Below are 1,153,433 nucleotides of genomic sequence, written 5' to 3' on the forward strand. Positions count from 1 at the left end.
TGCTCGATGCTCGGTGCTTAGCATTTCTCTTCGTTCTGTCCCCCACATGGCTCTGGATACTCTGGGAACCAGTAAAGCCACAGTCCCTCCACTTACTGGGATTGCTAAGGACTGGTACCTTAGCCTTAGGGTTCTCTCTCTAAAAACATTCATTTCTGTTTTCTTTCATCTGTTAAAACTTTGTTCCTATAGCACTCAGAATTTCTGAAGAAGTCAAGGCTCCTCTTTGTTCCATCCTTCCTCTCCAAGCTTATCCCTCAAATATAGAAATGTTCTTAAGTTTGTTGATTTTTAAAACATGTTGTTAATCACTATGAAATGAAAGGAGCTTTGTCTATAGTTAAATAAGGAGGTCCACGTCGAGTCCATCTGCAGAATCCTTCTCCCTCCCGTGTGATTTTTTTTATCTCAGGGATTTCCACTGAAGTCTCAGTCCACTGGGGCTTGAGGTAAGTGGTCTATTCAGGAGCGAAGTCAGGTGAAGGACAGGGCAGACGGAGCAAAACAGCACCTTGGAGACACATTTGCTTCAGGCAGCTTGGCTTGCATATTCCCCAAGGTCTGTCCTCATCAACTCACTTCAACTACTTTAGGATCTCTCTACACATTTCTCTGAAGTTCTTGGAAAAGAAATGCAAGAATGTTGGTTTCAAATGGATTTGCTGATCCAGGACTCCTTGACACTAATGTCTGTTCTTCTCTATATGAATGTCATTCCATCTGGCATGCCTTCTCTCCTCTGGGAAGCTGTGCTTAGCTCCCAAGTCTAAATAGATGTCCTCCTTTGGACTCAGGTAAGTTTGTATTTGCACTTGATGGTGCACATTAAGTGTTAGGTTTTTTTTTCCTTCTTTTGCTTCTTTCTTCTTTTCTTTTCTTTCTTTCTTTCTTTTTTTTGGTTTTTTGAGACAGGGTTTCTCTGTGTAGCTTTGCGCCTTTCTTGGATCTCCCTCTGCAGACCAGGCTGGCCTCGAACTCATAGAGATCCGTCTGTTTCTGCCTCCTGAGTGCTGGGATTAAAGGTGTGCACCACCACTGCCCAGCGTAGCTTTTTTCTTAACTCATGTGTTTATCATCCAGGGAACTTCTTGAAGCTCATCTCTGACTCAGCACCCTTTCTAAAGCACTTTCTCAGCATGTGTCAGTTTCTTTGCTTTGACTTTGTTCATTTATATATATATGTATATATATATATGTATATATATATATATTTATATATATATATTTGTCCTAAAGTCTTGCTATGTAGCCCACGTTAGCATGGAACTTTCTGTGTAGTCCATGTTTCTTTGAATCCTCCTGCCTTTACCTCCCAAGTACTAGGATTATAGGCATGCACCACCAAGCCTGGTTTGACATATATTTGCTATAGGAATAACTATTTAACAAAGCCTTCCTTTTATTCACTTACTGCCAGATGATGGTCATGGTTGTATACTGTCTTGATTTGTTCTGTAATGTTATTGTTCATTCATTCATTCATTCATTCATTCACTCATCCATTCATTCTTCTCCCTTTAAGAATTAAACTCTGTCCATGTTGTTATTAATTCCTTTTCCATCTTAGCTCTCTTTCCAATGGTCTCAATGGTCCCTTCATCTGTAGGTTACTCTGTCCTGTTTCAAAATTGAATGAGAAAATAATGAGTCAACATACTAACTTTCTTATCTAAGGATTCAAGAAAAGTGTTGTGATAGTTTGTCACCTTGACACAACTTAGTGTCACCTTGGAGGAAGGAACCTTACTTGAAGAACTGCCTCAGTCAAATTCTGGTCATGTCTGTGGAGACTGTGTTGACTGATGATTAACATGAGAGGACACTGCTCTGTCGTGGAATAATCCTCTCATACACTGTAAAGATTTGTCACTTGAATTGGTTTAATAAAATGCTGACTGGCCAGTAGCCAGGCAGGAAGTATAGGTGGGGCAACCAAACTAAGAATGGTGGGAAGGAGAAGGGCAGAGTCAGGTCACCAGACAGACAACAGAGGGAGCAGGAGATGAATGTGCCATGCTAATAAAATTACTGCCATGTGGTAGAGAGTAAATACGGAATGTGGGTTAACTTAAAATGTAAGCACTAGTTAGTAATAAGCCTGAGCTATTGGCCAAGGATTTATAATTAATATAAGCCTCTGTGTGGTAATTTGGAAGTGGCTGCCAGGACAGGGAGACATCCACATACACTGCTCACTGTGAGCAGCACCATCTCTTGGTAGATGGGCCTGGGCTATATAAGAAAACTAACTGAAAGGAAGACTTTGAGATTGAGCCAGGAAACAAGACAGTAAGCAGGGTTCCTCTACAGTTTCTGCTTTAGTATCTGCTTGAGTTTCTGCCCCAACTACCCTCAATATAGGACTGTATAAGCCCTTTACTCCCCAGGTGATGTTTATCACAGCAACAGAAAGCAAACTAAAACAAGTGTGAAATATTCAAACTTGAGATGGAGTTGCTGAGTGAATCCATTCAGGAAGACATCTTAAATAACTGCACCAGGAGCTGTGGTGTCTGGGTCTTTAGGACTTTTTCCTGAAGCAAATTTCCCCACACAGAGACTAAATACGCCCAGTGTCTCATTATTCATAATGCTCAGGACCTTGGTTCCCTGAGGGACCTCAGCTAGTGTTTCCTACCAGCAACTATATTTCTCCTATCACCTTTTTCCCACCAGCCCTACTCCCAGGAGGTTGATTCCACCTCCTGCCCTTCCTTGATCTGGTAGCACTGGCAATGTATAAGACCTACCCAGTGCCCCAAATACACCAAAATATTTTCAGTTCATTTCTCTAGTACAGACTATTTATCTCCTGGAACTTCACACCACCTTCCACCCCAGATCTCATAGACATTCCCATCCCATCCTGAGCTTACCTGAGACTGTCCCTGTGGTTTCCCACAATAATCTGGGAAGGCATTTTTCTTTATATCATGTTCTGAACACCCAGTTCCATCCCTATGCTAGTTTCAGCAAGAAATCCAAGCGATTTTCACATTTTGAAGTTGTCTATAGATCCCTATTTCAAGTGAACATGTTTATAGAACAAGATAAGGAAGAGGGTGTCTAAAACAAGCCTCTGTCTTGATACATCTTCCTCTCCCAAGCCTTAAAGCCCTGGCAGGTGACCTCTGTTGCAGAGCACAGCCCCAGATAAAAGCTTCTAATTTTCAACTAGTCGTGGTTAAAAACATTTCCCCCTTGACATCCTGTTTCAGATGTAATTTCTAGTATGATCTGGCAACTATTACCTTCCATGCAAATTCCTCTACATCTACCTAACAGCCACTGTCCCCAGCAGTGAAGTCCCCTTTTGTTCCCAGTGTTTGTTGTTGAACTGGGCTGTATCTGCCAAGCCTTCAATGCACTGGCCTGGGCCTCAAAGCTTGACTTCCTTCCCCCAAGTTAATCCTGTCTTATTTACCACTGAAGCTCTTCTTTGGGAAAAGGCCTATGAGCAGCCTAGAACAGCGATGCAATTTTTTTTTTATTTCATGGCTGTGTGTGCTGAGCCCGAGGCATTATTTTCTCATCAATGTGCACACAGGGAAGCAGATTAATCAAAAAGATCTTAAGCAGGCACTGTTTGTTTTGCATGAACAAACAGCAATTGCTCTTTGTTTAAATTTAATAGTTAAAAATGAACAGTTCTGGTGATAATTAACACATATTTATATTGGCATTTTACTTTTTAAGTTCTAGAAGAACAGCGGTGTAACTCAATTGAATCATATTTATCACGTCAAAGGTTAAGTACCACTGCCTTTTAACATTAGAGAAGACGGTAAATGAACTGTGGCGGTTTGAACGAGAAACGCCCCCCACAGCCTCATGTATTTGAACACTGGGTCCCCAGTTGGTGGCTCTGTTTGCGGGAAGTTATAAAACCTTCAGGAACTAGAGCCTTGCTTAAGGAAGCACATCACGGCGGGGGAGGGCTGGTGGCGGGTACAGAGCCTTGCCCTACTTCCTGTTGTGTCTCTCTGCTTCCTGTGTGGGCATACAACCTTGATCAGTCAGCTTCCGGATCCTGCTGTTAATGTCATTTCTGCCATGATGGACTCTGTCCCTAGGGACCCTTAAGCCAAAATTAACCCTTTCTTCTTTAAGTTGCCTTTGTTAAGACCTTTTATCACAGCACCAGGAAAGTCACTGGAGCACATACTAAGAAGACTCCCTGAATTGGTAGTAATGCAGACATATATATTATATAACTCTCGTTGGGGACAAGGGTGGTAAAGGAACAAATGAGAAGAATAGATCAAAGGAAATATGTGTGTGTGTTGAGGAGGCAACATAGAAAATCCTCATTCATTATTCTGTGTGTGTGTGTGTGTGTGTGTGTGTGTGTGTGTGTGTGTGTGTACTCATGTTCATGTATACATGCTGGTGCACACATGTGTGCAGGTACATGTGGAGGCCAGAGGCTGACAGCAGTAGTGGTCTTTCTCATTGACTCCCCACTTCAGCTAGGGTAGCTAGCCAGGGAGTTCCAGGGATCTGTCTGTCGACTACTCCCGTGCTGAGATCACAGATATACACTCCTGCACTTTTTTTTTTTTTTTTTTTTAACGTGGTTGCTTGGCATTTGAATTAAAGTCCACATGTGTGCATGGCAAGTACTTTATCAACAGGGTCATCTCATCAGCCTTCCTCATTCATCGATGTTCTCATGTCTGCACATGTTGATGTCTGTCACCGAATCAACAAAGCATGCTGCCGTAGAGGACACTGATCGCCACAGAAGCCATATTCCACAAGCTTCAGACTTCAATATTAATCCTGTTGCAGCACAAACTATACCGTGTAAGTGAAAAATGTCAACAGTGGCATTTTGATAAAAATAACACTAATCTCGTGGTTTATTAAACGAATGTGTTGCTGATTTAGGAATCGTGCTTAATTGTAATCCTGTTTCTAACTACCACACAAACAAGTCTCCCTTCTTCATTGTGACAATCTATTTTCACCTCTCCTTAAATGTGCCTCTGAGTGCATGGCATGCAGGTATTTTAATTAAAAACTCATCTCTGTGGAAGCTTCCAACCTGCTTCCAGTAAATAATTCCAAATAGAAATGTTTGAAAAGAGACCAAGTTATGAATTAGAAGCAATTACCCATTTGGAATTCAAAATTGAGTTAAATGCAGCATGTTTATAAAAATGTGTCCATAGTTATTTTTAACTTTAGAAATTTAAGATAATTCAAATTAAAAAAAAGAAGACTTTTATAGGTTACCAATTTTTCTTCACTGTGCTAAGGAAGTTGGAGATTAGGTATCTGCAACCAGAAAATGGATGCCAGGAATAGAGCTAACATACAAAATCCCAGGGTTTTAAATTGACATTCTTCTCTTACCTCAGTGTTCCAGGGGTGAATAACACCAATTCTGACTAGTAGGCTTCACTGTATTTTAATCATTCAAGTTTCTAAATGAAATTAAGATACCAATATATCAACCAGCCAAACCATTGACTTTGTGTGACTATGTTTTTATGTTTAGAGTATTTTGCATGTTTAATATTCAAGATGTTCTTTCCAAAGATTTAATTTCAATTCCTACAAAGACTCAAGGTTGAGAGAAGGATAACATATAAACTTTCAATATTTGCATACTTATGCTAAATGAGAATTCAAAAAATTAGTTGCAGTGAGCTTTTCACATTAGAATATGACTTGAGTTGTAGAGATATACACTAATTGGAATATATATTTGTTCTCAAATAAGAAAAATGTTTAATCTATTATTCCTAAAATCATTTTGTTGTTGTTGTCTCATGAGATTATATGATTGCTAATTCCATTTTATTAGAAAAGTGCTTTTCAACACTTCCTGAACAATACTTCAATCTTTTTGAGAATTTGGAATAAATCAGTGACTCTCACAATTAAAAATAGAAGCAGCCTTCATATAGCACTGAATCACATAAGCTGTTTCCAGCTCCAAGCAACAGAAATCCTAAATTTATCTGATTAAACAAATAAATCTATTAACTGACACACCAGAAAGTTTTGTTTCGTAGATTTGGTGTCTCACCCATGTTCTCAGGGAATTCACCATGTTATCAAGGAGTGTGCTTCCTGTAATTCTCCCACATTGGTGTCCAAAGTGCTGCTTTATCCTTCTTGAGATAATACTAACATGGTCCTGATTTAACAATCACAATGTCCTCGAGGATCCTCCATGGTCATAATTCAGCTCCCAGGAATACAGTTGTCCTCGGTCACCACAGTCAACAGCAGCTCAAACATAGTCCATGAAAGTTTCCAGAAATAATTCATAAATTGTAAAGTGTGCTCCATGCTGAGTAGCATGATAACATTTCACACTGTTCCATCTGGGACCAGAACTACCCCTTTATCCCATATCTATGTATGTAAGTATATTACCCAACCCATCACTGTAAATATCATGGTTATCAGGTCAACTGCCAGGGTCAGCAGTAGTTAAGTTCAAGTCACTGTCACGATAGTGACTTAATGCTACAGTCACAATGTACCCACTGGGACATGGCAGTCACCTCACTTCATTTTATCATGTAGGCACAGACATAAGAAGATGGTAACAGGCAGAACAATGAGAGTGGGGGAGGGGAGAGGAGTGTTAAAGGGTCACAGCATTAGGAAGGTTGAGAACCACTGACAAATGGTAGTTATCTGGACCTCAATCCTATGTCGTCTTTCCTGTCTCAGTCTCTCTTCTTAGCTTACTTTACCCATTGCTACAGCTATCGTTTCAATAAACAAAATAATTTGTACCTCAGGTCATATAAGAAAGTCTAAGAGATCTATCCTTTCTTCTAAGCTCCACATTCACAGATCCAATTTTGTTCCGCACGAACATTCAAGTACTCTATTTCTCTCATGATCTCCCCTCTGGTAAGATGGTTTTTCCTCTTGCACGTGCATCAGAATCACCCTTAGGACTTGTTAAAATACCACATGCTTATTGCTAGGCGGCACCCTCAGAGTTTCTGGGTCAGCAGGTGTGGGTGAGGGCTCACAAGTCTACATTTCTAACACGTTTCTGGATGATGCTCACGGCTGCTCTGGGACAACGGGAACAAGTATCCTACAGTGGTTTTCTCAAATGAGTGACCAAAGCTGAGTCACTGCCACAAAGAAGATGCAGCCAGTGGGAAATGGGAAGGAAGGGTTTGAAAAGAAGGAGCACACACGGGGATGGCCCAGCCACCTCGAAGCCCTGGTCGGACAGAGAGACTGGAAAGAATAAGGTAGTTGGGCGTGACCTGACTACATTCTAGGATTCTAAAAGAGGAGACTGGGTTTCTGTGGGCAGCAAAAAGACTCCACCAGTCTCCAACTTTCTTTTTTTTTAAAATGTATCTTCAGCTTCCACCTGTTTCATTATTATCCATCCCTTCTTTTTTTTTTTTTACTTATTTTTTTTATTTATTTTACAATACTATTCAGTTCTACATAATAGCCACAGATTCCCTTGTTCTCTCCCTTCCTGCCCCCCTCCCCTTCCCCCAGCACACCCCCCATTCCCACCTCCTCCAGATCAAGGTCTCCCCCGAGGACTGGGATCGACCTGATAGACTCAGTCCGGGCAGGTCCAGTCCCCTCCTCCCAGATTGAGCCAAGCGTCCCTGCAGAAGTCCCAGGTTTCAAACAGCTAACTCATGCAAGGAGCCCAGGACCTGGTACCACTGCCTAGATGCCTCCCAAACAGATCAAGCCAATTGACTGTCTCACCTATTCAGAGGGCCTGATCCAGTTGGGGGCCCCTCAGCCTTTGGTTCATAGATCATGTGTTTCCATTCATTTGGTTATTTGTCCCTGTGCTTTATCCAACCTTGGTTTCAACAATTCTCGTTCATATAGACCCTCCTCTTTCTCACTAATTAGACTCCCAGCGCTCCACCAGGGGCCTAGCTGTGGATGTCTGCATCCAGATTCCTCAGTCCTTGGATGGGGTTTATGGCACAACTATTAGGGTGTTTGTCCATCCCATCACCAGAGTAGGTCAGTCCTGGCTGTCTCTTGACCATTGCCAGCAGTCTTTTGTGGGGGTATCTTTGTGGATTTCAGAAAATGGAAAGATCTCCCATGCTCATGGATAGGCAGGACCAACATAGTAAAAATGACAATTTTACCAAAAGCAATCTACAGATTCAATGCAATCCCCATCAAAATACCAACACAATTCTTCACAGACCTGGAAAGAATAATACTCAACTTCATATGAAAAAACAAAAAACCCAGGATAGCCAAAAGAGTCCGTACAATAAAACAACCTCTGGAGGCATCATGATCCCTGACTTCAAGCACTACTATAGAGCTACAGTAATAAAAACAGCTTGGTATTGGCATAAAACCGACATGTGGACCAATGGAATCGAATTGAAGACCCTGACATTAACCCACACACCTATGAAAATATAATTTTTGACAAAGAAGCCAAAAGTGTACAATGGAAAAAAGAAAGCATCTTCAACAAATGGTGCTGGCATAACTGGATATCAACATGTAGAAGGCTGCAAATAGATCCATATCTGTCACCGTGCACAAAACTTAAGTCCAAGTGGATCAAGGACCTCAACATAAATCCAGCTACTCTGAACCTGCTAGAAGAGAAAGTAGGAAGTAGTCTTGAACGCATTGGCATAGGAGATCACTTCCTAAATATAACACCAGTAGCACAGACACTGAGACAATCAATCAATGGGACCTCTTGAAACTGAGAAGCTTTTGTAGAGCAAAAGATACGGTCAACAAGGCAAAGCGACAGCCTACAGAATGGGAAAAGATCTTCACCAACCCCACATGTGACAGAGGACTGATATCCAGAATATATAAGGAACTCAAGAAATTAGACATCAAAACGACCAACAGTCCAATTGAGAAATGGGCTATAGAACTAAACAGAGAATTCTCAACAGAGGAAACTCAAATGGCTGAAAGACATTTAAGGAATTGCTCAACATCCCTAATCATCAGGGAAATGCAAATCAAAACAACTCTGAGATACCACCTTACACCTGTCAGAATGGCTAAGATCAAAAACACTGAAGACACTTTATGCTGGAGAGGATGTGGAACTAGGGGAACTCTCCTCCACTGCTGGTGGGAATGCAAGCTTGTACAACCACTTTGGAAATCAATATGGTGCTTTCTTAGAAAATTCTGAATCAATCTCCCCCAAGATCCAGCTATACCACTCCTGGGCATATACCCAAGAAATGTTCAATCATACCACAAGAGCACTTGCTCAGCTATGTTCATATCAGCATTGTTTGTAATAGCCAAAACCTGGAAACAACCTAGATGCCCTTCAACTGAAGAATGGATAAATAAATTGTGGCACATATACACAATGGAATACTACTCAGCAGAGAAAAACAATGACATCATACGGTTTGCAGGCAAATGGATGGATCTAAAAAAATCATCCTGAGTGAGGTAACCCAGACTCAGAAAGACAAATATGGTATGTACTCACTCATAGGAAGATGCTAGATGTGGAACAAGGATGACTGGACTGCTACTCACATCACCAATGAGGCTACCTGGAAAACGGGACCCCAAGAAAGATATGGAGAAATGGATGAGATCTACATGAACAGCCTGGACATGAGTGGGGGTATTGATGTAACCAACCATCTTACTAAATAAGAAACACAGAAACAATGCAAAAGAGAAAGCCGAGAGGTCAGAGCTCAGAGCCAAAATCTCACCCTTCCGCCTGCGGTGTCCCAGCCTCCCGAAATGAGAGCTCTATTTCCTGTTTGTTCGTCTATTTAAAGAGACAAAACAAGCCACAGCTATCTCACCTCACCAGTTCCTCAGCTGGTCCTGTTTCCTCAGACTGGAAGCTTCTGTGTCCTCATCCCAATAGCTCTCAGCTGAACTGTGTTGCTCCAAAGCCTGAAAGCTTAACCAGCCAAATGCTTCTAGTTTCTGGTCCTCACGCCTTATATATCTTTTTGCTTTCTACCACCACTCCCTGGGATTAAAGGCTGGCTTTCTGGGATCAAAGGAGTGTGCTTGGCTATTTCCAGTGTGGCCTTGAACTCACAGAGATCCAGAAGGATTTCTATCTCTGGAATGCTAGGATTAAAGGCGTGTGCCACCACCGCCACACTCTTGCTATGGCTCTAATAGCTCTGACCCCCGGGCAACTTTATTTATTAACATACAATCAAAATCATATTTCAGTATAATTAAATTACCACCACATGGGGGCAATGAAGGGCAAGGGTCGAGGGAAAGAGAGTGGGAGATCCTAGCTGGATCAAGAAAAGAGAGGGAGAACAAGGAATAGGAGACCATGGTAAATGAAGACCACATGAGAAAAGTAAGAAATGACCAACAGTCCAATTAAGAAGTGGGCTATAGAACTAAACAGAGAATTCTCAACAGAGGAAACTCAAATGGCTGAAAGACATCTAAGGAGTTACTCAACATCCCTAATCATCAGGGAAATGCAAATCAAAACAACACTGAGATACCACCTTATGCCTGTCAGAATGGCTAAGATCCAAGTTTCTTCTACCAATTATTCAAAATCTGCATTTACTGTCAGTGGTTTTCGTCGATGATTGCTGAGGTCTTTCCTCTTGCTTCTTCACATCGTTCCTGCTCGGTACGTAGTTGATCCACTTTCATTCTTTGGCGTCACTAGAAATGTCACTTCCACGGAGAAGTCATTACAGGAACGCTTTGCCGTGAGCACACGCCACTGTGTGTCTAGCCCCCTGTTTGTTTCCTGTTTTGTCACTCATCACGACGAACACATTTTGGAAATCTGACGATAGCTGTCTCCTTCGCTGTGAGCCAGCAGTGTCAGGGCAGGAACCACGTGCCTCCTTCAAGTGTACATTAATCGTTGGGGAGACAATTTCTGCTGATACTGGAAGCTCACTTCCCTTCCCTCGTTTATTGCTAGAGAAATCCCCGTTTCACTGGGTACTGTGAGATATTGTTCGTCTGAGGGATGGCGGGACTATGTTCTAGAAGCAAACATGTAACCAGAAATCTGAGAATACTTCTTCACTAATAATCAAGAGAAGGTGAAAAGTAACTTGTGCCCTGACTTCTCCTTGGACTGTGTGTCTTTGGTGTTGTCTGGAGAGGCCACTGTGGTGTCATTACCATGCAGGAACCATCAGGAGAAAGCAGGGACTCCCTTGCTGAGAACTGAAGGGATGGACATGATAGTCTCACTTGGCACTGGTCTACCTACCAATTGTTGAAGAGGTTACAGAAATGCACTATACAGTTAGGGGGCAGGCAAACACAGGGAACAGTTTAGTACCCAGGGACCCTTATGTGGTCTTGGAGTATGCAAACCCCACATACTGTAATCATACAGTTGGCAGCCAAGTTCTGTCAGTTTCACGTACTATACATACACACCCCTTCCAAGCAAAGCACCTAGCAACCTCTGAACCCCTCCACCTCCCACCCTCATGGCATCAGGGTTCACAGACTCCCATCTTTGAACGATAGTGTGAATTTCCCAGCCTCCGATAACAACCAAATTTAGATGGTTTCTTTTAAAACACATTCTCAATGTATCTGAGTATGAAGAACCTATCTGGCCTGAACTAGTTTTGAGTGTATGAAGTAAGGCACAACTGTATCCTGTAGTAACCTTTTAAAGAATCCCCTATTTACTTATACATAATTGGGTGTGCATATAATTAAAATCAGGTGCTTTATGGGAAGAAGCATGCACAGAAGATAAATGATTATGTAATTTAATCTAACAATAAAACCACCCAAACTACACCCCTTAGTAACCTGCCCTTCCTTTCCTTAGACCCCATAAAAAGAGACCCTCAGACTGTAGCCAGGAACCCATGAGTATCTTCACTAATGTGTCCTGCTGTCAATCATGATAGTGTGACCCCTCTTTACTTTAATCTGTACTATTTCTTTACTTCAAATAACATCATCCTGTTTCTTTTGCAAATCTATGTGAGCCCAGGTAATTTTATCAATAACAACAACAACAACAAAAACCCCACACTTTGGTTGGTTCCTGAGAGTTAGATTTGGGAGATGGGAAAAAGAGAAGTGGGTAGAGGATTAAATGGTAGAGGAGTTGAAGCAGGACACATGGCAGAGACTATCTTTATTAGCCATATTGCACAAACACAAATCTTTCATTCATTTAATTAAAAATATGATGAGGACAGCACTTCACAGAGTATTTCCTAAAAGCCATAATAATGTTTGAAGTACAAGAGTTGAATTTCAGTTTAAGGCAAGTCACTAAGCCTGTCTTGACTTAAGGTTGATCATCTTTAAAACAGGAAACATTCTCAGCTCTTGGGTTAGTGTGATGAAAAGATGGAGATAACACCTGTAAAATGTCTAGTGCCAGCATGGCCAGCATTTGGTAAGTAGTCTTGTATTTGTTATAAGGGAGAAATAGATGATAAAGACATAGAAATGTACAGGTCTTTCTGTAATAACTAAAATGCCCAAGAACATGTGAATACTACAAATAGCATTTGGAACCTGAAGGACTGAGAAGTATTTCTAGCGTGGAGGACCGGTGTTTCAGGAGAAGGTACTGGGTCTGAATTATGAAGCCAGGGTTCAGCATGTGGAACAGCAGCACAGAGAAGGGTGTGTGAAAGGCCTGGGAGAGGAAGAAAAAAGAACTGAACTATTAGCGATCAACCACGGTCAAGGAGAGTGATGATTCTAGGCAGTTGCTGCTGCAACAAGATACCAGTGCCTGGGTAATTTATGATTGAGAGAAATTCATTTCTCTTGGCGCTGGAGGCTGGGAAGTCTAGTGCTTGGAGACTCTTTGATCTCTGCCTCTATGAAGGGACCTTGAACACTGCTCCCTTCAGATGGGTTTCCCTGTGGGGCACAAGAGGAGAAAGGATACAGGTGCTCCCTCCTACCTGTTTTCTAAATCCACTAGTCCTCTTTACGGGAGGACCTCTTGCTTTAAGCCCCTTGAAAGACCTCATCCCTCAGGACGATCCCATGGAAAATTGAGTTTCAAACTGTGAATTAGATAGAAGGGGGTAGACACAGTCTGATCATAGCAACAGGAAAGCACATGGCATGTTGAAGTAATATCTGGTAGAAGTCTAGAAGTATAGATTTACAGAACAGGGTTTTGGAGATGGGATTAGGAAAAATGGACAAGCTCCGTAGCTTACACAGAAGTTGGAGCATTGATGCAAGCAAGAAGATTCAATGAAAGGGTTTGTTTGGAAGAAGAGCAGGGCAGGGACATGATGAAAGCATAGTAGGTGCCGTTAATTGTCTCTCCACAAGCTGTTCCTTCTTTTTGTGGCATGGCATGATGAGCGCCAGCTCTGACAGTGTAAACGCATTGTAGCAAAAATCTGTAAATGGAGCCTGTGTGCTTCCAAAGGAGGGGATTTTTTTTCTTTTTAAGGGAAGGATATACAAGGAGAAAATTCTCTTTACTACTTCCTTCTCTATCTCATTTTCCCTTGCTGAACACACTCTGTGAGTCCCATTGTGTAAAGATGTGGTACTTAAGAACTTCAGCGGCCATCTTAGCTCTCTGAGGAGAGCTCTCATGAATTCACTCAGAACTGCTAAGCAGAACGCTAAAAAACGCAGGCTATCTGATGCTGTTATTGAACTCTTCAATCAATTTTGGGTCTTCTTACTCCAAGTTAGCTAATTAAATAAATAGCAGATGTGTTATAGTTTGAGCTACTGGTCAGATTTCCTGTTACTTGTAACAATGACATTCTAACTGGTGCTGGCATGGTATTTTAAGCAGATCTGTAAGGGATCAATGGCAATGGATTGATGAAACTAAAGGCACGTGATAAACAACTATTGAGTAGTTATTATGCACTTGTTTTCCTCTCTGCATGCAGAAGAAGTCACCTACTTAGTGCTCACAAAATTCTATGATACTGCCATTATCCTCCTTTGCCCACAAAGGGAACTGAATCCTAGGCTGGCTCTTTACTATGCTCCTGGCCATTAATATATGTTTGACTCACACATAAGCACTGAATTACTTCTGGGTAGCAACTCTGTAAGGAAGATCCCATAGTCACGGCCATGTTACAGATAAGCAACCTGAAGAAGAGAGGTTAGTAACTGAAGGCCATGTGAATACCAAGGGATGGGTCAAGAAGTCAAGGCCAGTTCCATCTGACCCCAAAGTTCAATGGTGATGTCAAGTTCCCAGTGAAAAGAGTGTTTCAGACACAAGGTGGCAAGACAAAGAGCGTCTCACAAACATAGAGGGAAAGTTACATGAGGTAGGTTGTGAAGAATTAGATAAGAATTCTAGTTAGATGTTATGTCAGGATACAGGGTGAAAGATAATTCGATCTCTTTAAAGACAGGTTAAAGCACAAGAGTATTATTAAAAAGAAGAAAAAAGGAAGTGGTTGGGTTATGGTGGTACACAGCTGTGGTTCCAGCACTCTGGAGGCTAACCTGAGGGATCATTAACAGGAGGCCAGCCTGGGCTAAACAAGAAGGATTTAACTCAAAATAAATAGATAGATAGATAAATGATAGATAGATGATAGATAGATAGATAATAGGTAAAAAATACAGAAAAGGAGTATTTTAAATCTGTCTTTAAAAGAATTCAAAGTCATTGTCAGCTTGTTCAATGAGTTAGCTAGCTCAATTGACCCCCAAAATAGGTATTATGATGACTTCTCACTAAAGTCAAGCTTCTTTGTGGATCTAAAAATGTGGTCTGAGAAGAAAGAAGAGAAGCTGCTTATACTTAATCCTTTTGCAATTTACGGCCTTTGAGATGATTCTCTAAGTAATACTGCATGATAGCCCACCATGCCCCAAAATAGGAAAAGAATTGCCTGCCCTTCCCTCTGGGCCTCTCCAATTCTCTCTCACACATAGGATTTCCCAATATAGGATACAAAGAGCCATTTGTTTAAGAACTTGACATATTGAACTGCTTTAGGATGAGTCCGACGATGTATTCACCGAGTCTAGATAGCTGGTTCTTATTCTTGCTACCCAGGGCCCTCAGCTCTGGTCCTCAATCACTTGGTTCTTTCCTCTTCCAGCATGTGGACCGAGGCAGAAGATTTTTCTTAGTTTCTGTTCTCACTGTAGAAGCTGAGCTTTAGTTCAAAGTCTTGGCTTGGGGTTGATAGTCCTTTTTCCATTTCCACCCAGCACTCTGTCTGCAGTCTCCAGGCACTCAAACTTAACTCAGTCTATACATTCCCATTAAGAGTGACTAGGTGCCAGGTGGAAAGCTTAAGGTCTGGGAGAGGAGGTGCTATGCAAACTGTAAGGTGCAGAGACAACCTGTGAGTACCTTATCAATGTGACTGCAGGACTGGGACGGATGTGAGAGTCCTCTAAGGTTCATGCTGCCAGTCCTGGGATGCCATTTTGAGCAGGAATGGAGGAAGATGGGAATATAAGCAATTAGCATAATGAATGGTGTCAGATGCTATGATAAAAACATGGCCCAAAACATACAAAACAAGAACTCTGGGAGGTGGACTCGAGAAGATAAACAGTTGAAAGCCAGACTAGGTTATGTAATAATACTTTGTTTTAATAACAACAACAACAACACCACAAAAGGCTGAGGAACTGGATGGAGGAAAGGAGGGTCTCACAAATCTCTGTTGTATGCCAGTTCCCAGACACATCCCCCAGGTTTCGCTGGATTCATTTCAGAATTCTGGTCTTGTTCGAAACTTGTATCAAGCCCTGCTTTAAAAACTTACTAGGCATCTGCAGTAGCTAATGGTGACGAAACCATCTGTCTGCTCTGCCATTTCCCTCCTTTTCTCCTCATGCCTCCTTTGTCTCACTTAGACCTTCACGGAATTTCTCATTCTGGCTTCTAATAATTCATTCTTGCTCTTTCGTTGCCCCTCAGACAGTTCAGCTTTCCAGACAGGGAATACTGAATTTTATGTTCATCATTATGAACACTGGAGTATATAAACCTTTACATGTAAACACAGACAGCTATATGACAATTCTTTGTATATGGTAAATCACAGCTAACACTTTGGGGAAACTAATAGATGCCACGCACTGCATTCTCATAAAAGTCCATGGTACAGATGTGACCATCGTCGCCTCTGTAGATTATCACAGACAGAACTAGGAATCCGACTGCCAAGCCCTGTTTTAGCCAGGATTTTAATGTAGACTTATGTCTTCCAAGAACTGTGCCTATTTAGGTGAGTGTGGTGAGACCAACAGCTGGGTGGTAGCCGCTCCTGCCACGTGGGAAGCCTTGTTAGAATATTTGAAAGGAGGCAGGCATTTTCTCTGCTGCCTGTGAGAGAAGGGTATCAGGAGGGGACCTCGGGTCTAGCAATCGTGCTTTCAAACCTTCTTACCAGGCTGTGCCTGCAACCGATTTCCCCCAAAGGGTCTCTTAATTTCAGCTCAGCCTTATTTTGATGAGAGAGTCTCGTCTATTTGATGCCTTCAATTCTGATCAAGTCTCTCAGTCAAGTGTCTCGAAATGCAAATACAAATTTTGGTTTTATAAAATCATCCGGGTTTAGCAGTAAATCTGATCTCAGTGGAGAATTGTATCATATCGGTTCCTTTTACGCTGTCACTATAATTGAATTGCCTTTTCACCAAAAGGATTATTTTGAAGTCATAAAAAACTTCTTAAAAAAATAAATGACAATGAAAGCCCAAAGGACATTCAATATGAAACCAAATTATTATGGCATTAAAGGATCTAAGTTAAATCCATGAAGGCAAGAAAATTCAAAGCAAGGTTTTAGGAGTAAAATTCCTTCAGTTGCGTGTCTCACTGTGTGAGCAGGACGCCTCCTTAAACATATAGGGAGTGGAGACAATTAAATTATTTAGCTGTGAACATTCCCATGGGCCCTTAGATCAGCAAAGGAACTCAAACTACTGTTAATACGAGCAAGGTCGTAAGGAAATGATTGATGCCTTTCATCATTCTTGCTCTCAAATTTTTCTTTATGCTTGGCATTTTCTTCAGCATAGTTCCTGGGAGCTATCTTTTGTGCATCAAAATAATATCACAGAAAATGAGAGTTCATTTCAAGTGCTGTAACCATCACTCCATGTGTCTACCTCCAAACCACCGTATCACTGCTTCCCAGACTCTGTCCCCTCATCTTCACTCCCCATCAGTCCATTTGAACAAAAACCATCTTTCTTGGTGCTTTCCAGTTGGCCCTGGGAAACCTCAAACGCAAGTGCACTTCTTACACGCGGGGCTTCATGCCTCTTGATGATGCATAGCTGTTTTCAGCACATTCGTGCAAGCAAGCCATGAGGGACAGTTGGCAAGTGGTGGCTGTTTCCTGTCTCATCACATAATTGCATAAGCCTTGGATTCATGTGTAGTGGGGTTCACATTAATCGTGAAAACTAATGCTTTCCGTATCTTCCTATACCAAGGGGGGAAAAAAACTCAAGAATCATTTCCATTAATAAGGGAGAACCTCTCTTTGCAAGTTACAATTACTCCTTTAACCCCCCCTCCCCGATTCTTTTTCTGTGGCAAGTGGAGGGTATCCCTGCTTCATATAGGTCTGATGAGTTGATACAGGTATTTATTTACCCAGGGTTGAGGACACCTCCCTCTTTTTCCTATCATGTTTAGCAACATTTTTGGTTCAATTGTGGCTACAGTCTTGTGATTCAGAGCATCACACCACTTTTTTCCCCTCTCTTTCCCGCAGAATTAAAATGTTCTGATGTTTGATAATGTCACTTGGATAGTTTCAATTCAGTATATTAACCTGTCCTGTCTAGCCATTATCTGTGCTGCAGAAATATCTTGGAGGGTAGTAAGCCCATTAGATTCTGTCTTTTAATATTAAGTCTATCTACATTAACAGAAATGTGCTGATCAATCTTTGTTATGCACAGCCGTTAGCTCAACACCCTTTCCTTCACTGTATTTCAGCTTGTTCCAAGGAGGCGATGTGCTGCAGTTCTGCATTTGGTCACAAGATGGCACTACAAGTTTCCAGATTTAATAACAAGCGGGGCACTCCAACAGCATTCTCAAATTTATAGTCTAAATTACATAAATTGTAGTTGAATATTAAAGGGAATATAATAGCACAGAACTATACGATGATCTAATTTTCTTTAAGACATTTTAACTCCCCTTTAAAAAGTAATAAGTGAAAATCAGAATGAACTTGGGAAATGGTGTTTTTATTATTTCTCCTTTGTTTTTAATATGTCTTAAATCAAGAAAACCCTTTCTCCTTCAGAATAACATGACATGGTATTTCCACTTGTGCAGACATGCCAGGCTTCTGTTTGGCTTCTACTTTCTTGATTTAGCTTTTTGAATAATTAATAATTAGGGATAATAATGATAAGCCTGAAGAGCAAACAGTTCTTTGTTACTAATATAGGAAAAGTCAGAATTTTTTGGACTGGGAAAAGAAATCATAGCACTGAGCTCGAGCTCAAGAACATGATTTTATGAAAAGCAGGCGTTTTTCAAAAGAAGATATGAATGACAGAAATGATAAAGGCAAAGCAAATACATAATTACTGAAATTCTTCTCTGTCCAGACATTGAGATATGCATTTCAAGTAGCTTTACAGAATAAAAACAGTAATCATTAATACTTATTGGGTCTTTGTCTGTGTTAGAGATGATGTTAGAGTCTTCCCAGAGAGTACTGCACCTAATTCTCACAGCAAGGGCTGTGAGGTGTCTGCTGTGAGTACCACAGACGGCGTGGAAGAAACAGACACTAGACAAAGCCATCCATCCATTTGTTTATTCCTTTAAAAGGAGATTATGGAACACCTTCTACTTGGCGGGAATACTCAAGTGTTGGAATTTGGACCCAGAATTTGCTAAGACCAAAGCCCAAGAAGAGTCCTTCACATAATTATAGAACTGTAAAGAATCAGTTTCTCAGATGAGAAGCCTAACAGGCAATTACATAGTGAAAAAAAAAGTCACGATAAAATGAGTAAGCAAATTGACATGCCACCAAAAATAGCATTAGTCTTTTGCTCTTTGTGTTTTCCATAAGGTTCACTTAAAGCTTTTTTTTTTTTCCAATCTAAGATTCCATTCAGCCAAAATATGATGTATGCTTTAATTATACCGCAGTTCAGCATTCGTTTCTTGAACACCTCGTCTGAACCAGAATAAAAAATGTTTTTGTGGTGAAGACAGGGAAGGTCTGGAGTGACTTCCAGTTCAGACAACAAGTGGAGCACACGAGGCAGGCCAGCTCTGCGCCCCTCCATCAGGGAAGCAGCCGACCCTTGCCAGAACATTTTAAATCATGTTGATGGGATATAGCCAAATTCGACATTAGAAAACTCTCCAGGTTACACAGATAAGGAAGTCTCAGAGCAAAAAGGGATTAAAGCTGCAGTGCCCAGGAGGACCATGTCATAATCAGGTCTTTAACAGCTGCAGAGATAAGACTCAAGGTGCAGAGTCTCTGCCCAGCAAGGACTTGATTTGCAGCCTCTAGTGAGAATTCGGGGTTTCCCTGCCAGGAGGCCAATGAATCTAAATAGACCAGAGACTAGAGCCTCTGCCTGGAGGTGTGGGCAGAAGGGTCTCCCTAAAGGACTCAAATGTGTGCCCAGGTGAAAAGACTGAGATTTTCACCTCCCTGCCACGAGGGACACAGACCTCTATAGATCAGTGGATATGGTTCCTGCTGCGCAAGTCCAATTGCTGGAGTTCAGATCCACAGAAACCATGTAAATGCTATGTGGGTGTGGTGCTCCACCTGTAACTCAAGTACTGTAAGGCAGAGGTAAGGGCTCTCTGGAGCAAGCTGGCTAGGTAGACTAGCCATACTGCTGAACTCATACTTCTTATTACATGCTAAGACAACCAACCAACGAAACAAATAAAAAAAGAAAACAAGATAGTTGGTTTAGAAGCTCTTTAAAGACCTTTGAAAACACCCCTAGGGGAGGCTTTGGGGTGTCAGGTTATAAACGATGGACTCAGAAACAAAAATTATTGAGATTTAGTGTCAAATAAGAGAGCAAAGAAAAGGGAGAATTTACGACTCTGGTGATGGAGCCAGCTGTAGAGACTTAGCTATAAACACGTTGAAGATATTCAAGGAGCTGGGATGTCTTTTAAGCTAGTAGAATATTAAAGCTGAGGGAAATCTAGACGTTTGCAAACTATAGAAAAGAAACAACAGGGTCAGTAGGTAAATAAAATTCTAAATAGATTTGCCAAATAACAGTTTCAACACAGAAGAAATGGAATATTAACCCTTGGAAATGACTCAAGATAACAACACAGAGAAATAAAAACATGAAAGAACGGTAGAAGAGGAAATGAACTGGCTTGGCTGTGTCTTCAAATTTTAGATTAGTCTTCAAAATGGTCTAGAGTTTTCAGGAAATGTATAAAGACAACAGACCTCAAGCTAAAGATGCACTCGTTGTTACTGAGCAAGGTCTGAAAATAAAGCTGTCCATAGACGCGTCATGACATTGCTGGGCAGTGTAATCACACATGAGAATCATGAGAAAATCTTGCAAGTGCCAAAGAAAAGACAGGGTAACTTTCGACGTGGGTGAGCCGTTGGAGCAAGCAGTCTTCAATACCAAGGGATGTGTTTTTAAATTTCAAAAGTGCCGAGAGACAATGCAACAGTATTCTAAGTTTCTTGGTACAATGATGGATACTTGACTTTCAGATTAAGATACTTTCATATTTGCTTATAAGAGCTTCAAAAAGCACTAGGTGACCAACATTTCCCTTTGGTTAAACATGCTTTTCTTTTGAAATGAGGAGTTGCCTGACATGGAGGTGAAAACTGACGGGCATAGGAAATTAGGGGCGTCTGTGATGGGCCAGGGAGTGGGATGTTTACTTCTTACTGAAAAGAAAAAGAAACAGATATAAACAATAACCTTTGCTTCGATGAGGGGCCAGCTGGTGTGATGGTACAGACCTGCAATCAAGCATTCTGGAATGAAGACAGCAGGATCAGAAATTCGAGGCTAGCCTGGCTACACAGCAAACTGGAGCCAGCCTGGACTACATGAGACCCAGTCTCCAAACAACAGAAAGAAGTAGAATTAGGAAGGAGGAAATTCAGGCAACATTGTCAACAAAGACTTTCCTCTATCATTTTATGTACAGCTCTAAACCCAGAACGTTGGTTTTTCTCCAGCTCCACAGATTAGAGCTGGAGAAAAAGACTGGGCAGGAACAGATTAGAGAAGAGAAACTTGTGTTTTGACTGTAGGGGAGCCTGTCTTGTTGTGTCGAATGCCTCTGGTCTCTGCTCACTAACCTCCAGCAAATTTGCCCATAATCATCATTTTGACAACTAAAACTGCCCCATATTTTCAAAGGAGCGATTCCACTTAACTGCATGGCTAATTGCTTTTCTTTTCCAGCCCCAGCAAAACTAGTCCCTCCATGGTGCTTTTCTGACGACAGTTCAGCTCACTCTCCTCTCCCAGGCTCATATCACCCAGACTCTTTGAACAAAGCTAGCTGAGCCACAACAGTACTTTTGTCCTGACGGATGCTCATTTTCATTTCCAATTCAATTAGAAGCAATGTGATCTACAGGATATAAACAACGCTCCGTGATCAATCAGCCACATTAAAATCAGTTCCAGTTATGAAAACTCATGCTGTGCCGTGCAGCCGGCAAGCCCGAGATCCTTGTGAGCCCTGATCAAGTGATCAAAATACAGGAACTTAGAGGAAAACAGGACGCTTTTGTGGGGTCACTGAAGATGCTGGAGATCAAAGACTATTTTTAAAGATTAAACTGAGAGGCTGAAGAGATCATTTCAGTGGTTAAGAGCACTTGCTGCTTTTCCAGAGGACCAGAGTTCAGTTTCTAGTACCCATATTGGGCAGCTCAACATTGCCTGTAACTCCAGACCCGAGAGATCTGATGCCCTCTTTTGGCCTTCTTGGGCACCTACATATGTGTGCACACATGTACACCCACCCACCCCCACAGTAAAATAAATCCTAAAGACTCAATTGAAAAACTAAGATATAGGGATTTAGGGCAAGATATGGAGGTGTAGGAATGAGTCAGTCCACAACAGTTAAGGTCTCGCTTGCGTATGGGACAGGATGGAACATGAAGCTACACAGACGGGGAAGCTTGTTTTGAATGATCTATGCAGTTGTGGTTTGAATGTGAAATGTTCTCCAAATGCTTGATCCCTCCCTGGTGGCATTACTTGGGAAGGCTGTGGGAGGGGCACTTAGGAGGTGGAGTCTCACTGGAGGAAGTGCGTCTGCAGTGAAGTGGCTGAGACTTTGGGGCTCATCTCTTCTTTCTGTCTTATGCTGTGCATCCTGAGAGCACATGCATTGTGACTAGCCAGCTTCCTGCTCCTACCATGATGACTTCCTGCCTCCTGCCATGTCTTCCTCACCATGATGGATGGTATCCCTCTGGAACTGTACACAAAACAAACAAACAAACAAACAAACAAAAAACCCAAACCAAACCAAACCAAAAAAACCCTTTTCCCTTTAAGTTTACTTTTCTTGGGAGTATTTTACTACAGTAATAAAATAAATAACTAAAGCATATGCTATTTAAGGAGTTTTGATTTTGTAAATTAAAAACAAAAATCAGAAGTGAACTGATGATACGGCACCGTGTCTACCACCAAGCCTAATGACCTAAGTTTGGTCTTTGAGACCTCCATGGTAAAAGGAGATACCGGACTCTCAGAAGTTGTCCTTTGACCTCTGTGCATGTATGGGTATACACACACACACACACACACACACACACACACACACACACACACACACCATATAAATTTAATTATATTCTAAAAAGAAGATCATTTCAGAAGAAGCAAATCACACATGCTGGTGAGTATGCAGAAAGAGCTCTCTTATACACCAGAGGTAGGAATATAAATTAGTATAGTCATTATTAAAAATAATACGGAGGGGTCTCAAAGATGTAGCGATAAAACCGCCATATGATCCATCAATCCCACAACTGGGCATCCATAGGAACCAAAATCAGTATGTCAAAGACACAGGCGCACTTACATCCCTAGTTTAGCACTACTTAAAGGACAGAGCTAAGCACAGTGTCTCTCTACAGACCAGAGGATGAAGAAAGTGTGGTATATACCCACAATGAAATAAGATTCAGCCATAAAATGAGTAAATTTCCATTGCTTGCAACAACATGGATAGAACATGGGTGATATAACATGAAGCAAAAAAAAAAAAAAAAAAGACAGCTACAGAAAGACAAATGTCATATGTGTGGGTGTGCTTGTGCATGTGTGCATGCATATTTGCAATGCTGGAGATCTAACTCAGGGCTTTTTATCTGCTGCATAAGTGCTCTTCCACTGAGCTCCATCCCCAGACAGCTCCTAAAACTAAAAATGAAATTATTATTATTATCATGTTCTTCTCATAAACTCTGAGCAATTCCTGGGTAAGTGTTCTGCAATGCAAGTGTGTCCTTCCTGGGTCTTTCCCTTTCCCTTTCAGAGACATATTCTCCATTCTCTGGGGGTTTCTGCATTGTGTCTTACATTTCGTTTGGATATTTCTTAGATTCTCCTATTGGGACTGCCCACCCACACTGCTAAACACCACAAAGGTGTCTGACTCACTGTCCTAGTTAAGGTTGCCTTTGCTGTCACAGAGTACCACGACCAAAAGCAAGTTGGAGAAGAAAGGGTTTATTTGGCTTACATTTCCACGTCACTGTTCATCATAAAAGGAATTCAGGACAGAAACTCAAACAAAGTAAGAACCTGGAGGCAGGAACTGATGCAGAGGCCATGGAAGGGTACTCCTTACAGGCTTGCTCTTTATGACTTACTCAGTCTGCTTTCTTAAAGAACCCAGGACCACCAATCCAGGCATGGCCCCAGCTACAGTGGGCTGGACTCTTGCCCCATCAATCATTAATTAAGAAAATGTCCTACAGCCAGATCTTATGGAGGCATTTTTTCAATTGAAGCTCCCTCCTTTCATATAACTCTAACTTGTGTCAAGCTGACATAAAACTAGCCTGCACACCCTCTATCTACCAGTAAATTGATGGTGTCTTTCAGAGGTCACCATGTATTTTCGACTCTCCATCACATTAGCATATGCAAATTTCTCTACTGGAGCCCTAGCATGGTGAAGAGAAATTCCAAGCTAGTGGAATTATTACGTCACTATTGAAAGGCAAGGGGCAGAGCCTTGTACTTTGCCAAGTTCTTTGGCTCTTTCCATTTGGAAGACCGCTCTCGCCTCCTGTGAACACTCCACACCTTTGCACAGTAAGAGACCCAATTTCCTGGTTCTTTTCCTCTTGCCAGCACACAATACCCCAAATATAAATTGCTATCAGGTGATTAGGGCTAGGTTCTATTTCCGTGTGCAAAACTGTATATAGACTTTCTATTCTGAGCTCTCGTTCTATTTTTCAGTAGTTTCTCACCTGTAACAAGCAGATAATAATAGCAGACTCACAGAGTGGCTGGGAAAATTATGTATATGCTTGTGGTTTATGATAGTGACAGACACACAGAAATTGCTGCAGAAGAGTTTGGAGGTCCCTTTTTTTTAAATTAATGTATCTAAATAAGATTGATATATCTTTTAATGACAACTACTGATTTTTAATATAGAATGGTCAAATCCTGTGCCAGGCTGTTAGTGTGTTTAAACAAATGAATAAATAAGCATTAATTGGTTCAAATAGCACTGTTCCAAGGAAAAAAATAAAGCCATAGAGGGAAAATCTTAGAGTAGAAAAGAACATTAGATTATCATTTAAAGTAGCATGAAAATAAAATAATGAAATAAGAGAAAGGGAAATGAAAGAAAGGAAGAAGCAAAGAAAGAAAAAAATGGAAAGAAAGACATACTGTGGAAGGACAAAGGGAGAAGAAAAAAGCGAATCAAGCCATTTGTGCCATTAAGCGAGCCTCGGAGTTAATGAATTTAGTGTCCTGTGGATTGCGGCCAGAAGAAAATGAACAGTTTAGGTAACAGCCAGTCCTCGCTGGCTGCAGCGGTCCAGGCAATTGCCAAGGCAATCGCAGCTATTTGTGACATTCCGAGAAGGGGATTGGGAATTGCTTTTTATTAAGCAGCTGAGACAATAGCAGAATGCCATCAAATGGCAGAGGTGAGGAGCAGAGCACGTCCAAACCCCAGCAGAAACAGTGGCAATACAAATAAGGGGACACATAGTTTGCTGAACTCAATGCAGCCAGATGATGAATGAGATCTAAGAACTGTGGGGCAATATGGAAGCTCCAGAGAAGCAGAAGCCCCGGTTTTGCAGCCACTATAATGGTGGCACGTAGCTTTTGGTGGCAAAAGAAACTCCAGCTTTGAGACTTGACCATATGTCACTGGACAAGTTACTTAACCTACTCAGAGCCACAGCTTTGTCGCCGGAAGAAAAGTGGTGACCTCACAGGATCGTTCTAATTCCAGTGGCGTGATTCATTGTCCTTGTCTGTCTCATAGTTAGAGGCTCCATTAAATTTTAGACCTGTCTCCCAAACTTCTTTTATTGAAAAATTAGAATTTTTGAAATTTGGTAAGTGTGAAACTGAAGGGAAGAGTTAAATGATGCCCATTGTGTTTGGCATTCTTAAACACATAAAAGTGGAACATACCTGAAAACCCCCTGAAGCCTATCTTGGCTCTTTGCGCAGAGATAATGGTTGTTCCGGGGAGGGAGAGACATGTCTTTGTGGTGTGGAAATGGAAAGGTGAGGGTGCTCTTGGAAACAACTCCCCAGTACTCAAGCAAGCACCCTAATGAATCACACCAGTTCATGAAAAGTATGTAACTCTACAAAAAACAAACAAACAAACAAACAAACAAACAAAAAAAGGCTGGGTAGTGGTGGCGCATGCCTTTAATCCCAGCACTCGGGAGGCAGAGGCAGGTGGATCTCTGTGAGTTCGAGGCCAACCTGGACTACAGAGTGAGTTCCAGGAAAGGCGCAAAGCTACACAGAGAAATCCTGTCTCAAAAAACAAAAACAAAAACAAACAAACAAAAAAAAGTATGTAACTCTCTGTAGTGTGCTTAGTATATTTATAGTAACTGTAGACTGTGCCAGGCATTACACTGATAATACGTAGCAGTCTAGCTTGAACCGGGATTTCCTATTCTACTTCTTTACCTGACACCAGACCTTTGCAGAGCATCATGCTTACACTCCAAACACAAAACACAAAGTTCCCTTGACTCATTGTATCTCCGGGCCACATCCAACTCAACTTCAAGCATTTTTCATTTTACTTCCAAACTCCTTTCCATAATTTCACATTTTTATACCAATCTGTTCCCAGGCACTCTCATCTCTAGCAATCGCCTTCTACTCTGGGGTCCATTCCTTGTTCATCACCACACAGCCATGACAGTCATGTTTGGGAACAAATTAGAGTATGTCACTGGACCAAAATCCACTATGAACTAAGAATAAAACCCCAAGGTTTGCAGTTTACAAATCCATTGATCATCTGGTCCTCATCATTTCCTCATCTCATAACCCTTTCAACCAAGCTCACCAAACTTTGAATGTTGTAGAACAGTCCATGTTTCTTCACATTATTGTTCTTACTATTCTATTTATCTGGAAAGATCTCTGCCTGACTCTGACACAAATGAACTACTCTTCCTCTAGGTCTCCACGAGCTTTTTCTGAACATCCATTATACACAAGCCCTGGTTCTTATTTTCCATCCCTATCACAACCTGTAATTATTTATTGATTTATTGCTTTCACTTTTACTTATCTGTCTCTCTCACTAAAACTTAGACCATTTCAGAGAAGCAATTGGGTTTGTCTTATCCTATAGCATACCCTTTACATTCAAGTCTCACCTGGAACACATTAGATGCTTAATAACTGTATACATAACCTTGTAAGTAGGTTTTACTTTATGTCCTGTGTTTCTCTTCCTGTTAATTCATGTGGGGGAATACACATTTATGTATACACTCTGCGGTTATTTTTTTAGCATATGCCCTTCAGAGAGTGTTATGAAAAGTTTTTCTTCCTTTAATTTTCCCCATCACTTTTAAAATATTTGCATGTTGTTGTTTCTGTAGTTATTCAAGCCAAACATGAAAATTACCCTCTCCCATAGTAATTAGATCCTTCTGGGAAAACTTCTAAGAAATGTTCTTTGTGGTCCTGCCCAATCTGAGCTCTAGTCTTATGTTAATTTTCAAAAATTTGTATCCCTTACATACATCTCAAACTGGCAAAAATACTGATTGACAGCCTAAAACCCATGTCCCTCTCTTGAAGTGGGAACTGATCCAGGGATTAAGAAACCACAGCACAGGCTAAGGAATCCAACTGGCTGCTACAGAGTTGGAGGCCTAGAGAACAGCAGGCCAGATGGTTCAAACATGCTTCTATACTAACAGCTTAGCACGAAGGAGAACCTAACTCCCTTGCTAGGGGCCATGTTTCAAATGGTCTTAGAGGTGGGAATTAAGGTAATGAAAACCAGGTGAATAAATACCAGTTTTTCTTGTTAAAAATGCAGATGGTACTTTCATGTGCAGCTGTTACATTTTGGATGAAGATAGTAGAAATATAGTTTTGTAATTTTCCTATTATGAAACCTAAATTTTTTTCACTGAAAAAAATTAAGTGGTTGAATAAATGCAAGTATATGATAATGACTGTTATTGAAATTTATATTACCATTTGTATTAGCTACCTCTTACTGTGTATCAAATTGCCCCCCCAAATGTGGTATCTTCAAACAACAGGATACGGGCAATATGCTCACAGTCTCACAAGTTAACTCGAAGTGTCAGCTTGTCTGCAGCGATCCCAAGGTCCAGGCTGGGGAAGGTCCCTTGTGTGCTCACTTATGTGCTTACTGGCAGCGTTCAGTTCCATGCGGGCCTCTGGCCTCTGTTCCTGGCATGGTAGCCTCCTCATAGAGCAATCCTAACATGGCAGCTTGCTTCACTAGAGCAAGCGAACAAGAGGGCAAACAGAATGCCAGCTAGTGAAAATGCTATTACTAAGCTAAAGTTTCTGTTGTATAAGCTACACTTTGAGTGGCAGGCCATTAACCTTTGCTGGGTTCTGTTTGTTAGAACTGTGGGTAGAAAGTGGGTAGGTCTACCCTACACACATGGGATGGGATTCCATGTGGGAATGGATTCTAGGAGGTAAGAGTCAGTGTGAAACACGTTAGACGTCATCTAACATATTGTTATCACTTCAGGTATGTCATGCTGTGCTGCAGAGCACAAACTTTGAAAACAGATGACACACTGAGTCCCAGGGATTCATTAGCTACATATGATGGTTAATCATGGTTGTCAACTAGATTGGATCTAGGATCAACTAAGAGACATGCCTACAGGAGTGTCTGTGGGAGTATTTTATGGAAAGATTAACGAAGGGGAAGACAACCCTCCCCCAAGTGAGCTGCAGTAGTAGCTCAGATATAAAGATATCTAAGGGAAACTTTGCTTTTTGCCTGTCCACTTTCCTTCTTGCTGGTAAGTGCATCTACTTTGTTGCTACCTCTAGTGTTGACATATATGCCCACTTCTTCCTTCTAACATAGTCTGAAGACTAGCAGCAATCCAGGAATCCTCCAGGTCTTCAGTGCCACATTATACTGCTGAGGCACCCAGCCTCATGGAATGAGCGGGTAGTGGGATCCCAACTCCTCCAGTGTGCCGACAGTCATTTTGGGACTATCCTTCTGTATCAAGTAACCAATCTAATAAATCCCCTTTATAATATGTTTTCATTCTATTGATTCTGTTTCCCTGGAGATCTGTAATGCACCATATGTTTGGGCCAGTCACTTAACCTCTGTAAGTCTCCATTTCTTAGTGTCTAAAACCTGTACCTATAGAGTTAGAGGGAGAATTAAGTAGGACATCAATCTCAAAACTTGGACTGAAGCATAGATCCTAGCAGTAAATTTCTGTCCTTACTTTTAGCATCTTGATCCTTCTTTTAATACTCCATCCTGCTTGTTTTTCTGACTTTTAAGGAAGAATACCTACATCCTCTAGAAAACAACTTTCTTTGTTTCACTCTACCCTGCTGGGTAGTTCTTGAAGTTTTAAGGTTAGCTTTTAAGAACTAAGAAAGCTTTTATTTAAAAATGTTTTATATTTGATTGCTTTAACAGAAATGGTAATACTGAAATTTATATGCATCAAGGGTCTTTTAGGGATGGGTGGCGAGTGGGTAGATGGTCTAGGCATTAAATTGGGAGCATGAGAAGGGCTACTGGTTTAGTTGGAATGAAGAAAGTTTTGAACCTATGTAATAATTCTAGGTAGTGTGCATTTTCTATTTAAGTTTGAATTTTTAATGACAAAACTTCAAGAGCACATACAGCATTTAAAAATTTTTACTAGTGTTTATTCTTTGTGCAAAGTGACAGGCTTCATAGTGACCTTTCATTTAAGGGTGTCATGTGCCTAGACCCTATGTGTCTTGTTACCATCTCATGTCCCTTGCTGGTTGTCTTCTTTATCCCAAGTGTCAAGTTATGAATTCAGCCTCAGCGCCCAAAACGATGAATGAAAGGAGACTGATTTGCATGTACAATTCAGTCTTGTTTAGCCATAAAAATGAATGAAATCATGTCACTTGAAGAAAAATCAGTGGAACTGGAAATCATATAAGGTGAAATAATCCATATTCAGAAAAATCCCACATGTTCTCTCATATACAGGACACAGAGCAATTTAAAAATATTTTTATAATTTTTTCATTTTTTGAGATTATAATACAATTACATCCTTTACCTCCTTGCCTTGCCTTCTTCAGCACCTCCTATGTAACCCCCTGGCTCTCATTCCTACAAACATAAACACAACCTGCTCGGTCTCTATAATGCTGCCTGTATGTATGTGTTTTCGGTTCTACCCATCTAGTAGTGTTGGATAACAACTGTTATGCCCTTCCCTGGAGAAGACCATTTTTTCCCACTTACAACATTCAACTAAGGAATGTTTGTCTAGGTTGAGGTCTCCTGAGCATCCCTCCTATTTGCATTATCATTGGTTCAGGTCATGTTCAGGCAGCCATGTTGGAGAAACATCATGGCTGTAGCTCCTCTAACATTTGTAGGAGACACCGTCTCACAGCAAACTTCTGTTTCTCTGGCTCTTATACCCATCACCTCACACCCTCTTCAGCAATGATCTGAGCCTTAGGAGCAGGAGTTGTGTTATAGATGTCTCCGTTAGGACTGGGCTCCAGAACTCTGTATTTTGATCAGCTGTGAATGTCTGTAATTGTCTCCATCTGTTACAAAGAGGATTTGCCTTGATGAGGGGTGAGAAATACACTTCTCTGTGGGTATAAGGATAAATATTTAGAATGAAGTTAGACATCATGCCACACAACATATTGTTAATGCCTCATTGATTCTATCTGCTTGCTTTCCTTCTTCCAAACCCACCTTAGTTTATGATCCTTACCATGCTGGCCACAGAACCCCAGTGACTGAGGGTATGTTCTTACCCAGACACCCTGGCTTCAGATCACAGCTCCACTACTCACTAGCATGCATGCTTTGTGCATGTTGGAAGCAATCTTAGGTTTTCTGTGACTCAGTTTCCTCTTCTGCAAAATAGAGATACAATCCACTCTCAAACTAATGCAAATATGCAATCAAATGATGAATGTAAAATGCTAGTGTGGTGTGTAATAAGTGCCTATTCATGCTAATAAGGTCAATCATTTATAAATGAATTCAGCAAATATTGAGAGTCATGTCTCTATGGGAAAGCGCTCTAAAGAAGTGGTCTATGATTATTCCCATATTTTGTCTATCAGGTATAAATGCACAAATACTGAATCAGGATGTTTGTAGGAAATGGGGGCAACTAAGAAGTCACTGCTAATCAAAATAAGCCTTGGAACAATAAATACTGCGTGACTTGTCTCATGTACACATAGTACCTCTCTCTCTCTCTCTCTCTCTCTCTCTCTCTCTCTCTCTCTCTCTCTCTGTGTGTGTGTGTGTGTGTGTGTGTGTGTGTGTGTGTGTGATGAAAACAGAAATGGAACCACAGCAGAGGAAGAAGAAATCGTATCATAAAGGAGGGAAAACCGCAGGACAATAGAATACATGTGACATGATCATTCATGGATCCTGGGAGGATCTGGGAAAGGGGAGGAGAATCAGCAAAAGGCAGGAGTGGGCAAAGGAAAGAAGTGCTGGGAGGGGGTGAATATGAGCAGAGCACATATGAGACAGCCATGATGAAATCCAATGTGATCTCACATGCTAACGTAATTTAAAGGCGAGGGAGCAGGGGTGGGTTTGCCCAAACCGAAGCACTGGAACTAAAGAGAAAGACGTTGAATCCGAATAAGAAGAAAGGAAACACAGCCATGGGTGCTGGTTTGTGTGCCCCCCCCCTTTTATGTCTCTGTCCTCTTTGTGTGGGAAAGGAGAGATAAGAGGATGCCTTTGGATGTTGAAGGACACAAGACCCCTCGGGCAGAAGATGTACTTTAGATGGTCCTCCTTATAATGCACAAGAACATAATTGCCTGGTTAATTAAAATACATTCTATGTGCTGGGAACACTTGCCGGTCCAGTGAGGCAAAACTCAGGAGAATTTTTATCTTAAATTCAAAACTTCAGGGGTAAGATTCAGGAGGATTTGATAAGAGTTTCTTTTTCAGACTGTATCTAAGGGGAAAAGCCCCTCTCACCTCACTAATGAGTCTTGTGCTCCTTTTCAGTCTGCAGCCCCCATGGGCTTAGAAATAAATTCCTTCAGTGTGGGAGCAGGGATGGCTTGAAGCCTTGCTGAAGATAATGCTTCGCTCACGTCACCTTCTCTATGGCAGCGGCTGCCAGGTCCTGCCTCTCTCTGCCTCAGGTTCTCCCTAGCCCCTCTCTCCGAGCCCCAGACACAGGGGTGCCTGAGTTGTGTCTCCCTTTGCTCCTGCCTGTCCACTGGCCCATGAGCTCAGGCCAGGCCGCCCTTCTAGCCAGGCGCTGCCCACCTCTGTGCTCTGGGTCAGCAACTTTGCGAACCTGCTGCCACTTCCTGCCTTGGTGCTGTCAAGAGAAAGAAAGAGCGAGAAGCATGACCTTGGTGCTTAAGACTCTTAACAGCAGCAAGATTCCTTAGAGCTGTAATCCACATAAGAAGGGAAGCAACAAGAAAAGCCTTTTATCTTCCCTCTCTCCCTCCCTCCCTCCTTCCCTCCCTCCCTCCCTCCCTCCCTTCTTTCTTTCTTGGCATATCCCTGTCCTGAAATGAGTGTTACTTAGGACTTAGAATTTACTTAGAATTATTTTATGAATTACCTGAAAGACTTAGAAACACAAACCTGTGATCTGGGTCTCAATGACAGGGTTACCTCGGGGTGAACAAAGTGACTGTGTGTCTTGGGGACCTAAGCTTCTGCTTCCCTAACCCTGTGCTGACAAAGTTGACCCCAGAATCTTTTTTAAAAACCATCTCCTTGAACTTTTGATGTTTTCAAGCTGTGAATTGAAGGCTGTTTTTTTTTTTTTTTTCCTCTCATTTCTCAAATTATCAGCAAGGGAGAGAAAAAAAAAATCCCCATTGGATCTACCCAAAGACTAGAAACTGAATTTGGTTGGTGTGGCCTCTAAAAAAAAAAAATGCTATTGAATCTATAGACTCAATGGCACTTTTTTCTACTTTAATGTTGGTGCAAGGGTGGGTTGGGAGTTGGAATGTTTACTTTGACCATATGAGCAGGTAAAGGTAGAACTCTGTCACACCCTGGTCGCTTTCCTGTTACTGTCACCAAGGCAGACACACAGACATTCCCTTTCCCCTTAAAGTGTCTGAGCTCTCCTTGCCCCGTTCCTTATCCGCTGCTAACACCCTGCTCCTCTTTTTGAGACAGAGTCCCATTCCAGGTGAACTTTCTCAGCTCTCCTTCCTCCCTTGGTAACTCCCAGAATCTACACAATCCCGGTGAAGACAGAAGAACATGTGTGTACTGGGAGAGGAGAGCGGTTTTTCCTAAAATCCCTAGCAGGGGTAGTCTCCAACGGGGAAATTTTAAGAGATGGCTACTTTTTCTTAGGTTTCTGCCCTTTAAAAGTTGTCGGGAAACAATGACAAACATTCTCGTCAGAAAAACAAAATCCTCCATTCTGCAAATGGCCTACCAAATCTGTCTTTCTGTGCCCTTCAAAGTCTCTGCTCCTTTACAACTCCTGGCAGCCCTTCATTCCCAACGAAAGGCAGAGTTCACGCGGAGCAATGGTAAGGAGAAAGAGCAGACTCATTTTGGAGACTCAGAGGAAAGGGATTCTTTTTTCAGTCCAGTTCTGTCTGTAGTCACAAGACTATCGCCCCGCCATGCTTTTCCTGATCCCTGGCTTTGTTCCTGTTCCCTTTCAGACTCCCATATAGCGACGATCCTGCCCCACTTTTGGCCTGTTCTGTGTTAGAATTTCCAGGGTCTTCTAGAATTCTAGGTTTAGGATCAGCAAGCCCTTTTGTCCCTCCAGGGTCTGAACACTAGGTCTGGCTAGTCCTGAGGACAGCCCCCTTGCAACTGGCCCACCCTCTCTCAGGGCTGAAAGCCAATCACAGAGAGCTCATTTCCACACCCCTGCCGTCCTTTCACAGCTCCAGCTCGGCTGCATCTCCTGTCTTATTTGGCATAGTTTCGCCCTTATTTAGCTCATTTTGCCTAGAGTCATGTCTTGGAGGGTTTGCTTCCCTGCCTCCCTTTTCACCGCCACAGCCGTCACGATTTGCAGGGAACGGTGATGTCGCCAGGGTTACCCACTCTGACCCCTGTCACTTTGTCTTCCCACAACCCCTGTCACCTCTTGCTGCCTCCCACCTCAGCCATCTACCTGTGGGCAAAGCCTCGTCCCTGTCCCTGCCACGGCAGGTAGCACCACCTGTCGGAGATGGCGCTCTCAACATGCTACCTTTGCAATACACTGCCTAGCTTTCCAGTTCACTTCTTCTTCTACCACTACACACACCAAGGATTCTTGACACACGCGAGTGACCACTTCCTCCCGTTCGTCACTCCTTGGCTGCCTCCGTGTCCCTGTGTCCTTACTTAGATTTCATGGCCCATCACTCCCATGACCGCTCACAACAAATTTTCCTTTCTTCTTACTTCCCGTTCAGCTGTCAAAACTACAACTTGTTCGGACACGTAACCACATAAAAGATGTTAGCCTTTGCTAGGAAAATGACACCGGAGACTGTAAGGTTGTATTCAAATTACTGGCCATAGCCCCCAAACAAGCATCCAACAGTGACCAACACATTTCCTTGTGAACCACTCTTTTACACCACCCATCTTCCCACACTGCCTCGCATCGCATCGCTGCTCTGACCATTCCCCACAAAGGAGCATGAGAAACTGTCTTCCTACATTCAGGCAAAAAGCCCTGCCCACTTCTCAGCCCCCTGCCTCCCTGTGCCGCCTCCTCCTCTCAGTATTACGTCTTGTGTCTCAGATCCTCTCTCCTGTTCCTGCTTTAGCATTTAATCCCTTTGATCGTTTCCCATCTTCAGCATCATCATCTCTTTACACAATAAACACACTCTTGTGTCGTCCCATTGTAAGTGGCCATTGTCTTCGGTCACCTGGCATTTCCTTCTTGCTTTTTCCTCCTTTTGCATTGTGTAGCAAAATAACCGCCAAAGTCGTTCAGTCCCGACCACAGATACTTCTTCATCCCATTCTCTCTTCTTCAAATGGCATCAGTAGGCTTTCTGCGCCCATTATTCTACTGAAACGCTGCTACTTTCTGGGTGCCTAGTGACCTCCAGGCCACTAAATAAATCTGAAGCCTTTATGTCTTTACCCCAACCTTTCTGCAGTTTTTGACACAAAGGGCAAATTCTTTTCTCTGGACCCTTTAGCACATCCTTAAGTGGCATCCTGAACAATGCTCCAGAATCACCTTGGACCCACCAATCTTCTCTTAATGTTCAGCCCAAATGGCATACACTCTCTATAGCCTTTCCCTTTATCCTAACCAGAACTCAGAATCAGTTGTCACGGAGGGGTTCACTCTCCCTTTACAACATGTTTCCTAAAACCTGATTCCCCTTTTTCTCTTCCTGCTTCGATATTACAAATTAGAACATAAATCCAAAAATGTTTGGAGCAGGAGACAGGCCTATTGTGTCTATAGTTATACCCCAGCCCTCAGCGCAGTGTTTTGAAAACAGTGATTGTACTACCAACACATGAATGACCTTCCCCTCCGTATACACCTTCCCTGGAGTCGCTATACTGATAAGGAATTTTGTTACTGCTTAAGCAAACAATTTCATCAATACAGATTTATTGACAAAAATGGAGCAAATTAGATAAGCAAGCAATTTTTTTTTTGCTGTTTATAGAAGTTTCAGACGCATAAGCCTTCCTCATGTAAGCACAGTTTCTCTGGTGCCACCAGCTGCCACCGCCACGGCTCGTTCAATGGGATGGCTGTTTAGGACCGTCAGCTTTCTACTGTTAGTCACACTGTGGTATCTCCTGAGGACCTGACTCCAGGGAGAGAAAGATTATAGCTACATCAAGGAGGAAAAAAAAAAAAAAAAAAAAAAAAACCCTTCAGCTCCATAGATTTATTCTAAGTATGGCGTAAAACAAACCCAAAAGCAAATGAATAGTGTATCTCTTTTCAGTTCTTTTGAACTTTTTACAAAACTCCTGCAATGAAGAGTGGAGAATGCAGTGTTTGCTGGTCTTGTTCCTTCTTGAAATTGACGATGTGTAAGACATGAGGGTCGGGCAACAGAAACACAGCAGAGCAGAAGACCCGGCGGCTGGGTTCTAGGAAGATGGATGCCACACAACTGTTTCATAATCCTACCTTAGTCACTGTCGTGACAAGTGCTACAAAGAAGACACCGAGAGGACTCAGACACTTTCTCACAGCCTCCAGGCACATCGCTTCCTGTCTTTGCCTGGCACTGCCAGGAGCCCATTTGTGCTCAGGCTTTCCTTTGGCCTGAACAGGAAAGGGGGGGGGGGCTGGTGATGGCGACTGAGGTCAGGGCAATTACAGTCATCTTAATGAAGAACAATCAGAGAGAGGTTCTCCAGAGTGCACTCATACTTATTTGGGGATAGCAGAACAGCAGAGCATTGTGATGGGAATACACATGCCATAGTGAAGCAGTGGGCATATTGAAAGAATGAAGAGGAACATTTTAAAGACAAAAATCAAAGAGAGAGAGAGACAGAGACAGAGACAGAGAGAGACAGAGAGAGAGAGTTGTTATGCATGGTGCGTGCACATATGGTTCGTGAACAAGGAGATGACATTGGATGTCTTCCTCTCTCCATCTCCACTTTATTGCCATGAGGCTGCTGAAGTGGTAGCCTGATGTTTGACTATCCTGGCAGCCAGAAAGCTCTTGGGCTACATCTATCTCTGCCCCCTAATGTTAGGGTTACAGGCACATGCAGCCATGCCTGGTGTTTTATGCAGATGCTGGGGATTTGAGATCAGATACTCCTGTTTGTAGAGCAAATGTTCTTTCTCATTCAGCTATCTCCCCAGCTCCTCCAACAGATACTTTGAAGCAATAATCTTTGGTCCCAATGATTAATACTTGAATGTTACCCATGGGCACGTGACCTTGTAGAAGTTCTCTGTGGTGGCCTCTGTGCAAGCTTGGTATCTAGCAGTGTCAACTATGACCATTGCCATCGAGCATTCATTCATGTCTGAGGACCCTTCCTTTTTAACCTCATTTTAAAATTTGCCTTGCACATATACCCTTTTTGTGGGGTTGATAAATACTCCATTTGATTCTAAACGCTTTCACTGTGTTTCACGTTATTGTGGCTTCCCCATGGAAGGTAAGTTGCATTCCTCCATCAGTTGCTCGGAGCACTTGCTGCTGTCACCACTCAGGATGAGGGGTGGTCGCAGCACCTCACCACCCTTGCATGCAGCTCGTGAACCGTCTCCATGCTGAAGTCACCCTTTTCCTTCTGGGATCCTGCCTCAGAGCAGAGAGCTGGCGAATCCAGCTGAATTGAACAAGGCTTCAGTTAAAGAGGACTAACGGCTTCTCCATTGTCCTTCAACACTTCCTTCTGTCCCTCTGCTTCACCCCAGAAACATCTCTGTCAAGAGGGAAGTGGGGGACACCTCATCATTGGTCTTTTTCTTTTCTTTCTTTTTTGGGGGGTGGTGGTGGTGCTAGAACTTGAACTTAGGGATCACATGCGCTAGCTCTACCGCTGAGCTGTATCACCAGCGCTATTGGTTGTCTCCCTAGCCTTCTGCTCGGCCCCAGTGCTAACGCATATTCTCTTTCTGGTTTTATTAAAAATGACCCTTCTTCTTACATCTTTAACATCGGAGGCCTTCCCTTCCTCCTTATTCTTCTTTCCTGATGCTCCATATCCTGCCAGTGTCTCTCGGATATGGTGACCTCCCCAGCGCTACCCATGATGGTACCAGCGTGAGCTTCACCTCTCCCTGCCCGTGTGTTTGCAGCCAACACAGACCACTGATGCCGCCACGCCTTTGTTCACACTCTTCTCTTCTTCTGGATCCTCCTAACCTCACCTGTCCCTTCTGTCAAAAATCCTATCCAGTCTAAATGCCACCATCCGAATGCTTTCCTAAAGGTCCCTGCAGGAAGTCCTCGCCTTCCATTATTTTGTTGTTCCCATAAATACTTTTCTTTAACCTTTGCTGCACTCCCTACATGCTTTATAGTTTTGGTATTTGTGAAAATGTTCTTTTTTGCCCCTCCTCCTCTCCCGTGTCTCTCAGCTCTGAAAAGGTAAGGGCCAGTATGTCTCTGGAAAATTTTACAACACCTCAGAAAATACCCAGCACACAGTGGGAATACAGCAGCTTTAGTATATTTATAAATAATGCCCAGCACACAGTGGGCATACAGCAGCTTTAATATCATATTTATAAAAAAATTACACATACTTTTTCTTCCATGTTATAGAAAATCATTCTAAAGTCACCCTTCTACAGTAAAATAATGAAAACATCCCTATGCCGTTTGGCATGATTATCTCCATGATGTGCATTTATACCACAGTGTAATTAAACTGTACAGCTAAGCACAATGGAACCAGGAAAAAGAGACCTGAGAATATATTTAGGTAAATCTTGGAAGGTCTGATGTTATTCCTCCATTTCTAGTCTTTTCACATTGAAAATCAGTAATGCTGAAATATTTGTCATCACAAGAAAAAAATGAAATAAACTCTGTTTAAGAGCCTCCAGGTACCACAGAGTACACGGAACTCAGGAAGCAGGAATAGGACAGAGAGAGATTAATTGCTGGAGAAGTGGAAATATGCTTCTTCCCCCACACTTCAATTTGGGCTGTCTGAACGGCCTCCTCCAGGAGACGTCTGGAGTGTCTACTGTTTGTTTTGATAATGTTGAAAGAGGATGAATTTGAGAAGTTTAACTCCCTAAATACCCTCTGATTCAATGGGTTCTGTGAAACTGAGTTCGGTTTTCAACAGCAGTACTTTAAGGTCTGTTTAAAATGAAGCAATGATAACTACCACTTATTAGTCATCAAATACTTCTCTGAATCTTTGTGCCAGTTGCAATGCAGATAGCATTGCTCCCATTTCCCAGAGGAAGAAATACTCAAGGGGTCGGGGAGATGGCTCCGTTTGCAAAGTGTTTGCTGCATAAGCCTGAGGACCTGAGTTCAGATCCCCAGTACCTGTATGAAAACAAAAAACAGCACCCTAAAACCCAAACAAACAAAAACAGGCATGGATGGCTCAGTGATCAAGAGCACTTGCTGCTCTTTGGGAGGATGTGTGTTCTCAGCACACATAGCAACCCATAACTACCTGTAACTATAGATCCCAGGGACCCCGAGCTATCTTTAGGCCCCCAGGGACACCAGGTACCTACACAGTATATATATATATAATTTCAGGCAAAACATCCATGCACATAAAATAAAATTAAAAATTAAAAATATAAACCCAGCCAGGTGTGGCAGCACATGCCTGTAACCTTGGTCCTGAGGTGTTATGGGGGATGTGGAGTTAGGTGGATTTCTGGAGCTCAGTCTAGTCGTGTGGCCAACCGATGAGCTCTTGGTCATTGAGAGACCCTGTCTTGAAAAATAAGAGAGAGAGTGATAGAGAGAAGCTATGTGACCCCTGGCCTCCATGTGCACACATACATGCATACACATCCATACACACATGAACACACACAAATATGTATACACATATACACCATACATGGAAGGAAGGAAAGAAGGAAGAAAGGAAGGAAGGAGGGAGGGAGGGAGGGAGGGAGGGAAGGAAGGGAAGAAAACAGATTCAAGGCACTAATTAACTGCCTTGTTCTAGGGCCCAGCTCTGGAGTGATGCTCTTTCTTGTTGCTGTCCTGGGGGTCTTCTTTTTTGTCTTCATTTGATGTATCTCAGATACACTTATTGATGCCACATTGTCAGTGGTACTTAGATGAGTGTACAGTGATGTTCCATGTTTCCATCTAACACAGCCTGCTTAAGTTTAGCTGACAGGATTCTTCATCTTGAGTGGACTCAGGGAGCTGTTAATGACGGCTCTGGGCAGGTGGAGGACTGAAGCCTTCCCAGGCTTTACTCTCTTATCCGCACTCCTCATTTTATGAAGGAGGAAGGAAATTAACCTCATTCCTACAGAAATTTCCTGGTAAACCTGAGTACAGTAGGATTTCATGGGGAGTCAGACATTCTCAATATGGCTTTGAAGCATCTCAGGCCGAGATTCTTAAGAACAACGTGGACACCTCTTCTTTATACCGTCACTGTTGGGATTGTCCTTGACTGTGGCCTTGGCTGTCCATTGGACATGCTGCCACCCTTGAGAAGCTACACCACCCTAGAGTGTTCCTTTCTTTCACAGGACCTAGAAAAATATGTCCTGTCCAAAGACATGAGCAGAAAATGGACAAGACAGGTTGTATTGGGAGTGGCTCAGGCCAGCTTAGGCCTCAATGTACCTTTTAGACCCACAACAGCTTCATAACGAGACTTTTAATCTGCTGGGAAAGTGCTCAGAAGAGCAAAGGAGGAGTGTCCTTCTAAATCACAGGAACGAGGGCGCACATCACCCTCTGTTTCCAAATTCACTCCTCTACGCGGAGGTTTTAAGTGGTTGAGGGGAGATGTTTTGCATTGCTTCTTATGCATATTTAAACACACTTTTCTCAGTTGTTACATAAACTGTTTAAACATCAAAAGCTTCAAAGACAGAAACCTGAAAAAAAAAAAAAAGCCATTTTGTGTGGAGTTGGAGCTATACTTTTTAATGGCAGTCGCAGGCATCTAAGTGTTCCTTTTCCTATTTTCTGTCTCACCTACAACAAAACACCTCAACAGTAACATGAGAGACAGTGCTCAGAAAGCAATTTGAAACACATTGACAAAGCTGCCTTGGGGAAAAAAAAAATCGAGTCAAGCCAGTTCCCCCCCCCCCTTCCTTTACAGGCTACAGAAAAGAAAACCCCTTTTTAGAGGGCAAGAGGTCTAAAAGGGAGGAGAAAGGGAAATGTAGCATCCCATCTAAAATCCTCCAAAGAAACATGACTATTACTGTAGGAAGCAGAGGGTGAACCTCACTGATGAAGGAGGCCCCTTAAATGAGAGAGCTGTGTCTTGCTGAAGTATTACTATTACTGCACGAGCCTTCAAAGCTTACACTCCGATGGCATAAGCCATTGTCAGTGTAATCTAAAAGGATGCATTTGTTTTTAATAAAAGTAAAAACAACAGAACTTGGCCACGATAGTATATATTTTCATCTTTGCCTTTCAGTCCTCAAGAGTTATTTAATTTTCCTCAAAATATTGGCCAATAATGCAAGAGGCAGATGAAAATAAATATTCTCATCTTGCAAAGTATGAATTTAGTCAACAATTTCCACGTCATAGAAACAATGGGCGAGAATGACCTTGTACTCCTGATCCTGTTTCTAATGTGTGTCAAGGGCTGGGACCCAGAGGTGTGTAGTACCATGCTGGACTCTGACCTAAGACTATTAGGTACACAGGTGGACACATAAACAGAAAGAGAGATGGTTACTTTTCTCCATTAAAATTAGTTTTTTATTTGGACATTTAAACTTACATTTTCTTCCTACAGGAAAGACAAAAATATCAATTGTGAGAAATCAGGAGACCTGAATAAACAGGAGTATGTGATTGACAAGGGTCCCGAGTGTGAGTAATGAGAGGGGAACCAGAAGTCAATGTCAAGTGATTGATAAAACTGATCTTTTAAGAGATGTTTGCTTGATGCTGCTTTGTTGATGACCTCAGGGCTCTCTCTCTCTCTCTCTCTCTCTCTCTCTCTCTCTCTCTCTCTCTCTCTCTCTCTCTTTTCTTACTCCCTGTTTCCTTTCTTGCATTTGCTTTGTGCTATTTTGAAGGTGACATCTAAGATTAAAAAAAAAGAACACAGGAACCAGGAAGGGAAGTTGCCTGAAACTGAAGTCCCTTTCTCGGTGGGGCTTCCCTTCCTGAGGTCCCCTGTCCTGATCACAAAGCAGAGTGAGTTTTATATGACAGGACCAGTGTTATTGCTTCTTCCCATTTGCCAATGCCTAACATAGTAGAGAATCTTATGGCTACCATCACATGGTCTCATTTACTGATTTCTTGGAGCATGTTTCCTTAAAACTCATTTCATTTGAAGTAACAGCACAATTCATCAAGTTATTAATAGTTTCAATTTTAAACATGGTATCATTCAAGGAATACTGACCAGGAACATACTACCTGAAACTTTAGTTTTCATGTTGACTAAATCATGAAAAACCTAAAGAGAAAATATCTTGGCAGTTCTTTTATAAGAAATACACTATAGAATGACCTTATTATACAGCCATTACACTCCTTGATACATGCCCAAGAGACTTGAGAACAGGTGTTTAATATACACACATGTACCAGTAGCACCACTATCCATAATGGTCACAGGGCAGGCAGCTCAAATGCCCATTAATGGATGACAATGGAATATTATTTGGCCATAGGGGGAAAATGAAGTACTGATACCTGTTGCAACAATAGGCGAATGCTGTGGGATGTCCTCTATGCTGTAAATATATGTTGCTATGATTGATTGATAAATAAAATGCTGATTGGCCAGTAGCCAGGCAGGAAGGATAGTGTAGGCGGGACAAGGAGGAGGAGAATGCTTGGAGGTAGAAGGCTGAGGCAGAGTGATGCTGCCCGCCGCTGCCATGAAAAGCAAGATGTAAGGTACTGGTAAGCTACGAGTCATATGGCAACTTATAGACTAATAGATATGGGTTAATTTGAGATATAGGAACTAGATAGCAAGAAGGCCAAAGAGTTTAAATAATATAAGCATCTATGTGTTTATTTTATAAGTGGGCTGCGGGACTGCTGGCACTTCGCGGAAGCTGAAGAGAAACTCTCCAGCTACAGGCAAATCTATGCTAAGCAAAAGATGTTAATTCAGTCATGAATTGTATTCTATTTGTATGAAATGTCATAATAAAGAATCCATGGAGAATATTGGGAAGAGAAAGTAACTACTGAGCGGGTAAATGGCAAGGAAAATGTTCTGGAACTAGATGGAAGTGGTGGCTTATCAACGCTATGAACATATTAAATACCACTCAGTCCTAATCACTTAAAAATGTGTAATGGTTTACAGATTTTACCTTTAAAAAACAAAACTTCCAGAAAGAAAATGTTAAGTATGAAGACTTAAAAATGTGACACAGAAAAATATAAAGTTTTATATAAATAAATATACAGTGTTGTGGTGGTATTGTGTTCCCCAAAATATTGTGTACCCTAATAAATTTATCTGGGGGTCAGAGAACAGACAGCCACTAGATACAAAGGCTAGAAAATGGTGGCACACACACCTTTAATCCTAGCATTCCAGAGATAGAAATCCCTCTGGATCTCTGTGAGTTCAAGGCCACATTGGAAATAGCCAAGCATGGTGACACGCCTTTAATCCCAGAAAGCCAGCCTTTAATCCCAGGGAGTAGTGGTAGAAAACAGAAAGATATATAAGGTGTGAGGACGAGAAACTAGATGATTTTGGCTAGTTAAGCTTTCAGGCTTTGGAGCAGCAATTCAGCTGAGACCCATTCCGGATGAGGACTCAGAGGCCTCCAGTCTGAGGAGACAAGACCAGCTGAGGATCCGGCGAGGTGAGATAGCTGTGGCTTGTTCTGTCTCTCTGATCTACCAGCATTGACCCCAATAACTGGCCTCGGGTTTGATTTTATTAATAAGAACTTTGAAGATTCCTGCTACACAGTGTGAAGATTAGTTTTAATTATATTCTTGATACACCTAGAATTGTGTAGGAAGAGGGTCTCAGTGAGAGATTGTCTGGATTGGGTTGGTCTGTGGGCATGTTTCTGGTAGATTGTTTTGACAATGTTAATTGACACTGGAACATCCAGTCCACTGTGGGTGGCACCATTGTCTAGGTCTGGGTCCTGGGCTCTATGAGAGTCAAGAGGGAGCTGAGTAGTAAACACATATATACACTCATTTTGCTTTACTCTCAACTGTGGATGTCATGTACCTGTTTTAAGTGCTTGATGTCTTGACTTCTCCACAGGATCATAACGTAGAATTGTAAGCTAAAAAAAAGGCCCCTTCTCCCCTAATTTCTTTTTGTCAGGATATTTTTATCATAGCAAAAGAAATGAAATTATAAAAATTAGGGCATATTTTCCTCAAAACAATAGAAATAGTCTACCTTGTGATCTTGAGCTTATATTTTCCTACAGAGATATTTGCTTATCCATATTCAACCTATTCACAATAGCCACGAAGTGGAAATACATACACATGCATCAGCTGATGAATGGATAATGAAAATGTGGTACATTTACATAGTGGAATATTATTCATCTGTCATGAAAAATGAAATTATAAAATTTTCAGATAAATTGTTGGAAATAATCATGCTGAGTGAGGTAACCCAAATCCAGAAATACAGATACCACATGTTCTCACTCATGTGTGGATACTAGCTTTTAATCTTTAGACATGTGTGTTTAAACTAACCCACTGATGTCAATAAATCAATACAGAGGTCATGGGATGAGGTCTTCAAGGGAGAGAAGACAGGGTAGAATAGAAGTGGTATAAAGGGGGAAATGAGGTATAATAATGCAAGAAGGTTGGATTGGGGAAAGAGAGGACAGGGAAAAGGAGGAAGTATGTGGAATGATAAATAACACTAAAGAATTTAGAAAAAGCCATACATAAACCTACTACTGCAGAAGCATCATAAAATGTATACATATACACATATAAGAGGAGTTTAAATAGATTTACCCTAAAACGGGGACAGTGCCTCTCCAAGACACCATAGATTATCAAATAAAAAGCTCATTGTCTGAAATGTATTACCTCTTTTGAAGTTTCTGGTAAGTGGGGTCTAATAGACCCCTAAAATATTATAGGCTATTGTTGCTGCTCTTAGTGACCCTTTAGAGCCTGATGGTAAGAACATATTGCTGAAGATGACACATATGTGAGTCATACAACGTGGAGAAATCAAGCTTGTATCAATGTGGAAGCTTTACCCTTACTAGCTGCTGGAGGTGTGTTACCACGGAGAAAAAGTAAGCATTCGTTTCATCTACGAACACTGTAATAATAACCAACCCAGCAAGATATGCTTACCTGTGCAACAGTGGTACAAATATGAGCGTAACCACCACCTTCTGATTGGATTTAAGACCCACTCCACAATGCCTGGCACCATTCACAGGGCCAAGAACCAGAGACTAGATAGGTCACAGGATCTAGAGGAGAACCTACTACCATTATTTTGGTGAATGGGTCTAGTACTAAACCAACACTTCAAGACACCATTATCCTTGTAGATTAGTGTATCACTCAGTCTTCATTAGAGAAGTTCATTTTTTCAGGAGGTATAAATTAACACGGAGACCCACAACTGGTCAACATACAGAACAGAAACAGCAAGGTGATTAGCCCTAAATTGGACATCTATATCACACTCCTTCCTCTCAAGGCTCAGTAATCATCAAAAAAGAAGCAACAGAAAGATTATCAGACTCAAAGGCAATGGGTAACTACAGTGGAACTGTTTTCTAGATATAACAGGGCAGCTGCACATACGAACTCACAGTTCTGTGACTAGCTGCACAAGCTCTGCTCAGAATTAGGTCAGACAAAGTCTCAGCATGGGATGGGGGTGGGCACAATGCCCCCCGCCCCAGCTGACTAGGTATTGGCGATTGATAGCTGCTGGGAGAGGCTGGGTAAGATTTTTTTTTTTGGTTTTGTTTTGTTTTGTTTTGTTTTGTTTTTTCTGAGATGCAGCCTCTGTGAGGCTACCAGGCTCCAGGAGCTAGCTTTACACTCATGGACATAATGGCAGCATCAAATGGACTGAGTGGGCTTAAGAAAAGAAAAAGAACTCACGGAATTGGGATGCAAAAGTAGTGGGGGGGGGGGTAAGGTAGAGGTCGAGGGGGAAGGAATGGGAGGTGGGTTTGATCAAAACTCATTATTCTGCATGTGTGAAATTCCAAAATCATAAAATGATGAAAATAGGACACACACCGAGACCTGGACACAGTGAAGAACAGCAACAGAGAGGAAGCCCCCAAACAAGTAGAAGAACCCAAACCTCCAAGAAAGACACAGTCCACAAAAGCAAAGCCATCCCCGAGGCAAATTCAGGAGGAATTCTTTAAGTGAAAAAGATATAATAGAAATATTTCATCTCTTATACTGTTGAGACAATTACCTATTAAATGTCCTAGTTTGATTTTTCTTGTTAATGAGCAATTCATTTGTAGTTATTTTATAAAATTATATCATTGTAACATACGGCATAACTCTAGGACTTTCAACATACTCCTGAAGTCTTGTTTATAGTAGAACTTTCCTTCAGATGCCCCAGCTTTAGAAAGCAATACAAAGAAATATTTTAGACTATTTTTGGCCTACTCTCGAAACAATTTGAAGTTAGGTTTAAATATTCTTAGCATGTAAAACAAGGAGCTCCATCAGAATAAGAGATATGAGGCACCAGCCTGGTACAAAAGGAGGCTGCAAAAGTCTGCCTGTCGGGTCTGAGTGACAGAGAGGGATGATATGGTTGTTTCAAATAATGTTAATGATGGGGGTGAGTTAATCTGAAAAAAACCGGAGAAAAGCAATTTGCAAAAAGCGAAGCCCAGGTTGAGTATAACACAGAAGGATAAGAGAGCAAACAGGAAGGGAGACGCAAAGCGTTCGGGAGGCAATTACTCTCTCTCCCAGGGTTCTGTGGATGATCTAGCAGTAGGTGCCCTGCCAGTGGCAAGGGGCCACCTCCATGAATAGGACCTGAGGGAAGTAATCAGAGATGAGCTACAGAAGAGGGAGAAAGGATGGCGGGGTTTACAGCCTGAACTTCAAAGGCATTGCACAATGAGAAAGTGAGCGAAAGCTCAGAATCAAATGAAGGCTCTGCCCAAAACAAATTACGAAATTGCGAGATGATGGGATATAAGCTCACTGAAGGAGGCAGGGAAGGCGTGGGCGAGGACACGGCAACGCGGTACAGACCGACAGCGGTACAGACAGACAGCATATCCTCATCTCTAGCGGAGAGGACTCGTGAGCTTCACATTCAAATATGCAGATGGGAAAGGTGAGTAGGGCTTCACTGAGGAGGAGGAGGGCAGAGACAGCCTGTGGAAGCTGATTCTTTCCTTCCGCAGTTTAAGTTCCAGGGTTCCACAGTTTAAGCACCTTTACCTGCTGAGCCTTCTCACTGGCCCCATTTCTTAGTTTTGTGGTGGTTGTCGTCTCAGGCTGGCCTCAGCCTCGGTCTCTCAAGCACTAGGACCACAGACATGAACCTCCACACACACCCAGCTCTGAATACTTGAAGTGTGTCGGAAGCAGTTCTACCACCTCAGGCCCCTCTCAAAATTTTTCCTTATGTTTGTGAACACGTCTCTGAGCCAAATGTCCTGTCTCGGAGAGGGGTGGTTTCTTCGTTTGTGGTAATGGTGTTTGAATGTAAGGCCTCATGCATACATGCCACATAAGCATGATGCAGATGACCTACATGCGCTGCCCCTCTTCTCTTTTTATTATTGAATTAGGAAAGGCCTGAACTCATGATCGCTCTGCCTAAATCTCCCAGGAAGGTAATCCTGGGTCACCAGGCTCAGCTTGAATAGCATGTCAAATGTTGGACGACATAGCTCTGTGTTCTACATTGTCACTTTCATGTCATCTCTTAATATTTCTGTGTCCTAATTTTCTCATCTGAGGAAAGACATTCACAACAGTGGCCACCCATGTTCCCGTTCTTACCATCGAATGGATGGTGAGACTGTGATGCTGTGGTGTGCTGTGCGACTGTGCACATCATACTGACGTTAACTTTGCCGTCACTAGTGTTTGTACCATTATTTGTCACTGATGGCCATACTGCCTGTATGCCTCAGTGAAAGAGCACAGCAGGAAAAAGGATTTTGTTAAAAGTCACTATATATGTTTTTGCTGTAGAATTATAATAAAAAGGAAATGATGAGCTCAATTTTTCTGCAGATTTAAAAAAATTAAATGTTATATTTTAATAATAATATCATATCAAAAGGAGGAACTATGAGCATAAAAATGAAATTAACCCAGTGTAATTAGTGTGAATTATCAAAATACCAGCAAATAAGAGTACATATGCTCTATTATTTTTTTTTAAAGAACAGGTGTTTAAATGAGATAAAACTTCTTTTTGAATTAGCAGAGAATATGAGTTGAATTATGCTTTTTTAAATATAGAAAAGGCTGGCTCTAATTGCTTTTCCATAGGTACCAGGTTAATATTTTGTAAAAATATTTCAAGAAGAAATAATCAATGTGACGAATAAATTTGTATGCAATTCTATTCTCTCCCAATGGATCTTTGGCCCTGCCAATGAAAGGGAATATAAATCTAGTGTAGGATATTAGTGGAAAATGCTAACCAAAGTGAAAAGACAGTAGATTCTTCCAGGGTCTTTAGCTTAGCAGAGAAATTTCTGCACAGATTTTGGATCCTTGAAAGAGAACATAAAGATGAAGCAAAGTTCTGGAAGGTGACTTGCTTGAGGCACAGGAGGGGATTAGGTAGGAGGTAGGGTAACAGCATACAGGCATGAATATAACTAGTCCATGTGCCAAGTGGTCAGGACTTACAAAAGGTCTTCATGCCCCCTTACCTGGATTCTTCCCTCCAGCCCTTCCCAGCTACTCTCCTCAAATTTTTCCCTTGTCCCCTCTCAAATAGACAGTCTCTTTTTATTTTATATTTGTTACACACACACACACACACACACACACACACACACACACACACACGTGTATACAAAATGCAAATATATATAAATACAACCTACTGAGTCTGTTTTTGTTGTTTCTGTGTCCATGGGTAGGGCCCCAAGAATTTTTACCCCTCCATGCTAACATATCTATGGATATTGTCATTATTCTGGTCATATATGTGCAGCCATTTCTAGAAAACCCTTTTTACTGCAGATTTTCTGGTATTCTGGCTTTTACAATCTTTCTACCCCCTTTTCTGCAGTTTTACCTGAGAAGCCATATCAATGCAGGTACCATGATGCAGTTGTATCCATTGTGCTTGGGCTCCCCCTGATCCATTGATCTCTGTTCTGTGTCCAGTTACTTACTCAGCAATGTTCACAACTACCCTATTCACAACAGCCAGGAAAAGAAAAATGTCCTTCAACAGATGAGTGGATAATGAAAATGTGGTACATATATACTATAGAATATTATTTAGCTATGAAGAAAAATGAAATTTCCAGGTAAATTGATGGACTTAAAAAAGATTATATGCTGTGGATATCGCTCTGTATAAATAAAATGCTGATTGGCCAGTAGCCAGGCAAGAAGTATAGGCAGGACAAGCAGAGAAGAGAAATCTGGGAACAGGAAGGCTGAGTCAGGAGACGCCGCCAGCCGCTGCCATGAGTACCAACATTTAAGATACCAGTAAGCCACGAGCCACATGGCAACTTATAGATTAATAGAAATGAGTTGACGTAAGATAGAAGAACAGTTAGCAAGAAGCCTGCATGACCATACAGTTTGTAAGTAATATAAGTCTCTGTGTGTTTACTTGGTTGGGTCTGAGTGGCTGCGGGACTGCCGGGGCTTGGTGGGACCCGGAGAGAAACTCTTCAGCTACAATTATATTGAGTAAGATAACCCAGACCCAGAAAGACAAATGACACATGTTATCTCTCATCTGGGATTACTAGCTCTCAACACTCAGGTGTGAGTATACAACATGAAATAATCACTGAAACCAGGAAAATATAAAGGGACCATAGGTGGTAGTGAGGCTTGGGAGGGTAACAGCAGGATCCAGGTGATGTGAAATGGCAAATGGAATAATGGATAGGGATCCCCAACTTGGGAGGAAGGAGGGAAGCCGAATACAGAAGAAGAAAGAGTAGGAACAAATATGATCAAGGAAAAAGCCTCAAGGAATCATATTATTTTGTATTTATGATAAAATTATATAAAATATGTCTGGATGTGTGTGTGTGTGTGTGTGTGTGTGTGCGTGCGTGCGTGTGTGTGTGTGTGTGTGTGTAGATATATGGAGAGAGAGAGAGAGAGAGAGAGAGAGAGAGAGAGAGAGAGAATATAAGCATGTGTACACACACATACGTACACACAGAATTTAAGCCATTTGGGCTGTCAATGCTCCCCACAATAGTCATAGACTAAAATACAGAAATGAGAAACGTCTCATTGATCAAGGTAGTTCAAATGACTTCCCAAACAGTATAGATTATCATTGGTTGCCTCTCAGGGGTTGAGGGTAAGCCCCCATTACCGAAGATATCATACAATGACTGAAGGTAGACCTGACATGAAAGCCTCTTTCTTGCAGTCTCACTTCCCTGGTTCCAGAAAATACTACAAAAGCTGCCAAGGAGCAAAGCAATTAAACAGTTCTATCCTGCTGCAATACCTATGACAATTGACAAAATATACATAAAGGTGTAAGAATTCACACATGTTAGTGAAAACCAACACTCACTCAACAGGAAAGAAACCTAGCCAGCTTCCCGGGGCTAGTGAGGGCATAGACCTTATAGAATAATCTATACCCATCACTTGCTAGACCATCATAATTCCTTATTACATTCTAAACTTTTATCTTTACATCCACAGATAAGGGTGGCTATACCCCTCATCAAAAAAACTTCTCTTTACAGCAAATGGAGCTCATCACAGAAACACACAGACACACAGACACACACAGACACACACACACACACATGAAACCAAAGCAAGCATTAGTTATTGACATGGATTCCAAGATTGGAAATTACCCCTCAACAAATACTAAGCTTTTCCTTTTACATCTTTTGCCAAATATCATAATCTAGAATCCTAATTATATAACCATCAGGTTATACTTTAATTTTCCATGTAGTTTCCATACTTTTTCTCGTGAATATCCTTTAGCAAACTGTCAGAGATCCATATATACCTTGCTGTAGCTGAGAAATTAATGCATAAGACCCCAATTCTCCCAGGTTATCCTTGCTTGCAGAAATTGCTTTTCCTCCAACTGATAAGAGAGGTCATTTTCACAGCCCCATAGATGCAGGAGGCTGACACTCAGCAATAACATATTGAAACTTTGTTTCTATTTAATATTTTAGTCCCTGAAGATGATATCAGTGGGTGGGGCTTGGGGGTCTACCTACAACTTCTACTCTAATTGCTGCAGTGGTCCAAGGGTCAGAATAGGTCCGCTTGAGGACAAGCCAGTTTACACTCCTCCTTTAGCTGGCCAAAAAAACGTCTTCATGGACGTGTCTCTTCCATTTTCACCAAAACTTTGTCAGATGAAGAAAACTTGTAAGCATCTCATCAACAAAATTTGTCTGAACAGCAAATAGATGTGAACATAGAAAGACAATTGAATCTTTAGTGCATAGTAGCATCAATTTGTCCAACTGCAGTGAATGGGGACCCATCTCACTGTGGAACCTTGGAAATAATTGTCTTATTTTTGGAGGAGCCCTTTAGGTGCATCCATGATGACTGCATCAACCTACAGCTACACCCCAGGTTGACAAGATGTTAGATCTTCCACAGGAGAAGACTACTAGTCATTCCATTGCCATTGAGGTGTCCCCATGCATCTTTAATTCATCTTCACATAGTCCTGTAAGAGATTTTTCAAGATGATGCAGGGAAGCCTTTGAGTTCCTGTGGCTGAAATTTGAAAACACATGTAAGGAAGATAGAATAATTTTCTCACTCGTGCTTGAGCCATGTCCGAAGCGCTTTCATCAGCCGTCTCCATCTATAGTCAAGTCACATGGAAAATCAATTTTTAGGCTGTGCGGACTGCAATAATAAAGTCCGAGATGGACGGCAGGAGAGGGGAAATGAAGAAGCCACATGGTGTTCTAGAAATAGCTGGGGCTGATTTAAAGAGATGGAAGCTCATCAGCTAGAACACAGCCCAGCCTCTCATGGCAACCTGGCGACAAAGCACTGCTCCCGGGGTAGGTCCGACACGTGTCCAAGAACTGGGAATTGGCACTGTGATAACGTGAATTGAATGGGAAGTCACAGATCCCAGAGATCAGCAAAGACCTACGGTCCAAGCGAACGTGAACACCAGAGGAGAGGTAAAATTGGGAGGCATGACTGGATGAAAGCTCACTTGTACATTCGTTATTCGACCATCTAGTTCTTAATGATCATAGGTCATCAGTAAGACAGAGGAAAATGTAAAAGGGAGGCTGCTGCTCTGAGTGACTTTGTATTGCCCCGGGCAAAAGCAGATGCAATTGAAGACAGAAGTCCTTCCTTCTAGGTCATTATAAACTCGGGTCCTTCTGTCTGCTAATAGGAGCATAGCACTGTCAGTTTCCAGATTTTAATAATACATTATGATTATGTAACAGGCTATTATTGGAGAAAGCCGGGCAGAGAGGGTACATCGAAATTTCTGTGGTTTGTGAGCCTTGCCTAAAAAGTTTCAAATGTCAAGCAAAACAAAATATAAAGATTGAACTGCATATGAATTTGTGTCAGCCTATGTCCAGTGATCCATTAGTCAAGAAAGGATGGCCTGCATTAGCAGCAGGGGAAGCAGCTGCCTTCCCATCTTGTTGCGTTAGATTGCTACCTTACACGCTGCTTTAAGGCCAAGAAGGCACAAAGAGTGGGCCCATTCTATGCAAGTACAATACTGGGACAGGCTGTGGTATTAGAGCTTCCATGTGGGTCTTAGTCCACTTTCTGCTAAGGGAGGAAAATGCCAAGACTGAGTAATTTAACCAAAGAGTTAAGTTTTGCTCACACTTCTGCATTTCACTTCTGCAGTGGTGAGAACCTTGTGCTGCTTCAGTTCATGATAGGACACGAAAGAGCAAGAGGGGACACATGAGAGACAAAATGGGGAGTGACCTAGCTTTGTAATAAGCCATTCTCATAGTAGCTAATCAGACCCTATGGCAGTAGGCATACAAGCAAGAAAGGCATGCATCCATTGGTACGTGCTCCACCTTCATGACCCAAACATCTCCCATTAGGCTCTATTTCTCAATACTACCACATTGGGGAACGTGAATTTGCAGGGAGACAATATTTAAATTACATATTGAAATCACAGAAAATACTGTTTCCAACAGGAAAGTGAAACCCGTGATTTAGGAGTGCTTGGTGCACATGCTGAGAAGATCTGTGCATACAATCTATGTCCCATACTTGAAGTATTTCCTGGCTGCGCCCAGGGACTGGCACTCCCCTCCAGGGGCAGGGAAAGAGGTGAGCCTCTTCATGGACCCTCTACTTCCTACCTTTATGTCCCTGCAGCCTCACTACTACCCTTACTAGCTATGAAAAAAACAGCCCAGACTTTCCGGATCACCCATCCACCCAGAGACTAAACGGAACTTTGAACTGCCTGTGCTGCTGGGTTACTCCCACTGTCTCCTTCTTCAGCCACACACTTACCCCACAGCCATGTCCTTCCCCAAAGCTCCTAGTCTAATTTCCCGTTAAGCTACGCAGAACTCTGTTCCCAGAAAATGCTCAAATGAACCATTAATGTTTTCCTTTACCCGTCCTTGTTCATGATCATTCTGTTTAAAATTACTCTGCCCTGTTTATTGTGGCACACCACAGGCATACACATGGAAATGTCAGCATAATTATTTACAGCTGCCAACACACTTTGGCCAATCTAGACTCAGAAACATGCAAGAGAGACTAAGGAGAGAGGTAAGTGTCCCCATTATCCCACATTTTTACTGCTCCCACACATTTCCCTCCCAGTGTTTTTGCAGTTACTGATGAGGTAGTAGTTGATATGGAGAGACTCTTACTCACATGGGCTCTAACTAGAGTATTAGGAGAGAAGATCATGAAATGCATAGGTCATGCCAGCTCTTAAGGAATAGAAGCTAAAATATGAGAAGACACTGGAGGCAAAAGGTAAAAAACAGTCTAATATAGATGAGATACAAGTCAAGCCCTATGAGATAGCCACTTTTGTAGCTAAAAAACAGAATATGAGGGCTGAATGTGCGTGTGCGTGTGCGTGTGCGTGTGTGTGTGTGTGTGTGTGTGTGTGTGTGTGTACACGCACGCGCAAGCATAAGAACCTGAATTTGAATCTCTAGTACACACATTAAAAGTTGCATGTGTCTGTACATGCGTGGGACTCCAATGCTGTGAGGTGGCAACAGATAAAGGTAGGTTACTGTGGCTTGTTAGCTGCCAGCCTAGCTCAGTGAGAGGCCCTGCTGCAAGGGAATGAGGCAAAGTGGTAGAGCGAGGCATTCAAGATGCTCCTCTTCGCCTCCTTGCACACATGGTGTGCTGGCTAGTTTTTATGTCACCTTGATACAAGCTAGAGTCATTATGGAAGAGGGACCCTCAGCTGAGAAAAAAAAAATGCTCCCCACTCACCAGACTGGCCTGTGGGCAAACCTGTGTACATATTCTTAACTGAGAATTTATGTGGGAGGGCACAGCTGATTGTGGGTGGTGCCATCCCAAGAAAGTGATTCTGGCCGCTATAAAAATCAGGCTGAGCAAGCCATGAGCAAACAGTGTGCCTCCATGTTTCTGTCCAGTTTCTGACAGGACCTCCTTCAGGAATGAACTATCACCTGGAAATGTAAGCAAAATAAACCCTTTCCTCCCCAAGTTGCTTTGGTCATGGTGTTTTATCACAGCAATAGTAACCCTAAGAGACACATAGATACACACACATGAAAATACAACACACACACACACACACACACACACACACACACATGAATATCAGAAATTTCATGATATTTAGCTTAATAAAAAAGAGACAGTACAGTCTCACTTATGAGGTGCTTCAAAAAGGAAATAAGTTCTGTTATATTATTTGTTGGTTTACTGTTATATTTTATCATTAATTGAAAAATGATTCACTGAGCTTCTGCTATGTGCCAGATACTGTTTGGGCACCTGTATTCACTAATAAGATGGACATCCAAATGTCTGCCCTCACAGACATTGAGATTCTATTACAAAAGACATCTTATATTCATGTATATGCAAATGTACACACAAAAAAGTATTGACGATATACTCAATGTATATATACATATATGTAGTATCTATCATAGAATTGTTATCTATCAATATGTAACATTTTATATTAAAATGTATTAATATGTATATCAAATGTATATGTGTCTCTATATAAAAATTTATAGTAATATGCACTATAAGCAGAATGGAAAGGGGGGACTACAGGAAATGTGGTACACAGCCCGATCAGGAAAGTCTTCACTGGTAAACTGGCTTTTGAGCAAATGTATCAAAAGGACACTGAGATAAAGCATGAGGACACCTGAGAAAGTATTCAAGATGGGAAAACATCAGAACTTTCAAGACGACAGAAGCAGAATGAGTCTAGGGAAGAAAAGTAAGCAGTGTTCAGGAAGTGAGTGGTGAAATCCAAGGCATTGGAAAGCGTTTGGCTTTTACTGTAAAGACAGAGAAGTCATTGGAGGGTGTTTCAGCTTCAGCTTGTGTTTTAAAGAGTCCCTCTGGTGCTTTGTTCATGATAGACTTTTTAGGAGTAAATAGATGCAGGGATGTGAGTTACACAAACTTTGGTGACTCGGGATGGAGTAGTAGGATTGAGATGGTGAGAAGCAGACAGCTTGGACCATAGTTGGTCATCATTTGAGGGTAGACAGAATTGATTTGCTGAAATAGGGGATGTGGCATCTGAGAACTACATAGGGCTGAGGAAGACTTAACTTTTTGAACTAAACAACCGAAAAATCTTCCCAAAAAACATAATATAGGAAATTACAGTAGAAGCAGTTAGTGCTAGTGTGTGGGATGATAAAATCTGAAGATTTCTGTTCAGATTTTGTTAAAGATGGGAAATTATTAGATGTCTAAATGTCAACACATAAGGATATTCATTCCAGAGTCAAAGATAAACATTTCCATATATTTATAGCTTCAAGTTCTTTCAAATGATTGCTTGTGTACTTATCTATTCCTAGTGGTTTAGAATTAACTTCATTGTAGCCCAGTGTTAGCATATTTTTTTTTCTCACATGAGCAGGAATTCTAACTGGCTACATACAAATAAGCAAAGGTAGACTTTGATCAAATTCATTTTACAATTTGATCATACAATTTGGGAACTATTGAATTTAAAAAGTTAAACACATCCTTCATTGTATCTTCAGGTATTTGAGAAGGAAATTTGACTTATTTCTAATTTTTTAAATTCATGAAATTGCACTATTTCTAGTTGTTAGTCATGCAGGACTGTAATTTGCTACTCCTACATTCTCTTCATTTTTCTTTGACTGTCTGGTGTCAGAAAAAAAAAAAAGTCCAAAATCTTCCAAGATGTGTGCATCATCCTTTTTTGTTTCATAGAATCTTAGAGAAGTTAAGCTGTATATCTGACGTGCCCAGTACACAGGTTGTAGATAAATGTTGTTTAACAAAAATTATGGAGGCAGGAGACACAACTCAAAGCATGAGGACCTGAGTGCCGTTCCCAGAATCCCTGTGTTTACTTTTTAAGGAGACCGCTAGCTGTGAGCCTTGTGAGCTTCACCAGTGACCAACACTCTGATGTTGTTAGACAAGTCCATGTGTGTGATAGTGACACTAGCGTCATGTGGGTCACCAAGCCCTTCCTAAGTGGATTTAAGCCCCACTCCACTCAAGAAAATGCACACTTGGCACTATAATCTGGCCAGGAACCAATGGTTGGGTAGCCTTTCATCCCCAACATTTAGCCTACTACTAAATTGCTAAAAGGACACAGTATCAAACTGTCTTCTAAATTCATATCTTGAAACCCATAGGTTAGTGTAGCCCTCAGACCTACCTCATCAGAGAAGTTTCTTTGTGTGGTAGACAGCAGTTAATACAAAAATTCAAAACGGGTCTAAGTGCAGACAAAAAGTGAATGTTTGGCCACAAATGGGACGTCTATATCGTACCTGCTCCACTCAAAGCTCAGGGACCATGTTGGAAGATAGGGTGAAGACTATAAGAGCCAGAGGTCGGAGAAGACCAGAGTCTTCTTCACAAAGCAGAACTGACGCACTCAGGAACTCGCAGCTACTGTAGTTGCCTGTTCAAGCTCAAGTCTGTCAACACTGCAGCCTGGAGGTTGGAAGAGCTACACTCCTAGCTGAGTTGCTACAATAAATGATGTCTTCTGAGGGAGGGCCAATCAGTTTTTTTAAGGGTATGTCCCCTGGTAAGTCAACCATGATCCAGTGACTGGCCCCACACCCAAGCATATATGGGTAGAACAAATTGGACCCAAGTGTTATTTTTAAAAATGGACATGAAATTGGGGAGCATTAGTGGTAGATCTAGGAGGATTAAGGGGGACAGTGGGAGTTAAATATGTATGCCTATATCAAATTCTCAAAGAATTAATTTAAAAAATAAAAAATAAATTGAACTGTGTGTATTGATACATGTCTGTAATCTTAACCCATAAATGCTGGGACAGGAGCATGCCTTGGACTCATTGGCCAGTCATTCTAGTCAAATAAGTGAATCCCAGGCCAATGAAGGACCTGTCTCAATAAACAAGGTGGATGGTTTCTGGGGAATGAATCTTACTTTGGGGAGGCTGCTGTGGACTGAGCTCCCCAAATACCCCCACAGACCAGATCAAACCTAAATGGAAGCATTCATTCTAAATGCTACATAATCCAACTAAAATTTTAGGAAGTGCATAGATCCCCAAACAGATCCATTTTTTTTTTCTAGAAAATAAGACTCCACTTAAATGGTATGCACACCGAAGTAACCTAAACCCAACTTTCATTAACCACTTATTTTTCCAGTCTCTCTCTGTCCCCTAGTCCCTGTTATACAAACGCCACTGTTGCCCAGCTGGATGGCCAGTCTGTTTTGCAGAAAGGAGGCCACCCGGATTCATGAATCCCCAACAAAAGTCAATACGATCTATAACTAAATGTGCTGTGATTTTGACACCTGACGGTAGATCCCAGTGATGTTTATCACTGTGGCATAGAGGCAAAAGCACATGCGAAGCAGAAACAGAGCTGCATACATGTTATTATGTGACTGAACTGACTTAACCTGGGCACATTAGCACGTGTATATCTCTGCAGTCTTTAAGAAACTGTAAAAGTCTCAGATTCCAATCAGCAGGGGAAATACTTGGAAGGCAAATAAAACAAAAACACAAAACAAAACAAACAAACAAAAAACCAACAAACAAAACCAGAAATGAACAAGAGTCTTAGGATTGAAGATGAAGATATAATATTTGAAAAAAAAAAAAAAAAAAAAAAAAAAAAAAGGATGAGGTGGCCAAGAGGAAAGATACAGAGGAGAGGCAAGGCATTTGCCTAACTTTTCCTTGTGTTTATTTGTCTATTTCATAGCAACTACTGGGGTGGAGGGGCGGGGTAGTTTTTACATTGTAAATAGGATGACATTGCAATCTCTGTTCCTCCATTTCTCTCTCTCTCTCTCTCTCTCTCTCTCTCTCTCTCTCTCTCTCTCTCTCTCTTTCTCTCTCTCTCTCCCCCTTTCTCCCTCCCTCTCTCACTCCCATTACATCACAGACATCTTTGAAATAGGTTGGATGCCAACTAACCAAAACATAATATTTTTTTGTCTAAACAAAAAACAGAGTAAGTGGTTGTATGAATACTTAAGCACTCCATTTTAACCTCAAAATTACCAGGGCTTCCTTCCCAATGGCCCCTTAGAAAGAAATAAAGTCCTTTTATTTAGCTAGAACTACCAAGGAGGAGGAGGAAGAGGAGGAAAGAAAGAATGAAGGAAGGAAGGAGAGAGAGAGAGAGAGAGAGAGAGAGAGAGAGAGAGAGAGAGAGAGAGAGAGAGGGAATAAGTCCACAGTCAATGTCTGGCCTGCTATAAGAGAGAATAAAGTATCTGAAGAGGAAAAGCTTCCGACTGGTATTTTAAAATTAAATTATCCAGATAATTATGCAATTCTTCATTTCATTTCACTAATGTGCACAAACCTAGCTAGAGTCTTGCCTCCAATGCTATCTGTTCATTTTGCTAGGGTGCAACCACTGAGCTTCCCTATGTTCTTTTTTGGTCCTTTGTTTAAAAAAAAAAAAAAAGTAAGCAAGGTTTGGGGAAGCTTGAAAAGAAGAAGGAAGCATGAGTGATTTGATCATCACAAACCCCAGAGCCCTGTTAAAAAGTATTTGTACTTTAAAAAATGTTTTTTGCTGAAAGCTTTTTCAGGAGAAATAAATTATACTGACTCTATATAAATAAAAGCAGAAAGAGCAAAGACGAACATGAACATATATTACCAATGCCATTCATCAAATATAGTTGACACTTCAATCTAATCCGGCAAATGAAAACACAGAAGTTTATAGAGTTATAGGAAGTAAGCAATTTAAACACACCAGGGCACAAGGTCATCAAACAACACAGCGGGAAGATGCCCCTTTTCTATCCTTTCTCTCTCTCTTTCATCCTTCAGAAACTCACAAACGGTGACTGATAATCCATCTTTCTCACAGAGTGAGGTGATCTTTAAACAGATAATTAATAGCAGCAGTCCAAATGTTCCTTAACAAGTCCACCTTCCTCTAATGCCATAAAATAAAAGGACACTTCATGCATTTCATAGGATCATTATGGTGCAAGGTTTCTCTTTCCATAATAAAGTAATACATTTCTTAACTAATTAGTTCATTAATTTTAAATGTGGTTCCCAGTAAAAAACTCTTTGAGATAGTTAATCTTTCTCAAAAGTGTGTGAGATTGTAAAAAACAGTTCTCAGGGCCCTGTCACCACCCGTCATTAATGGTCTGAATGGGTGAGGCAATCCAGAGCTGTAAAAGCAGATCTCATTTGTTTTGAAAGCAAACTTCCGTGGCTGCTTTATAACCAGAAATCATATCCATGTCATCCAGATGCTGTGGGAAACTTTACGGTTCCAATTAGGAACGGACAGTTTGCAATGCACCGCTCAAACACTTTGCTAGTCTATATGTAAATACTTCAGTAAAACCACTGAACGGTGATGGAGTTCAATATTAATATCGCAAATTAAAGATGACATCTGAAAGCCTACCATCCAGAAGAGTGATCAGAGTTCATGGCAAGGCAATAATCAGAGGCTTAAGCAACTTTCCAGCATCATGGGAGAGAAAACAAATGTGAGGAGCTTGGAAATTTGCGCTGGTGCATGAAGAACACACCATATTAAAGTGCAAGTGTGGATTGACCTGGTGATGGAGTGGAGGATGTGGCCATATGCTTCCATAAAGGACATTTGGAAATGGCATCAAGATTATTCCCTCAGAGCTCATGATTATTACCTGGTGTGTTCCCATCAATTGACAGTGTAAACTTTATCTGTAACAGTGAAATTAGCTGTCAAAATAACTACCTGTCCTCCTGGGAGGAAAAAAAAACCTCACCTGAATAATTATCACATCTTGTATATTTTCCAGACATGAATATTAGAGGATTTCACTGGCTGGATTTCCCTGATGGGTTGATTGTACTCACTGTCTGAGAAACAGTATGGGTTTCAACATCTTTACTCAAATCATTTTGATGAGGAAAATGGATATGTACGTTAAAGTAGTGGGATAACAGTAGAAAGAGGAGACAAAAAAGTGAAGGATTTATGACTCTGGCATGGGCCCCTTGCATATTCTAATGAACTATCCTGGGCCCACTTCCTTTAGTAAATCACACTTTGACTTGTAGAAGGCATCATAAGGAGCATTATCTGAGAAGTAACCCCCAGAGATGACACCAAGACCCAGGAATCTCACAAAGGAAACTTCTATGTCCATCCCAAGACACCACACCTTCATTTCTTCCTTGTTATGGAGAAAATGACAAGATGTGAAGGTCAGCAGATATGTCATTATGTGATATTTCCCTGTGACAATTGTCTAGTGGTCACAAGAACAGGCTCGAACCAGACTGCATAATGCCTGCTCTCCTTCCTGACAGCTGTGTGCCTGTGGGCTGGTTATCCACTATATCTGCACAATGGCTTTCTTCTGTGAAATGTGGCCACCTCCCAAGTCAAGACCTGTAGTTGGAAGTTTCTCCGGTCACACCTGGCAATCCTACAGCCATTTATAAAATAAGCATTCAGCAGTTTAATATTATTTACAAACTGTATGGCCTATGGCAGGCCAATTGCTAGCTAGATTTCATATCTTAAATTAACCCATTCCTATTAATCTATATTCCATGGCTTTACTGGTCTGCTGGCACATTGCTCCTTGGGCAGCAGGCTGGCATCTTCCCAGACTCTGCCTTTCTCTTTCCTGTCTCTCTCCTTGGGTTTCCTGCCTGTCTCTAAGCTGCCTTGCCATAGGCCAAAGCAGCTTATATATTAACCAACGGGAACAACATATATTCACAGCGTACAGAAAGACATCCCCCAGCGTTGGCCTGGTGTGCACACTGTATCTTCCTGGCCCTTAGGAATACAGATGTTGTTCTTGCCTCCATTAATTCAGTTTCTTCTATTTGGTTCAAAAAGTCCTAAGGCAATTCCAAGACCCTCTCACAACTGTACTTGGCAATGTCTGTCCTGGCTCCGTGGAATGGTCTATTGTCTGAACTGCTGTTTCTCCTGAGTCTGGTCTGAGCAGGAATATCACTCCACAGGTACCTCCCACAGGGAAAGAGACCTGGGCAGCAAGCTGGGGCCCCAATATCTCTTGCAATTTTTCATTTTCTTCATACCATCATTCATAACTTGCTGTGTTTCCAAGTGCAGGGAGAGACACCAGGTGCCATTCAGAAACTGTAGCATCTGTCTCACAACCTCCATCGTTGTGAAGAGCACTGGACCTTTGAGGCCTACTGTACCACCTTCTGAGACTGATTCCTAAACACACTTGCTGCCCTAGAATTTGTGTTGAGCCTTACCCAAACTAATATACACTGTTTTCATTTTTTGAGAGAGAGTCTCATTTTGCTATGTAGTTTAGGCTGGCCCTGAACTCCCTGATCCGCTTCTCTCAGCCTCCCAAGCGCTGAGATTACACGTGGGAGCCAGCACACCTCACAGTCATCATTTTTATGGTGGTGCCAGTAAGACTTGAATAGGAGTGGGAGCGTCAGTGGTTATAGATACGGTGTCAGCATCTGCTCCAGGCAGACATCTTGCCAGCAAGTGAACCAAGTTAGAGATGCCGTCCCATTCTCATTGTCTGCTGATCTTCATCCCTTCCATGTATGTCTTTTTTTCTGAATATTCTCTTGTTCTGGTCAGCATCAAACAAGGACTGTGAGCAGAGGAGAAAGAGGACGCAGAAGCAGCCCTCGAGAGAACGCTGCCCCAAGCTATAATTGCTGTGAAAAGCAGGTGCCACATCGAGTTGCGATTTTCCTCACCAGCACCTTTCACAGGAGGCTGACACAGATGGAGGGACGTGACACGGGCACAGTTTCGCCTTAGCCATCATCAACACAACTACACAATCCATAATAGCTGTAATACAGAAAGCAAACAGCCATCAAGGCACACAGCCTCGCCCGTGAAAGATCAAACAATGTTCAACTTGATGGGGACTACACTTTAATCTTCTTGAAAAGTCCACACATTTCTGGGTATCACTGAACCACCAAGTCTTTTCCAAAGATAAGGATAAAAAAAATAATTGTGATTTGGGTGTCTCCTTCAAAAGGAGAACCAACTGTTATTTAAGTTCTGTGAGAGACACTGAGTATAGACAGTGTCTCTGACCCATTGTATAACAGAAGAAAAATAAAACAGGCTGTCCATTAATACCCTGGCCTGAATTCAGTTATTGGAGTGGGTAGGGCAGGCAGGAGGCATTATTATTTTTTAATGGCTCCTTCAACAGAGATGTTCCTGCTCTCATTGTTCTTGGGGTAAAAGCTTCCATTTTGCAAGACCCTTGCCATGCTCCAATTAAAAACAGGATTTATTGTTAAGGGGCACTAGAATATCAGTTTCCTTCCACCTGTATTTTGTCCATTGTTAAAAAAAAAAAAATCTTACATAAAGAAAAAGTTAGAGGCTGAGAAGAGCTTTTGATAAGCCCGGAGTGGGGACTATTGCCACTTTAAAAAATACTATTTCTGAAAGAAAGCAGAGGTGTCAGAGACAAAGGGAAAAGGGGGAGACGTGTCAGTCAGTCAATAGCGTTTATCGAACACTCACTGTGTGGGGAGAACACAAAGGGCATAATACACTGGGCACTTGTTCTCCGGGAGATTGTAAACTAACGAACCAACCAGCACGGACCCAGGGAAGGACTTTTAAAGCAACCTCACGCTAGCTGTAGCTTGAAAGAATCATGTGTGAGAGCCTGTGCCTGTGTGTGCCCTGGTGTGTGTACATGTGACCGCACGCATGCGTATGTACGTACGCACACATGTAAAGTAAGTCTGCACTAACAAGCAGCCAGGGTAAAGATACCGGAGAATGCATGCCACTAAACGCAGGAAAAAATGATACAAGAATGCAAATGATCTGCCAGCACTTTTGTCTTTCAGTTGACTCTTCCCCGAGTGTAAATCAGAAGCGGAAATACAGGACAGGTACCTTTATTGTCACTAGGAGGCTGGGAAACTGGCACCTCAGCATGTCTGAAAGCCCACACTTCAAAGATATGCATCATATGTATTACTGTTCCACCTCACGGAAGTGATTTGACTAGAAAATGCGATGACAAGGAGCCATATTGGGGAATAGAAATTGTTTACATAATTGCTTGGTCTGTTGGTGAATCTGGGCCTTCATTTAGAATTCATTATTTTATAAACCGCACAAAGGGATTTCCAAGTTGTCAAGCTTGGTTTGTAAAAAATAAAATAAAAAGATATGATAAAATGTCTGGCACAAGCTTTTCTGACTTTAATTTTTTTCCTCCCTCCTATTCATCTTCCCAGTCATAGCGGGTACTCCATCAGCTGTGATAGCTGCTATTTTCTCTGGATTTAGATCAAACAACCTCAGAACATCCATCAGGGCCATTTTTACATCCTTTCTCCTTTGATGCCAAACCCCAAAGATTCCCCATCATGTACAGTCTGCAAGTCGTCGGACTGACAAGTATTAGTAACCTTGGAATGTCGTCCAGACACCAGCTTTCATCCTGGAGGAGGCTAATGAATTTTGCTGCAACGGACTTGGTCTTGAAATGATTTTTCTTCAGGTCACCTTTCATAGTTAAAATAGTTTGCTTTCTTGTAGTTTACTTTTTTCTCTGCTGAGGTAAAGTAGCAGAGAGAATGGAGCCCAAGGACAGGAGAGACTCAAGCACAGAATTCTAATCCCTGCTTTTACCACTGGATAGTGTTTAATTATTTGGGAAAAACTTCAGTTTCTTAGAATATCTTTGCCTGCTAAGTGAGAGCTTAAAAGCATAATCTTCATTAGGATTTTCAACTTTTAAAAAAAATATGCATATATGTATACATATTTAATAATTTTCAACAAATATATGTGTACACATGCAGAGAGACTTGTGTGGAATTAATTACATGTTTGCTATACTTTAAAATATACAGAATGAGAAGCTAATTAAGTTTTAATCAAATTTGTATTTTATTACTCAAAATAGTAGCTATACATATTCTCTAGTAAGATGATAAAAACAGGTCAGAGACATATCAGTTTTCTGTGTAATTTTTCTATACATAAAACTATCTATAAAAACTCAGATGAAACAACTGAACTCTGCCTAGGTGCAGAGACTGAACCACTGGTCAGGGATATGATAATGCAACAACATCTGGGTTGATAATATAGCCAGAACCAAGTGCTTCAAGCCAGGATTCATGCTGTCGTGTAATTAGTGTTTATTGAGCATTGACCATATGTACGGTGTTGCTTAGAGTACAGTAAACTGCCAAAATTTCAAATACAAATAAATAACTATAGGTTACCTGTGTCTGCCCCATCCCACCAGCCATGGTTACCCGCGAAGTTTTCTTGATTCATGTGTACCTCCAGTGGCTCGTTTGCCCACCAGCATACTGCGTGCAGGCCTTTGGCCCCATGAAAACCCTACTCACATTTGTCTGTCTTCAGAATAGGTCTGTGTTTTCCTGTTTCTCAGCCCAGTTGCAGCCCACAGATCCACTTGAGGGCACCAGCACCCTCCAGAAGAAAGCAGTCTCCCAGAGCTTCCTTCCAAAGCAAACGAGTTGTTCCAGAGAATTGCCATACTCCCTGATGACTTCTCATACACATGTCACAGTGCTTGTCACAGGCAAGGAGGGGATACTCCTTCCCTGGCTTGGTACCTCACTTTATCAAATAAGCATCTGAAGAGCAGATGTCTTGCATAGTCCCCAGGGAAACAGCTCTCTCGGCGTTTCCACCAATTACACAGAGCTTATGAGGAAGACTTGAAGAACAGATATCTGAAATGGCCCCCAGCTGCCCTCAGAGTCCTCAACTCTTTTAACACACATCTGCATCCCCTCCACATGCTTCTCCCAGCACTACTTCCTGACTCAACCACAGCGTTTCTTCTTGCAATTTTGTCATGTATCTCAATCATTTAGGGACCTGCTATTATGCAAATTCCGATTTAGTAAAGATGCTATGGGATCTGAGATTAAGCATTCATCAGGTCAATGCTGGAGACAAAATTTGAAGGTGGTGACAAAAATTTAGTAATTAAGATAAATAATATTCTAATGTAATATTATAAAATTAAATAGACCAGTTAATGTTGATCATGCTATATTTCTGGAAAGAAGTTTTCATAATTAAGCATATTACAATTTACTTCAAGGGATTGTGTACCCTACTTTATTAATCATGTGCTAATTTGCTAGCTTGGGTTTTTGCTAAGGGACACACACACACACACACACACACCTCATCATTATAACAATAATATGAAGGACTCTTAATTAACCAATAAAACATACTCTAGTACAATGGATCTCTATCATGGGGAGGGTCAATTCTGTGTCCCTGGAGAGATTTACCAATGTGAGGAGATACATTTGATTGTCATAAGATTGACAGGGTCCATTGACATCTAGTATGTATATGTCTGATTGTATTAATCATCAATCATACAATGTGCAAGATAATGCCTCACAACAAAGAATTATTTGGCCTAAGATGTTAAAGTGTTACAAGTGAGAAACCCTTGGATAAACACATTGTTATACCACAGGTGTAGTGTTAAGAATAAAAATGGCCCCATAGGCTCATAGGGAGTGGCCTATTGGAGGAATTGTGTCACTGGCATGCTGGGGGGGGCGGAGCTTTGGGGTTTCAGACGCTCAAGCCAGGCTAGTGTCACTCTTCCTGCTGCCTTCAGATCCAGATGTAGAATTCTCAGCTACTTCTCCAGCACCACAACTGCCTGCAGGCTTCCTGCTGTGATGACGATGGACTAAACCTCTAAACTGCCAGCCACCCCCAACTAAATGTTTTCATTTATAAGAGGTGCTGCAGTCATAGTGTCTCTTCATTGCAATAGAAACCCTACCAAGACAACAGGTAAGAGATGCCATAAATGAGTTTGAATTTAAGTTTTTATGACTCCAAAATTATTTTCTACTCTCTAGCTTCCCTCACTAAAAAGAAGACCAGTTCATCTTCTAACATTAGGCATTGACTTAAAGTGAGTACATAATTACTTTTGAATGTGTAAAGTTACAATATTTAAAAGATAGTATTCTTGTAAGGCATAGAGAAAGGGCCATCAGGTGGCCAATTGAAAAGTTACTACAAGGTGCTAATTAAGAGCCAATTAAGGAGGCAAGCGTATGGCGGCTCTGTAGGAACTTGGGTTCAGTAGTGTCAGGGACAGGAGCTCTGGAATCACATTCATTGTACGAAATTTGGACACCTAAACCTGAAGTTTTATCGCTCCTTAGATTTATAGCCAGTAGAAATTCATGTTACTTTGCTATTGTTCATTTTTGTTCACTGAGTCCTATTTTTTCAAAGTTTAGGACTATCCTTTCAATAAATATGTGAGTATATTAATTTATTTTTAAGACAAAGTGTCTCTACCTAGCCAAGGTTAGCCTACATGTTGTGATGGATTCTCCAGTCTCAGTTTCTTATGTACTGGGACTACAATCAAATGCCACCATCCCTGTGAATATATAAGTTAATGAAACATCAATATAGTATTCTAATTTATAGTATAATAATCTAATAATATCAAATCCCCCAACATAATATTCTAATAATAAGATATTCTAGTTTCCTTTTTAGAAGTATTACAGGTGACTGGATCCAATCTTATTTTGTTCCCTCTGTGATCACAAGGTTCCAAAACATTAAACTGTAAATGATTTTAAAGTCTTAAAGGAACAAATGAAAACTGCCTGCTTTGTATAAAAATTTAAACACAAACTGTACTATATTTGGATATTTACTGCAGAACTCTGAATTACTGATTGCAGTTCTAAAACCAACTTTCCATGTTACAATGTGATTCTGGATCTGGAACTTGTCTGTTACACACCTTTGCCTTGTCTCGGGCTTTCTAATGGACAGCACAGACAAGACAGCAGTAGGCGACAGGAAGAGGGACAGCGTTTCTGTAATGCTCTATATTTTCTGGAAAGCTACTGTTTCAGTCTCAGAATCCTTGAGTATGGTCAACAGCAAACATGTTCTCCCGTCCAGAGGTTCAGCACAGTGTGGCTGAGATTAGGTCATTCTTAGCTGCTAGGTGTTAATGACCTGTCTCCTCTCTTTTGTACCCTGGAATTTAGGCTGTAGGTAATCTTAGTTTGGGACAATTTATGTATAACTTGATTGAGCTGAGAGTTGCCTAGACTGATGATAAACATGATTTTTGGGGGGTGCATGTAAATGTGTGTCTAGAAGGGAACAGAAATCAGAAGGGTAGAGTGAGTGGAAACATCTACTCTGACCAATGTGAATAAGCTTCATCCAACATATTTGTGGCCTGAACAGAACAATAGGTATCAGGATATTACTTTCCTAAGGAAGTAAAGGCTTATTTTGACTCACAGATCAAGTATACCGCCAATTGTGTTTGGGAAGATATGTCAGCCGGAGTGATCCTGTTATATCCACAGGAAATAGACTGATTTTTTTTTCCTTTTTAGTCCATCACGCAATGGGGTGATACCACCTACATTCAAGGTAGTTCTCAGACACATCTTTCTGAAACATATCCCCATAGGCACACTTAGATCTATCTATCTATCATCCATCTAGTCTATCATCTATCTAGTCTACCATCTATCTATACATCTATCTACCTACCCACTCAACTCTATCTCTACCTCCCTCTCCCTCTTCCTTGAGCGAAGTCATCCATCTTCTCTTGAAGGAGGTTTGGAGACTCCCAGCCTCCAAAAATGGTAGGAACTTCTCCTTCTTAATAATTTTCATTCTTTTGTTGGTTTGTTGTTGTTTCGAGAAAGGATTATATACAGGTGAGGTTGACCTCAATTTTACCATTTAACTGAGGATAACTTTGAATTCCTTATCCTCCTGTCTCTACTTCATGAATCCTAGAATGGCCAATATGTATTACATGCTTGGTAATGAATCACTTTCTATATATCTATATCCAGACCAATGGTTCTCAACCTTCCTAATGATTCAACCCTTTAATACATTTCCTTATGTCGTGGTGACCCCCAACCATAAAATTACTTTCATAACTGTAATTTTGCTACTATTATAAATTGTAATGCCAATATCTGTGTTTTCCGATGGTCTTAGACAACCCTTAAAAGGGTCTTGACCCACAGGTTGAGAACCACCGGTCTAGATAGAGAGAAAGACAATATTCTGTTAGTTCTTTTTCTCATAACTAATATAAGACTATATCAGCATTGTCTTTCTGATCTTTCAGCCTTCAAAGTCCAGTACAAATAATTCTCAGTCTGCTTGAAATATTTATTATTGCTTCTATTTTTCTGTCTAGAACCTGTAATACTCTAACAACTAAACGATTAATACTAGATATAAGGTATATTAGTTAATTTTCTCTTCTTTGTGACCAAGAACCTACAAAAAGCAACTTAAGGAAGGAAGTGTTTATCTTTGTTGACAGTTTGAAGTTCTTATGCGTTCATCATGGTGGTGATGGCAGGATTGGTAGGACTTAGGATGACTGGTCACATCACATCACTGTGTGACCACTGGTCAAGACCCCAGGAAGATGGAGGCTAGTGTCTGTTTACTTTCAGTTTCAGTCCAAGACCCCAGCCACAGAACGGTGCCATCTACAGTCAATGTAGGCCTCCCCACCTTCATTAACCGATCTAGGCAATCCCTTGCTGTCATATTCAAAGACTTTTCTCCTAGGGGCGTCTAGATCCTGTGAAATTGATAATATTATCTACCACCTTAGGCCAGACATGGTTACACACACCTACAGTTCCAACACTTGGAAAGCAAAGACAAGAGGATTGTAAGTTGAAAGGCAATCTGGGCTACATATTGCATTCCAGGCTAGCCTGAGCTTCTATAGCAAGACCCTGTCTCAAATAACATACCTCCTCTCTATGTATACATATGGAAGCACACACATACACACATGTGCATATAGAGAGAATAAGGAAATACAGTAGTCTGTATGCTTGCTGTCTATACTTGTTTTCATATAGCCTATCAGCTTTATATCTTTCTGCACCCCAACTAAGAACAACACATATGAAACTTTATACTGCACACCTGGAACAGGAAGGTATACTTTATACCTTTAGATAAAGGGTAGGTTTCTTTTCTGTTCATGCTTTCTTTTTTTCTAAACCCAGACAAGGTGCATGATGAGGCTTTGAAAAATAGGATTCCAGCTGTTTGACCAAAGGAAGCAATGTCTGGAATGTATTTCAATAATGTATCATGCCCAGATGTTAACCAGAGTTTTCTCCTTTTTAAAGACCAATGAAGCCTGTCCAAGAAAAACACTTTAATCATCCCACTCTTCCTCTGGGGCTACGAAAAATTGCCGCTTGCAAATGCTGCCAGCTTAACTGATCATGTATGAAGAGATCTGTGTGAGTATGTATAACTTCTGACGTGACTAGTCATTTAAACAAACACCTAATTTCATACATATCCTATACGCTCTCAAGTCTTAAGGAAACAAGTATTTTGTAGTTCAGCTTCATTGTTCTGAATGAATGATGCTATAACTGTGAGTATTTTCTCTAAAACACAGAAATCCTGGGAATAATAATAATTTTCTGAATGTTTGTACAAATGTAGCAGTTAATGATTTTTCTCTCAAGATCAAAGGCATTTACTAGGTTGATAAAAGATAATGTGTTTCTTACCTTCATTTATGTGGTTGTAATAAATGAGGCCCACAGTAAATAAACCATTTGTAAAAGAGTCACTTTCTGCAGGCTCAGAACCATGGACTTTCTAGTGAGTTTGGAACAATGCCCTAGATGCTAGTAAGAGATACTAAAGGATGTGTGGCTCCAAGCCTTTTCATTGATCAATAGTCTCCAGCAGAAACTAATAAGATGGCATATATGTCACCATATTGGTTTGATAAATTTAATAAAGTTGTGCACAAAGTAGGGCTTTTTAAAAATTTACTTAAGGCTGTTTAGGTGATAGATATTTGATGGTGGAGGAGCAGGAGCATGTGGAAATAAGGGAACAAATACCATGAATCGTAATATGAGTCTGCTGTCCTCCTCTGGAAAGCCAGGCTTTGTTCTGGAAGTTTATTTTGGAAGCAATCCCTGTGAACTGGAGTAAATGACAAGTAAGAATGAAATGAAGAAAGCAGAAGAAAACTGAGGTTGTGCTATTAAGTCAGCTACCCCTTTGGGCTACTGGAGCATCATCCTTGATGCTTCCTCAACTGTCTAAGAAGAAGGGCCAGCCAGAAGCCCACAAGGAGAACTGTTAGCTGCGAATTGTTGACTATCTCTTGAGAGGGTTAGAGTTGCCCACTGGAAAGGAATTTAATCCCACACCCAGGGTCTGAGCATCACATGGTAGGCCTCCACAGCAGCTTGTGACAGGAGAGCTTTTAGCATCAAATTGTTATAGTTTGCACAAACCCTTTCCCAGTAGTCTTGACTACAACAGGAAGCTAGACAGAGAGGCCATAAGGCAGTGCCCAAGAGTAATGTCAGGAGCTGGAAACAAAATTTAAATAAGGAAGTGATCCACAGAATATCTGGCCCATTTGACTCCAATGATTGCTTTTGTAAGTAAGCACCCATCATGTTTAGTTAATATTACCCCTCTATCTCTCTCCCCATTTCATTTTGCTAAAAGGAAATGTTCTTCTTTATCTTGCTTAGATTGTAACTTGTTGTTTACTATGACTATCCGTAGGAACATGCCTGCCTTAGAGGTATGGAAGGCAAATATATTTTTAAAAACCTTGAGACCACTGATCCATGTCATAGAATCCAGAGAAAGAGACACTGGGCTGCAGCAGAAATGACTTGCCCACCATGCTGTCATCTGGGAACTGAGAACTCACTAAAGGGCCTTAAGAACAACCCATAGATAGGAGTCCTGCAGTTCCTTAGAACATATGGCCAACTTCACACCTTCAGGATGGATAGAGAGGTTTGAGTCACCCTAAGAGCAGCACTGGGGACCCTGGCCCAAACAGGTCCCAAGCTGGCTCAAGGCACTCTGCTTGAAGAGAACTGCTACTCCTCGGGGTGATTCTAACTGATAGATGAGGACACAGGACATCTTCAGTGAGTCCACAAGCAGATGAGATTTTCTTCCCTCCTCCAAGGCCACTCAGAGCCTAGAGAGCTTGGCTCTAAAAGCAGTACTACTTCTAACTGCTTTCTCAAAAGCATATTTTCTACAGGCCAAGTCAGTTATTCTGACAGACTTAAACATTTGAAAGATTGGGTTTTTCTTCTGTGTATTTATACCACCTATATTTTCAATTAATTAATTTGTTTATTTATTTTACATCCTGGCCACAGTTTCCCCTCCCTCCTCTCTTCATAGTCCCTCCCTGTTCCCAGCCCCCAATCTACTCATCCTCTGTTTCTGTTCAGGAAAGGGCAGGTCTCCTATGAGTACCAACAAAACATGGCATATCAAGTTGCAGTAAGACTGAGCACCTCCCCATGTGCTAAGGCTGGGCAAGGTGAGTCAGTTTGAGGAGTAGAGTCCCAAAAGCCAGCAAAAGAGTCAGACACAGCCCCTGTTCCCTCTGTTAGGAGTCCCACAAGAGGACCAAGCTACACAACTGTAACATATATGCAGAGGGCCTAGGTCAGTCCCATGCAGGCTCCCTGGTCGTTGGTTCAGTCTCTACGAGCCCAGATGAGCACAGGTTGGTTGATTCTACAATTCTTTCCCCCTCTCTTCTGCAGCATTCCCTGGGCTCTGCCTAATGTTTGGCTGTTTTCATCAATTGCTCACAGAAGCTTTATATACTGTAGAAATATCTGATCCACCCTGCTGTGTGTGTGTGTGTGTGTGTGTGTGTGTGTGTGTGTGTGTGTGTGTACTGCATGAAGACAGTTCTTAACTGTAATACAACCAAGGGGCACCTCATCAGCAATGTTACAAAACCATCTTCATACTTCATTTATTACTCTCTGGATACTCATGCCCTATTGAAATGTGCTCGTGGTCTGAACAGAATGCAACTCACCTCATTTTCATTAGATCTGTAATATGATTTACATGTAACAGCATGTATTTTCTTCACTCTTTCAAGGGGCCTCTTTATTATTTTAGTGTTGGGTTAATATTTCTTACAAACTGTGTGTACATCACAGACTCTACAGAAAACAACATTACCAAGGTCATAGAGTGCAGATTGCCACACACACCCTTTGTGTAGAAGGCAGCCTGAATGTTCTGTTACTGTCAAGCTATTCCTGTTTCCATGAGGTTAACATATAAAAATGCATTATGCATGATGTAAAATGCATTTCATATATTTTACCAATTGTTATTATTGTTCTAGAGGGGGAAATAAATGAAAATGGTGGCAGTTGCCGAAATGCATTCTTATTTGAGACTTAATATACAATACCAATTTAGACTACTTACCTTCTTCAGCGTTAAACCTCCCACTAAACTGCAAAGCTTGATGTCAGCTAAACTCTATAAATGTTAATTTAAGGTCAAGGCGCTCCTGGGAAGCATTTGAATGCTTAGAGCAGAGCCCAAGAAAACTTCCTTTCGAAGATTTATGGGACGATATGACTCCTTTCTGAAAAATACTAACTCTATTTCTACTTTTTCCAATCATTTTCTATTTCAAGCTGTAGGACACACTTTCCTTTATGGATACTTCTGAGATATTTAATAGCATTCTGGAGATGATAAAATGCAAATTTTTTCCACGTGTAATGTACAGTGTCTCTCCAATTTAAACTACATTTAGTAATGATGACTACTTTGTATAGTGAGGAATAAATGACCTATAGCCTCTGTCCATAGGGATGGCCAGAACACAGGGGCATTGTTTTTCGATATACAAATTATCATGAAGTAGGTTCCCAGACAATAATCTTTTTTTTTCTTTCTGAAACTAAATCATGTGATAAGATGTACTTAAAATTTTCACTAAAAAAAACCCCTTGAGTTCAGTTTTTCATGCTGCCTAAATGACGGTGTGGAATGAAGTTGAATACACGGGCCTCCAAAGATATTCTGTGATGGTTACTATTGGTTACCATCTAGGAGACGAACACCTGAGTCTATCTATGATGGAGTTTCTAGGGAGGTGGGAAAGCCCGCCCTAACTGTGGGCAGCACCATTCCGTAGGTTGGGCCCTGGACTGAACACAAAGGAGGAAGTGAGCTGAACACTAACATTCACCGCTGTTTTCTGCCTGCGGCACGTTGTGATCTGCGGCCTCACATCTCTGCTGTCGTGTCTTCTCCACAATGAGGGGCTGTGCGCCCCAACTAGAAGCCAAAGTAAGTCCTTCCTTCCCTAGGGTCTATCGGGTATCTGGTCACAGCAATGAGCAAAGCAATTGATGATGTTCGTGTGTGTGTGTGTGTGTGTGTGTGTGTGTGTGTGTGTGTGTGTTTGTGTGTGTGTCAGTGTGTGGGAGTGCGTGTGTATGTCTGTGTGTGTCTGTGTGTGTCTGTGAGTGTCTCTGTGTGTGTGTGTGTGTCTGTCAGTGTGTGGGAGTACGTGTGTATGTCTATGTGTGTCTGTGTGTGTCTGTGTGTGTGTGTGTGTATGTGTGTCTGTGACTGTGTGCATATGTCTGTGTCTGTGTGTGTGGTGTGTGTCTGTCAGTGTGTGGGAGTGCGTGTGTATGTCTGTGTGTGTCTCTGTGTGTGTATGTATTTTTAGGCTACCAGTTTCTCTCAACAGAGATCTGGAATGTCTGCCAGGTGGGATTTAACAGGAGCAGCATAGTCTATCACTTACCTAGAGGTTCTAAGGTCACTTTATCCTGTTCATCAAGGTGAGGTGCTGTGAACAAAATCTCCTGGGACTAAGGACAGACATCATCACATACACTCCTTGAGAGACGAAGATTCAATCGGCCCAAGTTTGCCAACGCTCCTAAAGGGCCTCCATCTCTAGCCATGTCAAGAAAGGCAGATCTAGATTGTCCTTTAAGCATTTTGCATACCATGTTCTGTGACGCATCATCACCTAGAACAAGTGAACGAATGGCCAGCTTAGCAAGTGGCTGTGCAGCGGATTATTTAGGTGTTTTGACCTAACAGCTTTGTCCTTTAAAGGATGGTGTTAATTGAGTAGGGCAATGAGAGCTTTCTGTCAGGGATTTGGAAGTGAGATAAAAACGCAGAGCTGAACATGTAGCAGGGGGACTAAAAGTGATAAAGTACAAACAAGGGGAAGCCATCTGTGGAGAGAAGGCAGGAAGGGTTAGCACTGAGTAGACGTTCTAATAAAGCCAGAGTCCTAAAGGAGGAAATGGGCAGACGGAGAGAAATTCCTCAGAAACAACAAGAAATCACATGGACTTAATCACAAAATGCCAGGGGCCAGGCTGGACGCCAGTGATAGAGTGCTTGATTAGCATGGAAGGCTCTGGATTTGCTATCCAGCAACTACATACAGGACAACACAGACTCAGAATGCAGATCTTCCCCATAAGGCTTAAAGAGAAATTATTCCATTCTCTGATATACTTGCTACGTTGTTCCTGTATGGGTTTTTCACAATGAGTTCTTGTTAGTTAAAATAACCTGAATCCTTGGGACCATGGCATCAACAAAGAGTATTCCTGGGGGGCATGAAACTGCCTGTTAAGGCTTTGAAATGATAAATAAAATCTACATTCTTTCTTATGGTGAACCCTCTTCAGACCACGTGACTGACAAAAATTTGGACTATGCAGATTTAATAGCACTGTTTGGCGGCAGGTTGGTGTGGATGTGGCTTGTGACAGTACCAACAGAAGCAATCCAAATGGGTACCGAGGCATCTTCTACTGTAATTGCCTAAAGGGGGAAAACTCAACCCTAAACAAACTATTGACACTTTCTCCTCCTTAACACTGCCAAGCTTTGGTGTTAAGACAAAACATGCCCAAAGCCTCGTGCTTGGTTACCTGAACATAGAAGGCTCTTAACTGAATCAATCTCTTAGAGGCCTTGGCATAGCTGGTTTGGTAGGACTAGTGTTGGTCTCCGGTTAGAAGGATAATCTCTAGGAGAAATCTCATCTCAACTAATTATAAACCAGAAGGGTATTGCAAAATTCCAGTTACCCAATTAACTCAGCCAACTTTGTTTGTGAGGTCATGGGATGTGGTAGAAAGAGCAATGGAGAACAAATTTGTAAGCTTGGAGGCTAAGGGCATCTCATTGTCCTTTCCTGAACCTCAGTTTCTTTGTGAACAAAACCGAGTGGTAGAATTAAATAAGCAGTAAGGTCCCAACCACTAAATGTGGAGGGTTTTATTTCACTGGCATTTCTCTAATTTAGAGACAGAATGGAAATGAATACTTTCAAGTGAGAGTTTTCTGGTCATTGTATCTAATTCCCACCAGGGAATCTCCAATTGTGGATAGGAATGGCTATGTCTAGCTATTGTCTACTCAGTTTCCATCACATTTTGACCTAATCCAGGGGGGAGATGCCTAAGTGTGAGAAAGGCAACGTTTTGTGAAACCTCCTGTAAATGTGACCCTCTAACCCAGCATCCAGCTGCAGTCTCATGCCTGTCAAGCTAAACCTTCCTAAGGAGGATGGCCTCACCTCACCATTTCCATCTGTTTGGAGCTTCGTCTGATAGGTTTATGTGTGTAGATGACGTGGACAAGAAGGAAAAAGAATCCGTAACTATAGCTCAGAAAAGAAATGGAAAGGATATGAAGATGGAGGCCTGTGTTGTGTGTGTGTGTGTGTGTGTGTGTGTGTACACATGTGAATAAGCAAAGATACACATCTTTTTGTACATGAACACGCGTGAGTTCTGAGGAAGGATCAGTTGTTTTAAGCAGAGAGTTTTACATGTGCAGAGGTTGGAAAGAAATGGCAATTTAGGGAAATTCAAGTAAAAATCAGCAATAAAGCAGCAGCTAGATTAAGGGTTTGGACTCTAGGGCATAATAGAAAGCCACTGAAGGCTTTTTAGTGGGGAAATAGGTTCCCTTTGGGAACTATGACTTTGGCTGCAGAAAAACTGGGGCCAAGGAAGACCAGCCTGAGACGATGGAGATTTTCTAGGAAAGACACCTGCATTTGAGGTGGAGGGGATGACAGTAAAAACAGAGGAAAGCAGCTGTGGTCCAAGCTCCTCGGCTCCCAAGGCAGTTGTAGGACACTTCCCTCCATTCTGCTGTTACACACTGGCCTCTGTTGTATTTATCATGACCCATGTCAGCTGAATGTCGGCTTGAGCGTCCATTTTACCACTGGAAAGTAACGTCCTTGAAATGAGAAAGTGCTTTTTTCACCTTTTATCTAGTTTGCCAGGGTTCTCCCTAATAACTGGTAGCTTGCTAGATGTTTGCTGAAGGGGGAATCATATATCCTTAATACATTTCATCCATGTCTTGGTCTTACTACTTGGCAACCGTTAAGAATCCCATTTAAACGCTTTTTCTATCAAAGGGCTCTTCAGAAGTCATTTCTTCACTGCTGGCCTTGACAATTAAATCCTTGTAATAGTTGTCAGTCTGCCTTGGTTTGAAATCATTCACTGCCCTTGTGAATTCCCAGGACCATGCATTCCATTTCTGGAATCTTGAATGAAAAAGATCACGTTTTGTAAGATCCATGAGACTGGGAAGAATCTAGCCAGTACCAACTAGATGGCTGACCAACACCCACCTCAGCCTGCAGGATCCTTTTCCAAAATCCAAGCTAGAGACTTTAAGTAAAGAGAAAGACCATCAAAGAAGTGAACAGTTCCCTTAAAACATGATATTGAGATAGTTAATTTTACTTATCAACTTGATAAGCTTAATAAACATCTGAGAGATTAGAAAAATGCATTTGAGTGCTCTGACCTAATAAAGGGCTTGATCCCTTGAAGGATTTGTAATACGGCGACATTATTTCAAGGTGGTGTAAGGTAGGCAGTGGGGCATAATTTGAAAGATGTACATCATCGAAGGCATGTCTAGGGGAGCTGTATCTTTTCCTGATGCCTTCCTGTTCCCTTCTGCTCCCCCCCACACCCCCGTCAGCTATGACGTCAACTGCCCCACCCACGCTTTGCTTTCTCTGCCAGATGCACTGAACCCGTTGGAACAGTGAGCCGAAGTAAGTCTTACCTCTCGCATGTTGCTTCTGTCGGTTAGTTGCTCATGGTGACAAGAAAGCTAACGATATGTGTCCTCTGTGTAATGACTGGGGCAAGGGCAGGGAGACGGAAGGAACTAGGTGAGTGTGGGTGGATCCAGCCCACTAGCAAAGGAAACTAGGACATGAGAATGTGAGAGGCAGCTTCTCTGTGTGCCCCAAGATTACCAAGAGCCAATCTCACTAACAAATTACTCAACCATCTCTTCCCCACAAAACTCAAATAAGTTCCTATTTGTCCTTATGTATACACAGGGAAGCACAGACTTTCCAGCAGGAGAGAAACAGCACCATTGAAGAATAAAAGTTCCATTGTTCTGCTGCTTCTAAAGGAAATGATGAAAATTATAAGCTAATTTACATATGGAAGATTAGCAGAGTATCCCTTTATTCCTATTAATATATTTTCCCTTCCTAATTATAAAGATTTGAATCTTTTTAAAACAACTTTATACAAAACATTCCTGTGGATATAAGAACTGCATGTTAAATGCTAATTTTGGATGAGTTATTTGCATAACCTTACAAAGGAGCTAAATTGCTTGTATTTAATAATAAATAGAGAGTTTAAAAAGGATTGCGGATATCTTGAGAGAATGTGAAACAGAGAAAAAAAAATTTGCTTCTATTTTAAGATATGGAATTTTTTTCCACTTTGAATTTTAAACTACTCTCTATGCTCGAGGGAAAACTTGTCCTAACTTTCTGATAAGCTTAATATTCCAAGGCTCTTACAATACTGCAATTCAAATCCATTGAAGGTGAAGAGCTAATATGTTTTAAAATGAGCATGGATAATTTTCAAAAATAATAAACTGCATCTAAAATAGATTCACATTTGAAAAGTGGTGACTTTTAGATTCTGCACATGATGGCAAAATACAATTGTAAGGATGATCCCAAGAATTCAGTGATAATCAGAATTCATACAGAAAAACAGATGAAGGACTTCTCTTTAACAGTGTTCATATCTCACCCAGTCATCATCAGTTTTTACAAATGAACAGAAGAAACAAAGGTGAAAACACACGAGATTTGTAAGGTGATAACGTGTTGAATTTGAGTGGATGCTGTCGTCTAGGAAACCAGGAACCAGTCTCCCCCCAGCATTTAATACCGAAGACACTTCACTGCTCTCCCCTGCTCACCTCAGCTCAATGCTTACTTCACACCACACTTCTTAGATCTTGGATGCTCTTGCCACCCACCCTTCTGAATCTTTTGAGGACCATTCCTTCTCTTTGGTCTCTAATTGTTGCCCTTCTCTAGGATTCAGTCCTGAGTCTTTTTTTCACGTTCCTTCTATTTGGGTGATCTTCTCAGCGCCCTTTGATTTTACACTCCAACTCTGTGCTCTTTGAGTTCATTTACACCCCAAGCCTGCCCTCTGAGCTCTGATTTGCAGATCCCAGCTAGTCTTTAGCCTTCCTCTTCAGAAGTCCGCTAACATCTCAAAGGCGGAGAGTCAGTCCACTACTGCACAATCTATGAGCCCACAGCCTGGATCTACCCTGGCTTCACTGAAGCAAGCTTTCCTACTCTCTAAGAACAAATCCAATCTCCTAACAATGGCGGACAAATACCCAACATGCTCCAGTCCTTACCTGTCTGAGAAAAACTCAACTGTCAATATCCCATGAATTTTCTAGTCTGAAGGATTTTACATAAGCTGGGAATATTTCTCCCACTTTAACTATTTTCCCACTTTCTTTTTAAGGGACAGACTCAGTCAAGTCTCAGCTTAAATACAAGTTTCTCAAAAAAGGTCTTCTTCAACAATGTTTCATCTGCCATTTGTCCTTGGTCAGACTTCTCTTTATTTATTTAATTTTATACTGGCTACCCCTTCTCTAGACTGATAGCACCTAAGGTGAGGGAATAAATCCATTTTCTCCTACAAAGTGCCCAGAATTTTAAACAGTCTCTATGATATAATAGGTCTCTAAAAATGTTTGTAGATGAAGTAAAGGAATGAAAAAGCACGAGCTGGAACAATTACAGAATGTTCTACAAAGTTCTTCAGGACAGAGTGAAACTGTGTAAGTGCTAAGCACATGGCAACACAGTAGTAGGCAGCTCTAATTTCCTCCTTGAGGACTTAATACACTTTAGGAGAGAAATTATGTTCTATGGCAATATATTTGTGTCCTGAGCACATCGAGCATTGGGAAATAAAGCTTTTAAAAGTCAAGTGTCTATTGTATTGAAAAGTTTAAAGGTTTTGCATGATTTAAGCTAAATAGCATGCTCATTATTTACTTCCAAAGCTCTTCTGTGGTCTCAAGGCACAGAGTCAAGCCCTACAAGTGAAGACAAGGGTGTCAGTAAACAGGCTGAAGTGTTCTGTCATTGCAGGTCTCCAATTTTCCTGGTGTGAGACGGAAAACATTATGGCAAGGTGACTGTGGGGTAGAATTACTCATCAGTGTGGACTGAGAACAAACATCTTTAACTCAGAGAGGACGTGATTCAATGACTCTCCACATATTCATTGAATTGATGCAGCTCCTTGGACATCTAAGCTGTTTTCACATAATTGACCTTCAAGTACTAAATATTGCTTCTAAGCTATCCAGAACAATTACCCATACAAGGAAGACGGAAGGTGTCAAGAGGAAATCTTTCACAGTTCTGAAAATAAATAAATAAATACATAACTACTGAAACATGCCACAGAATAACCCCTGCCCCGCTGGCTCCCTGACTGACATTTTGAAGCTGATTACAAAGCCTGTTCAGTCAGATATCCCACTGCAATCAACATCCGTCTTGTGTTAGCCTAATGGGGACTTTGCCTTAATAATAAACATAGAATTGGGTTCTTACTGATAATTATGATAATAATTTTCAAAGGGTAAGTCTTTTCCTTAATAAATAATCCTCCTCTGAGCAAGCATCCTTGAATCTTATCTCTGCTGTTTTACAAATTAACATTTTAAAAAATCAATTTTGATACTTGAGACTATGCAAGAATAAGTGGAAGACAGAAGTGACAGACTCTGCTTTTGTGCAGATATGGATATGAACTGAGCACCAATGGTAGACAGAAAATAGGCAAATCTGCTTATTAGAGAGTCCTGTAGTCTCCAGATCCCAAAGACAATTTCCAGTTTATGTTTAATAAAATATCCCTCACTCCTCCCAAATTAATGAATTAAAACCAACAGAGATCCCCATGTAAGTATTTTGTTATCAGTGTAGCATAATACAAAGCAGGTGGTACCACTGTATTCATATGCATTCACTTGATAATGACTAATGTAGAACTTTTTCACAAACTTTTTAAATGTTTGTTCTCTATAGGGAAAAAAAGAACATCGACACAAGAACCTTGTCCACTTTTTAATACGGTTATCAGTTTTTCTCTCAAATTGTAGGAATTCCCCGTGTATTTTAGAGATTAATCACTTATCTGACTCCTGGTTTGTCAATATGTTTCCCATTCTGTGTTTTATTATTATAATTATTTACTCTGCTAGCTGGGTAGAAGCGTTTGGTTTGAGAGAGTTCTTCTTGCTTGTTTGCATTTTGTTGCTTATTTGGGGGATGTCATATCTATTGCCTGAGTCCGTGTATCATGTCTCGTTTCTCTTGCTGTGATAAAACAAACATCATGACCAAAGGCAACTTGGGGAAGGAAAGGGTTCATCTCCACTTCCATGTCTACACCATAGTCCATCATCAAAAGAGGTCAGGGCAGGAACTGGAGCCAGGAACTGAAGTGGAAGCCATGGAGAAGTGATGCTTCCTGGCTTGCTCTCATGGCTTGCTCAGCCTCCTATCCCACCCAATATCTCCTGCTCAGGGGTGGCATCAGCCCCTCCCCTCCAGTGAGCTGGGCTCTCCTGTATCAATCATTAATCAAAAAGTAATACCCGACAGACTTGATTACAGGAAATCTACTAGAGGCATTTCTCAACTGAGGTTCCTCTCCCCAGATATGTCTAGATCTCTGTCAAGCTGACAAATACTAACCAACAGAGTCTGCTGAGGATGCTGTAGCAAAATATTTTTTCATTGTTTTTAAATAATTAATTTATGTATTCTATGTGTCTTTTATATCATGTATCTTGATCCCATTCATTTCCCCATCCCTCCACATCTGCCCTCAGTCCCTTGTAGCAAAATATTGTAGGCGGGGTAACTTACAGTGACAGAAAGTTATTTCCCATACTTCTGGAGACTAGAAAGTCCTAGATCAAGGCCCCACATGTTTGATGTCTGGCAAGACCCTACTGTATGGATAGTCATGTTTTTCTATAACTTTATTCCATGTAAAACCTCACATGGTCAACAGTAGTGATAGATCTTTTTGAGGCTCTCTATTATAAGAATACTAATCTCATGACCTTATGATCTAACCACCTCCAAATACACAAAAACACCTTTACATTTAGCATTTTGTCTCAACATAAAAATTTAGGGGATACAACATTCAGTAGAGAGCTTCCATTAAATCATCATCTAACTCAATGTCAAGATTTGTGTGTGTGTTCTTTTGGACTCCATGGTTTCATACCTTGATTTCATCTTGTTAATCTATATCAAGTTGATTGTTGTATATGATATAAATCAAGCTAGTAATCTGTTTATCCACATAATTTCTGGAGAGAAAATTTTTGTTTGTGTGGCACTCTTGTTAAAAGTCATTTGATCATGCATTTCTAGACCCTTGTTTTTGTTATAAAAACATCATGACCAAATGCGACTTATAGCATAAAGATTTCATTTTTGTTTACAGTTCCATAGGGATAAGAGCCCATTATGGTGAAGAGGCATGACAGAAAATGATAGACATGGCAACAGGATCAGGAAGATGAGCAATCACATCTCCATCCACAAGCACAAAGCAGAGAGTGAATTAGAAGTAGGCCTGCACCCAGTGGTACACTTCCTCCAGCAAGGCCACACCTTCTAAATCTCCCCAAACAATCCCACCAGGTAGGGCCCAAGTGTTCAAATATATGAACCGATGGGGGAAATATCTGATTCAAACCATCAGAGCCTTTTTGAGTAGGGGCTCAAAACACAAAGATGAGCTTTAAATGTATTTTAAATTAAAAATATTAGAATGTGGCTTTGTAACAGATTTTAAGCCAGAAAGTGTGATGCCTGTACTTTTACCCCCAGATTAAAGTTCCATAAAAACTATTCTGGAAGTGTCCACTGGCTGTTGTCTTACTTATGGTTTCTATTGCTGTGCTGAAACACCATGACTAAAAGCAACTTGGATAGGAAAGGGTTTACCGTATCTTATTCCTCCAGTTAACAGTCCACCACTGAGGGAAGTTAGCACAGGAACTCAAGCAGGACCAGGACCTGGAGACAGGAACTGATGCAAAGGCCATGGCATGGCTTGCTGAATTGCTCCCATGGCTTTCTCAGTCTGATATTTATTGCATCCAGGATCACCTGCTTAGGGCTGGCATCACTCACAATGGACTGGGCCCTCCCACAACCATCATTAGTTAAGATAATGCTCCACAGGCCCTCCCACAACCATCATTAGTTAAGATAATGCTCCACAGGCCCTCCCACAACCATCATTAGTTAAGATAATGCTCCACAGGCTAATCCTAGGAGATACTTTCTCAATTCTTCCCTCTTTCCAGATACCTCTAGACTGTGTCAAGCTGACAAAAATCTATCCAGGACAGATGTGGAGAAATTGCAACCTTTTCCATTCTGTTGCAAGAATGTAGAATAATGTGGGTATAACAGAAACAGTGTAGGCATGCCTTAATAAATTAAAATAGAATTGTCATATGACCCAACAACTTGATTTTTTGTCTTTATTTAAGAAATTGAAATAAAAAATCTTGAACTAATGTGAATACTCCTATATAAACTAATTGTATGGCTCACATTAGCCAATATGGGGAACTATATCTTCAACAGATGAATAGGCAAAGAAGATATGATATGAACATACCATATGCACATTTCTTAATCTTTAAAAAGCTAAACATTACCACTATGAGAACCTGGATGAACCCGAACAACATACTAAGAAAAATCATTCCATACAGAGAAACATGTGTTGCCTAATTACAATTTAATGAGGTATCTTGGATAAAATTTATAAAATCAAACAGTGGGGCAGTGGTTGCCTGGGTCTGAGGAAGGGAAAATGTGGAGTTACTACTAATCAGTAGGCTCAAAGTTTAAATGAAGCAAGTTGAGTTAACTTCTAGAGATCTGATTACAACTTAGAACCTCAACATTATATTGTACAGTTTAAAACATTGTTAGGAAAGTCATTGTTAGGAAAATTTTATGTGCTCTTGCCAAAATAAAACAAAAAAAGAGGCCAGCAGTGAAAATATCATCTACCAAAAATTATGAAAGAGCTGAATATGAAGTCTGTGTCTTTGTTAGGTTGAAGAGATGGGTGGTTCAGTGTGCAAAGTGTTTGCCACACAAGCATGAGGAGCAGGTTCAGATCCCTAGAATCCACTCAAAGAGCCAGTTACAGGAGAACAAAGCATGTTCCTGCCCAGTACCATGAAGGACTGAGCAGGACAAGGAGGCACACATGCAGGCCTAGGGCAGACAGCCCTGGGCTCTGAGGAGAAAACTCAGGCTCCTGGGCAGATAGGCACTATTATTGTGAGTGAAAGGACCAAGCAGATGCTATAACAGGCTGCTCAGTCTCTTCTCAGAGATCAGACCTCAATTTCAGTTTCCTGAGACTTGAGCGAGCAGTGTCTGGGAGGGCCGTGAACAAAAGACATAGTCCTTGCAGTAGCTCCCTTTCTGCATGTACTTTGACTGCTCAAATTTCAGCCAGATATTTACTGTCTGGGACCCCTCACCAACTTAGAGTTATGTGCGTGAGTCAAGGACAGAGCCTAGACCACTGAGCCAGCCCCCACAGTCAGTACGTGCTAGGCCAGCCAGCCTCCATGGCAGCTCAAGGACAAAGCCTGGGACTTGTCCCGCACAGCTCCCAAAATGATAATTGTAACCCCCAACCAGTAAATTCAAAGGTTACATACCCTCACCCAATTAAAAGAGAACAGAGATAAAAATAAACCAATCCAAGTTGCACCCATGCCAAATCCCCAACCACCCTGAAGGGCTTGCAGTTTTTGTCTTTAAAATGCTAGCTTCACAAAGAAAGAGCAACGCCTCCCTGCCTCACTGTATTGGGTGTAGGAATGAGTTCCCTGTCTAGACTTGTATTTATAGAATAAACCTTGCCGTTGCATTCTGGACATCCATGGTCTTTGGAGGTCTCTTTGGGGTCGTGATGTGGGTATAACAGTGAGCAAATGAATGGAGTGGTATGGGAGAGAAAGAGACAGAATGGTTCATTCCTTGTGGACAGAGGGATATCTGAAGAGGTGAAATTGGTGAAGAGTGGGCTGAGGCGGGTGGCTTCATTGCCACCCAAGGCAAAGGTGATAGCAGAGCCTGGGCTGCTGCTGTTCATGGTCCTGATGCAGCGGTGGTCTGTACTGATGTCCATCGCTTCTGATACTACCAAAGGCCAAGAAGATAGGGCTGTACAGAGTTTGACCCCTCCTTGACTGCAACACTAGGGAGAACTGGTCCTGCCCCTCACTGGTGGTAGCACTCAGGAGAGAGGGTCCTACACCTCACCTGGGCAGTACAATCAAGCTGACCCTGTTCACAGAGGCAGGGACAAGAGCAAGTCACACCCCTCTCGTCTGCCATGTGGTGGTGTGGGTGACAGAAAGATGCACCCCCTCTCTTCACCCCTCAACACTTGCAACAGGTGGGGGACTTGACCCAACTCCTCATCAGCTGCAGCACTCCGGAGAATGGGCCCTAAGCCTTGCCAGAGTGGAGTTGACCCTGTAGACAGGGGTGTGGGTGACCCAGCCCTGAGGGCATGAGAGGGGTGTAGCTGGTATCGCATCCCTCTGTTGTGCCCAGATCGTGAACCCCAGAGAGACCACCAAAGATGAGCATGCCGGAATGCAAAAGCAAGGTTTAATTCTGGATATCCAAAAGCAATACAAGCCTAGGCAGGGACTTCATCCAATACATCCAACGCAGTGGAGGCTGGAGGAAGTGCCTGCCTGTCTGCAAGCTCAGTTTTTAAAGGGAAAAGTCACAAGGTTACATCATTTAGGGGTGCTAGTATGGATACAATTCTGATTGGCTCGCTTCTAGGGACTTCTAGAAATTACTTCTAAGGGGATGGTTGCCCACCACCATTTCTCATTGGCTGCCCTCAGGTGGGGGCATTTCTGTGGTCAGTTACCCTGGAAACCAGGGAGAGGACATTCCATAGTCTGGCAGGCATTACCTCGTGACTATCTTGTGACTCTGTACTTTTACACTTCCTGGTTTCTGGAATCCTAACTGACTGGTTTCAGTAACTAATGGCCTATTCCTAGAAGGAGAAATCTTAGGCCTTAGTTTTTGGGTGAAAGCATGTTGGTCTTATTTCTAAGATGGCTCATTTTGGTCTCACACCTCATTTGTGGTGTGGTGGGGGAGGAGAGGGAAAGATACCCTCCCTCCTTGCCCTCCTGCCTCCAGCTGGTAAGGGAGACGACACTGCCCTTACCAGCTGCAACACTCAGGAAAGTAGGCCCCGCCCCTAGTCTGGCAGCACGGTGGGGCTGACCCTGTTGACTGTTGACAGGGGCACAGGTGAGCCCCACTCTGAGAATGTGAGCATGAAAGATCTGGGCCTGCCCCTCACCTGCCATATGGCAGCATGGGTGGGGGGTGGGAGATGCCCCCCTCTATGCCTGAGGCAGGTAGGAGAGCTGGCCCTGAGGTCCTAAGAGCAAGAGAGCTGGTCCTGCCTCTCACAAGCTTCAGCACTCACACCTCACCTGGGCAACACAGTAGAGCTGGTCCTGAAGGTGTAGGTGTGAGAGAGCCAACCCTGAGGGTGTAAAAGCAGGAGAACTCACCCGGTTCCTTGCCCATTGCTGCAGGGTGAACTAGCTAGGATAATGCTGGAGAGCTCCCCCTGGTGGTGAAGATAGGGAGAGCTGGTGGATTGACCAACCCTGCAACTACCCAGGCCCAGAACTAGGGTTATGAGTTGGCCTATCCAAACATCCACCCCATCTGTAATCTGCTGGAGCACATGAAGGGGTCAGTCCTGCAGACCCAAAGTAACGAATTCCCCTGAAAAGCCTACCTTGAGGAGATTTCTATCAGGGTCCAGAACAGATGCTACAAGCAGCTAAGGATACTAATCTGAGGGATATCAAATGAATCTAAGCACACTGACTTCTTTAGTCCATTCACTTTATTCTTCTAGGTCAATTCTATCTAAACAGTTTCAGCCCTTTCCTCACATTCAGCTCCTCTCTGTGCCCAGTTTTCCTGTACTCATAGTTTTAGTAAACTCTTATGCTTTTGACTTGATCTTCGTCCTCCATTCCTTCATCCTCCATCTACATCCTTCCTGGCTCCTTATCCCTGGCCCTGATAAACTCTACAAGAAATCTGCTTTACCCTCTACTAAAACTCTGTCTACTTCTCCTCTCTCTGGCCATGCAGTCCTGTGTCCCCTGTGGAATTCCACTCCAGTCCTTACTACACTTGGTTCTGTAAAAAGCTCTTTTGTCCTCAGTCAGTTTCTCTGCCTTGTCCCTAGCCTGAGGGAAGGGGATGGTCTGAGCTTCATTTACATAAGAAACAAAGGAGTCTGCTTGTCTCTCCTAGGCTCAGTTGGGGGTGGGGAGGTGGGAATTAGTTACCTAGAAGTTCAGCAGGTCTGGGAAGCTTAGATGTTTGCCAGATGGTCTACAGTATTTGGGCACACAAGAATTTCATAGCAGAAGACAGCTGAAATATTAAAAACTGGCTAACACCAAATATTTCATCATAAGTGGCTTGCCTCTAGAAAAACACCAAGAAATTTCTAGGTATAGATTTAATATCCAGCTGAATTTCTATAATATATTCTTGTGACCCACATGACCAAAGCTGCAGGATCTCCAAGACACAGGGCAACAGCAGGATAACCAAGAGGAGTCTCAGTGAGGGCCCAGCATTGATAGTGCAGCAGAAACCAGAGGCCTCAAACCAGACCAATGACTCGTTGCAATGAACACTTGCACATAAAGATGTATGGATTAAAGGGCTTACTGTGTGACTCACTGTGCCACACTACAGCTTCCATGATGAGATTTTTTTTCCCTTTTTCTCCCCTTTTTTCTCTTAAATTTCATTTTATTTTATTTCGGGGGAGGTTGCAAGGGCAGAGGGTGGATACAAGGCAATGACAAATGAATGAGATCAAGATGCTTGATGTGAAAGACATAAAGAGTAAATAAAAAGAAAGTTTAATTTATTTAAAAAAAAAAAAAAAAAAAAAGAGCCAGTTCTGGCCCCAGACCTCCTCTCTCTCTGTTCCCACAGACCCAATCTCCCATTCTGGTCCCTGTGAGACCAAAATGAGCCATCTTAGAAATAAGACCAAAATGCTTTCACCCTAAAATTAAGGCCTAAGATTTCTCCTTCTAGGAATAGGCCATTAGTTACTGAAACCAGTCAGTTCAGATTCCAGAAACCAGGAAGTGTAAAAGTACAGAGTCACAAGATAGTCACGAGGTAATGCCTGCCAGACTATGGAATGTCCTCTCCCTGGTTTCCAGGGTAACTGACCACAGAAATGCCCCCACCTGAGGGCAGCCAATGAGAAATGGTGGTGGGCAACCACTCCCTTAGAAGTAATTTATAGAAGTCCCTAGAAGCGAGCCAATCAGAATTGTACCTGTACTAGCACCCCTAAATGATGTAACCTTGTGACTTTTCCCTTTAAAAACTGAGCTTGCAGACAGGTGGGCACTTCCTCCAGCCTCCACTGCGTTGGATGTATTGGACGAAGTCCCTGCCTAGGCTTGTATTGCTTTTGGATATCCAGAATTAAACCTTGCTTTTGCATTCCGGCATGCTCGTCTTTGGTGGTCTCTCTGGGGGTCACAATCTGGGCACAACAGTCCCTAGAACTAAAACAACATCAGCTGTAACTTCTCTCCCTCTGCCCACATCTCCTGTGGATCCCACTGACCATCCCCTCCTAACCTCCTTCCCCCGACTCTTTGCTCTATCTCAGCCTCCAACTCCAACAGGCAACCCCTGCTAACCCAAGGGCCTCTCCTCCCAGAGCAACAAGTAGGGTGAACCCACGGCTCTCCTATTGCTCCTGAGATCAAATCCCCCCAGTCTTATCCCCAGCTCTGTAGCTGGAAGCCTGCTGTACTCTCCCTTTCTCTCTGATTCCATCCCAAATGGATCACAAAAGCCTTCTCCTCCAACCTTCCTTCCCCCAACTCATCCCAATATCCCAGCTACCAACACCAGAAGCATTCCCTGTGAGCACACCAGGTGAGCAGGCCAGGAAAACAGGAAATAGAGTCATCACACACTCTATAAACCAAAGAGGAAACAGAAACCAAGGAAGAAAACACCTACCCAGCAAAGACAAATCCAGAAACCAGCACTTAGGCATAAGTGGAAGCACAAGAAAAAAGACCCAAAACAGCTTTTATGAATATGACAGAGGTCTTTAAGGGGAAATGAGTAAATACCTTTTAAAAATTCAGGAAAATATAAACAAATTGTGTAAGGAAATAAAACGATTCAAGACCTAAAATTAGAAGTAGAATCAATAAAGAAAACCCAAACTGAGGCAATTCTGGAAATGAAAAACTTAGACATTCTAACAGGAACTACCAAGGCAAGCTTCACCAACAGAATACAATAGATGGAAGAGAGAAGCTCAGGCACTGAATATGTGATAGAAAAAATTAATAGATAGGTGAAAGAAGTTGTTACATCTAAAAAAAACTTCTGACAAATAAACACTCAGGAAATCTGGAACACTATGAAGAGACTAAACCCAAGAATAATAGATATAGAGGAGAGGGAAGAGGTAATAAGTATAGAGAAGAAACCCAGCTCAAAGGTCCAGAAAATATTTTCAACAAAATCATAGGAGAAAATTTTCTTAACCTGAAGAAGGAGATGATTGTAAAGAGAAGGGGAAGGACACTACATACTCATCAAGGGAAAAATCCACCAAGATGACATTTCAATTCTTAACATCAATACCCCAAACACAAGGGCACCCAGATTTGTAAAAGAAACACTACTATAGCTTAAATCTGTGGTTGATATATTTTGCACCCTAGTAAAGCTTTCCTGAGGATCAGAGAACAGAACAGCCACTAGATTAGACATAGAGGCCAGACAGTGGTAGCACATACCTTTAATCCTATCACTTGGGAGGCAGAGGTCCATCTGGGTTTCTGTGAGTTCAAGGCCACACTGGGAACAGAGTCAGGTAGTAGTAGAACATGCCTTTAATCCCAGTACTTAAGATCTTGTGTCTTTGCTTGGAAAGCACACACACATTTAATTCCAGGAAGTGATAGTCTGAGGACCCAAGATCAGCTAATGAGTTGGAGAGGTGAGGTTGGTTGTGGCTTGTTCTGTCTCTGATCTTTCAGAATTTACTCCAATATCTGGCTCCGTTTTTTTTTATTATTATTATTAATAAGACCGTTTAGCAATTTGTGTTACATAAATTATATATTCATACACACACTGATAATGGGAGACTTCAATACCTCACTCTCACCAGTGGACAGGTCATCCAGACAAAAAATAAACAGAGAGATACTGGAGCTAACAGATACTGTAAACTAATTGGACCTAACAGATATTTACAAAACATTTCACCCAAACACAAAAGAATACACCTTCTCAGCACCTCATGGAACTTTCTCTAAAACTCATCACGTTCCTCAGACACAAGCAAATCTCAACAAATACAAGAAAATTGAAATAACTCCCTGCATCCTATCAGACAACCATGAACTAAAGCTGGATCTCAACAACAGAAGCAACAGAAAGCTTATGAACTCGAGAAACTGAAGACCTCTCTACTGAATGAAAACTGAAAATAAAGGCTTTCTAGAATTCAATGAAAATAAATACACAGCATAATCAGACTTATAGATCACAACAAGAGCAGTTCTAAGAGGCAAGTTCATAACACCAAGTGACTATGTTAAAACAAACAAACAAACAAACCAAAAACCTGAAGAGTTCTCATACTAGCAACTTAGCAGCATTTGAAACTCTAGAAAAAAAAGAAGTAATCACATCCATGAGGACTAAACAATAAGAAATAATCAAACTGAGGGTTAAAAATAATAAAATAGAAACAAAGAGAAGAATATAAAGAATCAATGAAACAAGTTGGTTCTTTGAGAAAATCAGCAAGATAGACCCTTCTCCAAACTAACCAAAAGACAGAGAAAACATCCAAATAAACAAAATTAGAAACAAAAACAGGGACATAACAGACACTGAGGAAATCCAAAGAATAATAAGGATATACTTTAAAAACCTGTACTCCCCAAAATTGGAAAATCTAAAAGAACTGGACAATTTTCTTGATAGATACCACATACCAAAATTAAATCAAGACCAGATAAACAATTTAAATAGAGTTGGTTTGTGATTAAGTATATGGTCAACTTTGGAAAAGCTTCCATGAGGTGCTGAGAAGAAGGTATATTCTTTTGTATTGGACTTGATGGTTTATTTAAAAGGAGAAAAAAAAGGCATGAAGTTGAAAGGAAATGTGAGGGAGCAACCCAGGAGAAGTTGGAGGAGTGTGAGGGTGAATATGATCAAAGTTCATTGTATATATCCATGGAATTCTCTAAGAGTAAGTTAAAACATATGTGTTGAACAATATATATTGAATTACACACATGCACACACACACACACACACACACACACACACACACACATAACAATTGAAGACATCCATTGTCAATCTTTGGCCTCTATCCACATTCCCAGATGAGAACAGAATATGTACACATAAGTGCAACGCACACACACACACAAAGATTCTGAGAAGTGGGGCAGTGAACTGTTGTGTATTGTGATACCTAATAGTTGAATTACATGCATGTAGATTTTTTAAATTACTTTGGAAAATAATCTGTAGAAATTAATAAAAACACACATAAGTGAGTGTCCAAGAATATATTTAGAACTGGTGGTGAGTGTGGGAATATGTTTTCTTTAAGCCACTTATCTAGTTGTTATATTTCAGAAGGGGATGACAGACATGTACTAGTATTTTGGGGGGGAATGGCAGACATGTACTAGTACTTTGAGGGGATGGCAGACATGTACTAGTACTTTGAGGGGATGGCAGACATGTACTAGTACTTTGAGGGAATGGCAGACATGTACTAGTACTTTGGGGGGATGGCAGATATGTACTAGTACTTTGGGGGGATGGCAGATGTGTACTAGTACTCAGGTTTATTTAAAAGACAGATAAAGAAACAGATGGGAAAATAATGCTCAAAGTCAGGCAATATTTTACTGAGAATATACATAAACAAATTTGTACTAGAAGCCTGTAAACATAATGAAAGCATTAATAAATTTTTAGGTTGTCTGATGAAGACAAGGAAGGAAGGAAGGAAGTGGCTGTAGATGGGCCCACTGTCTTTAAAAATTAGTCTATAACACCACCTAAAACAACCACCTTTGAATACTTCATTAACATCTCATAATATTCTCGAGGATGTATGGAATTAATCTAATTAATTTTGCTAAGCTGACAACAGAAAACAACTCAAGAAATGCAGACCGTATCACAAAGGCTCATTCTTATTACCTCCAGAAATAATAATTCCCATGGAAGATAAAACACTCATCATGCTGTTGTAAAGTGAATGAAAGCTGCAATTTAAAGCTCCAAATCCTGATAGCGTAAGTGTGCAAGAGGGGGATGTGAAATTTACAAGGAACAGTTAGAAAAATTATAAATACTTGGGTTTTATAAAATTATTTTATAATGTATTTGATCACTGAGCTATTAAGATTTTTTTCTCTCATAAAATTACAATAAATCCCAGGCAGTCTGAAAATCCTATCAGTGGGAAGCATGTGTCTTTTTTTCAGTGCAATGTGGCTTTAAAATGAGCCATTCCAAATTATTAACCTTAAAGCCTCTCAACAGACAGAAATAGAGATAAATGCTTTGCTATACCCAGGCTGCACATTGGGCATTTTCATCATCTCTTCCTTCCATCATAGCAGCCAATTAAATCTTTGCATATAAGGTTTATAAGTCTTTGAAAATGCAAAATCATTAGAACAAAACAATGTGGGTATTTGAGAAAAGCATGGGGGTTGGTAATAGCAATTGGACTTTGGGTTATTAAAGCAATAAATTTTTTTAATCAATTGAGGAACTATGATGAGTATCTGAAATCTTTACCTAGTTCTAACTGATTTTTCTCTTTTAAGACAAGCATTCTCAGAGTGACTTAATATTTCTTCAAATCCTAATTCAATTATGTTTTTTTTTTTCAAATTTCCAGAAGAAACAAAGTATTTTTAAGCCACCGTGGCATTTTATTTTGTCTAATTCTTGAGAGAGTTGGTTGTCCCATAAATCTTAGGGTATGTAAATACTTTTCTTCTTTTTAAGCCAATGTGATTTCTGCAGTTGCCAGAAGACATAAAAACATTGTAATTTATTATTTGTGAGTTGAGGCCAAATACCTGGAGGTGTTGGTGGGTCACAGTTGGGGACATCGTGCTGGGAAACTTTCTATCAAGAAGGGAATAAAGTCAAGTACCTAGTTAGTACAGTTTTGAAATAATCGCAAGAGGTTGCAAACAGGATATGAAAAACCAAGATTAGAATTTAATTCAAGTCTTCTGGGAAACTCTTTTACAAACACTGCGAGAGGGAAAAAATCTTTCAGTTGTTGAACAGCTGAATGCTGATGAATGTTCACCCAAAGTGCTCACCCCAGCAGATCTGCTGGCTGTGGCACTGTTTGGGAATCAGCATAATGTTGTAAGGTCATGATCTGCCAAAGACCAAGGACAGGCTGGAGCCTAGAGACACAGACAGCAAAAGACAGCTCAAAATCATAGAGCATGGGGACAAGACCAATCCAGAAATATCCACAGAGGAATGGATTCGTTATTTGGTAGCTACCTTTACGGAAAGAAACCAAAATCTTTACAACACTTCTGCATCCTTGTCATGGCCCTCTTCTTTTTTATGTGAATGATTGATGCAGCTGTCTATTTCCTAAATTTTAGTCTTTTCTAGAACTTCGCAAACACAAGCATGTGCAGTTGGAAAACTGACCTTACGGAGTTTTTCTATTTTCTTTTCACGCTCTCTGCACTTGAGTGAACAGTCTCCTAAGAAAAAATTACAACACCGCCCCCCCCACTCCAGTATGACCACCATCCTTGTAGCTATCCTCTATCTACACTGTAGCTCCCTTTCAGTAAGAGGTGAACTTTAATTACCCACTCTCCCCTTCAATCTTGGCTATCATTAGATATTCTTTAATCAACAGAATGTAGTAAGAAATGGTAATGGGCCAGGTTCAAGACCTTGGCAAGCTTATACTCCGGCCTCACAATCCTTCCTCACGTTAAAACAAACACAGATTAGCCTATTGAAAAGTGAGAACCTGTGGAGGTGACCCCGGGTGCTCCAGTAGCTAGCCAACCAAGACACCCCAATCAGCCTAATGTGTGAGTTCTTTCAGTCCAGCCCAGAGGACCTCCCTGCTAACTGCAGCCTGACTGGAAGCCCAACAGCCTGGTCCAGAACGGCAGAACCCCTTGGCCAGTCTTAGAATAATGGACGGTGGTAGCCAAAGGCCTTTGTGACTTTTAGTGACTGAAAGGTGATTTGTAACGTATGCAGTCCCTCCCTGCTCCTTTCTTACGAATTTGCACCACCGTGTTTAAATCATGGTTCTTCCCAACGGTGTCCTTCTTCTGCCCTCCCTGATCTGTACAAACACATGTAAGACACAACTTATAACCTTGACGCGCCCCACCCCCCCACCCCCCACCCCCAGTCCCACCCCTGCTCATACAATCCCTTCTCCCTTTCTTCAGGAGGACTCCCAGAGCTCAGCCCAGTGCTTGGCTGTGGATCTCTGCATCTGCGCATCAGTTACTGGGTAAAGGCTCTCAGAGGAGTGGATGGAAGTGGGGGAGGGGCGGGATGAGAGAAGGGAGGGGAAACTGTGGTCGGTATGTAAAATAAACGAAAAAAAAATGTTAAATAAAATTTTTTTTTTAAAAAAGACACAACTTATACCCTACAAAATATGCCCTGATGATTTTAATCAAAAACATGCATTCCCCTTTGGTTTGTTTTTTAGAAGTTCATTTTTCCTCTAATATCTCATATATTCTTTATTAGATTATACAGGCTTTGAGTTGCCTGAGTCCCTTGTACAAAGCTAGTTCATTCTGGATGCTTAATAAAAATGTACTGACTGAAAGCGAGCAGGTTTGATATTCTCCCTACTTACTCAAATTGTTGCCTGATTTAGGCATCAATAGCAGCTCCCTCAACTTACTGTGTCGTGGAACTGATTAACAGGTGCAAAAATTTCCCGGTGGAAGATCTTTATAAAGAGAATTGATGGCTGTATAAATACAGTTTGCTTAGACCATCAATTTTCTTTAAATAAAAGAACTGTGTTGATGGATCTCTCTCTCTCTCTCTCTCTCTCTCTCTCTCTCTCTCTCTCTCTCTCTCACACACACACACACACACACACACACACACACACACGGCTCAAGAGAATTCCTGCTTGGCAAGGGCTATCAGTTTTTGTTTCTGCTTATTAAAGATGCACTTCATATTCATTTTACTTGACACTACAGGAAATTGGGCATGCCTCAGGCTACATAATTCTGAGCCCGTTTCTGAGATGCTTCATCTATTATTTCAAACTGTCATAAGGTCAGTTGCCTCTTATGCATCAGGTAAGATGAGAAATATGTACATACATATTAACTTAAACATCATCGTAATAAATTTCCATGTTGAGTAGTATCCATGACCACCTCCTGTTCTAACATCACTTTTCCCCCCAGATTGTATGATATTCACAGATGGTGGCACAGATACAAACAGCACTGGAAACTTAATGAAATAAATAATTATAGAAAAATGATCGCTTTGGACCCATTTGTCACCTCAGTGCACCTCCAACAATTACTCCGCAATTTATTGAAAGTGGATGTATTTTAATTATAGTTTTCTCTAGCTGGACTTTTCTTGGAACTCAAGAAATGCATACTCACTACAAAAAATAGTTGTCTCAGCACAGAATTTTATTCTAAAATTAATGTTAAATCATATTCCCTATTACTACATACAGACCTCTCAAGAAGCCAATTTAAGCCAATATACCACTTGGCTCATATGGAGAAAGTTGTTGGAAGTCATATACATCTGCTTCTCATAATAATCCTACAAAATAGGTCTTAGCATCAGCCTCATTTTTCTGAATAAAACTTTTTCTTATTCAGATAAATGAGGCTCTACTCACTAACTTAGTTTGCTTGTTCTATGATCGATCATTCAGATAATAAGACACTGGTTTAATAGTTGCTCCAAAGGTCAGATCTGTCGTGGTGTTCTTCTTTGGATTGTTGTAGTGACAAAATTTCTAGTTTGACTGCTTACCCTTTCCTCTCAGGCTCGTGTGTTTGTTCCCCATCTGATGGTGCTGTTTAAGGAAGTTGTGGAACCTTTGGACATGGGGCCTGGCTGCTGGATGTAGGGCTGTAGGGATGGGCCTTGAGGGTATAGGTCTAGTTCTTTGCTTCCTGCTTCTACAAGATGTTGTACAAGCAATCTCACACTTCCGTGGCCAACAGACAGGAGTAAATCCCACCCACGTGCCTTCCTGGCTGTATTAGCTACTTTTCTGTTGCTGTAATAAGACATAATGATGGAGGAATTTACACAAGAGTTTATGTGGGCTAGTCTTCCAGAGAAATAAGCATCCATGATGGCAGGGTGGCGACATGGTGCCTAGAGCTAGGAGCTGGAAGCTGAGAGTTTTCATCTCAAGCCCTGAGCAGGTAGCAGAAAAAGCAAACTTGAAATAATGAGTCTTAGTAAACTCTCAAAGCCCATCTCCATACTTTCTCCAACAAGGCCCACACTTACTAAACCTCCAAGCAGAACAGCATCATCAATTGGGGACCAAGTATTCAAATATCTGAGAGACACCTGGAAACACTTCTCACTGAACCCATCACACCAGCACATTGTGTATGTTCTCAGCGAGAGTCAAAGTAAACTCCTGCTTCCTTAGGTTCTTTCTGTCAGGGTGTTGGTCCCCGTAATATAAAAGTAGCAAAGTTGTCACCTTTGTCAAGGTAGCTAGTTCTTTCTGTATACAGTAAGCATGCTGCATATATCATTTCTACACATCATAATCTTCATGTTGGTGCCTTCGCTTAAAGTCTGATGGAATCATCAGTAGGAAATTACTGGAAACTTGGGCTATTGAGCCAGCCGGATGATTCAGACATATTAGAGTTAGATCTCTGAGTCCCACAAAGAGAATTGACTCTTACCTGTGTCCTCTACATGTGTACCACAACACACGTTCACCCACACATATGTGCAGACCACACATACACACAGTAAACAAATATTTTTCAGAATGAAGGAACTCAAGATGTAACATTTTTAAAGCTACTTTAAAAAGATTATCATCAAAAAGGAGCTTACTCCTTAGGCCAGAAGAAGCTGTTTCCAGTGGTTGAGAGAATATATAACTAGTCAGATGGTTCTTGGCCTTTGCAGTACCTCAGAATACCTAGAAAGCCTAAAAAAGATCCTTACTCAGATCCTAAAAGCTCTGCATCAATTGCTGTCTGTGAATATTGGGTACCACAGGTTTTCTAAAGTCTCCTACATAAATAATGAACCAAGGTGGGATAAGGAAGTCTTAGAACCTGCCACAAAATACTTATATATCCAAACAATTGGATCAGGACTCAACTCACCTTTCAAATAATGTGTCTGCCTATGCCACTGAGCTTTCTCTCCAAATGACACAAAAACTTCTCACCGGCATGGAAGTATGTGCACTTCAAATTTTTAGTGGTATTTTTCTATAAAAATAGAAGAAAATATTGAAAACTGTTCTCAACTCTGGAGAGTAAAATAAATCTAAGAAGCTAAAATATTGATAAATCGGCTATAAGTTTTTAAAAATTTCTTTATTGACTCTTTGGGAGTTTCACATCATCTACCCCAATTCTGTTCACCTTCCAGTCTTCCCATATCCTCCCCTCATCCCTGACATGCCCCCCACCACATGAGGAAACAAATCAAAGTATGCAAGCAAGCAAACAAAAGCAAAAGCAGAAACAAAAAACAGAACCAAACAAAACAAAAACCGCTTCAACAGAAACATCTCTTTGCTTCTCCTTCTTTCCTGCTTCTCCAACTCCTCTACATTCGTCCTGGTGGCACTGGAGGCTCCAGTCTGCCATATAGTACACCTCTTTGTCCCATCAGTTTTACTGGCAAATGTTCATTGCAGTGAGTCAAGGACCTGCTGGAGCTGGTGAAGGGACTGGACCTATGGATTAACCAGGAAGATCTCCAAAACCCACAGCAGCCATGGGATATCCCAGAGGAGTTCTGGTGAGGATCCAGGGATGATGATGTACCAGAAACCAGAGGCCTTGAACCAGACCAGCAACTCACTGCAATAAAATTAGCTATAATTTGATCAATTATTTTGCATAACAAAAATAATCACAAAGAGTTCAAAGAAAATCCTCAAACTGAGTAAAACTCCTTGTTATAGTCATGACTAATGGATACTTTCCTTAAAATATCTTAAAGGTACTAAGAGGATCAGGAAGCATCGATATCCTAGTAAAAATAAGTGTCACCAGCATCCAAATCTGGTTTTCACATGCCATTCCTGATTTAAAGAACAAAGGTCCATAGAGGAATAGCTGGTTCCAGAGCTGGAAGAGGGATAGGCCTAGATGGTCCTGACACATCCCATGCTAAAGAATTGTTAAAAGGATTGCACAGATATATTGAAAGACACAAACACCAGCTTCAAATCTGGTGTAATTTGACTATTAAAGTGAATACAGAAGCTTACAACCCATTGAATGAAACAGGGACCCATGGGTGCACATTGATATAAATAATCAAATTGAAAGTCATGAGAAATGGGATAGTTATGTTGCTTAAAATATCACACCTGCAAAAATATTTATTAATCAAAAAGAGAATGTAACTACAGAGAAGATGAGCAGATGACACTTTAATCAGGTGACCTAATTAATGCTATCAGTTAATCAGACGAATTAAAGTTACATTTCATCAGAAAGAATACAATGATATCCCAGAATTTTTTCAGTGGTATTCCTTACAAAAATGTATAACATGGATCTAATTATGAAGAAATTATCTTAATATTTAAAAGCACTGAGGTCACAAAAGTCAAGGGGAAACTAAGGTAATGTATTCAACTGGAAAAAAACTAAACACATAAGATAACTAGATTGATTTTGAAGTAAGTGTTATGGAATATTTGTTTATACTGAGTGAAGATGTCACTGTGATTGTTTTAATAAATGGATGAATAGCTAATAGCTAGGCAGGAGAGATTAGGCAGGATTTCTGGGCAGAGAGAGGAATTCAGGAGTTAGAATCTTGGGTCGGGGGGAAGCATACCAGCGAGACATGGAGGGAGTCAGACATATAGAATGGAGAAGAGGTAAAAAGTCACATGGCAGAACATAGATTAATAGAAGCAAGTTAATTTAAGTTGTAAGAGCTAGTTGGAAACAAGCCTAAGCTAAAAGCCAAGCTTTCGTAATTAATAATAAGTCTCTGTGTTATTTGGCGGCCAAAGAAAGTCAAGTCAAGAAAAGCTTGCTACAAACAGGTCTTTATTTTCTACAAAGAAGATCATGAAGGCAATTGGTAAACCTTGGATGAGATCTAAAGAATAGAGGGAAGTTAAAATACCACATTCGAGACCTAAGTTTTACATTTGTATTGTAGAAATATGTCCTCGAATATATGAGATCAGCGAATTGATTTCAGATATTTCACTTGAAGTATCTTTGCCCTATATCTGCAATTTTTCTGTAGGTGAAATTGTTTCAAAGGGTTTTGTCACATTGCCCTGTATTAGGGGAGTATAGTGAGTTAGAATGTGAATTTAAGTGTATTTCTACCTAATGAAAGGAAAATAATAGAATCTCGCTATTTCACATTCTGAAACAATGCAAGACCTTGATAGGTAAAGGATACTCAGGGGAACAGAAGGCTGTACAGGCTAGTTTATGTTTAGACAACGTAAAACTGTTATGAATATCTGATATGGGCCGAATGGCTAACACTGAACATTCCAGGGACTGTAAGTCATCACAAAATGGCTGACACTGGATGTCTAGAGAACCCCAAAGTAAGCAACGATGCAATCTGTTATATAACTATTGCTGACAAAATGCCACTTTGTGAAATTCTGTATAAACGTGGCCTTCAGGTCAGAGAAAAGTGCCCTTGCCTTCACCTTGGATGCTGCCAGCTTACAAAAAGTGTGTCTGTTTGTAGGTCTGCATGCCTACATCCACTCAACCTCCTGCGTGTCAAGCTACAGGTATTCCTACGTTATCCTGTGTATACCTATATACGGCTACCTGCCATTAGTGTGCAGGTATGTGCCTACTGTCCTCTACCTGTGTACTGGTGAACATAATGCACGCATACCTACCAAAGATCCCTCACAGTCTCCTAGTGTCCAGAGATCCTCCCCTTTCCTGACAACAGAGCTTGGACCTCACAGGTATGTTTTGACTATTGGTTGTCTCCATAAATGCACACAGGAGTTCAATCTACAAAGTATTATTTCTAAGAATGGTATTAAGAATGTGGGGACTTAATTTGACTATGGTGTTAGTGTTTAGAGGTAGGACCTTCAGTAAGTGATCAGATTAGATTAGAACTTTAGAAAGGTATAGCCCCTGGGACTGAATTCTTGTGGTTTTCTAAAGAAATAGAAAGAGACTACACAGACAAAGACACATTCGTATTGTTGCCATGATGTGGTGACATCAACAAGGACCTTACTAAAGCCTGCACCAGACTGCTTGGACTCCCAAACTCCAAAATTGTGAGCCAAGTAAGTTGTTCTCTTTTTCATGACTTGGATATTTCATCACAGTAAGGCAAAGCTGACTGAGACAGCACCAAACCTCTACTCAGAAGTTCAAACCACTGATATTACTCTACCTTCTGATGCTTATGATTACTGCTATGAACCACAACAGATTATTGAAAGTAGTAGCACTTATTGGGAAAAGAAGCAGCTTATGTTTTCTTCTCCGATTTTAGTTAATGAAGAGAGAAGTACACAATGGAAAAAATTATGCAAAATTCTTTAGCAGCTCTGTGGTGAATCTAAACATTTAACTGCAGTTGAATTTTGTTTTAGGAAAGCAAAGAAATTTTTGAACATTCAAGGACTATCTCACAAGCACAATTTTTTCCAAAGTGCACCAAGTTTCTCAGGAGATGAGAAAGATGCCCTGTTCTCTTCTCCGAGATAAGAAGGATGAACTGCTCATTGAACAAGAGCTTAAAGAGACTTCTGCAGCTCATCGAACTCAAATGCCTCCTGCTGGATTCTGAACCATCCCTTTTGTTCTGGCCTGGTTAGTGTGGAGAACAGAGGGAAGTCGTCCTCTGATCCTGATGCACTCCAGGTTCTGCAGCAGAGAGCCTGCCCCTTGCCCGGACTGCAGCCATGCTGGGCCTGGTTCCCATTATAGCCCCTGCAGGCCAAGCCAATGTTGATGTTGGTGGTTCACAGGCTCCATGGGGCAGCCAGCGCTTCAGAACAACAGTGCTTACCCCCTGGTTGAAGCCTTGCTAATCCTCCTCAACCGTGTTGCTTGAGGACCCAGCTAAACTAGAAAGGGTAAAAAGTGCCTTTAATTATCCTGTGAGGATATCTGTGGGATACTCAATGGTCACATTTCACCCTTCCTGGAGTATAATCATCTTTCAAACAAGATTGCTTCTTTAAAATCACCCTTCTATCATCTCTTTCCAGACTTCAATTTACCCTGCAAGAGGGGAAAAAAAAAATCACATTCAGTTGCATGCTTCTCCTTCCTCCTCTCAGACAGACTAGTTCCACTGTCAAGTGCACTGACGGCGTGACCTCTGCCCCTTTCTGCTCTCATCTGATATGCACTGAGAGGGCCCAAAGTGGAGAGCTCCAAAGGAGATGGAAAGCGAGGAGACAGATAATGCTAAAAACCGGGAAATATGCTTCTGAGCAATCTGAATTCACATGTTTTATACCTGAAATAAACCACAAGAAATCAATGCATCTTCATAAACCCACAGAGCATGAACAGGCTTTATAGTCACTTGCTCACTATGCATATTCTCAGAAGTTCTTGAGCTATCATCCACACTTTTCATTTACAAAATCCTTTTTCTCCTCCCTCGGATCCAAAGGAAGGAAGCTGGTATGTAAACTCTCTTCTACCATTGTAATCTCCTTACACTCAGCCTGCATGAAGAATATATAGACTGTGCTTCTTAAGTCTTTGCATTTCTCTGTGAACTAGAAGACCCCATCCTGTTTTTCAGATGAAAACTACATTTTTTTTTGAGAAGTTGAATAATTTCTCCAAAGCTACAGAGCCTAGGGGTGGCAGAGTCATAGTTTGAAGGCAGAATTGTCTGATTGCACTGTATGTTCATAATCTCATTTTTATCAAAGTGACTGCAATATTTGCATGCAAGATAAAATATAGACATCCAAGATTATAGTTAACTCTTGCATGACAAACCACCTTCCACTGTGTGGTTTGAAGCAGAAGTAAGTATTCTTTCTCATGGTTCTGAGGGTCAATGGACAGACAGTTCTCTCTCAAGGGTTTCATGTGATAGAAAGGTTCGTTCCTCCTGTGATGATATTGAGGTCTGACCTGGTGGAAGATTAGCTGGTAATTGGGATTACACTCTTAGAAGGGATCAGTGTAACTGACAGGGCTAGTGCCCCTGAAAGCAGGAAAGGTTTGTATTAAAAAAGGTTAAGTTAAACTGTTCTCACTTCCTGTCTTGCCATATGATTTCTTCCTCTAGCATGTGGTCGCTCAATGAAGTTATCTGCCATGCTGTGACGCAGCCAAGGACCATCAGCAGAATGACGGCAAGCCCCTCTCTAAGAATGCATGAGCTAAATAAACTTCCTTTTCATGCACATTAACATCACGTCAAGTAATGCGACAGGAAAGGACGAATACAGCCAGCAAGCCCAGAGGGCCTGAGGTTCCCAAGTCTCTCCTCCAGCCTCAGCCTCAGCTCTATCCCATCCGGTTCTCACTACTGCCTCTCAGGCTCTTTACTGCCATTACTGTTCATCATAGTCTCCATCCACAAGGACGAAACACTTGACTCAAGAAAACATTTCCACACCCTTTGGACCTCTAGCAACTTACATAATATCCAGATACTTAAGCAAAATCTGTCAAATCCATTGATTCCCCCCCCCCAAGGTCAGAAAGCCAATTAATAATGCAAGTAGCGTGAAGACAGAGAATACTTTCTTTCTAGTCCGGTGACTTTTCAACTCCATGCAGTCAGTCCTGATGACTTAGACATCAAATGCTCACTGTGTTCCTAGCACCTGGACTAAAAGAAGAGTGACCTTCATTTCCACTTCTTAGGAAAAAGTACACTCATTGCTGAAGGATTACACTGAAAAGAGTGTAGAAATATATGTAAATCCTCCTACCTCAATTCATTTCCCAGAGGGCTAAATTGTAGCTCTACAAAGCATAGGAAAGGTTGGCTCTATTCAGTTTAGTAAATCTTTTAACTTTGAATATCTACCATTGTTTTTAAGGCCTGCCATGAAAGTCATAGAGATTTCCTTTCAGACTGATCATTTGACTTGTTTCTGTTTGTTACCGTTCACTGGTTTTCATTTATCTGGGTCTTTGCTATGTCATTTAGAGTCTCTTCTATTATCTTAATAGAGTTACAGAGAATAATGTAATCTGTATAAAATTACCCATATTTAACATGCATTTGGAGGATGTGTTCTTTTTTTTAAGATCTCCCATAGAGTAAGCCTGAATGGAATTGTTTATGCTGCTGGATTTGGCTGCTAACTTTGGTTTTCTCTCCAAATGCTTTCTCAATCAGGCCTCTAGCTCGTATATAATTCAGGGTTTTCATGCATCTGAATTTCTACTCTTTGTAGAAAAACCACATAGCATGCAACTTCAAAGAATATAAACAACAAAAAAGATTTTCTGAAAAATCAATTGAGGTTACTATCAGGTAAATAAGGTTAATTTTGTGTTGAAATAAGCTAAGATATTTCCCTTGGTGGCAGATCCTACTTCGCTAATATGTATTCTTGTCTTGACAGCAAGCCACTGCAGACCATTTTAGGCAAGAATAATTAATTAAAAGATACATTCCAGGAAGCCGATGACATTGACAGAGTAAGAAATAAGCAAAGCAGAAAGATGAAGCAGAATTCACTGTCTGAAGAGGAGAGAGGGAGGGAGGGAGGGAGGGAGGGAGGGAGGGAGGGAGAGAGAGAGAGAGAGAGAGAGAGAGAGAGAGAGAGAGAGAGAGAGAGAGAGAGAATGCAGTTCTTTCAAGTAGTGTATTTTCTTCTGAGGAACAGAAATGCAAAAAGCAATTCAACCCTTTAGAGGTCTGTTTTTCATCAGCTTTGATCTGAAAATTGAGACAAGTGTTTGGAGTACTGTCACTGATAAGCAGGAATGTGAGGGCTGGAAGCACACTTGAGCAGAATGTGGTTCCTCACACCCTGAGCGATTAAACACTCACTGCATTTTTTTTTTTTTGAAGGCAAATTCCACAAGTCACACAGTTTCAGCGATCATTACACCACAGAGAAAAGAACACCACACACACGGTACCTTCAGATGAGCAAAAGCTGTCATGACCACAGACTACTAAAGCATAAACTGCGTGCACATTCCTAGCTTCATCTTCAATTTTTCTTATTTGTTTCTAGACACTGTTTTCTCTGCTCCCGACAGTGTTTACAGTCTGTGACTGTCACATAATGAAACAGAAGCAAAAAGCCTTTGTTGTGGGGTTCCGGCGTCAGAAAGGCAGCAGCAGAGCTGGGTGTTGGACTCGATTTTGGTTTGTTTCAGTTTCTGTCTCTCTCCCAGGCAATGTACTCTCCTGTGCTGAAGAACCTAAGAAACTTGGGGCCAACAGATCATTGGTAATTGAAAGGTCAGATTAAGGTGGCTGGTAGCATTGTTGATAAGTGATCCAAAGAGACCTAAATTATTCTGAGGAATTTCTTGCTCAAGAAGAGGTCCTAGTCGATGATAGATTTGCAGCAGACCCTTGTCCTCTTGGGGGGGGGGGGCATTTCTGTCACAGTTTTTTGTCAAGCTGACAAAATCCTAGATATACCTGGAAGAGGCACTCTCAACTGAGGGACTGTCTGCATCAAATTGACCTATGGGCGGGTCTGTGGGGGCATTTAGTGAATTAAGGATTGATGTGAAAGAGTCCAGACCACTGCTCTCGGCATCATCCCCAGGCAGGTGGACCTGGACTGTGTCAGAAAGACAGCTAGGCAAGCCAGGTGAAGCTGAGCAAGCCAAGGATGTAAGGTAATCATTAGTATTCCCTCATAGCCTCCGTGCCAGGTCTTGCTTCCAGGTTCCAGCCTTGAGCCATTGCCCTGGCCCCCTACGTGATAGACTGTAATTTGTAAGCCCAAGTTTCCTCCCCAAAAGTCCCTTTTGGTCAGTGTTCCATCACAGCAACATAAAGCAAACTCGGCTGTATCCCATAAGTCACCTCTTGTTTGTAATTCTAAGATCTCTGTGCCCAGCCTCCACGTAGATTGATAAGAGCAAAACTCTTCAGTTGACCTGGGCTGGATAGTGGAAAAGCATCAGGATTAAGTGTTGTTTGCAGTTTTAAGGGAGTGAAGACGGAACGGTCATCAGCAAAACCACAAACTTTTCACCCAAACTTTATGCATTAATTTCTCCCTTTTCATTAGCAAAGTGCCAGGGATCACTTCATTCCACCTATCAACATTTGTACAAAATGATCATGCATATATGACATGTTTAGTCAACAAAGTCATTTTTAGCCTTTTCAGCACCCCCCCCCCCCAGTGGCAGAGACTGCAGGCACTGGAGGCACAAAGAATAAGACATAATTACCCTAGGTCTCAAGCAGTCATAGTCTATAGGGGAAAGACCAATTCCAAACACTAATTACAATACAAGGACACAATGGAGTAAGAGCGATAATAGAGAGCACAGAAGGAGTTGTGAGGGCACAGAGCAGGGCTGACCTCATGCTTCAAGGTTTCCAGTGAAAGGGAGCCTGGGCTCATATAACAAAGGTAATGATAATGTTTATCAGCTGAACCTGAGTTCTTCCGGTAAAGAGACAGAGGAATCCATTCCAGAAAGAGGAAACTGCAAAGGTGAAGGCTGTTTGAAGTGTTGTACAGGCATGTAACAGTTATCATCCAACAAGAGAAACTAGGAGCAAAGACTAATTCCCCCTCAGGCGCTTGTGTACAGGAGAAAGCAGCGTGTCAGGGTTGCTTTGGAAGGTGAAGTGGTACAGACTACTCCAAAACAACCAGCCCAAGCCTGGTGAGGAGGAAGGTGAAAGGACGAGAAATGGAGCTGATTGTGGTGCTGGTTACTGCGTGGAAAGGTCACGGTCACGGTCACGGTCACGACAGAACCCAGTGTTAGTTCTCAGAGTTTTATGAGGAGGGAAAGGGGGCGGTGGGAAGAGGAGAGCCAGGCCTGGAGAGAGAGAAAGATGCCCCCCCCCCCCGCCCCCCCCCCCCCGGAGCAGAGCAGAACAGAGAGAGAGCAGAGAAAGAGGGTGGGGTCTGCGTCTGGCTTTTAAGGCGTGTACATAGTCACCGGTGCACACTGATGATGTAAGATGCAAAGCCCTGAACTGTGCATGTGCAGGAGGGAGGGCGGGATCCTAACAGAAGGAGGGGGAGCTAAAGGAGTGCAGGCCCTGACAATGTGTGGTGATATTTTATTTGTGCTTTGCCTGGAGATCAGAGGACATAGCAAGCCATTTTAAGTAAACACACAAGTCAGGCAGTGGTAGCACACACCCTTAATCCTACCACTTAGCAGGCAGGATCTCTGTATGTTCAAGGCCACACTAAGGAACAGAGCCAAGCATGGTGACACACGCCTTTAATCCCAGTACCAACCATAGAGACCTGGAGGTCTGTACAGACAGACAGAAAGTGGCAGAGCTGTGTAGGAAGAGGAAGTGAGTGAGGTAGCTGGGCTAAGAAAGCCAATGAGAGGGCAGAGCAGCAAGGCAATAAGGTGTGAGTAGACAAGAAGCAGCTCGCATTTGGAAGCTGCAGAGCTGGTGAGGTAACGTTGGCTGGTGGCTCCCCCTATTTCCCTGATCTCTCTAAGGCTTTCACCCCTATATTTGGCTCCATGTATTTTATTTAATAAAGTCATTTTAGAAATTCATCTACAACAATGCTCTTCGGTTTGTGTGCTGTTTCTGTGTCCATACCTTTATCTGATGGTTTTGTTTTCATTTTTGCATGTTTCCCCAGGCTGTTTAGTTTTCTGGAGCAGCAATGAACCAGTATGTGACTGGACTGAGGAATGCAGCCACTTTGCTATGCTCTTAGGAGTGATGTTGTCTAAATTCCCGGGCAGAGAGAGGCACAGGCCAGAGGTTCCCTCAGAAGAGCACAACAAAAGGAAGACAACACTGCCTCTGTGGAATCTGAGATCTTTAGAAGACTGTCTCTTCAGAGATTTTTAGCCCTGACCAGCAGTAGAACTGCGAAGAACAGAGGTTTGTTACCTGAGTGACCAAGGACATCCTGTTAGGTCTGTCACTAGGAAGAGAGAACTGTAACCAAGTTGGAATCTCTCAAGGATTCAGGATAGAAAGGAAGAAAGTTTTCTCAGGGAAGGCTCCTCATACTCTCATCCTAGGCCAAGTTTCTTTGTTATATTCCTCCAAAAAATACATCCAATGCCATCACACAGCTCAGTGGAGATTCATTTTTATTTGTAATGACTCCTTCTTCTGTTGTTTTTTTTAGGCTGTAAGCCTCGTAAGAGAAAATGTTATCTTTTTTTCTTTTTCTTTTCTCAGTAAATATTGGATGGATGAATGAATGCAAACTTGTTTCTCACTTAAGGAGAGAATTATACTTGTGATCATAATTGGAAAAGAGCTTGTAGATGTTTGAACTATGATGTATTTGGCTCCCAAACATGGTATACTCTTAGGAAATAAAGAGGCATGAACAGAAATCCCAACAGAGTAGCTACCTCCTACACAAGGCCGGTGACTTCACTCAGGGTTTCCTGTCTTTTACCTCCTACCTTACTGATGTCTTCTTCCTACTTTTTGAATGTGTTCTTTCACATCTCCAGAACTTCACATGGATCTTATTGCCCCAACTAACACCACTATATGCTGTGGCATGTTCTGTATGTTAAATGTGTTGCTCTGATTGGTTAATAAATAAAACACTGATTGGCCAGTAGCCAGGCAGGAAGTATAGGTGGGACAAGGAGAGAAGAGAATTCTGGGAACAGGAAGGCTGAGACAGAGAGACGTGGTGGTGGTGCCAGCCACCACCATGAGAAACGACATGTAAAGATACTGGTAAGCCACAAGTCATGTGGCAACTTATAGATTTATAGAAATGGGTTAATTTAAGATAGAAGAACTAGATAGCAAGAAGCCTGTCACAGCCATACAGTTTGTAAGCAATATAAGTCTCTCTTTTACTTGGTTGGGTCTGAGTGGCTGCAGGACTGGCGGGTGAGAGAGATTTGTCCTGACCGTGGGTCAGGCAGGACTGGAGAAAACTTCAGCTACAACTATATCTTATAAATGAAGCTTTATGGAGACAGTGTTGTGGATTGAATGTGTGTCCTCTCCCGAAATGGGAGCATTGAAGATTTAATCCCCAATGTGACTATATTTAAAAGGAAGCCATTTGCATTAAATGAAGTGGTAATGGTGGAACCCTGGGAAGACCACCGGTGTGCTTCAAGAAATACCAGAGAACTCCCCCACTCTCTCCCCCTCTCGAGAGGGCTACAAGCATGGGAGAAAACCTTCATGAGAAACAGGCTATGCTGGCACCTTGATCTTGGACATTTAACTCCAAGAACTGTGAGGAAATAAATTCCTGTAGTTTAAGCTCCTAGCCAGTGCTGGATTGTAACGGTAGAAACAGCAGACTAAGATAGATAACAACCAACCCATTTACTAGTATATTATGTATGATTCCTTTTCCACACAGAAATGGAATTGAGGAGGGGTGTCAGAGAGCACAGAGACAATAAAGGCTAAAATATCCTCCCGCACTTCCAGAAAAACGATTGTCAATATCTATTCTAGATCTCTCTTACAATTCTAAAAAATTTCATAGACATAAGATCAAATTATTTGTTGCAACAGTGAGCTGAATTCAGAATGAGGTACAATCTACTTCAGTTTCATCAATAAGTAAAGGGCATTACAAAGGGCATGGCGGAAGGAGGGAGTGCTGGAGTACCCAATAAACTTATAACACGGGTCCTTATAAAAACACAAATAAAGAAATGGGTAGAACTTGACAATTAGAATTAGAATAAAAGTGGTAGGACCGAAATAAATTCAAAGGCAGATTTTTTTAATGCGTGAGTCAAAACAAAAAACAATAACACACACATACACACACACACACACACACACACACACACACACACACACACACATCACACATTGACTGCATGTGTGACCTCTCATAAGGACAGTAAGTGCCCTTAATACAGTTGTTTATTATTATTATTATTATTATTATTATTAATTTGCTTCTCATTTCTGCATGCTGAGTATGCATCATTCTATTAGGAATTCTACCATTAGCAGTGTATCTATTTAGTACTAGTGCTAGGCTATTTGTTATTCCCAAACGTAATGGACGTTTACAATCTTGGGCCTCTTCCTGTTTATAATCCTAGTGTCTTTCCTCAGTGAATATTATTAGGTGTTTTTCTAAGATTGATCACATGCCATGGTTGCCTGCTCACCTATTTCTAACCTTGTCAGTTCCATATGTACTATTTCTCTTGTTTATGGTTTTTCCTTTAAAAAAAAAACCTTGTTTAATAACATCTGCAAAATTTAAAAAGTCTTTATTTGTTCTCTCATAAGCAATAAGGACATTAAAGAAAACTAAATTTTAACCAGAAGTCACATAGCTGAATTTTTTATTCTCTGATCTTAGAAAGCTATTTCACTATATACTTTCATTTTCCCCATCATTCTACTCTTTCCAATCATTTTATTTGTTACCTTGAATAGAGGTCCTTCATTTATGAGTACCAGAGCTGCAGAATGGTCAAATCAATATACTGTTTATTTATGAAGTATTTTGTTTGTGATCACGAAGCAGACACTGCTTGAAGGAGTCACATGGGTACTTCTGTGAATTTGGACGGGCCAAGGGGAGTAGACGTGGAAGTGGGGCTCTGCTATGTCATGTAGCCACATGGCAATTGAAATTATGTTTGTAAGATGCAAAAGGCAGAACTGTATCAAATATGTGGATTGCCTTGTGACAGTTAATCTTGGCAGCCAACTTGACACAGCTGAGAAGTGGAGCCTCGATGGAGAAATTATCTCCATCAGATGGGCCGATAGGCATGTCTGTGGGGCATTTTCTTGATGGCTGCTTGATGTAGGAGGGCCCAGCTATCCCTAAGCAGGTGAGCCTGGGCTATAAAGAAAAAGTTGCTGAGCAAGCCAAGGGAAGCAAGCCAGTAAGCACCACTCCTCCGTGTTTCTGCTTTCAGCGCCTGCCTGAGTTCCTGCCTTGACCTCTCTCTCTGATGGACTAGAGCCTGTAGGATGAATTCAACCTTTTCCTCTCCAAGTTGCTTTCTGTCAGGGTTTTATCACATCAACAGAGAAAGTAAACAATGTGTGCTCTAAAGTCAGTACCTATAAGTTAAACTGAAATATTTCTCATGTATCAGGTGAGACGCAGATTGGTGATAGTCTTATTGAAAACTGGGGGACAAGGGACTAAGAACTTAATAGAAAAAAAGGGAGAAATGATACAATAGACAATTATCCCAAAAAGATATAAAAGTGGCCCATAATATTTTTAAAAATCCAAATTTATTGTTAACTAATCAGAATCTAATTAGAATAACAGTAAAATGTGTGTTCTCACCTGTCTGACTGGTGATAATAAAAAATATGACAGCACTCCTGTTGACCAGGCTGAGAAGAAATAGGCTGTGTGTGTGTGTGTGTGTGTGTGTGTGTGTGTGTGTGTATGTGTGTGTACATCTGTGGTGTGTCTATGTGTGTGAGTATCTGGAATGTGTTCTGTGTATGTGTCTATGTGTGTGTTTCTGCAAGTAAATATGTGGATATGTGTCTCTGTCATAAGTCTGTATGTATGTGTATGTGTGGGTACAGGTACATGCATGACATAGTGAACATATGGAGGCCAGGGGACATCTTTTGTTAGGGAGTTTGTTCTCATATTTATACCTTGTTTTTGAAGCAGAGTCTCTCACGCTGTTTTTGCTAGTACATGTCCCAGGTTAGCTATCAAGCATGGCTCAGATTAACTCTTTCAAACAGTCACTTTTTATACATTGCTGATGAAAAGGAAAACTAGTATAACCATTTTAGTGGGGATTTAGCAATATGTAACATAGCAAGGTTTTTCATTGGCTGCCAGCTCACAAATAATGACATGGAAACTTATTATTAGTTATGAAAGCTTGGCCTTTAGTTTAGGCTCATCTCAACTAACTCGTATAACTTAAATTAACCCATTTATGTAAATCTATGCTCTGCCACATGACATCAGCTCTTTTCTATTTTGCACCTCCTGCTTCCTCTTCATGTCTGGCTGGCAACTCTGCCTTTCTTCTTCCCAGAGTTCTCTCTCTGCCTGGAAGTCCCACCTCGCACTGGCCATTCAGCTTTTTATTACACCGATCACAGCAATATATCTTCAGACACAGTATATAAATATCCCACAACAATGTAACAAAATTATACGTGTTTATCTTTTGCCAGGTAATCCTTCTTTTTAGACTTTATAGTGATAATTACCTCCAACAACATGGAAATACACACACACACACACACACACACACACACACACTGGTGTTGCTTTAGCATTGTCTGTAACTTCAAAGTATTTGAAAAGAACCCAGACGCTCATGCTCTAAAAGGGTGGTTGAATATATTGTGTATTTCCCTAATGAATTAATATGAAAATTATCTTCAGTTGCTAATACATATTAATTCTAGGATAGGGTTTTAAGCAAGAAAGGTTGAATGCAAAAAGTATTATATTATGTATAAAATAATCTAAAAATATATACATGCATCTTCTCATCTGTGAAAACTGAGAAGGAATCAACCATAGTAAGATCGGCTACTTGAAGTCTATGAGTGGGGACTGGATGGACTGAATGGAAGGAAACGGGACAGTGGGAACAAGAGAGGCTGCAAGGAGAATCACACTTCTCTGAGTTAACTTTTTTAAAAAGATGTCCTTAGTAAAATGAGAGGCTTAGTAATGTGTCTGCCACACAAGGATCTATGTTTGATTCCTCACATCTCATGAAAAAATCCAGGTGAAATGGCGTGTGTGTGTCATCCCAGCATTGAGAAGGCAAAAACAAGAGGAGCCTTCAGGGCTTGCTGGCCAGCCAGTCCAGCTGAACGAGTGAGCCCCAGATTCAGAGGGAAATCCTGTCTCAGAAAAGAAGGTGGAGAGTGTAGCATGAATCTTAAAAAGTTCTTATTAATAAGATCAAACCCGGACCAGGTATTGGGGTGAATTCTGGAAGATCAGAGAGACAGCACAAGCCACAGCTAACCTCACCTGGCCAACTTCTCAGCTGGTCTTGTTTCCTCAGACTGGAAGCTTCTGTGTCCTCATCCCAATGGCTCTCAGCTGAACTGCTGCTCGAAAGCCTGGAGCTTAACCAGCTAAAAGCTTAACTAGCCAAATGCTTCTTGTTTCTGGTCTTCACGCCTTATATATCTTTCCTTTCTACCACCACTCCCTGGGATTAAAGGCTCGCTTTCTGGGATTAAAGGTCTGAGTCACCATGCCTGGCTGTTTCCAATGTAGCCTTGAACTCACAGAGATCCAGAGGGATTTCTACCTCTGAAATGCTAGGATTTAAAGGTGTGCCACCATTTTCTAGCCTTTATATCTAGTGGCTGTTCTGTCTCTGACCCCAGATAAGTTTATTAGGGTGCACAATATTTTGGGGAACACAATACCACCACAGGAGAGCAACTGGAGAGGACATCTGATGTTGACCTCTGACCTGCACATGCACACATGCATGTACAGTGTACACACATAGGCATACATATAAGAACCCATATATACATGAATATCATGATAATGCTAGTCCTACTCAGTGAAATAGATAAGTAGAGAATACCAACATGGATATGTGTACATTGTAACAAATATGGAAAGCAGTGTTATGAATCCATGCTGTATGGCTAACGAAATAAAATCATCTATATAAATATTATTAGATATTAAATTGCTAATAGCATTAAATTGCTACTCACACCCAAAAAAACTGAGGTGTGGACAGCAATTTAATGACTGTTTTTTGTGTATTTTAGGATCACTGAAATAAATAAATATACTGTGGATAATGATGGTGTGACTTCTCACTGTTGGAAAAGATGGGGTAGGCTGGCATTCAGAATCTGGTGTTCCAGTTTGAAGCTCAGCTTTTCACCATAGTAACAGATACATGCAGATAGAGATGTAGGTAAATATATATGAAATGCACGGATGTGCACATACGCGTGTACTTCTTATCTGCTTTCTCTGTGAGAGTCAAATCTAGCACCTCGGCAGCATACTCTCCCATCATTTTAAAAGCCTGATCTAATCAGCTAAGCCAGAATTTCTTGCCCAATTCAAGAATTGGGGCAAAAACATCTCAACAGGGGGCTTGAAATGTCTTACTGTGCCAACAAGGAAGGAGATGGTCAAAAGTTGACAGATGTGAGAAAAGAGAAGTCTTATTCCCGGCATGAGAACAAGCAGAATTAAAATATCCAACCTCATACTTATATAAACAAACATTGAATGTGGGCCTTTCTTTTCCACAATTGCTTCCCCTAATAAATATGAGATATTGCTATCTGTCTTGCAATTCTACAGGGATTAATTGAGGGAGAGGGTTTGGATGAACTATTCTAAACACAAAGAATAATCCTATGATGTACAAACTCACTTATGTTAATTTATCTTCCTGCTGCATTCTTTTTGGACACAGTTATTACCCAGAACACCTGACCGTCACAATTTTGAACTTGAATCACTAGTAGACTTTGGGTTAGTTTTGGAGGCATGTTGTCAGTTCTGTTTAGCAGCCTCCTCCTGAGCAGAGTCTAGAGTACACAGAAGAAGAACTCAGCATCGTTTCCTCGCGTTCTGCCTTGCCTTTCCTCTCTGCAGGTAGAGCGCAGAAATGAGGATGAGGTCTGAACTGGCACGATGCTGTTTTCTGCTGCATGCCCTTGGCATACCCATGGCCGGTAGGGAGCGCTGCAGGCTTGAAAGAAATGACCCATCTCCATCTGAGCCCAGGCCTCTAGGTGCGGCAGCCACTACCCCACAGGGTCTGCTATGGTTAAGTTTCAGTTTAGGGCTGGAGAGATGGCTCAGCCATTAAAGGATAGGCTCACAACCAAAAATATAAGTTTCAGTGTAACCACGGATACGCTTTCAGCACACCTTTTTCTGTTTGAATGTCCGAGAGGTCTGATTTTAATACCATTCACAAGTGTGATGAACTTATTTTCTGTGGGTATTGTCTCTTCCTTCAGTTAGTTTGATTCTTGAAAGCAAAGAATGTTTCTACTTTTTAAAAAATTTGATTACTCCTTCAGCATTCAATTTAATAATCTTCACACCAGACTGGATGCTATCAACCCAGTTTTGGGTACAAGCTAATTTTAGGAAACAGATAGAAACCAAATCTTTCCCCTCCTAGAGAGAGAAAGTAATGCTGTCCCCCTCCTAGAGAGAGAAAGTGATGCTTGCTTTTTACCTGTGATATGAAGATGTACAGCACATCACATTTTCTAAAGACCGAAAACTGTGTATGATCTGCATATAAATACATTAAACTTAGCATAAATATTGATAATTAGGTAATACATTATTTGCTCACTATTTACCAGGCATTCATGAATACTCCACTGTGGTAGTTTGAATATAATTGGCCCCCATAAGCTCATAGGGAATGGCACTATTAGGAAGTGTGGCCTTATTGGAGTAGGCGTGGCTTGTTGGAGGAAGTATGTCACTGTGGGGCAGGCTTTGAGGTCTCCTATCCTCAAGCTATGACCAGTGAGACAGACCATTTTCTGTTGCCTGTATATCAAGATGTAAAACTCTCAGCTCCTTCTCTATCACCATGTCTGTCTGTACCCCACCATGTCCCACCATGATGATAATGGACTGAACCTCTGAACTGTAAGGCACCCAATTAAATGTTTTTCTTTATAAGAGTTGCTGTGGTCTTGGTGTCTCTTCACACCAATAGAAACCCTAACTAAGATACTCATACTGTGTTGACCAGTGAGGATAAAAGAGAGTTGGGTTAAATAAAAGACATTTATTGTCTGTGCATTACAGAGCATACAAATGTGTATATGTATGTAGTGAGGTGCCACAACCTAAGTGCCATGATAACCATGGTGCCCTGAGGCATGGGGAAGGTACAGTGAGGCACCAAGGTCAAGTGATGCTACTAAAATGATGAAGAAAGGCTTTACAGACATAGTCAATTTGGGTTAAGTTGGAAATTCGATCTGGCAATAGTATGGAGAAGAGTTATAAAGGATAACTTGACCATAATCAAGGAGACCAAGTAACAGACAGTTATAAAAGTTTTGGCTGGTGGTATGACATTTGGAGCCGAGAGAATGTGAAGTGCCCTCATCAGAGGAACAGAGCAAATAAATATTCGCTGAATATACAAAAGGAGAAACTAATAGAGACATTGGATGTAAAGAAACAGACCTAAACTTGTAAGTCCATCACTAGAGAGGCTGAGCCACAGGGCACAGTTTGAAAAAGACTTGAGTACCCAGAACAATATCTCAAAATAGTGCCCAAAAAGGGTAGATAGACATTATTAGACTAATCATTCACTTAACAAGTTGATATTGTACATCTAAAGTTCTAGGTTCCAAGGAGCTTGTTATCAAAATAGTCTGTTTTCTCAATAAATGGGCATTCTAAAGGCCACAGAAATGGCTCAGTGGTTATGAGCACGTCTTGTTTATGTAGAGGACCTAGGTTAAGCTCTAGTATCCACAAAGATGCTCACAATCATCTGTAGCTCCCATTCCATGGAATCCAACACCCCCTTTTAGCCTCTTTGGGACCAGGCACACATGGTGCACATAAACACATTCAGAAAAACACTCATACACATAAAAGTAAAACTGTTTAAAAAGAACTGTACATTCAGATAGTATTTTGATTAGTCTTTGTCCACATAATTGACTTGAGAATCACCTAGAGTGGTGAAATAAATCTTCACATTTGTGTATAAAGGTATTTCCAAGGATGATTTGGTTATGAAGGCTCTGACCTAATGAATGGCTTGATCCCTTGATGGATTCATAATCTGATGGCATTATGAGGAGGTGATGAAAAAGAAGATTGAGCTTCATAAGAGTATGTGGGCTACTACGGGAGTATCTTCCCTGTTTTATCTCCTCCAAATCCCCTCATGTATTTCTTTTCCTCTGCTTCTTGCCCACCATGATGTGCAATGCCCTGCCTCACCATGATCTCTTAGGCACGATGGAATGAACGCATTGACCCATGAACTAAAATAAATCTTTCTTCTTTAAGTTGTTTCTGTCATGCACCTTACCACAGAAACAAGAAAAGTTACTAATACAAATGGGGAAAAAAATAGACAAACATATGTCAGTTGTGTTCTAAAAAATGTTAAAAACCAAAATGAAAGAAGACAGGAGAATCACAAAATAGGAGTGGAAGGGGCCGTCTGGTTTAGATGGGATGGTGGCTAGGAAAATTCTCCAAGACAGAGAGCCACCAGCATGGAGGGAGTGAGCAAAGGTGGGAAAGGTATGTGAATGTCTGGAGGAAGTGACACTCAGGCTGCAGAGAGAAGTGAAAGGAGGCACGGCAGAGAAAAAGGCAGAGGAGAAGAGAAAGGCAGAGGAGAGAAAGACAGAGGAGAGAAAAACAGGAGAGAAAGGCAGAGGAGAGAAAGGCAGAGGAGAGAAAGACAGAGGAGAGAAAGACAGAGGAGAGAAAGACAGGGGAGAGAAAGACAGAGGAGAGAAAGACAGAGGAGAGAAAGACAGAGGAGAGAAAGAAGAGAGAAAGACAGGGGAGAGAAAGACAGGAGAGAAAGGCAGAGGAGAGAAAGACAGAGGAGAGAAAGACAGGGGAGAGAAAGACAGAGGAGAGAAAGGCAGAGGAGAGAAAGAGGAGAGAAAGACAGAGGAGAGAAAGACAGAGGAGAGAAAGACAGAGGAGAGAAAGAGGAGAGAAAGACAGAGGAGAGAAAGACAGAGGAGAGAAAGGCAGAGGAGAGAAAGACAGAGGAGAGAAAGAAGAGAGAAAGACAGGGGAGAGAAAGACAGGAGAGAAAGGCAGAGGAGAGAAAGACAGAGGAGAGAAAGACAGGGGAGAGAAAGACAGAGGAGAGAAAGGCAGAGGAGAGAAAGAGGAGAGAAAGACAGGGGAGAGAAAGACAGAGGAGAGAAAGGCAGAGGAGAGAAAGACAGAGGAGAGAAAGAGGAGAGAAAGGCAGAGGAAAGGACAAATGTGATGGGGTGATCTTGGACAGACTGTGCCTGGCCATCTTTACAGACACACAGGTTGGCTGCAGGTCTGATAGGCCCATGAAACAGCAGCTTCAGAGCAGTGGGGCCATAGAGAAAAGGGAGGACTCGGGAGTGACTCCACGTTTCTTTGCTGGAGTCCCCGTACCATCCAATAGGCACACAACAGAAGTAAAAAAGGGCTGAGGAGGAAGTGAATGATTTCAACTAGTTTATGTTGAGTTTGAAAAAGCCAGGAAGTGGCTAAGAGATGATCAGCAGGTTTGATATACAGGAGTCTGTTGCTCAACTGAGAATTCAGAGCTAGAAATGGTAGCAATGCACTTAAGTTACGGGCAGTGACAGGGTTACTAATGAAGGGATGGAGGGGAGAAGAGGACTAACATCTGCTCCTTAAAATAGTTCTTTTCAGGAAGAGTGGAGGAAAAAGAGTGTTTGCAGCATCACAGAATCAAAGGGGAAGAGATTTCTCAGGAAGATAAAACAAGATTGTTCAGTGAGGAAACACCATTTAGACATAAATTACTTTTTTGAGACATTTTTGGTTCAAAAGGAAGAAATGAGGAAACGATAACCAGAGAGAAATCGAGACCATTGAGAAAAGTCTTTTCTCACTTTTGCTTTTGTGTTTTGCTTTAAATGTGATTGAGCCTAGCAGAGTTGGAGGTTTGGAGAAATGAATGGGGATGCCAAGGAAGAGAGTAGAATGTTAGGGAAAAAAGAACAACAGCTAACTGAGCAAACCCCCAAGAGACAAAAGGACAAGGGTATGTTGGCTTGGGAGTCCGTCTTACTAATGAGAATACCACTCTTTATAAAATGTGTATAGGTTTTCTGCATACAGTTTTATTTTTATTTTTTTAATGTTAGTTAATAGGAATGGAGAGATGTCTCAGTGAGGAGACTTTCTGTGTAAGCAAGGGAATCTGAGCTTGGATCCCCAGCCTCCGTGGCACAGCCAGGCAGGGTGGTGTACATTCAGGGAGGAAGAACAGGAGGGTTTGAGGTACTTGCTGGTCAGCTAGTCGGTCTACATAGTGAGCTCAAGTTTCAGTGAGAGACGCTGTCTTAGAAAAATATGTAAGGTGGTGAAGAAGACATCCAATGTCATCCTCTCACCTCCATATAGTCACACAAAAATGAGTGAATTGACACATACAATATACAAACCCACACACACCAATAAAAATTTCAAAGTTATTGTTCATCTTTAGTATTTCATTTTTCTCTGGCTGAAATTTTGCCCTACAGCTCTTGTTAACACACACACACACACACACACACACACACACACACCTACTAATAAATGAAAATGTCATTAAGATTAGTAGTAATCATCATTAAGGAAAGGTTAACTTTGTGAGAAGGGCTGAGGAGTGGGGATCTAAGAAATAAAGTAGACATGGATACGTCTTTGAAGCTTTTTGTGGACTGAGGTAAAGTAGAAATGCTTCATGAATTCCCTAGTTAAAAAAAAAAAAAAAACTAAATGGAAAGACACCAGACAGGGGACTTATCCTTCATGGATGGGTGTGACATCCATTAGACGTTCACTAAATCAGTCTCCTACAAGAAATCCCGTATTCTTTAGGAAAGCTTTCCATCTATTAGAAACAACCACCCACTACTCAGCAAAAATAAAGATCATATTCTCTTCAAATTCTGGACCCAGGCAGCACATTTCCTTATTTTAGTACATTTCTTTCTCATAGCACAATTTATGTCCTTCTCCTTGTGATAGCTTTTTCTCCATCTCTGATATATTCATACAATAGATTTATGAGTATCATATCTTTACTACTTTTCTAACAACATAAAGTGCTACCCACACAGTTGATTGGCATAGCTTTTATTTCTGTTGAAACCTAATTTAAGTTCTTTATTACTGCTGATTTACAATTTTCAATAGTGATAAAAAGAATGAGGAGGTTTACTTCTGAGTATCAAAGCTCACAACATTGTAAAAATACCTAGTTGATGGCAAAATGTCCCACTGGCCAGTCATGTAAACATGGGTAATTATTTTGTCATGTATTGGCAAAGGAGTTGACATCTACTCACAGTCTCATTTCCAGGGTGTGATAGAAACTTTTAGCACCTATTTTCCCCACCTTTATGTGTTTGCCAATTTCTACGATGTAAATGACCATGGTTGATTTCAAGTTATTGACCTATCATTACTGAACGTTAGGGAGCTCATGAACGTGTGCTCTGTCTACCATACAGATAAAATGAATGCAAATAGTTGAGTACAAATAGCTGTGTAATGTATTTAAAATAACTAGCATGTCAAAAGCTCTCCATCTTTGTTATCTTTTAAAAAATAGGGTTGGGGTGTACATCAATTGGTAGAGTACTTGTTTAGAATATACAAGGCGCTGGGATATATCCCCAATGCTGCATCATAAGCCGCTGCATGGCCGCACACGTCTCGAATCCCAGCATTTGACAGGTAGAGGCGGAAGGATCTGAAGTTCAAAGTCATCCTTAGCTGCACAGCAAGTTTGAGATCAGCCTAGCACATATGGAATCCCCTGTCAAATCAACAGCAGTTTTAAAATTTAATTCTAAATTCTAATTTTATAATTTTTAATTTTTAATAATAGATTATACAATTCCTGAAAACAGAACAATAGACTCTAATCAGTATGTGTGGACTAGTTCTAGCATGTCTCCATTATTTACTAACCTCAATGGGAAGGGTTACTTATAAGGAGACAAATAAGCAGGAAACTTCATTCATAGACACAGCAGCATCTCTGAGGGGTTGGTGGCTGCCTACTAAGAGAAACTAGGAGATTTCCGAAAAAGCAGATTTTTAGATCAGTGGTACAGATTAAAGTAGGCCACCATAGTCACCAAGGTTTTGGAAAAATTTGTATTCCTTTGATTGTTCTGGCTTTATACTGTGCAAGTAGGCAGTCACTTTGACTCTGCCCCATTCTACCATTCTGTTGGTAGATTTAAGAGAATGACATCTTTCTCTTTTGCAGATGAGTGTACTTCATAAGAGGGCTAGTATTGAGTCTGGAGAGGTGACTCAGTGGTTAAGAGCATTTGCTGTTCTTTAAGGGGCGCAGAGTTTGGTTCCCAACAGCTCTGCTGGACACTCATGACCACCTGTAACTTCAGCTCCTGGGAAACAAGGGATCCAATGCTCTCTCTTTATTTTTTTAATTGTATTTTTTAAATTGCAATATAATTACATCATTCCTTTCCTTTCTTCCCTCCAACACCCCCCACTGTTCTTCCTCCCTCTTCAACTCATGACCTCTTTTTCTTTGATATTTGTGCCCTCTTCTTGTCTTCAAGGGTATCTGCATACATATGCATATACACACATATGTATATATAAATGTTAAAATTACATAATTTTTAAAGATGACTAGTCTTTTCAAACACAATAAAGAGAGAATTATTCTTGGTGGAATTGAAACTCCTTCTAGTAAAATAAGACTTGGAATTGCTTATATTAGAAGAAAAATTCCATGTCCTCCAGTCTTATACTGAAGCCCTTGCAACTTTGTAGTGCGTCTTTTTATCATTTCCCCTATCAGTTGCTCCCAGATAGGCCATATTTTAGATTTGCTTCCCAGAGCTAGGATCAGTCACCCAGATATGAAAGTCCTGAACTTAAGGATACAAATTCTAACTGGTGGGATAGTATCCATTCAGCAGAGAAGCCAATAGTCCGACTGCTAGTGTGCAGCTCCAGGAGGTCAGCTCAGCTCATCTGAAGAAGATAGGAACAGACTGGAAAATACAGTCATTTCTATTTCTAGTGAATGACAGTCAGACGCCACAATAGAACTTCTCCTTGGAAAGAGTAGCTAGCTATACATTGTTGTTAGTTTCCATTTATTTATTGCCTAACAGATTTCCACTCTGAGCAAATTGCATTTTAAACACATTTCTCTGCTTTGGTTATGAAATCTGCCCATCAAACAAGCGATTTTGGTGTGGGGCTTCCCAGTGATCTTCCCGACAAGAGTTAGTTCCTGAAAAATTCTGCGATGCTTTTTAGTCTCGAATAGATTTATTAGATATAATAAAGTTTGAAAAATGCAAGAGAGAAAGAAAGAAAAAAGTAGGGAGGAAGGAGGAAAGGAAGGAAGGGAGGGAGGGAAGGAGGGAGGGAGGAAGGAAGGAAGGGAGGAAGGAAATAAGGAAGGAAGGAAGGAAGGAAGGAGGGGAAGAGAAGGGAAGGAGGGAGGGAGGAAGGAAGGAAGGGAGGAAGGAAATAAGGAAGGAAGGAAATAAGGAAGGAAAGAAGGAAGGAAGGAAGGAAGGAAGGAAGGAAGGAAGGAAGGAAGGAAGAAAAGAGGCTGTGCCTTTGCTACACGTCAAAAGCAAGGAAGAGTCTTTGGGCAGAGGACAGGCACTGCTGGAGTTTACTATGATATGGGCCAGTTGGTTTAAAATAAAAGAGACGGGGGACCCCTTAATATTAAATTGAAGATTATTGTTCTGATACCATTCTTACCCAAGGACTATTGATTTTTTTTTTCTAAATCAAGCTGTTTAAAATGTTGTGCTAAGGATGGAACTGTACTCAATGACAAATGGACTACATAAACTGTCTTCACAGGCTGCTTATCAAAGCCTTTCACATGGTGCTGGATGGTTTGTTTTGATGGGCAGAATCTGAGTCCTGCACCCTTATCTAGCTTCATTATTATGGATATGAACATGGTTCCCTAGACTCTGGCTAGTTCCACAAAAGGAGTTTTTTTTTTTTTCTTTTTTTTTTAAATGCAGCTTGATAAATTCTCCATTCAGTGAGAGCTGGGGACTGTTTTATTCAGCTCTATTGTAGCTTAAAGACATCTGACCTGAGTTTCTGCAGGAAGTTGTCTTTATAGGAAAAATATCTAGGTTGCAGTCTTTAAATATTATGCTCTCCTCCCTTCTCATCCCTTCTCTTTCACCTTGTCCAAACCAAGTCTAAGCGCCTTGAAAAAAAAAAAATGTTCACACTTGAGGATCCAGGAAGACCCATGATGAAAAATGGGTACTTGAGAAGAGGAACTAAGAGCTGCCAAATACCTGGAAAAGCATTTTGGAGGAGCATCAATCTCACATTATCTCACACCACTTCAGATCAGGACAGCTCTTAGAGAAAAAGGAGCTCCACAGAGCTGCATTATCCACTATAGATGTTCCTCAGTTTGTGCAATTATTCTTTTTGGGTTTATCATAAGTGAGAAATTGAAAGAGCTCTAACAAGCAGGACAGGAAAAAAATATGCCTGTGATGGTGGTCAGTAACACCAACTCTGAATTTACTAGCAAGGATATTTAATATAGACTGGGTATTATATTAACACTAAGTTATTTATATCTGACCAAAAAATCCATAGAAGGAAACCTTATTATCTCTACTTTGTAGTTTAGGAAATGAGACATGGAAGGGCCAGGTTATTTACCCAAGGTCATCAGCTAGAAAATGGCAGAAAAAACAGTATAAACCGAAGCATCCCGATCCTGGGATTCCTCCCTCTCCTTTCTTCCCCTCACCTTTTCTGCCTGCCTCAGTAGTTTTGTTATTAAGTTCTTTCAGATTCTCAGGATCTAGAGTGGACTTGGGGTATTCCAGGTAATGGGAATTATTCATAAGGAAGCTTTTAAAAGTAAAAAGAATAAAGGAAGTAAGGGAAAATGGGAAAAATGTGTAGCAAGTAACCCACCAAGGCTGAGGAGAATCCTTCACTGCTTTCGGCACCGCAGGTACTTCTCACTACTTACCATGAGCCACCACCGCCCGGCTTTGATGTGCCATCTTGTTTTGCACCAACCCAGACGGAACTCGGCTCTTTCTTTAATTCCTATTAATTAATTAGTGATCTCAATTACCTTTCAGATATTCTGTGCTATGAATGGAAAGGACCAGAAGAGGCTGTTCCATCCCTTCTCCTTTCTGACCCTCTTCCTCTTCCAACATGATCATGCCCTTCAGCGTCTATCAGTGTAATAATTTCAAAATACAATGCTCTGCTCCAAGGGAATGTGGATCTCCAGTAGATGAGTATGCACTTGGAAACGGTAGCTTTTGGCAACAGCATTCAGACCAGGGGGGCAAGTCAGGCTTTGGCACAGAAGAGAAGCAGGGAAGAGAATAGGAACACATTTCCCAGGATGACAACGGCCCTCTAATTCCCGGTCCTCCTCCTTCCTAAAGCCAGGCTGCATTCTTGCTCCTGTGCTCTGCGAAACACCTGATTACCTAATAACACGCTTTTCAACTTGGATTATCTAGCCTATTGCCTTGTCAGCCCAAGCCACAATTAACATCCTCCTTATCAGAAAAGTACTGCTTTCTGTCATCCTGGCCATTATCTCCTCAGTGCGCTCCACTTGACTGTAAGCGTCATTATGGGGCCAAGATTGCATTTGTCTTGTGCTCTGTTTTACCCTCAGCACCTAGCATGTTCCCTGAACACTGAATAGGTATATTTTGAAAGACTCTAGAGGTATGGACTGTCACCTGTGTACTAAGAACTATTTCATGCACCATGATTATGAAGATGAAAGCCATGGTCCTTTGCCTTGCACTACTTAGAGTTTATATTACTCCCAAATCAATATAGATCCACTTCTACTTCAACTGTCCCCTGCCTTACCCAGGACTCCTCCAAAGGGCCATGTTGGCTCAAGTGACAGAAATATCACAAGGAACAGGGATGAAACTGAGCCTTGGTAATAGCTGGAACATTCAGGACTCTCCTCCCTTTCATGCCTCTCTCTGCAGATGGACTTCACAAGGTCAGGTTCACTTTCTCTTGAATCTGAGACAGCAGCCACCAGCAAAATTGGAGTTTTCATTATTATGGTCATATCCACTGATAATCTGTCACTGTCCATGATAAAATGTGAAAACTCCTTGGGCAGCCATGCGGTTGGCTCTGTTTCTGGTAGCAGTGCTTCTCTGGGCACATTCCTGTGCAGGGAAAGCCCCAGGATTATTTCAGTTCGGATTTCATGCCTACACCAGTCAGCACCAGCAGACGATGTGGGAAGGTGGCACATTTGATCTTAGCCATAGAATGGGAGATGGCCAGAATGGTCTGGCAGACAGAATGTACTAGTTGGTACCTGTTCTATGTCTACATCCTCACACATCCCAATTTCTTTCTCTGACTTTAATTCATGAATATCAGTTAAGTGCTCATTTAGTGAATTTTTAGATTTTATCTACAAAAATTAATGTTATATGGAAATAAGCATCTTTTTAAAATCCTTATGGAAATCACCATTTTTCCCCTGTGTTTATTTCTCAGACTTAGAGCATAGCACAGTCTTCAAGCACTGGTTTCTCTGGACCATCTCAGTGCACATGAATCAGGTGATTTTTATCTTTTGTTCTCCTCCTTGCCATCCCTAATCTGTCAGGCAGTCCCGAATCTATACCATCAGCCTTGTGTGTGCTACTTCTCTATCCTTTTATCATGGTTCCATTAACTCACATCTAAGAATGTCAAGAGAATAAATAGCCCAATAAAACAAAAGAATATACTTCAAGATTTAAAAAGAAAGAAACATACAAGAAATACATAAATCATACTGTATGACAATAGCCCAGAAGATTGCATGAGAGGACCTTTGTGCTTTCTGTAAAAGAAAAGAAAAATGGAATTTCCATTCCTTTGCATCAGCATTTGACAGAAGGAGTTATTGCATCTAGGGCACCAAAAAGGCAGGGTAGGGATCGGAAATAATTGTGGACTGCAGGAAGCCCATTTCCGTGGAGGATGACGGCAGGTTTCTCTCAGAATGGCTCTTATAAAGTGGAACAAACAAAACAGTAGCCTAATCTGCATTTTGCCTAAGAAATTCTCAATCACGAACATTTCCTCCTACCACATGGTTCCTTACCTGGGCCTGACATGATGGCTTCCTATCACCTAAACGCCACACCTCTGTAATGGAGACTCATGTCTCAATGAACGTTTCACAGATAAACAAAAGGCACCCGTCCAAGAGTAATAAACACCTGGCATGCAGGTGTCTAAGAGCTCAAATAAAGATAAATTTGTTAGCCTGACCCAAAGGTTTTCTGTGTCTCAAATTAATCTGTTATCTGACATCCAGCAGTTTCTCTATCTAAGCTGAAAAGACCACTGTTTGGTCAGGGCCTCATCACTCTTCTTCAAGGAGGAGTTGAAGTTTTGTTCCTCAGTTCTTGCCTGCTGTCTCGGTAGGGTACATGGTGCTCTCTAAATGTAGCACCCTAATGGAGCAGAACATTAGTCCCAGTCATTCCTAATCAAATGTTTGGTTCCTAGAATTAATGCTAATGTAAAGCTAAGCCTAACATCAAAGCAGAACTTCTTTTTTTAGGTTCTTTACATGACTTGATTTAGAAATAAATTATATTAGCATTTAAAAATGCACTTTAGAGATTTCTTAATTTAAGCTCATCATTTTACAGTTGAGGAAACTTGTACTCCAAGAAGTCATTTCCCAAGGTCATAAACAGTACTAACTTACCCAAGAACACAATTCTGTTTTACCTTAATTATGGAGAAAGCAATACTATTTACCTGTTTAGAATATGTACTATGCATTTTGATAAGTCTGGCTATAACAACAACAAAATTTTTTTTTTTTTGTCAATAGGAAGTTGGATTGTCAAGCAGCCTACAAGTTTACCAACTGGCTGCCATGGATTCTAAATGAGCAATTACCTTCCCATTCTAAGAAGTAAAGATGGAGCACAGCAATGTGTGAAGTGGGAACCCTTTTCCCCATATCCAACCACATCATATATATATATATGAAGATGTGTATGTAAGGTGCATGTGGATGTAGAATGAACTTGTCCCAGCCGTCACTCAACCCCTTAGACAAGTGTAGACTTAGATCACGACTTATTCTATTATTCTAATATGGCCATGACCACTCATGTTATGTAACCCCTCACCCCGCTATCCTCTCAGAGCTCCAGAATGCAGTTGGCCGCTCTCTGTTCTTTCCTGATCAAAGTCTGTGTATTCTTATGTAAAGGCCTGGAGTTTGCAACCAGCAACTAAAGTGATGATGAAAGTTCCTCCTCATCCCTCCTGCTGGAGCCCAAGCTCACCCTCTTCCTGAGACAGTCAAAGTGGCCACACAGTACAACAGAAGATAACCCTGAAAGCTCACCACATGTGTCTCTCAGCCTGGAGGCTGAAAAGCACTGTGATTGATTGAGCTGGATGCCTACAGATCTTCGGCTTCCTATGTTTACTGCTGTGGTCAGCCTGTCCACCATTTCCTTTCTAGCTCTCCTTACCTCTCCACAGGATTACTGCACAACCCCCAAGTTGCATGTGTATTTATTCAGAGATGACAGCTCTTTAGTGGACTGTAATGACCTTCTATTGGAAATAAATGTTAAGGGAATTTCATTTCAAATTCTCTCCTCTTGACATAGTTTATTTCTTTGGTTAATATAAAATTTTAATTGAGTGCTTGAGAAATAGTCTGTTGGTTAAGGCCACTTGTTTTTCTTGCAGAGGACCTGGGTTCAGTTTTCAGCACCTATGTGGTTGCTAACAACATTCTATAAGTTCAGTTCCAGGGGAGCTGAGACCCCTTTCTGACCTCTGCTGGTGCTGCAAACATGTGGCACCCAGACATACATGCAGGCAAAAATAACAGGGCCCATGGGGGTCCAGGCCCTCGATAGTTCCTCCCAGGGTCCAGGAAGAAGCTACAACCAGCTGATAATTAATCTTTGATAATATGAAATGAATCTATGTACACAAAACTCCTTAGACTATACACTCCATTCTTCTGAGTCAGTTCTCTCTCTACACAGCTTCTATTCTGCTCTCATGCCTAGCTCCTTTCTTGCCTGATTTCCCACTACATTTATCTGCTGTCCACTCTAAGCTCTATCTTAATTTTCTCATCTTAGTTCTGCCCCATCTAGGTTGTCATCCATCTAGTTCTTTCCAATCTTAGCTCCTCTCCCACCTCTTTCTTTCTCATCTTGTTCTTCCTCATCTTATTCCTCCCCATCTGGCTCTTCCTAATCATCCGTCTTGTTCCTCTAGTACTCTCTTTTAGCCCTTCAATCTAGTACTTCCCGTCTAGTTCTTTCCTCTCCAGTTCTTACCTATCTAGTTCTTCCATTCTCTTTTCTCTTCTCTGTCTTGTCCACAAGTCCTCTCCTTCAAATCCTCCTCCAAGTCTCCTTATCCCTCTTCATTCTCTCCAAGTCTCTGAAGTATTTAGTTATAAACTCAAGCAATAGCAACCCTCTGGCGCAGCAAGGTCATCAGGCTTGAATAAGGTCATAAAGGCAGATCAGAATTTTCCTCAGGCTTGTGACTGTCAAGCTTTCTTCTACACCCCAGAAGGGGAGTGGTAAGGGAGGAAGTCAACTGAGAGCTAAGGATCAGTTAGCAGATCAGAAAAAGGGAATTTATGTGCTCAAACTACATTCCTAGAAGTGGTTAGGTAAGAAGTTAGGAGTCTATAATATTAGTAAGGCTGTAAGAGAAAGCAGGGTTTCATCTTAAATTGCACAAGAAATAAAGCTATCTGCCTGACCTAGGAGACAGGCATTGTTTCCACAAAGGTGTTATCTCAGTTGAGGACATCATTTAGCCTTGGATGCTCGATAGGCGTTTTAGATAAATACACTGTTAGAAGTTCTTGGAACCACCCATAGCATGCAAGAAAATCATTGTAGGAACCAGCTAATATATATACAAAAGCTAAAATATCACCAAGACTTCTTAAGACATGGCTTGGTGCTCAGAAATGTCTTTGACATTTCCAAGTAGTAGCTTTTGTCATAGTAGCTTGATTCCTTTACATTTTCCTGTGGCTTGCAGGACAAAAATATCCATACACATAAAAACAAATGAATATTTGGGCTGGAAAGCTGGTCTTCTGTTCAGATCACTGGGTGTTCTTGCAAAGGACCGAGGTTAAGTTTCCAGCATCTACATGGCAGCTAACAAAACTTCTGTAAGTCCATTTTCAAGGAATCTGATGGCCTCTTCTAGCCTCCATGATCATCAAGCATGCAGGTGTTTATACACACATACATGCAGGCAAAAATCCATATACATAAAACAAAAATAATGAATAAATATTTTTATTTAATTAATTTAATTTTAAAAATGTAAAATAAAATACATCCCAACTGCAGTTTCCCCTCCATCCTCTCCTCCAATTCCCTCCCCCATTACCCCCACCACCACTCCCAGCCCTAATCTACTCCTCTGTTTCTGTTCAGAAAGGGGCAGGCCTTTCATGGCTATCAACAAAGCATGGCATCTCTAGTTGCCATAAGACTAAGCACCTCCCCTTGTATTAAGGCTGAGCAAGGTGATCCAGTATAAGGAATGGATTCCCAAGAGCCAGCCAAAGCATTAGGGACAGCCCCTGCTCCCATTGTTAGGAGTCCCATAAGTAGAGCCAGGTACACAACTATCACATGTTGTGGATATCTGTATTCTGTGAATGTGTTTCTCTGATTGGTTGATAAATAAAATGCTGATTGGCCAGTAGCCAGGCAGGAAGTATAGGCGGGACAAAGAGAGAGGAGAATTCTGAGAGGTGGAAGGCTGAGTCCGGAGACACTGCCAGTCGCCGCCTCCACGAGAAATAAGATGTAAGGTGCCAGTAAGCCATAAGCCACGTGGCAACTTATAGATTAATAGAAATGGGTTAATTTAAGATATAAGAACTAGATAGCAAGAAGCCTGAGCCATTAGGCCATACAGTTTGTAAGTACTATAAGTCTCTGTGTGTTTGCTTGGGTCTGAGTGGCTGTGGGTCTGAGAGGGACTGGAGAAAACTCCAGCCACAGTCACATATATGTAGAAGGCTTAGGTCAGTCCGCTGCAGGCTCCCTGGTTGTCAGTTCAGACTCTGTGAGTTCCTATGAGCCAGGTTAGTTGTTTATGTGGGTTTTCTTGTCCTTTACCCCTCTGGTTCCTAAAATCCTTCCTCCCTCTCTTCATCAGGATTCCTCAAGCTTGGTCTAAATGTTTGGATGTGGGTCTCTGCATCTGTTTCCATCAATTACTGGAGGAAGCCTCTCTGATAATGGGGTAGTCACCAAACTGATCACAGGAGATAGCTGGTTCAGACTACATATCCGCTATTGCTAAGATTCTTAGCTGGGGTCATCCTTGTAGATTCCTGGGACTTTCCCCTGTACTAGGTTTCTACCTGGCCCCAAAATGCCCCCATTTCCAGTCATCTCTTTCAGTATTCTCTTCCTCCACCCACTCCCCAACATGATCCCTCAAGTTCCCATCCCTACCTACCCCAGTCTACCCAGAAGATCTCTTCTATTTCTCCTACCCCTTCTCCTCCATGCATCCTCCCTGGGGCCCTCCTTGTTACCTAGCCTCTCTGGGGCTGTGGATTGTAGCATAGTTATCCTTTACTTTATAGTGAATGTCCACTTATGAGTGGGTACATACCATGTTTGTCTTTCTGGGTCTGGGTTACCTCACTCACCATGATTATTTCTAGTTCCATCCATTTGTTTTCAAATTATCTGATGTCATTGTTTTTAACAGCTGAGTAATACTCCACTGTGTAAATGTATCATATTTTCTTTATCCATTCTTCAGTTGAGGGGCATCTAGGTTCTGGCTATTACAAATAAAGCTGCTATGAACATAGTTGAACAAGTATCCTTGTGGTATGATTGAGCAAATATTTTTAAAAAGTTAATTGATATGTGAAAACCTATTTATTAGTGGGTAAATATTATATCATAACCAAATTAAGCTAAACATACTTGTCCCTTCAGATATTTCTCATTTATGTATATCAAATTTTTTAAAAAAAATATCTTTTCTTCTAGCTTTTGAAGTGAAAAAGTATATTATGGTTACCTGTAGTCAACCTCTGACTCAATGGCACACCAGAACTTCTTGGCCCCATCTCCAAGTAGCTTAGTTCCTATGAATCAACTTTGCCCACTTTTCCTCCCCCACTTCCTCTCCCCTCTTACTGCCCCATTCTTTGGGAATCACTAAGCCATTTTCAAGTTATACTTGAATATACTTAGTTATGCTTTTATCTTACATCCATTATGTTTAAGCAACAGGAAATTCACCATTTCTTTTATGATCTCCAGGAAGCAGATAAAAGATATAAGTCTCATGACAATGAATAAGATTCAGTGGTAGTTGAGCACACATCATGAACTAATCTCCCAGGCTTAATGATGAAAAATAGAAGACACAAAACAAGGCACACTAAATGATTTTGTCCTTATAAAATAAAAAATAAAAAAGCAGACCTAACCTACAAGGACCCAGGTCAGTAGCCAGTTGCTTTTGTCGAGGTCATCAATTGTTAAGTGGGTATAGGGGAACTTCCTGTGACATAACAAAGTTCTATTTTGATCTAAACAGCAGTAAAATACATTTATAAGTCCAATTATGGACTTAAGATTTTGGTATTATACTGTGCATACATGTATATTGTACGAATGTTATACCAGATAATTTAGACTGTCTACTTTATTCCCAAAGAATGTATTATAGATGTTTGTCTTTGTTTAGATTGTTGGTTACAAATTGTTATTGGTCATAGTCAATATCTTTCTAAAAGAAGAAAGGGGGATGTGATATGGAAATATAGAATATAGATATGATGGCATGAAAGGATGGATTGTTGAACCTACTTTTAAAGAACAACTTGTTTAAAATGTTTTACAATGGCATAAATTTTAGTTTATTGATACAAATTTAAAGTTAATTTTGTTACACTGTATGTATGTTTCTACTCTTGTTTAAGGTATTATGTTTGTGCAACTCATTTAAATTATAATGAATAATTAAGAAATACAGATTAATAATTAGTCTTTTATGGTAGTCAAACTTATAATCATGTTAAGTTTTCTAGATATACATAGATATATTTCAATTAGGTAAGTAATCTTCAAACACTTCAAAGACCTACAAAATATGGCATTTAAAATGTTTTAGAACTTTGACTTTCTGGACATTGAGACATATAGGCTCCTGGCAACACCAATCTACTTCAGAGAAGATAATGGGCATTGAAGAAACTCGTTATGGAGTTTGCTTTCTTTGTGACAAAAGTTAGCCACTGGGCAAAAAGTGTCACTGCATTGACTGCTTGATAAAATGTTGTATTAACTGGACATGCAGGACCCATAGGCAGGTGACCACTGAACTTTGCTTGGCGAGATGGTCCTTCAAGTTCCTGCTTCACAGAAGAAACTGCCAGACATTCTAACATTCTACAGGACACAGAGAGAAGTGACTGAGAGACTCTAGGCCTGTAGATTGAAGAATGGATGTCCCAACATTGCAGAGGAACTTTGGATGACTGTCTAGGCAGGCAAATGTCTCTTTCATTTCTAGATTTTTTGAAGTTGCTTACAATGCATTTCCTGTTTACTTAGGTAAATTTATATCCTTCTAAGGTCTTTGATGTAGTTAAAGACTAAATAGTTATAATTTTCCTTGGTTATGGTAAGAGATTAATTAGATAGGAAACTTTAGATGTACAAATATAGGATAGAATATTTTCTTTAATTTTGTCAAATACAAATAGACTAGATATTATAACTGTAATTCTTGCTTGATAATTGTTTTGTTATATGTAATCTTACTATGTTAAAGTTAAAATCTTACTTTTGATTAGACAGAAAAGTGGAGGTGCTATGGAATGTCATTCTGTATGCTGTGAATATGTGTTGCTCTGATTGGTTGATAAATAAAATTCTGATTGGCCAGTAGCCAGGTTGGATGTATAGGCAGGGTAAGCAGACAAGAAGAATTCTGGAAAGAGGAAGGCTGAGTTAGGAGTCACCAGCCAGACACAGAGGAAGCAAGATGACAAGGCAGATGAGAAATGTACCAAGCCATGTGGCTAAACATAGATAAGAATTATGGATTAATTTTTTTTGTTTTTTTGTTTTGTTTTGTTTTTTGTTTTTTGTTTTTTCTGAGACAGGGTTTCTCTTGTGTAGCTTTGTGCCTTTCCTGGAACTCACTTGGTAGCCCAGGCTGGCCTCGAACTCACAGAGATCCGCCTGCCTCTGCCTCCCGAGTGCTGGGATTAAAGGCGTGCACCACCACTGCCCAGCTAAGAATAATGGATTAATTTAAGTGTAAGAGCTAGTCAGTAATAAGCCTGAGCAAATGGCCAAGCAGTTATAATTAATATAAGCCTCTGTATGTTCCTCTTGGGGGAACTCAAGTGAGAGAGACTTGTCCCAACCATTGGCCTTGAGGGACACAAGAAAACTTCCAACTACAGATGAAGACACCAGACATCAACTTCTGACCTTTATACACTTGCACTCACATATACAATGTGCACACACAGAGGCACACACATCTTAATTCATATAATGTGGTATCATGTGGTAGTTTAATTATATTTTCTTAATAACCAATGATGATGAGCAGCTCAGTGGTTACAGTTTTGTCAACTTGACATAAGCTAGAGTTGCCTGGGAAGAGGGAACCTCAATTAAGAAATTGACTCCACCAGATTGGCCCATAGGTGTGACTGTGGGGCATTTTCTTGATTAATGAGTGATGAGGAAGAGCCTAATCCACTGTGGGTGGTGCCACCTCTAGGCAAACAGTCTTGTTTTGTATAAGAAAACAAGCCAGTAAATAGTGTTCCTCCATGATCTCTGCCTCAGTTCCTGCCTCTAGGTTCCTGCTATGACTTCCCTAAATGATGGGTTGTAACTTGTGAGGTGAAATAAACCTTCTCCTCCCCAAATTATTTTTGGTAGATGTAACAGAAAGACAAACTAATATAGACATACTTTCTCTGTGTTTATCCATTTCTGTTCCTTCCTTGGGAAAAATATAGGTTCATTTTGCCCATACTTCAGTCACTTTTTGTCATTATTGTGGTCACAAGAGTTTATATATTCTTCAAATTAACTATCCAATACCATTTATTGAAATAACTTTTTTTATACCCCATAATTGTTTTGGCACTCTGTTGACAATCAGTTGACCATAGTGCAAAGATTACTTTCTAGATTCTCAATTCAATTCCACTGATACGTACATCTACCCTCACATCAGCACCACACAGTCCTTACTACTTATCTTCATGATAAACTTAGAAATCAGGAAGTGTGTGCCCTTCCACTTCATCACTTTCAAGGTATTTTCTTGGTTGTTCTGGGTCCCCTGAATTCCCAAATGATTTGTCAATTTCCCCTCACAAAAAAAAAAAAGATTGAATTTTCATACATTTGGTGTTGAATCTTCAAATTAATTGGAACATATTGCCATTAAAACAATATTAAGGCATGCATTCCACTAACATTCGCTACTTTTCAAATTAGTTAGGTTTTCTTTAATTTTTTTTCAATGATGTCTTCTGGGTTTTAGTGTACAAATTTGTATGTCTTGTTAAATATATTCCTAAACATTTCATTGTCCTGTAAATTATTGCGGTTATTGTTAATTTTTATTGTATTCTCCTTTCCTCCCTTCCACCCTCCCCCCCCCCGTGTGTGTGTGTGTGTGTGTGTGTGTGTGTGTGTGTGTATGTGTATGTGTTTAGGTTTCTTTATTCACTTGATTGTGGTGTCTGCCAAAGGAGCCAGTTCTACTTTGTCCTTTCCAACCAAGATAACTTTATTTCTTTTATTTTTGAGATTATAATATAATTATATCATTTCTTCCTTTCCTATCATACCTTCAAACCATCCCATATACCTTTCTTGCTTGCTTTCAAATTCATGGCCACATTTTTCATTAGTTGTTGTTGCATTCATATATATGTGTGTGTGTGTGTGTGTGTGTGTGTGTGTGTGTGTGTGTGTGTATACATATATATTCTAATATACAAGCTGTTTGGTCTGTATAATGTTACTGGTATGTCTATTTTCAGGGCTGACCATTTGGTATTGAACATCTAATTGTTGTGCTCCTTCCAGGGAAGACTGTTTTTCTTACTCTTAGCATCCTTAGTTGCTCATAGCTCTTTGTGTAGGGTAGAGGCCTAGTGGTTTCTCTTCCATCTACTTCAGTATGTCTATTATTGTTGCCTTCTTGCCAACTGGTTTTCAATGGTGCTGGTAGTGCACCATCAATTAGACATGACAAGAGCAGACAGGTCTTCTCTTGCTTCAGTTTTCAGGAAAAAAGGTTCAAGTCTTTCACTATTGAGCTTTATATTAGCCTTCAGTTTTTGTTAATAGCCATTAGTAAATAGTTGAAAGAATTTTCTTTAAATTATAGCTTATCATAGTCTTTCTTTTACTTTTTTTTGATGAAAAAGTTATATCTCATCAACACTTTTCCTTTGTCCATAATTGTGTGTGATTTGCTCCATTTATTCTAGTAATAGGGTACTGGTGGTTTTGTTTTGTTTTGTTTTGTTTTTATATGTTCAACTATCCAGGCACTCCTTGGATAAAACTTAGGCAAGTCAAGATGTATAATACTTTTTCAATGTTACTGGATTTGTTTTGCTAGTGTTTTCTTGAGAATTTTCATGTCTATATTTCCAAGGTCTTTAGTTTGGTTTCGTTGTGTGTTTTTGGCTGGTTTTGGTAACAGGGAATCTAACCTCATAAAAGGAGTTAGGTGTTTCCTCCTTTTCTACTTTTTTCAAGCAGCCTGTGGAAGATAAATTTCAATTATTCCTAAATGTTTGGTAAAACCCACTAGAAAATAATTTCTCTTACACATTTAAATAGTGTATGGTATTAGCACAATTATTTTAGCTTTTTTGGTATCTAACAAGGTTAAACATTTTCCCATATGTTCCTTGCTAATTATCTTCACTCATATGTGCTACTGTTCATGTCCTTTGCTCATTTTCATATTGGGGTCTCAATGTTTTTCTTATCAATTTTAATGAGCTCTTTATAATAGTAACCTTCAGATCATTGTATTTTAATCCAGCAATTTGCATTGCTTAGAAATATTCACGTATCTTGGGCACAAAGAGAATAAGTCAGATTGTAAAGACAATTGTGTTTATAATAATTTTCTTACAACTTTTATCCTGCTGACATACAAAATTGTCTCATATTTAAGAGAGGAAACAGGAGGTCATAAATCTAATTAGAGTAGATTCATGTTTCTTGGTGTTCAGACTAATTTTTGATGATTATTTTTCTTCAATATTTGTTTTTGCAGAGAGCTAGGAACGAATAGATAGACAGATGATATGTGTATGTGTATATGCATATATATATATCATCTCTCTATTTACATAGGTAGGTAGGTAAGTAGGTAGATAGATAGATAGATAGATAGATAGATAGATAGATAGATAGATAAGGCAAATAAGGTACACAGTGTTTTTTCCACATTCTTAATACTTGCCTTTAAGTCCAGTGAGTTGGACTTACTGAGTATTATGCTCATACACTAAGTTCAATATTCAATTGAACTTATCATAAATTTTCAACCTAGGAAGACATAAAATATGGGTTAAAAATTTAGCAAATATGAGTTTTGTTCACCACATTAACAAACATCCAGTGTTCTAAGGAAACATTTGGTGAGTCCTCCAAGCATTCAGCTAAGAAGATGAGTTGGCATAAATTCTGATTTGAGATTTTTAACTAGCATATTATTTCCATGGGCCTATCACATTGTCTGAGACTCCCCCTGCCCAAACCACTAGAAATGTGTTACGTGTTCAAGAGCTCTGCTTGTATTTGGAGACTTTAATCTTCTGCTTTCTTGTGATACTGAACAGGTACCACACACAGTTTTACAACTTCTTTACATTCTAAACCTGGAAAAAGAGTGTCATCCTGCCTCTATGGAAGGAGAGAAAACGACTGTTTTCATCACTCTTGGAATTCCCCTTCTTCTATTTTATTTCATTTCTACTGATCTTAAATCAATCATCATTCCTGTGATTTACAAAGGGTGTACACACACACACACACACACACACACACACACACACACACACACCACAGTTCAAGTATAGGTATTACTTAAGTTTCCTATATCACATATAAAGTAAAGTTTTCTTTCCCTCCTAAATTCTCACTTTCCCTTATTTATTGGCACAAGAAAAAGCCATAGGCGCTTTCATTTATATCTCCATGATCCTTGTAGAAGCTACTTCACTGGGTCCCAATGTTTCCATTGTTAGGAAGGTTATGATTTTTTGTTTGTTTGTTTTTGTTTGTTTTTTAATGCTTTTAAGAATGCCTCTCTAACTTTTGCTCTCATTGACTTGCACTTGTGACTTCTTCCTCATAGCTTAATGAATTCATCTATTGTCTTCACTCATACTAGCTAGGAGGCTGGGAACTGGGAGGAGTTAAAAACTTCCCGTATTCTTTTTAGTCTCTTCCATGGAAATCTCATTGATGATTATTGATATTAATATCCAGACACCTGCTTCCATTTGAAATATAAAGGTGTGAGTTGCAGCCTGAACTCTTTTCTCTAGCATTTCACTATTTCTTTGACCTATTACTGATAGAAAGATTTTTATCCACGGCTCAGGGAAAAAAAATGAACCTTTTACTCACCCTACTCACATAATCATTCAAATTATGAAAGTGTCTGCCATCCTAAGTGTATCAACATCACAATGACTGCAATCAGGTCATTGCACCTTCAGCTGAGTAATGAGCATCGCCATTAACAGGAGCCTGGAGAGCAGAGGTTAAGGGTGACATTTTCACACAAGCCAGAGGCATCTAAAAGCCTTAGCCTAGGAAACTGCTATCCACCCTTTGCATCCAGTAACACAGATGATGACTCCTATTCAAATAGGGGGTGCACCCTTTTGTCATGAAGGAAGACTTTTCCTCCCTATATAAAACTTTTTTTTTATTGTCACTCCTGATGAAATGCTGGGAGTCACTGCTCTGCCTTCATATTTTCTCTTTCTACAACCTGAGCCCTTCTCAACACTAGCAAAAAGAAGAGCAAATAAAACAAACACTGGAAAAAGAAGAGCAAATAAAAATCTGAAAACAACGTTGAGGAAAACAGAAGCACCTCTTTTCCTATAATGGAATTTAATTGAGCTACAGAGCTCTCCCTGAGTTTGCTACAAATTCATTTGCCAGCAGAGCTCACTCTGAGAAAAGGTTTTTTAAAACTTTCTTGTTCCTTCTTAGTATGAATATTCATGCCTTATCCTGCAGAAGTAACAATGTGCTTGATTACAGGGCACAGACCTGCTGGGGATGTTACATAATATGTAGTACATTACATAAGGTATTGGCATTCAAACTCTTTCCTTTGTAAGCCTTGACAGTTCTTGATATGTATTGTATGAATTGATACTAGTTTGTCTACTTGGAAGTTTTTGTTTTAATTGAAAGTAGCTTTTCTCATATAAATATTCCAATTATAGTTTCCCCTACCTCTACTCCTCCCAGTCCCTCACCATACCCCTCCTATCCAGATCCACCCCCTTTCTGTCTCTCATTAGAAAACAAACAGGCATCTAAGGGGTAATAATAAAATATAATAAGATAAAACAAAAACTAACACATTGGATTAGGAGAAAACAAAGAGAAGGAAAAGAACGCAAGAGAAGGCACGAGAAACTGATATAGATGCAGAGACCCACCCATTAGCACACTTAGGAATCCCACAGAATACTAAACTGGAAGCCATTATATGTGGTATGTGTGTATTATATATGGTAATATATTACATATGCACTTATATAACATACACACACACACACACACACACACACACATATATATATATATATATATATATATATATATATATATATGATTTACAAAGTACCTGTACGATAAATAAAAATAAGAGATAAGACAAAATTTAAAAAATAAAAGAAGCTGGGCAGTGGTGGCGCACACCTTTAATCCCAGCACTTGGGAGGCAGAGGCAGGCGGATCTCTGTGAGTTCGAGGCCAACCTGGGCTACCAAGTGAGTTCCAGGAAAGGCACAAAGCTACACAGAGAAACCCTGTCTTGAAAAACCAAAAAAAATAAAAAAATAAAAAAATAAAAGAAATGCCCTGACAAAACAGTATGAGATAAGGAGTCTTCAATGATGCCGTTGACTTTATTTTCTGTGGGCATCTACTGTTGGACACGCAGCCTACCCTTAAGAGTGGTTTGTTTCCCCAGTGAGACTTCCTTGGAGAAAACCAAATTTTTATTTTCAGGTGGTTATCAATTGGAGATAGCTTTTGAGATAGAGATGAGGCATGTGTCCACTTCTTCTTCCAGCTCTAGGACCCTATCTTGTGCAGACCCATGCAGGCTCTGTGCCAACTGCCTCAGTCTCTGTGAGTTCAATATGTGCATTGATCCTGTTGATTTAGAGGGCCTTGTTTTCTTGGTGTCCTCCATCCCCTATGGCTCTTACACTCCTTTTGCTTCCTCTTCTGCAGGACTCCTGGAGTACTGAGTGGTGGGATTTGAAGAAGACATCCCATTTACGGTTGAGTGTTCCAAGGTGGAAGTATTCTAGAAGTTGAACATTCCATCACATTATAGTTGACCTCTCCTCCTGCTCTGCGTTTGTTTGTCTGGATGTATAAATTGCATTAGCAAGAGTAAGCGTATAAATGTTTGTGTTCAGTTTTGTATTTCTCAAACACTAGGTTTTAATCAAGAGCCACGGATGTCTGGCTGCTCTTAAGAAGATTACCACTGAAATAACTGGTTTTAAAGAGGAGATTTTAAGGCAAAGAACATACAGATCTCTGTAAATTGCTGACTCTCAGAGCCTGATGTTTGCATTAAAACTAGTTATCAGTTTATTGTTTTACAAGCTTACACTTGGCGTCTGCATCTACGTTGCGTCCTGCAAGCATTTTCTCTCCATTACATTGCAGGGATTTCTTAGATTTCCATTATGGTATTTTCAAAGAGATGCAATATATATTCTCTGTATTTGCTTTTGTATAATGGGATAATAATAGTTACATTGAGAATTGTTCTGAGTATTAAATAACACACTGAATGTCAAGCTAAATACATTCCACATGAGAGCAAGTATGTTATTTCCCAGAATGTTCAGTTGAGTCCCAGCCATTATAGGTAGCTTACCCAAGGCAACAAGAGTAGTAAACTGGAAACTGATACATGATTGAATTGGGGAGAAGGACAATTGTAGTGGTATTGTGTTCCCCAAAATATTCTGCACTCTAATAAACTTGTCTGGGGTCAGAGACAGAACAGCCACAATATTAAACATAGAGGTTAGGCAGTGGTAGCACATGCCTTTAATCCTGGCATTCCAAAGGCAGAAATCCATGTGTTCAAGGATACAGCCAAGCATGGTGACTCACGACTTTAATCCCAGAAAGTGAGCCTTTAATCCCAGGGAGTGATGGTAGAAAGTATAAAGGTATGTAAGGCGTGAGGACCAGAAACTAGAAGCATTTGGCTGGTTAAGCTTTCAGGCTTTCGGGCAGCAGTTCAGCTGAGATTCATTCTGGATGAGGACTCAGAGACATCCAGTCTGAGGAAACAGGATCAGCTGAGGAACTGGCAAGGTGAGGCTGTGGCTTGTTCTGCTTCTCTGATCTTCCAGCATTCACCCCAATAACTGGCCTTGGGTTTGATTTTATTAATAAGACCTGTTAAGATTCCTGCTACAGACAATTGCTATTCAGTGTTTTTTTTTTCTGTTTCGTCTCACTTTCTAAAGTAAATGGTGGTCTCTTTTTTCCATAACTATTTTTCAAAATCAAAATGACTTTGTTTTCACTGATTATTTAAATAATACAAGCTCATTATACATACAGTTTCACAGTTCTAAAACTGGATACACATAAAGGGGCAAAGTGTTTCCCCATAATTTAATCACCTAGAGAGAATCATGCATAAGTAGAATATGAATGTTAAGACATATTTCTATACATAAACACATGTAAACTCAATAGAACTGATGTGGGATGTTCTTCTGTACACTGTGAATATGTGTTGCTTTTATTGGTTGATGAATAAAGCTGCTTTGGCCTATGGCAGGACAGAATATAGCTAGGTGGGAAAGCCAAACTGAATACATGGAGAAAAAAGGGGAGAGTCAAGGAGACGCCACTCAGCAGACCAGTAACGCCACAGCTATGTGGCAATACATAGATTAATAAAAATGGGCTAATTTAAGTTGTAAGAGCTAGTTAATATTAAGCCTGAGCAACATAGAACAATTATAGTTAATATAAGCATTTGAATAATTATTTTATAAGCAGCAGCAGGACTAAGCAAGATGCAGAAAAGCTACAAGAACAATTCAACTAGGATAAGGATAACAACATATATCATGCTTCTTTTCTTTAACCATAGACATCTTTGTAGGCAGACTTTTTTTGTCTCACCAGTCAGCTCTGTCCTGCCAGCCAGCTCACAAATAACCACAAAGAGACTTATTATTAATTATAAATGCTCAGTTGACAGCTTAGGCTTGTTACTAACTAGCTCTTATAACTTAAATTAATCCATTTTAAGATACATGGCAGTACCTTTTTTCATCATGACATGTTCAGCTCCAGTTTCCTCTGTGTTTGCTGGTGACTCCCATGACTCTGCCCTTCTTCCCAGTGTCCTCTCAGTTTGACTCTCCTGCCTAACCTCGTCCTGCCTAGCTATTGGCCAATCAGCCTTTTATTAAACCAATTAGAAGGTGCCTTGGCAAAGACACATCCTCACAGTGTACAAAAAGATTATTCCATAACACATCTATCTATATCAACATATATGTTTTATGTGTGTGTATATGTGTGTGTGTATAAAATAGATTTCAAAATATTTTTACTGGATCTCAATTTTCTAAAATGATATTTAAGTTACTCTTAAGAACCACAACACAGAAAGACAAATATGGTATGTACTCACTCATAGGAGGATACTAGATGTGGAACAAGGATGACTGGACTGCTACTCACATCACCAGGGAGGCTACCTAGAAAACAGAACCCCAAGAAAGACACAAGGATCGCCCAAAGATGGAGAAATGGCTGAGATCTACATGAACAACCTGGACATGAGTGGAAGCAATGAAGGGCAAGGGTCAAGGGAAAGAGCCTGTGGGAGCGGGAGATCCCAGCTGGATCAAGAACGGAGAGGAAGAACAAGGAATAGGAGACCATGGTAAATGAAGACCACATGAGAACAGGAAGAAACAAAGTGCTAAAGAGGCCCACAGAAATCCATAAAGATATCCCCACAAAAGACTGCTGGCAATGGTTGAGAGACAGCCAAAACTGACCTACTCTGGTGGTGGGATGGCCAAACACCCTAATAGTTGTGCCAGAAACCCCATCCAAGTACTGAGGAATCTGGATGCAGACATCCACGGCTAGGCCCCGGGTGGAGTGCTGGGAGTCTAATTAGCGAGAAAGAGGAGGGTTTATATGAGCAAGAATTGTTGAAACCAAGGTTGGATAAAGCACAGGGACAAATAGCCAAACGAATGGAAACACATTAACTATGAACCAAAGGCTGAGGGGCCCCCAACTGGATCAGGCTCTCTGAATAGGTGAGACAGTTGATTGGTTTGATCTGTTTGGGAGGCATCTAGGCAGTGATACCAGGTCCTGGGCTGGTTGCATGAGTTGGCTGTTTGAAACCTGGGACTTATGCAGGGATGCTTGGCTCAATCTGGGAGGAGGGGACTGGACCTGCCTGGACTGAGTCTACCAGGTCGATCTAAGTCCTCGGGAGAGGCTTTGCCCTGGAGGAGGTGGGAATGGGAGGTGTGCTGGGGGGAAGGGGAGGGGGGCAGGAAGGGGGAGAACAAGGGAATCTGTGGCTGTTATGTAGAACTGAATGGTATTGTAAAATAAAATAAAAGGAAAAAAAAGATGAACAAGAGAAAAATTAAAAAATAAATTTAAAAAAACCGCAACTATTAAGGAAGACAATCTGGCTAATTCCTGGGTGTCTCAGTTACTCTAACTCTTTCTTGGTTTTTCATAGTTTCATCCAGCCTTAATACTTCCTGACATTATCTTTTTCCTTCCCCTTACCTGAGACAGTGACAGGGACTAGGAATAGCATGGATAGCAGATGGATGAGAAGATCTGGATCTCTCTTTGGTTGATGCCTCTATTCTTGCGGCATCTGGGAGGAGGACTGGAATCATTCCTTGATATCTGGCTCTCAGCTTCATCACTCATTACCTTCCTTTCCAAACTCGCTGCTTCAAGTCTGCAGCTGCCCACCATTCTATCTGTATTCTCCTGGCTGCATTCTCAGTTCTCACTTTGAGATCACCTTCCCACACATTTAACACAGTCTCTTGATGGGTGATGTCACTCTTTATGCTGTGAATGTGTTGCTCTGATTGGTTGATTAATAATAAAACTCTGATTGGCCAGTAGCCAGGCAGGAAGTATAGGCAGGATAAGCAGACAAGGAGAATTCTGGGAAGAGGAAGGCTGAGTCAGGAGATGCCAGCCTGCCATCCAGGGAGCAGCATGTAATGGCACACAGGTAAAGACATGGAACACGAGGCAACATGTAGATTATAGAAATGGGCTGAGTTTAAGTGTAAGAGCTAGCCTGAGCTAATGGGTCGAGCAGTTCTAATTAATATAAGCCTCTGTGTGTTTACTTGGGGGATGGGAGTGGGAGAGATTTGTCCTGACCGTCAGCAGGCCGGGACACAGGAAAACTTTCAGCCACAGTCTCTGCTACTCTACTGCTAAGGGGTACCATGTTGTAGTGAATAACACACCATGAGATTGTGAATATTGCCATACGTGGGGCAGGAGAAGTGGCTCAGTGGTTATGAGTACTAGCGCCCACACTGGGCAGCTCATAGCTACCTGTAACAGCAGCTCCAAACGATTTGATGGTCTCTTCTGGCTTCTATGAGCACCAACACACACACACACACACACACACACACACACACACACACACACACACACACACACACACACACAGAGACAGAGACAGAGAGACAGACAGAGACAGAAAGACAGAGAGGGAGAGACTCTTTTTGACTATGTGGTCAAGTTAAATGTCCTGAAATACAAAGACCACGCTAAGTGACCCTGAGAGGAGCCTAGTGTAGTTAGAGCCAAGAAAAGCAGTAATGTTCCTGGTCTATTTCAAGGGAAGTAAAACACAGGATGCTCAGTTGACACATTATATCCATTTTCACTTGAATTGCTATTGTTTGCTCCCATCTGAGCTTTGATGCTTGGCCAATGGGGAAGCAGGGGAATACATCATTTGTTAGAGACAAACACCAACAAACCACTCTATTTCTCTGCTCTGTCTGAAAAAAACAAAAAAAAAAAAAAAAACCCAACCCCCCAAAAAAAACAGAAAAGCCACAAACCTCCCCACAAAACTTCCCAAAACCTGTTGCCAGACCATTCTTTCCAGTTACCTTTTCCTTAATATTTCCATGTATTAATAGGCAAAGACAAACTTTTTAAAGTGAGTGGGTTTTTTTTTTCCCTCTGAAAAGAGGCCAACTCTTGCAAACTTAAAAGCTTCTGGATTTAAGCTTAAAATTTTATTTACAAACATTTGTGCCTCCTCCTCAGCTAATGAATGCACCAATCCAATGCCAGGAGGGGAAAGAACCCGGGTTAACATCACCACAATTCAACCCTTCTCTTAGGACCCTACAACTGAATAAAACAAACAACTTCATTAGGACTTTCTCATTCGTGTCTGTGTAATTCTCCTTGTTTCCCCTCTGCCCTTCTGATTGGTACACTGACCTCTACCTGTACTTCAAACGGAAACAGAAAATCCTGGTAAACAACCTCCCCAGAATTTATTTACAGGATTCTTTTGTTTTGCTAAGGGGACTGTCTTTTTTTTTGTTTGTTTGTTTTTGTTTTTGTTTTTGTTTTTTTAAGGATATTGCTATATGTACATTTTTGGTGAACTATAAATGCATTTCTTTAAGGGACAGCTCCAGAAGCAGATTTGCCAAGTTGAAGTGTACACACCTTTTACATTAGAAAAGTTACTATTGAACAGCTTTCCTTTTGTATTTGAAGCAAGAAATGAATCATGCCCCTGGCTGTCTAATTTTTCATCTTTATATAACTGTGTGACCATGACACTTTGTCTACCTTGTGTCCCCATGCAGAGATGTTATTATTTTAGCTTGAACCTGCTCCATATGTCAGAAATAATATGAAATTTATATTTTACAATATATTTATCAGATTAACTATCCTCCCTATATTTATTGACGTTTTATTTTTCTTCTGCAGACTCTTTCATTACATTCTTGGCCCAATTTTCTGTCATTTTCATATCAGTATTCATGTACCACTACTGCTTTCTCCATACCTACCACTTTTCTTCCCATTTTTTTATTTAGCTTTTTTTTTTAATGGTTTCTATACCCATAAAGTTTCAAATATGTCAAACATTCTTTAATTTTTTTCTGATTTGGCTATTACTTTAGCTTCTAATTTGAATACCCAATTTGATTTTCAAAAGGTGATATCTGAATGCTTGGATTGTAGAATTTCAGTGACACATGCCAACAGGCTTGGTTTTATAATAAAAAATATATTTTCATTTAGCAGAAGATCCTGGGTCTTTAAAAGTTATCAAGCATAACTAAACAGCACTCTCTAGCAGTAACTAATGTGCATGGGCCCATGTGCCCACAAAAGCACACTTGTTCAATGTTTGTGATTCAAGTAAAGATTTACATTTTACATTTGGCATCTTTTTCTTGCACAAACTAATAGCCTCTCAAAAATCTATTCCTCTGAGACGTCTCTTTTTGCTATGTCTGTCCTTTGCAGAGTTGTTTGAATTTTCAAGAGCATTCAGAATGCTTAGTCTCCAGACAGTTTCTTTCAACATAGCCTCTTGCTATTCAGACATATGACAGGAGTCCAATCACTGCTGAACGCACCGGAATTACCTTTCTGTCTCTTGGAAGGTAGAGCGCTTTGCAAAGTAGGCACACAATTTGAGCCCCTGAGGAAAGTGTCCCCCAAGACAACCAGGGGAGACCCTGGGACAATATTTGCACTAAATTATCAGAACAAGTATTTTGACTAAAATGAAGAGTCAATTCTATTAGAAAATAAACTGACTGTAAGTGAAAATTTGTGCGTATGAATTATTGAAATCAACCAGGGATTTTGTATGTTGTAAATATAAATTGTAGTTTGGATATTTCAGTTTTTTATTGATGTGCGTGCGTGCGTGCGTGTGTGCGTGTGCGTGTGCGTGTGTGTGTGTGGCTTTTCTAGATATTCATCATGGGCATGTAGTGATTACAGAAACCAGGAGATGGTATCGTATCCCCTAGAGCTGAAGTTACAGGTGGTTGTTAGCAATCTGAGATGGGTGCTCAGAAATGCACACAGGTCCTCTGCAAGAACAGTAAGTGGTATTAACTGCTGAGCCAACTCTCCAGCCTCTAATCTGTATTCTATAAAGAGGAAATCATCATGGTGATCTTAGTAATAGACATATAAAAATACATGAATGACAATTAAACACTGTATATACTCAAAGTGTGCAACACAATAATTTGATCTAAGTGTCCGTTGTATACAAATTACCACAGTTTAATACATCCATCACCACCTTTAATCAACAAGTGTAAGTGTATAGAATTAAAATCTACTCTCATCAAACTTCAAGAAAACACTACAGTAAACACAGTATTATTAACCTTAGTTACTATGCTATGTATACTCACTTCCCCAAATTCATATTTTATTCTAATACATTATACCCTTGAGGAGAGGGATGGGGAAGAATGAGTGTGAACTGGGTAGAGCAGGTGGTAAGGAGAGAAATATATAATTACTTTAGCATAGTAGTTGCTCACACATCAGTAACTCATAGACATTCTTGATGAACTGATGCTAATAAACAGTTTCCCAACTAAATACTCCTGTAAGTTCCCTCCAAGTAACTTAAGTGCCAATAAACATGTGCTTACTTAAAATAAGTAGGGGGCTTTGTAGAGTATTACATAGCTGTTCTAAAGAATGCTTGTAAGTATACAAATATTTGTCAGGTTTTTTCTCCTAATGTACTTCTACCAAGTAGAACTTACTTTTTCTGACAGATACACATATTCAAGAATTGTTAGCTATGATTGTAACTAAAAGTAATGTGTGTACTTTTGCAAAATAACTTTTAGTTCAAAAATGGTGTATTGGCAATTTCAAAATGTCAGGTAGCTGAAACACTGGAAATCTTTAATTTGGTTCTGCTGGAACAGCCTGGTTAGAAGTTGAGCTGCGAGAACTATGTGTTCCCCTGATAGAGTCAAGTAGCAGGAATGACAAATATCTGATGCATTTTCATCTCACTATCTTTACTACAGACATTCAGAACACTTGGACTCATCTTGAGTGCAATCGGCCAAAATCAAATTCATTTTTTGTTCAACAAAACATTCAAGAAGACTGCAGAGAAATGTCATTAATGTCGAAATACCAAATATTTTCTGGATAATTCCATAAAAAAGATAAGTCTGAATGCTTTTTTTATCATGATAATGTCTTGCTCCTCATTTTTCTTGAAATATCTCTTTCCTGATAGAAAGAGGTCTTGTGCTGTGGTGGGGAAACCACTAATCTGTTAATAGCTATCAACATGCCTCCCAGGTGATCATTCTCTCTGCTTCGGTTCCTTGACCTTTTCCTTCAGCTGTGCAAAATTCTTTCCCATAAATGTTTTCTAAAGATACACACTACCTTTTAACAAGCACATGTGCAAAGAAACTAGTCTGCCCTGACTAGTTACCCTTCATCTCTTAGTAGCCTTTGTGGTTGATGCATCTACAAAACAGAGGCTTTGTCACGCTGGTTGCCAATTTTTGCCTCACGCATCTTCATTATTTCTGAATTGATCAAATCTCCTTTCATTTTTCATGTTACAGAACGGATTTTTCCAAATGAGTTTCATGGCAGAGGCATTTAAGAAACATAATTAATTTTGTGCCTGTCCTCATTTCTTAGCAAATGTACTTCCTTTCCGTGTGCCTCCTTCCCTTGATGTATTTGTTAACACCCTGATGATTAGTGTTAATCCTTGATGTTAGCAGAATATCATGCTTACTTGCAAAAGACATACCTTTCCAACTGAAGTCTTCTCTCCTTCTGTGTCGGCCTCACATCCTCACCTTGTTCTCACTTCATACAGATTTAATTTGTTCAAAAGAAATCCTTCAGTGATATGTACTCAAACACCACTGTATAACAATCTATTCTTAAAGAAGTTAAAAGGCATACTGTGCTTTACTGAACACTTCTTAGGAAGAATACTACTGTATCCTTTGATTTAAATATTTCTCAGCATTTTGTTTATTTGAGTGGTTCTCCCTCTGTGTATTTCTAGACAGTTAAGTCTTTACTATTATACTAGAGTAGATAATTTTCTGTGCCCATATCTTCTTTTATATACATAGCATTCTCAAAACCATTTGTATTTTATAGCAAAAATACCTTAAAATTCCTTTTCAAAAAGGTACAGACATCACTATCTGCCTGTTTTATAACATTAAGTCTTTAAGATTTAAAATTAAAAACTACCTTTAGAAAAGATTTATTGTTTTCCTTTTATGTGTCTGGTGTTTTTGCCTGCCTGTATGCCTGTGCCCACAGAGGCCAGAAGATGGCATCAGATTCTTGGGAACTGGAGTTACAGATGGTTGTGAGCTTCCACGTTGGTGTGGGGAATTGAACCTGGGTTTTAAGGAAGAGCACCAGTGCTCTTAACTGCTGAGCCCTCTTGTCAGCTCCCCCTAAACTATCTTAAGAACAATGATCCATTTCATGTTATTTTATTGGGATTTTTCTCTCTATGTAATATTGAGTATCTTGAGGCAACATGCCTAAATGGACAAAACGAACACATATATCCTTAAAAGTTATTTAGTCTTAATACTACTACTTTCTAGCCATCACACTAGATGGATTTAATAAGCAGTCTATCTCCTGTGCCTTTATTTATAAAGTGATAACACAAGAAGAAGCAAGAGTATATCATTAAAGGAACTGAGTAAACTGTAACACACTCTACAGATGTTACTATAGAGTTTGTTTGAAAATTCCTGCATGTAAGGGATCAGAATGAGTACTGTTTCTTATTCTTTTCTCACTTTTGAGTGGTTGATATTAGTTATGTGAGGCCCCTCTAAGGCTCTTACAACCTCTCTCTTTAACGTTCCTACTTATCACAGACATTTTACTGTCTTTAAACTGAATGGGAGTGAAGTCTTTAAGAAATAAACAATTAGAAGGAAGAAGGAGAGTCCCCACCAACCAGCAAGCAGATGAGAGAGAGACCTGCCTGCTGGTTGGACCACAACCCCTGCCCCCCACTCCCGCCCCAGAGGAACTCCACCACCCAACCCTATCCACCCCATCATCGTCCCTGTGGCCAGTCCTTCCCTGAAACTTGAGCAGACTCCATAGGCACAGGGACAGCCCACATCAGTCAGAAGAACAGGTGAGTGACTGGCCTCCCAGATGAGCCACCCCAATCTCCAGACCCTAAGTCCTTAGGTACATCCTGTGCCCCTCCCCCTCTAATCTCAGCATTAGGAAGGCAGCCAGGCCCTGCCCCAACTCTGGTGGAATTCCACTGCTCTGATGCAGTCTCCACCAGCTAGCATGCAAGTGAGAGACCTATCTGCCAGCTAGACTGCTACAGCCACCACCCACTGGGTTCTGCTTCCATCTACTCCCAGACCCACTATGGAGCCCAACCCCATCCACCTCATCATCCTTCCTGTGGCCAGACCTGTTGTAGAGTATTATTTTAAGATGTGCTCTGGAACATTTATTTAATGATGCAAAGATGTATTGCATTTTTTATGTTGCATTTGTTTAACTCTGTGAAGCTGTGTTAGTTTGCCTATCTAAAACACGGGATAGTCTAATAAAGAGCCACATGGCCAATAGTAAGGCAGGAGAAAGGATAGGTGGGGTTGGCATGCAGAGATGAAAAGAAAAAAGAATAAGAGATCAAGGGGAGGAGGACACTAGGAGTCAGGCACCCAGCCACAAAGCCAGCCATGGAGTAAGAGTGAAAGTAAGATTTACAGAAGTAAGAGAAAAGTAAAAGCCAAGAGGCAAAACATAGATGGGGTAATATAAAGTTAAGAAAGCTGGCAAGAAACAAGCCAAGCTAAGGCCAGGCATTCATAAGAAAGAATAAGCTTCTATGTATGCATGATTTATTTGGGAGCTGGATGGTGGGCCCCCCAAAAGAACAAGGAGCCAAAAGAGTATGAGTTAAAAAACAACCAACAACACAGGCCTTCTTCACAACTCCAGCAGACTCCATAGGCCCATGGGGCCAGGCTGGATCTAGGCACCCAAATCCTCACAACCTCATCTGAGACACCCTACTGGGCCTGAAGACCTGCCAGACACCAGAACCATTGGCCATTTAGGCCAGAAGACATAAAGGAAACAGAAAACAAAGGAACAAAAGACCCATCCAACAAAGACAAACACAAGAACCAACATCCAGACCTATAATGACCCCAAGTCCAAATGCCTAAATGCCAATAACTGAAAGAGCAATATGGCACCACCAGAACTCAGCAATCTGTCACAACAAGACCTGAACACTCCAACACAGTTGAAGTATAAGAAAACAATCTTAAAAATATGTTTGTTAAGATGATAGAGGCCTTTAAAGAGTAATGAAAAATTTCTTTAAAGATATCAAGGAAAAGACAAATATAAATTGGAAGAAATCAATAAATCCCTTAAAGAATGCCAAGAAAGTCAAGGAGAAAAAAAACTATCAAACAGATAAAGGAAATGGTTCAAGACCTGAAAACTGAAAAAGAAGTAATAAAGAAAACACAAACTGAGGGAATAATGGAAATGGAAAATCTGAATAAGCAAACAGGAACTACAGATGCAAGCATCACCAACAGAATACAAGAGATAGAATAGAGAATCTTGGGCATTGAAGATATGATAGAGGAAATAGAATCATCAGTCAAAGAAAATGTTAAATCCAAAAGATTCCTAAGACAAAACATCCAGGAAATTTGATATACCATGAAAAGACCAAACCTAAAGATAATATGAATAGAAGGAAAGAATCCAAGCCCAAAGTCCCAGTAAATATATTTTAAAAAATCATAGAAGAAAAAATTCCCAGCCTAAAGAAGGACATGCCTATAAAGGTACAAGAACCTTACATGCCCTGGCCATATAATAGTCAAAATACTAAACACACAGAATAAAGAAAGAATCATAATAGCTGCAAAGGAAAAAGGCCAAGGAACATATAAAGGCAGACCTATTAGAATTACACCTGACTTCTCAATGGAGACTCTAAAAGCCAGAAGGTCCTAGACAGATGTTTAGCAGACACTAAGAGATCATGGGTGCCAGCCCAGACTACTATACTTTCAGTCATCATAGATAGAGAAAACAGGATATTTTATGAAAAAAAATTTAAACATACCTATCCAAAAATCTAGTCAGAAGGTACTAGAAGGAAAACTCCAACCTAAGGAGGTTAGCTGCACCCATGAAAAAGCAGGCAATAGATAATCTCACACTAACAAAACTCAAAGAAGGGAAATACACACGTATATACACAGACACACACTACCATTACCATTATCACCACCAGAAAAAAACAACAAACAGGAATAAGCAATCACTGGTCTTTAATATTTCTTAATATCAATGGACTCAATTTGCCAATAAAAGAGACACTGGCTAACAGAATGGATATGAAAACAGGATCCATGCTTCTACTGTATACAAGAGACACACCTCAACTTCAAAGACAAACATTACCTCACCTCAACTTCAAAGACAGACATTACCTCAAAGTAAGAGTTGGAAAAAGATATTCCAATCAAATAGACCTAAGAAGCAAGCTGGTGTCACTATCCTAATATCTAACAAATTAGACTTCAAATTAAAATTAATCAAAAGAGATAGAGAAGAACATTTCATATTCATCAAAAGAAAAATCCATGAAGATGAAGTCTCAATTCTGAACATCTATGCCCCCAATACAAGGGGACCCACAATTGTAAAAGAAATAATACTAAAGCTTAAATCACACATCAAACCCTACACATTAATAGTGAGAGACTTCAATATCCTATTCTCACCATACAGAAGCTAACAGAGAAATAGGGAACTTACAGGTGTTATGACTCAAATGGACTTAACAGACATCTACAGAACATTTCACCCAAACACAAAAGAATATACCTTCTTCTCAGCACCTCATGGAACCTTCTCTAAAATTGCCCCTACTTGGTCACAGATTAAAAAAAAAAATTGGAATAACCCAGTGTATCTTATCAGATCACCATGGGATAAGTTGGAGTTCAACAACACCACAAACTACAGAAAGTCTACAATCTCATAGAAACTGAAGAAATCTCAACTGAATTACTAGTGGGTCAAGAAAGAAATTAAAGATTTCCTAGAATTCAATGAAAATGAAAGCACAACATACCCAAACTTATGGAACACTATGAAAGCAGTGCTCAGAGGAAAATTCATAGCACTAAGTGCTTATGTAAAGTATTTGGAAAAATCTTTCACTAGTGACTTAACAACACACCTGAAAGCTCTTGAACAAAAAGAAGCAAACTCATCCAGAAGGAATAAACACCAGGAAATAATCAAACTGATGGTTGAAATCAATAAAATAGAAACAAAGAGAACAATACAAAGAGTTGGGTCTTTGAGAAAATCAACAAAATAGACAAAACCTTATCTAAACTAACTAAAAGGCAGATAGAGAATATCCAAATTAACAAAATCAGAAATGAAAAGGGAAACATAACAACAGATAATGAGGAGGAAATCCAGAGAATCATTAGGTCATATTTCAATAACCTGTACTCCACAAAATTGGAAAATCTAAAAGAAATGAACAGATTTCTCGATAGGTACCACATAACAAAGTTAAATCAAGACCAGACAACAATTTAAATATACCTATAACCCCTAAGGAAATAAAAAGTCATTAAAAGCCTCCCAAGCAAAAGAAGCCTAGGGCCAGATGGTTTCAGCATAGAATTCTACCAGGTTTTTTAAAAAGAGCTAATACCAATACTTTTCTAATTATTCCACAAAATAGAAACAAAAGGAACATTGCCGAATTCTTTTTGTGAGGCTACAGTCACCCAAACCACACAAAGACTCAACAAAGAAAGAGAATTACAGACCAATTTCCCCAATGAACATTGATGCAAAAATACTCAATAAAACACTGGCAAATCAAATCCAAGAACACATGAAAAAGATCATCTACCATGATCAAGTAGGCTTCATCCCAGAGATGCAGGGATGGTTCAACATATGAAAATATGTCAGTGTAATCCACCATATAAATAAACTGAAAGAAAAAAACCACATGATCATCTCATTAGATTCTGAAAAAGCCTTCAACAAAATCCAACACCCGTTCATGATAAACGTCACAAAACCCAACATCCATTCATGATAAAGGTTTTGGAGCGATCAGAGATACAAGGAACATAGCTAAACATAATAAAAGCTATATACAGCAAACTGATAGCCAACATCAAATTAAATGGAGAGAAATTAAAAGCAATTTCACTAAAATCAGGAACAAGACAAGGCTGTTCACTCTCCCCATATCTATTCAATACAGTGCTCGAAGTTCTAGCTAGAGCAATAAGAAAACAAAAGGAGATCAAGGGGATACAAATTGGAAAGGAAGAAGTCAAAGTATTGCTATTTGCAGATGATTAGGATAGTCTACATATCCCAAAATTTCAGGGAGCGCCTACAACTGTTAAAAATCTTCAGCGAAGTGGCTGGATACAACATTAACTAAAATAAATAAATAAATAAATAAAAATAAAAATCAGTAGCCCTTCTATAAACAAACAATAAACGGTCTGAGAAAGAAATTAGGGAAACAACACACTTCACAATAGCCATAAATAATATAAAATATCTTGGGGCAACTCTAACCAAGCAAGTAAAAGACCTGTATGACAAGAACTTTGTCTTTGAAGAAAGAAATTGGAGAAGATATCAGAATATGGAAAGATCTCCCATGCTCATGATCAGTAGGATTAACATAGGAAAAATGGCACTTACCAAAGCATTCTACAGATTCAATGCAATCCCCAATCAAAATCCAAACACAATTCTCTACAGATCTTGGAAGAAGAATACTCAACTTCATATGGAAAAACAAAAAACCCAGTATGACCAAAACAATCCTGTACAATAAGGGAACTTCTGGAGATATCACCTTCCCTGATTTCAAGCTCTACTGAAAAACATAATATTAAAAGCAGCCTGGTATTGGTATAAAAACAGACAGGAGGATCAAAAGAATCAAATTGAAGACCCTGACATAAATCCACACACCTGTGAACACATAATTTTGACAAAGAAGCCAAAATAATACAGTGGAAAAAGGAGAGCATCTTCAACAAATGCTGTTGGCATAACTGGATATTGGCAGCAGAATGGAAATAGATCCATATCTATAGTCTTTCACAAAACTCAAGTTCAAGTGAATCAAAGATCTCAACATAAATCCAGTTACACTGAACCTGATAGAAGAGAAAATGGGAAGTAGTCTCAAACACATTGACAAAGGAGACACTGGTATCCTGAGTTGAATACCAGTAGCATGAACATTAATCAACAATTAATAAATCCTTCATGGAACTGAAAAGCTTTTGTAGGGCAGAGGAAATAGTCAAAAAGACAAAATGGCAGCTTACAGAATGGGAAAAAATCTTCACTAACGAATTCTTGATAGAAGAATCTCAAATAGCAGGGTAGTGGTGGCACACACCTTTAATCCCAGCATTCGGGAGGCAGAGGCAGGCGGATCTCTGTGAGTTCGAGACCAGGTTGGGCATATAGCCAAAGGATGTTCAATCGTACTACATTTGCTCAACTATATTCATAGGGGCATTATTTGTAATAGCCAGAGCCTAGAAACAACTCAGATGTCTCAATCAAGTGATATATATATATATATACATACATACACATATATAGTACATTTACATAATGGAGTATTATCAGTGGTTAAAAAGAATGACATCAGGAAATTTGAGGACAAATGGATGGAACCATCCTGAGTGAGGTAACCCAGATCCAGAAAGACAAACATGTTATGTACTCACTCATAAGTGGATATTAGCTATAAAGTAAAGGATAGCCATGCAATAATCCATAGCCCCAGAGAGGCTAGGTAACCAGGAGGGCCCAAGAGGGGAACTATGGAATTCCCTGGAAAAGATCTCCTGGGTAAACTGGGGGTGGATAGTGATGGGAACGTGAGGGATAGGGTTAGAGGTGGGATAGAGGAGAAAGTGATGAAAGAGATGTCTTGGTGAGGGGAGCATTTTGGGGTCAGGTAGAAACCTGCTGCCAGGGATACGCCAATGAATCTACAAGGATGATCCCAGCCAAGACTCCTAGCAATAGTGGATAGGTAGCCTGAACTGGCCATCTTCTGCCATCAGATTGGTGACTGCCCTGATTGTCACCAGAGAGCCTTTGTCCAATAATTGATGGAAGCAGTTGCAGAGATCTACAGCCAAGCACTGTGCCGAGCTTGGGGAATCCTGTTGAAGAGAGGGAGGGAGGATTGTTGGAACCAGTGTGTGTGTGTGTGGGGGGAGGTCAAGGTCATCACAAGGGAACCCACAGAGACAACTAACCTGGGCTCATAGCAGCTCACAGACACTGGGCAGACACCTATAGATCCCACATGGGACTGACCTAGGCACTCTATATATGTTTGACAATTGCATATCTTGGTCTACCTCTGGGACTCCTAGCAATGATAGTGGGGCCTGTCCCTGATGCTTTGGCAGGCTTTTGGGAACCTATTCCTCATGCTGGGTTGCCTTAGCAAAACCTTAATATGAGGGGGAGGAGCTTAGTCCTACTTCAACTTGACATGCCATGCTTTGTTGACGCCCATGGGAGGCCTGCCCCTTTCTGAACAGAAACAGGGGAGGCATGGATTTGGTGGGGTGGAGGTGAAATGTAGGGGGAGGGAATGAGGATGTAAACTGTGGTTGGGATGTAAAATAAATGAATAAATTTAATTTAAAAAAGGAAAAAGGACGGAGTTATCATCCTTGTTATCTTCCTGATAAAGTCCTACAAGAACTCAAAGGTTTCCTCAATTTGTCTTACACAAAAATGAAACAAATTTTTAAGAGCATATATACTGACTCTGTTCTGTCTAAAATAAAATGCTATATTCTCTTTTTAAAAGGAAGATGCCAGAATTTGGACAGAAGAATGAATTCATGTTATTAAGAATTCACAAGTAAAATATTAAAATTCTGACATTATAAAAATGCCCATAAGCTCATAACCATCATTTGGTGTCAAGATGATATTACTGCCATTAAAAATAATATTAACCAGCAATTCCATTCTGAGCAAAGAAATCAAATGAAGAATTTTATTAAATAAAATTAGTATTCCTGAAGGGATTTGAAATCTACATAGAGTAATTTTTATACCTGTGAATAGTAAACACAAGCATCAGAAATATTTTAAACTGATTAGTTATATTTTACTAATTGTTTGATCTCAAAGAGTTTTCCTATCCATAAGACATACTGGCAAATTTATATGTAGAACAGCTTTCAATGTTTCTGTGTACATTTAAGCACAGTAAAGGTAAATTCCTTGGCAATACGCTGCCTCAGTTAGTACCATGTGCAGACAACTTACCACTGAGGATACATTGTAGTTACAAGTTCATTAGTAAAATATTGGGCATATGCTTGTTTACTTTTGTCTGCATAGTAGTATACCACTGACCACTAACCTTTAAGTAATTATTTCAACCCATTGCTTAGCTTTCCTTTACTTGCCATTATAAGCAATTGCAATATCAATTAGTGATACAGTTTGAATGAATCTGAGGTTTGTAAGACAATTGCAAATTCATTTGCTAATACTAATATATGGTGTCACACAAATACCTTTATAGAAATAGTAAAGGAACATTTTTATGTTCTTTCCTATGCTGTGAAAACTGAACAGCAATTTTTTAAAGATGGAAAGACACTAGGCACTATTACACAGAACATAGCAATTATCATTCTCATATTGCAAATGGGAGAGCAATGATTTTTATGAATGGTTTTGTTTTCTGATTCTAGAGGAATGCTAAATATTGTAAAATTAACTTTTATCTTCTTATACCACAGTGAGTTATTTCATGATCTCCCCTGTATATATAGACTCTCTAGGGAAATGTATTTTGGAATCTCAGAATTGATTATAGTTCTAATGAAAATTTCTTCAACTCATTGAGTCAATTACCATTGTTAATCTGCTTTGGTTTACAAATAACAATTCTGATTGAAGAATGTTTTAGTTTATTATAAGAAGAATGATTAAAAAACAGTGTATTTAGTTACCAAATATTGATTGCACATCTATGACTAAGATATGTTTCTGGGGTTAGGGATGTAGCTCAGTGTTAGAACGCATGCCTTGCATGCAGGAGGCCCTGGGTTTGGAATACCCAGTACTGTTCACAAAATCACACAAACAATATTTTGTTATATTTTACTGCCACCTGCATTCTTAACTGCCTTTCTTTTTTCAGCAGGTATATTTTCTTATTTTCTTCATATCATTCCTGAAATCCAGCTCATTTTTTATATTCTCATTCTAAGTAAGCAGAATTAGACAATCTTTTTTATTTTTTTAGTGAATGGGGGTGGATAGGGCTATTGCTGTATGATTTGTTTCATAACCCATGTTGAGTTTAATTCTCCTTGTGGGGTACTGAGAGCATGGAAACTTAATGCTCTGTGTATTTCAAGGTGGTGCATTTTGAAGTTGATTAAAGCTAGATAAAGCTAATCAGAGTGGAGCTACCAGGATTGAGTAGGGAGAGAGGCCAGAAGATAACATGATATCTATAAAGCTACACATGAAGTCCAACACACACGTGTTGGCAGAACTCTGTAGCAAGGAGGCCATCAAAAGATTTGGCTTGTTGACTTTAGATATCTAGATGTGTGACCCAGGATGAATCTCCTTTCTTTATTACTTACTCAGCCTTTAGTATTGTGTTACTAGAAACCCCAAAATGGACCAAGACAGACACTGATCATGATGGTAGCCAAGAATAATGGCTTCTGAAAAATTCTGCGTCCTAATTCCCACAACCTTACAGATGATAGATTGCAGTTGCAAACATTGCTGAGTGAGCAGGAGTTGACAAAAATTGCACAAAAGTGATTATAGCAGATGTGAACATGAGTATTTTTTGCCAAGTCTTGGAAAATGTCAGATTCTCTACTGGCAGGCCTAGAAATAAGAGGTAAGAAGTGATACAGACATTATGGTAGTTGCAAGAAACAGTATCTACATCCAGCTATACATGGTTTTTCATCTTCATCTTCAGGTTACAGGGCAAATGGAATAACCTATCAGACCAGGACTAAGGTTTACAGAGAAGGTCAGTTAATGGAGTAAGCCCCTCCTCAAATGTAAAGGTGGGAAAGGAGGCTTCTTGCCTATTCCTGGATTTCATATTTAGCTGAAAGTCTTGGAATACTTAATTGTATCTCTCAGGTGAAGGATATGTTATTTTACAATGTATGCATAGCAGTCTAGTTCACAGAAATAACAGATGGGCACTTTGAATACAATAGTGGAAAGAAGTAATTTCTCCTTTCTATGGTATTTGAGAGAGAATATCCAAATATGTTGAAATAGGAAATAATAATAAACTGTGTACATTATTTAAAGTTGTGAGAAAGGTTAGCACCATGGTCAGCAGCCTCTCATAGATAGCAGTGATCATTGTCTCATAGTGTTCACATCTTGGTAAATCCTCTCTTTGAGCATTTATTTATTGGCTAATCAGAAAGAGAAAGTAGGATGTCGCTTGAGACCAGCTCATAAAAGACATCCTTGAGAAATTTATCTTGCTTTCTCTTAGGTCACTTTGCTGTCTGTGAGACTGTACTACAGAAAGACCGGGGAGTGGTCCTTCTTGCCAGAGGTCAGCAGCTTTCAGGTGAGAATGATATCCTTGTGAGGAATTTGACAGCAGTTTCATGAAAAATTTTGAATTAGGGACACACAGTTAAGCCACACTCAATTTCCAAACCACAATCAACTGTGAGATAGTCAATTTATCTATCATTTAATCTTTCTATTCTTTACTTATTATGAATAAATATGTAATTTCTTCTGCAGCATAAATGAATAAAATTTTGTTTACATAATTACAAACACATAAACACTTACCTATTGACTTTGCAAATAAACATTGCCATATATGATTTTTGCTATATTTTAATATTTGTATAATTTTAATATTTCACAGCCAAATAGAGCTCATCTTCTCCTTCAGAAACTATTTTTTCTTATCCATTTAATCTATAATATTCCAGATGATCACATGTGAATGTTTTCTTCATTTTATACTTGTAACTTTAATTTATGTGAAATTTACTTTTGTTAAAATATGAATATAACTTTTTTTATGTAATCAGTTTTGGCAGGAAAGACTTTGAGGTATATGAGGTGGTTTCACTGAAAACGGTTCCCATAGGCCATGTTTCAGTGCTTGGTACCTAGTTAGTGAAAGTGTTTGGAAAGGATTAGGAGATGTGGCCTTCTTGGATCCTCCCCTTGTGGCTTGGATTCGTCCCTTGTGTCTCAGGATCCATCCCTGGTACATGAGCTGACTTTTTGGAGCCTACTATGGTGGGACACCTTGCACAGCCTTGATGCAGGGGGAGGGGCTTGGGCTTGCCTCTACTGAATATACTCGGCTCTGCTGACTCCCCAGGGGAGGCCTTACCTTCTTGTAGGAGGGATTGAGGGAGTGGGTTGGGGGGTAAGGCTGGAGGGATGGGAGGAGGGAAGAGGGAGATCTGTGATTGGTATGTAAAATGAATAAAAAATTTCTTAATAAAAATAAAAGAAGGTGTTTGGGAAAAATTAGGAGATGTGGCCTTGTTGGAGGAGGTGTGGCCTTGTTAGAGGAGATGTGGCCTTGATGGAGTAGGTGTGGCCTTGTTAGAGGAGGTATGGTCTTAGAGGAGGTGTGGTCTTGGAGGATGTGTGGCCTTGTTGGAGGAGGTGTAGCCTTGTTAGAGGAGGTGTGGCCTTGATGGAGTAGGTGTGGCCTTGTTAGAGGAGGTGTGGTCTTGGAGGAGGTGTGGTCTTGGAGGAGGTGTGGCCTTGTTGGAGGAGGTAAGACTTGTTGGAGGAGGTGTGTCATTGCAGGTGGGTTTGAAGTTTCATAAGGTCAGATCAGAACCAGTCCGGCTCTCATCCTCTGCCTGCAACTTGCAGACCACATGCAAGCTCTCAGATACCTATCCAGCACCATGCCTGTCTTGTCTGCTGCCATGCTCGTATGCATGAGGATCATGGACTAACCCTCTTGAAACCACAAGCATGCCATAATAAATGACTCCTTTGTAAGTTGCCTTGGTTGTGGTGTCTCTTCACAGTAATAAAACAGAAACTAAGATACATATACACTTGGATTTATTTTTGGAGATTATTCTAAAACTCAATTTAACTATTTCTATACTAATATCTTACTCACCTGAGGAATACATGTTATGCTACATGGTAAAGCAAGTTCTATATTATTCCAAATTTCTCCTACAATACATTTACTGGCTATTCAACACTAAAATGATCAAAGAATACAAAATGACAAAATGACAAAAATAAATGACAAAAAACAAATCTAATGACCAAAGACTATCAAATTATATTCAAACAATCTAATAGTCAACAATAGCCAGTTACATTATCAGTGAAATATAATCTGATTCTATCACTCTGAAAACAATTCAAGATTTCTAAAATCTGTTTCTGGGCTGGATGTGTAACACATTACTGTATTACCAGTACTCATGAGGTAGAGAAAGGAGAATCAGAAATTCAAGGCCATCCTGGACTAAAATAGCAAATTTGTGGCCAGCCTCAGCTACCGGAGACCTGCCTTAACACACACACACACACACACACACACACACACACACACACACACACACACATTCATACACCCATTCTTGTAAGAAACTTTCTTACTTTGCCATACTTACATCACCACTTACAGATGAGTAAATAAGTAATGTTCATTATTGCAGCATTTTGGAAAATCTATCAGTTACATCTAAGAGAAATACACACACACACACACACACACACACACAACCATACACACACACACAACCATACACACACACACACACACACACACACACAACCATACACACACACACACACACTTTCATCAAGCTCCTGGGATTCTGTTTCATATAAAAGCATCAACTTGTGCTTTAAATGGGTGTATTTGTTTAAAGGAACAATGATCCTTCAGACACACAAATGCATTTTTAATGCTTGTTATGAAATGAATGGTTCAATATGTTATATTATACATAAATACAGTGAAATTTACAAGTATTTAAAAAAATTACAGTCAAAGCAATAGTCGCTCATAATTAATTCCAGCACTTAAGAGGCAGAGGCAAGCGTATCTCTGTGAGTTCGAGGCCAGCCTGGTCTACAGAGTGAGTTCCAGGACAGCCAAGGCTACACAGAGAAACATAATAAAATAAAAAAGTAAGAACAAAAACACTTAAAGGTATATAAGTTTATTTCCATAAAGAATTCCTGAGTTGGAAAAGCAAACTGCAAAAAAAAAAGCAGGTACTATGATCTCAAGTTTAGAAAATGTTGAATGTAATATATATAATCATCTCTGTGTGTGTAGATTAGGGCCATCTCATTGAGCATGCAAGCTGAAACCATGCAGAGTGAACTTAATGATCAGTGGAGAAAGGCTATCATTGCTCTGAGATCTTTAAGATATTTTATCAGGACTTTGAAATCTGGCTTATGGCTGGTTCCAAATTATGTAGCAAAATAAGAATTGTAAATTAAATTTTATTTAGTATGCTATAAATTAAAATGTTAGAAACAGCAAGAATCAAAGCATTTTAAATATCGTTGTAGAAACGTTAAAGCCAACTTACAGAGCAATTGCAGTTGTGCTGTCTTCTCATCATATAACATATAATATACAACTAGTTTTCTCTGGCTCAGCGAGATGTCAGACTTCTTTGTAAATCTGGATCAGCTGTGACATTCTTGGCCTTTGCACTTGCACTGGCATGAAGTAGCTTTGGAAAGTTTTTTAACATGAAGGTTTTTATTGACCTCACTGCCTCTAGGACATCATTCTTTTTGTCACAGTTCCTTTCCTCATCCTTGTCATCAGATTCCCCCAGCTGCATAGGTCCAGCCTTTTGAATGGTGTCAGGTTAGCATGCCCCTGGCCAGCTATATTCTGTTAAAATTCTGCTTATGATTGCTTTGAATTTCAGTTCCTGTATCATCTGTTTTGTATAACTTTGTGGCATCTTTGTTGACCATTTCTCTCTCTTGCTTTTCATTTCTGTAAACATCATATAGGTTTGTTGCTGGGAGACAAGGAGACAACCTAAGTACTGCAGAAGTCTCTGAATACACTGAATAAAAATTGTACAGTGGCCAATCACCAACAGATGTTGAAAAAAATGACATGATTGGTCACAGATCATGTTGTACCTTTGCTATTTACATAGTGATTTGTAGACTGACAAGTGGCAGAGAAGTACTTTAGGCATTGGTACTTTATGTTCACAGCATGGCAATTTAGCTTCAACTGTGTGCTAACTCAAGGGTGACAACTGAAAGAGATTTATATAGGAACTGTGCATGTACTTATGTGCCTGATTATACAATTGCGTGTTGATTTTTTAGTTGTTCTAAAAAACACATAAAATTTATTACCAACCATTCTTAGTACACAGTTCACCAGTACTGTTTATTTACATTGTTGTGGAAATATCTTTAGAAGTTTTATTTTTAATTTTTAGAAAACAGAAACTAAAGTATGTCTTGTAACATCTAATCACAAAAATGTTGAAAGAGAGGCAGGCAGATCTCTGTGAGTTCGAGGCCAGTCTGGTCTTCAAAGCAAGTTCCAGGAAAGGCACCAAGCTACACAGAGAAACACTGTCTTGAAAAACCAAAAGAAAAAAAAAGAGTCTTAATATGTTGCAAGCATATGACATTTGGGAGAGAATATCTGAATTGGGGAGGGAGAATCGCAAAAATACAAAGCAAAAGGACAAAAGACTGCATTAAGCAAACCATATATTATATTATCACATATATATATTTATGATCAATGTAAATATATTAATGCTTATACTTACAACCATAAATGAAAGTAGTGGTGGTGTGAAGATGGTCCAGTGGGTAAGAGAGCCTCCTGTGCAAGAATGAGCACCTGAGTCTGAATCCCCATCACTTATAAGCTGGATATGGACCTGTATGGTTATAACCCCAGTGTTGGTGGACAGACAAGTAGATTCTAGAGATTTGCTGGCCAGTCAACCTAGACTAAGTAGTGATCTTCAGAGTCAGTGCAAAATCCTGTCTCAAGGGAATAAGGTAGATAATAATAGCAGAAAAATCTAGTATCTTTTTCTGGAATAAGTCATATTCACCAACATGCAAGTCTCTTCCCCCCCCACATGTGCCCCCATAACTAGAAGTAGTTAATTAAATGGGAATAAAATAAGAAATAGGAATAAAAACTAAATGAGCAAAATTTGGGACAAAAAGAAATAGCAGAAAGAGTATGAATGAGGTCATTTTCACCTCTCATTATAGCACCAATAAATTGAGATATTGGAGCATAGGTACAATGTTCAGTATTATGGGGGCAATGAATAGGAGAACTTGAAATAGAGACAGTTAAATACTGTTATTTCGGCTGAATAGAGCTAAGAGTAGAGAGTGGAGATTTTTACTTGGTACTTTATAATTTTTTATATTGTTTGATTTTTATTACCACATTTATCGTATTTTCACAAGTTTTCAAAATAAACTTAGTATATAGTCTCTAGGTGCATATAGTCAAGCTATATATTACATAAATAATTAAAATACCACACAGGGCAGTGCTGTTCAGCATCTCAATGATCTGTTTTGAAAAACATAAAATACAGTAATTTTTCCTCAAGAAGTGAAGTTTAGTAGCAGCATTAATGAAGAGTAAGGCGACAGGACATTAAAAGTCCTTGTGCTCACTCTGCTGACAGTAATATCTAATACCATAAAATACTAGGATGAGTTAAGTAGCAGGACAGCAGCAAGAACATGAACCTAAAATCTGAAACCAATTTGAAAAGTCTGTGGTCAGCTATACTATATAATAGGAAAGCAAGTCAACTTCCTCCGTAAGTGGCCCAAGCCACTTTAGCACTATTGCCACCACATAGACATAATAGGAAAATGGATTCTTGCTTCAAAGGTTTCCTAGAACATGCTTCATATTGAATAATTTAAGCAGAAGTCATTCATTCCTTTCAAAACTCCCCACCTTTAAATCATGGCTCTGTCTTCGTTATTTTTTGATTACTGTGATAAAACACCATGAGCAAGGCAACTTATAAAAGAAAGCATTTAATTTGAGGTTTATAGTTTCAGGGGTTTGGAGTCTGTGGTGGTGGAGTAGGGGTGTGGTGGCAGGAACAGCTGAGAGCTCAATCTTGATGCACAAGTGCTGTGGATATCACTCTATATAAATAAAACACTGATGGCCAGTGACCAGACAAGAAGTATAGGCGGGACAAGGAGATAGGAGAATTGGGGGAACAGGAAGAAGGAGGGAGAGACACTGCAGCCACCGCCAGGACAAGCAGAATGTAAAGATGCCGGTAAGCCACAAGCGACGTGGCAAGGTATAGATTTATAGAAATGGGTTAATTTAAGATATAAGAGCAGTTAGCAAGAAGCCTGCCACGGCCATACAGTTTATAAGTAATATAAGCGTCTGAGTGATTCTTTTATACGTGGATTGTGGGACTGTGGGGCTTGGTGGAACCTGGAGAGAAGCCCTCCAGCAACACCCAAGTAGAAGGCAGAGAGACACTGCCAACGGCACTGAGGCTTTTGAAACCTCAAAGCCCAGCCCGAATGACACACCTCCTTCAGCAAGGCCACCCTTTCCTATCCTTCCAAACATTTCCACCAACTGGAAACCAAGTATTCCCGTAGAGGAGCCTATGTGGGGGGCCTTTCTCATTCAATTCACAACAGGCCCTAAATATAACAGTGGGCATATTTTCCAGATCGCTATATGAATATAGAATATTCTATATGAATATATACAAATATGAGGGAGAGGAGTACTGAATTTGTGAAGATTTAAGAGTAAAGATCAAATAACCTTCTTAAATTGTGTGTGTGCACGCGCGTGCGTGTGCATGTGCGTGTGCGTGCGTGCGTGCGTGCGTGTGTGTGTGTGTGTGTGTGTGTGTGTGTGTGTGTGTTTTAAAGACCTTAGAGAGCATGATAGGGAGGTAGCAGCTGTGTCTGTTTGTTCTCCTGCTGTTCTTAGAAAAATGCATTTGAGATTTTCATGTGTATATGGAATACAGTGGGATTTACATTTGTACATGGCAGAAAGTTATGGTTGGGAATGTAATTGGTGTTCCTAAATTTTGATATTGAAAGATGACATATTAATAGGAAATATTAGATTTTTTTATGGAGAGGAACAAAAGACTCAATGATATATTTCTCATGGTATCTCATGTAAGTGGAAAGAAAGAATGAAATAAATTAGCACACTGCATGCAGAAGAACATCTGTTGTCCAATCTTATGCATGGTAATTAAGGCAAATGGGCTGTTTGTTTGGTCCTAGTTGTCAGTGAATGCATGAGGAACTCTATCTTGCATCTATGATTATTGCTATCCAAGGACTATCATAAAGGCTTGACTACTAGGAAGGAAGGGAGGGAGGGAGGCCACTTATTTAACATTTAACATGCTTTTTATAAAAAAAAAATGATATTTAAAGAGACTCCATGAATTTGTGTATATAAAACTCTTTATAACATCATTTTACTTACTATTACATTTCACAGACTTACACACAAGTCTATGAGCCATTTAGTATGGTTTACATTTCACCCCTCTGTATAGTTCTGAAGTTGTAGTTTACCATAACTAAAGCCAGGAAGAGAAGAGAATAAAGATGTTAAATAGAGCATTTTCAAATCTTTGGCTTTTAAGAAAATTGGATATTGGTGATTGGTTGGTCGATTTCCTATGCTGTTCTGCTTTGTCTCATGAAAGCAAAATGTTGATTCTCCCTTTGTCTTTTTACCAGTTTCCTAGTCTATCACCAATTCCCTACTCAGCTCTTCCTAGAAATTAAACTTTCTTTCTTTCTCTCTGAGGGTGCAGAGCCTTTTTCAGTTCTTCGATAAACTTTCCATAATGCATGGGCTAAGGTCTAACCATTGTACCCACGTGTATAAAAAGCTCTAGAATATAGTTCAGGTGCTGAATGAGAAAAGCACTGGAATAAAACAGGCTGGACCCTTGAACAAGCGATGGCCTGCCGGGAACCTCTAGAAACAGCATACCTAAGAAATCCTAAGAAAATTACATAGGAAATCTTTAAAAATTCCCTTTTGTTAGCTCTGAACCTTCAAACCGGCCTTGGCTATCATAGACTGTGTACTGGAGGGACTTAAGAGGCAGGCAGATATCAAACAATGTTCCTGTGTCTACTTAATGAAAACCTGCTATGGAAAACAAATAATAGCCTTTACATTGTAAATACGAATGGGCTTATCACCTTCTGCCGTTCGTCCTTCAGCTTCTCTCAACCATTCCAGATGTGGGCTATTTTTTTTTTAAAGCCACAATAGATGTCATCTTTACATACACATTTAAAAACAGCACCTCTCCCTAAATTCATGATAAAATTCCGTTATACCCCGAGGTCCACACTAACATTAGAAAATGTCAGAGTAACTGATATTTAGTGAGTGGTCATGATGCAGCAGTCACAGTCACCAACTGTGGAATAGAAAGATTAACAGACTGTGGTGGAATTGCAGATCCACCCCAGTGGGTTTATGCGATTATCTCAATTTTGTCTGTTTGGGATTCTGTTTGACCTTGTTGTTACTGGCAAGCATGTTGCTGTGGACATATGGTCTGAGAGTATCTTCCAGGTTTGAGCAGTGAAACCTAATCCTCACTTTGGGATGTTAGGAGGGTAGCATCAGAATGTGACTACAGCATCTATACATGGGGCTTGGAATAGGTAAGTAGGACTGGATAAAGTTCTCCCAGTTGGGTCCTGTGATTGAATTCTAATTGTTTCATAGAAGAGAGAGAGCCAAGAAGAGATGACACACGTGGACCCCATTTGTCTTGTCATGTGATACCCTGTGGCACCATGGGTCTCTGACAACAATGACATTATAACCAAATGTATATCTTGGTATTGGAACTCTAGACCCATGACCTAAAATAAACCCTTTTCTTTGTCACTCAAACACCCTGTGCTACTGTGTTAGTGGCAACAGAAAACAGACTAACATAACTTCTCAATTTCCTTTGAGAAATCCCTCTCCAACTGCTGGTGGTTTGGATGTGTGGGGCTATCCTATTGCCCAACCAGTATAAGTCTACCTTCCTTTGGGGGTCCCTCGGCATGCCTAGACATTTCCCTAAGGCCTGGCCAACCACAACCCTCTCTGAATTCAGTCCTCAGGTTGTGACACTATCAACTCCTGATTATTTGTGAAGGATAAATGATTCACTTATGAATGATTTATGACACAGTCTTAAGGCTAAATACTATTTTTCCTGCCATCTGTCATGCTTTCTGCTAACTTCACATCAACTAGACAGTCTATGCAATGAAAATAATGCTAACATTGTCTTAAAGTATATTTTATATATTTAAATATATAAAAGTAAATATTAGAAATAAAATATGTATTCAAAATGTTATATACACACATAAATATACAAAACATACTGCTGTTAAGGGGTTTTTCTTTTTTTCTTTTTTAGGGGTGCCCACCACCCAGCTCTCAAATAAATCACACACAGAGGTTTATTCATTGTTATGAATGCCCAGCCTTAGCTTGACTTAGTTTCTTGCCAGCTTTCCTTAACTTATCCCATCTACCTTTTCCTTCTGGGCTTTTCCCATTCTCTTATTTCTTACTCTTTCTCCATGGATTGTTGTGTAGCTGGGTGGCTGGACCCTGGAGTCTTTCTACTTCTCTTCCTTTCCTTCTTCCTTCACTCCTTCATCTCTTTTTTCCTCTCTCCTCTATGTCCAGATTTCTCCATCTATATACTCTCTCTGCCTCACAGCCCCACCTCTCTCTCTCTCTTGCCTTGCTATTGACTGTTCAGCTCTTTATTAGACCATCAGGTGTTTTAGACAGGCACAGTAACACAGCTTCACAGAGTTAAACAAATGCAACATAAACAAAATAACACACCTTAAAATAATATTCTACAACAACATACCTATATAACATGAGGTATACACATACTAGGAACAAATTATTATTCATACTTTCAGAGTGAGTCCTAGTTTATAAAATGCATAATGTAACACAAATTCCTAGATGGTCTTAATAAAAAACCCAGCCAGATATTGTGGTAAACCCTGCAACATCAGAGAGACAAAGGAACAAGCCACTGCTGCGTCTTACCTCTAGGACTCTTCAGCCTGAAAAGCCTTTAGCCAAAAGGCCTCTAGCCGAATGAGCTTCCTCAGCCAAAAATGCCTCTAGGTGAAAGGGATGCTTCTGCTGAAAAGCTTTTAGTTCCTTTCTCCTCAGGCCTTATATACCTTTTTCCCCTAGTCATCACTTCCTAGAATTAAAGGCATGTGTGCTTCCCAGTACTGGGATTAAAGATGTGTGTCACTACTCCCTGGCTCTGCTTTCTCTCCTAGATTGAGTCAATCTCATGTATTCCAGGGTAGCTTAGACTCCCAGAGATCCAGACAGATCTCTGCCTCCCAAGTGTTAGGATTAAAGGTGTGTGCCACCACTGCCTGGCTTCTATGTTTAATCTAGTAGCTTGTTCTGTTCTCTGATCTTCAAGCAAATTTTATTAGAGTACATAATATCTCACCAAATTTCTCCCTTTTTTGTCTAAAATAATAAAAGAAGGTTATAACTAAGAAAAACTATATACAATAAGTATATACAATATATACAGTCAAGGATTACATTAACAATGCCCAGTCCCATAAACATTTGACAAATTCAGAGAAAATAGTCTGTTATCTATCCTATTTTGGTGAGTCCAAATTGTTGTACCTAATTCACTTTCTATCCTAACTTGTATTACCAACCAAATACTATCTTTTAATGTCTTTCAAACTTATACACTTTACACCTTGTTAGTGAGTTTCCATTCTGAATTTGTAAACAAGGAAAGCTATAACTATAACTATCTGTTCTCCAGCTCCCTCAGAGACCCAAGAAGGAAATAATATTTACTGAGTAAGCAGGAAGTGCAGGTAAGTGACTTACAAAAAATGTGAGAAATGACAGAAACAGCTGGCTGCCTGGACAGTCACCCAAGGTTCCTCTGAAACATTGGGGCATTCATCTTTAGCCTACAAGTCTAGCATATCTGACAGATTCATCTGTGAAGCAGAATTTTCTAAAGGTTCTTTCTCCTCTGTCTTAGCAAGTTTTGGCAGTCCTTTCTTTTGTGTCCTGCTTGTACCATTTGGACAGCATACTGTCAGCAGTCAAGGCAAGGGTAGTTTCTTGCCCAGTGGCTAACTTTTGCCACAAAGAAAGTAAACTCCATATGGAGTTTCTTCAATGTCCATCATCTTCTCTGAAATAGATTGGTGCTGCCAGGAGCAGACATGTCTCAGAGTCATAAAAAAAAGAATCTATCTTAAATGACATATTCTATAGATCTCTGAAGTGTTTAAAGATAACCTATCTAAAATATATCTCTGTTTGACCTTGAAAACATAGCTAACCTGACTACAAGTTTGATTGTAATAGGTGACTAACTACTAACCTGCATTTCTTTATAGCCTAATTAGTTCTTAACAATAACTTTCAAGGACTAGCAATTTGCATTACATTGTTAAATGAGCAGTATAGGTACAATACTTTGAACAAGAGTAGACATATACGTACAGTATTTTCTAACAAAATTAATCTCAAATTTGTATCAATATACAAAATTTGCATGCAGTATACAAAAATCCAATCCAATGTAAAATATCTAAAACTAGTAGTTGCTTTTTAAAGTAGATTCAATAGTCTACCTTTTTATCTTATTATATCTATACTCTCCCTTTTTTCTTTTCAGAGTAGATTTAATAATCTACCTTTTTATCCTATCATTTCTATATCTTTTTTTCAGAGTAGATTCAATAATCTACCTTTTTATCCTTTCATTTCTATAATCTCTTTTTTTCAGAGTAGATTCAATAATCTACTTTTTATCTTGTCATATCTATATCCTCTTTTTTTCGGAGTAGATTCAATAACCTACCTTTTATATTACATACAATAAGTTACTAAAAGAATGTTTTGGGGATTATCAGAAAGAAATGAGTCATTGATAGGTAAACTATTCAGAAATTGGTATATTTTAATATCTAAGTGAATTAAAATGATATTTTTTTGTCATATGAAAGCACGATCACTCTACACCTGAAATTCAAGTTGAGGTCCTCGAAGTATTTACTAGAGAATTAGAGAAAAATCTTTGGTTAACCACTCTACTGGACAGGATTGGGTGCAGCTGTATCAAGACAGAATTCAAAGACAGGAGTGTTCCCAAGTAGAGAGTAAAGACTGGCTGGGGAAATGGCTCAGTACGCGCAGTCTTTGCTTCACAAGCATGAAGTCTGGGTTTAACATCCACCACCACAGAAAAAAGCCAAGCAAGGCAGCAAGAACCTATAGTTGCTGCCTGTGATCCCAGTGCTTGAGAAGGCAGAGACAGGAGGATCCCTGAGGCTTGCTGGCCAGCTAGTCTACAAAATCAGTGAGCTTCAAATTCGGTGAGAGACGCACTCTCAGAAAATAAGGTGGGAAGCAATTGAGAAAAGTAATTGCCATCAACCTCTGCCTATGCATACATAAGAACACACACACACACACACACACACACACACACACACACACACAGAGAGAGAGAGAGAGAGAGAGAGAGAGAGAGAGAGAGAGAGAGAGAGAGACTAATGGAGGACATGATCAAGATGCCTGAGATCCAGCTGGGCATAGCAGTACACGACGTTAATCCCAGCACTTGAGAGGCAGAAGCAGGCAGATTTCTGTGAGTTTTTGGCAGCTGGGTCTACATAGTGAGTTTCAGGGACAGCTAGAACTACATAGTGATACCTTATCTTGAAAAAAAAAAACAAAACAAAAGATGCTGGAGATTATGTGTACATAAGATGACAAAGAATATGTACTTTAAGTAATTAAATTGAAGAATGGAGTCCTATGTTCTGGAACCTCAATTCATAAAGTTATATTAAACTGCAAGTACTGTTTAATTAAACAGACTATCTGGGTAAATCTATAAAGGTCAGAGGAATGAGCAGTTACTGAAGAGATACACTGTGACTGAATGTGAAATGTTGGACATAGATTTGAATGAGGGCTAGCACATGTTTGTACAATTGTATGATTTCATCTATCAAAAAGATCTTCAGCGACCATTCTGTTATAGACTGAGTTTTTGTGTCTCATCAAAATTCATTTGTTGGAACAATCTCCAATGTGATAGTGTTTGGAATGGTTCCTTTGGGAGGTGATCGAGACAGGAGGGCATGACTCTTATAAACAGCATTAGTGCCCTTATAAAAGCCACTCTGGAGAAAGCCCCATGTCCTTTCTACCAGGAGAAGATACCACAAGAAGAACAGTTAGCTGAACCTGCTTGTACCTGGATGTGGTAATTCATAGATTTTTAAAACAGTGGGGGGAATATCTGTGGTTGATAATCTATACACTTTGTGATATTTTGTTAGAGTGGCCCAAAAGGACTAAGACAAATTCCCTGTGGTGTCTATTTCCCCAGAGGACTCTAACAGGATGATGGTAAGACATAATCATCTTTTCAGCATCTTCTATAGCTCATTCAAGCTTCTTCATTTCTACATGTGCCTGTGAAGTTTGTCCTTACTTACAATAAGGCATCTCTCATCCTCCTGTGAGTGAAGAGAGAGTGTTGTATGGTGTTTACTCCAGTTTACTTCCCCCTGTTAGTAAGAAATGGAAATCAGCCTTAGGGGGTCATATAACGGTGAGAGGGGAGAACTAGAGATATAGAAGTGGCAAGACCTTCAAACAAATTCAGGATTCAGTCACCATCGGAAGGACGACGACAGATGGTGGGTTTCAAAGTGTGCAAATATAATGGGAAGAGGGCACACGAGTTCTGTGGCAACTGCAGAAGAAGAGCGTGAGAGTTTTGAAGAATAAAGACAAGAAGAGGAGCCATATGGTGGAAGGATAATTAGGCACAAGCATTTGCCTTTAAGAAAAGACAAATCTTGAAAACTTATTTACCAAGATATAACCTAAGGTAAAGGAAACGATTTATTAGGAGAGAGAAGAAAGAGAGATGGCATCATAGGTCTAAATTGCACAATTTTGGAGCGATATTCTACAGTAAAATTAAAACTAGGAAAAGGAAGAAAGAAAAATCTATAGTAATTTAAACAATGCAGTACTATGAATCAGGTTCCCTAATTACCAGAAGGGTGGAAAAGTACTGAGAAGTGAACAAAGTTTCCAAAGAAATTCTTTACAAAGACAAGTCAGAAATGCACTGGTACCGAAAATAAACTGCAAGAATCCTCTTCTTATTAAAATGCAGATCTCTGCATATCTAGGAAGGAATATTTTCTTAGAGTGTAGAGAAAAGCCTCTGCCTAGTGTCTGCGGTTAAGCATTTTAAGAGCTTGGTAAACTCAGAGAGCACTTCGTTCCCTAAGCTAGGCCCACGTTGGTTTCTTTTCAAGTCAACAGACTTCCTGTGAGATGAAGCGTCAAGTGAAAGGGATTTTCAGGTATCTGTGTTCCAGTGGAAGCCACATTGCCATGTGATCGGTGTCAGTTTCTTACGGAGAACCGTCTCCTCTTTTAAAGTGTTAGAGTGTGAAGGTAGAGCAGCTGGGTCTTGACCTGATGTGTTGCACATCTGTAATCCCAGCACTTGGGAGACAGAGGCAGAAATACCACAAGTTCAAAGGCAGCCTGGCCAACATAGTGAGACTTTGTCTCAAAAAAAAAAAAAAAAAAAAAAATTAACCAACCAACCAGCCAAACCTAAGGAGTGACACAGACTATCAGCTATCATTTCAGAGTAGTTCTATGGCAAGCAGCCTACAGAGTTTGTTGGAAGCATCAGAGTACATCATAGAGAGCAGTAGAAACTAGCTTGAGGCTGGGCAGTAGTGCAGACAGACAGAGCTGAGGAGAATTGATGGGGAAGAATAGACAGGAGTTAAAGACTAGATGTGAAATGGAGAAGGTTTCTACTCAGATAACTCAGAGTTCCTGCTGCTGTCCAGTGAGGTGGGTTTCTTAGGTGATGCAGGAAGAGAGGGATGGATGTTGCATTTGTGTGTGTGTGTGTGTGTGTGTGTGTGTGTGTGTGTGTGTGTGTGTGCTGGGAAGTAAACACAGGATATGCCACACAAATGCTTACCACTATACTCTATTGCAAGCTGCTGAGTTTATGTGTGTGTGTGTCCTGTATTTCATGTGTCTGTAGAACAGTATTATGTTTCTCAATTCCAATTTTAATTTTTAAACTGATGATGAATGTTTTTCCTTACGTAGAATTAGTCTATTTTTTTTTTTTTTTTTTTTTTTTTTGGTTTTTCGAGACAGGGTTTCTCTGTGTAGCTTTGCACCTTTTCCTGGAACTCACTTGGTAGCCCAGGCTGGCCTCGAACTCACAGAGATCTGCCTGGCTCTGCCTCCCGAGTGCTGGGATTAAAGGCGTGCGCCACCACCGCCCGGCGAATTAGTCTATTTTTGTAGTAAAAGTCATAAGACATTTTGGCCAGAATAATAATGAAACCCAATTTTCTTCTTCATAGGTACTAATTTAATTGGTTTAATTATCTGGGTGACTTAATGATTTAGACTTGAAATGTATCCCTGAAGTTTAAGTGTTGACGACTTATCCCATGGAAGGAGCATAGCTGAAAGGTATTTGCTTGCTTTTGGACATCATCTGCGCTTACTTTGGTGGTTTGGCTGAGCTGGAGTGGAGTATGTATGTTCCTGGGGATCAAGTACACAGCCTCCTGGGTGCTGGGCAAGCTCTCTTCCACTGAAACATATTTGCAGCCCAGTTGATAGGCTGTCAGGAAGTGGGACCAAGTTAAAAGAAGAAGGTGACCTAGGACATATCTTTTTTGTAGGGTGTATCTTATCCATGGTCACTTTCTCTCCCTGCTTCCTGGCTTCCATAAGGTGAGCAGCCTTTTCTGTCATATATCACCACCATGCCATGTGATAGTGTGCTTTATCAGAGCCAACTTTCTTGAGTTGTTTTTCTCAGGTATTTTGTCGTGCTGACAAAAGGCTAACACAGAGAGGCCACCCATTCCACTCCTCCTTTCCAGATTTGGGGTGGCGTTTTTTGCACCACCTTGATTATAATATGTCGAAGTGGGGGTGGCCGGGCAAGACAAAGAGAACTTTCTGGATTTTCACCTGAACAGTGAATGATGGTGCTGATGCATGCAGGCATTGGTGTTGGGAGGGAAAGAGGCACCAGTGGATTTCCAGAGGCTGAGTGTTTTGTTTACACTGAAAATATTCAAGTACAGTTATGATTTCATAGACTGGAAGAGACTTGGAATGTGAAGGTAAACGAATCTTAATTGGGCATATAATATATACTAAGCTCTTTACTAAAACCTTCCTACACTTTACCTCAATTACTTGCAACCATATGCTTGCCAATTATTTCTCCTATTTCTTAAATGTAAATAAAAATTCTCAGAGGATCAGAAGGCAACTGAAAACCACCCAATTACTTAGTGGGTCATAAGCATGGAAGCAGAGACAACAGCATCCTTCGCCAAGGTCATAAAAATTGGTTCTCAGGATGCAGAAAAATTGCCTCTTTATGTGTAAGCACTGATAGGCATACAGTTCATAAACAGATTATAGTATGTCTAATTTCTTAAAATGTCATGGATTTTAAGAGAAGGGCACTGGGGAAATATGTATGAAAGACTTTAAGGTCATGGTAAAAAGGAAGAGTTGAGAAACTGATTTACATCCCATTTTGTTTTGAAGACTCATTTTGCTGTTTCATGTGATGTCTCATGTAAAACAACCATTGGTTTAACAGGTAGATGAATTGCTGCTTTCATGGCCGCTTGGAAGAGGGTTTAGAATCATGTCCTATTGATGCCCTTTCCCTGTTTTATAGGTCCTTTCAGCTTTGTTTGGATGGGAAAATAGAATCTCCTCATTTTGGAGAAGAGTAAACTGAGACAAGTTTCATACAGGGGAAGCATCACTTCTCTACTTGTTTTACGGTATCCAAGACTACTACCACAGGGTGGAACCGAATCAGGCTTCCAACCTTGAGCATCCTGCATAGTAAGAAACACTATGGCATGAGAGAATGAGAACAAAACTGAAAAGGCCCAGCAGAGGTCAAGATAGGATGGTTTAGAGAGATGGGGAGAGCAGTGAATCTCTGGAAGGTCATCACAGTCGATGCTGGCAAAGAGAGAAAGATTAAGAACTGGGAATGAGGCTCTGATACTATAAAATTGTCCGGTGACTTGTGAGCATAGTGTCAGGACAGCGTGGTGGTACAGCTTGATTTCACTGGCAAATTTTAAGTCAGACATCTCAGCAGTGAGGTAAGAGCGCTAACTGTGCTAACTACTGCAACGAGCTACGTATCATTGCCATTTAATGATGTAAACGCCGATCGGTTCGTCGTAGTATTGAGGGAATGGCAGTATTAGAGGAAGATGCATTCAAGTAGACTGAACCACAAAGCGGAGGGTGGACACAGGTGGACATCTTAAGGAGAGACCTCAGTAAAGATAGGCTTGCCACATATTTATTTTACAGAATATCCACAACACAGCAGTTTAACTCAGAATTTAAAAAGGAAAATATGCATGGTGATGAGACACCAGCACGGATGAAAGAAAAAGACAACTTGAAAATATCTCTTGGCCAGCAGAGAGGTTTTATCGCTTATTTTACATTTAACTTTTGACTGACAGAGTTACTATTTGCTATTGTCAGACAAATTAGTTCAAGTGACTTAACAAATTATATTTAGGCTTTAGTAATTGTGCTTTAATAGAAAGCCATTAAATGATAATCGTACAACAGTCTTAATAATTACCTAATTCATTTTTTCTATTTTTTTCCAATATGGGGAGTGTGGTCTGGCATTGACATCTCACACTTTGAAATGAACCTTAGTTAAGTATCTCACATTAACAGGAATATTTCTGTTCTCTTTTAAATGGCTCTATCATCTACAAACATAGGCAGATTAATTTTCTAATCAGAACACTCTTGGAAACTATTAACCATGACATTAAACTGTGTTATACTAATTACATTCCCTATGAAGAATTTCTATCTGAGCCTACAGCATAAGACCCCAGAGAAAACTTATCAGAGCACAAATTGCTTGACTGTATTTTTAAAAAGAATCATATATGAATATAATATCATCTCTATTCTCCATACTGACTGATTACAGTGGCAAGATATTTTTGACCTTGTTAAGCTGAATTTTTGTTTTCTTTAAAAGTGATGTTGTCTTATGTGGGTATCAGAAAAACAGACACTTGGCTCCACTGTGGGAAATCAATATTTATTTTGTATTAGAAAACTATTCACATTGAAGAAAAATAGCAAACAAAAGTAACTGTCATATACCAAAAGAAAAAAAATCATATAAGGGCCACACCACCAGTATATGAGGCTTCCTTCACAGGCCTTAAAATCTGTTGTAACTGGTTTCCTATTCCATAGCAAAACCATGTAGAGAGAACTTAGGAGGATGAGTGCAGCTGTATTCTAATAATATTTTCTTTGTAAAAAAAAATGTGGCAGATCAAAATAACTTCCTACCCACCAGGAAGGTTAGTTTATTTTTCATTGATAAATGTTGTTATTTGAGAATTTCATGTGTGTAAAATGTATTCTGATTACTCTCCCCACCACAACCCTTTCTTATGACCCTTCTGTTCACATTAACCCTCCCCATCCCTACCAGTCCCTTTCCCAGATTCATGTCATTTGGTTTAGCTTTGTGACCCATTTACTCTAACCGCAGCCACCTGTGTGATGATGGGATTGGAATGATCGCGTCTTGATGGGGTCATCACTGGGTATAAGACTCAAGGCAGTGATTTCTCCTCTCCCTAAATCTTATCAGTAGAAAAGAGTTCTGCAGTGGGAGGTGGGGCCCCCTGAGTTCCTCCCCCATCCATGCCGGACTGTTTAAGATGATTAGATTCAAAAGTCACATCAGAAATTGCTGGTGACAATGTGGCAAGACTGGAAGCCTCGTGTACCACTCGTGAGAATGCAAAGTGAATGGCGGTTTCTCCAACACGGGGTTGTGGAATTGGCCTAGGAATTGCTCTTGTGGATGGACAACGAAGAGAGAGAGAGTCTAGTCTGGATTAAACAGTGAGGTCCTGTCTCAAACATCCTTTTTCAGGTGGCAACATTTTATTTTATTCTTTTGTTTCAGTAGCACCATTAGCTGTGCTTAGGAATGGACTTCACTGTCACGTTTTTGTTTATGAATATAATATACTTTGATTATATTCAGACTCCCTATTTAAAACACAGGCTAAATAAATCTCCATGATTTCTCTCAGAAAAAGGAAAGATATGTCTATCTTACCCTTGCCTCCAGTTTTTTTTAAAAAAATTTATAATTAATTTAATTTTACATATCAGCCACGGATTCCCCTGTCCTCCCTCCTCCTGCTCCCCACCCCGCCCTCCCCCCAATCCACCCTGTATTCCCACCTCCTCCAAGGAAGGACTCCTCTGGGGATTCAGCTCAGCCTGGTAGATTAAGTTGAGGCAGGTCCAGTCCCCTCCTCCCTGCACCTAGGCTGAGCAAAGTGTCCCAGCATAGGCCCTAGGTTTCAAAAAGCCAGCTCATGCACTGAGGACACGTCCCGGTTCCATTGCCTGGGGGCCTCCCAAATAGTTCAAGCTAATCGACTGTCTCACTTATCCAGAGGGCCTGATCCCTGCCTCCTTTTCTGAGCTAGAGTCTATGTCCCATTGGGAGCCTAGAATTTGCTGTGCAGACCAGGCTGGCTTTAGACCTCTGTCTTGTGAATGAGCTACCACAGCCTGGCTCACTTTTCTGAGATTGACTGAGTTGTTGTCCAGAATAGTTGCCCTAGCTTTGTACTTCTCCCACCTGTGGAATTCACATATTCTATACCTTACGCAAAAACTTGATGGCTTTGGACTTGGCGATATTTTCTAATTTGATGAGAGTACAGTGGGAGTTTAAATACTATTGTTTTTAATCAATTCATTTGATAGAGCAATTCTTTATCTCAACTTTCTGGTCCAGTCATTCAGAGTGACCACTTCAAAGGATGGTAATGGTAACTGTCTGGACATTGAGGGTTTTTAGAAATGATAAAATAGTATTTCTGGATTCTGAGTCTGTCCACGATTGGCTTTTCTGTCCTTTAATTTTGTGTCACCCTGCACACTAATGTAGCACAGGGTCGTGTTTTTGTAACTGGTTCAGTGGAATGGAAGACCTTTCTGTTTTCTGCTCTGAATGAGAGGTTGGGAATGCTGCTTTCGGCTTTAAATGATGTGTTAAAAGATACTTAAAGGTTCTACAAACATTATTTTCAACAGCGTGTTCCAGTTGCAGTGCATTTCTGTAGGAAAATCCAGAGTGCTCTTTATAAACTAGAAACTCAAACTCCTGTTTATTTGCATTTAGAATCTTTTATGTGCCAAGGGTATGAGAAAGAAAGCGACAGCTCTTGACATGTTGACACTGAGAAGCAGGTTCAATGCTTTTAGAAACTGATCCAAGCCAGGGCATGGCGCTGCTATTCTGCTGAACAACACCTTTGCAGAACACAGTGCCAGACAAGGACACTCTGTGGCCATAATGAAATGAGGCAAAACAAAATCACTTAACTTTGTCTAAGCACATGAAAGAAAATGTTAGTGCGTAATATCAAAATGCCCATATTCAATACATTCATGGGAAGCCGTTATAGAGTAAGCTTTCATTTTAGGCTCAGCTCTGGAAAACAGGCTCCACCAGTGTCAGCATTCAGGCATCTGTACTGGCCTGCCCTTTGGGTCCTGACAGGATATATCCTCGGCTGCAGCCACTAAGAGCACTCCCTGGGTGCATTCGCTATATTTCTTTATAAAAGGCAGGCTTTGCTCACCTCCTATCTCTTTTTCTTTCTCTTCCTTTGCTCGCATCCCCAGGGACCGGTCTCTACCCCCTTCTCTCCCCTCCCTTCAATAAACCTCCCAGGTTGGACCTGTTAAAATACAACGCTTTTAAAATGTAACATTAAAAAAAAAATACAACCACTTTTAAAATACAACATTTGGGGCTATGAAATTCAGCGGGTTCTCCTGGCGCTTCCTCTTTCCTGCCAGCAGTCTGAGGTTCCCTGGTACCTGGAACCAGTCTACCTAGAGCTGGCTCACCTTCCAGCTACCCGACTGCTGAGCCCTCCATCCAACACTGGCATGACTGATGAGTTTTCCTTCTCCATCTCTGGCTACTTCCCACGAGTGAGGATCGAGTGAGGATTGACTCTTGATTGTGGTTTCTCGCCTCTCAGCCCTGATAAGCCCTGTTACCAGGCAAACCACGTGTCCCTCAGGCTCGGAGCTCCCTGGCTCCTGTTCCTGCCTGAAGACATAGGGGACAACTTGTGTCTACTCAGAGCCCCTTAGCCCCGGTCCTTTGTGCCTTTGTGTGAGGAGGCAGCTTGTGCCTGATAATCTGATCCTCCTTGTTTTCCTGGGATGCTAGGAAATTCAGGCCCTTGGATCTTGTTTCTCCACCTCACTCATGGGGACAGCACCTAGCAGCATAAGCCCAACCTCTCCTCTGGGATGTCTTTTTAGAAAACTTTGAACCTGGAAACCCCAATATTTTACGGGATCTTGGCAACTTCTGCCAGCCACCAGATCATTGGAAGGAGATACCCAATTTTCAAGGTTTTTTATCTTCGCTCTAAGCCCTCCCTCCCTTTGTTCTTCCTTCCTGTTCCCCGACTCATTTCCTGATAGCTATGAAGCCAGTTAAGTTGCATTTCCTCTTTCATTAAGTGAACTCTCTCACCTAAAATTAAAAAAGAAAGAAAGAAAGAAAGAAAGAAAAGGAAGGAAGAAAGAAAGAAACACAGCCTGGGGTCTTATATGTCTAACTCTGCTTGAAGAATCCCAGCGTTGGTTTCTGTAGCAGCAGCAGCGTCAGCAGTCCGCCTCTGCTGCCCAAAGCAGTTACATCCTGACCTGTTGCCAGGTCCCTTTCCACCAGCAGCTGTGTGAGATGTGCCCCCTCGCCAGGCAGAACTCGCTCCCTTGGTCTCTTCTCTTGCTTCTTTAGGCTCTCCCCCTCCCAACAAACCTCTTGCGCTAAGCCTGTTGCGTGTGGCATACCTTGGCAGGGTCGCCAAAGGTACCCACTTCACACTAGGACCCGAACTACCTGCTCTACCCGCAGCAGATCTGTTCTCTTCCACCTGCAACAAATCTGCTTCCTCATTCTCCGACAGCTTTGCCTTCCATTCATTACCAACAATTGGGGCTCTGGCGGGTCTCTCTGCCTTTGACCATTCTCCTAGATATAGGATTCACTTCTCTGACACAGTCCTCTCCTTGACTTCCGGCTTTTCTTTAAGTCCTGGTACCAGGCAACTGTGTATCTCTCCGGCTTTTCGCCCTCAGCCGCTGTTCTTGGGTGACGATGTACTGGACAGCTTGTGCCCACTTATTCTGATCCTCCCTGAATCCCTGGGATGCCAGAACATTCAAGCTTTTGGATCTTCTTCTCTTTGACTCATCCTTGGGAACTGTGTCGTACACCCGCTTTGCTCCCATTGGGATGTCTTTTGGAGACCCCTGACCATTCTTTGGACCAGGCAGTTGCAGAACCAAGAAAGAATTCTCCACTTTCTTTCTTTTTCTTTGCTCCAAGACCTGCTTGTGAATGTCTGCTCAGCTTGCTTCTTCTTTTTACTCATCCAGAGCCCTGGTTCATGGCATGGTGCTGCGCCTACATCACTAAACCCAATCCAGATACCCTCTTGCAGGTATGATCAAGGTGTGTCTACAAGGTGGTTCTAGAACCCATCAAGTTGGCAATCAACATTAACCATCACCTACCCCCAGGAGATCACCTACCCTAGGAGTCAGGCAGCTTGGGCCTAGTTTCCCTGAGCTGGCCGGCCGGGAAAGTTTTACCTGTTCTAAATGACTATGATGTCCCCAGTCTCCTCACTCATTTTTGCTTTTCTTAGCCCTGTCCTGCTGATGAAGGCACACTCTTTGCTCAGCTCAGGAGAGAAGTCATTCTAATGTTTAGGATAATGTGTATTTTTCTAAAATTGAAAACAGAATACAATTACTTTTTAAAACTAAGTTTGTTTGAATTTTGTCTTTTGACATCACATACTCTTCACTCTTTGAGTTTCTCCATGTTGTTGGTTATAGCTCCACCATGCCATGCTCCTAGCATCCAGATGTCCAGTCATTAAACTGCCCCCACTTCCCAAGATCACCCAATTCAGGCCAGTCTTCCTAATGGTGTTCAGTAAAGTTTCCTGACAGCACCCAGTCCAGGCCAGTCCTCCTAGCAGTTTTTTTTCCTTGAAGTTTTCCCCAAACCACCCAAGAGAAATACAGATCTTTCAAATGCTAACACCCTCTTCCTAAGCCCCCCATAGCTCACCATAGTGCATGTTCTTATGCTCTGTAATAAATCTAAGTTGTCGCAACTACAGGTATTTCTCCTGGTGCTTCTTGGCTGCAGGACACTATATACAGCTCTATGTGCGTCCCATATGTGTACTGTCTCATTGAACCTGAAGCATTCCTATTTGAAATCTTTGCTGATGGAGAAGCCAAGAAAGTTAGAGATCATCTCCAACACCATGCAGCTAATAAATACCAAGAATTAAAGCTGCATCTTTGTTGTTCATCATGACACAGAGCTAGCAACTTCTTTTGGAAGCTGCCTTAAGTAGTATACGCTCATTGAGGACAAAAATCTGGTTGTGCGACGTAATAAAACACTAGCATTAAAACAAGAAGAGCAACAAACACCCCCTGCAAGACAAAAACCAAACCCAAACCTCCAAAAGCTGGAGATGAAAACTTACTCTGACCTTAGGCTCATTTTTCTGAACCCCTGTGCTAATCTCTGTGGAATACCTGGAATTGTTTCTTGTACCGAGATCAATACTTCATGTTTACCTGTCTTGGCTGACATCACCTCTGTACGGTCAGGAGATCAATATCTTTAAGGAAATAGTTGGAAGGCAAAGCTGACTTTTAAAGGGGAAGAAACAGTGATGTATGAGAAAACTGCATTAGCCTGGAAACTTGACCTTCAGTGTACGCAGCAAATTCTTCTACATGGTTTCATTTCAAGGACCTTCAGTATAGGCCAGGTAAATTTCTTCAGCTCTGTGTTCTTGACCTCCCTTGGCCTTGCTGCCTGCTCCACCTCTTATGTGAACGCCCTGCCAGTCTTCTGCCTGTGAAAATCCATGTACCCTTTCTGTTGTAACCACCTCGCCCCTCCGCTATTTAATGATGGAGAAGGAAAAGACAGAATGTTGGTGTCAGCCAGAGCAGAAACTTGTCTCCTAGAAAGAGATGTGACACAGTTCTGACAACTTGTGGTACACACGGGAGCCATCGCGACGAGGATGTGCAGGGTCACAGCGTGACTGGAACTGTTCAGTTATGCATACCCCTTGCCCACTATTTAAATACAAACCTCATGTCAGTGCTCCAGAGGTGGATTTGGGGGATCCTGGGATCTTTTTATTTGTTCCGCTTCCCAGTGTGACCACACTGAATGGATCTCCAGAGTTTTCTTTTACTTGTCATATTGGGGACAGGTGCCCGAATCTCCCTTGATAAGGCTGCTTAACCCCAGGTTCTGACCCTAACACTATTGTTTTCCTCTACTTTTTATTTAGGATTTTCTCTTGTTCTTAAAAACTCGTGGAAGGGCTGTTACAACTTTTACATTGGTTACTTGCGTCAACTTTTGTGAACCACGTTAAACTGTGAACTGTTTGAACTGTGTTTCTTTTAATTTTTGGTTGACCCAGAGTGAGACTCAGGCTCTTAGGCATGCTGTAAGTGATCAATAATGTGAACTAAAGTTCCAGAGAAAGCCACACCTGCATTAACAATTCTACAAGGTTGATTGACTGATGAGAATTCCCATGATTGTGGAGAGTTGGAATGCTGCAAATCCAGGGCCAAATAATCTTGGCTCACTTAATTGTCATTCATCATTGTGTTTGATCTAACGTTCTTGACAATCATGTGATACCTTTTGCTCTTCCTTAGAAGCTCACTAGCTTCCACCAACTTCAAACCAAAGGTTGCCATCTCATAGCATCTGAATGCTTTTTTTTTTGGTAACCCACAAAAAAAAAAAAAAAATCTCCTAATGTGTTTGAAAAGTTCCTTGATAACTTTTCCCCCGCGCTTCAATGATCAAACACTTCATGAAACTGTTCCTACGTTGGAATGTGGTATTTGTGGCAACCGGAGTTCAAGTTCCGGGCTACGGCCATTCATTCTGGGTTCCAGCATGAACTCTCGTTCATGAGGTGACAGCTCTGTTTTTATGCGAACGGTAATCAAGTCTAGAAAACATCCCTTCTAAGAGGATGGGCACCGGCAAGTACAGCACAGAAATACTCTCAGTCACCCCAGACCTCCAGATACCAATCACAGGGCTTACCAGTTGCTTTCACATTCAGGCCTGCTCAAATAGTACCGGGAGAGTCTCCCTGCGGTTAGAGTTTTCAAGAACCTACCCCCAAAGTCCAAGCAAAGCCCTGCCAGTGACTCATTGGCTCAACATTCCTTCCAAACCTGTTCCTTCTCACTATGCACCTTCTGGCTGGCCGCCTGCACAGCCGGAGGGCGAGAAGCGCAATGGACAGGCCGAAGGGCCAATCAGGCCCAGACTTTGGCATCCCCGGAAGGGGCGGGGCTTGCGTCCCTTGCTCCGCGGCGCGGGATTGGCTGACCGGGCTGCCTGCGGTGGCGGGAGATTTCGGATGTGTTGGATCATCCCCGGTGCAGCGGTTAATCGCTGCGCTGCCGGCGTGGGACCCGGAAGGTGAGCTAGCGGAGCCCGGCGCCGGATCAGGTCGCGATCGAGACCCGGGCAGATGGAGAGGCACCGGGCGCGCGCTCTCGGCCGGGACAGCAAGGCCCCGCGTAGGAAGGGCCTGTCGCCCGCGCCGCCCGCAGGCCCCTACGAGCTCGGGGAGAAGCGCCCCAAGTTGGTAAGTGTGGTCCAGAGCCACGGGGTGCGGCGTCTCCCGGGGCCTTCAGCTCCCTGCTCCCCAGGCTGACAACCCCGAGAGCGCGAAGCTAGGTTTGTGTCCGAAGGCCAGAGCTGCTAATTGGCTTAGATCCACAAGTGACAGGGCGGGATTCGATTCCCATCTGGGACGAATGCCCTGCTCTCTCTGAAGCCTCGCATTGCTTAGGGACAGTCTGAAAAACAGTTCAAAAGTCTATGTACTGACGTCATCTAGGCGGATTCTGCAATTTTAAAAAAAGTTGTATCTCACCCCACCCCTTTGGTATAACAGACTTGTAAGCCAGAAAGTGAACATCTAGCTAATAGTCCCTCTCCTTTTCCTCTATTTTAATCTAACAAGAACTTTTGAAGGTGGATGTATTTTTCCAACTTGAGGCAACTCGTTTTTTCAAACTTGGCGGGATGTGTAGTCACTGCTAAAGAATGTCTTGTTTAGTTTGGAAGGAGTCAAGTATCTGAAACTCGTTAATCGGGTTGGCTTTGCGGTTTTTTTTTTAATTAATTAATTTATTTTTTTTAATTTAAGAAATACCATTGGCTGGTATGTTTATTTATAAGTGGAAGCATTTTGTTGACATTCAGATTGACAGTAAGTAGGGCTGGCTACTTCTTCCACGGTTTTATATATAGCTTCTGAATGACAGCTTCCCTGACCCTTCTGCACAAGGCATTTTCTTTGGATGTGAAAAAGTAGAGGTTGAAGATCTAAGTAAGAACCTATTAAGATTTTGATACATGCTTTTTTTTTTTAAGCAGAGGATCGAACCCAGGGCCTTGCGCTTGCCTTGCTCTACCACTGAGCTAAATCCCCAACCTTGAACCTATTAAGGTTTTAAACTAGTTTGATTTGGTTGTCTCTGTAGGTTTCCCCATCATGATCTTGATGCCCCTTGCTCACAGAATCTCTCTTCTCCTCAGCTGGACTCCTGGAGCCTGGCTGTGGATCTCTGCATCTGCTTCCATCAGTTACTGGAGAAAGGCTCTATGATAACAGTTGGGTACCCACTGATCTGATTACTGGGGTAGGCCAGTTCAGGCACCCTCTCCCCTATTGCTAGTAGTCTAAGCTGGGGCCATCCTTGTGGATTCCTGGGAACTTCCCTGTGGGGCGTTTACCCACCAACCCCACAGCTTCCCAGAGTTTTCTTGAGTGCGAGCAGCAGGAAATATTAGATAGAAGGATTTATAGCGGAGAATCTTGCGGAGATAAACAGAAAATAAAGGATAGCCTTGAGAGGGCCTGGAACCTATTCCAACAGGCCCTGACTGTCTCTGCCCCAGGGTTTTTATAGAGACGCCAAGGGGTGGAGCAAAAGACCTCCTCCCCCAGCACAGCCAAGTGCAGACCATCTCAGACACCTGCACTCAGGCTGGTGGTCCTAATTATCCTCTATGCCGACCTGCTGGGTAAAGCCACGAGGAACCCGAGAACGGGCTCCCACACTTCCCTAGCACCCTCTTTCTCCCTAACCCCATGATGTCTCCCTCTATCATGGTATCTCTGTCATTGCTCTCCCACTCCATCCTTGTTCCAGCTTAACTACCCTGTTCCCTTATGTTCTCATCCCCCATCCCCTATCCTCTATTGCCCCCCACCCCCACCCCCATTTCACTCATGGAAATCTCATCTATTTCCCCTTCCCAGGGCAATCCATGCAGCCCTCTTAGGTTCCTCCTTGTTAGCTAGTTTCTCTGGAGCTGTGGGTTGTAGTCTGGTTATCCTTTGTTTTACATCTAGTATCCACTTATGAGTGAGTACATATCATGTCTGTCCTGAGTCTGGGTTACCTCACTCAGGATGATATTTTCTAGTTCCATCCATTTGCCTGCAAACCTCATGATGTCATTGTTTTTCACTGCTGAGTAGTACTCCATTGTGTATATGTGCCACATTTTCCTTATCCATTCTTTGGTTGAGGGACATCTAGGTTGTTTCCAGGTTCTGACTGTTATGAATAATGCTGCTATGAACATAGTTGAGCATGTGTTCTTGTGGTATGATTGAGCATTCCTTTGGGAATATGCCCAAGAGTGGTATAGCTGGGTCTTGAGGAAGACTTATTCCCAATTTTCTGAGAAACCGCCATACTGATTTCCAGAGTGGCTGGACAAGTTTGCATTACCACCAACAGTGGAGGAGTGTTCCCTTTGCTCCACATCCTGTCCAGCATAAGGTGTCTTCATTGTTTTTGATCTTAGCCATCCTGACAGGTGTAAGATGGTATCTCAGAGTCGTTTTGATTTGCATTTCCCTGATGACTAAGGATGTTCAGCATTTCCTTAAACGTCTTTCAGCCATTTGAGTTTCCTCTGTTGAGAATTCTCTGTTTAGCTCTGTAGCCCATTTATTTATTTATTTATTTATTTTGAGACAGGGTTTCTCTGTGTAGCTTTGCGCCTTTCCTGGAACTCACTTGGTAGCCCAGGCTGTGTAGCCCATTTTTTAATTGGATTGTTTGGTATTTTAATGTCTAGTTTGTTGAATTCTTTATATATTTTGGACACCAATCCTCTGTCAGATGTGGGGTTGGTGAAGATCTTTTCCCATTCTGTAGACTGTCATTTTTGTCTCCTCCAACCCCTCCCATATCTCACCCTACCCTCAAATTCATGGCCTCTTTTTCTTTAGTTGTTACATATATGTGTGTATTTTGAGAACAGGAGAAAGGGTTTTTCTGTGTAGTCCTGTCTCTCCTGAAACTCACTCTGTAGACCAGGCTGTCTTCAGACTCACAGAAATCCACCTACCTCTGCCTCCCTAATGCTGGTAGTAAAGATGTGTACCACCACTGCCTGGCTTTATATTCTTAAATATTTGAATACAACCTGCTCATTCCTTATAATTACTTGTATGGTTTCAGGTCTGATCATTTGGTATTGGATAACCAGTTGGTGTGCTCTTTCCTGGGGAAAACTATTCTGCTCTCAGCATTCCTTAGTTGCCTGAACTTCTTTGTCTCGGATTGAGTCTTCCTGAGCTTTCCTCCTTCCTTGTTAGCATGTCTGTTGATGCTATCCTTGTTCAAGTATTCTTTTGGCATCCATGTTGGTGAGACTTCATGGGTATAGCTTCTCTGACATTTCTAGGAGATGCAATCTCTCAGCATACTTCCTGTTCCTCCTGCTTTCTGTCTCCTCTTCTACAATGTTCGTGAGCCTTAGGTGCAGGGGTTGTTTTCTAGATGAATAAACTGGGATTGGGCTCTCCAACTCTGCCTTTTGGTCAGTTATGGTCTTCCATGATGGTCTTCATCTGCTGCAAAGAGAAGTTTCCTTGGTGAGGGTGAGAAGCGCACTGAGTTAGTTAGACTCTGGAGAAGGATGTGTCCATAGCAGTTTTTTTTACACGTATTCTCTGTTTCATCAGTGTGGCATCAGCTCTGTCTGCTCTGCTGTCTTACTTGATGTTAGCAGTTGCCTTTTATTTTGGTGAGTTCCAGTTGATTCTTTTTCGTCCCTGTCTGGGCATTCTTGATAGTCCTCTGTGTCTTGGCTGTTTCTTCCGTAGTAGTTCTGATATGTGCAGTCTTTGGACCTTCTACATTGCTTGATTTCTTTGCTGTTTGCTTTTCCTCCTTGTTGACGTAAGTAAACTTGTCACTTTAAAGCAGTGGAATTCCAGGGGGCCCTCAACTGGGGGTGCTTCTCTAGGGAGGTGCTTTGCTGTTTCCATCAGAATCCTGATCATGCAGCTGGCTTAGGGCCATTTTTTTCCGGTTGAACTATCCCACTTCACCTCTCTGTTTTTGCCAAAGGCCTAGAGTCCTCCACACCCATCTGCCTTCTGAGTAGCTCTTTCAGCCTGCCCCCCCCCCCCACTGCCTTGATCTCCCATACTGTCCCTCTTGTTTTGGGATGGCGGGTGATCTTTGAGACCATCACAGATCCTGATTGTGCCTCTAGGAGTGACTGGTCTGTAGTTCAGTCAGCTTTATTGCTGAATGTCAAGTCAATTCTTTTCTTTTTCCTGATCAAGACGACATGATATTAGCCATTTTTCTTCGGGTCACCCTGTCCTTTTCTGAGCTTTTAGAACAAGTAATGTGGTTTTGCCATATGACAAGGGTAGCAATGATTTAGTTCATTTTTTTGTTCGCTTCTGTAAGGGGACAAGCTGATAGTAGATCTGATTGTAAACTGGTCACATGGTTCTTGTCTTAGTCTTGTCCACCTCTGGTGCCTACTGAATCTTGTTTTGATAGGGAAGACAAATGAATCCTTGATTTCTACTGAATGTAAACCTGTTGGCTTTGAGTCATTGGCCAATTGGGTAAAAACATTTGTAGCATATTTGCTGTCTTCTAGGTGAGTGTAAGCAATAGAAACTGGACAGACTGTACCTGTATAATGTTGGGCTGACTCCCTTGTTGTGTGCTGTTTGTAAACCTACCACCATGGTTTCAGTAGAAGATCTGGTAGGCACCATACATGGAGATGCTGAGAGAGCGACTGGGAACAGTGCAGTTGAAGGGTGCTGAGAGGAAAGGTTGGTCCCTCTGTAGAGACTAGGAGGGAGAGAGCATTCAGTAGAATCATCGCACCTGGAACTTGCTCTAGGTCTTGTAGGCCCTACCCAGGCCTGAGTCCTATTTCCCTTCTGGAACAAAAATGAGCAGAAAGCTGTTCCTATGGGTTGTGAAAAGCCTTACAGTGCTTCCCCTTCCTCCCATTGCTGTTAGCCACACACAGCTCACCCACTGACTGTCACCAGGTCTAGACAGACTAAGACATGTGGCACCTGGGAGAAGGCTTCATCTGTATGGGTGCCATTATGTAACACAAGGCCTATAAATCAGTAATCCAAACTGGCAGAGGAATTCTTTAATTAGGAATATTCTTTAAAGTTCTCACACCCTTTAGGGCAAATCTTGTCTCTAATGGTTTCTACTGAGTAGATTGCTTTTGTTTGATTATATCTTTATAATTCCTCCTGTTTTGCTTGTGAGATTTTTTTTTTTCCTTTTTCCATCCTCTTACAATGTTTCTGTCCCATCTCCTTTGCATTGATCCCTGAGCCATAGGTACAGGAGCTAGATGTATCAATTGGGACTGGGGTATTTATGTCATTTTGGGGCATTGTTAATGATCAGTTGGGCATTATGAATGAGCAAGGTTTATAAACCCCAATACATTTAATTGGAGTATTTGGTAGGTAGACAACTCCCAGAACCAGAGAACTGTGAGAACTCTGAGCAGATTGTTGTCAGTACTTATGAGCCAAGACATCAGGCAGAGGAATTAGCATAATTGACTCTAGGCCGGGGAGTTATTCCTTTAGTTATAACTGAACTAGTTACTTGTTTTGAGCCTAATCTGTTGACTGGTGTTTGGATCTTCTGTAACTAGCCGGACTCAGTTACTGTGATTAAACTTCGCTGGTTTGGCTGTTGGGTCCAGTCCGATGCTCAGTCCAAGGCCATGGCTTCCTACAAGGTTTGATTAGTAGACTTGTCATTTGAGTGAACGTGAGTTATATAAAGGTGCTGATGGTCACACGGTCCTGATCCCTTGATTCGTACTCTGTTTCTTGTGAGTTTTAGGAGTTTGAGTCATCCTTTCTCATTTAAAAACTATTAACAGTGTTAACAATGTCTCTAATAAATGTATATGGCTTCTTTTCTCTTCTAAAAACTATTAACAACGTCTCTAATAAATGTATGGGTAATGACGTCACTGTCATAAGTAGGTTGTGAGGTGGGAAGAGGTAGAAAGTTGGCCGACTTGTGTTGATCGTAGATTTAGGAAGAGGTGGAATGAGAGCAGGCTTAATGCCATTAGGGCATGCTTGCTTTGTTGTCTCTAGGGGGCTATTGGAAGGGGATGTTTGGAAGCAGGTGTAGGAAGATCTCTAATCCTTATTCTGTGGAGCCTTCGGCTGTTACCTTCTATGGCAGAAAAAAACTTTAGTATTATGTTTTCAGGCTGAAAATGGTAGATTATTTCAGCTTGCTAGAGTGAGGGGAGAAGTTTTTTGTTTTTTGTTTTTTTGTTTTTTGGTTTGTGCCTTCCCTGGAACTCGCTTTGGAGACCATGCTGGCCTCGAACTCACAGAGATCCGCCTGCCTCTGCCTCCTGAGTGCTGGGATTAAAGGTGTGCACCACCACCCAGCAAGGGGAGAAGTTTTGCCTACAGAGGAGGAGAAGGGGATGTGACTATGGAGACAGGTTAGTGATACAGCCATCAGAAAGTGGGAGTCAGGCAGTGTTCTCCACGCATGCATGGCCAGCCTGTGGCTGAACACATGTTGCTGCAATGTCAAAAGCAGAGAGGCCCCACCAACACACTGTGATGGTGGCGCAGAGAAACTTCTGCCCTCTAGAACTGCTGGATGAATTTGTGTTTTGAGCCACCAACTTTGTGGTAAGTTTTTAGGAAGCCAAGCAGGTATTGTACTTACAAGGATGATCATGTTGAAAAGTCTCAGAACTATCTAATCTGTTTAAATTTCTTTTTCTTTTTGAGACTGAGTCTCACTCTGGCTGGCCTAACTACATAGACCAGACTGTCCTGGAACACAGAGATTCCAGGCCACAGTAAATAATCCAGAATCCAAATTCTGCTCTTAATTGAAAGCTTTGGGTGCATTTGCACATATCATGCATATCAACAATCCTGTAATGTATCAGCCATAGTAACCTTCATTACCAGCAAAGCATTTTATTTAGGCCTCTTTTCTAAGAAATAGCTCTAACCTTTTTAGTCTTCCTTATGAATAGAACCTACTCTTCCAAAAGGAATCCCCCACTCCCACCAAACCCAAAATGTTTTTTTTTTTCTTTACCATTAGACATAGGAAAACTGAGGGAGGTTCAGAGGTTAATATTTTGGCTGAGGTTATATAGCCATAAAGAAGTTCAGGCTTGGTTTTTAAACTGCCCCCCCCCCCAATCCCTTTTAATGTATGACTTCTGAAAAATGCATCAAGTGGCCCTTTGGGGTGTACAGTTAGCTGCTGAGAATGGAGATATGTAGTGTTCAGTATTTGTAGACTGGGTGGCTCTTTTTCTTTGAGGGTAAGGATGGGTGGGCATAGGGATGATTGTTTCAGATTTAGAGCAAGGCTTAATTGCTTTTTTCAAAGACTCGTGTCTTTAATTATGAAGCAAGCAAACTGACATACATTTATTATACTGTGAAACCTTGCATCTCATCTAGTCTGTCTTGTAGCAATTGCTTCTGAACAGATGTTACCTGAAACACCTTTGTGCAGTTGGTGGAATGCTAAAATTTGTCATGCTTTTATTATTGTTGCCTTGAATTAACTCTGCTTTATAGCATAACTTTATTGCTGTGTCCTAGGATCTTTATATATTTATTGCCTTATAAATTGGATTTAAAATTGGCTTTTTATATAGAATGTAAATTAACATGTATATAACTAGTTTATGTTTGCAGAATAATACAAGGAAAAAAAAAACAAAACCCTATAAGGTATTGCACTAATGTAATTGTCTTTAACTTGGCACATCGTGTCATCTAAACCAGGAATCAAGTGAATGCTGAAGAATATGCTTACCTCACACTCGTGCTTGTTTATCCCAAGCCTCATTTGACTTTTAGATCCATAAAATATAGATTAAGCATAACCTTTTACTTCATGGGATATTAAGGATCAAAGCACAGGCTCCTTTTGAACAACACCTACAAAGGTAATGTCTTCTCAATAGCAGCAGGATGGCATTGAAACACCTTACCATTTGGAGTAATTTTTCTCAAATCGCAAGGCAAGTGTTCATTAGTAAATTAGGGGACAATTTGAGAGTTTAAAAACGTTCAGCTTTGTTGCTGAAATGTTCAAGTTCCCAGCTACTTGCCGCAGCCTTTCTGGAAGTGCTCCCTATAGACTTTACTCTTCACATAGCTCACTGCCATTCTTTGTTACTGTTCTGTTTCTTTTTGGAGAGGCATGGATAACGTGAGCAGTCTCCCAATCTCAGGCCTGGGATCCCAGCTGTGCTACATATTAGCTGGGCAGCTGTGGGCAGTAACTGAACCTCTCTAGGTGCTTTTCTTTCTTCGTGGGGAAAGCAGGGCAGTTTTGTAGATGAAAAGTTAGATGGTCATAGGCCCAGAGGAGCAGCATTTGGCTCACTGTTACTTCTGAGTGTTGGCTGTTTATAGGGTGCTGCTTTTGCTATGGTTGTTACAGAATAGTAGCAATGCGATTTCTGTTTGTATTTTAGGCACATACATGCTGGGTATTTGACTAACGTTCTCATCCTGGACAATCTTAGTCAAACCAGGTTGTTCCTCCTGGTGTATAGAGGCAGAAACATTATTTGACAGTTTCTGGTGACGGTAGAGGCAGGGTTATGGTCTGATGACTAATGGTCAGGGCAGGTTTCGAAAGCTTTCTGAGGAGTGTTTCTTATTTGTAAAACGAGGCTCATGGAACTGTGAAACCTGCATATAAATGAGAGTTACACCGAAAAGAAACCTATAAGGGGAGCTACTGCAAATTGAGAGAAAAATTCCTGCGATGCTCTGGAATTGTCGTGAATGATAATAAAAATAATGCTACTAATATATGTGTAGATATAAAGCTGAGTGTAAGTGTACTTATGGATCTTTTGTAGCTTCAAACTAAGCCAGATTAACATATAAACCCAAAACAAAACTATAAAACCAATAAGATGCAAATTAACAACACCATTAGTTTAATGTGATTGATGATTGCTTGCTAAGACTGAGTCACTGTTACTGGATTTAATAGGACTTGAATCAAACCGAGGTTTTCCAGCCTAGCTTTTTGTTTAATGATGAGACAGAGATGGTGTCAGCACTTACCAGGAGTGAAGGATTTATACAGCGAGTGTCAGAAGGTTAGTTCTAAGAGGTTTCTTGGGTAAAGTAGAGCCTTGCAGTCTTAAATATATCTTTATTTAGGGCACTCACCAATAAGCTTTAAAAAATGAAACTTTATAAAGCCCATTGTAATGTCCTTTTGCTCTCCTTCGTTTATATTATCTCCCTGTAATTTCCTTGAGGTCTTACAGGGCTTAAAAAATTTAAAAACCCTTTAAAAAAAAGCAGGTTTTTATTTTACTGTTTTTCTCTCCTTTTAAAAGTAGATCTGTGACTGGAATTAATCTTTTCTTTGTTCTCCATCATTGAGCACCATGGTATATGTAAAATACAGGGAAGGAAGGAGGCTATGATTTAATGTATGGAATGAGGACATCCTTTGTGCTGAGGGATTTGAGCTGTGTTCAGACAGGTGAGGTCCAAGTCATACCTTTACAAGTTCAAGAATAGCTAAGTGCCAGTTCAGAGTGCCACCGCTTCCTCCAAGGAGTTACACTATAGAATATTTTGAAAGACTTAGGTATGTTACATGGATTAATTGTGAAATCCATAATCATGTACTTATTTGATTGATTTAAATTCATTTTATTTGAGACAATGTCTACTGTAGTCTAAACTGGCTTTGAACTCACTTTATAGCAAAAAATGGCCATGAATTCCTGATCTTCCTGTTCAGTCTTCCAGATGCTGGCATTACAGGCATGTACTACCTACCACTCCTGTCTCTATTTGGCTAATTTTATTGTGAACTATTTCCCTAGGATATGGGGAGTTTTGACTTTAATTGCTTCATTTTCCCAAGGTAGGCTGTTTGTTTGTATCATAAAGTAAAACCTTCTAATGTTCCATTTTTAAATAAAAGGTTTTCACATTGGTGACATTAATTATGGACGTTAGAATTAAACTGTTTTTGTTTATTGAAACTTTGGATAGAATTCAATTCATAATGACAATTACAATTCATTTTTAATGAATAATTTGACAGCCTGAGAAATGAACATAAAAAATGGAGTACATATAATCTGCATCCAGGAATCCATTGTGACAGGTTCATTTCTTTATAAAGGGTGAAGGTCTCCAATTAAAATCATGTTCTAACTTCAGTCAGCCTCCCGTCAAAGGGTGTTTTGCTCTTATTGATATGTTTCCTTCAACAAGCTTTCAGTCCCTTTATGAGTATGCTCACAAGCCTGAAGGTCACTTTTTCTGTGGTGCCTGGTTGACTTGTAGACAATCTGAATGCTTACCTAATTGAGAAGCCAAGTTCCACTTGTAACTTTATACCACTTGGTTCCTTAATTCATTCATGATTAATTTAAGTTTAAATGTAATTTAGATATCCTAAATACCCATTTCCTTTTATGGAATGTTCTAGTGGTGTGGGGCAAAGGCGTGTAAAAACTACCAGACGTTTGCTGACTGCTCTAGGCTATGACTTTAGAGCTACAGCCACAACCGCTGTCATAGTTTAGGTTTAGGCAGAGTTCTCAGTCTGTGTGTGAGCGTCCAGGTTCCTATTGGTAAGATGGACGTGATCAGGATTTGTGGTTTGTTGTGAAGATTAGTCGGGTTAATGTTTATTATGACAAGTTAAGTATTGTGCTTACCAGTTCATATGTGACCTCTTTTATTAGTTCTACTCTTTTAGGACACTTGAAAGTGCTGGAGATCTCATTATTATGAAACATAGCATGCGGATCTGATCATGTTGAGGGGGATCTGACAGGAGATCTGTTACTGAACATTTTGACTTTTTCCCCTCTCACTTTCCCCTTTCCTCTCTTCTCATTACTTTAGTGTCAGACCCTGGGGTTGTGTCCAGACACTCTGCCCTTCATTGGAGTGGGACACACATCACGGAGTTTGGACCTTAATCTCAACGTCTAGCCCCTGACCTCGCCTCTGTCTTTCTCTGCCCCCTTTCCCTGTCAACATTTGTTTCTTACTAAACCCCACTCCAGAGACAGAGGTAACCCTGGGGCTTTTTTTGATCCCGCATGCCTTCAAATCCTGTACTTCTTGCGACCTCACATATGGTGAACTATAAATAGATGAAATGACCTTTCACCCCCTTGTCTTGCCTCAGATCTCCACTCGGAGGAACTTGGCAGTGGCTGCAGTCTGACCCTGGCTGCTGCCTCCTGGTGGAAACTCGCCCTGCCGTTTGACCTTACGCCCCTATTATGTGGGATTGAACGCTGTAGGCGCATGCTCATCAGTACAGCAGCTCCCTCACAGTGCTCTGACCCGGGGCTGGGCACTCTCAGTCCTGTACTCCTCACACACTACTTTGAAGCAGGACTCTCACATAGATCTGAAGAGGCTTGGGTACCTTCCTGAGGTGTCCCAGCCGGGAGCAAGGCTTGATAGATAGGAACATTGGCAGTGTGATTGAGCCCTGACTTTTGAGTTGCTCTCTGGTTACACCTTTCTGTTTTTTTTTCAGTGATTATGCTAAACATTTTTATTACTTTTTTATTTCATCAGTGGCCTGTGTTTCCTTTTGTATACATTTATTTTGTAAGGACTTTTTTTTTTCCCCTGAGGCAGCATCTCATGATCTCCAGTAGCCCACCCTGGCCTCTAACTTGATATTTGTAGCTAGGCTGTGGGAGTTCTAAACTCGTTCAGGGCAAGTTCTATGTTTCATAGGTCTTCATATTCCAGGCCTGGCAAGTGGCTTGCTAGCTGGTTTCAGGGTTCTCCATCTGTATCCTGCTTGATTAGTAGATCTAAAAGACACAGGAAGCACAGCTGTGGTTATTAATATTGGAACTATACAGAAGAACTCCAATTGTGTTCCCCTGCTTTATTCAGGCATTTACTTTGCAAAGGTGCAGCCTTTTGGATTTGGTTTAAGTGATTCAGCAATTTAGAGGCTGGAAATAAAAGTATTAGTCAAATTAGGCAAGGACACTTAGTGATAGTTTACTTAATTTCAAACTATCAAAAATATTATCTTGGGATGTGGTTATTTTCATGGCTTCTGCTTTATCCCGAGTCAGAAAGATACATTGGACAGGGATTGTGCTCTGTACTAAAGCTTAACTAACACGTAGTGTTGTGTGACCCTGTTCAGGGGAGACATCAAGGAATGTCTACTCAGCCCAGATAAGGGACCGTTGGACCCCTGGGGGCGCGACCCACAGCTTGAGAACCGGTGCCTTACACCACCCTGCTTCACCTCCTTTTCAACACACTGTGTCTTCCTGAGTTTCTCTGCATCCTGTTTCACCTCCTTTTTATTACACTGTGTCTTCCTGAGTTTCTCTTCACGATGGAAAGTTTTCATCTCAGAAGAAATCGCCACATAAACATATTTGAGAAGTAAACCTCAGATACTCATTTTCTTTTTGATATAGACCTCAGAGAGCAACTTCATCAAACAAAGGAAGAAACTCCCTCACAAGAATGTGTGTTTTTATCGGTGCTGGTCCATTTATAGGAATTACCCCTTTCCCTGCAGTTCTTCTCCTTGGTGCCCAGTGTTGTTAGTGCTGAATAACCCTCCGTTTGGAACTGTGCTCACCCTGGACATTCGATTTTACTCCTCTTTGCCCTGGAACTCAGACACCGCCTCATCTTCGCTGTCTTTCTAGGTATGACTCTGGTGGTCTGTCGTAGCTGCGGGGCCAGTGGGAAAGGGAATGAGAGCAGCCTGGTTTGTAGTTGACCTTGATCCCATTCTTAGACTGGCCACTTACCAGCTCTGCCAAGTTACTTCTGTGCCACTCAATTTTCTGATCTCTGAGATGGGGCTAATAATGGCTTGTAGGGCAGTTTGGCATATTAGTAATTGCAGTAAGTACACAAAGTAGTGGCCATCATGATGAAAATGTAGGCTGTGTCATATGGGAACCTAAGGACAATTTAGCAAGCTTGGATTCTTAGTCTAGGGCCATTTGGCTTAAAGGAATAGGTCACTGTGTAGTGTCTCTTTTAAGCTTAGGAATGGGAATTGTAAGGTCATAGTGCATAGCTCCAGGAATCAAACGAAGGACTGCCAGCCCTCGTGGTGGACTCTAGCCCAGAACTGAAAGTCAGTACCTTCTCACCTCTCTCCCTCACTACCATGTAGTCTAACTTTGTTCTTCACTAGGCATCTGATTCACCATTGTTCCTCTGAATAATGTGCCTCTCACTGCTTTTAACTCACATGGCCAGGTCTGAGGCCTCTCAGTTCCAGGTATGCGTATATGCCCATGGTCAGTGAAAGAGGAGACTGATGTCCATGAGTCTCATAGGTTTCCAGAGGAGAGGGGAATTGGACTGACACTGTTTGGGTTTCTATTCTGTCCTGTGTTTAACTGTGGCCAGTGTGAAGGCTGCTGGGTTCACCTTCATGACAGGCATTCTAGGGAAGGGATGGTGTGCACAATGCAAATTATCCAGCAGTTATCCACCATATGCAGATGTATATATGTACACACACACACACACACACACACACACACACACACACACACACACACACATATATATATATAATCTCCTTAAATTGCTTCCTGACCGTTGAGGTATTAGAAGACTCAATTTCATATAGCTTGCCTAACTGGATCGCTACTCTGGTTTTATATTACAGTCAGCTGGGAGAGTTGACAACCCAGGACAAGCCTCACCTTTGGGTCTTTTGATTTGGTTGGTCTGGGAGATTACTCAGGAGTCTGTATATCAGAGAAGGAAACAGCTTCAGGTGATTCTCATTTGAAGTTGGATTGAATTCTGGAGGGCTTATAAATGCTCCCAGTGTTGTGGAAGGTTAGGGACTATTAAAAATAAAAGATAAAGTTATAAGCAGTAAGCTATAAAACAAATAGTGATGAGTGTCTGGAGGGAATTGTAAACAAAAAGGCTGTGGGAAGATGGAGGTAAGTCTTCATCTTTTAATGATAATGAGGATTGGCCCATACTTAGTGTATACATGTGTAGGACCTATTTTATTTTCCTGACATCTCATTCCTCTATCTCTGTTAGCTTCCTGATGCCCCAAAGGTTTCCTGGCCCTAGGGATGGTATTGAGAAAGTCAGACCATTTAGGGTTCTTTGCCTGGAGATCAGATACAATGATACAATGTGGGGGGTCCCCAGCAGCTGAGAAGAGGGACATACATTGACAGCCAGAGAAAGCAGGCTGTAAATAAAGTAACCATAACAGAAACCATGCTCCAGAGCAGTGGTTCTCAGCCTTCCTAATGCTACAATCCTTTAATACAGTTCCTCATGTTATGGTGACCCACAACCATAAAATTATTTTTGTTGCTGCTTCATAACTGTAATTTTGCTACTGTTATGAATCATAATGTAAATATCTGTTTTCCAGTGGTCTTAGGTGACTCTTGTGAAAAGATCGTTTGACTCCCAAAGGTGTCATTGACCCACAGGTTGAGAACTGCTGCCCTAGAGAGAGGGCCACAAGCTGGCATGCATTTAGCAATAAGGACTGGATTAAAACAGACTAGAGGAATGATTCAAGGACCCCAGATAGGCAAGACTGGTTTCTTTGAGGCCATTCATGAAGGAAGGTGATCTCTGCAAGGGTCTTAGGGAAGGAAGGAAGAAAATGGATTAAGATGCTGTGTACTCTGCATAGCTGTCCCAGGTAAGTCTGCAAAGCCTGGGGGCAGTGCCTCGCTAGGTACAGAGAAGAAAGGGAGGGCTCAGGCAGTTAGGGCAGAAGCAGCCTGGACAGAGGGATGGAGCTGGCAGTGTCTCAGAGCACAGAAAGAATGAAGAGCAGTGGTGGGTCGCCTCGCCACATTTGTTAGGATTAGAGTCTGGGTTCTGGCAGCCCTAATCAGTTAGTCCTGGTTACTCATCCTCAATGGACCAATTAAAGACACAGTTTATTCTGCAAGCAGAGAAAGCTTGATTAGATGTGGGCACATTGGGAAGAGGAGACAAGAGGCTGGATGACTGCTCCTCTCCAAGTCCACCGTGGTGGTCCAGATATGAGGCCTAGGTTTAAGTTAGGCAGAAGATGTGCGAATGTCTGCTGTCATTGTCAAAGTGTGGCCTGCCCATCATTGCCTTGGTTCCAGTCCGTCCAGCAAGGTGATCTGACTCTCAGAAATGTGTGAAATCTCAGACTTCCCTCTGGCTTCAGCCTTTTCCTTCCCTCAGCATGAAATGCCTGCTCAACTTCCAACTTACTGGAGTGATCCATTATTTCAGAGGGAGCATAAATGCCTCTTTAGGGTATCTTCCTTTCTTCCAGAAAGGTTACAAGATTATGTATAGAATTACTGAGGAGAAGATTAAACTGTTGATGCTTCAGTAATTTGGGGATTGGTGCAGAAGAAAGGTATTAGGGCTGGAGCAGGGACAAATACCAGTTGGTGCTGGGCTTTCTGGAGTCCGTAAGGCCAGGACTATCTGTGTAAAGACAGAGAGAGAACTTCTTAGAAATACCACGCATAGTAGTCCCAAGGGCTCTTTGGAGTTATGTTTAAATAGTTAAGTATTTTCCCCTTGCCCTCTTTTCTTTAAACAAGCTTGGCTGTTCCTTATGCCCTTTGGACTAATCCTACATTAAAAAAACAGTTTTGTTTACAGAATTAGCTGAGTTTGTCCCAAAATTGCTTTTATTGGCTTTTAGTGTTTGGGGAGTATTTCTAATGTCCTTAGTAAATGACTCTGGAAGCATAACCAAACAACAGTAAATGTCTCTGGCCAAACAAGCCACTGAAAAGGCCCCGAAGTAAATGATTGCTTAAGCACAGGACCAGCCTCGCACCATGGAGCTTATGTAATCTGCTGATGTTATTTGACTATTATGTATTATTAATTGATTATATGTGCCACCACAGCCCAGCTGCCGTATTTTTCTTCTTTCTTTTCTTTCTTTCTTTCTTTCTTTCTTTCTTTCTTTCTTTCTTTCTTTCTTTCTTTCTTTCTTTCTTTCTTTCCTTCTTTCTTTCTTTCCTTCCTTCCTTCCTTCCTTCCTTCCTTCCTTCTTTCTTTCTTTCTTTTCTCTCTTTCTTTTTAAAAAGATTTATTTATTTATTATGTATACAGTGCTCTGCCTTCATACAGGCCTGCATGCCAGAAGAGGGCACCAGAGGTTGTGAGCCACCATCTGGTTGCTGGGAATTGATCTCTGGACCTCTGGAAGAGCAGCCAGTGCTCTTAACTTCTGAGCCATCTCTCCAGCCCACCGTATTTCTTTTTAATGTCCTTGTTCGGGCTGTTCCTTGCATCTGAAACACTTGTTCCCATATGGACATAGCTAACTTGAACCTACCCGCAACTTTCGGAAGGCTCGTATGTGTCATTTTCTCATCCAGACCTACACTTAGTCCCCGTTTCCATATTTACTTTTTAAATTGTGTGTGTGCCTATATGGCTTTGCACATGGTGTACAGGTGTTCGCAGGAGATGAAGGAATCAGATTGCTTGGAACTGGAGTTATAGGTGGACATGAGCTGCCATGAGGATGCTGGGAGTTGAACCCGTGCCTTCTGGAAGAGCAAACCAGTGCTCTTAACTATTAAGCCGTTTCTTTGGCCCTCGTTCTTCATATTGCAGTAGTCAACCCTTTCTTCCTCAATTCAAAGTTCCCTTTGTGGTCACAGCACTGCCTGTCATTTCAGAGTACTCATCACCTTCCAACATCTTCTGTAATTTACTTGTATTTTTTAAAATCTGTTTCTCTAATAGAAAATAAGTTCTCCTAGGGTAAACAACAGGAAAACAAAAGCACTTTATTTATTGCCAAGTACCTTGTTAGAATATAGTAGGGTTTAATAAACATCTTTTATTTTTTCCCTTTTTTTATTAAGAAATTTTCTATTCCTTTTACATACCAACCACAGATTCCCCCTCCTCCCTCTTTCCACCCCTAGCCGTCCCCCTCTAATCCACCCCTCCTCATTCCCACCTCCTCCAAGTCAAGGTCTCCCATGGGGAGTCAGCAGAGCCTAGTTCATTGAGTTGAGGCAGGTCCAAGCCCCTGCCTCCTGCACCAAGGCTGTTCAAGGTGTCACACCTTAGGCACTAGGCTCCAAAAAGCCCACTCATGCACCAGGGATGGGTCCTGATCCCCCTGCCTGGGGGCCCCCCAAACAGTTCAAGCTAAACAACTGTCTCACGTAATAAACATTTACATGAACCAGGACACTCATTCCTTTAGAAGAATGGGTTCTATATTGCAAGCTTTAACTTATTTGTGGCAATACATTTGATTTGATTGCTATGATGTTTGCATGTTATTTGAGAGCATATACTTAGCAGATAGGAACTCTTGTCATTGGACACTGTGTTTAGAGACTCACCCCTTGTTCTGCATTTTGATTAATTTTTTTATTTGTACCATTTTGGTTATAAGGTCCTGGAGAGGGCTTAGGTGCTCCTCACATTTAATGTAATGTCATGTACATGTTGGCAGCCTATATTGTATGATAGAAACAATCAGTATTATGAGACAAAGTCTCCAAGAATCTTATCTTCTACTTTTTACATTTTGGAATCGTGTTCTCATTTACATTATTGCATTAACAGGTAGAGTGAATATGTCGATGTTTACCCTAACTTTCCCAAGATGGCATGATGTCGCTTACATTTACAATAAGGAGAAATGATAGATTTCTTTTATATACACCATTAATAAGTGTCATAAAATAGAAAAATAAGCTAAGTCAATATATTATTGTTGCCACAGAAATTGAATTTGTGTCAAAAGGATTTGTGCTTGTGATGTAGTGATTCGTATATTTTTCTTGGAATTAAGTCTCTAGCAGGTGACAACATCAATAATTCACAGAACTAGGAGGTTTTTGAGATTGGTTAATTTATATATGTGAATTAAAAAACAAATGAATAATGTGCTTAATATATTCTGACACCCTGGAAAATATGCATTAAAAACTCAGCCTATTTAAAAAATCTGTGCTTCCATCATTTATTAGACATATTTTAGATCCCCATTTATTCTTCTACTAATGCATACACATTTTTATTTCTAAAGGAAATAGTCTGTATTTTTGATTCACTGTGAAAAGTATTATCTATAGTAACTTAGAGCTTTTCTTATTGTAAAAATGTGCATTGCATGCAGCTGTGCTAATATGTAAGCTTATGAAAGCCATGCTTCAAATCCCACATCCTAGATATATAAAATCAGCATCAATAAAGTTGAAATTATACTGCACGTAGTTTTAAATGCACCCCCCATTAACCATATTGCAAGCATTTTGCTGTGTGTAGGCATACAGGAAGCTACTGAAGCAGAACATTGAGATATAGCTTGTGCTCTCAACTCCCTATCTAACCTCATCTGGCCCCTGTCTTCTCATTAATTACACGAACTATGCTTGTTACCACAAGTGAAGTGATTAACAAGATTACAGTAGGGCAGCTACCCCCACCCCCTCATCCTGTCCATCATGTAATGTAACCTAATCAGTGACAAGACTAGGCCGAGGAAAGTAATCTTGGTTCTTTTGACTAGGTGATTAAGATGGGTTTCATTTACCCACAGGTGAGAAGGTAGCCACCTTCCCACCCACCTGACATCTCACTCATCTCCTATGTAAGCTGTCCCTGAATCAGCTTTCAAAATGATCTCCAGGGATGCTGGTCTCTGCCATCTTCTGATTCCAGCTCGATTATGATGAAGTTCTTTCCCTACCACTGCCCTTGCTTCTCGACTGTGGGCCTTCTGCTGTGTGGCCAGGAGAGCAGGGTTTTTGTGTACCAGCACTGTGATTTATTCCTCCCCTTGCTTTGGGAAATACTATGTGGATTACCATTTTAGCCATGTAAATTACTATTGCAGTGATGCACGCTTGTGTCTAAACCTTTTATCCCCTGTGCTGCTGCTCGGTATAAATTTCAGTAGAATTCGCAGCTCACAGAGAATGTTCGCGGCGTTTGTCTTACTCAGTTGTTAATGCAATCAGTCTAATCAGATGTCCTCCAGGTGATGCTGGAATATAAGCAAGCTCTTTCTCAGGTGTGTGTGAGACAAGACACGGGCTGCCTCTGTTGGCCTCAGGAACGTTCAGTCTAATTGCTGATTTGGACCAGAGCCTAGGAGGCTGAAGAACTACCCCGGGGACTACACAGCTTGGATAAGCTTCCAGGTATTTGGATGCTCTGGAACTTGCTGATTTTCCCCTAGAGCACCCCTTTGCTTTTCATCCTTCCCAGCTGGAAGTGCTCTTGGAATCTCTTAACCTAGAACTGAACCCATTTGGAAAGTGGTCCCGAGACCTGAATAGCCTTTCCCTGGGTGCACCGTGGAACTGCTTTTGGTTCGATAGTATAGATTTAAAGAAAAAGCAGCTGAAAAGAAAACTCTTAAAATAGGTCTTAAAATTGTGTTATTAGAATTAGCTATTGTATTTTGGTTTAGTTTTATCAGAACTTTGAATGAGTTAATTGAGGGAAGAAGAATGGAGTTTTATTTGAATTTTTTAAAAATAACTTCTTAGGTGCGCAGACACAGTGATTATAACATTAGGAAAGAGGTCTAAATAAAAGTTGTTCATTTGGGCTGTTTTTTTTTTTGGAGGTGTGGGCCTTCCTAGCAGTGATATGGCAGCCTTTGGCTCATGTTGAAAGCTCTGCTGCAACCTCATAAACAGGCATCTTTTGTAGCCTCTTCTGGAGCCTTTTGGATGCTGCCTTCTGAAAGTTGATCTTTCCTCTTTCCACAGAACAGAGATTATGGAAAAGGGAGACGTTGGTCCTCTATGTGACAGAATAGAAGCCTGGTTAAGGGATGGTGTGATTGTCTTTCTGAGCCAGTCGGATTACAATGTGAATGAATGATTAAAAGAGACTGCAGAGAAATTCCTAACATCTCCTCTCTGACTTTTTGCCATGCAGACTAAAAACATGTTCCGCAGCCACACAAAGGGCTAGTCAACTTAAAAGTTTTTCTTCATGTTATCAAAGAGCCAGCCTGACTCTTGTCCTAAGGGCCAGGGAAGCGTCAGTGTTATTTTTGGGCCTTTTGAGATGTTAAATCCAGAGACCTTGCAGAATGATATTTTCACATCTGTTTTGTACTTCTGTGATTGCCTGGGAGATGACCCTGTAGGTGTGTTTAGTGACATGGTTAGAAGTAATGTTTTATTTTCATACTCTTTATAATTGGTGTTAACGTTAAGATAAACACAGCCATGTGGATTAGAAATGTTATTAGGGTAAAGTCCACATTCCTGTTTCTGGTGTAAAGGATTAGTCTGGACTTCAAAACAAATGTGAACAACACTAACATGTCCTTTCCAACCACAGATTATGATTAGAAGACTGATCCTTGGGGTTCCCCCTCCAGGAATTACTTTGTTGGGTTAATGGGCTGCTGTTTCATGTTTTGTGAGCCAAATAGTGTTACATCTGTTTTATTTTTTGCCTAGGCTGTCTCTGGAATGCCAGATTACAGGCACCTGTCTCCATGCCTATGTCACGGCAGGATTTGGTGTAACCTTCAATATTTGGGTATTAAATAGATTCTTATTTTTAAGATTTACTCCTCCTTTTAAATTATGTGTATATGTATGTGTGTGTGTATCTGTGCAATGTGTGAGTGCAGATGCCCACAGAGTCCAAAAGAGGATGTCATATTCCCTGGAACTGGAGTTTAGGGGTGGTTGCGAGCAACCTGATTGGATGCTGGGAGAGTAGAACGCATGCTTAACTGTTGAGCCATCTTTCCAACTCTTAGTAAATGTATTCTTATGAGATTAAATGTACCTTAGCAATCGAACAAACACTTGAAAGAGTGAGAGTTGGTCGTTCATCTTACATGGCAGACGTGTTTAATTCTCTTGGAGACTGACTGCTACCTGACCCGTATTGATGTCAGAGCCTGTCCTGACTATTCTAGTTCCTTGTTTCTCACTTCTTTGAACGTTTTGTTATTTCTTTCCATATCCTTCATGTGACTAGGTTACAAGTCTTTAAAAGCAAGTCTTATGAAACGATCAGGCAACGTTGGATGATCAGTGCTGGAGCAGAATGTCTCATGTGGGTCTGAGTGGGCTTCCCCATTACCTGAGTACACACTGGACACATGAGTTCCTGAGTGTCACCTTAGACCTTCTGACAAAGGACCTTGGGAGACTGGGGCTTTATAATCTATTTTCTCCTGTGCACACAGACAAGCTGAAAACCAAGTGATCTGAAAGTCTAGTTTACGAAAAGTGTACCTGAGTCCAGCTTCTTTGGAGGCATTCTTACAGCTGTGTCCTGAAAAGCTAATGGATTAAATTGTAATGTACAAATGTAAATATTATCATATGTTATATGAAAACAGTAAATTGATCTAGTCCTGTTAGTTCGATACTTTGTGGCTGTCATGTTCTTAATGACAGCAAGGGGCAGATTATTTGCTATAGTGGCCGCATGTCCTAACAATAAAGACTGCTGAAGTGTGGGAGACTAGCCCCCACATTTATTTACCCCAGGAACTCTTGAGGAATGAGGGATAAGAGACTTAGTTAGAAATAGGGAGAGAGAAACAGAAAACACAGGATAGACTTGGGTGGGCCTAGATCCTTATCTACCAGCCCAGAACTTTATTCCAAAGCTCTGTATAGAACAATGCCAAGGGATGGAGCAAGAGACACCCCCTACTCGCCCACTTGCTAGTTACAGTGACCTGGTACCCAGGCCCATGGTCCAATCAACCTCATATGCAGTCGTGCTGGGTACAGCCACTAGGAAACCTGGTGGCTCCAACACTAAAGTTGGGACTACCGCTTAGAATCTTTTTTCTTTGCACTTGCCTCTGAGGTATGCATGGTAGTGCCGTGTATAACTTGTCTCTTTTTGCCATTTTTCTTGTAAGTGGTGATAGGGGGGAACTGTGTCTCCGTTCCTCTTGACATTCACAGTGTTTAGTGGAATGCTCTGAAAGTTCTAAATCTATCTTTTGACAGCATGCACGGTCTTCAATAAAAGTTTTGATGCGTTGCTTAAATGGGAGTATAGAGACCTATGTTCTGTGTTTCTACTGTTTTCAACTCTCTCGGATCCTATGTTCTTTTAAAGAAACTCCTATAAAATCCCCCTTTTTCTCTTTTAATTCCACAGTGACCCTCTTGACCCTTTGTCCAAGGAACTGTCATTAGTAGAAAGCATTGTTATCTATCTGTAAGTCATGCCTCTTACTTTTTAGCAAGTTGAACATAGGACTACAGCAAAAAGGGTGGGATTTTGGCTTAGGAAAAGAGTCTTAATGACCTTCAGTTACCACTAGCCAATTACCAGTGGTCCTGTGTACAGAGCTATGTGTATTTTAGTATCAGTAGTGCTATTCTGGTCCACTGCCATAAAGCATTAAGAACACATCTGAAGCCCCCAAAGTCACATAAATGTCTAAAACAGTATGCTCTTAACTTTTCGTTTACTTTTTTTGGTGTGTAAATAGAACTCTAATAATTACTATTGGGTTATTAGTTTTTTAACAGTATTCCTAGTTGCTTCCATTTCATAATCCTTAACTTTTCCTTCATGGAAAAGATGTAGCCAGTGCTGCTCATGAACTAATCGATGCATGCAGTTCCCCTGGAAGATGTTAAAGGCCACTGCTGGTGGCCAGGAAGTGTAAGTGCTTCATTTCAAGGTGTCTTGGTTAGACAGCAGCTCCAGTATCAGTATAAGGAAACTATCTTTGTTATACATTCTCTCCCCCTCTCCCCTTAACACTTAAGGACATTCCCCTTTCATTTCGTGTATACAGAAGAAAGGCCAGAACCCCACAGAGGTCTCTGAGGATTTTGTGCTAGTCCTTCTCTTTTGCTCTCAGCAATTTCAAGTCAGTAGATAGTCTTCATTTTATAAGTGTATATGCCAATTCCACAGGTCTCTAGACAGTGTAAGCTTCATAACGATAAAGCTTGAATTGAATATTAAATTGAGGTCTGGGGAGATGTTTCAGTGGTTAAAATGCTGCTTGTACAAGTTTGAGAACAGGACTTTGGATCCAGAGAAGACATGCAAGCCATCCTTGTGTTTTTATCTTGATGTGTGGCATGGGGCTTGGGGCAGAGACGGGAGAAGCTCCTGAAGCTCATGGGTAGGTTAGTAGGTGTACATAGTGGTGAAAAAGAGACCCTGCTTCAAATAAGGTGGAGGCTGTCCTGTGACCACCAAATCCCTGTTGTGGCACACATGTGTCTACATACGCATGTCCTGTGTATAAACATATCACACACACACACACACACACACACACACACACACACACACACACACACACACGACAGTCAAGCATCTCATAGAGTTGTCACATGTTACAGCTTTTGTACTTGCTAAGTGGTGCTTTTGTGTTTTTCCTTTAGAGTTTGAGCATACTAGGTTTCCTTTAGGTTTTGAGCATTCTCTTCTTATACCTACATCTCTTGAGGTTTCTTTTGCTGTGTTTCCTACCCCTGTTTTATGATTCTGTTTTGATTTATCACATTTTTCTGTGTATAAAATAGTATATATAATAGTATGCTGTATCTGGGTTTATACATACTTATGTCATCTAGGAATAAGGTCAAACTTTGAACAAATTTTTATTTATTTGAACAAAATTTTATTTAAATCACAGTGGAAGCCAATATAGTGAGGTAGCTTAAGAAAACAAAACAAACCCAGAACTATGAAAAAGATGGAAAAAGATACCTGCTTTTTATTTGAGTGACCGCCCCTTTAAATGAAAGTTGTGAGTACAGGACATTTATTTATTTCTTTAGGCTTCTTTTGGCAATGTAGCCCAGGCTGGCCTTGATCTTATGGTCCTCTTTCCCATTTCCCAAATGTTGGACTTATGGTTGTGCGCTAACACATTCAACATATAATTTTAATTTAAAAGGCTGTCCAGTTCTTTGTCTTTAAAGACATATATATGTATTTTTCTTGGATGTTTGCATCTTCTTGATTTTTTTTTATCATGTAACTTTCAGTTCTTATTTTATGTCTTCTATTTTGATTTTTTAAAAAAAATAAAAACCAAAACACATGTAGTCTCCTGTAGCCCAGGATGCCCTCACATTTGTTATGTACCCTAGGCTAGCGTTAGCCTCCATCTCCCAAGTGTTTGGATTACAGTTGGCATTGACATATTGACTGTTGAGGAATGTTTGTTTATACTGTAAAGGTGTCTCTGCTTAAGGTGACTTCTGATTGGTTTAATAAAGAGCTGCATGGCCAATAGCTAGGCAGGAGAGAATAGGTAGGACTTCTGGTCAGAGAGAGAGAAACTGGGAAGAGGAATCTAAGCTGGGGGATTTCACCAGCAGACTTGGAGCAAGTCATATATGCTGTACTAAGAAGAGGTAACTGAGCCACATGGCAGAATATAGACTAATTTATATTAGTTTAATTGGTTTAATTAAGTTATAAGAGCAAGTTGTGAAAAAGCCTAAGCTAAGGCCAAACTTTTATAATTAATAATAAGTCTCCAGGTATTATTTGTAGGCTAGTGGTCCAATGATAGTCTATCAAGAAACCTTGTTACAATTGACCTTCTACAGGTTTTAGGTCATAGCTTTATATTTCACTTAAAATTGTCTCTTTTCATTGTTTGCTTTAAAAAAAAATTCACTTTTATGGTGTTTTCCGGAAACAACTCCTGTTGTTCTTTGGTAATCTTCCTATTGAAGTAAGTAGGTGGCATATTATTCTAAATAGGATTTCAGCTTTATACTTGATTTCTGTGACTTTGCTTTTTAAGAATTAGACCACATAGCATGTTACTCTCAGAACTTGATACATCCCTCTTGTGTCACAGGGTCTTGAAATGACCCCTTTCAGGAACCAGCTGAGTTGTAATTGGGGTGATACTGTTAGGGTCCTGGAGAAGTCCCACAAAAGACCACCATCCACATATGCAATCAGTAAGAGTGTTTGTTATCTTGAGAAAGATTCCAGCATGATGAGGCCGACCATCCTACACAAAGGCAAAATGGTGAAGACCCTGAGAGGGATGTTTGGGCTCCTTTTAAGCACAGCTAAGGGGAGTTCCTAGAGTATCTATCTAGGTCTTTTCAGATATGATTGGCTTAAGCAAGTGGCAATCATATTAATACATTCTAATTGGCTAGGGCTAGTCATGGGCTGGTTTAGGCTATAGCTTTTCCATTTTCCAGCAGGCCTGGACAAATCCCAGGTTTTTTTCTTGTTTGGTTATCACCTTGACCTGCTAATTGTGGCTCTGGCCTGGGCTAGTACCACAAGTACCGGGTATCCTCGTCCTCGCTGTCAGGGGTCTTGGAGATTGATTGTCCTTTGTTCGTGGCCCTTCCTCAGAAACTGCCTGCTCAGTCTCAGGAAACTGAAATTGAGGCCTGATCTCTGACAGAAGACTGAGCAGCCTGTTATGGTATCTGCTCGCTCGCTCAGTCGGTCCTCTCAACACCTCCCATTGTAGAATAGCAAGTAGATGTTTGACCAAAGTCAATGTGCATAAACCCGTTCTTTCGGAAGGTATACATATGGCAGGTAGGTTTTGCACCTTCTTTGAGAACTGTGTAGCTTTGGTATTAAATTGTAGTATCCATCTCTTGAATGACATTGTAAACTTTCCAGTCTTAAATCATGTTTTATAGCCCAAGATTTTAAACAGTAGTATACAGTTCAGCATTATTACTTCTTATTCTTAGGTCCAAGTTGGCTGTTTTAATTCAGCAGACAGTTGAGTCTGGAACTTGGTGGAGTGGTCAGGCATGCTCATTAACCTGACCACCTTCTCTTGGTAGACACAGTTTACTTCTGATTCTTTCAGTTATGTTTTTCTTTTCATTAGGAAGGGACATGTTGGTGAAGGCAGAGACTAGGGAGAACTATTTACACGGACAGATTTTTAGTAGAGATCATCATTATGGTAAAGCAAGGATCATGAAGCTGTTTTAGTAGATAAAAATGAGTACAATTTTGTTCTGTTCACTGAATGTTGAATTTAACTATATACCACATATGTGTTAGATGGCAGCTGTTAGCACATGTTCTTTTCTGAGAGTAAATGAATAGATCTGGTTTCTTGTTTAGAAATGTTTGACCCTTTCTGTCTTTGAAAGCTCTAATGCTCCAATGAATAAGGAAGGAGAAGTGGAAATTGAATACAGCTACCTGAATACAAATTGCTGCCCTGCCCTTGATTCCTAAAACAGATAATTTTCTTTCTAAATACTTGTTTCTTTTGAACTATGCTTTGTGGGAAACTAATTTATTCATTTTCTAAAGTGGCCTTGTTTGTCTAGTAAGGAAATCAGCAAAAGAGGTCTCAAATAAGCTAGCAATGAAATTGAAAAGTGTCTACCATCACCACTGGTGATAAATCAAAGTGATGTTAAAGATGCAGATAATCATTCCAGTACATTCTTCATCGTTACTAGAATTATTTAAGTTCATTAAGCCAGCAAAGTACTTCATTATCTATTATGCTGCATACTAATGGTGAATTTAAAGTTTCAGTGTTTTATAATACAATTTTTTTTTCTGAAAGTTATATTTAAATCTTTGTATCATTATGCTGTATGTCTGGATATTGAATTGATAATATGTTTATTGTATCCCAGTTAGGTTTCTGGGTTGTTAGGCTCATAAAACCAAGGAATTTTACTAAATATTTAAAACTATTGCATACAGGATAACTTTTGTCTATCTTCTAAAGAAATAGATTGAGACAATATATAATACATCTTTATTGTACTGTCAGGAATTTAATTACCTTCAAGTTAGCATTGTAGAATGTACTCATTAACTAAAATAAAAAAAGAGCTATATAAATTACTAACTGATTTTTTTTTCCTCACATTTGCAGCATTTAAATATTAGGACACTGACAGATGATATGGTAAGGCTATCCTTAACTTTTCCTTTGTTATGCATTTTAACTAACCCTGTACTGTCCTTGACATGCTATACTAACATCTTTGAAAATGCTAAAACCAGCAAGTGCTAGAAATATGTTTATAGTGCTAAAACTAGGGCTAGAACTGGTAAAATACATTAAATTGTTGCTTGTAGGCTGTGAAAAGGAATAGTCAATATGTTAATATAAAAATTTTGTTTAGTTACAAATTGTTAGTCAACTTTGAATCATTTAAATCAGCTCTCATTCTTTGAGGGTGAATTGCATACTTCAAAAAGAGGTAGGAAAAGCAGCTAAAGACAAGGAGGCTTGTCAGGAAAATGTAGCTGCTAATTAAAGTAAGCGAGATTGAAATGCCATGCATGTATTTTAGATATTCTGTTTAAAAATGAGGACCAGGCGTACTTTACATTCATGTATTAGGGCTCCTTCTAAGTAATTAATGCCTTGGTTGTGTAGTCAAATAATCCTTGAGAAATACACTTTTGATACACATATACACTAGTTATCTCATGATTAATAATCAAGGAATGACATCAGTACCAGCAACAAATAGCAACAACAACAACAACAACAACAACAACAACAACAAAAAACAAAAGAAAAGAAAAAAACCAAACCAAACAAACCAGAGCACACCTGCAAGGAAAAAGCTCAGTACCTCACTGGCCAGTTTTGGTATTCAACAGCTCGGATACCAAACACAAAAAGCATAGTGCTTAGGCATAGTAAGCAGTCAAGATGTTTACCACCTTAAGGATCCAGAGTGCTTGCTTTGGCATCTGGATAATAAGGTAGATGTGTGAAAATGAAAGAGACATAGATATTGACATGAATGATTTTAAAAAACTGAAGTAGGGTGTTTGTGGGAGTCTGCTGGAGTCCAGCTCCAACCTGTTCTCACCTTTCGATGGGTTCTTGGGTGGAGGAGAGAGGAATGAGGAAATATTAGGTAGAAAGAGAGACGATAAGAAAGACAGAGACATAGGATAGCTTTGGGAGGGCCCTGGGTCACTACCTAGCTGCCCAGAGTCTTATTTAAAAGGGCCTTTTATAATATGCCAAGGGGAGAGCAAAGGACCTCCCCCTTGCAAGATCAAAGTACACTGTACAGCCAAGTGTAGACACTTACAAACACCTGGTAAACATGCCCCTGGCCAAATCGTCCTATTATGCAGCCCTGCTGGTTAAAGCAAAATCAGATTCTCTGACCTTGAGTAAGGTTTCACTAGGAAGCCTCTGTGGACCACCACTGGTGTTGATATAGTTTCCTGAATAGTATCTAAGAAAAGCATTTTTTATTAAAAAGAAAAGTATTTATGTGAATTTTTCTCAGTAACATTGTGCATAGTCAGGAGTCATCAAACACCAGGCAGATATTCCTGAAACCCAGGCTAGCCTGGTCTAACTGTGGACTTCCAGTTCAGTTCCTACCTGAAGTAACATGGTGAGGAATAGAAGAAGACACCTGAAGTTGACCTTTGACCTCCACAATGTGTGCACCCGTGCACATGCACATAGACACAGAGTTAGATTATTTCATCTTCTTGTAAATATCAAAGAATAAGCCTAGATAAACATCGGGGCTGTGCAGTATGCCATTCTGTATGCATTCCATCATTGACTGTCACATCAGATGGAGCATGGCTAGCTTAGTGTTTAGAAAACAACATTGACACAGAGCGCTGACGTAGGTTATACAGTTTCTTCTCCCCCTGCCATGGAGATGTTGTTTTTATTTTACAGTTGAGGACATTGGGGCAGAGATAGGTTTAGTAGCTTATCCAAAGAGGCCTGCTCTACTGTAAGTGTCCTTTGGTTCTTGACCCTTTGTTTTTTGCATGTCTGTCTTCTTCCTCTCCCCACGCCCCACTTTTGGTTTTTGTGAGAACTGAACCCAGGATCTAATGCTTACTAGATCAGCATGCTAACCACTAAGGTGCCTACTCAGTCTCCAGAAATGAATGGCTTCTTAAAGTCAGTGCTAAAACCAACTGTAATCTTTATGTTTTATGTTTTGATTTTATGAGAATGTACTGTTCTGTAATAGCTTTATTGAGATACAATTTACATAACATTCTTTTCACTCACTAAAAGTTTATAATTAAGTGGTTTCTAGAATATTCACAAAAATTGCTTACCACTATAGTCCATTTTAGAACATTTCCAGGATCTTCAAAAGAAAGCTTTGTGCCTGTTAATACTGCCTATTTCCCTTCAGCTCACCCAAGTTTGGGTAACCACCAGTTGACTCTATGATTGGTCTATTTTTGATATTTCGAACAATTGGAAGAGTCTTTTGTAATTTTTAGCTAAAAACAAATGACTTTCATTATTTAGGATGTTTTCAAGGTTCGTTCATAATGTTTTATGTTTAGTTACAAAACATATTAGAATGAAAATTTTATAACATGGGTTAAAGAGATGGCTCAGTTGTCAGTTGCCTGCTACATAAGCATGCGGACCCAGTCGACTCCCAGCACCTCTGTAAAAAGCTTTGAGTGGTGCCTCAGCAGAGAAAAGCAGATGTTCTTAAAAGTCATTGGCCAGTCAGCCTTGCCTGATTGGTAAGCTCCAGGCTTGGTGATAGACTCTGTCTCGAAATATAAAGTGGAGAGTATAGAGGCAGACACCTGGAGTTCATCTCTGGCCTTTACCTGGATGCACACACGCACGCGAGCACGCGCGCGTACACACACACGCACACACACACACACAAATGTGCATGTATTCTTGTACAGACACACATAACAAGCACAGCCCTCACAGGAACAAGTACACACACACACACACATACACACACACACACACACACACACAAATGTGCATGTATTCTTGTACAGGCACACATAACAAGCACAGCCCTCACAGGAACAAGTACACACACACACACACACACACACACACACAAATGTACATGCATTCTTGTACAGACACACATAACAAGCACAGCCCTCACAGGAACAAGTACACACACACACACACACACACACACACACACACACACAAATGTGCATGCATTCTTGTACAGACACACATAACAAGCACAGGCCTCACAGGAACAAGTACACACACACACACATACACACACACACACACACACAAATGTGCATGCATTCTTGTACAGACACACATAACAAGCACAGCCCTCACAGGAACAAGTACACACACACACACACACACACACACACACACACACACCCTGATGTTTTAAGGAAGTTTAAGATTTTGTGTTGGGCTGCTTTTATACATCTTTAGATGTTGCCAACTGTAGGTGTTGGACATGACACATCCTTTCTTAAATCATATGTTCTATATTTTTTAGATTTATTAATACTTTATACACAGTGTATTTTTCTTTCTGATGCTGCCCTTTCATTATATGGTCATCCTTGCACACTCGAATGCCACAGTTACTTCAGTTTAGAAACAGTCATGGAGTGACTTTTATAGGCATTCTAGAAAACCTCCTTGGTGTCTGCTGTGTAAATGTGTGAAAACTTTCCTAGTTTTCTCCTTCCTGCTCCCATTCCTTGCTTCTACTTCTGTCCTTATGCCTGGGTTGGCAAGATCAAAATATTTGGTAGCTAAGTTTATCTTTACCACTGTATTATTTCCTGTTCTCATTAGTTTAAACCTTTGGAAGGTAGAGACTGTGAGACAATATGTGTGTCATACATTTTGTAGCACCTGATATTTTCTTTTACAGAATAATTGTTTTTTCTTTTCGACAGAGTCTCACTTGGTAGCTTAGGCTGGCCTAGAAGTCACTGATGCCAAACTCATAGCAATCTACCTGCCTTAGCCTCCTGAGTGCTGATAATATTACAGACATAAGCTACCATGGCCTAACTCTGTAGCAAGTGTTAAAATCTGATGTTGTCTTTTTCCTTGTTCTCCCTCTCTGTTCTTGATCCAGCTGGGATCTCCCGCTCCCCTAAGCTCTCTTTCCCCTGACCCTTGCCCTTCATTACCTCCCCTCACGTCCAGTTTGTTCATGTAGATCTCATCCATTTCTCTGAAGTTGGGCAAACCCTGCTTTGGATAAGTGAGACAGTCGATTAGCTTGAACTATTTAGGAGGCCCCCAGGCAGTAGAACCGGGAGTTGTCCTTAGTGCATGAGCTGGCTGTTTGGAACCTAGGGCCTATGCTGGGACACTTTGCTCAGCCTTGGTATAGGGAGGAGGGGACTGGACCTGCCTCAACTTAATCTACCAGGCTGAGCTGAATCCCCAGGGGAGTCCTTGTCTTGGAGGAGATGGGAATGGGGGGTGAATTGGGAGGAGGGCGGGGGGAATGGAAGGAGGGAGGACAGGGGAATCCGTGGCTGATGTGTAAAATTAAATTAATTATAAAATTAAAAAAAACATTAAAAAAATCTGATGTTGAGGACCGCCTCAGTTGTTCTGACGATGGCCTGGCTGGTCACCATTGCCTTTTGTCTTGGCTGTGCACATGGCTGTCTCCTGGCTGTCTAGCTGATCTCTTCACTTGGACATCCTGACCAGGATTCTCCTTGGCACTCTCTTTTTCTGATTTTTGTTTTGTCTCCTGGGCAGGCCAGGATGGCAGTCCTGAGAAGGATCACTGCGTAGACTGATTGGGCAGCTATCTCCAGTCATTGTCTTTGAGGTGGAGAGTAAGCTTGACTGTCTGGAACAGGAGATTAGATTCTTCTGCATTGGTGATGGGTCCAGGGAAAGAGCAGCACTTGGAGTCCTGAGACTTTCCCTCCTGCATCGCTCTGTGGCACTGATAAGCCAAGCATTCGCTCGATCGCTTATTTCTAAATCGGGGCTTGTTATATCTTCTCTCCTTTCTCTGAGGGTTCTGGTGGGCTCCATGTAGTCTGAAGCACATTGAAGTGCTGCTCTCAGCTCTGTCCTTTTGGTCCCTTTTTGTCTCTTTTATAATTGTCTCCTGGTGTGCAGTGTGCCACATTTGCTGCTGGGCTGTACAGGGGATGTGCATCACATGATGGCTGAGCTGTGAAGAGGGAATGGGTGCCTGGATATTTTGAGGCCTCTTTAAAGGGAGGGAGCCTGGCGTGTTAGAGCTCAGGGAAGCATTGCTGCTGATGCTTTGATACAATGTTGGCAGGATATTTGTAATTACACTTTGACTTCTCCAAAGCATATATGCTCCATGTGTGCTTTAATGGAGAATTTCTTAATCTGAATAGCTGTTTTCGGGCAGAACATGAGAAAGGTCAGAGGAATAGCGTTTTTCTGTGGTCATACATTTAAGCAACAGTGTCTTAGAAACATTGACACTGGAGCAGCATTAATGTTAGAAACCCATCCCTTTGTCTGGGGAGATGGCTCGGGGGATAAAGTGCGTGCTGTGCAAGCAAGAGGATCCCACTTTAGATCTCCAGCACCCTAAAAGCTGCGTGAGGTAGTGCAAGTCTGTGTAACGTTTGTGCTAGGGATGCAGAAGTAGGGTACGTGGGTGGAAACAGGTAAGCCCCCCCCCCCTTTTTAAAATAAGGTGGAGAAATAGTGGAAAACACCTCACCTCAATTGCTGACCTCCACATGCCTTTGCATGGGTGAGTGTACCTGCATAAATGCATGTGCCACACCCCTCTCCTACACATGAAGAAAATAAACTCATCCCTTTAGGTTGCTCTGTTAAAGGCTGGCAAGGATGCTTCTCATTTCAGGGCTATTTTGTGAGTTATCAGAATTGAATTTGGCAGGAAGTAGTCTTGTTACAGGAACAAAGCATTCTTAAAGCATTGGTTTCCCTTCCGTAGACTTTGAGCAGTGCCCTTTTAGAACAGATCTGAACGTTTGCCACACTTTAGAGAGCAGATCAGGGTGCTGAAGTAATGAAAAGGTGCGTCACTGTTTCCTTGTGTAGACCTGGGTCTGTAAAGTTTTCCTCAGCAGTAAGAAGGAAGAGGGAGGAGACAAGGAGAGAAAGTGATGGGTATGTAAGGGCAAGTAGGGAGAATGGACGTATGCCTCATGCTGAATTATCACCCCAAATGTCCTTTCCACTGAGTACTTTTGGAGTTTAGGGATAGCTTTTCCCTTGTTTCTCACAACCATTTTCAGCATTTCTACTGGACTCCTTATTTCTTTTATGTCACGGCATAAAGAAAGGCATTTAATCATTTTTTTCCGTTACCCATTTTTGACTATAGCAATGGTTTTCAAACGTTTTATTTGACTAGGACCCATGGTAAGATGTAACATTTGCTTTTGTGACTCAGTCCACATAAACCTGCAAGCTGATTCTCAATTGAAACCACAGTTTTTATAACCAGTATGTGATGTTTCTAAGCATAATGAACTCTGATCTTTTCCTCTCCATTTCTTTCTACTTTTCTTCACTCTTCTCCATTACTTAAGAAATAGAATGGTGATCTAATCCACTAAGTGGATTTGATGACCCACAAATAACAGCTAGAGCTAGAAAACAAACAGTGGCATGCAGAGACGCTAGAGGAAGTCATGGGGCCTTTCCATTAGTGTCTGTTCTTTGTTGCCTGGAGTTTCATGAGGGGAGCTAGGTTAGAATAACAGCTCTGTCACCAGTTAGTGGTGCCAGTTTGTGTAAGCAATTAGCTTTTAAGATTTGATGTCATTGTTTATAGATATTTTTCAAGGGACAATTAAGTAAAGGTAGTTGGCAAGCCATGCAATTATAAAAGATGAGGAACTTGCATGCTTCAGCTTGATGCATGACATATACATAGTAAGTTATTCTACTTGTGAGGTTAAAGCCTGAAATTTGAAAGTATTTATAATTATGTGTATAGTATAGTCATAGTATGAAACATTTTTGTACCCACAAGATTCCCTCTGTGCTCATTTGTGGCCAGTGTTCTTCCTCCTATCACAGGCTTTGACAAACACTTTTCAGAGCTCCGAACTACAGTTCAGGTTGAGAATTAATACAATAGTCTCACAGTATGTCAGATGGGATCTAGCTTATTATTTTGTTGATACTAACGCATATTTAGTTTTTCCAAGTTTGGGGTTCCTTTGTAAATAAGTCACATCCATATGTATATGGACATACACTTACACATTTTCATTTTTTGGGTGAGGCTCTCATGTTCTAATTTTATGCTTAACCTTAAAACAAATTAACACAGTTTTCCTTGATTACTGATGATGTTGACTGTCTGCGTGTGCTTATTTCTCATTGTTGTTTGCAATATCTATTACTAAATGACGAACTAGTCAAGTAATCTACTTCAGTGAGTCTTGGTAGTTTATCTTTCAAGTGATTTCTTCTTAAAACTTCATTTATGTTGTTGAATTTACAGAGTTAACATTGTTTATGGTATTTTCTTACCCTTTTAATGTAGGCTGTATTGATGCCCTTGCCCAAAGATGATAGTGATTTGTGTCCTCTGCTTTTTTCCTTGTTTTGTTGAAGTGTGTCAATGTTACTGATTATTGAAAGAACCAGTGTTTCTTCCCAGTGACTACATTTTTTGTTTACTTGTATCACATATTAGTTTTTTTTCTGCCTTTCGTTTTATCTACTGTATTGTTTCTTAAGGAAGAGCTTAAGATACTAGTTGCTCACATAGGAACCTTATGCTTTAAGCTTCTATCTGACGAATGTGTTAGTGTCTCTCAACTGACTGGTTAGTTTTCAATGGGTGACACATACTAGACACCTGGAAAGAAGGACCTACATTTGAGCAGTTGCCTCCATCGGATTGTCCTGGTTGCAGGTCTCTGGGGCATTTTTGTTGATTAATGACTGATATGGGGAGGCCCAGCCCATGTGAGTGTTGTTACTCCTGGGCAGATAGATGGTCCTGAGGATAAGAAAGCAAGTTGAGCAAGCCAGTGAGCGGCACTCCTCCATGGCCTCTGCTTCTGTTCCTGCCTCCAGAGTCCTGCCTTGGCTTCCCCCTATGGTGGACTGTTACTGTTTGGCCAGGTAAACCCTTCTTTTCCCTAAGTGTCTTTGGGTTGGTTTTATCACAGCAACAGAAAAGCTAACTAGAACATTCAGTTGGAAACATTTTTACTTCCCAGTTGACATTTTCTTTGACCTGTGTTTGTATTTGTGGTTACGTATTGTTTACATCTCAAATGATTGGGATTTTCCTCACATCTTCATCCAGTTTGTAACTTTCTTGGACAGGCTGTAGAGTGGGTGGTTTCCACCCTCAGTAGGTTTTGTTTTATGCCTCACATTTTGCACTGTCTTGGTGACTAGTCTGAGTGTAATTCTGTCTCTGCTTCAGAGTCTAGACAGTAAATACGTCCTGAGAGTTGATGTTGTTCCTGTGTTCTTCATCCTTGGTTTCTCTGCCGCCTTTTTCTAACAGTTTTGGGTTTTGTTTATTCCTTTTTTCATTTCTGTCATTTTACTTCATGTGTTTTAGAGCTTTGCAGGTAAGAGCATGTTGTTGTCCCTTCATATGCATGAGGCTTGCTTCCAAGACACCACACAGATCCCACATCTACAGTGTTCAGTTATTTGTGTAGAGCCTATGCACATCTACCTATATACTTTAGCAAAAGGACACCAGGAGAAAATGAAAACCATAGTCTTCCTCCTTCATGGCCTCCCCACTTTTCTGGTCAGAGCTGAGCCCAAGGACCTGGGAGGGAGGGATGTCAAGGGTATGCTGGGTAACCTGTCCATAGGATCAGGATGCAGGTGTGTGGCCTCCCTTCATGTCCACAGGGTACAGACATCTCTGCAAACACAACTCAGGTAGAAACAAGGATATCATTTTCCCTTTTAGAATTTCAAAGTTCAAAGGCCAAGCTCAGTGAGAAGCCTGAGCACTGGGTCTTCCCTCCTGGCTGTGGCCCCAGCTCTTCCCAGTGTAAATTCCTTGCTGTAGTGGGTAGCCATTCCAGCTTGGATCTGGAAGTTCCAACCCCCATTGAGACTCTGGCAACTGTATTGCTGGCCTGAAACAATTTTACAGAAATGAAACTTGTAGTTTTACGCAAGTTTTAATCCACAGCTATTTGACTATAGAGGGCTGACCATGCAATATTACCATAGTTGTGATTTGGTAAGCATTATGAAATGACCTTTTAAAATTCCTAGTATTAGTCATTTATTTTTATCCCTTGCAAATTTACTGGGTTTATCAACCTTACTTGATGTAATTGTTACTTTCCTTTTTGAAGAACAGAGATTTCTTGTCCTTGGTGAGACCAGATTTCTCAGTTTCATACTTCTCTGACCTTTCCTTTTTTATTTCTATTGTGTGTGTGTGTGTTTTGTCTTCCTGTCTTCAACTATTATTTCTCCAGTTTCTCTCCTGCAGACCCTGTTCTTCTCTCTATGTGGTGCCTTACTTGGATGATCACCTCTGAAGATTCCAACTACCATTGATACCTCTGACCTTTCCTCCAGTTGAGACATATTAATGCATTGGCCTACTGGATACCTTCATGTGTGTGTCCCATTTACTCTAGGAACTAATGCCCTCTGCTAAGCCCTTCACTTACATCCAACATTTGTTTTTATTCTCACATTCTCTTAGAAGGTAGCTTTACCTTTCTGGTGTTTCTTTTTGATTATTTCTTGACTCTTTAAATCCCTTCTGCCAGTGTCCTCATTTTTATTTGTTTGGATTCTTTAACTGCGTCCTCTTTGTCCCCAAGAAACTATGGTCTTGCACAGCAACCAGAGTTATCTATTTGTATTGAGTTGCTGATGATATTATACTCCATTTGAGATTTCTTATTTGGGGCTGTTATCTATAGATTGTTCCTTAGCATTTTTTTTAATTAAAAATATTTTTTTTCATGTAGTATATTCTGATCGCTGTTTCCCATTCCCATATCTTCCCCACCTTCTCACCCATCCAACTCCATGCCTTCTTCCTCTTTCTCTTTAGAAAACAAATGGGTCAATAAAAAAAAACAAACCAGAATAAAGCAAAGCAAAAAAACAGGAAAAAAACAAAACTATGAAAAATCACATTTAATACATACACATACACACCCATAAAAAGACAAAACCAGAAACCATAATAGATAAGCAAAACCAAAGCATGTGACAAAATGTCTCCATAAATACCATTGTATTGGCCATCTACTGCTGGGCATGGGGCCTGTCCTTAAGTGTGGTTTGTATATGCCCTGAGACTCCATCGGAGAGAACTGGGTTTTTCCTTCTGAGCGGTTGCCATTAGAGATAGCTAGCTTCAGGGTTAGAAATGAGAACTCACGTCCACTTCTCCTCTCAGTGCTTGCTTGGACTCCATCTGGATTTGAGCTGTGCCGGCTGCCACAGTCTCAGTGAGTTCGAATGTCTGTCATGTTTTATCTTGAGGATGCTGTTTGCTTGCTGTCTTCCCCCCTCACTGGCTCTTAGTCTTCCTGCCTCCTCTTCTGCAGCGTTCCTAGAGCCCTGAGAGCGTCAGGGGTTTGGTGAAGACATTCCCATTTAGGACTGAGTGTTCCAGAGTCTCTGCACATTTTCAAGTTGTGGCTTCTGTGGCATCTCTAGGGAATGGGGATGGCTTGTGAGGACAGGCCCCTGCAAGTGGTCTGCTGTGTGACTGGAGCAAGTGTAGGAGGGAGAGTGAACATCCTTCCCTGATTCCCAGCCAGGGAGTCCATGCGGTTCCCAGGTAGAGTATTGCAGGGGACAGGCGCTTGACCCAGAGACGGGGTGCTGGTAGAGGAAAGCTGGGCCCACAGAAACAGTTGGCAGAGTCCCCAGGGCATGGAGGTAGGGTGGCAGGGCCCTGCAAGATGGCTGCTTTGGGGCTGGGGATGAGACGCCTTCCTTAGCCTTTACACATGTCTTAGAAGGCCTCTGTGGTAGGACCCTCCTCCCCCCTTTAACTTAGCCTCAGCTAATATGTGGTTCTTCAAGGAATAGAAATATTACTTAGGGAATATAGTAACTGACTGTGAGCTTCTGTTAGGGGCTGAGAGCTCTTCAGTAGAATACATGTCCCCATCCTGCTGATATGGCAGTCTTGCTTTCCTGTGCCCCAAATACATTTAAGATAAAAGTTTAAAGAACTAAAGAAAATTTATCACTAGGGAATTATGGCTACTGATTGAAAGATACATTTAGTACTATATAATTATTAGCTTGTACTTCAGATCCCAAATACTAGCCATGTAAATGCATTTAATCTTCACTTAAGTGTCTTAGTATTATTAACATTTTAAACAATGGGGCAGGGAGGCAAGAGAGTTGAAGTTACTTGTTCACATCACAGTGGTAGCCAGGGAAATTCTGGCAGGCCTGCTCCAGGGAACATGTTCGTGAAGAACATTATGCTCCTGCTGGAGTAGTCTTCCTTCCCCAACTGAGAGTGCTAAGTGTGAACCGCAGAAGTAGATCTCATTATTTTGTCTTTCAAGCCATCTCTGTATGGGACATTTCAGTTCTAAAATTGTATCACAGCCATTAACCTTAATCCAGAGAAAGTTTTTATAGTTGTGACGGCCTACTAGATCTAAGAAGCTATGATGAGAAACCAGTTATTTCAAACATTTCAGAGAAAACTGAAAATCTGTATTCCAAAGGGATAATCGTATTTGAGAGGTTCTGACTTAGGTTTTTATTGCTGTGAAGAGACACCATGACCACAGCAACTCTCATAAAGGAAAACATTTGATTGGAGTGGCTACAGTTTGTGTTCAGTCCATTATCATCATGGTGGGGAGCATGGCAGCATGCAGGCAGATGTAGTGCTGGAGAAATGGCTGAGAGTCCTACATCTAGCAGGCAGCAAGAAGTCAGCTGACACACTGAGCTTGATCCTGTGCATAGCAAACCTCAAAGCCCACCCCCACAGTGACACACTTCCTCCAACAAGGCCACACCGACTCCAACAAAGTCACACCTCCATAGTGCCACTCTCTGAGATTATGGGGCCCAATTGCATTCAAACTACCACAGATGCCAACAGGCAAAGGATGGGCAGTTTGTTTTGGCTTTAAGAAATACAAACAACTTCAGTAAGGAAGTCTTTTGATACTTCTAGCAACAGCTGTGGCTTGCTCCCAGGTTCTGATTCCCTTTAAAGCTCCCATGGAAACGGGGTCTTGGAGCCACCATATGTTTTGCTTGGTTTGGGGTGGGTTCTCCCCAGTTCTTTGAGAAGCTCATCTCTCCAGGTCTCTTGCTTCTGGCCCGTCTCTGTGGACTGTTCAAGTCATTAGGTGTAGGAACTGTGGCCAGACAGTTCGGGATATTTTCTGTATGATAGTGTGGGCTTGGTCTACATGAGATTTGGTAGGCCTTGTGAGATATCTGTGGAAGTAGACGTCACATACATGAAGGAGAAAAACTTCATTAAGCTTATTCAGATGTGTGCCTAGCTTTTGTTAACTTTAAAATACAAGAGCTCAACTTTGTGGTGATATTTTAATTGTGCTGAAATGTGATTTTATTTGTATGTTAATAAATAAAGTTTGCTTGGAGATCAGAGGTCATTAGTGAGTCAGGAACAGAAGTCAGGTGGTGGTGGCCCATGCCCTTAATCTGATCACATGGCAGGCAGAGTCTCTGTGTGGTCAAGGACACAACCAAGCGTGGTGACATGAAACCTTTAATCCCAGGACCAACCATAGAGACCTGGGGTTTGTTTAGACAGTCAGTGACAATGAAGTCATGTGGTTGGGTTTAGAGCCAATGAGAAGGCAGAACAGAAAGGCAATAAAAAGACAAGTCAGATAGGAAGGAACTCTTTCTCAGGGGAGGCGAGTGGTAAGCTAAAGGTAGTCTTGGCTCTTCGCTAGTGCTCTGATCTCTTGGGCTTTTAACTCTGTATTTGGCTCTGTGTTTCTTAATAAGACTGTTTAAAAATTTGTCTACACAACTTTAATACTTAATTATTTTACTGGTTTACTAGGGTAGAAGTCTTTCTGTACATAAAATTTTATTTTATATTTTTATTGAGTTTTTATGTTTTCCTTTGTAAATTACAAACAACTGATAAAAGTTTGATTTTTTTCATATTTATTTGCCAAGCTATATGTGGAATATTCTCCTAGGTAAAGTAAAAATATCAGTGTGGGCCAGGGTAGCTCTGTGTGTGTATAATACAATATATTGAGACAAGTTCTATAAGAATTCAAGTTATTTACAAAGTCAGGTGGGGCTTTCAGAGCCCATTAATATGAGTTAATTATGACTTCCTGTACTTAGGTTTTCAGCAGTAGCTTTTAAGTGCTATCTCAGGATTTTTAAATATTTATGGAATAATTTAGAGAGCATCTCCTCAAATCAGGAGAAATGTGGGAATAAGATCAAGAGCTTTCAGATGTAACAAAGATGTAACCGAGTGTGCATACTTGTTTATTCATTTTTTGTCTACCTCTTCATTAAGCATTTATTGAGTGTCTAATACTCTTATAGAAATATGAAAGTTTGTAAGACTGTATCTGCCTGGGAACATTGGGGACATGGGCACTTCACAGTGTTTGCAGTATAGTGTGATAGTGGATGCTACTCTCCATAGGGTTTAGTGCAAGTAGCAGGGTCAAGTTGATCTTGGGGAAAACAACAGAGAAGATGACTTTTCAGCTGAGGTTTGAAGAATAGGTTGGAATCTAGACTGGTAATTGTTAACTTTTACCCAGTGATAAATTTGTTTCCTAGATATGAACAAAATGGATTCCTAGTTGAAGCATGTAAACTTGGTACTTAGGAAGCAGTTGTTCATATCTTTAGATGATATTTGTGTGTGAGTCATATTGAGCTATGCCACTCAAGTAAAGTGCAAAATTTATTTTCAGAGCTAATTTATATTTCATTTTATGTTGAACTTCTATTATTTGAATTAGAAGTAAATAAATTCCTTTTTAGTGGTCTAGTGTGTATTTCCTTCCTGCTTGTGTTAGTTTTGTGTGACTATGCCAAGATCCTCGAGATGATCAGCTTCAGGGGGAGTGCATTTTCTCTTACTGTTTGGGGTGTTCGTGATGACGGTCCTATTGCTTTGCCCTGTAGTAGCTCACTGCCTATGGCAGCAGTGTGTGCCACGGGGCATCTTTGCTTTAGGGTAGCTAAGAGGCAAAGGGAACAGAAGGGTTCCCGAGTTCCAATGTACTCAGTGACCTAACTTCTGCTAAGTCCTCTTTCCTGACAGTCACACCTTTAGGTTCACCATGGGCAAACCAAACCTTCAGACACATGTGTTTGGGAGTCATTCAAAATACAAACTACACCATTCCCTTGCATCATGCTTTCTTATACTTTTTTCGAGTTTTTATTTTTATTTTCTGTAAGAGGACTATGCTGTGAATTTCCAATGTTGGGATTAGTATGTATTTCTTATTCAATATGTAAAAGCCATAATCACCTAGCATACTCCTTGCTATGCTGTTATTAAAAATAATACTTTATTAAGGGAAGAATCAGTGGTTGTATCCCATACCTGGAAGACAGGAATATAATTACTAATTTACTCTACAAGCGTTATTAGAGCATTCACTCTGTTTAAAACCATGGTAAGTTCTAAGGGTTGTTTTGTGACTAAAATAACAATCTCCTTCTCCAGGATTTAAGTCTCTTCCAATACTTGTATATGGTAATAGACAGATTCAGAATAGTATATGTGCCATGAAATTGCAAGCTCTAGATCTGTAGGTATCTCTTGGAAAGACCACTGTATGAACTGTCCCACAATCTGAGAGCTGAAGATTGATTTGATATCAGTCTGGCAAAGATGTGATAAATTCTAGACATAGGAAGAGATGACATGAGCATACATGTTTAGGTGACTGTAGGTTATTCCCTACATCTAGATCACATGTCGTATGTGGAGAATAGTGAAGAGATTACTGGGTAATGAGGAAAGGTTTGGGTCAAACCTGATCTAAGCATCATGCTAAGATATTTGAACATAATCTTTTGAGTAATGGGAAACATTGGGAGGGGTGAGGATTAAGACTTGTTTGTGTTTAGTAGGATAAAAATCCCAACAGGGAATGTCTTAGAGAGGCAGGCATAGGGAAGCAGGGGAGACTTGGACACTGCTCAGGAGTTGCATCGGTGATGCAAGGGGCCTGGACTAGGGTGATAGCAGTGTGGGTAGAGATACACTGGTGAAGTCTAATCCACATGGGTTGCCTTGTGATTCAGTTTTGATTTTTATTAGTTATCACTGTTCATGGCATACTATTAGTCAAGATAACTAACAGCTTTCAGCTTACACAGATCAACATCAGACAGAAGTCACAATCAATTCCTTTACCCAGTAAGAACCCCTTTGCTTCTGTCTCTCTTCAGGTCTATTTATTCTTCTCAACTCCTCCAGACTTCCCAGACCCTCCTACTTTGCCCTCTGAGACTCACAAGTTGTCTAATGTTTTCTTTCCTTCTTTCTCTAATTGGAACCTAGATGGTCTTTGATGGCTTTTTTCCCCCTGGTGGCTCCTTCCTTCAAAAGGCCAGTTCTTCTTGAATACAAACCATCAGAGTGTGCAGCCTGTTGTGTTCCTCCTTGTTGGTCTCTCGTGTGGGTGCTCCATCCTCCCACTGTGTAACCGACAGCCTCAGAACTTGAGTTACTTTCTTCTTTTTGACCATCAATTCTGTTAGCATGCTGCATCCACCTACCAGGCAGGCTTCTCAACCTGGGGTCTGTGCTTCATCAGGTAATCTGTGCAAGAGCTTAAGATATATTTAGAAAGGTTGAATCTTTATTTTTGTTAAACTTTAAGTCAAAATTGGTGTTTTTCTCTATTGTGAATATGGGGGAAAATACCATCTATTAGTGCACCAAACAAACAAATCAAAATAAAACACAAGCCCAGTACCACAATAGTATTTACCTGGGACCAACAAAAATCAGATATTTTCAAATCACCTTACAGTTATTAAAAATATTTCTAAATATGCCTTATATTCAATAATTTTTAGATTTAGACTTGCCTTCATCTTTCATTTGGTATGGTAATGAGACTATATTAAAGCTTGTTAACATTTTGATGGCTCCATTTTACTTTAGCTTTCCTTATAATTATATATATCTATATATAAATTTACATGATATATTAGCCTACTATATCTTATATATATGAGATTTAAAAGTATTTTGGAAAGAGCTTCATACTAATAATTTATTGCTCTATAGCACATTTTCTCCAAGCGTCATGGCATGAAATAAAGTCATTTATAGGTTCTTGGATCAGAAAGCAGGAGACAGTGTAGCATAATGGTTTTGCTTTGAGGTCTTTTGAGCTCATCACTGAGATGTTGGTTTAGGCAACTGCTATCTGAAATCCTACAGTGTGGATATCTTTTCCCATCGCGTTCATCTCTTGGCTGGGAGGCTGTTGCTGATTGTTTTTAGCTCTCAGTTCTTCCCTCTGCAGAGTCTGCACAGACAGCTCCCTGACATAGCTGCTAGCTGTAGAATGCTTGATTATATGAGTCTATTTTCCAGCCATTAAAAAAGCTTTATGAACATAATTAAGGATGTTCTTTATTTAGCATGTTTAAAAAAATGTGAAACTTAAATATGAACAAAATATTTAAGTTGATTAACTTTTTTGGAGGAGTGGCAGTAAATTTTCAAAGGAGCTTTTGACTATAAAATTCATAAAATGTAGATTAATAGTTGGAAAAAACCTTTCTGTAATTTTGAGGATATTGAAGTTAGCTTCTAATAGTTAAGCTTGTGCCAAGATAGTGATAGTTAGCTTATCACACCTGAAATAATGAATGGGCATCTTTTCCTCTTATTGTGTTATATTTTTGTGGGAGTGATGTTTCTAGTATTTAGTAATGGTGTCCTAGTCACTGTTCTATTTCTATGAAGAGATGTCATGACCAAGGCAACTCTTATAAAAGAAAACATTTAATTGTGAGCTTGCTTATAGTTTCAGAGGTTTAGTCTATCATCATTATGGCAGAGAGCATGGCATGTAGGCAGACATGGTGCTGGAGAAGTAGCTGAGAGCTACATCATGATCTGTAGGTAGAGAGAGAAAGAGAGAATTTGGGCTAGGCATGGGCTTTTGAAACCTCAGAGCCCACCCCAGTGACATTCTTCCTCTAACAAGGCCACATACCCTAATCCTCTTATCCTTTCAAATAGTGCTACTCCCTGGTGACTAACCACTCAATTCTAAGAGCTTATGAAGGCCATTCTTAATAGAACCACTACAAAGGTTCATTGGGCAGGTTGGCACACTGCTTAGCTGCTGATGTACACTTTCATATGACTTTTGTTTTAGCCTTATGTGGTTCTCTAATATACCACATTTCTGTTGCCTCTCTTAGGCTTGGCAATTTCCTCTGGTTTCAGAAATCATCATTTGCTTCTGTCTGTTGTTTATTTGCTTATGATTTTTTTGAACGCTTAAAATATTTGTTACCTTGAATTACAACTCTTTTTTTTTTTCTTTTTGTTAAACACTTTCCCCAAGTGGTGAAACATTGCAGAGATGGTACTATTTTTCAGTTGATTTTTATAATTTAGGAATTCCTCATTTATAATTTCAGTAAGTTCATCACTTGAAATTAATAGACTGCTGTCTATCAGATGCTGTTATGAAGGCTGAATATTTAGCAGAGATTATAATAGTTGTCTTTTGGTACGGAACAAATGGTTCCCAAACTTAGTGGCCTACAGCAGACAGTGTTATCTGAAATAGTCTCTTTGGACCATGATTTTATTAGTTTCTTAGCTAGATGGTTCTTGCTCAGGGTCTCATGAAGCTATAATGTAGAGATTTGCAGGAGTTATGGTGATCTGTAAGCTTGGCAGGGACTTTATTCATCACTGATATAAATAGACATCTTTATATGTGGGTAAAGTTTCTTAGTTCTTTGTCCATGGACCTCTCTTTACGTGCTCTTTGGATTTTCTTGTAGTAGGCTTTCTTGGACTGCTAGTCCCCAAATCATGGCATAGAGACTTATTATTAGTTATGAATGCTTGGCCTTAGTTTATGCTTGTTCCACTAGCTCCTGTAAGTTATTTTAACCTGTTTCTATTCATCTGTGTTTTGCTTTGGGGCTTTTTGTCTCTTCTTCATTGTATTATATTTTATTCATTATATTTTATGTCTTACTTTCTTGCTCCCTTCCTGTCTGTCTGGTGGTTGCCTGCCTGGCGTATGGCATCTCCTTCTCTTACTTGTTCTCCTCTCTTGAGCCTAGATTCCACCTCTACTTATTTTCTCTGCCCACCAGCTCCACTTGTCTCTCTACTGCCTAGCTATTGGCCATTCAGCTTTTTATTAGACCAATTAGGTGCTGTAGCTGAAAGTTTTCCTGTGTCCCGGCTGGCTGGCAGTCAGAACAAATCTCTCCCACTTGCATCCCCCAAGTAAGCACATAGAGGCTTATATTAATTAAAACTGCTTGGCCACTAGCTCAGGCCTACTGCTGACTAGCTCTTACACTTAAACTCAGCCCATTTCTGTTAATCTATATTGTTGCCATGTGTTCTGTGGCTCTACCGGTGTGCCATTACATGCTGCTCCCAGAAAGGCGGGCTGGCGTCTCCTGACTCAGCCTTTCTGTATCAAGAATTCTCCTTGTCTACTTATTCTGCATATACTTCTGCCTGGCTACTGGCCAATCAGCATTTTATTAAACCAGTGTACAAAAACATTATCCCACAGCATCTCCCCTTTTCTGTTTAATTAAAAAGAAAAGTTTTAACTTTAACATAGTAAAATTATATATAACAGAACAGTTATCAAGCAAGAATTACAGTTACAGTAGGCAAGGTGAAACAAATGTAACACACCTTTACATAGTTAAAGTAATATTCTATAACACATTCCCATATTTGTCAGCTGGCATAAATGCCATTTATGATCTGGTTCTGTAAACCAGAATCTTAATTTCCACAATTTCCTGTTGGTTACACAAGTCAGAGGATCACTCTGTGCATCTTCAGAGACTCAGTACACAATGACTTAGCTGACGATTGATCTAGTAGGGCCATTATATTGTACTGGGAAAGAGATAGTGTGAGTAGTTACCAAGTCCATGAACTGATAACAGGATTTCATCACCAATTTGAAAGTACACGAGAGTATAGTGTGCCTTGCAAGACAGTGGGGCATGTCCATGTCTTGCATTGGAATGGTCAAGAATGCCTTCTCAGGCTTTTTCACTTGTGGCTGAAAGGGATTAGCAGTTTTATTTCTTGTTAACCCATCTCTGAAATAGGCACCATCTAAGTGAACTTAGAGTTTATTAAGTGCCTTGGTAATGGCAGCACCACAAGCTGCTGCCTGCAGGATTCAGTGCTTAGACTCTGCGGCCATGGCTTTAAGCAGCAAGTTGTTGAGTTAGTAATAAAGCTGATTAGAAACCCACACTATTTTAGTTGGTCATTTCCCCCTGAAGTCTAATTTAAAATTGTATGAAAATTGACATATAAATTTTTTGTTTTTTTGGTTTTTCGAGACAGGGTTTCTCTGTGTAGCTTTGCGCCTTTCCTGGGACTCACTTGGTAGCCCAGGCTGGCCTCGAACTCACAGAGATCCGCCTGCCTCTGCCTCCTGAGTGCTGGGATTAAAGGCGTGCGCCACCACCGCCCGGCTTGACATATAATTTTGAACAACCTATTTTATATTTCAGGTGTGTATTTGGATAAAATTGATTTTATAGTTAGAAGGAGTTTCTATTTGGTTATTTCTCCTAGAGTCCATGAAAACCTCAATGTTCTTGGTTCTAAGGATATGTATTCTAGCCATATATAAACTTTCAAAACTAGTAAAATTGTTAAATACCTGAAAATTACACTGCCCTTTTAAATTAATAAAATGCTGTTGACATTTACAAAGCTGTAACAATGGAAACTTTAAATAATGAGTTTTCACTATTACTGTGTTATAGCTGAAAATCCAGTAGTTTTTTAGAGTCTTTTTTTGTTTAATTAATTTATTTAAGCTGTCATTACTGATTATCAGTGTGATTACTCAGCATGAGATAATACTCAGTAGGGTGCTCATTTAACTTCCCCTGAAGATAAGTGATATTAATTTATAAAACTTAGTATACCCTAGACACAGGCAAAGCCTTGTTAATTAAGTGTGGTGTTCTACCTCTAAATTGCAGTGTAAAAGAATTCCCTCTGTTGTGTGTGTTTAATCAATTCTTCAACCAATGTGAATTGCTTGTGTACTTTACCTGCCTAAGTTGAGTTTCTTGTTTGACTTTAAGGGGGGAATTCCATATAAATTATCTAATTTTTATGTGAAGATAAAAAGCACATAAATTGTAGAAGACAAACCTTCCTTAGCCAAATTGGAAAACACACTAACAGTCAACTTGCTGTCAGTCTGATGTCAGACTGTCAGTCAGTTTCTACCATCAGTTCCAAGTACAGAATATTTTTAAAGTTTGACTATGTGTTATTTTGTGCTTTGCTTCAAAAGTAAATAGTATGTGCAATCCCATGAGAGATAAATTAGGAATGATTTTTCTATTTGTGAGTGAAATCACTCTAGCATCATTTTTTTTTAAATGAACCTTCCTAAGCACATGTAAAATAATTTGATCGTCAAGATCATTTTGATCTGGCTTTGTAATAGTGCTCAGATTTTGTGCTAAGAATTTACCCAGAATGTTTAATAGAGCATATCTGTGAATGCTTGTAAGCTTTTACTTTAGACTTGAGATATTCAAGAGTCAATGTATTGTACCAGTATAGAAAGAAGATATTGTATTTTAAAATATACTTACTGCTTTTAAAAATATACTTTATCTATCTATCTTATCCATCCATCCATCTATCTATCTATCTATCTATCTATCTATCTATCTATCTATCTATCTATCTATCAATCCATCTATCTATCAATCATCTATCTTAATTAGGGTTTCTATTGCTGTGAAGAGACACTATGATGATGGAAACTCTTATAAAGGAAAACATGTAATTGGGCTGGCTTACAGTTTCAGAGGCTTAGTCCATTATCTTCATGGTGGGACATGGTGCTGTACAGGCAGATATGGTGCTGAAAAAGGACCTGGGAGTTCTACATCTTGATCTGCAGGCAACAGGAAGTGAACTGTGTTGCTGGGTGTAGCTTGAGCATAGGAGATCAAAGCTCACCCTGACAGTGACATACTTCCTCCAAAAAGGCCACACCTACTCCAACAACGCCACATCTCCTAATAGTGCCACTTCCTGTGGGGCCATTTTCTTTCAAACCACCACACTATCTATGTATGTACATATACATGTATGTCTGTATATCTGTTTGTCTATCTATATCTATCATCTGTCTGTTTGTCTGTCTGTCTATCTATCTATCTATCTATCTATCTATCTATCTATCTATCTATCTATCTATCTTCTCAATGTGTGTGTATGTCTCTCTGGGTGTATGCGTTTGTGTGTAGGTACCATGACCTGTGTGTGGAAGTAAGAGGACACCTTGTGGGAGTAGATTCTCTCCTTCCACCATGTTGGGCCTCAAATCATTGAACTCAAATCATTAGGTTTGGCAGCTTTTTATTCACCTGGAATCCACTAGTCATGGCTCTTTTCATATTTTGTCTTTCATCTTTTTTAATTAAGGAGAATAAATAAAAAATATTACATTAAAAGTATAAATTTCTGATCCTTTTGTAGCTCATGTTATTATCTTGACCTTTATATATTTAGAAGCTGGAAGGGGGATGTGCTCATTTTCCTCATTTTGACATTGGCTAGCTGTAAGAGGGTGAGGTGCAAATTGGCTTTTTCACTTGTGTAAATTGGACCTTTCCCTAAAGCTTCATACTAAATGTTCAGGGGAGAGGTGCTGCTAATTGTACTTTATTATTTCTATACATTTTTGTTTACAGATGCAAATGTAGTTTCATTACACACATACTGGGTTGAGTTTTCTTTGTGCTGTTCTATGAGTTTGCTACTATGGAGTTTACTATGCTTGTCTTCTCTTTAGACATGCATTTTCTTTACTGTGTAGACTAAATGAATATTACCTATCCCCTGCTATCTTTCATGCTATTACCTTCCTATCTGACATATAGAAAGAAAACTGAGGGCACGTATAGAAACTCACTTTTGCAGGTTTTATTACTTGTTGGCATTCTTAATTTTAGAAGTACAGGCTTTTGCTGAAATCGAATATTTTGTGAACTCTTGTGTCACTTATGGAGCCACTGGTTGTGCACGACACACTGGCTTGTGAGTGTTTCTTCAGGTCAGTTCACTTTCCACACTTACTGACGGGTTTGCATTGGCAATATTGATGTTGCATTCATGATGCTCTGTTTAACTTCACTTCGTTATGTTTCCCATGTTAATTAATTATACTTTGTGTCTGAAAAGAGTCGGAAAAGTTTCTGTATTGAGAAATTGACACTACATGTATGGCTATAGAAGTTATAGAGCTACAGTAGTGACTAAAGGTAGACTAACCAGTCCCCTGGTTTACAAAAATTATTTTGGTATCTCCTACTTGTTTTCAAAGAACTATCAAGACAGAGTACAAATATGCATAGGGACTGTGGCTTCTGGACACATTTTCTAGTTCTGTCAGAGTAGAGAATGTTTATCCTGGTGAGTTAGATGCCAGGGTTTTCTGCAAATGCATTCTGCATTCTCCTTGCTCCATATCTATATGGCAGCATACCTCCTTGCTTACCACCTCTTTCTTGACTGTGCAGCTCTTTGTCCAACAGCAGCCAGCTGACACATTCTCCACTGGGTTTTCACTTCTTTTTGTAGATCTGGAATTCTACTTTTCATTATTCCCTTTACCTTAAAAGCTTAACAGTTTCTGTTGTACATGACAGGCCTTCTGGAGTCCCTCAGCTTTTGTCTGCATTGTCTTCATTTTGCTTCTGCTTATGGAAGGAATTTGATAGAGAATTTCCTTCACAAGTCAAAGGTGTCATTTCCTGTCTTCTCAGAAAAGAAAGCTTTTCCCTTCTTCCAGCCTGTTAGAGTTGGAGGCCAGTTGGTTTAGCACAAGCAAAGCCTAGACCTTGTTCCTTTAGTTTGGATTCAGCTCTTCTGTGGCTTCACATGATTTGAATGCTTGGGATCTGAACATTACTGAAAATCTGCCAAGCTACATTTTTTTTTTTTTTTTAGTGTATGATTATATGTGTGAGTGTTTATGTCTGTGAGTATGATGGATGTGTGTGTGTGTGTGTGTGTGTGTGTGTATGTGTGTATTTGTGTGTGCACAAATTCATGAAGGCCAGAGGAGGACATTGAGTGTCTTGTGTTACTATTCTCTGCCTCTGTCTATCTGTCTGTCTATCATCTAGAAATACCTAATTTTTAATTGTGTGTGTGTGTGTGTGTGTGTGTGTGTGTGTGTGTGTGCACATGTGAGTGCAGGTGCCTGTGGAGTCCAGAAGAAGGCATCATATCCTCTGGAGTTAGAATCACAGGTGGTTGTGAGTAACGCTACTTGGGTGCAGCTAACTGAACTTGGTCCTCTGCAAGAGCAGTATGCTCTTTTAACTGCTAGGCATCTCGAGGCTTCTCTTATTCTTAGTGACTGTGTCTTTCACTGAACCTAGCGTTATGCTGAGGGCTGGCAAGTCCCAGTGACCTCCTGTCCCCCTCACCTAACAGCTTGAGCAGCTGGGTTTACCAGCATCCCTAAAACAACGCCTGGTTTCCTATGCCGATACTGGTGATTTGAACTCTGATCCTCTTGCTTGTGCAACAAGTGCCCCAGCCCCTGGCAGTCTGGTTTTTGACTTTGCCACTGAACTAGCAAGTTTCAGAATTCTGGGGTAGCTCTCTGTTTTGAATCTAATGCTCATTTTTAGGGTTAATGCTGAGTTATTCTTTGTTACTAAAAGCTCTCTCTCTCCAGGAAACCATGACCTGGTGAGCTGCACTTAGCCTTCAGATAGCAGCTATCACCATCCTTTCCAGGCATGGGTGTGTCATGGACATTTCACTCAGGTCTTTCCCTGGTCTATGTCATAGGAGGACAGCTTACAGTTGCTGAAAGGCTTTGGTGCCTCAGGAAGGATGTCACTCAGCTTCTGCTCTGGCCAACCTTTGGCCTGCTGCAGATGTGGCTAAGAATTGGGAAGAGTTAGTGGCAGATTTGCCCTCTGGGGCTTTCTGAGAGAACTTAGAGCTTTCTAATCGCTCAGCCAATAGCCATGCAGTAATCAGTGTGTCACTGAACACTCAACTGCTGTTTGTTCCCGTATTCCTGACCCATGGTGGAGGACAAGGATATTTTTGTGAACTAAAACGAATGGTCATGAAGACAGTGCTTATGCTGCTTATTAACATCTCATTTTTTATGCCCTCACCTTCCGTTTTTCTTTGAAGGAATATTTTCCAAACCTTATTTCAATTACTTAATGCTACATTCAGCTTGAATTATACGCCTTGATGTAAGGCTCAGAACAGACAAGGCTTATCCCTAGAGAGACACATAGGATGTTGAACTCCATTCCCACAAGTGGGGAGACAGACTACAAGTCTTCCTAGTTTAGAGGAATATTTTAGTTCAACTTTGAAGTACTGGTGAAATGGAACAAACATTAGAATGTCACTAGGACCTTGCTGAGGTTAGATATGTATTCTCTTTCGTTGTTTATAGTACCTGGTACAAGGAGAACACAGTTATTGAGTATGGAGCGCACGTTGCCAAGAAAAACCATTTGTACATGCCCAGTTCCCCTGTAATCTCGGTACTCTCCCTGTTTCTCCGTTCCCTTCCCCTCCAGCTAACGCTTTCCTTTCTGTGTCTTCAGCTGTCAGATGAGTTGAAAACACAGCAACTGTCATTTTGCAGCTTTTGTGGTTTGTTTGTGGGATGAGAACAATGGTATATTGTAACTACTTTCTCAGATTTGCAGTAGTTAACTTAGTCTTAGAAGTTTAGCTCATGTCAAGTAGACTGTTGAAGTACAGTGCATCATGTTTTCCCTAGACAATATTCTCATAGACAATTCAGAGGCCTATTTTGAATGTAACTATCATTATTTCTACATTTCATTAACTGACCTATTTCTTTAGTGAATTAAATAATACCATAATTGAATTGGATTTTAAAAATAAAGATTTCTAGATGTCAGATTTCTTTAATGGTTCTACTAGCTCTTTTAATATAGCTTTCTGCAATAATAGAAATATTCTAAATGTGGTTTTTACCAGTGTGGTAGCCACTAACTACACGTGACCCTTGAACACATGAAATTTGGCTATGCAGCTAATGAACTAAACATTGAACTCAGTAACCATATGTAGTTAGTACTACTGTAATGTATACTGCACTTCATTAATCCATACATTTTTAATCGTTTATTTATTTGTGTATGTAGGTGCATGGGTCCCACTCAGATCATCATTGGTCGCCAGTGCCCTTACCTACTGAGCCAGTCTTGTTGGTCCCCTATTTATGGTATAGTGAAAACAATAGGTTTATATGAATAGCAATGTTGAGAAATTTACATAATCAGTGGTTATGCTTTAAATAACCTTATATTCTTAAAGCCTTTTTTTTTTGCCCTTTTGATTTTTGAAAGTTTTATGGGTCTTGAAATAGGAATCTAGGTTCTTTGTGAGGACAATTTTGAATGAATGATAAATCAGCTTTCTGGACTAATATTAATATATTTTCAATTAGCAGTCAGCTATTTGATCTTGTTAGAGAAGACATTCTGTTACAACAGAAATCTAGCCATATTAAGGCCCTACTCTGTAGATATCCAGAAAGTTCAGATGTAGACTGGCGTGAGCAAAAAGGGATGTTACCATGTATTACTGTTCAAAATTTAAATTCCTAACCTATGACTGTTGTGCCCTTCTTTGTCTCCTGCTAGGGGACAGTCTTCAAGAGGGCACTGGACAAGGGTAGGGTCTGGCTTGCAGGGCAAGAAGTAACAGTTGGTGCCATAACTGCTAGCTGACTTGCTTTTGGGAGACTGTTCAGTTTGCTTATCTATAAAACATAGGTCATCTGGCACCAGAATCTTTAATGTGAAATTCTGTGACTTTTAAAATCTGAAAGACTTTTGAAGTTATATGATTTCCCTTCTGCCTTGAAATAGGATTCCTGCTGGAACCTTTCAGCATTCAATACTGTTAATTTTGAAGCTTCTGATTGTGACTGTCATTTGACGAATCAGTGACAATGTGATTGGCCCTGTGTTTTTTACTTGTTTTTGGAACTAGATAAGTGTTGATGCATGAGTAGATATTGACTTGTTTGTTATTTTATCTTTCTTTATAGCTGGACAAATTTGCCAGCATAAGAATTCCAGGGAGCAAGAAAGAGCGACCCCCTCTTCCCAATCTGAAGACTGCATCTGGAAGCAGCAATCGCTCATCAGTGTCTTCTGAGACAATGGAAAACATTCCAAAGCCGCTGTCTGAGAACGAAGTCTTAAAACTTTTTGAGAAGATGATGGTAAGAGTTTTGATTCCTATTTTGGTTTTCCATTTTATTCAGAATCTATTAAGAACTGAAATATCAAATGACATCCTTTTCTCTTGACTAGATCGTGTGATTGAGTTTATTGCTCTTCAGATGGTGGCAGTGCTTTCTTGTCATCGAGTGTTCTGGGTTGTTCCTTTGTCCTTGTTTATTCCGTTCCCAGATAGCAGTGTAGTCATGTTCTTCATGGGACTCTCTCAGTGTGTCATTAGAACTGAACCTGCTCTCTTTGTGCCATGCCTTTTCTCGTAGAGACACATGGTATCCTTTGGTGCCTTCTTCATTTGGTCTTTAACTGTGACTTCCTGACAGATTCACCCTCTGGCTTTCAATCTAAATGAGCTGATTTGATCAGGAATCCATGTATGCTAAATATGTTCAAAACATTTACTACAAATGGATGCCAGTTATATATATAAATTGATTTTTATTTATATGGTTGCTACTTTCAAGTTTCATATCTATTATGATTCAAAACAAATATTTGAAAAATTACATACGCAATGCCAGAAGGTAGTGTTTAACAATTCAGTTCTCTATAAGTTCAGTGTAGGAAGAAACTACTTTAGTTTTTGAGATACCTAATTAGCTTCAACGAAAATATAGCAGATAGCATATTACGGTATTTTCCAGAAATTTTCAGAGAAAGTCAGCCTAGGCCAGGTGGCAGTTTAGGATTTAGATAGGCAGATGGAAGGGCAGTCTCTTGCTATGGAGGACATAACAGTAAGCAAATGTTAGAGCTTGGCTCCCAATAACTTCTGGGACCAGGGAGAGGTCAGAAAAGTTAGATTGGAAAACTAAAAGATTATGAAAGGATTTTCTAAGCCCTTCTGGAGTGTTGTGTGTATTTCCAAATCATTACGTATTCTGTGTATGTCTGTTCCTTTGTCTATCAGTTTGGGCAGCTTTATCCATTTTTAGCGAAATACTGCATTTGCTCATTAGTTTAGGGTCTAATGTATATTTGAAATTTGGAGATTATTAATAGCTCTCCTATAATTGTTCAGCAGGAGTGTTGTATTTGTATAATACTGCCTTACTTTTTTTTTTTAAACACAAATATTTGGTCTAGTGTTAACACCTAGAGTATCAGAAAGACCCCAGAAAGAATAAAAGCCAAGTTTGTCTTTATAGAATTTTAAATATCTTTATATAATTTATATAATAAGTACCAGTGATTCTAAATATATTTTTAATGTTTATTACTTGATTTTCATGAACTGTAGACTTGGAAACTCATCACTATTATACCAGCTCCTAATGAAGCTTTAGTTTTGGTTTTTACCTACACATTTGGAATTCCTTCCCTGTTGACACTATGAGCTGCTCTAATCTTGGCCAAGAACAAAGAAACCTCTTTTTGCTAGCCTTTGCCACCGGTAATGAGGCTTGTGTGAAGGTGGCTCTCTTCGGTATGACCTTTGCAGGCTTGCGGTGGCAGAGGGCCCTTTCCTTCAATGCACTGAACATGTACCTTAATTACCTGTGAAACTTTGGAATGGTACTATTATGGCTCTTCTAACTACATTAAAATTCTCTCTTTAAGTTATAATTGTGAGTACCATCTCAGTAAGTAGAGAAAGCAGCCTATTGCTGTTAAACATTATGGAGAACACATTTTATGATTACATGCAGTTAGTTAAAAGGATAACCATCCAAGAAATACTGAGTATAGTTTTTACTGTTTTTTTTGTGACTGCTAGGATCACTTAATAACTGGGAAGTATGTTCAGGTAAGTTGGATCTTGACAATTTGAAGTGATTCTGGATACTTGATGGGTAACTGGGCCAGGTCACTTATTAAATCTTAGGCAGGTCTGCTTGGTAATAGGTCTTTTCAATTGAACCTTTATTTTATTTAGCAGAAGTAGAGTGGAAGTGTTGCTTTGTTGGGGCTGTTAATCTGTGAAGGATGAGTCATTCCTAAGCTCTCTTCCAAACACACAGAACAGATTCTGTCCTCTTTCTGAATCCTTGATTATATTAGAATACTTTGAATGCAAAACCTGCTCTTGACTCTGAAGCTGAAAGCTGAAGAGGCTGAGGAATTGTTTCTTGCCTTCTGTAAATGAGCATTAGAGACATTTTCTGGGCACCATTGTTTGTTTACAATTTAAAGTTGATTTTATGTCTGTGGAGAAAGCTGACTTACACTGGACTTGATCTATAGTATTTTAAAATATACATTGTGTAGATTCTTTATTCTTTGTGAGTTTCAAAGCTCGGCAGTGGTGGCATACGCCTTTAATCCCAGCACTGGGGAGGCAGAGGCAGGTGGATCTTTGTGAGTTCGAGGCCAGTCTGGGCTACAAAGCGAGTTCCAGGAAAGGCACAAAGCTACACAGAGAAACCCTGTCTCAAAAAACCAAAAACAACAACAACAAAAACAAACAAAAAAACAAAACCCAAAAACAAAACAAAACAAAACAAAAGAACAACAACAACAAAACCAAAAAATAACCCCCCCAAAACAAAACAAAAAAAACCCAGAAATCAAATAGCATACAATGTATTTTGATCATATTCACCCTCAGCACTCCCTATAATTCCAGATCCACCCCACTGCTGTCCCCTTCCCTATTTCATGTCATCATGTATCTCTATATACCTATGCATCTATACATATATGTACACACAAAATCTTTATATTTACAACAACTACACAATGTATATATTATTCAAGGAGTCCAATTTATGTTGCTTATCTACTAGAACATTGAGAATGCTCAATCTACCAGGGTCCATGTCCTTAACACTATCATTCTCCTTCCCCTAGCAGCCAGAGCTCCTCACTTAGGGATGGGGGCTCATGAGCCTCTCCTCCCTCCTTGCTGAAATGGACTGGCTTGATCTTGTATAGCTCTGTGCAGTCAACCACAACTGCTGTGAGTTGATGAGTGCATTGATCCTTTCATGTCCAGAAGACACTGTTTTGCCTCAGTCCTACCATTTTTCTGACCCTTAGGACCTTTCTGTGTCTTGAGCTTTGAGTGGAGGAAGGAGATAAAGATGTCTCATTTGTGGCTGAGAATAACTTTTTATTAATAGAAATTCTCCTCGCAGGAACATTTAATAATCAGCTGTGCTAACCTTTTGGCATTTGTGCTTGCAAAGGTTTCATCATATTTAAAATTTATATGGAGAGTCTTTGTGTCACAATTGTGGAGTTTTAAAAACAATTATTCCTATTTACCAATTATGGAAAGTATTTAATTTGTATAAGAAGTAGCAACTTTATTTTGAAGAACACTTGTTTTTCTTCCTCAAGATAGTCCTCTGAAATATTACTGACTTGATTATTTAATGAATGCAAAGTATAGTGTAATACTTCAACATTTTATTTTTGCTTAGAGAATTGATTTTCTTGGTTATAATAGTCTAGTTTCTAAAGCAGCAGTGAAGTTTTAGTTATACCTTTAAATTTTTATGTGTCTTTATTTGTGTGCATGTATGTATGTGGACAACTTGGTGAAGTCACTTCACTGTCTGCCACGTGGGCTCTAGGGATTGAACTCAGGTTGTTAGTCTTGGTGTCAAACACCCTTCCTTGTTAAGCCATCTCCCTCAGCCTCAGCTAAACTGCGAAAGAGCTTCCCCCGACCCTTGTTTATATTTTGGTATATCTGAAAGCCCGTTTCTTGTGGACTCAGCATTGCACATACAAGAGCCTTGATATCTGAAATCAACTTTAATGAATACTCTTAAACTCTTTTATTGTTTGTAATGAAACTGGCTTTTTGAACACCATGAATTCAATAGGTACAACTGAAAGTGACGTGCTTATTACAGGCATGGCCTCTTAGATTTAGCCCTTTGAATTTCCCCCCTTGTCTTCAAGTAATAAAAATGCCTAGCTTACTACATATAACTTACCATCATGAAGAGAAAGCTTATCTTTCTTCACATTGCAAACTTACTCCATTTAGACATGCCCATAGGAGTTAGAGGTAGAGGTGTGGTTTCCCTCTCTGACCCTTCCTAGCTTTTCTTACTTACCTAGAATGAATCTGTCCTCTGGCTTAGACTGGAGTGGAGGACCAAGCATTTGCTGGCTTTGATTATTTATAACCTCCCATTGGTTTCCTATGGGATTATCTCAGCTTCTGGTATATTGCTGCTGAAACAAATCTCTCTGGACTTGAAACAACACAAATGCTATGATTATATAAATTGGAAGTCCATCCTAGTTCTGCAGGCTTCATGGGATTTAAGCTAGTGTCAGCTGTCATGTTCCCTTACCACTCATTCAGATTGTTGGCAGAATCTTGTTCCTTGTGGTTGTGAGACTGAGATCCCCTTTCCTTATTAGTGGCAGGGCACTCAGTTTTTGGAAGCCTTTCTTTTGGGTACATCACTGAATATGGTCTGCTTCAATAGTTCATGTTAGTCCAGGCTCACCCAGACAGTTCAACAAAGTCTCCTTATTTTGAGATTCATTGCTTTTATTATGTATAGGTGTAGTCCCCCTTTTCATACAGTATAGGGATTAGGGTGGTGGGCTTCTTCATGGGTGCCCATGATGCATACCATAGGCATAGAAAATTGCAAATGTTGGCACCTTCCCTGGTATTGTGGCTCTGGCTCTGCTTTCCTCTGATGTCATCCACTGTTCCCATGTCATTGATCACCATCTTTTGTGTGGCTCCCCTTCCCCCCATCTTCTGAGTCTGTTCTACTGCATTTATCACTTGGATGTAGTCAATAGATGGTTCAGTTCTGAATCTACCTGGTATTTATATTCTGTTAATGGAAGGCCAATATGTTCTCAATTTTACTCAAATTAACATACTCTACCTTCTGCAGAGAATAGTTTTACTCTGTATGTTTTTATAACAGTTTACAATCTTACACCCTTTCCTTTTGGTTGTGTAGCTCTCTGATTGTAAATGGATTTTTAATAATAAACGTTCTAAAGAATCTGTGACATTGATTTCTACTTTTGCTATGGGCAGAGTGGTGCCTCTTTCCTGGTCCTGATTTATATCATCTCTGTCTAGTCTTCCCAAATCTTCTCTTCCATCTGTCCCTCTTTTCCTTACTGTTGCATCTGTCTCTCCTGTCTTATCTTTATATCCTTTGGTTTTCTTTACACTCTTCCTGCAGCATTGGAGCTGTTCATGTTGTATAATATCTCCCATATGCCTCCTACAGAAGAGAAGCTAAAATTAGCTATCTAAAAGATGTCAAATCTCAACACACTAGAAATGGAATACATCACATTCCTTTAAAAAATGACATCAAATTCCAGTTTTTTTTTAGTTCCTTCTCTGGAAAACTCACTGCAGCCTGAGTCATCCTTGATCCCATTAGGGCATTGGTCCATATTGATTGACTTCTCTGACCTTATTCTTTCTGTCTGTATTTCTCTTCTCCTGTGGTCCCTCTTATGGGGCAATGACAATGACCTCTTCCATTTGTCTCATCATGCTTCTGTTTGAGAACTCTCTCACATTTCATGTTTCAGTGCAAACATTCTTTAAAACCTCCACCACTACTCAACTCTCCTGAGCTGTGATACACGAGTGCCTTGCAGATTCGTCCTTTATTATTTGGATATCTGTCCCTTTACTAGATTTACTATCTAGTATCAGAATTCCAAACAAGAGACATTGTGACACCATGTCGTCTTTGCTGGCCTAGTGTTGCCATGGTACAGCCTGGTCTCAAACCCACTGAGATCCATCTGCCTCTGTCCCTAGGGTATACAGTTAAAGGCGAGTACCAAGCCTGGCTACTTCCAAGATTTTTTTAAAAAGATATTATATGTTTCTCTGCTTTAGATTGTTAGGGTAATTGGAGGTTAGCTGTAATTGCTATTCTGCCCAGTAATACAGCAATATTAAAAAAGTGAAAAAGATTTTTCATGCATTCATTTTTTTTTTTCATTTTCTCCTGTTTACTATTGAGAGGATGAGCACTATGTAAGACAGGTCATGTATCAGGATGCCATCATCAACATGCATTAAGTGAGTGCCAGTGATAACAGAATCATTCTGTCAATAATTAAATTCTAGAAATCCTCTCTAGAATTTTGCAGGAGAAAACAGTCTAGTAAAGGTGCTTAAGAGACTTACATATTAATGGAGATGCTGTAATCACTTTCTGGGCAGATATTTATCGGGCTTTGTCATAGCATAGAAGAACTAGGAAAAAAACACATTTGTAAAATACACCATCTCTAAAGCTTATACTTGAAGTGTCTCCTGGCAATAGAGCTTAGGTGATCTCCTGTCTAATACATATACTGGTGTTTTTATTGAACGGAAATGAGAAAGATACATAAGGTATTACATTTGTGTTGGAAACAGTATTCAATATATAATAGAAATGTAAATCTACTTTTGTTGAGTGGTATTTTCCTAATTGTAAAATGTTTAAACATAAGAAACAGTATAGAAAATAATGCAGTGAAAACCACCATAGACAAAATTGAAGTCCTTTTGTGTACTGCTTCCAAAATTATATGTAGATGTAATTCTAAACGGTCTTATTAAATAAGAAACACAGAGCCAAATAGAGAGTTAGAAACCCAGAGATTGAGCAGTAACCAAGAGCTAAGACCACATTATCTTACCACTCGCTGCTGTTCTTCCCCTGAGAGAGAGAGAGACCTTCTTCCTGTGTCCTGTCTTTTTAATTGCCTTTCTGTTCTGCCTTCTCATTGGCTGTAAACCCAACCACATGACTTCCTCATCACTGTCTGTCTATAGAGACCTCTCCAGGTCTCTGTGGTTGGTACTGAGATTAAAGGCATGTGCCTCCATGCTGGCTGTGGCCTTGAACACACAAAATTCTGCCTGCCATGTGATAGGATTAAGGGCGTGTGTTACCACTACCAGACTTCTGCTTTGGCTCTTAGCTCTGATCCCCAGGCAACTTTATTAACATACAAATAAAATCACATTTCAGCACAAATAAAATATCACCATAATTATATTTTTCCTTTTTCTTTTTTTCTAGAGATGAACAATACTTTTAACTCAATAGTTTTTATTTTCATTTTTAGTCTGTAGTTTTTTGTATAGTAAGTACTAATCTTATCTGTGAACTATTTGATAAGTTACTGATTCAATGCCCCATAGTCCTTTAGTATGTTAATGTATATTTTCTACAAATAGGTGCATACTAGTTCATAGCCAAAATACAACTATCCAAATCAGAAAGAGCACTGAGCAATTGTGGTGAAATATTATGTACCCTAATAAATTTGCCTGAAGATCAGAGAACAGAAAAAGCCACTAGATTAAACATAGAAGCAGTGGTGTACACACCTTTAATCCTAGCACTCGGGAGGCAGAGATCAATCTGGCTCTCTGTGAGTTCAAAACCACCCTGGACTACATGAGATTGACTCAGTCTAGGAGAGAAACAGAGAGCCAGGCAGTGGTGGCACACACCTTTAATCCCAATACTTTGGAGTCACACACCTTTAATCTCAGCACTAGGAAGGTTGAGATAGGAAATAATATGGGTGGACTGAGAAAGGTATGTAACGTGTGAAGAGACAGGAACTAAAGTCTTTTGGCTGAGGAAAGCTTTTCAGGCTGAGGAGTCCTAGAGGAAAGAGGTGGCTTGTTCCTCTGTCTCTATGATCTTTCAACATATGCCCCAATATCTGTCTCTGGGTTTTTTTCTATTACAAGACCAATTTAGAATTCAAGCAACAAGCAATTTCTATGAGTTAATTCATAGACATGGTTTTATTTTTACTAATGGTACTGATAATTTTTGTTATAACAAAATAATCTAGTCCTGAGTTGTGTAAGATATTTGGCTATCATGTTTCATTTTTTTCCTCCTATTTTTGAATTTGACACATTTGAAGATTCCTTCCATTCTGGTTTATGTGCAGACTGTCCCTCAGTTTGCACTGGTGTTATAAGACTTGAAGTTTGGTAAGGCTGTTAGCTGTCAGCAGAATTCCTCACACTTTACATGATGTCTTTTCCCTGATCAGAAGTTAATTGAGTATTTTTCACGTGCATATTTTTCTTTGGTCTACTGTTCTGTGAATTTCCAGCTTATGTCATTTGTTTCATTTGTCATAACTTATGAATAACCTCATGCCCAGTTTACATGAAATGCAGAAATTTTGTCATAGCCTTCGGCTTGTTATTTCACATTTGATGGTGTTTTGAAGTATAGAAATAGATTTCAGTGTTATCATCTTTATGAACCATACTTTGTATATATTATTGAAGAAATATTTATTTTGAAATACTAGAATTGCATCTGTATAGCACTGTTTATTGAGTTGTCTATTCTTTCCTGTTATCTGTAATCCTTCAGTGTTGTGGATTAGTTACTGCATAGAGTGGTATGGTTTGATTCATTAGTTAGTCTAGTTCTACATTTTTTGTTTTAATTTGCCTCCCCCCACCCCCTGCCTCTTTCTTTAGAGACTGGGTCTCAACTGTGTAGCTCTAATGGTCTTGAAGTAGCTATGTAGGCCAGGCTGGCCTCTAAATCACATTGGTCACTTGGCTCCGCCTCCCTAGAGCTGGGATTAAAGGTGTGCCACCTTAGCAGGATTATCTGCCGTGTTAATGACTGTAACTATTAGCTCTATCTAAGGTGACCCATTTGCCTATCATCACTTTTCTTATTCTTGGCATTTGCAGCTTCTGCAATAATTTTAAAATCAGTCAAATACTATTTTAAACATTATGGGTTCTTCATTGGAATTATATGAATTTCTTTTCTAATTTAAATAAAATGGACACCTTTTTGAATTTTCCAACATGTAGCCATTTTTTATTTAAGTTTTTTGTTTCTGAGCAATAAAAACTTACAGTGCCTTCGTAAAATGCATTTTATTATTTATTCCTAGGCTTATTGGTAATATACATGTACTAATTTTAAAATAGTAACAATCATCTTTATAAAATAACTTTGTTTATTGACTTTGGTTGTCAGTAACTTCTGGACTCTTATTAGTTTTTATTGTTATAGGTTATTTCATATTTTTTGTGTGTTCAATTAGAATATCCATGGATTAGAACAGTTGTTTTTCTCATTCTTTATTTAGTTCTTTGCACTGAGTAGATTTGTGTAATAAAAGGCTGTAAGTTGTCTTGACTGTTGAGGATTTTTTTCTTTTTTTTTTAACAGCTGTGACTTTATTCTTAACTTTTAAAATAACCCGAGGTAGCTAGAAGCTGTTTACTGAAAATCTCTGTTTACCCAGCAACAATGTGTCCTGCAGTCTCAAATCTTAACTCTGTTCTTAAAAAAAGGACCATCCTGGACTAATCCAATGATAACCTTTTTTTTTTTTTTTTTCTTTCCTGTCTTTTGTGGAGACAGCACTGGTATCTCCTTTTTCCATCCTAAGACACTCTAGGTATCTAGGTAGAGGTCTTCTCTGTGTTCTCCCACCCATTGTGTATTCTACTTAGATTTCCCTGTCCCTCTCTAGACTGGCCTGCCAATGGAGTCCATGCTGGAATCTCTTCTCCAGTACGTATTAAATGAGTAGCTATGATACATACACATACGTGTGTGGAATAGATCACTTCTCCAAACTTTTGATCAGAGTCATGTTTTAGATTCTAAATGCCACCATGAAATCTCATTAATAAACTAATTTGAAATGGGATTGGAAGGGGCTATGAGGAGAGTTTTATTAACGTTTCAGAGAAGAATCCCAAAGTAGACAAGCTGTAAGTCTTGGCAGACCCAGGAGGGGGGAGATGAGGAAGGGTCAAGAGAGATGGCCTGCTGTGCCTTTAAGTCAGGGCAGAAGGAAGCAGGCCATGGACATTGGCCAGCAGCTACAGGATGGCAGCGCAGCGAGATGGCAGCAGGGGAGCTGCTCCAAAGACAGACACAAAGCCAGGGTTCCAGGGCCTGTATACGGGGGTGGGGCCAGTGTGCGGGGGTGGGGCCGGTGTGCGGGGGTGGGGCCGGTGTGCCGGGGGTGGGGCCGGTGTGGACGACAAAGGTGAAAGGAAGGAAGGAAGAAAGAATTACACTTTTCTCAGTAACATGGCAAAGCAGGGGAAGTCTTCCTTACTCCTTTTCTTCAGAGCCCTCCTCTTCTGCACAGTGCTGCTTGCTGACTTTTTGCTGAGCCTGCCTAAGGAAGGCATGACTTTCTTCTCCATCTGCCTCCTCCAGGAAGCGGCCAAGATTACAGATAGCTTGCGTTTAGTTTTTCTCTCAGACTCTAACAAAATTGTCCCCATGTTAAATGGATTTAAAATTCTTTTATTAATGATAAGAGCCCGAGAATGATGCTGTGGTTTCTTACAACTGGAAGAGGATTGGCATTGTCAGTCTTTGGTACACAGTAACACCACTTCATTTTTATTCTTGGTGCTAATGAATTAACTCATAGCTATTCCTTTAGTCAGGTAAATGAATGTCTGTTCTGAGGGTCACAGGACTTTTGATAAAAAGAACCTACAAAGACCTCTTTGCACTCAACTGTATTTAATTCCGTACGTTCCTATCAGCAGTTCTATCAAATAATAGTTTTCTTTACACAGCCATTTTTTTTATATCATAAGCATGCTTTATTTCTTACAACCCAGCAGGTTTATTTATGATTACTAGATAATGTGGGAGAGGTTCTGTGGGAATGCTTTGTCTTTGTCTAATCTGTAAGTTGTCACCCTCGTGCCTCTCAATTGGGTAGAAATCAAAAACCGAAGTAATGGCGATTTAAGAGTGGTTGAAATAAAATCCAGACACGAGGAGGAAGAGGAGGCAGTAGGGTGTGTGTGTGTGTGTGTGTGTGTGTGTGTGTGTGTGTGTGTGTGTGTGTAGCAGTCTATCAGATTGATTCACGATTTGCTTGTGCCAGGGCATAATAGCAGTGCTCAGCTGTTGACTTGAGAAAGTGAATGGCTTAGAAAACTTGGTGGCAGTTTGCGGTACCAACAGATTGGTTACAGAAGGCGTTTGGAGAGGATGAGTATCACGGTAATGTTTGGATGTGTGATGCCCATCCTCCTGGCAGTCTGCGAGAGATGAGTATCACGGTAATGTTTGAATGTGTGATGCCCATCCTCTTGGCAGTCTGCGAGAGAATTCTTGTACATCTGCAAATACCTCCTTCTCTGTCTCAGTTTTGTCCTGCGATAAAGTCGGCCTTGGTGTCTGAGGTTAAGTGACTGTTTAATTGTGTAATGTAATTTATGAGGAAATGCCCAGTGTTTATAAAAGTTTCAAAGTAAGTGAATGAGACAGTTTTTAATCAATAGTGGAGCTTTTACCCAAAGGATTATGTAATGGGTGTCTGTTCTGGTGAGTGATTCTGAATATTCTTGATAGTTCTGGCTAGGCATTATTCCCAAGTAAATCACACTTGGGAATCACCTTGAATGCTCATTACACTTCTTGTTTGTTCTACTAAAATTAGAGAATATAAAATAAAAATGTTGCTTAATTGTTTTTTCTTTATTGATGCTTGATATTGACATGAAGACAATTTGGATTTTAGTTTTTAATTGAGATAGTTTACAATGTAAACTACAGTGTTTCTCAACCTTCTTAATGTTGGTACTTTTTAATACAGTTCCTCATGTTGTAGTGATCCCCAACCCACAGATTGAGAACCACTGGATTACAATGTTCATATAAATTTAAAATTGATAGACAAAAGAAAAAACTTGTTTATAACTTTATGTACTAACAGCTGAATATAGTAAAGTAGTAATAAAGTTAATTCTATGTTGTAGATTCTTACTAGCATTTCCATTCCATTTTATTTCATATTTCATTTTAATGTACGTATATCTGAAGGAGTGCCTGTGTATGGGTGCATGCGTGCTTGTGTCTATGTCAGATGTCAGTATGTAGGAGGTAGTATGTGTCTGTCAGATGTCAGTATGTAGGAGGCATCTATCTTATTATTGGAGATAGAATTGCTGTCTGGGACCTGGAGTCTTGCTTTTTTCAGGCTGTTGAGCCTCAGGGATCCTCCAGTCTTTGATTTTTCAGTGCTGTGATTCCATGCCCACGACACGATGCCTGGCTTCTCATGTGGGTGCTGGCAATCTGACTCAGGTCCTCAAGCAATGTAGCAAGCGCTTCATTGACTGAGTCATCTCTGCAGCTCAGATTCTGGCTGGGGTTTCTCTTTTACTTTCCTATTTATATCTAAACCCAATCTAAACATAAAAGTTATTGTATTGCCAAAGATAGATAGATCTAGTTAGTATTGGAATAAGGCCATGGAGTCTTTTATTTTTCCAGTTTGCATGAAACCTATTCATGGTATTGAAAAATATACCTCAGCATGGAGTTAAACACTAAAAATGACCATTTGATACTGTATGATGTGGAGGAGAAATACAAATGTGCTTAAGAACAGAATTGTATTTTTTGAAGATATTTGGGTAAAATTATGCTTTTAGCATGCTAAACTTCATAGTCCCAAGACAGATAATTAGGGTGTCCTGAGTACTTCTTCTTAAGATATTTAACCAGTTTGTAGCTGTAGTGATATGAAACTAATAAATACTTTGTAAGGAAGAATGATTATCTTGGCTTCAACCCCTGAAACAATACACAAGCACTATTGAAATCCAGTGATATCCTTGACTGAAGAATTAGTGTTTGGTTTTGCTGTTGCTGTGTTCATGTTTATCTTCCAGTGTTCTCATTGATTCCTACAAATGTATCGATCAATGATAATAATGTCTTTCCAGTATCTATTTTTGTGACTGTTTCCATGCCTCTGCCTAGCAAGTGCTTATTTTGCATTCTGGCAGAAGTTCCCCACACCTGACCATCTTCAGCTAGCTGCTTGTATGTATTTGCCCAGTGCTCAAATAGTCAATCATTTTAAATTTAATCTGACTCTCCATGGTGTTAACTATCCCACTCAACTTGATGTATGTAAATTTAATGAGTGTGCTGTCTTGTAAAATCTACATTCATGAATGAAAATATTGAGTCTAACATTTGTAATTCAGTTGAAAAAATGCCCACTCTCTGGTTGCCATTCTCTACTCAATTGCTCTTTACTGTCTAAATATGCTCATATATTAAGTTTACATCTTTTTGTTTCTCAGTTTTGCTGAAGATAGTGTCGAAATATTTAGTTTGTGCCAATATTTTATCAGCATGTGATGGAGTTAGTGTGTCTAAAAACAGTAGTAAAAATGGTGAAGTTTTGGCATATAGGACCCTCTGGCCTCATCCAACTGATGGAGGAAGTCTTTGACCTGGTCTCCAGGCCGGGCCTGTCCCATCCATTCAGTTCCTTTGTAAAAAGTAGAAGGCGTATTTCTTCCCTCGGGTGTACGTAGTACATAGCTCCAGGCAAGTCACTAACTTAGTAACTTTTGGGAGGAGTCTCAGCCTCATTCACCCTGTACAGGTGCTGTTGGACAGTGCTCAGCCACACACTGACTTTGATTGCATGTCACCCAGGTTCTGGGTGCTTCTACTGTGCTCCTTTGCAGGCCTGATGAATTTCAGCCTATCTTCTTTATAGCACGGCTTGAAGAGCTGACTTTGTGGTTGAAGCTATTTTATTCTTGTCTGAAGGCACTTGAGAGTCTTCTAGGAGTAGCAGTTGCTTAGTGCTCTAGGCTAGGCCTGCAAATATATCGGCTCCAGCTCCATGTTCCAGAATTTACCCTCATGGCATGATTGTTGTAAACTAGTATTGGAAAATTCTGTATGGGAAGTTTCATTTGTGCATTTAAAAAGTGTCCAGTGAGGACTATCCTTTGTGAAATACGCAACAAATCGCGTTAAAAAAAACTGATCTGTAAGCTACAAAAGGAAGTCACATGGAGTAAAGCAAAACTGTTCAATATGTGGACCTAAGAGATTGGGAAAAGGAATTCATATCCTCTCCTTACCCCTGCAGCATACTCCCCAAAGAACCCTCCCAAATCAATGAAAAACAAAACAAGCATACCACCCTGCTCCTCCATCTTACCAACACCTCTTCATTCCTTCCAGTGGCATTGGGTGCTGCGGTGTGTCACACAGTATACTCTTTTGTTCAATCAGCGCCACCCACAAAATGTTCATTGCAATGAGTCATTGGTTTGGTTCAATTGCTCTGGCTTACCATCATTATTGGAGCCTCGCTGGAACTCCTCCCAGACATCCTGCTGTTGCCTTGAGTCCTGGAGATCCTGTGGTTATCCTACCGTAGGACCATTTCCTTTACACACTCCAGCAGATCATAGATGTGGGAGATGTTAGGGTGGGCCAATTGAAGGCCCAGGATGTGGGTCTGAGTGGTAGCTGAGCTGGTTGGTCTGGGCCACTGGGACCTCATCCTTCAGGCAAGATGTGGGGTCAGTTCTCCTAGGCCCATGCCCTAGGGGCCCGCTCTCCCTTGCACGTGGTGTGGTGTGGGCCATCAACAAGTGGGAATTCTGATGAATGTAGAAATAATTGATGGAAGAGTTGGTCTGCATGAAGACAAAGTACTGGAGTGGAGATTTCATTGGGAAAAAGGAAAAAGTTTGCAAGCAAGCAACCTTGTAAGATGGAAGATTGAGGTCAGGGGTAGGAGTGTGGAGCTCGATTTGAGGGAGGGCAGCTTTTAGGTGATGAAAAGGACCAGCTGTGACCCTGAAGATGAGAGTGAGGAGGGTGAAAGTGAAGTTGGTTGGTGACAAGAAAGCCAGTGACATCCAGGGCCCTCGTGGGTATTGCCAAGGCATGTGCTGCAGGTGTCAGCCTGGGGTGTTAGCAGGATAAGTGTGCGTCATATAGTATTGAACCTCGGGAAATGGACTTTACATGGAGATAAAAGTATGGAAACAAGCACGGCAGACTAGACAGATGAGAGTTCAGGTCCAAGTTGCAGGATTGCAGTCAACTGGAAAAATTCCCCCGAACTTCATCAATAGAGGGATTATCTCAAAAATAAAATGGTGCTTACTAATGTTTAATATGGGGCCCGACTTAGCCATTTATTTCTTATTTAAGATCAAAGAAGTTTGAAGAGTCTTTTGTGGAAAGGTTGCTTGGGGAAGGGGCAACATGCAAAGCTCACATAGCAGACTTGAAGTCAGAAGTAGTAGTAACTGGTAATAACCTTAGGCCTTGTACTCGGGAAAAGTCTCAAGGGGTGCCTGGCCCCTGAGTTGTGAATGGAGTTTGGTTATCTGTGTTTGAAGTCTTCTCAGTAGCCTTCAGTTTGTCTTTATTTCTTCCTTCCACCCAGCCAGATCACATACAGTTTGATCATTTTAGAGGATTTAAAAATTCTTTTCTTTTTAAAATGAAGGCTGTTCCACACCCCACCACTTTTTCTGAATTGTTCATTAAAATCTGTTATTAAACTACTTTAGAATTACATAAATAGTCACGAGTTCTTATAGGTCCTTCAGGCAGCATTTCCTTGTGCCAGCATCTTATTAAAGATCATGAAATGAACATTGGTAGAGCTGCTAACTAAGCTATAGACTAGATTTCCAGTCACTCCTCTTTCATGTCCACGATCCAGTCACAGTTTGCATCTTGTCCCCATGTCTGTTCCATTCAGTGACAGGTCCCCTTATCTTTTATGACTAACACTTTGAAGAATCCTCCTTATTTTGTAGAGTGGTCTCAATTTGAGTTTGTCTGATTTTCTTTCCCCCATGTCCTTTTCCATAATTAGATTGAGAAATGCTCTGGGAGGAATATCATCGAGTTGATGTATCTTTCCCAATATTTCATTATCAGGGGATATATCATATTGATGTCTGGTGGTCTTAGTCTGGGCTATTATGGAAGATGGAGTCTTCAGGGTTTCTCTTGTGTAAAGTTACTATTTTTCGTTTTATTAACAGTAGTTTTATATAGTTGTAGCAAATTACTTATCAGCTTTATGATTATGTCTTCTGTGCAGTTTCTATTCAATACTTTTATCTATAATATATATTTGATGAAATAATACATTGAAGTAAGCTGCCATATTGGGGCTGTAAAAAGACCTGTAGTTATTCATCATTTTTTGCCTTTATTTACAGTGTAGAAAGTATCACATATTAAATTGGAAGGAAGAATCAGTTAATTCATAATGATTTATATTGCTCATTTAGGCAATCTATACAAGTTCTTTTTAATTTTTAGGTATATTAGAAACATCATTTTAATGAAGGAAATTAATTTTAGATGTCACAGTGGTTCTGGTTGATGCTCTCCACACCCCCATCTATCTTTCTCCAGGGTGGCCAGTGTGTACCCGAGGTGATAGGGTCCCCCAAATGACTTATTGTTATGTTTTTCAGGTATTTCCCCCTTTCCTCCCCCCGCTCCCAGTCCTGACTCCCAGGTCCTGCTGAGTGGATGGTATTGAGCCTGGCTTCTCCAGGTAGTCCCTCCAGACTGGGTTGCAGTTTAGATTGAAGGGGTCCTTCACAGTGGATGCCATTTTGTTTCCTTCTTCCCTTCTCCTGGGATTGTCCACATGATCCACTGTATTGACATTCTCTGTCTCTATGCCAGCTCAACTAAGAAGATGGAGACTTGATTATTTTGAGAGAATATGAACTAAGAAATATGAAAATTGATGTCTTGTTCATTCTGTCTTTCCCAGTCTTACCCTGCTCAGTTTTGTGGATAGTCTTCTGAGAGGCCTAATCTCTCTGGAATTGCAACACTAAATAATAATTTTCTAGTACAAAATTTCCTATGTGTTTTTTTGGGGACTTTATTACTTCTCAACGCTGTGTGCTATTGCTTTAGGAGTTTTTCTTGTTAACACTGTTTTCTATAGATAAAAATCTATTTTAAAAGTCTTGCATTACATACTTCCATATGATTATTTATTCTCCATTCCTCCTTGTTTTTTCTTTGCAATGCACTTTCCTTCTGGATATATAGAGAATAATAATTTGTTAGGTGTAGTTGTATCCCTAGGGGTGCTGTATTCTTCCGATGTTCTTCCTCTATCCCCTTCTTCCTTTAACTAAACAGGGCATTGGGATTCTGTCATCTCTAATTTCTCAGGAAGATGACTGCCATACTTAAATAAGAGAGTTGCCATAGTTACCAGAGGAAATCAGTGGGAACTGCCCAACACTAGTTTAATTGTGCACAAGGTAAGGGTCTCTGGAGACAGCCGAGCCAGTGGGAATGCTAATGTCTAGATTGGCACCTGGGAGGGTCTTTATTAAGGGAATTGTCTTAAAGGATTATGGAGCCTCATTCCCAGCACAGGCCTTCTATTAGCAGAGATTGAGAAAGGCTAGTGGGTACACAGTGGTTCCCAGTGCAAGGCCCAGTCCCTGAGAACCTGGAGTGTGGAACTAGAGTGCACATGGGCCCAACTTCCAGAGCTAGAAGCTGTAGAGCCAAGATCAGGAAAGAAGGGTACCCATTTGATGGAATAAATTCACCTTTCCTTTGCCTTTTGATGTTCTAGGCCCTCAACTGATTGGGTAGTACTTGCCCCATTGGATGAGTGTGAATCTTAAGTCTATTGATTCAAGTGGCCAGTTTATTCAGGAAATGCCCTCCCAGACACTCTATGGTGCTTACCAGCCATCACAACCATTCTTAGCCAGGGACAAATGTCATCTGCAACACCTCTTTGAAAAGAAAACAGTGGCTTTTGTCTTTTTTGTATTCAAATATATTTTGAAATTTTATTTTGATTTCAGCTCAACCAGTAAATTATTGTTTCTTAGTATTCTGTGCCTATTAAGTATTTTAATTTGCTGTTGTAATTTAATACAGATCATAGATGCTTCTAGGTCTCCCTATTTTTTATAGCAATTATTCCCCAACTCCATCTTTCTTCCAGTGTAGTTCTTTTTATGTTTGTCACTTAATATTGTACATAGTCATGAGTTCCAGTGTGAATTCACAACATATATCCACCGTGCAATGATCAAAACAAGGAAATTAACATATCTGTAACCTCAACCATGTATCATTTCTTTATGTTAGAAACACTTGAATCCTTTTTCATTTTAAAACGTAAATAGATCAGGAGGTGGTCATCCAGCTGTGTTGTGGAATATTAGAACTTAATATAATTTATACCTCTAACCAGCTCTCTTTCTTCCCTCTATCTTTACGTGGCTCTGGCAATGCACTGTTCTACTATATATGTCCTCGGAGATCAACTCTTTTATCTTCCACTTATGAGTGACAACATACACTACTTGTCTTTTTATGCCTGACTTATTGCCAGTGAAGTTTTCTATAGATAAAAATGAGTTACCTCTATTCATAATTAAGAATTTGGTATAATGCCCTAGTGTACCATGTAATGGTGCATTTTAATAGAGTCAGTTGGCCTGACCATTCAAGGAACTCCACAAATATCTTCTTTATTGCTGGTGTGTTCTTTTGTTATCCATGTGCTATAATTATGGTACAAAGCACTATGTTGATAGAACTTGAAAAAGGCAGTGCAAGTATATCCTATGATAGTTAATTTCTGGGTTATTTAATGTACATTAAACCCATGTAATACTTATTATGTGAGTTTACATATTACTTTCAGTTTTTTATTTTGTGTCTAATCCCATTGATTAGAGCCTGAGCTTTGATAATTTCTTTCATCATCGTCGTTGTCATTGTCGTTGTGTGTGTGTGTGTGTGTGTGTGTGTATGATCTGTGTCTTAGTCAGTGTTCTATTGCTATGAAGAGACACCATGACCAAGGCAACTCGTATAAATGGAAGCATTTGATTGGGGCTTGCTTACAGTTTCAGAGGTTTAGTCTGTTATCATCATGGTGGGGATCTTGGCAGCATATAGTCAGACATGGAGCTAGAGAAGTAGCTGAGAGTTCTACATTCAGATCAGAAGACAGGGAAGAGAGGAAGAGAGAGGGACTCACTCCATGGATTTTTGAAACCTCAAAGCCCACTTACTTCCTCCACCAAGACCACACTTCTAATCCTTTCGAATAGTGCCACTCTCTGATGACCAAGCATTCAAATCTGTCAGCCAATGGAGGCCATCCTCATTCAAACCACAGCGTTCTTGTGGAGATCAGAGGACAACTCTATGGCCTCTTTTACACAGGGATGGAATACAGGTCCCCAGGTTTGCACAGCAAGCTCCATTACAAACTTAGCTGTCTTTTAAAGGGGCATCTCTTTACATCAACCTCCTTTTTATGTTCTTTAGGATCGACTGAGGAATGTTTCTTTTGTCTTTTTGAGTGATATCAGTCTCCCTGCCACTGCCACAATCAGTTGTCTCCAGGAATTCCAAAAATTTAAATTTTTCCCATATGTACATACATACATACATACATACATACATACATACATACATACATGTGTGTGCGTATGTGTACATGGATGCATGTGTGGAGAGTGGTAGTCACTTCTCTCCACCATGTGAATCATTGAGCTCAAACTCAGGTTGTCAGGCTTGGCAGCAAGACTGAGCCATCTTGCTGGTCCCCAGATCATAGGTGACGGAGAGTAAAGCCTATTGAGAAATACTAGCTTAGAGGGGGGAAAGGAAGCAAATTAACTGTTACTTACCCTGCTACTTCTAACTAGGTCAAGAAGGCGCATTGCTAACTACTTCCTCTTGTCAGTCAGTCAAAGTGGATGTTCTAAGATCTCAAAATTTCTTACCTCTTTCCCTTTCTTCCTTTCTACAGGGTCTTTCTGTATAGTCTAAGCTGACCTTGATCTCATGATCCTCCTACCTCAACCGCCCTAGTGCTCATCATGCCTGTCCATTGTAAATATTTCTATTGAGATAAAATGAAAGGAATTGTTATTGTAACACGCTAGAATTGTTTTGTGTCAGGTAAATGAATGATCTTCATTGTTTGAAGAAGGAATGTATCATTCTTGGGAGAAATTTCGTTTGCTGGGTTGCATAGGTGATTTGAAGTTCTGATTATTATGTATTCATTTGTAGTAGTTCTAGAATTTATGTACATGCAGTTGTTTTACCAATCATATTACGTGTGCCCTGGGTCTATGGTCCTGAGGAAATTATTGATGCTGTCCTTCTTCGCCAGCCCTTTTGTCTTACCTCAGCCTCCCATCTTTTACCACACAGCCTTTTAAGCAGTTTATGGAATTCATATGCTTATGCGGCTACTTGGATTATTAGTCATAATTAGTCTTATAGCAAAGTATAGGATGCTTAGTCTCTTTGAGAAATTTTAGACTTTTATCTTCTTCCAATTCACAAACTCTTATATTCATTCAGAAACTCAACTTTTGTGTTATTTAGATCATTCAGTAAATTAACTACTTAATATTTTTTGATAGGGATAGATAGGATTAAAACCATAGACTGTTACCGCATTTTCTTACATTAGTATTAGGTGTTTGGTATTATGCATGTGCTTGTAGCTATCCTGGAAGGTGGTGGCTTATTTACTTTTTATTTTTGTAGCATGCAGATTATCTCTTTAAAACAGTACAAGATAGCTTCAGGTGCAGCTGTTGTAAAATAAATAAATATATTGAAATTTTGAATCCTAATGACCTTATGAAAGGCAGAAATCTGCAACTGTCTAATTATCTATAGTGATGTGAATATAATTTTAATAGCCTACTGTGAATTTAAAGCTTTTCTGGTAAGTGTTTTACCTGTTAAATGATCTAGAATGCTTTCTGTCTACCCAGCTCTCCTTCCTTCAGGCAGAACCATGTGGAAATCATTCCAAAACAATTAATGCTGCTTTAGTCACAAATTATTGATTTTTCTGTTTCATAGAGTGTATGTCGAACTGCTGCTCTACTTAGATTCTAAAATCAGGCATTTTAATTGTGTTTTCCAGGAAGATATGAATTTAAATGAAGATAAAAAGGCACCATTGCGGGAAAAGGACTTCAGTATCAAAAAAGAAATGGTGATGCAGTACATTAATACTGCTTCTAAGACAGTAAGTAAAGCTGTCAGGTTGAAAAATAATGCTGCAACATGTAGTGTGGAAAACAATGCATTTGTCTAATGAAGTGCTTGAGCTGGTGCAAAACTGCAATCAGAAGGCTTTTGAATGCCTAATTAGAAACAAGTATTATAATAAATTAGCTTCAGACATTTCCCATAGTAGTCTCTGAAAATTTTTTGGGGGGAGTGGTTTGGTTTTGGGTTGTGCAGTCTCACTGCTAGTGAATTAGGATGGTCATTGATTTCCAGTGTCACTTATACACGGGGATCGTATTTGTACTACAGATCTCTTGGAGACAGATTTTCCTCCACCCATCTAAGTTAGGATTCACAACAATCATTTCCATAGTGTGCATTTTCCTATGGGTAAGATCATCTTGGAATACCTTACAAATGTAAGTATTGAAAAGAACATTGTATCTCCCCATAGTGACCATTTTTTCCAGGGAGACCTGAAACGGAGCTGAAATAATGACAAAGTGTCTAAGAAACTGATTGGCCTCCAGAATCTGTTGTATTTACTTCACTGTAAAACAGATGAGCTTGATAGAAGTTGTGAAAAATGGGGATTGGATGAAAAATATAACATGGAAGTGTTCTAATTTGCTTTGTTTTTGCTGTAATAAATCACCATAACCAATGTAGGATGGAAAGGGTTTTTTCAGCTTACAAGTTCTAAGGCAGGAACCTGGGGGCATGGTCCTTGAAGCAGAGAACATGGAGGGATGCTGCTTCCTGGCTTGCTCTCCATGGCTTGCTCAGCCGGCTTTCTTATTCAGCCCTGGCCCAAGTACTCAAGTATGATATTGCCCACAGTGGATTGGGTCTTCTGCCATTTATTAACAATAAAAAAAAAATACCATGCAGACAAGCCCACAGGCCTATCTGATAAAAATACTTCCTCAAGTAAAGTTCCCTCTTTCCCAAGTGTGTTAAACTGACAGCTGACAACTGTGACAGGAGGTCAGCCATGAAGTGAAAGGCAATAGAGGGAGATTTTGGCTGAATTTATAATGGGATTAGAAAGAAGTTCCTTATCACACTGGTTCTTACTGGATACTTTAACCTAAGGCAGACTATAAGTTATTTATACCTTATCTCTGTGTTCTGGTAGACAGCCTGTACCTCAGAGCTATTTCTTCTGGAAGAAAGACTGAAGTGATGTTTAATTTTTAAACAAATCTCATGTTGTAGCAGTCTCATCCTCAGTTATAGAAATCACGATGAGTAGTTTGCCTTTTCTGGCCTGGTGTAGATAGGTTCTGTGTTCAGATGCTATGACACCGATATTAGTGGCTTTGGCCCCTTAAAGATACGTGATTGTCATTTAGGAGTTAGGCTTTTGTTTTTTTATTTTTTTTATTTTTATTTTTTTGGTCTTTTGTGCGTGGGCATCTTAATTTCCTTCTTTGATTTTCTCTTTTTCTAACTGTAAAATGACTATTCCTGTGTTATACAGGTATTCTATCACCATTAAGTTGTTTGTTCCATTTTTAAAACATTTGACACTGGTGACTACCTCTGATATTAGCAGTTGTTTAGTTTTCCTTGTTATTTGCTTATTCTTGCAATTGAAATCATTATACACATTATACTATTACATCAAATTTATCATAATAAAATATAGAAAAGTATCATGTAACACACATTTGCTGTGGGTGTTTCCACATTTTTAAAAAGACATTTATTGAATATATATGATTACTGGGTGTTAATATTTGTCAGCCAGGATTCTAGGCAACAGAGATGGGTTCCAAAGTAACACACTTGTCTTTGTGTGTTAATGGAACCATTTGGCCAACATATAACTTACATACATAGGTAAAACATGTGAAATATAATGTACAAAACTCAAAGCAAGGTAGGTGAATTGTGTCCTGTGGAGTAGTTAGGGAAGATGACTGTTAAGAAAATTGAAATCTAACAAGCCTAAATTTATTAGCTACAACCACACAGGATAAGTTGCACAAGTTCCAATGGGCTTAGAAAACCCTGTGTATTAGTGCGTTTTAATCTGGAATTGGAGAAAATAAAGACTTACAAGACAAGATCAACTGTACTTGAACTCTGTAAAGGCAGGTCTCTTTTAGTTTTCATTCACTGATTTACAACTTTAGTCCTCTAATCATTTTGAACCAAGGGGAATTTATTTACAAGAATGAGGTAATTAAATAGTCAGGACTGAAATAGATGAGTTATCTGGAGTGTGAGTGTAGCATTAACTCACTTAATTAGTGTGTAGAATATCATGGCTTTTCCTAGGAGCGGCCTGAATAATTTGACGGGTGATTAACATTATGGAAAGTTCAAGCTGACCAACCACTTACTGCTCTGCAAGTAGCGCTCCATTTTATTAGCACTAGTGTTCACATTTTTGTCCTGCCATTTTATTTATATTAATGTCTGCTGAAAAGTTACTGAGAAAGGCAGATCACTATTAGACTCATATTTTATAGGTTGTGGGCCATAGTCATCTGTACAGCACCACCACGGGTTGCTTTACAGAGATCAAGAAATTTATGTCAGGTATATGTTTATTGAGATTTTTGTATTATGAATTTGATTTGAATATTTTTTGTGAGTCAAGTTAAGTATTTTTTGAAACTCATACCTGCAGTTGATTTAAGAATGGTGTGGGAGGCCCGCAAGTTGGCTCAGTGGATAAAGGCGTTTGCTGCCAAGCCTGATGACCTGAGTTCTAGTTGTCCTTTGATAGCCACACATGCAATGTGGCATACCCATGGACCTCAACTCATCCCCTCTCCACAGACAAATAAATAATAATAAAAAAGTTTTAAAAAAGACAAAACATGCTTCCAAATAATAACCCCAAAAGTTCTAACAAGGTTACTTCTTAGAATAGGAGGAAAAAAAAAACCCCATTAAACTTAACTTATTCACAACATCTTATAAGTTTGAATTTAGGTTGCTAAATAGTTATACTGAATTTTTGCAGTCAAGAATTATTAAAATATTAATAAACAGGGTCATATTAGGATCTGACAATGGCAGATTGGCTTTTTCTTAACTACTAGGATGTGGACATGTGGTTCAAATTGTTCGCTATAGTGTGGTGGGCAAGTTTGATGGGTGGCTTTTGGGAAATCTTTTTCTCCTGGATTTAAAGATCCTAAGGTGGGAGATTATCTTTTTCTGGGAGTGGCCATAGTTGCAGGAGGTTTCACGATACATTGAGGATAGAACTATGGAACAATAACTTGGGCCCAGTACAAATAGAATTTATGCAATAATGCACATTCCTACGTAAGTTGCTTTGGGTTTTTTTGTGCTTCTCTAAATGACCTGATGGGCCAGCCACATGCACTGACTGATGTGGGTGATCTCTAAGGCTGTTCTATTCTAGAAATTGCCATTTCCATTCCAAAGAACATGGTAAAATCCCCTTGCACAGTGTGTGTCCCCGAGCATAATTGACACTGATATTGCAAGGCCCTGTGTGCAGTTCTTGGTCCTGGCATTTAGCATGGTCAATGGAGAAGGGTCTTCTAGAAAATGCAGACATGGCTTCTGTTTGGTTACATAGCTGGGGGTTGAGACTTTAAAACTAGATGTGATGAGACAGACAAATCGGGGAAGAATTCACAGTTCCCAGTAATGTAGTGTCTGAAAAATTGAAAGTCTGGGAGAAAACAGGAACATCTCTTTTCGTCTAAGGATTTTCTTTAAGAAAACTAATAATTAAAACACGATGTGCCACATAAATGATAAGTATATGTGATAGTGTTTAATGCAGTTCTTCAGAAATTGTCTTATCTTCCCTTAAAATGCTTGCAGCATATTCCAGACGTTGTCAGCTGATGGTTCTGTCATCAAGAGTCCTGAACCTTAAGTATATCCCAACTGAGTTGCTTGCTGCCTGCACCTGGACTTTTCTCCTCTTTCTCTTTAGACTGTGCATATCACATTAGGTCTGTGATTCTGGTGTTTATGTTAGAGCTTATTTTGTTGTGGTTGGTTGAGTTTATAGTCAGGTTAAACATTCTTCATGGCTTGATAATAAGTCTATGACAGAGGCCATGGAGACCATAGAGGAAGTTATAAACAATTAAAGAATGTGTTAAGATAATTTTGGTTTAGAATAGGATTTAGACCAATAAGATTCCTTTTTTCCTATCAAAAAAGATTGTTAAAAATAAGGCACAAGATTCTTCCAATGTTGTTCCATCCATAATGTTTGTCGTAGTAATTTATGGCCATTTAACAGTGAAGCCATAGGGTAGTGGTTCTTAACCTTCCTAATGCTATGACCCTTTAATACTCATGTTCTAGTGACCCCCACCCATAAAGTTATTTCATTGCTACTTCATAACTGTAATTTTGCTACTGTTATGAATTGTAATGTGAATATCTGTGTTTTCTTATGGTGTTAGGTGACCCTTTAAAAGGGTTGTTTGACCCCAAAGGGGTTGCGACCCACAGGTTGAGAACTGCTCCCTTACAGGCTCCAAGCTATGTCCCTCAGAAGTGCAAGCAGACCCACAAAAGTCTTGAGGAGCTGATTAGGGAGGCCACATTTACCAGCTAGTTCCTTGTGAGGAGGAGGGGCTTGTTTCTGAGTTTCCTGGGAGTTTGCTAGCTCTCTCTTAACTTTGGTTTACCTTTCCTAGTCTGCCTGGTTTCTGTGTGACTGTAAGGATTCCAGTGCATTTACTAGAAAAAGTTGAGGTAGCTTAACGCTCTTTCCTAAATATTACTGAATTTGTTCCCAGATTTGTGCTGCATTTGCTTATAAGAGCAATAGAAGCTTACAATTAAAACAGAATAAGCACAATAAGTTCAGTATGCCTGTCAAGACCAAACATAATCCTAGAATTAGTCACTGGTTATATCTTTTTTTTTTTTGTTTGTTTGTTTTTTTTGTTTTTCGAGACAGGATTTCTCTGTGTAGCTTTGTGCCTTTCCTGGATCTCGCTCTGTAGACCAGGCCTTGAACTGGCCTTGAACTCACAGAGATCCGCCTGCCTCTGCCTCCTGAGTGCTGGGATTAAAGGCATGCACCACCACCGCCCAGCAGTCACTGATTATATCTTAATGAATGTTCTCCCTCATGATCTATGGTTTTCTTTTTAAAAATCTTTAAGATGAGAGGAATGGGGAAATGATATACTTTTATTTTTATTTTTATTTTTTTTATTGTAGCAAACTTTCTCTTTATTTATTTATTTATTTTTAATTATTATTATTTTACAACACCATTCAGTTCAACATAATAGCCACAGATTCCCCTGTTCTCCCCCTCTCGCCCACCCCTCCCCCCAGCCCACCCCCCATTCCCACCTCCTCCAGATCAAGGTCTGAGGAATCTGAAGGCAGACATCCACGGCTGGGCCCCTGGTGGAGCACTGGGAGTCTAATTAGTGAGAAAGAAGAGGGTTTATATGAGCAAGAATTGTTGAAGCCAAGGTTGGATAAAGCACCGGGACAAATAACCAAATGAATGGAAGCACAGGATCTACTTTTATTTTTTATTAAAAATAAAATAAATTAAAAATCATATGCAGTATTAGGTTCCATTCTGGTACTTTGAAACAAAATTGTATTTGTTAATAACCCTTTTCTCTACCATTCCTTGGGCCCTGCCTCCTGTCTACTTTCATCATCTAATTTTATTATGATTTCAATGTTTCATTGATATCAGCTCTGAGTGTCAAGGTACCTCTTTATTCTTATATTCCTTTCACTTTGGTTTTTATTCATGAAATGATATTTTTGTCTCTTAAACATTTCAAGATTGGCATCTATGCATTGTGCATAGTCCAAACAGGAAACAGTCATCTCATTTCTTACCTTGAAGTGAATTTTTAAATCTTTTGTTTAATTTAAAAAAATGTTTAAATCTTTTCTGTTTAAATTCTTTTGTTTCAATCCATAGTTTCTGTTTTAAATATTTGTTTCTTCTGTATTTGCTGAATGTCTGAGCACATATTGAAGTTGTTACATTAAAATATGTATTTAATTTTTTTCCCATGTAATATATTTTGATCATATTTTTCCCTTCCCTCAACTACTCCCAGATCCTCTCCTACTCCATGCCCCTCAAATTCATGTTCTCCTTCCCATTCTCTCAAAAACAAAAAGAAGAAAATTTCAAAGAGAAAAACCAAAAAAAAAAAAAAAAATCAAAACACAGAAGTCAAAACAGAACCAATAACAACAAAAAGATCAATAAGACAAAAAAAAATCAAAACAAACAGCTCCACCACTCACAATAACCCTGGTGTCCATTTTGTGACGGCCAACAGAGATGTCTTTCATGCTTTAGGAATGTTCTAGTTTTGATTCCATTCACAGCATTTTCTGATGCAGGTCGAATCCCATTCTGACTAGGAACCCAGGGAGCTGAGTGTTGAGAGTTCATGGAACATTGATGCCCAACCTGTTCAAATCTTTTCTGGGGCTTGTGGAGTCCACTCCTATGACCACCGACCAAACTCCTTGCCATTTGTCATTGACCAAACTCCTTAGATGCCACCGAGACTGCTGTTAGCTCTCTGAGCCATTTTGAGTTCTCTGGATTGCCATCACTTGGTTGGCTTCCTTCGTTTTTTCAAGTCAGGTGTTGATAATGTGCAGGTCTTGTGGCAATTGATGGTGTGGCTCTAACTGCTTTAATTTGAAATTGTTGGAGGACTGCATTGTTACCTTGTGTTACTATTCTTTTTTTTTTTTTTTTTTTTTTTTTTTTTTAAATTACAACTAGTTAGTAATTTTGTCTTTTTTTCTGTGAGAACCCAGGAAGCATCCAGAACTACAGTACCTCTGCTATATACCCAGACTCTCCAGTCTTCTGGATTTTCTTTGTTGTATGTGAAGTTGTAATTTAGGTTAAAAATGATTCTCTCATCCCCTCCTCCTCCATTTTCTGGGGAGGAGTAATGATTGATTGAGGGAAACCCATTTTTTTCTGTATAACTTACCTGGTAGCTCTAGTTTGCAGTTTGTTGCATCTGTAAACTCTCATCACACCGCTAAATGGTCCATGACTTACAAATAGATCTGGATGAAATGCTAGCTGTAGCTTGACTTTCTGCTACGCTTGCATGGGACTGTCGTCTCATGTAGTTCCAGTAAGCCGTGCAGCACGCGTTGTTTGCTGCATCCCTATCAGGTGGAAACTGGAGACTGCCCTTCGGTGCTGTGCCTCACCCATGGAAAAAGAGGTCTCATCTGCTTGTATGTGTCTATAAATTAGTGAGTGTGTTAAATCTATCACAGCATGAAATCACTTCAAGCACTGTGAAAGAATATCTTAAAGAATTTAAATTGATTGCAGATGTTAGTGCAATTAGGCAGGCCTGATGAGCTAAGAATCATGGTTCTCAGATTTGAATATGAATGCATTTAAAAAAATTACAGTGATGTACTCCATGTAAATGGAATTCGTAGGCATCTGAGAGGTTGTAATCACCTTCTGTTTTCAAATGGTTCAGAAACATGAAAAGTAATGTGTGACCCCTTATGCAGATACCTGGATCACCTAAAATAAATATGTAGTAGTTTGAAGTACGTAATTCTGTGGCATCCTTATCTAACAAGAATTGATGCTGATTATTCCTTCCATTATTTTATTTTTCTACCAATCGGCTTCATCTATTCTTTGTGTTTGTACTTCAATAAAGAAAAGTTCTATAGGTAGAGGAAAAGGCAACGTTACTTCACCCTAAACTTTCAAGTTGAAAAAGAGGTGTAAGGCCAACAGGCCGGAGTAAAGCGTTTAGATTACAGGCATCTGTTGGTGGGACTCCACCTACCTAGCTTCCGCTTTCACTACTAAAGCACAAAAGAAGAACTTCTACTTGTTTGAAAAAGTAGCATGCTAGATTGTAAATTAGGCAGCAATCTTTGAAGCCAGACTTTAACAAGATGAAATAGAGTATATGGTGTGCTCATTTTCAGTTTGTCTCAAAATTGATCCATGGTTTAAGTAATTATGCTCATTAATTCCTATAACATTGTAAAATGTTATGGACATTAGGTCTTTCCTGTCCCATAGTAAAGTAAAATACCAAAATAGCAGGGAACCATTTAAGTACATACTTAAGACTAAAAGTATTGAAAGTTCTGAAGAATAGCATCATTAATGACTGGAAACAAAGAATAGATTTTTTTCATAGATGATACAAGTTAAAGCTTTGTTTTATAATTCTATACAAAAACTTACTTGATTCTATCATGTGGCCTATACTTTGTTTTTAGGAGTAACAAATACAGCTTAAATTTTTAAATTCAAGGACTAGCTAAAATTATAAAAGTTTACAGGTGTGTGTGTTGTGTGTGTGTGTGTGTGAGAGAGAGAGAGATAGAGAGGCAGCATTTAAAAGTCTCCTAATAGTTCATCTTTCTCCTGTTTTATTGAAGGTCAGAGTAAAAGTAGAAAATGAGACTGGATGAATAAATGTTATGGTGGAAGCTTTGTGATTCATATCTGTGCTACAAAGTTGAATATAAAGTTAATAATCCTGAGCATCATAAAAATACACATTTCATTCTCAGATACATATATATTTACCTGCTTGTCTTTGAATATAATGTCGGCAATATATATTTAGGCTTACAAGTTATTTTAGCCATATCTAATATGATTTTTTGAGATAGGGTTTCTCTGTGTAGCATTGGTGCTTGTCCTGGATCTTGCTCTGTAGACCAGGCTGGCCTCAAACTTACAGAGATCTGCCTGGCTCTGCCTCCTGAGTGCTGGGATTAAAGGCATGCGCTACCACCGCCCGCCATACCTAATGTGAAACAAGTCCCTTTGAACAGATTACTAAACTTGCCCTTCCTAAGAATGAATATAAATTACCTTCCCCCCCGCCCGCTGTGTGTGTGTGTGTATGTATGTGTGTGTGTGTGTGGTGGTATATGCATGTGCATATGTTCTTGTACTCAGCATTTCACTGTGTATGCATACGTGGTTAAAAGAGGATGATGTTGGGTATCTTTCTCATGTAATGCTGTCTACCTCTATTTTTTGATATGGTCTCTCATTGAACCTGTAGCTCACCATTTAGGCTAGACTAAACACTTTAGCCTCAATGTGTCTGTCGTCCTAATCCCTTCTCTCTGTTCTGGAGTCACAGATATTTGCGAACATAACATAAACAGCTTGGTGTCACTAAAGAAAAGAAAAATTAATTCCTGGCATTCCCAGAATTAAGTTCACAGGAACAGACATATGTAGCTCACAGTGGGCATTTCTCAACATTGTAGCCTGGTCTTCCATTTCTGTGACTAGCTGTCTGTCTCCAGAACCTTAGAGCACTCAGTTTGTTTACTTCTCGTGTTTACGTCCTTAGTGATGTCACGAAAATAGTTTTCTGTAGCATGCTTTATTTCCCCTGTTGTTCTACCCTTGTAGCTTTAGGAAGTGACTTGCAGAAAATGAATTCCACTGGCTGTACATCTGACAGGATGGCCATGTTGGGAGGTCCAGATGCGAGTTCTCCAACGACTAAGAATCTGTCCTTTCTATATCTCTTAGCTTTGTTTTCCTATGAGTTGGTTTATTTGTCCATCTTCTTTACTTAGTCTATGCAGACAGCAACAGAAGCTTCTGGCTTCATTTCTTCATTTTGATTAGTAATCTTTTAGAATTTTAGAAATGGACACAGTAGTTTAAAAAAGTCTTAGACCAGTATGCTTGTAAACCGTGACCCCTTATTTTTATATATAATATACTAATATTATTTCCAATTTGAGAATTGGACATTTAATTAAGATATAAATGTTTCATTGGAAAACTTTCCTGCATCTTTACATATAAAATCAGTTTTCTTATTGTTATCTCTTGGTTTTTATTGTATTTGACCCTGGTGGATTTATAGCAAAAATAGAAGACACCATTTTCTTCTCTAAAATATTCTTAGGTAGACTACGAATTACCTGATAACTTAATTTTAAAAATTGTGAAATGTCATAGATTTTTCCAACCCTTTTTGTAGTTTGCCCTTTTTCTACTAAAAATTATACTTTTGTTTCTACTTCTCCTAACTATAAACTTAAACCCCTTTCATTTTATCCTTTATAAATGAATTTAGCATACTCATTGAACAATGTTCTGGTATCCTGAAAGAGTGTGCTGTAACTATTGTATTTTTCCAAACTTGATGTCCACTCTTGATTTTTAAAAATATCAACCTCTACATTTTTGTTTTTTAAAATTTATTATTATTATTATTATTGTTGTTGTTGTTTGTTGAGTTGCAATGCTGAGGACTGAACCATGTGCCATCTAGACAGTCTTGCCAACCCAAGGTCACTCAGCTGTTTTAGCCCTGTCTTACTCTTCCACGGTCTGGCTCCTCATTCTCCTCACAGCAGCCAGCTCCTGCCCTCCATTTAGCTGTATTCCATAAAGACTCAGGATTGAATGAGGTGTTTCACTGCAGTCTTTCGCCGTCTTTGCCAACTGTATTAATGATCAGAGCCCAGAGTGAGAGATGACCTGGCCCTGCCCTCATATGTTACATGTGGAAGCCAAACACATGCAGACATGGGTCAAGTTTATTGGTTGTCCAGACAAGGTGGATCCCTATGAGCATATCACCTTGTCAAACTTATCAGTGTTTACATGTGACTCTTGGAGGCTCACAAACTCAGTTCTTCACAATGATAAGTAGTATATACTGTACAACATGTGTTTTACAATATGATTTAGTATGTACTTCATGAAAAGACATATCATACAAGCTAATGCACCATGATGTTTAAAATTGAAAGCATGTTAGTAATTCATGATCAGGAAGAAAAGGATCCTTGAAGTGTTTTCTTATTGGCTGATCTATATAGAAGGCATATGAGTTGTTTACTTAGTTTGTGGATGATTTATAGAGACAATTGACCATACATACATTTAGACTAAGATCCTGTTACTGTGAATGCCCTTAGAACCATCTGATGTCTATCTTAAGTGTCCTAAAATTCATGTAGTTGTCCATTTACCTGATGTGATCAGACAAGAATCTTCATGAGGCTAGGAATACCTGCTGTGACACATAGTAGATGTATGTGTTTCTGTTTCTGGTTTTCCCTTTTCCTGATGAGTCTGGGAGACAGCAGAATGTCACATCTGTGGGTTGATGGCCTAATTGAAGATATAATACAGACAGCCTCCTCTTATGATACATACTATTAGTTATAGTACTTTTTGATTGATACATTTGTTCTTTTAATGGTAATTAAAGCATTCACTTTGAGTTTATACTCTTTCTTAATATATATATGTATATATGTGAGTTATTTTAATGGGGATTTATATAATTCTATGTATTTTGAGTTTCTCTAATTATCTGAAGTCACAAGATTTGTTGTTAATTTATAACTATAAATTAATCTTCCCTAAATTATACATCCTGTCCCTGTTGCCTTTTAGGGGAGAATCAGCCATGGACAGGTTTCATATCTCATTTTGTTTTCTTACTATTTGGATTTTATAACTCATGATCTTTATATATTTCCTTCTATCATTTTTGAAAATTTTCATAGGACAGAAGGTTGTTTAAATAATCAAAATAAAATGATTACATATTCTAAGATCAACTTGTTTAGTAATCAAGTGACATCCCAAGTACCATTCATTTATTCAGTATTAAAATCAAAGATGCGACTTAAAAAGATAAAGTATCATTTATTGAAGCAGTCTTTAATGTAGAATGACTTTTTTTTACTGTCTTATTGCTCTGTCTGGTCTACTTAAAAGAAAAAAGGTCTATGATTTAAAAATACTCTTCATATGAAGAGTGCTTTTGAATACTTTTCTTGTGATATATGATCACAAAGCATTCAAATACAAATAATGCACTAAAAAGAGTGAATGGATAGAAATACTTTAATTATATTTACGTAGTTTTTATTTAAGTATAATAACAAATCCAAGGTAACAATATGAATAAGGAGGAATGTGATGAAGATATTGAATGTAGCTCATCCTCTTTGTCTTATAAAAGTACAAAATTTGGAAGATAGAAGACAGCATGAAAAAGGAAACAAGTCCTAATCAATGATGAGACACAGCTAAAATATTATGCTTGTTTTGATTCTGAAAAGGTATATGGAAATGATTTTGTAACAGTAAAACTAAGATTAGAGGAAATTGCTCTTTTCTTTTATTGTCTGTGTTTTCACAGAAGTATGAAGACTGGGTTAAAAACTATGAAATGGGATGTGCTATTATTAGGTTACCATCCATTTTGAGACTATGTTGATAATTAAAAAAAAAGATGGATACAGGGCCTTTCTCTGAGATGGTGTTGCATTGTATAGCATTATATCTGACCTCCTATGAAGGACTTGAGCAACCTGGGCGAACATTCCTCAAAATGTCTTAGAGGTGAATGTGTGCCGCTTCTAGTTTGGAGACATAGATACTGGAAGTATACTCTTTGCTTTGGTAGGTTCTAACGCTAAGAGAAGCTGTGTGAATGCTTTAGTAAAGAAGGAAAATGATTAGACAAGTATAGGAACCAGGTTTGTGAAAGATTTTGGTTAGACGTCGGCTTTTCAGGAATGTTTGAATTGACTTGCAGGGAGTATTGAAGGGAACCACATGCATGTGCAGTTACTCCACAGGGAGAGTATATGCACAGTACTACCTTTTAAGGAGGAAACATAGAAGTTTCCCTTGGAAGTCATGGGTAGTGCTTGGACATCTTCCTCTTCCTCATTACCAAGGTGATGGTGTAGGTGACCGTCAAAACTGAGTATGGTTTTTTCCTTCTCTCTCCTCCCCATTGTATTCAGCTCTGAAGGTACCCGAAAAGCTGGTAAATTGGGATGGAGTCATTGAAGAACAAGTTAGGAAAAAGTGAATATCCACAGCTGTACTCATGCCTGTACATTCAGTATTCTGAGTGGGCTCTATACTGACAATCATGAGAATCTTTCAATATTAAGTTAATTAATATCGAAGAATTAATATTGGTGGAATTCTCTATTCGGAAAAACTTATTTTTTTCTTAGTAGCCCAGATAGTATATATTTAGAATAATATTCTGAGGTAATATTGCTAAAAATAATATCAGAATAGCATTTCTTTCATTTAAACTAGAAATTTATTCAAAGGAGGAATACATTTACTAATGAAAATTATAGATTAGTGAAGGGGACTGAGTAAATACAGTCTCAAATTAAAAGCTTTGAAGAAAATATTGGTTTTGTATCACTGTGTAAAGAACATGGAGAAATCACTAAGAGAAAGATGAAAAACCCAAAGGAATTACTTTTTGTGAGTAGGCAGTTTACCCATGAATTACTAAGGCAAACACACCTGAGAAGATGTTCAACCAGTATATAAATTAAAACAGATAAGGAGAACATTTTTAATCTGTCAAAATAGAAAAACCAAAAAGATTGTTGATAGTGTTTGGGAAGGCATAGAAATATATATCAATTTGACTTTTTTGGAATATCATTTGGCAGTATCTATCAAAATGAAAACTTGTACATGTATGTAACAACCCATTGTTTCTAGCATATCTTAGAATAATAGCTTGAGAACCAAAGATCTATGAGGGGATTATGTATGAGGGGATTACTGCAGGGTGTGAAATATCAAGACTTTTAGAACAAAGAAAATGTCTGTTTATAGTGAAATTATTAAGTATGGTACGTTGATTCAACTGATGAGTTAGGCAAGACTGGGAAGTTACCAGTCAAAAAGCAACGTAGACTCATAATTATGTATGGTGCCAACAGTTTTTATGTAAAGAAAGTTGGTGTTTGTGCTTAGATATGTAAATGAGGGAACTAGCATCTTGTGTATTTATTCTGTTTTCCAAGTTTTCAGTCTTTATATCCAAAAAATGTCCGTTTAGAAAATATGTTTTTTAGTAAGAACAAAATCTGATGTTGCTCCTAACAAAGAACATCGTCTTGATCTTGTTTACTGAGTTGTTTTGTTATGGTGCAGATGGCCTGATAACATGGACCACATTTCAATTAGGAGAAATAAAAACAAATCAGCAGAGCTAATAGTATGCTGTTTGCAAAGCTTTCAGTGTGACTCGGAATAGCTCACAGATTCATTTTATATTCTTGTAGTAAATTGGTACTCATTTAATAATCACTTTTATTTACAGAACTTAGTTTTGGAAACATCTGGATAAATCTATGAATAATTTAAGTGTTCAAATAGTGTTTATTAAGCATTTGCCAATGCATGAGAATGCTGGGTGCTGTAAACACCACCAGGCTGAAAAGTACAGGAAGTGTGAAGATATTAGATAGCTGTATCACCACCAGCATCTACAGAGGATGACACAGTGCTCGATTTCTCTGTTTGCCTCAGAAGGTTCATGTTCAGTAAACCAACTTTCCATTGGACGATTCAGAGGACCAGAGCTAATAGCATCTAAGTCATTTTCCATTTTGGAAAGTCATTTGATTCCTTCCTGTACTTACAAATATCAGTCAATTGCCAGTTGATGTTTCTAAGCTATTCACTTGAAAACTTGATGTAATTTTAAAACTACCATTTGAACAGTAATGTATAAAAATTATACAAAATACAGATTACAAATTGAAAGTAATTTATAGTATCTCTGCCAGAGGTAACTGCTGTTAACATTTCTTTGTTACTTTTTTACAGTCTTGAAAAGTAAGGTTGAATGTTTGAGAATACCACTTGAAAAGATGCTTTTGGAAAGTAATTGAAATAATTTATGTGTTGTACCTGCTATGTGTTAGGTTAAAATATCTACAGTATACGTCTTATTTTTTATTCTTTTGCTTGATAAAAGTATCCTGAGAAAAGCAACATATAAAGGGGAGATAGCAGACATTAACTCACAGTTCTAGGTTCCAGTCCATCATAGTAGGTGTAGGGTTTGAACGAGAATGGCTCCCATACGTACATATGTTGAATACGTCGTCAACAGCGTGTGGAACTGTTTGGGAAGGACTAGTTGTTGTGGCTTTGTTAGTGGAGGTATGTCATTCGGGGTGGGCTTTGAGGTTTCAGAAGCCCAGGCCATTCCCAGCTAGTCTTCTCTACCTCCTGCTTGTGGGTAAGAATATAGGCTTTTAGCTGCTGCTCCAGTTTAGTGCCCTTCTGCTGCCATGCTCCCTAACATGACAGTCATGGACCCTAACCCTTTGTAACTGTGAGCCCCCAAGTCAAAGATTTTCTTTTCTTTCTAATACATATTTTTATTTTATAATTAACTTAATTTCACATATCAGCCCCAGATTTTCCCACCCTCCCTTCTCCCACCCCTCCCCCAGCCCTCTCCCCCAATTCACCCCCCATTCCCACCTCCTCCAAGGCAAGGTCTTCCCTGGGGAGTCAACCCAGCCTGGTAGACTCAGCCGAGGCAGGTCCAGGATGTGAAGCAAGGGGAACGCTCCTCCACTGTAGGTGGGAATGCAAATTTGTACAACCACTTTGGAAATCAATATGGCGTTTTGGGAATCAACCTCCCTCAAGACCCAGCTATACCGTTCTTGGGCATATACCCAAGGAATGCTCAATCATACCACAAGAACACATGCTCAACTGTGTTCATAGCAGCATAATTTGTAATAGCCAGAACCTGGAAACAACCTAGATGCCCTTCAACTGAAGAATGGATAAAGAGAATGTGGTACATATACACAATGGAATACTACTCAGCAAAGAAAAACAATGACATCATGAGGTTTGCAGGCAAATGGATGTGACTAGAAAAAATCATCCTGACTGAGGTAACCCAGACTCCGAAAGACAAACATGGTATGTACTCACTCATAAGTGGATACTAGATGTAAAACAAAGGATAACCAGACTGCAATTCACAACTCCAGGCAGGCTACCTAGTAAAGAGAACCCTAAGAAAGACACAGGGATAGCCTAAAGACAGAGAAATGGATGAGATCTACACGAGCAAACTGGGGGTGGGAGGTAATGGAGTGTCAAGGGTCGGGGAAAGAGAGCTTACTGGAGTGGGAGGTCCCAGCTGGATCAGGAGCAGAGTGGCAGAACGGGGAGGGAGATACCATGATGAATGAAGACCCCAGGGGAATAAGAAGAAGCAGAGTGCTAGAGAGATCCCCAGAAATCCACAAAGATTGTCTTTTCTAAGTTGCCTTGGTTAGAGTGTTTTGTTACGGCACTAAAAAATAACTAAGACAGTAGAGAAGTCAGGATGGTAGGATCAGGAATCAATTTGTCATAGCTACAGTCAAGAGCAGAGAGACAATTACTATTGCATGCTTATGTGCAGTATTCTAAAACAACTTGGGGAAAAAAGGATTTAGTTTTCTTACCCTTATAGGCCAAAGTCCAGCTTTGAAAGAAATTAAGGTTGAAACTTGAAGCAGGAAGCTGGCTCACTCTTTGGCTTGCTTACTCACAGGCTTGTTCTTATACAGTCCAGGACCACTTGTCTTAAACCATCCCACTAGGAGCGGGGCCCTTATGCATCAATTCATAATCAAGACAATTTTGCCATTGTAATGCCCACAGGCCAGTCTGATCTAGGCAATTCATCAATCGAGGTGTTTCAGATAACTCCAGGTTGTGTCAAGTTGATAGTGCAAGCCCACTAGTACACACACACACTCACAGACACACAAACACACATGAGTATGTGTGTACTCACTTAGACACACATATACATATGAAAATTTAATATTGAATATGGTAAAGTGGTTCATCAGGTAAGCCTGATGGCCAGAGTTGGATCATGTAATGTATATTGTGGAAGGAAGAGACTGACTTCTGCAAACTGTCCTCTGACCTCTCTACATGTGTTCTGTGGATCTCTCTCTCTCTTTCTCTCTCTCACTCTCTCTCTCTCACACACACACACCACTTAACAATGGGATCCTGAATTGTATTAATGTAGATAAAGCAAGCTGAGTATAAGTATGCATTTGTTTATGCATGTGTTTATCTTTCTCTTTTTTAACATTTAAATTTATTTTAAAATTTCATATATGTGTTTTGAGTTTACATTATTTCCTCTCCTCCTTCTTTCTCCTCCCCTTCCAGTGTCCTCCTACCCTGTTTTCTTTCAGATTCATGGTCTCTTTATTATTGTCATACCCCCCCCCATGTATACAAACAAACAAATATGTAAATAGAACCTGCTGAGTTCTTTCAGTGTTGTTCATATTTATATGTATTTAATGTATTTAGAGCTGAACACCTGAGTTGGATAATCAGGAGACTCATCCTTGGAGAAGACTGATTTTTTCTTAGTAGCTATTGCTTATCTGTAGTTTTTCTTCTAGGGATGAGACCTTTTGAGGTCTTCTCCCACCCATGCTGGCATGTCAGTTGGTGACCAGAGTGGCAGGATATTCTAAAAGGTGCATTAGTGTCACATACAGCCTGGGCTAACAAACAGCTACCCAAGTGGACATAAGGCTTGCACAATAAGAGAGAATTCCTGCCTAGTATTTTAAGTTTATGCTACCATGTGGCTGGTGAAGCCATGGATCCTAGAAGAGAGCCTACTGCTGCTACTAATTTTCTCTTGACTGTGTCTGTTACTAGTTGCTTCAAGTTCTTGCCACTTTTGTTTACACATATACACACTAAACAAGTAGCTATAAAAACACTGTTAAGTCCTAGAAATTTCTAGACTACTTACTTTTAGAGAACAAATAATTCTGCTTCCCCCACTGAAATTCATGAAGCTTGTTAAAAGCCTGTCGAAAGTAAGTTTTCAAACATAACTTGACACAACTGAATAGAAATAAAAAAATTCTGTTAGGAAGAAGAGAATAAAAAGTGGAGAGGTTGTGAAAGCTTCTGATGAGTGTGTAAGGCAGCAGAAACCCAGTAAAGGACAATAGGCAGCTGCTTTGAATATAGCAACACACATAGATACTGAATAGAGAATGAGCTGCAGTTTAAGGGAGAGGGACATGGACACATGGGCCAAGGCTGGTAAGATTAGGAGGTCCCTGGTGGTCATGTATAAGGATGGTTGTGGGCGTGGATGTTGAGGAAGAAAACTGAAGGGTATAGTGAGGAAAGCAGCTAATAGCTGTGTATGATGTTCGTCAGCTTTGTTGGTAAAAAAGAAAGAGAGGAATCTTTCCAAAATTTCCTCCTACTTCATGTTTGAGACAGGTTCAGGGCTGTTTCATTTGCAAAAACGGTGAGGAATCATGGCTCCATAGTAAGCCCTATTGTGGCAAGTTCTCAGGCCTCTCTACAGAATCCTAGAGCTTTGAGGGATCTAGTGGAGACCAGTGGATTTTGTTGATGAGTGAGGTACGCATTGCATGGAAAAGGGGGAAACAGAGAAACCAGGAACTCGATGTCAGCTGCTCCATGGCTGTGAACAGGTCAGAGCATTCCCACTCTGCAAAAAGACCCAGAAGTGATCCTGAGGTTTATGGCCAGAGGACAAACATAGAAACCAGTAAGTACATTCCAAAATTCAGGGTTAGCTCCCAGGTCCATAGCTTTGGCCCAATGTCTGTAAAAGTGAGGTGTACCACACCCTAAGGCATAGAGAGGTAAAATATTAGAAGTATAAATTTTAATGAAGTTTGGTTATGAAAAAGACACTTGTAAAAAACTATATTGTCACTTTTGTTCTTAGGAATAATTTAAATGATGTTTTCAGTTATAGAAATTTAAAAAGCGTTGGCTGTTGTTCATTAAGAAATAATAGATTTCATATTCTTTAAAATAACGGATATAATGTTTAGTGATATTTTCTTTTATGGACATATATGGACTGGGAAGACAGACATAACTAATAAGAATGGCAAGTAGTTCACATGTTACAAATTTTTTTATACTAGCATGGAAGTGACAGTCTATTCAAACTTCAAGTCGTTCAAGTGGTTACGCACATAGTACGCAGTTTGGGTGAAGTCTTCTTTTTAGCTTTGAATTTTTGTTTATTAAGAAAATTTTTTCATTCATTTTACACACCAATCAAAGATCCCCTCTTCCCTTCTCCCCCGCCCCCCCCAGCCTCCCCCTACAACCCAGGAGCCAGGTATTGGGGTGAATGCTGAATGATCATAGAAACAGAACAAGTCACATCCAACCTCACCTTGCCAATTCCTCAGCTGCTTTTGTTTTCCTCAGACTGGAAGCGTCTGAGTCCTCATCCAAATGGATCTCAACTGAACTGCTGCTAAAAGCTAAAAGCTTAGAAAGACACTAATTTCTCATCCTCACGCCTTATATACCTTTCTGCTTCCTGTCACCACTTTCTGGGATTAAATGCGTGTGCCACCATGCCTGGCTGTTTACAGTGTGGCTTTGAACTCCCAGAGATCCAGGTGGATCTCTGACTCCTGAATGTTAGGATTAAAGGTATGTGCTACCAGTGCCTAAACCTATGTAGCTGTTCTGTTTTCTGACCCACAAATAAGTTTATTGGGGTATACAATATATCAACCACATTTCCTCATTTTTTGTTTAAAATAAAAAAGTTATAACAAATATAAGAAAAAGTATATACAATAAGTGTATAATATACAGTCAAGAATTACATTAACGATGTCTAGTCCATTCACATTTCACAGATTCAGACAAAAAACTCCATTGTATACATTAATAATGTCCAGTCAATTAACATTTGAAAGATTCAGACAAAAAATTTTATTATCTTATTTAAAATAGGTAGTTCTTTTTAAAAGTAGATTCAATAATCTAACTTTTTATTTTATATCCATAGTCTCTTTTTTTCTCAGTAGATTCAAGTCTACCTTTTATCTTATCATTTCTGTATCTTCCCTTTTTAAAAAATGTACCTTTTATTATTTTTATATCACATACAGTTTATGTGTTAAATTACAAATGAGAAAAGACAATGTGATGAAAAATATTTCTAATGATTTTGACAAAGAATTAGTACATAGACCTGCAGTAAGTTTGTGTTCATTGATTAGAAATGAGACTTCACAGGAAAAAAAACTCAATAGTAAAATGGGCTAAGGATCTGAAATGCTAACTTATGAATAAATCCAAATAAATACATGAAGATGTTCAGTTACTGATATTCAAATTAAAGTCATGTTACACCCTCAACTCATCTTGGTATGAAAAGAATTGCATTCATAGCTGATGGAACTGTAAAGTCACATAGTATTTTTGAAAAGCTACTAACAAGTAAAATGTATATGCTTTTTGACTTAAGTTCTTCTGAGGCTTTCTAAAATGGACTAAAGTATGTGGTATGTTAAAAAGGAGGTTGTACTTGCTAAATAGTTTATAATTATCCATAACTTGAAATATTGTGTCTAGAGTAAAAGAACTGGAATACTATCAGATATTCTGAAGCACTTCCAAAAGGTGTAAAATTATTGAGGGAAGTATGATACAGAAAATTAAAAGATGTTTCACTTGAGGAACTTTTCCATGTGTATTTGTATGTGTGTATACATATAATGGAAATGTATCATAGCCTTGCCATCAAAATATAAAAGTACATTGATCATGTTGTACCTGAGTAACCTTATGATGTAACAGGAAATAGATAAACTAATGGAGGATTTCATTACTATGTCTTAGTAAAAAGCATGTCTTGATATGAATAAAGAAAGATATTAAGAGTTGGAAGTATTGCTTGGATAAGCAAATGAAAAGAACAAGTTTGGTTCCTTTTAGAAGCAAATTTATTATTAAGATTTTGTATTAAAATTATTATATAAACTGCTATATTTTCAGTTTCACTGTAGAAAGCACTGTTGGCACTAACCTTGGTTATTTTTGTAATTTCTCATACTAGCTATTTATACATCTGAACCTGGCCTTAATTAAATATTGGTTCGAAAAGAGAAGTGTATGCTTATTCTACAACATATCAGGCTTACTCTGCTAACAGTTATATGTACTGGAAGATGCCAATAAAAAACAGGTTTTGAATATGAAAATAGCCTTTTAGGATACCTTTGAGGATATTAACTATATCCGTGCAGTAAGCATATTATCATTCATCAGAAAGCTATCAAATTATTCATTTTGTTATGTTTTGGTAAGCTTTATACTCAATATGGAAATATGCATCAAGTAAGACAGATGATTGAGCAAGTCAGATTAAATATAAAATGTCAGTTGAAGATTAAAAAGACAAGTCAGTATCAGTCTGATTTTAGATGGGTTGAAATTCATATTGGCTCACGTTATTCTCATTTCTAAGATTTCATCCCTGACAGGGACAGTAGTTTTGGTTATGTTTTTTAAGGCAACCTGGAAGGTATGAATATGAGTACAGTATGTATCAGACACAAAAGCCCACCACAATGTTGTTCACCAGTGAGCTCTAGACTGTTTCTTTTTCTCACTTAGTGACCTTGTATTGGTGGCTGGTATTGTGATGGACCAGAAGAGAATATTTACATTCTCACTACCAATTATTTATCCATTCTCAGGAGGTGATTTCTAAAAGTTTACCAGCAACATAATCTCATTTAATTATGAATCAGGGTTAAAATTAATTAGAAAATGGTTTTCAATTCCAACATTTAATTTTGATTCATCAGTTTAAGTAAAAAATACTTGCAGCACATGAGATACTTATTTTTTTTACATTTAAAATTTTATTTATAAAATATAATTGAGTCATTGATTACCTGTCTTGTCATTAGTATCAAGGACAGGATAATCTAGTTGCCTTTTGAAACAAATGGCTTATTGCTCATGGTACATACACATATGTAGCAATGACCTTTTTTTTTTTTTTTTTTTTTTTTTTTTTTTTTTTTTTGGTTTTTCGAGACAGGGTTTCCCTGTGTAGCTTTGTGCCTTTCCTGGAACTCACTTGGTAGCCCAGGCTGGCCTCGAACTCACAGAGATCCGCCTGCCTCTGCCTCCCGAGTGCTGGGATTAAAGGCGTGCGCCACCACGGCCCGGAAGCAATGACCTTTTAAAGTTTATGTTTTAAAGTTGGGCTGGAGAGAATGCTCAGCAGTTAAGAGCACTGGCTGCTAACCAGAGAATCTGGTTTGGTTCCCAGCACTCACTTAGCATCTCACTGACAATTATCTGTAACTTCAGTTCTAGGATATCCAATACCCTCTGGCTTCTGTGGGCACCAGGCATACATGTGGTGCACAGATATACATACGGGAAAAGCAATCATATACATAAAATTAAAAGTATTATATTAAATTTGTGTGATCTCTGAATTTTCTTGGTATGTTTTATGAAGAATAAAGCATTAATTTTGTAAATATCTAATGCATAATTTATACACGATAATAATTGTTCTCTTTGAAATACATCATTTGGAGCAATGTTTTAAATGATAACTTTTATTTTAGTGACCACTATAGATCTTCTTTTTGGTTGTCTGTTGACCAATTAGAAACATAATTATCCTTCCTCCTCTGTGTATACCTGAATTCATGTTGTTCTTTGTGAACTTTTGTAGTGTATCACTTTGGTTGCTAAGAGCATTGATGATTTTCTCTTCCTGTTAATTTAGTAGGTGATTTATCATTTAATAACACTGCCTACAAAGGTAGCCTGTTTAGAGAAACTGCTCTAGGAATTAATGAAAATCGCTTTTCATTCAAATCTGGAGATGAAGAGAATACCTTAGCTGTGGATACAGGACAAGTGTCTGTGTCGTCAGTTTTGGTTGGTGTCAGGTTTACCATCACTGTGTTTTAGATTCTCCTTAGTACTCTAGCACCTGAGTAGTTGACATTTTCTTTTCTTCTACTTAAGTGCATCTCCTTGTTTCTCCACATGGGTCATCAGGAGATGTGCTTGTTTGACTTCAGATGTCAAGGTTTAGGAGGTACAGTCAATGGATGCAGAATCAGTGCCCTGCCTATTAGTGAAAACAGTATACCATAGGAATATGTCTCCTAAGCATTTGGGAAACTCACCAGAAATTCTGCTTGTTTCTTCTGTAGTTTTCAACATGTAGAATACATTATATGCAGCCAATGCATCTTGACCAAATGAGTACAATTCATGGTTTAGACCAACAGTCCTTACATGGTTATTGTCAAGGTGGGACTTTCAACCTTTCAACATTCTTTTAAATAATTATAAGTTCTGCTGGAATGCATAAATTAGCATTTAACTGAGATTGTTATGTCTGGTAGAATTAATTAAAGTGGGAATTGGAGGTTAAACTTGTTGTGAGAATTAGAAATATCGGTTGGAAGGTGATAAACCAGGTGTAGGGGTACATCACTGTGATCCCAGAACTCCTGAGGCTGAGGCAGGTGGATTGTTTTGAGCTTGAGGAAAGCCAGTGATACATAACAATTGTCTCAAAAAGCCAGAGAGAGAAGGAGAAGGAAAAGGAGACAGAAGTGTTGAAGGACAGGTAGGATGTGTTTGTGTGCGCCCCTCTCATTAAGATGTGTACACAGAGTGTACATATGCTATATTTATATGGATGAGACTTTGTTCCTTTTGTCTAGCGTGAAGTACCCATTAAGCATGAAAGTAGTTGGAAAGGAATGCTTTTAGTAAATCTTGAGTTTTAAAATAATCTACAACTAAATAATTTTGAGATTGTTTACAAAATGCTCTTTTGTGCCTGCCTACTAACAGGAGAGATAATTTTGCCTATGTTTTGTTTATTTATGGATTAAAAAATAAATTTGAGACAGCAACCTCATGCTGCATTCTACTTGTGTTGCCTAGGCTAGCCCTGAACTCAAATTACTTATGCCTCAGCTTCTTGGTTGCTGCGATTGCAGGTGTGAGTCATCATATCTGATTTATAGTTCATATTTTAAAGTGCCTTATAGATAGAATGTTCAGTTTTCTTGACTGTCATGAAAAAACTTTTATGCACAATTCTGTTAACATTTTCCCTCTGTGTCATTCTTGATTATATTTAAAGTTTGTAGCAGAATGTGAAAGATGCATTCTTCCTTAAAGGTTTATCTGAACTTGGCTTCTTGTTTCTGCAATTTTCTAAGCCTCCTCTAAGGCTATTTGTGTCTTCCTTACAGGTGCTGCAGTGTGTTAACTGTATTTCTATCTTAATAGTGAGTTCCTTTTACCTGTTGTTACTATGGTATGGACTTGGAATGTTCCCAAATACCCCCTTTTTTTGTGTGCTGGAGCTTAGTTCCCAGTCCATGATGCTACTGAGAGATGGGAGAACTTTTAGGGTGTAGGTTCTAGTTTTAATTACAACAGCAGCAGTAGCAATAACAATAACAACAACAACAACAACAACAATGATGTTATTGTGCCTTGGAGGGAATACTGACTCAGCTTCCCATCTTCCCCTCTCTTTCACTTCTAGGCCTTGTGATGTGAGGTGAGCCCAAAGAAACAAGACCAAGAGATCACAGAGTGAAATTTCTGAAACTCAGCCAAAATCAACCTCCCTCTTTTAAAATTGATTTCCCTCAGGCATATATTACACCAGCTGGAAAACACACTAGTTCGGTTGATAAAAGTTTGTAAGCAGAGGCAGAGTTTTCTGTCCCGATTGCCTGTTCCCAAATACCCTGCTGCTTACTAAACTACCACAAAGAGGCTTATATTAATTATAAATGTTCAGCTGTTAGCTCAGGCTTATTATTCACTACCTCTTACATTTAAATTAACTCATTTTTAATGATCTATGTATTGCTACATGGTCTGTGGCTTTACTGGCTCTCTGGCATCTTACTTCTTGGGCAGCTGGCTCTCATCTCTCTCAACTTTGCCCATCTTCATCCGAATCCTCAGTTTGATTGTTCTACCTAACCTTATCCTGCCTTGCTATTGGCCAAACAACTTTATTATTAAACAATGAGAGTAATACATATTTACAACTTATAGAAGAATCATCCCACAGCAAAAGTTACTTCCTTAGTGTGGAGTATGTGCATTTTACATTCTGATTTCTATATATTTTGTGTTCCCATACTTCCCACATTCAGAGTTTGTGATGTAGCTATGCAGGTCTTAAAACGTACCAGCTCTTTCCCTTATCTGTGACTTCTCCCATGTTAGTACTGTTCTACTTTTCAGTCTCCATCTCTTGAGAACTGATTTTGAGGGCTGGAGATAGAGTCAGTTCATTAAGTTCTTGCCTTGTGTGATGGTTTGAATGAGATGACCCCTACAGTACGTTTTTGAAGATGTGGTCCCCAGTTGGTGGCTGTTTAGGGAGGCTTTTGAGGTATGGCCTTGCTGGAGGTATGCCACTAGAAGTGAGCTTTGAAGTTTGAAAAAACTCGCATCATTTTAAGTTTCCCCTTTCAGCATCCTATTTCTTTTCTTCTATAACATGCCATGGTCTTGGTGTTTTATCCCAGCAACAGAAGAGCAACTAATATACTTTGTAAGCTTAGAGAACTGCTATCGACCCCAAGAACTCATATTAAAAGTGCTGGGCATGGTGGCTAATAATTATAATTCCAGCACATGGGAGGTAGAGACTTACTGATATCTCAGGCTCCTTCAGCCATCCTACCCTGTCTCCAAAAAAAAAAAAAAAAAAAAAAAAAAAAAAAAAAAATCAATGGCGTGATGAGATTCCTTAGCAGTAATGAGCACTGGTTATTCTTTCAGAGGACCAGACTGTGATACCCAGCATTCACATGGCGGTCTACAGCCCTCTGTATCTCTAGTACAGGAGGATCTGTCATCCTCTTTTGTCTTTCCTGGGCAGTGCATACATGTGATACACAGAAATACATGCAAGCATGTGGTAATAGTGTGTCTCCCAATATATTGTGTACCCTAATAAACTTATCTGTGGTCAGAGGACAGAACAGCCACTAGATAGACATAGAGGCCAGAAAATGGTGGCACACACACCTTTAATCCTATCACTTAGGAGGCAGAGATCCATCTGGATCTCTGTGAGTTCAAGGCCACACTGGAAACAGCCAGGCATGGTGACACACACCTTTAATCCTAGGAAATGATAGCAGGAAGCAGAAAGGTATATAAGGCATGAGGACCAGGAACTAGAGGCTGTTAAGCTTTTAGGCTTTTAGCAGCAGTTCAGTTGAGATCCATTCGGATAAGGACTCAGGCTTCCAGTTTGAGGAAACAAGATCAGCTGAAGAGTTGGTGAGGTGAGGTTGGATGTGGCTTGTTCTGTTTCTCTGACCTTTCAGATTTCACCCCAATATCTGACTCCGCGTTTTTTATTTAATAAGATTGTTTAACAATTTGTCTACACAAGCAAAATATCCATTTACATAAAATAAAAATAAGTAAATATTGATAAAACAATCCAGTCTAAATAGTCCCTGAGGAACAATACCCTAGATTGTCTTGTGCCCTCCACAGGAGGTTTACATGTGCTTATACACCCGCAGATACACTTGGAGACACAGACACAAGCCTTCACACAAGAGACCTAGTTTTGAACTGTGTCTCCTAGGAAAGTGTTCACTACCTTTTTTTCTTTCTGTAGTATTTTAATAGTTCCACCTCAAGGCCTTTGCGTAAAGTGGCAATAATTTGTGTTTCATCCTTTTTACTTGCAGAAGACTAGATTCATATCCAGCCTGTCATACTTTGTAACCACTGGACGTCCTTTCTTACTCAATAACATCTCGTTGACAGACTTTCATTCATTGTTGAATCTGGTGTTTAGTATAATGATACATGGCAGGTATAGGTACATTTTTATTGGTTCTTTAGACAGATAATTGGGTTTTATAGATCACCTTAGAAATGATCAACTTAAAAAGTTGTTAGAATTCTATTAATATTTAATTATCACTTTTGTTAATGTTCTTAGACAAAGTATAGTAGATTACTAAATTTATGTCAATTAACCTTTCATTTATTTAAGGATTATTCATGTAGTATCAGTTTGATATTTTTAAAAGATATGTATGTATGTATATGTATGTATGTATGTATGAATCTATCTATCTATCTATCTATCTATCTATCTATCTATCTATCTATCTATCTATCTATCATCTATCTCTATCTAGTCAGGGTTTCTCTGTAGCTCTGGTTGTTCTGGAAATCACTCTGTAGACCATGCTGGCCTTGAACTCAGAGATCTGCCTGCCAAGTGCTGGGATTAAAGGGGTGCACCACCACCACCACCTGAGCAGTGTCTGTTCATAATAGCATAATAGCTGCAAATTTCTGCCTTTTGTCTATCACTTTGGTTTTGAATGACTGTGAGAACAACACACTATTGCTGGCTCTAACTGCTTCTGCTTTGGATATTTCAGTATTTCCAGCTTCTTTCTACATCCTGTGGACTGTGGGCCCCGCCTTCCTTCTTGGATTTGATTTATAACTGCTTACTGTGATGGCACTAGAAGTATGCTCCAAATGTCCTTCAGGTCTGCAGCTGCCAGTACTCAGTCACTGCCAAACAGCTTTCTTACCCAGAGGAGATCTGACTTCTCAGTCCATAACTGGTCATGATGGAATGTGATCCAACGATTTCCTTTCTCTCCTTTATGTATCCTCTTGCATTCAACCATTATTTTTGTTACATAAAGAGTAATCTAGAAAGTGTGTAAAATTTTGTACTTGTTCCCCCCCCTTTTATTTTAATTTTTAAATGTGTATGGATATGCCCACATGTATGTCTATGCACCGCTTGGAAGCATTGTCTCTGGAGGCCAGAGCAGGGGTGGATCCCTCACCCTGGAATTACAGATGGCTGGGAGCTTCTGTGTGGTTGCTGGGAGTCAACCTTAGGTCCTCTGAAAGAGCAGTCCCTGCTCTTAATCACTGAGCCATCGCTTCAGCCGCTGCACTTGGCTTTCACGAACGTGCTTACTCATAGGAACAGATTAGATTTCTAGAGTGCTGTGTACGTACAGGAGACAGGTGGTTTCCTCTTAAATCATGAAAAAGAAAGGGAGACTTCAACTGTCAATGTTACCAGTGACATTTGTAAGTACAGCTCAGAATCATGGAGGCAAATAATTGCACAATTACCTGGAGGAACTGAAAGCAAATTGCCTGATTTTGAAGACTGGAACATCTGGTGTTTTCTCAGCCCCCATCCCCTTTTAGTAAATGCCCAAAGAAGTTTTGTTGTGCTTTTCTTTTTATATAAACATAATCAACATAATAAAGAAGATAATGAACCAACGACTAAGAGCTTCACTGTGTTATTCTATCTGCTCAGATGTGCCAAGCAGATCTTTAGCCTTCATTGAACCCTCAAATAGAGGCTGGCAAATTAGAGCATCCATGTTTATTTAATCAGCTCCTCCCCCCATCGTCGAGCTCTTTTTAAGCCTTTTAATCGAAGTTTGTTGCTCAGCTGAAACTAAGTATTTTTCAGTTCTGAAGAGGGTGACTGGGAAGCAAGTGGCCTATGTGGTGCCATGTAAATTTGCCTTTTGTTGTTCAACCAGGAAACACATTCTATTCCATATTAACTTTGAAATGACGTAACCCAGAACTAAAGTTTTAGGAATAGTGTATTTTAAAAGTAGCCATTGTAGAAATAGTACAAAACCTTATTATATTTTAAAATGACTTCAATATTCAGTTTATATTCATGTTGCAAAATTCACAAATAATCATACTACTTGATGAGCTGTTTCTGAGTAAACATACCATGCCATCAGTATTTCAGGTGGGGACACAGATGCCTGTATGTCTCTTCCCTTTCTCCTCCCCCGGACAACTTCTAAGATTTCAGATTGAGCAATCTTATCTATCATCCCCAGTTGTAAATCTTTTCAAATACATTTTTCCCTTGTGTTAAAATTCATACAGCACAATAGTCATCACTGTAAAGCACACCATTCAGCGGCACTCAGCGTCTTTGTCGTGTCATCCTGCTGTCACCCCTGACAAGGTCTAGAACATTTTTATTTACCTAAGAAGAGTGACCAAGCCCTCCAAACAGTAGTTTCCTTCTTTTTCTCACAGAAACCACTCCAGATGATTCCTCTGTAACCCTGTTGTCCCTTTCTTACTATCTTGTCCTTGATCTCTTAGGGTCATCTTGTACTGTTGGAAGAGCTGTTTCTCCAAGTAGCACAGATTCCTTTTATTGGAGAGTGGTATTGAAAAATACAACCTGTGTGTTTTGTCTTAATGTTATGTCCTTACATGTAGACCTTTTCAAGCTGAGCTTTAAAATATGTGTGTGTCTATCTTTGAAAATAATGAGATACACATGTACACAAATAGACAGGCATCTTATGGTATCTGTGCAGGGTACTGGGACTGATAGGCTCTTGAGTTCCAAAATGTGGGTGCTTAAGTCAATTGTGTAAAATGATGTAATGTTTGCAAATGACCTGTTTGCATGCACCCATATTCTGTAATTTTTTAAAATTGGTTACTACTCAGTAACATATTGATGAGTTCCAATCACTTGTGTATTACATATGTTACCAAAGGATAATGTTATTGGTTTTTTTTTTATCATTTAAGAAATAATAACAAGAAAAAAGTCTGTTCATGTTCAGTCCAGAGGCAAACACTTGATAGGCTGTTGGTAGAATTTATGTATGCATGGAGTGAGGATTTGGATTGATGATTGTATATCTGTATATGGAAAACTCATGTATGTATGCACACATTTTTATGTTTTTATTTCCCTTTGTATATGTATCTCTAACTCTACTCCCTCCTCTCCTTTCTCTATACATACACACACACACACACACACACACACGCACGCACGCACGCACGCACGCACGTGTCCACTCCTGAAACTACTGAAAGACACAGAGAGAACCATAAATTCTCACTAATGATTTGCAGTCTAATACTGTTGGAGTCATTGTATCTGTCAATATTTTAATACATTAAGTTTTTTATCTGACACAAAGTCCCTTCAGTTTGGATTCACTTCATTTTAAGATTTCTTTCCATCATTCTAAATTTTCGTTCTTTCTATTGCTTGTTCCTTTTTATGGCTTTTTTTTTTCACAATTGAACAATTCTATGTATTTTTTATTCTTCTGCTAACTAGTATATATTCTTTTCTATATTTACTTATTTAAAAAGTTTCCTCATTAGTTGAGAAATTATTTTAAATATTCTCTAAAACAAAACAAAAACAAGTGTAAGAGCTTGCAAGATGGCTCAACAGTTAAGGGCACTTGCCCCCTTGCACAATGACCTTATTTTAATCCTCCTAACTCACAGGGTGGAAGGAGAGAAGTTACTTCTGCAGTTTTCCTCTGACCTCCCCCCACATGCATACACACTTATGTATGTATGTATTTATGTTAAGAAATGAGTGGGGCTTGGGGAGAAGGCTCAGCATGCAAGGCATTGCCCATGCATTTGTGAAGATCAGGAAAGGTACTTGCATTCAGATAAAAGCTAGGTAGGCATGGCAGCACACCGGTAATTCTGTGCTAGTGCACAGAGACGGAGTCAGAATGCCCCCGATGTTGACTGCCTAGGTTGAGTATTGGAATCAGCACTTTACACTGAGTAAGAGACCCTTTCTCAGGTTGAAGATGGAAAGCAGTCAAGGAAGATGCTGCTATTGGTCTTAGCTTTAGCATGCACATACATGTGCACTTTACCAGATTCATGTGAACACCCAAACACATGCGCACACATCAAGACACATACACATGTCGGCAAAGAAAGGGGAAGAAGTAAAGTGTATTATTAAAGGCAATGGCCAATGTAGGAAAGCAAGTGGAATTGATATTATCCTGTAAGTACTGATAGATAATATATAAATTGTGTTGAATTTTTAAAATTTGTTTCAAATTAATATATAATTGTCTAAAATTAGAAATGGTTTCTTAAGCCTTAACATTTTTCTTTGTAGGGTATGTAGAAACAAAAAGATCTTTTTTTTTATTATGTTGTCCTTATAGCTTTTAAGTGGTAATTCTAAACTTTTAGCATATGCTATTTTTAATGATTTATTTATTTTTCATTTGCAAATATGATTTATTATTCATTTCTCTTATTTTCTATTATCTTTCAATGAAAACATGTTTTACAACCTGAAAAGACAATATTTTACTGATTTAATGTTTCACCTAGTCTTATTTGAGTATCAATGAGACAGCTCTGTTAGAAATGTCTGTGTTGTTCAAGGCTATACCTCATCTTGATCACCATAGGAAGATGGACAAATGTAGAGCCTATAAAGTTGTCTTCTATTCTCCACATTTCTGTCATGGCCTAAAAAGCCATAGCCATATTAAATACTTCATGTGTGTATCCAAAGAGACATTTTTGTCTATCTGGAAGAGATTTAATAATTTCAGTTAATCAGTAATCAACTGTATATTTCACAATATAACTTGATATGCAATGGATATGTATATATTATTTGAAGTTCCATGCATCTTTATATCCTTATCAGTTATCCATTTGGCACTTCATCCTGAAATATTGTCTTCTAAGGGAATTATCCAGAGATGCCTGATAATGTAATACCAGTGAGATTTACTTTAAAAATTCTTCTTTTATCTATCTGTGTAAAGATTTATTTTAACTGATTTAAATTATGTGTAGTGTGCACTAATGTGCATCCGTACATCATGTGTACATGAGTGCAGCTGTCTGTTTGAGCCACCTCGTGTGGGTGCTGGAGCTGAACTCAGGTTATCTGCAAGAGCAGTATGTACTCTTAACTTCTGAGCCACCTCTCCAGCCTGAGCATAGCATATGCTGTTTGAGTGTACAGGTAGACAGCTTTCCAGAATTATAGACAGGGTTCTTGTATCTAATGATGCTTATTAAATGTTTAATTTTAAAAGTAGACCTTTAAGGGGATTCTTGTGAAGTGTAGTTTGGTTGGTCAGCGAACCTATCTTCAGTATTTCTTAGCTTTCATGCTTGTGGTTTCAGTCTGTAAAACATCATCTGAGGTTAACAGATTTTATTGGTCCCACAAATTGATTTGAGTTTTAGATGTTTCAAAAATGAGTAATTCATTCCGCAGTGACAGCTTAGTGTTTCTGTTGGCCAGTGACATTAGACACTGTTGAAGTCATTTAAAAATTCAAGAGAATTGTTGCAACACATTTGAATAGTAGTTAGGTTGTAATTATCCTCTTGCCAACAATGTCCTTGCTACCCTTGCTGTGAACTGTGGTGATTCTTCAAAAATTCTTGTTTTCATTTTTTTTCTCCATCTTGTTTCTCACAAAGCTCATTACTTGGATAGGTACCAGGAATTAACAGAGTGTAAGACTGAAGGAACGCACGTAGTTAATTTATGTTACGGACTTAAAAGTCGTAGAGGTAGGTAGATACATACACTTATATAGGACACTGAAGGATTTGACATTACAAGTATTCTACTGATATTGATGGCCATTTTCTGTTTTTTCAGTTTAACTGCTTTGAATTACAAGGTAAATGGCAAAGAGAGTGCTATTCTAATAACTAATTTCACCTCAGCCTATTTTACTATTCACCCAAATTTTGATTTTGATAATCTCTAGTGATTATGTGTTTTGGTTACTTAATTTTAGAAGTTGGCACTCTTTTTTTTTTTTTAATTTTTATTTATTTATTTATTTTTAGAGACGGAGTTTCTAACTGTTTTGGTGCCTGTCCTGGATTTTGCTCTGTAGACCAGGCTATCCTCCAACTCACAGAGATCCACCTGGCTCTGCCTCCCAAGTGCTAGGATTAAAGGCATGCGCCACCACTGCCTGGTAAAGTTGGCACTCTTTATAGACTTGAGGACAATTAAAAAACTAAGGTATTATTTACAGTAGAGGATGCTACATGATGAATTTTAGTTATTTTCTCTGAGGGTTGAAGGATGTTTTAGTGAGAATATGAGTGAGCAGCAATTGTGGAAGTATTTAGGGACATGTAATATCTCAGGACATTTAGACAGTCATTTTAGAAGCTATCATACTGGGCAGTATTAGTTACACAGAGGTCAGGGATGACTCCTTGCTGGCATTTCCAGGTGTCATTTTCCTGAAGAGTTTGTATATATCTAGACCATGTATTTTACTTTATTTTTTAAATAAAGTCAAACATTAAATAATAGTTTCTTCAAAGCTGTGTAGAAATCACTCAGTTGTTTGTCAAAGATAGTAGGCCACCTCATCAGTACTCTCCACTGGTAACTGTATATGTCTATTTTGTCATAGACATGGTATTCTGACTTATTATACAAAGAAATAATCTAGGCTAGTGAATTTGCCTTAAAGCTTAGCAAAGATGAAAGGAGGGATGTCCTCAGGCAGGAACAAAAGAAGCTGGTCAAGACAGGTCAGAGGAAATGGCTACTATTACCTTTAATAATCACTTAGCTAAAGAGAGACTCCTTGGGTTTAGACAAATAGGAATGGGACAAGTATGCATAAAGGTATGCTCAGTACCTTTCATGCCCTTGAATATACTTAATAAAGAATATGACAGTATAATCTTTGTACTTTTACCCATCTGCATTTGATATTTTAGAATACATTTTTCCAAGGGATTAAAAAAGATTTAAAAATTATGTGGGATAAATATCCTTCTAATTTTTGTGATGTCAGGCAGACATCCTTATCTCACTAATGTGTTTTGATACCACAGGGGATAAAGCTTTCTAAGTATTTTCATCTTCATGGCTAATGGATTTCAAGATATGCAGCGGCAAGCGTCCTTCCCATGCTCCCTCTACCCTCTACTTCCTTTGAAGTTAGGTAAAATAAAAGGAACAGAAGACCTGTGTTGAAAAGGAGTGTTTCTGTTTCTTCACACGTTTTTTTCTCTTCCCAACTTCATTTCTTTTATACTTTTATTTTGGTAGGGAACATTTTAAAACTTATTATTCCAATTAGTTGATTTACTTCCTTTCCTTAATCTGATGTTTCATTCTAAGTAAGCATTTGTTTCAGGATATATTATAAAATATGGATATCTCCTATGTGCTTGATTTTCTGTTCTGTTCTGATTGTAATTCTTCCTCTACATTAACTTGCATTTTATTGTAACCACATGCATTCACTGAATGCAGGCGTCTTGCAAAGGACTTGTCAATTAGTCAGAACTGCTGCCTCAGTAGATTGTGTGATACAGGATGTTTTTATTTACCCATAGTCCTCCTTATTTCTACAAGATTTGAATACTTAGCTCATTGATTTTTCCTTCCTGTAACTACCAGTACCATTGTCTTTAATGACTTCCCACGGAGATGATCCATCCAACATTTCACTTTGTTATCCCAATGATCTTGGAACTGATATGTAAATAAGAAAATGAGCCTTTTATTCTATTTTGAGAAAAACTACCTGAGATTTTGATGGTAGTTATAGTGAATATATTTATTATTCTTGGGAAAGTATCTTCCTTAGTGGATTTCTTTTGTCTCTTTTTAAAAAACTTTTTATTTATTCTTTGTACCTTTCACATCATGCATCTTGATCTCATTTATTTCCCGTCCATTTCTGTCCTCTGTCCTTGCAACATTTCCCTCCCCCAATAAAATAAAATTTAAGAGAAAAAAAAGAAAAAAAAAAAGGAAAAATCTTGTCGAAGAAGCTGTAGTGTGATACAGTGAGTCATGTAATATACTCCTGTTTATATAGCTTTCCTTGCAAGTGTTCATTGCAAAGTCATTGGTCTGGTTCCAGGTTTTTGTTTTTTGCTACATATTGATACTGGGCCCTCACTGAGACTCCTCTTGGGTGTCTTGTTGTTGCCCTGTGTCATGGAGATTGTGTAGCTTTGGGTCTGCAGGACCAGCCCCTTTATGTGCTCCCACAGATAATAGGTGGGGTGGATGTTGGGGTGGGCCAACTCATAAACCTGGTTCTGGGCCTGCCTACCAGCTCTTCCCTGTCCTCATCACCAGGGTGAGTTCTCCAGTATTGTCATGGCTAGTTCACCCCTAGCAGCAATTTGAAAGGGGCGGGGCCAGTTCTCCTGTTTTCAAGCCCTCAGGGTTGGCACTCCCCTACCTGGACCATCAGGACCAGCTCTATTGTGTTGCCCAGATGAGGTGAAGGACCCTCTCTCCTAAGTGCTTCAGCTGGTGAGAGGCAGGACTAGTTCTCTCTTTTGTTGCAGTCAGTGAGGGATGGGGCCAATTCTGTATAGCCCTATCCTCTCAGCCTTTGGTGATATCAGGAGCCAGGGACATCTCCAGAGACCATGGCTGCATCAGAACCATGAACTCAGACATGGGCCCCAGCAGTAGCTCAGGCTTAGGCATCATCATGCCCTGGGTGGCAATCAAGCCACTTGCCTCAGCCCAATCCTCATCTCTTTCACCTCTTCAGATATGCCTCTGTCCATAGGACATGAACCATTCTGTCTCTCTCCAGTACCACACCATACATTTGCTCTCCATAGTTGTGCCTGCCTGGCACTGCAAGGCGAGGTGTGGGCCAGGGTTTTCTCTGTGGAGCCCGCCTGAGCTGCATAGTGTGGGGTGGATGTGCTGTTCAGTGGATTTCTTAATGAAATTGAATCTATGTGACATCCAAAGTACCACTCACACCCCATTCCCAAATGGCAGTGTTGGTTGTAATGTACGACCTAAATGTCTCAACAGAAGGACTTTGGCCTGGTAAGAAGAGGGATTATTACTGGGTAAACAGAAAGTGGGTTTCTGTTTCCCGGGAGCTTCCCTTGATCTGCTCCAAGGGCTGAGTACTTTGGGCATTGGCGTCCAGTTTCTGGTCAATTTGAACAGTCTTTAGCAGTTCAAAGAATGCATCCTACTGTCATATGAAATGTGCTTGCTTTTCTGCCATTTTGCTCCTCTCTTTGCATCCCCCTTCCCAGATAGCCTTGGCAGTGTGAACCCCAGTAAACCTTTCTTTCTATCCATGGAGTGGTCTAGTTCAGTGGTTTCACTGTGCCCTTGCTTATACGTGGCATCTAGGAATATACTGTTACATCTATATTTAGGTTGCCCTCAATTTCTCGCCACTGTTTTGTATGTTTTAGATCTTTTCTTTTCTTTGTTATTTTTTCTTGTTACTTTGCCTTTTGATGCCTTTATAATGTTGCAAAATTAATTTAAGATGTCCTCTTTCAATGTTTTTGCAGCGTTTAGAAATACTCATTTTTATGTGTTGAGCTTTGATTATGATGCTGCTAAATTCATGTAGGTGATTTGAATAGGATTTTACTTCTTTTCCATCTGTGTATGAATTATTATTCGTGCTCAATTAATTAGCTAGAGCCTCTGTTGCCATGATGAGTAGTAGTGAATGGTAAGAGGAGACATGCTTCTGTTGTTCCCAGCTTCAAGCAAGTAGCCTTCAGTGTGATTACTATGGAACAGATAGTAACTGGAATACTTTATGAATATGGACAAACAAGGTCTATTCAATGTTGTTAAAGTGGACTAACATCTTATCTTTATCTTTGGATGTCTGAACACTTACTTTTAGCGATTCTCATGAAAAATTCCATAGAACATGGATTGGATTCAGTTTGTTCTTCATCCAGAATGGCATCTTTTGGTTCCTATGAGTTGACTTATTGATTCTGTCAGAATCATGATATTTACTAATGAAGCTTGAACTCTATGGATACAAGTATTGACCTGGTAACATGTACAGCAAATGAAAAGTTCATGATATCAAAAAGTCATAAGCAGCCTGTAAACCAAGAGATGGATATTAGGAAAGAAATGTGTTAGTGGTCTGAGGGCCAGAGGAAACATAGTCTTGTGGACCTATGTATTTATATTGGAAAGTATTTCTAAAATATTTTCCAGTTATAAAAGAAGCCTGTAATGACTACATTCTTTTGTAATTAAAGTGCACGTCTTGAATAAAAAGTACATAAATATTCTTTACTAGTGTATATATGGTAGCAAATACTTGAATTAGAAATAACTGATTAGTGATAGTCATTGAGGTACCTTCCTCCCTTTTGCTTTTCTGTTTTCTAAGTTTTCTGTATTAAACAAGACAATATTTTGGTAACTAAAAAAATGTAAGTGTCGCATTAAATGAATTATTTTTAATGCTATTTAATGCTATCAGTGGCTGAAGTGAGGTTAGGTGCTCATGTTTGTTACTATTTCAGTTGCCTTATTAGCTTTATTGTGTCACTTTTAATTCTTTGAGATTTGGAGTCTGACTTTGTCTTTAAATATCCACTTGGATATCACCATGAATAAAAACACTGTGTCCCTAATACTGGCTTGTTTTGCATTGCTAGTTCTGCTTTCTTGAATAATGTTTTGGCAATTAATAAAGCAAAAGAAGTGAACAAAAGAAGGACTAGATTTTTAATCTGATTTTGAACAGGTTTAACTCCTTTCCTTTGCACATCTAATCTCTTAAGTAGGTATAATTTAAGAGCTTTCTTAATTTTTACCTTGGTATCTTCTTCACTTCCCAATCGGAACACATGCCTACCTTCTGAACAGTCTCTGCTTTTGATCTTGGGTTCTATGTCCCTGCGATTTCTGTGGCCTGTGAATCATTCAACTTTTTATGTCACTTAAAAAAATACCTGCCAGCTTAGCTGTCTTGTTTCCTCAGATGTTAATCCAACTAGGCATGGCAGAAGCCTTTGAATTCCTACCCGTGAGGCTTTCATTGACCACTGTGTTTAAAATTGTATGTCTTATACTATGCTTATTTCTGCCTTTAAAAATTTTTTCTCACTAATAAACTTACTATTTATAATATAGTGTGTGTGTGTGTGTGTGTGTGTGTGTGTGTGTGTGTGAATTTAATTCTACTGGAGGTTGTACCCAAAGGTTTGTTAGGCTTCTCACCAGTTAAAACTGTACTGATATATGCTCGCATTTAGTAGGCATTTAATGTTTTTCAAATAATCAAGGAGTTCTACCTCTTCTCACCCCATAGTTTATATACACTGGATCCTTCCAAAAATCTCCTTTGGAAAATTAAGAGTATAGTGGGCCTCTACCAATTTATTGTCTGTCTTTTATTATCAACTGAATGGATCTTTTTTATTCCTTTTGTATATGTTTGTGTTTTGTGTTTTTTCCTGAAAGTATCCCGGTTGTGGTGGTGGTGGTGGTGGTGGTGGTGGTGGTGGTGGTGGTGGTGGTGTGTGTGTGTGTGTGTGTGTGCACATGCATAGAAAGGGACTGTTGGTGGGGAAGAGTAAGCAAGATCTTAAGGGAGGGTATAGTGGAACACTAGTGATAAGGATGGGAACAGGGAATAAGGCAGTAGGAGGTTGGGGAGGGAGAACTAACATTAAGGATGTTTGATAAAGCATATTGGAATCGTGTTTATAAGCTCCATATGTACACACACACATGTAGTTTTTCACCTAAAAGTTTCATTGGAATTACCCTGCACAGGGGTTTATAATCACTCTGGAAGCTATAGGTTTGCCAAATTCAAAACCCATTGCCAGCCAGGTGTGGGAAGTTCCTGTTGACTTGTTGGTTAGAGATTGTTGTAGAATATTATTTTAAGGTGTGTTACTTTGCCTGTCTAAAACACCTGACTGGTCTAATAAAGAACTAAACGGCCAATAGCAAGGCAGGGGAGAGAGATAGACAGGGCTGGCAGGCAGAGAGAGTATATAGGGGAAATCTGGGATGGGGAGGAAGAGACGAGATGGAGAGGTGAAGTAGAAGAGCCAGAGAAGGAGGAGGAATCCAGGGGCTAGCCACCCAGCTACACAGCAAGCCATGGAATAAGAATAAGATTTACTGAAGTAAGAGAACGGGAAAAAACCCAGAGGCAAAAGTTAGACGGGATAATTTAAGTTAAGAAACAAGCTAAGCTAAGGCTGTGTTAGTGATTTATTTGGTAGTTGCGTGGCGAGCCTCCCCCAAAAGAGAAAAACAAAACAAAACAAAACAAAAAACAAAAACAAAAACAAACAAACAAAAAAACAGGAGATGTCCTGAGATCCCCAAAGCAATGCAGGCTGTTCACCTTTGCTCTTGGTTGCCCACCGGAGCTCAATGGTAGATATCTGCTGGTTCAGTATTTACTTCATTTCTTCCCTACATCTCCTGTTCCTTACTTGGCTTTCCTTATCTGCCAGACCAGGTTAGGCATTTGTACTTTGAGGGCCTGATCTCTGTGCAGAAATTAGACTGCACCGAAATCAGTCCTTTGTGCTCCATTTCTTCTCAACTGAAGTTGTAATAGTGTGCTTGTCGCCATTGCCTAGAATTACATTTCCAATGGCAACTGAATGAAGCAATGGCTAAAAGCTCTTTCTGTATTGCTCAGAGTGCTTGTTTAATAAGTTCATTTTTATTGAGTTTTAATATTTGAATATGCCTAAATATTACTTTACTTTATTATTTTTCTAGTAGTATATACTTAATAATTCTCCATGACATGTTTCATTTGAAAAAGCAACCATTTTCATTTTCAACATTCAGTGTACTTTTTAATATCATTTGTGAATAAAAATTAATTATGAATTTACAGATTTTTAGTTATAACATTTTACCTCAAAACAGTCATTTTGTTAGTTGTTACTAGGTATGTGAATTTCGTATTTTCGGATAATGTTCATGGAACATGAGTTAAAAAAAATTTTTTTTTTGATTTGTTTTACAGGGAAGTCTTAGAAGTAGCCGACAGATCTCACCTCAGGAATTTATTCATGAGCTGAAAATGGGTTATACCGACGAGAGACTTTTTACCTATCTAGAGTCACTCCGAGTATCATTGACCAGTAATCCTGTGAGGTAGGTAATTCATCTCCTGGATGTCACTGTGGCATGTTACTTAAACAGATAATCACTAATCTTCCTTTTTTATTTAGTCCATCTACAAATAGCTAGTATATATGACCAGTTTCTCAAGGTAAAAACTAAATACCAAAAGGTCACTCTTGAAAACATATACATACAAGTAACATTATACAGAGTGAACTGGATGAATTATGTATTTAGGAATACGAAACACATACACTTGTGTAAACACACACACACACACACACACACACACACACACACACGCACACACACACACACACACACACACACTGTAAATCAAAAGAAAGAGAAGCCATGTGTTTGAAACAGAGCCAGGGGGTTGGACATGGCAGGCCTTGGAGGAATTGAAGGAAAGGAAGCAGTGATGCAATAATATTATAGTCTCAAAAGTAAAAACAGATGGTCTGAAAAATGAATATAAACTGTATGGATGAAGAAAGGCCTCAGTGGGTCTTTGTGTTACTGATAAAATATAACTCATGGACTTAGAGCCGTTTTATGAAGTTCTTAAAAACACATTTTGTGTAAGAACAATCAAGATAAAAATCTATTACTCTAATATAATGAAGTTTTACTTTCGAGTTTCATATTGTTCAAATGCTTGCTGATTCTTGTGTGACAGAGCAAGGCCTACCACTTGTTCTTTCTTGTCCCTCTGTTGAAAATGGTGTCTTATGTGGGGACCCTTAGATTAATTTCACTTTATTTACCAAATAAAGAACATAGTGTGCACAGTAAAGTTAACAATTTTTGACTTAACTGACAGAAAATGAAACAAGAAAACCTATCTGAAATACTAATTTAACAGGGTGTCTTTTATGCGACTTCTATAGATCAATGTTATACTTTTTCTGATCGGGCTACATTTTCATGCATTTGAGAAATCTCGTGTGAAAAATTTAAAAGGCAAAGTCATGATGGAAAAATGTTCTCATTTAAAATTACCAGATTACTGCAATGTAGGAGGTATTTGTTAAAACACAAAACAGAATAAAAGAAGGTGTTACCTGAAGTGTTAATTTTGATACTTTAAAGGCCAGAATTCAGTTTTCATAGAGGCTTATGCTAACCCTGATTTAGCTTAATGTCTTAACCAGAATATTCTTGAAAAAATTTAAGCAGAAGTTGTCAGTAAATATTTGAATAGTCAGAGTCAGAAAATCTGTCTGAGAAAGCTGACTGTTGGCTTTTTATTGTGTAAGGGATTGTTGTTTTTGGATAGAATATATGGATGCATATTTATGTCCATGAATGTGTGAATAGGTGGAAAGCTGTGATGGAGTAGTGCAGTTGTTGGTAGTGCTATGAAAAATAATTTCCCTGAATATCCTCTATAATGAGTACTTTTGTGGACATTTTCAAGCTTGAATACAAGATGAGAAAGTCTTTGGCCATAGAAATATTTAAAATAAAAGACTAAGGGTTTTAAGACCTGGAAGTTAGTAAGAATAAACCACCACAACAAAGTCGTTGTTGGTTTTCAATTTTATGGGTTTTCCTGTCCAGTGTGTTTGTTAGACTGTGGCTGAAGGATGGCTGTTAGCTGAAGACTTGCCTGGGTGCCAGCTCTTCACCAGCTCACATTCTGTGACGTTTGAGAAGTGCAAGAGAGAGTTCTTAATGGAAACCTGAAGTTTTCATTTTACTTTCTTTTGTCTTAGCTTGCCTTTTATTAGTTAAGAGATTACACTTAGCGGATTTAATGGATACATTAAGAAAATGAGCAACTTGTGTTTCCAGCTTAATTTATCCATGTAAAATACATTAATTTAAGAATATTTATTAGGAGCCTGGAGAGATGGTACAATTGGTACTGAGTTTGGATCCCCAGTGCCCATGTAACAAGTGGGGTATGCTGGTGTATGACTAATTCTGGCACTGAGAATGCAGAACCAGGAAGATCTGAATGACGTTCTGGCCAAGCAGTTTAGACAAAGTGGCAAACTTTGGGTTCAGTGAGAGACCTTGTCTCAGCCCATACAGTGGAGAGTGATGAGTAAGATGTCTGATATGAACGTGTGGTATCCACATGCATGTGCTCACATACCTATTTATATGTATAAACACATACACTAAATGTACTGAACACAAACACTCATAGAGAATATTATTAGGAATGTACTGTTTGCCCAAGTGTTATATTCAAAGTGTGGCTTGAGAAAACACTGTTTCTATGGAGTTTAATTGGAGCAAAAGGGTGTTTTGGGGTAAATTGGGGGAGACAACTGCATTCATTTCTGCTCATCATGTCAGACACAGGGCACTGGGTCTTCAGAATTTTTTCAGTGTAAAAGGTGGATTAAAGTCCAGCATGAGGAAGTCATTGATGGTGTGCTGACTCCTTTCCCAGCATACCCAGCAGCTTCTCCCCCCCCTTTTAATCAGATGATGCTGATAAAAGAGGAGATAAAAGAGATTTTGTACGAATTCATGTGTGGTATAATAAAATGGGTAACTTGTTGAAATTTGACCTCCAAATACTGAGAAATGATGTTCTATATTCTTATTTAAAGAGAATCATTAAAATACCACCAAATTCTTGTAGAATCTTTTTTCCCAGGTACATTTTTTAAAGTGTTATTGTAATTTATTATGTTTCCATGAAGTCTTTTCAACTGATAAGAATCCAAAGTCTTGTCAGAAACAGTATTTCTGAAGAGAAGTTTCTCGAATATTTGTCCTTTCAGTGTTTCACTAGAGGAATGCCTTCTAAAACTCGGCATTCTGCCTATGATCAACTCTTTGGTCTTTACTCTTAGGATATATCTGCCCACAAGATAGCCTTTCATATTTGCTTCTGTCTATACAGTATGTGGCTCATCTAGTTAAGTGTTCCCGATCATTATTAGATATATATCACTGAATGGATGTCATTCTTCACTGTCGTGTGGTGCTTTTTTTTTATTTGTTTAGATGGGGGTTTAACTATCTTAGGAATTGCAATCCTCCTGCCTCGGGCTCCTAAATTCCGGGATTAAAAGTGTTTGTCTCCATACAAAATTTAAAATTCTTGAATGCTGTGGCTAAAACCCCATGAACTGATCAGTGCTTGTTCTATTAATATTCCTTCAGGATCAGAATTTATTTAAACCAAATTTAGAGAAAACTAGCCTTCCTGCCCTCCCAATTATGACTTGCCTCTCCGAGCCTCTGGCCATGGGATATCTCAGAGCAGTTCATTAAGTTCTGAAGCTGCCTGCCAAATATGAGCCATGCTAACCTTCATCACCTAGATAGGAAAGCATGCAAAAACAAGGTGTTAAAGACCAGCTCCTTTGCCTTGTTTTCTGAAGATTTGATGTGAAGACTGTAAAGTTCTTCTGTTTGAGAAGGTTCATTGATTATTCATTATTCTTTGTGACAGTTTGTAGCTAGTTTTGAACACTGGTGAAAAGATTAACTTTTTCAAATTACCAAATATAACTTTCAGTGAATCTTGACACAGCCAATAGTTATGTTTGAGTGATTGAATGCATTGGGTAAAAGCAGAAACAGGTAGACACTAACATCATTATGATTGATTTCAAGCATTTATAGTTCTTACCCACTTACGCATATGCCAAATTAGTTACAGAATATATCTTTGTTTTCTAAGTTTGATGTACCTGTCAGGGGCAAAATTTCTGTCTCCTGAAATTCAGTGTAAGGAATCTTTGTTTTCTCATTTTAGGCAATATTTTCTTTTATATACAGGTACATTTTGCTTTTTCAGTTTTATAAGAGATGTTTCTCATTTTTTTTATAGACAATTTCTTAGGCTATTTTTGAAGGTAAGTTTCATTGAGGTGATAAATAAAGCTTTGACAAAACCATTTTAGTGGATTTTTGCAGGGAAATACATTTATACCCGAAGAGTAAAAGTGTTTGCATGTCATTATTGATTGTATTGAGTGTCAACTCCATAGTCTAGTTTATCAACATTCTTGGCTTGACAACACAAAGCATGTACCTTTAGTGGTGAAAGCTGGTGGCAAGCATTAGATTTGATGTGCCCACTGGGACCAACATGATCTGAAGAAGTCTCTTAAGAGAAAGGTTTTGATATCACTAGTACTTTGGTCTGTTTTTATTTAAAAAAAGAATAACATATTAAAAGTATTTAAAGGAATGATTATAGTTACAGTAAAATATCTTTCAACAGGGCTGACTTATGGAATATTGTAACCTTGATATGTTCATATCCTTTGGCAAAAAAATTCCTTTACCCTCTGTCCTGTGGCAAGTTCTGTCCTAGCATTAGAATTTGTCGTTCCTTTTTTCTCCAATGGAGTTTCACTATTCACACATTCTTGAGTAACAGATAATTGGTTTATCTCATTTATTGTTTAAGTTCGTTCCCCTCCTTGGGCTTGTGTGTGTGTGTGTGTGTGTGTGTGTGTGTGTATGTGTATGTATGTGTGTGTGTGTGCATGTGTACAGAGTCACATGTGCGGAGGTCAGTGACATCTTTCTGGAGTTGGTTCTCTTCAGCTATCTTTTGGGGATCAAACTATGACTATCATGCAAGCGACTTTAATAGTGAAGCCATTTCACCAACCTGATTGGATTTGTTTTTTTCCATGCTTGCTTTACGTGGACTTCTCTCCCACATAGCCTTCTGAAGTTTCTGTTTTCTTAGATTTGCTCATGTTGATGTGTGTAACTGGCTATACCTATCACAAGTTAGCAATATGTTTTGTTAATAGTTTGATAATCTTTGTTTTTACCTGGTAGTTTTTTTTATTTATTTTTTGTATTGATTTTTTGTGGTGGTATTATGTTCCCTGAAATATTGTGCACCCTAATAAACTTAACCAGGGTCAGAGACAGAACAGCCACAATATTAAACATAGAGGATAGACAGTGGTAGCATACGCCTTTTATCCTAGCATTCCAGAGGCAGAAATCCATTTGTTCAAGGATACAGCCAAGCATGGTGACTCACACCTTTAATCCCAGAAAAATGAGCCTTCAATCCCAGGGAGTGATGGTAGAAAGCAGAAAGGTATATAAGGTGTGAGGACCAGAAGCTAGAGGCATTTGGCTGGTTAAGCTTTCAGGCTTTCGTGCAGCACAATTCAGCTGAGACCCATTCTGGATGAGGACTCAGAGACCTCCAGTCTGAGGAAACAAGACCAGCTGAGGATCCAGTAAGGTGAGGTAGCTGTGGCCTGTTCTGGTTCTCTGATCTTCCAGTTCACCCCAATACCTGGCTCAGGTTTGATTTTATTAATAAGAACTTTTAAGATTCCTGCTACAATTTTTAAAATGCATTGGAATTCTATTCTACATTTGCTTTTGAATTTTTATCTTGAGCCTTCTGATTACCTGCTACACTCCTGCTCCTTATTTCTCCATGTTCTTCTGCTTTCTCTTCTTTATCCTTATTTTGTATAGATTTTTGATTTCTCATTTCATTTTTCTTTGTTTACTATTAGATTTTTCTTCTGATGTTGTAATAGACCAGAACTTACGTAGTTAAAACGGGAAAGAAATAAGTAGTGATTTTTAGTTTTTTTGAGTTAAAGAATCCTTGAATATCATTTACTAATTAGGATGCTAATTTGAGTGATATTTTAATTGTATCCTTTTCTTTTTAACAGTATGAGATATTGCATCAAGTATTTCCTTCGGATACCTTTGAGTTTGTTGATGTCTAATTCTTGCCTTAAGCTTTATTTGCCTTTGCCTTCCCAGAGAAGCATGATACAGCTATGTTTCTTAGCATGTCCATCATATTTCCTCCTCCTTCCCTGTTTCTCAGAGGCTGACCCTCATGTAAAGCACACTCCTTTGGAGGACATCTGTCTCTTGATTGTTTTCTGTCTTTGCTCTTGCAGAGTAGTTTTTTAATGTGTGGTGATAGAATTTACATTTTAAGAGATTGTTTTAAGTTCTTTCAATAATTTGTCTTTGCCATTCTTTTTTTTTTTTTTCCTGAAAATATCAGCCATTTGTTTTTAAAATAGTGTGGTTCATGGCTTTAATTCCAGGACTTGGGAGGCAGAGGCAGATAGATCTCTGTGAGTTCGAATCCAGCCTGGTCTACAGAGCAAGTTCCAGGAAAGTTAAGGCTACACAGAGAAACCCTGTTGTACCCATTCATCCCGCCCCCCCTCCCCAAATAAAATAGCTTTTTTCTATCTAGTGTGCATGCATTAGACTTTTTTTTTTTAACTACATACACCTTCTTTCTAATCCTGTCATTTACACTTGTTCCTTTTTCTACTACATTATTTTTTCTCAGTTCTCAGCTTTAGTCTGCTTTCCTTGGACCTTTGCCTCACCATCTCACTGAGGTGTGTGTCTTGAGACCCCAGTATTCCTGCTCTGCTCAGCTTGATGGTGGACTTCAGACTACCTAGCTTTCCTTGTGTATTGCACACATGTCTCACAGCGGGTGTTAGATTTCTAGAGCTTTGTACCTGTCCCATGGAATAAGGCCTTGAGGCTGGCTTTTTTCTTTTACTCTCTCTGTATTTAGTTTTCATTTAAAGCCCTCCTCCTCCTCCTCCTCATCACTATTATTATTGAGACAGGGTCTTACCATATAGTCCAGACTGGTCTTGAACTCATTATTCTAACCTAGTGCTGGAATCGTAGGGATGTGCCACCATAATTGACTGACTTATGGTTTTTATTTTGTAAGAAAATTTCTTCTTGTCACCCTAGGTTGGAGTTTCAAGTTGTATTTTAGTGAATATTTGGAGGTCTATTGAGAACTTCCAGTTTATGACTAGAAAATGATAATAAATGTGGAATTTTAAACTATAAATCTATTAAACCCATAAAATCCTAATATCTCTGAATTAGAAAATTGAAAACTTCTTTTGATCACTAAATCATCAGGAGTGCTCTCTGTTCATTGCTTTTTTGGTGTGTATTTCTGTTCTTTTAATGCTTCTGCTCTTGTATTCATATTTTTAAATGCTTTTTTATGTTACTTGGTTACTACCTTTTTTATTAATAATATATCCTAGGCTGACTGGCTCAAAATGAGCAGGTGCAGTGGCCAGAATTCTCCTGGATATAGTCAACCATTAAAAATATTCAAGTTAAAAAGTATCAGAGAAGAAAACGTCCAGATTTATGGTAATGTTTATAATGACTGTTTCTGAAATGGTGCACTAGAAGTTCTCTAGGTGACCTACAAACTTGTATGCTTTTCTATGCTTTCTTTATAAATCTTGGAAGATGCTAGCTTACTTCCTCCTCTGGCTTAGTACACAATACCTGATAGTCACTGTCATTATTTATATATAATTAATTAATGTTGAATTAGAAAAGCCACCTTTTTAATTGCTCAGGAGCCACATGTGATTAGTGGTTGCTGTCCTGGCCAATATGTAGAAGCCCTTTCTGTTACAATAAGAATTTCTACTAGATAGCACTCTCTAGGGACCGTAGTTCTTATGTGTGTCCACTGACTACATTTACATAGTCTCTGGTTATCCCTGTGTCTGTCTTTAATGAAATATGATGGTACTTCTTAAAGAAGATAATCCTTGTTCCAAGAGCAGTTTTAAAACCCTCAAGGAAAATTGGGCATTCATATCAAGAAGTCCCTAAGAGAAGAAAAATGTGGTCTTGGGAAGTTGCCTTTGGCAAGCAGTCCTATTTGAAGAATAATGAATGAATGGGCTTTCTATCGGTTATGAGGGACAAAAAAGGAGAAAGGACATGTGCCCGCCAGGCAGGGATATAGTCATAGTCCTTTGATGCCCTCAGTGTTGCTGCTGATAGAGAGGCTAAGGGAATCATTAATATCCTAAAAGTGGTGGAAACGTCCCCTTAGGTAGGTTAAAAATATTAGTGGGATTCATTTTCCCCCCCTTCCTTAGTAGTGTGTTCCTCGGGGCGATTTATCTACTTTTGCTTCCTAAAAACATATTAAATAATTGTTTTAAAATGAGTAAAAAAAATCATAATATATGGTGTTAATATTTATTTTTATCTTTTTCTTTACATACTGCCATCCATCGTAGAATATGTCTTTTAATATTTGTCTTAACATCCAGGTTTTACAATTTTATAGGATTTTACTGCTTATAATAATGTTTGTTGAAAATACCCTTTAATGGGTATACTGTGTGACACACCATGGCTCCCAATGCCATCAGGACGAATGGAAAGGTGCTGGAGATGCGGGAAAGATGGAGGAGCAATGAGTTGTTTTTTTTTTTTGTTTTATGTTTGTTTTGTAATTTTGCTTTTCTTTTTCTGTTTGTTTTGTTTTGATTTTTTTTTTAATTTTTTTTGGGGGGAGTCCTGGAGGGGTGAGGGGAGGATATGGAGGCACTGGGAGATGAGTGGAATTAGGGTGCATGATGTGAAATTCCCAAATATTGAAGAAATAAATTATATTAAATAAAAAAAGAAAATATCCTTTAACTTAAGACAATTTTGCTGTCCTGCCTAAAAGTTATTTAAATGAATCAAATATTAATGAAAAATGTTCTGGAAGAGAATGTATCAGTGTTTCCATGTAAATACCATGTCCCCCACTCCTACCCCCCATGTTTTCAGAGTGCATGTGGCTTTTACCTCCTTGTCCCGCTCAGGTTGACACTGAAGAGGACTGAGGATTCTCAATCTGGGGAGGCTTCCTCTTTGTGTATTGTCATCTACACAGTAGCTTTGTTCTGACATTATAGTGGGAGTAAAATGTGCTTTAGATACTTGGTTTCCTAGTTAACTTTACCAGCACCTTCAAAGTTTTGACGGAATGTAGAGTTAATAATCAAAGGAGAGAGAGCCCATTGGAAATCCAGTAATTGATTTTAACAAATAAATCTATATTTTCTGTAGATAGTAAAATAGAGCCATTCAGCTTACTTTATGCTTAACTGTAAAGCTCCTAGAATTATTAAGTCTTCCTAATCTATGTAAAAACACACATATATATTTGTTTTTCCTAGTCAGTCTGTTTAATATAAAATATAAATTGCTGTTTGGATGACCAAGATAGACTTCTTAAAAAAATACCATTAACACAAAATCAATCAGAATATAACAGAGTTTAAAGCTTCCTTTTTTTTTTTTTTTTTAATAAAAGAAAGCTTTAATTTGGAGCTTGTTTACAGTTTCAGGGGCTTAAACTCCATTATCATCATGGCAGTACACATGGCACTGGAACAGTAGCTGAGAGCTACATCTTGATCTTAGTAAGCAGAGAAGAGAGAGCCAGAGATAGGGAGAGGGTGATGAGGAAGGGGGAGAGAGAGAGAGAGAGAGAGAGAGAGAGAGAGAGAGAGAGAGAGAGAGAGAGAGAGAGAGATTGATTGAGATTGGGCCTAACTTGGACTTTTGAAACCACCCCCACTGACATAACTTTTTCCAACAATGCCACACCCACTCCAACAGAACCATGTTGCCCCATCCTTCTAATCCTTTCAAATAGTGTCATTCTCTGGTGACTAAGCATTTAAATATATATGCCTGTGGGAACCATTTTTTTATTATTAATTTATTTATTTTACATTCAGACTGCAGTTTCTCTTCCCTTCTTTCCTCCCATTCCCTTCTTCCTCCCCACCCTTACCCCCATCCACTTTTTTTCTGGTTTTGTTTAGAAAGGGGCAGGTCTCCCATGGGTATCAACAAAGCATGGCACATCAAGTTGCAGGAGGACTAAGCTCCTCCTCTTGTATTCAGGGTGGACAAGACAACCCAATATGAAGAATAGGTACCAAAAGCCAGCCAAAGCATTAAGAACAGCTCCTAATCCCACTGTTAGGTGTTCTACAAATAGACCAAACTACACAACTGTTGCATATATGTAGAAGGGTTAGGTCCATCCCATGCAGGCTCCCTGGTTGGTTGTTTGAACTCTGAGTTCCTAGGAGCCATGTTAGTTGTTTATGCGGCTTTTCTTTTGTTGTCCTTGTCCCCTTTGGTTCCTATAACCCTCCCTCTTTTCAGCAGGATTCCCTAAGCTTAGCTGTGGGTCTCTGCATCTGTTTCTATCAATCTGATGACAATTGGGGTAGTCACCAATCTGATCATAGGAGATAGCCAGCTCAGACTATCTACCCACTGTGCTAGAATTCTTAACTGGGTTCATCCTTATAGATTCATGGGAGTTTTGCTTGCATGAGGTTTCTACTTGATGCCAAAATGCCCTTCCTGCTACTTTTCAGTCCTCTCTTTCAGTACTCCCTGACTCCATCCATGCTCCAACTAGATCCCCCACATTCCTGTCACTGCCTGCCCCCAGTCCACCCAGAGATCTCTTCTATTTCCGCTCCCCAGAAGATCCATGCATCCACACTTTGGGCACTTCTTGTTACCTAGCCTCTCTGGGGCTATGGAATGTAGCATGGTTATCCTTTACAGCTAATATCCACTTATGAGTGAGTACATGCCATGTTTGTCTTTCTGGGTCTGGGTTGCCTCACTTAGGATTTTTTTTTTCTAGTTCCATTCATTTGCCTTCAAATTTCCTGATTTCATTGTTTTACCAGCTCAGTAATCCTCCATTGTGTAAATCTACCTCATTTTATCCTTTCTTCAGTTGAGGGCTATCTTGGTTGTTTTTCATGTTCTGGCTATTACAAATAAAACTTCCATGAACATTATTGAGCAACTGTCCTTGTGGTATGATTGAGCGTTGCTGTGGGATGTATCTATACGCCGTGAATATGTATTGCTCTGATTGGTTGATAAATAAAATGCTGATTGGCCAGTAGCCAGGCAGGAAGTATTGGCAGAGTAAGCAGACAAGGAGAATTCTGGGAAGAGGATGGCTGAGTCAGGAGTTACCAGCCAGACACAGAGGAAACAAGATGACAAGGAAGAACCAAGTAGAAAAGGTACCAAGCCATGTGGGTAAACATAAATAAGAATGATGGGTTAATTTATGTGTAAAAGCTAGTCAGTAATAAGCCTGAGCTAACTGCCATAGAGTTTATAAGTAATATAAGCCTCTGTGTGTTTACTTGGGTCTGAGTGGCCACAGGACCAGGTGGGACACAGGACAACTTCCAACTACAGAGCATCCTTTGGGTATATGCCCAAAAGTGCTATAGCTGGTCTTGAGGGAGATTGATTTCCAATTTTCTGAGAAAGTGGCATTCTGATTTCCAATGTGGCTGTACAATTTTACACTCCTATCAGCAGTGGAGGAATGTTCCCCTTGCTACACATCCTCTCCAGCATAAGCTGTCTTCAGTGTTTTTGATCTTAGCCATTGTAAAAAGTCCCCCTCCCTTTTTTTCAATGTAGTTTGTAGACCTGCTGTATTGATGATAGACGTGGAGTATCCACACTGTTTGATGCAGCAGCCACTTAACCACATGTGACTATTGGCCCTTTTAAAAGTGGGTGGTGTGGTTGAGTCATAGATGACTGGGCTTGAACAATGAATATTTTAGATATAATTTACACATATTCGAATATAACAGAACATGTAAATGAAAGCTAATGATCACCTTACTGTTACAGAGATAGTAACTAAACTAAACATAGTGATACTCTTCAACATTTTAAGGAAAATGGTCATTATACTTATGCAATTTCCCATGGATATAAAAGTATGTTCAAGACCATAACAATTATCAATACTGAGTTATTCTCTGAAAATTATTGTTCTCTGATTTCCTGTTCAAAGATGGAACTTTCAATGAGAGAAATATTGAATTTGAAACACAAAAGTCCCTAGTATTTACATACAAAAACTCAGCATAATTGTTTTCAGACTAATTGTTTGAGTTTTCTAAAGTATTTTAGTGTATTGCTAGTTAAGTTGTGTAAAAGACCTTATGAAAACATTTGTCTTACTTCTCTTTTATGTGGTATCTAAAAGATTATTATCCATATATCAGAAAAAGCCTTACAAAGGTGAGCTAGACATTAACAATAGGAAATTTTACTGTTTGAATATAAATGACCCTCATAGTGCCATAAGGAAAGCCACTATTAGGAGGTGTGGTCTTGTTGTAGGTGTGGCTTTGTTGGAGGAGGTGTTTCACTAGTGGGTGGGCTTTGAGGTTTTAGAAGCTCAAGTCCCAGGCCTATTTGTGCTGCCTTCTGATACAGATGTGAAACTCTCAGCTACCTCTCTAGCAACATGTCTGCCTCTGTGTTTCCTGTCTTGAATGGAAGCCATTTCCAATGAAATGTTATCCTTTATAAGGGTTGCCATGGCTGTGATCTTTACAACAGTAGAAACTGTAACTAAGACACTCTTCAATTTAGAAAACCTTATTAAAGTAAAATTCAGTTTTAGCATCTTTATTGGCCATGGATTTGTAATTTCTTTTTTACTTGGACAATGTATGCTGAAAACAAAAAAGTGCTATCTATTGTCACTCTTGATTTATAGTTAGTAACAGTAAAGAAACCACCAAGTGAGGCTTAGAGCAACTGAGATGCCCTGCAGCACTTCTTCAGGAATAGAGATGAACCAGACATTTGTCCAACAGAGCTTGATGCAAGAATGGAATTTGTGTTTGTTTATGCTGTTGAGTACTATAGCCACTTATCAGATGTGGCTTGTGAGTACTTAATATGTACCAGTTTGACTGAGCAATTGAACATGAAATTGAAATTGCCATCTGTTGGCAACCCTGTTGGACTATACAGTTTTAACAATTAAAAAGTCATATTATCTCTGTCAGGGATATGGCTCCATGATCGTTTTTATCAGAATCATACCTTCATCAAGGAGAAATTGACAAAACACAGTGGAGGAAGCAGCAAAGAGGTTTATGAAAGGGAAAGTACTCCACTGGAGGATGATCGGTAGTCTCAGGATGCTCCGTTATCTTCCCCTATGGTACTCTACCACTTCATTCTTCCCTGTCTATTCATACTGTTGGTTCAAAAATAAGCTGCATTTAAAGTTTATTCACCTGTGACACGTTCTCATCTACAACTTGGTTAAACTCATGATCTCATTTCATGAGTGGTTGCTAATCAAGACATCCTATCCTTATTGAGATAATGTTAAACAAGTCATCCTATTTTTAAGTTGATTTGCAGTGTAGGCTGTGCATGGTAGATAGACAGGTTGTAGTCATAGGAAATAGAAATTGACCTGTTTTAGGACCTTCTTCTGTTAGCCCTACCTCTCATGTTGAAGAATACTGTCCTAGCACGTGTGAAAGCTTTGGGTTTCACCCTGACCCCCACCGTTCTCCGACTGATTTCCCATATGCACTGCTTTAGAGCCTTTATACTTCTGAGTCCATTTTTCTGGCTGCTGTCCTTCTGATACTGCACACTTCTGAGAAATATGTTGTTCTGGAAATTTAATATAGGACCCAGAAGACCAGAGTCTATGTTAAATAGTAACACGAGAGTAGGGAAATTGATGCATGAAATAAAGTGAAATGCACAAACTTAGAGTGCTCATTTTGTGGATAGGGGATCAAATGTTTAGTGTGTCTTTATGCATTGTCCTGTTGAAAAAATAGACCAGATACAAGGGCTTCTCCTGCCTTCCAATTATTGCAAAGAAATACGTAACCTACATTAAAGAGTATGTGATACCACAAACTCTTATCTAATTAGAATTGGAGTATGTGGTAGGATGCCTAGAGTAGAGGGAAGAATTTGTTCATCTACTGATGCTATTTATATTCTTCTGCCTATGCTAGTGACCACAGTAAACAAGGAGCATCTGAGATATGACACATAAATCACGATGAGATGGAGTTGGAGAGAGTGAACAGCTAGGGAGAATATGAATGAGTATGTTTTGGAACACAATTACATAAGTAAATAAAGGGTCTTATCAATTCACTAAGAAAGATAAAGGGGACCAAAAGTAGAAAATCGAGAGGTGTTTTGATGCAAGCTATTATTGAAATTTAAGAAACCAAACAAATAAGGAAAATTTATGAGGAACTTAGGAAGTAATGCTGGACTGGGTAAATCTTGATTGGGAGAGACCTTGAGATGGGGAAGCAGTGCGCAGGAACATGGAGACACCCTGAGAAAGATGGGAAAGCAGTGTGCAGGAAGGTGGGGCGCCTGAGATAGAGGGGGAGCAGTGTGCAGGAAGTTGGGGACCCTGAGATAGTCGGGGGAGCAGTGTGCAGGAAGGTAGGGACACTGAGATCGACGGGGGAGCAGTGTGCAGGAAGGTGGGGACCCTGAGATAGACGGGGGAGCAGTGTGCAGGAAGGTGGGGACCCTGAGATAGATGGGGGAGCAGTGTGCAGGAAGGTGGGGACCCTGAGATAGACGGGGGAGCAGTGTGCAGGAAGGTAGGGACCCTGAGATAGACGGGGGAGCAGTGTGCAGGAAGGTGGGGACCCTGAGATAGACGGGGGAGCAGTGTGCAGGAAGGTGGGGACCCTGAGATAGAGGGGGAGCAGTGTGCAGGAAGGTGGGGACCCTGAGATAGTCGGGGGAGCAGTGTGCAGGAAGGTAGGGACACTGAGATCGACGGGGGAGCAGTGTGCAGGAAGGTGGGGACCCTGAGATAGACGGGGGAGCAGTGTGCAGGAAGGTGGGGACCCTGAGATAGACGGGGGAGCAGTGTGCAGGAAGGTGGGGACCCTGAGATAGTCGGGGGAGCAGTGTGCAGGAAGGTAGGGACCCTGAGATAGACGGGGGAGCAGTGTGCAGGAAGGTGGGGACCCTGAGATAGACGGGGGAGCAGTGTGCAGGAAGGTGGGGACCCTGAGATAGACGGGGGAGCAGTGTGCAGGAAGGTGGGGACCCTGAGATAGACGGGGGAGCAGTGTGCAGGAAGGTGGGGACCCTGAGATAGACGGGGGAGCAGTGTGCAAGAAGGTGGGGACCCTGAGATAGATGGGAAGCAGTGTGCAGGAAGGTAGGGACGCTGAGATAGAGGGGAGCAGTGTGCAGGAAGGTGGGGACCCTGAGATAGATGGGAAGCAGTGTGCAGGAAGGTGGGGACCCTGAGATAGAGGGGAGCAGTGTGCAGGAAGGTGGGGACCCTGAGATAGATGGGAAGCAGTGTGCAGGAAGGTAGGGACGCTGAGATAGAGGGGGTGCAGTGTGCAGGAAGGTGGGGACACTGAGATAGAGGGGGAGCAGTGTGCAGGAAGGTGGGGACCCTGAGATAGACGGGGGAGCAGTGTGCAGGAAGGTGGGGACCCTGAGATAGACGGGGGAGCAGTGTGCAGGAAGGTGGGGACCCTGAGATAGACGGGGGAGCAGTGTGCAAGAAGGTGGGGACCCTGAGATAGATGGGAAGCAGTGTGCAGGAAGGTAGGGACGCTGAGATAGAGGGGAGCAGTGTGCAGGAAGGTGGGGACCCTGAGATAGTCGGGGGAGCAGTGTGCAGGAAGGTGGGGACCCTGAGATAGTCGGGGGAGCAGTGTGCAGGAAGGTAGGGACACTGAGATCGACGGGGGAGCAGTGTGCAGGAAGGTGGGGACCCTGAGATAGAGGGGAGCAGTGTGCAGGAAGGTGGGGACCCTGAGATAGATGGGAAGCAGTGTGCAGGAAGGTAGGGATGCTGAGATAGAGGGGGTGCAGTGTGCAGGAAGGTGGGGACCCTGAGATAGAGGGGGAGCAGTGTGCAGGAAGGTGGGGACCCTGAGATAGACGGGGGAGCAGTGTGCAGGAAGGTAGGGACCCTGAGATAGAGGGGGAGCAGTGTGCAGGAAGGTGGAGAGAGCAGGGTAGAATCTGAGAGACATTTAGAGGTGGGCAGTTGCTAGGTCACGACAAGAAGATTAGCTTTTTTTTTTCCCTCTCTGGGCAGTTGCTGGGTTATGACAAGAAGATTAGATTTTTCCCCCTCCAATTGAAATTAGGGAAGAATTTCCAGCACATGAAATACTGATATTCAACCTTTTAAAGAACATCTCTTAGTAACTGGAGGTGTGGCTCAGTGGAGAAGTATTTACCCAGCATGTGCAACACTCTGAGTTCCTTTAGCTGTATCCTGCCACCTCTGCCTCCCAGCCTCATACACACAAAGTAAGGACTTCAGCACTGTGACACAGTGGTGATTGGAATGGTAAGGGTGCCTTGGATGAGGACTGTAGAGATGTGAGATGACAAAGGAGTGGGGAGATAGTGGGGATAAATTGGAGGTAGAAACTGCAGAACTTACTGGTGAGTGATGTAAATTATGGATGAAAAGGAGAAATCAAGAATGACAAAAAGCTTCCTGACTTGAACAAAATGGGTAGACAATAGTGTTGGTAGTTGTAATGGAAATTGTTAATTAATGTTAACCCCTTTAATGGATGACAGGTCAGGTGTCATGCATAAGGTCAGAGAGTAAAGATAAAGGTTCAAGGATTCCAGTTTCACAAGGGTCCAGAAAGAAATCATTTAGTAGGAGAAGAAGAGCCAGAATAAGAGATGAAGCTGCGGAGGCTGAGAACCGGAGAGGCTGATTCTCTGAACCAAAGAGAAGTGTTCCAAAAGAAGGAAACAACAAAACACACAGTGCAGTGTTCTGACGTGGGGCACAACACTGCTTCTGGGGACGGGAGAGTTTTTTGACCTTTGAAGAATAGTTTTTGGTAGTCTGGTTGGAAGAAGCTAGACTGAATACCGAGTAACCCATGGGTTTAAAAGAAACTGGCTATTTTGGAGTGAAGTTGCCCATGAGAAGTGGGCACTGACAGGAGTGGATTTGGGTTTAAATTAGCCAGGGTTCAAAGAAGGAAATAGAAAGGGTCCTTGACAGATGGAATTGATTGATGCGTTCCATAGGAGACAGTTCTGTGGACCAAGCTGGCTTCATGGCTGAAGACACAAAAGTCACGAATGTGTAGAGTCAAGGGCAGATCACAGAGTTAATCAGGACTGATCTGACTCATGTTGGTCTGTACTGACATGGATGTAGGACTGTAAGAGATGATGGAGAATCTTCCTCATGTGGTGAAGGTACGTAATTTAGGCAGTTCTTTCAGGAACTAAAGAAGCTCCATTTGATATCTGGAAGCCTACTTGCTATGAGCTAGTGTACTGAATAGGAACATTTGCGTTCCTGGCATTTCTGTGAGTTGTGGGCTTGGTCTTCATTGGGTGTGTGCAGTGTACTGTTGTCAGCAGGGCTGAGCTTTCACATGTAGGTCTAGATCTCCTCACCTGTTTCACCACTGCTTTTCACTTGCTTTCGTTGATCTGATAGAAACATCAGATCTAGTTCTAGTTAAAGCCCCGAAGAGAATGGACCACTGTTTGTTACTCTACACTCTCACGTAATGTGAGATGTAGGAATAAGTGGTTATTTTTAAATGTGTAATTTCCCCAGGAAGTTTCCCCCAATATTCTTATTCTTTTTTAGGTTTTTTTTTTTTTAACTTACAATCATAACATTGTTTAGTTTTTGATTTTTTGGGGCTTCTTCTTTAATTTATGGTAACTTTTGAGAACTAGTTATTGAATGGGATGTGTGTGTTTTTGTGTTTTGCCCTGTAGGGCATGCTAGTTGCTTTCCATGTCGTCTTGGAGCAGTTCACTTCAAGTATTTAGTCACCTTGCTCAGGGTAGGTGAAAAGGAAAGTTTAAAATCAGCCCTAATTTATTCAGCACTGATGTATTACACTGACAGAAGAATGTAAATTAGGTCTGGATATTATACAGGATTAAAGCTGACCTTCTAAGTTGAAGGTATGAAATTTTTCAGTTTGTCACATGTGTGCAATATCACATCCCACCCACCTCTCTCTTTAAGTTTCTGGTGAATTTTAGCAACATATACTTTGTCTCTTTAGATATTCATGTTAGATTATTCTCTTGAGTTATGAAAAATTAGCATTTTCCTTGTAACAATATTTGTTCTTTATAGGAAGTAAATGCGATCTTATACCGAAGACAATGGAAACTATATAATTCCTAATTATACACAGTGACTTCATGTGTATTTGTGAGAGTAAGAGTGAGGAGATGGGAGTAGGAGAGAGTTCTACAAGGAATTCCTACCCTACCCCCTTGGCTTAATGATTTGAAGTTTCTGATAGCATGATATAAAATAAATGCTTCAGATATACTCTAAACATTTTTATAGTTCAAAACATAAACATTCTTCATTTGACCAATGGTTCCAACTTATGGGTCGTGAACCCTGGGCATTGAATGACCCTTTCACATGGGTCACACATCAGGTATCCTGCATATCAGATATTTATATTACATTTCCTAAGAGTAGTAAAATTACAGTTATGAAGTAGTAATGAAATAATTTTATGTTTGGGGGTCACCATAACATGAGGAACTATATTAAAAGGTCGCAGCATTAAGATGGTTGAGAACTACTGATCTATGGTTTCATTTTATTTTTTCATTGTTTTCTATTTTTCTTTTATTGAAAAAAATTTTTTTCCCTATACAATATATTCTGATTACAGTTCCCCTCCCTCAACTCCTCCCAGGTCCCCTTCCATCTAACTTTATACCCTGTCTTTCTCTGTGTCCTTAGCAAACAAGCATATAAAAAATAAAAATAAAAATAAAAAAGATAAAACAACAACAACAAAACAGAATAGGACAAAACACACAAGAAAAAGAGCCCCCCCGCAATGCACAAGAAACACATATGGACTGAGAGTCACAGACTTTCATACATATAGTAATCCCATAAAAACTCAAAACCAGAAACCATAATACATACACAAAGGCGCTTACAAAGCACTATAAGATAAAGAACTTCCAAAAATGACATTGAGTTTGTTTTGTTTTGGTCACATACTGTTGGGCATGGGAGCCCAGTCGTTACTTGTGGTTTGTATCCTCTGTTAGACTTCTTGGAGAAAACTAATTTTTCATTTGTGAACAGTTGTCAATTGGAGATTGTGTCTGTGTTAAGTATTGTTGATGTGTGTCCATGTCTCCTCAGCCCTGGGACCTTATCTGGCCCATATCTTTGCAGGCCCTGTGGCCATGCTACCACAGTCTCTGTGAGTTTTATATGTGCTTCAGTCCTGCTGTGTTTAGAAGGCCTTGTTTCCTTGGTATACTTCATTTCTTCTAGTTCTTACACTTTTTCTGCCTCCTCTTCTGCAGGATCCCTGAGTCCTGGGGGAAGGGATTTGATGGGAATACCCCATTTGGGACTGAATGTTCCAAGGTCTCTTATTCTCTGCCCATTGTCTAGTTGTGAGTCTTTCTATTTGTTCCTTTCTACTTCAGGAGGAATCTTCTCTGATGGTTTAGCAAGTCACTGATCTCTGAGTATAGCAGAATGTCTTTAGGAGTCATTTTATTGCCAGGTTCCAGTAGTATTTGGTTTTCTTCTAGATCCCTGGTCTATCTACTCTCAGGTTGTTGCCCACTGAGTTGTCTAGTACAGCACCCTGCAAGACCAGCTCCCAGGACTACACCCAGGGTTGCAAAAAGAATGCTTTTCAGAGGAGTGGGGCTGGAGAAAATTTCTTACTGATCTGAGGGAAAAATACTCAGACATGAACTGAGGGTCATTCACTTTATTCTTTCCAGCGCTGATTCTCCAGCTCTAGTTCTCTGCTCTAATTTCTCCTGCTCTAATTCTCTTTAGTTCCTCTGTTCATATAGCATCTAAACATATTCAACAACAAACCTTTCGCAGTAAAAACCGGTTACAAGCTATATCTCAGGGTTATAATGCATTCCTTTAGTAAATGATAAGGAGCAGAGCCATTTACCATGCCCAGTGCATAGGTGGGGACTTGGTGTTTAGCACTTTCCCAGACAGTGGCATTGAAAGCATCCCAAATATATATATATATATACACACACATACATACACACATACATACATACACACATACATACATACATACATACATACATACATACATACATACATACATATTTTATCCTCCTTGCCACCTCAGGTCACAGGGAAGGGAACTTGTAACTCATTATTCAAGACTGTGAGGCCAGACCATCCTCTGTAGCCCTGGCTATTTGTGAAACGTTTCTCACAGTTAGCTGGATATAGAACTCTCTGGACTTTGTTAATTGATTAATTGTTATTCTGGACCTAAGCAATAAACAGTTAGTTAGCTAACCCTTGAGTCTTGTACTGTAAACTGAGGTTAGCAGTTTATACAAAATGTTAATCGCTAAAGGATCTGAGTAGGGAGTATCCCTGCCCGCATTATCATCTAGACCTGACAAAGGAAGCTGGCATAGCAATTTAGGTCACTTTTTTGTCTAAAAGACTTTGATTCAACAAACCAGACATCTAAAATCCTCTCCTTGTGTCCTGTGAAAGTGTAAATTATGATCTGTTCACAGAGACAGTCAGTCTAGTTTGAATTTGTTCTGAGGCCCCCAATTCAGCCAATTGTATGTAGCTTGTTTTGTCAGCCTGAGCTAAAGAAATAAAAAGGCTTTATATATTTACATATATAAAGCAGCAGCAGCAGCATAATTGCTAAAGAACAGATTAGGAAACAAACCCCAAAGACTTTTGGGGGGAGCTAAAGTATGTGGATGTGTTAGAACATTAGCTTCGAATGTTTGTTGGGCCACAGGCATTAATAAATGTTTCATATACATATTAGAAATACCAGTAATTGAGGTATCTCAGTAGGTGGAGGGTGGTTAAGAATGTTTGCATAGGTACATATATTTGTATACATTTCATATACAAGAGCCAAAAACATTTTAAAATAAAATAGGAAATACAATCTACATTTTTATATCTAACATACAGGAATATTTTTCCAAATTGATTGTAGGTCTAGTTTTCTTTAATTGGGTTTATCTCTTTCCTCTGGCCAGGTCAGATAGCCTTTTGCAAGCATCTGTCTGAAAAATACTACAGAGATACCCAAGGCTCTGTCCTACTCACATGTGAAACAGCATAGAGCAGGGAGCTTGGACCTTCATTTCTGCACTAGACTGGACACTACCCATTCCACCAGCTCAGTTCATTAGTATCATTGTATCAGTCCTCTTAACCCGTTTCCATATTGCCACTAGATGTTGTATGGCTGAGATTAACAAGGCAGTCTTGCTCCTTCCTGCTGGAGAGCAGTCCATGGAAGCCAAATTCCCAGTCATGTTAGGGACTCTTCTTTTGTCTATGGTGTACACACGGAAGCTTGAAATTCTATTTCTACTTGGCAGTTGAGGTCTTCCTCCTCTTTCACTGGTGTTGTGCTATAAGAAATCAGCTAAAATAGGAATTTAAGTCAGATGCAGAGTCTTAATACATTTTAGTATAACCTGTCATACCAGAACATTCCAGGTTGAATGAAGAAAAAAAAAAAATCACGAGATAGCAAAGATCCTAGAATTATCCAACAAGAACCTTTAAAGCAGTTACGAAACTTTACATTAAGTAAGTATGACTCAAAGTCTTGAAAGCAGAAAGAGAGGACTGCTAGAGAAAACCATTTCCAGGGCAATGGGTTTCTTATTGGACACTGTGTAGACCAGGCCAAGTGGGAAGAAGACGGATGGGGTAGAAGTGCAGTGTGTTATTCCAGGGTGGCAGCTGGTGAAGTCTGAGCACAGAGCTGTGCATTGCAGGGTGCCTCAAGACAGCAGCCTCAGAGTGAGCCTACAGTGATGGTAACCAGATCTGGGCAGTGCTTGGTAAGTGTTTAGAGAAGAAGGTTGTAGCGAAGCTGCAGCTGTGTGCACTGCTTAGGTGTTGCAGCTCCTGGAGAGGCAGTATAAGTGCAAGTTTAAGTGCAAGCACGGGTTTATTTAAGGGAATTGTAGGAGAACAAATGCTAGAGAGAATTACAGTACAAGCCAGATAGGTGCTCGGATTAGTCTGGTGGTTGAGGGTTCAAAGCTGTGGTGATACATTTGTAATCTAAGAAATAAAGCTTGCTTGAAGATCAGAGGACAGAGCCAGCCACAGCATTAAACAGAGAGGGCAGGCGGTGGTGGCACACACCTTTAATCCTAGCACTTGGGAGCCAGAGATCTGTCTGGATCTCTGTGAGCTCAAGGTCACACTGGGCTTGAGATCAATCCAGTCTAGGAGAGAAAGAGAGCCAGGCAGTGGTGGCACACATCTTCAACCCAGTATTTGGGAAGCAGCACACCATTAATCCCAGAGACAAGAATTCTCGCCCTTTCAGCTGAGGACTCAGGCGCATTCAGTCAGAGGATTTGTGGAGTTGGCGAGGTGAGAAGTGGCTGTGGTTTGTTTCCTTTCAGCGTTTACCCCAATATCTGGCTCTAGGTTTTTATTATAAGACCATTTAGGATTTGTGCAACATCAAGCCTTCAAGAATAAGATAGTACTTTTTTTTTTTTTTTTTTGGTAAAGGGATGAATATCCACAGGGGGATATGCTCCCTTGAGAAAAAGCCAAGGTAACTCACTTCTTAGAGCATTACTCTTCTCAGTGAAGCAGCAAAGTCCTGTGTGAATAGTGGGTGGAGCTACGCCACTTGAAAAGGTATTGACTGGAACAACCGTGGTTAGCCCTGCTCAGGTCAATTCTCAGGCCTGTCTAGAGAAGTCTGGAGTTCTGAAGGAGGTGATGGGGGCTGACTTGATCTGTGTAGATGGTGAGCAACAGAGTACACAAAAGAGACGGTGACACAGAACTGACTCGGTGTCGGCTGCTCCTTGACTACAGATTGATCAGGGAAGTTCACCCAGGGAAATAACAGTTAAATCCATAGCCAGGTGCAGGTGAATACCAGACATTCAAGTAAGAAGCCAGGATTCATGCCTGGGAAGTCGGCGGAGTGAAAGCTCCCACACTGCAAGTGCTTCCCAGCCCGTGGGGTCAGGAGAGGTGTGCACACAGTGCTGGGCAGCTAGCCGATACTATACCAATGAGTCTGATGCTATTTTGTGCTCCTGTTGGGTGTGGATACCTTTTTTTCTTTTCTCTCTGTGGATGTGGTGGCAAGTGAGTGGGGCATGGGGTGGGGGAGCACAAGGTAACTAGATGTGGAACACAAACAGGATGAGGCTGAAAGCTAACAAATATGTAGGACTCAACCCCTTTAAGTGACAGAATATAAAACATAAATTTAAGTCCTTTCAACCAAACAATGATACAAGAGTTCCTCTAATATGACTATGAAGCGCTTATCAAGATAAACCACATTCCATGCCATTTTGGGGTCAGGTAGAGACCTGATGCCAGGAAAACTCCCAGGAATCTACAAGGATGACCCCAGCTAAGATTTCTAGCAATGGTGGATATGTAGCCTGAACTGGCCATGTCCTCTGATCAGATTGTTGACTACCTTAATTGTTATTCGAGTCTTCATCCAGTAACTGATGGATACAGATATAGAGACCCACATCCTGTCATTAGCCTGAGCTCAGAGAATCCTGCTAGAGAGAGGGAGGAAGGATTATTATGTTCAAGTATGGATGATATCTCTGGAGAATGTATCACACATTTAGTGAAGAATTAATACCAATTTTGTATGGCTTTCAAGGAAGTGGACCATTAGGAAACACTTCTGTTTATTTCATCTAGCTATTATCTGATAGTTAAACCAGATGAAGACCATGCACATATGAAAATGAAGTATACTGAATAGTCAGTCTATAGACCAATGTCCATCTTAAATACGTATACAATAATTGTTAGCCAATGCACTGTATTCTAAGACAAGGAAGAAAAGTTATATAATCAAGTGGACTATTCCAGAGTAACCATTGACCAAAATCTAACACTTGTTGATTAAAAAATAAATTAAAAATCCCAGAAAAAGTAGGATAGAGGGTGCATTGGCAATGTGTGTTTGCATCTCCATGTCTCACTTATTTAGAAAGAGGATTATTTTGATGTAATTAATGTGGAAGCATGATGGAGCTTGTCAACTTGACACCAGCTACAGTGATCTGGGAAGATGGACTGTCAGTTGTGGAATTGCCTCCATCAGATTGACCTATAGGCAAGCGTGTGGCACATTTTCTTGAGTAATGTTTGATGTGGGAAGGGCTCAGCCTGCTGTGTACAGTGCTACCTCTGGACAGGTGGACCTGGGTTGTATAAAAAGGCAAACTGGCATGCCATGGGAACACGCTAAATTATAGCATTCCTTTATGGTGTCTGCTCTAGTTTTGGCCTCCAGGTTCTGTTCTTGACCTGGCTTTCCATAATGATGAATTGTGTTCAGAATGTGTAATGCAAATAAACCCTTTCCTCTCCCAAGTTGCTTTGGTTGGAATGTTTTATCACAATATTTGAAAAGCAGACTCTGGCAGAGCTCTTGACTGAATGTGTCCTCATTTGGCGACTGAGGAATAGGAATAGCAAAGCTGGTAACCTCTCTGGGAATGGAGAAACAATCTTCATAAGCTGTCTTAATTTGCACTTGAACCCTCTGGAAATACACTTTTTCTGAGTACAGAGGATGATTTATGATATACATAATTTTGGTTTCGAATGGGTGACTTTTGAATGACTGTGTAGTAAGCTAACACAGTATAATAAATAGTAACTGATAGACAGACAGATAGCAAAACATAGTCCAATTGAATGCTCAGATTAGCCAGTAGAAACTGGTTGAGGAAGTCTCTTTGAGCTAGTCAGCTAGACTTCTGGGTAGGGAGAGTCCCCTCCAGTGAAGCTTTCAAGCAAAAGAAAAAGTCACAGCAGGAAGGTAATATCCCCAGAGGGGGCATACAAACACCAAGCAGAAGCCACCAGGGAAGCACTGTGATGGCGGCCAGATGGAGCTCAAACTCAGAGTCCTGGGAAGAGCAGTGTGTCCCCTTTGGTGAGGCCTCTAAATAAAAGAACAAGTTGTAAACTATAGAGTAATGTCAGCCCACTGGTGGTGACAGCATCCCGTAGAAAAGCACTGGGGAAGCTGAGACTGTCAGTCCCTGGGAGTTTTCGATTGAGTGTTTTCTGTACAGATGAGCTTCTCTACAGATGGCTGCACCTCTTGCTTCTCTCCTCCACTAGAAACACTTAGATTTTTATCGAGCTAGGAATTGAACATGGGCTTCATACATGCTAGGCCAACACTCTCCCTCTGAGTTCTATCTCTATCCTTTTACATTTGTTAAATGGGTTATTGTTCAGTTATTTTTACAGACATGATGCTTTTACACTTGGAGGGGACATAGCCCATACCCAAATAAAGGGCTTTATAAAACTGTAAAACCAAAAATATTTAGGTCTAACATGAGTAATTGAGAGCATTGCTTCAAAAGGCAACTTTTTAGTGAGCCTAAACAACACGTAACAGTTTATCAATAGAATGTACCTTGCATAAGCAAATAGCTAAGTTGTTTTAAACCACCCCCTTTCCCTTGATTTATTGTCATAGCTCTAGGGAAGTAATACGTTTAGTAACTTGGTCCACTTGATAGTGATAAACGTCTTACTCATAAAGGGGCTGGAGAAATGGCTCAGGGCTTAAGAGTACTGGCTGCTCTTCTAGAGGTTCTGGGTTTGATCCCGAATACTCACATAGCAGCTAACAACCGTTTGCAGTTCCAGTTCCAGGAGATTTGGTGCCTTCTTTATGCCTTCATGGGCACCAGGCATGCATGTTGTGCACAGACATACATGTAGGCAAGGTATCCATGCACATTAAATAAAAAAATAAAGAATTCAAAAAGCCCCCTACATTTAACATGACATTTAATGATAAAAGATTAAATCCTTCCCCCTTAAGATTGAGAATAAGACAATGGTACCTACTTGCATTATTCATCACCATGCTGTAGGTTACATTCAGAACACAGAGGCAAGAGTAGAAAATGAAAAGCCTACTGATTACAGATGGAAGGACGAAAGTCTCTGTTTGCAGAAGGCATGATTGTTTAAAAAGAGAATTTCAAAATTACCAAGTGTTCTTAGAATTTATCAGTAATTTCTGCAGCAGTGAAGGATTCAAGGTGAACATATAAAAATCAATTTTATATCTATGTATTAGCTATTAACTTGGGAAAAAGATCACTTATAATTTCTTAAATATTGTAATTCTAAAGAATTGAGTTCAGTACTTTTAAAGCTGTGAAACAATGAATTCAAGTAAATGGAGAAACACCCCACACTTATAACACATAAAGGTGGGTTGATTCCTTATTCTGTTTTGAATTTTCCACTTTGACCTTCTAATTCTACTGACTCATAATTTTGAAGTGTCATAAAATTAGGCTGGACCAACTAGGTAATCTAGGGATAGTCTCTTTATTCAAAGATTATCTTGTTGATAACCTTAATCCTCTTTGCCTGTATGTTACGGTATATTCATAGTTTCTGGTGTTAGGATGCATATGTCTTTAGGTAGATAGGGGTCACATAGGCAGAGAACTGGTGTTCAGTTCTTTTCCATCACTGTTAGGCTGCATGCTAACCAGGTCCTTCTATTTTCCAGATGCCCTTAGCCCAATAGTGTCCACAGGGCCTTTGAAACCTCCCTTACGCAGAACTGCAGAAAAACACAGTTCCTCAGTCTACTTAGGTGATGTTTGCCAGGCTTGGACCCATTTCCTGGTGACACACTACCCCTCTTGCCTCATCCTTTCTTCTCTCACAGGGACCTTGAACAAGGTTGTCTCTCTACCTGCAACTCTGCATCAGACTCCATTGTGTTGTGCAATCTGCCTTCATGCCAGCTAAATGCTTTGACTGGAGGATGATCAGACTCATCCTCCCTCTGGACCATGCCATATCTTCTGAAGCCCTAAACCCCTAATATCTTCCCCACATGCCTAGCTGTTTGGTGGCTCTCTGATATCCATGGTGTGGTATATACAGTTCTTAATTCTAGTGCTCAGTGCCCATCTGTGTCCTTTCTGATAAGAGCTTGCTGTGGTATTCATCACTGGAACTCCTTTTATGGCTAATGCCTTTGTGCATATTTTCACCTGCATAAAAACCTCCCATTCTGTGACTTAACCTTCACTACTTAGGTCAGTCATCAGTTACTTCGACGTCTTTCTGTTGGCATAGTACCACAGTGATGACACTTACTACATTATAGAAATAACTTTGTTCAGCATTTGTTTCAGCCACTAGTCTCTGATCGCTTCAAGGGCAGAGAACATATTTTATTCATTTTGGTATTTCTCATACCCAATGCAGAATCATGCACACAGTGAGCCCCTTAAAAAGGGCTGGCTGCCTTTGTTAGTGAACACTTGAACATAACTTAATAGTAACGAAACATCACCCTGTGAGCAGCAGTCAGGCAAGTCTAAAAATGTGAATTAGTACAGTGACTCCAGATCCATCATTCTTGGTTCACTGTAGATGCATACTCGATCTGAAAGCTGAATTGATGTTTGGAGCATCAAGGCTGGGACAAGCTCAGTATTGCTACAAAGACGGTATTTCCTTGTGCTGTCCACTTCATATATAAAATAAAGGTACAGATATGGGCACCAGCATGAGGAGGTGCTACAGTACTTGGCCTTAACTTCCTACTACATAACTCCTTTCTTACTATAATAACCAAATATGGCTCTATTTCATTTTACAGGTACCTTTTCAAGATTTTTTATCTTAAAATTTTTATCTTTAATTAATTTTTTTTTTTAAAGAAAATTGTATGTGTGTATGCATATGTGAGTACAGGTGTCTAGGGAGCCTAGAGCCCTTGATCCCCCTGGAACTGTAGTTACAGGCAGTTGTGAGCCACTTGGTGTGGGTACTGGGACGTGAAGTTGGGTCTTCTGAAAGAGCAGTAGACAAAAGCTCCTCCATTCTATTCTAAACTATTTGTTGAATCTTGAACTCATCACCAGGTTCAGGCAAATGAGAAATATTTCCTAGCTTTAAGAAAATTGCATTGGATAAGATTATCTTATCTTATCTAATGCAATCGATACATTTGTCCTTCCTTTCCTAAGGACACACATAGTAAGAGAGACAGTAATTTCAAACATCACAAGCTGATGCTTTGTGAATTTCTGTGTGACCAGTCTGAGATCTGACTTTTGTCCCCACTGTCCATTGAGGTGAACGGGTATATTTGCTTCCTAAAGCAAGTTTCAGAAACCACTTTATATGCTTTGGATTTCATCCTGTGTCTTTTGAAGCAATTACTACTTTTTTTGACCTAGACTGCCTCTAAATATTTGAAGGTGGTTTGAACTCCAATTCTGGAGAATTGGCATCCAATTCCTTCTCTTTCTGTGTCTGCCAAGGGTTCTACCTCTTCCTCTCATCCCTTCTTCCACACGGAGACCCTGCCAGCAGGTCCTACATGGCCTTATGTAGCTTTCCTCAAGGCATTTGAGACTTTGATCATCTTCTGTTACAGAATCGTAGAGGCAGGTTAAATTAGTATCCACCACATGCATTTTCTTTCTACTTTGAAGCATTTCTTACAATCGCAGATGTCCTAATGTTCTCTGTAAATTTCATTCATGAAGAAGCAATGTTTACCTGTTGCTTATTCATCCTCAGCTGCAGTTTAGTTAGATGACATGTGATGGCATTGTGCTGCCAGGCAGATCAAGGCTTGCTGCTTGTGTTTCCTGAAGACTGATCAATCTTAGATCAGTTAGTAATGCTTTTCCAGGTTTTTTTCTCAAATGATGAAAAACTTTCCCTTTTTTTAGAAATTTTTGGATTTCAACTATCCTCTGCCAGTACTACAGAGCTTTATACACAGAACCTCATTTTATCTTCCAGAAGACAGAAGATGTGGTTTTTTTGTCCCCAAATAATGACTGAGAAAAAGAATTAGAATTGGAGTGTAATGTGACCTAGAGTTTGCTAAGGAGAAGTATTATAACAGTGGATGCAAATACTTATGCAAATGTCACAAAGGGAACTAACTGTACTTCTTGAGATAGAGTCTGACTACAGTGCTGGGAGTATGTGCCATTACATCAGGTTTGACTTTGTGTATATTTTTATTTGCCCTTCCTGATAATACTTCCTTTAGTTTTTAATGTTTAAACAGTTTCTTTCTCCTTTATCTGTCACTCCATGTATCCATTCCATTTTTTTAAAAAAATATCCTTTATGGCGTATAAAGTGTAGCTTTGTTAGGTACATGTTTACCACATAACAATACTTAGACTAAAATAGAAAACTGATAGAATTACGCATTGAAAAGGCAGCATGGAAAGAAGCATAAAACGTTTCGCTGTTCTTGGCCTGCTCTGCCCTAGTGGATGACTCTCCCCCAAAGACTAGACGGGCAGCACAGACGGACTGAATGAAAGGAGAAGGAGGGCACAGGCTGGGAGGGGAGGCTGGAGCTGGCAGGAGTTTGGGGAGGTGTGATGATCAAAATCCACTTTTGAAATCCTCAAAGAATTACAAAAATAACATTGGGAAGGGGTTGGAGCGGGAAAGGGAAAATGATGTAATTATATTTCAAAAAATAAGGACAACAACCACACACAAGACAAAGCAGTTTCTTTCTTAGACGTCTGTAAGGCTGACATGTTACTGTATTATGCCTTACAGTATTCAGTTACTAACTTTACAGTTTGTCTGCCTTGATTTTGTTGTTGCTCATACATTAATTCCCATAATGAAAAGATTCTAAGGTAGTGTGATTTGAGATTTGCTTATTCTCTTGTCACCCTAGGAAGTTTTGTTTCATGGACTGTTAGTTTATATGTAATATATACGAGTGCTTGAAAAATTTAACAACCATGTAGTCTAGAAAAGACATATCTGGGATATCTAGAAATTGTTGATTTGAGAACTGTGGGTCCCTTTTTCTAGTTATAATTGTTATGTTAGGGTTGATAAAGTTTACATAGTTATGTTCTGTTATTAATTACTCAGATCTGAGAACTTTGTTTTGCATATGGTTTTCATGCTTCCTAAGTTCTACCCTTCATCACACCATTAGCATATTACATGCAACTGTCTTTGTTACATTAACATAATTTAAAGTTACTCTGTATATTATGGTTAAGGCAGTTTTGTGAATAGTGACTATTTGTCAGGGACTGAAGGTAAAAATGGTATAAATAATCTCAGATCATTTGTATCACCCTTAGAATCTCTTTATGGATATACCTTTTAATATGGATATGGTTGAAAATCCACTCTAAATAAAATACTGAAGGCCTACTGGGAAAGACTAACCAAGAGGTTGCGATGAGCAAAGAGACTCCCCACATCCCAATACCGGTCAAGTAAAGCTTACAAATTACTCTTTATGTGTTTGATTTCAAGCTTCTGCAGTGCCTGTGAAATAAGCATAAATACAGAATAAGATGTAAACAAGGGAAACAGCTAAGCAGATGCTGCAGGTATTTTCATGAAACATGAAAGCCAGATTTGAAATGCCTGTGGGTAATCTGTCTGTAGCTGATAGGAGAAAGTAAACTCTTCACTTTTGAAGTAGCAGCTTCGTTTGAAAGCAGTAGCATTTATTTAGCTGTTTCCCTCATCTCAGCCATAATAGTGGTCTTCGGTCTTTGATGGGGAGTGCCCTTGCTGTTCCCGGCATTGTTGAATCAGGTATTTCGTGGCTTTCACTGGACAGAGAAGAGATGAGGCAGATAGGGTGACTGGAGACTGCCAGTGTAAATGCAAAGAAATGTGCAATGCAGAAATTCATTTGCCTTTTTGGGATGTCAGAAATTCTGAAAACTACAGGTGGTGAGGCTGTGACCACAGTGTGAAATGCAGAAGATGAATTTCAAACAACGTACGCTGTTGGAACATGAAAACTATATGTGTAATGGGGTGTATTGTGCAGTTTTACTACTTATCTACACTGTGCGATATTTAGTCAGGTTGAACATCTGTCCCCCAAACATTAATCATTTCTTTTGGGTACCAGTATTCAAAACTCTTCTGACTTTAGAGACATGTAGCAGATAGTTGTTAGCTATACCCCCTCCAGGGCACCAGAAGCTCTTGTTCCTCTCTGTCAGTACCCATTCAGCAAACTGTCCATACCTCCCACTGTTCCACTCTGATAGACACCCCTAGTGCCTTAGGTTGAATTTGATCAGCATTTCTAGATTCCACTAACAAATGAGATGCCTCAGTGCCTACCATTCTGTGCCTGACCCATTTCACTTAATATAAGGATTTCCAGGTCTACCCATGTTATTGCAAGTACCAAGATTTCACTTTTCATGCCTGGTTAATGTTCTGCTGTGTCTGTCCACCACCTTTCCTCATCCAGGAATCAGATTCTGGGCACTTAGTTGCTTCTGTATCCTGGTAGTTGTGAAGAGTGCTGCAGTAAACTCGAGAGTGCAAATGTCTCTGACTGGTCAACTTTATTTCCCTTGGAGAATATTCTAATATTGTAATTGATGGTTCATAACTGATTGTTCATACTGTAGTTTATTAAATGGTGAAGAGGCCTCCTGCTGTTTCCTGCAATGGCTGTACTTATGCACATTGCTGCCAGCTGTGTGCAAGCCTTCCCTTTAGCCCATATCCTTAACAGATGGTGTTTGTTGTGTCTGTCAGGAGTTGTTCTTACTGGAATGGCTCTATATGTTACTTTAGCTTCCTCTTGTCTCCCCCCCCCCCCCTGTTAATCATGCTAACATGTTTCATTTACTTGTTGGCTATTTCTTCGTTTTTTTTTTTTAAGAAGTATCATTTACGTCTGTAATCGGGTTATTGTTTTTTGCAGTTTAGTTTTGGGAGCCCTTTCTATGTGTGGGTCTTAGCCTCTGGTGTAACATCTTACTCGCCAATACTTTGTTTCAGTGGGTTGACCGTCTCTTTGCTCTGCTGCTTGTCTCCTTTGCTGTGGTCCAGATGCTTTTATGTTTGATGACATCCTATTTTGTTACTTCCTCTTTTGTTTCCTGTACCTTTGGGAACCTATTACAAAAAAGTCTTGCTGTTCCAGTGTCCTCAAGTGCTTCTTATTTCTTGTAACACAGTCACTTAGAGTTTCAGCTCCTACATATAAGTCTTTAAATGATTTATAGTCAACTTTTGCAACTAATTAGAGATAAAGATCTGGCTTCATTCTGCACATGGATGTCAAGGTTCCCAGCTGCATTTATGGGAAGACTTTTCCCCTCCACCATGTGCTTAGGACGGTTGTGCAAAATCTCTTGACTTCTGTCTTAATTAGGGTTTCATTGCTGTGAAGAAACACCATGACCATGGCATCTCTTATAAAGGAAAACATTTAATTGGTGCTGGCTTAAAGCCTCCATCAGAAGTTTAGTCCATTATCAGCATGGTGAGAACGTGGCAGCATGCAGGCAGACATAGTGCTGGGGAAGGAGCTGAGAGTCTACATCTTAATCCGCAGCAGCAGAAGGAGATTGTGTCCCATCCTAGGCGTAGTTTAAGCATATGAGACCTCAAAGCCCACCCCCACAGTGACAAACTTCTTCCTAATAGAGCTACGGGCCAAGCATTCAAACACGTGAATCCATTCCTAGTCAGTTGTGAAAGTAAAGGGTCACCTCTAGGCTTTATACAATTTTCCTGTCAGTTACCTTTCTGTTTTTAGGGTAATACTATGCTGTGGTCACTCTAGCTTTTGCTTGTTTTCATTGGAGAAGTTGCTTTGTAGCCTATTTGAGAAAGTGACAATATTTACTTGCATGTGACTTTTTTTTAAATTTTATTTTACAATACTATTCAGTTCTACATAACAGCCACAGATTCCCTTGTTCTCTCCCTTCCTGTCCCCCTCCCCTTCCCCCCAGCCCATCCCCCATTCCCACCACCTCCAGATCAAGGCCTCCCCCAAGGACTGAGATCGAACTGATAGACTCAGTCCAGGCAGGTCCAGTCCCCTCCTCCCAGATTGAGCTAGCGTCCCTGTATAAGTCCCAGATTTCAAACAGCTATCTCATGCAGCGAGCCCAGGACCTGGTCCCACTGCCTGGATGCCCCCCAAACAGATCAAGCCAATCAACTGTCTCACCTATTCAGAGGGCCTGATCCAGTTGGGGGCCCCTGAGCCTTTGATTCATAGTTCATGTGTTTCCATTCGTTTGGCTATTTGTCCCTGTGCTTTATCCAACCTTGGTTTCAACAATTCTCGCTCATATAAACCCTCCTCTTTCTCGATAATTAGACTCCCAGCGCTCCATCTGGGGCCTTCGGCAGCACATATACTAAAATTGGAACGATACAGAGAAGATTAGCATGGCCCCTGTGCATGTGACTTGTTTTTATGCTCCATGGTGCCTATTTTTGATTATTTGATAAAAGTCTATTTTTAGCCTTTACTCTTCATACACATGGCAAATCAAACAGGAAAGGAGGCACATAAAGAAATATACACAAAGAAATCCTACTTTTTTTTTTTTTTTGCCTTTTTTGGGATACAGAGTTACCATTATATTATGTGTTGACCTGTTTTTCCAGATTACAACTTGTGCTGTTCATTTCAATGTGATTTTTCTGTAATCAACATATGTTGTCTAGTGCCAGTAACGTCCTACTTCTCTAAACATCATGATTGCATCACTGATTCATGGGTCAGGTAACATGCAGTTATGATGGAAATACTTCCATGAAAAATGTTTAATTTTCAAGAAGTTGAACTTTGAACCTTAGGATATTCCTAATAGTTACAGAGCTTCATTTTAGTAGTCTGGGAAGCCCTCCTAATATGTCCCTCTCCATTGTGTTGATAAATTTTGCCCCTTATCTTTTTCTTAGTCTCAGTCCACATCCACCCTCTGGTTTTTCCTTTACTTTTCCTTCCTCTGTAGTTTTCCCCCTCCATTCCCAGATGTTCCCAGAGTTTGCTACAGCTCAGCCTGAGGTTGCTCTAGTGGTGTGAAGATGTAGTGAGTGGCTGCACTGAGTGAAGCTCTCTTTGATAGTTTCCCCAAGGTTTTGGTATACGGACTTGGGTCCGTGGAGGACTCCTAGTTCCCACCATGCTGAACATGGAACATGGCAGAGACTCGCTCAGCTCTCAGAAGCCAGAGTGAACCATGGTGGCCTATGCCGTCTATACCATTATCATTCCTCAACTCTTACAGTCAAGGTATATGAACCATGAACAGTTTTGTATCTAGTGTTGTGGTGGTATTGTGTTCCCCAAAATATTGTGTACCCTAATAAATTTATCTGGGGGTCAGAGAACAGACAGCCACTAGATACAAAGGCTAGAAAATGGTGGCACTCACACCTTTAATCCTAGCATTCCAGAGATAGAAATCCCTCTGGATCTCTGTGAGTTCAAGGCCACATTGGAAATAGCCAAGCATGGTGACACACACCTTTAATCCCAGAAAGCCAGCCTTTAATCCCAGGGAGTGGTGGTAGAAAACAGAAAGATATATAAGGCGTGAGGATGAGAAACTAGAAGATTTTGGCCTGGTTAAGCTTTTGGCTGGTTAAGCATGTGGCTGGTTAAGCTTCAGGCTTTTAAGCAGTAATTCAGCTGAGACACATTCCGGATGAGGACTCAGAGGCCTCCAGTCTGAGGAGACAAGACCAGCTGAGGATCCGGCGAGGTGAGATAGCTGTGGCTTGTTCTGTCTCTGATCTACCAGCATGGACCCCAATAACTCGTCTAAGGTTTGATTTTATTAATAAGAACCTTTAAGATTCCTGCTACATAGTGTTATGCTTATATTGTAGTCATGATCATGACTCTAAAAAATTTAAAATAGTTATAGACATATAGCATTTCTTTTTTCACTAAATTACCAACTTAACATGCATCTTATCTTTTTTTTTTTTGTTTTACAGTTGGGTGCAAAGCTTTGGCCATGAGGGACTAGGATTATTACTGGACATTTTGGAAAAACTGATTAATGGGCAAATGTAAGTATTGTTAATAACTTTTAATTAAGCTTTGTTAGAATTTCCAACTGTAATCCAATATTGTTTTATTTTATGTTTAATACAGGCAAGAAAGAGTTGTAAAGAAGAATCAGCACAAAGTCATTCAGTGTCTGAAAGCCCTGATGAACACACAGGTATGCAGGGGAAGTTGCTATTTGCTCACCACAGATTCTTCCATGAATTAGAGCTTCACCGTGGAGATTTCTACTCTCATGCCATGTGATGACAAGGGGTTTGCTTCCAATGCTCATGGAGCAGGGGATCTTAGGAGAAGCTGGGAGGTGAACGCGCTCACCCCTGAAACAGGAACCCCTCCCCCCTCCCACCCCCACCTGCAGAGGAACGAACTTCCCCTCCTCTTCTCTCCACCTTCATCCTTCTTTTGCTTCTCTCCCTCTTTTGATGTTTTCAGTCAGCTGGACCTAGGCTTTAATATACTACACTATTAATAACAATAGTCTGTCATAATATATGTTAACAGAGATTCAGGTTGTGAAGACCCATGTTTCATATCCTGAGAATTTAAAAGCTATGATAAAATTAATATATAAAAACGCGAGATTTTAGTAATGCAGCAGTGATACATTTATTATTGAGCCAGCATAATATGACACATTGGTGTAGTAAAGGTGTGTAGTGTAAAGCATTCGTGTAGTACAGTTGAATTAAACAGAAGACTCTAGGCCATCACTTCCCAGTCAGCCCCATTTTGGTGATTGCTGATCTTAGCATCATTTCCTGTCATTTCTTTAGCTCTGAGTGTAAACTCAACTACCTCATGATGTGTGATGTAAGGATAAGTATGTCAGTCGTTAGACTTCAGGGCAACAAAGGTTACCTATGGTGGTGTGATGTGTGATGACTGTTACATAGAAAACCTATACATGTTTGGCTATTTTTAATGTAGCATATTTTGCATTTTTCTTTAAAAATAACCATTCAAAGGGTTAAATATATAAAGGCTTAAATTATTAGTATTTAATTTTATTATAGCAACTGTGTTTTCTAATTATTTCTGTCTTATGTGAACGCAATCTGTTGAGTTTTCTGTTTACTTATTTTAAATTTCTGTTTATGTTGTGTTTATGTGTGTCCATGAACTTGAACTTGACCACAGTGTTAGTGTGGGGGTCAGAAGACAGCCTGTGGAAATTAGTTCTCCTTCTTTACCATTTGGGTTCCAGGGACTGAGCCCAGGTCCTCGGGTTTGGGGACAGGTGTCTGTCTCTACATGCTCAGTCATCTTGACAGCCTTCTATTTTTTAATGCACAGAATATTGTTTACTTTCTGCCTACTCTGATACTTTCCAAGGAGACTGCCTGAAGAGTAAACCCACAGCTCTTTTTTTGGAGAATTATGCTTGTTATGAGAGGTAGGCTATCTGTATGTTCTTTAAGAGTAGGCACTGAAAGGATGAGAAACTTCATGGAGAGAGCCCTTCCCAACATGCAGGTTGAGCTACTTTCCAGAGGCCCTTGTAAAGGGAGGCTGTAGTAGCAGAATTTTCCTGGTGGTATGAAGCTGACAGGAAGGAAATGCGCGTGTGCCTCTTTCAAACCAAGGGGTGTATGTGACCAAATTTAAATTGAGAAGACTGATGGTTCAAATGAGTTAGCGTTCAGAAAATTACATTCCCTACTTGGTTTTAGTCAGAGTTTGAGGGTAACATTTATAAATTTGTATTCTTATGCAATCTGTTATTTCGTAGTAGATTTTATTTCTCATAGTTGGTTTATGTAGAGCCATAAAATACTTCCTTTCAATTTGATAGTGGCATATAGGTTAGTGAAGGCACAAAATTTAGTTGCTGACACTTGGGATTAATATTTTAATATCTAGACTCTATTATCCAAAAAGATTGGTCAGGTTACCAACCCAAGGTTGTTGTTAGTTTTCTTAAGCTTCATTTAATCAGCTATAAGATGTGTACTTTGTCATCATCTCTATGAAATCTTCACTGGATTCCACTGGATGATGAAAATACAGCCTTTTTATTTGCTATCAGCAATTAATTATGTTATTAATATGAATGGCTGTGGCATCATATGAAAAAGAATTGTTTAATACATTTAATGGAGCTAGAAGTATTTTTTTTTTTAGGGCTGGAGAGTTGGCTCAGTTGTGAAGAGTATTAGCTATTCTTCCAGAGGACCCCGGTTCGATTCCCAGCACCCCCATAATGACTCATAACCATCCATAGCTCTAGTTCCAGGGGATCTGACTCTCTCTTCTAGACTCTGAGAATTCAGGCTTGAAAGTGGTACAGCAACACATGTGCAGGCAAAACACATATATGAAATTAAAAATATAGATAAAAAGTAATTTTTAAATGTATATTTTAAAATATAGAGGCAATCAAAGGAAGACTTCATTTTTGTAAGGGGTTTAGGGGTTGAGTGTGTGCCCATTGACATGGGAATCTTGCTGTTAAAGCCATCTCACCACTCATAATCACCCCACTATTGGGGTACATTCACCATTAATCATTGCTTATCCCAGGTAGTCATAGAGTATTGATGTTGGGTGGCTTCTCAGGGATGGGAGTATTTCCCTAAACATATCATCTTTAGCAGCCTGGAATTCTGTTAGGTAACAATAGACCTGTGGAATGCAAATAGAACATAGCATTGGTCCTGGGTAAAGAACAGGCTAGTTATCATATTCTCCCAAGTGGGTCCTGACATTCAGGAAAGATATTTTTTAGACCTTCCCAAATTGGTGATATTTCTCTCACTTGTAAAAGCCTTCATTAAAAGCACTTTGATGCTCGCACTGGTAAGTGAACAATTTCTCATAGTCATTTTCTTTCTTTTTTTTTCTAAGTCTTTGCATACATAATTTTATTGAAGTATATAGCAGTTCCCTGTTTAGTAATAGTTATGGAAAAGTGGTAATCTGGCTTCATTCTACTCCTCTAGTTTTTTTTCTTTCTCCTTTACATTAGAGAAAATGCCTTTGGTGTCACAGGCTGGTGGTCAAAGCATGAGATCAGAGTGTGCTCATAGTCCAGCTTTCCCAAACAGTAATTAGTATCAGGAGGTTGGATGGGAAAGGTAGGCAGTCTGGCTGCATGCAGTACATCCCAGATTGTTTTGAGCCTGGGAACGCCACATGGTTATGAATGTGGAAGGCAGGCACTGGAGACAAGCTTTCATCAGCCAGCAAGTCTGTTAGGACAGAGCTTGCTGTTGGTCCTTGCTGATCTCTGACTGTCTGAGTCAGGTCCAAATGGTGCTTTCTATATTACTGACAATTTTCTGCAATACTACCAAGGCATAGTGTGGGCTTTTAGCTCTATGTCAGCTTTTGAAGTCTCAGCTTGTAGTTATGAAATAGTTCAGAACATCAGAAAAATGAGCCTTTAGTTCTGACTAGTTTAATTGTCGGTAAATGTTCTCCCATTAGTAAGGAGAAAGAACCTGGACCACTCCCATTTCTGGGATCTTGGCTCCTCTGCTGCACTCCCTCAGTCCTTCCTCTTCACCATGCTGTTTTCCGGGAAATGCACCATTTTAGCACAATGTCTGGCTTGCTAGCTTCTTTCTCTTTTTACATAAATCCTTATATGTGTGATAATAAACTTAAAGATAGCAATTTTATAATAAAGCACTTGTGTTTAAGCTACGTAATTGGTATTAATGCTCTTGCATTCACTTATGGTAGTGACTTGATCCACAAGTTTTATACTACTTAGAAAGATCTTCTGAATTACACGGAGGTAGAAATATTATTTGCTGTCTTTTATTGTATGTATTTTTATACTGATGCAGATTATTGGTATGCCAAGAGATATAGACTTCCTTAAAATAATATGCCTTTAATATAATTACTTCTCCTCTAATTGGATGTGACATTGTGGCTATAGCAAATAAACTTTATCCTTCCCCAAATCATTATGTATGTGTTTATTTCCAACAGTATTGACTTCCTGAGGAGAAATACCATTGGGCTCAGAATACATATTTCTATTATGGAAGTTTTTGCACAGTTCCTTTCCAGATTGTTCTTTACCTTTGTGCATTTATATACTCTTCAGATCTGGATTTGTACTGTCTTGTGCTAGCCACTTGGTTTTTGAATACTTGAAATATGTCTAGTCTGAATTCAGATGTCATGTAATTATAGAATGCACCTTGATTTTCAATTTTCAGAAAAATAAAGTGTTCTACATTGTTTACATGCTGGAATAATAATAGTTTAATACACTGGTTACTTGTAGTTAAAATACTTCCATTTGTTTCATGAAGATGACACAAAATTATTCCTACTTTGGTTTATCTTATCTTTATCTCTAACAATGCTAATCTGTGTGTTTGCCTATAGCTCTTTTACCAACTTTCTTTCTCAGCACAGAGATAGTCCTGTCCTCTGTGACTATTTTAATATTGTCTGTTTGTTTTGTATATTAATGTTGAGAATCCTTCATTTCCCCATGGGTCCTTTGCATTTGGTAGAATCTCATAGCAAATACTTGGGACAATTTTTATGGTGTTACAAGGTCTTCATACTTTGTCTTTCTTAGAGGTAAAAATATAATTTTTAAAATTTATGCACCATATTTCCAAATCACTTCTAACATTTAACTTATTTTCTAATGTTACAGTATGGCTTAGAGAGAATCATGAGTGAAGAGAGGAGTCTTTCCTTGTTGGCGAAAGCCATGGATCCCAAGCAGCCGGGTATGATGGCAGATGTGGTGAAGCTGCTTTCTGCAGTGTGCATTGTAGGGGAGGAAAGCATGTAAGTGTCCACTGTGACTGCTGCCTCTAGTGATGGCCAGAGCTCGCAGCTTCAATGTTCATATACGTTTGGGCCGTCAGTTCAGCTTCTTATTTGCATAAGTGATATATTCGTCCAATCGTTTTGTTAATCAAATTATGAATTAGGGACTAAAATAATTCTATGAACAGCTGATTTCCTCATCATGTTTATTTTAAATTGCGTTAAGCTCAACCCTTATTAAAAATTCAAAGTAGAGGGTGCAAATATGCAAATGGTTCTTTTATTATCTAATTTTTTTTTTTTTATTTTTTTTTTTTTTTAAAGATTTATTTATTTATTATGTATACAGAAGAGGGCACCAGATCTCATTACAGATGGTTGTAAGCCACCATGTGGTTGCTGGGAATTGAACTCAGGACCTTTGGAAGAGCAGTCGGTGCTCTTAACCTCTGAGCCATCTCTCCAGCCCTTATTATCTAATTATTATAATATATATAAATGTAATTAATGAAATTGTGAGTCATGCTTATCTCTTCTAAAAGCAAGTATATTGCTTTTTGACAATTTATATGTAAGACAGATGTGATGAGTTGAATAGGTTATAGTATTAAAACACATTAAAGCTTCCAAGGCACTTGGCTATATTTATTAAGGTTGTACCTAATCAACTATTCAGCATGTCTCCTAATGATAACTTATACACACCCTCCACCTTAAGGAAGAATAGGATTCTAATTATACGTAAGCTTTAAGATGCTTTTAAAAAATGGGTAAAACCTGAACAATCAAAAGAACAGACAGTGCTCATGGTTGCCAGAGAACTGAAACAGCCTGGCTCTGTGATCTCCAAAGGCCTAGGCTTGGCCCTGCTTCCACTAAGCCATGTAAAGAGATGATTGATGGTGAAAATCAGAGGGAAGAGAGTTCATCGAGGTGTATACTGGCCACAGTGTCCAGTGATCAATCTCATGTGTAGCTAATTTTCGGTACTGGACATTGACTTTATGCTTAAATAGAGGCAGAGTTGGAGTGTGGAGCAAGATGTGTGCAGAAGAAAAACAAGCTTAGATTCTTCTGTGGGTCAGAGCTGCCAGAAAGTTCTTCTTAGGAGACGAACTCCTCCCTGGCAGTAGAAGCTGTGCATTTCTCAGCCTGCAGTCCCCAGGGCTCCTGATGTATGTTACATTGTGAACTTAGCCCGAGTCCTTTCTGCATTCATGTGACAGCCAGCCTTGGGGCAGTCCTCCCAGAGGTGTTACTGAGCTGACTCTGTGGCTGTAGTTGGCCAGTTAGACAACACTCTAAACCTGTCCTTTATGCGCATGTCCTGAGTGTTTATAGTCGTCATTTAGCTCACCTGTCCCAGGCATGGAAAAGGCCAGGCATCCAGTTTCAGTACATTCTCCATCTAGAAAGATTGTGTAGATTTGGTATTTCCTAAGAGTTGGTATGTGCCCTGCATGCAAGTATGTTGATGTGTGACTCTGACCCCTCCCTCTTGTCTTCCTTTTATTCTTTGCTATCCATTCTCTCAGTTCCTCCTTCCTCTTATTTCCTCCTCATTCTGTTTCTCTCTACTCTTCTTCCTCTTAAACTCTCATTTTGTTCTTCGTTTTTCTTTGTCCTTCCCTTCTTTCCTCTATCCCCCCTTTTCTGTTTTCTTCCCTCTTTCTCTTCCTTTATCTTCTTTCTCATACATTGCTCTCCTCCTCCATCTCTCAGTGCTGGGAGTCAGAATTAGGGCCTCACACATGCTGGGCTGCCCCTCTCCCTCCCCCACTGAGCTTGATTCTTAGCCTTCTCTTTAATTTTTATTGTTTCTTGACGTTGGAATAAATGTCAGAGTGATTAAATAATGTTTAGGGCTGCTATTTTTATTCACAGATGATGAATTTATACTTTTTTTTAAAAAAGGAAGATGATCTTTTTTATAAATACTGTTTTTTAGATTTATTTACTATATTTTGCTACTATTTGTTTTTGATGGTCACAATTTCATCATTTGAGGGACATTATGTGTTGGCTGAGAGCATTTTAGATATGTAGCCTCCACAGGCTGCCAGATTTTACGTCCAAGCATCACCACTTTGGAGAAGTAGATGTTAGACTGTGAACAAGTTGTTGAACCTTTCTGCCCAATTTCCTATATTGGCTTATAATATACACACTGCATATGGTTACATGTTTTAAAATCCATGGTATCTTGATTCTAGAAAATGACAATGTATGTTTTTATGGAAAAATGTGTTTAAATGCTGTTATCATGACAGAATGAGTTGTTTGGGAAGGTATATGTACTTTTTCTGATTTTATACTACACAGCACCAGCATGTATTGAGATGTCATATCATCCTGTATGTATGTATTTTATGTATCAGTAAAACAGTAAAAATAAAATCCAGTGTGAGCCTGTATTGGTAAAAATGGTTCAAATTAGCCCTGACTTGTGCTTGATGAACACCTTTGCAAGGTATTGGCCAGGAATAAATAAATCAAAATACATGCTAGAGCAGACAGAAAGACAGATGCTCTGCTTCCCTCAAGTGGATACCAGTGGGGGAAAGGGGACTAATGTAACAGTAGAAGATTGTGAAGTTAGCAAGGTGTTAAAAACCTGAAGAGAGGGACAGGTGGGGCAAGGGATTTGTAGGGAAGGTGGATTTGATAAATCCATGACATGTATGCATGGAAGTGTCACAGTGAATCTCACTAATTTGTACAGTTAGTATGCACTTAAAATAATGGTATGAACTCAGTAAGCTACTTCTAAATGCCACTGTTGCTTGGACACATTTAATTAATTAGCAGGGTAAAGTGATTGCATGCCATTTTTGTTACTTGATCCTCGCTATTTAATTAATAGACTCCAAATTTCTGATAGCCTTGAAGACGTTTTAGAAGCCTTGACTTCAGCTGGAGAAGAAAGAAAAATTGACAGATTTTCTTCCATTGTCGAAGGCCTTCGGCATAATTCAGTGCAACTGCAAGTATGTGTCATGTTTTAAATATCTAGTTCTGAGTGACATATCATGTGTATTGTTTGGAACTGTTTGTGGTTGACTTTTATGTAAACACCATAGAACTACGAATGCCCTTTTAGTTTTTATATTTAATGCACGTATAGGATTTTTGTTTGTATTCTTATAATATCTTATAGATGTCTTGGTGAATACCCTTGAGTCCTTCCTTAGGTTGATTATCCAACTATAAACTTACAGATTTTTTCTACAAACCAAGTCATAATAGTCCTGTGATTGTTTAGTTATTAATTCTAATTTAATGCAATTTCTCAGTTATGTGAATTATGACTTGTCGTTTTTTTGTAGATTTTACCAGAAATTGGGAGTTTCTGTGAATAATAGCAACGTTCAAGGAAATAGATCATTCTTGAAAGTCTTTGCCTTCTTACAGTTGTAGTTAGATTTTACCATTTCCCTATGCAAACACAATATTACTTATTTAATTGTTGTTTAAAAGAAGGAAAAACGATGTTATTATTGTTATGATCATTTTTCTATGTAGCCCTGATAGGCCATGAACTTGGTGACACTTCTCCTGCCTGCTGGAATCATAGCTGTGCCACCACCCAGCTTAGCCCTAAAGACATGGTCACATCCAGTTCTCCATTCCAGACTGAAAGCTTCAGTGGGCCTAGCTAGGATTTTACTTCTGGGAAATTTAAAAGGATTTTTGAATGATATAACACTCTGCACTGTTTAGATACCTGTGTGCTGAATGATGTGAAGGAAATGTGCCTTAATTAGTATAAACCAGTGTTTATATGTAAAATCTTAATGGATATTTAAAAAAAGGCCTCTATGCAGTATAGCTCTTGTTGATTTGTTTCTAAGCATGAAAGGAATAGAAAACCAGAATCTTAAAACTTAGAAACATCAAGTTAAAATTAAAATTTATACATGGTATTTCAAGAAAAACGATATTTGAACTGTGAAACTAATGAACTTGTTCTGTAATGGCCGATGCCATGCTAGGAGTGGCCCTTTTGCTGGGTTTATTGCTTTTGGCCATAGCAGGGTTGCAGATCAGGATAAATGGTCCCTATTGCTGGTTCCTGCTGCCAGGACTGTAGCTCTTGTCTGGTCTAGGGTGGGGAGTTGGGGCTCACCAGCATTCTGGAGAGTTGTGCTAGCTCACAGACCAGGTTTGTTCTACTTTCATTCCTGTCTCCTTGCTTTACTCTTTTTCCATGCTTCTGCCTTCTGTCCTGCCTCTTCTGCCTCCTGTCCTGCCTCTTCCTTTCTGTCTCTCCTTTTCCTTCTTATCTGTACTTTTGCTCATTGCCTGCCCCTTGGTCTCAGTGCTCCTTCATCATCTGGAGCCAATTTCAATGTCTCTGATCTGATTCTACATTTTCTTTTCATCTAAAGTTTAAGACTTTAATGCATTTCAAAAATTGCATGTATTAAAATTTGAATAGTTTTCAGGTAATTTTTTAAAAAGTTTAATTTGTGTAAAGTCTATATATCATGCAATTTACCTATATAGGAATTTTTTGTGGGTTGGGTCATTGCTATGTTGAGATGTATATCTCTAGCTGTACCAAGTTTTGATTCTTTTCAGTGCTCCTAAAGAAAATCCTTCTTTTTCTATAACTCCTTAATTTTGTCACTCTCTTTAGCTACAGGGCATTTCCCTTCCTTTGTGTCTAGGCAGATTTATGTATGCCAGACATTACACATACACAGAGCATATGATACCTGGCTCTATATGAATAGATTTTTTTTGGGAGGAAGTTGTTGTTTTCAAGACAGGATGTTGTTGGCTGTTTTTTTTTTTTTTTTTTTTTTTAACTCTTTACACTTTAGGGGCCCTTTGCTATTGGGGGGCCCACCACCCAGCTGCCAAGTACACATGGAGGCATATTCTTTTTTACAAATGCCCAGCCTTAGTTTGGCTTGTTCATGCTAGCTTTTCTTAGCTTTAAATGATCACATCTACTTTTTGCCTATGGACTTTTTCCTTTTCTTACTTTTGTATTCTTTCACTCTTACTCCATGATTGGCTGTGTAGCTGTGTAGCTGGTCCCTGATGTCCTCCTCTCCTTGTTCTCTTGTTCTTTCTTTCTTCTTCTTTTATATTTCTCCTTCTATTTATTCTCTGTGCCTGCCAGCCCCTCCTATCCTTTCTCCTGCCTTATTATTGGCCATTCAGCTCTTTATTAGACCAATCAAGTGTTTTAGACAGGCATAGTAACACAGCTTCACAGAGTTAAACAAATGAAACATAAAAGAATGCAATACATCTTTGCATCACTAAACTACATGTTCCACGCATAAACATATGTAACAAACACATCTTAAAATAATATTTCACAACAAGGTCTCTAGCTCTGTCTCTGATTGTCCTGGGACTCACTATATAGACCAAGCTGGCCTCAAACTCAGTGAGCTCCATCTGCCTCTGCCTCCCAAATACCCTTCCAAATGCTGGGGTTACAGCCTTTTGCCACTATGCCTACCACATGACTAGATTCCTTTATCTGCCAAATAGTCAAGGTTCTTCCATGTTGGAATATGTATCACTATTTTATTTAAAAAATTGACACTTAGTGTTTCTATTGTACTGTTATGCCACCTTTTATTTATCAGTTGCTTCTTGTCAGGTATTTGGGGACTTTATATCTTTTGGCTCATACAAATGATGCTCCCCTTAGCATTTTTAGAGTTGATTAAATTTTAAATTATAACTTGTTTGCCTTGTTTGCTGATAAGTGATTATTGGTACAGGGGATGGGGCTTGCAGCAACATGGTCTTTTAACAGATGTATTAATCAGGGGTTTGATGCAATTTTTGAGGACTTTTGCCATGGTGCAGATGGCCACTTATACTTGAATAGACTTTTAGGAAACTGTTACATGAGGTATGCAGTAAATTTATATTTTGTTACAGTTATTAGCATTGCTAAGTTTTTGATGTTCTATATATATTGAAATAAGTTTCTTGACATAGCTTTTACAGCTTAGTTTTCATCAAGAAGTGAAAAGTCATGTTACCGTCATTCAAATCCAGTTCTTTCTTTCTTTATAATGTATTCATAGTAATTTCTAGTGTAGAGATTAAGAGTAGATGGTAGAAAGAACTCTAAATTCTTGTTTTCCCTTTTAAATAACTTTGTGATGGGTTTGCTTTGCACACATGGAGGGTGTGTGTGTGTGTGTGTGTGTGTGTGTGTGTGTGTGTGTGTGTGTTCTGTTTGTATGTCTGCCTGTCTGTTGGTCTGTATGGATCACAGCACATTTGTGGAGGTCAGAGAATATCTTTGCATGTCAGTCCTTGCTTTTCACCTTGTTTGAGATGGGGTTTCTCCTCGTTCACCCTCACGTTTGACAGGCTGACCAGCCTGTGAGCTTCCAGGGAGTCTTCCTTGTCTACCTTCCAACTTGATGTAGGATCACTGGGGTTAGAGATGTGCCATTGTGTCCATCTGTATGTGATTTCTGACGTGCTGACCTCAGATTAGCAAGGGCTTTATCCACTGAGCCATCTCCCCACAGCCCAGGTTTACTTCTTAACTATCATATCTATCTATCTGTATATCTGTGTATCTGTCTTTCTATCTGCTGTCTGTCTGTCTAGTCTTTTATGTAGGCCTGACAGTCCTAGAGCTCACTATGTAGACCAGTCTGTCCATGAACTTGAGATCTACCTGCCTTTGCTTCTGAGTACTGGGGTTAAAGGTTCAAGGTGTGAGCTTTTACACCTGGCAAAAATTTTACTTTATGATCGAGGCCTCTGGTTATTCAACCTAAAGTATAAAGTACTTAACAAATGGCAAGCTTAAGAATAAAGTGTAGATGTAACCAACCGTCTTATTAAATAAGAAACACAGAACCAATGTAAAAGAGAAAGCCAAGAGGTCAGAGCTGAGATCTAAAACCTTACCCTTCCTCCTGTGGTGGTTCTATCTCTCCAAAAGAGACCTACTTCCTGTGTGTTTGTCTTGATAAAGTCTTTATGTTCTGCCTTCTCATTGGTTGTAAACCCAACCACATGACTGCCCCGTCACTGCCTGTATGTACAGCCCTCCAGGTCTTCTATGATATTGAGATTAAAGGCGTGTGTCTCCAATGATGGCTGTATCCCTGAACACACAGAGACTTCCCTAGCTCTGCCTACCAAGTGCTGGGATTATAAGCATACGCCACCACCGCCCTGCTTTCCCATGGCTTGCTAATAGCTCTGACCCCCGGGCAACTTTATTTATTAACATACAATTAAAATCATATTTCAGTACAAATAAAATACCACCATAATAAAGGGTATCATCTTCTAGAAAGCCAACTCACTACCTCTCCATCCTCAAATACAAAGGGAAGGCACATTTACTTTTGGGGGATATTACTGGATAGATGCTTTCCTATTCCTTTAAAACATATCAAGCATATAATAGTAGTATCGAAAAATACTCTCGTCTCTGGTGTACTTCTGAATTTTTCACAAATAAAACATATTTTAGAATGATATAGCTACGTTTTCCCATAAAGCTGTTGTTCTAAATGGCCACTTTATTCTATTAGCTGTGTAATTTGCATTTATTAAAATATACTAGTGTGGGTGATATTAGCAAATCACCAAACTAAAAATAATACTTTTTTTTGTAACTAAATAAGTATAAACCAATTGTTTTCTTCTAAATTGGGAGTTAATAAAGAATAACAATGCCGGGCCGTGGTGGCGCACGCCTTTAATCCCAGCACTTGGGAGGCAGAGCCAGGTGGATCTCTGTGAGTTCGAGGCCATCCTGGGCTACCAAGTGAGCTCCAGGAAAGGTGCAAAGCTACTCAGAGAAACCCTGTCTTGAAAAACCAAAAAAAAAAAAAAGAATAACAAAGATCTTTTATTGATAAGCATATTTATGATAATGTGTGTCTTAAAGGGAAATTGTTAGATATTTATTTGTATTCTGATAATAATGATAATTTCTCTGCCTGTGATTATGATAGAATGAAGCATGTTTTTCTCCTTTTGATATATTTTGGAGAGAAGCTGCAAACTGAATGCCTGAGATGATTTAAAGATTATCCTTCAGGCCTTAGTTTTATTTTTAGAAAATAGATTAAAAGTAAAATCTTTGGATTTAAAATAAATGTACAATAGTTTTTCTTTTCAAATATATCAGAAAGAGATGTTCAGCTGCAAACAACCTAATCCATTTTGAACCATTTATGCAGAAAATGATACTGAGTGCTTTATAGAATTTCTGGAAGGCCCAGGGAGTTTATTAAGTAACATTCCACTCAACGTGATACAGACGAGAAAACTCACATCACAGCAATGTCTCAATAGAAAAGCCACTTCAGATGCCGCTTAAACTGTACCTGGGAATGCTTGGGTAGGCAAACCTACCATACCTCTCTTGGAAGAACCCAAGTGCCTGGCACATTATCCCATCTTTGTTTGTGTGATTGTCCTTTTATGCTGGCCCCATCTTTCTTAGAGGTAGATTGGAATCAGTGTAGATGAACCAGTTTCTAATTTCTGTCACACTAGCTCTCTTTCCTTACTGTTTTTCTTTGTACGTGGATTTTCCTTATCTTACAGGCAAAGCTGTACTCTGCTGAGACGTCAGAAGCATTATCCTAGTTTGTTGAAATTTTCCTGTTAATCAGGACTGATTGATTTTCAGGAATTCATTTTAGGATTCAAAGGGTGACTCTCAATTTTTTTTGCTCAACCATTGTCATTAGGCCACAAGCCCGTGGTGACTGTTGGCTGCAGCGCCCTGTTTCCCTAGATAGTCTGTCTCGCCTGACTAAACCATTCTAGGGAGAATCGAGCGCAAACCCTCATATATCCCCTCAGCTGATTAACTTAGTAATTCCCAAGACTATAGAAATTACAGATATTTCTCTCCCTTCCCACAGCCCTTTCTATTCCAGTTTGAAAGATACCCCTTACTGTCTATGCTTGAATAAACACAGTCTCATTTGTTGAGATCAGACTCTTCTCTTTCGTGCCTTTTGTTTCTATATTCTACATCCTAAATCTAACATTCTCTGCTTATCAAGGCAGGCTAGTGTAGCTAGCCAGTTTACTAAGGTATTGCTTGTCTCCGCCTCCTTAGAGCTGAAATTGCAGGATGATATCACATCTGTCTAGGTTTTCCTTGGCTGCTAGGCATCTGACCTTTAGTCTTTATGCTTGTGGGGCACATTCTATTTTATTCTATGAATATTCTATTCCTTACCCCACAAAGGACTTAAAAGAGTCGGCCCAGTGTGAGCTCTATCAGTCCCATTTCCCATCCTGTGAAGCTCATACTGTCTATATGCATAGTGCTATTTGCCTTTGTTTGCAGAAAGAAGCCTCACCTTAGGGAGTACAGTCTTCTATATTAACCCTGGGCAGAGAGTTGAAGCTGACCGGAATGCTGTCCATGGCTGATTTGGCATCATTGACCACTTCAGTTTAAATCAGGATTAAGTCATACCATCTGGGTTGTTTGTCTTCTGTTGTAAAGATAACTGCCTATGTGATATACATGATGAATCACTTTTCCTTTTAGGAAGCTTCCCAGTGCAGCAAAGGTAGACAGACAGACTTACTCCAGAGTTTCCTGGGGGCTTCGGGTATACTGTAGTATATCCATAAATATTTCAATATTTTCCCAGATTACCTAGAGTGTGCCATCAAATTGATGGTTGCTTTCCACATAACATTTATTTGTGATGATGTATCTGGTACTCTTGGAAAGTTTCATTCTTAAGAGCTCTCACTTGGGATCTTAAGTGGAAAGGGCTATATGGAAACAACACTGTAATGGCTTCTTAATGCTTGACTTTCTTCTTGGAGCATCTGTCTAAAGACAGCTGAATCTTCCCTTTTGCCTCTGTGATTCACCCATCTCACAGATGGTAGACTGAATTGTCAGTGGTGTTTTAGGGCGGACACCAAAGATGAGGAAAGATCTTTCACAGTAGGCTTGAAGGAGCTGGAGTTCCGTTTGCTGTTAAAATAGAGTTTCAGTAACATTTTGTTAATGGTGATCAAAAGGGCAGGGGTATTTTGGTTATGATGGCAGATTGTACTATAGGAGAGGGATTACAGAACTATAGTCTTTCCAAGTGAACTGTAAGTATCACCAAAGGGGGACACTGAGTCAGAGGCTTACTTGTCCTTTTGATCCAGAAGATACCACCTCTGGTTTCTAAGGCAGTTTGAGATAGAGTTGTCTAGAACAGAATACACTGGTGCCTCTTGTTGATTCTGAAGGGTTGAGAGTTCCTCTGGGTGTGGTCTTGAAGAGAGAACATACTTGCTGAGCCCACCAGGGCCGCTTTCTCTCTGCTCTGTCTGCCTTCATTCGTGGTGGTGTTAGAGTTCTGGGATGTACTCATTGACTCTGCAGTTAGATGCAATGGAATGAAACCTTCACGGTTTTTGGCTTTTGTGGCACAAGACTACTTCCTCCACATTAATTCCTCAGTAAAAATAAAGCATGTTGTCCAAAGTTTCTAAATTACGGGGGAAGAAATGTCTGGTTAGTGAACAAATCTAGATAAGGGGAAAGATTGGGAAACTTGTTTCTGAGAGGAGCAGAGTTAGTGTCCCTGATGCTTTGTTGTGAATTGATAGCTTTCATTTTTCTGTTTGTTCACTTAAGATATACTTAAATCCTCATATTTAATTGCTTCTATATTCCTAAATATTTGTACTCATACTGAAAACTAGCTGTGTTTTTGTTTTCCTTCTGTGGATCACTTACTTATTCTTTTCTAAAATAACTCAGATCTTGTAAGTTTATCAGTCTTCTTGAAATACCTAGATACTGTTCTTTTTAGTTTATCTTCATTGGAATAAGATGTATATTAGATGAAATTTATTATTTTACACACATTTTAGCATACAGCTCAATGGCATTAAATACATTCACAGTGTTAACCAAGAACCATGTCTTGATGCTTTTTAGGTTATCCTGATAACATTGATTCAATTATGGATGTGGTTGTAGATGGTTATTTCTCCTGTCTCAGATAAAAGTTCCAAAGAAACAATAAAAAGCAGTAGGTCAACATTTGGTGTCTGGAACATTTACTACAGGAAAACTGCTCCACATTAATCAGGTCTGTGGTATGCACATGTTCTTAACACAGCACATTCACATATAGAGAACCCAAGGAAAAGTGAAAATATTGTATTAGACTTTTAGAACATAGGATAAAATTGATATAATGATTATGAATCCAATAATCAGTAATGGTATTCCTGTTGAAACTTGTTTTATGAACCATGGTTGTGCTAGTCTGAATCTTCTAGAAAGTAAGAGGTTGGATCTTCAGCCCAGGGGAGCTGCCGGTGGGGGCATCTGGAAAGCTGGTTGGAGGCAGCTCAGAGAGCTGTCCCTCTCAGTAAAGGTCTGAATGAGAGAGGGAAGGAGTTATGGGGGAAGGAGTGACAGAGGTCTGCTGGGAAGTGTCTCCAGCTACCTGGAGAGCCAGCAGGGCTGGAAAGGGCTTTGTAAGGTCTTGAGATGCAGTCCTTTGTGTCCTTTGCCTGATGTGTTGATTCAGATGCCCTGTGAGTGGAGTCTATAAAGATGCCCATGACTTCTGTCCAGGGGTGGTGGTGGGGGGCTGTTGGCCATTTTTGTTCCCAGTGGTTGCTTTTTTATGACTCCTAAAATTACAATGAAATCTATTCTGAACCTAAAAAAAGAAATCTCCTTTCTGTAGATTTTCTTCAGGTCAGTTACAGAATAGATATTTTAAAATTATTTGGTTCTCATTTCTCTGTCTTAGAAAATTAAGGTAAAAAAGAGACAGGATTATTTTAATTTTAAAAATTGAGAAATTTTTTTCCTATATAAAGATTTTAGATTCATTAAAATATTGAAAGCAAATAAAATCTTCCATAAATTGTCATCATTGTTCTTTGAAATTTGTCATTGGGAAATAATGAAATAAATCAAAGTTTATGTGGGAGGTTGATTTTCTTCCCTGTGTCCCTTCAGTGCCCTGCTCCCCCCCATCACATTTTTTTAAAACTTTTAAGCCAATTAACAGTTTTCTATAATGGTCATATTTTGGTTTCCATATCTTTTAAAAATACTTCTTTTAACTATATCAGTAGTTAAAGAAATTTTAATTCCTAACATGGTGTTACAACATCTATGAAGGGCTGTACCAGGCTTTTTCTTTTGGGCCATCAACCAGCTCCCAAATCATGACACAGAGACTTATTACTCGTTTTGAGTGCTTGACCAACTTAGGCACATTTCCAACTAGCTCTTCTAACTTAAATTAACCTGTTTCTCTTTATCCACCTTTTGCCTTGGGGCTTATTACCTTTTTTTACTTCTGTATATCTTACGTTCACTGCATTTCTATGTCTGTCTGTCTGGTGTCTGCCTGGCTTCTTGCCCCAGGCAACTCCCTTGTTCTTTCCTTCTTCTTCCTCTCATTCTTCCTATTTTCTCCTCGAGCCTAGATTGTTCCTCCTATTTAGTCTCTCTGCCTGACAGCCCACCTGTCCTTCTTCCTAGCTATTGGCCATTTAGCTTTTTATTAGACCAATTAGGTGCTTGAGGCAGGCAAGGTGAAACAGATGCAACACATCTTTACATCATTAAACACACATGCTTACATCATTAAACAAATATAGCATAAAGAAAAGTAACACACCTATACACAGTTGAAGTTATATTTTGCAGCATAAACAAATGTAACACATCTTTGCCTAGTTAAAATACTATTCCACAACAAAGGACAAATGAAGGAGGTATTAGAGATTGTGTATTTTCAGGCCTGTAGTTTGGGAATCCCACAGATACATTTTTCCTAACTACTCTGGTTTTGACTGCTACTTACATTCTGGTTTGCTTCAATAAAATTAATAATTAAGCATGAGTCAAGTAGAATATAAAACATTACTGTATGCCCTTATAGCAACAGACTTTAACATTAAAATAGCATTTTAGTATGAACTTACATTGACATGTGGACTACATCTAGAATCAGGTAGTGTTAAAATATCTGGAACGATAACCAGTGTTTGGAGCATTCATAATACACACCTTTCTGAATGCTATTATGGAATATTAGATAGGTATTCTCAAGTGTTGCCTCAAAGGGGACTGCTGCTCTTAGAAACGATTAGCTATGCCTGTCTTAGATGTGCAGAAGTGGAGCACATGCACTCCTGCCCTTAAAATGCTTATACTCTGTTATTTACAGCTACCTGCCATTTGATATAAAAATTATATTACTAGCAGTTTCCACAAAATGCATTGAAGGACATGGAAAAAATTAATAATGTCTCAAGGGGACTCTGAATGTCTATAAAAAATATTTCTAAAAATGTAAGTTTGCGCTTCATCTTTGTGTTCATGTAAATTTTAGCCCTTGAGTACTGCAATTCATTTTTCTGCATCTGTGGATAGGACATATACATTTTTCAAGTTCTGACTTGTTCTCTTACCATATCTATCATTTATTGAACATTCAATTGGGAGTACAAATAAGATTGTAGAGCTTTAATCTGATACACATTACTGTTTCTGTGTTTATCTACATCATGTTGCCTGTTCAGTTTTCTTTTTTAATTAATGCATATATATTATTTAAAAATCTTTAAAGTTTCTTCGGAATATACTAGAGGTAACTATTTCTATATAAGCATCATTTTCTCATCTTAACTTGACAAATGTGAAATTTGATTGTACACAGAGATGGATGGTTTCTGCTCTAGGGTAGGGAAGATGAATAGCACTCACAACAGTGTCTTCCAGCCCAGAGAGTGAGTATTCACAGATCTGACTGAATTTTCATTTGATTATTTTCCAGTATTTGTTTCCAGTCTGGCTTAAGGGCCTGAAGTGCACTCTTTTTACAGTGTGGTCTAGCCATAGGTTTATTTACCAAAACATCTACATATATACAGAAAGAACATGTTGACTCCAAGCTGACCTCCCTGAAGTCAGCTCAAGTTCCCTCTCATTAGACTGTATTCTAAATTCCTTCAGCATAGTTATCTCTGCTCTGTTGGCCTTTGAAAAATTGGACATGCCTTGTGGATGGCTATGCACATCACATGTGTTAATGTACTTTGGATTTTCTGCTTGAGAGTATTTGTGCACAAAAAGTCAAAAGACAAAGGTTAAATATACATACATTGTTCCTTTTTTCTCGTGTTGTATGCTGAGCAGAGTGAGAGATAGTAGTGAATTTTGTATGAGAAGGAACTTAGGTGGTGTGTATCTGTATTTGAAGAAACTTTCCCTCACATTCCAGGTCAGGAAACCTCTTTGTATAAGGAGTGGTCTAGCTCCTCTGGCCTCTCAGCCTCTTTCTAAGTCTAATGATTTTCCTTTATCATTTGCCTTGTTCTTGAGATTGTTTTCTGATGGACTTCACCTTACACAGTAACTGTTTTTTAACTTGTCTGGTGTATTATATTTATTTTGTTGTAGTTGGTTATGCCTTTTTTTTTATTAAGGATTTTTTAATTCATATTTCTTTCAATGGCTCTGATTCTAGGGACAGAGTGTGTTTTTTTGGAACTGGTTTCAGAGTCAGGGCAGGTTTCTTTGTTTCTTGGTTTAGGGATAAAGTGTTACTTTCTCTCGCTCACGCCCCAGATCCAGGGTGTTTCTTTCCCAGGTTCTGGGTTCCAGGATCAGGGTGGGTTTCTTTAGCTAGATCCTTTTCCCTACACTGGGCACATGTTGTGCCCCAGGGCCTAGGTTCTAGAGGCAGGACTCCCACTTGGTTTAGTCAGACCTAGTGGATTCCGTGTCTCAGGAAGCTGCTTAGTTCTCGAGTGGAATGTGAGGATTTGGGGTAGGGAGTGGGTCCTGTAGGATCCATTTCGGGGTTTTGGTGTGGGAGCCTGCCCACAGGAGTCTTCCCTGTTGGCCAGCAACTGTGGCAAGAGTGGGTAGGGGTTCCCAGGCATGGATTGTCTCTGGTTATGCCTTTACCTTCTGGCTCTTGACAATAGTGGTATTTATCCTGTTATTGTAAGTTCCGTGTGTCTTACTTCTGCATGGCATGTCCTTCTGCTGCTGCCCTTGAAAAAATATCAACTGTACTTATTCTGAAAATGGAAAGGACCTCCCCACCAAACCCTCCAGGTAGTTAAAGATAGCTTTGTTCATGAAAGTAGAACTTTTGAGAACTGGAAAGAGAATAATCAAATAAGCTTATAATATTTGCCTTTTGAAATTTCAGAATTGAATCTGCTCAGTAACAAAGATAAGTGTCCTTATGCAGGAATGCTTAAACCAAGGTCAAAGAGCAATATTTCTCATACATTTGGAGCAAAGAAGAGAATTGTTTAGAGTCACTTTGAATTGATGCATGGTTTACTGCTTGCTTATAGTATACAGGAGATAGTAGGTGTTAAGCTGTTGAGCAGTCAATCACTCTGTCCTTTTGTAGAAATAGTTTGTGTTGCATTATAGTTCCATCTTGACACAGTTAAACAAAGCGGCTTACCAGGTAACCTACTATGAAATTATGTGGTGCTCCAGTTCTGTGTCTTAGTGCGGGCACTCACTCATGATTCTGTGTCCTGTAGGAACTCATTGGGCTTTTCCTTTGGTTATAGAGTTTTTCTTCTATGACACAGATCAATGTGCTTTGGTGCAGCTTTATATTTCCAGGTATGTTGTGTGATATAGATTAAATGTAGTATATTCAGAAGCCTTGATATGTCCAATTATTAGAACTGGGGAAAGATTTTTATAGATTTAAAATAAAGTTTTTCAATTTTCCTTCTATGACAAGTTATCGTTGTGAATACTTTCCAGAAATAATTTTGGTCATCCTTTGCCTTCCTGCTCTTGAATTTCATACCACTGTTACCTGCTAGACCAGTGTTCTGCTTAGATTCTATTTCCTACTAATTTTGTTCACTTTTACTACTTTCTTGTAGTTTTCATATTTCTAGAATCATAGTGATTGAGTTTGACTTAGCTTCCCTGAACATAGTCAAGTATAGAAAAAAATCAGAAAAAGAAATCACCCTCTTTCCCTGATGTCTTTTGTCCCCTCCCTCAACTTTTCCAGAATTTTGAAAATTACATGGTACTGCTGAAAAGAAAAAAGTGTTGTGGGTACCAAATCAGGAATGGCAAGGGAGTGGAAAGAAAACATTTTAAACCTGACTTTTTGACGTGAACTGGTTCCAGCTGAGTGAATATGGACTAGAAATGTTGACTGTTTTCTGTTTTCTCAAAAGTGTTTTCTTTTTATCCCTGTTTTCTGCTATATTTCCCATCTCTACTTTATACAATCTTAAATTTTGACAGTAAAGGCATGCTGGTCAGATTTTAGTGTTTAGATATCAAATATAAGAGTTACTACTATGTATTTCAACCAGCAGGAACTGAGACCCCTGTTGGCATCTTAATCCAAAATCATCATTTTAAATTCACCTAAACCTTGCCTTAAGGGCTGGAGAAAAGACAATTTAGGGAACAGCATGAGGTTAAACATATTGATCAGTAGTCCAATAGTCCTTTCTAGACTTGGGGTAGAATGTAGACAGAAAAATAACATTATCAACAACAACAAAGATTACTTCTCCAGAGAAAAACCTTTTCTCTTTTTTATTTCTTTTTTTTTTTTTATATTTGAGATTATAATGATAACAAATCTTCCCTCTCCTTCCAAATCCACCCATATACCACCTTTTTTTTTTAACTAATTGTTATTGCATGCATATATGTGTGTATATACATATGCATACATATATGTTCCTAAATACAGTCTGTTCAATCTGTATAATGTTACTTGCTTGTATGTTTTCAGGACTGACCATTTGGTACTGGACAGCCAATTGGGGTGTTCCTCCCTGAGGAAGACCGCTTCCCATTCTCCCAGCTCTCTTCTGTTGCCTAGGGTTGAGTCCCTGTCAGCCTTCCACCATCCACTTTGGCATGTCCATTAGTATTGTCCTCACTTGTCTCAATTATGGCACTCTTTGTGGTGAGTTCTTGGCTTCTGACATTACCAGGAGATACAATCTCAGAGCAAACTCAGGATCAAACTCCCTGATCCTTTGGCTCCATTGTCCCCTCTTCTCCACCGTTCTCCAGGCCTCAAGAGTGGGAGTGTTTTGTGGATAGCGCCATTGGTGCTGGGGCCTACAAACTCTGCATTCTGATTAGTTGTCATTGCAAAGAGATCGTCTCCATCTCTTGCAAAGAGAATTTTCCTTGATGAAGAGTCAATTCTACACTTTTCTGTAGGTATAAGGACTAATGTTTAGATGGTTGTTAGAGATTAGTTTGCTTTAGTAAATTAGTAGATTTCCTCTAATAACTGTGACTTCATTAGCATTGAACCTGGGTACTGGTTTTCACTGCCAGGCATAGTCTTCATCTGGTTGAGCAGGTCTCAATTCCAATTAGAAAGCTGTTTGTTACCACCAATATTAGCATGCCACGACTCTACCTGCAGGGTGGGGTTGCAGTGACATGCAGGTCATTCATGTGGTTCACAGGAATTGTAGCTGGGGGCGAATTTTGGGTTACGTCCTTCCTTTGGAAGCTTGTATCAGCCTTTGGATATTATGAAAACCAATCCTCCTGGAGCGGGGTATTCAGGTCAGGTCTATCTCAGGGTTCTCTGGGACCTGTTTCTTAACTGCATAATGTCTTCAGCACTTCTCAGAGGTAACCAAGGGATACAGCAATAGGCTGCATGTTTTAGGAGTCTCTGGATAGCCCTGGCAAACTCAAAGGAAGTCATCTTATGTCTGCTATTGTGCTTTTTGTGAGGGGGCCTTTGTCTCATGGTGTGAGTACTGTCAGCCTAGATGAGAAAAAATTCATTAAAACTCTAGTTGTATGTTTATAAATAGAGTTAGTGTATTAAAGGGTTTTTTTGTTTCATCTTTTTTCTTTTTATTAAATAATCCAGTAATTCTTGCTAGACTTGGAGTAGAATCTAGACATAGAAGAAAAACAGTATCATCAACAACAAAAATACATTGCTGATGTAGAGAGAAACACTTTTCCTTTTTAAAACATGGATTTGTAATGATGGAAAGGTGTCTTTCATCCATGAATTAAAACGTCAAGAATATAAATGTTGTAGAATAGTATTTTAACTAGGCAAAGATGTGTTACATTTGCTTATGCTGCAGAATAGTACTTAACTGTGTAAAGGTGTGTTACTTTTGTTTATGCTTCATTTGTTTAACAATGTAAGGATGTGTATTCAATTATGTAAAGATATGTTGCATCTGTTTTGCCTTGCTTGCCTAAAGTACCCAACTAGTCTAATAAAATGCTAAATGGCCAATAGCTAGGCAGGAGAAAGGATAGGCAGGGCTGTCAGGCAGAGAGACTAAATAGGAAGAGGAACTAGGCTCAGAAAGAAGAACGAGAGAAGGAGGAGAGAATGAGGGCAAGAAGCCAGGCAGCAGCCAGCCAGATATACAGAAACAGTGAAAGTAAGACATACAGAAGAAAAATAATAAGCCCCAAGGCAAAAGCTAGATTAAGAGAAGCATCTTCAAACATTTTAGGTTAAAAGAGCTAGCCAGAACCATACCTAAGCCAGGCCGAGCATTCAAAACGAATAAGAAGTCTCTGTGTCATGATTTGGGAACTGGTTGGTAGCCTAAAAGAAAAAAGCCTGTTATATAGAAAAGTAGGAATTTATACCTATTCAAAGTGAAAAAAATGATTACCCAACTTCTATCACATATGATGGTGTTTGGTGAGCTATATAATTTACTCTCTTAGTAAATTCAATATACTGTAAGCTTGACTTTTTGCAGAAGTATATTAGTGATTGCTTTACAAATAGGCAATGCCCATTACAAAGTTATTTTTATTTTAATGTTTTACAACAGCCTTACCAACCCTATTTAGGACGTTGTTGAACTTGAGGTCTTTGGGAATTTAGGTTCTTTTGTGAAATGGAACATTATTGTACTATTCTAATTTTGTTGTTATTCACATGGTAACATGTTTATAATTTCCATTCCGGGAATTTTCTGTTTGTGTTCAATGTATGTAGAATGGTATTGGGCAAGACTTTTAGCCATACATGATGTTTTTATGAAGGGATAATTGGCTTTCTTCACATCATTCTCTAAATAAGGGATAAATAATTTAATTGAAACTATGTATGTTTATACATATAATATTTTATTTATAAATTATCTTATTAGGTTTTCCTCTGAGAGAAAATATTTGATAATTCTTGGAATAAAACTTGATTTTTTTCCTTTCTTGCTTCTTTTTGTTTTAAATGCTGGCAACTGTTGTAATTCTCTGTGTGTAATCTGTTGTAGGTAGCTTGTATGCAGCTCATAAATGCCCTTGTTACATCTCCTGATGATTTGGACTTCAGGCTTCACATCAGAAATGAATTTATGCGTTGTGGATTGAAAGAGATATTGCCAGTAAGTGCCCTGCAGTCTCCTCATTAATATTTAAATTAGAAGTGTACTTGAGTGGGGGAAATTTAGATAAATTACTCTCAAGAATAATTCATCTGTGGGAAAAGACTTGAGTATAAAAATCTAGTTTTGAAATATAGATGATAAGATTTGAGTATTATTTAACACTTTAAGTGTTTGAATTCTGCAAGTCATGTTTAAATGGTTGGTTTATTGTTTATGTTATTGATAAAGTTACTCCTACTGAAAATCTAATCCATCACAATTTTTATCTAATATCTATAGAACTTAAAGTGTATTAAGAATGATGGCCTGGATATACAACTTAAAGTCTTTGAGGAGCACAAAGAAGAAGATTTGATTGAGTTCTCCCATCGCCTTGACGATATTAGAGCTGAATTTGAATATCCTTTTGCTCTGAGTCCTAGTCAAAAGATGTGTACAATTACTTTTACATCTAAAATAGTACACTATATCTCACAAAACATTCAAGTGATTCCATAGAAACTATGTGAAATCAAACCTTTAGGTATTAAGAAAGTGTCACTATTTTATTAGCTTAATTTTTTTTGTCAGTACATATGTGGAAAGGGATGCTACAATTAGTAAAATGATTAGCTTAGACCAGATATTTGTACAGTCTGTTGTTTTTTATGGCTGGCGTCTTTCTTCCGTGTAGTATTGGGCTTGAGATAGCCTTGACCCATTAAATGCTCCTTTCTTCACAATGGATGAAGTACACTGGAGGCCTCATGGAAGCTGATAAATCTACAGGTGCCAAGTGTCTCCAAGACTCACTAGAATCCTGTTTTGTATTATGGCTTCTCCTTGATCCACACTGTGTGCACACTTGTTCTGTTGTTCAGGACATCCACAGACCTTAGTGGGTTTTCCCAACCAGCTGCTGGCTCAGTTCCCACCGTATTTTCCAGTGAGTGCAGTGGATTGTGAAGGGTAAAAAGTGTCTGTCAACTTGCCATCCCTGGCATTCTCTAACTTGAGTTTCTAGATAGATCTTTTAATGCACCAATTTCTAGATAGTTGTTTGCAGACCAGTCTTCTAAACCCTCCTACAGAAGCTACTGTGTTATATTAGCTGTTCTGTGTAGGTTCGAATAAATTCATGTGGTCCTTAATCAGCACACTGAAGCATCTGATGTTTATAACATGGTGTGGGACTCAGTTAAGCAAACTAGAGCAGAGGGATATTTTGTTTCTATTCTTCAGCATCTTCTGCTCATTCGAAATGACCATTTTATAAGGTAAGGGGAAGCAATGATCTGTTGTTTAACTGATAAAACTAGTAGTTGTGAAATTCACCTGATATTCAGATAAGCAAGTTATTTTATTTCCTTCATAATGATCTCCCGACTTATTTCCTTTGGGCATATATTTAGGTAGATGTGGATATAACGCCATTACTGTTGCTTTTTCAACTTCCATATAGCTTAGTTGTATCCTCTCCTTTGAATGAAAGTTGAAGCCATGTCTATTATTGTCCTTGTTCAGTGAGTTTGGGCAGTTATGTTGGTGAAACTCCCTTTTCTCTGGCTCTTACAATCTTTCTGCCTCCTCTTCTACAATGATCCTTGAACCTTAGGGGACTGTTTTATAGATACATTTTTACATATGGGTAACATGCACACTGGTCAGGTTATATTTAGAAGTGTGTGTGTGTGTGTGTGTGTGTGTGTGTGTGTGTGTGTGTGTGTGTGTGTACATATATATTTATAGATACATATATTCATGTAAAAACAATTTTATAAAAGGCCATGTATTTGGAAGAGTAAAGAGGGAGTATATTGGACAGAGGGGAAGGGATAGATGATATAATTAGAATCTCAAAAGTAAAAACAGTGAAAATTATTGCTAGTACACTAATTTATTATATTATATGCAATAAATGTACAATATTTTGTGGTTATTTCTTAATCACCAGGAATGCTGTTGATAGGTTGCTTTCTATAAAGTTAATTATGTCTTGGCTATTTGAGCTTGACAAATTGTTTTGTCTACCTCATATGGAACATAATGTGGTTCTAAGTAGACTTGAGTACCCAAATGACTGTACTATAAAGTTTAAGTATGGTTATATGAATAAAACTATGAGTTGAATTCTTTTGCAAAGCTTCTCACAATGCAGATTTTACTTTATTTTTATTTATTTTTTCATCCGGACTGTCTGCAGTTTCTTCCTCCTCCTCTTCTCCCCATCACTCCCCCACCTCCATCCATTTCTCCATTGCTCTTCAGAAAATGATAGACCTTCTTTTGCCGTGGATGGTTGTTATCCATGGGAGTTGAATTCTTGACACACAGTGTATGCTCAGTATATGACCTTAACCACTTTCCACTTGTATTAGTAGTTTATGAGTGGGATCAAGGTCCTCAAATATAAACTCCTTTGTTATTTTCTCTTTGCAGAAATTTCATTCATAGATGGTTGGGATAATTGGTCTTTCTGTACCCAATTTATATAAGATCTATAGGAACCCCTTATCTAGGCAGCACACCCCTGGGTGATATTGGAGGGTTTAACAAAGTGTCATTTGCTATACAGACAACACAGAAGAAAAGGGTCATAGAAACTTTATATTCTTCCTATTGGTTGTTCTTTACACATCAAACTTTTGTTGAAGCTGTAATTCCTGTGAATATTCTAAACTTGGCCAGCAACCTGTTTTATTGTTTAATGTGCTGTTTTCTGGTACTTTGTTTAAAATAGACTAAATATTTAAGCACTGATACATTCTACATAAACCTAGTAATTGATTACATTTAAAAATATTAGTGTACCCTTTTAATTAGTGTTGTGTTTCTACCTTAAATTTATGTAAGAAGCAAATAAAACTTCTGTTTAAAGTATACCCACCCATTTCTTGGTCATTATGTGCTTGGTTCTCTGGTTGGTAAATGCTCTTTGAGTCCCTTGTATTTAGGACCATTTTTAGCATTTTAAAATTTCCCTTTTCCTCATGTTCTGCTGAAGCAGTTTTCTTCAGCATTATAAATGATTCATTAGGTGTAGTTAGCTTGTATAAAGATAGTGGTATCCGTACATGGTTCATTGAGGGGAAAGCTGAAGTGGCCAGAAGGCCATCACATTTGAAGAATATGGTTTGTCAAAAAAAAAAAAAATCACAAACTGTATATAAATCACTGAGATCGGAAATCAATTCACAAGTGATGAGGGATGTAGGGTTCCTCATTATAAACCACCCTGCTGCTTGAATTGCCTTTGTCCACATTTTTTTTTCTTTTTCTTTCGTGTTTTCTTCACATCGCCTTAAGTTAGGACATGTTTCTAAGTTGTTAGGAATGCAGATGGATTGATTGTGCTGACAGCACATCCCTTCTTGAAACTTTTAGTGCAACTTTGGCCTTTGGCCTTTGATGTTAAAGTTTCTAGCCTTCTTTTGAGTAAGATATATTAATTTGGTTTCCTATCACTTAGAGTATCAATTTTGAATTTCTTTCCACAAATTGATTTTATGAAGCTCTAGTAGAAATTCTTTGAAAAGATTTTTGGTGGTTTGGTTTGCATTAATGAATTTTTGGTAGCTCTTTAGTAGCTACATTCTGAGGTGGCTCAAAGTACCTGTCATGTCTTCATAATGTCTTTTTTTAGTGCAAATGAATGAAATGTCTGATTTATGGGAAAATCCTCAATGAGTAGTAGATTTCCTGACACATCATTAAAAATACGTCAAGGCCTCATTAGAAAGATGAGATTCCCATGCTGTGGTACACCACCTGTTGAAATTATGCTGAGTAAAATTTTAAAATGAAGTCACGTTTCTATCAAGTATATTGTTTAGATGTAAAGTTGTACTCTTGAATTGAGTGTAAATATGCTCTTTGTTTTTAGACAACAGTACTTCAAACTAATTGACGAGTGTGTATCACAGATTGTGTTGCATAGAGATGGAATGGATCCAGACTTCACCTACAGAAAAAGACTAGATTTGGACTTGAGTCAGTTTGTCGGTGAGTATTTCTGTTATTTATGTTGAACTATCTTGAGTTTGTTCTGATGGGCTAACTCTGAGCTGTTGGTTTTCTTCATTTGGCTGGAGATCTCCTGAGGACCTTTGATCCCCTTTCATGAAGTCTTAAATGTCAAAGCTATGTTCCATAACAACACCATACAAACTCTTAATTGAATTTTTTGTGTGTTTATATGTAGAACTGATGATTCCAAACAATGGTTTGTAAAACAGTTGACCCTGTTACTATGATATTGGCACAAAACCCTAGTGATAATCATTGTATTCTTTTCTTTTGGTAGACTGGATCAATGAATTTGAGAATTTTTTTTGACATCTTCATATTTATTAAATATTCCTATGTATACCCTTTTAATATTCTGTTGCACAATGAGATATGTGCATTTCAGAGTACACTGAGAAAACTTTTGTCATTTGAATTACAAGCATAACTGACTTCTTGCACTCATTATTTTTTTTTGGCATTTCTGTGTTTGTTTAATGTATATGTTTGTGAGTGAGTGTGTGGGTTACGCACTGGTGTGTATGTGTGTAAATGCATGGAGGCCAGGCAGGTAGGGTCTCTGCTGAACCTTGAGCTTTCATTTTGTGGGTGACTTCGCAGCCACCAAACTCCAGTAATCCTCTTTGTCTCTGTTGACCTCCATGTTGGGGTTATGGGCATGTATGGGGTGCTTTTTTGTGTGTTCTGGGATCCAAACTTTTGGACCATGTGTGTATGGCAGCACTGCTAGACATATCCCATCCCTCCAGCCCCCTTTCTGTCATGTAAACCCCTTAGTCTGAGTTAAAGTGTCTAGTTCACATTTTAAGATTTACTTTTATTTCATGTGTGTGAGTGTTTTGCCTAATTCTATATTTGTGTACCTCATGCATGCCTGGAGTTTACAGAGGAAAAAAATGGGTGTTGTGTCTCCTGGAACTTGGTTTACAATAAACTCATGTATCCACAGACACTAGTTCCCATACCACACACTCACTCCCTTCCCAACCTGAATCCTCTGCAAGTGCTCTTAAGTCCAGTGCCATCCTTCCAGATTCATTAAAAGATGAAATGAAATAAAGATATACTTCAGAGAAAATGACTGACACAAATAGTTGCAAATACAGAACTTGAGAACTTTTAAGTGAGAATTCAAATTTTGAATGCTTGTATGTACTCCTGTTAGCTTGATAACTTCTAAATACTAAACCTTTTTCCCTCTGTCAAGGTCAATGGGGAGATTAACCTCTGTGGTTCTCTTAATAGTGTATAAAGAGAGATGTCAACACTTTGAAGATGTGCAGGGCTCAGCAAAGGAGAGTTTTTCTAGTGACTGGTGCCAGCTGATACATAGCACAGACAAGAAAGATCCACTAGCAGTACAACCTCAGAAAACGATCTCAACGTTTTACTAGTTCCAAAACTTCACCTATGTTATTCCACGGTTTATCTACTTAGGTAGCCGCACTTACTAAATTTTGGTATAACCTCAATGAAAAATAATCAGTTTTTCTCCACTGTGGCTGGATGTGTCCTGGGAGTAAGGAACTCCAGACTTAGCAGCACTTAGAAAGCATTTGTTTTCTTGTAGATTAAAAGTTAAAGTGCCAGAGGTGCAACAGGTGACAGTGTTTTATTGTGAATATAAAGGATACTGTGAGGGTTTCAGAAACCTGAGAGGTGCATATTTAGAGTTGTATCAGTAGTCAGTTTTTTAACTAAAATGGCAAAAAATTAGAAGTAGATGGGTTGGAATTATTTTAATCTTTAATAATGGAAAATTACCTAAAGTATCATAAATTGATAAATCAAGACGTAATATTTAATTTTAAATAAAATAAGTAGCAGAATAGTGCAATACTGCAAGATTATAAGTTGCATTTAGGAAATAGAATTTGTATTTTCTTTTACTGTTTATCTTGTTATATGATTTTTCCATAACCATATTTACATATTGATTTTATTAAAAAACACATAAAGTCCATTAGGGTAAATAAATTTGAATAACTTGTCATACCTAGCACCCCACAAACAGATGTATATAATAACTTTGTCCAATGTTGGGTGGTGTTACTATTTCTAGTGTCTATGAACATAGTGACATTGAAATGAGAAGTCTTGTCTGAAAGCAAAGTCTTAGAACACAGAATTGTTAGATAAAAGAAAACAAGAAGTTAAAACTTAAGTATGTGTTTCCTACTTTTCCATTAGAAAAGCTCTTGGCATATATGTCAGTTGTTCTAGAGGAGGACTGGTTTACCCACGCAAGCTTTAATGCTCCACGTAATGGCTTACATAACCTTTGCTATGACCGTTGAAGTTGTATACGATCACACTAGCAAGGATAAAAACCATTTAGCAGCTGTTTCTCTTCCCCTCACTTTTGTTTCTCATTCCCACTAAATTTTCCTGGCTGATGTTGGATACCAGCTCTTCTTTCTAGATATAGATTGATAATCGGGACCATCCCATGCTTCCTGTTATCAATGAACCATTTCACCTTCCATGATGGGAGGTTAAAATTCAATATGAATTATTCTGCTTCACTATTTTTGGTGTCATATTTAAAGAGCCTTCTTGTAGTATTGTAATATTTTCCTACATTTATTATTAAGTCCCATGTGATTTTTTTCTTTACAAATATAAAGTCATCAAAAGTTTGCATAAAACCTCAATTTAATTTCTTGTTATTATAATTTTAGATGTTTGCATAGATCTGGCAAAACTAGAAGAGTTTGAAGAGAAAGCATCAGAGAATTGCAAGAAAGTAAGTAACCGATTTCCTTTGTAGGACTGTGTGAGCTGCTCCAGGGTGGTGCTTCTTCAGAGTGCTTGGTACTCCCTCTGTCCTCATTTCCTTCATGCCTGTGTGATCAGACCTTGCTCTGTGGAGTGCTGTCTAGACCATTTTGCTATTGCAAATACTCTCTACATCCTTTTCTTCGTTTGTGTTATCATTACAGATGCATGTCATCATGTGTTTAAACATGTAATATGATTCATTAGCTTTTTTTGGTATACATAGTAAGTTCCAGGACAGCCAGGGCTATGTAGAGAAGAGACCCTGTCTCAATTTTTTCTTTTCTTTTTTATTAAAAGAAGAAACTACTAGTTATTAGCAGCTTCATTTGTTTTCAGCCTAGCAATTTTTCTGACTCCAGTTCTTGTAACTGAAGGTTTTTCTGTGTCCTGGCTGGTTGGCATTTGGGACAAATCTCTCTCACCCATCCATGATCCTGCAGCTGCTTATAAATAATCACTCAGAAGCTGATATTAATTATAACTGATTGGCCATTAGCTCCGTCTTACTACTGACTAGCTCTTGCACTGAAACTCAACCCATTTCTGTTAATCTATATTTCGCCACATGTCCCATGGCTTTACCTGTGTGCCATTACATGCTGCTCCCTCAATAGCCAGCTGGTGTCTCCTGACTCAGCCTTCCAGAATTCTCCTTGTCTGCTTATCCCGCCTATACTTTCTGCCTGGCTACTGGCCAATCAGCATTTTATTAAACCTGTGTACCAAAGCATTACCCCACAGCATTTCCTCTTTTCTATTTAATTAAAAAGGAAAGTTTTAACTTTAACATTGTAAAATTACGTATAACAAAACAAAACAGTTATCAAGCAAGAATTACAGTTACAATATCTAGTCTATATTTGGCAAATTAAAAAAATATTCTATTGTCCTATATTTGTGAGTCTAAGGTTTCATATCTAACTTATCTTTTGTCATAACTAAGGAAATTTATAACTATCTAGTCTTCAACTAGATCAAAGATCCCAGAAGAATGTTACCTAAGTATACAGGAAATGCATTGTAAGCAATTTCCAATATTCTGGAAACAACAGAGAGATTTGCCTGCATGGACAGTCATCCAAAGTTCCTCTGCAACGTTGGGGCATCCATCTTCAGCCCATAGGCCTAGTCTCTCAGTCATTTTTTTTCCCACTGTGTCCTGTAGAATGTCTGACAGTTTCTTCTGTGAAGCAGGAACCTAAAGGACTATCTCATCTTGCAAAGTTCAGTGTTCATCTTCCCATGGGTCCTGCATGTGTAGTTTATATGACATTTTATCAAGCAGTCCAGGCAAGTACAGTTTCTTGCCAAAATGGCTGTTTTTGCCAATAAGATAAACTCCATATAGAGGTCTTCGATGCCCATCCTACTCTTTGAAGCAAGTCAGTCCTGCCAGGAGCAGACGTGTCTCATTGTCCAGAATGTCTAAGTTTTCAAAACATTTTAAATGCCATATTCTGTAGGTCTTTGAAGTGGTAGGAGATTATCTACCTAACTGAATTATATCTATGTATACCTAGAAAACTTAACATGACTATAAGTTTGATTATCATAGAAGACTAATTACTAATCTGTATTTCTTAATTATCCATTAAAATTTAAATGAGCTGCACACACAAAATACCTTGAACAAGAGTATAAATATACTTACAGTATAGCAAAATCAAATTTGTATCAGTAAACTAAAATCTATACCAAAGAAAAAATTTTAAACAAATTATTGGTCTTTAAAAGTAGATTCAATAATCGACCCTTTCATTCTATCATATCTATTACCTCCCCCTTTTTTCCTTTAGAAAGAAATTGCATTTATAATAATCATGCTTTAAATAAAATAAACATTCTTAAACAATATTTCAGGAATTTGGGTGTAACTTCTTATACTGCTTTCTGCAGGATGAGGGTGCTGGCAATCTAATGGGGATCCTGAGAAAATTAAAAACTATGGTCAAGTCCTGACTTGGAGTAGTCTATGACACTGTATTTTCTGAGCCATTTGCCTTGAAGTTGATTTTGGATGTTGGATGATCTGGGCTGTGATGTCACTGGAGACCTTTCAGGGGGTTTTGGCTGGTCAAACCTAATGTATCTTAATCTGGAGCAAATCGATAGCCTCATGCTTTTTGTGGAAACAAAAACAGAGCATCCTTTCCAAAGTAATATATCCTTAGATCCAAATTTTGAAGTCGATTCCATATATATATATATATATATATATATATATATATATATGCTTAATTTAGCAGCCTTTACAATCAAATATCATTCTGCAGTTAAAAATATCAAAGACAACACAATCCAGATTCTCTGTGTAATATCCTTCTTTAAGTTGCTATTTTTTATACTACTTTTTCTGTCTTTTCAAAGAACTTATTTTTAAAACTATTTCTTTATATTTCTGTTTATATTCATTTTCTTCTCTCGTCCAAGCCCATGTACATTTTTACACACACTATAAACCGTTTAAAGTCTTGTTCCATCTGAATCTATCTTCCTTCTTGTGAATCTATTGCTTTAAACTACAGCATTACTAGGACTGAAATGGCAGCTTTGGCTGCTGGCTCTGCCCAACTCAGCTTCCCAACTTGGCAGAACTACATTTACTGCCAACTCTGGGAACCAGGCTCACTGCCAACTGTGGGAAGAGGCTGTGCTTCCATCCAGCAGTGCATAGTCCTCAAACCTCTTTTCTCCCCCCCCCCCCATACTAGCAAAAGCTAAATCTGTCACGATGCAGTGCATTGTGTGGCTTGGAAATGCCACTGTGTACCATGGCAGAAATCTACCATGCTGTACTCAAGTCCACATGCCATTGAGAACCCACCATATTGTAGCCCATGGCTGGCCTGAGAGACACAACTTGGAAGTTGTTTTTAGCTTTGTTTTAAATTATTATTATTTTTTTAAAGCTTTCTCAGGTTTCAGTTCCCATGTTTTGGCGCCATTTGTAGTTGAAAATTTTCATGTGTCCCATCCAGTTCTCAGCCGCTCAGACTCAAACACACAGAGGTTTATATTAATTAAAACTTCTTGGTCATTAATTTAGGCTTACTACTGACTAGCTATTATACTTAAACTCAGCCCATTTCTGTTAATCTATTTCACCACATGTCCCATGGCTTAACTGTGTGCCATTACATGCTGCTTCCTGGACAGTGGGCTGGCATCTCCTGACTCAGCCTTCCTCTTCCCAGAATTCTCCTTGTCTGCTTATCCCACCTATGCTTCCTGTCTGGCTACTGGCCAATCAGCATTTTATAAAGCAGTGTACAAAAGCATTATCCCACAGCAAATTCTCTTTGCTTTCTTTTCATGCAGTGTTTTGGCCTCTTCTTTCTGGCATAGGATTTCTGTATTAGATATTTTCTTGACTGGATTCCTGACCTTTGAAGTAGTCATTCAGAAATGAATTCTTAGAGCTAGCTTCTCTTCATGTTGGTGAAGAAATATCTACAACTATTGCCACACAATCATGCCACATCTATATTCACCTATTGAGCCTTTATATTGGGCACCATCTCATGAAGAATATACTGTTAATGTAATAGGACCTAAGTGTCCCTGGAGAGATTTCTACTTTTCTGCAAACTTAATCAAACATAAATGGGACTTTCGTAAGGTTTGAAGAACTTCTGTTGAATTTTATGTCTGTGTTGCTGTTTGATGCCCTAAGGGTTGGAATCAGCCAAGCACTTTGTGAGAGCTTATGCAGCCCAGCCCATTGACTGCTTGCTAGGTGTCCTACTTAGATTTCTGCTGCTGTGATAAACACTGACCAAAAACAACTTAAGGAAGTAAGGGCTCATTTGTCGTATATGTTACAGTTCATCATGGAGGGGAGTCAGCCAGGAGCTCCAGACAGGTACCTGGAGGCAGAAACTGCAGCAGAGACCATAAAGGGATACTACTTACTGGCCTGCTTCCCATGGGTGACTCAACCTGCTTTTCTATAAAATTCAAGGTGTAGAGTGGTACTGCCCATAGTGGGCTGGGCCCTCACATCTAAGCCATCAATGAAGAAAGTGACCCTCAGAAATGCCCACAGGGCAATTTGATGAATCCTATTCCGCAGTTGAGGTACTCTCTCCCTTGTGTCAAGTTGACGAGAACCAACCAGTACTCCAGAATCACAGTTATAAATATGATGTTATCATTGCCTGGAAGATAGTTTGGTGCGGGAAAGAAATGGTTAGATTATTTAAACTGTCCAAATGGTCATAAAATGGTTAAAGCTGTTTGATATAGTGTGACCCTTCTCTCAGCCAACTTTGTCTTCTAAGCTTAGATAGTACCTTTACTTTTCATGCATGTAGTACTGTTTTCAAGTATTAGATGTCAATAGATCAAGAATAGGATAGTATTACGCTTATGTTTTGTTTAGGGTTTATGAATCGAGTTAAATAAAAAAAACTCAATAGATTTCTTTTAAATAGTAAGCTTTAAATGTAAATAAAAGACCTTGTTCAAGGTTACTTGCCTTTTTAAAGCCAGAAGTTGTATGCATTGCATATATTCAGAAAATACTTTTGCCTCGTAATAGTTTTTAGTGCCATATCATCTTGTATATATCAGCAGAAACTTTGGTATGATAGCTTTGTAAGGACACATGTAAATACTTAGCTTCAGGCAGGAAGCTATTATAGTTTCTAGGTACATTTTTTATTAAGGTGCATCAATTTGAAAAATGAAGAGCAGAAATGTCAGAAAGTATATAGAGTATATTGAATTATTAACCTTCTTGTGCAGAGGCACTAATACATTTACCCCAGGGTATGAAATTAAGCAGAAACTCAACTTTAACTGTGTTTCTTGACATTTTTGAGTGTAATTTTGTAAGTGTAGTACAAACTTCAGCCAGGTTTTTTTTTTTTTTTTCCAGTGGGGGCATGGGTGGCACAGAAGAACACTATTATCAGTTTTCCTAAAGTATACTTTAATAGACACTGGTTTATCCCCAAGACTACTGTGATTTGATTGGAGATATTACAAAAATGCTAAAGCAAGGTTTATAATTCATCTGATTCTTTTGTAAGTGAGGAAATAGGCTTTTGTCTCTTTAGCATGGCCAAGTTTATTTAGTTTGTTTTTAAGACTATACTAATGATAATCTACTTGATTTCTTTTTCTGTTGTCCTCCGTGTAATCCTTTCTCTTTGTATTTTGATGTCCCAGTATTTATATTGTCAGAAGGTCTCCTTGTTGTTACTCTGTTAAGAAGTTTGTTTCTTCCTTTTTCTTGCAATTATGCTGCGAACTTTGTTTTAAGTGTGAAAATGAGAAAGGAGTTTTGGGTGCTGAGATACTTAATTGATGATACTGATATATGTAGTCATTCAATGTTTAAAGGAAGATTTGACAGGAATTTGCTCATCACTTCCACTTAATAAAAACTGAGTTTATTATAAACTTAAGGCAATTAAAAGTGACCATGTAGAAAAGGTTTTCAGTTTTGTGATCTTATAAATTAAGTGCCATTAAGGTGAAAAGTATTACAAGAAGGTATATTTATATGGCAGTATGATAATTTATGTGTTAGAAAAATCTCATTTGGTGTGTAAGCCTGCAAAAGAGTTCTCATCAGCTTTGGGTAATGAGGAAACAATTAATGAAGGAAGTGGTGTCCATAAGCTGTGAGGAATCATTGTACAGAATCTAGTTGAGATATCCAAGGAACAGGTACATTTATGTGTATCTTTTGAATTTCTAATTGGTATCTCAAGCTTCACATGTCTCCTATAGTTTGATATGGTGTAACTGCACCCCTTCAAGGACTCAGGGGTAGAAGGTTTGGTTCTCAGCATAATCCTGGCAGTTGGTGCAGTATACAGAGAGGGTATTTAGTTAAGTAAGGATTAGGTAGTTCTCTTTCATCACTATGGTCCTCCAGAGAGGCAGAGGGTCCTTGGTAAAGGATCAGTCCCAGCTTCTCTCCTCTTCTATGCCCCTGGTTCTCCATCTAATCATCTTGCTTGACACAGTCCTTTCCAGATTGTCTATGCCGTGAGGTGATGTAGCCAAGTGTCACACTTATCATAATCCTCGTTTAGTGTCTTTTGTACTTTGAATCTTTGATGCTGTGAGCTGAACAAACCTTTTTTCTTAAGTAGACTGTGTCCAGTATTTATTTACAGTGATGCAAAGGTAATTTATAAAACATTATTAGTAAATATTAATAAAACAAAACTCAACTTTTCTAATGCATTTCTTCTATATGTTTGATATTCTTTTTTTGCTATATTATCATAGGTTTCCAGCCTTTGATAGAGAAACTGTGCTTCTTAATTTCTTTTAGTCAGGTACAAGGCCTTTTGGATTTCTAGTCTTATTTCCTTCTGGCATCCTCTCCTTTACCTTATATTTGCTTGGACAACTGCAGTAGGCTCAAAGCTATTGTGTCTAGTATTTCTTTTTCATTCCATAATTCACATAGTTGCTGTTTGGGATTTTCAAAGTGCAAACTTGGTCATATTAATTTCTTAGTATATTTCCCTTTTGTAGCTCTCAGCAAATCGTATACTGTTTAATTGCTTGCTTTTGGAATTTTACTGGCATTTTTTAGCTACCTCCTCAAGGTCTTAAAATTTGGGGTGAGGCCTTGTTACTCTGACTCATTTTCTTATTTGTAGTCTTCTGCTTTTATTGGTGGCAGTTTTATCCGTCCAGGATATTTAGTTTGCTTTTCCTTCACAATTAGATGTTGCTGACCAGAAGTCCTGACCATGTTCCATTCCACTCTCTTTCCACAACCTAACACTTTGAGGACCATATCATATGCACACTAATAAGTATTTATTTTACAATGGAAAATAGGTTGATTGAAGATAAATCATGAAAATGTCTCTTAGAGATGCCCACAGTCCAATCTGATGGTGGCAGTTCTTCTGTGGTGACTTTAGTTTATGTCAGATTGACAAAAATAAAACCAGCACAATATTTAAAAAGTATGGTAGACAAGGCCAAAGAAGTACGTTATCCTCAAACTTTTAACTTGAAAGACTTTAGTTTATTAATGTTTATATAATTCAGGCAGTGCATTTTGATCATATACACACCCACTCACCCAATCTATTTCTACATCCCTATCCAATCACCTTCCTGTCTTCTTTTTAAATGCTTGAAGTCCAAAGTATGTTGCCCAAATTCTCTTGGATGTGGGGCCAACTTCTGGATCATGGTTGACCTACCACGTGTCACACTCTTCAAACGTACTCTCACTCCGACCCTCAGTAGTTATCAATTGCCAATAGGTCCGCAGCTAAGGAGTGGGACTTGGCGCCCTCCTACTCTGTCCACACTGTGATGTTGTTTAACTTTTGCTTGTCAACGTCGTGCACATACTGTTCACAACCACTGTTCGTATGTGCAACGGCCTTGTGTCCGGAAAACATGTTTTCTCTGTTTCACTTCTGGCTCTTAACAATCTTTGTACTACAACAGTCCTTATCCTTATCGGGTGTGTATGTTACCAATGCACCATTTTGGGAATCAGTTCTATCCCTATACTGTGTGGATTCCAGGGATTGAACTCAGGTTAGCAGGCTGCTTAGCCATCTTTCTGGACTGTTTTTTTAGGTTTTTGAGGAGCTGCCGTATCAATTTTAAGTGTCTGCGCTACTTTATATTCCCACCAGCAATGCTTAAAGACTTCTCTTACCCTCCATACACATTAGAATTTATTGTTTGTTTTGTTGAGGATAGTCATCCTCACTTCACAAAAGAGTGAAGTAAAATCTCAAGGCAGCATTTCATTGCTGGCTAAGTATATTAAATATGTTTTACAGTATTTATTGGCCTTTTGTATTACTACTATTGAGATATGTCTGTTCACTGATTTTACTCTATTTATTGATGGGAAAATTTGATTTTGGTCTTCAACTTGTGGACTTGCAATTAGAGTCTAGATGTTAATCTCTTGTTGGATATGCAAGGATTCTCTCATATTCTGTATATTGTCTATTCATTTAGCTAATGATTTCCTATACTGTGTACAAGATGGTTAATTTCACACTACACTGTTTTTGTTCTTGGAATTATTTCCTATGCTATCAGGATATTCTGAATTGTTAAATTAGTGTTTAGTGGTTTGTATTTACATTTAAAGACTTGTGGCACTGAGTAGGATTTTAAGTAGCTCAGCCACAGAATGATGAATGGTGGTCATTTGATTTGGAATTTGGTAGCTGATTTTTTTTATTTTTATTTTTATTTTTATTTTTTTTTGTAGTAAAGGAATCTTGCCAAGTTTTGGCAATGAAGTGTTCAGTTGGCTAGAAAAGTTGAGTATGAGATCAAAAAGTATGCTGAAAAAGCTAATTTAAAGGTAATAACTCAATTGCTTAGAGGGGCACCTGGGCTAGATGAAAGGCAGAGTACAGAGAGGCTGAAACGGCCACGAAGAAATACCTTACAAACACTCCTTTGGGGAGCTAAGCAGGAACAGAAAAGTGTGTATTGTGTTTTCTCTCTTGGGTCGAGCCTAGAGGGAAATGACCATGTGACAGAAGAATGGCGCTGCTAGAGGAAAAGACAGGGACCAGGGCAAGTAGGTTGGCGCTCTATATGGAATAGTTAAAGTATATTATATACATCATGAAAATGTTTCAATGAAACCCTATGTTTTGTATAATTTATAAATGTTAAAACCAAATTTAAAGGGAGGTAGATGAACCTATAAGCTGAAATGTGATTTAATTTGTGAATAAGTTACGTTATTAGGCCTGCCATTAGTATCCTTTTAGTTTAATTTTTTTTAATAGGAGGATGTGTGTAGTGGAATCTTCATAGTGGCCATGGTGGTGTGGTTTGCGAGATGTGAAGGGCATAATAGTTTAACATAACTCTTTCCTTAGTTATGTTAAAATTTAATTTTTTCACACAATATACTTTGATTATTTGTGAATTTTAAAACATTTAAAAAATTGTATTCCTTCATTCATTCATGCACATTTGTGCCATGATACATATGTGGAAGTCAAAGAACAGCTAGCTGGTGGAAGTCATTTCTCCAGCTTCCATGTAGGTCCCAGTTACCAGACTCTGGTTGGTAGGCTTGGCATCAAGCGCTATTACTCAATGAGCCATCTAGTAGGCCCATGTAGTATCCACAATGCCCCCCCCGCCCCCCCCCAGTTATCATTACAAAGAGACTGGGGGTGAATATGTAATATGCAATTTGTTTTCCTCACTTGGCAGGTAGAAATTAAAGTAACTTTTCTAATTCAAGGAATTTTGGTTCTGAAACCTAAAGATGCTTTTGTATTTTAAAGAATGGTGACAGTATACTATGCAGATGTGAAGGCATGGGGTAAAGTTTCATGTCTGCTTGTTGTTGGGAATCTAAACTACTATAGGAGTTTTTTAAAAACTGTCAAGCATTGTAAAAGCATTCATTATGGGAATGTAGCATGATTTCCACTGAGTAACTCAGATTGTGGAAACAGGAAATGTGACATTAAAAAAAAAATCTCAGATCTGTCACTTGATACAGACTCCTAACCCTCTTTCCATGTTATGGAGAAAATAACACACACTCACACACACATACACACACATTAATGACATAGAGATGTGCTTAGACTGTACTCACAGTCTGGAGGCACAAAGAAGTTGCATCTTTTTGTGATTGTTTTTTGTTTTAAAGTGCTGCATACTTGTTCTTGATTATGAGACAAAAGTCTATTTAAATTCTGTTCCCTTGGGATAGGTTTTAAATCTAGATGATGGCAAAGTGAAACTATTTGAATGCAAGATAGGGAACTGTGATGAGTGGCTATATAAATTAGAAAACTCATTGAACACTGGATTTTATTATTTGCTTTCCTCCCAGAAGGTGTTGCACCAGGGACTTTGAAAATCTAATTTATCATTAATCTCTGTAAGATAGGGGGGATACGGTAAAAGAAAAGCAAACCAAACAGTTGATGTGTTTATGGCATGAAGTTGTGAACCACTGAAACTATTCAAACAGCACTTTTAAATCATATCGATGAACTCCTGATTCATTTCAAGTGTCAGGTCCTGCAGGCGGAGGGTGACGGCGAAGGCAGTACAATACGTTGCTTTCTGTTGCTTTATTCAAAATCGCTATGATATTTAGGGACTTCTAACAGAAATGCCATGGTTGGAGATAACTATGGGCCTGTTTGCTCTGTTGGGAATAGAAGGTCATGGTCCTCTATTTCAGGTTTTGTCTCTTTTTTTCTGAATAAATGATTTTGGAGGGACCTGGAGAGACTTAGAGAAAGACTTGTGGGCAACTTGTCAGGGATCTGCCACTCCTTTTATGAAACCGATTCAGAAGTGTTTTATTGACAGATCATTAGCGCCATATTCTTATGTGAAGAATAATGCTTTTCATTTCCATCTCTCCACATCTCTTTTATTCTGTTTCAGTTAGAAAAAGAGTGTACTGACCACCAAGAAACCCAGGCTCAATTGCAGAAAAAGGAGGCAAAGATTAATGAGCTTCAAGCAGAGTTACAAGCTTTTAAATCCCAGGTAAAATACCATCTTGAGTGAATTTGATTTTGAAATTATACCAGGGAAACAAAGGTCATATTATATTTTCACAGTTTCAAAATATTTAAGCTTTATTTTTTCTTGTATATTTTCTCAGTATTATTCATATACATGTCTAGGCTGCTATGTTTATGTTTTAAAGGTATTCTTTGTCACCTTTTTCCTCCCTGTGTCTGTAGGATTATCCAGGCTTTTACTAATTAACTGGCTTCCTTCTGCTTCATTTGGAGTTTGCTTCTAAAGTCACATGTTTCCTAAGTAATTAAGTGTAAAGGTTAAGAAAGTTCTCTACTCTTAGATTTGTCATCCATCACTGATCTTTATCCTAGTACAGGAAATTATTGCTCAAGCTATTTATTTTTCCAAGCCTTCAGCCTATGGGTTGCCTTGCTGTGAAAGATAACCCCTAGCTGAATGAGAACATTTTCTGATAATTTTTCAATTTCCAAAAGTAAACAGATTTAAAACATGACAAAAAGAGCAAATCTGGATTATGAGCAGATAGCTCCCATACATGCTGTACACATAAGACACGGGATAAAAAGTACATCACCAGCACGCTTTATGTGGATTATAGGAGGCACGTTCACAGGGAAATTTCCTCCTATAGATTTACATGCTTGATAATGAGTAATAATTGTAGTGTCACATTTCCTCTCATCCTAATTTATGGGTGGATGAAAACAGGCTCAGGTGTAGTTTCCAGTATTTATGGCCAATTTTGTTTTTTTTTGAATATGTCATTACAAACACTTCCGGAGGATTCCCTGTTTTTAAAAAATTAAAACCCTTTGTAAACAAGACAATTCTTAGCCACATGTGTTGCTTTATGCCTGTGATCTTAGGTTTTCAGAGCCTGAGGCAGGAAAACTACTGCGTTTGTGGCCAGCCTGTGCTACAGAGTGAGACTCTGAAAAAATAAAAAGGGGTACTCTTCTCATTAGTTTTTTAATATTGCTGCAAGAAGTAACATGTATCCACAGAATTATTTTAAAAATAAGATTCTCATGTTTAAATGAAATAGTTTTTTTGCATTTTATACTCTTTTACTTAAAAGTAATAGCTGAAATAATATTTGTGATTTTTTTTCTGTCTTGGGCTGCTATTTATATCAGAATTTTCTTTTAAAAATTTCCCATTTGAAGGATTACTTCTTGACAATTCAGGATAATAAAAATATATCCATGACCTTTGGATAGGGTGCATTGTGTTTGTGATATAAAATGCGGAAATTTTATGATGTAAAACTGAAATAAAATGTAGGAATCTCCTGTTTTTTGAAACTTTACACGATGACAATCTGTGTTCATGACTTTTGGAGGAGTACCTTGCTTTAATTACTTAAGATTACTATGCACATTCATTTTTAACAACCTATTTGTTTATATTTTCTTTCCCAACACTGTAACCTTTTTGTATTTGTATTATGCATATAAGTAGATACATGGATATATTTATATGTACATATAGGTAAGTTAGAATGTCAGTAGTTTCAAGAAATTGCCATATTATAAAAAATAATCCTGAAGGTCGATTGCATAATTACAGACCATTCACTAAATTCTCTGTATTCTGTCAGAATGTAACCACCAAAATGAGCAATAGATGCTCTGGTTTCTTTGCAGGTCCTGATTTAATTTTGTTTCTTAGTGACATTTGACTCTGTAGAGAGCTCCCATCCCCCCAAGAAATGAGTACTCTCTTACCTCGTAATTGTGCCCCTTGCTTGCCTTTTAATTAATCTTTTTTTAAGTTTATTTATCCCTTGCCTTTCTAAAGCCAGTGTGTGTACCTGTCACAGTCTTTGAAGGATAAACCCGAACAGTCACTTTCCTCATAAAGTTTATATGCTATCAAAGAGATAATTGTCCATGGTCCTTTCAATAATTGCTTCCCAGCTTTGCCAAGAGCTTCTGAGCAGTGTGAAACAGACCAGGACGCAACTGAGTGGACAGATCAAGTTGTCCTGAGGAAGGGCCTGTTTGTTCAGATTGAAAAAGCAAGTAGAGAATGCTTAGTAATCGAATGTCTGATCAAGAGGGACAACTTATATTTGGACCCTGAAATTAGAATGTGGTTGGCACATATATAGAATTAAGAGAAAATTGGTTAAAGGTATTCCAGAACCAGTGATATGTGCCTACACACACACACACACACACACACACACACACACACACACACACACACACCCCTACCTATAAGACACGCTTAAGATACTCTGTACAGAAGTTCCCTACTTCTGTATTCTTTCCGTGCACTCTGAGTGGTCTTCATTCCTCACAAAGCTTCTAGTGTTACCTGGAGACTGCTGATTCTTTAATCTTCTTACCCCATGGAACCATTTCTATCATAACTGCTTCAAAATGGGCAAAACACCTTTTCTTGAGCATGAAAGCTATGTGTGTATGTTCAAATTGGAAGAAACCCTTTCAGAATTTCATAAGCCATTGCTAATTACTGGTATTTTTAATTTTATCTAGTAACTTATTTTTAAATAAATGTGCTTTTACTATTTGTGCACATGTTCTTACTTCTTTTTTTTTTTTTTTTAATTCCTCTCTTCTCCAGTTTGGTGCCTTGCCACCTGGCACAAAAATTCCTTTGCAAGCTTCAGTGGAAGGTGACACTAGCCCTTCAGCCCTTCCTCCTGCCCCACCAGCCCTGTGTGGGGGAGTGCCGCCTCCCCCACCTCCTCCCCCGCCTCCTCCCCCGCCTCCCCCACTTCCAGGAATGGCAATGCCATTTGGTGGGCCAGTGCCACCACCACCTCCCCTGGGATGTCTCAGTGGGCACAGCTCTCTTCCATTAAACCTGCCATTTGGGTTGAAACCAAAGAAAGAATTTAAACCTGAAATCAGCATGAGAAGATTGAATTGGTTAAAGGTAAGACCCATTAGTGGGAGTGGACATATTTCTCCTTAGATTACTACTTCAGTTTAGACTTACTGATGCAGAGTTTCCATAGGGAACTCTACTCCTAATGACAATATAGCACATGGCATATATGTGCATATATTTTACATATGCATTATTATTCTATATCGGAAGTATTGAAATCATTCCTTTTGCTACTGTCTAGTAATTTCTCTTTTGTAAACTTGGTGAGAGTTGATAATTTCATGGAATTTACTGATATGAAGGGTGTCTCAGAAATGCTAAAGGTTAGTGTTTGGAGTTAGCTCTCCCTGTGGGGAGCTGTTAGGGAGAGTACTGCCTGTTATCAGAAGCTTACACATAGGTGACAGACAGTCTCAATTATGCTGATCTTGAAAATGTGGGAGATTCTGTATGATGTTAACTCTCTTCAGGATTCAGAGTTCCAATGACCATTAATAATAACTGAGAACCATAGTTATGAAGAAACAAACTCCTGTACACGTAGCTTCAAATGCCTGACCATTTGGTCAAGGAAACTGTTTTCTTCTCCTCATAAGACCTCAGTGTTCTGTAGAATATGTCTATCACTGAGCCATCTCTGGGGACAGATCTTACAACGCTGACTTCATCAACATCTGGAGCTGGGGATGCTGACCTGTGTGCTGTGATTGGCCAGGCAGGTGAACTGCCTAGCTGCTTGAGTCGCTCTCCTCTGATTGCAGATTGGACCAAATGAAATGTCTGAAAACTGTTTCTGGATAAAAGTAAATGAAAATAAGTATGAAAGTACGGATTTGCTTTGTAAACTGGAGAACACATTTTGTTGCCAACAAAAAGGTAAGTTTGATAATAGTTTGGTTATCAATTTATTTTGAAATTCTTAGCATTAGTAATGCATAATTACCAATCTGTAAAATACACTAAGAATCTTTTATTATGATACCTTTCCATTATTAATTGTATATAAAATAAACTAAATAAAAGATTTCAAAGCATTTTTTCACATAGGTAAATCACCTGAACAATTTTAAATTGAAAATGCTGACTCTGTGCTTTGTTTCTTAGATTTTCTATGAAAAATTATTTCAAAACTGTTCCGTTGAGTTAATTTAGTCTTCCCCCTGATGCCCTGTTTTCCAAGACAATGATAGATGAAATCTACTTAGGCCTGCGTGTGTGTGTGTGTGTGTGTGTGTGTGTGTGTGTGTGTGTGTGTACACGTACGAGAGAGGAATTGACTTATTAAATATATGCTGTTTACTATGAACCATGCTAGATATAGTTCATATATATGATTCAAATTGATCATCACACCAATTTATAAATATTGGGTGATCTTTAAAAGTTCATTTGTAGCCATTGAAATGGTTTCTAAAATATAATTTGAAATTAAAAACTCTCTCAAAGAAATAATTGTAAATTATAAACTTTGTCTAACAAGTAATTGTAGAATTACTAGGTATTTTAGAGCAGGATTTGTCTTGAATAAAATATTGAAAATTCTGTATTGTAGTCTTTAAAGATAGCAAAGAATTTTGACAAGCTCATGCAAGGAAAACTTGTGAAGTAAGCAGGTCTTAATTTTACCTTTTGATTATGGTGAATCAAAATTTCCTTTGAATAAGATTAGTTCAGTCTTCAGGCAATCAAGGGAAATGTGTGTAGTTAAAATATGTATTTACATGTAAAACACTTCAGAATTTCAGATTTCCTAATCTGGAATTGATTAGTTTTCCCTTTGCCTTGCTAGTAGGAAGAAATGGTGGTACCTCCACGCTATTTAAGTGAGGCTGCCACCCACCTACCCTTCTTTCCCCCTCTACTCTGATTACTTTCTTAATTAATGAGGCTCAAAAGGGAAACTTGTTAGCATGTCTTTAATTTAGCTGTAGTGTTAGCCCTAAATGAAATAATTGGACCGTTAAAAATTCTTAAGTCATCTAACTTTAGCCTTGAGATTCAAGGTTGCAAGGGGATAAAAAAGATACATTTGCTGATTCGGATAGTAGTAGACGAGATTAAGGTGAGAAATGATCATCCCTGTACGAGTATCCGTGTTCCTGTCCTCCTCTGCCTCCTGTGGGCTCCTTGGTGTGCAGTCTCTCACTTGACGAAAGCCGACACGACACTGTGTCTTCTGCTCACATGCATCTTAGTTTTTGTTTATGTATTGGATCTGACTGTAAATGATATTTTTATGGTGAATAGAAAGAATTGGAAAACTCAGGTTTGTGTTCCTGAGCAATATGAACATTTCATAATTGCAACTAGACATGATCTGAGAAATGACTTTTTTATTTTGATCTTAGGGAATGATTCCCTGAGAGCAGTGCATGAAGAGATGTTGGTATGTTTCTGACCTTTCAAGTCCTTAAGCATTTTAATTGAAAACGGCAGCCATTGTTGCTAATAGAGAGAAACATTGGTTTTGACAGTATAGCCATTTAGTAGGAATGATCCAATTGAAAGGAAAGGGGGTGTTGAAAAGTCACATGGGAATGGGTATGTGGTGTGGACAGGTTGCTCTGTGTAGTCTCTATTTTTGTCCTATCTGCCAATGCATCATGTCTAAGTGCTGATATTTACCTAGTAGTCTCTATTTTTGTCCTATCTGCCAATGCATCATGTCTAAGTGCTGATATTTACCTATGTACCATGAGCCCAAAGTTTGTTAAATTTTATAATTTCTGGAGAAGTCAGAATTAAAGCTGGCCCCTTAACATTTTTTAGTCTACGCGAAAATCCTATTCATTTCCTGAGACTCCTGTTTTGTGGGAGGTGGGAGTTTGTATAGAAGGACCAGCTAAAGATCATTTTAATCATTAGTATGCATTTTACAGAGCCCGGGGAAGGCAGAGTCTTCAATTACTGAAGATTGTAATGACGTTATAGACAAATGGTGTGTTTTATTGCATTGAATCTTTGCAGTAAATATTTTGGATACTTCTCAGATTATAAAGATGGATGTCCAGTCCCAAGCATTTAACTGAGGAGATGATAATCCTGAATGTTTACTAAGTTTGGGAAATACATAAGACTAAAGAGGGGATTCCTTTTTTTGGGGGGGGGAGGGTTGTGGTGAGTATTTATCCTGTAGTCTTTACAGCAGATATCGGTTTAGTCTTCTGACACTTTTGTGTTCTGGTTGCTGGGATTTGTAGTTCTCACACCGTACAAGGTGGGAAGGAACCCGCTCTCCCCATTGAGCTCCAGTGCATCCACTCATGGAGCTGGGTTCTTTTCCTTCCTTCTCTCCTCCCTTTCACCCTTTGCCCATTCCCTTTCTTTTCACCTCCCCTCACCCCTTGTTTTTCTGTTGGCGGAAGAATCTCTCCGTGTAGCTTTGTCTGACTTAAAAGTCTCTGTGTAGAACAGACTGTCCTCAGACTCACAGAAATCCCCCAGTTTTTGGCTCCAGAGTTCTGGGGTTAAAGGTAAGCACCACCATGCCTGTCTGTGTAGTCTTTATGCCATCTTGTTTCATTTTTCCTGTGTACCAGCTGTTCTGCTGGTACATGAAGTAATTGTTTCTTTACACAGACCATAGTCACAAACTCACCTGACCAGAGTCATAGAAAGGTCTTTTTGGTAAGGATATAGGATATGGACATTGTCTCTTAACCTTTGTTGGCTATGCATATGCATGTGTATTCCTCTATGAATGAATGTTTGGTATATGTGTGTATTAACCCTATATATTTTTCAGTTAGATCTCCATTTGTTTTTAATCTTTTTCCCCCATTTATATCACTCTTCTAATGAGAAAAGGTGATAGTCATCCCTTTAAAGGTGTAAATGCTCTAAGCCTTTCTTTTGGAAATGCATATGGGAACTGTCCAAGCTTTTCCCTTTTCTTCTTCCTCCTATTTTACTCATTCAACTTTCTCCCTCCATTGTACAACCACCATTCAAATCAACAGTACAGCTTCAGCTTTATCTTTGACGTTTGGAAAACTGGTCTGAATGAGGAGGATGCATTCCCCCTCCTCTTGCTTTTACAGTCGTGGGAAATCAGTAAGCTCAGCCAGGTTCTCCACTGAAGCATATGAGTGAAGAGCAGAACAAAGCAAGCCGATTCTGATTTCAGAAGAGCTGACATAGTTTACTGTCTTTGGCTTCTGTTAATACATAACAAGGTTATCTAAAACACTTTATATCAAGTTTAATCACAATATTCATATTTTGAACATTTGGTATCATCAAAACACTGCTAATCTCTCTCTTTCTCTCTCTCTTTCACAAGATTGGAAGCATCTGTTAATTTTTTGCAGGCTGTTGGAAAATGGATTAAAGTATCCTAACAGGTTATTGGTGTTGCATTTGTCAACGAAAATTAATATTAATTACTTTCATTATTCACAAACTGTTAACTTAATAGGGATTAAAGGGCTTTCTGGAAGTATATGAATAGTCTAATTCATTTGGACTCATTTATTATGAAAATCTGGTTTCACATTTGTTAGCTTTTTGAAGTAATCACATTTTGTAACAGGTGTGTCATATTTTCCAGATATGGCTAATAACCTGGTTTATAAATAATTTTTCAACTGAATGGTCATAGCATTTGGAAATAGTTCATGTATTTTGTACTTAAGAACAAATCAAGCTTAGCTTTCTGATATCATAGTTCAGTGGACAAAGTGCTGGGATGGCCAGTGATAAGCTGTGGATTATCACAGGGTCTTGGTTGTGTTCAAGATGTCACTTTGTATTGAAAACATAATTCTTTTTATACATAAAAGTGCATCAAATGTCCTAAACTACCAGAAAAACCTACTGTAAGGTGAATGTCTATAACGGAAAAATATGGTTCTTAGTTATACATGCTAATAAAGAGGTAATTCCCAAATGGGTGCAACCTAACTTACACAGAAAATGACATTTGACAAATACTAATTTATAAAGATTATGAAAAAATAAACTGGGAATTAAACATTTCTCTAGGGCCTATTACTCAGTCACATCTGTGTACTGAGTCTCATAAAATCTGAAACCATATGGAAATTATGAACTATGTAGTGAGAGCCTTGTTTAACAATGCTATCAGTTATACAGTATTCTTGTCACCCTTAGTATTAAATTATGCTAACAATTTTTCTTGGTGTGTTGGTAGCCATCATCTTATCTCACACCCTCTTCATTTGATTTTTTTTGTTCTGTTTTCTGTATTCTCTGCCTAATTCCTCATTTATTTTATTAATTAAATGGAAATTTTATCCCTTTGCCCTCTTGTATTAAATATTCATCTCCCTTTAGTAAATTACTCTTTTTCTTTGTCTGCATTTACTTTTATAACCCAGGATCGTCCCTTAGAATTAGTGTGCATTATTATTGAACTAAAACTGCATATCCAGGCTCATTTTTCCAAGTACACTATTTTAATTCCCATACCCCAGCACCCTCTTTAACTGGCTTAGATCAGGACGAATTGCCTCGTGTTAGCAAAATGTCCCTGTTCCACTATTGGAGCGTGGGACGAGAGTCACAACAGTGAATACTCACAAGTAGATGTCAGGAGCTTCTAGCTAGTTGTATGCTACTATGACATATGATATTAGATAGTAGAGCAAATCCTATTCTAAAGGAACATAGATTTTCTTCATTCAGTTAATGTATGTACTTTATAATTTTAGATTATAAATCTATAATTCTAACTATAATCATAATGGAGTTATTGCAGAACTCAGGTTTTGATGTGATTATGTGTTCATGTGTTAATGTGAGCCCAATCCCTGTTTCTGTCAAGGCTATGTTATTTGGGCATGTGACTTTATGCCTTATACGTTTTGTTTCATGGCTGTCATGTTTTGTGCATTTCAATTGGGAAACAAGGATAGTAACTTTTGACACCAAGTTCTGTCTTGTCTAGGTGCATTGCTCATCGCTAAGAGATTTCAGAGTTACACACACCTTAGTCCTGCAATTTTTATCTTGTAGTCAGTGGGGGGAAAATTCACACTAATGTTTTAAAATTTGCTTAAAATTTAAAATCTTAAAATTTGGATTTTTCTTTCATTATAAATATCTATTCATGCAATAGTATCTATTATATTTACACCGTAAAGCTCATGTATACTTATATATTGGAATTATTTTAAATACTTTAAAATATTATTTAGACTCTTCAGAATATTATTTAGTCTTTCAGAATTAGGGGTAATCATCATCCATTGTTGTAGAATATTATTTTAACTATGTAAAGATGTGTTATATTTGTTTATGCTGCAGAATATTACTTTAACTGTGTAAAAGTGTGTTACAAAACAAAAACAAAAAGAGTTTGTTTTTGCTGTATTTGTTTAATTATGAAAAGATGTGTTGTTTCCCCTTGCCTGCCTAAGGCACCTGATTGGTCTAATTAGAAGCTGAATGACCCCTAGCCGGGCAGGAGAGGGATAGGTGGGGCTGGCAGGCAGAGAGAATAAATGGAAGAAACGAAGACAGAGAGAGAAACGCCCACGGCCAACCAGACATGAGAAGCAGAAGCAATGAAAGTAAGATTCAGAAGGAAGAAAGTTAAAAAGCCCCAAGGCAAAATGTAGATAAAGAAACAGATTAAAAGAGCTAGCCATAAATGAGCCTAAGCTAGGACAAGCATTCAAAACTTGTTAGATGTATTTGTGTCATGATTTGGGAGCTGGTTGGTAGCCCAAAAGAAAAAGCCTGCTGCACTAGCTGATTTTTTAATGAAACTCATTGTTTAATACCCTGATAAACAGAGCTATGTTTTTATTTGGTTTCTCCTGGGAAGAGACAGTTGAAATGAGGGAGCACAATAGGGATGTTTTTGTTGTTGAATGTTTTGGTTTCTAATTTCCCTTTTTAAAGGGGACGTAGGTTGGCTGGAGGTAAACCAGTACTCGACAGAGAATGGTAGATATGAGTTCAAAGCCTGTCAATTCTCTCCAACTCCTACCACCCAAAGAATGCTTGTTACAGGTCTGCATAGGCCAGCCTTTATTACTCAGACCATGGTTAGTCACCTGCTGGGGCATTCCTGAGAAGGGCTTGGCCTTCACTGAGAACCCAAGCAGGGTTCTAATGGCCCATTAACCTGGACCTTCCTATGTATTTTTTTTCTCCGACTAACATGTCTTTCTAGAGGAAAATCTGAACCATGCATTTCTGTGGCTGCCTCCATGCATATTACCTTTTTATAAGCTGCAGTAGAACACTATATTTTCTTTATATTGCAATATCTATTGAGAAATGTATTCCTCCATACAAATATGTCATGATTATTGCTTGAATTAACTCTGCCAACTCGAAATTAACTGTGATCTTCTCACAGTGTTGAAATGTTTATTCTTTTAACATATCTGAAAAGTTATGTCTGTGGCACCATTTACAGAAACTTAAGACAAGATACACTGAGGTTTTTTGGCTTGCTACAGTGGTTATTTGTCAATAGTGAGTATTCACAACTGGCTCTGACCCTCCTGAATGGCCTGAGGTGCTGAGTTACAGTCCACAGTACATTAATACTTACGGCCCTGAAAGAGACTCCTTGACACTAACTATCTATCTCCATTGCTTAGCGGCACTCAGGTGTAGTTGGATTTTTTTGTTGAAGTCCTGTGCATTGTCCATGTTTTACAATATTATTCAGGAAAGGGTTACACTTGCTTTACGGGGAACTGAGTCTTTGGCAGGACAGGCTGAAGAATTTTCCTTCGGTCTTCCTGATGGTGTGCTTGTGGAAGGTGGTAGGTATTTTATTGATATAGCTATTGAAATAGGTATGGATTTTTATGGTTGGTTGTTTTTCTAAAATAATTCAAAACACCAATTCATTATTTGTTCTGAGATAGTCCATCCACATTTGAATCTTCTGAAAAGACAGTTTCAGCACCCCCTACCTCCTTTTTGAGATGGGATCTGGCTTTGCTCTTCGTTGTCTTTGAACTTAGGGGCTCCAGAGATTTTCCTGGCTCACTCTCTTGAGTAGCTGAGCTTACAGGCATGTCCTTCTGTGCCAGGCTCCCACCTGTCTGTTCCTGAATCTTGCTACTTACTGCATTTATTAGTAAAAGTGCATGTTAACTCTGAACAAAACATGAAATCCCTTCTTTTGAAAAATAAAACAATGCTATTAATGCGTTTTTTGAACATTTACATATTTACTTGTTGACACTGTTATATTTCTTCTCCAGAACAATTCTGTGAAAGAAACTTGACAAGTGTTATCTGCATTTTATATATAGGCAAAAGTTATGCTTTGAAGAGAAGTTCATCTGAAAGAAGCAGGGACTGAACGGAATACAGATCTGAGTGTGAGGCCACTGCTCTCTGCTCTGGCACGCCGCTTCTCTGATTAAAAGAAATCCTATTATGTTTTATTTAAAGTGTTCTTCTTTGATTTAAAATAATTTTCCTCTCATCTCCTGCCACCTTACCACTGCCCCACAGCAGTTCACCCTCATCCCACGATTTATATTAAAGGCTTTAAAACTTGCCATTTTTTATTAAGACCATCTTTCATCATTTGGCACCTCTATTCACATCTGTAAGTATTTGAGCTGTAAATACCAACCACCATGCTGTGGTGTGGACGGAGACACGGGGGCTCTGGAGTCCACCCTCCAAGTGCATAACCCTGCCTTTTGCAGCTGCACTGTTTTCCTCTGTCAGATGGGGGACATAATACCTGTCTTATGGGGTTATTGTGAGGACGATAGCATGCATATTGTAAAGCATCTTTTGCAGTGCTCAGCTCATTGTGTTGCTCAAAAAATATGAAGTTTTGACAGGGTAGGCTTCATTTCCATGAGTAAAGTTCTGTTTATCATCTCTGACTTTTCTACACTGTAACTAACTTTTTCTCATTGAAGTGATAAAAATATCTTTCCTTTTGAAGGTTCATCTTTTCTTTTTATCAATTTGAATAGAAGTTCCTTTTTAAACTTTTAAAGACATCAATAGTGTTCATATTTATAGAATATCATAGTATTTTAATATACTTTTTTTTGCATATTTTTAAAATTAGGATAAATATACTTGTCACCTCAAACAGTCTTTTTTCCTAGAGAATACATTCAAAGTCATTTTTAAATAGACATAACTGTTGCCTTTTATCAACCTAACTGCAGCAGAAGCCAGGACTTCTTGCTGCCATCTAATGATTTAACCTGGTACTCAGCCATCAATTCTGTCTGTCCCCATTCCTGACTCTTTCCACGAGTAAGTTCTTCTGTGAGCCTTCATTGTATCCTTGACCTCGTTACTAGTCATGTTTGATTCCTTCTATGACTGGAATTATGTGCTCCTTTTCTTTCTTGTGTGTGGTTCATTTCATTTAGCATATGCTTTCTAGTTCTGTTCCTATCACTGCAAATGACAGTACTTCTCTTTTTCTGGTTAACTAACCATATGTATTTGTGTGTGTGTGTGTGTGTGTGTGTGTATGTGTGACATTTTCATTATCCATTCATTAGTTGATGGGCACTCTTCATTTGTTAGTTGTTGTGAATAGTATTTCAATACACACTGGCGTGCATATCCCTCTTCAACATAATGATTTCATTTACCTTGGGTGTTTTCATGTTAGGGCGAGTGCAGGATCATCTGGTTTTTTCATGTGTGAGTACCTTCCATAATAGTTTCTATAAAGGCTATAGTAATTCACATGGCTCTCACCATTTGCTATCTTTTGTTTTTTTGATAATGGCTCTTTTCACTGGCATGAATTTGGTTTGCATTTCTCTACTAATAGTATTAAACATTTTTCTTATACCTGTAGGGCTTACAGAAATGGCTATACAGGAGTGTTTGCCTTCCACCTTACTTGGGTAATCTGGTTTTATTTTGTCCTTGAATTTGGGGTTTTCTTATATATTCTGGGTTTTAATTTCTTGCTATCAACAGAGCTTGCTAGCATCTTCTCTTGTTCTTTGGGTTGTTTTCTTTGATGATTGTTTCTCATTCTGAGTTAATTGTTTTCTGTTTCATGCAGAAGCCTTTGAGTTTTATGTAATTGCATGTAACGTATTTCTTTGCTTATGTTTTCTATACTTCAGGGTCTTGGATAAATAAAACAACCTTTCCCCCTTCCAGTGTTTGGACACATTTCTGTTTTCTTTAGGAATTTCATCATTTCAGGTCTTTTTATTTAAGTCTTTAATCTTTTTGGAATTGATTTTCACATAACTGGCAAGATATAGGGGTTGTTTCTACTCTTCTGCAGATTCTTGGGACTCAGTTTTTTTCAGCATCTTTGTGGAGAAGTCTGCACTTTCTCCATCACATGTTCTTAGCATTTTCGTTAGGAAGTTGTTGGTTGTTGATGTGTGGATTTACTTCTAGCGTCTTCCCTACCACTGGGAGGGTTAACTTGTATGGCGGTGCTGGCTGTGCCGATAGAATTTATGTGTAACTAAAATCCTGCTTCCAGTGAGGCTTTCTAAATCACAAACTACCGTATGAACTGACCTGTCTTAATACCACGTCTGAACATGTCAAACTGGTCCATCCCACCTTTACATGCCGGATTGTTGGGAACATGTCCCTTTCAGTTTGGTGTGTCTTATCTAATGCTTTATCATGCTTCTTCAGGGAGGGATTTGTTGAGTCATGACTGAATGTAAAGTTGCTTTCTTTTTTCTGGACCTCTTTTCTTTCTATGTGTGTGTCAGGCATGGATTTAAGGCTTGAGAATTTTTATAGTGTTGTAAAATGTAAAAGCTAAAGTTTTCAAATGTCACTTTTCTTGTTATGGTTTAGTTTAGAATTTTAACAGCTTCAGAGTAATTTTGAAAAAACAACCACATTTAGTCATTTATGAAACATCATTGGACCTTTTAAATAATTATTTTTGACAGGCATTTACATTTTCAAAGCTGAGGGAGCTTGGTATGGATGGCTTAATGTAATTAAGGAGCTAGGATGCATAAAGCAGAGGCAACCCTCAGCTCATAGGCAACTATGAGGGCCAGGTAGTGCTCATCGCTGAAGTTCCCCCAGAGTTTGCAGGACGTAGGATGACTGTGAGTTTTCTTAGTCTGTGAGTGTTGGCAGCAGGCTCTGAGCAGTGGAGCCTTACTTAAGGAGGAAGCTACTGCACCGCCCACCTGTCCTTGGGGCTTAAGCTAGCAGAAATTAGTAGCAAGAGTTTGAAAAGTTGTACAAGCTTGCATTCCCACCAGCAGTGGAGGAGAGTTCCCCTAGTTCCACATCCTCTCCAGCATAAAGTGTCTTCAGTGTTTTTGATCTTAGCCACTCTGACAGGCATAAGGTGGTATCTCAGAGTTGTTTTGATTTGCATTTCCCTGATGATTAGGGATGTTGAGCAATTCCTTAAATGTCTTTCAGCCATTTGGGTTTCCTCTGTTGAGAATTCTCTGTTTAGTTCTAAAGCCCATTTCTCAATTGGACTGTTGGTTGTTTTGATGTCTAATTTCTTGAGTTCCTTATATATTCTGGATATCAGTCCTCTGTCACATGTGGGGTTGGTGAAGATCTTTTCCCATTCTGTAGGGTGTCGCTTTGCCTTGTTGACCGTATCCTTTGCTCTACAAAAGCTTCCCAGTTTCAAGAGGTCCCATTGATTGATTGATTGTCTCAGTGTCTGCGCTACTGGTGTTATATTTAGGAAGTGATCTCCTATGCCAATGCGTTCAAGACTACTTCCTACTTTCTCTTCTAGCAGGTTCAGAGTAGCTGGATTTATGTTGAGGTCTTTGATCCACTTGGACTTAAGTTTTGTGCATGGTGACAGATATGCATCTATTTGCAGCCTTCTACACATTGATATCCAGTTATGCCAGCACCATTTGTTGAAGATGCTTTCTTTTTTCCATTGTGCACTTTTGGCTTCTTTGTCAAAAATTATATGTTCATAGGTGTGTGGGTTAATGTCAGGGTCTTCAATTCGATTCGAATGCAAGCTTGTACAACCACTTTGGAAATCAATATGGCGCTTTCTTAGAAAATTGGGAATCAATCTCCCCCAAGATCCAGCTATACCACTCCTGGGCATATACCCAAGAAATGCTCAATCATACCACAAGAGCACTTGCTCAGCTATGTTCATATCAGCATTGTTTGTAATAGCCAAAACCTGGAAACAACCTAGATGCCCTTCAACTGAAGAATGGATAAATAAATTGTGGCACATATACACAATGGAATACTACTCAGCAGAGAAAAACAATGACATCATACGGTTTGCAGGCAAATGGATGGATCTAGAAAAAATCATCCTGAGTGAGGTAACCCAGACTCAGAAAGACAAATATGGTATGTACTCACTCATAGGAAGATGCTAGATGTGGAACAAGGATGACTGGACTTCTACTCACATCACCAGTGAGGCTACCTGGAAAACGGGACCCCAAAAAAGACACGGAGAAATGGATGAGATCTACATGAACAGCCTGGTCATGAGTGGGAACAATGAAGAACGACGGTCGAGGGAAAGAGTGGGAGATCCTAGCTGGATCAAGGAAAGAGAGGGAGAACAAGGAATAGGAGACCATGGTAAATGAAGACCACATGAGAAGGGGAGGAAGCAGAGAGCTAGGGAGGCCCACGGAGATCCACAAAGATACCCCCGCAAAAGACTGCTGGCAATGGTTGAGAGATGGCAGGAACTGACCTACTCTGGTGATGGGATGGCCAGAAACCCTGATAGTTGTGCCATAAACCCCATCCAAGGACTGAGGAATCTGGATGCAGACATCCACGGCTGGGCCCCTGGTGGAGCACTGGGAGTCTAATTAGTGAGAAAGAAGAGGGTTTATATAAGCGAGAATTGTTGAAGCCAAGGTTGGATAAGACACAGGACAAATAACCAAATGAATGGAAGCACAGGATCTATGAACCAAAGACTGAGGGGCCCCCAACTGGATCAGGCCCCCTCAATGCGTGAGACAGTCATTTGGCTTGATCTGTTTGGGAGGCAGCTGTGCATTGGTGCCGGGTCCTGGGCTCTTTGCATGAGTTGGCTGTTTGAATCCTGGGGCTTATGCAGGGACGCTTGGCTTGGTCTGGGAGGGGGGGACTGGACCTGCCTGGACTGAGTCTACCAGGTCGACCCCGGTCTGTGTTGGTAATCTAATTGTACTGAAATGTGATTTTGATTGTATGTTAATAAATAAAGTTGTCCGGGGGTCAGAGCTATTAGAGCCATAGACAGAGTGTGGCGGTGGTGGCACACGCCTTTAATCCCATAGATCTCTATGTGTTCAGGGATACAGCCAGCATTGGAGACATATGCCTTTAAGACCTAGGGGGCTGTACATTCAGACAGTGACGAGGCAGGTGAGGTTAGCGGTGGCTTGTTCTGTCTCTCTGATCTTCCAGTGTTCACCCCAATACTTAGCTAAGGTTTAATTTTATTAATAAGACTCTTTAAGATTCATGCTACAGCTTTGTGTCCATTTTCTTGGCCTTTTGCATAGGTTAGGCAGAGTATAGCTAGCAGAGGTAGGAAGGATAGTTATGCTCACAAAGGGACTTTGTATTTCTTTTCTATTACATTGGTTACTAATTTCCATGGACGTAGATACCAAAAAAACACATATTATTTCTCTAGTTCTGCTACAAGTTTTTTTTTTTTTTTGCCCCATTTAGTAAAATAGTCACTCATTTTAGGAGCAGGATATAACAGTCAGAATAGGAGTTCCAAGGCCGGAGCAGTGCTGTGCCATACAATCCCAGTGTTTGCAAAGGTTCTGTGCTGCATTAATAGCACTTAGTTGCCACTGCGCTAGCTGTTGTACCTCACCCTGGATTCCCATTGCAGCAGTGCCGTTTAGGGACCCGGGACACCGGGACTCAGCTCTTACATCACTTTCTCGACTCACTGAGCATTCACAGAGGGATTACCAGTCAGAGTAACCCTATGGTTTTGTTACCACAACTAAGTTGTTTTCTGGATTTCTCGGGAAATTCTATATCATGTCTTAAGTGCTAGGAAGGGTTGTTTCCACCACATTTATTCATGTGCATGATAATTAATGTTCAGCAGGCATCATAGTTGCTATATTTTCTTGTTTGTAATATATGCTTCTACATTTTATGGGGATTATTAAATTATGAATGCATTTTACTTTGGATTCTTCATTATCGGAATACTCTTGAAAATCTAAACTATACATTGTTACTTAACATATTTGCTACTGCCACCTTACTTTAAAGATAAAAGAGATACTTTCAATTTAGGAAAGTAAATATATTTTATACACTATTTGGACTGTAAATATATTTTGACTATAAAGTAAATTAAATTTCCTTTAAAAAATTAATTAAATTTCAAGATATATTGTTATTCTTGACCTATGATGTTTCACAGTTTACTGTTATTTGAATTATATTTATGTTCTTCTGATAGAGTTGGAGAACAAAGAAGGTTTTCATGGAATAAACATTGCTCACATTTACCAAGCATCCCCAAATGGCTATGAATAGACAATTTCATTACAACCTATTGTGTTATAGTTCCATATTTTAATGGCTAATTTAAAATACATTTCAAAGTTTATTTTAAATTAAAAAAGTCATTGAGAGAAAATGGATTTATCAAATGATCTGATGCAACCATATTTTACACAAAAACTGCAATTAATTTTAATTGTTGGCTCTTTGTCCTGGACCGGTCCACTCTCCTATCACCAGATTGCCTGAGACTCCTTCCTGAAGCAAAGCTTTCCTTCCTTCTTTAATCTTCTTTTCTTTTTCAATTAGAGAACTAATTATTATACGGGGTTTCACAGGTCACAGTGGGACAGTTTGGCACTCTGCTCCCACAGCCTTAGGATTCATCCCAGGAGAGCAGAGACCGCCAATGGGATAACTGTGTTTGCTTTCAAATGGAGCACATCGGTCTTCAGAGCTTTTATGTTTCTATATTTTGAAGTTATTCTTTATCTCAATAATAAGTTTTATATAGTAATAATTTCTCACTTTATTTCATTTTGAATATTATGCATCTGCAGAAAGATAAATATGAGCTTTACAATTGGTCAATTATTTGCATTTGTTTTATGTACTTTAGTAGATTTAACAGTGTTGTCAGTACCAGTAGTAAGGAAAACTGCAATTTGTGTTAGTTCATAATGCTAACAAAGCTTACAGGATTTACCATGTGTACATACATGTATTAATATGGACATGTAGCAGTAAGGAGTACGATGAGGGTCTGCTGAGCCCCGGTTACTTGCTTGGTCCTCAAGTCAGTAATTCAGGTTAGATGCTTTTATTATGAAGGAGTCAGATTCAGACAAGCTAAAGACATAGCCCTGAAGGTCACATTGTTATTGAGGAGTTGAATGCTAGAACTTGACTTCTGTTTTGGTTTTGTGTATGCCTGGTGTGTGTGTGTGTGTGTGTGTGTGTGTGTGTGTGTGTGTGTGTGTGTGTGTGTGTGTGTTTGAATGTTAGGGTAGAGGAGGTGGGCTGGAAGAGAGCGGGTGAGACCTCCTGGACATGCTGGTTGTATAGATCTTGTTATGCTTATTTTGATCCTCTATGCTTACAGAAGCTTTGGTAGTCATTTCATTTATTATGTATATTTCTCAAAGATTTAAAGGGTAGTTTGTTGATGTAACCAACCGTCTTATTAAATAAGAAACACAGAAACAATGTAAAAGAGAAAGCCAAGAGGTCAGAGCTCAGAGCTAAATCTCACCCTTCCTTCTGCTGTCCCAGCTTCGCGAAAAGAGACCTACTTCCTGTCGGTTAGTTTTTTTAAAGTATGTTGTTCTGCCTTCTCATTGGTTGTAAACCCAAACACATGACTGCCTCGTCATCGTCTGAATGTACAGCCCCCTAGGTCTTAAAGGTATATGTCTCCAATGCTGACTGTATCCCTGAACACACAGAGATCTTATGGGATTAAAGGCGTGTGCCACCACCGCCACACTCTTGCTATGGCTCTAATAGCTCTGACCCTGAACACACAGAGATCTTGTGGGATTAAAGGCGTGTGCCACCACAGCCACACTCTTGCTATGGCTCTAATAGCTCTGACCCCCAGACAACTTTATTTATTAACATACAATCAAAATAATATTTCAGTACAATTAGATTACCACCACAGTAGTTGATGAGTTCTCTCTTCTCATGTTCTCTTTTGTAAGTAGATAGTCCAAACTGTGTTAGATGTGTCATCTCTGAGAGTAGCGTATCTATAATGTCCCACACATGTACTAAAATCTAAAGAACGACAAAGCCTCCCTCCCGGTCTTGCATTCATTGCCATCCGTAGTCAGGTCCCCTGTGCATTTCTCACTGGGCTCTTGTAACATTCACTGCAGCCCTGATGTGCTTGTCCCTGTTCTCCTTCTTCCTCTCTTGGATCTTCCTTATAGAACCTTGATTGTTTTCAAGGGAGGTCCCATTTTTGCCCCCGGGGCATTTCCAGTAGCAATATAACCTCCATTGGTTGAAGCATTGGAGAAGCTGTTTAGATTCAGGACCGTCCATGTGCATTGTCTTTTCTTCCTTTACAAGACTAAGTCTTTTTTCACAATAGAAAATACTGAAGCTTTGGGAATCGTAATTCCTGCACCTAGGCTATCTGACTATTTCGGTTCTTTCTGTTCTTCCACTGGGCACCCTTCATGGCATAGCTTAACTGTGGCAGGAATAGTCCTGTTAGGGGCCGTGTCATGTTCAGAAGAAGCACTCAGTCTTCCACCTCTAAGTCTTGACTGCATTGCTCCTACACTCCCAGTTTTGTCCTGGCACATTTGGTGATGTCTTCCTTCCCATCCTAAGTCTGTTACCTTTGCAGGTTTTATTCTGTCCCGCTTGCTCATCACCTCCCAATGCATAGTTCAAGTCTGCTTTTCTATGTGTGCATTTCTTTTCCTCTGTCTCTCCCTATTGGAATTTGAAGAGCTTCAGGAAAAGAGTCTTTGTTTCATTTTCTGTTATATACCAAGGACTGAAAAGAATGTCCGACACATAGTGTCACTGAATTAATGTTTGTTAAATAAACACATCGTTTTTCATTCTTTATAAAACCAAAGTATCATTCCAGCATTCTTAAGCAAATTGTCTTTTAATTTATGCCAGTGGGAATTTTGGAAGGAGAGTAGAGATATTTCAGTCATCTAGATTTCAGTTAACTTTCTTCCTGACTTCATTCTGGGTGAATGTCAGGGTCATTTGTAAATTAGGTTAAAGAATTCAGAGGAGAAAGCAGGTGGCAGACAGTGGGCTATGTTCACATCCTGATATAAGAGTGCTGCACTACCCCACCCCACCCCACTCTATGGGTATCTATGGAACGAGGAAAGAGAAGTCTTAAGTAAACACTGCTGCTATTGGCTGGAGCTTGATTTCATGTCCTCTAATAGGAACAGAGGTTGATTTTAGTGTTTTCCCCTGAAGATTGCTCCTTTGTTGGGTGTTTTTGATTTTTGTTTTTTAATTTTGTGTATGCTTGTATATGTATGTATTTCAGATATTTCGAGTGAACATGTGTTTTGTTCCCAGGTTCAGATGAAGGTCGGATGACAACACCCTGAATAGTTTCTCTGGTGCTGTCCACCATTTGTTACTTTTGTATTTTTCTAGGCTCTCTTATTGGCTTGGAACGCACCAAGTAGGCTCAGCTGGGATCTGTGTGTCACCATCTCCCCAGTGCTGGGCTTCTCAGGGCAGACCAAGACAGCAGCCCTGTGTGGGTGGCTGCTGAGGACTACGCTCAGCTCCTTATGCTTGCCTTGCTAGTACTGTGCTGACTGAGCTATCTTCCTAGGCCCAGTGGGGTTTGTTCTTTTTTTTTTTTTTTTCTTTTTTCTATTGACGTAAAATTAGGTAAACCTTCTGTCAAATAACATTCTTTAGGATGTGAATAATTTGGTGGCATTTAGTGCATTTTCATTGTTGTGCAATCATGACCTCTGTCTAGTTCCAAAGCATTTCTGTAAGTTCAAAATAAATCCCTTCACGCTGGAAGCTGCTTCATTCTATTCTCCCTGCACACAGTGGTTTGGCAAGAACAAATCTGTCTCGCTATTTTATCTTTTCTGGATTTTTCCTCTTACTGGACAAACAAAATATGTGAGGCTGTATTGAAAGTATGTCCCATGCAATGGCCTGATACTCCAAAGCTTATGCTTATGAATGCTATGATCTGTTTTATTTGTTCATCTGTTGCCAGGTACATTTGACCTGTTTTCCTCTTTCCTACTAAAGTGGATGGTACTTCTGTGAGTGTGCGCACACACACCCACACATGTGGTTGAGTGTGTGTGTATTTGAGTGCCTGTTTTTCCTTCATTGGCTATCTAGTTAGTAGTGGAACTGCTAAATATGGCAGTTCTGTGTTTGCTCTGTTATTAAAGTTGTAAACTACTTCCTTGGTGAATAAATCATCTTACATTCTTATCTACTATCAATGATTAAGGATTGTAGGGTTTTTGTAATCAAACCTACACTTGTTATTATCTATTTTTGGATAGATATTGGTTTTAAACTTTAAAAAAGAAATGATATTTCAATGAAGAGTAAAGATTTGTAGAGATTTTGTAAAGATTTTCTTGTGTATGAAAGAAAATAAAGAATATTAACCTTTTCTTATATATGCTAGTAAGGACTTGAATTTAATAGAACATCCACAGCTTTCAAATGATATTTAATTATAAAAAGCTGTAACACATGATAGCGGATTCACAACTATGGGGGAAACTTGTAATTTTGCCCAGAAGAGTTGTATATATTAAGATGACTTTGCATTCTAGTGTTAAATGTGCATTACTAGTGAAGCATACATAAAATATTATGTGGTTAATTAAAACTATGTATGGATCAGTTAAATATGTGATCTGCTGTGATTTCTTTTAAAATAATTGTTTCAGAAAGTTTTGAAAATGAAGGAAAGATTACTACTCTAACCTCCTATATTGCACTTAAATTCATTATAGAATTTAGATGCATTTTTCTTAATATCTTCCAAAATTCATGCTTCATTAAAACATTAATAATAATAATGCGCATATATACTTATCATGGTACAATATATCATTACCTTTTATGAGTACTAAAATGGAATATTGCCTCTATTTTTTGTATCGTAACTGTTAGTCTTGTTTTGAGACCCTTTGATTTCAGTGTGGGTTATCAGAAAAGGCTGGTGAAGGAGATGGCTTGTGTGGCTGATGTCCCACGTCTTTGCTGCCTTCCGTGCTGCCCTTCCTTTGGGGACATTCCCTCTGTGATGTCTCAGACTTGGATAGATCTCTTTGCCATCCCACACCACTGTGCCCTTTATTTCTTACCTGTTGGTTTGTGTATCTAACAAAGTTTATTTTGTGCCTAATAACGGCCTTCTTTTGTCTTAAATTTATAGTGCCCCATGTCAGGACCTATTTGTCTTCGGCCCATCTTATTTCTTTTACTGGAGCAGTGTGTGATGTTCACTGATGTATAGTGTAAACATGCTTTTGCTAAGTAAACAAATGAGATGCAGTTGAGTGTACCAGAGGTGAACACACGTGGGTGCCGCAGAACTAAGGAATAGCAGTAGTACCTGTTTTGTCAGAGAGAGAGAAAAGTGGAGAGATGTCATTAAAAGATGAACCTTGAAAAATCATGTTCATATTAAGGAGGTGCTTATATGAAATATTTAGTCATTTAAATTGTGTTCTGTCACTTATTTATTAATAATTTAATGTACTTAATATTTTAAATTCTGTCACAAATTTTGTAATATTTTGAATAGGGACATAAAATGTTATAGTCTATGTTTTGGCATGTTGTCTCAACACCAGAAAGCTCTGTGTAGTGGATAAAATATATAGGCTAGAATAATAGTTAAGAGACTTGTTTAGTTACCAGAGCGGGCTGGTGGTGAAGTCTTCAACTTAAGTTACTTCCATGGACTGAGAGGTCTCTGTTACATTTACTCCATCTTCCTGCCATGTGAATGCAGCCACAGACTGTAAGGAAACAATGATAAGGACTGCTACAACCCTGCCATTCTGTTTATAAAACAGTGCATACAATTTGGCTCCTGGCCCCCCAGTTATGTACAGATGACATTATTGAGGTGTTACTTAAGCTGTTATTATTATTTCCTGATAGAGTCCACTGTATGTTTTCTGATCTCCTTCAGTTGTCACCCAACAAAACGGGACTACCCAAATTCACTGCTCGTAGATATTTGTGCCTCAGGGTTGTTAAATAGAATTAATTTATGGGATGCTAGTATTTTGGACTGAACTTTTGCACAAGTTCCAACACTTCAGGTCAGAGTGCATTAACTCTTGTTGGGTACCATGTAATAAAATCAGTTCTTTCCCCCAACAATAACAATGAGAAAGGCCCAGCTCACCTGAGCTGTCACGGTAAGGAAGCCTTGGTTTAACCCTATAAAAAGAGTTAGTGAAAAACAACAATGACCAACCCACTTATATTCTGCTTTATTCATGTTCTTGTTGCTTATAAAAACCAGCCCCCTTTGCTTCATTTGTTGGGGCAGCTTTGAAAAAAATTTTAGAAGAGAAAGAAATGGTCAGGAAAAGCCATTTTGATCCTTAAATTCGATAAAATTTTGCTGTTTTCATAAAACTGTCAACTAGGACAGCGAAAGATGAGAGAATCTTTCCTGATGGTTGGGAGGAATGGCAGTGGTTGCTGATAGGGGAGCAGGAGGCAGCGGGAGGCTCAGCCTCTGATGACTGATTACTCTGAGCGGTTTCTTAGATACTTCATGACTCGAAGATATGGAGGTGTGTGAGGCCCCCGTCCTGGGATATGCCTTTGTGGAATTGGTTGAATGCTGTAAAGTTGGAATTTTTCAGAAAATCTTTTGGAATGAAATAATGGAAATTAAATCATAGGTTCAAGTAGACGTGAATAATGAGACTCAGTAGAGGGCTTGAATGTTGTCAGTTTGGAATCTTTTTGGTTTTTTTTGGCTTGCGATGAGTTTTCAGTCTTCAAGATGAGCTTAAATTTTCTCATCAGAAAAAGAGGGTTAATATCTACTTACAGGGTGATTAAGAGACAATGTGTTGAGCATGTAGCCAGTGTGATACTCAATTCACACTACTTAAGTGCCAGTTAGCCCATCACTTCCAGAATTCATTTCCCTTTATTTATACTGCATTATTTCAAAGAAGTAAAGTGGCTGTCGTAGCTGCTATGAATGGAACATTGGATTGGCTATTGTCTCTATACTCTTTTATAGTTAGGATTTCTTTATTGATATTCTATATATCTTCTAGCAAATTTTGTAAATTTGTTTTAATAGTCATATTCTACTTAAAAACAGTAATGTTATGAGGACATATTACAAAATATTTAAAAATATGTGAAGCTCTCTTTTTCTCAGTTATCCTTTAATTACATAAGTTTAGGTTGCATCTCACTATAGAATATTGAAAATTTTGCTTCTATTCAAGAACTACTAGGGTAACCATGATCAGTTACTATCATTTGTTTATTTCCAAATAGGAAAGTGTTAAGGGAATCAGGCATCTGGCCAGACAGATTTAAAGTTACATTGCTGTATGTGCTAATGACATTTCCTCAACTTCTTTTGAAAACTATTGCACATGAGCCTGAGAGTCTTTATACTAATTGTAATGCATTACTGTACCCCATAATCTCTGAGAGTGTTCACCTCTGCCCTCTGCCTGTCGAGCTGTTGTCTTGTACAATTATCAGCAAGTTATTATTCCGGTATAAGCTGTGTCATGCTCGAAAGTGGGATGAAAAAATGTTAATGAGCATGCATGAATGTTGGTTGATGAAGGTTAAGTGGCTGCAGATAAGCTCTCTGCTTTCTTCCTTGTGAATGATCAGGCTGAGGCAATGTGTTCTGATGAGGGATTTCAAACAAATGGTGCTGATTGACAGTTCTTGATTTGACATTAAAATGGTATCTCAAGGCAAATTCTGTGTTTCAGCTGAATAATAGATGCAGTGTTGTTGACCCCGGTGTGCAGCACAACACTTCAGCTTTGGTTTTATTTTACATTTTTTTCCCTCTTGTGCCAGATTCTCAGTCTCTCATTTTTGTATCCCATATTATTGTAAAAGTGTACTGACAATGTGAAATCATTGAAAATACATAGAGAGACCTTTAACACATTTATTATGTGCTTCCATTTAAAAAATAGTAACTTTGAAATTTTCCATGGTCAAATAAAGTATTGTACATAATATTTATATAAAGAAATTAACATGCACCAGTATTTACTACCAGTATATTTCATATTGTATGTTTGCATATGTTTTAAATGATGGCCCAATTATTTTTTTCCTCATCTGTTATTTACAGACTAATGGACATTTGTTGTATGTATTCTTTAGAGGTTTGTATGAATTATAAGGAACACAGTATTTTGTATGCTACCTATCAAATATGAACTTCAAATACAATTTTTCCTTTGAAGAACTGACAGTGCAAGGAACAACATTGAGTAATGTTACAGAACCTTTTTTTCTTGTTTCCCCATCATTGATAATTATGAATTTGGTGCACCAAGGGGAATCTTTGATTTATAACTGTAAAATGCTGTACAAATATTTGTTTTTAACTAGCTATTTGAGTTGGAAGGCCAACATGAAAGGTTCCTAGTGCTTTGCATCATTTTACAGAAGGATAAAATGTAGACATACTGCTTAAATAACCTTGGGACTGTAATGTTCATAGGACCTGTGTAGTTGGAAGTTTTCCTGTGTCCTGCCTGGTCCTGTCGCCACTCAGACCCAAATAAACACACAGAGGCTAATACTATTTTTAAACTATGGCCATGGCAGGCTTCTCTCTATCTAGCTCTTATATCTTAAATTAACCCATTTCTATAAATCTGTACCTTTGCCACATGGTTTGTGGTTTACCGGTACTTTTACATCTTGCTTCTCCTGGCAGCATCTGTTTCACTCTCCTTTCTCCTCCCATTATCTCTCTTGGATTTACCACCTGGGGCCATCCTGCCCTGCCATAGGCCAATGCAGCTTTATTTACCAACCAATCAGAGCAACACATATTCACAGCATACAGAAAGACATCCCACACAGACCTGTATCTGTAGTTTTGTCTGTTACTAGAAGAAAAGTGTGAGATTTCTGCTTGAGGTCTAGCATGTCTGGCAGTAGAAATACCATTTGCCATTTGATAATTGGGTTATTTGTTGATACTTGAGAAATATTTTTGTGTGCTCTTTACAGACAGTTTCCTATGAGTCATTGCCTCCCTAATGTGTGAGCTCAAATGTTATTTATCGTTTTTTATATGAATATATTTTTTATGTGGAAATTTTTTAAAATTAAAATTTTTAATTTAATTTTTAATTTTTATTTGCTAGAATTCATGATCATAGAAAATATTTGGTTCTCTTTGATTGCTGAAGCAATCAAAGTAGGGATGATTCACACCCATGACTGCATGCCAAGTAAGCCTAACCACTAGGCTGCCATGCTGTCTTGCACCTGTTATCACTGGTTTTCCCAGGCATTTTCTTCTGCAGCAAAGGTTGTCCTTATCTCATAGCCCAGCATCTTTGTGCTTCAGGACAGTTTCCTCCCTCAGAGCTCCGTAATCTCTATTGTATTAGTGTTTAAGTCTTCTGTGCTAGTGTGGCTTTTTTCTGTCGCTGACTGAAATTGGATATACAAATCAGACTCCTTCAAGGCCAGCTGCTTCTAAGTATTATGCCTAGGGTGCAGTTATCTGCCCTCAGCATTCAGGGCTCTCAGTTTGGTTTATGAGCCAATCATGTTGAATCATCCTCCCATCCAAACAACCAGTTGACTGGCTAGTTTGCCGGTCTACACCATATGGGATATTCTCCCCTGTGAATGGAATGACCTAAGTCCCTGTACTTAGTCCTAAGCCAGGCAGAGCTGCTTCTTCCTTCATGTGGTATGTAGCCTAATGAAGACCATAAATAGTCAAGCATCAGAACAGAGACCGTGGTATTTGGTGCTATGCAGATCCAGAACAAGCTATGATGACAGCTTGTAGTTTAGTGAGTGTGTCCTGGCAGGCTCCTGATGTCACAGAGCTTAAATGAAAACACTAAAGAAGAGAAGGAACTAGCTAAAGAATTGAGTGACAAGAGCTCAGTTGTAGGAAAGGGCATGAACACAAGTCCTCCTGCTGAAAAGAACTTAGAGTCCTTCAGACATTTAGTGTAGCTGTAGCACTTTATGTGGAGGGGCAAAAAAGGTGAGGCTTAAGACCTCAATTGCTTTGAAAATCCTCACAGAAACCTTTGAGTGTTAGAGCAGTTACGACATGAATTTGGAAAACCAGGGAAGGAGAAGGACAGTCTAATAGTAGGCTTGGTTGCCAGGTCCAAAGGGACTAGTTTGATAGCGTACTGAGTCATCTTCAGGGAGCATGATGCTAACCTCCAGTACAGAGTGAGGGAATGACAGACCGATTCCTTGCAGTATGAAGTTACTCATTAGCAGCCGAAATAAAATCAGTTCTTTCCAAAGGCTTTGTGTCTGTTGTCTTCAAAGGAAGTTTTTTTTCTCAGAAAAATGAACAAAATCACATTTCAAGTAAGTGTTAAACATAGTTTTTCTTTAACTCAACTATGCATTACTTCCCAATTATACTTAAATTATCAAAAATTCTCAACCTATGAGTTACTTTCTATACACTGGATTCTTGCTGCTTGGCTTCCTGTTAGGACTGGGCTGTCTTTTGCCCCACAGAAGCACCAGAGTTCATGTGATTACAAGTTTTGAGACAAATTTTTTTTTGTTTTTCAGATGCCTTGTGCCAAATAGGACTCAAAGTGCGGAGGGCTCTTGCCTTTTGTATTTTTGTAGGTTTTTTTTTTTTTTTTTTAAACCTTCTGCATTCTGTTTAAGTTCTTTTTCAGAACCGGACTTTACTTCTTTGTATGTTTATACATGTATAAAGCATGTGTTTATATTTAGAAAGTGACTTTTCATAGAGGAGGCAGAAAGAGGTACTTTCGAAACCTGTCCCCATTTATATTTTAAGAACCACGGGTAATGCCACTTACAGCATGATGACTTTTCTGATTTATCTGTGATATGTTATTTTTTGCTTCTTTGATCCTGCCAAGTGCTCCATTGATCTTTTTTCTTGATTGGCCTCAAAGAATTGAGGCAAAATAACCTTTTCACAAACTCTTTCAGTGGGCTCCTGATAAGATAAATATCAAAAGATGCCTGACCTCTATAGCCCTTCTCCTTTGACATAAGTGGTGGTGTTATTGTATAGTTTCATCTCCTATTGTCCCCATTTCATTTGAACTTTAAGAATACCCTGTGCCTTTCTTTGCTCAGTCCATCTGTAGTAAGCCTAAGTCATTGGCTTGTAATTTTGTGAGTGGATCAATGAGTGAATGAAGAAGTGAATAGTTCAGCTTAAGTGCTTCTCTTTAGTGACAAGGGAGTTCTTGGAATATCCCTACATTGAGATCTCTTCCAGTTCTGGTGTCCTTGTTACAGTGGCTTCTTGGTGATTTCTGGATAATGGAGAGTTACACAGTGAGGTGATCTCAAGTCAGGAAGTGGATTTTTTATGTTTATTCTGGCTATCAGTATGGCCTTGGAGAGGTTACTCTCCAGTTATCCGTTATATCTCTAAGGTAGACTTCCTCCAGGTTAGCTTTCTAGACTCTGTGAAACTGCTGATCTTCATTAATGGACATAAAATTAAATTATACTACTAGAAGAGCTGTTCAAATGGAGGCAAGTTGACATTCCTTTTCTCGTAGGGGGCAGGGGGCTAAGATGATTGTTTAGATATGAATGCTAATATGTTTGGGAAAATAAAAACACACTATATCCTCTCACATACTTTGTGTAGGTGTGTAACAGGCTATTACTGTGAAGATCTGGCTGGCCTCAAACAGTCTTCCTGACTTTACCTTTATTGCTAAGATTATGATTTGAAACACAAAGTCTGACTGTGTTGTAATAATATTGGTAAACAAAGTTCAGAAACAATGGAAATACTCATCCATATAGAAAGTAGAAGATAGCTGTACTATGAGTTTATAAATAGGATGTTGCCAGGTGATGGTCTACAAAGATCTTTAGAAGAATGTTGTTGATCTACACATATGGACAAGGACAAGCATACAGGGTTTATTGCACTGCAAAGTGGATAAAATACAAAATGGTATATATGCTAAAGCTCATTTGATTAAAGGGAAAAAAAGCTGTGTGTTTACATACATATTTTGGTGTTAATATTTTCCTGTATACACGTGTATAGGCTTTTATTACTTTTACAGTGATGGCTTTTGTTCCAAATAGCTTTCTATGGTGAATGGGGGGGGGGGGCGATTTCTAGTTTTCAAAGATCCTTCTCCATTTGAAGTATTTAATGAATTAGGAATTATGTTTTCTCAGGGAACAAATCCAGAATAATAGACTAAATAGCTAGAATAGCATACTTAATTTTAGTTTTTTTCAAATCCTGATATATATAATATTGTTTAACTAGAAAGATAAAAGATTACCTTAGTATAAATGAATCTCAAAAGTATAACAATATACGACTTATTTTTAAATAACTTTAGAAATGACCCTTTCTCTGCAAATTAAAAGTCATTTTTATCAAATATTTTACATAAACAGGGTTCCATTAATTCAATAAACTCCGTTCAGAAGGCTGTATATTCAGTAGTCAATAACTTTTTTCATTTTTAAATACATTCATTTATTTCATTTAATCCACTCCTCAGGGCATAAGTCAACAAAATCTGACATACGAAGTTGAGGCAGGACCAAGCTCCTCTCCCTTGTATCAAGGATGAGCAAGGTATCTCACCATAGGGAATGGGCTCCAAAAAGTCAGTTCATGCCCCTGTTGTTCTTTTCAGTAGGAGGGCTTGTGTTCATGCCCTGTGATCAGTCCTGTTCCTACTACCAGGGTTCCCCACAAACAAATCAAGCCATACAACTGTCACCCACATTTAGAGGGCCTAGTTTGGTCCCATGCAGGTTCCACAGTTGTCAGTCCAGAGCTCCCACTAGCTTGGGTCAATTATCTCTGTGGTTTTCCCCATTGTGATCTTGCCCCCTCTCCCCCGACTTGCTCATATAATCCTTCCTCCCTCTCTTCCAACTGAGCTCCTGGAGCTTGGTCCAGTGCTAGGCTGGGGATCTCTGCAGCTGCTACCATCAGTTACTAGATATAGGTTCTATGATGACAATTTGGGTAGTCACCAATCTGATTACAGGAGAAGGCCAGTTCAGGCACACTCTCCACTATTGTTTTGAGTAGCTGGGGTCATCCTTGTGGATTCCTGGGAATTTTCCTAGCACCCGGTTTCTCCCTAACCCCATGATGGCTCCTTCTTTCACAATATCTCTTTTATTGCAATTATTTCAAATGATGCTTGTGAAATGCATCTGCAATGAAAGAAATCTGAGTAAGAGTTATCCTGAAAATGATTTGCTCAAGTGGGAGGATGGAAGTAATTGATGAAGTGAAAATCTCATCTGACCTCCTTAGCCTGTGAGGAGCTGAGAAGGCATTGTGAGTTCCCCTGGAGCTGAGCAGAGAGGTCTAAGTCATGACTAGGATTTCCCCTTGATCACTATACAGCTCAGTCAGTGGACACCAGGGTCTTATGTGTTGCTTGTTTGTTAAGCATTTGGATGCATTTATTTAGAAGAAATGATTGACCTCTCTAGTCCTTCCCACTGAGCTATGCCTTAAAAATGTGAAACATAATATTTTGTATTAGTGTGTACATATATACTTACATATATACTAATATATATGTATATAATACACTATAATATATATTATAGTAAAGTTGCAGGAAGCTTTCTATACCATGAACTTTTGCAGTCATTTTGATGTAGCCCTTACTTCTGAAAGCATGTCTACTTAGGTAGGCTTTTGGTATGTGCACCCACTCCTTTATGAATTACAATCCAGAGTCCTCTGTCCTGTTCACTGCTGTCGAAACACACCATCCTCTCTCTATTCCTGTTCTCCGATGCTTGTACGGTGTTTGTGATCTTTCTGGTGCCGGGCTGTGGTGGCGCACGCCTTTAATCCCGGCACTTGGGAGGCAGAGCCAGGCGGATCTCTGTGAATTCAAGGCCAGCCTGGTCTCCAAAGCGAGTTCCAGGTAAGGCGCAAAACTACACAGAAAAACTTGACACAAATATTCTCCTGTAGGGTTTCCAATTTCTCTTTCATCTTCTGTCACTTCCCACATACCTTTTGCCCAGTGTCTGTTCTTCTCAGAAACCTCTTTTCCCTTTATGTCTGTCTTTGGAGGAGGAAAGCAGCATGTCCCATAGAATGCATCTAAATTCTGAACTCATCACTCTGATCCCCTCCAAGATTTTTCTCAGCCACAGAGGGGCCTTGTCTTGCTGGAACCACGAGTGCCTCATACTCTGAATGCATCCTTACAGTAGCATGTTGTTATGAGATGTATAAAAAGGAAAGTTTGGTGATTGCAGTAATTATTTTCTGCTGTAAATACTTGGCTCACAAAGTTCAACCACATAGCCTTCAGATTGATCATCACTATTAAGAGAAATCTGATTTTCTTTTGTTGTGGAATAATTTCTAATTCTTGGGTGTGTCTCTTGTTGGAAATGAATGCCCCTAATTCTGGTATGGCTATGCTATGGAAAGATTTTCAGAAAAGAGAAAAATGTTTGTAGTTATGACCTTCAGGATTTTCTGTCTTTGTTTTCCCTGGATGTGGAATGCATTGTTCACATTGCTTCACATTTCCGGAGGCTCCCATTGTTTCCATGGACTTAATAGTCTGCAGACGGCCAGGAGGGAATTGGCGGTGACCATCTGTCCACGGGCTGGATTTGCCTCTCTGTGCTTTAGTGCTCTTGTCGTGCCGCTTTGTTGTTTGTTTTGGGTTTTTTCTTTTTATTAGATGGTTTTTCTCCTATTTCATTTAATTGATGAAAAGGAACTTTAAGCTTCCAGATAAATTACTTATATAAGATTTGGCATTTTTGTCATGAAATGAGATAGTCTAAGAATATGACCATGGGGCAGACTTAATCTCAGCTACATGAGGAGTTGAGCAAGGAAGGTTACACGTGTTGTGGGAATTACTTTATGTCAATATGTGTTACATTTGTTTATGCTGGGGATATTACCTTAACTACATAAAGGTGTGTTGTTTATGCTACATTTGTTTAATGATGTAAAGATGTGTTGCATTTGTTTCACCTTGCCTGCCTAAGGCCCCTGAATGAAAGCTGAATAGCCAATAGCTAGGCAGGAGAGGGATAGGTGGGATTGACAGGCAGAGAATAAGTAGGAGGAGAAAACTAGGTTTGTGTGCATGGTGTGTGTGTGTGTGGGGGGGAGATGGGGAAGAGAATAGAATGAGGGAGTGAGGAAGATGCCCTGGGGCCAGCCAGACATGGAAGAAGCAGGAAAGGTAGTATATACAGAAAGGAAAGGGAAAAAGCCCTGAGGCAAAACACAAAGAGAAACAGATTAAAAGAAGAGCTAAGAAAAGGCTGATTATTCATAAAAAAATAATAAGCCTCGGGGTCATGATTTGGTATCTTTTTGCTAGCCCTAAAGAATGCCTGTTATATACAAGTTCAAGGCCAGCATGGGCAGCTCTGCAAGACCATCTCAAAATAAAACGTCTGCAAAGAGTTATGGGGACAAATATCTCAGTGGTAGATTGCTTACCCAGCATTTGCTAGCCCCCAGGTTATATTCCTAGTCCTACACATGCACACACATAATCATGTTCATGCAGAGAAGAACATCTTCTATGAGAATATTTTAAAGATAGAAATTTGGACATATTCCTTAGCTTCACAGTTGATAGGAGGTCCTAAACATGAGTATGTTAGACTGTGCAGTGTTTGAATTTCCTCTTTTGAACATTAACATCTACTTTCTGACAATTTCATGAAGCATTTAAACTTGAGAAAGTTTTAATTAGTTAAGAAAGGAAATTTATAGAACTATTTCATTTGCTGTAAAGAGTCTTCTCTATATAATATAAATGTTCAAGGGTCAGGAGGCCCAACATAACTGTGAAGCAATTGAGTTTAAAGTGAGGTTTTATTTTATTTTTTTTCTTCTCATAAGACTTAAGCTGCTGCAATTCCATTAATGAAAAGCTTCATCCATTACCCCTTTACTGAATAATTCCATTAATTCCTGTTTTTTTCTTTTTCCTTCTTGTGCGTTATATATATGTGTTTTTTGGTCTATCTATCTATCTATCTATCTATCTATCTATCTATCATCTATCTATCATCTATCTATCTTTATCAATATATGATCTATATATCTGTGTTCTGTGTGAGTCATATGTATATGTATTTGTGTGCATATGTTTGTTTGTGTACATGTATGCAAATGTGGGTTGTATATGTGTATATTTGTGTATATAAATGTGCATGTACATGCTTATGTGTGGTGTATGTACATATATGTATATTTGTACATGTATCTGTTTATGTGTGTTCATGTATATGGAGAAATATGAGCATTCTACTTTTTATTTTAATAGCATTTTGTGGTCATGCTAAAGTAGGATTTAAAGCATGGAAAACCATCTAAGAGACACTGGGAATTTAGGATTTTATGGAAGAAAACTACCACTTTTAAATATGGTCATTGGGAAGAATTAGGAAATATTATTTATCCTCAGGAGTCTTTTCTTTGAGTTTTGGCACTTAGAAATCATGCAGGGATATCTGTTTCCAATCCTGGTTATCTTTCCTTTCCCTGAACATTTCTTAGTGAGAGCCGCACAAGTGGAGCCATAACATAACAGAGGACCTTTAGGATGTTAACTTGCCTGTCCTTGGATGTGCCCTGGAGTTCTCCTGGCTCTTGGTCCTGGCTGAAGCTCTTGAGGCTCAGTGCAAAGCTCACCTGATTTCTTCCAGAATCTGGTTCTTCACTTTCTCCAGTGCCAGTGGCATACATTGAACTGAGGGAAATCGCTGGTATTCTTAACTCCTCTTGCTCTTCATAATGGAAGGAGATAAAAGATGAGAGGACTTTACTCCTATGTTGGAAGTAGAGGGGAATAAACAGTGTGGAAAGAGAATTAAAGTCATTCTTTCCTGGAAACACAACTGTAAACTTTCACATGCCCTCTATGTCCCAGAAGGCTGAGTGTTGGGTTTTGCAGAAAATGGAACTAGAACTCAGTTTTCTATAATAAGAATTGTCCAGGCACTCTTCATACAATTTGGAGAAGAAATTCATGGGAGGAGTAGGGGTAAGGCCAGGAGAAGAATGATTTTTTTTTTTTTTTTTTGAATACATATCAGCATGCTCATGTCAGGACAGGAAAAGCACTGTGCCCACATGTTATATCTTGCTGCAAATAAATGCTCACTCTCTTGAGCATGTCTGGGCATCAGCTATGTACATGCTAAGTGATCTCATTTTCTTCTGGTGTGATGATTTCATGGTCACTTAGAATTTTTTCTCTCCTTTTAAGAGCAAAGCACTGACTGTTCTTAAATGCTAAGTACCTTTTCATATCTACAGACTTTTAAAGACTTTGTTAGAATGATTTGAAATGAAGCCAGTTAAAGACAAGTTTTCCAATTTTAAGTTGGGGTTATATATATATTTTGGTATTTGTTGCTGTGTTTAATTGTACAATTTTTGCCGTTCTCATTGCTATGCCATGATCACAACTCCTTCCATCTTTCTGTGTCTAGTACTTCTTCCCTTCCATTCATGCATACACTAGTTAAACGCGCCTCTTTTCCCTCTCACCTGAAGGTCATTATTTGAAATGTAGTTTTCCCTAATAGACTATAACATAACTCTGCTGGCCCCTCCCATATCCTCTTCATACTATGCAGGCCTATGTAGGGCTTTTTCTCTACCTGAACCAAGCATTTCGTATTTGTGTGCCGGGGTCTTGGGCAGCATGTGGCATACCAAGCAGGCAACACATCAGAGATACATTTTAGAAAATCCCAGGGTTTTGTTCTTATTTTTCTTGGCAATGGGTGGTATTTGCTTGTTTGTATTGTATTGTTTCTAAGGTCTGGTGGTTGAGAGGCTAGCAAAAAGTATTTAGTTGTAGCAAAGAAATAGGGAACTAATGGAACTTCAATTAGTTAGGGTAATTGATAGCCAGAATAATCTGAAATGCTGTCTAGAACGTTCAGAGAGGAATGAAGAATCTATTATTGAAGTGGCCATGTGGCTAGGAGAGAAAAGAGCACAGAATGGGGGGGGGGGTAGTGACTTAGGGGATGGAGGAACAGTTTTTGTGGAATTACAGGTGTTCAATCTGCCCTTCTTTCTGACCCAGACATTTAATTTCTGTTCGGCACTGGTATTTATAATCCTTTCCCAGCACAACATGAAGTCCATTCTAAAGACAAGCATGTGGTTCCTCTGGTAGGGAACTTCCTAAAGCTTCATTATTTCTTCTCAAACAAATGTTAATGTGAAGTTTGTATTGTCATACCATAGTCTGGGTCAGCTTTCCCACAAATGTAAGATCCAGTACAGCAAACACAGCAAAACCAAATCATGAGAGCCAGCTTGCTCTAATTAAATATAAGTTAAGTATTGTGTGATTTGTTTCTTAAGTCTGATCACTTCATGGTGAGTGGAATTTTTATGAAGCTACCCATTATGTTTCCCCCACTTTGACACACTGGGGATGTTGTGCTCACTACTATGACAATAGTGTATTTTGGTTAATAAAATTCATAGCTACCCTTTCTAGTCTCAAGTTGCTCAGCACTGTGTGTATAGATTCTAATAAAGTTAGCTTATTAAGTCTTTCTGTTCTGCAGCATGATGCAGATCCTGAGTTACCCATATCCTCATGTGGACTTAATCTTCCTTTGTAATTAGGAATGTACATCGAGTTCTCATTCTTTGTGTAATAGGTTCTTTTCTTTCCCCAGTGCATTCTCTGGTGTGAGCATTAGCATGTCATGTATTAGTGCTCAGAGGCCTCTTGGCAGGTTCTTCTAGCAGAGGCCTATTTCTGCTTTTTAGTATTATCAGAGCATATACATAAGAAGGTTTGCTGCCAACTGTCAGTGATAAAAATACCTTTTATGTATACATACAGTAGTCCATGATGAGGAAACATCAGCCTTTCAGTGAATTCATAAGAAGCAGGTAATAGAATGATACTTTAGGGGAGGGAAAAGCTAAGGTGCATAGTAAAAGATATAGGGGAGTTTTTCTGAGTTCTTAAAGTGAGCCAAGAATGATCATGTGACATGGATATTGTTTCTTTTCCAGTGGGATTTTTATCTCTTAATAATCTTTTCCTTTTTCTTTTGGACTTTATATCCATATGATCAAAACTGACATGTCGGGTAAGAAGCATAGTCTGTGTCCTTTGCACCCCCACCCAGAGAAGTTTTAACTTTCAGGTTATTTTTTTCCCCTCCCAAGAAAACACCTTTCTCCTTTTCCTTTTGTTGCTATTGAAGACCTTGGTTATAAGAAGCTGTTAATACAAAGGGCTTCTCAAGTTATTGGTTCATTTTAAGTTGTGGTGTGATAATTTTTAAATAAAGTTGTTCCTTTAGGGGTTGAGGTTGGCTCTGAGAAAAGATAAAATTATTTTCATTGGTGTATTCCTCAAAGGGCTAACCAAATCAGGCAAATAACCCTGCTATGGTAGTTCATACCTGTAACCTTAGTACTCTGGATTATAAGGCAGCAGGTTAAGGACCCAGTAGACTGCATAACAAGTATCAGGCCAGCCACTCCTACATAGTGAGACCTTATTTAACAAACAAATGAAACATATCCTAGCCAACAGTGATGGGGTGGGAGAGGGGAGAGGGAGAAAGAAGGGAGAAGAAAGAGAATGAGATATTGGTAACATTGTGTGGATCAAGAAGTTTCTCCCTGCCTAGATAGTTGGCTGTAGACATGTCATAGTGATTAAAAACAAAAACAAACTATGAATAGCTTCAAAGTTTCATTAAGTAACGAAATCCTCCTCCCTATCTTTGCAGGACCTATACTGTAATATAAAGCCCTTCAAGACCATTTGTCTTGTGACATTGACTACTGAAGCTGAATGTCATGATGAGAAATATGCATATATTTGCTACTCTTTTGATGATTGCTATAGAGGAAATAATCTTTTGCATAAATTTTCATTTATTGCTTCAACCACTCTTCCTAAATATTGTATAGTTTATAGCTTTGAATTGTCATAAACGTCTTTTGCCAGAAAAAGTCTTGATTGGTTATGGCAGTCACATATTAATATTTGAACAGATATATAGCCTATGCATTTGTCTCTGAATATTTTCTGTGTAGTTAGTTGCATAGCTTTTTGTTTATGTGCCTAGAAATACTGAAATTAGGTTTGACAGATCATATGACTAAAGCAGTTTATACAATTAGACTTTTTAGGACTAAGTTGTTTATTTTCATATTTTGCCAAGGTTGTATTTATAAACCAAACCTCTGTGTGTGTGTGTGTGTGTGTGTGTGTGTGTGTGTGTGTGTGTTCGTGCTTGTGTGCATGTTTTTTCTCATTATAAGTCTTTTCACCTTCACTTGTGAGACTTATAATTTATGCCTCTGAATTTTCTAAATCCTACATAAAGCCATGTTATTATATTGTAGCCACCAATAGCGTGAGGCCCATTTCTTAGCTGTTTCTTTTTTGTTGTTGTTTCTCTTCAATTCTAATCCTTCAAATTGTCAGTCACTTCATCAGCATCATATAGCACAGACTGAAGCCTAACTAGTTATCTTTCACAGGAGAGACTGTGATGGGTCAGATGACTTTGCACCCTGAACTGTCATTTTTTCCAAAGCTTTGAGTTCAGCTGACTGGATTCAGCAGGTTGTGTCTTCCTCTTCCCTCCCTCAGGCCAGTTCACCTTCCTCAACACTCTCCTTTGAGCACATGGAGCCAGGGTGCCTTATTACATCAATGATATAGCAGAGGAATGGGAGTTTTCTTTCGGTGGTGTGCTGACTGCCGACCACTTTGTAGTGCAGACTTCTGTGTCAAGCCTTCTAGGGCAGTAGCTCAGGCTCAGATCTGGTCACAGGCAAACTTTCTTTGCCTTCCTATAAAAACCTCTGCAGTCAGGTTTCCTCATTTATAGAATGAGCAGACAGCATTTCCTAGTCCATGACTCTTGTGCTTCTAAAATTTGTGTAGTACTCATTGTGTATTAGCTTCTTAGAACGCTTATAATAAGAAAGACAGATGTTAGCAGTTAGGTAAGACATTCATAGGTGCCTTGTGTCCCCCTGTGCCTTACTCTATCTACTTTGAACACTGTTAAGACTTCCCAGGCCTCAAGTCCTAAATATATTACTTATTCTTTTTCTGTAAATGAGATGAATTTACTAGCATCTTTTAGTATTACAGAGAATGCTTGCTTTTTAAATCAGGTACAGATCTGTATTTTCCACAGTTTTGAATTCAGCTCATTGTGTTCAGAAGTTATGTAGTTAAAAATGGCAATTTATTGTAATCATTAGCATATAAAACTTTATAACATTTGTGTTAAATGAGCACTAGATACATTTCAATGTTTCATGTTTTAAAACACATTAGGGTGATGTACATTTAATCTGAATCAATAAAAATATATTATATAATACAGTTAGCACATACTTTGATAAAATATTCCATTGTGGAAAGAGAAAACTGTCATATGTTGTGCTAACATATTTTGATATGCATATTCTATTTTTTTAAATAGTGAAATAATGTATCATAAAATTTGTAAGGAATTTATGATAAAATTTATATGGAATCTAATTCCTCAAAGGTCACATTTTAAATCAGTCTGATTAGAACATAATGGAAAATGGGCCAGAATAAGATGTATAATCATGTACCATGGAACTATAATTTTTAATGGAAAATTTAGTGCGAAAGAAAAGATTTTGAAAGGAGATTCTTCATATAATTTTGCTGCTATTCCTGCAACTTTGAACATAGGATAGGAATAAAGTGAAGATGTAATTAGAAAAGACTTTTTCAGTTCATGGCTTTTGGCGACAGAGAAAGTTTCGTCATCTTTGACTTAATTCTAACATAAAGCCTATATAAAATGGAGCGTATGCAGTGTTAGTGATCGGGGAGCTTTTGAACAGGATTAATCTTCTCATGGAAAATGGAGTGTTACTTTACATGTCTAGGAAGTAAGATTAAACACAGACTTCTAATGGCAAAATGGCTAGCTCACAAGCATAGACAGTTTTAATAATCTGACCCTCTGACTCAGTTTCCTGTTATCCAGGAAAAAATCTTGTCTTGAGGCGAAGGTGTGTTTGTATTGGCTGAAGATGCTGAGCTCCACCCAGGTGTATTGAGGGGGGTGTTTGCTTTACTGGTGAGGGCTACATTGCTGTCCCTTCTGTCTGTGCCAGGAGGCTTAAATAAAAGCAATGATCACTTTGTGTCACTCTTCTGTCGACTCTTAGAGGACAGTGTCCTTATTGGTAGGTTCAGGGCTGAGGTGCAGAATTGTGTGCCACCATTTCAAGCTCTCCTTTGATTTGGGGGTGTGGCTTGTTGGTGTTCCATGATCAGCATGGAATTAGGAATGGAATTTTGTGTAAAAATTTTATTCAAAATAAATGTTCACTCTCCTTTAGTTATATTTTTCTGTAATGAATCCTTTTTATTTTTGTTGTATTAGTGTTTTCCATGTCTATATCAAAATAATGGAAGCTATGTGATTTATAGAGAAAGGAAGCTTATTTAGCTCAGAATTCTTTAGAGTCAAGAGAATGTCACCAACCTCTGTCTGCCTCTTTTACAGATATTTTGGTAAATGGTACCATGGCAGAAATGTGAAGGGGGCCGTTTGGCTCTTTTAGCAGTCTTCACAAATACTAGCAGGGCTTAGGAAGTTCCTTAATCCCCTTCTGACCAGAGTGCCACCGACTAAGAACCTCTCCCATTAAAATTGTTCCCTTCCTCTTTTCTGCTCTGGGGAATGAAATACACCAACTGACTGTTGCTTTGTCTGTGACACTTACATAAGTCATTTCTCTGCTTTCCCACCAATGAGAAGTAGCCAGCTGTCAGGCTGATTTTAAAGAAAAAGAAAACTTTTCACTTGTGAAGATCCTGGATGTTTGGGGTCTCCCCCCCTCCCCCCGTGTTGTCCCTTTAGCTAAGTGGAGTCACTGTTTGTACCATATTAACTTGAACTGTTTAAACTTAGGTGTTTTGCTTCCACTGTTTTCTGTGGAAAACGGATCCTTCTCACTCCTCGTGTATTTCCCATCCTTTGGCTGTATAGTAGGTAAAGTGAAGGAAACCATACATTGGTTGCATTATGAGTATACTGATACCATTAATCTAAGCAAGAGTCTACCATCACTTTCTTGTAAACCAGAGAGAATTGGTTAACACTTGTTTAGTCTTTGAGTGTAAACTGAAGTTGCAAGGTTGGTAGTAAACTTTATTTTATTTATTTATTTATTTATTTATTTATTTATTTATTTATTTATTTGTGGTATTTAGTCTACTACAGTAAAAAGGCTACTGGAGTCAAAGTCATTGATGAGTTCTTAAGATTAGTTACTGAAGCATTTCTTCCCTCACTTTGGTAATGAGGGTCACTCATGTGGGGTGATAGGAGAAGTTAAATGTGCTTCAGAGTCATTCCTGATGGAGTTTTCACTGGAGGTTATTTAAAACGTAGGTTACCGAGTCAGTGGCTTTTTCTTCAGAATGCACTAGGAAATGTTTCAGCATTTGAGAAATACTAATGAGAACTCAACCTTAAAAATTAGTGGCTGTTCTACTCTTAGAAATTATAAAAATAAAATATAGAACCTACCCAAAAAAAGGTAGATGATTGTTATTTGATAAGATTAAGCAAAGGGGACTAAGCCAACTAAGCCATTGTTAATAGATTTCATCTATCACACTTCAAGCAGTATGAAATAACCAAAGGTATTATGTACTGGGAAGGAGATTTTTGTGGTAATTTACAATCTAGGAAAAGTGACCGTGGAATAACTCTTGGGAATGATACTGTTATCTCCATTCTAGATAATTCTTTATGTCTTCATGTCCATTCCCTGTTGTTTTGACCAGGTGGAGAATATGTTCAAAGTTGGCCTAGTTCAAACCTATTCCTCATTTGCCAGCAAGTAAAGTAGCAGTAACTTTCTCCTCTTAGACTTAGTGAATTCCTATTTATACACAGGAGTTTATCTACACAAAAGATACTTACTGAGCACTGAATGCCCAGCCTTAGTTCTTGGTACTAACATTGCAGTGGTAGATGATGGTCCCTTTCATCGTGTTTATTATACAAAATAAAGTGTTTCATTGTAGTATTTTCAACCATGCATAATATATGATTTGATCATTTCTATCCTCCATTATCTTTTTTTAGCCTCTCCTACCCTTCCCTCTTCCCTAATACTTGTCTTCCTACTTTCCCCTCTGTTAAGATTTCTTTTATGTTTCACATCCTGTGTTTCACACATACTATTTGCCTCTAGAGTCTGGATCACTTTATCAAACTCTAGTTATATCAGTTTTCCTGTGAATGCATGGATTTGGTTTTTTTTTTTTTTATGACTGAACAGTATTCTTTTGTGTATGGATTAGGTTTTCCTTATTCATTCATTCTTTGAGGTACACTTAGGCTGATTCAATAATGTGCTTATTGTGAACAGTGCCAAGATGATCATGGATATGCAAGTGCTCCATGTTTTGACTCTGAATCCTTTGCTTATTCAAGCAGTCTTACTCTGTAGTGGAAAAATAGAAAAAGAGAAATGTTCTGGAATAAAAAAACTAAAAGATAGAGAAATGGTGTTGGGGAAGCTGGGTGTAGGGTTGGCATAGTTGTAATGCATGCAAGGGCTTTTTAGGGATTTTAAATACACTCCTTTCTCTGCAGTGTGGCAAAGAGGGTGTAGACTATTTGCAGTTAGGCAACAAGGGAGACTAGTTAGGGAACAGTTGTATTCAAGGTGGAAAAAGATGGTAGTCCTAACGAGAAGAGAAGTAGCAGCCAGAGAGGTGTTTTGGAGTGATTGTGTTAGGTAATTGCTTCTTGGGAGGTAAGACCCACTAGAGACACTGATGCTCTATACAGATCTCTGCCACCTGAGTGCTATTATTAAAGATGTGTGCCACCACTGCCTTATCTCTGTGTTTAACTCTGTGGCTGGCTCTGTCCTCTGAACTTCAGGCAAGCTTTATTTCTTAGAGTACAAATATCACCACATTTTCCTTTTTTTGGTCTAAAATAATAAAAGAAGGTTATAACTAATATAAGAAAAACCATATACAATAAGTATATACAATATACAGCCAAGAGTTACATTAACAATGTCCAATCCATTAATATTTTACAGATTCAGAGAAAATACTCCATTCTTTATCCTATTTTGATGAGTCCAAAATATTGTACCTAATATACTTTCTATCCTAACTTGTATTACCAACTGAAAACTATCTTTTGATGTCTTTCAAACTTATACACTTTAATACCTCTTTAGTGAGTTTCTTTTCTGTATTTACAAGGAAAGCTATAACTATGACTATATCTAGTCTTGAACTCCCTCAGAGACCTGATAAGGAAATAATATTTACTGAGTAAGCAGGAAGTTCAAACAAGTGACTTCCAAAAAATATGAGAAATGACAGAAACAGCTGGCTGCCTGGATAGTCACCCAAGGTTTGTCTGCAACTTTGAAGCATCCATATTCAGCCTACAGGCCTAGCATATCTGACAGACTTATCTGTGAAGCAGAATTTTCTGAAGGTTGTCATACCCTGTCCTAGTAAAGTTCAGCAGTCCTTTCTTTTGTATCCTGCTTGTCCATTTTGGACAGCATACTGTCAGCAATTGAGGCAAGTGCATTTTCTTGCCCAGTGTCTAACTTTTGCCATAAAGAAAGTAAACTCCATATGGAGTTTCTTCAGTGCCCATCATCTTCTCTGAAGTAGATTGGTGCTGCCAGGAGCAGACATGTCTCATTGTGATTTAAAAAAAAAAAAATCTATATTATTAAAACATCTTACCTACCATATTCTGTAAATCTCTGAAGTGTTTAAAAATGATCTATCTAAAATATATCTATTTGACCTTGAAAACATACCTAACATGACTACAAGTTTGATTGCAGTGACTAACTACAAACTTGCATTTCTTTATTATCCTCAATAGTGTGTAATAACTTTCAAAGACTAGCAATTTGAATTACATTGTTAAATGAACTGCATAGGTATAATATCTTGAACAAAAGTAGAAATATATGTACACTATGTCCCAACAAAAATAATCTCAACTTTGTATCAATATACACAATTTGTATACATTATATAAAAATCCAATCCAATGTACAATGTTTTAAAATAGTAGTAGTTTTTTTAAAAGTAGATTCAATAATCTACTTTTTTTAATCTTATGATATTCATATTCTCCCTTCTTTCTTTTCAAAGTAGATTCAATAACCTATCATTTGTGTATCTCTTTTTTTTCAGCGTAGATTCAATAATATACCTTTTATCATATCTATATTTTCTTTTTTTCTTCAAATAAGATCTCTGAATCTAGTCTCCTTTGTTTAGCTGTTTCCTGGCTACTACTAATAACAACTTGTATCAGCCACCAAAACAGGGACAAATATCCATAACTCCCTGAAGGACCAAAAACCATCCACCCCACTTTTGGGAATGTGGGCACCGTGTTCTTAAAATTACTTCCTGCTAGCTGGGGAAGAAGGCATCTTTAGGGGATCCTGAAAAGAAAAATTTGGGGTTAATATCAAGTACTGGGAGAGGTAGCTGTATCATTTGTTGTCCAGTCTCTGTATAATGGGAAAGTACAGAGCTTGTCTCAAGTTTTGTGGGATAATGCTCTTGTACAATGTAAAGATTTCTCATTCCTATTGCTTTAATAAAATGCTGATTGGCCAGTAGCCAGGCAGCAAGTGTAGAGTGGGTGATCAAACTAGGAGAAGGCTGGGAAGAGCAAAGGCAGAGACAGAATTGCCAGCCAGATGCCCAGGAATTAAGATAAGAATGTTAGACTGAGAAAAGATAACAAGCCACGTGGCTAAACATAGAGAAGAATTATGGCTTAATTTAAGCTTAAGAGGTAGTTAGCTATAAGCCTGAGCAATAGGCCAAACAGTTTTATAATTAATATAAGCCTCTGTGTTTATTTGGGACTGAATGGTTAAGGGACCAGGCTGGAGAGAAACTTCCGCCTACAAGTCTGCTTGGTCTAGCATCGCCCCTACATCACCTAGCCTAACATTTTTCAGCTGGTGTTTTGTATTCTTTATTACAATAAAAGAATGAAAATAAGCATACAATAAAAACCAGCCCTGTGTTTATGCAGTATGTAGGAGTATAATTTGTATTCCCTTAGGGCGAATAAAATTTACAATAAAAACACATGGTGTTTATGAAGAATACTGTATTAACTGAATAATTACTGAAACAGATTTGTAGTTTTAAATACATGTTATATCAAACAAAGAAACTATTATTTAGTATTTTTTTGTTTAGTGTTCTTGAGATCACTTGTTAACCCTTTCTAAATTAAGTTTATCAACTGCTGTAACCGTTCTCATTTCACTCAAATGATCTTACTATATACACTCTCATAACTCATGCTGTCATATAACTATTTTACCAGTGCTTTCCATTTTGGCCTTCAGTCTTAGTAATTTTACAAGCCTAGGTGCCACTGGTGTCTCCCTGGAGCAGTGTAAGTCCAGGGTAGTAAATGATGATAATGTATTTTTATTACTGTGTGGTTTAGTATACATACATGTTAACTTTTTTGATGAAAAAAGTTCATTTCCTGCCGTTTTGCCCTTGAAGTTTATACTGATTCTAGTATAAATCTCTTTTGTCTTACAGCAAAAAGGAATACAAATGATTTTGAAGAGAAGAAAGTTATTAAGAAAAGAATTAAGGAACTTAAATTTCTAGATCCTAAAATTGCTCAGAACCTTTGTAAGTATCACATATGAATATCATTAACATATCGAGTCTCTGGATTGTTTCTTGAAATCTGCTCATTTTGTGTCTTGTTTTCCATTATTATAGTTTCTTTGCTTCAATACTAAATTCAAATATAACTCTTCTTCATGCAAATTATGAGATTAAATTCTTGAGAAGATTAATATGTACTAGAAAATAAGAAAAGAATTTATGGTGAGATTCTGCCTACCACAAGTGCAGCAGGAACTCCTCTTTAAAATTCTTTTTTCAAACATTAAAGACAGGGAACTCAGGTGATGACATCACACTTGGATAAAAGAATCCATAATCTATCTATTCCTTTACTCCTCCAAATATCTATTATTTGTGACACTTGATCATGCAGGACAGTAGTTAGAATATTAATGGAAATAAAGATGAGGAGTAAAATGAATTTCATTATCCTACCTGAGCAGCTCAAAGCCTTTTCCTCAAAAGCACTGATGGTAATATTTTAGATTTAATTACTGTTATGGGAGCTAAATACGTAGTGTTCAATTGTCTTCCTGGCTGAATTATTATGAAAGAAGGCAATAATTTTGTCCCTAATTCATTTCTTACTGCATCTTAAATGCATCAAAGAGAGTTCTACTTGGAACTGAGATAATTTAACCTTTGTATATTACTTTCTGGTGATGCAAGAGGGATATAATATGAAGAATCTAGAGGGATGAGTAGTGTTCACATGGCTTTTAGTCTGCTTTGAAATTGTTACATGCCTCAAGTGAACTTTTAGCAAATATTGGAACCAAACAGTTCTCCAGCCAAAGGATAATGTTCCATGCCATTGATTAAGGAGAGTTATATGAGAACAATATGTGCAAAAGGTAGACTTTATAGTCCTTCTATTAGTGTTTCTGAATTGATTCTCTACACTCACTATAGCAAAGGGTAAGCCTTTCTCCGATAGAGGCTAAGATTAGATCCTTATGGGCTAGTATGGTGGCATTAATGCTACTCGCCAATATTCAGTCTGCTTTTTCTTGGCATCAATTAATTGCATATTTTTGCCTATTTAATATTGCTATCATCTTGTGATATGTATGAGCCAGTGAATATATAAATGGAGATGATATCACCTCTGGGTGGAAACATTTAATTGTTGGTTTGGTCCCTTTCAGAGTTGTTTATCCTTGTAATAAGATGATTAGATTATACTGCCCAGCCTCTCTACTGTGACATGTTTTTTTTTCCCCTCACTGGAAATGATATTTTTGTCCATACATATGAAATTTTGGGTTTCATATGATATGTGTATATGAGAATTTTCTAACTGCAATAACATTTTCTCACATTGAAGCACTGCATGCTAATTGGATGTTGTCAAAGTTTTACTGTGTAATCTAAAAAACTAATCATGTTTTGAAAACCATCTGTATCTGGCATTAAAATTGTTAATCTTGACTTAAAATGACCTTTTTATGGTTCCAAAAGGAACTCTTTGAATGCAGTACTTCCTGGATGGATCAGCTATGATAATTTAGTCTAAGTATTCTTCTTAAGGTTGGATAATTGACGTTCTGGACAGAACTGTTTCTTTGTTGTAAATTACAGAGCATGTAGTAAAATGTCGTGTACTCAGAAGTAGTAAACCACCATAATAATCGTTCCTGATAGTCTTTCTGTGCAAGTTCCATGTTTGTTATTTCACTTTATTACAGCCCACCAGATAACTATCAGCATTTCAGCATTGACATTATAGATAGGGAATCTGGTGGATTTTCAGCTCAAAACCTTGAATTTAGGTGGTTTAGTCTGACAATAGATATTTTGTGTGTGTGTGTGTGTGTGTGTGTGTGTGTGTGTGTGTGTGTGTATGTGTGTGTGTGTGTGTGTGTGTGTGTCTGTGTGTGTGTGTGTGTATGTGTGTGTGTGTATAATGCTTGTAAAATATATGTGCATTCCTGTTGGGAGGTTACAAAATCACATTATTGCCATAGAGACGGATCCTGTTCTTGTTGATTGCTCTAGATAGAGGGTGTTTATTCTAAGTTTTTTAATTGACAAACATGTTTTAGAAAACCACTTCACAACATATTTGGGTGTAATCCATTAGAGGATTATTGTCACCCTTTCAGATTATAGCCAAGTATTCTGATTTAAACACTATGATATTTTAACAACTTCTAATTGCCACTAAAAGGATAGTTGGAGTCAGTTGTTTTCTGTTTATAAAGCACAGTCTTGAGGTATTGAATGCTAAGATGAATCTGGTCTCTGCAGTAACAGCTGGTTTAGAATGAAACAGCTTGGAGTGAAACTGTACTTGGTCATGGAATGCTGACACTGACGGGGAGATATTCCCTTCTCAATGTTATCAAAGAGACAAGTGATGTATCTATCCCATCACTGAAACATGCTGTCCACCTTTGAGGCAACATCTAAAAGCCACTCATTTTTGTTACCTAACTTATTCATAGGTGACTTGTTTCTATTGTGTTGAGTTAATGAAAGTTTTGGCAATGACTTAGGGCCCAACTACTCAGATAGAATTCCAGAATCCAGAGAAGTCTCAAGAATTTTATAATATTTGTGTATTCTGCAAGATTCTTTTAAAGTGAGAATGAGAGCTTTATAGAAAAAATCCCTGAAATCTACAAATTACGGCAAAGGCTGACGTATTTGTAGATAGTTTCAGTGAGCATGCGCAGAGCTGCTTACAAAAGCCGAGTGCTGCCCTTACCGAGCCCATGCTGCCTCGCGTCTGCCCATCACGCGGAGAAAGACAGGTGTGCCAAAATGGTGGCGTTAATTTTCCAGCACCTGTTGGATCCCTCAACTGAATCTTCCTCATGTGACACTCAGTAACCTCTAATCATTTAAAAAATGAACTTTTGTAAAGTCGTCTTTTAAGTTGAGTTTAGGCATTGGGTTCTCTTCAGTTCTCCTGGGTCATTAACCTTAGTTAGGGTCATTACAGCAGAACTGTGTTTGTTTGTTCTTTCTTTCTTTCTGAATCTATTAAAAGGACATCTAGGCAGGCAGTGGTGGCGCATGCTTTTAATCCCAGCAGTAGGGAGGCAGAGCGGGGTGGATCTCTCTGAGTTTGAGGCCAGCCTGGTCTACAGAGCAAGATCCAGAATAGGCACCAAAAACTACACAAAGAAACCCTGTCTCGAAAAACAAAACAAAACAAAACAAAACAAAAAAAAAAAAAAAAAAGGACATCTAGAATTCACTGAAGGTATTATAGCTTGGGATATGCTTTATGTCAGTAAAATAGTTGATATAAATGAGGCCTGGAAAAGGTGACTGGATTGAACACAGGGGAACCCAGGCTTAAAATTTCCCACTCCCTTAGCTGGGGAGTTGTCGACACAGTGCTCAGAGTATTGCTCAGAAAAGAAGCACCCTAGGTATTCTTAGATTTTACTAGAACTTTATTATAGTTCATCCGTACTTTACTGGTCTTAGTTTCCACTTCCTTCAGAAATAGAGCTGGTTCTATTGCTCAAAACCTACATTATAAATCATACTGTTAACCCCAACTCTCTAGTATAGCCCAGGACCTTCAAGTAACAAAAATTCCCTTCAACTACCAAAAATGACCGTTGGGTTTAGACATTGCCTCTCAGGAGGACAGGACAAAGCACAAGACCTCCAAGGCCTCCATGGATAAGACCAGCCCTGTATGTTGTAGTGTCTCCCTTGCTTAATGTGTTTTCCGTTTATATTATTCATTAAGGTTATATTAGCTATCTTGCTATATTGTGTATTAATTATACTTAGGAGAGGCTTATAAAATATGGGATATAATTTAACAATGAACACCCATGACTAAAGAAAACAACAATCCTTTAGAGGCTTATTTATAACCATCTCCATTTTGCTCTGCCTCTTTATGTGAAATAACCTCCTTATCCAGAGTTTTTGATGAAGCACTAACTTTCCTTTTTATTGTTATGACTGTTCTCTGTGCCTGCTCTTAAACACTTAAGTGTGGTATCAATTAGTGCTGAATTTTACATAAATAGACTCAAACCACGTTAATGCATTCAGCTATGACAGTGTAGGATTTCATTCACTGACTGTTGTACTTGATTCATGCTGTCTTGGGTAACATTGGGACACTCTTCACTCTAAATATAGCTACTAGAGAGTTTCATAAATGAAGTCCTGTGAGTCATTTACCATGGCACTTGCCAATCTAGATTCCTTGTTGATAGTTGTGATGAAAGCTGCATTTGGTAAACCTTGCATCACATATTTGATGTTAGGAGTCCATGCCAACTTACTCTTCCCCAATTCAACATAACGGTCTTAGAACTTGAATGGTACCTAGTCTTGGTGATCTGAAAAACTTGCAGCATTTCCTTTTCAGATATGTTTTTTTGTAGTTAAGGGGAAAATAAAACTGACTAATAAAGCATATCTCCCTGTCCCCATCTTTCTTGCCTTCTGTCTTAAGTTCATGCTTGCTTAAGAGCATGCTTGCTTTTTCCACTCTCCATGCCTCTGTCCTCAGGAGGTGCTTCTCCATCCAGAGATGAGCTTATTTACTGTGTTGCTTTATTTCTTTGTGTCATTAATACTCATTTTTAGTTCATCTCCTACAATTAGTTTAGTGCATTTTATTATGATTGCATTTTATTCTCATCCTCTCAATTGTTCATTTATTGGTCTTTGTGTTCATATGGTTTTTATATTTTTTGCTTTCTAGATAACACTGCTGTAAGCTATTCCTTTTAATTCCTAAGTAACTGTATCTTTTGGATCACCTACTCCTTTTGTCCAGCTTTTAGAATATTGATAGTAGGCCTCTATCTTGTGACTTCTTGGGGTCAAAAATATGGAAGTAAAGCTGATAGTGAGAACACAGAAGACATCCTTGTTCTTAATGTTGAAAATGGTATTCAAAACAGAAACAGTTCATGGTTTTAGAGTTCTATGAATCCTAGTGTGTTTATATGCAATTGTTTTCAGTCCAACGGCAAGTTTAGTAAGCAAAAACTTAACAAGTTTTACTAGATTCAAATCATGAGAATGTTCAAGAAATGACTGGTTTTTGAGACATTTCACCAATTAGCTCAAGCTGGCCTCAAATTTGCCACATCCTTTCACTGCCTTTTCAGTGCTAAGTGTAAAGACAGGAGCCACCATGACATTCTGAGAACTGACATCAGTTTTTAACGTGACAACAATGGCAGTAGAGTAAGGGGGGGGGTGCACTGGCAAAAGCATTATATCTAATGCATAGCAAATAATAGCATATATATTAAAATCTCTTCTTGAAAATTTATTAGATTATATAACTATATATATGTATATTAATAAATATAAAGAAAAACCTAAGTAACATTGGGAATTCTCAGCAATATATTGTCATCCCTTATCCATACAGTTAATTCATTGTGAAACTTTATTTTCTAAAATAGTTTTTAAAATTTAAGACTTAGTTAAATGCAATTCTATTTCTCTAGCATATTTTCTACAGTATTTTTGAATTGTACTGTGCTGCTAGTACTTATAAAATGGGAATGCATTGCTTAACTGTTTTGTTAATGGCTGTCTTTGAACTAGTTAGTGCTGGAAAATATTATACAAGGTAATACCATGTGCATAGTCAAATACTGAATGCATATACTGGGATTTTATCATTTTCATTACAACATGATGGTTTTTATGGCATATCAAACATATTTAAGTTGTTTGAAATCACTTGAAAGTTGGTACTATTCTGATGGTTGATAAATTATTACGGATTTCAAAGTCAGCTGTGACACCTGCACAGTAAACCAAGATGGATTCTTATGTACCAGCTCGAACCCGGGGGAGAACATATAATGCACCAATGAATTTTGCTCCCCAGTAGTTCTAGTAAATGTGTATGTACTCTGATTTTATGTAGATAGAACTACATCTAGGATCTCTTTATTACTTTCTACATTATGACCCTTTCCTCCCTTCTCAGCAATCTTCCTGAGCTCCTTCCGGGTGCCTTATGAGGAAATCAAGACGATGATATTGGAAGTGGATGAAACACAGTTGTCAGAGTCTATGATTCAGGTAAACAGACGTTGCTTAAATTCCAATATTTCATTGTAAGCTTCTCATTAAATAGTAATCTGTAAGTGAAGCAAAATTCTTTACCCAAATCATTCAACTGGAAAATCATTGCTGCATAATTAGTTTGAGCATAACTTCTGCATTGCCAGGAGATAAAATTCTGCCTCTTCTCTTAACTGCAGCTAAATATAATGCTATCAAAATGATTACATTTCAATTATTTTCAATGACTTTCTGAAGGCAAATTGTTGAACTTTACATACATGCTTTTGTTTTTGTTACAGTTAAGACTAGTGGCATGTTAATTTAAATTTGTTTTTATAGCCTTATTGAATGTGTTTTCTTTTGGCTTATGGAGTTGAACCATTATTTAGTAAAAGTGAGTAAAGGATCCTTGTTTCATGTTAGCTTTCTATGCAATTTTTCCTGGCATTGTGTGCTTCCACAGTACCTAGGCTTTGCTTGTAAGGTCCTCACATTCATTCCAAAGGCTAGAAGTTTCCTGAAAAATGTATCTTGACCATAGCATTTTGTAGTGAGTGACAATGTTGAACCAAAATTATTAAGCTGCACATAAGGGGTCTAATATGTAAACATTCGGTTAAGACTGAAAGTGAAGTTGGACAATCAAAACATGTTATGTGATGAGAGATTCTTCCATTTACCATTTTATGTGCTGACAAGAATACCCTTTCAAGTCCTAAAATAATAATTATAATACATACTTAAATGTAAAATATATATAGTTACCATTTATGATATATAATGTAATTATTCATAATAATATATAATTACTATTTTTTGGCAAAGTAAGGAAACCATAAGACAGTTGTTGTGTCCCTTGCTTGTGATCTCTGCACTCTGGGGGCCTTGCAGGACTCCATAGGGGAATGGAAGGATGGTGCACCAAGAATTGTTTGTAGTTGTGAACAATGGTTAAATTTTTGGTTTTTCAAGACAGGGTTTCTCTGTGTAGCTTTGCGCCTTTCCTGGAGCTCACTTGGTAGCCCAGGCTGGCCTCGAACTCACAGAGATCCGCCTGGCTCTGCCTCCCGAGTGCTGGGATTAAAGGCGTGCGCCACCAACGCCCGGCTAAATTTTATTAGATCTTTTTACTCATCAGTAACTGATACCTCTGGAGTTCCTGCTTTTACTTCTCCTGTCTCTTTTTTGTCATGTGCTGGAATGGGTTCTTCTTTGAGTTTATTTGTGCACCAAATTGCCTGACCTCAAACTACCCAATTCAACCACTTTTTTTAAAGCAGTATTATCCCCCTGTAGCCTTTCTTTTCTTTAAAAAAAACAAAAACAAAAACAAAAACAAAAACTGGATTTTCTTCTTTGTTTTTGATTGTGTATGTGGTTTCTTGCTGAGAGCAGATGCTTAGATCCTTTAAGAAAATTTTTCTATGTAATGCATATTTGTATTTCTTGTAATGAGTTTGTTAAATATTTACAGAGTAGCTTTTAACTTGATTACATGGATGCTTTTGATAATTATGTGCATTTTGTGGTCCAGAGAAAGGAAAAAGGTCACTTGCATTTTGTAATTAATGTCCAGACAGGTCCAACTTGGAATAATTTCTTAATGTCCTAGTTTGTTTCTTTCTTTCTTTTTTTCCCCTAGTTTCTTTTGGCTGTTTCAATTCACCTCAAATTCACCAGATTAGAGTAAGAGATTCATCCTCTTGCATTGCTGTAAACTAGAAGTCCACCATTGTGCTCACTGAGCTCTAGTCAGGATTCAGCAGGTCTGGATTGCTTTCGGCAGGGTATAGGGCAGAATCTTGTTGTTGTCTTTTCAGTGGCTGTGGCTGTGTCCTTCTCCCCTTTGGCATGATCATATTTTCCTGTCGCTGTTGCACTGGCTCACTCCCCTCCCCCTCATATTACACTAGACACTGATACTCCGGGCTGTTCAATTCAAGCTAAGGCCATCTGATGGTAACTGGAATCCCAACTGTATTTTTTATTCCTTTGCCACATAAGCAGATATTCGTGGATGTTGGGTGAGGAGACAAGCACATCTTAGATCTAGGTGATATTGTTCTTTATAACATACTTAATAAATGTAAAGCCAGTGCGTGATTTGGGAAAAAAAATATATATTCATTATAAAATAGGAATTTCATATTATTTGACGTTGTGCATTTAACTTAAAAAATTCACTCATTTTAGCTTGAATGTAGAAGCAAGACTTTACTTTTTAATAATCACTATTTTTCTTAGCATGTTCACTGTCCTTTCATTTTGACATGCTATTCATGTGCAGTGTGTCAGAAGTATGTCTATTTTTATGCAACTTTTTCACACCATTCTTCATGTATTCAAAATCAACACACATTAGCATTGCTAACACTATTGTACACACTGCACATAAGGCTTTGTATGAGCATCTATCAGAGACTTCACCTTGTTGTTTATATTTTACCAGCAGTAATGACATTTACATGTGTAATTATAATGCAAGACAGTTGTAGCTTTGTTGAGATTGATCAGAACTAGAAATTGGATTGGGCGAACATAATCTTTTATGTATTTGAGGCCAAAGGTACTTAAATGGAGACTCAAGACATGGGCATAGAGAAGGAGAGGATAATTAAATAACATAGTGGTGTTCTTTCTAGAAATATCCTGTGAGTGCTGATGCGAAACTGCTGTGTCTATGCAATGTTCATGGGGAATTTAATAAGGAACTATAAGCAGAAGAAGGTTGAGCCTGTACTCTTGCCAATCATGAGTTTTTCCTCAATCGAACACCCACATACTAAGGTGAAAATATGTAATATTCTGACAAAAGAATAAAATATAACCATACATACAATAAATAAAATATTTACTGAGATATGATGAACATCCTAGAAAATGCTAAGAATCTGAGTGGCTCCATTTAATAAGGAACTTGACAGTGTATCTGTAATTTGAAATGAAGAACAAAGATAAATAACCAGCTTTTTACTCAGGCATTTCCAATAACAGAAATTTGTATTCATGTGGAAAATATCAAGTACTTTTAGTGCTTGCATTCACCTTGCTAGGATTAAAAATGACTACCTTTTTCTGAGGGTGTTCTTATATTGCCACTTTTTTTTTGTATTGTTGTTTGTTTTTAGCCAGTCAACCAAGGTTTTCTCCAGAGATGAGCCAATGGCATGCTCTTTGATGTAACTACTTTTGATGTATGACACCCTCTAATGCTATTTTAAACCAGTAATACTTTGGGCAAGTTTTGCTTCAGTCAAGAGACATACACAGCATGCTATAGAGTCAGTTGTTATTTTTCTTGAGTCTACTGACATAATTTGGAACTGTGACCACCTTCCCCCTTTTTTCTCCCCTTAATTTTCATGTTAGTATACTATCGATAGCACTGTCTTTGGAAACAAAGGCTTTGTGTACGTTTTGTTCATGGGGTTGCTCATGTGTTTGAATTCTGTCAGGAGAGGACAGCTCTTTTTTTAAATGGTTGTGTTAAATGTGTGAGTTGGAAATGCTATACAAGGCTAAAAGACCCAAATAGCTGAAAGAACCCATGGATCTAGACCATGGTAGATGCAGGCAGATACATGGTCGATATATGCATGTGCACTCCATCTGCAAGGTTCTGCATCCTAAGTTTCCACTGCCTCTAAATATTTCCTCCCCATCAGCAAACTTACTTTTAAAGGCATCTTCAGTTTTTCTTATTGAAATGTGGTCCTTCTAATTTCATTCTTGTAAGCACTGCATTAAAATTCCCTTCATTCCTTTCCTATTCTTTCCCTTGCCTTCGGTAGCAACTTATGATTTCTTTGATCCCCTTGAGTAAAGTGCTGAAATATGTTTGGCTTTGCCTGAGATTTCTGACATTCAATTCCCTAAAGCTGAAATGTAATGGATCATATTTATCCAGGTGAGAAAGCTGTTCCTTTGGTATAGGTTGAGTTCTCCTTTCTCAATTATAAGCTAATCAAATAAATATTCAGTAGTTCTTGATTTGAATATATAATAACTCTGGGTTAGAGGAAAGGAAAATTGACTGTTTCCAAGCTGAGCGGCCTGTTGCTTAAGGCTTAGGATAAGGGAGGTTATCTAGAAATAAATAAGATTAATTTCTTGACTGGTTCCCTTTCCACAGTTTACTGATTAATTTTCCCAAACTTGGAGAGCTGCATGTAGTGAAGGTACTTTTCCTTCGTTTTAATTTTTAGAACTTACTAAAGCATCTTCCTGATGAAGAACAGTTGAATTCATTGTCCCAGTTCAGAAGTGACTATAACAACTTGTGCGTACCTGAGCAGTTTGCTGTTATGGTGAGTACTGTGTGTCTTTTTCCTAAGTCTCTTTGGTGGGAGTTTTCACTGTGCCAAACAAGAGAGAGAAAATGGAAAGCTTTTTGACAACACGGTTCTTATGAGCATTTAATGGTCATCTTGTTGTTTTTCTTTTAACCTGGAAGTATATTTGTGACAAATTGTCTTGATTTAAAAATCCTATATTTAAAGTAAAGTTGGGAATTAGATGAACTCTAAAGACCTTTTGAAAAGTGTATTTGTAAATTGTGTACATCATATCAAAATGTGAAACAAGCACACTTCTGATGAATATGATATATTTGTGATTTATTGTGAATCTGTGCATTCTAACAAGCTGCAAGAGTCCATTTCTCATTTTAATCATCCACTTGAGTTCATCTCATGGGTTTTGACTCTGAAATTAGAAATATTGTCTTATTCTTGGCAATGAGAGACAAAATGAATTCATTTGAAAACAATCTCATCAAGTTGTCTCAATAATGATCTTGTTCCCTTTTTTTCGGTTTTCGTGAGCTGGGGCCTAGAGGTGAAAACACTTGGTGATCTGCACAGTACGCTGCATTGCAGCTCAAAGTTCAGAATTAATTTTAATATCAAACTCTCTCTCTGCTCACTTCTAGCACCAAGGGATCCTTCGTCTTTTGGCTATAATTGTCATCCTAAATGACATTCTTTTTCACTGTTACTTAGTCTTTCCTTAAACAGTTTTCCTCACGGCCATACCTTTTACAACTTTCAATGCAATTTATGTGTCCAATAGCATTATAATAGAATGATTTGATATAATTTTGAACCAAAGAAAACTGGGGAAAAAAATTTAAGCTCTAGAACCCTTAAGAGAACGAATCACTCTTTTGAATCAAGTCAGTTTAACATTTCTGTGTGAGGCTAGCCATGTCCAATTCCTACTGTGCTAATCTAATGGCCTACAGAATGAAAAAGATGGATTTTCACAGTTGCTGCAACATACCAGATTCTTTTGGAATGCAAAAAATGCTTCCTAATGGTGTCTTAAAGTCGGCATTTTTAAAAAGCAATGTTGGTTTTTGCTTATTTCTTAGGTTATATTAATAGCCTCTGGGACTTAATGGGGTTATATTTGATATTTTGTTGACAATCGAAGTTGGCTAATTGTTTTAATGCCTATATGCACTCCATATTTAATGTTTTGTCGGCTCTTTCCTTTAAACTTAGGGAACGAAGCAAATTTTCTTCATTATTACTGTTTTGTGATTTTTTTTAAATTTTGTAACTTATACACTTTAATTATTTTTAATTTTTAATAAACTTCATTATAAAATTTTTACAAATAAACACATACACACACACACACACACACACACACACACACACACACACCAAAAGTAACCCAGAGCCAAAGTCTACACATCTCAATGAACTTCTATGCAGTTAAAATAACCATTTAGAATAGATGTTGTATAGCTTGTATTGGATTTTCCACTTTGACATTTTTTCTTTTTGGTGTGACTACACACTAGACAATAGGAAGTCTTCCTTTTGGATGATAGGTTGAGTATGCAATCCACCATGGTGGGGAAGTCATGGCAGTAGAAAGCACGGACCAACTTGTGTTATATTCCATTCTATCCTCAATCAGGAAGCTGAGCTGAGAGGAGGAGATGGTAGTAGGAGAGGCATGTTCGTTTCTTCCTTTAATTCAGCCCAGGACCTTGTCTCATAGAATGATCCTGCTTGTCTTTGTTATGTTTCTTACCATATCGGTTAAAGGAGTCTAGAAAAGGCCTGTTTAGGCAAGTCCAAAGAATTGAATCACAGGTGGTTGTAGATCCTATCAAGTTGATAGCAAGTGTATGAAAGTGCTGCACATTCCAAGGTTGGTCATACGTCTTTGCAAATGGCTGATGCCGTGGGAAGTATGTGCTGCTGGAAGCCTTTCCTATGGATGCTGGGGACAGTGCTGCCACTGTGTGCTCGTTGTCACTCTTCTTGACTGCACTATTCAGCTTCTAGGTAGTTTAGTTAGGTACAGATTTGGATGAAAAATGAATTGTTTTTATCTTTTATCTTTAACTCTTTCCAGTCTGGTTCCTTCCCCCAAGACCTCATTTCACCCTGTCTCCCTTGTACCTGTCCTTTTCCACTCAATAAAAGGAAAGCCATCCTAAAGCCCTGAACTACTGTATATTGCAAGAGTTTCATTTGACAAAGCATATTAGACATCAGAGAGTGGTGGGTATTTTCTCTTCTGTCTGAATTTAAAGCTCGATGTTGGTGGCTTACTAAGGAGCAGTGAGCATGCAGCTTATCAACTTTATATGAACGATAGTTTCCTGACTTTAGGAAACTGATTATAATCTTGCCTATAACACTGATTTTAATTTTTGCACAAAAATTTAAAAAAGATTCTTGAAGTTATCTGAAGTTCAGAGTTCTGACTTTTTATCTGACCATGAAAACATATTTACCTTTTTTTGTTTGTTTGTTTTTGAGACAGGGTTTCTTTGTGTAGCTTTGCACCTTTCCTGGAACTTGCTTGGTAGCCCAGGCTGGCCTCAAACTCCCAGAGATCCACCTGGCTCTGCCTCCCAAGTGCTGGGATTAAAGGCGTGCACCACCACTGCCTGGCCATATTTACCTTTTAATGTTCCCTAAAGTACTGTTTGTTTTCTTGAGTGATCATCGCAGGTCAGAACTAAGGAATTAGTCAAGGAGCGCGCTAATCTTAGCTCGTCTTCTGCCTGCCTTGAATGGAGTCAGTTCTTGCTTTTTCATCTGGTTTGTGCCATATGTAACTCTTCTTGTCATGTTTCTTCCCTTGGCCTCTGCAGACCGACACTGCAATTTAGGATTGCTACAGTGCTCCCCTCTGCCCTCCCCCTGTTCTGCTTGCCACCTTCTCCTTCTTTGCTGGGTCTCTACGACTCCTAGTTCACTCGCAGTTTGCTATGTAGACCCCTATGCCCTCCATCCAATTGTGCTGTGTTTCCTACTGGCTCACAGGGCTCCCTGCTAACCTATTCATTTTGACAAAAGTTATTTTAAAGTCTTGTTATGTTGCTTACTTGTGAGATTTATAGGTATGCAAATTCACTATTCTGATTCATACCAATTATAAACGTGATAAATAGCATTCTTAAGTGTATGTCTAAACATCAGATGATGAACAAGTTCACTGAAGGTGTTAGCATTACACAATGAACTTCAATGTTCTACAAGAATTATGCAAAAACAAGATTCAGCTCTTCATGGAAGTTGTTTTCCATTGGTATCATTTAATCTTTGATTGAAATTCATGTGCAAAATTAGCATAGTCAAACTGTTAGGTACCAATGTCATTAACAGACAAATTAGTATGGACCAAGTATATATATGGATTTTCTTATCTCATGTTAGAACATTCTAGAGTCTGGTACACAAATTGACCATTAGAAATACTGTATGCAATCTCCTCTCAAGTTTTTGGTTAAGATCAACTGTAATATCTGTTGATATATTAACTATTTTGTTGATTCCCATCACATTTTATATCCCTGAAGATTTAACCCTATTTGATTTGTAAGAATTCTCCATCTTTCTGATAATACAAATTCTTATCTCTACATTTTATTCTCTCTTGAAAATGGAAGAAAAAATTTTAGTGCCAATACCACCTGTCTTTCCAACTATGAATTTTAACTGAACATATAGTAGACAGGGATAAATTACGGTACTAAGGATTTAGCTCTTCAGCTGATGTTTATAGTAATACACATACTAGGCCGCCTTTTAATCTAATTTTCCATCCTCTGCTATGAATGGGCATGAACAAGACAGCTTCCAAGATGTTCTGCACTTGGCCAGTCATGGTGTGGTATGTAGTGACATGTGCTCATAGATAATAGAGATGTTTCTTAGAGAGTGAGTGAGTGCATAATGCTTGATCTTGGACTCAGAACCTCTGATTTCCTAAGCATGAACAAGAATAGCATTGAACTTCTTGCCCAGTTCATTTGTTCTTCCTTCCTTCTTTCCTTCCTTCCTTCCTTCCTTCCTTCCTTCCTTCCTTCCTTCCTTCCTTCCTTCCTTCCTTCCTTCCTTCAACCCCCCTCTCTCTCTGTCTTTCTTCTTATTTTCTATTTTAATTTATAGGTCCATTGGTGTTTTGTGAGGGTGGTAGATCCCCTGGAACTGGAATTACAGACAGCTGTGAACTGCCATGTGGGTGCTGGGAACTGAACTCAGTGCTTTTAACCACAAAGCCATCTCTCTAGGCCCTATACCCAGTTCTTAACTTTCTAAGCATTAATTAAAAATTTTTAAGTTTTATTTGTAATCAGTGCATAGTAATTATATGTATTTGTAAAGTACCACTATACTGATAAATTATGGGCCTATCTATCACCTGCTTTGCCTATCATTTTTATGTGGAAGTAATATCTGGGATTTGTAGCTATTTTAAAACATGGAGTTAAAATACAGTGTTATTTATTGTTATTTTCATATCCCAGAACTTATTGATATTTTGAGTATTTTTTTATGGTTTCTAACAAATTTTAGTATGTGAACAGTATCACTTCTAATAACCTGAACAAGGTGTCATTGAATGCTAAGAAATAAAGTTTCTGGCCAATAATATTTCCTAAAGCTCTGCCTTGTGGCTTGAGACTGTTTGAACTGGTCTTTAATGAATAAGACCAATTCCCATTCTGTTCCCTATGTTTCAGTTCTAGAATAGGACATTGAATATTGATTAATTTTCTTAATTTCAAAAGTTCTTTTCTTTGTACAATCTTAAACATGTCTCATTAAGAAACGGTTTTCTTCTGGGGATGCAGTAGTGTCCTTTCTTATCAGCTTCTTTCCTATTTACAGTGTAAGGAATGAAAATATATTCCCTAGAAACTTTGCTAATGGGATCAGGTGCCCATTGCTTTACATTTTTTCCTTCTTCCATCAGCCTGAACTAGAGCCTCTTATTAAAGGTCGATTTCATGGAGTGTAACTTGACTTAGTTGTATGAGTGTTTCGTATATTTGCAGGGTTTCTTTGATCAATAAGCCATTAGGTAAAATCACTGTGTTCACAGTGGCATGGTTTTAACTGTGTGAAAATGATTTATGTAAATATTCACCAGGATCAGAAGATTAGCTGAAGTTTGGAAAGAGACCTAAAAATTTGCATTTGAAGCTTTGTGTACTAGACTTTCTTTGATGAAAAACTGGGGTTTTGAGTATTTGTCTCCATATTATTTAATTCTGCTAATCTGCCTGCTCTTCAAAGGAATCTAGCATTTATAGGAGATTGAATCACACAGATGTCCTATTTGTATATTGTATTTTGATTTGCTACCATTTGGTGTCACTGTAGGGCAGGGCTTTTAAACCCTGTGAGGTAGAGGTCTCTTTTTATTATCATTTCTGCTGTAAAATGTTGTATAAAGTTCCTGTACAGCTCAGTGCACTAAAATGTTATTTTAAAATAAACCATAATATTTTTGTTCGAAAATAAATAATGTAAGAACATTGAAGACAATGTGAATGCCAACTGAATGCCCCCCCCCCCATATACCCCATTTCACACTAATTGTCGTCCTAACAGTTGGGTTCCTATTACTTTGTATTACTAATGCATGAATCTTCAGATGAATACTTTAAAAAGTGCTTTGTTCGGAAACTCCTTTTACTACAAAATGAAGATTATTTTCATGCTACACTGTTTTTAAGCTCTTATTTAGACTTTCATAACCTATATTATGACTTTCCTTTAATCATTTGCATTGACATCATCTAGTATTCCAGTAAAAAGTGAACCCACACACATCTTGTGTATTCATTGAAAGACAGCATATTACTGTAGCACTGTGGTCCAGAAAAGTCTTAGCTACTTCTCAGGGCTGTCTGGCCTTGAGTAGTATTTCGTTCATATTCATTTGTTCCTATCTCCATTTCCATATGAAATTAGACACAGTTAGCTTACCATTGACTTTCTAAGTTATTATCAATACCTAAGTAGCTTCCAAAAGCACAAATTTATTTTCCCATATACTTGGATGGTGATCAAAAATCCGGACAGGGTTTTCCCACCTGAAGAAGAAACCCACATTTCTTTGGCCATCCTTTTCTGGCTCTGTAACATCTTCACCAAATAATCTGCCACATTCTGAAGGCAACACACTCTGCACTGTTAGTGTGCTTTATTTCCTTTCTTTACCCTTTGAGACATTCTCTCCAGAAAATGTGTGTTAACATTTCTATTCTTTTACATGAAATCCATCATCTTTCCTCTTTGTTGCCATAGTACCCTGTGCGTATTTCTGAATGTGTCTTATTGCACTGGATTCTAAGTGTCAGTTTACAAGTAAGAGTCTGAACGCTTTTTTAGACCATTGTGTTACCAACTTCTTTGGTTCATCTTCTAGCTCTTAGTGAACATATGATATTGATTACATGAATCCATGAAGAAAACTGGGGTGGGCTAAACAGAAAGGAGGGCACAACACAAACAACAAAACACACAGAACTGTTTTTTAAACTCAACTATGGCTGCGGGTGGGGTATGAATATTCTAAGACACAGAGGTCAGAGGGCAACTTTTCGAGTTGCTTCTCTCCTTCCACTTTACATGGACTCCCATGATTCAGCTTGGGCCACTAGATTTGAGCTACAAGTTCCTTCCCTTCTGAGTCATCTTGCCAGCCCCAAACAACAAGTGTTCTTGACACTCACTTTTTTTTTTTTTTTTTTTTTTTTTTTGGTTTTTCGAGACAGGGTTTCTCTGTGTAGCTTTGCGCCTTTCCTGGAGCTCACTTGGTAGCCCAGGCTGGCCTCGAACTCACAGAGATCCGCCTGGCTCTGCCTCCCGAGTGCTGGGATTAAAGGCGTGCGCCACCAACGCCCGGCCGACACTCACTTTTTTAAAAGGTATTGTTGATGATGATACACATTCTATTGCTTCCTGTTACCTCCTGGACTCAGTGGACATTTTCTTGACCTTTCACTGATTCACAAGGCCATTTTGCTTAAGTGCATGAATATGCATGATAGGACACTGCTTTTGGTATTCAGCAGAATTGATTTCTAAAAGTGTTTGTGGAAATTATGATTTGTTGAGAAAATCATGATTCATTGAAACACCTTTAGATAAGACTGACAGAGAAAAATGGGGATCCTAAGAGGCTACCTGTAAGGAAGCACTCCTATCTCAGGCTAAATACCTCCAGGCTTTTCTTGTGACCCTTAAAGTTTTCTTACATAAATGCTTCAAAATGTGCTGTTGCAAATAAAGCACACATCACATAGTTAAACTTTAAAACTTATCTAAAGGCATCGGCATAATCTAATTTCCATATTTTTTATTTTTATGTGTGAGTATTTTGCCTGCATGCGTTTCTCTGTAGCATGTGGATGCCTGCTACTCAGGAAAGCCAGAAGAAGGTGTCAGATCCCTGGAACTGGAGTTACAGACAGTTGTGAGCCAACAGGTAGATGCCGGGAATCAAACGTGGATCCTCTTGAAGAGTAGCCAGTCCCCTTAAACTGCTGACCCATCTCTCCAGCCCCTGAGACAATTTCTTTATGAATACACTTGGCTTTTCATAATTTCTGCTTCCTTTTGTCTTCAGTAATTCATCATCTGTTTTGTCTGCCCAGTGCATAAAATGTGACTGTCTGAAGTGGGTGGAAGCTAGAGTCTTCTGCTTCTTGCCAGCTCCTTACACCTAGTGCTGCTACTTTCCAGCACCTGCCAGGTGTCCAAGCTCACTTACCTTGTCAATCTCGTCCACAGATCTTTCACCGTGCGTGGAGAACATTTGTTTGGAATGGTGAGCTATTATTTCCTAACGGAATTCTTAGCTGTATAAATCTTAGAATTATGCTCCACCTAAGACTGTAAACATTTGGCCATTGTGGTTCATTTCTCTTAGTTAGTATTTTAGTTTGTACCCTTCTTGACAAGCTATTCTTAGGATCCAAGATCCTCTAAGCTCAGCAGGGTAACAGTTTCCTCCTGGTTTAAGGCTTATTAACTTACCTGAGTCTGAGTTACCATTGATTTTTCTTTGAACTAAAATCCATCAGCTGTTTAATGATCGTAATTTTTCTTTTGATTTGATTTCTGCCTTCTATCACATTTAACTGCCTAAGCCAAAGCAGTTTACAATGATATTTGAACTTTTAGTTAAAGTGAAATTCTTTTGGTTTGAATAGTTAAACTCTGTTGTCAATTGAAGGATAATTCAACACCTCCCCCTCTTTCTTTTTCAGAAGATCTCAATGATTTCTTCTGAATCACTCACATTTGTGAATTGTTCTAATACATGACACTTTAGAGTTCCATGCTGACAACTCATCAAAGGCCGAATATCTTTTCTTTATATGTTTAATTTGTAGTCTGACAATAATGCATGATTTTTGAGTTAACTAAATCTATGCAGAGAAATGTGTAGGTTGTTTTTATAAGTGAGCTTAGTTCTTGATCTACATTGGAGCTCTCATTAGGTGATTCTGAAGAAATGGCTCCAGACAGATGCTTGTACATTAGTGTAGTCTCAGCCTTGGTTGTCCAAAGGGCTTTGATTTCATTGGTAGCTTTAGACCTTGAGGTCCTGTTAATAGCTATACTACTTACTATCTGATATTGTTTATGTGAATACATGTAGTTGTTTATATGAATTCAGCAGTGGTTAGTTCCTTGTTCATTTATCTGATGGACACAGTTCTCAGCATTCTTAACATTTTGCAGTAAACACATCTCTTAATTGATATTTTTCCTTTGTTTTCACTGGGGCCAGTAACATAAATAAAAGTGTAATGACATAATATTGGATAGCAATAAATGCTTCACAGATAGTGGTGGCATAAAAATGAGTGTGTTTCGGGCCGGGCGTTGGTGGTGCACGCCTTTAACCCCAGCACTCCGGAGGCAGAGCCAGGTGGATCTCTGTGAGTTCGAGGCCAGACTGGGCTACCAAGTGAGCTCCAGGAAAGGCACAAAGCTACACAGAGAACCCTGTCTCGAAAAACCAAAAAATAAAAAAATAAAAAAAAAAATGAGTGTGTTTCACTGGAGTGGTTGTGGAGCTTTGATAAAGGTGTAATGATTGGGCAGGAGCTTGGCATTCAGTAACCTGGATGATTTTGAGGAAGCATGTTCCAGATAGAGACAGCCATGAACAGCTGCCATGATTTTAAGGGGTAAACATGTTTGATGATGTAGCATGGTGATGCAAAATACAATTCTTGTTGTAAATGTGAGTAATATAGTTTATTCTATGAAATATTAGTGATCAGGAATGCAAATTGTGGTTCCTCTGTAGAAGAAGTTACAGAAAGAAATGAAAGCCATAAACTAATGGAATTACTAAATATTGTGGGGACATCAGGAAGGCAGATTGGAACAGTGTAAGAAATGTATGGTTTCCGATGCTAATAATATTTGAAGTTTAGGTGTGGAGGAAGCTAGTATTTGCTGAGTTTAACAATACATTTCAAAAGTCTTAGCTAGGCATTGCAACAATGTTAAGTCAGATAAAGAGGTTAGTAGTAGATGGCTGTTTAGGGGCCAAAGGCGACCTAAGATAATTTGGCTAGCAAACCTCAACATTCTCTCCACAATCACGAGGGTCTTATCAGTCAGTCAGTCAGCTGGGTTAGCAACACAGAGGCAGGCTTCATCCGAGAACTTCAGTTCCCAGAAGCCAATGGTGGGAAGTGAGGGAGAGTGGTATTAGGTGACACTGGCGGCCAACAGGGCCTTTTAGCCTCAGGGTAAGGTGTGTGGGTTCATTCTTAGAATATTGCTGGAGAGTTGCAAACAAAGAGTCAAAAGATCACATTGGTACTTTCCCAGTTTCCCTGGCAGCTATGTGGGGGGAGAGAATTGTGGTGAGGCGTGTAATTGAAGTCCCTGGTAGGTTAATGTGGCAATTTTAATGTTATTATTGTTGAGGTGTGAATGAGTAGTGAGCTGACTGCCTTTAAAGGCCATGACACTGTTGAGAAGTGGTCAGGTTTTAGATCATTTTGAGTGTAAGGAGGCTAGGATTTCTACTTTTCCAATTGGGGAAATAAGAGGAATCCAGGCTAATCCCAGGGATAGAAGAGTATACAGACTGTGGGATGAAGGTCACCACCTGAAGAGATGAAGAGAAGCCTTGCACAGGGAACATTTTCTTGAAAAATCTTCATAATCCAGATGAACAGGTAATCTCTTCATTTGGGATGTAAACTGGGGATTCAGGACTAGAGGTACTAGTTTGGTGCTGGTTGTGTACAGTTGGCGTTTAGATAGTTTTGGGGCCAGATGAGATGACTGAGCAAGAAATGAATGAATGGCAAGAAAACTCAGGCAGTGAAACACTAGAGAAAATGTGCAACCTTCCTGTTTTCCCTTTCTTTCCCCCAGAGGACCTGCTCATCAGCAGCAAAGTTCTGTTTGTGTTTGCCTTTGGTTACCACCTCTCTGAGGAAAATTAAAGTCCCTGATCGAGGGAATTGTACAAGGTGATTTTATAATATGACACTATTACTGTTTGTTTCAAAAACTAAGTAAGAGTGGGGGTGAGAGGGCCGTCTGACGTCTAGAGAAACAGGCAAGTTGCTCATGAGTGTTAGAAATGGCTGTTCATGGGGATATGCGTGTCTGGGTAGAAATAAGAAATAACACTTGCATGTAGACCCTGCTGTCATGAACAGAAATGTAGTCATTTCTAATTTGTCCTCATAGTAAATGTAAATGTACCATTTCTTTCTTTTTCTTTTCTTTTTTTTTTGGTTTTTCGAGACAGGGTTTCTCTGTGTAGCTTTGCACCTTTCCTGGCTCTGGCTCTGTAGACCAGGCTGTCCTTGAACTCACAAAGATCCGCCTGCTTCTGCCTCTCAAGTGCTGCGATTAAAGGCGTGCACCACCACCGCCTGGCAAATGTACATTTCTTATAAGCTCAGACATAGTCAAGCTGCCAAAGTGTACAGGCATATTCTTGCTTGATAAATCTCATTTAATCAAAGGATTGAATTCATTTAGTTCAAATCTGCATCAAAATAATAATATCAAATCTTGCCATTAAGCAGAAAAATCACTTACATACTGCCAATTGTGTTCTCTGTCGAGTGGGAAGAAAAGTGTCATTGAGCTCTGAATGGAATATCTTGTGAGCTTTTGTTGCCCATGTTCCCTGGAAATTAGCAGATTGTCAGCTGTATTAAATAACTCTGCAATTCTTTAATTTATTAGAACTAATAAAAACACAGCATGACCCAAATAACATGCTATTTCATTGAGTTGCTAACACTAGTGAGTTTTTCTGAAAGTTTGAAATTTTAACTGCGGCCTATTAATTCCCCCCCACCCCCTAATGGTAAAAAATACAATATATTGTTGCATTGGGAGATCTTAAATTCTGCTTACAAGCCTCCATGTAACCTGTCTCCACCTTGGTGTTTCCTGGTTCATCATCTCCCACTCACTTTTTGCTAACACTACTGTAACCACAGGGCCTCTGTGTCCTTCCTCAGACATACCAGTTGCACACTTGGCTGTAATTTTCAAAAGTTCCATCCCGTTCTTGCTCACCTTCCTTAGACCTTGTTTTCCCTAGGTGTGTTATCCGTGCTTCTTGTTCTCCGTAGTCCCAGAGCCTGTTTCCTTGCGATTACCCAGTTGCCTTTCCTTTCCTCACAGGGCAGCTGTTGGGAGGGGTTTCCATGGAACCACACTTGAGATAACTTACCAGCTGCCAGAGCATCTCCACAGTACCCATTGCATTCTCATGTAAGACAAAGTGCTAAACGGACTTATTAATAAAACCCCGGAGCCAGATATTGGGGTGAAAACCGAGAGATCAGAAAGAAAGAAGCCAGAGACGTTCTCACCACTAGAGATCCTCAGTCAAAAAGACTTACTTTCTGTATACCCAACGCCTATATGCCTTTCTGTTCTACAATCTCATTTCCTCTCTCTGCCCAGCTACATCACTTCCTCTTCTTGCTCAGCTCTGTACTTTGCGCCTTTCCTGGATCTGGCTCTGTAGACCAGGCTGGCCTCGAACTCACAAAGATCCGCCTGCCTCTGCCTCCCAAGTGCTGGGATTAAAAGCATGCACCACCACCGCCCAGGAAATGTACATTTCTTATAAGCTCAGATAGCCAAGTCAAAAGTCTGTCTGTAACAAACCTCCAGACTTCTATGGTTAACTAGTATTGGAATTTAAGGCTTGTGTCACCAGGCCTGGCTCTGTTCCCAGTGTGGCCATGAACTCACAGAGATCCAGAAGGATCCCTGCTTCCCGAGTGATAGGATTGAAGGCATGTGCTACCATTGCCTGACTTCTGTGTTTACTATAGTGGTTGGCTTTTTCCTCTGATCCTCAGATAAACTTTATTGGAGTACACAGATAAAATAGCACCACATTCTCATTTATTGTATTCTGCTCCATTAGCCTATTATCCCTCCATAGTGTTGTCCATGATAATAAGAATCATTGTTTCAAACATCTGTTAGTGGATTTCTGGTGTCTTGAATGGTACCTGGTATCTAGTAAGTTTCCAATAAATACCTAGTAAATGATTTTTTTTAAAAGCCCCTAGGTAGTTCATTATTTTACTTCATTTTCTTTTTTTTAAATGTTGAAAACTAGCCATTGAGTCACTAAGACTTGACAGGGAACCTAACATGTTCCAAGCACTGGATCTGAATTAAAATAGTTTGGTTTGGGATTCTATATCTAGCTATCATTCTCTGCATTTATAAAAGTGTTGGTTAGACCCGGAAGTGAGTTTTGACTCTAAAGCTATATGCATTTCTTAGAACTCTACATGAATGTAGGAGCTGTCTCAAAGCGCTGTTTACAAAAGCACGTGCATCCTAGCAACAGCTGCTGTCAGTATTCTCACATTTTATCTTGAATATTTTCTTCTCCAGTTTGGGGCTTAGCCTCTTAGAGTCACATCTCTAGAAGCTCTCTTCCTTTCCTATGATGCTGTAGCATGACTAATGCACATGTGTTTCTGCCATCCCTGTCTTAGGGCTCTTTTAGTGTTTCAGACAACATCAAGTTCCACGTCCAACATATATTCTGTTGGCTCTTGACTTCTGCTCAGAATTCCATTTTGTTGTTATGTTTACTTGCTTTCGTTCTCTCTTCTGGCTTCCTTGTGTGTTGTGCCTCACTGCTCCCTGATTCTTTCTGAGTTTTTCTAAGACTAGAGGAAGGCTCTTGCACAGATGATTTATCTTCTATTACCTATTTTTTTCACAGTATTTTATTTTTTAAATTTTGTGTTTGCTGTCCTGCTTATATGTGCACCATATATGTTCCCGGTACCTGAGGTGGCCAGAAGAGAGTGCTCTCTGGAACTGGAGTTATGTGGTTCTAAGCCACATATACATGCTGCTTAATAAATACTCGTTCTCTGGAAGAGGATCTAGTGCTCCAGCATTGATTTGTCTTTTTTTTTTTTTTAAATATTATACTATCTATGGCTTGTTATACCTTATAGATGAAGGATTGGATAATAGCAGGGAGGAAGGTGATTTTGGAGTCTCAGGTTAATGGCATAAATTCTACATCAAATAAGCTAGCCCAGAACTAGCAAGTACATACTGATTCTGTTATCTGACTTTACTGATGAATCATTCACAAAGTAAGTTCATATACTCATATTATTTGTACAATAGCCCCTTAAAGTAACAAGAATTGGAAATCTTGGAGGCCCTGGAGATGGCTTAATGGTTAAGAGTGCTTATTGAGCAAGTGGGAGGACCCGAGTTCTCATCCTCAGCACCTATGTCCTTACACTAGGTTCTGATAACCAGCCCACCTAGAATAGGAGTGGCAAACTTCAGGTTCACTGAGAAACCCTGTCTTAAGGGACTAAGAAAGTAGTAGAAGCTAATAACCCACCAGCCTGCATGTACATAAACCTATAAATATATATATATGTGTATGTGTGTATATATGTGTGTATGTATATACACCACACACAACATATGCATACATCACATATATGCATAATTCATGCATACCCCCTTCTACACACAGCCTAAACATGTATGAATAAATGTCTTAAACAAGAATCTCCATACCAGTGATCTCTGCTTTCCAATTTCAATGTCTCATTTTTTCCATTCTACTGTGTTATTTCTATTCAGGCCTCTTGCAATATTGGCAAGTTGTAGATATATAGTGAGAGTATAAAATAATACAATGGGAAGGAAGCATTTAAAAGACAGTTGTATTTCTTTGCTCATGACCTGTCTTGTTCCTGTTTTTCTTTGTAAAACCCAAAATAGCAATATGTTTTCCCCCAGAGACTAGGGGCCCAAATGGGAGTCGACTTCCTTGTTCTTCAAACAGCATAATGCAGAGACTGCAGCATCTGAGTCCCTACTCTAGTGTTCCTGCTACCTTTTCCTATTTTCTGTCCCTACAATGACAAGCAAACAATTCTCTAGGGCTAACCACTTCCCCACTTCTCTGCAATGCTGTAATAAATGGTGTATTTCTGCTTAATTTACCTCCCAGCTCCTGGAACACAGCTTGCTGCTGCTTTGACCCCATATTCATTGGCTTACTTAGGATACTTGTCTGAGATTTTTGCCTCATGTTCTTTGCTTTGCTTATATTTTTATTTTGTATTTAACTGTATGTTCCATTAAATATCCTTATCTTGCATAGCAGACTTTGCTCTTTTGAAAGGATGGATGTGTTTGTTTTCTTTCCTCTAACATGAGGTCAAGTTTCCTTTCCTCCAGCTCAGCTATGATCCATTATTACTGCTGTTTCTCTTTCTTTTCCCGGGGTGTCAGTTTTGTGTCCAAGTCTAGATGCTATTTTTTTTTTTTGTAGGAGGAATGTAGAGTAGTGGAATTGATTTTTTTTGTCCTCCTTTAGTGAAATGCTATCATAGCTTATTTACCCCTAGCTTCACCATTAGCACCAAATCATTTGTCTCAATCTATTTCCCGCAATTCTTATAAGGCAAAGCATATCTAAAATTTCCTCCAAATACTTATTTTTTACATTTTTAAATGTTAGAATTGTGCTTGCCTTTTATTTACAGTTATACATTAAGTAGTCAAGACATAGTAATAAAATTTTAATTTCTTGAAAAGCTGCCGTACATAGTTAATGGTTTTCAATGAAATCAATTGAATGGTGGTATTTTGGATTTTTCATTGCTCTTTCATGTCACTTTGTTTCTCTTTCTACAGCAAATTATATGGCCTTTATGCAGTAGGGAAATGCAATACTTCTATCTTTGATCAAAATTCCTTTAGAAATCATCCCTGTGGACCCAATAACCAAAATAAAGCATGCAAGCTATTAAGGTCAATTGAACAGGAGTATATAGGAAAGGACTTAAGCTTCTAGCAGTGTTTTATTAAGAGTTTCATTGACACATTATTTATGCTTTGTCTAAGTTCTTGCCTAGAGTTTTATAAAAATCATTCCTCATTTTACATGCTAATTACAGAAAAATCAGTTGAAGGGTGTGTGTGCGCGCGCGCGTGCGCGCAGTCATGTGGGAGTGCATGTGTGTATTCATATGGTTGGCAGAAGACAACTTGCCCACCCCCCCCCCCCTCCTCTTTTTTTTTTTTTTTAATAGAGACAGGCTCTTTCATTGGTCTAGAATTGCCCAGTAGGCTGAGCTAGCTAACTTGCCAGCCCCAGGGAGCCACCTGTCTCCACTTTCCCAGCAGTTGGAGTTTAAGTATGTGTCATAACAGCTGGCTTTTTCTGTGGGATCTGGGATCAAACTTCTGTCATTTTGCGTGCAAGACAAACACTTTACCAGCTAGGCTATGTTTTCAACTCTGTTTGAGCTTTTGACAATCTTTCACCTTGTTGCTAAACTAAATACTGTTCTGTTCTCACACACTGTGTGATGTGGGCTCCTGCTTTGTTTTTTCTTACCTAAGAGGTACTATGCTATGGCCTTAGCTTAGTACTTACTGGATTTCTTACTACTTCCCTTGGATTTGTCCAAGGTTTTACTTCTAGTTACAATAATAGGTTTATACAGACAATTCTTTTGGCACACTCTTCAAATGCAGGTCTCTGCATATGTTTCTCATTATCTCATCCATTCTGCCCATTGCCTGATTGCCATGTTTGGCCTGTATTTTCACTGTTATCTCATACTGAATGACTTGTAAACTCAGATCTCATCTCTGTTATCTTCACAAAGCTTGGGAATCCTTCCTTATGGAAGACTAGAGAGTTACTTGATCAAAAGTACCCTGGGGACCTAATTTGAATGCTCCCAAAATGTTTCCACGTATCTATTGACCTGAAGAGTAACTTGAACTAAACACTGAATAGGTTTCTGAAAAGCCTTTGATTTCTTTGTAGAAGTCCCCAAACGAATTTTCTTTGTCCTACTGGAGACTCAGAATGAAAACTACAAATAATCAAAACTAAGAAACACAGCAAGGTATCATTGTTCGCGAGCCTGTGTTTGTAATAAATACCCAACGCCTTTGACATTAATATGGTGGCATCAGATAAAGAGCAAGATTATATAGAATGGCACACACAAAATATCAGGGAATTAGTCATGAACGTTATTTTGAGTAGTAGCTTTTAAATATAAGCTAGTTAGCAAACACCACAGGAAAATACCTCTTTCTCATTACTTTAAACTATTCTGAAGCCTGGGAGCCATTCTAATGTCCCTGCCTAGGCCTCACCAAAAAGGAGAAAACAATCAATCAACAACCCTAGACTCTTTCTTAGTGGTATTAGCTTTTTGACCTAGAGGTCAAAGGATCAGCTACAGTATTCTCCCCCATAAGTTGTGCTGTTGAAGGCATTGTTTGAATCCTTCCTCCAGTTTACGACTTTTTTATTTTTTGATTAACTTTTACTTCATCTGCGAATCAGTATTGAATATTTAATTATTTAAACACTTGCAAGTTCAGGGGCTTTAGTCAAAGTGACGCTTGAATGGAAGTGTGTTTTTATTATTTTAATGATTTTTTCAAATCCCTCCAGTTCAGTGAAATTTCCAAAACCATGAACGGATTGAGTTCTTCCATGTATTCATTTCACTCATGTCAATGAATGGATTGAAGGAATTGCTTCTTCTATATATTCATTTCATTCACATCAGTGAAATGGCAGCAGCAAGCCAAAGTTAAAGTAGAATAGGTTCTATTTTTTATTTACGTGTGCTTTAAGCTGTGCTCTTAGTGTGTAGCCCAGGCTGACCCTGAACTTACTGCCTTCCAGCTGTAGTTTTCAGAGTCCTGGAAGCATACATAGGCTGTTGTAACACTAAGTTACAATTTGCATTTTTTTAAACTATATTGTTAAGAGAAAATGTAACCTCAGTGTGATGACTTGAATAAAATGTCCCCTATAGGCTCATGTATTTGAATGCTTAATCGTCTGGGAGTGGCATTATTTGAGTAGGTTTAAGAGTTGTGGCCTTGCTGAAGGCTTTGTTGTGGCCTGGCTGTGACTTTGTTGGAGAAAGTGTGTTGCTGGGAGTGGGCTGTGAGGTTTCAAAAGCCCATGCTAGGGCAAATTTTGTTCTCTCTCTGTCTCTCTGTCTGTCTCTCTGTCTGTCTCTCTGTCTGTCTCTCTGTCTCTCTGTCTCTCTCTCTCTCTCTCTCTCTCTCTCTCTCTCTCTCTCTCTCTCTCTCTCTCTCTCTCTCTCTCTCTCTCTCTCTCTCGGGCTGTGGTTCAAGATGTAGCTTTTGGCTACTACTCCAGCACCATGCATGCCACCATGCTCTCAGCCATGATGGTAATGGACAAAACCTCTCAAATGGCAAGCAAATCCCAATTAAATGTTCTATTTACAAGAGTTGCGTTGGTCATGGTGTTTCTTCACAATAGAGCCATGACTAAGACACAAGTTGATACTCACAGTAGTAGAATGTTGTTGTGACAAGTCAAGATCATGCTGGGGTTTTGTTGTTGTTGTTTTGGAAGAACATGGACTTTGGAACTTAAGACTAGAAAAGTGGTTGGGCACTCTAAGCTTAGGGGGCCATCCTAGTAGGACCATGGAAAACAGTGGTGATGAGGGTGATGTAGACTATGGGCACCCAGATCAAGAAGTTTCAGAGGGGCAGAATATAAGAAGAGACTGTTCTTGTGATATTTTTACAAAGAATATAGCTGGTTTCTGCCCATGTGCTAAAAATTTGCCAGAGGCTAAATTGATGAGTATTGGATTAGTAGCACTGACAGAAACGATTTCAAAACATATCACATGGTTAGTAGTGATCGCTCCTATGCAGATCTATAATGAAATGTAGCAACTGGGGCATGGGGAAATGCAAAATGCACAGTTTGAGGAGAAAAATAATGCCAAGAAGTGTTTTGTTGGAGCCTAGTGCTCAAGGAGACAAAAAGTTTAAATTCTGATGCTAAATAGAGTAAAGTGTGTGGTGAACCCAGGGCAAGATCCCACCCAGCTAGGCTTCTAACTTGTGAAAAAGAATTAAAAGCTTAAACAGTGAAAGTAACCGTTAACATCAGGAATTTGATGGAAATTTAAAGGAAGTGGCCACGTTTCAGCCCCAGAAAGGAGTGGAACTTGTCAGCTTCCACCATGTGGTTATGCCTTTGGAGTTAAGAATACAAGAAAAAGGGTATGGAAACTCCTTCCATGGCTAAGGAAAGCCTTTGAAACCAGGCATGTGTCATGGGTCTCCCTGCATGGAAGCACAGAGAAGCCCTTGTATGAACCTATGAAAGTGAATCTTAGATTGTATTGGAGACCCCAAGATGTTGGAGATGCAAGAGTCATGGATATCTGCCCAAAAAGGCTGCATTCTTTTCAGTACTCTTGAGGAGGGAGCAGTGAGAAATATGTAGATAAAGTATAGAGGAGAGAAACAGAAACATAGGACAGCCTCAGGAGGGCCTGGGTCAAAATCCACCAGCCCCTGCTTTTCTACTAAAGGACTTTTAAAGGAATGCCAAGGGGTGGAGCAAAAGACCTCCCCCCAGCACAGCCTAGTGCAGACCATCCCAGACACCTGGTGACTTGGTGACACATGGTCTAGCCATCCCCTAATGAAGCCCTGCTGTGTAAAGCAAGCTGAGATCTCACTAGAAGACCTTTGTGGGCTCCCACAAATGTTGAAGTCAGCAAAGCTGAAAGCTTTGGAAAGCTGAAGAACAGTTTGCCATCAAACATGGAGATGCTAAGTTGGAGTTCTCCTTGTTGATTTTTAGGTTTGTTTGGTCCAACATTTCCTCACTATTCTGTCTTTCCTCCCTTTTGTAGTGTTTTATTGTATTTTAGAAATATATAAACTGTTTTTGATTTTAATTTTTAAAGCTATAAGATTGCCTTGAGTCTCAGAAGAGACTTTGAACTTTGGACTTTTAAACAATGTTGAGGATAGGCAATGGGCATTTCTGAAGTTGGAATGAGTGCATTTTTGCATTATGATATAAGCCTATGGGGACCAAGAGTGCAATGTGGTGGTTTAAATAAGAATGTTCCCTCAAAGCTCATATATTTGGATGCTTAGTGATCAGGAAGTAACACTACTTGAGAAGGTGTGTGAGTTGACCTTATTGGATTGGGCCTAGGCCTTGTTGGATGACATGTGTCACTAAGTGGCATTTGAGGTTTCCAAAGCCCATGCTTTGTTCAGTTATCTGTCTCTCTGCTTGTGGATCAGCATGTAGCTCTCTCAGCTACTGCTCCAGCACCATGAGTGCTGTCATGCTCTTAACATGATTATAATGGACTTAATCTCTCAAACATGCAAGCCCCCAGTTAAGTGTTTTCTTTCAGAGCAGTTGCTCTGATCATGGCCATGGTATGTTTTCACTGCAGTAAAACAGTGACTGAGATAGTCAGCAATGGTGACACTATGGCACTCATCAGAACCGAGTAGATTGCTCTCAAACTCCACATTTTATTACCGATCACAAAGTCTTTTTTGCTATCCTTTCCCCCTAGCCTATCATTCATGTGGGCAGAATGCTGGTTGAGATACCCTGCCCATCTGCCTTTTCTCTCTCTTTTTGTGAAGCTGGGGTAATATGTTAGGTAGAGGTTCCACTATTGAGCTTACGTTTCTACCTGAGTTCTGCTTTGTACCCATTCTGAGAATTCTGCACTTTAACTGGACCATTTTGCAATTGTTTATAGCTTGGCCACATAGTATACTCTCTCATAAAAAAGATAAAATAAATGCTTTAGACTTTCAAATATACAGTCATATACATATATATGACATGTTTCACTTGGAAGTTGTCATCTTCTAGTTTATATTCATCTCATCTGTTTTGTTGTACTGTTTGTCTGCCTTCTTTACAATTCCTTTTAACAATACCTTCAGTGTTTTTGTTAACTTGCTAAATAATGTTGCCTTGCTTTTTTTGTTAATTGCCCTTGGAGTGAATATTTTAATTTAGTTTACATGTATTTAATTAGCCTATGTGTGCATTCTCACTTGGGGGAATATGTGGCATCGTCAGAAGATATTTCTGAAGTCATCTCTGTCCTTCCACCACGTGATTCCTAGGGATCGAAGTCAAGCCAGTGGACTTGGCACCCAAGTCTTTCCCATCAGCCCTAGAGAATATATTTCTAAAGGAGATTTTAAACTCATTGGATAAACTCTCTTGTTTCTGTCTGGTCATGACAGTACATGCTTGTAATTGCTGTGTTTAGGGAGTAGAAGGAGGGGGTCCAATATTCAGGGCTAATATTGCCAGCATAGGGAGTTTGGCGTGAGCCTGGGCTTCATGAGGCTCTGCCTCAAAAAAGAATTAAACAGCAGTACTCCAACCCCTTTCTATTTTTAGTGACAGTCTATCCCTGGTGTTCTGTTTGGGATCATTTTCCTTCTTCCTCAAGGATTGCCTTTATCAGTTATTCTGGTGTCCAGGAATCCTTCCCAGTTTTCTTTTTATTCTTGTGGTTTCTTACATAATTTTGAAGAGATCTGGTTTCTGTTTGTGCCCTCATCTTTTGATACTCTCTTCCTTGCCCACTGTTTCATCCATCTCCAGTTTCTTGTCATCAGGTCACATTTCTCTTTATTTTCACTGTTTACTGCTTTGGGGCTCAAATGCCAAGTCCTCATGAAAGTATTGATTAAAATGATGCCATCTGCCTTCATTCGTTACTTATATCACCCCATTTTTCATTTATTCATAACACCAAAGGCCATCCTTCTTTTCCTATGGTGCCAATCTCTCTTGTGTTTCTGTTTGCTGTAGGTGCCTTTTGAACTCAGTTACTTTTATCAGGGACTCCTTTATGCTGCATTCCTATGGAACATTGCTTTTAACCTTTGAAGCTTAACTTTGCTGTTAAGTATATCTAAATGAAGACTTGAAATTGTTGCTCATTTCAGATGTATTTTTGGAACTTGTGTTTCTCTTTTTTAACTTGGGGATTTAAAATAGTCTGTATAATCAAAACTACAAAGGGACACATTTAAGTTCATAATGGAATTGTGAGGTTTTCATTTTTATGGTTTATATATTCCTTTTTGTATAGAAGCATGTTCTAGGCCATCTATATAGTACTGAAATTTTATTGCATAATTGGCTTAATTTGTTTTATTTGGAAAACAAAAACAAAACACCATTACAGTCACATCCTCATTACTAGTCATGCATCATTCATTAGAAATAAAGCCTACAATGTTTTCCACATGTAAGCAAAAAGGTGTATTATGATTCAGTACTTTGCAAGCAATGTTTGTAGGGTACTTCTTGGATAAGACTATCGTCCATTGCCTAGGATGTTTTTCTTCTGTACCCCAGAAGTTTGAATACAGATATTTCATGGATCCCTGTGAAACTTTTCAGGGAATATAGTGGGGAAATGAAGCTATACTTAACTAAATTACTGTAGAATTAGGCAATTTTCTTTCAGTTCTAGCTTAATGTATAATTATTGAAGATATATCTTGGCTCATTTGCAGTTTTATTCCATGTTCCTTCAACTACTAATGTGTATGAAAGGTCTGTGAAGGTCAATTTTCATGAAATTCAGGAAATGCTGTGAGAACTGTTCTTTCATTGTGGTGTTCTCATAGGAACTTTTTTTTTTTTTTTCCCGAGACAGGGTTTCTCTGTGTAGCTTTGCACCTTTCCTGGAACTCACTTGGTAGCCCAGGCTGGCCTCGAACTCACAGAGATCCACCTGGCTCTGCCTCCCAAGTGCTGGGATTAAAGGTGTGCGCCACCACCACCCGGCCTCATAGGAACTTTTGATATGTTATCTACATGTGTAACTTTTGATATGTTATAAAGATGTGTAACTTTTGATATATACATGTAGAATTTTTGATACATTAAATACACAAGTAACTTTTGATATATATTATATAAATGTATGTATTTGAAGTATCCCTGTGGCCTAAAAGTATCTTCATGAAATATTACTATTAAAAGGAAAAGTGTAAAAGAAAAAATTTTTAGATAGTAATTTATATAGTCACAGTATGGAATATGATAGTACATATTAGGTGAAAACTAAATAATTGATTAATTGGAGTGAAGTGGTTTCTATAGTTTAATAGTAGAAATTGTACCATAATAAAACATTTTTAGAATTCTATTTCTAGTACCATCAGAAACTGTAAAATATATAGCAATAAATTTAACATATTTATGAGAACCATGTAGAATATGAAGACTAGAGAAAGTACACAGGCTTACTGCTTGGGACTGGACTGTAGAGCAAGTTGTGTTCTGTGAGAAGAGAAACTGATATATCTCCAGAACTCATTCCCTTAGCCTTTGTTGTGTTGGAAAGTTTCCACTTACTTCCCAAAGATGAGTTGTAGGAGAGGGTATGTGTCTTTGATCCATGAGCCAGAAAGCAGTTGTTATACAAGAACAGCCATTTGCATGGCTAAAGAGGATGGGGCTTTCTGCACGGGGACTTGAGCTCTTCTGTGAGGATCTACCTCAAGTATCTAGAGGTAGTGTCTAGAGGCTGACACTGAGCACAGTTTGCTAGAAAGTGGCTATGTCAAGATGAGTGTGGAATAGCATCTGGAAGTCCAGCCATCCTGGGAAGTACTGAATTTCTGGTCCTGTCCAATGGAGGGAACTCATTATCAACATACTTGATATTTTTTTGAACAGAGGAAAAGAGAAAGCTGCTTTAGGCGTGAGGGTCACAACCATAGGGAAAGATATACTCGGATGCCCCTCCCTATCACAAAGCTAATGTCGAACTCTTCCGAGAAGATTTCGGAGATTGAATGCTACTTAGTTAGAATGCTAGAGAAATATGTCTTAATTTACAGAGCTTTTCAAATACTGAAGGCATGGAAGGAAGCTCATGCCACCCAAGCAAGGTGATCACTCATTGACTTATTTTTCTGCTAAAGGAAGAATACATAATCTCCAAAGTGAGGCTGTGGGAATCGGCATGGGTACAGCTTTAGAATACAATATTTAAAATTAAGGATTAAGAAAATTAGACAAATTGTAGGGAGGAATGGCAAAATAAATCTGTTCCCAAATGGTTTCAATTGTGGATTTTACTTTTGCAAACATAATGTGGATATAGTGATGATCTCCAAAGCTCAGAAGGAAAGGATTGGGGAAAGGGGGCTCACAAGGGAAATGAAAATATGGTTTAATTAAGAAATATTTGCAAGGAAATGAAAATGACAAAAAATGTACCATATGGGAATGCTCGAACTGAAAAGTTCAGTAACTACATTGAAAATTTGAATTCATAGGTTTAATAGTATATTGGAGCGAGCAGAGGAATCAGTGAAACCGAAAGCAGATTTATAGAGAGTATAAATGTACAAGCCTTGGCGTTGCCTTGCATCTATGAAGTATGTAAAATTGTACCATATGTACTTTGCTGTTGTTTAGTTTTCTTAAATAATTTTAGCATAACAGCTTTAATATCATAAGGCCACATTTATTTTAAAAACATTTTTGATATTCTGAGTACTACTCAGACATAAGGCACATGAATAGTTTTTTTTTCTTTTTCTTTCTTTTTTATTTTTTTTCTTCAGCTTTTTTCTACAAATGAAATTAACTTTTTTCCCCCCAGAGTTTTCTGGAGATCATGAACATATTGGCCTGCTAACAGTGGAAGATAGACATATTTTTTTCACACAATTAGAAAGAGCAAGTTTAAAACTTTATTTTAATGTCTCCACTCCTGTTAGATCCTAGTACCTTCTCCAAGTGCTGCCCTTGCCTCTCAGAAGCAGAGCTGCTGTTTTGACCACCCCTTTGCTTATCAGCCCTCCCCCACAGAAAAGGGAAGGATCACTCCACCAAGTCTAAGCAGAGGATGTTAGAGAAGCAGATCTGTAGGAGTACGAACATCTCAGCACTGTTGGGAACAGTCTTGTGTATGAAGGAGACCTGAAAGCCATAGAGAGGATAGCAGGCCAAAGCTGCAAGGACCATGCTCTGTGATGTGATGTGTTGCCTAGAAACTGGGTTTGGGAAATTAAAGATCATTTTCATGAGAAAACATAGTACGTGGAGCTTGTGGTCCATTCCAGATGGTTTATACATGGTGACTGTGAATTTCCACACTGTGGTCCTCTGAGTGGTGCTAACGTGCAAAGTAGCTGGAGGCTGTGGTGATATTGTGTCCCCCAATATGTTGTGCACCCTAATAAACATATCTGGAGTTAGAGAACAGAACAGCCACTACATAGACATAGAGGCCAGAAAATGGTGGCACACACACCTTTAATCCTATCACTTGGGAGGCAGAGATCCATCTGGGTCTCTGAGTTTGAGGCCACACTGGAAACAGCCAGGCATGGTGACACACACCTTTAATCCCAGGAAGAGATGGCAGGAAGCAGAAAGGTATATAAGGTGTGAGGACCAGGAACTAGAGGCTGTTAAGCTTTTAGGCTTTTCGCAGCAGTTCACTTGAGATCCATTCAGATAAGGACTCAGAGGCTTCCAGTTTGAGGAAACAGGATCAGCTGAGAAGTTGTTGAGGTGAGGCTAGCTGTGGCTTGTTCTGTCTCTCTGATCTTTCAGAATTTACCCACCCCAATAGCTGGCACTAGTTTTTATTAATTTTTATAAGTTTTTTTTTAAATTAATAAGACTAAGATTCATGTTACAGGAGGCCTTGTTCCATCGTCCCTTATAGTGAGGCATGTATCTGGAACATTAAGCCGATTAGGATTGGAACTGGTATCTTTTTAATAAACAGGTTAAATGTAGTGTTGGAAACTTCACTGGTTAGTTTTATGACTTTAAGGAATATTGACAAAGAGACTGATCACTTAAGTTTCTTTTGAGATAAGAATGTATAAACTCTGCCAAGTAGAAGAGGAGAAAATCCCTCTAGTTTTTAATAAGTCCAACTCCCGACTTTAATAAAAGACACTCTAAGGAAAACTATATTACGTGTTAATACACAGTTGCTATAAAATTCACAAATTGATTTGCTTTCCTCTATGGAATAATGGATAAAATTATCCCATAATGAAATTATGGGATGTTATGTCTTCCACTGTTCAAGACAGTACTAAATAAGAAGAGGTGGGCTCCGAAAACAATAGTTATTCTTCTGTGACTCTCATAGTGCAGAATGGGTCTAGTCTGTTCTCGTTGCTTTGTTGATTTTTTTTTTATTACTTTTGCATTTTGCTATGCCATCACTCATGTATGTGCCCAATAACAAATTTTGAACTAGAAGTTCCCTTCTTTGTGACCTTGCTTCTTGTTTGCTCTGCTCTGATTAGCACTCCAGCCAGCTGGTGTTAATCTGTGAATGGTGGCATCCACTGTACTACTGTGCCTTCAGAAATAGGACTGATAGGCTAGAGAGAGGCCTCAGTGATTTTTTTTTCTGCTTTCCCAGAAAACCTGGGTTCCATTCCCATGGTGCTGCAGCTCTAGTTTCCCAGGATCTGTGCCCTCTCCTGGCCCCTGCAGGTACATGGTGCACAGACATGCATGCCCAACACTTACTCACATAAAATAAATCTTTTTTTTTTTAAGTTTTCAAAAGTACAACTGAAGTCAAAGCACCTTTTAATTTTTTGGCTCAACCTTCAGATTATAAATCAGTATGATAGATTGGGGTATCTTGAGTTTATATTACAAACACAGTAATCTTAACTGTAAAAGGCACTCATAGTTTTTTCCTCCCTGCCATTCTCATGATTTAGCTTCTTATTCTTTCTGCCCCACTGTTCGGTTTCCCATCTGCTGTCTCCCCCGTGACTTTCTGTTGCCACTCGGAGTACTGGGACAGCACCGTACACTCCAGTTCTGCATTCAACTGACTGACAGTTCCCTAAGAGCAGAATGCGAGTCCTCAATGTTGATAAAATATGGGGAATGGTGAGGAACAGAAAATGTTTTTCAAGTTTATACATTATTTCCCCCACCTTTATCATTTTAAAATTTTAGTCTACCTGAAGAGGCAAACTTTGGTTTAAATCCTACCCCAACTTCTTCTGTTGTTGGAACATTGCTCTGAGGTAGTCCTCATCCTTAAACAAGGAATCCATTCAACACAAGGAGCTGAGGGTGGACCTCCATTTTCCATGCTAGCACAGTCCTTTTGCCTCAGACATGTAATTAGTAACAGCCCAATACTAATTTATCCAAGTTTACAGGAAATAACAATATGAACCAGAGAGCTAATGAAAACAAAAATTCTTCTCCCAGCTGCTGCTTTTAGGTTACCTTCCATGACTTTGCTTTGTCAGGATTTTCAGGAACATGTAGCCCTTTATTCAGCATTACATCATAGACTTTCTCTTTTCAAGGTACCTGTCCTCTGTGCCAGATACACTCATTAGTCATACAAATCTGGGTTATGTTTTTCTAGGAAAATTAATTACTTTGTGGTGGCTACATATGGTTAGCTTGTCATAAGGAAAACTTTAGCATATTTTGGGGTGGTATAATATAGGCATTTAAACAGCCATTTTTCCCTCTTCCTCTTTGTGCATAAAATAGTACATTAATATGTGCTAGAATTAACATATTTTGCAATATCTCAGCATTGCATGGGTACTAGAGAATTATTTCCAATGTTACCTGTAAAGTGCCTGCACCTGATTTTATAATCCCAATGAGAACTAAGGAAAACCAGAGATGTCATGGGTCATCATTCCTCTTTAAGTGGCCATGATTATATGTCCTACACTTCATTCCTCTTCTGTGTCCTTCACTATTCTAAAGGTATTAAATTTAATACAGTAGCATCCATACTACCAAGGTATGTGGGTATCTACCATCACAATGTTTAAGGATTAAAAAATAATCTGGGCAAGTTAATCTGGTCATGAGATGCATTTTAAGCCAAATCAAATGATTTTCTGAGAGGTAATCACCATTTATCCCTACTTTTTGTGTTAGATATCTAAAAGGATCAATTCATGTACCGCTTTTACATAGGACTTAATTTTATAATAGAGTGACCTTTTCTCTTTCTATAAGTTTATATTGCTTAAGCGATAAAACACATTAAATTATCTTTGTAGAGTCTACTGTCTTTTTACTGTATTGTAAGAGAAAAGGTGTTTCTTGTTTTTGTTTTCTTTTATTTTTCCCTAGACGGGAATTGCAGACATTCTTTGAAACCAAGGAAATGGAAAGCATTTTTGGTGCCTGTGGAGCGGAATTTTTACTAGTTAAGCTAGCTTCTTTCTTTAGAAGCTTTCTTATTGCACTGCACACACATGACATGCCATGTGGCTGCAGATAAATTACTACTTATGTTACTTTGATAAAACATCAAGCACTATGAGGATTTGTCTCCTCAGAAGATATTTACTCAAAGGTGTCTACTGAGAGTCATTGTTTTATTTTCCATTTTTTTTTTAATTCAGAGGGTTGGTCAAGTATTAAGGAAGTCTGTACCCTCTTTTTAAATCAGAGTCTAATCCAGGGCCTTATGTATACTATGCAATTCCTCTACCACCGAGTCTCCAGTCACACCTATTTTAAATAACAATTAATTTTATTTTCCTGAACAATCCTGATTTTTATTATATCTGTGTCCATATAGGCTTTATTTGACATTACATTTTACTCTTTCTTTTTTTCTTTTTCTTTTTTTTTGTTTTTTGGTTTTTCGAGACAGGGTTTCTCTGTGTAGCTTTGCGCCTTTCCTGGAGCTCACTTGGTAGCCCAGGCTAGCCTCGAACTCACAGAGATCCCCCTGGCTCTGCCTCCTGAGTGCTCGGCTTAAAGGCGTGCACCACCAACGCCCGGCATTTTACTCTTTCTTTTAGGATCTTGGACATGAGACTTCATCTCTTTTAATCCTGTTGTGTTGTCTCATGGTTATCTGTCTTCGCCTCAAACATCTTTCAATATTTGCTTGATCGGCTTCAGCCGTTTTATTATCACTGCCCCGTTGCTGTTACCAAGACCTCATATTGCTAACGTGTTTCATTAAGGAATTCATCTTAACTGAGAGCGGTTTCTGGCTCCACCTAAGTGGATTTTTTCCTCCTGTGTAGCTAGAACAGAGGGTGTGAAGGGAAGAACGGGGCCCTTTGTTCGTGCTCACACCTCTAACCTTCCTAGTCTCGGCCTCCAAACTGCGTCCCCCTAAGGTTACCTTGGCCTGTGAGGGCCCTGTGCCTTTGTGCCACTCTGTCTCCTGCTACGCCCATGTTTCCCAACTCTGATTCTGCTAATTTAGTATGTGTCAGGAGTCATTCCACTTTCTGTGTTTCTGAAGAAAGTCAATTTAGTACAAATTGGGACCTATTTACTCTCCCTCTATCTAACACATACTGTTAGTCAGCAGGGCATCTGAGGACGGCGATTGCTATTTGAGGCAAACAAACCCTTTTTAGACCTTTCTGAATATGTTTTAAACATGACCGAGTGCATTTCAGTATTGAACAAAGATTATTTAGTGTTGATGTGACTGCTTTGTAGTCTGTTTCCAGTGTGTCCTGTTACATTTCTTAAAACTTTGAGTTTTTTAAAATATTTATTTGATTGCTTAATTATATTTCACTGTTTCATTAAAGCTTTCTTCTCATTGCACATCTGAATTGTTAATTTTGTTTTTGAAGGATGGCTGGATTCCTTACAGAAACAAGCAGAGCTCTCCTCTGCTTGCCATCAGTTTCGGGGGGACATATTGCTTCTTCCGTACTGTCATACCAATAAATCATCCCAGATTACTTGCCGAGGTACAGTGCTGGAGTATACCATGCATTTTAAAGGAAATCTGCTATTTTCTTTTCAATCAGATGAGCAATGTGAAGAGACTGCGGCCACGGCTCAGTGCTGTTCTCTTTAAGCTTCAATTTGAAGAGCAGGTGAACAACATCAAACCTGACATCATGGCTGTCAGTACTGCCTGCGAGGAGATCAGGAGGAGCAAAAGCTTTAGCAAGTTGCTGGAACTTGTGTTGCTAATGGGGAACTTCATGAATGCTGGCTCCCGGAACGCTCAAACCTTCGGATTTGACCTTAGCTCTCTCTGTAAAGTGAGTTTGTTTTTTTCACACACGTATTTGCCTGAACACTTACTCTTAAATGTCAGCCCTGATTACATTATTTCAATATTTTTATTTTGATGGGCTCATTATCAAGAACTTGAACTGAACCATGAACTCAAACCTAGAGTGAACTGAGCTAATTTACTCAACCTCTGAACTAAATCCAAATATTAATTTTCTCTGATCTGCAAATCCAACTGAAGGATTTTGTTTAATAACTAAATTATATCCTAAACCTATGCTTTCTCAAACCAATGAAATAGAACATCAAAATATCATTTAAACTTTATATTTATTTAGTTCAGGTACCATCATCTAGTGATGTGTATTAACTGTTGCTTAGAACTGTTGAATTTTTTGCTTTTAACTATTTAAATATTTCTTTGCATTATTTTGCATATGCAGGCTAAAAGAAATAAGATTTCTTTATATATGAAACGTAAAGTATTATTAAGAATATACATATTTCAGACCTCACTGATGAGTTGAAAATGTTTCTATCCAACTGTAATTTTAGAAGCTATGAAAACTGAGTGAGTTTACATAATGCCTCATCATATTCTCCTGGTTCGTTTCATCGCTTGAAATTTCTTTGTAACAAACACATTCAGTGTTTTGTATAACAGACCTCTTTCCTGTGGTGTGCCATGGCAATAATGCTTTAGTGATCTATTTGTCATAAATTCTTCTCAGTTACACATCACAAGAAACCTTGTGACATCCACACTCTCTGATTAAGAAATTTGGTTTTTATTATTGCTAGCTTGGTGGTGAAGATGAGAATCTGGTTCAGCTTTGGCTGTTAGTTGGTGAATGGCCATCCCCTTGGTGGCTTTGCAGTCACCTTCTCACACAACTGTCCTGAACCCCCGCCTCCCTGGGCATCAGTATTTCATGTTCTTCTCCCTTCCTCTTTATCTTCCTGCCTTCATTACCACATCTTCATGTATTTGCTAAAATTCCCTGCTGCAGGGGACATATGTCCTGCAACACAGACCAAAGGCTTGGTGTGTCAGTGTTTACTCTGGGTAAAACCCTGTGATATGTGCTTTACCATATCATGTCACTAAGGTAGGTGATAGATATTTTATCTGGTATATGTGGAATTCATATTCCCTAGAGGTCAGCCACAATTATATTTGTTTGCTTATTTATATTTACTTATTCATGTTATGATGATTCTGTGCTTTAATGGAGCTGTTTACAAAACCATATGGCAGTCAAATTAGGCCAGAGATGCCAGCTTGGCAGGAAGAGGGTGGTGGCTCAGTATTCAGAGGTAAAAAAAATGAAACTGACTATTAAAGATAAGTTTGTATTTTCTTGAAAACATTATAAGTAATGAAAAGAGATTGACTTAAAGCTTATTGCACTGCACATGTGGGTACAAACTGGTCCAGTACCTTTATCTTCTTCATGGGATAGGAAGTGGGGAAAATAGGAATGAAGGAGGAAGTCAATAAATATTCCTAAAAGTCGTGCCTTGCACTGGTGATTTTCTAGATGTACATTAGTTCTGTAAGCCAGGTTGTGTGATCAGATATGTTTAGGAACGTAATTCTATTTGCAGGAAGAAAGAAGGTTAAACTGTAGTGGCCTATTGAACATGTATTGCCACTGAAATTTGCTAGTTCAGTTTTAAGCTTAACTACATAGTTATTTCTTTCCTTAGTCATATTTACTATATTTGCATTGCAAATGAATGTATGTTTCTATTAAATATTCAGCCTATTCCCACCACTGCAGGAAGTTCTATTGGGAAGAACTGGTGACTTATTAGTGCCAGAAATTTGGGGAGTGGCCGAGATCTAGTACCTGCCCTATGACAATGCCAGAAGACATCAAAGTGAGAAAAAAGACAGGGAAGATGTGGTAGGAGAAGAGGAATCGGTGAATGATGATCTCTCCCCATGTGCTTTAGCCATCTGCTGGCTGGTTTTCTACTGGCATGCTTGCACTGTTTGCTCAAAAAGGAACGAGCTCTTATTTCCCTCCTTTTTTTTAACCTCACTATTGTAGGGGAGAGCTTACTTAAGTTGCCTTATCAGAGCACTTAGGAAACCTCTGGATGTCTGCTCCACAGATATCACTAACAGTTGGGATGCTAGAGCTCCAAGCTAAACTAGTGGCCTTGGAGCTTGCAGTGGAAGGGTGGAGTAGATCAATAGAAGTCAACACGTTTCACAGTCTGCGAGGCATTGACAGGGTTTGGTGACTGTGAGAGACTGAAGGAGAAGTTGACAAGCTACATGACCAAGTTAAAAAAGCCAAAGAAGTTGAGGGGGAAGACAGTGGAGGACTCAGTTCTGCACCTGAAAAACTGCTGGGGTTGGGTGATGAGCACACAGTGTGTCACTTCTCCATTACGGTTTTGCATCTCAGCAGTACAGTTAATGTCCTGAAAGTTGGCTGCCTAGTCTCCTTCATCCCTTCTTCTCAAAGAGATGTTGACAGGAGGCTAGATCTGATTAATTATATGGAAGAGGCTAAAGCAGGGTCTGGCACATAGTAAATAGTAAATAGCTAAAGAATGAAGGGAAGTTGTTTTATTACAGTAGTGTAGTCTGTCATAATTATTTTGTAGTGGAAAACATTGTCTCCTTGAGATACAGTTATAGATGCATAGTAATTTTAAAATCTTATACAAATACAATGGAAGTCCTTATTGTTTTACTGCAGTTCGTGTGCAAACCAGTTAATCTGTCTGCTGATAAAAAGTTGTCTGTATTCATGCATTGGTGCGGGGCATTTTCTGATCATCATTCTTTAGAGACTTCTGTTGTACAAGAAACAAAATAAATACTTACAACTTCCTTTTTATTAGCCTGCATGTCAAGTTGAAAGTGTATATTGAACAAGATGGTATCTCATCACGTTTGTTATCAGAAGTAGCAGCTTGATCTTTGACAGTTGTGATTAAATTTTTCACTCCAAATATAAAGCATTTGGTTTCTTGATAATCCCCCATATATGGAGCTCTTTATTTATTTGACAGTATAAAGCCAAGAAATATTTTAATCTGTTCAAACATGCTGAGTAATTATGTGGCATTTAATGATCTATATCTGAAATTCTTATTTTAAATTTCCTTTTAGATAAAGCTTAGGTATAAAAAATGCATGATTTTAAAAGAATTGGTATTGCTATTTAGGAATTGGTACACAGATTTTGAATTCCATACCCATTATAGCTCAATATTCAGACTTAATGTTTTTGTATGCATTTGTTTTTCAGAGTGGTAACTATGATACCTCTGATTTGAAAGATGCTTTGTAGTAAATGTCAAATAAGTGCAAAAGTAAATTTGAGTTATAAGGTAAACATCAACTTGAAACTTTAATAATATGTATATAAAAATTAGAGTTGGTGTATAGGCATGGGTTTTTATGATACTTAAAGTATAGAAATACTTTATTGAGCTAAAAATTTTTAGTCTCCCCTTCCCAATTAACTAAAGAAATTCTACACCTCTTTTTTATAAAAGAAAGATATGTTGAGTAGTACTCTTATACACAGTAAAGGATGAACCAGCTTTGTGTGAATCTTTCCTCAAGGACCATCTCTTTCTCTTCCCTCCTCACTGCCACATGTATATACTCTGGGCCTCCTCTATTAATAGAGCACTCTGTAAGAAAGCCTTTGGGATGAATGTTTCAGTGACAGCAATGTTGTCCCTAGCTTTGTTGGTGTTATGGATACCTTGCCTTGCCTTTTCAAAAGGATAAACAGTAGAATGTAAATGAAGAACAGTTTGTCATTCATTAAATTCTGTGAAAGTAGTAATATTTTGCACTTTAAAAGCTGGTAGTAGGCATTTTGTGTACTCACATATATGTTACACACACACACACACACACACAAACACACACACACACACACTGCTAATGATAAAATGTAAATTCATTTCCTTAGAAACCCATCATATAGATGGTAAATACTTGTGTGTCCAAAGTGCTTACTTGTAAATTTTTTATCTGTTTAGTTATGACAGTATTTCTTTAAGAGAACTCACTGGCATGGCCAAAATATTTTATTTCCAGTTAATATTAGCATTCTAACTAATGAGTGGATTGACCCTGATCATCAAAGTTCAACATTACATTAAAATATATGAGATAATTTTGACTTGTAAATTTAAGGAACAGATGGTTCAAATCTGCACACAGTGGTGCTGACATGTGTTTAATAATGTTTACTAATATCTAATGAGATGTGTGATTTCTGAATAACAAATTCTAATCAATATCATAGGATGCTGTAGCTTTTTGTTCTACATTATTTAAGTGACTTCCTATGTTGAGGTAATAGAAGAGATTTTGTTGTTGTTGTTGTTTTCTTACAAAAGATATACTTACTGATTCCACCTTAAATTATCCACTTTATCTCTTGTAGGAAATTTTCCATTGTCTATCAGGACATTAGAAAGTTCATTGCTAGGTTAAAATTTCCAAAACATGCATAACAATGTTCTGTAGGCTTGGAAGTGAGAGGAAAGTGGTTGAAGGGCAAAGAAAGCAGATTTATGTCTGAGTTCCTTTTCTCCAGTGCAGGATTTTCTATGTGACCTTCTGGATATTTCTTTTCTTAGCACAAGCTTTCCTAAAGTAAAGTAACTTCACCAAATCTGTGATGGGAAAGATTTCAATGAAAACATTGAATTTCCATTTTGTTTAATGTCTATCCTGACTGTAATGAGTAGCCTTTTGAAATTGTGGACATCTCCTACTTCAATCATATTTATTGATTTGCAACATGGAGTACTCTTTAAAAATCATTATCCCTGATCCTCTTCATCAAAAATGACTTTGTGTGGCATTTTAAAATGAGCACCAGGTGACTATAACACTCAGCCCACACTGGGAATCATTTTGCCTCTCTTGAGATGCTTGTGTAATTCAAAAATGGAAAATCCCTGACTGATGGTCTGGAAGTAAATAATCAACAAACAAACATGAGGAAATGAAAACGAACCAACAGCAAAACAAAAACAAAATTAAACAACTTAAGGCAAAGTGCTGAAAATATTCCCTAAAACTGCTGCTTTTCATTCATGCCAATCTGAGCACTCTTGTAAAAATGACAATTTTTGAACAGAAATGGGAATTGGAGACACATACAGTACATTAAAAGAAATGGAAGGCCCATATCCTGACTCATTATGCAAACCCTGGCCCTGTACAGGTAGAATTTCAATCACCATCTGAAGAGTCAAGAGTGTCTTGGCCTATCACAGACAGTTTGTATTTTGCATATCTGTCATAGTTATACTGGTTAGGATTACAGATTTTTGTGGGTGAAATTTTGACTTTCATGTGTCACTTTTTCATTTCCTCTGAAGTTATTTTTAAGAAAGATCTCTGCCAAACAAACCCATTGTTCCATCTGCATTCAGTGTTTTAGAAGGATTTTTATTTTTCATCAAATTGGCAGAATCATACCAGTACATTTTGGCACCCTTTGAAAGTTAAAGCATTTATGGGCCAAAGAGTTGCAAAGAACAAATGCCATTCTTATTTTACATACAGCCAATTAAATCACAGAAATCCTGATTTATAAAGCAGTGGGGGAGTATTTAGAATGCAGAACCCCTTTTAACTCAACACCTTAATCTGAAGCATTTTCCCCAAAGAATATTTAATTGGATTTACTGTTACCTCTCCTTATCTTTGTTTTTTAATTTGCTAGAATGCGTTGTAAATTAGGAATACCTTCTAATAAACTATATGAAAGCGTTTCTTTGCTTAGGCATAGCCTTTGTCCTGACATCTCTGCTTTGAAAGGAAGCTCCCCTCAGATTTCCACCCCAGCATTATCTTCACAACCTTTACTAAAGACACAAAAATAGATGGACATCAGAGCTAGCAACCAAGATTAATTTCTCCTATTTCTAGTTCAATTCAGCCTCATCTTTATATTTTATAAATGAAACCTCAAAAGATACACCATTCCTGATAACTCCAAGAAGCTCTTTGCTTAACTTTTTTTCATTATATACCAAGGATTCTTTATTTTTTGAACATGGGGAGGGGGGTTAGAAGCAAAACATGTAGCATTATTATCCATGTGGTAATAGTCTTATCAATTTTTGTTCTTAAGGAACACGAAGAACATGATGATGAAGTGTATACATAGGTAGCTTAGAACTTGGATATAAACATTGGGAGTTTATAATAAAATTACTTAAATTAGCCTATTTTCTTAAATGAGAATATAATTTATAAACATTTGCTGAGCACAGTGAATAGCATTGAAGAGATATTTTCAGCCTTGTATGTGTATAGTAGTTAGTGTATTATCTTACACTATAGGAACCTAGAAATAACTGCATGAAATCTTATACCTTAAAAAGAAAGTAATATTAATAAACTTATAGCCAAGCTAAACAAGAAAATGAAAAAACAAATGTGGTATTTCCATGTAAGCATAAAGGAATTAACATTTTTTTCATGGATATTGGAAGGATAAGAAAGTAGTAGTATGGTTATAAGATGAAATAGACCCATTTGTTAATGGCACAATAGATGTGTCACAACATACAAGAGAAAAATATCCCCAAAGACCTTTATCAAAATAATTTAATCAATAATTATTAACCATGTGAAGGATTAAAAACAAGGTCCATATTGTTTCGGTAATTAATTGTAGCATTATATGGCCAGTTGTCTATACTAGTGGAATCACAGACGTTACTGGCTACTTCTATGAGGCTATGATGGCTCAACATTTGGAAATAGATGCAAGTCATTATATCAGCAGGCTTAGGAATAAAAGTCACCACAGTAGTATGCAAAGGGCATTTGACAAAATCCACTCAGAATAAAAGTACCAAGTGAACTTAGAAGGGAACCCTACTCCAAGTTAATAACAAATATTTACAGGTGACCTGCACTTAGCATTATATGCAATGAATAGGAAGTAGATGCTTGTGAAGAGGTATAAACTACTCCAGGTTCACAGACAGGAAGTATCTATTTTTTTTAAGTTGCTACCCTTTTCTAATTTGTTCTGTGTATTCAAAATAGTTCCCAAGTCAAAGTCTTAGCAAGTTACATGATGGATATTGACAAAGCATGTCTATAGTTTATGTGGAGAAGCAAAAGACCTTAGATAACACAATACTGATGAGGAGCCTCCATACTGGAAGTCTGACTTCAAGTCTCAGTATAGTGCTGCAATAATCAAAATACTGTGATTAGCCAAAAGAACAAAACAAAACAAACAAAAAACCATGGTAAATTGCACATAATAGCCTAGAAACACAAACAAATAATAATCAACTCTGCTTTGACAAAGGAGGAGTATAAAATAATGGAGAAAATGCTCTCCTAAGAAAGCTGGCTGGAATATCTAAACATCTCCATGCTAGGAAAAAAAATACAGACCTCAGATATCTTACAAGTTAAAATGAAAATTTATAATATAATGGAAAATGATGCATTTCATAGAGAATAACATTGACAAAAGTCTCTGACTTTGGGTTTAGCAAGAAGCTTTTTAATATAAAATTATTAAAATTCAATAAAAAGCCTGTTAGAACAGAAAATTATGAAAAAGTAAACATTTAAAAATTAGTGATAAACATTTAATAGGATTAAAATGTAAGCCACAGACTACAAGAAAATCTTTGGTGGAGGGTGGTGTTCAACAATTTTAAACCTTAGCAATTAGAATAACTCAATTAAAATACAATAAAAATGTAAATAGTCTATCAGGGAATATGTAGAAAACAAATAAGAAATTGAAATGATACTGAAGGGGTTAAAATGTGACATTCTGGCTATTTACATTTCAGTCAAGGACAAACAAAAATATTTATGTAAGGACAACCTAAACCTTTGTCTTGTTTTTTAAAAATCAGGAGTTTCTCACATGAACATTGACCTACTTGTAACAGAAAAATGCTGGGCTGGCTTCCTCAAGGGTGAGAAGTAGGAACAGTGAGTTCTCCACAGCCCTCTTTACAGCTGGTGTTTAAAACCTCCTCTCTTCGTTTGCAACTGAGTGTTCTGTCCAGCACATTTGTTGCCTGACATTTCCTATGCAGATGTAAATAAATGTCTATTCACTTCAAATAGGGCACTAACAACAAACCAAAGAAACAAGTCTATCCAGGTCTAGCCTAGTGAGTGGCAACTTTATTTGGGTTGTTTAGGCAGCTGCATCACTTAAAAGCCCCCCACCACAGCACAGCCAGGGTGGTGTCTCAGGATAGCTACATGCCTGGAATTCCTGTACAACCAGCAGTCAGATTTGTAGAAGGGTGTAGGTAGGTGATTCCTGCTCCTTCCCTCTGCCCTCCCTGCCTCTCCTTTCCAACCCCCTCTTTCTCTCCTGTTCCTCCCCATTCTCTCCTCCCCTCTGTCCCTTCTCCCATCTCCCTTCCCCTCCTCTCTCTTCCATTTCCTTCCTGAGTTTCTTGAGTCTCCTAAGTTTCTTGAGTTCAGTCTTATGAACTTCCCCTCAAGCTTGGGGGAGACTGTGTTAGTCTATGGGAACAAACAACTATGCACAGTATATAACTGAAATAACTGAGTGCACCTGCTTCTTGAGTCTTTTCTTTCTGAGGGCTTGTGCCATATGACATTTGTGTGTTTTCCTAGTACTTTGTCTTGCTAGTTTAATTCTCAAGATGAGATGGGACTTGAAGAAAATAGAGGTAGAGTTTTTCTGGCACTACAGTGTCCCATATAGCACATCACTACAAACTGTCAAATAAAATAAGTTACCACCATGTACCTATTATAATGGCTATTGGAAGTTAAAAGTGGTACAACCATTTTGGAAAACCCAGCAGTTGAGAAGGCTATATAATTTTATTTTATATATACTGTATGCTATATATTATATTCTTATTATGTATATAGTTTTCTCTTCTTTCTTTCCTCCTTTCCTTCTTTATTGCTTCTAGACAGATTTTTCTCTTTGTAGCCCTGGTTGTCCAGGAACTCCCTCTGTGGACCAGGCTGGCCTTGAACTCAGGGATCAACCTGCCTATGCCTCTGCCTTGCAGAGTACTGGGATTAACAGAGTACTGGGATTAAAGGTGTGCACCACCACTGGCCAGTTATATTTACTGTATAATATATGTGTACAAATAAGCCAGCAATTACAGTCATAAGTATTTGCGCAGATGAGTTGAAGCCTCCATACAAATGTGTGCAGAAGTGTGATCTTAATTCTCTAAACATGGCAGAAAACAAGATGTCCTTGAGTAGGTAAGTGGACTAACTGGTATATCTGCACTGTGGAATGTTGTGCAGTGCTCATTATAAGTAATTTTTTAACTGAAGATAAGCATTAACAAAGGAAAGAAGTTAGTCTGAGAAGTCTTTGCGCTATATGTGCCTTGGTGTTGCCTTCTGTAAAGATAAAATTCCTGTGAACAGTAGAAAGGTCAATGGCTGTGGAGCTTCCAAGGAAAATAATGAACAGCTACAACACACATTTTCATGGTGAAAAAAATTATTTCTGTAAGAGATTATATTAATGGTTATAAGATATTATGTCTGCTAAAATGCAGAATTAGAGAACTTACAGGGTGTGGGTAGTGTAAGTATTGCCAAGTTAGCAACAGTGTGTAAATATTGGCACATCACTTATAATAGTATACCATGTTTATGGAAAACACTAATAGAATCCATGTGTATGTGGAAACCATTTTTCTGCTAATTTATTTTTTAAATTGAAAACTTATCTGTTAACTAAAACCTTAAAGCTGACTTTAATTTAAAATTAATTTTCTTGTTCCATTTTTATTGATGATTTTAATTACCCCATAAGCTCTTAATTCAGTATTCTTTCAGTTAGATTAAAAGATTGATGCTTTTAAACAATTTAAGAAGTAGCTTTGTTTAGACAGTATTAGACTCCAGTAAGTGTTTTTATTTTTCAAATTACCCTTTAAGGATACTCTCACAATTCATATTGGAGAATACACATTTAACAGGGAAACTGCATCAGCACAATAATTTATAAATCTATATATTATATATTACACCAGAAAAATGTTACTGTCATATAATAATGCTTTAGTTCACTACACATGTTCCAGTGTTTGGGTTTTTGAGGTTCCTGAGGAATATGATACTGTCTTTGCTCAGTCATCTTCACATGGAATTAATTTTTGGTGATGCTATTTCATGCATTTATAAACTTTATTCTACAAAGGACATGAGATAGAATATGAAATTAAAATAAACTTGTATGAGTTTGCTTAAAATTTACTAATCTTTCCCCCTCCCACATTGACTCTGGATTGTATTGGCAAATTATCTATTAGAAATACATACACATTAATTTTAATTTAATGGTATGTGAGGTGACTTTTCCCCCTTTTTTTTTTTTAGTAGATAAAGCAATTGAATTAGAAGCATACTCTTACAGCTAGAAACAACCTAGGGAAGGGTGTCTGCTTCTAGACCTTTGAGTGCTAGAATTGGGGGCTAAAGACATTGAACCATGCAGTTGCATTTAATGCTCTTTGGTTTCTACTACTGTTTTCATCCACTGTACTATTAAGCATTGTGTTAGAGTCATCCTATTTTACAGTGGCTGAGATTGACACGGGCATATGTTTTAGTCATGCTCACGTAGAAGGTATGACTAAGGCACTTGGTCTCTCTGAACTTGTTTTTTCCCCATAAACAATGGCCCTAACACTGACTCCTTCCTCAGAGTCTGGTAGATGCTTGCTTTACAGGACTGATATGTGGTATATTATTTGACTTGTTCACGCCTCGGTGTAGTTGACAGACATTAATTCATGCTATTGTCCTCCGCATTAATATTGCAGTCTTCTAGAGTGTTTGTTCATTGTGCTATTCCAAGGTTTGGACTTGGGTTGTGTCTTCAGGTGTTCACCAATTTCTGTAAACTATACAGACACAGTGCAGTTTTGATGCTCACTTACATATTAGCAACATTATGAACAGGGGAGCTTTGGGTGTAGCATTCTTAAGATACAAATTTTATTTAGTGAGTAAGGAGCTATAGTTCTGTGGATTCTGAAAATCTATAATAAAATACTTGATTTTGATTTTAGTTTTTTTTTCTTTGTCACTAAAACAATGGAATATTCTTTAAATGTCATCCAAATTTGTGCCCAATACCTTTTAAGTGTTCCAAATCCTTGTGTGGGCACTGTAAGGGAGTTCTGCTGCAGATTGACAAGCAGGCCATGATTTATTACAGGGTCTCTTTTTAACATTATTTCGTCTGGAATGAACAGAGTGGTTAGAGAAACTCCATCCATCTTTTTGTTTATTTGACATTTATGCTGCATTAAATGTACATTAAAGAAACAATCCATGAATAAGGAATTCTGTTTAACAATGATGATTACTATCTGTCAGATAAGTCTCTTGACATCATACAGAAGGAAATCCTGTCAAGAAATGTCTGTTAAGATTTAAATAAACCATTTTTAACATGAACAATATCCCGAATGAAATTTCATTTCATTTTCTTTCTAAGAACTACCATTACAAATTGTGCTTAAGTTATTTTTTCATTTCAATAAAATTAGCACTGTCTCTCAATTTTACTTCTAACTCAGTCACTCATTACAAAGTGGTTACTAAAAACAGAATGTACTTTTTATTGTTAATGTTTGTCAAAAAGTTTTAATTCATATCTCTGCAGTACAAATAGCTAAGACATTTCTAAATGCATTTTATTATTCTTTCATGATTTTTTTAAGGCTTGACTTTAAAATTCATCCTATCACAAGAGAGAGCAGTCATCCAGGCAGGAAGGACACCATGACAGCTCTGGAGAGTCAACAGAAGCTTCCTAGCAGGGCCTTTCAGTTACTAAGCTTGTTTCAAATCCACTTGAAAGTTTTGAGCAATTGTTTGTTGTAAGTCTCAGAATGATTAAATTCAGCTTAGGAGAGATTGTTGTGTTGGGTTCCTCCTTAGCATTCAGTGACTCTGCTCTTAAATATTAGATCACCACTGGTTAGTATTAGCTAGAGCTTGCTAATCAGTTCATTTTGATACGATGGCCTCTGAAATCATCACCTTCCCTTAGTGTGTTAGCTTTTTATTGTCACCAAACAACCAATGTTGAACCTAAAATACTTTGCATTTGTCTGACTTGAAGATGCTACAAACTATATTGTATCATAGAACCCGCAATTTTTATTCTTACCACTCGTCAATAAACATTGAGATTGATCCAGTGGATTATAGTTTCATCAGTTTTCTTAAGATAGTAATCCTAGTAGTTACCGGATGATTATGCCCTAAGATTTTTTTTAGAAAACTGTGTTATGTTTCTGCCAATTATAGATGTCAGTTATATTTGTCTTAATGAGCATTCCACACAGGATGTCTGTTAGATCCTCATAATAGGTGTGCGGTGTGGAAGGACAGGGACTTGTCATAGTGGGTGGCTCAGAGCTCACTGAGGGAACAATATGCCCAAGTAGTCACTGACCTAAAGGAAGTAAAAACAAGGGAACTCAGGAATTAGAATGTTTTTCAATTGAGTAATGTTTTTATACAACACACATATCAGTGAACGTTTGCAGTTTTTGAGCTAACCTTCACCTAAAAATGATAGCGTGAGTGGAATAGAGTATAAGGAAAAGTTACAGATCTGATTCCTGTTTGTGGCATATGTCTAAAAACTGAAAATACTGGAAAATTTTTAACTGGCCCACACATATAGGAATGACTTTTAAACTGAACATATTTGAGTCTCTATTTGTATTCTACCTGTTTTGTTTACAGTTTGTTGTTTTTCTAGGTACACTTTCAGTCCATTTATATGTATGCTTACTGAGTATGGATTGGATAGTGACTTTAGAGTTCCTGTTTATGTTTGGCTCCATTTTGTAATGTTATCCTGTGTGCAAACTAAGGTCTAATAACTTGCCCTGAAATACTAACTTAAGGGCATGTCTCCCATTAGGAGGTCACTCATATAAGTCAGTGACAATTTGTATCATAATTGAGCCTTTAAAAAGTACTATGAAACAATCTTTCAGATGTTATGAAACCTCTGCATTGTCAACAAGGTATTAAATAATGGGTAGATGTCTGTTTTGGCGGAAGTATCAAGATCATTCTTAGTTTTGTAGTGGTGGTGGTGGTGTTAGTGTTACAGTGCTGAAGATAGACCTCGGGGCTATGAATATGCTAAGCAAGGACTCTACTACTGAATTGCATTCTCAGCCCCAGGAGCTGTTCTTTGATCTATATACTCAATAGACCAGTATAGCCTTTGAGCATTTCTTATGTGTATCCATGGGAAAGCCAAGCTGTCAGACGATTACCCTAGCTTTTGCAGCCCTACAACATTTTTTCTGATCTGTGCTGACACTGCTCCTGTATCTTCCAATGCCCATTAGTGACTACTTCTGGATATTTTTGTTGGTTTGTTTCTTATTTCCTCACTTTTATTGAAAATAATTTTTATAAAATATATTCTGATCATGGTTTCTCCTCCCTGCCAACTCCTCTCAGGTCCTCTCCACCTCCCTACCCACATGACTCACTGCCCTTCCTATCTTTAGAAAACCAACAAACAGACAAACAAAAAAATCAAACAAACTGTAATGGAAGGAAAAAAAGAGAAAACACAAGAAATAAGCCCCCCCCCCCCACACACACACCTATTCTAAAGTGGGAAGTTGTTGAAAAAGAAGCAATATTACCCTGCACCCTTAGACTACAGTCACCTGCCCTGTAGTCCATTCTGATCTGAGAGGAGTGGTTTGTTTGTTGATTGTGTTCTTTACATATGCATCTATTCTGAATGAGAACTTGGTGGTAGTGATCCATGTCAAGCATCTTTTAACCCAGTATTCATACCATTCTCCCTGCCAAAAATTCTGAGATCCAATCATCGAACAAAACCTGGCTTAGCTCTGGTTCTTTGGTCAGGTATTAGTGTAGCCATTTCGAATTCCTGATGGCATTCCTCTCTCCTTTCAGGCACAGATTGGTCGAGTCCTGTGAACTCAAGCCTGTGCCTTTATTGTTTTCACTTTCTCCGCTTTCCCTCATTCTGAATACCTACTTGTGAACTCATTAATTTTGAAGCAAGGAGCTCACAACTTTTTCCAAAACCAGTGTGTTCTTACAAGATCTAATATCCTTCTTTATAAGGATAGTATAATCCCTGAAAAATTGAAAGTTGGTTCTTAGGGAGAAAAAGACTCAATAATTTCATTGTGTGTATATATATACTATATAAGTATTGTTTCAAAAGTCCCAAAGTGCAAACAGGAACGAAGAGCCAAAGGTAGTCATGAAAGAAAACTGATAGACTTCCTTGTTAAAATGTACACCATTTCAGAACATGGCTAATTGCAAATTACTTGTGTAAATGTACACCATTTCAGGACTTTGGCATTAGCATATTACTTGTGTAAATGTACACCATTTCAGGACATCACCATTTGCATATTACTTAAAATCTTCTAGTTCTTTCTCCCCAAAACTGAAGCACTTTTCCTCTCTGTCTACTTCTATGCTGTCTCCATGGCCAGTATCACCTGAATTTCCAGGCCCACCCACCTGTGCAGTAAGTACCTCCAGACCGAGGTCCGAACTCAGTGGAGGCTGTCTTAGTTTCCTGCCTGCATTATAGCCACTTCTCTTATAGTTAGCTCTGTGGTTCTGTTATTTCCTTCACTCTACTCCTTTGGTCTACACTGCAGGGAAAGTTTTAAAAGTTTATGTGATCATCTCTCATCTAGTTTAATAACTTCCATTGCTTAAGGACAGGTTAGTTCCATTATGTGGCATGCTTTTCTTCTCTTTTCTGCAATTTTCAGATTTATATCTTTCCATTGACTCTATTTGCATCCCCTAATATATACACATTTTTAGTTTGCTGTTATTTCAATCCATTCATATTTTTTCTTGTGTTTATCAGCTTTGTGTTGCTGTTATATGATACAGCTTTTGTTATTGTTGTTTGTTTTTTCGAGACAGGGTTTCTCTGTGTAATAGTCTTGGCTGTCCTGGAACTCTCTTTGTATACCATGATGGCCTCAAAATCACTGAGATCCGCCTGCCTTTGCCTCCCAAGTGCTGGAATTAAAGGTGTGTGCCACCACCACCTGGCATCTGATATAGCTTTTTAAGAAGAATTTTATCTCACAGTTTGGAGGTTCTCTGGTATCTTTCTGCCTAGGCTCAGTTTTTGAAAGTCTTCTGTCTGCTCCATGGCATCACGACAGTAACAGTCATAGGGCATGTATGGGCACATGTACTCACATTGCAGGAAACATAGAGCCAAAGTGAGCTCAGGAATGTTATCACACCATTTTGTGAGAAGTATCAAGGGGTCACAGGAGAAATCCTTGAGGACTTCTCAGAAGGCTGTACTGCATACTGATTCCATGTCCCCCAGCATCAAAACCTGAAGACCAAGCTTGTAGCAATCCAAACCTTGGGGCACAGACAAGTCCATCCCTTGGAAGTACTTTAAAAATGCTATTTTGTCTACTTGTGCTTGGGGATTTTTTCATGCTCTTCCCTAAGCCTATCCAGCTGCTAGTTTTCAAAGGTTCCTCTCAGCTGTCAAAACCTCCTGGATATTCTTTGTGACTGTTTTTTTTATAGTGTCTGTCACACCAAGGCAAATATGTTGTATTTCTTTTTCAAAAAATGAAATGGCTCCTTGAAGATACACTACTTTGTCATTGTATCTACCTTAAACTCCTACAGTGTGTTGTAGGCAGTCTGTGAATACATGCCAAACCCTAAACACATGAACCACCCGGGTTGTTTTAGCTTTAACTGTTATAAAGGTATATAGGTTATAGTGGTTTCTTAGGCATTTCATTTTTCCCCACAAATGATTACATACTAGATTGCTTTGCAGTTATTTCTCCTTTATTACAAATGTTAATAATTTTAAACCAATATCAAGTAAAAGATACTTTTTAAAATATTCAAATACTTTATTTTCAGAACTGAAACAAGTTTTCCAGCCAACTTCTGGTCTAGAGTACTGTGTTATATGAATCAATAAATTATTAAATATAGTGTTTTTTTTTTCCCTTTCTCATTCACTTAGCTAAAGGACATAAAATCAGCAGATCAGAAAACAACACTCCTTCATTTCCTGGTGGATATATGTGAAGAAAAGCACCCGGATATCCTGCACTTTGTCGATGATTTGGCACATTTAGACAAAGCTAGTAGAGGTTTGTGGTTTTATTTAGAACTATGTATGTCTTTGCTCTGGTCTTCCGTTCTAAGAGACAGAAAATAATGCTTTTTATCTACACATATTATCTGTTTTGCTAAAGTGTTTTCAAATGAAATATGGTGATTTGGAAAGAACTTATAGGCTATTTTATGGGTTGTCATGATTAGGAATATAAATTTGGTTAGACAATAAGGTGCTATAACTACATTGTATGGTAGCATAAACATCACGGGTGCCTGCTAACTCCACCGTCTCCTGCTTAGTTTCCTCCACTTTACTGTGACAGTGCTTCCTAGGACCAGTGACATGACGGGTACCAAGTGGCATTCCCAAGCACTATTGTGTACCAAAATGATCATCTTCCTTTTGTGTAAATTTCAAATCTGTGTAAAGGAATTGAGTATTCTTTGTTGTACTACTAGATATCAGACCACCGGTTTCAACAAATATTCTCTTAGACATAAATTGCTCACTTGGGTTTAGACTCTGCTATGGGCTTAAACAGGGTTGTCAAGAGTTGAGATAGACCCTGTTGTTGACACTTTATTTTAATCTGATTTAAATTTTAAAAATTTGGCAACCATAGAAGTACAGTTTTCACTGACATTCGACCTGGATGTTTTTCAATCCAAGCAACGACTTGTCTGTGAATGTTTTAGAAGACAACTCATTCACAGTGGTGTGATAGCTGTATTCGTTTTGTGTTAACCATTAGTAATAATAAGATCAAATCATTTGTGTGTGTGTGAGCTCTTTACTTCCTTGTTCATACTGGAATATATAAGGCTGAAGAAGGATAATCTATTTTTTTCTGCATTAAATGGAATACTATTTCTCCGATTGTGTATTAGTCCCTGTACCTTAAAATTTTCTTTTGCTGCCAAGTGGCAATTTGAGAATTTTATTTACAAAGAGAAATGTGATTGTATGAGATGTTCTTTATAATTTTACCCTGATGTAAATTTCTTTGAAGTATGTATTTCAAATAGCTTTTGAAAACAGTTAGTCTGGATTTCTGATTGCAACATTAAGCCTTTTACTATTCATTTGTAATGATATTAAATTATTTATGTTGCCCCGTGTCACTTCAAATGGCCTTGATATAAGAAAAGATAGATAATCGATAGATAGAGAATGATAGACATGTTTCATGTCAAAATGTAGTTTGAGAAGAGAAAAGGGCTCACATTATTTTCTAGGTCATTGTGGTATGAGCCAGAAGCTTAGAAATGAATGAAAGAAAAACATAAAAAAAAAGTCTTGGCAATCTAAAATGTACAATTAAATCATTTAGTCAAGGAAAATGACTTTCCTAAGGTGAGATTTTTGAAATTTTGGAATATTTGTGCACATATCATGCTAGGTAAAATTAAACATTGCATTTGTAGGTAGATAGTGTTGTATAGAAATGGCACAAAGCCCTTGCAATGCAGATAGGTTCTTTGCTGTTGCAAAGATGATTGTGTAGATAAGAAGAATCCATGCAGTACCTTTAGATAATGAGTTGGAATTTCTTACCAGTCACCATTCCTTTAAATAGCTGCAGATTTATTTATTCATTAATTGTTATACCCTGCATGTCCTCAGAAATTTGATTCCCTTATCTCTGCATCCACAGTGCATAGACCTCAAGATTGTATCCACTTCCTCACTTCATAATTCTGGTTAAATGCTTCTTAGAAGCAATGGGGAAGTTGAAATAGGGTCTCCCTCTATATCCTGGCCTGTCTTTGAAAGAACTCTGCTTCGAAGCTAGGCCTTGAGCTTGAAGCAGTTTTGCTACTTTACCTGCCGGATGCTAGGACTACAAATGTGAACTACTCCTGACTCAGTTTACTTTTAAAACTTCTTAGCGCTTTTCTTCGAGCAGCTTTTTGGATTTAAGTTAAGTTTTTGAAAATTCACCTATTTTAACTCATTTAATTTTACTTATAATTCTATATAAACATTCTGACATTTTGTTCTTTTGAAAACTCTCTAGTTTGTGTGAAGACTTGTAGAGTTTAAGTTAGTAAGCTGCTGCTTCTGTTTGTTTTCCTTCTTGGTGTTCCAGTGGGGACATTCAGGGGCCTTGGAGCATTAGGTTTCCATCTGTTACAGCGAAGGCATGTGTGTGCAAGGGTCAGCAGATACTGCTAATATGTTTCACAGGGAGCAGCAAACTTCATATTCAGAATAATGGTTTTTAATAGTGTAGATGATTGTTAAGCATAATTTCCTTTTCATTATATGATCCAATTAATGAAGGAAATATTAGAGGAGTAAATGTAATGTTTTAGATGAAATAAGTCTATGTTTGCTTTGGAGAATTGGCTGTTCTTACATATCATCATTTAAAGTTTCCACTTTTGAAACATCCTCAGTGAGCTATCACATGAATTAAAAAGTACCTTTGTTTTTGAGCCATAACAAATCCTGGTCATTAGGTACTCCTAGATCAGCAGGGGGAACTTTCATTGCAACTAATGAGCTTACCCGACTGACAATTTTCAAAAATCTACTTCATTAGGATGCTTCTTTTCTAAGAAATAATGGCTTATGGCTTTTCTGTTGTGTTTCACTGAAAATATTTTGGTTCATTATTGTATTTCTGTATACCATGGCAATATTTCTTTCTTTTATGGAATTCTAAGGGTTGAATACACTTTTTCCTGTCTACATAATTAAAATTAATTTAGTCCGTGAAGGTTTTGTTTACTACCTCCCAGAAATGTGTAAAAGTGGAATAATTATTAATGTTCAGCAAGTGACAAAAACTTTTGTTTTTTTGGGAAGGCAGGTTAAAAACAAACTTCAGTGAAACTGGAAGGATGGCTTAGTGGGTGGATCCTCTTCCAGAGAACCCCGCTTTGCTTCCCACCTCCCACACTGGGCAACTGAACCCCCCTGTAAACCAACCTCAGTGGTTCTCATGCTCTCTTCTGGCCAGCACTGGCATATGCCCACACTGTCACACACATACACATGATTAAAACTCGTAAAATTAAAAAACAAAACTATAGTTAGTCTATATCGTATTATCCTGATCAGCCTTTTTTTGAGCGTCATCATAACTGTCTCGTATACTGATCCGTTTCTTCCCTCGTCAGATGTCTCTTAGACAAATGGCATACTGGTTATTCATTTCCTTCATTCAGCAAGGCTGCGCTTAGTGGTTACTGTGTAGAAATGGTGTTCTCTCATTGTCCAGTGGGTACTCCATCTTCTCACAGTGCAGCCAATCCAGCCCAGGCTGACATGTATCTCAGCAGTCTTCTCCCTCACCAATTGCTTTCCTGCCTCTTCTTCTTGATCTCTACATAAAGATTGAGCTCATCTCTTCTGCTGAGGTTCTCTCTCCCATCCTCAAGGACATAACAGCCATCATTTGTAATGACTTACAAATTTGCTTTGCAGACTTTCCATCTCAGCTCACATCTGTGCCTGCCACAACTGGCTGTTCTCTTCTGAACCTCAGGCTGGTGTGAGGATCATAGTAGGCCACAATATGACACTAGGCATTTAATGTCTCCTCCCAAATTATTTGCTTGAGAAAACTTCTCCTGATTCACTTTCTTCTGATTTGTTTCCCTTTATTTGTTGATTTATTTATGGCCTTTAGCAATTCAAATGCAGACGACCTAGTGGATTTTATCCATTGAATCCATGAAAGGTGTGAAAGCTGAGGCCTAGAGTGTTTGTCTATTCATTAGCCACCTTGTCGAAAGTGGCACGCTCTCCCTTTGGTGGCTCTTTTTGCAGCTTATTGGAACCTCATGTAAGTATGTGAGCCTTTGACTTTTCCCTTAAGAATAAATTCATAGATGTCCCTGGAATCCTTATATCACTATTTAAAGACTCTTCTACTCTAGACTGTTCCTGGGTTTTTTTTTAAGAATGGAATTTGGTCCTGGAAGTCTGTTCTCAGAAGTAGCCTTCTGTATATTATCAAGTGGGTCCACTGAAGCCACACTTCTAATTTTTTCTATGTCTGTTTCTTACCACTTAAAAGGATGCCTTGATGTGTCCTGTTTGATTTCTCTTCATCTTATTTAATATACTTCTTTCTGCTTCTAAGCCTCTATCAGTATGCTTCTAACTAGTAATTCCTCCATCTGACCCAAATGGTTGTCTGCTAAATATATCTCTACTCTCTAGTTCCTCGTGCATTTCCAACATTTTATGATAAATACCTTACTAAGTACCAAATGTTTATCTTTTATTCACCTACTGTGAGCACTTAGAACATTTAATTTCCAGGTGGCTGCCACCTGGAAGCTGCATCATATCTGAAAATTTCACATTTATCTTCTGTAGCCTGCATACAGGCTTTCTAAAGACTTCCACGAACTTTGAGCTGTTGCCTCCCCAAAATGACAAATTTTATCAGAAGGCAGTATACTTTTATGATATTTGGTATTAATAGCTAAATCAGTGCCATTTTCTGTCCCCCCACCCCAGAGCAGAGTTAACAACACAGGTAACACTGTGTTTGTTGAAAAGAGCAAGTTTTAGAGGTTATTTATAGATTGGAACTTTATATTTTGAATGAGATATATAATTCATTGATAGTTCATATTGTCCAGTATTGGAATTTGATGACAAACATTTAGTTTATACATTTCTGTCTATACAGAAATGACTTTACTTGATAGGATACTCCATTACATTATGGTGTAGATATTGCAGAATGATTTAGTCCTAGAAAGTCATGATAAGAGATACTGGTTTATGGCATTGTCAGTGGAGCACGGGAACGCTACTTCAGCTTTTAGGGCCTGAATCATGTCTACTGTAAGCTCACATGCTGACCCTGCTCCAGGATTTCTGAGCTTGCCTGTGTTTAGGGATGCTATTTCTCTGATTAAAATGAGACCATTGTGCTATGCCTTACTATACCTTGGTGTAACCCAACTTCTGTCCGCATAGAAAGAGGGAAAGTTAAGTTATTATCCACATGGCAGCAAGATGCACAGAGTGTAGCCTATTTCATGCCACACTAAGAAGATGGCCCTCTGCAGGCTGAGGTGAAAGGCTTCAGAGAAAGCAAGGGTGGGCCACCCGAATGTGTTCTAGAACTGTGAGACAATAACTTAGTGTTTGCCAACTGGTATATTGATTGGACAGCTGATCTATCCAGTGAAGATTATTTTTTCTTTGTTTAGAGGTGTTTGCCCATAGAATAGAGTAGCATATACTGGATATTTTTTACCTTGTCACACTAGATCCGAAATCAGTTATAAATGGAATATTCAAAGCTCTCAGTAGTAAACAATTTATGATTCTGGAAGGTCCCTCTACATACTATCAATTATCATACTTGGAAATAATTACAAATATTATTTGATTTTTTTTAATAGATGTGATGTTTAAATGAATAGATACACAAGGAAATATGAAAACACTCTATAAACAAATGTATCTATGAACACTCACGTTCAGTGTTAGGGTGTGACTGATTGGCATCTCCTTGGTTTACTTTTAGCATGCATTCACTTATGCTAGAGTATGTCAAGTTCGTTTTTGTATTTTTCTTTTACTCACTGTATTTGGATGTATATTTCTTTTCTATTTATTCCTTCTTACTGATATAACACTTGTGATTTTAATTAAAGCAAGTAATTGATGAAAGTTGAGAATACTCTGAATTATCTTTTGAAAGTAACCACAGGGGAGACATAGGTCATTTCTGAGCTGTTATCTCAGTTTCTACAGAAAGAACAATGAATAACAGCTGTGGCCATAAAGGTAGCCTGGGACTCCTAGGATATGTTGTAATGTTTAATTTGATTTTAGAGACAGCTAATGAGTATATTTCAGTATACTAATAAAACTAGATATAATAAAGATAAATTTACTTTCAAAATATAATTTACTTTCAGTGTTGCTTATACTAGCTAAACATAATGGGATATATTAAATTTTACAGTAAATGTTTTTAAATATATAAAAATAGCACAATAGTATATAATTTGATCATTACCAAGTTAATCACTGGATTTCTGATCACTATTTATATTGTATTACAAGCACTGTGTATTGATAAGTGGCCATATATCTAATTCCTGCCAGTTGATTTCAAGGAGAATCTATATAGCTGTGGTTTCAATGCTCAAACTGGAAACTTGGATATGAGGTTGTTAATATAATCATTTTATAGTACAAATATAAACTGCTTGGAAAGCAGCCAGATGGAACAAAAGCAGTATGGCCAAGATCACTGGAAGGATTAAAGATGCTGCAGTGTGACATTGAAGAACACTGGTCATGCAGGAACTACTTGGAGCTAAAGATTGCTTTTTGAGATACCAAGCTAGGAACATTTCCCGAATCCGCTGCTGCTTTGGTTGATAGATGATGATGAAGAAGAAAACTACATCACGAAGACCTCTATATCTTTTTGGAGGTTAACAGACTGAAAGTGGCATCAATACAGCATTAATCTTCCCAAGAAACTAACAGTTTACAGTGTGTGCAGATTTTTGGCCAGCAAGAGATTTGAAGTAGCTTCATGAGGAGTTCTGTCAGTGTCTCCTACGAGCCACAGCTAAGATCAAATAAAGGAGCAGTGTCTTTAATGGCAGCCAAGGTCTGGGAGCTGTCCTCACCCTGCTGGCGTGGAGGCACTATTTACCGCTCCTCCGTGTGCAGCACAAGATGGAAAATTGCCAATAAGGAAGATGACAGATGTCACGATAGGGCAATCAGAAGAATACCTTACCAGAGTAAACCTGTGTTCTACAAAGACACCTCAGCTGTAGATGGAACAAGCATTCATGGCAGTCTCCTATGTAGCTAGAGAGTTTCTCCCCGGGTCCCACCAAGCCCCGGCAGTCCCGTAGCCCACTTATAAAATAAACACACAGATGCTTATATTATTTAAACTGCTCAGTCATTAGCTCAGGCCTACCATTGTCTAGCTCTTACACTTAAACTCAGCCCATTTCTATTACTCTATTTGTCACCACATGTTCCATGGCTTTACCTGCTGTTCCCTGGATGGTGAGCTGGCTTCTCTTCCAGCTTCCACCTCCCAGCCTCTCCTCTCTGTCCCGCCTATCCTACACTTCCTGCCTGACTACTGGCCAATCAGTGTTTTATTTATCAATCAATCATAGCAACATATATTCACAACATACAGGACATCCTACAGCACTCCTGTGTCTCTTAGGTGACAAGGTAATGTGTAACTTCCAGGGGCTGGGTAGAAGATGCCTAGAGTTGATAAGTTGCTGCAGACAAAATTAGTACCTGTTCCTCAAAAGCCTGTCTGTGTTTAGAGAATTTGCAAATCTTGAGTTGATATTTTTATTAATTCCCCTGAGCCACCATAGCTAATCGCCATAGCTGAATGCCTGTAAATAACAAGTTTATTCTTTCCCATATCCACAAGATATAAATCCCCAGTAAAGGTAGTTGCTACAGTACATTTTTCTGGAAAAGCCCAGGGAGTAAAGCATCCCATGCTTTCTCTTGTCTTTTTGTGGCTGCCAGCAGTCCTTAGTGATCTCTGGCTTATAGACATGTCACTCTGCATGCTTTGCGTTTATCCTTGTTGCTACCTTTTCTTGTATCTGGGTAACTAATCCTGAGCTTGGAATCCTCAGTCATTAGATCACTTGTTATACAATTATTTCATTTTTCCAAGGAGGTCACATTCTGAGATTTTGGGATGATGTGCATTTCTATGGATACCATTCAACCAGCTACAGTTGTCTTTATCATCACTCTCTTAACTTCACGAAGGTATGCCAGCATCTCTGCATATTATGAAGTATTCTAGTTATATCTGGAACTCACTTGTCATGAAACTGTGAACTGGTTTTATTTTTAAGGGTCATGCTTGATAAGCTTGTAAAATTCCCTGTTCCTTTGCCATCATATCCAAATACAAAATGAATTAAAATTCATATATTTCTCAGAATTAAAGGACCTTGTTATTTATAGGCACAGTAGCTAACTATTTTAGATGGTAAAACAAAAATTGTTATCATCAGTTTAGATATTAGAGACATGGTAATGTGGGAGAAGCTGCAATTTCAATCATTACCTCTGAAGTTAGGCAACTGGGGTTCAAATGCCAGCTTGAACTATATGTATAGAGGTATACCCTTGAGTTAGGGTTGCTTTGACACAATAACCTGAAATATCCAACTGGATGGAGGATGGTATTTTTATTTTTGCCAACTGCAATTTAGAAGTGGCTACTTGAATGATTTCCCTATTTCTGAAGTTTTGGTCCTAGGTCTGCTGGCTCCATTAGTTAGGCTGAAGGCAAGGCAGACTCTCCAGGTTGTTGGAATGTGTTGCTGAGGAAGTTGATTACTTCGTGGCATCCAGGTAGCAGGGGAAGAGAAAGAGGCTTAGGACAAGATGCACTATTCAAAGATAGGCCATTAGTAACCTGCCTCCTCCAAGTTGGCCCTATTTCTTAATAATCAGTTGATCTATGAACTCACCAGTGGGTTAATCTATTAACAAGATTAGTGCGCTCATGATCTAGTTACCTCTTCATAGCATCACCAGCCGGGCCCAATGCTTTCACACTTGAGTCTTTGGTGTCATTTTGTTTCCTATTCAAAACTGACCTGATTCAAGCAGCTTCTTGTATTTGAGCCCCAGAATACTTATTTATACAATGAAGACAGCAATGTATAACTGCTTATAAAGCTGGTACAGAACCTAATAAAATGTTTAAATGTTCTGTGTTCATCATCGTTGATGCTTTTATCTTTCAATGAAAGTATCTGGTACACATATCTAGCTTTGCAGACATAATATGCAAGTAAATACAAGTCTATGTGGATAATACAAGAGTTTTAGTTTGTACGGTTACCTCTATTTTAAGAATTGTCCACTGCATTGCCTGAAAATATATAACCAAAGTTTTTGTAGCCCTGCATTTCTCTCTCTCTCTCTTTCTCTCTCTCTCTCTCTCTCTCTCTCTCTCTCTCTCTCTCTCTCTCTCTCTCTCTCTCTGTGAACTTTATACAATTGAAAACAATCTACATACAGCATTTCTACTGGTCTTAAGTGTATAGCCAAGTGCATAAGCAGGTGAGTAGCCAAGCATTCCTGTATGGAAGTTGTAAAGTAGATTCCGAATATACTCCTGCTTTAACCCAAAATTTTTTCTTCAGATTTACATTTTGAAGTTTGATCCCAAATTAATTTTTTAAAAAGCAGTTATATCACTAAATAGCCTTAAAATAAAAAAACTGAGCTCCAGCAACTCTTCCACCATGCAGTTAGTTTTTTTGAAGTGTTAGTTTTTTTTTTATTAAACTCTTATTGCAGGTTACATTCAAAACAATTTTGTCAACCTAGAGTTATTAAGGTATGCCATAAAATATGAGTTAATATATGATAGCAGGCACATACTATAGAAACATCAGAAATTATGTTGACTCACATTCATATGTGAGGCTAAAGAATGCACGAATAACCTGACACATGTAGAAAAGTAATATATATGTAACCTTCCTCTTTGCTCAGAAGGGTTCATCCTTATTATACATTTAAATTGATCAGTCACTAGTGAGACATATTTCTCCTATAAATATGTCTATAAATATCAGTAATAGCAAGTTCTCAGCAAATAGCTTTCACAGTTCTATACACTTAATGAATAAAAGAATTAGTACCTAGCAATCCTTTTTGATGCTTTGAGCCTATAAAGAATGAATTCTCACTTCCCAGTAGACATTGTACTAGGTACTTGGCTTGATAAGGACGAGGCTTTCTTGTGAGCTTCTGAAAAGGAAAACTAGCAAGAATATACCATCATTTAACAAAAGCTTTTGTCTCAGACCCATATAGAGTCCTGGAGAGCTGTAAGCACAAATGTCTAAGGTCTTTGCTAGATTGAAATTTCCATTTTAGGTGTGAGTATAGGACATAATGCACAGAAAAGAGATGACACATGTATACCATTTGGCTAGCTCTCACTGAGCAAGGCACTGATAGGTATAACAGAATGTCATTGAGTCATTTTTGTTAGTTTTTTTTTTTTTTTTTTTTTTTTTTTTTTTTTTTTTTTTTTTTTTTTTTTTTTTTTTTTAAATAAGGGTAGTATTTGGTCACCCAAGCAGTGTTGGGTATGGGTTCCGGGTTGTGGATCGTTAGTCAAATCAGATACTGGTTCCTTACCCTCACAAGCTTTGTGCCACCCTTGTACTATATCTTGTAGGCAGAACACCATTGTAGGTCAAAGGGTTTGTGGCTGGGTTGGTGTTTATGTTTCTCCTTTGGTAGTGTGCAGAGTCCCTTCCTGCAAAACCAAAGGCACTCCCAAATAGAGGTGAGAACACTGTGTAGGCCCCAGCTTGGCATTTCCATGTTCAGCGAATTGTATGGATGTTGTCTTCAGCGGTGGGGCGTTTCCACCCATTTGTGGTGAGCAACTTATAGTTTTGGGTTGTTTGGGGGTTCCCATGGGACCCCTTTGCCAACAATTCAATTAGATATAATGCAATCCAGGTACTGGAATTTTCATTTGATTATAGCGTATGGCCAGTTGGGACTCTCACCCATTATGTGGACATTTCGTTGAGATTACCTTCATTTATGTATATATTTTAGGAAGTTTCTATTGAACTAGGTTTTCATACTACCCTGCAAATGGCCTTTAATTTTCACTTTCTCCCTCTGTATACCCTCCCTTGTTCCCCTTTTACCTTCCCCTCATCCCCCTTTTCTTTCCTCCACTCCACTTGCTCCTTTCCCTCCAGCCCCCTGACATCCATTCATAACTATCCATCCATTCATAACTATCCATTCTATATCCCTTCCCTAAGAAGATCTATATGCCCCTATTCCAGTGCCTTACTTTTAACTAACTGCTGTGATCTATGGATGTAGCTTTGTTATCATTGACTTAACAGCTACTATCCACATATAAGAGATTACATGCCTTATTTGTCTTTCTGGGCCCGAGTTACCTCACTCGGGATGATTTGTTTCTAGTTCCATCCATTTAGCTAGAATTTCATGTTTTTGCTTTTTTTAACAGCTGAGTAATAATCTATTGTGTAAATAGTACCACATTTTCTTTATTCAATCTTAGCTTGAGGGACAGCTAGGTTGTTCTGCATTTCTGGCTCTTATGAGTTGAGCAGCAATGAACATGGTTGAGCAAGTGTCTCTGTGGTAGGATAAATCATCCTTTTGTTACATGCCCAAGAGTTGTATAGCTGGATCTTGAGATAGATCTATTCCCATCTTTCTGAGGAACTGCCACACTGATTTCCTTAGTGACTGTACAAATTTGCACTCCCTCCAAAAATGTATTAGTGCAGAGGAAGATGGAAGGAGAAGATATATGTGATCCACTTGAGACTGGGGCATAGTGGAGGACATGGCAGTAGCAGGTGGTCGGCTACAGTGATGGAGGTGAGACTGGGAGATTGAAGAGGAGTGGAGAGCCAGGTTAGGATGAACAGTTAGCCTATCCACTTCCCTGGGCCAAGTGATCTACCGGTTCTCAGGAAATGCCTCATAAATTTGGGGCCTGGGAAAAACCATGAGTCCAGGAGGATGGTTGGTGGGGAAGATCTGTGTGACCCACTGAGATGTGGGCAGCGAGGGAAGATCTGTGTGACCCACTGGAGATGTGGGCAGCCAGGGAAGAGAGCACCCAGGAGACTGCTGCAGAGCTGGGAATTAGACTGGGGGATTGGATTTGGAGAAGAGGAGGAAGAAGTAAAGATCTGTAGTTAGCTTCCCCACTTCCCTGTCTGGGACATTTATGTTTAATATCTATCCTGTGGCACATTGAAAAGCAGTACCATCACTTTCCTGTATGCACACAAAGCTCTGATTTAGCTTGATGTATCATTTTGACTACTGAGACAGTCATATCTTCTATGTACTTCTTGAATTTAAATTTTACCTTGTTCATCAATATTCTCTGTTGATATAAAAGATTTCTCAAGTTCTTACATTACACATGATTTCCTACAAGTTGATTTTGTCCCACAATTACAGTTTTCAGTCCCAAAATCTTTCCCCCCTTTAAAGCCCACATCATGCTTGCAGAGAAGGCTGATGCGTTCTCCACATACAAGTGAAGTACTGCAACAGGAGTGTGTGCTGCTTCCTGATGGGCCATTTAGACTCTCCCATTTGTTCATCACCTTTTACTCTCAGTGTCTTTCCACCAATGCAAGCCCTTTCTCTGGCAACATGATGAGAACAAGAAAAAAAAAAAAAAGCAAAAGCAAAAAACCACAAGCATGTCCCTCTGTGCATTTGCTATAGCCTAAAATATTGTTATTTTGTTTTGGTTTGGTTTTTGGTTTTTTCGAGACAGGGTTTCTCTGTGTAGTTTTGGTGCCTGTCCTAGATCTCACTTTGTAGACCAGGCTGGCTTCGAACTCGCAGAGATCCTCCTGGCTGCCTCCTGAGTGCTGGGATTAAAGGCGTGCGCCACCCCCGCCCGGCTGAACATTATTAATTTTAATCTCCATATAACCACTTTTACTGTGATCTTCTGCTTGTGTTTTGTTGTGGACCTCATTGATATTCAGGATAAAATACACTTATATCTATTTTGCCCATCTGGTTTTATTATTTTTCACTTGGCATTCATAAAATACTATGCAGTTATTATTGAATTTATCAAGGAAAAGTTCATTTGTTGAGAGTCTAAAACTTGTTTCTTACATAGAAAAATGTTCCTGTTTATGAGGAAAGTTAATTTAGTTCAAATGTTTAACTTATCCAGTGGCAATAAGCGTTTAAACTTTTTATAAGATTACTTTTCTTGTGTTGTTTCATGGTGTATAAGAATGAATGTGACATTTAAAAGCTTGTTAGGAAATAATCAAAGCCCAGGAAAATTCATAATGGATCATTTTCCATTTCAAAGATTATTTAAATATATGTAATTTCTAAAATTTTTCTTAATAAATCTAAATTATGATATTTTGGAAAACTTGCATTCATGATGGCTTTAAGTTTGAATGTTGTTATTTACGTTTTATTCTAAAGGTTCTTCATCACTACTGGTCTATATTTGTCGTAATGACAACACGCTTGATGAAATGCATGTGTGATAGATGTTAATGTCCTAGATATTAAATCTGTTTTCACACTTTATTTTTAATAACTTTATTAAGAGATGCTGAAGATAAATTCAAGATATATTTCTCTAACAAACATTTAGATATTTATTTTTTTTTTTTGGTTTTTCGAGACAGGGTTTCTCTGTGTAGCTTTGCGCCTTTCCTGGAACTCACTTGGTAGCCCAGACTGGCCTCGAACTCACAGAGATCCGCCTGGCTCTGCCTCCCGAGTGCTGGGATTAAAGGCGTGCGCCACCACCGCCCGGCCACATTTAGATATTTGTCAATATGTTATATTTTGAATATAGAGATATTCTGTATATTTCTGAAGATACAGAAAGGATTGGAATGTGGAGTTCCTTTTTTGGATAAAAGGATAAAACTTCAATAATAATAATAATTAGTAGAACTGTTGACATATTCAGGCCCATAGATGATGTTTAATTGCATTTTGCTAATTGCAGAGGCCATTCTCAAACAACTGTGAGGTGCATGACATAGAGTCCTCTTTTACAGAATTCTCAGCCATCAGGGAACCGAGCTACATAAAATGATAATTGTGATAGAGTACATCAGCTGCACAGTTTGAGACACTTTATGCTTCTAATGATAGAAAGCACACCTTCCAGGAGACTTGGTGGGGTTTGACTCTTGTTATAAGGTCCAAGATGAGAGTGATAAAGGAATGGAATGGACCACAGGTACAGAAGTGTCATTCATAGAATCCCATGCATGATGGATGACGAGTAATGAGAACAACAGAACTTAAGCTGTATGCTGTATTTGAGAATACTTTATAAGACCTAGGTCCAGACAGGTTGTGGGTAGGTCCTAGTTCAAGTTCTCAAATACTATGTAACCACAGAAATCTGGGAACTATTTTTAGTGTGGAAATCTATATGCACAATGTGGAGATGTGTTGGAGATAAATAGTAGGAAGTTAGGGGGGCAAGTCTATTCCGTAAGACCTGCATAGTCATTGAGAAATTGGGAAGTTCAGGACTCAAGGGATTGGTTACTCTGTCTGAACATAGGAATGAGATGTCCATGGAATACAGCTGAATATTATATGAGAGGGAAGGGTCTAAGCTGGCAACTTCATGTACAGTAAACAACTTATAGTGGTCCTTTTGTCATTCCACCATAGATGAGCTGGTTGAGAGCAGTATGTCTCGGGTCATTGAAAGATAGCCTATGGATTGAATCTGCATGAAAATTGACAAATTAGAGGGCCTTACAGTATGTTAGCCAACTTTGATAACAGTTTTGTTTTTATTATGTTTATTCTAAGTAATGGTAAAAGGTTCATTTCTGAGTCAAGAGATGTCACACAGTTGATAGGAGCTTTGAGGACTCTTCAAATCTATAGCAAATTCAAGATTGATAGCTGTCTGGACTTGAAACCCATATGTTCCCCCTGATGGAGCTAAGAACCAAACCAATGCCCTAAGCTTGCTAGCCAGTCTCTCTACCACTGAGCTAAGCTAAGCTCCAAAACTGGCATCTGAGACAGGTATCATCTTGTAAGATTGAGTACACGGTCCACTCTCTAGATGACTCACAGATACACCTATCAATTAATGAGGGTACAGTTAAAAACTTCCCTGTCTATTTGAAATTACTCAAGAAAAACAATCATTGGCCCTTAAGGGTAAAATTTTGTTTAAAAATGAACAAAGGAACTATTTATAGAAATGTAATAATTGCTAAAAAATGGAAACATCAGAGAGTCAGAGGGATTCTTAAATGACTCTTTAGTGCTACACACTGAATGACTCCAAGCATTAGATTGTATGTTATTAGCCTGGAATTTACACACTGCCTTTTCTCTTCCAAATGTATTTGGTCCTTACTTAAAAGCTAGCAGTGAGAGGTTGGTCAATTACATTTCAATTCACTTAACCACAGTGTACAAGTAATGTAATGAGAGAGTACAGATGAAGCAAAAGAAACAGCTTAGTAGGATTACTGTCTGTAGGGTGGCCACACGAGCATTATTTTAAAGGGTAGTTTGCTTCTTCTTGCTGTTGGCCTTCAATGTGCCCCCAAACACCGCTAATGTTTTGCTCCGGAGCACACTGACTTTCTTTAGACTGATGTCTCAATGTCCTGTTGACGTGCAAAGTATTAGTATTGGTGAACTCCATGACTTTCTTATTGTTTCTTAAGTGTTGGCATCACTCATTTCTAACTTTAAGTTTTATAATTTCTTATTCACTTCTACAAATAAGAAAAACATAATACAAAATGGGCTTTATTCTATGTTAGTAGATTTGATCTCTTATGAAATGTCAGTGAGGTAACAATTTGAGGTGAGATATTCTGTTTTTACTGATGTTGAAATAGAATGTAAGAGAATTTGTTCCACATCATAAGAAAGCAAGCTGGTTAGAGAAGCCTTCTATTCACTGGGGAGTAGTGTTCTGAAGTATTAACTATGTGAGTTCAGGATGAGTACTTTAACATTCCCTCCCCCCCCCCCAATCCTCTAGGGAGCGAAAGGAGAGGCTATGGAGCATGAGATAGTCATTAATGGGCAGTGATTTAATTACCATTGCCTTGTAATAACACTCCAGGAAAGACTGAAGCAAAGAGTCTAAGGGAGCTTCCAGGTCTGTGGGCCTCCAGATGTTCCGGGAGGGTGGCATGCCCAAAGAGCAGGGAGCTCTGCCCATTCTCCTGTCCTCTGTGGTGGGCTTCTCCTTACCTGGGTTGTTCCTGTGTCATGTCCATTTTAATAACACTGCCACTATAAGATCTGTGCTTTCCCAAGCTCATGAGCCATCCTAATGAACTCTGGAACTTTAGGGAAGGGCCTGGAAAGATCCTAAAATTTCCAGCCAGTTCAGAGGTATGGATGGCTGCCTAGACTTGAAATTGGCATCTGAAATGAAGGTTGTCTTATGGGTTTGAATCTGTTCTGAGTATGCCACTAACTTTCTATAATTAGGGTTAGCCTAACATTGAATTGTGGGAAATCCGCTTGTAAAAAAATGAAGAGACATAGTTAGTGTTGGAAAAGTCTCTATCTGGTACACGAAAACAACTACAGCCTAAGCACTAGCAGCCCCGCCCTAACAACATCCGCTGTGCTCTCCCTCAGCACTTGTCTCGTTTTCCTAGTTTGTTTACTCAGACTCACACTTGTTGATTTCCAGTGTCGGGAACCATTTTCTCTATACGTTCTTTAGAACATTTACAGGGGTTCAGAAACATTTATACTTACTGAAACTGTCAAACCCCTTATTAAACAAAGGTTCAAAACCACGTAAACACATTTTATTAAGTAAATATGTGTTCAGCCAAGCTTCAGGCTGAGCATCTGTTTTGAGCTACCAGTTAAACATATTTCCTAACATTTCCCTTGTGACTTTTGATTTATGAGGGTACTCAGACTCATATATGTTGTTTCCCTAGATTTTTCCCTAATATAGTATTTTGGCTATGTTTTTATTCAGTGGTAGGATACTATTTTGTGTTTTTTTTTTTTTAAATAACATTGCACTTTTTAGTTGTTTGTGCTTTTATTGCACACTAAGCCTCGCTTTCCTTGTTTTGTAAACTGGGAACACTAATGAGACCTAGATTATGATGTTTTTTTGAGTATTAATGGAGAACAAGACAGATCAGGCATACATCACTATTTAGCAAGGGCTACTATTGTCATTGGTACTGTTTTTATTATAGCGACTACTGCAGTGATTACTATTTTATTGCAGTAGTACTAATGAACTTTCAAAATGGAATCCATAGCATAAACTGGTATAGGATTTCAAACCTTACTGATCACTTACTTAGTTAATGAAAAATATTTGTTGTTCTTTTTAATCTTTACATAATAGTATTTTCCATATAAAAATTTTAAAAGTATAAAAACTATGTAAGTTTACTCTAGTTCCGCTCGGCCCCATGGTACCTCAACTACTTATAAAATAATCACTCAGAGGCTTAATGTTATTTATAAACTGTGTGGCCTATGACAGGCCTCTTGCTAGATAGTTCTTATATTTTAAATTAACCCATTTATATTAATTTATGTTTTGCTACATGTTCCATGGCTTTACCAATCTGCTGGCATGTTGTTCCTTGGGTGGCAGGTTGGAGTCTCTCCTACTTCACCTTTCTCTTTCCTGTCTCTCTCTTTGGATTTCCTGCCTGCCTCTAAGCTGCCTTGCAATAGGCCAAAGCAGCTTATTTATTAACCAGTAGGAACAACATATATTACATATATTCACAGCGTACAGAAAGACATCCCCCAGCAAGACTACTGAACCACTAGTGAGATTTGTTGAGAAATTACTGAGACATTAGAAGAGGGATCAAATGGAGTAGGAGAACAAAATGTATCTGTAATTGGAGTTTTTGTCTGGTCCCGCCAGGCCCCTGCATTCCTATGGCCCGCTTATAAAATAATCATTCAGAAGCTTATATTAATTATAACTGCTTGGCCATTAGCTCAGGCCTACCACTGACTAGCTCTTACATTTAAACTTAGCCCATTTCTGTTCATTTATATGTTACCACATTTTCCTTGGCTTTACCTGTGTGCCATTACATGCTGCTTCCTGGATGGCAGGCTGGAGTCTCCTTACTCAGCCTTCCTCTTCCCAGAATTGTCCTTGTCTGCTTATCCCGCCTATACTTCCTGCCAATCAGCATTTTATTAAATCAATGTATAAAAGCATTATCCCACAGCATGTATCTTTTATGTAATTCAGAGAGAACACTTAGAAAGTAGCAAAATAACCACTTGGAAGTAAGAAAAGTAAATGAAGCATTATAGATCTGATCAAATAAAAGCCATGGTTGTGGTACTTGATAAGCAGGCATAAGATGATACATTGTAGCCTTTTTTTTCTTGGACCTTTGCTTATGGTTGTTCCCAACTAGCTCTTAAAACTTCTATTTACCCATTTATGTTATTTTGCTTTATGCCACATGGCTTGTTATCTCTTCTCACTACAGTATGTTCTACTTCCTTTGAATCAGGCTGCTGAATCCCAGAATCTCAGGTTCTTTTTTTGACTTGCTTCCTCTCCATGGAAGTCTTACATATCCTTTCCTGCCTAGCTATTGGCCATTCAGCTCGTTATTGAACCAATCACAAGGTGCCTTAGGCTGGTAAGGTAAAACAGACACATCTTCACACAGTGTGATCAAATATCCTGCAAAAATATATTATCAAGAGCAGTGTATAGCAACATGCTGGCAAAGAGAATTAACTGGAATCAATTAGTACATTAACTGCTGTCATAGTGGATGCATTTCATGCAACCCATTGTCTGGTACTGTATCATTATTTTTAATTTGGTATGTAAAACTGAACATACAGCCTCCTGTAAACTAAGCATGTACTGTGTCTCTGGGATATATAGTCTTAGCCCTTACCTCATTTTGAAAAACTCTATAGGATATATACCACAAAAGAAGAAAATCCTTTAGGGAAATGCTTGTGAATATAAATTGAGAATGGCTTCACCATGGTATGAGCCAAAGGGTATAGTATCATCATTCTTTAGACAACTATTACATGTAACTCAGCCTTTGACTCAGTAATTGTTATATCTAACAATTAGGTTGTTAATTAACATAAGAGTATATGTTAAGATTTTGTTAAAAAGCCATTGATGTGACTATTGTTTTGCATATAACTATATAAAAACACCACAAACACCTCTTTATGTTCTTATACATCATTTTTTCAGGTGGTGGTGTGGGATTTGAGACAGGGTTTCACTGTGTAACAGTTCTAGTTGTCCTGGAACTCACTTTGTAGACCAGGCTAGCCTCGACCTTACAGATCCACCTGCCTTTCTTTTTTGCTGTTGGCATTCTTTGTACCCAGAAGGTAAACTATAATTGTTGGGTTTGTTGTTGTTTTTTCTTAAACCAGGTTCCATTTTCCTGGTCCTTTAGGTCATCTCACTGAGAGTGTCAACACTTATAGGTGAAACTGTAGTCATTCCTCACAACTAATTCAAAGTTAGAAAAATACTTAGAATTTTTGTATTCGTGTAAGAACAATTTTATATAATTCACATCTATAAGATTTTTTATTAAAATTTATCTAAACCTAAAGCAAATAAATATCCATAAAGTTGTTTCAAGGCCACTGTGTCTACTTTACGTAATAGTAACTTCTTACCTTAGTCATGTAAAAGTGACTGACTCTGCAGAGCCTTGAGAATTTTTAATGCTTATTGTTTGCTGCAAGGTCAGCTCATTCTGCCTGTGCCTCAGTACTCGTAGTAATTATGCGCCATTCATGTGTATTGTGAGAGCAGATTTCATTCAAAGATGGAGTCTGTTAGTAATTAAATAATAAACATTCTTAGTGCTTAGTTCCTGGTAAAGAGTCTCTGTCATCTTAAATGTCCTCTCCTACCTGTCCTTCCATTGAGAGATTAGTTTGACGAATAGAAACTTTTACCACATCCTTCCCAACTAATCACAGTTCTCTCAAGAGATATCTTGGAAAATGTAACAATTGTATTTGAGTTCAGCATTTCAAATGATGGCCTTCCTTTGCCCTTATCACACTAGATAATTTCGTTCTATTTGTAGTAGTTAATATGTCTACTTTTAAACAATTATTTCTTAAGCGGCATTGGCTTATGTAGGAACTTGTTTGGTTTATTTTCTCTCTGGATTTAAAATTCAAAAGGTTATAGATTAAATTTGATGAAATTGAATGTTTTAGAATAAATTTTCTTACAATTTTTTTTTTTACAAATATTTTGTTGCTAGATTGTTTTACCTTTTATATATTATAATTTTGTCCTTTCAAGGCATTTAATATGCTCTCTTTTAGTCTCTGTAGAAATGCTGGAAAAGAATTTGAAGCAGATGGGAAGACAGCTTCAACAGCTTGAGAAGGATTTGGAAACCTTTCCCCCTCCTGAGGACTTGCATGACAAGTTTTTGATAAAGATGTCCATATCCTTTTGATATCTAAATAAGTCTGTAGTCAACTGGATTGACAATTTTTTTTTAGTGTTCTAAGTGTGTTTGTATAACTAAAGTAAATTACATAGTGACAATTTATTAAAGGTTTAACTTTTATCTTTCAGGTAAATTAACCAAGGTGTATTTTATCATGAATAATGCACGAAGGATTTCTACTTTTTGTTTTTCATCTTCTTGAATAATAGAATCTTTTTTTCATCGTGTTCCTTCTGTTTGCCTTATTCTGTCTGATAAAGAATATTAAAACTTAGTTTGAGGAAGTTTGAATCTAATGTTGTGAAATGTGATTTAGCTACTTTTGGACTATTTCGGGAACCAGGTATAGACTATAAAATCCTAGCATGACTAACAAGCTCAAGGGTTGATATGCATTAGAAATTAACTCTGACTCCACAGAGTGTATCCTTTAGACACACTTTGTCATTCCAAAATAAAAAAAAAAAAAGCTTGTTACAATTACTGCTTATATGTGCTTTCTCTCAACTCAAAATGAAATTGAAAACAATGTATGTAAATTAATAGCATGATGCTTGCGTCTCATTGATTTACAGTTTGCTCTGTATTCACTTATCTTTGTTATCGATAACTTTGTAGCTTAGTCTTTAATTAGTGAAGTAATGAACTTCTTTATTTCCTGAAGCTAAAGTTAAGTTGCTTTGCAGACCACAGTATGAAATCAGTAATGGATATCTTTTCCGTTGTAATGAAATATTGTGATAATGCATTATTAAAATCCCATATGGATATCTGAATTCTATATGAAAGGACAACCAAGTTCTAGAATGAGAACTTATAAATAGCCTTCCGTAATATTTTATACTGATGTACTTGAAATAAAATGACTTCCTCATTCTGCTTCTCCCTTGAGATTTAGTGAATCAGAAAATTATTTTTTGGTTTGTCATAGACTTTATTATATGTGCTTTCAGCTTAATTGTGAATTAGTTCAATTTTATCTTCCTTCTCTATCTCTGTCAGGAAATATAACGATGCACTCAGTAGCAATCAGTTCAGGATAATGTGTTTGTTTCCTCTTACATCTTATGTCCTACCCAGCTTCCTTTTAAAGGGGTTGTCTCTGTTACTAAACTTAGTAAGGATTTCTTTTTGTTTTTAGACTAAAGATTAAGTAAATATCTATCAGAAGAATAGATTTGAATGAACCTTTCAACTGACAAATTAGTTATATTTTTATAATTATTCTTGGATTTGTTTCTCAATCATTTTATCAGGTTAACAAATGCACATGTGACTTTTTTTTTTTAATCTATATGCATTGTTAACTGAACTTGTTCGGTTTTGTTCTCCATAGATATAAAACACATCTTAAAAAAGATTTTGTTCAAAGGTAGCTTCTCGTCATACACTGTGAGTAGCTAATTAGGAAGCTTGGGTTTCTCAAACTAGCATGTATTCCTAAGCTTGCAGTAAAATCCTGCTCAGCAGACAGTCTCAGGACATAGCCCTACCCGTATTCATATGACACAAGTTCTGAATGATGTTGATTTCCTGTAAGGTGTGCAGCTCATAAAACGCAGCCAGCAGGAAATCAGAAGCAGGAAGGATGAGGCTTTGCTGGAAACAGTTTTTCATTATGAGTAAAATTACACTCCATGGACAGGAGAGCTACTATATCCTGTCGCTAAATATCACAACCTAGAAGCCTCTAATGAACTGATTAGCATTCATGTGTCTCTTGGAAGTCAGATATATGAACAGTTGGTACACTCTGCTATTGACAAAGCTTATAATCATAAATATTCTTTGCCAAGATTCGACTGCATTCGTTTGCTTTTCATCTTAGTTAGACATACTAGTTTTGAAGTAATTAAATTCATTCATTGCAAGACTTTGTTTACTTTAATTAGGACTGACAAGTCAGATTTTGAATATTAAATGCATTTATACAGATCTTATTAAAATGGCAAATTGTGAGCTTCCTGGATCTCAGAAAATAGAAGGGTTTAGAAGCAAAAATGCACAATGAATAAAAACATACTAACTGGAGGCTGTTATTAGTACTCAAACTTTGTTTACTTTGTTTATGTATTATGTTGAAAAGCATATGAATTGAAGTAATATCAAGAACTTTGTTATACAACCAATTCTGGAAGAATATTGTATATCATTTAGTTTGTTAAAAATGCATCTTTTCAAGTAAATATTCATTTTAAACAATTATTATTCAATAAAATATTAAATAATCTGTTAATTGAAGTGTTTTAAAGAAACAGATAACTTTTGTTATATGAGATTTCACTAATGGCATTCATTCAGACCATGTTGTTCTTCTTCTAGCACATTCTTGCCTGGTGTGTCTGCGTTCACCCCACAAAAATGTTTGGGGTTCATCATTAAAATGCATGTATAGTTATTTCATGTCATCACCCTTCTCATAATATTATTTCCCACTTTCTAAGCCTAGCCAGAACGATAATGAATTGAATAGCTTCACAGTAAACATTTATCTAAAAAATGTAAAACATAAATTTAAGGTATGCTCACCTGCTGGTATATGGAAGGTGTGTGAAGTGTACTTTGTTATCACCGAGAAATATGAGAAAATGCCAGGTTCATGACATACTGTGTCTGTTCCTTTCTTGGTCTTAAATTCTGCAGCCTTTCTTCTTGTCAAAAAACTAACAAGTAGACCATAGAGCATGCCCTTCTCTTCCCTACCTCCTCCTTCTAGTCTCTTAAGAAAAATGAATTTACTAGACATTTGTATATTTTTGTATTGAGCACAAATTGTGTACCACATTTCATGATACTTTCCCATATTGTATTTTTTAATGTCATCATCAAAATTCAACTTTATTTTTATTTCATTTCTTTGAGTTCTGCAAGATAGCATGTCTAGGAATTTCTGAAATTACAGAGTAGATGTTTAAAGTGGACCTGTAAATTCACCAAATGACTTATGTCTGCAATACTCAACATCGTTGGGAGCACATTTGGTAAGAAACGCATCTAAAAACTCTTTTGGGGGTCAGAGGGACATCATCAAAGAAGTCACAATACAAACTACAACATCATTGTGGGTGAAAGAAGTGCTCCACACTGAAGAAGCTAGCTGAAGGGTGAGAAGTTGGCTCATTGAGGAGCTGGCTTTTGTTTTCTTGAATTTCTCCTTTGTGGTCTATTGTTGTATCCAACTCTTATTAAATAAGAAACACAGAAACAATGCAAAAGAGAAAGCCGAGAGGTCAGAGCTCAGAGCCAAAATCTCACCCTTCCGCCTGCGGTGTCCCAGCCTCCCGAGCGGTGTCCCAGCCTCCCGAATGAGAGCCCTATTTCCTGTCCGTTCTTCTATTTAAAGAGACAGAACAAGCCACAGCTATCTCACCTCACCAGTTCCTCAGCTGGTCCTGTTTCCTCAGACTGGAAGCTTCTGTGTCCTCATCCCAATAGCTCTCAGCTGAACTGTGTTGCTCCAAAGCCTGAAAGCCTAACCAGCCAAATGCTTCTAGTTTCTGGTCCTCAGAGATCCAGAGGGATTTCTATCTCTGGAATGCTAGGATTAAAGGCGTGTGCCACCACCGCCACACTCTTGCTATGGCTCTAATAGCTCTGACCCCCGGGCAACTTTATTTATTAACATACAATCAAAATCACATTTCAGTATAATTAGATTACCACCACAGTGGTCTCTGTGTTATTTTTATTTTTAGTTTTTTGTTTTTGTTTTTACTTTTCTCACTTATTCGTAATGCCTTTTAAAGACTTGTGTTAAATATCCCACTACTGAATCTTTGAATCCTCCAGTATACAATGACCTGATTCCACTGGCAGCAGCTTGGTCTTCTCTGCTCTTACAGGTAGTGACCTAGTTCTTTCAGCCAACCTCTTTCCAACCTGTCTCTCCTCCCTTCTCTCCTCAGTTAGCCTCTGTCTTGCTGAGTAACAGAAAAAACCTTCATTTGTCTCATCTTAATTATTATGGGAAGTTCTCGCCTTTTTTTAACTGATCTGTTTCCACATTGTGTAATGTATGTTTTCATGACCACAGAACCTTAGCTTATCTTGTTAAATACTGTTTTGTTTAGTATCTAGAGGTTCAGTGAACTTGTGACTATTTCCTGAAACAGTTGGCTAGATCTTGGGTTCTATAGAGGGCTTGTCAAATATATTAGATATATGGATCTCACTGAAGTTGATCATTGAACATTATGTTAATGGAAAGATTGATTATGTTAATAGAAAAATTGTACACACACACACACACACACACACACACACACACACACACCGCCCGCCGTGCATGGTACACACACACATACACACACAAACACATACACACTTGTGTGCACATGCAGAACTTTGTGCACATGGAAGCTAGAGGTTGATTTCTGGTATCTCCTCAGTCACTCTCTAGCTTATGCTTTTGGGACAGGGTCTCTTGCTAAACCTAGAACTTACCCATATAGCCAGGTTGGTTAGCCAGTGAGCTACAGGTGTGTATCTGTCTCTTCCTCTCAGTTCTGGGATTATAGATCTCTGCCCCTGCACCTGACGTTTACGTGGGCCTGGGGATTCCCACGCAAGTCCTCAAGCTTGCACAGTAGGCACTTCATTCATTGAGCTGTGTCCCCAGCTCTTAGCAGCAGTGTGTTTCCAATGGCACACGTAATAGTTGTCTGTGAAATACTGTGACTGTGTCCAGAGAGGAAGTTGGGCAGTTGACAGTAGTGGTAGACAATGGCTACAGTACCAAGTTGTACTTTAGCTACCTAGCTCTAGTGGTTTTGAGATTATGTGAACACAGATCTGCATCTCATGCATCTCCGAAATAGTACAATTACAGTGATTCAAGCTGAAACATTTGAGGTAGATGTAACATGTGACTGTCACTCATTTTACATTCATTTTTATCAAAAGCTTATTTTGTTGCATGTCTTCTATGTTTTTCTGAACATTTGTAGAACTCGATTCTGGTAAAACTGATACAGCCCTATCTCCTACTTATGTGTTCATTTACTTTTTTTTTTTTTTTTTTTGAGACAAATTCACACTGAAACCCAGGCTAGCCTCACATCCATAGTAGTAATCCTGTCTCAGCCCACCAAGTGCTGAGATTACAGGGGGAGCCAGGATGCCAGGCTTTCACCTTTTGTTCTAGTGGGATTTAAGACTTGGCACAAGGACACATAGTTTTGGTTTTTCTTTTAGAAGATGATGATAATTCTTTCACTGTCCCTGTCCCTTAAAAGAGGAGACCCTCACCACTGAAGTAGTATGCCTTACTGGTGTAACCAGTTATCCCACTCTATCAGACAGTCGTTTCAAGCATCTAAGGGTTGATTTGGCTATTTCCAAAATTGACTTAGTTTAATCATGGCTGACTTTACTATTATTTTGTGTAATTCCCGTTATTCAAGGCTCCACTTCATTTCCTTTTGGAGTAAATTGTGTTATACATAATAATGATAAGAAAATTAACTTAAAACCCCCCTGGCTGTTAGGACAAAACCATGTCATTTCCGTAGCTCTGGTTCTTCATCATCCTTTTCATTCTATCTTTCAATATAATTGTTTTCTAAGTATATGCTGATGCACTTTGGATGTTTCCCCACTTACGGTTCTTACTTCAAAATCTACAACGTGGCATGGCTTTATTTTAAACTGTTTAACAAATGGATTCTTGACAATCTTGGGAGAAAATTAGTAATATTTGTGCAGTGCCGATGGTTCAAACTCAGAACCTTATAAGCAATTCTAGGGACAGGAAAGGAAAAATTCAGAATCACCCAGAGAGCATTTCTTCTTAAATTGTTACATTATATCTCAGCATTGTGTTCAAGTACATGCATGTGTGCAGTTTAGTGAATAACATGCCCTGACGTCTCACCGGACACATTTTGAGGAAACCCTCCCCACCAGCCTTGCCTGTGGTCTGTTGAGGAACAGACCACATTACTGGTGACTTTATCGGTGACTCACCATTCTCATATTAACTACAGTGTCTTTCGGAATGGTATGATTTATAGTGTCAGAAATTGTTGTGAGAACAATTCCATATATTTTTCTCCACCTTTGCCTAATGTGTTTTATGTGTGCAAGCATAAATTTTAGTCAGACGTAGAAGAAAGTATATAGAAATTTTTTAGAAAAGAATTTAAAGCATCAATTTTCCTGCATAATGAATTTATTAATATACTTCTACAACCATCTTGGTTTTAGAATCTTTAGTTTAAATTGAGTAACAATACCAGTTGTTTATATATATTCCCAACTGCCTGGTCACTTTTCTTGGTAAGTTGCTAAAACTGACTATCTGCTCACAATAACTGTATGAGAAGGTGACGTTATACTTCCATTTTTACAGTTAAGGCAGTCAAGCCAGTGAGATGAAGGCCTTGTCTACAAACACACCACCCATGGGAACTGTGCATTGACCTTAAGTTGTTAATTCACTTTTTTTTTTTTTGGTGCTCATATTCTTTATTTCAGCATATTCTATTTGCTCATTCCTAACTGATGAAGTAGAATCTCTTATTTCACAAGTTGTGTGGTATAGATTACTATTATGGCAGATCAGAAAAAAATTCTTATGAAAGACAAATACTCAGTACATTAGTATTTATTTGGATATTTGCCAAAGTTAACTTGAAATTCTTTTACCGTTTTTTTTTGTTTGTTTGTTTTGGTTTTTGTTTTTTCATTTCTCTGTGCCATAGAGATTCTTCTCAGCCATGCTCAGTTTGGGAGCTGTATTAATGGTAACTAAAAATTAGAATGAAATATAGAGGTAGAAAAGTTTTTGTTTTATCTTATAGACCATCACTTTGTAACTTTCAAATATCCTTAACTGAAATATATACAGCTTTGTTAGCAGCGCAAAAGAGCAATACGAAACACTCTCCAAGCTGCTCAACAGCATGACACAGTTGTACCAGAGTACAATGGGCTACTACGCTGTCGACATGAAGAAGGTTTCTGTGGAGGATTTTTTTAATGACTTGAATAACTTCAGAACGACATTCATGGTATGGGAAGTTTTTCACTTGTTTTCTGAAAAGTCTCCTTGTACTTTCTTGCCCGTTCTTTCTGTTATTATGTTATTTAATTCTGTTCTCATTTTTTTTTGCAGTGAAACCTACCTTTTCTCTAGTGTTGTATGTTAGCTTTGAATTTTTCAAATTTTAAATCTGTTGAAAAATACGTAGTTCTTTTTGGGACCTTTTTAAACATGAAACTGTAATCAGAAATTTTGATTGAAAAAGTGACAAATTGTGATGGTTTCCATAAAGGCCCCCTCCTGGCTGATTACAGAGCGCGTCTAGAGTAAGTTTTTGGCTATGAATTTGCTTCTTTATGCTTAAGATCAATTTGTATTTTTGTGGTATAATTTTACCAATTTCCATGCAGCTCCTGCGAAGCTTTTCTCCCCTCCTTTTTTAATGCATTGTACAATAAGCTCCCTGCGATTTCCCTTTGAGTAGGTTTTACATTCCTACAGTTTGCCTCAGACACTTTAATAGGGAGGTCAGGTCTTTGAGGTAGAATCCTTTCATTTAGGTATTAAAAAGATCTTTTGAAAAGTATTAGCTGATTAGATGGGGGAAAAAAACCACACGCATATTAAAGTGAGAAGGTATTGTTGCCTCCTTTGGGAGACAGGGGATACAGTACAGCAAGGAAAAATTGTTATTCTTAATAAATGGGGAAGTCATTTCTATATTTCAGCAAATGTTTGTGAGGATTAAAAAGTTTTAAAGTATAAAGAAAGAGAAGATTGGATTTAAAGAGCTGCTTTTTAATCTCAGGAAAACTTTATTGCTAACTTTTTTGGACAGTTATAATTGCTTACAAATGATTTGATTAGCTTTTAGTACAAGCCTTCCATTTAAAAGGAAAGCAACAACATGCACATTTACTAACACTTCTTGTTCTTTTTTCTCCAAAAATTCAATTTAAATTGTCTTAATTATTGGATATGTATTTAGTCTGTCTTCTTATGGTGTGTGTGTGTGTGTGTGTGTGTGTGTGTGTGTGTGTGTGTGTGTGTGTAGAGACAGAGAGAAAGACTTTCTTTGTAATAAATTGTTTAGAATTATCTAATGACTCATGAGGCACCATGCTTAGTGGAAATAAACCGTAAAATGTTTGCAGTTTGAGAGAGGTAATCTTGGATTCCAGAGTGACATCACTATTGTTTTACTTACAATGATGTATTCTGGACATAAATATCAAGGTTTGTTTTGTATTATGTATTATGTATTTGTACCAGATCCTTGGTCCAGACCTCCTGCTGAGCTGGTGGGTTCCCATGGAGTGCTTTCTCTAATTCAGGCCACTCTGCCTTCCATGCTCAGGGCTGAAGTACTGTTCCTTCTAGTCTTAGCTGCCTCATTGCACTCACCCTCCCACTCATCTTTCCCAGGATTTCCTTCCTCTCCTAAGGTTTGGATCTATCTTGTCACCCTTGTGTGTCTAGTACAATGTAGTGTTAAAATTAGTAAATGTTTGGAATCATGTGATCAGTGTATGCTGTGCTTTAACAACCAAAGCATTCATAGTCAACCATTTGCCACATTCCATCTTCACTTATTTAAACTTCCCCACAACCAGATGTTTAAACTTCAGTGCCCTTTTTAAAGATAAGACAAAGTCATAAAGAAATCTGATTGGCTCGTCATTGTGCAGGTGGCAAGGAGCCAGTATGCTGACCTAGTTTGCCTGGCTCCTGATTCTGTACCATGTAGACCTGAATTGCACGAACTACTACACTTGTGGCATCTAGAACACTTTCAAGTGGAACTAAATTCAAACTAAAAATCATGACCAGTGTCACTTACAGTAATTTAATGTGCAATCAGTTTATCTGAAATGTTTATATTTTAGAACTATCTTTGCTTGTGAACTGAAGCTATTAAAAGCTATATAGTCAATTCCTTTGACCAACTCACCTCGTTTCTCCTAAGTATTACTGCAGTCTTAACTAAGTTCTCTAGATTTTCCTCTTCAAGTTTATTCTTCTGTTTTATAAGAGCTTTGTTACAGTAGCTAAAGAGGCAACATCTGTTCCAGATTGCTGCCACAAACCATGTAGACCAAGAGGGGAAATTTTCAAGATCTTGTAGCCTCTGTGAAGAAAGCTGTTCATTTGACAGAGCTTTAACTCACCCTGCTTACACGAGAGTTAAGGCTTTGTTGATGTCCTTTCCTCCCACAAGGCTCTGTGCTTACTGGGCATCAGTGTGTTTAGAGCTACTCATCCAGCTTCTCCAGAAATGAGGAATAAGGAAGGGAACACAGTGTAGTTTTGTGAAACCTTATTTTTGTTAGCATCATCACCAGCAGGAAACCCCAAGCACACAGCAGTGGTTGAGCACTAACTAGCTTCTTTCTGGATCCTGAGGACTGCATGGATGCAGGAACACTCTAGCTCTCCCTTAGTCTTCACAGTGTCTTGTGAGGTGCAGCTTTGCAAGTAGAAGAGACTGGGTGGAGGAGCCCAGGGTTCTTGTAAAAGAGCTTCAAGTTTGAGAGGAACTACAGTTGAACTGATGCTTGCCTACTTGCAATTCCTGCACTTCGACTTTTTAAAAAATTGTTTTTTAATTGTGTGTCAGGTGTAGGGGAGGCATATGCCATGGAACTTGTATAGAGGCCAGAGGACAACTTGAGAGTTAGTTCTCTGCTTCCAACATATGGATCCTGAGACTGGAACTCAGGTCCTCTTACTTGGCAGCATGCAAGCCTCTACCTGCTGGAGCCTGTTCACTTCTAACTCTTGCATTTTTAATGGTTTTAAAGCACCCTGCTGTTCAGTTTGCAGCAAGTTAGAGATAATGACTGTTAGGGCCGGCCTTCTTCTTCTTCTTCTTCTTCTTCTTCTTCTTCTTCTTCTTCTTCTTCTTCTTCTTCTTCTTCTTCTTCTTCTTCTTCTTCTTCTTCTTCCTCCTCCTCCTCCTCCTCCTCCTCCTCCTCCTCCTCCTCCTCCTCCTCCTTCTTCTTCTTCTCCTCCTCTTCCTCCTCCTCCCCCTCCTCCTCCTTCTCCTCCTCCTCCCTCTTCCTTCTTCCTCTTCCTCCTCCTTCTTCCTCTTCCTCCTCCTTTTCCTCTCCTTGTTCTTCCTCCTGCCCTTCCTCCTCCTCCTTTTCCTTCTTCCTCTTCCTCTCCTTCCTCTCCTTCTTTCTCCTTCTTTCTTCTTTTTTTAAAGACACCTAGTAAGTATTAGCACACAGCATACTTTATTACTTTGCACTTTTCAGGGTTGTTTTACTATCAAAATATAAAATGTTCTGTTTTAAACTTTGAGACAGTTAACGTAAGCCTGGCTGTGATGGGGAGAAAATCAAGGTGGTAAGTGGGTGGTAAATCTGTGCCCTCCTGTGGTACCTTTCTGTGTCGTGGGACCCTTTCAAGCATAAAGTTACAATTGGAGGTGTTGATTGGAATTGTTGACTGCAGACTGTCAGCTCTCTGCTATTTGGTGCTCTGCTAGGCATTAAGCTTCCACGGAGTGGTACTCATGCCCCGATTACTGTAGTGCTTTATAACAACTCATCAGTTCAGGCTTGTGAGTTGTTTTAGGTTCACTCTTCATGAGCATCTGCCTGTTGCTAATAGATAATCTCATGCTTTGAAAGGGGTCGTACACATTCAGTGTGTTATTTTTGTTGGATCCTGCTAGTGTCCTCATATACTTCTTTTTTTTTTTTTTTTTTTTTTTTTGGTTTTTCGAGATAGGGTTTCTCTGTGTAGCTTTGTGCCTCTCCTAGAACTCACTTGGTAGTCCAGGCTGGCCTCGAACTCACAGAGATCCGCCTGTCTCTGCCTCCCGAGTGCTGGGATTAAAGGTGTGTGCCACCACTGCCCGGCTCATATACTTCTTTATCTTAGCCAGCAGCAAAGACATATTCATGCTAGTCTTTGAATTTAAACCTAATTTTCTTTTCTACCCTTATCAGTGTAACCTTGAAGTGTAATGTGTGCTCTGGCCTCACTTTGTATCCTAGAAGACGTCTGTGCCCTGGTTTCCTCACAAATAGGAAGATAACGGTAGTTCTGGGCAGACGCTAGCATCTGAGTATCATATGTTGAGTTGTAGGTGTTAGTGACCGTAACTTGCAAGTTATTTAACCTTACCGAGCCTCCGTTACCTGGCAGTAACTACATGTAGTGGGGGTAATTACTAAATGCACATAAAGCCTTACAACGAGCTAGCTGTGTGCAAAGTCAGGGTACAATAATCTTCTTTCTGTTTTCTTCATAACATTATCAGGATTTTAAGTGCCCCCCCCCTTTTTGTTCTCCATACAGAATCCTGTGAGCAGAGTAGACACCCAGCTGTGTTTAGCTGTCATCAGATTATTTCTATGAGTTATTACTTAGCTTTCTCCAATTAAGATTTCACATTCATCTTTCTGCAAACATTAACTTAGTTGGTTTTTGTTTATCTAGTTGATATATGTATAGTGAACAAATACCAGAGCAAAAATAACACCCATAATCTTACTGTATCTGATGGTCAAATCTAATTTTTTTCTACTTAATTCTCAGTCTAAGGGAGTAACTTTTATCCCATCTTCTATTACTCCATCATCAATTACAGTGAGAAAGTATTTGCTGTAAAAATTCTTTTGGCAAGGAGAACAGTTAGAATACAACATGTTTTGGCAAATCATTTAAATCATACAAATTTGATGATTGTCAGCTCAGAATACCATTTGTGCTGACTGCTGTGTGAACCAGCTAGACAGTAGCAGGAGGGCAAAGCACTTAATGTGTCCTGAATGCACCTTAAAGCTTGTAGATTGATATGTTTTATGTTGTCAGAGGTAAAAATATGTACAAGTCTTATGGTGGGGTGTTGAGCCAGCTTCTGTAATTATAATAGAAAGCATTTTCAACCCTGCATATTTTGGTGGTCTTACAATTTCAACATTGTATTTGGAGGCTTTTCACATAGGGCTTCTGTCTTCATTAGCACCTTTGTTATTCTGAGATCATACTTGGAACTCTAAGGCTTCCCACATAAGAAGAAAATATTCTGTTTTTTCCCCCTCTCCTCATCCTTTGGTGTCTTTTTTTATTTAAGCAATGAGATCAATCCTAATTGCTTGGTTTTTTGACTTTGCAACTTTGAGAATATTTGTGATTTCCTGATCATTATTCTTTTAAAATTTTCAAAATGAAACATACCTATTGTAATTCACTTGAACTTCCTCTTTGTTGATAAGATTTGCTCGCTCTTTGCATTTTTCAGTGAAATAATACATGTATTTGAAAGACTGGTTCTATATTTTTAAATAGCTGATAGTTTGTATTTGCCTTTTGGTTATGTTGCTCAATGAAATAGAAAAAAATTAATGGCTGGATCATTTTTAATAACAAAAACAACAGCTACATGTATTAGCACATGCTAACCCATGAAACTGAAGAAATTACTTTATAAACCAGCAAAGTGCAGACAGAAATGCATAGAATGACATTATATTCATACCTCAAATGTAATCCTCTCTTGCACTTCAAACACATACTCAGACACAGACATAGAAAACAGTAGGGGAGGATTGAAAAAGGTTATTTGTCCCAGAGTCTGACTTTTATATGTTAAACATAACAAGTTTCACGTGGAACATATGAGTTGTCAGTTGGCTGTTTGCCTAAAACAGGGAATTAACTCAGCAAATGGCTACCCTATCACCTGCCTACTCCCAGCACTGTATGGATACATTCTATCCATTGATTTGTCAGTGTTTAACTTTATGATTGAGAAATAAAAAGAACATTATAGCACTTCAAGGAAAGAAAACACAATGTGGAGAATCAAATTATGTTTGGAAAGAAACTTACAACTGTATCTTGCTTGGTTAAAGACCCACTGTACTAGTTGAAGTATTTTATTTACATCAGAGCTTTGCAGACCAACCAGTCTGTAGCAAAGTGATGGGGGTAGTAATGTTACCCTTTGGCTAACAAGCGCTTTGTTTACCTCTCTGAGAAGACTTTCAAGAAGAGAGGAACTGGAGGAGAAATTTTTAATCATGAGCAGCTGCATAGCCATTGGGCTATTTTAGAGATCCCATTAGGGCATATTTGTCCATGATCATATTGTACCTGCAAGTAACCGTTGGTATTAAGTTCAATTGCTGAATTGTTTCATGGCAGAGCGGAGTGTGTGACATTCACCCACCCTCCTTAGGAGCATTGTAAGATGACAGGTGATGTTAGAGTAAAACCAATGTCATTGAATTTACAAAATGGGACTTATTTAGTAGTCAACTTTCTAGGATTTTTATTCTTTACCTTTGTGGAAATTTTCTACTTATTAGGAAAAATATTTTATAGAAAAATGAGAACCACATGCTTTTGAATTCCTACCAAATTCTGTGAGTATGCATTTGAAGCATTTTCCTTCTTAGTTCATTATGGGAATGTTACAGGAGCACAAGAATGCTTTTTACATTGTTTGTTTCAAAAGAAAATATTTTCTGTTCATTTCTCATAATGAAGCGAGCTATCGGGAGTTTCCAAAAAGCAGTCTTATTGCCTTCACATGAGGGTAAACATACCTAAGCAAGGCGTTCACTGGCAATATATTATATATTAATGTGTTTGTTTACTTAGAGAAAACTAGCCTGCTTCTGAAAATATGTAATACCTAATCCTAGGGAGCATGAAGAGTTAAATTCAGTTTCTGAAGTTAGAGACACCAGACAAAAAGCGAATACTTAGGAAACAGAACTTGAGTTTACTGAAACTTTTATTACAGAGAGTTATTTCAGGGTTCCATAACTTGAGTATACATGGATGTTGAAAGAAATAAAACTTAAAGGGCAAGGCTTTTTAAGCTTTTTTTTTTTTAATGAGATCTCTCTAGTTTTCAACAAAAAATATACAAGATAATAAAATAGCTTGAAAAACATTGAGGTGAATATATAGTTATTTAATAGTATGAACTGAGATGAAATATAATTTTTTAAAAATTGGTATCTATGACTACTTATATTTAATACTACGATTTTATATTTGATTTTTTAAGACAGATAAATATGCAAAATAATGTGTGGCTTTCCCTTAAAATTAAACATTCCTCATATGTAACTTAAAACATTGCCCAATTAAAAGTCATTCTAAAATTTACTCTCAAATTTAAAAGTACCAATATATAGCTTTCAAAAACAGCTTAAGCAGTACTTTGAAGGAAAATATAGGTAAAGGAGCTAAGTCCCTTTACCAAAATAAAATCTCTGAGCACGTTATATCTGGTAATATTAAAACAATGTGCATACATATGTAAATTGAGTCCTTACAGGAATAATGGCTAGACTTGAGGTTGAGAACTACATCTTGCCTTCCATATTTAATTCATCATGACACCTTCCCTGCCAAGTCATCCAGCCTGCATTGGATGCCTCCACTTCACTCCCATTCAACTTAGTGTAGCTTCCATCCTATTCCAACATCTCTGAATAGAAACACTTACATTCTCATAGGAGCTTTGAGAATTGGCATTCCCCTTCTGTTTGATAGAAGCATATAATATTGACAGAAGCTAGAACATGGATCTTCATGAGTCCTTGCTGAATAAATATGCCTGAGGCACTTGAATGATTGATTATACTCTCATGAAAATCCTAATTAAAATTAGTGATATTATAAAACAATATTTGTTAACACTGTGTGGACCTTCCACTTAAAATGTGCTAGGGAAGTGGTATAAGGCAAATATATAAACTAATGTCTTTAGTTCTTGAAGTATCCATATATATTATCCTTTTTACAGAAGCAACCAAGGCAGTGTCACACAGCTCTTCAGTGCCAGATAGCCATTTAAATAAGATTATGACTTTAGATTTAAATCTCATTAGATTATTGCATCATTCAAGTATGTGATAAAAATCAGATTTTTAAAAAAAATTATAAAAATAATCAAATTTCCTATCTGTTCTATTATCAGATGCATATTTAATATTTTAAACTTTCCATATAACATGTGTGTGAATGCTTTCTTAGAATTAATTTTATGAATATCCAATTACCTTCATTTAATCTTGGAACCTAAAAAAATATGCCTAAGGTACCCAGAATTTCTTTAGTGTAGATGAGATACAGCATTATAAAATGAAATAAGATGTTATTCAGCTTCACGATATTAAACACTGCAGAACTTTGCTTATCGGGCACGTGTTTAGTGAAGATGCTGGAGGATCTATCCTACAATAATTCACCCAGCTTCTTTAAGGCTCATATATTTTTCTTATATTCTTCCCAACCTTTCTCAGTAATCCAATGAGCCATTTTCAAAAACTGGCTGTTGCATTAGCAAGCTAAGGAAATATCCCAGGACAAATGAACTAAAGAGAAAGAGGAAAAGCAGTGCTGCCATGGGCTGTGAAGTTGCAGACCAGGGCTTGTGCAGAATAAGGACATCACATAAAGCTTTCAAAGTAAGCATAGGATGGAGGGAAATTAATCTCATCCAGGTTGGAAAACAATGCCCCGTTATTTACAGAAGCCAATTCAAAGCTCTCTGCTGGAATACGATGACAACTTTACGCCCCCAAATCTTATTAACTAAGGTGAGCAAACAAGAAGGCAGTCCCAAGTACTAAAAAACTTTGGAGTAGGATGTGATGAGGAGATAACAAAAAGAGACATAGACATTCCCCTACAAGACTCCACATATGAAATACACAAAATGTTTAAGAAAGTAACAGCAATTTAAAAAAAAAAAAAAAAAAAAGACTAGTCTACTAAAAAATGACCACTTAAAACGAAAAGGGAGTAGTGGAAATGGAAGTGTGGAGGTTGAAATTAAACACACACTGGACTAGAGCAAACTGTACCCTACCTGGAAAGAAATGCATATTCAGTGCAAGTGTTCAGAGGACAATCCAGAGAAACAGTGTGGTTGAGGGAAAACATGGAACAAGGTGAGACAGTCTTTCCCATTTTGTGGTAGGAGCCACAAAGTATAGACTGAGGAGAATAAATGAAGGACAGTAAACACTCAAAACAGTGCTTAAAATGTTTCCAGATCAAGAATTCACAAACTGGAAAGACCATCTGTAACACTCAAAATAAGTAAAATAAAACTCAAAACCTGTAAATAGGCTGGAAAAATGGTTAAGTGATTTACAGGTGCACACTGCTCTTACGGAAGAGGTAAATTCAGTTCCAAGCACCCAGTTAGGGCAGGAGATGATTACTGGTAACTCCAGCACCAGGGAGATCCAATGCTGTTGACCTCTGTGGGCTCCTGCAGTCACACACATGTATCCACAAGCACATACAATATTCTGTGAGTGGAACCACAGGATACCAAAACAAAGATTCTTAAAAGCAGAGAACAAGTTATCACTCCAATAGTTTCTTAGATACGTATTACTTCTGGTCAACAGAGGAAGCCAGTAGGAGGTAGGAAATGTCTTCATGTGGTAATAAAGTTATTCGTCTGATGTTAATAGTCTTCCTAGACAATGACAGAGTTAGACTATTTGTGAAGAAACGGAAAGTAAGTGTGTATGTGTGCCCTTTTGTGCATGTGGAGTTCAGAGAACAGCCTTAGGTGTCAGTTTTTGCCTTCTAGCTTGTTTGAGACAGGATCTGTCTTGTTCCCAGCTTGCATGCATCAGGCCAGCTGTACCACAAGCTTCGGAAGGTTGTCCTGTCTTTTTCCAATTCCTAGGGGAAATGCACTGGCATTATAGGTGCTTGGGCTGACTGTGTCCTGTCTTTTTCCAGGGGGAATGCACTGGGATTATAGGTGCTTGGGCTGTGTCCTGCTTCTTTCACGAGGTTTTGAGAGCTCAGCCTCAGGAGGCCAGGCTTGCCGGGCACTGAGCCATCTCCCCAGCCTCAACAGTCACTTTTAAAAGGAGCTTCCAAAACAGATTGGCAGAGTTTTTCTTAACAGGCCAGATAGTATTTCAGGGTTCAGGATGTACTACTCAAAGTTGGTGAGTTACTCACCAGTATAAAGCAGCATAGCTTTATGAATATACCTATTTTTTCCACAGAACTATACTTATAAAACATGATTAGCCCACAGTGGACAGTTAGTTGTCTTCTATTCTAAAGGATGTATTTACGGAAGCATTTCTTTTTTTAAAAGAAAGGCTCATGAGACAAAAGACATAAGAACAAATGTAAAAAAAAATGACGTATACAATAAAAGTATTATTTTGTTATTTTGTATGAAGAGGGAGACTTACACAGCAGAGTGATCAGTTGAAAGAAAGATCGGGGGTTCAAAACTGCTGTATGGTTGAAATGGCAGGAAAGTAAAGATATGAATTAAACTGACTGTGTGTCCTAGGTTTCTATTGCTGTGGAAAGACACCATGACCATTGGCAACTCTTATAAGAAAAACATTTAATTGAGGGGATTCAGGGGTTCAGCCCATCATCATCATGATGGGGAGCACGGGGGCATGCAGGCAGATGTGGTGGTGGAGCTGACCGTGCTGCATCTTTCAGGCAACAGGAAGTCATATGATAGTCACACCAGGGGAAGCTCGAGCAAAAGAGACCTCAAAGCCCACCCCTACAGTGACACACTTCCTCCAACAAGGCCACAGTTCCTAATAGTGCTACTCCCTTTGGGGACCATTTTCTTTCAAGCCACCATGGGGTGTGTATTGTCTGTATTATAAAATCATCAGGAAAATCTGCAGACTAGAAGTATCAGGTATAAAGTCCAAATTATAGGGGAGAATTAGACCAAGAGATGTATACAAAGAAAAAAATCATAGCATAAAATAAACATATAAAAGGAATAATGCAAGGTAGAACTAATAAGAATAAAAACCACAAGGATGTTTAAAAGACAGATTAGATTGAAAAAGGAAACTTGGGTTCATGAGATTTACCGGACCTAGAGCAATGAGATACAGGAACGTGTGAAGTGAAGCAACGGGGAAATACTGAAAGACAACAGGAAGGGGTATTGTTAACAAAGTACACTTACAGCTAAAAGTACTCCTTCATGAAGACGGAAAGCGTACTTCACCTGAAGCATACAAATGTTACATAAGATGACAGAGCCCCAAATGACAATGTCATTTATTTTTGCGGGGGATGGGGGCATGTTTCAGGACAGGGTTTCACTGTGTAGCCCTGGCTATCCTGGGACTTATTTTATAGACCAGGTTGACCTTGAGCTCTTAAGATCCACCAGATCTGGCTCTGCCTCTGAGTGCAGGGATTAAAGGCATGTGCCACCACTGCTGATAATGTAAATATTGATAAACTGTGTGGATGAACCCAGAAATTAGCATTATGCTGGGAAAGTTTGTCAGTGTTCTCTTGGTTATTGGTAAGTCAGACAAAAAGATGCTAAAGTTGTAGAAGCTTTAAACACTTCAGTAAAAGGCTGGTGTTGATATGTGTGCATAGTACCCAAACAATCATTAAAGAACTTCCAATTTACTAAAGCAAATTGGAGCTATTATTGAAATAGTTTACCTGACACTATGAACGCAAGCTCACTAAATTTCTAACTATCAGTTTTATTTGTTGGTCTCATTAACATGAAATTAGAAATTTAAAAGGAAGAAAATTGTAGAGCATGTAATAATTTTGTAAAAGCATATTAAATGATTCATGTCAAGAATAAGATCATAGGAAGAACTTATATACATCTCCTCCTCAGACTATTCACAAACATTGACTTCAAATAACTAAACTACTGAAGTGTCAAAAACAACTTCAAACCTTATGAAGTGCAGAAAATACCTTTCATTGAAGTACAAAGGATCCCTTAAAGACTTAAAGGGGCCAGCATTGACACAAAAGAGGCTTTGACTATGTACATTTTAGGAACAGTCTTTATGAATAGCACTGTAAATACTGTTGGGATTATATTTGTAAATCATAAATTGACAAAGGCATGGTGTCCAAGATTTCTAGAAAACTAACCAGTATTTTTAGAGAAAACAGTTTAAAAATAAAAAGCAAATGAAATAGGCAGTTCACAGAAGAGGAAATAAACACAAATGACTTTACAGTGACATAAAATGATGCTTAAATGAACTAGTAACTAAAGGAATATAAGTAAAGCATGATGTAAAATCACCTATGCTAGCAATATTAAGACGTGTGGTGACAGTTTTGGTGTTGCACAGCTGTGGTTATATAATGGAGGTCGAAGTGTATATTGGCTCACCATTTAAAAAGATTTTAATATCTTCTAATAAGTCCAATGACATTCTATTCCTTTGGCTCATCAGTTCCACCTCTATTTGGAAGGGAGTCGTGTGCAGATTTTTGTGATGATACTTATCATATGAAATAATATTTACAATGTGATCCAGCACTCTTACATATATGTATTTTATAACATACATGTTTTCAGTTTGTATTGCCTCAAGCTTTTCTTTCACTTACAAACTGGCTGTCAATAACTTTATATACTAATTTAGGAACCAGTTAATGGGAAGAACTATTAAAGAACTCTTACATTTGTGCAGTAGCTGGCGTCTACACTGTTTATATCCATATCCATACTATTCATCGTAGCCAAACATTGGAAACAACTTAAATCCTACTAGTAGAATAAGTTCAATAATACAGGCAACATAAATGAAGTATAATTTACCTATAAAAATGCAGACTACTATTACAAAGAATTTTGAAAGGAAAAAACAAGTTGTAGAATTAACATAAATGATAATAAATTTTCATGAAAATCAAAGATAATGTTTATGATAATATTAACCACAACTCATAAGTATTATTCCGACACTTCTAAATTTTACACATAAACATGCACATACCCACATGCATGCACAACCTCAGTTAAATTGGAGCCCTTTTGATTTCTCAGGGGGAAGTATGTAATGCTGCAATAAATTTTTAAACCATTTTTGGCAGAATTCTTAGTACCTCGGTTCTGTTACAAACTAATATAGGTGAGACTAAGTAGGCGCTCTGTATTTCCCTCTGGAAGCCATGTTCCTGATAGAAGAGATATATATTTTAGGATTCGTGTATTTGTCATTATACATGGGTATTATTACATAGATACTCATGAGAAGTATGTTGCTCTTAGGAACTGGATTGGGTTATTGGTTTTCTTAGAAATGAACAGGCAAAATCTGGCTAAGGTTTGAAAATCCTTTCGTGGTCACTGCTGTGGACTTATTGACCCATAGATCTTTCAAAAGGGTGTTCCTAAGTCTGTCTCTGGGGAAGAATTCCCACTGTCTTGTAACAATATGGAGCCTAGTGCAGTCAGTGGGGTATTTGCTGAGTGCCCACACAGGGATGTCACGTATAAGATTACTTTTTTGAGTTAGTGACTTCTAGTCAACCAGTGGATATTTCTGCCTCAACGGTCCTTACAAGCCTTTTGTTTGGGATTTACATAATTACGAAACAATTTTATCTAAGATAATAATCATTCTTTGTTGAGTTTTGCTGTTTGAGGCTACTTTTATTTCTTATGATTTAGCATACAAGAAGTCTCGAATTACTATTTGTCCTATGATGTTAGTTGCCGGCTAAATGCTCATTTATATGCTAAAATTCTCCTAACAATTACAATGTCAGAATAAAACAAATTTTAAAGGAGGTAGACTTTGTGTGGGGGGGGGGGGGGGGGGGGGGTTTCGAGACAGGGTTTCTCTGTGTAGCTTTGTGCCTTTCCTGGAACTCACTCTGTAGACCAGGCTAGCCTCGAACTCACAGAGATTCACCTGTCTCTGCCTCCCAAGTGCTGGGATTAAAGGCGTGCACTACCACCGCCTGGCTGGAGGTAGACTTAAATGAAAACCAATACTGCATTTCCCTAAAACAAAATGGCTTTGGGAACTACTGCAGACTGTATTTTTAAAGGTAAACACTATTTTTATAGATCTTATAAGGTAACTGATTTATTTTTTATTTTGCTAAGCGGGTGTGGCAGTTATATCCGATAATAAATGCTCTAATAAATGTTCACATTGAAATGTGTTCAATCAGTAAAGTGGAATTTACACTATAAAGTTTGAGAAGTTAATGCAATTTATAAATAATCTCTGAGTTATTATTAGATGCTGTACTTTGTATTTTCCTCAAGGAAGAAATACTGTTTTATTCCTGAATATTTGTTTATGCTTTTTCCCATAATCCACTCTTTCTAGCCTATCTTCTGTATGCATTCACATACATGGCTACGTATGTGCACATTGAAGCACTTACTGTCGAGGAACCTTTAGATATTTAGTTAGTTGTTTGTTTTGGAATTACTATATCTGCCTGCCTAGCTTTTGTTGATTTTTGTATCCGCCAATATCTCATACCTGACTTAGCATATGTGGCCATAAAAGAGTGGAAATACACCCACTTCAAAGGCAACTTCCTGCCCCCCTGCACAAGTACTTGATTTTATTTTGCCAGAACTGGCAGTGCAGAATTCAGTTTGAATTTTGACAGGATTGTCTGTGAAAGCATCTAGAATTGCAGATACCACTTTATAATTTAACCGTAATTGGTGTTAGTATCAGTTACAAACTGTGAAGAGTTTGAGACTTTACCTACTGGCTGTTGGTAGAAGATGCAAGAAAATAGTTCAGAGACAGAGAATCATTTATTACTCGGAGAAGGAGTTCCTGAACCTAGATTCTCACGTGGCATTGTGATTAGACCCAGTTACCAGCTGCATGGATGGTGGTTTGTGTTACAGAAGAGAATCTGGAGTGCAGTGAGGCTGACATGCATTCCCCCTCTTATATTTCTGAACAACAGAAAAGTGGATTTGCTTTAGGAAGGTGCACTGCCACCATTTCTCAGAACTAATTGTGTAAGTACTTGCAAGATGACAGTTGGAACAAAGGTATTTGGTTAGTGATGTCATCTCAGTGTTCAGTCTCATAGTTTATAATGCCTAAAAACTTCTGAATTGAGCCTGGAAACCCCTAAATCGTCAGGCTTCACTTACTCATGCAAAAATATACTTGTCATCCCAATGAGGGGATGAAAATTAATGTATCTAGAGCTACGTATGTCTGACCATGGTCTGAGAATGCAGATTCTGCTTACTCCACATTGCATGTTTCATTGTGTGAGAGTATCATGAACTTTTTTTATAGTAACAGAATAAGAAAGTCATAAATTAAGACACTTCAAATACAGTGCTGTAAGCATCAAGTGTGTGGTCACAGCAAACGGGGAAATCTCTGTTATAGGTCTCATGCTATCTGACAATATTCTTAGCCTTTTGGTTAGTGGAAGCCAGTGGTCTGTTCGTGGATTCTAAAGGATTTATCTAAAAATCACAAGGATGTTAGGTCAGAGAGATGGGCAAGGAATGGCTATTAAGTGGGCTAAAGATAGCCCATGATAAATTGTAATTAGCCTCTGGACCTGAAACTTTCTCCAAATTAATTGGAATTCTAATCAACGGATCAGCCTTGTGGAGAAGGTTCCATGTAAGGTATGGTTCTTTCCAAGAACTTGTATTAGCACACCTTAACTCTTCTAACCTTATTACCACTATCTCTTTCCATCTCTAAAACTCAGCAACTTGGTGAGCACTTTGTAACAGGTGATCCTGTAACGTTCTTCCACAGAGCATCAATTAATACCTTAGTCAGTGTTCTTTTGCTATGAAGAGACACCAAGACTATGGCATCTCTTATAAATGAAAGTATTTATCTGGGGACTTGCTTACAGTTTCAGAGGATCATCCATTGTTATGGCAGGGAGCATGGTAGCAGGCATGGTACTGGAGCAGTAACTGGAAGCTACATCCTGATTTACAGGCAAGAAGAGGCAGACTGGGTTTAGCAAGGCTTTTCAAAACCTCAAAGCCCACCCCCCACCCCCACCCCTGTTACCCACTTCCTCCAACAAGACCACACCTACTCAAAAGCCACACCCCTCAATCCTTCTAATCCTTTCTGATAGTGCCACTTCCTGATGATTAAGCATTCAAGTATATGAGCTTGTGGGGCCATTTTTATTCAAACCACCACACTTGGCCAGCTCCTTGATTTTTACAAGGTAGGCTTTATCTAGTGTAAAATTAGTGGAAGAAACTTCACAACTGCTGGGATATTGGGTGGTATTTTAGTTTGTTTATGATTTTGGCCTCTTTTCTGTTTATTTTTTTAATATGTGATTATAAGCACATCATTTCCTCCTTACCCTGTTATGCCCAGATCATGGGGACCCCCAAAATACCACCATAGAGACCAAATCCCATATATAAAAGCAAGAGCCTTTATTTTCAAGCTTGTAGCTTGGACTGTATCTGACTCAGCAATCAAAATAGAGATCCCCAAACCCAGGCAGGGGGAGTTTTTAATCATAGCAGAGGTTGGGGTGAGGAGATTTCCAGGGTTCAGGATCCTGGTTTGCTGACATTTGTCTAGGGGTATAGGGAATGTTTGGAATGTCAGGTATTTCCTCTTAGAAGCAGGCCCATTTGGGTGGGGTAAGCTTATGGCTTTTCCTGGATCCAGGTTTTGCCTGCCAGAAACTGTGTCTGGGCCTCTAAGCCTGTGATGGCAGCTGTGTGGTCAAGCTGTTTTGGGGTCCCCTGCCGTTTTAATTGAAATTAATGTGGGAGTGGGTTAATATTTTGTTTCTTTTCTTTCTTAGAGTTTTTCTGTCATTGTTCTTACCAATAATATTATAATTTACTTTGTAATTTTTAACAAGGAACTTATATTATCTCTGGGTTTTAAAAATATTGTCAATTGTTGAGAAATAGCTCAGTCAGCCATATGCTTGCCTCTCAAACCTGAGACCTGAGTTTGTATCCAAGCAGCCATGCCAAAGCTGGGTATGGCACAGTGGTGAGTGCCTTTAATCACAGTGCTGAGAAGGCAGAGACAGGCAGGTCCCCAGAGCTTGTTGGTTTTTCCTGGAACTCACTTGTGAGTCAGGCTAACCAGATTGGTGAGCTCCGGTTGCATTGGGAGACCCTGTCTCAAACAATAAGGGTGAGAGCTATTAAGGAAGATGCCTGCCATCAGAATCTGATCCCCACATTCTTGGATGTGTGCATGAACAGAAAATGTACACACACAAATGCCTCATGCACACACAGGTACAGAAACAAGCGGTTATACTGTTCAGTGCTGTGTTAGGATCTGTGAGTACTTGTGTTTAATCCCAAACACAGCCACAAACAGTAAGAAAACAAATGAGCTGGGGATGTAGTCCAGTTGGATGAACTCTTGCCTGGGGTGCAGCAGCCTTGGATTCAATTTCTAGACCTGCATTTAAAAGAAAAATACTAGGCTACTTACTTTTAGTTTGATTGTATACTTTTAAATTATTGGTGGTAATTAACTTGTAACCTGTTTGTTTTCATTGACACTTAGATAAAATACAGTCTGTTTGTTGTAATATGATGCCATGCTGTTTGTTGGCACTTACAAAATTCTACCTTTACCTGCTGATTCTCGCTAATGCCACATGAGAGGCATTTCTTGATTGGTATAAAACTTAGAAATAAGAAATTAATTAACTAATCACATATCCATTGAGATCTTCTTTTCATTAGCATTTTATTGGCTCTGATCAACAGTTGCAGGATCAAGTATTTATACAGTTATCTTTATCCACTCTTAGATGGCGATTTCCTCCCTTTTCTGTCATTTCTTCACCTCTTCCCTTAAAGTTGAGATGCTTATAGAAGAGAAAATATGGAAGACTCTTAGAGAGTTAAAGACTCTCTTTACATGTTAGAAAGCAGATTTGATTTGTGTATTAAATGCCTGTATTTTTAGTTTCTGTCTCTTCCCTTCTAGGTAATTCCATTTACATGCAGGTGCTTTAAACCTAGCAGGCTATTTATAGATACATATTTAACAACGGTTTATGTGTATGTATTATACGACTGCTACTCATTTCAGAACTAACCATTATCTGAAATGTATTGTACCTTGTGTATGATTTTAGATAATTTTCTTGTGGAAGCACTGGTTAAAATTAATCATTTTTCAAAATTTATTTGTATTAGCAAGCGTTAAAGGAAAACATCAAAAAAAGAGAAGCAGCAGAAAAGGACAAACGTGCCAGAATAGCTAAAGAGCGAGCAGAGAAAGAACGCCTTGAACGCCAGCTAGAGAAAAAGCGCTTACTAGAAATGAAAACTGGTGAGTCCTGTCGAGTTCCCTGTTCATGCAGTGGACACATAAGATTCGTGTGGTGCTTCATTAACATTATAGTGTATTTGGGGAACAAAGAACTATGAGCACTTGTTTCTATAACTAGCCATAGAGCAGATCTTTCCTCAAGGACCTTCCTCCCTTTAGTTTTCCAGTGTGTGTTGTCTGTCTTCTAGGGTGTGTCCTGTGGAGGACTTGGAGGTCAAGTGTATTCCCTTTCCTTCATTATTACTTAGGTAACAAGTCTGTAACAACGCTCATCTGTCAGTAGATTTACATCCACGAGAAACTGACACAGGGAAATTCTGTAGAACACGGACTGATTTCTTCCACTGAATGCAGCATAGGAGAGAGAAGAAGTGAGAGAGGATCCTGATTAAAAGAGACTTAAACTAGGCTGAGGCTGTTGCTTGCCTGGTGTGCATGAGCTTGAGGCTGAGTTCAGTCCCTATAGCTACAGAGAGAGGGGGAAGAAAGGAAGGACTGAGGGGGTGGGGAGGTTGGTAGAGAAGACAAAAGACACACAGAGACTGGAGTGGCAGCTCCCGATTGTAATCCCTACAAATAACTGTAGCAAAAAGCAGATTTTTGGATATTTGATTTCTTCTAGACGTGACAGCATTGTTGTCAGCATACTTCAGTATTCTTCGGAGACTCATGCTGAAACTTCCCAGACAAAAACCACAGTGTCTGGGGTTTCCGTAAAAATAGCCTGGGGTGACTAAGATGTAGGGACTCTAGATGAAGCAGGAATAGTTCCTAAAGCTGGGGGAAAGTACTGGGGGAAGGGGTGTGCCCACTCTGTTGTTTTCTCTGCTTACTTTATAGTATGCTTTCTAATTGTAATGGAAACTTTTTGAAAAACTTAACAAATTTGACTACAACCTTATAGAAACATCTATTATATTTTATACAGTTAAAAGAGTCATATTTGATTTGTTTTTATTTATCTCTTTTTATTTTATTTTATTGTTCTTTAGATGCCTCATAGTTTTCTAAGAGACAGAAAAGGTGTAGATCTGGATGGAGGGAGTTGGAGAGGAGTATGGGGAGGGGAAACCATAATCAGAATATGTTAACTTTTAAAAAAAAAAACCTAGTATTTTCAATAAAAGAATAAAAAGAAGGTACCACTAACTGGGGAAATAGTGTATTGGGTTGTAGTTTCATGATCAACCTTAATGATTTGACTTTTTTTTCCAAGTCCCTGAGGATTGACAGTTTTAATGTAAAATCCATCTACTTCATTGCTGAATCCTAATAGCTCATGACACAGGACAAGAAATGAACCTAAGGTTTCCCCGCAGGGAGAGAGAGGGGCAGTGCTGCCCTGCCCTCTTTACTTACACTGATAGGCGTATCTTATGTTTAGAAGCAAAATGAGTATAGTGGTGTAGCACACTTGTTTGTTCTAGAAAGGGAAGGTCATCTAAGTCCAATTCCATTTTTATGTTAGAAATTCAGAAAATAATGTTCAAGGAATATTTAAAAGTGTTAACCAAAACTGAGTATTAGAAAAGTATACTATTAACTGTTAAAATGTGCTTCTGGAAACATCATAAATTAACATCTTAGCCTGATAATGGTGCATCATTATATTGTTTGAACATTTGCTCACTCAGTTGAAAGTCATCTAGCTGAATATTGATAGCAGCCGGGCTATACTGTTGAGGTTTGGCCTGGGGGACTGACACAGAGCCTCTCAAGGTCGCTATTATATTAGTTTGTAAAACTGAAATCTGATAGAACTTGTTTTAATGGACTTTTCAATAGAATATTAATAATATTCAACTTTTTTATTTCTATGCACTTTAGTTTCCATTTTGAATGGCCAAATTTATTTTTCCAACTTTAAAGAATTACTTGTGCAATATAAAATCCACCTAAACAAGCCTATATCAGGAGACGACTGGCCGTTATGTCTCTCCTGGACTCACAGTTACATTAGGCACATTGTCCCTTTGCTGCCTCTGAATACAACTGTGACCCTAGGCACTATGCACTTAATGTCCACATCCTCTTGCTAACATTGAGTACTTCATGTTATCCTTAATCTGAAATACCTTGCCATTGGTTCCACTGGATACGCCACACCTAATTTGGCTTGTATCATTCAATAAGGAAGTAATAGAAATGTCTTTCTGACTTTTCAATGGGATCAATATACTTTCGTGCATAGTCACAAAATGTTTGAATTATTTCATTAAAGCACAGAATAGAAAAGGATGTACTTAAGACTTATGGTGCATGTTGCCAAATACATTGCCAAAAATGTTCTAATTTTCCCCAACTTTCCACATGAATTCTGGTTATGCATTAGTTGAAGATTTTCATATTTATGAGATTTTGAGTATTCGTTAGATTAAAATGTCATTTTTAATTTTCATTTGCTTTTCTTTGAATACTACCAAAGATGGTCATTTTAAAACTACTTACAGTTAATTAATATTTCCTAATTTACTAATTGTACTGCTTTAACCTTTTTTGTTGGTTTACATATTGTTCAATTGTAAACAACTAAGTTACCCCTTAAATATCTTACAATTAGTCTCATTTACATGATTTGGCGTGTGTGCTTATGTATAGTCTTGCATGCATGTGTGTGGGTGTGTGAAATGTATGTTCTGTTGTCCTACAATGCTTTGCCTTAATTTCTTTCTATCACCTATATAGTAATACCCTGTCTCAAAAATTAAAAATAAAAAAATAAAGGACTCCTTTGCCTCTCTTGTTTATCATGAAACCCTTTATATTTGACCTGTTAGGTATTTTTAACAATTGTTCTACAGTGACTTTTCCAAGATATAGAGTTCAAATGATGACAAATGTGTCTAAATAAGTGAAATGTCTTCACCCAGTAGGATTTCTTAAATGCCTTTGATGTATTAAGGTCATATGTAGCACACACTTTGATATTTTCTATGGGAGTTCCATGTTCTTCTGAGCCTAGCCTGGGTAATATTGATTCATAAAAATCTCATTAAACCAGACACAGTCTCATAATGTCACATCAGGGCTTTTCCTTTTTTATTTCTTTTATTTTTTATTGTGTGTGTATGCACACACACAAACACACACACACACACACACACACACATACTTTTTCCCCTTTCTTTTTACTCTATAGATCCTGTACATATATATTATGGCTTCTAGCTTAGTGCTTTTATGAAGTTCCTGAGTGTGGGAACAAGTTAGTCCCTGCATCTGTGCTTGTGTCTTAGGCCTTTTCCTGGGCTCTTTTCCTTCTGTTTGCTAGTTTTATCTTACTTTGATGTATTAGTTTTTTTTTTTTTCTTATGTTTTACTATTATCCTGTAGAAGCCCATTTGTGTTCTAATGAGAGACAGAAAGTGGGTGAATCCGGATAGGAGGTGAGGAACTGGGAAAAATAGAGGGAGAGGAAACCGTAATCTGAATATATCATATTTTAAATAAACATCCAAATGTAATAGTAAATATCAGTATATAAAAGATACATAAAATAGAAAGCTTTGATGTTAGAAGGCTACCATTGAAGTACTTTCTATCTTTTGAAGACATTTGGAGATTGGAAGATAACTTCTAGACATCTGTTTTGGTTTAAAGAACGCAGAGACATAAACCAATCTAGATAACATATAAAAAGTTTTCTCACCAAAGTCAACAAAGCTCTCTTCTAAAACGAGCAATAAATGACAGTTATTCTGAATATTTCTCCTTTTAAAGACAACGAAATTGTTAATTCAGAGTCATTAGTCTTTGAAAATAGCCACCATTATGAAATAAATCATATAATAATAAAAAAAGTATTTATTTCTTGTTTGCTAGTTTTTTTTAATTGATTGAAACATACAGTTACTTTTTCTAATATCTGTAGAATAAGATTTTCCTGAAATCATTATTTTTATAGCATTTGAAGCCTTTCTGAAATGGAAATACAAGTTACTTATATAGTTTATTATACCAGCATTTGATTTCATTCTTTTTTTTGGGGGGGGGGGGTTGAGACAGGGTTTCTTGTGTAGCTTTGTGCCTTTCCTGGAACTCACTTGGTAGCCCAGGCTGGCCTTGAACTCACAGAGATCCGCCTGCCTCTGCCTCCCGAGTGCTGGGATTAAAGGCGTGCGCCACCACTGCCCGGCTGATTTCATTCTTAAAGAAAGTACATTGTCTTTTATGGTGACAAGTCTGAGCTCCGGTGTTGTGTTAACAGACTATGTTGTGGTTTTCTCTTATTGTTGTACTAGTATAGATAAGAATTTAAGATATAGGTAACTTTTCACTGATTCATTCATCAATAGTCTATGCTGAGATGATAACTGAGAATGAGCAATGTCTCTTTTACAGAAAGTAAATACCTGGGTGAGTGAGTCAGACAACCGTAGGTTCACATCACAGTTTATGTAAGTAAAAGAAAAGGGTGAGGTGAGACTGACAGGGAGCTGGTATTGACAGAATTTGGTTTTATGTAACAAATTTCTAAACCTCAAATTTCTAATCGAAAGTGTTGGTTAATCAAAGTCCCCTGCAATGTCACTATTTCTGACTGGTGTGTTTTCTTTGGGATAAGCAGACTTAAGTTTCTGTGATTCACTGTATTGCTTATGTACTTTATACTTTTAAGCACCTTTTTCTGAGGATCAGCTCAAAGTTTCTATAAAATTTTTCTTTGCAGGTATCGCTTTGGTGTAGAATATAGTACTTTGCAAACCACTGTAGTCTTCTTTAGCCTGGCTCTTCTGGTATAAAAGTAGTGTGGAAGTGTGAATTACTGGGTTTACATTAGTATTTGTTAGTGCTTTGGACCAGGGGCTTTGTATTTCATCTTATTTTTCTGTATAAGCCACAACCCCTGAGATGACTGAAAAAGAGAAGAATACTCCTGTAACTCTGCCATAAGTCCACATAGGCCTTCTTCCCATAGATTTTCCTGAGTTTAGTATTTCCACCAGGCAAAAAGAACTGCGTTTTTTCACAGATACACACATTCTCTGATCACTGAGATGGTGAGTAATTAAGTCCTGTTCTTTCTTACCGACCATACTTGATGACTGCCCTTGGAGGGAGACTGGGCAGCTGTGTTCAGATCTACTTGTGCTCATTATCTCTGTCCTTTCAGTGGGGCTTTGTTAATAGGATGAAAGTGAAACTGTGAGCTCCATCTCTTCCAAAAGGAACGTGAATGTTAAAATCCCTTTGAGTAGTAAGTCTGAAAACAAGAGTCTAGGGTCTTCCTTTATCATTTCCTCATGTTAAAAAGTCAGGTTCTCCTCTTTCTTTAGAGTGAGGAACTAGAGTTTTCAGATACATAGGCAAGTTTGGTGGTTTCTGCCAAATGTTTGGGTGTTATCTTGTAAACCAATATGCAAATGAACTTCAAACTGTCTTTATTTAATCTCTATGTCAATGTAAAATGGTGTTTAAATTTGAATTATTTTAATTTAGAAAATACTTAAATATGAAACTTCTGTGTAACGTATTGAACAGAGATGCCAGTATTTAGTTACTTAAGGTACACAGCTAATGTGTACACTTATGTTATCATTTCTAGAAAGACACAAACGGGAATAATGGATTTATGTAATTATATACAACTTTTTCCAAACTCCATTTCTATTCTTCATCTTAGAAACAAATATGTCATTTGATAATAGAATTCAAATGTTGTGCTTTAAAATTTCCTGCGTGTGTAAGATGATTCACATAATTTTTCAGTAGCACATCAGAATGGCCTTGAAATGGACTCAGTGTTGTATAATTATGTTTTGTGGAGGAAGTAAATAGGAGATTATTTAATGGAGCAATAAAAACTATACTAGCAGCCCCTATATTTTAGTCTTTAGGTCACAATTTGTTTATTATTTATTAGGCTTAAATGTCTCATTTGGTGCAGCTTCAGTCTATTAAATAACGGATAATTAGCTTTTAGGAATCCGTTGTTTACCCACATGGCCAAAACTGCTCCTTTGTTTTCCATTCCACAGTTTAGAACAGCTAAACAATTAGGCATCCATTTTAGAGGAAATGCATATTGCATAAACACCATTTAGGAATGTCTCTGCAGTCTCAACAGATACACAATTTATGTGTGTATTTGCTTTCAGAAAGACTTTGACAGTTACCCTCTCCTCTATAGATGCCATAAAACCGCAATTATTTTCCCTAATTGTGCAGATTCTAGTTTTTTTGCAGTAGTGCTTCAATTTTCTAATGTTATCAGTGAGTGATGCATATAAATAAGCCATTGGTTTTAGTCATTTCTCTGTGTAGAATGGTAGAACAAATTAAATTGGATTGGCTTGGGTGCATTTCTCTTTTCTTCCATCCATCTTTTATAGAACAGTAGTAATAACTACTTTTATTAACATTCATTGATCATGTTTAATCTTTAAGGCTCTGCATATGTTTATTATCATGTGTGATATTTAAAATTAACTTGAGACTTTTCGTCAAAATATTCAATTTACTTGCATAGAGTTTTATAGGCAGTGAATTCTAGGCTCACATCATCTGACTTAAGGTCATCTTTTTATCATCACATTATGCCTTGACAACTGGTGATTTAACCATGGTTGTGTAGGGGCGGGGGAGAACCAAAATAATACTAGTAATTGGTGATACTAGACTTTACCTACATAAGAAGATTGAGAATTGTCCTTGTGACCTCAGCAGAGAGGGAAAAACGATCTCTTTTGTACTGTTGTTAGTGATTTTAAGACTGGTAATCTCTTCCTTTGGATTAGTAAATTTTGAGTATTTAACCTAGGCATGCTTCTCTATGTTACCTGAAATTCCATTTTGGTTTTCATGATTGAAGATTTGTTTGTGTTACTATTAAGGATTGAAAGGATCATATCAGCACAGTCCCACTCACTTCTTAAGGGAATCCTCTATGATCTAAGTGGCACAGGATCCAGCAGAATCCAGTGCTCAGTAATCTTGTGGAAGATGGATATGGCCCCCATACTTTTGATGTTAATCCCAAAATATAAGATATAGAACTTACAGAGTAGTGAGTTTAATAACAGGCACAAATGCAGCATGCTCTCATCTAAAAAAGAATGCCCTTAAACACCTTTTCTACCTCTAGAATTTCAGCCACATAAAAATTTCCCTTCTGATGTTATATCACAAGAACTCTGTATTGTGAGCACTCAGGGTGTTTGTTAGAAAGCTTTCCTAAGTGTCTTTGAGGTACACATATTTTATTTGTATGCAGAAATTTCTTTGATTTGAATGATGTAGTTTTAACTATGGAGATTCCTTAAGAATGAATTTTTTGTTCACACTAATGCACTAATACATATACTAATACGTATACAGGTCAAGAGACACAAACTGCAGTCAAATCCATAGTTTCATTTATGATACCTCTACAGCCAAATCTGTCTCACAATATGTGATTTTTCAGACCACGGGGAAATGTAGGAAAGGAGGAAAGGTATATGCATGCTGTAAACCATAGTGCACCCAATGTAACCTGGAACCATGTTCCTCTAACCTAATGTATCTCTGCAGCATGGGATTATATGCATGTATTAGGCAACTGTCTTCTAACTTTTGGCTGGCTGGAGACTAGGGAATGCGATTTATTTCAACTCGTTTGTTCTCCTGACTGTGTTTTTCTGAACAAAACTTGTACTTGGTACTAACTTATTTCTTATTAATCATTAAGGTCATGCAATATAACATGTATGTTTATTTCACCTGCTTTAATCCACATTTTCAAGAGCATATTATTCATTCTTTTATTTCCTAGAACCTATCAATTACTTGTATGTGCATATACCCTAGATACCACAGGAGAAACTTAGCAAAAAGTAGTCAAATAATTACAAATACTAGCTGATTAAAAAGCATATCTTCTATTTTGTGTCGACTTTAACACATCATTATGTGTATGAGAAGCTAAAATACACATCAAACTGTAGGCCTCGTGTCAAACCAGTGAGTACCTGTATTCATAGTTTTGCTGGAACGTGTTCACACCAGTCATCTACAACTGTCTCTATGTTCCATGATGTCGAAATATGTGCTATCTAACCTTTTAGAAAACACTTACTGATTTATGATATAGATCGATAATCTTGACTTTAGCCTTTGAGTTTTTGTTTCTTTCTTTCTTTTTTTCAAGACAGGGTTTCTCTGCATAGCCTTGGCTGTCCTGGAATTCACTCTGTAGACCAGACTGGCCTCAAACTCAGAGATCCACCAGCCTTTTTCCTCTGGAGTACTGGGATTTAAAGTGTGATTTTTTTAAGATAGAGTAAAAAAAGTTTTTCTTTTTTTCTTTTTTCCCCAAACCATGCATTAACAAAATGGCCAACATGTGTTGAAAAAGAACTAATTAATGAATTGAGTAAAATTATTGACAAAAGTAATTGTTTAGGAAAAACTCACTCTTTAAGCATATTTCTGAGTAAACAATCTGGATCTTCTAGATTGTGTAGGTCTGACAGGATGAGCAATGTGGTTGGCCTCCTCAGACTCTCCGAAGCTCCAGGACTGACTTTCATGGTGGGGCCAGGGCTAGCACTGTGCTTCCCAGCTTACCTACCACAACAGTCCTGCTGTGGTGCCATTTGTATATCTTTACCAGTGAAAATACCAGTGTCAGAAGGCCAGAGATACAATCAAGTTTCATAATTTCCCTAATAGGCCATCTCTTTTCTCTCCCTGTTTTGAGTCATTCTGACATTCAGTCCTTAAAGGTGAAGGACTTCCACTCACTGGATTTGGATTTTCCCATGAAAATCTAAAGCCATTATCTAAGAAGAGAAAAAAATCAGCTCAGAGTATTTGGCTTTCAATGCCAAACAAATATACCCCAGGGCAAACATGGAAAATTAAGCAGAGAAATTGAATATTTATATGTTACTTGTAATGGTATGAATTGACATTAGTGTTTAGATGAAATTAGACATTATTTTGTAATAGGATTTTAAAATATTGTTTCCTGGATGGCTTCCTTTCTCAGATATCCAATGTTCTTCAAGAAAATTAGAAGCAACATAATACTAACAGAGTTAATATTGAGGGCAGCCTTAATACAGACTAGAATGCCCGGAGGCAGGGAGAATATGACAGAGTCGTGTGCTAACAAAATGGATGACTAGCTGCTGTTGGGGGCTATTGCCTGAACGGAGCGAATTGTCACAATACAGCATCCAATAATAATTATCATTAATGGGTAGAAGTGACAGTAATTTTAGTCCAATATAGTTCTCTGCATGTTTATTTTTAAGCTATTAGTGCTATTCAGGAAGGAACTCTTGCAAAGCAGAAACGTTTTTTTGTGGAATTAGTGCTGAATCAGAGGTTCCATCAGTAACAGCCAAGAGCGCTGTGTGAAGGATCGCTGCCTTAGGGACAGCAGAGATTCCCACCAGTCTTCCCAGCTCTCTTCCGACTGGCAGTTAGTTGAAGACGCTAAGTGTGTGACAGCTCCTCCTTTAACTCGACTGTAAAGTCTGTGAGGGAAGAGTGCTCGGGGAACAAAAAGGGTTATTTCCATTCCCAGGAACTAAGAAACTAAGAACTACGAACACTACAGCTTTCTGCCACATTCCAGTTCTGTTTGGGAAGTAGTAATGACTCTACTACTGCTGCATTGCAGTTATGATCTCTGGCTTCCCAACGTTAATTATAATGTGTTTTCCACTGGATTCACATGGGACTAAAATATTTTTTGTAACATTTGTCTTCTATTATTTATTTTAATGTTTGTTAAGGACCGACACTCTTGATGCTCTTTCAGTTAAGGAACTTTTGATAGTTGTTACTACTTTTTGAATACACTGGATATTTTCATTAAGTAAATGTCAACTCTTTTAAATGTTTTAAAATGACTCAACAGTCTCTTGCGCTGTGACTGTTGGTTATATTCTTTTGTTTCCAGTTTAGGTAGATGAAAGTGTCATTTAGAATCACTGGAATTGTCTTTTCTTTCATCTTTAAGAAAGTACCCTGACTCTGCTGTCCTTTGACCAGGAGAGGGATTTTTCCAAAGGATGTTAATGGAGCTTGGCCTAAGGAACATGGCACTTGGATTTTGCGGTGTTCTAAAGAATTCCATTTTAACACACTAAAGTGTCCCACCCTGCAATCTGAGAACATTGAGCATAGTTTCCTTGTGTTGCATTGAAGGCTCCCTGGGGATTTAACAACTGTTAAGAAGAAATAAGGCACACCAAGCTTTGTTCTGAATTGCTAGTTCATTTGGTAAGAGAGTGTGGCAAGAAATGCTGGGTTTGAATCTTTTCTCTCCTTTGTAAGAAAACTCCTTTTTTATGTTTAGCAGCATCCTACCTTAAAGCCTGCACTCTGACATAGCAGAAATAGAACATGACTCAACTTTCATTCATCAGCTCCTAAAGGACAAGGTGAGAAGAGAAGGGAATGAGATCTCTTAGCAGTGTTTCCATTCCTGGAATGAAAGGAATGCCTAGAGACAAAGATTTTTTTTCTGTCTTAACAATACAAGCTCACTAATGTAAGTCTCTGTGTGTGGGATGTGTGTGTGTGCGTGTGCGTGTGCGTGTGCGTGTGCGTGTGTGTGTGTGAGAGAGAGAGAGAGAGAGAGAGAGAGAGAGAGAGAGAGAGAGAGAGAAGGAGGAGGAGGAGGAGGAGGAGGAAGGGAGGAAGAGGGGGAGAGAGAGGGAGAGGACAGAGAACCTGTATGCTTTTAGCTTGCTATGATGAGGAATCAATTCATTCTGAAACAAAATAAGTTTTCAGAACTTGTCTTCCTCCTTACCAGGGCCTTTGTGAAATAAAAATGTATCTTACTTCACTAATTATAGGCACTCCTGTTTAAAATATAAAATCTACTTCTTTATCCAGAAAGAGAAAGCATCCCATTGTTTCTCCATAGATCCCATAAAGATAAAGCTTTTCTTCAACATCGGTGTCTTAGGAGACCTTTTAATGTCTGCTGCTTTTAATGTGATATGTTGCCATAGCAGGTGTTCAGTAAACATTTCTAAAATATGTAGATAATTCATGTTTAAGGGACAAGAATTCCTCATTTGTATGTGTCCTATTTATGTGGACCTGCTGAAAAGTTAAATTAGTCCAGTCATAAGAGGAGATGTGACATGTTGTCAAGTTTGTTTTACATGTTTGTGTATTGGAACAAATTGGAATTTTCTAGTCATGACAGCTCTCTCAGGTGTGCAAAGAAATAACTATTTATATAAAATCTAGCTCAGCTCCTGAGCCACCGAGTACTCCTCATCGTGTGGGGTGTGTGTGTGTGTGTGTGTGTGTGTGTGTGTGTGTGTTAATTCCAGCACAGAGTTAAGTTACTCCCTTCCCCTCTCTGCTTACCCCCTTCTTGTTAGAGTTCCCAGGTTTGCAGGCCAGCTTGTGTCCTCTTCCTGGTTCTGTCCTGTCTGGGTCTGAAACAGCATCCCTACTTTGACATACTTTCTCTTATCTGTGTTTGGTAAGGATGATGGAAGTTTTTCCCTTGAATGGCAGCCACCGAGATCTGCTGGTTTTCTCTTAGGTCAGCACTCTGATGTTGGATGAACGGGGATGATGTTGGGGGGGAGCTATGGGAAAAGATGAAGCATACTGGAAGTCAAGGAGTGGCACCTGTGTCTGGCCCCATCCTGGGGGAATAATTCCAAGGCAAGCAGGACAGTGTCTAAGTTTGCTGTGCAAGGGCAGGATGGCTCTGCAGCAGAAGTACAGGTGGAGCAGAGGTGGTAGGACTTGGAGGGAGACCGATTAAGAAGTTCTTGCAGTGGTGCACCAGTTCAATGCGAAAGACCTAACAGGGATCATGGAGTGGGACACCTGAACTAAGAAGACAAGAGAGATTCAAAAGGAAGTTTGGAGAAGGTGAATAGAATGTTGGAGTGACCTGAGTGTGGAAAGAGAAAGAGACAGCACTTTTAGGACTGTGTGGAAGTTGCTTGTGTTTAGGAAACAACGGTTTTTTTTTTTTTTTCTCCAGTTTTATTGTTTAATCTGGGAGATGAGTTTGCCTGGCTGGACCTGGTAGAGATATAAAGCACAATTGCACAATAAATGTTATTTCTTTCATTAAAGGATGCAAAGAATAACTTCCTTGTTATGAAAGATCGGTCATTTTGTAAGTAGAAACCATGGCTATTAGCTCATGTGGTGACTTGGGGGGGGGGTCCATTCCTGGAAAATCTGAGTGAGACTCTGGGTTTAGTGGGGGACAAAAGAGGGACTATATCTTATCCCCCACTTCAGACAGTAAGCCAATCCTATCCTTTCTCATTTAGCTGAAATTTGCCCAGATACTCAGTTCCAAAGCTGAGAGTACCATTGTTGAAGTTTGCCCCATGTTTGGTTTCCTGGCATACATAGTAATGTTGTAGTTAGTAATTACTCATTTCTTGAAGTATTTTCTAAGCACTAATTATACCTTATCTAGCATTCTGAAAGACTTTCCCAAGGCTCCCTTGTGATTTGTTCTTACAATTAACTTTCTGACCTAAAAAAATTATAATAATGAGCATCAGAATACCTCCTTCATTAATGCAATTATTATTGTATTGGTAGAAAAAGTCCTTCCTATCAAAACTTTACTTGAGCAAGTGTTTATTTAGTGCATATTATGTCATGCTGGTATCCAGTGCCCTGGGAATACAGCAGGAAACAAAGCACACACCCTCCCTGTGTGGCCTTGTAGGCACCCGGAAGACAGACAACATGTAAGAAAATATATGATGTTAGAAGTATACACATTCTAAGTAGAACAAAGTTAAGTAGGAATAGAGGCAAATGATGTGTGAAAAGACAAAGCAAGTAATTAAGATGTTTGTGTGTGTGCGCGTTATCATTTCCCAAGATTCTAAGCATTGTAGACAAGGTTGCTGCTCTCTCTGAATGCAAGTTTGATCATGTAATGTTACTGCTTTAGCTTAGAGGTCAGGCGACCATTTCTAGTCCCTTCTCTCCCAGTATCTGAATGACAGCCAGCCTGTGACCTTCCCAGAGCACAGTTTTCATCTGCCAATCAGATTCCATATGTCATGGAAAATTACATCGGTAGTCTATAAATTCATTTTTAAATAAAACTCTTCTATGTTTTAACCCAAACAACTAAATTTTGCTTAGCTCCATACTCATTCTGTGACCCTATTCTCTAGTATAACCTAAGCTTTATTATATGTCATTTTACTCATTTGGCAGTTAGGATGAATGTCTCTCATAAAGTGTACGTTTTGTTTCCTATTTGTTTATATTACAAATTTCTAGCTAGCTGTTTACAATGCTTTTCGTGCACTATGGTTGTTTGTTGGTGTTAGTGGTGGTGGTGTGCATGTATATATGTGCAGAGGCCAAAGAACACGTTTTTTCTGTGATGCTATTAGGCCAGACTAACTAATTGGCATGCCCCGGGCATCCTCATGGCTGCTTCCCCTGCACTGGGATTTCCAGCTTGCATGTGTACCACACCAAGTTTGTTTTACATGGGTTCTGAGGGTCTAATTAGTGTCCTTGTCTTTCAGTGCAAGCACTTTAACTACTGAGCTATTTTCAAGAACACTCCTCACTCCCACCCACAAAGGAACACATACACACAAACTCGTGTCTTTGATCAGTTAAAAAAAATACAAGAGATACTTAGAAAAAGACACCAATGTGAAGAACGTATGGAAATACATACATACGCAAGAATGTATATAGAAAAACTTTTTCATTAATGAACAATTACTCGTGGTGTTGACTACTTGCTAAAGCTTTACCCTTAATTTTCTTTAATGGAAGATGCTTAGTATGTGTGTAGGTAGACCCAGATGAAAAGGTCATATATTACAGAATTGGTTGATGTCTACAGAGGAACAACTCTGTCTTTTCCCTGACAAATATTCAATACACACTTTAGTCAATATTAAGAACTGAGTTCATTAACATGTGTTAACTAGCAGCTTAATATGGTTGTAATTCATATTTAATGTGATGCATGTTCAATGTAGTGTAACACTTAGGTTTGTCGTAAAAGGTAGAATGGCCTCCTGTGATCAACAAGGTTTGACATCAATTTAACCTGGATAAAATCTTTATCCATAACAACTGTCAGTAGAAATGACTAGCATTCACTAATTAGCTCACCATTTACAACCCATAAGCTTCTCACAGATGGGACATGTTTATAAACACCCACAGATGTGTGCACAGCTGACTCTCAGTTATCCGTAGGAATGAGACAGATATTTTAGATTCATTTATAATACATACCCATTTTAGCTAGTTGAAATCTCCTTTCTCATTGGACGTTTCCCCACAAATCAATCTAATTTCATCTTCAACTATGAATACTTACTCCCTGATTGAAGTACTAATATGAGCAAATTGCTTGCAGGAAAGATGAAACTGGAATACACAAGTTTGATAAATACGTTGAAGCAAAGAAAATCGTTTCTATAGGTGTGACTGATAACTAATTTCAGATTGTGAGACCAGAGCAAAACAATTACACTAAACTTCCTGAAAATAAAACAGAATATCTTCAACTCAAGAGAAGAGGTTCCTCTGTGTGGCAGGGTCCTGTGCTGTTGTTCCCTCTGGGGGAGGGGGCCAAGTAGGCACAGAGTCAAACCACACAGACTCTGGGAGACTGTCCAAACAACAAGCTCAGTTTATTTAGTTAGAGGCAAGCTTTATATACCCTCCACCCCACTCTGGGGGGAGGTCTGATGAATATGCATCTGCTGGTGTGACATGGCTGCCTCTCATTGGTCCAGGTCATCTCCAGATCATGTATCAGCTGCTGTTGCTAAGGCCATTAATTAGGCAGACCCAGGTTGGCTCTCAGAAAGTATCTTATTACGGATTTGGGCCCGCTGGCCCTCAGGCCAGTTAGGGATGAGTCAGCCCACACCTCTGTAATCAGTTCATTTCAGATGGTTTAGAAGTTTGTTGTTTTAGGAGTTTTTGTGGTGCTATGGACCAAACTAGAGCCTCCTGCATGCTAAGCAAGTGTCCTCTACTCCTTGGCTGGAATCCAAACCCCAGTTTCTGCAAGTCTTTGATGGTAATGCCAGCCTGTCTACTGTCTCATGCTGAATGAAGATCAAGAAATGTAATCACATAGAACACACAGAGTTGTTTATTTCCCTTACTTCACTTGGCCATAATAGTCCATGTAAAACTTCAGTTTCTAAGCAATTTTAAAGGCAAGATTTAGAGGTGTCTACAGAGAGCCAGAAAGTGTGAAGTAACTGAGAGCCAGTCATTTTCAGAGTAAACTATGAAGGGTACCATTTTGATGCCTCGTGACAAAATGCATACTTTCTTCTCTCTGGAAGCATTCATTAGTGAACTCAAGTTATTTTCAGAATTTCCTTACTTAGGAAATTTTATTTTAGGTTATTGGAAAGGAAATGTATTCCTGAACAGCATGTTCCAGATGTTCTACAATATTTAAGAAAGCTGTGTAGTAGATTAGATGGTGATCCAAATCAGTGTCAAATCTGCTGTGACTGAAGCTACCTAACTTTTTAGATAAAGAAGCATTTGCAGCTATTCTTCCTTGGCAGAAATTTGTGATTGCTAATAGCTATATAGGAATCCTATTGAATATCCGTCTAGTTAGAACAGACTAGGAACTCAGTGCTTAGAGGTGCATCAAGCTTTCTCTATGTATTCACCTTCAGCAGCTGTTTAAAATCATGGATAGGATTCTGACTTGAAAAACTGATGCCTGTCATCACTGAGATGAGATGAGTGGCTGGAGGGAAATTATAAGCACAGGTTTGCATATATTATTTTAGATGCATCTATAATATTACATCCACATTGCCTTGTCTGGTGCATGATGGATAGTATAGGCAACCCATTCCAGTTTGCACAAGATACTTCCCGTTTAATCACAGAGCATCCTATATTCTAGCAAACTGTCGGGTCTGAATAGTAGAATGCTTAAGGATCCTAGTGTGAGCTCTAAGCTAGATTTTGTGATGGTGGTTAAGAACTTAGGAGTCTTAAGTATAGGGAGCCAAGGGAGTGGATAAGTCATTCCAGTGAAAGCAAGGAATGGTGTCAGAAGGGGGGCGGGGCAGAGCAAGGAAAATCAGAAAGAGCTAGAGAAATAGTAGCCAAAGAAGTAGTAAGGGAACCAAGGGTCTTACTGTGCAGAAGGCTATGCCAGTGACTACAAAGCAGTCTGGTGTCATAAAGCCCAAGGAGTAGACCCTGCAGGGAGGAAGTGAAATTCATTGAAAGTGAATTCAAGCAAGATGATGGCTGAACTCGTCTGTAAGACTGAATCAAATTCCATAGTCTGTTTTGGATGAGAAGGTGAACAAGTACATAAAGTAACATTGACTCTGAGGGATGGCACTCGTGCATCCAAATGTCATGGGTTTCAAAGGAGAGTGCTTTTATGTAGAGGTATTATTGACGTAGTTGCAAACATGATCAGAGAGAAAGCGAGGGTGCCCCTGCCTTTCACCTGTTAGATTTTAGGCACATGAGGTTTGAGAAAATTAGCAATGTTTGGTGGAAGACGGCAGTAGGGATCATCTGTGCATTTCCAGTGAGAGCCCATATTAAAGTAAGATGAAGGAAATACTGATTGACAAAAGTTGAGGTACTAGTGAGGTAGTGAGGTGCTAATGTTGGAAGGAATAGAGATCAAGAGCCTTGGCTATTGACTAGTGGTAATAAAGAATGATAATAATGGCGGTTTTACTGGACTTGGGGCTTCAACCTAACTGTGGCAGTGGGTGGGTCATAGGGAGCTCTTACCATGAGGAAGGCTGTGTCACTTGACTACAAAGTATAATCTGGCTAGTCAACAGGCACGGTGGTGGTAGGGCTAGAACTTTATTATGATGATTTAGCCAAACTGAGAATGGTAATCTCTTACTAATGAGCTGTCATGCCCAGATAGGGGTGGCTTATATGGATGGGTGACCACACGCTGGTAGGTGCCTTCTCACAAGTGTGGGTTTATGGCTAAAGCCACATATTTGATCTTAATGGTCTCTTCATGGAATATCTCAGTTCTCAAGGTCAAAAGCAATGATCATTGGTTCCTCAGGGTGTTCAGCTCACTGCTCAGGCTGTGGGGAGGCAGCTGCTGAATCACCACTTGGTTGGACTTTCCTTTGGGCCAGCAGCTCATAAATAATGACAGAGACTTATTAATTATGAAAGCTTGGTCTTAGCTTAGGCTTTTTCTCAGCTAGCTCTTGTAACTTAAATTAATATGTTTTTAATTAATCTGCATTCTGTCACATGGAGTTACATCTCCTCTGTGCTGTATACCTGACTTCTTTAGTGTCTTGCTGGGGCAGCTAGATTCACTCCAAAGTTCCTCTCTTTGCCTGGAAGTGCCACCCATTCTTTCTTGCCGAGTTGTTGGCCATTCAGCTCTTTATTAAACCAATCACAATGACACATCTTTACACAGTGCAAACAAATAGTCTGCAGCAATGGCCTGATGATTGTGGAAGATCAGTAATTAGCAATTCAGGCTAGGAAGCCACTGCTGGTGAGACTAAGTCTGCTGTTTCCAAACTCTGCTCCTCAGGAGAAATGGCTGTCTTTTCTGTGAGGAAGGACTCTGTTGTTGGTTGTTTTTTCTCTTTTTACTTTTTTGAGGGCGCAGGGGCCTGCCACCCAGCGCCCAAATAAATACACATGGAGTGTTAGTCTTTCTTATAAATACTTGGTGTTAGTTTGGCTTTTTGCTAGCCAGCTTTGCTTAACTTAAATTACCCCATCTACTTTTTGCCTCCGAGCTTTTTCCTTTTCTTGCTTATGTATATCTTACTTTCATTCTTACTCCTTGGTTGGCTGTGAGGCTGGGTGGCTGGTCCCTAGTATCCTCTTCTCCTTGTTCTCTTCCTCTTTCTTCCCCTCTCCTTCCAGATTTCTCCTATTTATTCTCTCTGCCTGCCAGCCCCGCCTAACCTTTCTCCTGCCTTGCTATTGGCCATTCAGTTCTTTATTAGAACATCAGGTGTTTTAGACAGGCACAGTAACACAGCTTCACAGAGTTAAACAAATGCAACATAAAAGAATGCAACACATCTTTACATCATTAGAACAAATGTTCCACAGCATAAACAAATGTAACACATCTTAAAATAATTTTCTATAGGACTCATCCCTGACTGACTCGCATCTCTATTTTGGTAGGTCCTTGCAATAACAATAGTCATTTGGCTCCCAGTGAATTTAAGTCGTCCTTATCTCTTATTTGGTTAAGGTTCCAATTATGAGAACTACTGTGGCTTTGTGGCTTATGGAACTTCCTCTCACACTCAAGTGTAAATCAACAAAGCTAAGGATCTGAACACTTGTCAGTTGTTACCCTTCTGAACTAAGAAACTAGTGTGGAGAGGTTGAGCTCTAGAATCAAAAAGGCATTTTTAAACATCCTGTCTGCTGCTCAGGTAAAGGTCTCCACACAGCTAGCACATATGACATTCAATCAAATTAGTGGTTGCTAGTATACCTAAATTTATATTTAGATTTCAAATTTTTGAATCCCTTATTTCCTACACAAAGTTTTCAGGTTACCTAATACCAGCCTTCATTTGGGGTTCTCTATATTCATTTTGCCAATATTTTGCAGCAGTGGTTGGTATGAGAGTTCCTCATTGTTCTCTTGAGAGAATTGAGTACATTTTTGCCTCCACATTTTTTTCATTTGCAATAGTTATGAGTTCATTGAAAGTTCATTTGTCTCCCATTTTCATTTTTGTTATTCTGTGGCTTCTGAAGCATGTCACTTCCACTACCACTTTCTACTCATTCACATTTGCCTTAATATCCTTTCTCCTTTTCTTTCAAAAACATATTGTTGTTACTGCAATTAAGACTTTTTAAACTCTATGTACTTCTTAATACTAATGTGGTTTCCTGCATCAGACTGGGGAAGGCATGTAGAAGGAGCACCATGTTTTTATAGAGTAAATCCATGTATCTCCTTAGAAACAAAGCAAAAGAGAGTGAATGCTTTTACAGCACTTCGGTCAAAAGGTCATGCGAGAAATGAACTAAAGACCGGAATCTATAAATTCCTTTGTTTAGGTAAGGTCGACAGTAGTGAAGTACATTTAACCAAGAACATTCTGCAAAATCCAAAATGCCAGTCCACAAGCCTTTACTCTTTATAGAGTAGATGTACCTGTACATGGTATCTATAGGGTTCATTGTTTTAAAGCACAAATAAAACATAACCAGGAACTTAAATATAAATGAGGGTGTTTGAAATGATAACCCAGAAGTCCTCACTTAGCAACCACAGCTGTGATTCCAATCCCTCTTGGCACTGTGCTACACAGGAGGCTAGCACTCCGCTTCGTTCATGTACAGGTAGTGACTAATCGTGGATGAAAATCACTCTCAGATGGTAAGTCCCACAGAACAGCATCTCAGGGCTGGTTCACTGCCTAACACTTAGTACTTAGCACTTTATTTGTAGAATTGAATTAAACTGCAGACTTCATAGTTTTATATTTCCCACTCCTTCCTGAACAAAACAGTTTGAATATTCCGCCAGCACCTCAAAATCAATTCATTTAAAACCTAACTTATCATGTTCCACATAAAACCTGATTTTCATGTTCTCATTTTGGGTTAATGATCCCACCATTTTCCCAGTCACCCAGGCTTGACACCTTCACACCATGCCAGCTTTAATCACAGTGAAGTACAGTTTTGATTATTTCACACCTTTCAAAAATATTCCGTGGCAGTTCTTCAGCCTTGAATGCAAGCTCCCACAGCCCGCCTTCCTGACCTTATTTTCCCCTTCCTCCAGTGCATGCCATCTGCTGCTGTCAGAGCATGACTGTCAGGGACCCTCTGGGCCTCCTGCGTGTTTCAAGCACCACCCGCTGGCTCCTCAAAGCCTCATGTCCATTTATCTCAGCTTCTCCTGGAAGAAAACTACTCGTGTGAAATTACTGATACCATTTCTTAGCTCCCTTCTCCTTTTTTTTCAACTTCTGGTATTGAATTGAGCACTTTCATCACCTGAAATCTCTTCATTCTTTGTCTAAGAACTTTTTATGGGGAAAAAAAATATGAAGACTTTTTTTTTTCTAATTCTTCACTAATAAAAATGATATTAAAACAAATCCAAAACATATCCTAATATACATTCAAAGGGAAGTAAACGTTTGCCAAGCTTGTCGTACTTGCTTCCAGGAGTAAGTGATGCTGACAAATGAGGCTTCTATCAGAAGTACTGGGTACACTGTCTTAACTCTTTCCTCTCGGGGTTACTCCATCACTAAAGGGTCATGAGAATGGACTGTGTGTGAGTCATATCTTGCTAACTATCATCATCATTTTACATCTATGTGTGTTCATGTAGCTAAGCTAGTTTATTCCCTGAATAAACTTCTGTTCTTCATCAGTAGAAGGCATCTATCTGTTCAGCACTCTAAACCCCTGTGCCACACACAGGGGCCCGCTCTGTTTTCTTCATTGACTATTAGAGTGGGCCACAATGAATATGCTCAGCAGATCTGCACAATGAAAAACAGAATATTTTAGTGATTTTAATGACACATATATTTTAATAATCATTCATCACTAGAAAATTTATTGGCACCTGTCTTTATCACCCTGTGATAATTATCAGGATAAAAGTAAAAAATGGCATTTTGTCAAATGACAAAGCTGTAAATGGTCAGAGAAAGGTCTGTGTTCCGTGTCTTCCATGATAATACAGTAACTGACCTTCTTTCTCATTAGCTGTGCTTTAGCTGTGGCCCCCACCAGCAGCTTAAATGTAGTTAACTATTTTTTCATATAGCCACATATTCTGGAACATGGGTTTCATAGTGTAGTCTCCTGCATATGAACATTAGGGTTGCTATTAGCCTCTTACAATTATAGACAATATGAGACACATTATTTAACATAAACCTTTGCATACTTATGAATTATATATGTAGGATAATTTTTTTACAGAAAACCTTTCATATGACAATGCTTATGATAAACATTGTTAAATTTTCAAAGAGATTGCATTCATTTTTTTTTTAATTTTAACTAATACCAGCAGTGAATAAAGTGACTGCTTTTCCAACCACTTCTTTTTTTAAAAAAAGAATTTTTTTAAATTTGGTATGTATGAGTGTTTTGACTGCATGTATCATATGCATGCCTGGTGTTCATGAAGGCCAGAAGAAGGTATTGGAACCCTTGAAACTAGAGCTACAGATGGTTATGAGCAGCAATATGGATGCTGGAAATTGAACCTTGAATCCTCTGGAAGAACAACCAGTGCTCTTAACCACTGAGTCATTACCAGAGCCTCACCTTTCTCCGACACTTTCTAATATTGACTTATCCTCTGCCCCAACACTTTCTAATATCGATGTGTCTTACATTTTAACCATTACCTTATAGATACGTGAAAATGATCTTCCACTGAATTATTTAAAATATCTTTGATTATGAAGAAGGTGGAGGGGTTCACCAATGTGTGGAGCCTCCATTTAGGTTCCTAAAATGAAGCACCCTAATTCAGAAACATGTTAGGTACAGAAATTCACTTCTCAGAGTTCTAGAATCAGGGTTCTTCAAGATCAAGGCTGCCTCAGATTCCATGGCATTCCATGGCACCTGCTGCCTGGTCTACAATGATGTCCTCCAACTGTGCTTCCCAGTGGAGGGCACAAAGCCAGCTCTCAGGAATTTTTCATGTTGCCCTCATTTCAGGATCTACTATCTTCTCAACGTTCCACCTCCTGCCCATTACTTTGGGTATTAGGAATTCAACCTGTGAATTCTGAGGTTATACAAGTTACGGACTATAAAGGATGGTTCCTTGAATATATGTCTGCCTGTGTATTAGCCATTTTCTTACAGAGTTGCATGTGTTTTTATGACATTCAATCCTATGGGGTACCTGTATTTCAAATATTTTCCCAGTTTATCCTTTACTGTGCATATGCAGACTTATTTCTTTCAAGTTTTAGATATTTATATGACTTTTGAGTTCTGGGGTTTTCTTTGAAGATCTTCACATTCTAGAACTAATGAAAATGTATTTTTCCCTCTCATCTGCTCTGTTTTTTACAGATTCGTCTTTTAGAGTTGAAATGTTTGGCCTAACTCGAAATTTATTTTGATGTTATCAGCAAGGTGAACAGATTGCTGTCAGTATAGTAATTACTGGATGTCTTATTACCCTCTGCTAATTGAAATGCTGCTTTTGGCACGAATGGACTTTTCATGTGCATTTGATAGGAGTCACCTGGACCAATACATGTGAAACATTGCTATCCAAAGTCGCTTGACCACAGAACCATCTGCTCTTACTTCCACCCACAACTCATCCAGTCAGATACAGGCTCCTTGTGGGGACAAGTGTTCTGAGAATATACCAGTAGAAAGTCAGTCTTACCTGGAGAAGATTTTTTTATTTTATTTTTAGTATGTTTGTAATAGCACTAGAACTGCATCTCCTACCTTCCTCCCTTTCCTCCCTCCAGCCCCTTCCAACCACTCTCTTCCAACTCCTTCCCATGCCCCCCTCAATGCTTAAGTTGATATCTGCTTTTTCTTTGATTATTGTTGGGTTTTGTGTGTGTGTGTGTGTGTGTGTGTGTGTGTGTGTGTGTGTGTGTGTGTGTTTACTAGTATACATGAGCATATACAAATATAACCTTCTGAGTCCATTCTTGTTGGTGGTATGTATATGCTTTTAAGGCTGACTACTTTGCATTGGAAAGCCAATCAAGGGCTCATCTCTGGGAGAGGCTAAGTCTCCTCCCACCAGGAATTAGTTGCCTCTAGTTCTTTGTTTAAGGCTGGGACCCCACAGAATTTCTACCATCTGAGTTAACAGATCCATTGATATTGCTGTTGTTCTGGTCTTTTTTTTTTTTTTTTTTTTTTTTGGTTTGTTTGAAGGGTGGTTTTTTTTTTTTGTTTGTTTGTTTTTTTGGTATTTCTAGGAGAGACTGTTTCACAACAGACTTCCTGGTATTCTAGCTCTTACAATCTTTTTGCCCCCTCATCAGAGATGTATCTACTGGGTCTGAGTTCCTCACAATCTGTTGATCTCTGCATGTGTCCAGTTGTGGTTTTCTGTGATGGTCTGTTTAGTGATAGAGATTTCTTTGATGAGGGATGACTCGTGTACCTGGAAGACTTTTTAAATTGTATACCTATTTAATATGACCAAACTAATTTCTTGATGTAATATTTTATAATTACAAATTTATACATCAGTTGTATGAGTGCTTTAAAATCTTGGGCTGTAATATGTTTATAGTCCAGAAATATTCATGCTTTTGTGATTTCAATGGAGATTCTAATAAGTAGAGAAGTAACTTTTAATAGGAATTTTAAAGAGATTTTTTTTTTAGTTTTGAAAAATGAGAAAGTGTTACTTTAAAATATTCAGAAGACAGTTATTAGATATTTATGTACAGTAAACAAAAAAGTATAGTGCCTAAAGGATCCTCAATTTAGAAATTAAAAGTAACATTACATGACTTGTCTCACTTTTCTCATATGAATGTTCTGCATCAGTCTGTGTACTTATATAGGTTTGGTAGAGTTTTGTTTCATTTTGTTTGTTTATTTTTTTGACATTTTAATATAATCAAATCATTTCCTCTTCCCTTTCCTCCCTCCATAATCTACTATATACCCCTCCTTGCTCTTTTTCAAACGGATAGCCTTTTCTATTAAGACTCTTACATACATATATGTATTTAAATATATATTCCTAAATACAATTTGCTCGGGTCTATATCATGTTGCTTGTATATGTGTTTTTAGGGATGACCATTTGTTATTGGATAGCATATTGGTGTGCTTTTCCGTGGGAAAGACTATTTCTTCTGCTCTCAACATTCCTTAGTTGCCTGTAGTTCTTTGTGTATGGTGGAGGCCTGGACGGTTTTCCCTAAACCACTCTTTGCATGTCTTTTGTTGTCCTTGTTCAGGAAGTCATGTTAGTGAAACTTGATGGTGTAGACATTCCTAGGAGACATAATCTCAAAGCAAACTTCCTAATCCTCTGGCTTTTACAATCTTTCCATCCATCTTCCTTCTTAGGCTCATGGACCATTTAAGGATTATTTTTTTTTTGAAGTATGCTCTTATTATATGTCTTACATTTTTTTATTGCTGTGAAGAGACACCATAACCATGGAAACTCCTATAAAGGAAAACATTTAATTGGGGCTGTCTTACAGTTTCAGAGGTTTAGTCCATTATAGTTCTGGCAAGAAACATGGCAGCATGCAGACAGACATGGTGCTGGAGAAGGAGCTGTGAGTTCTACATCTTATTTCACAGGCAGCAGAAGACTGTGCCACGCGAGTGTAGCTTGAGCATATGAAATCTCAAAGCCTACTCCTACAGTCCCATACTTCCTCCAATAAGGCCGTACCTCCTAATGCTGCCACTCCCTAGGTGCCAAGCATTCAAACACGAGTCTATGGGAGCCATTCCTGTTCAAACCACCACACTCTATAACCCACACTGGTTTCAGATTCCTCACCAGCCTGCCTCAGCTTCCCCAGTGCTGAGATTGTGGGCATATGCCCTCTTCCTAACTGCATGATCTGCAGTATTATTGGTGTCAATATTTATATTACTGTTTTTCCTGGGTATCCATATGTATCTGTAACATCCACGAATGACTTTTTGTTATTGAGACACAAAAGTGTGCGTAATGATCGTTTATTGGAGCCAGCAATATGTTTAGGTTAAGGCACCTGACAGTAAGCCAGACTAAACGAGTGTGATCGCCATAACCCACACAGTAGAAGAGAGAACTGACTCTTGCAAGTTGTCCTCTGACTTCTATGTCTGTACCCACACTCACACCTTCAGCAAATAAATATAAAACCTTTTAAATAGAACAATCCTTTTATTACTATAATCTCTGCAATCTTATGTACTGTAAGTCATGAAATTTTTAAAGTTCAGATCTAGGTAAGATGTCATCTTTCATATGGTGATTGTACACATTTCATTGTATTTGTAAAATATTCTTCACTTAGCTTTGCAAGTATTCTTATGAATTGCCCAGAGTAACTAAGGTCACTGCCCTATGATTAGTGTCCATGGTTTTGACTGCCAAAAGGGGGCAGCAGTTTACAGTTGCAGTTATAGCCACTGCCATTCCAGTCCGTGAGAAATGGGATAGTAGTTGTGGACATGTGTGCTCTGTTTATGTTGAGAAGCCTCACAGATGTCTGCTGTGCCCCGTTGCACTCGACCTTTGCTGCCAGAGAGACTGGAGACGTTGGGGTGGGGGTGGGGGGGTGATTGTCTCTTGTGTTTAGCTCTTCTAGCCCTTCTAGAAAAAAAGTGGACAAGGGGAGAGGAGATGGTTGAGAATGGATTTGCTATGGCCCAAACAGTTGAACAAGGATAGTCACAGTGTTAAATGTAATAAAAGCTAATGTGTATCTGGCCTTACCACATGGGAGACACTGTCTTCACACTTTATACAGGCTAACTCGATTCTGACAATAGCTTGCTAAGGAAAATTCTATTATAGAGCCCATCTCATAGTTGTGAGGAGGCATAGAGAGATGGTCGGAATGGGAACTGAAACCCAAACACAAGAATTGATTCTTTGTAATGGTCCGTTTCAGGATGAAAGAGACTTTCTTTACAATTAAAAGGGCTACAATTTTTATTGCTAATTTACAACCTGTTCAAGTTAGCCAAATAGTGAGTATAAGAGAAGAAAAAATGGAACTTTTAAACTACTATAGTTTATTTTTCCCTAAATCTGTTTACTTATGGTTTATGTGGTCATTTTCAGTACTGAAAGAGAACTACTCTGTCGGGTAAGTCCCAAAGAAAATTGGCTCCATCCCTTGACTCAAATTTTCAGTATCACCTCTGTATTAAAACAAGTTCAGAGATTTTGTTTGAAGTTATTCCTGCCTTTTTGCTGTCTGGTTTAAGTAGTATTTGGTGCTTTATGTCTAGATGGTTAAGGGCTGAAATACTTACCACGAAAAGCCATATAATCCCTCTGTAACCAACTGCATAGCACAGTAATTCATGTAACCATGTTAGAGTAACAGCCGTGTGTTTTTTTTTTTTTTCTTCTGGAAGGTTGGGTTAAACTTGAGCCTGTGAATTCTGTGTATTAGCAGCACACTTTAAACAGTTCTTTAAGGAGACTGGGCTTTCCATCCCTCTATTCCCGTGTTAATGCCTGGCTTTAATCATTGTATCACTTACTTCCCCTAAAACCATTCAAACGTTGGGAGACTTAAAGAATGTAGGTCATAAAACAATGGGAAGTTTAAAAAAAAAAAAAAAAGCTGCATAGCACACACACTGCAAGCAGCAGAAAATGGCCCCAGAGTGAGATCCTTCCCTGCTTCCTCTAGCCCTGTCTTTGCGTGAGTTGCCTCTGAGATTTCCCCTCAGCTCTCCTCTGCACACTCTTTAAATGGGCTCTCACCTTACCATAATAACAAGAACCACTGAACAAAAATTAGCTATTAGTAGGTTGTAGCTATGTGCTGGATACTCTGCAGAGCACTGGAAGTTATTCATCTCCTGTGATGCCTACAATAACTTCATGAAGTGGATGCCTTTCTTCCCATTGGAGAGTTGGGGGTCAGTGAGAATGGGGAGAGGATGAAGGGAACATTCATTGATTTGCAGAGGACCACTGTTCACATCTAAAATGTTTATAACAAAAACCTACGTATTGCCACTCCCCTATACTTACTCTTTTCTATGGTTATGGTGGAACCTGTGTCCTTGTAAGTTAAATCGATTAGGCCACTTGGTGCCCTGAGTTTTAGAACTGTGAATACATTAGCCGTCTAGGCATCTTTAATCATTTTTAAATAACAATTATCTTGTGATATCTCAGCCCCTCCAAAACTGAGCTCCTTCCTAGGCTCAGTTTCTTTTATTACCAAAGATGTTCCTGTGTTTGGTGAGTGTTCTCCATCTACATGGTGCAGCCCAAGCCAGACTCCTGAAAATCAACCTCCTCTTTATTTATAATAGCCCTCACATACAGATCAAGAATTGTCTGTTCTTCATTCTCGTCTCCTACTAGTTCATTTAAACCCCAAAACATGTCTCCTTTTTTGCCTTGCCATGAGATGTCTCTCGCTCAGTGTGCATTTCTAGGTAGAAGTATGACCACATGATTTTGAGATTAAGTAGTTCATCATCCACATAAAAATAAATTCCAGATTCATCAGCATGGCCCAGCTAGCACTCAGCAAGCTGCCCCTCTCTGACACTGCCTTCTTCACCTCCAGCCCTCTCCCCTCTTCCTATTCATATCTCACTTCTTACCCGCCCCCATGAAACCCTGCTGGTGTGGCTCTGACAGCCACCCGATAGACCTCCCTCTTCACCAGCTCTGCCACTCTCCAGGCCATTCCTCTAAGGGGTGGGTGTCCAGGAAGCCTCTGGGCCACGAGCTGGTCACCCCCTGCCACATGCCGATTGACCCTCCTGGAGGATGTGCCCAGGTTTCTGACCCAGCATCTATCACACCTTGTCATACCCTTTGTGACCTTTCTGCCTCCTTCCCACGGGCGAGCGCCTTAAGCTAAACATCAGCGCTTCGTCTTTTCTTTCCCTCAGTTTTCCACTTCTAATTTTCAGAAATCACTTTAAATCTATAAAGTCACTTTAGTTTGGTCTTCGTTTTAGATGTGGCTGAGTTCCTAGTAAGTGCCTGAGGGTTTGCTTTCAGGTGTTCTCTCCTCACCTGTGCCCAGCTGACATGCTCCAACCCCTTTGCCCTGTTAGCTTTCGCTGTAGTTACAGCACGATTTATGGTCATCAGAAGAGCCAATGTTTATAAAAGTGCCACTTTCTAGATAGTCCTTATCTCCTTAGTACATTGTAGCAGGAATCTTAAAAGTTCTTATTAATAAAATCAAACCCGAGGCCAGTTATTGGGGTCAATGATGGTAGATCAGAGAGACAGAACAAGCCACAGCTATCTCACCTCGCCGGATCCTCAGCTGGTCTTGTCTCCTCAGACTCGAGGCTTCTGAGTCCTCATCTGGAATGGGTCTCAGCTGAATTACTGCTCAAAAGCCTGAATGCTTAACCAGCCAAATGCTTAACCAGCCAAAAGCTTCTAGTTTCTGGTCCTCACGCCTTATATATCTTTCTGTTTTCTACCACCACTCTCTGGCATTAAAGGCTGGCTTTTTGGGATTAAAGGCGTGAGTCACCATGCTTGGCTGTTTCTAATGTGGCCTTGAACTCACAGAGATCCAGAGAGATTTCTACCTCTGAAATGCTAGGATTAAAGGTGTGAGTGCCACCATTTTCTAGCCTTTGTATCTAGTGGCTGTCTGTTCTCTGACCCCAGATAAATTTATTAGAGTACACAATATTTTGGGGAACACAGTACCACCACAGTACAAATTTTGCTGCTACAAAAAAAAAATGCCTTATATATGGTAATTTGTATTCAAAAGAGATGTATTGGCTCATGATTCTTGAAGATGTCTAATCAGAGCTTCGATGAATTCTGGCTTTGTAAAGGGCTCATTCTCCTCCCCACAAATAATACCTTGTTCCTTTGAACCTATGGTGGTGGAGGGAGTGACCAGCTCCCCAACATCTGTTTTAAGGGCGCTATCCCCATGCATTGAGCTCCTCCTCATGACTTAATCACTTCATAACAGCTCTGCTTCCTAAGGATTAAGTTGCTGTTTGCATATTTGAGTGGTATACCAGCATTCAGACTATAGAGATTATTACATTGTTAATTTTTAAGTTATTGCAAACTAAAAAAAAAAAAGTACTTAAGATTTGTGTATATCTGTAGCTGGTTTCTTATACTTCGTATAACAGATCAGTGTAAACATCCACAATTGGCTTTTTAAATGGTCAGACATCAGATCTTAAATTCTGTTTTCTTCACATGGTTTGTTTCCTCCTACATAAACCCAGGCCTGCCCTGGGTCTAGATCCTGGGAGTCCTGGGGTTCTCGGTCATTCGCTGTGTGTCTTCTCCCTTTTCCTGGATATCGTGCCCCACTCCTTGACCCCATTTTGATTTCTGTTTTGATTTCACTTTCCTCCCTTATTTTGCGAGGGCACAATGTGTTAGTCAGCCTTCTGTTGCTTTGACCAAATCTCCAAGTTACAGGGGAGACTCTTAAGTTTGGCATGCAGTTGTAGAGGTTTTTGTCCATTATCAACTGGTTCCATTGTTTCCAGGCCATGGTAAAGCAGAACTACTTCAGGGTCAGGGTGGATCCAGCAATGCTCATCTCATGGTGACCAGAAACCTAGAGAAAAGGAAGTGACAGAGCAGGTAGTTGGCCCCAAGGGCACACCCTCAAAGCCATAAGATCACATCACACGATCACACCCACTAGGTATCTATCAATAGCCCTCTCAATAGTCCAGTATCTCATTGGGGAATTGATCTATTGATGAGGTTTAAGCTTTCATAAGCCAAGTACTTCCCCAGAGACAGATCCATCAAGCCTTTGGCATATGGCCTCTGGGGATTTGTTAGATCCAAACCATAACACATTTCCTTTCTCTAAGAAATCAGGTCTAGGTGATGGCACATCTGAGTATGGTGATTTTCTGTCCCCACCTTGCTGGCAACAGAACCACTGCTTCCCTGGAAATCACGTCTCTTCAGAAGCTGGAAATTATTTACTGCCTGTTCAGTATGCCATTGAGCAGTTTAGACCCATTCTCAATTGTTTCCTTTGTAAGCTATTTGGGTTTGTTTACCTCTTTTTGGCCATCAGGAAACTTTTAGGATGTGTTCTTCCCGGTTGTGTGAAATTTTAGCGTTCTGTCTTGGCTGAAGAAAATGGCCTATGTGCCAAGGCTCCCATGCTTTATGTTGATGTGTCTCTGAAAATGCTACCTCTCCTGACCATGGTACTCCAGGGTTCCACAAGGTACTGTCGTACTCTTGTGCTTTTCAGGGCCTTTCTCAGGCTCTGGCCCATACTGGTGGTCACTGCTGATATCTCCCACAAGAAGTCTTTCCCTTCCCTGACCATTATAACCCACCAAATCTGAATTCTCTGCGTACTTTATCTTCCTCCATCCATGGGCACCAAAGACCTCAGGCATGTCCCTCAGCAGCTCTCCCTTCATCCCATCCTCTCCTATAGATTCTACCTTGGAAATAGCTCCCCCCAGTCCCGCCTTTCTCCATTTCCCTCGACACTGCCATTTTCAAAATTGCATTTACAAATTAAGGGAGGCAATATGTTATTCAGGTCTGGGGCACTCTTTCAGGTACTTATTTCTTCAAAGAGTTTTCAAGGAATAAACAAGGCTTTGTTTTTTGTATAAATTGGCTTTATTTCCTAGGTTTGTAGCAGAAAGATGTATGTATAAAGCAATTAAACATTTTTTAGACTTTTGGTTTTATACATTTGCCTCTGAATCTGTTTCTTCTGCCGAGCACGTGTTTCCTCTAATAGCGTCCATCCCTTTCATGTTTATGTCAGTTCTCTGCTTCTGAGAACGGAAGAGATTTCTTGTTAATCCTTAGGACCTAAGTATCCTAGGTGCATAGTGATGTCCCAGTGCAGATTACCATATACCAGGTAAACGTGTGTTGGATAAATTCTCTCCTTATGTCCTCCCATCTTCTACATTACCTGTATTTAACAGAAAAAGAGTTGACTTGCACAAGAGTCGATTTACACTTCAAATCAGAGGTTCTCTAACAAGGATATGAAAGATGGTTATGTCCTTAACTAAGACATATGCAAAGATCATGGAATAGACAACTGATTTCTATGAAACAATTGGATTTTGCTACCTATTAAAAAAATAAATAAATAAAACCAGGCAGTGGTGGCACACACCTTTAATCCAGTACTTGGGAGGCAGAGGCAGGTGGATCTCTGTGAGTTCTCGACCAGCCTGGTCTACAGAGTGAGTTCCAGGACAGCAAGGGCTACACAGAGAAACCCTGTCTCAAAACAAACAAAAAAGATAAAAGGAATCAGCTCTCCCTGTCTTTCAGGAGCTACTTGTCTCATTATAGTGTGGGAAGCAGTGCCACTTTCGAAAGGCCACGTTGTGATAAGTGCCATATGCACTGAGATAGCACACGTGGGATAGGGCGTGCTCTCAGATGGTCTCTGTCTCTGTCTGGAAGAAGTGGTAGGAACGAGCGTGGGAAAGATACTTGATAGAGAGAGAGCTGCATGTTCCCAGTTGTGTAGTAGGAATCTTAAAAGTTCTTATTAATAAAATCAAACCCAAGCTGAGTTATTGGGGTCCATGCTGGTAGATCAGAGAGACAGGACAAGCCACAGCTATCTCACCTTGCCAGTTCCTCAGCTGGTCCTGTTTCCTCAGACTGGAAGCTTCTGTGTCCTCATCCCAATGGCTCTCAGCTGAACTGCTGCTCGAAAGCCTGAAGCTTAACCAGCCAAAATCTTAACCAGCCAAATGCTCTAGTTTCTGGTCCTCATGCCTTATATATCTTTTTGCTTTCTACCACCACTCCCTGGGATTAAAGGCTGGCTTTCTGGGATTAAAGGCGTGTCACCATGCTTGGCTATTTCCAATGTGGCCTTGAACTCACAGAGATCCAGAGGGATTTCTATCTCTGGAATGCTAGGATTAAAGGTGTGAGTGCCACCATTTTCTAGCCTTTGTATCTAGTGGCTGTCTGTTCTCTGACCCCAGATAAATTTATTAGAGTACACAATATTTTGGAGAACACAATACCACCACACAGTTGTGAAACAGAGACTGCAGTGCTGGGTGAGTCACCTCAGGAGCCTAAACATGTCAGCATCTGTCCACAGGGGCCGGCAGGATCAGCCTAACTGGCCATACTGCAAGCAACGCCCACCAGTGACACAGTGTGATCTAGCACCCAGCCATATTCAGTCCACTATAACTGTTCACAATCCAGGAGCAAAACACACACTGTTTTATATTTAATTTTCTCTCATTTTCCTTTCCCCTAAACCAATTTTCTATTTTTCTCTTCCCTGCTCTTCTTTTGCAAGCAAACATAAGGAAAAAAAAAACTTTTATTTAAATGTTTACTTTTACTACCTTAAATGTTTAATAATATATGAATTTATGTGTAGAAAATATAGTTTAATGTGAGTGTAAATTTTTAAAGATTAGATAGGTAGTTATTTAATTGACATATTTAATGTACTTTAAAGTAGACATTGAAATGCTTTAGAATTAAATTTATTGACAACCTCCAAATACTCAGCTTCTCCCCCACCATTTCTGATAACACCTCCAAGGTTTAGCTCTCTTCTAAAAATGTGAGTAGAAACAGATGGAAAAGCAGCTGATACATATTTATATGTATGTGTCTGTTTATAAACTGTAAGTGAGTGTGGTTTGGGTACTCTCCCACACTCACGTGTCAACAGTTCTCCATAAAGAGATTGTGTCTCCAGAAGGGGGAAAAATGTAAAAAAGTTCTTAGGAAAATAGTTTCCTTTATTTTCCATGTGCTCTTACACTAGGCACACAGTTCAGGAGAGAAAGCGAGCAAATAACCTCTTTTTCAGGGACAAATGAGTCCTTGGAGTTCCTTGACACAGATATGGACAAGTAGCTTCTTTGAAGCATCTTCTCCTTTCTGTTTTCAGTAATATTCAACATTGGTAACTCTAAATACCTATGGATATGCTGAGATAGTCTGCCTTTTTAAACAGAATTGGCACTGAACCTAAATTCTTTGGGAATTATATATAGAATATCAATTTTAATAATATGAAGAACACGGTCCTTTAGATTTCTGAAAGCCTCCCTGGGTTTACCATCTTAACTGTAAAAGATAACTTTCACAAATTCTATAAAAGTTTGTTGTGATCATTATGTGTCACCTCAAATCAGGGGACAGTTGTCCAGATACATGTATGTATGTACACACACACACACACACACACACACACACACACACACACACACACACACACCAGATGCACGTTCACAGAGATGCACATGGCAATCTCATTTTCTACAGTAAGTTTTGGCAGACACAGCTTCTGTACAGTAGAGACACTGCAGCACACCTGGTCACTTTTAGAATCCAATCTGATGCTTAAAAAATAACTCATTTCTACAGAGGAAAAATGATTTATGATAACCCAAGACACCAATCTGACCAGAACCACATTCCATTTCAACTCACTGTACCACTGGTCTATGAAAGCAGTGCTCAACACTGCATCTGTGAAGCCCTGTCCTCTGTAGTGGACAGCAGCACAAGCAATGTGAGATGAATTTTATTAAAAAATGGTTGATTTATGACAGAGTTGGAGCCTTTCTTATTTTGAAATGCCTGGCTTACTCCTGGTATTCTGTCCTTTTCCTCTCTACCATTACCATCACCGGTCTGCATGTGCGGTTTGACGTTGCTTTGGTAACCCCGAGGGCTGATGGAATTCCCTGTATCTCTTTTCACAGAGGGTGACGAGACAGGAGTGATGGATAGTCTGCTGGAGGCCTTGCAGTCAGGGGCTGCCTTCCGCGACAGAAGGAAAAGGACACCGAAGCCGAAAGGTGAATTCTGTACTTGTTTCTTTCTAGGGAACGGTCACAGGGAAGAGCAGTTTCTCTTCCTAATTCTTTTTAAAGTCATATGTCACAAATACAGTGCTGTGGGCCACAATTGTTTCTAAGTTTCTGAAGTTTGCTTAATCCCTTACAGAGACAGATGTCACAGAGAGATGCATTCCAGTTGGCTGGTGTCAGTAACGAATTAACAAATCAATGCACTGATCCTAGAAAATCCTGATTAGTGTGACAGGTCTCATCTAAAGAACCATATGTACATTGTCCCAGGAGAGTTTGCTGGAGCACAGTTAAACTGGGAGGAAAAGTCAGAGCATTGCTGCTCCAAGTAGTTCAGGGTATTGAAACATTGCATTGTCTCAAAGAATACCTAAGCTTGGAATAATCATGTAATGCTCTTTTACTTCTTAAGTTGAACATACCTCTATATTAAATCTCTCTCTCTCTCTCTCTCTCTCTCTCTCTCTCTCTCTCTCTCTCTCTCTCCTCTCTCTCTCTCTCTCAGCAGATATTCGGCAGAGTCTCAGTCCAATGTCTCAGAGGCCTGTTCTCAAAGTTTGTAACCATGGTAATAAACTTTATGCATAAATTGCATGTTATTCTTATCTGCTTTTATCCTGTAGTTTTTACTATGCTGCTACTGAAGTTCTCAGGTTCCAGTATGTGAAAGACAGTAAAACTGTGTAGATGTGTGTCTTTGCTCTGAGATTGGGGGCTCCATTTTTCAGTCCTGCATTATTGCCTTGAGTTGTTTCTTCAGTTTTTCTAATTAGGTTGCAAGTCAATGTTTTGTTAGTAATGTTGTTTGAAATTACATTTGCACATTGCTGATCGGTGTCATCCCGTGCACCATTTCAAAGCAATGTGATTTCATGGTAGCTCCTTTTAAGTAGTGGATTCACTGTACATCAAGGCAGGCGTGTGCGGTAAGTATTGAAACCTGTATCCATTTTCCCCTGCCTTATTTGTTGGTACAGTTACAAATACTTCAGCTCTCATTTTGGAGAAACCATAAATACTGTTGAGCTGCTTATACTGTTACAATGGAAGGATGCCACAATTCCCAAATTGAAGTGAATCCTCTTCATCACGGATGTTTACCAAAGACTTGAATCCTTGCAAAGATCCCTTTGTCGTCTACCCACCTGCATTTGCTCTGGCCTCCCCCAGGAGTCCACCTGACACGGGTTTGCTCTTACTCATTGGGTCTCTGTTCTGTTGAGTTCCCTGTCCCTGGATCTGCTTACCTTCTGTTGTCAGAAGCATGTTGATCTTTTGAGAGTCCCATTGGTTCACAGGACGCTTGTCACCACAGTTTGCTGGATTTGACAGAAAACCTACCTGATGAATTTTATTTGAAGTTCTTGGGAGTTTCTATAAGTACTAAGATGTGACTGAGGGAGTGTGTGCCATGCTTCTAGGTAATCTAACGTAGTTAATGAAGTAATGTAAGAGAACACAGGAATTTGATGATTGCCTAGTATCTATTCATAGTATTTTTAGTAAATGCTGAAGAAATAACCAGAAAGATGAAATCTGTAACAGTATTTTAAAAAGATCTTTCAACTTTCTAAAGTATGCTTTGGCTTTTGATTTGCCTTTACCTGTTATAATAATGACAAAAAAAATGGAATAAGTGATGTTCATTATGAGTATTAAGTAATTCCAAATCTTAGTTTATGATCTTACATCATCATGGATTATAGAATTATAGATGAAAGTCTAGAGAATAGTAACAACTTGAACTTGAGAGATATTTTCTTTAGCAAAGAAGTAAATGCAAATCCACAGAGGCTGAAAACATCTCAGGAAGACAGAGCTACTGACAGCCCTGTGGCCATAATTAAATTCTCTAATTCCTACCATACTTCTTTTTTTGATTACGTATAGGTACTTTAGCATTTCTAACTAATAAAAGTTGTATGTTTATGCACATTATTCTTAAAAATAAGTTTGGTCACTTGAATTTATTTCTACTTGGTTAGAAACATGAAGAGGAAACAGTAAATCTCAATATAAAACCACTAAGACATTTTACCTGATTATATTAGAAAAAAGAATGACATATCTCCATTGGCTGCTGCGTAACTCTTGTAGTTACAACTCAGCCCCCATTGTAAATCATGAAAAAGAAAAAGGAAAAAAAACCACCACGCAACACAGTGATTGTTTTACTATGACGGTTACTACGAGAGCATCGTAAGGCTCATTTAAAATACGTATTTCAGATGCTATAAAGGCAAAAGCTATGTAAGGTAACTTTGTAGACCAGCCTTGGGGACCTCAGTCCTTCTGTGACTGTAATGTTAATAAATGTCTGGGGTATAATGACTTGGCTGTGATTGCTTATAAACTGTAGTATTTCTGTTCATTATGGAAAAGCTGCTGAACACTGCATTCTTACAATGCTAATATGTACTATCTTAATGCTTGGGCTATTGTGACAATTAAGCTAGGAAATTATATAGCAGCCAAAAGAAATATACCACAACAATCAAAAATTCATTTTTCTAATATTAATGTAATCAATTAAATTATCTCTAGTAATTTTATATTGACATTTATTGTTTCCCCTTCACATTTCTGACCAAGTGAAATAAATCTAAATGACCAAGCTTATCTTTGAGAATAATATGCATAAGCATAAAAATTTTTAGACTAGATATTGAAAAGTCCGGGTATACTTAAGTCTTTTCACTTCTAAAGGATTGGGAAAATTTGTAGAAGATGGTATTTTAGAGTTAACTCTATTCTTTCCAAAAGGTACTTTGTTTTCATTAAAAATATTAATACTACGCCGGGTGGTGGTGGCGCACGCCTTTAGTCCCAGCACTCAGGAGGCAGAGGCAGGCGGATCTCTGTGAGTTCGAGGCCAACCTGGTCTACCAAGTGAGTTCCAGGAAAGGCACAAAACTGCACAGAGAAACCCTGTCTCGAAAAAACAAAACAAAACAAAACAATATATATATATACTACAACTGAACTGTGATTGCAATGCAACATTGAATCTATTTAACTTTTTAATTTGTTTCTATATGCGTTGTACTAATGCCAGATATTTACATTTATGCAAGTACATTTGTTGATGTTGACCTCATAACTTATTTTTTTATTCATAAGATTTTTTGTAATTATTTTAAATTTTGTAGCCTATTCACATTATAATAAATAATACAGAATAAACATTAGCTGAGTCACTGGCTCTGTAGCCAGTAACTTACTGTAGCCAGAATGCTTTCTAAGTATTCTGTTTACTTCTCAACATTCCTGTTTCCATGCCATAGTTGAAACTAATCAAACATGAAACACTTCTAGTAGCCTCCTTAAAGACAGTCTGCCAAAATTGGGTCTTTTCTCTGTGACATCAGAGTCCAAGGTCCTAGTCAGTTTTCCATACCACCTTGAAAGGAACTGTGATCCCTTCCCATGTAGGACCTGATATCATCTTTTGCACCTGTTTTCTCCTGTGGCTGAATGCAGAGTTACTTAGATTCAGTCTCCGGGAGGTTCTGCAGCCTCTGGTATGCTTTGCCTCTCATTCACACTTGTAACCACTAGATAGCACTGTGTTGCTAGTCTTTGGCTTTACAAAAGCATTCTTCAGGAATGATGGCCACTTTTTATTTCTTTTAATAAAACCACTATGGAAACATCTACATTCGTTTTAACAAACAGATGCTATTTAGAAGTATCATACAAGAAATGGGTTACATATATATAAACATATTAAATTATAGATGTATGTGTGCATGTGTATGTCTCTCTATATATGCATACATATGTATCAAATCACAAAATACATATATATACACATAAGTACCAAGCCACAAATTTAGTCTTATTAGCTGCTGTTTTAAATTTTTGTCTTCATATCTTTTATTGGCCATTTATTATTAATATTTTCTTTTTTTTTTTTTTTTTTTTTTGGTTTTTCGAGACAGGGTTTCTCTGTGTAGCTTTGCGCCTTTCCTGGAACTCACTTGGTAGCCCAGGCTGGCCTCGAACTCACAGAGATCTGCCTGGCTCTGCCTCCCGAGTGCTGGGATTAAAGGCGTGCGCCACCACCGCCCGGCTATTAATATTTTCTTAAAACCATAGCTATAGTTCCAGACCTTGGAGATTTATGTTTATATGCATAGTATTAGTCAGGGTTCTCTGGAGTAACAGAACTTATAAAATGAATGTATATATGAAATTGTTTAGAATGACTTATAGGCTGCAGTCCAGCTTGTCCAACAATGGCTGTGAAGGGAAAGTTCAAGAATCCAGTAGTTGCTCAGTCCACAAGTCTAGATGTCTCAGGTGGCTTTCAGTATATGCTGGAATCCTAAAGAAGTAGGCTCTAAAGCCAGTGAAGGAATGGATTTGCTGATTCAAAAATTGATGAGAAAGACATCTGGGGAAGAAGTAGGATAGATCCTCCAAATTGTCAAAGGATGGGAAGATACTTGTGTCCCATATCAATGCTCATCAAAAGGTGTCTTCAGTTGAGAAAGAGTTCAGTAATCCAGTAGATAGGATGACCCTGTTGTGTATAGTCAGCCTCTTTCCCCAGCCAATCTTGTCATTACCCAGTGGGCCCATGAAAAAAGTGGCCATGGTGGCAGAGATTCAGGTTATGCATGCACTCAACAACATGGACTTCCACTCACCAAGGCTGACCTGGCTACAGCTGCTGCTAAGTGAGCAGGAGCCCCAGATATGGATGGCACCATTGCCTGGGTGACTTTGTGGCAGGTGGACTCCATAGGACCACTTCCTCCATGGAAACGACAGCACTTTGTCATTACTGGAGTAAATACTTATTCTGGTTATGGATTTGCCTTTCCTGCACATAATGCTGCTGCCAAAACCACTGTCCATGAACTTAGACTGCCTTATCATGGTATTCCACACAGTGTTACTTGTGACCAAGGAACCCAGTTCATAGCCAGGGAAGTGTGGCAGTAGGCCCGCGATCATGGAATCCACTGGTCTTACCATGTTCCCCACCATCCTGAAGCAGCTGGCCTGATAGAAAGGCAGAATGGCCTTTTGAAGACACAGTTACAGCACCAATTCCAATTAGCAGCCTGGAAGGCTGGGGCAGGATCCTCCAGAAGGTGGTATATGCTTTGACTCTGAGTCCAATATAAGTTACAGTTTTTCCCATAGCCAAGATCCACAGGTTCAAGATTCAAGGGGTGGAAAAGAGCAGTTCTACTCATCATCACCCCTAGTAACCTACTAGGAAAATTTTACTTTGTATTCCTGTGACCTGAAGTTCTGCTGGCCTACAAATTTGGGTTCCAGGGAGGATATTGCTCCTGCCCAGAGCCACAAAAAACATTCCATTGAACTGGAAGCTCAAAACTCTCCCCTGAACCCTTTGGGCTTCTAATGCTGATAAAACAACAGGTTAAGAAAGGAATAACAGTGTTTGGAGGGGTGATAGATGTAAATTACCATGGGGAAATTTGATTGCTTCTCCATAATGGAGGTAAGAAAGATTATGTCTGGAGTGTAAGAGATCCTTTGAGGCATCTCTTGATGCTACCGTGTCCTGTGATTAAAGTCAATGGGAACCAAAACAGCCTAATCCAGACAAGATGACAAGGGGCACAGACCCATCAAAAATGAAGGTATGGGCAAAGACCTGCTGAGGAGTTTGCCAAATGTAGAGGAAATACAGGATGGATAGGAGAGGAAGGTTGTTATAAGTACCAGCTAATGCCACATGACCACTTGCAGAAAACAGGATTATAATTGACATGAGTGTTTCTGTCATATTTTGTTAATGCATTTGTACTGATACTCGTATTTTCTTTCTGCATTTCCTTATTGTGTGATGTAATAACAATTAAGAGAATATCATTGGTTATCATATGTAGCTGCAACCTTTCCTGTGTCCTGCCTGGCCCATGGTCGGGACAAATCTCTCATCCACAGTCCCTCAACCTTTTATAAAATAATCGCTCAGAAGCTTGTATTAATTTTAACTGCTTAACCATTAGCTCAGGCTTATTATTGACTAGCTCTTACACTTAAATTAACCCATAATTTTTTACCTATGTTTAGCCATGTGGCTTGGTACCTTTTTTAAGTTCTGCTTTCACATCTTGCTTCCTCTGTGTCTAGCTGGCGACTCCTGACTCTGCTCTTCCTTTTCCCAGCATTCCTTTAGTCTGCTTGCCCCGCCTATACTTCCTGGCTGGCTACTGGCCAATCAGTGTTTTATTAAACCAGTATATAAGAACATTATCCCACAGCAATCATATTTAAGTTTGAGATACTAAAAGAATATCTCCTGAACATTGCCACTTATTCTAAATTCATAATGTGTTTGCAGTTTTACAAGGAATAGTTATATCAGGCATAATTGTTGACCTGGTTAAATATATATTGAGTTTGTGATTGTATGTGGCATGTTTATATCCTGTTTAAGCATGATTATGACTTGGTTATTGTTTTCATTGGGAAATTAATCACAACATACAAGAGTATGATTGTGTGTCAATTGACTTGTGATGGCTATTCTTGGTTAAGAACTTGACTACATCTGTTAACTAAAACCCAGAAATGGAGAATACACCTGTGAGAGATTTTTGCTTAATTTGAAGAAGGAAGATCCACTTCTAATCTATCTGGATCTTAAGGGAAGAAGACACTCCTTTAGTCCGAATCTAATCTGGACCATACTTTCTCCTGGAAGCCTATATAAGGACATGGAAGAAGGAAGCTTTTGTTCTTTGCCTGCTTGCCCTCACTTTGCTAGCAAGTCCATCCCTTCACTGGCATTAGAGCCTTCTTCTGCAGGATTCCAGCATATACTGGAAACCAGCTGAGACAGCTAGACTTGTGGACTGAGCACCTACTGGATTCTTGGGCTTTCCATTCACAGATAGCCATTGTTAGTTGAGCTGGACTGCAGCCTGTAAGTCATTCTAATAAATCCATTCTATATATATGTAGAGAGATTCATTCTATAAGTTCTATTACTCTGAAAACCCTGACTAATACACACACATATGTATCAAACTACAAATTTAATTTAATCTTATTAGCTGCTATTTTAAACTTTTTTCATATCTTTTATTAACCCTATATTATTATTGTCATTTTTAAACCATAGCTATAATTCCAAATGTTATAGTTTATATGCATAGAGCATCTCTTATTTCAGAATTTTTTACAAAATTAAAAATCCTTTGAACTTATGTACTAAAATACCTCGGTATACATTTGACATCCTGATCTAAAGGATTCTGTCTCCAGTGGCCATCAGAAGCAGTGAAATCTTATGTATAGCCAGCTATCTATCCCTTATCCTGTACAGATCTCTACTAAAAGTATTTGGGTGACATCTTTCACTGTTCTCTTTTCTTTTACTTTGGCTTTGAAATCCTAGGCTGAAATTGAATTATTTTTCCTTGATAACCCACTATTTATTCAACAAACTATAATAAGTGTTCCCTTGGCACTTTGGTTAGATACACTAGGGCCATGGCTATAGCTCAGTAACTGATAGAGTGCTTTATAGTATATGCAAGACACTGAAGTTATGGTTGCAGTTGGACAGGTCTATTGATGGCTGACACTTAAATGTTGGCATAGTGGTATGGGTACACACCTGTAATTCCAGCACTGTCTGGGATTGCTTTCTATTGCTATAGTAAACACCATGATGAAAAGCAACTTGGGAAGGAAAAGGTTTATTTCTTCTTATAGCTTATAGTCCAACACAAATGGAAATTTGGACAGGAAGTAGAGGCAAGAACCCAGAGTCAGAAACAGAAGTCGGGGCCATGGAGAAAAGCTGCTTATTGACTTGCTCTCCATAGCTTGCTCAGCCTACTTTCTATATAACTCAGGACCACCTCCCCAGCTGGGGCATTACCCATAGTGGGCTGGGTCCCACACATCAATACTTAGGAAGGAAAATGCCCCTACAGTCATGCCCACAGGCCAGTCTAATTCTTTCATTTAAGGTTCTCTTTTCCAAGATGACTGTAGCTTATGCCAAGCTGACAAAAAGCTAACCAGTGCAATTGACCTCTCGTCATCTTGACACTCACATATATCCTAGTAACCCTTAATGTTTCCTTTCTTATTTATCCCTAGGAACTCTTGTTAATATTATAATATAAAAGATTTTAAAAGTCGCACAGTTTTTAAAAGATGTAAACATTTTAAGAATTCATTCAGCACCAACAAACCAACATCAATTGTTGCAGTAAAGCAAAAGTTTCACATCAGTGGACTGGTTTCTGGTAAATCACAAATGTTTATTCAACACAGACTGACCAGCAGTCACAAATTCCTAGTTCAAAATATCACACGAGTGGTTCCTACAGAGTTTTTAGGAGACTCTGAAACTTCAAAAGCCAGGCCTCCATCTCCATTTCTGTCAGTATTCTTCCAAACCCCTGCAGAACAACCCACTGAGGGCTGAGCACTCAGCGACTTTTCCAGCTCCAAGTTCTGACTCCTTACACAATCCTCTCAAAATGACAAGGTCACATTTGTAACAGTAATTGCCTACTCTCTGGTACCAACTTCTATATTGGTTTCCTTTTCTATCACTGTGATGAAAACTGTGACCTAAGGCAACTTTGGTTTGGGGGGAGGGTTAGATCATCTTCCAGTTTGCAGTCCATCATGAAGAAAAGTAAGGGCAGCCTGGGCGGTGGTGGCGCACACCTTTAATCCCAGCACTCGGGAGGCAGAGGCAGGCGGATCTTTGTGAGTTCAAGGCTAACCTGTCTACAGAGGAGATCCAGGAAAGGCTCAAAGCTACACAGAGAAACCCTGTCTTGAAAAACAAAAAGAAAAAAGAAAACTAAGGGCAGGGATACAAGGAGAGAACCTGGAGGTGGGCACTGAAGTAGCAGCCGTGGATAAACACTGCTTACTAGCTTGCCCCATGGCTTTCACAGGTTGCTTTTACTGCACAAGACTACCTGTCCATGAGAGGTACTTCCCGTAGTAGATTGGGCCCTCCTATATCAGTCATTCATTAACTATGAAAATACCTCTATAGACTTGCCCACAGATTAAACTGATTGATGCAGTTTCTGTTTTGAGGCTCCTTGGTACCAGATGACTCTCTCTCGTATGGAGTTGACAATAAAAACTAACCGGCTAACACTCAAGAACTGAAGGGACAAGTACAAGCCAAAGGGAAACATTCAGAAGGTACTTTAAGTGACATGTGAACTGCCGCAGGAGGGAGGGACATGCCGCTCGGTATCTAAGATAGGAAGAAAGAACACTGTCTATCAAGAGTCGGTCCCAGAGAAGTGCTTGTCTTATATAAGCAAACGAGTTGTCTAATGATGAACAAAAGAAGAAACACTTGAGAAATAGACTCAGCGGAGGATGAGTAATTGAGAGAGAAGGGCAGAAGAAACATACTAGGAGGAGGAGCCTGAAGCTGGAGAACTTGGTCACGGACAACCTGAAGGTTTAAAGAGTTGTAAGGGCTCGAGGAGCTTGCTCTCTTTTCTTAACCACTTGTTTTCTCTGTAACCTACGATACACTCCTGGGTTGCTAGTGCTTTTCCAAGTGTGATAGCTCCTGTTATCCTTGGGTATTTTTCTTCCCATGTGTGCAGTCAACCTTTTGTGGCAGAGGATCCAAGTAGGAATTGTTGAGTCACCCCTCAGGGCGCATCTGCCTGCGGTTTGATTGCATCCTCCTTACATGGTTTCTCTTTTCATTAAGGAGTACAGTAGGATTTTTTTCCCCCAAGTTAAATGGATATAGAGTAATCAGTAAAGATTTTTAAAAACTATATGCAATTAAAAACCCTAATGATAAAACTATTTAACTGTGACAAAATAAGATAAAACATAATCAAAATTTTAGGCAAACAAGTATTACACATTTTTAGTGAACATCCATAACCTAAACAAAATTTTGCTATATTATCTTTACAGTAAATCAGTTCTTAATAGCCTTAATTTGGATTTGATTATCTATTTTTACACTCCCACTTATATATGGAGCTTTGAGAGATTTTTATAGAAATAAGATTGTATTGCCTCTAGGCACAGCTGCTCTGCCACTCTTCAAGATTTGAAGTCAGAATTAAATGTGGAGCCAGTTAAATATCTTTGAATTAGCATATTTCTCTGCAAAATAGCTCTAAGGGAGACAGACATACAAGTCAGGTTTTGTGTCTGTGCATCAAAGACTTCTATCTACAGCCACCCTTAACCCCAATCCAAACAGTCCTGGATCCCCTTATTTCTCTGCCTTTCTTTTCCCTCAGCAACAAGACCATGGCCTGGGGTAGAATTAGGAAATGCAAAGGTTTCCGGGGTGTCTACTGAGTGCTGACTACCTCACAGCTTCTTTAAAACCAAGGAGCCCAACAGGAAAACAGTCTCTGTCAAGAGAACTTCATCACAGTGGTAAATGTTGACAGCACCCATTTCTATTTCTTGTAAATGTTTCCTAGTTAATGTAGAAAGAGCGTAAGGAACAATGTAGTGAAATAGTAGGATTTCTCTAACTGTTGCTGACTTATTTGGTTGAGAAAATTTTTTGTTCTCTTGCTGATGAACTTGTGCCTGCCTAATAACCTAAGAAAGGGAGCTATTACAATACTAATTGTTTTTGACACCTTTATGCTTGGGCTTTCAAGCAGAATTAAATGTTACTTGTAACTGTCAAAAAATTAGATATTTTAAGGGTCTTTTTTTTTTTAAGGCCAGGAACATAAACCAATTTGGGTGCTTTTTCCATTTTATTCAAATATCAGTCTCTTGTATTTACTCTGTAGTGAAGCAGAAGAAGAAGCGTAGCAGCTGGGCTCCTGCCGAAGTAAGGATGCCCTGTGGGTAGACAGCAAAGGCCTTTCTTTTCTAATTTTACAGTCAGGGCAGGACAACCTTTTGTCATAGTCATTATCAGGCAGACTCTTCAGCATGAGCAGCCTAGAAAACTCTCAAGTAGTGAAGATTTCAAATTGTTTTCAAAGGCCATTTATGCAGGAAACAGCAAATGTGTCTGAGTAATGAGTATTCACAAATGTACACTAAAGCCTGGACTAAATTGAGTGAAAAGAAAATGAGCAACTATTGTATAAGGAAAATAATGTCCTTGACTTCCCTGAAATTGTTGTCATGATTAACCTGTCTCTTCTGTTTGTATTCCATAGTGAGCTATGATTATGATAATCTTTTAAAAATTTTTGGCCCATTCTGAATCACTTTTTTTCTTGTAATAGAGGTTCGAAATATGGTTTATTAGGAGTCTATGAATAGATGTTAGAGAATCTCTGAACCCCACTTTCATTTACCTGTTAAAATTGGATTTTTTCCCCTCTATGGGTACAAAAGATTATTGATTTTCACCAAATTTCTCACAAAACAATAGTTATTGATTTTGTTTGATTACTATTGCATTACTTTTCCTGGGGAGACATAGAGAAATGTAATGTCTACCCCAGATAGAGCATTCATAGACCAAAGAAACTGTCCATCCACACTAAACTTGTTGAAACAGTGATTATTTTTTTTGGGTTACTTATGCGAGGTCACTCACGGGCAGCTCCTACCACCCCACCCCACCCCACCCCAGCTTTCCACCTCATGTCTTGTCTAACATCCCTCAGGACCAGATGCACAGGAGGCAGGGTGATGTATGGCTTCAGGGAGCTCTCAGTGAGGGCCTGATGACCCCATATAAAAGGGAATATTAATAGACCCATCTTAGAAGGTTTCCATGGAAGTGATTGCAGACGCTCTGGTTTACAATAATGGCTATATTCAGGAAACACGTACACAGCAAATTACAGAGATGATAATTTTGTTTGTAAAATGCAGAGGAAGTTGTTTTGTTATACTGATTTGCTATTTAAGAATTAAATTTTCATTGGCATAGTAAAAAAAAAAATATGTTAAGTATCTAGTACCTCTACAGTTGTGGCCAATTGCATAGGATAAACACTTAAGAACCATTAGAGGAGTGGGACTATAGAGCAGGCTGGCTGAATGAGTTTAGAGTTTAACACTATGGTATTAGTATTATTTCATCAGACTCCAACCCCAATGGCAGGAAGGTGTGCAGGATCAATGCCACTTAGATGTGACAGGTAAAGAGAGAAGCTAAAGAAGGAATAGTCTTCCCAGAATCTACCATTTCTGTCCATAGAAGCCAAGTGTAAGAGTAGTTCCCAAAGCCAGAAAGGTCAGAGCAGCAAGACTGGATGAACAGTAGGCAGACTGTATAGAAGGGCACCAAGGTTGGTCTGGTAGGATGGGGGAAGTAGACCCAGGCAGCCTAGGTGGTTCGAAGAGGAGTACCTTGCACTGTTTGAGATTTTCATCTGAGTGAAGTGGGGGTAGGTAAAGACTAATAGTTAGAATTAGAGGTATGTGTGTCATGAGAGTTGCCCCTCATGCAGCGGAGTGTTGCCTTCATTGTACTGTCTCTGTAGTGAGAAGGAAAGATGCTACGAAGGTAAGAGGTCGAGATTCAGTAGTGTGTGTGAAGCCCCCGGTGACTTAGCCCTGAGGGCTGATAGGACGTGGACAGTCCGCAGGGAGGATGTTGCACTAAAGGGGAAGTAGCTGTTTATAGAGGAGAGTTCAGAGGTCTCACATATCTTATTGATTTCCCCTGAAAACCAGGATATGAAATCTCTTCCTGGAAGTGTGGGCGGAAAGGGCTGTGAAGGATGATGGGTAACCTCTAGGGAATGTGAAAGAAAATCAATCAGGAAGACAGAAAATAGTTTTTGCACTGACGGTCCAGTGGCGAAAGATGACTGCTTGCGTAGCAAGACTTCTGTGTGAAGGCCGAGGGGGAACGAAGTAGGCGAGGTGCTTCTCGGACCCTGTAACGAAGGGCAGCTTGTCCTCAGTGGCCTAAAGGCTCTGACAAACTCCACACATGACACAGAGCTCTGGTGGGCAGTGAGCAGATGGAGAGGGTTTAGTACACCAGCCCACAAGAGTCGTTACAATTTTAGAGGTTATTTTTATTTCAAATTTGTGATCATGTAGGGAAATACTGAAACCTTTTGGGGCGTCACACGTGAATGTGTGCTTTGGCATGGCATGGCTTTTCACTTGTGCCGCATCGGTGCATGGCACTAGAGTGGGATACTGGTTCTTCCAGGCATGTGCCAACTGCATCATCTGAGCTCTTCAAGAAAGTGGCACTTGGGGCTAAAGTACTTACTTCTGGGACACCTTTAGCTTGACTTTGATATTTCACATACTTTATTCTCCTTCATTAAATGGAAGTAGCCAAAGATACAGAAACCAGTTTTCAAGATTGTTTTCATTATAAAAAATAATCATTATTGAATGATGACTGATACATAGTAGGTACTTTAAAAATAGAAGTATGGTTGAATGTTATTTACGAGAACTTTGGAAAGTCTAGCAAGACAAGCCTGACCTTGAGTAGCAGCAGGGAATCACCCTTGGCAGTTAGTCAAATAGTTGGTGATTTGAAATCTCAAATAGTGCCGTTGTTTTTGTTGTTGTTGTTGTTTGGTTGATTGGTTTTCTTTTCTTAAGTCCCCTTTCTGTTACTGTAGAAAAATCTTAAAATAATTTATAAAGAAAAAAGGTTTATTTTGGCTCTCAGCCCATGATCTGTTGGTCAACATGTATTGGATTTGTTCAGACACATGCAGGAATACATGGTGGAGCAAACTGATCGAATTGTCAAAAGAGAAAATATCCCAAAAGACTTAAAATATCCCAAGAAGCCCATCTGCAAAGACAACTACCTCCTACCTCTTCCAGCTGTGACACACTGGTAACAAGTCACTCCCACATGCAGCTTGGAGAGTGGACTAGATCCAAGTGACTGGATTGATCCTGGCATATGATTTACCCTTCAACTTTACTTTTTCTTAAGCTCTCTTAAAATTAAAATATGCTATGTGCCCAGTTAGTTGTCTGGGAAACAAAGGGTTTGAGCATACAGTATACACCGCATCTGAATATGCCAGTTTCTCCTCTTCTTCACACATCATCCTTCTTCCAACATATTTATCAGTAGAAGACAATGTTAATTTTTTTAAACACATTTGCAGTGGTGTGTGGAACAAGTATACTAATAAGCAAGATTAAAACTAATTCTCTTTGCTACAAATATTTCTTTACCTTGTTTAAATACATGAAGCAGTATAAACTATTTAATAGAAAAAATATGTACCTGAAAATTAAAAGATTATAGCATGTAAAAGACTCAGAGCACAAGCATGAAGACATATTTAAGTCCCCAGTACCATGTAGAAAGGCTGAGCAGTGGCTTGAGTCTGTACTCCTAATACTATGGGGTTGAGGGTAAAGGAAGAGTTTGGAAACAAGTGGATCCCTGTATCTCTTGGCCAACCAGCCTAGTGGATAGTGGGTTCACTGAGCTTCAGTGAGGTTCAGTGAGAGAGCCTGTCTCAAAAAATAAAGATGGAGAACAATTATAGAAATACACCTGATAGCACACTTTGGCTTCTATGTGCATGTGTACTTGTGCATACTCCACACACATACAACACCATACGTGTGTACACACACACACACACACAATTGGCTACAAAACTTTTTTAAAATAGAGTAATAAACTCTTAACTTTCCCCTTGGGAATCACAACAATGCCACCAGGAAAATAGAATAACCACATAAAATTCACTCATATAATATTGACTTTATTTGGAAACAATAGTATATAACAATGGAAAGAATAGACACTGTGACTCAGCAAGGAATGATTTATGTCATTAACAAGGTTAAAGTGTAGAATATACTTCTGCTTTCATCTTGGATGATTTGTCCCAGCTTCTCCCTCTCCGTTCACTGTGGAGAGAGCCATACAGTAAGCATCCATCTGGATGTGAGTTAATAAGGTTATCTCCCTTTTGATGTGTAACTAGGAGGCTGGATTGTTGCTGCTGGTCAAGTGCTTACCTAGCAAGCAGGAAGCCTGTGGGTTCCATCCCTAACATCTAATAAGAATGGTGCATGCTTGCAATCCCAGCACTCAGGAGAGGAAGGAGGATCAGAAACCAAAGGTCATCTTCAGCTACATAATGGGTTCAAAGGCAGCCTAGGCCACATGAGACCCTGTCTCAAGGAGAAGAGGCAGGGATAAAACAGTTGCCCACAATTTCTTATATTAGGTATCTGCCTCCCTTCTTCCTAATGGACATTGTTGTAGTTTTCTCTTATTTTTCCCTTTGTTTTCTCTTCTCCGGTAATCTATAAAATCCTAAAGAGACCTCCTTTCAGCTCTAGCCCTCAGATTACTATTTGTATTCATTCTAAAAGCTATATTGCTCTTCAAAGTGCATTCCGGAGGAACGATAAGGGATGATAAGAGTGCAGTAATGGTAGTGTCTTTTGCCCAAGACAAATTCTATCTATGCTTTTGCATATAAAATAGTCTCGCAACCTTTGTGCGTATTCTATAAATAGCATTGGTCATTGATTTTGCAGCACACTTCTTAGTCCTTTTTCTCTTGTCACTCTTAATAAAAGAGAAAATAATGATAGAAACGAGCCTAGGGAAAACTCAAGTACCACTTTACTGTTTCTGCCTTTCAGAGCAAAAGTAGCTTTCCAGGAGTACATAAGAACTTGATGGCAATCTCTATCCACTGAAACCTAGTAAGCAAGAGAATGGAATGGAATTAGCATTTAAAACTTGATGTTGGTTATACAATTGTTGACACTTTTGTAGACAATAGTGACTTTTTCATATATCACATTGATCTCCTGAAAGCCAGGGATATGCCTGGTATTAGCTGGGCCTGTGGGTTGGTGAGGAATACCAGCGTGACTGCTTGTTACATACTCGAGACCGGGGATAAATACTAAATATTGTCTCCTTTAAACGTCTATAAAATGAAGCAAGTATCGACTTGCATTAAGGAAAACCACAATGTCTCATGGATTCCAATAAATTAGGAATTATAGCTGTTAGCCACGATGCACTTGTGTGAAGTGACAGCATTTAGCTTAAACAGTTTTGCCATTTATTAGCAATAATATTAGAATAACTGATAATGATCATTAAGTGCTATGTACATGATCATTTAAGTAATTATGCCTGCAATCTTCTTCTATTAGTCAAACCTCTTTGGGTTAATTAGTCAAAGGAGCTGCCTTATCCCAGTTTCTAGAGGAACAGGAAAATGGAGAAACTGAAAATGCTGAAGAAGACAACAGGGCATCTCCCATTGACTCCTCAGCTATCTGATGTAACAATCTTTTTTGTTTATTTGTTTGTTTTGTTTTTTGTTTTTTGAGACAGGGTTTCTCTGTGTAGTTTGGGTGCCTGTCTTGGATCTCGCTCTGTAGACCAGGCTGGCCTCGAACTCACAGAGATCCGCCTGACTGCCTCCTGAGTGCTGGGATTAAAGGTGTGCCACCACCGTCTGGCCCTGATATAGCAATCTTAAGATTAAAAACTTCTGGTAATTTTTTATCTTAAAATATAATGATTGGGCCTATTAAATAATATGTACATACTTTGTCCATTAATGTATTTATGCAGCAGAAAAATACTATTATAATATGCAAATAAAAGCATAATCCTCCTTTACTACCATACCCACACTTAAGCAAGCGCTAGTAAATACTGTTTAGAGTTAGTATTGAAACTGCTAATACCATCTTGTGTTTAGTCCTGACAGGCCAGTAGCTCGGAATCTGTACATCCTCAAGGATACAACTATAGGAAAAATAACCAAAGTGTTCTCTTAGCAGTCTTTTCACTACAGCTCAACATGGAGCTGCTGTAAGGAGTTCTTACATTGGTGTTTGGTAAGCCATGATGATAGTTTTATTTCATCCAAAGTGTTATTTCGTAGCTTTCAGCTTGGTCCTCCTCAGATCCTAAAGGACAAGGTATGATCAAGAAAAAGCATTTCACATTGATTTGGCATCTTTGCAGATGTGGCTGCTTTTTTTTCTTTTCTTTTGGAATAAGATAACAGAAATAACTGGAGGCCAGCATTAGGGAGATCCGATCTAGCTGCACAGAGCAAAGGCAAGCTCTGCCAGACCTGCTGCCACACTGTGACCTTTGGCAGGCACTTCCTCTCTCATCAGTCTCAAGGCTTTCATCGGTTCTCATACACTGGACTTTTTGTTTGCTGTTCTCTTACGGGAAACTGGACACGGCCTACTACTCTCCATTCTATTAACCTACTTTCTCTCCGGCCACTGATCTCAATTCTCTTCCCCTTGTCTAAATATAAAAGACACAGTCTGCTCGGGTGAGTAATGGGGTGAAGTAATGGAAGTCGGTGAGTCTAGGGACTGCCGTGTAGAAACTTGGACTGTTTCCTAGAAATGAGCTCTGTCTTCAATACATGTATTTGTTTTAATTATCAGAAAGGCTTTGAGGATAACTTTTTAACCTGGTATATTTTGGTCATTTTCCATAGCGTGCTGACAACATCTCCTCATGGTGGTTCATGCCTCTGAGCCCCTGCTTATCTGTTTGAAAAGTTTGGTTTTGGTAGGCTTGGTGGTGATTGCCTTTAATCTCCACATTCAGAAAACAAAGCAGGGACAATCTCTGAGCTAGAGGCAAGCCTGGACTACATAGTAAGACCCTGTCTCAAAAACAAAACTAAAACGGCTTGTTTTTGCCTCAACTGTAGCCCCATATGGTGTAGTCTCGTATTTGGTCTCTTTTTACCCAGACCTCCAATCCCACCTATAATCTCATCTAGTTTCCATGAAGCTCTTCATCAGCTCTGGTATCATCATTGAAGAAATGCCAAATCCTATTTCTCAAATGAGTGATAGAAGACAAATATACAAATTCTTGCATAGTATGACTTCCTCTTTTTCTCTAGATTGCCTGGCAGTGTGTATTTGATTGCTTTGCAGATGTTTGGTTTGGTTTAAATTCTCCATATCGTCCCTAGCTCCTTCCCTCATATTGTGCATATACTTTAAATGAAGACAACATACATATGGAAAAGTGCATAATTCCTAAGTATGAGGCATGATTAAGGTTTGCAGAATGGACGTACCATGGAACCAGCATGCAGATAGAAACTAAAATAGAAATAGAGTAGCTCCTTCCAGCTCTTCTCAGGCAGGGTTTCACATTCCAAATATACCTGACTGTGCTAGCATAATCTACTTTTAGCCTGTGCTTTTTATAAATAAAACAATGCGCTGCATATCCATGTTGTTATATGAAGTTGCAGTTCATTCATTCTTTTGTGTGGTATTTTCTATGCAGAACTACTTACATTTTTCTCACATTAGTAGCTATGTTTCTAGCTTTGGACTATTACAAATGCTACTACTGAGAACTCTGTTATTAGATGTGTCCTTTGGTTCACCAGTTATAAAGCTAGATGTGCAATTACTGTTTCAATGGGTTTGTATATATTGAGCATTTGTAAATACTACCTACCGGTTTCCCACAAAGTTGTACCAGTGTGTACTTCCATGAGCCGTGCATAAGGATTTCAGCACTCCAGGCAGAAGACATCATTGTAATTTTGATCTACATTTATCTAACAAGTAACTGGAGTATCATTTTATAATTTGACTATCTTTGCTAGAAGTACAGTCTTCCCATTTTTCTGGGAAAGTACTCTGCCACTAAGCTAAACCATGTCTCTGTACCCCTATTGAGAATTTTATCAAAATATTTACGCCAAATGTATAGTTAAAAAAACTTCTCTGTGTCACTTTAAGTTAATATCATACTCCGCATAACAGTACTTCAGTGAGGGATTTAAGAATGGTTGGTCTACAGTGTTACACATTAAAAAGCAGCTATGTTATAAAATTCCCCACCTGCTTATCCTGTTCTATTAAAATTGCCTTAGTTCACTTGTTTATTATCTTTTTCTTATTGTACTATAATAGCAGCCATATGGTAGCTATCCTTATGCTTCTCTGGCTGCACATTGACTCTCCAAGAATATCCTAGAAAAGTTAACTCTGTGATGGTAAGATGTCAGAAAACCATTTTTTAGTGAATTAATATATGAATAACTATATGGAAAAAGGAATAAACAAATTACTATATAACTGTATTTGAAGATTGAGCCTTCCGACTCTAAATCTGGTATACATTCATTACACTGAATAGTTGCTATTAATCAAGAAATATTGCTTGAATATGGTACAATATTCTCTCAGCATCTGCTTGTAGCTCATAAACATGAATCAGGTAAAGTCCTAACTCACTTAAGATATGTGGGTTTAATTTTATGGTAAATTTGAATTACTTTTTCTTGTTAAAGCTCTTTTAGGCACATGGTTCTTTAACAAAAACATCCTTTATATGTGTTAGTAAGACTGAGTTCTAATATATCACAAGGCAGATCTAGAACAGAGTTACATTGTTTCCTCTAGATGATTGCTTTCTTTTTTGTAACACAAAATTTTATATTATCTTCCAGCAACAAATTTTTCAAAACTGTACTAATTATGATAATTTTAAACAAAAAATTAATATGAAGTAGGAGCTGAACTAACCTGTAAAATGCTGGTTCTATGGAGGTGAAGCCAGGGGGGCTCACTGAGTATGTATCCCCAAGTCCTTCTTAGTGTGTTTCTTCCCCACAGTACAGTAGTAGACTACATTAACAATATTCTTCCACATTTAGAAGTTTTTATGCTTTTGTAGACCGAACATCCATATTTGATTAACATTTATAATCAAGACCTAATAGGTATGTCCAATCCGAGGCAGTTTCTCATGAAGCTGAATATGGGTGTGACTGAAGACAAAATCACAAACTAACTGAAAGCATTATGATAGTCTTTTTTTTTTTTGTAATTCAGTTGCATGGTTCTTAAGAATGAACTTTGTCGATGACAACATTGTATCTAAATGCCAAAGGTCAGACATGCCCCTGAAACATCTCATTCAGTATCTGGGCTTTTGAAATAGCTATGTTTAAACTATTTGTGCTATTTATAAATGACACAAGCTATGTGTCATTTGTAATCAAACATGCCCGATATAAGTAAAGCATATATTGAGTTTGTTTAGAACCAATGTATTTGAGTCTCCTCATTGTAGAAAAATCTGTTAAGAGTAGAACATTATATAAGTTATCTGTGAGTATTTTTCAGAGAGCCTACATGCTTTAACCATGTTTGACTGCTACACAGTATATGGATGCTAAGTGTTTTTTAGCCAGCTTTCCTAGGGCTTGGCTTCTCCATGCCTCTAAAATGCTTACCATCATAAGCTAGCAGACAGATAGGAAAAATGGGGTTTTATACATATTGTCAACCTCAGTAGTTTAACTGTGTCTCATTGTACTCCAACCAGTAGCCTGAGATAAATGTACATTCATATTAAATCCTCAACCATAGAGAATAACTTTCAAATTTTTACCAATCTGACAAAATGTTCTCAACTAGCTAAGAAATATTTCTCCATCATTATTTATAAGTGATAAAATGTAAAGTAAAAAAGGACCAGAAATGAAGGGACAGGAAGAAATCTTGTTATTTCTCAACAAACTGTGCAATCTATTTTTAAAAAGTCATTACTCCTCCATCTTATAATTGCTATTATTATTACTATATGTAATTATTACTATATGACTTTTCAATGTTACCGCCAAAAAAAAAATCAGTTGAATTCTTATATTTTGACCAATAATAATAAAATTATATGCTATCAACTTATGATGCTCTGGAGTGATGGGGTGGAGGTGGTGAGTGAAATGGGAAGTGGACCTGAACCTCAGTGGTGCATAGCTGTACCCTCCAGTGAACTCGCACTGCCTTCTCTAGGGGTGGGGATATTTAAGCAGCAGCCTGTGGATCTGTGTAGATACTCAGTCAACTTCATGCCACCTAGCAAGTTGAACAGTAAGAAATCAAGCTAGCAAATTAAGGTTGCTTTCCAGACTATTTTAACAGCAGTTTCAGTATATTTTTCAGTGAAATTAACATAAGAATCTATTTAATAAATAACACTGAAGGCTTTCATATATTGATTTTTAAGAATTGCCTGTGTACCCCACTGATTTCTAGGAAGACTTCAAAAGGGCTTACAAAATAAAGCATGTTGATAATCCTGTAATTACCACAGAAAATAAGCACTGTATAAATGCCGAGGCTGCCTGCTTAGTTGAGAACCTCGGTTCTCAATCTTTAGCATAGAGCAGAATTACCTAGGGGTGGGCAAACAAAGATCACAGATTTCTACAGGTTCAGTAGGTTTGTAGAGGGAGTGATAATCGGCCATCTTAACTATTTTCAAGAGGTGCTTGTGTGGGAAACACACTTTGAGAACTGCCAATCTAGATCAACTTATTTCTACTTTAAATATTTTGAATCATCATTGAGAATTTTTGTTATATAGTTTTTCTTTGTAAACCATGTATCCAGTTGTCTGATCATACACAGTAACAGTTCTCTCTCTCTCTCTCTCTCTCTCTCTCTCTCTCTCTCTCTCTCTCTCTCTCTGTCTCTCTCTCTCTCTCTCTCTCTCTCTCTCTCTCTCTCTCTCTCTCTCTCTCTCTCTCTCTCTCTGCGTGTGTGTGTGTGTCTTCATATGGATGAAAAGGATATGATTTGGGGGTTGGCATATGTCTCAGTGTGTAAAGCCCTGTCTCACATAGGCATCCTACATTTGGATCCTCAACACTGACATGAAAACCTGGTGCACACATGTTTATTATCTCAACATGGATCAAGTAGAGATAGACAGATCTCTTGAGCTCACTGGTGAGATTGCCTAGCCAGTTATCAAGCTCTGTGTCAGTGAAAAACCCTGTCTCAAAAATAAGGTGGAAAATTATTAAATATACTGATGTCAACTTCTGGCCTTCAACCACATGTCAACACTGATGCATCCTCATACACAACTCGGCATACATATACTACACACACAAAGGATTTGATTGTATTCTCATACTACATAACCTGCGATCCCTGTCCATGTTAGAAACCCCAAGAGAGGTTTTTGTAATTTTATTTTTTTTTTGCTTTACACTTGTTTATTTGTGTGTGTATGTGTGTGTATGTACATGTGCCATGATCTGAACGTGGGTATCAGAGCACTTATAGGAGTTGAGGGGAGTGAGTTTGGGGAACAAGCTCAGGTTGTCTGTCTTGACAGCAGTCACCTTACCCACTAACCCATGCCATGGGTCCGACCTAGAGAACTTTTTCATAACACCAGTATGGAGCCTCATGCCCCGATATTCTGATTTAACTGGCATATGATAGAGCCCAGACACTATGCCTTTGAACTCCCATGGGTTTTTAATGTGCTGGTAGATTCATAAATCATTGATAGGGTGAAGAAGATAAACAGCCCACATTGTCGCAGGTAGATTATTTCATGTGTGGCTTCTCTCTGCTCCCTCCAGTAGTGTTCCACGCCTCTCCTCTCTGTGGGTCTGGGTGGTGTTTGTGCTGCTTCTATGTTCTGTTTCTCCATTTTGTTCCTCTCAATTGAACTTCATCCTGATATCGATGAACCATTTCTCCAATCTATCAAGGTCATTTTAAATTCGATTTCTTTCTTCAAGAGCATTTAACCCCTACCCAACTAAGTATCATCTGCAAGTTTAATGAGCAGATTTTCACTTTCCTAATTGAGACTGTGCTCATTAAGTTTTAATATTTTATAATTTTATTGAAAATTATTTCTACCATGTGAATGATGCTGTCTTGACTGTGCCCTCGCCATGAACATTTTCTTGATTAGCAGTGAACATTTAGTACTTAGAATATGTGTCATGTTGAAACAAATTCTATGACTTCTAAATAATTGAAAATGAGCACTGAATCTGACTCCAAGTTGTCGCTGTTTGTCCCAACACGGGTGTGTGGGTTCATGAAAACTCAGAGGCATCTTAAGAATGAATCTAGCCTTTTATGGCTACAGGGGCGTCCAGCCTCAAAGGACTTAAGCCCCTTCCCTTCGCCTCGGGCATTTAGCAGACAAGAAATCTATAAAAGTGATTCGTAGGATTGAATGAGGCTATGGTATCTGCTAGATTTTTCATGATGTCCATTCCTGTCGTATCAGATAACTTTTTTGCAAAAGTTTCTTTAATTTCTTTCTGTAAATTAAAAACCATTTGAGAAGAATTAGGGTGACCCAACAAATTCATCCTAACCTTTTCCCAATCATATTTGCTTTCATTAAATCTTAAGGGTGTGATACAATAACAAGAAACATTCCAATTACATTTTAATTTTATCTGTTCCTTTAAAATTTCCAACTGATCCCCTACAATATAACAGCTTGCCTTAATTCAGCTAATTTATTTACTATCTCATTATCAATCTTACTTTGTTCAGTCCACAGTTCTTCTGAATGTCTATGTCAGTCTCTAATGAATTCAGTGGTTTGGATTTCTTTACGAAGTGCTATTCCCACGGCTACTGCTGTAGCCGTCAATGCAATGATTCCCATAATAACTGTAACCACCAGTCCAACCAATGTGTTCATTTTAATGTTCTTTTAGTGAGCTCCTGTACCAGGATCATCACAGGAGAGTCTTGCCATGGCCTCGACAACTTCATTGGTATCTAGATTGCTGGCCTTTCTCTAAGAATACATAAAGTTTCAAAGGTCAAATTTAAAAACATGCTAGAATTAACACAGGAATGACGGGTACAGCGTTCACAAGTGATGCTGTACTTATTTGGGTGCCATTTTACAGGCCCCTTTAATAGCAAGTAAGGTAATGGTACATATGCCATAACAGGATGGCTTTGATGTAGTCTAAAAGAGTGTACTTACCATCCTTAATGTTTAATTTTCCTTCCCATGCCTCAAGAGGATAGAAGGTACTTGCCAATTTCCACAAGTTGGTCTGAATTGAATCGCTAAATTGCAGGAAAGGACTTGTGTGGTGGTAGTGTGTTCCCCAATATATTGTGTACCCTAATAAACTTAAATGGGGTCAGAGAACAGAACAGCCACTAGATATAGAGACCAGAAAATGGTGGCACTCACACCTTTAATTCTAGCATTCTGAAGGCAGAGATCTGTCTGGATCTCTGAGTTCAAAGCCACACTAAAAACAGTCAGACATGGTGACACACACCTTTAATCCCAGGAAGTGATGGCAGAAAGCAGAAAGGTATATAAGGCAAGGCATGAGGACCAGGAACTAGAGCCTGGTTAAGCTTTTAGGCTTTTAGCAGCAGTTCAGCTGAGATCCATTCAGATGAGGACACATAGGCTTCCAGTTTGAGGAAACAGGATCGGCTGAGAAGTTGGTGAGGTGAGGTGAGGTGAGGTGAGGTGAGGTGAGGTGAGGTGAGGTGAGGTGAGGTGAGGTGAGATGAGGTGAGATGAGGTTAGCTGTGGCCTGTTCTGACTCTGATCTTTCAGTGTTCAGCCCAACACCTGGCTCCAGGTTTGTTTTTATTAATAAAAAAGACCTTTTAAGATTCGTGCTACAGACTTGCCATTCTGACTCCATGCCACTGAATAGTTTCATTAGTAGAAGCACTGATTTTCACAGTTCCATATATATTATACCGTTTCCATCTTAAATCTGAGTGAGAATATTTCCCTTGAGGGGTGCAGTAAGGGCTCCAATCAATGACATCTCCTTGGGAGATAGTAATTAGCACTCGAGGTTTCTCATTCTTACACTGTTGCCAATGTACTCAATCAGATTTCTTGTTGGTAACCCTCATCTCAGAGAATGGTAGATTTATGGAACTAGTAGTATTAATCCCTTATCCTTTAAAACCAGATGCATGAAGCATATAAAACTTGTTACAATAATCTTGGGTAGATTTGACTATGGATAGCCATATTTGAGAGGTAATTTTTAGACATTGAATTCCATTTCCCATGCAAATAGATATTCCTTGTAATCCAATGTTGCAATTGTCGATCAGTTTACCCTCCTATATTGGCTGAGCGGGACCTTGGTTGTCATAAGGACCAGGTAACCAAGAAGATTCACTGACCACTACAGAAATATTCCTATCTCCCCAACTTACTGCTATGTTAATTCGAGGATTGGGGATATAGCCCAATAATTATGATCCGTCCCTTTTACCCGTTACCATGGAAAGCATGGCAAGAAATAGGTTTGTAGCATTCAGAGGCTTGTGAGTCATGTGAAGTATCATCTCTCCTTTGTCACGCAAACTCTTAAGCTGTCCCCAGGTGGGAGGTAGTTGTTTGTTGCAAAGGTCTCCTATGTCTCCACTTTGGCAGAGGCATTCCTGCATCTCCAACATCTTGGAGATGTCTTTTGCTCATGGCAGATTTTTAGCAATTTTGATGGAATCCACAATTTATTATCTCCTGTGGAAACATAAGCAGAACCTCGGTCCTAACTTAACACTTTCTCTGGACTACTTTGATGTTAAAATATTTATAATACATGGGTTGACTTGATTCAACAATTCTTTCCATAATTCAATTTTGTTTCTGTTTCATTAGCATTTAAAAAATTTAAGTTAGTAAAGTTTTATGCAGTCTATTTCTGGGTGTCCCCATATCCTCCTTCTGTTTAACAAACATCTCTTTATAAGGTCTGATCTATCCATATAAGTATTTTGTAATTTACGTTCTACCAGGACTAATTCTTTTTTAGCCTCAGCTGTTTATTGTCTCGGACTGTTTAAATTTGAGTCATCTTGCAGAATTTAAAACAAATTAGTTAATTCTTAAGTAGACAATCTAATTGTAGGCCACAACCAGTTAATATCAGCCAATAATTTTTAAAAATCATTAAGAGTATGTAGTCAATCGGTCCTTCAGATTATTTTATTGGATCCTTGTGCTTTCCTGGACACTTTCATAATTCTGCTGCTATTATCCTAAAATGTCCATAAGTACAAGAGAAGTGTGCTTATAACAAATTGGATGTCAAACACAACTGTTCTGGAGTTGGTTTGCATGCACCTGCTTAACTCTGTTTATTCATTATGAGTGACGACAATGTTCATTATGATCAAAAATAAAAATGTAGATATTTTTTGGAAAATAGTGGGTATCAGGAAGGATTGTGGAAACATGCTTGCTTTGCCTTGCTAGCATTTTAAGCCTGCTTTCTTTCTTTTTTCTTTTTTTTTTCTTTCCCTGTCTCATATTCTTGGTACTGCCACTGCCCAAACATGTTCAAAGAGAAATAATTTTTCCCATATAATACAACTTTGGATCCCAAATAACATTATGATGAAAACTTGTTATTTTTGGTGTTGCATTAGTTTAGCATTTTGGGGTCATATGAAACATTGTTTCCCATTTCGCCTGAAGTTTTTCAATTTACAAAAACTCTTGATTTTGTATATTAGAATTTTGTATGTAATATCCAGTGCTTTGTGAGAACAAAAATTTCACATATTTGCTTACCAAAAAATCAAGTATTTGCACTTCACCTATAGATTGTACTAAAAGTAATCTAACATATGCTGATGGGTCTATTTATATTTTTAAGATGGGTTTTTAACCCTAAAATAATTTTGCCTTTGTCTTCAACCCAGGAAATAGCAGCATGGTGTGATCGGAGCTATCTAGATGGCACTTAAATGCAGACTCATTTCTGCCAAACAGCGAAATATGTGTAGCTTTCACTTGCAGCTACTTACCACTTGTAAAATGAACGCTTTTTAAAATAATCTTGAATACTTGAAAACAGTGCTGAATAAATGCTTAATGAATGCAGGTTTCTGTTTGCATGTAGTATTCCAGGCTTATAAACCTGATCAAAAGTAATGTGTTCAGTAGAGTTCGTTTTCCTCTTTCCAGCCCCTACTCACCCACATCCCTAGATAAACATGGAAAAAATTTGAAGGATCACATTAGCATCTTTATGTTTCACGGATACCTTGATTTTTCCCATTTAGATTTTTTTCCCTTTATAAAGTTTGTACTTAAGTTCTGAGAAGAGACTCAGCTCTAAAATTATAGCATTACTTAACGCGGTGTCTGTGAACAAAACCTTATAGAGCTGACTTGGCTTTGAACCCCAGCTTTGCTACCTGGGGATCAGGTCCTGACTCTCTCTGCACCTCAACATATCTTGCATAGGATTTGTGAGAATTAAACCAAGTCACATAAAGCACTGTGCACTCAGGATATGGGGGCTGTTTTTAGGAATGCAGTTTTGTCTCGTGCTACCAGGGATACTGGCTAAGAAGGAGACTGTATTCTGGAAATACCCGAGTTTTACAATTTCAGGTAGAGAACTGGCATGTGCCAAAATATGCCAAGTAGACTTGTTCTGGTCTGCATGACATATCCTCTCCCTTGCTTCCTTAAGAATGCTTCTGAATGGGATCCATAGATTGGTTCCCATGCCAGTGAGGAGCACTGATCCAGGTAGCTAGGTAGCTGAACTACAGGAGCATGTAATAATGGCCAAGGTAAGTCATGCCATTTACCTGACTTTTTCCATCTTCATTATACTATTACCACTAGACAGATCTCAAGGACTTTCACTTTGCTGCTTTGAAAGTTTACTTCAAAAAAAGTATGATAGATAGTCTCCTGTTTGATGTTAAATGATTTAGAAGACTTCAGTATTGCAGCTCTTACTGTAAGTTGCCTGGATATATTGTTCCTTCTTGCTGCAAATACAGCCTTCTGGAACCTGGCTGAATAGCCAGATATAAGGTAATGCATATTAATTAGTCATTAGTCTTAGACATACATTCATATCATGGAACTTACAGAAGGAGAAATACATTTGTAAGCAGCAGTGGGACAGCAGAAACAGTCTTGACTGCCTCTTATGATGTTTAGAAATAGAAGACAATATGCGCTGGATCTAATTTAATCATTCTTTAATTATTTTGTGAAATTTCAAAACAATAGATCAATGATATTTTGCTTAGGCTGTTAAAAGTCAGTACCTTGGTGAGCTCTGCAAATTAAGAAATCAGTTCTTGTTAATTACACTTAAATGGCAGAGATTTCTGTGCCATGAAGCAAGAGCCTGATCCATGGCTATTTTGTTCCATACATGGCACAACACAGTATACTGTTCAAAGCCAAAGCCCTGTGTTGTCTGGGCAACTCCTGTTGCCATAGCAATGAAATTCTTTTGCGGGAGCAGGGCGAATGCTAATTGTAGCCATTTGTTGTTCCTTCTGTCGATCCCTTAACTAGCACAGTTGTAGAGCAGCCAGAGACTCTGGGTGAACAGCACGGAATGCCCCCAAAAGCATCGCTGCTGAAGGCAACCGGCTGCTCTGCTTAAAAAATCATTTGAGCAGCCGACAGTGCTGACAGTGCCACTGTGTGGGCAGAAGCACAGCTTGACTCAGACCCTGACAACTGTTGATCTGGGCCTGAGAGAGAGAGAAGACGGTGTAAGACCTGTTGCGAAGGTACTGATGACATGGAGATTAATTTGACACCAGTCCCTCAGAGGTAGGTGCTGGGCAATCCTAACAACTGTTTATCCAGGCCTACAGTCAATATCAGAATGCCCAGAGGCTGTAAGAGACAGATCAATGGTTCTTCTTATTTCCATCTGAAACTGCATTACTGTGGCCTAAGGTAAAAATATTCATTTGGTCAGAACCAACCCATTGTAATCCACATGGGTATTAGATTCAGCTTGTATTGGTAACTCCCCCCTCTCTTTATAAGGCCTTATTTTTAGAGACTTATGATTTAACTGGCAGAAATGAGCTGAAACTGAAAATCAGCAGAAATGAGAACTCACTCCTCTTGAAAAATAAAAGATATAGTGATGTCTACCAATTGCTTGGTCTTTCAAGCTGGTTCAATTTGTGAAAATGTGCTTAAACCTGACAAGCAGTAATTCATCATGAGACCTAATTGCTACAAGCACTTGAGTGAGAAAAAAAAGTCATCATAATTTTAAAGAAAAACTGTGAGGTATGATTATACTATTATATCTTCCCTTTAAAGTTGTACTGACCCATAAAAATGGCTAGTTCATGAGATTTTTAAAATTTACTGTACCAGCTACTGCGTAAACACAGTAATAAATTTTGAGGTAGTTTTTAAGGCACAAATGTAACCTATCTGCCTCCTAATTGAACAGACTGATGGTGCATCCTGCCGAAAATCCTATTAGACTCTGCAGAACTAATATTGCAGGCCTGTTATATCAAGCTGATCCTGACTATCAGCGCAACATTTGTTTCTTTTCAGACAAAATTAGTATGACGATTACCCAATCATAACTAAAGATAAAATGAAGCACAGGGAAAGAAAGTCTAAATTTTTTTTTTTTCTGGAAAGAATCCCGGTATACAATTTTTGTCATCGCTCCTACTCTTGTGGAGAGATGACTACCAGAATGTCATTTTGGCCTCCAAAGAAATTAGCTTCTGACTATGGTGTTCATAATAAATTGTTTGTATGCTTCAAATACAAAACCAGTTAGTCTCATTCATTCAAGAAAGTAGAAAGTACGGAAATTCCCCATTCCATAAATTCCATGGGGAAATGCTTGAAATGGACTTGTTGACTCCTGTATTCTCTGTTCCGAGTGTTTGAGTCGAGCAAATCCCTACAGACTATATATCAAACACTATTTTAAAATATACATCTTCTTTGTAAAGTATGTATGCAAATATTTTAGATATGCCTTAATCTCTTTGATAAGATAAAAGTTTATTAAATCATCTACTTTAAAATATTTGTCTGCACTTCCCAAACACTGAATTCTCAACATGATAAATGAAAGGAACTCCAGAATGTCAGGAAGATTCTTCTTCCTCAGTCAATGTATCAGATGGAGATGCTGTCTGATTTATCAATTGCGGCTATTGTCCTGATCAAATTGCTCGGCTACATGAAAAAATGAAGCCTAGAACATCCATGCATTGTAGACAGAGAGAATGTATGTTAGACAAAACAGTATGCCAGATGCTTCCGGGCAGAACAGAGGCACGGCATAGCCATGGCAGCCCACCCTTGCTCCAATAAAGTCCTTGCCCTTATATCCAGAGAAATGAAAGACCTAGAACTTGAATATGATGAGGCTTTTTTGATTATAGAGTACATAATACTCAAATGTCACAGGGGCGCCATTCTGTGGGACATAGAACTCCCACCAGCTGTATTCTGGGGATAGCACTGTAGGAGCTGCTACCTGTGTTCCAGAGCCTACACCGTAGAACTGTGCAGCAGTTTATCTTCTGAGTGTATGTCTGGTAGGATTGCTAAAACAAGACAGCATTCCCAGGTACTGTCTAGAGGAAGACACGAACCTCTGGTGCTTTTTTTCCAATTTTTATTTTTTCTTCTCTCATGCTATACATCCAAACTCAGCTTTCCTCCCTCCACTCCTCCCAGAATCCCACATATCCCCTCTCCCTCAAATCCACTGTTCCTTCATTTCCTTTCAGAAAAGAACAGGCCTCTGAAGGATATCAACAGAACATAGCTTAACAAGTTAGAATAGCCGGGCGGTGGTGGCGCACACCTTTAATCCCAGCACTCGGGAGGCAGAGGCAGGTGGATCTCTGTGAGTTCGAGGCCAGCCTGGGCTACCAAGTGAGTTCCAGGAAAGGCGCAAAGCTACGCAGAGAAACCCTGTCTCGAAAAACCAAAAAAAAAAAAAAAAAAACAAGTTAGAATAAGACTAGGCACAAAGCAACCCAGTAGGAGGGAATGTGTCCCAACAGCAGGGAAAAGAGTCAGAAACACCCCACCCCTACCCCCATTGTTAGGAGTCCCACAGGAACACCAAGCCAACAGCCGTAAGATATATGCAGAGGACCTAGCACAGACCCATGCAAGCTCCATAATTGTCACTTTAGTCTTGCCTAGTTGAGTATGTCCGCCTTACTCACCAGGGGTCCTCTACCCCTCTGGCTCCCACAATCCCTCTTCCTTCTCTTCTGCATGATTCCCCGAGCTCCTAGGGGAGGGACCTAATGGAGACCTCTAACCTGGGCTCTCTATTTACCTAATGGTTGACTCTGGACTCCGGCTACTTGGCCTGGGCAAAAAGAAAACTCAGGAGACAAAATGCTTTTCCTCCCCTCATACCTGACAAGACAAGCTTCTATAGAAAGAAGCCTGCAGTTCTAGATGGCATTTGAATATAACAACTTTGCTCTCTTGAGGCAATAATGCGTGGAGGTAGAACATAGCTCTGGAGCCTTGCTGGTAAGATTCTGAGACCCTCCTTCACACAAGATGCCTCAGGCAAGTCCCCACAACCAACACAAAGTTGTTGTATTATGTGAGTACTATGAATTACCGCTGGACTGGGAGAATGAAAGAACGGGTGGTCTGAATTTTAAAAATCTATTTTAGCTGCCACTCAAGCAAATCTATGTCCTTAACTTTTTAAATAAAGGAAATTTGAAAGACTAGGAGATCATGATGATCCTCTCCTCCTGCTCCCAGTCAGGCTGGTGAGCCATCCTCGTGAGGCCATGCCTCTCTGTAGGAGGAGGCAGCCTGGTTCACCTACAAAAGTGAGTGTTTGTAGAAAGAGCTAGTGTTTCTTCACTTACATCAAAGTCAAGTATCGCTGAGGAAAATGTTCTGTGTGTGTGTGCATGCGTGCACTGAACTATATTGATGACTTACCCCCTCCCATTGGTAATTAACATCAATTCCTCCCGCGTTCGCTATGTGCCCACCTGATGGTATTTCTTCACTTTGGTTGTTCAGAATGGATTTGTTTTGCTGTCTTAGTTGCCATTTCAGTCATTTTGTCATTAAGTTTCAGACAAATATGTCACACCTCACAGCTTAAAAATTTATCTGAATTCTTTGTGATTGTGCCCAGTATTAAACAATTTGTGACTAAGTAAATCAGATGAAAGTGAATGGTAGTTCAGTTGTTTATTTCTAAAACATACACTCCTTTTTCTCCTTGCTCGTTATTATATGAAAATAAACCACTATTTAAGTTATATCTCCCATAATTGAGAAATACTGTTGGCAGTGCTGAGCCTGACCCTTGCTGTGACATGGCCGACTGGGCAGTGTCTGCTGCTGTTTGCTCTTCTTGGTCTGCTTCCTTCTTCTGTTGTGATATGAGTTTATGTGGGCATACTCATTGGTTACCTTTAAAATTTCCTCACTGGACTTCACTCCAGAGCTACTGAATCAGAACTTCGGGAAGTAGTGGATAGCAATTGTTTTGAAACAAATTCCTCAAGATCTTACTATAAAACTAAGATACCCTTGTTCAGAAAAGGAGGATTTGGCCTATAATTATCTGGAATAATATTTCTTACCTTTCAACATCAAGTTTCACCTTAAAAGCAACTTAAAAATGTTAAGAATTATACAGATTTTAAAAGATAGGCAAAATGTGTGTGTGTGTGTGTGTGTTTGGTCATTTGACATTTTTGTTTTTATCTAATAAAGAAAAAAATTATTGAAACTATTTGAAAGTAAAAGATACATACAATAAAAATGATGCAAAAGCCGGGCGGTGGTGGCGCACGCCTTTAATCCCAGCACTCGGGAGGCAGAGCCAGGCGGATCTCTGTGAGTTCGAGGCCAGCCTGGGCTACCAAGTGAGCTCCAGGAAAGGCGCAAAGCTACACAGAGAAACCCTGTCTCGAAAAAAACCAAAAAAAAAAAAAAAAAAAAAAAAAAAAAATGCAAAAGTGGTAATTAATTTAAAAGGAAGAAAAGTGATCTAGAACATGGACAGAATTACCATCTATTAGGTGTAATTTCTTTAAAAGGATGCCCAAAATAAAAAAAGAAAGATGATTATTCCAAGAGCTAGTGGCTAGATATACCTTTTCTTAATCAACATTCTTCCCGTTTGCTCCGAGCTTGGAACACACTTTCAACATTGAAGACTGGTAAACAACCAGAGGAGATGTCATTTGGTAAAATAGGTAGAAAATGTCTTCATTTAAAAAACAGGTCTTAGACATGCCTGAACTGTGCATTAATTGTTGTGATTCACCTTGTATCAGTTTCTTAAAAATAGTTCCCAGAAGCGAGAAGAACAGTTCTGGGTGGCTCCTTTCATGTCTGCCTTTTGTTCTGAGCCTAATAGTAGCATGCTATTGATCACATGCAAAGGCTGCAGTGCTGGGTACATGTTTATCTGTGCCGCATTGCTTTGCCTTGTCTGCTACCCATACTTGGATTTGGGTCACCATTGCCTTGCAGCTAATTCTCAGTTGTCCATGAGTGTCTCCAGAGCCACTAGACAGTCTCCTCACCTAGATAATGAAAGAGCATAGCATCCTTGACACGGTCCTCTAAAACATCTCTTCGGACATTTTTCCAGATCCCCTTTTGTAAATAATGATCTCCAGATATAACCGAAGAGATTGATAAATATTTGGAATTTGTTTTTTGAAAGATAACCCTAATTGCATAATTCAGTAATCACAGTTCAAATTCTTTTGGCCTCTGTTGTATTGGGTTTTGGTCCCATATTCCTCTGTTTTGCTTTATCATTTTCTTTTATGGCTTTTGTGACATGTGATGACAAACCTCAAGCTCTGCTTTAAAGCTATAAAAGCAAAAAGGAAAGACAAAGAAATACCTAAGTTTTAACATCTTTCTTCCTGGCAAGCTAATGTTGCCAGTGCCTGTGAAAGAGCCATACAAACCATCCTGGAACAGACACCTGTGAACTTTAGCCATTTCTACCAGCATCTTTTTGCTTCCACATCAGTCCGTCTCTGTCTGTGGCTCCTCCGTTATCCAGGAGCATACTCAGCTTCACAGCTGCCTTTTAGATGATACCTTCCATTCTCGGTATCTGCCTTGCTCCTGGCCAAAAAGAGTCATTGCTGCTCTGTGCCTCTTCAAAGCCGTTGCTTGTTGGTGTGGTCAAGTTTCCAACTAAGATGTTTATTCTTCCTCTGATTCCCTAGATTAAGAGTGCTCAGAAGAGGGCTGGAGAGATGGCTCAGAGGTTAAGAGCACTGACTGCTCTTCCAAAGGTCCTGAGTTCAATTCCCAGCAACCACATGGTGGCTCACAACCATCTGTAATAAGATCTGGTGCCCTCTTCTGGCCTGCAGTCATACATGTTGGATACATAATAAATTAAAAAAAAAAAAATGAGTGCTCAGAAAATAGAATGTGCTAAGGGAACTTGAAGTGGCTATTATTTTTCTATTCGCTAAGCCTTCTGTCCCTAGATCATAGTTTTTCCAGCTAACTGACAGATGTCATCTGTCCAATGATGCTATCATCTAGTTTAAGGCTAACTGACATTGCTAAAAAAGTTGGTTGTTACTACAATTTTTATAAAGTTGCATGCATGAGAAAATGCACAATATATTTCCTCAAAATGAACACATTGTGTAACTGGAACTCATACAATTTTAATTTAGAGTTTTACCAGAGGGGGGTAATTTTAGTCTTAACTTATAGTCATAACAGTATAGTTTACCACAACTTCAGTTAAGTGTGTGTCTGCATATGCTTATATCTGTGAGTGTGTGTGTATATATATGTATGTGTGTGTGAGTGTCTGTGTATGTATGTATGTGTGTGTGAGTGTGTGTATGTGTGTGTGTGAGTGTGTCTGTGTATATATGTATGTGTGTATGTGTTTGTGTGTGAGTGTGTGTATGCATGTGTAAGTGTGTGTATGTGTGTGTATGTGTTTGTGTGTATGTGTGTGTACGCGCGTGCGCGCGTGTGTGTGTGTATGTATGTATATGTATGTGTGTGTGTATATGTGTGTGAGTGTGTCTGTGTATGTATGTATGTGTGTATGTATTTGTGTGTGAGTGTGTGTATGCATGTGTGTGTAAGTGTGTGTGTATGTATGTGTGTGTGAGTGTGTGTGTGTGTGTGTGTGTGTGTGTGTGTGTGTGTGTGTGTGTGTTGAGAGAGGAAAGCGACAGCGATGCCTGTGCAGTGCATAAGAATTTTTTTCCTGTTACTGTGATTTTTTTTTTTTAATTTTCCCTGTTGCTGTCCCTTGGCAATTTCAAGGGAAATTGAATTTAAATATGCTTTTCTAACTGCCTTTAAATATATGTAAATGGATGATAAATAAAAACTTTAAAGGAAATGAAAATGTTTTACAAATATCCCATTAATTCCCTAAGTATCCCCATATAACTCTGAATGGGGTGGTGGTTATAGATTCCAATGGCTAGAAGGAGCCTTTTTCTTATGATATTTTGAATGGCTATTATTAAAAATAGTAATAGGCTGCCCTTTTTTTCAAATGTTCAGAAAAAAGACCTTCAAACTTTTTCTGGGCTTTTTTCAACTTGGGCTCTCTGGAACACCTCCCTGTTCAAGGGTGAATGCACACTGTCCTTAGCCCTCTCTAATCTACTCCAAGACTCCCCAAAGCTCCCCAGCAGGATGTATCATGATCCTTATTATTCAACTCCAACCCAGCCTTCTCTTGTATTTTCACCCCTTGTTGGAAAACACCTTCCTTGCTGCCCAAGTCAGCCCCATGCCATATTGTTCCCCACATTCCCTATATTCAAATCCTTGGGGTAACTGCTACCACACACACCAAATTCTTCCCCACATTCGGTATGGTCCCTCTCCTCAGGGCCATCATATCGTGTGGCTCTGGCTGTGAATACTGCTGCCTTGTTTAGTCCCACACTGTACTGGCACTGTTTAATTGTAGTGATATCCCTGTAGCTCCCTCCTTCCATTTTTCTCTGTTCCCGTTCATTTGTTCACCATTCTACCCACAGTGCTGAGAAGATTTTCCTGAACACATTATTTTCATGCTGTATACATGCTTGAAAACTTGATGCTCTAAACGTCTTCCCAGGCTCATCCCCTCTTCACTCTTTCAGCAGATTGTACTGCTTGGCCATCATGGAACCTTTCCAAGTCCCTTGTAGAATCTACACTTTTCAACTCTATGTGAAATTCCTTCAATTTCTATAAATATGGATTCTTTATTCCTCATTCTAGCATTTTTCACTGGAAATGTAATAGTCTCTTTGAAAATGGCCACCTACAAATTTATCATTTCTTTTCCTTGTCATGATGTATGAAATATGAATTGTCAGATTTACTCAAATATCAGTATAATATACAAATATGAGAGTAAAACTATAAACTACCATGATGTAATGTCTTAATCTGTCTTTATGCATTCCTTTTCCCTTATCCTCATTTTCCCTGTGCTTAAATTATAGGCTGGCCATTTTGGATAACACTACTTAGCTCTGGACTACTGAAAATAGTGAGGAGGGATTCAAGTGGGCTGGTGATGAGAGTGAAATTACATGGCCTTTCTTCATATCTTTCCCTTGCTCTAGGTCATCCTTTTTCACTCGATCAGTGTCCGTGTGGGTAGTGGTAATATTCAGTAAAGCCTCTGAAGGCACAGGTGTTTGTGTTGAAGCTAGTGGCCACACATCTCTCCTTGTACCAAGATGATACCTCTCACTTATTTCTCAATTCAGTTTTGATATCTGATCTCTCCATGCCTCAGTTTCCTTGTCTACAAGAGCTATAAACATGCTTCGTAGGTTTCTATGGACATAAATGAATTCTATTTTATTTTTTCAAAGCTTTTTGCAGGTTGCTTTGCTCAGAGTAACACTTAGAATGGCATGAACAGCCACAGACACTCAGATACTCCTGGTGTGGTGTTACTATCCTTGATGTTAAGATCAGCCCAGTGATGACACATTTTGACCTTCATGTTCCTGACTAACAAATGGCAACACAAGCACACAGAAGAGTTAAGTGACATGCTCATATTGGACATATGGAATAAAGAATTCCTGACTCTTGGTTGTGGTGTGGTTTTTCTAGTATGCCATGAACCATCTAACAGTTCAGCATTAGGATGCCAAATACATTCAAGACTCTCATTGCAATTCAGTAGATGAAATGTGTTTCGTTTATTTTCTACAGCACATTATTCTACAGAATCACATTCTTAACTCTATGCAAATTCAAACTTTCAAATCCCTTCCCTAATCCCTCTACTAACAGTTGTTAATTTTGATACTTGGGATTTAAGCATGAGGAATAGTTCTTCAGAGAATGATCAGAAGAGACTGAGAGGCTGGTAGAAAGGGAGTTTAAATGTCAATCCGAGGATATTCTTAATGCATGCTATTGTATTGCTTCACTCCTTAAGATAATGGAGAAGAAAAGCCTTCTGAAAGTGAGAAAATCATTGCTAGGACATACAGTCTGGTTTTTATAGACAGGTGGTACGGGAAGAAAAATGGTACAAACAGGCATAAGGGAAATGTATATAAGGTCAAATTGACTCTTAGTTGACTCTGTACCTGTTTCTAGCACAGATGAGTACTGACTGGATCTGAAGAATCCCATTGTTGGACCAGGAAAGATGGCCCAGTGATTAAGAGCACTTGCCACACTTGCAGAGGATCTAGGTCTGGTTCCCATTACCCACACTGGGCAGCTTACAACTGCCTATAACTGCAAATCCCGGGACTCCAACATATTCTAGCCTCCACAGGCACACGTATACAGTTGGTGAACATAAATATATGCAGACACATACACATAATAGTAAATCTTTAAAAATAATTATGGGTGCTACAAGCTTTAGAGGGGGATAGATTGTTCAAGAGATACCACTTAAAGTTATCTTTGTGGATTATTGAGATTGTAAGTTTTAATAACATACCATTGGGAAATATATCTTCTTGTGTATATTCTACTTTTGGTAGTGTTACTATTTGGTACTAGGTCATACCTTAGCCAGGACCTACTTAGCATAACAGCATCAGCTCCTAAGGGAGTGGGTCTTAAGCCAGTCACCAGTCATCCCTTGTTAGCCTGCTTTGGTCTGTCTGTGCTTTGCACTCACTGCCTCTGCTGGCTCCTGTCACCTCCTGTCACATGCCTGTGCTTCTCCATTCAGCTGGCCACTCCCGATGTCTCTCTGCCCCATTTACATGTATCCTATGGCTGTTACAGTACTCTCTCGCTTTGGAAAACCACTTTCTTCACCAGACTCTCTGACTAAAGTGACCCCAGGCCGTTATTAACACAGGTACCAGTTTGGTCATGGATTCTCTAAATCTAGTACTATTGTATTTTAAATGAAGTTAACTATGCTTTCTATATATTATATATAGAGAAGATTTATGTGCAAAATAAAGCTAACATTAATGAGCAACTATCAAATGCAGTGTTCTGGTATTTAGGTCAATTAATTTATATCTCAAAGCACTTTTTTTTTAGGTAAGTCCATTTTCATAGATGTGAAAAAGGCAAAGTTAAGAGAATAGTTTATTATGGAAGATATAGCGTGCTTATACAGCACACAAATGGCTGGGGTTTGCAGAGAGAACTGTACTCTCTCTCTCCTGACATAGGGTAATGGACAGAACACTTCTTTGAAGGTTGATATAACCTCCTTGGTTTTATGCTTTTTATTTTCCTATCATCCTGGCACCAGTGTTTTTTCCTGAGTCCAGTATTTTTTTCCTTAGTATAGCATAGAACCCACAATGATTTCTCAGTAAATGATGAATTCTAGATAAGTACATGTAGAATTCATGTGTTGGAAACTAGACAGAAATTATTTCAAATTTGGTTTCTTTAATACGTGCCTTTGCCTTTAGTTAAGTTGGAAATGATACCGACTTTAGAAATTTGAATAGCCAATGAAAAAATGTATCTGAAACACCTGTGCTTGTCATAAAAAATGCTGTGTAATATATAGTATGCCTTTTTCTCCTTAAGGTACCTTCTATAAATAACTCAATAGCATTAATATCTTACACATTTTTTTGTTCCAAGTGACTTCGAGAATCTGTCATTTCAATTAGCATACTACTTAATATGACTTCAAGTATATACATACTTTAATAAATATTTTAGATGTTGAAAACTGCATGCTAATGTATTAGCCAATTTTCACAGTGTTCTCCAAATTCTTAGATTAGATCATGTTGTTTTCTTACAAATAGCAGGGTACGGGTTCTTTTGAAGGGGGGAACAAAAACATTTTTCAGTGTACTGGTTAGAGTCTATAAGTAACTTGTGCTGAAATTTGTATATTTTTATATCTACAAAGTACAGTCATATATGAGTAGTAGTCAGTACTCATCGCTTATTAATATTACATTTAATTTCTTAGTTTTTATAATGAATGACATTGCTGAAATTCACCAAAAACTTCCAATTTTGATGTTTATTTTAATAGTTTAAATTTAAATTTAACTTAAATATTAGTCAAATTCTGTGCTAAAATCTTATTTAAAGTGGATATTTTATTATTACATTATTTACACGTAATCTTAGACAATTTAAAAAGTAAACCTTTGACATTTAACCCTAATGTATATATTTTCAGTTTGAAGAATGAGACCAGTTGGAGTGAGAGTCCAGTACCTTTGTGCCTGGTGGAATTGCTATTGATTTATGACAAACGGCTGTGTGAGCGGGCAGGGTGGGTTGTTGCTGTCAGCTGAGAACTGAGAGCGGGCAGGTTCTGGTATCAATCACTCGGTGGTGCTGTACGACAGCAGCGCCTGTTATAATTGATTTGATGGCTCTGAATGGCTTGAGCTCCAGTGGCCGAAGCAGATTGTGGCAACTCAGCCATGCATGACATTGACATGGAGAGGAAGTGACATGACTCCTCAGAGGCAAAGTTAGACAATTGAAAGGGGTAAATTACTCACCAGTTCAATAATTCATAAACTTGAACTTCTGATATGCGATGATATAGAAAAAAGAGAAGAAAGTAAATTTTTATTTTTCGCGGTTCATCTTAGGGTGATGTTTGACTTACACTAGCTTTCATGCTTATTTCTTTCACCCACTGTACTCTGTTATCCATATATAACACTTAAATTCTAAACAGCACATATTATGTATTACTTTCATTTCTGAGCCATTTGATGGGAATGGCTGAGTTTATGCAGAACAAAGAAATACCCTAAGAATGGGATATCTGCCCTCTGTATGTGACTTTAATTCCTGGGTCTGAAGAATACAAACAAATTGAGTTTTGTTATAGAATAATAGAAGAAACTAATTCAATGAACGTTTGGAGTTGCCAACTCTATCATGAAGTACAAGTTAAGGCAACCAGACTCTGAAATCCTCTCTGTGTTAGCAGGGCGGGTGTGCATGGGGTTAGGGCAAATGCAGGGGAGGCCTTGTGGCTGCATAGTGTTCTAGTGTGGAGAGATTCTGGGCTGAGCCAGACACAGGTACATGTCCTCTCTCAACCACACACTGGTGGGACTCACTTCCTTGAGCACCAAGATAGGACAGGCTTGGTTAGAAATAATGTGTATTCATTTATGGAAGCTTGTAATGAATAGAAGTTGCCCTCACTGTACGGTACATGAACCTGTTCAGAGTAATCCTAGAGAGAAACTTAGGTGATGGTTGCTTGGGAGTTTCTTTTTCTGAGTAAACTAAGGGCCAGTGGTGCAAAGACTTAAATATAATTAAACCTTCTTATCTTAGAAATCCTTCTTCAAATTTTATCTGTAGAAAATGCTTTAAGGTTAAATATATCTCCTTTGTATGGATACCATCCAGAAATCTAAATTTAGTTGTTTTAAATAGTTATTAATTCTTTTAGAATATGGTACAATGCATTTTGATCATATTCACCCCCAACTCTTGCCCTTTAACTCCTCCTTGATCCATCTCACCTCTCTAGTCCCCATTACCTACTTCTTGTCATCTTTTTTTTTTTTTAAGTCTATAACCCATCAACTCCAATTTGGGTATGCGACAATCTGCTAGAGTGTGGTTGACCTTCTAAGAGTCATATACAGGAAGAAAACTGACCCCTTCTTCCGAATCCACCAGCTCCCTACAGTTTCTCAGTTAGGGGCAAAGGCTCATGAACTCCTTCTCATTCATTCCGTGCTGGAATATAGACTGCCTTGGTATTAGGCAGGCAGCCCCAGCCTCTGTGTGTTCGTGAGTACAGTGGTCCCGGCATGTCCAAAATCCACTAGTTTGCTCCAGTGCTCTCTAACTCTGGCTCTTACAGTGTTTCCCCCCTCTCTCTTTGGTGATGCCTGAGCCTTTGGGAGGGGGTGTGATATCGGTATCTCATTTTGGCTGAGCACTCGACCATCATTGGTTCTCTGTACACTGACTACTAGCATTTGTTTTTGTCTGTGTTCGCTGCTGTCCATCACACAGAGAAACTTCCTTGATGATGTCTGGGAACTGCATTAATCTATGGATAAAGAGACAAGAATTTAAAGGGTAATTTGATTCCATTTAGCACTGTAATAGGTTCACTCCTGACAACTGTGAGCTCCCAGCCATAGGTTCTTGGCCAAATTTTCAATACCAGCCATGTGTTTCCATCCAATCAGAAAGTAGTTGGTTACCGTGCGGCCCCCCCCCCCCGCAACAATATTTTTGCCACTGCTACATCCATGGGCCTGTCTTGCCCTGCTAGTCATTATTACACTTCATAGGGTTCACAGCTGGGTAAGAATATTGGTGACTCCCACCCTCAACCTCGGCACCCTGTGTAGAAACTTCCAGCACTAGGAAATCTGTCAGCAGGGAGCAGTTTCCTGGTTAGTGCTGATGTAATTTCTTCATGTCATGTGACTAATGTGTGAGGTGTCTTCTAAATTCGGATATTTGGGGGGGGGAGGTTGTTGGTTTTTTTTGTTTGTTTGTTTTGGTTTTTTTTCGAGACAGGGTTTCTCTGTGTAGCTATGGAGCCTGTCCTAGAACTCACTCTGCAGACCATGCTGGCCTCAAACTCACAGAGATCTGCCTGGCTCTGCCTCCCGAGTGCTGGGGTTAAAAGCATGCACCACCACCACCCGGCTAATTCAGATATTTTTACTTTAAACTTTATACATAAGATGATGTGGCAAGGTTACATACTAGTTTTTCAAGGACAGCTTTTGTTTTCTGTTTTCTCTTTAACAGATACACTAACTATGGGTATTTTCATTTGAAAAGTTTTGTAGAAATTAATTTTTAACTTTATTTTTAGAAAACTTGCTAGAAATCTATTTCTTGTGAATTTCTCCTAGTAATGAGCATTTTATATTCAGTAATGAGATAATTTCTTAATAGTCTCATTTGGATAAAATTGTCTATAACTCAGTAATACTTCTTAATGAGTGATGATGTAAAAAGAAAAATTAGCATCTAGAATTATAGCCCTAAAAATTCCATATTGTAAATATCAGAGGAATCTGAAGATCCACAGTGACTTGTCTGTCTTTTAGGGTAGCAACCCACATTCAGAAGATATAGTACATTGTGATACATTGTGACCCACTACACGCAGGCACACACCCCTACCTAAAAACTACAAAGCAAAAGTATAACTTTTGTTGTGTTTCCTACGTGTACTATATTCTATTTTCTCTTCTTGTTTATTGCCATTAAAACAAGACTACACTATGTAAGGCCAGTTTTGATGTTCGGAGATCTAAATTTCAGGATGCTCTACTCAGATTCTATCAGTTTACTGAAGAAACAAGCCAAAACTGACAGGTCCCTATGTCAAAAACTAGTGTAATAAAAATGATGATGTCAATGATGAGCTCCAGCAACTGATCTGTAAGAGCTATGGAATTTATTAAGAGGGAGAAGAACAATTAAGATATAACAACCCTGATACCGACATTTTAAAAATTGTAAGGCCAGATGTAGTGGTGCACACTTTTAATCCCAAATCAAGAGACACAGGCCGGCAGATCTCTGTGAGTTCAAGGCCAGTGAAGACTACATTTGATAGCCTGTCTCAAGAGAGAGAGAGAGAGAGAGAGAGAGAGAGAGAGAGAGAGAGAGAGAGAGAGAGAGAGAAAGAAGAAAGAAAGAGGGAGGGAGGGAGGGGGAGAGAGAGAGAGAGAGAGAGAGAGAGAGAGAGAGAGAGAGAGAGAGAGAGAGAGAACAAAACAAAACAAGTAAAACTTTACAGAATGAGGGCCAAGTTGAAGATCATTAACTTAATCTGGCTTTATTATGCTGTTCAAAATTTTTTCAGTATCCTACAAAGGTTTAGCTTTAACCCAGTGGGTCACTTCTCATCATGACATATTTTTAAATATTTCCAGTGATATAACCACCTGGATTATGCAGTTGATCTGCAAAGACCACCTGGATGGTTTTAAAAATCTCCAAATTCAGGTGGTGAAACCAAGGAAAAATAAGCAAAAATAAATGAAATCTTTCTAGATTTAGGTGTAAACCTTGTTCATATCAGCTGTGAACAAGATAAGCATTCTGACTTTGGTTCTTCTTGCTGCCCGCCCCCGGTAATAACCATATTGGACTGTGGATAACAAGCAGCCTCATATGATCTTTGAATATGGCAATTATGTCTTTTATGTTGATTTACTAGCTCGTTCTGTTTCTAAGCTTTTTAGCCGTGGTGATTGGTGTAATTACAGAGCTGCCTTCATGGTGTGGAGGCACAATTTGCAGGTCAAAAACGTTATACAAAAGTCGGTATGGTGGCCGTCTAATTAGATTGCTTAATATTTATCAAAATGACATTCATTTTTGTTGTGCTGTGGCTTGTCTTTGTGTCCCAAATATTCTTTCTTAATATAATTATATGATTGGATTTTCTTGTGAACTTTATGGGATATTAATCAGAATTAAACATTTAAGCTCAAAATGTTACTTGCTGTTGGACATAAAATCTCCATTTCTTCCTGACCGTGGTTGCATAAAGCTGTGAAATCCATGAAATCAATGTTCATTCTGTGGCTCCCAGGAGCATCTGTTTTATATGCTAGGGCTCTAACTCTGTCTGGTTTGGGGCACCTAGTGAGTTCCACACCTTCTCCTTTAACAGCAAGTCAACAGGCACAAGACAGTAGCTTCATACAGATGAAAAGTTTGAGAAACAGCAAAAAACTTTCTTAGGTTTTGACATTTGAGCTACAGTGCAAAAAGGTCTCCAAAGTAATAGAGCATGCAGGAGAGATTTGGCTTGTTAGGGAACCATGGGCGTAGTATTGTGGTCAGGGTGGTGAATGCATGGGGAGCCACCAGAGGATTTGAAGATGTTGACTGGAACCATACCCATGATCTTTATAACTGCCATAAGGAGTCTGGATTTTGCTAATAGCACTGAACACTCACTATGTGCTGAATTGTGTTCTACAGAGTAACCAAGATAATGTGGTTCACGATTGCCTTGGATTCCAGTAGAGTTTGCTGATCTCACATTCCTGACTACTATGTTAAGCTTTTCATATTGACTTTATTTTGTTTAACTAGTTTTACATTTACACTGCTGTTGATTTTTTTCCAAAAGAAATTTTCTTAGAGTAGTAGAGTGTATGAGCAACAACAACAACAACAAAAAAAAAATCAGACTTTACCTTGTTTGATTTTCCACCCTACAATTTCTCCTTTTATAATAAAAACAGTTGAAAAGCTATTAACTCTTCCCAGTTCATTGTATTTCTTTTTATTTTGTTTGTTCTTATATAATCAAATTGATCACATTTTCCTTTGTGATTTTTAAGCACTTCAATTTATATAACATGAGGTTATACAATTATCCTCCTGCTGGAGTGGGTCTAAAATCCAAAATACTGCTGGAGCCTGGGCGCTTAATGGAAGTGGGCTTAGCCTACAAGGGCCTGAGAGACCTGGAGGACATGTGCTCTATGAAGAGAAGGTGCTTGCTGGTCCCAACAGCCACAGGACGCCTGTTGTGTTTTCAGTTTCCCACAAAATACCATGTGTGGATATTTTTCTGTAAAACACCACATTTGGTTTTACTTGTTAAAAGTACTCTGACCAATGATGCCATGTAACACTTCTCAAAAGCCCAACAAAAATTTTTTCTAGAACTAATGCTTTTCCTCTCATTTTTACCAAATTTAATTCTGTGATCCATCTGAATTTTATTTAGATTCATAGTAGTAAGTATAGAGAACTTTTTCAAACTTTCAATTTTGAAGTAATTATATTTATAGCAAGCTGCAAAACTTCTGGAGAGAGAGCTCACAGACCCAGTTTCTCCCCAATGGCAATATTTAGTGTGTAGCAAGGAATCAGCAGTTTGAAATTGGCATATGCCCCCCATTGTGTGCACATTTAGTTCATATGCATCCATTTGTGTATGTGTGTTGGATGTATATTGGTGTGTACAACTTACCACACATGTTGCTAAGCACCACCCACAACCAGTGGACTCTCTTACCATATGCTTGCTCTTCAGGGTAAATTATTTTCCTCATTTCCTCAACCACCTAATACACACACATACACACACACACACACACACACACACACACACACACACACACACAGACAGAGAGAGAGAGAGAGAGAGAGAGAGAGAGAGAGAGAGAGAGAGAGAGAGAGAGAGAGTTGCCAAAGCCCATCATAGTACATGCTATCATGTCATTCTCTTCTACTATATTTAATTATTGGTTCATTACATATTAAAACTCTTCCTAATCTTTCAGGAACTTTTCCATTTCTTATCCCCCCACTTTCTCCAGGTTGCTATAATCTTAAACATTCAAGAAAGAGACAATATCCATTCTCAAAGCAGTTAGTGTGAATCTTCTAAGTAACTGACTGAATTTTACATAGGGTCTTGATCATTCCAATGTCATATGAGTCCTGCATGTATGTGTTTTTTGACTATATAGTCCACTGACTATAATTAAAACTCCCTGATTGCATTAATGAAAATTTCAAAACCATGATCCTCCTGGGAATACTGATAATTCCTTACCACATTCGTATCTTGGCCACACTCCTCTGCCATATTTCACCACAAATACTTTATTCATCCTGTGCATATTGTAATTGGTGAAGTCATTCTGGTATTTCATCTCCCAGGAACTAGAAGACTTAGCCACCTTCTTCCAGTCTTCCTGCGGAGCATCCATCTCTTAAAATCTATCTACCTTTGTGGAACCATTTTCTGTCCTTATATTTCCACACATTCCCTCTTCTACAAATACTGAAGATTATATCTCCACTAAGTACCTTGTCTTTTCCTCCATTATAAAAATTGGTATAATTAAGTGTATTTTGCTATATTTACCAATTTTTACAATACCTCATATTGTATATAACTTTCCCATGTTACATGACATAATTACTAGCATTTATACATGTTTGCCATATTCCACTTAACTATGATTCTCTTGTAACTTGTTAATAAAGGTTCCTGCCCACCAGTCCACTCCCCCTCCATTTCTGTTTGGGAAAGTGCAGGTCTCCCATGAGTATCAACAAAACATGCCATGTCAAATTGCAGTAAGAATAAGCACTTCTCTATATATTAAGGCTGGGCAAGGCGACCCAGTATGAGGAGTACAGTCCCAAAAGCCAGTAACGAGTCAGAGAGCCACTGTTCCCACTGTTAGAGGAGTCTCACAAGAGACCCAAACTCCATAACTGTAACAAATATGCAGAGTGCCTAGGTCAGTCCCATGTAGGCTCCTGGTTGTCAATTCACTCTCTGTGAGCCCCTATGAGCTCAAGTTACTTGGTTCTGTGGGTTTTCTTGTGGTGTCCTTGACCCCTCTGGCTCCTACAATCCTTTCTCCCCCTCTTCTGCAGGATTCCCCTGAACTCTACCTAATGTTTGGCTGTGGATCTGCATCTGTTTCCTTCAGTTGCTAAATGAAGCCTCTCTGATTGACAATTGGGCTGGGCATAAATCTGGACACAGGAGATGGCTAATTCAGGCTACTTATCTGCTGTTGCTAGGAGTCTTACCTGGAGTTATCCAGGTTGCCTGAAGTTAAATAACAGAGATGAAACTCAAATCTCCATGCCTGTCCATATTTTTTAACTGAAAAAGAAGGCTCAGTGGTGATCAAGATGACTACTTGGCTGTCCAAATGCTCTGGCTCATTTTAGAGATTATGTGGGAAGGAGGAACACTGGATCGGCGCAAGCAAGTTTTAGCAGTCTTCTTGCTTGGATAGCTTTCTTAGCTGTCTACTCTTTTTCTATGTGATTTTATAGAAATGGGACCTAATTATTATCTCAGTTTCCTAAACAACCATCTGCACCCTCTAAGGAACTGTGTCTGGATTGAGCACCAGCTGTGGCCAGGGCAGAGTAAATATACTCACTTTTGTTACTGTAGCTCACAATGAACTGGCAAAAATTCTACAGACATTTGCTTTGTTTTTGAAGAGGCTTCTTCAGACAGAAGTAATTCACTGCCCCCGTTGAGAAATATGGAAAGGAACAAAACATTTAGTGTAGAAGAGACTGCTTCTGTTTCTTTGAAGTTCTTTAATCTCTTTATAGAAAAGATAACATATGAAAGGGCTTTGTAACTGAGTGCTTTCTATTATCATCATTGATTTCTAACCTCTCATCTCTATTCCATTCACTGGGAGCTCTTAGCCAAAGTCTTAAACGCTTTTATTTTTAATGTTGGTATGTGCTGCCTTGTTCCTGAGGTTAATTTTTCTTATTCTATTGAGTATTAATACCCATTTACCCATTTCTTTTAAATCTTGAGTGAGAACAGTTCAACTATTAATTGGAAATTAAAATATCATGACAGAAGAGTCTTAACATATCAGCCCTCTTATAAATGAAGTGGGTCTAGATCAGGCATCTAAGTCTTTTTCTGGCTAGGCTGGGAGGAGTGAGACTTTCAGAATACAAAGAAAGGCATGTGAATGGAATATGAAGAGGCCTGGGAGACCTGAGTTGCTTAACTGGACTTAGTGGCTTGGTTATCTTAGGGGAAAAAAAGGGCTGGAGTGGGTGAGGAGCTATTCCCTTTGAAGCCTAGAGAGGGAAAGGTCAGAACGATAAGGGCAGATGTGTGGACCCAGGGGTTGCCCGGGGCTACTGACACCCTTTCCAGAATTGCTAGAGTCACAGTAACTCATTCCATCTTTGAAGAGTCCATTCACACGATTCAGAATTGTTTGACTCAGTGATTTCCTGATAGGTGCATGTAGGAGAAAGCATCAGGTAACATATTAAAAAACTGCAAATGTGAGCTGTTGGCAGTATGCTTGTTATCCAGCTTGCTGCTGCTTGCAATGTGATAAACTGTTCTTTTTATTTAAAAAAAATATAAATGTGTAATATGTAGTTTATACACATCTCTTACCTAAAAGTAAAAGTAGCTAGTTTTGTACCAAACGCTTTCTGTAATTTTGTTACCTAATATATGCAAATCTATATGTCAAATTTATGTATTCAAGAATAATGCTCATGTAATGTGAAATTCTAATTTATCTGATAGAATAGAATTGACAGTTTGTTAAATATAGACACTGTTCTCAAGAGTTCTACCAAGTTAATAGCCAAGTTTGAATCTTTGTAATTAAATTGTAAATTTTTATTAGAAAAAGACATCAGTCATCAAAGCAGATGATGCTATTTTTCCATGTCTTTTTACTTTTGTAGTAAAGCTTCTTAAGTCGCTTTCTCCTGTAAAGTAGTCATATTCGTGTTCTAGCAAAAATTGTAGAGGGTTGAGCTATTCGAAACTTTGAATATCAGTTCCTCCTTTTCTAAGACAGTTCTACCACTGGGAAGCCAGGCTTGTGAAGTCTAATTACTGCAGCATTTTGATATCCCTGGCTACATCATTGGTAGGAATTTAAGCCACAGTAGAACTCATTGGCGACACTGTTGTAAATAAAAGGCACAGAATGTGGAACATGGTATTGGATAATGTTAGATAGTCTTGCTGCAAGCTCAGAAGTGTCTCGGGTGGTTCCAATATGAAATGCTAATTATTTGCACTAGAATGTAAATAAGGTGGCACTAAGTCCTATTTGCAGTGACTAACGAAAGTTACTGTTGTACTGTAATCAGTGAGATACAGAGCAGTGGGCAATTGGTTAGGAAAACCATAGCAGACAAGCGGCTAATGCATGGCAGCCTGGACCTTCCCTCTTGCTTCTGTTTATTTCTTCTTGTTGATAATGTTAAGTCCCACATGGAAACATAAACCAAGGATAGAAAGAAACTAGCAGCTAGGTTTTACCAAGCTGTATGGAATATCTACAGACTCTCTGTTGTCTTTAGATTTTTTTTTTTTTTTTTTTTTTTTTTTTTTTTTTTTTTTTTTTTTTTTTTTTTTTTTTTGCCTATGAAAAACAACTGCCATATTAGGCTGTTTGAAAATACAGTGGTTTTCTAGTCAGCAAACTGCTAGTCTAAGACTTTTTCATGTTCTCTATCCAGACTTGTGCAAAACTAAACTATGCTGTGGATTATTTGACTTTCAGGATTGCATTACATTTCAAAGTTTAGCCACATGTTCTCTGCACACGCTTTGGCAGCAGAATGCCTTCAATAAATAAAAACACGAAATTGCTTGGTACTGCTCTCTGTGTGTGGTACAGAGTACATGCTTTGGTAAATAAAGTTTGAAACTCTGGAATAGTTTTGCTGCTCTGGGGCCATTCATTCCTCACAGCATCAGCAGTGTAAACCACAAGCCTGCTTTAACCATGTACAGCCGAATCTGTAGCTTCTGGTCCCCAAAGATGCAAACCCACAAAGGGTAACTTCTGCTGTGTGGATGGTCACTGACTAAGATGACTGGGCCAGATCCTTTGATGGCTTATGACCCTTTTAAAAGGTGTTTAAGTGAATTGTGTGTACGTAAAAGATAAAGTAGAAATTGACGGTTCAGTACTGTGACTTTTATTTTTTTAATGTTCCTGGTAGCCCCAAGGCAGAAGGAAACAGCTGGTTATAGAGTACCAAAAATTGGCAAGTCTGTGCTTGAATCTAGGTTCAAGGAAATAAACCCAAGAAACACTGCGATTCTGAGGCCAGGTAACAGCTTGTGTACTGTTGATTCCCCATTGTTGTTAATCCCCTCAGTCACTCCCACTGAACATGCTTCTTCCATGTGGATGTTACTATTTTCAGTCCATTCATGTGAAGTTCTGAACCTGGAGTGGACTATCCGCTGTACATAGCCGTGCTTAGAAAGGCTTTTCCACAATTTAGAAATGAAGGACAGTCTGCTGAAGTTATATTTTCATGAATAACTTTTAGGGTAAATACGTTACATGTGAGGATACCTCAGTTAACAAAGTTATGTGTTCTTTTCTCAGATTCAAACTTCAGTTGCTTCATTTTATTGTTTTGTTTTGTTTTCTCTAAATCTAGTGGTACAACTCCCAGCTTGCAGATAAACCTTATGGAGTGTCATCAAGGCCCAAAGTGTCATGAACACTAGCCTATGGATGGGCAGGAATACCAGTATTTTCTGGTGAGGCCAAATTGAACAAAGATCCTTTAGATAGTATATAATACCCAAACAGAAACAGCCTTTATTGCTAGACTTGACAGTTTCAAAGGAGTGGGGGTTAGTGTGAAAAGAGCACACAGTACCCACACATGCCAGTCACACATGGACACACACAGTATGGTGAGTTTCCAAATTAATCAATGGCTTAATATTTGGTGGAAAGTTAGTTGGCTTCATAGCAGAAGTGGATGTAGCACATTTCATGAACCTGATAATCAGTGGATCTGCAGTCACAGGGATGAGTCTTACGAACTCTGTGGGTTCTTTCAGTGTCCCTGCCCTTTGTCCATGGTGGTTAAATATTAGATGTTATTCTGAAAGTACCAAAGCTAGGAATCTGGATACTTGAGAGATTAGGTTTAATATGGGACTCTTAGCTCTGAAATATATCCCAATGTCACCAAAACCACACCTTCACTCACAGGCAGGAACAGCAGAGGTAACCCTCTGAACTAGCTGGCTTTGCTCTGTGGCACAGCAGAATTCCTAGAATAATTAAACGAGGACATTTTTATTTTGCTCGTCGTTTCATGGGTACTGTATGGGTTTCCTACAGTTACCGGCCCTGTGTGTTTAGGCAGGACATTATGGCTGAAGGAGCCTGTTGAAGCTGTGTGTCACCTCTCAGTGGGTAGTTTGCAATGGGGAGAGTAGGGAAAGATATATAGAAAAGGCCAAGGAAAGACAGAGCCTGAAAGGCATGCCTCTGAACTTCCTCCAAAGGCCCTGCCTCCTACTTTTCACTACCTCCCAATGCTATCATATTACCAGCCCATCAACAAATTAATCTGTTGATTGGCAGAGCCTATCTGATCTCAGCCAGTAATCTCCCTTGTTTCTCAGTAAATGGAGTTTGTAGCCAGGCTGAGGAACCATCACATGTTCCTCACTCCCTAAACACTCTGGCATTCCCTTCCCTGTAGATCTTAGAATCTGCATTGCCCTTCCTCTGCATGGCAAAATATAAAATTCATTTCTTAGAGATGTGTGTATGTGCTAACATACTGCATAGATCAAGGTTCTGCTGCGTAGACCAAGATCTAGACAAAATAGAAAAAACTTACAAAGCCATGTTAAAGAGATTCCATTGTAATTATAAGGCCTGACAGTGAGATTGAACTTTAATGAGCTATAGCCCAAACTATAATATAAGCCAACAAGGCCACTGCATCATCTTCTGCTGTTAAAAAAAAAAAAATTGCCCATCTGCTTGCCAAAATCTCAGTGCCATTCCTTGACATGAAGTCAAGGAATGATGAGAAAGCTACTGCTCTTAAGGCTAGGCGCAGGACTGTGCAGTACCTGCAGTAGACCACTGACTCTCTTTCTTAGAGTCTCACAAAGCTCATAGCCCAGCATCGGGTACTCTGTTGATGGTGTGAGAGGAAAAGAAGACTTGCAAGCACCATCAGCAAAACAGTGGCCACTGCTTTACTTTTAGCTCTCCTAATCTTGTGCAATTTGCAGACATCAGCAAAGTCACATCCAAACTGCCAGAGTTTCGGGTGTGTTTTTACTTTACAGCCGCTACAGGAGTGGGTTTCAACTGGACATTTGAGTGGCTGTCTATCATAATCAGGATATATTACCGTGTTCACAAATAGTAATGACTTTTAATTAATTCTTCTGAACCTGGTGGGAGGACAAGTTGATGAAGCACATGTTATGAGGACCTCAGGTGTGTTTTGTTTGGGGATACTTCCTGGGGACCTTCAAGTTAGATGATTATCCTTTCCTTCTGGAAAGACACATACCAGTTCTTGAAAAATGGCAAGCTCTTTTGTGGCTTTGAATTCCAAAGGATCTTGAATGCAGAACTTTTGGCAGGGATAGTAGATGTCTTCTGAACAGAGTTATAGGAGCAATTTTGTATCAGCTATAAAAGCTGCTGCATGGAGTTGTTGCTTGATTTTGAGACGTTCTCCTTGCTTTTACTGTCAAGTAGAGCCAGTCTTCTAAAAGCACAAGCAGGTGTTCCATCATGGCCATCACTTACATGGTGCTGATTTCAGAGCTGATATCTACCTTGATTCTCACTTTGATCCTGTACACACAAGCAAGCCACCCACTAGAACTGGGATGCCCTTTCACCTGTTGACATTCCAGAATTGGCACCAGCGAGGGCATACTAAAATCCACTACAAACTCTGCTGCTCCCTGCCAGTGTCATCACCACTGTTTTATAAGATGATTGGAAAGTAAAGGATCATTGGGAAAAAAATGATAGGATTAGTGGCGTTCCAGGAATATTTATAATACATTCACACTGATTTTCTTCCCAATGAGATTTGCTTGCATGGAACATGGGGGAACCCACATCATCAATTCACCTCGTTCTCATACAGATGTATAGATGTTGACAAATAACTCTAAAAAAAGCATAAGTTAACAGCTTGAGTACTTCTCATATTACTTGAGGAATCATTATTGTATAAAAGTCACAACACAATAAACACAATAAAAATCATCTTTATCTATCAAAATAACATTTATTACCAAGACATGAAAAATGAAACTGACAAAGTAAGTTACACATTCCTATCAATCTTCTTTTGAAAGTTCCATATATTTGTTTACTAAAAAGGCCTCACTTGCGAATTCCACTTGAGCTACTCTAATCAAATTCTCACATAAGTGTGTTATAATTGTTAACAGTCTCTTTTGGGGGAAAGTTTGTGGTTTTAATAGAAAAAAATTATGGTATTGCAGTGAATATGTAAAACATAAACCAAAGTTGATGGTTTGTGTAGTGTGTACAACTATTTTTGTAAAAGTTTCAGTATGAAGATTTAGTCATGTATGCATCTAGTAAGGTATATTCTTCCAAATTGCTGATTGAATAAAATATTATATATAATACAAAGAAGTTAACTTTTCATAACTCTGCACAGTGCTCTAATGTGCTCTGGTTTGGATTTGGCTTTTGTCCCAGAGATCCATATGTGAGAAACTTGCTTTCGAGGTTATGCCTAATGGAAGGTGGTGGGGCCTTCCCCTCACAAACACACCCGGCCTTTCTGTCTAGAGATGTGGTGTCTCCGTCTCTCTCCCTTCCTCTTGCCGTACTGTATCCCCCTCACTCTCCCTTCTCTTCTCTCATGTTCCTACCCATGTTACTCCATTTGTGAAGTGATCCCAACAGGGGTGTCCCAGAGCCAGTGTGATGCTCTGTGGACAGTCAGGCTCCAAAACAGTGGGCCAAATCAACTCGTAAAGAGCTGGCCCCAAGTATCTACTAATTATCACAGAAAAGATTAATACACTACCTAGATAGTTTAACTCTCACTTGAGGACTATTATTTATGTTACTCATTTGCGAAAGAAAATGAGATACAGGGCAGATGTATAAATATGCTATAATGTTTGCTCACTACCTTAAATAACCGCCAATCTTCAGAAATTCTAATGTTATTCCCTAAAATCTTTCTCACACTTTCAGTTTTATAAATAACTGTCAAACATACACACAGAAAATCTTTGCAGTGGTGGTGTGTTCTGTTTACTCAACCAGCATTTGCAAGCACCAGCCACATGCACAACCCTCAACTACCTACTCTGATTGCAGTGAGTAGTCGTTTTTAAATTTTTTGGAATTTGATTTTTGATTGATAAATACAGATAGATTGAAGTTTAAATTTTCAATAAAAAGAAAAATTTACGGCAAAGTCCTTCTTTCCCTATTGGTTTTTTGGTCTTCCAGTTTGCCCTCCCCTGCAAAAATCTACATTGCTTAGGATTAGCTTCAAAGGTCTGTAAAGAGAAAACTCACATCACATTTATATTCTTTCCTTAAGTAGAGAAATTCAGAGACATTCACCGTAATGTTTATGATAAGATCTACAATGGGTTATCACACACACACACACACACACACACACACACACAGCTTCCCTTCTCTTCTCGACTATGTTAAGATACCATAATAGAATACTGCAGAGTGAGTAATTTATGTGAACCAAAATTATTTTGCTCCTAGTTCTAGAGGATGAAAGTCTAAAGTCAAGATTTGTAGACTCAGGCAAGGTTCTTCTTGGTAAATCCTAACAGGACAAGAGAGCACTGGCAAAGAAGGATGCCTGACTTATACCTAATGTACTCCCACAATAAGGACATTCATTCCCTAATAGTTCCACCTTCAGCACTGAAGTTTGGGGGGGGGGCGACATTTAAACCAAAACTGTCATAACTCTTCAACTTCTAAGTCTTAAGCTGCCTCCAGGTTCGTGTTGGTTACTGGAGTGCTACCATCTGTCATTTCTGAATTTACTGAGGAAAAACAAGGTTAAATGACCCAAAAGAGATGGCTCTTTAAAGACAAAACTAATCACATGAAAGGGATGCCCTGAGTGCACAGGCCACGTGGCCAGCAGTGCACTCCCCAGGAACAACAGCCGCCAACGGCAAGCTTCATTTAGCTCACTGTTTTGCTCAGAAATGTGGCCTGGGTACTGTTAATCCATCCTTCATTAAACCGCAGTGTTTTATCTGTTAGCTAAGATACCTGGGAATAGGAAGTAGAGCTAATATTGCGGATTTTGTTTGATAGCTGTCTTCCCAAAGTAAAAATGGGGCTCTTTATCATGTATGCTTTAATTCAACTCACATTACGTGAGTGCATTTGTCCTTCTTCACTAATATACTCTTTTTCAAGGAAGGCATCTTATTTTATAGCTTAATTTCAAGGGGGGAAATATTCTGAGAAGAACCCATTGTATAGTCTGTCATAAGAAAAAGAGCAGTCTTCTAGTTTTTATGCTAAGGGGAAGTGTGAATGCTTTGTAGAAAGATGCATTTTCTTATCAGAGAGAGACCATGAGCTAAATGTCAAGGAAAGAAATAGACCATCAGTCGTCATTACCTCTGCTTATTTACGGGTTATATTCTGAATGTATTTTCTTTTAAGTTATCAGTGAGTTAGTGCAGGAAAAAAAAAAACTTTAAAGTTGATGAGCTGACACTGTCATTAAAATACCCAAATGTGAAGCAGCTATTACTTCTTAAACAAGGCTTACTAAAATATACACAAAATCATTTTTAAATCTTTGTAATGGTTGAAAACCAGCCAAATTATTGCTGCAGGAATATTTACTACCAAAAGAATTTAGCAAATAATGATTTCTCCTCCTCCTCCTTCTTCTCCTCCTCCTTCTCTTCCCTCCTCCTCCTTCTCTTTCCTACTCCTCCTCCTTCATGGTTTTGCTCCCTCCTTCCTTTTTCAAAATCCCAGCATTGAAAAAGTTTCAATTACACCTATTACTCAATAGTACATATATTCATATTAGTGTTTATTTCTAAGATACATTATTAGAAGGTATTATAATGTGACTTGAGAAGCTTGCTTTTGATAGTATCCTTCCTATCTTATACCTTTTTTACATGTAACATAATGCTTTGGGAATTTCACATTATGCACCCCAATCCCTCTCACCTCCCAATCCCTCCATATCCCGCCTCAACCCTGCAGCATCCTTCCTGAAGAACCCCCTCAAAAAATTAATTAAAAACATACAAAAAACCAACCTCCTCCATCTTTCCAACACCACTTCATTCATCCCAGTGGCATCAGGAGCTACAGTGTGTTACAAAGTATACCCTTTTGTCCAATCAGCTCCACCCACAAAATGTTCATTGCAGTGAGTCATTGATCCAGTTCAAGTCTAATATCTTAATAAGCACATTATTCAAAATCATGAAGGCCTTCATATTCAGGAGTTATGATGGGAGTAGAGTATGTTTTCTTTGGCCAGTAACATTTTGTAGTTCGTAATTAACAGTGGTTTGCCTTAAATCAAATAGCATCACTACTTCTGAAAAATTGAATGGATGGTGAAGTGCTAAGCATCTGGTTATCTTTTTGAGCTATTCAGGAACATTTTAGAACAAGAAGACCATAGCTTGATAATTTCAAGACCTTTCCATGGCACCTGCTCTAAATGATTTGGACATTGTTTTGGTGGTTTGTGTTCTGTGGTAGCCTTTGAAGGGGAGAAAGTTGAGTGTGTGGTTTTGACTACCTGATGTCACTCACCGTGGTATCACATCAGCCGCCCAGAACATGGTGTTGGGCCTTTCACTCTGTGTGTCCTCAACTGCAAAACTAGATAACTAAACCAACTGTTGGAAGTGCTTGGAAATCTGGAAATGAAGTACTCAGAAGAGCTGTAGTAGGTAGTGACTGCTATAAACCAGCTCAGTAAGTGTTCAGTTTTCTTTCGGTATCTTGTTAAGATTCTAATTTTTTACTTATGTCTAGAAAACCAAAAAAGAAACTTTGTACAGTTAATGGCACCTGAGATTGTAACTCAGTGCTGGAATTGTAGGCATCGCTGACTGGCAAGCTGGGTGGGTTGGTTGGTTAATTTCATAAGTCCCACTTTAGAATTTTCATTTTTCTATACCTACAGTTCTCTTGTTTGCCACTAAATTAATCGTGGCACTGTTGTGTCAAAGTCAAGTAGTGTTTGGTATGGTTAAAAGGATAATCATTTTTAGCTCTACAAATATGACATTTTATTGTGTAATCATTTGTAACCTAAGAGTAAGCAGGGCCTAGCAAGCATGGTTTTCTGTAAGGACACAAGTCCTCAGAACTACCAGGCTTTTGTTAGTCCGTGTGAAGTAGATACTGAATAGCTAATTCAAGACCGGGGACTGAGAAGCTCCTGCCACCATGCGATACTAGATGGCATTGAAGGTGACAGATTGGCCATGAGCCTCACTGTGTGCACTAGGATGTAGGCTCCTGAGAAAAATCCTTAATCTGCAGTGCATACAGATGGTATAGTACTTAAAGCTATGATCAGAATGTATGAATATTAATCTGTTCAAAACTGCGGGGCTGGGAAGATGGCTCTGCAGTTAAGAGCACTGGCTGCTCTTCCACTAGACCTCGATTCATTTCCCAGAACCCACATGGCAGTTCAGAACCATCTCTAACTCCAGTCCCAGGGGATCTGATGCTCTCTTCTCCCTGCACTGGTACCAGGCACACACATGATGCACAAACATACATGCAGACAAAATGTCCATACAAATAAAAATAATAAACCAATAAATAAAACTAAACTAGGAAAATGTTAACATTTTTAATAATCATTTAATGAATGCAATGTGGATATAAGCTTAATTAAGTCCATCTTTATTTCATGAGTGTCAACCCTCCTGAAATTTTTTATTGCAGATTTCTTTAAATTTGTGTGTGTGTGTGTGTGTGTGTGTGTGTGTGTGTGTGTGTGTGTGTACATTTGTGAGTGTGTCCATGTAGACCACAAGAGGGTATCACATATTTTGGAGCTGGAGTTAAAATCATTTAGGAGCTGCCCCATATGGGTTCTGAGAACCAAACCTGAGCTATTTCTTGAGCTCAGTGCAGATGTTTTTAACATATTTTCTCAGTGTCTTGAAGTTTGCAGGGACATACTTTATACTGTGCTGATTTGGGTTTCTCAGGTACTATGGTATATGAAACCGAAATACAAATTAAAGGAGAGTATTTTATTATTCTTAGTATGTTTTAATTTTTTATACTGACATCTGTCACTGTAGTCACAAAAGCATTATAAAGGTGAGCTGATTGAATCATGTGAAATGTCAAAGATTCAATTCTGCTTTGGTTGGTAGTCTCCTTTAAAGTAGAATCCAGTGAGTAAATTTATTTCACAATAATTCTATCAGACCTATCTATTATATGTATTAAGGAAAACAATATCACAGACTAGGTTTCAAATCCAACTTCAGCTGCCTGTGGTGTTGCCTTGTTTTGTTAATGATTTAAGCAATCTAAAGTTCAGTTTCTTGTTTGTAAGACACTCATGGTAATACAACCTATGTGGAAAGGATTTATGAGCACTCCACATAAGAAGGGTTTTCATATAATACAGGGGCATACCCTATGGCAGGACCCTAGGCTTTTCTTGTTGCTGACATTTTTACTGGCATCTCTTTATTTTAAGTTTATTAGATGTTCAAGTCCAGCATCATATCTGTGAATTTTAGAAAGCTAGAACCAATGTTTTAATCCAAAAATTACCATTAGCAATTTAGTATGTCTATAATCAATTGCTTATAATGTATGGTCAAAGTTACCTGTTAAATTCTATATTTTGTGCATTAAGATCTGAACTATTTTGTCTCTACTGCTCCTGATCTACTTTAAAATGTTCTTCCTGTAGACTTATTCTCCTATTACAAAGTGCTCACCAGCACCATTCTTTTATATACTTCAAAACAACACAAAAAGTTGTACCCAAAAGCTAGAACTGCACATGTCACTCACATTTTCTCATTTACATCTCAAAATGTGGCCAGTGAGACTGACTATCCTCTTAGAAAGGCCAAAAGGAATCTCAGCACCTACTGACTTGTTTGGTTACACTACTATTGTGTCCCCAGGTCACTGTTGATTCCACTAAACCACGGTGCTTTTTAAAAATATAAGTAGGACAAACTGAGAATTTCCTCTTTGCCTTAACAAACAGGTTGAGTGCATAACTACTCCCAAAGTTGAATGGGTACACACTAGTCATCCTCTTCCTTATTCCATTCTCTCATTAAATGCCACATCCTGAAGATTTTTATTTCACAAGGTGTATATATATATACACAACACCAAGATTAGTGGACAGAACAGGTATTTGACCATCTACAGCAGGTAATTTATGATGTCATCTTGAAGAGATGGGTAAATGATTCCTCAAGGACAGAGGCAATGGTGTTGCCCTCATTTACATCCAGGTAATAGATGACTAAATAAATGTTGGATGAGTGAGAAACAATGACAGTCATATGTTACCTGTATAGGCAGATGAAGCGGAAAGAGGTATTCCAGCTTGCCATCACACAATCAACTCAGTTTAGTAGAAGCTTTAGGTAGAGGTTGTTTTCTAAAGAGAGAGAAAGAAGGCCTGGAGTGTGGTGGGTGGGCTGGATCTGGGAGGAACTGGAAGAGGAGAAAGTGATCAGAAGAGAGTGTATGAAAAAGTATTATATATGTAAATATATATGTATGTGTGTATATATGTTTGTGTGTATATGAGAATGATTTTTCAGTACTGCCCCTCTCATTCTTTAGGTGTGTTAGGGAGGAGGGATGATGTAATTATATTGAAATCTCAAATTACGAAGCAATTAAAAATAGATCCTAAAAAACAAAAATTATGTAAAAGTGCATTACATTTTATTAAATAAGAGATCTTTGTAAGTAGTCAGCTTACTCTTCACCATCATTAATGGTGGGGTTGTGAGAGTTTCTGGTGGTGATGGTAATGGTCCTGGGAGTGTTAGTGGTGGCAGAGATGGCAATCCAGGGAGTCGGTGAGCCAAGGGAAAGGGTTGTACAAGTTCTAGGCTCTGACAGTCATTAGGTGGTGATAGTAGACGACATACACAAAAAGGCTCTTGGCTGCTTTGCCAAGCCATGCTGTGAATAAGGAAGTCCCTATGAGCTTCAAGGACTGTCTGGTGCAAAGGAATTTTTAAATTAAGTTAACCTCCATTGTTAGGAAACAAATCACTGTGAGCAAGTAAACCTGGACCTTGGAGACTGTTTTATGAGTTCAACATTGAATTACTTTCACAGTTCAAGAACACTGACAAAGCAACTTCAAAGTATGTAACAATTATCTAAGTATTTCAGGAAATCAGTTTGGGGGTAGGAAGTTTATATTGAAATACAAAAGCAATGCTCACTTGCATATACCTTAAAATGCAAGCTAAACCTCACTTCTTGGCCAGGGTATATTATGATCATTCAGTTACGGTCTCTGAGTGGTTTTATCTTTTTGAGGGAACAAAACTGATTTCAAAGTATAGCTTTACTCAATAACAAATTGTCTTATTTTAAGCTTTTGGGCAGAATTTAGAGCTTGGTATCATTTTTCTTTTGGTTTTAAATTTTGTATTTACTTGCTCATTTGAATAGCTTTTGTGGAAAAACATGAAAAAGATAACCAAGTCTAAGCAATTAATATAATTATAATAGCCAGCATTCATTAGGCCCTTAGTTTATTGGCCAGGCACTATGCTATAATATTTACGTATGTTATCTCACTGAACTAGTCACAACTGTCATGAGATAAAAGCCAGTGTTTACTTTGTGGAGATGGAATTGAGTCTCCGACTCTTTGTCTTACATGGTGAACCACTCTTCTCCCAGAACCCTGTTTTTACCAACATTATCAACTGAGCAAGTTGTTTTTCAATTTCTTCTCCTTGATCACTTTAGCAGTAGGTGATATGAATCACCCTTTTATTAATATTCTTACTGTATTCTTACATTTTAATTTTCTAAATCGCAAGTCTTCAACTTGCAAGCAAGGCGATTTTGGTTAGTTGTGTATATCGTTTGGGTTTGGTTTACTGTTTAGGTTTTTGAGATAGAGTCTCACTACATAGTCAAACCTGATTTCTGGTTTGTTATCCGCCCACCTTGGCCTCCTGAATCCTGAGATCATAAGTATAGTGAGCTTCAAGTTGTGCTTTTGATTATCAGTTTTGTCTTTTTTTTTCTTCCTTTTTTTATTAAGAGATTTTCTATTCATTTTACATATCAACCACAGATCCCCCTGTCCTCCCTCCTCTTCCCCCCCCCCCCAGCTTTCCCACCCCCCATTCCCACCTCCTCCAAGGCAAGGTCTCCCATGGGGAGTCAGCAGAGCCCAGTACATTCAGTTGAGGCAGGTCCAAGCCCCTCCTCCCTGCACCAAGGCTGCACAAAGTGTCTCACTTTAGGTACTGGGTTCCAAAAAGCTGGCCCATGCACTAGGGACAGAGGGATTCTATGAGCAAGAGAAATCGAGACCATGATTGAAAAAAGTACGAGACAACTAGCCAAACTAATGGAAACACATGAACTGTGGACCACTAGCTGAGGAGCCCCCATGGTACTGGACTAGACCCTCTGGATAAGCAAGTCAGTTGTTTAGCTTTAACTGTTTAGGAGACCCCTAGGCAGTGGGATCGGGACCTGTCCCTAGTGCATTTTTGTCCTTTTTTTTTTTTTGGTTTTTTTTTTTTTTTTTTTTTTTTTTTTTTGGTTTTTCGAGACAGGGTTTCTGTGTGTAGCTTTGCGCCTTTCCTGGGACTCACTTGGTAGCCCAGGCTGGCCTCGAACTCACAGAGATCCGCCTGGCTCTGCCTCCCGAGTGCTGGGATTAAAGGCGTGCGCCACCGCATTTTTGTCCTTTTTAAACTACCCCTATATGTAGGGGATGTATTTGAAATAACAGTACAAACTGAGCCTCCATTATCCAAAATACCTAATTCTGTATAATATAAAATTTAAACTTGTTGAACACTGACATAATGCCACGAGAAGGAACGCTTCACAGTGAACTTGATGGGACAGGTTTCAGTGGAAGCACAGACACACTGAAGCTACTGTATAAAATTACCTTCGGCTCCAGTAAGTGAATCATTATGGTCCATTTTCATTATGTCACACGGCTACAGCTCATCAGAGAATCACAGATGAGCAGGAGCCGCCAGGCCTCTGTCTTTCCTCCCTGGCAGCTAGTGCCTGCTTGTTTAGGTGATATCAATTCACCCCAGGGTTGAAAAGTTACAGGCCACCTGCTAGGAGACCCAGCCTACATATCAGGAAAGGAAGAAATCTCCATTTGCATCCTGAGACAACGGGATGGTAAATTTGGGAAGGGAGTACTACTAGACAGTGGAGAGGCTGTGCCTCCCTGGAGAACTCACAGAGAGGGGTCCAGGGGCAAAGAAATGAGATTTAGTATGCAAAGGCCATTATACCGCTGCACTTCTGCCTAACGCCAAATCAGCATGCCACCACCCCTGTCCTCTAAGCAGATGCCTGACTTTGCCAAGTTATCAAATCAACTGCTTTGCTTTAGAGACTCTGAGTCTCCAGTATCTCTTCTTAGGAAGTAGAGACCATTGTTTCTCACATGTGTGGTGATAGTTTATTTGTGCACCCCAATAAAGCTTATCTGAGGATCAGAGGAAAAAGCCAGCCACTATATTAAACTTAGAAGTCAGGCAATGGTAGCACACGCCCTTAATCCTAGCATTCGGGAGGCAGAGATTCATCAGGATCTCTGTGAGTTCAAGGCCACACTGGGAACAAAGCCAGACATGGTGGCACACGCCTTTAATCCCAGCACTAGTTAATCACAGAGGTCTGGAAGTCTATACAGACAGACAGGAAGTGATAGATCTGGGCAGAAAGAGGAAGTGATGTAGCTAGGTGGAGAGAAGCAGGGCACAGAAAGGATATAGGCATGAGTATACAGGAAGTAGATCTCTCTTGGGCTGAGGATTTCCTAGGGTAAGAACTTGTGGCTGTGGCTTGTTCTGTACCTCTGATCTCTCAGCTTTCACCCCAGTATCAGGGGTTTTTTATTAATAAGACCATTTAGCAATTCGTCTTACACATATGTGTGTAAGATGTGCATGAAACAGAAAGGAATTTTAAGTTTGGACTTGATCATCCCCATGATACCACACAGTATATATGTAAAAACTCCCCAAAATGCTGGTAAGAGAATTCTAATTCTAAACACTTATAGTACTAACATTGCAGATAAGGTATAGTCAGCAGCCCATAATGAAGCATTTTCTGTGTTAATGTTTTCTACTTAAAGTTTGTTATAAAAAGATGTTTGTAAACACATCTTGGCATTTTTAGCACAAATTTTCTACCTTAGTTGTTACCAATCTGTTATTTTGCAAGATCAAGTTAATAAGAGTAATATCTGTTAGTCATGTAATGCTATAGACGTACAGGCTTACTCAAAACTGAATGTTAATGACACATGCTTGTTTAAACATTTGTTTATCGGGTGTTGATTTGTTTCAATGTGCATAAGTCTGCATTTTCTCTTAATTTTGATGAGCTTGTGTGTGTCAAGTAGTTACCTTCTGGAAATTGATGAAAATTGGGCATCAAAGTTTGTGTGTTTTGGTAATTATAATTTTAAACTAGTTTTTCTTGTCTATGAAGGATATGCTCTGTGTGTGTGTATGTGTGTGTGTGTCTATGTGTCTGTGTATGTACAAAGTTTTTTATTGAAAATAGACCTCTGTACACAATATATTATGATTACAGTTTCCCCTTCCTCAACTCCTCCCACCTAAATTCACACCCTTTCTTTTTCTCATTAGAATACAAATGAGCATGTAATGATAATAATAAAGAAAAACAAACCAGAAGAGAACCCACCCCACCCTCCTAAAAAAAGAGCCAAAGGAAAAGCACAAGAAACACATACAGACCAAAAGACACTCACATTCACACACCACAAAGCCCATAAAAACAAAATCAGAAACCATAATATATAAACAAAAGATCTGTAAGGTTTAAAATAAATGCCCAGACAAAGCATTGTGAGACAGGAAAAAAAGAAGAGAAGAAAAGGAAACCTCCAAAAATACCAGTGAGTTCATTTTGTCTTGGCCATTTACTACTGAGCATGGGCCTGCAGTAAGTGTGGTGTGTGTACGTAGTATGACTCCATGGGAGAAAACGAATTTTTCCTTTGCAAGTGGTAAGCAATTGGAAATAGGTTCTGGTTTAGTAATGGGGGCTTGTGTCTACTTCCCGTCTTAGCACTAGAACCCTATCTGGCCTACTTTGCATGCTACCTGGAGTTCCTATGTGTGTCAATCGGTTGTGTTTAGAAGGCTGTGTTTCCTTGGTGTCCTCCATCCCCTCTGGCTCTTAGGATCTTTCTTCCTCCTCTTCCATAGAGTTCCTTGAGCTCTGAGGAAAGAGAGTTGATGGAGTCATCCCACTTAGGGCTGAGTGTCTCTCACTCTCTGTGTATTGTCTGGATATTAGTCTCTGTATTTGTTCCCATCTGCTATAGGAGGAAGCTTCTCTGATGCTGGCTGAGGAAGGCACTAAGATATGAGTAGAGCAGAATGCTATTAGGAGTCATTTCAGTGCTGCATCCCTTTAGCAGAACAGTAGTATTTCGTTTTCTCCTAGGTCCCTAGCTGATCTAGTCTCAGGATCTTGGCCACCCAAGCAGTGTCGGGCATGGGTTCCATCTCACGGAGTGGGCCTTGAATCCAATCAAATAGTGGTTGGTGACTCCCATAAGCTTGTGCCACTGTGGCACCAGCACATCTTGCAAGCAGGTCATCATTGTACATAAAGAGTTTGTAGCTGGGTTAGTGTTTACCTTTTTCTCCTGCTATATGGTTGTTGCATTTAGTGATGCTGTGGCTACTTGTGACTTAGAGAAGTTTCAGTGCAATGCGATAGACAAATACCACATTATAATGAGCTCAAGAGAGAATAAAAGAAATTAGAAACAGGTTATAGATTCAGGCTTCGAGAGAGTTAGCAGTACACGGAAAGGGGGACATGAATTAGCAGTTTGACTTGGAATTAAAGTCAAGGACAAGGAAAGAAAGAATATTTTGAATGAGAAATGTTAGTGTGCTTGCTAAACAGATTCGTCCATTAAAGTGATATTACAAAGCATTGTGTGAATTATTGGGTCATTGTCCTTTATGGGGAAGAATGGAGGAGCTGCTGGCTCTTGCATCTTGGGAAGTTGGTCTGCAGCAGTGGAGAGCAGGAAGGGTCTACGGGCCATAGCTATGGAGTATAGGTATGCCAGCAATGAAGGGACCACATAGAACCTCCTCTATTCTCAATGCCATGTAAGTATTTCTCCTCTTCCAGCTGAAGGATTCAATTACACTTTGTACAAACTGTAGCATTTGTTTAAAGCACCTTAGTAGAAACATTAAACCTTGAGGGGAATTGTGTCATCAGCTCTTCTGAGTTAGAAACTTTGAGGAATTTAAACTTGCCAGAAATACCAGATTTTCTACCTCAATCCTTATGATTCCAATTGTCTTTAAAATGTTCACCCAATTTTAACTTTCCAGAATTTATTCTGCAGTTTTCTCCTGAAGGGTTGTAACTCTGAGGAAGTCCATTTTGTGTCTCCAGGCACTCACATTTAACCTGAGAAGGCCTTGTTTTCCAGATCTTTAACCAGATCCTAAATCACATAGCCAGGTACAGGCCTGCTGTATTTAATGTACCAAATAATGATTACTGATTGCTGGTCACTCTGTATTCTAATTGCTTTTCTCTTCAAGGTACTGTTCTCTTGGGGAAAAATCGTCAGCTGCTCAATGTTTTGAGACCAAAATCATTTAAAAGATGCATGAAAACTTAAACTTGGAGCTTTGCAGCACAATCAGCTGGCTTTACTACTAATCTCTAATCACTTCTTTCGTGTAATGACTATGACTTCATTTGGTGTGAAAGGTCTGTTTTCTCAGACAGGTGGATATAACCATTCTCCAAAAATTATTACCACAATAACTGCTAATAATATAATCATAATTACTTCCTTCAATTTCTGTGCATGTGTCATTTCTAACCAAACTATTTCCATGGAAAACATTATTATGAATGTCAATGTAGTTTGCTATTCACTTCAATTTGAAAAAATCAATTTGTCTTTATTGTTCAAAAATGCTAAAGTAACTCATCTGAGTTATAAAAAGCAATCTGAGAATGGCCAACAGGAAGAAATAAAAGGGAACAGGAAAGGAGGCAGACCTTTCATAATTGAAGCTTATTTTGTTCTGGAATCTTTAAAAAAAAATAGTATAGAAAGTCATGGGTAATGGGTTATGAATACTTAAAGTTTCTGATTTGGAGTCTGATGGTAGCTTATGAAAATATATCACAACCTCTTCTAAGTCTTTTTTAGGAAACAGCGAGTTTATCACCATTATTAGCAGACAGCTTTCATTTCTGTGATTGATTTTATTTATATTCTTAAACTTTTTTCATTCTTCTCCCCTCCTTAGCCTAGTTCCTCTGAAATGAAAATGGGGGAGGGGAGGACTTTTTCCCCCTCCTGTTTCTTATTGTATGTATTCTCACTTCATGTTTGATAGTGATTCAAAAATTCTACAATGGCCAAGAGTGGTGTTGCATGCCTGCATCCAAACACATAGGAGGTGGCAGTAGAAGGGTCCAAAATTCAAGACCAGCCCGGACTAGATGAAACCTTGTTTCAAAAAAATAAACAAAATTTAAATAATGTATAAAATGTTTAAACTTAATAGTGAGGAAATACACACACACACACACACACACACACACACACACACACACACACACACACACACCAATAGTGAGGAAAAACTAAACCTTTGTATACATGGTTTCATATTGTGAGACACAAAATAGAAAGGTTCAGTGTTAAAGAGATGCTTGTGAGGCTGGAGAAATCACTCAATGGCTAAGAGCACTGGCTGCTCCTCCAGAGGACCAGGGTTCAATTCCCAGTACCCACATGACCTCTTCTGGCTCCCATGGGCATTGTGCCCGTGTTGGCACACCAATGTACAGTAGACAAAAGACCCATGCACATAAAGTAAAAAATGAAGGGATTTTTTTTCTCACAACTGCTTTTAACATTAACAAAGGGAAGTGTTATAAGCTATGAAATACAGGATCTGAGAAACTTGATGTTATTTACTATCACAATTACTAATATATTTCCCAATAAATTGACTATTCTTCCCCATATTTTTTGTAATCTTTCTCTCCTCTCTCCCTCTCTCTCTCTTTTTCTCTCTCTCACTCACTCACTCACTCACATGCACTTTCTTTCTCTGCCTCTGCCCTCTCTGTCTCTCTCTCTGTCTCTCTCTGTGTGTGTGTGTGTGTGTGTGTGTGTGTGTGTGTGTGTGTGTGTTCATGTAAGAGTTTAGGCACACTTGTGCCACAGAGGGCTCATGGAGGTCAGAGGACAACCTTAAATGCCCATCTTTGCCCTCTATCTTGTTTGAAGCAGGGTATCTTGTTCTTGTTGTAGGAGCTTCTGGGAACTCTCCTGTCTCTGTCCCCTTTCTTATTTGAGCACTAGGATTACAGCTGTTTGCTACCACACTTGACTTTACACAGATTATGGGTTAAACTAATCCCCACCCCATCAGAGCAAACACTTTGCCCACTGAGCCATCCCCCAGCCTTCCCTTTACTCTTTAGTTAGTTAGTACTCTTTCAATGGGTGTTACATACTCTGAAAAGTACATATTCCATCACAGGAATAAAATACCAAAGGAAAACACTAAAATATGTATTTCCACAATATTTCCATACTTAAAAATTTGAAAGTAACTTCAAGTTGCCTTGGGAATAATAAGTCTGCCAAACACACAGGTATCCTATTTTCACTCAATTTCCCCTCTTTGATTTGAAGTAATTTTTATGGTTTTATCAAGCCACCCTACAGATCTCATGATTGTTTCTGAAGCTATACCAACATTTGAGGAGAAAATATTCAGCACTGTTAGGATTAGAAGCACAGGCGTGACAGGACAGGAAGGATGGTACAGGAAAAGAGTGATTCTTGTAGTGGAATTGGGAGAAAGAAACCTGAGGGTAAGAATATCGAGAAGACATTGGTTAGGAGTTAGGGTCCTGATGTTGTAAAAACCCTGTCACTGTTCTCATCGTGAGTCAGGGAAATAGATGGCAATTTTGTGTTCTTCTACTTCGGTTTTCATCTCTATTTTAACAGTCCCCATTTAAGGTGTGGAATATGCTGTGTTTGTTTCTGAGTGCCTGACCCTTAACACTTGAGAGGACCTGGAAAATTATAGTAGAATAAATCTTAATCTTGGGAGTGAGACTCGGAAGGCAACTCTGTTTGTTTTTACTTACTATTGATGGTTTCTCTTTTCTTGTCAGTTATACAGTGCAAGGGATTCATCCTTCTTTCCATATTTTCTTAAAGCCATCACTTCTAGAAGTTACATTCTCAGGAAGGAACTTGATAAACTAAAGAAATAGAATACATGGTGTTCTAGGTGGTTAAAAAGTTACGAAAGATGCTTCTGCCTCTCCATGGGGGTGGAGTGATGGCAGATCAACATTCCTGCCAAGAACAAGTAGGATGCCAGACAAAACAAATAATCATCAAGTGCTTTAGAAGCAATGAGGAGAAAGAAATGAAGTTTTAAGAGGAGTCTACCTTTCACTGGGATGGTACTCTAGCCTCCAGATCAAGTGTTTGAAAATTGCATGGTCTGCAGATTGAGACAAAGAAACAAATCAAGAGTGGACAGTTACGTGGGGCTACCCTGCTAGAACAGTGCTCTTGAGGGACCTCGGTATAGACTTGAATTTACTCTCAATTAATTAATACCCTGCCAAGCTGTTAGTGGAAGACCCCCAGAGGGCTGTGCCCTTGGAAACAGCACAGATCAAAGAAGCCTGAGTCTTCTAAAAGCTGTAGCTTAGCCCAGGGTTACCCCCATTCACTGCTTGCATTAAAATATTGCCACTCACCCTTTGTTCCTGGGAGAGAAAATTGAATCTTCTGGCGGAAGAATTGTCTTATTCTTCATTGTTATATATATCAACATATGTACATACATAGGAATTCAACTCAAAATTATGAGTCATGACAAAAATGACATATGAACACATCATACAGTCACTGCGTACACAGAAATGGGTGTATAGATAGATGCTCAAGATACTGGCAGTATTAACTAAGGACTGAGAGGAAAATATTCCAGCAAATAAAGGAAAAGATAAAAATAAATGAAAGATGGAGTGTTTCACCAAGGAACTAGAATCCATTTAAAGTAGCAAATGGAAACTAATAAAATAGGGGTGTGGAGTATGAAAATTAAAACTTATTAATAGGAAAAGTAGCATTTCAGCCAAGTAAAAGACCAGAGTAGGAAGATCATTAGGAACTATCCGGTCCGAAATACAGACCAAGAGAGATAAAGGGAATTTATGGGCAAAAAATAGCGTACATATACGTGTAACAAAAAGGTTTAACACAGTCATGTCCAAGAGTTACAGTGTGTGATATTTATGTAGCATGAACAGATGAAATTAGTTGTCATGATTTTATTTAACTTAGCATATTTAAAGTATTATTTCAACTTGTACCAGTCTCTGTGTAGCCCTGGCTGTCCTGGAAATCTTTATGGTGTACCTGTAGGAATGGTACACACACACACACACACACACACACACACACACACACCCCACTTCTTAGCAGGAACTGATTAGTAGAGTAAAGCTATATAATGCCTTTATAAGTGTATCATAAATACACTGTGTGAAGGTCAGGGAAGGGGGTGTGAGTTTAGTTTGAAAATGATTTTTCAGATTTATATTTTGTTTGTTAATTTGTGTGTTTGTGTGTGCACACATGAGGTGTGTGAGCCTGAGATGGTGCGCAGTTAAGGTAGAAGACAGCTTTCTGATATCGGTCCTCTACTTCACTTTGCTGAGGCAGGGCCTCTCTGGTTTCTGCTGATGCATATATGAGCTTCAGGTCATTTCCCCAGATTTGCCTCTCTTTTCCCCCTAAAAGAGCTGGGATTTTGGAGACACACCATTGTATCTGACATTTTTAATGTGGGTTCTAAATATTGAATTCAGATTATCAGGCTTATGCAATAAGTGCTTTGCCCACTGATCCATCCCACCATCCCAATTTAGCGTGTCACCCCATAGCCCAAGCTGGCTTATAACTCACACTTACGAAGATCTCCTGTCTCTGTCTACATAATTACAGACATGAAATACAAGCCTGAACAGGAAAACCCTCTCTTTCCTTTCCAAGCTTTGTTAGCATAAAATACCTTACATAACAGCTCTTCAGCACCAAATAATATTTAGCAAGGGCAATATAATTATTCATTCCTAATTTCTTACATTGTGTTTTCTTCTTTAAAGATTGAAAGTAACCACATTTGTATGCTTTTTCTCTTAGTGACAAGTACTTCAGTGTTCGTGACACTGTATGTTGGGCAATAAAGAGATAGCATTTTTCATCTGACAAATGAAGACCTTAAAAGTGAGGATACATAGCATTGTACATCCTGTTTCTGTTCTCAAATGTGTGAAAGTGCAGTTCCTATAAGTTTGAGAAAAATAAATAGTAAATCCTCATTCTTTGGGGTTGGATGAGAGTTTGATCATGATAAAAGAACTGTCTTAGAAAAGGAAAACAAACAGTAAAGAGAAAAGGTTGAGAAGTTTAAGGAATAGGTTTCTTCAGGGATTGACATTAGCTCTAGGCTTACTTAACACTTCTACAAATAATCTGGAGAAAGGCAGTACTCTGTCAAATATCAGAGGTCTTAGAGAACGCTAAACTTTCTAGTAGGAAAGAATAAATTGGTGAGCGTCCACAGGGAGGACCTTGCAGTTCTGTGCAGGCTAGTGGATGATGGCTGTGGAAGTGGGCAGTGGGGTGGGGGGAGAGAAACCACATACCTGCAGGACTTCAAAGCCATGGCTTTTAAACATTTAAAATGATATACAGATCTCTTTAAAAATTTAACATTCTGAGCTCTTTTCCCAGGAAAAATGCTCATAAGCCCCACAGTAGGAATCCACACTTCACAGTGGTCTCAAATTGCAAATAAAAAGTCTAACTGTATATATTCTTTTCCTCCATCTGTTCATATAGCAAAAACAAATATTGAATATTAGCTGTAATGGTGGGCCTATGTTAGCTACTAGGAAAATACAGAGAGACCGAGACAAACTTGACCTCTGACTTGAAACTGACCTAGACTACATTGGGGAAAGCAATACCCAAGCATTTATGATGTGATGTAGTAACTCTTCTGGTTCCCATCCTAAGGCATTATGAGTGTCTCTGAAGGTTACCAGCTGTAGGTAGAAAGAGTTTCATAAATGTCTTATAAGGAAATATCTAATTGATGCAGTGACCAGTTAAAAATACAAAGAATGGCAGACACACTGTTTTATGCTGTAGTTCAAATATTTACTTTTTTTGTTTGTTATACATCAGGATAGGTATAATGGAACGAAGCAACCAGATTGAACACTAGTATAAGGGCATTTTCTAAGTCTATGATATTTTGCACTTGCAGATGAAAGCTTAGAGAACACTATAAATTATACATATTACTATATATGTCAAATATATACTCCCCCTCTCCCTTTCCCTCCTTCTCTCTCTGCTTCCTGACTGCACAGTATGGCCAGCTATCTCAAGCCTCACCACCATGCCTTCTTAGTTAACCATGATGGGCTACGACTTCCTTAAACCATGAACCATAAGAATAAGCCTATGAGTAAAGTTCTATTTACTAAATTTCAAATACTGAAAGATCAATACTTTTGAAACTTGATCTGACCAACTTCCTTTTTTACCAAGTAAATAAGCTTCTGAACACATTATATCAAATATGGCACTGATAAATATTAATGGAAATACAGAATTCTAAGAATAGTAAAATAATCTTCTATTTAATTTTATTGTGGTTTTAGCAAAGGTAATCAAGTAGTCTTTATCAAGACAAATCCTGGAATATCTGTGCTTTAACACGATAGCAGTTTCTCTCCAGTGTGTACACACACACACACACACACACACACACACACACACACTCACAATTTTATATATATATATAATTGAAATTGAAATGTATATATAATCGGCCAAATGAAAGAACATGTGTGCATCATTCAAGGTCCTCCAATAGAGCAAATTCCAACAGAGAACTATTTGACTACCATTATTACCAAGGTTTCTGGCTGAGTAATCTCTGGGTAAAATAAAAGAGGATAATTAGGTGTTATTGTAGGGTGATAAGCTATTATTAGAATCACTGCTCTTTCCCTATGATAAAAATAATACAATAAATCAGAAGATGATGGTACCACTAATTAAAACAGTGGAAATAAAGGAAAGAAGAAAGATTTTTTTCCTGGAAGAAAGGAAGCACGTGTATTTGGTATGAGGGAATTTGGGGAGAATACACACACACACACACACACACACACACACACACACACACACACACACACACAAAAGAGAAGAAAACCCTATGATTCTTTAACTCAGAGATGTGTTAATCATAGTGGTATAAGATTTGAGGTCAAAAACCCAAGGTTGAAGCCATAGAAAGTGATGAGCCCTCGGGGAAGGGGCCACACTTGTGGCTAACAGACAATGTGTGCTTGGAACAACAGGAATGTTGCGGGAGCAAGTGCATGCACAGTACTACTGTGGGGTCATCGAGGATAGAGGAAGAAGTGTCGAGGAAAAGCAGTCACTATAACCACCCAACTCACAGGAAGTCATCATTGCCCTGATTCGGCTCTTAATGTCATGATTTCAGCTGGTATTATGTCACTGGCTTCCACTGTCCCCATTAGGCTCTGATTTCACACTGTTCAGAGGTCCTGGGCTGAAAAAAAAGACCTAGAGTAAATCCAGCTATAAAGTAGAGTGCATTACTGAAATTACTTCCAAAAGAAGGGAATATACGGAATTAGGACCTGTCTTTGCTCAGAGGACTTCCTGAAAAAAATGGGGAAATATATTGGCAAGTCTTCCTTAGTGACCACAGTTGAATCAACATCTCACATTTTCTCCAGATCCCCTAACTAGAACAAATCTAGTAACATCTCCATTGTGCAAATCCCAACTGGCCCTTCCTCCAATCTATTCTGAGTACAGTTAGGGTACATCTGATTGGATGATTCTTCTCCACACTCCTCACTGAGACTAGAGACCTACAAGGCCAAACATCTGTAACCCCACTGCCCACATTTCTGCCATTCTCCCTGTGGTTTACTCTTCAGCCATTGTTCTTAGAACACATGGCTTTATTATTCTACATGGAACACTTTCCTTTCTGAAATATGTGCATATTCATTCTATCCAACCCCTCAAGTCTTTGCTCCCTCTTCACCCGAGAAAACAATCTTGGGTTTGGCCATCCTTTGAAAAATCTCTGCCTCAGACTTCAGCACTGATGCTCCACCGTTTCCACCCTCACGTGCTGCCCCTCCTCTGATAGATTGTATTTCTATGGTAGTTGGCACTGTGAACTGCCTCCTGCCTTATTCCCATGGTATGAGCGCCAGGAGGCTTATCAGTGTTGTTTTCCTAGAGCAGAGCTTGATCAATGCATAGATCAACTCCAGATGAGTGAATAGGATTAAGATTGACCCTTTGGAATCACTTTTTTAAAGATGCATACTGTAACATCCCCACCCACAAAAAAAAAAAAAAAAAAAAAAAAAAAAGATAGGGCACCTGGAATTAAAAATTTGTACATTTTTTTAATTAAGAAATGTTTTATTCATTTACATGCCAACCACAGATCTCCCTCTCTTCCCTCCTCCTGCCCCCAGCCTTCCCCCATCAACCCACCCCCATCCCCTCCTCAGACAAGGTAAGGCCTCCCATGGGAAGTCAGCAGATCCTGGTACATTCAGTTGAGGTAGGTCCAAGCCCCTCCCCCTGCATCAAGGGTGTGCAAGGTGTCCCCCACAGGTACTGGGCTCCAAATGAAAGAGAGAGCATGATAGAAAAATCTGTACAATTTAACTTCAGAATCCTTTTTCCTCTTTTGCCTCAGTGAACCCTATTCCATACCATCCTAAGTATTTTAGGTCTATTCATTCTTGCCATATAGTATTTCTGTTAGCTACAGAAAATAAATTGCTAAACTGATTTAAGAAAATGAGAATATTGCTTATCTTCTATATTTTCAGCAGCTGAGACATACATTATTGTGCTATTTCTTTTCTAGCTATACAGTTACTGTACTATTTTGCACATTAATTTTCTATCTTTCTGCTTCTCTGTTTGCTCTGAAATATTTGCACAACCACGATTTTTAAAAGTTGGATGAAAGATTTTTCCTGATGTTTGCTATCTTTTGTAGTGTTAAATATTATTTTCCTAGTTGAGATCTTCCAGCAACTGCTGTGTTCTGCAGCCAGCCCCGTGTCCAAGTGTAGCAGCTTGACAGGAAAGCTGGTTCTTTCTTTGTTTATGGATTTGTTTTCTCCTCTGAGACAGTAAAACCACCTATTCCCTTTTCCAGAGTAACTTCATTTTACCTCCCTGGTAAGACCACAGTTTACTGCAGAGAATTGGGGACTATAACCAGGATAAGCCTTTCAAACCCTATGTTAGGCTCAGCGTGTAACTGTAATCAGACAAGCAATTATTTAATTTTCTTAATGATGCACTTTATAAATGTCAGTGTAATAACTTGAAGAGAGAAGAATCCAAAAAGGCATGAAATATATTGATAAGTATTGGAAGGAAGACAAATTTGAAAGGATTTGAAAAAAAATATAGTAAGCATTCTCTGCATATTTGGGCATGTGCATCTTGTTGGACTGCATATTTTATTCTTTCCAATATATAACTTTGGCTATTAGATTTTAAAATAATGTTTAAAAATCCAGAAACACCATTTGCCCCTGAACAAAATTTTATAAATAACCACCGCTTTCAAGCATATTTAGTATTTTTAAATGAAAGCATAAGTGTCTTGCTCTAACACTGTTCTCGGACATATAAAATCAATAGCACAAAGAACAAGGAGCCAATAATAGTATGAATTTCAGGTTGTTTTGAGTTGCAGTGAACACCTGCTATTTACTTACATGTTACCTGTTTTTTCATGGCTGTGGAGAAGGGAACACCCAACTCCAGCCCATAGGTACCAGATTGCTTGGCAAGCCTCAAACAGGCATGGCATTCACTTACACTGAAGATAGGGCCAGTTCTTAGACCTGTTGTTCACTGTTTACAGTCACATAGGTAGGTCAGAGACTAAAAGGCACCTCAGCATCCTGGTGGTTATGATGACTAATGGCCACTGTTGATGATGAGATTTAAATTTAATACAGGTGTCCATATGTCCTCCCCAGTCCCCCTTCTACAAATCCCATCTTATATCCATCTCCCTGTCAATGTGTGCAGTAGTTTGAAATCAAACTTTAGTCAGTCAAATGATAGAAAGGTTGTAAGCTGGCTACCCCAAATCCATAAAAACAGTATCTTAATTCATTTCAGATATTATTACATTTGTTATTTTAAAGTAATTAATATAAAATTACAATTTGGTTTTTTTCTGAAAGTGAAAATTTTCAGGTAATAAAATGGGGTGTTGGGTTTTTTTTAATGGTTTACATAAAATTGGGAGCCTACTTAATCACACACGAATAGGGAAAACGGAAAGCACTGTAAAAAAATTCAATTTAGCATTACAGAGATTATTTCAGCACAACACTTTATCTGTACTACTGTATAAAAACACTCCTAACTGCATCAATTTTCACAGCCATTTAGTAGATTAGAAAGCAATTGTAAACAGTGTAAAGCCCACATTAACTCCTGTCAGCATCCTGCCTTTTGCTCAGTTATGGATTTGTTTGAAATAGCAGTGATCTCAACTGATTGCATCGACATCACAGAGCAGATCATAAATATGAATGAAGCCAGTGGAATGGCTGCATAGCACTGTGTAGCAAGCCCTTGCCCTTCCTCTCACGGTTCCAAGTCTACACCATGAGGAAGCATGCCCCTCTCTCGAAGAATTATTTCCATGCGTTCTTATATGGCAGTCATGACAACTGACAGGTTTTCAGATCACCCTGCATTTTATATTCTAATATTGAAGCATTAATAACCATCTGTTCTTTAATGTTCAAAAATAAATCTAGATAATATGAAATCCATTGAGCTATTTGAAAGTGATTATTAATTTTAATAACATGCCTTTGATTTTTAGTAGATTATCTTGATTGATAGCTGCCTAAAAGCATAGCGTGGTAGCAACTATCTCATCTGAGTCGAAACTAGTGAATGCGATTGAGAGCAGTTAGCATGGAAATTCTTCTGAATGAGAGAAGATTTCTCTTATTCAGGTTTCTTCAGTAAGGGTTTAGGAAGCTCCAGCTGTCCTTTGTTTGGAAGATAAGAGTTTATATTTGAGTTTGGCTTGAGTGGTTGCTATGCTATTTTTAATGCTAACTACATTGAAAGGTTTTGGTGGTAGAAGGAAGAAATTTTGAAAAGACCTTTTTCATACTATTCCATTTGAAGAAAGGGTACCGGTGCATATCTTTTTAATTGCTAGTCTCAGCTGCAATTGTCATTCTTTCTTAGATAAGGGTCATTTTATTTTACTACTTAGTATCCTTTGTGGGAAAATACTTAACACTGATGGAACTTGTAATGCTAATTCCTTAAGTATATCTTAGACTTCAGAAAGAGTATACATTTCAGTATTCAACGTGGGAATGTATTTTGGTTGTGTCTTGACAAGTCAGCAGATCATTTAGCTGACTGTAGATAGCTCTCAGCAGCTGCTACCTTAGCTTTCTTATATGTAGATGAAGAGGCGGATAGCCACCAGGTGAAACCAGTGCTGTCAAGTACTCTACTTTGTATTTTCCATACAGTATAGCATCTTATACAATAATACACCTTCCTCCTTTCTTGTAAATACTGGTTTTTATTTGACAAATAGCCAATGTCCTTACTGCTGGGGTTTATAAAGACAATTTCTCTTAAGCGTGTTATTTACCTGACCAGATTCATCCCACATGCCTGCCCTTGCTCTGTCTGTTTACCCACTCCCACTGGTTCCCTTCTTTCCCCTACTCTACCTTCTGAATTTTTGCCTTATGTATAAATATATATCACATAACTATATATTGTGTCACATATATGGTTTTATGTATCTACATTAAAATTGAAGGAATGGGGAGATAATTCTATGAGTAAGTCACTTCACCCACAAGTGTGAAAACTGGGGTTCTCTGTTTTTCCCTAACCATTTCCAAGTTTCAGATTCTACATTAAGGTTTTTTAATTCATTTGAATTGATTTTTATATAGGGTAAGACATAAGGATCTATTTCCTTCCTGCTATGTATGAATATCCAGTTTTCCCAGCTGCATTTGTTAAGAAACTGTTTTTTCTCCAATGTATACTTTGGGCTTCTTTGTCAGAAAGCAAGTGACTATAGTCATGTGGATTTATCTCTGGGTCCTCTTTTTCAGTGGCTTCTGTGTATGTGCACATGTGTGTATATCAGAACCATACATTTTTGTTACTGCAGCTCTATAGGGCAACTTGAAATCAGATGCTGTGATACCTCCAGCATTTTCCCCTTTGTTTATGATTTCGTTACTTGTGTTGGCTATTTTGTGCTTCCATATGAATTTTAGAATTTTCTTCTAGTTCTGTGAAGAATGGAGTTACAATTTTGATGGACGTTGCATTGACTCTATAGACAACTTTTGGAAATGTAGCAATTTTCACTCTCTTACTTCTGCCAGTCCATGAGTGTGGGAGGTCTTTCCAACTTCTCATGTCTTCAGTTGTGTTTCTCTGCTGCTTGTTTTAATTTTTTCATTGTGCAGTCATTCACTTCCTAGGTTAAGTTTTTCCTGAGGTTTGCTGTTTTGATTCATGTTTGTCCACTTGAAGCTATTACAAATGGATTAATTTTCCTTATTTCTTTCATAGCATGTTTGTTAGTCATATGTAGAAAACCTACTGATTTTTGTATGTTGGCTTTTATATCCTGCTACTCTGCTAAAAGAGTTTACCAATTCTAAGAGTTTACTGATGGAGTCTTTAGGGTCTCTGATAGACTGATCTACAAATAGGAGTAATTTTACTACTTTCTTTCATATTTGTGTCTCTTTTCTTTCTCTTATCTTAATGCTCTAGCTAAGACTTCAAGCACTGTATTGGATAAGGATGGAGAACATGAATGGACATCCATGTTGTAAACTCAATTTTAATGGCAGGGCTTTGAGCTTTCCCCCATTTAGTATGTTGGCTATACTTGTCATGTATTTTATTAGGTTTAAGTATGTTCCTTTTATCCTTCTTACCTTGGGACTCTTATCATAAAGGGATGTTTAACTTTATCAGAGGCTTCATGTGTGTGTTTTTGAGTGTGAGTATGTGTATATCATCAGTGATCACATAATTTCAGTCCTTAAGTCTGTGGAACTGATATTTGCATATGTTGAACCATCCCAGCATTCCTGGAATGAAGCTTACTTGTCATGGTACATATTTAAAAATGTTTTTTGATACCTTTATATTTATGTTCATTATACAGCTTGCTTGAAAAGTGTCGGTTTTAGTTTTTAATAGTCTAGTAGAATTCAGCAGTACTCTATCAGAACCTGGGCTTTTTATGGAAAATATTTGTAACTTCTTCAGTTGTACTGTTTTAGACATAAGTTGCTTATGTCTTCTTGGTTTCATTCTGAAAGATCTTATGTTTTTAGAAATTTATCCATTTCTCATAGTTTTTTTTATAATTTATCAGAATATAATTTTCAAAGTATGCCTTAATGATCCTCTGAATTCCTTTGATGCCTATTATAAATTTCATTAATTCACATATTGTTATTTTCATTTTCATTTCATTAATTTTTGCCCTGATCTGCATTTTTTTCTGTCTACTTATTTTGTTCATGTTGTTATATGACCTTGAGGTTTGTGCTGGCTGACCTTATGTCAACTTGACACTGACTAGAGTAATCTGAGATAAGGGAACCCAGTTGAGATCAACCTGTAGCCAAACCTGTAGAGCATTTTCTTAATTACTGCTTGATGGGGGATGGCCCAGCCCATTGTGGATGTGGCCACCCCTAGGCTGTGATCCTGGGTTTTTAATAGAGCACACTGAGCAAGCCATGAGGAGCGAGCCAGTAAGCAGTACTCCTCCATGGCCTCTACATCAGCTCCTGCCTCCAAGTTCCTGCTCTGTTTGAGTTCCTGTCCTTACTTTTTTCAATGATGAACAAAGATATGGAAATGTAAGTTAAATAAACCCTTCCCTCTTCAACTTGCTTTTGTTCATGGTGTTTCATCACAACAGTAATAACTCTAAAATAAGATGCATCATTAAATTATTTACTTAAGATTCATGTGTTGTTTTTTTTTTTTTACATTTACTTATTTGTGTATAAATGTACACATGCCATTTCATACACTGGAAGACAGAAGACCACTTAGGAGTCAGTTCTTTGCTTCCATCCTTTGTATCCCAGTAATCAAATTCAGATTGGCTTAGTGGCATGTGCTTTTTACTCGATGAGCTATCTTGCCCATCCTTATCTTTTTTTTCTAACAAAGGCATTGTTATGTTATATATAACATAAGTTTATATGTTTATGTTAAAAACTTCCTTCTTGAACAACTTGCATTACATTCTTTAGATAGGTCATGTTTTCATTTTTATTCAGTCCCAAGAAATTTTTAATTCTTTTTTTTCCAGGTGTTTGTGTGGGTTCTTTAATTTCCCTTCATGGACTGCTGAAAAGAATGTGCATTATGCATAGTTTACCTAAAATAATCTATAAATATTAAGTTCATTTGTTCTGTAATGTCACTTACCACTGATTTTTGTAGGGTGTCTATATGACCTGTTTGTTGTTGAGGGTAGTGTGCTTAGACCATGTACTAGTATAGTGTTGAGATCTGTCTGATCTTTGTACCCAATAGTGGATTTTTGGGTTTGTTTTCATGAAGTTGGTATGCCAATGTTCAGTTAATCTGTGCTCCATGTGCCTGGAATATCTATTGCTGTCCTTCTACCCTAAGGCTGTATTTGTCATTGCCAGTAAGGTATGCTTAACCTTCATGCAAATCATTTGGCCCTATTTTTTAATCCAATCTGCTAACCTTTGTCTTTTAACTAGAGAATGGAGACAGTTTGGATTCATAATTATTGCTTAAAGATATATGTGAGTTGCTGTCATTTTATTGTTCTTTGATGTTGTGGACTTTTGCATTCCTTGTTTGCTTGTTTATTTTATTAATGTGCCAAATTCTTTCCTCTGACCTCATAGATGTGTTTAGCTTTCTCATCAGTATACAAGGTTCCTTCAGATGTCTTCAATTATCCTTCAAGTATCTTTAGTGCTGGCTTAGTGGCCATATATTCTTTTAGCTTATGTTTATCATGGAATGCTTTTCTCTGTCCTACAATTATGATGGAGGGCTTTGCTGGATATTGTAATCTGGTCAGCATTTATTATTTTTCAGAACTTGAAATACATTCTTTCATGCCTTCTTAGCTTTTAGAGTTCCTGATGAGAAATCTACTGTTATATGGATTTGCCTCTATATGTAATTTGATACTTTTCTCTTTCAACTGTCAATATTCTTTTTTTCTTTGTGCTTAGTGAATTAACTGTAATAAGATATAGAGAATTTCTTTTCTCATCATGTCTGTTTGACATTTTAAATCCCTCCTAATCTGTTTTATTTTTGTATTTACTTATTCTTTTCCTTGTCCTCCTCCTGTTTTCTCCTTTTCCTCCCCCCTCCGTTTTTTGGGGGGGTGGGCATAGTCTCACTGTGGAGTCCCAGGTAACTGGAAACTTATTATGTAGACCAGGCTGACCTTTAACTCACATCTGAGGTGGAATTAAAACAATTTTGTTTTTGCTTCACTACATTCAGCTTTAGAGGATTCCATTTCCTGAATTGTTTGTTTTTGATAGTTTGTTTTGCAGCTGTAGGGGCCTTGTAAACAAGAGGCAAGTGCTCTACCACTGTGCTGTCTCTCTCTCCTCCCCTCAATCCCCTCCTGAACCATCCTTCCCATCTCCTTCCCTGGACTTAGAAAATTATCTGCTCTGATGTTGTGGACTATATTTTCTATGCTCTAACTGGAATATCTTTCTTTTCATGTGATTTATAGAGTTGGCCTTTTAATGATATTCCCCAGATATCATGGATTCTGTTTGTACTTCATTTTATTTTTGTTATTCTCCAGCTGCTCTAATTCATCTAACTTGTCTTCAAGCACTGCTACTCTGTCTTCCGTTTGATCCATTCTACTGGTGATTGCTTCTACTGAGTTTTTTTCTTTGATTTGTTGAGCTTTTCATTTCCAAGTTTCAGATCTTTCCAGTGTTTCTGAGTTGAACCCTTCCTTGTTAACCTGAACCAACTTGCATATTTCATTGAATCTTTGTTCCTGTTCTCTTTAAGTTGTTCACAAGTATGTTTTTTGTTCTCCTTACCTTCATGGAACTGTCTTATAGACATTCTTTTTTAATTCCATAGAACTTCATCTATTTAGCTCTCTCTCCATTGCTGTGGAATTAGAAATTTTTGATAGAGTAATTTTTTTAATTACCTGTATTCTTTCAGTGGACATACTTGCTCTAGCCTAGTAGACCTAGGTTGGAGTAAGATTACTGCCTCTTCTTTCCTCTGGACAGGACATATATCTCAGGGAGCTCAGCCCTGGAACTCTTCTCCAGGAATAGAAGTAACTGCAGAAGAAAACACAACAAAAAACAGCCGCCTCTTCAGTGTTGACTGAGGGAGTAAAGTGTGAAGGCTAGAAGAGTGCATAGGAAGACATTAAAAAGGAATGTATGATTGGACAGGAAGCAAACAGAGAAAGACTCGTGGTTATATTAGAGCAACAGAAGCAAATGAAAACAGAAAGGCAGATCGAAAGGGGGAAGGAAACGTGGAGAGAAGGGATGAAGCAAAGTGGAAGGAAGGGATAAACGCTGATAGGGAAATGGAAGAAGACATAATGAGAAGCAGTCAGCCAGCACGATAGTCCCAGCAGTCCGGATGCTGAGACACAGAGAACCTCAACCACCCAGCCAGCTGAGGGCCAGCCTGCTCATTGTGGAAGACTACCCAAAAACTCAAAGAGGAGAATTAGATATTAAATGTACGTGCATAAAAATGAAGGGAAGCTGGATGGGTTTTGTATTCTGTATGCAGACCCCATGCGGGTCCCTGCTGGCTGGACTAGCAGCCCCTGTGATTCCTGCCGTTTGCACAGATTCTGGTCTGCTTCTGTCCAGTCCCTGGCACAAGCACAGTGCTGAATTCGAATCTTTGTGATCTCTGTCATGGTGCAGAGACCTAACTCTGTGGCTGTGTCCTTGAACACACAGAGACTCTGCCTGCCATGTGATCAGATTAAGGGCGTGTGCTACCACCACCTGACTTCTGCTTTATGGCTCGCTATGACCTCTGATCTCTAGGCAAACTTTATTTACTAACATACAAATAAAATATCATGTTTCAACACAAATAAAGCATCACCACATTTCCCCCTTTTTATCCTAATAAAAAGAAAAAAAAGGTTATAACTAATATTAGAAAAGCTTATATTCCTGGTGGACCAGGAATACTTCAGCTACAGTTTGCTACTGACATAGAGTACTAAATGCTCAAGGCTCTCTCTGTTTTATCCTGTGACTACAGCCTTCTGCACTCACACCATAGAGTACTAAATACTCAAGGCTCTCTCTGTTTTATCCTGTGACTACAGCCTTCTGCACTCACACCATAGAGTACTAAATACTCAAGGCTCTCTCTGTTTTATCCTGTGACTACAGCCTTCTGCACCTACACCATAGAGTACTAAATACTCAAGGCTCTCTCTGTCTTACCCGGGGACCGCAGCCTTCCGCACTCACACCAGCTAAGCACTCTCTCTTCAGGGCTGATCCTTCCAGAGCAGACTGGACATTCTCTCCTGTTCAATTTCCCTGTCTCCTTCCTGCCTTTACTACTGAAACTGGTGTCTTTCCGCTGTTACCCGTTTTGTAGGATGGCTGACACACTTTCCAGTAACTACTGCTTTGTTCCCTCAGACTTCTAGCAATCCATGCTTGAGTGCTGCCTGCCCTCTTCCCCAGTCCTTTAAACATTTGAGGGAAGGGATCATGTGAATCTGATGCTCTAGTGGAGTCCTTCAAAAACACCAAAATTCTGGGGGAGAGAATGGAGATTTAGCCCTATTCCCCCGGCTTTCCCAATCCTAACTCTGTCCATCACTGGAGTCCCAGTGTTGGAAATGGTGAGGAGGGCGATGTGGTGCCCATCTCTGAGGGAAAGTCCTGTCTGTGTGCCTTTGAGTAAATATGTCAGAACAGTCAGTCTCGTTCCTCTGTTCCCTAAAGTGGGTAAGTGGAGTGGCCTCATTATATCTGCAGGAATCTAGTTTGTCAAGTACAATCTAGCTGACTAGTAACCCACAGTCTATATTCACTGGAAGCCGTGGCTGAGGTTCAAAGTTAGAAATGATTAGTGTATTCATTTTTATCGACTGTAGCACTTTATGATGCTTATGGAAATATTCTTAGTAAATTATTCAATCAAATAAATTTTGCATGAGGGTTTTACTAACAAGTCTAAAAAATTATTTTCAACTAAATTCAGTCAGACAGATGGATTTTGTTCTCCAGGTGGTTGCGTATTTTTTGCTTGATAACCTATTTGGCAGCACTGGTTTGAACCTGTGAATATTTATACTTCAGGCCCTCTCAATAATTAAGAAATCCACATTCCGTACCAGATGTTTCTGATGACTAAACAACTTTGTTCCATTCCAGAACGGTAACACTTTTTTAAACTTTGCTTTTGTTTTCAGTGATGTTTCCCTGAGCACAAAGAACAAAGCAAGCATTTACTAAAGTCACGTGGTCACTGGGAAGCTACAGCTAATTTACTTTATTAAGCAGAAATGTAGACATCCCTGGAGCCTTATTTACCTTAGCCATCAAGGAATTTAGAAGCAATAAAAATTAGCTAGTTTACAATGTTTTCTGCTACTTTTCTCAGATTGTTAAGGAACCTAAGAAACAAATTGGACTTTGGAAGCTGAAATTACGCTGTCTGAATAAGCTATTATCTAACTTCATGGAGCTTTACATTTTTCTACCAAGACATGTTCTACAAATGAAAATTTATATTATTCCTTTACAGAAAGCCATACCAAACCCAAGTAGACCCCATTCGCTTGCTCTTTACCAAGTCCTATCCTGTCGAGAGCTTGCCGTTTCTGCCACATGGTTTGGAGATGGGAGGGAGGGCCATACACAGCTCTGAGGTTTTGTCAGTCTCCTGACATCCTTCACCTTGATTAGAGCCACTCATCACTTCCCTCTTCTCCTCAACTGCCTTAGGAAGATTAACTCTAAAGCCCAGAAGAACTTCGCGGCCTCTCACCTGTGCCTCTTTCCAGAATGGTGGGCAAACAGTACGACTCTTTGGTGACGTCAGTTTACACGCACAGGACTGTCTGGTGACGTCAGTTTACACACACAGGACTGTCTGGTGACTTCAGTTTACACACACAGGACTGTCTGGTGACTTCAGTTTACACACACAGTGACAAACACTATTAAGTCGCATTGCAGTTCATTGCTGAGGATTTTTTCTCTGTGGTCCTTTTAATGTGCAGTGTACCAGACAGATTACTTTCTCATTTGTTTAAAGTACTATTTCATGGAAATTTTACTTTTGTTTAAAATGTGAATCATAAGGATCATTTAATTTTTCAGTTAAAAATCTAAATTAAGGTTCATATTTGAATCTATAAGTTATAAGTTAAAATCTGTTGTTAGTTTCGTGCTCATTTATCTTTGTTTTCATATGTTTTAAAAAGTGTCTCTGTCATCTTTGCTGTTTTAAAGATATGCCGATCAAATGGTCACAAATGTTGCAGAAACTCTGTTCCATATAATGTTAGGGTACCGTGTGAAGACCATCCAAATAGCCTTTGCTTCCACTTGTCTTTGTGAGTAGGAAAGAAAGATTGGAGCTGACCTCTCCATACCTTAAAAGAATCACAAAGGTCTGTGCTGTGTTGTAAATATCATCTACCAACCATAGAAAAGCACATCTGATGGGCTGTCCAGCTAAACTTGTTTGTGACTTCCCATCCATGGTTCTCTGAATGAAATTTCTTTCTAATTATGTCCCAGAATCTCCTCACTCACAAGCTCCAAGGAACCTCTCCCATGTCAGCCTAGCCTCTCGCCCTGTGGCCATCACTTCCCAATCGTAAGGGCTCCACAGAGCCAGCTCCCACTGCCATCTGGCTGAATGCTGTTCTCTTGCTAGACCCATCTTAGTAACACTCTTTGCAATTCCGGTTTGAAATACAGTTTTCTCAGGAACTTTCCTAAAAGTCATTTATTAAAACCTTCCCTCTTACATTTTATAATTGCATCCTTCACTTTTCCTTCACTGCATTTACAAGTAATAATTACATATTTGATTATTTGTGCAATGCCTGTCTCTCCCAATAGAACGTAAGTTCTATGGTTTTCAAAGTTGAAGTCGGAGGAAAGCCTATTGTAATCACTATTTCACACTGTTGACAGGTAAATTAGAGTTAAAATAGCTCTCAACAAGCAGTGCACAGCCTGAAACCTGAGATCAAAGAGAGGCTATGGGGTATGATATAGAAAGTACAGCAGCGTGAATGTCAAGGGCCTGAGGGAGCAGGCAGTGGTGGTAGTCAAAGATGGGGTTTTACATGGAAGGAATGTTCAGTATTTCATCACATCATCCTGGACCTGTTGATCAGCTACTGTGAGCCTCAGTTTTCCTTGTATATGAAAAGCCCCTAAAGCACTATGGCCATAATGTTAGACGTTCAAATGCAAGACACAAGTAAGCATCGGTCTACAGTGTTCTTTGGGCTTCAGATTATAGTTGCAAACTTTGCCAGGAAGTCCAGACACAGACATGAGTGTAGAGATGGGACAGAGAGTGAGAAGAAAAGAAGAGGGCTAAAGATGAGTACAAGAAACTGTTTCCTTCAGTGGCCCCTTTAGCTAAATTCACCGTGTTATTAACTGTTGATATCTTCTATTAACTTTTTGATCCTACCTTTATTTCTTCTTGCTTTTTTTTCAACCTAATTTCTATAGACTTGTAAAAGAATGTCCAAAAATTCAAGTAGCCTTTTCTTCAATAAGAGAAAGGAAGAAAAAAGAAAGAAAGGTGAACTATTTGTCAAAACTCTAAGGAATCAGTACCCAGTAGTTTTGGGGGAGGGGGGAATAAATTTCATCTTCTCTCAGTTATGATAATTTTAAAACATAGGATGCTATGATGTCAAATCGATCTGGGTTATTCTACATTCTATGTTTTACACTTGGCTTTTTAAAATCCTTTTTGAATTGTGTTAGAATGAGAGTATTTAGTCTTAACACAGGCACCGCAAAAGCCTAATGCCTAAGGGTCAGGGTTATTTATAACTGTTTACAAGGGAGCAGTGAACTGGATCCTGTGGCTTTTGTTGCACATACATGAGGGAAATACAGTCTATGTAATCCTAAACACTCTCCATCAGCCATCTCCAAATGGATGTGCAGTCAGATACACAAGGCCTCTTTACAGATTGAAACTGTGCTGGAGCTAATACTTCCCGCCTTGTTTCCTTCTCCCCTGTCCTGGCTTCGATGCTTCTTTATTTGGCTGATTTTTATCACCTCTGCAAGATTTAGTGAACATTTGCCCACGTACTTAAAATGGCAGGTGCTCTCTCATTCGGAATATCCCTGAGTCATGTTTTTATGATCACGTCTTGTATAAAAAGATGATAGTTTTGCTAATAGGAGGCATGTTAGCTTTACAAAAACAATCAAAAGGGAGTGGCTGAAACCTTCCAACTTTACTTCCACCTTTACCACATTCCGAGCACACTAGTTAGACAAGCTGATTAGAATCCTTGACATGGTATCGTAGTTTAGCAAAAGATTGTCTAAAGTTGACAATGTAACACACAGGTGGAGAAATAAGATGAATGAAATGAGTGATCAGACGTTTCTATTTCATAGAAGGCAAGGCCTGTATACCTTCCACAGTCTAGAGCTGGGGACGAAGGATCCATGGAAGAGCATGATCCATGAGCTTACACTTGGAGTGGGTGAGGGACAGGAATCTCATTCTCAGTTCTCTTCTTTGGAAAATCCAAGAAGTAGTTAAAATAATTGAAGCAGTTCCTCATATGGACCAGCTCCTTATACTGTTGTCTTGATTCTCATCAATCTTTTCCCCAGAAATTACTTGTGTGTGTATGTGCATGTGTGCATGCACGCGTGTGTGCGCGTATGTAAGGCAGTGTCTCATCACGTGTTGCAGGCTCACCTTGAATCTGTTCTTTATCCCAGCCTTGCCTTGAGCATGTGCTTGTCCCCCTGCCTCGCTCTCACTGTAAGCAGCTGAGATTACTGGTCTGTACCACTAGGCCTAGCTCCCTTTTTTTTTTTTTTTTTTTTTTTTTCATGATTAGAAAGCAGCTGAAAGTTGATGGTCCTCTTTGATCAGCCTATACTCCTGCTTCCTTCTCCTCAAAAGCATTGCACCCATGATCGCATCATCTGCCCCTTGCACCATCTCAGACGCCTCTTCTTTTCTTTGTTTGATAGAGCCTACTATGGTCAAGACTGGACACAAATTGTTACTTCAGTGGTGAACCCTTGGGAAGTATAGTCCACTGTTCTCTTTGTTCCTGCAGCATTTTTTAATGTCTGTTTTAGAACTTATTTATAGTTTGTTTTAATAATACTCTTCCAGACATAGTGCCTCAAGGTTTAAGATCTTACTCATATTTATGTTCCCTGTCACAACACGAATACCTGGCCAGTGGGAGATAGGCTTTCCATTGTTGTTGCTTTGGTGTATGAATTAAACAACCAACTGCATGCGATGCCTGACAGGTGGCCCTCTACTTTGAAACCAGTTATAGTCCCAAAGTTAATTTTTAAATCAGTTGTTTGGGAACCCACCAAGCAATTTCCCACGGACACGATGTTATAAATGTTATAAATGGTGGTTAGGTTCCCAGGCTAGCCATCAAGAGCCTATTTAACCCATAATGTAGCTGAAACACTATGCAGTTGAAATGAAAAATAGCAGCAAACAGCCCTGTTACACGTTCACAGTGTTTTCATTACATTAAGGAAATACAATTCCTCTATTGTGCAGAAAGTACAATCGGGGCAGATTATACTAAGCAACTGGCAATGGTCTAGGGACAAGAGGAGCCGCACTGCTGAATGCTGAATGAACCCAAGCTCTTTCTCCGACTTGTATGTAAGCTCTTCAGTGTTGCTTCCCTGTACACCTGCCTCAGCACCTTGGTGATTCTTTTGTGCTTCCTCTGACTTAGTGGTGTATACTAGAACACAGCGAAACATCCAGAGCTCTCCATAAACAGAGAATGCATCAGGACATGATATTACACTGAAGTAAGAGCTCTTTGGGGACGTAAAATGTAAAAAGTCACCGAGTTGAGACCTAGACCTCATTTGGCTAGCCCCAGTGCTGCAGGCTGAGTTACCCAGTTACCCTCTTCCTCCACAGTCCACTCTAGTGTGTGGAAGTTGATCTCTTCACCTTACTTTCCTCTTGGATGAAATGATATTGTTCAGGCTAATGGCATTCTGTTGCTTTCCATCTAAATTCTGTATTTAGCATTGTCTGAGCAGAGTGGGAATTTTTATGGCATCCAAACTGTTCTAGAGGAGTTATGATGATCACATTTCTAAAATGAGATGCATCAACCACCTCTTGTATACATCAGACCTACTTTGACAGTGTTTTTGTTCTAGGCTGTTGGATGTGCTTAAAACCACTTTGTTCCCCAGTGTCTGCCTTTAAACTCTGCAGAGCACTAACCTCCATCATATATGTGTCCATCCAAATCTGGATAACAACCATCCCAGAAGTCTGCTATCTCTCATGACAGGGGAGCTTTCTTCATGACTTGCCTTAGAATTTCTCACTTGGTTCTGCTGCAGCAAATATATGCTCCAGCAAACTGTCTAATCAAATTTTATTTCCTATTAGGAGCCATCTGTTTGCCGATGACTACTCCGTTTGTTTTCTTTTTCTTATTTTTCAGTGCAATTCATTTTAGTTTATTCATCTGTTTTCTCCCTGCTACCTGCACTTCCCCTTTTCCTGGATTCATTTCTTCCATCCTTTCTGTCATGGGTAAGGGAGGGGGCAGGGTGTAAACCATGGGAGTTATCCAGAAAAATACTTGAGACTCAAAGCCTTCTCCCTAACCCTGTCCCCAGGCTGTCAAAGTCCTTTTTATTCTCCAGCCTCTTTAAGCTTGCCTGGCTGCCTTTCTGAAGACTTTTCTAGAACAAACGAAAGAAATTACTAAGTCATACAACCTTTGACTTCTGTACCAAGACCCTCACACTGGTTTCTTTCTCAGTCATTGCTTCCCTTCTGAGCTTGCAAAAAAGCAACCCTACCGCTCTGCACAAAGAAATGTTTTCTATGTGACGTTTCCAACGCACTTTAACACTTAGAACAATGTTAATATTCAGCCACCAACTTACATTCCATGATCTTCTTCATTGCCTACATATATATGCTCATTTGCATGAAGTACTGCTTAGCCTGAATTATACTTGTCTATTAAAATGAGACCTTTCCAGCCTTGGTAGAATTTCCACAGGTAGAATTCCCTGCAAACTAACTTTGACATATCTAGGTTCCACTGTTACTTCAGAGCCCAAACGAAAGCTTGCCATGATGAAGTCTGGGTGGACCTCACTCTGATATTCTGTTCTCTATGTGCATGTTTGACATGTCAGTAAGACTAAAATTAACCCAGCCTAAGTTCTTCTCATGCCTCTGGCTCCTTTCAGATCAACCACAGCATCTTAAATGTTTATGGTTCCTAGCTCTGTGACTTAGACATATAGGTGCTCAATAAACATGTATTGACTCATTGTTCAATTATGTATGAACTTACTGTTTTAGGTTGAATTTTTCAATCGATCCATTTTTTTCACCTTTTTAGTTACTATTTTCTTCTTGTCAGTGGTTTTAATTACCCAAGTGCACTTTTACCATCAATGGGTCATATCTCTAAACAGAAATGCAGAGGCATTTGTAAAGTGTTAGGGAAAGAAATTGAATAAAGTTGTTGCTATTTTAAAATTGAAGATGAATATTGTACTAGCGATTAACTATAGCAAACATATTTTGAAACCATTTATCTCGCTGAGAAAAAGACAACAAAAGAGCTGTCCCTGGTGACTGTACTCCAATGGCTTCCTTCAAAAATAGTCATTTGAAGGTTTTGTTTCCTTCTTCTTTTAATCTCTCATGTCATGAATAATATTTAGTTGGACTCCCAAAGCAACTGAGGGAAGGAAATCTTTGGTGTTTATTGTTGATAAAATATGAGACATTTACTTTTGTAAATGTTAGTCTCGAAGGCTTCAGTTCTGTCTTTGGTTCTCTGGATTCTGGGGTCAGATGTGGAAATCTAAGCTTGGCGTGCTTTTGGCCACCAGAAACCCATATGCAACACCACATTTGTCAGTCTTCTTTTAGTATCTGCAGCCCGCCATTCTTTGATTACCATAGAATAATGTCATGGTTGTCATAGCTGTGGGCAGTTCGTAGAAGGCTCATTGTAATGTTCTATTGCTCTGTAGCTCATTCTTTCTCTAAACTTTTTATTTAATCCATATTTGTTTAGACAGTAAGTTGGAGGATTTTTTTTAATTACTTTGTTCACCAAGTCCTTTCAGGTCATAAATTCAAAGTGCCCAGAGGAGGTAGCAGGTTTTATCCTGACATCTTGTCAAAATAGTAATATTCTACTTCTTGTATGTTTGAACTCATAAAATCCTTCCAATAAACTTTGCTGATCATTAAGCTAAGGAGTAGATCTAAAGTAAGTGTGTGTGTGTGTGTGTGTGTGTGTGTGTGTGTGTGTGTGTAAAATGTATGTATATTTAGGACAAATACTTATATCAAAGTTTTATCAGCTCTAATTCCTTTGAAGTCTGATCTGAATTACTTCTCTCTGGTTTAAGCATGTTGGCTGATTTTCAGACTTGGATGAGTTTCATTGCAAATTGCTGTCGAAGTGACTGGAGCACCCAGGAGCTGTCAGGATGGCTCAGTGATTTAACACTGGTGTCCTGCAGCTTTGACTGTAATCAGCAGATGCTGCAGTATTACCATAAATGTTTTCCTAACTGCTTCTGTCAAAAAGAGAAAATTCTTCCTGCCCTGAGTCTGCCGCTTCTGATTAAATTCAGTTTGCCTTCTTTTGCATAATTAATGTCCCATGATGATCTCTAACCTTTTGTTTTTAATATTGTCTCTTGGTCTAGACTCACTCTATACAGGGAGGCTCAACCAAGAGAGGACAAAGAGAAATGGCTGGTGCTTTTCCACAGACACCCAGCAGCCCCTTGCCCCAAAGCTGATACCGTTGTATGTACTATCAACTCTTACTGATCGTGAAAGTTTGGACTGTGCTGGGTTTTCACTGCTCTGTTGGTGCCTGCTCTACTTCCGAAGGCTGTTTCTGTGGCTCTTCGGCACTCAGGGTTTTGCCTGACAGTGTGTGATGATGAGATCTGCTTTAGGCTATGCTTACCCTGTCTGTGTAAAATAAACTCTCAGACATGAGCCTGGCAAAATGCTTCCTGATCATCTGCAAACCTTTCTCTGCCTCTAGCCCAAAGGAACTCGGAGATTATCTCTGTTACAACAAAGTAAATGTGTGTATAAGATGAGTAGGTTAAAACATGAAGACCCTGTTTGTCAGTGAACATATTTTTATACTTTTTCTCAGTGGGAAGAGATCCTTGACTTTATTAAATACTATTAAATCATGAAAAGCCTAAAGTGCTTCCCTACTTGTTCTTTAGAGCCTAGAATTCTCTTGCCTGATGCCACCTGTGGGCTTTATTTCTCAAATGGAGTGTGGATGCAAATAGATACCATTCGTGTGGTTATTCTTGCACTGTAAGATTTTTTAAAAAGAGCTATATGACATCTCTCAGATCCTAAATAAAGCCTGCAGTTTAGAACTAACTGCCCTGCAAACATAACTGTGAGAAATTAGTTGTTACTTTTTCATGTGTTTCAAAAGGAAGGTCTAATGTTGAGCTTCATATGGGGGGGGGCATCTATACTGCATCTTCTATGAAAATTTTACCAGTAAATGTTTATCATGTCATTTTATTATCATTTTCTTTTTATACACAATCACAGAACTTCAGAATGGAAAAAGATTTTAAATATCACAAAGTGATTTTTTTTTTTTTCCTCCTGACAAATGGTTCGGCAACCAAGGCATAAAGCCAGAGTACTACGTCTAGTTTGCAGATTTTCAAATTTTAGCTATTGAAGTATTAACTTTGATTATGTTTGAGTTCATAGCCCAAGAACAAAGGAGACAGTTTGACACCTCTGTGTTTATCACCCTTCAGAAAGGTTCCATATAAAAGTGAGAATTAGAATCAGCAAAACTCATTTCTTGACCCTTCTCCACAATTTTATTATGAACTCTCTAAGCCAAATGCTACTTAGGTCTCCTATAGCTCCAGCTTTTTTCCCCATTCTCTCATATATTACATCCCGACTGAAGTTTCTCCTCCGTCCTCTCCTCACAGTCCCTCCTCACACCTCCACTAGTGCCCATATCTACTTCTCCCTTTCTCTTCAGAGAAGAGCAAGCCTCCCAGGGATATGAACTAAACGTAGCATATTAAGTTACAACACTAGGCAAATACCTCATATCAAGGCTGGATGAGTCAACCCCATGGGAGGAAAAGGGTCCCAAAAGCAGGCAAAGAGGCAGAGGCAGCCCCCACTCCCACTGTTCAGAATCCCACAAGAACACCAAGATGACAGCCATAACATATGTGCAGAGGGACCTAGGTCAGACCCATGCAGGCTCCCTGACTCTCGGTTCAGTCTCTCTGAGCCCCTATGGGCCCTGGTTAGTTGGTTCTGTGGGCCATGTTCTTGTGGTGTCCTTGATCCCTCAAGCTCCTACAACCCTTCCTCCCCTTCTCCCACAGGATTCCCCAGGCTCCACCTAATGTTTGGCTGTGGGTCTCTGAATCTGTTCCTAACAGTTGTTAGATGGAACCTCTCTGATGATGATTATGATAGGCTCTGATCTAGGAGTATAGCAGAATATCATGAGGAATCATTTCATTGCCTTTTTTTTTTTTTTCAGTCATGTTTAGTTCTAGCCTAGGTCCTTGGGCTATCCACCCTCTGGTTCCTGGCCCTCCAAACAGTGTCAGGGATGGGGTCCCTCTCGTGATGTGGGTCTCAAGTTGGACCAGTCACTGGTGGGCCACTCCCACAAGTTCTGTGCCACCATTGCCCCAGCACATCTTGCAGGCAGGACAGATTGTAGGTAGAAGGTTTTGTGGCTAAGTCGGTGTCCGAGTCTCAGCACTGGAAGCCTTGCCTGGTTCCAGAAGAAGGCTGGTTCAGGCTCCGTATTCCCACTCTGCTGGGAGTCCTTGATAGGTAACCTTTGTAGATTCCATGGAGTTTCCACTGCATCACTATTCTAGTTCACCCTCAAAATGCTGCCTAATTCCAGTCGTCTCTGACAGTACTCTCTCCCTCCATCCTCCCCACCTGATCCCTCCTGTTTCCATCCCCACCCACCCCACGTCCACCCACGAAATCTCTTTTGTTTCCCCTTCCTAGGGAGATCTATGTTTCCCCTTGAACCCTCCTTGTTACTTAGCCTCTCTGGGTCTGTGAACTATAGATCCTTTGCTTTACAAGTAATATCCACTTAAAAGTGTACACACACCATGTTTCTCTTTCTGGGTCTGGGTTTCCTACTCAGGGTGATTTTTTTTTTTCTAGTTCCATCCTTTTACCTGCAAATTTCATGTCATTTTTTTAACAGCTGAATAATACTCTATTGTGTAAATGTATCATATTTTCTTTATCCATTATTCAGTTGAAGGACATCTAGGTTGTTTCCAGTTTCTGGCTATTATGAATAAAGCAGCTATGAACATATGTGAGCAAGTGTCCTTGTGATAGGATGGAGTGTTCTTAGGGTATATGCCCAAGAGTGATATAGCTGGGTCTTAAGGTATATGGATTCTCAATTTTCTGAGAAACTGCCATATTGATTTCCAAAGTGGCTGTACAAGTTTACACTCCTACCAGCAATGGAGGAGTGCTCTCCTTGCTCCTCATCCTAGCCAACGTGAGCTGTCACTTGTGTTTTTTGTCTTAGCCATTCTGACAGATGTGAGATGGAATTTTAGAGTCGTTTTGGTTTGTACTTTCCAATGGCTAAGGCTGTTGAATATTTCTTTAAGTGTTTTTAGGCCATTTGAGAGCCTTCTGTTGAGAATTCTCTGTTTAGATCTGCACCACATTTTTAAATTGGATTATTTGATTTGAGTATGTCTAATTTCTTGAGTTCTTTATATATTTTAGATATTAGCCCTCTATCAGGTGTGGAGTTGGTGAAAAATTTTTTTTGTTCTGTAGGCTGCTGTTTTGTCCCACTGGTGGTGTCCTTTGCCTTACAGAAGCTTTTCAGTTTCATAAGGTCCTATTTATTAATTGCTGATCTTAGTCTCTGCACTATTGGTGTTCTGTTCAGGAAGTGCTCTCCTCTGCCAATGTGTTCAAAGCTCTTCCCCACTTTCTCTTCTATCAGGTTCAGTGTATGGTTTTATGTTGAGGTCTTTGATCCACTTGGACTTGAATTTTGTGCAGAGTGATAAGTATGGAACTCTTTATGTTCTTCTACATGCTAACTTCCAATTAGACCAGCATCACTTGGTGAAGATGCTTTCTTTTCTCCATTGTTTCTGGATTCTTTATCAAAAATTGGGTGTCCATAAGTGGTGGGTGTACATCTGGGTCTTTGTTCAATTCCTTTGATCAACCTCTCTGTTTTTATGCCAGTACCATGAGGCTTTTATTACTATACCTCTGTAGTAGAGCTTAATCAGGGGTGATGATACTTCTGGAAGTTCTTTTATTGTACAGGATTGCTTTAGCTATCCTGGATTTTTTGTTTTCCAGGTCTGTAAAGAATTGTGTTGTAATTGTTTTTAACATTTATTTTACATACAGACCCCAGTTTCCTTTTCCTCCTCTCCTCCTGTTCCCTCCTCCCTGACTCCCATCTACCCACCTCCTCATCCACTCCTCCTCCATCTCCATTCAGAAAGGGGCAGGCCTCCCATGGGCTTGAACAAAGCCTGGTACATCCTGTTGAGGTAGGACCAAGCTCCTCCCCCTGCATCAAGGCTGGGTGAGATAATCTAGCATGAGGAACAGGTTCCCAAAAGCCAGCTAAGTGCCAGGGACAGGTCATGATCTCACTGCTAGGAGCTTTACAAACAGACCAAGATACACAACTGTCATACACATGCAGAGGACCTAGGTAGGTCCCATTGAGGATCCTGTTGAATCTGTAGATTGCTTTTGGTAATATGGCCATTTTTACTATGTTAATCCTACTGATCTATGAGCATGAGAGATCTTGCCATCTTCTGATATCTTCTTCAAGTTCTTTCTTCAAAAACTTGAAGTTATTGTTGTACAAGTCTTTCACTTGTTTGGTTAGAGTTACCCCAAGATATTTAATATTATTTGTGTGAAGGGTGTTGTTTCCCTGATTTTTTTTTCTCAGCCTGTTTGTCATTTGTATATAGGAAGACTAGTGATTTTTGTTGTTGTTGTTGTTGTTCTTGTTAATCTTTATCCAGCCACTTCACTGAAGGTGTTTATCAACTGTAGGAGTTCCCTGGTAGAATTTTTGGGATCACTTGTATATTTTGGGATCACTTGTATATACTGTCAGATCATCTGCAAATAGCCATACTTTAACATCTTCCTTTACAAGTTATATCCCCTTGATCTCCTTTAGTTGTCTTATAGCTCTAGCTAGAACTATACTATAGTGGATAGATATGGATAGAGTGGACAGCCTTGTCTTGTTCCTGATTTTAGTGGAATTGCTTTGAGTTTCTCTCCACTTAATTTGATGTTGGCTATTGACTTGCTACAAGTTGCCTTTATTGTATTTAGGTATGTCCCTTGTATCCCTGATCTCTCTAAGATTTTTATCATGAAGGGGTGTTGGATTTTATCAAAGGCTTCTCAGCATCTAATGAGATGATTATGTGGTTATTTTTTTTTCTTTCAGTTTGTTTGCATGGTGGTTTACATTGATAGATTTTCATATGTTGAACCATCCCTGCATCTCTTGAATGAAGCCTACTTGATCATGGTAGATGATCTTTTTGATGTGTTCTTGGATTCAGTTTGCCAGTATTTTACTGAGTGTTATTGCATCATTGTTCATGAAGGAAATTGGTCTGTAATGCTTTCCTTGTTGAATTTTCATATGGTTCGCATATCAGGCCAATATAAAATGTGGCCTCACCTCGTAAAATGAATTTGACAAAAATTGTTCATTTTGTTTGTGTTTTGTGGAATAATTTGAGGAGTATTGGTATTAAGTCTTCTTTGAAAGTCTGGTAGAATTCTACACTAAAATCATGTGGCCTTGGGCTATTTTTGGAGTCTTTTAATTACTTCTTCTATTTCTTTAGGGGTTATAAGTTTATATAAGTTGTTTATCTGATCTTGCTTTAACTTTAGTAAGTGGTATCTATCGAGAAAATTGTCCATTTCTTTTAGACTTTCCAATTTTGTGGAATACAGGTTTTTCAAGTATGACTTAATGATTATTTATCCACATAGCCAGCAACAATGTCATCCTTCCATCACAGTTGACAGTCACACTGTATTAACTAGGTCCTTCTACAACAGTGATAACACCCTTTGACTAGAACAACTGTCTGTCACTCCGGAGACAATGACAAGTGCCATTGAGAATGAGACTATGAATTTCCATTGCTCCTCCGCTGTTTCCCACTTCTGTCACTAGAGTCATCCGCTTAACTTCCTGGGCTCAATTTTCTTGTTGGTCACCACCTCCCGGGAGGAATCACCTGGCACTACATGTGCTGCTGTGTCCACACAGCTGCTCCCAGGAGACCTGATTTAGTAAGTAGCAAAACTGGGGAAACACTTGGAAATAGCAAGGATACAAGACCAAGAGGACTGCAATTTCCTCCACCAAAAGCTTCCAGTGGATCGTTTTTGTCAGCGTCTTCATTTCTACTTTATTCCTGAATGTAATGCGTTCATTACCACTCCAAAGAGAAAGAAATAAAAGTCACAGTTGTGTCTAACTCACTCATATTTGAAGGTGGGAATGGAGGGAAGTTGTTTACAAATAACCAGTATTTTAGGAGAATGTGAAATGTGCCCATCTCTAAGAAAAGAATGTCTCCGTCCCATCCTCCAGCCCCCAAAAGGTTCTTTCTTGCCTTAATAATCCTAGACCATTGAAATCTTCAAGTTTGATATTTCTGTAATTGTGCTTTATCAGGAAGCTGTCAGATAACTTTAAATGATGATGAGCTGTAATTCATAAGCATTACAGCTGCCATTCCCACCAGATCTGTCATTCAGAGTTTGGATATCCACCCACCCTATTCCTATCAAATTAGCACATAAATACATATCACAGAATTTATCACTGTAGCTATGAGTCTAATGATAATACATGTAAGCACACACCAGTTTCCTAAAGAAATATGCATTGAAAGACTTAGAAATAAAATTCCCCCCCTTTTTTTTTTTAGTGCATTTAGAAATGTATCTTGATTGAATGTTTTTCAGAGAGTCAGTAGTTCTTTTTAACTGGGAGCTGTCTGTCCTTCAGAGTACCTCTTACTGTCTGTCTGTCTAACCATCAGAAGAGGTCCAAGGGTGTGGCTGTCAAGGTTTGCTTGAGGATTCCTAGCAATGCTTTACATTCGAATCGTGGGTGGTCTGTACATTTCAAAGCACTGTTATATGGAAACTCTTTGAATTACTTGATCAGGTTTGGTTGGTTGGTTGGTTGGTTGGTTGGTTGGTTGGTTGGTTGGTTCCTTTCAGAGAAGACAGGAGAAGAGGAGGAGTTTGCCGGGAGTAAGAGAATTCTTGAAGGATGTAGAAAGTAAATGACACAACAGAGTGAGAGGAAAGCCTCACAAGTGTCCCCTGTACTTTTGCACAGAACCAATGCCTCTAGTCTAGTCACAGGTCTACAGCTTGCGACTAAGCAGATGAGCCGGAGGACAGTTTTTGTTGTTGCTCTCTTTCATGTAGAACCAAAGACCAAACAAATCAATAAGCATACTGCTTGATAAACGAAAAGGTTGTTCCATGGCAGGAAGCTCAGTTAAAACCAAATCTGCAGAGCCAGCAGGGGGTGAGATACAGCTAACCTCGCCTCTAGTGAAAGCCCTTTAATTTCCAGGAGAAGACCCTGGGAGCCCACTGAACCATGGGATTCAGAAGGGGGTCAGTCCCAGCAGCAAGCCAACGGCCCATGGTCTCACAAAGGATAGCGAGGCTCCTGGTCTTGTTTGTTTTGTTGTTGTTGGCTTGGTTTGGTTGTTTGTTTGCTTGCTTGCTTACTTTGTTTTTCCTATGTCCCAGGGTTGCTAACAACTCTATGTAGTCTGTGGGGAATGTGATAGAAGGCACTTGTCACGCCTCACACACAGAGAGCATAGCCAGGGGCAGCATTATCACCACCAGACTGAGAGCTGCTTTCACGGAGTACGGTAGAGGAGACATTTCAATATATCTCATGTCTGGGATTTGTTAGGAAACAAGGGGAGGCTTCGGAATGAACAGAGAGCATTGAGGAAAGGAGGCTTTCTCGGTGCCGACTTGGGTGCCATTCTTCCCGGTTCCTAACTGGGAAGTGGTGGGCAGCTGAGCAAGAGTAAAGGTAAAACGCTACGTTGGAGCCTTTTTTTTTTTTTTTTTTTTTTTTTTAAACTATTTGTGTGGTACAGGCAACAGGTGAGGAAGAAGAGGACCTCAGTAAGACATGATTCTCAACCAGGTCTGGAGATGGAATTACCTATTCTTTCAGTCCTGTCCAATTCATCCAATATAAACTGGTCTAGATTCGAATACTTCATACCTGCATTTTTCCCCTCCATGTTTAAATGAGAGACATGCTAGTTTACTAGTTCTCCTTAGATTCCTCTAATTAATCCTCACCATCTACTTCTTACAGTCCCCCTCATTCACCACTTACCTCTGCAAATACCTCCACCCTGTGCATTTTCTTATGAACTCTAACACACTCAGAGTACTTAAACTTTTGGCTTTATTATTTAAGAGATGTGAATCCTGACTTTTATCAAAAGGATTAAAATAAAACATTTAATAAAGCGTTTTTATAATTGGAGACTATAATTAGAGGCATAGAGCTCTTATAATTATAGACATAGGTGCTGGCTCCTACCTGAAACCCTAGTACTCAGGAGGCAGAGGCAGAGAGGATACTCTGGAGTCCGAGGCAGGCTGGGTTGCATAGAAAGCTCCCACCTCAGGAAAGGAAAGGGCAGAATCCACGCTTACATCCTTTTCTCGCCGCTCCTCTGTGTGTTACAAGTCCTAAGCAAATCTCTCAGCAGATACACCACATAGATGTGGTTAGGTCTGAGGCTGGCTGTAGGCAAGGACCGTGCCTGTTTTGTTTTGCACGGTGCTCCTGACCCAAGGTCAGCTAGCTGTATAGGCACTGTCTGTCCTGATAAATGAGCAAAAGCATACTGTCCATGCTGTATTCTTAGCTATAACACAGAACCATGAAAACTTCTGCTTTTAATACCACAAGGGTCAGGAAGAACATGGACTCTGAATATCCTGTTTTTGTTGCTGAATGTGTGGCAGGCAGATCAAGACACAAACATGAGAGCAAAATCCAGTGGCAGATGGCATCATGGCTATCAGGAGCGACTGTTGGTGAGATTTCAGAGATACTAGATGATCAGAAAGGCTGATTGAATAAATACAGATAGAATGATTTAAGAAGTTGCACCATCTCCTAAAAGGAGTTTCATTGAGCATTGATTGCTAGTGAGAAAACACTAGACAAAAGCTCTAGCATTTAAAATAAATCAAGGCTTTTGTGATTGTCTCACTTTATTTGAAAAATTAGAAAGATTTTTAAGACTCCGAACCTTGCATCTGACACAAGTAGTACTTATTAAAATAAAATGTTATGTGCTATAATGTCACTGAGTATTTTCTCAGGCACTAGCAAATCTGAACCGTGGGTTTGCTGCTTCTGTGAAGGACTAGCTCCATAGCAGCAGGTATAGATAGAAACAGACAGTACTGGACACAGTTCCAGCGCAGACCCTGGAAATAAATCCTCCTAGTTGCCTCTTACTAGAGAGCTCAATAGAGTTTCAAAGCATTTGTCACAAAAAAAGCATAGGTAAAAATGAAGAGTCTCATAGTTCTCTCTCTTGGTTCCTAGGACTAATACAGTGATGCTGTGTGCCTTGCCTTCTGCATTTACTGTCATAAATGTTATTTAAACAGCAGCACTATGGTTTGGAGCCAGGTACTTTGTCTTCCCCGTTCCTGGGAAAGTTTCTACACACTTCAAAATATCCTTCCTCAGATGTGATTCAGCTAGGTAGGGAATCCAAATATGGCACCATGTATATGTGTACCTACCTGGCATTGAATGAGTACTTGAGTTGGTTAGCATCATTTTTATTGCCAGCCTTTTAAAAACAGTCTAAATATAGGGTGAAATGCTTGTAGTTGTTTTATTGATAAGTCATTGAAAAGGTGAATATAATTGTGTTAGTACTGTACTTTGTTAAAATCTAGGCTCTCTGTGGGTTCTGTTACAGTTCAAAATTGTGTCATTAACACACATCTGGTGTATCATGTAGTAAATCTCACTAGAAAGGTGAGCGACTTTAACTGTTATAATTAGTCTGTAATATATAGGTCCATAAATGCATAATATTTGTCTGTACCAGGAGGAAATGTTCAGGGTGTTTGAAGAGTGAAATGATTGAGTGGGGAGTTCACTAAGTTTCCATCACCAAATGGACTTGGTAAAACTGCAGACGTTGCTTCTGTGCTCAACTCTTGCAGACATCTTATGAGATTCTTTCCATTCATTGCAAAGACCCACTCATCACAATAGTTTTTTCCTCCTCCAAATAAAATGAAAGCCAATATAGGAGGTAGTACCATGGGGAAAAAAAGCTTTTAAACACAAAATAATCAGCAAGCATGCTGCTGTGCGTGATGGTTGTAAAGGAATGTTTGTCTCATGCTTTTAAAATCATCAAAAGTTACTCAGGATCCAAGAATGCCCACTAAAATCCATTAGTGACAGGTGTAACCGGCTGACCTCTAGTGGCTGTAACTGTAGCTACATCTTAGTTTACTGGGTGTTTCTAAGAAGAGAGAGAATAGGGAAGGCCATCTGAGTTTCTAAAGCATGAGTTCTACAAGTAAGATTAGCTTCCCTGAAACTCCACTAGTCGAATGTTAGAGGGCGGTTTCAGAGGGTGGTGGGAGCCAACTTTGTTCCACTGTGGGGCCAGGTGCCAGAAATGGAGAAGTGCTCTATGTTGGTGTCCCATAACCAAGCAGTCTCTACACATCCTCAGAAGACCATTCTCCTAGCCAGCTTCTAGTAGCAATGCTAAGCAGTATTGCATAGACTTGCATGAAATGTTTTTAAATTATTTAGAGTGTACTTAGTAGATGTCAATGTGTATGTGTTTCATAATGTGTAAATGCATGGGGGCTTCTTAAATATTTCCAAGTTTGTTTCATTAATACTCATGATATACATTGACATGTTTCTGAGACAAACTTTAAAAATTCTGTCTATGGCAGGAAACAGATTGAAATTGACCAATAATTGAGAGAGCTGAACCTTCTGGTTATTCAAAACTTATGAAATAATAGACATGCTTTTATTACAGTTTCCTACTCCAAAAGACTGAGAGAGATTTAACTGCAGCAAACAATTGAAAAGAAAGCTCTGTGAAGTTCTTTTTTTTTTTTTGCATTATCTTTAAAGTACATCACACTGTAATATTTTGTGTATTTTTCTTCTTTGTATAATTGTCTCCCTGACCCCTTAGCAGGACCTTGTATGATGTCTTAAGCAAAAACATTTAACAGGTATGAAGTTAGAGGTACTATAGTAGAAAATACAATCACTAAATCCAGAGAAATGTTCAACAGCTTTAATTAATCTGATATGGAGAGAGAACATAGCGGAGGGGTAAATCTAAACCCATTTCTAGAACTGCCGTGTATAGATCAGTGATTCTTAGTGCTGGCTGCAGTGTATTTGAAAGTATTTCAAGTGTATTTATTAGATGTCAATGTGAATGTCTTTCATAATGTGTAAGTGTGGGGGCTTATTTGACAGAGAACTTAGTTCTGTCAGTAGTTAAATGAACTGTGAATTCCTAGGAATGTATGACTATTGGGGCTCTCCAGTACATTCTTCTTCATTTCAAATACCATGTGGATTATCCAGTTCTGTAGACTTCAAGGTCTCCTCTGTACTGGCATGTGTAGCTCTTCTGAGAGACTGACTCGTGGGAGGGACAAGGGACAGTTGCCCGTCCTTCCTCCTTGTCTGTCCCCTGCTGTCCGCACCTTCAGCGTTACCAAGAGTACTGTACTCTGATTTTTTTTTCTCCTGCCTGCTGTACGGTACATCTCTAGTGCTTTGTGTTTTGTGTTACCATAGAGACAGGAGGTGTTCCAAAGCCCCAGGAAGAGAGTGGAAGCAAGTCTTTGAGTTAACAGTCTCTGCTGGCAAGGAAAGCCCGAGGCAGGAATCTATAGCAGTAAACGGAAGGAGGGAATTGTGTGGTCCGATCTGTTTGTGTGTCCATGGAGTCTTAGAAAGCACAGACGCAGCCAAGGAAGCGTTAAAAATGAGCTGTTTACAGAAAGCAATTTTTCAGCAATCCCAGTGCAGCCTGGGGTTTCATAGAAACCGAACTGGGTATTTTATTTGCAAGAAAATAACTGGAGTGACATTGACCTATTCCTTTTGCTGTTTCCCTCATTAAAAAGAAGCAGCTTATAAGAAAGGTCCTCTTTACCTCAGTCATTGTGCTGATCAAAAATCTCACCTTTAAAATGAAGGCTGGTACCTTTTTAACTGAGCCAAAATAATCAGAAGTCAGATTGTAGTTTAAGCACCAGGGCCATTGCAGCCAAGACCCAGAGCCATGGCTCTGTATACCCGAAGGAAGCTGTGTTCTCCCTCCATATTTCAGATGCCTTAAAGCTGTTGAACATTTCTCTGGATTTAATGATGATACTTTCTACCATATTACCTTTTATTTCATACCTGTTAATGTTTTTCTTAAGGTGTCACACAAGGCCCTGTTAAGGGGAGGCAATGATGCAAACTTTAACAGGAGGAAAAAAAATTAAGCGAGATATTAGAACAACAGCTATCATCAGAATTACCATTCAGATCAGTCTCACCTTTAGAGTCGGATACAATCTGTGCTCAAGGTGTTTGCTAGATTTTTCCCCCTTTTTTTGGTTACAGATAGGGCAGTCTATGTGGGGTGTGAACGCAGAGAAATTCAGAATGTATCAGCACTTTTTCCAGCCTTACCTTGCAGAATTGTCCCTCAGGGAGAAGGACTGTGCCTGTAAGTCTGTAACAGTGGAGGCTGAGGAACGTTGAGGGACTTAACTGTTTTCATACTGGGACTAGGAGGTGGGAGAGGACTAGCCTGAGCTGCTCCCTTTTAGTCGATATCTACAAGTCAAGTCAGATTTTGTATTCCATCCCTTTCTTTTATTGAGGTATATGAGTCTGAACTCTTAGAAACAGTACCAGATTTTATAATCAAACTTGGTAACATTGATCCAGAAAAAGATAACACTACTAAGCCATTGGGGGGGGGACAATCAAAACAGGCCAGTCTGTCAGCTTTTACCAACGGCAACTAACCCTTACCCTGGCATAGGTCCTGCTCTGACAAATAGAATGTCAAGCAAGAAAAACCAACTTCATTTGCAAAGGAGGAGAATTGTGTTTAGTAAATCAGATACTTCTGGCTTCTGTGGTATGCACAACTATGAAGTAAAACAAAAACCCTAAATGGCAACCTGGTCTCCTTGTGCTTAGGAGGCTAGATAAACATGTCACATCATGGGCTGTGGCAGAAGCAGACCTGTCAGTATTAGAATTCAAGTTTTGTGAGCATGGTTTGAATTTCTGGCTTTTGTCTATCTTCCCAGTCACAAAATCCAAGTTTCCAAGCATGTGTAACTGTTCATCTGTACACAAGACAAGATCACAGTGAAGTGCTACACACAGGAGCGTTGCTTTCCTTCACCCCGTGCTTTTCCTTTTGTAGTGGATGTTATAGATAATAACAGTAAAAATGACTTCAGAGACATTGCAATGCACTGGCATCATCTTAAGGAATGAAAACGAAGCGCTTCTTCTGGATTAATTTGACCAAGAGCAAACCACATTTTAATTTGAATGCTCCGCTTCCCACACAGTGTCTCCATCAGCCTGCAGGTAGAGGTTACTGACCTATCTGTGACCTATCTGGTGTATGTGACTGTCTGATGTTTGACTGTCTGTCCCTACATAGAGATTTGCTTTGTTTATTGAACAACACAAAAAGCATTATATGGGAACGGAATGAAAGATACATTGCAAAAATTTTTAACAGTTTTTTCAAGGAAAGAAGTTATTTTCCTGATCCCAACTGACTTAGAATAGTGAACAAAAACTGCAAACACCATCAACTTACATCTGTGGTGATATATTGTGTCCCCCAATATATTGTGTACCCTAATAAAATTTATCTGGGGTCAGAGAACAGAACAGCCACAAGATTAGACATAGAGGCACACAGTGGTGGCACACACACACACCTTTATTCCTATCACTCGAGAGGCAGAGATCCATCTGGATCTCTGTGAGTTCAAGGCCACACTGGGAACAGAGCCAGGCATGGTGACACACACCTTTAATCCCAGCACTTGAGATGGCATGTCTTGCTTGGGAAAGACACATACCTTTAACCCCAGGAAGTGTTGAGAGGGAGCAGATAAGGTGTGAGGACCAAGAATTAGAGGCTTTTAAGCTTTTAGACTTTTAGCAACAGTTCAACTGAGACCCATTCAGGTGAGGACTCCGAAGCTTTCAGTCTGAAGATTCCTGGAAACAGGATCAGATGAGCAGTTATCAAGGTGAGGTTGCCTATGGCTTGTTCTGCTTCTCTGATTTTTCAGAATTCACCCCAATATCTGGCTCCGGATTTTTTATGAATAAGACCTTTTAAGGTTCGTCTTACATACATCCACATGTTTTTTGCAACATTTGTGGTGGATATTTATTGTATAAGACTTTTTTTTGCAACATGTTGGATATCTACAGCAAATGATTACCACAGCATACTTAGATTACTCATGGTTAGTGGCATGGGAGAGAATATAATTTAAGATTAAAGCTGCGCTTTACCTTGGGTTGTAAAAACGAATTGCATGGGAAATTCAAAGAACAGTAAGGCTGGTTGTAGCAGGAATCTTAAAAGTTCTTATTAATAAAATCAAACCTGAGGCGAGTTATTGGGGTCCATGCTGGTAGATCAGAGAGACAGAACAAGCCACAGCTATCTCACCTCGCCGGATCCTCAGCTGGTCTTGTCTCCTCAGACTGGAGGCCTCTGAGTACTCATCCCAATGAATCTCAGCTGAACTGTGTTGCTCCAAAGCCTGAAAGCTTAACCAGCCAAAATCTTCTAGTTTCTGGTCCTCACGCCTTATATATCTTTTTGCTTTCTACCACCACTCCCTGGGATTAAAGGCTGGCTTTCTGGGATTAAAGGCATGTCACCATGCTTGGCTATTTCCAATGTGGCCTTGAACTCACAGAGATCCAGAGGGATTTCTATCTCTGGAATGCTAGGATTAAAGGCGTGTGCTATCACTGCCTAACTAGTGGCTTGTCTGTTCTCTGACCCCAGGTAAGTTTATTAAGGTACACAATATTTTGGGGAACACAATACCACCACAGCTGGTTGTTACACTGTTCTCTTCTAGGCAGGCTCAACTTTAAAGGCTGAGTATGCAGTGAAGTCTTACATAATCACAAGGTGTATCATTAACTTGGCTGTATGGTCCAGCAAAAGTTTAGTCTCTTTGAATACAAGATATTTTCATAAAATTGCACCCTACAATAATATTGATGTCCACAAAAACTGTGTATTGGAGAAATTTTTCCTCTCAATATTAAGAATATATTGATATCTGCAATTTATTTTTATATGAAGTTTGTATAACACATTTCTGTTTGATAATGTACTATGATCAGTATAAAATCTGTGAACATATAACAAAGCTAAATTTACTAGTCAATGCAGAAGTGAGCTAAAAATCTTGCTTTAGGTGACTTTTTCTTTAACCACCCAAACTAGCAGTTCTATACAAGGACATATTAGTTATAGAACTATTTTTACTAAGCTTGGATAAATGAACAATATTGGTTTCTTTTGGTATATGGCTTGAACTTTATAGTTTAAAATTTGCTTTTGTTATTGTTACTAATTTTACAATAGTAATGATTATTAGCTTTTTCCCACCCAAATACTAAGCAGGCACAGTCCTGTTTATCCTCCAAGATCAGATGCTTTCAGGTGGTATGGCTATAAGCCAGTGATTCTCAACCCATGGGTCACAACCCTTTGGATTAGAATGACGCTTTCACAGGGGTCACCTAAGACCATCAGAAACAGCATAAAAACAATTCTTAACACTAGCAAAGTTGTAGTTATGAAGTAGCAATGAAAACACATTTGTGGTTGGGGGTCACCCCAACATGAAGGTCTGTGTTAAAGGGTTGCAGCATTAGGAGGGTTGAGAACCACTGCTCTAGACAATGATTAGCTTTCTTATAGTAAAACTCCAACTATTATTTTTCCAAAGTATTTTCTCTGGAGTAGATTAATATCAACTATTAAGTGAGGTAAGGTAATAAAATTATGCCCTGCTAATTTCCATAACTCAATAAATAATGTACAAAGCACCTGTGCTGAGATGGGCTAAGGGAGTGTGAATTTAAGCAGTGAATTGGACAGATGAGGTACCCACCTTTGTGGAGTTCATATTCAGACAAGTTATCTCACGGTAAAATATTAAATAGTTTTCTTACTACTTGAACATACTGCTATGTTAGGATATAGCTAATATAATATGTATAGTGATTGGCTGAAAAGAGCAAAGTAGCTTGTTCATGTATACTCATACATAAAATTATTTTATATGAACACAAATGTATCTTGGGATTCAATGCTCAATTAAAATCCCATTTTTTGCCGGGCGGTGGTGGCACATGCCTTTAATCCCAGCACTTGGGAGGCAGAGGCAGGCGGATCTCTGTAAGTTTGAGGCCAGCCTGGACTACCAAGTGAGTCCCAGGAAAGGCGCAAAGCTACACAGAGAAACCCTGTCTCGAAAAAAAAAAAAAAATCCCATTTTCTAAGTGTGTCCTCCTTCATAAAATACTGACAATGAATCTCAGTTTACTGAGCCTACAGGTTGAAATCAGGTTTCTGTGAACATGGATTGTTTTATGGTATAAAACCTCCTGGTTGATTTTTTTTTTTTTTTTCAGAATTTTGAACTGTTAGGTAGACACATTTCTACATGTTCATAGCAGAAATAGCAGGGTCATAAATATATCAAAGAATTAGAAACTAGCATAGAGAACTAAACTCCATGGAGTTCACAATGAATTCTCGTATTCATAATTCCAACTTATGGTCACCATAAGGTGCAGATGAAGAAACTATAGCTGTTTGGCTTAAATAAGAGATATTTGTTTAGGGAGGATTTTTTTTTCTTTGGTTTGTTTGTTTGTTTGTTTTCACATACTTGGCAGACTGGTGGGTGGAAAAGGAATTGCCTTTATTTAGTAGAACTCTAATTGTTTTGATGGGGAGGGAGTCAGTAGAGCCAGTGACAAAAATTTCATGGGAACCAATGATGAATAAAGAAATATGTGATCTTTTTAGAGCTGCCCAAAGGGGAATATATTGCCTTATGATTATGAGATTTTCCAGATCTGACTCGAGGTCTTCAATCTTAAGCAAACTATTTTCAATGCTGAGCAAATGGAATTTAAACATTGGATAGATGGTTCTGCCAAGTAACTGAGGTCTTTCCAATCCAAAGATTATACAATTCTGCATTACATGATTCTATAAATCAAAATGAAATGGAATAGAAATACCCAAGTTACCCATTCAGAAAAAACATCTGTGCGTCTGAAATATCTGATGTGGAATTAAAAAGTATGTAAAATATAAACAAAGGGAACTGCTTAAAAGTATATTCTCAGATACTACTTATAAATGACTTCAGAAAAATAGCTTCCTAAGTATCTATTTAACTGGTCATTTTCCATTGTAGCACCCAAGTGTTTCCCACAGAAACTCAGCCTCCCTGACACCTTTCAGCTTAGTAAGTGTTCTTCCATTTCTAAGTATGTATTTGCTGTGACCCCCAAAAACATAGGGCCCTAAGATTTAGATGGAATTCTCCAGAAGCAAACGGCAAAGACTGGATGGGCTTGGCAGCACACGAGCTTCGCTAAACCTCAGTTTCTTTTTCCATAGCATGGAGGTGTTGATGTGTATCATTTAGTGCTAAAACACACACACACCACACACACACACACACACACACACACACACACACACACACACACAGAAAATCTAAAGGATTTTTCAAATGCATATTTTGTTGTTAATAATTATAGTGTCCAACGTCATCCTGCTATTTCTCAGAACTTTTCCTCAAAAAACCCAATGGCAACTGATCAAATTGTTACCATCCACTCCCTGACAGGCAGTTTTAGAAATACATAGTGCCTACCAAGCCACATGTCGCTGATCACAAACATGGTGGCCCTGGATAGCTGTAAACAGTAGGACTAGTAAACAAAATGATAGTTGGGCTCCCTAAACTAAAAGCAAGAGGGGGATGCTTTGCGTGTGAGAGTTTGGATTGAGTATGTCTACTCAACCTTGAAATTGTGTGAGAGTGCTTGTGTTGAAATGTATAGAGGTGCCACAGTGGACAGCACTGAAGCTCTCTTGTCAGGGATGGAAATCCAAACCCATAGTCTTCTGAAAAGAAATGATTGAGCTGGAGCCTTGGATGACAGAAAACAGGTGGGGCAGAGAAGCAGCCCAAGGACCTAATTGTGAGAAACGAGCACAGAAATTTGGTTACATAAGAGTTCACTGGAGAAGGTGGAAGAAACAGCCAAAGCAGACCTGAAAACAAATAAAACAGAAGGCCACACACAGTGGTGCACACCTGTTATCCCAGCATGCAGGAGTCAGAACAAGAGGATGTCTCAGTCAGGGCATAAAGGGGCGTTACAACAGTAGACTGTTTCAACCAGGAGTGTGATGGTTTGAGTTCTTCTCTAGCCCTGCCTGAGGGCGGTTTCTTTTTCCTCATCTTCAAGTGTAAACTGGGGTCAACACATAAATATATCACCTCTGTCACCGGGAAGGGGAGGGGGGTTGTATAAAACTCAAATATACGGGGTCCATGAGATGGCACAGCAGATAAACTGCTGCTCAAGCCCACGGCCCTGAGTTTGAACCCTAGAACCCACAAAAAAGTGAAAGGAGAGAATCAAATCCCAAAGCTGTCCTCTGACCTCTACGTGGACTCTATTACCACATGCTTACTCTTCAGGGTAAATTATTTCCATACTTCCTCAACCACCTAACACACACACACACACACACACACACACAAGAATGGTGAATTATATATACATCTCCATTACAAGTAATTAGAGAGGATTTAAAATACATGGAAGGGTTTGTATAGGTTATAGGAAACACTATAGCATTTTACATAAGAGACTTGAGCATTTACAGATTTGGGCATCCAAGACAAACCAGATTTCCCATGAATGGGGGGTGGCAAATATATTGTCAAACAAGAAAACTCAACTGAAGTTAGGTGCCCTTAGTTTAAATTAAGGCTTCATTATTTACATGTAACCAGTTCAATCATTGACCACAAAACTGAATTGAAATGACCCTTGCCATCCTTAGAGAATAGGCTGGTATCACTCACCTCAAGCCTCATCCTCCTAGTCACATGGGTTGGCCTGACTAACCCCATCCTGCATCGTTCATGACTCCAAACTGTCTAGGGCCTCACTGTGAATTGCCTAATTAGCATAACTCACCAACTGTTTTGTCAACCCTGTAGGTCTGGAGTCTTACCATAGGTAACGATCCCAGAGGCTGAAAGGCCACCTCCCCGGAACTGGAACAAAAACCAGGGAAAGCTGTCATTACACCTGTTTCATAATGTCACATGTGTAAAGGGAAAATGAGGCAAGAGACAGTTCAGTTGAGTGTCAGAACCCTGAGGCCTTGGGTACTCTTAGGGAATAGTTTCAGTAAGGTAGGATGAAAACCAAAATAGATTACTAAGATCTGAGCAGTAGGAAAGCAGATGTGGAAAGGGATCCCAACCCATGGCCTCTCAGCAAGGGCAGGATGGGGCCTTGCAGTTGCCACTGTCCTTAAGGGAAAGGGGCTGGACTTCCTTTACTGACCCCGGACCCTTAGAAGATTCCTTCCATCATCCGCTCACTTCCTGCCTGCCCATCACTGAGACTGGCAAGGCAACTGTGCTACCTTTGCACTTTTGTTTACCAGATGGTGAGAGGAGCAAGGCTGACTGTGTATATGAGCATTCACTAACTCCATACTAGCTTAGGATCCAGAGATATCTTTACTGTTTGAATGGGGAGTGCACTCGGCTAAGCTGTTTATGCTTTTACACAATTGGTTTCTAATGACTTGCTTGGTACTTCCGAAGATTTTAGCGATATAAAATGACTTTTTACACATCTATCATTGTGTGTGTGTTTTCTATATATATTTTATATACTTATAAATGTGTGTGTATGTGTGTGTGCGAGAGAGACAGAGAGAGAGAGAGAGAGAGAGAGAGAGAGAGAGAGAGAGAGAGAGAGAGAGAGAGAGAGAGAGCCAAAGAACAAAATGAAACTAAGGGGAGACAACTGTTCATAGTGTCAGTATATCAACAGTAAAACCCCCAGGAGGTACGGACTACTGGCGGCCAGCACTTACTTTAGTTATTGCATAGATTAAAAACATATATTTGTCACATACTTTACAGTTGTGCATACCCAGTGGTGCCTTAAAAATGATATTTATGGATTACACACTCCTTGTCCCCTAATAAAGCTGCCTTTGAGGCGAAACAACACAGCTACTTAGTAGGTCAAAGTAATAGTCAGGAGCACAGGTAAAGAACTGTAAAAAGACACCAAATTTCCAGAAGGTTGGAAGTCACTGAAGTCACGTTGGCACCCCAGCGTTCTGCATCCCTTCTCTAGTCAAAACTGCCACAGACTTGCTATCGGCCGCAAAAGGTAGAAGCTCAATTTCATTTCTCATCGGAGAGCTGGCAATCATAAGAAGCCAGTGCCCATTAGAACCACGGTGTGATGGAGGATGGATACTGCTTTAGAGGGAGGAGCCTCTCTGAACCATAACTGCAATGGGAAGGGTTCCCCCTAGGGTCTTCCACCAGTATGTTGGCTGAAATACTTCCTCATTTAGGTGTGTGTGTGTGTGTGTGTGTGTGTGTGTGTGTGTGTGTGTGTGTGTGTGTGTTGCCAGCATCTTTCCTAGATTCCTATGTGGTGATATTGTGTCCTCCAATATATTGTGTACCCAAATAAACTTATCTGGGGTCAGAGAACAGAACAGCCACTAGACAGACATAGAGGCCAGAAAATGGTGGCACACACACCTTTAATCCTATCACTTGTTAGTGCAGGATGTTGGAGGTTTTCGAATATTGTTATCATTTAAATCTGTATTCTGCAAACACCATATGGAACCCAACATTGGGTATTATGTACAGCCTTGATTCTTACGTTCATATCCAGTGGGCTCTCTGCATTAAGGTTGATTCAGCTTTCCAACAGCCCAACTTTGAATTCACAGAGAAAAGTAAAGCTATGGTGGGCTCCCAGATTCATTTATAGTAAGAATCGTATGGAGAGTTAAATTGAAATTAGTGAGTCTTCCTATTTTAAAGCAAAATATGATGCATTCTTACCCTGCTTATTTCCAGGGTTACACAAATATGTGATATGTGGATTGGATCCCTTAGGAGTTTGGTACTAAGAATAGTAGCTGGCTCTTTGCCTATCTGTGCTGCCATTACCAGTGGCCCTGAGTATTGGCAGGGGTCCTGGACATTTCATACACAGACATCAATTTTTCTTAAAGAAAAAAAAAAAGGAAAGCCCAGGATTTGATTCATAAAATTGTACAAAAGTACTCCCTTTAGAAAATGAAGCAGTAATCTTCTTTTGCCTTAGTACATTCAGTATCCAGTATAAAATGTGTGTTGGCAAAGATTTCTATGGAGGATAAATAGAATGCTTCTATTTTTATTGCAGCCCCAGCCTCACCTTTAATTGAGTCCGTATGTCCAAGTATGCCATATTGTATTTATGGCCATCTAACTGCACATGTGAAGGACGGAGGCCTCCCGCATCAAGATATGCTTTACTTCTGCCTCTGCAAATCTATGTGTTCTAAGTTATAGTACTGCCTCCCCTGTGTTGTTTGAAAGTCAACTCTTTAAAATGTAATACAAATGGAAAGTAAGGACCAGTATGGGGGCTGTTAGGGTGCAGAGAGGGGAATCTGAGTTTTGAGAGTGAAAAGTTATCGAGGAACGGCTAACAGGGCTACAATCTCTTCCTCTTGAGGTGCTTTGTGCACTTTTGTATTTTCCAGTGGTCTGTAAACAGGCATCTTCCTTTTCCATACCATCTTACCCATTGCTTCCCATGAAAGTGTTTATTTCTGAAACCACAGAAGTGTCAAGTACCATGCTATTCTCTTATCTTATCCCAAATGGCAAACCCATGGCCATTTTGAGTTTCTCAAAAGGATCTAAATGTTCTTGTGTACATTGGCCCAGTTGTTATTGACCTAAGCCTCCAGAGAAGTTCAAACACCAAAGCACTAGAAGAAACACCCCAGGGCTATGCTGGACACTTAGACTGCAGTCTGGTAGGCAGAGATCCTAAAAAACTGTTGTCCTCCTTTTTTCTCAACACACAGTCCACTGGTGACTCTCACAGGAACTGTTTGAGAAGAGCAAAATGTCAAAAGCATGCGTGTGAGCTCAAGAGGAAAGTGGATGGGAAGAACGGAGACAAGAACCTGGTTCCTTCAAAGGATTTTTTTTTTCTAAAAGGAACCAAGCACTGTGAGTGTAGCTGGGGCAGAAGTGAAAACAAATGGAAATCTCTTTCTCCAGTTTGGAGTTATCACAACAAACTTGCATGCTGAGGAGAATTGCCTTAGTTAGTGTTTCTGTTGCTGCAGTGAAACACCATGGACCAAATACCAAGTTGGGGAGGAAAGGGTTTATTTGGCTCACATTTGCACACTGTAGTCTGTCACTGAAGGAAGACAAGGCAGGAACTCAAAACTGGGCAGGAACCTGAAAGCAGGAGCTGATGCAGAGGCCATGGAGGTGGGCTGCTTACTGGCTTGCTCAGTCTGTTCTCTTTTAGAACCCAGGATCACCAGCCCAGGGATGGCACCATACACAATGGGCTGGGGCATCATTAATTAAAAAAAAAAAATGTTCTACAGCTGGATCTTATGGAAGCATATGATCCTTTCCCCCCCTCTAATGACTCACTTGTGTCAAGTTGACATAAATCTAGCCAGAACAGGAATGATCCCAGGGAGGACTAAACCTTGACAGTTCAGTAGGGCCAGTGTGGCTGCCAAAGGGATGGCTGTCAATACCACAGCAGGAGTGAGGCCTTCCAGGCTGTTCTCAGCAGGGCAGGATGTTGATGCATCCTAACAGGAAGGAAGGCATAGGTAGATACTCGATGTTAAGGGAGCTTACAGTGGAAGTTTTGTTATGTTTTCTTTGTATGAAGGGGCCAAATGAGAGTGGACAGACATGCTGGAGGTTTGAAAAGAGAAGAAAGGGTGTGAAATGTTTGTCTAGGAAAACGGAAGAATGAATGAATTCAGATACTGCAATGGATTGAGGTCATGTTTAAAATTCACAGTCATTAATTTAATTGAGAACAGTACAGAAAGGGATGACGTCGTGACCTTGACCATACTCTAAGAAGGCCGTTTCTGTCTGTATCTCTCTGCTTTACAAAGCTATTGTGAGGATTCAGGGCACCATTATTAGGATACTCAGCTTTGAATTACTTAGCACTTTTCTCTGGCAAAAAGGTGTTCTGCTTTGTCTAAGACAGCTCCAGTGTCTCCTAATACAGTGTCTGGCTTCTGCCACTGACTTACTTAATATCTAATCTAAGCACATGACCAAACTTCTTTTTGCTTTTCCTCCTCAGTCTGTAACACGGTGGTGATATTTAAGGTGCAACAAATTTTTTTGTAAATTAATGTACTGCTTAATAAATCCAGGATGTTTGTAAGATAGTATTTCAGCCCTCTCTGCTAAGCCCTGGAAAGTCAGGTCAGAGCCTCCACTTAAACCCTAAATCCTGGTGACAGAGGAACTGCTCCTCCTGTAGGTTTTGAAAAAAGGGGGACCGATAAGCATGCTAGCTAGTTTTATGTTAACTTGACACAGGCTAGAGTCATCTGAAAAGAGGGAACCTCAATTGAGAAAATGTCTCCATAAGATCTAGCTGGAGGGCATCTTCTTGATTAATGATGGATAGAGGAGGGCCTAGCCCCATAGTGGATAATGCCGTCCTTCTGCTGGTGGTCCTGAGTTCTATAAGAAAGCAGGCTGAGCAAGCCATGAGGAGCAAGCCAGTAAGCAGTGCCACACCACAGCATTGGTGTCAGCTCCTGCCTCCAGTTTCCTGTCCACTGTGAGTTCCTGTCCTAGCTTCCTTCAGTGCTGAACAGTGATGTGTAAGTGTAAGCCAAATAAAGCCTTTCCTCCCAATAAAGCCTTTCCTCCAAATAAAGCCTTTCCTCCCCAAGTTGCTTTGGTCATGGTGTTTCATCACAGCAAGAGTAACTCTTACTTGAAAGTAAGTATCACCATATAGTAGCCACCCAGATTGTGTCCTTTTATCCCCACATCTACTTTTTGAGATTTATTATTAGAATTTGAGACTCAAGGTTATTGAACTATCCATCTAATGATCAGATTTCATACCATGTCTACCTAAAATCCCACGTTATTTTTTATTTTTACTTTTCCACATACAGAAATGGCCTTGATTGAATATAGCTATAGAAGCTGTGGAACTTTATGTATTATTTTCTTATATTCCAGACCCATATTCTTGCCAGTGTAATCTCGGTAATCTAAGATTTTAACTAGCATTGCCCAATAACAACTTAACCTTGTTTGTTGGAAGTCTCATGATGGAGTAGTATACAAGAAGACATCAAATGACCAGGGATGATAGAAAGATTTGGGAATGGGCTGTACACTGACTGAAAATCAGCACTTAGCTACAAATGTACTTCCACATACCTTTTGGGGGAAGATGGTGGAGACAAGATAAAATTAATTTATGTGGCCATGGGAACTGCAGAACCACCAGGCCTGTGTGTTCTTTGCTGCAGGCACAGAGTGTGCACTATGAGCTGCGGCACATAAACTCCTCTCAGGGAAAAAAAAAAATCACTGCTCTGCTAGATTTTGATTTTTGAGTAACAATTGCCTACCTGATAGAGAAAGTGATAAGAAAAGTGTATTTATTTTCTTCCAACAGCTAAAAGCTGATCATACTTCTAAAATTTGTAGAGATTGTCCAAGAAACTGTGTAAAATCCTCATCCATCACTGGAAGCCCCTGGTCAGGAAATGACAGTGCAGTAAATATCTTCAGCAGCCACCTTTTTAATGTACAAGCTGTTTTCGGTTGGAATTTTCAGCGCTCACATAAAACACACTGTCATGAGTGACTGCTTGTGCTCCAAAGTCATTACTATTGGGATAATGGAACATCTCTCAGCGAATAACCAAAAAACTTTAAATGTCATGTCAAGTTTGTTGGGGCCATTTTCAAACCCTTTTCAAGGTTACATGAATATTGAGGCTATCTGCTTTTTAAAAGTATGAGAGAGTCACTCATAAGGTTGTACAGTGTGAGAGTCAGTTAATTAGATGAAATTTTAGGTCTCTTTGAGAAAATTAATCAGCCAGCACCATTTAATCACTTCCTATTATGGAATCAAGATCGTAACCACTTGCCAGTATGTATGTGTGTATGGGTGCATGTATATATAAGTAGATGTAGATATACCACTCAATTTTGTTATGACAAAATTATGTAATTGTGATTTGCTAGAAAATACAATCTGCCTGACAACTTTATTATTTCTTTTAAGGGGTGTTTTTTAACTTTTCAACTTATTAGGATAATCTTCCTTACTTTTGTTCAAAAGGAAAATCTTAGTCTAATTCTTCCTCTTCCGTTGGGTCATAATCTGTGCAGACTGTTTACTTACCCGGTGTGTTTATTGAACACTTAGTTTACCCAGGGCTATTATAGATACTGAAACTACACAGTTTAAAGTAAAGTTCCTTCTCTGTGGACCATACATTCTAGTGAAAAGACACCCAGTGGACAAGTAAACAGACATATGGTACATGTGCTTGCTATGATGCTAGGAGGGAAAAGATGGGGGGAAGGAACACAGGGATGGGGAGGATCAAGATAAGGCCCAGTGAAATGGTTAGGGGAGGCTTCTCCATTTCATTTGTGTTTGGCCCAAATCCTGAATGAAGCATAAGACAAAACTCTAATAATGTCCTGCCCACAGGTATTTCAGCATAAAAGAAGAAAATAAGCAATTGTCTTCTATAATTTAATTGATTCTTAACCTATACATGTTAACTTTACGTCTGTCTGTCTTCTGACTACTTTTAGTCTCTCCAAGAGGATTTATTTATTGAGAATTTTTAAATCTATGTTTTATAACATACCTGGACCTTGGTTTCCACACTGACAAGTTTCATGTTTCTTTTTTTCTTACTGTAGAAAACCAGAAAGTGCAGTTGACAGAAGGGTCACGTCCACACCACAGTATCAATGGCAACTCCACCAGGACTACAGTCGCCAAGGAGCTTAATTATAATCTAGACACTCATAAGTCTACAGGGAGGATCAAGGCAGTTGAGAAGGAAGCCTGTAATACAGAAAGCAACAGAAAAAAGGAAATGGAACTTCTTGGCTCTGTTTCTAAAAGCGAATCCGTCCCTGAAGTTGAAGCCCTGCTGGCAAGATTACGAGCTTTATAAATTAAACTGGTTAAAAAAATGATTAAGCCAAGCACAAAGCCATGCTTTCAGCAGTAACACTTGAAAAGTTGCTTTTATGTGACTTTATATAGTTTTAAATTATGATATATATTAGAGGAATAAAGCTAAATACATGATTGCAATGCTTTTCTATATACTTGAAGTTTTGGCTTATTCAAGATTGTAATGGGCTTTAATGCTTTTTTTGTGTCCTGATACTTATCTATTCTGTATTTGCTGGTTAAATTATACAATTGCTTTAGAGAGCAAGGAGGCAGCCATGTGTTCAACAGTGTGTCTTTAAGACAATGACGTCCTTCTAAGCCTTAATGTTTACCACTTCAACATTAATGAAAGATCATTAAGGTGAAGACTTGGTGTCTGTCCATATGTATTCCATATTTGCTATCCATGTTTTCAGTATAGCATCAAAAACATTACACTGTGTTATCAAGTGTAGTGACCAGTACACTCATTATCATCAGTGTTGATTCATAATAACTCAACACTGAAGGCATCTGAGCACATTTCCAAAAAGGGTACAGTAGGAATATATGCACTTTCTTTGCAAAATGCATGTACCTTTTGCAAAATAGAAATATAAAGTTGGAATGTACACAGTATCACAGTACTACCCCAAACTCTTGGTCTTAGCCAAGAGAATACTTTTACCCTCGCTAATTATGGCTCTGGAATAAAATTACCATTCTGAAATTTCCCAAGAAATAAATTTTTATTTTGAATAATCTCAGGATTTCAATTTCTTTAAGTTGACAATCAATAACTGTAACAATAATCTGAGTGTTTCAAGGAAAGTTTCCATATGCAAATGTTTGGATTGTACCTCATTTGTTGTCATTCCTTTGTTAATTCCTTATAACAGAAAATAAACTTGCTGCTTGCACTAAAAAAAAATATGTCTTTCTTCTCTTCAACATATTCTGTGGATGTGATGAAGGCAGACTCTGGTCTAACATCTCTTGTGCTTTATTATTTATAATGAGTAAGTGCTCTTTAACTTCCAGGTAAAAGGCAGCTATATGAAACTATTCTGGTATGGTCTACTGCATTTGATGTCCTTATTTAAATTGCCACCTCCTTTCAGCTCCAAGTTAATAAAATAAATTAGTACTATGAGCCACGCTCTGCTCATAGACATCAAAGAAGCATTATCCTTAGCATGTGGGAAATAATTTGGTCCTATGGTAATACAGTGAGCATTCTACCCGCCACTTGCAATTCTTGTTTTCTTTCTTTCTTTTTTTCCTTTTATGCAAAAACAAGAGCATTTATTTCTCAAGAGAAGAATTCCTGCATGCAGGGGTCAGCTATACAACAAAATGGTGACAATCCCCAGAGAAGCACACAAGCTCCTTTTATAGACAACCAGGAGGGGATTAGGTCATCCTAAATATGATTGGCCAAGCAAGCAGCAGCCACACTAATATGTTTCTGATTGGCTGGGGCTGGAAGTGCTGAATCATGCCTGGGTATGCAATATCTCCCTCACCTGCCTTATCAGAAACCGAAACTGAAACAGAAATTGAGACCAAAACAGAAACTGAAAGCCAGGCCTAGTTGAGGCTGGGGCTGGGAGAAGCCCATAATGGTGCTACCCTGACCTCTCAGGTCAGCTATTGAAAAGTTGAACTTTATTTCACCCTATAGGTAAAATGAAGTGAGTCTGAAGTCAAAATGGCAGTACACAGACCAACGTGCTTTTGCCTGCTCCCTTCATATGTACCCCTACAGTGTCAATTCACCCTGGTTAACTTTTTTTGGGGGGTGGGGGACACCAGAGAGATGGCTCAGAGGTTAAGAGCACTGGCTATTCTTCCAGAGGTCCTGAGTTCAATTCCCAGCAACCAGATGATGGTTCACAACCATCTGTAATGAAATCTGGTGCCCTCTTCTGGCCTGCAGGGATGCAGACAGAACACTGTGTGCATAATAAATAAATAAATAAATAAATAAATAAATAAATAAATAAATAAAAATATTTTAGAAAATAGTCTTGTTTTCTTGAAAACAAATCTTAACAGTCAGGGAAAGGGAATTTAAGCAGATTTTTTAAGCAGATGAGGAATGGCAGCAAAGCAGAATTGTTTTGATTAGGAAAAAAAAATCAAATGAAGTTATTGTATCTCCTTTGATGTGATTTTGGCAAGACTTGAACTTTTCAGACAGGGAAATTAAGGCAGATGGCCTGGGCACGCACGTCCAGGTAAGCACTGGGTACTTGAGCAGTGACAAGTGGCAAGCAAGCTGGTAAGGAAAAGGAAGTGAGGATCTCAGAACTCCCAAGGAGAGAGGAAGGCTGAGAAAGGTGGCAGTGGAGCAGGCTAGCCCCAGAGCGTGCCTGTAAGAGGAACAGACAGTCTTGGAACAGAAGACCAGGCTCCTGAGACTGGCAGAGCAGCAGCAATTCCTGAGCCTGGCAGTACAACCCCAGCATGCTCCCTCTCTCTACCTCTCCCTCTCTCCCCCTTTCCCTCTCTCCCCCTCCCATCTTCCCCCTCCCACCCCCTTACCCCTGGATGACAAGAGATGGTTCTGAACACACCAGATTGAACGCCTGCTCAAGGATTCACTTTCTATTGGAGGGCCTGCCTTTATGTGCCACTTAACTCAGGGTTGTGGGGATGATTAGGGTTTTAAAATCCATAATACTCCTTTAGCCAAACTGTGCGTGAAAACTTTAGCAGCGACCTTTAAATACAGATACCGTGGTTTTGTTTCTAAGCATAATCTGTTCACTTGAATTAGCAGTAATGACAGTTAATATTCGATGCCAACTTAAGGATTCCCCAGATATCTGGTAACATATCATTTCTGAGTAGGTCTATAAGAGTCCTGGAAAAGGTTAGCCTTGATATCAACTGAATAAAATATTGCTCTTCCCAGTGTGATGGACATCATCCGATCTTTTCGTGGCACAAACAATAAAACAAAAAACAAACTCCATTTTCTCTGGCTCTCAAACATCAGCTCTTCTGTGCTTAGACCCTTAAACTTGGACTACAACTATACCCCATTTTCCCATGTCAGTTCACACATAGTAGGATCCCCATAACCATCTAGTCCCACTCCTTATTATAAACAGACATATGTACACACACACAGATACATCCTCATTTCTGCTTCCCAACAGAATCATGAATAATAGAACACATAACTGGCATCTGATAAAGCTCAATACCTTTAACAATAATGTTCTGCCCAGGTTAGTGATAAGCCTAGACAGATTATCCTACACTTTCACACAGCAGTGTAATGAATTCTACTAGAACACAGATAATCAAGCAATTGTTGATTTGTCCAAAAGCAATCACTTACTGCTAACAAGTCTGAAACACTCAGATTATAAAAGAATCCCAGCTGGGCAGTGGTGGCAAATGCCTTTAATCCCAGCACTCAGAGGCAGAGGCAGGGGGATTTCTGAGTTTGAGGCCAGTGTGGACAAACTTGTATATTTGAACAAAATATCTCAAGCTACCTAGTGTTCAACAAGTACTAGTCAGCCTTTGAAAAGGGTTAAGCCCTGACGTTTGTGACTTGCACAGAACTGAAGGTCATTGTGTTCAAGTGAAATGGGCCAGGCGAAGAAAGAAAAGTACCACATGCTCTCACATGGAAACAGAAAGCAAGGATTTCAGAGAAGCTGAGAGACTAGTGGCTGCCAGAGGCGAGAAAGACTAGAGAGAAGGAGGGGATGGTTGGAGGTTGATTAATAGGTAACAAGTTATAGTTAGGGGCAAGTCATCTTGTGTCATATCCACAATCGTGCAATTACTGGTACTGGTGATGTTCTATGTGGGTTTTAGAAACAAGAGTTTTGAATGTTTTCAACAGGAATGACAGATATTTCCAGAGATAATCAATACCATATTTCCCATTGCATTCATGTACTAAGATGAATGTACATGGTAAGCACATATGACTGTCATGTCGATTTAAGAACATCTGGTGCTATGTGAGAAAATGGACATTTCAGTAATTTAACATAACTAAAAAAAAATCAAATTTTCCTATCAAGTTGCTCCAAATCCTTTTAGTTACAAGATACATCAACTCAAAAGCAGATTTCAAAATGACTTAATGATTTTTTTTTCCTGAGTAACTTGTTTTCATTTTGAAATATCCAGTGTGGATCTGAGTTTACTAATCAACCAAATTTTTTTAGCTGGTGTACACAGCTGTTATATCCATCATCTCAAGTTCCCCCATATGCATAGTCATGTGTGTACTAGAGGCATATTTGATGGTTGGTGCTGCAGCAAGCTTTTCTTCACCTTGTGTTGCTTCTGGAATGTCCTGGGTTCTAATATGTGAACTACTAACTTGGCAGATTCAAAATAAGTAGTATTCACTTTCTTTTCTTTTCATATTAATTATTTAAAGTTTTATGGTCCAGAATTATAGCTGGCAGTTACCCAGTATTCATTTTCATCTGGCGGAATTGTTAAATGGTAGCTATTACATGTTCTTGCCAGGCAGGAGTGTTCTTAAAATACATCCTAGGGCCAAATTGCTCAAACGTTTTGTTCGAAGAGCCACTGTACAGCAAAACGGGTGGTGTTGCCAAAGACCCATGGAGCTTGGAGAGCCCTGCAAGAAGAAATCCAGCTTCCTCCACAAATTGAAAATGATAGACCCTCACCCCCACAAAAGCTTGTTATTCCTAAGCAGACCTTAGACCATTATGGTGGGTATGAGGAGACTGTTAACCGTGGAGGTTGGGGAGCTGAAGTGGAATGAAAAGTCACAATGTAACTATAATTTAACTTTCGTGCCTCTTTTTCTCTATTCAGCTAATTCTATTTTTAGTGACATGTTTTACTTTATTAGCCTTCCTCTGGGCATCTTCAAGAAGCAAGAACTTAAATCTTCATTTCTTTAAAAAAAAAAAAAAAACCTAAAAATGATAGACACTTCAAGCAATGAACAAGGTGTTTTGAAGACTGAGAAGATGGCTCAGCAGGTAAAGGTGATTGCCACCAGACCTGACAAACTGGAGTTCTATCCTCAGAACACACAGTGTGGACTGAGTTACCCTCCGACCTTGACATGCATACCATAGCATATGTTCACTCACCCACTGTCTGAGTTAGGATTGCTATGATGAGACATGATGGCCATGGCAACTCTTATAAAAGGAAGCATTTAATTGGGACTTGCTTACAGTTTCAGAGGTTTAGTCTATTATCAGCATGGTGATATGAAGGCAGACCTGGTTCTGGAGAGGTAGCTGCATCCAGGTCTGGATCTGAAGGCAACAGGAAGTGAAAGTCACTGGCCTGGCTTGGGCTTTTGAAACTTCAAAGCACACCCGCAGTGACACACTTCCTCCAACAAGGCCACACTTCCTCCTCCTTTTAAATAGGGCCTCTCCCTGGTGAGCAAGCATTCAAACATACGAGCCTATGGAGGCCATTCTTATTCAAACCACCACACCTACACAAATATAATATTGAAAGAGTATTTTGCAAAGTCCCAGATACTGCCTCTTTCAATTAATATTGCCAACATTCTCCATATTCCCACAGATCTACATTAATATAGATGTCTCATTTGAAAGGCCTTTCTGAATGAGGATTGGAAAGCAAATCAGATTAGCTCCTCAGGGCAGGTTATCCCACATCCTCTCCACCAGTCTTTGAACGTATTTTGGTAAGTATTATGTTACTTAGATTTTTTGTGTGTGTGTGACAGTACTTAAAGGTTGAGAGTTTGCACTTTTCTCTTGGCATTTTTATTCAGTGTTATATTTAAACCTATTTCTGAAAACTTCTCTTTTCTCCTCATTTTCTAGGTATGAGTTACTAAAATGAATGTTAAAGATGACTCTCCGGTGACAATCTATCTGATATTAATACAATATAAGTAGGTCTGAATATTATTCAAATATGAGTCCCAAGTGCTAGGAAGCTCTATGAAAATAATTAGCTTAAACAGATTAATACAAGTATTCAAGTAAATACTTTCTTGAGAGCAGGTCTACATTCTCAAATAAGTGTACTCCAGTTAATTTCTCCTCAATGTGGTCCGTATGCTTTCTCACAGGTATGGCTGAGTGATGAAGTAAATTTATCTTTTTATAATCAACAGATGGTTGCCCATAAGTACTGAATAAGTTATGTCTTACTCCAATTAGCATTTGTAAAGTAAATAGAGATGCTCTGTGCATTTATACTCTAACTGCTTCCTTTCCAGCCTCAAGATGTCTGTCAGCCATTCTCTCACCACACTGAGGCAACAAAGACACTTCATAACTGACGTCCCTAACCAGTTAGGGAAGCTTCATTCTTAAGTGGAGGACTTCTTTCCTTCCTTCCGTTCACAACTGCAGAGTTCTTTCAGTGTTAAACCAACTAGTACCTAATAAAAGCAAACAGGGGCCTCTCCAGCCTGAAGAATATGCCATCCTCTTTGGAGGGTCTCATCTTGAATCCTTTGCCTTCCTTAACGACCTCGCGAGGGCCACTCTGATGATTATGAGTGCCATGGCTAACATCCCACACCTGTGGCCTAGCCAGAGCATAAGAGTCCAATTGGACTGTGATAATAAATAAAATCTTGTCATACTATTACAGGATGCTTGGCAAGGACAAGAATTAAGGCACCTTTATAACTCCCAAAGGAATCTGGTGATATTTCTAACGTGATCTCGCACATCATTCTGTCCTGCCTGACCTTGCTTGTATCTCCTTTCTGAATTATAGCTTGTGTCGGCTACCCTCTCCTCCTTCCGCAGCCTCTCCCAAGATGAAGTATTGCTGACTTGAAGAAAACAAACCTTCTTTTTATTCTTTGAGGGGGAAAAAAGTGGGTTAAAATGCCCTCAAAGCCACACCATTTGTTTTCTGTAGAACAGTTACTACCTCCATTAGGTTAAATGTTGTGCCTCGATTTATGAAGTGAACACTGAAGACTTCTTAGAGGTTAAAAAGACTTCCTCACAAAGTGTCCAGCTCTAGTCCTTAACAGCTGGGGCGCAAAAAGTCAAGGAAACAAGTGTACCAACTTACCCTCCACTTCTTCAATGGTGACTTGCTTTCTTCTAGCACCCACTAGGGACAGTTACCTCTCGGGCACTTCATGAACCTATGCAGAAAAGAGTTGTTTGTTTGTTTGTTTGTTTGTTTGTTTGTTTGTTTTGATGTTGTAATAGCATTGCTAATCTCTCCAGAGAAGTTTCACAGCTTCTGTATAAGGGGTCCAAGGAGATCACACTTGCAGAGCGACAGGCACACTTCAAGGACATTGTTCAGGATGAAAGTATTAGTGTCACATGGGAATAGCAGGCATGCCTGAAGGACCTCCAAAAGCCATTTCCATAGGATGATTCAGGGTGACTGTTTCTTGTGAGGATCCCAGTTTCTGCATGTGGAAAGCAGTCTGATTGTGATCACCTCCAGTATTCTGTGGTACTAGACTTTTTGGCTGCCCTTGCCTTGACACCAAGTTTATTAACTGAAAGGTAACAATGAAGTATGACCCTTCCAAGAGTAGATTTGCATTTGGACTTACTTCTGAAAGCCTAGTAATAAAGAACTGGAAAAGTAACAAACGGAATTCAAGCCCTCCTTAAACCGAGCGCTGATTTGTAGTTTGAATTTCCTTGTTACCAGTACCCTGTTACACCTGAGTAGCCACTTCCTCTTCAAAGCTGTGGCCCATATACAGTCCAAAAGTCTTTTCAGTTTCTTTTGCAGAGCCAAGATAAGATAGCACTCTCAAAAGACCTTGCAATGTTCTATTAGGGGGGGAAAAAAGGACAGAGAGATCCAGTAAGAAAGACGCAACCAAGCTAAAAAAGAGTTTCTATTCTCCACAAGTAAGCTTGTCCCTCTCATTTTGAAGAGTACCTTGCTGGTACAGCCTCTGGAAGCACAGCAGACAACCAACGGGTCTGTCTAGTGGCCCATTCCTGAGGGACAGATCAGTCCTTTCATAGCTGCGTGAGTCCTGCAGAACAGCCATTGCTGATTAATCTCAGGCTTGTGTATCATGCATCCACAAAGTCTGTTTGGGCATTTCATTCATCCTTTCTTGAACCTCAGAGAACAGAGAGCAGGCTTGCCACAAACGATATAGTGTTTTTAGCCATGTGGAGTTAGATGGGCCTGGGTTTGATGTTGTAATTGATTTGGATATGAGGTCCCTTTACTGGGAACCGCATGAATATGGTGACCATTTTCAGCAGCCACACTAACTAGTGGGCCAACAGTGTACTGAGGGAAGCATGTGGGAACAGAGGCCAGGCACATACATAGAGAAATAAGAGAAGAACAGAACAAAGGACATGATATTAGATGAGTTTTGCTGGAAGGTATAATCCTTGCAAGTATAAACTCAAAGCAATATGGACACACAAGTTTGAAAATGTTCACAGGAAAGGATATGAGACAGGAGAGCTGGCTTCAAGTCCTTACAAGACTCAAATAAGAAGATAACAAATTTACTCACTGTGTCCCTGGAGGCTGGCGAGAAAGCCAGTAGATAAAAGTAATAGTGTTTATAGGAAAACGTCTTAATGCATAACTGCCTGGTAATAAGAGAGACCGTTCTTCAACATTACAGAGCAAGTACTTAGGAGAAACTCTGAGACTTACCTCCTTGGAATCCCACACCATTCTCCTGAGTCATGAGGTGATTTGGCCCCCATTAAATCCCATGACTCTTTGCTCTTTCCACTACCTCTCTCTTCTTATAGGTAGCTTAATGTGCGGAGGCCAGATGTGTGGCATTGGGGTGATAAAGCAATCTATTACTCAGGTAAGAGGTTGGCATATATGAGCTCTGAAGGATTTTTATCACCCTTAGCATCTGTGTTCTGTGGTTTTACAGAATCGTAAGTGGGCACCCCAGGCTTGGGGCTTATCACCTCCTTCATGACATCACATTTTCTTCTTGCTTATCTCTTTGAGACGCATAATAACTGTCTTGGTTTATTCATGTGCTATCACTAGGTCTTGTAACTGAAATAAATCATCTCTAATCAAGGAAGGAGTGGTCCAGACAGGCACAAAGCCTAGTAGGATGGAACACCTGCTGAAGATCTGGGTTGGTTCCTCCTGTGTGTGGGCAGCGAAGTAGCTCTTTCCCAGCATCCAGCAAGGCAGTAAGTGATGCACTCACGTGGGCTGCCCACATACTTGCTGGGTAGCATCCCACACGTGTGATGGATATTATTAAGTTTATTGCAACCTTATGGCAAGGAATTGGTCCTGCAGCCACATTTTACCAGTAGAGAAGCAGACAAGTAGCTAACACACGGTCACACATCTAGTAAGAAGTTAACAGGAAAAAAGTCTGCTTGTTTCCAAATACCGACTCTGTTATGGTGAGCTGTGCTGTCTCTCTGCAGGGCTGAACATCCTTCTGAAGCAAACAGAGGATCAGGACAAAGCAGCTAGGCATACAGGCTTGCAGTTACCCTGCGGTGGACTCTCCCCACTTTATTTCCCTATTTTTGACCCAAAATGCTATGAATCTACAAACTAAAAATAAAATTGGGGAATTTCTCATTTTAATTACGGTCATCTGATTATCATTTATTTTCGTATTGTCAGATACTGACATATATAAATTTAAGGTACATAAACATTAATATTTTCTGCCATGGTGGATCTAAAAGACCAACTTCTGACAGGCACCCAGGGTCCTGGGAGATTGGTCGGCTTTCGTGGCACAGCTCCCACTAGGAATGTGTCTCCTGCACAGGCGAGGAGGTTGTCAGGCCCTCCCCATCTGAAGGGCTCGAGAGACTTCCAGAAGCACTGTCTGTACAAGACATGAGTTCTTCCCAGTCCGTTAGGCTCTGTAAAAATCACTATGTTCATCATTTTTGTTTTCCCCTTGGCTTGTCTTTTCTTCTCTCTCTGAATGCAGGCAAAGACAGAAGCTTAATACCCAAGGAGGAACTCTACACAAACTGTTGTTTTCCTTTAAAAAAAAAAAAAAAAGTGGGCCTTTTAAGAAAATATACACATTTGAGTATCCTCTTTTTTCTCCATTCAAATGGTGCTAAGGACTTTCACAGGCCCACCTGTGAGAGTACCCCTAGGGCAGTAACCTGGTGTCAATAGTAAGCTATTGGTCTTACAGTGATGTATTTGAAGAACTATTTGAATTCTGTCATTTGAATAAGAGGCAACTCACATTCTTATCGTACTGATTCAGTAAAAGCTATGTTGTGGTTGAGTTGAAGTTCATGTGACCTTGATTCTTCCACGCCAGGCCAATACTGGGAAATAAATGAATTTTGTAACAACTTAAAGATCATTTACATTTCAGCACTCCACTATAAGGTTTCTATCTGTCCATCTTTTTGGTCCTACAGTTTAATCCTTGCAGAATTCAAAGTTGCTAACATTATTTTTTTTATACATGTCAAAGGGCATGCACACCCCTTCTCTGATTTGCTTATTGAAAACAAAAGCTATGTATGTATAGTGTTTGTGTGTGTGTGTGTGTGTGTGTGTGTGTGTGTGTGTGTGTGTGTTTTCATGGGTGTGTGAGCACACCTGTGTGTGCATATGGAGGCCCAAGGTTGATGACAGATGTCTTCCTCGATCGTTCTTCATGTTTTTCTTGAAGCAGGGTCTCTGTTGAACTCAGAGCACAAAAATCCCAGCTAGTGTGGCTAACCAGCTTGCCCCAGATATCCCTTGTCTCCTGAGTACTGGGATTACAGGTAGCTGTCACACCTGCTTACCTTGTATACGGGCGATAGGGATTTGAACCCTGGTCTTCAGTTTTGTGCAGCAATCACTGAGACATGTCTCCCACCCCAAGAGCTATTTCTTACTATCACCAAAAGTAATTAAAGAGCAATTTGTTTAATGAAAGATGATCCAGGTCAGAGAATGGTCTTTGCTGATTGTTCTAACAGCTCTGATCTTCAGTCAACTCCTCCCTGTATGTATTAAAAAACATCACAATGAGATGAAAGAAGCCATTGTATGCTGAGCACATGTCAGTCCATAACATAAACCCATTTATTCTGTGCTAAATACCGGCCATGGGAAGTTCCACAGACAAATACAGTACCTATCACAGAGATGTATAATCCAACACAGAAGACACTCGTAGGAACCACGTGTTTAACACTGGAGGTGCACACTTCAGGAGAACACAATGGCAGCCAGTTGAGCTGATGGGGCTCACGGTCCTGGGAAGTGACTTAAGTTGAAGCTGTAAGATGGGCAGAAGTGGGCCGATCGAGGTGTGGAGAGCAGGGAAGCGTGCCCGAGAAGATGAACATACATAGGAAGACTTTGAAGAGGGAAGTAGCACAAAATTTGGCTTTGGAAACACAAAACAGGTCTGAGATCAAGGTAATACTATTTCTACAACACACAAACAAATTTCTCTTTCATAAACCTTAAGAATTTTTTTAATTTAAGGGAGGGTTTCTACGCTTTGCTAAACCAACTATGAAAGGAAAATTATAAAAATTAGCCATAGTGTCAAACTTCTTAAATTTTGTTATTTATCACAACATGCAAAATTCAATTATGAGAGTTCATTTTTTGTTAGAAGTGCATCAAGATTTCTATATGTAAGGTATTCCAAGGTGAACATCTATTATTTATTATTACAGGCATATGTCTGGACTAAATTATCCTGAAATTTAAGGCCAACACGTCCCCTTTCTCCTCAATGCACTGTCATTGTATGCTTTCATGTGTTTATTTTAGAAAGTAACTATAGAGTGGGAGATTAAGTCTGTCACTCTAATTTTTAACAAGGCTGATACAAAAGTGCCGTTAGATCACCCAGAGCACTGTGGAATGTACATTCTTTAGAAATGGTAGGACGAATAAAGGATATGTTAAAAATAGCCATTTTTGATTTTTTTTTTCAGAGAACCTTCCTCTTCTCCGTAGATGTATACTTTTATGGAAACTACTAACTAGTGGTGTTTTGCCTAAGATCCATGCAGGCAAAGTTGTATTCACTAGGGAGCTTCCCAGAGAAGTCATTTTCAAACAATAGAGGAAAAAAAATAAAAATAAAGAGCACACGTCAGCCAACTAATTTATGCTACATCAATTTTGCATACCCAGAAAGCATAAAACTTTAATGTGATCTCACCAAAGTCAAATAAGCCGAACAGAAGTTACCAAAACAGGCTTGGCCTTTCATCTAAACAAGCTGATGTCACACTGGGTTTTGTTCCGAAAGGGCAGAGTGGCCAGGCTTCTCAATGCATGTGGTGTGGCACAGCGAAGAACTACAAAAGGCACTCAAAGCTAAGTGTCCGGGAATTCCGGGGTGATTAATGGGAAGCTTTATTTCATATCAGGGTAAAGAAACAGAGAGAAAAAAAAAACCCATAAGCTCATTTACCGACTGTAAAGGTCAGAAGCGAAATGATGGTAGGTGACGTGGCTGTGTTGGGAGGCTCCTTGGCAATGGAGAAAGCTGTGGCTGAGGCTCCAGGAGGGAGTACCCGGGGGCTGCCAGCCACAAGAGGGCTTAAGCCAGAGGAAAGGGCCACAGAAACTTAAGCCCGTCATATCCTCAGTTCTACTTCAGGACCCTATTTTCTCTCTGGGACTTGGTTTCTCAGTTGCTTATCGCTGCCTGCGGGGACAGCCTCCAGTAGCACAGGGGTCAAAGGCAAATCAGAAGCTGTCAATTCTACTTAGAGCCTTTAGGGTACATATCCACCTATTACTAGTTTTTTTTTATATATATATATATATATCAGGAGATTGTAGTGGATACCTGTTCCACCTGTGACCTTGAGGTACCAGCCCCTAGGGCATGGCCTCAGGGCTAGCATAAGACCTGAGGGGCACGTATGCCTCGCTCTCTTCTCTTCCTCGTGGGCTTGGACAGTATGGACTGATTCAGGTGGCAGAAGCAGCATGGGACTGGTCATCAACCTTCCAGGACTCTGCAACAGGACTCTGCCTTATCCTGTTTAGTGAGTTGTTTCCCCCAATTTATATCCTAGTAAATTCCCAAATACTCCTTAAGCAGACCCCTGTGGATTTCTCACTATAGGAGATTGAGGGCAAAAATGGGTACAAGTAATTAATCATTACCTTTGGTCATCAACCAATCCTAGCAAGAAAAGTGTGTTAGCTACTAATAATTGAGCTGCTTTGTTTTTGTTCCCTGACCTTAAAGAGTTCTGAATTCAACTATGTACCTTTCTAAAACTTTAGATTACCTTCTTGGGTTTTTCCCCTCAAAGCTATTTGACAAAAACATTTTAGTCTAACTTTAAGTTATTTTCAAAGCTTTGTTTCAGCTGTGATACACTCCAAAACCTGTGAACACATCTGCCAACAATAAGGTTAAAGGAATTTAAGCTAGCTGGGCTAACTGGGACTCAATTGTTTTTCTTAATCATTAACCTAAGCCACAGTCTATAGGGCTCTTCAATAGAAACTCATGTGTTGTAGCAGTGTGACACTTGCTTGTTTATATTTTTAATCATCACAACTCTATTTAAACTAGCATTATTATTATCAGTTAGACAGTACATCTTAGGAAGAAATCATCTTCATCATAATCCACAGGTAAAAATGCCCAGTAAAATGGGATGTTTCCATGAGATAAACACACTACATTACAGGCAGTGGGGCTTTCCCCACACCCATTCACACCATGCCAGATACTAGAGAAAGATAGCAGCAGCAAACATGTAAAGGCAAATCAGAAGCAAAAGGCATTGGGAGGAGGGGTGGTGTCTATAGACTTGGGGCCTTGCCTATTAAGATTCACCCATCAGGGAGTTGCCTCCTGGTGTGCTAACACTTTGAACTTCCATGTCACCTGCTGCTAACCCACAGGCTTTGCTTCTTGACTGTATCAACCCTCACTGCTCATGGAATGCCCAACTCAGGCCTAAGGGAACAAGAGGACAGAGAAATGGCATTGCCTACTAATTAACATATTCCTCAACTGAGAGTCAAGACATGGGCAGAGCCATGGCCATTATAGTGCTAGGGAAGAGACTCCAATTTAACTTACTTCAAGCAAGATTCTTGACAACTAACCCTAAGAGTACCTGGCCTCAAGGGGTGTGTGAAGGATGAGCAAGAGTTACCAAACCTCTCTTTCATGATCTCCATAACATCAGAATACTGGATAAGTGGGAGTAGTCTGCACATTTAAAAGTAAATGTTCATATCATACAGGCTTTCCTGTGCACGCTCAGCTGTTTCTGTTAGTGAACTGGAACATCACCCCACACACAAGACTGGTAAGTAAGAATCACAATTAATATCAGCAGAAATCAAAACTTTGTCACAATTTCTAAACCTTAATCATTCCCTAAATTTTCACAATCCATTCAGTTAAGGGCTACAGGGCCACTGGGAAAGAGAGTAGAAGAGATTCGTGATCAATAATACAAAATCGTAAAGCTTAGATTTCATTATGATAAGCACAGAAAGATTAACACAGTCATCTCTCAGTAGCCTGGGAGATTGGCTCTAGGATCTCATCAACAGATATTAAAGCCCATAGGTACTGGTCTCCCTTACATAAGGTGGGTTAGTGTTTGCATAAAATTCACATACATCCTCCTGTATGATTAAAATAATCTCTAGATTATTTATAGTACTGAATACAGTATAAATTTGGTGTGGACTTGTTATTCGGGATTGTTTAGGGAACTGTGACAAGAAAAATTAAAGCCCATACATGTTCAATACAGGTGCAATTTTCTTTCTGATTATTTAGAATTTTTTTGAGATTATAATGTAATATTGTTTCCCCACTTTATTTTTCTGCTTTCAACTATTTCCAAGCACCCCTCTGGTTACTTTTATTTTTATTTTTTAGCTGAAGTTGGTTAAAGCCATTGATGAAGAACCCTGGGGTATAGTTGGCACACAGTACTCAGGAACTCACAGCCTCCTTCTTTCTGATCCCACATCCCTTCCCCTGAATCTTTCTAAAGAGGTCAATGTGTTGTGAGGGGTGGAATTATCTGGAGCCAGTAGCAGGATTTACACTGAAAGGAACAAAAAGGGATTAGCAAAAGGAGAGTGAAAGGAAGGAGGAAATATAAAGAGATCACCAGGGGGAGGGATGTTTGTCAGAGGTGGATGGGTGAAGAGAAACTGGAATTCATTTCTCTGTGCCAAAGCCCTGCAGGGCTCATTTGCCACATCTTTAGTAAATATTCACAGGCCTTCGCAAAGCTTCTGGAGTCAGATGCGAGGAAAGTTTAGGAATGGCTCAGCTGCACCCGGGGAACATCTGACACAGCTCCAGAAGAGCAGTCACAACACAGGGCTGGTTGGAGGAGGAAACAACGCTTCTCACATTTCCGCGGCCCGCTCCAGAATAGCACATGTTATTCCCTTTTCGTGTTGTTGCAACTGGCATTTGAAACCTTTGGTTTCCACTAAATATAAGACTTCTAGCTGCTATTTTTGCGCTTTCAAAACTGTGGTTTCAGCCTCCAGATCGCATTCCAGTCCATAATTGTAACAAACCCAAATGGGCCTAGTGGAAAACACTGCTCTGTTCCACTCTTTGGCATCTGAGCTGTACCCCACAGAGTGTGCCTCTGCTTCACACTGAGTAAAAAGATGAACAGTTTCGCACCCGGGAGATCAAATTAACTAATGAGGTAAATCTGATATTCATGGGTGAACCACCACACAGCATTTGAGGATTTGTCTGAAGGGGACTTTACAACAAGCATTAGAGACCTAAATGTCATTCCTGAGTTATATACGAGCAACTCCTGAGAATGTGTCTCACTTGAAGGGTGCAAGAGAGTAGAAACCAGTACGCTTTGGGCTCGAGGCTCAGGGCAGCCTCTTCACCTGGTGATCTAGAAAGCTTTGCAAGGCAGACCAGGTGGAGGGAAAAGTGCTCCATAAGGTCACATGGAGCCCCAAGGCTAACCGGCTGATGTAGCTTCACTGTTTCGGCATGTGATTTTGTGTATACTGCCAAGAGATGGTGAGAAAATGGGGAGGGGTCAGAGGAGGGTGGGAGGCAACAAGCCGGAAGGAAAAGGGAGCATGGAAGAGGCACCACAGGGGTTCGGAGCCTAGTGTGATAGGAGCAAGCATTACTTATGCTGACATTCTCTGGAAGAAAACTTAAGTCTCTTCACTACAAGGAATGCTGAGAACTGTAGTCCAGCTGTGTGCTCAAAACAGGGGATGCTATGCGCACACCAGTGCTGTCCACCATAGCCATTTCTCTGGACCTGTTCTTTCTTTCTACTGCACCAGTTACACCTGGAAATCATCATAGAAATCCCACAATGCATGAGTCCTATGGTGTCAGGTGACCTCATGTGCTATGACAGCATGGATTACAGATTTCTTGGGATAAAACTATTACTTGAGGAGAGACTGATTGGCAAATTAAATGTGAACAGATAATGACAACAATAGCATTGATGAGGCTCTGCAGGTTACAAAGCACAGACTTGCATAGAGAATTCCATCAGAAAATGTAGCCACCCCCCCAAACAAACAAACAAACAAACAAACAAACAAAAACCTTCAGGCACTGGAGGGATGGTTAAGCCGTTAAGAACACTTGTTGCTCTTGCAAAGGACCTAAATTAAGTTCCCAGCACCCACATAGTTACTCACAGACATCTGTAGCTCCAATCCTGGCCACCAGGAACAAACTGGTGCATGGATATACATGTAGGCAAAACAATCATACATTAATGAAATAAATCTGAAAATAGAAATTAAAAAATACTTTAGGGCAACTAAAGGCAATTTCAAATATGCCAGAGGGCCCTAGCTCTCACTGAGGGGGCAATGAGGCAGGAGTTAAAAACTTTTTGAGTGCTGTTCATATTAATAACAGGCCTATTATCAATACCCTTTTATAAGTATAATTGGACATTTCTCTCCTGCCTGCCTGTTGCCAAATACCTGGCAGCTACTTCCCAAATAATTAACTTGGAGGCTTAATATTACTTCTAAATGCTCTGCCAATAGCTCAGGCTTATTACTAACAAGCTCTTACATTTTAAGTTAACCCACATTCCTTATTTACTTTCTGCCATGTGCTGGTACCTGTATTTGCATGGCGTGTTCATCTCCTGCTCCCTCTGCATCTGGCTGGCTACATTTTTGTTTGTTTGTTTTTTGAGACAGGGTTTCTCTGTGTAGTTTTGGTGCCTGTCCTGGATCTCACTCTGTAGACCAGGCTGGCCTTGAACTCACAGAGATCTGCCTGGCTCTGCCTCCCGAGTACTGGGAATGTCATTCTGTATGCACTGAATGTGTGTTGCTCTGATTTGGTTGATAAATAAAATGCTGATTGGCCAGTAGCCAGGCAGGATAAGCAGAGAGGAGAATTATGGGAACAGGAAGGCTGAGTCAGGAGTCACCAGCCAGACACAGAGGAAGCAAGATGTAAAGGCAAAACTGAGAAAAGGTACCAAGCCACGTGGCTAAACATAAATAAGAATTATAGATTAGTTTAAATGTAAGAGCTAGTCAGTGGTAGGCCTGAGCTAATGGGTGAGCAGTTTTAATTAATATAAGCTTCTGGGTGATTGTTTTATAAGTGGCTGCAGGGTCTGTGGGGATGGGCAGGACCAGAGAGAACTTCAGCTACACCCCAGCGCTGGGATTAATGGTGTGCGCCACTGCCACCTGGCTGCCTGGCTACTCTTGTCTCCACCCTTCTCCTTCCCATCATCCTTAGTTTGATTTCCCTGCCATACGTCCTGCTTGACTACTGACCAGTCAGCCTTTTATTGAACCAATTTGAGTGACAAATCTTTACAATGTACAAGAGGATTATTCCACAGCATACAAACTTGTTTTTTGGTTTTTTTTTCTATAAGTAAGCATTGACTCCTTAATTAATAGCATTAATAAACCCTTCTCCAAGCCTGGGATACTTTAAGTGAGGGACTACAAACTGAGCAACCAGCTGGACTGCCCTTGTGCCAGCCAGCAGCTACCAACCTGAAGGAAACTACCCTACAACTGCAGCTGCTTGCTACCAAAACAAAAGTATAGTCCAAGAAGGTACTAACCCAGCCCACAAATTTTCAAACAGCCACATACCCATTCTCACCAAGATCAGAAAAGGAGTCTTCCCTTCATGGTCCAGAAGTGGGATTGGTGAAAACATGGTCCTTTTACTAGCCCCATTTTCATGCCCCCTTCTGGCTATGTATACAAGGCTGTTTGGTTACTTTTTAAGTTAAACTTCTGTTAGGTATTTTTTTGGCCTGTTTGCTTTTTGTTTTCTCTCTTGATGCTTATCATTGCAGGCTGAGCTTATAACAATAAGAGGAGATGACAAAATTAGCAGCTGAACAACAGCTGCAGCAGCAAAAGGGCTGTGGAAAATGAAGGTGCCAGCAGCAGCAGAGGTAGTGGTGATGGTAATGGCAGCCGCAGTGATGAGAGGGAACTGAAGAGTTCCAGAAAGAGATTGATGTAGAAATGACAGGCAACAGAGACAGCAGGGTCAAAAGGGAAGAGGGGTGGTAGTCTCGAGGAGGCAGAGATCAAAGGCTGTGAATAGCCAGAAATGAGATTCTGTGAGCCTGGGTTGCTGGAAGAATTCCAGAGAGCTATAACACAGGCTGCTGTCAAGGGCTAAGTGTGCCAAAGCTATCTGATAGTTGTCCCAGAGCTATAATACAGTTGCTGTAGGAGCTGATAGTCCCAGGAGCCAAGGTCCATTTGGGAGCTACATAAGTAGCAAATGCTGCTGCTGCTGCTGCTGCTGCTGATGATGATGATGATGATGATGATTGTACTGCTGCTGCTGCTGATGTTGTTGATGCTGTTGCTGATGTTGTATGCCTAGGATTTTAAAAGCTGCCAAGTACAAATCTCACTAGCTGTTAAAACCAACAGCAATAAGCGTATACCCTCAGTTCCTACAGTCATAAGACTTTGCTTCTGCCTGGGTCAACAAGCATCTAGCTTTCAGGGCTTGCTGTAAGCCTATGCATCTGCCTGGCCACACCCTAGGATTTGGGACTTCAAGGCCCTACAGCTGTTAGTACTAGAAAAGCTTGTCCTCACTAAATCATGTCTTTTGTTTTGGGTATAACAAAAGGGCCACATCCTGTGGGAACCCACAGAGGCTTCTTAGTTCCTAGAGAACTTACTCAGGGTCAGAGAATCTGAGTTTGCTTTACCCAGCAGGACTGCATAATGGGATGATTTGATTAAGGGCATAGTTATGAGGTGTTTGGAAGGGTCTATACTTGACTGTATGGTGTGCTTTGATCTTGCAAGGAAGAGGTCTTTTGCCTCTCTCCTTGGTGTATTATAAAAAGCCCTTTTCAATAAGTAATAAGGCTGGTGGCTATTGACCCAGGCCCTCCTGAAGCTATCGTGTGTCTCTGTCTTTCTTCTCATCACCTAGGTCTCTCTTTTTATATGATATTTCTTCATTCCTCTCTCCTCCACCTAAGAATCCTTCAAGAACCTCTGAGACTGCAACTGCTCCCTGAGACAGAGCCCACCAGTGCCAATTGGACTAAGAACTGCTCCCTCAGACACAGAGTCCATCAGCACTAATTGGACCAAGTGCCCTAATTAGAACAAGAGCTCCCATTGGACCAAAAGTATCAATTGGACAAAGAGAGGTTCCCTCAAACACAGACACTGCTTGCACTGAGTGGAGAGAGAGAGATGGGTAGATGCCAGTGCAAAAATACAGTCAACAAATTAAAGACCAATATGGCACCATCAGAATCTCATGGTTTTATATCAGCAAGACCTGAACATCCCAACACAGAAGAAATAGAAGAAATCAACCTTAAAAATGACTTTAAGAAAATGATAGAGGTCTTTAAGGAGGAAACGAAAAGTTCCTTTAAAGAAATTTAGGAAAAGACAAACAAAAAATTGGAAGAAATCAATAAATCCCTTAAATAAAGCCAAGAAAAAGCAATAACAGGTGAAGCAAACAGTTCAAGATTTGAAAACTGAAATCAAAACAATAAAGAAGACACACACTGAGGGAATGCTGGAAATGGAAAATCTGAGTAACTTAACAGAAACTACAGATGCAAGCATAACCAACAGAATGCAAGAGAAGGAAGAGAGAATCTCTGGTATTGAAGATACAATAGAGGAAATAGATTCATTAGTCAAAGAAAACACTAAAGCCAACAAAGTCATAACACAAAACGTCCAGGAAATTTGGGACACCATGAAAAGGCCAAACCTAAGAATAATAGGGATAGAAGAAGGAGAATACCAACTCAAAGGCACAGAAAATATATTCAACAAAATCATAGAAGAAAACTTTCCCAACCTAAAGAAGAAAATGCCTATGAAGACACAAGAAGCTTACAGAACACCAAATAGACTGGATCAAAAAAAAAGTCCCCTTGTCACATAATAATCCACTAAACATACAGAATAAAGAAAAAATGTTAAGAGCTGCAAAGGAAAAAGGCCAAGTAACATATAAAGGCAGACCCATAAGAATAACACCTGACTTCTCAATGGAAACTCTAAAAGCCAGAAGGTTCTGAACAGACATTATACAGACACTAAGAGACCATGAATGCCAACCCAGACTATTATACCCAGCAAAACTCTCAATCAACATAGACAGAGTAAACAAAATATTCCATGATAAAACCAAATTAAAACAATATCTATCCACAAATCGAGCCCTTCAGGAAGCACTAGAAGGAAAAATCCAACCTAAGAAAGTTAGATACACCCATGAAAACACAGGCAATAGATAGTTCCTCACCAACAAATACCAAAGAAGGGAAACACACAACATTACCACCAAAAATAACAGGAATTAGCAATCACTGGTCATTAATATCCATTAATATCAATGGTCTCAATTCACCTATAAAAAGACACAGGCTAACAGAATGGATACAAAAACAGGATCCATCCTTCTGCTGCATACAAGAAACACACCTCAACTTCAAAGACAGATACTACCTCAGTGTAAAAGGCTGGGAAAAGACTTTCCAATCAAATGGACTTAAGAAGCAAGCTGGTGTAGCTATCCTAATATCTAATAAAGTAGAGTTCAAACTAAAATCAATCAAAAGAGATTCGGAAGGACTTTACATGTTTATCCCTGGGAAAATCCACCAAGATGAAGTCTCAATTCTGAACATTTATGCCCTAAACACAAGGGCATCCACATTTGTAAAAGAAACATTACTAAAGCTAAAATCACACATCAAACCCCACATACTAGTATGGGACTTCAATACCCCACTCTCAGCAATGGACAGGTCTACTAGACAGAAACTTAACAAAGAAAAAAGTGAACTAATACATTATTACTCAAATGGACTTAATAGATATCTACAGAATATTCCACCTTAACACAAAAGAATATACCTTCTTCTCAGCACCCCATGGAACCTTCTCTAAAATCAATCACATGCTTGGTCACGAAGCAAATATCAATAGATACAAAAAAATTGGAATAACCTTCTGGGTCTTATCGAACTACCAGGACTTAAATTTAGATTTTTAACAACAACAAAGAAAGCCTACAATCTTGTGGAAACTGAATAATGCCCAACTGAATCACCAATGGGTCAATGAAGAAAGAAAGAAAGAAAGAAAGAAAGAAAGAAAGAAAGAAAGAAAGAAAGAAAGAAAGAAAGAAAGAAAGAAAGAAAGGAAGAAAGGAAGGAAGGAAGGAAGGAAGGAAGGAAGGAAGGAAGGAAGAAAGAAATGAAGGATTTCCTAGAATTCAGTAAAAATGAATTTACAACATACCTAACCTTATGGGACACTATGAAAGCAGTGCTAAGAGGAAATTCATAGCACAAAATGCCCACATAAGGAAGATGGAGAAATCTCACACTAGTAACTTAACAGCACACCTGAAAGCTCTAGAACATAAAGAAGCAAACTCACCCAGGAGGAATAGATGCCAGGAAATAATCAAGTTGAGGGCTGAAATCAATAAAATAGAAATAAAGAGAACAATACAAAGAATCAATGAAACAAGCGTTGGTTCTTTGAAAAAAATCAACAAGACAGACAAGCCCTTATCCAAATTAACCAAAAGGCAGAGAGAGAACATCCAAATTAACAAAATCAGAAATGAGAAGGGAGACATAACAACAGACAACAAGAAAATCCAGAGAATCATCAGTTCATACTTCAAAAACATGTACTCCAAAAAATTGGAAAATCTGAAAGAAATGGACAATTTTCTGGATAGGTACCACATACCAAAGTTAAATCAAGACCCGATAAAGTATTTAAATAGACAAATAGCCCCTAAAGAAATAGAAACAGTAGTTAAAAAGTCTCCCAACCAAAAAAAGAGCCCAGGACCAGATGGTTTCAGCACAGAATTCTACCAGATTTTCAAAGAAGAGCTAATACCAATACTCTTTTGCTGTGGGATTTTCACACAATAGAAACAGAAGGAACATTATTAAACTATTTTTATGAGGCTACAGTTACCCTGATACCCAAACCACACAAAGGTTCAACAATGGAAAAGAATTACAGACCAATCTCCCACATGAACATTGATGCAAAAATACTCAATAAAATATTGGCAAACTGAATCCAAGAACACATCCAAAAAAATTATCCATGATGACCAAGTAGGCTTCATTCCAGGGATGCAAAGATGGATCAACATATGAAAATCTTCAGTGTAATACACTATATAAACAAACTGAAAGAGAAAAACCACATGATCATTTCATTAATTGCTGAAAAAGCCTATGACAATATCTAACACCCCTTCATGATAAAGGTTCTAGAGAAATCAGGAATACAAAGAACATATCTAAACATAAAGGCAACTTACAGCAAGTCAACAACCAACATCAAGTTAAATGGAGAGAAACTCAAAGCGATTCCACTAAAAATAGGAACAAGTCAAGGCTGTTCACTCTCCCCATATTAATTCAATATAGTACTTGAAATTCTACCTAGAGCAATAAGACAACAAAAGAAGATCAAGGGGATACACATTGGAAAGGAAGAAGTCAAACTTTCACTATTGGCAGATGATATGATAGTATATATAAGTGACTCCAAAATTTCTACCAGGGAACTCCTACAGCTGATAAATTCCTTCAGTGATGAGGCAGAATACAAGATTAACTAAAAAAAAAAAATCAGTAGTCCTCCTATATACAAATGATAAATGAGCTGAGTAAGAAATCAGAGAAACTTCACCCTCTACAATAGCCACAAATAATATAAAACACCTTGGGGTAACTCTAAGCAAGTGAAAGACCTGTATGATAAAAACTTTAAGCATCTAAAGAACAAAATCAAAGAAGATATCAGAAAATGGAAAGATCCTCATGGGTAGGTAGGATTAACATAGTAAAATTGGCAATCTTACCAAAAGCAATCTACAGATTCAATGCAATCCCCATCAAATTACCAACACAATTTTTCAGAGACTTGAAAAGAACAATACTTAACTTTATATGAAAAAAACAAAAAACTCAGGATAGCTAAAAGAATACAATAAAGGAACCTCTGGAGGCACCATGATCCCTGACCTCAAGCTCTACTATACAGATATAGTAATAAAAACAGCTTGGTACTGGCATAAAAACTGACATGTGGACCAATGGAATCCAATTGAAGACCCTGACAATCCACACATCTATAAACACCTGATTTTTAACAAAAAAAGCCAAAACTGTACTGTGGAAAAAAGAAAGCATCTTTAACAAATGGTGCTGATATAATTGGATGTCAACATGCAGAATATTGCAAATAGATCCATATCTGTCACCATGCACAAAACTCAAGTCCAAGTGGATCAAATAACTCACCATAAATCTAGATACACTGAATTTGATAGAAGAGAAAGTAGGAAGTAGTCTTGAACACATTGGCACAGGAGACCACTTCCTAAATATAACACCAGTAGCACAGACACTGAGAGCAACAATTAATAAATGGGACCTGCTGAAGCTGAGAAGATTTTGTAGGGCAAAGGACACAGTCAATAAGACAAAACCACATCCTACAGAATGGAAAAAGATCTTCACCAACCCCACATCTGACAGAGGGCTGATCTCCAAAATATATAAAGATTTAAAAAAACTAGACATCAAAATACCAAACAATCCTATTAAAAAATGGGCTACAGAACAATCCAATTAAAAAAATGGGCTACAGAGCTAAACACAATTCTCAACAGAAGAATCTCAAATGGCTGAAAGACATTTAAGGAATTGCTCAACACCCATAGTCATCAGGGAAATGCAAATCAAAACAACTCTGAGATACTATCTTATACCTGTCAGAATGGCTATGATCAAAAACACTGAGGACAGCTTATGTTGGAGAGGATGTGGAGCAAGGGGAACACTCCTACACTGTTGGTGGTAATGCAAACTTGTACAACCACTTTGGAAATCAGTAACGTGTTTTCTCAGAAAGTTGGGAATCAATCTACCTCAAGACCCAGCTATACCACTCTCAGGCATATATCCAAAGCTAGACTCCCACAGTGTCCAGCCTACTAGAAACAAGATAAGTCTGATTATATAATTAGTTATGAAAAGAAACTGAAAAATCACCTGAAATTCACAAAGATCATCACTACTAGCATTTTGAGAGGCAGATACTTTAAAAGATATGTTCTTTTCTGACTGGAGAGATGGCTCAGAGGTTAAGAGCACTGGCTGTTCTTCCAAAGGTCCTGAGTTCAATTCCCAGCAACCACATGGTGGCTCACAACCATCTGTAATTAGATCTGGTGCCCTCTTCTGGCCTGCAGGCATATGTGCAGACAGAACACTGTATACATAATAAATAAATAAATCTAAAAAAAAAAGATATGTTCTTTTCTTAGATAAAGTTATCTTCTTTTAATCTTCTAAGTCCAATGTTATCTCAACCATTATCTTTCCAGTCAGTGGAAATATCTTCTCTCATCTGTGGAGCATCCCTTGTTCTGCTATGGGATCATACCTGATTCCCAACAGAAATGCTACCAGAGAGACAGAGAAAGTTCCTGGGATCAACACTCATGTCTTCAGCTGTTAAATATGCTACTGAAGCCTGATTCTCAATTAGCTTCTCTTAGCCCCACTGTCAACAATGAGATGCACTCAACTCCATCCTGATGTCATCTCTACTGCCAAAGGCTAGGAGTGACCAGAAGGAATGGTCATAGCTTGTGTATAGCTCCATGACTCTCTAAAATTTATATTCATTATTTCTATGTTTCTTATTGTTACATATATAGAGAGATGCACACATTTGTACACATCTATGTATGTATATAAGTATATGAACACACATACATATATACCTGTATACATATACATATGTAGTGAGTATTTATACCTGCTTGTTCCTTATCAACAAGTTCAACTATCCTGAGATCAAGAATATTTTAAAATGAGATGTTGAGGAGATGGCTTACTTGGTAAAGTACTTGCTATGAAAGCATGGGGATGTGAATTTGCCTCTCAGCACCCACATAAAAATAGCCAGCAAATCTGTCATCCTAGAGCTAGGGAGGTGGAGACAGGAGGATCTCCAGGGCTTGCTGGCTAGTCAGTCTAGATAAATTGGCTAGCTGCAGGTTCAATGAAAGACTCTGCCTCAAAAAATAAGGTGTAGAGTAAGTGAGGAAGACACCCAATGTCAATCTTTCACACACACACACACACACACACACACACACGTGCATGCAGAGAGAGAGTGAGGGAGAGAGAGACAAAGAAATAAAATTTATTTGAAAAAATTAATTTAATTTAAAAACATTTCAAAATAATGAACTACAGAATATTACAGACTTGTCATTTCCTAAACAATACAGTTTTGCACTTGTTTGTATAACATTTCTATTGTATTTAGGTATAATAGGTAAACTGGAAATGATTTGCATTTTAAAGTATATATCAGGATATGTGTAAGTTATTTTTAAAAGACTATCCTCTCCAAAGGACTTGGGCACCTGTGGCTTTTGCTATCCACAGTCGCCTTAATGCATTTTAGTCCTCCCTCCAACTTTTCTTACTCCATTACTTTCTTTTAAGTTTGGAGATTGTGCTCTAATCTTTCAATGGTTACCATAGCAATCTTGATGGGATTTAAAAACCTCAAGTTCTTCTAAATCATGTTCTGAATAAACCCTTGAAAAGCAATTAGACCCTCCAAACTTACACACAAACTGTCTGATATTATTGCTTAGATATTTTAACTCCTTATATTAGACATTACCATTATTTTTCACACATTTCCTTAGATTAATCCCACATTTACAAATATTTTATTATTGTTTCTTTTTTACCTCAAATATTTCTGGAATCAATTTTCATCTACCTTCAGAACTTTCCTTAGTAGCTATAGGAGGTAAAGTCCTTAAAAATTTTTTGACCGCTTAAGATATTTTGCCTATTTCATGCTCACTATTGAAGGATTTTGTCTTTGCAGTTTCTTTAAGCACAAATTTCAGTAGCTACATTTTTGTTGAGATGCCACTTATCAGTCTAAAATCTATTCTTCAATGGCAATCTTACTTTTATCTCTGGCTGCTTTTAAATTTATTGATCTTTGAAGTTCTGCAATTTCACCATGACATATGTCAATATGATGTAGCTGTAGTTTTCTCCAGTCCTGCCTGGCCCACAGTCAGGACAAATCTCTCTCACCTGACAGTCCCGCAGCTGCTCAGACCCAATGGAGTAAACACACAGAGACTTACATTGCTTACAAACTGGATAGCCTTGGCAGGCTTCTTGTTATCTAATTCTTCTTTATTAAATTAACCCATTTCTATAAACCTATACTTTGCCACATGGCGAATGGCTTACCAGTATCTTACATGTTGGTACTCATGGCGGCAGCTGGTAGTGTCTCCTGACTCAGCCTTCCTGTTCCCAGAATTCTCTTCTCTGCTTGTCCCGCCTATACTTCTTGCCTGGCTAGTGGCCAATCAGCATTCTATTTATACAGAGTGATATCCACAGCAATATGACTTTGTTTTGATTTACTTTCCTTTAAGATTGACTATTTTGGATGCTAGCTTTGGTGTGTCTCCACAGGTCTTATCAAATATTGCTTTCCTGTTATACATCCATGTTGAACATCTCTCAGATATGTTTTAGATTTTGTCTGTGTTCTATGTTTTTTAACTGCTTTAAAATTTTCTGTTTGACACTCTATGTGGTATTCTGGATAATTTCTTTCAATCTATCTTCCAGGATACTAATTTCTTTCCAGCTGTGTCTAATCTTCCATTTAACCCACCCACTGAGGCCTTTATATTAATTATTTTAGGGTTCATTTATAGAATCATATTGTTTCTTTTCCAAATCTGCTTAGTTGTTTCCAATCATCTCTTCTTCCCTTCTTGTATTTCTAGGCTCTTCTTGTTCTTATTTACACATATTAAATGTTATTTTATATTGTGTGTTTGATAGTTTTGGATCTGATGCTTTGGCTAGCTTCTGTCTGCAGGCTCTGTGCTTATTCTCTTTCTCTTGACAGTGAGCTCCTTTTCTTTGGAACACTGTTGTTGAGAATTCGTTAGGTTAGATTGCATTTGCATGTTTTAGCAAAGAACAGCACTTGCTGCAGCCAGTAGCCTGGGGCTGCTGCCAGCTTGAGGTTTCTTGGACTAACTACCCTAGACAGTGGGAGTTCTGGCTGCAGAGCCCCACAAGGGCTGCAGATCCTCAGGGGAGGTGTTACCCTTTCCCCTTAGTGCCAAGGCCATTGCAGGCAAGTTTCCTTGCTCTCCCTTTCTATATCAAGTTTATTTCACATTAACCCTCCCAATAAAGGGCAGGCCCTGGCTTTATCCTGCCTCTCTGTGCTGGCTAGTTTTATTAAAGCTAACTTGGCACAAGCTAGAGTGATCTGAGAGGAGGGAACCTCAGCTAAGGAAATAACCCTCATCATATTGGCCTGTGAAGAAGCCTGTGCATTTTCATGATTGATAAATGATTTGGGAGGGCACAGCCCACTGCAAGCAGTATCGCCACCTGGGCTAGCGGTCCCAGGAGCTATAAGAAAGCTGGCTGAGCGAGCCAGTGAGCAGCACTCCACCATGGCCTCTGCATCAGCTCCTGCCTCCAGGTTCCTGCTCGAGTTCCTGCCCTGAGTTCCCTCAGTAATGGAGAGTAACCTGAGAGTTGTTAGCTGAAATCAACCCTTTCCTCCCCAAGTTATTTTTGGCCATGGTGCTTTGTCACAGTAATAGAAACCCTGACTAAGACAGCCTTTCTCTCTGCACAACTACCCTCAAAGAGTCCTCTGTCAGCAGACACCCCAGGTTGGGCAGACATCACCCCAGGGGAATTTGCTTCTTTCCTCCCTCATTACACACAGACCTTTTGCTTTTGACCTCTGCACACTCCTCAACTTAGGTCCTGCTCAGCGGTGTACTTAAAAACCTTTAGATTTTTTTTTTTTTAATCTAGAACTTTTAGTTGTTTTTAGCAGGATGTTCTTCAACATGAATTCAGAATCCTACTGGTTGCTAGCTTTCTCAGTATCTTCCAAATACAGGTCGTATATCCATTTTTAAGAGTATTTTTTTTTTAAATTTCATGGGATAAAAATTAATAATGCATTCTGCATCATCCATTATTTTTTACATACTTAGAAAGACCCATACATGCTTGCTCCATTGCTAAACAGTTGTTAAAGATGAACACTCATACTTTCGTTGTTTAGCCTCTTGCCATTATCAGCTCACTCTCTGCATTCATTGTGGCCTAATTAATGGGGTTATGCATCCACCTTACTAGTCTTTAAATATGACCAGCTAGTGAACCTAGCATTTTACTAAATAATCATTTCTTCTCTAGTGATTAGAATATTACCATTTCACCATTTCATATTATATATATATATATATATATATATATATATATATATATATCCTATCTATTGCCATATGAATCTCTAGGATCTCTGTCTACTGGTATTATTAGTGCTATGGTGTTTCAAGTAACAAAGATTATTATTCTTTTTAATGTTAGCTCCAGTAAGTGCTCTGTCGTTGACTTTGCTTTTAACTTTGTTTATTGAGAATTTTCTGACTATCTTCTTGGATGCTCTTCTGTAAGACTGAGAATATACTCTATCGAGTCTTCCAATATGTTTCTTAAAATGTTGGCTTTGATAGATGTAGTTCTTCCTATACTCACTTTTACTTTAATATATGATTGTGATTCTCATCAAGGAGCATGCAGGAAGCAGGTGGTGTCCTTGGTGAAACTCAGGCTCAGGTCACCTGTGCTGGTAACAGTTGCTTTTGACTTCAGATCTGAGATGTTCTAGGCTGCAAGCTTTCCTTGTCAGATCGTAAAGTCCACATTTTTCTGGTGACAGAGAACAGCAGCAGGCAAATTGCCTGTCTCTTCCGCAGACACAGAGCCTTAACATGCCATCCATTACAGGATGATCTCATTAGCTTCAGCTTTGAAATACAATTTTCTACTTCCTGATTGTAAAATCCCCAAAGATGCCACTGAAGTTTTCATTTCTCCTCCAAAGGAATGCAGAATGCTAAATCTTTCCACAAAGAGAATCCACAGAAAATAATAAACAGTAGTTTAAATCTGAGAGCACCTGGAAGGAATACAGAAAACAGCAAGTTGAGAACAAATTGGGTCTCTTCCAAGAAAGGTTGTTTGGGATCATGGCTCTCTTCCTTCTGCTAATTTCTCTGCTGGCTGAACCAAGGGAATCTATGGTCAGGACTGACACCTTTTGACTCAAGGCAGGTGGAGAACCAGCCAGCCTCCATTTTACTCTTTAAAGACAAACTAGATTCATTCCCGTTTATGATTAAAGCTCTGTTTCTCAAGGATTTAGCTATGCCCCACCTGGAACCTTAACTGCCGTCTGGTCCATGTATGGCAAGTATGTCTTTGTCTCCAAAAGTTGTTTATAACCATCTTGCAACCATATCTTTGTTTCAAAAGGTTATACGACCACCTATGACTACCTGTTGTTATGACTGTCTTGTTATGCCCACCTTGCAACCATGTCTTTGTTTCAGGAGGTCATTAGAACTAACTTGTTAGGCTTGCAATGTTCTGCTCTTATAATCCCACCCACTTTGCCTGCTGAATCCCCCAGTTGGAGACCCCCTACCACTAATGTATAAAAGCCTTTTCTTTCTCACACCCATTGCTGACCTCTCAAACCCAGCTCGTGTACAAGAATAATTCTGCTTGCTTCAATTAATTGCTTGCTTTAATTAATTTGACCATAATGATTTGGGTCAATGGTCTTTCTCCTCCCGTCTTTAGAATTAACAACAGGACATAGTAAACCCAGTTAACTCAACCATACTTTGCGGGCTGAGTCTTCCTGTAGATCTTTCCCAGGACCAAGGAGAATTCAGAGCTTTTAAGAACACATAACTTGGGCTGGAGAGATGGCTCAGCCGTAAAGGCTAGGCTCACAACCAAAAATATAAGGACATACATCTTACATTTCTACATGCCTCCCTCCCTCCCTCCCTCCCTCCCTCCCTCCCTCCCTCCCTCCTTCCCTCCCTCCCTCCTTCCCTCCCTCCTTCCCTTCTTTCCTTCTTTCTTTGTTTCTTATCTAGAGATGAACTCAGGACCTCATGCACGCTGGACAAGCCTTGTCACCAGCCCTCTAGCCTACTTCCTGGGATGCAAGGGTCACATAAAGATGACGATGACAAGCAGTTGGGAGGCTTTAGCTGAAGGACAGACCAAGGCTAGTGAACCATCTGCCTCTCAACCACCAGTTACTGTCTTGCAATATGCCAAGAGGGTAGTGTTAACCACTGCCATTGTCAACGATGGAAATGAAGACCTTCCATCTTAACAATAATGTGCTTTGGCATGAGGACATTCAAGCAAACACAGGAAATGCCTCTGCATTGGCCTGACTGCTCTGATTAAATCTCCCATCAGTGGAGTCTCAGGGAGAGACTCTAGCAAATGAACAGATTATTGAATTCTTCAGGGTCATTTGAAGCATGCAAGGCTGCCTAGGAAAAGCAAGCAAACAAATCAGTCTCTTCATTGTCACATTCTTGGTGAGATGCAGGATCTTGAACAAAAGGGACTAGAGCTGATGCTAAGACCATGCTCATTCACTAATTTTGTTGTGTGGTTCTATTTAATGTGCCATATTTTAATGTATGATCATTATAGTTTCAAAAAAAAAAATCACTTCTTTGTTTGCTTTCTGGAAATGGATTTGCTTGGGGCTTGTTTCACAGTTCCTTCTTAGAACTCCCCTTGTTTATCTCCTGCTGTCTAGATTGCTTAGTTCCCTTTTCCAGCTTTGCTCTGTTTCTAGAAGCAAGCCATCTCTTACTCTGTCCTTGAGTACCATACCTGCCCTGCCTCTGCTCACTTACCCCCACCATTCACCCAAGTCTGTGAGTATAAACTTGCATCTATATCCACCCCCTCCTTGCAGCCCAGCTTTTCTCTCACCATCTCTTCCTAGGGTTGCAGGAGACTCTGTGCCTCCTATCTCTTCTCATTTAGTTCATCAGAGGAGGCTGCCAGATTCATCACACTAAAAACTACACTTTTACCGTAGACCTTCTTTGCCCCAAATCCTGCTTGACTGCTTATTATTTATGTAGTGGATTATTGACTTACCAGCTCAGCAGCAAGGGTGCTACAGCAGCTTCTAGTGCTTCTAGTGTCCTTGACCAGGGGTCAGCAAATTACAACCCATGAGTCAAGCCCAGCTCAGCACATGTTCTTGTAGATAAGATTTCATTGGCTCTCACTGGTGCCCATTTATTTGCATATTATCTGTGGTTTATACTGTACACCTGCAGAGTCCAGTAGCCATGATATATTTTAGTGGACTATAGTATCTACAAACCAGACAGTTATGTGGAAAGTTTGCCAACCCATTCCCTACATGTATTTCTCATATTAAAACCAAACTCTATGCATTAGTTGCCATAGCTTGACATTTGTACATTCTTCACTCTTTTGGGATGTTTTTCTCTATCTCGTGATAAACATTTCTTCAAAATCCTCCTCAGCTGAAGCCTCTTTCAGGAAAGCTTTTATCCATTTCCTCCTTCATTCCCTCACTGAATTGCTTGCCCTCTAGGTACCGTTGTTATGCAGACACATATTTTTGCAAGCACTGTGATATACAGTGTGGATGTTGAGAAAAATAATAAGCCTAGTGAATCTCACGATCCAGGGGTAAAGACCCACACCAAACAATAATCACATGTGTGGCTTTATGATCACAAACTGAAGTAAGAGATACGATGAAAAACTCTAAAGTGCTTATGACACTAATTTAAATGAGAGACTCCAAAGAGCCCTGAAGACAGATCAAAACAAAGAGCCAAAAGTTGGGGAGGGACTATCTTAGGCTTAAGGAGTGATTTAGGAAGACCCTGAGGCAGCACTCAGGTTGGGTGTGAGCAGCTTAACACCATAGGCTCATGTGACTGGCATCTGCTTTGAAATTGAGGAGGCACATGTGCCAGCAATGCAGAGAGATTGGGCCACATCAGGAGGGGCCTTAAAGACATACCAGGAATTCAGTTTGTATGTGCATGTATGCAGGAGGTGGGGTGGAGGGCGAGGAAGTTGAGAGGGTCTACCGTTTTACAGTTCTGAGCCTGAAAGAACATGCTCAGATTTAACATGGGCTATGTGTGGAGAATTGATTGGAAGAGATGACAAAGTGTATCTTCTGTTACCTGACTCATGCTGTGTGTTGTTAATCCTTTCTTGACTTTGGTCATCTACTTTGTATTGTAACTTTTTCATAAGAGTGAGCATTGTTGTTAACACATGGGTACATCTTATCCTGCTACAATGTCTTCTCACACTTCCCAGAATGTCCTATATGTGCAGAAAGCAGGTGCATAAATAATGACTTGAACCACAGCCTCCACATTTCTCTGACAGTTAATATTTTCAGCTCAGTTCTATTCCTTAGTCATAACTGACTTGCACCGAGATACCTCCAAAGGCAGAAGTAGGACCCATGAGGGAAAGTCTGTCCTAACTTTCTACCTTGTTTGAGACACAGATCCTGATTCGGACACAATATCAGGCGTAGTAAGAAGATTACCTTTGTGAAACTAGAATTTAGCCAAGTGGAATAACCTGTTTTTCAAGGGAAAAGAAGCTACCAGTCATTACACATATGGTTGAGCCGTCATGCCAAGCTGTTTTCCAGAGATGCTAGTGATGATGATGTCGTGGGCTGAATCACAAAAACATGGGCTGGTAATCTAACACCACAACTTGTGGATGTGCTCTATGTGGGAAGACTCTTGGCAGATCTAATGAAGGATCTCAAGATACATTTAGCCTGGATGGTGTTCTTTACATCCAAGGACTCCTGATAGGACCAGACGAGCAACACAGCACCTGCCCATCCTGCTCTGGAAGAACTGATAAGGGTCTCGCCTTTCCGCCTTTCCTCCTTGGTTTTGCATTGTTTCCTTCGGAGTCTGGAGATGGATAATCCAAGGTCTCGTACATGACAAGCAACTAGTCTGTCACTGGACTGTAGCACCACGTCCCTTTTATCTACTCTACAGTTCTATGTGGAAGTAGATGACCAGAAAGGTCTCCTTCAACCCCATGATTCTTAGGTCAATGCTTTATGTCACAGGAATGACAGAAACCCAGGAAACATGGGTTGCTTAGGTTGGGCTCCCCAAACCCCATAGACCTTGATTTTTTGACAGGGTTTGTCCTAAGAAGGACCAGTAGGAGTAGAGAAGTAAGGCAAGGGAAAAAGAGAAGCATACTACAGGATTGTTAAATCCTGTAGGGGCATCTCTGCGATAATATCCAGTATGCGTAAGTGAAAGTTCTCAGAAAAACAACAACAAAATACACTTTAATGGAACCTTCTGCAAAGCTAATTAGCTGATTAAAACATTGGTGGTTCTGGAGAGGTTGGAATGCTGCAGGTCCAGAGCCTAATTACTATTTATTTGGGGCTATATTTAGCCCCATTAGTCACCAATCTTTGCCTCCTCCATATCTGACACAACACCCTGTGACTACTAGGTAGACTCTTCCGGATGTACAAACAGACCCCTCGCTTCCACCAGGCAAAAGGCTAAGCAAGTCATCAGATAGCATCTGAAGTCTATAGCACAGGTTCCCCTTCCCTGCTGGAACTTGTCTACCTGATGTTTCCACCAATGCATTTGAAAAGTGTATTGTATGATTTTGTTTCATTACTATAAAGATGTCATGAAACTTGCGGCAGTGGAACATGGAACTGGAAGTAACTTGAGTCTGTGTCCCTGGGCTGTGGTGACACATATTTAACTCCAGTATAAACTATCTTTCATCTCCTTTGAGATGAAAGCTGCATTGTGTTGAGACAGCATACAGGCCAAGAAGGTGAGATGCTGATCTACAAATTCCAACTCATCATTATCTGGTACCTGTTTGTGTGTCTATCTCTGTGTGTTATGCATGTGCCTGTTCATGTGTGTGTATGCAGGCATGCATGTACCACAGCCCAAGTGTGAAGGTCAGAGGATACCCTTTGAGTGACAATCCTTGCTTTGCTCCTTGTTTGAAAAACTGTCTCTTGTTTTCAGTTGTATAAGCCAGGCTAGCTGGTTCTGGAGTTTCTAGAGAGTCTCCATTTCTACCTCCCATCTCACATTAGGAATGCTGAATTTACAGAGCTTCCTGTGGGCTATGGGCATCCACACTCTGTGGTGATATTGTGTTCCCCAAAATATTGTGCACCCTAATAAACTTATCTGGGGTCAGAGAACAGAACAGCCACTAGATATAGAGGCCAGACAATGGTGGCATACATGCCTTTAATTCTAGCATTCCAGAGGCAAAGATCCAGACAGATCTTTGTGAGTTCAAGACCACACTGGAAACAGCCAGGCGTGGTAACAAGAGCCTTTAATCACAGGAAGTGATGGCAGGAAGCAGAAAGGTATTTAAGGCGTGAGGATGAGGAACTAGAGCCTGGTTAAGCTTTTAGGCTTTTAGCAGCAGTTCAGCTGAGATTCATTTTGGATGAGGACTCAGTCTGAGGAAACAGGATCAGCTCAGGAACTGGCGAGGTGAGGTTAGCTGTGGCTTGTTCTGTCTCTGATCATTCAGCGTTCACCCCTATACCTGGCTTCAGGCTTGTTTTCATTAATAAGACCTTTTAAGATTTGTGCTACAACACTCAGGCTCATGCTTGTGTGGCTGGCAAGTGATTTGCCCTCTGAGCCACCTCCCCAGTTCTTTGTTTTAAATAAAGTTCCAAAAATAATTAAAAGCAATGCCTCTAATCTTTTTTTACGAAGATTAACAGTAGACAAGAAATCCTAAAACTAAGGTATATATGTTCATCATACAAGACTGCAAGATACCACAGTGATACGCCATCAAGTAATGATGATCATGACTATGCTGAGAGGGCCATTTCTGATTGATGAGTCTTGTCACAGGACAAGATGGCTCACATACCTCAGAATAGTATAGGGAGTGTAGTGTGGTAGTTAGCAGGTTTGAATCCCATTTACGCACAGAACCCAATCTCAGCCATGCCAAGTTTGTGGTTGTGTGATCTTGCACAAATGACCTATCCTCCTCGTATGGACAAAGGGGCAAGATAATTTCAATGAAAACATGGGTGCTAGATTCATCTTGCACACAGCAGGTTATCTGTATACAACTGAAGCCACTTCTGCTGTTGGAATATGCTCAAGTCTGTGTGTTCTGTATCACTCAGAAACACAAAACCTCAGGAATATGCAGAGAGGATTTGGTCTACCTGCTTCTCCTTGACATAGAATGGGGTACTAAATATTATATTTAGTTCCTAAAGGTTTCTATGAAGATGCTCAGGCCTAGTGCATGCCATATGGGTTAAAGAATAGAGGAGCAGGGTAAAATCTGCAGAGGAAGGTTCCAGACAAACCTTCCTTGGTGCCCAGGAAGAGAACATCTGGGAAGACTGGGAACTTCCTGGTCTGAGAGCAAATATGTGCTCGTCAGCAGGCAGGCTACAGTGGGGAGCTTCCACCTTACTAAGCCTCAGACCTAGTACATCTCTCCTAACTGTCTCAGGACCTTCCCAGAACGTCTACCTGTCTACTCACTTTGCAAAATGTCGCTGCTCTGAGTCCATACATCAGCCTCCTCCCCAGCCCACTGACTGCTCATAAGTATTTTAAGCACATGTAGTGGAACTAACAGAAAATCTATTTATAGCACTTTTTCTTCTTGAGGAACTTGAAGATAAAATTTGAGAGATGCTGAAGTCCTCCTGGAGCTATTTCTGTACCTGCAGAAAGGTAGATTAGAGCAAGGACCGCTGTCTGATGAAGGATGAGAACAGTCTCCAGGCTGAGATCCCAGAGTACCAGCCCAAGCTGTGCTGCCAGCCCACTGGCAGACTGAGGCAAATGGCTGACACTAGCTGGGCCTCAGTTTTCCCATATGCAAAGTGGAGATAAAAATACACCTCCCCACCAGGGATGTTGTGAGGATTAACGCAACAATATCAGAGAAGCACTTTGTGGTGTTATATATCCCAAAAGGTATTACTATTCTAAAATGCACAATATAAGACTCTATTTTTTACTCTGTGACTTTGATGGCATGAACAAACTTTCCCCTCCAGCTTTTTAATATGATTATAAGCCCTTTACAAGAATATGGCTTTCACTTTGCACAGCGGGATACATAATATTTCTTATAAATTTAATTTAGAAAACGGCAGGAAAATAATGTTAAGGATTTGCCTTAAACCCACTAAAGCAAGGCAATTCCATTAATACTGCCACTCCATCTTTAACTCGACACATTGTGCCTTAAGATGACAGTCTCCCAGATCCCTGCTATTCTTCGGAACAATAAAGGTAAACTTGAGATACAGGACACACTTTGTGATTTTTTTTTTCTTTCTCTAAAGCTGCCTAGTCAGATCCTTAACAACACCCTTAGTGTTTATTTCTTCTTTTGAAGTGATAGAAAGAAAAGTTCTGGGACAAGTTCCACCTTGACTTCCCATCATGGATGCCCTTTGGTCACTAGTCCACTGCCCACCTTCAACTTCTGACCACCTGTGGTCACAAGGATTCTGGTGCAAACTGTGCATGCCACAAGGGAAGGGGGACTGAGAAGCTTTTAGGTTTTGGTGTGACATGAGCAGCTCTTATCCTTGGTGGCTTTAAAATTAGCTCACTGCCTAGGACAAATGCCCCTGTTCGGATGGTTTCTTCTGAATCTCCTCATGGAGATTTCATGACTGCTGCAACAAATTCTCATAAACCTTGGAGCTAAGAACAATGCAAATTCATTAACTTGAAGTTCTATGGGTTAAAAACCTAACATGGGTCTCACCAGACTGAAATCAAGGCATTCACAGAGCTTTAGGGGAGAATCTCTCTCCTTATCTTAACCAGCTCCTGGAGGATACCCACATCCCATCAGTGGTAGACCCTGCTTGTTTCTTCATAGCCAGAAATAAAGGTCTACTGCCTCCCATATAACCCTTTGAATTCCTCTACTGTTTCCTTTTTTTCTTCTAAATATCTTAGTTGTCAAAAAGAAAAGGACAGGGTTGGAGAAATAGCTCAGTGGTTAAGAGCTCTTGCTGCTCTTTTGAAGGATCTGGATGTGGGTCCCAGAACCCACATGCCAGCTCACACCTGTCTGTTACTCCAGTTCCAGGGCATCGATGCCCTCCACTGCCCTCCACAGGCACTGAACAGACATACATGCAGGCAAAATACACATAACAGTTAAAATAAGATAAACAAATCTTTAAAAAAAATATTTAAACAAAAGAGGATGTGACGGTTGGAAAGGCATAGGTTGGGAGTGTCCAGAGGGAGTTGGGGAAGGACTTAGGAGTAGATATGATCAAGATTCACTGTATACGCATATGAAGTTGTCAAAGAATAAATAAAAAAACATTCTTTTAAAAAAATCTTGGTAATTACATCTGGCCCTCCTAGGTAATCCAGGACATTCCCACATATCTCCAGGTAAGCTGATTAATTAGCTTCATTCCAATTGCAAACTTAGTTTTTCCTTTAGCATCTAACAACCCATCTCCACCAATTCTGAAGATTACAATTTAGACAGCTGTATAGGATGGGGACATTGTTCTGATTGCCACAAGACCCACATATCCCCCACAGATATCCTAAACCACAGGAATGTGAAATGGGATGTTGTTACTGGGGTCAGAAGGTATGCTGGACAACAACTGTCCTCATTCTATAGGCAATGCCCTCTTCCTCATCAGACCCCATGCCCCACATTTCACTTTCTACTCTTGAGTGAGAATCTTGCCTAATCAATGCGTCATTTTTTTCTGCCAACTGGATACATCTGGATAAATGATAATGTAGTGCAGTGCCTTGGATAATCTGCCTTTGGTAGGAGATTCTCTCCTTGGAAGGGATCTAGATCTATATAAATTCTGAATATTTAAAGTAGAAGCTGCCGGGCGGTGGTGGCACACGCCTTTAATCCCAGAACTCGAGAGACAGAGGTAGGCAGATCTCTGTGAGTTCAAGGCCAGCCTGGACTACAGAGTGAGTTCCAGGAAAGGTGCAAAGCTACACAGAGAAGCCCTGCTTCGAAAAACCAAAAAATAAAATAAAATAAAAAATAAATAAAGTAGAAGCCATGAGTCTTACTTTATATCTCTTCCTGAGGTACCTCAGTGAAGTTGAGTGTGGCCCAAGTCACACTATAATATAATTATTAACCTCAATTGTCATAATGATTAACTTCAACTGTCAGTTTATGGATTGATAGACACTTTTTTTTTTTTTTTAGTTTTTCAAGACAGGGTTTCTCTGTGTAGCTTTGCACCTTTCCTGGAACTCATTTGGAAGCAAGGCTGGCCTCGAACTCACAGAGATCCGCCTGCCTCTGCCTCCCCAGTGCTGGAATTGAAAGCATGCACCACCACAGCCCAGCGATAGACTCTTCTAAGATTAGTAAAACGTACTTCTGGGTGTGTCTGTGAGTTTTTTTTTTTTTTCCCAGAGAGAATGTTATGTGTGACAGCAGCCGAGGGGGAAAGAGCCACCTGGATATGGGCAGTGCCATCCCCTAGGCTGGAGGCCCAGGCAGAATAAAAATAGAAATGGGAGGCAGCCGGCCATCAGGTGAAGTTTCATCCATCCTAAGCAGTCTATTGTGACTGCCATCAGCTGAGGTAGAACAGAGGGCCGCTTTTTCAACCTCTAAATTTGGACTCACACAAAAAATTCCCAGGGAATATCCAAGCTTTCAGCTTCAGACTGGGCCTCTTGCACTGTCTCCAGCTCCTGTGTTCTTTGCCTCCTTAGTGTGTAGGCTGTCATTGTTGGATCACCCAGCCAATCGATTATATCCCCTTTTATAATTGCTGGTTGTGTCCCTCTAGAAAACTCTGCCTAATACAGGCAGTGAGCAATACTTGTCTTCATTTTAACACACCCATGTAGCTGGTAGACACTGTCAATTATAACACACCAATGTAGACACTATCATAAAATCTTTGCATATTGCATGCAGGTCACATGATCTAATCATTTTGAATGAGCCCAGGTTAATTGACTCCACAGTCACCTTGTTCTCTTACTTGGTGATATTGAAGGTACCAAGTAGTCTCAAATATCTTGGAACCCCCAGGATCCTTCCCATCCTTTCACCCTGTCTTTGTATATCAGAGCATCAACCTGTTAATGTGATGCTTGGTTAATTAATTATCGTAGAAAACCTTTATTCTTGGGGAAAAAGAAGCTCCCAGCAGCAACAGAAAGGACTGGGGGTGAGTTCTCACACTCTGACACTGATAAGAAGGCATCCGTGGTCCTCTGAGGTCCTCACATCCTTCCACAGGGCAGCTGTCTATGTTCAGGCATGGCTCCTCTCAGATGGAAACAAATGAAGCCCAAAGCCTCCCCACTGTGAAATTCTACAGTACTCAAGGAGGGCAGTGTGGGAGATTGACTGGCAAGCAAAGATTAATTGGGTCTGTGTGGGTAAGTGCTTGATGAGACAAGGTCAGCCTTTGCTCTGTGTCAGCTTGAAAGAGGATGTTGGGAGTGGAGTCAGGAGGCTGTGAAGGGCAGCCTGAGGGTCAGAATGACAGCAGCTAAGGGAAGGCTCTGGGCTGTGAAGTAAAACAGGCACCAGTGTAAATGACCCCGGGGCTCTGATGATATGCCACAGTGATGTGCACGCTCTTCAGCTGACATTCAAATGACTGAAACATCCCCCACCCCCACCCCAACCGCCTGAGCCACACTCAGGGAGACCTCAGATCACCAACCAAGGGTTTAGCGTTTACTAAACATAGTGTTAAAAGGTTTCTCAGTCCCCAAGGTCTGAAGCCTGTATGATAATGTCACAGTGAGGTGCAGTTAATACAATGCATGGGTGGCTGCTGGAAAATATATACTTCTAAATGAGTCTATTAAATCGCTAAAAATATTGTCTCTAGCTACAGCCTTTTCTCCTAAAGACAGATTCAAAGAGAAACAACAAATGTACAGGTGTGGGCTCTTCTGGTCTAGTTGGAGCTGGGTTCTATAAACAACCTTGCTACTTCTCTTTGTATATGGATGTCTGATAGAAGGAAATTTTGGAGGTAAAAGAAAAGTAAGGCAGTTTTAAGAATTGGAAGAATTATCATGTCGAAGGGTGATTATGTTATGTTTAAAACTTGTGATTATATATGGCCCAGCTGGAAAGTGCTGTTAACAGGCTAAACCTCACATCTAGGACAATCACTCTTGAGCTGGGTTCCTTTGTGCAGGTCTTGGCCTCATGCTCATTGTCAGTGTTTGGTTCTTTTTTTTGGGATGAATAAGTTTAGCTTACTGACTCTGGCTAACCGGTCCAACAGAGACTAATGCCAACACAGTGTTAGGTTTTTAACAGTAATGAAAATATAACTTTTACAGTGGCCAAGATGCTCATAAATCAGGCAAGTCAATAATCAGATGCTCTCCCTCAGTAGCCAAAGCACTCTTGAGCAGCAAAGGCAACACTAGCAGCATTACTGTGTCTAACTGAAGAGTATGAAACAATAGTAACACAGATAGCAAGGGCTGGCCTAAAAAGCAACACACAGCAATGAAACAGAACAGAGAACACAGGAATGATTCCATGCATTTGCAACTGATTTTCAACACAGGCCATGTTTTTAGTTTTTTGTTTTATTTTTATTTTTATTTATTTATTTATTTTTGTTACTATGACAAAGTATCTGATGAATGCAGTTTAAGGAATGAGGGGTTTGTGTTGGCTCACAGTTTGAAGGTAGAATCCATCATGACAGAGAAGGCATGGTGGCGGAGACATGAGGCAGCTGGTCATGTTACATCCTCAGCAAAGACGCCGAGAGATAAATGCTGATGCTCAGCTTGCTTGCTACTCTTCTTCATTATGGGAAGCCAGCCACAAGTAGGATGAGTCTTCCTGCCTCAATTCCCAGTCTAGAAATGCCCTAGAGACAGACACACCTAGAGGTGCATCTACTAGATAATTCCAGATGTGTCAAGTTGACAAGCCATATGAACTGGGCACAAAAAATATGCAGTGAAGCAAGTGCACTGCCTTTGGTAAACAGTGCTGGGACATGGTGTTGATATGAAGAAGAATAAAATTGGACCCATATCTCTCACCATTTATAGAAATCAATCCAAAATGGATGGGTCAAAGACTTGGGTGTCCCCAAACTATATAACAACTCAAAGAAATGTTAGGGAAAATACTTGAGATATTGGTCTCAGGAAAGACTCTTTTGTGTAGGACCCAAAAGCACAAGTGACAAATGGATTCCATCAAATTCGGAACTTCTGTGCAGTCAAGGAAACAACAGAATATAAAAAGAATATAAACAGGTAGCCTGTAGAAAGGAGAAACATATTTGCAAACTTTCCTCTGAAAAGGGTTAAGGTTATTATTCAGGACCCATAATGAACTCAAACAACTCAATAGCAAAAATAACCCAAATAAACCATATTTAAAATAAGCAAATAGCTGGACTTGGTGGTACACACATGTAATCCTGGCATTCAGAATTCACCATAGGCAGAATTGACACAGGTACAAGATCAGTCTGGACTTCCCAGTTAGTTCCAGGCAAGGCAGGGATGCATAGCCAAGTCTTTAAACAAGCAAACACACAAAAATGAGCAAATTATACAATGATTAGATGGTACACAAATGGCTGACAAGTATATGAGAAGTGCTAAATATCATAAATCATTAGGGAAATGCAAATACAATTCAGAGTAGGTATCATCTCACCCCAATTTGAATGACTTTTCTTTTTAAGATGAAACACAAACGCTGGTGAGTATACACTGTAGATGGCAATGTGTATTGGTGCAGTCATCAGAGAAAACACTATAACAGGTTCCTTTAAAAACTGGAAATGGCTCTATATGATGCAGTAATTCCATAACTGTAGATATACAAAGAAATGGACATCAGTCTGTTGAAGAGATACCTGGAGTCTGATGCTCACCGCAGAACTATTCATAAGAGCCAAGATATGGAGTCAACCTAGATATCCACTGATGAATGAATAAAGTAAGTGTGGTATCTACACACAAAGGAATATTAATCAACCATAAAAAGGAATGAAATTCTGTCACTTACAACAACATGGAGAAGTAAAATGTCAGAGAAGACAAATGCTGCCTGTACTCACTCCTGTGAAGAAGCTAGAGAATATTTCATGCCAGTGGTAGATACAATAGCAGCTATCAGATGCTGGGAAGATGTTGGGGGGATGGAGAGCACAGCTGTATGTCTAGGAGTCGGATAAGAAGTAATTCCAGGGCTGGAGAGATGGCTCAGCAATTAGGAGCATGTATTGCTCTTGCAGAGGAACTGAGTTTGATTCCCAGCGCCAACTCCAAGCTGCTCACAATTGCCTGTAATTCCACTTCAGGGGATAGGATACCTTCTGTGCTCTGTGGTCATTACACTCATCTGTACACACTCACCTGCCCTCCATCCTCCCACACATACACAAAATTAAAAATAAAAATAAATTACCTCTAAAGTTTTACAGTACTGTGGGATAACTATGGTTAGTAACAATTAATTGTATACTTTAAAAAAATACCCGGGTGATGGTGGCACATGCCTTTAATCCCAGCACTCGGGAGGCAGAGGCAGGCGGATCTTTGTGAGTTCGAGGCCAGCCTGGTCTACAGAGCGAGATCCAGGAAAGGTGCAAAACTACACAGGGAAACCCTGTCTCGAAAAAAAAACCCAAAATAAATAAATAAATAGATAGATAGATAAATAAATAAATAAATGAATAAATAAATAAATAAATAAATAGCTAATAGAGAGGATTCTGAGTCTTTCTAGCATATTATTTCAGATGATGGCTATACCAATTATTTTGATCTGATTAGTACACACACACACACACACACACACACATTCACACACACATCACACCCTATTTATATTTATGTGTGAAACAGAAATAAATAATAGAATGAATTTATTCAACAACTACAGCAGGCCCTTGGTTTTACAGGGGAGCCAATCTAAAGGAGGTAATAATACAGTGTGTAGTCATTTTCATGTGGGAATTGAAGTTATAAGAGCAGAGGTCAGAATGGAGGTTCCAGAGACTGGGGACAGCACAGAGAAGATGGTAGTTGAAGGATTCAAAGCCTCAGTGTGATAGGAGGAATGAGTTAGCTCATTTTGGAGACCAGTTGCACGGCATGGTGAATATGGTTAATGACAGAGTTTAGAATTATCAAGGATAAACTTCATGTGTTCCCACCATGAAATATGTTAAATATTGGAGGTGATGGAGTGTTAATTATCTTGGCCTAATAATTCTACACTGTATTCGAAAGCAATATTTGGGGGCAACTTATGTAGTCTAGGCTGGTCTCTAGCTAGGTCACGGAGTCACATATTAGAGTTACCCAAGGCTGCAACAGAGAACACTTAAAAAACATAACAAAGATTTCCTTAGCTTTCATATACAACAGGAAGTGGGTTAATCAATTTGCATGCTGATTCCTATTGTTCCCATTTTATACCTGGGCAAATCATGGCTTACCTCACTTGCTCTCGATCACATAATCTGCAGTGACAGATGAGTTAATTCTGGGCCTGTGTGACTCCCAGCTCGGCATTATATACTCCTCTGAAGTCACTGGCATCTCAGACTCAGATATATTGCCACTTCCCTGAGAGTGTTGGACAAACACAGCCGCGCCCCCTGCTCACTAGCTCCACTTTGTTTAAGCTGCCACACTGACCATGCCTCTCCGCTCACATAATTTTGCCTTCTGCCTTCTCTCTTCTAATTCATTCTTGGTACTGTCACCGCAGTGATCTTTCCTAAACACAAATCTGACCCCATCACTCCCGCTTAAAACCCTTAATTGGGTTCTGTTGGGTAAGCACAGATCCCCTGAGTGGGGCTGCAAACTGCTTCATGACCTGTGCTGCTCACCTCCCATCCTGTCCACTTCACCCCTTTCCCCAACCCGACTTTCTACTCCTTCAAATTGAACAGTTTTCTATTCTTGGAATTCCAATCCTGTCTGTTCCTTTTTTCCCCTTGCTCCCTGGCTCTTATTACGTCAGTTTTTCTCCGTATCTTTGTCACCGTCCCCTCTTTATCATGTGTGAGTTTGTGTGTTCTGCAGCACATGTATGGAGGGCTGAGGACAAGTTTCAGGAGTTTCTCTCCTTCCGCCTTGTTGAGAAAGCAGGGGGTCTTCTGTTTCTGCATGCTGCATACCCCAGCTAGCTGGCAGGCAAGCTTCTCGGTGATTTCCCTGCCTTTACCTCCCATCTCACTGAAGAAGATTAGAGATGAGAATCATCGCATCTTTAGATGTGAGGTGGGGAGATGGAGATGAACCCGGGTCGTGAACTGGTATCATCAGGCTTGTGTGGCTAGTTCATGGCCTTTATCTGCTGAGCCACCTCCCTGGCCCTCTCCATGCGCTTCTAATTCTCAATCTCTTTTTTTTCTTCTTATCCCTTCCTGTCCTTCCAGTTACCCATTACAGCTTCCTTATCTTGTAGCATCATCCATCCATTAATTCCTTCCCTATGTGCTGAGCATCAACTGCTTTGTTCCAGGCACCAGGGATATGGAGCCAAACAGCACAGGTGTGGAGTTCCTATTTCAGCGGAAGAAGACAAGTGAGAAACCATGAAGCCAGTAAAGATGAAACCCTGGGATTTTTTGTAACATGCTAAGAAGTACAGGGATGGTGATTCGAAGCTGAGAGAGATGAGGCAATCCTTCTACCCTGAGACCTGAATTGAGAGGAAGCCTGTAGTGTACTAATCACAAAGACCAGCTGTACAAGGCCACAAATCCTGAAAAGCAATTGAAGAATTAGAGATACAGAATGGCTGCACCAGGACAAGAATTATGGAAACTGAGCTTGAAAGGTAATCCCAGTACTAGATGAAGTGCATCCTTCTAGCTCAAGGAAAGCCATTTGGATTTTCTTCCATATAAAAGGGGGAAACAGTTTACCGGAATACCTTCAGAAGGTTCACTCTGGCTGGAGAGTTCGAAATGTATGGTGTGTGTGTGTGTGTGTGTGTGTGTGTGTGTGTGTGTGTGTTCCACTTGAATAGGAAGAAGAAACAATAAGAAAGCACATGAGAACTACATCATATGGACCAGGTGAGATGTGAAGATACAGAACTACAGTAGTGGCTGTGTAGATTGGGAGGGAGGGAGAGACCTGAGGTGTGTTTCAGAGGTGTTCACATTTGTTTGGCATTGTGGGTGGGGGGAGGACCATTTGGGATGGCAAAGAAAGAAGGGGTTTAGGTTTAAGATAAGAATCAAAGATACGCCAACAATTGAATACAAGGAACTGAATGGTTGTGACATTTTTTTTTCTGTTGGGAAAGCCTGAAGTATAAGCTAGTGAATAAGTGTTCCAAAGTCCTTGAGGTCAGGGAGAGTTATGTGCAGCACAGATCTCATACCTGGGTGCCTGAATCAGTTAGTAACTCCAGCCTCTTCTAGTCACTGCTTATGGACCACATAATAGCTCCAATTTAACATAAGCACGCTTGTTTACCTTCAGTTAAGTGTTCAGACGTCTTCTCAGCCACCCCTACACCAATTATTTCTGGAGGTCAGTCATTTCTATGTATAACTAATCTCACCACTTGGGTTTTTATTCTAATTTTACTTTTAGCAGCTGCTGAGGGTGCCTGAGGAGGGCAGAGACTATGCTTTATTTGTTTTATTACTATCTACTCTCGTAGAATCTAGCAGGTGGCAGATGTTCAGTAATAATTTATTACATGAATAAATTGACCAATGTCTGAAAAATTGGTGGAGGCAGACTTCAGCTTTGTCAAACACTTGATGACAATGGTAGCATCAGGGAATGGCAATATGTCCTCTCCCAAGTCTGGGGTTTTCCCACTAGAGGTGACTGAGCGAGGTGACATATGTGTTAAAAAGTGATGTTAGTTAAAGAAATACATTATTTACAATGAAATCAATTGAAGTTTCAAACATTCCCATGGCTCTATTTATCACTATTCCTTAAAAGAAAATCATTTGGAAACTCTTCATGCTGAGGAGGCCCTTGAGAACAAAATGATGTTCTGAATGTCCGGAACTTATATTTCCAAACCAATTTTAAACATCTCAATTCCTCTACTGAAAAGCAAAGCCTAGTGTTATTTCCCACCTTTCAACCAACAGCTTCCTTGAGACCTTACATTTATAGTTAACCAGGAAATGAGGGCCAATCTCTTCACCTAAGCAACTGCCCTGTGCCCTATGATGCTACCAATTTAACTGACATTCAGCATCATCCAGTGAAGGTAGCCTTAAATAATAAGTGTTTAATTATTTTTGGAATCCTATGCCATGTCATTTTACTTACAGGTTCTTAGGTTTGGGAAATTACATAGCAGCCTGATCCTGTGACAAAGCCTGGGCTCTAGAACTGGTTTTTGTTTTTTATTGTTTTAATAATCAAACTCAAGATTATCTTGCTCATTATACTGACATTTACAAAGGTTTGTTTTGGCTATACTGTAATCAAAAGGAACCTAGGGAACAAGTTACGGTACGGAATAAGTACTCATAGATGACAGGCATCTAAGCTCCTTCCAAGATTAATTATAGACTGTTAACAGGAAAGAATGATGGGCAAAGGACCCAGTTCAAAAAATTGCCTAGGAGCACTGGGGACTCAGTAGTCAGAAGATTACCCAGAAGCAGTGCAAGACCCAATACTCAAAAGATTGCTTAGGAACAGTGTGGACCCAGGAGTCTGTCAGAAGATCACTCAGGAGGAGTGGGGACTCAGAAACAGTGGGGACCCCGGAGTCAGGAGATCACCCAGGTAAAGCAACCACATTCCTCCTACTACATTACACTATTGGGCTACTTTAATTTTTTTTTCTTTTTCTTTCTTTTTGGAAAAATTGGAACTGTTACTTTGGTAATGGATACTAAGATAGACAAATGGAGTGATAGCATATAATTTTTGGCAAAGGAAAGGGACTGGTGAGAGAGGTCAGTGTGTAAGAATGCTAGCTATGCAAGCTTGAGGGTTTGAGTTCAAATCCACAGAACCCACATAGAAAGCCAGACATAGTCACACACATCTGTGGCCTCACCAGTGTGGGGCGTGAGGAAAGCAGGATTACTGGTGTCTTGTGGTCACCTGCCTCGCTCAAGTTCGGTGAGAAACCCTGTCTCAGGCTCTCAGGGGACATAAGGTGAAAAGTGACAGAGCAAGACACCCAATGTCCTCTTCTGGCATCTGCACACATACATGAGAATGTATATCTGAATGCTTACACATGCAAGTACCACACACATGCACCACAAATCACACACACACACACACACACACACACACACACACACACACACACTGCATGTGCACACATGAGAGAAGAAAAAGTCAAACAAACAAACAAAAAAGGTAGGAATTAAATAATTTTTCCACACAGAAAAATAAAAGGAACTTCTTCAGTAAGCTAAGTCTTGACAACGTGTCTTCCAACCATCCCCCAAACATAGATAAAGTATTTCAAGTGCCAATTTGAATTTGGCAGACAAGCTGGGCTGCAAACAATCTAATTTATCTCAATTCCAATCAACTTAGCAAATTTGGAGGATGCAACATGAAGGCAGGTGACATGGAAGTCACAAACACATGAATGTTAAGATCGTTAAGCAAAAGTGATTTCTAGGACAAGGTACTATCTATTATCCTTCCAGTCAACAGGGCATGCAGAAACCAGGGAGTCAAGAGAGGCTGTAGGGTAAAAAGCTTTCCTATTTAAAATGCCTGGCTCAGAAATAAGAATTACAAACCACCTGCCTTCTTTTCAGAAGGAAAGAAACTTTCAAAAAGGCAACACTCTCACTGAAACCCTAGGAAGAAGTGGGAATACAAAAGAGAGTCCTCAGTAGGGGAACATGGTAATTATTCAATAATTGTTAGCAGTGGATAAAATGCATGAAACACAGGTGTAAATTATAATGCCCGAATGCCATCATACTGTAATGGCAGGGCCTCCATCATGAAAGGGCTCCCCTATGGACTCCCTTTCCAAAGCCCTCCCTTTGCCAGGGGAGCTTTAGAAAGGGCAGTCGCTTGTGGGTTTAGAAAAGTCACAGCAAATATTATAATAGGAACTGTGGCCCATGTCCTCTAAGAATTTCAGAACGTCACCTTCCCTTTTTCTGAGTTTGGCAATTTTGCTACAAAATGTAAAGGAAAAATTGGTGATTTGGTTCCTAAAAGGCAACAAAAAACTCTCAGAAGGAAAAAAAAAACTGGTACAAAAGTAATAATAGTAAGTAGAAAATTTAAAAATTGAGCCATCAGGGCCTGTGAAAACCTATTCCAATAATTTGATGACAATTGGGGCCATTGGAAACAGATGGTTATTGTTACACAATGGCCTCTGTTGACATATTTATTGCTTTATGGCTTACATAGCTTCATATCAATTTTTTTGCATGTGACTTTCCCAGCAACTGGCTTTAGGGCAGCAGTTGTTGGATGAATGAGTTGTGAGGTGTCTGGCACATGCTTGGCACATAATTGGTGTTTTACAAGTAAGAACGCTTACGGACAGAAATGTTAAGTGACTGAGTGCGCCCAAAGTGCCTCCCAAATCCAGGCCTTCTGATTCTAACAGTGTGCCATGTCTCTCCCCACTCCCACTGACTTTGCAGGTTCTCAGAGTGCAGAAAGAGACCAGCCTGAAAACATCCGCTTAGGTAACAGCTTCCATTCTTTCCCTGATGGAAGCCGTTAATTGGTGACAAAGTCAGATAATTTATGTATCACCTCCTTATTTCAGCTTTAGTTCATGTAGAGGTGATGATGGGTGGGAAAATAAAGCTATTGAAGAAGAAAAGGAGGATCAACTGAACATTCTTAATCAGTCCTGCTACTCTAACCAATCCCTGAAGATTCAAGCATTTTTGTTATTGTTTCTTTTTTTTTTTCTGTATTTATTTCTTTGTTACATAACTTTAAGCTGGTGGTGCATGTACATAGAGGAAGCTCTCCATGTCCTAGTCTTCAGAATCATGAGGTGGGGTGGGGGAGCATGTGGTCCAAAAGAGAGCTGACATTTGGAAATACATAAAACTGGAAAGCACAGATCTTACCAGATCTCTGTGTCTGAACATCTCTGACCATTGTTAATTGTCTCCCAGAGAGATCACCTCCAGTGAAAGCCGAGGCTTCAGTTCCATTACCTACCAACCACTGCTTCAATGACATGCCTCACGTAGGTGTCACCTGACCTCCAAATCCAAGTCTCACTGGCTCCTCTTCATCTGTATTGGGTGTTTCACAGATCATGGGCCCTTCAAAGTCAAGCATTAGTCATGAAATGTGTCATCTACACTCATCCTCTGACTTTGCATTGACTCTAAGTCATCATTTATGTCTTGGAGAATCATCGCTCCAACTAACCAGTCATTGTAGCTGGAACCTGGGAGACCATAGTAGGATGTGCATGGCCTGTAGAGATCCAAATAGCATTAGAAGGGCCACGATTGCTGCAGAGTCCACTGGCTGCTGAATAGTCACTGACATGACATGAAATCCCAGTGAGAATACTCTTTCCTCTTCTGGGTTCCTTGGCTAGCCTCATCCTTGTAACTGTCTAATGTGCAAGAATCAATCAACTTGCTTTGCTAAGGCAAGGGCCAGCGAAATTTCTGGTTTTACAAATACAGTTTTATTGAGATTTAGCCGTGCTATTGATTTCCATATTATTGACGGCTGGTTTTGCTCATAGTGGCACAGCTGAGTGGCAGTGGCAAAGAATGTACGGACAAAAAGTCTAATATGCTCAAACTGAGCCCTTTATAGAATATGCCTGCTGACCCTGAGTTAAGAGAATGTCAGGATTAATCCCACAATTCCCCACATTTATTACTGGCTCCATGTCCACCAACAGTCCAGCCTCCCAGAGCATCACACCAGTAGTGGCTCTGTGCAACTCTCTTATTATCAAGCCCCAGTGCTCCCCTGAACCTTGCATCTGGGGCTTCCAGAACTCATTTGTGTCATTAGCAAAACCCTCTAAATCTTCAATGGTCAACTTTTTTTCACCCTGCTTTAATATAAAAATCTACCTCTCTCTTGAAGGCTGCACTCTCCCTGTAAGTCCCTCAAATACTAGCTTGTTTTCTCCAACTACCCACAAAACACAATGCACTGTGTCTGTAGGGGTGTCATGCTATTATCCCCCCGCCCCACCATGTGGTGATATATTGTGTACCCTAATAAACTTGCCTGAGGTTCAGAGGACAGAGTGAGCCACTAGATTAGACACAGAGCCAGGCAGTGATGGCACACACCTTTAATCCCAGCACTCAAGATCTCATGCCTTTGCTTGGGAAGCACACATGCCTTTAATCCCAGGAAATAATATGGCAGGGAAGAGAAAGGTATATAAAGCTCGAGGAAACAGGAACTCATTCTCTAGAGGCTAAGGATTTCATAGAGGTAATAACTAGTGGCTGGCTGCTCTGCTTCTCTGATCTTTCAGCTTTCACCCTGATATCTAGCTCTGGGGTTTTTATTAAAAGACCATCTAAGATTCAAACAACATCTCTAGACATTCTCACCAGCTCCTGTCTTCTGCAAATGTGTTTCACTATGTAGTTTGACATATTCCTCTCTGTAACCACTTACCATTGTTCTAATCTTTTAATTTCATTAGTTGATGAACTTAGGCTGGGGTTACTAGAAGTTTCTGTATCAGTATGCTGCTGTGATTTGTGCCATGACTATTTATGGATAATTTGTTCAAAGCCCTGTTCTTTTTTTTCTGGTGATTTTTATCTTGTATCATGTCAAACATCCATGTCTATGGTATATCTTGATTCAACATACATGTTTCCCAAATCTTGATATAGTCATCTTACTCTGGTCGTTATACTCTGTTTTCCCAGCCTTTTCACTCTCCTTCTGCACCAACGATCCCTTTTTTAGCCTACGGGACTCTTAAACCCACTCTTCTTACTGGACTCTTACTACTTCCTCTGCTTCGTCCTATCTCTTCTGTCTTTTATTCAGCTTAGACCACGGTACATTTTTATCAATGCCCCCTAGTCTCTGCCCTTGCCTCTCTTCTTCCCTTCTCTCTGCACCGCAATCCTTATTAAACACAGCCTTCCACATTCTCCATTACTGCTCTCAGGTGGCTGATCATGGCTGAGGAACACACACACACACACACACACACACACACACACACACACACACACACACACCCCTCTGCTGGTTAGAAATTAATGGCTCTAACTCTCAAGAGGATTTCCGCATGCCTAGGAATCCTACAACACTTCTCTAGTCAGCGCATGCTACTTTCTTAAATAAATATTTCACACTTCCTCTTCTCTCCTATAACCGTCAACACCCTTACCCTGCGTGCTGGTGTTTCCCACCCTCTCTCAGCCCTCTCTCTCGTTTAGTAACTGTTTCTGTTTCCACCAGAGAAATAGGTGCAATACATTGGTTGCCTCACATCTGTTCTCTATTAATTCTACCTTATCCCATTCCCCACCCCATCTCCAGTTCACAAAGGAAGACTTATTTCTGGTCCTATCATGATCAATCCCTCCCCTTGTCTCCTGGACCCAATAGCCCTCTTGTTTCGCCAAGCACAATACCTCTGCTTTTAACTCCTTTCAGACCTGAGTCATCCATTTTCCCTCTTTACTGGAAAAGTCCCACCCACATACATACTTGTTAAAATACCTCTAATATAAGTGACAAAATCAGTGACACAAAGGCCGTTTTGATCACATGCCCTTCGTACCTACCCCCTTGTTTTTTCTTCCTTTTAAAAATAAAGTTACTTGAAAATGTTCTCCATGCTACACTGAAAATGAAATTTCAATGCACGAAAGTAAAGCATGGCAGAACAAAGCTCACCAATCCACTTAAATTTTCCAATTCATCCAGAATAAAATCCCCAGGAATTCCATGGCTTATGCACCCTCTATGAAGACCCCCATGTGACCTCAGTTTCATTCTTTTCCTCTACACTCATACTTTCTACCATTTTCTTCCATATTTCTTCACAGCCATCAGTCCTTGACTGTGGTCAGACAAGTAAAGGCTATCCCATGATGGCCATGTTCTGATCTACAGAGTCTGTCATTATATCACTTTACATATAAAGTGATACATTATATCACTTTATGAGGATCCATGGCATAAGGAACTGTGGAGATGTTGTGGAATGGGATATTTGTTTAACTAGGCAAAGATGTGTTACATTTGTTTATGCTGCATTTGTCTAATCATGTAAAGATGTGTTGGTGTTTTACCTTGCCTGCCTAAGGGACCTGATTGGTCTAATAAAATAGCTGAGCTGCCAATAGCTAGGCAGAGGAGGGATAGGCAGGACTGGCCAGCAGAGAGAATAAGTAGGAAGAGGAATCTAGGCTTAAGAGAGAACGGGGGAGAAAGAAATAGGATGTAAAGAAAGGTAGAAAGCCCCAAGGCAAAATGTAGATGAAGAGAAACAGGTTAATATAAGTTATAAGAGCTAGTGGGACAAGCCTAAACTAAGGTTGAGCATTCATAACAAATAATATTTGGGAGCTGGTTGGCAACCTAAAGAAAATTCCAACTACATGGAGATGTGATTAAATTGAGAATGTAGAGATCAGGATATTATCCTGAATCAGCATAAAAAACAAATATCCTCAAAAGAGGGGAGCAAGATGGGAATCAGAGACATGTGCCAGCTGAGGTCAGAGATATTTCACTACAGAATGAGACTGGGAGTCTAGAAGACCAAATGGCTTCCAGATGCAGGAACAGGCAAGAAAATATATTCTCTGAAGGAACGCTACCCTACTGACACCTCAATTTTAATCCGTATGATTCATTTCAGACTTTCAACCTCCCAAAGTATAAGAAAATAATTATATGGGGTTTTAAGGCCCCGTGTCTGTGGTAATTGGAGACAGCAGCAATAGGAAGATGAAAAACTAGAATTGCTTTGTTTCTTTACGTGTTTATTATCTGTATTCCATAATACAGTGGAAACACCATAAAGCTAGAGGTTTTTTTTTTTTTTTTTTTCTTTTCTGATTTTTACTGTAATGCGCCTTGCAACCAGGACAGTTATACTGAATTAACAAATGTTTGCAGAGAGATGAGAACCACTTTCTCCCTGGCTGAAACAGGCCCTTGATGTTCCCTTCATGCTCTGTGTCACTTCTCTTGGTGCCAAAGACATGATCCATAGCTCAGGGCTCTCCTTCCACCCCTGTGTGTGTTGGTGCCTCCATGCTTGGTCTAGCAGTATGAAGAACAAGCCCTTCAAAACTGAACTCTCTCCAGCTTCCAGAGTGTCAGCCTCAGGGGATCGACTTCAGAATATTAAAGCAGGGAGTTTGTTTTACTTTCTGGAAAGTTATCCATTTCTCCTCTGGAGTGCATGATAAATAAGAAGACAGATTAACAGGAAGAGTGCTAACTGGAAATTAAATGAGCCTTAAACCCAATGAATCCCATTTATAGTCTCTCTTCCACACTAAAACACAAGCGTGTGAGGGCGCTGAATGTCCTACGCACTGCTTTATCCTTGAGACCCAGAAGAGTATTTGGCGCTCACTAGGTAAACTCACAGTCAGAGTCCAGTAAGTGAATTTTCTTTGGTTTCACCTTCCCCTCCATGCCAGACGCTTTCCAACTTTAAATGTTTCTTTCCCTTAGCACGCTGCAGTCCAGCTTCTCCTATCCACCTCTGCTCCTCCCTTAGTTCAGGGATAAATGTGGAATTTCTATAGTTTAGGGCTTTCCACGCACTGGGCTGGAAGAGTATTCTCAAAGTTGATGTTGACCATTGTAACCCCCCCCCACACACACACACTAATGTAAAAAAAATTTTAAGAAGATCTTTGCAATGGCATTTTCACTCCTTGTGAGATGGAGTTCTATGTGTGACAATGTAACATCTATATGCCTTACCCCACTCTCCACTTCTCTTCTCGCCTGAACTTCAGAGAGGCTGCAATGCCCACGTTAGACTGTGGTTCAGTGTCTCCATCTTTGTGTGACCTTCTCCTTTAGCCATGTTCTGGTTATCTGTTGCTATGTAAAGAGCTATCCAAAAACTGTTGTGATTTAAAACTGCAGGCATGGGTTTGGGGAGATGGCTCAACCTGGGAAATGTTTGCTGTGTGAGCATGAGAACTTGGATTTAGGTCACTAGCATCCATGTAAAAAGCTGGGTAAGGCACTGCTCACCTGGAATTCCTGTACAAAGAGACAGAGATGGAGAATCCTGGGGACCCATTAGCCAGGTACTCTATTTAATCAGTGTGTTCCATGTTCAGAGAGACCTCTGTCCAAAAAAATAAGGTGCAGAGTGACAGGAGAGGACACTTGATGTTAACCTTTGGCCTTCACATGTACACATCTTCGTGCATGTACCTGCATCACACAAATAGACCACAGACATTATTTACTATTATGATCACTCATGGTAGTAGAAATTGATGAGATCAACCAAGTAACACTTTTTGTATTCTCTTATGAGGCTATGATCTGAGTCTAGGATTCGAGCTATCATAAAGCTTTCCCTATTCCAATAGTTCCTTGCCTCCTAGACCCCTCCTGTGCCCTGGCATGGGCCTGGGTTGTAATAGCAAACATAACAAACACATTGTGTAGAAGTACCATAGGCTTTTCTAATTTAGTCCTGGATAACACATGGCATGCTTTTGTCACATTCTACTAACTTTAAGTGAGTTACTAAGGTGAACCCACATTTAGAGACAGAGGATTTAGAAGTCAACCCTTGAGGTGGGTAGCAATCATGCAAATATAAAAAGATAAGGAGTTGGTGGCAATCCATCTTTTGAGACTAGCTCCCACAGCCAGGAATATCTTCTTTACTTCCACTCTGCTTCCATAACCCTCATCCACTAGCAAATACACCATTCTCATTTCAAGACCAACTTTATCCATGACTTCCACTCCTCAATGCAGAAATAAGCCCTTCTTTCTTTGTGGATATCACTAAAAGACCAACGTAGGGATTTGGGCAGCATTCTAAACCAATAGGTAGGTTCGAGTACTCTCCCCTGTTACATATGTAGGTCATATTGATAGCCAGAGAAAAGGAAGTAACAGAAAGAATATATGAGTGAGGGACAGAGAGAACCTAATTGGTTACTGCTAGTTCCTGTCATTTGATGTCCTTGAACAGCTGCTGGCTCCGACTGGCTGAGACTTGGTTGTTCGTTTTAAAAGAATTTTGCACTCTGTTTACATATGACATTAGGCAATAGTTTACTATGTAAAGAAGTATGCATGGAGGAATCTTTAGGCTAAACTTAATTCAGTTTAGCTTAATCTTCCCTTGTTTGGCCTTTTCATAGTACTGATGAGTTCAACATATGCTATTCCATAGATGGCATGTGGGCATTTGAGAAAACAGCAGGAACAGAAGGTATCCTAATCCCTGCCATTTTTTTCCAAAACAGGCCAAGAAACAATTCTGAGTTTTCTCTGGGGATCGGGGGGTGGGAGGAGCATCATAATACTCTACTTCCTATTAAAAACAAAACAAAACAGACAGATTATCCTTAGCCTCTGAATATAGAGATGTCAAGAAGAATACAACAAATAGGCCTTGCAGAATTCTCCCTAATATGGTACGGAAGACCCAACTTCTTTCATCCCCTCTACTTTTGCACGGCACGGCACAAAAGCACAGAGATCTCTTGATTTCTTGGGATTCCTTGCTGTAGGCTCCCATTTCACCCACAATTCGCAGGTGTTTCCCTCTGTTCATCTGTCTCATGTTGTAGAGGCCTCTGAGGGCTCTCTTTCTTCCCAGGACCTAGCACCTAGCACGCCTATGTCTTCCTTATGCCTCTGTGTCTCCCACTAAACTCTAGCCCTTCAGGACTTGAGTCTATATTTTCTCATATGAGCTGGGGACAGAGCCAGATGTAAGATTCCCTTATATATGTGTTTGATGAGAAAAAAATCTTTTTTTTAACTTTTGATACTAAATGAAATATGAATATACTTTATATAATGGGTATTTGAAATGTTGACAGGTGCATCTTCAGAGGCACACAAACCTGGGCCTATCTATATATTGGTGAGAGATCACAAAAATGTCAGGTACATTTAAAGCAAAAGAGAAAACAAGGTCTTCAGTGTAAGAAAGTGTTTTAAGCTCATTTGAAAGGGTTAAGGGCTTTGGCATAAACAGGGAAAATGGGAAACTTTTCAGCTAAGCCTTCTGAGTGAGCACTGTTAGACTGCACATATCTTTGGAGACAGTAAAAGCTTTAGTGCTTTTTTTTCCTTTTATTTTCCTTCAGTGGACTCCAGCTGTTTGTGGTGTGAGTCCACAGGGCTCCAGGGCACCCACTGAGATAATGGTCGGGCACTGAACCTCCAGCTGACACCAGGACTGAGAATTAGCCCACAAGTTTACCAACTGATCAAGCACATAATAAATTAAGAAAACGTTTAGCCAGGAGTGATGAGACAATCTAAAAGACTTTTTTGTTCAGATTTAATTTTCCAAGCAATAAAGTTTCTAATATTAACAAAGGTGGTGCGGCTTCTAATTTTTTTGTACAACCTGTTTTAATTTCTTTGACTATCTCATTATAATGACTAGTCAGAAGACATCAAAATAACAGGTGAAATGGAATCATCACCTGCCTTACAAAGCCAACATTTTCAGGATCTAGTCCTTTTGGATTTAATTTTCTAATTACCTTCTTAGAAGAGATGCACAAAGGTTAAAAGCTGCTGCCTTTCTAGAATTCTAGTGCTCACAATTCTGCTGCCAACCTGGAAACTTAATTTCCAAATTAAACAAAGCAATCTGTACAAAGCATCCAAATAAATATCTAATAAAAAATCTGTTTATAGAACAAAACAGATGTATGACAAGCATGCTCTGCTCTGCTCCTTTTTAGCAAGTGAAGAGAGTGTCTTCAGAAACTCCACACGCTGGTGCATTTCGTGCAGCTGGGAAGGTGGGAAACAGCACTTTTATGAATATGGCTGATGTTCTTTAAGCTGGCATTGTAGATCAGACTAACAAGAGGTGCTGATTTTTCCCCATGAGGAGTTAGAGATGCAGATAAGATATTGTGAATGGAAGGCCTGGGTTTAGGAACATAATGAGTCCTGTATTTCTTGGGCATCATTACCAATGTGGCGTATTCTTATTCTTTGACTCCCAAATTTTAGATATGTTTGGGCATTTAGATATGTGCATCTCTTCCTTTAACTTCTTTAGTCATCTTAGGCTTAGCTTTTCCAAATCCAGATTTTGGAGAAATCTATACGCATGATTCCATTTGTGCTTGTAGTTATTTATTACATATAAAGTCTTTGCATGAATGTGTATGACAGATGTGCAAGTAAGTGGAGGGAGACATGTACACACCACGAGCCTGTGTAAAGGTCAGAAGACAACCCCAAACGTCGGTCCTTGCCTACCATCTTGTTTGGGGCAGGGCCTTTTTGTTTTTCACCCCTACGTAAGCTGTACAACTGGCACACAAGCCTCTGGGTATTCCCCTGTCTCTGGCCCCCGATCTCCCCCCTAGAAGCACAAGAGTTGCAGATACACACTGCCAAATCTGGCTTCGAATCACTCTGGAAATCTGAACTGAGGTCCTCACACTTGGGCAGCAAGCACACTACCCTCTGAGATGCCTCCCCGCCCAGTTGTACTGGCTGGTTTTGTGTGTCAACTTGACACAAGCTAGAGTCATCAGAGAGGAAGGAGCCTCAGTTGAGGAAATGCCTCCCTGAGACCAGCTGTAAGGCATTTTTCAAATAGTGATCAATGAGGGAGGGCCCAGTGCATTGTGGGTGGTGCCATCCTTGGATACTGGTCCTGGGTTCTATAAGAAGGCAGACCGATCAAGCCAGGGGAAGCTAGCCAGTAAGCAGCACGCCCCCCCCCCCCATGGCCTCTGCAATCAGCTCCTGCCTCCAGGATCCTGCCCTGTTTGAGTTCCTGCCCTGACTTCCTTCAGTGATGCACAGTGATGTTAAAGTGTAAGCTAAATAAACCCTCTCCTCTCCAACTTGCTTTTGGTCATGGTGTTTTGTCAAAGGAATAGAAACCCTAACTAAGACACCAGTTGTTTATGGTTTTTGCTGAGGGAAAATTCAGGTGACATAAACTAATCATTCTAAAGTGGCAGTGTTCTAGTACATTATCACATTATCATCCAAGCAGGATGCCAGCTATCTTTGTCAAAACAGATGTGCCTACTCAGAAGATACCTTCACAATCTGGCTTGTGGACTGTTGACATTTCCTTATAGAAGGAGGGCTACTTGAGATTCTAGCTGCTCTTCCAAGCCATGTGTATGCAATTCTGCTGCAACTGTTTATACCCGTGGGAGGTGGGAGGTGTTAGAGTGTATAGGCTGGGGGCCGTTAATGGAAGTGGGCTATGAGGAAACCATCATCCATGGGGAATGGGTGAATACTTTCCAGTTGTGCCTGCTTTTGAGTAGTCCACGTTCCTGTCTGTAACCCTTTAACCATGTGCTCTGCGTCAGCCCAATAAACTCAACTGGTTCCCCAAAGTGAACTTTGGTGGAATTGTGTCTTGGCTAGTCATTAGGACATTATAATGAAGGGATAGACGTTGCTTACTTCTCGTCAAGGAAAGAGTTCTTGGAATAGGCAGGAAGAGCACCATGTTGTGCAACTATCACCTCTCTCTGATTCCAAATATTTCATTCCTCTCTATGGAGAACCCAAACCCATTAAGACATTGGTGTCCAATGTGTTGGCAAGAGTTTCCACCCAAAACCTGAGAAAAGATTCTAAAACGGAGCTAAAAACAGCTTCCTAATTGTTTCTCTCAAATGAGCGGCAGCTGCCAGTTTGAGCTACTTGTGGGTTCCTAGTGTGTGCGCACCATCTGCAGTATGGCAGGAATGAGGCCTCTACAAGTGGCACATTAAGCTGCATGGTGGATTTAGCCTTTGCTAGTACAAAACAAAGAGGTTTCTGGGCTACACGCTGCTTGGATAAAAGCATAGACCCACGATAGCTCCCAGAGCTGGTGGGTGAACATAACACCGCCATGTTGGGAAGCTGAGGTGGGCGGAGTCAGCAGTCATAGCACCATTTCAGCTTACAAATGCTGCAGTTTAAAGCAATAGATTCACAATAAGACAGATTCAGATGGAACAAGACTTTAAATGCTTTACAATGTGTGTAAAAATGTACATAGGCTTGGAAGAGAGAGGAAAAGGAACATAGACAGTTATATAAATAGAAAGTTTAAAAAAATAAAGTCTTTAAAGAGAAAGTAAAAGTAATATAAAAAATAAGCCATGTAAAGATGGATATCACACAGAGAGTCTGGATTATATTGTCTTTGGGATTTTTAACTGCAGAAAGACATTTGATTGTAAAGACTGCTCAGTTAAATCAAGGTGTATCTTTTAAAGGTATTTCAATTTCGAAATTTATGTCTAAGGATGTGTTGCTTTGGAAAGGAGACTCTGCTTTTGTTCCCACAGAAAGCCAGAGGCTATGGATTTGTTCCAGATTAAGATACATCAGGTTTGACCAGCCAAGACCCCCTGAAAGGTCGCCGATGACACCATGACCCAGATGATCCAACATCCAGAATGGTTTCAAGGCAACTGGCTCAGACGATACAGCCTCATGGACTACTGCATAATCCTAAAATTTTCTTTATATCCCCATAAGATGCAGCACCCCCCTCCAGCAGGAAGTAGTTAGAGAAGCTATGCCCAAATTCCCAAATTATATGTAATTTTACTTTGTTAAGGTTAAAACCTTCCTTTTTGAAAAAAAAAAAAGGCGGGGGGGAGTGCTGTGGGATGTTCTGTATGTCCTGTGGGAGCCCGTTCTTGGGTTCCTCATGGCTTTACCCAGCAGGTCCACATAGAGGATGATTAGGACCATGGACCTGAGTGCAGGTGTCTGAGATGGTCTGCACTTCGCTGTGCTGGGGGATGGTCTGTATGGCAAATGTGTTGCTCTGATTGGCCAATAAATAAAACCTGATTGGCGTGGCTAGGCAGGAAGTATAGGCGGAACTAACAGAGAGGAGAAATAAAAGAACAGGAAGGCAGAAGGACTCACTGCCAGCCGCCTGCCAGGACAAGCAGCATGTGAAAATGCCGGTAAGCCACGAGCCATGTGGCAAGGTATAGATTTATGGAAATGGATTAATTTAAGCTATAAGAACAGTTAGCAAGAAGCCTGCCATGGCCATAGAGTTTGTAAGCAATATAAGTCTCTGTGTTTACTTGGTTGGGTCTGAGCGGCTGTGGGACTGGCAGGTGACAAAGATTTGTCCTGACTGTGGACAAGGCAGGAAAACTCTAGCAACAAGACATCATTTCCTACTCTAAACCTTCAACTCCTGCAAACACTAACCTGTTTCCCTGTCTCTGTGGAGTTGTCTATTCTAGATCATTCATATAAATGAATCATATTGTGACCTTTCTAGGAACAACTACCCACTATACTTTTCCTTTGTGGCTTCTTTCACTTAAGTGTAATGCTTTTGAGGTTCTTTCACACTGTGGCTTGTGTATTCCTCTTTGTGAATCTAACTCCATTAAACGATATATACCCTTCTGTCTATCATTCATCAGTTGGTGGTCATTTGGGATATTTCTGTTTGTGGTTATGGTCAATATTGCTGCCACAAGTATTTGTGTCTGCTATTTATTTGTTTGAATAGCTGTTTTTTTTTGTTTTTTGTTTTTTTTTTGTTTTGTTTTTTGTTTTTTTGAGACAGGTTTTCTCTGTGTAGTGGGATTAAAGGTGTGTGCCACGACCGCCCGGCTTTTGAATAGCTGTTTTAATTTTTTGGATATATACATAGGAACGAAATCATCAGTTCTTAGGGTGAATCTTCATTTAACTTCTAAGAAACGTATTTATATTCTTATGTTTAAACCATTTGAAAAGTCAGGCTATAAGTTTACTGGCTATACATTGCCAATTTTATCTAAATTATTTTTTGAATAATTAAAAAATTATGGCTTTATTATTGTCCTTGAAACTTTCTTCAGTATTAGACACAACTTTTTTCTCTTTTTTCCTGGATCTCTAAAGACATTAAATATATGGTGAAAAAGGACCTATATTATTTATGTTTTTCATAATTCTTGCTTTTTATTTTTTCATATTAAATGCAAAATAACTTCATTAACTTAAAAAAGTCATTGTTTTTTAACTGAAATTGCATTCAAGTTATATGTTACATTGGAAGGAAACAATATTGGATACCTCTTAGATTAGTACAGCTGTTTGTCTTTTTCTTTCTCTTTTATTTTTAGATTACAAAATTTATATGAATGAATGTGCATGTGTTTACACGTGTGTGTGTGTGTGTGTTGTGTGTGTGTGTGTGTGTGCTGTACCCTCTAAAGTCAAAAGAGTGAGTCACTTTGCTTAGAGCTAGAATTTCAGGTGGTTGTAAGTCATCCAACTCAGATCCTCGGAATTGAACTTCTGTTTTCTAGAAGAGCAGCAAGTGCTCTTAACAACTGAGCCATTTCTTTAATGAGCCCCTCTTTAATACTCTTATGAACAATACTCCCTCCAGATAGTAATCTGAAGATAGCTATAGACCAAATGTTAGTATCATCCCAAATTTTATGCATGATAAGCCCCAAGACTCTTACAGTGGGAGGTAGGACTCCGGTAGGTGGTTGGATTACATGAGAGTGGAGTCTTCATCAGTGGGAGCACAAAGGAAAATATTTCTGCCTAGAGGAAGTTATCCTTTGCCGGAATCCAGCATAACCTACTATGTTATTGTGGTTTTATAGCCCTCAAACTTTTATCTTTAAGAACTCTGATGGTTTAGATGAGAATGGACCTCACAGGCTCATTATATTTGAACTTGGGGTCCCCAGTTAGTGGAACTGTTCATAAGGATTAGTAAGTGTGACCTTGTTGGCAGAGGAGTGTTGCTGGGGATGGGCTTTGATGTTTCAAAAGCCCACACCATTTCAAGTTAGCTCTCTCTGCCTCGTGGTTGTTGTCTTAAAGTTCTCTGCTACTGCTCCAGTGCTATGCCTGCCTGCCTGCTGTCTACCATGCTCTTCACCATGATAGCCATGGACTCAACCTCTGAAAATATAAGCCCCAATAAACTCTTTCCTCTATGAGTTGCTTTGGTCATGGTGTTTTTTCACAGCAATAGAAAAATAACTAAGGCAAGAACTAAGATAAATTAATTTCTATTGTTTCTAACTTGAATAGGATAAGATAGGGACATTTATATTATTAATCTCACTTATTAATTCTAGTACATATTCAGTTACAGATAGATATTTTATACATAGCAATGATGTTATTTATAAATGACTATTCTCTTTTTTCCTAATAGCTATATATTTATATCTCATTGTTTGGTTATAGCTTTCATGACAATAGATGATTTTTCTCAGTAGTACATGCTCAGAAAGTACAAAAATATGTGTGAGTTTAATGTGTCTTTAAAGGAAAATACAGATTTCACATTACTATTAGAGGGCATCTTTGTTTCATTTGCATTTTAATATGAATATTCATAATATTTTGTCACTAAGTATACTACTCCTTCTGGTTGATATAGATATTGCTCATATTAGGAAAACAGTCTTCTATTTTTTCAAAGACCTTGAGTTAAAAATGAGAATAAATGTTTATCAGATTCATCCTCAGCAAATATAGACTTTGTCCTATACTACTTCCTGTTTGTTGTTCATGTTTCTTCTAACAAGTTATGTTTGGTGATTGTGGTTTATTATTTTAGTGTATTATGGGAAATTAAACCATTAGAACTTGATTTTACTCCTCACAAAAGTCTTAAAATTAATCCAGAGGATATTTAAGTGCTTGACAATGAGCTCACTTTCTGTTTCAGCCCTTCTTGAGTGACTGAAGATGTTGATGTGGTCAGACGAGAAAGCAATGACATGGTACAGGTCCTGCTTAATACATGGAAATGAATTATCTTTCTATCCATGGATTTACAGACTGGTACCAGCCAATGATGTCTGATGTCTGTGAATAAAACTAAATCCCTTCCAGAAAATTCTAACTGCTCCCACTGGTTTCATGTTCCCCCCGCCCCCCCCATGGCTATTTCCTTGGAGACTTTAACTATCATAGAACTTGCATTTTTTTTCCATTTTGTGGGAAAGCTTTATTACTGTTGATTATTTGATAGATCCAGCACTGTCATTTGAGTACATTTTATTAGGTATTGGGGTTAAAATGTCAAAATAGCTGGTTGAGAAAAATACTGGACTATGCTTACTCAGAGCACAACCACATGGGGCAAAATGATCAGAGGCGCTACCTGACTCATTGATATCTGTCATCCTAACACCATACAGATTGCCAAGAATGAATACCACCAAGAATGCATGTAAATCTCAGCTGCTTTGGCAGACAGGATAGTGTCTTTGACATGAATATATCAATTCATTATTTTTAGAGGAAGAGGAGATATTCCAGATACAAGAAACTTTGATTAATTAATACTATTCCTGACAGCATTAAAAAGAATGTGCTTGTTTCAGAATACATCTCAAAGACAAATGGAAATGATTACTTTTAATAATATGCCAACTTGAATTAAAGAACTATTACTGCTTCCCTCACTATACTGTGAAGTTGATTATAATTCAGTTTCATTTCTACAGGAATGTAGTGGAATTGGAAGATGCCAAAGTCATTTCTGGATTGCTGAAGTACTTTCTAGCTATACTTTAGGTAAGGTTGTACAGTATTCTTAGAGCATGAAGATATGCCTATGCAAGTTGAGTTGACCAAAGTTAATGCCTCATCTGCTAGATAAAGTACTCACAATGCATGGTGCATTCTAGAATTTCAGTAGATATTTGTGACATAGATATTAAATAGATACTGCTTTTATCAAAATATAGAGCTAATGATGTTTAAATAAATATGAAATGGCTATATTTTCTACCCATTTGTGTACTGGGATCTCTGAACTAAGAATTGAGAGAAATTATCATCTAGAAAATATTTACAATACCATATCCAGAGTTCCTGGTAGAGGTAGCCTAGAAAGCTGTACATTCAGGGTTTTTTCTCAACACATTCCCTTTCTCTCATATCTGTTCTTATTAAAAGAGATTGCAGGCAGGGAGGGAATGGAAATTCAAAATGGGCTTCAGGGAAGTGCAATAAAAATGATGAGCAGGCTGGATATATGATTATCAGGAAATGCTGAGAAAATCAGGACTTAGAGAGGGGAAGGGAAGAATAAAGAAAACTTAATATTTGTCTTCAAGGATATGAAAGGTTATAATGAGGAGGATGCTGACAGCTGTTCCTTACTGTCACCAAGGACAGAGCTACTAAGAAGACAGCCGCTTTCTAGAGACACACTAGAACTCCACCGTGAAGCATGCTGCACCCACGTTTCTACGTTCCAAACAGAGGGGTAAGAGGCTATAGATGGACGACAGCTACTAGACCATCCGCACTCTCCGGAAACTTACTAGGGATGCAAATCCTGCACCGGGCCCAAACCTACTGCATCCAAAACCGCAGGTGGGACTCCGCAAAGAGCTTTCATGTTAGCTTGCTCTCCCTGTGACAAAATGGCTGAGAGAAATAACTTTGAGGAAAGAAGACTTGCTTTGATTAACTGGTTACAAGGTATTATTAGCAGACATTTTCTTTGAAAAGTTCTTTTTAGCCCCTGGCATTCCAGCACATTGTAGCAGGGATGGAAGGCGGAGGATACTTACTGCTCACTGCCTGGGAGGAGGAGAGACTAGTCTCCCAAAATCCCCTGTAAGGGCATACCAGCAGATCCTTCTTCTTTCTACTAAGCCCACTTCTTATTATCACCAGAGGCAATGAAGCACATGGGCCTTGAGAGATTACTTCAGATTTGAACCATTGCAGTTTTAACGCCCCCACCCCTGTGTGAGCGAGCACACAATGTGTATATAAATGTGGGTGCACAAACTGTGCTTCATTTGTGGGGGAATGGAGAATAACTTCAGGTGCTGATACTTGCTGGGCAGTTGGTCTCTTGTTGCTCGACACTGTATATACCAGGCTAGCTGGCCTGAGAACTTCCAGGGATTTTCCTTCCTCAACATGTCTTCTTGCCATAGGAGCTCTGGAGTTCCAGACACACTAACATTATGTGGGTTTTTGGGGGTCCTAAGTTAGGGCCTCACACTGGTATGCCAAGTGCTGTACTTACTAAGCTGTCTCCCACTTGTTTGTTTTATAAGCCCTTAGGTGACTTCAATGAACGTTAGATTTGAGAACTGCTGGGATGGGTAAACTTACAGACACATTTATTCAGATAGTCTCAAAAATCAAGGGTCAAGGAGAAGTACGACTGTAAGCCTCTTCAGTCTTCATATTGTTTTTTTTTTTTTTTTTTTTTTTGAGAGGACCTCATTAAAGTCACTTCGATCCATCCAGGCTGCCAAGCTCAAAGGAAGAAGTTCACCTACTACCATGGTGAAAGCAGCAGCAAAGGAAAATCCTTTGCTCTGGAAATCATTGAAGATGTTTTTCAATGACTGACCCTGTGGGGTCGCAAACCACTAGGCTTACCTATGTCACTATCTAGCAAAAGATATGGACACACAGAGGCGTGATTAGGCATATTTTTAGGAAGCTAATGAAGAAACAGCTGTGAAACTCGAGTCTTGGGGAGGTATGCTGTTAAATAAGCCCACTTGGGTGCTGCTACACAGATTTGAAAGGCCATAACCACATTCTACATGGAGAAAACAATGGCGGTGTTCCTTAAGAGTCATAAAAAAGCTCCACCTCTTCTTGAGAGTTAAACTTCCTAATTTACCATTTAGAAAGTGTGTCTAAGGAGAGCTCTGGAGGTGTGGTCTTAAATGTGTGCTGCCCTTTCATTTGCAGCAGTGAAAACATCTGGAGCTGAGGGTTTCCCCAGACATGCAGCCACATCTGGTTCAAGGTTTGTGCCTGAGAAAGGAACTGCAGACCATTTGGAACCCAACAAGAATCCATCAGAATAGAAAATATAAACAATCTTGTTGTTGATACAGCAACCCAGCTCCTGAAAATAGACGCAAAGGAATGAAAATGCCCAGGCATATTAAAGATATATGTAAAAGATAAGTATTCATAGCTAGCTTGTCAAACCTAGAAGTAATGTGAATGCCCATCACCAAGGGAATGATTTAATAAACTCCAGTTATCTATAACACAGAACACTAGGCTGACATTAGTAAGGATGGATGGAATTTAAGCCATTAGCTTGAAGGTATTTCCATCACACTTTGTTAAGTGGTAAAGATGAAAGGTAGAATATATAACACACTCTCCTTAAAAATCAGTGGCAATAGTCTCATATAATGTATATATATATTTGTTTATGATTCGATTAAAATATGTGAGCAATGGAAGGAAGTAAAATATGTGTTGTAAAAAGAAATATGACTGCCATCAAAACAAATGTGTATGATATAGTCCCATTTATGTAAAATTAAACAAAGGTGTGTCTATTTTTCTGTAGTAAGATATTTAAAAGTTAGTTTGCAAATAGTGGTTCTTTTTGTTTTGTGGATTTCGGTGACTTTTGCTTTCTTTTTTTTTTAACATGTCATTTGATTTCCTTGTATAATGAGTATGCAGAACAAAACATTTAACTTCCTTTTTTAACTTTCAAAAAGAAAAAAAAAACCCCACAAACTAGCAGAAGCATGAAAAGAAATGGAATCAGTAGCTGTCATCACTCAGGAACTGAAATGCAGATGACAGGCTGTTGTCATGTACTGGAAGGCATGGACAACCAGGTGTTGCTTTCTAGAGAAGTGTTTTCTATTATGCCATGTTTCTGAGGCTCTAATAATATCTAAAGAAGTCTAAGATCAGGCTGAGTGGTAAGGGAGGCAGTTGCTAATGAGAAATGGTAGAGGCAGTGGTTTTAATACAGTTTAGAGTAGGCTTTTTTGTATAAAACAGAATTTGCTCTGGAAAGTAAATCCACAAGATAAGGACTGCTGGGATTTGTGCAGTGACTGCTGGTGAACAGGGAAGGTACAAGTTGGGGTATTTGAAAGGAGCTTTCATGTTGATCACCAAAACTAATATCATCTATCCTCCCTGACTTTTACAATTTCCCCTATAGAAATCTGAAAAATTGAAAGGCTCCCAAACTGTGTATGCTAGAACTTCATCCCCTGTAGGATAATATTAAAAGACCCTGTAGGTGCTGGGCGGTGGTGTCGCACGCCTTTAATCCCAGCACTCGGGAGGCAGAGGCAGGAGGATCTCTGTGAGTTCGAGGTCAGCCTGGGCTACCAAGTGAGTCCCAGGAAAGGCGCAAAGCTACACAGAGAAACCCTGTCTCGAAAAATCAAAAAAAAAAAAAAAAAAAAAAAAAAAAAAAAAAAAAAAAAAAGACCCTGTAGGAAGTGATGTCATGAGCAGCCCCCCTCAAGTGTTTCTCTGAAATAATTTTATATGGGCTTCCTCCTTCTGTTATGAAGGCATAGCATCAAGGTACCATCTCTAAGGCAGCAGGGAAGTGTCACTGGATACCAATTTTGCAGCCTCTAGACCTGTAAGAAAGAAAATTTTGTTGTTTATAGATGACCTGGTCTCAGGTATTTTGTTATAGCAGGCCAGATGTAGATAATTCTTGCTCTCTTCCTGGCTGCACCATCCAGAATGTTCTCTAGTATTTCCTGCTTTTTCTTCTTGGTAACTGAGGGAAAAGTAGGTGCTATGATTTGAATGTCCACCAAAATTGATGGTGTGAAGAGGTGGCAACTTTGAGAAGTAACTAGATGGGAGCGGGCAGTGGGGAGTTCCCTCATGAATAGAGTAATGGTGAATGGGTTCCTAGTAGAAAGGATGAGTTGGGCCAGATATTTTTTTTTTTTTTTATCTTATAAGCTTATTATCCTTTGGCTAGACTATGCCCCAGCAAGACACCCTTATTTGATGTAGCCTCTGTAATTTGGATTCAAAACCCATGAGCCAAAGAAACTTCTGTGTACAATTTATCTAGTGTGTGGTTTTCATTAAATGCAGCAGAAAGAACATGGACAAAGAGACAGGCTGAGACATTGTCCCCTAACTTCTCTGTGTCTGGGGGTCCTGGTAAGGTAGAACAGGCTTCATGTCCATCAAAACTCTCCATTACAACATTTACCATGGCTCTAGTTTGTTTGTGGTTGTAATGCCCATAATAAGCTTTGCAGCTCTTTTTCATTCCAGCATGATACTACAGGGTGTATAATTTAGGTTCTGCAGTTACACAAGGGTGAGTCTAGAAAGCACAGTTGAGAAGGAAGGACTTGCTGGTCTCTCCATTATCACCGTGTAGCCACACGTCAGACAACGTTCAATCAGGAAGGACCTCCCTCCAGAGGCAGCTGGCAGGGTCTCTACTGCCACTCACTTCTCCGTCAACAACAGGGACTTTCGAATTAGCATACTAGATGTCAGAAATAGATTCCTGATGTAGCCAGTTGCCTAATGTGAAGAGTATTAAAAATGAGCTGTTGGTTGTACAATTAGATATTAATACACACTGATTGTTTTAAAAATAGCATGGGTATGGCATAAAACTCAGGCAAGGATTGTGGCTGGATCCTTGGAGAGCACCCAAAAAGGGATGGTTTCCATCTTGACTAGTGACAGAATCCTGTTGTGGAATCTTGCCATTGTCTTCCAGTGATCTTCTTGTGCACAGTTGCTTGTCAGAGTGTCTGGACCTTAAAGAGACAAGAGGCCCTTCTGGTGAACCTTTTCTTGGCTATTTATCTAGATAATGATATTTCAATTAATTAGCATCTGATTAATAAACAAATCCAAGACTTGCTTTTAGTATAACCCATTGTAAGAATACAGTCAGCCTTCTCTACTTCAACCTTCTGTAGCTTTAGTTTTCCTGCCTTGCCCACAGGCAGGACAAATCTTTGTCACCCGCCAGTCCCACAGCCTCTCAGACCCAACCAAGTAAACACAGAGACTTATATTGCTTACAAACTGTATGGCCGTGGCAGGCTTCTTGCTAACTGCTCTTATTGCTTAAATTAATCCATTTCCATAAATCTATACCTTGCCACATGGCTGGTGGCTTACCGGCGTCTTCACATGCTGCTGATCATGGTGGCGGCTGCAGTGTCTCTCTGCCTCAGCCTTCCGCTTCCCAGAATTCTCCTCTCTCCTTGTCCCACCTACTTCCTGCCTGGCCACTGGCCAAACAGTGTTTTATTTATTGACCAATCATAGCAACACAGACATACAGACCGTCCCACAGCAACCTTCTTTGGTAAGCCATAGCCCAAAGCCCCTAAGGACTTTGACTCTATGGTCAGAAAGTCAGTTTGCAATGACTGATTCTACTCTTCACTGTCTCCCACTCCTCTTATCCTGTCACTTCCTTATCACGGTTATATGCTGGCGCCTCGCATGGGGACAGCTACAATGAAGGTGTGGAAATTATTCAGGACATACTATTGACTGAGTGCTTCAGAACTCCATCCTACTCTTTTCCAACTTGGCTGCTGATAGTCATCAAATAAGCAAGACCCTTTGAACTTCGCCAAAGCAGAAACCCAGGCTTCGGCGGCTCTGATGGAAACGATGTGCAGTTTCCAGTGGAGTTAGATGTTTCATTCTTTGGGTCTTTGAGAAAGAGTTTCCAAAGCCTCCCCTCCCCTCCCTGCCCCCCATGTGGCACATGACGAGGGAATGGTGCAGCCGTGAAAAGCTATGATCATGGTATTTCACAGCCTCATGAACCCTGGTTTTGGTGCATGATGTGGGCAGGTGGCGCTTTGGTTGTCTTCTAGGGCAGTAGCATCTCATGGATGTGTTGCAGTAAAGAACACCATGCTGGTAGAATGCTCAGCAAAGTGCTTGCCTGGCCTGAGGTAAGCTCTGGGTAGTAATTAGCATACCTTATTACTATCATTATTCATCCTAGGAAACACAGAGTAGTGAATAAAGTATTTGGGTGTCAGGTGCTCATTTTTTAAAGTAAGTGTTTTCAAACTGGGAAAACATTAGCATCTTCTGGAGTGCCTGCAAACAGTGTTCACATTTCTAGCCACTGGCCCTGGAGACTGTTCAGAAAGCCTGAGATCTGTAGGCAGAGTCCCCTCCAGTAAGGGGCGGGAGGCTGAAGTGCCGCTCTGCTCTACGTGAATAAGGAAATGCGTTCCTAAGTCTGCAATCAACTGGTTTAAACTGGCTTCTGATTAAAAAGCCTGCCTAGGGCAGTCTCTGGTGCCTCAGGGCACCTTTTGGTAGTGAGAGTTAATTTTATATCTGAAAGGAGCAGGTTAAAAGGATGTACTTTAGCCTTTAAAACATTTGGGTTTGAATCTGTTATTTGGATTGTTACCTGAGGGCCCTTTCTCATTTCCAGTTCCCTTTGTGTGAATTGTAAACAATAGCAGTTTCTTTCCAGGGGGATTCCTGCTGGATGGGATGAGAAGATCTGTGGAAAGGCGCAGTTCCAGCTCAGAACAAAAGCTCAGCAAGTCAGGAAACTCACAGTCAGGAAAATTGGATTTTCCTTTCCAGGATATCTAGAGAGCTTCCACTGAACCTCACCCACTTTGATATGAAAACTATACTTCTGGGAAAACAAACACACAGACAGACACAACAAAATCAGTGGGCTGACATCACGGGTGGTGGTGGTGGTGGTGGTGGTGGTGGTGGGGTGGTCGTGAACTGAAGGTAGATTCTGGACAAGGGTTGACACTTAGAAGAAGGGTCTGTTAGCAGTTTTTGTTTAGTATGAAGGCAGATCAAAGTTGGCACCATGTTGTCCTTAGAACTTTGAAAGAAAAGCCCTGTTTTTCTAGTCTAATGGACTAGGACTGAAGGCAGCCATGGCCACAGGCAAGTCAAGGGGAAATCACAGGAATTCTTGAAAGGGGAGAATGTTAAGCTCCATCACAAATTCTGTCTTATTTTATTATTAAATTAACTTTTTTTTTATTGTTGAGTGTATGTTACATATAGGCATGTGTGCCATGACACTTGTCTGCAGACCAGAGGACAGCTTTTCAAAGGGAGTCTTTTCTTCCACCTTTTCATGTGTTCCAGATATCAAACTCAGCTTGTCAGGTCTGCATAAAATGCCTCTATCCATGGCCCTTCTTCTTTCAGTTTTTAAAAATTTGATCTTTCATGTTTAAGTTAAGTGTAAATTAAATGTGTGGGAGAGTCCAGGAAAAAGTGGGTAAACTGAGCTCAGTTTGAAGGCGTTTGTTCCCGACTCAGTGTTTGTGGTTTGAGGAAAACTACATCATTGCTTGCACACATAAGAAATGCATACCTGCCAGAGGAATATTCAAGAATTGGACCCTAAAACGTACACTCATAAATTCTAGGACATAACATCAAGAGAACTAGAAAAATATGACCTATTCTCAAGAGGGAAAAAAATCCTCAAGGAAAGTTAGATGTTAGAGTAACAGGTTGAAGGTTTTAAAGCAACAATTTATTCTTGAGAATAGAAAGGAAACATGTTTGCAGTGAATACAAATATAGGACATCTCAGCAGAGAAATAAAAACAATGAACTATTTGGATATTCTGGAGCTGAAACATATAATAGCTGAAATTTTAAAAACATTATTCAGTGGGCTTGGTGGGAGAATGTAGGTAGCCATAAAAGATCAGTAAACATAAAGGAAGAATAATGAAAATGATTCAATTTGAATAATAAAAAGAAAATACATTGAAAAATTAAATAGAGATGCCTTATGGAATTCTTTTTAATTAATTGTTTGATTATTTGAGACAAGGTGTTACTATGTAGTCTAGGTTGGCCTTGAACTCCCGGCTTTGAACTGCCAGCTCTTCCTTAGAATGTAGAGTGCTGACATTATAGGCATTCACAACCACAGCTGGCTTAGAATGAGTCTAAAAGGCATATCCTGAATAAAGTTGGATGCACACATCAGAAGCAGAGGGCATAAGGTATACATTCTAGTCCCAATGTGAGAGAATAAAGAGGGGGGAAGAGTGTGGGAGGAAGCCTAGAGAAATTGCTGCAACTCCCCCCTCTTGGAAGACATTGTTCTCTAGGCATCCTCTTTGCCCATCTATTAAAACCCTTGTAAAGTTTCACAGTGTAAACAAAATCTCCTGTTTGAAATTCCCTGCCCCCCTCTCTCCTTCCTCTTCTCTCTCTTTTTCTTCCTCCCTCCTTCCCTCCCTCCCTCTCTCCCTCCCTTCCTTCTTTCCTTTCTCTCTCTCTCTCTCTCCTTTCTTTCACTAATAAATGCTTATTGATTGTTTTCTAGAGAGCAAGAATGTCACCTAATTCTTACTAGCATCTCACTGAAGCATGTTTGTAAACTTCTCTGCCTCACTCGCTATAGGGGCTCAATGAAAGTTTGAGATGAACTGGGGGAGTCTGATTTTATAGCATCTTTTAAAAGGCCAAGGACCACCACTGGAGGTTTTCTCCAGCACCAGATTCTCTCCACCTTTCCCGCATCCTTCAGAGCCGCTTTGGAGCCTAGGGCATCGTAAGTGCGGATACTTTAAATGAACTTCACTTGTTTATGACTTCCGCTCTATCACTGCCAACGACTTTCTTGCCTGCTTGCTCTCTGCTGATACATCCCTTAAGTCTTTCTTTATTGGTCAAAAACTCAGTAATTTTTTTCTTAATGTGTCTTTAACATTTCAGTAGTTCAGTTACTGCCCACAAATAAAGTCTGGGCTCCTTATTTTGAGTTAGACCCTTTATGACATATTTATTTGTGTGTCCATATATACCCTAATTTATTAAATCTCTGCTTAGTTAGTCTTCACTTCATGCCTCGATGCCTCCTCTTCCTCCCTCATTTCCTCTTCTTAGAGGCCTTTCAAATATTTTGAAAATCAAACAAACAAGGTAACATGGAGGAGTATGATCTTCTCTAAGAACTCAATCTTCCCAGATCATCACAGAGGAGATTAACTATTAATATGAACATATTAAATTAAATCTACCACTTATGTTTTCCTCACTATCTCAACATTTCTGAAATCAGGATGCCTTTGTCTTTACTAGTATTTTATGGTCACTAGTTGACAAGAAGCAGTCCTGATGGTGTGTTTTTCGTGTTGTCCTGGACAGTTATTATCCATGGAGGGATGATGGAACCATTGTAAGGCTTCATTGTCAACAAACAAAGGAAACCATTGACAGAAGGACCTGGCTGTGAGTCTTCATCATCTGAAAATATGTAGGTGATAATTTATTCATAATGTCAAGAAATACACTTATATAGAGAGTACCAGAAACTAAAAAGACAATTTCTAGAGAGATGAATGGAATCCTCTTTTAAGAAAACCCTGGGGGCATAAAAGACATAGATACAAACAACTCTGCCTGCAAAGTTATATTAAAAAGAAAAACTCTGGATGTGATGAAGTTTACTTTAATCAAATTTAGTTATAATTTCCTCTTAATATATACACAATGTGATACAAATCATATCTGAATGAGTGAACAGATTTAAAGTAAAAATATTAAGCACTGTGGTACAGTTTGTAGGAGGAGCCCTTCTTGACGGTACATGACTAGCACTGTACTTCATAACTTACAGGGTCTTAGATGTGGTGAAACACAGAATCTCTACTTTTCGGCATATTCCACTGTTTTACTTTTCCTCCAGTATTTTGTTTATTTTTTTTTGAAATATGATAGTTACAAGCTTCTTAAAAAATCTAAGTGGTATCATATGAAAGACTGAGCTGTTATTTTTACTGTTTATTAACAGCTAAAGTGGAAATAATTTCATATGCCAGAGCCCATAGGCATTTTAACAGCTTTCCAGGTCTCTCACCTTCACTGCTGGTTTGGACCTAGCCCCATGCAGTTTGTTTGAAAAGGACCATGGTCCCCGTTTACAGGCTTCTGGAAAGTTTAGTTAAACATTGGAAACATGGAACACAAACCAGGCAGCCAAGTCCTGCACTTCAGCAGGAAGAATATTCCAAAGTTCAATCTGGCAATCTCACTGGCAATTTTTGAGCTGAATTAGTGTGTCAATAAAGATTATGAGTTACATACTATAAAAATTATTACTAGAACATCCAATTCACAATTAAAAGACTTTATGCTAATATAATTAATTTATCTCCTATAAAAGCAGGATAATTCAAATGTTAATTTCCTATCCCTAACTTGTAGCTGTGTAGTGTAATAAGTATGTACACTGTGTATTATCAAGAAACTAGAGACTTTCCTCTGGTAAATGTATATACAAGTATTGACTCATGTAGCGTGTATATACCATTATTTGACATTTGGCATCTAGGTATAATTAGATTACTATTCATATAAAGATCTAAGAAATAATGCCACTGTTTTAGTCCAACACTGAAATCAGTATTCCCCTAGTAAAAGACTTACTTATGTGTGTGCATGTGTGTTTCTGTATATGTATACCTACATATGTGTTGCAGTGCCTGTGGAGGCCAGGAGAGGACATGGATCTCTTGGGGTGGAGTCAAAGGTATTTGTGAGCCATGCAATATGGATGTTGCAATCTGAGTCCTGATTCTCATGACTGAGCAGCAAGCAATCTTAACTACTGAGCTATCTTTCAGCCCTTGAAATCAATATTCCAGCAAAAGAAAAATGAAAGCTATATAAACTGCTATGTATCAATCTGGCATCTAAAACAATTTTACATTTTATTTGTTAGATAATATTAAAATAAATATTTCAGGGTATAATTAAATAGTTTTAACTGCCTTATTTAACAATATACTAAATAGAATTTACTAAATATAAAATTTAGTATATATATCAAATTCTAGAAGAAATCATACAAAAGTTTATTATGGGTTTTATCTATTTTGAAAATTGTATTTTCAGAAACCATTCCAGTTACATTTAAATGATCTACAACAACTTTAGCTGATGGACAGTACCTTCCAGCTGATAGCATTTCTTATGTCTCAGGGATGAGCATTGAAAATGGCTGAAAGAAATGCTTACATTTAGATACATTAAAAGTGGCCATTTTTAGTGCTCAATATTCCCCATGAATGCTCTTTTTACCTTGCTCTCAACAGATTCTCCCTCATGAATAATGGATTCTTTGATAATAGTTAGGAGACAGGAAAAGCTAAAGTCATTAAACAAAAATGATTATGACTCCCACTTACTCCATTTTTATTTCTATTACCATTAGCCCGACTTTATTCCATATCTACATGTACCTAAAAAGGGACCAACATTTTTGTTTTCAGGGCCCAGCTTCACCTGTATCAGGAGCAAATGCAGAACAAGGAAGCTTTGCAAATGCAAAGAACTTAATTGTCTCAAATAGTCATGCAGGGTGGTGCCTCTACCCTTCTGTTTCATTGTTTTGAGGCCCTGAAACTTCTACATTAGTGGCAGAGGGTAACACTGCTGTTTTGGGTTACTGGAGAAGCACGTCTATTTGTGAACTTAGGTGTACTTAGGCAAATCCTTAGGAAAGAATATGCATCAAATCTGGAAATATGAAAACTGGTTCTCTGACAATTGGAGGAAGTCCCTTACCTCCTTGGAAAGCCTTTATTTGTTCCCAAGGCTGTGAGGTTTCCAGTTTGACCCTCAGTGTATAGTCATCAATTAGCATTTGCCCATGAGCACATGAGAGGGCCCCAAAGAGCACAGAGGCACACTGAGGAGACCTGCTGAGTGGTAACAGTAAGGCCTAACTGATGGAAGACTCCAGGATATCTGCTGAGGTGCAAACCTTCATCCGCCTTTCCCCATAATGCTTAAAATAAGTCTATTTTCCATAGTGGTGTGCTGTTTCTTGAATTGTGACTCTCTTCATTAATATGGTATGAGAGTCAATAGGTCTGCAGTTACAGTTCTATCAGAGCAAGTTCTAGAGTGGGATTGCACAATGGGATGACTACAGATAACGATGAGCCATACATTACAAAAAGCTAGAAGGAAGTATTTGAGAAACTTTTGTTATTGAGAGTGAATATTGGAGGAGACAGATTGTATAGGCTGATTAAAAGACTATACAACATGTATGTAAACATTACATTATTTTATTAGTATGTGCAGTTTTATACTTTTATGTATCATTTAAAATAAGTTTAAAAAGAAGAGAAGAAAAACCAGGTTACATGAACCTAATCACCATCAATAGAAGTTTTTAAATTATCTGGCAGTGGCCAGGCAGCAGTGGTGCACACCTTTAATCCTAGCACTCAGGAGGCAGAGCCAGATGGATCTCTGTGAGTTCGAGGCCAGCCTGGCCTACAGAGTGAGATCCAGGACAGGCAACAAAAATTACATGGAGAAACCCTGTCTCGGAAAAACCAAAAAAAAAAAAAAAAAAAAATCTGATAGGGTACAAGGGTTACCAACTGGACTAATTAAATCAAACAATGAGACCCTCATAGGGCTAAAAATACAGTCAGCTCCATTTTTCATGTGACCTCTTCAACTTTGTCGGTCACATTGGCATTAGGGAAGAAAGGAGACAAAAAAAACTCAAGCTTTGCTTGTCCAGTTCTTAGACGCATTCAATAAGGCTTTTGCAACTGGAATGAAGATCTATTGCTTGGAGACTGCTACAATTCTAAGACTCTGGGTCTGGAAGCTGCTGATGCATAACAACCCTGCATAGAAAAGACTGAAATGTTGTCCTCACTGTTTCTGAAAAAGCCAGAGCACAGATTATTCCGTACACCAGAGGGCCCATGAACACGTTATCAGCCTTTTAGACCTCTAGATCTAATCTCCACTCATTTCCTTGGACCAGGCACAGTGTGGTTAGTTTGTGAATTGTCACTTTACTCCTTTGCAAAACTCATATGACAGGAAAGTTTAACAAAGCCATTCGAGGGAGATGTAAGGAGGGTCACTTAGAGGAGGGGCTTTTGTTACCACCCTGGGTATCTTCTCTAGGGCAGGAAGTAGAACGGAATACTTGATGCTATTGTTTAAGGCATGCCTGAATCTATAGTTATAATTTGTTACGCTCTATATTAAAATTTTCTTTGAATAAACTATAATTAATTTATTCCAGAAGAGCAAGTTAAAAGAAATTATGCTTCTTTTCAGATCTTGTGGCCCAGAAAATTGATTCTAACATTCTATTTGTACACTTGAATTTTGATTGTTCCTTTCTCTGTAAGTCATAGTTAGTGATGAGTTTGGGGTGGAGGGCTTATGAAGTGTCTTTTAATGGGTTGAATGTAAAACATTGAGAAAACATACAATAATTTTAACTGATAAAGAGGAGGTGGAGGCACAGAACAGAAGAGAGTTTCTCAGTGTTTTAGAGACCTTGAATTCTATTGTTTCTTTTGCAAAGTTCTTTAGTCACTCCTAACAAGAATCCCACAACTTCAGGTATTTGCGGTTGCCTACTCATCGACGAAGCTGCTCCCTGTGGGCCCTTAATGCAGCCTGCAGGCTGCAGCCATTTTGTGTTTGTTACTTGATTAACAACTCAACGAGCTTCTTGACATTATTTTCCTGCAGGTTAGAGAAGGAAGTGTTTGGCCCATTGACATAGCTGTATTAATCTGAGTTGAGATTGAGGCCAGGTCTACAGGCTCTATGGACACTCCATTTTACTGCCTTTTAGCTGCGGTAGCCACTAGGGTAAATAAAATGAGAGCGGGCAGATCTTTAAGGAACACAACCCACCTTCCACTAAGAAGCAAGTTCCACCTGATTGCTATGGTCATGACATGTGGAAGGTGGCTGAACCCTAAAAGCCCAGCCTAAACTTGAAGGCTCAAGAAAACCTTCTGGACTGTATTAGTTGAAATGCTGAGGCTTGTGTCTGGTATGTATCTTCCAGTCTCATTGTTTGGACACTTGGTCTTCAGCTCTTGGTGCTATCTCAAGGCCAGGATGCTGGTAGAAGAGGTGGGGCCTTGTTGAAAGATGAAGAATACTATCTGATATGCATTGAAGGTTCTGCCCACCTGCAGTTTGGCTCTAACTTCTGTATGTGGTCCTGTCATGGGAGGGGCTCCTGCAGCTGTAGATTGAGGTGTGCCTGCTGCTGGGTCTTCTGTGTGGGTTAATTTTATGTCAATTTGACACAAGCTAGAGACATACCTGGGAAGACAGATCTCTAATTGATGGGGGGAAAAGCCTTCTCAAGATTGGCCTTTAGACAAATCTCTGGTTCATTTTCTTGATTGGTGATTGATGTGGATAGGCCTATCCTACTGTGGCAGGTACCACCCCTGGGCAGGTAATCCTGAATTGTGCAGAGAAAGCAGGCTGAGCAAGTCATGAGGAGTAAGACAGTAAACAACATTCTTCTGCATCAGTTCCTGTCTGGAGTGCCTACCCTAACTTCCCTGAGAGTTGTTAGGTCAAATAAACCCTTTCCTCTTCAAGCTGTTTTTTTTTTGTCATAATGTTTTTATCACAGCAATAGAAACCATGAGATGTCTCTTTCCTGCTGTAATGAATTGAACTGGCCTGAAACCATTAGCTAAAATAGGCCTTTACCCACTTAAGTTGCTTTTTGCCATGCATTTTATCACAGTGATGAAAAAGTAACCAATACACAAATCATGCTTAATTATCCGTAGCCCCCATTAGAGTGTAAAACTTGTGAGTGCCCCACTTGTTTTTCTCAATGCCTAGCAAAAATTCCATCACTGAAATACTCGTTGAAGAAATAAAAACTGTTCATTAGCCTCCTAAGTGACTTTGGAAAATTATATGACCCCGACTCTTAGTTTCCCAGAGTGAAAAATGGTAAGTTTTCTGGAAGGATCTCTAAGATTCCTTCTACCCTTTTATTAGCTGTAAGCTGCCTGACCTCCTAGACCTAAATTATAGGAAAGGTCTCAAGTTATTGCTGGAGAAGAAGAATGGACTTCATCTTAATTCCATTATTGTTTTGGCCCCTGAGTTTATGCAGAATGTCTGTCCATTGTGTGTGTGCATTTTTAGTGGTCAATATAAAATATGAAAGGACAACTATAGCTGGTTTATTACCATGTTCATTTGCCCTTGTGAAAGGCAGAGTCCCATATGTGTTTGTGAGTTAAAGTCCAAATGTTTCATAGCTGCTTCCATTTAAAGATGGTGGACAAAGATTCAAATCTACCAGGAGCCATAGAATCACACACTGTTTGGAACTTCAAGTACTCCAGTGATACTCTGAAGCTGAGGATATTTGAGATCCCTAGCAGTGGGGTGATTTTCCCAGGGTCCCATGGGCAGGAAGTGGCAGAACTGAAAACAGGTCCCTGGCTTCTGACACTAGGGCCATTGCATTCTCCGTTCCCCGTGTAGCTCCCAACAATTTAATCATCTTTACTTGCTAAGCCCAGCATCCTGAATTCCTACATCTTTGAATATACACAAAATTTATCCTTTACTCCAACCCCAGAACAAAGGCTTGAAACAATAATGATAGATACATGCTCTCCTCAATGTGACATCAACACAATGATAATATTGCAAAGGGGTCACAGTCACTAGGATTCACAGTGCACCTATCTTTGTTTAATATCCTTGAAAAGTTGATTAGGAAGGAAGAATTTCCTGCCTTTTCTTACATTCTATATTAGAAAGGATTCTCTAGAAGAACAGAACTGATGAAATGCATACATATTGTGAAAGGGGATCATTAGATTGGTTTACATGATAGCGACTGAGTAGCTCAATAATGGCCATCTTTACTCTGGAGAGAGAGAGAGGATCCAGTAGCCTCTCAGTCTATGCAGTTTGACACTTCAACAGACTCAATAGGCACCAAAGGTCTGGAAGATTCCTGGAGAGTTTGTGGTCTTCAGTTTACATAAGAAGGCTGAAGGAGCTGAAGTCTCATGTCAGCAGTGGACAGTGGCAGCAGCATTGAAAACACTCACCAGCAAGCAGCAGAGGCAGGCAGGAAACACTGATGTGGTGCTCTTTAAGTCTGGACCACTTGTTGGAGAGGGCTGCCCATTCTCAGGAGGGTCTTTTGCCCTCTGTCAATCCTTTCTGGAAATACCCTTAAGAAACATGCCTAGAGGTTTTTCTTTTAGTTGATTCTAGATCCTGTCAATTTGACCATCAAGATTAACGACCACATTTCCTTCAAGTAATTAAGTTACTGTATTAACCAGAATATCTGAGTATTTTCTCTCAAGGCTGTCAAGTCCCCCAGGACAATGACCATGGTACCCTCTTTGAAGATCCATAACTATCATAATAGCTGTCAAGCTTGGAGCACCCACCCGAGGATGTTGAATAAATAAATGTAAGGGTATAGAAACTGAAGTGCTTCATCTCAATTGAATTAACAGTGATGGAAGCCAAACACGTTCTTACAGAAACAAACGAAAACTTAATTCTGCTAGTGACAGAGCATGCAGAAAGTCCAGCCTCCTTCCCCATTTGAGACTCCCCTGCCAGGCTTGCTGAGTTTAACTTCAGGAGATTGGAATTTTATCTGCAGTCATTTAGTGGATCCCATCTCTCCAGCTCCATCAGCTGTCAGGCTGCTTTCTTTTTAATGCAACATGACAAACTATTTTAATAATGCATTTGTTTTACAATAAGATTCTCTTAAGTCTAGTTCCGATAGTAGTTTGGGAGCACAATGTGCTTATCGTCTTCAAATATTACTGTGGAAGAAGAGCTAAATCTGAATATTTTGCTATCCTTCTGATAAATTTCTATCACAGACCCTCATGTGAATAGTACAATTTAGCCAATGGCCTCTTATAGATAATAGACCAATGTTTCAGAATTAAATAGAGCAGAGTCCATACATCTTTTAAAATCATCAAGTACAAAGTCCTCCTGGTCACATAAATATAAATGAAAGCTTGATTGTATTGCAGTCTGCAGGCATTGCGCTTGTGATGATAGCCAGCATGCCAACATAAGCTATTGATTATTAAAGACAGATATGAATTTTTCCAGGAGTGTCTCCAGAGTTTGTACTCTTTAGTTTTCTCTTGCGGGTCATATTTTATAAAATCTATACCTGCCACCACACACACTACCCCTGTGCAAAGGGAGAGAGCTTTCTTAGAAGGCCAGGGCAGTGCCTTGGATACCCACTCAAGGTCAAGCTGAAAGGCTTGCTGTTCTCCCTCATCTGACCATGTGATGGCACTGTGTGCTCAGTACACGAAGAGCACGGTGGCAATTGTGGGGTGGTCCCGGGAGGTCAGATGGGGTGTTGCCATTGCTTTTTTTCTGGCTCAAACCACATAACCGTAGTTTGGAAGCACGATATGCTTATCTTCAAATATTATGGCTGAAGAAAATCTAAATCTGAGCATTTCTGTATCATTCTGTTATATGAATTTCTATCACAAATCATCAGTGGCCTGTAGCATGAATCTTATAAGTTCTTATTAACAAAATCAAACCTGAGGCAGTTATTGGTGTCCATGCTGGTAGATCAGAGAGACAGAACAAGCCACAGCTATCTCACCTTGCCAGTTCCTCAGCTGGTCTTTTCTCCTCAGACTGGAGGCCTCTGAGTCTTCATCTGGAATGGGTCTCAGCTGAATTACTGCTGAAAAGCCTGAATGCTTAACCAGCCAAAATCTTAACCAGCCCAAATGCCTAACCAGCCCAAAATCTTCTAGTTTCTGGTCACGCCTTATATATCTTCCTGCTTTCTACCACCACTCCCTGGGATTAAAGGCTGGCTTTCTGGGATTAAAGGCGTGTCACCATGCTTGGCTGTTTCCAATGTGGCCTTGAACTCACAGAGATCCAGAGGGATTTCTATCTCTGGAATGCTAGGATTAAAGGTGTGAGTGCCACCATATTCTAGCCTTTGTATCTAGTGGCTGTCTGTTCTCTGACCCCAGATAAATTTATTAGAATACACAATATTTTGGGGGACACAATACCCCCACATCTCCTCTCTTTTTGTCTAAAATTAAAAAAGCTTATAACTAATACAAGAAAAACTATCTTCAATAAGTATATGCAATATACAGTCAAGATTACATTAACAATGTCTAGTCCATTAACATTTGACAAATCCAGACAAAAAAAACTCCATTATATATATTAACAATGTCCAGTCCAGTAACATCTGATAAACTCAGACCAAAAAATTTTCATTACTTATCTTATTTAAAACAAGCAGTTCCTTTTTAAAAGTAGATTCCATAATCTCCCTTTTTATCTTATCATATCCATATTCTTTTTTCTTTCATAATACATTCAGTAGTCTACCTTTTGTCATTTTTATATCTTCCCCTTTTCTTCAGTGTAGATTCAATGATCTACCTATTTATCCTATTATTTCTTTATCTTTTTTTTTTTCAGAGTAGATTCGATGATCTATCTCATATCTATATTCTCTTTTTCTTTTTGCTTTCTAGGGGTGAAGATATCTTTAGGGAATCTTGAAAAGAAAATTTTTGGGTTAATTGTCAAGTCCTGTATCATTTGTCCATTCTCTGCATAAAAGGAAAGTTCAGGGCTTGTTTCAAGTCCTTGTTCGAGTAGTCTGTCAGGCTGTATCATCTCAACTAGTCCTCTCGAAATTGTCCTGACCAGTTTGTAGTCCAAAGTCGATTCTTCCATGGTGTTAATCGGCTTAATGGCTTTATCATAGTCCATGTGGAATCATCGTTGTAGGATCCTGTCATCTTTTTGAAGATTTCAAAGTCACTGTTAGGCATGGTCATGGTTTCCTGCAGACTTTTTTTTTTTTTTTTTTTTTTTTTTTTTTTTTGCCTCCTCTGTGGTTTGGAGCAATCATAGTCTGATAAATGTCTGTCTCTCGGAACCATGAACATTCTTCCCTAGAACAGAAAATCTTCACAATAATTTCTCCCCACCATTTGTCTTGCCAAACTTTTCCAAACTGACCTTTGCCGATGCTTTCTTGTAACACGATGGTCCTGGCAATTCTTCTCTGAACCAGCAGCAGTAAACCCTTCATTCCAGGTAGCAGCATCACCGCAGTCACCAACACGATGAGAAGGAGCTGGCAACGAGGAGCAGTAGCCACTGCTTCCATGGTCCCACCACTGATTGTGGTTCAGTCTGGGCCAAAGCTTCTCCCAAGCCTTCTAGGCCGGCCTCAAACTCGGGATCCTCCTGCCTCTGCCTCCTTCAGCAAATCCTACCGGTGTGCACCACCACAACCGGCTGAGTGTAGCTTGGGCCTGAGCTGGGGCTCACAAGGCCACAGGCAAACAGCTTTTTCATGAATTCCTAACACGAACGTTGGGCGCCAGATGTAGCATGAATCTTATAAGTTCTTATTAACAAAATCAAACCTGAGGCAGTTATTGGTGTCCATGCTGGTAGATCAGAGAGACAGAACAAGCCACAGCTATCTCACCTTGCCAGTTCCTCAGCTGGTCTTTTCTCCTCAGACTGGAGGCCTCTGAGTCTTCATCTGGAATGGGTCTCAGCTGAATTACTGCTGAAAAGCCTGAATGCTTAACCAGCCAAAATCTTAACCAGCCAAATGCCTAACCAGCCCAAAATCTTCTAGTTTCTGGTCACGCCTTATATATCTTCCTGCTTTCTACCACCACTCCCTGGGATTAAAGGCTGGCTTTCTGGGATTAAAGGCGTGTCACCATGCTTGGCTGTTTCCAATGTGGCCTTGAACTCACAGAGATCCAGAGGGATTTCTATCTCTGGAATGCTAGGATTAAAGGTGTGAGTGCCACCATATTCTAGCCTTTGTATCTAGTGGCTGTCTGTTCTCTGACCCCAGATAAATTTATTAGAATACACAATATTTTGGGGGACACAATACCCCCACAGTGGCCTCTTACATATAGTAGACCAATCAATACATTTGAAGTGAACAGAGCCAGGTCCATGTATCTCGCATACCTGTGCAAGGCCCAAACCATGCATTTTCTTCAACTTTCTCCCTCAAAACCCCAATTATAATTTCCAGAATTCCTTGTCGATTTTCCTGCAGTGTGTTTCTCAACAGTACGCTTTGAGCAGATCAAGAACCATCTTTATGAAGAAGCTGTGTCTGCTTGCAAAAGATCACCACAGCTGGCTCTGCTGACAGTTCATAGTCTCTCATAGAAGGACAGGGGTGTCGAGAGTCACTGCACTGTAACCTGAGTATCAGCCAGTCCTCCCAATAAGGAATAAGCAATCCTAATTGCATGGGATATTGGGGTTTGAGGGAGGGACTAGTGAATATAGGCTGAAGAGGACTAGAAGAAAAGAACTCTATGCAACCATGGGGGAGTTATCATCCATGCTGGGTGTAGAGTTTTCAGGGCAGCTGCATTAGGGTCACCCTTGCTTCTGCCCGTAACCCCTCACCCATGCTCTGTAAGTAAGCCTAATAAACTCATTGGTTTCCCAAGTGATACTTTGATGGGCTTGAACTTTGGTTTGACATTGGAATCTTATAAATAACAGGGAGCCATTGTTTAGTCCTCCCAGCCCTGGGAAGAAAAATTCTGGTAATGCAAGTCAATACAAAATTTACTGTGTGGTGATTCTTCAGGTAGAGTTGGAAGAACTAAGGACTCACAGATATATACAACAAGTGGCACTGGCAGAAAACATGGCCTAAAATGGATTTCTTCCATAATCTTAGGGATACAGTCTATTCACTGGTGGCTCTAGAAACTTCATATTGTTTAAGCATGTGAAATTGATACAGATGATTCTCAAGGATTCTCTAATGTGGTTCAACCTAACAGAAGAGGTTTAGGTACAGCAAGTTGCCATGGGTTGGGACTTGAGAGGCTTGAAGTTGAGATTTAAGAGAAAGTCAACTAAGTCTCATGTTCTAATTTTATATTGATCCCACAAGGAAGTAGTAGTGGAATTCAGGGGAGAGCCATTGCAACCCCCTCTATAGCCAGCACTTGATACCAACTGTATCCTCTGGGTTTGAAAGAGGGAGGTGAATGAGAGAGTAACCCCAAATAACCATCTACCATCAACATCAGTTCAGCCTATGTTCATTCAAAGCCTCTTCTTCTCTCTCCGGGTCTTCCTGTCATCCATTTGTCAGTGACCTGAAGAAGACAGGAAGAGACACATTCCTCATCAATTAGAAAATATCTCTCAAAATATATCAGCTGTAAATATAGTACAAATTCAGCGAAGCAGAATTAGGCGTATGAGTCATACGCTGTGATTTCAGGAGTATAAGCACTCAGAGGAGAAATTCTTCAACATAAAAGAATGTATTTTGAAAGTCAAAGAAAATGCACTTCCGGCACTTGGTGGTGGTGGTGTGTGTATTCTGTGTAGCACAAGAGTCCTGCAAAAACAGACTGTATGGCATAGATAGGGCTTTATGGCTCCTGTTAGGCTTTTTCCAGACACTCTCTCTTCTGCAACTGCGCATGTGTGTCGGTATGTATGTATGCACGCATGCATGCATGGATGTATTTGTGTGTGTATGTATGTGTGAGATCTCTATGTGTGTGTGTTCTTCCCCACCCCACCCCCAGTCGCTCTGTGTGTGGTGACACCTGTTTAGCCTATAAGGAATTTAGTCACAGAATTCTCATTGAGAGTACTTTAAAAACAATCTTGCTCCCCAGGCTCAACCTTGAATACCAATTCTAGCTATAGTCACTTAGCAGAAGGGAAAGGCTTCCTCCTCATGTGATAACATACACAGCATAAGATCACCCATGGCCCTTTGTCCAAAGGGGTCCTGGGATGTTAAAACAGTTCATTCTACAATTTATGTTCCCTATAAAGTGTAAGTACCCCTAGAAAGGGTGGTATATTTCCTTTTAAATTTTCTCACCTGCAGACTCTATTTCATCATCAAATCCTGCTGGTTTTCAAGGATTTTTCTCTTCTTGCTGTGCCTGCATTCACTGTCTATTTCAGTCTAATCTCTTTTGTTCCAGCCTTCTGAAGCTGCCCCCTAATGGTGTTGATCACTCCAGAATAGCCAGTATGATCTCTAACCTTTCAAACTGACCAGCCACTCTACCATCCACAGCCCTTTCTTCACAATCTAGTAAGCGTTCCATATATAAATCTCTGTCCCATCCCAGGGCTTGAGGCATCTCTTGCACTATCCTTCACACTTAGAGTTGCAACAGACAGCAGGATATTTTATCCTTCCTCCCTTGGATCAGAATGCCTCTTCTTTCAAGAATGTTTTCATTAAACTAGGAGCCGTATGAATTTTCATATGTTCTCACAACAGTGAGCTGTGCTTGAGTTCTTTCTCCCACTCATTTCCCTTTGCCTATTCCACTGTAACAATAGCTACCTTGGATCTACTTTAACATAAAGACTAGATTCCCACAAGCTGGACTTTGGACTGTGGATATAGGAGTTCAAGAGGATGTTGTAATTGGTGTAGCTGTTGAATAATATTCCTTAGATAGAAAAGAATGCTTAACTGGGAGAGCAGTGGGTCCTGTATGTCAATTTGTTTCAGTCTGGGACAGTCCATTATTCAACATCCTCAAATAATTAAAGAACACCAGTCTAGAGAAAAGCATGTATGTATGTATTCCAGTTATATTTTTAAAAAGAAAATTTCCTTCCACTCTAGACTATTTCTAATTGCATGGTATTTTCAATAAATTGCTTTTCTTTTGTACATTTGCATTCATGATTCAAAACCTTCACTGAATTTTTAAGCCATTCTTGATCTTTTAATGGAACCGTGTTATTATCAAAAACAGACATTCAATAGTCCATTGAGAACATTTATACCTAAGCTTCAAAGTTTTTGAGAGATGTCAGATTACAGAAATGATTGCTTTTATCATAGATCTATTACTAAAGAACAAAGTCAGAAAATTTGTCAACATAAGTCAGAAAAGGATAAAACAACAATTGCAGCAACTAAAACAGATATAACAAAATATCCAAAGGAATTATATGCAGACCACAGTCAATCTTGAATATATATTTCTATCTAACCCTTAAAGCATACATAGATGTATGCTGACAGATTAATGTTCTATCAAATGCTCAGGTAAAACTCATCCATGTAATAATAAGACTGCAGATATGAAAGAATGTTTTATTTTAAAGAAAAATGATCATAAATAAGCCGAAACTGGGAAAATGTGTAAAGCTGATATGAGAGACTTGTAAATATCCCTCCTGATACCTAGATACACATGCCTTTGTAATGAATGAACTAAAGCTTGTACTCTTAAAGATAAATGTGAAAGAGGATATATTTCTAGTAAGAAGAATAATTTAATGCAATATTTTCTTACCCTTTTTCCTTTGATTATTCTTCTCCCATACAATACATCCCCACCAAAGCCTCCCTCCCCTCCTCTCCTCCCACTCACCACCCCGAATCCATTGCTACTCTGTTTCCTGTCAGAAGAGTAGAACTTTCAGTAATATCACCTTACCATGGCATAACAAAATACAATAGAACTAGGCACCCCCCCCCCCCATATCAAGACTGTGCAAGGCAACCAAGTAGGAGGGAAAGGGTCCCACATACAGGTAAAAGAGTCAGAGAAACCCCTACTCCCATTGTTAGGAGTCTCACGAGAACCCCAACTAAACAACCACAGCATGTATGCAGAGGGCCTTGCACAGGCCCACACAGGCTCTGTGGTTGCCAGCTTCAGTCACTGTGAGCCCCTACGAGCCCTGCTTAGTTGACTCTGTGGACAGTGCTCTCCTAGGGTCCTCAACCCCTCTGGCTCCTACAGTCCCTCCTCCCCCTCTTCTGCGGAGCTCCCTGAGCTCTTCCTAACATTTGGCTGTGGATCTCTGCATCTGCTCCCGTCAGCTGCTCTCATGCCACATTTTCAAGCTTTTCTCCACCGCCCCCCCTTGCAGGCTCAGTTTTCTGAGCATATTACACCCAAGGGTGAGTGGGTAAATGCTTGTTTTGGGATCAGGCTCCCTCTACTTGGTTGAGGAAATAATGACTGAAGCTACAAGAATTGAGGGCAGTAAAAATGGAAGAAGGAAAGGAAGGAACTAGAAGGGAAAGGAAAGAAGAAAGGGAGAGAAAGGAGGAGAAGGCCTAGGGAGATAGTTGTTTCCTTGGTAAAGTACATAATATGTTAACAGCAGGACCTGAATTTGATCCCTAGAACCAGGACAGAAATGCCCAAGAAAGGCAGCAAAGTTGGAATCTGAAATTGTTGCCTGGCCATTGAGCACTCTTCTGGCAGGAAAACAGGGAAAAAATGAGGGTTCTGTGTTTGTCAGAGTCAAGGAGACAAGGAAAATTCTCCATGGAACCCAGGGAAGTCTCAGTGATGTCTCCTGGTTTTCCTTTATCCACTGATAAAATACATTGTAGTGACTCTCCACACATTAGACTTTCAGGGGATTATAGGTCTTGGAAATAAAATTTGGACTTTCCCACCAGATAGCACTAACCAGCTGAGATACTACATGGTATCAATTGGCACATAGAATTGGCAGAAATAAGATAAAATAAAAAATACCATATTTGTGTCTAGTTCAGAGATAAAGACTCTTGTATTTTCTTCATTACTATTTCATACATATATTCACATTCTAACTTTTCCTCCCAGCACATGCCATTATAGGATCATTATTCTTAGAGTGTGCTCTGGTATCATTCTGTGGCTGTGATAAAGCACGCTGACCAAAAACAGCTTTGATGAGCAAGGGGTTGATTTAGCTTACACTGTCAGGAAATTCGGGGCAGGAACTCAGGGAAGGAATCTGGAGGCAGAAACCATGAAGGTACTGCTTGCTGGCTTGCCCCCTGACTCTGTCACTGGCTCACTAGCTACCCTTTTTATATAGCATAGGCCTTCTTGCCCAGGGATGATGATACTGCCCACAGTGGGCTGGCCCTACTATATCAATTAACAATCAAGAAAATCCCCTTCCAGACATATCCACAGGCCAAGCTGAGCTATGCAACTCCTCAGTTGAGGCTCTCTTGTCAGATGAAGTTGACCATAAGCTAACTAGGGCAGAAGTATCAGGAATACCATTGGTGGGTCAAAGGTCTCTTCTAAACATTTTAACATTTTGTGTAATATACGACTGGAATCTTTTTCTATTTCGAAGACTGGGAGGAATAATACTGGAAACAACCTATATCCTTCTTGATTACAATATATTCTTCTGGTTTTGGAAGCTGGGCTCAGTGTTGTTTCTCTCAAAGCTGCTAGAGAACTTAGTTGGTGTTTCTGAGTTCCGTATGTTAGCTGTTGTCACGACCTGGGCTGTGTTTCCAAGCTCTCGATGTGTTGTCAAACAACTGAAGATGTACATATGAGTTGCAGAAAAGCAGAGGATTTTATTCGAAGACAAGGTGAAGGTACATGTTAGACATACTGCAGTAGATTGCAAGTAAGATGACTCAAGAGTACTGGGTAAGTGTTTGAGGCTTTCTTTGATGGGTCCAGGAGAAGGAGGAAGAGTTAATTGCTAAGGGACAAGCTAGGGGTATTTTCCTGTTTTGATTGATAGACCTAGATTATGTGAGCCTTTCTTTATTCCACATCCTTTCCCGTGATACATCTGATTCCAATTCTATGCATAGGCATAAGAGGATACAATTTGCCTTATTGTGTATCTACCCCAGAGCAGTCTTGGTTGTATCAACACCCTGTGCCTAGTTCCCAAATATGTTCCAGAATGTACTTCACTCTCAAAGGAGAGTTACCAGGAGGGAGCTATAGTCAGAGTGGCCATCAGCCTTTGGAGAGGGGTTTATGTGCAGGTTTCAGGTCACTAAGTCCTTTGGTGAGAAAAGGGTATATGTGTAGTCAAACCAAGCACAGCAGTTAGCTTTGTGCTTGTAAGCAGTCCTTTGCTTGTGTACCTTCTCTGTCTCTTTGCTCATTGGTGGGCTAGCTAATGCTTTCTCTTAAATTATCTTTCTATCCTTCTTACTGCTCATCTTCTTGAACATGGCAAGGAAGGTTCTGGAGGAATGTTCTTTGAATCTACTGTTTAGATCTAAGCTTTTGTGGGTGGTAAAACGTTTCTTTATATTTCCGAAATAAAGCCATAGTTAATTCCATTATTTTGACTTCCAAGTCTTTTCTGAAGCTGTGATTACTCTTCTTCATAGTGTTTGCACCTTTAAAATATTTGCAGATTTTTATTGAGTCTTAGAATTACAAATATTTATCCCTATTAACCTTTCTGTTTGCATCACCCTTGGTGATTATCAATATAGCTCTGTGCTCTGTTCTGACTGCCCACAGGGCTCCAGACTGGTTGTGCCATTCCCAATTCAATCCTATTAGATTTAGGATAAAGGGACAACTGGTGCTCTCCATGAAGTTGTATCTTCATGTTTACCTCAAAATGGACTTTTCTCTTTGGAGGACATTGCAGCTTTCACATAACATCTCCCAATGTGAGTGTTGCTCTGTATTATGTTCAGATATTTTCTGTATTTCCTTGTTTTGCCTTCTCTGTATTTTTAACTACCATGAACTTATTTTTTTACTATTTTATTATTTACTCAGATTATCAACAATTCTGAATTTGGCATCATGTGCAGACTTCAGCGAAGGACATTTTCTGTCCCTGCAAGATCATAATAGAGACATCAGCTGTAGCATCTTGGAAAGTTGTGAGGACACTTCTTCATCTTAAAAGCAAAGATGGCAAAGAGTTCCCTGCTACTAAGCAATCCTCTCCCTGTTCGCTTGACTTCCTGGCCTTCCCAAGTGTCTGCTGAGAGGGAGCTCACCCCTTTAGCAGAAACTTGGCTGCATGCTGCTTCTTGTCATGTTTTCACTGTGTTAAAATGAGTTTTCCTAAATAAAAAATATATTACTGGATTGTGTTAAATTGACCTGAAAAATGTCAAATATTTCTAAAAAATTGAAGTGCTGATGTTTACGGAGCCAGGTAGGCAAAGAGCTGGGGAATAAAAGATTTTATTATTGAAAAACTGATTTTGAGGGAGCGGTTTATGTTCTTAGAAGAAATAGGTAGTAGGTTGGTAGGGAGGGAGTGAGGGAGGGAGAGAGAGGGAGGGAGGGAGGGAGGGAGGGGGAGGGAGGGAGAGAGAGAGAGAGAGAGAGAGAGAGAGAGAGAGATGATTTGGATGAATTTTCCCCCTTTCTCTCTTCTGTCCTCTCAGGTCCCCATACTGTCCTACACCCACCTGATGTCCTCAGTTTGGGCAATAAAAAAAATACTTTCTAAATTTTACAACATCCAGACTCCTTATTTGAATGCAGTAGTAAACCTATAGTATAACAATTAAACAAGGAAATTTTCTTCTTTATTTTTTGCCTGTTTCTCTGTTTTTATCTCAGGACAGTCAGTCATACAAGGAGACATCTAAAACCATCACACTAAGGGGGTTAGACTTAAAGGTATGAACTTTTGGCAGATGTAAAGATTCAAATAGTCTATTTTATGATGGAAAATCTAACTTTACCGGATTGATGATGACTAGTGAATCACCAAAGCATATTTCTGACTGTGTTTGAGAATGGTTTCACTGAATATTGGCTTGTTAGATGGCTGACTAAATGGGAAAGACCTATCCTGATTGTGGGCAGCATGACCCAGATGAGATGCTTAAAAAGCAGGAGAAAGATTTTGATTTTGATCAATTGTTTTTTATGCTGCAATTGCCTATGAATTTCAGTCTCTATGCTCATCACTTTCTGAACTGGGATTTGTACCAGTGACTCTCCAGGGGTCCGCAGGTCTGCAATCTTTATTGGGGAGACCATTGGTGCCTCTTATGCTGAGGTTCTTGCTTCTCAGACTGAGAATAAATCACTTCTTTTCACTCAAGACATACATTGTAGGTCTATTTAAAGACCAAAATAATAAATTCTTTCCTTAAATATATTTATTAGTAGTATGTGTGGGTGTGTACACATGTATATGTGCTTGTATATACATACTCAGTATTTCAAGGATTTCTTCAGGAGTCAGTTCTTATTACCCATGGGTTCTGAGAACTGAGGTCTTTAGGCTTTACCTTCTGAACTGTCTTGCTGGCCCAATCTTAGCTTATAATTGTATATATTTTATTGGTCTTATTCTTCTGGAGAGCCCTAATTCGTATGTGCAAAAGATACGTTTGCACACATTCTCCTGCAGACCCATAGAGGTCATATCTAGACTCCATGAGCTCACAAACCTCCTACCAAATTGGACACCAATTGATGAACTTCTCAGCCAAGGATAAAGCATGCAGACTGACTATCACAGCAAGAAGGGCTCTGCCCTTGCAGAAATGAGAGGCACATGCTGGTGGCTCAAAGTGATTGACCACAGAGTGAAGGGTCATGTTGGTTGAGCTACACTTAGATAAAGCAAACAGAGGAAGGCAGGTGAGATAGACAGAAATCCAGAGCAAAGAGTCCAAGAAAGATAGAGGTCAGAGAACTTGATAGGGAAAGAGTTTTTCCAATTCTGGCTTGTGTGAGTTTCAGCTACACATCCTTTTCTTTCTTTACGATGGTCTTACAATAAGTCGCCATTTCATTTGAACTATCACAAATGAGTTTCTGCTTCATGTGACTTAAAGAGCCTCGAATGGTTAGGATAGTTATTCTAACTAGGGCTCCAAGTTCTTTATTGGTAGGAAGAATTTTCTATAATTTTTTGACTCTTTGAAGTATTGCTGCATAAATTGGTTTGAATAATCTCTTAAATTTCCCTTTGTCTCTTCAATCTGCTGTTCTATTATAAAAGATATGTGCTTCAAACGTGTATAATATCATTCTATATATTCTTACAGCTTTGACTTTACAGGGATCTGATTGTATTTGAGCTCCGTTTCTATAATTTCTAGCTGTGAGATCTCACTGTAAAAGGAGAGGATTATACTTGAGAATTGCTGGGAAGCCATTTATGCTACTGGGATTCAGATCCATGATTAACCACCAGGGAAGAAATTGAAGTTAGTGGCCTAACAATTACGTTCATAATTTCCCCACCTAGCAAGTTCCATGCATAGAAAAAGAACATAGAATTTTAATAAACCAAGTTCATCAATTGAGTTTATAAAAATATTTACTGTGGAGAGTTGGAAGATATAGCCCTCTATTTAGATTGAGTGTATGTTTATATAAAATATCATTTAAAGAAAAGAAAGATAGATGCAAAATTGGAAAGTAATTGAGACATTGTTACTAAATGAAATAAAAATCTCAGATAGATAATAAGATACTTAAGGTAATGCATTACCCAGCTTTGTTATAAATATTCATATTTCACAAATACTTTTATTTGGAAGGAGTAATAGCAAGAGCTTGCATTCATGGAGTTTATGCTACATGCATGATCAGCATTGTACTTACTCACTGAATTGTATTATATGAATTAACCCTCAGTGAGTACTGTGATGCAAATTCTGCCATAGCTTCTGTTTTACAAGAGAGAAAATTGAGCTTTAGAGAATAAAATGGTGTCATTTTTAGGGTTTTGTGAAAAGGTAACTGCCCTTACTTATATACACCAACTTATTTAAGACTTTCTTCTGTTATGTAAGGACAAACAAGGATAACTAAACCTCACATAAGGCATGGTGCTTCTTACTCTCCCCTGGTAGTGCAAGACCTTGAGAGCCTTGTCAAGCCCAGCTTCATTATTTCTAGCACCGTCTGGGGTTTGTTTCATGTGTCTTAATGACCAAATCTGACTGGCTACCATGTGGCATGGCAATTACTCAGGGTCAGAAAATTGAGAAGACTCACAGAACTTTAACAAGGTACACTCATGAAAGATTTATGGTAAGTTAAGAACAAACAGTATTAGAACCACAAAAGCACACAGCAACATTAGGAAGATCTGGTACACCTGAGCGCAGCTTCCTAAGTCTTCTCTCAGATACACAGAATACGCTGTATTCCAGGTTCATGATTGACCAAGATGGTAGTAAGATGTCTGTGTCAAGAATGATGAGACTCAGGGAGTTCTTTCATTATTGCTCGCCGAGAAGACAGCAGTCAAAGCAGATGTGAACTACCATCCTATACATTTTTCACTATAAACAACACAGAAAAGCCAGCACTAGATGCCTCCAGAGGGAAATTCAAGATTTAAACAGAACCTTATAAATCATTAGCTAGGACATTTAATTCCTCTCTGGCCAAAGATCTATACCATTGCCCCAGGTATCCCTGGAGATGCCTTCAGATCAGCTTTAATTTAATTTTATTCCTGTATATGTGGATCTGCCTGTAAAGTTTTGTCTTTTGTAGCTTAGTACTTTCCAATGAATTTTCTATAAGGAGGAAGTGTTCCTGATCTATGAAGTCCAACAGGATAGCCATGAGTCAAAGGTGACTGTTGCACACTTAAAATGTGGCTAATACGATGATCCGAATTTTAACCCTTTATTCATGTTAGTTTAACCACCTGTTGATAATGGCTACCATGCTGGCCAATGCAACTGTGATTTTTCTGTGATGACTCAACCATAAATATATGGAGCAACTTTGTACCCATTGAAAATCACTGGTGCTTCTTCCATTTGCCATTGCCTTTCTTTCTGAACCATTCTGCCTTTAAGAAGCATTACTGCCATGTCCACTGTGTATGGTTATAGCCATTGGGCATCACTCTTCCATTTGATGGGAACTGTAGTAGATGGTCTAGGGTGCCCAAAGTGAGGATAGATACTATTGACTGCTTAATCAACAGTCATTTCATACTGCCTGCTTATTCACTAACAGAACCTTCTTCCCACTTGTCTTTGTTGTTTGTCTATTGCTGTGATAAAAATATCAGGTCCACTGCAATGTATGGAGGAAAGGCTCATGGTTCCAGAGGGAGATTCCATGATGGGGCGGCAGGGGCAGGGCGTGGGGGGTGGGGCAGACTCAGCAGTAGGCAGCTAAGCAGGAAACTGAGAGATGCATTTTTAACTGTAAACTCAAAGCTGAGAGAGAGAGAGAGAGAGAGAGAGAGAGAGAGAGAGAGAGAGAGAGAGAGAGAGAGAGAGAGAGGCAGAAGTGGGTTGAGGCTATGAGAACGCTCAAAGTGAACCCCCAGTGACACACTTCCTCCAGGAAGGTTCCATCTCCTAAAGATCCCACAACTTTTTCAAACAGCACCACCAGCCAGGAACCAAGAGTTCAGATATGTGAGCCTCTGGGCCACATTTCTCATTGAAACCACAGCAGCACTTTAGAGATTGAAAATCCATCCATTTCTCCATCTTCTGTTGCATTTATAGCATGAACATATGACCCAACCATGGCGAATGTGACCTTCAGGGGCATTATAGTTGCTGAGTGTTTGTGTTTAGCTGTATGCTGGTTGATTTTGTGTGTGTGTGTGTGTGTGTGTGTGTGTGTGTGTGTGTGTGTGTGTGTGAACGTGACACAAGATAGGATCATTTGGGAAGAGAGAACCTCAATTGAGAAAAATCCCTTTATCCCATTGCTTTTGGGAAAGTCTGTGGAAGCATTTTCTTCATTAACAACTTATACATGAGGGCCCAGCCCACTGTCAGTGGTGTCAACCTGGACAGGTGGCTCTGGGCTATATACGAACAGACTGAACGTGCCGTGGGGAGCAAGGCAGGGAACAGCATTCCTCTATGGTCCTGCCTCCAGGGTCCCAACTTGAATTCTTATCCTGACTTCCATCAATGATACACTATAATAATGTGCGAGCCCACAGAGGCTTCCCAGAGACAAAGCACTCAGGATCAGAGAATCTGAGCTTGTTTTACCCAGCAGGGCTGCATAATGGGATGATTTGACCATGGGTGTGGTTACCAGGTGTTTGGAAGGGTCTATACTTGGCTGTATGGTGTGCTTTGATCTTGCAAGCAGGAAGTCTTTTGCTCCTCCCCTTGGCAAATTATAAAAAGCACTTTTCAATAAAAGATGAGGCTGGTGGGTGTTGACCCAGTCCCTCCTGAAGTTATCCTGTGTTTCTGTCTTTCTTCTCGTAGTCTAGGTCTCTCTTTCTATCTGATATTTCCTCATTCCTCTCTCCACCTCAGAACCCTGCAAAAGGTGGGAGTGGGCTCCCACATAATAACAACATGTTAATCAAATAAATCTCTTTTCCCCCAAATTGTTTCTAGTTATTGTGTTATCATAGCAATAGAAAAAAAGTGAGGGCATACCAAAATTCATTTGTCAAACTTCTGCCCCCAGCTGATGATTTTAGAAGGCAGAGCATTGGAGAGTATCAGGACATGAAAGACATTAATCCTCTCAGGAGCAGGATGAATACTTTTGTGAAAAGGAGCCTCAGAAAACTCTCTTATCCTCTCTGCAACATGAAGACAACGCAAAGTCACCTCCTCAGCCATACAGGCAGAGATGGACTGAAGGAAACAGCCATTGTCCTTCTGTAGACAGCAAGACAGCAAGTCTTTGTGGACTGTAGTGGAGAATTGAGTCAACACTCTGAGGAGGACAGAGTAGGAAGAGGGTGGCTCTCGGTGACATGGGTGCTTGAATTCAACCAATCTTGAAAATAGTTACTTTATCCCTTATTGTTATACTCAATAATAAAAATTGAGCTTCACATTCCACATTGATTTTAATAATAGGTCTGTTCAAATATGTCATTGCATGGTGAGCTGACATAGAAAACAACCATAATTGAAGCTCTGTTGTGTAAAACAGAGGAGGGAGTTGCTGGTGATACAGCTTAGTGACAGATTACTTTCCTAAGATGCATGTGGCCTTAAGTTCAGTCCCCAGAAACACACACACACACACACACACACACACACACACACACACACACACTCCAAAACAACAAATGAAAACTTTAAAAGAAAAGGTAGAAGATAGAGAGAGGGGGTGGAGAGAGAGAAGGAGGGAGACAGGGGGGTACCCCTGTATAACAGATTTTCTCTGAGGCGTCTTGATTGAGCTGACGGAGGAAGACTGTAATGTGCTTTAGACATAGTTGCTTCAGCAGTATATTAGTAAGATGAAATATGTATACACCCCCCCCAAAAAAAAACAAAAGAGAAAGAGAGCTACAAAAGAAAGCTTAAGGAGAGTGATTAAATGTCAGAGAGAGGGAAATAGTACTAGTCTTAAGGTTTCTATTGCTCAGGTTTACCCTTCCCTTTCTTGCCCTTCCTGCCTTGACTACCTATTACTTCACCTCATTTGCTGAGTTTAAATTGTTTTTCGAGAAGCAGGGCCTAGAGCAGAAGCCCTTCATAGACCACTCATTGTCCTCTCTCCAGGAGGCAACTAAAAAATTGACTATTTATATTGCCTATGCAACTTTTCATTCTTTCCTACATGTGTGTGTATGTATAGATAGCATGTAACAGTGGTTTTCATGTTTATACACCTTCTACCATATTTTACATCTCTTTCTTCTATTCTTTTTTTTGGGGGGGGGACAGTTTTGATCACCACTGGGTGTTTTTGTTTGTTTGTTTGTTTGTTTTTTGGTCCCCCTCACCTTTGGCTTATCCCTTTTAAAACACAAAAGCTCCATTTCATTGCTTTATGAGCTGCTATAGAAAACCCACTGATTAAACATGCCATCGGTGATCTTTCTGCTGATGGAAAAGTGTTCTCCATGCTTACAAATGGAGCTTTTTAAAATCAAAGCTTTACATAGGTGCACAGTTAGAGTCAACTTGTTCTACAAGGTTCTGAAACCCACTCTTGCTGCCCTTACTCCAAAGTACCCAGGTACAAGCACACTCAATCTCTGCTGTTTGTCTGAGAGACACTCCAAAAACTACATTACATTTTCACAGCACTGAATACTTTTACATTTTCAATTTGATCTACTAGGTGGAAAACGAAGCTGAAGCTTTGTGCTTTCCCACGCACCGCACACCACCCTTCTTCCTTCCTTATTTTCCCTATAGTTCTGTAACAATTCTGATTAGATTCATGTGTAGTTTTGAGGCTCAGGGAACACTGTCAGAGCTGAGTCATATAGTGGTCAGCAGTTAATATGTTTGCAAGACTCTCTGTGTCCTCTGACGTTAATAATAGTTATTTTCTGTAGTTTTCCCATGTACTTACAACCACTCCATCCCTAGAACTTGCCCTTCTCACTAATGTATCTTTTGAATCAGTGCAAAAACAGTCTCTATTGTTTCAATTACATTTTCTTGAAGCCGTTTCTACTGATGCCTTCTGATCTGGCCTAACCTAGACTCCATGTGTTTAGGAACTTGCAGCCTTGGTATTCAGCTTCACCATAATCCAGTGAGCCAAGGAATGGAATATAATTCTTAGTTTTGGAGTTTGCGTCTTCTTTCATATTCTTTTCTATAGCTTTCTGAAAAAAAAACCCCATGGAAGATGAAGATTTTAAGACCATATTTAATTTATTTCTCAAATTTGTTTAAAATGTGCCATGGACCTCAGCATAGCCTCCAGTGGCAGTACAGACTACAAATTTGAAAATTTGTTTGAAAATAGAAATATAGATTTAAGAAGTTTTGTTAATGTCCATGGGCCATGCTGTTGCCAGGGGCCATCATGTTGATGTGAGAGGCCTGTACAACCACCTGAGGCTATGTTGATGTTCATGGTCTATGCTGCCGCAGTTGTCCATGTTGGGGTCCATGGTTCCTCAGCCAGGGGTTGTATTGATGTCCATGGCCCATGTTACCACCAAAGACCATGTGGATGTCTGTGGTCTGTGCTGCCACCTGAAACCATGTTGATGTCCATGGGCCAGGCTACCACCAGGGACCATATTGGTGGCCTATGTAGCCCCTGAGGCCACGATGATGTCCTTGGCCTGTGCTGCCAGTGAGGGCTATGATGGTGCCCATAGCCCATGCTGCAGCAGAGCGTTGGGTTGATGTACATCGTCTGTACTGCCATGCTGAGGTCCATGGCACATGCTGACATTGGATGTCTATGGTCCATGCTGTCACCAGAAACCACATGGAAACCATGTGTACGTCCATGATATGTGCTCCCACCAACTGTAAAGGGCAAGGAAGCTACTCTTTACTGTGGTGTCAATGACAGCAGATTTACACTTGAGGAAGAGTTACATAGAAGGCTTCTGTGACAACCCCTACCCTCACCCCTATCCCCTAAAAAAGTGACAGCCTAGACAGAAAGCCATTGAAGAGAACTCTTAAGAAATTGTGATAAGCATGCTGAAATGTAGCTCTCCAATTCTGGTGAGCTTCTGGTGGAGGTATGGTGGGGAGGGACTCAGTTTTCTTTGATAGGCTGGTCACTGGGAGTTTGACCATGCTCCGGTGAATATAAGGGCAATACAAATTGGATTATTTTTTTCCTTCTTCTTTTTTTTGGGGGGGGGGTAAAAAAGGGTGGGGTCAGGCCTGGGAGGACTGGGAAGTGAGTGTAATTGAGATACATGGTGTGAAATTCCCAAATAATCAATAAAATATTATGTAATAAAAAAATCCCAATGAACACTCATCATCTAGTCTTCAGTGTATTTATTTAAAAATCAATCATTAGTCTTTGTTATGGATTTTTTTGTATGTAAAAAGTTAACAAAGTAATGCCCACAAGAGAAATCTAGCATACTGCTTCTTTTATTAATAAAGTTTTATTAAAACAGACCCATGCTCATTACATATTATCTGTTGCTTTTGTGATATAACAGGTAGTATTGATAGAGCCTATCTAGCTTTTTGCTGAAAAAAAAAATCCTAACTCTGATAGAAGTTCTTAGTGTTTTAATGTACACACAATGAGTTCATGCTTACTCATTGTGTAGAGCACAATGACCCTAATTTCTGGTGTGTTACTTTGAATCATTATTACTATAATTTCTTCAATTTTTGTCTTTGTATTGCTTCTATTATTTATTGTACTAAGCTGCTAAAAAATGAAATCACGAAATTTGCAGCTAAATGGATGGAACTAGAAAAAAAATCATCCTGAGTGAGGTAACCCAGAAAGGCAAATGTGACCAGTGCCTGAGTCAACCATCATCCGAGAAGCTTCTTCCTGTAGTCAGTGGGAAAGAAAACAGACCCACATTCAGACAATGTACAAAGAGTGAGAGACCTTGGAACACTCAGTCTAAATGGGATGGCTCCATTGAACTCCTTCCCTCAGGACTCAGGGAACTCCGTGTAAGCAGAGGTGGAATGATTGTAAAAACCAGAGCAGGTAGAGGACACCAAGGAGAAAAGACCCTCTAACATTTAGAGTCTAAACGCATCAGACCCACACACAAATCAACTCCTAGAGACTGTGGCAGCATGCACAGGGCCTGCATGGGTCTGCAGGAGATAGGGTCCCAGTGCTGAAAGGAGAAGTGGACACAGTTCCTTAACTCAGAAACTATCTCCAAATGATAAATACTCACAAATGAAAAAAAAAAAAATTCTCCAACAGTTTCACCAGGGGATATAAACCACTCTGGAGGACAAACCTCATGCCCAGCAGTAGATGGCCAACACAAAACAAACTTAATGACATTTCTGGAGGTTCTTTGTCTCATAATGTTTTGTTAGGACATTTTTTTTTTTTTTTACCTTACAGGCCTTTGCATATGTATAATGGCTTCTGATTTGTGTTCTCATGGCTTCTTGTGTCTCTGAATGTGTATGCCTCTGCTTCTATGTGTGTTCCTTGTGCTTTTTCTTTGGCTCTTCTTCTTGTTTGTTTGTTTTGTCCCATTCCAATTTGTTTTTGTTTTATTGTATTATTATCCTTTAGATGCTCGTTTTCTGAGGAGAGACATAAAGGGAGTGGATTGGGTTGGGAGGGGAGGTAGCGAGGATCTCAGAGGCGCTGTGGGGAGGGGAAACCATAACCAGAATATGTTATAGGAAAAAAAAATATTTTGAATAAAAAAAACCCAGAAAAAAAATATGAAAATAAAATACATTCCCATTTGAAAAATTTCTCTTATTATTCTCACATCTTCCTTGTACATTTGTCTAGGAGTACACAGTCTAATAATTCACTTCGTCTTCAATCTTAAATATGTAGTGACGACTAAGCTTTTGGTAGTGACGACTAAGCTTTTGGCCTTTATTTTTATCTATTCAAAAATCTATACTTCCAAAGCATGGACATACAGGTAATAAATACACTGTATTTATGTATTTAGGAATATATATATATATATATATATATATATATATATATATATATATATATAAAAATCAATCAACAATAAAAAAAATAAAGACCCAAATTTGAAAGACAGCAGGGAGGGTGTATTAAGTCATTAGGTAGAGGAAAGAGAAGGGAGAAATAATGCAATTATGTTATTTTAAAAATTAAAAATCGTTTCTTTTCTTTTATATGTATTATTCACTTTTTAATTAATTAAATTTGTTCCTTGACAAAGTCAAACATGTGTATGACGCATTCTAACTGTTTGCACTCAGCCTCTCTTACTTCACTTAATCTTCTGTTAACACCATCTCCTCCTTACAAGCTTCTTGCCCGTGTTCACGTCTTTTGTGTTGCTCTGTGACCCACTGAGCTTAACCAGGACTTCTCATCTCGGCACAGGTGTGGAACTCACCACTGGAGCCTGTGTAGCTCACCACTGAAGATAATGACTTCCCCTCTCCCTCAACTGCCAATAGCTTCTTGGGGAGGCCCCTTGAGCCCCTTCCCATCACAACTGGTAGTTGATAGGTCCGTTGTTGTGCAAATGCAGTGCAGATAACCATAGCTGCTGTGAAATCACGTTTACAACAGCTGGGTCATGCCCCAAGAGACAGCATCTTATAACCCTCTTCTCTATCTTGTAGCTCTCATGTTCTTTCTAGTCTCTCTTCCAAGATACTCTCTGAACCTTATGGGGTTATATAGATGCTCTGTTTAGCACTGAGCATTCAACAATCACTTATTCTCAGGACTTTGAATAGACACGAGTCTGTATTCACTGTCCTTCACTGCAGAGAAAGACTCTTCTGATTAGGCTGAAAGTACCAGTTGTCCTCTGGTATAAACATAGATAGAGGACAGTTTGACACTATGTCAATTTGACACAATAACAGTAGGAAGCTCCATCCTAGGCCCACGATTTCCTGAATTTAGGGTTGCTAAGGAGAGATCTGGTGTTATTCTGATGTGTTTGCCTTTGTAAATGAATTGGTGTTGTTCCCTTATAGATTATTTAAAGTGTAGTTTTTAATCATACGTGTGTGTGTGTGTGTGATTGTGTGTGTGTGTGTGTGTGTGTGTGTGTGTGTGTGTTCAGAGGTCACAACAACTTGCTGGAACTGTTTCTCTCCTTTCACCATGTGGGGCCCTAGGGATTAAACCCAGGTCATGAATCTTTGCTGCAAATAGGCAAGTGCCTTTCCCTACTGAGCCATCTCATGGCTCCCCTTGCAGGTTTTGCTGTTGTTTCTTTCCCTTTTTTTAAAAAAAGTATTTCCACCTCTCTAACTCCTCCTGTGCCTCCACCTCCAAATTCAGCGTTGTTCTTAGGTTCATGTGTTTAGAACTAACCATTTGCAGTTGGATAGCCTATCAAGGAGCGTGTCCCTTGAGAAGACGGATTCTCCCATTCTCTTTCTCAGCAGCTATTGATTGTGGTTCTTCATCTAGGAGTGCCAGAGAGTAGAAAGATAGGTAAACAAAATACATGAATTTTTGGAGAGGAATGAAAAATAAGATATGAAATATAATGAATTAAACATGCCAGTAAAATTGTAATGAAAATAAAATATGGCGAGCGCATGGGGTCAAAAAGAAAGACAGAACTACGTAATGTTATATAGCTTATTTCTGGGCCCTTGGAGACCAGAGACTGCCATTGTATGCATGGTGTTGAGATGCTCAATTGATCCTCTGTCCTGTGGTGTCTTCTGGTACCAAGCTTGTACTGAGCATGTGTTCAACGACTGCCAGCTTACCTTTGCTGCAGTTGCCCCCTCTCTTTTTGTCCCAGAGACCTCTGCTAGCCACAGTCAGCTCTGTAGTCTGTAAACTGGGTAGATGCTCTCACTCCTCAGGGTCTCCAGATCATCCCCCCCTCCCATGGCTGATATTCTGGCGGAAGCTGTCTCCCATGTTCAGTAGGAGCATGGGAAACATCTACCACATTATTACCAGTACAGGCAGAAGATCCAGCTTATTACATCCCAGATATCTTGAGGATTAACCCTGGGAGCAGCTGTGGGTTTCAAGAAGTCCAGGAACTTCAGAATTCTTGGGCTCTCCAGAAGCAAATGATAGATTGGTGGCTTCAGAGGTCAATCTATTCACTGACCATCCATTTACGACTATCAAATTCCAGTGCTATTCTCAGTAGATGAGATCAACTGCAGACCATGGAGCCTGGAACTTTCTTTCCCTGGCTGCCTCACTGCCACCACTGATCAATCATTTCATTTATCATCATCTGGCCCCTCAACTCTCCCAACTGCCTTCCAAGGCTCTCTTACTTCACTGAGGTGGCCAGTTAATTTTCCATTTGTGGCTGTTCTGTGTTCCTGGCTCCCCAGGATAACTCAGTTTTCAATGATATTTTCCCTCTAAAGATGGTTGGGGGGCCACTGCCTTTGAAGCTGCGGAAGAGTGACACAATGGGATTCCTTTCCACTGCTAACTCGTCTGCCAGAGGAATCACTGTCTCTCCAAATCCTCTAACTGGATTTGAAGCTTATGAAGCTATGATTGTCCTCAGGGTAGGACCGCCAGTCTCTTTGTGACAAGCCTGCCTGGCCTACCTTTGGATGAGGCTTCTGCTTCCCCCCCTCCCCATTCAGGGAGCCACAGAGATAGAGCTGTATTCCTCTTGGCTTACTCTATGCAGTGCATTGCCTGTCTTTTCCTTAGGACTTCTCAGGTATCCTCCTTTGTGAACTCCTGAATCCCTTCTTATCCCTTCTTCTTTTTCTGTCTCGAATAGGCTCTGTTTTCTCTTATTCTTAAAAAAAAAAAATACTGGTGTGTGCATGTGCACCCATGCGTGTGTGTGTGTGTGTGTGTGTGTGTGTGTGTGTGTGTGTGTGTGTAGACATCCATGTAGAAGTCAGAGAATACCTTCATGATGCCACTTCTCTCCGACTTCCATTGGATTTTAGATATCGAACTCAGGTCAACAGGCTTGTAAGAGAAACGCCTTTACCCTACTAAGCCATCTTGCCAGCCCTGTCTTTTTCTTATCTGATTCTTCTTCACCACATCACACAGATGTGGCTTCAAGTCTGTCATCTTACGGAGAAATCTCTCATTCTGCTTTTAATTTCAATATCAGCCATTCTTTCTGAGAAAGATAGACATTTTCCGCTTTCCTAATTGCTTCTGTTTTCTGTAGCTTTCTTCTACCTTTTCTTAGTATATGGGCTCTGATTTTCACATATGCCACACCCTTCAGATGCTGATGACCCTCAGTCCGCGTTTAGCATGGGACACTAAGCAGTTGTTTAAAGCTGTATTTGCATCAGTGGGCTTTTCCATAAAGTCATGTGACAGTTGTGTTTTATTTGTTTTGCTGAAGAAGTCTCAGATATTAGACTCTGAGGTCTTTTCTCTGGGCCACTCATGCCATCTAGGGGGGGTTCTTCCACTCATGGACTGTAAATTTGGCTCCCACGCTTGTGAAAGTCGAGTGGGAGGATAAGGCCATATCCTAATGCCATATGCTAATTTTCTCTTTGTTCTTTAAAGGAACAGTATCATAGCCATCAACTGAATCTAATTTTCTTGCCCAGAGACCATCTGTTCTTCACCTCATTTTCTGCCTGTCCATTGCCAGGTTATACAAAATGGGATCGAGAACTTGGAGATGGATGGCAAATCAGCTCCATCACTCACTCACTCTCTGCCATCATTCCTGGCCTGTGCTTGCTGTCCATCAGAGGATTTAGAAGCCCAGGAACTACATGCCCATATATACTTACTATTAGTTTTCTAGATTAAATCTGCAAATGAAAGACATGTCTATAAAATCTGGGATGCATATGAAAGGTAAAAACCATAGTACTGTTCTCTGGTAGTAGTTATCAATTTTGTGGACTTGGACAAACATGAAATTTTTACATCAGTCTCAGGATGATTCTTTCAGAATTACCTGCTGTGCTGATGCTTCAGCTAGCTGTGGACCTCTCCGAAATTCTTGTAGCACCCAGACTTTGAAAGCCAACAACAAACCTTCTGAGTCCACATTTCTTTTCAACAGTTTTGTTAACAGTTCTTTCCCATGTTGAATCCATTTCTGATGGATATTGTCAAATTGTTGCTTAAATGGACTTTTAGTCAATCCCTTTGCCTTGAGACTCATCTCTGCTTCACTTGCATGGGTAGTGCAGTGACTTGGATGACTGCTCAGCTTTATTTCACTTGTCCTCACGTATGATAAAGTGGTTACCACTCCTACACGCTTTCCAAGTTCTAATAACGCCACTGGGTCCTCAGAGCACCTGTTTGATTTTGGAGATTTATGATTTTCATTACAAAATTGGTTTTCATTTGCTACTTTATATTGGGCATTTGGGAGGAAATAAAATCATATCTGCTACCTAAGTCATCACCGTTCCATATCGGCTTCCTCATCGGCTCTTCAACCCTTTCCCACCCAGACCCTGACCAACCTCCAGCTTTCTCCATCAGCTTCGTCATTTACCGCCCTTCCACCCTTGCCCATGCTGACCCTGCCGTTCTCTTGTCCCACTTGTGTTTGACCCTAATGGCACTGATCTTGTTGAAGCCCTTGAACCCCCGAAGTCTTGCCTGCCTCAGGACTTTTCAAATACCACTTTTTACCCCAGCAAGTCTAACTTGTACCTCCTTTTGCCACCTCAGAGAAGCCTTGCCTGCCCACACTCACATGCAAACTGAATTATTTCCTTTCCTTTCACATAATGTGGCTTTTCCCATTTTATAGTACTTTATTTTGGTCATATTAATTAATTAGCTAATTAATGAGGCATCTGTCTACCATATAGTAACATAAACTTTAGATTTACTATATATAACCGGATCTCCACTAATAATTTGCTAAGCATAAGAAAACACACTTGAAAGAAAGCTTATAGAAAAGGAGTATTACCTACTGTCTGTCCTGACTACAATCTCATTCAAGCAGAAAGGACATTATAAAAGATCAATTTCTTGAAAGACTCACCCTCAAAATATATATTTCCTCATGCTGTTTTAATTCTATGAACTATCACCAAGGATAAAAAGGAACAGGACCAATTTATAGGCTATGAGCTTAGTATTCCCACAAGCTCTTCTTTTCTTTCTTTTCTCTTTAATAGTCATAAAGAAAAAAAACCTATTCATTTTCTTTTTCATCCTCTTAGGCTTGAGTCTGTGGTAAAAGCATCCTTAATAGTGTTCAAATGAAAAAAGCAACAAAAAAATGGGAGAGTGATGAGAAAATTAATATAATGAAATAATCAATGCAAATGACATTCCATTGTCCAGAAAAACCCTCAATCAACGCTCTTAGAATTACTGAATCTGATGAGTAATTGTGGCTTAATCTCTAATTGTAAGATCAAGGCATGCTGTCACAAGCACTGCCGGCGTGAAATAGATACTTGATGGTATTCGTTTTAAGTTAGAACTTTAGAGTAGAGAAATGTAAAACCATTCATCAAAATCATAAGAGGCAACTATTAACTAAAAACCCGTAAATTTGGTAAAATAGAAATTTTTACATTTGTCTTCAAATGCAACCCACCAGTGTTGTTATTTTCCTAGTATTTTTAGGAATATGAAACATTGGAGGAATTTTTTAAATAATATTTTTTTTTTCCTGTATCCTTACCAAACGATAGAATTCAATGTGGGTTTATACAGCTAAAAATCAGATTTTACTGGGCAGGGGGGAGGAAGGAGTGGAAGAAATATACTATTATGGTTCTATGAAAACATATAGGGATGCGTCCAAGTGTTTAAATTCTTCTTTACACTGTTTTGAGAAAACTGAGTCTAGTACTATATATATGCACATGCACCATAACTGTTTGCAATTCATAAAACGTTTCCCATGCATCTCTTGTTGTATGCTAGATTTTATGTTTATTATTTCCTGACCTCATTAGACCTTATAAAATGGCATGATTGGGTTAAGCAATTGTTAAGTGTCTTTCCAGCTTTTGTTGTTCTAATGTTCTCAAACTGTGACTCGGCCTAATCACCAGCACAGCTCAGTAAATCCCTTCCCTCTGCGTGTTCTGTATTTGTCTCTGCCACTTTGGTGTTCTCCCAGTAGACACATCTAAGGACATACTGATTAAATTAGTCAAATTAACTCTTTGCCTGACTCCATCCTCATTAGGCTAATGAGCAGACGAGGAGTGCATCTGTGTGTCTCAGTTGTCTTAGGTCAGAAGTACTGTCACCAGGAGTGTCAGGGAAAAGTTGTAATTGTGACATTCCTTAAGAGTTTTTAAGCTGGCAGCTCAAGAGGGAGCATGCGGCACAGCTATATAGAATGCTGCAATGTGCTGGGCCATCTCATTTTCTCTGCTGCGTCATTGAGAAAGAGGTGTGACTGTGTTTCCTCCCCCAGGAAAGAATTTCTTGGGAGAGTGAGTAGGAGAGATGTCAAGCAGTATTCATCAGAGTGGGGCAGATCTTTATAAGCATGAGGTGCCTTGGAGTGATTGGATCTTAATGATGGAGTAGCTGCGTGAGTTGCCGCTCTACAGATCTGATTATGATGGAGTGTGTGTTTGTGGGCAGGGGATGAGAAGTGACTTGGAGATGGATTTTTGGGGAACAGCAGAAGAGGAAGTGAGAGCTAACAACCAGTTTCAAAGGTTGAGTGCTTTTGATTCTAAAAGCCATGCTTCCTTTGTCCAAATTACACACCACAGCATTCATTTGACTAAGTGGCATTTCATATTACATATTAAGCAAGGCTCTAAAACTTTTATACTGGATTTAAAAATTGATTTTTAAATGACTTTTCATGCTTGTGTATAATTATAAAGTGGGAAACACTAAAGGTTGACAGCAAAGTGGCCAGCATGTGGTAGGTGCCAAATATATGTTTTTTAGTGGACAGAAGGGCACGGTGAGCCATGGTTGTGTTTAGATGTTATGGCTGGCCAAGTCCCCATGAGAGCTGGCAATGGCCTTCACCATAGCTTCCCCAGTCTGAGCAAATAGTGTGAAGAAACTATGATACCTCCAGGGATTGTGGCCAGTTTATGAGGGCAGCCCTTTGTTTTTTTTTTTTTTTTTTTTTTTTTTTTTTTTTTTTTTTTCAGAAAGAGAAAAGATGCTCTCTTTAACCCTGTGAGTATTAGCGTGAGGCAAAATTTTCTCCCTTTATGGCTCTCAGTGGTATCCCTTATCACTTACTACAAGGGCTCAAGGTGAAATGTGAATATGCAAACAATACATGTCTAATATTCTGCTCATTGTGAGAAGATAATGAAACTTTGAAAAACATCAGATCACATTAAAAAATATGGCTTTGTATACAACATCTCTTTATTTTGTTTGGTTCCAACCTTAATACTGAGTTGTGTGGCTCAGTCATCACCCAGAGCACTGACCATTGAACTCGCCCAGCTGTGCTTATGATTCTGTCGCAGCTGAGAACCCTGCTGGGAACCATAGCAGATCCAAGGAGTGCCCGACATACTTCCTGTATTAACAAAGCATATGTTTTTATACTTCCTTACCCTCCCATCCCCAGTATTCCTAAGATGTTTAGCCACTGTATAACACCTAGACCCACTTTTGCAGTAGGGATCAGGTTTACAGCAGAGACAAGGAAGTGCTATGGAAAAAACAAAGGCTTGGGTAATGGACTACTCCTTTGGCCTCATGTTGTTTCAGATTTTCTCTGCCACATTATGTCCTGGCTGCACCTCCTGCCATCTGTCTGTTCTTATCACAAGGCCCTGAAACTGTAAAATGGGGGGTAATTAAATCCACACACAGCATAACACCATTGTGTGATTCATGTACTGCCTAGTACATAGTAAGCTCTTGGAAATGTCAGCTGCAATTATGGATGTAGCCCATGGGGACTGGGGCTGGAGCCATCCCTTGAATCAAAATATCACAATGGCTAGTGACACCATCTTTCTATTTGACAATGTACAGCTTTACTTAATTTGAGGAAGTAAAATCCTCCTAGCCAAAAGGAGGTTTCAGAGCTATTGATGGCTCATTGAACTCCGGTGAATGATAGCGACATGGTCACTCCTGCAAAAAGAGGAGAGTGCTGTGGACCATTTTACTCAGTTGGAAAGGCTATCCCACAAAAGCACTTAAACCCTTCAAAATAATTGAGTATGGTGAAGGATGACTGTGGGGCAGGGACATGCATGACAGCCTACGCCTGGGTGGCGGGTACCGGGAACTTTGAAAGTGGGGTTGAAGTACTGTAGCATGATTAGGCAGGGTGAGAGCAATGCCACCCACACCAGGCTCAGAAATCTGAGAGTTATGGCATTTATAGTAAGCTTAAGGGACATGGGGAGGACTTGATGATATCTTACTTCAGCCTCAGTGGAGTATAGCACAAAGACAGGGAAAATAGAAATATTTATCTCTGTGGGTTTCCATGAAAGAAAGGATATACCAGATCCAAATTATTACTGAAAAGATAGAAATGTCTCCTAGGCCAAATATGAAGATAAATATTCATATGGCAAAGGAAAAATGTCTATCTGAAAGCTGATTGATTAACAGGGCGACAGGTCACAGATGGGCTTTCTGTGTCTAACTGTCTGTCCTGAGGCTGTTTCTCCTGAACTCTGAGCCCTAAGACCTGCCTGAACATAGGAGTTACCCCACGGAACTCCAGCGACTTTGCCACAGCAGCATTCCATGTCCTGGGATAAACTCTGATTCCATATCCACTGATGGCCTCCAGGCCTACCAATGCAGCAGGATACATTTGATATTTGGTGAATATTTTGACATTCTGCACTCTTTTTATTTTTTAAGATGGAATGTAATGTAACTGGGGCTGGTCTTGAATTCCTCATCTTCTTGCCTTCACCTCATAAGAACTGGAATTATAGATGTATGCTTGGTGCCTTCTCAATTCTTAATATCAAATTTGTGAATTAATTTGGTGTGAATCGTTTGCCTGGGCTGTTTACCTTGAAGGTACCAAAATTATACTCTTCTTATCTAAGACCAAGCTTAGAGAACTCATTGAAGTGTTTCTCTCTTTCTCAACTTGTTGAAAGGCAGATGAATTTTCCAATAGGTCCACTGTGGACACTGTTGTGACCTGTTATAAAATGGATACCACAGCCTTTATTATTACAGGTGGTACTAAAATTATGATTATCATCATCATTGAAATACATGTGAAAAGAATTTAGAACTTGCCTCTTAATTTGAACTTCTTCCCATACTCTCCCAACTATTGAACATGAAAATATTTACAATAGACTTTCCACTTTTGACAAAACAGAAACAAAAGAGACTTTTTTGGTGTGTATAAATCATCTCCATTTGCTCTTCTAAAAAATTTATTATTTTTTGAGAACTTCATACAGTACTGTATTTATATCATTGTATCCCACACTCTTCTATCTTCAAGTCCTTCCCTGTTTACACTCATTAACTTCATGACCTCTTCCTCTTATTGTTATTATTTTTATACACACACACACACACACACACACACACACGCACACGCACACGCACACGAACACGCACACGCACCTACGCACACCATAAATCTATTTAGTGCTCTGTGTGTGTGTGTGGGGGGGCGTTTAGGCATGGCTACTTGGGATGGGTTTCCTGTTGAGTGATTCATCCCTAAGGAAGATGGAGTCTCCTGTTGGGGTCATTGACTGTTTGGAATTCTTCATCTAGGTGCTGTTTTTGTTTGCTTGCTTTTCATTTTATCTGTCTTAAGGTGAAGTTTGGAAAATGATACATTTTTTACTTTTTTCATTTTAGTTGATATTCATAATAGTTCAGTGAGGCATTAGAGATGGGAATATTATTTCCAATTTAGAGTTGAAGAAAATAGGGAAAGGAGTTTATTAAGCTTCCTTTCACTGTGTCTGGTAGGTAGCTGAGTCGAGAAGTTCAAGGCTGCCTGTGTCCATTGTATCTCCCAACCAGGACACCATGCTACCTGATCATGTGCACCGGGACTGTTGGTAACAGTCAAGGCTGTGGAATTGATGGCACAACCATCTTTGCTGATAGAGACTATGAGGAGACTGCGGTAATCTCTTCCTGGATTACAGCAGTCTGCATGCACTAGGGCTGTAGTCACAGGTACTGTTCTGGAAATGTGATAGTATCCACTCTATACCATCAGTTCTGTGTTTCTATGCCCTTTCACGGAGTTATCCAGGAATGGATGCCTAATGTGTTCTGATGGAAAAAGTTTGATTCCCACAGAGGCATCATTCTGGCTTTTCCATTATAGCCTCAGATTTAAAAAAAAAAAAAAATCACCTAGGTCCATCCCAACACAACTCTCCAAATGACTTTGTATCCTTTATAAACCCTTTTTGCTTTGTTGCTTTTTCCTTCTGAGACTTCCTGTTTTTCACTGATTCTACTCTGGTCGGTTGAAAATACTAAAACATTTTTCTTTCTCATCAGATCTGTTCTCCTCAAATCCCTCTGCTGCCTTTCTGAACCACGTCTAAACTTTGCAAGATGTTTTTTTCTTCTTTAAGTTTCCTATATAACTGAAATTTTAGACCAATCAAAGGAAATAAGAACAATAATACAATGTCTCAATTTTCAGCAATAAATAATTCTGGCAAAGCGAAGGAAAAGAAAATTAAACTACCAAATACATTTCCATACCATGCTGGGAGGAACAGCTATAGGAAATTATTAGATTTTCTTCTATAAATGTCTTAGTAAAGAACTTGGCATTTTGCTAAGTTTTCTTCCCTTCCCCAAAGGGTGTGAATTATCCAGGAAAACACTTTCATAAAGTAAACATGAAATAGTTATAAATAGTTATAAATAGAGTAAGAGAGGGAACCAAGGAGAGCAGGGAAGAGAGAAGAGAGGGAGAGGGAGAGTCAAGCGGGTGTGGAGGCATTGTGCGTGCACAGAGAGAAAGACAGGAAAAATACAAAGCCTTCGTGCTATGGGATAGTTCTACATGATTCTGTGTAGTAGAAAAATACAGCAGGGTTTTCCTGTAGAAGCATAAAGGGCTGAATCTTTCTGATTTCTTTAGAACAACAGGACTCCTCCAGTTTCTGCTTCTGGCCCAGGGACTAGCTAGGAATTGACGTGTAAGAAACAACCACTGAATCATTCACTGGAGATTCATAATCAAATAAAAAAAATGAAATTTAATTTTGCTCCCATTTTGAAAATGTACTGTTTATCCAGCAAGTTATAAACGCACTGTGCAATGCAGCACACATGCTTCTATTGGCCAAGTCAAAGGGTATCATCTCTGGGGACGAATGCTTGTGGTATTTTCTGTAAATATTGTTTGGGTCAAGACCTGTTGATCTTGACTCACTGGTACTCTGGGCTATTACAGGAAGTCTGGGCTGCAGGAGTGCGGGGTGATTGGATGACTCAGTAAACAGTTTTGGAATACTGAGCTTGATATCTGAATACAAGAACAGAACGATATTCAATCATGTTAGCCTCCCATTAGCAGGAACAGAATGGCATAAGCTCTTAGTCTTCAGAATTCCTCTTTGAAAAATGACATAAATCAGAGATTAACTTTAAGACAAAGTGCAATTTTGACAAAGGTACATTACAATTAGCATCAACTGTATTGATGGGTGTATAACATGGCATTGTTTACCCACAAGCTCTGGATGCATCCGTTCTTCTGGAACTGCTTATTTAGGTGGAGGTTTATGAGTTTTCTATGCTAAATGTCTTGCCTTGAATCTCCTTTCCTTTCACATTAATGAACAGCAACAAGAAGCTTTCTCATTTATAAATAAAGACCAGAGAGCGATCAATACAATGCCACTAATATGTTTTTCAAGATTAATAGATGTTAATAAAATGAGGTGATAAAACTGCTAATTGGATTCAGTAGGTGGAACTGCAGCAAGGAATATTTTTAGAGGCTTTAAAAACATTATCCTTTCTATTTGAAGGAGGAGGATTGGAAGACTCCCCTTGTGTTGAGTTTGGGAGTGGCCTATTTTTCTTTGGAAAGTCTCTACTTATTTTATTTATGGACACAGATCCATAACTTCCAGAGAGCAGCATGCTCAGTTTTCTCAAATTTTCTTCTCTGTTGCAAAATGACAGGGTTCAAAATTACTTGATTTAAATTGATACGATTTTCTCGGGAAGGCTGCAAAAAGGCAGCAGGCAGTAACTATTTTTGCATTTACTATTTTATTCTTAGTGCCCATATACTTACCAACTCCAACGGCTATGAATAAACACTCAATATTTGTCACCCTTGACAATGATGCATAGGGGACAATAACCATGGCTGCTTCTGTACATATGTGTGCATTCATACATGTGTGTCTTTTCAGAAAATGCCTTTCTACATTCAGTTAGAAGAAATTTCAAGTTTTAACCTGCCTCTACATGTTTATATACGTGAGTGCAGGGATTTCCATACACGACTCATGGCTAAGGTTGTCTGTCTTCACCTTCTACCTTGTTTGAGACAGGGTGTCTTGTTCGCTGCTGTGTCCACAGCTTAACTGACTTGAAGACTTCCAGGGATTATCTAGTTTCCCCGTCTCCTTTCATGGTAGAATGCTGGGAAAACAGACACTTGATACTATGCCCAGCCTTCCATGGGACCTGGAGATCTGAACTCAGGTCCTCACATTTGCACAACCATGATGGAACCATCTCCCCAGCTCTGAAGAACTATGGTTTTCAAAAACCACTGCAGCTTGAATTTGATGGTCCAATGTAAGAAACTATTTTTCTAGATTTGGATACATTGTAGAGGTCTAAACAAATTATATGCCTTCCCTTAAAAGACTTACTTATAGCAATTTATTTCTGAATGTTAGGTAGATGGAAGATCCCTGCGCTGTTACCACATAGAGTTTTCATAGTTACCACAATGTCTCAACATAGGCCTGGGCATTTTACCCAGCAGTCTGGAATCTTCTTTCTTAAAAAAAAAAGTTCCTAAATCAGATTATCACCAAAGCCACATACAGAGTAGGACTGGAGGAAATAAAAGTAAAGAATTAAAACTTGGTAAGTAGGAGAGCTATACCTTTATGTCTGAGTAAACAATGAGTTCTGTAGTTTTAGATCAAGTTCTCCAGAAATAAGACAAGAAGGAAAACATGATGGGTGTCTATTTGCCTACCAAAAGAAGCAGGTCATTTTGACCAGCACAACAAGATTTTTCCCATTAAATTGCATGCCTGGTACAGATCTGAATAAGGATACTGAGCTATCTTGAAGAACAATTTTTTAATTTTATTTTTTATTAAGAATTTTTTTTCATTCATTTTACACAACAATCAAAGATCTCCCTCTTCTCTTCTCCCCACAAGAAGGCAAGGCCTCCCATGAGGAGGCACATCCAGTAGAGGCAAGTCCAAACCCTTCCCCCACCTCAAGGCTGCATGAGGTGTGCCATCATAGGTAGTGGACTCCAAAAAGCCCCCTCATGCACCAGGGATGGATTCTGATCCTAACCCCAGCCCCCCACCCATCCCTTGCCCCAAGCAGTTCAATCTACACAACTGCCTTGCCATGCAGAAGATCTAGTCCAGTCCCATGCAGGCTCCACAGCCATTGATCCAGCTTTCATGAGTTCCCACTAGTTTGGTTTGGTCATCTCTGCAGGTTTCCCCATCATAATCTTCATGCACTTGCTGATAGAATTCCTCTTCTCTCTCTCTGACTGGACTCCTGGAGTTCTGCTTGGTGTTGGGCTGTGGATTTCTGCATCTGCTCCCATCAGTCATTGGAGAGAAGTTCTGTGTTGATGGTTATATTCACCTATCTGGTCACTGGGGTAAGCCAGTTCAGTTCAGGCACCCTCTCCACTATTGATAGTAGTCCAAGCTGGGGTCGTCTGGAACAGGGATGGAGGGGGAAAGCAATGAAAGAGAACATTTTTTTTTAAAAAAGAGAAGAACCCTGTGTTTTTGGTATGATTATTTTTATATATTGCTACTTTAGAAAAATGCCTACATGCCTCCTATTAAGGTATAACTCGAGTTACTATGAATACAAATGTTGTGTGGAAAATTGTTATATCTTAGAAATTAGATGGCTAGCTAGAGATTATACAATCAAAAAATAGCTGGAAAGAGCTCAATATAACAATAGCAACTACAAAAATAAACTCAACCAAACCTGTGCTAAAAAAAGCTGCACCTGTACCGTGTGTGTGTGTGTGTGTGTGTGTGTGTGTGTGTGAGAGAGAGAGAGAGAGAGAGAGAGAGAGAGAGAGAGAGAGAGAGAGAGAGAGAGCTATTCTTGAGGAGGGGCATAGCTTTTTCTAGAAACCTCTGCTTCTTGACTGGAAAAAGTTTCTCTCAAATCCTTCTGTGGTTTGAATGTGAAATATTCCATGCAGCTAAGTGATGAACACTTGGTTCTCAGCCATTGGTGTGCTTTAGATGGTTGTGGAACCTCTTGGCCATGAGTCCCCGAATTTTAGGGCCAAGGCTTTAGGAGTTCTGATGTGGATTCAACTTCTGGAGAGAGTGCTCTGTTTCCAAATCCACCAAGATGCAACAAGCCCCTGTTACCACAGTCAGTGCCCCACCCCTTTCAATGCTCTGCGGATGGTACATACCCCTTAAGTCAGGAGCCCAAATAAATATTCCCTCCCCTGTGGCGCTTCGGTCAGCTCTTTGTCATAGCAGTAAGAGAAGTGACTAATAGAAATACATCCTAAGCTTGTCTGGACCCCATAGACCAGTGAGTCACTCAGCCCTCGTCAGAGAAGCTGCTTCCTGCAGTTGATGGCAACTAACACAGGGAGACCCCCACAACTGGTAACTTCCGTGTGCTCAGGCCTGAAAGTGCCGCATGTGTCACAGCCCTGCCCTCCAGCTCAGGGATCCATGCAGAGGAGGGCCCCCAAAGATGATCGCAGCCAGCGGTGGCGGATGACATCGTCACGGACACAGTGTTTCACCGGCACAGCAGGACTGGCGCCCATATGAGCCCATGGAGAAGGCGACAGCACGCAGGAGACCCGCGCACGCTCGAGCCAGATGGAACCTCGCTTGGCACGGAGGTTCCACTTCTCATGTAATGATAAAGATTACTTTTTAAAATATATTTTATTTTTAGCTTAGTGCAAAAAACAAAAACAAAAACAAACAAATCAACAAAAAAAAACCCAACCAACCAACCACCACTACCACCACCACCACCACCACCACCACCACCACCACCACCAACAACAACAACAACAACCAGGACTCCAGACTACTTTTAACAGGAAGCAATTTCTTATACCGTCCAGTAGCCCTTTAGCAGATTAATATTCTGAAGCTAGAGTGCCCCGAGCATCATAAGGTTGAGGCTTTTATAATTTTTGGCGTTTTTGTTTCCTCTATGGCTGCGTGCATCTTGTTTGGGTGTTGTAAACTACTAGGGAGAGGCAGCTAAAATGAGAAGTGAGGGGAATGGAGAGGGTTGTAGGAGAGACATGGTCAATCCGCACCTTCACACGAGTGTCTTGGCCAGTCTACACATACACACATGGACATTGACCAGCCCGTATGACTCTTGTTTTCCTTCTTAATTTTAGCCCTCTAAGGCCTCCTCTTTCCCCTACCACTGTCACTGGAAGCTCCAGGGTTTTGTCTGCTTTCCATACAGCCAAGCCAGTCTGCTTTATCCTGAAAGACCACAGACACACAAAGGTAACACTCAGGAGGAGTTTTTATTTGTTCTCAAGGTGCAACACCAGATGATAGCACACGTGAGAGAAAACTCCCTGGCTCCCTGGAAAACCTTCTGCTTATGTGTCCAGAAGAAGGGTGTGAAGCTTGTTCACTGACTTGAATCCCACCCATTGCGGTTTTCAAATGTGCACGGTTTCTAGTTCTACCAACCGCAAGCCTTTCATAAGCACCAATCAAAAGTCCTGCCGAGTCTTTTGAGCAGATGCTCCCTTTCCTCAGTTGCAGGCTGAATAGGGTCATCTGGAGTTCATCAGTGTGGATTCTAACTGGAGTACAGTCTTCCAAAGGCAATGCAAATGCATGCTATTGTCCTGGCTACCGGAAAAGCCCCCTGAAGTGGCAGCCATGGCTTCAGAAGCAGCTGTGGTTCCTTGAAGTTGGAGGATAGCCTTTAAAGCTTCTGTGGGATGTTCAAAGCAAGGGAGATGTTATGAAGATTATCTTGTCAGTGTTCAAAACAAGGGCTGCTTCAGTGACAACTGGAAGCTCAAGGCAGCCATGATGGGCAAGGGCCTGACAGCTCTCAGTCTAGAGGTAAAGTCAACCTAATAACTTAGCTTATTTGAAGGAAAGATAAACATTAAAGAGTAGAGATAATGGAGATTCATCATTTTGTTTGTTTGTTTGATTTGTTTTTGAGACTGGCAACTGTAGTCCAGGACAGCCTCAAATTCAATATGTAACCAGAGACAACCTTGAACTTTTTATCTTTTAGCCCCATCTCCCTTACAGGCTTGCCTCACCCACAATGGTTTACAGCCTTATAATTAATATTTGTGTGTGTGTGTGTGTGTGTGTGTGTGTGTGTGTGTGTGTGTGTGTATGTGTGTGTGTGTTTGGTTCAGTGTTCGTTGTTGTTATTTTTGAAAGTATAATTCAAATACAACATTCTCCCTTCCTTTTTCTCACTCCAAACTCTTCCATATACCTCTCCCTATTCTCCTTCAAATTCAATGCCTCTTTTTTTCACTAATTGTTATTGTTGTATGCACATATGTATTTGTATACATATATATGTTATTAAATATAACCTGTTGAGTCCATATAATGTTACTTGTGTGTAAGTTTTCAGGGCTGACCATTTGGCACTGGACAAGCAATTGATGTGCTCTTCCCTGGGAAAGACCTCCTCTCACTCCCACCTTTCCTCAGTAGCTGTAGTTCTTGGTGTAGGGTTAATACTTTGTGGACTTTGCCCTGTCCCATTTGGCACATTTGTTGCTGTCCTCCTTGTTCAGCTCACATTTGGACAGTCATGTTGGTGAGTCATGATGGTGACTTGATGAGTGTATTGTCTGATGTTATTAGGAGACACATTCTCACAGCAAACTCCTCTGGCCCTTAGGATCTTCCCACTCTCTCTTCCACAATGCTCCCAAGCCTTTGGTGCTATCAAAATGTTTTGCAGATATATCCAATGGAACTGGGCTCCACAAGCTGACTTTCTCCATTGAGTCAGCTCTTCTCTTCTATTCTCTATCATTCCCCTCAAATGTTTGAAATATTTTCCGAGATCTCCTTAAGAGCCTTTTCCCCTTGTGAACAAATATCCCTTTTCTTATGTGCTAGTCAGGATTGGGGGAAGAGAAAGCTAACCTGTGTCTTACATCTTAAAACCAGAAAGCTGCAACATTATTCATTATAATTAGAAATTGGAAATAACTTACAATTATAAATATAAAAATGCTGTTAAATAAATCAAGTATATATGTATACTGAAATTGCAAAGTAGATGGTGGAAATTCCACTTTGGAATATTATTTACTGAAAAGGAGAACTCAGAATACAACAAATGACAAGCATTTGTATACAGAGTTATCTTCCCAGTCCGACCTAGCTATCTCATCCCCCATCAAAATGATGATGATTATTAGTGTGTTTGCATAGCAGGATTATAGCAAGTTTCTTCTATTTTCTTCTTTTCCTAATTCAAGAGAGGAGCTTTTGTGTGTCCTATCTTTATAGTCAGAAAAAAAAATGATAAAAAAAACCTACACTATTTTTCTTATCTCTGTTTTTTCAGAGAGCAAATCCTTCAGATCTTGACTACAGATGCTTTTATCTATGGGTGGGTAAACCAATGACAACTTGATTATTTTACCATCTACTTCTCAGATTGGTTGATTCTATATTTTTAACACCCCCCCCCATCATTTTCTAAATGTAGATGCTTATCAGTTTCCAGGACAGCATTTCTTCTGGGACATCTGATTACTTCTTGTCACTTTCCCAATAAGTCAAAGGGTGCAAGAGTTAGAGAAAGGCCTTTATAATTAAGCATTACTAACACAGATAAGTGCTTCCAGTTATCCACTGCTATGCATTCAGTTTTTTGCAACTGGGTTTAGAAAGTGTTTATTTTCATCTTCATTCAATATTGTAAATTATATTTTCAGAAGTCCCTGAGGTATTCCTAGCAGTCTTACTTATACTTTCAAATAGCATGACAAAGACAGAAAATACATCTCTAAATAAGACAGGAACCTCTGCTTAAAGCCTCACCATGGGACATTTCATTTATGTGGAATTTGTATGTAATGACTTATTCATTTCTAGTTTTTCAGATTGAAAACAAGTCTTCTAGATTACAGAGGTGAGAACACTAATGGTTTGTTATGTTTCTTGGCTTAAGTGTGAGCATAGCTATATAGTCAATTATTTTAAATGTCATAATGGTTCTTTTGTTCTATTGCCCTTGAACAAAACTTCAGGATTTATGTCCAAGGATTTCCTCTTATAGATTGTAAAGGTAATATTAAAGAAATAAAGGTCTTGGTATAATGACCAGAGATGCTGTCTCTCATCTACAACATGAGAAAGATGTGGACCAGAGTAGAGCCAGCAGTGATATGGATCTTGGCTTCTTTAATGGAACAGAGGGGAAACCACTGTGGCTTGAGCACATGGAGCACAAATGACTCTCATATAATGTTCTCAAGAGTTGTGGCTTTCAACAAGTCTGTTTGTCAGTAATTCAGATGTTTATTCTCTCTGTCTCTCTGTCTTAGTCTCTCTGTCTCAGTCTCTCTGTCTCTGTCTCTCTCTTCCTCTTAAAGTTTAAATCATGGTTATCACATTCTTTGCAGAAATGGAAGGTGATGAATAGATGAATAGGAATAGTTTTTGGTGGGTGAACCTATTCTGTATTATATTATAATGACAGGTACTCAGTATTATGCTTTTGTCAATACTTATAATACTATGCAAGATAGAGGCTAAATCTTAATGTAAACTCCCAGGTTTATCTACTAAAAATATATCATTAGTTGCTGGGAAAATGGCTCAGTGAGTAAAAGACCTTGCCATGCAACTTAGATGACCTGCTTTTGATCACTGAAAGCAATGTAAAGGTGGAAAGATTGAACTAAGTCCCCAGAGTTGTCCTTTGACTTCCACATGCATGTGGCCATTCACATCACATACACAATAACAATAAAGACTTTTAGAAATATAAAAATAAATATACATCAATATTAATTTGGTTATAATGAGTCAGTAATAATAACAAATGAATCAACACTGATGCAAGATATAAATAATAAGGGACTGGGTAAGGTGGGAATGAGGTAAGTGTATGGTTCTCTGTGTTGGATGTTCAATTTTCTGTATTTCTAAAACTATGAAACTAAGTCTATTAAAGTAAATACAAAAATACTTAATTCAATGTCCTATGTTCCCAAGAGCCAAAATCAATAACTTTTCACACAGGGCACAGTGCCCTTGAAGTCTGCCCAAGAGCAGGTACAACAACATCTTGAGCTGAGTTCCTATCCCAGAGAAGAGGCTTCCCATAACAACCTTTTCCATAGCCTAAAGACAACCTTAGATATGGAATTGCTTCCAATAGGGTTGAAGGATCAGTCTGTTCCAGACTTAGATAAGACAGAAGTGTGGAGATTACCAGAAGGTAATGTTGGACTGCCGGAGCTTGCCGGGACCAGAGAGAAAACTATCCAGCTACAAATGGCACCCAACGGCTCGAGTTTCCACCTTAAACCTGAAAATATTTAATTAGCAATTCAAAACATAGATAAAAACAGCTTCCTAGATGTCTCTCTCAAGTTGGCAGGTTCCTGGCATGCAAGTTTGACCAGCAGCATGGCAGGAATGAGGTGTCTACAAGCGGCGCATTACGCTGCTGCTGCTGCTGCTGCTGCGTGGTGGATTTAGCCTTTGCTAGTACAAAAAAAAGTTTCTGGGCTACATGCTGTTTTGATAAAAGCATAGACCCACTGTTTCTAACTGATGGCTACCAGAGCTGGTGATAAACGTACCACCACCATGTTGGGAAGCTGAGGTGGGTGGAGCCACCAGCCACAGCAGCCATTTTGGTCATACAGATGCTGCAGTTTAAAGCAATGGTTACACAATAAGGCAGATTCAGATGAAACAATACTTTAAATGCTTTACAATGTGTGTAAAAATGTATGTAGGCTTCAATGAGAAAGAAAAATGAATATATACAGTTATATAAAGAAATACATAGTTTTTAAAAATAAAGTTTTTAAAGAGACAGTAAAAGTACTATAAAAAATAAGCCACGTAAAGATGAATATTATACAAAAAATCTGGATTGTGTTATCTTTGGGATTTTTAACTACAGAAAAACATTTGATGGCAAAATCTATTGAGTTAAACAAAAAATGTATATTTTAAAGATACCTTGACTTCAAAATTTGGATCTAAGAATATGTTGCTTTGGAAAGGAGGCTCTGCTTTTATTTCCACAGAAAGCCAGAGGCTATGGATTTGCTCCAGATTAAGATACGTCAGGTTTGACCAGCCAAGACCCCCTAAAACATCCCTGATGACACTGAGGCCCAAATGATCCAACATCCAGAACCGTTTCAAGGCAACTGGCTCAGACAATGCACCCTCATGGACTACTCCATAATCCTAAAATTTTCTTTATGTCCCCATAAGATATAGCGACCTCCTCCAGCAAGAAGTAGTAAGAAAAGGTACACCCAAATTCCCAAGTATACCAAGCTGGCTTTGGAGATAAAATTGGCTCACTCCTTCTCTAAACCCAATCTAAACCCAAGCATATTAGTAAAAAAAAAAAAAAAAAATGTTAAGAGATTCTTATGTCCCATATCAGAAGAACCCTCTGGTGCGGGACAGAGAAAAACCAGTATTTTTATTTAAATCAGGCTGATTATAAATACAATCTCTTTCTAAATAAGAAAAGGGGATATAGTATAGATATGATAGGATAAAAGGATAGATTAATGAACTTGCTTTTAAAGAACAACAACTTGTTTGAAATGTTTTACATTGCTATGATTTTAGTTTATTGATACAAATTTAAAGTTAATTTTGTTATACTATGTGTATATTTCTACTCTTGTTTAAGGTATTATGTTTGTACAGCTCATTTAAAATTGTAATGGATAATTAAGAAATAGATTAATAATTAGTCATCTATGATAATCATACTTGTAGCCATGTTAGTTAAGTCTTCTAGGTATACATACATATATTTCAGATAGATAGGTAATCTTCTAATACTTCAAAGACCTACAGAATATGGCATTTAAAATGTTTTAAAAATTTTGACTTTCTGGACAGTGAGACATGTCTGCTCCTGGCAGCACTGATTTACTTCAGAGAGGAGGATGGACATCAAAGACAGTCTGTATGGAGTTTATCTTCACCTTGGCAAAAATAGCAATTTGGGCAAGAAACTGTTCTTGCCTGGACTGCTTGATCAATTGGACATGCAGGACCCATAAGAATGTAACAACTAAACTTTGCTTGGCAAAGTGGTCCTTCAGGTTCCTGCTTCGCAGAGGAAACTGCCAGACCATTCTATAGGACACAGAGAAAAATGACTGAGAGACTCTAGCCCTGTGGGCTGAAGACAGATGCCCCAACTTTACAAGAGAACTTTGGATGATTGTTCAGGCTGCTAGCTGTCTCTGTCTACCCTGCAAGACTCCCCGAAAGTTGCTTACATCCTTCTCCCATTTCTCAGGTAATAGTATATCCTTCTGAGGTCTTTGATGTAGTTGAAGCTAGATAGTTACAATTTTCCTTAGTTATGATAAAAGATAAGTTAGATATAAAACCTTAGACTCACAAATATAAGATAGATAGGTTATCTTCTTTAATTTTGCCAAATACAAATAGACTAGTTATTATGAATAAACTAGATATTATAACTGTAATTCTTGCTTGATAATTGTTTTGTTATCTGTAATTTTACTATGTGAAATTTAAAACATTCCTTTTTGAAAAAAAAGAAAAGAGGAAGTGCTGTGGATATCACTCTGTATAAATAAAACACTGATTGGCTAGTAGCCAGGCAGGAAGTATAGGCGGGACAAGGAGAGAGGAGAATTCTGGGAAGTGGAAGGCATGTTTGTGATGTGAGTACATGAGTAATTCCAGGGCTGAGGCAGGGGAGTACAATATGAACCAACACCAGCTTGCTTTGACAGAAAGTGAGGAAGTAACCAAAGACTCCATGGAGACACTGAAATGACACAGAGAGCATCTTGAAAAGCCTTTCATAGACAAAGTGTTGGACAATTTTATGCATCAAAATAAATCAGGACATACCCCACTGGACAAAACTGGAATCTGTGAATCTATACTGGCAGTGATTGGACACTAAGTGAAAATGAATAATGGAAGGTTCTTCCTGATAGGATAATTCAGATGAAAGGTAGATAGAATAGTGGAATAGAAATTCACTATTTTTCAATTTACCTTAGTGGAGATGAGTCCACTCAATCAGCAGTGGATGCCAAATGCATGGGGAAGAGTATGATGGAGAACAGGGTATGGATGTGTTCTTAAAATGACTCCTCATAAATTGCTTATTAGATTCAGTGATAAATGCCGACTAATGACATAATCTAGAATGAATTCCAAGTGCATAACAAATGCAGTATGTGATCTTTAACAGGATTATTCACTGGAGGTAAAAACAAAATGCTAAAGGACTATTAGAACAACTGATTGGGTTTGATTAAGGACTTCCTTAATAAACAGTTTCAAGTTGATATTAAGTTTACAGAAATTGATGGCTGCTCAATGGTTGCATTAAAAGATAGCTTGTTTCTTAGGAAACACACTGAAATGTTAAAAGATACAAGAGTGCGAATTTGGTGGCTGGAGATAGGGCTCAGTGGTTAAGAGCCTTTGCTAGGCAATAACTGTAATATGACTCTCAGACAGAGAGACAGGGCAGCAAGGCTTTCTGCCAGGAAGCAGCTTTTATTTGTGCCAACACTATGCCAGTACATCCAAAGGCTAAGCCCCAGCACATCAGGGTTTTGTCTTATATACATTTTTCATCTCTTTTGTCCCCCTTATATAGCAAATCACAATCTCATTGAGTACTCTATGACTGTAGGTCTGCGATGCTGGGGAGACAAAGAATGTGATAAGGTTACACATGCATGATACTAGGCCACCTTGCCTTCTCTTTGTTCTTGGAGAGCCCTTACTACACCATGAGGACCTGAGTTCAGATCTCAGCACCCATGTAAAAGCTAGCTGTTTATCTCACATGTGCTATAATCCCACCTCGGTGGTGGGCAAGGACAGGATTACTGGGGCTTGCTTGCTGCTAGTCTAGTTTAAAGGAAAGAGCTCCAGTTCAAAATGAGACCCTGCCTAAAGTGGATAATGAAGAGAATGATAGAGGAGGAAACACAACACCCTCCTCTAGTCTCCATACATACACAGGCCAGCATTCCCATACACACACATGTGCATATATTGCATATACACCACACACACACACACACACACACACACACACACACACACACACACACAGCATTCAAAATAAGAAGCCAGTTCTTAATCAATTCAAAAGAGAAATATAGTATGCTGTGGCATGGTCTGTATGTCAAATTACCCTGATTGGTCAATATGGTTTGCAGAATGTATGTAAGTTCAAGAGTCTGTATTGATAATGGATGAACCAGACCATTGCCAGGAAGTGCTAGAGTCAGGTTTGAGAGTTAGCTGAAGAGTTCAGCCGTGAGGGAAAACTCTAAACTGGATCTGGAGCAGGAAATGATTCAGATTCCAGAGAGGCAAACCCATGAGTGGGCAGGAAGTTGAGTATATTGTGCCAACATAATAGGACCTAGCCCATCTGAAGCTCCAGAGGCAGTCAGAGAGTCCACTGCTTGTTGGTCCTTTATGCACACACCTTATATCATATGATAGGTTGATGTGGCGCCACACCACATCAGTGTTAGATGATCACTACTTTATGGGGTCTGAGTGAGAGTTATGACATTTGTCTTGGTCTGATATGTCCAATAAGTTCGTGGACCCTGCTTCTCTGACATCATTTTAATATGGCCACGTGCCCCTACCATTTCAATTCATTCCAAAAACTTCTAAGATGGCCCCCTTTCTAGTCTCATGAATAAATAAATCATTTATCACTCTATGCTAGATAGTTGGTGCCTGATAGATGACACAGTTCACGTGTTCACCCAGGGCCTGCAATTGTCCTTCTCCCTCAAAAATGGAATCAAAAGCTATTTATACATTGAGTTTCCTCGGTTAACACACAGCCTGAAAAAGCAATAGAATATAGAGTGAGTGCCTTTGAATGATGCATACAAGCACGACAGAAGTTAAATAACTAATGTATCCAATACATTACACAAAACAAAACAAATTAAGAGGAGGTGAAAACAGAATGCTACTTACTGCTGGTCAGATAATGGGAGAAACTGTGAGTGCTGAAGGAAGAGAGCAAGGATTTCCTTCAATGTGGAGTGGATTGTAGTAGAAAGAAACACAAACAGCTGTGGAGGTGTGGGCACTATTATTGGAAATTTTGGGGAGTCTTACATGCACAAGCTACTGTGAAAATCGGGGTTCCCTTCTTGGGACTCTTAGTTTAATTAATAAAAGAATTTGAGACTGGGTTCAGAAGAAATTTCAAAGACAATTTTACTGGAGTTTAAGAGAAAGGGGTTCAGTACAGGTAAACTGTAAATCTTGGCAGGGGGAGGGAAATGGAGTGGGTGGGTGCAAAGACTGAAAGAGTTCAACTTACCAGAAAAAGCTAGACTATGGGGAGCATCCAAAAAAGAAAAAGAGTAGAAAAAGGAAAAGTTGTGTTTGTCTATATGGTTTCAGGTGGACACGTCTCCTTGACGGATGGTCCAGACTTCTGAGGACTAGACCCTTAGCCAGGTGATTGGCCTGCCCAACTGGAGTGTTGGTCTTTGCCCAGGCTGGAAATTTCATTCTCTTGAACAGAGGAGATCATTTTCTTTAACTGGTGTTCACTGCCCCTATACTATTACTGAAATGGGGAGCCACAGAAATGAGAACTCCACAAATGTGGGCATTGGCAGAGCAGGAAGAGAGGGTTTTTCAATGCTAGCATGCAGGTCACCAACAGGGCCACTTCCAATAGGTTACTGTAAACAAATATCCAGCCTGAATATTTGATAAGAAGCAAATAAGGACTATCAGGGAAGACTTATATTCAAAAGTGATTTTAGAGATTATTTTTAGCTCTTTATAAATCAAAATAAAAACCAGTCAAACAGATAATTTCAATATGCTGCTTGTACATTTAATTCTAAAACTAAAATTCAAATATGCTGTTCAGAAACATATTAGAGGTGAGAGGACAGGCTATTATCCTGAGATTTGGACTCAATTCAAATGCCTTCAAAATTTCTATTTAAAACTACTATTTGTTAAATTGCTGAAAAAATTATTTGAAAGAAAGTCTGCACTTTCTAATCATTGGCAGTTCTTTTTTTTTTCTCAAGGTACTTCAGCGTGCTCGATCAATTCTTTATTCAGCCTTTAAATGGAACACTCATTCTCATCTCCAGGCTCCTCTCTTAGCCTGGGAGCTACCTTGTGGCATGCAAAATGCTTCGGGTAGCCATCTGTGTGCCTTCTCCTCAGAACTGCTGGCCATTGCGGGACCTATCAAATGACAGATAGAGAGGGGGAGGGAAAAGGATGAGAGAGAGAGAGAGAGAGAGAGAGAGAGAGAGAGAGAGAGAGAGAGAGAGAGAGAGAGAGAGAGAGAGATCAGCTGCAAGGTCAGGGGCAAAGGCTGGCCCATAGGCCCCCAGGAAGAGGTAATTTGTGGCTTTGTATTTTCAGTAAACTGAAGTGGGTAAAAGCCCGATTAGAAAAGGTCAAAGAGAGAATTGAAGGAAAGAAATTTAGGGGTGCCTGTGTGAACTTTGAGCCAAAATGAATTATTCAAGCCAAAGGAAAAGGCTAAGAGAAGTGGTCAAGCACAAGGAGGCACTGGAAACATGGCCCTCTCGGGGATGCCCTTCAGTTAGGACAAGATGAGAGGAAATGGATGGCAGGATCGCCAGACAAGGGGGTGCAAAATGCAAGTTATAAGAAAAGCTACCTATTACGAGAGAGAGAGGGTTGGGAAAATCAGACCTAGAGAAGGTGGATCCAACAGAGTGTAATAAGAAGGGCATTTAAATCCATATGTCAGAGTGGTTAATGGATTAGAAGCTGTGAAAAGCACGAGGGGGACAAGGATAAAAGAGGCCAGAGTGTTACTAAGAAAAAGGAACAGAGAGAGGCTTCCAGGAAGAAATATTTTATGTTAAAACCAGTCACTAAGCCAACAAAATGAGGGCGGCACAATGTTCTTTTATAGGTGCTTTTAAGATTTGTTATTAAAAAGAAGTTTTAATCATAAAATATTTGCTTCATAAAAAGGCTGCATTTAATGTACATGTATAATATATACAGCATAATAATAAAATGAATACTCATAAACCTACCGCCGTACCTACCAAGCGGTACATTACCAACATCACAAAAAAAGTGCTTTGAGCTCCTTGCTTGATGCCACACACAGAGGCAGTGTGCAGTTATGACCTGGGGTTTGATTTACCTTTCTCATCTTCATGTTTCCATGTATGTACATATCTCTAGACATCTTCGTGTTTAGTTTTTACCTGTTTTTCACTTTTATGATTATGATATCAGAGTCCCACTGAATTCAGCATATGTGATTTTTTTTTTCACCCATGTTTGTGGTTGATGCTCACCAATTCTCTCCATAGGGATAAAGGCAAAAGGAAGCAATAGGAGACTCTGTGTGTTGTGTGTGTGTGTTTGTGTGTGTGTGTGTATGTGTGTGTGCATGTGTGTGTCTATATATACAGTTTTACACATATACATAATTCATATATATAGAAGTATATAGGAACATGTCCTATACATTTATATATGTACGCACACACACATATATATAAAACATATATTTGGATGCAGAGATTGAGAAATTATAAGAAGTTATGCAATTCTTGAGGCCACTGAAGTTTGAAAGCCAGGCTATAGGTTTGGAAACAAAGACTAAGGCGAGATCCCCTTTCCCCTTTCTTATTATTACTTTTTAGAAAATCAAAAGTGAAAAATATATACATTTTGTTACACAAGATGATGTTCTTAAATATTCACACATTGATAGCAGAATGACTAAATCAATCTAATATCTCATACACATACTGTTTATTTGTGGTGAGAAAACCCAAAATCCACCCATCTAGCAATTTTGAAATAGACCATGCTGTTCATTGTTATTAGCTGTAGCCATCAAGTGGTATGATAAACCTTGTTCCTTATTCCTAACACCTAAAAGGAATTTTGTGACCTTTGGATAACATCTCCTCTAGCACCTCAGTCTGACTTCTGGTAACTGCCAATGCACTTCCTGCTGGTAAAACCAACTTTTAAAAGTTCTACATATAAATGACATTATGTAGTACATTAGTCTTTCTGCTGCTTTTATTTCATTCAGCACAAATCTTTCAGATTTATATTGGTTGTTTCATATAAAGGGATTTCTTCACTTCTTAAGATGAAATATAGTGTGTGCTGTACTACTTTTAAAAAGAATCCATTCATTGTTTTATGGTCAGTTTGATTCTGTACCTCTGCCACAGTGGATGCTGCTGCAATGACTCTGAGAACATAGATCTCTCTTTGACATATTCCTTCTGTTTATTTATTTTTTATTCATTTTACAAACCAACCACAGATCCCTCTCTCATCCCTCCTCCTGCTCCCCTCTACTTCCCCTTACTCCTCATCCCATCCTCCAACAGAGTTAAGTTCTCCTATAGGGGGACAACTAAGCCTAGTACATTCAGTTGAGGCAGGACCAAGCCCCTTCCTGCTTTATCAGGAGGGAGCAAGCTGTCCGACTATCGGTAATGGGATCCATAAAGCCGGCTCGAGGGAAGAAGGATTATATGAGCAAGGAGGGTCAAGATCATGATGGGGAAATCTACAGAGACAATTGAACCAAGCTCAAAGGAAGTCACGAACTTTAGACTGACAACTGAGGAACCTGCTCTGCATACGGGAGACAGTTGTGTAGCTGGGTCTGTTTGAGGGGACCCTGGCAGTGTGATCAGGACATATTCCTTTTAGATACACACCAAGTAGTGGGGTCTGGATTATATGGTAGTTATTATTATTATTTTTTTTTTTAAATTTTTGAAGACTCCTCAAGCTGTTCTCCATTGTATCTGTGCTAATACATTTCCCCAACAATGTACCTGGATTCTCCTTCCTCCATGCCGTCGGAGTCAGGGTTATTATTGCTGTGACGAAACACCATGACTAAATCCAAATCTGGGTAGGAATGGTTTTGTTTGTTTGTTTTTGTTTTTGCTTACATTTCATCATCACTGAAGAAATCAGGACAGGAACTCAAGTAGGGCAGGAACCTAGAGGCAGGACCTGATGCAGAAGCCATGGAGGCATGCTGCTTACTGGCTTGCTCTTCAAGGCTTGCTCAGCCTGCTTTCTTATACAACCCAGGATCACAGCACAGGGATGGCACCGTCCACAATGGACTGACCCCTTCTACATCAATCACTGATTAAGAAAATGTCCTGCAGACTTGCTGCAGTCCCATCTTAAGGAGGCATTTTCTCAATGGAGGCTCCCTCCTCTCAGATGACCTTAGCTCCTGTCAAGGTGACATAGAACCAGCCAGTACACTTCCCATCCTCATTAGCCGTTTCTCTTTCATCTTCTGGAATCCAGTCATTCTAATACATTTGAGATACTATCTCCTGTGGTTTCGATGTGCATTTCCTTGATTATTAGAGATATTGAGGGTTTTAACTATACCTGTAGGACATTTGCATATCTTCTTTAGCGATATAGACATAAGTATAGATATGCCTATTCAGGTTTTTTCACCTCCTTAACTGACTTAGGCGATACCTTATTACTCAGTAGTTGGATCTGAGTATTAACCCTTGCCAAATGTTTGATGTACATACAGTATTTCTCCCATTCTGTAGATTGTCTCTTAACCAACTATTGTTTCCTCACCATGCAGGAGCTTTTTAGTTTTAGGTAAAACCATTTGTCTTTTTTGGCTTTTGCTATCTGTGCTTTGTAGGTCATATTAAGACAGAGGTCCCATGCATTAGTTTTGAGGCAGAACTCTTTCTTCTTTGGAAAATCTTGGTCTTTGTTTCTAAGAGCTTAACTGACCAGATGAGGCCCCTCTGCAGGGTGGGTTGGGTGTGTAGGAAGGGATGCTCTGCTTTATTTCAAGCCTGCTGATGGTACAAATCAATTGCAGCAAAGAAATTTCTTCACAAAAATATGCAGACAATTTGAAATCAAACACCAAGGTGCCTGCACATATGTGTGCATACTACACGTGTGCCTAATGCCAGAGGAGGCCAGAAGAAGCCATTGGATTCCTTGGAACTGGAGTTATGGATGGTTGTAAGCCACCAAGTGGGTGCTAGAAACCAAAGCCAGGCCCCCTAAGAATACCAACTGCTCCTAACTGCTGAGCCATCTCTCTAGCCCCTCTTTGATTTTATTTCATTTGGAACCACTCATAAGAGCATGGGTGGTGGCTTATTTGCAGGAGCATGCACAACTTCACAGTGGCTCCATCACCGAAGAAAACATCCCTCCTTCTCCAGCAACTACTAACTTCCAATAAATCCTCAGGAAGGGGGTGAAGCCCTTTTAGGGTCCATGATAGAGTGCTGATAGCTGCTTGTCCTTCGCACATAATTGCAGCTGCTGAGAGTTCCAGAATGCAATGGTCATGCCATGCCCAGAAGATAATGTTCTATAGCACTCTGCTCCTTCCTCTGGATCCTAAAGTCTTTCCCCTATTTTGAAGTGTTCTCTAAGATCATCTCTTTTTGGTAGTGATGTGAGCCTAATTAGAACAAAGAGTCTAGAAGAGGGCAAGGAGGTTTTGCTCATTTTCTTCTAGTGGTAGAGCAAGGCAAACCTCTCCTGGTTTCCATTGCTTGAAGTTGCAGGATATCATTTATGAAAATTTACCAAAGGCTATGCTTATTTATAAATAATACTCTTTTCAGAATAATCAGCGTTTGTTTGGGGGATAGTGACTGTTTCCTAGTGTATTGTTTCTCTGCTGCATATTTGTTAACAAGCGTGTTTATTAACAATGCAAGATTTTTCTTTTGCATAATTCACTTTCTGTAGCTACTGTTCATAATCAGGTCTGTGCAGTGTGTAATAAGTGTCTTTATAGGAATACCCAACTATAAAAATAGGCTAAAATTCAATACAGAAACAGTAAGTTCCAGACCAGCTACCAGGAAGATTTATTTTAGCAATATAGCTGTATGTGAGGCTGCTGCTTGGTGCTTTTTATCTGGCTTACAACATTTTATCTCCTTATGCTGGCTAGAGTTAGTCCTAAGAGTAGGATTCATCTTCAGGAAACCCAAAGTATCAATAAACTACATTGCTCTTGCAGACCTATCCATTCTGAGGACTATGGTGCACTGTTGCACTAACCAAAAAGTCCCTTTAGTTACTTCCCTTTACTGCGCCGTCTGTCCAGTTGTCTGTCTCCCTTCTCTAAGTCATGAAAATATCAAAGCTCAAGTAAGCAGGAATGGAGGAGGATGCAGAGCTGAGATCATCACGATTACATAAATCTCTGTGCACTAATCTTTAGAATCCTCAGTGGTCTCCACCTGTCCAACTTCTAGAATCCTAATTGCTAGCCATATGGTGCCTTTTAGCTCATTCCCTTTACCTCCAGCTGGGAATTAGAGAATTCTGAAGAAATATAGCACTTCTAGAGTGGAGATCTCAGAATATCAGTGATTATTCACGCATCGAGCCTTGTTTACTTCAAATCGAAACATCATCCAATTTAGCCCATTGCTGACAAATCTTGTTCATGTGTATTGCAACTTTACTGGAAGATGCATCTTCATCATGAACACTAAATATCCAATCAACAGCTCTGATATTGCTGGCCTTCAACATGAAGGTATAAGCATTGCTATATATTTGAGGATTTTATCCAACAGTAAAGTGAAAGAAACGGAACAAAAGGACCCATAAAAAAACAGAGGCAATGAAGAAGAAAACAAAAATCTATATTTAATATCTTCAGAGCAATAAAAAATACTGCATCTATAAAACAAACAGAAGAAGCTATAAAAAGAAATAATCAAGGAATCAGAAAGACCCTTAAAATTAGAAATATGGTAGCATCATAAACAAATCAATAAAATGATTGGAGGATGAAGTTGAGAAACCCTCAGAAAACAAAACATAAAGAGACAGGAAATAAAAGGAAGTAAATGAGATTAAACCAGAAAGTCCAACACCAAACTAATGAGAAAAAAAAAATGAAGATGAAATGGTCATGAAAGAAACAATAAAGACCTTCTCAGGCATACACACACACTGGGAAATGGATGGAGAGGGCTTCTTCCTTATTCCCCCTTTGGTGAAGCTACTGGAAGACATGTTTAAGCAGATTAGGGAGAAAACAGGAAGAGACCATCCAGGTAGCCGATACCTGCCTAACACAGAGCTCTTGGGAGGGGAGCCAAATGCTACACATAGGATAACACCAGGAAGATATGAGAATGACAAAGAAAAAGATGATTAACTTTAGGCAAAACATTGCACAAAAAAGAAAAGCTGTTGCCCAGTTCTTCCTTGGCTTAACACAGGATTTACAATGAATGGATTTACAACGAATGTCAATGAAGAGTGTGTTGTAACAATATTGAGAGGAAGAGATGATGGAAAGTGAGGATGTGAGTCTACATAGTAAGTTCAAAGTCAACTGAAGCTGCATAGTGAGTTCCTGTCTAAAAAGGAAAAGACAAATAGGATGATTAGAATGATGATGAGGGAAGAGGTAATATTCCAGCTACACTAACGAGATCAACACACCATGCCTTAAATTGGTGACTTAAGAAATAGCAGGTAAGCACATGCCTTAAAAATAACAGAACTACATATCAGAAGGATTAGCAAAGAATAAAGAAGCAGGGTTGAGAGGCCTGTGTTTGATTATAGCCTTCCTAGTCCACGTTTAAACTATGTGCACATTTCTACTCCTGGCATGAAAATTCCTTGTAAAAATAATGAGACGAGAGTATATATTGCCTTAATATAGTTCTAATTTCACTTTAAGATTGGGTCCTAGAAATGAAGTTAGTGGGTCAAAGGATTAGGTTGCTTTTGAGGCTGTATAAGTCACTCAGTCTTTGGCACAGTTGACCAGTCATGGTTATTTTCTTACAATGTTACCAAATGTGAGGCACCTCCACTGAAAAATATTTTTGCTCAGCTGGTGAACAAAACCATTTTCGTTGGTTTAAAATTATTTTAGGCTCAGTATTTTCTTTTCCCTTTTGGTAGTGCCTTAGATAAAATAACATATTATGGTGGCCAATTTAAGACTTATATAAGTACAGTAAGCTTTTGGCTTTCTGTTTGGAAGAGGCTACAATGCAAATTTCTTTGGTTCTCCTGAATCCATGTTACTTCTTCACTAGCTTTTCCTACCATGCTTCTCAAGTTCCACCCCAATCACATTAAAGTGAAGTATCTGAAGTGTGCCTAAGGTAAGGTTGGTGCCACATCCACCCTGGTCCCCAAGAGCAGGACCCTGGGTCTGTCTCTAAGAAAAGCTGGTGATGACATCCTCAAGGCAACTAGTGATTGGAAAGGTCTGAGGGGTACAGAGAAACTGACTCTTCAAGATAGGTTTATATTAAAGTCATACCTTCTGCCTCTGTTCTGATCACCAAAGCCCCGGAGAAGTCATCAAGAAATGGAAAGAAGCAGAAAGACATTGAGCACAGTGAAAAATGTCACAGTTGATGAGATTGTCAACATTTCCCAACAGATACAGAACCACTCTTTAGTCGGAGAACACTCTGCAATTATATAAGGGATTCTGGACGCTTCAGTCTGTGGGTTGCAGTATGGATGAGCACCAACTCTGGTGACATTCTAGATATCAACAGTGGGGCAGTGGAATGCCCAGCTAGCAAGGAAGCATAAGATAAAGCATTTCAATAAAAGAGCATCTGACCAAAATAAAATAAGAGTAAGACATAAGAGAAAGTAATTTCTAAGCTAGTTTTTCTTGTTTCTTTCCTTGCATAGGAGTAGCTTAGACTGACAAGTTTTCAATCAATCCATGTTTCTTCTATCTACCTATCTTCATGCCTTTCTGCATTACCATCTACCTTCCCACCTACCTATTGGCCACTGGCATCTATCCATGTGTCTATCTTCTTTCCTACCTATGACAAGTGGTTGTTTTCTATAAATGGACTCTTACATCAGCGCTGTTTTGCTATTTGTTTTCTGGGCTTAAAAAAAAAATACATTTTGGGAGTGTCTCCTGATTACATTTTAAAATGCCTCTTCTATTTTGCATTTTAAACAATTGTGTTTAACCCACAGAGGTTGAGTCCATCCCCAACCCGAATTTGGTTGAGATGACATAATATAAACACCAAGAGGATGTGAAAAGATTTGTTATCCATAGGATGTGTCCTCTGAGGACAGCAAAACATGCTTCCAAGCTGGTCTGCACACAGCTTGGGAAAGTGGAGAAAGACAATTTTATAGGGTTTAGGGAGCCGTGGCTGGGGTGAGGGCTACCAACTTTGACTTGTAACTTGTTTGATTTGAAGTAACTGTAGGTGCCCAAGTGGGGAGTACCTGGGCTTTCTGGAGGGCAGCATGGATGGGGGTGGGTGGGAAAACTGTCAGCCCTCACACATCAACAATGGAGTTCAACTCCTTGATTCAGACAGCTTGCTGTTCCTTGAGAGCATAGCCAAACCTCATTACTCTTGGAATCTGATTCTTCAATTCAAAAACCTAGGCAGAACAGAGGGCCACACTCAGGTAATGAATTTGTCCTTGTTGTCCTCCTGTGCAAGATGGCCATGTTAGTGACGGCATGTGACTGGCCGTGACAAGCCACCATCAAGCTGGCATACCCAGCAGTGTGCAGCACCATCCAGAGTCTCCATCTGGAGAGGCCGGTGCCCTCTTGCTCTCCTGGCTCTGCTTTCATTTTATTGCTCATAAACCAACCTCCCTCATTCCTGAGAGTCCCCACTGCCAGCCTGGTTGTGCCCCAGTTTTCTGAAATGACCCTGTGTTGCTTCAGGCCTGTTTCCCATGTGCCTCTGAAGGGCTTGATCTGTCTCTTTGATAACAGTGACTTATAGGCTGCTTTGGTCCCAGGAGGAGGACTCATCTTTGGTCTTCCCACTTGGGTTCCCTGTAGGCCCAGAGATTAAAGGTAGGAGGAGGTCTGATATCTTTCCAGTCTCAGAACCACAGTTCGACTATTGTCTACTCAGCAAGAGCAAAGGACTGAACGTGGGTAACCAGAAGGCATGCCGACTGCAGTCTAATCGCTGAACTTTGGGTAAAGGCTTGGAAATGTCTTGTTGATAGTACATAATAGCCAGAACAATTATTCTCTCCTTTGCAAAGAATTCTAATTAATGTGGAAATGTAAAAGAAAAGGCTGAGTTGAGAGCAGAAGGTTTATGGCAACAAGATCTTGGCTCTCTCAGGAGCACTTTAGAGCACTACCAAGTGCTTAGGCCCAATTTGACATTTCAGATCAAGCAGATTAAAGCCCATGGTTTTATCCACCTGGCATAATCCTAGCCCGTGGAAGCCACGATTAATAATTATTGCCCTGAGCCTAGAGAGAGCTCCACAATAGAATCTCTTTTATTCTGGCAAACCGAGGGCATATTGTGGCCAGAATTTTCAAAGCTGGCAGACACAGCTTTGGCCTGCTTTGGGTAGAAATGTTCTTAGCATGGTAAGTGCTGTTGCTCCCCTGCCCTCAATCACTTTCGGACCACTCTTGTCTTTGTCTACCTAATCTCTCTCTTCCACCTGTGTCCTCTGCACGGCATGGTGACATGGCACCTGGGAAAGCTCTCGGGCGTGTGGAGGAAAAGGAGTGAATGTCTCTATGACTGTCCATTCTGAGGTTGTAGCAGTTCGCAATGGGTTTCCCCTGGCTATGCTCAGTCAAGCATTTTGGAGGCTTGCATGCTGGCAATTTAATGGGTTAGGATTTGATCACTCGCAAAGGGCAAAAATGTGGAGTTGCTCAGGATACAAGAAGCTACTGTTGAGGGCAAAGCGAGTGAATGTTGGGAATTCGCTCTGTCTAGGGAGGCGAGGCAGCTCTGAGAGGGCACCCAAAGCAAAGATGATGCAATGGCAGATGCAGTTCCCTGAGGAAGAAGCTGTTCAGGTACCTTCTGTCACTGACTTGCTATTACCGAACTCTAGGGACCAACTTTCCCTGCCATCCGTGAATGATGGGCCTTTGCTTAACTACTTCTAGAGCTGAGATTTTGGAGATAGGCATTAATCTACTGAGCATGGCCACTTCCTGGACATCTGAAGTAAATACATCTGAAATGTAAAATAAAATAATGTGCATAAATCCTAGCACTGTACTCAAGACACAGCACTCATCTAACGACTATTATCACCAACTTATAACTTCGTACTCTCTCTTCTCCATTTATTTACATCATCTTCCCACACCATTTCTCTTGGGTCCCCTTTCTCTGATCTTGATTCTACCATTGACTGTTTCTCTCTGCAAACAGCTCCTTCTCTTCTCTATTGTGCTGTAGACTTTCTTGAGGGCAAACCTATGTATGTTATTCTTTCTGTTCCTCTTGATTACACAGAGCCTTGCTGGATCAACTTACACACACTGGGATGGGATTTGTAAATATAAGACCTTCTTAACCCAGGAGAGGGGTACATTTCAGTGGGAATTGCCAATTCCTGTTATGTTTCTCCTCATTTAGTTCAGTGCACGACACCAGAGCTTTGAAACATCCCCATCGTCACTCATTTCTTTTAGTCTGCATGTGTGAGTTGTGGTGTGAAAGGTGAATAAAAGGGATGAGCCAGAGGTAGCTGCGGTTCTTTTCCTACATCTCATGGACTTTAAAATGGGTGGAAACATTGTGGAGACTCTGTAGCAGGCTATGGAAGAATGACTAGTTTAAGGAGTTTTATTACAGCACCTGAACTTATCATCTAATGTGCAATTTCTGCTTAGGAACTGACCACCTTTTGGCAATATATGCACTGAGAAAAGCTCAGACAGGCATGTTAAAAAGATACAGAAATTGTCTTACCTTTTCTGCATATAAATGGGGCAAAAAGAAAATATCTTGTAGTTGTGTAATTCTCCAAAGAAGGAAATTTGAGGATGGGTCATTAGTTTTAGTCCTAGTGTGTATTTATTAGTCACCCACTCCAAGCTTCTTATCATAGCCTTTTGGTTACATTTTTCAAAACGCATTGTAGGTACTTAGTTCTGCCTCTCTGACGATTGTCTACTGTACAGACTTTCAGATTCCCAGTGCCCACCATTGTCTTCTCTGTGTGCAATGTCTCATTCCTTTCCCTCTTAGTTACCTCCACCAAATGCCATCTCTTTACTATCCTGTTCATTCAGGCTCTGACTCATCACTTAGAATCTATGCTAATGGGTTCTTTGAAACATTTTATCATTTATCCTCTGATGTATATAACACACTATTTCCATTCTAACAATATTCATCTACAAAAGCAATGGTGTAAATCTCTAGAAAAGAACCTTGGACCATGGGATTTTCTGGCATGAAACCAAAATAGTAACAATGACTTTTTGCATAGGGAAGGAATCAAAATTTGACCCTTGGGTATTACATTTCTTTGAAGCAAAACCTAGTCTTTGCTGGGCAAGATGGTACATGCCTTTAATCTTAGCATTCAGGATGTAGAGACAGGCAGATCTCTGTAAATCCAAGGCTATTCTAGTCTATGGTGAATTTCAGGCCAGCCAGGGGTACATAGTGAGACCCTGTCTCAAACACAACACAATAAAACAACAACAACAACAGAAGCAGCAGCAGCAACAACAAAAATCCTCCAAAGCTCAGCTACTGAAACAAGGCACTCTGATGATATTCATACAAAGCAGTCTCATGGCTGAGACATCAAAACACTTGAGTTCCAATTTCAGTCAGTTGCTGTGTAGTTGTGATCCAAGGCAAGTCTGCAGAAAAGATGTAGGGATTAGTTAATTTGTACATTTCTTTTCAGCTATGATTCTATGACTTGCTGATGTGTGGCTTTGTGGGACTTCAACAAGGCAGAAGGAGATAATCAGATGATTCTCAGGGACGCAGAAGAGGGACTATGAAATGCCGCTGTCAATCTGGTAGTTGTGTCTGCTCTGTGTAAAAGGCAACCAGGAGACAATCCTTCTCTAAGCAGCTCTAATTTGTATGGAACTTCTATCACTGAGTAGACTCAGTGCTAACACTTTCAATTAAGTTAAATGACTTCATGTTCTGTTAAGTTCAGGCTGGCTAGGAATTTCATGACTTTTCACTGGCTTCATTACAATAATGCTTAGCATGAGGTTCACAAGGGTGATGTCTACTTGATAATATTTTCATAATTGTACAGCTATCATCAAATTATGTTGATTCATGGCTGGATGAAAAATGACAGTGAAGAGTATAATTGTGAAATTTCACAAGGCATTGACATTTGTGTTTTAAGCACAGAAAAATTCAGCAAGTATACTACCACAAAGGAGGTGTAACTGTGAAGACTTTGTGGAAAAGTTCACGGATTCGAATGTAATTAAGCATGAATTAAACATGATGAGCTACAGGGCTAATTCTAGCACTGCCGAAGCTCCATTATGGAAATCCGTTTCAGAAATATGACCAGCTCCTTTTTAACATATGTCAGATGCCTAACATATGGTCTCCAAAGGCCTCCAGCATACCTTGGGTGATTCAGGGCAGTCAACGTATGCTTGGCACTGCTGAAGGTCTAGCTTATTGAGCCAAGAAGCCAGGAAACATAATGGGAAATCAACCCATGCTTGTCAGAATCTCACTTCTCTTTTGGAACAAGTGTTAAAATTTTGAAGAAAAACTTGAGCTTTATAATATAGAGTGATGAGCTGGCTTTTTATACCGGACAAACTATGAATATAGGCTAATGAATCCTTACAATTAATTTATCAGGAATTGTAAAGCAAAGAACAAGTTTTGTAAGACATTACCACAAACAAAATCAATTGCTTGACAGCTCTATCCCTTGTCTGTGTTCTGGTATGTGAATAACCTGGAACAGAGTTTCCGGTGATACATATCTTGTCTAATAGCTTCTGTTACATTCCTATCTCCCAAACCCTTTGGTATGTTTCTGTTAGTCTCAGAAAGTTCAAGAACCTCAGAGACTGAAAGCAGAATTCTAAGCTCAAGACTATATCAACTGTTATGGGGAGTTTACCTGCAAATGGTGACGTTACGATAATTTTTATAATAAAATATTACAATTGTGTCTGCAGGGATTCTAGGTAAATATGGTTGCTGGGAGATGTCCTTCTGTACTCTGTGGATGTGTGTTGCTTCTATTGTTAATAATAAAGCGGATTGGCTAGTAGTATAGGTGGGACAACCAAACTAAGAAAGGAAAGAGAAGGGTGGAGTCAGAGTGACGCCAGCCAGCTGCTCAAGAAGCAAGGCATGTAGAAAATGGAGTAACAAGCCACGAACTACATGGCAAAGCATAGATAAGAAATATGGTTAATTCAAGTGTAAGAGCTAGTTAGTAATAAGCTTGAGCTATTTACAATAATATAAGCCTCAAAGTGATTATTTGGAAGCGGCTGTGGGATAGGGTAGGACAGAGAAACTCTGCCTCCAGTTACATGTGGTGGTGTGGTAAATAAAACATGTTTTCATAAATGCGTGTGTAGATAGAAGACACATGGTTGTCTGTTCTTTGTTCATATCTATACTGAACTATGAGAAATGGTGATGCAGTAACAGCAGCAGCCACAGAAGGAGGAAAGTGGGAGTGATGCAAATACAGTACTCACATATGAAAATCTTAAAAAATAATAAAATAGTAAGATAAATGTTAAAAAAACAATATCAGCACTCTCAGTGATGGCTCTTGGCTATTCTATACTCTATGCCAGGCACTATATTAAGCATCTTACTTTGTTTGATGTAATATATATATCAATGATATTATATGTTTTTTATCCCTGAATCCTAGAGCAGAAAGAAGTAAAAATAAGAAGTATAAATCATAACAACTGGATGCTCTTCTTCTTCTTTTTTTAAAAAGTACTTTTTTGGCCATGATTACCAAACCAGACTCTATCACATTGTTGACATAGTTTTGGACCTTGGTTGAACATTACAACTCTGTCCTGCTCAAGTGAAAGAGTTTGAAGAAGAGTAAGCATTTGGCCATTATAGCTCATATATTTTTTTTTTTTTTAAAAAAACAACATAGTTTTCTGGCCATAATTATTGAAGTAACCCATTTCTTCATTATAGACAGGAGGATAGGGTTTGGGCACTAAAAGTTGTGGCTGCATCTTACATCAGTGGAAGATTTTGGGAAGCAAGTATTTTGTCACTGTATCTCATAGTTCTATAAAAAAATTTCCTCATTACAGCCTTTCATTGTTTCTCCCAAACCTATGTATCGAGTTGTCAGTTTGAAAGGGGAAAGTCTCTGCCCTCCAGTGATATAGGACACTAATACCATCAATAACTTGTTGACTGGGTTTACATTAAAAACAATGACAGATTCCCTAATGGAACTTTGGGCTGTCTTGAAGATTATTGCATAATAGCAGAGAAGTCTTTTCACAGTCCACATTTCAGTGTCTCTGATAGAGATAGGGCATGCCACTTATGACATGCAGGATGGCTGTGTTTTCATAATTCTTACAGCTCACAAAAGTCGTAACTCGATTTCAGCAAGCTTGGGTAACACAGTGGATAACTAAAAGGACTCTACTAACCAACATGTCCATCTTTATCAGTTACCTAGGGTACATCAGTTGTAAGCTGAGATTCTACTGAATGCTGTACAGTCCTTACATTCTGTGTATCTATCTTGGAAGACTTCAAAAAAGAAAATGTGAACAAATCATTCCCAATAGATGTAAAAACAGTAAAGAAAATTCACAGCCCACATGTTTTCTATTGCAAACCACACAGCTTCTCCAACCAAGAGTGAAGGGTAGAACACTCACCATTCACTTATCCTCAGTACCTTGAACAGCCATGATTCTCTTATTAACCAAAATGTACTGAAGAGAGGACTTTCTCTGACCAAGGCTAAGAGCAGTACTTATCTATTGGCTTAAACATGAATATTTATTTATTGCCAGGATCTCTCTATGTAGTCCTGGTTGTCCTGGCACTCACCGTGTAGACCAGGCTGACCTTGAACTCATAGAGATCCTCCTGCCTCTGCCTCCCAAGTGCTGGGATTAAAGGTATGTGTCACCACACCTGATTCTAAACATAAATATTTAGAAGGCAGTTGTGCCTGAAGGTTGGTACTATAGCATGCAGAGTCCACAGCTGAGTAAGACCATGTTTAGCTTTTCTCCCTTGGCTGCCTGCCTAGCAACGTCTAACAACAGGTCAGTGCCAGCTTGGTTCTCTATGTCCTGCAACTACAAAGTGTGGCTTCTTCAGAAATGCATTTTACCTTCTAGTTCTCATGAGCAACCAAGAGTAACTGAGTAAATCATATGCTCTGCTAAACGCCTCAGTTATCATTTGGCTCTTGAATACTGGCTGGATCCTTGCAAGAGAATTATCTACTATTTCTAAACATTGTTTTTGTTTCAGATTTGCTTTTAAACATTCTATATGTACACATCCACCAAGGCCTCACAAAATCGTATGCAAAATGTACAGTTGATATCTAATTCACATCCTGATCATGAGGGGAAAATTGTGTTCTTTACATTGTGAACTATATATGTAACACACAAAGAACTTTTGTTATTTCTTCCAAATTATGTCCTTTACAAAGCATGAGCAGAGAACTTTGGAAGATCATGGAAAGGATAAAGATAATGAGATGAGTTCAGTCTACTGCTATAGTTCAGTAAGGTTAAAGTTGGTAGTTCAACAATATCAGTAAAAGTAACGATAGGAATAAGCAGGACTGTTAAAAACTATTGAATTTGGTTTTGTGCAGGTAAGAGATAAGGATCTAGTTTCATGTATAATGTGTGGACATTTGCTTTCTGTAGCACCTTTTGTGAAAGAAGCTGTCCTCTTTCGAATGTATGTTTTTGACATCTTTGCAAAGAGTAGGTAGCTGCAATTTTTGTGTGTTTATTTCTCCATCTTCTTTCTATTCTGCTCTTCTATGTGTCTGTTTTGAGTCATTCTGGCTCTCTAGTATACTTCGAGATTAGGTATTGGTACCTTAAACTGCTCATTTTGCTTGGGCCTTTTTCTGGGTGGGGAGTAGTATTTGTGGCCTTTGGTACTTCCATATGGATTTTAGGGCTGTTTATTTAGTTCTGTGAATAAAAATATGGTCTCGAAAAACCAAAAAAAATATGATTGGAATTTTTGTGAAGATACTTCAAGATACAGGCACAGGAAAGGATTTTCTGAGAAGGATTCCTAAATAGTAAACAACCCCAAGCACTGACAAGTGAGATTGGAAATTAAAAAGTTTTTGTATAACAAAAGAAATGGTCAGCGGGGTGAAGACACAGCCTATTGAGTGGAAGACAATTTTGCCAACTATACATCTGGCAGAAGATGAATGTCTAAAATCTATAAAAGACTTCACCAATAAATATTTTTAAGAGTGCTCAACTTACCCACCAAGGACACACAAATTATAACTGCTTTGAGAATCCGTCTCACATTAGTCAGAATGGCTATAATCACAAAAATAATGCACCAAATGCTGGTGAGGATATAGGGAAAGAGAAACCTTTATTCATTGCTGGTGGGAATGAAAACTTGTATAATTACAATGGAAATCATTATGGAAGTCACTCAAAGAACTAAAAAAAGAACTATAATATGATTCAGCTATCCTCCTGGGCATGCACCCTAATGATTCTGAGTCAGCACAGAGAGATATTTGCACACCTGTGTTTATAATTGCACTATTTATGGTTGCCAGAAAATAGAATCAGCTTAGATGTCTACAGCAGGTGAGTTTAGTTTTTAAAAATGCACACACACTCTCTCTATATATATGTATGTATGTGTGTGCATGTGCTGGTGTGCATGCATGTATTTGTGTATATAGCTGAAAAACAGAAGGTCAGGAAGTATTTCCCTTATTTTTATCTCACTGAAATGTGTCAGCTGGAAATGCCAAAAAAGAAGAAAAATCACCATTGCAGCATTTAGTGTGCTGCTCTTTTAGGTTGCAAAGATGATAGCACATTATCAGGTAATACAGGATGGCTGATGAATGGCCATACATTCAAATTTGGTCATATATATATAAGTGTCTGGAATGATCCCAAGAAAGCAGCCCATCTCTTCTGTGCATCTTTACCATGTTTTACTGGACCTGAGAGGGTCAAAGACAGAGCTAGCCTGTGTTTTATGGATGTCAACAGGCTGCAGGCTCTCTGCTCTGCAGCTCTCTCCTGCTCTCTGCTTTGTATGCAGGTCATACCTAAGAGGCATTTTGCGAGGCTGCTGCAGGGTTTCCATCTGTCTTGGGCACAGCAGAACTTTGGGGATCACAATAGGAGATTCACGTGCATTGACAGGGTTTGTATTCCACCTGCCGTTGATGCCTGATAAAGAAGGTGTAAACGAACATGCTGTATTTTCAGGCTCTTCCTTTTCTACCCAGTATTTATTCAATAAACACCATTAATTTCCTGCTAAGTTCTGAGTGCTAGCTCTGTTAGGGACTGAAGACAGTAGAGAGAATCCAACTGTAGTCCAGTAAGGGAAGTAATTATAAGGAATTATAATTATAAGAAAAGAATTAACTATGGAACTATACTGGTAAATATAGAATTTTTATTATTACCAGTACAAGAAAGAATAAAAGTCCATTGTGCTTTGAGAATAAATGAGAAGTATCTGCTTTATTCCAAGGAAGGGGGTTGGGGCAGGGATGGGTTCTTAAGGGAAGTGACATTTCAATGGAGATATGAATGATGGGTAAATATTAAACAGGTATCACAGAGAGGAAGGGATGGATAAAGGCCTCAAAGATGAAAGATATTTCCCAAGAACTGATAAGTAGTTGGGGACTTCAGTCTGAAGAAGCGAGGTATTGGGTCAGAAGAGTTCCCCAAGAAACAAGAGCAAGTATGATGTTTCCCCAAAAAGGAAATGATAAGCCTTTAATAGTCTTTAAATACAGGAGTAAGGCTGTCAGTTTTATGTTTGTGAAACATCACTGACTTGGGTGCCATTGAAGAAGATAGATTCAAGGTACAGAAAGTGGATATAGGTTGAAGAGCAATGTAGCAGTCAGTAATAGATGATAGCAGGCTGGATTAGCCCAGTGGCTTTGGAGACCAAGAGATGTAGCTGAATGCATGCTATGGCACTCTGGGGACAGACTAATAGGACTTGTTGATGAAATTAATTGCCCCAATGTAGGAACAGGAATGCTAGATGGCTCTAGCTTAAAGGATTGTGTGGATGGTAAGGACCTTTAGAAGCCTAGGGGTGAAGTAACTTTGATCAAATAGATCCTAAAATTAACATCACCAAATAATGGGGATATTTTCCATTTCATACAAAACACAGAACTCCTAAATCATTAATTAAAAAAATGGAAATAAGTTATTCATAAAAAAATATATTTGCTGGTCAGTCGATAGCACAATTGAAAATGATTATACCCAAAGACAGATCAACTTCATTTGTAGCAAGACTCAGAACAGTTATATTAAAACATGTGGGAGGGGGGAATCAAGTGGCATTAGAAATGCAAGGCTCTCAGTAATGGAGGTGCACATGTGTGTATTTGTGTTTGTGTGTGTTTGGTTGTGTGTAGGGGGATATGTGGGCATATTACAGCTAACAGCTCAAGTTGTTTCCTTGGCTCTACATCCATAAATTTGTCTTCATCCCCCACCTTCATCTGTCACGAGTATAGTAGACCTTATCCTCCTGTGCATTGATAAATTGAGACAGATTTTCTCCTTATTGGTTTTTATGAATATATGCCCTCCCTACATTCTAGAGTTATGTTTTTTCTTTAACTTACCGTAAATAACCATTCAACCTCAGTGACTGAATCTCCCAGTTATTCTTTCTTCCCACTCCATCACTGCTGTTACAGTTTTGTGTTAGATCGGGCCCTGGGTCCAATTACAGCCTTGCATTTAATTACAAACTTTGCATATCTGTATATTAATTAAAAGATTTTTTATTGCTTTGTATTTTATAGCTCTAAGTTGTGAACTATAACAATCCAATATACTACTTAAGGGTATAATACAAATTTAGAATAATAAAAAGAAATTTATAATGATCATCTCAGGCATCCAAACTATTGTATATAAAAATAATAAAACATAAATACAATATGCTCTAGAGTGAAGCCTATTCTCCTTCAATGAAGAGCTTTAATTTTATAAAGAAGATATTTACAGATTGGGCACAATATACCTTTAATATTTATTTAAGCTTAGCCTATAAAAGAAAGCCCTAAAAGGCAGATCCTGGAAGTATGTTTAAATGGGCCTGCTCTAAGTACAAACTACCTAAGTAACTTGAGCAAACAGTATTTTGACTGAATATTGTTAAGACAAATATAACCATGTAAATAAAGTGTAGGTAGTAAATGTGCACCTCACAAGGTTATGAGTTAGAAATTCTGAAAGACTACATGCATAACAGAGCTGAATAAATAAGTATATTTATTTATATAATAAAACAATAAATACTAAAGTAGATGATAAAGCACATTTCTCCCTAACACTGTTCTTCAATGAGAACAGATAAACCAGCAAAAAACCTCAGGCTTCCTAAGGAAAAATTTGATCCGTGTACTGGAACCAGTAACAAACAAGGTTAATTTATATCATCTTGAGTTGTAAAGATGGATATAACGAAGGGAGGGCTCTCTGTCAGAACTCTAAGAATTAGCCTGAAGTTATTCTGAATGGCCCAAGTTGTAACAATTTGAATAATACTATTGTACATAGAATGTTGTGTTATGCTGAGGACATCCTCAGAGAGTCCTAAAGAAGATCAGATGTCCCTTTTTTTTGGGGGGGGGTGCAGTGCACTTTATTGATGGTGTTCAAGAGAGTAGGGCTCCCTAAGCCCCTCCTGTTGTTCTGGGGGTCTGGGATGGAAACTGTGAGGGAGATGCTCAGTATCGGGGGCTGAGATGGGACAGGAACTGCTCAGCAGCCGAGAGTCTCTCTTGCTGTCCTTGCTGGGGTGGGTGGTCCAGGGCGGGCTTCTTACTCCTTAGAGGCCATGTAGGCCATGAGGTCCACCACCCTGTTGCTCTAGCCAAATTCATTGTCGTACCAGGAAATGAGCTTCACAAAGTTGTCATTGAGAGCAATGCCAGCCCCAGCATCGAAGGTGGAAGAGTGGGGGTCACTGTTGAAGTCGCAGGAGACAATCTGGTCCTCAGTGTAGCCCAGGATGCCCTTTAGTGGGCCCTCGGACACCTGCTTCACCACCTTCTTGATGTCGTCATCATACTTGGCAGGTTTCTGCAGGCGGCATGTCAGATCCACGACGGACACATTGGGGGTAGGAACACGGAAGGCCATGCCCGTGAGCTTCCCGTTCAGCTCTGGAATGACCTTGCCCACAGCCTTGGCGGCACCGGTGAATGCAGGGATGATGTTCTGGGCAGCCCCACGGCCATCACGCCACAGCTTCCCAGAGGGGCCATCCACGGTCTTCTGGGTGGCAGTGATGGCATGCTCTGTGGTCATGAGTCCTTATACAATACCAAAGTTGTCATGGATGACCTTGGCCAGGGGGGCTACGCAGTTGGTGGTGCAGGAAGCATTGCTGATAATCTTGAGTGAATTGTCGTACTTCTCATGGTTGACACCCATCACAAACATGGGGGCGTCAGCAGAAGGGGCAGAGATGATAACCCTTTTGGCCCCGCCCTTCATGTGGGCCCCAGCCTTCTCCATGGTGGTGAAGGCACCAGTGGACTCCACAACATACTCAGTACCATCCTCACCCCACTTGATGTTGGCGGGATCTCGCTCCTAGAAGATGGTGATGGCCTTCCCGTTGATGACCAGCTTCCCACTTTCAGTCTTGACTGTGCCGTTGAACTTGCCATGGGTAGAGTCATACTGGAACATGTAGACCATGTAGTTGAGGTCAATGAAGGGATCATTGATGGCAACAATATCAACTTTGCCAAACTGGAAGGCAGCCAGCCCTGGCAACCAGGCGTCCAATTCGGCCAAATCCGTTCACTCCGACCTTCTACCATCGTGTCTTAGGAACGAGGCTGGCACTGCACAGAAAGATGCGACTGTCTCTGGAACAGGGAGGAGCAGAGAACCGATCAGATGTCCTTGAGAGGAGATGTAAGAGTGAACTGGAGGTTCCAGGAAGGAAAGTGTGTAGAAGTCAGTTTAGCTGCTGTCTTGGTTTCCTGAGGGCAAGGGAACGGAGGAAACCTCCAACCATGGGGCAAGCCCTTTGGGGACCTTGAGGACAACAACATTGGTGAGCTTAGAGGGAAGGTGGAAGTATTTACGCAAAACTGACTCCTGTGAGGGGCTGGGCGCACTGGAGCCTGTGTTATGTTGCGTCTTAGAGTGTTGTAGAAGAGGTTCACCTGAGTGAATTGGCATGAACAATGTTCCCTATTTTCTTCTCAAAGGTAAAGGAGGATTTTATAGATGAGCGGAAAGACATTTCCAGGGCTGGCCTACAGGGGGCGCCTGATCTGAACACTACAGCAGTGAGGGCAGGGACTGAGGAAAGCTCTTCTGAGACGCGAGGTGGTTCCTTTCCTGGGGATTCAAGAACTTAGGGAGTAGAACATGATGGGGAGCTTTTCTGAGCTATGGTATTGGCTACAAGGATTATGGCCACTTGCTGTCCTTCTTTGAATCTCTCCTCAAGCTCGTTTAGGTGGGGTTGTTCAGCAAGATATCAGTTTAACATCTCCCTTCACTTCCTTTATTGCTGTCATTCATTGCTTTAGCGTATCCCAGGTATTTTCGGTATAAATGACTACGGATACTATATAACTTTAAGAAAATAATTCCTTCAGGTTTATAAGGGAATGATGTAAAATGTTACAACTCATAACTGTTAGGTTTAAATAAAGCGACACACCCTTTGGTAGCATTCAGCAGTCATTTCTTTTACCCTAAATGATGGTATTGTTGCATGATTGGATCTGTGAAGAGAAGTTTCTTTGGTTTAGTCTGGACTGGAACTCTTTGGAATCAAGAGTACTTGAGACCAGTAAACCACTTTAAGATCCAACACAACCACGTTTCAGTTTTTTCCTTTTTTCCCAAGTTATCCCAGGCATCAACATTATTGGTGGTACAAAAGTCAAGTTATGTGAGGATGTCAATGTATTTTTGGCATTTACTCTGCCATATATCCTTTCCACATAGCAACCCACCTTCTCTAGCATAGCCATACAGCTTAGAGAAAGTGGATCTTACCTCTGGCTCCGAGGGTCTGATTGGTTCTAGAGTTATAACTTGTTTGTTTATTCAATAAAGATTGAGAGGACCATATATGTGCCAGGCTCCATGTCAGTCAGAGAGACTCTACTTGTGAACACAAGGAGATTGACATGCTATGATATGGGAGGAAAATGTACATATAACAAAGTAAACCACGAAGTGATTGAAGCTAAGGATATAGATGAAGCTTCCATGGGGGCTGAGGGAGGCTGGGACATGCTGTTTGTGAGCAGTTGCTGTTCTCAAAGGGTGATAAAGGAAGACTCAGTTCAGCTGTGTACCCTCATCCCCTTGTCATGCCTTAAAAGAGGTCAGTTCTTCCAATGAAAGCATAGAGTCATAGCTTTCAACCTTCCTAATGCAGCAATCCTTTAATACAGTCCCTCATGTTAATATAGTTCCCAATCATAAAACTATTTTGTTGCTATTTCTACAACTGTAATTTTGCTAACTTTATGAATCATAATGTAAATATCTGATATCCAGAATATCTGATACACTACCTAAATGGGTCGTGAACCACAGGTTGAAAAGCACTGACACAGAGACTGTCTACTGTTGAATTTTGGGGAAAGTGTTTCTTCACAACAGAGAGACTGAGGAAGAGGCAATTGCACTTCTCTCTTCAGCTGTGCTTTTAATTGTACTGAAGCCAGGAAAAGCTATAAATATCTTGAGACCCGCTTCATGGCACTGAGAATGTCAGGATGGAGAGAGAAAGAATGGGACTGGGGCATTGATTATTTTTCTGAGCCACAGAATTAACTAACCCTGAAGCCTGATCTGAGTTGGTGCTTCCTGTAATGTGAAATCGTCATCTTTCATACCGCACATGCCAGTTTAAATCAGGGTTTCTTTTCCTTGCAGCTGAAGGTATGCTAACCAATACAGAGTAGGTGCTGGTAGGTCTCGTAGACCGCAATAGAGCAGTTTGAAAAATTCTAAGTACACAGGAATGGGGACTTATGACATTTTCTTATAACACCTTCCTGGCATATAATCTTATATGTAAGCTTGACAGCTCTTTAAGAGTTTAAGGAGTTGGGATAGAAAAATGACTACCTGCTAGAGATCATTAGCTCAACACATAGGGACTCCAGGGACTTGAAAACTCATATTTAGGGAATCATGTGCCTAATTTACAACTAAGTGTGGAAAAGAGCTATGGCAATGGCAAGACCCAGTGGTGTGGGTGGAGATTACAGTAAAGACAGGTACCAATTCTGAGCTGTTGGCCTACTGTGATGCTGGCTGTAGTAGGGATTAGCCACAAAGAATTTTCAGCTATTCACTTACAAGTTCTGAAAACTGGTCAGCACTAAGTCTCTGATTTCACTGTCACCAATTGCAACTGTGATGGACAGAACAAAGCGTCCCACTTTCTCATGAGGTCCACATCCCAATCTCTAAATACTCCATGAATATTCTATATGCAAAAGGAACTGTGAAAACCTGATGAAGTGTACAGATCCAGAAATGGGTAGGTTATCCTTGATTATGGGGGTCTTGATTATGGAGGGGTGGCCAAGTTGCACACACTCTTAAAAGCAGAGAACTGTATCCTGACAGGAGTCAGAGAAAGTGATGGATGAAGAAAAAAAAAATAATGCAAACTTCAAAATCTCAAGCATGAGGAGGTCTTCATCTATCTTTGTTGGCTTTTAAGATGGAAGAAAGAAACTGGAAGCCAAGATAGGGTAACCTCTGCACACTAGGAAAACACTTAGCCAATAGTCAGTGAAGAAAGAGGTATCTCAGTCCTACAGCAGCAAGGATGTAAATTATGCTCTCATCTGCATCAGGAAGAAAACATGTTCCCCTCAAAGCATCCTTGAAGCAATGTAGTTCTTGTACCTTGATTTTAGCAAGGCCAGACCAATATCAAAGTTCTTATTTCTAGAGTTGGGGGATGATAAATGTAAACTGTGCTAACTTTTCATGTAATTGTTTTGTAACAATGGAACTGAGTACATTTCCCTAGCAGAAGGTGTTGTTGTAAATGAATAACCTGCTAGACTGAAGTACAGGATGGTTGGAAGGAGCAGAAAAAGGTTGAAAACACAGTACAGTTTTCATGCACTCCAAGTAAGAAGGAGAAAAATAGGAGGGGTTTAGTGTTGGGGTGAAGAAGACATGGTAATTAATTATGTAACATGTCTAATACTGTTGCTTACAATGTGGTTGCTTTGTCTACTGGCTCAAGAAAGCCATGTTTCTTCCAGGGTCAGGTTCTATGATTTTTCTGGCACTGTCCTGGTGAAATACCATACATCAGGGGGCTTAACCAACAGAAATTGATTTTCTCATAGTTTTGGGGCCTAGAATTTCAAGAGCAAGGTGATGGTAGATTTGAAGTCTGCTGAGGCCTCCCTTTCTCTGGCCTGCACATGGCTGTATTCTTGTTGCCTTTTCACAGAGGTTTCACTGTGTGTGTACACTCCTGATGTCTCTCCTTATAAGTTCACTAGTTGCACAGAATGAAGGTCCACCCTAATGGTTGCATTTCACCCTTTAAAACACCTTATATCGAAATAAGATTGCATTCTTAGGAATCAGGACTTCAACAAAAACAGGGAAGACTCATGTCACCCATGGCGTTCATCGTAGGAGAGGCCAGCCCAATGGCACAGACAGTGGAAGTGTGAGCGAATGAGGGAGTCCTCAAGCCACATCAGGTTATTAAATGCAGGAAAGGAAATAAAAACTTACAGGATTTGCTCAAGATGTAGTATTGTAGAAAGGACTCTACAAACTATGGCTGTAAACTAAATCTAACCCCAAATTTATTTTTGTAAATACAATTTATTGAACCCAGCCACACTATTTTGCTGTACATTAACTGCAGCTGCCTGGCATGCTAAAGTAAAATGTCAGAGTTAAGTAGTTGTGACAGAGATGGAATGAGCCACACACTTTTAACCCATTATAATCTTTTGCAGAGAACTTATGCTGGCCCCCACGTATTAAAGAATCCTAAGAAAGCCATGAAACCATAAAGGGTAAAGAAACTGGAAACTAATATCAGGAAATCTGGTTATGGCGAGGAAAAAGGGGGCAGACATAATTTCCTTGCTTGTCTGGTATAAACACACTACCAGGCAAACAACACTTCTAGGTTGTCGCAAGGATTGCTCCGACGGGCTGGCTCCTGAAGTTCACCGGAGCTCTTTCTCGGGAGGTTGTTGTACACAGCCCGGGCCACCCACTCCTCTGCTGCTCTTACGTCATAGTCCTTTCAAGCATTATTTAGAGATAACTAGTTTTCAGAGGACAAAGCAGGCAGGGGTCCTGGCTTTACCAGGGATCTCCCCACCCTGTATTCTGAGCCTCATTCACACCCCACAGGAAGGCAGTGCCACTTTTAAACCCCATTTCACATTTTAAAACCGATTCTGTTAAGCATGACTTCAGCTGTCACTTCTTGTTATTTTGGAAAAAGCTTGATGCTTGTAGGTTTGAAACATCCCATCCATTTGCTTGATGGACTTCTGATAACTATCCCTGCCCATTGGGTATAAAGTTGACCCCAATTATGCAGCTGACTGCCTTAACGATGGAGGATTTTAGAAAGGGCCGCCTAGGTTTAGTGGCAATCCTTCTTGTCTGGGTACCTGATGCTTACTTACTATCCCCGAAAGCCAGGACTTCAAAACTGGTGAGGTTTTTTACGACTGCTGCAAATGAAGAGTGCAGGGAGAATTGGGGAATGAAGGGAAGTGGATGGGCTCAAGGCTGTCTGCACCGCGGATGTGGTCTGCAGCCCCACAGGAATCGAGAAAAGCAGGCTTTTCAACCCCTTGCTGCAGAAGCCTCGTTATCACCGAAATAGACCACTCGAGATGGAAGTGCAGATGGATTTGCTGCTGATGACAGCTCACCAGGACCCAGCTCTCCATTCAGGTACATTGATATGCATATTCACTCTACTGGAAAAAAAATCATCTCCTCTTCTACCCTGGGACACGGCTTCCACGGGCTCTGGAATCTGCTATTTTATACCCACCTGCTGGTACAATATAAGCAGCTGCAGTAGGCATCAAGCTATGAAAAGCTCGGAGGAGCACTATTGCAGTGTGAATTGCTTCCTCGCCTGGTGCTGCTTGGTGATCGGAAGATGGATTGCCAGCTTAGCACAGGCACACAGTGTTTGTGTAAGGAACAGGGAGGGCTATTTCCCCCTGTTTTCTCCCACCAGCCATTGCTTACCAGGCCCTTGGCCACTTGTAAAAAATGAGGCACTTGTTAATGTTTCTTCGAAGAAATTCAAAGGCCAGAATCACCGATTCAAGGGAAAACTGCTTTGTTTCTTTTTTCCCTCCTGACTTCCAGATAAGAGCCTCTGATGCCATTGGCCACAAAAAGGCCACTGGCCCATGCAGTTGCTGGCTCATGGAAGCTTCCAGCATAGCAGTTTGTTGACTCTTCATGTCGTATACCGTGAAGGAACTAATGAACATAGCCAAGTGCAGAAAGTTGTTTTTGAAACACAAAACCGGTTGACAAAAGAAGTCCAGGGAACTGGAGGCTTTGGGTGCCTGCGCAGCCGTGTGGTTAATCTGTTAACATCTTGTCTTCAGCACGCTGACCTCACTTTGATTCAGACATTTTTGAAAAGGATTCATTTCTTCTCCATTTCAAAGCTGTTTATCTGGCTTAGAAAATAGCTGCTTTAAACAGGAGCCTTTACACTTGTCTGGGTAAATTCTGTTCCAATTTTTGTTTTGGCCACAAGTCAAAGATAACAGCTGTGCGCTTGTGGGTTCACTGAACTCTACGCGCTTGTTGGCTGCATCACCGACCAGAGGGAATAACCAATAATTAGAACATTTCGGGTCATCTTGGGGAAGAACAGAGTTTTCTCATGTTTGGAAAGGTGATGTGGCCTCCCTTAGATTTTTCCAAATGTGACTGAATGTGGAGCCGAATACACAAGGCAGGACTCGTGGCCATTGTGTCCTCCCTTCCCCAAAATAGCACAGGATAAGTGGCAGCTGAAAACTATTTTTAATGTCTCCCAGATTAACTATAGCTACACAATGGGCCTGTGCTCTGATGGCAATGGAAAGCTCTCATGTATTCCAGACACATCAGCATTTCTGATCATAATGATTTGTGACTCCGGAGTTGAAAGCTGTGGAGTTCCTTCCTAGTTGAATCAATACAAGTTTACATAAATATATGTTTCTGTTTGCCTTTGTTCTTGCTTCAGCATTGATGTTTACTTGCTGGCAACTACAGACAATGGAAGAGAGAGACAATGGGCGAGTGAGGAGCAGACAGAGATGATTCAGAAGAAATTATTTGGATGCATTCTAATTTCTTTCCTGGTGATGACTTTTAGTTAGTTTTGCTTGGGCAGAGTAATGTATATGAATCGTTATTTGAAAACAGACTTTATCCTGTTCATCTAAAGAGCATACCTACCAGGCTATTATGTTGATTATAATCCATGGTCATTGCTGCAGGGTGAATGCTTCTGTATTGGAGTGTTTGATGTGCTAAAGTTTTTCATATCTGAGACATGTATCTAAAGCATTAATCCACAGGGACAAAGAGGCTGTTTTGCTCCTGAGTGAAGGAGTCAAGAAAACATCTATTCCACATTCATATCTCCCCCAGTCAAGGGACTAGACTGGTAAGGATGGCTGTTTATCTTTTTGCTTAGTTTTGTGCCATGGAGAGGAAACCTTTGGCTTCCACTTGAACAACCACACATACAAAGTAAAGGGCACATTTTCAATGACTTACCTTCAGGACAGTCTTCATTAGCAAGCAACAGATCATCATAGAGTCCCTCTCTCACAGCTGTGGAAGGTGCGTGCCATGGATACCTTCAAGGCTGCTGTTTACTGTGACCTGTGCTGTTGATCAGTGGTAGAAATGTACCTGGCTCAGGTCCCAAGTGGTGTCTAAACTCCAGACCTTGTTAGTTCAACAAACTCTAGCTCAAGGACTGCCTAGGGTTGGGGTGGGAAGCCAATCATCTTGTACTGAGTTTATGGACATTTTTCATCCTGACCCAGGGTATCCGAGTTCATTTTGGCTTCTTGCTATCAGTTTGAACCCAAGGCTCTTATCTTTCAGCATCTCTAACTTTCTTGCCCTTCAGTCCCATTTCAACAAGAAAGCAAATGAATTATTGATGATGAAAATGAATTAATGATTATTAGTTCATATAGATATGTTTTCTTCATATGAGTTTACTCAGATAAATCTCAGTTTGGCATAGATATGTGCACATTTTTCAACTTATTATTTAAAAAGTATTTTACTGGTATTTTATGTTCTGAAGCAAAGTTCTAAGTCCCTTATTGTTAATATATCCACTCTATTGGCCAACATATGACCTGTAAATAGATTGGCATAGTATAATTCAGATCAGGACTGATACTATTGACTAGAAACAAAGACTATGACCCCAACAACCATGATGAAGAAATATCCATATCATGCTTTCCCCCTGAAAGGTATGTGATTTAGGGTCCACTGCAAACTACTTAGCAGGTTATAGCCATTGTGTCCCTGGAGACTGTTCCCTGAACTTGTCCAGAGAACAGAGGACTCTGAATAAAAACTTTCTGAGGAGTGAGAACGTGTGAGTTCAAGCAGAGGAGACTCAGCAACGCAGTTCTTCCTGCAGCAAGACACAGATGTGCTGCCGCGCTTCTGGGTCGCATTTCCTGTCTGACAGGATGGAAGGAACAAAGGGTGATGGTGGAGGAAACACACCGAGCCCCAGAGAGTGCCTGTGCTTGCAAATCATTTTCAGTGTCAAGATTTAGAATCTGGGGAAAGACAGGAGAGTGTGCAGCGGCGATTTGTTTTCCCCTTCTCAGCGTTTCTAGCAATGGATTGATTGGTGTGAGGAATTAGCTGTCGTGCTCAGAGTTAGGTGCAGCATCCTAAATGGAGCTTTAAGGAAGCTTTGTTTCCAGCATGGTGGTCTGTCCATTGTTGGCCTCTGCGGTTGCTTTCCTCATTACATCCATGATGTAGTCAACAGGGGATAGTAAAGGTTGTGGATCTCTACCCACGGACAGGCTTGATATGATGAATTTTTATGCTGGTGCCTTTGCTCTTCTCTTCCTTATAATGCCTTTACATCTTTTACCTCTGGTGACACCACATAGGTGCTTATTTAATGATACAGGAGTACATCTGGAAAATCTCCTTCTGTCATGAGAACTCAAATGAATTTAATGACGACCATGGAGCTGATCTCCTCCTGACATGCAGAAATAAATTAAGATTCAGTTTTTCAGAGACTCAGCCTCTTGAAATTGACCAGGAGTCAATTTTCTTATATATCTGAAGGTAGCTATTAATGGTGATTACTATAATCCTCACTGTACTCCTCTACTAGAGTCATGCTTTCTGACCTATCTACCTCATAAAAAAGCCAATATGTGAGACAAGAATGAATCAGAGGGTTTGGTGCAGGCAAGAGTGGAATGGTGAGAGAGCTAATTCCTCAACTCCCATTTTCCTTTTTATCCTAAGTCACTAGTTATCTAGTAGTGCTTACTGGGGGCAATTTTACCTTTAAAAAAAGACTATTTAAAAACTACTTACTACATGTCAGGTACTGGGCTAGCTGCTTTTGTTTGTTTGTATCATTTAACTTTCATAACGAGCTGTAAGGCAGTGGTTGTTCTATATTACAGGTGAAGGAATTTGTAAATTAGAATTGGGGCACTAGGAAAAGGGGATCTGGGATCTAGTTGCTAACCATTTTGGGTGCTAAGTTTAACAGACTTTCTGTTCTTAAGATGTCAGTGTTTCCAAGGGGGCGGGGGGAGGGGGTTAGAAAGGAAAGGTCAGTTTGTAGTATAGTCAAGAGCTGTTCCAGCAAGGAGGCCACAGGCTGATTGTTAGATCCTTTGCGAATGAGTCCCTTCTGTGACCCAATAGGCGGCTGTATTGGGGACACACAGGGTGTGCATACATGGCATGGGAAGGGGGCTTATTTTGGTTGTAAGACGACAATTCTATCCAACTCCAGACTCCACCAATAATGTATAGCTAATAAGGAATGACACCCACTAAACATACTCCTCTGCCTGGCACTGTTCTATTTAACTTGCAAAACCTCATAATGGGATACGCCAATATGATCCCAATTGTACAGGAGAGAAAACTGAGTAGTGGTTGAGTAATACAGAGATTAAGTAACTTGTCAATGGTCAAAAGGACACTTAGATGAGGAATTGGGGTCTGATCCAAAGTCACTGGCTTCGAGTCCTTGTTCTCCAACACTTGGACATATTGCCTTTCCCTCTTCCTCCTCAGAGTTTTTCAGTTGACATACTTAACATGTGATCCCCCATCTTGACAAGTCTCTTCTCATTCACAATCTTCTTCCTAGTTGCTTTCTTCTGACATATTCATACTGGGAAAATTCTATTTTTTTGTAGAGGGACTTCTAGTTCTCCTAAAAATTTGATTTCCTTTGTTCTTACATAGTGGACAATCTATTATATTTCAAAACACTTGGGAATCAAAATTTTCTTTTTTCCTTTTTTCATGGGTACTGAGAATTGAACCCAGGGTCTCACAAAGGTCCATCTCCAGACCCTTTTGGTACTTTTTATTTTGAGATAGGATGTTACCATGGTGCCTAGGCAGGCATTGAGATCATAATCTTCCTGACCCAGCCTCCTGAGAATCGGATCACCAGGGCTCATGCGTTAATAATTATTTTTTGGATGACAGAGAAATCTCAATCTTCAAATGTGATTTGAAATGTTTACATTCAATCCTTTAATATAACAAATAAAAATATTAGCAAAGAAGTCAACTTTAGACAACACACAGAGACATCAAGGGGTTATTCACAAAACTGTACTAACAACACAGGCGTCCATTGGGTTTACAGCTGCATGACCATTCTACATTATGAGTAGGCAGTTTGAGTCCCTGATTTGCTACCTATAAAATAGATCTAATTTCTAGTCATTTAGTGGATATGAGAATCAATGATCCCCATTAAGGGTGTGGATACTGTTAATCACAGTGCTGGCAGCAGTAAGCATTTAATAAAGGATATTTTCATTAATTATGGTTATTATGATTATTAAAGGCCTGGATGACTAAAGAACTGCCTGAAGCTGTTGCATTTTTCACTCTGTAACTACACTGAGGATCTGTGCAGCAACTGGGACTTGACACACTCTGGCATCCCTTCCTAACACATTAAGGTAGCCCTGGAGCCCCAAGAATCACTACACCAAGCAATCAGCAAGCAGGTAGGGTAGAAGCTTGAACCTCTGACTCAGAGTAAACCTGCAAGCAGAGAAAAGATTGAGTGGGATCTGATCAGCCAAGACTGCGCAGAGCACCAGTCTCAGAGAATACTGTCAGCAACTGTGGCTTCTCTCACAAGTATGTATTACAGATAGGCACTGGGCAGGAACAATGAATGAGTATGTGGATTAATTTTTACCTGTTTTCCTTTAAATGGGATTTTTCTATGGTCCTAATATGTAGACATGGGTAATAAACTTTTAGTTGAAATTCACTGTTATAAAAATTAGGGTTAGCAGAGAAATTTGTAGTGACTAGATCATAGGTGAGACTTTAGAGAATAATTAGTTAAAATTTTTAAGAAATAGTACATGTCACTCAACTGTATGATGATAGTTCCTCTAATTTTAGGATATATATATATATATATATATATATATATATATATATATATATATATAGCCATTTTATGAAAAGTTGTGGCTCTACTTTTTCCTTGGGATCATTGGTGCATTGGTCCATGAGGGTGGAGGAAGTCGAAGTGGAGGACTGGGTTTGGATGGCTGAGGATACGATGGAGATAGCCCTCCGGGAAATGACTTAGGTGAACCAGCTCAACTTTATTCTGGACTATAGGGAATATATAGGCGTGGGGAGCCTGGAGACAAACTCTAATTTGCATTAAGTGGCATGTTTCTATCATAAGGCTTCATACGTGGCAGCAGGAGCCTATAGCAAAGCTCCTAGTATAAGTCTTAATTATCATACATGCAGTGCGGGGTGGTAGTGGGAGCAGGTGAGAGGGGCGGCTTCTACCAGGAAACTGTGCCAAGGGTCACACTAGAGATAAGTCAGGCATACAGGCCTAAGGACATTTTCCAAATAAGGGCAGGTAGAGAGCAGAAGCCCTTGCTGAGTGAGTCCTTTATGTTGCCAAGCTTAGAGAAAGCTGCTAAACTATGGCAGACTGCAACCTCTGACCAGCAGGATCTTCCCAACAGAAAGTAAGAATATATGGAATATTGTAGTAGTGGTATTAGTTCTTCATCATCCTGCCAGACATCCACATGGCCTACTGTGTGACTTTATGGTCCCTCTCATTAGTGAGAGAGTATTATTTGATTGTTTGACTTTAGTCTCAGGCAGGTGGCTTGCTTTTACTAGTAAGATGTTGGCACAGAGGCTTGAGATGAGCCTGCATGATGACCTTGCCCTCCTGCACATGTGTTATTTGCCAGAATGCAGCAAGTTCCAAACACTATTTTCATCCAAGAAGATAAAAGACACATGACCAGCCCTAAACGACTCTGAACCTTGGAGCTGAGCCCAGCTCAGCTTAGCTCACACAGATCAACTGACTCCAAGCTTGCCAGCTACACACACACATGTGAGAATAAGGGAAAATTGTTTTGGAGTTGCTTATTACACAGCAACAGTTGACTAATACAATATCTCTTCCAAATCCATTCTATTTAAGTGGGGGAAACAATAGAGACATGATTGTGTGTTATCCCTGGAGCCACTTGCAATTAAATATCATGGAAGTCTAGAGCTCTTTGCTGAAATAATATCGTCTACAGAGAAGGCAGTCAATAAATGCTTCATGAATTCACTTTCAGGCATATCTTACTCTCCTTTAGTGCACATCAATCCAAATGAAAATGAGAAAAGAATCATTTGGAACACTACGATGTTTCAGAATATGTGCTGTGTATAGGCAGCTGGAGGCACACACTGGGCTGAGGAGGCCTTGTTTAATGATTCCCCTATACTTCATATTTAACTAAAATCCCTAACTTACTTCAGCTTACATCCAGAATAGTGGCATTTTGAGGAGTATCTTAGTACTTTTTCAGTGGAACAATAATTTCTTCTATTGCCTTACTGAGCATTAAAATATGGATGTTTTTCTATTATTATTTCTATTCCTGAGGTCATTATCATTTATTTATTGAAAATAGTTTCTTTTCTCATACAATATAATCCTGATTGCAGTTTTCCCTCTCTCCACTCCTTTCCGTTTCTCTTCACCTCCCCCCTCTCCAGAAGCACTCCCTTTATGTCTCTCATAGAAAAGAATAGACTTTTGAGATAACTAAATATGACAAAGTAAAATATAAGAAAATGAGGCAAAAACTTTCATATCAAAGTTGAGACATAGCCACTCAACATGAGGAAGAGTCCCAAGCGCAGGCAAAAGAGTCAGAGACCCACTTGTTTTCACAGTTAGGAGCCCCATAAAAATACTACAAGCTAATAACTATACTATATATGCAGAGAACTTGGTGTAGACCTGTGTAGGCCCTCTGCTTGCTGTTTCAGTCTCTGTGAGCTTATATGTGCCTTGCTTAGTTGACTCAGTGGGCCAGGTTCTCCTGTTGTCCTCTACTCTCTCTGACTCTTACAGTCTTTTTCACCTCTTCCACAGGATTCCCTGAACTCTGACAGGAGGGATTTGTCGGAGACTTTCAATTTAGATTCTCTCTCTGCATAATGTCAGTCTGTCGGTCTCTGCATCTATTGGGGGAAGCCTCTATGATGATGACTGGATAAGGCACTGATCTATGAGTATAGTAGAATATCATTAGGAATCATTTTATTTTACTTGGGCAGTAGTGTTTGGGTTTACTCTTGGTCTTTGGGCTATCTAGTCTCTGGCTTTTGGTTACCTTAGCAATGTTGAGTATAAATTCCTTCTTATGTAGTGGGCCTCAAGTCAAATAAGACATTGGTTGGCCACTCCCACAAGTTCTGTGCCACCACTGCCTTGGCATATTTTGCAGGCAGGACAGATTGTAGGTCAAATGTTTTGAGGCTGATTTGATGTTTCTCTTCCAGAAGCCTGTACGGTACCTTCCTGCACCAAAAAGACTAGAACCGATGGGTGAAGGCTCCATATAAGCACGAGCTCAATTTCTCCGTGTTCAATGAGTTGTGTGCATGTTGTCCTTAGCAATGGGGTCCTGCTCTCAGTTTGCTGAGAGCAATCAGTCTGGGTTGTTTAGGGATTTCCATGGGTACCCATTGGTCAACAACTCAACTGAATATAACACAGACCTGACACTGGAAGCATTGTCTAGCTACTAGAGATGGCCAGTTGAGTCTCTATCTCCCATTATTACAATTCCTCATTGAAATCACCTTAATATATTCCAAGAAGTTTCCACTGTACTAGATTTCCACACTGGCCCCCCAGTGCATCCCAATTCTAGCCATCTCTCCCCATATTCTCTCCCTCCATCCCATCTCCCACCAACCTGATACCTTCCTCTCCCTTCCCTACTGGCCTCCAATCCACCCATAAAATCTATTCTATTTTCCCTTCCCAGGGAGATCCACGCATCCCCATAGATCCCTCTTTTTCACCTAACCTCTTTGGGTCTATGGATTATAGATTATCATTTAATTGATGTCTCATATCCACTTTTCAGTAAATACATACCATATTTGTCTTTCTGAGTCTGGGTTGTATTACCCAGGGTGATTTTTTTTTCTAGTTCTATCCATTTGCTTGCAAATTTCATACCATTGTTTAAAAAACTACTCAGTAATACTCCATTGTATGAATGTACCACATTTTGTTTATCTATCCTTCTTTTGAGGGACATCTGGGTTGTTTTCACTTTCTAGCTATTATGAATAAAGCCACAATGAACATGGTTGAGCAAGTGTCCTTGTAGTAGGTTGGAGCATCTTTTGGGTATATGTACAAGAGCAGTGTAGCTAAGTTTTGAGGTAGATCCATTCCCAGTTCTCAGAGGAAGCACCATATTGATTCCTATAGTGGCTGTACAAATTTGTACTTCCACCCACAGTGGAGGAGTGTTCCCCTTGCTCCACATCTTCTCCAGCATAAGCTGTCACTTGTGTTATTGATTTTAGCATTCTGACAAGTGAAGATGGAATCTCAAAGTAGTGTTGATTTGTATTTTCCTGATGGCTAAGGATGCTGAAAATTTCTTAAGTGTTTTTCATCCATTTGAAATTCATGTATTTAGAAATATCTGTTCAGACCTGTACCCCATTAATTTAATTGGATTATTTGGTTTTTATAGTTTCTTGAGTTCTTTATATATTTTGGATATGATTCCTCTATTGTATATGAAGTTGGTAAAAATCTTTTCTCATTCTGTAGGCTGCTGCTTTGCCCAATTGTCAATGTCCCTTGCCTTACAGAAGCCTTTTAGTTTCACGAGGTCTCATTTACTAATTGTTGATCTTATTGTCTGTGCTATTGGTGTTCTATTCAGAAAGTTGTCTCCTGAATTAATGCATTCAAGGCTATTCCCCACTTTCTCTTCTCTCAGGTTCATTATATCTGGTTTTATGTTGAGGTCTTTGGTCTACTTGGACTTGAGTTTTTTGCAGGTTGATGAATATTGATCTATTTGCATTCTTCTACATGCAGACACCTAGGTTGGCCAGCATGATTTGTTGAAGATGCTGCTTTTTCCCCCAGCATATATTTCTGGAGGGAGTTTTTATTAAAAAAATCAGAAGTCTGGATGTGTTTGAGCTTATGTCTAGATCTTCAAAACTATTCCATTGATTAAGATATCTGTTTTTATGCCAGTACTAGATGATTTTTTTTTAACTATAGCTCTGTAGTATAATTTGAAATCAGGAATGATTACACCTTCAGAAGTTCTATTATTTTTTCAGGATTGTTTTAGCTGTTCTGGAGTTTTTGTTTTTTCTATATGAAGTTGAGAATTGTCATTTCAAAGTCCATAAAGAATTGTGTGGGAATTTTAATGGGGATTGCATTGCATTTGTAGATTGCTTTTGGTAGGTTGGCCAGTTTTACTATGTTAATCCTATCAATCTATGAATATAGGAGATCTTTCTGACCTCTGATACCTTTTTCAATTTCTTTCTTCAAAGACTCAAAGGTTTTTTTTTTTTTTTGTATCATAGAAGTTTTTCACTTGCTTGGTTAGAATTATCTTCAAGATATTTTATATTATTTGAGACTACTGTGAAAGGTATTGTTTCCCTGATTTCTTCCTCAGTCCATCTGTCATTTGTATATAGAAGGCTGCTGGTTTTTTAAAAGTTATTTTTGAGTTAACTTTGTATTCAGCCACTTCACTAAAGTTTTTATCACCTGTAGGAGTTCCCTGGTAGAATTCTGGGGTCACTTATGTATACTAACATATCATCTGTGAATTGTACTACTTTGACTTCTTCCTTCCCAATTTGTATCCCCTTGATCTCCTTCAGTTATCTTATTGCTCTAGCCAAAACTTCAAGCACTATATTGAATAGATATCAAGAGAGTGGACAACCTTGTATTGTTCTTGGTTTTAGTGGAATTTCTTTTAGTTTCTCTCCATTTAATTTGATGTTGGCTATAGCCTTGCTGTAAATTACCTTTATTATGTTTAAGTTTTCACCTTATATCCCTAATCTCTCCAGGACTTTTATCATGAAGGGGTGTTATATTTTGTCAAAGGCCTTTTCAGAATATAATGAGACAATCATGTTGTTTTTATCTTTTAGTTGTTTATATGGTAGATTAAATTGACTGATATTGTATGTTGAGCCATCCCTACATTCCTGGAATGAAGCTTCCTTTATCATGGTGGATCATCTTTTTCATATGTTCTTGGATTCAGTTTTCAAGTATTTCATTGAATATTTTTGCATCTATGTTCATGAGGGAAATTGGTCTGTAATTCTCTTTCTTTGTTCAATCTTTGTATGGTTTGGGTGTCAGGGCAACTGGCATTGACCCTTCTTTGAAAGTCTATTAGAATTCTGTGCTAAAAATGTCTGGCCCTGGGCTTTTTTCGGGGGAGACTTTTAATGACTACTTCTATTTCACTAGGGTTCAAAGGTGTATTTAAATTGTTTGTCTGATCTTGATTTAACTTTGGTAAGTGGTATCTATGAGAAAAACTATCTATTTCTTTCAGATTTTCCAATTTTGTGGAATACAGATTGTTTTTAAAGTATGACCCAATGATCCTTTGGATTTCCTTGTTGTCTGTTGCTATGTCCTCCTATTTGTTTCTGGATTTTGTTAATTTGGATATTCTTTCTCTGTCTTTTAGATAATTTGATTAAGATTTGTCTTTGTTTCATTGATTCTTTATAGTGTTCTCTTTGTTTCTATTTTATTGATTTTAGCCTGTAATTTGATTAATTCCTGCCATCTACTCATCTTGTATGTGCTTACTTCTTTTTGTACTCGAGCTTTCCGGTATATTGTTAAGTTGTTAGTATGAGATGTCTACATTTTTTTTTATATAGCCATTAGTATTAATGAGCTTCCCCTTTAGCACTGCTTTCATTGTGTCCCTTAAGTTTGTGCACGCTGAGTATTCATTTTCAGTGAATTCTAGAAAGTCTTTAATTTCTTTCTTATTTCTGTCTTGATCCATTTTCCATTCAGTAGAGAACTGTTAGTTTCCATGAATTTTTAAACTTTCTATTGTTTCTGTTGTTGTTGACCTCCAGCTTTAATCTGTGGTGGTCTTATAGAATGCAGGGAATTATTTCAATTTCCTTGTATCTGTTGAGACTTACTTTGTGTCTGAGTATGTGATGTCTCCAATTTTGGAGAAAGTTCCATGAAGTACCAAGAAAAAGGTATATTCTTTTGTGTTTGGGTGAAATGCTTTGCCAATATTAGTTAGGGTCATTTGGTTTATAATGTGTCTGTTAGTTCTAATATTTCTCTGTTTAGTTTTTGTCTGGATGACCCACCCATCGCTGGTAAGAGTAGAGTATTGAGGTCTGCCACTATCAGTGTGTGAGGGTCAATATATGATTTAGTAGTGTTCTTTTATGAATTTGGGTACCCTTTTGTTTGCTGCATTGATATAAAGAATTGCAATGTCCTCTTGGTGGATTTTTTTCTTTGATGGGTGTATAGTGTTCTTTTCTATATTTTTTGATTAGTTTTGGTTTCAAGTCTCTTTTGTCAGATAATAAAATGGCTACACCTCCTTATTTCCTTAGATCCACTTGCATAGAATATCTTTTGCCAACCCTTTACCATGAGGTAATGTTTGTCTTTGATGTTAAGGTGTGTTTCTTGGATGCAGCAGAATGACGAATTGATAGAACTGTCCAACCTTGGACTTTTTACCTTTAGAACTATGCTTTAAGCAGGGCCTTTTGTTTATAAAGAAACCTACCTCAGGTATTCTGTTACAGAAGCAGAACATAGTATTAATACAAGATGATAACTACCATATTTTTGTTAATGGCCACCAGAAGAAGCATAAATATTTTGTGATTAGAATCCAGGCCATTTAGATTCAAATTCCTAATTCCTGGTGTCTAGTAAACTTACCTTGTTTGTATTTATCTAAATTGTAGTATCATGTAGAAAATGATGATTAAGTTACCAATATGGCAGGGATCTTTGTTCAAGAAACAAATGAAATGATAACCAGGAGCTCACATTGTTGTTATACAGGTCAGTATCAAGTAAGGCTTATATATTCCCATGTGAAAACAGAATGGTTTGAGGTATTACCCAGTCAGAGAAACCAAGCAATGCACTTTCTCAATAAAGCAAAAACTTTCTGATATAGAAGTGCTCTGCTTAAAAGATAGTGGGGTAGGTAGTTTATGTCTCCAACTTTAAAAACATCAGGGAATGACTAACAGGACAGACTAAATGGGTAACATACAACCATTAGTGAGCCACTTTATTCTTTTAAGAAGTAAATCAGATTCTATTATGAGAAACTGCGTTTTGATAATTTAAGAAGAAAACAAAGGTGACCCCATGGTCCTGAAGAGCATTTGTTTGAAAAAGGAAGGAAAGACGGAAGGAAGGAAGGAAGGAAGGAAGGAAGGAAGGAAGGAAGGAAGGAAAGAAGGAAAGAAGGAAGGATAAAAGAAAGAAAGAAAGAAAGAAAGGAAGGAAGGAAGGAAGGAAGAAAGGAAGAAAGAAAGAAAGAAAGATCAGGCTGAGTGTCATGACACATACCTGTGATTTTAGCATTTGGGAAAAAAGGTAGGGAAATCAGGAGTTCAAGTCTATCCTTGGATATACAGTACATTAAAGGCCAGACTGGGTAAATAAAACCATGTCCAAGATAAATAAATAAAACAGTTAGGACATGTGAAAAATCACCATCTATATGAAATATTGTCCATAAAGGAATTTTTTTCTCCTCATTTGACCTTTGGCACTTTTATGTTCATCCCTTTGAGAAAAGGTAGAAGAGGATTATTTGAACAGGTGAACAGTTTTGCTTCTTTGCAAAAATATTTTTATGGTTTGGTTTTAAATATGCAGGGAAGGCTTATTCATGCATATATTACTTGAAATAAAAAATAAATAAAATAAATAATAAATACAACTAGGGTGGTAAATGAGAAAACAAACAAACAAATAATTCCAGCTCTCTAAATGTTGCTTGCTCCATCCAGCAATATGCCTTGTCTGTGTTCCTCCCCAGCACGTGGAGAAATGAAAACTGTCATGTACACACCAGATTGACAAATTGATTTTTCTTCGTGAGTACACACCTTTGCATTCAGAATCAAAAAAGAACATTTGTATTTTGAAGGCTTAAATGCTGAATTTATACCATTTGGCCCATTTAAAACTCGCTAAGAAGAGCACAGAGGTAATACATCAATATTTCTATGATGTTTTGATTTTGACTGGTGATGCTTTCTTAAGTACCACCTGTTCTACCAAAGCTGAATTCACAAGGTAAATCATAATTTTCAAGCATTATTACTTATTTCCAGCATTTCTAGATAGAAAACATAAAATGTTAAAAATACTTCAAAAAATGACGACATGACACTCTCATTCTTTCAACAATGAATTGATATGTAATTTTTGTTCTTTCTTCACTAATAATTCCTGGATAAAACTATGACTTTTGCTCTGAGCTTTGCCCCTTACAATAAATATCAAATACATAATTTTACTCCCACGGCCATCTGTAAGATGATTTCCCTGAAGAACAACTACAACTACAATGCTTTTAAACAGTAGGTAAACGTGGAGTTTTAGAAACTGATTAAAGTTCTCTCCAAGTTTCATGCCAAGGCAAAAGGGGACATGTGAGACTAACATAATTCACCCTGCCAGCAGAATCATCCAGCATCCACTCTCCTGAACGTTCACTCTGGCTGTGATTTATTAGGGGACCAAGTTCATGTCATTGCATCTGATCTTCAGAGACCTGGCTTCAGATCCTGATTTTACTCACAATTGAAAATGAGGCTGGTGGTCAGGTCCTCGCCCTGTTTGACATGATTGTCAGCCCACACTCTGGAGAACGGCCATCTGGAAAAACAGGGCGTGTTAATTTGCAGGTCAGGGACTCAACTGCCTGTCAGTAGAGTTTTTATCTGCAGTGAGGCTGGCAGAATGTCTGCTCCTGCCCCTCTTTGGTGGGACATTTAGTAAGATGTCTGAAAAAGTAGGGTGTAGCAATCCTAACCTCCTCCCAGGGAAGCTTTTGTTCTTTATTTTTATCACAGCTTAAGAAAATGACTAATTATTAAAATTTTGGAAAAGAAATCTCTCTGGGATTTGGAATGTCTGTGTAAAATCTAAAAGGCAGCCAATTTTACTTGCTGGCATTTCATTGCCCTGTGCAGCTTATAAATAGTTTCCATGTGGCTGCTGCCGCAGTACCGACCTCTGATAAGAGGATGGGAAATTAGTTTTGTCAAAGTCTGTCAGTCTAGGGGCAGTGTGTATGCCTAAGTGTAATTTTTTAAAAAGTGATCCAGAGAAATAGTGATTTTTATTTTACTTTGGTGGAGAACAATAGGGAAAGCAGAGATTTGCTCCAGCTAATTACATAATCTGAAGTAAGACAAAAAAATCCAATTAATGTAATTAAATTCAGTGTTGATTTAAGAGAAGAAATATATATGACATGGCTTGAGTACAATGCTAATTTGCTGTGAGATTTTAGGATCTCTAATCCCTTTATAAGAGACTTCTTACTTTTGTGAATATCTGTTATTAATTCAAGAGTCGGGGCTAGGCTTTACCGTGGCAAGAACCTTGGGGGTATTTATCCCACTCAATGTGACCTATCTGGAGAGGAGAGACATCTACAGACCTGTTTTTATTTGCACATTGTCTGGCTGACATTGTCTGGTTGGGAGTGAGGCTGCTTCAGACAGATGGTGTCCTTCCTTATAGAAGTATTATGTCACTCACAGAAAAAGTAATTATTGCCTAAGACAAATTATGATGCAGCCTCCTTGTTTTGATAGACGTTTATTGACTAGGTATACACATGGCACTAGCTTTCATCTTGCATAGCTCTTGTCATGTTAACTCATTTACTCTTATGGGAACTCTGTGGGGTTGGTAGAGTTGTTAGCCCCATTTCCCATAGGAGGAATCTTGGTACAGAGAGCTTGAGTTGAACTTAAAATAGCTACTAATAGGACAGTTGGGATTCAAACCTAAGTCATCTAGCTGTTGTTCTAATCTCCTGGATGGTGACACAGACCTTCCCACTCATAAAATTGCAGACCACCTATAATTAATTCCTGACCATGCCAACAGAGGTCACCCAGACTACAGTATTCAAACTTCTTTGAAGATGCAAGGAAATCTTGAGCATGTCCATGACTATTCTACTTAATTATTTTTTTTATTATACTACTGTGTTTTAATGAACAATAACTACATTTTGAAAACAAAATAAAAATAATCAGCAAGTCTTTTGTTCTCAAATAGAGTGATGATAGTCTTAGCTAAAGATATTCTTTAGCTAAGCTCTAAACTCTTTTAGGGCTGGCTTATCATGCCCGCACATATCCAGATTGATTTATTTTAAAAATTCATCAAAATTAATATCTGGCCAGGTATGAAAGCCCATGACTACAATCTCAGCACTCAGGAGGAGGAAGAAAGAATCATTAGCTCAAGGTTAGTCTTGACTCAAGGCCATGCTGAGGTACCAAGTAGAACTCAGTCTCCAAACAAAAACTAGGACAAACAACGGTAAAAACAAGAGCCAGGGATGCAGCTGAGTACCAAAGCATGTGTCTAGCATGAACAAGGCTCTGGGCTCCATGCACAGCACAGAGGGGGCAAAAAGTAATTTCTAAGGACAACTAACTCTTGCAGAATTGTTTCTCCCGAGGTACTCTAGAGACCTTTCCTGAGATCTAATGGGGCTGCTGCAGTTATATTGATAAAACTGTATGGAAATTGTCCTTTCATTGACTGCCTGAAGCTTTGTGAGAGGGATTTGCCTTCAGGATTTGCCTTGTTGCAGCCTCTGCCCGGCAAGGTGCTAGATCAGGTACTCATCGTTACTCAGAGGTTTGTGGACAACTTTTTTTTTTTTTTCTTGAACTTGTTGGCTCTGTTCATGGACAGCCTCTGCTCCTTCCTGTCTCAGGGACTAGAGTCTCATGAATGATTGTATGAACTTCTGTGATAGCTTGGTTTGCACTTGTCAAATTTTAATAAGTATTAGATATTCTGAGATAGAAATGGGGAAAAATGAACTTTTATTGAGAGGAACTCCTCAAATAACTATTAAACACCAATTTCTTGAAAGAAACTAGAGAATCCATTTTCCTGACTCTGAGGTACCCTAAAAAGCTGAAATAGTACCAAAATATCAAGTTATTTGGAAAGTAGAGGATGTCTTAAGAGTAGAAATTTTTCAGTCATATTTTTGCTGTTTGTGATTCATGGTATTTAAATTACAGGTCTTGACACTGAAACAAGTGTCCCTTGACCTAAGAGCTATTTTCTCTGTCTTTTAATGTCTTAGTCCTCTCAGGCCACTTCCTTTGATTCAGAGCTTCTCTGATCTCAGGAGTCTTCCAAGTCAGTCTATTATTATCGAAGGGAAATCTCTATTTTTATGTGGCTATCTCTATCCTTTGTCGTACATCATCATTATAATTTTGCTTAGCATACAAAGAAACGGATTTCTTCCCAATGTCCTCACACAGATACATCAGTGTGTACTTCGTTAGTTTCCTCTCTCTATCCCTCCCCTACCCCCACCCCTCCTCTTGGTAGTATTTCCCCAGCAGTCCCACTTCGGCTTTTCTGATAGATGTATTCTGTTGCCTTCTCTTGTTCTCACTCCCTACTCCCTTTCCGCCTCCCATCTCATAGTCTGCTTTCTGCTTTTGACACAGAGAGATTTTAATCTTTCAGGCCCTCTTTTACTCTCTCGCCACAGCTTTCTAGTAAAGATCAGAAGTTAGCAGGGCTGTTTGGTGGATGTGGAGAGAGGAGATAATTGAGGATTACAATCGGCTCCTCTTCACTTGCAAGATGCATCTTCTTATCTGCTTGCAGGAGAGGGTTAAAGTTTACTCCTCGAGGAAGGAGCTATTTCCAGGAGTCCAGAGGATTTTCCAGAAGGAGTGGGTTGGACTGTTTGCTGGAGCAGAGAAGATTACAGGCGACCTGGTGAGGGTATTTGTAGCACTGACCCCCCAAGCAGGGATGCACGTTAGATTCGGCTTCCCTTTGAGGTCTCTCAAGCTAGACTACTTCTACATCTGGCGGTGCATGGCTGTGTAAAAAATAAACTCAAAAATTGAGAATAACTGTATCCTTGACAAGACGTACCCTCTTCTAAGGAGGGTTGCTGTAGCTGTCTAACTATGAATGAAAACATTCCACAGCTGCCTGGGCAGGAAATGAAGGAAATTATCCTGGCTATATCAAAACGGGTGTTTGGGGAGTGGGGGAGGGCATAAGGGTTGTTAGAGACTATTCTGGAATGAGGCCACTGAGCCTGTCTGATTAATCTTATCATCCCATGTCACAGGATCTAGGGCTTCCAGATTTCAAACAATTCTGAAATTTTCAAACCATCTAAAAATCAAACAACCTGTTTATATAGATTCCAGATAGTGACTTATAGTTATTTTTGACTGCAGTCTGGTTTCCCTTTGAACAAATAGGTTGCAATAAGGAAATCCATAGCCTACCCCAAAGTCAAATATGGTGTAGCTCTGACTGAAATATCATTTAACAATTATCATTTCAAGAGATAAGCATATTTTAGTAAAAGATTTGGGTCATAGAACAACTGTTTATCAAATGGACGCCTTCCATGCCCTTACAATGTGTCACACATTTGTGTGTTCCAAGCACAGCTAAGAGCAGATTATCGAGTGGTCCCCTCAAAGAGCAGGGGGAAGGTTCCAAACCACTAAGAGATGCTTAGAGCTGTGGATATCACTGAATGCTGTGTGTACTAAAATTCCTGCATATACACACATCCCAAAGCTTAATTTGTAGTTAAGCATGGTAAGATATCACAACAGTAGCTAACAATAAATAAAGCTGTTATAACACTATACTATAATAGGCATTAAATGAATGTGGTCTCTCTCTTCAAAATATCCCATGATCCTTCCTCTTTTTACTCCAAGGAAGTGTTTTTGGGCTTCTCCCTGTCATATCAGAATTTCTGGAATTATTGCTCTTCTGCTTTTTGGTTTTGGGTATGTAAAGATGATTTGAACATTTGGGCCTCAGTCCTGAGGATATACTTTGATAACTGAAATGTCTACTGATGGGCGAGTAGCTTATACAGTGTGAATAATCTGGATAAAAGTGATTCCTGTCGCAAGCAGGATAGAGGATGGCAAGAGATGTCATCATGGTATTAAGAACGCCACATAACTTATAACTCAGGAATTGCTCATTTCTGAAGATCTCCACACAATCTTTTCAGACCACATTTTCTTTTGGGCAAACAAAACTAGGAAGTGAAACAGATAAGGAGGCAGGTATTGGTGTATTCCTCTCCCCTGGAAGTCTTCAATGGCTCTACACTGTCTATAGGGGTGCATCTAAATGCTTAGTGTGCCTAAGACCTACTGGAGCATTTTGTAAAACTGCATATTGTGACACCGTCAATCCAGAGTGAGATGTGAGCTCCTGCTGGTCTGAGATGTTCCTGGTTCTTCTTAGAGTTGCTTCTTCTGACTACACTTTCACTGGTAGAGTCCACGAGACAGACCCGACAGTGATAAATTGGCACACTAAGCATCAGCCAGCTTTGTCAAGTGTACTGCCTTTCTATCCTTAATTCTCCACGGCCACTGTGTTTCCTGGTTTTCCCAGCCATTCTTTTTCATTGCTTTGTTTTTTTCAGAGACACAGGCTTTCCTCAGTTCTGTGCTTCTGCTGTGCTAGTGCTTACCAATGTCTGACTGTTTTACTTCCCAGGAGAGCATGTGCTCTCGGCAGGCTTGCTCATCCGTGTTTCTTCCTGTCACGAGAATTCCTGTGACTCTCCTGTAACCCTCTGGAACTTTGTCTGAAAATCAGTTTTCCAATGCACTAATGTCTGCCAGCTTGTATAGACCTGGTGTGTACATGTCCCAGCCATGAGCAGTGAGCCTCCCATGGGCACCCATCTCTCTATGTGTCTTCTCCTTTCTTCTGATGTGTACCCATCTCTCTATGTGTCTTTGCCTTTCCACTGATGGGTACCCATCTCTCTGTGTCATCACCTTTCCTTCAGCATTTTGTGCAAGTCTTGAGTAAAGCAGGAGTCAGAAAAGGTTTGCTGGGGTTGAGTAAATTTCATGAATTGTGGAAAAAAATTTCTCTTCTGGACAGCTTCCTTTCAAATAGTTGACATGGTATTCAGATAAACTTCTCTGTTCCTTCTGAAAGGATAAAGGATGTGTCTTACTCCTTGCTAGTTAGGGATCACTTCATTTTTTTCTAGGTTTTTATTTAGAGGATCTATGAATGTGAGCAGGTGGGCTAAGCTTCTTAAATGGACAATCCAGCTGAGAAACACAAAAGAAAATGGAGGCAGCTGCCTTGCTGCCCATAGAAGCTTTTTTTCTTCATTGTTAATGAAAGCCAAAAGTTGTTGACTATCTACCAGGAAGTATCTTAATTCTTCCCTATTCAACTTCTAAAATTAGTCTTGTTTCACCCTGCTTAAAAAAAAAAAAAAAAAAAAAAAAAAAAAAAAAAAAACCTGGGAGTTGTGCCACCCTTTCTGTCTCTGGCAGGATGGCAGAAAAATTGAATTTTTACTAATTTTCAGTAGAATTCCTGGGTTCTGGAAAGATGTTCCTAGCTGTGCAATGTTGACTGGTAAACTATTTGATTTAGTGACATGGGCTCTAATTTTGGTACTGGACTATATTAGTGTTGTTCTCTTGAACAGATTAATTATCCAATTTGAGCCTTGGTCTTCTCATCTTATAACAGAGTGCATCAGACCTATCTGAAGACTACTGAGATTAAACGGAAGAGTGTGTGCCAGTTGGTTGGTAATTGAGTATACAGCATATCCTGTAGCATCTAAGACAAAGTTGCTTTCTCCTATTGGCCAACTATAGAAAAATGGCTTTACTTCAATTTCAGCTTTTAATACTTCACCTCTGATAATACATGTGTAGTTTTCCATGCTGAGCCATTTTCCAGTTCTTTGTAGATACCAATTGGCTGCCCTATAATTTAACTCAATTATGAGGTTGTCTACTTTGAGATATCTTGAGATCCCATAGGTAAAGGGCTCAAACTCATAATAATGACCCCATTCAGGTGCTGATCACAAACTCAGGTTACTTCATGTGATTCTGAGCAACTGGTTGTGAATTAGGAAGGTTCCCACTATTCTGTACTTGTATTGCGTATTATACCAGTTTGTTATAAAAGATATAATTAAGGAACGTGCAAATGGAAAAATACATAGTGCAAGGCATGGAGAAAGGGATTGAGAGCTTCTACACCTTCTCCAAGTATGCCACTATCCTATCATCTCTGTTTCTATGTGACAATAAGTTCTCCGAGCTCCATCCTTTTGACTTATTATATAGGTAGTGTTATATAAGAATGCTTGATCAAATCAGTTAGCGCCAGGAGGCAGAAGTTCCCATCCCCTGTCTTGTGACAACCTAGGAGCTTTCCAGGAAATATAAGCACAGATGTGGTTGGAAGAGATTGGTGTTCTTGACACAAAAACACACCTTTTACTTCAATGAGAGCAAGGAATAGTTTGTTCTGGAACCAAATATGAGTAGCTCTGGCCTGGTAACACAGATTCAGGTTGCCTTCAGTTCCATATTCTCATGCTGTATCAATTCTATGACATTTCATGGGAAAGAAGAAAGAAAATCACAGGTACTTTTCCAAATACATTGGTAGAAACATTAGGTATGTGTGTCACAGAAAGGTGGGTAAATCTCATCTATAAGCCTCATATATATCACATATATATGACTCATAGATGACCCAGTTCTTAGCTAGCAGGACCTAAAAGTCTGTATGTACATTTCAAAGGATTCACTGCATGCTTAAGAAGACATTAGGTCACATACAAAGAAGGGCAACAGATGGTTATGTAGTGGGCGACAGACGGCCTAGACAATTTGGCTGTGGTCTCACAACATTCCCTTCTCTTCACATTACTGAAGTTCTAACCACCCTTGCAGCAGGCTCAGTGTAGGGTGTGGCTCTTGCCAGAAATATCTATTCACTGTATAAACAGTAAGATATTTCTTTCACTGTGGGTCTGCAGTTACGTTGATACCAAAAACACAATACCTAATACACAATTATAACTAAGGATACTCTCACAACTCTCACCATTTTGGAAATTACAAAGGGTTGAAGAGCTGTTAAGAGTTGTGTCAAAAATGAGTATAAAAACCAAGTATCTATTTCTTATTGTAAATTATAATTATAGTTCTTAAAGTCCATCATTAAGGCTTATTGATAACTTCTCAATGATTAAAAGCTGAGGGTAACAGCAGGATCTTGACTTAAGCATTCATACCTTGCTTCTTCTTCTTTATCCTTCTCCTCCTCCTTCTCCTCCTCTTCCTTTTTTATAAAGCTCTAGCTGATGGGATGAGTCCACTCAGAATACCTACCAGTAGCAGAAGTAGCAACTTCATCCTGAGTAGATTTCATTCCAAATCTATCAGAGTCAGGACTTTTAATCTCCTCTGGTTCATGGACTCTTTAAAAAAAAAAAAAAAAAAAAGGGCTATTATCCTTCTCCCAAGGAAACAACAACAACAACAAAAACATCCATATTTATACAATTGAGCTTTTATCTTATGGAGGCTGGTAAGTCTCAAGATTTAAAACTATTTGTTTCTGGCTGTTCTAACAACCCTCTGGGTTCTCACACAAAGACACAAAATGACACAGCAAAGATGAGGTGACCTTACTGAAGACCCAGAAGATTACAGAAAGAAAAAAATAAAAGAAATAACTCATCTCTTTCTGGATTCATTTTCCCTTCCCATGAAAGCCTAGAGACAACACTGGCACTTAAGCATCTCTTACACTGGAGGTTATTTTCATCAAAAATATCTGATTATTTTATAAAGTGGTGATAAAACATGGTGATCTCAATAAAACTGTGATAAAAGTGAGTAATATGTCAAGTCAGGAAACTTACTCTGTCTTGAACTAAGTGGAAAGGTAGTTACCCAGGCATCGAAGGATACCACTCACCATTTATCTTGGTCCAGGTGGTGTTCTGTGTGCAGGGCTGAATGGCATTAATAAATGTTAGCACAGTGGTTGTAGAATCATGGCCAGGCCTCGCTCATCACTTCCCATTTTCATACTTCCTGAGTAGGCTGGGAAATGTGGAAGGACAGCATGAATTCAATTTAACAGTCCAGTAAGTGCCAAAGAAATGATCACATCCCTGAAAATAAGTGTTTTAAGCAAGATTTTTCAGATGGTAAAGAAAAGACAAATCCTTTGTTTAGTAAACAGCAAATACTTTATACATTAATCATCCAGAAGACAGTAAGTGTAATCAGAGGTTCCGTTTTAGTTCAAATCCAACTTATGTTCTCCAATTAATTGCTTACAAGACTATGTGGCTTGCATTTTTAAGTGAATATTCTGCATCCCAGATGTCTTCTCATATGCATGCTGTGACCCTTCCTTGAGAAGCCAGTTCTCTATCACAGTGTTTTCAAGCCCTGCTGGGCTATGAAGAAACTTCGATGGTTTAAGCACCACCTGCCATGTTGGACCCAATAAGGAGTTCGTGGAGTTGGAAAGCAGTTCCTGTACTTAAGCAGGTTATATTCTTGGCAGAGACAGTGAGTTAGAATGATGTAATTCAAATTTGATATTTTTTTTCACAGAGAAACATTATTATAATGGAGTTATCTTCCTGACCAAGGGTCAGATCTTAGATTCACAGAAAAGAGAAGCTCATACTCTGGAGGAACCACAAAAAAACAATCTGGGTCAGCCTTCTTCCTGGAGTCTCAAAGGCAGTATTCTCACTTTTCAGATGAGACCGTGTCCAGATGTGGTAATAGAAGTGAGGGTTTGGGAAGGTAGGGGCAGCATTTAGCACGGTGTTACCCATAGCAACTCTCCAAACACATATAAATGCGTATCTACATCTTCGAGTACCACAGCCATTAGCCACACAGGTGGCTATTGATCACATGGTATGTGGCTTTGGTGTCTAGAACATGGAAATTCAGGTATTTATATGATAATAATTAATTTATATGTAAATATAAGTAGTCACATTGCTGATGATACAGGTAATGGAAAACTCACTTCCAGGCATTTTGAAAGACAAGGGCTAGGTAACAAAGAAGGCCGGGGAAGAAAATGCAATTTGATGAGGTAACTGTCTTGCTGGCTGAAGTGGTTATTTCATTATGAAGCCTGCGCTATCATCCATCTGCCCGACAACACCAAGGAACTTCAGTCCTTTATAGCATGATAAAGTCCCAGGGCCATTTTAAAAATTTTATGGTACATGAAGAAAAGGCGCACAAAGAAGTCCCAGGGGCATGGACAAGTACCAAATAAAACATTTAGACTTAGGACAAGGAAACAGAAGCCATATTTCATGATAGAGTTAGGACAACTTTAAAGAAAAATTTCCTGAGGATAATGGAGGAAGCTACCATGAAAAATTGTGGAATACACTTTGAGAAACAAAATCAAGTGTGGTTTTGAATTGTGGCTGGCTATTGGTTTAGAGGGAAAAAAATTTATACTCTCTGAAATCCCTTCCACTAATTGGGTTTTTGCTTTAAGTTTTAGTATGCAATGGCTGCTTTCTTTCTACTGTGGCACAAAACACAACATGAGATGTAGTCTCTGAATGGATGCTTACACATACATGACAGCATTGGTCATTGTAAGTATAACCTTCAGCAGATCTCTTATCTATTTTCATTGTGTAGGACTGAAACACCATAATCCTTGGAAAGCAACTTTTGAATTGCCACTCTTCCCAGCTCCTGGCAACTACTGTCCCTTGAATTTGAATTTGAATTTGACTACTTTATATGCCTCATATATGTGGAAGCTTGTAGTATTTTGCCTTCTGTGATCAGCTTATTTCAATTAGCACTGTGTCCTCAAGATTCGTTCATGCTGTAGCATGACCACATTTTCTTCTTTTTAAGACTAAATAATATTCTACTATACGTTTGCACTCTGCTTACTTTATCTTCCTCCAATGTTAGGCATGTAGGTAGTTCTTACCGTGACAACTACATACAATATCACTGCAATGAACATGGGATAACAAATTTCTCAAAACTATAATTTCAATTCTTGAAATCTTTTGTCTTAGTTAGGGTTTTTATTGCTGTGATAAAACATCATGACCAAAAGCATCCTAAGGAGGAAAGAATGCATTTCTTCTTACAACTTTCAGATTACACTCCGGATCTGAGAAGGAACTCACACACTTCCCGAGGGTAGTCAGGGCAGGAACTCAAGGCAGGGAAGGCAGGAAATGAAAGAGAAGACATGGAGGAACACTGATTACTGGCTTGCACAGTTTGTTTTTTTTTATATGTCTCAGGACTACCTGCCCAGGGATGGCACTACCCAAAGTTGGTTGGGACCTTCCACATAAATCTTTAATGAACACAATATCCCACAGACTTGCCTATAGGCCAATCTGATGGGGGCATTTTCTAAATTGAGGTTCCTCCTTCCAGTGAACTCTAGTTTGTCTCAAGTTGACAAAAAACAAAAAAAAAAACAAAAAAAAAAAAAAAACAAAAAACAGACAGGACACTTCCATACCATTTTCTGTAGTGGCTGAATTATTACACATTCCAATAGTGCTCAAGTGTTTCAATATCTTCCCATTGTTGTCAACATTTATTTTCTGTTTTATAAAGAAGATTGATTAGTTTTTTCATGGGCATGATGCTATATACTGAGGTTTTACGTTTCCCAGATGGTTAATGATGATGGACATATTTGGTTTAGATATTGGCCATTTGTGTATCTTCTTTGGAGATGTAGCTGGTCAAGTCTTGCCTATCTTTTAATTGTTTTTGTTTGTTTGTTTTAGCTATTACATTGTCAAAGTCCTTTATGATTTTTGGATATTAACCCACTGCCAGATATGCAGTTTGCACATATTTTCTCACACCCCATAGGCTGACATTACACTCTTTTGGCTGTTTTCTGTGCTTTATTGAAGCTTTTTGCATTTGATGCAGACTCCTTCTAGCTTTGTTTTGTTTGACTATGATTTCAGTCAAATGATTGGTCTTGACAGGAAATCATTGTCAAGACCAACGCTTGCAAGATTTTCATTTTCTTTTAGGAATTTACAGTTTTAGGTCTTATTTAAATTTATATCTTGAATCCATCCTGAGTGGACATAATTTCATTTTTGTGGATATCCAGTTTTCCTGGCACCATTTATTAAAGCGATTTTTCTTTTCTCACTGTGTCTTTAGTGTATATCTTCAGCTGGTCATGCATGCACAAGCTCTTCTCTTCATTCTTTCATATCCAATAGCTTATATGTCTGTCTTTATGCTACCATCCAACTTGTTAACAAAAAATGCAATGAAAGGACTTTCGTATTTTTGTCTTTCCTATTATTCTGGTTCTTTAAGATCTTTGGTGATTTCTTTTTGGCTCTTACAATTTTTCTGAGCCCTCTTCCTCAGTGTTCCTTGAGCTATAGATGCAGGAGATGTGATGTAGATATATCGATTAGGGCTTAGCTCCCCACAATCCGTTGATCTCTTCATTGAGTCCAGTTGTGATTTTCCATTTATTGAACAATTTCTTTCTGTCAGAAATTGTTCTTACAAAATGTCACCTAAGAATAGTAAATCAAATTCCAATCTTACTGATGATGAAACTGCTAAAGACGGAGTTTATAATTTTTGAAGTATTTCTTAGCCATTTTTATTTCTTATATTGAGAACTCTATGTTTAGATCCCTAGCCTATTATTTATTTATTTGTATTTTTTTTGCCATATTCTTTTTTTTTCTACTTGGTGATATTTGCTGGGAAACATGACCATGCTTATGATTGTCTGTGTTGTTAAATGTCTGTAGTCCCGCATGTATTTTTGTTTGTTTATTTTCAGGAAATTATAGCATCTCTCCCTTCCCTTTCCTCCCTCTAAACCTGTCCATTTACTCCCCCACTCTCCTTCAAATTCATGACTTCATTTTCATTGTTATTGCATGCCTATATGTATTTGTATATACATCTATGTTTTTAAACATCACTGTTGTGTAGCATGAATCTTAAAAGTTCTTATTAATAAATCAAACTGAGGCGAGTTATTCATGCTGTAGATCAGAGAACAGAAAAGACAGCTATCTCACCTGCGATCTCAGCTGTCTTGTTCCTCAGACGGAGCTCTGAGTCTCATCCAATGGTCTCAGCTGAATTATGCTCAAAGTGATGCTTAGCCAGCAAAAGTTTAACCAGCAAAAAATCTAGTTTTTTCAGCTTATATTTTTTGTTTCTACAACTCTGGATTAAAGCTGCTTTCTGGATTAAAGCGTGTGTCCATGTTGCTATTTCATGTGCCTTGAATCACAGAATCCAGAGGATTTCTATCTCTGGATGCTAGGATTAAAGTGTGATGCACATTTTCTAGCTTTGTATTAGTGGCTGTCTGTTCTCTGACCAGATAAATTTTTAGAGTACACATATTTTGGGAACACATACCACACACTGTTGAGATGTATGTTACTTGCATGTGTTTTTCATGGTTGACCTTTGGCACTGGCACAATTGGTGTGTTCTTTCCGGGGAATACTACCTCTCCTCTCCCAGCTTTACTCAGTTGCCTGTAGTTCTTTGTATAGGGTTAAAGCCTCATGGACTTTTGCTCATTCAGTTTGTCATGTTTAATGGTGTCATACTTATTCAGCTCATGTTTTGGTGGTCATGTTGATGAGACTTTATGGATGTAGCTTGGTTTATGATTGCTTGCAAACTCACTTGAAGAAATTCCTGCTTCTCTGCTCTCATAAACTTTCTTTTCTTCAATGTTCTCTGAACCTTAGATGCTGGGGTGTTTTGTAGATGTATCCATTGGGACTGGCTTCCACAACTCTGCATTTTTTTTTTCTTTTTCAAAACAGGGTTTCTATGTTTAGTCCTTGCTGTCCTGGAACTCACTTTGTAGACCAGGCTGGTTTCCAACTACTGTTTTGATTGGTTATAGTTTTCTGTAGTGATCTTCTACTGCTGTTGCCTTGGGTTATTCCCCAGAGGTAGAAGGTAAGTCTCTCTTGCTGGAGACAGTTTTCCTAGTAAATTTTGATGAAGATCCTTTCATTTCTCTAGGTTTTTTCCACCCTCTTCATCAAATATCAGATGGCTAGAGCTATGAGTACTCCTGTTTGCATGTATTTTATTCCACTAGACTACATGTCTTTTTCTGGGCCAGTACCATGTTACTATGTTGTTTTATTACTATAGCTCTATAATGCATCTTGAAGTATGGAATGTCAATCTCTGCAATATAATTTTTGTTTTTGTTCTGGATAATTTTTGTTGTGTGTGTGTGTGTGTGTGTGTGTGTGTGTGTGTGTGTGTGTACGTGTGTCTTTTCTGATTCCATTGAATCTGGAGATTTTTTTTGATGCTCTATAAGTATTCAAAAATGTATCTTTAAACTTAAGAACTCAGTGGGACCTCATAAAGAGTAGCATCATCCTGATTCTTCTTTATAATGATACTGTCAATAAAGAATGTAAATTTATGCTAATTGTATAATATACTATTCAACCAGCACACACACACACACACACACACACACACACACACAAACACACACACACACATTTTTAAATCCACCTGGTTCTCCCTTATTTTTACTGAAATAACATCAGAAGATATCCTGCACTCGCTGCTTCTTTTCAGGGTTAGGGAATTCAAGAGGGTATTTCCAGGCAGATTTTGTGAAGTATTTTGAGACTGTGTTGGAGAGATACAAGTCCATAGTGGATGAACATCTGAGATGTTGATCCGGGGGTTGTTTGTTTTTGCGGCTCTCATTTTCTCATGACTAATGCCCCTTCACAGGCACGGGCCTTAGAGATCACCTTGCTGTCTTCTCTGTGCTCAGAATCAGAATGCCAGTTTCTGCCATCTGAGCTACTGGCTCACGAGCTTACCAGCATCTCAGTCTTGCTGATGCTGTGCAGAGAATACACGTGTTGGCAGTGTCCAAACCCACCCTTCCTCGCAGAGAATTCTCCATCCTTTGATCTTTTGCTATGTTTTTGCTTTATGATGTCAAGAGCCTAAAGGCTTTGATTTAAATGGTGGCCACATGCAAAGGTGTTCAGGACTGAATTTGATCCTTAATCCACAGAATCAAAGATTCTTTTTTGTCAGCCACAGGTCCTGATTGTTGCCTTAAAAACTGGATTACTAGTGTCACCAGCACAGTGTCTTCTTTCTTTATATATCATTTTAAAAGCTTGACTACGGGTATGCCAATAAAATAATGAGACAGTCCTAACCACACAAACACGGCAGAAAAACTGCCAACTGAATTGTCTTTGGAAGTCATTTTTCTTCAAACATTTTTGAAATTCACTTTGAAAACCTGCCTTAAAAATGCTTTTTAGTGACAGTTTTAGCAAAAAGAAAAAAATTAGTGCTGCTGTGTTGTAGTCAGAGGGAATTCTTCTAGTCTCTGCTATATTTCACTGGCTCCCATGTTTTCTCTGTCCTCTTTTCAAGAAGGTAGAAAAGGGTAGAGGAGTTCAGGCTAAGAAGTCCGAGACCTGGGTGGGGAGATTCCAGAGAGCATATGGGGCAATGCTTCAGTGTGCACATAAATGTCTGTCAGTCATGTCAAGATGCAGCTTCTGATTTCGTAGGTTGTGAAGAGGCCTGATAGTCTAATCTCTAGCTGCCTTCCTTCTGCTCTTGCTGCTGATGGTGCACGTATCACCCATGCTTTGAGAGGCAGGACTTGGGGAGAGAAGAAAATCTGGGTCTAAAGATACTGGCTCTAAATGGGGCATTTTACAGCTTCACTCAATCACTTCTCAGAGACTCCCTGCAATATCACTCATCCTGTTATGAATAAGTTTGCGGAGTCAACAAGGTTAAGAAACTAAACAGAGTAGGGATGTATAAGCAGTTCTTGGTGGTATCAAGGATTCCAGGTGGCCTCCTCTCTGTCCTGCCTTTTGTTAGATGTCTGCTCTCCTTCCTGCTCATACCTAGTCTTCTGGAATGTGCACACATTTCATGGCATTCTGTCATCAGCTTCCCCTTCCCAACCAAACTTGTTCATAGGCTTTGGTTTGACTGCAGCCTTCTTGTGTGATACCACTTGCTTTTGTGTCTTCTAAGCACCCTCCACAAAGTACGACTCTGAAACTTTCTTTATACCTGACATGTCCCTCAGCTTGACATTCCAGGCTTTTGATAGTATTGCCAACCTCTGTGCTCCCTGGTTTGCAAGCAATCAGTTTGTTTGGATAGACCCTGGAGTTTCCTGTCGCCTTCTCTTTGTTTAGTTGATGTTTCTCCTCCGCTGCTCCATCTTCCATCTCAAAACATAAGCTCCTTTCCATACCTTATCTATCTCCTTCAGCCAGACACTATTGCTTCCTTTTTGGGAATCTCCAGAGTCCTTACCTGACATCAGATTTTTTTTTTTTTTTCTCACATGGCATCAACATATTTCTTTGCTCAGGCTTCTTCGTTCTAAAGAAGAATGTGTGCCAGTCTTCATAGGTTCTGTCATCATTTAGTGCCTGAGTAATTCTTCCTAACCTTGTGTATTGGGGCCCCAAAGAACAGTAAAAGGTACTAAACAATATTTTATGAACTGAGTTTCATGATACTGTGAAGTGGAAAATGATGAATGGACTAAGATGCTGAATCGATTATAAGTTAGACATATCAGCTCTCAGCGGTGTGTGTGTGTGTGTGTGTGTGTGTGTGTGTGTGTGTATGTGTGTTCTACCCACACGTGTATGCCTACATGCTTTGAGACAATGTTGAGCTAATTGAACTCCAGAATCAAGTATACATAAGAAAATGGCAAACAATGTGTCCAATACTCATCCTTACTTGTGGAATGCTGCAGATCAATATTTCCATCTTAGGATAACAGAGGGGACTTGCTGAATCTGCAGCTGTAGGTGAACCTACAGTGTAAGGTAACCTGTAGAGTCTGGCATAGAGCAGAAAGTCATCAAAATGTTTATCAGCCATTTCTTCCCTAATTTAAGATTTTTGGGGACTGCTGAAGGGATTTCTTTGATCTACAAAACTGCATAGCAATAAGAAGAAAGCACTTGGTTTTCAACGTTTTATTGAGAGGTCAGGTGAAGAAGCATCATGAGAATTAGAAAGTGGGAAATTGCATCTCTGTGGAAACCTTGTTGGTATTCCTATCCAAGTCATAAAGTCAATGAGTAGCCACTTAAAACAACACCCACCCACTACCACCATACATTTTTGCCCAGGCAGAATGGTTGAGAATGACTGGTTGCCTATCATGGAAGGTCTCATATAAAATGATTTCCTTCCACAATTCAGTTTTAGAGAGAGAGAGTAGACTAAAGAAGGAAGGCAAAATATGGCATGAACATGAATTTCCAAGAGATTATTCAAATTGTTCCTCTTCTTTGCATTACTCTAATGTGGCTGGCAATGACAAGAAGACAGGAAAGATTGTTCTTTATGTTGATTGGATGTACCGACTATTAAGTGAAAGTGTGCTTAAGGATAAGCTGGGGAATTTGTTAAAAACATAACCTTCTGAGAGAGTCTGATTTAGTAACTGTAGGGAGACTTAAGAATCTGCTGCAACGACGCTTGGATCACTTTATGGTTTCCATAGTAGTTGAGGATATTGAGAGTCAGAGATGCAAAGTAGTTTTCCAAAGGTCACAAGGAGAGTAGCTTAGCATAGCAAGTTTTTAGCCTAGGTCTTAGTTCCTCTAAGGCACAGCCCTTTCCAATACCCAGGGTTGTGCAACTTTCAAGTGAACATAAATGTGAATTAACTAGAAAATTTCTGAAAGTATGGAGTCTGAGGCAACAAGTATTATGAAGTTCCAAAGACTCTGCATTCCTATCGGTCTCCTGGATGATGCTCCCACTACTGATCTCAAACCATCCCTTGAGGAGTCAGGGGAAAGGACATAGTCAGCATACATTAAAACATTTAGAGAGGTAAGAGATGTTCACGTAGTTAAAACAAATTAGCCTTTTGTGGACTACAGGGGAGGAAAGGGTACACAAAGGGCTACTAAAGAAAGAAGAGTGAAATTCAGTTGCTGAAAGGTTCATGTATCTTAGAATTCTCCAGAGGAACAGATCTGACAGATTGAATATATATTATAAAGAGGACTTATTAGATTGGCTTACATGATAAGGGCTTGGCAGTTCAGTAATGTCTGTTCACATGCTAGAGAGGCTGAGAACCTGGTAGATGCATAGGTCCTGGGCCTTCAATGCCCATAGTCTGAGTTAAAGGCCTGAAGGTTTCCTAGAGAACTTTTAGTCATCAGCTTGGCTTGGAATTGGAGTCTGATATGAGAGAACCATGGCAGTAGCAGCAGAGACACATTCACCAGCAACACATGCAGGCAAGTAAGCAGCACTGCTCTCCCTCAGTCATCTTTAGATCTGGGTGGTGTAGCCAACTATGGGGAGCGTCTACTCCCCTCAGTTAATCTTTCCTAGAGACACCATCAGAGACTTCCCAGTGGCATGTCTCTGTTTTAGTTGACTCCAGATCCAATCAAGTTGGCAATCATGACTAACCACACAGAAGGCTTCAATGAACATTTAGGTGGTAGCCCCCCAAAGCCCTGTCCATTTATTTATTTATTTATTTATTTACTTATTTTTAGCTATTAAGATTATCTGCTTCCTTGGGAGTTACAGTTAAGGAGATAGTTCAAATTCCTGTTACATTCTGGGCCCTGGGTTGCTCCTGGGGCTACTGTTCTGGTTAGATATGACATCAGCATATAAGGCAGGAAACAGATGTATGTGTAGATTCCATTGTACAAGGGCATGTGTACAATGGTAGGATAGTAATCATTATATGTGAGGTCAGAGAAGACCTCTTTTGTCCAAGTGGATTGAAGAAAACTTCAGAGATCAGGTAATAGTAAATAAAAGCATTAAAGGATGACTAAGAGATGTCTCAAAGAAGGAAGGTTGGGAACATTTACTTCACTAGTATTAGCTAGTACATAATATGAGGAATTAAAAGTTACTCTCTGGAATGTGATAATCCTGGGTTTAAGTCTCAGCCTCACTGCTCTCTGAAGGGATATCTTGGGAGCAATATTTATCTCTCTGAGCCAAGATTTTCCATTTTGAATAACAATGTAGACTATTCCATGATGAAATGAATAAGAAAATAGTAAATGCATGCCTTTCAGTCTTCTTTGTATCCCTTATTTTTATATCAACACATGAAGGCTCTACCTGGTATCATAACTATACTCCTAAACAAGCATATGATTCTTTGAAAGGAAGCTTATTCTTAGAGAATTTCCAAATTTTTTGTTTACACATTCATTTCTGACTCAAGGCTTCCCCTTTAGCATTTGAACTAGCTTGTCTAAGATCCCCCACAGTTTATCACCTTTCAGAACCTTGGGATATGATTTCATTCAACCACTAATAATCTTAGCCTTGGCACAATGAAACACAATTAACTTTATCAAGAGAAAAGGTTTATTTATCTCACAATTTGGAAGTTCAAGGAAATGGCATTACCCTGACTTCATTAGTCATATCACATCATGGCTGAAAGCAATGAGGAGATTGTGTATAGAGGAAAGCAAATAATTACATCTCCATCTAAAAGCAGAGAAAACTGATGGAATCTAACTTGGGGATTTATAGCAATCCTCTTTGGAGAACTACAGAGAAGTCTCATGAGAACTACCTTGCAAAGCCATTCTGACAGTGATTTAAGGATCTCCTACTTGGCTTTACCATTTTCCTATAGCAACACCTGTCTACCAAACCTTGACTCATAATGGACTCCTGGGAAACACATGGTATCAGAGCCAAAGCACTTATAAATAAAGCTGTGGCAAATGTGATTATACTAACATGGATTAATATAGGTCCCCGGGCTAGTGGGATCAGTATCTTGGTGAGAAGGGGGAAAACATGGAGAGTCGCAGAGAAGGCCATGTGAAGACAGGCAGGGGGAGGAGCTGTGTCCCAAGAAACACGAGGACTACTGACTGTCACCAGATATTCTTTCTTCCAGGACTTTTGCTTAGGCTCTGAAGGGCCCTTGGAAAAAATATGGTTCTGCTAAAACTTGGACTTCAGCCTTTTGTTACATGAGAGAATAAATGTCTGTGGTTTTAAGCTACCCAATCTATGGTGCTGGGTTGCAGCTGCCCTGGGAAATCATGGCCACATCTGTAGGCCAGCTACCTCCCATTTGAAAATTAATTCTGAAGGCCCACAGGGGCAGCTTTGCCACACTGATAGACTAGACTGGGTTGCGTTTCTGGAGACTCTTTTCCTCATGTCTGATTAAGGAATATCATATTTGTGAGTGCTTTGGTGCAAAAACTATAATGTCCGGAGAGGCAAAGTCAGCAGATGTTTTCATGGATAGTTTCATGATTGCCTACCTGTCCTATCATCTACCCGCCCACTTGCTCATTCATCACCCAACTGGTATCAAGTTTCAGTTAAACCTGGAGCTGTTCCACCGTCCACTGGACCCTCCTTCAGCTTCTCAGAGCTTTGGCTAAAGAAAGGGGTGTGATTGTTGCTGTGAAGAAATGTCTCCTGCAGAGTCCAGTGAGACTGGCAGGGTGTCTAGCTTGGTCCTGCCGCCCCATTTGACAACTACCTTTTCTTCCTGCCTGCCCTGTAGATATTAAGCTTCAATAGCAGATGTAAAAACCAATAGTCTTATGTGATCAGATCCTACAATTTTGCAAAATTAAATCCCTATGATAATTATTTCCTGACTGACCCTTTCCAGTGAAGGCATTGAGGGCTTCATAGATGGAAAGATCAATAAAACAACTATTGAAAGTAATAATCATTATATGTAGTGTTCTGGAACATTCCAGGGAAGTATGAAGTATGTGTGTGTGCATGTGTGTGTGTGCATGCGCACGTGTGTATACTCATGCAGGTGTTTCTACTAATCCTTTGCAGTTTTCAGACCCCCTCTGGTGAATGGAGTGGCTTAGCATAAAGATCTCTCATTTCCTCTGCTTCATGTTTGTGACACCTCTTCCCTTGCTCTGTTATCACAGACAAAGAAAATCATAGCCAGCTCCCACTGCTCCCTTCCTTAGCTCCTGCCAGGGAAAGTAGACTCTAGGGTTCACATGCTGTTTTATGAAGGCTTTCAGCCACCATTTGGTAAGACCTTGGCTTGACTTCCAGTGTGGAATATGGCTGTCTGCAGCTGGAACGTCAGATGAGAGCGTCTGACTTCCCAGTGGCAATCCCTTTCCTCCAACCTTGCCCTCATTCTCTTTCCCCAGAGTCAGACAATGTAATCTGAGACATCCTGGTACTGCTGGGAAGATGAATCAGTGATAATGGGTGTTGGACTTTTTTATATATTCCTTTGTTCGTAAAAGCTGGACATGACATTTGTAGCTGGCTCCACCAGGCAGTTCTCCTTGTGCCAGCATTGAGTAGACTCTGATAATATGGCCTGCAGTGAAGGCTTCATGCAATTGTAATGAAGATCCTGTAGCCAGAATGAATGACTCCATTCACTGCCAACACAGAACTTGCTATGGATGCTCAATTACATCTAATGCCTCCTGGATCCTGTAGAAAGGCAGGTGAATGGTGATGTCAGCTTGGGCAGAGGCAGGTTAGAATAAGCAAAAAGCAGCCTTGCTGTTCTCAATTCTAGTCAGCATTCCAGGAAAGTGGTACTTAAAACCTCGCATGGTACCCTTGCTAGGTATTAATAACAGTCTTTAATCAGCTCTAAAACAACACAATACAAAATTTCCTTAGTTCCCATTAGCCCAAATAGTTAAGTCCCAACTTCTTATCCTAGCTACAGTCTTCTCTATTGCCCAGACCCATCATAACTAAGTCTTTCAGTTGATGGGCCATTACTTAGGCACCATTTTCCTGCATTTCTCTTTAGCATTACTTACGATATTTGTGTGTACGTGTGTGTGCTATTTATTTTCATGATGACTTTAGAAATGTAGCCATGGATGCCTCATAGGTCTCTTCTTGGCATGAAGCTGTTGGAACAGGCCAGCCTGAGCTGAAGATTGCTTTTCTGACATTAATGATTAGGTGCAAGGAGTCCCAGTGAAGGTTCATGGACTCTGAAACAAGAGCATGAACTTGGCTGTCTATCTATTTTGTTGTGGGTATTCTTGCTTCTTCCATAAGCTGCTCATATATGTCTGGTTAAAAAAAAATAGTCATCATTGAGAGGCAGCCAAATTTGAAATTGCAAGCCCTTAGTAGGCTAAAGTCCCTGGGAAACGCCACCCATTCAATCAACAAACATTTTTGAGCAGTTCTGGAGAGAATTATAGGGCAATGTAGATGTCTTAGAAGCTGTTACAACAAAGAAATTCTTACTGGTCCAGAATGGGCTACTTCTACCTCTTCGTCAGGTATGAGCTAGTCTAATCATTTTCTTTAGTCATTTTAAATATACATAAAACTCCAAACCAGGTTACAGAAGAATGGCTCCTGGAGTCTTTATGTCTGTTTGTCCTCTTTCCAATTTCTTTATAAGCTCTTTTCTGGGTGTACAGAAGTCTTATTTTAAAAAGAAAAAATAGTTTATGTTTTGTCTTTCCATAAATTGTAGAGATAGAATTAGTAGTGTAGTGCTCTAATTATGAGTTACAAATGATCACTCCTTGACAGACTGCTGTCTTTCTTACCCTTTTAGTAGGTGGCACTGTACAGTTTCAAAGTAGACTACAATGAGACCCACTACCAAGGGACATTTTCTCTGCTGATTTTCAGTATCTTTGCTAATTAATAGCCGTGGACATCTGCACATTTGATTATGATGTTTACGGTCAGAATTTTAGAGATTTTTCCCCCTAGGTCTATAGAGAAAAGTTGAACTTCAAAACTCTCAAATGAGTGCTTTCAAAATCATAAAAAAAGTTCTTGTCTCTTGGGCAAGTCAGAATAAGATGATCATTAGCTTTTTGGATAGGAGATGATGGATGTAAGGTAAAAGGAGCAGGTTTTGTTTTGTTTTTACATTAATAACACAGATGGCCACACTCCTGAAGACAGTCACGTCTTAATAAATGGAAGTTATATAACAACAGCAGAGAAAGCAGTAATGAAACAAGACACAACACTTTAGTTATAAGATTTGTCATTAATGCAATGTGTGTTTAACTGGCCAGGTAAAAATAAAATTTGCTAATGAGATATGATCATCCTTAAAGAGGGGGCATGGAAAGAGTTCACATATTAGGTACAGATAAAACGAGTTTTCTAGTTATAATTACAAAATATTTTTATCTCATTAGCAGAAAATAAAACTTACTAATAGGTAATAAATAACCTTGCCACGATCTCACTGAGAATACCTGAATGGTTATAATTCTGTGGAGGTGTCTTCTGTGCCTGCTATCACCATTTACTTAAACATCCTCCTGTGAAAATAAATGATTCATTGCCACTGCTGATACAAGAAGGGTACGCTAAAAGCAGAGAAAAATACCTGGCATTTGCTCCTTTTTACTGTCCCTTCTACTGGCTTCTCTCCGTGACATGGACTTTGAGCTGGGGAGAGATGGTGCAGGTCACCTTGTTCATTCACTCATCAGATGGCTGGACCACTTCCAGAGAACAAACAGAAGGGCTTGAACTGCTCTGCTGGGTGACCTCAGGAGGCTCTTCAGCCTTTGGATGAAGTCCCTCCACCGTGCATCTCCCTCACGTGGATGCTGGCTCTGCTCTTCGGGATTATACTAAATAAGCCAACTCTTCTAGAAAATGACAGACCTTCAGGTTGGCATCAGGTCACCCGGGGCCTTTTTATTTTTCCAAGGACTAAGCATTTCACACCCTGTCCTGTGAGGACACATGACAAGGTTCAAATCTCTTCACTGCTCTACAGATTTTCTTCCAGACCTAGTTTTCCTTATTCATGCTCATTTCAAGTGTGGCATCAAAGTTGAATCTAACATGTTAGGTGGGGGTCTAACAAAGTAACATATTTCATTATAGTTTTCTTTAATCTGTATTAAAATGAATGTACAGCAGTACTTTCTGAAGTTAGCCATTTTAAACTCCAGGAAGATTTCATGTATTTTTAAAACTTTGTATCAGCTTCTACACAGTCTTCCCCCGACTCCATTGTCATGCAGTGTACATGAATCCATGTGTGGGGCTTTTACTTGTGCCTCATGAACTCTGATTTCACTTGGGCTCATTATTTTCCCGGATCACAGCTCTTTTTCTAAGGGCTTTCAGAATCTAGGGGCAATGAGAGGTCATCTAGTTGAGTCCAGTTTAGTCCAGGAGAGGGGTGTCAAGTCATTGACCTTGTGAGCTTCGGGGCTGACTAGCTGAGCTGTCGGTGCATGTCCTAGCCCCTCCCTCCTTGGGGTAATCTCTGTGTTCTCTGCAGCATTGTCTTTCTCTTTTGAGCTGTCGAATGGTTGATTTTGTGGAAGAGCCCACTAACTTTAACTTGGGTTATGACTACAAAGCATCGTTGGGAAAGATACTTTCTCGCTTTTCTTTGTGGAAGGAACCCTGAAGTGACATGCGCACTTTCTGCCTGAGATCTGGCCTGCCCTTCACCTTTCAGGAAACAGAGTTCATCGTCATGCTGATTGGTCATTCACTTACCGCAAACTGCAGTGTAACGATAACAATAAGAGACCCAACGGCCTTACAGCGTGGAGATGAAGGGCATATTAATTCTATTTTTAGTAGCACTTCCTTGAGCAAGTGAGTTAAAATTTCTGGACCTTCCTTGCTAAAACGAAAAGAGAGGGCTTTGCCATTTATAGTCTCATGAGTAGGGCTTCAGTTATTTATAGAAATGCCATAGTTTCCTAAATAGGAATGCAAGTTAACATTTCATCAGTGTCCTCTGCTAGGGAAAAGAGTTTTCCATCCACATTCAAAAACTTCCATACGAATATAATACAGTGAAATTATCTCCTAATAGTCTCTGCACATTTTTGGGAAGATTATCGATGTGACATCCAGCTGAAGGATGGGCTGAATGAGAGACAATTCACAGTGGGAAAATGGAGGGAGGCAGAATCCAATAAAGGCCACATTGTGAAATCCTAAAACCTAATACACTCTAAGGACACACATGGCAGTTACAACACACTTAGAAGCCGTGGACTATAGGCAAATTATTGCTAGAATGGAAGTAAATTAGAAAGCTATCAATTCAATTCTCTCATTTTAGGGACAAAGACTGAAGCCTAAGGGCCTTTTCTAACATCACACAACTGGTAAATGGTGGGGTCAGATCCTTGAGTCCTGTGGAGTCCCTTCCCCTACATCATGAAGACAAACTACACAGTTTTGCCTAAAGTGGCAGTGTGCTCAGGTTCTACACCATGCAAACGCAAGGGAGATTGATGATGTCGTTGAAGCAGTCTATTTGGGAGTAGAAAATGTCTGTCCCTGAGGCTGTGCAGCTGTCCTCTTGGTTCTATTTGGGCAAATGGATCAGTGTGGCCTATCTCTGTAGAGCTCATGAAACAGAGTCCTCTTACTCTTTTATTCTTGGGGACAGATCCGATTGATTAATAGGCATCCAAGCCCAGGTTGAGAATATTCACAGAATGATGTTGTAACTGAACACATGATCATAAATGAAGACAAATATGACATGTACCCTAAATGGATGGAGACTGTGAAAGATATACCTGTAGATCGGCTGTGAGGTAGCCATCTGTACTTTCTCCTTGTGCACACACTAAGAACTTAGAAGACTTGTTCCTGAAAGGCTATTTGGGATTTGGCTTGAAGCATACAGTTTGCTCATGCTAGCTGAGAAGTGCTAGCTGCTGTCTTACTCTGGCCCTTCTCTCATTTGAAAGAGAAATCAAACAATCTTCACATAAACAGCTCTACATAATTCTGTGCCAGGAAAACATTATTTCTTGAGCAATTATTCGGGGGAGATGCTCCTCAAACACAAAGATCCATGTGCATTACTTAAGTAGCTTTTGCCATCATACAGATTCTAATTCAGCAGATCTAGGACAGAATTCAAGATTCTGCCTTTTAGCCAAACTCCCAAGAGGAGGCTAATGTGTTTGCTGGTCCCCAAAACACATTGAGTAGCAAGGTGGAGTTCCAGGGTCGCTTTCAGATTGGCATGGGAAGGGATTGGTGGGGATTACTTAGGCAGGCTTTACTCTAATCCAATCTTGGAAGGGTGTTTAACCAGGACCTCTCTGGGCCCAGGATGGGGGAGTTACTGAGCCTGTTAAGGCACTAGTGGTGAACATGGATCTTTGCACCTAAGCCTTCTTAATCAAATCAGCAATATTTGTGGGTGGGACTGTTTGCTTGCACAAACAACCTGCACTTGCCCACAGTAATTAGGTAATTGAATTGCAAACAGTAATTAGCTGCCTAACTGCCTGCTTGTTCATGCAGGTATCCAATTTGCTTTTGAAATGTGGCTTATACTGGTGGAAATGGAAGCTGGCGTTTAAGACTGCAGACACAATTAAGAAGGCCCATTGAAAATCTGGCCGTGAGTGAGTGGCTGGTGTATATTTCTGTGCGAATATAAGGAAAGAAAGAAAGAAAGAAAGAAAGAAAGAAAGAAAGAAAGAAAGAAAGAAAGAAAGAAAGAAAGAAAGAAAAAAGAAAGAGAGAATATACATATGAGAATATATGTATGTTGCAGCTGCCCTGATTACATTTATTTTGTGACTCAGAGAATCTCAGCTCTATTTAGCTACTTAAGAAAAAAATACTAGAGCAGGTATTGGACTCCTGTTCTCATTTCTTTGGAATAAAATTAAAAGCTAAGTGTTGTGCAATAAAGTGACAGCCGGTCTCCTACTTTTTTGGTGAGCTGACAAGCTTGTTTGCTTCCTGAGAGCCTATCGCTCAACACAGTCTATCGTGAAAACAGGCAAGGGCTTCCGAAGCTGCCTCTTCCATGTCAAAGTGTGGTTTAAGAAAGGCAGCTAGCTCTTTTTTACCCTGTGATCACTTTCATAACAGAGAGAAAGGCAGCTAGAAATTAGAAATACCCGCTTCTCCAATGAAATGAATTGGTGTTCAAGCAGTTGAGAATTTTCATTGAATATATTAGATGGTTCTCATTTATTCTTTAGAAACTGTTAATTCTCTTAAAAATGTGTCTCATGCTTCTTGCTACCTACCTCAGATGTGTAAGATCCTACCTTCCTTGGAGCTGTGTGTACCTGAGCCCCAACATCCAGCTTTGCGAAGGTCAGTACATCTGGCCAATTCAAACCACACCCCGAGGCTCTTCTGAAGCTGCTTCTAAGGGTGACCTTGAACCTGCTCACCTATAATCAGTGCTCAGCTTACTTGTCCTACCCTTTCTAACAGATGAAGGTCTTTGGAGCACACTATTATTCTTCCTGGGGATGATTCAAGAGTTTTTGTTAGTATGGAACAATGTTTTGTAAATTAAATGATAGTGTTTAATCCTGCCTGCTAACTCACAAATCTTTTAAATTCTTTCAGATAACATTGTGGGATTTTTAACACAAGGGTTAAATTTTTAGGGGAAAAATATGTTACTACATGTCTCTCTTTGAGGAATTGACAGAAAGGCCATCATGTGCTCTTCAATTTGAAAGGATGTCTGTATAAGAGGACATAGAAACATTTAAACTTGATCATTGAAATCCATTTAGTTTTCATTTCATTATGGAGTGTATTATAGGGCTGGTGGTCAAGGCTGTTACTGGAGCTTTTAGAGGTGGAAATCTGAGGCACCATTAGAAATGAAATGAAAAGGGACAAAAATCAAGGGCATATTTTATATCTAGCATAAAAGAATAAATTAGGACACAGAAAAGTCTGGCATTTAAAAATAATAAAGAGGCAATGTATATGTTAAGATGAGAAATTACTGTATTAAAAGTGGCTGTCCTATAAGATAAAGACCCTATACACAATATTAAGAGCCTCCTTTTTAAATAGTCATCTTCAATAAGCATGCAAAAACTCTCCTTAATATTATTCTTCATAATGCAGAGGTGTGGCACAGGGTTGTATGGCCAGCACTGGGCAGACAGAGGTAGGAGGATCAAAGTTCAAGGCCAACCTGAGCTACATAGTGAGCTCTAGACTAGCTAGACTATCTCATAAAAACAAAGGGGAGAAATATTTCTCATATATAAAGGGCTGCAAACATCTGAAGAGGAATTTCTTCGGGAGTTGATTTTGCTGGTTTCTTTGAAGGGAAGAGAGTATCCAGTGTATGGGTCTGACCCCAACTTTCAATCTGGTCTTTCTGTTCCACACTCTTGGAATTGCTCAAATTTTGTCTCTGCTGAAACAGTCTCAATGGCTATACCTCCCTCTCATCCTTTGATTGCTCTTGCTCACTGCCCACACTGTCAAGAAAATGTATTCCATGTCAAACAAAAATCCTTGCACTACTCCAAAGACTTGCTGATCATCCAATGATAAAACTAGTCTTGTAGCCTATGAGGCTACTTACAAGCTGGTTCCTATTTATTTGCAAAGATCTTCCAGGAACTGCTTGCCTGCTCATGTATCCAGTACCCTCGGCACTGAACTTATCAACATTTTCCAAGTCACTTGGACGACTGGATAAGGGATCAGATTGGGGGAGAGGCAGAAAGCAGGTGCAGAGAATGGTCAAACTCAGGACAGATGATTTGGACTGATTATATTTTAATCCTTCCAAAGCTTTATTGACTAGAAAGAACGCTTGTCTAAATAAGCTCAGAGCATAGCTGTTATCCATATCACATCGCTTTATAACCAACATTCAAGGAATTATATTAGCCTCTGGGCTACAGAGCATATGGAAGTCCAGATGGGTGAAGGTTTTTTTCCTCCTCATTTCATTTTGCTTCCCTTGTGCTGACAGTATCAGATTTCTCATTTCCAGACTCATAGTTTGTACTTATAAACAGTGAGTTCAGTGATAGAGTGAAGGAGAACTTCAGGACTATGTTTTAGGAAGAGAGCACAGAGTTACCTTCTTTCATAACACCTAGCAATAGGCAAGAGTCCCTGCTGATCAGCTCTTCTTTAGCAGGAGATATTCAAAGTTTGATGCCTTTCAGGAAAGACTTAGAGTCTTTAGCTTCATAGAAATGAGCAGGTTTTGGCTTAAATAGTTTTCCCTTTAGGTAATCTCTAGCTGGAGGATGAGAGTATAATTTTTGTAACAGCACCCAATCTTTCCCATTGCTTCTTATTGCACACTCCATTCTTGATACTTACAGGGCTGAAAGCACTAACCTTGGGAAAGCAGAATGGCCTTCATTCCCAAGAAGCTGAGAAGAAATGGAAGAGGGAGATCTTTGCTGACAGTGAAATTCCTCTTGAAGTTGTGTGCTATCTCTGATGCCTATGGCAGGCCTTTTTTTTTTTTTTTTTCTGGAATTCCTGACAAAGTCGGGATGCTAAGGAATCCTTCCTCAAGCAAACAGGATTGAGCATATACAATGACTGCATGTTTAAAGGTCACACTAGAGACACATATTGTCTCCTTTCGGCTATGCAATCTGGTCAAGCATGTGTTCTTTCACCAACCAGGAGAACAGTGCATTTGCATCACTTCAAGGACAATTTTAATGAAATAAATCATGTCAGATACTTAATTAGAAGAAACAAAAATTTTTGGTGCCATGTAAAATTTAAAAAGCTCCATTAATTTAGTATATGTGACCTTATCATCAGTTACTTTCTAGGAGGGCTCTTCCTTGATTGGAATCCAGACAAATCAAACCAAAGGAAGATGTAGTCAACTCAAAGTCAAGCATTTTCAGAATTATATCCTCCAGCTAGATAAGAAAGCACTGTAATGAATCTATATAGCTCTGTGTGATAAAATGAAATAACTATGATTTATCATAACATCAAACTGCCTTTATTTGGTCTAGAATGGGTAGAAAAATATAAACCATGTTACTCAGAAAAGCCAAATGCAGTGACTTTGTAATCACAGGACTTGTCTTGCTCTTGACAATGTTACTCTAGAACTCTCCCAGCAAGAAGGAACATTCACTCATCCAACAGGTTCTAACTGGATAATTGCTGAGTACACATTAGCATGCTGGGAAATGGGAAACTTTGTATATGTGATAAATTCCTGCTGTTATAGAGGCCACTCTTTGGTGAGAAAGATGTAAACAAACAAACCAACAAAAAATATCCAAAATACAATGGACATACTATTCAGATATTGCTTATCTGTGCTGTGTAAGGCTTTGAAATCTGCAAATAGGTTTCATACAGGTTGTGGTTTCTAAAGATTTAACTTACAGTCCATATGGCTTTTTATTCCAAAAGCATAGGGAGAGAGGGAGAGATTGGCACTCTTCAAGCACTGAAGGAGACTAATACTGCCTTTACAATCCATGCTTTGTTAATTCTTCCTTCATTTAGGGAGATGATAGTGTTGTGGCTTTTACAAGTAAGACAAAGTCTCCCTTTATCCTTCAAGCAGAAAGAAAGTGAAACACTTTATTAATTAGGAGTCATGACCAGCAAACCTAACCAATCATTCTCACCTGCTGTATTTACTTTTCTGTTGCTTGCTAAGATACCATAAGGAGCATGGTGGCGGGCAGGCAGGCATGGTGCTGGAGCAGTATCCGAGAGTTCACATCTTCATCTTAAAGGGTGAGGCAGGAAGAACACACAGAGCATGGCATGGACTTTTGAAACTTCAAGGCCTGCCCCCTGGAACAACCTTCCTCTAACAAGATCACAACTCCTAATCTTTCCTAAACAATTCCACCAACTGGGACCAAGCACCCAAATGTACGAGCTTGTGGGGGTCATTGAAACCACCATACCCATACCATACCATCTGGCTGGCAGTTATGGGATATATTGCATCACCCCCTTTCTCAAATTCCTATGTTGAAAACTCTAACCTCCAACATCTCAGAATGCACTGTACCAAAGATGGGAACTTTCTAATTTCACTACTGTCCTGGTAAGAGTGAAAGAGAATAGAGAGCAGACAGATAGTAAATTTGTGAGCTCTAAGCGAATACCATAAAAGGCACAATGAGAAAGTGATTATCTGTCAGTCGAGGGGATGTCTGGAGCAGTGTGTCCCATACAGTCCACAGAGGAAACGGATTCTTCAGTCAACTTGATCTGTGACGTCTGGCCTCCAGATCTGCTACAAAATTAAAGAGCCCTATTTGTGCCACTTAGTCTGTTGTATTTTGTTAGAGCCACTCAAGCTGGCTGGGATAGGCACCTTTGCCTCTTTTGACTATTCTGTGATCCAGTGACCTGAGAGACCAACATGCAGAGAGTGAGATGAACCCTACATCTTTCTGGCTTACATTCAGACACCAATTATCGTTGCGTTGTTCTACTACCACTTCTTTTTCCCCCCAATTTATTCCTCTCTCATATATGATATCCCAACTACAGTTTCCCCTACTTCCTCTCCTCCCAGTGCTCTGTGCCCCCCCAATAGATCCACTCCTCCTCCATTTCTTTTCAGAAAAGGTCAGGCCCCCCAGGGATATCAACAAATTATGGAATATGAAGTTATAATGAGACTAGGCACATCCCCTCATATTAAGGCTGAACAAGGCAACCCAGTAGGAGGAAACTGGTCCCAAAAGCAATCAAAAGAGATGGAGACAGCCTCTGCTCCCACTCTTAGGAGTCCCACAAAGATACCAAGCTACACAACCATAACATATAGGCAAGGGACCTAGGTAAGGCCACACAAGCTCCCATCCAAATCTTCCTATGTCCCTCCAAGTCCTCTCAAATTTATGAACTCTTCTTCTATAATTGTTATTGTTATATCAATCAGTGTGGTGGTATATTATATACCCCCAATAAAGCTTGCCTGGGGATCAGAGGACAGAGCCAGCCACTAAATTAGACATAGAGGTCAGGCAGCGGTGGCACACATCTTTAATCCTGTCACTCAGGAGGCAGAGATCCGTCTGGGTCTCTGTGAGCTCAAGGCCAAACTGGGCTACATGAGAGAAACATAACCAGGCAGTGGTGACACATGCCTTAATATCAATAAGTAATGTGTCAGGACACAGAAAGGTAAAGGCATGAGGAAACAGGAACACTTTCTCTTGAAGCTGAGAATTTCGTAGAGATAAGATAGTGGCTGGTTGTTCTGCTTCTCTGATCTTTCAGCTTTCACCCCAATATCTGGCTTTGGATTTTTTTTTAATTATAAGACCTTTTAAGATGGGTGTTACAAATCAGTAGTCACTAATTGTTGGTAGCTCTTTATTAGGGGTGAGGTCTTGTGAAATTCCCCCCATCCATGTTGGCATACCAACTGGTATGGTCATTATGCAGGTCTTGTTTCACACGTCCTTATGGTATGTGGAACACTATCTTGCAACAGGCATCCTGGTCCTCTGGCTCTTTTAAGCTTTCTACTCCATCTTCCCTGATATTCCCTGAGTCTTAGATGTAGGAGTTGCATTGCAGATGCACCCACTGGGGCTGGGCACCTCCTGACCATTTATCTGTATTTTGACCAGTTATACATTTCTGTAATATCTCCATATGCAGCACAAAGAAGCTTTTTCTTTGATTTGGAGTGAGAGCTACAGCTATCTGTGAGTACAGAGGCATTTAGAATGCAGTTAAGAACTATGTTGCAAACCAGGCCTCTTAAGTCTTTACTCTTTGGTAATCTCTCAACTCTATGGGGGCATCATAACTTTTTTCACAAGGGTGACAATAAGACCTGAAAAAAAAAAAACTCCCAATATTTTACATTTTAATATTGACATACTTGAGAGATCTCAGGAATAAATAATCATTTCAGATCTGTTCTGGCTCAGTGATCCACAAGTATGCCTTCAAGGGACTATAATCTTCTTCTAAGGCTTATATATATTCAAAGCAGTTATCATTTCTAAGTATCATCTGTGATTTAAATGTTTTTCTGTTGGGTGAGGCTGAAAACTCACATAGATAGTATTTAATAACCTGGAGATTGACATGTAAATCAGAATTATTTGAAAAAAAAATTCACCAATTTAAAGTCATAGTTTTTCTTTCCTCCCTGAAATGAGCCAGAAAGCTAAGCTCCACCTTCTTGTAGTTATGTGGCTAATAGTTTGGAAATTTGTGCTGGGAGATATTAAAAATACCTTTTTCCCCAGAACTTTTTAGTTGATAAAATGCTAGATAAAGTGGGCTGTTTGCTGAAATTCCTTTCCTCTGCTTAATGACTAATTGTGGTAAAATAGACATGGCTTCAGAATCATGTCTTTTCTATTTGCATTTTTTCTTCTGATTCTGAGATTTAAAATTCCAGTTGTGCTAGAAATCATGAGATGTCTAACACTTTTTGAAAATTATATAGATCAAAAGAGAAAGCATGTTCATAAAAAGCTTTGATAGTCTCCTTCTAATAAACCCCCCTTTAGACATTTTTAATTCACACAGAAAAGGAGTACTCAGTTGGGAAATGCTCAGATACTGTGCTTTAAAGCCGCAATTTATGTGATCAGCTTGATCCACATGACGCACATTATCCCTAACTTGTTGGCAGAGGGGAAAATTTAGCTTGATGATATTTTGCATTTTCTTCATGGAAAGACACTCTTCTTAGTTCTATTAAAAACAAGGCAGTGAGTCTGCGCCAGTCCCGGCAGAGGCTCATTGTATTCAGCTTTGCTTCAGGTAGGCTAAGGAGACCTTCACCTGTATGACTTTGTATTGCCTTGTTTCCCAGGAGACCACTAATTCCTTTCTTATTTTATAGCCAAATCCAATAGCAGCAGAAGACAACATCTGTGTTCAATAGGTACATTTTTTTTTGCCAGCTCACATTAAATAATTCATTATGAATGTTTGTAGGGCTGAAATTAGCCTTTATTAAATATAGAAGCAGGCATCATCACCATTCCCTGATGAGAGCAATCAACCCCTTTAATGATTCCTCCCTCTACGTGGTACTGTCAGGACTTTTAATTGTTTTAAAGCATTTTTGTACTCCATTTTTTAATATGGGTTGAATTGTGATGCTTCAATAGATGTTAAGGTCTAAATTACCATTGCTTATGAATATGATCTTATTTGGAAATAGATCTTTATAATGATCAAGCTAAGATGAAGTCATGAGAAAAGGAAACTAATTTTCCCATGACCTTACAAAAAGAAGAAATTTAGAGGCTGAAGAGAGGGTTAAGAGTGGTTAAGAGCATTTGTTGCTCTTGGAAAAGACCTGGGTTCAATCTCTAGGATCCATTTTGTGGCTTTAAGAAATTCAACACCCTCTTCTGACTTCTAGGGGCACCAGGTACACATATTGTGAACATACATATATACAGGCAAAACACTTATAAAATAAATGAATCAAAAATAAAATAAAAACAAAGACAAAAGAGAGGAAATTTGGAGATGGAAAAATCCTACCTACAAGCAAGGAAAACTTGAGACCACCAGAATCTCTGGGGTGTGTGTGTGGTGGGGGGAAGATAGGTATGGCTGTGGCAAAGATGCCTCATAACCCCCAGGAGCTCTGTAGGATGCTGGCTTCCAGAACACTAAGACAACACCTAGTGTGTGGTAGTTCATTATAGCAACCCCAGGCAATTCATAGTATTCTAATTCTATTGATTATATTAGCTCTCATGTTAAATAATCACTACATTTAAAATTGCATCTCAGTTCCTACTATCTCTATTTTTATTCTTGCCCACTGTTCAATACATAGTCTATATTATTTATCTTTTTGTCTGTCTGTTCTCCTCACTTGAACAGGAGTTTCATAAAGGTGAGAACTGTTGATTGGTTAAAGATATCCTCCAGGAACATGTAGAACTGTTGATTGGTTAAGGGTATCTATCCTCCAGGAACATGTAGATACTCAGACACTCTCTAAGTGAATGCATTTGCTTTCTTTCCTTTGTTATGTAACCGTTCCTTTGGCTGTGATAAAATACCCAGAGAAAGGAAACTCAAGGGAGGAAGAGTTTATTTTGTTCACAGTTCTGGGTAGAGTCCATCAAGACTAGGAAATCCCAGGTGTAGGAGCTTGAGGGAGCAGATCACAAAGCATCTGCAGTGAAGAAACAGAGAAGGAGCTGACTCAGTGATCAGGAACACTTACTGTTCTTGCAGAAAAGACCGGTTTTCAGTTTCCCTCACCCACATCAGATGAGACACGACGGTAACTCCAGTGCCAGGGATCTGATATCCTTGACCTGGGCTTAGTGGTTATGTGTTCGTATCCCCTCACCACACAGACACATTCCATAATTAAAAATAAAATAATCAAAAAGAGAAAGCAGCGGTGGCAGGGAGTGACAGTTGCTTGCAATTCATTCTTCTCCTGTCATGTAATCTAGGGTTCCTGTTAGGGAATGGTTCCACCCACAGTGGGTAGGTGTTCTCACCTCAACTACTGGAATCAAGATAATCCCCCACAGGTATGCCTAGAGACCATCTCTCAGATGATTCTCGATTCTGTCACGTTGCCAACTAACACTATTACAAATCTCAACACCTATGTGACTCTGAAGGCATTGCCTCCACAGAGAGGGATGAAAGAGGAAAACAATTAAAGAGTGACAGGATGTTTCATGTAAAATGCTGGGAAGTTTGCATAATCTAGGTTCTATTACACTACAAAAGGAAGAGAGAAAGATTAACATTTTGTAAGACAGAATCTTTTCACTTTCCATTTTTAGTCATTCCTTTGTAAGTGAATGAAATTTTAGTAGTTTTTTAGTAACAATGATTTTCTTAAGGACAGCACAGTGGTTTTGAATGTTTTACTTGAAATCCTGACTTTTGATTAACCGCTCACCAAGAAAATATGTGGATTCATAATATGATTGGGTTCAGATTTCCATTTCGGTACATTCTGTTCGGTACTGTACATGGCTAGACAAATCACCAACTTTCACACCGAGGTTCTAAGGAGGTTTCCATGCATGTGGAATTGTTATATTAGAGGGAGCAATGTTCCACATACTGTCCACTTTGGGCAAGATGTTGTATTGTTTAAATGAAGTTACAATGTAGGTTTGGACTCCTTCCTCAGCCTGTTCTCACACAAAATAATATTAGCTGGACTTCCAAAGAGCTTTTATTTTTTTTTTTTATCAACTTCTTTCAGTATTAACTCAGTACAGTTATGACCTAGTAGATCACCATGTTTTTATGTTGCTTAAATTGAAAATTGTAATACTCTTATGGGCTATTTCCAACCCCAGAGTAGAGAGAATAATGATACAGAATCAGAAAGTCTTACCTTTTGCTATATGTATGGCCTTGGGCAGATTATTTAGCCTCTTGAAGTCTGTGAAAAAAGAATAGCAATAGTTAATCCTTCAAGATTAGAAAAAAAAAAAAGAACATGATAGGTGTTCTGCAAATGGCACATACAGCTATTTCCCCTGTAGGCTGGCAATTTTGATACAGCATTTACTTAACCTATAGATCTAGGTTGCTCAGTCTTCAGCAGGAATATTAACAGTGGTGCCTTTCCCCACATGTGTGGGCAGAAGAGCTGCCTCTGATCCAGTTTGACTCTTTCTCATGACAGATATGGATGTGATTTTGTGCAGGAGACTCAGGTTGCTCATGCCAGTGGAATGATGAAGGAATATGAGTGCTCAGAATGTGCCTGGGGGACTCTGAGTCATCTGTACAACTCCATAAGGAAAAGTCCCCAGTGACCCAAACCTTCTTGCTTTGATAGTGGCTGTGGCTGTCCCCAATTCACCAGGAGATTTGTGAGTTCACTGATGTTTTGCTGTGGTGGAAACATCTTTTACTAAGGTACGTCCTTGAGCAATAACCTCACCTGTTTTCCACAAATAATGCTAACTCCCAATTCCACCAAGGTGGTGTGGATGCTCATTAAAGCATTTCACTGGCACACAGAGAAAAAGGAAATCAACTTGAAAGATAATTTATGAGCAACCTTTTGCAGTTTGAAAATACGCCAGGAAGCCTAGCAGAAGCCACTCAGGCTTTTATGGATTTTTTTGTTATCGTTGTTTGTCATTTTAGTGTGATAACCACCTGTAATCATTAGCACTCCCTATTTCTAGCGTGGGGTCTCAGACATCTGCCGCAGCAGCCAAAATGTCCCTCAGCAGAATTCAAGTTTATGTTTCCTGAAATGAGAATTTCATTTCCTGTTGTTGGAAGTATGCAAGAGCCTTTTCAATTCCAGCTTGCGTTCTTAAAGCCATGGGTCCCACCCTGCTCATGCTTCTGTGATTTTGTTTCCTGGTAGTCCCCTAAGTGCCTTCTCTCTCCAGCTGGGTTTCAGGCACACTGAGGACAAACGTGAGATCCCCTTTGGTGTTGTGTATCTGGCAGGGTGGGGCTCAGGAAATGCCTTTCAAATGTATTTTGTGGTTCTGTAACCATAACAATACAGTGAGGAGGATAAAGTATGGAGAAGGAACACTCTGATAAATCACTTTGGTCATTTCTTTCATTGAAATTATTTTATGTAGTCATAAAGGCCAAAGTTCTAAATTAGACCAGTAATTTGAAACAGATATAAGACAAGAGGAATATGTATTTGTGTGTGTGTTGTTGTTTTCTTTTTGCTACTCTAAACGTATGTTCTGAAAATAAAGGCTGTAGATTGAATTTCTCCTGCAAATGGTTTATCCTGGAAATCCTTTTCTCCTCAGCACAACTCGGGGTACTAAATGGCTACTGCAGCTCATCAGTCTCGTCCTTGGTGAATTATCCTGAGAGATCACAATAGTGAGGCTCTGAGGCTTTAAAGATATTAACATTCTAGGACGATGCTTTTTTTTTTTTTTACTGGAAAGAAGCTGATGTAATTTGACCTTAAAATATGAAAATGTGATCTTCCATTCAGACCAAACAGGCTCAGTATCTCAGAGCACATTTCCTGTAAATACCCCGTGTGTGTTTCACAGGATGTAGTTTTCACGGTCCCTCAGTGAAACTTAAACCATGTTTGCTCAGAAATGTGGTTTTGCTTTCCAGAATTTCCTGAAGCCTTAAAAAGAATTTACGAATATAAACCACACTTTGGATATAATTTACCATCGAGGTGGCAGTTATTTTGAGTCAAGAATATTTTTATGTTGTTTAGAAACAGACATGTTATTATTACAAATAGTAAATATTATGTTTCTACATTTATTACACAAAGTAATGTATAAAATTAAACATGAAGTCTACTTAAAGTCTCCATTTAGTTCTACTAGATTCTTTTTCTTGGAGTTGTTCAGTGTGATCAGAATGCTACGTTGTCCAGATGTAAAACAGATGATTTCTAATAGGAAGCTGGAGGAAAGCAAGGAAATCAAAATGTACTGCTTAATTTGAGACATAAATGACCACAATATCATCTGCAAAGTTGAGGACCATGATGCCATCATGCTTAAACAGCTTGCCTAGCATGATTTCAAGCTGAAAACAATCTGTATGAATCCAGATCAGTTCTTCTAATATCAGACCATAACATGAAAAGTGGAAGTGTGAGGCATTCTTTTTCTAAAGTCGGAGAATTCTGGAAAGTGTTCTCTGTGTGATGGGGAGGCAGAAAGCAAATCATAAATACATTGAAGTGATCATTACCTTTTGAGTCCATACCTCATATTCAAAGCAAGGGCATGGATACATACACACACATTCCTCATATATATGTGTATTCATACCTTTTCTTTGAATATTCTTCATATATATGTATACACACACACACACACACACACACACACACACGAGTGGCATGTAAATGGTAAATGTATATGGGATTGTGTTGTGTGTGGTTTATATATAAGTTTGTATAAGTAGAGGGGCCTAGGTATGTGACAACTAGTTGAAAGGAATTGTGTGGTATGATCGAATGTACATGTGTATGGTATGTTTGTGAATGTGCTGTGATTTTATATATATATGTGTGTGTGTGTTAGATGTATAGATGTTTGTATTTTTTTTATAAGAGAGTATGTGATCTGAGTCACTTACACATATGTTGTGTGTGTTTTGAATGCATATGTGTATGTAATATGTATAATTTTTGTGTACTCTTGTATATATTTGATTACTTGTAAATCTGCTCTTAATCAAAGAGCATTGAGAATTTATCTCCCCCAATCCACACTTCTCTTTGCTCCAAAGTTATCTTTTTAAGAGCTCTTTGTGAACTTATCCTTCCCATAAAAAAGTAAATAATAACAATGATGGTGACGATGATGATGAGGATGATGGTGAGGATGAGGATGGTGATGGTGATGATGATGATGATAGCCCCCGAAGACTAGAAAGATCGGTGATGGTGGATCTCATCATGACTTCAGTTACTTCTGTACAGTGTTCAATAATTGCCTCACCCTGTTTCTGCCCCTGCATTTCATAACCAGATTCTAGGGAGGCAGGTCTGTGTCTAGGGTATAAGAGAATAGAAAGTTAGGCTTGGAGGCCAGATCACTCAAGCCATGTCTGCCATTTACTAGCTGCTTGACTTTGAACTGGGTACTTGATCTCTCTGAGCCTTACTTTCCTCCTTTTTAATAAGAATGATAACAATATCTCATATGAAGATGTTATTGTGAGGGTACAATAAATCAACGTGTAGGAAGCAGATAGCATAGTGCTCGTGATCAAATGAGGGTTATGTAATAACATTATCAGTGTCATCTCCGGGAGTATTATGCACTGTCCTCCATGGGTTCTTTGTTATCCTGTAATCCCTTTCTTCATTTTACACACCTTTAAATCTTTTCTGGCCCAGCTTAAATGTCATCATTGAAGCCAATTATTATATTTGAACCAAGGAAGCTTTGTAGGTTAGTGGTTTTATGCTTGGATTAGAAAAGAGAAACATGTAGGGTCAAATGTAAACCCTGTCTATTGCAACTCGCTTTGAAAGTCCAGCTTCCTTGACAGTAAACTGGAAGTAGTACCCTGTCCTCCCTTTTAAGGTATCTGTGTTAAACAAGCTACTGCATAGGAGGTGGACCTGAAACAGTGTTTCTTCCACTCCTGGTTCCTCACTCCTTCTGGTCTTCTGGACGTGTATCCAATTACCCATTTACATTATTCTCTCCTTGGTACTTGTCAAGATTACATCAATTATTTTCCCCCTCAATCACTTAGCATAGTGCTATGTTAGTAACAATTCCTCAAAACAGATTTCTTTTTGACTAAACAAGCAATGAGAATGAAAGAGAAATAAGAAAAGGACCTACAACCTAAGACCTGCTTAAAAGTAATTGCTGTGAAAAGACACAGTGATATTGATAAACATTTAGAGGATGTGCTGGAAAGTGTCTCTACCTCAGTGATACCCTGGAATTTTTGAAAGGTAAAAACGATTTTTAAGAATCTACTTTAATTTGTTTTCATCCCCCGTTTCTTTTGTTGTCGTGTGGTGAGGAAGACTGATTTTCAGGGTCATTGCAAATTGATTTTGTGCTGTGTACTTTAAAGAATTGAAGTAGACTCTTAGAGTTTTGTTCGCGACTGTTGCTCTTAAGAATTTTCATTTTGATCATTGATTTAATTTTTTCTTTTGGTAATACCTTTTTGAAGTACAAGAAATATCTTAGCAAAAACATTAGCCTTATGGATAATTGATAAATGATTGTATTTTGATGTTATAAAATATATGTGTAGAAATAACATAACCCATGATTCCTAGAGATGAAGTGTAACAAATATGATGTCTTTCTGATCCTTATGTTTCAAAATGCCATTAAAATGATTGAAATCTTTGAGTGGTATATTGTGAAAATTTTCACAATTGGTGTGATAGTTAAAATGCTCAAGATAAGAAGGAATGTATATAGAATATATTTTATCATTTTGATATTTGTATATCCCCAAGAGAATGATTGTTAACACTATTATTCATTTCTTAGTTTTTCTTCTTGTACTGAAGAGGAACTTTGTGTCTGCCTGTTCCAAAAATTTATAGCAGAATCCAACAATCACCTTTATAAAATCAAGACTAATACAAACTCCAGAGGGATCCAATCTTTAACACCTTGACTTGGTCACTAGGAGATTGATTTTATAAATTGATATTCTGAGTGTTTCTTGCCTTGATAAAATGTAGCATCTTCCTTTATAATTCACTATTTTTTTCAGGTTGCTCATTTTTTTTTTATAAACTTTTGTGCTGGGATGCTGTCCCTCCACACTACCCCCAACTACTAAATAGACTGCTTGACTTTTGCCATGATTTTAGTCAACATCTAAGAAGAGATGGAAAGTAAAAAGGGAAATTTCCCAAAGTGATAAAAGAAATCATCTCAATTGTAAGTGGGAAATGTACACAAACGCTTCATTGATGAAATGGCTCTCCTTACTGTTTGAAAATTAAAGAATCTCTGGACCCAAACTCCTTTAATACCCCAAACAAGACTTCTGCCACGGCAGGAAGTCAATTATCTCCATGGCAACCCAAACAAATAGCAAATATTGCTGCAACAGACAAGATGGATAAAAGGTGCATCTAAAATTAATTTATGTCTTGGGATCAGATAGTTGAAATGAGAGAACTGGTCCATAAAGTACCCAGGAGAAGCTATTAAAAGAGAAACAGAGTAAGTCCTTTCTTAAGTTCCCAAGAGAGCTGTGGTTGAAGCGAATAATCCTGTTTGCCTCTTCTTTAAGGAAGAAAACTGTCAATATGTCCCCATTAGCATGGCTACTTCGATGATGCCCCCTGTAAATCTCAGGCCTGCCAAAGATTGTTTATTAACAAGCACCTTCAAGAGCAGTATCTTAATCCATGCTCTTGTTCAGTCAGAGAGCTTTTTCATTATTACATACATCAGTTCTGAGATGCAGAGATGCCCCCTCAAAGATTAAAGTTCAGAAGATTCTCAGTCAATCAAAGTCTTGTATTTAAAATAAAAGAAGAAAGGAAAAAAGATATTTTCACTTCCAAATATACAGAATCCTCAGAAGCAACCACAGAGCTGTAAATTTTTCATTAAGTGTAGAAATTAATAACACCAATTAAACCACTGTTTGGAAAATAACTCCCAATATTAAAAGGAACTTTTCAGTAGGAAAAGAAATGCATTTGCTTTTCTGTGTCTAGAGATGTAGCTTTTGAAGTCAGGGGGTTCCAGTAGGGAGCCTGCTTTGTGGAGAAACCCATCACTTACCCTAAATAGAAAAACAGTGGGACAAGAAGGCTGAGCAGGATACAGACTCTGCCTGTTCCTTACTAGGGCAGAACAGGGATCTCTGGGTTGCAATCATGTTTGATGATTTAGCTGATCCAGACATCCTCTTTGCAGCAGATTCCACCTCATCCCTCCAACCCCCTTAATCCAGGACCAGTTTCCTTTTCCTCCTTTAGTCAGTCTTATGGGCACTCATTTTCATTCCTTCCAAGAGATATTATACAACTGGACGATTATGATGGCTCCTAACATACCTGACTAGCTGCTTAACTTCCTCCTTCCTGTCTTTCTTTACCAGTTGGATTTATTTTCCAAAGAGGTCATTTTAATTTTTCATCCAGTCAGCCAAAACAGAATTGTTTCCTGTTGATAAACCCCAAATTCCTCTCTAGGGCATTTATGGTTATCCACCAGCTCACCTTTTCTGCTCTCTAGCATAGCTCTCCAATAGCTTGTTCCCATGAATCTATCATTCTAGTCATTATCCCTTACCACAAATACCTCATGTTTTCCTTTGTGTCCTAACTTGTATAATCTGCATTTACTTACCTGGAAGACCATCTTCATAGGCATTTCCTTCTTCCTTCCCAACACAGTATGTGCCTAGTAATGTCTTATGTAAAATACAACTCAAATATACATTCATAAATACTTGCTAACTCACTGGACTTAAATGTTTTTTTTCCCTCTTAACTCCAGGTGTATTTAATGACTGCAGTAGGCAGGATAGCCTACAGCTATGTATATGCCCAGTGCCTGGAACTTCTTATGTGCTACATTACAGCCGAACAAGGAATTTGCATATGCAATTAAGGTAATAAGTAATTAATAAGTAATAAAATGAGGAGGTTCTCCTGCATCATATGGGTGGTGTCCATTGGTCACATGATCCCTTCTTGGCAGCAAACTTCCCTTAGGTATAGTCAGCTGCTGCCAAAGGAAAGCCTGAAAGACTCCAGTGTGAAAAGAATTGATGCATTGTTGCTGGACTTGAAACATACACAATCCCCACTCATAGACCTCTCATTGCTAAGGGTGTCCTCCAACTGACAGCCAGTCAGAGAAGGGGTCCCTAGTCCTTCAGCAGTGAGGAATTTAATGTTGTCAACAATCTGGATGAATTTGCAAGTGGATACTTCCAAGAGGCTCTGCTAACAGTTTGCCTTTATGAATTCCACAGCAGAGAAACCAGACAAGTTAATTAGAATTTCTGAGCAATGGTACTGTGATATACTACCTTTTTATTGTTTGGAATCATTGAATTTATGATAACTGAAAATTTATGCAATATTATGACTGTATATTACACAAAATATTGTTGCTATTCAAGAAGCTTGATTTCAGAATTCATTCAACTGTTTGGGTCCAAATTCTGCTTTAATGTGTACACATGATCATGGGTAAATTATTTAACCTATTATATACTGTAGTTTTTTTATATCTCCCAATAAAACCTGTCATTCATTCATGATAATTCTTAGTATTATTGAAAATAACAAAATTAACTGCCCTGAACTAGCATTCAGTAATGTTTTGCTTTCTTGTTATTCATATCCATGATGTATTTCTAAAAGTAGTTTTTAAGATCCAGAGATATAAGCCGGGCGGTGGTGGCGCACGCCTTTAATCCCAGCACTCGGGAGGCAGAGGCAGGCGGATCTCTGTGAGTTCGAGGCCAGCCTGGACTACCAAGTGAGTCCCAGGAAAGGCGCAAAGCTACACAGAGAAACCCTGTCTCGAAAAACCAAAAAAAACAAAAAAAAAAAAAAAAAAAAAAAAGATCCAGAGATATGAAGTTGTAGATTAAAAATACTGTGAATTCTTCATAGCTCTTGAAACAGTCCTGTTTCCTGCTGTTTGCCTGCACATTGACTTGGACCATCATCAGTTGATGGAACATGGCACCTCAGGATGCTGTGCAAGTTTCACAGGGACTTGTATTCTTTGAATTGGTTCTGCTATCATTTGAAAGAGCCCGGAATTAAGGACCATGTGGTATTAAGAGGCCTGACCATCTTTGTCACTCTGGGCATCTCAACACAGGCTGTAAACTGGTAACAGCTCAGGCCACTGAAAGGTCTATCACCAGACATCTCATTGTCTTACTAACACACAGAATCTTGTTATATTATAATGAATGGCAGTTTTTAACCTGTTTTATTCGACTTATGTTTTGTTTTTGTAGAAATATAGAGCTAATACATGAGATTATCTCCTCTCCATTAAAAAAGTCTTCCTAATGTGCCCTTTAGAATTCAGACAGAAACCTAGTGAATTATAAACAATCAAATATTTTAATAAAATTATCACAAATTTCCTTGACTTTTAATGCTTTAATGAAACTTTAAAGAAGCCAAACACTTTAGGATGCCCATTATGTTCATGGGTGTGTGGCCATGTACTGGAGTGGCATCAACCTACCAGTGACCACTTCTACAAAGGAGAGAGATTCCCTGTGGTGATTTGGATGAGAATGCCCCCACCCTTGTTGGTTCATGTATTTGAATACTTGTCCCCCAGCTGGTGGAACTGTTTGGGAAGGATTGATAGGTTTTGGTCTTTGTTCGAGGAGATGTATCACTATGGGTGGGCTTTGAAATTTCAAAAGACTTGTGTTACTCTCAGTGTCTCTCTCTGCCTCCTCTTTGCAAATCAAACTGTTGGCACTCATCTTTCTGCTGCCATGCCTTTGTTCTGCCATTATGGACTTTAAACCTCCGAAACCGTCAGCTCTGTGTTAAACACTTTCTTTTATAAGTTGCTTTGGTTGTGGTGTTTTATCACAGCAATAGAAAAGCAACTAAGTCTCTTGTCCTCTCTCAGCAGCCTGCAACTGTCTATAGGTGTATGTTCTTGGGCCCCTCTCCCATCTAGGCTGGTATTTTGACTAGTCTGACCTTTTGCAAATTATGGGTAATAACAACTATTGCTGTCATTGCATGCACACACTAGCTGTACCATATCCAAAGTCAGCATTTCAAAGCTCTCTTTCCCATCAGCTCTTACATCCTTTCCACTTCCCCTTTCTCCAAGTTCTTAGAGCCTTGCATGGTAGAAAGATAATAGGAGGTAATGGTGGATAGATATGTATTATATAAATGTATGGAAGTTTCAAAGTATAAAATATTGTTAAAAATAACTTCATAATTTGGGTAAACACGTACTTCTTTCACAAGTGGTATATTTGGCATAAAGCATATAAGGGAAGTATCACTGACTAAAATAACCAGAAAATACGTGAGCTGTGGATCTTTGACTCATCAATCCCAATTTTGTGTTTCTTCCAAACTTCCTCTACATTCTACCACAGCACCTTCTGGTTTAAATACCTGTGACCAAGGTGTTCATTTCCAGCATCCTCTAACCACTTCTGGAGTCCCACCACCGCGCATGTGCTGTCAGCATTCAGGCAAAATGCTTAGTCACCCCAGGGTCTTATGGCCATTATGTCTTACATAATCTATGCGCATACTCAGCATGGCTACATAAGCCCCTATACTCATGCTCTGGGCTACCTTTAAAAGCAGACTCTGCCTGCCCCTTGCTCTCTCTCTGCTACCTCCACAAACCCCCTCCTCTCTTCACACCTCAAAATAAACTCTTAAAGTGGGTTTTGTTGTACTTTGTGGTCCATTTTCGCCACCGGTAAACATGACACAAGGAGTAGGAGCTTCTGGGTTCTTTCTAAATTTAAAGCAGTTTCTGGAAAGCAAAAGGTTAGCTATTGTTTGGGGTGATGTAGAAGTCATGACCCAGTGATCCCTAGACCAAGCGATTGTGTTTCATGATGTGATTTGTCATGTGTTGGGATGGAAATTAACTGGTGATCATTGTCTAGCTTCCTCTGTCTGTATCATAAAACACATCACAGTTGTGGGATGGCGGGCAATCTCAGCAAGGATGAGAAAACATGAAGCCATTTCAATGAATGGTCCCTTCTCATACTTTGCCTGGTAGCAGTTTCTTTGATGTTGATGTTCAGTAAACACAGGTTGCAATAACATTAGGATCCACTAAAGATTTTTGCAGCTGCTCAATAAGGGGAAGTAAAAAGACATTTTTTTAATCAAAATTAATTTAAATAATGCTTATTGTCCCTTTGGAGATAGTTAATGAGTAGAAATTCTTTCCTGATTTGTTTTATAATTATTACTTTCTCCTGAGGAATGCAGAAGGAGAGTGACCTCTTCCTCTGGAAAGCAGCAAGCACCCACTAATGGTGGTCAATAGTTTTTGTATATCAACAAAGGTCAACGGTGCATGCTCAGGTGGGAGCATATACAAAGATGTTGTCCATCTTCTGGACTCTAGACAGTTCCTTGGTTCACTGCATTGCCATGCACTTGAACATGCCTTCAGACTCTGAGGTCCACTGGCTCTCTTTCTCTGAGCCTAGACCATGTTGCTTTTTATCCTGGACTGAAAACTAATGATTAACTGTCTTTGAAGGTGGCTGTAGCCATTTTAGAAAGGAAATTGATGCCCTTAAATGCTCTCTAGCTTCACTTATGCACAGAGAATGTACTTTCACAATTCCACAGGCTAGAAATACTGTTATTATCATTGAAGGGACCCAAAAACATCGAGGATCTTTAGTTATAAACCATATTACAGTCTGAGTCACACACTTGAACACTCTATGTAACTTCAGCTCAGTGTAATTCACATAAAAATCTTATGTCATTAGCAAACATCTTAGACATTCTTTTTAAAGCAGCATCAACAAAACCAAACAAAACCCGGTCTCCAGGCTACCTGCAAAATGTTAATATAGATTAAATCATATAATACCATAAGAATGTTTCCATAGCCCTCTCTTTTAAATTGCTGTTAGCCAAGGTACATAGAATTCTTGTCACATTCACCTAACTTTAAAGATATAAACACTAGAGATGAAAATGTTCTTGCAAGTGATTTTGCTTTCAGCTCCATGGACCAGAATTATCTGTCTTTCACAAGCAACTGGAACATTAGACAAAACATATGAGACAATAGTGTCTAGGATTTGGACCACGACAAAAATTCCTAAGAAGAGGAACAAAGATTAGATGATCCCATTATTGCCCCACGCTGCCTGCTGACTCCCACACTGCTGACTGGAGAGTGTTCAGGTTCTGGTGAGGGAAGAACTGAGTAAGGGATAGGAGATCCCATGGGAGATGCAGAGTTCAGGATCCGGGAAAGACAAGGGCCAGAACGTGAGTCACCTTCCTCCAGCTCAAATCTAAGGAATGATGTGTTGGTTAGTTCTAATTTGTTTTTTGGTCAACTGACACAACCCAAGGTCATCTTGGAAAAGGAAACCTCAACTGAGAAAATGTCCCCATCATATTGGTAGGTACACAAGTCAGTTTGGCCACTTTCTTGACTAACAATAGGTTTGAAAGAGTCCAGTCCACTGTGTGTGGGTGGGTGGGTGAGGGTACCACCCTTTGGTAGGTGGTCCTGAGTTGTATAAGGAAGAATACTAAGCAAAGCTAAATAAGCCATTTCTTCTCCCAAGTTAGTTTTGGTTGCTGTTGTATCAAAGTGATAGAGATCAAACTAAGACAGATGACAACAAACTCAAACACTGATTAAAAAAAATACTATTTTAATGTAACTTTTAACTCCAGATTTGGAAGGTAGAGAGATGGCTCAGTGGTGAAGAGCACTTTCTTTTCTTCCAGATGATCCAAATTTGGTTCCCAACATCCATGATGGTTTGCTCACAACTAGCTGTAACTCCAAATCAGAGCATCCAAAGCCTGTTTCTAGCCTCATTAGGAACCTGCATCCATGTGGTGTCTCTTAACACTTTGTAACTCTAGTTCCAGGGGAGCCTATGCACTCTCTGACCTCCTTGGGCACTAGACACACATGTATGGTACACCAACATGTATGCAGACAAAATACTTGTGCATATTAAAATAAATAAAATTTAAAATATCAGAATTATTATAATATACTCTGACTCCACATATGTACAAATTGGCTATGTTCACTTTCATTCATCCTAGGTCAGTCAGAAATTTTTAATTTTTAGAAAATTCTCTACAGTGATTTGCTTCTTTTTTTCATCAGTACTTTTTAGGTCTAATTTGTTTTTCTAATAGGCTTTGTCTATCTCAGCCTTACTGAAGTTCTCTCCTGTATTTTCTTCTAAGAGTTTTACTTTTTCATCTTTAAAGTCAGGTGTGGTTGATCTCAAGTTAATTTTTATGTCTGGCATGAGACAGAAGGTCAAGATGGATATTCTGTAATTTCTTTTGAGGAAATGAATATGTTTCTTTAACAGATTATGGCAGAGGTTCTTTTAAAAATGACTTGACTACTTGACTATGTGTGTAGGGACTTTGGACTCTATCATGATATGTTTTTCTAACATTATAAATTGTTAATACTGTTTTGACAGCAGTAACTTTGTTGTAAGTCTAGAAATCAGATGATGTTATCATTTTATTTTCTCAGTTTCAAAATTATTTTGTATAGAAAAGTTAGAACAATTTTAATTTCTGTTGTTAGGATTTCATACAGGGTAGATTTAGGGAGAATGGATATATCAATCTATATGCTTCTGGGAACATAATATAAGAACCAGATATTTCTCTTCAGTTACTTGGACTTGGATCTTCTTAGATTTTTGGTGGTGTTTTGTCATTTTAGTATATAGAGCTTATAAAATGAGCCTATTCTTAGAAATATCATTTTGATGGCCTATAGATGATATTCATCTTTTAAATATTTTATTTTCCAATTTGTTGGTAGTATGTAGAGGTACAAGTTATTTGTATTTGCATATTGAACTTTTATCCAGTTAGATAACTAAATTATTTTTTGTTGTTGCCTTTTGAGATAGGGTTTCACTATGTGGCCCTGGCTGTCTTGGAACTCACTCTATAGAACAGGCTGGCCTCGAAGTCACAGAGATCAACCTGCCTCTGCCTCCTGAGTGCTGGGATTAAAGGCACGAGCCACCACTGCCAAGCTAATTAAATTAATTTATTAATTCAATAATTTTTGTAGATTCTTTAGGATTTTTAGGTAGACTGATCACGTAATCTGAAAACAGAAGCATTTCCCCCTCTCCGCTTATCCTTTTAAACATTTGTGTTTTCCCTCTCTCATCGGCCTCTCTTCCTCCCTTCTCCCCCTTGTCCTACCTCTAGCCAGCCTCTCCAATCTCTACTTCCCAAAGGCAATATTCAGGATCTTTTAACTCCTCTGTTACATTGTGTAGACTGTTCAAGCCACTGCTCTGTTTTATTAAAACCATCTATCTCTTCTCTTCCCTTCCCTTCCCTCTCCCTTCCTTTCCTACCCCTTTTCTCCCCTCCACTTCCCTTTCCTTTTTAGAACATAGTTTTCTGTAGCTCCATGAAAACACACACACACACACACACACACACACACACACGATTCTTTAAGATCTTTGTTTGCTAAACATATGGACCATCTGGAATATGTTTTTAAATGGCTTTTTTTTTTTTTTTTTACTGAATATGGCTCACATTGTCATGTTTTTGTACAGATCTGAATATATAGTAATCATTTTGGATAATGCATTATAAAGCCTCTGGAGAGTGCTGGGTTTATTTGAAAAGTGTTTGTACGTAGTTCAATTATTCCCTTATATTATGTAACTTTAGTCTTAGTTATAGTCTTTGTTAGGGAAGATGTTTGGAAAGCCAAGGCATTTTCCAGAACCTGCAATTTGATGGAACTGGACTTCTGAACTCTATCTTCTTGGCAGATTTTTTTTTTTTTTTATTTTAAGTAAATTTATTTTACAACATCATTTAGTTCAACATAATAGCCACAGATTCCCCTGTTCTCCTACTCTCGCCCCCTCCCCTCCCCCCATCCCACCCCCCATTCCCACCTCCTCCAGATCAAGGTCTCCCCTGAGGACCGGGATCGACCTGGTAGACTCAGTCCAGCCAGGACCAGTCCCCCCTCCCAGACCGAGCCAAGTGTCCCTGCATATGTCCCAGGATTCAAACAGCCAACTCATGCAACAAGCCCAGGACCCGGCACCAACACACGGCTGCCTCCAAACAGATCAAGCCAAATGACTGTCTCACCCGTTCAGGGGGCCTGATGCAGTTGGGGGCCCCTCAGCCTTTGGTTCATAGATCCTGTGCTTCCATTCGTTTGGCTATTTGTCCCTGTGCTTTATCCAACCCTGGCTTCAACAATTCTCGCTCATATAAACCCTCTTCTTTCTCACTAATTAGACTCCCAGTGCTCCACCAGGGGCCCAGCCATGGATGTCTGCATCCAGAATCCTCAGACCTTCCTTGGATGGGGTTTATGGCACAACTAACAGGGTGTCTGGCCATCCCATCACCAGGGTAGGTCAGTTCCTGCCGTCTCTCGTCCATTGCCAGCAGTCTTTTCTGGCGGTATCTTTGTGGATCTCCGTGGGCCTCCCTAGCTCTCTGCTTCCTCCCCTTCTCATGTGGTCTTCATTTACCATGGTCTCCTATTCGTTGTTCTCCTCTCTTTTCTTGATCCAGCTAGGATCTCCCACTCTCTTTCCCTCGACCGTCGCTCTTCATTGTTCCCACTCATGACCAGGCTGTTCATGTAGATCTCATCCATTTCTCCATGTCTTTTTTGGGGTCCCGTTTTCCAGGTAGCCTCACTGGTGATGTGAGTAGCAGTTCAGTCATCCTTGTTCCATATCTAGTATCTTCCTATGAGTGGGTACATACCATATTTGTCTTTCTGAGTCTGGGTCACCTCACTCAGGATGATTTTTTCTAGATCCATCCATTTGTCTGCAAACCGTATGATGTCATTGTTTTTCTCTGCTGAGTAGTATTCCATTGTGTATATGTGCCACAATTTCTTTATCCATTCTTCAGTTGAAGGGCATCTAGGTTGTTTCCAGGTTTTGGCTATTACAAACAATGCTGATATGAACATAGCTGAGCAAGTGCTCTTGTGGTATGATTGAGCATTTCTTGGGTATATGCCCAAAAGTGGTATAGCTGGATCTTGGGGGAGATTGATTCCCAACTTTCTAAGAAAGCGCCATATTGATTTCCAAAGTGGTTGTACAAGCTTGCATTCCCACCAGCAGTGGAGGAGAGTTCCTCTAGCTCCACAACCTCTCCAGCATAAAGTGTCTTCAGTGTTTTTGATCTTAGCCATTCTGACAGGCGTAAGGTGGTATCTCAGAGTTGTTTTGATTTGCATTTCCCTGATGATTAGGGATTTGAGCAGTTCCTTAAATGTCTTTCAGCCATTTGGGTTTCCTCTGTTGAGAATTCTCTGTTTAATTCTAAAGCCCATTTCTCAATTGGACTGTTGGTCGTTTTGATGTCTAATTTCTTGAGTTCCTTATATATTCTGGATATCAGTCCTCTGTCACCTGTGGGGTTGGTGAAGATCTTTTCCCATTCAGTAGGCTGTCGCTTTGCCTTGTTGACCGTATCCTTTGCTCTACAAAAGCTTCTCAGTTTCAGGAGGTCCCATTGATTGATTGTTTGTCTCAGTGTCTGCGCTACTGGTGTTATATTTAGGAAGTGATCTCCTATGCCAATGCGTTCAAGATTACTTCCTACTTTCTCTTCTAGCAGGTTTAGAGTGGCTGATTTATGTTGAGGTCTTTGATCCACTTGGACTTAAGTTTTGTGCACGGTGACAGATATGGATCTATTTGCAGCCTTCTACACGTTGATATCCAGTTATGCCAGCACCATTTGTTGAAGATGCTTTCTTTTTTCCATTGTACACTTTTGGCTTCTTTGTCAAAAATTATATGTCCATAGGTGTGTGGGTTAATGTCAGGGTCTTCAATTCGATTCCATTGGTCCACATGTCGGTTTTTATGCCAATACCAAGCTGTTTTTATTACTGTAGCTCTATAGTAGAGCTTGAAGTTAGGGATTGTGATGCCTCCAGAAGTTGTTTTATTGTACAGGTTTCTTTTAGCTATTCTGGGTTTTTTGTTTTTCCATATGAAGTTGAGTATTATTCTTTCCAGGTCTGTGAAGAATTGTGTTGGTATTTTGATGGGGATTGCATTGAATCTGTATATTGCTTTTGGTAAGATTGTCTTGGCAGATTTTGTTAAGCTCTTATAGCTACCTTTGCTGTGTGGGTCTAGAATCAAGCATGGTCCTTTTAAAAGCAACATTTCTCTGGAGAATGACCAAAGTATTAACATTTTAACAAGTGAGACTTAGTCACTAATGTTCCACCTGAACCTTGTAGCACCTACACTTTGCAAAGCTTCATGACATCTTCCTTGGTCATATAGAGCACAGCCCTTAGCTAAGCATTCCTGAGGAAACTGTCTCAAATTCTTTGAGTCTCCTTGCCACATGGTCTATTCTGGTGTCCTTTTACTGTGTATTTCATATATATTCATGTATCTCCCACTCTGTTTAATGTGGACAAATTCTGATTTTAGTGCAATGAGCTGTAGTCCAAACAGACATCCATCTCTACCAAGCTGGCCTACTCTGAGGATCCCAAGTTCCTTTTGATCAGGATCCACAATCTTGTATTGTATGTGGACAGTATCGTAACGCAGTTGTCATATAGGCTTGTTCATGAAAGGAGCATTGATTCAGGGCCAGTTATTCCTTTGTTGATAGATATTGTGGTACTAGTTAAGCAATACAATGAAAGAGCCCTTTCGTATATACTGGCCATAGTAGTTTTTACATTTGTCCAGTATTGTATTTGTTACCTCAAATTTTGTTTGCGATAGTATCTGTAAATCTTAATGGAGGACAACAGAAAATCAGATCCATGTATATATGTGATGTATCAATGTGTGATGATCATATCAAGGCCATAGGGTGTCTGTTTCCTTGAACTTCAATCTTTCATATTCTTTGGTCATTTTGAAATATACAGATGCTGTGGTCCATACTTACCCCACTGTGTCAGGAAAAAAACAGGAGCTAATTCTTTGTTGCCCCCTGTGCTTTCGTGGCCTCTTACCTAACTTCTTCCAATTCTTCCACTTCTCAGTCTTTTGACAGCAACCACTATCTCATTCTTTTCTTCTTTGAGATCAACTACTTATTTCCAGGAATGAGTGAGGATATCTATTATTAGTCTTCCAATGTCTTCTGACTTATTTCACTTAAACAATGACACCCAGTTCCATCCATGTTGCTGAAAATGTCAGAATTTCATTATTTTTCATGACAGAATAATATTTCATTGTGCATATGTGCCAGTCTTTCCTTATTCATCATTCATCGAGGGATACCTTGTTTGATTCTGTGTCTAGTGCATTATGAATGATTATCATTGACATAGGAGTGTAGGTAACTCTTTCATATAATGATTATGTCTCATTTGATCATATACATAGCAGTAAGATAGTATCTTCCTATTTCTTATGCTTTCTGTATTTTCTATCATCATTTTAAATAATGTTGTTACAGAGATCTTTTATTTCTTTGGTTAAATATGTTCTCAGATATTTCATGTTGTTGTAAATACAATAGGTTTTTTCTTTTCTAACAAGTGCACTATTGACATAAAAATGCTACAATATTTTGTATGTTGGTTTTTCATTCTTCAACTTTAGTGAATTCATTTTTTAGTTCTAACAGATTTTTGATAGCATATTTATATTTTTTCATTTATAAATTCATATGGTCTTCATACATGGATCCTTTGACTTCTTTTCTAATCTGGATGTTTTTATTTATTTCTCTTGTCCAGTTGTCATTGTTAAGACTTACATACAATACTATATTCAACAGGTGAAAATAAATAGTTGCAATGACTATGTAGTTCTTAGATTGGGGATATGATTATTAAATACACATCATTCCTGTGTATCACTGTAAAGTAAATATATAAGTAACATGAACTGGCAAAGGTTTGGGAAGTTCTAAGCCTCCTGTGTTTCTTCCAAGCTGCCTATGCATGTGTATTCCCACACAATAGTGCCTTCTGTGTCACACAGATCACATGTGACAGAGCATTCCTCAAAAGAGCAATAAGCTATTGATTCTGCAATCCACTTTCAAGTTGCTGTCACTTCTGAATTTTGATGCAGGTGCCTCAGGGGGGACAAATTTGGAGACAATATCACTGTGTTATGACCACCACCTGGTACACTGTAATTACAAGATGTCAGGGACATTAAAGGTGCATTCAAATTTTCAAAGATGATATTAAAATGTTGGGGCACTGTTCACCTTAGAATAATATAGTATTTGACTTTTAAACTTCATTTTCAGAAAAACAGACATCAGTTACTAAATACAAATGATTTCTCTACAAACTCAACAGCATCTTTGGAGGTTCCTTTTCTCATAATGTTACATCACAGCTTTTCCTCTTTTTTTTTTTTTTAATTTTTTGTAGTGGTTTGAATATATATGGCCCCGTAGACCCATGTGTTTGAATGCTTGACCCTTAGGGACTGGAGCACTATTAGGAGGTGTGGCCTTGTTGGAGAAGGTGTGGCCTTAGTAGAGGAAGTGTGTCACTGTGGGGGTGTGCTTTGAATTCATATATGCTCAAGCCATTCCCAGTGTGTCAGTTCACTCCCTGCTGCCTGCAGATCAAGATGTAGAACTCTCAGCTCCTTCTCCAGCACCATGCCCGCCTGCATGCCACCATGTTTCCTGCCATATTAATAATGGACTAAACCTCTGAAACTGTAAGCCAGCACCAATTAATGTTTTCCTTTTTAAGAGTTGCTGTGGTCATGGTGTCTCTTCACAGCAATAGAAACCCTAAGACAGAAGTTGGTACCAAAAATGGGGTATTACTGTGATAGGCCTGACCATGCTTTTGTTTGGAGGAGTTTAGACTTTGAAAGTTTGGGTTAGGAAAGCAATGGAATGCTTTAAGCGCTGCTTAATGTGCCATCCTAGCAGGAACATGGAAAACAGTGGTGCTGAGGGTTACTTGAACTATGGAGGTCTGGCTCAAGAGATTTCAGAGGAGAGGGTTAGTATGTTGCCTAGAGATCATTCTTGTGATACTTTGGTGAAGAATGTGGTTGCTTTTTGCTCTTGTCCAAAAAATCTGCCTGAGGCTAAAGTGAAGAGTTTTGAATTAATTGCCTTAGCAGAGGGAATCTCAAAACAGCCTAATATTGACTATGCCATGTGGTTAACAGCATACACCCTTCTTTTTATTGTTTTTTTCCCCATTTATTTTATACACTGACCACAGTTTCCCCTCCCTCCTCTCCTCCCATCCCCTCCCCCACCTCCCTTCTACCATCTCCCCCAACCCACTCTTCCTCTGTCTCCATTTAGAAAGGGGCAGGCCTCCCATGGGAGTCAACAAAGCATGGCACCTCAAGTTGAGGCAGAGCCAAGCTCCTCCCCTGCATCAGGGTTGGGCTAGGCAACCAAGCTTGGAGATTGGGTTCCCAAAAGCCAGCTGAAATGCCAGGGACAGGTCCTATTCCCACTGTTAGGAGCCCCACAAACAGACCAAGCTACACAACTATCATACACATACAGAGCACCTAGGTTGGGCCCATGCAGACCCCTTAGCTGTCAGTCCAGAGTCCTTGTCAGTTCATGTCAGCTGCCTCTGTGGGTTCCCCTGTCATGATCTTGACCTCTCTGGCTCCCTCTCTTCAACAGGACTCCCTGAGCTCAGCCCAGTGCTTGGCTGTGGATCCCTGAATCTGCTTGCTTCCATCAGTAAGTGGATGAATGCTCTCTGATGACAATTAGTATAGTCACCAGTCTGATTACCGAAGGCCAGTTCAGGCACCCTCTCCACCATTGTTAGGAGTCTTGGCTGGGGTCATCCTTGTGGATTCCTGGGAGTTTCCCTGGCACTAGGTTTCTCTCTAGCCCCCAAATGGGCCCCCCAATCAAGGTATCTTTTTCATTTTTCTCCCATCCGTCCTGCCTCCAACATGCCCAACCCAATCCCTCATTTTCCCATAACTCCATTCCTCTCCCCTCACCCCTAGTTTACCCAGGGGATCTCTTCTATTTTCCCTTTCCAGGGAAATCCATATATCTCTCTTTGAGTTCTTATTACCTAGCTTTTCAGGGACTATGAATTGTAGCCTGGTTATCCTTTACTTTACAGCTAATACCCACTTATGAGTGAGTACCTACCATGTTTGTCTTTTGGGGTCTAGGTTACCCCATTCAGAATGATTTTTTTTTCTAGTTCCATCCATTTGCCTGAAAGTTTCATGATGTCATTGTTTTTTACTGCTAAGTAATACTCCATTGTGTAAATGTACCACATTTTCTTTATCCATTCTTCCTGTAAGGGACATCTAGGTTCTTTCCAGGTTCTGGCTATTACAAATAATACTGCTATGAATGTAGTTGAGCAAGTGTCCTTGTGGTATGATTGAGCATCTTGGGGGTATATACCCAAGATTGGTATAGCTGGATCTTAAGGAAGATGGATCCCCAATTTTCTGAGAAATTGCCATATTGACTTGTACAAGTGGCTGTACAAGTTTGCACTCCCAACATTAGTGGAGGAATGTTCCCTGTACTCCACATTCTCTCCAATATAGGCTGTCATTAGTGTTTTTGATCTTAGTCATTCTGACAGATGTAAAATGGAATGTCAGACTTGTTTTGATTTATATTACTCTAATGGCTAAGGATGTTGAACATCCTTAAGTGTATCTTTAAGTGTATCTCAGCCATTTGAGATTCTTCTGTGGAGAATTCTCTGTTTAGATCTGTAACCCATTTTTCAATTGGATTATTTGTTATTTTGATGTCTAGTTTCTTGAATTCTTTATATATTTTGGAGATCAGCCCTCTGTCAGATATGAGTTGGTGAAGATTTTTTCCCATTCTGTAGGCTGTTGTTTTGTCTTATTTACTGTGTCTTTTGCCTTACAGAAGCTTTTCAGTTTCAAGAGGTTCCATGTATTAATTTGTCAATCTCAGTGTCTGTGCTACTGGTGTTATATTCAGGAAGTTGTCTCCTGTGCCAATGCAGTCAAGGCTACTTCCTACTTTCTCTTCTATCAAGTTTAGTGTAACTGGATTTATGTTGAGGTCTTTGATCCACTTGGACTTGAGTTTTGTACAGGGCAATAGATATGAATCTATTTGCATTTTTCTGCATGCTGACATCCAGTTATACCAGCAGCATTTGTTGAAGATGCTCTCCCCCATTGTATAATTTTGGCTTTTTTGTAAAAAATTAGGTGTTCATAGCTGTGTGGATTTATGGCAGGGCCTCTGACTGGATTCCTTTGATCCACCTGTTTTTATGGCAATACCAAGCTGTTTTTATTACTGTAGCTCTATAGCAGAACTTGAAGTCAGGGATAGAGACACTTCCAGGAGTTCCTTTGTTATACAGGATTGTTTTAGCTATTCTGGATTTTTTGCTTTTTCATATTGTTCTTTCCAGGTCTGTGAAGAATTGTGTTGGTATTTTGATGGGAATTGCATTGAATCTGTAGATTGCTTTGGTAAGATTGCCATTTTTGCTATGTTAATCTAACATTCCATGAGCATGGGAGATCTTTCCATTTTCTGATATCTTCTTCAATTGCTTTTTTCAAAGACTTTAAGTTCTTGTCATATAGGTCTTTCACTTGTTTGGTTAGAGTTACCCAAGATATTTTAAATTATTTGTGGTAATTGTAAAGGGTGTTATTTCTCTGATTTCTTTTGCAGCCCATTTATCATTTGTATGTAGAAGGGCTACTAGTTTTGTTTTCATTAATCTTATATCCTGCCACATTCATGAAGGTATTTATCGGCTGTAGGAGTTTCCTGGTAGAATTTTTGGGGTCACTTGTGTATACTATCATATCATCTGCAAATAGCAAAAGCTTGACTTCTTTCTTTCTAATTTGTGTCACCTTGATCTCCTTTTGTTGCCTTATTGTTCTAGATAGAACTTTGAGTACTGTATTGAATAGAAATGGAAGAGTGGACAGACTTGTCTCATTCCTGATTTTAGTGGAATTATAGTGTACACTCTTATGCAGATTTAAAATAAAAAGGAGCAAGCTAAGCAAGGAAAAATATGAAATGCGCAATTTGAGGACAAAAGGTGTACCAGGAAGTGAAATGGAATTAAGTCTTGTGTTCAAAGAGATAAACAGATTAAGGCATAGAATAAAAAGAGTGATGACCTCAGGACAAGTTCCCATTCAGCTGAATTTCCAACTTTTGAAAAGTGATTAAAGCAAAGCTTAGAGTTGGATGTGCATTTAATCCAAGCTCTCCAGAGGCAGAGGCTGACAGATCTCTGAGTTTGAGTCAAGCCTGGTATACAAATCTAGTTTCAGAACAGCAAAGCATGAGCAATGAAGAAAACTATTGAAAACAGAAAGCTGGTAAAGATCTAATTGAATGAGAGGGCCATGTTCCAGCCCCAAACAGCAGAACTTGACAGCTTCTGCCACGTGATTCTGACTGTAGGGTCAAGAATAGAAGAAAAAGGTTATGGAATCATTTTCCGTGGCTGAGGAAAGCCCCTGAGGCCAGGCATGTGTCAGGGGTACCCCTGAATGGAGGCCCAGAGAGGCCAGTGTTTGAAGCTGTGAAGGTGAAGCCTGGATTGCCTTGGAGACTGCAAGATGTTGGAGATGACAGAGGCATGGGATACCTGCCAGGAAAGCTGCTAACAGGGAATGGGACAAGCCCAAGGGAAAGAAGTTTGTTGCAGTCAACAAAGTTGAAAGGAATTGGAGAGGAGTATTTTGACATCAGACATGGAGATGCAGAGTTGGAGCTTGTCCAGCTGGTATTCAGTCTTGGTTTGGCCCAGTATTTCCTCTCTATACTTCCTTTCTTCCATTTTGGATAGTAAGGTATATCCTGTGCCATTATATATTGGAAGACTGTGATCTGTTTTTTGATTTTGATTTTATAGGGGTTTCAATTAAGAGTTTTCTTGAATTTCAGAAAAGACTTTGAACTTTGGACTTTTAAACATTGTTGAGACTGTGATAGACTATGGGAACTTTGAAGTTGGACTAAATGCATTTTGTATTATGTTATTTGGTATTATGGAATGTGGTGGTTTAAATAGATACGGCCCACATAGGCTCATCTGTTTGAATGCTTGGCCCATAGGGACTGGCACTATTAGGAGGCAGGACTTGTTGGAGTGGGTGTGAGTGGCCGTGTTGGAGGAAGTGTGTTACTGTGGAGGCGGGCTTTGAGGTCTCATATGCTCAAGCCACTCCAAATGTGTCAGGTCACTCCTTGTCTGTACATCAAGATGCAGAACTCTCAGCTACTTCTCTAGCACCATGTCTGCCTGGAAACTACCATGTTTCCTACGATGACAATAATGGACTAAGCCTCTGAAATTGTAAGCCAGCACCAATTAATGTTTTCCCTTATAAGCGTTGCCATGGTCATGGTGTCTCTTCACAGCAATACTAACCCTAACTAAGACAATTTTGTTTTTTAATTTTCTCTTATTATTTTTATTTAATTCATATATTTTTTTCTTATCTCTTTTTACCACGTAAGGTCCTTTGCATATATATTATGACTTCCAGTTTAGTGTTTTTAAGGGATTCCTGAGCGTGCAAACAAGTGCATCTCTTTCTCTTGTATCTTCTCTTGGGCGCTTTTCTTTTGGTTTGTTTGTTTTGCCCAATTCTGATATGTTAGATTTTGTTTTTATCATAATGTATTGTTTTGCATTGCATCGTATTGTCCCTTAGGAGCCTGCTTGTTTCCTAATGAGAGACAGAAAGGAGGTGGATCTGGATGAGAGGAGGGGTGGGGAAGAACTGGGAGGAGTGAAAAGAGGGGAAACCATAATCAGGAAACGCTATGTGAGAAAAAAAAAACTATATTCATAAGGGAGTGGGGGAAGAGAGACAACTGAAAACAATTAGAAAATGAGGTATCACTTCATATGTGCTAAAATCTTTACGGCTATTAGAAAGTTATATAATACCAAATACAGTTGGGATGGGAGACCCAGGGCCATCTGTGCTCTGAGTGCAGGTACTTCCTGAGCTCCCAACCTATGATGAGGTTAGTTATACCCAGTGAACTCATTTTAAGTCCAAAATATGGTGTGTTGAAACCATCTCTGATCTACTTGACCTACTCAACCACCACAGTTTAGACTAACTCACCCTAGGAGTGCTCAGAACATTTTATTAGTATACTGTTGGACAACATTCACCTAGCACAAAGCCCATTTATAGCAAAATGTTCAATGTCTCATTTGACTTAATAAGTTTTCACTGAAAGTAAAACAAGATTTCTTTTTACATGATAGAGAATTATTTCATATGAGTCTAGAATAGATCTCTTAATATTTAATAGAGTAATTAATTTAATAATTTGCAATTTTATTAATGAACTTAATAGGGAATAAATGCTTATTAGTGTCAATAAAAAAATGGACAAAAACTCCCTCTTATTTACAAATGTCTATTTTCTGGCAAGAATTCAGGAGAATTGAATCCCTAGCTGGGGTATTAATAACTACCTTTCTTGATGGTGCTTTTAGTCAGTGTGTTGGCATTGTTCTGTTGGCTTTCAGTAGAACTTCCTTGACCACTTGAATTGAAGTGATTACAGGCTTTTCAATTCCATCAGTAAAGTGCTCTGACATGCTTACAGAACATCGACAACACCAAGAACAAGCTGACATAGTGACAGCTCTTCAGGAGGATGACCACTTTTGCTTCTGCATGTTCAGGTCCATTGTATTGAAAGTTAGAGTTATTTGAACCCAACATCCTTAGTCCAGCTCTAGCCATTAATTCAAATATATACTTTCATTCAGTAAAACAGAATTTGATAAAATAAAATTTTCATAGAATAATCTTTCCTTCCCTCCCTCCCCCTTTTTCCTTCTTTCCTTCCCTCCCTCTCTCCCTTTTTCTTTCTTTCTTCCTCTCTTTCTTTCTTCCTCTCTTTCTTTCTTTCTTTCTTTCTTTCTTTCTTCTTTCTTTCTTCTCTCTCTCTCTCTCTCTCTCTCTCTCTCTCTCTCTCTCTCCTTCTTTCTCCCTCTTTCTTTCTGAGAGACCCTGAATGCAGTCCTTCCAGTACTACAAATTATACAGTTGAGTTTCCCATATTAAACAGACGTCAGCACATCTATGGTGGTATTTTATTTGTACTGAAATGTGATTTTCATTGTATGTTAATAAATAAAGTTGCCCAGGGGTCAGAGCTATTAGAGCCATAGCAAGAGCATGGTGGTCGTGGCGCATGCCTTTAACTTGGTAGAAGAGCTAGGTAGATCTTTGTATGTTCAGGGATACAGCCAGCATTGGAGACATACGCCTTTAAGACCTGGAGGGCGGTACTTACAGGCAGTGATGAGGCAGTCATGTGTTTGGGTTTATAACCGATGAGAAGGCAGAACAGAAAGACTATTTAAAGACAGACACACAGGAAGTAGCTCTCTTTCAGGGAAGCTAGGAGCACTGCAGGAGGTAAGATTTTTAGCTCTGAGCTCTGACCTCTCAGCTTTCTCTTTTACATTGGTTCTGTGTTTCTTATTTTAATAAGACAGTTGGTTACATCTACATCTGGCTCCCAACGTGGGGCTCGAACCCATGACCCTGAGATTAAGTATCTCATGCTCTACTAACTGAGCTAGCTGGGCTATTCAACATTCCCTGTGTATACAATGGTTAAGTCTTGGCCTGGGAAAATCACCTACATGATCATATCTCTTCTGCCAGTTCAGTATTAGAATAATTTTCTTATAAAAATTTAAGTCTAAGGACTGGAGAGAAGTCTCAGTGGTGAAGAACACAAACTGCCCTTCCAGAGGACTGGGTTTGGTTCCTAGCATCCATATCGGATGGCTCACAATCACCTGTAATTCTGGTTCCAGGGGATTCAATGCCTACTTCTGGATTCTGTGGGCACCTGCCCTTACATGTGTACATATGTACACACATGTACACATAATAAAAATAAAAATTTTTAAAATATCAGAAGGATTAACATGATTTAAGAAATTAAATATTGTCAAAGTAGGTCGAAGTATACTAAGCTGTGAATGTCTGGGTTTCAAAAATCTTCGTCTATGGAAGTTTAACAATCAGCATGATTCTGTTAAGAGATGGAGCTTTAGAGAGGGGATTAGGCTGTGGTGGGGGAAGTGATCATGAATGTTATTCAATATTTTATTAGAAGAAAAAAAGGCCCTAGAAAACTACCTTACTTCTGCCATATTAACATACAGATAGAAGATGCCATCTGTGAATCAGACAGTAGACACTTAACTAGACACAGAACTTCTTGGGTCCTTTGCCTTGGACTTATCATCCTTCAGAACCATGAAAAGTAAGTATCTGTTGTTTATAAACTACATGTTTCATAGTTTTGTTGTAGACTAAGGAAATGTGAGGCAACGTCTATAGATTTGAAATCTCTGAGGAGCAGAAAGAATCCTGTACTTATATTGGCTCTTAGTTGTCTTCAGTCTGTTCCCTCTGGTTCAGAGGGGGGCACCACTAGATGGGAGTGATTTGCAGAAAGATGGCTGACAACCCAGGCAGAGGGACATGCTCTGAGAAAAAGGCCTTTGCCCTACATGAAAATTTCTTATGAAGATGTATATTTTGGCTTAAAAATAATTTTTATGTTTGAATGAGTCTCTAAGTCACTGACATTTTGATGACCTTCCTTTATTTTATTGCTATCATACTATTAAAAATAGTGGAACATTTTATAAATCATATATATTTCTATTTATAATGATTTTTTAATTTTTTGAAATTATGATTACATGATTTTCTCCCTTCCCTCTTCTTTATCCAACTGCTTCCATGCATTCCTCCTTGCTCTTTCTCAACATAACCTCTTTTTATTTAATGATTTATATATATATATATATATAATATATATGTTATATATATTCCTAACTACATACTATATATATATTTGAATATCTGAATACATAAATACAACCTTCTCAGTCCATATAAAATAAGTGGAAACAAAAAGAAAACAAGGAACATACTTACAGTCAATACCATACCATACCAACGGTGAAGATGGAACACACACACACACACACAGCCTTGCAGTCCAGAGCACTCCACCCTCAAGCTTGCCTGCCCCCCACTAACTTACTGTGTAAATTTAGAACAAACAGTCATATTCTCCAAGTCAATTGCTGTTTTATTTTTAATCTGTAAAGAAGAAAGTTGTGCCTGATACCTTAGATATCTTTTTATCTCTGAAAAAAAAATAGCTTCTGTGGCTCAATTAGCTGTCACATAAGTTTAGCTCTAATACCTATTCTTTTCAGGAGTCCTTTAGTGGGGCAGATCCCTACCAAGACCAAGTGTGGAAATACTCTTAATCTTTAAATTATTACCACCTCTCATTTATTATAGCATTAATAAATGGAGACAATCTTTCTCCGTGTGTGTGTGTGTGTGTGTGTGTGTGTGTGTGTGTGTGTGGTGGATGTGCATGTGTGTACAGGTGCCCATACCTGTGTGCATATGCAGAGGTCCGAGGAGGGTGTCTGTTGGCCCCATCTGTCATTCTTTACTTTATTCCTTGAGGCAGGGTTTCTTCCTGAACCTGGAGCTCGCATTTGGCTATTCTGGTAGCCAGCAAGCTGCAGCTCTCCCCTCTCTTTGCCTGTCTCAGGGCTGGGATTGCAGGTGCCAATGGGACCATGCCCAGGTGTTACAAGGATGCTGGGATTGCAAGTCTTCATGGATGTACATCAAGAGTTCTAATTCACGGAACCACATCTCTAACCCCTTAAAATTGTTTTCAAGATAAAGAAGGTGGGGTGTTACATGTGGCAGAGCTGAGATATATCTCAGAACTTCTGAAACAGATGAATCCTGTCCAAGACAGTTGGCATTGATCTCTGTTCTCTCTTTAAATCCTTCTCATACTGGAGCATATTTCAAACTTCCTCTGCTAGATGTCTTGTAACGAATGCCACTCAAGTACTTGATAGCTCAATCTGAGCATGCCTACACTCTATTCATTTTATGGCCCCATTAATATTTCCTAGTTTTATTAATGATTAGTTTTGGATAGACATCTATCCAAATGGTCTGATTGTGTAGCACACTGATTTGAAACCTTTCAACCTTTTCTGTGTTGGCCAGTTAAGTATACTCTGACAGAGAAAAAAAAATCTAGGATGTCAACTACATAGACATTAATCAGCTACTTCTGACAGAAACTATAAATACTAGCGTATTACAAAGCTGAGAGTTCCATAGACGTTGCCAATGCTACCTCACTGAGCTCTCAGGAGCAGTGACCTCTGTTCACCTTCAAACCATTATGTCTAAGCTCAGAGCCCTGTGTTTTACAAAGGTTTTATCTCCACTGTGCTAGTGCTCTGCCAGGCTCTTATCTCAGTGGAGAGAGTCTGTGCTGTGCCCCACTGGCATCTCAAGAAGGCAGAAGAAGAAACTCTATGCTTGGGTCATGCATGTCATCATTTAATCAAAACTTTAAAAAGCATCATTTTATTTGGTTACCTTCACAACGTGTTTTGCACATCATTTGCTATTGGGCAATATATTAAATGCTAGATATTTTCATAGAACTATATGTGTTTGAAATTCTTGTGTTCTTATATTTACAACAGAAGCAAATATGTACTAAGACAAATTACAGGGATTTCTTTTGTCATCATATATACATATACATATACATATACATATATATACACACACACATATATATATGTATATATACTGAATAAAACATCCCAAATGTTACCAGTCTTGGACATATGGAACAGTGCCTATTTTCTCATAATTCCTTATTTTATTTAGGTCATAGAATTTTCTAATTAATTTCCAATAAATTTTTGGCAATATTTGTTGCTTCTATTTCTAGAATATAAAGCACATTGCAAAAATAAGCTATTTCTGAATTGTTCTGTGTTTTTATATTTTATTACCTTGGTCTCATATTTATCTTTAGGTGTTCATGTCTAAGTGATGTGAATGAAATTTGTGAGCAAAGTATGGCCTTTCTTTGTTTGTTGTTGTTTTTTACAACAGCATCTGTTCCCAATCAAGATAATAGGGTTAGAGTCAACAGGACACAAACAGATCATAGGAATATTCATGTGGAGAAAGAACCTTCTGGGGTGTTTGATAGATTTCCTGTCTTGTTGGTGAGTGTCTTCCATTAAAGGGGTGGTAAAGCATTGTGGCTAACAAACAACATAGATTAGGGCTGAAACAAAGATGAATCTAAGACCAGCTACCCACAGAGCTTTGTGTATTTTTAAAATGGCTTTTTCACATATGGTATTCCTGATGAGGGAAAGGTGACAAATGGAAAGATAGGGTAGAGGAATGACTCTCCTCAGATAAGCAAGAAAAAAAAATATGAAATGTTGTTTGACCTTAAACATTTCACCAGGAGACTCTAGGTATAACATAGACTTCATTTCAGGGGAAGAAAAAGGAGGGTATCTCAGTATTGCAGAATATTTATATTCAAATGAATCTTTTAGTTAAATAAATCCATATGAGCATTTTAGGTCTCAGGAAGAAAGAGACCCCTACAGGGTAAGTCTGTATAGCAAAGGGAGCAGAAGAGTAACTGTGTATCTTTTTGCCTTTTTTTTTTTTTTTTTTTTTTTTGTTTGTTTTGTTTCTTAGAGTTATTTACTCCAATTTCAAAGACTTGTCTTGTTGAATGCCACATTGCTCATTCTTGCCCATGTAAAACCTGTGGTCACTGATAACATTGTTTTCCTCCCACCCTAGACCAAATCACTAGAATGCTGATTTATCTTCCCAGAACCCTACTCCCCATTCTATACCAGAGCACAAGCATCAAAGCATGGGCGACTTGTATGTATTGGCCCAGGGCCTAGGGAACTAGCCCAGCTGCTCCAACAATGTGACCATCTCGATTTCCTCATTAGGTCAAAGACAAAGAACATCTAACCTGCCCTTCCTGAAGCACACAGAAGTTCTGGAAACACTTTTGGAAAAACATTGCTTTTAGTCAGATGATTTCTCTCCCTTTGGCTTTTGTAGTTTGTGGGGACTGGCAGGATCTCTGAAGTACCAAGTGTGTGCAAGCAGGGTCACCTAGATTAAGGTAGCCCAACCTGCAGAAGCTTCAGTTGTTTATGGAAAGCTCCTTGGCAGTTTATTCAGCTTTCTCTAAAGTAGGAACTACTGAAAACGTCCCTCCTCCATTCTAACCACTGCCAGAGTTTAGAAAATAATCTTGTGGTGTGTTTGCCTGCAGCCATTACTTTTCTGAACTCAAAGACCATGCCCTGAATAGCAATAATCTATGGATCTGAAAAGGCAGCTCCTACCTGCATCAATCCAAAAAGCCAGTTTCTGAAGCTAGCATTGTCCTTTATCAGAAATACCAGACATGAACTCTATAAAGAATGTGTGTGTGTGTGTGTGTGTGTGTGTGTGTGTGTGTGTGTGTATTTGGCAATGAAATGAGAATAATACTTTTAGAGAATTTCTTGCAATAAATTCTTAATTATAAAATTTTAGAGTACATTTGTGTCTTAGGGGAGGTGCATGAACAAAAAATAGGCCCCCAAATAGTTGGATTCTTTTAGAACTTAAATTATTCTTAAGGTTTTTGTCAAATGATTTTATCCTTTAATTATAAGAACAAGTTTTTTTAACATAGGGTAAATCCTGTGAGGTACCATTTAGTTCATTGTTGAAGTAATTTAAGAAATGGTACCCTGGTGACTTGTCAGATTTCATACCACTTTCAAAAGTGCCAAATTTGTATTCAGACACAGAGAAAATCTGGAATATTATCTACATAGACTTTCTTACAAAGAGACTTTAATTACTGACCTACTACAAAATCTAGGTTTCCGTAGGTGTTATCAATGCCACCTCACTGGGCTCTCAGGAGCAGTGACCTCTTCTCACCTTACAGCCATTATGTCTGAACCCTGTATTTTAAAGGGCTTTACCTCCACTGTGCAAATGCACTGCTGGGCTCTTATCTCAGCAGAGGGAACCCTGTCTGTGCACTACAGCATTTCAAGAGGCAAAGAGAAGACACCCTGCTCATGTCAGAGATATCAGCATCCAAAATCCTAACACAGTCTCAGGGAAGAAAATGTATGAACAAGACAAATCACATCAACACAACCAAACCTTATAAGACCCCTTCCCCCCTGCTAAGTCTGTGCTATGCAGAGTCTTTTAGGGAACATATTGGCATTGCATGAAATATGAAAATAGCAGATTTGGGGAGAAAGTGAAGAGAAGACATCAGTTGCACTTTCAGGCTTCAGGGGCTGAGTTTAAATAACTTAAAGGTTATGAGTTGCAATCCTCTCTTCAAAGCATTATTATGCAGTGCAGCTTTGCTTCTGCATTTATTGTGACATCTTCCTTACAAGTTATGGTGAGAAATAATATCAATGAGTTTAAAGGATCTTTTTCCTTTTGAACAAAGCATTGTTATTTAAATGTGAAATAAGTGTTTCTTGCTTCTGAATCTGTTTGTCACGTCTCAGAAGCAGAACAAGTTGGAGACTGAGACTATCAGCCCACTAAAAGACTTAACTGAATCACATTCACAGAACACCTTGTCTCAAATGATGTGTTTGCAGAGCCAAGGCTCCCAGACACCCACAGCAACAGTCATGCCTCATAATGCATGGCACCCAGTTAGTGAGCAAACACTTTTCAAAGAGGTATCTAAAAGGAAAATCTATCACAGCAGACATTTCATCCCCATACCTTGGGTGTTCCTAGCACTGCTTTGGATTAGTAGATTTCCAAAAAGGTTAATCTTTATGGCTGCATCCTAACTGTGTGCTTGGAAATGAAATACGCACAGATCCCATGAGCTAACAGCATATGATAGATGACACATCGAGATATTCTTCACACATTCCATTTCCAACTCCCATCACCTACTTAAATACAATGGGTCTTTCAATGAACTGGCTTTTCTTCCTCACAATAAAGACAGCTGACCTTTTCAAAAGATATTTGCACATGTGTTTTGGGGACCTTTGTTAGCAGTCTCTATCCAAATTCCAGTAGTCAAGAGCTTGGTGATAAAAATCTCTGAGAGAAGATGTTTTATATTGAAGCTCTATCCTGGCCATGTCTAATAAATGTATTGGTACATCTGTAATCCCAGCACTAAGGAGGTAGAGGCAGGAAGATCTATGTATGAGGTCATCCTCAAAGTACATAGCAAGTGTGAGGCTGCCTTAGGTACTTGAGACCATGTCTCAAAAAAAAAAAAAAAAATCCTGAATAATGACCCCCAGGTATGGGGATGAAATGTCTGCTGTGATAGATTTTCCTTTTTGTTACCTCTTTGAAAAGTGTTTGCTCACTAACTGGGTGTCATGTATTGTGAGGCATGACTGTTGCTGTGGGTGTCTGGAAGCCTTGGCTCTGCAAACATGTCCTTTGAGACAAGATGTTCAGTGAATGTGATTCAGTTTTGACAGTCTAATTACTCAGCTATCTGAATATGAGGGGTCTATATAGAGAGGACCTGTCTTATTCCTTGGGAAAACCCAGTCATCATTCAGGAATTTTTTGTTCGTTTGTTTGACATGGTCTCAAGTAGTAGCTCAGCTCAGGCTGGCCTCACCTTTGCTAAATACCTTAAGGAGGACCGTACATATAGATCTTCCTGTCTGTACTTTCTGAGGGCTAGGATTATAGAAATGTACTAAGACACAAGACTGTATATCTTGCTAGGGAACATCCCAAGGCTTTGTGCAGTCTTAAGTAAGCAATCTACTAACTGGGCTACAACCCTTGCCCTTCGGATGAGTTTTGAGTAGGAGCTTTACTATTCAGCAGGATAACTCTTTGTTGTCATTCTTCTTTTGCCAGGCAAGCATTTAGCAGCATCCCTGGCCACTGCTTTTCAGTGGATGCCAATAGTACTTCTTGCCTGTCCTCTGCAGGACCACCTCCTATTGTAATGATCAAAACCAGTTCCAGAGATGGCCAAATCCCATTGGAGGCAAATCTTCTCCTATCCCTACTCAAATGAATGAATTAAAGGAATCTTCCACTGCAAACTGCTGTTAATACTTGGAATTTCATTCTCATCTAAGTTAACACATTAGTTACAGTGTGTTGCATTTATAATTTACAAAAATGGTTTTCATGGAACACCATATCTAACTCTCTTAACAGCTCTAACAGCCATTTGTTGATATTCTTCTTATAAAGACGTAGAGAATCAGAGTTAGTGACATATGCTTAAGGTGATGGATGACAAAACAATGAAGAATTTTCTGCTGCATTTACCTTGGCCATCACCCACCTCATTTCTGTGATGGACTGTGCATGATCTTGCTGTTAATTCATTTCTTTTATTCCAAGACTAGAGGAATCTTAGCAGTTTCTTTGTTCATCTTAGAGAAGAGGAAACTAAGTTGCAGAAAAAGTGACTTGTCTGAGGTACAAATGTGGTAAAATCGGGACTTGATTGCAATGGCCATGTTACATCCAAAAGACATGGTTTCATAGCCTTCCTTCCCATTCTCCAGCTCTTACGTCTTTGTACTCCTCTTCTGTGATATTTTCTCGAGACTTGGTAGAAGTAGGGTTAGTATAGTTGTCCTGTTCAGGACAGAACACTCTATCATTTACTCTCAGCACTTTGACCAGATAAGCTTCTCTTCAGAGCAACGGGCAAGATCATGGATAGGAAATTCCTGAGAGGAAGTCTCAGGGAGAAGTGGGGATTCTGACTAAATGTCTGAGAGTCTTGCTGAGCATAGTCCAAAATAACCAGGGTGATCAGATATAGAAGGGGGAAATCCCTTCTCAGTTGAGTGTTAGAGACGCCAGGGCCCAGTTAAGAAGAGGACTCAGAGAGTCTATGTGAGTTTGGACAAGGAGAGAATCTCCGACTTAACACAACTCTTCAAATTTCCATCAAGTCTTTTCATTAGCTACTACTCAAACAGTATGACATAAGGGATGAAGAAATGGATACTAATAAGTCATTTTGGTGTACATAAGTTGCCACGAATGGATTTAAAAGAAAAATAGATTGGGAGCCACGGCACCTCCAGAACAAAATAACTAAGGAGTGTTGAGGTCAGGCTGTGCCCTGATCTAACCTGAGCTAACTTAGTCCATATGATAAAGCAGTGGTTTTTTCAGACCAACTTTGCCCTGAGAGACTCATTTTCACAACCAGCTTTTGATTCTACTTTGAGGACAGAGGATGACACCCGCACCTGGGTGGGGATCTGAAGGGCACTATCTGTCTGGCACCATCATTCAGGACCAATCTACAAGGCAGAGGCTAAGAAATGACATTTGTGGTGGTAGAAAGGATGCCATTCTCTAGATTGATCAGTGTGAATTGGGACTGTGAGAGCACATGGGCATATGTCAAGGTAACCAGGCCCGAGGGCTTATTAAACACACCAGACAGAGAAAAGGGTGTAATCCTCTCACCTGGACTGCAAGAAGAAGTAGGCATCTGGCTCTGTGATGACAGTGGCCCCCACTGACTTGTCTTCTGACTTCCTGGTGTATATGCTAAGGTATGGTGGATCCACAAGCTGAGAATTCCCCTCTCTCCCAGGGTCTTCAGTGTAGCTTGTTCTTGGCTGTTGAAGTGGCCTACCCCAATGCTCTTCATCCATAGTCCTGTTTGCCCATCTGCACCTGCTGTCATTCTGTCTGAATCCCACGCTGTCTGGCATCAGCTTTACCCTTTTGCCACTGCAGCTGAACTCAACTTCGAAGCTTTGCTCTGAAAACGGTAACCCACAGAGACCTGACTCAGGAGAGCAGAACCTGCTTGGGTCTGTTATCTGACCAATCCAGACTTCTGCATAGTGACAGGTTTCCAGCTTTGCTTCTCGGGTCTTTGTGAAAATTCTTTCCCCTTTAATCCTTTACAGCCATTCTGTAACCTAGATACATACATATACACGTACAGATAGATAGAAATTCGCTATGTGATGAACAATATGTGATCAGAGAGTTAATATTAGAAATTAAAACTGGGATAAAAGAACCTGTGTTACCAAGGAAAACAGGGGTAGCTAGCAAATTACTGCAGCTGAAACTGCTGTAGCTTGTGAATTTATTGTTATTTCATACATTAGGGTTGTACAGGAACACATAAATGTATTTGTATATTTCTGACAGAGCACATTCAGGATACCTTGACTAAAGGAAAGACCCTTCTAGGACATCTCCAGCCTCTATTGGTTCTGATTCTTTAGTCACTGAGCACTGCTCCCCTGGGCTAACTTTGACTCTTGAGAATTCCATAGCAGGAAACATATCCTGCCAAAGGACCAGCTTTGTGAGGCTCATGTTGGTTGATCTCATTACAAGTCACTCAAGAGCAATTCCATCAATGACTGGTTGGTCAGAAGACGACTGGGAGAGGATGAAAAAGAAGCGGTGTCCTGGTTCCCTACTTTGCTGGAGGTTAGCCTTGCCTAACCACTTGAGCCAAAAGTGTTTCTGCCCAGAGAGCAGAGACCTTGATAGCCCTAGGATGTTTTTGTAAGGTTACTCTGGTCTCGGTGTGGGGTGGGGAGGGTGGGGAGGCTGAGGAGGGTGGAGCCGATATCTGAGTTCTCTAATGGCTGGAGGATAGTGAAATGGAGAGGCAGCCATTAAGATTAACATATGAAAGAAGCCAGTTCACAGATAAAGACTGGAAATCACTTCCTACCTGGACTATACACAAGAAACAGAGCGTGTGTGGAAAAAGCCACAAGTGCTCCACTCGTTTGAGAGAAGGCTGCTGATACTACGTAAATGACAAGTCACGGGACTTGTAGCCTTGCACTTGAGCATGCATCTTTCCTCAGCTCACTAGCCCACTCCCACTCTCTGGAGTTGCTTTTTCTTTCTGGTTACACGCTCTCTATTTCTTTTACCCTGTTTCTCATACTTTTTTTTTTTTTTTGTTGTTGTTGTTCTGAGACACAAAACCCTGGGAATCTCAGAGTCTCCCAAACTCAGATCTGTGCCTAGAATACTGCAGTATGCAGAAAACAGTTATGGCTTTTCTGTATTATGTGGCAGAAGATGTCTTTGAATGAATATCAGAAATACATGATGAAGGTAATAAGTGTTGGGGGGGGGACTCTTCAAAGAAAGACAAATTATTGTGCTTAGGCAGGCAGCCAATGTAGTGAACTTCATTCCACCCCAACTCCCTAACCTCTTTCCTCCCTTAGATGAGAAACTGTCAAATCCTATAAACTCCAGCGAGCAGTGATGATGCAGCATTGTTTGCCAGGCTAGGCTGTCTGAAAACCTGCTCTCTCTATGCTAATAGTCCTCTTGCCATGCATGCGGATGCTTTGTTTCTATGCCCCCAAAGTCTTTGCTATGCAAATCAAACCACAGGGGCACTTTAACATGTAAATCACATAATCTCCCTCATGTGGGATGAATTGACGGATTTTAAACTCCTTGACTGTTGGGAGGTAATGAACGCACTTATTTAACTGGTATTATTGCACTGGGCACAGCTCCTACTCTAGGCTTTACTCTGTGGTGCGGACCTGCCAGGGGAGAGCTAGTACAATTATTAATGTCGCTGTCAAAAGAACAAGAGCCCAGCCCTGAGAAATCCTGACCCCTTGGGGAGGAATTTGGGGCTCGCCTCAGAAACTGCCAACTTTTGGGTCCTCCTTGGGGGGGATTCTGGGGCCTTCTACTTTGATTAGAGGATGAACACTGAATCTTCTTGGGAAACACTGTTTTCAGCTTGTTTTATAGGTGGAAAGAGCCAAGGAGCAGTAAAGAGGCATTTCAGGCCCTGCAGTTGGGAGCTGTCCAGGCTGGGGAGCAGAGCCAGGGCCAGACAGCCCTTGCAGGGCTGTACTGTTGAAGACTGTTCACCAGCTGCTTGCTGCTGCATCCTGATCTTTAGTTTGGGGCTAAAGTCATTTAAGCATCCTATGCCAGTTTCCTTTCCATAAAACAGGGATAATGCTTGGGACAGAGGGAGCAGTGACTAGATCCTGTTTGTAATGATAGCTGAACTGCCTGGGCAAGATGTGCTTGTTCCAGAAATGAAGTGTGATTCCATTAAAATGTGTGATCTCTTGAAAGAGCCTACCTGGTTTTGGGTGTTTGTGGTACTGGATTTATTTGTTGGTAACAAATGGATGAGAACAAGATTTTGGTTTTCTGGCATGAGTTTAAAAGGCAAGGCAACAGTGGCAGGCAACTCCTGTTCTTACCAGGCTTTTGGCTCCTTATGCATGTTTGAATGCTGTGATGACTGTACCATGCTCGTTTCAGTGTTACCTGTGTGCTTTCCCCATCTGGGCACTGGTCCAAAGCTTCCTTTCAGCTGTGTTTAGACTGCATACATTTCCCCGTAGAAACAATTGCTGCGGGGCTTCTTGGATGATGGACAAAAATTGATCTAACCCAAATGTAGCTGAAATTGTGTGCATTTGCAATTAAAGCCAGCAAGAGGAATTAGAAGCAAGTATTAGAAATCCCCCTTTCTAAAAATCATTCACACAAACATATCACAATACTGCCAACTCTGAAATCACCCTACCCTAAGCATAACCAGCCTGCCTTATTCTGACACTTTGCAGGAAGAGAAACAAGAATCCCATTGGGGCATGCTCCATCAAAGTCTGAGAGGAATGAGGCATGGGGATGCTGACCTACATGGAGAAGAAAGCAAATTAAGTAAGTAACTTTAAGCCAGACCATCTCTATATGTTGGCTTGCTCCTCACATTATTGGGGCATCATCCATACCTCTCCCAGCCCAAGAAAGCCATTCCTAGGATGCAGTGGATGTTACTCTGAGGGTTGACAACTAACAGCTTGGTTGGTGGTAAAGCCTGTGTTTGCTGAAGCACATCCTGAAAATTTTCTGCACCCCGATAAACCTCTCTGCCGATGCAGCAATCCAGATCGACCAAATCAGACCGAATTAAGAAAAAACTCAGATTTAATGGGTAAAATGCTCTTAGATGATTTTCTGGCCCCTCAGAGAGGAGACAGGGAAGAGAGACTGAAAAACCACCATGTCTGTTTTCTGGGGAGCCCTTTAAGTACCCTGTGGGTGTGGTCTGTAGCATCCTACTGGGGGAGGAGCTGTGTTTGGTGGGCTTTCTGAAATGAGGCAGGGTTTGGAGAGAGAGAAGTTGGGGAGAGGGCTGAGGTGGAGCTTCCATCAGAACACTCCAGACTCTTTAGGTGTATGGATGCCAAGGGCTGAGATGGAGCTTCCACCAGAACACATCTCACTTCAACATAATTTCTGCCCCAAACTCGTCAGCTTCACGCCCTGGCGCCTAGTGATCCTAACTGCGTTTACTAGCACCTTTGCATATAAACCCGTCTTTGAGACTATTCCCAGTGACTCTGACCTAGGAGAGAAGCAGAGAGGCACAGCAGGGATGGAGAGGTGGTTCTTGGTGGAGCGGCTGATAGCTGATCAAGAGGAATGAGGAGCCTGTACTAATATTTATACTGCCTGGGAATACTGCCGTGGGGGTGATAACAGCTACTCTGGCAGGACAGGAGTTCAGGATTAATAATATGTGAATGAAATCCAATGACTAAAGAGTTCCAAACCTTCTGCAAAGAGCTCGTGTGAGTTGGCCCCTGAGGTCTACACTATGGCTCTTCCCTCAGAGTGACAGCCAGCTCTGAGCGACACTGTTCTTGTTTTATCAGAAGCATCTCTGGAGTTCCACACTTGGTATTTTTAAATAGGATGCTTAAAGATTATTGATCACAAAAAACATCTCCCCTCCAAATGATTTTTTGATGACAGCTGCAGTCAGTTCTGTGCTCAATGGGGGGTGTAGGGAATTAGGATTTGCTTCCTGGGGTGGTTGTTGTTTCTTATTCTCATTCTCAGTTTTATCACATGGAACCTTTTCCAAATATATGTTATAGAAACAGTCTGAAAAAAATACTTATCTTCTTCAATGTTGAGACTAAAGCATGTTCAGCTAACAGTGGATCCCTAAAATGCTTGCATCCCTCGTGTTGTGGGAAGAGAGGAGGAACAAGACACGATCCTGAGGTTAAAATATATCTATTATTGCTTATGTTTGGTTGGCTGGAGGGACACACCCATGATGATGGCTGTCAGGGTCTATCAGTTCTTTTTTTTTCCAAGTCTTTTCTTCCAAAGACCAAATGTAGTACAGTCCTATTACAGATCTCAGAAAAACAATTTGAAGGCTGAAAACAACAACAACACAAAGAACTTGATCTGACATGCTCAGGAGACCCCTGAACAAACCATTATTTCATGCTCTGATGTTTAGCTATTGTTTTCCGGAAGGATGAAAATTTAAAGTTGCAGAAGCAGAAAGCCATCCAAGGATCCTCAGATTGTAGCAGGTGCCAGAATACACACTATGCCCCGGAGTCTAGAGCGGAGGATTTCAACTCAGTCTTCAGTCCAGCTCTATCCTGGATAGAGCAGGGATAACAGATGCAAGGGCAGGGACTTAGGCAACCCAAATCCTCTGGGTTCTAGTTTTTAACGGAGATTGCTACAGAGAAAGGCTTTCTTATGAATAAGGATCTTAATTTGCTTTCTGAAGGTCAGGAAGAAATCATTGTGAAAAGCCCTCTGATTTGGAATCACAGGTATTGTGATTGTCAGATGAGAATCGTAATCTCCTTTGAAAAGTTCTTAACCAATCATTTATTAGGCAAATACCACTGAGTGCCAACCATGTGGCGCTGAGCAAATGTTTAAAAAGCTGTAGAAGTGGAAATTTCCTTCCAGATTGTTTGCAAACTATTTTACATAGGACAAATAATTCCAATTGTTAATTTGAATGCATTAGGAATGAATATTGTAGCATTTTTATTGATTGCAGAGTAAAATGCAAACTTCTTATGGATCCTTATGAAAGGCTTTCTGTGACCCTGCCCTTCCTGATATTGCTCATAGCCTGTGGCTCTCAACCCCATCACCTATTCAGTATGGACTGTGACTGTGTCTTCTTCTCTTTTCCCATCTGTTCTTTTTGTTTGGGAAACCATTTCGTTAAGATTTTCCTATGCCTCTCACAATACTCCCTTTGAACTGATAACTCTTACCTGTCTTTTACATCTAACATTAAATTTCATTTTCTCTTAGGATGTCTTCTGTGATCCCTTAAGATTGGAGTAAGTGTTATGAAAGTTCTCTGTGGTTGTCTATCAGTCTACTTGGGCTTTAGCAATGAAATCCTATAGAATGGGTAAATTAAATAGTAGAAAGGCATTTCTTTTTATTTAAAAAAAGTTTCTTTAAAAATAATATTTTACTGTATTCTTTAAAATTTTCATACATTTATACAATATAGCTTGAGTATATCCATCTAACTAACTCCCCTAGTGAGATAAATTTTCTCAGGAGTCTGGAGAGTACAAGTTCTGTTGCCCCACCCATGGGTGGATTTAATATTTATGGATTTGAATAGTCAGTGGAAAGTATTTTTTTAAAAAAATGTGTTTGTCCTGAATTTGTGGACGTTTTACTTGTGTTGTTTCCTAAATAATGCAGTGTATCAGTGATTTACATAGCATTTGGGTTGTATTAGATATTGTGAATCATCTAGATATGTTCTCAAATATAAGGCATGATGTACATGTAGCTTATATACAACTACTATGCCATTTGAGATAGGAGACTTGAACACACATATAAGGCTGGCATAGGCAGAGGGTTCTGGAAGCAATCCTTCATGGATACCAAAAGTTTGTAGCAGATAAAGTCTCAGCTATGGTGAGTGTTCTTGTGGCTTGTAGTTGCATGATTTATTGCTATGTCCTTTCATGATAGAAGGAGAATGATCTCTGTGGTGTCTCTTTTTATGTGGAAATAAATTCTATAGATGACCCCATCTTTATAACATCATCTAGTCTTAACTGCTTCCATATAGGCTCTATGTTCAAATACCATCACAATAGGTGTCGAGATCTGAACATAGGAGTTTGGTGGGAGACACAAAAATTCAGTCCATAACAGCCATATTTTTCATCCAGGGAATCACTCACCTTGTAGGTTATATAAATATACTTTAAGGTTTCTAGTTACATAGACCAAAATATGAATGGTATCTTCTGGAGTAACACCCTTATCTGTAACATGCTGGCTAGGTTTTCTTTTTATCAACTTGATACAAGCTATGCTCATCTAGCAAGAGGGAACCTCTGCTGAGAAAATACTTTCCTTAGATTTGCTTGGTTAATGGTTGATGTGGGAGGGATCAGTTGACTGCGGGCAGTGCTATTCTGGACTAGTGGTCCTAGATTATAAACAGAAGCAGGGTGAGTAGGCCATGGGGAGCAAGTCAGTAGGCAACATTCCTCCTTGGCCTCTGCTTCAGTTCCTGACCTGACTTCTTTTCATGATAGAATGTAAGCCTACAAAATGAAATGCACCCGTTCTTTCTCAAGTTGCTTTTGGTCATGGCATTTTATCATAGCAACAGAGAAAGCAAACTAGGATGCAATGGATTGTTGGCCAGTTCCTATCCCTCACTAGAGCATAAGCTTCATGTAGGCCAGATACACCATTATCTGATTTATGACTGTCTCCATATCCTCTACCGTGATTTAGAAACACAGATACAGTGAAAATGTACTGAGCTGCACAAGTACATAGCTGTGGGATCAAATGTGTTTGTGGCACTTGCTATCCATTTGAGAAAAATATCATTTGTGCAGGTCATAGGCTTCTAGGGGTGAAGCCACATTAGCTATGTCTTCCTATCCGATTGAATTGAAATAAATGGATATCTTTATCAAGGGCACATTGTTTATGAAGGTACTATTATTTTCTGCCTGACATATTATTTCCTCCCCAGTTTTATCTCTCCATTCTTGTCCGCTTTTGCATTTTGAATCTCGCAGATTCTGAGTATCTAGACTTCTAATCTTGACCTTCTGAGATATTTCTGGGGTCATATATGGATAGAAGCAGAGTTAGATAAGTTGAGACCCTCCCATAGTCACTTCGTGCTGCAGAAGCAAGGCTTCACATGGGAAAACAGAAGCTATGAGCACTGTCTGCTGGAAATGCAGTGATATCTTTCAAAGGTTTCTAGGCCTGCCTTTTCCCTATCAAGGGAATGGGGTAATCTGGACTGGGGAAGTAGAGGATGGAAGGCAGTCTTGTTTACTGAAAAGATAACTCAGATAACCAAGAAACAGTAAGATAATTGATATGTACAAAGTATCACGTTGGGTGTAGTCAAACAACAAAAAGAATAAGGCAGAACCCCTGGAGATAATGATTAGCTGGAAGAGATAGACTCCTGCAAAGCTGACTTCAGCACAGGCAGATGTGGAAAGAGTGCATATGTATAGCACAGATGTTGGAGTTCAGAGGAAGGAATTTGCCTACATGGGGTTGAAACATGACTTGAGTTAAAAGAATGGCTTTGGGTAGAGGCTTCTAAACATCTTTCAGATTTACCCTTCTATTCAAAGCCACGGGGTTAAGCCATTTGGTCACTGTAGCTTCAATTTCTTCTTTAAAAACACATAAATAATATTGTTTTTATTTAAAACTTCATACAGAATATATTTCCTTATATATAAATATATGTAAGATATATATTTATATATAAATAATAAAAAAGAAATGTTATTAGGCACACAAATAATGAAGATTTTAAAAAGATGGAAATATGGAATTATATAATACAAACTGTTTTATGAGTTGGCTTTACTAAGGTCTTTTTAATGTCAAGACATGAATCTTATTCTTTCAATTTCTGTTCTTGCCTGGATTTTGGTAAAAGACTATTCTACTGAGCTCTGGTTCCATCAGTATGTCCTTTTCTCTGTCATTACCAGGAATGTTTTTATAAACTTATATACTCATGCTACTTCTTTGCTTTGAGTCTGTCACTGGCACCTTCATCAGCTGAAAGTGTTTAAGTTGAATGTAACAGGAAACAAAATGCAAACTGACTCTGACAAACAGAATTAGACTGGCTCACAGTAGTTTGTGAATGCTCTGTACAGAACACGACAGATGGGGTGGCTTCAACAACAGAAATCCATTTTCATATGGCTCTGGAAGCTGAAGTTGCAAAGCCACCACTACCTTGGTGTCTAGATGTAAGCAAGCCTGGTTTCTTCTGCAACCTCTTCTCTCCCTGGCTAGCATTTGGTGTCTTCTTACTGTATCCCCATGGTCACTGGGGATCTGCACTAAAGAACACATTTTTAACTCCACCATGTTTTTAAAGGTTCTAACCCCAAATATACACATTTTCTGAAGTTCTGGATCTCCAAGCTCTGACAATGAATGTGTAAAGAGAATAAGCTCACAGTTTTCACTTATTAAGATGGCAGTGTAGGTGGACATCAGGCAAAGCTTGACCCAGATGTCTAATACAATCATCAGGAGCTGGATCTTTCTTGTCCCCAAGCTTGTGTGCTAAGGCATCAGCTTTGCTTGAAGTCCAGCTTCCTCTCAGTCCCAGTGCTTTTTGTATAGATATGCCATCACTCTCATAACATGTTTGGATTCCACTCACTTACGAATGTCTAGAAGCATGCACATCTCCAAGCGCATTTGGAGGCTGATGGAAAGGTGAAGGTGGACTAAGGCAAAGTAGCGCCATGACTCAGCTCTGAAGGAAGCTATTGTTTGAGCATAAATCAATAGGCAAGTTATTTGGCATGAGTTACAAGGCTGTTTTCTAAGTGGTTCCATTTGATCTTCTCAACTCCATTTTTTTTCCATCACACACCTGCTGCATCTACCTCGGCAGTGGTGGTCTTTTCATTCTGAGCCCACTCTGTGCCATCTCATGTCTCCTTTCTCTTTTGCGCAGTGACCTAAGTCAGGTAGCACCTGTGTGAGGCCTTTATCAGAAGCACTGCTACTCTGTGTGATATTTAAAGTTGTGCATTACATAACCTCAGGGCATTACCACTTACACCCACTGTGACAGGAGTGTTGCCCTGGGATTGTGTGGCATAAGACCTTTACTACTGTGCATGGTGGCCTTGGTCTGTCCAATACCATGTTATATTTAAGTGATTTACTTACAAGGCTGCCATTCTTCCAGTCTGTGGGGTTGGTGGAGGTCATCACTGTATCATAATAGCACTTACAGGACTTCTGCTTTTAGATCTGCATTTTCCCCTGTGCTGGCCACTCAAAACACTAACATATTTGTTAAATGAACGATTTTTTTTTATATATATTTTGAAATGTCATTCTTTTTGCAGCCAAGGAAACTGAGACTCAGAAAAGCTCCATCACTTGTGCAGGGGCACGTAGCCAATTAGATTAAGTAATGGTACTGAGTAGACCTCCCACCCACCTTTCTGCAGTGGCTCAGAGCTCTGGTAAATGATGAGTATTTAGTTTCTGCATGGAGAATGAAAGAAAGCACCCATATCTAGCTCATTTACTTCAACTATGCATACAAGGGTTAGCTACTTACCTCACTGATGCTGATGAAGTGACATTACATATGTGATTGTACATTACACATGTACTATAAAAATGAAGTATTATTTTCTAACTATAGCTTGGTATTAATAACTTCCAATTGCATAATTAGCCTAGGACGCATGCTTTCATGAGATGCATATTTTAATACTTTTGTTGCTGCGAAACAAAATGGACCCTTGAAATCCATTTGCAGATCAGTGCTGTGGCCACACAAGATTCAGGGCAGCCTAGGGTATGACCCATGTAAGGCCAAGACAAGCAGCTTGGCAAGACATCTCCCCTTGTGCTGTTAGTACTCATTAGCTGAATTCAAATTCCAGTGGTGATAATACACACGTTTTCAACCGCATATAGATTCTGCCTCTATAAAAGGAAAAAAAAATCTATAAATGTAATCACCTCTCCCCTGTCAGCTAATGTAACACAGTGGTATCTTTAAAACAGTTTTCTTTGGTTGCTTTTGTGTGATTTATTCCTCCTGGCATGGATCGGGATATGAGCAGCACTGTGTTTCAATAGAGTTTTTTTTTTCTTTTTCTTTTTCTTTTTCTGTAGCTTTTAACTAGTTACAAAGGGCGTCTGCCTCTACCTGCACACAGTCTTGCCATAGAAATGAAACAGGCTTTTAAGGCTTGAAAGAAAGGAAAATAGAAGATTGGGGGCAAATTGCCATTTCATCACTTTTGAGGCAAATATTATATATCAGGGAAAAAGATTTTTTCAAGAGACTGTAATTTAGGAGTGCCTAAAGGTGTTTTGTTAGTTTGATTGTGTATCAAGATTTTAAAAAGAGAGGCCTATAGATTTTTAAAAGCTTGCCCCTGTCAGTGTTACCTAATCTGTTGTAAATTATACTTCCCATTCCCAGAGATGGGAGAAAGGCTTTCTCTTCCATTTAACATCTGAACTAATGTAGACCCGACCACCCAGGGAAGCTCCTTGGTCTGATGCTTCATAAACTGAGAAGGGCAGGTTGGACATAACGGCTTGTCCTCAGCTTGATTCACAGGAGGCTGTGCTGTCTGCCTGGTTTCCAGAGGCTAGAGCGATCCATATTCCCTTTGAGTTTGTGCCAAGGCACATTGCTAAACAAGAAAGCTCTGCTCTAAGGCTGGGATTTAGCTGCCCTGTCCAGGGAAGCTTGCTTGCCTCCTATTTTAAAGTTGTAGGCAGTTTATTTGTTTGGGTAAACCCGATGGGAAATGAATAAGTAAAGCATCCACCAGCATGCTCCAGGAGGCTGGAAATAGATCTCAGGGCACGGTTTCTTCTTTATTTACCAACCATATATATGTATTTCAGGTTTCCTTCTCACAGGCTCCTAAATCAGAGGAATCAGAGGTAGTAATAGCGACCAGCCTTTGATCTGTTTTTGGTGGGTTTGTTTCTCAACTTTTTATTTCAGAAAAATTCCAAATGTGCAGCATAGTTCAAAGAGCAACACAGTGGTCGTTTGTGTCTGGATCTTCTCTCTTTTTGTTGTAAGGCAGAAGGTAAGTTCATACACAGCTATGACACCTGCTTCCAGAATGTTTTGCCATATGTCTCAGTCACATATAAGACATGGTCCTCTCATGATCCTATCCAAAGATCCTAACACTGATACAACATGTAGGAACATGGTCCATTTTCAAAATTCCCCCAAGTGCCTCTAAGGGTTTTCTATTGTTATTCTTCTGCTAAACTCAAAATCCAGGTGGGAGCAGACATTGTGTTTAGTCACTTGGTTTCATTAGTCTCCATTCAGCTAGAACAGTCTCGGCGATTTTTGTTGTTGCACTAGTTAACCAAAATTTGAGAGTATGTGTCCCAAAGAAAGTCCCATAATTTGAGTTTCTCTGAGATGATTCATGGAGAAGGTTCAGTGAGAAACTGTACAAGGCCCGTAATCATTTTGTGTGTGTCGTTCTCTTTTTGGGTGCTTTGTAGATCCATTTGTTTCTGTTGGGTTTCAGTTTTCTCTCTTTGCTTTAGGTAAATCCTTTTAAGTATAAATTTAAATATGCAAAGCACTATGGTTCAGAAGGCAAAGCTGCTGACTTAAAAGTTTGCTCTTATTTTTCTACTTTTCTCAGTTTCCACTTGTTCCTTATAGATAATGTTTTCATTTTAAAAAATAGGTAAATATAATATGTAATAGATATAATATACAGTATCTCTTTATTTCACTTTCCAAAAATAAACAAGCATCAGATTTAATAAATATACACAATAATATACATAATATATGGCTATATGCCAAATATGTCCATATGTCTATGTATGTGTGTAGTTATTACATGGAAATTTATTTTCTGTTCTATGAGAAGGAAATTGTGATTGCTTATCTTGATTGATAGTAGCTAAACTAACAGACATACTTCTGGGTGTTTGTGAGGGCATTCCAAGAGATTAATTGAAGGGGGATGATCTACCCTAAATGTGAGCATCATTTTCTGGGCTGACGTCTGAGACTGGATAAATAGAAGGCAGTGAGTAGAGCATTAGCATTCATATCTCTTTGCTTTCTGACTATAGGTTATGGACTATGGTCCTGAAGGCTAAGTTTCCAGAAAGCCTCTGAGGCCAAGCAATGTGTATGTATATTCATGTTTAGACTCCATACGAAGAGGTACTAAGAAGCCCTTGTAGGAATCTGTGAAGGTGATATGTAGGCTGCAGTGGAAACTCCAGGATGTTGGAGATGCCAGGACTGTGGGATATTGGTTGAGGAAAAAAATATACTCACAGAGTAGAAGTTGTCCAAGAGGAAGGCTGTGTGTGATATGGGCAGCAGAGTTGGAGAGAAGGGACTGGCCAAGTCCTTTGAAAGAAAGATGATACTACCACAAGCTCTAGGTACCAGGAGCCTGCAGGTTTTTCTGTTTTCTCTGATGGGTTATAGTCTCGCTTCGGTCTGGTCTTTTCTCACTATGACCCCATTCTTCCTTTTGGAATGAGGTATTTATTGTTTGCCTTTCTATAGCTTATTTTAGATTTTATCGCACCTTGACGTCGTGAATTTGAGTCTTAGGAGACACTCTGCACTTATATTCTTGAATAATGTTGGAAATGTTAAGACTTTGTAGATACTTTCAGAGATGTAGATACTTTTGGAGACAGAATAAAGGCATTTTGTATTATGAAATGAACATGAAGCCTTAGAGGTGAGTTGTTGATGTTAGGGCTTATAAGCGAAGGTACTCTTGTTTCTGTTCATATCATATAAATTATTTGCCTTTTCAAAAATTGATAGTTTTGGTTGTCAAATTGACAAGAACTGTACTTGTGATGGTTAACCTTGATTGCCAGCTTGAAATGATTTCAAAACAAACTAATAGATGTGCCTTTGGGTTATGTCAATAAGGCATTTCCAGAGAGGTTAGCTAATTAAAGAAGACCCCCCATGAAGGTAGCTGGCACCATTTCAGGAGCTATTGTTTTGGACTGTATAAAAAAAAGAGAAAGCATGGGGCTGAAGAAACGGCTTAGTGGTTAAGAACACATACTCCTCTTGTAGAAGATCCAAGTTCAGTTCCAAGAACCCACATCAGGTAGCTCATGCCTGCCTGTATTCATCTCCAGAGGATCAGATGCCCTCTCCTGGCCTCCAAGGGCACCTGCACTCATATGCACTTACACACACACACACACACACACACACACACACACACACACACACAATTAAAAATCAAATAAGCAAAGGAGAAAGCAAGTAAGGAGCCAGCATTTATTCCCCTCTGCTTCCTGACTGTAGGAATGTAACTAGCTGCCTTACTATCTTGCTGCCATAGTTAGAGCCTAACCCCAAGCCTTCCCTGCCGTGATGGACTACAGTCTCACACTATGAGCTAAAATAAACCCTATCTTAAGTTACTAAAGGAAACTATTTATTTTGTGTCTATGTATCCATAGAGAGTTATAGACAGTTGTGAGACGCCTGACATGGATGCTGGGACAGGAAGAACAGGGAGTACTCAAACACTGAGCCATCTCTCCAGCCTCTTAAGTTGCTTTTGCTGGGTATTTTCTCATAAAAGTAACAATAGTAACTAATACACACACACACACACACACACACACACACACACACACACACACACGTTTGAATCTACTTTTCCTTTTTATAAACTTAATACATCTATGCCACATCACAGAAAACACTTGTTCTTTTTACAACTGAATGGAGATGGTTTGTGTCACCCAACTTTCTTGAGTGGGGACTGTAGCCTTTTATCAATATTTACCATTGCAAAGAAAGCTTTGGCACTCAACCTCAGGCCTCTGAAGAATCATTGTGAAACATGGTGGGCTAGAAGGGGAAATAGCTGTGTGGTTTGCATGTACATATTTAAAATCCCCCTCCATAGAGCTGTATCATTCTGTACTTCCATAAGCAGTGTGTGGATATGTCAGACATGAATCTCAACACTTTACAGTAGCTCAATGAATCATCGTAAGAGCTATTATGATACTTACTATATATGCAGGAAACTTAGGCTCCTTGAGAATGTCTCCAGCATCCTATGGCTGCTCAGTGGCATAGCTAGAATTCATCCCAGACTCATGAAACTAAGTATCTGGGTACTGTGTATTGCCTCCAGTAATCTACCTGAATTGATTTTAGTATTGTGATAGGATTAAGAGGAATTCAATTATTTCTGGAGATGCTGTACATGAAAGCATCAGGAATGCTGTAGTATTTAAATAACTTGATAGCTCAAAGAACAGCAGGATGTGAAAGAGAGTTCTTGTATTCATACCATTTCTTTAAAATTTTTATGATTTTTTAATCTTAAAAAGTTTATTATAAAAAACCCACAAATAAATAAAAATATCACACACCAAAAAAAAAAAAATTAACCAGACTCAATGTCAACAAACTTCTATACAGTTAGAATTGGCATTCAAAGAGGAAGCTGTGAAGCTTCACATGACATTTTATACTTTCAGCATCAAGTACATTTTATTCACTTATCCACCAGCCAACAAAAATAAAGCAATTAGAAAACAGTTAGATAGATACCCATTTTTTTTAAGGAAGTCAATCTTCACAATTTTGACCTCCTGAGTGTATCTACAGTGGTTAGACTCTTTTAAAGACGAGAAGTTTTTTTTTAAAAAAAACCCTCTATGGGAACAGGAGGTAAATAGGACACAAACAGCGAGTCTGGTTTTGAAGCAGAGAAGTAGGAGTAGAGCCCACAGAGGGGACCAGAGCCACGCTGAACAGGCAATGTCAGCCCACAGGAGAACTGGGGACAAAGGCCAGACCCTGGTACCTAGAGAAGCTCTTAGGGCCATTAGGTGTCAAGGGTTGAGAAGCAGTCCTGGGAAGAGGTGGTTATCTAGGGATTCAGGCTGACAACAACAAACCAATGAAGCATTGCTGATTCAGATAAGTAGCATGATTGAGAACAGTAAAACATCAGAGAGCTAGGCTGTTTACAGTAAATCCATGTGAGGAGAAGGAACAGGTAGCATTTGAAGCAAGGTAATGAGAAGTTGTTGCCATTCAAAAACTTGAACATTTTACAAAAATGTTTCAGGTTCAGAGAACATAAAATGTGAACTCCTGGGAGAACACTGAACTTGTGAAAGTAAGTAATCCTAAGACTAAATAACTAAATATATTAAGTAAAGGAGTAATAAAAGATGAGATCAAAGGCTAAGACAGATCAAAAAGGGTCTTGTCCATTAGGATAAAAGATTTTGGAGTATTTGTTATGTGCATCTGAGTGTACCAGGTGATACGGTTCTCATAGACACTTGCAATAAGTATTTAGTTACCAAGAAATGTATTTAAATTCTGTCCTATGGGGTATATTTCCAAGGAGATATACATGGAAACATGAATATTTATCTTATATACTTAAAGGAATAATTATGCTATGAACTGACTGTTTTTGTGTTCCATTTTTTTCAAATCCATATGTTGGAACCCCACCTCTCAACAGGAGTCAATTCCTACCAGACCCAGGGTATGTTGTTGGCACCTTAATCTGGAATTTCTCAGCTAACAAACATATGAGAAATGCATTTTGATTGTGTGCCTTTTCCCAGACAGTGTGTTTGCTTGTTTATTGTTAATTTGAATATATAATGCCCTTCACGGGCCATTGTTTGAACCCTAGAACCCTAACTGAACTGCTATTTTGAGAGGTTCAAGACATATTAGGAGGTGGGACATAGAAGAAAGAAGTTGGTCACAAGAAGCAAGACCTTCCAGGTACATTATCTCTGGCTTGTTTATGTTTCCCTCTTTGTGTCTTGGCAGCCATAAGGTGAACAGCTCTGCTTCATATGTCATATGTTCCTACTGCAGTAATGAGCTCATTCACTCCTGGGTCCATAATCATCAGAACCAAGTCATTACAGACTGAGACCTCTGAAACTGTGAGCTAAAAACTCTCCTTCCCTTCAGTCACTTGTGCCTGTATTTTTGTTTTATCAATGAAAAAGTTATTAATAAAGCTATAAGTGGCTGAAGAACCAAGAGAAATTATTTATTTTTCTCAAAGTAGAGAATAAAATGAGGATGGTTGTTGTATCTGACAAACAGTATGTATTAAAGATCACTAATACAGAAAATGAATATATTTGCTATGATATTTTACAATCTCCAGATAATTCGTCAAGAGAAATAGGGGCCAGACACATAGATGGCTCAGTGATTAAGGGCATATGCTCCTCTTGCCCAGTACCCATGTTATTCAGCTCACAACTGCCTGTAACTTCAGCTCCAGGAGGATCTGATCCTTCTGGAGTTTGTAGGAACCTAACTCATGTTCACATATTGTTGTGAAAGGGCACACAGGAGACCTTGGCGGGTTGGGCCAGGGTTTCCAGGTGGGTGAGGAATGAGGGAGACATGCCATGCAGACTCGGAGGCGGGCTGTGGTGTGGAGCCGTGGAAAGTTAGTTACTTACACATTGCAGACACCCATCCATGTGGAAAGTTTATTGAGGGGAATGGAGAAGGGAATAGAGGGAAGGAGGGAGGGAGGGAGGGAGGGAGGGAGGGAGGGAGGGAGGGAGGGAGAGAGAGAGAGAGAGAGAGAGAGAGAGAGAGAGAGAGAGAGAGAGAGAAGGTGCACACCTAGTGGAAACAGAATGAGAGGGGAGGGGAGAAGAAGTTTCCTCTTAAAGTGGGCTTTACTAAGATGGGATGCTGGGTGGGCCACGGTATTATATGCTTATTGGCCAGGATTCCAAGGAATGAGTCTGAGTAACACATACCCACACATACTCAATTGAAAAAAAGAAGCATATTCTTCACATTCAAGTCTGAATACATAATTTCTGTGGTTTATGTATAGAAAACATATTTCATTGCATGGGGAAACTGAGCACTTAAAATATATTTTAATATGCCATATAAAGGTCAGACTATATACCAATGAGAGGTTTAGATTTATCTTATTGTTTTTATTTGTGTGTGTGTGTGTGTGTGTGTGTGTATGTGTGTGCATGTGTCTGTATATCTGCCAACATGTGTGCTGTCTGTAGTTACCTGTGGAGGCTAGTAGAAGGGTTGGTTTCCCTGGACCTGGGGTTATAGGTAGTTGGAAGTCAACAGATGTTGGTGCTGGAAACCTCTGGAGTAGCAAGTGCTTTCATCCACTGAGGGTCTCCACCGTGCTCCGCTGAGTTTTAATCATCAGAACCACTCCTTACCCTGTTTCTTACTCTCTCTTCCTCCCTCTCCTGTCTATAAAACCTGGCAACAAACTTTTCTTTTGATTATACCTCTCAATTTACACTTTCTTTCTTTTTTTTTTTTAGATTTTGAAATCAGAGAAGTTAACGTGAAGCAAGAAATCATGCTTTTAAGGATATAAATCTTTAAGAAGGAAGGAAAGTGAAAAAAATTGCAGCATGTCATATTCTAATCACGAAAGAACTAAAATAGAGTAAATGGCAAGAGTGTTGCTTAGAAGAAATATTGCAATGGAGTGAATGACAGTAAATATATTTAAAAAGTCATGATAGACACATCAAAAATAAGGATAATTTAGTCTTAAATCATCTCGAGGGAAAACCTCCAAACATAATATTTAAAATTAAAGCAAAATTATAATTAGCTAAGTAAAATTTCAGTAGGAACACTAAGCACATAAAAATATGTCATGCATATGTTTATTTTTTTTTCACACTGTTCTCTAAAGGCATGCCATTGACCTAGTCACTTTTTAAAATTTAAACTTTTATTTTATTTTTTGAGAATTTACTGATTTCCAGTATCCCCACTCCCTTCTCATCACTCCAACTTCTCTTGTGTCACACCCACTTCTCTCTGGAATGATTGACCTTTTCTTCTTTAGTTTTTGTTGACACACACACACACACACACACACACACACACACACACACACACATATACGACCTGCTGAGTCCATTTAATGTTGCTCACATCTCTATGTGTTTTTATCTAACCTCTGGGGAGTATAATACCAATCAGGGACTTTGTCCCTCCAGGATACTTAGTCTCCACGTCTTAGGAAACATTAATTGCTTATGGCTCTTTGTCTAGGGGTGGGGTCTTGTGAAAATTTCCCCACCCACATCGGCTTGTCAACTGGTATATTGTCATTATGTAGGTCTTGATTAAGCAACTACATTGTTGAGATTTAGTGGACACAGACTCCCTGTTACATGTAGAAGACACTGTCTTACAGTAGACACCTGGTCTTTCAGTTCTTACAATCTATTCTCCCCCTCTTTGGCAATGTTACCTAGCCTTAGGTGTGGGGTTGGGTCATAGATGTATCAGCTGGGGTTGGATACGCCACAGACCACTGCATTTTACCAGTCGTGGCGTTCTGTGGCAGCCTCTGTTTGCTGCAAAAGGAAGAAGCGTCTCTGATGAGGGGTGAGAGCTACACAAATCTGTGGGACTAAGGCTGAGTATTAGACTACAGTTAGAAGTTATACTGGTTTAGGAAAGTGGAAGTCATAGTTTCTCCTGTATCACCCCACCAACCATATTATTCTGGCTAGGTTTATAGTACCAGTTATAAATTTCCTCCTATTGCGTGGATGGTAAGTCCAATTTGACAGCTATTGGTTACCCTTGAGATACAAATGACACTGTTATACCATTGAGGATATCTTGCTGTACTTATTATTGTTGTGGTTTTAGAACCCAGACATTTTTAAGTGACAAGGTGCTCAAAATCATTTACACCCCAAAGTTCAGGCATTTGGCTGAATTTTCTCTTTCCTTAGTTGGATATTGAGGATCACAATAAAGTAGTATGTATGACACATCTCTTCAAAATCTCTTCAAGTTTTATAAATTTGGTATAGATGGTTTTTCTTTGAGACAAGATGAAGTAAAGCCAGAAGAGTGACCATGCAGTTGAGAAAAGACTGTAGTTGCTTGGTTGTGGATGACAATCATTTATTGGAAAGTACTAACTTATTTAATAAGCAATTTAAAGGAGGTCCATTTGGGGAAATTTATCTAATGGCTATTTGTGGCTGTCAAAGGGGTGATAAATATTTGGGTGGTCACAAGTTTCTTCTATGAGGAAATAATACAATTCACTGTACATAAATGACTTCTACTTGCAGAAACCCAGCAACCCTCAGGGTTGAAGAATGATTTCCTGGCTCTCCTATCTCCCCAAGGATACTGGTGGCCCTGACAGCATGTAGCTGGGGGAAACAGTTTATGTCTGTCCATGAGACTTACTTTATTTCAGAAGAAATTCCCTCTGTCTTTTGCAAGCTTTAAGGAGACCCTAGATCCTTGTTCACCATTCCCCAGTGTATAACTATTTTTATATGTTTTCTGTGAGACTGGCTGAATCACAGATCAGGTTCCCAGACATCTCATTCCCTTAGTAGATCTATTCCCTTGGATGATTACCAATCTCTCCCCCACCAAAAAAAGCCTGTGTTCTCTAGAGCATCATAACTGACAGAATGAACATAAATACATTCATATATGCATGTAACCATATGTACATATATGTATTGTATGTGTATGTATACTATATTTTGGCTTACAGGATGTGGTTCTGATATTCAATGGTTATCTCATACTGGAGAGGCTAATAATCAGGTAGTTGCTCAGTCTACGAAGCTGAATGCTTGAGCAGTTCCAATCTGGTGCTGAAGGCCTAGGGCAGTGGTTCTCAACTGGTGGGTCAGGACCCCTGAGGGTAGAATGACTCTTTTACAGGGATTGCCTAAGTCCATCAGAAAACACATATATTTACATTACGATTCATAGCAGTAGCAAAATTACAGTTATGAAATGGCAACAAAAATAATTTTATGGTTGGGGGTCACCACAACATGATGAACTGTATTAAAGGGTCACAGCATTAGGAACCACTGGCCTAGAGGATTCCTGGAGATGTCCATGTTGAAAGCCCAGAGAAGTTTCTAACATCAGTGAAAAATGCAGCAGCAACAGAATGTATAGATGAATGTCAAAGCAAGGGTAAAATTAAACCAGAAAAAAAAAAAGCCAAGTTTTCTCCTGTCTCTTTATCTGGACTGCCATCAGAAGGTGCCTGTCTTTATTTAGGATGAGAAATTTTGCTTCAAATAATATGATCAAGAAAACCCCTCGTAGGAATGTCTAGTAGCTTGGGTTTTAGTTAATTCCAGATACAGTTCAATTGACAACCAAGATTAACAGTTGCACCCCCAAAACCCCAAACGATCAAAAACAACACCAACAAAGCACGAAAAAACCAAACAGAGATCTGAAACATTTTGAGTTCTGCTATAATCCGACACAAACAATAGGACTGTCAGGCAAAGACCATGAAATGTGATCACTCCATAGGCAGAGTACCTTCTAAAGACTTGGGTAGGCCAGGCTATCAACTCAATCTGGCAGGCAACAAGAACTCATTTTCTCCTTTTTGGGAGGAGACAGGAACTGGGAATTGAATTCTGTGGTGCCAGGCAAGGACTCTACCACTAAACCACAGCCCAGCCTCTGAGGAGCTCATCAGGGCAGATTGAAGATGGCAGAAGTAGAGAAGAGACAGTGGGATAATAGAAATGTAAAAGTGTCTGCCTTTTCTCATCTCCTTGGGTTTTAATAATTGACTGTTACTAGCTTGAGTTGGGAACCTTTTATATCTGTTTTAGCTAGGAGGTAAGACATGAAGGAAGGGGGTTGGTGTAAGCCAGGTATGGCAAACCTGTCTGTTCTCTAAGAGACTAGCAGACATAAAAGAAAAAGATCAGATGTGATGACAAGAGTTTCTTTGATAGAAAACTAGGGTTAGCCTGAACAATCACAAAGATCAAAGCTATTTGAGAAATGGCTGTATCTGATGAGATGGTGAAGAGCTAGCTAGACTTAGACATGATTAACCTGAGGTGTGGGGGGCATCCAGGAGTAGTCTGAGGGGAGACTCTAAGACGGATGTGCACTTCCTCTGCACCAGGTGAGAGCCCAGCCTATGCCAAAATACATGTCTATTTTAATAGAAAGAAATTAAAATGAAGAATGCAGAACTCGGAATCAAAGAAATAAAAAGGCAAAGGTGAAGCAGTCAGTGCAAGCCTAGGGCTTGAGGCAGAGGGAAGAGGATGGATTTATTTACAGTGGTTTGGGAGGGAGGTAAAATGAGCCTGGTCTTCAGGGTTGGAACAACAGCAATCAGAAATCAGCCAGTATTCTGGAATTAGCAGTCGTTTGGGAAAAGAAGATAGCATGTCACCTTTAGTGAGAGAAGCGCCTTTTGCAGTGGGTGGGTGGTGGGAAACTGTAGAGAGGCCTAAGTGCTTGAGTGTAGCGACTGCTGAGTGTTCTGCACTAGGTGGGACATTGCTGTCACCCTATTTCTGGCTCAGGGAACCTCACAGAAGAGGGGCAGAAGGAATTGAAAAACTGGAGAAACGCAAGAGTTGTGGAACACTGTCTTTTGGGCATGCCATGGTCTGCATACTCAGGAACTTACAGAACTGTGAAAACCTGCATAAAACCCGCACAAAAGCGGGCTCCCCACAAATCCCACCCCACCTCTGGGGAGCTGCTGGCAGTTAATGGTTGCTAGGAAAGGGCAACATTTTCTTCAGTGGTGTAGTCTCTGGTCTCTGTAAGTCACCCCCTACCTATGCTCATGTAAGCAACTCTGAGGACAGTTGGGTCAAAAGGGAAAAAAAAAAAAAAAAAGAAGACCAAGACATAAAGTAGGAGAATTAATTAAGAAGAGGAAGGGATCATCAGCAGGAGTGTGACAATAAAGAGTTATGCTATAGTCTAGGTGAGAAGAGTGTGACAATAAAGGGTTATGCTGTAGTCTAGGTGAGAAAGTTGTAGACCACCACACATGTAAGGTCAAGTAAGAGTCCTTTATTTAATCCAGAGACCCAGAGCAGCCTCTTGCCACAATGAACTCTCGATACTGAAGCTCAGGGGTACAGCACTTATAAAGGCAAAACCCGCAGTGGGGGCACTGGCAGTTATAGGTCAGGAAAACTTGACAACATTTGTTTTGGCAGAATCCATCAGTTGCTTCGGTTACATATCTGAGCCATGTTCAGGATCACAGACAGTCCCAGATGTGTTGCTAAGGTGCATGAGACCATACAGGGGGTCAGGGGCTGAAAAGCACCGGAGCAGACACAAAATGGAGTCAAGGTAAGATGAGGGCAAGATGGCGTTACCTTGGTCACTTCATTTAAGACAATTGTAGTGTTTACATTTCATGTGTAAGTCAACTGAGGGTTTGCGAGTGTTGCTCGCTTGTCTGAGTCAACACAGCTGAGCTGTCAAAAGGTGCCATTGGGTTATAAATTGCAGCCAGGTAAGTCTGGTGACGGTGCATGTTATGGTTTGCTCTGTGAGACAAAGAGGAACCCTCACAGTTTCCTCAGAGAACGACACAGAGAGAGCTCAGAGCAAGACCCACTGAACCCCCAGACAGAGACTCATCTCATGAAGCATTAATCCAGGGCTGAACAAAGATAGGGTTTAGTAAATGGGAGTAATCTGCCTTCGGTTTTGATTTGGCGCAATTGTGGTGTAAATTTTGACATCAAGAAACCTCGAGTTCAGAGCATCCCTTCCTTCTGTGTGGATTTTCCTCTCAGCTTCTGGGTTGCTGTCCAGAGGATCCCAGCAAATGCAGAGGAGAAGCGGAAGCCGGGGAAGCATCATTGAGCTTTTCTAGCCCACTGAACTGAGGCCTCAGATGCACCAGTCATATGTGCTTGGGCTCTCCCACTCAGTTCCCATCTTAAAAAAAAGTCAGTACTTTTGCCCTTTGTGAGTTTGGTTCTGGTGCAGTAGAAATCCTCAGTGTGCCTAGGATTCTTTGTTGGAACATAGAGAATTCTTTTGTCTCTAAGAATCAAAGAAAAGGGGCAGATGAGTAACAGCTGACTGTAAAGTCAATCCAAGTTTAATTCCTAATGAAAATGACTAAAGTCCTTGTTAACTTATATTAAATGTCTCTTACGAATTTTATATTAAATTGGCTTTGGAAGCTAGGTGTAGCATGGCATGAATTTTTTTTGGGTGGAAAGTAGGCCACTTCCTAACCTCTTCTGTTTTCATGTTAGTGTATTTTAATATACTATATAGGAAAGTACAGTGGTAAAGAAAGATTATTTATGTCTGAGCCATTGACCTCTTTAAGTATCTGTCTAAGAAATAGGAAGAGCTATGAATCTAATTAATGTGATCTGAATTGAAGAAGCTTACATTTATTAATTGAAATTTAGAGGAATTATCCAACAGAAATTATCAGGGAGTAGTGAAGGAAAAAGAAGCTGTGGGAAGAAGTACATTACCTGATGTTTTTAAATACCTATTTCACACCAGATAGATCATGACTTAGCTCTCTAACCTAGCACCGGGAGCTAATATAATAAGATGGCTATGAATACAGTATGGACTTCACAGTTAGTTCTAGGCAGTCTGGACTATAGTGAGACCTGCCCTCATCCCCTTGCTCTTACCCATTCCCTCCCAATCCAGACTATTTCATTCTGGACCTGGTGGTACATGTCTGTGATCCCAGCAATCAGAGAGCTGAAGGAGAAAGATCACGAGTTTGAGGCCAGCCTAAGCCCCTTAGTGAGACCCTGTTAAATTAAAATGAATAAAAAAAAAAACCCTATTTCTAAACTGCATGTACCACCATTTGACAGAGTTCTCTGGCTATAAATCTTTGAAGAGATAATCTAATTTTTCAGGCTTCAAAGGATGTGATCTGACCGTTAACTAAGTCATTTAGTTTTGGTCACAGCTAAGACTGTAAAGGTTGAGGAAGGTGTCTTTGTTGATACTCTTTCCTAGTCATGCATTTTGTAAGGGCAAAATTTCCAACTTGCCTTTCTTCTTCTTCCTCTCTTCCTCCTCCTCCTCTTCCTCCTCCTCCTTCCTTCATGAGATAGATACATTTTGGTAGAGAAAGATGTTGGTTTTCCTGGAAAAAAATTCTACAAATAATTTAATTCTAAAGCTAAAGCTATTCTACTCTTCTCTAGATTTTGAACAATTGTCTCAGTTTCTTCTTTGCCCCGTTCAAGGAAACTTTCAAATAGTAACCATTCAAATCCAAATAAAGGGGTTCAAAACAAAACAAAACAAACCAAGCCCACAATGAAAATGTTTCCATGTGGAACCTCTTCATATTTCAATGTGAATAAATTGGCAGGTACCTGGTTGAGCCCTGAGGCTGAAAGCTGAACTCACCTTCTTTCTGTTTTTATTCCTTCTTTTTCTTCCATGTCAGTGGTATAACATCTCTTCTGATTTTCTGGAGGCTCAGACCTTCCTGGCGGCCATTCGTCACTCCCTCAGCTTCCATGGCTGCTGGCTATGGGTATTAAAACAGCACAGAGGTAAAGCAGAAAAATCAAGAAATATTATCTATCTGAACACTGTACCAGAATTTCAATTACATTCTGAAACCTCAGCCAAGTGGCAAATAGTGTTTCTTTCCATGGATCTTCTAATTGCCCCCACCCCCCGCCCCGGCAAAGGCAGTCCCTGGGAGCACTGTGGACCTTAAGCATTCAAGGTGTGTGACTGTAGGCTGGTAGTCATAAGGCAGATGGCAGGGGATCTGCTGGAAGGCTGAATTTTCACTGGTACCAAATAGGGCTGACTGCGCAGTAGTTAAGTAGGGTAGCTGTCAAGGAAAGAGACACTTTCCCTCCCCTACAGGGACAGTCGAACCACACACTTCCATCCTTCTTTCCTTCCCAGTTGCCCTGGGCGGTTTTCTCTGTTGCAGCATTTCACTCTTGAAATGAATGGCACTTAGCAGGGAAGGTGTCTTTGGTAAGTATTTTACAACAGTGCTGGAGTTAACGGTTTCTTTTTTCATTAAAAGTGAGTTTTTGGTGGCTTTGTGACTGGCAGCCTGGAAACTTCTTACTTACCTTTGATCCAGTGAGCTCGTAAAGACTCTCCTTTTCCCAGACACCTGCCAAAGAGAAGGTAAGGCCCTTCCTCTCTTTCTTCCACCTTTGTTCCTTGCTTTCCTCCACCCCACCCCCAAGACTCCGAAGAGGGGCCTCTCTGTCAAGGTTCCTGTGAATATGGGTAGTGACTGGTGCCAGGTAACACTGCAAACAACAACAACAACAAAATGATTTGTCAACTAAGGGGTGTGTGTGTGTGTGTGTGTGTGTGTGCGACTGCGCGCGCACGTTTGGAAAAGGTTTCAAGAAGAAAGCTTAGGGGACATGAAAGGTAGCAATAGATAGCTTATTTGAAAAGCTGGTATAAAGAAGAACAGAAAAATTGTACTTAGTCCTTCACAACATCAATGGACACACCACATGCATTTTTTTTTTTTAAAAAATGTAGATGTGGAGCTGTTAATATTCCTCTTATAGCCAATTAAATACCGACAAGATAATTCTACCAGAAGGGTGATAATGGAGTACTCCGACGTCCAAATGTGTCCCTGTGAGAACAGGCATTATATCACACTTACTACTGCTGCCCAGAGCTTACCACGGGGCTTGGCACCAAGAAGCCTGGATAAAGATTTGTTAGCTTGAGCTGAAAAGAAGTTAGTAGATCACCACATCATGAACTCTGCAATAGTATTTATGAGAATTAGGGTAGTGATTATATGTAAGTGGAAGCTGATTTATCTGTTATTCTTCTGACCCATACTTCATTAGCGTGATCAGTCTTCTGAATGACGCACCTGAGACATCACAAGGGCTTAAAGTGTCATTTGAAACATTTCAGAAAAATCTGATCACATTCTGTAGAATTTTAGTGCTTCTAGTCTCAAGAGTATTTTCACTGGACTTTAATTCTTTGAAAATTAGCAATTAGTTAATGATATATAGGACAAATTGCTATAATCAGAATGTATAATTAACCAAAACACTCAGTATGTAGTGATAAAAAATGTTTTGAGGAGGGCAGGACTGAGTTGGAAGGCTGACTTAGCTGTTGCTAGCTTGGGCAGGTTCTGTAACCCATGTGAGCTTTGGATCCATCATTTCTGTAAATGGGAACGATGACACCTTCTCTCTCCAGGGCTATATTGTGTGGATGAAAGGAAGTAATGTGTGGATGAGAGAGTGAGCACAGTTCAGTACTTGGGAATCCTTCATAAGCCACGGAAACTGTAGCAACATGATGTCCACACAGTGCTCCCATTTCTTGAACGCTGTTATTATATGACAAGTGTCTTGGGAGAGAAGAAACCCTGGGACTGTCCCATCATGCAACCTACATTCCTACTCTTGGGCTTGGGATCTTGTAATAAGAAGGCAAATTTTCGGTGCTAGGAAGGCTTTTCTGTTTGGCAGCATGCTATTAGTATCATAGGTTAAAATTAGCCTCGTTGTATATATATTTTTCCAAATACTCAGTGCTGCTTTCTAAGGTGGGTCTGTACACATACCTGTACCTTCCCTCTAGCCCCACGGGCAATTGGAGTTGGTTCACTGAAAATGCCATCTGTTCTTTATAGCAGGAAATGAAAAGAAATCCAGTCAGTGTGAGATTTGCATTTGAATAATCAGTGTCAGACACATTGATACCCATTCCTTTTAAAGGTGATGCTAAATGCTTGTGACTTCACTAAGTGCTTGGAAGCAAGATGTTAATATCATAATTATCTTTTTCCTTAATGAGATAATATTGAGGAACAGCTTTAGAAAAATGTACTGAATAAATAATATGCTGAGAATGGAAGGAAGATGAGCTGTCTGGCTTCCCCTTCTTTCCCTTTAGGGAGTAGAGAGGTGGGGAATCCTCAGAACCCCCATTTCCTGGAAACTTCCCAGGTGTTACAGACCACTTTCTGAGAACCAAGAAAGGAGTAGAATTGGAGTTCAAGGAGTTCAAGTTCATCAGTTTTTTGATGACAGCTGGCATCCTTATGGACAGAATCCCCAGGAAGTCACTTTGGAATGTCTGTAGATTTTCGATTCTCCATCATCCCTCCATATAGCTCCAACAGCAATTTCAATATCTTGAGACTACCAACAGCAAGTTCAGCTGCCTCCAGGACTCCTATTGAGGCACTTGTCAAGATATCTCTGTTGTTCAGATTTAATAGTTCCCTCAAATGATTCCCAGAGCTCAGAGAAGCTCTTCATTTCAACAAAAGAATGAAGATTCAGATCAAGATCAGCAAAGGTAAGCCTGGAAGGGGAGTGATACAGTTCTTGTTGGTCCTGTGTCCAGTGGCTGAATGCATAGCATCCATTTCTCTCAACAATGATGCCTGATGTGGTCTGGACAACTGTGGAAGTTCATACTGATCTGTGGTGTCCCAAATTTTATTAGGACTGGTCACATAGACATGGTTGGACATTACATGTCTGGCTTTATTCTCTACCCCTCCAGAGGTTGAGTAGATCTTACATGGATCATTGCCTCCTCACTGTTGTGGGATATTTTGATCACACTCTGACACTCCTGAGACTGCCCAATAAAGTTATACCTTGAATTGGGGGTGGAGCCAGTGACCAGCTGATCGTAATTGGCCATAGAGAAGCCAACATTTTGGATAGAGAAGACACACAGAAAGGAACAGGTGGTGACTAGAGTTTGAGGGCTCTTGGTTCTGGGACAAGGGAAGAGATGTGTCTCTTGCAGTATCTCTGGCCAAAAAGCAAGGTCAGCTAGTTGCTACTCAGCCTCTCTGAACTAGTAGGTTTTCACCCCATCCTTTGACTTCTGAGTCTTATTGATAAATGGAATGATAGAGACTTAGTTTAAAACTGCATACCAATGCTGCAGGACTGGAAGCCCTGCCAGGCTGTAGCCTGAGTGGCTGGCAGGGTGCTGACTGAGGGACCACGGGGTGGCAGATGATAATTAAAATATCAGTAGATTCATGTGCAGCTGCTAAGCCTACAGAAAAACATCACCTCACCTTAGGGCATATCATTAATTTCTATGCTCCTGCATGCCCAATTCCCCTAGACACAGATTCAGTTATATTATGGAGGCTATTCCATGGTCTTAGAGATTACCATCTAGGAACTGAGTGGAAACACAGACCTTAATCTGAGTAAGTTGAATATTTTATCACATACCACTCTGCCCTCCTCAAACACAGATGTGACATTTAACATTCTGGCACAGAATTTAAATGGTGTGGGTATAAAGAGTACACAGGGAATACCATATCTGGTCTAGAAGACTTATTCCTGGTCCCTTGTTTTCTGGAATGAATTGTGCTATCTTTTCTATGTAGGTATGTTCCTTTAGATTTAAGGAACTCAAGAAATTTTTGTAACTTTACTGTCCTTTTGTAGATGTTCACTACCCTACCCATGCCACTGAAAGCAGCATGATAGTCTATGCATGTTTGTTTAAAGGGTTATTTGTAAATGTTATTTCTGATGCTTGAATCAGATTTAGTATTGGCAAATCATTGGCTTCCAGTGGTACTCAAAAGAGAGAATTCTTTAAGTACATGGACTCGCTTACCCCACAGTGCAGAAGGCTCTTGGGAATTAAATATAATATTTGCCTTCCCTTAATTTACCTATTCAAGGTATCCTGTTACGAATGTAACAAAAGTATGTCACAATTAAAACTTGGTTTTCTTACTACATTTTCAGCAGAGCAGGACTGTTCAGTCATCATCAGAAACCAGTCCTGGTAATACAGACCTGTAATCCTCAGGAGGTTGAGGCAGGGGTAGCACAAGATCGAGGGCTTCCTGACCTACAGAGTGGATTCAAGGCCAGCGTAGTTAGTTTAGTGGGGCCTTGTCTCAAATAAAAAGTGGAAAGAGAGCTGTGGCTATAGCTAGTATGTCTAGTAGCATGTGGAAGTCTCTCAATTCACTGATTTGTACTACAAAAATCCAAATAGAAAAACAGAGCAAAAAAAAAAAAATCCAAACCATCATCTCCTTCCATAACTCACCTCCCACTTGAGTGAAATATGCTCAGTGCAAAAATCAGAAAGCAAAGTGCCGTGGAATTAGCTGTGTGAAGTGTAGCAAGTATCTGACAAAAGAAACTGCTGGAGATTGCAGTCAAGTCTACTTTTCCTGGCTACCTAGAAGCATTCATACCTAGCTTTGAAGGAATACTCTGTAGGCAAATATAACATTTCTTGGCTACTTCTATATACCACCAGTTCAGGACTCCTATACTGAAGGGATAGGTGAGCAAGTGACCAGACATTAGTGGGACAGAAGATGTGGCTTACCCTTTACTTCCATGTCTCAATTATTTTCAGGTTATAGAATTATGTTTGATTGTGACTACAAGCATTCACTTTAAATTCCCCCAAGCAATGTAAACAAAATAAAATCAAACAGGACAAAATACAGGAAAGAAAAATTAAAGTTACATATGTATTAAATGCTGGGTAGAGAAATCAGGAAGCTATATTTGTTGTCTTCTTTTTTTTTCTTTTTTCCATTTTATTGAAAATATTTTTCTATTTATTTATTATTTATTTATTTATTTATTTATTTTACAATACTATTCAGTTCTACATAATAGCCACAGATTCCCTTTTTCTCTCTCTTCCTGCCCCCCTCCCCTTCCCCCAGCCCACCCCTCATTCCCACCGCCTCCGATCAAGGTCTCCCCCGAGGACTGGATGGACCTGATAGACTCAGTCCAGGCAGGTCCAGTCCCCTCCTCCCAGATTGAGCCAAGCGTCCCTGCATAAGTCCCAGGTTTCAAACAGCCAACTCATGCAATGAGCCCAGGACCTGGTACCACTGCCTAGATGCCTCCCAGACAGATCAAGCCAATCAACTGTCTCACCTATTCAGAGGGCCTGATCCAGTTGGGGCCCCTCAGCCTTTGGTTCATAGTTCATGTGTTTCCATTCATTTGGTTATTTGTCCCTGTGCTTTATCCAACCTTGGCTTCAACAATTCTTGTTCATATAGACCCTCCTCTTTCTTACTAATTAGACTCCCAGCGCTCCACCAGGGGCCCAGCCGTGGATGTCTGCATCCAGATTCCTCAGGCCTTGGATGCGGTTTATGGCACAACTATTAGGGTGTTATATTTGTTGTCTTCTTGATAACCTTTTTTTATGGTTATAAAGTCATAGTGGAATGACCTAGAAAGGAAGGGTCAATGCAAACTTTGAATCTAAAAAAAATGGGCTGTTCTGTGATATGAATAATATAAATACATATTTTAAGGTTATAGAAGTCAGTAACTTCCTGTTTAATGTGTATTGTAAGTCTGTAGAAGGTAAATAACAATGTCAAATATCTACATTAAATTCTACAGAGAGAAAGAAGGGTCATAGGGAGACTTACATATGCAGTAATATTTTTAACATATCCCATCTAGTTTAAGTCACACACAGTATCTATCGTCTAAAACTATATTTTCCATAAACTGTAATTATCCCCTGGTGATAGAAGTCAAGTCCAGCTTCCTGTACTTCTGGCACATAGTAGGCATTGGGTAATGTTTATTGAGCAAATGGGTAAGTGAAGGACCACTTGAGTTCCCTCTCAGAGCCAGGCATGCTGGGTTTCTGACTCTTGCACAGCACAGCCAAGTGAGAGAAGATAAATGATTCGTAGTAAACAATGGCCATCTTCTTTTCACCTTGCCGAAAATAAGAAGCAGAAAGGCCTGTGTGTGAGGGGAAGTTATTCTCCTCATAAAACTCCAAGTACTTGAACTTTCATAAGGTCGACTTTCCCAGTGAGATTTTCCACTCCAAAGAGTTTCAGAAAAATTGGTGTAAGCACCCTCACGCTTACCCAAACCGAGATGAATCCCGGAACCTTTTGAGATGTTCTGACTTCTAATGAAAGCTGAGAATGCCACGGAGGGCAGAGAAAGCACAGAGAAAAACCTAGGAGAGTGATCGGAGGGAAAAGTGCTGAGGTCAGGGAGATCAGAAGGTCCTGGAGAGCAGCTGGGGACACAGAAGGGGTCAGGCAACCAGAAGAAAGGGATAACCGGGTGCAAAGGCTTCTGGAGAAAGGGAGGGGCAGGGCAATCGCAGCTGAAAGGCTGGCAGGCAGAGCACAAGGAAGTGGAGCTGGAGAGATTAGGGAGGATTACAGGTGAAATCCTTCACCTAGCAGTCAGTATGGACTGGAAGGAACAGGAAGCTAGTGCTCCAGAAGGCCAGACTCCAACTCTGGCCTTACAGAGAAGAGGGTCTCTTCCCTGGTTTTGTCCCTCAAAAGAGGACAGAGAGAAGAGGAGAGGACTTATTATTATTATCATTTTTGCCTGGGTGTTTTGTAGATTCCTTAAAGATATGTCAAGCAAAATGAATGCAAGAAACACACTTGGAAAGGGACATAGGTTGTCCCTTTTCCTTGCGCAGTTTCTAAGAAGAAACTACTAAGTTAGATGAGAAAACATACTTTAAAAATAACTAAGACATTAGTAATAACAGCAAATAGGCATTTATTAAGCAGTGAGTTGTTGACTATATAGACTTATTTCTGATGTGATGAAAGACAACATTGAAGGAGCCACAGAAACATAATGCCTCTTGTAAACATGCCACAGTCCCTAGAACAGCAGTTTCTGCTGATTGCTGTCGAGTTCATACCTCTTTCACCCAAATTCCTCCTTGTAGATGAAGAAATAAATCCATCTATCGAATCTGGTTATGTACATTCAGGTTCACCTGTACTAAAGAATTCAGATCAGATGTGCAGATGCATTCCTCAGGTTCTGCCACATGCTTTACCTACAGGCCATGCTGAGGTAAATTATATGTAATTGAAACAAAAAGCAGAAAGGCAGTTACTTTAGCCTGACCCCTGAAATAACCTATTGGCCCAGCTTCCTGGCACTTGGGTGGTAGGTCTGCCTGGAATGTGGACAAAGAGCCAACACCCTTGGTCCGCCCCAGACAGCCCTCACAATATGTGCTAGCTGAGTAAATCTTCTTTTCTTTTGCTCTGTTAATGTAGATGTGTGGTGTTTACTTGAGGTTAGGGCAGAAAAGAGGGCAAGCAGGAGAGATGATAAATAATTCCTGTCCATTGCCAGCATATAAACATGCAACTAAGCTCATAACAGGCATTTTCAATCATTATAACTTTTATTTTGTTCAACCCTTGAACATTTCAACAGTTCTTACTGATAATCACTTATGCTTTCTGAGTATGAGCATGGCTGCTCACAAACTCCATAACCAAAGTTCATGTGCAAACTTGGGCCTGAATTAATGTAATGGAAAAAGTTTAAATTACTTGTGGAATCTATGTTGTAACAGACCTGTAAACTTGAACATAATCTACTCATCAATAGACCTTTGATCCATGAGAAGAATCCTACTCAATGACCCCACTGCACTTGTTTTTTTTTCTCAAGAAAAATTTAAGTGATTTCTTCACTGAGTCACATCCTGGTCATCTGCTGGAACTGAGGCACAAAACAGTGAGAATATTGTCACTTTTTTGCAAGTATTTTCTAGGAGATAAGCTAAGTCTACAGGAAGTGTTGCACATATTTATGTACAGTAATATGTATCTGTCTCTTCAAATCATAAACTCCTAAAAAACAATTGCTTTATTTTATTTTTTGTGTATGAGCATTTTGCTTGCATGCATGTCTTGCATCATGTGCATGTTTGGTGCATATTGGAGGTCAGAAAAGGGCACCAGTTCCCCTGGAATGGTTGTTAGCCACCGTCTGGGTGCTGGGAACTGAACCAAGGTCCTCTGCACAAGCAGAAATTGCTCTTTAACCATTGAGGCATCTCTTCAACCCTCAAATAGTATACTCTGTAAGGTAAAACATTTGGTTTCTTCCATTCAGATAACTCCTCACACCCTATTCAGTGGTGTCCATAACCCTGGAAGTTAGGATTTCTTCGCTAATAGTTTCTGTGCAGGCTCCTGTGCAGTGTTCTGACTTATTCACTAGGGAGTTATGGACAAAGCTCCTTGACTTTCTGTTGACATGGGCTTTGTCATTTTCTTTCTTCCACATGAACTTCCCAGACCTGGTCCTGTTGAGTTCTGTCTTTGATGTTCCCATGTCTGATGATTTTTCTCTAACACTTTGAGAACACAACACTTACATGAATTCATTGACTTGTACAAGGACCAAGTAAAATACTGTACACAGCTGGAGAGTAGGTAGGGAACATTTTACAAATAGATATGATATTTACAAAGCTAATTACTAAGTGTGAAAGGAAAGAATAGAAGCAGTTTACTTGTATATCAAGTATATTATAAATAAAATTTGAATATTAGCCATAACGTTTGCATATTGAAATGTTGATAATTCTTTAACACTTATTAACTATCAGAAACAAGTTTCTAACAGTCCAACTACTGTAGCACTACATTCAACCTGCTACTGCCACAGAGTCTGCTTGAGGATTTAACCAACTGTAGAAGGAATGCATTTAAGAAAATAATTGTTTCTGTTTCAACTATGTACAGAAGTTTTTCTTGCCATGAAGTTCCAAATCTATAATAACAATTATTTATTTGGCATTCACACTGGATCAGTATTCTGAGTAATCTAGAATAATTTGAGTATGTAGGAGGGGACTTATTGTTTATATGCAACCACTGTGCTATTTTATACAACAGTCTTGGACATCCTTGGGTTTTGGTATGTTTAGTTGACACAAAATCAATGTCTAGTGGATGCCAAAGGATAGTATATCATAAAAATGGGTAATTGATGAATAATTTGATTTGTTTCATAGACAAAGGATATGCAATGGGAACAATTAAATGTGCACAATTTGCAATTATTCACACCCTCCCCACCTTTAAAGACTCAGCAAATATTAGCCAAGCATAGGGTGGACTCTAGAATAAGCTCGCCTAGTCTACCCTGGCTCTTCTGATTAGTTGCTCAGGGAACCTTTTCTCCTTTTGTTCCCTGGTTGTAAGATGGGACTGGAAGAAACTAAAGTATGTGACATTTGGAATGTTCTAACAATTAAATCAATTATTACTCATATTGTACTTAGAAAAGAACCTGGCACACAGGCACTACTATGTAGTTGTTGTCCTGACACTATTAACCAACAGTGAAATTAAAAACGAGATGAGCTACCAAACATATGGGGTTTGCTTTCTGGAACATTTAATGTCAGGCTGTTTAGAATCTCCTAAGTAGACATTGCCTCTTCCAACACAACTGAGCTTTGCTGGTAAAGGCCTTGGATTCAGCTGAATGAGGAAAGTGAGAGACATTAAATTGGAGGTGGATTTAATAAGCGAATGTTGGCTAAGATGATGAACTCAGTGGATAGCCTGTAATAACCAAGTGGTCAAGGGCACTGGCATTAGGTTAGGCATAGGTTTTGATCCAAGCCTGCTTTGGCCAGCTCTGCATGTTACAACTTGAGCATGGGAGCTCACATGGTTGGAGCTGTGATATGAGGTCTTCATGACCATAACGCCAAGGTTAGTGCACAGCACAGGTGGTCATTCTGGGTGGAGATTGTTTCTGTTCAGTATGAACGGAGCTATGCATGGCTCTGTTGTCTGCTACATGTCAGCTCTCTAGCTGATTTGGAAGAAGTAGCAGATTGCCATTCCTTTTTGAAAATATTTTCACATTCAGATATTGTCCTTCACATGGTTGTTACAGCTGTGACAAAGCAAGCCCAGCCCTGTTTGAGCAGGGCCTGTTCCTAGGAAGGAGACTGTTTTCACTCCACTTCATCTGCTATGTTTCAGCTGTTAATTAGAGATGGAAATCTTTCCAAGTTCTCTTCCCTGGATCTGGATTTCCTGGGTGAACACTAAGTCTTAAACCCTTATGATTTATCAACATGCTTTTCTACCTTATCAATTCAAATGGACTTAGCATGTATTATGAGTATTTAGATTTTGCTTTTTTCTGTCTGCTTCTTTTTCCTTTCAAGCAATCTGTCTACTGGAAAACCTCTTGTTAGAAGAGATTATATGATTGTTTTTCAATTTCATAATCTGTCTGAGGAAGAAGTGGCGGTATACTTGAGGTTTAAATGATGTCTCAACAGGAAACGTCTTCTCTGAAAACCCCACTTCTTCTAGAACGGATTTCTCTTTCTTCCTAATTTTTTTCCAGATTTGATCACATTGCTGCTAGGACATTTTATTTTATCTAAATGCAACAATGCAAACATCACTAATCTGGTTTCTCCAAATTCATTTGTGCATTCCCTGTCAACAATGGTTTTATCAGCCATCAAAATCTAATTGAAGCAGCAGTGCAGCCTGTAGTCATCCAATAATTATAAAATAAACAGACTGAAAATTCAGATGCAATTGAACAAAAGCCATCAAAATAACATAAACAGGAGAAAAGGTAATTAAAGAGCATTCGCTCTTCAGCTTTCAACATTACTGTTTTATTTAAATGCAGCTCTAGCAGGAGACCAGAGATAGATTGATTGGCCATATATGTTGGCTGATGGATATTTCTTAAATGTGACCCATTAAAACTGTGTTTAAAAAAAAATTCAAAACGCACTGTCATCCTGGCATCTCAAAAGCACATTCTGCTTCCTCCTCTGAAAATGTATGTGCTGATGCTCACATGTGACAATTAGAAGAGATGAAAAAAATGCCACCCTTCATCACTGAACCACCCTGTCTTTAGAGACCGGGGTCCAGAGAATAGTCTGGTTCCTGACTATAAAAAGTGTGACATGGCTCTGCCAAGCTTGTTGAGCTCCACTTGGTTTATTTTATTTTATTTTTTTTTCTTTCACCTGCTGGGGAAAAGGCTGCTGACTATCAGAGGCAGTAATGCATGAATGTAAGCAGTTTAGCAGTGAGAGATTCAAACTTTTGAAAGAGAGGTAACAAAGCCCTAGGAATAAGCCCTGGTCATGAATGTATATATAGTCCCAGGGCTGGTTGGCATAGCAACTATTTCTGAGAACCCCGGTGCTGCTTAAGTAAACAGCTGAAGCACAGAGCATGCCTCAGCTAAGCTGGGGCCATCTGTGGTATCAGTGTGTGAGGATCACAACAGGAACATTTTCTCCTGCAAATCAATGTTATTTTGGTATCTTCTCCTAATAACTCTATTGTTCTCGGCACTTACTGGCAAGCCTCTGCTTCTCTCTTTGTGTTTCTGTGTGGCCATTCTGCTGAATAATCCCAACATAGGTAAATTCAATTTAGGGAGCTTTGGAATAAACAAAACAACTCTATGCACAGCATCTCTGATCTGTTCTTTACCAGGGTCTTTCAGAGAAAACTAACCAATGATAGAGAAACAGCTAGTTAGGACAAGCCAAGAGAAACAACGGCTGCTGGAGTCTTTACTTCAGATCTCAGCACACCAGGCAAATGCAAAGGTTTTGGAATTCATTAGGCTTTGCCAGTATCAGCAGCCACCATCATGAAAAGGAGTATGTTGTTGGGTACAATACTGATCCCAATACTGATCCATTGGTCATGTTACTGATCCTTCATACAATCATTTTTTTTTTTTTTACACATAAACTAAGACTACTAATGAACCTTACAGTATTCAGGACTGAGTAAGATAATGTATTTCAAATGCTAAGTCATAGCACTGATAGTGCTAATAGATCCAATGCAGCTCCTGCTCTGTGAAGTTTCAGAATCCTGTGCAGATTCAGTGTCCTCCTTTCCCACCTGTTGTAACAATAAATCCTACCCTGTCTAAGCCCAGTGTAGTGGTCTGGTTCTCCTTACACGTGCCTGTGGTAGGTAAGTGACCTAGTCCTGTCCACTGCGATAGAAGGGACAGTTCTAAAGGTGGGTCAATGGTAGGAACCGGAGAGTTTGGAGCAACATAACAAGAAAAATCTTAAGATAACAGACTGTGCAAGAAAGCACAAGCTGCTATCTATACACTTGTAAATGGATATTCTAAATATTGGGAGTCATAAGTGAGCAATCATGGGAGATTTCTGTTTGAGTTGAGCTTCCTTTTTTAATGATGTTTTCCTAAAAGTAGACAATACAGTTTACTGCATTTTAAGAGCAATTAAGTATTTTAATCTTATGTGGTGGCACATGCCTGTAACACAAACACTTGGGAAGCTGATGAACAAATATCACCAGTTCAAAGCCAACCTGAGCCATGTAGTGAGCTCCTGTCTCAAACCAACAAAGAAAACAGAAAACCTAAACCCAACCCCAAACCAAACCAAATAAATATCATACTAAGAATCTTTAAAGTATTACCAGTTTCTCTGGTAATCAAATGGCTAGGATTCAGCGCTTTCATGAAGTATACACTATGATGTCTGAAAACATCTGGAGTTGAATAATTCACTGGTGTCATATTTCTGTGGTGAAGGAGCACAGGAGAACTATCTATCTGCTGGAAACTGACGAGTTCTTCTGGAAAGCTCTTAAGGCATGAGCAAGAACCCAAGTTAGGGCTTTAACAGGCAGGGCCTGTCCTTAGTTGCGGAGTCTGCTCGAGACCACCCATTTCTGACAGGGGAAGGAACTTTAATGAGAAAGAGTCAAGGCTGAGTCCAATTTGAGTTTCCTTTATTCACATCAAAAGAACTCTGCTTCCTGAGACACATGAAGTGAGAAATGAGGACTTCTGAAAGTCTGGGAAAGAGTTCTGAATGTTTTATATTCAGACTTCCATGCCTTGATCCCCCTTATAAATCTTTTCCCGAAAAGTAGTCTTTCTAAGTCTGAATTGATTTATTTTTGTCTTGCTTTTGCCCCTGACGATTTTAAAGTTTTGTGTTCTCCAAGAATTTGGAGTTTTCATGATTCGTATATTTTTTCTGATTATTATAAGTGAAGGTTTTTCTTGCTCTGTAAAATCAGGACTTTACAAAGAAGGATGAGGTAACAAAGAATAAAACTTAGCATCTGCCTGTGAGCCTCAGGCTCCTTGCCTTGGGAGTTTCACTGAATATTCCACCACTAACATGATGCATGATATTGTCTTAGCAGTTTATTATTTTGAGGCAATAGAACCTAACATGTTGGAAGGAGCTATTGTGAGCTATTGTATCAAGAATCCACAATTTATAGCTCGGTCTCTGCAGTAGTAAAAAGATCCTCCCTGAGAACTACAAAGCTCATGTGCTAACTGTGATGATAAGAATGTGATCCTTTAAAAATATCTTTCTATTTAATTTGGATGGTATCTGAGATTAGTGTATAAATTCCCTTGCTTATAACTTTATATATTATATAAACATATAAATTATGTGTTTGGTATGCATTGTTATAGTTGATCTCCATAAGAGTCCTGGGAGGTAAATTATATGAAGTCTTAGTTTACAGATGATGAACCTGATGGACAAATGAAATCATATAGCCTGCCTGTAATTCAATCTCTGAGGAGGCTAAGACACAGGGTCATGAGTTTAAGGCCTTCTTGGCATACATATGGGAACCTGTCTCAATACCCCCTTAAAAAACAAGATCCTACCGTAGAGGAGTAAGAGAAGACCTCAGTCCCTCAACTTTTAATGAACTGTATTTATCCTCTGCTGTTTTTCACAGCTGCTTCTCTGCAGGTGGCTTGGCATAGGATCAGCTATTCATATACCTGTGATAAGATTGTTTGAACAAGAATGGCCTCCAAAGGTTCATATATTTGCATATATGGTCCCTAGGTGGGAAGGTTTAGAAGATAGACTTTCTTGTAGGGGGTGTGTCAATGAGGGTGGGCTTGCAGGTTTTAAAAGCCTACACCATTCCCAGTTAGCTCCCTCTGCCTCCTACTTGAGTACCAAATGTGAGTTCTAAGCCACTGCTCCAGAGCCATGTCTGCCTGCTTGTTGCCATACTCCCTGCCCTAATGGTCATGGACTCATCCTCTGAAACTATAAGCCCTAAATAAATGCTTATGTTTATTTGTTATTTATTTATTTATTTATCTATTTATTTATTTATTATTACTTTATTGCCTTGGCCATGGTGTCTTATCACAGAAATAGGAAAGTAACTAAGACAAGGCTTAAAATGTCTTCCATTAGGCTTATGTTTAGAATACATATTTTCCAGCTAGTGACATTACATTGGGAGGTGGGGTCTTGCTGGTAGAAGCAGGTCTTTAGTGGTGAGCCTTCGAAGCTTATATCCAGGCCCTGGCTCTCACTGTTTTCTGGTCCAGTGTCATATGAATCACCTTGGCTATATCCTTTGACCACCATTATCATGAACTAAGCTGTTCCACCATGCCTTCCTCACCACAGTGCACCAAACCCCTCTGAATTTATGTCCTGAAAGGAATCTTTCCCTCTTTGTTTTTGTCAATATTATGGTCATAGTTATGCAAACATAATGAACAAAAGTATAAAAGAGGAGATGCCTCTTTCTCCAGTTACAACACCATGCCTAACAGCTGCTAGCCGCTCATCCTGCTCGTGGTTACACCCACACTTTGGCAATTTTCCTTATGATGCTGTTTCAGTCAAGATGTCCTAGTCACCCATTTGAATCACTCTAGGGCAAGATACTGGGCAGCTGGGAGAGCAGTTCTGTCTCTGACCTCTGTCTGTCTAAGCTCTTGGAATTATTCAATTAGCTAATCCATGGAAAGTCTAGCTTGCCTCACCTTGATTGCTAAGCCACCTCTTCCATCTCCAGCTTGCTTCTGTCTTCTTTGGTGGAGTGTCCTATGTGGCGCTGCCTGGCAGCCTTCTGTCTTCTGCAGCTGTTAGTAATAAAGGGTGCCGCCTTTCATCTATTAGAGTTTCATTGTGTTGTGTCTCATCTTCAAAAGTCTTCAAATCTAATCCACCACCACTTTGGAGTTTAAATTTGTCTATAACCTTTTTAGTTGAACTATGATATCAGTAGAAAAGCTTTAGAGAGTGAGGTGGGTGACCGACCTTCTGCAATAGGTTGTACGTGCCTTTGAGTGAGGCTATTTAACCTCTCAGAGTCTCAACTTCCGCACTTAAAAAGTGAGCAAAGCCACAGGCACAGTGGTTCCTGTCACTTTATCATCTTGTGTAACTTAGGGCCAAACTACAAGAATACCTGAGGATAAATTGAAAGAATTTTTATCTGTAAGGTACTGCCTATATTCTATAGATTTGAGCCATTTGATATGGTTTTTTTCCCACATGTATGTCAAAATAACCTATACAATATCATGAAACAATCCTTTGGTAAAATGATGCTTCTGAAAATAATAGTGTGTGAATCTTTACATTAGCTAATAATACAGAGAAGACACATATCGGCTAAGGCCCTGTGTGGTAGCCCATCATTATTTCACCAGAAGCTTATTTGTTGCAGGATTTTGAAAGTCTCCTTCCCAGAATATAGCCTATGGATTCTGAACTATTTGTTAATGTTCCTTTGAGTGAGTGTGTGTGTGTGTGTGTGTGTGTGTGTGTGTGTGTGTGTGTGTTTAACCTCCCTCCCTTTTTTTTTTTTTTTTTGGTCATGAAACTTCTAAAGCTGCTGAAACTGCAGATTTGGGTGTCATTGACCTGCCTTCCTCGTTGTTTGGCGGTTGATGAATCTTTGGGGAAAGGTATCTGCAGCCCTGATGGAGAGCCAGAAAATAGAGCTCCTGTGAGTGGCAGTTCCCAGAAGCCTGATTTTTCTGAAAGATAGGCTCTTGATCAGGCAAGCAGGACTTAATAATTTATGCCTTTATGCCCAACAACAGATAAAGTTAGACTACATCCTCAAGCGTGCAGACGGGAAGCTGTTGCTCCACTGTGCTTGTCAGTGATGAATTCCTCCAAGAAAGAAAGGAAAGGAGACTTGGGTTATTAAATAGCTTGTATATAAAATGTCCCCAAATTTCAGCAGTCCAGGGATAATTATACAAAAGGGAAAACACTTGGATGGGGATGATCCTCTTCCCTTTGAGCTTTCTCTCTACTCAAGATTGACATCAATGCTTACATAGTTTTTGTAGTCTTGACCCAGAGCTGTTGAAAGCAGCATTTGCATCTCTTATTAATCTCCCTAAAGATGATCAACTGTGTCTTAATAGCTTGTGTAAGAGAAGGGTTCAAAAGCTCCTCCTTGCAATTCGAAAGAGTTAAAAGCGTAGGATATAATTGCTAATCTTACTAGAATTGGGGGGAGGTTCTACTAGTTTTACAATTCTGAAGTCTTTCAATTGAGTGTTTTGGAAAATATTTTCTCCTCTATGTTTGTATCAGTTCTACCTATTGTTTAAGTCTCAGCACAGGGGCAAGCAGCACTATCAGTGGATTTTTCCACACAAGAGCAGGTCTTGGTTCTCTACTCAGAATCTGTCAGTTCCCTTACCACACCTTAACACACACACACACACACACACACACACACACACACACACACACACACACCCTTTCTATCCTGTGTGTTTACTGTGTATATGTGTTTCTTTATGTTATGTTATATAATATGATGTGGGTTTTTTGTTTTTTTTTTTTTTTTTTTTTTGTGTGTGTGTGTGTGTGTGTATACACATTCCTGCCACACAGTACCTGAGGTCATGCTTCTCTACTATTCTTGGCCAGTGGGTTACTTGCATGGATGTTTGGAAGATCATTTCTTCTCCCTCATGTCACTGTCTGAAGCCGTGATGTATATTCTAGATTCCCCACTGCGGTGGTTTGAATGCAAACAACCTACAGAGTCTTGTATTTTTGAGAACTTGGTCCCTAGTTTGTGTTAATGTTTAGTGAAGATTAAGAAGCTTGACCTTGGTGGAGGAGGTGTGTCACTGGGGGGTGGGTGGGGTGGGCTGGAGGTTTCAAAAGACTCACACTATTTCCAGTGTGTCTCTCCCTGCCTCTTACTTGAGATCAAGATGTGAGCTCTTAGCTGCTCCTGCTGCCTTGTTCCCAGCCATGATGGTCATGCTCTCTAATCCTCTGAAACTGTAAATAAAGTATTTCTTCTATAAGTTGCCTTGTCTTGGTGTCTTATCATAGCAAGTGAAAAGTAACTAAATGACCATCTGGGGAACTTTGAAGTATTAACCGAGCAAAGCTTCATCCCCTTTACTATCCTGCTCACCTCATTCCCTTCATGATTTGCTTTAAGAGAACTTTCATAATGCAATCCTATGTCAAGATCTGCTTCTGGGACACTTGATGTAACACCACCACTTTTCTGGTATTCATTTATTTTATTTTATTTTTTTGCTTCTAGCAATAATTGCTAGCAATAGATCCTACCCTATAATTTTACTCCAAAGTAGTTGTGAGCTCTACGATACATATTACAATATTATTTAATATTTACCTTTTTAATTGTGTTCTTTTGTTACTCATCCATTTGAACATAAAGGTCTTCAAGAATTTTTGGCAAATGAATTGGGAAAATGAAGCTAAAGATCTATGGACAGAAGATTGAGCATGGGAACTAAAAAATAAAATAGGAAGTGGGGGAAAAAATCCTACAATTTGTACACACTGGCATCCAGGACAAAGGTGAAACATTTCCTAGCTAACATTCCATATTTAACAGTACAAAGTTATTTCAATTTTGTGTTGCTCTGTGACAACTTATCCCCATATATAGTTGGAAACAAAATTTATAATCTCACGTAACTTGTGAGGGTCAAAACTGGGGTGCAGCTTAGTGGAGGTGGCCCAGGATCAGAGAGAGACTCTGGTAAGGTAGCAATTGAGCTGTTGGCCATAGCTACAGCCTCCTCAAGGCCTGACTGGGTCTGGAGACCCCATTTCCAAGTAGACTCATGTGGTTGTTGATGGGCCTAACCCTTGATGTGGTTCAATCTCCCAAACCGCTTTCATACCATATCCATCTTATTGCTCTATAGGCTTCCTGAATGTTCCCATGCTACAACAGCTGGCCTCTCAGAGTGAGAGTGATCTGAAAGAGTCGCAATGGAAGCTGTAGTCTTTTATAACCTATGTTGTAAAGACAGGCATTCACCTTTGATGTATGTTATAGGTCTTGTCCACCAACCATGGGATAGTGTGAGAGGCGACCAAATGCTGTGTCAGTCCTGGAGTTGGAGGTCACTAGGGCCAATTTGGAGAACACAATTCCAGAAACACATCCTATATAGTAATTTACCCTTAACTGTATAAGAAGAAGACGTTGAAAAAATCATGATGTACATGTTTTTTTTTTTTAAATGCCCCATGCCATTGTCATAAAGGGATGCCAATAAACACTTATGGTTATTGAGAATCTACTAGACCTCACTTATATTTTCTCCATAAAAAGTAACTAGGTCCATTGTAAGTACTGAAGATGAATTTCCCTGTGCTGGCTGCTGCAATGGATACTAATTCAAGGACTTTCAAGTCAATCTTCTTTCAGAAAAGTGTCATAGGTACATCATTTTCATTATGATTCTAACATTAACATTCAAAAAGAAGTGCTCAGATTTCTGCTGCTGTTTCCCAACATACTTCCTTTTGTGCACTTTCTCCTCTTTTGATAGATATCTCACTTTCATCCTGTCATTATTGCCTAATGACTCATTACTAATGAAGTCCAATCTCCTTGACTTTTCAAAAACCAGAATTCATCTATTTGGGGCTCTATTCCATTGCTTCCATCATGAAAACTTTAACTCAACCTGAAAGTTTGAACTTCTTCTCTTTGCAGTTCCCTTTAATGGGTACGACATGTCCTATTTTTTGGTGCCTGCAAGTTCTGGTTGAATCAATGATCCCAGCATTTTCTTTTCTTAACCACATCTTTAGTTCACTGTTGAGTATTTTGGAGGGCTGTGTGGGGTTATAGTCATACTGTGAGGCTCTGGCTGGTCTGGAAGCCTCTCTCTATAGTGGAAGATGACCTCAAATCAACAGAGCTACACATGCTTTTGTTTTCCTAAGGCTGAAGTTAAAATGGTATGCTACAATGCTTGGCCACAATTGAGTATTTCATAGATGAATTATTATCTTAATTGTTTCTTGAGTGTCTAGGTTCTCTGTGTTTCAATCCATCCTCCATATTACTCTATTGTTTCTCCAGCATCACATTGATCATATCATTTTAGTTAAAACACACAATGATGTCATAGGTGCTATGCTTGGCATTTCATAGATTCTCAGTGATTGTTGATTATATCACTAAAAGGTCAAGGCAAAGGCAAACTTCAGTTCCATGAAGTCTCCCATGAATTCTCATACTTTTATCTTTCCTTCTTTGGAAGTCCATGACACTAACTGTATGATTCATTTTGATGTTCTATAACTTGCTTTTCATCCTTCATTTGTCCATTCAGCACCTTTCTTAAAACAAAACAAACAAACAAACAAAAAACAAAATCAAAACCCCCACTGTACACCTTGTACTATGCTGTCTTGTGAATATAATGATTAGCAAAACAGATAAGTTTACACTTTCATAGCCTTCATTGTCTGGTTGCAGAAATGAATGTTTACATAGAGTCATAAGGAAATATAATCACAGATTATATTAATTTTAACCTTACTCACAGATTTAAAAAAGCTGAATGAAACAAGCCTCTGATATAAAGGCAGACAACACAGGAGCCATCTCTAGACTCAGACTCCAGAGAGGGTCCATGGAGGAAGTGGCATTGGTGCCAAGATCTGGAAAATGAGCAAAAACCACATGTCAAAGAGGCCTGGGGAGGACTGAGGGAGAATAAGAGTGCTTTAAGAATTGCAACGGGATACCCAGTGACCCTGTGATGAAGATTCAAAACAAGGTCATGGTGACTAGATCCATCAATGCAAATAGGATACTAATGGAAAACTTGGTGAAATCTAAATAATGTATGGCATTTGCTTGCTATAATGCTGCAATGCTGCTTTCACAGCTCTGGCAGAGGAACATAGAAATAGAAAAGGATAACCCTAGGGGCTTATGGGAACTCACTACTAACCATAGGGAAACGAAGCTGAGTGAAGGCTTTATGGAAACTTACTATTATCTGTCCAACATTTCTGTAAATCTAAAATTACTCCAAATAAAAGTTTTTTTAATTAATTATTTTTTTGTTTTCAATACATCCCAACTGCAGTCCTCCCTTCTCTCCCCTCCTCTTGGTCACCCCCTACCTCCCCTCTACCACAGATTCACTCCTCTTCCATATCGGACTTCCCAGGGATACCAACCAAATATAGCATAACAAGTTACAACAAGGTCATGTACAAACCCTCATATCAGGGCTGGATGAGGCAACTCAGTAGGAGGAAAAGGGTCCCAAGGGCAGATTGAAAGAGTCAGAGATACCTCCATTTCCACTATTAATAGTCCCACAAAACACCAAGCTACACAAGCATAACATATATTCAGAGGAACTAGCACAGACTCATGCAGGCTCTGTGACTGCTCCTCTAGTCTCTGTGAGCCCCTCTGAGCCCTGCTTAGTCGATTCTGTGGGTCATGTTCTCCTGGTGCCCTTGACCCTTCTGGCTCCTATGATTCTTTCTTTTCTTCCTCAGAGTTATCTGAGCTCCCCTGGGAAGGACCCAATGAAGATCTCCAATTTGGGCTCTCTCTTCACCTGATGTTTGGCTGTGGATCTCTGTACCTGCTTCCATCAGCTGCCAGTAGAAGCCTCTCTGATGATGATTAGGCTAGGCACTAATCTATGAGTATAGAAGAATATTATTAGGAATAACTTTTTAATTATGTGTCTATCCTAGTTCTTTGGCTGCTTGTTTGTTTTTAATAAGACAAAAGAAGGGGTGGAGGAAGCAAAGTGAAGCTCAGTAGATGGGTGCAAAAGAATGTTTAAAACAAGGATTTAGGATTAAGGCCTGTTAAAAACTTCCAGGGCCATTGAATACCATTTTAACAATGTTGGTCTTCATCTTAGAGCCAGGAGATGACTGTGATGTTTTTAAAAGATGACAGAGCAGAGCTGACTTTGAAAATGTCACCATCTTAGGAATATTATAGACATTAGATTGGAATGGGACCAAGGTAGGCAAAAGAAGTCATGTTGGACACTCCTTGTCATATTCAGATTAGAAATGAATTTGAGTTAAGGTAAGGATGGCATATTATTAGCACTATGTCTATGTTTGGACTACATTTATGTTTTATTTCATTTTTTAGTATCTCCTATATAATTTTTTCATGCAATAGATACATGATACATATTCCTTGATTAAATGAATGAATAGGTAAAGAGAAAATTAATGAAAAGAGTAGTAACAGGTTAAGCAGCATTTGGAAGCAGTAGCCTCTTTGTAGCATTCTATTGGCTGACTAGGACTGGTAACTGTAGGCAAAGTCAATTGGATGACTATGTAGATTTTCTACTTGTTTGCAAAGTTATTTTCTGTAAAAATCAATGATTCCCCATCTTATTTTCACAATGTCTAGGACTTGTGCAGAGGTTGACATAGGACTCTTGAGTTCATAGAAAGAGAACCAAGAGACACTTTGAAATAAAACTTGTGTTTGATACCTGAAAATGGAAGGAATAAGGTAAAGCACAACTATTTATCAGTGTAAAGGCTGTTGAGTCTAAGAACAGGCTGCAGAGTGGGTGTGGGGGAAAGGGCAGTATCAGGAATCCTGTTTACTTACTGTGTTAGAGATCCAGAACTTTAGGTTGGGGCAGACCTGTGTTTTCTGCAAGCTTTCACCACCTGGACGGACCATGTAGGTCTTTGAAGAAGCATCCCTTGGTTAATTGGTGGGAAGGTTGCATCCCACACGGAGAAAGGGGAAAATCAGTATGACTAACAAGCACTACAAGTTTATTTCAGTCTGATGACCCCGAAGATCCCCATTTTTCTCCTAGACTCTTTTCTCTAACACTTGTGCTCAATGTTTAGCTGGGACTATCACTGCCTCTGTTTGTTTTCTAACGTATGACCAGCTTTAGCCAATGAAATTTATATCATGGATCTCAGAGGTTAATCTTTTCCTTTTCTTGTCTTCTTTCCTTCCCAGACATGCATTCATTTGACTGGCAGCCTGGAAAATTGAAAAATGCCACAGGGGTTATTAAGGTGGAAATCGGTTCTGCTCTTTGAAGCTCTGCAAGCTAGTTATTGCTGCACCTATAATATCCAGGCATCAGACTAGCACGCATTGTTCTTAGCTCGCCTGACACAGCCCCATATCAGCTGTAACACCCAGACAGAGTGAAGGGGTCTCAAGATGTCATTTCTTGACTCAGAAATATATCCCTTTAGTCGATTAAGGCAGAGTCCCTGAAGTTATTAGCATGTATTCTGTGTCTTTGTGCACACACATTTGATTTACTTTTGTTCTTATTAAAATGGTAAGCCTAGAAAAAAGGAGAAAAGAGAATCTTCCATAATCCATATTTTAATAATTGCCTGAGTGCACATGTACCCTACAGAGACTTTCCTGTTTCTGTAACTATTTACTTGGCTTTCTGTGAAATGTGTATTACTTACCTGGCCTGGTAGACCATGACACAGCTTCTGGCCTATCATGTAATCCTGTATTTGGCTCCCTCTGAGCCATTATGGGGTTTTAAGTCTGTCTGTAGGATGAAGATATTATTTTAATGGATCTTTTTCACAATAATGGCTCCATATTATATAAATTGTATTGAGCCTTTATGATGATAATATATAAATATTAAGAAAACCATTGGGAAAAAGTTACTGTGTAATTGAGATAGCCTATTTTCCAATGTTAATAACTTCTTCATTAATTTTCTCTCCATAAAAATATGGAGGGAGTTTAATTCACATTAAAAACTTATAAACATATTTAAAAAGTGAAATTGTTTCGTATCCCCCTATATAATAGGAACAATTCCAGTCTTAACCGGAAAAACTTGCTATGCGTCATTTAAACAGAGGAAGAAAGAAAAGGAAAACACCCCAAAGCCATAATAATTTCTGGTAACGAGAAATTTCAGAGAGATTTTGTTTGTCTCTATTTAGCTTTAGGAGAGCCATCTTTTCTACTATGTTTCCCCAGGCACTATTAGCAGGAATGCCTGCTTTTGACAAAGACTAGAAGTGTGGAAAGTAATCTACAATAATACAGAACCCTGATCATAAAAGTGAACTCAAATTCCCATCTTGTGTTTCAAGCATTCTATGTCTGTTGTTGGACTCAATATTAGTGTATCAATCAGGGCCTGGCAGGAAACAAAATCCAGTCCAGATGGCTCAAATAAGACTTTAATAGAAGTACATAAAAGTACTTACAAACAGGGAAATGCACACAGGATGGGGAGATGCCTCACTCAGGACTGAAGGGAAGAGCTGTTACTGCAGCCAGGGAGGCAAGGGTGATAGAGTGTACAGATACTCATGTTGCCAGGGAGGCATCAAAGCAGAATTGGGAAGAAATCCTTGAATCTTCTCCTTTCCTCTGTCTCCTAGTTGAACCTAGATGCTTCTGTTGGCCAGCCCCACCCAGAAGACATCCAGAAGGGAGCCTCTGAGATGTCATTCACATGGGGCATCCCTACACATCACAATACCAAAACATATCATAATAGCAATTTGCTTGGCAAAAATATTTAAAAATTCACCCCATAGTCTAATATTCCTGTAGGAAACCATAGATTGTGGAATATTTTTGTAGACACGATCATTCTGAGTCCTAACTAGAACTAGAAGAGGCAAGGATTAGTCATTTTACAGATGAGCTGACGAAGTTCCAAGTCCTAATTGACACTCCCAGTTCCCAACTCAGAACCAGCAGCATCAAGATGCACACTTAAGTCTGCAGATTCCAGACAGACACCAGCTTTCTGATGTTAGCACTGTTCTGCTGTTTTCCGCAGAAGAATGTCACACATTTTTGATAGGAGATATGCTGAAGAAGAATGGAACTGTCTGTACCCAGCAGAAAATTGGATTTACAGGAAACTTGTATTTCTCTGCAGATAAGTTCGGTGTCAGGAAGCAAAGGAGAGCCCAAAGTACCAGGTTGAGCAGAATAAAATGACTGTGTGTCATTGTTAAATGTCCTCCAAAGGCACATGTGCTAAAGGTTTGGTTGACAGTGGGTGGTACTATTAGGAAATGGTGAAACCTTTAGCGGATGAAGCCCATTGGAAGGCTATTAGGTAACTGAATGTACTCTCTCGAAGGCGATAGTAGAAACCTGGCCCTGCTTTTCTCTTTTGCCTCCCACTGGCCATGAAGTGACTTCCTTTGCCATGAACACACCATGATGTCCTCCTTTTCTATAGCCTCAAAGAATGAACTGAACTGATCTGAAATCTTTTCCCACATCCGTCAATTTTTTCAGGCAATTAATTAGACTGATAGAAATCTGTCTGACACATTGTGATAGATGCAGAAGAGTATTCTGGAGCAGAAACTAGAAAGGCGCTTTCAGGAAACAAGACATAGGTAGAACATTTTACAAGGAGCACACGCTTCTGAAAGTGGTTGGGAGGAAACGTAACACAGGAGTGTGGTATTCCTCAGAGTCCTATTCACAAATCATGTGCAACAAACAGCTAGGTTATTTAAAAAGTGATTCTTGGGTCCTGTGGTGTTTTAGAAGAGAATGGCCCCCACAGGCTCTTGTGTTTGAATAGTTGGTCCCCGGTGGGTATAACTGCTTGGGAAAGATTAGAAGGTGTGGCCTTGTTGAAGGAGGTGTGTCACTGGAGGCTTCTGGCTTCAAGTTTTCAAAAGCCCACACAATTTCTGATGTGCTCTCTTTGCCTTGTGCTTGTGAATCAAGATGTGAGCTTCAAGCTACTCTTCCAGTACCATGCCTGACTGCCTGCTGCCATGATCCCTGCTATGATGGGTATGGACTCTAATCTTCTGTATCTGTCACCCCCAAATAAATGCTTTCTTTTACAAGTTGCCTTGGTCATGGCACCTTATCACAATAGAAAAGTAACTAAGACAGGTACCCACTGATGGGACAATCCAAATCTACATGTGAAGAACTTTATGTGTGGATACATGATATATTCTTTTCAGTCTTCAATTCCTGTAGACACCCCCACCCCAAAACTCTCTCTCTCTCTCTCTCTCTCTCTCTCTCTCTCTCTCTCTCTCTGTCTCTCTGTCTCTGTCTCTCTGTCTCTCTCTCTCTCTCTCACACACACACACACACACACATGTTGATGAGAACATACTTTGGATGCTTGGTGAAAAAGAGCAAAAAAAGAGAATTATACATATTTGGTCACAGCTCAGTTTTCTAGCATGGCTAAACAGAAGCCGTCTGATTACTTATCCATCATGCCAACCTCTGTCTCTTTGCTTCAATCAGACCTTTTGAATAATCTTTTGAAACTGTATTTTCTAATTTTATGCTTTAATAAACAAGGTATATTAAACACAAATTGACTTCAGATTTTTATAGTGCCTAGAGTTAAACATTTTAAACACCAATTATGGTAAATATTGAAGATGTAAATGTAGTAAATTGGGAAATTGGGCTGAAACTGTATTGGTGCTAAAATAATGCTTCAAAGGAATCCCACAAACCTTCCTGTATTCTCAGTTCACCTCATTTTAATAGAAGAAATATGGGAAAAGGACAAGTGCAGGCCCTCCAAGGTGGAATAATATTGCTGCATTTTTGCAAAGTTCACTGAGAGATGAAGTCACTTGGGAAAGGCGTTCTAGCCATCACTACAGGTTTTCTGATTTTTATCATTACCCTTTCACAGCATTCAGAACAACAGTATTGTTTCCATCTCTGCAATGCGATATCTCATTTCAACTTCTTTTCAGGACCACATATCTAAAGTGATAATATCTATGACGAAGAATACAATATTGATTTTTATGGAAACTTTGGGCATTTGGAACATCCTTTTATGACCTCCATAATCAGAATTATTGCTTAAACAAATATTTCAAATACTATTTACTAATAGTTTTCAAGCAGGCACTGATCCTGACTGCAATGTCACTATGAATGTGAAACCATGTCTACAGCGAGCCTGGCTGGTGGATAGCGACAAAGATATGACCAAGAATCTCAGCTTGGGTTTGGGCTAATTGTGTAAACCCACCCCCCCACGCCCTTTTCTTGTGATTAGGAGTGGTAAACACTTTTATTTTGACTTAGAGAAGGTGAGGCTCTTGACCAGTCACAAAACAGTGCATGTTGGTTAGTCACCTCCCCCACCCCAATAGGCCTTCTTTCAGGCTTGTTCTAAGATCTCTGAATTAGTTTTTCAAAAATGGCCTCAGATTTGAGTTAGCTTTAGTACATGAGTCCATCTTTTCTTTACTGAAGCTATCCTATCTCCCTAGTTGCGGAAGTAAAGGTAGACAAGTAAGTTCATTGGTATCATTTGTTCCTAAAATTAAAGTCCTTTTTTGGGGAGCTCTTCTAAGAAAATGCAGCAGGTTTCCCCACCATGAATCTTGATGTGGTATAATCAGAATCCATCCCTGGTGCCTGAGAGGGCTTTTGGGGGTCCACTACCTATGATGGGACACTTCATGCAGCCTTGAGGCTGGGGGAAGGGTTTGGACTTGTCTCTACTGGATGTGCCTCCTCATGGGAGGCCTTGCCTTCTTGTGTGTGTGGGGGATTGGAGAGTAGGTTGGGAGGAGGAGGATGGGGGAGGAAAGAGGGAGATCTTTGATTGGTGTGTAAAATTAATGAAAAAAAATTAATTAAAAAAAGAAGAAAATGCAGCAATTAGTTTTTCAAATAGCTGTCATTTTTTTTCAAGGACATAAGTCCTATGTCTTTGGTATGAAGGCAGAGCAGAGAAACCTCTATAATAATTTCCTGTAAATTCTTGTCCAAGCTCTTTAAGACAAAAAAAAAATTAAAAAAGTTAAAAATCAAACACGATCGCTTTTTGTTTTCTTTTCGAGAAATGTGTTCATGATGCCAAATAATAAATTTTATTGAACTGGCCTTCTCTAAACAGATTTGTTTTTTGTTTCTCTGATTTTCACCTCAGCATCTACACCGCAGAGCTCTGTGCAACCTGAAAAAACTCAGCAGGAGCTGCTACTAGACTAGGTTGCTGTGCTTGAGGTGGTACTTTGCTTGGGCCTGACACTGACATGGACCTTATTTTTTTTTTTTAACCACTATGAAAAAAAACTCATCCTTCTCAAAAGGTTTAATTATACACATGTATGAGTGCACACTGCTCCTCACACCCAGTGTTCTTTGCAGTCTGTTCTGCCATGACTGGAAAGCAGATGCTTATTATAAATTATATTTATTTAATATGGGACTTAGTAAAGATATGGAGTTGAATTATTTCTATTTCAAGCTTTTGCCTAAGACATTAAACTACAGTAATATCAACTCTGCAGACTCTGTTTAAAAATAGAAGCAACTGGGGTGCAGTATTTCCTGGTAGAATGCAAGAGCTTTTATACTGAAAGAAAGCTGGGAGGTAGGAACAATTGAAAGACTAAATGCGTCATGTCTATAAAAACCAAATGACAAGCAAAAGCTATAAAGTGTTCCTGTCACATCCATTTCTATCTTTACAATAAAGGTACTGTAAGCCTTTTGAGTCCTTTCAAAACTCTTAGCTGGATTTTTTTCCAAATTATTAGAAAAAATTCTGTTTTATAAATAGGGAGCATATTCTTGGTTTGGTCATATCCTGAAATTAAGTAAAATTCCATTATTGTGAGGACTAGTTATTTTGCTTGAGCTGTATCAAAGAGAAATAAGAAGGAGTTGGTTCTTGCTTCACCCAACAGCTATTGCATCTGTTTCCTTGGGCTCACCACTTAAAAACTTGGACATTCCCTCTCTATATTGATATGAAATGGAAAAACTTGATGTGACAAGTAATTGAAAGTATTTATCTATTTCTTTCTTTGTGACTTAAAACACACACAGGTCTCTGCTTCCAAATAGTGGGTTTCAACTGAGGCAGGAACTCATTGCTCTCCTTCCCCTTCTTCTGGGACATTTGGCAATTTCTAGAGACATGTTTCATTTTCATAACTTGGGGCTGAATGGGTTCCTGACACCCGGTGGTGTCACCACTAGTGACATCAGCGAGAGACACGGGTAAAAAGCTACAAAGCACAGGTTAACCCATGAGGCAAGGGCTTCTCTGGCTCCAGATGTCAATAGGTTGAAGTAGAAACAATCACAACTGTCTCACAGCTTGCTTAAGCCTTCAAGCCGCTGTCAACCCTCCTCATCTTTAGCTACGTCCTTTCCCTGATTCTTCTTCCCACTCATTTCTTGGTTGTCATTGGTCATGGAAAGAAAAGGCCTTGTGAAAGCTTTAAGTAAACCTCACTTTCTTTAGTAGTGGGGCATTTAATCTGACTGGTTTGTCTGTCTCTGTCCCTCTCCCCACTCCATCATTTTTTTCAAATGTTCATTTGTGTCTTTCCATCATCCTCCTGCTTTCTAGACAGCTATCATTTTTCTCACCATCTCTCAATGCCGTCTCTGCGTGCTCAGATGCTCTTGATGTTTTAACTGGTTTATACCTTTTATTAGTCATGTTGAGCTCTGGATTACCTGTTCAAGGCTGGTAAGGCTTGGAAACCTATATATTGTATGGCGGTTGCATCTTCTTGGGTTTGTGGAATGATGCATTTCTTGGAACCAGTGGTGTAAATAGGGGACTCTCACCACAAATGGTATTTCTTTTTCATATGTGTCAGACACCATGCATGATGTTTCTCACACCTTGGTTTTACTGCCTAGGCATTGCTAACTTTGCAACATATGTGTGTAGAAGCTACAGTTTCAGCAACTTGGTTTGCAACTGCTAGAATTAGCTGTTGCCTCAGAGGGCTGAAAGTCTTTGTTTTAGAGCCTGGTGACAAGTGAAAGATTTTTGGTGGCTGTGATGGCTTGAATCAAGTTGACCTGGTGTTTTCAAAGATAGAAACAGTTTAATCTCTTATTATTCTTTTATCTGTATGTTCTTTCTATGGTTGGTTTCATTTGCTTGCCGGCCTTCCAACACAATTCAGCAAATGACCTATGGCTGGAATGATTGATCCACAAGTTTCTTCTGGAGGAATTCTGGGGCCAGGGTGGTGCCTGCATACTTTTCCACAACAGGCTTTGCTCAGCACCCTGCTGTCCCTCAGTAGCACTCTTCTTCACAGCTGCCCAGCCCTTCTTTCCTTGTTCGCAGTCTGTATACCTTACATATTAGCAAAATGACCCTTTAGATGGCCTCACGTGGAAGGGTCTGAATGACGCTCTATGTGGAGACTTCACTTGACATGGGAATAGAAGAACAGAACTCCCTCCGTCTTGCCCGTTGTTCCGGGTAGCAGGAATGGCATGCTTGCGTATCTGGCAGGGTGTGCCTGGAAGGCCTGAAGCTTTCATAAACAAGACAAAATGCCTTGGTGTTCCATAAAACAGATGTCACTTGTTTGATAACAGACTAGAGCAGAGATAGTCGACAATGTGGAACATTAGTGTGGGATTCTTTAAGCGGATATATTCTATCCTTAGAACCATTGCGGAGTTCTGCTGCGGTGAGGGTGGTTTCTATTTCTTGCTTCTCCTGTGTCAGAGAATTCCTGTGTACAGCATGGCAAATTACTGCTGCAGCCTGCTTCAGAGGCAGCGGCTCTTCTGTCACACAGGGAATTTTCCAGTGCATAAAAGTGTGAAAGTTTATTATAAGGGTGTGAATGTTTTTGTAAACAAGATATTCGAGATGTTACTTCCACTCACAATTTAATTTTTTGTGCTCTCTTGGTGTGGGAACTTTGAAAATCTTTCAAAAACACTATCTAGATAGTTTTGCCCTGAGGCTCATCCCACCAATCACCCGTGTTTTCTTGCATTCACTGTTCAGTGGGGGAAGACACACTCTCTGGGAGATTGCTGGCTTCCTTCCTCCTTTCTGCCAGCCATCTAGAGACTGGGAAAGCTCATGCCTTTCCTATGGATTTTCTCCTGTGGACATGAGAAACAGTTCTGGCCAAGGACATACGAGTGGACATCCACAGGAGGCGGGGGACTCTGAAAAGGCTTTTACATTTCCTAATTAAATGAATTTCTTTTTCTCTCTTATCCTCCCCCCATATTTTTATCTATCATTTTCCTTTCTTAAAAAAAGGAAAACTTCGATTAAATTATGATTTCTGAAGCAGCAGCTGCCATCTTGGGATCAAGGAAAGGAGCTAATCTGGCTGTGGCGGCAAATGCTTTTCATCCTAACCATCGCCATCTTGGTCTACACAGTGAGTTCCAGGATAGCCAGGACTACATAGTAAGGACCCTGCCTCAGTCAATAAATAAGTAAATACCAAGAAAAGTTACAGCTTATTGTCTGCAGCCCTGGAATTAATACCAGTGGCTGCTGTCCAGATTTCCTTATTTCTTCTTGTATGAGCTGAAGTGCTCCTCACTGCTTTGAGCTGCCGTCGGTGATGTTTTCTTGTGACTTGTACCTGCGTGAATTCTGATGTGGCACCTCTCAGCAACACACTCCATTCACCTGTGGATTTTCATAGCTTTTCTCCATCGGTTACTCTTCTGCTAAAAATGGGAAATTGTCTTGTCTTCTTTCTTTCTTCTTTTCTTTCTTTTTTTTTGGGGGGGGGGGCTGGCAAGCACAAGTGTTCTCATCCTGAGCAGATTCTCCTTCTTTTAATTGATCACTACTATTTAGGTGTTTTCGCTTCGTGATCTTTTGCTGTTAATAAACCGTGCCCATATTAACACTGTCTCTGTTGTCAGGGCACACAGTAGAGAGATTCTTCATTTTATGTTTCGCTTTTTGTCTTCTCGGATGAATGGTGAGTCATGAGCCACGGAGTCTGCTTTTTGGATTCCCTTGAAATGTGTAACACAGAGCTCTCTTCTCATTAGACACTTCAGTAGGTATTTCGATGGATGGACACACCGCACATTGAATCCTGCCAGCTGCTACTAGGCAACCAGAGAGGGTGTCAGTGTGCTGTGGTGTTCACACATGCAGAGCTGGGCCTAGACAGACTTCCATAGTGTCAGTTACTTCAGCTGGTTGAGCTGCAGACTTGTAGCTAGCTGCCCCCACTCCTTCACTCAGAACTGCTTTTCTCAATAGCTCCCCACCACAGGGTCTCTTTCAAACCTCAAGCCCTTAATACTTACATGGCCTGTACATTAAGAGAGTTCTTATTTTTTCCGAAGTGCAGATCTTTTCTTCTTGATTTGGCATCTGACTGTGGTTATTTCTATTATTAAACGTCAATGATTCACATTATATAACAGTAGTTATTCAGAAGGAGAAAGTATAATATAAAGTAATAAGGTGCCTTCAACTACGCATTGCTTTCTGGTACCTGCGTGATTTAATTTTTTTTCATGTTTCTTTTTTGGCTGTCCCTATCATTTCCATTGAATTGCACACACAATATTTCCTTTACATAAAAATGTATCTTTTTCTTTTTTTTTTTAAAAGGAAAACATTGAAAAGGGCAATAGATTCCAACCCTGCAAATGTTGACTCCTTTTCTTTACACAAATACTCGAAACCCTTGCTAATTAGAAACAAAACAGCACCTCCCACATTCATTTTGCTTCCCCGTGTCATCACCGACAGCTCTGGGAGACAAATATGTTCCCCCTCATTACTGGCGTCGTTCAGGCAGTAAAGCTCAAAGAGAAGAAAACGTGAACAAATGCAAGGATGGAGGCAATCAGTCACATCCAGTCATGGGCTAATGCAGACAATAATTCCATCTTAAACGGAGACAGGAAACACCCCACAGTATTCTATTTTTCCATATCGTCAGGAATGTGAAGTCTTAAATAGCTTTCTATGTCATTTCTCCAGGTACTGATTTAATTTCCTTGTTTCTGATGTGCAAGCGATAAAAGGGAGACAGACTAAGAGACTATATTTTTCTCTTTTAGATTTGAAGGGGATACACGCTGGAAAGACTGGTGCTGGATTGGAAAGAATTGTTCAGGTGCACGGGGAAGACATGAGCACATCTTTCAAACCTCTGACGCAGTCTTCCCTTCCTCTGTGTCCCAGCACAGGGCAGCTCTTGGCCCACAGGCATAAGCGAAACCAAGTTTTCTGATAGCTCTCCTGGACAGTCTTCTGGTTATGGACTTGCCTGAAAAACAGGGAAGCTGCTGTCAGCGGCATCTGATGCGCAGATGTAGGAGGAGATTACAGTGCTGTGGATACAGAACTGTAATCACACTCTCCTTGTCTCATTTTCACCTCCTCCTCCTGGCACTTGATAGTACACTGGCTTACAGCACAGAGATATCTAGTTACACCGCCGCCGCTGGGCGTAGGAATTCATGTACTTCATTGTCTTTTCTTCCCATCTTCATATTGCATTGTTTTGACCCCTTTATCTAAAGAACCAGGACCTCTTGCCTTCAAAATTTTGTATCCCTCTCACTTTTCTTACTGAGGAAAAAAATCCTGCTGGCTAGAAGACAGGTCTGGGCAGATCTCTTTCAGAAATCAGCCTACAAAAGGTACTATAGCCCATAGCAGCCAGCCCAGAACCTACCACCATTCACCTCCCATTGTCACCCCGGAACTAAAGTTGCCTTCTCGTTAGCCCCCTGCTGCTGTTTGTATTGTTTACACCCCTCAGCCACCCCCAGTCTTCATATCTCAGGGGCTTAGGTGATGGGATTGTGAGCCTCCTGGCCATCCCCCCACTCCTGCAGCTCTTTTAAGGGTCATAGAGTCTTTGGAGTGTTTCCTACTGAGATGTTGAAAAACCTATTCATTGATAATTGTAGAAAAATCTGGAAGCTGTACACAACTATAGAGTAACATTTCAGATAGCATCTCATTTGATTGGTACAAACGCTTACACAGTAAATGCACTGATGGTGTCCATGCTCTTGTCCCCACTTTGAAGACAAGACATGTTTAGGTCAGTCACAAAATTCAGGAAGGCAGATGTAGAATTTGGTCTACTGTGGCATCTCCTCTCTGTTATCCCATCCCACCCTGAGAGTAGAGATCTGAAACCTGATAAAGATATGAGGACTTCCTAGAAGCTGTAAGAATAAACCTGCCTGTCCTTAAACAAGGGGAAGAAGAGGTTTATGATCGTCTGTGCCCTTACTTATCAACAGCCATGGCTTTGGAAGAAACGGTGAAGACCATGGGGCAGCTAAAGCCTGTCAGGGGTGGGAAACCATGCCAAAATATGCAACCGCCTGTTTTTCCACAAGATTATGATGTGGCAATTCGTATGTTTGTTGAGCGTTTACACAGGTATCCTTCCACATGTAGCAAGCTCGCTGCAACTCATGCTCAAGGCAACACTGTAAATGAAGTGCTGTCTCATCCCACCTCACCTAGGGCAACTGAGCTGTAACAATGCGTGCCAGGTTTATGACTGGCGAAGTTCCCATGACTCTTTCACTGCGCAAAAGTGTCCTTTTTAGTTCTCCAAGAGGTCTTAGCGTGTGAATTTGGTCGTTGTTTACTTTTGTGCAGTTTATGCCCAGGGTCTTCTTTGTGAACTCACAACTTGCTTTCGGAAGACAGCACTTTTATTGAAGACTCTGGGTTTTCCAGATGTGGGAAAGAGTTTCCTAGAATGTGCATTATTTTATCTTCTATGTACTTACAAGTTAGAGTGACTAGTGCCATCTCTTTTTCCTTGGGCCTTAATTTCACAATACTTACCTTTTGTACTTTACAACTGGGAGAGTTTTATTTCTGCCATTAATTGAAAGTCCTTTGGGTGGGAATCATATCTATATACCTACCTAATATTCTTGACTAGGGCTTCTCAAATCTCCCTGTGTCTATTAGTTACTTGGTTTTCAAGACAAAAATGCAGATTCCAATTTAGTAGGATTAGGAAGGAGGAGCCTAGGAGTCTAAATTTATAATGGATTTCCTATGATGTCCATGTTCCCGGAAAACAATATGAAAAACAAAATTCTGTAACACAGAGCTCACTAACCTATTTAGATATCAGAGAACACACAAAACAGGATATCTACATGCCAGGACCATGGTTGTTTTCTCAGCAAACATTTATTGAGCTCCTACTATGTACTAATGTAGGGGCAAGGAAGACTGGCTCTAAACATTGTTTTTCTCTTGATACTTACTAAGGAGGACAGGATCTACAGCCTTATTTCTTCTTGATCACCAGGAAAGGACACTTACCCATGATTTTCTTGAAACTAGGGTGATATGCTAGAAGAAGAATGGCTTTGAAGTCAGAATTAACTTGCGCTCTTCGCCCCTTTTCCTGCTTGTGATTCTAAAGCCATCTGACATTTATTTATTCATGATTACTCAATGACATTTTATTGAACACTTTGGATATGACAGTCATTGGCCTGACTGTTGGAGTATAAGTGGCTTTGTGGGTTGTTCTGGACACCGAGGGGAAGACAAGCCACTAAATCAAGTTCTAGGGTGGCTGTGATAAGTGTTGTGATGCAGCAAAAGCCAGGCCATTCAGGATGATCAGGGAAGAGGAGCTGAACAAATGAATGCAGTGGGTGGATATTTTACTTGAAGTGTGAACTCAATAAAGCAGAAGGTGGAGCAATCTATTCTCATATGGACTTTGGAGGGATATTTCTATATTTTTACTATCACTACAGTTTCTTAAGGCTGTGAATTATTAGGCAAATTATTCATTCTTTTATGTATGTGTATGTGGTGCATGGATGTGTGAATGTTGTATGTATATGTATGTGGGTGGGTGTGGATGCACATGTGTACTTGTGCATATGGAGGCCAGGGGTTGATGTTAGGTGTCTTCTTCTGTCTCCCTTCATTGCTTTGTCTATAAGGGCTGGTCAGTAAATCCTAGGGATCTTCCTGCCTCCACTGCTCTTCACAGAGTGGGGGTGACAGCAATGCATCAATATGTCCACCCTTTTCTGTAGGTAGTGGGGATGTGAATTCAAGTCTTCACACTTGTGTGGCAAGCATTTTACTGAATGAGCCACCATCTCCTTAGCCTCACCGAGGACTTGGCACAATGCCTAGCTTTTGTGAGAACTCATCAATAAAGACACTGATATAAGTACATTAAGCTGGAAAGAGCAAGTCATGGGTGGGGAGGTGAGTGAGGACAGACAAAGCCCCAAAGTAACTGGAGGGAAGCTTTGGGAAGTTCTCCTGCACTCAGGGATTTGAGCAGAAACTTTTGAAGATGGGGTCATGGTAGTACAATGTGGGGATGAAGAGGGAATGAACCAGTCATGTGCTGTTTTCAGCCTCTCCTTCCCTCTTGCTGTTATGAGAACTTTATGATGTGACAGTGAACCCTATGTAAAGCTTGACAAACCCAGAGGCCTGGGGACTTATTTTCACACATTTCCATTGTTTTCCAGCTCTGCCTTGCTTCTGATCCTTTGTTTTCTTTAGCCGTAATTTCTTTTTTCTGCTGTCAGACTCCCAGATACATCACCTTTGGCCTCCTGTATGAAGCTATCTGGATACTTGCTGGAAACAAGATTTTGACTTGGGTATTCTGGGTACTCATCAAATATTTCAGATTTAGTGAATAGAGAGTAAATGTTTACTGTTTCCTGCTGAAAAATCATATATGTTATTCTGTGTTTTATCCTGGGTTGCCTTCCTTAACAGGACTACTACTCAATTCATGCTTTTAATTTGTTCATCTATAATTTAACTATGAAAGACTTCTCCCAGAATTCCACTGTAAAAATATCTTATGGGTAGATTATATTCTCATTTAGTAATTTCTAAGTTTGTAAATATTGCAAAGAATGAAAACAATGTTGCTCATCACTTCTGTGGGTTTTATCTGTGGATTTTATGATAATTTCCTCTTTGTCTCTCTCCTTTGTGTGTGAGTGTGTGAGTGAGTGTGTATGTGTGTGTGTGTGTGTGTGTGTGTGTGTGTGTGTGTGTGTGTGTATGGCGCCCTAGTATCTTCCTGCCAAAATAAATACTTTTGAACTTGGTCTCACACACAATGAAATCTGATCCTTTCCAAATTTTCGGAGTGCTTGTTCCCAAGGCTTCAGTGTCTGCTTGCAAAGATTTACTATAGCTCTGGTCTGTTTAAATTGTGAAAACAGACTTTCCTGCAAAAGAAAGTCAAAGATGAAGCTGGGGTATGCACACGGAGAACAATTTGTGTGAAATGAAAAAGCCCAGAAAGAGGAAGTCATTCTTATTTTTAGGCTTTCTCTTCTGGATGTTTGTGTGAGGGCTGCCCCTGAGGATTGTGCTGCATCCCACACTTCCAAAGCCCCTCCAACTCGGAAAGAAAGCAACTTCAACTTTGATTTTTCTCTGCTAACCAGGACACATGGGCGATCTGTGTTCCAACTTCATGAGCCCCTAGGTAAAAGCTCCCTTTCCTAACACAGTGTTGGAATATTCAAGCTGAGCTGCTGTTGAGTTTCAAACTGGGCGGAAAAAAAAATGGAAAAAAAAAGATATGGAGAATTCCAAGAAACTGAAACAGGATATTCATATGGAAATGATTCCAGTCATTCACTAACCTGAAGTTTGCATGAACCTCCCATTCCCATGAGTTGCTAACAGTGTCCTGAGGGCTGTGTGGTCTTCTTATGGTCACTAATATGAGTATTGAGTGAGGCAGATTGGATTCTAGGTATTTGCTTTTTTGACTTTGGCATATTGGTTTTGAGTCCAAATGCCTTAGCAGCTTCTAATACAGACATCTTTGTAATGGATACAGTGAAGAATGTCATCATACCACCTGCTGGGACACGTGCACGTGGCAGGACCTGCCACTCATCTATTTTTTATTTTATGCCTTCCCATAAACTATACCTTAAAACCCAGTATTCTTTTCTAGGTAGAAAAAGAAACACATTTACAAAGATTTATTTGTTTTGTTTATATATGTATGAGTGTTTTGCCTGTATGTGTGTGGGGGCATCACCTGAGTGCCTAGTGCCTTGGAGATCAGAAGAGGGTGTTGATTCCCTGGAACTGTGAGCCATCATGTGCATGCTGGGAACTGAATCTGGGTCCGCTGCCACAGCAACAAGCGCTCTTCGTGGCTGAGCCATATCTTCAACCTCCCAAAAGAATAATTTAAGTTCTATTGCTTTAAAATGCGGTGCAAATTTAAATTAAATAGGAACTCTTCATAAAGAAAAGTTTATGTTTTTCTGTTATCTTATTTTTATTTTATATATATATTTGGTGTTTTGAGACAGGGTCTCAGGTAGCCCAAGTTAGAATTGAACTCATTCTGTAGCAGAGGCTTTCCTTGAATTCCTCATCCTTCTGCCTCTATCTCCCAATATACTTTTCAGTAAGCACAGCTGGAAAATTTTTTTCTAGACATAAACCCTCCTCTTTCATTAGCACTGAGAGTGCTTCTCCCTTCCTCCTTCTGCTTCCCCTTCTCCCTCTATCTCCCTCTCTCATGTGTGTGTGTGTGTGTGTGTGTGTGTGTGTGTGTGTGTGTGTGTATGAGAGAGAAAGAGAGAGAGAGAGAGAGAGAGAGAGAGAGAGAGAGAGAGAGAGAGAGAGAGAGAGAGAGGAGAGACGAGAGAATAAGACGTTAGGATGTTAGGATTCATGATGTTAGGAAAATAAAGTTTCTCAACTCAAAACCCACTTACACTTTTTAACCTTTGAATCATTGATATAGTTGAGCCACAACATTAAAACATTGTACAAAATTATGCAGCTTGATTTCCCATGTGACAAAACTCTAGGGAACATGCTTATATTTGTTAATTTAGTATCCACAGACCTCAAGAAACAAAGGCAAAAGGACTCAATTATAGGTAATTGATCTCCCTTGCCCTGAAACAAGGGTCAGAAACCTTCTGTGTCCTCATCCTCACTCCTTGAATGAGTAAGTATGCATGAGTTGATGAAATTAGAAGGGATGAAAAGCATTCATAATTTTGATGCACATTCTGCATTGACTAAAGCATGTTTCAAACTTTTCTGTAAATGCATTTACTTTTCTGAATTGTAATTGCCAATGTTTATGTAAATTTTGCATAAACCTTAATTTCTCTTTTGAATACTTTCCACATCTGGTCTTTGCCCTTCCTTTTATTATTTTACCTTACAAAGCTTAACCTCAGCACAGAAAATATTCTCCCCCGAAACTGCAACACCAAGGGAGACTGATTATCACTGCATAAAGATTATCTCCAAATAAGAGTTTTTGACTGTCCACCCAGGGAAGGCACTGAACTAGACCTTGCAATAAATGCTACTGAATAACTTCCACCTCTGTTCATAAGATTTGTGATGCTCAAACAGAGGCCCAAATTACCTCATATCCTAGTTCCTGCTATGCTCTGAGTATGGATTTACAATTGAATTTCTTCTTTGTACAGTTTGATCTGGAAATTTTTATGAATAGTTGTTCTTTCTATAAACTTTTTAGGTCCTTATGAACTCTATTTTATTACTTTCTCATGCAGATAGGCTCTAGAATCAAGCTATTCTATGTCTGCAGGTCTGTTCTTTGGTCATTAAAGAAAACATGACTTTTTCTTCCATAAACAGGAAAACAGTGCAATGTGGCTCATTGGTTAAAGTTCCTGTCCTTTCATGGAAAGTTCCTCACTTCCTTCCTACTTGGCAATGCTTTAGGTATTTTTTATTTTTATTTTTTCCCTAACATTTCTTTTTGTTTTTAATAGTATTTTCAGTTTATAATTAATTTAATTTCACATATCAGCCACAGATTCCCACATCCTCCCTCCTCCCACCCCCCAGCCCTTTCCCCAATCCACCCCCAACTCCTACCTCCTCCAAGGCAAGGTCTCCCCTGGGGAGTCAGCCCAGCCTGACAAGACTCAGTCTAGGCAGGTCCAGTCTCCTCCTCCCTACACTGAGGCTGAGCAAAGTGTCCCAGCATAGGCCCCAGGCTCCAAAAAGCCAGCCCATGCAGCCAGGACAGGTCCTGGTCCCACTGCCTGGGGCCTCCCAAAGAGTTCAAGCTAACCAACTGTCTCACTTATCCAGAGGGCCTGATCTAGTAGAGGGCTCTTCCGCCATTGGTTCACAGTTCATGCGTTTCCACTAGTTTGGCTATTTGTCCTTGTGCTTCCTCCTCCAACATGGTCTCAACATCTCTCACTCAGACAATCCCTCCTCTCTCTTGCCAATTGAACTCCGGGAGATCCACCTGGGGCGTGGCCGTGGATCTCTGCATCTGCTTCCATCAGACACTGGATGAGAGTTCTATCGTGACAGCCAGGATGTTCGGCCATCAGATCACCAGAGCAGGTCAGCTCAGGCACTCTCTCGACCATTGCCAGTCGTCTACAGTGGAGGTATCTTTGTGGATTTCTGGGGACCTCTCTAGCACCCTGCTTCTTCCTATTCCTCTGGGGTCTTCATTCATCATGGTATCTCCCTCTCAGTTCTCCCACTGTTTGCTCTTGATCCAGCTGGGACCTCCCTCTCCCCTAAGCTCTCTTCCTCCCCTCCTCCTTGCACTCCATTACCCCCCCCTCCCAGTTTGCTCATGTAGATCTCAACTATTTCTCTGTCCTTGGGCGATCCCTGTGTCTTTCTTAATATACTTTATGGGTACATAGTTAGATTTTTATTTTTATTAAAAAAGACTTATTTGTAGTTTATATATGAGTGTCTGCATTTATGTACATTCACCGTATGTGTGTCTATTGTTTGAAGAGGCTAGAGAAGGGTTTGGATCTCCTAGAACTTAAGTTAAAATGGTTTTGAGCTGCTCTGTGGGTGTGGAGAACTGAACCCAGGTCCTCTGCAACGTCAGGAAGTGCTCTTAACTGCTGAGCCGTCTCTCCAGCTTCTGGCTTTAACATTTAATTGAAATATCCATGCTATTAGTGCTAATTACAGTCATCATGTTGCACAGCATATTTCTAAAACTCTTTGACTTTTCTCTCTGCTCATCCCGGGAACCACTTGTACGAAATGATTGTATGAAACAAATCATTATGGTCTGCCTTCAGTATGGGGTGCATTTTGAGTTCATGAATGAACTATAGAAAATGTCTTCCCCCAGCTAGCAGCTGACACCTGTTTGCCTGGGCACTGTTTAATTCATCTTCAGGTTGAAAAGTTACAATCTGCTCCTTAATGAATGCCACACATCCTAAAAGGGAAGAGGACCTTGAGCTCCAGGAAGATTGGGGATTTGGGATGGAGACTATGCTAGACAAGTGAGAAGGATCTGCCTCTCCGAAGAATTCAGACAATGTGGATCTTCCTTTTCCTCAGGGGTCATTAGTCAGTTGCCCACTAGGGCAAAGGGAGCAGAAGCAGGGTTTGGACATCCATGAGAATGACAGAAAGAACTTTTGGAGTCAGCTTCAGAGAGGCAGTTCATTTTATTGTTCCAGGGATAAGGTATATAAGGGTTCTTAGGGTTATATGCAAGAAGGGCTGATTTGTTGTAAAAGCACCTAATTATCATTTGGGCGGGAAGAAAGAGCAGGACTTATGTGCTGAGTCATACAGTTTTTTCAGGGAGCTCAGTGCAGTTATCCTCCAAATAAGGTCAGGCACCTGAGTTTAGAGACACTCCCCAGATATGGTTAGGCAGGGAAGGGGAGCATGGCAAAAAAGGAAGTCCTCCATTTTGTGCCAAGCTCAGAGAGCTATCCAGACATGGTGAACTGCTATCTTAAATGGAGGATTCTCCAACAAGACAATCAGGAATTTAGGGGGCAGGAACTATATCAGTAATATAGTGCTATTGTTTTGTGACAAATTGGCATGCCAGCTGTTTTTGCCTGAGTCCAGGGTAATACTTAGCTTCTTCAGAACTGAACAAATATCTGTCTTGTTTTTGCTACTGAGTTTCCAGTACTTGTATTATGAAATAACTATTCTCTGCTTCTCTAGTTCAACATTTGGTAGCTTTTATATATAAGTGAGATCATAACTGTCTTTTTGTGCCTGTCTTATTTCACTTAGTATAATGTCCTTCTGCTTCACCCACGTTGTCTCAAATGATGAGATTTCCTTTATTTTCTTTTCCTTTCCTTTCCTTTCTTTTTTTCTTTCTTTCTTTCTTTCTTTCTCTTCTCTCTCTCTCTCTCTCTCTCTCTCTCTCTCTCTCTTTCTTTTTAAAGGCTCAGAAGTATTCTGTTGTTCTGGGCAGTAGTGGCACATGCCTTTAATCCCTGCACTCTGGAGGCAGAAGCAGGTGGATATCTGAGTGCATGCGAGGCCAGCCTGGTTTATAGAGTGAGTCCAGGATAGAAACCCTGTCTTGAAAATCAAAATCAAAAACAAACAAAATATCTTGCTGTATTTATAGGCTGTATTTCTTTATTCCTTCATCAGAGGATGGATGCTTATGTTGCTTCCATATCTTGCCTCTAGCAAATAATTTTGTATCAAATATGGAATAAGTAGATTTTTTTAAATCAGCTAAATAGATACATTTTAAAAGAAAAACCTTAAAAGATGATTTAATAATTTATTTTCTTTTTAAGCTTAGTTTCAATTGAAACGTAAGTTAGTGGTTCATGTGTGAGCACTCTGGACATAAAAGCGAGTAGTAAAAGTCTTAGAAAGAATGCTTGGCTTCATTTTCTTTCTTTGGTCTTGGGAGTTCTGTACTGAGTTTTCCACCCATGGGTAGCATTGACCAGACTGGGATTCAGACCATGGCTTTGCTTTATTGCATACTTGGCAGTTCAACGTTTCTGACCCTCAATTTCCTAACCTGTAAAATTGGAGCAATGTTATGTATGCAGCCAGTCATTGCCAGTATAATGGATGATTGAATGCAAAATGCTCATTCCTACTTACAGTCAGTGTCAGATATGTGGCAACTATTACTGTAGCTCTTTACAGACTTTGAAAATGCATTGGGAAAACCATATAGGTCTTTGAAATGATATTTGATCTTTAAATTTCATTAAACTTACCATGATTAGAGGGATACCCCTTCTGCCTTTCTCTTGGTGTTCCTATTGCCTCATACCGCAGTTCCGGACCAATTAATTTGTGGAAAAATGTAAAATATACAATCATAAATGAAGTTTTAAGAAGCCTACTTGTCAGGACACAAGTATTCAAATGAGTCCTTCAATATACCCCATGGGGAAACTCTAGATTATACCAACATCAAGGCCACTGTGGATGATCATTTCTGAACTTCCTTTGAACACTGCTTTCAAAGTCAATATGAAAGGCACCCACAAAAGCTGATAACAGTACATTAGTCCCTCATTGTATTGAAATAAAAAGTGACACCTAGCTTATATTCTTCATTAAAATATACCATGAGTTACCCTGAGATCTTGTCCTTTCTTTCTTCTGCCCCTCCATTCTATCCCTCTTTTCTTTCCTCCCTTTATCCCCCAAAGCTGGTAGTTTGATTCAAGTATTTATTAAGCCTTTATGGTATGACTTGTCAAGATAAAGAGACCCTTATTTGCCTTATGGCAAGCCTATCTTTCATCTCATGACACCTCATTGGTGTCCATCTTCTCATAGAGAAAACACAGGCTCCTAACACCAGATCATCTTCTCAGCTTGAGCTCTGTGCTCTCAAGGGTAGCTTGACAAGATGGACACTTTCTTCTAGGGCACTGAACATTGATAGGGAAGTTGGTTCTGGTCACAGACTAGACTTCCTGCACTTCTTGTCACTGGGATAGTTACCGCCTGTTATCCAAATCCATCTGTGCCTCATTTATCTGTGAACACTCCCATGCTCGTCTAAGCACTTTATTTTTTGCTGTGGCTGGCAACTGAGAGTTGATTTCTGCTGCTGGCATCTACAATAATACATCTTCTATCATTTCAACTTTGATGTGATGACAGGTTTGTGTTAATGGAAGTGTTTGTATAATTATTTGAATGCTTTATTGGATTCTTGTCTTCACTGTTCATGTAATATATGCTGGGAAATAGGAAAAGGGAAATGCTGATATAAATAATAAGAAATGAACATCTTAGATGAATATAATTGAGATAAAAATGGAAATTTGGCATCCCAGTAATGGAGAATAATTAGATTCAATGGAATTGAACCTATTGGCTGAATAATTATGAGAAAAGAGAAAATCAAAGAATTTATTAAATATTTAAAATATAGAAAATGAAGCTTATGTTGCTTAGGAGAAAGGGAATATGATAGATTTTATAAGAACAAAAAATAAAATTAACCTCTTAGGGACTTGATAAAACACACATAAAATTTTTGTCCTTTCTTTCTCTCTTCCTTCCTTCCTTCTTTCTTTTATTCCTTCCTTCCTCTTTTCCTTTCTTTCGTTCTAAATGTGTGTATGGGCATGCACATGTGCGTTTGGGTGCCCCTGGAGGCCAGGAGAGGGTGTCAGCTCCCTGCTGGGGTTTCTTTTACAGACAGTTGTGAGCCACTCATTATAGGTGTTTGGAGCTCAACTCTGGTCCTGTGTGAGAGAAATTAGCACTCTTATCCACTGAGTCATCTTGCTAACCCCTCAAGTCAGTTTTTATTTGATTGGCATATTCATGTTTTAGTACTAATTATGTACTGTTATAGACAAGCAGTACTTATATGTATTAAGTATGAAAAACACTGTAAATAAACAGACATACATTTATGAAATGAAATAGTATATAATCATCAAAAACTGTTTCTTACACATATTTGCAGGTTTGAAAAAATTCCCATATAAGAAAATTACCCAGGCAAGAGAACAGTAAATTAGATGAATTAGTAGTTAAACAGTCAAAATGATAGAGTCAGAGAGTGGAGGGATGGCCATCAGGGGCTGTGGGTGGACTGGGACACAGAGTTCATATTCAATCGCTATTAAGTTGCACTTGTGCAGAATGAGTAAGATCTAGAGACCAGCAGCATGCCAGCATGCCTATAGTGAGCAATGCTGTGGTACAGAAAAGTTGAAGACGGTAGCTTTGTCTTGAATGCTATTAGCATAAATTCAGGAAATAAAAAAATGTGAACCCAAATTGACGCGAGCAATTTTGTTTATAGATGCATACAGAAAATCCTGGAAAGAAATACACTAACAGTTTCATTGTGGATGAGTTTATGGGCTTCTGTTTTGAGGCATTCCAGTATTTTTCCAATTTATTGTAGGAATGAATCTGTGAAATCTAAGAGAATGTTTTTACCTGGATAAAATAACAATAATTTTTTTTATTTGCCTGTTTGAAAATATACTAATAGAATGTTTGAAGATTCAGTCAAATGTGCTGGACAAGAATCAAGAAATAAGATTGCTCATTGTTAGATAACATATCAAGTTTTCTGAAGCCCATGCTGTATACTTTAGAGTTAAGTAATCAGGTTTTTCTTTTTTTTTGGGGGGAGGGGCTCTTTTTCTGTGATCTGTTCTCAAGTGTTAAACATTCAGAGGGGCATGAGGATTCTCCCAGTGAATTAAGTTATTCTGAAAATGCTGGGCAGAACTTTAGCTGCTTTTTCTGATGGACAGGGTCTCCCACTAGCCCTGGAACTAGAATGTCAGCCAGCAATCCCCAGTGATTCCCCATCTCTGTCCCCACAGTACTGGGCTACATAGGCACCGCATGCTGTAATGCCAGATGATTCCACCCCCAGCTAGTCAATCAACTAACTTTAATTCCACTTATGGCACCAACAAACAGCTTATAATCCCCTAAGCCATGAAAATAAACTCTTAAAGGGATAACACAGTGATTATGTTAACATGGTTCCAAACTTGAAGGTATGATTAAAATTTTTACTACTAATTAAAGCAGTTTTACATAATTTCCCAAATTCTTCTTAATATTGTCAGCTACTGTTGCTACTGTGAGTTCTACCCAGATGTGGCAATGAGCAGGAAAAAAATGAGAGCAGTTTGTTATAGTAAACTCTTAGTTTTGTACTCTGGTTGTGCCTGCTGCTGTCTTGACGATAGCTCACTGGTATATACTGGTAAAGTGGCTTCGCACTGTGGGAATGGACTAGCATGTCACTCAGCCCATTAGACTGACTCATCAGTGTTGTGAAGGTAAAACCACAACAATAAAAGGTGCAAGGTATGTGAATGACACTCTCCAAATCCTTTCCTGAATAGCATGCCATGTGTCTCAGAGTGCCCAAATTCCAAAATGACTCACAATCAAACCCCAGCACCTTCTAGGAATGATTATACAAGTAAATATCTGATGTTGAAAATTTGGCTTGTCTGTTCTTCAGAGATAGGGTTGATCAGGTAGTAGCCATTTAACTTCTTCATTTTTTATCAGACCTATCTTTTGAATGTAAATTTTCAACACTGTTTTAGGATAGGCTTATGTGTAGAAGATGGAATTTCAGAATTTATTACTTTTAAAGACTAGTACTCCAATTTTTAAGCTAGTTACTTAAAAATCTTATCCTTTTAGATTCTGGGTTTGAGACACATTGATCAATGGAATTGAATTGAAGACTCAGACATAAATCCACATATGTAGAGACATCTGATTTTTGATAAAGAAGCCAAAAATACACACTGGAAAAATGACAGCATCTTTAACAAATGGTGCTGGTCAACCTGGGTGGGTGAATGTAGAAGAATGCAGATACTCAGTACCCTGCACAAAACTCAATTCCAAATGGATCAAAGACTTTGACATAAGTCAGATACACAGAACCCAACAGAAGAGCAAGAGGGGGGAAAGCCTTGAACTCATTGGCACAGGAGAAGACTTTCTGAACAGAGCACCCTTAGCACAGGTACTAAGATCAGCAATGAATAAGTGGGACTTCACAAAACTGAGAAGCTTCTGCATGGCAAAGAACACTGTCATTTGGACAAAGTGGCAGTCTGCAGAATGGGAAAAGAGATTTACTAAGTACACATCCTATAGAGGGCTAATATCCAAAATGTATAAAGAACTCAAGAAAACTAGATATCAAGAAAACAAATAACCCAATTAAAAATGGGGTACATATCTAAGCAGAGAATTCTTAACAGAGGAAACTCAGAAAGCCAAGAAACACTTAACGAAATGTTCAGCATCCTCAGTCATCAGGAAAATGAAAATCAAAACTACTTGAAAATTTTATCTAACACTGGTCAGAATGGAAAAGATCAATAAAATAAGTAACAGCTAATTCTGGAGAGGATGTGGAGCAAGGAGGTAAGGGGAATATCTATCTGTTGTTTACAGTACAGCAAACTTGTGGAGCCATGATGGAAATCAGTGTGGCAATTCCTAAGGAAGATGGGAATTGATCTACCTCAAGATCTTGCAATACCACTATTGGCCGTATACCTAAAGCATGCTTTATTCTACTACAGAGATACTTGCTCAATCATGTTCATTGCTGCTCTATTCATAATAGCCATAAATTGGAAGCAACCTAGATGTCCCTCAACCGAAGAATGGATAAAGAAAACGTGGTACATTCACACAATGGAGTATTAGCTGTTAAAAAGCATGAAATAATGAAACTCACAGGCAAATGTATGGGACTAGAAAAAAAAACATCCTGAGTGAGGTAACCCAGACCCAGAAAGACAAATATGGTTTGAATTCACTTATATGGGTTTATTAGTTGTTAAGTCAATGATAATCAAGATACAATGTGTAGTGTCACAGAGATTTGTTTTAGAGCAAGGGATTAGGAGAGACAGATACATCTCCCTAGGAAAGGAAATAGAACAGATAGTGATGGATGAATGAAGTGGGCAGGACTGGAATGGGAGGACCAAATGAGAATGGTGAGGGAAGAGGCAACAAGGGAGGGGCTGTGGGAGAGACAGCTAAAATGAAGGGCCATTTGAGGAAGAGTATGGAAACCTAATACAGTAGAAGCTTCCTAAAATATATTCATATATGGAGGTAATATAAATGAAACCACCAAATATTGGAGGAGACAGAGTGGTAACTGGACATCTCTTTTCACCAAATGAAGCTTCCAATGCCAGGACTGGGCTACACCTAATTGAGCTGTTGGGCAAAGGGATGCTGTGGGCACTCTCAAACAACCCAGCTTGTTGACAAGATTATAGGTTGCTCTACAAAAACTGAAGGCAAAGTCCCTTTGCTGAAGACAACACCTATACAACTCATTGAACATGGACAAGTAGAGCTAATGCCCACATAGAATCTTCGTACCTATGTACCTAAGTACTTGCAGACTAACAAAGTAGAAATGTAAACACTAACCTAGCTACAAATCCTGTGACTTACAATGGTGTTCTGCCTGAAAGATACGCTACGATGGGGGCTGGAGAGATGGCTCAGCGGTTAAGAGCACTGGCTGCTCTTCCAGAGGTCCTGAGTTCAATTTCCAGCAACCACATGGTGGCTCACAACCATCTGTAATGAGATCTGGCACACAGACAGAACACTGTATACATAATAAATAAATAAATAAATAAATCTAAAAAAAAAAAAAAAGATACGCTACGACAATGGTGCCACAGCTTGTGGGAGTCACCAACTGATATCTGATTTGACTTAACCTCTACTCCATGTGATAGAGCCCATACTTGACAATTCTTGGGTGGTCAAGAACCTGAGACCAGATAGCCCAGGGACCTAGGGACCTAGGGCAAAACAAAACTGTTCTTTGGGGAAAAAAAATGTAGCTTAGGCTGAGCTCAAGGAATACTGCTGAAGAGAGGGAGGAAGGATTGTAGGAGGTAGAGCAGTCAAGGATATCACAAGAAAAACTACAGAATCAACTAACCTGGGCTCATAGGGGCTCACAGAGACTGAACCGATAACCAGGGAGCCTGCATGGAACTGACTTAAGCTCTCTGCATATATGTTACAGTTGTGTAACTTGGTTTTCTTGTAGTACTAACAGTGGGAGCAGGGATTGTTTCTGACTCTTTTGCTGGCTTTGGGACCATGACTTTTCATACTGCGTTTTCTTGCCCAGCCTTAACACAAGGTGAGGTGCTTAGTCTTACTGCAACTTGATGTGCCATGTTTTGTTGACATCAATGGGAGACCTACCTTTTCTTAACAGAAACTGAGGAGTAGATTGGGAGAGGTCAGGGAGAGGACCTGGAAGGAGAGAAGGAAGGGGAAACTGTCAGGATGTAAAATAAATAAATAAGTGTAAAAAATGTAGCATAAAATGTCTCCTAATGACATTCTGCTATACTCATAGACCAGTGCCTTTGCTCAGCCATCATCAGAAAATCTTCCTCCTGCAGCAGATGGGAACAAATGCAGACTCACAGTCAGATATTACTCAGAGAGTGAGAGACCTTGGAACATTTAGCCCTAAACAGGATATCTCCATCAGCCTCCCCGTAGGACTCAGGGAACCCTGCAAATGAGGAGGCAGAAGGAGTGGGCGAACCAAAGGGGAGGAGGTCATCAAGAAAACAAGGCTCTATAAATCAAAATGACCAAAGCTCATGTGAACTCACAGAAACTGAGACAGCATGCACAAGGCCTACACAGGTCTGCACCAGGTCCTCTGCATATTTACCATGGCTTCTAGGCTAGTGTTTTCGTGGAATTCCTAACCGTGCAAACAAGTGGATCTCAGTTTTTTTTCTTTCTCTTTTGCTCTTCCCTTCTGTTGTTTTTTTTTTTTAATTCCAATGTGCTAGTTTTTGTTTTATCTTATTGTATTCTATTTATTGTATTTATTTTATTATTGTCCTTTTGGAAGCCCATTTGTTTTCTAGTGAAAGACAGAAAGGGAGTGGATCTAGGTGGGAGAGGAAGTAGGGAGGACCTGGGAGGGGTAGAGGGAGGGAAATTGTAATTAGGTTATATTATATGGGGGAAAACTTTTTTCTTTAATTTTATTTAGTTAGTTAGTTACTTATTTTAATTAATTTATTTATTTTACATGCCAGCCAAAGTTTCCCCTCCCTCCTCTCTTCCCAGTCCCTTCTCCAACATCCTCTCTGTTCCTCTCCCTCCCCAATACACTCCTCCCTGTTTCTGTTCAGAAAGGGGCAGGTCTCCAATGAGTATCAACAAAACGTGGTCTATCAAGTTGCAGTAAGACTAAGCACCTCCCCATGTAGTAAGGCTGGGCAAGGCAACCTAGCTTGAGAAGCAGAGTGCCAAAAGCCTGTGAAAGAGTCAGAGACAGCTCCTGTTCCCACTGTTAGGAGTCCCATAAGGGAACCAAACCACGCAACTGTCACATATATGCAGTGCCTAGGTCAGTCCTAGCAGGCTCCCTGGTTGTCGGTTCAGTCTCTGTGAACCCCTATGAGCCCAGGTTTGTTGATTCTGTGTTTTCTTGTGGTGTCCTTGACCTCTGTGGCTCCTACAATCCTTTCTCCCCATCTTCTGCAGGGTTCCCTGAGTTCTGCCTAATGTTTGACTGAGGGTCTCTGTATCTGTTTCCATCAGCTGCTGGGTGAAGCCTCTCTGATGACAACTGGGCTAGGCACCAACCCCAGCACATCCCATAGTCAGGACAGACTATCGGTTGAAGGTTTTGTGGTTGGGTTGGTGTCCCAGTCCCTCCACTGGAAGTCTTGCCTGGTTACAGGAGATGGCCAGTTCAGGATATGTGCTGTTGCTAGGAGTCTTAGCTGGGGCCATCCTTGTAGATTCCTGGGAGATTCCCTTGCACCAGTTTTTTTTCCTGACCCTGAAATGCCCCAGTCCTCTTTCAAGTAGTTTCTTTCAGTACTTCCTCCAACCTGATCACTCATGTTCCCATCCCCACCTGCCTTCAGTTCAATCACAAAATCTCTTCTATTTTCCCTTTCCAGGGAGATCCAGGTGTCCCCTCATGAACTCTCCTTGTTGCCTAGTCTCTTTAGGTCTGTGGATTGTAGATTAGTTGTCCTTATTTTAAAGCTAATACCTACTTAAGAGTGAGTACATATCATGTTTGTCTTTCTTGGTCTGGGTTACCTCATTCAGGATGATACATTTACACAATGGAGTATTACTCAGCTATTAAAAACAAGAACACCAGGAAATGTGAAAGCAAATGGATGAAACTAGAAAAATTTGTTTTCTATAAATGAAAAAAAAATCTTATGGTTTGGTTTTAAAAAGTGTACTATTCCAGAGGCCTTACCCAGTGGTAGAGTATGTTGTCATGTCCTAGGTTTGACCCCCAGTACACCTGAAATACAAGTAATGCTCTGCCTAGAAATCTTCAGTAATTTGTAAGGGCCTTTAATCATTTTTCCTTCTAACTTTAGAAATTTTTGAACTAGGTAAGATTGTGTATTTTTTAATTATACATATGCATATAAATATAATCTTTCAATTTCTCAACACTTAAGAATTTAAAAAAAATATATTTAATTATATTCTAGATATCTCACGCAGTTTCCAACATTACTCAGCTAAAATAAACTGTAACCTAAGAAAGTTCTTCTCTTTCTTCTTTTCGAACATGTAGGTACCGTGGTATAGTGATGGGTGGTGGTGGTGTATGTGTTTGTGTACATATGTGTGTGCATACATGTGTGTTGAAACATGTAGACATCCAAGTTTGATGTCAATAATCATCTCCATATCACTCTCCATCTTTTTTCTTGTTTTTGTTTTTTGTTTTTTGAGGCAGGTTCAGTCAAACCCAGAGCTCATCAATAAAGCTAATTTTGTTGGCCAGCTTGCTCAGGGGATTCCTTGTTTCTCCCTTCCAAGACTGGAATTACAGGTCAACTGCTATGCCCTCTGTCTTAGTTTCTTTCTTTTTTTTACTGCCATGATAAAATTCATTTGACAAAAAGCAACTTAGGGGTAAAAGGATTTCTTTTAATCCTCAATTCTAGGTTACAGTCCATCATTGCAGGAAAGTTAAGGCAAGAACACAAAGCAGCTAGTCACATCCAGAGTCAGGAACAAAGAGAAAATAATTGCTGTGTGCATACTTAACTGCTTAGTTCATCTCCTCTTTCATACAGTCCAGAATCAGAATCCAAACCAAGGGCATGGTGCTACCCACACTGGGCTGTCTTCCTACATCGATTACATAGTTAAGACAAACACCACAGACATTCCCACAGGCTAACCTGATGTAGAAAATCCCAGTGATTCTATATAGTATCAAATTGACAAGTAAAATTAACCATCACATTCATGTAACTTTAACATGGGTTCTGAGGGTCCAAACTCTAATCTTTTTCCTTTAGCCACTTAGCCATGTCCCTAGCCGTTAAACGTGGTCTTATTTGGAAACCCAATACACAAAATAAATAAAAGCTGAGATTCTAGGATGGAAAGTGTGGTGATTTGGACCCTCTCTTCTTCAATGCTCCCCATCACTGCAGATGTCTTAGAGGCACAAAAGAAGTCTATGGGAATGGCAGCATGTCAGAGTTCCTTGCAATTCCAATTTAAATTTTTTTTTTTTTCTGTGCGAGAATCACTGCTTTATTTTGGTATTTTGAAACACGAATCTTAAAGATCTTATTGAATATAAAACTCAGTGCCAGCTATTGGGGAAAATTCTGAATGATCAAAGAGACAGAACAGGCCATGGTTAACCTCACCTTGCCAACTTCTCAGCCAATCCTGTTTCCTCAAACTGGAAGCCTCTGAATCCTCATCTGAATGAATCTCAGCTGAACTGCTGCTAAAAGCCTAAAAGCTTAAAAAGCTCTAGTTCCTGGTCCTCATGCCTTATATACCTCTCTGCTTCCTGCCATCACTTCGTGGGATTAAAGGTGTGTGTCACCATGCCTTGCTGTTTCCAGTGTGGCCTTGACCTCACAGAGATCCAGATGGATCTCTGCCTCCCAAGTGACGGCATTAAAGATGTTTGTGCCACCGTTTTCTGGCCTCTATGTCTATCTAGTGGCTGTTCTGTTATCTGACCCCAGATAAGTTTATTAGGGTGCACAATATATTGGGGGACACAATATCACCACAGTATTTCTTGTCTTTCCAACATCTTTCTAACATTTTATTAAATGTGGACTACATGAGAGGAACATATAAATCTTCTTTTATGTGCATATGTGTAAAGGGGATGTTTTGTATGTCTGTACCTATTGTGAGGGGAGTCCAGGCATCAACCATGGTGACATTCTCTAGAAACTGTAAACCTTGGTTTTTGACACAGGGCCTCTCACATGCCTGGGGCTAGCCAAGTAGGCAAGGCTGGCCAATCAGCAAGCTCCATGAATCAGTCTGTTCCAGCCTTTTCAATGTTGGCATTACAAGTGTTTACCACCATGCCAGAGTTCTTTTGCATGAGTTCTCAGGGATCAAACTTAGGTCCTCATGTCAGCAAGACAAGTACTTTCCTGAATGAACTCTTTCCCCAGCCTATTAAAAGACATCATTCACTGAGTATCTGCTATGCACAATATCGTAATAATTTGATTTTGTTGCTAACCTTTATAATCATACTGTAGACATGAAATTACTGAATTAAATACGTAGAAAGGACACAGGACCAACTTGACAAAGAATATAAGTAGTAAATATCAGAACCAATATTTGATGTGTGTTTGGGTTGGACAATGTTTGGTCAATCCTGGATATACCATAAAGAAAAATAGAGAGCCAGCTTTGAAATAAACAGCATAACTGGTTTGGTTTAGTTTAAGTTTTGGGAAGCCTCAGGCATGAGAATCCGGAGAACTCACTTTACTTTCTGACTCTAATGTTAAATTCAGCTGTTTGCCAGTATTCCATGCAAAAACTTGAAGCTGGGTTGGAGAAAAGTTTTATCTTTCACACAGGAGTTTTGAAAAAAAAAAATCCTTGAGAAGAATGAGTATAAGTATTTAATTGTGGAATTTGATCTACAAGAGGCAGATAAATGGACCATTATGAAAGAAATTGATCTCCACAGTCCTTAGATTGCGGGGAAGAATGAAATAACAGGGAAACTGGGGAAATGCCCTTAGTGACACATAGTGATGCAGACAAGAGCCCTCCATCTACTCTAAGATCACCCTTTTGTCATTTGTTCCCATTTTTATGAAAGAAATGAAGTATGATTTCAATGAATCTCGTTCAGAGAACAGAGGGGAAAAAAGCGGAAAAAGGCTATCAAGGCACATGGAAATATCTGGAAGCTCTGAGGGCCAGAGGAACTTAGTTAAAAATCATTGAATTTTTATGAGGCAATATGAATGCAAAGTGTGTTTTGTAGCTAGATACTCTTATGTCATGAATGCATCTTTGAATAAGGTTTCTGAATTGCTTACGTTTATACTGTAAGTGAGACAATTTAGGTAATTATCATAATCGTGGCCACGTTCTGGATTGCTTTTCAATTTCCACTTCCAATTGCCTGCTCTTACCATGAGACACGAGAGATGAAAAAGTGGGAGATATGATTTTTTTTTTAGTTAGCTGCCCCATTAATGAAATTAATCTACATTAGTCAGAAATTAAATATTAAATTAATCTATATCAGTTAAAATTGCATACTTCCTTTGAAGCCCCCTAGTGTGCTGTTTCCAAAGCAGTGTTGTGATTTATGTAAATCACATGCTCTCAGAGTTTGTAGGACTTAATTTAATACTCCACACTCAGAAAAGTTTCCAAAATTATCACAGAAAGGCAAAAACCTAGGATTTTGGAAAGTCTGAGAAGGGAATGTTTCTTGGGCATATATATCACAGACCATAAAAATTTCCTTATTTCTAAAGTTTTGTCTTTGGTCACTGACTGCCATTATCTACTGGTACATAAGGTGTCATCCAAGCTGGGGACACCAGCTCCTTTCAGGCTTTGTAGTACGCTCACAGATGACTGAGGGACAGTATAGCTTCCTGGGACTCATAGCTAGACTCTAGGTATTCAGGATCTTGATCTGGATTCTGGAAACTTATCAGTGAAAATAACTGGACCCTCTTCATCTTGAGCTTTAGATTTGTAAAACAGAAAAAGTAGTCTAATAGGACATAGCTCCTTAAACTGTTTGAGTACTACACTGAGCTTTAATTATAAAAAAATATATAGGACATGGCTTAGTATAGTCTAGGTTCTCCACAGAAGTTGTCAGTATTGTCCTCTATATTTTCAGTCTAAGGAATTCTTTTATGGAAATGTGGGGGATGAGTGGCCCATTTGCTTTGTAACTTTGGGCTATACTTCCACAGATACTCATTTCAGTTTTGCTCTTTCAGTTAATCTGACTATAGATCATGTCATATGAACTAAGTTATAATGGCAAATGTCTAAAGATGTCCCTTGTCATATACTCATTAATCCAAAATACCTTTGAAAGAGCTGACTGTCCTGGTTATTTTGAATATATCTATCTAGTGACAAGAACCTAGAGACTCCATTGAATCATTGCCTGGCTGTGTGCAAGAGATTTTTCTTTCTACTCAATGTAAATCATTGCCTGAAAAAAACAAAACACCCAAATGGAATGTGTAGGTTTTTTTTTTTTTTCATACTCTGCTATTCATTATTAAAATTGTTGGATCCCAACTTCTTCTTCAAGCTTTGTTCCCTTTATGCATCTCATGTTGTGGTAGTTACTTCCTCTCTTAGTGGACTTTTCTTGGGCTGAACATAGATTCACTTCTCCTCATCTCTGAAATTCAGACATGAAGAGAACCGTGGGCTTAATGGGCTTTCTTTTTCTAACAGTCTATTGTTTATTTTATTTGTTTATTTATTTTTGTGCTTGAAAACGTTTCCTCTTACGACCTCTCTCCAGCCCTCTATGTAATGGTTGGCCTGCAAGTGCAGCAACTTCCAGTTTGGGCCAATGATGCTGGGACGTGCTGCTGTTGAAAAATCACCTTTCTTGTTTTACATGATATGTCTGTTAATGCAATCCGATATAGCATTTGCCTTTTGGTGACAGTGTTACACTGCTGAATCATATTCAATTTTTCATCCATTATTTCTTCCCTGGTGAATCACAGAACATTTGTCTTTATTAGCTCTCACAGTATTGATTTCTGCCCTTTCCTTCTTCTATTGATATCAAACCACATTTTAATCTTATCTTACAGACTTGATTCTAATGTCTTAACATAAAGAAATCCAAGTGGGAATTTGAAAAACTGAATTTAAGAATGCTTTGTTGGGTTCTATCACACTGTGAGGGTACTGGGTACTAAGGATCTTTAACTTACACTGTGAGGGTACTGGGTATTAAGAATCTCTAATGGCAGTAGGGAGGGCTCAATAAATGATTGACATTAATTTTCTTTTGCCCTGAAAATGGTTTCATAAATTTGAATTACCAATAGCAATTGGTTGAGACTAATTTGCCATGAAAATTATGAGGATTTCTTGCTTATGAGGTCTACAGACCAGGCTGTCTTGTATTTATCATGGACCATCATTTAAAAATGTCTGCTATGAAGAGAGCTCCATCCTGAGTAATCTTGAATATGATGATTTTCTTCTTATGATGATTTAAAAACATAACCTTAGGGCAATATGAATATTTGTTTTCAGTCAGTTAAATGTTAAGACCATTCAACAGTTGCAGAATAGAGTATTTTCAAAATATAAACAAGATAAACTTATATTACAAGATTGAAACAATTTCCTTTTACTTTATTTGTTTAAAATAATTTCTTAGCTAGTTTTAAAGAAATGGTTGACTATAAGTTGAGTATTAGAAATTTTCAAAACTTTAATTTTTAAGGGAAATGTATTTAAACATATTCTAACTTTAAATAACTGGATAAGCCTTTAACTACTAGCTAGCAGTTTACATTTCAGCAGAAACAAAGCATTATAAAGTTTTCATCACAGAATTACTACAAAGAGTGATTAATTGTTGCATTACGTTTCTTTGACATACAACTTGGCTTTCTTTATGGCCTCATTTATTTGTGGACTCTAACTAGGTGTTTTAGTCATAATAGCTATAGACAATTCATTATTCCTTTTAAGGGGGAAGATTCAAAATGACAACCCTTTATTTTCCAACTACCAAGCACGTTGTCCTTGCTCTTTTTAATGATAGCTACTTGGTGAAAGCGACTATATAAGCAGGAATCACCTAAAAAGAATTTTGGTTCTATCTATTCCAGTTGCGAAGATTGTTCAAATAGGAAAAAAGAGCCTAATTTAATTTAGTTCTCCGTTTTGATATTAAAATTCACAGAACTTGACAGTAGTCCTGGGTGGACTCAGTTCCATTAAGAGGATTTACCCTGGTGCATCACTGTGAAAACTTGACCGGTCTCACGGCACTGCTGTGGCACAGACAGAAACAGGATGTGAAGTCTCTGTTTCTTTGGAGTCTAATTTACTGTGCAACTTAAACTCTGGACCTGTTTAACGGTCCCCACAGCAGAGTTTCTAGGCCAACAACTAAATCAGCTGCAGTGCTCTGCATTTGCAGACAAGCCTTATGATTTACAAAATTTAATAAGCTGGGCTCTCCTGACATTTTCCTTTGCCCCCAAGATTCGACTTTTTTAATCGCTGCCAAGAAGATTGTCAAAGGAGCATGTACCCATTGACATAATGAGATATTACTTTTTTTTTTTAACCACACAAAAGCATATAAATATACTCCTTCTATTGTTAATTCATTAACAGTGAATAAATTCTAGGGCATTCCTCTTGTCGAGATGATAAAACACGAGTGAGGTGTCTGCATGGTTTTATGGAAGTGATATTTTGGTAGTATTTATTTAAAGTGTCTACCAAGTGGAGTACATATGAAGGTCAGATGACTTGACAGTTTCTCAACTGTATGCTGACATGTCAAGCTGAGGTTTGCCTTAAGTCAAAGCCTTTTGTCACTACTTGGAAGTTTATTTTGTGCATTGAGGGAACATACAGTGTTTTGTGTTGACTTCTTTGGCTTTTTTTTTTTTTTCTTTACAAATCTCAGCTTGTTCACTTGGCCTAAGAAGATGTTTAGTTTTTTCAGTCTGAATTGTGATTCTATATGGCTCATCAGGAAAAACTTATTTTCAAGTTGGAAAAACACAAAGGCACTGTGGAGATTTAGTTTTGTATACTCTCTCATCATCCATGCCTTGGTGGTCACTGCTACTCTGGCTTGTTATCATGTTATACTGCTTGAAGGGCCTTCAAAACAGCAACAACAACAACAACAAAAACAAAAACAAAAACAAAAACCCACAGGATAACCTACAGGACTCCCTGCCTGGTTGGTAGTCTCTTAAGAACAGACACCCTTAGTTTACATATTTAATATAAAATAAAATGACACCATTCGTCAAATGTGAATTGGAAGGAACTCTGAGGTCACACCAGAAGGATGCTGTTCCTGTAGAGATTATGTACAAAAATATAGCGTTTCTTCCATTGTTTTATGCTTATTCCCTCTTCCTCTTAAGTATAAATTTCCTTGCACCGAAATAGACATCTACTACAAATCTTGAAGCCAGTGTCTTCTGTGTCCTGTTTCCTGTCTCCTATTGTTCTTATATCCTTTATTTCTCCCCAGCAACATCCTGTTTTTTTTAACTGCATAATTCAAGTTCATGTAGATTAGTTCTCCAGTCTTGTTTTTTTATTTTTTTATTCATCTCAGTCTTAGAGGAATAATGTATTTATTACAAATGTATGCATTTCACACTCTTTAGGAAGACTGGCTTAAGTATAATGATAAATGTGAGAAAAGCAACTATATTGTGTTATCATAACCTAACCTGCCTGCTCCATTTTCTTTCCACTGCAGGGAGTTTCCATGGGTGCATGGCAAAACAAATTGCAATCACCTGAGTGTATTCCACTCTACTTCTGTCATCTTGAATGATAAATGTATTTATTCTTCAGCTCAGAATTAATATATCCATTCCTCCATATATATATATATACCCTTACTTTGTCTTTATGCATGGGCTGATGATAAGCAACAGCTAAAGGGAGCAGGTTGAAAATACTTTTATGGGATCAATGAAAAAAATGCTTTATGTTCACATTTAAACACTTAAGGCCTGGGGTAAGACAGCTTTTAAGGTCAAGCAGAAAGGGAGATTTTCCTCTCCTAAGCATTTATCAACAGTCCTTGGAAGAGCAGTCAGTGTGAGCATAATTTAATATGCCTTCTCTCTGAAAAGAATGCCTCTTTGACATCATGTCACAACTTGTGTTTCAGCTGAAGATTTTCAGGTGGTCTGTTTTTCTGCATTGATTTCCTTTTATCATTTTAGTCACAGATTCAAGTATCTTTTTTTTTTTTTTTATGTGTCTAGAAACAAAAAGTTGCACTAAACTTCTGCATTCATCTGGCGTTCTCCTTCCATCCTGGAAACAATGAGCAGCTGCTACCCTGCAGATGGCAGGCAGCCCTGGTCCAGGATCTGCTGACTGTTAAATCACCCCTGGCTAGACTATGGCCACTTGTGGCTAGACTGAGGCATGGCTCCCAGGGGATTAAGCACCAGGCTTGACAAGCGCAGTTGAGAAGGCCAGGTACATTGGAGAGTGTCTCTGGCCAGCAGGGGCTGCTGCAGAGCAGTAACAGTCAGGTTGTTGATCCAAAGTAGAATCTGGAAGAATGTCAGATGTGTTGAGGCAAGAAATTTGGGAAATGGGAAATGACTGGCGATAATGAAACGACTACAATTGGAATCAGTCAGGGAAATACAATAAGCTTTTAAAACGTCTTGCTAGAGCTATGTGGTGAGATGCAAATGCAGATTTGTGGTGTGTGTGTGTGTGTGTGTGTGTGTGTGTGTGTGTGTGTGGTGTGTGTGTGTGTGTGTGTGTGTGTGTGTGTGTGTGTGTCTATGTAGCATCAAGAAAAAGAGAAGGTGCAATACCAGAGAACAAGGGAAAAACGTGCTACAAATGTTGATGATTACAAACACTTTAGGAAATCTAACAGCTGTTAAGAACGTGAAAAAACATGCCCCCCAACCTTTACTCCTTTTTCTGAAGATAAACCACACAATATGAAGTCCTTGCGGTACATTGTTTCCATTTATCATTTTTAAAGAGAATTTACTTAAACATTTGCATATCTTTTTCTCATAGTTTAAATTTTTTATTATTTTATAATACAATTCAGTTCTACATATCAGCTACGGATTTCCTTGTTATCCCCCCTCCGGTTCCTCTCCCCTTCCCCCCCAGCCCACTCCCCCATTCCCATCTCCTCCAGAGCAAAGCCTCCCCCGAGAACTGAGATCAACCTGGTAGACTCAGTCCAGGCAGATCCAGTCCCCTCCTCCCAGGCCAAGCCAAGCGACCCTGCATAAGCCCCAGGTTTCAAACAGCCAACTCATGCAATGAGCACAGGACCCAGTCCCACTGCCTGGATGCCTCCCAAACAGATCAAGCCAATCAACTGTCTCACCCATTCAGAGGGCCTGATCCAGTTGGGGGCCCCTCAGCCATTTGTTCATAGTTCATGTGTTTCCATTCGTTTGGCTATTTGTCCCTGTGCTTTATCCAACCTTGGTTTCAACAATTCTCGCTCATATAAACCCTCCTCTTTCTCGCTAATTAGACTCCCGGAGCTCCGGGAGTCATAGTTTAATTTTAAAGAAAATGTTTCTGTGAATTGTGGTGCTTTAAAGCTAGATGGTAGGTATGCACATAGGGAACACAAGTTCACATTTACTGAAGAGAGTTATTATTATATGGAGTGTATGGACTCATGCTGGCATATCCTTTGAAAGTTATGAGAACTCCATTTTCTAAGGATGAGGTATTTCCTCTGTGCTCTGTATCTTGATGCATTCTCTTTAACCCCAGGATTCTTGAGGAAAGGGAAAGTGGAGGGAAAAAAAACTGTGAAAAGATCTCTTTTGACCACATGTTATAGAATGCTGAGGGAATAACTGATCCCTACATTAGAATTAACTTTAAAAAACTACATTGTGTGTGTGTGTGTGTGTGTGTGTGTGTGTGTGTGTGTGTGTGTGTGCCACAGCACATGTATAGAGATCAGAGGACAACTTGGTTTTCTCTTTCTATCATGTGTGAATTGGACTCATGTTGTCATACTTGGTAACAAGCAACTTCATTGCTGAGACATCTCTTCAACCTTGTATTTTTAAGTTTTACATGCAGTCCAGATGAGCCTTATTTATTTAAACAGAACCAGTGAAAGTAAATTCTTTTCTTCTGATAATAAAGCAAACAAAGAAAAAGTATACATAAAATGAAGAATCTGGGGCCTCTGTTGGTAGAATGCCATAGAAGCAGAGGCTTCCATAGAGATGCATTTGCTCTACCCAGCAGTTCAGAAATATCAGTGAAAATGTCCTGCTAAATGAAGGGAAGGAATGGAAAAAGCTATTGAGTTTAGCTTTATATAAATACTGCAAGCACTTATGTATGCATTGGATTCTCTGATATCTAATTTAAACCATTATTGATTAGAATTCTTTCAAGATGACATTCAGCACCTTGAAAGTAGTCCAGAAAGTCTTTATGAAATGATACGTTATCATTCTCCCAGGTATGAACAGGGATTAGTTGAAAAAACTAGCTGAAAGCTAATGCATGAGTGAATCAGGTTATAAAATTGATAGCATCTATGAAAATCTTCAAGAATTCAGTTCACTTGAACAGAAACGTATTTAGCATCTACTAGGTGCCAGATACTATATTAGGAATTAAGAATTATTAGAAGAATAAGACAATGTTACTTTCCTAAATGAAGTTAGAGACTCAGAGAGAAGACCAGTGGATTTCAAAAAATGGGAACAGTGTTATGAAAGAGATATTCCCACAGTGCTACACTCTTTTGGGAATACTATATGGGGGTGTTGAGCGCTAAACACTGGATACAAGGAGGCTTTCTGGAGGACATCATACTTCAGTTGATTTTTAAGAATTAACAGTAATTTTTTTTTTTTTTTGGTTTTTCGAGACAGGGTTTCTCTGTGTAGCTTTGTGCCTTTCCTGGGACTCACTTGGTAGCCCAGGCTGGCCTCGAACTCACAGAGATCCGCCTGGCTCTGCCTCCCGAGTGCTGGGATTAAAGGCGTGCACCACCACCGCCCAGCCAAGAATTAATAGTAATTAACAAAGAAATAGAACTCAGAATTATCTGAAAGGGATTATTTTGAGTAGCTTACCCTTTTTAGAATCCATTTCATATATGAGAGTATGTCATTTTTTAGAATCTTTGATTTTAATCCCTCTAAGGGCAGCCTGACTCTTCAAAGAGAAGAGTTTAATTATTCAACAAATATAGTCAAGGAACTCTAATGTTAAGGAAATAAAAGGGTGGACCACTCATTCAAACCACAACAAGCCACTAAAGGAATCGTTTATGTGCCAGGCCTACTTCTGGGTACTGGGGTTAGAGTTATGGCTAAAGACTTCTGCTCTTGGTCTGATGCCCCATTATATGGGCTTAAACCAAGTCTACCCATCAATCTATACTTGTTTTACTTAATAAAACATTTTTAAAGGGCTGCTGAGATGACACAGTGGCCAAAGCCACCTGCTGCCAACCTTGATGACATGAAATCAGTCACGGGACTAACCCACCTGGTAGAAGGAGAGAATCAACTCCGTATGTTGTCCTCTGAACTTCACGTGAACAGTGTGCCCACACAAATAAATGTAAAAAAATACACGTATGTTTTTCTTTACTTTATAGAGCAATCCTGTAAGATGATGACTCTACCTTGGTTGGTCCTCTAAACTGCTTTATGTACCCCTTACATTCATGACAGTAAATATGAATAAAAGAACATGAGAATACCTCTTCGCTAGCTTGACTCTAACTTGATCTTGAGCTTTGGAGTTTATTATTATTATTATTACTAACTTAAAGCTGACTGCTGTTTATGGCCTTCCTCTTATCTAATTTAATAAGAAAAATTAAGTGAATAGTTGAAGTCACTGTGGGGTAAAAATTGTTTTATATAAAGTATACCACTTCAGAGAGATTGTAGTATAGTAGGAGGGGAGGGGTCATTAAATGTTTAATAAGTATTTAATTATTCTTTGTTTTGTAATGTTAGAATACCAGAGACTGCATAATGGGCAAAGAAAAAAGATTAATTTTTTTTTACCATTCTGGAGACTGGAAAGACCATGATGTTGGGATGTGAATGTCACAAGGAATTTTTTGCATGTGTATTTTAAGATGACAGTGTTTGTGTGAGCTAAGAGAAGTACATGAATGTGGGGTATACACACACATACTATATATATATGGATAAATATGGATATATATATATATATATATATATATATATATATAGAGAGAGAGAGAGAGAGAGAGAGAGAGAGAGAGAGATTGGAGCAGTATGTGTAGTTTATGCTGAAAAATCCAAGCAAAAAATGTGTGATTTAAGATAGAGAATGGAGAGTCTTGTAGGCATGAGATTGTGTAGGCCTTGTAGATATGGAGAACCCGAAAGAGTCTTAAAACTGAGGATAATAAGACCAGGTTTGGAATATCATGTTACCCACAGTGTAGAGAACTAGAAGGAGTCAAGAATAAATATAGGAAAACCAGTTGGGAACCAAGTCCTGAGACAGGAATGACAAAAGTGATTTGATCTAGTGTGGGAGTTTCAGGGATGAAGGCCAGTGAATGAATGTCAGGGATATTCAGCAGTTAAAAGTCTCAAGGATTATAGATAGATTAGAAATTGATGTATAAAAAGTTACTCATACATTTCTGAAATTTTCAAAATTACATTACTGAGAGAATAATCTATTCATTATTACTATTTATAATAATAATAATTATTATTGTTGTTTTGTGTATGTGCATGCATATGTAAGCTTGTGTGCATGCATGTGGAGGTTAGAGGAAAATCTCAGGTATCATTTCTTATGTGATAGATATCTACATTTCTTCTTGCTGACAGGGTCTCTCTCCATCTTAGAACCCACTTAGCAGGCAAGGGGGGATGGCCAGGGGTGTTCCAGTTTTCCACCTACTTTCACCTTCCAAGGTGAATTACCCAGTTTTGCTAGTTTGTTTCTGTTGTTGTTACTGTTTTTAACTTAGGTTCCGGAAAACCGAATTCATGTTGTCATGCTTGCAATCACTGTACTGACTACACTACGAGCTGTATCTTTAGCCTTAGTTAAATTACCTGCTGATTTTCTCAGTTGCTTTGCCTCCCCTTTAAAAGGTCTAACTGGAAGCAGTAATCCACTGAAGTCAGTTTCTTTTGTGGCCTGATGACTCAATAGTCCCCCCGGATTGCAGGGGTTTCCCATTCTCTCTAGTCATCAGATACATTTTAACTTGGAGTGCGGGACTTGATACTCATTAAGTATCAGTTCAGATGATTTGGTGATGAGCCAAATTGGAAGCACTTCCTAGAGCACTCATCATCCCAGTAGATGATCTAAGGGCTCATAAGTTAACATCATATACTTTTTAGTTCTCTTGCCTTCAGCTCTGTCCTTTCTGGTACATTCTCCACACCAGTGACAAATTGATTTCTGAAAGTGTCACTTTTCTTTTGTCACTCTTGCTCATAACCCCAGTGGCTTCCTATCACCTTTGGGAGGATATTCAGAACTCTGCTCTCAAGACAAATGTCCCTTCAAGAGCAATCTGTGCTGCTTAAAAACTTGTAATTTCCAATTTAGCACCTGAGTAATTTGAAGTCGAAACAATGCTTTCTAAATGTGTGGATATCAATTGTATTGGAATTTAGGTCACAGCTCTCTATTGAACAGTATTAAAAAAAGGCATTTTTCATCCTAATCCACAAACACACATTTGGCCCTCTATAGCTGAAAACTACACATTTAAAATGAAAATACTTTTTAAATGGGGGAAATAGAAAGAAATTCTACTATACAAGATATGGAGTGTTTTATCTGCATATGTTTCTCTAGCCCAGTAACTTCTGGGAACAGACTTTTGAGCAATTCAGCCAGGTCTACCTTGGCTCTGAAAGGTATTCCCAGTAAGCTGTAAATGACTGATTCCAGAACAGTCTTTGAGCTGATAGCAAGAAGGTAGGTAGAGAGAGCATGAAAATTTTGGATGCTTGGATGGAGTCAGAGGTAGCAGCAAAAATAACTCACATACCTTACTAACTTGGCTTTACTGTGTTGGCCACTTTCAATCCATGCAAGCCATTTACTTTGAATACTGTCAGGTGCAATTTGATTATGCTCTTTGCAGTTCCCATTAATGATCTGAGTTGAAGAGTTTCATTTAATTAGTTATTTGGGGGCAAGAGTAATAAGTCTTTTCTTAGAGCTCTCTGAACTTGACCTCCATCCCAGATAGACTTAAAATCCCTTGGGAGGAAGGATTGGTAGGCAGTTATTTAAATATTTCTATTTATATTTAGATTATTTTTCTTTTGTATATTTTGTTTTGAGGTGTGACTCTGGCACAGTTTATCTGAGAATACTTCTATTGACCAACACTAAGTATTTTTCCTCATGATTATCAATACTGCTACAATGAGTATCAATACACAAGATGTACAGTATATGCTTATGAACATTTTGAAAGAGTACTGTTGCAAATAGAAGAAAACTCTGTTCTGGGCATGGATCTTTTCACTGTCAGGATCAATATTAATGTCACCAGTACATAAAAGGTGCAGGCAGTAGGGTGGGAAAGGCATTGGAGGCAAGACTCCCCCTTTTTGTTCTGGTTATTGCATATCTTCAGCAAAATAAACAACATTTATTTAAAGAAGAAATGTCCTATGCATTTTTTGATGTTGTTAAAATCAACAGTATGGAAAGCTAACCATTTCCTGAGAGGAAGACTCTGGTTCTTGCTGACCACTTGATAGGCAAAATGGTCAGGAGTACATGGCAGAGGGTAGGGATTCAGGGTCCCTCTCAACATCATGGAGCCTGGGCCCACACGGTCTGGACTTCTGAGTTAATCTCCCATTTGTCTCCAAAAGGAATGTTTCTCTTCAAATTTACTTCCACAAAAGGGGTATTAGTAGGTTCTGTTTGCTTTCCAAGGCACTTACCCGCTTGCTATTGTGTTCCCTTAGCTATCCTCTTCTCATTCATTCTCTTATTTGTAGACCTGGTTGAAAGCCGAGTTGTTTCTGTAAATTTTCATTTGACAATCTGTAGAGAACGCTGACTGTGAAGCCTGGCCTGCCACTTATAAATTGTGCTGCTCTGAGCAAGGGATTTAATTTCCCGGAGCTTCAATTTCCCCACCTAAAATAATGATGCAGAAATCGCCATCATGCGGAGTTATTGAAGGAGCCAGGTAAGATACTCTTGAGATAATAGTGACATCTATCTGCTCTCTAAAGCTCCTGGTGATTCGAGGTACTGGGAACATGTTTTGATGATTTCTTATCTGTATGTGTCTCAGTCAATATCAAATGACTTTCTCTTCCTGCACAACACACGCTGTTGAGGGAGGAGCAAAGGAAGCTGGGAGATACCGGAGAATATTGAAAATGTCTCCTAATTCCCTGCGGCCTGCTTTGATCTCAGTTCTTTGTTGAGGGCTCTTTCTCACTTTTATCCTGCAAGCCAGCAAATAGATACAATGTTCAAGATACTGAGTTCCTCTCTGCCTTTATAACATTTCCTGTCACCTCTTTCTCCACCAGAAAGGACATTGCAATGCTCAAGATGGCTTACATGAAAGGAAATGGCCAGTAAGAAAGGGGCTATGAGCTGCAGGTCCCACGGAAAGGGCCCTCGTTATTAAGGTCCGTGTTCTTCAAGGGGGACTGATCTTTTGGATTGGATTGCCTATTAGAAATATCATATTCTTTATTTTAAAGTGAAAAAAATTTTAGCTGTTGGTTCTTTTGTTTGTTTTTGGATAGATTTGTTACATGTTCTTTGAAAAAAAATTGAGAAATGAGAGTAGCGAATAATAAAAATATTATAACCTTTTATAGGACCATAATCTGGAGATTCTCTTAAGGTGGTTTATGTAAACAAAGATTAAATGACATGTATTCTCATATACACAGTTTTACCTAATACATTCATATTTTTCCTTGCAACAAATTCTTACACATGCAATTTCTTAACTCAGTTATGGATTTCTGACATATTCACATCTTTTTTTCTTGGTAGTCTAAGGTGACATTGAGCTTGCTATGTAGACAGGATGGACTCACAGTCTTTCTGATTCAGCTTCACAGTTCTGGGATTCCAATATGACAACTTGTTTTTCTCATTAAATGGGCTTGATATTTAGTTCAGCCTCGCCTTCAGCTTGTGATCCACCTGCCTCAGCCTTTTGAGTCTTAGGATTACAGATGTATACCTCCATGCTTATCCTAAAGTACTATTAATGCATCTCCTTAACATGCTTTCTGTAATGATAGGCAACAGATCACAAAAGACCTTGTAAATTACACAAAGGAAGGCATTTTTGATTTAATGAGTGAATTATGTAACTGAAGAATGTGATATGGTCATACTTAAATATTCATCAGGGCTCAGTAACAGACAGAAGGACAACGTGTGACCTCTTTCAGCAGAAAAGGATTTACTACTGATTTTTAAGCGGTTTAGAGAGGTTTTGGAAGGGCAGGAAGCTGGCTGATGGCTGACTTTCTAGACATAACAATTGTCGAAGTCACACTGTCATGGTGACTGGCCAAGGAACTGCTACACCTACAGGAACCATCTTCTACTCAAGAGCCACAGTGCCTTGTCCAAACTCAAGAAAGCTACTGAATCTAGAGCTGCCTTTGCTACCATGACTTTGGCTTTGGTCCCGAGAAGTTAGAGATCAGCTGGACATCAGTGTAATGCTTTCCAAACCTGTCTGTCTACTACAATCACCTAGAGTGCTTTATAAAAAGACAAAGACTTGTTCAGCACCCCAGGGCCTTTATTTAATTGATCTGGAGCAGGGCCCACTCATAGTACTGAAAGCAAATCACAAAACATCTAGGTGTTGCTAGGTCAAACTCAGGACTGAGAATAATTGCAAAGGACCTCCATGAGGGACACACTGTGGAGATAAGCAAATTGTTAGCCTGCCAGTGCTTTCAGAAGCCTCAGTAGCTGCCATTTCTCTCCTCTAACCTTAGAACATGTTTCTTCTTGTGAATATTTTATGAAAAGTGCACAAGGAAGGGAGTTTGTGAAATATGGTCCTTAAGCATGTCAATTTCTATTCATTGTGGCAGGAAAGTATGGAGGGCTATTAGGAAGATAACTGGGAATGGGTGGGGATATTTAGAAAAGGTTACTGTAACTAATGAATATGGCTGAAGTAGGGCACTGAAAATGGGAAAAACATGGAGTTCCTATAGGGGGAGAAAAATCAAGACATTGAACAGGTGGACTTGGTATTTTAGATAAAGATGTATGGAAAAAGTAATTTCCATTGTGTTTGGCTTCTGATGAAGTTAATGACTATCTGAGTGGAGAACTAGATTCTATACCAATATATACCAACACAAATCATAGTGATTCATTGAGACACACATAGTTTCATTCTAGTTGTCAGCAGTGTCAAACTTACTTTAACCAGGCTCAAAGCTTTTCTCCTTGTTCCCTGTGCCTGGGCGATCTTTTCATGGGCATCTGCATAGGTCACCCTCCTGCCCTTCAGATCTCTTCTCAAATGTCATTTTCTTAGAGAGATTCCCCTGCCTCTTTTCATAAAATGTCACCAAGCCCTTCTCCCAGCTGCTACTATCCCTGCTCCCTCCCTCATTTATCTCCATGACACTTATCACCATATGACATAATCAATACTTGTTTGCTCATTGTCTATCTCTTCCACAAGGGTCTATGCGCCATGAGGGCTGAGGCGTGGTCAGTTCTGTTCCTGTCTGTCATTCTCCAGCACTTGGAATGATGCCAGGTCCCGACACCAGAGATGTACTCAGAGTCTATCCAAAGATCTCCAGAAAAGGAGGCTCACATTTCCCCAGCTGTTGCCCTGTACTGCATACGCCTAACTCCTGCCGGAAGTGTTTCATGACCACTTCCAGTCTCCCCATAACTACCGTCCTCTCCGCACACTGCTTACCTTATGCATGATAGAGTCTCCTTATTCCCTTCTCTGAGACTATAATATCACATGGTACTGAGAATGGGAGGCTCTTGTAGGGGTTTAATCTGTCATTATCTTCCACAGAGATTTCTTCCCCTATTTTATTAGCAATTATTAATTTACAAAATAATCAATTTCACTGTGACATTTCATGCATGTGTATATGACCCTCTGATCACTTCTAACCCCTATTACTATATTCTACTCCCCACTCTCACTGGTACCTTCCTCCACCTCCAAGCCGTCTTTCACCTTTCATGTGTTATTTCTGTTTTCCCTTTACTTGTTACACATGTACATGCATATAAATACATAAACCTTCTGAGTCCATTTAATGTTGCTCATATGTATTTAAGGCTGACCGTTTAGTATTGGGAAACCAATTAGGGGGTTCATCCCTGGAAAGACTGCTTCCACTCTCACACCAGCCATCAGTTGCCTGTAATTATTCACCTAGGGGTTGTGCTTATGAGCTATCCCCTACTCACATTAGTATATCAAAATGGTGTTGTACAGGTTTTGTTTAGGTGACTATACATTTTGCAATTTCAAGGATACAGCTTCCCAGTCTTGTATAGAAGATACTTCCCTGCAGTAGGTATCCTGTCCTTCTGACTCTTATAATCCTTCCGCAGCCTTGGGTGTAGGGGTTGTGCTGTAGATGTACCAAATGAGGCTTGTTATCCCATGGTCAGCTGTTCTCTGGGTTTTAACCAGTTACGGTTTTCTGTCAGTTTCCATCTGCTACAAAAGAAGATTTTTTTTTTTTTTTTTGATGAGCTACACTTACCTGTAGGTAAAAGAACAAATATTTTGAATGCAGTTAGAAATGACCCTGGTTTAAAGGAGTGGCTGTTGTAGGTTCTCCAGATTCTGTGGCTTTACCCATCACACAGAGGGGCTTTTGGCTCTGTCTCCTCTTTCTTTATCTCAGGGGTGGATGAAGCCTTTGGTCTGACCTTTCTTATGCTGGAATATATTTCCCAACTTAATCCCCTTCCCGAGCCACTTTTGCCCCCATGACCCCCAAACTCAAAGAAACTAGTTCTTTCTCTGTCCACATAGGAGACAGATTTAAATGATCTGGCATTAGGTACGAAACAAAAACAAAATGAGACAAATTTTGGCTCCCACAGGTACGCCTGCACTATGTCGTCTCACTTGTGATTACAGTACAAGTCACTTCCAGGAACCTGAAGCTTCCATACACAAAAGTTTGCTTAAGTCTTCCTTCAACTTTGATACAACTCTCCTTTCGACATTTCCAGATGCTTGTACTTTCAAAACCAAGAGGAGTACAGGCTCTCTCCCCTCTGGCTCCTGCTTTGCATTACAAGAATCACCTTGCTTGAATGTAAAATTGCAGGCAGTGTGGAGCAACTATAGTAACACAGAAAGTACTATAATAATTTTATTAGAAAGATAACAGATGTCACCGGCTTCAACAGCAGAAAGGTGTATAGACAGAGTAGGTGGGTTCAGGGTTTCCTAGGGGGCTCTAGCTGGGGTAATTGCTTGGCGAATGGTGAAGGATACTAAAGAGTCAAGGATAAATCTCAGTTTCTGGCTTGATAAACTTTATAGGGTTTCAGTATTTCTAAGTCAAAAGTTCCTTTTACGGATGTCTACAAATTCAAGGCCAATCTTTATAGTTGTTGTCTTCATGTTTCCACTTAGGTAAGTCTTTGAATTTAAGGAAGGCTGGGGCTTCTGTGTTCCATTTCAAAGATGAAAGCAAAATCAAAGGCTTTAGATACATCCCTGTAATCTTTGAGACATCCTACTACTTCATCAGTACATAAAGTAAACCATTACTGATCTTTACTGATCTCTTTAATCACAGGACAGAGACATTTCATATGTTTTTCAATAGGGAATGACTCTGGGCATTGTAATATGAGCTGCTAAAATTAACTTTTTAAGATGAACACAAAGTAACAGACTTCATCATGGCAACATTGTACATGTATTGACGTCAGTATTGACATCATTGCACGTTGCCCTTCAATTCTAGAGACTTTTAAATCCTTCCACGATTTATTTATTTATTCCTTCCACCACCTCCCTCTTTTTCTTTCACTATGAACAATATTTTAATTAGTCATTTCTGTTTTCAATTGGCACGCTGGGGATTCAAAATTAACATCCTCATGCACGAGTTTCTTAGATACACCAGAAAAAAAAAATTCAGCCCTGTGCTCTGTATTGTTATGCTCTGCTCTGGCTAACTAAACCTTAGGAATTGGCAATTACCCTTGGATGCTTTTGCCTACCATTTCACTGGGGAAGAGTAAGTCCTTAAGGATGTCATGGTACAGGGAGTCAGGATGTGGCTTCTTGGATGCTTCTGCTTAGTTTTCTTAAGGCCTTTTTGAGTTAGCTTTTGCAGAAGTCTCTTTTGAGCAATAGACATATGCTTCCCACTGAAAGTTTTCTCCAACTCACACATGACCTAGACTTTTTTTTCTAGAAAGATTTCATCAGAGGAACAGTAACAAAAATTATATCTTTTTTTTTTAAACAGTCAGTAATTACAATTAGTTATTTTTTTTAGATTTATTTATTTATTTATTATGTATACAACATATGTGACTGCAGGCCAGAAGAGGGCACCAGATCTCATTACAGATGGTTGTGATCCACCATGTGGTTGCTGGGAATTGAACTCAGGACCCCTGAAAGAGCACTCAGTGCTCTTAACCGCTGAGCCATCTCTCCAGCCCCCCCCCCCCAAATTATATCTTCTGACCACTATCAACTTTAATATCTTGGACTGCTATAATGTTCAGCAGTCCTTTGAGGTCCAAGTGAATCTTCAGCAGGAGAGGCACCTGGAAGCTGTTTAACTCCAACTTCTTTGACTTCTAGCTGTTTGGCTTCATGATCTTGGCATTTGAACTGAACATGACTTTGTCCTTGCAGAGTGATTGTTTAGGAAGAACTTATTTCTTCAATGGTTAGTCAAGTGGCCATTCTAGTTTTACTCCTCCGTGACCTGGTAGAGTGGAGAATATTATTTCAGTTCTTCTGTAATAAGTAAGGCTTCACTTGTGATCAAGAATGCCATCACTTTTTAGAGAGGGGCACATGGCTTCCTGAGAAAAATATGTATTCTCATTCTGTTGGATTGGACATTGTGTAGCTATCTGCTAAGTCCATTTGATCTGTGGTGTGGTTTAACCCTAAAGTTTCTTAATTGGCTTCTGAGTTTTGAGTGACATATCTAGAGATAAGAGTGGGGAGTAAAAATCACCTAATATTATTGTATCAGGGCCAATCTGACTTTTTATGTCTATTAATGTTTGCTTAATAAAATTAGGAGCCCCAACTTTATGTATATATATATATATATATGCACATATGTATATATAGACTTATATATTAATATATAATTATATATCATATAGAATATAATATAAACAACATACATTATATATACATATATAAACTTTGTACACAAACGATCATTGTGTCTCCTTGATGATTTATTATCTTTACTAAGTTGTAGTAGGTTTCTTTATGTCTTCTAACTGGTTTTGTTTTGAAGTCTACTTTACCAGGTATCATAGCTACGCTAGCTTGTTGTCAGTTTCTGTTCACTTGGGAGTTTTCTATCCTTTAACAGCCAGTCTTGGGTCTATTTACTAGTAAGAAGTTTCTTGGTGACAACAGGAGTCACATCTTGTTTTTAAATCCAGTCAGCCGGTTTGTATGTCCTCACTGATAAGGTGAGGCCTTTTACATTTAAAGTTGTCCTGAGATGTTTAGTAATTCCTGTAATAGTGTTCTTTTCACTGTTTACTAGGATTAGTCTTTGTTCTTTGCTCTGGCTCCTATTAGTATTAGGAGGCTACTGCTTTACTATGTTGGCCTTGATGTATTCTTTCCCATCTCTTCTTTGGTCAGCCATTTTTTTTTCTCATGAAATTGCTTCTTTTCCCTATCCTCATGAATGGGACTGTCTTGTTCCTTTGTGTATAATGTTCCTTTAACTATTTCATGAAGTTATAGCTGTTTTGTCATGAAATACCTTAGTTTGTACTTGTCTTGAAAAATTTTTTTCTCCACCATTTTTTTTTAAATGTACTTTGCTGGATACAGTACTTTTTTAGTTGTTGTTGTTGTTGGAAGTTATTTATTTTCAGGGTTTGAAATATGTCATCCACTTCCCAGTCTTTGAGGGCTGCTGTGGAGCACTCTCATGTTATTTTGATTTCTCTCTCTTTTTTGGTAGGTGAATTGGTGTTTTCCCCTTACAACTTTAAAATTGCTTCTTTACTTTGTATTTTTGACATCTTGACTATAATATGTCATAGAGCAGTTTTTCTTTGATCATATCTACTTGAGGTTCTAAATGCTGCTTGTGTTTCACTATTTCTTTCTCTGGACTTAGGGAACTTTCTGGTGTATTGCCACTGAATAAATTTTATACACCATTAGTATTTATTTCATTTCCTTATTCTATCCCCTGGATTCTTGCAATCTTAGTGTGTTTTTTTTTTTAATCACATTGTGGTCATGTTCATTATTTTTCTTTGTTGATATTTGCACACAACATGTCACTGACTTTGTCTTCCATCCCTGTTAATCTTTCTTATGTTTGTAGAATGTATTGATTATGTCCTTACCTGTATTTTTTATTTAATTCACTGAGTTTTCACTTCCAAGATTCCTATATTTTGCAAAAGCTCTCAGTTTGATTGTTGAATTCTTCTAGACTGCTGACTTTTAGATTGCTGATTTTTTTCATCCATTCTGCTGGTATTTCCTCTGTATTGCTCACTTGCCTATGTAGGACTTAGGTGTAATTTCATCTCTCTCTCTCTCTCTCTCTCTCTCTCTCTCTCTCTCTCTCTCTCTCTTCTCTCTCTCTCTCTCTCTGGTCATTGATGAATTTATACCAGAAAGCTTTTGAACTCTTCATCTGGCATTTTTCCTTCTTTGATGTCTTTGAGTTCAGTAGTTGAAGTGTGACTATTGTTTATAGGAGTTGTGTTGCCTTACCTTTCTGCGTTCTGCATATCTTTGGGACTGACCTGACTTGGGTAATGGGGGAATGAAGAAAGAACAGCCAGATACACAGAAAAGCTGGGATCCATGGGCTGTGTGCTTTGATGAAGATCTAACAACAGCAGCCTGGAAGCTTGGCTGTTGGCATTTGTTATACATAGTGTGAATGAGGAGGTGACTCTTCACTCATCCCTCTAGGACAGTGGTTCTCAGCCTTCCTAATGCTGCATACAACCTTTCAATACAATTTCTCATGTTGTGGTGACCTCCCCAACTGCAATATTATTTCCATTGCTACTTCATAACCTTAATATTGCTACTGTTAGGAATCATAATGTAAATATCTGATATGCGACCCCTGTGGAGATCGAGTCCCACAGGTTGAGAAACACCGCTGTAGGAAATTCCTACAGAGGAGCAATGTCAGGCTGCAGTTATCCAAGATGGAGCAGGAAGCTGTGGATGATAGTGAAAGGTCAATCCTTTCTAAACATCTGTATTGGACCTGAGGAAGGCTTTGCCATTCCTCTGAGCCTAACTGTGGGTAGGTTTTCCCACTGCCATGGGTCTGAGGCGTTGGGGTCCTTGACATCGTATGTTCATGTCAAGATACACATTCACTCAGGACTTCATCTGATCCCCACACTGCCACACTTTTATGTTATGTATGTATGTTATGTATGTATGTATTTGTTTTTTTTTTTTGTGATTTGCACATCTTTTAGTTTAGCTATGTCTTCTGGATTTTCACTGGGCTGGGAGATCTTTTATTTTTTTCCCAGTCTGTTCTTGTTGACTCAGTTCTCAGTACCAATTGATAGAGAATAAACAGCTTGGTGTAGCAGCCATGACACCAAGCAATTAAATCAGTTGTGGCCTACTAACACACCATGAATGAAAATGGAAAAGCTATTGCAAAATGTGCTACAAAGGTAAAAGTTCTTTAGGGTAAGTGTAGAATGAATGAGTAGAGTAAAGAAAGGGGCCAAAGGGAGGAAAAGGGGGGAAATCAATGTTAAGTGGATACAGGAGGAAAGAAAGAGCAGAGTACAGAAGTCTTATGAAAGGGAAGTCAAAGATTAGAAAAACATAAATAGAAACGGTAAAGGGAGACAACAGATGGCTTCTTAATGATAACAATGCTCAAAACCAAAATTAGATAAATGTAAGGAGGTGAACAAAAAATAAGAACATTTGAGCATCTTAAAACTAAACAAAACCCAACCCCTCTAAGCCAACATCAAACTACTACTAATTTTCCAAAATTGGAAGAAAAATAGCATGAATCTATGAAAAGGAATAATAAATAAAACAAAAAGTAGCTATAAGAGTAAAGATCCCAGTAAGTGTGGGTGAAAGAAAAGAACCTCATAGGAAACACACCACGCACGCACGCACGCACACACGCACACACGCACACACGCACACACACACACACACATGAGTTGCAGAAGCTTCCTCAGAAACTGGAGCCTGCTAGTTACAGGCACAGAGCGGGAAGAAAGGTCAGTTGAACCGTGAGCTTGTCTGGTGTCCCTCACACCTCTCCTCACAGCAGGTGTTCTCTTCTTTTCATTTCAGAAGACTCTTCTAGACACAGCTTTGTATTCTGTGGGCTGGGCACATTTCTTTCCTCTTCTAAGACTCCCCAGAGTGCACTGCCTGATGTCTTTCAAGTGCATTGAGAGTGTGGGAAGCCAATAGCCCTGAGATGGGCACAGGGAAATGACCTACTTTTTGTGCTTTCAAGGCCTCCTGAGTATTAATCACCCTGGTGAAGGGATGCCACTGTAGGTGTTATGTGTACCTCTGAAACTTCAGAGACCTCTCTGCTTTACAGTAGTGAATAACAGACAGGGGGTTCCAGAGTTTGATTGGTTCTCTAGCCTTAGGCTCAGAGCTGCCATACTTCTGGATCACTCTCAGTTGATGAGGTCGGCTCTTAGCCTCATTATGCACTTCTCAGCCTAAGCCAGCCTCCTGCATCCTGCATCCTCTGCCCATACATGTCTGGTCCTTGTGCTCTCAGCAGCTCTCTTCCTGGGCTTTCCCTCACACAGGGGTTATGGACAAAGTGAGGCTGCCTGTCCTGTGGGTGTTTCCTGATCTCAGGCCCACAGAGTAGACCAGTATTTAACAATAGATTCTCTCGCTCTTGGCTGCTGCCCTAAGCCAGCTACTATGATAAAATGGGATTTCTCTCCACTTCTAACTAGCCAAAGGAATCATTGTTTACCCATTCACTGCAACCCTGTAGGAGACTCAGGGGCATTGTGGTCTTGTGAGGGTAGTACTGCTTGTTTTTTTTTAATCTGACTCGCCTTTTCTAAGCAACTTCTGAGTAGCTTGTCCCCCACCAGGGAATTATATGGCCTAAGCTGTGTTCAGCTTACTCTTCTGTACACATACTGTTTTTTCCTACTTTCCAGTATCTTTTCATTTCTTTTATGGGTTTCCGAAGTTTTCCTCTATTTCTCTGTTTAGGACAAAGTCTATAATTCCTCTTATTCTGCTTCTCTACTTCAGCAGCTCTTACAGAGTTAGCCTCTAGTACTCCATCTTTCCTGGAAGGGGTCCTACGGTTTTAGCCACACTGTATGCTACTGATTGTATACACCCAGGAACCTAGGAAACTTGGAGTGAGACAACATCCTTATAAGCCAGTAACCTTTCCTTCCTTCCTTCCTTCCTTCCTTCCTTCCTTCCTTCCTTCCTTCCTTCCTTCCTTCCTTCCTTCCTTCCTCTCTCTCTCTCTCTCTCTCTCTTTCTCTTCTTTCTTCATTACAAAGACATATTTAAAAAGAACAAAAATAAAACATCTATCCTTTCAAGCATTTCATTGGCCCTTTGAAACAAAGCTTACAGACATCAAATTAGAATCTCTGAGTTCCTACCAAGATAGAAGACAGAATCTTTGGGGGAACTGTTTTAATATGTAAGAATTGATTAAACTGGAGTCCCAGGAATCAGAACTGAAAGAATTGAGAGATAGGGGAACTGAGGGGTTAGCTTGGTAAGAAATAGTAAGCAGTTTGGAGGACAGAGCACTGGGTGAGCAAGGAACCCTACCTACATCTCTAACTTATGCCACTGGAGTATTAAGTAGCTGTTTAGAAGTCTACCAATTTTACCCCGTGATTCTTTTAGCCTTCTCAAAAAGTAGTGAGGACTCCAGCGGATTGCTGCCTGGAAGGAATCCCAGTCTCTCCAATTTCCAGTGGGAAATCTCAGTCCTTTGAAAAAGTAAGCTTGGTTCCACATTGATTATTTGGGGTCTTGGGACAGCTAACACATCTCAGAAGCAGTTCAGAATTGTTCGGTCTTACTTATTTCAACGTTTTGCCTTGTCCTCTCTAAACTGCGTATAAGCCAGGAGAAGGAAGCATACCCACTTGTTTTCTCTAATCTCTAAACAAGAAGGATGACTTCCTTAGGAATCAAACAGACTTTCTGTCACCTGTTCATATTTCTTGCCGAAGTGCCTTATGGGATTTATGTCTCTTTGGAGGGTCCTTTTTCGTCCTAAGCTTCTGGGGGAGATTGCAGCTGTTCTGTGGAAATTCCTGGGTATGGCTGACAGTGATATTGAGTTATGTTTTTCCTGCTTTGCCCTTCCTTTCCTCTACATCTTTGTGATTTATTAAGTTAATATTTGCAAGTTTGATTAATGTTTGTATGTCACTAGAGTGTAGCTGTCCAGAGAACAATAGTCCCAATCACTCCATCTCCTTTTGTGTCCTCAGTACCTAATTCACCACTGTATGAGTAGTTGCACAATAAAATATTTATTTCCTGATTGCATGAATGCTTAGAAAAATGCTTGGCTCATTTCTATCTTTTTTTAAACCTATTTTCTAAGAAGAACATGTTTAAATCTTTTTTTTTTTTTTTTGGTTTTTCCAGACAGGGTTTCTCTATGTAGCTTTGTGCCTTTCCTGGAACTCACTTGGTAGCCCAGGCTGACCTTGAACTCACAGAGATCCGCCTGGCTCTGCCTCCCAAGTGCTGGGATTAAAGACGTGCGACACCACTGCCCGGCCTTAAATCTGTTTTTAAGGCAGAATATTTTCTTACCTGAGTTGGGAATATGACTATGATGTCTACAAAGAACAAATGGTACAAGATGGTTAATAGGGCATGTGTAAATAATTTATGGATTAAAATATCTTTTGGGTATTCATTATTCAAATCAGATATTTGCATTGTCTAATTCTCCTTGATATTGTTTGATTTTTCTCTTTGGTGCTATGTCTGAAGTTCAAGTACTTACTGTTTAGTAAGAGGAGAGAGAAGAGGAGGTATCTGCTATGGTTTGGATAAGGCCACCCAAAAGGTCCACATGCAAAGGGCATCCAGATTAGAAGTATTAAGAGTTTCTGTGGACCAATAAGAGATGAGGCCTAGTGGCAGTTCCTAAGGTTCCTGGAGCCATGCTCTTGAAAGGAAATGTTGAGATCATGTTGGTCTCCTCTCTGCTTCTCAGCTGATGATGCTACCACTCACTTCAACATATGCTTCTACCACTGCTAATCGCCATCCTCATCAGAAACTAAATCAATGGGTTACCTCATCTAACACATGAATGTCCAAACTGTGAGGTAAATAACTTTTTCTATTGTAAGTTAATTACCTAGGGTGCTTCATCACATCAATGTAAGGCTAGCTAATACAGTATCATTTGATCTTATTTTAATTTCTGGCTTTATATGTGACTTTTAGAAAACTGTAAACTGTGAGATGAAGTCTTGTCAGCTGTACAATGGAGAAGATCCCATGTGGCAATATTTTTCTCCACAGACTTTTGTGAGGATAAGATATAGTACATAGATATAGATTTTTTTTTTTTGGTTTTTCGAGACAGGGTTTCTCTGTGTAGCTTTGTGCCTTTCCTGGAACTTTCTTTGGAGACCAGGCTGGCCTTGAACTCACAGAGATCCGCCTACCTCTGCCTCCTGAGTGCTGGGATTAAAGACGTGCGCAGATATAGATTTTTTTTAATAAAATTATTCAACATATATGTATATGCACATACTCATTTTAGTTTTCTCAGCTACATATAGTTACTCCATGAACATGATCAAAGTAATGATGGCACCTGTTTATTTGTGTTTTGTAATGGCCAAGCATTGAGCTAAATGGGTCACATGCTTTCTCATTTGCTTACAAAAATATGTTAATTTCCTTTATCATCTCAATTTCTTCTCATCTCTCTCCATCCCTCCATCTCTCCTGCCCACCCTCCCTCCTTCCCTTCATTCCCTTTGTTCCTTCCTTCCATTTTTGCTTTATCTCTGTCTCACTCTGTCTCTCCCTCTGTGTGTGTGTGTGTGTGTGTGTGTGTGTGTGTGTGTGTGTGTGTGTGTCTACATCTGCTCATTCAATGCAGTGTGGTGGAAGCATACATGCACAGCACACGTACAGGTCAGAAGACAGACAACTGCAGATGTTATTCATTACCTTCTACCTTGTTTGATAAAGTCTTTTGTTGTTTACTACTGCATATGTCTGGTCTTCTTGACCACAAGCTTCCAGGGCATCTCTTGCCTCCAGTTATCATCTCTCTGATGGATCACTGGGGTTACATAATGTACTATGTTTGCTCTGCAAATCCAAACTCCATCTCTCCAGTGCTCTCCTTCTTTTTTCAATCTACCCCACTCACTAAGGTGAATCATTATCTATCACTTTAATGAATCTTCTAGTTTTAGGATCACTAATGGTCTCCATGTTACCAAGCCCAATGGTCAGTGCTCAAGTCTGCACTCATCTCATTCAACCATTCTTTGTTCTGTGACAGTAGACTGTACCCTCTTTATTAATAAAACACCTTTTTTTTGGCTCTAACATTCTGCCCTCATATGTTTTCTTTTTTCCATTATATCCACCCTCTTGATAAATACAGAGATTCCTCAAACTCAGGCTTTGGATCTCTTTTATATTTTAATATACTCTTATAAGGATGTCACCCCATCCTCATAGCTGAGATATACTTATACCCTGATAAAGTCAAAGTGTTTTGATCCATCTTTGATTTTTTTCTGAGTGCATACTAATACCTCAAAATACTGAGTACGTGATCTATTCAATATTCTCACATGAATAACCAATTGATACATAAATTAAACCTTCCCTACCTATTATTTGTTAGATCTTTTCCACTTTGGTAAATGAGTGAATAGAACCTGCATTTACTCAATGAGTTAATCACAAACCATATAAATCATTCTTAAAACTTATAACCAACTAGAAGTTATATTGTATTTACTTTAAATTCATCCTGGCTTTAGTCCCTTTAATTACTTGTGTTTTTGTATTTCAAGCCCCACATCTCTTGCCTGCATGATTGCAATGACCTTTACATAGTTGTGCTACATCTGCTATTGCTCTCTGAAAATTATCCATTGCATGGAAACCAACATGCCTTCTAAAACACAACTGGAACAATTCCCTACCCAACAATGTTGCCTTGGCACCTAGTACACAGAGTAAACTCAAATTCTCCTGTGGCATACAGGTTCCCATATAAATTAATTCCTGGCTACCTCTAAAGTTAGGAGTCACTGAGCAGCAAACTCAGTGATCTCAGCTTTCTACAAGCTCACCTGATCATTCCAGTCCCAAAGTCCTTTGTTTGCTTATTTTAGGACCCTTTGTGTTGGTCAGTTTATCTTTATGATAACAAACCATCTGTGATACTAACTTAGGAAAGAACAAGGTGTATTTGGGGTCATAGTTTTAAAGGTTTACATTCATGCTCAGTGGAGCCTGTTGCTTTCAGAGAGAGAGCAAAATGTAAAGGAGCACATGGTGGAGCAAGCTCACTTATGTCATGTCTAGGAAATGGAAGAGAAAGAGGAAGGACCCAGGGTCTTACATGCCCCTCAATTTCCTCTCCTTTTAATCTACTGTTTTAGTCTTATTCATAGACTGATATCAGTGACTGAAAGGACCTCCAAACTGTCTGCAAGCCTTATCTCTTAAAGGTTCACCACCATAGTGTCTATAACACATATGCCTTTGGGGAGCATTTAAAATTCAAATTATAGCAGTCTTCTTCAGAGGCCTTACTCTTGGTGAATCACTGTCAGCATTCATAGAACTATCTTCATTGAAATAATTATTACCATCCAAGATTTTATTTCATTTTAATATTATATTATAAGCTACATGAGAGTATATCTTTATTGTCTATAATCATGCTAGCCATATGGAAGTATAAAATTAACACACATTTCAGGGCTGAAGAGATGGCTAAGTATTAGAGCACTTGTTGCTTTTGCAGAGGACCCAGATTTGCTTCCTAGCACCCAGGTGGTCGCTTATGATCATCCATTTCATTACTCCAGAGAATATGATGCTCCCCTGACCTATTTGGGCACCAGGCATGTACATAGTATACATATATCCACACAGGCAAAACATGCACATATATGAAATAAAAATATTGTTTTGATTACACTTTATCAAGAACATACAATGAGGAAATGATACAGTATGGATTCAGAGACAGATATGCTCTTAGAACTTGTACCATTTTTCCCCCATTTGATGTCACACCACCTTCAATCAATATACAATTAGTCTCGAAAATTCAAGACCTTATAATTCTCATAAATACTTCATTAAATTGTCAGAATATGTATATGGACACTCACATTTCAGCAGTTACTGCCTTTCTAGAATGCTTTAAAAGTTTACACACATATCCACTCCACACATATCCACTCCGTAGCTTATGCTTCAGCTTTCCTGAGGGAAGATTTAAAGAGAAGAAAAACACCTTTCAAAACACATCAATGCAAAAGATTGTTTTTTTTAAAAAAAAAAGACAATCAATGACACACCACTGACAATCTGGTAAGTGCACAGATCCGAAGAATTTCAGACCATAAAGTGAAAGTGATAGAGCCAGATGTTTTTTATCTCTTTGATCACAGGTTCAAGTTTAGCATAGGCCTGGAGCAGTGCTTAAACTCTCATACTGTTACAAGAGGAGATATTGACCTCGGCATTAGAGAGGACCTAATGCAGATATCGAAGTCAGGTTTTACTGATTGGGAACACAAAAAGATTTCCCTTAAAGTAGACCTGGCAACAACCTTGTAAAGACACACATACAAAATGCTCAGTTTTCTTTTTAAATTATGACTTCATTCTCGTTTATTTGCCTTTCAGGAATGAATTGGCTGTAACAGAACAGATGCTGGGTATCGCTTTGGCTAGAATATATCTTTCAAAGTTTATATGAAAATCAATAAACTAAACTTTTATCATAGTGGTAAGAGTTGGGTCCCCTGAGTCATTTCATATTTTTTTCCCAGGAGACATCACAATAGGGTCTATGTCATTCTAGTTTTCTCACTCTTAGTCTTTGTGTGACCTAGAATAATTACTTAACTTCTTGGGGTGTCTATTTTTGAATGTGTAAACTAAGGATAATCTTATCCCTGTTCTCATGAAATTCTGCTAGAGCAGAAAAATGCTAAACATGCTGTTGAATGTTCAGGAAATTCCAGCTAACACACATGCCTCTGACCTCTATTCCAGGCTTTGTCATCACTACTGATGTCTTTACTATTGACATTTTAGATAGGATAATTCTGTGATGTAGAGTGCTGTGCTGTGGATTTAGGAGGCTTAAGAGTATTCCTGACCTCTACTCATTAGGTGTCGGTGCCAGCCACCTCCTTGCTCTCTGTCTCTGTAATGACAAAAAGTATCTTCAAACATTACCCGAGGCTGAAAGTTTTCCTGTGCCCCACCTGGTCTGCAGCCACTCAGACGCAAGTAAACACACAGAAGCTTATATTAATTAAAACTGCTTGGCTATTATCTCAGGCTTACTACTGACTAGCTCTTGCACTTAAACTCAGCCTATTTCTGTTAATCTATATGTCATTACATGTTCCATGACTTTACCGGTGTGCCATTACATGTTGCTCCCTGGATGGCGGGCTGGCGTCTCCTGACTCAGCCTTCCTCTTCTTAGAATTCTCCTTGTCTGCTTATCCCACCTATACTTCCTGTCTGGCTACTGGCCAATCAGCGTTTTATTAAACCAGTGTACAAAAGCATTATTCCACAGCAATTACCCATGTTCCACTTGGGAGGAGGAGAATCAGAATACATGGAAAGCCACTGTATTAGACCAAGGCATTTATCACATTTCATTTTCATATCTGGCTCATGAGTTGGGGGATAATGTTATTCAGTTTTTAAACTAAGGAAAGCAGGCTGTGGGGACATTAAATATTTGCTATGACATAGCTCAGGACTGAGCTGTTACTAGAGCCTAAGTGTGCCTGACCTGACAACAATACTTTGAAGGTGTGTGGTTTGCACTGTTGTGAATTTAGATTGTCCTTTGTGATATTTCTAGTTGATCAGCTGCTTCTGCACGAAATACCAAGAAATCAACATTTTATCCCACTTCCTCTGCTCTCTAACTCAAAAAACTCTTCTGTCTTTATAGACTATTTTCTTTTTTCTTCACAACTTGTTACTATTTTCCACTTTTGCTTCAGAGAATAATATATCTTGCTGTTGAAATCTAACTGATGGTTGCGACTTCCCAAACCTTACAAAATATCATTTGCACACTCAGCTTGACATTAAAACAAAAGTTTCAGCTTGGAAACTGTCAACAGATACAATCTGCACTCTTGCTTCCTGTCTTTGAGAGTCACATTGAACTTGCTTTTGCTTAACATTTATTACAAGCTTCACTGAGAAGAATGAATTCAAAAGTATTGTCTAAAAATATATAGTGTTGATGATGGCTGAGCAAGGCACGGATCTATGAGTATAGCAGAATGCTATTAGGAGTCATTTTATTGCTACATTTCTTTAGCAATACAGTAGTAGTTAGTTTTTCCCCAGGTCCCTAGCCTATTTAATTCTCCTTCACCAGATGGGAACAAATACAGAGGCTGACAACTGGACAGTGTGCAGAGAATGAGAAAAACCTTGGAACTTTCTTTTTTTTCAGTTTATTAATTTTTTATTTGCTTTTTTATTTTATAATTTAATGTAATTTTACATATCAGCCACAGATTCCCTTGTTCTCCCCACTCCCGCTTCCCTCCTTGCCTTCCCCACATCCCACCCCCCATTCCCATCATCTCCTCCAGGGCAAAGACTCCCCTGAGGATTGAGTTCAACCTGGTAGATTCAGTCATAAATGGGATGTTTCTATCAAATCCCTACCCTCGGCGTTCAGAGAACCCTGTGGAAGAAAAGACAGAAAGATGGTAAGAGCCAAAGGGCATGGAGGGCACCATGGAAACAACGCCTTTTAAATATAGCGTGACGGATGGACATAGGAACTCACAGAGACTGTGACAGCATTTGTAGAGCCTCTGGGACCACCTTGAACAACAACTCATAAGGAGGTATCCCAGGCTTGCCACTAGGGTTTTTGTTTAATAACCCATAGTTTCTAGAGACAATGTTTTCCAAGCCCCGTAGGGCATTTCCTTTTAAGCTATTATTTTAAGAACTCTAAGTTATATTTTAAATTTTGGTTACAAGATGGTAGATTTCCATATGGAATTTTTGTTGTGGGTAATTCTCCTCCTCCGCCCCTCATTTCTTCTATCTTCTCTCCTTTCCTTGCTTAAAACCTTTTACTCTCAGTATTCCCCCTCTCTGTTTTTGTATTATGCTATGTTTTACTACTTCCCATCCCTTACAACATACCATCTCAGTGGTCTCTTCCTGGCTTTTATAGAAATTCCAAGTTGAACATATAAAAGCAAAGATTCAAAGTTGGATTCACATATGAAAGAAAGTGTTACCTCACTCAATATGATTTTTCAAGTTCAATTTACTTATAAATTTCATTTCATTTTTCTTTACAGCTTAATAAAATTCCATTATTGCGTATACATACAATATTTTCATTAACCTTTCACCATTTATAGACATCTAGATTGATTCCATTTTTTATATTGTGAATAGAATGAAAATGAATGTGGATAAGCAAGTATCTCTGTAGGAGAATGCAAAGTCCTTTGGGTATATGCTCAGGAGTGGGATAGATGGGTCATATAGTAGCTCTGTTTTTGGCTCTTTGAGGAATCTTCACATTGATTTCTATAATGAATGCATCAGTTTGCACTCTCGAGCAACAGTTAAAAAAATGCGTTCCCCTTTCCCCACTTCCTCACTAGCATTTATTGTCATTTGATTTCTTGGTGAGAATCATTCTGATTGGGGTGAGATGGAATGTCATAGTGGTCTTAATTTGCATTTCCCTGTTGGCTATTTATATTGAACACTTTTGAAAGTGTTTACTAGCCACCTGTATTTCTTCTTTTTCAGAATTCTCTCCAGGTCTATATCCATTTTTTTAATTGCTTTGTTTTCTCTCTCTCCTTCCTTCCTTCCTTCCTTCCTTCCTTCCTTCCTTCCTTCCTTCCTTCCTTCCTTCCTTCCTTCCTTCCTTCCTTTCTTTCTTTCTTTCTTTCTTTCTTTCTTGGTGCATTCTAGATGTTAATCCTTTATCAGATGTATAGCTGACAAATATTTTTTCACATTCTCAATGTCACCTCTTGACTTAATTGACTGTTTCATTTTTTCCTTGCTACACAGTAGCTATTTAATTTCCTGAAGCCCTGTTTACCAATTGTTGACCCTCTTTCTCAAGTGATGAGACCACTATTTAGAAAAGCTTTACCTGTGCCTATGTGTTTTAGTGTACCCCCAACCTTTTCTTTTATGAATTTCAGAGTTTCAGGCTTCATGTTGATGCATTTCATACACTTTGAGTTCTTTTTGTGCAGGCAAAGAGATAAGGTTCATTCTAGCTTAATTTTTCTTTACATGAACACCCAGTTTTCCCAATATTATTTGTTGATGGTGTATTTCCTTGAATGTGTATTTTTGATGTCTTTATAAAAAAAAGTGAGTGTTTGTAATTGTGTTGCCTTAAATATATGTCTTCTTCTACTCTGTTTCATTAATCTATGTGTTTGCTTTTGTGTGAATACTATGGTTATGTAGTATAATGAGATCTTATTTGTCAAGGCCCCCAGCATTATTAATTTTTGCTCAGGATTGCTTTGGCTATGTGGATCCTTTTGTGTTTTCATATTAATTTTCAGGTTTATTTTTATTTCTGTGAAGAATAGCACAGGGATTTTTATTGGATTTAATAAGATTTAGTTCTTATATTAATTTTACCAATATTTTTCAAACTTTTAGTGTCTTCTTTAATTACTTTTTTTAAAAATCAGTTTGAAGTTCTCAGTATAGAGCTCCTTCATCTCCCTGGCTAGGTTTATTCCAAAATGTTTTATTTTAAGGCCATTGTGATTGGGATAGTTTCTTCAATTTCTTTCTCAGTGTGTTTGTCATTTATATATAGGAAGGCTACTGATTTCGTATGTTAATTCTATATTTTGTCTCTTTGCTGAAAGTGTTAACTAGTTCTAAGAGTTTTAGGGTGTGGGATTTTAGGTTCTTCTGTAGACCAACATATCATTGCAGGAATACTTTGACTTCTCTTCTTATTTGTTTTCCTTGTCTTCTGCTCCATCTAAGACTTCAAGTGCCACATTGAATAGAAGGAGTAGAGACATTGAACAGCCCTGTTTTGTTTCTGGTTTTTCACTAAGTTCCTGTGAGATTTTTTCTCCATTTGAAGTGATACTGGCCATGCATGTGTCATGTAAAACCCTTAAGATGTTGAGGTTTGTTCCCTCCAACTCTATTCTCTCTAGAACTTTTACTATGAAAAGATGTTGGATTGTGCATTTATTGAGATAATTTATTTTAATATATATGATTTTTGCCTTTAATTCCATGTATATGTTTTATTAAAATTATCCATTTGTGTGTTTTGTTTCTCTTGGATAAAACCAATTTGATCATGCTGAGTAATTGTTTTGATATGTGTCTGTACTTGGTTTGCAAATATTTTGTTGAAAACTTTGCTTCTCTGCTCATCAGGGATATTGAATTATAGTTCTTTCTTGTGTCTTTATCTGGTTTTGATGTTAGAGTAATAGTGATTCTGTAAAAAGTTGAGAAGTGTTGTTTCTATTTATATTTGAGAGATAATTTGAAAGCATTGGCTGTAGGTCTTCTTCTAAGGTCTGGGAGAATTCTGTTGTGAATCCATCTAGAGCTGGACTTTAATTAGTATAGATATTATTGAAAATAGTTTTTTCCCACCTGATATATTCTGATTGTGGTTTCTCCTCCACCACCTCCTCCCACCTCCCTACCATTCAAATCCACAGTTCTCCCTTTCATTAGAAAACAAGCATCTAAAAATAAACTAAGACAAAATAAAAACCAAACCAGAATAGGACAAAATAAACAAACAAAACAAAAAGAAAAAAAAAGGAGTAAAAAAAGCTGAAGAAACAAATATAGACATAAATATATACATATTCATAAACACAGAAATTCCATAAAAATAGAAAATTGGAAACTATAATATATAAGCAAAAAACCTTTAAGGAAACAAAAAACACAAAGAATTATGAGACAAAATACCTCCAAAAATACCATTGAGTTCAGTTTGTGTTGGCTATTTATTGCTGGGCATGGAACCTGCCCTTAAGTATAATTTGTATATCCAGTAAGACTCTGTTGGAGAAAACTAATTTTTCCTTTGTGTATCATTATCAATTGGAGATAACTTTTTGGTTAAGGATTAAGGCTTGTGTCCACTTCCTTTATCAGTGCTGGAGCCCTATCTGGCTTAGACCTGTTCAGGCCCTATTTATGCTGCCACAATCTCTAAATTTATATATGCATCCATCCTGTTGTGTCTAGAAGGCTTGGCTTTCTTGGTGCCTTCCATTCCCCACTAGCTCTTACAATCTTTATGTCTCCTCTTCTGCTAAGTTCCCTGAGCTCTGAGAAGAGGGATTTAATGGAGACATCTCATTTAGGACTCAGGTCTCTAACTCACTGTATACTGTCCAGTTGTTCATGTCTACTGCAGGGAGAAGCTTCTCTGGTGATGTCCGAGTAAGACACTGATCTATGGGTACAATAGAATGTGGTTAGGAGTCATATCATTGCTATGTCCTTTTAGCAGAAGAATAGTATTTGGGTTTACTCTAGGTCCAGGCCTATTTAGTCTCAGGTTCTTGGCCACTTGAGTGCGTCTAAGATGGGTTCCATCTCACGTGTTCACTTAAGGCCAAGCAGAGAGTGGTTGGTTTCACCCACACTTTTGTGCCACTATTGTACTAGTGTATCATATAGGTCACCAGTGTAGATATCAGAGTTTATAGCTGGGTTGGTGTTTACCATTCTTCTCTGGTAACTTGCACAGGTACGTGAGGCTTGGTGGAGTACCAAGTAGGTATAACCAAGGGGAGTACTTCTTTTGCCAAGGTTGTCCACATGGGCCAGGTATCTGGAGTGGGTACAGCTGAGGGTGAAGTCAGGTCACATCTCCTACTGGATACTGCCTGTATGAACTGACCACTGCATGGACAGCCTGTGGAAGAGTCTGTATGGAAAACTTTCTGAAGGCAAATTGGTCCTGTGTGGCCTAGGGAGGAGAAAGAGAGACCCTCCCTCCCTGGTAGCAGAGAATAGCTGGTATCCTACCTTGCCTGTCTTTTGTGTGGATTCTAGGGACGTCAATACAGATCTTAAAGTTATGATTGAAAACACATTTTAGGGCTAAAATAGTGATGTCAGGAAAGCTGATGGGAAGGTATATAAGAGGTCTTCCATCAAGGTATAAGACAGCCATACTGACCAGATAAGAAAATGAGAGGGTTCTGGGAAAAACAAAACAAAAAACAATAAAGCTGATCTTGGCTTTGGCCGGCTCTGGCCACCATCCATATAGCAACAGACTAGACTCTAAGAAAAGCTAAGACATCTCACCTGATTCAGGAAGGAGCCTACCTCAGTGCCCTTTGGACAAAAGCTGAATAAGGTAACTGAAGAAAGCTGAGGTTCCCTCATGGTAGCTGTGTCTCTTAATGTGTTCCCTTGTGGCTAGATATACTTGGTTTGTTTGTTTCCTGTAAATAAAAGTTTGTTTCCTGTAAATAAAAAAAAAATAATGCACCAGGACATTCCTCTACACCAACGAAGGATATGCATCCTGCAACACTCTGACCTATTGTAATATCACTTGCACTGTGGTTTGACAACTTCCTTTGTTGTGGAACTCATGAAAAGAAATACCCTAAAAAGTAGGTCTTACCCACCATGATTTGGGACAGAAAAAAAATGGGTCACTTTACTTCATGAATATGCCGCTGACTTCATAAAGGCTCTTAAAAAGGTCATCAGAATCCATAACACAGAACCTTCTCCCTCTTGGAGGAGCCCACCCCAATTTTTTGGGAATATACTGACTAGCTTTATTAACTAAACTGTACTCTTACAAACAAGCTTTTGCTTAAACTATGTCTCTTGACTTAATTCATGCTTTCAAGGGCAGACCCAGATGTCCTCTTCTATCTATATCTACTATAGCCCTGCTTCTATGATGAGCGTTTTTACCATTGAGTCATCTTTCTAGCCTCTATTTCTCTTTTTGGAGACAGGGTCTCATGTAGCTTGAGCCAGGCTTAGACTTGTCAATGATGCCTTTAAACTCCTGATTTTACTGCTTCTACTTTCCAAATGCTGGAATTAGATGGATGAACCATTATACTGGGTTTGTTACTATTATGTGAACCATTGAACAGTTTTTTGGATGATATAAATGTGAATTAAATGTACCTTTAATATTGATTACATTCGATTATATTTATTATATATATGACATATGCTATGATTTCTCTTTATATAATTACCATACATAAAGTAACAGGCTTTTTAACATAGAAGTATTTGTAACATATCCTGTTGCTGTTAAAAATAGTGTCGTAAGGGTGTCAAACGTGACTGAGGTGGATCAACAAGCCATTATTCTTCTCATTTGTACTCATTTTTAACGATCAGCAATTGAGCTCAACTGTATTTTTGTGACATTTTCAATCTCCAGGACTGGGCGAGTAGCTGTTTATCCGTATCTCACTGGAGATATTAGCATTAACAAGCTCACTCCTGCACTGCCTGGTGCCAATTGTGGGTTACATTGGTGTGAAGGCAGCTGCCCCTTGGGGTTGGGCATGCCATCTCTATTTCCCAGACAGCAGCTGGCAGAGAGATCTCACCCTATTAACATCAATGTGACCCAAATGCCACCACTGCATTATGTCCTCAGGTCTAGGAAGGGAAGCGTGGCACTGTTAGCAGACTCCATGCATGTTACCCATAAAATATAGAAGGACCCTCGGATGGCAGGTGAACAAAAGAAGTCATTAGCGTACCCCTTGTACATGTCCCATCAGCTGACACTGTTGCCCCCTCTCTTTGGCATCAGCATGAATAAATTCAGAGCCACTAACACACTGAGTTTGGAGTGGATGGTTTTCTTTTCTAATGGTCTTCAGACATCTGCTGCAAAACAACTTGTGTTTACTCATTAAAACAATTACTTTGATTTTCAATCATGCACATTCTCTGAGAGCCACTGATATTAGTAATACCTTGTATGCATGATAAAATTATATTCTTTTCTGTGTGGAAGTTCTCTCAGTTCTTGGTGAAGAAACTAAGCTAAAAGAGCAAATATAATACCAAAAGAGCTGCTCTTTGCAGAAAAATGTATTACTGCATTTCTATTTGTTGAAAAAATTAAAAGTAGTCCTGATCGTCTGAGCTTTGCGTACTTCACAGTTTTTACCTTTTGTAAGTCCCGTAGTTCTTTGTACTTTTACTTCTTAGACTAATTTCCGATTCATTTCTTAATTCTTGAAGCGTTAGAAGTTTTCCAGTAAAGCTTCTTCCTGCTTTAAACAAAAGTGAATTTGGGAAAATGTGTAAGTAGTCTTTAAATTTGTAGCCATACGATTTTGGAATAAACAGAGATTGTTGAGAACTGGTTGTTTGATTTGTTTGCAGTGAAAATAGATAAGAGGAGAGGAAAGCCCAGGATTTGAACTTGCTGACTAGAAGAAAGTAGATTATTTGTTGGGGTGAAAGTCGAAATTGGATTGGATTTGCATGTTCTAAAGAGACACTGCTCTGGGCTGCATGCACATTGTTTTTCTGATGCAAATAGATGAATCCTGTGGTAGTCTCACCATTTAGAAAGAAAAACTATCAAAATCCCTTTTGGGGGGTCCCCCCGAAGGAGGTAGTAACTTTATCATTACATTCAGGAAATGGGTAATGCTAAAATAACACAAATGAATTCCACTGTATATAAATAAGCCAACTTAAAGTAATTTAGTCAAGAAAAGTCTCTATTGCTTTTTAAATTTTTTTTTTGCAAACATTTTGTTTCATTGTAGCATGCACCAGGCTTCCGTGCTTTAATGTTCTTTCTCTTTTTACATCCCCCTCTGGGTTTTAGTCCACTAAATTCAAAAATCATTGCCTTTTGAGAATTTATTGGTATTTAAAAGCAGATCCCAACATCTTACAAATTGCAGTTGTAGTCTATGTAAGGTAATGGTCAATAAATAAGAGAGGAAAAAGAACACTAAAGCTAGATGGTGAGAGAAGAAAGGGGGTGCTTAGTACATTCTTTCTAAACAAACAAAAGGCATAATTGGAAAAATTCATTTTTATGTTTCCTTACATTAGATGAGACCGTTGAGTGAAACATTCGCTGATGAATTACTCCTGTAATCTGTGCAGGAAAAACAGCTCCTGGCAAATTAAAGAGTCCTGGAACAGAGCCATCAGAACTAAATGGCTAAAAATGAAAACAGGCAAACATTTGAGAGTATTCTACAGAATACAGATCTTTCAACACCTCCCCCTTTTCACTAGCTAATTCATCGTCATGGAAACAGAATTTATCAAAATGTTCCTGCTTAGTCCTGGTGACCCAGTGAGTAGACTTAGAGAGCAGGGGAAGGTAACTCAGGCTGAAGCAATTTTTACAAATGATACACAGCAGTGCGGAAATTGGTGAATTCTGAATGGTGACATTGTATCGGTTGAACAGGTTCCCAAGTCCCAAAGGGTTCACTTTTTTTTTGTTGTTGTTGTTGTTGTTATTTTTTTTTCCCAAGTCTGCCAAGCAGAGAAATCAGAAACCTCCTAGTGAGTGAGCACGGTTGACTGACCCCCACAGAAAGTGGTTGATTTTAGGTTTGAGTTCACCTTCTCCTCTCAGCTTGTTATCCCCCCAACCCCCTACACACCTCTTGTCTGAGAGATGTCAAATCCAGAGTTGGGTGGCATTTCTTTGGCTCATCTATCTGCCTCAGTGCTCTCCTGGCTATTCTGAAGTTCAAAGATGCAAAAATCCTTCACTCCTCATTGCAACTGTGTTCCTTTACCTGCAGCAGAGGTGAGGTGTTAGCAACCAGAGCCTGACAGACCTGGACAACATTAAGCTAACACCTCAAGACAAGAATTAACCCTGCAATGCTCTGGCTTTTTCCTATCAGGAAAGTGACTTGAGGAATTCCCTAAGAAAAAGTGCCATTTCAACTATTTTTTAAAATATTAGATACTATCCATGTAGCTGCAGAAAAGGTTGACTATCTATCATCTATCTATCTCTATCTACTCTATCTATCTATCTATCTATCTATCTATCTATCTATCTATCTATCTATTTTACACTTTATTAGCAATTACAGAGTTGTCCTGGAAACCACAAATCATGCTTCAGATGATTCTTGAACTTAAATGGTGGAATGTGAACAGGCAGGGGCTCTCCCCACTTTTTCGACTTAGTAGTCGATATCTCTGTCTTTGGTGAGTCTAAGAACAGGATTACAGAAAATGTCTCTAAACATGCAAACTAACAGCATGGAGCAGCATCAGTTGAAACTGAATATTTAATCATTCATTCTTTAATTAAAGCACTTCCCTCTTTTCCTGAAGCTGGAACCTTTCAAGTGTTAAAGCAGACATAAGAACTACATCATTTAGTAAAAGAAATCCTCTCTAATTATCAGTTTGCAATACACTGATCAAAGTAAACAAGATTTGGAATTCATCTCTCTCTTTTTTTCTTATTTTGGTTTTTGATGTTTTTATACAGAAATGAAAAAATGAAAGGTTTCCTTTGGAAAAATATATTCAAGGTGAAATAAGAGGTTGGAGGTTAGAGGTTTTGTGTGTGTTTCTTTTGATTCTGAGTGAGGGTGAGTTGGGGTTTTATCACAGAAACCACAAGACTCGTTTGTGTTTCCTGGCAGCCAGAAATAATTAATCTGCATGGAGACTGCAGGCAAAATGTCCATGTTTGCATATGTGACTTTTCTGTGCTAAGCTGGGCAATGAAAACCTCTGGCCATCAGAGCAGCTCATTGTTAGAAAGAAAAAAAAAAAATCAAACACTCAGGCACTCTGAATTTGTTTGCTGATCTTTGTTTGAATACAGAATATACTTCTCTTCAGAGATTCTATCATGTGCATGCACACTGAGTTTCAAGTGTAGGGTCTCTTTTTACTCTTTAGGGATGTCGAGGTCACTCAGCTTACTACTTCATTATACTAATTTTTATTTTATTTGCACTAGAGAGCCTTTGGAGAGAGAACCAAGTAAGCCTGGTCAATTTTTTCCTTCCTTCCTTCCTTCCTTCCTTCCTTCCTTCCTTCCTTCCTTCCTTCTTTTTCCAAGTTAGGGATATTTTAGCACTTCTAGTGAAAAATGAAGGCTTTGAATATTTTTTAGATGAGTAGCTAATTTTTATAGCAAATTAGATGCAACATTAAAATGGACATTCACATTTTATGTTACATGAGATCTATTTCTCATCTGTTATCTCTTTCCCACCTTATGTCTGTTTTTATCTGTTATCTATCTATCTATCTATCTATCTATCTATCTATCTATCATCTATCTATCTCTATTATCTATTTATTTGTCTGTCTATATCTATATCTATCCTCTATTGTCCCATCTATCCATTTCTATATGCCATGTGCCTTAAAAGAAGGAAAACATTAAGGTTTTTTTTTTAACATATAAGTGATATGATTTAGATGACTATCATTGTACCCTACTTTTAAAGAACATGATCTAATTTTTACAATGATGCCTCATTTTTTAAGCTTAGATGAAGCATCCAGTATTTGTATGGCTCTTGCTTCTCCATCTTTAAAATGAGAAAAGTATCTGACCATTTTAAGTTCTCAGGGACACCTTTAAATGTCATTTGAATCTTGAGGTACTCAGAATTCATGTTGGTGAATGAATAAATAGTCTTGATATTTTCTTTTGCAAATTGAACAGTGACAACACTTGGACTCCTTTTTAAGACAGAGGTGCTATGGAGGACAATGTTGGCTTTGTGTCCTATAAAAATTTATCCCAAGAAATAGATAAAAACTGAAATGCATAAGGTGTTTGAGACCACAGACAACTGGTAAGGTGGGACACTCCTCCTCCTAATACCACTACAACAACAGCAACTACTACTACATAATTTGAGTGTCTTTCTAAAATAGAAACTTTCAGTAGGAAGCCAAAAATATCACTGTTTATCTTGCCAAGAAGCAGTATGCAATTGGAGAGATATGATTCATGAGGGCAGCTGTTTTGATTCTGAGGTCAGAATATTAGTAAAAGAACAAGGTTTTTGCAACATACTCCTTAGTCCTTACTGGTACATAGCCCTTTCTGCAAAGCTAGAGTAAAGCAATTTATTCCTCCATAAGAAAGGTGCCCAGAAAGGTCAAACACAGTTGTGACCTCCAAGAAAGATGCTAGTACCTTGATGCTTCTTCCTCATTGCTGCGTGAAGACCCAGAGAAGAGAAGTTAACTTCTCATGACCCACTGCAAAGTAGTGGAGGAGCACATTCATATTTAAAAATGGAATCCAAGTGAAAGGACCACTAGAATGTTATACTTTCTTTCAAAATTCATTTTTTTCATCTTATTCAGAAAATCAGCATCCTAAATTGAAATCAAGTTGATGAAAGACATGTTTCTTCAAACATACTATGCTCTCCAGAGGAAAATTACACAGACAAGTGTATGTGCACACCACACACACAAACATGGATTGGATTCCAACATACATCTACCTTTTTGATTCATCAAGTCATATTTTATTAGAGCCACAATTTAAAATATTTTGGGAAAGGAGACACTGTGAAATTACTCATGGGTGGGACCATGGCGAATGTCTATTTTGGGGGGGGGGATTGATCAATATCTTTCTGTATCTTTTGGCCACCAGAACACACCGAGTAGTCTGTGAAGTCTGGCCTTGGGCCAGTCGAAAATTTACCTTGGAGCTTTTATTTACAGTGTTACACTCGACTCTTTCCCCATATCCTGTTGCACACAAGCAATATTACTCTCGATGGAAGTTTCCACTCCATTTGTAGGTATCATTAGTAGGAGATATGCAACCTACTTTCAGTCAGGTTATCTGTAAGCTATAAACCATGATCAAGTATGGCAAATTGAATCAAAGCCACTATTTTCTTGGGAAACAGATTTGCTTTTTGTGGCATTGTTCTAAATACATAGATATTCAGACAAATTTGTAACACAGTAACAGATAACCTTATCACTAGTCCCTTCCAAATGTGGACTAGTGAGTAACTTCCTGTCTATTTTTCTGTGTAACTTGTCTCCTTAGATCAGAGATAACTGGATCAAGAATCAGCACTGTACCTCAGCCCAATGCAGTCATCGTGTAAAATGCCCATTGATAATTAAACAGTGTGGTGAACGATATCTGTTGAGTAGGGATTATTATATTGGTATATGATTAACATAGCTGTATTATTTTTAACCCACTTGCATTAAAGTTTTATTTTTAAATCACTTTTACTATTTTTTTTTTGAGCCAAATAAGGACACAGAGAGGGACACACTAAATTGACCAAAAAGTTAAAAGTCACACCTGGTGGTAGGAACCATTAAACAAAGAACATGAAGTAGAAAAAATGAAGGAAGCAATCAGAAGACTCACTATGGGATGATGAATGACTGTGAGATTGTGTTGGGTGGACATTTACAGCCTAATTGTTTAGGAACCTGGCTCCCTTGGCAGCTGAAATGCTGGTCTATGGCCCCCTAGTTGCCCCTTGTATTCCTACAGAGGGTTCCACTGGTGGAAAATGCTCAGCACCAGCACTTCAATTTCCTCTGTTTAGTTTCTACTTTCTTGTCTTTTGTGAAATTTTTATTATTTATAAATAAATAGGAAGTTCTTTATTCTATTTACGTGTCTTTCAGATCAATGTTTCCCTGGCTGTGTCCCAGGTATACAAATTAAGATATTGAAGTCATATTCCATTTTTATCCCACTGATCTTTATTTCTGGCACTTCTTTATTCTTTTGTGGAGTCCTCATCTCTTCCTTCTACAAGTCATGTGTTCTTTTTTATTTTATTTTATTTTATTTTACAATACCATTCAGTTCTACATATCAGCCACGGATTTCCTTGTTCTCCCCCTTCCTGCCCCCTTCCCTTCCCTCGGCCCACCCCCTATTCCTACCTCCTGCAGGGCAAAGCCTCCCCTGAGGACTGAGATCAACCTGTTAGACTCAGTCCAGGCAGGTCCAGTCCCCTCCTCCCAGACTGAGCCAAGCATCCCTGCATAAGTCCCAGGTTTCAAACAGCCAACTCATGCAATGAGCCCAGAACCTGGTACCACTGCCTAGATGCCTCCCAAACAGATCAAGCCAATCAACTGTCTCACCCATTCAGAGGGCCTGATCCAGTTGGGGGCCCCTCAGCCTTTGGTTCATAGTTCATGTGTTTCCATTCGTTTGGCTATTTGTCCCTGTGTTTTATCCAACCTTGGTTTCAACAATTCTCACTCATATAAACCCTCCTCTTTCTCGCTAATTAGACTTCCGGTGCTCCACTCCAGGCCGAGCCATGGATGTCTGCAAGCAGATTCCTCAGTCCTTGGATTAGGGTGTTTGGCCATCCCATCACCAGAGTAGGTCAGTCCCGGCTGTCTCCCGACCATTGCCAGCAGTCTTTTGTGGGGGTATCTTTGCGGATTTCTGTGGGCCTCTTTAGCACTTTGCTTCTTCCTTTTCTCATGTGGTCTTCATTTACCATGGTCTCCTATTCCTTGTTTTCCCTCTCTGTTCTTGATCCAGCTGGGATCTCCCGCTCCCACAGGCTCTCTTTCTCTTGACCCTCACCCTTCATTACTCCCATTCATGTCCAGGTTGTTCATGTAGATCTCAGCCATTTCTCCGTCATTTGGCGATCCTCATGTCTTTCTTGGGGTCCTGTTTTCCAGGGAGCCTCCCTGGTGATGTGAGTACCAGTCAAGTCATCCTTGTTCTACCTCTAGTAAGTATCCTCCTATGAGTGAGTACATACCATATTTGTCTTTCTGAGTCTTGGTTACCTCACTCAGGATGTTTTTTTTCTAGATCCATCCATTTGCCTGCAAACCTCATGATGTCATTGTTTTTCTCTGCTGAGTAGTACTCCATTGTGTATATGTGCCACAATTTATTTATCCATTCTTCAGTTGAAGGGCATCTAGGTTGTTTCCAGGTTTTTGGCTATTACAAATAATGCTGATATGAACATAGCTGAGCAAGTGCTCTTGTGGTATGATTGAGCATTTCTTGGGTATATGCCCAGGAGTGGTATAGCTGGATCTTGGGGGAGATTGATTCCCAATTTTCTAAGAAAGCTCCATATTGATTTCCAAAGTGGTTGTATAAGCTTGCATTCCCACCAGCAGTGGAGGAGAGTTCCCCTAGTTCCACATCCTCTCCAGCATAAAGTGTCTTCAGTGTTTTTGATCTTAGCCATTCTGACAGGCATAAGGTGGTATCTCAGAGTTGTTTTGATTTGCATTTCCCTGATGATTAGAGATGTTGAGCAATTCCTTAAATGTCTTTCAGCCATTTGAGTTCCCTCTGTTGAGAATTCTCTGTTTAGTTCTAAAGCCCATTTCTCAATTGGACTGTTGGTCGTTTTGATGTCTAATTTCTTGAGTTCCTTATATATCCTGGATATCAGTCCTCTGTCACATGTGGGGTTGGTGAAGATCTTTTCCCATTCTGTAGGCTGTCGCTTTGCCTTGTTGACCGTATCTTTTGCTCTACAAAAGCTTCTCAGTTTCAAGAGGTCCTATTGATTGATTGTTTCTCTCAGTGTCTGTGCTACTGGTGTTATATTTAGGAAGTGATCTCCTATGCCAATGTGTTCAAGACTACTTCCTACTTTCTCTTTTAGCAGGTTCAGAGTAGCTGGATTTATGTTGAGGTCCTTGATCCACTTAGACTTAAGTTTTGTGCACGGTGACAGATATGGATCTATTTGCAGCCTTCTACACGTTGATATCCAGTTATGCCAGCACCATTTGTTGAAGATGCTTTCTTTTTTCCATTGTAAACTTTTGGCTTCTTTGTCAAAATTTATGTTCATAGGTGTGTAGGTTAATGTCAGGGTCTTCAATTCGATTCCATTGGTCCACATGTTGGTTTTTATGCCAATACCAAGCTGTTTTTATTACTGTAGCTCTTATAGTAGAGCTTGAAGTCAGGGATTGTGATGTCTCCAGAGGTTGTTTTATTGTACAGGATTCTTTTGACTATCCTGGGTTTTTTGTTTTTCCATATGAAGTTGAGTATTATTCTTTCCAGGACTGTGAAGAATTGTGTTGGTATTTTGATGGGGATTGCATTGAATCTGTAGATTGCTTTTGGTAAAATTGCCATTTTTACTATGTTGGTCCTGCCTATCCATGAGCATGGGAGATCTTTCCATTTTCTGACATCTTCTTCAATTTCTTTTTTCAGGGACTTAAAGTTCTTGTCATATAGGTTCTTCACTTGCTTGGTTAGTGTTACCCCAAGGTATTTTATGTCATTTGTGGCTATTGTAAAGGGTGATGTATCTCTGATTTCCTTCTCAGCTTCTTTGTCCATTGTATATAGGAGGGCTACTGATTTTTTTGAGTTAATCTTGTATCCTGCTATGTTGCTGAAGGTGTTTATAAGCTTTATCAGTTCCTGGGTGGAATCTTTGGGGTCACTCAAGTATACTATCATGTCGTCTGCAAATAGGGAAAGCTTGACTTCTTCCTTTCCAATTTGTATCCCCTTAATCTCCTTATGTTGTCTTATTGCTCTGGCTAGAACTTCAAGTACTATATTGAATAAGTATGGGGAGAGTGGACAGCCTTGCCTCGTTCCTGATTTTAGTGGAATTGCTTTGAGTTTCTCTCCATTTAATTTGATGCTGGCTGTTGGCTTGCTGTAAATTGCCTTTATTATGTTTAGGTATGTTCCCTGTATTCCTGATCGCTCCAAGACTTTTATCATGAAGGGGTGTTGGATTTTGTCAAATGCCTTTTCTGCATCTAGTGAGATGATCATGTGGCTTTTTTTCTTTGAGTTTGTTTATATGTTGTATTACATTGATGGACTTTCGTATGTTGAACCACCCTTGCATCCCTGGGATGAAGCCTACTTGATCATGGTGGATAATTGTTCTGATGTGTTCTTGGAGTCTGTTTGCCAGTATTTTATTGAGTATTTTTGCATCAATGTTCATGAGGGAGATCTGTCTGTAGTTCTCTTTCTTTGTTGTATCCTTGTTTGGTTTAGGAATCAGGGTAATTGTAGCCTCATAGAAGGAGTTTGGTAATGTTCCTTCTCTTTCTATTGTGTGGAACAATTTAGAGAGTATTGGTATTAACTCTTCTTTGAAGATCTGGTAGAATTCTGCACTGAAACCATCTGGTCCTGGACTTTTTTTTTGGTTGGGAGACTTTTAATGACTGTTTCTATTTCCTTAGGGGTTATTGGACTATTTAAATAGTTCATCTGGTCTTGATTTAACTTAGGTATGTGGTACCTATCCAGAAAATTGTCCATTTCTTTCAAGTTTTCCAGTTTTGTGGAGCAGAGGTTTTTGAAATATGACCTGATAATTCTCTGGATTTCCTCAATGTCTGTTGTTATTTCCCCCTTTTCATTTCTGATTTTGTTGATTTAGATTCTCTCTCTCTCTCTCTCTCTGTCTCTCTCTCTCTCTTCTCTCTCTCTCTCTTTCTCTCTCTCTTTTCTTCTCTCTCTCTCTCTCTCTCTCTCTCTCTCTCTCTCTCTCTGTCTTTTGGTTAGTTTGGATAAGGGCTTGTCTATCTTGTTGATTTTCTCAAAGAACCAACTCTTTGTTTCGTTAATTTTTTTGTATTGTTCTCTTAGTTTCTATTTTATTAATTTCACCTCTCACTTTGATAATTTCCTGGCATCTATTCTTCCTGGGAGACTTTGCTTCTTCTTGTTCTAGAGCTTTCAGGTGTGCTGTTAAGTCACTAGTGTGAGATTTCTCCAACTTCTTTATGTGGGCATTTAGTTCTATGAATTTCCCTCTTAGCACTGCTTTCATAGTGTCCCATAAGTTTGGGTATGTGGTGTCTTCATTTTTGTTGATCTCTAGGAAGTCTTTAATTTCTTTATTTCTTCCTTAACCCATTGGTGATTCAGTTGAGCATTATTCAGTTTCCATGAGATTGTAGGTTTTCTGTAGTTTTTGTTGGTGTTGAAATCTAACTTTAAACCATGGTGGTCTGATAGAACACAGGATGTTATTCCAATTGTTTTGTATCTGTTGAGATTTGCTTTGTGGCCAAGTATATGTTCAATTTTAGATTAAGTTCCTTGGGGTGCTGAGAAGAAGGTATGTTCTTTCTTGTCAGGATGGAATGTTCTGTAGATATCTATTAGGTCCATTTGGGTCATGACATCAGTTAAGTCCTTTATTTCTCTGTTAAGTTTCGATTTGGGAGATCTGTCCAGTGGTGAAAGTTGGGTGTTGAGATATCCCACTATTAATGTGTGGGGTTTTATATGTGGTTTAAGCTTTAGTAATGTTTCTTTTACATATGTGGGTGCCCTTGTGTTTGGGACATAAATGTTCAGAATTGAAACTTCATCTTGGTGGATCTTTCCTTTGATGAGGATGTAATGCCCTTCTTGATCTCTTTTGATTGATTTTAGTTTGAAGTCTATTTTGCTGGATATCAGGATGGCTACACCCACTTGTTTCTTAAGACCGTTTGATTGGAAAGTCTTTTCCCTGCCTTTTATTCTTAGGTAGTGCCTGTCTTTGATTTTGAGATGTGTTTCTTGTATGCAGCAGAAAGATGGGTCCTGCTTTCGTATCCATTCTGTAAGCCTATATCTTTTTATAGGTGAATTAAGTCCATTGATATTAAGGGATATTAATGACCAGTGATTTTTCATCCCTGTTATTTTTTGGTGGTAGTGTGTGTGTACTTCTCTTCTTTGGGGTTTATTGCTGTGGCTTTATCTATTGCCAGTGTTTTTGAGGGTGTATCTGACTTCCTTACGTTGGAATATTCCTTCTAGTGCTTTCTGTAGGGCTGGGTTTGTGGATAAGTATTGTTTAAATCTGGCTTTGTCTTGGTATGTCTTGTTCATTCCGTCTATCTTGATTGAAAGTTTTGCTGGGTATATTAGTCTGGGCTGACATTCATGGTCTCTTAGTGTCTGCATTACATCTGTCCAGGTCCTTCTGGCTTTCAAAGTCTCCATTGAGAAATCGGGTGTTATTCTGATGGGTTTGCCTTTATAGGTCACTTGGCCTTTTTCCTTGGCTGCTCTTAATATTCTTTCTTTATTCTGTACGTTTAGTTGTTTAATTATTATGTGGTGAGGGTACCTTTTTGGGGGATCTAGTATGTTTGGTGTTCTATAGGCTTCTTGTATCTTCATAGGAATTTCCTTCTTTAAGTTGGGAAAGTTTTCTTCTATGATTTTGTTGAATATATTTTCTGTGCCTTTGAGTTGGTATTCTTCACCTTCTTCTATCCCTATTATTCATAGGTTTGGTCTTTTCATGGTATCCCTAATTTTTTGGACATTTTGGTTCATGACTTCGTTGGATTTAGTGTTTTCTCTGACTAATGAATCTATTTCTTCTACTGTATCTTCAACATCAGAGATCCTCTCTTCCATCTCTTGCATTCTGTTGGTTATACTTGCATCTGAAGTTCCCGATCGTTTACTCAGATTTTCTATTTCCAGCATTCCCTCTGTTTGTGTCTTCTTCATTTTTTCTATTTCCCTTTTCTGGTCTTGGACTGTTTCCTTTATTTGTTTCATTGCTTTTTCATGATTTTCTTTCAGTACTTTATTGTTTTCCTCCAGGACTTTATTGTTTTCTTCTAATTTGTTTGCTCTTTCCTTTAGTTGTTTATAGTGTTCTTCCCAATTTTTTTTGTCTTTTCCTCTACACAAGCCTCTACCCTCTTCATGATGTTATTCATAAGGCTGTTTTCTTCTGCTTCTTCCAATTTTTGATGTTCAGATCTAGATGTTGGAGGCAAGCTAGGTTCTGGTGATGCTGTATTGCTCTTCATTTTGTTGTATGTACTTCTGCCTCAACGTCTGCCCATCTCCTTGTGGTTTGTTTTTGGTCTTATCAGAGCACTTGGTTCAGACAGAGCTGACAGATTCAGGAAGTTTCTCTTTCTTGTCCAGATGGGAGCTCTCTTGTCCAGAAGGGAAGACGGGGCAGGATGGGAGCTCTCTCTGGTCCAGAAGGGAAATCCGGGGCAGGATGGGAACTCTCTCTCTGGTCCAGAAGGGAAGTTGGGGGCAGGATGGGAACTCTTGTCCAGAAGGGAAGTCTAGGGCAGGATGGGAGCCCTCTCTGGTCCAGAAGGGATGTCCGGGGCAGGATGGGAGCTGGGGGCCAGTCTCTAAGTCTCAGGAAGTGGCTGGGGTCTCGGGCAGATGGGCATGGGAGCAGGGTGTGGAGATTGCAGGGTCTGCTGGGGGTCTTGGAGAAGGGGATCCTTCCTGGTAGGGCTAGAAGGGAGCCTGCCCGGTGGCCAGAACCTGGGGCCAAGTTGAGCAGGTCTTCCCCGGAGTGGCTGGTACCCAGGCAAGTCATGTGTTCTTTCATCTTCTTCTCCTCTTCTCTTAGATACTTTAGCAGATTAGACAGCACTGGTTTTCAGGCTTCTTGATTCCCAAGTCTTGTTAGTGCTGCCCTGTGTCTTCAGGGCTCTATTTTGGCCATCTGGGAAGCTTTCAAATGTGTCTTCTCAATGAAATTTGGACATGGCATCTATCAGGTGAGAAGAATTGAGGTCATTAGAATATTTGTGTGAGGTTTTCTATTTATCTGGTTAACAGTTAGGCTGTATTTACAGTTTACATTGTCTCAGGCTAAAATTCTATGTGGTATACTGGTTTTTATTTTAACTATAGTCTTTAGTTCCTTAGAAGGGAATATAAATGGTATCTGAGAGCTGCAGTTCATTTTAGCTGCAATCTTGTTGTTATGCAGGATCCCTATTGATATGTATTTAGGAAGTGGGGAATCATGACATAGTGTGAGACCGTCTCCACTTCACCATGAACCTCTCTCCTTCACACAGGCATTTCTCATCTTTGTTACTCTTTATTGCTGTGTTTTGTAGAAAATAGGAATTCTACAGGGTTCTAGAATTGGGTGTTTTCCTTCCTCCAGGTCTCCTGGTCTTCCTTAGGATCCATTAAATCTCAAGTGAGTTAGGTTTCAGTGGCAAATTTCCCTGCACCCAAGTCTTGGTTAAGGAGAGCAGAATGCTCCGTGTGTTTCTCAAAATGAATCACACACCACCAGCAGCAGCACTGCCAAGACCTTGCCATGTGCTGAATGAAGTAAGGGGAAATCTTTCTCTCATTACTCTGAAGGGAACAAAATTATGATAGCTATGCAGGCAAAGCTCACAAAAGTGTAGAGGCTCCCTCGAGGCTAAATCTCCCAGGGATTACTTTCAGCAAGCTCCTTCAGCAATTGGTCAGTTCTTAATGGTGCTGTAGGTCTCTGGTCCTACACCGAGTATACTGTGTGGGTGTCAATTTTCACTGTTACCTCCATTAGATGCATATAAAAATAGCATTTCCTTTGTTTCTTGAGACAGAGTTTCTCTATATTGTGGATGATGGTCTCAATCTTGCCATCCTGCAGCCTCAGCCTAGACCTGGGATTACAGGTAAGTGCCACTACATCTGGCTAAGAGCTTTTGATTTTCAGTTTGCTCAGCTCCCCCCCCTCCCAGACTGATGGGATTGATGACTTCCAAGCTTGTTACATGTTAGATTAGAAGCTGAAAATGACTCTTAAAACAACCTAAATCTCCAAATTTCTCTCCCTACTCTAAAATATCACGCTTAATTACTTTTTGGGGACTGGTTTTCCTTTTCTCTTAAGATGGCTAGGAATAGCCCATCATCATATGTGAAAGTCCTCTTATTCGATGTCCTGTCCTGTGTTTGTTCAGTCTAAGCTAAGACAAATTATATGGCTCATTTTAGTTCTTTTTTTTTTACTGAAAGAGGAAAGATGGTGGGACAGAGGGGCAAGGAGAGAGAAAGACATACACATTTAATTTCTAATAGAAGACTGCTAGAAATGTATGTGTGAGTGGGGTTTCCAAAATGAAGACTACTCTAGAAATTGGAATATTCCAATCTCATACAGCTTTTGTGGCAACTGTATTTTAAAAACTTCATACAAATTATTATAATGCAATTTATTTTGCATTATTTATGAGAATTTTCTTCCTTTAAGTTGGTCTCATTATTTTCAGATATACAGTCATTTTAGGTACCTTTTCTGATTTCTCAGATTTGTGAGAATGGTAGATATGTCGTCAGGTAGGCTCTAGACAGTGTTTTCTTACAATCAGGCTTTAAAATATACATGTTGCCCGGTGTGATGGTGCATACATCTAATCTTGACATTTAGGAGGTGGAGGCAAGAGGATTAATTCCTATGTTCAAGGCCTGCCTGGGCTATATTTTTACAGGATAACAAGGGTTACAGAGTGTGGTGATATTTTGTTTGTGCTCTAACAAATAAAGCTTGCCTGGAGATCAGAGTGTGGAGCTAGCCACTAGAGGTCAGGCAGTGGTGGCACATACCTTTAATCCCAACACTTGGGATCTCATACCTTTGATTCCAGTACTTGGGAGGCACACTCCTTTAATCCCAGTACTTGGGAGGAGAAAACAGGAAGTGATATGGCTGGGGGAGAGAGAAAATGATAAGGAGGGGTAGAGACAGAAACTTGGCCTTTTCAGTGGGAGGAGTCCTGGAGGTAAGAACTTTCACAGGGCCTGGCTGTGCTGCTTCTCTGATCCTTCAACTTTCTCCCTGATATCTGACTCTGGGTTTTTATTAGTAAGATTAATTAGAATTCGTGCTACAACAGAGTAAGACCTTGTTAAAACAAAACAAAAAGTATCAAAGACAATGGATTTATTATACAAAGTCAGTCTTTGATGCATAAGTTGTAACATTGGTAATTTTTAACAATGTAACTAATGTACAGTATTAATTAGTTATAGGCTACATTAAAGTATGGCCTGTGGTTTAGGCTCCATTATTTCATGTGCATTTGTCTTGATCTTTATCCTGTATTAGAACCTCTTATTTGTGCTGGTTTTTATGAATTTATCAGAATTTACCTGTCTGTGCAGTAAAAACATGGGTGAAATGAATTAACTGCTAGCTCAAGTGTATAAAATGCAAAGCCCTTGGCTTTGAACTTATATGATCACTGCTATGTAGTGTCTTCTTTTGAAGATAGTAAACACAGCCTTGTGGAAAAGCAATATTTTGACTTCCCTTTTTTTATTTATTAAACCACAAAGAAATCTTGAAAGACTGGTTTTCACAGGATCCTAGAGATATTTTTGTGTTTATTTATTACTATTGGAAAATAAAATATGTATAAAGAAAGATAATTAGGCATGCAGGTGACTTGATAGCTTGATAACAGAAATTAATCTTTTCGTACAAGCTGTATGTGAACATCTAGCTGTGTGGCTATAACCTGAGCTCTGGTCTGAGGAACTGCCTTTGAGAATGTAAAGTCTGGGGTTGCTGGCACTGAAGAGCAAGGCCATTTCTGCTCTATTTTGGGCAGTGTGAAGTGTGCCATGAACAAGCTGATGTTTTTGCTTGGGTTGGGATCTGTCTATTGATGTGTTCATCTCAGAGCCATCTCTAGAGGATGTGGGTAAGAATGCTGTTTTCCCTTCTCATTTAATGGTCGAAGAAACTAATGTACAGTGAAATGATGTGGACAAAGGCAGGGCAGTAAAATTGAGATCAGTGCTCACAGTCCTCCAGTTGGAAGCCTATTGTCTTACCATTAGCCACCCCACCTTGGTTGTGGTGTTCTTGAATTCAGAATTAATCCCGTCTTTCTATGAACCTCTGGGGCTCTTTGTCTATATCACTCTTTCACTTCATATCAATCTATAGATATTGTATCAGGTATGTATGTATGTTCTATCTTCAGTCCCACTCTCTGAGGACCCTGAAGACTGAGGAATCCTCATCTTTAGTCTACATGCAAATTGTCAACCCCAGCTCATGAAGCTAATAAAAAACTTATCTCCCATACAGCATCTGTGTAGTTCAGATAATTATTTATTATATATCATATGAATAAGAATTCACTAACATTATTTTTTTATGAAAGGGAAAAGCAGAAATGAGCTTTAGTGAAATCCAGTGAAGGGACATTAGTTAACATTGTAGACCAAATGCATCTTTGCTTCCTGTGTCTCTGGCATGAAATTTCTAGGATCAGAGAAAGGATTTCTTTGAGGGGGAATCCCGGACAACCACTTGAAGCATTCAGAAGTGGGGCGATGAGTCCCAGAGCTCTTGGAGGCTTTGTATCAATTTTCAGCATGCATTGAGGAGCTTTCTATTCAGCTGGCCCCTGATAGGCACATCTGTCTCAAACTTTTAACAGCACAAACCTCAAATAACCTAATGCTCATCTTCTGCTGATCCCAACCCAATTCATACTTATCAGGTGAAAAACGGATAGCCCCACTGTGGTCATCATCAGCTTCCCTTCCAACCAGCGTGTCAGCATTTGACCCTTCCCCCTTCCCTGACAACATGGCTTGAGGGATTTGAAGTTTAAACTATATTTTATCTCTGTACCTTCCTTATATTGGTAACAGAATAGGTTGGCTGGAAGACAGATTGTGAATGAGAAACTGTGTTGCTCCTAAACTGTGAACCTGGCTTTATACTCTTTAAAAAAAATCGAGTCTGAAAAATGACTTCTGCTGTCCTGGTTTGGGGTAACTGTAGTTCCTGACCATTTTCATCTTCTGTTTGACATAACACCAGTTGTGGAAGCAGAGAAAAGTAGTGTAAGTTGCCTCTGCGCGATCTGCCCTTATGTGTCAAACCCAATGATTAGTTCTAGATTAAAGTCACAGTGCCCTTGCTTCTTTCAGTTCCCCTTCTTTCCATTTTAAAAATAATGATCCCAGGTTACATTTATTTTGGTTATTATCACATCCTGTGGGCTCAATATATTTGACTCTAGCAGGTAACCAAGTGAATTAGATATCATAACACAGATGGTAAATATCTCGCTGGTGTCACCAAAGCTTAGGAAGTGGAGTAGGTTTGAAATATGGTAATGGGAGAATAGCTCCAATTCAGTAGGAACAGATTTTGTTTAGCGAAAAAGTCACAATAATCTTCCACGTCAATATCATTTATGCCTGCTCAGAAACCCCAAATCCTAAGAGTAGAATTTCCTGGAGATCATTGGAGTGTGAAGGAAAGGGGAAAGAGCAGATGTAATAATCCTGTGAAGATGTACAAAGAAATCACTTGGCTCTAAAGAAGGCATAAATGATTTATTTGTAATTTAGGCCTTACAAGTGAACAGGTAGAATATATATTAAAAAGATGAGTTTTAAAAACTGAGGGAAAATTGGGAACTATTAATGGAGCTTTTATTCACCCAACAGGGCAATGTCGGACAAGTGCTTTACCTGTTGCCTTAAATATATCTCCCAGAGTTATTAAAATTTACTGGCAATAATGCTTATTTTGCAGTTATATTTGAATAAGAAAGATGATTTTTGATAAAATGGAAATTGTAATCTAGTTGGCAAGGATGTGGCTGTGTCTTTTCAGTGTATGCAATAGCAAGGAAAGATGTAGTCACCATGCTATCTAGATTCTGGAGAAATGGATTTCTGAATATTCAGAATGATTTCATGGCAACAGCAGATGTCTCTAGAGATGTCAAGAGAGGCTCATCATGTTTGTCAGGGATCGAACCTACTATGTATGGCTCTGAAAAGCAGAGCTAGAATGAATAGGGAGAAGCTGGTGGGAAACACATTTCAGTTTAATGGAAGAAACAACACTCTAAATTTCAAAACTGTCCAAAGATTTAAATGGGGTGGTGTGGGAAGAAGAGAGATGTTCATCACTTGATTTAGCCAAGCAAAAACTAGATGAATTCTTACCTAAATATTCCAGAGAAGAGCTGAGTATCAGATGAATAATTAGGATGGATGATTTATCATTCTTTTCAATATTGGAAGGTGCCAATTATTGACAAAAACACTTAGGACAGCTCGGGCTCTGTTATTTAACACTGCAGTGGCTAACACAATTCCCTTCATAAGTTTTTCTGCAATTTGTCTTTCAGATTCTCTACTGCCACTCTAGTAATTACAAAAATTGCCAATGAAAGCTTCTACTTGCTCTCCTTCTCCAAAAGATATATATATATATATATATATATATATATATATATATATATATATATACAGTTTCCCCTGACTCAACAGTTTTCTGTCTAATGAGACATACCACTGACAGAACATTGATATGGCTCTATGTGACAATCACCACTTAAACAAGGTGGGAATGTGCTTTCCTGCTACACAGTTCAACTCTGGAGGTCCCCAAATTAGTTAGAAACCCAGCTTTCTAATATCTTTCCATCCCAATATTGTCAAAATAGTAAGATGACTCTTAGAAGTCTGGAAAACCTGTTCCTGGTAGGAATAAAAAGAGCAAGGGACAATGGAATTTCCCTGGAAGTTTTGTTTATCCCAGTGAGCACATTTATTTACAGATGCGGTTGGAGGTAGAGTTCCACAAGGCACGTTTTGCAGGCTTTTATTGTTAAGCACTAAAGAAAAATAGGGAAATACAAAGTGAAACTTGCAGTTCCTGAAATAGGCAACAGGTATTACATCTCCACAGCTGGGCAAACAATGACTGACTTACTTACATATACATAATTTTCAGTGACACACAGCCAAGATCTAAGGAGTTCATAGATGTTCTGACCAAACATATAACTCAGTATCCTTTTCAAAAGCTGCTGTTCTTTATTTGTTCTGCAATTAGTTAGAAAAGACACAGAACACAACAAAGAAGAGGAATGGAAGGTAACAGCTAGTCACTGTGACCTCAGCCTCTACCTCTGATTGGTTTGCCCCTCCCAGAAAGAAAAGATTTGTAATTAATGGTCATATGTTTCTCAGTGTGACCTTTTGACTCTATTAGTGTGTTTATTCATTTTTCCGTTAATCCAGCAGCCCAGCCTTATTAGGATGTGGTTGTGGAACATAAAAGTGATTGATATTGATGTAGTTTCTTATAGATATGGCAACGTGATATTGTCAGCAAATGCATTCTGGAGGGAATTTTCCATATCTTTAATTCATATGATCTTCAATAATTGCTCCCCAGATGAGACTCCGTATAACACTGTTGAGAAAGGTGGGTATCAAAGGTTTAGGGAAAGGATGTGTGTATCTCTGAACCAATCAGAGGAAAAGTTATAGATGATTAGAGTTGAAAGAGAGTGTCAGCTTTAAATGGGGGAAATTTTAACACTAGTGAGTGTAGGGTGAATGTAAGGAGAGAGGAAGGGCAATGGGAAGACCATGGGTTTCAACGAGGAGCTTGCAGTTTCTTTATGGGTTTTGCAATTTTCCAGCTCAAAAGTGAAAGTTATGCCAACCTCAGGATAAGTTTCTTTGTAATCAAATTCAAAGAACAGTATCCATTTTTTCAGTCTTATTGGAGGACAAGCGATAACACATTCAGTAAATTCTCATTTAACTAGTGCTTGCAGTAGCAACTATCAAGATTTAAACTATTAACATTCAAACAAATCTCACCAGGTGGAAGAAAACAGCGAAATAGAAACCACAATCAGGCTTTAGACAGGATCTTTGTTGCAAGATAATATCAGTGGGTAGAAGTTTGAAAAGAAATGGAATTTGTAGTTTTTAAGTAATACCCTTGAGCTATATATTAGTTAAAAAGAGGATCTAGTAACCTTATTACAGGGACCTTGTAGAAGTGGCCTTAACCATGCATGTGCCTTAACTGTGTCATTTGTGAATAAAGCATGGACATCACCAACCCCCTGACGTAATGCACCAAGAGCACACCACTTCCATGGTATTGTGCATAAACAACTCACTCTGTGCACCAGAGCCCCTGGAGCTCTCTCCTACAGCTCTGTCACAAAAATGAACAACTCCGTTCTTAGGAGAAAACATTAAACAAAATAAACTGAAAAATTCTGAAATAAACAAACAATAATAACAACGGAAAACTCATCAGTCTTTTTCAAAGGGGCAAAAGGTATATGATGTACAAAGAAAGGCTAAGAGATTATCACAGATTAGAAGAAACTAAGAAAAGCATCAATTAAATGTCATGCTGCACTATGGGGGGGGGGAAACTAATGAACAGACTAGGAAAATTTCATTAGGATCAACTGTTCAGTTAACAGTATTGTAGCCGTACGATTTCCCTCAGTCTGATCTCTGTAATCAGGTCAGGTAAAAGAGTGCTTTCCTAGGAAGCAAGCAAGGAATAAATGAGAACTCTTAGTATTATTTTTACAACTCTTCCATAAATCTAAATGTATTTCAAAATGAAAATTTTAATAAGCCTAGTCTTCAGTGATTCTCATATGCAACCAAGACTGAGGACTCTAGTTTACGATGCACTGAATCCTCAACAGATGCTAGCTGTCACTAAACCTGGCTGCAATGTCATGCGTGACCAATCAACTCGCGGTTAAGAAAGTGTGATGCATTTTTTTATGTTTACTTGACCTTGGAATGTCTTTAGAGACAGTGACAATGAGCATATTCACAGTGTTGTCCTGAAAAATATTAGTAATCAAGAGAGACTTCTGCATGATTTGGCAGCAGGAATTCTGCCCCATCCCCCTGAGAGAATTAGAGAACATCCCCTACTTTTTAATGAACTTTCCACAATAAAAATGTCAGTGACCTTCACCCTCACTTAAATGCCTGAGTTCTTTCAAACTAATTTTGTGATTTTTTTAAAAAAGAAATAAAAAGAGACATACTTTAAGTTTGGTTTGTTGTATGAGGGAGAAAAGTCCTCTTCATAATAGTATTTCTCAGACATTAAGTACTTTCTAGAGCTGAGAAATTATCTTAGTTTAATGGGAAGGAAGGAAGCAAATAGAGAAGAAGGTATAAACCAAAAATTGAGAGGAAGACTGTTTATTTTCAAAGCCCAAATTTAGAAGAGTATTTCTTTTAAGTAGCCAATATTAAACCAATAATTAAAGTGAGTAGCAATTCTTTTACTCCACATAAACAACAAGAGAGTTGAAGGAGAGAGACTGCTGTTTTTGTGTGCCTGTTTGCAAGATATTGATCACAATGTGTATAGTCATGCCTGCTTCATCATTTGGAATAATAATTCTATTCAATTTTTTAACAGCTTAAAGCTCTTCTTGCAAAAGGATCTGCTGATAAGAGAGGTGATTTATTTGTTTTAAAATGGGAAACTTCAAGTATTTTTATGAAAACCATTGAGGATTTTCACTAGCTGATAAAGACTTTTAATCTGTAGACTGACTTCAAAGCCAGTATTCTGAACATAATGTGGTTGTTGCTGTCAGTTGCTCCATGTCTTTGCTCATGTTTTTGTCATCTGTAGCTGGGGCTAATGATGGTGGTTTCCTCACATGCTTTTGTAAGCAGTCTTGACATAATACCATCTTTTGCTTAAACAAATGTACTTGATAGATGTGATAGATGCTAGATTCTAAATATATATCACTAGTTTTAAGGGGTTTGTGTGTGTGTGTGTGTGTGTGTGTGTGTGTGTGTGAGAGAGAGAGAGAGAGAGAGAGAGAGAGAGAGAGAGAGAGAGAGAGAGAGAGAGAGAGAGAGAATTAAAAGAGAAAGGAAGAATAGATTAAGAAAGAAAAGCTATACCCAGTTCTGGGGAAACTCAATACATGAACTAGCCCTACCTTATCACTTGGGTATTTTGGACTTGCTTTTGATATACTGAAGTTTGGTGATCAATGTTGACTAAATGAATGAAACCCTTCTCTTATCAACACCCTCAGCTCCTTTGCCCCTCCACCCCTCCTCCGCCATCACCTCCAATAGCCTACAATGACCTACATGACCTCATCTTTACTTGAGTTCATATAGTTTTTTTTCCCTGAGTACCAGATCATTGCTGCAGCAAGCTCCAAGGCTGAGCTGACTCTCTCATTTTAGATTATCACACCCCTCGAAGGGTCTTTGGCATTACTCAGAAATTGTCTCCCCAGTAACTGTGCTTCCCTCCCCAGCACGATTTTAATTTCAAACTTGCAGTTTTCACACCTCCCACCCTTTCATTCTTAACTGAATACCTCACTTCATGTTTCATTCAGAAAATAGAAAACACAGAATGAAAACTCCATCTGCCCACAACTAAATCTAGAAAACGCAGTTCATTTGCCTCATCACTGTGATGTCCCCACCTGTTACTATGGAGGCCAGTGTCTCTACTGGTGCCCCAAATCCCATCTCCTCACTTTCAAGGACACATTTTCTGGTCTTGCCTTCTAAATCTCTCCTTTTACCCCTCATCATCTCCAGGACATTGCAAACATGTCCAGAAACATCCTTTCCTAAAATGCAGTCTTCTTTTGGAGTATCTTTCCCTTCTGCTATGGAGATTTTTCTAGGTCTCTTTGGATCCTCATTTTAAGAATACTCATACGTTCTTTTCTACCTGCACCTCTCCTCGTTTCCATGCTCTTCACCCATCAGTTTTCTGCTTTCATCTTCTGTTTCACAGAAGGTGGTATGTTTACTCTTTGGTCCATGAAATTGAGTTCATGTGGACCTAAGTGGGAAAGCCGGTGCCCTAAACTCCAACTCATCAGCTCCAGTTTCAGTCTTTCGGCAGATGGGAATTGGGCTCCTACTCTAGGTTCCCATTCAGAATTTGAGAAAAAGAAAAGAGCATCACCTATTAAGCCTTTGAAACCCAGCATCTCTGTTAATTTTCTGAGTATACTGGAACATAAGCAAGGACTAGATATTGGGACTAAATGGGAAGACATGCTTTTGTGAACCGCTGGTTATTTGGCATTAGTGAGGGTGGGTCATTCATATTGATTTCAGCCTTAGTGGGTTATATCTGCTAAATATGCTTCTTGACGCACAAGAAAAGATAATCCAGGTTAGATGGAGTCCTCGGTGTGCACACGCTAAACAGCAGCCTGGGCCAGCAGATGCTGACCAGAGTCAAGCAGGTGCAGCGCCCATCTAAATGGCATAGCCAGTGTGTGGATTAGATTAAGTGGAAAATAATCTTTTCATCCCAATTAAGATATGCCTCAAAACAAGCAGATCTTTAACATATGGAGTGAAAGTAATTGAATTTGAGGAACTCAAGAAATTGACAGAGAAATGTGTCAGATGGCAGACTGCAATGGAGAGAACAGGATTCTGAGTCAAAATAACAACTTGTGAGTTTGGTAGAAATTTTCCAAAGAAGAGATATCAAGAAATGTTTTGTTCAATTTTGAATGATTTCCATGAAAACACATTTTTTCTTTTTTAAAAAAAGGAATTTTGTTGTTTAAAGTTAACCGTTAGGTATTCGGAAGATTTACACGTGAATTACATGAACCGTCCCATTTTCTTATGGTGTTTTAGGAGCAACTTCTAATCTACATCTTGAATACAGCCATTGCTTACTCTTTCCACTGCTTCAACCAGAGTCCCAGGTAGCAGCATCTCTTACCTAGGCTATTGCTATTGTATTCCAGTCTCCCTCCTGTTCTTCCCCTTCTGGAGTTTCCCTCTCCACAGAAGACAGAATGACCTTTTACATATGTAAATCAAATCATACCAGTTGCTCACCTGAAATCCTACAGTGGTTCCCATAGCAATTATGTAAAACCGTATTACTTTCCTTGACTTGCAGGGACCCTATGTAATCCCCTCCGACCATCTCTTATCATCTTTTCTTCAGACAAATACACTTTGACTATGTCCCAGCTCATTTTGGTTTTCAGGGCTTGCAAGTTTTATTCCTTTTGACCTGAATCCCTTTCTCTGTCTTCTCCTATCTCCATTCATCCATTACTTCAAATGTTGTCTCCTACGAAAGGGATCATTGTCTAAAGCAGTGCCCAGCCTCATCTTCACACCTTCTTGTCTTTTTCTCTTCACATTAAATGTACTTCTTATGGTAGATAGTCATCATTTGCCCCAAGAACAACCTGAAGCCAATAGAGTTATTAAACTGTTCTCCTATTTACCATATGAGATAGACCGCTAGATGTAGGAATCCAGGAATGAACATGAACAATCTCTGCTACCATTGTCCTTATCCAGAGAAGGGTCTGTTTGAGACGATTAGCTAACCACAAAGAAACCAAATTTGAAACCAAATTTGTATCTCACCTTTTCTTTGAAGGATCATGATATTTTTTCTCTACATTTTAGAATCTAGGGTAAAGTATAAATCCATGAAACCAATGGAAACTGCATTTCATGTGTTTTTTTTTCTATATAAATCCTTTAATGAAAGACATTGGAATCCAGTTCCTTTGTTAGTACTGATTCAGTGATTAAAAAAACTAATTGCACACTGGGTAAGGAGGTAACAATATTATCTTTATTGATACTTGTATTGCAAATTAGTGCACAGCAACATACTTTTGAGTAATAGTGGTGACCAGTAGCAGAAGCTGCATTTCTGGCAAGCCACTGAGTGTCCTGGAGACCCTGGACCTTCATGAAGTATTTGGACTCTGTGCTCATCCTGCTACCTTCTGTGGTGATTAATATTGATTGTCCACTTAAGAGGATCTAGAACAGTGGGTTCTCAGCCTTCCTAATGCTGCAACCCTTTAATACAGTTCTTTGTGTCGTGGAGACCCCTGGGTCATAAAATTATTTTATTGTTACTTCATATCTGTAATTTTGTGACTGTTATGAATCGTAATGTAAGTATCGGATATGCAGGATATCTGATATGAGAACCCCCAAGGGGTCACAACACACAGGTTGGGAACCATTGATCCTGAATCATTGCCTAAGCAAGCTTCTGGACAAGTCTGTGAGGGATCATTCATAGTAGGTCAGCTGAAGGGTGAAGACCCAATCAAAATGCATAGACCCGTGTAGAGATTCCACACTTGAACTGGTTAAAAAGGAGCCAGCAAGCTAAGCACAGACACTCATTCCTCTCTGCCTCCTGACTGTGGACACAAGGACAAGCACCTCCATCCAGCTCCTGCCACCATACCTTTCCTGCCGTCGTGGACTCAGTCTCCTACAGCTGAAAGAGACAGCGAGGCCCTCCCTCCCTCTGCAGCCATTGTCCATTCTTGGGTCACCAGCAGAGCTTCTGATGCGCAGCCGCAGCCCTGCGTTCTGTCTTGCACAGCGCTGACTTTGGAAGCCTGTGCTTTTGCTCAGTGCTTGCCTTGCTCCACCGGAAGGACTTGCCTGCTCTGTGGCTGTCACTCGTACTGGAATGATGCCTGCTGCTTGGTGAATGTTTGTTGCCCTGATGACTGAGCTATTTTCTCCTAATATCAAATTCAACCTTCTATAGCAAGATTAGTTTAATTAACCTTATTCCTCCCTCAGAGGTGGGTTCCTACTGGCTTCTGCCCATTGGAGGCATCAGAGGAAAACTGAAGGGCTGGGGAAGGAAAGGACCTCTTGCCTTTTTGTGTGTGTGTGTTTCTTCTCTCAGCATCTCTGTGGCAACACTGCATCACCCTGGTAGGTCCAGTTGATACAGCAGCAACTGCTTCCGATGTCCAGGTTTTCACACCGTCAGCATCGGCTTCAAGGTTCTCTTTCACACTCACCAAAAACTAACCCGGCGACCTTCTCAAAGATAGTGTCTGAGCTGTGCAGTTGCCATTTTCTGAACCAGTAAAGACAAAATGCACTGGCATATGATAGCTTATCCTTTTTAATAGTTACAGTATAAAAGTAGGAAAGAACTGAATGTAAGAAACATATGCCACTTAGCCCAGTGTATCAAAAATACCATTGGAGTTGGGGATAGTGACACATGACTGTAGTGCCAGCATTTTGGAGGGGTACACAGGAGGATCAGAAACTCCAGGCCATCCTTGGCTAGGGAATGAGTTGGAGGTGAGCCTGGCCTACATGGGATACTATCTCATAAGGTTAAATAAATGTCTTAGTCAGTGTAAAAATTAGTACTGACTAATCCTAACTCCCTTTTCATATTCAGTCTTTGAAATCTAGTCTGTATTTTATTCTTTCGACTCAGCTGACCAGCCACATTGCATGCTGAGAACACCCCTGTGGCTAGCTCTAGCCCTATTGGTCAATTCAGTTGAAAGCGCAACATTTCCAACACCTTCCCATGCTTGCAGCTCCAGGGGAGGCAGTAGCTTTCTGCTGGTATTACTTCTATGACACCTCCATGCTTGCAGGTCTGTGTACTCAGTGGTATGCCCTTAACTCTGTCTTAATAATGAGTGTGCTTTCTATTCCTTAACCAGATCCTATCTATTTGTGTTTGATACAGTAATGATGGAGCCAGAAAAATGAGACGTTTACAAACCAAACTGTGAACAGACAAAATGGCTTTATTATAGTCTAGGAGCAGGGAGGGAAACTGAGACATCCCAAAGACTGAGAGCTTGGCAGAATGGCCATGTAAATTGAAGGCTGCTCACACTGAGCTAGGGACATTTTGCCTTTCATGTGGAGTGTGGACCACACTGCAGTGTGGTTACTTTCCCTCTCTACTTCCTCTTTTCCCTTCACATCACAAAGAGAGATGCAATTATTATCTGATGGATTTTGGCCAAGGCTTTTATAAAAGCACAAGATGGGCTTTGGAATTATCCATGTTTAACATCAAAACAAGTTGTAATATCTTTGCCCTTAGCAATCTGGGTAAATTTTAAAATGTTCACCCTTTGTGGCCCTGTTGTCAGCTGCTGGGTTTATGTAAAGTTTATATGATTAAAAGTTAAAAAACAAGCAAATTGATAAACAAAGAACCATCCATTTGCTTGATTATAGTAGCACGGAAATCAATTTAATTATGTTCAACTTATCAACTATGTGCTGCCAAAATGCTTTTTTTGTATGCAAATACAGCTTTGGTGGTCAGTGTATTTTATATTAGAGACTCTGCATATAATTGCAAAATATTTCTTTTCACCATATGCCACATGTCAAAAAATGAAACCGTATCTCCACTGGGTTTGTGAAAATGATTATTATTGTTATTGTTATTATTAAGTATATTTTGGAGCAGAAAGCAATGGACTGGAGTGGTTCTGATTTCATGAAATCAAGCAACAGGGGGTAGGGGGTAGCTCCATCAGCAAAGTGTTTCCAGGTATGCATGAGGATCTGAGTTCAAGCCCCAGGACCAAGGTTCAAAAATGCTGGGCCTAGTGCTTTTATAACCTAACACTGGGGAGACAGAGACATGACACTCCATGAATCTCACTGGTTAGGGGGCCTAGCCTAATTGCTGAGGGGCCCTGGTCCTGGAAATAGATGCTGACTCAAGTAAAAAGAGAAAAACAGTGGGTGGTTCCTGGAGAATAATGACCGCCACAGTTGACCTCTGACCTTCAAGCACACACACACATATATATACCTTCTCCAGGAAAACTCACACACACACACACACACACACACACACACACACACACAAAAAAAAAAAAAAAAAAAAAAAAAAAAAAAAAAAAAAAAAAAAAAACACAACATCAACAGAAACAAACACACAGCACCACCCCCACCACCGCCCAACACCCACCACCAATCACACACACAGAGAGACAGAGTTAGGCAACAGCCCTGTTCCTATAGCTCCTATTACAGATCTATGAATTCCTCCCTCTATTGTTAAATCATGTTCCTTTTCCCTATTAACCTTCCATTCTTTGGCTCTCTCATTCTCTGATGTTCTTTTGCTACTTTTTCTTTTCTTTCTACTTTGAATAATCATTCTGTTTGTTGCTTAATGAATGTCTCTTCTAGGATTGAGAAACCAAGGCAGGTTGAGGAAAATCTCTTTCTCTCTGTCTCTCTCTCTCTCCTCCCATTCTTACTTCTTACTCTATCTTTGTATTTGATCTCACATCTTTCCCACAGACCTGCTTCAGCTTGAACGCCTCATTGTGACTTTCTGTAAATTCCCAGTCTTGGTACCGTCCTCTCATCTTTCCATTTCCATTAATATAAATTTTCCTCACTTCAATCAAGACTTTTCTCTTCGAGGCAGTGTGTGAACTTTAGCTAATCCTCTGCGAAGGCTCCTTTATTGCATTGCTGCAGAAGGCAGGAGGGAGATGAGACTCTCCCGATCCCAGAGGGGTCAATTTGGTGTCTGATCCAGAAGTCAGATAGGCCTTATGCTTAGTTCTTTATTAAGACTGGGAGATAAAGGCTCCGTGTCTCACGTAATAGTGCCTGGATTTACACAGCACCCTTTTCCTGAGGACCTGAAAAGAATCTCAACACATTTTGCCCACAGTCTCATGGTGTCCAAGAAAATAAATGCTTGCCAATATACCTGTGTGCCAAGGAGAAACAGTGGGGCAAATAGGATTTGCTTACTGGGGTGGAAACGGCTGTAATCGTCTCGCTTCTCCATTCAGTTTCCTTTGGTCTTCCAGGGAATCTGTGTTTGGATGAGCACCTCTTCTCCTGTGCTCACTGCAGGCAGATGCTTGCTTCCTTGGCAGGGTTGCGTGCTATGCAAATCTGTAGCTCTGGGAGATGCAAATCTCACAGGCTGAATGGATTTTCTGTGGGCCAAAGGGCATTTACAAATTAATTGCAAAGCTGCCCTCTGACATTGTTGTGAAGTAGGCTAGGAACTTGCCCAAAGTCACTTTGCGTGTGAATGTTGGGCTTGGGAGAAGAGTGTCCCTTTCTGAAAGCCTTCCTGTGGTCCTACTGTGACTGTACCCTGATTCCTGACTTTTCTTTACAGGTAAGTCATAGGAACCAAAGTGCTGACATAACATTCCAGGGTGTAACAGGTAGCCTAATTTGCATTGAAAAGGACGTAGTCACTTATCCACCGTCTCCAGTACTCTCTGTGGACTCAGCTGAGCTGATTCCACACAAATCTGAATTTCCTCTCTTATGAAGGCTCTCAGGAGACTGTGTTCATCCCCCTTGGGTTGAAGCAATTAGAGCTGTGTCACCTTTATTGGGGTTATGTGCCCGAGGCTCTGAGCACATTGTGTAGAACTGCGGAGTTGAGCAACGTGAGTAAGAGAAATTTCTCTTCTTTATACCCAACACATCTGCACGAGCTTTAGGTGGCTTCCAAAGACACAAAACCACTCACTTGAAGTTCCGAAGGTCAGGGCTCCAGTCAGCACCACTGGGCACTGGGCTGAATTCCAGTGTAAGCAAAGCTGAGTCTCTCTGTTGAAGGCTTTTTATCTCTTCCTGCTCCTGATGACTCAGATCTTCCTTGGCTGATATCTGAATTATTTCAACCTTCTGCCTCCATGGTCACGTTCCTCTTCCAGCCCTCCTCAGTGTTTTCCTTACGAGGATACTCACGATTGCATTTTTAGTTCATCCCCATAACTCAAGATCATTTTCCCCTCACAGGATTATGAAAAACACAGACCCTCACTCCACAATAGGAGGACTGTAGACTCCAGAGTGGGGAAATTCAGCCAGTTTATTTTATAATTTTTACAAAGCCAGGCATCATCTCTGCAGGCAGGAGTCGGACTCCCCTGGCTATCGCCACACCTTCCCTGCCATGAGGGAATCTGTCTCTGTGACACTGTAAGGCAAAATATACCTTTCTTCTTTAAGTTGCTTTTGTCAAGGTATTCTATTACAATAGAAAGGGACCTAATATAGAGGGGAACTTGCTGAGAAGAAAGGATTCCATAGAGAAGAAGGCAGAAGAGATACAGAATGAAGAGGTGAAAAACGACTAAATTTATTATATAGATGCATGGCACTAATTAGGGGACTTATCCCTGGGGAAGACTGATGCTCTTTGCTCAGCAGTCATGAATCACCTGTAGCTCTTCACCTAGAGATGGTGCCTCTTGGTCCATTGTGAAAACATGTACACATGAGCAGCACTGACTTATCCACATAGGTGGAACAATAACAATGAAAAGGAGGCCATGCGTTTGAGTGGGAGAAGAGGTACATGGAAACACTTGGAAAGGGAGAATAATGTAAAAACAGTGCACATATGTAAAATTAAAAAAAAATCTGTAAAACTGCAAAACTATTTTTTTAAAAGTTCCACCTAAAATCATTCAGGTAATTTCTTTTTGAAAACTTGTCTTCCAGTGAACACCAGTGCGTTTTTTAACTGACTCTATGTTTGTTGTGCCGTTCCTTCTCCACTAAACAGAGAATTTTCTGGTTCACCTCTGTGTTTGCCAGCCTATCTATATCCAAAGGCAATAATGGAAGGATATTGCTTTTCCCAGACTCAAACCTATCAACATACATTTACTGGATTTATGCTTTTGACCATTCAGAGAAGCAGTAAAAAAAAAAAAAAAAAAGTTCTCTGGAGTATCCTGTGGGTTGGCTTGTTATGTGGGACTTGGGGGAGATTTTTCCTTATGAGCAACTCTCTTGCTTCTTCTCCCTTCATGTTATATAATTGATATTTTTAGTACCCCGGGGCATCTACATCTCCTCAAAAGTCTGTGCTACTTTTATTTCCTTAAAAGAGACTCTCAGGGCGGTGTGTTTAGATTTCCACTGCCATTCCTCTTTGCTTCCTTAGGGCTCAAACTATTTTCCTTCTATTTTTCAGTCTCAGTGGTTGATGTAGTAAAAAACAAAGACTGGAAGATCCTGGAAACATTCTGAAATTAGCTACCATTCATCTTCTGCGGAAAAGTCTCTTAGCAGAAATCAGAACTCTCCTACAGATTTCATGCAAATGTGAAAAGGGCTTCAGTGTATTCTCCAATTTGGGGAGGACTAAACTCCTCCAGGCTTATGATCGGGCTGGAGATGCTTCACTTCTACATTCAAGGATCCTCTTGTGAGAATCAGCGTAGAAACTTCTTTGGATTTCAGTAGAATCAGTAACAAATTCAGAAACATAGCTGGTACACTGGGGCCTTCTTTAGTATATTATAAATGACTTATAATGGGTATGGGGAATAGCATCCCACTTCTCAGTCTTTGTTCTTATATTTACAGGTATTTTTTAATTTTTTCCCTAGGTAGAATGTTAAACATTCTATCTTTCATACAATAAGAAAAATAGCACTAACTGGACAGGAAGTTTCATTTTTCCCCAGTAGTCTTAAACTATCAAAAATAAGTAGTTAGATGGGTAGCTATCATGGGTGACTTGACAGGATGTTTAAATTATCATAGCAATTAGGTCCCCCAGATTATGAGGAGAGAAGCCATGGTATAAAGGGATGATGGACCTAGAGAGCAGTTTGGTCAGGTTTCATCCCCATAAACTATGTATCAATGTCATTGCTCTCCTGACTCTCCTTCAATTTATCCATGTCTGCTCAAATCATTACCACTCTCCTGTTTAGGCCACCATTACCTCTTATCAGAAGAACTTCTAAACTGTGTATGGTCTATCCCTGTTCTTCCCTAATAGCCTGTGTTCTTTCTAAAACCAGCATCATGGGATTCCTTGGTAAAATTTCAGTGCAGCACACAGTCTTGTGAATAAAATCTGAACTCCTTCCTTGTCTAGTCCTGTCCCATTTTCTGGTCCTGCCTTTGATCTTTTCAGACTCACCTCTGTCCTGTCATCCATTGTGGTACACAGTAAGCTGTGCTGACATGTTTGTGACCACCTAAGATAGTCTGTTTGCAGATGCTGTTAGATTTAGCCTGGATAGCTCTACCTCCTCATTCTCTGACTCTTGCCCCAATTCTTCTGATCCCCTCTTGTTGAACCTTGATTAGCTCAATTTAACGTGGACCTCATCTACAGTCTTTAGAAAGCCGTCCCATCAGATTTATTTATACCCTCACCCCCACCCCCAACCCCGTTTCCCAAGGTTTAATGTTTAGTACACTGTGATCTTTGACTTTTTTCTTTTTCTTTTTGATAAATGTGCCTGACAGGCCATGCTTGTATTGTCCGTTGTGTTCATCTGATGGCAAAGAAGTAAACATTTATTGAATTTATCATGGAAATGAAAACAGACAAGGAAAAGACAAAAGAGATGCTGACTGGAAGGGTCAGCTCTGTGAGGAACCCTCTTCTATGTTGTTCTCTAAAGAGGCAAACTGTGTACAACACAACCAAAACTTCCTATTTCCTTGCATCTGACTTCTCCATAGCACTCTAAATCAGTCTGAATAAATGATACATGCTATCATCTGATCCTTCCCTCCAGCTTTAACTCCTATAAATTAACTCTAATGGTTTCACATTTTCTTGTTTATTCCTGTAAGAAGTTTTGAAGGACATTTGCATTTATTTTTATTTTAAAAAACCAGCTTAATGCATTTTAATGGCAAATTTGCAGAGCTAGTACAGAGTATAGAAGAGACTAAATTAAAAGCACTTTCGTGCAGGACCACTCAGACAAGTGTTGTGAGTGGGTGAAGTGTGTAGTAGGGTGGAATGCTACAAACAACATTTAAGTGTTGTCAGAAGAAATGGACTTGTTTTTTAACAAAATGTAAACGCTGGCGCTACCAGAAAAAATGTAACAGCTCATCTATAACTTTTATAAAATTGAACATTTTGACCTATCAAGGCGTGAGGACATATAGATCTCCTGGGGGACAGAGCCCAGGCAGAAGGACACTGGCGCTGCAGTATGGAGAAGAGACAAGACAAAACAACAGTAACACATAGAGAGGAGCCATGAAACAAGGTGCAAATGCTAGACTACATGGCACTGTTTTTTTTTTTTTTTTTTTTTTTTTTTTTTTCTCTGCCAGGAGACTCCAGCATACAACGGGAAAAACCTTGCTTACAGAACAGGGCTATGTCTATACGGATGTTGTAATAGAGAAACCCTTCCTGTTCCTATCTGACCCCTTGCAGCAATGCTCTGCTGTGTTTGTTTCTTTTTGCTATTTTTGGATCTCTATTAGATTGATATGTTGTCAAATAAACAAACTAAAGCTGAAGTGTTGAAAGGTGCCCACTGTATTATTTTTGTGTATACTGATGCTTTACATCCCAAGAATCAGACTGAAATCTAGACCTAATTAAAATGAAACAAAACAAAAAAACCTGAAGTATCCAACTTCTTTGTATCCATTTTTCCATGTATAATTATATGTTTAGTTATCTTGACTCCATTGTGTTGTATTAATTGCATTTTGTTGGTGTGTGGCCAAAAGCAATATAAGAAAGAAAGTTTTTTATCCATTATTATTATTATTATTATTATTATTATTATTATTATTATACCTTAGATTTCCAGTTGCCATCAACTGGAAATCAAGTGTTCAAATACATGTGCCTATGGGGAGCATTTCTCATTTGAACCACCGAAAGAAGTGACCTTTCTGACCTGGTGTTCTCCATCACAGTGGATTACTGAATATATTCTTCACCTGTGTAAGACGCAGTACAGCTGTCTTTTGACAAAATTCTGACATGTCTGGCATGGACAGCACACAGGTTACTCTCTTTCCAAATGGCTAACTAGCTAGGCCTTACTAGCGACCTCCACACTTCAATGGATATGCTCTAGAAGTGCAGATCTGTTTGAAGTCTGCTGTAATTTTCTCCCACTGGGAGCAAAGTCAGAGAATCAGAATTTTGGAAGGTTTCTCATAACATCTAACTTCCTGGATGGCCACAGTGCCCGGTCTGTAAAGATGAGGGTCTTTCGCACTTCACGAGTAGGATGAACTTCAGCAAGAGGCTTTTGTGCGTGGTAGCTTCCTTGGTGCTTTGCAGGGGAAATTGCAGGCAGATGGTCTTACTATTTGGACAGGCAGTTCTATTCCCCCCCCCCCCCAATATTCTTAACCATCAATGTAAATGGTAATTTGCATAGATATTGTGGTTGACTTGAATGCGTGTCTAAACTACCATAGTAATTCTGTTCCCCAGACCATGGTGGTGGTAGGGCCTCTCATACAAAGATATGAGAAACCTAGAGAGCAATTTGTTTGGATTTCTGTTCCCATCACTTGTGCTTTACAAGATATGATACAAGACTTCCTTAGCTTCTTCTCCCTGTTGAAATTTGATGAGCCTGTGGCCTTGCCACTCTTAGAGGCTGGCTGCTGACATAACTCAAGTTTCACATTAAAAAAAAAATGAACAAAAAAACAAGGAAATGAAACAATACCCACTGTTTCATGATTGAGATGATGCTGTAGAATGCAACTTCCTAGTGAGAAATGGCACATCATACTCTACTGGTGTGATTGCTGGAAGAAAAATGGACCCCAAAGGGAGTGGAACTATTAGGAGGTGTGGCTTTATTGGAGTAGGTATACCCTTGTTGGAGGAAGTGTGTCACTGTGGCGGTGGGCTTTGCTGACTCATATATGTTCAAGCTTCACTCAGTGTGATACACAGACCACTTTCTGTCACCTGCACAAGAAGTAGGACACTCAACTACTTCTCCAGCAACATATCTACCTGATCACCACCATGTACCGCCACGATGACAATGGACTGAACCTTTAAATTGTAATTGAGCCATCAGAATTACGTGTTTTCCTTTATAAGAGTTTCTGTGGTCATGGTGTCTCTTCAGAGCAATAGAAACCCTAACAAAAATAGAAGTTGGTACCAGGGACTGGGGTATTGTTATAGGCCTGACCACGCTTTTGATTGAAGGAATATGTCACCTTGAGACTGTGGATTAGAAAAACAGTTGAACTCTTTAAGTGCTGCTTAATTGGCCATACTAGTAGGAGCATGGAAGACAGTGGTGCTGAATGTGATTTGGTGAACTGTGGGGGGCTGGTTCAAGAATTTTCAGAGGAGAAGAGTATTAATATGTGACCTAGAGATCATTCTTATGATATTTTGGTGAAGAAAGTGACTACCTTTAGCCTTTGTCTGCAGAGTCTGCCTGAGGCTAAAGTGAAAAGTTTTGGGTTAATTCTGTTGGCAGAAAAAAAAAAAATCTCAAAACAGCCTAGTATAGACTCTGTCATGTGGTTATTAGTGGTAACTCTAATGAAGATTTACAATGAAAAGGAGCAAGCTGAGCAGGGTAAATTACAAAATATAAAACGTAAGGAGAAAAGAAACACTGAAACGTTGAATGGAACTAAGTACTGCATTCAAGGAGATAAACAGATTAAGAAATGGAATAAGTGGAGTGATGACTTCAGGGTGAGATACCACCCAGCTAAATTTCTAACTTGTGAAAGAGAATTAAAGAAAAGCTTAGAGCCAGGTGTGATGATGCATACATTTAATCCAAGTACTCTACTCAGAACGCAGAGGCTGGGGGATCTCTGAGTTTGAGGCCAGCCTGGTCTACAGAGCAAATTCCAGAACACTAGGCTTAGGCAGTGAAGGAAATTATCAAAAATAGAAAGCTGGTGAGAATGTAATTCAATGAGGGGGCCATGTTCTAGCCCTAAACAGCAGCACATGGCAGCTTTGGCCATGTGATTCTGGCTTTTGAGTCAAGAAGAGAAGAAATGACTTGTGAAATTTGCCTTTGTTCCTACGGAAAGCTTCTGAGATCAGGTATGTGTCAGGAGTGTCCCAGAATGAAGTCCCAGAGAGGCCACTTCATGAAGCTGTGAAGGTGAAGCCTAGATTGCCTTGGAGACTCCAAGACGTTGGAGATGGCAGAGTCATGGGATACCTGCCAAGGAAAGCTACTAACAAGGAGTGAAACCAGCCTAAGAGAAAGAGGTGTGTTACAGTCAACAAAGCTGAAAGGAGTTGGAGATCTAAAGAGCGTTTTAACATCAGGCATGGAGATGCAGAGTTAAGTGTTTGCCCAGCTGGTTTTGGTCCTCACTATGCTTTCTTCCTTACATTTTGGAATGGTAATATATATCCTATGCCATTATATGTTGGAAATATGGGGTCTATTTTTTTTTATTTTGATTTTATAGGATATTACATTTAAGAGATTTCATGAATCTCAGAAGAAGCTTTGAAATTTGGACTTTTAAACATTGTTGAGACTTTGATAGAATATAGGGACTTTTGAAGTTGAACTGAATGCATTTTTATAGTATGATATGGCTACAAGCCTTTGGAAGCCAGGGATGTGGTTGTCTGAAAGGAAATGACCCCCAAAGGAAGTGGCACAGTTAGGAGGTGTAGCTTTGTTGGACTCATATGTCCACAGGACATGTCACTGTGGAGGTGGCCTTTGAGATCTTAGGTATGCTTAAGCTTTGCTCAATGTGATACACAGACTACTCTCTGTTGCCTGCAAGATGTAGGACTTTCATCTACTTCTACAGCATCATGTCTGCCTGCATGCTACCATGTTCCATCATGATTATAATTAACTGAACCTTGGAACTGTAAGTGAGCCACCACAATTAAATATTTTTCTTTATAAGAGTTGCTGTGGTCATGGTGTATCTTCACAGCAAGAGAAACTCTATGACAACTGGCAATGTAGGGAGGTATCAAGATTTGTATAAATGGAATCTAATTCATCTTTGCTTACTTTGTATAGTGGGACCTCTTATAAAATAGTGAACTTTCCCCCCTTTATTTACAGGCTTCTGCAAGCCTTAAGCCAATGTGAAGAAAACTAAATATTTAATAAAAAATAGATTTTCCTAAAAGATTTGTTTTTGCTGTCTCCTAATAACTTAAAATGCAATTAAAAATACACCCTCTAGTTATTGAATTGTTTCTGAAGGTCTGTTAAAGCAAAGTAATTAGCAGAGAGACAGAGAATACATAATCAACTTTCTGTCCTCTTGCTGCTATAGAAGTATTGGGCCTTTTCTGGTGCATTTTCAGTTGGACAAACTAGCCAAGCACAGCGGCTTGTGTCTGTAATACTGGCACCCAGGAAGTAAAGGCAGGAGAATCACTGTGGGTTTGAAGGCAGTCTGAGCTACATAATGAGTTTTAGGACATATTGGGACACAGGGTAAGAGAATGCCTTAAAAAAAAAAAAAAGAAAAGAAAAGATAAACATGACTTGTAAAAGAATTTCTTCCTTCCTCATTTATTTAATCCAGGCATCTGTCATTCAGAGAAGGCCAGTTGAGACATTCTGCAATCACATGGAGATAAAGATGGTAAATAATCATTAAAAAGAAATTTGATGATCACAGTGTTTGAGACATGTACCGATACCATGGGAAGATCTGGGTCCAGTGGTGTGATAACAAGAAAGGATGAGGAATAAGAAAGATTATTTAGAGGAAGTGGGGTAAGGCCTGGCATTGTGAAATGTAAGTAATATATCAGAGATATACCTAAGTGGATAAAAAAGAATAGAAAGCTGAAGGAAGGGTATAAACATTAAGAAGAAAGAGCAGTGAAGGCTTACTGTCTGCTTGTAGGTTGGTATACCTGGAATTAGAACGTGTTTCGCAGAGATTAGTAGGGCTGGGTGGCATACAGAAATTGGTTAAATAAACAGGGTCATATGTGAATGGGTTTAATATGGGTCAATTATGTTTTTGGATACATAAATACATTGCTCGCATTGACAACACAAAAATAAATTAGAAAAAGGAATAGTCTCCACTAAAATAACTCAGATTTTAGTAGGATAGGAAGACAAGGCAATAACTGGTTTTGTAAGTATGATACTAGTGAATGTTTGGATGTTATCTTAGAAGTGTCTGCAGATATAGAGGGGGTTGTAACTGGGAGATCAATGTGATTACTTTGCATTTTACAATCTTTCAGCATTGGGAAGAACACAGTAAAAGGTCTGTAAAGGTATCTAGGAGATTCTGATCTATGGATCTAGGGGACATGATGAACATAATGGAGAAATAGCCAGTGGAAAACAATGTTATGTTGCATTGAAAACAGAATTGTTCAACTACAAGTTGCCTGACCACTGGTGGAAAAGCGTCTGTTCTTGGTGGAAGGTGGCTCTCAGGTTTCTGACTTAGGCATTCAGAAGGAAGTCTACCAGGCTGGAGAGATGACTCAGTGGTTAAGAGCTCTGGCTGTTCAGAGAATGAGGAGCTCAATTCCCAGCACTCACATGGCAGCTCATAACCAGCTGTAACTCCAGTTCAAGGGAATCTGATGCCTCTTTCTTCTCTGGCATGAAACATGCATGTGAAGCATAAACATACATGTAGTCTAAACTATCCATACACATACAGGAAGGAAGTGTTCTGTCTTTTTTACTCAGCTATAAGTTTGGCTTTTGTGGGAATAACCTGAGAACTCTTCTTCTTTGTTTCCTCTAAGGAGGAGTATTTTTTCTTTGACTTGGTCTGAGTGTGGTAGTCATTGACTTATTATTTATTAGAAGAATTGGTTGTTGTTCTCAAAATAAATCAGTTCCCCCACCACTTTGTGCTATTGTAGAGAGATTCTTCTGTATCTGGTCTCTATCATGTTCATTGGACAAGACTTCAGTTATGAGGGATATGCCTACCATTCTTTTTCTTCTGTTCTACATGCCTGAGGGTTTACACAGTTGCTCTTGTGTTGACTGGGAAGTCTACTCTCAATCTACAATGTTTCCCAGACTTTCCACTTTGGGAGATAAATAAGAGAGATCTCAAGAATAGGGTTCAAAAGCTCTTTCTTTTTTGCTATTGTTCTTTACCAACCATTAATAAAGCTGACATGTGAGCCCCTAACCTTCCTATGTGTGCTCAACAGGCCAGAAACTCAGACTATAGACTTGGGCTCCAACTCCTATAGAGTAACTGAGCACCATCCAGTGAAATTGGAGAGACTAGAATTGATCTTGAAACTCTTTACATCTTATCTTCCATCTCCTATCACTTTCTCAGTGTGAGTAACATCTGTCCTAGGCTATAAAGCTTGATGATCATCTTTATTGCTTCCCTTATCATCAACATGAGGGATTACATCCTCCAAACAGCTTTCTAATCCATCTCATTCCTTCTTTTTCAGGCATCATAGTTCCGGTTCATGCTCCCATTATCCCCAGCAGATGACTGGAGAAGCATTTTAACCAATCTTTCTTTCTTTACTCCCTTTCTCCTGGTTCCAGGACTTCAGTGAGCAATATACGCATTTGTGATCATACCACCTGGCCCAAAAACTCCCCACTCACTAGTGCTCATGAGAGATACCTTTTACAATGTGCTGCCAGTCCACACAAAGGTGGTGCAAGGGGAACACACTTGAATGGCAGGATGTTTGAGTTCACTTCTGGCTGGAAGCAGTTATTGCTATCATCTTTGTAGGTCACTTTGGATAGTTTTTATTTCTTTGTTTTTAAACTAGAAATAGTTGCTCTACCTCATATGTCCTACTCAAAGGTCCATTTTTCACTTTGGATATTTTGCCAATGACTTGCACCAGGATACTTAAATACTGTTAACATACTATATGCCTTCTCGTTCTATGCATCTTTGCTATCACATTTGTTTGGCATTCATGTATACTTACCCTTTTTTCTTTGTTAAAACCTTCCTCATTTTCAAGGGTCAGATCAAATTCAGCTTTCTTCATCAACCTCCTCCCCTACCAATTCTAACATCAGTTACAATGAATCTTTCCTTTAGAAGAAATCTCATCCCATTTTACTTATAAATCCTGAAAAGTGTTGGAGTTGTTCAAGTATCCATCTGCTTCAATTCAGTAGACTTTGTGATCTTCCTTGGGGAGGCAGCATGTGTGCCTAGCAATGAAGGAATGCTTGGGTTAAACATATCTTCTCATAGCAGCGCAATTGAACCACACACCCATTTGGTCAGGTAGTCTGAATCTATTTATGAAATGTCTATTTTTATTGGTGCTTCATATTTCTGATTACAAAACTTTCTTACCTATTTTTTTTCCTTTGTGCTGAAATGACCTAGTCTCATGGAAGTAGAAATTACCTGGTCAGGACACTTTGACAAGCTCTTATATTAATGTTGAAGGTGTGGACCATGTTGAAATTTTGTCCTTAAATAGTCATCAAATTGGACTAAGACTACAAAGCTGTAATTTTGTCTTTGCACGAAAAGGAGAGTGATTAATTGCTGTCTATTGAAAAAGTCCGTTAATGGAATGGAAAATAAACCAGACTCAGTGTGAGATTGCCTCCTTTTCAGGGCCAGAAATGCTCATAAGGTACTTGTCTGGTTTAGGCTCTTCAGATGTGGAGATAAAAATGCTAGCTAATTGTATCTTTAGAATGGGATAAGCACTTGGGTCTTTCTCGGGGATTCAGCAGTGATGTTCAGTCTCGATGATGCTTGCCATCTGAAATTGGACTGCCACAATCAGAGTAATTTTCCATTTAGGAGCCTCCTGCAGAAGCTGAACTCTGTCAGGCCACTCTAGTCCTGTGTGCTTGATAACTTCGTGGCCTTTGTAGCACTAGGGGTGAAGGAGAGGCTAGAGAAAAATCTTCCCATATCTTAGCAACTAATTGATTTAGTGGGATTCATGACATTCAACAGACATCCTTATTACTTGCCTTGTCTTGTCCTAAATCCATCTTGGAACACTGTGACATGGAAAAGCAATTTCTTCCTATGGAGTTGCTTAAGTAATCTCACAGTGTGCAATAATGTCCAGTGTTCAGTCTGTCTGCACAGCATGCTACTTCTTCAGTTTTGTGACCTAATTTGAGTGAATGAAATGCATTTGTTTTGTGTGTGTGTGTGTGTGTGTGGTGTATGGATGATTGAAAAGAGGAAGAAAATTGAATGCTCAAAAGTATTTCATTTTACAATGGGAGAAATGATGCAAGCACCAATATTTCAATATGCAAATTGACCCAAGGAAACCATGTTGTAAGGTGTTTGACAAGCACAGTGTCATTGAATGAGGCATCGTTGTGCCACTTACTTGAACTGTTTAAGAACCATTGTTAGCATCTGGTGAGAGACTGCCAGCTTTCACAGCTAACACGCAGAACACCACATTGGTTATGAGACAGAATAGAGTTTGTTTGCTTATATTCTTGCAGCGGTTCTTCCTCCCTTTCTCCATTAATTTTAAAATCAATTCTCAGCGATCATCTCTGATCCAGGAACTAGGACTTTGTGCCACAGCCTGTTTTACTTAGGGCCCTGTATTTAAATATTGGGAAAAGGAATGTGTAAGTACCTGGGAGAAAGCTGTCTTGAGACAGAATTAAGTAAATGGAGAGTAGGTGAGAAAAAGTGAAAGGGTCAGGTTTACCCACTGGGATAAGAGGGAGTCACTGGGGGATTTGGGAGCCAATACACTCTGCATCAGACATCAGTTAATAGTGAGTCAGTAACTGTGCTGGACACATTGTTGGACAGGAGGATTATAGATTGTAGATAGAGGATAGAATATAATAGGTATAGGACTTATAGAGGAGGCTGGGTCCAATCCTACATTCCCAGGGGAAATACATTTCTGAGTTGATTTTTAAAAGTCACATTGTAAGGGATTTGTCACATTAATCTAAAAATACAAATTTGTCTAAATGGCTTAATCTATGTAAGAATGTTGGTTCTTTTTCTTAAATGAATGTCAAAAAGTTCATATTTCCAAGGCAATTACATTTTTCCTGGAACAAATAAAATATAGAGATTCTTACAAGTAAAATTCATTTTCATTTTACAAGTAAAATTCTTTTGTCCTGTTGACTGGCCTTAATTATTTTTCATTTTTCTTCAGATGATCAGTAGATTTGGCTGCTTTGTCTGTCTGAGGATAAAGCTAGAACTTTCCAATGGCCAGGAAAATAAATGTATTCCTTATTGGTTACCCAATAGAATAAGGTAGCTGAAATTATTATTTTTATGGGTATTAATACAGAATTATTGTAGTAAAATAGCCTAAGATCCTATGATGGAGGAGCCGTGTAAATATGAAATCACAGTGTTAAACAACAGCTGCATCCTCAAAGGATATTGGAAATTCACTTATCTAGATTTAAATATGAGAAAGAGCATGAGATGTGTTAGCTTTTGAGATAGGGATGTGGATAAACTTGCAGGCTCATATATAGTGATTATTTGAAGTCTATTTTGGTTTATCCAGCTAGTTCTTCCTGACTGGATTGATAGTAGATTTTTAATATATTGCATTTCTTTCATGTTTCAGCCACCCATGGATGACTCATGCAATTACGTAGTAGGGCATAAGGTGTGATCAGGTAATGAGTGACTTTCAACAATCAGGAAATGAGACCTTTGCCTAAGTAGTTAGAACAAAGGGGCAAGATTAATGTATTGCTCTAAAACTCTTGTATTTATGTTAGAAATTTAAAATGCATTTTTCTTTTTTATTATTATTTTTATTTTTAAATTACACTCATGATATTCATTAATTAAACTCATGATATTAATCACATTTGTGATATTAATAGATTATATTCACAGTATTCATTCAAATATATATATATATATATATATACATATATATATATTTAACACAGTTTTAAGGAAACATTTCTTTCATTTTCTGTGTTTCATCTCTCCCAATTAGTGTAGAATATTTTCAGAGAACTGTATTAAAGAATAGCTACAGGCATGTCTATATTGTCTTAGGGATCATCCCTGATGTCTCTTTTGGTTCCATGACCTTCTTACAGCTGACAGATTCTGTCTTGTCCTCTGGTACTTCTTTCTCATGTCCCTGAAGCATCCTTTGAAACTTGGAGGACACAGGGGATAATGGATCATGGAGTACAGTGAAGAGAGGAGACCTTAGCTATCTGTTGACTTTGTTCAGCTGTACTTCTGTCTTTCATAGTTCTATTTGTGACACAAGGAACTTGAAGGAATGGTTGAGAACCTTCCCCATAATTCTCAGATATATTCATTTGGGATTTCTCAGTTTAGGCCTGAACAAAGCTATCCATCTACACATCTTTATTGATTTTCTAAAATTCTTCCAGTGATGGAGTTGTCAAATACAGCAAACAAAATTTTTGTATGAAGCATACTGTCAAGAGAACACTAAGCTTTCATATTAAAGTGTTTGTAGAAAGCTCCAACTTAATTGCCTCCCCTGTATTTTGGAGTTACTATCTCCCTATCCATGTCCTCAGGTTGGAATTGATGTATTATGGCTCAGAAAACATTTTAATATCCAAGGAATCAAGCCAGATCGAAGGAAAGAATCATAATCTATGTGATTGGTTATGAGACTGTCAATAGTCTATTTAATTGAACTTGTTTTGTAGACTGTTTCATATGCTGTAGTTTATAGAGCTGCTGGGTATGTTTAGGACTTCCTTTCAAACTCTTCCCAAGGCTTTCTGACTATTTTGCTCTCCCAGAACCTTGGCTGCTGTCAGAGGGAATGGCGAGGCCAGAAGATCTGTCCTCATTGCTTTTGTAAATCTGTGAAGATGGAAACCTTGCTAGCCAATAGATAGTGCAATGAGGTATAGCACTGAGGGTGGCCCCCCCTTCCAGAGATCGAAGGAAGCAGCAAATACAAGAGTAGCTGTTTCTTCAAAAGAAAACTGCCCCTCTCCAGTTTCCCTGCTGCCATTTTTTAACAGTTAAGGGGATGAGACACTTGGAATTCAGCAAACTCTGGCAATAGTCTCCCACTCTACAAAGCTCCCATCTCTCTTCCATTATGTGACTTGAACCAGAAGGACCAATCCCATCATGAACTCCACATATAACCTTGTTGGTTACCAATGTATTGACATGAATGGACTCTCAAATCATTGTAGCCCCTCAGCCTCATTTTTTTTTGTATCCTAAAATACTTCACCTCTTCTGATGGCATCACTTCTGCACTTCCTTCCAGTGTAATGCTTTCCTCTCTCACATATTTAGTGAAGAGAGAGCAGGCAGTTTCTTCGCTCTTTTCCTTACTGTCTTAGGGTTTTTATGGCTGTGTGGCAACACCATGATTGCAGCAACTCTTGCAAAGGGAAATATTTAATTGAGTGGCTTACAGTTCATTATCATCATGGCAGAACATGGCAGTGTGCAAGCAGACATAGTGTTGGAGAGGTAGCTGAGAGTTCCACATTTTGCACAAGAAACAAAAAGTGGTCTGTCTCACTGGGTATGGCCTGGCATATATGAGACCCCAAAGCCCACCTCCTCAGTGACACACTTCCTCCAATAAGACTGCACCTACTCCAACAAGGCCACACCTCCTAATAGTACCATTCCCTTTGGGGCCATTTTGTTTCAAACTACCACACTTATTACTATTTCTAGACCATACTTCTTACTTTCAAATTTCTAGATTTGTCTCCCTTAAAAGTAGTCTGCTCTCTGTTCCCTGTCATCAAATTGTAGTTCTTGTCCACTATACATTTTGCTGTGACCACCCCTGCCCCACACATCCCTTTGGGAAATTCCCTCTCATTTTTTAAGGTTTGGTTCCAACATTTCTTTGCTACCCAACATCCCTCTAGTCACAATCTTAATTATTTTAAAATCCATGTATAAGATTTTCCTAGTGCTCTACATACTCAATTTCTTGGCCTGTTTTTACCTCAGACAACCTCCTGTGGCCATGTTCTTGATGCTTTCTTTACTCAGACACATTCATTATCTCAATTTCAAACATTTCATTAACTGATTACAACCCATCCTTATCTTCCCAGTTTACTCAATTACTTCACTTCCAGCAATCTTTCAATGCCTCCCACCGTCTATTATTTTTTTTTTCTGTTCCTAGCCTCCTTTCCTAATCCCTGATCAATTTTGAATTTTGTAGTCAACCATTATACTCATTTCCCTGCAAACACTTTTAACTCCCTTGCCCTCTTTCTTTTTGTTAGGACTCATTTAGCTAAATCACAATATAATCCTCCTGAACACACATGGGGATGGCCAATTTAGCTTAAAAAATGTGATAAGAATTGGGTAGGGTGGTGCATGCCTATAATCCTAGCACTCAGGAGGCAGAGGCAGCAGGATCTCTGAGTTTGAGACTATCCTGGTCTATGTGGCAAGTTTCAGGCTAGTTAGTGCCACACTGTGAGACCCTTCAAACAAACAAACAAACAAACAAACAAACAAACAAACCAAGTCCCCAAACAAACCAAACATTAGCAAAATTTGGTCATTAATATCATGGCAAGTCTTGCCCTTCATCCTACTAATGTACTTAACGTCTTCATTTAAGCCAGTTTTATAACACACACACACACACACACACACACACACACACACACACACACACACACTTCCCCCCTTCTAGATCCTGCAAGGCCTCCCCACACTTATTACTTTCACCTGACAATGCTTCCTTGTATTTCACTGATAACATAAATGCAATCAGGAGAAAACTTTCACATGCACTCATTACCTACTTGTGTCTTACCCTGAATATCCTACAATTTCTTTCACCGTAAATGAGCTATTGATATTCTTGGCTGAAGACAAACATTCCAGATGTGATTAGAAGCCATCATGCATTCTCTACTCAAATACAATACTTTAGTGATTCTATCTTTTCTTTTGTGACTCACTCATCTTCCCCCTCTTTGAAATATTCTAATAAGCTTACAAATATGTTATCATTTTCCCAGTATTTAAAAGTACTCCCTTATTGTTCAAAACAAATATTCTTGGTGTTGTACAGAGAAACATAGGAACAAAGCAAAAGTAACTCACAAGGTAATTTCTTTTTGCATTGAGGGTAAACAATAACCCAAACTGGCTAGAAAGTATACCAATATAGGTTATTCACATTTTTCATATTCTAGTACAGGTGGTATCTGTGTCTTTCTCCCACTGGCTGGGGTATGACCTCACAGTCTTTCAGAATTAGCTAGTTAAAAAATCAATACAAACAAGTGGGTGGATGAGGGTGTTGGGTTGGGGCTCAGGGGTGGAGTCTGCCATTCCAGGTTATCAAGTTCTGGGAATGTAGCAGCTGCCCTTCCTTGCATAAACATAAATTTTTTGATTTTCATATAAATTTTACAAGGCAGGAGAGATTTATAGGATATTGGCCTATGGTGGGATAACTGCTTTTGACAGAAAAATACCATATTGTGACCCCCCCACTTCCTGCTCCAAATGTTCAGCATTCTCTTTGAGACAATCCTAGTTTGCTGACTTGCTGTTTTTAATCACTTCCACTTTGTGTGGAACTTACTTACATAATCTTTTGGCCCTATTTCTTTACTGAAATCAGTCTTGTTTAGGTCTTCCTTGTTCTTCTCATCCCTGAATCCAAAAATTATTACTCAGCTGTCATCTCACTTGATCCTTCACAAGTTATTGACATAAGGTCACCTTGAAATACTCACTTGACTTCCAAGGCATTATGGCAGCCTAAATTTCCTATCACTGTTCTAGACACTCCATCACTGGGGTCCTTTTGTTTCCTTAAGTCTTTAAATGTGGAGGAGTGTATGAACTCACTCTTTCACCATCTCTTTTCTCCCCTCAGTTGAAAAAGAGGCTACCATGCTTTTCCAAGCATGTCTACATTTATTTTTATATTTGCAAGTTTATATTTATGTTTCCTGCCCAAATCACTCGTCTAAATCCCAACATCCAAATGCACCTGCTATCCCATGAAGCATTTAATTGAGATGTCTATTAAACATATCATGTCATATCAAACACATCATACACTGAAGTCTTCCAAGACAGATTTGCTGGTATTCTTTCACCTCCAATTGTGCCTTGATAGATACCATCTATGTCATAAATACTTAAAAATTCTATCACTTATTAGTTTCAAGTATAAATCTTGGCTGTGTCCTTGGACTATCATGTTTTGTCATTCTACATTTGATTTTTCACAAATTATTTGATTATACTTTCAATGTATAATCTAAGTATATTGGATTCCTACTAACTGATTAGAGCTCTTGTGAAACTTGCCCCAAAGAGGGCACCAGATTCCTTACAGATCTTCCTGCTTCTTTCCCAGCACCGCCTTCCCTGTTGGCTTCTTTTTAACCAAGGAGATAAAGATCTTGCAATGTATAACTGAGTTCCTATCAATCCCACTCATGTGGCTCTTCACATCTAGTCAGACCCTGGATCATTGTTCCCAGGGCGTCTCTGACTTCATTTCTTGCTGCTGCCATTTATAGAAATCATAGAAGCTGTCTTACTTCTTGCCAGAAACACACAGGCCTGGTTCTGTCTCAAGGCCTTTACACACTCACTGTTGGTTTATCAGAAATACTCTTCCCTCACAGGTCTGCATGATTATTTCCTATACTTCAATTAGAAATTTTATTCAACAGCCATCTTCTCAGGGAAGGCTAACCTAAACACATTTTTTCCAAATTCACTTCCTTACATTAATATGAGTACTTCTTTAATTAATAAATGGTAGATACTTAACTTTCTACAAATTCTTTTAGCAATTTTATTTAATATATTCCTTATTATAGTCTAAACACAGTGAAGGCAAAAATGTTTTATTATCTGCTGTGCATCCTCAGTGTCTTGGAACATACAAGGTTCTTACACACTTGTTGAAAAAGATGGATGAAATTCTGAACAGTGGTATAACAATTACAATGAAGAGCACCAAATGAATGACACTGTAGATTTTACTCACTTTATTTCTTACTATTTCAGGGATGTAAAGATGCTTTCCAGAAGCTCATGGAAAGAGCATGCTAAAATGTGAATTTAAGATGATTGTTTAGGGTGCAGGATTGTTTTAAGTGGACAAATGATGATTTTATTAACTCCTAATATTCTAAGGGTGTAGGTAATTATAAAGAAAAGACAGACCATTCCACATGTGGCAAAATATAGAAGCAAATTGAAAGAATAAGGAAGATTTATGACTAACATCTCCAGGCTCTCCTAACTAATGCACATCATCTGTGTCCTGAAAAGGAACAGGAATCAGAGGATACAGGAATGTGAGCAGAAACAAAGGGAAATTTCTGTTTTTTTTTTTTCTTTTCAAAAAGAGATATTAATATTTGCTGTGCCCTGGCTTCTGTGAGTGTCTGGGATTACAAAGTGATATGGATACGGAAGAATACTGTAGCTTCTGAAATTCTCACAAACGCAGGGATTGTTTAAAAGCACCAGGACCCAGCAACAATGCAGGAGAGAATGTGAGGCAATTAACGGTCAACAGTTAACAGAATGAAGACCATGCTTCATCTAGGTTCTTGTTGTTGGTGATGAGAGAGAAGTGGGATATGGTTTGAGTAGCATGTCCTGATGGATTATTGTGGTCTTCAGTGTATATGAGATTAAGACAACTGGTTTCAAATACAGAATTTCTGTGTGTAGCTTGGAATCTGCTCACAGGCGCTTCTTGAATATTTGAAAAGGAAAATGGATAGGAGGCATAACATAGGCGTCAGGAATCTGTGTTCAGGATAAACCACATTTGGCCAAGCTCTGTAGAAGACAAGAGTCCCACGGAAGGGGTCACTAGAGACTTCTGGGTAAGGAACTTGGTTGTGATATGAGTGTGCAAAGGAAAAGATGATAGGCTGTAGAGACCTAGGCCAATGGTCACAGCTTTGAGAGTGAGCACGTTCTGGTCTGATTTACAGACAACGTGACAAAGCTTGATAAATCTGAGGGCAGTATGGCAAACTGAAGCACTTGCATTATACCCACTCTGGGGTCTCACCCCCTCTGCACCCCCATCATTATGAAGTTTTTCCTTATTTCTAACCTCTTACAGCAGTTAAATCCTGTCTCCTCTTTAATAGTGGTCATAAAATTATTCAGCCTTCTTTTAATATACAGCTGCTGCGTTTGACTCCCTGATCTCCTGAAGCCCCGAATTCCACTGTGTGCAGAGTATTTCACTTTATTGGTTTTTACATTTTCTTGCTGCACCATTCATATGAGCAGTTATTCTCATATTGTGCAATGGCATTTTAAACTGAGAATTGATAACTTTGTTCCCCCTGTACCTTTCCTAATCTTAAATAGCGCAATTAAGTTCCTTTCTAACTATGTTCATTGTCAGGCCAAAGAAACCAAGGTTTTTAAAAAGCCATCTTTCAGTGCATGTCGGCCCTGTCACATACTCAACTTCCCTCAGGTGTGTAATCTGAGTTTCCCACTAAGCATGCTGCACCCTACCTGTCTGTAATCACCAACGGCAGCAATTGTGAGCGTCTTATAAAACCATGAGGTCATTACCTGACAAAAATCTTATATTTAAGGAATGGTTTTGTCCCCAAAGATACTTGCTGTTCTCTGGCAATAATCTCGATTCTCCAGACGGCATCTGTTTAATGGAAAAGCATGTGCATGCTATGGCATGTCTGTATGCACATCCTTGAGGGGGAAGTTCACCCTGACTTCGCGGCCGCCATGAGGGAGGACTTTTAAGGATAGAGAGAATGGTCATAGAGGTCTCATGCAAGGAAGCAATGCATGCTGTTGTTGCAGCAGGCTGGTTTTTTTTTTTAAGGTGGCCAGCCAAAAGCCAAATAATAAGCCCCAACAAAATCAAACAGAACACTGAGCAGTTAGTTGCTAGAGGCAAAGAAAAGTGCCAGTCCAGCCTTTTGTTACAGCTCTGAGTTAAGCAGGAGTGTGTGTGGGAGCCATGGTCTGGCCTAGGAGGCTGCTGTATGGTTTGAAGCTAGCAGAGCACAGGTGGTGGTTCCTGTTAGAATCTGCAGGATATAGTAGTTCTGCACACCTTCCTTTTATAAAAAAAGAATCTCTCCAAAGGGGTCCACCATTTTTACTGTTCTCTTGATTTGCAGTTTTTTTGAAGTGTCCGTGTGGCTCTTATCTCGGGTTTCACTACCTTTGTTCTCAACCTGCCTCATGAAGGGAGGAAGCTTGTATTTGTGGGACCAACAAGCAGATGGCTTTGAAGTGGTTTCATGCCATCTCTTCAGGGACGGTGCATGGCACAGGCCTTTCCTGATATGAAATCATAATGGGAAGCGAGGAAGCCTCAACTGGTATTATATTTCAGGTGTGATAACATCTATAAATGCAGATGAGCATGGATGGCAGAGTCATACAAATGGTGGGCTCGAATCTGAAGTGCAGGCCAGACTCACTGAGACCAATTTTCTGATCTTTACACACTTTTACTTTGAGGGCTAGATTTAAGGGGGAGTGAATAAATTCAAAAATCAAAATAATATCTCAATGTAGTATAAGCAAAATAAGTGCTAAAATCATGATGAAAATATTGAAACTTTTTATTTTTTTTTTATTTTTTGCCTCAGAATCCAGTCCTCCAGTGTGGCACAGACCTTAGGATCTCCCATGTACTAGGGCATGATGGTATCTTACTATTCTCTGCCATGCAAGCTTCATTCCCTAGCATACTCTTAGAAGCATCTAAGGTTTGGAGCATATATCGGCAAACAAACATGCAGCCCATCCCAAGCTCACCCAAACGCTCAAATTTGAGTCTCGAGTTCTACGGACATCACAGAAGACATTGATCAGTGGACTGATAAGGACTATTTTTTGTGACGTTTGTTTTTAAGTTCAATAACTCATAGATAGAAGTGGTGGCCTTTGTGTTGTTTTATTTAATATATTGTAAAATCATAATTTTCTTGTAATATAGGGAAGTCAGGATGGTGTCATTCAGTAACTTCAAAGAAGACTCATCCTAGTGTATTTTTAATATGTTTTATATAACTTACTGCCCTGTAGAATTTTTGTAGTTTCATCATTCGCTAATATGGACCATTACATAGAGCTTGAGCATTAAGCAACATTCATGTACTTGATATGATCCTGCAAGACTGTGCTGTGGAGCATCTCAGACGCCCTCATCCCTCTTCCACCCTTACACCTAAGACTTTCATCTGAATGGATAACTGCTATACAGGAAAGGACAGTTTCAGAAAATGTCCTATTCATGGTTTATCTCAGTTGCAGAACTGAGTGTTGTTTTGAGGTCAAAATGAATTTTCTTTCACCATTTCTACTGTGTCAAATTAATCTGCCCATTACAAAGACAGACTGAAGTGTCTGATTCACTTTGTTCTTGCTTGAGAATCTAAAGGCTGAGAGCTTAAGTGTTTGGTAATTTTCCAGGTAGATATCCTAAGTTCATGCCACCCCCTAGATTATGACTGTTAACTCAAGACAAATGTAGAAGTGTTGGTTTAATGTTCTAGTAATTGAGAGAATATCAAAATATTTACTCATAGGAACAGTTGTTGATGAACACAGATACCAATGCAAAGATATTTTGTAGGTTGGGCTTCTTGAGATTTTCTTGAAATTACAATCTGAATGAATAATTGTTGGCTATGTCAAATGACATGGATATGTATATATTTCAGAAAAGATTATGTTCTGCTCTTAAATACAGTCAAATAAAATAGAGCGTAATACAAATTAGCAGTGACCTAGACAGTATGGAATTGTATTTGTTGTCATTCAAAATCTAGGAAATATTCAAGGCTGGTATGGTATCAGACCTGGATTTCTTCTCTCCCAGTGATTTGTCATTTGCTTTAATCTTTCATTCTTAAGTTGACCTAATGGCCCAAAATAGCTACTCTAGCTTCTATCATCATGCAGATACTCCAGAAAAACAAAAGAGAGCAAAGGTAAGTATCAGCTGCCCCTCAATCAAAGCATTTGGAAATTGTCATATATATGATAAATGATCTTGCAAGTCAGTGTTGTGGGGCATCTCATCCATCCCTCTCTTCCTCCCTTCCTCTTCCCATACACACACACACACACACACACACACACACACACACACACACACACACACACACCTCTTAATTATATCACATTAAACAAATTGTGGAACATGGTCACATCTACCAGTATGGGAAGTTTGTGTGGCTTAAAAATTCTGAAGAATATTTAACTGGACACCCAACAATAAATTGGAAAATGAGAACAGCTGCTGGTGTAATACTAACAGACTCATACAAACAATTGCTGGGAAATCCTCATTACTTAAAATCTGAATAACTTCCTTCTAAGGGCTAGTTTCTCACAGAGGCATTCTGACTGTTCATCATTAAGCATTTGAACTTTTCAATGCATTGAGTTTTGGTCCTTTCCTTTAGTTTTTTGTCTTTGGTTAAGTGATCTCAGTGTCTATGCTACTGGTGTTATATTCAGGAAGTTGTCTCCTGTGCCAATGCAATCAAGGATACTTCCCACTTTCTCTTTTATCAGCTTCAGTATAACTGAATTTATGTTGAGGTCTTTGATCCACTTGTACTTGAGTTTTGTGCAGGGCAATAGAGATGGATCTATTTGAATTCTTCTACATGTTGACATTCCAATTATGTCAGCATCATTTGTTGAAGATGCTTTTCTTCATTGTACAATTTGGGCTCCTTTGTCAACAATCAGGTGTTCATGGGTGTGTGGATTAATGTCAGTTTATTCAATTCAATTCCATTGTTCCACATGTCTGTTTTTATGCCAATACCATGCTGTTTTTATTACTATAGTAGAGCTTGAAGTCAGGGATGGTGATACCTCTGGAAGTTCCTTTATTACATAATATTGTTTTAGTGATCCTGTTTTTTTTTTCCATATGAAGTTGAGTATTGTTATTTCGAGGTCTGTGAAGAATTGTGTTGGAATTTTGATGGGGATTGTATTAAATCTGTAGATTGCTTTTGTTAAGAATGCCATTTTTACTATGTTAATCCTATCAATCTATGAGCATGGGAGATCTTTCCATTTTCTGATATCTTTAATTTTTTTCTTCAAGGACTTAAAGTCCTTGATATACATGTCTTTCACTTGTTTGGTTAGAGCTACCCCAATATATTTTGTAATATTTGTGGCTATCGTAAAGGATGATGCTTCTCTGGTTTCTTTTTCAGCCCATTTTTCATTTGTATATAGGAAGGCTAGTGATTTTTGTTTAGTTAATCTTATATCCTGCCACATTGCTGAAGGTGTTTATCAGCTGCAGGAATTCCCTGGTAGAATTTTTGTGGTAACTTATCTATACTACTATATCATCTGCAAATAGTGAAAGTTTGACTTCTTCCTTTCCAATTTGTGTCCTCTTGATCTCCTTTTGTTGCCTTATGCTCTAGCTAGAACTTTGAATACTACATTAAATAGATATGGAAAGAGTGGACAGCCTTGTTTTGTTCCTGATTTTAGTTGAATCACTTTGACTTTCTCTCCATTTAATTTGATGTTGGCTGTTGGCTTGCTGTATATTGCCTTTATTATGTTTAGGAATGTTCCTTATATTCCTGATCTCTCCAGAACCTTTATCATAAAGGGTTGCTGGATTTTGTCAAAGGCTTTTTCAGCATCTAATTAGATGATCATGTGGTTTTTTCCAGTTTATTTATATAGTGGATTATATTGACAGATTTTTATATGTTGAACCATCCCTACATTTCTGGGATGAAGCCTACTTGATTATGGTGGATGATTTTTTTATGTGTTCTTAGATTCAGTCTGCCAATATTTTATTGAGTATTTTTGCATCACTGTTCATAAAGAAGATTGGTTTGCTAAATAAATTCTATAGTCTTGGAGCAGAATAATATTAAGACATGCGATAACTACTACACATGTATTAAATTCTAATGGCCAAATAGTTAAGAACTTTGATGAAACTCATTATTAGTGCTACGGTAACAAATCTCTCTTTGACCTTTAGTTTAATAGACCATTTTGCTTATAACATGGTCAAAGACTAGAGTCCATTCTGTACTATTCTGTTCAATTTATTCTTGCATAATTAATAAGTATAAGATTGTGTTACAGTGTTGCAAATTGTCAGGAAGTAGTACAATAAATAGAATCTGTTACAATGGATCTACCTGCTCCTGTCACAAAGAAGTATTCTGCTTCTCTATAGTGGATGCCCACATTCAAAAGTTCTGTCATTTGACCTGGATGAGAATTGTAAGTCTCTGTCAAGCCCTTGATCTCCAAGCACAAGCAACTATTTTTTAAGTCATTCTTATAAAGGATGAATCTCTGCTTATGGAAGCTGTACTCGTAGCAGTAAATTGCAGCAATGCATCGAAGATTAACGAGGTGGGGCCACAGGGATTTTGATCTTGCATAAATAAAAAACAGCATCAAAAACTGTTTTCAAGTTAGTCCAGAGGGGCAAAGCAAGATCCTTATATTTTCTGGATCTTATTAATGTTCCCTCTGGATAATTGCTGCTACAGGAGCTGAATTTATCTGCCAATGAGAAAGAACTTAAATCAATAGAATTGGCCAAAAGAAAGAATGCATATGATGCTGGTGACTGTACAATTCATTGCCCAGGCTGATAACAAGTAAATAACATTGACATAGAGCCACTCTTGCTGTACATGAGGAGGCAAGGAGAGACTGAGATGATGGTAGATGTTGTAGTGAATTTGGGTGCTATGTTCGTTGTTGCTTTGGTTAACAAAGAGATTTGTATCATCACTCAAAATCCTACAAAGCTTAGATTGATGACACATACAAATATGTCAAAAGTATTAGTAATTGTTCCAGTTTTCAATTTTCATATCTAATTATTTTTGGTTTAATATTTGCAATATTCTCAATCACCATAGAATCAAATGGGTTTTAAAAGCCATTGTATAATGTTGGCATTATTTTGTTTGTGGCTGAGTTTTACAGTTTAGATTTCTTCATGTTTTATTATTGTAAAATAGATAAGGATTTTATCAAAACATCAGTAGTGCAAGCATGATTTTTCTCTGGAGTTAGAAAAGTTTTAATTATACCTATAATACCTATAATTCCTTCAAGAGTTGTTTATAACAAGTCCTGGATATTCGGGTATAACAACAACTCCAAAGACCTCAGTGAAAGTCTTTCTAAAGGCACCATGAATATCCAGGGCCAGAAAAGTTTCTATAATTTTCATTTTCTTTTCCTTTCCTTTTCTTCCTTCCTTCCTTCCTTCCTTCCTTCCTTCCTTCCTTCCTTCCTTCCTTCCTTCCTTTCTCTCTCTCTTTCATTCTCTCTCTCTCTCTCTCTCTCTCTCTCTCTCTCTCTCTCTCTCTCTCTCTCTCTCCTTCCTTCCTTTCTTTTTTTTTCCGACACAGGGTTTCTCTGTGTAGCTTTGGAGCCTTCCCTGGATTTTCCTCTGTAGACCAGGCTGGCCTCAAACTCACAGAGATCCACCTGTCTCTGCCTCCTGAATGCTGGGATTAAAAATATGCACCACCACCACCCGGCTTCTATAATTTTCTTGTTCGGAAATGTCAAGTAGATGCTTTTCTCCAAATGTTCTTCGACTGCTTGAGGAAATGTGAAGGGACAGTCCACTAATTTTCAGACTTCCTTTCTTAAAAGGCATCTTGACCTAAGGGAATGTTTAGAGATCCATAACTATGGTTTAAAAAGAGGGCTACACATGAAAAACATACTTTGTAATAGCTCATCAGATGGTATCACTAGAAAACAATTCTGAAAAGAAATGTGAAGGATTGGAGAAATGACTCTGCCCCACTTGATGACCTGAGTTCAACCTCTGGGGCTCACATAATGGAAGGCAAGAATCATCTCCCACATGTTGTTCTCAAACCTCTACCGACTCACACACACACACACACACACACACACACACACACACCCCACACATGTGTACACACACACAAATAAGTAAATAAAACATTATCATTTATGAATATCTTAATTTGATTTTTTTAAACAGGGCCTAGCAACTAGGACCACATGTTCAAGCTGCATTATGAGAACTCTCATATTTACATGGTCATACACATAGTAGGTGAGCAGGCTCACTTACTCACACAAAGCTTATCTAAGATATAATCAAGGTATTAAGTGTAATTTGTTATACTCCTGCAAGTACCTGCTAGTGACTACTTTGCTACAGGCTATCATTTTTATTGCTGGTGGGAGTCAGTGATAGGTACAGAATTATTGCTCGATAATGACACCATTACTGTGTGTCACTACTGTATTTGGTCTTGAGGCTATTTGTAACTTGTTTGATACCCAGCACAGAGCAGTAACTGAACAGGCTATTCTAAATGTGCACATTTGTAATCCAGATACTGTAGATCAGGGTCAGCTGGGAAGCACCAGACAGGATATTCAGGGCTGTTGTATTCATGTTGAGTTATGTCTGCTCACCCAACCCAACACCATTCGCTCTCGGCATTTTCAGATGGCACTGGCCTCTGTGCCAGTAATTTGTGTGTATTGTATTTGTGATTGAAAGTAGGTCCAGTAAGGTAAGCATATGGTTTGCCGTTCATGTCTGATGCATTTGTGAAGTAACAGATGCAAAATTGAGCACACCTGGAATTCAGAGGCAGAAGCCCTGACAGAGCAATCTGTTATGTAACACTATATATGCTGGAAGATTTGTAGGGACAACGTCCCTACAGAAACAACCTGTCGGCATATAACCCATGTCTTAATACATAACCTGCACTGGCTGTTGGGCATTTATTTTTCATAGCTGGCTACATTTATACTCTCATTAGTTTTCTGTGACAAATGAATAAATATGGCAGCCCATAGTTTATTTGAAGGAATAAAAAGAATAGGAGGTATAATTTGCAAATGCAGGCATTGCCTTCAGTATATTATTTTGCAGTAATGTGGTAATGTTTATATGAAAATAGAGCACACTTGCATGTGGTTGGAAGTGTGTCTGAGAATTATTGAGTTTTAGGTAAATAAATGAGATAGCTTCCTCTGCATTATGCTTTTGATTTATTGATAATAAGAATCCCTCTGTGGAAGAGATCAGGGGTGTTGCTGAAGGTCATGTGACTGTATAGTTGGGTTGCTTTGGGCTACTTAAGTCAAATATCACTGTATAAAGCTGACTCAAGGCACAGTTGTGATTAGGTACACTATAACTCTAGTGTATTTGACAGTTAAAAGTCCTCTTACATCTTTATCATGTGATAACGTAGTTACCCTGACTGATTGACAGAAAGGTGGTTCAGCCTCATAGGAAAATAGACATTTTATGATCGAAGGACCTTTGATGTCAGCTGTATGATGAACATTTCAGCGGTCACCTGAGAATTCACCAATCCATTCTGGAAGAAACTAACATTTTCATATTTTTTTTTTTTATGTGAGAAACAATAGAACAAAGAAAAAGAGCAAAGATAATTACCATGGCCAAAGGATTTGCTCCAGTAGCCAGCAACTGTGTTAGGTTAAGGGAAAGTCACCCACAGATAAAGAAGAGATTATTAGTGTTGATACGTTCTGCAGTTTAATATATGAATTATAATAAAAGAAGTATCATTATTCATCTAATATTATGTTTTAATAGCAGTTATAAAAGGAGAAGAAGTGAACCATTTTTAAAACTCAACAATGGACCTTTTTATTAATGCTGAGATAAAATTTTAGAAACTTCTTCAAAGTGGAGAGACACCAAGAAGAAATGGGACTTGGGAAGATAACTTTACACACATAAGGTTAGACAGACCTTGGCGAGTGAGAGCAAGAAGACGAGAGAAATGGCTGAGCCCGTGGGAGCAGCTACATCATAGTAACCCAGGTGTGAGTGCAGTCTGAAGCAAGGACTACCCTCCCTATAAATGGTTCTGCTTCTTGATCGACTGCCCACCAAATTCTGCCTTAATAATAGGACTTCACTTCATAACAGCAGCATTGTATTAGGAATGAAATGGTCATATTTCCAGGGGATGGTAGACATGTAATGACCTTCACTTTGAGAAAAGCCCAAGGGAACTCAAGAGTTTTTCCCTATAAATAATTGATTAAAGGAAAGGCTAATATTTTTATGTGGCTATATTAATGAGATTCTATGCAGCAATAGGTTATTAGGTGCTGACTCATGGCTCCTCTTTCTCACCCTGATTATGTCAATATCCTGGACATGCCTTTCCTCCTTTCAACCCCTCATTACCACCACTGCTTCAAGAAAAAACTAAGAAGTCTTCTCCTGGCCCTCGTACTATTGGGGAACCATGAAATACACAGACAAATACTGGTATCTACTATTTGTGATTTTTTTCTCTTGTGTAATTTCTATAACATCTATAGAACCTTTACAATTCTATATGAAAAGAAATCAGATTTGTTCATCTCACAGTACTAGGCATTTTGGACACAGTTATTAACACATGTATTTTGTTCTATCCATAATTAAGCCATCAACAGCACTGTGTCTTGAGTAGCTAAAAAGATCAGGGGTATTTTCAAGCATGTTTATTTATTTAATACATTTGTCAAATACTCACATAGCACCAAATCTAAGATACAGTTAGATATTTTATGATGGGCTGAGATTTGATTAATTTTGACTCAAATTATTCAGATTATTGAGAATTTGTTTATATTACTCATGGAAGACAGAGGAGGTTTAAAATGCATATCTGAAATCTACATTATTCAGCATTCCATATTTGTAACATATGAATCATGCTTCTCAAAGTCCATGGATGGGCTTTCAGAAACTCCATTTATCAGATACCTATTTAATGATAGTGATCTAACATACATATTATCTTATATAGATAATTGAAATAGAATTACATCACTTTTCTTCCTTTCCTCCCCTAACTGCTCCCTGAAAATCCCTACTCTCAAATTGATAGCTCTTTCATTTTATTATTATTCTTAGGGTTGTGCATGTGTGTATGTACCAATGTGTAAATATAACCTGCAGAGTTTGTTCTTGTTGTTTGTGTGCATATGGATTTAGGTCTGACCACTTTGTGTTGGACAACCAGTGAAGGGGTTTATCCCTAGGAGATGCTAATTCTTTTTCTCCCATCTGTCAATAGTTGTCTCTAATTCTTTGTCTAAGAGTAGGATCTCACAAAATTTCGGCTCTTTCCCTGTTAACATAGCCATTGTTTTGGTCTTGTTTATGCAGCCACTTCTACCAAAGAGTGTTTCACAGCAGACTTTCTGGTAATCTAGCTCTTACAATATTTTGCCCCCTTTTCTATGATGTTCCATGAGCCATAGATGCAAGAATGGTTATGTTAATTTATTTACTGAGGCTAACCACCCCATGATCCATTGATATTTACTTTGTGGTTTTCTGTGACAGCCTCCATTTGCTTTAAAGAGAGACTTCTTTTCTGTGGGTACAAGGATAAAATTTAGAATGTAGTAAGGAATTGTGCTGGTCTAACAAAGAGGTAGTTGTAGATTCTTTTCTAATGTCTGTGACCTCATTAGCCCCAGAAGCCGGCTATGTTTTTAGTACATGGCATGACTTCCCTAGTTTTGAGTGGGCCTTAAGCCCAATTAGTAAGCTATTGGTTATAACTGATATATGAATGCCACTTAATGGACCAATTTATTGTTAACAAAAGAAAGAACCCCCAAAGCATCCAATGATGGTCGTAGTGTCACCTATTGGCTAGTGTTTATCATCATCCCCTCACTTTAGGTTTGGATTTTGTAAACAAACTAATTGTGAAAAATTAAAACATGTACTGTGGAAAGTGGGTGCAGAATGAAAATTATTAATGTTTGTAAAGAATATAATTAAATTTCTGTTTTTAAAAAGTATCTAGCAATAATAAGAAACAGATGGGTGTGGTTTCCCACTCCTTTAATCCCAGAGCCTGGAACATAGAGAAAAATGGTCTATGACAGTTAGATTACAGCCAGAGATATATATTAGACCCTATCTCAAAAACAAACAAAAATCCAGAAAAATAGTAAAAACTCATAGAAATGTTACAGGGTGAGATGAGAATAAGCCACTAGCAAGGGTAAGCTGCTAAACTTACCTCCCAAATCTTTGATGCCAATTATTAAGATAAGGGACTGTACTGAGACATGACACAGACTTTGTCTAATCTGCAGTTACATCCAGATCTTCTCAAAAAATATCACAGATCCAAATAGAAGTAGCAAACAAAATATTCTATTAGGAGATTTACACAATAGTATAGAAGGACAGAAGAAAATGACCTAGAGAATTCCTGATAGTGAAAAATGCAGTGAAGAAATCAAAGTATGCTGATGTGTTGAGTTTCTTGAGAATTAGTGGTCAGTAGTGTCTCTTTGAGAGGGTGGCCTTGAGTAGATTGCTGGATGACAAGAAAATGCTGGCCTGGAAAATATTTGGGAGCAAAACATGCCCAGGGAAAAAGAAAAGGTAAAAGGAATCTTAGACGACAAAAATGATTTTCATGGAATCAGAAAATAAAGGGTGATTTTATCTAGGCTGAGACAGTAGGAAATTTGGATAAAAAAGGATATGGTATGAATCACAGCGTAGAATCTTAATGCTATCACATTTCAGGAGGGGGAACATACTTGAATAGGACTCACTTCTTCACCTTCTCGACTAGGACACGAACATGGGCTTCTCAGGTTAACACATATTGCTCAACAGTATAATTATACTCTCCTAATTAGGGTTACTATTGCTGTGATGAATTCATAATTAATCCCTTAATCTATAAATTATTTATATTATATAGGGTAAATAAACTTTTGTGTGGAATTGAATTTTTGTAATTTTTGCAACTTACCACTTCTGATCATGAAAAAAATTTCTTCATTTATATGAACCTAACTGTTAATTATTTTTAAAACGTGTGTAAAAATAACTCCTTTAGAGACTGGGGCCTTGGCTCAGTAGGTAAATGCACTTATTGGGCATGCATGTTGACCTGAGTTCAAATCCCAGAACCCATATAAAAAGCTGGGTGTGGTCACATGCACCCGCAATCTCACTGCTGTGGGGCACGGAAAGAGAAGGACTGCTGGGGCGTGCTGACTGCTAACCTAGCTCTAGGTTCAGTGAGAGACTATCTCAGGGGAGCAAGAACAGAAAGTGACAGGGTATCACAACTGAAGTCTTCCTCCAGTGTGCATATATACACCTATCTGTAGGCACTTACATAGGTACTGATACACAAAACATACATATAACTTCTACACATGGTACACTCTAGCACTAAAAGCATGTCCAACAATTTGTACGACTCTAGATACAAAAACATATGTAATAACTTATTTAATATTTACCTTGGATTTATTCTATATTTTGCATAATTCTATAGTAAATTATTTTATACTTTATAATAAGTCCTTACGTCAGATTTATTTTGAAAATAAATGTGTGAATTTCACTGCACAGCTAAGAACTTCAGGCTGAATAAATGTCGACTTTTGAAATATATTTTATTAAATAAAAATCAGCTTTATGAGTAATATAAATATCCATGGTGTATACATAGGGATATTGTTAGGGTAGCCAGTCACAGAAAGAGTTGTGGAAATACTATGTATTTGAGTTTCTTATTAGACAAAATAATGCCACACGATAAGTCATACCTTATGGAGAACAAAGCTGGGAGGTAGATAGTATAAAGAAGAAATAGCTATGGAATAACTAAATGAAACAGGTTTGAAACAAGATTACAAAATGATAGCTATCTATAATCAAGTACCAGTGATGTCAAGCCAAGTCTTTGTGGTGAAGGAAGTCAGGAACACGTATCTGTGTAAAATCAGTTACAGTCTGTGCTCTGGGCAGGTGGAGGGAAGAATGCTCTGTGCAGGGGCTAGCCTGTTGTATGCAGGATGGCTGTTAGCCTTGTTTCCTTGGGTGTTAAATTTTGGCCTGCATGTACACTTAACTCCTGTGCATGCAGCACTGTATGCACCAAGCTGTGTGAACCAGTGAACAGACAGTATGGCTCTGCCTCCGTGGAATTCACAATCTTGCAGGGAGATGAAAGGCTGTCTTAATTTTCTTTGTCTTCCAGTTTCTCAAAAGCACATTAGTTCTTTTCATCTTTAGGTCAAGATTTTTTTTTGCCTGCTCACCTTTGCTCTCAGCTAAGCCTGGAAGGCTTTACTCCTTCATCTTGGCAGCCAACTTTGGTGATTGAAAGGATTTAAAAAATATTTTCTGCCCATGGCATGATAGTGTGAAGTTGAGCTTGCACCAATAGCATGAGACACAGTCATCTACATCAGCGATAAAGGATGGGAGTTGTGTTAGGTCTGGTAGGTTGCTAGCCTGATTTCGGTTCTGGGGCACCATTTTTGCCAAAGGACGTGCCTTGTAGAAACAAAAAAGAAATGCTTGTTTATCGTTTGACAATTTCATACATATGTATAATTTTTTATAATATTCATACCACAGTATAGGAGGCAACATTTCTGCAGGAATTTTAAAGTGTGAGAAGGACCTGGGCCGGAGGAGAGGAGTTTGAGTTCTCTGGTTCATGTGGAATGAAATTGACAGCAAGAGCTGGTGTACCTGAGGTAGTAGGTTTGGGATGCTACAGAAAGGATGCAGACTTATTAGAAATGAAGTGGGAAGTAAAGGAAGTTAAAAGGGTACAGGAATAAGTTTAGATTAAAAAAAAACAAAACAGTTTCCGTGGAAAATAGATCACAGAAAAAAGAGACAGAAAGGATGATAGAAAGGGAGCTATTGCAAAAATTTAGGTGGGAGGTAGCTGCTGACCTTGGTTAGAATGACAGTTATGGAAATAAAAGTGGAATCAAATTATATTGAATTATAAAGAATACAATTCTTCTTACAGGAAAATGGAGCATTTGTGTAAAATAAGCCAAATTCAGAATGACAAACATCAAATTTTCATTTACATAGAGAATGTTATCTATCTATCTATCTATCTATCTATCTATCTATCTATCTATCTATCTATCTATCTATCTTTTATTTATCATCTATCCATCTGTCTGTGTGTCTATCTATCATCTATCATCTATTTACTACATGCAATTAGAGAGGATACTTTGGGGAGTTTTGAATGAAGTGTGAAGGGAAGGGAAAGGTAAAGAGGCGCTTTGGGTTTTCATCACGAAAACCAAAACAGCACAGTAGCTGGTGGGAGTCAGAGGAAAAGTCACAGGCAGCAAAAGTCTAGATGGGTCATGTTCACAGGCTATTCTTAGGCTGTCTACCCAGTCCCACCATCATGCTGTAAAACAGCACTAAGCAACAGAGTCAGGGTGTAAAGCAGCCTCCAGGGAGACAGAGTGATGAAGTGTAAAGAGGTTTCCAAATCAAGCCCATGGCAGAAACAATTACTGGCTTCAGGCGCTTTTGTGAGTTCCTTGAATTATCTAACGTTATTTATAAAATGGGATGAAAATATTTACCCCGTGTGTTTGCTTTGGAGCTTAATTCAACCAATGTTTACAAAATACCTTGCACATAGTAGATGATAAAAATGAAGGTCTCCTGGCTTCCTGCTGTGTAAATTAATTCATATCGATGAGAGCTCTCATTCAGCTACACGATTAATGAATATCTTTATGCTGAAGGGTTTATTCCTTGTCCATTTCAGCTCAAGGCCTGGAGTATGAAAGCATGGAGTTAATAACTATGCTATACTCTAAACATCCGATGTGTTTCAAGGTTTTATACCATATCACACAATATTAAATTTTTTACTTTTTATATTTACCAAGTAATTCTGTGGGATAATCATTATTTGCTTTCTTTAATAAATAATGACAGGTAGGCATAGTTTTGAAGGATGGAACAAAGTCTCTTAGCTCCTGCCTGGAAATTCTGAGTCCTAGTGTTTGTTGTGTGTGTCTCTAATCATGCTGCTTCTTCAGATCATAGAGCTTTCTGAATTTCACTCTTAGGTCTGAAACAAGCCCTGATACAAAGCAATGAGTTGTCACTACCTGCAAAAGAATTGTTTTGTTCTCTGGAGCTTTACTTGTGGGGGAATTATTTGAGAGAATTTATAGCCTGCTAAACCTGGTCAAACTGAGTCAATCGTTAATGGAGTTTATCCTATTCCATTTTAGAGATGGAACAGCACCGTATAAAAAATCTGGCATCCTGAGATCATTCAACTCATGACTGTTAGGCTATCTTGCTTTACTGATATTTCAGTATTTCTATGATATTTGGTGTAGTTGACGTTTTTTCATCAGGATAGTCAGTTAGCTCTGTCCCACTAACTGGCTCCCAATTATAACCACAAATAGACTTATTATTAATTATAAATGTTTGGTTGATAGCTTAGGCTTGATACTAACTAGCTCTTACAACTTACTTTAGCCCTGCCACATGGTGGTACCTTTTTAAAGCATGATATATTCATCTTGCTTCTCTTTGAGCCTTCTGGTGACTCTTGACTACACCCTTCTTCCCTGCACTCTTTTTTTCTGCAATCCTGCCTAACCTCCACCTGCCCAGCTAATGGCCACTCAGCTCTTTATTAACCAATGAGAGTAATATATATTCATAGTGCATGAAAATATTGTTCCACAGCAATTTGGGGCATTTTTTTTTCTTTGACTCCATGATGCAACCTTCTCAGAAGCAATAATAATCTTTCTCAATTATAGACTAGCCACACAATATATACTACTCCAATCTACATTTAGGCAGTTAATTGTCATCTCAATTTTGATATGACCAAAAAACAAAAATGAAGCCGGGTGGTGGTGGTGCACGCCTTGAATCCCAGCACTCGGGAGGCAGAGCCAGGCGGATCTCTGTGAGTTCGAGGCCAGCCTGGTCTCCAAAGCGAGTTCCAGGAAAGGCGCAAAGCTACACAGAGAAACCCTGTCTCAAAAAAAAAAAAAAAAAAAAAAAAAAAAAAAAAAAAAAAAACCAGAAAAAAAAATGAAAACAACAACAACATAAAACCTTAATTTTTCTGTCTCAAGCTCTTCCACATGCTCTCAGGGCATGAACCTCAGCCACCCTTGACTCCTCATGCTTTGGATAAACAGATACTCAGTCTAGTATTCCTGGCTTGACATTGTTGTATCCTGTCCTGCTCCTCCCCAATAAGATCTTGCCTGGATTAGTTTAGTACCCTCCAAGCATTCCTACGCTCTCCCTCTGATGCTGCTCTCTTGCTACCGTCCCACAGTGTTGGGTCTACATGTCAGCTTCTCTACTTTGTCTGACCTCAATGTTCCCCTGCCAGACTCTTTTCCTCTCCCATCCATCCTCTTGCCTCTAACTACAATGGCCCCTCTTTAGTGTCGTGAACCAACTCTCAAAATATCAAAGCTTTTGATTATTCTTTGGAAACAGAATCCTCTTCCTCTGGATAAGAAAATTGTTATTTCCACATCTTCTTTATGTCTCTGTTGAAATATCACTGTATCAGAGAGGCCTCTTGGGACCACTCATTATTAAATAGCTAACCCTGTGCTTCTATTCTTCGCCCACTCATGCTATGCTATTGCTTCCTATTAACATTGTTACTGCTTGATAAATACATTTTTTATTCTTTATTTTGCCATGCTATACTGTTAGGCATATTAGCTTACTAAGAATATGGGCTTTTGGTCAGTTTTGCTTACAATTAGAATAATGCTTGTCTTAAACTAGAAACTCAAAATTCTATTTGTTGAATGAATAAAGTGATGTTAATATTTATACTATAATTTATCATTTTTATAGATTTGGCAAAAGTCCTTAAGTTTATAAATTTCAATTATTTTTTTCTTTGATTGCTTTTATGCCCCTGACCTTTGGATTTATCATAATTAGCTAAGGCATTGATAATAAATATTGTCAATTTTGTTTCATAATTTCCACAGCAACTCTTTAGTACACTGAATGGCTAATATTACAGATAAGTAATTTCTTGTAAAATATTACAAAATAAATCTATTTTAAACCTATTTTAATTGCATATAATTTTCATGCCATGCTAGATTTTGTTACATTTATTTTATTTATTTTAAAATTTAATACTTACTGTATTGGGGAGCCTGAAATGAATAAAAAGCATGCCTGTTCTAATGCTGCTAAGAGATTTTTATCCATCATGAAGTAGAACAAGTAGGATTCCTTCTTCTGACTTAATTCCCATTGACCATCCTTTGTACTACGAAGATGAAGGTCGGCATTTTAGCTTGTCTTTCAGCCGAACTAAGACTGTCTTATTGAGTTTAGCAGCACATGCACTCGAGATTGCAAGTCCGCCGACTACAAGAAGAACCTGCCACAGCCGCGTTTTGCCTCCTTCCCTGTGGTGTGCTACAGCTGATCTCAGCTGAGCCATTTGCAATACTTGTTCCTGCTGCAGTGTCGATGAATTTAGAGTGCTAATCAATTAGCAGTAAATAGGTTTCTTTGTCAATTTGGAAGCATCCCAGGGAAGGTAAAAAGAGAGTGGGATAGAGTGATAAATAATTTATACTTGGAAGGAATCCCTAATTCTGTCTACCTAGTTGTGGGTTCTAAGCTTTTGCTTATTGTTAAAGGGGAAATATGAGACCAACAACTAGAAATAACACAGGCTGTAAGTTAAACCTGTTAAAGAAAGAGATATGCAGATTTAACAGTGTGTTAGCTTCCCTCCTTCTCCCCAGATTTCATACATATGCTGCAATTACCAAACTCCACTTGTCTCTGGCTCTCCTGGGCAGCACTGGCATTTATCTTTTGCTGTTATGCCTTGTCTTTTGCCTTGTTTAAAATTATTCTCATGTATACCCTTGATGCTGTGTTTATTCTTCTTCAGTAACTATATGTGAATCTCAGGATCTTACCTGGTCTAGACTTTTCTATTTTTACTACATTGATATCTCAGGGACATTGATTAGGATAATCAGAGTTTTGAGAGTGTATCTGGTAGAGATTCTTGCTAAACATGGCCACCATTCTTCTTTTATTTTCTATCAAGTTTGCCCAGTTCTGCTAAAGCACATATAATAAAGACCTGTCTTTCCAGGCCCAGTCCCCGAGTCAAGGAAACTCTGATAGTGCTTCTATATCTGCTTCCCCACCAACATCTAGAGATAGTGGACTCATAATGTAGTCTTTTCATTGCCAGTAGGTACCTATGGAGTCAGTTTGCTTACCAAGAGTCTTAGCTTCTTGATCTTCTTTGGAATCTTTTACTCCACCTTTTAAGTTAGGGATTTATCTTACCCATGGCCTCTTGATTAGATCTCTGGGCCCCTTTTACATTTTCCCAACCCTATAGCCTGTCTTGAATTATAATTTCAATTAAAAAAATTTTCTTTCTATTATTGTACATAGACTTTTCTTATTTAGAGCACTCATGGGTGCCAAGTGAGAATTACTTCTGACTTCATATGTTGTAAAGTTGATCTGCAACATGGTCTCTAGAACTATGAGAAGATAATTGCTGTTGTCTCAGTGCCTTTGGCTAACTTTGTTACAGCAGCCAGATCTGACTAATACAATATCTTTCTTGCTCCCAGAGGAATGAGTCTCACTTGGTGTAATTTTGCCCCACCTAATAATGTCTAGAGATAATTTTGATGATCACACTGTGGGAAATACTGCTGAGGTTTTACAGGTGAGGGCCAGAGCCCTGATAATGCTTTAATATTCCATCTCACAACCTCCTTCTTCCTTCACCCACAAAAAAACTTACTGGTTCAAAATATCTGAAGTGGTGAGGTTGTAGAACCCTAGGAAGCAAGAAAAATGGTCTTATGGGAGTTTATGAAGAGATATGAGAGCATGTTGTTAAGTGGGAAATGATTTAAGAGGCATATTAAACAGGTAATTACTAATAGATATATAGCTTTGAATTTTTGGTGATATTTTTATGGTTTTGAAAATGTAATTTATCATTTTTTCTTCCTAAGTAAAATTCAATTTTTATATGCAATTTTATATTCTTTCTTTTGAAAGATACTTCTCAAAATAGTGTAAGTGTCATTTTGTTGTTTCTGTATGTATTATCATTGTTTAGAAATATAACTAAAACATAGATAATTCTAGTAAATTTGGGCCTCACTTTGATTTATGGGGCTCAAGATCATAGATTTCTTTTCTGAGATATAGTTATATAATCTAAACATGCCTAATAAAGTTTACTGAAACTGAACATTTTTATAAGTGGACCACAATCTATTATTATTATACATGTAGGTAGGAGATTTGCCCTTCTCTTGCCCTTTGTGGAAAATTTTCTTAAGCTGGTAAGTAATAGAGTATTCATGGAATGGATCCAAGGGTTTTGCTTTAGCAGTTCACATAGGTGTCATCCATAACTTAGCAGCAATTTAACCTTATTATGACAAATTAATGAACATGTTATGTAAATTTTACCTAGAAATTTCTCAAATATTGGCCATCATGCCATCTTCTTATTTAGGGTCTTTGCCCTCTTTCTGTCTGGATTGTTCAGTCCTACTTCCTTGTTTATTCAGCTACCAGCATGATCTATATGGATCCTTCATTTGTCCATTTTACCAATTCAGTGCATGTTTAGGTCATTCCATGGTTTTCTCATTCTCATTTGTTAAAACTTGTTCTTTAGAAGGAATCTCTGGTAGAGACTGTAGGTGTAACTTGGGTACAACTGAATTAGAAGCGCTCAGAGCCACTCCCCCTTAGGCAGGTCCTTATTCCATGTTTTTTTTTTTTTTTTTTTTTTTTTTTTTTTTTTTTCTGCATTCCTAGTGCCACATCCTCCTGTGACTAAGATGTCTGAAGCAATTTATCCTTCGAAGGGCATAAGCTTGAGTTGAATGGACCAGCCATAGATATCTAATTATGCTAGGATAGCAGGTGAAAAGTGGAATTGTTCCAGGCATAAGCTATGGGAACCCATTCATATGCACAGCCCATCTGCCAATCAACCCAGTCACACTGGTTTCAACAGACCTTACATCTAGAGCCTACTTGGCTATATGGGAACAGCAGCCACAGTAACCATTGGTCTGTGGAATAGCTGAAGAGATTTACTAGTTTTTCCTGACATCACCCCTTACCATGCTTTGGGACTCTGAGCCAGTGTTTAGAATAAGTATATAAAAATTTGTGTTGATATAGGAACTGTGGTTTTATGTATATTGCATCGTGTATCCAAAGGACTCCCTCCAGATCTTATTTCAAGAGTGTTAACTCCTTGGGAAGCAATTCTTGCATGCCTCAGATGGAGTCAGGTGTAAATATCTTAACAGAATTCATTGCATATGATGGCTGAACTTACAGCAAAAGGTTATTATTGCGCTATTTAGTCATACATGATACTCATTGACTTATGAGATTTTAGATGGATGGGACCATGTCTTATTGATTTTATATATAGCATGATACCTGGCATATAGTTGATTCCCAATAAGTGGTTAATAAATAAATGTCTTTTTAGATAAATAAATAAAAATAATACCCATTTCCTCTCCTGATTCTGTTGAATCTCTATTTAACATTCTAAATTCAACCTCAAGTGATCTAATAATTTGCTTTTTATCTTACATTGCATTAGCTTGTAATTCATAAAATTAGCCAGAGGGATTTGTGCGCATGAGAGTTCTGATTGTAGGATACAGATATAGTGATGTCTCATTTTTCCCTATTGGTTCTGGGAAGGAACTTTCACCCTCTTCGCATCTACTTTCTCATTTTTACAGACAAGTCACTGAGGCCCAGAACAAGGCAGCAGAAGCAGAAGGTTAATCTCTTGTCCTATAGTTGCTGCCAACATCTGTGTTTCTGACACATTTCCAAACATTCTCCTAAGATTAATATCTGGTTTAAGTGTTGGAGCTAGGCACAGAATAAGATAACCTCATTATATGTCATAATGCTCTTTCTATGTTGTTTTCTCTCGGAATGAGACTTGGAGTTGAAGTCTTGCTTAGAAAAGTGTGTAACATGTAGCCAGAAGTTTTCCTGTGTCCCGGCCTGCCTGCCAGTGGTCAGGACAAATCTCTCCCACTCGTGTCCCCAAGTAAACACACAGAACACACAGAGGCGTATATTAATTATAACTTCATGGCCATGGCTTAAGCCTTTTGCTAGCTAGCTTTTATATCTTAAATTAGCCAATAACTATTAATCTATGTATCGCCACATGTTCCATGGATTTACCTGTGTCCCATTATATGTTCCTCCTTAGGCGGCTTGCTGGCATCTCCCCTCCACTTCTTCCTATCTCTCTCTTTGAATTTCCCACCTGCCTCTAAGCTGCCTTGCCATAGGCCAAACAACTTTATTTATCAACCAATCAGAGAAACCCATATTTGCAGCGTACAAAAAGACATTCCCCCCATTAGTTAGTTACAAATGAACTGATGGGCATTTTGGCGAGTGAAACAGCAACAGCTACAACAATAAATTCCAAAACCCAGCTGGAGCAAGAAGAGTGGAAAGAGTCGTGAAGACATTATCACCAGCGGCAGGCGAGAGGAGCACCAGTGACTAACGTGGTGGACAAAGGAAACACAGTGATTTAATTCAAGGAACTTTTACTTACTCTGTTGTTGGTAGGTCTTTGGTCTTTTGTCGCTCCTTGATCTCTCGTTCTTTCTCCCTTTGCTGTTGTCTTCCAAAAATCCCAGTGTCCTTCTCTCAGCCTCCACTGAAAAAAACCCTTGTCATATAAAAAAGATCTCAGTGAGTTATGGTGGCTCTTACTTTAATCCCAGGGCTCTGGAGTCAGAGGCAAACAGATCTCCGAGCTTGAAGCCAGCCTGCTCTACTCAGCAATGCCAGGACCGTGAAGGATACATATTCAGACTGTTTCAAAGAACCTAAATAAAGATCAGGCATGCTGGTCTAAGCCTTTATTCCCAGAACTTGGGAGTCAGAAGCAGGTGGATCTGTCTGTGAGTTCAAGGCCAGCCTGGTCTACATAGCAAGTTCCAAGACAGACAGGGATACATAGAAAGAATGTGTCAAAAAAAAAAAAAAAAATTAAAACAAGGTCTTTTTTCATTACATCAAAATATTAAAGTTCTTTATTACTTAACTGTCAAGAGTCTTAAAATTTCAGTGTCTCCAATAGTTGCAGCCTTTTATGGTACTGATAAAGATCCAAAAATGATTCTTCTAAACCACTAATATTAAGTGCAAAATATTTTATTCATCTTCTCCTCATAGTAACCAAAGTATTCAAAGTATCATACTTTGCAAATATTTTTTTTATGGCTACCCAAACAGACAAGTTCTATGAGGTCAGAACTTTTCAGAACATGCTGTTATGTAAAACAAGTAAAGAATAACAAATCGAAGAACAAGAAAAACCCAACAAACAAAAAACCTTGCTACACGTGGTTCTTACCACTTTCTGCCATCGATTTGCTGACTCAGCCTCCTGCTCTCAGCTTAATTTTATTTAATCAAACACATCTTTGAATTGTTAACAAGAGCAGTAGGAAAAAGAAATGCAACACACTTTAAAATAATTTTCCCTAACACTACTCATTTCAGAAAACTCATGTCACATTCTGAGCATGCTCAGTTTAAAGAAAGAGAGCAGACACAAGTACATGTGGGCAGCTTTGTTTAGTATTGTGATTTGTGAAGTTTCCTACAGGCTCAAGAGTTGGAAGACTCCATGACCTTGACCGGCTCCTCATGAATTTCTCCACAGAGGATTAGCTAACACAAAAGGAACATTTCTGGAAGTGCATTAACCGTCTCAGGAGAGTGGCATCTGTCCCCTAAGGAGCCCGCCTTGCTTAAAGGTTAACAAGAACAGCCTTGGGATGGACCTGAGAAGTAGAAGAATGCAGGACTGGGCAAGGGAGTCTCAATGGATACCCCAGCAATTCCAAGAGGGATCCTCAGAGCCTGAACTGGACAGGACTTACTACTTCTTGAAATGCTGTCCTCCTTAGAAAATGTGAGGCCTGGTGAGACTATGTGAGATAGTTGCTGAAGAACCTTGTGTTGAAGGCTGTCTGCTAACAGGACCTTGGCATCTGGGCAAGACAGTGCTGCCAGCTGGCCTTCACTAGCCTGTCTTTTAATATGGCTGTGAATGAGGGGGCCGATTTGAATCACAGGCCTGCACCAGGTAGAAGGACAGTGACTTCACAGCATGCAGCTGGGTCTCAGCTCCAGTTCAACCCCTACCCAGTGAGGTTGAGGAGCAAATGTAGACCAGAGACCTTGAAGATTCATTTTGTGATTTTCCAGAGAGTTCCTGGCTATGAAATGTGACCTTATTGATATATTTTTGGGGGGCGCGGTGAGGAGAAAGTTAAAAGCAAGTCCTTGCTCCTTTGTTGATATTTTAGCAAGTTCCTTTAGCATTTATTGAGGTAGCTATTTTGTTAACTATATTTTTCGATTACTTCCTTGATTTCTCAATGTATTTATTAACATAAAACAAGAATTTACTGCATTATAAAATGAAATCTTATGACTTGTGAGAAATATAATACCATAATTTCATAGATTTCTTACACTTTGCAAGTCTAACTATTCATTTCTCTGTCTCTCTCTTATATATATATGAAATAATTCTAAACTTCTATTGGATTTTAAATTTTCTTGGTTATTAACATTCTTTTAAAAAACTATTCAGTACACTTAGTATATTTTTGAAAAGTGATTTATTAACTTTTGATTTTTTCCATGTACTTCTGGGTCAATTTTGTTAATTACATTTCCTTAGGCTGGGGGGGGACATATATTTCATTGATAGTTTCAAAGTCTTAACCTAGACTCCTATGTGGTAGTTCAATAGCCTCCGTACTTTGATATTTCTTTCTAAATTGTAAACGCTTCTGCTAGAATTTCAGTTCAAATTATTCTCTAATAAAGAATAGTTATTTTAATTTATTACTTTACTTGGACCGGTTAATAATTCTACTTTAAATTTTTAATCTTAAATTATTAAGATCTGCTCTGAAATAGTTTCTTTCTTTTAATTTTCCTAAATTGCCCTTTTGTGTTTTAATTCCTAATTTATGGAATGAAATACCTATTTAGCATTCCCCTTTCTCTTTCTTTCTTTACCTCACCCCACTCTCTCTTCAAATGATTCAAAAGCAAAGAGTTTTAAAAGTTAAGCAGAACACTTTTGAACACCTTTGGTCATTTTCCCATAACTTTGAGAAGCTTTCTATAATTATTATTTTTAAAATGCAAGCTATTTTGAGATGAATAAATCTTTCAAACACTTAGAATATTGGCTTAACTTTTGACATTAACTCATAATTTTACCATTTGTTTCAAAGAAACTGTGGAACTCTACCCTGGAACTTCTGTAGTGTTTTGAATTTATTTCTACTTTTTAAAAAGTTCCAAAAATATTAAGAAAAGCATATTTCCAGTTCCCATATGTAACTCAGTATAAATATTTCAAATATATCTTATTAGGTAGTTAGATATTTTACTTTATTTTAAATCTAATTTACTTATTCAAGCTATGAGCTTGGATAAATACTGGTCTCCTTTGCCTTCTTATTCCTCTCACTGTATTCTTGTGTCATATACTTCAAAATACATTATATTATATAGGTTTTTTTACTTTAATATCATTACTATGGATTGTATCTTGAAAGAAAATTAAATCACACTATATTATTATTGTTGTTGGCTGTTGTGTTTTGCTAAAAACAAGCCTTATCTGTCACTTGTAGTTTGTGTATGAATAGTGTATATTCGTCCAAGCATTTACTTTTAATTCTTGTCATTTTTTTAGGGAGACTTATTGCTGTGAGATTTGTTTTCTATAGCCAAATTGAAGAATTATCTTCTAGTGGAGTGTTTATTATTATAACTTTTTTTTCCATATCACTCTCTCATTTTGTTGGGAGATTTCTGCTTTTCACTGTTTAAAAGTTCTGCTTATTTGAAAATTTCAATTGCTTTTTATTTTATTTTATTTTATTGTTGATTTTTGGGACAGAGTCTATGTAGTTCTGGCTGTCCTAGAACTCACTATGATATCAGGCTGGCCTCAAACTCACAGAGATCCACCTGCCTCTCCACCTGCCAAATGCTATTATTAAAGTCATGTGCCACCATGCCTGGCTTTTAATTGTTTTTTTATTATATGGCATGTATTCACTTTGGTTTTGATACTTAATACAATTAAAGTAAAATAATGCCTGTAAACAACACTTTAAAGGTGCTTTAAATACTTCAAACACTTTAAATAACTTTAAACACTTTAAATAACTTTTCATTTTTAAAAACATTTAAAATTTTTTTATTACATTCATAGTATTTTCTAGTGGTTTTTTTTTTAAATAAATCTTTATTTATTATGTATTGTCTTCTGCCTGGGCATATTCTTGGATGCCAGAAGAGGGCAACCAGATCTCATTCTAGATGGTTGTGAGCCACCATGTGGTTGCTGGGAATTGAACTCAGGACCTCTGGAAGAACAGCCAGTGCTCTTAACCTCTGAGCCATCTCTCCAGCCCTGGTTTTTAATATCATAGAATAGGCCATAGAAAACTTCATATATTTTTTTTCTGAAAGTAGGAATTCTGTATATCTTGGCCTGGTCTCAGCTAATATGTTATTCATTTTCTTTTTTACTTCAAAACTTGACCAAAATGTGATAAGAAAATATCAAGGCTAAAGACCTTTGTTGGAAAGTTTCTTTCATCTTCTTGGATAACTCAAGAGAAAATAAGGAATGTTTTCAGTTTACTGGGAAAGCCCAAGAAGGCTTCACCCTGTTATGAGTTCTTTATTCTTTTATACTGCTCATTGTTTATTACACACTACTTGTTCCATTCTTTTCTGCCAATAAATCATTTATCAGTTTCTGATATCTGACTTCACTGTCTTTCTTTCATGTGAATCATCTTTAATTAAAGATAATTTCCCCTTTTTTCTATTGTATTTTTGAATTGTTTGTTGTGTGAAGGATTGTTTAGAAAATCATGCTCATTTTTTCACCTGAAATTGCTAGGACCTCCATAAGGATATATTGAATGAATGATTTAATCATATTATCACTTTGTTATTATATTTTTCTTTCTTCTGTGTCTGATCTAGACAGTTCCCTTCTAAGTTATTGCCAATCATTATATTATTTGGTGACATCTATGCTTTTTTGAATTTCATAAGGAATAAAAATCCGTTTCAAACAATAAAGAACCTATTATTTTATCATTTCATGTAATAGATTTTTCTTAAAATATTTTTATTTTTCATTTTAGTACTTAGTTTCTTTCTTTTAAATTGTGGTTATATGTTCCATTCTTGTTTATCTATCTATCTATCTGTCATCTATTTTAACTTTGTTTTCTTAACTTTTGAATGAACGGAATTTATCCCAATAAGATGTTTACCTGGAAACAGAATTGGTATTTCTCTGGATCACCCCCTCTTTCTATTTGATAGATTTGGAGAATCCTCAGATTTTAAACTTGAAGCAAGTGTTAATGTGGTTGGAGTCTCTGAAATTTCCTGTTTTTTTGTCATCCTTTATGTAATGTGGTTTAGCTGATTTTCCAGGACATGTTTCCTCATCCAATAGCATGGCATTGCTGTGAGCTGGGAAATAAATTTCTGAGTAATTGAAGCAGACTTGAGTTCTACCCAGGCCAAAAGCAGTGAATAAACTATCCACAACCTTCCTGCTGCTCTTGGATATCTCAAACTTATTACTTCTTTACAATTGCATGGATGTTCCCCGGAGGTTGAGCATCACATTTTGATGAGTTATTCATCCTAAAAATATTCATATTTTTCATTTCCTGGAATATTTACTCTGCAGAAGGTAGAGCCATGTTATACTTATATGGGCATTGATCATAGGAGCATGAACTGGACGCTTGCCACACAGCTCTGACTGTAGTAGAAGGCAGACCACAAATCCATACAGGAAATCTGTCAGGAATGTCTCCAGGAGGTAGGGCGAGAAATCAGGCACTGGATTAAGCACCAACTCTGCCAACATTAGTCCTATAGTTTCTAAATCATGGAATGCTTTGATAAAATCCAAGGGAGGGAATTTAAGGGACTAGAGCCATCAGCAATTACTCAAGCATCTTAGGAATCTCCTAGGAATTTGCTGACTGATAAAGCCATATAGTTGTCTACAGTGTACTTTTGTCTCCCATGGAGCATTGTGCATAAGATGTGTATTTAGATGCTGTTGCTATCTTCATCACTGCTCTGTTGCTGTGAAGTGACCCCATGACCAAGGCAGCTCTTCGGAAAGAAAGCATTTAACTGGGGACTTGCTTACAGCTTCAGAGGCTTAGTCCATTATCAACATGGCAGGAGGCATGATGATAGGCATGAGTGGTGCTGGAGTAGCTGAGAGCTACATCCTGATCTGCAAATAGAGAGTGGGCAGGGTGGGGGTGGGGGTGGGGGTGGGGGAGGCTTTTGAAAAGTTAAAGCCCACTCATTCCAGTACACACTTCCTCCAAAAGGCCCACACCTCCTAATCCTTCTCAAATAGTGCCACTCCCTGGAGACTAAGCATGTATGAGCCTATGGAGGCCATTCTTACTCAAACCACCATAGTTACTCATTGAATAGTGGAGATAAAACTGCTTTAATTTTTCAAAACTTCTTTATTGTAAAATACAACAAGTAGGCCACAAAATAAAAAAATATTGAGACAATGTTGTAGAGAATAAATAGGTATTCAAGAGTTCTATCTAAATTAACATATCCTGTGCCAAGTATCATTATTGCATGTATTCCTCTGCCCTCTACCATAGTATAGTTGCATATCCCACTCTTGTCTGTGTGATTTCTGTCCTATAGGAAATATAAATATGGCCAAAGCAACACTGAGTAGAAATTATGGACTTGGGACTGAGAATGTGGTACAGCACTTGTCTTCTGTGTGCATGGTCTTTTGTTTGATGACCAGCACTGGAAAAAAATGAGTAAAAATAACAGCAATGGAGACAGAAACTATGACTTGAACTCTAACGCTGGTATTTCCTTAGCTATATTATAATATCATTCTCCTAACTTCACTGATTATAGTTTTCTTTCCCAGCAAAATATGTTTTTCTTATTAAATGAAACAAATGACATGAGAAAGATTTATACATTATGACTTAAATGCTAAAACATTTCTATTCACATGTATTTTATATTTCCTATGACATTCAAACATTTCATATATTTGATCACTATTTAAAGAACAACATATTGTATTACAAATACTTGTCGATTGAGTGAACACATTTAGAACTTGCTAGATTTCTTTTAAATGACTAGAAATTATTTTTCTTCTCTATGCATTTTTATATTAAGTTCTATAAAATCAAGAAACAAATATTTACATTGAGAATTTAGCAGTTAAGTGCATATATTTTGAGAGATGTAATGGCTGAAATTGTTCTTCATTTTATCACTTATTACAGTCTTCATTACTTAAATTATTGCATGCTCATTTTACTTCACTATTAAGACACAGTTCTCTTTGCCTAGCATGTATGAAGATATGGGTTTGATCTCCAGAAGCAAATAAGCTGGGTGTGGTTGTTCACACTTGTAAAGTCATCTGCCCAACACTCAGATTCACAAATAAGATTCTTTCATCATAAGACTTTTACTCTTATTTTTGTTGTTTAAAACATCAAAAAAATTATCTCATGATTTCTTATATATGATAGGAGGAAAAGAATCTTTTATGGAATGCTCAAACCTTCTTTATCTTTTCTATATGGATTTTTGTTGTATCTACATAAGAAAAGCAATGATTTTCTATGATAAAAGAAATCTCAGATGTTCTTAGGCTAGAGGCAAAGGTCATGGGTTCATGGTGGAAGGGTAACAGGAACTTTAGATCCTGTTCCACTTTGGTGAGTTCTTATTACTACCAGAGTTCAGGTTTGAGGATTTATTAGTCAGAGTTCTCTAGAGGAACAGAACTGATAGTATGTATATAGTCAAATATACATATCTGGGATTTATTAGAGTGGCTTATAGGCTATGGTCCCGGTAGTCTAACAATGGCTGTCTATCACAGAAAGTCCAAGAAACCAGTAGCTGTTCAGTTCACAAAATTGAATGTTTTACCTCATCTTCAATATCTGTGAAAATCCTGAAGAAGCAAGCTCTAATACCAGGGAAGGAATATACTTGCCAGCAAGAGCAAGGGCAAGCAGACAAAGAACAAGCACTTTCCTCTTCCATGACCTTTGTATAGGCTGCCACCAGAAGGAATGGCCCAGATTTAAGGCAGATTTCCCACCTCAAAAGATCTGGATTTAGAATGGATCTTCCCCCTTCAAATAATTCAGTAAAGAAACTCCCCTCACAGGTATACCCAGCTATTTTGGTTTTATTTAAGATATAGTCAAGTTGACTATGAGGAACAGCCATCACAGAGCAGGAGGATGTTTTCTTTTTCACCCTAAGGCTTCCGGAAATAGTCATTGTGTGCTAGATTCTGCACCATGTAGCCAAGGGGAATGAGAATATCAGTTTTTATTAAAAATCAAGGAATGCTTTACAATGTACGTTTTGTGGGTACTGGTCAGCTCATTTTGGTTACTCATTCATGTGCTATTCATAAAGGTTCATGCCTTTCCTTAAAATATCAGTTCTGTCCAGTTCTTGTTCTTCCTAAGCTTGTGATCTTAACGAGCACACATCCACAGATCTGTCCAGTCTTCTCTGAGTACAAGAGAGGAAGATGATTCATACCAGGATAGTTACGAAGACAAAAAGAAGCTGTGAATAATTTAACCATAATATTGAGAATAAACTGGGACTGTCCTAGATAAAGTAAGATGATAGTTTTCCTAAAGAGTCATGTAATGAACAGGAGAGATAAAGTAGAGGAAAGTGTCATTGTTTCGCAGAGTGAGTAGGCATCTTTTAAACACCAAGCAAGAGCTGGTTCACTGTGGTAGATTGAAAGAAAATGACCTCTATAGAGAATGGCACTGTCATAAGGTGTGGCCTTGTTGGAGGAAGTGTGTCACTGTGGGGGCGGGCTTCGAGGTCTCTTTTGCTCAAGCTTCCCTCAGTGTGACTGTCAGTCAACCTCCTATTCCCTGCAAGCCAAGATGTAGCAAGTACCAAGTCTGCCTGCACACTGCCATTCTCCTCACCATGATGACAAAGGACTGGACCTCCGAAACTCCAAGCCAGCCACCTCAATTCAATGTTTTCTTTATAAGAGTTGTCGTGGTGTGGTCATGGTGTCTCTTCACAGCAGTGAAAGCCCAAACTAAGACACTAACCAAGTTCAGAGGCAACTAGCACTAAGAGGACTTTTACATTTACATTTAGAAATAATTATTTGATCCTGCTGTGGAAGTGAGGATTTAAAATTTTGAAATTTAGGTTGGTAGCTATTTTTTTCAGGGAAAATGTGTGTACGCACATGCTACTACAAGGCCACCCACTTTATGTTGTGTCTGCTCAGTGAAACAAGATTATCCCTGATAAGAACCCTTGAAATATTTCCATCCTGTTTGATTCTCTAATTCTCTGGCCCTTCTTGGGTTTAAATCACTTGTGGTACTTTTGAAGGAAGCCTCACCCAAAGCCCATGCCTAGTATTAAACTGTTCCCTTCCATTTTTCATCAAATGCTTCCTCTCCCTTCCCTCTTGCTTCCCTTCTGGCCACACAGACCTTTATCTGGCAGTAGAAAGGAAAACACATCTTCTGAAAGTGCTGGAAAAGGATTCAGTTCCCCACATCAGAGCTCTGCTTCTCCTGGGACCTCATTATTTCTTTGTGGTACTTGCCCAGCAAATTAGGCCTGTCCTCTTGGTCCTCCCCTCTGGTATTTTTTTTTTTTTTCAGTCCTTTGCTCCAGTACTGGACTCCTGCAGATGAGTAGAATGTACGGTTTTTCTAGCTCTGGGCAATCCCTCAACATTTTAATTGTATTTCTAATGTTTAAAACAACATGTTAGAAATACCACATTTTCAAAAATTTGTTTTTATAAAATAGATGAAAAAACCCAGCCATCTATGAAAACAAGGAAGCCTGGAGCTTCCTTAAGCCTAGAGAATTTCTTAAGCCTAGAAGATCACTGGGGCACATGGATTTGGGGGAAGTTTGATTTTCTGTTAAGTTCAAAACAAACAAGGCAGGAGGTGGGGAAAAAACTGTCCTGACAAATGTCACTAGCAGCCTGAAACCAAAGAATACGTTTAAAAATCCTGTCTGCTCAGGTGAAAACTTGACAGGTGGCACCCTGAAGGTAGCTTGGACTTGTTCGCTTGCCCCTGCCCTGTGGCCTCTGATGTTGTTGAATTTTCCTCCAGTTGGGTCAGGTGGTGTCTGGACATGCAGCGGGGTCCCTGCCCGCCCTTTCCTGCACCTTGTGCTACCTTGGAGGCAGGCAGGAGGCTTATTCTCAGTGGAGGCTGGTGCTTTGCCTTGTTCCTGCTTGTCACTGGTGGTGCAGAACCACCTCTGCTCATCATTCTCTTTTAATCTGGCTCAGCGATGAGAAAGACCTATAGGGGCCTGCCTGGCAGGTGAAGCATCCAGATGCTAAATCTCCAGCATTAATTTCGCTGGCAGTGGCTTCTGGGAGTTAGCTCCTTTCCCCTGGCTTGGCTGGCAGACTGGGTTAACACCTTGTTGTCCAAAAGGTTTATTTGATGTGTCAAATTAGCAGTCTGGTTCTCTTGGCAGGAAGAGCCATACATGGATGGGGTGATGCTTTTGATATGCAAAAATCTATATTTAAACATCAGAGCCTTGAAGTTTGATCAGAGTCTCTGTCCCCTGAGGGACAAAGAACAACAGTCCCCGGGGATGATAAGTGATGTGTGTGCTTTTCTAAGCAGCAGAGTGTGCTTGGGAACAAGTGTCCATGTTCATCAGAGGAGAGAAAGGCTGAGCCTAGGAAAAAATGTCCCAACTAGTGGGAATGATACAAGGATAAAAATATTACCCCAGAAAGCAACTAGTAGATTCTTTCCCTACTGCCAACACACACACACACATACATACATACATACACAGAGAGAGAGGGGAGAGAGAGAGAGAGAGAGAGAGAGAGAGAGAGAGAGAGAGAGAGAGAGAGAGAGAGACTCTCACCCTCATGTCATGTCACTGGAATCCCCCACCCATTTTTTAGTGAAATTGTATTCCTTGTCCCCAAAAGTCAAGAAGAAAATTTACAGTCTGACTCTGTCTTCATGAAATCTTGCCGCCATCGTGATTTTTTTTTTTTTTTTTTTTTTTTAGATGTTGTTGTTGTGGGAAAGTTTACGACTGAGTGTCTGCAAGCAACAGTACTTTTGAAAGGGGCTCTAAATATTAAACTCATTTCAAGTGTGACTTGAGACTCAGGCAGACTGCAGGAGCAGTGACAATTTATTACTCTTCTGAAGCCCTAAAGCAGAGTAAATATAGATTTGCCACTGATAATATGAGAACAACAGATCAATTCGATTTTAAGTAAATCCTTCCCCCCAAAAGCTAGAATTTGATTAATCCATCGAAGCTCACTGGAATCACTTGAAACTAATTGAAACACACATGAGTTCCTCTTCTCTTGTTACATGCACCTGGCTCAAGGAGAAACTGTTCTAAACTCTCTGTTGGTGCATCCCGTGATGTTTTTGTTCAGTAAGTGCATACATTAAGCTTAGATGTCCTGTATCTAGTTTCAAATACATTGGGAGGACTAAGTTAATCTACCCATTATGGATGCAGAAAACAGCAGCAGCATCCAAAAAACAATCTCATAACGGAATTCCGAGGTTTTCCATCCAGTGTGTGCAAAGACGACAGTTTGCAACAGTTCTTGAGAACCCAGACACCTTCGTCTAATTTACCCTGCATGTGTCCCAGGAACAGAAAAAGCATACAAATTCCAGAGATGTAGTAATCCTTCAGTGTCATGAAACCCTTACTGGTGCTTTGAATTTGCAGGCGGCTTTTTGTGCTCTCAGAGAGCTTTTGAAACATTCGTGCATTCCAAAAATATTTGTTAAGTAGTGAAGGTCAATTTAGCTTTACAGGCAGAAAGCCCTAGAAAAACAGATGACAGGAACATGTCTAGCAGTGCCAAGAAAGTTACCCTCGGGATGATCTAGAAATGAAACCTCCATGAAGTCACACATCTGAGAATCCAGCGCCATGAAGCAATAGAAATGTACTAATAATGAACTCTTACATTTTACTGTTTGCAGAGCGCTCCGATGGGCGGTCTTTACTTTGCTGCTTGAAGAACTCAAAAATAAGCACATGGTGCCCATTTTCAGGTGAAGAACCCAAGGAACATTAAGCAACTTTCTTACATCTACAGTACATTGATATACTTACTGTATCTGAGCCTGAGGTCAGGATCTTCTCAATCACAGCCTAGTGTGGGTTTCCCACTCCCTTCTTCTAACTTGAACCCTTGAGTACAGCTGATGTAGGAGGTTCAAAGGCTGCTTGAATCTCCCTTTAGAAAGGGCCTACTGATTATAATGACTTTTTCAGTTAGGAAACTTAAAAAAAAAATTAGACTTTAGTTCTATTCACATTCATAGACTCTGACAGTTAATTTATTATTTTTCCCAAGACACAGCCATTATTCCGTTTATTTTAAGTAATAATGATGGCAACGATATTAAGTCCATTAAGTCAAAGGGTAGAAGAATGTCCATAGAATGGCCAACTCTTCATATTTAGAGCTGATTTTATACTAGAGAATTTGATAAGCATTCTTTTATAGGGCTATTCTTGAGAGTTAAGTGGGTATTTTCTGAAAGAGCTCCATGGAGTTCTGATTCTATTCATCTGAAAAAAAGAGAAATGATTTATGCACAACTGCATATAAATGATATGTGCACTATATTCCCGTGTGTCCCAGAAGCTCAACTGCTTTTTAATATTGCTTAATAAAATTGAAGATGAAGGGTTTTTTTTATATTAAAAGGTCTTACTTTGCTTTGCAAAATAAATAATAGTTCCAGGTGTCTTTTGTTCTGCTATAAAAACTTCATTATAACTTTGGGAAATTTCTTGGAATCATGTTGCTGCCTGCATTCTTATGTGAGATATAGAGTGAAGGATTGACTTTTCTCTTAATCTTTCACCATGGAAATTTTCATGTGAGGAAAGCAGTCATAGGAAAGAGATGTGGCACTGTGCCTTGGCCACTACTAGAAAGGGAGTGTCACTGAAAATGTTGACTAATGATTTTTTTCCCAGTGAATTATGAAGCCTATAATCAAACCACATCAGTCGGCTGTTCTATCAGATCTAGTTAACTAACAATTTTCACCACTATTAATCCTGGGCTGAGGTTCAGTGCTTTGCGTTAAAGCTCTGACCCACTTAGAAGAAATAAAATACTGAACATTAGTCCGTTTTGAGGAAGATTCTGGCTAAGGTATCGACGAGGTTGGGCCTTCATAGGCCAACAATTCAGAGAGATGTATAGACCCTGAATTAATTTCCAATGACCTGTGCGCTTTGAAGTCTCAGCTACAGCAAGGCTTGATAGAAGAAGTAGTTAGGTTACATTATGCTGCCTAAGTGAGTGGATAAAACTGGAAAGCAGATCCTAACCCATAGCCTCCCTGTTCCTCCTGCTGGGAGGATACTGATGATACATAGCAGGAAGATGGCAAGTCGCATTACTGAGGCAATAGCTTTACCTTGAAAAGGGACAACACTCAAGGGACAGGCAATAATTCTGCCTTGTTGATGTGTCTTACAGCCAGGTTCAGGTATGAATTTCTTACCTGTTTTTCAAGCCCTCATTTAAATGTATCTGCTTCATATACCATCTCTCTCTCCTTGATTGTAATTTCCACATATTTTATATCTCATTTATATTTCTCTGCTGCCATTTATCATGTTGACATTCTATTATTATTTTAGCATTAAATATTTTCTTTTTGATGTGTGTGTGTGTGTGTGTGTGTGTGTGTGTGTGTGTGTGTGTAGGTACCATTTGCATGTGTATGTGGAGGTCACAAGTCCTATGATGCCATACACTTTGTGTGAGACAAAGTCTTCACTGGGCTACAGCTTAATGATTAGGTTGGGTGAGCTAGCCAGTTAGCCCCAGATATCTTCATGTCCCTTCCTTTCCAGCACTGGGATGACACATTCACATTATGATGTCTGCTGTTTTCACCTGGGGCCTGGGCATGGCACTCAGGTCCTTATGCTTGTACTGTAGGCATTTTATCAACCAAGCTATCTCCCAGAACAAATGTTTTCGTTTTACTTTTAAATTTAAAGGTAGGTCTGATAAAATTTATTCTGGAATATTAAAACTTAAACTTGTCCTTTATATACAACATATCCCAAATATATACTTTTTTAACAAGTCAGTGGGGTTTCATGATAAATGATATCACTAACTATTCTTCAAAATAAATAGATATAAAATGAAATAATAATATTAAGAGTCATTCATATCCAATAAGATAGATTATAACATGATTTTCCCTTTGTAATAGATATATTCTAATGAAATTCGACAGGTTTTAAGGACAAATTTATCCTATATGTTCTCAACTTAAAGCTGAAGATGAATTCTTGTGGAGGAAATTTCTCCCAAAATTAAAATTTATGAATTAATAGTGGATTATATTGCCTATAATCTCTTTTTATGTCCTGTTTTGTATGTTTATTCATGATGTCACTATTGTTTTAGTAAGAAATGCACAGAAGTACTTGAAAAGTACATATTTTAAAGAAAGAAATTTGTATTAATGACTACATTAAGATCACAAAGAGAAATCTGATCCCACCAGAGGGAATCTCAGCTTATATGAGCAATCGGAGGTGAATTATACTGTTTTCATTGTGTAAATTTCTGTAGTCATAACTTAGATTTATAATCTGTATAATTCAGTTTAATGTAAATTATTCTATGTCAAAAGATTATTATACAGGTTTCTTCCTGATCTGTTCAAATGTCAGAGAACAGTGACTTCAGGAGGGGGTTATTTTGGCTCACATCATGGCAGAAGCAGCCTTAAAAGGTGAGTGGTCACATTGCATCTAGTCAAGAAGCAAAGAGAGATTGACGCTTTTGCCTGGATAGCTTTCTCAGCTATCCCAGATCAGCAGCCCATGGAATGTTACCACCAGCAGTAAGAGCAGGTCTTCCCACTGCAGTTAACCTAATTTTGACAATCCCTCAGGGACATGCAGTGAGGCATACCTCTTCAGTGATATGAGATCTTGTCAAATTGATAACCAGTACTAACCAGTACAAAATAGTACTTGCAAGTCTCAATAATTTATGCATATGACACATGCCTAGACTATGAATGTGAGCCATATCTTCTTCACTGGAGAGCACAGCTAACTTAGTAGGCCAATTCTCACCATATTTTGCTTTTACAAATCAAAAGACAATGTGGTGGTATTCTAATTGTACTGAAATGTGATTTTGATTGTATGTTAATAAATAAAGTTGCCCGGGGGTCAGAGCTATTAGAGCCATAGACAGAGTGTGGCGGTGGTGGCACATGCCTTTAATCCCATAGATCTCTGTGTGTTCAGGGATACAGCCAGCATTGGAGACATATGCCTTTAAGACCTAGGGGGCTGTACATTCAGACAGTGATGAGGCAGTCACATGTTTGGGTTTACAACCAATGAGAAGGCAGAATGACTGGAAAAGCGACTTACAGACAGTAAATAGCTCTCTTTCCAGAAGCTGGGACACAGCAGGAGGAAGGGTGAGATTTTAGCTCTGAGTTCTGACCTCTTGGCTTTCTCTTTTACATTGTTTCTGTGTTTCTTATTTAATAAGACGGTTGGTTACATCTACATCTGGCGCCCAACGTGACAAGAATCCATTAAAAACCGCTTGGCTTGGCGGCAGGTCCGCTTTCCCGCAAGGGCGGCAGGCGACTGGCGGCCGGCCGGTGGCAGGCGGCGGTCGGCTTCTTAGTCCGAGCGGCGTCTTCTTAGCCTGGGTCTAGGTCTGCTTGACCTCAGGCTGGACTATCGGTGAGCTGCCTGCTTAAATCCTGTTTGCTTAAAGCTGGTGTTACAGGTGCTACAAACAACTCAGACCTGCCCTGCCGAACAGGGCCCTGCCTGTAAAGCCAACGCACGTGGTCGGAGCTTAAGGAAGCCATACCCAAGCCTTGACTCAGCACAAGAGGGAACACGTGGCTGGATTTAAGCTTTAGCCAGGTATGCTTTCTTGTGCGTTCTCTCTCTCTCTCTCTCTCTCTCTCTCTCTCTCTCTCTCTCTTCTCTTCTCTCTCTCTCTCTCTCTCTCTCTCTCTCTCTCTCTGTCTCTCTCTCTCTCTCTCTCTCTCTGTCCATTTACACCTGGGACACTAGGTGGCTGTTTTGAAAATCCCCTCGGATTTCTACTGTTCTACGCAGATTTGGTAAGTAATAACATATCAGATATTTTAAAGGAAACTATCTAAAAGAGAATTTTTTTCCACATTTAAAAAAATGGGTTTTATGTGTACATTGGAAGAAAATTGGTTTTTGTTCAAAATTTTAGGCAGTCGGACAATGGAACAACTATATAATATTAGTATTGGTGGAATTATGCAGTTTATCACTATGCTAATCCTCATTTTAATATTTAAAAAGATAGTGTTTAAGTGTCAGGATAACAGCTTTAGAAGAACTTGTTAAACCTGTAAAAATTCAGACAGAAGAAATTAACAATGAAGTTGTTTCAAGTCTGGATCATAAGGTTACAGAAAGAAAGCCTGTTTTCACACAGTCACCCTTAATTTATCCTGTAACCGTACAGCAGATGCCTGATCAAATGGCTACACAAAATATTTGGGCTCCAATTGAAATGTTGGATTTAAAAAGGTTTAATGAGGCAATAGTATCTTATGGCATGCATTCCCCATATGTAAAGCAAATGTTAAACTCTTGGTCAACATATAATAGGATAGTACCACAGGACTGGCGGGACCTTGCACAAGGTGTTCTGGAACCCAGCCAGAGACTTCAATTTCTGACCTGGTTTAAGGAGGAGGCTAAAAACATAGAAAAACAATGGAGGGATAAAGGAATACAAGTTTGCCAGGATCAGCTTATTGGAGAAGGCCAATATGCTTCAGTACAAACACAATGTTTATATGATGTCCAAACCCTAATTTTATGTCGAACGGCAGCCTTGAATGCATGGGACAGAGTTGAGGAACCAGGAAAAAAATCTGAGTCATTTACAAAGGTGATGCAAGCCCAAAAGAGTCTTTTACAGATTTTTTTTTACAAAGACTGGCTTCAGCAGTAAAGAGAATGGTCTCGGATTCAGAAGCTGGTAAGGCAATAATTGAATCTTTGGCCTTTGAGAATGCAAATGCAGCATGCAAAAAAAATAATCAGGCCATTAAGGGCAAGATCTGCACCTATGGAAGATTGGATTAGAGAAACAATTAATGTTGAGGCTGATAAGCATGATGATACGTGGGTAGAAGAAGTAATTTCAAAAGGTTTGAGGAGTGTTAGATGTTTTGGATGTGGAAAGCAAGGACATTTGAAAAGGGACTGTAGACAGGTCATTCCGAGAAACAATGTTTCTTCAAGGAACAATGGCAACAGAATGCCCCTTCCTTCTGGAGTATGCAGAAGGTGTGGTAAGGGAAAACACTGGACCAACGAATGTAGATCAACAAAGGACAGACAGGGTAATCCTTTGCTCAGTCTTCGGGAAACTCCCAGAGGGGCCTCGCGCAGGCTCCCATTGCAAATCCAGTTCAAACCTTTCCTGCAGCCATAGAGGAAATCCCTGCTCTGAGCGATTAAATAACCAAATGCCTATTGGAATATATCATGCTGGTCAGGATGATGAAACAGAGAGAATAGAAAATTCAGGAGAAAACATAAAGAAAATTTTTTGGCAAACTTCTATTAATGAACAAAGACCAAAATTAACGATAAAAATAAATGGTGTTTTATTGTCTGGTCTGGTAGACACAGGTGCGGACGTTACCATAATTGCACCAGAATTTTAGCATCCAACTTGGCCTCTTCAGGAGGTAAACGTTCAACTGTTAGGAATTGGGACATTATTTCAGGTGAAACAGAGTGCAAGATGGCTCGAATGTATAGGTCCAGAAGGACAGAGAGGAAAATTAAAACCATATGTGGCTAACATAACTATGAACCTGTGGGGTCGAGACTTGTTGCAACAGTGGAATACTCAGATTAACATCCCTCCAATCTCAGGAACAAATCATAAACTAGCACATGTTACTGAGAGAAATATTAGAAGATATTGTTCTAATGAGTGGTCACCAGCCATCCATATTATACAAGAACAGGGCACAATAACTGATGATCTTCCAAAGACACCAACAGCTCTACCTTTAAAATGGTTAACAGACAAGCCTGTATGGGTCCAACAATGGCCTTTAACAACAGAGAAACTCCAGGCTTTAGAAGAGCTGGTAGAAGAACAGTTAAATGCTCAGCATATTGAAGAATCAACCAGCCCTTGGAATTCTCCTGTATTTGTTATTAAAAAGAAATCTGGTAAATGGAGAATGGTAACAGACCTTAGAGCAATTAACAAAGTAATTCAGCCAATGGGCTCTCTACAATCTGGAATGCCTTTGCCTACTCTGTTACCAAAAGGATGGCCTCTCATAGTTATTGATTTTAAAGACTGTTTCTTTTCAATACCCTTACAAGAAAAAGACAGAGAAAGATTTGCTTTTACAGTACCTACTTATAATAATTCTCAACCGGTTAAAAGATTTCAATGGAGGGTCCTCCCACAGGGAATGTTGAATAGCCCAACTCTGTGCCAATACTTTGTACAACAGCCATTGGAAGTGATACGTAAAAAATTTCCTAAATCTATAATTTATCATTATATGGACGATATTTTACTAGCTGACTCAAATGCAGATACTTTAGAAATAATGTTTGAAGAAGTAAAGAAAATTTTGCCTTGCTGGGGATTACAAATTGCTCCTGAAAAGATACAAAGAGGAGATTCTATTAATTATTTAGGATATAAAATAGAGCTACAAAAAATTAGACCCCAAAAGGTGCAAATTAGGAGAGATAGACTACAGACTCTTAATGACTTTCAAAGATTATTTGGAGATATTTCTCATCTACGAACTATTGTTGGGGTAAAAAATGATGAACTGACTAATTTGTTCAAAACCTTAGAAGGTGACAAGGACTTAAATAGTCCAAGAGAATTATCACCTGAAGCTGAGAAAGAATTGGCCTTGGTAGAAAAGAAAGTGCATGAAGGACACATGGATCGTATTGATCCAAAGCTGGATTGCATTTTGGTTATTTTACCTTCTAGGCATTCTCCTACTGGAATATTAATGCAGAGGGAATATATTATATTGGAATGGATATTTTTTACCAAATAAACCAAATAAAAAATTAAAAACTTATGTGGAAAAAATCTCTGACTTGATTTACAAAGGAAAATTGAGACTTCGTCAATTAGCAGGCATAGACCCAGCAGAAATTGTCGTACCATTAACTAAGGAGGACATTGAAAAATTATGGGCAGAAAGTGAACCTTGGCAAAGAGCTTGCAGTAATTTTTTGGGAGAAATTAACAGCAAATATCCCAAAAGCAATAGAATTGATCTTATAAAGAGAGCTGATTGGATCTTGCCTCGAATTGTACGGCAAAAACCCATATCTGGAGTTCGTACATTTTATACAGATGCCAACAAAGAAGGAAAGGCAGGTTACAAATCAGAAAATTTAAGTAAAGTGGTTCAAAGTCCGTATAATTCAGTTAAAAAAATCAGAACTGTATGCTATTCTATTGGTATTAATGGATTTTTCAGAACCTCTCAACATAGTAACTGACTCTCAGTATGCTGAAAGAGTGGTGTTACATATTGAGACTGCAGAATTTATCCCTGATGCTTCAGAATTAACTTCACTATTTATTCAATTACAAGATACAATCAGGAAAAGGAATCATCCTTTATATATAACTCACATTCGATCCCATACTGGTCTGCCAGGCCCTCTAGCACAAGGCAATGATGAGATTGATAAATTATTGATAGGAAATGTGCTGGAGGCCTCAGAATTTCATAAAAAACATCATGTCAATAGTAAAGGCTTAAAAAAGGATTTTTCCATAACCTGGCAACAAGCCAAAGAAATAGTAAAGAAATGTCCTACTTGTTCCTTCTACAATCAAACGCCATTACCAGCAGGATGTAACCCAAAGGGTACTCAGAGAAATGAAATCTGGCAGATGGACATGTTTCACTTTGCAGAATTTGGAAAATTGAAATATGTACACCACACTATCGATACTTATTCAGGATTTCAATGGGCAACTGCTTTGAGTTCTGAAAAAGCTGATTCTGTAATCACTCATTTGCTAGAAGTTATGGCCATCATGGTATACCTGCACAAATCAAAACTGACAATGCTCCATCATATGTCTCTGTTAAAATGAAACAGTTTTTTGCTTATTACAATATAAAGCATATTACAGGCATACCACATAATCCTACAGGTCAAGCAGTTATAGAAAGATCAAACAGAACTCTAAAGGATATGCTAAATAAACAGAAATGGGTAACAAAACCCCCAGAAATAGACTGCATAATGCTCTTCTAACTTTGAATTTTCTGCATGCCAATGAGAAAGGAACAACAGCTGCAGAGAGACATTGGATAATAGAAAAAACTACAGAATTAAATCAGCCTATATACTTTAAGGATGTGCTGACCTCAGAATGGAAACCAGGGTATGTATTACATTGGGGACGAGGTTTTGCTTTTGTTTCTACAGGAGAAGATAAGCTGTGGGTACCATCAAAATTGATAAAGGTTCGATTTGAACAAGAGAGACCTCTTAATTAGAGGAGGTGATAGTTCATCAACCAGCATGAACATCCAATTTAAACTAACTTGTATCAGTAACACATGCCTTTTCATTTAATCAGATAATAACTTGCCAAAAGGAAACATCCCCAAAATTAGTCTTGGGGAAAGGTTTTTGTTTTTGTCTTTTAGGAGAATGAAGGTTAAGGAATCTGAAGAACACTGGACAAATGAGACAACTGAAGAAAAGGGACAAATCATCTATCCCAAGAAACAGAGTGAAACGGTGTATGGGTATATATTATCTAAAAAATTTTATGTCTTCCTAAATGTTTGTTTCTGCTTTTCTCTAAAGATTTAACACTATTGGTCTTCTAATAGTCCCAGTTCAATTAAAATTTAAAGCTGACTTTGGAGTTGGAGAATGGCTCTCTCCTTCTTTAAACTCAAGCATGTTGTTAAAAGGAAAATGCAAACTCCCTGTATCATGCCAGAATAAAAGAGCCATCTTCTGCTATGGTACAGGACAAAAGCAAAATTAATTAAGGGACTATTCTATTACTAATCTCAACTCTTTGATTCTATTCTGATTTGTTAAACTTTTCTTAAAGTATGAATTTTATATCAAAATTTACAAGATTAATATATATATATATATACATTTTAAACTTTGTTAAGATATGAATGGTCATATAGAGTACTAACTAATTCTAGAAAAAAGGCTAGCTGCATATATATGTTTTTGTGTTCGAGTCTCTTATCAGTTTTCTGCAGGAAATCACGGCCAGGCCTAACATCAACTGAAGTCTCCAGAAAGAAGATGGGGCCCCACAACAACAACAATTCCACGTGGACAATAATAATATCATTAAGCTGACAAACATCATCCACAGATCAGCTTTGAACTACAAGGTGCTCAGAGCAATTTTGAGATGACTAGCTGAGATGATCCAGTCTCAAAGACTACTTGAATAAGGACTTGAGATAAACCCTGAACTTTGGCATTATACACAGACTGGATAATGAAGGATATAGTTACCTTTCCTAGAATTTGACAATTAACCTAAAATTTTTCTTTCAGGATAAAGAAAACTTTGCCCATACCCAGCAGGAAGCAATTTTAAGAATACGACGCCCACATTCCCAAAGAGGTGGTGTGGGGCGGGTGGTTTTTTGGTCTTTTTAATGGGTTTTGGGTCTGGGATAATTTTCAGTATTTAGGGGGGTTGGTTACAAGTTATTGTCAAGGGTTAGGAAAAAGGCTAAGCAAAGGAGATTAGATTTAAGGTTCTTGTTTAAAAAAAAAAAGAAAGAAAGAAAAAAAAAAAAAAAAAAAAGAAAGAAAGAAAAGAAAAAGACAATTACTAGTTTTAAATACTTTACATTGGATTGGATTGTTTTATATTGTATACAAATTTGAAACTGATATTGTTAGAAAATGCTATATGTATATTTCTAATTGTATTTATACCATTCATTTAACAATGTAATGCAAATTTCTGATCCTTGAATGTTATTATTACCAACTATTAGGATATAAAGAAATGAAAGTTAGTAGTTAGACATTACAATAGAACTTGTAGTCATATTAGATATGTTTTAAAAATTGAGCAGAGATGTTTTAGACAGGTCATCTTCAAACCCTTCAGAGATCTACAGAATATGGCATTTAAAATGTTTTAATAACTTAGAAAATTTTTCTTTTTTGAGACATGTCGGCTCCTGGCAGTACCAATCTACTTCAGAGAAAATATGGGCATTGAAGAAACTGCATATGGAGTCAACTTTCATTCTGGCAAAAGTTAGCCACTGGACAACAAAGTATCCTCGAATCAACAGGACAAAATGGACAGACAGAACACGAAACAAGGGACTACTGATTCTTGCCAAAACAAGTGTGGTTATGGCTTTATCAAAAGGCATCTTCTGAGGCCAGGACAATATGGCCCCATCCCTGAAGTGGCCTTCGCATCCGGAAAGGATACGGTGCCCTTTTCTTCGAAGGCAGCTTAACAGGCAGAGGGCCGATGGCTTCTGTTGTACAATGGAACAGCAGCTGAAAGCTCATGCCTCTTGAAAGTAGACTGGCATTTAATAGAGGGATGTGGAGAAGAAGGGGATGCTGAGATGAAGCCATATATACACAGCCAAGAAGAATGAACAGCTGAATTAAAAAACTGTCAACAATTTCCAGAATTTAAAATCCTGAATCATGACAGGACACTAGTGGAATTCAGGTGTTTCTGGTACATGGACTGCTCTCACCCAATGTGAGGTTGAACTGTTGACCTTGTGTACATCCTACATCACATATGAGTCTGTCAGATACACTAAGCCTATAGGCTGAAGATGATGCCCCAACACTGCGGAGAAACCTCAGGTGACTGCCCAGGCAGCTGGCTGTTTCTGTCAACTCACAAATTTTTTGGAAGTTGCTTGCATGCACTTCCTGTTTTTATTTTTGTTAGCTAATATTATTTCCTTCTTGGGTCTCTGAGGAGTTGAAGATTAGTTAGTTATGGTTGAAAATTAGTTAGTTATAGTTGAAAATTAATTAGGATAGAAAGTGCATTAGATACATCTTGGATTTACCAAAATAGGATAGATAATGGAATTATTTTCTCTGATTTGTCAAATACCTGTTTAGGTATTTATTACTTGTATATATTGTATATAGTTATTGTACTTTTGTATATAGTTTTTCTTTTGTTAGTTATAACCTTTTTCTTTTTTTCTTTTTATTAAAATAGAAAAGGGGAAATGTGGTGGTATTCTAATTGTACTGAAATGTGATTTTGATTGTATGTTAATAAATAAAGTTGCCCGGGGTCAGAGCTATTAGAGCCATAGACAGAGTGTGGTGGTGGTGGCACACACCTTTAATCCCATAGATCTCTGTGTGTTCAGGGATACAGCCAGCATTGGAGACATATGCCTTTAAGACCTAGGGGGCTGTTCATTCAGACAGTGATGAGGCAGTCACGTGTTTGGGTTTACAACCAATGAGAAGGCAGAATGACTGGAAAAGCGACTTACAGACAGGAAATAGCTCTCTTTCGAGAAGCTGGGACACAGCAGGAGGAAGGGTGAGATTTTAGCTCTGAGTTCTGACCTCTTGGCTTTCTCTTTTACATTGTTTCTGTGTTTCTTATTTAATAATCTACAAGACAAGACCACTATTTTACATGTGGCACACAAGGTTGATGGTGTTGCTCTTATTAAAGAAAGAAAAAGCTATGTGGATCAGATAGCAAATCGTTAAGCAAAGCAGAAAACTGATCTTTTATAGGGCTGCTAGGAAGGGTGCAGTCCAGGGATTTATGGATTTATGAGACAAGGTTGTGTTGACACCAGATGCAAGGGTGGTTGCAAGGGAAATACTATCATTGAGTAGTTGATATTCAGGGCATGTTTCTTCCAAAAGTCCATCCTCTACTGGGTGATTTTGAGAAGCAGGAGCTGTTACTGCTTGGTTGATGTTCTTGAGCAGTTCTAGTGATTATTATGGCTATGGTACAGAACCGTCACTCGTGGATCACATACATTGAAAGAGATGCTCTGCTTGCTTGTTACTGTGGATTCTGAGCTACCTTTTCCTACGAGTTTAAACTTCTGTCATTTTATTCTTCCATGGCAATAAGAAAAGAAAAGATGGTAAGATCATGTGGAGGATTTTACAGCTCAGGAGTCAAAGGCACCACTTCCATTCACATTTTATTATTCAGAGGAAATCATAGACATGAGCTAACAGCAATGGAAAAGGTGGGAACAGTCAACCCATAGCAATGGGCAGAAATATTTTCAACAATAGTGGGTCCTATTACCTGGGTAGAAGTTATGGCAGAACAAAAATGCAATGAACTTATATGAAAAGAACAGGTGTAAAATAAATTTGAAAATGTTGTGAGATGAAACTCAGGAAAATGTCTCCAATTCTAATCTTAAATGCTTAATTAATTAATAGATGATTATTGAAGATGTATTAATAGATAGTAAAAGATTATGAATAGCTGTATTTTATAAGATATCGATCTTTACATATATGTATATTGCTGTGGATATCTGTATGCTGTGAATGTGTTGCTCTGATTGGTTAATAAATAAAGTGCTGATTGGCCAGTAGCCAGACAAGAAGTATAGTACAGGCAGGACAAGCAGAGAGGAGAATTCTGGAAAGAAGAAGACTGAGTCAGGAGACACTGTCAGCTGCCGCTGCCATGAGAAGCATGATGTAAAGTACTGGTAAGCCACAAGCCACGTGTCAAGGTATAGATTAATAGAAATGAGTTAATTTAAGATAGAAGAACTAGATAGCAAGAAGCCTACCACGGCCATACAGTTTATAAGTAATGTAAGTCTCATGTGTTTTTTTGGGTCTGAGCAGCTATGGGCCCAAGTAGGATTGGAGAAAACTCCAGCTACATATATATAATACATATATACATATATATCTTTAAAAAATACAGCCAATACTATTATTTCTTGAAAAAGTCTATTTCTTCTGACCATCTTATAAGTGCCTTAATTTGTTGCACTAAAAGACTAATCAATATCCAGGAAATCACATTCATAAATGTCATACATTGTTTTGTAATGTGTATTTTTATAGTAAATCTAAAAAGCAAAAACATAGTTTGTAGTTTTTTATTTTTCTACTTCATCTGAAATATAAGCTGAGGAACATGACCCATTAAATACAAGACAAACTTATAAGACAAATGCATTAAAATAACATTTTAACTAAGTAAGAGTGGAATGCTCATCATCTTTGAACTGGCATTTCTGATTTCATTTGTTTATTTTATCCTCATGTTTTATCTCTGATAATGAGGGTAATAACTATATTGTTATTTTCTATTTTTAAAAAATATTAAAGATTAATTTTTAAACAGCTATTCATATAATAGCATAAAACCCTTTGCTTTATTGTTGAAATGAGAGCCAACTAATACAACACAGATGTTCAGAGAAGTTCAGAATTCTCATTGCACTCTAGGAAGTAGAAACTGAGATTTGTTTTGGGTGTTCTGTGTTTTCCTACAATCTTTTGCTCCACACAAACTGACCTGCTTTTAGCCTCTTCTACTTTAGTTTGTCTTTAATCCTATTATTCCAACCTTTATTATGTGACTCAAATGACCCTCTTGCAGGCAGATGAAGCAATGCTATTCTCTCTCAACTAGTTGACAGATATTTGTCAGTGTGGAGCAGCAGCATCTATTAATTAACTCATCCTTTGTCTAAGATTAGAATTGGAGACATTTTCCTGAGTTTCATCTCACAGTATTTTCAACTTAAAAATAAATATGATCTTCATGGGTTTCAAGCTTTTGTTAGGATTGTAAATTCATAGTGATGCTGGAATCTGACATGGATTCTCCTGAGTTTCTTCCTTGAACTGTATTTTGCCTGCACTATCCTCTTTAATGTTGGTTACAACAGTGTAGACAAGATATAAGGTATATAATTGCTATGTTACAGGTACAGTGTCAACACCAGTAAACAAACTGGAACTCAAATCCATGCACTTTAGGCTCCTGAATGAGTTCATTAACTACATCCTTCTCTCTTTCACAGAAGTAAATAAGAACTCTGTGTGTGTGTGTGTGTGTGTGTGTGTGTGCGCGCGCGCGTGCGCGCGCGCGCACACTCATGCACCTGTAGCTTATATGCTTTATGAATAAATTCATCCTATTATCTGAGGAGGTATCAGTGCTGTGTGTGTGACCGGATCAATATTTCCATGGTATTGCTCACAACTCTGACACAGAAACCAGCATTTAACAAACTGGGTAGCAGAATTCTTTAGCTTTATCTGATTTCAATCACTATTATCTTAATGGTGGCTATATCCGTCTGACATAAAGCAACTTCTCCACCCCTTTTGTACATGCCTGTCTCCTGAATTATTTTGGAATGCTTCTCTCTGGTACACAAATTGCCGAACAAACTCCTCTTTGCACAGCATGCTGCTTATATACTCCAGGATACCACTATGCATGGTTAAATTACCCAGTGCCAATAAAATACTCACTTTTCATGTCAAACAATGTGTGGAAGAAGCTTGCTTCACTGCTGCTCATTGGTGGACATGATATATTGACTCAATAAACATAGGATTCAGCATAAAAAACATACTTTCAGGTAAACAGACTATTTTATTATCTTCATTTTTCTTCCTTGCATATTTTTTCTTAAGAACATATAAGATATGGTTTGTTATTGCCTCACTCGGCACTTTTCAGGTTGGTTTCCTTTAGGATAAAAAGGTTTTAGGTTTCCCTGCAGAACAATGAAAGGAACACTGTGACAGGTGCCTTCCCAAACAGCCCAAGGGGATGGAATAAAGTCAGTTGCCCAGTAGAGGTGGTCTTTAACTGAAATTCAAATGAAATTGTACTAGAAGCTGTGATATTACCTTCAAGAGACTGTTTTAGGTGGTGGTGGGAATGAGTAAACTTGGTGGGAATCGGCCAGAAAACTCGAAAGCCATTGCTCTTTATTCCTCTCATTTTCTCTTCTTTATTTAAAAGAAATAGGAAATGCTGATGGGCCTTTGACTCGTTTTTTTTTTTCCTCATTAGATGAAGCACAAGTGTGGAGTAGGGGATTTACATTAGGGAAGTCTGTCCATGTGACAGAACATACCTTCTGAAATGTACAACATTGCTATAAGGTTTATTTTGAGTTAGAGGTACTTCCAAAACAGCAGAGGTCAAAAGGCCACCCAAACCTCCCCTTTTCTTTCTAAAACAGGAGATTGGAAGGCCATATAGAAAGTGTCCTCCTAGTACAAGGAGGAAAATTAACTGTTCATTGAGGAGTCAAAACCTGGGAAATGCTGTTCAAACAAATTTTATTTAAATAATTTGTATCTTCCTCCACATCATTTAGTTATTTTCCATAGTTACATATCTTTGTTCAACCTCATAACACAACATTTCAGATTTGTTACCTGTGGTATTGTATTCCCCCAAATATTGTGCATGCTAATAAACTTATCTGGGGTCAGAGACAGAGCAGCCATAATATTAAACATAAAGGGTAGGCCGTGGTAGCACACGCCTTTAATCCTACCATTCCAGAGGCAGAAATCCATGTGTTCAAGGATACAAACAGGCATGGTGACTCATCATGCCTTTAATCCCAGAAAGCAAGCCTTTAATCCCAGGGAGTGGTGGCAGAAAGCAGAAAGGTATATAAGGCATGAGGACCAGAAACTAGAGGCATTTGGCTGGTTAAGCTTTCAGGCTTCTAGCAGCACAGTTCAGCTGAGACCCATGCTGAATGAGGACTCAGAAGCCTCCAGTCTGAGGAAACAAGACCAGGTGAGGATCCAGTGAGGTGAGGTACTGTGGCTTGTTCTGTCTCTCTGACCATCCAGCATTTCATCCCAATAACTGGCCCCGGGTTTGATTTTATTAATAAGAACTTTTAAGGTTCAAGCTACAGTTACCCCGTTTCCTCACAAGGGATTTAAAATCACGTAAAAACAGAGGCCTTTCTCCTGTTGGTATTTCCTACATCAGTTCATGCTTTTCTCTTGTTACTATACCTTATGTCAGTTGAATTTTCTAGCTCAGCATGACCTATATGAACTAGAAAATTGCTTGCATGCTGTAGAACTTTGGAAAAAATTAAAAGATAAATCCCATACGGCTTTAGTGACTTATCACAATTGGTTACTTAGCACAGTAGAAAAGTATTGTCTGACAGTTCTTGAGGCTAGATGTCTAAACTGTATCCCTATCTGATTTCTTCTGGATTCTAATGGTTGCTGGAAATATTCGGTGTATTGAGATTTATAACTGCATTATTCTGACCTCTGTCTCTACAGCCACAGTATTCTTCCTTATGAGTTTTTCTGAGTCCCAATTTACTTCTTAGGTGGACACGGGTCCTTAGATTAGTGCACATGCTTATCCAGTATGATTTCTTCTTACCTTGACACCAGTAATGATGTAGTGTCCAAATATTGTCACCTTCTCAGGTGCTGGGAAACAGGAACTGAGCAATATCACATGTGAGGGACATAACACTCCTTACATCATGAGGCAAGACTACACTGTGGGAAATAGCAGTTGGCTTGGAGCAATGGTGTTACCAAAAGCTGAACTGATATGGTGATAGGTAGCTTTCTCCATTGTTTTCATCAGCTCCTGAACCTGCTATTTTTAACATGAAAATTATTTTTACTTTTTATTTTTTTGAAATTCAGTTTTAAGAGAAGTCTGTTAGTTTATCTTCCCTTGCAGATTACCAGTGCTAAACACTCAACTGTGGAATTACGGAACAGCTGACATGTAATCAGTAGCCTTTTCTTTGGGATCTCCAGCACTTTAGCCATGTTCTCTTATACCCTTGTTCTTTAGTCCTCTAAACATCTGTCTGATCAAGATAAGTTGCCATGTCATCTGTGCTGTCTAACTGTATCACGTATAATGATATAACAATAGAAGGTAGGCTAGAAATATCACTTTTATCTCAGAATCAGCAATTCTATCCCACACTACCAAAATATATGAATAAAATGCACTACCTAAAATAAAGTACAATAAAAAGGGCTGAAAGAAAGTTTATTATTGACTTGTTCATTATTAATTCACTTAAAAATTACGTGTGTGTGTGTGTGTGTGTGTGTGTGTGTGTGTGTGTGTATCTATGTTGGTCTGTGTATCTATGTATCATGGTGTGTATGTGGAGATCAGAAGGCAGCTTTCAGGATTTGTGTCTCTATTTCCACCATATGAGTACCTGAGATCAAAATTAGGTATTACAGCAAATGGCAAATGGCTTTACTTACTGAGCCATCTTGCAGCCCATACTTGTTGGTTTAAATCACTACACTTTGAATATCTTGATTGTGCAATATCTATATGATACAGAAAAAGAACTTTTGGCATCATACCCAAGTCCCTAAATATGGTGTATTGATTTTTCCCTAAAAAATTAGATGTGAAGCAATTATGACCTTTGTTACATGGGAGAAAAATGTGTTGAAATTGTGGCCTGAGGTAATTTAGGAAATAGAAACTGCTCTTTATGTGTGTTTGGACTCAGTCAAGATGGTTTTCATGCCAATATTTAAGACAGTGACATCTGGTTGCTCTCAGCTGCATATGATAAGGGAACCTAAAGAAAGAGACGAGTTAAAGAAAGAACTAGCTGTATGCAGAATTCAGAGGTGTTACAGAGAGCCTTCTTTGTTGGAAAATAAAACTGTTTCTCAGCTTCAGTTCTGTTGCCAAGATCAAGTTCTCAAAGTAATATGAGACTGGAAGACAAATTAGAGTTAGCTTGTGAGAGCCTTTGCTAAGATTTTAAAAAGAATTAAGGCCATGTTTAGTAGACCTTGTCAGCTGGATAAAAGGGCTGTTAGGAAGCTTGTATAGGCTGGGTGTCACTGAAGTGTGATTCCAAAGTAACTGTGATTACATCTAGAAAGGGAGACTGAAAAAGAACTTTGCAGGTGACTTTTCTAGCACGAAGCAGATAATGATCAGGTTCATAGAAACCTACAAAGTTTTTAATTGACTTCTATTGACTGAAGAGTTTCAATATTGAACTAAAAGGGATGGACACTGTTCAAATTACAAAAGTAACTCTGTTCCCTTAATTTTACTTAACAGAAATCATGTTGTGAAATCTACACACTGCAAACACAGGACTTTTCTTCAGAAATAAGACATGATAGACCTAACGAGATAAGTACTTTGCAGAAGCATCCAGAGGGAGTGAATGTTGGACAAGTGAATCACTCTCAGGGGGTAGAGTCAGGGTTGCATAAAGAAACACTGCTGGGACCCAACATGTTAAGGCTGGCATCATTTTCCTAAGCAAAATCTTAGAAGGAATACCGAGAACTGATTCTTATGTAACTCACATTCTCCGTGATATTTTCCAATGGGCTGGGAGTTATCTGTCCTAGGATTATTATCGTGTTTGGAGTATAGAGGCCTTGTCTTTTTAGTTAAAAACATCTCTGGAGCATGAAAACGCACCACAAGACTTGACATAAGATTTTAATGACTCAGTCTGGCTGAGACTGTAGAGCTTGAAAAGTGGTGCCTATATTTTGTGTATGAGATACACGTAATTAATTGAGGCCACAGGGTCTTTAAGTTTATTCAGTTGTTAAAGTCATCCTGATTTCCCAATCCTTCATTTTTTTTTTTTTTTTTTTTTTTACTTTTTACAATATGAAGAAGTCATTTGTACCATCAAGATGCAGCACCTGTTTCCTTGATTTTGAATGTCAAATGACCCTGTGGGTTTGTTTTTGTCAGTTAAAACAGCTGATATGATGGCATTCCGGGTTGACTATTGTAGAATAATATTTTAAGAATAATTGTGTTACTTTTGTTTATGTTGCATTTGTTTGGCTCTTTGAAGCTGTGTTGCAGTGCCTGTCTAAAACACCTGATGGTCTAATAAAGAACTGAACAGCCAATAGCAAGGCAGAAGAAAGATAGGTGGGGATGACAGGCAGAGAGAATATATATGGAGGGAGAAATCTGGGAAAAAAAGAAGTAGTCAGAGAAGCAGGAGGACTCTAAGAACCAGCCACCCAGCTACATAACTAGCAACAGAGTAAGAGTAAGATTTAAGAGGAAAGGAAAAGCCCAGGCAAAAGATAGATGGGATAATTTAAGAAAAGCTGGCTAGAAACAAGTCAAGCTAAGGCTGGGCATTTATAACTAAGAATAAGTCTCCATGTGTGATTTATTTGGTAGCTGGATGGCTGGCCCCCCAAAGAGAAAAAAAAAAAAAAAAAAAAAAAACAGTCAATGCCTATGCTTTGTGAAGCTCCCCACATTTCCCTCTTCCTGCTCTTGGAATTTTTCCAGTTTCAAGTGGACATATCTTTCAGATGAGAGACCTCTGGAGAAGAGCCAACTCCCTAACTGCTTCCTAGATAGTTCAGTGAAAGAGTGGACAGACCCAGCTTAGCTGCTTGCTTAATTCATGTTTTAGTCACCCAAGTCCATATTCAGTGAGTCTCATGCCCAGGCCAGCAGTACTCTAGGGCTCCATCTATAGAGAAATAACAATTACTTGCTTTTTAAACAAATACTATCTTAGTCTGTGCTGCTACAGTAAAATATCTAAGAGTAATATATAAGTGACAGATGATTATTTCTCACAGTTCCCTAGGCTGGGAAATCCAAGATGAAATCACTAGTAGATGTGTTGTCCGTTGAAATTTGATCTCTAGTTCCATGATAATTCCTCATTGCTGCATTTCCCAGAGAGAAGGAATGCTATGTTTTCACTTTAAAGATGGATCAGAAAGCAACAAATCTTGCTCTGGAAGTAATTTTGTGGGCATTAATCCCATCTACAAGAGCTCCACCCTCTGACTTAGATACCCCTTGTATCTTTAAAAATCCTATCATATTGATAAAGAATCAACACATGAATTCTGGAGTGTGTTCGGACCACAGCTCTGGCTGAACAAAGAACGGGGAAGAAAGAACTCAACAAAACATCAACAGAGCTTGAGGACTCCCACAAGCATGTGCTACCTCACTGGGGTTCTGTTTGTCATTGGGCTTGATCCCATTCTCATTTTTAGCAAGATGTCCTGAGAGAAGCTGAGGGAGTGAGAAAGTTTCATGCTATAGTTATACCAACTGCTTTCAGGAAGTACACAGTGAATAATTGCTGATGAAAGTTCACAGTGGAAACAGGCACTGGAGGTAGTAGCAAGAACAGTGTTGGTAGGGAATAGTGACAGTCAGTGTCACATTATAGTCAAGTGAGAAGATGCCTCCCTCCAATCTAGGAGGCTCTGAAATATGTAATCATACTAGGAAACTCAAAGAGCACACCATCACCATTCCCATCTCCAAGACTCCTGTGGGTTTGGGGCTGGAGGAAGTGAAATGTAAGACTGGTGTTCACAGAAACCATGTGACAAGGATTAGAGAAAGGTAAAACTGTTTCAAGTCCTGTCTGCACAAATTGAAATTATTATTCAAAATGAGTATAAATAGCTATAAACATCATCCATTTGCATTTGTGCTTTACAGTTTATGAAAAAGTTTACAAACATGTTAGTATATATATGTGGGTATGCGTGAATAAAAATACAAAATGTTAAGTATTTTCTAAACTGCAGTCCTAAAAATGCAGGGTTATGTCAATTGTATTTTCAAGCATTTGTTTCCACATGTATTATTAGTTTCAAAGTCAAGCAACTAAATATTTACAAACTTCCATTTGCTCCAAAATTGAATGATGCTTCTCTTCCTGTGTTGTTCTTCTGTGACTGATTACAAGTGTTGTGGCTAATCATTCCCATCACCTTGGTTAAAATTAGAATCATTATGGAAAAAACACTGTGTCTATGGAAGCCTTAACCAAGGAAAGACCTGTTCAGAACATGATGGTGACCAACATTCATCTCAGTGTCTAGACTGCACACACAATGTGACCAGCCACCTTGTATTCATGCCGACATGCCTTCCCTACCATGAGGGATCGTATTCTCTTAACCTGTAAGCCAAAACAAATACCTTGCCATGCATTTGGTCACAGAAACAAGAAGAGTAATTAATATAACAAGCTTCAAAAATAAGAAAAGTTTGACTTTCTTCTGATTCTAAGCTCTTCCTGCAAGGTATGTGTTCAAACCTTAGAGTCAAATTTAATCTAGAAAATTTTAGTTTTGTAAACAAAATAAAAATTATTGATTTTTTTTTTTTTTTTTTTTTTTTTTTTTTTTTTTTTTTTTTTTTTTTTTTTTAATTTTAGTTTTGTAAAAAAAAAAAAAAAAAAAAAAAAAAAAAAAAAAAAAAAAAAAAAAAAAATAAAAATATTGAATATTTCTCTACTGTCCACTTTGCTAAATTTTTGTATATGCGTCACTCTTTTTTTTTTTTTTTTTTTTTTTTTTTTTTTTTTTTTTTTTTCGTATTAGTCAGACATCTCCAGAGAAGAAAAATGATAACATCTGTGGGGACTTTGAAGGCCATTTGTTGACAGATGTCCCTCTTATTTCTGGGTTGTCTCTCTTTTGCTTTATTAAGGCCTTGAACTAACAGCATGATGTTCATTTATGGAAGACAAAGTTTTTGCTAAATTTCCACTGATTGGAATGCCAATTTCATCAAAAATACCCTTTTAGAAAAATTGAGAATGAGTATTGAGCAAATATCCTGACAATGGTCCTACCAGATGTAAGTATAAAATTCTGCCCCCCCCTGTGTATGTGTGTGTGTGTGTGTGTGTGTGTGTGTGTGTGTGTTTCTAAATAGGGGAGATTCCCCAGTTGTTGCACACAGCCACAGACATCAGTCAGATTCTTCTAGAAGCTTTTGTGATGGTTTCTTTGACCACTTCTTTTCTCAAGAGCTTAGGACCCAGTCATTTTTAGCAATTTGAATCCTGATTTAGCAAAATGTTGAATCCTACTACTGTCACCCCTTTATTTGTATTCCTTTACCACCTGTATTTTTCATTGCATGGACAAAACATGTTTTCATGTGTTGTATCAGATATAATATTATTTGGTTCAAATAATTGAAATATAAGTAATTTATTTTTATAATTCTCTACCACTATGCATACTCACTTACCTATATCCAACAAAGGAGAAGAGCTGATTAAGAGCTGTTCATCTTTGCAGAGTCACAATCATGCATCCAGCCAACTAAGTTTGTCTTATCTTTTTTGTCTCAGTGTCATACTGGAATGATGTGTCTTGATTGATTCTAACCCCAAGCTCCTGACTTACAATACTGAATCCATCACCTCCTGTCAGCTTTTCACTCCTTAAGCTCTTACTTTTTTGTTACTGCTGCTTTCCTGAATATGTCATAATATAACACAATAGCCCCCTTCCTCTTTCTCTCTCCCTCCCCCTTCCCTTTTTCCTTTGCGACTTGGTACCATGGTATAAGTCAGCCTCTATCTTTATTTCTCAAGCAGAGATGATTGAAAACATGACTGAATTAAATCCTAATAGAGAATTTCCAAACTACTATGTCATAATCATCCATCTCAATCCAATGCTTATACTTGGATATTTGACAACAATTTATTTAACTTACAGTAGATGAATGAATTTATGAAGTCTTATATTTTTTCCTCCGTGAAATAAATTATCATCTACATGAAAAAGCTGAAACTTTCTCTGACCTTCAGAGTTTTCCATTCTGGAATCCCTTTATCCCTCTATGTTCATCTCATGTGATTACCACAGCAATGATCAATTCTAACAAGCCTAGGTTTATCTCTCTCTTCCAGTCAATGTGCCTGTGCCACCCTTCAAGTGTTTTATCAGAGTATCCCTACCTGCTGCATACTTCTTTCCTTTGTCTTGTACAGAGGTTCCCGCAGACTTCAAGGCTCAGATGGTCTCTGACTTCTTATGGGCTCTTTCTACACTTCCACCATGTCAATTGGAACTACCCATTACTGTACAAAACAGAGCATCTTAGTCACCATCAGATTCACGTTGTTAAGGAAAACTGACATCTAGCAACCAATTATTTATAACCTATTTGTTCTTTGAGAAAGATTGGTAGTCACACCCTATGTGTATATTTTTGCATTTTGTAATACATTTTGACACACATCCTCTGACTTGATCCTCACAACAACCTTGCCAGGAAGGAATGGAGATTTTTATCTTGTTTGAAAATGAGAATAGTCAATCTCAGAGAGATCAGGACCCACCGAGTTTACAAAATAGCCTCAGGTCAGGAGACTGGTAACGGCAGGGTTTAAAGCACAGGTCTTTTGACTGCTTTTGCTATGGTTATGTTACATGCTACTGTACGGGAAAAGTGCAGACCTATCTTCATAAATGGAAAAAAAAAATAGAAAAGGTATCTTAAAAAGTTTATTTTGTGATATCTCTATTTTAGAACATTTTAAGAACTTCTTAATACTTATCAAAACCATGCTTATTCTACTTTGAGAGTTCAACCAGCCATTCTTAATTCAATAATAGGCCAGATTTTTGCTAATAATACATTTTTGCTGTGCTTAAGTGTTCAGCTGCCACCACCAACAATCTGATAGGGGCATAATGAGGACTATGTATCTGAAATATAAAGATATCTACAGTAGGATTAGCTGGGTGGTGATGCTCACCTGCAAAATTACATATTAAGTCTCTATACTCTGTCAAATATTTAAGTAACAAATCAAGCAAGAGAGCCTTTGTCAGCCTCTTATTTGGAACCAGATGTACTTTAGACTTTTGTTCCATCTGTATATTTAATCTTAGCTATGAAAACATATTAATTAGAATGGCCCCATTAACTTCAGCAGATTGTTTAGGGTATGAGGTAGTGAATGCATCTTTCATGAAGTTGGAATGATTTTAGAACTATCATATTCATGGTGGGTTGGACAAATTATTTTTAATTCACCTTGAGTAAAATCTTTCTCATCAAGAAAGTATATAGATACTCCAATCTTAAAAAAAAAACACAGTCCCTTTGTTGTAGTAATTTTTCTTTTTATAATAAAATGTTTTCTTATGAAAGAAAAAATGACTTTACCATAATTGGTTTCTACTATACTTTATTCTTTTGTGCATACACCTGTCTTCTTATCTGCATGTCTCTAAGATGTAAAGCTGCAGGATTGGCTCTAGTTCATGGTGGAGTTTGTGATGCACTATGGATTGAATTGAAATCCTTTGAACTCATTTAGGCTGTGACATTTTATGGCAGATTAATTAAAATGAATCGTAGTTACTTTAGCCTCAGTGGGAGAAGTGAACGGGTTTCTCATGTGAAATTCTTTCTTGGTCCCCCTCATTTCTTGCCTGAACAGTCTCTGTATCTGCTTCTGTTAAAGGTTATTTAGCAAAGATATTTGAATTAAACACATAGGTATATTTGTTTAGGGGCCAAGGCAAAGTCTTTTTTTTTTTTTTTTTTTTTTTGTGACTCAGCATGTATTTTTCAACTCAGGCCACCTTAACTGCTTGGGAATGGAGTATCACAAATTCAGCAGGCTCCGTTATGATCCAAAGGTGCTTTCACCAGGGTTTTTGTTTATTTGTTTGTTTGTTTTTCTTCTTAGAAATGAAAAATGGAGACTGCCTCATGTCATGGCACCAAGTTCCCCAGAAACTGACCCCAGAATGCAAATTTTTTAAAGATAGTTCAAATCCTTAGCAGGTTACATGGGATTCTTCAAGTACCTGCTGTATCTGAGACTGGGTTATTCCTTCACAAAAATGTGTGAATCAAAAATAATGATTACTACCTATGTTATTCACCAGCGACATTTTAGCACCACAACTTTAATCATTTTCAAAGATTGTGTCGGTTTTAAACAATCCCATCAGCATATACATACGTCCATTGAGAATATCAAGCTGAAGACGAGCAGGAAGTTGGCTATTGATTGCGTCTTTAGCTGACATTTCAGCTGTTTTGTTGTTCCACCTTTTTTCCCCTCTCATTTCTCCCCTCTAGATTTCTCTTCTTTGGTTATTTTGCAATGCATTAGCTGTGGCAAAAAACCGAAATTAGTGTTCATTCTTGCTAAGCATTCTAAGCCTTCTAGTGAAAGGAACGCTGAAAATGATGAAAAAGCCACAAAGCTGAAGAAAAGTCTAGAAAACATACAATTCAATTTTCTTATTTTTATGTCTGTCAAATTTTTGACTTAGCAGTAAGATGAAAATACTATGAAAGAGATCAACTTGGCAAAAACATTCATGTAATAATAAATAGAGCTGATGTAAAAATCAAGAATTAAACAACACATTTTAGATGTCTTATATGGCTATGGGTGATGTTAGCATATTTTATTTATTCAAATAGTTTGTATTTTATGATTACCACATTAAGGACACAAGACTGCTGATCACTGTGGGCATATCAATCAAAGAGTTTTAAAGGTAGTTGGTGAATATTAGAATTTAAGCCTTTTGATCCCAGCAGATTTCCTTTGTAGCTTGCTTGCTACATTTAAGATAATTAAAAAACAAGAATTATTAGCATGGACCTTAGATTTATATTTAAGTTTTATCTCATGTATATGCTCCCTTTTCAAAAGAGAGTAGACTTATAGATATGTCATTTGGGACTGGGCCCATGGAGTCACACTAACCTAAACCTAAACCTGACCTAACAAGGACAATAGCAATAGACATACTAACATGAATGGGAAAACATCATGAGGTCTCAAGCCTACACAAAGAACTACAGGAAGTTAAGGAATACTGAGAGAGGGAAAAACAGTCTTCCCCTGGAAAGAACACATCAATTGCATATATATAATATATATAAAAGTGATATATGTATCACTAATTTGAGAAAGTAGGAAGGGTTGGAGGAAGGAAAGGGGAAGAATAATATAATTATATTAATTACAAAAAAATTAAAATGATAAAAAGATTCGACTTCCATAAGCAGCCATTTATGTATCAGCCTTAAAGCTGCCAATAGTCCATATCTGTATGCCTTCAGATAAATATTAACTATATCCTATAACTCTTTGAGACTTTTGGTTTGGGTCTATGAAAGCTCTTTTTTTAATCTTTTTTACCTTTTTATTTAAAAACTTTTTATTCATTTTACATACCAACCACAGATCCCCCTCTCATCTCTCCTCTTGCTTCCCTCCAGCCTCCCACTCCCCTCAACCCGCCTCCCATTCCCTCCTCCAAAAGGGTAAGACCTCCCATGGGGAGTCAGGAAAGCCTGGTACATTCAGTTGAGACAGGGCCAAGCCCCTCCCCACTGCATCAAGGTCTCTCCAATTCCAGCTGGTGAGGGGAGAGTTGGTCTTGCCTCCCAGTTGCCTAATGTGGTCTCCCTATGACATGTATTATGGCCATGAACATAATTTTATGCCTTGCTTGCTGTGTTCAGGTAATAGGAATTCTTTCTATGCAACTTGTCTCTCGGTTTCATACACTCTCTCTTAAGCTATTAGCTCTTCCCCAGCCACATCAGGTGTATTTGTTAATCAATCATTTTACCATTCTCAGAGGACAGTAACCAGTCTCCAGGCTGAGGGTGAAGGATTGGGCATCATCTCAGGAACAATAACTCAAATTTTCCACTACCATTATCCTCTCTACAGTGGAGGACACAGGAGAGACAGTTACTGCCCCATGATTACAATCTTTTCAGGACGACAGCCCTCTCTTCCTGGCAGGAGAAGTTACTTTTTGGAGACATCTTTAAACTGTGAAATTCTAGGACCACGAATCAAGCTTCATTTGAATATGACTATGAAGAATTTAGCACTTTGAAAAAAACTATGAGCTATTTCTATAGGTATGCCGGCATCCCTTAGGGAATCATAAAATGATCTCATCCGGTACTTTATTTATGAAGTGCAATCTGTTTAGATCAATAAATAAATTGATTGATAGCTATGCATTAAACGTACCTCAAATTATATGTTATAAACATATTTTAATTTTCATGCCTAGTGTAATAATTGTGCGACAGTTAAAGGACGTTTGGTGACAGATACTTAAAGCTTGGGTATGGATCTAAGAAGAGCCAAACTCCCCTGTAGGGCTGACCTCTAAAAGCCCAATAATAAAATCAATGCCAAAATGTTCATTTGTTAAAAACAGAAAATTCTTGGATTGTACTGCCTCTGAATCAGAGGGGAAGAAGCATTCTGAAACCTGTCTTGCAGACAAATATCAAGTGTGACTTTTATGAAGAGAAAGCATGAGAGTCACTGATGTTGGCACTGTGAACTGTTTATGAATTTTGAATCAAAGCACAGTAGGACAAAGCAGGCTTTTTCTATACCACATGGAGGATAAACTAGAAAAGGGAGAGCTGGAAGGCCTGATGCAAGACACCAGGTAAGGAACCTCGGATGAAATCCAAGTGAGAGGATAGATTTATTGGCACCAGTATGAAAAGAAATGGATGGGTGAGAATAGGAAGCACAGTGAATTACTACGGGATCACAATATAGAAGGAAGGAGCCTGGTGATTGTAAGCTCCTATGATGAAGGGAACACGATCCCGTTCACTTCTCAGGGAACAAACTGCAGAGGAGGACAGTAGCAGCTGCTGCCTGTGAATCCATGCTGATCTGTAGGAGGCTTCCTATCCCACACATGTGAGTCATGCTGTGTTTGCAAGTACGTGTACCCATAACAAAACTTGTGCTAGCTCTGTGCGTGGTGTGGCATCTCCCTACTCGACTCATGAGTAAGAGGTTGTTAGAGCAGAGGGTGAAGCTCAGTGTTGTAGTGACACCGTGCAAGACTATTGGGCTAAAGCCTTGCCTAGCTTTTAATTTAGTAGGTAATTTTATTCATTTCAGTTTTAAACTCAGCATTGCATAATGACAATCTTTATGTTTATATAATGTACTACACAGTCCATGGGAGTTATTCCATGTTTTATTGCAGTATTCTGTGCTAGACTGCATAAGTCATTTTTTTTTCATATCTGTGAGAAGAGATTTGTTTGCTACCTCCATGTAAGACACATCCACATCTATAGTCTTTCTTGTCTTTAAAGACCAAACTAAATGTCACCTCTTTGAAAGTTTATCCAATTCTCTTTTACAACCTTATTCTCTCTAGCTGCTTGAGAATGTCCTTTTACAACCTTATTCTCTCTAGCTGCTTGAGAATGTCCTATGCATGGTACATCATTTCTGTCATTTCTCTGGATTTAGTTATTCACTCATCTCAGGGTCTATCTCTGCCCAGAGTGTGGGTCAAAAGAAACTCTGTAGACCAAAGCTGAGATTATGTTTGCATCTAAGATGAGGGCTGTCAGGGATGATAAAGCATCAATAGACATGTCAGTCAAGCTCTGAATCGGGATCCAAAACATTCAATGGACATGATACGGTTCCTGTCACATCATACTTAGTCTTACAGTCAGGATTAGGGGGAGAAACCTGACACTTAAAATTGTGGACAGATGCCCTTAAAGAAAGTGAAGCAAGAGTACAGCGCAAGTCAGTTCTCAGTCCTGAGGGATTCACCTTCCTTCAGTCTGTTTATTTTAATCCAGAGTCATCACAGAGGTCGCAACTAGCATCCTTGTCCTTTCTGTATCCATTGTATTTTTGAATCTACCTAATTGTGCTGTATGAAATGTGCTATTCAACAAGCGTGAATACAATTCTGATATTCGTTCCCCCCTGTCATCCGTTTGGGAACTGCAGAGAATCAGCTTTATTAACTCCAGCATCCCACAACAGCCTGCATTGTCATTATCGATGACATTTTACCATTTTTTTTTGTCAGATCTTTTTAGAAAGCATTCATGGCTGAATCAGTTTTATCTACAGTTGAATTGAAAATGTGCTGGGTACGTGTTAAACGCATTGTGATAGTGCAAATAGGCAACATTTACCTGATTCCCTTCATCCTCTAATTTTGTCAGTCTGCTGAAAAGAGCTATTGATTGTGTTGGGTATGGCTTGCTCTTTTGTAAAAGCAGGCTGCTTGTTGTTCAGGAGTCCATCATCCTCCAGGTTTTGATAAATTCATCTCATGGGGCTTGTTTTATTTTATTTTTTTTTTTCACTGTTGACTTTAGCCTTACTTGGCCATTATATTCTGGTTCATTTCTCTTGTATTTTGTAAAATACACCTGTCCCCATATACTTCACGGCCCTTCCCTCTATCACACAGTGGGTCCTACAGTAACTGAGATTACACTATTTTAGCTACACAGAATAAGGAAAGGGATTGCAGAAGAACATTTTAAAATGAGATATTTTAGGAAGTATCATGGATTGTTTTTATATTTTGGTGCCAATTTGTTTTTAATCACATTGCTTTATGTTGAAATAATGCCATGAAGTATATGAAGGGGCAGAAAGAAAGGCAGGATTGAAATGAAGAGGGGAACAGGGAAAACTGAAAGTTTATCTGTGTTAGCTTCCTACTATTTGGAATAAATGACTCTTGTCTTCCAAGGAAAAAATGGTAATTAAGTCTGTCACCTTCAACTCCCACAAACACACTTACAATGTTAGAACAAAACAGTAATCTATATAAATATAAAAATGGGAAAAATTTGTAAATCAACTTTAAAGTGAAACTGGAAAATACATTTATAAATGCTTTTTACTTACCAGGTAAAAAGTATGGATTCTATGTACTGACAGTTAATACTGAACACTTACTGGGTACCAGTGATAGATGCTCTTGTCCACAGTTTACCTGCAAGGCATAGGTACAGAAAGGCTTACCCTGTAAAGTCTACAGCAGATGGGGAGGCTGGGACTCTGACAAGGGCAGGGCAGCCTTTCACGTTACCTGTGTGCAAGGTTCAGCCTTAGGGATTTGTCTTTTCTTTCTTGTGGATTCATTTTCTGCTAGATCCTCTGAAGGATCAGGCTCTGATCTTGTAATTAATACTTAGTGTTCTCTTTTGTCTCATTTGTTTGTTATTGCTTGTTAAAGAGAGCCTTTTAAACTATAATATATAAAATTAACTTCACAAGGACAGCATTATTTGTGAAAACCAATAGAAGAACAAATTAGAATCCTCAAGTAGAGGGGGTATAGTTAATGTAAAAAAAAATAAAAAAAGAATGAAGCAAATTTTTCCTGACTTAAAATTAGATTAAAAACTGAATACAATTGCTTTATGGTATTTTAGGAGGATTAGGAAATGTTAAGAATGTCATTTCAATGCGAAACAAATTCGTCTTTAGTGACTACTGTTTGGGAAACCCAAAGAAGCTGAAATAGAAAAACGAATAGCATTCTGTATGACAGAATGTTAGACATTCTGTATTTTCACTTAGTCATCCATTCATTTGATAATATTCTCAAGACTCTGCTGAGTGCCTTGAAATAAGAACAAGACAACAATACACTTATCTCCTGGAAGTACATCAAGAACTGATAAGCAAAGGAAATGCTGAGATTCTATGGCCAGCATCTCTTATGAGTTCTATTTTCTTTCTTGTATTTTAATGTAAATGTTTACTGTTGCTTACTTTTAAAATATTTTATTTTTATTTTAAATTATGTGTATGTGTTTGTGTATGGATATGTGTTCCAGAGTTCAGGTGCTCATGGAGGTCAGAGGTGTTGGCTCCCCTAAAGCCGAAGTCCAACCAGGGTGCTGGAAATCAAACCTAGTTGTATGTGAGAGCAGTATGTGCTAGCCACTGATCTATCTTTGTAGTACCCAGTTCTGCTTTCCTATCAACACTACAGCTGACTTATTTGGAACATACATGTCATGTCAAGAATGGTCTTATATACCAACCAGGATTGAGCAATTTAATGTTAAGTGGTTGCTGAAATTTGCAAACACTGACTAAACGATGGAGATGATTGAATCAATAAAATGATAAAGGTAATTTTTAAGCCTACTGTATTACTTTCCCAATGCAGACATATGATTGTAAAAAAAAATAGGATCACTATATATAAATATATTGGAATTTATTCCCAGGGATGATGGAAAATTTAGTATCTTCTGTGCAAGTAAATAGCTGACAAAAGATAACAACCTTTTCTCATCAACAATATATTCAGTTTCAGTTATCCAAATATGATAATGATTTTCCTAAGTTGTAGGAAGTCCATTATAATAGTTGACCATATTATTATCTTTGCATATTCTCTAAGGCTGCAGTCTAAGGATGGCATAGACTACTTAGAAAAACTTTCAGAATTATATAATTATTTATCAATATGGTTAATTAAATTTCACCTAAAACCTTAATTAGAAGTAGAAGTATAATTTTTAACACGTGAGATTTTAGAGACTTGTTGTCTATTTTCGTTTTTCTTCTCCACAGGAGTACCCGGAACCCATTGGTTTAATTATACCGGCAAAGATAGTAAATTATTTTCATGGTTTTATCATTCTTTCTTATTTTGTTTACATGAATAAACTTATTAAGACATTTAATTTGTGAGTACAAAGACTCCCATAAGCCACTCTTCACAGCCTCCATCTTCTATTCCCTTTGTGAAAATGTAAAGTCCTCACAGCTGCTTTAGAGATATAAAAAGCTCTGATTTGTTTGAGAAAGCTTCAGTGCGCATAGGCGATGTTTAAAGAGGCTTTGGCAAAAGAGAAAGTAAAAGCTTTTAGAACAGCTGTAGAGATTCTGTCAACTGAGGAGAGGATCCAAGATGGTCCTGAGCATTGGAAAACCACCCAGTGTGGGTCAACAACCTCTTCTCTGAAGTGAGGCTGACAGCAGGGTAGTCTTGGTATTACCTACAGGGTCCTTATTGACCAAGGATTAAATTCAAACCTGCCCCTCAGGTCTTCCAAGATGCTTATGAGATTAATTACTGCAATAGCCCAGTTTATGGGGGAAAAGTCTGTAATTGCTCAGCTACATATATTTGTATGAGATGTATTATTATATATATTTGTATATTGAATATATGTATTCAATAGCATTATAATGAAAATTAATTTTGAAGTTATGGGCAGGTCTTTTGTGAAAGAGAATTCAAATTATATAATCATATTTTATTTTGCATTTGATTTGTATTTCCAGTTTTAAGTCTTATTTCATTTCCTTTTCCGAAAGAATTTTGTTATGTGTAAAGGACATTCAGCTAACAGCAAGTAAAGCAACACAAGTTTCCTTGTGCTGTTTTGCTGAGTGTTGAGTCACATTTTTCGATAGACACTGGAAAACACACACAAAAGTGGCAGGCTAAGTCCTTGCCTTCAAAGAGTGTACGTTCTCATTGAAAGAGAAAAATAAATGTATGCATGAATAATTAAACAGCAATAGAAGGGACTGTAAAAATGAGACATTCCTGCTAGAGAATACAGATAACTGCACATTAAAATGATGTATATAGGCGCAACACTCTTAGACCATCACAGTAGGAGACAGAAGTGCCGAAGGAAACATCAGATTTTGAAGAAATCAGGATTTAGAATCTAGCACCGCTCCCCACAATTTGATTCACTTCAATTTCCTGAGATAGTACCCACCGTTGAGGGTTCCTTTAGCCACTGAGAAAGTAGTTAAATGTCAGGCCTAGTCAATTTGCACTGCCATTGTTTTTTTTTTTTTTTTTCAAAACGAGACAAATTCTCCCCAAGTGCATTAGAAAAGGGTGTGTGTGTGTTAATATCCACCCTGTAGTTACATATTTAGCAAAAGTCATATTCTTTTCTTAGAAGTAATATGTTTAATTTCAGTTGCTCATAGACATGAGGAGGAGTGCCATGTAGACTTGTGAATTGTTGTAAGTCGTTCTTTGCCCATTTCACTGTGTTAATCCGATTATTGTCACTTTGCAAAAGTACTCCTCCCTCAATGCCCCCCCCCCAAAAAAAAATCAACTTAAGAGAAGAAAGGTAAGTTTTTGTCTTTCTGCTCCTAGTTTCAGAGTTTTATTCTGATTGCTTGGCTCCTGTTGTGTCTGCCTTGAGGAAGACATTAAAATTCTATCAGTGAGCATGTGGTAGACTGGAGCTGCTCACTTCCTAGCATTCAGGAAGTGAAGAGAAAGAAAGCGGTCATAATCTAAATGCTTCTCCACAGTGAGCTGCAAGGAGATAATGTTTGATATCTAGGCTTGGGCTTTGAAGAGTGACATTGCTGTTCAATAGTGTCATGAGCTGGTAAATGAATCTTAACTAGGTGGTCTTTTAAGATCTAAATCCTAACAACCAGCTACTGAGAAAAATGCAATTGGATCATCTAAACGTTAGCATTGTCAAGGAATGTGGGAGCGAGGAACGGCATGATGACAGAGTGCTCTTCAGTTCAGTGCCATGCAAGATTGACTGCTGGACCAGGGTTGGGTCATACACTTCTTCTTCTGAAACATAGACAGAGATTGAGAATCTAGTGCTTAGAAATTTCTATAGTAATTTGATATGGTATTCACCATCTGTTGAATTAATAAAACCAGGAGCTTGAACGTTCTCATGTCTATGGATTTATTTTCTTCTAAAATTTATTTTTATTGAATTTTATAGTTGTATCCATTTGTAATTAGATCTTCATTTCAAATAATTTGAGAAGTCATATTGTAGTAGATAATTCCACTATTTGTAAGTTGATATGTAAGGCAATTAAAAAAAAAAAAACAACTGCACAGTGTATTTTGTTTTTTGGACTATGATGTACATAGTATGCTCTTGTCAAGATGCTGCTGGCAGTTAGGGCTTTAGGCATTACATAATACTTGTCTGTAACTGTTTGACTAGGGGCATTTGGGAGGCAGGGAAAGGAGAATTTTTTAAAAAGATTTTATTTTTGCACGTCCTCCCATCATGATTTCGACGTCCCTCGCCTGCAGTATCTCTCCTCTCTCTCATCAATTGGACTCCCGAGCTCAGCCTGGTGCCTGGCCATGGATCTCTGTATCTGCCTCCATCAGTCACTGGACAAAGGCTCTATGATGACAGGTAGGTTATTTGCTAGGCTGGTCACTAGAGTAGACCGGTCCAGGCACCCCCTGGACCACTGCCAATAGACCAAGGTGGGGTCAACCTTGTGGATTCCTGAGAGCCTCCCCAGCACCCTGCCTCTTCCTATTTCCACGATGTCCTCATCTATCATGGTATCTTCCCCCCTGCCCTCCTACTCTGTCCCTTTTCCAGCTTGACAGATAACTGGCCACACTAGTGGAAGCCCATGAACTGTGGACTGGACTGGTGGCTGTGGAGCCCCCATGGGACTGGACTAGGCCCTCTGGACACAGAAGACAGTTGTTTGGCTCGAATTGTTTGGGGGGCACCCAGGTAGGGGGATCGGGATCTGTCCCTGGTCTATGGGCAGGTTTCTGGAGCCTGGTGTCTACGATGTGACACCTTGCACAGCCTTGGTGCAGTGGGAAGGGGCTTGGACCTGCCTAGGCTCAATGTGCCGGACTCTGCTGACTCCTCTTGGGAGACCTCCATTTGGGGGATGTGGGGATGCAGGGTGGCTTGGGAAAGAGTGCTGGGGGGTGGGAGGAGGGAGGAGGGGGATCTGTGGATAGTATGTGGAGTGAGTAGAACATTTCTTAATAAAGAAAAATGAAAGGAAAAAAAATTTATTTTATGTGTATGTGTGTATCTGTGTCCTTTTATATGTATGTGTGCATGCCTGCTGGTCCCAATGGAGAGTGCCAGATCTCCTGGAGCTGGTATTACAGGTGCCTGTGAGCTGCCAGATATGGATGCTGTGAACCAACTCAGGTCCTCTGCAGGAACAGGAAGAACTCTTAACTTCAGAGCCATCTCTCCAGCCCCTGGGAAAAGAGCTTTGACAAATGTCTCAGATGAGAGGAAAATCTGTATAAACAAATCAGCCAAGGTTTACTAATACAGAACCTCGCACCAGCAAGGAAACGGCAGTTGTGAAGCAAATAACAGAGAGGCAAGTGCAGGAGGCCCTCTGCATCCTTACAGGATCCTGAATCAGTTAATTCAGACTGGCTCATGATACGTAGGCAAATAGCAGTGATGAGCATTTCCTCCCCAGATGACTTACATGCACCATTCCTGACCTCCGGTAAATAACTGGAGGTGAGTGAGGACCAAGGAAGAGACTTCTGGTATTGTGAGTAAACTCAATTAGAGGGATATGACAGCCATCTACAAACATGATGTGTGCTTCCTGCTTGAGTTGCCTCTTGACTTCTGGCTGCTTCTTCTTGATTTGTTTACACAAGTATGTATAACTGTATAGGTAACAAGTTCCCAGGTGTAACTTCAGTTAAATTCTCCCGCTGTAGATAACAGGAGTCCAAGACAATTTGTTTTTGTAAATGGTCACTGAATCAGGAAAGTTAATACAGCTTGGCTGCTTCGGATGCTTAAATAGTAACTACATTGTCAACAGATACTTGATGTCATTCTTTCCTAGTCAAGAAGAACACTTGGTGGACATAATAATCTTTTGCCTATCCTTTTAAAATTTTAATTTAAAATTTATTTTTTGTTTTTATGTGTGTGTGTATGTGTGTGTATGTGTGTGAGTGTGTGTGTATACTTGTGGAGGCCAAAACAGGGTGTCTAATCTCTTAGAGCTGGAGTTTCAGACAGTTGTGAGCCACCTGACATGGGTTCTGAGAACGAAACTTGAGATCTCGGCAAAAACAGCAAGTGCTCTTAACCCCAGAGCCATCTCTCTGGTTCTAAAAGGAAAGAAAGACAGACAGAATGGCCACCCTATGGACTTGTATTCATGGCACTGGAAGACACTGTCTGGGACAATGTGTATAGGGAGAACTAACTTAAGGGGAAGAGCTTCCCTCAAAGTGGGTGGCCTCTTCCAACCACCCCCCCAAAAAAAAAATCAGTGTCACCTGGTTATCTTCTTGTCTTATTGAATGTGTATATCTATTGTTGCTGACATGTGTTGACTCCAGCTTCATTGGCTTTCTGGTGGCTCCTAGTTCTTGGCCTCTAGCAAGATATAAGAGCACTGAGGTGTCCAGTTCCATGGCCTGAATATTACTTGTTTCTGAGCACTTATAGCAAGCAGATAACCATTTGGAATAACAAGGTCCTATCCTGTTACCCAGTCTAATAAATCACTTTGTATACATACATTTTATTGGTTCTGTTCCTCTGAAAAATCCTAATAATACTAAGAATTCACATGTAATAGGTAGTGTGCTTAGATGCATAATTCTGCAGAGGGAATGAGACTATTACATGTGGGAACAGCCAGGTGATGGTAGTTTAGACAGTCTTTCCTGCGTATAGAGTGCAAAGCATAGAGCTGATAAAGGGGGATCAATTTATTTGATTTTGGACTCTAAGATTTTTGCTTCTTCTATTTTCCATAGTATCAAATTCAGTGTCATTAAAATTTTATGCTTAATTGCTTTTGTTTGTTCAATATATAATTTCAAATATTTGTACATTTCTGGATATAAGTAAATAATGAAAAGAGACATCAGAACAACTGACATATAAAGAATGAAATATTTAGTTTAAAGTCATTGTTCATTATTTGCAAACATCAATTTAACATCAGTAGCCCATAAACAACCTAGTCATGTGAAAAGAGTTGCCAGTATCCTTTCATTAGTCCATTCCTTGTGCTGAAGGGCTGGGTGGTTTGTGAAGTGGTGGAAATGGAGACTGGGAGAGGAAGCTAGATGAAAAACCCAAGTTGGTGCATTTGTAGTCTCCTAAAATTGGCACTTTATTGTGTCTGTCTTCTGTACTAGATGATGAATCCTGTTTGGGAAAAGGGATTTCTCAACATCTGGATATTAGCTTCCCTCTGGACCTAAATTTACCTATGTACTGAATATTGCCAGCTGGAAGTACTAGAGGGAATCTCAATTCCTAGTTAGAGTAGTAATGTATGGGAAACAAGTGCAGTGTTCTCCTTCCCTTGTGAGGTGGCACTCATGGATTTCTGTCACAGGTGCCTGAAAGCCTAAAGAAGCTGCAGGTTGATAGGAAGTGTGACTGGATCACTAAAGGAAACAGAGACTCATCCTCCTTCTGAAGAAACTGCATATCCTTTGTGCACATCTTAGTGCATTTAGGAACCTACAGTCAAATTTTTTAAAATGGGTGAGTTATAAACAAAAGGAATTCAGTGAGTGCTTATAGAGCAGGCCTGGAATCCTAGCTACTTTGGAGGCCAAGGCAGGAAGATTGCAAATCCAAGGTCTACCTAGACTACAGGTTGTGTTTATGGTCAGCCTTGGCAAACTTGGTGAGATTTTGTTTTAAAACATAAAGTAATAAGAGGACTGGGCATAGCAGTTATCTTACAGCATGAGATCCTGAGTTTAATACCTAGTACACTGAAACAAAAGCAACAGGATTTTTTTTTTCTCAGTTTTGAATGTTCAGATGATGAAGGTAACTGCAGATTTGGTGTCTGATGAATGCTTTCTCCTTTATTCAGGATGGCATATTTTTCTGTCCTCACATGCAAGGGTCACAACAGCTCTTTAGAGCCTTTTCATAAAAACATTAATTCCATTCACATTATCATCTCTCAAGAACAACAGGGATTAGGAACCAGCACATTAATTTGACAGGTATCCAAATATTCAGCCCCTCTAAAGGGTACTTCCAAACCAAGAAAGTTAAGTCAAATATGCAGGCTAGAACAGACCTACAACTTGAGAAGAATGTGAGATATATGGGTTCATGTCAAAAGTCTGAAGAAGGAACTGTGAGTTAGTAAGAGTCCACAATAGATGTCTATAGTTATGATATAGGGGATAAAAGGCCATAGAACAGGGAAGAAATAAAGTAGAATAAAAGGGCTGTGGGTAGTTCTGTTCTCTTTCCACCCTTTTTTTATACTGAAGACTGTGGTGATATATTGTACACCCTATGGTGGTATTTTATTTGTACTGAAATGTGATTTTAATTGTATGTTAATAAATAAAGTTGCCCTGGGTTCAGAGCTATTAGAGCCATAGCAAGAGCATGGTGGTTAGAAGAGCTAGGTAGATTTCTGTGTGTTCAGGGATACAGCCAGCATTTGAGACATACGCCTTTAAGACCTGGAGGGTGGTACTTACAGGCAGTGACGAGGCAGTCATGTGTTTGGGTTTGCAACCAATGAGAAGGCAGAACAGAAAGACTATTTAAAGACAGACACACAGGAAGTAGCTCTCTCGGGGAAGCTAGGAGCACTGCAGGAGGTAAGATTTTAGCTCTGCGCTCTGACCTCTCGGCTTTCTCTTTTACATTGGTTCTGTGTTTCTTATTTTAATAAGACGGTTGGTTACATCTACAACACCCCAATGAAGCTTACCTGGGGATCAGAGGACAGAGTCAGCCACTAAATTAGACATAGATGTGGTGATATTTTAATTGTGCTATAATGTGATTTTATTTGTATGTTAATAAATAAAGTTTGCCTGGAGATCAGAGGTCACATAGCCATAAACAGAAGTGGTAACACATGCCCTTAATCCAATCACATGGCAGGCAGAGTCTCTGTGTGGTCAAGGACACAGCCAAGCATGGTGACACACGCCTTTAATCTCAGTAGCAAACATAGAGACCTGAAGGTCTGTATAGACAGGCAGTGACAAGGAAGTTGTAGCAGGAATCTTAGAGAGTCTTATTAATAAAATAAAACCCAAGGCCAGATATTGGGCTGAATGCTGGAAGATCAGAGAAACAGAACAAGCCACAGCTACCTCACCTTGCTAGTTCCTCAACTGATCCTGTTTTCTCAGACTGGATGCCTCTGAGTCTTCATCCAGAATCTCAGCTGAACTGCTGCTTGAAAGCCTGAAAGCTTAACCAGCCAAATGCTTCTAGTTTCTGGTCTTCACGCCTTATATGTCTTTCCTTTCTACCATCACTCCCTGGGATTAAAGGCTCACTTTCTGGGATTAAAGGCATGTGTCACATGCCTGGCTGTTTCCAATGTGGCCTTGAACTCACAGAGATCCAGAGGGATTTCTGCCACTGGAATGCTAGGATTAAAGGCGTGTGCTACCACTGCCTATCCTCTATTTTTAACATTGTGGCTGTTCTGTTCTCTGAGCCCAGATAAGTTTATTAGCGTGCACAATATTTTGGGGAACACAATACCACCACAGGAAGTCATGAGGCTGGGCTTAGAACCAATCAGAGAGCAGAACAGGAAGGCAATAAAAACACAAGTTAGACGGGAAGAAACTCTCTCTGGGGAAGCAACAATGGCGAGGTGGTAAGATAAGGTAGTTGTAGCTCTTCTCTAGTTCTCTGATCTCTTTGGCTATTACCTCTGTATTTGGCTCTGTGTTTCTATCTCTACCTATCATCTATCTATCTATCTATCTATCTATCTATCTATCTATCTATCTATCTATCTATCTATTTTTGCCGAATACCATTTATTGAAGGAGGGAGGAGGTCTTAAATACAGACTTACAGCACAATGGGAGAACCCCAGAGGGCAGAATTTCACCACCGATGTTTTATAATCTTGCTTCTAAGCTGTTAACGCCCATTATGCAGGATACACAGACAAGGAACTTCCCTTAAACATTCAGGAGGGTGGAACTCAGGAGGGAATTAGCATAGGGAGGATATCAAGGTCAAGGTTAGCAAGCAAGGCAACAGTTACCCAATTTGGGGGCCAGGGCCCTACAGCTCCCCCTTTTACTAGAAAATGAACTTCTGACTTAGGTTGCGTGGGACATGTGTGTTTCTTATTTAATAAGACTGTTTAGAAAATTGTCTACACATAGAGGCCAGGCAGTGGTGTCATACACCTTTAATCCTATCACACAGGAGGCAGAGATCTATTTGGATCTCTGTGAGTTCAAGGTCACACCAGGCTACATGAAAGAAACAGCCAGGCAGTGGTGACACATGCCTTTAATCCCAGGAACTAATATGGCAGGACACAGAAAATTATATAAGGAGTGAGGAAACAGTAATTTGCTCTTTTGTAAGCTAGTGGCTGGCTGTTCTGCTTCTCTGATGTTTCAGCTCTCACCCCAATATCTGGCTCTGTGTTTTTTACTATAAGACATTTTAAGATGATTTATATTACAGAAGATAGTTACAATGGCTCCAGTTAGGTATTACGTTGCTAATTTAAACACCCTCAAACCTTCCTTTTCTTTTCTTTTCTTTTCTTTTCTTTTCTTTCCTTTTCTTTTCTTTTCTCTTCTTTTCCTTTCATTTCCTTTTCTTTTCAGTAGTTATTGGTGTGAATCCAAGAGACTTGGTGCATGTTAGGCAAGTAATTTAGCTCTAATCTATATCCCTGAGCCCCTTTTTATTTTTTCAAATCTTTAGCCAGGGTTTCACTAATTTCCAAGGCTGAACTTGAATTTGCAATCACTCCTCAGTTTTGAAAATAGCTGAGATTAGAGTCTTTTGCCACTATCCTGGACTCAACAACTGCTTTCCAGTGAGATTAATAGGAAAACCATGAGGTACAGTTCTGCATGAAACACTCCCATGTACACACAATGAACCAGTAGCCATGAGAGCCTGGCCCTTTTTCCAATTTCTTTATCACTCAGGGTTTCACATGCATGATGCAAAGATAGTTTGAATGATTTTTCAACATTTAAATTATACTAATTTTGTTCTACTAAACAGTTAACATTTCCATATTCTTTTGCAGCTTCACAATTCATTACTAATACCATTGTTATTTAAATTGAACCACTTTAATTGCAAATTGCTTATTTAATCTTGATTTGAATATACAACAACAACTAAATACACTGCACATACACGGGCATATAAAACTTCCACAGAAGAAAAATGTAAAGTGTAATTATGGCTAGTGTACCATGAGCAATTTTAAATATTTGAATTGCTTAAGTCTACCTAGAAAAAATATGGTGTCATATTTTGCTATGACACTGTAGCTCTGAAAGCCAGGGTGCAGATGGGAAGTGTCCAGGTGATGCTGTGTGGCTGAATGCTGCGAACCAAGGTGAAATCCAGTTGTTTAACAGGCTGCTCTCCATAGTGAAGGAAGAGAAAAAGGTGGAGTGAGATTTGAACAGACATGGGACTCTTGCAGTCCCTCTTTAATGAGCTGAAGAGTCCTTTAGAGTGGGGGTTGCTCTTGAGGGAAGAAGTAAACATACTGCTTGCTGAGCTTCTCCCATCCATACCTCAAGGTGAACTCTTAGGAGTTACCCGAGGAAGGAGGGAGATAGAGTAAGGTTGATTGAAGGATTATCCCAAGAGGGAAGATTCTCCACTGAGCTGGCAGCATCTACTGGTGAGTAGCTCAGACTTAAAAAAAGTTAAAGGGATTGAAGTCATGTACCACCACTGCTTTAATCCCAGCACTTGGGAGGCAGAGGCAGGCGGGTCTCTGTGAGTTCGAGGCCAGCCTGGGCTATAGAGCGAGATCCAGGACAGGCACCAAAACTACACAGAGAAACCCTGTCTTGAAAAACCACAAAAGGAAAAAAAAAAAAAAAAAAAAAAGAGGGAAAAGTAGGGCTACTTTTGCCCCCTCAGCGACATCTCCCTTTGGCAAGTCCATCTACTTTGTTGTTGCTACTGCTATTGCCATTATCCTCTGACATTAGAACCCAGTGCTTTAGACCTTCCAACATGCTCCAAAGACTCATAACTCTCTAAGATCCTCCAGGTTTTCACCAACAATTTAAGGTAGCTCAGGCATCCAGCTTCATGGATTACATACTATGAGCTGCTACTAGGTCCTCCGCCTCTTCAAGAGTACAGATAGCCATGGCCAGACTATCCAGCCTTTGTACATCCTATTTGTAACACATCTGTTCACTCTGTCAGTTCTGTTCCTAAAGATAACCCTGACCTACAGTGAAAGACATAGAAGAGGGGCAACCATCAGAGTGTCATTTGTCTCCTGTTCTAGGCTTTCCAGAACTTGGCTGGTCACCCAGAGAGTCTTGGCTTGAGTGAACTTCTCTAGGAAACACCTATAAGAACACATCTCTGTTGTCATCCTGTCTCATCATTCGATAGTAATGTAACTTTATGGTGAAATTACTCCTGGGAAGAAATTGATTGTCTAACTAAAACAAACAGTTTCATATGAATCAGAATAAAATAATAATCTTCAACATAAGCCTTTTTTCAACTCTAAATTCACTTCAGTAGATTTTTAGTGTCTAACTTAACAATATCTTTTGTTCCCATTAAAAGAAAAGCTTTGACATGCTTTTGTTTCCAGATGCTTTACATTATTAATTTCAGTCAAAAAAAAGGAGAGAAAAATCTCTCACAGACTGTCACTTTTTTCAAATGTTAGTTAATAGGTTTCTCTCCTTTTTTCTCTCTTAACTACTGAGTGGATGTACTGATAAGCTTCAGTAAGTAAGTTATAATAGTAAATTTTGACTTTGATAATCATTTCTGATTACTTTATTACTGATCACTGCATTACTTAGATGACCAAGGCAATTCATACACGCTGAGAAGAAAGAATGTAGAGAAACATTTCCACAGCAAGTCATAATACAATGGCATACTCTCATATAATATTCACTGTATATGGTTTGTCTGTCTATAAAAACTTCTATAGCTCTGCTGAAGCAGTAGGTAGACCCAGAATTATTCTTTATTTCTATTACAAGTAAAGAAATGATGACAGGGAACTTAAGAACTCAGACTGATACATATTGGCGTTCATGGACATTCAAGAAAAATCTACAACTTTTAATTCATCAAACTATCTCTCTTCTTTTCTGCACATATATTCACTTTTTAATCATTCAAATAAACTTCACACAACACTGATTATCTTGGACATGTTGAAATTCTCTGTGGCATTCATTGCTTTGTGACAACTTGTTAAAATTGGAGTGTATCACAGTCCACTAAGATGGGACCTTAAAATAGTAGCCATCAATCCTATCAATAACTTGAACTACTTGATCATTTCAAGAATGTAAAAGATGACAAAAATGAAGAAAAATAGCTTGTGACTGGTTTCCCAACCTCGTAGGAGGGCACTGTGCTGCTAAGGCTCCTTGTTCCAGTTAGGAGGAATGGACAACCAGAGGTCCAGCAGAAGCATCGTGGGTGGTTTCATTCCTCTGACTCAAGCCCAAGAGCGAGGAAGGGTAAACGCATCATTTTTGATAATGCAGCCTCTGCAAGGGCAAGGAATAAGCATGTACTTCCTATGATCAACACAACATAGTACAGTAGAGAAAAGCTGACCGATTAAGTGGGCTTTTCAGGCCCACTCCAGAGCATCAGGAAGCACCAACTATGTGAGGACCCTAGGCCCCATGCTATCACAGCAAGGGAGGAGACTGATATTGAGCATTAGAGAGGGAGAGAACGGTGAGAAATCTTCTCTTTTCAGCTCCCTGGTTCCAGCCTCAGCTAAGGTGAGAGGAGGGGAGACAGGGAAGGTGATTCTAGTTTTGGATGAGATTGGATTGAAGTGCATGGACAACTGGATTGCGCATTGGGGTATACTCAACAGGACATTTTAATTAGTTATATTTTAAAAATTAAAGGTCTGTTTTAAAGAAAGCTCCTAGGGTTTCATTTTTGTGTGCAGGCACAGGGAGCCATTGTCCCTGCTGGGTGCAGATCTACCAGGGTGGCTATTTATAATGTCATCCATGCTCCTGCCTATAACCCCTCATCCATGCTCTAGAGCAGCTTCTGCACTGACTACTGCTGCTGGACCACATCCCCCAGACTACGTGGAAGCCTGGAATGTTCCGTGCCTATGAAGACACATGCCCAGCAGCCAGAAGAGACTGTCAACAGGGCCAGAGCAGAGAGGCTGGCCAGGTTCTAAAGCCAGTGGTCTCTAACTTCACAGATGAAGCCTGTCTGATGGGGTCTTTCATGTGGTTCAAAGTGAGAATCCTGACATGAGGAAGCCTGCTCTACAACTTCCCAAAGCATGGGGCATCTTCTGTAGCTCCTGTCAAAACTGATAAAGACTACAGTGTGGAATGCTGCCATGTTCTCCAGGCTCCCTTTCCACTGACTGGTCTCAAGCCATCCCCAGGCGGATCATGTTTGTCGAATCAACAGAAGGACAATGAGGGAGAAATACAAGTGGTTGACTTCGTTGAAGTATTAATTACTCAGTTCCCCTCAAAAATAAATCATGTGCAAGCAAATGAGAACACTCTGCACCCTTGAATGCACAGCCCAGTGTCCTAGGAGTGGTTTTGTATCAACTTCTGTATTAAAAAGAACGACACACCAATTTATGCTTTTACGGTTGTATTTTAAATAAAGGTAATAGCAGAAAACAAAACAAGAGACGGAAAGGAAAAACAAAGCTCAAAGAATCTGGTTTCTCCTCTGGATAACAAATTATTCAAATTAATCCAATTGTCTTTGTAACTAAAATTCTCCAATTCCAAACAGACAGACAAACAAGAAGCTCCCAGGCTAACAATTGATTCACATTCTTCCCTTTTATTACTAGGGACATCACTTTATATTTTCCTCTGATGTAACTGCCTTGCGTTCTCATGTTGTTGTGCACAGTCATTTGAATGGCAGCCTTGAGTTCTCCATTTGTGGGCACTCATTTCCATGCTATTTATATCCTTCTGGATATATGGACGACTTAGAAAAAAATCTAAATAAATTTTTCATGTTTTTAAAGTTATTTCTTTAGGATGTGGGTTTATGATCATAAAGACTTTTTTGGCAATGTATAAGAATTCATTGCAAGCATAAATTACTCTTGTAATAATAATTTCAATTTCTACTGTTATAAAATATGTATGGCAGAAAATCTCTATTTTTGCCTAGTCAATTTTAGAAGATTTTTTTTTAATCTGCCAATTTAATGGGTAAAAATTTCTCACTGTAGCTTTCATTTAGATTTTTCTGATCTTTAGAGGCACCTGGTCCTTTTCTATTTAATTTTATCCATTAGAAGCATTTTTTACTTTGTTGATTTATTTATTTAAAGTATTTTATTTTGCATGTAAAATTAGAAAATACTGAGATTTTCTTAACAGAAATGAACAGTAAAATTACTGCCGTTAAGTAAACATGTAGTTATCTAATAAGTGCAAATTAGAATATAGAACTAGACATTTGAGCCCAATCTTTATTTTACCATTTGGTTAACATTTTCATATTTAAGTTTTTATTTTTATAGTGTTTAATTTAGGACTATTTCCTTTTTTATTTTTGCATACATGTTTTAGTTAGAATACGAAACTCAGCCGGGCGGTGGTGGCGCATGCCTTTAATCCCAGCACTTGGGAGGCAGAGCCAGGCAGATCTTTGTGAGTTCGAGGCCAGCCTGGGCTACCAAGTGAGATCCAGGAAAGGCGCAAAGCTACACAGAGAAATCCTGTCTCAAAAAACCAAAATAAATAAATAAATAAATAAAAAATAGAATACAAACCTCTCTAGAAATTGGATATATGTTCCAATTTTCTTCTTTGGTCTTGTTTATAAATACTTATTTTTGGGGGGAAGGGTTCAAGACAAGATTTCTCTGTGTATCCTGGCTATCCTAGAACTCACTCTGTGATCTGCCTGTTTCTGCCTACCAAGTCCTGGGATTAAAGGCATATGTCACCACTGCCCCACTAATACTTTTTAAAAAATTTCTCAGAATTTTTTAGATTATGTATTATGGGATGACAATGTAGACAAAGGGCCCTGCCCATTTTTCCCTCCACTGCCTCTGCTGAGCCCATTTATGCCATGGACATTTCATTATGCTGACTTTTGATGCTTGTCTTTTCATGCCAGCAATGAAATTTCTTTTTTTTTTCTTTTATTCTTCTCTCATCCTCACCAAAATTTCCTCTCCCTCCACTCTTCCTAGTCTTCTCCACTCCCTCTCCCCCACATCCACTCCTTCTCCATTTCCCTTCAGAAAAGAGCAGGCCTCCCAGGGATATCAATCAGACTTTTGGTCTAACAAGTTACAATAAGATACCCTCAATAATTTCATGTTACAATAACCTACTTTCATATCAAGATTAGTTGAGGCAACACAGTAGGAGGAAAAGGGTCCCAAGAGCAAGTGAAAGAGTCAGAGACAGCTCCAGCTCCCACTGTTTAGAGTCGCACAAGAAGACCAAGCTACACAACCATAAGATATATGCAGAGGATCTAGCTCAAACTCATCCAGGGTCTGTGGTTGTTGCTCAGTCTCTGTGATCCCCTATCAGCCTTCCTTAGCTGATTCTGTGGGCCATGTTCTAGTGGTATCCTTGACTCCCCTGGCTCCTGCAATCCTTCCCCACCTCTTCTGTGGGGTTCTGCTGGCTCTGCCTAGTGTTTGGCTATAGATCTCTATATCTGCTCCTATTTGTTGTTGTGTAAAGCCTCTCTGATGACAATTGGACTAGGCACTGATCTATGAGTACAGCAGAATATCACTAGAAATCATTTCATTGATTTTTTTTTTCTAGTCATGTTTGGTACTATCCTAGGTCAGCCTCTGGTTCCTGGCCCTCCAGACAGTGTCAGGAGTGGGCTTCCTCTCCTAGTGGTAGGCCTGAAGTTGGGCCTGTCATTGGTTGATCACTTCCACAAGTTCTATGCCACCTTTACCCCAGCACATCTTGGAGGAAGGACAGATTGCAGGTCAGAGGTTTTGTGGCTGGATTGGTGTCCCAGTCCTACTGTTGGAAGCCTTATAGAAGATGGTCACTCCAGGCTCCATATCGTTTAAAAGGCATCTTTCCCAATTGTAGTATTCTAGATTTGTCTGCAGATAAGTCAGTCAGTGTTTTCATTCTTACAGTTTGTTTTTGGATGTACGGTTTGATTAGTTATTCTCTTCTGAAAATTTTAAAAGATGATTTATCCTGGTTATTCTTTTTTTTCTTCAAAGATTTATTTATTATGTATACAGTGTTCTGCCTGCATGCATGCCAGAAGAGGGCACCAGATCTCATTATAGGTGGTTGTGAGCCATCATGTGGTTGCTGGGAATTGAACTCATGATCTCTGGAAGAACAGAGCATACTCTTAACCTCTGAGCCATCTCTCCAGCCCTATCCTGGTTACTTACTGATGAAGTTTAACAGTCTCAATGTTCAAAATTTTAATGTAGATCCCATTGTACTTCATTTTGTGAACTAATTTGGACATTTAAAGCATCAATATCACCAAACAACAACAAAAAAATACATCTTCTGATATTTTATCCACGAGAGTTATTCACTTTCCTCATTGGAATACTTTTTCCTTAATATTTACCTAAATAATATTTATTTAGTAAATATCAGTTTTGAAGTAGAAATCTTATTGTTTTTCTGAAAGCTGGTTTGACACAAATGCTGATACTATCTTCTCTTTTTTAGAGGGTTTTAAAATATAAATGGGTGTAGTATTTTATCAAATGCTGTCTGCTATCTCATTAAAGTGATAATAAAATTTTTTCTTCTTCATCTTTTTTATGTGACATATAATATTAATCAACTTTATAAACATAGTCCACTTTTCATTGCTCACATGAATATTCTTTGTCATAGTAAATTATTGACTTCTTTTCCTGTTGTGCAAGGCAATCATGGACAATATCAGTGGCAAAGCATTAGAGATTTGACACAAGCTTTATGGGAGGAAATTTACTAGCAGAAAAAAAATAAAGCAAGACAGACTGCTTGCAATCTTATTGCACTATGATTTAGGAATCATGAACAGGTCATGGTATACAGTAACTTCTGTATCGGAGGGTATCCTGGCTCTGGTCATGTCCAAGTGTTTATGCTGAGTGCCAGGCAGCATCTCAATAGTTATGCAGGTATAAATCCCTGGAGTGGAAACCAGCCATTTGGAAAGAGGGGATTCTTGGGACACAGTAGCTGATATTGACCTTTTTTTTTTCTCTTGAGGTAACTGAAGCCTTTGAAACCAGCTTTACAAAATTATCAAAAGGGAGAGGAAATGAACTTCTATGCACATGGGGAGTTCTCTCTTGCTTCGTTTCTGATTTTAGGGTCCATATTCATTTAGCTGATTGAAATGTACTATTTTAATACTTTAAATTGTTTTCTATGTATGTTCCTGCTATTTTAAGCTGTATCTCCTTTTAAAAAACATAGACATCACAAGGTGCTGGGCTATTTTCACTTGATCCATGGTTAATTTTGAATCTATATTTGTAATTGACTTTAGTTACTTTCCTAAAACTAGTATGCTTTTCAGTACAACTGTTTCCTACCTGTATCATATTCTGCTGTGCAGAAAATGTACTTCATGATCTCCTCTTATGCAATAATTTAGAAGGTGAGAAACTTGATTTTAATCCTATAAATGGCAAACTCAACATTTCTTATGAATATTTTAAATTTGTATGTGAAGACAAAAGAAACTTTGAGCTCCATTTTAAAGAAAAATATGCATAGTATATAAACTCTTCCATTACCAACACAATGCACTTTTCTTTAATTTAATCAGAGGTTGAAAACCCTGTTATTTTTTTAAAAGATAGGTTCTTTTTTTTCAAAGCATATTTTGTCATTTGTATCCTGTTAGTTACCATAGTTACACCAATTAGTTAGACTTATAAGCATCAATCTTTCTCCCAATAATGCTTGGTGGTTTCTGAATATTTTCTTGCTGATTTTTGTATTTTTTGCTGGCTCTTTCATGTCATGACTGGCCAATGATAGACATTTAATTCATTTTTATTTCCTATTGTGAGGATAACATCCTTAATATGCTCTTCTTGGAAGTATTTGAGTATCTCCCCCAAAATCTTTAAGCTCATCACCCTCAAATGTAAACACTAACTTGAATGGTGACCTTTTTTATAATGTCATCACCTTCTCCCATTTCTGCTGGCACCCCCCCCACACACACACAGAGAAGGAGAGAGAGAGAGAGAGAGAGAGAGAGAGAGAGAGAGAGAGAGAGAGACCCAAAAAGAAACAAAACCACTACTGCCACCCCTATCAGCAACAATGACAATAAAATTCTCAAAGACATTTTTCATATTGTTTTCAATAGAGGGGGAAATTCAAACATTAACTCTTATTATAGTTAGATTCTTTGTTTTTCCTTTTAGGTTTCAAAACCCCTTTTTTGAATTTTGTTATCCATGAAAAATTAAAAGCAGAACAGGAAACATACTGCTTATTACATTTCCACAAGCCTAATGAAACATCTTTGATTTCATCGGCATCTGGTATTCCTATCTTGGAGCCACCTTTTCTATAACTGGTTATTGATACATTTGTATGGAAATGATCATTATTTGAAAGTTGGATCTATCATTTATCCTCAGTACTGACTATCTTTGCTTACTTTTGTATTTCTTCAGTCTGAATTGTGAGATTTCATTTCAAAATTCTATTACTAGTTTCAATAAGAGAGTCAGCCAGCATGAGTTGGAGAGAGAGAAGCAAAGGTAGGGATGCCTATAATTGTAATAGACTCTACACATGTATGAGATGTCAAAGGTAAGTTAAATAAAAAAAAAATTATTGTTATGCTATAAGAAGTTGGATATTTCATGTTATCAATGGAGATTTTATTTCAATTTGTAAGCTTAAAACAATAGATTCAAGCAATTATTCGTGTTTATCTGCTGCAAGTATGCCTTTACATTTCATTGATGCCATGAGCTAGAAATGAAGGGGAAAAAAAGTTTTTCTTGCTTCCTGGGGTACATTTATTTCTGGGAAAGGAACATAAAATTGAATAAAACATGTATGTTTTTAACAAATTGTTTCAAATCAATGCCCATCTAACTACTGCAGTTCAAGACCGTTAGCAAGGACAGTAGCCTCTTCAGGATCAGCTACCCAATTTCAAGGCTTAGTGCAAAATTAAAACATTCCAAAAATAGTAGAACTCTCAAGACATTGCAACAAAGTTTTAAACTGAGCAGAGGGTCTGCCTGAGCATGGGTCCTTACAGAGCTGTCAAGTTCAAAGCCTGGATTTCAAAGATCCTGTGAGAAGTGAAGAGGAATTGTGTATGTGCAACCTATGTGCAGAGTAACCCTGAGAATGTAGTGTGAGCAAAATGCAACTTGGGTTTCTCCTTTTCTATTGTCAGGCAGAGTCCTTGGCTATGGGAGAGAAACTCAGTAGCCCTAAATTATTTTGCAGATTGTTAGGTAGGACACAATGCTATAAAAAAATTAAACATAGACATGGCTCAATTAGATAATCTAGATACATTATACTGAACAATATGCAAATCTCCTAAATTTCCTCATTGCTCTAAAAGAGGGTGATGGCCCCACCCCAACTTACTCAATGACTTTTACATTGCCTGTCTATAGGAGGGGAACTGAAAGTAAAGGATAATATTAGCCATGTCTGTGACCTAGATCATTAGCTCTGGAAGATCTTCAAAGTTCGTCTTCTTTCCTTGCCTTGTGTTTAGTGGGTATGTCCATTGTAATTCCACTCTTTCTTTGCATTTCTTCAAAAAATGCATCTTAGTGCAGTGGTTGCTCTGGTTTTCTTTAGATAACTGATGGCTATAAATACCTATGAGAGCTTGTAGACAGGTATTTTAAAGAAAGATATCTATGATATGTATGCAGTTGTGGTGTGGGTCCTTTGAAAAGGGTTGTTAACATGACTTCAAAGTTGTTGTTTTCTGTTTCACATAAGGCCCTCCAGAGAAACTTACAGGGAACCAGCCCAAATCATGATCATTTTGTCCCACACCTTTTACGTTACTAGAGTACATGTTAGTCATTTGAATAATAGCTCTTCACTCTGAGGAATTCCTGCCTACTAATTTTTTTAACATACGGTGTATGAAAAAAGTAGGAATTTGTACTTTAATGGTCAGGCAAACCCCTGCCCTCCATTTACATGTGATGATGAGTTTTTCTCATAGGAATACCTTCAAGTTTCCCCAGAAAAGACTCCAAAGTTCCTTGCTTTCTTTACTCTAGAAGAAACCCTGCTTTGGGAATTATCTCTAGTGTTCTCCCTATTTGCTTGAAGTAATAAGCTGTCATCACCCCTTTTCCTCTCAATTGTGCTGATCACTTTCGCACACCAAGATGTGGCACTACTGTGCTAGGGGACACCTATTGTCGCACTTGTTTACTGTAGCCTCCTTGGACTTCCCAGGAGCAAAGTTGAAGAGACATAATTATTGCTTGGGGTTGTCTCCTTTTTTATTGCTCGAGAACTTACACATTCCTAAAATGTGCTTTGATAAAATCCACCCTCTATTCAGTCCCCTTTAATGTTTCTCCTATTTCCTTAGCTCTTTCCCATCTCAACTTCATTAGACTTTTAAAAAACCTACTGAATTCACTTAGTACTGTCAGTATGGACATGGGTTTAGGACCACCTACTGAAAACATGGGTAACCTCTCATGTCCTTGATCCCTGAAGAAAAGGAAATCTCCCTACCCAAATACCATTAATTGCCAGAAACTCCCAAGCTGGGGGTGGACTTCAGAACCATCTCTGTCCTCCATGTTGGGATTGTGTTGATAATCTCTCATTGTGCATGCTGACACAATCACTGTGGGTTCATATATGCGACTGCCCTGTTATGTCCTGAAAAGACTGCTTTGTAGTAGTCAGTTTTAATCTATACTGTGCCTCACCACCACCACTATGTACTCCATATCTAATCCCAGGTATTTTCTGGTCTGATGAATTCAGAGTGAGGATGCTGATCCAAATACTTTCTGCTGTGCTGTCCAGTAAGTTAGATCATCTCTTGTCCAGCCTTCTATGAAGGCCACAATCTTTCATGCAAGCCAGTCCTATAGAGCTCTCATCTGTTGGAAGTTCAGAAGAACATGTTTAGTTCTCGTGAAGCCCACCTGGAGTTCCTCAGACTGTTGCTTTTCCCAACAGATTTTAGGTGAGAAAGGACTCTCCAAAGAATAAGAGCTGTCTCCAGAGATAGTAAAATTCCCATAATGACATACAAATTCTGCTTCAAAATTCAAATCCTGGGGCTAAGGTTGTAGGCATCATTGAAGTATCATTTTCTTCTTCCGGGGGAAACTAAAAAGGCAAATGAACACTCTGGAAGAGGGGAGGAGCTTATACTTGTTCAACTTGATAAATTACCAAGTTCCAGGGTGAAGAGGCAGAAAGAAACTTCCAATAAGAGGTTTTGCATGGATCCTGAAGGTAAATGAAAGTAAAGTCTGAAGCAGCTGAGCTTCCCCCCTGAGAGATGTGTCTCTAGAACTAGTTAACTTGAATAGTTGGTGGTAGCAGAGTAGTGAAATTAACAGAGTGGTTGAAAGGAGCAACCTCTTAAAATTTACTTATGAATAAAGTATAAAGAAAATGGTATCAAATCCTTGAGGTACACATTTCCTTAATCTTTTATCTTCTTATTTTTACATTTTGTCATCCAAGTACAAAAAAATAATAATTTCAAAATAATTTTTTGTGTAATTTAATTAAAACATTTTGAAAGATATTTTCAAAAATATCTTTCCCAGTATTCTCATGCAACAGAAGTTGTTATTAAAACACAGGGAACATTAAGTTTGTGTTGTTATCTTTAATATCAACATTCACTCATCAGTTTAATATAACATTTACTTACTGAATAAATAGCTCTGAGCTTCTATCCTGTCAGATGCTCTGTCAGTGCGAGACATGCAAGAATGAACAAAACCAGATGAAACTTTGTTCTCATAGAGTTTACCTTCTGGGGTGGGGGCAGGGATCAAGAATAAACACACAGTTATAGAGATAAGCAAGATTCTACTTAATCCTAAATTTAAGACAAAAACTAAATTATGGTCAAGGAATGAACTGTCATTTCTATTGCTGAGATAAAATACCCTGAAAAAAAATAAGTCTATCAGGGACAAAGGTTTTATTCAGTTCACAATTCCAAGCTACAGCCCATCGTTGTAGGGAAATCAAGGCAGACACTTGGCTGCTCAGATCTGTAGTTAAGAGCAGAAAGAGAATGAAGGCATACATGCTTACTTCTCAGCTCACTTTTTTTTCCTTCTCTTATACAGTTCAGT

The 1,153,433-nt window shown here is 39.2% G+C and overlaps 1 protein-coding gene, 1 long non-coding RNA gene, 1 other non-coding gene and 2 pseudogenes across 6 annotated transcripts; 4 read left to right on the forward strand and 1 right to left on the reverse strand.

Annotated features, from left to right (window-relative positions):
* Window positions 1-183,080: 183,080 nt before the first annotated feature.
* Window positions 183,081-669,178, forward strand: Diaph3 (diaphanous related formin 3). Of its 4 annotated transcripts, none has more exons than XM_028878991.2 (28): window positions 183,081-183,318; window positions 209,921-209,953; window positions 236,089-236,265; window positions 256,976-257,080; window positions 296,380-296,510; window positions 330,958-331,032; window positions 331,118-331,187; window positions 335,658-335,794; window positions 338,658-338,763; window positions 355,046-355,156; window positions 355,439-355,557; window positions 356,299-356,415; window positions 359,022-359,140; window positions 361,846-361,910; window positions 372,338-372,442; window positions 375,035-375,349; window positions 376,066-376,180; window positions 417,103-417,198; window positions 423,137-423,231; window positions 427,422-427,523; window positions 456,666-456,905; window positions 472,953-473,082; window positions 492,942-493,066; window positions 499,918-500,082; window positions 518,002-518,137; window positions 551,504-551,599; window positions 552,117-552,179; window positions 668,004-669,178. In XM_028878991.2, exons 1-28 carry the CDS (start codon window positions 183,202-183,204, stop codon window positions 668,261-668,263), a joined length of 3,525 nt encoding a protein of 1,174 aa, XP_028734824.1. In that variant the 5' UTR covers window positions 183,081-183,201; the 3' UTR covers window positions 668,264-669,178. The 4 variants fall into 4 exon arrangements, with proteins under 4 accessions (XP_028734824.1, XP_028734832.1, XP_037064256.1 ...); XM_028878999.2 differs by having other exon boundaries at window positions 552,120-552,179; XM_037208361.1 differs by lacking the exon at window positions 209,921-209,953.
* On the forward strand, window positions 329,343-329,444 carry LOC114699917. The gene has a single exon (XR_003735614.1). It is a non-coding gene; the product is annotated as a U6 spliceosomal RNA (small nuclear RNA).
* Window positions 669,179-715,477: 46,299 nt separating the features above from the next.
* Window positions 715,478-759,490, forward strand: LOC114699714. The gene is made up of 4 exons (XR_003735573.1): window positions 715,478-715,516; window positions 732,373-732,442; window positions 733,044-733,249; window positions 759,055-759,490. It is a non-coding gene; the product is annotated as an uncharacterized LOC114699714 (long non-coding RNA).
* Window positions 759,491-802,065: 42,575 nt separating this feature from the next.
* On the forward strand, window positions 802,066-802,565 carry LOC114699810 (annotated as a pseudogene).
* Window positions 802,566-814,637: 12,072 nt separating this feature from the next.
* On the reverse strand, window positions 814,638-815,782 carry LOC114699708 (annotated as a pseudogene).
* Between the last annotated feature and the right edge of the window lie 337,651 nt (window positions 815,783-1,153,433).

This window comes from Peromyscus leucopus, chromosome 9 (genome assembly GCF_004664715.2).
Source record: "Peromyscus leucopus breed LL Stock chromosome 9, UCI_PerLeu_2.1, whole genome shotgun sequence".
Classification (NCBI taxonomy): domain Eukaryota; kingdom Metazoa; phylum Chordata; class Mammalia; order Rodentia; family Cricetidae; genus Peromyscus; species Peromyscus leucopus.

Coding starts and splice junctions, on each gene's coding strand:
- Diaph3 (XM_028878991.2), top strand. CDS start 183,202: ATGGAGAGGCACCGGGCGCGCGCTCTCGGCCGGGACAGCAAGGCCCCG. Junction 423,232..427,421: donor TGTCAGAGTCTATGATTCAG/GTAAACAGACGT, acceptor TTTAATTTTTAG/AACTTACTAAAGCATCTTCC. Junction 551,600..552,116: donor AAGGACACCGAAGCCGAAAG/GTGAATTCTGTA, acceptor TCTCTCTCTCAG/CAGATATTCGGCAGAGTCTC.